This window comes from Pleurodeles waltl, chromosome 8 (assembly GCF_031143425.1).
Source record: "Pleurodeles waltl isolate 20211129_DDA chromosome 8, aPleWal1.hap1.20221129, whole genome shotgun sequence".
Classification (NCBI taxonomy): domain Eukaryota; kingdom Metazoa; phylum Chordata; class Amphibia; order Caudata; family Salamandridae; genus Pleurodeles; species Pleurodeles waltl.
In genome coordinates this window covers 1,325,203,515-1,326,356,947 of record NC_090447.1, presented here as the reverse complement: position 1 = coordinate 1,326,356,947, position 1,153,433 = coordinate 1,325,203,515, and the positions used below count along the sequence as shown (strand labels likewise).

Below are 1,153,433 nucleotides of genomic sequence, written 5' to 3'. Positions count from 1 at the left end.
CAAAGAACTGAAAGCTAGAATAAACATCAATGGAAAATTGTCTGATCCCTTTTACATCCAACAAGGAACTAGACAAGGATGCCCGCTCTTCCCCCTACTATTTCTACTAATGCTAGAACACCTACTTACATTGATCTGAGAACATCCATTCATCCCCGGTATCCCTTTCTCATAAGACCCACAAAAACTAGCTGGCTGCATGGATGACATTCTCCTTTTTACCACACAGGCGGACTCTGCCTTGCTGCACATCATTTGCACCATCAACGTCTACTCTAAGATGTCAGGCTATTGCCTCAACAAGAACAAGACAGGTTCTTCTTCTCAATATGACCTGCAACAGCTCACACATCAGCTGCTATAGACCCAAATGGGCCCCAGATAAGATAAAGTACTTGGGTATATGGTTCACCCATACCCTTAAAGACTCCAGCGATCTCAACGAGAAAAAGACGCTAGATAACATCAAAGATACCTTAGGCAAATGGTAAACCAAGTTCATTACCTGGTGGGGTAGAATAGAATCTATCAAGATGATGATTACCCCCCTCATTTACTTTTTAATTAGCATGTCCCCAATATACCTCTCAGACACTTTTTAAAAAAAACTAAATTAGATATGTTACTTACCGAATTCCTTTGGAAGTCTAAAAAAAAAAAAATGAGATCCTAAAAAACCTGGCAACCTAAACTTACTCGATACCAATATGCCTTCATTGCGAAACAGGGGAGCCACTGGCTCCTAACCAGCACCACCAGCCCCTTGCCGCCATGGCTTGCTATTGAAACTGCCCCGCTAAACCCTTATCCCTCACTTCATTTCATTTCTAACCCTCAAAAAAATTTAAACACACCACTCTATAAACAATCTATCCAGCACAGCACAGGTGGTCCGAAAAATTGACAACAGACTACCCAACAACACTCATGTCTAGCCTCGCTGTGGCACAATTAAAACTTAAAACTAGAAGGGAGAACAATGTATATAGAGAAATGGGCAGAAAAAGATATTCTCCTGGTGAGAGATATCGACCCCCCCCAAACCTATATCTCTCAAACTAAAGACGAATTTGACCTAAACGACCTAGACTTTTACCATTTCCTTTAAACAAAATCACTTATAGACAAACAAACTTCCAACCCCACCTGACCTACATAACACATTGTAAAAATTTACCAAAGCTGGTCACCTAGCTTTCAAACTGCACTTCCTCCTATCCCCCACAAAAACCTCCCTAAATAAACTAACACAAGACAAGTGGGAAACTCTACTATCAGACTCCAACAACACTCCAAAGGTCTCACCGGACTGGCCATCTACCTGGAGTAACCTCACTTCCAACATAATAACCCCATCACTAGCACAAAGCAGATACTGGATTGCCAATATGGCCCACTGAGCTCCAGCCAAACTTTATAAACTAGGCCTCTGATCTGCCGACACATGCTGGGGCTGTGAGAAGGAAACAGGAGACTTAAAACACATGGAGTGTACCTCCACCAAATTTAAATCTAGGAATCACAAAGAAATACAATTCTCTCAATGTATGCCATGTTATGTATCTCTGAAGTTGATGACTGAAAGGGAAGGGGGAGGTGTCTGGGACTGCAATACTGCCACAGATTCCTCCTGACTTCCCTCCTCCAATCTTTGCTGCTGCTAGAGAAAAAAAAACACCATCATTATCCAATGATCCATGAGACATATAGCATTGCAGTAGCATGTGCATGACCTAACGGCCAAGCTCTGTTGTAATATAATAGCTAGACTTGATAAAGAGCTCTGGCGCAAGCAACTTGGTAAACAAAAGCATACAGCTCTTGGTGGGTAAGCACTTTGTGTGGAAGCACACAACCTCTACCTAATTAAAACATGCACTCCTGTCCATCAACATGTGGGTGGAGCCGAAGTCCCTCTCTGCAGTACTCCTGAAAGCTTTTTTTAGGTTGATCACATAAGGTCTTGCGACAATTTAATCTCCCTCCTCTTTCCTTGGACGTCACTGTCAAATGTCATATTCATCAATGTTGCCTGAGAACCCCTGGAAATAATTCAGACATATCAGTAAATTACTACTGCAATGTTCATTGATATTGCCACGGTTTTATTAGTGTCAAGACCAGCCCTCAGAATTTGGTTTGCAACATCCTGCCTATTTCACACACACAAAATAATAGGAAAAGACTCCTTCATATGCTCCTAAGGACTAGCAGCGACAATTATGGCCTTTTTTCACAAGGTATGGGTATTACAGAAGAGAAGGCAGATTGCATTTGCTCTGTCAACGAAGAGAACGCAAGAAACAAAAACCTTATAGTCCATGGAATCTAACCTCTTGCACTCTGTTTGGCAAAGACATAAGGAATACGTCAGATTCAGTTTGGCCAAAAAGGTCGGAACTACCAGGTTTCCAGGTTTGGATGGAAAAAAAAAAAGTAGAGTCCACTGAATCAGGCCTGCGCCTTCTGACTACCTGCCTGTTTATCCTTGTGCTGAATGCACTTTTAACCAAGTCATGTGTAGCCAGCAACTCTGTCCACAGCTCCATTTGCAATGCTGCTAACAGCACTTGCAGAGTTGACCAAATCTTACCTCGGATGGAAAAGATCTTGCTGATGGCAAGGTAGAGATCAGCAGACTAGTCATTTGCATGTCAGTTCCCACATGTTCATGAAACAATGCTTGTATTCCTAGGCTAAATAACATGCACATTTTGCCAGGGTCACGTTTCATGATTTTTTTTGGGGGGGTTAGCCCTACTGCCGTCAGTCTCTCCTCCTGTAAGATTAATGCTCGGGGATTCATTCAAACATTTGCAATTAACCTAAAGAAGCATCCAGCAGACGGTTACCTCACTTACCTTAAGTTAACTCCTCTTCTGATAGCCTTGATCTGTCTTCCTGCATATTCCTCACTATCTATCCATCTTCCTCTCCTGAAGGGTAGAGTTAACCTGTTGTAGATAACAGGCTTCCTGGTTCACTATTCATTAGGATTTAGCTTGTTCCTTAGTACACTGCTCTGTAGGTATTTGTTGGTTTTCTGTTTTCTGAGTCTACAGACCTGCCAACTTGTGCAACATTTTCATCATGTGCGGTGGGGATTAGGAGTGGGCGGGGCTGAGGAGTGAGTGTGGCCATGGGCAGAGCTTAGCCCAGGGCACTTTAAATTCACCATCTTCCATGTCCAACGCCAACGCAGGTTCTGAGGGTGCCACTGAAGTCTTAAGGAAGTTTCATACCCTATAATGGACATTGGCTGTGCAGAGCTCCACTGCCAAGGATCCTAGGTCCATGCGTGATGCGCTGCTCTAGTCCAGGCTTTTTCTTTTGCATTCTGGGACTTGTGGTCCTGTTTTATAATGAGATAAACAAGACTGCAAGTCCCAGAATAAAAAAAAAAAAAAAAAAAACAGAATGGAGAAGTACATCATGCATGGACCTGGAAACTTGGCAGGGCTCTGAAACAATTAACTTGAAACCTGCTCTCTGCAGGGTTTTTCAACTAATTGTGTGCACATCGTGTGATGTCAGCTCCTCACCAGGTGTCTGTGTGAAGAGAGACGATATCGTGTGACACACTTGGTACTGTTGATGTGGAAGGTCTGAGTCTACCTCAGAAGGCCATGGAAACAGACTAAGGAACTGATAGCGCGGAGGATGGTACCGACTTGCTGCGTTGTTACGACCAGCAGATGTGTGCTGCAGTAGCGCCACCTAGAGGAGCTGGGGATCTATTGCCTGCAAAGGAGACTTTGTTTCAGATCGGTCTGGTGGCTAGAGAATATTTATAAATGAGGTATCCACCTGAAAGAAAATTGCAGATTGTAGATAACTTGTACATCTGGTCACTGCATGAATACATTGAATAATGCAAAGGATGAGTATTGTTCACCACAGAGTATCTCCCTTAAAACTCAACAGCATGAATTTTTTTGAAGACTTGGGGCCAGATGTATGAAAAATCCAGTTTGTAATTTCCTAATTGCAAATCTGTGCAATTCGCAAATAGGATCCGCAAACTGCAATGTACTACAGTGTGTTTATCACTTTTTGTGATTTCCAGATGGGTTGCAAGGGACCTGCCTCATCAATATTTATGAGGCAGGTCCAAATGTGAGATCCATTGGGAATGGCTAGCACTCACAGGGATGGTGGTTTGCTGGGAGTCAGTAGACCACCACATCTGTGACAGCTTTTTAAATAAAGCAGGTTGTGTGTGTTTTTTTTTTTGTGTTTTTTTGTTCTTCGTTTAAATGCAGCCCATTTTCCTTAAAGGAAATTGGAATGCATTACAAAAAGAAAACTTAAAGGACCACTGCCTGCTCTTAAAAAATGTTTTCACCCACATTCACAAAGGGGAAAGCGTCCTTGAGCACTCCTTCCTATTTGTGAATGGGTTACTGACTCTTCTACGGAGTCGGTAAAATATGAATGTTTTGCGGCCACATTCTGATCGCAAAACATTCATACTTGTCAGTGCTGTTCGGTATTAGGAAAGGATGCCCTGAACACACGTTTTTCTAATACCGAATCACAAAAGCAAAATGCGATTCGGTAACAATTTAACAAGTCACATTTTGCCTTTTGTACATGGTAAAATGCATTTTACTGGTTGCAAACAGCCCATGTGGCCCCTCGTGACATGAAAGTTAAGAAGTGTGCATACTGAATGATGTGAAAAAAATCAACAAATAAGAGAATTCTTTTCTCATAGAACATCTTAGCCACAAGAATGTACATACGCAAAACTAAGATTTACTTATTCAGACGTGTGCTCTCTGTGGCACATGATAGTGCTCAGACATTCATTATACATTCTTACATTTTTACATTTTTTAAATGGCATTTTACATATAGTCAATCCAAAAAACATGATTAAAAAACACCTGAAAAGGTTTGTGACAAAAAGAACCTTTGTGAACCTGAAGTGTAACAGTCTCCGCCTAAACGAAAGCCTTTATACCAGCAATCATGTTACTCGATGATCAGTGGATTAAACAAATACAGAGAAATTGTGTGCGTTTACAAGGCGCTGTTTCATAAGACGTCAGTTTCAAGACACACAGTACTCATCACCCATAAAAGGGCACTTGTGTCTACATGTGTCACCTTGAACAGATAATTATAATAAAACTGCTGTTGTTAAGGGAGATGCGAGAAGAGGGTACAGGACTGCTAGTTCAACAGGTTCCGGGAACACTTAAGTTATCCTCTGTAACATCGGATCTGTCTCGGCTGTCTTTGCAGGCTGTCGTTGAGAATTCATAGGAATCATATTGTGAAACAACAAATGTGGAACCTAAGGAAAGATTTGGAAAAAGAAACATCGTGAATATTGGTCTTTGAGAAAGAAAAATGAAATAAAACCAAAATGCCTATGTAGGGCATTTGACAATTTTGCAACCCGTAATCACCACGGGCCAGATATACAACCTTTTTTTGCAGTCGCAAACGGAGATTCGGCTCATTTGCAACCTCTAAAATTGCCTATGGCATGTACAAACCCTATTTTGTGAGTCTGTAACCTATTACCGACTTGCAAAATAGGGTTTGTGAGTCGCTATTAGAAAGGGGTGTGCCAAGGGCGTGGCTTCGTAAGACAGAGTCGCAGGAGGATGTATGATTGTTATGCAACCAGAATGCAGTCACAGTTTACCATCAACTTCAAGTAGGTGGTAGTCCAGTCACAAACAGGAAGGGGTCCCTAGGGTACCCCTTCCCCTTTTGTGAGTAGTAGAAAAAATGTTTATCTGATAGAGCAACTAGCCGCATATTCCTTATCTTAGAGTTCTCCCCAGAAGTCAAACTGGATCTGGAAATTTTTCCTCAGCAGTACCTCTGCGCGTTGGTAGAGGGTGTTGAGCGATTCCGAAGCAGCATCGTCCCCGGCCATTATGTTATCAGAGTACATATTTGACCTCCTCTGACACGAGTTTCTTCTTTTCCGCGCAGCAATGCGGATTCGATGTATCGAATACCTCGGGCCTTTTTGACCTTATCTACCCGACGTCGGGTATTTTGTATAATTTCTAACCGTAATAGTGTATATGCCTTCTGGGTTGAAGCCCTGTGGATCCTCTTCCCAGCAGATGTCGGGCACAGATCCTCATTCTGTCTGTATGTGGTGTCTGGGGTCTCATGACGCCTACGACTGCGACACCTGCCATTGTTTGAAACCGAAGTCTTTGAGGGAGCGTTGCATGAAGCTCCTTGCGGTGCAGGCGGACAAATCCTCTTTGCTTCTGCGTCGCAGTCTGTCTTCGTCTTCACGGTCCTGGGAGCGCTCGAGGAGGCGTTCTCTGATGGTTCCATCGACCATGGTTGCACCCTCGGCGTCTCCAGGTAGGTCTTCCTTGGCACCTGCACACTCTTCGGTGTCTCGGCCTCTGTGTTCTCCTCCAGTGGAGTCCACGCCTGTGTCGACCCCATCCCTTCTGGCATTTCTCGGCACCGGGGCGGCTATGGACCAAATGTTACATTATTATTATGTCCCTCCATTCTTTCTTTGGTCCTTCCCCTCCATCTGGCGCACGTTCGGGCCCTATGGAGGTTGTGAGTGTTTTGGCAGGGTCTTTGCTGGCGGTTTCCATCTTGGTGCCTTCTCACACTCTCGAATCCGACTCCGGAGTCGGGTCGGCGTATGGCCTCCGTCTCCTTTGCCTGATCTTCTTGTCCTGGCGCACCTCACGGCGCCGTTAGACCTGTCGACTCTGCTCGACGTGCCTATATTGATATCTCCGGAGTCGGACAATGCCGCTTCCGAGGAAGCTTCCCCCCCCTCGATGTTGGTCGACATCAACACTGACGCCGGGTGCGGCCCCAGGGAATTTACCTGAGGATCCTGTGCTGGGTCCACTTTCTGAACCTTTTGTGCTTCCTCAAGCTCCCTTTATGGGGCCCATACCAGGTTCATCCTCGGATTGGGTACTTGATTTGGGAACTGCTAGTGGTCTAGACTCCACCCAGCGTCTTGCCTGCTCTCGTCCCCTGGCTTGGCAACGGAAGCCAGCACTGCATTCGCAAATGTGTTGAGGCAGGTGTCTGATGTTTTGGACTTGCATCTTCCTATGGTGCAATTGTCTGTTGATCAGTTGTCTTTTAACCCGGATCACTTAGAGAACCTCACAAAAAGGCAGAACTAGTTTGGTGTCAAAGACATACTTCTAGGTATCTTGACTCAGCCTGTCTCTGGTCCTTCAGTGGATCGTACTGTTTCACACAGGCAGCGGCCGGCACAAGCAGACCCCTTGTGTCTTCGCCACCACTCTACTGCTCGGGGTTTGTTATTCAAACTGTTTTGGGCATTCCTGCTCTGGAGCAGGTTCCACCTACTCTGCTGCACAGAGATTCTAGACAGCTGGATGCTGCTGGCAGTCGTATTTTCGCCTCTTCTAGTGCCGATCTTTGTTCCACCAACACTTTCTGTGTGTTGGCCTGCTTTTCCCATGCATTTTGGGAATCTGTGGAATGTTTACTACCATCGCCTTGTGACGATATTCACCCTGCTCTGACGTCTTTGATCAGAGATGGTCAACAGGCTGCTTGACTTGCAGTTCGAGCCGGTATGGATTCTACCGATTCCATTGGATGGATCATGGGTGCGAGATCCTCTCTTTGATATGCCATTTGATAGCAAGTCCCTTTTTGGGGTGCACAAAGATTCGGCCATGCGTCGTTTCCTTGATTCCTATGGTGGGGACTAGTGTCCTTCCTCTTCTAGCACGTCATCGTCTGTTGCTCAGGTGTGGGCATTCTCACCCCTTCTCTGTTGTGATGGCGTTTGTTACGTTGTGCTTTTGTCATCCACGTTGCATTTTTTTGCTCTTCCTTTGGTGCGCACAGTGCTATTTCTATACTGCTGCTCCTATTAGCGTAGCAGTGGTTCCGGAGCATATCTTGTGCCTCGGTTGTAGCAGCCTCCTCTGTACAGGGGGTTATTTCCACAGTTATAACAGTATGGTCCACCATATATTGACTATGTTTTCTTGGTGAGTTTCAACTCTGTCTTTCATTTACATTAGACGAGATTTCACCACGCTTGGTTGTGTTTTGAGACGGGCAGAGTGTCCTCTTCTCATTTGGCCTGCTTCCTGGTGTAACGTCCACCTTCGCTTGGTCTTTTTCTACCACAGTTCGTGGGTTTCTTTCTGTTGTACATAACTGCCAACATTGCCTCTCCTTTGATTTTCCCTTGGCATTTTGCACCTCGTCTCTGTTGCTAAGAGACTGGGTTGGACATTCGCTCTTTGAGCTGTTGGTAGTGGATGCTGTTTTACGCATTTCTCTTGTTTTATTCCCCATGTGGACATATACTGTTGTACTCCTTCAGGAGCCAATTCTTGCCTACCTTTGGTAGGGTCTTTCACCTCTGGTGTACCTTCCTATGAAGCTTTCTCCAATCCAATGGGTCTCCACTTCCTGCTTTTCCTCTGCTCTGGGCTCAGATTGTGCTTGTTGCAGCTTCCACTTCCTGTCTTTTAGGATCAAGGAGCTATAGCCCAGTGGCAAGGTCTTCTGCCTTTGGTGGTACAGGCTCCCAAAGACAGGGGTTCACATCCCACCAAGGCTGTCAGGGGCTGCAGAAATTTGGTGTTCTCTAGTGCCCACTGTTGATCACGTTACTTCCAGGGCCATTCCACCCTAGCTCAATGATTTTGCTTTCTGCCTTTCGAGGCACTGGCTCCCCGTCTCAGGGATTCTGTGTTAAAAAAAAAAAAAAATCTGAATTATTATACTGTAGTACTGTACAGTACTCTTCACTATGGGATTCTTTCCTCTCTCACCATCCTGAGCTGGACCCTCCACGTGCTGTTCTTCACAGGTTCGTGCTTTCTTTTCCATAGGATGTTGTGGGTCTTTTATCGTACTCCCTCTTCTTGAGGCAGTGCGGTTCCTCTTTTTGGCCTTCACAGAGGTAGCCTGTATTCTTGGATTTAATTCCTGGAGCCACTTTCTACTGTTTCTCTTCCCCCCTCCCCTACTTCAATAGGAGGGGTGTGGTACTCCTTCCAATACTGGCATCTGCAAGATTTTACGACTTGCTTGGTGCTCTTTTTGTCCCTCGCCTTCCTTGTTCATGGTGATGGCGTGGGAGGTGTAATATATTTTATTTCCTGTTGCTGGTATTCCGTCCATTGTTTTGGTATTTTGCTGATGACATGAGTTTGGTCCCCTTCTGGGCATGCCTCTAGGGTTTCTTCCCTAGTGTTTCCTGTCTACTTGGTCATTGTTAATTGCTGTTGATCCTGTTGGATCCCTCCCGGACCCTCTATCCTTCTGCCTTCTGGTTCTATATTTTTTCTTACTGCTGGTGTTCTTGACACCTTGCATGTTTACTACCTTTCTTCCTTGGCATGGGCCATGGCTGTCTTTCAACATCTTTTTTCGTCCTTCGAGACCTGCTCACAGACCCTCACTCTTTTTAGACTTTTGTCTCTTCACGGGTCTTAGATTCCATTTCTTCATCCCCTCATATTCCTTAAGGGGTGCCGTGAATTGGTGTCTTTGTGATTTCAAGGAGCTCTAGCTTGGTGGCTAGGTCAACTGTTTTTGGTGCAGCAGGCTGCCCCTCTCCAGGGGTTTGCATCTTGCCAACGCTCTAACATATTAGCAGGCTCCTTCCGTTATTATTTGTGGTTCCTGTTGCACAGTTGTTTGGCTTGATAATTCTGCCTCCAGTTCCCCTGTCAGCTTGTTTTCTGGCATTCATTTTTGCTCTGAGTTCACACAGGAACGTCTGCTCCTTTTACCTTGTCGTTCCAGTTCTCCTTCAGTGCTCTCACCACCCTTCTATCATTACCCTGTCTGGTGTATATCTATGCACGTTGCACTGGCGTAAGGTCTTACTGGTCTTTCACATTTTGTTGTTCCTTTTGGGCTTGGGGCTGTTTCTCTGCTTATTCTGAGCCTACCATCCAGTCTATCTATACTTTTTCAGTTTCTTCATTTGCTTCTCTGACTGGAGTACTATCTCTTTCTGCCTGTGAGATTGTTGTATGTCATGGTTCTGTTATTCCTTCTCCATTGACTCTTTTACACGTTTTATATCACGTTTGTGTGTCTTTTCTGGTGCCCCTTACAGGGTTCCATTTTATCATCCTGCTGGTTTGTTCACAGTTTACCTCCCCTAGGGGGGTGGTTGCTGCCTAGTCTCCGGTGGAGGCTTTTCCTTACCAGCCATGACTTAGCTTTTCCCAAGGTGGATTTGCAGTTGATTTTCTCACATGAGTCACTTATGTTTTTCTCTCGCCCACTCTGTCTTGAGCTTGGTGCTTCCTCTATGTTACCTGGTTGTTCTTTGCGAGACTCGTGTGGTCCGTTCGCGTCCCTCCGCAATGGGTTGGGATTGCTTGGGTATCTAATTCTAAGATAAGGAATGTACGATTAGTTGTCTCTTTCAGATGAACAAGTTACTTATCTTCGGTAATGCCTTATCTGGTAGAGACACTGACTAGCCGCAGATTCCTTCTCGACCCACCCATCCTCCCCACTTGCGAACTGTGTACTCTTCATTCTTGCTTAGGGTGGTTTGGGGTGTTTTGTATTTCTACTATGTCTCAGGACATCTCTTTTTATTCTGGTTGGCATATACACTATTGCGCTGTTTTTCTATTCCATTGTCAGTTTCTCTGTGGCTCCGCGTTGTTCTGGGGCTTCAAGTCACCGAAGAAACTGACGTCAGCATGTCGGAGGAAGGAATACTGTATATGGACTCTGCTGATGTCATGTCTGGGGAAGACGTCGCTCCGGAGACGCTCAACGCCCTCTACAGACGCGATGAAGTACTGCTGAGGAAATATTTCCGGATCCAGTCTGACGCCTGGGGAGAATTCTAAGATAAGGAGTCTGCGGCTAGTCTGTCTCTACCAGATAAGGCATTACCGAAGGTAAGTAACTTGTCCTTTAAGAACAGGCACCTACCCTTGAAAAATGTAACAGAAATGCTCATTTTTCTTTTTGAAAGGAATCCCATTTTCCTTTAAGGAAAACGGACATTTAAAAAAAAAAAAGTTGTTTCATTTAAAAACAAACACAGACATGATGGTCTGCTGTCCTCCAGCAAGCCACCATCAATGTATTATTGCCCATTCCCAATGGGTCGCAAATTGTGACCTGCCTCATAAATATTGATGAGGCAGGTCAATAGCGACCCTATTGGGAATCGCTAAATGTGTCTGTGACACATTAGTACATTTCCTTTTGCAACTCGCAAATTGCGAGTCGCAAAAATTCACAATTTGCAAGTCACAAAAAGAAATGGTCATACATCTGGCCAACTCACCAAATTCAAGAGATAAGCAATGGCCCATTAAGTGCACTGGGGATTTACTCACCTGAGAATTATGTTAATATGATGTGATTTTTGTGTGAGCAAATCTGCTCTTTGTGGTAGGTTTGTGGGCAAGTTAAAGTGGGTCTGCCTGTAGAAGCTGGTCAGCTTATACAAACTTGCAATTTTGTGGTTACTTACAATCGTTTTATAAGCACTATCTCACTCAGATCACAGTGATAGAGTTACTGTCATCTTGGTTTGGAGTCAATCGTTTTAGAGCTTCGAATGAGAAGAACACCCCTAAAATATCCAAGGATGCATGAGAAAGGGATGCATTGGGGGCCAGAAAGGTCTGAGGATGATATTTTCCCTTAGGTGCAACAAAGAAAAATTGCCAAACCCAAAGGAAATAGCTTTTTGTATGGGGTAAGTGCATAAATATAGAAACACAACATTCAGGTACACATTTGCATAGATCGCACATACATTTACATGTGTTGACAGAGTTACATACCTACTGACTTGCAGCCTTTATTTCTGAAGTCTACAGTCTCAGCAATTGCAACCTGTTCTTTTGTTCTTTCGGAGTCCAGTAGTGCTTTTAGGCTGCTACCCAAAGATGCCACTTTTATGCCAATTTCGAGTTTGTGGGTGAGGAGGATTCCCTGACTAAGGAGGGCAAAATTCCCACAGGCATCCCTACCCACTCTTACATAATTTCCTGGGGGATTGGCGAGAAACAATTCCACAGTGCATCTCTGCCCAAATCCAAGATGTCAGAACTTTTCCTCCTTTGGTCAGCTCGGGGTACACCCCTGAGTGGTGTCCAGTGTAATCAGCAACTCCCCTTGGAACGCTGGTTCCTCGACAGGTTTTCCCCTTCTGGAAGCGATAACAGGCTATCTACCTAGACAAAGGAAAGAGCTCACATTTGCCTTTTACAAGCGACTTATCCTTTGAAGCTTAGCCTCCTACCAACAGGCCTTTTGGTCCCCTTTTCTGGGAGTCATTCACACCTCCTGGCATCAAAACAGCAGGCTGTCTCAAGTGACAACTGCTGTAGTTAATGAAAAACAGCTACTAAATATTTTGGGCAAGAAAGTGGTGACTTTCTAAAGTCACCTTTAAATTAAAAGTTAACTTAAATCAAACTTTAGCACTATGGGTTTCCGACAATTCATTTGATATCTCAATGTTCTATATTTCGTGGTCCCAGATAGATGTTAACACTTAGCAGCTGAGTGAATGTAGCCCCATGGTAGCTAATAGGACTACCAGCCTTTCTACAGTGAAAACAACAATGCAGGTTTTCAATGTTTGGACAAGAAACATAGCATAACATTTTAATAATCTAATATTCTGCATCCTGCCTTATGATCACTTAAGGCCTACCTTAAGGGTAACTTGTAAAGTGCATAATTACTGGAAGGCAATGTATGACACTGCGAGAAGTCACAGAACTACCCAACATCCACACCTGGGAAGCATGCTTACCTCTCTGGTGCTCCTCTGTGCCAAACTCACACTCACCCTACAAAGGACCCTCTACAGCCCTACCTTTGGAGGCCTGGCATGGTCCAGTACACAAGAGGGCAGCAACCAAGGAACACGCCCTCTGCTATGGGGAAGTGCAACACCTGTGTAAATGACCCACATCCTCCTACTAACTACACTTTTATCACAGTTTCTACAGCATACTAGAGGTGATGACCTTCCCTCCATGACACACACACACGCCATTCCCCCGAATAATCACTACTATACGAGAAGCCTCCATACTCCATCTTGCTTGAAATACATACCATCACATCTCCCTTCCCGCCAGACCTCCCTCACCGCGCTACTCCTGCCCCCGTATTTCATCCCCTCACAGACCTGACTTGCCGCAGTCTCCCTTTGTTCACCTGCACTTAGTTACATCCTGGTTTACGAACCCCTCTCCCAACTTTCTTTCACCATTGCTGCAGTGTGCTGCTACTTCCTTCCCAGCTTCATTGAACACGTTAGTGTCCGTAACGAGATCCTACAATGTATATTTAAAGAAGACTGTCCGTGAGTGTATGGTTGCCCCAATGTATGCTACTGTATTTGACAGCCTTGATGCACACTGTTAAGTGAAAGTGTTGTCATTTTTGTAAAACTCTATAAAAAATATTTTTCTAAGAAAAGAAAAACCGGTAACTTAGAAATACCAATAACAAAGGTTTGGACTTGGCAAAAGGGTTAGTTTGCCATGTCTAATCAGCAGCTTATAGGCAGACTAGGCTGTCGTGGTAGACCTAGAGCCATGTTTTCACTTTGTCATTGCAGTAGTGGCACCATATATGCTGCAGTCCACTGGTTACTTGCAACTTTCTAACCCTGGGTACACCTTGTAACATAGACCAGGGATTTATAGGTAAATTAAATATTCCGATCAGAGATTTGCCATTTGCACATACATTTGAGGGGTCACAGCACATGCACTGGGGCCTAGTCAGCAGGGCCCAGTTCTCTTCAGAGTGAAAACAAACAGAAGCGTCAGTCCAAATATTGGGTGTGTGGTGTGTGGGTGGGGTGTGATCATTCAAATGCACCACTGCCATTCAGCCGTCCTCCCCTCCTCTCTAGGTCTATCCTTTGTCAAATGTAGGGTTGTCATATTGTTCAATATACACTGCACAATGTCAGCAATCCCTAGGCTTTGGTTCTGCAAAATTTGTTATAAAGTGTGTTATTTCATTTAAATCAAATGGAACAGATTGTGAACATGTCATTTGAGAGTGCAAGTTTATTTAGGAAAGTGTGGATGAAGCCCAGCCAGGAATTAAAACAGACACAGTGTGCTCCAAAGGAATTCTTGGATTTTGGATGCTCTTCCAATTTTGTATCTGAGGGAAAGGTTTGAGCTGTCTTCTTGAGGACATGCCTACTAAAGCCACCAACAGCAATGTTATGCTTAATGCTATTCCTTCTCCCATATGAACTCTCTTTAACAAGAGGTAATACAAGACAAAGCTACAACTGTAAAGCAATAAAAGAGAGAAGAGGAACTTAACCCACAGACAAAAAAACACATGTTACTCTTCAGCACTGAAGGATCCCTTTGTCTCGTCGCAGCACTTAGATTTTGTCTTAGAATGGGAAGCAATTAACATGACTCAATGCATACTGCAACAGCTTATCCAGTTGGGCCCTCCTACAAATTAATGAGGGGACAAACAGTTCCTCCAACTCTGGAGAGGCATCAACACCTTTCAGACCTCCAATAAGAACTTCTGACCATGCCACCCAAAGGAGTCATAGAAATGGTACCCAAGAGCCAGCAGAATTAGGAATTCTATTCCATGCATATGCTGCTCAGGAGATGGCCAGAGGATGGAAAGCCATCCTGGATGTCCACAAGCCAAACAATTTCTATCCACAGAGTCCTATCACTGGGATGCATCCATAAAATGTACAATAGTTCTTCTATGCTGACAGATGGCACCATGGATCTCGGTCTAGATCCAGCTGAGGAGGTAATTTTGAGAACTTGTTCTCTTTGTCAGGGCCATCGTCGTCCCTCCCCTTTACATTGATCAATTGAGGGGTCTTCAGCTTCTGATGATGTCCTCAATGTCGGGTTATGATGTCTGTTAAGGGTTGCCATTCAACATTGTGCCTGGCACTGTTCTGGTGCATTTCCTGGTATTTATAGCTTTTCACACCTGGTGCTCACCCAGCTGGCAGTATTCACCCAGTCTTTAATGGCTAAGCTCCATCCCCCTCTGATTCTTTCTGGTGCATCTTTGGATGCTAAGGAGATTCTGATCCCATTGTATGCACCTAGGCTGGTAGTCTGTACCCCGGCACAAGTCGGTTTCAGCAGGAAGTATGCACCCTAAAGGTCTCAATGTGTTCCTCTCAGCCGCCAAAGGTGTCAGTATTTTTACTATCATCACCAGTTTCTTCAGGTGTTGGTCTGTCAAAGTCGACCAAACCTTTAGGTGCTGATCCTGGCAGGGTGACTCCATGCACCTTGCAGTCTTGATACCAGAGTCCCAGGAACTCTGCTTACCCTTCAGGGTTCATTATGTCTTCAAGAAAGGTGTGTGAAGAGGTAGTTGAGGCCAAGGAGGTGTTTTGGGCCTAATCTTCCTCTGAGGCACTCCTTAGTATGACTGCTTCAGGTAGTAAACCTCATTTGATCAAGGAATTGACTACACTCCTTCATCTAGTCTGGTGGATGTGGAAAGAAAGTAGATTGCTTGGTCATACCGTCTGAGGAGAAAACTTTCACCCCCATCTCATCACTCTTGTAATGCTATATGCCTGCTGGCCCACTACATGTATGCTCCTTGGGAGATGGTTATCACACTCTTTCCAGATTATGTGAGCACCTACTTTACTGATGTGGTTCATGATGGATTTCGAGCAGCTAAATAGCCCTTTAGGTATGGCCCTGACATAGTGGAGTCGGTGGCCAAATCCATGGGCTCTGTGTGTCTATGTTGTACTGCTAGGTTTGGTTGCTCTGGTGTCCTGAGGGCTGCCCAGGCTGACTTGTTGGACTTACCTTTTGAGGATCTCATCTTTTCAGAGCATGGGCTGAGCGAGTCCTGGAGAGGCACACACTGTGGCACATTCTTAGACTAGACCCCGACTTCTCCTTGGAGTACGTTATGGGGGATGCATTGGCAGGCTTCCAGTAGCTCAAGGGTTGAGCAATATAGGAGACTCCATTCTGATGAACATGCATCAAGTTATCACACATTTTCTAGAACTGATGGTAAGAGTGACATCCTTGAAATCGCTTCAGAGGCCATTCTGCTGGGTTTTGCTCGCTAATTCATACAGGCCAATGACATGTGGACTTACAAATGCTTTGGGTGTGAACGGTATTGCATCTAGTAATCAATGTAATGAATGCATCAGCTCTGTTCCTCACGTTCTTAGGGGCCATGTCCTAGTTCTGGTGGGAGTTTCCATTGTAGGTCAAAGCTGCTTGGACTGGCAGGAAGTACCATGGTTTGACTTGCTCTTTTTGCTTACTTCTCTTCCAGGGTGTGAAGTACCAGTTACTTGAGGGTACCTTTGTAATAGTGGTCCGATGTTCTTAAGAGAGGATTGAGGTTCTGTTTTAGAGGGTATAGCGAACTTCTGTTCTCCCCCCATGGTATGCTTTGGGTGTGAACGGTATTACATTGAGTAATCAATGTACTGTATGCCTCAATGTAGTTCCTCACCTTCTTGGGGGCAGTGTCCTAATTGTGGTGTGAGTTTCCATTGTAGGTCATGCCTGCTTGGGCTGGCAGGATGTACCATGGTTTGACTAGTTCTTTTTGCCTGTTTTTATTCCAGGGTGTGAAGTACCAGCCTCTTGATGGTACCCTCTCGGGAGGACCTTCTTGAGGTCCTGCTTTAGGCGGTGTAGGGATCTTCTGTTCTCCTGCCATATGTTATCTGTTTTTGAAGCTTAAGACCAGATAGACAATTCCTGTTCTGAGTTTAGTGCTGTTCTTTGATCACTGATTGTTTCATTCTTCCGCTTGCTGTGTCTGACTGCAGCAAGGGGAGCACCACCCCTGCCCCACTGCTATCCATGGCATGCTGTCTGCCCTGTCTAGGCACCCTCCTCGCTTTCCTTCCTCTTTCTGCGGTTAGAAGTCTCTATCAGAAGGACAAGTTACTCAACTTCAGTAATACCTTTTTGAGAGTCTAACAACAGATTCCTCATTGACGTCCCCATTCTCCCAGTTCTGTGAACTGAAATCTTTTTCACCTAAAAATATCCCTATTTAGGAATCTGCACACTGGTCACAACCATTCTTATTTTAGCTCTGCGTCTGCAGAAGAGGGAGGAAATCAGCATATGTCAGCAGCGCACATGGGTGGTGCCTGTATAGACCTGCACACAATTTCCAGTGGGAAGCAACATCGATGCAAAGTCATCAGTGCCACCTGGCAGCACACAGGCTTTGAATTTTTCCAATCCAGTCTGACGCCTGGGGAATATTCTAAGGTGAGGAATCTGCAGTAATAGTCTCTACCAGAAAACGTGTTCCCAAAGGTAAGTAACATGTTCTTAGAACACTCGTGGACCTGTGGAGATCAAATGAGGAACAAACCTGCTGTTTGCAATCTGAAAACCACCCTGGAGGACTGAACCTGCTGTCTCTTTTTTGTACTCCGGTCAAAGAAGTGGACTCCAAAGGTCATATGGCTGACCTCCTGTTAAAGCTACAGGGACACAAAAGAGGCCTTTTCCTGCAAATACCCAGCCCTGGACCTGGATTAGACTCTGCCTGCCACTCTGTCAGTTTCTAAGTGCCTCTCCTGAGCTCCTGGGGGGCATTAGTGTATTTAATCTGCACTCCAACTTGGTCAGCATCAAACTGCACCTAGGTCCTGTTCTAAGGCGTTATTGACTTTCATTGGCACTTAGTGCTTCTTAGCACCATTTCTACTTAAAACTTTAAAAATTCATACCTCTGGTTCCCCTTATTAGATTTGTGTTATTTTGTTTATTAGATTTTAGTAGATTTTATTTAATTCGTTTTGGAATGTTTATTGTTTACCAATTCAACGTTATTACTGTACTGCATAAATACTTTACACATTGCCTCTAAGTTAATCTTGTCTGATGTTGTCATAGCTACTGAGAGAATGGGGGTTTGACAAGGATTGTGATTATTACTTTAGGTGGGTACTCAGCCAGTTAACTAGTAACCCAATTTTTTGCACCCTTACTGATATGATGACCACCAGATTGAAGCCGTGTTCTTGTCAGAGTGTGAATAGGCAGGTGTCCAGGCATCACAGACCTGTGCCAGGTGACCCAGATTTTCTCACCAAGCAGCTCAACCCGGAGAGACTTAGGCCCATATTTATACTTTTTTAGCGCCGCATTTGTGTCGCTTTTTGACGCAAAATCAGCGCAAACTTACAAAATACAATTGTATTTAGTAATTGTGTGCCGATTTTGCGTCAAAATACGACGCAAATGCGGCGCTAAAAAAGTATAAATATGGGCCTTGCATTGCAGGCTTCAACTAGTGAAATGAATCCTAAATCATTTTCAAGCTCTCCTCCTGAGAGAGATACTTTTTGGCAGGCACATATTTTCTTCTGCCTGTTTAGCATTACGATCCATTAATGTGGTTTTTCTGCTGGGTTGTTACACAAATGGACATGGCCAGCGAGAACTTGCTGGCAGTTCCAGAAGACCTTAGACTGCCAAGCCAAGTGCCACACATCAAACTTGGGTCAAACTTAATTCCTTTACTGTACTGGGACATTTTGTCACACGATTTAAAGAGCTCCTTTGAGCTCAGCTTCATTTTTTCTTTTTGTGCCACCCAAGGTAGAATGTTGGCAGTCTGCTGAGAAAGGGTCTGACACTCAGGATGTTGCTGCTACCAATGTCTGTAGCCCATCCAGGAGAAAAAGGGTCAAGGAAAGGTTGATAGTTGTCATTGTTAAACCTCTGGTGTGCAGGTTGTTCTGCTCTATGCAGAAACAGGTAACTTCAAATTAAATGACAGTCTGCTGCCAGTGACCAGGTCTGTCTCAGTGCAAGTAAGTAAATTCGAAAAAAAGGAGGTGGCACTTACTTAACAGCTTAATCTTGTACCAAAAAGGGTACTTTCTGATATTTAAGTTTCACTCACAGTGTCACACATAAACACACTGAAGCCATGAAAATGTCACACATTAGTTATCTTAAAACCTGGCAGCTATGCCTTAGTGCCTCTTTGGTCCAACCAATTCATGATGGACAAGATGCAACTAAAGTCTGAGCAGGTCAGGATACTATGGATTGCCTTGGAAGGACAGATGGTATTAGTGTTCACAGTGTACTCTGTCAACACCATGTGTTCCACAGGATTCTCCATTGAGGTACAGGCCTCGCTCATTGATATGCCCTTTGACAAGTACTTCCTTTTAGAGGAGAAGGCAAGACTCTGCTTTGGGGCACTCTAAGGACAGTAGAGCTATGATACACTCTTTGGGACTGGTGACCCTTGCCAAACAGTTTCCAAATCAATTCAGGAGGTTTAAAGGCTATTCCAGAGTGCTGGCATATAGACAGAAGAAAATAAGTTACTTACCTGTAACTGTAGTTCTCCAGTATTGGTATCTTTCATAGATTGACATGCTTGAATCATTCCCTGTCGTCGAAGTGGGAGTCCCACAGTACAATATTAAAGCACTATGTATCATTATCATAGGCTATAATGGCAGTGAATAATCACTTTAATAGCATAACTATGTATATTGTTTTTAAAAAAGGGCCAAACTTGAACTATAACAGATCAGGCAATTGCACCTTGTGGAACACTCCCAAGAAAGGCTGAGTCCCTCAGATATTCAAAGCAGAAGTGGGGAATAAATCCGAAGCTATAAGCAGAGCCTCTCAGGGGAGGACGGTGGGTCACATGTGAATTTATGAAAAATACAAATACTGGAGGGCTACAGTTGCAGGTAAGTAACGTATTAGCTTATCTAGTTTTGGATATTTCATAGATTTGCATGCTTAAATCAGAATACCAAGCAGTTCATGTATTTGTATACTTTATTGTATTAGCACAAATGGCAGATGGTAGGTAGAAATATATACATAACATATTCCTATGCAATTTAAAATAAACATATATGCATTTCCACGTGTGTGTATATATATGTGTATATATAAATACATATATATCCAAGAAAGAAGTGACTCAAACAGATGATCTCACTAAAGAACAAAAATATATTTCTACTACAACGTTTCAGCTTCCGCCTTCCTCAGGTAGTACAAGATGGTTTGCTCAGCCACTGAGCAAACCATCTTGTACTACCTGAGGAAGGCGGAAGCTGAAACGTTGTAGTAGAAATATATTTTTGTTCTTTAGTGAGATCATCTATTTGAGTCACTTCTTTCTTGGATATTACATTTTCTTGTGGCTCTTTGTATCCTTTGGGATCCAGATTTTTGCCCTGGCTGGCTGTTGTTTTCTTGTGATCCTGAATCTTCCAGTATAAATACATATATATATATATATATCTATAAAGAGGCTCACGTTATAGAAGTGGCACAATACAACCTGTTTAACAGCTGCATTACTCCCTGTGCAAATTCGAGACCATAATGCTGTACAAATGTATGCACACTCTTTGAGGTCGCAGCACAACATATTTTCTCCAGAGGCACTCCCGCAAACGAAGCAGTTGAGGCGGATACTGCCCTAGTTGAATCTGCCCTGGTTTTTCTAGTGAGCAGTTTTCCCGCCTTTGAATGGCAAAAGCTGGATCACGGCTGAGATCCATAGAGTGACGGTTGCTTCTTTGATTGCAGTACTCGTTTGAGTGTGTGCATATGAGACCAACAATTGGTCCGTTTTTTTCAGCTGTTTAGTGCGATGTAGGCAGAACTTTAGACATCTTTTAATATCTAGCATATGGAGAAATCTTTCTGCCGATGAGGCTGGATCCCGGAAGAAAATCGGTAATAATAAAGGCTTATTGAGGTGAAATTCAGAAGGGTCTTTAGAAATTAATTTTGAATTGGTTCTGAGAATGACAGAATCGACCACGAAGCTCAAGGACGGTTCTTGAGCTGTGAGTCTGTATCTCGCTTACCCTTCTGGCCAAAGTGAGCACTAGCTAACTGGGTTTGAATAGACTCTCCATGTGTTGAAAAAAACTACATTCAAGCGCCGGTCCGGGGGAGGAACCAACACCACAGGAAAAACTCTGAACTATACTTTCATGAACTGTTTGATGATTCTTGTATGAGGCTGGCTCAGTTAATGGTATACTCCTATTGTGTAACAGCCTGTACTGAGTCCAGACAACCCATAGTGATAGTGTTTTGGTGCCTGGATAACCAAAGTTCTCTAGGGGTAGCTGTGGAAAGCAGCTCAGGCTTATCTGGGAGGAGTATAAAGCACTTACAATACCTCACTAGTCAGTGATGTTCACACAAGAAAGGACCACACCAAGTGTTACAATAATATAGGGGCATATTTATACTTTTTGATGCAAAACTGCACTAACGCAGTTTTGCATCAAAACGTTTAGCAATGGTTTGTGCCATTCCTGAGCGCCAGCCGTGCGCCATATTTATAGAAGGGTGCAAGCTGGTGCAAAGAGTGGGCTAGTGTAAAAAAAAAACATGTTAGCCGGGTGGGGGTGGTGGTATGGGAGAAGGTTTTGCACCAAAAAATGAAGTTAGGCTGATTAGAGGCAAAAAAAGATGCCTCTAACCAGCCTAGCGTCATTTTCTGACACAAAACCAAACATACCACATGATTCTTGTCTACGGAAAGACAGGAGTCATGCCCACCACCCCAATGGCCAGCACAGGGGACCAGGGTCCCCTGGGCATGGCCATTGCACCCAGTGCTCTGCAGGGGGCCCCAGGTTGTTAAAAAAAAAAATACCCTACTTATCCGGGATGGGGTCCCCCATACTCCAGTGTCCCTCTGGTGTGGGTGGGGGTGTTCCTGGGGCTTGAGGAGGGCACCTGTGGACCCATTCCATCGTGCTCATCCATGGAAATGGGTCCACAGGTCCCCTAACTCCTGGTCTGACCCAGGCATTAAAACATGTGGCCTCTCCTCCCACCCATGCGTCATTTTAGCACAGGGAGATAAATATGGGGCTATGGGGTTAGCACTATTTTTTAGATGGGAACGCCTACTTAGCATCTAATTGACGCAAGGTAGGTTTATACATCTAAAAAAATGGTGCAAACTCCAATATTTTGACATTAGAGGGGTCTAATGTCAAAATATAAATATGGAGTGTGTTTTGCGCCGAATTTGTATAAAAAATGAAGCAAATTCAGCACATATAAATGTGAAATTATAGTAGAAATATGCCCCTTAGTATTCTTTACTACAACACTAGTATTATCCTTACGTTGATATATCTCCACTCTGAGATATCCACACACAACAGATATACTTAGTAACAAGCAGGAATAGCAGAGAAATACATAGGACTCTACTGGGTTTGGAGGGGGTGAACCATGTACTAAGAAAATGGTCAAAGAATGAAGGTGTCCAACCAAGGTAAGTGTTTTAGGATCCCAGGACTGGGAGAGTACGAAATTACCCATGGAAAGTAATAGAAATCCCCCAGGCGCCTGTGTGCATAGTTGTTATCTAGCCGGGTGTCCCATAGGCTAACACAGGACCGTCACGGTTGGGATTGTACCAGAGTTCCCAGAGGAAACCAGCTGGCACAAGAAAGGTTCAATAATGCCCCCACCTGTAGATACACAGGAAAGTGGAGTAGTCAGGTGAATAGGGGTGGGGGTGGTTGGAAACCTTAGTTGGAGTCAATTGGAGCCTTGTTTGCCCAGTTGCTGTCGCAACCCGTGGACCAGGTCGGTGGAACCCAAGGGAGGGTTCCAGACAAGAAGAACCTGAAAAAGAAGGGGAGAGAGTCCACACCACCCAGAGATGTCAATGCGTTGCAGGTAGGTAATGACCATCCTTCTTGGGAAGAAGTTCCTGTAGGTCAGTGATGGAAGGGAGTACAGCTGCGGAGCCTAGGTGATGCAGGACGATCCTTGCAGTCACCCACCAGCTGTCCCATGTCAGTTGCCGGATTGCAGAGGGGTTGGTGGTCAGCAGAACTGCCAACAACAATTGGCAAAAGCAGGAAGAAGCTGCAGGGAAGTTTGCAGGACCTTGGAGACCAGCAAGGTCCAAACGACTCAACCCTTGAAGGGAAGTCAGGGCTGGCCCTCAGCAAGCAGGAGAGCTGGGAGGAATCGTTGGAGCCCCCATGAGGGCCCAGTGGCAGAGGGCACAGGGAGACCTCAGCAGCACAACAAAGAAGGAGTCCCCCGCTGCAGGAGTTGCAGGGTGGATGCTGTTCTTCGAGTTGCAGGGTGGATGCTGTTCTTCGAGTTGCAGAGTGCTGGAGGCTGGGACTTCTTGGAGCTCGAAGAACCTTGGGAGGACAAGTGAACAAGGCTTGGTAACAGCAACAGGTGCACAGGGTTCGATCCCAGTGGCTATAGCAAGGGCCCCACCATCTCCCAAGTTGGAAAGAAGACAAGTTGGACCTAGAGAGGGACACAAAATCACCACTTGTATTGTAGAGCCTTTTGATGTCTGTGGGACAGCAGGAGCCACTAGCTGGTGGTTGTCGTCAAGGTGCCTGCAAATGCAGGGGAGTGACTCCTTTACTCCAAGGGAGATTTCTTCTTGCTTCCTGATGCAAACAGAGTCCTTGTGACCCTGGAGGATGCACAGCCATGGATGTTGCAGAATTCTTGCAGGAGCTGGAGAAATAATGTTGCAGTGGAAGCCCTCCCAACTGCATAGAGTCTTGTTTCAGTTCCAAAAGCAGACCAGCGATGGTTCTGGTGGCCAGGTTGCAGAAGTGTCTTGCAGAGGTTTCCTTGTAGAGTCTTGCTCAACAAATCTAGGGCCCAACCCTAAGGGGAGCCCTTGAGTAACACAGATAGGGGGTTGGACACTGTCTGCTGTGACCCACTTATCAGGGGGGGTCAGGGACGTCTAACCAGGCAGATGCTCCCTGGGTCCTTAGCCAATCTTGTTTCCAAGATGGCAGAATCAAGCAGCCACCTAGCAGAGCTCTATGCACCTCCCTAGGGGAGGAGCTGGACAGGAGGGTTGTCACTCCCCTGTCCTTTCTGTAGTTTTGCAGCAGAGCAGGGACCGAGGGTCTTTATACTAGTACAGACCTTTTTATGCAAGAAGGGCACCATATGTGCCCTTCAAAGCAGTCTGCTGGCACTCAGAGGCCACCTCAGCCCAAAGACACCCATTTCAAAGGGAGAAGCCACAAGAAATTCTTTGTTCTGCCTTCCCCTGCTCACGTTAGGCTCATAAGCATGAGGGCAGAACAATGTCTAGGGTTGTCAGCAGTGCGGGCTGGCATGCAGACCCTGCGAGGCTGTACAGGAAAATCTGGGGGATCCTCTAAGGACCCCAAGAGTACATGCTATCATGTAACTTACACTGGAATGTGTTTAGTTGCATGATTCCAACACACTTGATACCAAACATGCCTAGGTTCGGGGAAGCTATTATGTAGTTGGGCATCACATGTTGACCAGTGTCCACTATATACCTTAAGATGGCTTCCCGTACTCACAAAGCCCAGAAAATGGAGACTGGGGTTTGTATGGGGACTCCTGCTTGGGGAGGGGTACCCTCACACTCAGGACCCCTGTTTTGGAAGCTGGCCTGGTGTGCTGTGAGCACCTACGGTGTTATCACCTTATACCAGGTACACCTTAGTGAGGTGTAGGCAGTATCTAGGAAGCCAGGGCTGTCTAGAGGTAGCAGTAGATGAGTAGCCAAGACTTATCTAGGAGACATGCAAAGCATATGCAATACCACTATAGTGACACAGCACTTACACACATTAAAGAAAACATACAGTGTTATAAAAATAAAGGTACTTTATTATGGTAACACAAATAATAAAATACTGTACAGGCAATACCCCAATTGGAGGTAAGTAAACACACTATTTTATACACATTAGCAAGCAGGAAATAGCAAATAAAGCAATAGGCATTGGTAAAGGCCCTAGGGGAGTGCCAAACCATATACCAAAAAAGTGGAATGTGAAAGGCAGTCCCCCACTCAAGGAAGTGGAATCCGTAGAGGGGAACTGGAGGAATTAGGAACCCCAAGAGGAAAGCACCAGGGTGCCTCCCACTGACCAGGAGAGAAGAGGTACCTGGTTTTCCCCAAAACCAAAGGAAGGACTTTGGAAAAGGACTCTGCAAGACCCTGACAAGTCTATAAGTCTATAAGAAACCAAGGGTTGGTCCTGACAGAAGAGGACCTGCAAAGGATGGGTACCAAGTCCAGTTGGAGTTGGAGTGTCCGGTTGTTGCAGGAACCAGCACTAACCCTTATGTGTATGCAGGACCAGGTCGACGTTGGATGAAGAAAGTCAGCAATGCTGCACAGGAGCAGAAGAGGAGTTCCAGAAGTGATTCAAGTGATGTCCCATGTCGGCGGTCGTGATGCAGTCCATCAGAGGTGCTGGAAAACCGCCAACAAGCCTTGGGGAGTGCAGGAGTTGCAGAAGAAGGGTTTGCGAGGCTAAAGAGGGACAGCAAGGTCAAGGGGATTCGACCCAATGAGGTGAGTCCGGGGTGACCCTCAGCAGCTGGGAGAGTCACAAAAAGCGGAGCCAACCCCCCACAGGTGACCCACGGGCAGCTGGCACAGGAGTCGCAGTGAGGCCCACTCAGTACACCTGAAGAGAAGTCCTATGTCACTGGAGCAGCAGGCAGGAGACTGTGCTTTGCAGGAAGGAGTGTTGGGGGCCAGGGCTACACGGGGTCTGAAGATCCCTTGGAGGGACAAACAAGCCTTGGTAGCTGCAAGAGTCGCGGTTCACAGGGGTACTGTCCTGCAAGAAGAGGCAAGAGCTTACCATCTCCCAAGTTGAATAGTTGGTAGAGAGGACCAAAGGGACCACTCCAGACCACCACCTATGATGCAAGATCCACACAGTTACAGAGGAGAGAGGATCCACGCATCCAATCGTCATTGCAGTTGGTGCCTGCTGAGGTTGTGGAGTGACTCTTTAACTCCAAGGGAGATTCCTTCTTACTTCTTGTGCAGGGTGAAGGCTCGTCACCCTCAGAGGATTCACGGCCAGGGAAATGTCGCAGTTGCAGGAAGGAGCCGGACAAACAGTGTTGCAAAGTGGAGTCTTCGCTGGAGTTGCAGATTGTCAGTTCCTGGAGGGTCCAGTTGCAGTCCCGGTGGCCAGAAGATGAAGTAAACAATGCAGAGGAGTCCTGCTAGAATCTTGCACATCGAATGTGAGGACCCACCCAAGAGGGAGAACCTAAATAGCACACGAAGTGGGATTGGTCACCTAGCAGGGTGACCACCTATCAGGAGGCGGCTGTGACATCACCTGCCTGACCTGGCCACTCAGATGCTCCCAGGGGCCTCTGCCCACCTTGGATCCAAGATGCAGAATCAAGAGGCCAACTGGAAGAGCTGTGGACACTACCCCTGGGGTAGTGATGGATAGGGGAGTGGTCACTCCTTTCCATTGTCCAGTTTTGTGCCAGAGCAGGGACCGGTGGTCCCTGGACTGGTGCAAACAGGTTTATGCCAGGAGGGCACCAGGGGCCAGATGTATCAAAGGATTTTACCCATTCTGTGTCTATGGGAAAAAGCTTTAGTACATTTGGCCCCAAATGTGCTTTTCGAAGCATACCAGTGTCTTGGGGAGGCTTTCCCGCACTTAAGAAGTCCAGTGTAATGGAGCAGGAGTTTGTAGGGGCACCTCTGCTCATGCAGGAGTGCCCCCACACACAAGTACCTGCACCCTAACGTCTGGGCTAGGACCTTTAGTGAAAGGGTACATGCACCTTTTAACGCAGGCTGCAATAGCAGGCCTGCAGACACATTTTGAATGGGCTCCCATGGGTGGCACAATACATGCTGCAGCCCATGGGGAACCCCCGGTGCCCTAATGCCTTGGGTACCTAAGTACCATATACTGGGGACTTATATGTGGCACCAGTATGCCAATTGTTGGGTGTTCTATGTCATAAGCAACCAAATTTAGAGGGAAAGAGCACAGTCCCTGGGGTCCTGGTTAGCAGTGTTCCAATGAACACAGTCAAAACACACTGACAGCAGGCACAAAGTGGGGGTAACCATGCCAAAAAGAGGATACTTTCCTACACCCTGCCCTTGGGTTGAAGGGCCTACCCTATGGGTGACTTAGGCCCTCATTACAACCCTGGCGGTCGGTGATAAAGCGGCGGTAATACCGCAAACAGGCCGGCGGTAAAAACATTTTTTATTATGACCACGGCTGAAACCAACACAGCCAGCCACTTTAACAGTCTGACTGCCACAGCGGTAGCAACAAACACTGCGGTGGTAACCGCCAACAGCCAGGCGGAAGACAGTGTACCTCCCACAGCATTACAACAGTCCTATCCGCCAGCTTTTCCGGGCGGTACCATTGCCATCAAAAGCACGGCGGAAACAGTACTCTGAAGGGAAACGACTCACCTCTTGACACTCAAGGAAGAACCACGACGCCATGGAGCCCGAGCTGCACATTTTTTCAATGCTGGTGTACCTCCTCATACACCAGGAACATGAACGCAGGCGAAGACGACCAAGGTGAGTACTGCACCTAGCACACAAGGGGGGGGGAGGAAACACGCAACACCCCAACCCCCACCCTCACCCCCAACACCATACACACAAACATATGCAACAACATTACATATACACCTGTAACCCTCAGGAATAACGCAAGGACAAAAGGAATTGATTAAAATGAGTGTAATAGTACAATTTTAGATAAATACATACTTAAATCAATAAACAGTATGTACAATATATACAAAAGGAGGGACAATGCCCACTCCAAAATGTCCGTGGCCCCTGGGGCCATAACACATAGGCCATGGCAACACTTCACTCCTGCCTCAATACGGAGAGAACACTGCAGGGGCATCAGGTCGAAAAAACACCTCAGGGGGACGGGGAATGGGCGGGGGACACCTCAGCTGTAAGATGGTACAACGCCACTGGCCTGGAGGGGGCTCCATGCCCACTGCTTGGTCCTGGGGAGTGCAAGGCCACAGTCTCTCAAGTGGGTGGTTTGCCCACTGCTTGGTCTGGGGGAGTGCAAGGCCACAATCTCACACGAGGGCGGTTTTCCCACTGCATGGTCCTGGGGAGTGCAAGGCCACAGTCTCTCACGTAGGTGGTTTGCCCACTGCTTGGTCCTGGGGAATGCAAGGCCACAGTCTCAGGAGTGGATGGCTTCTCCACTGGTTCTGGACGAGGCTTTGTGCCCAGTGTGCTTCATCCCACCAAGGAGTGGGTGACTGGATGCCTTCCTCCACTGGTTCTGGAGGGGACTTTGTGCCCAGTGTGCTTCATCCTACCAAGGAGGGGGTGAGTGGATGCGTTCTTCCACTGGTTCTGGAGGGGGGCTTTGTGCCCAGTGTGCTTCATCCTGCCAAGGAGGGGGTGAGTGGATGCCTTCTTCCACTGGTTCTGGAGGGGGCTTTGTGCCCAGTGTGCTTCATCCTGCCAAGGAGGGGGTGAGTGGATGCCTTCTTCCACTGGTTCTGGAGGGGGCTTTGTGCCCAGTGTGCTTCATCCTCGATGGTGTAAAGTAACAGTCTCTCACCTGGATGTCACACCTACAGGTGTTGCAGGGGCCAGGACGCACTGCAGCCCATGTAGTCACGACTACACACTGCTCGCCTGCGGTGACGGCTGCTCAGTGGATGGCACTTGCACTGCAGGTGGCGGTGCTGTCAGTGGTGGGGGGAGGCTCCAGCCCTTCCCCTGCAGCCTCGGACGGCTGCCCACTGGGGCTGCTGCTGCTGGCAGTGGTGCTGCTGGCGGCGGGGCAGGTGGCGGTGGGGCTAGGGTATGCACCTAAACCAGACAAAACAAACCCACTCTAGTCAGGGCGGGGGAGTTACACACCCAAGATAACCCCTGTTCACCCCCTTGTTAGCTTGGCACGAGCAGTCAGGCCTATCACAGAGGCAATGTGTAAAAGCGCTTGCACAACACACACAACACATGTGATGCACTATCCCCACCACAAAGGAAACACAACACCAAGTTATATAAAAAATAAACGGCATTGTACACAACATCATTACACCAAACACAACATGTCAGTAATACCTTGCTACCCAAGCATTTGTCAGAACATTACACAGTTGCTATTACCCTGTGAAAAACCCACCATAGTCATAATAAAACACATAGGTTACTGGTAGTACTGCAATATAAGTAGTAGTCAGGAAGACATCACTAAAAAAAGAAGCCCATGTCATAGTAAACACAAATGCCCATAAAAGGAACATAAAAGAACACCTGGCACGCCATGAAGAACATATCACCCTAGCTGCACAGATCATGAGAGGACACATGACCATTGTTGCAAAAACAATCCCATGAACACACTTAGCACACAGCACGACTGCACATGTTATTTGGCAATATTCTTAGGGCAGCCACAAACCTGAAGCAATGCAGGCAAAACAGGGACGTCCATACCCAAATATCAGAGCTCCTGCGCTCCGGTTGTAGCAGCTGCTGTGCTGCAGAGTTAATGCAGGAAGGACCGGGGACTGCCGTCCACGGTACCACCCCGGCCTGCTTACGTGTCCTGAGGCAAAGGGGAGAGGAAGGGGACCCAGCAATAACGAGGGACCTCTGAAGCTATCGCCCCGTCTGCAATCCTCCACGAACCAACAGGAGGGCCCCCACTAGGTAATAGTGGCCCTCGTTAACAAATAGAGGGGCCCGCCAGTGCGGGGGGCCTCTGATGAGGCTCCCACCCCACCCGACCCTTACAGCATGGATGGGGCCTGATGGAGATTGGGGGGCCTCCAATGAGGCTTCCACTGTGTCCATGAGGCGGCCGCACCTGATACGGTGCGCGTGCCTTCGGTCAGCCCTTCCCGGGCCACCGCAGTGAAGGCACCCAAAAGGGAGTGCCTGCTCGTGCCCTGGGGGAACTCCTCAGTGTGCTTCGCCCTAGGGGCACCACTAGGATCGCGTTCACACTTGTTCTCAAACCTCCGTGCCTTGGGGGGACTACACAGAGTGCGTTTCAGATGCGTTACGAGATTCCACGTTTCCCGTGTCACAGGAGTGATTTTCTCCTTCAGCCACACGTGAAAAGCGCTCACAAAACACTCAAACCCACAGTGGTACCAGCGATAGGTCAGAAAAGGAGGAGTACTCACAAGGCGCCAGGGGATCAAGGGCAAAGCACTCCTTTGTGCTTGAGAAGCAAGCGGATGCAGGGGGTAGGGGCTACATCACCCAGCTCCTGGAGACAGAAAGGGGGAGCACAGGTCTGCAAGGTTCAACAACCAGGCCAGCACAAGAGTTGCAGACAGTGGCAGTTCCTCCTAGTGACCCAGCAGGTCAGCGCAACAGTAGCAGTCCAAGGTGGTGCCTGATGAGTCCCTCCAGCAGAGTTCTGTGCCCAATTCAGTAGTCCATTAATATCTAAAATTGTGGGGAAAGTCCCCTGTACTTATACTCATTTTGCGGAGTCTCCACAAAAGGGGGGAGAAGGGGATCCAACCAGTCCTAACTGGTTCTAGGAGTGCCCGCTCTCTCTTCCAGCACAGGCTCCAGACATCAGTGGGTGTAAACAAGCCCTTTGTGTGAGGCCAGGGCACAGCTTTTACAAATGCAGGTGTGCCTCGCCTCTCCCTCTCTCAGCCCAGGAAGACCATTCAGCATGCAGATGCACCTTTGTGACACCGCCACCTTCCCTGTGAACAGCCTGTCTGAAAAGTGTGCACAAAGCCTAGCTATCACTTTGCCCCAGACGTGGACTGGAGTCAAGCTGCAAAACACCAGAGTCATAAGCACAGAGAAATGCCCACTTTCTATAATGTAATAAAAATCCACCTACACCAGTGAGCAGCATTTCTCATTACCATTACAACCATACCAAACATGCCTATGCTACCCTTCATAGATCAGACAATACCACCCAGATATAAGGTAGAGCATTTCCAATGCAATCCTATGACAAGGCAGCACTCACAGCAGTGAGAAACCAAATATGCTGTTTGCCACTACCAGGACAGGGCCACACAACTAGGTCCATGTCCTGCCTTTTACATACATAGCACCGTGCCCATAGGGCTAGCTAGGGCCTGCCTTAGGGGTGACGTATATGTAGTAAAAGGGGAGTTCCAGGCCTGGCAAGTAAACTTAGATGCCAGGTCACTGTGGCAGTAAATCGCACATGCAGTCCCTGTGCTAGCAGGCCTGATTCAGGTCAGTGGGTGGCGCAAGCAGCACTGCAGGTGCACTAGTAGCATTTAATTTACAGGCCCTGGGTATAGGGATACCACTGTACAAGGAACTTACAGGTACATTAAATGTGCCAATCAGGTGTAAGCCAATCATACCAAGTTTACAAGGGAGAGCACATGCACTTTAGCACTGATAAGCAATGATAAAGAGACCAGAGTCATGACCTCAGCAAAAAGGGTCTGAAAAAATAGGAGGAAGGAAGTTTGGGGAATGATCCTGTAAAAAGGGCCAGGTCCAACAGTAAGCACTTGCCTGCGACTCATGGGTAGTTTTGTTTACATTGTTTGGTGAGCAGTTTTATTCATTTGGTGATATTTTGGATTCTTCTTACTTTCTTCATTTTCAAGAGCAATTTAAGGAATCTTTTGTCCCCGTTCTTTTACAGTGGGTGTAGGAATAAATTATTACTTATGCTGTGTGAAAGTTCACTTTCCACGCCACCAGTTAGTGAACTCTAATATTTTATTTTTTTCAGTGAAATGGCATTTTGCTGTCTTTTCCATTCTTCTGTTGAGCAAGTATATGGCAGCATCTCTGATTAATACTGTTCGCAACTGTCAAGTGTCACCACAGCCCTCAACCAGTTGAATGTTTTTGACATTTTTAGCGCAGCAGCATATATTTCTGCTAGGACATAGGTGAGAAGACTATTATTATGATGTGCAATTAGTTGCACTCACTTAATTTGCCCATTAAGGTTACATTTACCTTTGTTTACCCCAGGTGAAGCTATTTTTGTCCTGAGGAAGACCACGGTTTAAATAACTGGTTTGGAGTCAAAACATCAGCTTTATTTTTGACACTGGACTGATTTTCCAAAAATATTTGCAAAATAAAGATTATGAATTATGACGTCCTGTCTAATATTTGACCCTGCAGCAAATAGAACTGTTCCTAAAGACTTGTACATTGTCAGTAGTCACTTCTTTACAACTCATGCACTGTACTGTCAACTTTTATTTGGAGCAACATCTTCTTCAGTTGCTTATATATATTTACTGAAGTCTTACAAAGACTACTGCTTTTTGGATCCATATCGGACTGAGAGTTTCATTTGCACCTGTTGCTATTTGGGAATACATTTAATGCTACTCAAAGATACATTCCAAGCTCATAACAAGTGATTCCGAAGGAACCTGTGTTGTATAGATTAAATATTAATTGAGATTTTTAGGAATACAGGGTTGCTTCATGATTTTTCTTTTACCCTTCAAAGCGAGGCAGGGCATCATGCTGTGTGTATTTATTTTTCACCACAACCCTCTAAAGAAGAGGAGTGGCTATCCTGGCGGGATCCTAAGTGGGCCCTTAGTTTCTACACAGATAAGATTAACGAGCACCAAGTGGAGAGGCAAATTTTAGCTGGATTTGCAGCTGTGCAGAAAGGGAAGGCCATCAAAAAATGAACTTATCAGGGAGAATTGTCGTTTATACCAAGTTGTGCTTTCCCAGGACAAAAAGGGACCTTTTGCGGGTCTTTGGGTTCATTTCACCAGAGTGAAGGACACCACTACAGTCTTTGCTAGGGACATTTATGTGTTGGAAATCTGTAAGGCAGCTACATGAGTGTCTGTTTATCTTGCTCTAAGCACTATTGCCTCAGTTCTTAGGTCCACAAGGAAGGCCATTTTGCCCACTAGATCCTGTTGGACTTCCTGGTGTGAAGTCCCCTCCTCAGACCAACCACCATTTTGTGGATACTGCTTTGGTAAGGATTCAAGAGATGAAATGTGTGGTAAAAATTAGCTATCAAAAAACGTTACTTACCTTTAGTACTCTCCTTCTGGGGATTACTGTGTCTGTATATTCCTCACTGCCCACCTGACTCCCCATTGTGTGGTGTGGTGTGGGCTTCCACTACTTAGTATGATCCCAAGTTAGGTGTTACATACTGTTTCCTCCTCAATCAGTCGCTCCTTGTCTCAGGAAGGTATGAAAGGCAAAACTCACATCCACATGCATGGGTGGCACACATTTGCAGCTCCATGTCGTCACATCCGTCAGCACATAGACTAATGACCCTACCAGTCAGCACACAGGAGGTATGGCAGAATTTTCCAGATCCAGTGTGGCGCCTGGGATGATTCAAGAGGTAAGGATTCACCAGAAAGAATGTTTCCAAACATAAGTAGCTTGTTTGTCTATGCTTAGTGGATGTTGCTGCTGCCACCCAATAGAATGGCCATGTTGGCTTGTTCATTATCTTCTTTCTTTGCTTCTATGCACTGTTGCCCTTCGCACTGAGATGTGTGGCTGATTTCAGGATACTCTTGGCTATTTGGTCAATACACTGAGCAAGTACACTGTTTCAGATTGCATGGCCATCTGTCACTCCTGTGGATTGTGGTCCCTCATTCAGTTTGGTGGTCCTATTCGTCCCAAAATCTATTGTCTAGTGTTCGCTTGGTGTCGGCTGACGTTTTCTGTGATTGTCTGTTTATGTGAAGTTTGCTGTTGTTTTGGCTGTAGTATGTCTTCCTTTAATCATGTAAGCAGGACAACAGAGGTCTCCTATCAGATAGAGACATCTAGCAGCAGATTCCTTACCTTAAAACTCTCTCCCAGGCACCAGACTGGATACGGCAATTTTTTCCCCAGCAGTACCTTTGCACTTTAGAAGAGGGTGTCATGCTACTCCCTATCAAAGTAGTCCACCTGATGTGATGTAGATGGAGTGCATATAATCGCCTCTCCGATGCGCTGACGTCAGTTTCTAACTCTCTGTGCTACAACGTGGATCCAGAGTTACCTCATACCTCTAGCCTATCTCTACAAATATGTCTTTTGTCGAAGGAACAGTGTACTATTCTATGTGTCCTCTGGGTTCAAACCTTGTGAGTCCTGTGGCAGGCAGATGTTCGCCACGGACGTGGTGATTCAGAGAGCACCACGACTAAGAGGATTGTGGCTTCTGTCTATGCCTTTATTCTAAGGAGATCTTGGTGAAGTATCTGGGGAGGCCCCGATCTGTCGTCGGTCTCGGTGTAAGTCCGGGGAGCAGTCAGGAGTTTGTTCCAGCACCGGTCGCAAGTTCGTTCTGGGTTCCGTTCCTGCAGGTGTCCCTCGACATTGAAGGAGCAGACTGCGAATCGTCGGCGGTCAAAGTCCTAGCATCTGCCTGTGGCAGGTAACTCTGGTGTTTACAACCCCCCCTCCTAATCCCCCGTTGAGGAGTCGGCACATAAGTCCACCCTGCATCTCCTTGATTTCCCTGGAGCCGGGGCTAGATGCAAGATTATTGCATCTCCCTTCACGCCATCTTCGGACCTCTTCCTCCTTCTGGTGCGCTTCCTAGCCCGAAGGAGGTGAGAGGTGTCCCACCTGACTCCACACCAGCGGGTTCGCTCTTAGCATCAAATGGGCCTTCTGGATCCATTCTCTGATGCGTTCCAGCTCCGGTGCACAGTCATTTGGGGTTCCAATCTGCATTGCTGGAGTTCAGCTGATTACCCTATGCGAAACAATGACGCCACAACGCCTGACAAGGTCGGGTTTGACATTGGTGGTGCCTGTAGACTCAGATACTTTCCCTCCACCTTCTCATCCATCCCTCGCTGTTTTCCTTCAGGGGGACAGGCTTTTGGAGGTGAAGGAGAGAAGATGGGGTTTAACAACCCTATAAACTAGACTGTTCAGCCTCCTCTGGAGGGGAGTTGGGTGAGGCTAGTGGCCTTAAGTATTCTCCAACTTCAAACCTCCTTTCCTTCCCCATTCTTGTGATGGAAGCAAACTGAAAAGGGCTGCCACAGTCCTAGAATTGCAGCTCCCCTCTGTGGAGGTCACCACTGACACCTTGTTGACAGTACTCCACCAGGGTCAGACAGGATTAGAGGCTGTGCTCCCATATTTTGAGACACACTATGACATTTTAATGGGGACAGGATCTAAACTTGCTACGGGGGTCCTGTGGACAGATCCATAGCCCATAGACACTGGCCTGCACCTGGAGACCCAGCTTGTCTTGTCCAGAACCAGACTCTGAGAAGTTTTGTGGTGCGGGCTGCTACCACCTCTTCTGACCTCTGCGTCCTCCCTAATGTTCCTCTGGACAGGGAATCCAGGTGGCTGGAATCTGGTGGAAGGAGTATTTTCTCCTCAAACAGCTCGGCCCTGCGGTCGAGCAACACATCTTGTATTTTGGGCCACCTTTCCCATACATCGTGGGATTCAGTGACACTCCTGCTTCCTCCGCTTCTGGAGGAGAACTAGAGCGAACTCGCCCAGACACTTCATGGTAGACAAGAGGCAGTTAGATTTGTGATAAGGTGTGGTATGGATACCACAGACTCCGTTTGCTGTGCAATGGCTCACTCTGTAGCACTGCGCCAGCACGCCTGGCTACTCGGATGCTGTACGCTCTATACTGGAAGATTATGATGGTACTCGTCTGTTTAGCACTCATGCCGATTCTGTGTTACAACACTTTTGGGACAGTCGGAGTGGCAAATATTCATAAACGTGTCTATTCTTATGTTAATCGTTGGACCCATCCCAGAGCAGAGTCCTATATTTCTTTTACGAGCCCAGCTTCTGCTCCCTTTTTCCACTACTGCCCGAGACCTTCCACCTTCTGGTGGCACCTTGTATGGTGTTCCTGTCTTTGCAGGTGTTCCTAGATTTTCTTATGGCTATTGCTGATACCATTTTGTTGTTGCAGTCTGGGCAGAATATGTTCTTGTGACCCTGGGTGGATTTAGCACCTGTTAAACCAAGTATTTTCTTTTTCTCTGAATACGGGCTTCATGCTCAAGAGATAGTTACCCTCATGATACGTAACCTGCTCTGTGTGGAGCATCCTCTGCTTGCCTCATAGGTGTTACTAATTAACTTGTGGTACTCTTCGTATCCCTTATAGGGAGCTGGTCATTATGTTTCCTTGGGATCTTTTGTGCATGGCATATCGCTTGCACGAGTATCTCTTATGGTGTATTAGTCTTTCTGTTTTAATATTGAAGTATTTCTTATACTTCTTTTTCTGGTGTTGCTCTGGTCTTGAGCAGTTCTTCCTTTCCTGTTGGAGCAACATAGCAGGTGGTTCTACTGTTCTCAACAACACCCTGGGCATCTCAGACACCAGTGATGCAAGTAGGCCCGTTCTTACTGTGCCAGTGTGAGTCATGCTACATGGCATTCTTCCCTTGTGCTGCCAGTCTTGCTGCCCTTGCACTGCTCCTTCATCCTAAATAGATTTCTATTACTTTCAGCTTGCTTAGAGGTCAAGTCCTGGACCCTGGCTGCCTTACAGCCCTTTTGGACCAATGCCACATACCTTTTGTGTCCATTTTTCAGACACGACCATGCAGACTTCCTCTGTGTCAATGGCCCTCTTACAGTGGATGTATGGTTGTTACGCAAGTTCCTTGACCATCGTGGTTGTGTCACCCTGGTTGGTTTCTTTCATTCTGTCTTCCAGGGTGTCATCATATTACTACTTCTCTGGAGGTGGCTGTAACCTTCTTTGTTTATATTTAGGTTTCTTAACTCATACAGGGATATCCTCTTTTGCTGTGTACCTCTCTTCCTTCGAAAGATGATGACCATATACACTGATATTATGAAGAAGGTTGACACGCTTTGTCTCTACTTCTGGTATCTCCTTTTTCATGGTGGGACATTATTTTCTGTGTGTAAGCAACTGTTGTTCCTTCTAAGCTGCAACTCCTTCGATGTTTCAGCTATTGCTTGTTTTATGTAGGGATGCCTCCTTTTTGGAGTTTCGCCTATGTACCACTCTCTTTTCATACCGCTCTTCATCCAGGTTTCATACCTGTTGTCTTCTTTTCAGCTTCAATGGTCTTTATTTTCCTGGAATGTGTGCTGTCCTCCACACGTTCTAGGCAATCCCAGTGTTTTTTTCTTAGGATAACGGTTGTTCTATGCCAATAGTTGCTGTTTTGCCCTACACTATATTTGTCTTACAGCATTGTATCTTCTAAAAAATTTTGTCCCACTACCGTGAGAACACTATTCACCTGTTCTTACTTGCCTTTAGGGATTTACTTGTCTGTGGGCCTTTCCAGGGTTCTTATGGTGAAGGGTATGTTCTTCTTTGCCTAATTCCTAAGTGTTCGGTCTTTTTTCTAGACTGGCATGTTCTCTAGTCAGTGACTTTCGGAGGATGTGTTGCATTTGCATTACAATTTGCTACGCAATGGCCAAGTTGCAACTCCCTGAGGCTTGCATGTTCATTCTACAAGAGTCAGGCCTGAGACAACTGCTTTAGAATGCAGAGTTCTGATCCTGAATATCTTCCAGGCGACAATGGTTGTTACCTTGCACACGTTTTCGAAACAATAGTGTCTGGATACTCAGGTCTGTTGTGATGGGCATTTTGCTCATTTGGCTCTGCAAGATTTCATTGTTTTTTAAATTGGTCCGCAGACCATCCTCTGGGGATGGTATTGCTGTAGTATCTATTCTAAGCTAAGGCATCTGTGACTATATATCTCTGTCAGATGAACAAGTTACTTGCCTTCAGTAACGCCTTATCTGGTAGAGACAGGGTCTAACAGTAGATTCCGTACTGACCCTCCCATCCTCCTCACTCTGCAGACAGATTTCTAGGAAGGGGATTCTTCCTCCAGGGCCCTAGTTTGGACACTTGACGTAGGAGGTTCATATACAGTATCTGCACATCAGTGTAATGAGGTGGCACTTTCAGTAGGGGACTGCAGCGTCACTTCAGGCGCAGTTGATGCCGATTGAGTGATGCAGCTCCCTTTCTTGCAATTTCAGTTCCTTCTTGGAATTTGTTTTTAACTAATTGACACAGAGATGTCTTTTTTGACACATTTTTCCCTTGTGCAGTTTCTATAGTGGCTCTGCATTTTGGCACAGAAAACAGTCACAGAAGAAACGGTGGGATTATATGGACTCCGTCAATATCACATACGGTGGATGACATTGCTCTGGAGTTGCACAACACCCTCTTCTGACTCTCAGAGGTATGCTGGGGAACTTTGTTTGGATCACGTCAGGAGCCTGAGAGGGAATTCCAAGGTAAGGAATCGGCGGCTACATCCTGTCTCTACCAGATAAGGTGTTACCCGAAGGTATGTAACTTGTAGTTTAGGTGCGCCGTGGAGGAAGCAGTTAACCTGGTTTTGTTCCCAGTGCTTGGCTGCATTGGGAAGGTTCTGCCTAAATGTTGTGATCACCATTGTACATCTGACTTCTGCTGAATGTATGTGTTTCAAGCACCATTTTCCTTGAAGCTGCTGGGTTTCTATTTGTGACCCGTGCTCTCCTTTATACTAGTATACTTGATGGTTGGTCCTTTGTTTAGCTCGTGTTTCTGTTTCCCTTGGATGGTTAGGATGTTGTTGTTTGACACATGGTTGGTTTATTTTGCTCTTTCCTCCTAATTCAGGAGGCTTTGGTTATCTGGAACATTCTGCTTTCATTCACTTTGGGTGGCCTTCACTTTGGTAGTGTCAACCACTTATCTTCCAAACAATCGGTGCTGTGGTATTGGGTGTTACTGTCTAAGCATCTTGTTTCCTACCGATTTCTCTATCACAGTTCTTAGCTAGTTCCCCAAGGTGTGCAGGAGTACAACCCTCGAATTGGCCTTCTGCTTTTTATAGTGCTGCTGTTGTTTGAGTCCACACCAATCTATCATGTGTTTAATTGTGCCTACAATTGTATGATTAGTCTACTTGCTTTTCGGTCCTTAGACCAGCCTCCATGGGCTGCTGCTTGGGCATCGACCCATGAGGTGAGGAACCTGCAGGTAGTGGGGCCCGTATTTATACTTTTTTTAGCGCCGCATTTTGACGCAAAACGGCGCAAACCTACCAAATACAATGGTATTTTGCAAGTTTGCGCAGTTTTTGCGTGAAAAAACGACACAAATGCGGCGCAAAAAAAGTATAAATACGGGCCTGAGTGTCCATCAGAATAAGGTGCCTGAGGCATGCACCACCTAATGGCGCTGGAGAGTTTTTGCAAATTTTCTAGATCAAATTGGGCACATAGGGGATTTACAAGGTGAGAATATGGTGGCAGGTAAACAATCTACAAGAAAGATGGTTACCAGAGGTAAGTAACTTCTTTTATAGGATGGTTGTACTACAGGATGTCATCCCTTCAGGATGCATATACCTTTATATACTCATTCATCCCAGTCACCAACAATATCTTAATTTTTCAGTGGACGGTGAGCATTATCATGTCGAAGTCCTTCCATGTGGCCTCAAGTCTGCCTCTAGAATTTTCACCAAATGCTTATTACTAGTGACAGCTCACCTGAAAAAGCAGGGTCACCTGGTGCCTTCAAGATTGTATGATAAAGGCAAAATCAGCTTATTACCCATAAATGCCCAAATATGCTGTCTGTCTGGTTGTGGTAACTCTTTTCCCTGGAAATAACAAGTCAACCCTGAAATCCTCCAAACAACTGCTATTTCAGGGATCCCTCCTGGACAACAATCAACAAAGAGCAAGTTATGTACCAACACTCTTTCTGGTAGAGACTATATAACTGCATATTGCTCCCCTTTTGAATATGTCCCTGGAAGTCAGACTGGACTGGTTCCAGAAAATCTTCAGTATTACTCATGAGCGCCGACGGCTCTGCATCAATGTCATTCTTCAACGGATGTGAGTGACATACACAGGTCTATATAGGTGCCACCCATGCATGCTGACTTCTGCTGCGTCTTTTGACATTTCTGTGCCTCAGACTCAAAGCCATTCAGATTGGTCATCACCAGCAACCCTTCAAGTAAAAGCCAAATAGGAGATTTAAATAATGAGGGCTGTTTCAACATCCATAAGAAGGCGGAAATAGTCATCAGGTCCCATTTAACTGTGCCCAAAGAAAGGCCTTACTGGGCTAGGGACCGCAAAAACAAAAAAGCTTTGTACAGCTTGGCATTAAGTGGGTCAGTCTGTTTAGAAGTGTACTAGGCCACAAGAGGGGTACTAAGCTGCCAAAATTACATCAAACACTTCGAGAGGAGGGTCAAAGGCACTCAACTGTGGATGCTCAGTCTCCACAAATGGAGGTGTAGACTGCACAGATTTGGTTGCAGGGCCCTGTCCTGCTGTTGAAACAGGAGCTCCTCCTGAAGGGGCTGTCTGACTGATAGACAGGTGCTCATGCCCAAGAGTTTGGGATGCCATGCTCTCCGTACACCAGTCCAGGTCACTAGGATGACTTGGCTCTGGTCAGTCATCATCTTCTTCAGAACTCTGGGCAGAAGAGGTACCAGCAGAAAGGCGTACAGGATTCCCAAGTTTCAATCTATGCAGAACAAGAGAAACATATGAAACTCCAACACATGAAAGGTCTCATATTGCGTGGTGTTGACAGTGGTGACAAGATCGAGCCTGGGTTCTTCCCATTTGCAGATAATACCTTGCACCACCTTTGGATGGAACTCCCATTCGTGGTCCACAAGGCGACAACAGCTTAGTCTGTTTGCTCTTGAGTTCAGGGAACCCACCACATGGTGTGTCATCAGAAAAATTCCTTTGTGGTCTAGCTGCATTCAGAGATGCAAAGCCTCCTGGCACAAAGTCCATGACTCCACGCCGCCCTACTTGTTGCGGTACAACATGGTGGTGGTGGTGTCTGTAAGCACCTCTACTGGCTTCACTTTGATGGAGGGCAAGAAGGCTTTCAACGTAAAGTGGTTGGCTCTCGGCTCCAGGAAGGTTGGAATGGAGCTGGACCTCTGCCGAAGTCAGGCACCTCTGATTTCCATTTCTCCCAGATGGCCTCCTACATACAAAATCGAGGCATCAATCACCACTGTGAGCTCTGGATAGGGTACGGAGGGGGTCTGTCACTGACCCAATCATGGTACAGCAGCCACTACTGCAGACCTTTTGTATTCTCCTCCAAAATCTGGACCAGACTGGTAAGATCTGCATGGTCCTGTGCTCACTAGGACTTAGGATCTTACTGGAGAACCAGCATATTCCATCTGGTGCACTTGACTAGCAGGATGTAGGAGGCTATCAGTCCCAGCACAGTCATTGTCACTGTTATCCAGGGCAGAGGTAGAAACATCAGATCATAGCCCAAATATCCCAGACTCTCTTCTCCGTTGGATACGTGTGAAACCATACCATATCCAGAATGGGTCCAATCAAAGGGAGCGTCTTCGAAGGAGTGAGGAGGGACTTTGGCCCATTGATAGTGAACCCCAATGATGTTAAGAGGTTTGCCGTAGTCAGGAGATGGGTGGCCACTGCCTGGGGCGAGTCCGTCTTCAACAGCCAGTCCTCAACGGAGGGGAATACTGCGACCCCTAACCTCCGAAGATGTGCTGCAACCACGCCATCACTTTTGTGAACACCCCACTTACCAATGGTAAGGCCGAAGGGGAGCACAGCAAATTGAAAATCTTCATAGCCTACCCTGAACTGAAGGTAATTCCTGTAGGCCTGCAGGACGGGGATGCTCAAATAAGCATCCTGCAAGTCTAGCGCAACAATCTAGTCTCCATGGTCAAGGGCAGACAAGTACTGGGCCAGATTGACCTTCTTGAACTTGTCTTTATTCAGAAAGGCATTGAGAGGGCAATAGTCTAATATGGGATTGAGGCCCTCATCCTTTCGGCATCAGGAAGTAATGTGAATAACAACCACAACTGACTTCTGACACTTGGGCCCTCTTAATGGCTCCTTTGGCCAAACGGGCCTGCACTTCCTGCTGCAAGAGAGAGAGATGGTTCCTCATCACCTGTTCTAGAGGATGGTGGAAGGTGCAGTGGAGGTTCCAGAGAGGATTAAGTGTAATCCTGCTGAGCAATTTGCAGGACCCACCAGTCCAAAATTATTGCCTGGCAGAAAGTACTGGATTCTGCCTCCGGCAGAGTTGCTGAGTGCCTCCGAGAACACAGTAAAAAAGGCTTGGTGGGGGCAAATATGTGTGTTGAATACTGAGCTGCCTGCTGTCCCTGTTGACCTCTCCTATTGGTATTGCAGCCACAAAAGGGCTATGGTGATTGTTAAACTGGCTGGGGCTGTTGGTGGTATTTGAAGCACCTACCAGAGCCACAGAGAGGGCCTCCCCTGCCCCTTACCGAACTACAATCAAGAAGGCACTGTCTTCCATGGCAGGGCCTGAGAGCAAAAACTAGACCAATGTCTGGTGAAGTAACCAGACCACTGGCATTCTGGAAAACCTAATACTAGGTTTCCTCTTGGTAAGGGTGGGCAATCAAATGTGTATATTTTTTATTTTGGGTAACAAGACCCATAAAACACAATGTAATTATACAACTCATCAATTCTTGAGAAATTATAAAACCAGATATAAAAATCATTGTGTAAAAACATTAATACTTTAATTCCAGGTATCAATTAATCACCCAAGAGCTTAAGAGCACCAGCACAATACTTTCTTCTTAACAGTCACATAGTTGATAAAAACCTTTTGCAACACTACAGACAATTACGTTCCTAGTGTCTGTTCTTACAATTGTCAGAGACACTGCATACTGCCTGATCCCTAACATTCTGATGGGCAAAGTCCATTTTCTACATGGACAGTCATAATCATTACAATAGAAAAGCAAATGTGGGAATAGTTTGTCTCAACCTTCCATGGTAAAGATTTTTCAGTTGTAGGCTCTTACCACATTTGCTACAATGGCTATCACCTGGAAGAATCTCAAATCCAAATTTGATAAATAGTTTCTAAGAAACAGGACATGCCAAGTTATCTAAAAAAAAAAATAATGGTCAAACAGTGGTGTACTTTTATGATCCAAAATTCTATCCAATATGGTTCCATGCTTCCACCTACAAAGGTCTCCTTCCTTCTTCAGGAAAACCTTAGTTACCCAGCGGGCCTCATTTGGGGATAACTATAAAGCATCTAGACCTAGTTTATACAATATGTATTTCATTTATGCCATCCATGAAACATCTAAAGGATTGTTCAGTTTGAGACTTACTGCAAATGTTTTCTGGTAAGGGCTGAGCTCATCGGTATGACACAGAAGGCGCTAATAAAGCAATGGTCTCAATTTCACAGCCTGAGCAATGTGTTTCTGTCCAAAATCAAACAGTGGAAGAAGTGGAGCGTTCAGTGGTAGGCTAGCGAGAAATTTTAAAAATGTATTCTCTACACTCGTGAGACTTGGGTCCTTATCATATGTCCACAATTCAGCCCTATATTGCGCTGTCCCCACTGCCTTACATTATATATTTCTAAGGCAGAAAAACAGTTCTAGATTGTGTGCTCTTGTACAATTTTGTTATTGTCACAGAACAGTATTGTAAATTTAATGCACTTTTATTAATTTGGAGTAGCCTGGACAGATTGTTTGTCAACCTTAAAACAAAGTACTCAAAATTCATGACATGCTCAATACTGTCCCCACTAAATTTCAGGAAATCATTAGGTGATTTATACAGGTTGACTGAAATGTATTTTGTTTTTGTTGTATTAAGCTCCAACCCCAATTCTTCACACAATGTCATACACTGGTCAATTAGAAGTTGTAAGAGTTTTTGATTTTAAGAGTGTGTCATCTGCAAAGCAAAGGGCTGGTACCCTTGTGGAGCCTATTTTTGGTGTATCACTACAGAGATTGACTAGATGTCCCACTACATCACTGTCATGTCCCCTTCTCCACTGATATATGCCAGGTCAATTCTCCTTTACTTCCTAACTGACGTGTGTGTAGTTACTATTGTGCAACTTAATTAAAATCAATATGATATTTTCTGTTACACTCATTTTGTCAGGAACAGACCACAGCTTATGAAATGGGATAAGACCAAACATTGATCACAAATCTACACATGCCAGATAATAGTGGCCCTGAGTAATGTTTTTCCAGTACAATGAGCAGAAACAAAATATATGATAGAGACTTCTAGTCGCAGATTCCTTACCATAGAATAATCCATAGGCATCAGACTGTCCGGAAACCTTTCGAGCAGTACCTCTGGTGGAAGTAGATGGCGTTGTTCAGCTCTGCATCATCCACGCTGAAAGTGATTTGCACAGTGCCTACGTAGGCACCACTCCATTGCCATGACATCAGTTCGATTCTTTCTGCTCAGATCTGGAGAAGACTACCTCAAATCAATGTCTGACTAACTTTTTTTCATTGTTTTGTCAAAACTCTTTTTTTCAAGGCTTGTCTCCCAGTGTGATAGGGAATTCCCCCAAGAAACCGGTTGTGCTTTAAGCCCTGTGGTTCATACATCGGTCTGTGACACGGTCCCATCTGGTTTGCCTTTGGTGCTTGGAGCCAAACCATGATTCCAAAACTTGTGAGGACTGCTGTAACATGAACCCGAAGGGAATGAGGGAATCCTCCTTAAAGGCCCTAGTTGCCCAATGCTGGTTGACTCCTTGATGCTCCAGGTCACAAGGAAGGTCCTGGGCCTTCTAGGTGGAGCCTGCCTTTGGGTCTGCTCCGTGCATCCCTGAGTCTTCCAGAACGTCCCTTGCCCAACTCTGTGAGTTCTACGAGGCCATGCACCTCATTTTTGTGCAGGCTGACCCCTCTGGAGTGCCTTTGGGCCCCAGGGGTTTGGTGTTTACCCCTACTGGATTTCTGCCACCGGGTCTGACTTTGGTGCCGGGTGGGCCCACTGGATCTGGTGCTAGATCCAAAACAGCTCCGATCACATGACTGCAACCTCCCCCGGAGCTTGTTCCTGTGCCACCAATGCCCATCATCAGACTCCAATATACAGCCGGACCTGCATCGCCTGATGGCAAATCCAGCACCAGCAAGAACTAGACTTTTTGAGTCAGAGCCAGGGCTTCCCTTTTTCAACAATTCTGGAAAGGAGTGTGATTGGGGAGGATCTGAGAATCCTTATGGCTACAACCCCCTTGAAGAGGCTGATGATAACTGGTAAAAGGAACTGGCAGACGCCAGTGGTCTGGACACCTCACTAGGACCTTCAGCTACTAATGGTGCCAGTCAAGACAAATGTCTTAGAGGTATTTCAGTTGGGAGTCACACCCTCAGAACCACTTCTCTCTTTTAATAAAGCCCTCAGTGATGTCCTGCTCGGGGCCTGGACCAAGCCCTGCACAGGACAGCTGCCCACGACCATTGCCCCATTCTTAGGGGGCCAGCTTTCCATACCCAACACTCCAGCCTGAAGAGTCTGGTTATCTATGCATCCACCTCCAAAGGCAACCCTGGGGCACTCCCTGCCATACCATTGGATAAGGAATCCAAGCAGCTGAACACCTTCCGTAAGAGGATGTTCTCTTCTTGCCAGCCTTTCACTGCAGTTGGTGAACACTGTATGCGTTTTGGCCTGATACACCCACACTATTTAGGATTCGGTTGTGCAAGTGCTGCCTATGGTCTCGGAGGAGTCGCACACTACACTGTCACAGGCTACTGCAGATGGCAGGGACGCAGCAAAGTTCACCATTCCCTGTGGACTGGATACCACCACCTCTTAAAGCAGAGCGATTGCTTCATCACTGGCACACAGTTGCAACACCAAGCTGAGACTGACTTATTTTTTCATGGGATGCCCAGGCATCTCTTATGGACATGCCCGTCAATACACTGGAGACAAGGCAGATTCAGCGTTGGAACACTTTAAGGACTGATGAGCCACTGCCAGGTCCTTGGGCCTCTCCATGGCCCCACGCCAATCTCATTCTGCCTTTTGCCCCTTCCGTAGCTACTGTAGGGGTTACCAGCACATCCATTTTCACCCCACCACCACCGCCAACAGACTCCCTAGTCCTTTTGTGGCTGCAGACACGGTTCCCACAAGCCTCATGGGACAACCAGCCAGAGGTTGACCCAATTTGCCACCCACCAACCCCACTCCATGACAGCAACAGCCTCCCAACCACTTTAGTTTGTCCTCGTACCATTACTGGCATCCAGTTGGTGGAAGGAGCGACATGACCTGCCTCACTTGCAGTCCATAACATCGGACAATTGGGTTACTCAGATTGTTCAGCGAGGTTACTCCAACCCATTTCTAGACACCTTGCTGTCCAAGCCACCATCCTCAGACCGCAGAGAGTCAGGTTTTAGACTGGTGAGGCACAGCCATGATGATTTTCTCATGGCAAAAATGTGGCAGTATTCAAGAACCAAAACATCTGCTTCTTTGGCCAGCATACAAATAAATTGGTTTAGCACTGACATGCCCTTTTTTCACAACCGCTAACACAAAAGGAGGGACTGGGAGTGTTGCTGGTCCAGTGTACAATCTCCCTCTAATAGTAACTATATACAGGTACACTGTTCCAAAAATAAAAAAAAGAAGAAATTGAAAACAGGGAAGACCTATAATCTCAGGAGCAAGAGCCCTCAAGCATCACTCTGGATGACTAGCATCATCATCGGGAATTGCTCCTCACTAGGCCGGCGCTGCAATGCCTAGTGGGCACCCCGGAATGGGGGCTCTCAGCCGAATTCTGAGATGGTGACTAAAAAATTCAATAGTGCAAAACAAGGGTGCTATAAGTCACCGTCAAAGACAAAAAAGAGGAAAAAAGGAGATTTAAAATTGGTTATTCATCCATAAACTTCATCATTTAATCGGTCAAATGTAACAAGGATGAAGACCAAGGTTAAAAACAATTGAAAGTAAGGTTGAGGATTATGCTCATACAGCTTTCAAAAAATGAATAAATATATTAGAGAGACCTAAAATTATAAGGCACCTCTATGTTATGGTCGACATGTTTCGCGTCTATTGGTCTATACAGATCCACTGATGCTTCCATCAGGACCTACGTAACTAAGTAAACAGACCTCTTTAAAAATACATGGAAACCGGTCACTTACTTAAGTTGACTGGTAGTACAGGTACCCTGAAAAACAAAGAAAAACGTCAAAGAAAATACACCAAATTTCACTGTTATAATGTATCACAATGGTTCTGATAAAAAATGGCGCAGCCACACTTTGGTCAATAACAAAGAATGGGACATCACACAAGGAAGATGCTTACCACCCCCTACTCGAGAACAGGTTCCATGGGTATGGCGTCTCTAGGACTCATGGTGACACTAATTGTAAATAAAGGTGAAAAACATAAAGAGAAGGAGTAATTCCATAGTACGAACTGAAGGAAAAATGGATAACAAATAACTATCCAGAAATTTGGAAGTAACTTTGTAAAATTATCGAGTGTCTGGGGTTATTAAAATGGCTACTTAGTGCCGCAAATAACATTGTTGGTAATAAAAGTGAAGTTTGCACCCAAACATGTAGTCAAAACATAGTAAATGCAATCACATGTCAAGGTAAAACACAGTGTGTACTATTCAGTGTGCCCCCAGAAAGAATTGTGAGCAAAAATGCATATTATAAGACAAAAATGCCCAAATATGAAATGATCGGCAAGAGATAATGACTAATGAACTCATGGCTGTAATACTAATAGATATTGACGCACTCGCCATGCCGCCGAAATGGTGTAGAAGAGGAAAAAAAGGAAAGAAAAATACCAAGAAGCAAAAGGTCCTGACGTTCGTACTTCAACGTCAAGGTTCGGTACTTACATTTTCAGTCACTGGTCCTGTATTCGGACCTACCCTCGGAGACCGCCTCCCGACAACAACCAGGTCGGGTGCTCTCCGAGCTCTTAAATAGACGCCGCTGAACTCAGCGCGTCTGTTGGCAGCGCGTCTGTTAGGGCGAAATAGAAGAAGGACTAAATGCGTCCGGAAGGCAGAAGTCGAGGGAGGACTACAAGTGCTAAAGCACTTGTAGTTCAAGACCTCGTAGGAGCGATGACATAAGGTGGGCTAAGTCCCCACTAAATATTAATTATAATGTCGGGCCAAGGAAGTCAAAAAATTAGTCAAAAAATTTAAAAATTAACAGTGTGCCTCAAGTTCGTGGGCCCAGAGTTGTGTGTCATTCTAAGTCATAACGAATGTTTTTTAATGCAATCGCCCTGAGTGTAACACATCAAAGAATACTAATTGTCGGGCCACGGGAGGGATAAAACAATTAGTTGTGTTCCTCAAACTCATGGGGGACCAGAGTTATGGATATTTGTTAAGCAAAAAATTATTATTTTTTGTTTAGTTAAGCCAAAAGAAAGTAAAGGGAGGGAAAGAACCCTAAATATGACACGTCAAATATTAGATCTGTCACATAGGGGTATGAAATAGCAGAGACAACAGTTAGGGACAGGAAATCAGGGTGAGAGAGAGGTCCAAGGGATATCGTCATTAAGACCTCTTATATGAGTCCCCAATTTGAACACCCACTTTTGTTCAATCCTGAAGAGAGTTCTGGAATCATTGGGGCGGATAAATGGTGCTTCAATTACCACCCACCATAAATCATCCGGGGAATGATGAACCTCCAAGAAATGTACACTCAGTTTGGTAGTGAGCTTTTTGCACCTGATGTTGCTTCTGTGTTCATTGATACGGGTCTTGACAGATCTTGATGTCATGCCAATGTATCGTAGATCACAATGGCACGTGATCATGTAAATGCAGTTTTTTGTATTACAGTTGGTATGTTTTTTGAGATACCAAGGCCCAATAGAGTCAAAATCAAGTTGTTTAAGGTGTCGAGTAAGGCCACAAACATTACAATTGCCACAAGGGTGGTGTCCCACAACAGGTGGGAGATCCCATAGAGTCTTTTGATTAGGAGGGTTATGTAAAATACGTGGACGTGTGTATACTACTAAGTCTCTTATATTGGCAGTTCGTTTGAAAGCGAAGAGAGGTTTTTGTAAATTGTAGCCTCCGCTAGTAAGGATGGACCATCGCTTATTAATCAGCTTCTTGATAGAGTTTGACAATGGAGTATAAGTTGAGACACACGTCAACCTAGTCTGAGGGCGATGTTCTCTAGGCGCTAATAGTGCCTCTCTATTATTATTCCTGGCTCTTTTTCGTGCTTGGTTGACGATCTTAGATGGATAATTTCGATCGCATAGTTTGTGCTGAAGAGTTTCAGATTGTTGGTCAAATTCAGTGAGTGAACTACAATTCCGTCTTAGTCGTAGAAATTGACCAAAGGGTAGATTGTTCCTCAAGGCCTTTGAGTGATGGCTCTGGTAGAGTAACAGTGAATTACGATCCGTGGGTTTATGATACACACTGGTCTGCAGTTTCCCATTATTGATTGAAATCATCAGGTCCAAGAACGGTAGTTGGTGATCAGACACAGTGGCTGTGAATTTCAAAAAAGGATCGAGGGTATTGATCCAGATCACAAAATCTTCTGCCTTCGTCATGGGTCCTTGCCAAAGGATCAGAATATCATCTATATAGCGGCGCCATAGCCTAATAGATTTAAAGAACGGATTAGTTGGCAAAGAAATATATTTCTTCTCAAAATCGTACATGTAAAGGCATGCTAGACTTGGAGCAAATGTGCTCCCCATTGAGGTACCTTGAATTTGGTGGTAAAATTGGTCCTCGAAAAGAAAAAAGTTCTCAGTCAAGGCTAACCTGGCACACTGTAGAATGAAAGCTGCAGGGGAGGACAAAGTTGGTGATACTTCATATAAGGCAGTTTCTATAACTTGTAAGGTGGCTTCTTGAGGAATATTGGTATAGAGAGCCTCTACATCAAGTGTGATAATCGCTTGTGTACTGTCGCCTTCATTGATGGTTTCAATCAAGTTAAGAACCTCCTTAGTGTCTTTCAAGTAAGTAGAAGAATTTCTTACTAGAGGTTGTAAAAAATGATCGCAGAAAATGGAAAGTGGTTCCAAAATTGAACCCAATCCTGATACTATAGGACGCCCAGGGGGAGGGTTCTTTTGTTTATGAATTTTTGGTAAACAATAGAAATAAGGTGTCTGTGGGTTCGGTGTATCCAAAAATTCTGCTTCCCTGGGAGAAATCCACAAATTGTTCTTGGCTTCTTCAATCATAGTTCTAATTTGTGACTGTAGTCTCACTGTGGGGTCGCGATTGATTTTCGCATAGTAGGTGGAATCACTCAGAAGACGCAAACATTCGCTTCTGTAGTCAGCAGTATTCATTACAACGATAGCTCCTCCCTTGTCAGCTGGTTTTATTGTAATCTCAGGATCGGATGCTAACGAGGTCAGGGCTATCCTTTCTTTGGTCGGGATATTGATAAAGGTTTGTTTTGGATGAAGGTTATTAATGTCAGATAACACTGCTTTCTCAAAGGTTAGGACTTCATTGGGCATCACTGCGGGAGAGGGGACAAAGGTAGAAGGTTTTTTGAGACCAGAATCGAGGGCTGGAGGTTCCTCTGTTTTGTCTCTGAAGTAGAATTTCAGACGGATCTTCCGAAAAAATTGCGCCAATTCAATATGTAGACGAAAGGAATCGTCTTGAGGGGTTGGAACAAAACCTAACCCTTTATTAAGTACAGAGATTTCATCATCTGAGAGTTGTTTAGATGAAAGGTTAACAACTAAGTCTTCAGTGGAGGGTTTTTTGACTGGCTTCTGGTGATCATATGAGGTTCGTCTCTGGACCATTGGACGCGCCTGCCTCTTCCTCTCCTTCTGCCTCTGCCGCGGCCTAAAAAAGGGGCAAAAGGCATCATTGGTCGTGGTTGGAAGAAGGGAAAGGGGGCTTGCCATGGCATTGCTTGGTGTACCGGGTACGGAGGATAGTTGTAAAAAGGTTGTTGTGATAAATTCTCGTCTGTACTCCATCCGTCGGATGAGGAACCACTGCTGTAATTGCGAGATTTTCTAATTGGGACAGGAGCCTCATCGGATGACTGGGATCGGTTATCCCCTTCAAAATCATCTTTGATATAGGGGTAGATTTTTTCACGGCTGAATCTCGTGATGTCTTTTTGAAGCTTGGAGACCTTTTGTTGAGTTAAAAATTCTTTAGTTTCATTCAACTCAGCAGTAATTTCAGCGAGACGACATTTAAATACAGTTATGGAGATAGTGGTTTTCAAAGTATTCTCAATGGTATTAATCTGGATAGTGATTGTGTCTGCCAACCTTTTGGAAGTGTTAATAATCAATACTAACCAATCTCTCGTACACTTCCAGGCTATTTGAGCCCAGTCTTTTCTAAAGGCTAGATCTTGCAGGAAAATGCTTGGTATGTTAGACACTAAAAGACCATTTGGGGCGATGTTGGCACGGAGATATTCGGTCATAATAGTTCCGTGCATTACGGTTTTTATAAGTTCTCGTTTCAAGGTGGATAGTTTGTCCCATTCAGTTTTAAGACTGCCCGACGGGGCAGAGCCATCATTATCTAATATAGAAGGTGTTTGTAAAATGGCTGTTACCATTTCATCATCATAACTCAGACCCTGAAAATTATCCATAATGCGAATCTTTTAACCACAGTTGTGGGAGGATGTGAAAACTAAGAGGTAACAGTCAAATGAGTCCCACAGCTAAGCTGCTGTACATAAATTGCTAACACAAAAGGAGGGACTAGGAGTGTTGCTGGTCCAGTGTACAATCTCCCTCTAATAGTAACTATATACAGGTACACTGTTCCGAAAATAAAAAAAAGAAGAAATTGAAAACAGGGAAGACCTATAATCTCAGGAGCAAGAGCCCTCAAGCATCACTCTGGATGACTAGCATCATCATCGGGAATCGCTCCTCACTAGGCCGGCGCTGCAATGCCTAGTGGGCACCCCGGAATGGGGGCTCTCAGCTGAATTCTGAGATGGTGACTAAAAAATTCAATAGTGCAAAACAAGGGTGCTATAAATCACCGTCAAAGCACTAAGTAGCCATTTTAATAACCCCAGACACTTGATAATTTTACAAAGGTACTTCCAAATTTCTGGATAGTTATTTGTTATCCATTTTTCCTTCAGTTTGTACTATGGAATTACTCCTTCTCTTTATGTTTTTCACCTTTATGTACAATTAGTGTCACCATGAGTCCTAGAGACGCCATACCCATGGAACCTGTTCTCGAGTAGGGGGTGGTAAGCATCTTCCTTGTGTGATGTCCCATTCTTTGTTATTGACCAAAGTGTGGTTGCGCCATTTTTTATCAGAACCATTGTGATACATTATAACAGTGAAATTTGGTTTATTTTCTTTGGCGTTTTTCTTTGTTTTTCAGGGTACCTGTACTACCAGTCAACTTAAGTAAGTGACCGGTTTCCATGTATTTTTAAAGAGGTCTGTTTACTTAGTTACGTAGGTCCTGATGAAGCGTCAGTGGATCTGTATAGACCAATAGACGCGAAACATGTCGACCATAACATAGAGGTGCCTTATAATTTTAGGTCTCTCTAATATATTTATTCATTTTTTGAAAGCTGTATGAGCATAATCCTCAACCTTACTTTCAATTGTTTTTAACCTTGGTCTTCATCCTTGTTACATTTGACCGATTAAATGATGAAGTTTATGGATGAATAACCAATTTTAAATCTCCTTTTTTCCTCTTTTTTGTCTTTGACGGTGACTTATAGCACCCTTGTTTTGCACTATTGAATTTTTTAGTCACCATCTCAGAATTCGGCTGAGAGCCCCCATTCCGGGGTGCCCACTAGGCATTGCAGCGCCGGCCTAGTGAGGAGCGATTCCCGATGATGATGCTAGTCATCCAGAGTGATGCTTGAGGGCTCTTGCTCCTGAGATTATAGGTCTTCCCCGTTTTCAATTTCTTCTTTTTTTTTATTTTTGGAACAGTGTACCTGTATATAGTTACTATTAGAGGGAGATTGTACACTGGACCAGCAACACTCCCAGTCCCTCCTTTTGTGTTAGCAATTTATGTACAGCAGCTTAGCTGTGGGACTCATTTGACTGTTACCTCTTAGTTTTCACATCCTCCCACAACTGTGGTTAAAAGATTCGCATTATGGATAATTTTCAGGGTCTGAGTTATGATGATGAAATGTTAACAGCCATTTTACAAACACCTTCTATATTAGATAATGATGGCTCTGCCCCGTCGGGCAGTCTTAAAACTGAATGGGACAAACTATCCACCTTGAAACGAGAACTTATAAAAAACGTAATGCACGGAACTATTATGACCGAATATCTCCGTGCCAACATCGCCCCAAATGGTCTTTTAGTGTCTAACATACCACGCATTTTCCTGCAAGATCTAGCCTTTAGAAAAGACTGGGCTCAAATAGCCTGGAAGTGTACGAGAGATTGGTTAGTATTGATTATTAACACTTCCAAAAGGTTGGCAGACACAATCACTATCCAGATTAATACCATTGAGAATACTTTGAAAACCACTATCTCCACAACTGCATTTAAATGTCGTCTCGCTGAAATTACTGCTGAGTTGAATGAAACTAAAGAATTTTTAACTCAACAAAAGGTCTCCAAGCTTAAAAAGACATCACGAGATTCAGCCGTGAAAAAATCTACCCCTATATCAAAGATGATTTTGAAGGGGATAACCGATCCCAGTCATCCGATGAGGCTCCTGTCCCAATTAGAAAATCTCGCAATTACAGCAGTGGTTCCTCATCCGACGGATGGAGTACAGACGAGAATTTATCACAACAACCTTTTTACAACTATCCTCCGTACCCGGTACACCAAGCAATGCCGTGGCAAGCCCCCTTTCCCTTCTTCCAACCACGACCAATGATGCCTTTTGCCCCTTTTTTAGGCCGCGGCCGGGGCAGAGGCAGAAGGAGGGGAAGAGGCAGGCACGTCCAATGGTCCAGAGACGAACCTCAGATGATCACCAGAAGCCAGTCAAAAAACCCTCCACTGAAGACTTAGGCCCTCATTCTGACCTTGGCGGTCGGCGGAGAGGCGGCGGTCGGACCGCAAACAGACCGGCGGTCAGAAAAATGGCATTCTGACCGCGGCGGTCACCGCCGCGATCGCCCGCCACTTCCCCACTCCGACCGCCACGGCGGTCATGACCGCCGGGCTGGAGTTTGCGCACTCCGGCCCGGAGGTCGTCCCAAGACCGCCAACGGTATCATGACCCTGCCTACCGCCACGGTTTCTTGCGGTCGGGAACCGCCATGCGAACCATGGCGGTAAGCACTATCGGGGCCAGGGAATTCCTTCCCTGGCACTGATAGGGGTCTCCCCCACCCCCCACTACCCACCCGAGTCCTCCCCCCACACCCTCCACCCCCCTGCCATCCCCCAGAGGTGGTACGAACCCCCTCCCCACCCCCACCCCGACATGCACATACATGCACCCCGACATGCACACACCCCCAACATGCACATATACACACCCCCTACACACACATACACAACGGGGACACATACCCGCACACATACATGCAGACATGCGCACCTGCCGAACAGCACACATTACCCATAGACACAGCAGCACCCCCCGCCCGCATACACGCACTCACACACCCCCTCTACACACTCACACGCACACCCCCACACACGCCCACATCACACAACACCCCCCCTCCCCCTCCCCTCACGGACGGTCAACTTACCTTGTGCGTTGGTCCTCCGGGAGGCGACGGGAGCCATGGGGAGGTGACCGCCAACAGAACACCGCCAACAGAAGACCGCCACACAGATATGTGGGTCGTAATTCTGTGGGCGGTGTTCTGCTGGCGTGGCGGTGGAGGTTGACCAGTCTCCACTTTTCCGCCGACCGCCAGTGTGGCTGCTTGCGGTTTCCCGGCGGAACGCTCCCAGCGGTCGGAATGCGCACAGCGGCATACCGCCGCGGTCGGCGGTCTTCACCGCGGCGGTAACTCGGCGGTCTCGCGAAAAGACCGCCAAGGTCAGAATGAGGGCCTTAGTTGTTAACCTTTCATCTAAACAACTCTCAGATGATGAAATCTCTGTACTTAATAAAGGATTAGGTTTTGTTCCAACCCCTCAAGACGATTCCTTTCGTCTACATATTGAATTGGCGCAATTTTTTCGGAAGATCCGTCTGAAATTCTTCTTCAGAGACAAAACAGAGGAACCTCCAGCCCTCAATTCTGGTCTCAAAAAACCTTCTACCTTTGTCCCCTCTCCCGCAGTGATGCCCAATGAAGTCCTAACCTTTGAGAAAGCAGTGTTATCTGACGTTAATAACCTTCATCCAAAACAAACCTTTATCAATATCCCGACCAAAGAAAGGATAGCCCTGACCTCGTTAGCATCAGATCCTGAGATTACAATAAAACCAGCTGACAAGGGAGGAGCTATCGTTGTAATGAATACTGCTGACTACAGAAGCGAATGTTTGCGTCTTCTGAGTGATTCCACCTACTATGCGAAAATCAATCGCGACCCCACAGTGAGACTACAGTCACAAATTAGAACTATGATTGAAGAAGCCAAGAACAATTTGTGGATTTCTCCCAGGGAAGCAGAATTTTTGGATACACCGAACCCACAGACACCTTATTTCTATTGTTTACCAAAAATTCATAAACAAAAGAACCCTCCCCCTGGACGTCCTATAGTATCAGGATTGGGTTCAATTTTGGAACCACTTTCCATTTTCTGCGATCATTTTTTACAACCTCTAGTAAGAAATTCTTCTACTTACTTGAAATACACTAAGGAGGTTCTTAACTTGATCGAAACCATCAATGAAGGCGACAGTACACAAGCGATTATCACACTTGATGTAGAGGCTCTCTATACCAATATTCCTCAAGAAGCCACCTTACAAGTTATAGAGACTGCCTTATATGAAGTATCACCAAATTTGTCCTCCCCTGCAGCTTTCATTCTACAGTGTGCCAGGTTAGCCTTTTTTTTTTATTGAGCATTTTACAATATTAAAAATACAACAAACAAACTTGCCAGTTATCATCATTAGTGTGTTACATATAATATGCTATTAGGTGTCGAATAAAAAAAGAACGTGTTACAATAGTCATCATGTCCATATTAATAGAGATTACAAGCCTCTAGCCTGGGCTCAAGGGATCGGAGGGCCGCAACCTTTTGTTCTAGCATGTGGAGAGGTCAGCAGCGGAAGAAAACAGGGTTAGCAACCAGGCACACTCTAGCGATACGGACACCACCCACATGATGTGAAAGGAGAGAAGTGCGATGTAACACCCACCGCCCCCCCCCTCCCAAGAGTCATTCACTCAGAGCATCACTCTCCAACCTCCTGCTCCGATGTTCCCTAGCCCAACTCACAAACGGATCCCAGATGTCACGGGGCCTAGAAGCAGCCGGCATTAACTCCCAGAATGTAGTTAACTGCATGTGTCCGTAAGTTACATCAGCCAGCCAATCTTTCACCATAGGTACCCTCTGCCTACCCCAATGGATTGCCACCCGTCGCTTAGCAAACAGTAGTAGTAGTGCATGCAGCCTGCGCACTGTTGGCGGAGTGTCCCTGACATATCCCAGAAGCCCAAGCAGAGGGGAGGGGACATCCGAGCGGCCCACTATCTGATTTACCGATACAAAGATCTGGGACCAATAACCCTTTAACCTTGGGCAGGACCACGCTATATGTAGAAAAGAGGCCGAGGTCGACCCACATCGCCAACATTCATCTGTCTCTCTAAGCCCCATTTTTCTCAGGCTGATGGGGGTTCTATAGAACCTATGCAAGTACTTAAAATGTATTAAACGCAGCTTGTAATTTGGCGAAAGCTCAGCGAGCTGCCCACAACAGAACTCCCACTGTTCCTCATTAATCTCAGGCTGGAGCTCCTTATTCCAATACAGCATAGATTTAGGCGTCACTTCCGGTGCCGTGTTTTGCATATGGCGATAAATACGGGTTACTAGTTTCCGGGGGGAAGGGGAGCTCACCACCGCCTCCAAAGCTGTAAATACTGGTGGCGCGTCAGGGAAACTTTCGAATAGCGTCCGGCACGCCGCACGTAGTCTGTGGTATAGAAATAGTTCAGAAAAAGGCGCTGTACCTCCTTCCTCTGACGCCGGGGGAGGTATAAACTTACCATTGGGGAAAAAGGTCTGCAAATGTGTGGAGGTGCATTTTGTCAATCAGATGACTAGCTATCCCATCAGCCACACAAGGCAGCATCGGGTTATACAATAGCGGAAGCGATGGAGCATACAACAGTGGGAACCCGGCCCTCTTGCGCAACTCCTCCCATACCCACTGCAGCATCCTAGCCGTATCTACGTCTGCTCTGGGACGCCCTGCCTTAGCACATATCGCCACTCCAATTGGAAGGGGCGCCACCACCTCGCGCTCCACTGCCACATGAGGCTGAAAAGGGACCGGGTGGGTCCAAAAATGCAAGAACTGAGCCTGCGCACAGAGGGCGTACAATTTTATATCTGGGGCACCTAAACCTCCCCGTCGCAGCGGCAGTGCCAGCGTGTCCCACGCCACTCTGGCCTGTCCACCTGCCCACACCAACTCCACCAGGCGTGACCGCAAAGTGGCAAAGAAGTGTGCTGTAAGCGGTATAAGTATATTAACGAATAGGTAAAGGAATTTGGGTAACACTATCATTTTTGTTAGCGCAATCCGCCCAGTTAGTGACAGAGGCAGGGAAGCCAATAATTTCACTTTCTCACTCAGCCACATCATTGCTCTGCCAAAGTTGAGGCCCCAAATCTCCTGAAGGTCCCGGCTAATCCAAATCCCCAGATACTTGACCTTTCCCGCCTCCCAACGCAAGGGATATTCAGAGTGCACTTCCGTGGTGGCGTTCGTGAGGGGAAAGATAACTGATTTGGACCAGTTGATGGAGATACCTGCGAAGCCCTCAAAGCGGACAAATTCCCGCAAGATGGGGTCCAAGTTGTCCGAAGGATTGGTAAGATAAAGGGTCACATCGTCCGCGTATAGTGATACTAGAAGGTTTCTAGAGCTGAATCCTATACCTCTTGCAGTATGATGTTGCCTAATCCTCGCTGCCAGCGGCTCCATAGCTATGACAAATAGCAGCGGGGTTAAAGGGCAACCCTGCCTAGTACCACGCAAGATGGGGAAAGGCTCAGACTCCAGACCATTCACCCGCACTCTACCTGTAGGCAATGTGTAGAGCAGGCGGATTTTCCTGATCAGCAACGTACTGAATCCAATCCTCTCTAAAACACAGAATAAATATGGCCATTCAATTGTATCAAAGGCCTTAGTGGCATCCAAAAACACCACAGCCGCTCTAATCTCGGGGTGTAGGTAATGTAATACAGCGAAGATCGTTCGCAGGTTATGGGAGGTCGCCCTTCCTGGTATAAAACCGGATTGGTCAGGGAGTGCGATCATCGACAACATTGGTTGCACCCGGTTCGCAATTAATTTGGCCAAAATGGTCACATCTACATTAATCAGAGATAAGGGTCGGTATGAGTTTAGATCGTCAGCCGGTTTATCTGGCTTCAGCAGCGTGATGATCAGCGCTTCACGCATAGTGGCTGGCAACACCCCTCTTTCCAGGGCCTCCTCATACAACGCAAGCAACCTGGGCGACAGCTCATCTGCGTATGCCTTATAGAAGGCTGTTGTCAGACCATCAGGTCCCGGTGCCTTGTCAGGTGGTAGGCTCCTGATGACTTGTGCCACATCTCCGGCGTCTATCGGGAGGTCCATATATTCTCTGTGGTTATTATGTAGCCATGCCAATGCAATGGAGTCTAGGAAAGGCTCCAACCTCACTGGACATGTATCATGAGTGTTGGTATATAACCGAGAATAAAACTTGGAGAATGCTCCAACAATGTTCTCTCTGTCATGAAGCAGTTCGCCATCAGCTGTACGCAGTTCATGGATATAAGTCGCGGGACGAGGCGGTCTAATCATATTTGCTAGGACCTTACCCAGTCTCCCTCCTTCGCCGTAACGCCTCGCCTCCGCATATTTCCCTAGAAACTTGACCTCCCGCCACGCCTCCTCCTCATATTCCAATAATTTGGTTTTCAACAGCCCCGCCACCTCTGATTCTCCAGCCTCCAAGAAAGTGCGCTCAAGTCGTTTTATTTCAGTTTCCAGCGCCACCAGCGTGCCCCGTATCGCCCTTAATACACCCACCTGTCGGGCTATACACTGGCCTCAAATGACGACCTTGAAGGCCTCCCACAGAGTTGCCTCTGTGTCAACCGATCCCTCATTGTGCTCAAAATAGTCAGTGATATCAGTCCGTATTTCCTCTCTGAATTCAGCATCAAGTAATGCCTGGGGTGGGAGCCGCCACGAGAATGCCGGGAAAGGACCCCCGGGAAGTAGCAACTTCAGCATGCAGGGTGCATGGTCTGACAGCATGCGGGGCATGTGCTCCGCCTGCGCCGTCCACAACGCTACATCTCGCGACACTAGCCAGAAGTCGAGACGGGACCACGCGCAGCTATAAGTTGACACACAAGTGCCCTCCCTCAGGTCCCCATGCCTACCTCGCCACACATCAACCAGCGCGCCATCCAGCATTATATCCCGCAGCGCGGAGCCCGCCAACGGATTTAATGAGCGAGCCACTCCCTTCCTATCCACTCTGTCATCAAGTACTGCATTAAAATCGCCCCCCCATATAATTGTATCGCACCCAGTGGCTTTCACTTGTCCCCACAGCTTATGAAAGAAACCTGGAGAGTCAGCATTAGGCCCATAAACTGCCATGAATACTACCGAAACACCACATATAACACCCTATACCCAAACATATCGCCCCTCTGGGTCACACTGAACATCGCCCTCACGCCAGTCCAACCCGCGTCGTATCAGTATCGCCACCCCCCGAGCATAGTTGGAGTAGATAGCCGAGTAAACATGCCCCCATCTAGTGTGGCGCAGCCTTTGGGCTGGGGCGGTGTTCAGATGAGTTTCCTGCAGTAGGCAGACATCCACACCATGTCGTACCAAATATGCATGTACCAACCTAGCCTTCCTGTGGTCGTTGAGCCCCCTAACATTCCAGGTGAGACAGTTCAAGGTTTTATCTACTCTTGACATTTCTCATACACAACATGTAAAGTGCAGGAGGGCATGTAGACAGTGACCCTACTGTACGCACAAGACACCACACAAATAGCATACAATAGATATTGGCAATAAACAACGAGATAACAACCCCAATCAGCTGCCCCCCACCCACTCCAACCCCCCAACCGGGTCGTAGATTAACCATCCCCATACTATCCCCAAAAAGACATTTTACTAAACAAGGGAACATTCCCGAGAGGGTGTGGCGATGCCAGCTACTTCCCCGTATGTAACGGGGTGGCCGGAAGATCTGCAGGGGAACCACGCCGCTCAAAACCTTATAATTTAGATCTATCTAGAATAGCAGATGACGGAGAACGAGCCACAGGCTTCCCATATGAATCCCCCCCTCAAGCCAATAGAGGTCACATTTAAGTAAGAGACATTCCCAAAGGATATAGTAAATTGGGCCTGCGTTTACTCATTGTCACTGAGCCTGCTATTCATTGTCTCCGCAGCCTCTCTTGAGCGTTGTGCGGATTTGCGTCCCACATGTTTGGCAAACTTCATCGCTTCCTTGGCATCCGTAAACATGTGGGCAGACCCCTCAAAGGACACCTTTAATTTAGCCGGGTAGAGAAGGGAGTACGGGACCTGCGCCTGTAGTAGAAGTCGCTTAGCAGGCAGAAACCCCCGGCGGGCAGCCTGCACAGCCGGGGTGAAGTCAGGGTAAAAGGAGATGCTGTTGCCCCTGTGCGTGATGGAACCTCTCTGCCTTGCAAGTTTAAGAATCAAATCACGGTCTTGGTAGTTCAGGATTCTCGCAATTATTGCCGGGGCGGCGCTCCAACAGGGGGCCTCTGGCCCAATGACCTTTGTGCCCTCTCCACCGCAAACATCGCCGAGAGGTCAGGGTCGAACAATTCGTGTAGAAGTTCAGAAATGTATGTTTCCATCTTATTTATGGCAGTGGTCTCCGGCATCCCCGTGATACGTAGATTGTTACGCCGGGACCGCGCTTCCAAGTCTTCATTTTTGGCCTGGATTATTCCCAGCAATTTGTCCATCTGTAGGAGCTGGTCCCTCGTTTCCACTTGAAACTCGTGACACTCAGACTGGCGAGCCTCAAGCGTGTCCAACCTCGTCTCGTGTGTGGTCACCTGTGTTTTCACAGAGTCTAACTGATTGGTAAGATTGTCCAGTTTAGTGTTGATATTCCTGAGGCTGGAGCGCATCTCCAGCATCAATGTGCGCAAATCTTCACCTTGATCATCAGCGACTAGGTCGCGCCCCTCCGCCCCCTGCTCCGACTCTCCCTGACGTGTAGAGCGCTTATTATCAAAGTTCAGCTTAGGCTGCTTCGCATCATGTTTCCCCATGGCAGCTAGAGATCCACCGGGTCACGCCGCAAGCCACTAGCCGGGCCCACAGCCACCTCCGCTTCCAAGCAGCCGCAGCCGGGGACCACTGCCCCCCACACGGCGCTTTCGCTGACCAATTCCTCACTAATGAGCCACTTTGTCTCCGCCAGCACCTCCACTGGGTTCCCTTAGACTGTTCCTCCACGGTAGACCAAAAACCTTTGCCAGGATGTAATCAAATGTCCACTATGTCATCCATGACCCCAGACCGATGGGGGGGGAGGCCTTCATACACCCTCCGCACTCACGAGGCAACCGGACCTGCCATAGCAGCGCCCGTCCCAACCGACCACCTTCAGCCTCCAGCCCAGCAGTGCTTGCTCGTAGGATCCCTGTCTCCTCACCTCTGCATCCCTGGAGCACGCCACCCGCTTCGCCCAGGTAGAACAGGCACTACCACCACCACCGGTGCCACAGTTGTCTTCACCCGTGCGCCCACGGCATCAGAGGTCCCGCATCGATGCCCAACCGCACACGAGCACACGCACCGTCACACTCTGCGGCCTGTGTTTTGGCTCCTAAATGTCGGCCGCCACCTCCAGACTCCACCGCCTCTGCTCCCGCCGCAGGCACAACGCCGGTGTCCAGCGGGCCGCCCCCATAAGACGAAGCGCAGCCCTGGTGTCGCTCATGCAACTTTTTGTTTTAGGGGTTCCTTGTTCCTGCCAGTGTCGTCCGCGCCGGCGGGCAGCGCCCCGTCCCCTGGGCCGCCGCCCAGCCGCTCGGCTCCAAGATCCCCACTCCTAGGCTGCCCGGGGGTCGCCCCAGCACCCCGGCACCCGCAGGGTCACCCGGCCAGCTGTTATTTATGCCGGGATCCACAACGTCCCGGCGCTGCCCTCACTCTGGTCCCGCCGCCAGTGCGCGCCCCGGGCCCGAGTCTCAGCGCTCCCAACAGCGCGCTCCGGCAGGTGCCTCCGACGGGTCCGCCCGCAGGCCGCGCGGTCCCCAGTTCCTCGTAGGCATTAGGGCATAAGCCTCTCGTATCTCCGCCTGTGCCCCACCGCCACCTGCAAACTTTTTACTGGTCCTGGCGGCGACGGCTCGCCCCCGAGTGCAGGATAATTAAAGGATTGCTTTCTGGCCGGCGGAGCTCACTCAAAGAGCGGCCATCTCGCTGCTCAGCAGGCCACGCCACCCGTGCCAGGTTAGCCTTGACTGAGAACTTTTTTCTTTTCGAGGACCAATTTTACCACCAAATTCAAGGTACTTCAATGGGGAGCACATTTTCTCCAAGTCTAGCATGCCTTTACATGTACGATTTTGAGAAGAAATATATTTCTTTGCCAACTAATCCGTTCTTTAAATCTATTAGGCTATGGCGCCGCTATATAGACGATATTCTGATCCTTTGGCAAGACCCATGACGAAGGCAGAAGATTTTGTGATCTGGATCAATACCCTCGATCCTTTTTTGAAATTCACAGCCACTGTGTCTGATCACCAACTACCGTTCTTGGACCTGATGATTTCAATCAATAATGGGAAACTGCAGACCAGTGTGTATCATAAATCCACGGATCGTAATTCACTGTTACTCTACCAGAGCCATCACTCAAAGGCCTTGAGGGACAATCTACCCTTTGGTCAATTTCTACGACTAAGACGGAATTGTAGTTCACTCACTGAATTTGACCAACAATCTGAAACTCTTCAGCACAAACTATGCGATCGAAATTATCCATCTAAGATCGTCAACCAAGCACGAAAAAGAGCCAGGAATAATAATAGAGAGGCACTATTAGCGCCTAGAGAACATCGCCCTCAGACTAGGTTGACGTGTGTCTCAACTTATACTCCATTGTCAAACTCTATCAAGAAGCTGATTAATAAGCGATGGTCCATCCTTACTAGCGGAGGCTACAATTTACAAAAACCTCTCTTCGCTTTCAAACGAACTGCCAATATAAGAGACTTAGTGGTACACACACGTCCACGTATTTTACATAACCCTCCTAATCAAAAGACTCTATGGGATCTCCCACCTGTTGTGGGACACCACCCTTGTGGCAATTGTAATGTTTGTGGCCTTACTCGACACCTTAAACAACTTGATTTTGACTCTATTGGGCCTTGGTATCTCAAAAAACATACCAACTGTAATACAAAAAACTGCATTTACATGATCACGTGCCCTTGTGATCTACGATACATTGGCATGACATCAAGATCTGTCAAGACCCGTATCAATGAACACAGAAGCAACATCAGGTGCAAAAAGCTCACTACCAAACTGAGTGTACATTTCTTGGAGGTTCATCATTCCCCGGATGATTTATGGTGGGTGGTAATTGAAACACCATTTATCCGCCCCAATGATTCCAGAACTCTCTTCAGGATTAAACAAAAGTGGGTGTTCAAATTGGGGACTCATATAAGAGGTCTTAATGATGATATCCCTTGGACCTCTCTCTCACCCTGATTTCCTGTCCCTAACTGTTGTCTCTGCTATTTCATACCCCTATGTGACAGATCTACTATTTGACGTGTCATATTTGGGGTTCTTTCCCTCCCTTTACTTTCTTTTGGCTTAACTAAACAAAAAATTATAATTTTTTTGCTTAACAAATATCCATAACTCTGGTCCCCCATGAGTTTGAGGAACACAACTAATTGTTTTATCCCTCCCGTGGCCCGACAATTAGTATTCTTTGATGTGTTACACTCAGGGCGATTGCATAAAAAAACATTCGTTCTGACTTAGAATGACACACAACTCTGGGCCCACGAACTTGAGGCACACTGTTAATTTTTTAATTTTTTGACTAATTTTTGGACTTCCTTGGCCCGACATTATAATTAATATTTAGTGGGGACTTAGCCCACCTTATGTCATCGCTCCTACGAGGTCTTGAACTACAAGTGCTTTAGCACTTGTAGTCCTCCCTCGACTTCTGCCTTCCGGACGCATTTAGTCCTTCTTCTATTTCGCCCTAACAGACGCGCTGCCAACAGACGCGCTGAGTTCAGCGGTGTCTATTTAAGAGCTCGGAGAGCATCCGACCCGGTTGTTGTCGGGAGGCGGTCTCCGAGGGTAGGTCCGAATACAGGACCAGTGACTGAAAATGTAAGTACCGAGCCTTGACGTTGAAGTACGAACGTCAGGACCTTTTGCTTCTTGGTATTTTTCTTTCCTTTTTTTCCTCTTCTACACCATTTCGGCGGCATGGCGAGTGCGTCAATATCTATTAGTATTACAGCCATGAGTTCATTAGTCATTATCTCTTGCCGATCATTTCATATTTGGGCATTTTTGTCTTATAATATGCATTTTTGCTCACAATTCTTTCTGGGGGCACACTGAATAGTACACACTGTGTTTTACCTTGACATGTGATTGCATTTACTATGTTTTGACTACATGTTTGGGTGCAAACTTCACTTTTATTACCAACAATGTTATTTGCGGCACTAAGTAGCCATTTTAATAACCCCAGACACTCGATAATTTTACAAAGGTACTTCCAAATTTCTGGATAGTTATTTGTTATCCATTTTTCCTTCAGTTCGTACTATGGAATTACTCCTTCTCTTTATGTTTTTCACCTTTATTTACAATTAGTGTCACCATGAGTCCTAGAGACGCCATACCCATGGAACCTGTTCTCGAGTAGGGGGTGGTAAGCATCTTCCTTGTGTGATGTCCCATTCTTTGTTATTGAACAAAGTGTGGTTGCGCCATTTTTTATCAGAACCATTGTGATACATTATAACAGTGAAATTTGGTTTATTTTCTTTGGCGTTTTTCTTTGTTTTTCAGGGTACCTGTACTACCAGTCAACTTAAGTAAGTGACCGGTTTCCATGTATTTTTAAAGAGGTCTGTTTACTTAGTTACGTAGGTCCTGATGAAGCGTCAGTGGATCTGTATAGACCAATAGACGCGAAACATGTCGACCATAACATAGAGGTGCCTTATAATTTTAGGTCTCTCTAATATATTTATTCATTTTTTGAAAGCTGTATGAGCATAATCCTCAACCTTACTTTCAATTGTTTTTAACCTTGGTCTTCATCCTTGTTACATTTGACCGATTAAATGATGAAGTTTATGGATGAATAACCAATTTTAAATCTCCTTTTTTCCTCTTTTTTGTCTTTGACGGTGACTTATAGCACCCTTGTTTTGCACTATTGAATTTTTTAGTCACCATCTCAGAATTCGGCTGAGAGCCCCCATTCCGGGGTGCCCACTAGGCATTGCAGCGCCGGCCTAGTGAGGAGCGATTCCCGATGATGATGCTAGTCATCCAGAGTGATGCTTGAGGGCTCTTGCTCCTAATATTATAGGTCTTCCCTGTTTTCAATTTCTTCTTTTTTTTATTTTTGGAACAGAGTACCTGTATATAGTTACTTTTTTCACAACCTCCAGAAAATCTTAGTATCTGTTTTTGGTAGGCCACTTGAAAACATTTTTGCTTCGTCTCAAAAGAAGTTGAGCAATGCAATACATTAGCACTTGCTTCCTTTACAACTGTTGTCAAAGTGTTGCCAATCTTATGACTCACATAATCAAACTTCTCAATCTCCTAGTCTTTGGGAGTAGATGAGCTACAGTAGGGACAACTCCTCTGTGGTGACTACGATTGATCCAGCGTGTGAACAGAATTTAGGAAATGCTGGATTCTATTTAGCTGCATTATACTTTTCTGCAGCATCACTAGTGCTAACAGTTTGGCAACCAGAGTTGAGAAAATCTGCGAAATGGGGTTTGAAAACCCCAGAGCCATAGACACTGTGTCGCAGGCTTAGATTTATTTATATGTTTGATTAATTTTTTTTTACAGAAGACCTAGTTGTGTTGATCTTACCACCTCTTGCTAGGATCTCCCGAATTGTGATATCATCAATTAGATTCACTTCAGTTGCAGTTTTTTGAGAGATGAGGAATTTACACCGCAAGGTGATTCCAAGGTGGTATCATCTATTGGTGCCCATGGTCTTGTCCTAATTGTCGGAGTTGGTCTCACTGAACAGTGCTGCACTATAACCACCCTTATCCCATCTGTGCACACAGCTGTGTTGTCCTCATGTACTTTCTTTTGGATGTGTCAAAGGGAAGGAAGCAGTGTATTCCTCTTTGTTGGGGTTAAATCCGGTGTCGGCCTTCTTGGTTCTCCTAATCACAATTCTCTTTGGTGGTTCCATGAGAAACTGTAAAATTCCTCTCCTCTGTTTGGTGCATCAGAGAATGATCTGACCTGCTCGAAGCTGATGACTTTAGCATTGTGTCTCTCCATCTGGATTGCCTCAACACCATTTAGATGACCTGACCAAGTTACTTACCTTCGGTAACGCCTTTTCTGGTGGATACACTAGCTACCTGTGGATTCCTCACCTAATGAATTCTCCCAATGCGCCAGCATTCAACGGAAATTTTCTTCCTAGCTCTGCACGTCGACGAGGACGTCAAAATTGGCCGACTCCCACGCGACGCCGTCTGACGTCATTGAGGCAATAAGAGGTCCTCGCCGGCGTGCTGACGTCCGTTTTCACCATTTATTTTACGTGCCTTTGAGGTGACTACCGACAATACATACTTGACATGAATACATCAATCAATTATAGAACACAATATTTAATCAAACATAAATTGCAAAATATCAAAAATATACATATACATATTTATATATATATATATATATATATTGATATATATATATGTATATATAAAAATACATACATATATATATATATACATTTATATATATATATATACATATCAAATATATATATATATATATATATATATATATATATATATATATATATATATATATATATATATATATATATATATATATATATGCAAAAAAGAGAATAGAGAACTCTGGGTAGTTCCCAAGTTTAGGTGGAGAGCAGCTCTAGTAAGGAGCACCCTGCAACACCAGCGACACTCTAGATTTGCTCACCTCAAATGTCTGTTTATCTAGCAAAGTATTTAAGCATTGGATCAGCACAGTGCTATCCACGCCGAGCTAGATAGTGACAAAGTCTTTTGCCATTTATACAGCAAAGTCTTTAAGCGTAGGTTTGACACAGTATCAACCTTGCCGAGCTGTAAAATATATATATATATAAACTCATATATGTTCAAATATATACACATACCATCAAGCAAATATACACATCATTATATACAAATGCACCCTAGGATTTCCTGGGACCGTGAGGAATCCACAGGTAGCTATTGTATCCACCAGAAAAGGCGTTACCGAAGGTAAGTAACTTGTTCTTCTGATGGATACAACTACCTGTGGATTCCTCACCTAATTAATAGAGTCCCAAAGCAGTACCGCATTCGGTGGTGGGTGCCTGAATGGTCAAACAAAGAAATCCTGCAGCATGGACCGTGCAAAATGACCACCCCTCCTAACCTCTGAAACCAAACAATGCTTTGCAAAAGTATGGAGGGATGCCCAAGTTGCGGCCTTACAAATGTCAGCCACAGGAACACCTCTAGCCAAAGCCGAAGAGGCCAATTTAGCCCTGGTGGAATGGGCTCTAATTCCCACAGAAGGAACCTTCTTTGCCAGGGAATAACACAGTTTGATGCAAAGAATAACCCACCTGGAGAGTGTTCTCTTGTGGACAGCCTTGCCTTTCCACTTCACCACGTAACCGACGAAGAGCTGATCCTCCAGTCGGAATTCTCTTGTCCTATCGACGTAGAAACTCAACGCCCTTTTTGGATCCCGACGATGCAGTCCCTCCTCCTTCTTTGATGGATGGGGAGGAGGATAGAAGGACGAGAGTGTTATTGACTGCCATAAACGAAAGGGTGTAACAACCTTCAGTAGGAAAGCCGCCTTGGGCCTCAACACCACCTTGTCCACATGAAAGGAAATAAAAGGGGGTTTAAAGCTAAGCGCCTGAAGCTCACTCACACGCCTACCCAATGTGATGGCTATAAGAAAAACTGTTTTAATACTAAAAACCTTAAAGGACATGAATGCAAGGGTTCAAACGGTGAACCCATCAGGAAGGTTAATACTACATTCGAATCCCACTGAGGCATAACAAAAGGAGTGGGAGGAAACCTATTAGTAAGTCCCTTTAAGAACCTTAAAACTATAGGGGACTTAAATAAAGAGGGTTGATCTGGAAGACACAGAAAGGCCGATTGTGCTGACAAATAGCCTTTAACTGTTGCACCTGCACAACCCCCCTGCGCCAAGGATAATGCAAATGATAAAATGTCTGACAAATGGGCACGTAAGGGATCAATTTGTCTCTCTCCACACCAAAACACAAATTTTGCCCATCTTCCAGCATAGATAGATTTGGTGGAGTGTCGCCTGGCCGATAAAATAACATCCACCATCTCTGGTGGGAGAGAAAAGGAACTCAGATTGCCCCGCTCAATCTCCAGGCATGAAGGTGCAGGCTCTGGAGGTGGGGGTGTAGAACCTGCCCCTGCGAGAGGAGGTCTGCCCTGTGAGGGAGATGGAGTGGAGGGCACAGACAGAGTTGGAGAAGATCTGTGTACCACACCCTTCTTGGCCAATCCAGAGCTATCAAGATGACTTGGGCCCGGTCTTGGCGAATCTTCCTCAGAACCCGAGGGATCAAGGGTATGGGAGGAAATGCGTAAAGCAACTGCCTGTACCAGGACATCTGATACGCGTCCCCCAATGCTCCTTGCACCGGATACTGGAGGCTGCAGAACGACGGACAGTGCGCGTTCTCCAGAGTGGCAAAGAGGTCTATCTGAGGAAACCCCCACATCCGGAAGATGTAAAGGATCAGGTCTGGATGGAGACGCCACACGTGATCGGCCAAGAAGTGCCGACTGAGACTGTCCGCACGTATGTTTAGAACCCCCGCCAGATGGTTTGCCACTAAGCAAATCCGATGGCCCCGTGCCCAGGACCAGAGTCGCAGAGCCTCTCTGCAGAAAAGGTATGACCCTACCCCTCCTTGCTTGTTGATGTACCACATCGCAGTAGTGTTGTCTGTTAGGACCTGAACCGACTGACCGCGAAGGGAAGGGAGGAAGTCCTTGAGTGCTAAACGTATCGCCCACAATTCCAACAGATTGATATGAAACATCTGCTCCACTGGAGACTAATGACCTTTGGTCTCCAGGTCCCCCAGATGAGCTCTCCACCCTAGAGTGGAAGCATCCGTTATCACCGTGGTCACTGGAGATGGTATCGAAAATGGCCTTCCTTGGCAAAGGTTGCCATCCACAGCCCACCATCGTAGATCCGCTGCAGCATCGCTGGAGATCTTTATCGATTCCTCAAGATCCCCTCTGTGCTGAAACCACTGCCTGCAGAGGCACCACTGAAGAGCCCTCATATGCCAGCGTGCATGAGTGACCAACAGAATGCAAGAAGCAAACAGACCGAGCAGACGAAGGACCTTGAGGACTGGAACGACCGCTCCACTTTGAAACATTGGAATCACCGCCTGAATGTCCTGAATCCGCTGAGGTGGAGGAAAGGCCCGACTCAATGTTGTGCCCAGTACTGCCCCTATGAACAGAAGGCATTGAGAGGGCTTCAGGTGGGATTTGGGCACATTTACCGAAAAGCCCAGGTCGAACAACAACTGGGTTGTCATCCGCAGGTGATGCAGCACGAGCTCTGGAGACTTGGCTTTGATCAACCAATCGTCCAGGTAAGGGAATACCGCTATTCCCTTACTTCTTAGACTTGCTGCAACCATGCCATCACCTTCGTGAAGACTCGAGGTGCAGAAGTAAGACCAAAAGGAAAGACCGCAAACTGGTAGTGTTGCGACCCCACCACAAACCGGAGATACTTCCTGGGCGACTTGAGAATGGGAACATGAAAGTAAGCATCCTGCAAGTAGAGAGACACCATCAAATCCCCTTTGTTCAACGCCAAAAGCACCTGCGCTAGGGTCAGCATTTTGAATTTCTCCTGTTTTAGGAACCAATTCAAAACCCTCAGGTCCAGGATAGGCCGCAACCAACCATCCTTCTTGGGGATCAGGAAATATCTTGAATAACAACCCTGATCCCTTTCCTGCTCTGGAACCAACTCCAATGCACCTTTTGACATAGGACTAGAACCTCCTGCTGCAACAACAGGAGATGATCTTCCTTGCAGAAGGATGGACGGGGAGGGTTGGGAGGGGAAAAATCCCAAAAAGGAAGGGCATAGCTTTTCCCCACAATATTGGTGACCCAGGAATCTGATGTGATTGACTCCCACATTCGGAGAACATGCAGTAGCCTTCCCCCTACAGAAGAAGTATGGGATGGAATAGATGAAGGACTAAGGCTGCTTTCCCTGCTGTACCCCTCCGGAGGAAGATGAAGAGGCAGGGTGCTGCTGGGTGGCTCCTCTCGTCCTAACCCTACCCCACCCCCTATATAACCTATAGGGGAGGGTAGTAGTAGGCTGTTGGCCTGCTTGCTGGAATCTTCCCCTAAAGGAAGAGCCACACCCAAATCCCCTGAACCTCCTGAATGAACGAAAAGGGGTGGTGGTAGTGGCCTGCAAGCACAGAGATTTAGCTGTAGCCCTGGTCTCCTTGAACCGCTCCAAGGCAGAGTCAGCCTTAGTACCAAATAGTTTGTCCCCATCAAAAGGTAAGTCTAGAAGGGTCTATTGCACATGAGAATCCAGATGACCTCCACCACGCATGCCTCCTGGTTGCTATGGACGTGCCCATCGCCTTGGCCACCGAATCAGAAGTATCTAGCCCTGACTGAATGACCTGGGTTGGCGCTGCATGTGCATCAGACAAAAGGCCCAGAACAACCTGAAACAAATCAGGCTGCGCAGCCTCGGCCGCATCCATCAAGGCATAGATGTACCTGCCCAAGACACAGGTTGCGATGGTCGACTTCAGGGCCATACTGCAAGATGAAAAAGTTTTCTTTGCAGATTTCTCAATTTTCTTGGATTCTCTGTCTGACAGGACCCCAGGAAAGGACCCAGGAGCTGCACGAGAGGAACACGAGGTCTGTACTACCAGAGTTTCCGGAGTCAGGTGTCTTGAAAGGAATCCTGGATCCCCAGGAGCCACTCGGTATCTCCTCGCCACAGATCTATTGACGGCGGAAGAAGAGACTGGTTTCCTCCACACTTCCAGGATCGGATCCATGAGCGCCTCATTAAAGGGGAGGAGAGGCTCCGCCACAGCCAAAGTAGGGTGCAATACCTCAGTGAGGATGTTGGTCTTGACTTCAGCAGCGGGAAGCGGAAGGTCTAGAAAGTCCGCTGCCTTACTCACCACCGAGTGGAACGAAGCAGCCTCCTCAGTGTACTTCCCAGGAGATGCCAAATCCCACTCTGGGGAAGTGTCCAGACCGCTGGCGGAGTCCAAGCCCTGAAGATCTCCAAGGGGCTCCTCGATCTCACCCTCCTCCAGGAGCTGCCCCCTATATTCTTGCTCCTCAAGCAACCTCAGAGCCTTTCTCCTGGAGCGCAGTCTGACCTCTATCCTTGGAGTCGACAAGGAGTTAGCTGACGCGGAAGACTTCGGTTGACACAGATCTTTGGATTCGCCCGACACCAGATCCATCGGCGCCATGGACGGGCGGACCCTCTTCTCTGGCTTCGACTGGAGTCGTGGCAAAGTCAACGGCGCCAGGACAGCAGAAGCTAGCGGCGTCACAGGCCTTCTTGGCGACGCCATCGGCATCAGCTACGAACCAGCACCTTCCACAGGACAGAAGGGCATAAAGGGCGTCGGTCTGCGTGGAGCCGGAACACCCAAATCAAAGGCCAAGGAACCTGAGGGACCAGCCGGTGCACTGCCAGGAGCCATGGAGGCGAAGATGTTAAACATCGCATTCAAAAATGCGGTCGGATCCGCACCTGGCGCCGGGAACGCCGGATACCCCTGCGGCATCGGCACTCGAGGTGCTGTGAACTCCTGCGGAGCCGGCGTCGGATCGGGCACCTCCGATTGCGCTGGCGAGAAGTCAGGACTCTGGTGAGGTTCGACCTCATAGACCGATTGTGCCGGAGAAGTTTGTGGTTGACGCGTCACTGTTGGGCTGACCTCCCACGACTTACGGCGCCGAGCCGATGGAGACCTCGAGCGGGACCGGTCTTTCCCTGACTGACGCCAGGAATTATGCCGACGCCGGGAGTCATGACAACGCCTCTTATGTGACCTCGAAGACTTAGAAGACGACCTCCGATGATGACGCTTCTCCTTCTTCCTCAATTTCGCCAAGAACAACTTGGCCTCACGCTCTTTCACCGCCTTCGGGTTCATCTGTTGGCATGAACCACACACTCCTCCACGTCATGCTCCGAGCTTAGACACCACAAGCAGTCATTATGCGGGTCTGTAACCGACATACGGCCCCCGCACTCCCTACAGGGATTAAACCCAGATTTACGTGGCAGAGACATTACAACAAAGTATCAGTATCAGCGATACAGTTGCTCCCTAGAGCCTCGAAGAAAAAAACCATTACTCGAAGGCACGGAAAAAAGGGAACTGACATCAGCAAGCTGGCGAGGACCTCTTATTGCCTCAGACGGCGTCGCGTGGGAGTCGGGCAATTGTGACGTCATCGTCGACGTGCAGAGCTAGGAAGAAAATTTCCGTTGAATGCTGGCGCATTGGGAGAATTCATTCGGTGAGGAATCCACAGGTAGTTGTATCCATCAGAACACACCTTACTAATGTGTGTCTTCAGCTTCAACGCATCGATATCATGTGTGACCTCATTTTGACATTTATATTTTTAAAATCAATTTATTTGTTTTCTAGGACCTTAACAGTCACCAGGAGTAGCAGATTGAAGTGGCCGTGTTCCTTATTCCTCATTGGCTGAGGTGAAAACAAGCAGTGCTTTGGCTAGACCTGAGGTGTAGGTGTAAACCCCCTTAGAGAGTCCATACTGAAACGCCCGCTTGCAGAGGACTCTGGTCGGGCTCGGGAATGTGCTCTTTTTAGGGAGAATTCCCTGCCTATTCATTAATGCTGTATGGGACATTTTATGGTGCATGGGGATTCTTTTAAGATTTGTGGATTTGCAGACGGTAAACAGGTCCTTTTCTGACTCATGTGAAAACACTCCCAAAATGTTTGCGAAGCTAGCCTTACCATAAAGGTGTCACATTATGTAATAAGCAGTAAAACTAAAATGTGTTGTTGAATGAGAATGGACAAAGTCAGTTTTCAGTGATCTTGTGGCTGAGCAGTTTAAGAAATGTGAACTGCCTCAAAACTATTTGGAGTGCTCTCTGGGGTCTTAAAGGTACAGTGCTGCTGTGCATAGAATCTAATGCCTGTTTTGTCTATTCCCTTTCTAGTTCGATTTTTAAGAAAGATGCAGCAGTAAAAGTCTGTGTGTGAAACCATTATTGGTTGAATTTCAGTAAAACTTGTTATCTTTCCTTGCTCAAAAGATAAAAGATAACGTGATTTTAGATTGTATGGAATAAAGAGGGTTTTTTTCTTACAAAAATGTTATTTGGACCTGCTCATAGACAGGAATATTCAGTGTTCTTTAATATAAGAAAGGATCCCATGATGAAGAAATAACTTGAGAGGGTGGGTAGCTGTGCCCAGTGTCTTATAAAATGTTCTCTAACAGTCCAAGAATAAGGGGACATGGCCTAGCGCAAGATGAAGAGACAAAGGCCATCATTACAACATTGGCGGTAAATGCCGCTTACCACCATGCTGATGGCCGCCAACATACCGTGACCGTGGCGGTATACCACAACGGTTATTATGACCCACACAGAGAAAACCGCCACTATACAGACACCCACACAAGTCCGCCAGACCAAAGGTCAGTGATAAACTAGCGGTACCAAAACCCACACTGTTACGCCAACAGAAATACGCCCACAGCATCATGACCCACGAATCACCGCGGCGGTCATTCAACTGCGGTAAACCATTGGCGGTACACACCGCCGCACTCAAAATACACACACACACCAACAAAACTACACCACATTGGACAATTCAAAATACACACACCTGACACACATACACACACCATACCCACACACCCAATCCAATATAAAAGACACACCCACAATATCCACAACCCCTTACGACGAAATAAAATATTGCCAACTGAGAGGGAGACAAGCCAGGAGCACCCACTGAATCTGAGCCAAATAACACCATCACCCATACACAATCCACGCACCTCACAGCACACACATCACCCACACACCCTCACACATACCACTCACACTACACCCATGACACCACAAAGAAACCCCAGGTTCTCAGAGGAGGAGCTAAGGGTCATGGTGGAGGAAATCATCCGGGTAGAGCCACAGCTATTCGGATCACAGGAGCAGCAGACGTCCATTGCTAGGAAGATGGAGCTATGGCGGAGAGTTGTGGACAGGGTCAACGCCGTGGGACAGCACCCAAGAACAAGGGATGACATCAGGAAGAGGTAGAACGACCTACAGGGGAAGGTGTGTTCCGTGATTGCAAGACACCAGATAGCTGTACAGAGGACTGGCGGTGGACCCCCACCTTCTCCCCCACAACTAACAACATGGGAGGAGCAAGTCTTGGCAATCATGCATCCTGAGGGCCTCGCAGGAGTAGCAGAAGGACTGGACTTTGGTAAGTTAAATCTTTACTACTCCCCCCCCCCCACCTGCATGCCCCTACCCTCACCCCCATCACTCCACCACCTCACATATACTCCACCATCACAACCCACCCATCTCAATACCAAGCTCTGCATGCAACACCAATGCATGGACCCACATCACAGACATGCATGGACACCCATCACCACAGCATGCACACTAGTGACAATCACAGCCAAACCAAGAACAACTCACACAAGCCAAAGCTGCCTTGCTAATAACAACCATAGAAAGAAACATAACCATGCACAAGATGGCACATGCAGATACAATAACACTGCATTTACATCCCCACTGGACCCCCACTTAACGCCACCGGTGAGGAGGTGCCAGCAACATCCAGTCCCCCCCCGAGAAGAGGCCCACAGTGATGACAGCCGCTCTGCATGCCTGGATCACGATGACCAACCTTGCCCTTCAGGAAACACTGGACAGCCGGTTACCCAGCCACAGTCCCAAACCACCAAAGAGCCTCCCCCTCAGGAAACACCACTACAGCACCCACCCAGCGGGCCCATACCTCTGTCCCCAGGACACGTCAAGCAGCAGTGTGTCCACCACTGCAGGGACCCCAGGCAACCCCACAAACACAGCACGATCAGGGACCTGGGGTCAGTGGCAGTGGGCATATGGTTCAGGAGGCAGAGGCACAGGACAACAGGGAAGCTGGGAGGACAGCTGTGCGACAGGGGGATGACAAGCCCAGGGAACCCACTCTCCACGAGGCACTTGCAGGGATTCTGGGAGCATACCACCATTCCCAGGAGACCATGGGCCTGATACTGTACAAGTTGCAGGAGACCCAGCTGCGGTAGGAGGGACAGTACCTGGGGATCAGGGAGGACCTGAAAGACATCCACACCACCCTGGTCACCATTGCAGGGGTGCTGGCAGACATGGCCAACACCATGAGGGAGGCAGTGGCACCCCAACGGGCCCCTGACATTAGCCACACTGATGAACAGCCATCCACCTCCGCCGGTGCTAGTGGACAGGAGGCCAGAGAACATTGCCAAGACTCCCGCCAGGAAATAAGACTCTCCTGAATGTCACCTTGTGTCCCACTCTGTCACCCTGTCCACCTTGAACTGCCACTGCTCCCCTTCCTATGCCCCCTTGGACAAAGCACCTGAGATCCAAATAGACTGGATTCTAACCTGGACTTTCCTCCATCAGCAACCCAGCCCATTGCAATACCCCCTACACTTATTACCACCTAATAGTTGCACAACTTCAAGCATGGAGTCTGTGGATTATATGACAAATGTATTAGTTTCACAAAATGTAAACACTGCAATTCTAATCTACTGTAATATTAACATAGGTATGACCTGTATTGGGCAACAGTAAACACACCAGGAGCCAGAGTGGGGCACAGAGATCTGAAAATAGAGATGCCAAGGGGTACAGTAAGTGGCCATAGAAATAGGGAAATCAGGCTGCCATGTACAATGTCAAAAACAATACTGCAATGGAAGGTGAAGTTACAGTGTCTTACCTGTGTGTCACTGGAAGTACTGTTGAATGAGTGTACTTCTGGTGTCCACAGCTTCTTCCTCTGCCTCCTCTTCGTCGCTGTCCACAGGCTCCAGCGCTGCCACATGACCATCTCCAGGCTCATCCTCCTGCAGAAAAGGCACGTGGCGTCTCAAGGCCAGGTTGTGCAACATGCAACGATGATCTGGCACACCTTCTTGAGTGAGTAGTACAGGGATCCACCTGCCAGATGGAGGCACCGGAATCTGGCCTTCAGGAGGCCAACGGTTTGCTCAATGATCCTCCTTGTTCGCTCATGTGCCTCATTGTAACGTTCCTCTGCCCTTGTCCTGGCATTCCTCACTGGGATCCGTAGCCATGAGAGGTTGAGGTAACCAGAGTCACCTGTAAATATCGAGGGACATCTGTTAGCCACACCCATATACCTACATCAACTGGGTGGGGACCATGGGCTCACCTATTAGCCACACCCCGTGCCTCTGGAGTGGAGACATCACATATGGAATGCAGCTATTCCTGAAGATAAAGGCATCATGCACAGAACCAGGATACTTGGCATTGACATGGGAGATGTCCTGGTCTGCCAAACACACCATCTGCACATTCAGAGAGTGAAAGCTTTTTAGCTTTTTCTATTCCTGAACACTTTTTCATTTCTTTTGGGGGGCGGGGGGACAAATGCAATATGTGTACAATCAATGGCACCAATGATGTTGGGGATATGTCCCAGGACATAAAAGTTAAAAGTCAGTCTTCACTGTGGCCAAATCCTCCACCTGGGGGAATACAATGTAGCTGCGCATGTGTTTCAGCAGGGCAGACATCACTCTGGTCAGCACGTTTGAGAACATTGGCTGAGACATCCCTGATGCCATGGCCACAGTCGCTTGGAAGAAACCACTTGCCAGGAAATGGAGCACTGACAGGACCTGCACTAGAGGGGGGATACCTGTGGGCTGGCGGATAGCTGAAATCAGGTCTGGCTCCAATTGGGCACACAGTTCTTGGATTGTGGCCCTATCAAGTCTGTAGGTCAGGATAATGTGACTGTACTCCATTGTCGCTAGGTCCACCAGGGGTATGTACACGGGGATGTCTCCATTTTCTATTAATCCTCAGCAGTTGAACTCTAGGGTGAAAAATGCTGAGCAGAGGGTCATATTCACACATATTTTAAAATATATATGCATTTCTTCCTTTACAAAAACAGTATGTGAACTCGAGAGTCAGTTGATGTGCGAATGTCTGCTGTGACGCAGTTAGGTGCCATGGCATGTGCCCCCGTGAAATGGCAGCTGTCTGACATGTGAGGAGAGACAAGTTGAAATGAGGTAATTCCGCTGGTGTTGTACGCTGTTGCGGTCGATGACCGCCGCGCCACTTCGCATTGGTTATCATTGGGCCGTATGGGTTCCAGGAGCCAATGGCGATGTAAACCGGCAGTAACGGTATGCACCGCTGCGGACGTGACCGCCATTTTTTATCTGTTCACTCACTTGCTACATGACCTTCAACAGGAGAGGACCTACACTGCAAGTGCTGCTGTGACCTGTGTCTGGAAGCGACAATGGCTCAAATGTCTGGGGAATGGGCCCCCGCCTCCACTTCGGAGGAGTTGGAGAGACTGGTACACTTTACTCTACGGTCCTCCAGACAAACAGGTGAGTACACTGTGAGCATGATGCGTGGGCAATGAATGTAGGGATTGCTGTGTGTGTAAGCCTCATGCAGGGGGGGGTTGGCTGAGGGGTTCTGGGCAGAGTGCTGCATGTATGGTGGTCTATTTCTGTGCATAAGGGGATGGGAGGTATATGGTGGGCCATTAGTGTAACAGGCCGGACAGTATGACTCATACCTTTTTCTATGCATATTTTCCTGTAGGTCAGCGCCCATCAGAAAAAGGGTATTTGGTGTGCCATCGCCAAGGAGGTGCGGCCCCTGGGGTTCTTTGACAGGCGGAGCACCCACTGCTGCAAACGGTGGGAGGACCTGCGCCGCTGGGCAAGGAAGACAGCGGAGGCCCAGCTGGGGCTGGCCTCCCAACGAGGAAGGGTTGCCCGTCGTACCCTGACCCCCCTGATGTTACGCATCCTGGCGGTGGCCTATCCGGAGTTGGATGGGCGCTTGAAGGCATCACAGCAGCCACAAGGGGATGAGTACAGATTCTGAATCATGACTTTGCGCGTGTTAAGGTTTTACCTGGATGGGGGATGTGCGCTTGAAGGCATCACAGCAGCCACAAGGGGGTGAGTACAGATTCTGAATCATGACTTTGCATGCGTTAAGGTTGTACCTGGGTGGGGGATGTGGGTGCCCCTAGGCCAGGGCGAACATGGCAGGGTAGGTCCCATGTTGGGCAGGCTTTGAAGCACTCCAACCCCAATAGTGTTAGTGGGCATCTACTACTGGGCAGGGTCCTGTGGGTTTCAGGTGTGCAGCTAATGGTGTTAGGCATTGTACCCCATGGGCTGGTGACTAGCATTGTAACTGGTAGTGCATGGCCTAGTGCATAGGGCTGTTCCCTGTGTGCTGTGTACACCAACGGTAGTGTTGTTGCTGGCATTGACCAAGTGTATCCTTTGTCTCTCCCCCCTTTTTGTTTTGTCACCCTGTCCTTGTGTGCATTAGCATCATCTGGCTTAGGAGCAGAGGCACCGGCGACGGAGGGAGCTGCATCCCACATAGGCCTGGAGGCCGAATCCACCGACGGTAAGGGCACCAGTGGGGCGGAGGGTGAGGGGAGCACCACGACAGAGACAGGAGGGGACACTACCGACAGCGACTCCTCCTCTGATGGAAGCTCCCTGGTAGTGGCGGACACCTCTGTGCCCACCACAACAACAGGTACAGCTGCCACCCCCGTACCAGCACCGTCCTCCCAGCAGCCCCTCAGAGTGTTTCCCGTGCCTGCTCACCCAGGAGGTTGGGCATCTCCTTCGCCCCAGGCACCTCAGGCCCTGCCCCAGTCAGCCCTGCTGCCCTCAATGAGGAGGCTGTTGACCTCCTGATATCCCTCACTGTTGGGCAGTCAACCATACTGAATGCTATCCAGGGAGTAGCAGGGCATTTGCAACAAACAATGCATACCTGGAGGGCATTCACTCTGGCGTGGCTGCCCAACAGAGAGCATTCCAGGCTCTGGCCTCCGCACTGATGGCAGCCATTGTCCCTGTCTTCAGCCTCCCCCTCCACCTTCCTCTACCCAGTACCAATCACCTCAACCCCAGCCTATGCCAAGCACACCTTCAAACCAGCAATCACCCAAATCAACACACAGAAGTGGCTCAGGCAAACACAAGCATCACACTACATCTCACAGGCACTCACACAAGCACCATCCCCATGCAGACACAACAACATCCACTGCCTCCACTGTATCCCCCCTCCTCCTCCGCGTACACCCCCTCCCAGTAGCGTCTCTACTCACACCTGCATGCACTACATCCTTATCCACTACCTCCATCAGCAGCACCCCTATCACTACACGACCCTCACTGGCAGTCACCACCCCCACATCCATGCACACGTCCCCTGTGTCCTCACCCACTGTGTCTGTGAGCCCTCCTCCCAAAGTACACAAATGCAAGCACCCACCCAACCAACAGGCATCCGCCTCACAACATCCAGCCCATGCACCTGCACCCAAACATAGCAGACTGACACCTAATACAACCACTCCCAAACCTTCACCCTCTTCCCGCCCCAGTGTCCCGAAGAAGCTTTTCCTTGCCACCACTGACCTATCCTTACCCCTCTCCTCACTCCCCCATCCTTCACCTCGTGCCAGGGTGGCCAGAACCCAGCCCAGCACCTCAGCCACCCAGTCCACGGCCACTGTGGTTTCTGCAGCTGTGAGAGGCTCCAAGGCGGCACCTGTCAGCCCAGCCAGTGTGCCACCAACACCTGCCAAGGCCAAGAAGGGTCCGCCACCTGGCAAGGGCAAGAAGGGGACAGCATCCAGCAAGGGGAAGGAGGCACAACCAGCCAGCAGGGCCAAGTCAAAGACTCCAGCTGGCAGAAGCAAGGAGGCACCACCATCTGCCAAGGGCAGGAAGGGGCACAGAACACCAGCCATGGCACTTCAGCCATTCGAAGCTGCAGGTGAAGGCCTGAAGGATACCACCACAACTGCCAGCACCGCCACATGCACCGCAGCCAGCACCGCCACCTGCACCGCGGCCAGCACTGCCGCAGGGCCCGCGGCAAGCAGCACCACTGCCAGCAACAGCCCCAGTGGACAGCCGTCCAAGGCTGCAGGTGAAGGCCTGGAGGCTACCACCACTACTGCCAGCACCGCCACCTGCACAGCGGCCAGCACCGCCACCTGCCCCGCCGCAAGCAGCACCACTGCCAGCAGCAGCAGGCCCAGTTGGCAGCCATCCGAGGCTGCAGGTGAAGGCCTGGAGGCTACCACCACAACTGCCAACACCGCCACCTGCAGCGCAACTGGCATTCACTGAGCAGCCGTCACCGCCAGAGAGCAGTGTGTAGTGGTGACTACATGGGCTGAGGGCATCCTGGCCCCTGCAGAAGCTGTCGTTGTGACACCCAGGTGAGAGGCTGTGAACTTGCACTCCAAAACAGCTGCATCACAGGGTGCAATGCCCCCTCCAGACCCAGTGGAAGAAGGCATCCACTCAGCCCTTCGTTGCCTGGATGAAGCACACTGGGCACATGGCCCCCTCCAGAACTAGTGGAAGAAGGCATCAACTCAGCCACTCCTTGCCAGGATGAAGCACACTGGGCACATGGCCCCCTCCAGAACCAGTGGAGAAGCCACCCACTTGAGAGACTGTGGCTTTGCACTCCCCAGGACCAAGCAGTGGGCAAACCACCCACTTGAGAGACTGTGGCTTTGCACTCCCCAAGACCAAGCAGTGGCATGGAGCCCCCTCCAGGAGCAGTGGCGTTGTACCATCTTCCGGCTGAGGTGCCCCCCCCTTCCCCGTCTCACTGAGGTGCCTGTGTGTTTTCGACCTGATGCCCCTGCAGTATTCTCTCCGTATTGAGGCAGGAGTTAAGTGTGGCCTTGGCCTATGTGTTTTGGCCCAGTTGGCCACGGACAATTTTGGAGTGGGCATTGTCCCGCCTCTTGTATATATTGTACATACTGTTTTATCTTTATGACCGTATTTCTAAGTATTACTAATATTACACTCATTTGACTCCATTCCTTTTGTCCTTGCGTTATTCCAGAGGGTTACGGGGTGGGTGTATATGTAATGTTGTTGCATGTGTTTGTGTATATGGTGTTGGGAGTGGGGGTGTTGTGTGTGTCACTCTCTTTTTCCTCCGCCCCTCCTTTGTGTGCTAGGTGCAATACTCACTGTGGTCAGCGTTGCCTGCGTTCATGTTCCTGGTATATGAGAAGATACACCAGCATGAGGAACACTTGCAGCTCGGGCTCCATGGTGTCCTGGTTCTTCCTTGAGTGTCGAGAGGTGAGTGGTCTCCCTTCTGTGTTCTGTTTCCGCCATGCTTTTGATGGCGTTGGTACCGCCCCGGAAAAGCTGGCGGATGGGCAAGTTGTAATTTAGATGGCGGTACATTGTCTTCCGTCTGGCTGTTGGCGGTTACCGCTGCGGTGTTTGTTGCTACCACTGTGGCGGTCGGAGTGTTAAAGTGGCTGTCTGTTGGCGGTTTCCGCCGTGGTCATGATTCCATTTTTTTTTTTTTACTGTTGGCTGTGTAACTGCCGCTTTATCACCGACTGCCAGGGTTGTAATGAGGGAAAAACTCCTGTGCTGCTCCCGGAGGCCATTGTGGAATCATCATTAATACAATCTGACTGTGAGAGAGAGGCGAATCCCAGTCTAGTTGGGACACTGCATCCCCCTGTGACGGCGTGAAATTTAAGGCCTCCTCAGTCAGCACGCGGCCCAAGAGGGCGGGATTCCCTGATGCATGATAACCGGAGACCCTGGAACCATGACAAAGTGGTGACCGGAGTTGGAACTGTTACATTACCCTGGTGTGTGGCTTGAGGACCTTGTTGGGAATGTTCAAAAGACACCAGTGGACCCGGGATTAAGAAAGAGAGCCAGACCTAGAAGCCTTCATAAGAGGCACAGATTGGGAACTGTTCCTTGGCCCAGCTGTTCTGTTCCAGCTCAGCCCGCAGAGGTCTGAGCGGCAACAGTGGTGAAGATGCCCACACCTGCAGGCAACGATGCACAGGCTTACGTGGGCTCCCACTGCAGGAAGCGGTTCATTGCTACCCTTAGTGGCCAGGGCTCCAGTGAGCAGGAAGACAGCCCCGGATGCAGGGACATTTTATTCAACCACATGCAAAGGGGCATATTTATTATACCTGAAGCAACTAGGGTCATGCACACAGAGGTCTTGCACGAGTGGCTTTCCCTACAAAAAGGCACCTGTTAGCTCACAGAGAACTTGGGGCCTACTGATAGTGTGAGGAGGTGAGGGCCCTCCGTGTTCACACAGACACAAAGATGAAACAAGAGCCCCAATCTGAGCAAGCACTGATGTCACAAACATTGAGAGACAGCACAATGTCTGTGAAATATCCCTCCCTTTATTGCTTCTCAGTAAGAGAGGAAGAGCGCTGCCACAGCAGACAATCAGGGAGCCACACTGTCCTAATATCGCTGTTGGGTGTGGGCACTGCACCTTGAGCTGTCTCACACCTTACTGATGAGACAGTCCGCCCCAGAGGAGAAAAGGGTCTCCCTGATGAGAAGCATACAGAGATGGAAAATGAAGATAGCTCCATAAACCAAAAAGCCATCCATGATGGTAAATCAAATTAATGCTGTTGCCACAAATGTGAACTTGGTCCTCACTGACCACAGACAATTGGCAGAGGAGGTTTTGCACAATAGAGCAGAAGATGCTGATGGCTGCTCGACCAGAAACAATATTTGCTTGATAAGAATCCCAGAAAAAATAGAACTTCCCTCTGCAGAATAAGCCTTAGAGCAGCGGTTTAGTATGAATGTCTTGGATCACACAATTCTCCAGATTTTTCGGGTGGAACGAGCACACAGGGTGTCATAGCACCCAGCGTCCTGGGTGGCTAGATTGCTGAATTTCCACCACCAAGACAAGATCCTACAGATGGCTTGTCCACAATGGACAATATACCTGTTTATTCTCAACAAAGGTGCGTCTTTGGCACTGAACCTGTGTGGTTTAATCTGAGAACCAGCATGATGTATGAAAAGCTTTCTTATAGCACAACCTTTCTTATATCGGGACAAATTGAGAATTATTGTGGATGCAACACATTTTTTACACTTCCAACAGAGTCCTAGGACTCAATGGAGTCGATGGGGCTATCTAAGACAGGCCCCACAGAAAGGGCACGAGGAAATAAAGGTCCAAGGAAGAGAGGCAGGAAAAATAGGGAACAAATTGATGTTTTCTCGACGATAGAGCACACAGCGCAGGAAAGATCAAGACTAGTAGAGTATGTCACTAAGAACAGAGACAAATCTATGACTATAACCGAGGGTCACAAGATGAGACAGGAGACTCTGGTGATCACTCCACTACAGAGATCCTGAGGCCCTGCATGGAGATTACACCAATGACCTTGGATATAATTTCTGGACTGAGTAGAGATCTAAAATGCTAAGCAAAGTCTGTGGCCTGGATTGCTGGGGAGACAGGGCTCCCCTTGTCGCCTCTTGGCCCTGGTGATCTGGGAACAAAGTGATGCCCAGACAGGTAAACATGAATTATTTCCTGGGGACTCCAGGGATGCTCAAAGTAGATTTAATGTTACATACTCTTGAGTTACACACATCATACTTTACCTGAAGACTTGCAGCACCGTGACGCCTGACCTCAGGAACTACTCCTCTGACTTCTGGGACTGGAATCAACACTTTGACTTGGACAAGTCTCGTCAAGGAGTCTTTTGGTGCTTGGCGATCTCGTATGTCTTTCGGGTTCATAGATGCACAGGCACGGCAGGCCTTAGAGATTAGGCTTGATCTCAAACACCACTGGCAAACCTGCTGAGGATCTGTCACAGACATTTGTTTACAACAGTCCTTACAGAGTTTGAATCCTGTCATCTTGGGTGGTGACATTTCCCTTGCACACTGAATATTTTTGGTTGGAAAAACTGTCTCAAAAAGACGAAAGGTAGCTCTAGATCCGAATCTGATGGCGGGGAAGTTAAATGATGTCACAGCACAGGAGTGCCACCTATATAGGTCCCCCACATCATTTCAGGGGCGGAATAGCATCAGTTTGGAGCAGTACTGCACCAGCTTACGGCGTGCAGAGGTACTGCTCAAAAGTTTCCAGATCCAGTCCGACTCCTGGAGAATATTCAAAAGGTGAGGAATCTGTGGCTAGAAGTCTATCAGAAATTAAGTGACTGGTCACCTAACATTATTGCTCTGAGTGGCGGGAGGAGGGGATTGTGTGTATGAGGACATGTTTGGTGTGGTTATGCTCGTGTGACTTATGACCATAATGTTTAGATGTACCAATAATGACATGCTGAAATGTTAGTTTCTGTATGATTGATGAATCGAAAATTAATAAAGAGCAATTGTTTAAAAAAAGTCAAGGGTAATTATTAAAGAACATGTGTAACAAGCTGATGTTAGTAGAATTACATTTTAGGACTGAACTTTAAAAAAAAGTGTGTCTAAATTGTTTTTGGGTTTCTCAAATAAACAATAGATTACATGAATAACTTTACTGTACCTATGTAAGCTGTCGAAGACATGCTTGTTCCAGTTTTTTTCCAACTGCCAATATACCTAAAAAAAAAAAAAATCATAAAAAGTTAATTGTAGTATCTGCAGAATTAAATAATTATAATAATATTTTTCAATAATTTTATCATCGCAGCATGAAAGCGTTCCATGCCATAGTTCTAGATTTGACGATGTTATCGTGTTCTAAGTTCTATCTGAGTCCGTTGAGACGGAGCTATTGAAATTACTGACTGGAGATCTTGTACTTCATTTAATAAAGAAACTCAATTTGATGTGAGGCAACAATACTGCAGACTTTGGTGTTCCGTACCCCTGCATGGAGTGCATGTAAAGGATCTTCACCTCTAAACAAAAAGAATAGCGACTCCACTGACATTTATTGAAATATTTCTGCTCAGCTCATAAGCAACCTAGTTCAGCATTCAGTAAATTAACTTTATTCCTGTCTTAAAATTAAAATGATTTAGAAAATTACCTATTTTAATTTTAGAGTTGTACAATTAGATGTGTGAGACTAGTGTGAGGAGAAAAACTATCCTAGGTTGTGCAAATCCACAAGCCCAGAGTTTAAAAGACGCTTCTCTCAGGTTTACTCAGCCATCGAACACTCTTTCCTACCTAAGTGACATCACAAAGAGAGACATAGTAACGAATATGTCTTTGCACTGCAAGCCATAGTCACTGAGGAATACTCAGGTTAGTAAAGAGCTTCAGCTAAGAAAAAGTACCTGGCTTTCCCTGTTAAGCATCAGGTACTAATACAATAAAGGAGAGACACTGAGGGCTATATTTATACTTTTTGACGCACAACTGCGCAGACGCAGTTGTGCGTCAAAAATGTTACCGTCGGCTAACGCCATTCCTACGCGCCATGCGGGCGCCTTATTTAAGGAATGACGTTAGCCGGCGCTGCGGACTGGTCTGAGTAGAAAAAAATGACTCAAACCTGGCAGCGCCGGTGTAGGGGAAAATGGGTGTTGTGTGCCCAAAAAATGGTGCAAGTGAGGTCTGAGGAAGAAATCATGCCTCAAACCGGACTTGCGCCATTTTTTGACGCACAACCCCCATTGTAATGACTCATGTCTTAGCAAAGACAGGAGTCATGCCCCCTTGCCCAATGGCCATGTCCAGGGGACTTCTGTCCCCTGGGCATGGTCATTGGGCACAGTTGCATGTAGGGGGGCCCAAATTAGGCCCCCCCATGCCACTTTAAAATAAAAGAAAAATTACTTACCTGAACTTACCTGTACTTACCTGGGATGGGTCCCCCCATCCATGGATGTCCTCCAGGGGTGGGCAAGGGTGGCAGGGGGTGTCCCTGGGGGCAGGGAAGGGCACCTCTGGACTCCTTCCGAGCCCACAGGTCCCTTAACGCCTGCCCTGACCCAGGCGTTAACAAACGGCGCACATCAGGCTGTGCGCCGTTTTTTAAGGCCGACCCCCTCCTGTGTGTCAAAATAACGCTGGGGTATAAATAAGGCGCACAGGCCTTAAAGTCATTTTTTGTGTGGGAGTGCCCACCTTGCATATCATTAACGCAAGGCAGTTTCCCGCATCCAAAAAATGACGCACACGGTGGAATTTTGATGTCCACGGGGTCGGGCGTCAGAATTTAAATATGAGGCAAGGTTTGCGCCGAATGTGCGTCAAAACTTTTGACGCACATTCGGCGCAAACAGAGTATAAATATGCCCCTTAGAGAGGTAATAGCAATACATACACCACAAATCCTGCAGCATGCGTGCATTGTTTGGAATAATGTATTAGAGACCTGGTAACTGGAGAAAACATAAGCTGGAAAAAAGGAATTGAGCTAAAGGAAACTTACAGAAGATTGTGTGATGGTTAATTTAGTCAAATATTTTAATTTGGTATATTCAAATTTTATTTTAGTTTGTGTTGGCAATATTCTATTCTTCAGATTCGTATAGCACAAAAGAATATTGCCACATCCATTGATCTTAGCCACAGCAGGTAACCCACTTGTACGATGGAAACTGTGGAGATAAAATGTTTTCTCCATACATCATAGCCAAAGGAGGCAATATATTTGCTCCCTAAAGCTAACAAGAAGGATAAGTTACTTACCTGTAAATCCTAGTTCTTTTCCAGGGGTATCCTCATCAAAGTCATAAACATTGAATATTCCCGCCCTCGAGCGGGGACCCCGGAGCATACATAAAATACACACATATAAAAGTATGAAATATGCACGAAAAATATATATATAGCATTTTTAGTAGACAAATTTTCATACTAAACTCATATATACGTGTGTATAACAGCAATGCAGACTATATTCATAAACAGGCTAAAATGCTTTATTTCTATGGATTTCTTTTTTTTTTTTTTTAAACAGTCCTTTTCAAAATTACAATAAGAGAAAAACTTTCCAAAGCCCCATAGCTGGGCCCAGGGAAAGAAGCAGTAGCAACACCAGTGAAAAAAGAGAAAAAACTACATTGAAAACAATGGAGCATTATCAGCCAATAGGCTGCATGCAGGTTAACACAGGAGAACCATAAAATTCTGGCACTGTGCCTTTAAGACCCTGAGCACCTCCAGTATCCCACCATGCCTCAGGGGTGAAGGAGAGGTGACAGTTGGTTCACAGTTAGGTCAGTACTTTTTTACAGTGACTACTTGTCCAGCAGATTCGAAAGATAGTGTGTCCTGTACTTCTAGGAGACTTGCGTCCGGGGAGGAGGGTGGGTTGTTTATGACTTTGATGAGGATACGCCTGGAAGAGAACTAAGAGTTACAGGTAAGTAACTTATCCTTCTCTTCCAGGGGATCCTCATCAATAGTCATAAATATTTAATAGATTAGCAAGCCCATCCCTTAACTTTGCGGACTGTCTAATAGAAGTGCAGGAAGGGATATATATTATGCAAACAAATTTCTCAGAGATGCTTGCCCAACTTGGGCATCTGCTCTGGCATCTGAGTCCAAACAGTAATGCCTAGTAAATGTATGTACAGACTTCCATGTAGCAGCCTTACAAATTTCAGAGATTGGAACATTACAAAGGAGGGCAGCCGTAGCCGCCTTTCCTCTTGTCGAATGAGCCTTAGGCCTAGCAAGTAGCTGTTTGTTAGCCAATTGATATGCAGTAACAATACATGAAACTATCCATCTAGATATGGTTGGTTTCGAGGCTGCCTCGCCTGTTCTCAAATGACCGTAATTTACAAATAAGTGGTGAGATTGTCTAATTAGTTTGGTCTTATCCAAGTAAAATTTTAGCACTCTTTTCAAATCCAGGGAGTGCAAAGCTTTCTCCGCCGGAGTATCCGGATTGGGGGAAAAAAGTTGGTAGTGAAATAGTCTGATTGATGTGAAAATCTGACACCACCATCGGTAAGAATGATGGATGAGTTCGTAGAACCACTCTATTCTCGTGGAAGACTGTATGGTTCTTTGGAGGACAAAGCCTGAATTTCACTGACCCTCCTCGCGGAAGTAATGGCTACCAGAAAATCCGTCTTCCACGTAAGGTGTTTCAAAGAGGCTTTGTGGATAGGTTCGAAAGGAGGGCCTATGAGTTTCGATAGTACTATGTTTAGCTCCCATTGAGGGGAGGGTTTTCGAATGGGTGGAAAAACTTTTTTCAAACCTTCTAAAAAAATCCTTGACTACTTGCATTGTAAAAAAGGATTCCTGAGAAGGTGATTTACGATAGGCTGTAATGGCAGATAAATGTACCTTAATAGATGACACTTGCAGACCCGATTTTGCCAAATGGAGTAGGTAAGACAGTATGACCTCCTCCTGAGCCAGTATAGGATTCTGACCTTGCTGACGACACCATATGTAGAACCTCTTCCACTTGAACGCGTAAGAACGCTGCGTGGAAGGTCGTCTGGACTTCTTTAAGATGTTCATGCACTCCTGCGAGAGCCCTAGGTGCCCATACTGCAGGAATTCAGGAGCCATGCCGTCAAGCTCAGAGAGGGAAGGTTGGGGTGAAGTATCCTGCCTCCCAGCCTGCAAAGGAGATCCGGTCTGCACGGCAGCCTCCTGTGAGGCTGTTCTGATAGGTTGAGGAGATCTGTGTACCAGAACTGACGAGGTCATTGCGGAGCTATGAGAATCATTCTGGTGCTGGATCTGTAGAGTTTGTTTATCACCGCTGGTATGAGGGGAATCGGTGGAAAAGTGTAGAGAAATATCCCTGACCAGTCGATCAACAGGGCATTCCCTCGAGACCCCAGACAGTAAAACTTGGACGCGAAGTCTGGGCATTTCTTGTTTTCCTCGTCTGCGAAGAGATCTAATTGAGGCCGACCCCAGTGACCGAAGATGTCTCTGACGACCTCGTCGAGAAGAACCCAATCGTGGGCGTCCTCGAGAGTTCTGCTCAGGAAGTCCGCCTCCACGTTTTGTTTCCCTGGTAGGTGAACTGCTGTAAGAGACATTCCCCTCGCTAGGAGCCAATGCCAAATGGCCTGGGACTCCCGAGATAGGGGTAGGGATCTCGTTCCTCCTTGTCTGTTCAGATAATACATTGTCGTGGTATTGTCCGTTTGCACTAGAAGAGATTTCCCCTGAATCGATGGAGCAAAAGACTTGAGAGCCAGATGAACTGCTCTGAGCTCCAGCAGGTTGATGTGGTACTCTCTTTCGTTGTCGGACCACCGGCCCTGAGCTTGAAGGGAACCCAGATGAGCTCCCCATCCCTGAAGCGACGCATCCGTTACCAGAGTGTCAGACGGGATTAGCTGGTGAAACGGAACTCCTACTGACAGGTGAGGTTTGTGCATCCACCATCGTAACGATTGTCGTGCTCCTATCGGAAGATGCATTCTGTCCTCCCAGCGGCCTGTGCTCTGGTTCCAGTTGTTTTCCAGCGCCTCTTGAAGAGGCCTCATATGTAGCCTGGCATTCGGGACAATGAAAATGCACGAGGCCATGGAGCCCAGTAGAGACGTCACCTGACGGGCGGTAGGTGCGTCGGACCTCAGAAGGTCTTGACACTTTCTCTCTATTGATAATAGTCGTTCCTCCGAAGGATACACTCTTTCGAGCTCTGTATTCAGTATTGCTCCCAGGTAGTGGAGGTTTTGCGTTGGGATGAGGGTGGACTTTTGGTAGTTGACTTGTAGACCTAGAGATCTGAAAACACTGAGCACAATGTCCTGATTACTTTTCGCCTGCTCCGGAGAGGAGGCTTTCAGTAGCCAGTCGTCTAGGTATGGGTAAATGAAGATTTTCTGCTTCCTTAGATGCGCCGCTACCATTGCTATGCATTTTGAGAAAACGCAAGGGGCAGATTTGAGGCCGAACTGAAGCACCCTGAACTGATAGTGCTGGGAGGCTATCCGGAAGCGTAGGAATTTCCGATGCTTGGGAATGATCGGGATATGAAAGTACTCGTCTTGCAGGTCTATGGAGCACATCCAGTCTCCTCGATGCAGCTGAGGGAAAATCTGGTGGACAGCCAGCATCCTGAACTTTTGCTTTTTTATGTACTTGTTCAGTAGTCGTAAGTCCAGAATCGGTCTGAAAACTCCTTCTCGACCTTTTTTTGCTACCAGAAAGTAGCTGGAGTATACTCCTTTCCCTCTGTGCGCGACTGGGACTTTTTCTATTGCTTTTTTCCGTAAAAGGGCGTGAGCCTCTTTGCGTAATAGGCTCATGTGAGCCGGATTGCATTTGTTTGGTGGCAAGTGAGGAGGAGGTTGTCGGAAAAGAAGAGAGTACCCATTCTCTACAATGTTCAGCACCCATTTGTCTTTTGTTATGCCACGCCACTCGTGAATGAACGCTGTGATACTTCCCCCCACCGGAGTGGTTCACGGTGTTAAGGGAAGCGAGTCCTCATTGCTTTGCAGGAGCTTTGGGTGTGGACTGCTGAGGTCTGCTTGACCCTCGGTCTCTCGTGGCCTTACGAGATTGGAAGAGTGGACGCCCTTGCCTCTGTGACCAATGAGGGGCTTGAACCCTCTGCTGAAAAGGGCGCCTGTTGTAAGGTCTATACCTTTGCCTGAAGTCCTTCCTTTTCTCCAGGCCCACTGCCCTCATGGTGTCCACTTCCGCCTTCATACGCGCCATCTCCTCATCTGTGTGGGTTCCAAAAAGCGAGTTTCCGTTGAACGGAAGGTTTAGGATACGCTGCTGCGCTTCCTGCTTCAATCCTGTAAGTCTCAGCCAGGAAGACCTTCTCGCACAAACCCCATGCGCGTAACCATGTGCTGCTAAGTCTGCCCCATCTGCTGCTGCACTGATGACCTGATTGGAGACCAGACTCCCCTTCTGAAGGATCTCCTGAAAATCCTGCCTGTCCTCCCTAGGCAGCTTCTCTGTGAACCTGCTCAGCGAGTCCCAGAGTGATCGGTCGTATCTGCCTAGGAGTGCGGAAGCGCTGGAGACTTTCATCATGGAAGCTGCCGTGCCACACATCTTCCTCCCCAGAGAGTCCAGGTGCCTACTCTCCTTGTCCGGTGGAACCGTGGAGGATGATGCCACTGAGTGTGTCTTCCGGGCTGCGGCCAATATGACTGAGTCCGGCGGTGGATCAGTCCTGAGAAACAAAGGATCTTGCTCAGGTGCCTTATATTTCTTTAAGATCCTAGCAGGAGCTGCTCTGAGGGTGGCTGGTGCTAAAAAGGTGTCCATGGTTGGTTGTAAAAGACCAGGCACCAGCGGTAGCAATTTCTTTGAAACTGCTCAATGTCTCAGGGTTCAAAGATCACGGATGAGGAGGTTGAAGGTTCCGGGACCTCTATATTCAGCTTTTGTGCTCCCCTGAGAAGCACCTCGTTAAAGGTTGTGATATCGTCCACCGGGGAAACTCTAGCTGGTGGAGAATCCGTTAAGGTCGGGGAGTACTCTCTTACCGAGGACCCCGACGATGACCAAGAAGGAGACCTTCTGCAACGGCGTGACCGTGATCTAGATCTTCTCTGGGAGCGTGACCTGCTCCGAGATGTTGTAGCGGCGCGTCGAGGCCTAGTGGCCGACTGGCGAGACGCAGAACGAGCCCGTCCTGCCTGCGCTCTTGGCGATGGTGTTCTCGGGAGAGAAGCCGAAGGTGAGTACATCCTCGAGTATTGCGAGTCTGGGGAGACAGTCGTTGTATTAAGGCTCTCCAACCACCTTGGCGACAAGTTGATGGGTCGAGACATGCCCAGACGATGCGGCTCTCGACCGCCCAGATGAACCACTCCTTATGAAGACCACCGGAGATGTTGGAGTGGTCTTATCCGCCGGCGGTAGCCGACGCTCTTCTCCTTGTAAGACAGGCAAAACCTGTGTCGACGTCGACAGTTGCAACGACATCGAAGGGAGTGACGCGGGTTGCTCTGGTCTCAACGTTGAGCGCCTTGATGGTGACCGTCGTGTGCCTCGCCGTCGAGAGATGGGCCGTCGACGGCAGATGTCTTTGCTCTCGCCGTTGAGGCGATTTCGACGTCGTCTTTTGTGCCGTCGAGGGGTGCGAGGCCTTCGACGGCGAATGGGCACGCCGGTGCTGGCTCGACGTCGATTGGTGGGTTGCCGTCAACGGAGATCTGCCCCTGTGGTGGCCATGTTCCTTCGACGCCGTATCCTTCGCCGTCGACGGCAATCTATTGTGATGTGACGGTGGCAGAGATGACGTCGACGGGGAACAAACAGGTACCTTCCTACCTGCTGACGTCGATCTAGCCTGTCTCTCCTGAGAATGGCTTGTTGGCTGCCTGGGAAGCGAAGAGGACGATGTCTTCTGCCTCTCATGAAGACCATGAAGTCTTCTCCCTGTCCTTCAGAGTCCTTTTTGACATGTTCTTGCAGTGTCTGCAAGTGTCAGGGCAGTGACTCTGAGGCAAACACACAATGCAGAGAGTGTGTGGATCTGACTGGGCCGCCTTCTTCCCACAGGAAGGGCACTTCACAAAAAGAGAATGCATTTTTCAGTCAGGAAAAAGTCTCTTGACTCAGACAAAGGTGTAAAATGTCGAGTGAAAGCAGAAAAAACGCTGTTTTGAAGTATTTTCCTGAGAAAAACTCAGAAAAACTGAGAGCTCAATGCTCCAGGATCCTCTCAGAAGAAGCCGGAAAAAAGAACTGACCTAACTGTGAACCAACTGTCACCTCTCCTTCACCCCTGAGGCATGGTGGGATACTGGAGGTGCTCAGGGTCTTAAAGGCACAGTGCCAGAATGTTATGGTTCTCCTGTGTTAACCTGCTTGCAGCCTATTGGCTAATAATGCTCCATTGTTTTCAATGTAGTTTTTTCTCTTTTTTCACTGGTGTTGCTACTGCTTCTTTCCGTGGGCCCAGCTATGGGGCTTTGGAAAGTTTTTCTCTTATTGTAATTTTGAAAAGGACTGTTTTAAAAAAAAAAAAAAAACAATCCATAGAAATAAAGCATTTTAGCCTGTTTATGAATATAGTCTGCATTGCTGTTATACACACGTATATATGATTTTAGTATGAAAATTTGTCTACTAAAAATGCTATATATATATTTTTCGTGCATATTTCATACTTTTATATGTGTGTATTTTAAGTATGCTCCGGGGTCCCCGCACGAGGGCAGGAATATTCAATGTTTATGACTATTGATGAGGATCCCTTGGAAGAGAAATAGTGTTAGACTCTCTTGGAGTTATAGGACACAGGCAACATGACAACTTGTCTGAAATTTAACAGCAGAAGACAGGGGAGGACAACCAGTTAATGGTTTTGAAATGTTCTTTGTGAAACATTTAAATCCAAAAGCATATATGATGTTCTAAGATCACAAAATTTTCCCATGCAATCAAAAGGGGGGAGGAGATATGTCATACGTTATGTGGCATTTTAGGGGACTATCTGTGGCATGTGCATTTGGATCAGTTAGTGGCACACTGATCAGGGATCAAATAGAAAGAAGCACAATTCACAATAATGTTAAAGGAACATTTTGGTCAAAAGATCCTTCATCTACATTCAGATTACTACTGCAATAGAACATAGCAATGTGGCCTCAAGACTCTGATGCCTCGTAAGACCCACCAAAAGAAGTAGAACCTGAAGAAATAAAAAGTGAAGGAAGGATAAAAGAAGATTGAAGAAAACAAAAGAGAACATTAAAAAAACTTTATAATGCCAAAATTGTGATGCGTCATCATTGTAGCTACACAAGGCACATACATTTTAATAGTGCATGTCGAGCAGAAAATGTGATTTGTCTGTATTATGGCAAAAGTTTATTTTGCCAATGTATGCAAAACAGGAATGTTCAAGTGGTAAAAAAAATGACATATTTCAGTGAATATCTGAGAGATGTACAGAAAATGAAATTGTCAATAGAAATTGTGGCATATAATTTGAAAACAAAATACACTGCCAAGTAGAGATTGATGGGGAAAGTATGAGAATACTAGCTGACTCAGGACATCTGTTTGACCTAACTTCAGAAGGCTCATATTTCAAGTATATTGGAGGAAATGTGGAAATCGTGGTTACATCCGATGTGAACGCAGATGGCTATGGGTGGCTGGAGATCAAACGTAGGGATTATGTGGTCCGAATTAATGTATACAAAGAAGTGCACAAACAAGTGTTTACTTTAGAAAATGGTTTGAACTCATACATTTTGCAGCATGAAAAAATCTTGGTATTGAATGCTAGAGAGTTCAAACAGTATTAGAGACAACATTGGAAGAAGTAGAATATTATTTAAATTATACCCCAAACTTTTTCTGATAAACTAGGATTGTTAAGACTTTTGTCATAAAAATTATCATGAAGGTGACACCTGTTGTACCTAGGAATGAGATCAATTCTGTACCTTATGGGAGGACTGCTACAAAAGGAACAAGATAAGTTATTAACAAAAGGACTTGTAGAACTATTTGAATCTTTGGAATGTCTTATCCCAGTGGTCCTAGCATCAAATTCTGGAGGAAAGATGTACCTGTGTGTGGACTTTCATGGTCTGAACATATGCATTGGGTTGATAGCAGTCACGGCTCGGGCTAAGCAGAAGGGGCGGGGTGGCATGCGTGCAGAACTGGGGGTGGTCGGGGAGTAGAATTAAATTAAATTATAAATATATTTTTTTAAAACCAAACACTTACCTCCCCCTCCGCCGCCGTGCGCCGCGCCTCTGTCCCTCGTCGACTGCAGGCACAGGCTCCCATCCTGCCCTGCAACCAATCCTGGCGCTGCTCAAAACAGCATCAGGATTGGCTGGGAGTGCCCAGCTAGGTTGCTCCCAGGCAGTCTAGGAGTATGTGCAGACTCTGTCCCGGCTGAGAGAGCCCTTTGCGCATGTGTGTTTGGCCGGCCCGAGACGGCCGGCCAAACACACATGCGTTCTGAGGGGGAGTGCTGTGCACTGCCCCTTATTGCTCATTACTCTAGTGGTCCAGGCCCCTTTTCCCAAAAAACGATCATAAACACAGTGATTGTTTTTTGCGAAAAGGTTTGCAGCTGCCGCTGCTGGCGGGGGGGGGGGGGGGACGACGACACAACGCTCCTCCGCCCTTATGGAGGATCCGTCCCTGGTTGATAGGCAACCTTTGTCATATAGCCTCGGTATTCCACAGAAGGGTGGAAGGGGGCACAAAATAGGCCATGTCATCAAAACACACAAATCATATGGCTAAAATAAAAAGTGACCCACATTTGCAAAGTGGGCAGCTTTGAACTGAGCATGTGTTTTGCAAGGTATGGGAGACTACATGCATTTGTGTATAAAACAGGATTGCAAAATGCCAAGAAAAAACGGCCCACACAATGTTCTTCTGCCAGTGCCAGATAGCCCTAACGCCAGTCTAACCCTGTTCTAGAGGGTAGCACAAAGGATGTTTGAGAGGATGGCAAATATTTCCAACTGATGCTCTGAAAAAGGTATGACAGAGACAGAACATGACGATATTTAAACAGCTCATGCTAAGAGTGGAATTCTCATTGAGGACAATCAAAAGAGACACATAAAATTAAGTAAGTTCAAAGATATTCTTTACTTAGAACAAGTGATTTTGGAAAAGGATATCACACCAGACGTCAGCATAGTGAAAGCAATAAAGGAAACACTTCAACCTTTTAGCCTATCAGCTCAAATCAATTAAGATCTTTTTTTAGGCTTAGTTGAGTATCGTTCTGAATATATGCAGTATTTCGCTGAGATAGTTGAAACAATAAGAAGTCTAATGATGCAGAAAACTGCTATTTTTGAGTGACTAGTGAATGTGAGGAATCCCTAACGCTAACACCACGTAAGCAAGACACGACATTAGCATATCTTGAAATATGCGGTAAAACATATATAATCATTAACACGGACAAGGTTGGGCAGTTTTAACTCAGAAAATTAATGGAAAAGGAAAAATAGTGGGATTTGTGTCAAGAGAAGCACGACAGGATAATTGGTGATTGAATGAGAAGCCCTAGCTTGTAGTTGAAGGATGAAACATTTTAGAAATTGAATGTAGGATTTGCAGTTCATCGTTAAAACGGATCCATCACTGATCCCAAATCTTTAGTTCACATTTTTAATTGTGGAAAACAATTAAAAAGACAGAGCACACCACATATACAAAGGTGGGATTTGAGTGTAAAGGACTGTAACTCTGAAGCTCAAAACAAAAATTATACCACAGAACTCAAAGTACAAGTCCACTTTTGTAGTAATCAAACACACGTACAAATCCGTCGATACTACGTATCCAGAATGCAAAAGACTTTTATTCAGTAGTGATGTAGTTCTTTGTATGTTTCTAAAGACAGAACAAGGCAGCCAACATGTATTTCGTCACTGAAGAGTGACTTTTTCAAAGCTAGAGAACCAGAAAATCAATTTATGTACTGAAGACGTGCATTCGTTCGTATTTGTGCCGAAAAACTAAAGAGGTTCCAGATTTCACTCAAAATCATGAGAAAGTTGCCGCATGAGTTTATGGCTTAAAGGCCATGGTAAGCCAGAACTGATGTGACGAGAAGCTGCGTCTCAATGTATATGAAGCACTTTTTCCTGTTTATTTAAGGGAGTCCTTTCTTGTTCCCTTCTATCCCCTTTCTCACCAAATATCTCTTGTAGTAGTTTGTCCCTATCATCATCAAAGAAAGCCATTGTGTTATCAACGTATCTATGCCCCGTATCAAAAGAAGGAGTGCAGAACACTACAATCTAGTCACAACAAAATAGGGTGTAGTAGTATAAAGAACACAGAGCCTACATCGAGCTCCACTACAGGGCAAAGTATAAAATTCACAAAGTCAGTAAACAGGTGCTAAAGTGTCATTGGGTTCCTCATTACCCAAGAAACCTAATCAATACTCAATGATTCAGATCTGCCTGTTCCTGAAAGCTGGGATGATGGTGATTTTAGCACCTCAAACCCTTTGTTGATGCCTATTGCAGAGGAAAAAAAACAGATGATTTATTCTGCAGCACTTTTTTCCCATTTTTCCCAAAATACCCAGATTTTAGCTCCTCCAAGGCAACCCATGAACTCTGGGTACCTTTAGAATCCCCAGAATGTTGGATAAAAGGCGTGGATAGCTTCTCTGGACAAAACGTTAGGAGCACCTAAGTGCAAGCTACCCCAAATAGAAATAAAAGGCTTGGCAGCGAAAGGGTTAATGAAAAGCTCGACTCCTCAAATCGTAAAGAAGTTGTGGCACCCCACCAGGAAATAATGCAGTGAATTTATTGACCAAGGAATGCCAAACGCATTTTGGCATGCCCTGCGCCTTTGTCATGACATTGTTATTAGCCCGAAATGTGAAATGTAAACGAAACCCATTGGTGCACTACACAATGAAAGTCAACAACAGACAAACACAATATATACTATGGGCAGCGCCATCTCAAATGTCAAAGTAACAAAAAATAAATAATTGCACATCTTTGGAGCTCACTTGTGGAGGATATGAGAATCCTGGACCAAAATCAAGGCCCTGTTTGGCTGGCCGCAACCTGATACGAAAGTTGCAGCCACCATTCTCTTTCTCACTTGGGCCGAGGGTCGGAAGAAAAAGGAGGAAAAACACATAAGAGGTCAGGACCAGTGGTGGCTCCTCTATGGCGGTGGAGCGTCACCCTCAATCCAGCAGCAGCAAACCTGTAAAAATAAAATGATAATAAACTGTGTTTATTACTGTTTTATTTTTAAAGGAGCGGGCCATTGAGTGGATAACAGCCTCTGTATGTTTGGCCAGCCGACTCGGGCTGGCCAAACACACGTGCGCACAGGGCTCTCTTCAACTCGGTACTGTGTTGCCAGGTTGGAGAGAGCAGGCAGAGGCTCCCACTCTGCCTCGGAGTGCCCAGCCAGGGTGCTCCAGCCAATCATAAGGCTGCTCTGAGGAGCATCATGATTGGCCGCAGGGCAGGCTGGGAGCCTGTGTAAAATTGCAGAGGATCTGCAGATCCCATGGAAAAAAAACACCCACTCACACAAGATTACTGGTGCGCTGCGAATCTGGCAGCAATTAGAGAAGGTGAGGCAACAGCTGAAGAGGCTGGACTGGGATAGGGCGGAGTATGCGATAGCGAGACTCAAGCACAAATTCTATGTTGGGAGCAATAGGTGCGGGAAGTTATTGGCACACCGGTTTACTAGCACAGCGTGCAGCGTCTGCGATAAAACTGATCCACTCCCCTTCTGGAATAGCGGTGGGTATGAGCGATCAGATTGCAGAGGCTTTTGCAGTGTTTTACCGGGGCTTATACGCGGCTGATGAGGGAGATCCCGAGGCATTGGATTCATTCTATGAGGGCATAGCAATCACGCCTCTTGGTGAGAAGGAGGCGTTTCTGTTGGACCAGCCGATAAGGTTGGAAGAGGTTATTTCGGCAATTTCCCGACTAAAAGTTGGGAAGTCCCCTGGCCCTGATGGGTTTACGGCCCTATTCTATAAGACTTTTTGCGTGGAACTCGCTCCGGTGTTGGTGCGTCTTTTTAACTCCTTTTGGACAACAGGAGCCCTGACACCTAACATGTTGGATGCTACTATTGTAGTCACACATAAACGGGGTAAGGATCTAGAGGAGTGTGCTTCATATAGACCGATCTCGCTCCTGAATATAGATGCCAAGTTGTTTACTGGCATTCTTGCTTCCCGCCTTCATTTCTATATGCCAGGTCTCAGCGACCCGGATCAATCAGGTTTTATACCAAACAGACAATGCAGTGACAATACGAAATGGCTCCTGCACCTGTTGGATAAAACGGATCGCTCCCGTAGGGAGGCGCTCTTCCTCTCTATCGACGCTGAAAAAGCGTTTGATAGGTTTCATTGGCCCTATCTCTTTAAAGTGTTGGAGCGATTCAGGCTGGGCCCTGTTTTCAGGTCTTGGATCAGTTGCGTTTATCGGTCGACCAGGGCGGCGGTTCGAGTTAATGGGGTGCTCTCACTGCCTTTCCCGGTCGGACGCGGGACCAGACAGGGATGCCCGCTTTCTCCCCTCTTATTTGCGCTATATATGGAGCCCCTTGCGCAGAGATTGCGGGATAGTCCCTTAGTTTCGGGGGTGAAGTTTGGCGGAGACCACCATCTCATCACCCTCTATGCAGATTATGTGATCCTTACTCTGGCGGAGCCTGTGACCTCACTGCCAGCGCTCATGGAGATAATAGTTGAGTTTGTTCAGTCTCGGGATTTCGAGATAACATGCAGAAGTCTCAGGTTCTCGGTTTGTCAGTGAGACCGGATCATGAGGCAGACCTGAGAGATAGCTACCCCTTTCTCTGGTCGTCCTTGAGTCTTCCCTATTTAAGAGTTGAGCTAACGGCCTCAGTCGCTAAGACAGCGAGCTTGAACTATGCAACGCTGGTTTGTGAAGTTCAGCGAGACCTTGAATCATGGGGGAGGCATAAACTGTCTTGGCTGGGTAGGGTGGCGGCGGTGAAGATGACAATCTTGCCGCGCATTCTCTATGTGTTTCTGGTGCTTCTGCTAAGTCCTCCCCCGAGAATGATAGCTACTCTTCAATCGGCGATTCTGAAGTTTATATGGGAGGGGCGACCGGCGTGGTTATCACAACGGATGCTGTACCGTACTAAGAGTGGGGGAGGTTTAGCGATCCCTTTCCTCCAGCGATACTTTCAGGCAACACAGCTGCGTTTTCTTTTGGAGTGGAACCGCCCCCTCACTGAGAAACATTGGTGCTTCATGGACCAGGCTGTAGCGGGCTCGCATATATGGAAGGAGCCATGGCTTTGACGCCGACATAGGGCAACCGGACTTTATTCCTCCCCAAATACGGGGGTCATGCTGCGCACATGGGATGCAGTGGGCAGTCGATCCGGCCTGACGTCCTTCCCATCCCCGATGACTCCCATAGGGGCAAATCCAAACTTTGAGCCTGGGCTTCGGCTGGAGGCTCTGAGACGCTGGCACGAGGGGGGCTGTAAAAGGGTGGGGGGTCTCTTTGACGAACAGGGAGTCTTGTCTTTTGAACAGATGAGGGAAGCGTATGGCTTGACGGAGGCAGATAGATTGATGTATTATCAGATACAGCACTGGGCATTGCAGCCGGCAAAAAGGGCGTTGATAGATAGACCCCTTACGCCATTCGAGAAATGGCTCCTGTTAAAGAAAGACGATAAGGGAGCTCTTACAGAGGGAACAGCGCCCGCCTAGGACTAGAGGACAGTTGCGATGGGAGAGGGAGTTGGAGCGGGAGCTCTCAGATGAGGAGTGGGACAGTATTTTCTACAGAATACATCACACAGCCTATAATGCAGCAGGGACGGAGACGTCATACAAGGTGGCCTCCTACTGGTACTACACCCCGGCGCGTATACACACATGGGACCCTGCTAAATCTGACCTCTGTTGGAGGAGATGCGGAGGTACGGGTACACTTGTGCATCTGCTTTGGCACTGTCCCAAACTTCATCGCTATTGGGAGGGCATTATTGACAAGATTGACATAGCGTTCCACACTAAGATCCCCAGATTTCCTTCAAACATCTTGCTGGGGCTGCCTAATCCCCTTACCTTTCCCTTGAAGTCATTGAGGGAGAGACACATGGCTCTGGCACTTAACGCAGCCCTACAACTGATCCTAACCATGTGGGGAATGGATAGGGTCCCAACACGTAATGCGTGGCTCCAGAAACTCTGGTTTATTCTTGCCATGGAGAAACTCACATTGGCCTCGCAGCAGCGGACGGGGAAATTGAGTGAATTATGGAAGCCATTTCTGCAAATTCTATCTGCAGAATTTACGGAGTTGACATGCCCAGCTTGCCTGAGAGTCCTGAGGCTGACTTGAACCATGACTAGAATGCTTGATTTAGAGCCGTCAGAGGGCCGGGATTCGGTGGGAGGAAGGTTGGAATGATGGAGAGACAGGAAGATGATATAGTCGGGGTGGGGAAGCATTTTTTATGTGTTTCGTTCTATGTGTATGTTTTTTTGGTCTTTATTTATGGGACTGCGAGTCTGGAAGATTTTTAGATGCGCTCCGCATGCTAATTCTATTACCAAGAAGAGATTAGTACCGAGGCTCCTTTGAGCCAAATTTAGAGTTAGCCTAGAAGATTTATGGTCAGTGGATTTAGAGATTCTGCTGCGGAGATATATACCATCTATTGCACTGTGATGTACTGTATTTGCATTTCATATTTTGTATTTATACGTTTCAGTGCTTCTAAAATAATAAACAGATTTGATCCAAAACCTGCTGCGCACGACTGAAGGCTGTGCGAAGCATGGGGTTGGGTGCATGCGGTGATTGTATTAATGTGCAGTGATTAGATATTACTTTACACTGAAAAAACATAGGCGTTCAAAACCAAAGAGAACAGGGACATGATAGTTAGGTTGATGTTTCATCCACACAAAAGCATTGAAATTTAGCAGTTATAGTTATACTTATACTTAGTTGAATAAACTAGAACTCGTGCCGGTAAGTAACTTTAGGGCACAAGTTATAATTTCTTAACATAAATATAACTATAAGTGTAACTATAACTGCTGAATTTCTATAGTTTTTTATGGGTAAAATGTCAACCTAACTAAAACATCCATGTAACCTTTGTTTTTTCAGTGAATATTATATATATATATATATATATATATATATATATACATATATATATATACACACACATATATATATAAATATATATACACACACAAATATAACATTTCTATAGATATACATAGTCACTAAAAATCAAAGGTTACAAAGATGTTATAGTTAGGTTCAGATTTCACACACATAAAACCATTGAACATCAACAGTTATAGTTGTACTTATCTCTCAAGAAACTAAAGATCGCACCCTCACCAAGCTCAGTTTCCTCATCAATAATTTTATTGCAAATGTGTAAGAAAGTGCCCCTTTTTGACACGGTCACCTCTACTTTTTGCCTGGTACATGATGCAATTTTGACTGAAAGTTCAGTGGGTTCCTGCTAACCAGGTCCTCAGTGCCAGATCTCTTTCCCTAAAAATTTTACAATTGTTCCCTAATTGGCAATGCCTTTGCCCCCTATAAGTCCCTAGTAAATAGTACCTAGGGCATGGGTACTAAAGTTGGTCCCCAAAGGCTGCAGCATGTATTCTGCCACCCACAGGGATGCCTCACCTACCACATGCAGACTGCCATTGCAGGCTGAGTGTCTTGGTGCAGCTAAAAGTGAAAACATGTCATGGCACACAGCCTGTGTGCTATTTGCCCTAACACTGCATGCATTATACACAAGAAAATCAGTCCTTGCAGCCCTAATGCAGGGCGCATTATATTACATGTGAGGGCACATCTGTTCGAGCAGATATACCCCTGCTATGTCTTTGTCGATTCTTAGACACAGTGTGTGAACAGGGAAGCCATTTTAAGTACATGTGCTGGTCAATATGAGTTCCCCAGCAACATGATGGCTTCCCTGAAAATAGGGATGTTTGGCATCAAACATCTCATATTAATAAACCCTCACTGATGCCAGTGATGAATTGATACATGCACCCTGAGGGCACCTTAGAGGTGCCCCCTGAAAAACCCACCATATACCTGTGTGCTGACTGGCCAGTTCTAACTGGCCTGCCACCACCAGACACATTTCTGAACCCAAAGGGTGAGGACCTTTGCTCTTGGATGGCCAGAAACAAATCGTGCTCGGGAGAGGTGTTTACACACCCCACCCAAAAGGATGACCTGTGAATCCTCATTCCAAGGCATGCTCTTGGTAGACAGATCTGGCTTCACTCAAAGAAGAGATGCCAACCCCCTTGCCCAAGGGCCCATTTGACACCTGGACAGGCAGAAATTTAGTATTCAGAGAGGTGTGTCCACCCCTAAGGTGAGCTGCCTGATGTGGACACCAAAGTTAGAAATCTGCCATCTTGCTTTTGACAGAAGTAAGAACTCTAAGACAGGGTCATGCCCACTTCCCACAGGAAGTGGTCATATAGGGGGTGAAGTGACCCCAGGGGTAAGTAGCCCATTGGACTGTGGAAGAAGGACATGACTTGGCCCCAGTCCTGCCAACCTGTCTGCTGATCCTGCCAATTTGCGCCAAAGTTGACTCGTCCTGCAAGTTGCTGTGCCCCCAAAGGCCTGGGAGGACTGCCTACCTTCAATAATGATCCAGGAACGCCTGTGGAGCAGTGGAGCTGTTTCCCTGCATCTTGCAGGTACTTCAGGAGACCTGAGAGGACTCAGGACCGCCAAAACCAAAAGCACCACTGCACCCGTGCTGCATAGCCCAAGTTGAAGTGGTCCAAGGTTGCTAACGTGGTCCCCCAGCCTTCCAGAAACAGAGCCCACCTTGGACTTGCCCGCTGTGGATTCCCAGACACCGCCTGCAGCCTCTACCTGCAGGTCCCCTCCATCACGAGTGCTCCCAGAGGAGAAGACCAGATGCCTCAAGACACCTCTGCACGGGTCACCCCTTGCCCCTGGAGAAGAGGTGTCCCCATGTCCCTGAGCATCTCAAGACTTGAACCCACATGTTGGTTCTCCTCGACTGGACTTCCTATTCAAACCTGCAGCCTCTTTTCAACTGGACCAATCCCCATTGACTAACATTGGGCACCTGACGCCATACTACACCTCTGCATCCGGCCTATGCAGTGCTGCCCAGTGTGACCTGTTGGTGTGGTTTTGACCTTTTCCTAATACTTACTGTAAGTCCAGGAGATTGGTCCTATAAATCGCTGTACTACATCTGTTTGCCATATTTGTTTTTCCTCTATAGGATAACATTGCAGCTTCCAAAAATCACACTGTCGACTTTTCAAAACTAAAACGTTTTTTCTTGCAAAACACAGTTACCTGATTGTATTGATTCTGGTGCCTATACCTATATAAAGATACTTTTTATTTTTGTAAATTGGTGTGGATTTCTTTATTGAGTTGTGTGTTTCATTTATTGACTGTGTGTGTATTTGCAGATATCTAACACTCCTCTCTGATAAGCCTACGGCTGCTCAACCACACTACTCCCAAAAAGAGCATCTTGGGTTTGCTAGAGCTAGCTCCTGTCCACTGGTAAGGGAAACCATGGACTCTTTGTATGATATATCTAATTTTGACATGACATATATAAATAGCCAGCTTCCTACAAAATGCTGTAGTTATATTATCAATGATGTCATAGCAGATGTGAGGACTGATGTAATATGTGGGGTATTTATCAGTGCATGGTGAGGGTGCAACTTATACTTAACTTAGGGCACCTTTTTTTTCTAGGTGAGTTTCTAAGGTTTTTTTTAATTCTATTTCCTAACTATCATGTCCATGTAACCTTTTCTAGCGTTTGTTTTTTAAAATGTTAAGTAGTATTTAATTACCTTACATTAATCTAACCACTGCAGCGCACAAATCTTCGGCCGTGCGCAACAGGTGAGTGGCAGCAAGGCCTGGCCTTAGGCCAGGCCCTGTAGCCAACCCCCAATAGGCACCCAACCCTGCATTGTGCACAGCCGCATGGGGTCGGCCGCAGAGCCTGGCCTTCGAACAACCCCCTACAGGCACCCACCTAGTGCTGAGTATGGCCTTTGGCTGTGTGCGGCTGGGGGGGGGGAAGCAGCAGGCACCCAACCCTGCATGGCCACAGGGCCTGGCCTATGGCCAGACCCTGTGGCCAACCCCCAGCAAGCATCCAACCCTGCACTACACAGGCCTTTAGCCGTGCACGGCGGGAGGGGGGAGGGGTCGGCCATAGGACCTGGTCTGTGGCTGGGGCCTATAGCCAACACCCCCATATGCATGAAATCCAGGAGGGGGCACACAGCACACCTCCCCGGGCAAAATACAGACCCAGGGACCCCACCCCCTGAGGCCCATACATATAGTGAAAGGGGAGGCAGCACGGATAAAAGCTAACTATAACTTGCCTCCCTGGCATGCACTGCTTATGACCTCACATATTAAATAACTCATGACAAGTTCTATGACATCATTTATGAATGCTTGAATAATCTCAGCCACTGACAATCGCTCTGGGCAGCATCCCAATCCCTCCTTACAGGAGAACAGCGACCCAATGGGAAGCAGAATCAACCAATTATTCCTAGGTTGGCAAGCCATAACGTTCTACAGATCATTTGCAGGGGATACATCTTACCCTTTCTTTCTTCCCTCCCACATCTTCCACCATCCTCCCACCAACTGATGGAGAATCATCTCTCCTTTTTGTGGCAGGAAGTGCAAGTCCTTTTGGCCAAAGGGGCTGTTGAGAGAGTGCCAGTGCCAAAATTAGGACATGGTTTTAACTCCTGATACTTTCTGATGTCCAATGAGAATGGAAGCCTTTGGCCTATTCTAGATCTGCACCCTTTCAACGCCTGGAAGTAAAAAAAATCAAAATGCTCACGTTGGCCCAGGTCTTGTCTGTCATAGACCCTTTAGACTAGATGGTAGCGTTGAACTGCGCAGGACGGCTGTTTCCATACACGCTTCCTGCGAGCCTACAGGCATAACCTGCAGTTTGTGGTTGGACATGAGCATTTTCAGTTTGCTGTGCTCCAATTTGGTCTCACTAGTGCTCCTCACATGTTCATGAAATGTTTTCACATTTAGTTGGATGCCAGGGGAATATTCAAAAGATGAGGAATCTGCGACTACCAGAGAGAGCGTTACAGAAGGTAAGCAACTTGTTTGTCTGATTCAAGTTTCACAGACATAGTACTGCGGAGAAACTTATAGCTATTGCTAAAGGTTTGGAATCTGCGGTTAGAAATATCCATCAGAAGAACAAGTTACATACATTTGTCAAAGATCTTTCTTGTCGATACTCTATCTTCTAACAGCAGATACCTCACCTTAGAATAGATACTAAATCAGTACCTTCCCAGGTGGCTGCTCTATGGAATGGACACAGACCAAAAAGTATTTCAGAAAATGTGATTGAAATGTCCTTCTCACCTGGACTGGTTATCAAGGCAGTAGCTCATCATGAACGCATGCACTCAGCCACATCGCAGCACTCCACACCCTAACATTGTGATAGCAGCCTTTATCCTGGTAAAATGGGCTCTTAGGTCTTTCAGTGGATTCTTCTGGCAAGTGCGTAATTGATCTTAATGCAGAGGACTAGCCACCTCAACAGGGTCCTCCCTCAGCTCAGTCTTCCCTTTCTGAGTCCTGAGAATCCCACAAAAAGATGGTTGTCCAAACAGTGTTCTTTGGCACTATCAGTATAAAAGCTTAAAGCCCTTTTGAGCTTCAGCCAATAAATCTTCTCCTCCTATTTCAATGCTTGTGGTGGGAGGAGAATGCAGGAAAGGTGACAGATTGCCTAGCATAAAAAGAAGTTCCCACTTTACACAAGAAGGCCGCCAGAGTTCTCAAAACCTAATGGTATGGAAAAATGGTGGTGTAGTGCAGTTGCACTGACTGTGCTGAAAGATCACTCAGGGCTAGTTTATAATGAGGAAGATAGACTTCAAAGTCAAGAAATGCAGCAAACAGTGATGCAGTGGCTCGAAAGGCATGAACGTGAGAAATATTAAGGCCAAAATAAGGTCCCACATTGGCATCAAAAATAATTTGAGAGGAAACATGTCACAACCTTAAATTACAACAGGTGATTTAAACAAGAACAGTTGATCTGCCAAATGTGAAAAAAAAAACAGAGGGCTGACAACCTTTCATATTGCACATTGCAAGTCCTTGCTGGACCAAATTAAAAATGAACAAAAGAACATCCAACAGCCTGACTCAAAGAGTTAATCTTGTGGTTTCCACCCCAGGCCATAAACCGGTCTCAGCGCCAAACATAAAAGAATATCGTAGAATGGTGTCTAAGAGTGAGAATGGGCAGCAGATCAAATGCAATCAACTGCTGCCGCCTTTCCAGGCAAAGGTCTGCCAGTGGGAACCGGACTGGAGGCCTCAAATACATGCCAAAAGGAACTGGAAGTGTGCCAGACATCTGCAGCATGGCCCCTTAGAAGACATGATCTGCTCTGGCATCGCAGGTGGCCCTTGAAGTTTGGTGCACACAGAAATCATTTGAGGATTCGGCTTTGCAACTGGGGACCATAAAGAGGACCGACTGACATTGACACTTGCTCCTTGGATACAGAGTTGCGGATAGGGTTGAGTTCTGCTTTGCTTTTTTAGGTTCTTGCTTGATTCTCACTTTAGACTTACTGGAGAACTCTGACTGTCAGGTTGATCCCTTGAAGGGAGTTAGAATGAGTCCACACCTGCGACGTGGAGCAGGTGCAGGACTTACGTGGGGGTTTTGTCTTCTTCATGTGTTCAGTGACGTACAGCTTTGCTTCTCAGTTGCAGTTTCCTTCGGGTGGGTGAGGCACCCTTACTGCACAACTTCAAGTCATGTCCCGAGCCCAAGCATCAGAGACACATTGAGCAGGTCCATGACTGACACCTGTTTCCTACATTAATAGCATGGTTTGAAACCTGTAGTTTTAAAGGGGACATTGTTTCCTTGTACTCTCAATTTCATTTATAGGCAGAGCTTTAAATACGGGTTGGGAGGCACAGACTGAAAGGAACTGACGTCAGTATGCAGTGGTGGTACTTATACACAGCTCCAATCTATCACTTCTGGGGCAGTGCAAGGCTGCATGCCAGCACCAAGCGGCAAACTAGAGCATTGCTGGAAAAAGTTTCAGGATACAGTCTTGCACTTGGTGAGTGTTCTAAGGTGAGGAATCTTTGGTTAGGAGTATCCATTAGAAATAAGATCATGAACAATTCATTCATACTTAGAGCTTAATTTGTAAAAGAATGAATGCTGGTTCACAAAGCTGTGCTCTAATGCCTGCGACTGGTGCAACTAAATGTTGGTGCACCCAATGCCAAGGCTGGTAGATCTAAATCCACTTAATGCCTCTTTGATACACCATCAGGCACACTGTGACCCTCTATCTAACTCATCCAGGTCCCTACTTTCTCTTCTTTCACTTCCTCTGTCTTTCTGATCTGTGTGTTCTCTCTATTGTGCTCTGTAAGTATCTAAAGTGAGAAATAAGTGCCATTCCCCAAAAATAAGTACCAGTGCCACCCACTGGCTTAAATTAAGAACAGAACTTAGTGCAGCATCTGCCAAATTTGTTGCTACAAGTTACACTGTTCTTCACTCCATTGGTGGTTGTTGGACAACCAATAGGCTAGGGCTTCAGGGGATCTGAGTGAGGTTCACTGACGTCCATCACAGCCCATAAAACCCCTCTTTCCAGATTATCTCTGCCCGGCCATCGAAGCAGAAGGTGGAGAGAACAAGGGTGTCTTCCTAGTCAGGACATGGAAGGGTGCTGGCCCAGAAATGCTGCCAAATTTAATCTCTAGATACCTCATACAGGAAATGTCTATGACAACTAATATGCAGTCACTCCCTCATAATATTAATTGACCTCTCTAAGCACTCCAGGTCACTCCTTGCCTCCCTCACATACCATCCGCATCCCGCCTATCTGACAGAGACCTCTAGCCACAGATTCCCTATGTTAAATTATCCTCAGGTGTCAGAATGTATCTGAAATTTGGTTGTGAGCAGTACCCCTGCGCTTTGGGAGGTGGTAATGTTCAGTTCCACTTGCCATTATCAGCACCAAAAGTGACATGTGCATTGCTTATACAGATGCCACCCCAGTATTTTGATATCATTTTTTATCTTTTTGCGCCAGCCAGCGCAGATCAGGAGAGCTACCCCTAATCATTTTGTGACTGACCTTTTTTCGACTTTTTGTCAAATGTTTTTGGCATCTTCTCCTGTGTGACAGGGATATCCACTAAAAAAGATGGCTCAAGCCATGTGGCGCCTGTCACTGACAGATGTCAGAAATGGACCTGCATCTTGTTTGCCTCTGGTGCCTTGAGCACAACCACAAAACAAAGACCTGCATTGACTGATGTTGCCATGCACCCCAAAGCCTTCAAGGAGTGGTCTCTCAAGCTCCTTGCAGCAGGACATCTTGACAGTCTTGATCCCGGTCGAGGAATGTCCCAGGATTGGTCACAGAGCCATCAATCTTCATTGCAGTCAAAGTCTTCTGGGCGTTCGGGTGGGTCCCACAAAAAGAAAAAAAGTAGTGAGTCAAGAAGGTCTTTGACTTCAACCCTGTCTGTCAAGGTCATACAACATGACGAGGGTACAACGTCATTTAAGGCTTGGCTACACTGTTGAGCCTGCACTTGGGCCAGCTTCATTCCTCCCAGAGTTTCCAGGAGATGGAGTGACCCCTGCCCAACTCAATGAATTGTATGAAGCCATGCACCTCATATTTTGGTGGCACGTCCCCACGGGTACGCCTTCAGAAACTGTGGGTTCAGCAGGGGCCCCTACTTGTTTCTGTCAGGCCCTTCGATCCACAGATAGATCCAGACCGGCCCCAGTCCTTGACCTTCCTCAACATTGGTCCCGTTGTCGACACTCCTGGCACCGTCCCTATTCTCATCCCCCACTCGGACATGGAGCCAAAGGGGTGTCATCCAACGCCGACTCTGGCGCCGACTAGAGCCTTGCCCTCCAGACAGGAGCCTGAACCCTATTCCTATGGACTGGGACTTTGGGAAATTGGAAGCCTTAGGCATACCCTTAGGAATACCAGCCCTTAGACCCCAACATAGACTGGAGTGAGGACTTCTTGGACGCCAGTGGACTTTCCAACTCCCCATATACTAGCATGGTCTCTCCTCCTACCAGGGCTACAGAGAAGGGAGCTTCTTTTGCTAGAGGAGTGAGAAGGGTGGCAGAGGTCCTGGACCCTAGTCTGCCCTCAGAGGCAGTCAACACTAACATCATGACAGAAGTGCTTCTGCTGGGGGTGATCCCCTCAGAACCGATTCTCCTATTTAATGAAGCCATTATGGATGTCATGCTCTTGACCTGGTCAAAGCCCAGCAAAGGGGCTTCCGTGAACAGGACAATTGCCCGCCATCATCACCCCACACCACCGGACCATAATTTCTGCACACAACACCATACCCTGGAGAGGTTAGTGGTGTAAGCCTCCACTTCTGTGTATACCCTGGTGCATTCTGTACCATTCCACCGGGTAGGTCATCTAAGTTGCTGAACACCTTAGGCAAGAAAATATTTTCTTTCACCATCCTAGCACTGCGCTCCAAGAACACCATGTACCTTTTGGGACATTAGCCCCATGCACTGTGGGATTCGGTTGAGTAGGTGCAGCTCATGGTCCATGAGGCAGCCCGGGCCATACTCTCCCGAGCTAAGGCAAGTTCACGATTAGATGTGGGCTGGATACAATCAACTCTTGTTAGGCAGCGCAGTTTCTTCAATCAGCGGACTTACAGTGTCACGCCTGGCTGAGAACGGTTGGCTTTTCAGGGAAAGTAAAAACATCGTCTGCGGATATACCCTTAGATGGCTCCTGTCTCTTCAGAGCCAAAGGGGTCTTGGAGCTGGATCGCTTCAAGGATAGCAGAGCTATGGACAGGTCCTTAGGCCTTTCCATGGCCCACACCAACCCCATTCTCCCTTTCGCTCCTTTCATGGTAAGGGAAGGAGCTTCCAGTTGCGTCTTACAATCCCAGCCATCACGGAACACAACCTCCCCAGCCTCTGCGTGGTCAAGGATTTAGTACCCCTAGACCCAGTGGGTTGGGCAGCCAAAGGTCAGGCCAGTCGGCCACCCCTTCAGTAGCCGTAGCCTCCAAACCTCTTTAGTTTGCACTCCCAACATTCATGGGCAACCAGTAGGAGGCAGGGTACGCCAGCACCACTGGACATTGAAAACATCAGACCATCCGGTTCCCCAGATTGGCTGAAAGGGCTACTCCCCTCCTCTTTGAGATTACCCCTCCACCAACTTGCAACAGGCTGACAGAGGATCACCTCTCCTTACTCTGCCAGGAAGTGGCAGCTGTCTCAGCCAAGGAAGCCATAGAAAGGGTGTTGAATCCAGAAGAAGGTTGTGGTTGTTATTCCCACTACTTTCTGGTTCCCAAAAAGGATGGAGACCTTCTTCTTATCTTAGACATGTGCCCTCTCAATATTTCTTCCTCCAAGAGGAGAAATTCAGAAAGCTCACACTCACTCAAGTCCTGTCTGCCCTGGACCCGGGAGACTGGATGGTAACCTTGAACTTGCAGGATGCATATTTCCACATTCTTGTACAGTTTGCCTACAGAAGTTACCTGTGGTTCACTGTAGGCCATTGTGCTCCCTTTTGGCCTTACCAGCACCCCTCATGTGTTCACCAGGGTGATGGAGATGATTACAGCTTATCTACGGAGGTCAGGCGTACCAGTTTCCTATCTCGACGACTGTTGGAGGTGGGATCATCCCAGACAGTCACCTCTCACCTCCAGAGTACAGCAGACCTCCTGCACTCACTGGAGTTCACTATCAATGTGCAAAAATCACACCTGACTCCCTCTCAAATGCTCTCTTTCATTGGAGCTGTTCTAGACACAGTACAGTTTTGGGCTTAACCTCAGTCAGTGAGTCCAGGATGATCAGGCTAGATACCGATGTTTTAGCCTTTATACTAGGTTTTGGTGAGACTGACCCTGAAGCTGCTGGCCCCCCTGGCCTCCTACATCCTGCTTGTGAAACATGCCTGCTGTCATATGCAGGCTCTGCAGTGCAACCTTAAGTCCCCAGTGGGCGCAGCATCATGGAAATCTCTCCAACATGATCCGGATCTTGAAGGAAACTGCAAAAGATCTGCAGTGGTGGTTAGCCAACCAGGATTAGGTCAGCAGCAGACCCTTCTCCCTTCTCCAACCAGATCTGACAGTGGTGACAGATGCGTCACTCCTGGGATGGGGCTGCCATCTGGGACAGGTGGAGATTAGAGGCCTCTGGTCTCCGGCAGAATCAGGACTACATACTGGAGCTCAGGACAATCCGTCTGGCAATGAAAGCCTTTCTACCCGCCATCAAGGGAAGGCTAGTGCAAGTGTTCAGGGACAACACCAACATCATATGGTACTGCAACAAACAGGGCAGGGTGGAGTCGTGGACCCTTTGTCAAGAGGCCCTGCACCACTGGACATGGCTGGAATGTCAGGGCATATCCCTGGTGGTTCAGCACCTGGCGGGCTCTCTGAATGCCATGGTGGACAATTTCAGCTGATGATGCCTAGCGGATCACAAATGGTGTCTCCATCCAGAGGTGGTGCAAGATCTCTTTCAGCAGTGGAGAAGCCTTGGTTAGATCTGTTCACCACTGCAGAGAATGCACAATGTCAGCAGTTCTACACACTAGAGTTTCCAAGGTCTTCGTCTCAAGTAGGGCTCCTGTATGCCTTTCCAAACATTGCCCAGAGTTCTCAAGAAGATCAGGAATGACAGGGCCCAAGTCATTCTTGTGATTCTCAACTGGGCTTCAAGAGTTTAGTATCCAAAGCTGCTGAGCATGGCCATCGGTCCTCCAACCAGCTGCCCCTTCAGAAGGATCTTCTGTCGCAGCAGCAGGTGAGGATTCTCCACCTGAATCTGTCAATGCTCCACCTTCATGTGTGGAAATTGAGAGGTGACAGTTGACACCTTTTGACCTTCCTCCCGCAGTTTACAATATTGTCTTGACAGCCAGCAATGTTATGTTATGTGAATTTCTAAAGCGCATGGCTACCCGAAGGCCTCCCAGCGCTAAAAGCGGGACACTTAGATCTCTCTGGAGCCCAACTCGTTTCCTATTCATTTTTCAATTAACCCATTGCAAATTCTCTCCCCTCCTACCTTTACCAGGGCCTCACCACTATCTGCCAACCTTACCCCTCCTCTCCTCAAGCATTCACCCATCCCTTTCCACCTCATTAGCTTCAAAAACTACCCCATGTACTTAGACAATCTTGATCCACAAACTTTACAAATACTAGGTGACTCTCTTCACTGATTCCACAATACCAACATGTATTGACTGAGCAATTACTGGCAAAGCTAATAACTCAATTTCTTACACTCAAACAAATCACACTTTTCAAGCAAATAACACTCCAAATACACCGTTCATAGATGTAATAATACCTCTCAACCATCACTGTCTTATACACTGCAGCATTCTGAGCCTTAAAACTCTATCTTCACCTTTCACTTATAGATCTTTGTTATAGTTATCACGTATTGTCTCTTCTAGATATCCTAGAGGTTTCAAATAAAAATGAATATTTATTCATATTGTTATTCATTACAACGTGAAGATTAAGGTGGTCATTATGAACACGGCGGAAACAACCGACCGCCAGTGACCCCGGAACCCAGCCGGACAGATAATGAACATTTCTGTGAGCCGGCGGGTGGAAACCTTGTTTCCGCCCACCGGCTCACAGAAAGGCTTGGCCGGGACATTGACGGCGGCTCCACATGGAGCTGCCGTCAATGCCTCTGTGCAGCAGGTGCAGTTGCACCCGTCACGCAGATCACTGCCCGAAAATCGGGCAGTGACCTGTGCGACGGGGCTTGGCACCGGGGCCCCAAAGAGCATGGGCAGTGCAGGGCCCCCCAGGGGTGCCCCGAGGCAACCCCTCCGCCAGGAAAAGGCTGGCGGGAAAAGAAACATTATCCGCAGGCTAGCGCAGCTACCCTGGCGGATGGTGTTGCAACTCGCCGCCAGGCTGCCTGACGGCGGGAGCCTGGCGGTGGGTGCCGCTGGCGGGCGTCACCATGTGCATTATATGGCAGTTTGGCCCGCCATGCCGGCTTCAGCCGCCACTGCCGGCATGGCGGGCCAAACCGCCATGATCATAATGAGGGCCTAAGTCTGCTTGAATATGTTTATGTTTTTCTGAATGGATTGAATTTTTCCTTTCCTGTTATTGTTTTTAAATAATGAACAAGGTTAAATATAGGCTAACTTCACTTCTCATATTTTTTCAAGCAACTGGCAAGGTTTCACAGAATATAAGTGAAAGGCTACCAGGGTCTGTCGCCTAAGATTTTATTGTGAAAATGTTCAACAATGTCCAGAAACAACATATAAGAACAGAGTGGAATAAGATAGAAAGGAACTTTGTACCATAAACCCCAGACAGAATGGCCCTGTCAAGCTTTAATCACTTTCCTTCAGTAAAAAGGCTACAGGGAGACACATCCAGACTTCACTTGGTTGCTTACCTGCCTGACAGTAGATGCCAATGAGCGTAGTAGACCCTGCTACTTTGTTGAACATTGGTTCCATTGTTCAGCAGAGGGAATGCAGGTGTGAACTATCTTTGAAACCCAAGGAAGCTGCTTAAGGTGGGAAGTTTAGCTTAGTTAACTGAGAAAAAGTTTGGGTTCGAGATATTGATATAAATAAGCTTTATGATACAATAACAATGTAATTTTCTTTTATTCACCCAACTGATAAGTATCATTACTAGTACTTAGCTTGTTTTTATAAAAGTTCTTTCTCACATTATATGCACTAGGATAGGGTTTTGATTTGTAATACATCTAGAAAATATATTCCCAGTTTCCTATTGTTCTTGAGTGTGCCTTTCCTCGATGGAAAAGAATTTAGGTTTCACTATCCATGTGATCTCTCACTGGATTAATCATTGCCTTAAGCGCATTTCACTCAAGTAATGTTCAGTGGGTTGTGAGGTGGTTGTAGTCCATCTATCTTTCTGTCTCAGGTTGGCACACTGACAAGTACTTGGTGCTAGAGGGTCCATAATGCCTTTTTTCAGGACGTGTTTTGCAAAGAAAACGTATCAACTTCCCCCTTTAAGAGATACAAAACAAAAACACTCTACAACTCTCCTCCTAATCTTGCATTTCCTTCACTCATACTGAAAAATACACAAATCTTGGTCTGTGCATCCCCTTTTCAAAGACGTTTAAAAATCACATTGCTACATTCACAATCAGTCTTCTACCATCCATGTATTTAGACTCCACCATATGCCTCTTAAGATGTTTTTTTTAACAGAAAAGTGACAACCAAAATCAACTGAACTTTAGCCCAACCAAATCTATGAACCTTCTTCAAATTCCACTGCACAATGCCCACAAAAAAACACAACCAATCAGCAATACACTAACCAAATTCTCTAAGGCTAATACTTACCCTCCTCTAGCCTTAAAACGCTCCACCTCCAAATACAAGCTCTCTAAACTGTCTAGTATTAAATGTTCACTCAATGAAAATATATAAATCATCTTCGACCTACTGACAGACAGAACCTGACTTGCTCTTCACAAATGAATTATGGATGGGGAAGACATAGCAGCAATGCTACATGAAGCTATCCCTCGAATCAATGAAATCAATACGCACACCTGCACAGGTAAAAGAGGAGACGGCTTAACCATGATATGTAAGGAAATGAAACAGCCCTCACCAAAGTGGAGAATGTTTCCATACAAGGTTTTGAATCCTTTTTCCTCAGATGCGACCCTAGCCCAACTTTTTCCTACTAGCTTCCCCTCTTTCACAGGCCATCATCCAGCAACAGAACATTTCCAGCCACTTTTCTAGGCAGTGTATCACACCAGTTTACTAAATATTCACACCCATGCATCCCTGGTGACCTGAACCTAGGAAATGGAGCAACATCCCTGTATCCATTTATAATGCCCCAACCATGCTTCAATTTAGGAAAGTGCTGAAGGCTCTCCACTTTCAAGAACAATACGTCTCCATGGAGTAACAGTCCACTTCTGATCCCACAACACACCAATCTCTCAAATCGTTTGTTGACTTTATTTGCCTTTCACCCAGTACACCCTTTCGACTAGGTTAACCAGTACAAATACCACTGACATCCATATAATTTGTACTTACTCTTCGAAGTTTAGTGCGTTTGTCCAGTTGAGCAGCTCATCCACTTCCCAGTCCATCACAGTGTCTGGTCCGTGCAGTTCTGCTGAATTTATTAGACCTTGTGTAGCTCGCTGGATAAGGACAGCGGTGTTTGGTTCTGATGTCTCTGCATGCAGACTACCTTCATAATACCTGTGTGAGTGAGAGATGTACAGTTACTTTAGTTTGTGGGAAACTATCTTTTACAGGCAGTTTTTAAATATAGTTTTTATTACTGTTGTACAAACTAATGTTGTGTTACCATATTAAGCCAAAGTACAAATGTCCTATACCTACGAAGTATTAACATACATTTCTATTGCCCCACAATACAAAATGAAATACAACGCAATAAAAAAAACAATAGTTAAAGTAATGCTATAGTTAGATGAATATATCAGTGATGACACTGTTTTGAACTAATGTTTTTTAAAAGAATGATAGTCACCAATTATAGTTAGCAGAGTTAACTATAACTTGCACACACCTGCCATGCACTGCTTATGACCTCACATATTACATCACTCACGACATGTCCTATGACATCATTTGTAACATAACTGATAACATCCCAAAATGACATAATTGATAACATCACTGATGACATCATCCAAAGAGTGTGTTAGTTTGTTATAGTTTACATAGTGGTGGGAAACTACTATATTACCTCTCTACCTAATTTTGTACAGTCTGTGTCCAGCTAATGGGTATAAGTATTTACAAAATGCATTGCTCCTAATGCATCATAGGCATGTAGAGGTATTGAACATGTTATAAATCTTTGTAGTGAAGAGTAACTCTGTGTGCAGGTGACAGTTGATGACTTGTGTTCAGCATGTTCAACACAAGTTTTTTTGGCCCTGCAGAAAAAGTTTCCAACAGGGCAAAGATTGTACGTAAAATATATTAGTATTATAAGTAATGTTGAGTTATTAAAAAGAATCATCTCAGTATCACAATATCTACATAACATAGGAGACTGTGTGCACCAGGTACTAACCTACGTACATGGGTTTGTTTTGCTTCAAAAGATGGATTATCTGTAAAGTTTTCACCACAGTATGAAGGCTGCAGGTACTATGATCTTTAGCACCTTAAGACCTTGGTTATTTTAAGTGAATAGTCACTCTTTGGACTATTTGGTCAACCGCACAGACGCTCTGGCCTGTTGTAATCTCTCTGTGGGCTTTTAACCACGCCCACTCTTGCTATTTGTTGTTTGATGTGCTTGTTTTAAATGCTTCATTTTTATTGGTGCACTTTGTGAAATGTCCCTCCTTTGTATGTTGAGTTCCCTCCCACAGGTGATTTCACTAGTTGAACATTTTTGTTGCCCATCACACTACGTCACGCTTCCTCCTGTTACAGCGTTTGCCCTTCCTCCGGTTTCTGTTTGCCTTTCATCCCAGCCACAATCCTTTCTAAACATTCACGCAAGGAGCCAATAACTCTCACGCTCATGGCAGCGGAGGCACTTTGATTCGGCTTGCTTCTGTCAACTGTTTCACTTTTCATTTTCAATTTATGTGGCCAAGGAAGTCCAGTTAGGAATTTACAATGCTAATAGCTCTAACTCGAGCAAATGTGAGACCCATTGCATTGCAAATGCTTGTTAATACTCTGTGGTGTATTTCTCACAAGAGTTTCAGTGTCTGCAAACACAGTAAACTCTCTCCATTGAGTAAAGAGTGCCCACCTTTCTACTCATATTCACTTCATTTCTCAAAGTAGTTTCAGTGACTGTTAGGGGTTTGATACAGGTAAAGGCTGTCCATAGTAGGGCATTAGTTATGTAACAGGGCTTGAGTATCAGGAGGAACTTGGTTTTCCCTGAACTGCTGTATTAAGATTGAACACCGTGTGCAGTACAGGTTACCCTTTTATCTGTGGTTTATATATACTAACTCGGCTGCCCATGAAGTGAATGACATAGGGCGGTGGTTCCCAGCCTGTGGTCTGCGGCCCCCCAGGGATCCGTGACACATTCACAGGGGGTCTGAAGGCCTGGGCCGGCAGGAAGGCACTTCTCCAGCTGGGGACTCTACAGAAACACGTGTGTTTTTATATTTGTTACCTCATTTGTGCAGCACCTTCAAAAGCACTGCAAAGTTCCTTGTACATCCAGCAGATTTCCGGCAAAAATAAAGGTGTCAAGATAACTCTGGTGCTTAATGTACCTGCTAGAGAGAGTTGGGAGTTTTGTCTACTGGTAGTTTTGACTCATCTAAGGTAGCACAGATGGTTAAATAAGCTTGCTGCAAAGAACCTGTATTGTGCAAAGAAAAGTATTTCATATGCATAGCACAGTGAGTGACTGCTTTAGTCAAAGATTTTTTTGTTATTGTGCAGTTCATAAGTTACAATCATAATCTAGCACAGTGAGCTATGAACTGCCATCAAAGAACTGCTTGCAAACTGCATGGAACAAATTAGAAAGTTATGTTTTTTCCCCAGTCTTTCCTTATCCTTATGCTTCTAAATAAAGGTTTGTTTGCATAGAAATACATTATTATTAAATTCAAAGCTGGCCACTGTGTTAAAAGTTATGAATCCTGGGCTTGTGCTTCTCCAGACCAAGCACTCTTAGAAAATGCCTATTTGTATGGATGACATGAGAATCCTACACCTTGTAGTTCCCTGTAAAGTGCTCTTACACCCTATACTGGTATGTGAGGTGCTATAAAACAAAAATAAATACATGACAGAGAGGCTATGGAGAGATGAGAGGCCCTTATGGTTTTACTTCCTTCCCCTACTACATATTATATGAAAAAGCTTCTCAGATCTTGTCTACCTAACAAATAAAAACAAATTGCTTGGGATATGTAGAATCTGAACTGAGGATTCAGCTTTCCTAAATAAAACCAGACATTGAAAAGTTAGTTCCCGAGATGCAGCACCAACCTTTCCATTAAAACTTTTCAATTTTAGATATTCTTTCAATATTAAATAATTAAACAATTATATCGTTAGTAATTCGAGAATTTGTTTGTTGTGTACTTGTTTGTGTATTTTTTACAAATTACTGTTTTAATGTTTGAAATTTTAACCGTACAAATTGCTTAGGTGTCCCCGGCTTCTAGTAATGACTCAGTGGGAGTCCTCAGGAGTCAAAAGGTTGGAAACCTTAGGGTGAATGTTGCACATAACACAAGCTTGCTTCCCCTAAGGGGTTATATGTATGATAGCAATATTGATGCTTCATATTATTCTGAGCTGTTTTGTACTTACTTTCATAGATCTAGTGCCATACGCGTTATACAGCAATGTGTACAAAGGAAGCGTAGATTATGTCATCAGTAATGTCATCAATGATGTCATTTGAGATGTCATCAGTAATGTCATAAATTGAGTCATAGAACGTCATGAGTGATGTAATATGTTATAAGTTATAGCTAGCTCTCCTAAATATAACTGTGTATTTCTGTGTTTTTTTTAGTTCAAAAAGTTAATGTTGTCACTGACATATTCACCTAACTACAATGTTACTTTAACTTTTGTTTTTCTTTTTCAGTGAATTTCTAACTTTTTTCAAACAAAGCAATATTTTATAACCATATGTAACACCAACTCGGCCGTGCACGGCCCATAGGCAGCCAACCTCACATTGCACACAGCCTTTGACAATGCACAGCAGGGGCTTGGCAAGAGGGCCTGGCCAGGCCCTGCGGCCAACCCACCTGGAGGCAGATAATACCCCTCCCCACCTTAGACAGCCAACCTCGCAATGCACACAGCCTTTCTTTGCATGAGGTGTGGATTAAAACTTCCCACAGGCAGCCAGTCAGAGGGATTAAAACCCATGCCGCACATGGCCTTTGTTTGTGAGTGGGGTGGGGTTAGCCTCAAGGCCTGTGTTGAACCCAGGCCCTGCTTCCAACTCCGCGCATGCAGCTATTCCCACACTATGTACAGCCTTTGGTGTGCCAAGTGTAGAGTTGCCCTTCGACCCCTGGGACCCCATCCTCTGGGGCCAAAACATATATATTAAGGGTCTGGGGCATGCAGCCCTCTCCCGACCCTTAACTGGACCACGCACTCCATCCCCCAGGGCCAAATATAATTTAACAGGGGAGGAGGGTGTGCAGCCCTGCTCACCAAGCCTTATTAGGCCTGGGGTAACACATTCCTTGGGGCCAAATACAATAACAAAAAGGGGGGAGAATGCACAGCCACCCTATGTAAGCCTTACTAGGCCCTAGGGATCCCATCCCCTGGGACAAAACCAATAAAAAAAGCGAAGGACCCAAGTGCCCTCCTACCCCTCCCCAAGCTTTCATAGGGATCCTATTCCCTGAGGCCATTTTATGTTTAAAAGTGGAAGGGAGCCAGATAGCGGGATTCACATTTGGTAATAACATCTACAAAACCTCAGCATATGCTGATGACAAACTTATTTACACAAAAGCTATAGAGAATGCAATTCCGGCATTAATCAATATAATATCAGACTTCTCTAAAGTCTTTGGTTATACACTGAACAGAGATAAGACTGAGGTTTTTCCATTCAATTCGCTATGTTTTTCTACACACTTGGGTGACTGAGGCCTAAAGTGGCAACCTAAAGAACTTAAATATCTAGGTATCTGGTAGGACAGCCTAGGCACACTCCAAATAAATGAAGAGAAAATTATCCACAAGGGAAAAACCTTTTTGATGCCTCGTCGCTCAAAAATATACCCTGGTGGGGTAGACTTTAGACGCTGAAAATGATGATCACCCCAGTCATTAACCTCACTGCCTCTATGTTACCAATGCAACTCTCCCACTCCTTTTTTCATAAGATAGATAATACAACATCCAGCTTTTTGTGGAAGGGGAAGAGGGATAGAATCTCCTTTAAAGCCTTAAGATTGGACACTCACGAAGAGGGATGTAGATTGCCAAACTGGAACTTATATCAAACAGCTTTCCTGGCATCACAGGGTGCTTTTTGGATACTTGATGATCTACCCAACTTCCCGAGTTGGCTTGTAATTGAAAAGTCTATATGCTCACCCTTTTCACCCGCTGCATTTCTTTCCATGAAAAAGTTCAGACCTCCTATATCGCAAGAGATATTTGTTGACACTGCTTCCGCTATTAAATTTACAAGTTACTTACCTTCGGTGACAATATATCTGGTAGAGACATAGTCTAGTTGCAGGTTCCTTACCTTTGAATTTCCCCAAGCATCAGACTGGATCCAGAGATTTTTCTTCGAGCAGTACCTCTGCAGGCCGACAGGTGGCGTCGGTCGACTCCACGGGTGTCGTTGGCATCGTGTTTGCTGTGATGATGTTGTGGTCGTATATAGGCACCACCCCTGCTCACTGACAGCAGTTTTTTTTCACGACTTTCTAAGCCAGTAGCGCGCAGCCATGAAGAACACTGGAGAGTGGTGCGCCAAAACTAGGGCCCTTAAGGGGAAGTTCTGTTCCTAGAAATCAGTTCGCAGTGTTGGGAGGATGGGCAGGTCGGTAAGGAATCTGCAACTAGAATATGTCTCTACCAGATATATTGTTACCGAAGGTAAGTAACTTGTACATCTGATAGAGACTTCTAGTTGCAGATTCCTTACCTTTGAATAGATACCCGAGCAATACCATCCATGGTGGTGGGCTGTGAACCAAGATCACACCAAGAAGTCCTGCAGGACCGAACGGTCAAAGTAGCCATCCCTTCGGACCAGATTGTCTAGGCAGTAGTGTTTGTTAAAAGTATGCAGAGATGCCCACGTCGCTGCCTGACAGATATCCAGGACTGGAACGCCCCGTGCTAGCGCTGTGCTAGCAGCAGTAGCTCTGGTGGAGTGAGCTTGCAAACCTTCAGAAGGTTGCTTTTTAGCCAGAGCATAGCACATTTTGATGCATTAGAGTACCCATCGTGAAATGGTCCTTTCTGCACCACCTTCCCCTTCTTTTCACCCACATATCCCACAAAGAGCTGATCGTTCACCCGGAAGTCTTTGGTAGATCAAGATAGAACGCCAACGCTCTTTTTGGGTCCAGACGGTGGAGTCGGTCCTCTTAATGAGAGGGATGTGGGGGTGCATAAGAGGTAGGCAAGGTGATGGACTGTCCGACGTGGGAGGGTGTCACTACCTTAGGTAGAAAAGACGTCCTCGTGCGAGGTACCACTTAGGCAGGATGTATGGCCAGAAAAGGTGGCTTAGATGACAGAGCCTGGAGTTCACTATCTCTGTGGGCAGAAGTAATGGCAACTAAAAAGACAGTCTTTATAGTTAAGAGCCGTAAAGGACAGTTGTGAAGCGGTTCAAACGGGGTACACATAAAGTAAGTTAAGACCAGGTTGAGATCCCATTGGGGCATGATGAATGGGATAGGAGAAAAGAGATGTGTGAGGCCTTTAAGAAACCTCCCAACTATGGGAGATTTAAATAAGGAAGGCTGATCTGGTAACCTCAAGAAAGCAGAGATAGCAGAGAGATATCCCTTAAGAGTGCCCAAGGTGGAACACTGCTGGGCAAGGGAAAGAATAAAGAGAAGGACTTGAGAAAGAGGTGCAGATAGAGGATTGACAGATTTGTCAATGCACCATGCCACAAATTTCCTCCAACGAGAGGCGTAGAAACAGTTTTTGGTTGAGGGACGCCTGGCTGCGAAGATAACATCACAGACTTCGGGGGGCAAGTCAAAAGACGTCAACTGTTGCTGCTCAATCTCCACGCATGAAGCCGCAGAGTTGACAGGTTTGGGTGGAGGACCCTCCCCTAATATTGCGACAGAAGATCCTCCCAAAGCGGCAGTCTGATTGGAGGAACTATGGCCATGTTCAAGAGCTCGGGATACCAGACTCTTCGTGCCCAGTCCGGAGCCACCAGTATTATTTGGATCCGGTCTTGCCTGATCTTCTTCAGAACTCTGGGCAGAAGTGGTATAGGCGGAAAGGTGCACAGGAGGCCTGAATTCCACTCGCAATGAAAAGCATCGCTGAGCGAGTGCCGCCTTGGAAACTCCAACGCGCAAAACAGCGGACATTGTGCATTCTCTACGGAGGCGAACAAGTCTAACCAAGGTTCTCCCCACTGCAGGAAAAGACCTTGCGCCACCTCTAGGTGGAGACGCCATTTGTGATCGACCACGCATCGTCGGCTGAGTTAGTCTGCTCTGGCATTCAAGGAGCCTGCCAGGTGTTAAACCACCAGGGAAATGCCCTGATGTTCAAGCAAAGTCCAGAGGTTAAGGGCCTCTTGACAAAGAGTCCACGACCCCACTCTGCCTTGTTTGTTGCAATACCACATGGCGGTGGTGTTGCCTGTGAACACCTGCACTGCTTTCCCCTTGAGGGAGGGAAGGAATGCTTTTAATGCTAGTCGAATCGCTCGGCGCTTCAGATGATTGATATGGAGCCTGGCTTCCGCCAGAGACCAGATGTCTCTGATCCCCACCTCTCCCATGTGTCCACCCCATCCCAGGAGTGACGCATCTGTCACGACCGTAAGATCTGGTTGGGGAAAGGAGAGGGATCTGCCCTTGACCCAATCTTGATTTGTTAACCACCACTGCAGGTCTCTCACAGTCCCTTCTGAGATCTGGACATTGTCGGAGAGATTCCCCTGATGCTGCGCCCACTGGAACTTCAGGTCCCACTGCAGAGCCCGCATATGCCATCTGGCATTTTGAAACAGCAGGATGCAGAAGGCCATGAGGCCCATCAGCCTCAGAGTCATTCTCACTGAAATCCAGGACAGAGGCTGAAACATCGGTATCATAACCTGAATATCCTGGACTCGCTTTTCGGGAGGATAAGCCTGAAACTGCACTGTATCCAGAACAGCTCTGATGAAAAGGAGCATCTGAGAAAGAGTCAGGTGTGACTTTGGCACGTTGATAGTGAACCCCAGCGAATGCAAAAGTTTCGCCGTAGTCTGGAGGTGGGAGAAGACTGTCTGAGGTGAATTTGCCTGTAACAGCCAATCGCCGAGGTAGGGGAAGACTGGGACCCCTAACCTGCCCAGATGAGCTGCCACCACTACCATCACTTTCATGAACACCCGAGGGGCACTGGTAGGCCAAAAGGGAGCACAATAAACTGAAAGTGCTCGTGACCTACCACGAATCGTAGGTAGCGTCTGTGGGCCAGCAAGATGGGAATGTGGAAGTATGCGTCTTGCAAGTCCAACGCAACCACCCAGTCTCCGGGATCCAGGGCAGATAGGACCTGAGCCAATGTCAACATTTTGAACTTCTCCTTTTTGAGGAAGAGATTGAGGGACCGAAGATCTAATATAGGCTGCAGACTTTTGTCCTTTTTCGGAACCAGAAAGTAGCGGGAATACCGACCACGACCTACTTCCGGCAACGGAACCCTCTCTACAGCTCCTTTGGCCAAAAAGGCTTGGACTTCCTCGCGAAGAAGCGTTATATGATCCTCCGATATCCGATTGTAAGAAGGTGGCATGGCTGGATGAGATGTCTCAAAGGCGAAGGAGTAGCTTCTTCTGACAATTTGGAGGACCCACCCGTCCGAGGTAATGGATTGCCATTGGGGCAGGGGATGGCGAATCCTGCTACCCTCTGGTTCCTGATGTACTCGCGGACTAGGAAGGCTTGGATGCGAAAGAGGGGATGGGGTGGTATCGGAGACCTGCTGGCTCCCTGGTCCCCGGGGGCATGGGATCCCGTGGCCACGCAGGGACTGTACAGCATGCACAAGTCAATGGCCAGTGGGGAAAGGACGCAGTTGGGTGTCCTTTCCGTAGCCATGAAAGGGGCAAAAGGCAGACTGCTGGGGTCTAGGAGCGGGCGCAAGGCCAAAGGACCGGGCCATGGCTCCGGAATCCTTAAAGCGATTGAGCGTCAAGTCCGCCTTGTCTCCGAAGAGACGTGTGCAATCAAAGGGCATGTCCATCAAGGATTGCTGTACATCCCCTGAAAAGCGAGATGTTCTCAGCCAGGCGTGGAGTCTCAATGCCAGCGTCGATGCAACCGATCTGCCAAGAGAGTCGGTCGTATCCAGTCCACAACGAATCATGAACTTCGCTGCATCCTTCCCATCTGCTATGGCTTGAGAAAGGACAGTCTGAGCCTCCTCCGGAACTGCAAGCAGCACTTGCGCAACCATGTCCCAGAGAGTATGTGAATAGCAGCCCAAAAGGTATGCAGTGTTCACAGACTGCAGCGCTAGACTGTTGGAAGAAAACAACTTCTTCTCCAAATTATCCAGTCTTTTTGATTCCCTATCCGGGGGGTGCGGCAGGGAATGCCTCAGATGAAGAAGAAGCCTGGTTGACAAGGCTCTCAGGCGTGGGATGTTGGGTGAGGAATTTTGGGTCTGACGGCGCAGGCCGATGGCGGCGAGCAATCGTCCTATTCACAGGAGCCCCTGTGCTGGGTCTGGACCAAGTACCCAAAAGGTCATTTGTCAGTGCTTCATTAAAGGGAAGAAGGGGCTCGGAAGAGGAAGACCCCGACTGAAGCACGTTGGTTAGGATATTAGGCCTAACCTTTACAGAAGGTAGCTCGAGATCCAGGACCTTAGCCCCCCTTCTCACCACCACGGAATAAGAAGCACCCTCCTCCATAGCCACGCTAGAAGGAGAGAGCATACCAGTGTCAGAGGAGGTGTCTTGACCACTGGGATCACCCAAATCCTGCACCCAGTGCATTTGGGGGTATTCTAAAGGGTACAGCGTCCCCCACATACTCTCCCTGTATCCATACCCACAAGAATAAGGGTCTGGATCAACCCTAGGCCCAGGAGAGCCAATAGAGAACGGAATCGGTGTCTAGCGATGTCGTTCCGGTTTCGGGTCGTCAGGTATGAGGATGGGATCGACATCGATTGTGGGCCCAACCGACGTTGGGAGCCTTGACGTCGGAGCCGACGCCGGAGAAGGTCGCCATGGAACGACCGGTGTCGGGACGGATCCGTGACTGGATCCAGAGGAGCCCTCCGGAGCCGTGGCTGAGTCTGACGACTTTGAACCCGAGGGAGCCCCCACCGACTCACCTGTGCTCGAAACCCCCGAAGTTGGGTCGGGCTGCCCAAAAATCAGGCGCATGGCCTCGTAAAATTCTTTACGTTGGGCAGGGATGGCTCTGGAAAGTCGGGGAAGCGCGGAGCCAGCCCAGATGAAGGCTCCGTTGACGGAGGCCTAGAGCGTCGACGCTCTTCCCGCATCACATCATCCGATCGACGGGGTGAAGTCGAACGATTGCCCTTCTTCGACCGGAATGAACTGATGACTTGGAGGACGAGGAGTGGTGGTGACTCCGCTGCCGGTCTCGAGACCTTTCTCTCGAACGAGACTGTGAGCGCTGCAAAGTCGAGTGTCGGGCTGCCATGAGCTTTAGGGACCACTCCCTCAAAGCCTTCGGGTTCATGGCCCGACACTCGGAGCACGCCTTTGGGTCGTGATCATGCTCCAGGCACCAAAGACACACGAGGTGCGGATCCGTCACCAGCATAGTTCAGTGACAGGAGTCGCAGTGTTTGAATCTGGTCTTGCAGGACATCCTTCGTCGCATCCACAAACTCGTCAAAAACTTCGACAAAAGTGTCAACTTAGTCAAAAAATGACTTAGGTAGCTCTCTCTGGATCTGCGCGTAGGCTGGTGCGGAAAGAAAAGAACTGACGTCAGCACACCGGAGTGGCACCTATATATGACCACAACATCATCACGGCGAACTGCTCGAAGAAAAAATTCCCAGATCCAGGGGAAATTCAAAAGTAAGGAATCTGCAACTAGAAATCTCTATCAGATATATCAGACAAAAAAAAATCACAAACTCCAGGGCACAGATCTTTAATGGCTTCTCTTTGGAACAACCCCAGAATAAAACTGGACACTCCAGTTGAACTACACCGCTCATGTGCCTAAACAAAAATCCATGTTATTCGTGACCTATATGATGATAATGGAGAACCTACGTCCTTTGCTTTTGTGGCTGCGAAACACAAGCTCTCCCCAATCGATTTTTACAGCTTTCTAAGAACTAAAGCTAACTCTTAAAACTAGAACATACAACCATATGCCAACAACTTAGACTATGGCACTACTCAGGTCATATCTGCTCCAAGATTTATAAAGCTCTCGTGGCATTTATCTCATTGGGCAGGTCACCTCTTATTTCTAAATGGTCTAAACTTCTAGGAGGGTCAGATGTAATAGATGCCTGAGGAGAGTTGGAATAATATAGGCAAATATGCCCTTCTAAATAAAGTTGCCCCTTCGCTGATCCAATCTAAATTCTTTACTCTGCATTTCCTACACTTGACTGCATAAGCTGTGTCTCAGAGAAAACAACAAATGTTGGAACTGTGAAACTGCTCCGGGATCCCAGGAACACATGTTTTTCCAATGTCCTATCTCTCACCAAATCAATAGCATGTTTGAGACATCAATTTCCCTAAATTGCCCACTAATCATTTTGGGTCCTTGGAGTATCTCAAATAGACTGAATCTTGATGAGAATGACATGGCCCATTAGATCTCCTTTTAACCATTGCAATTAAGGTTATATTAGCATACTGGAAATCTCTCAAACATGATTCCCCACACACATGGTGGGCATGGGTAACATACCTCAGAGGAGCTAATAAGTTATTCGAAGCACCCTCATGCTTTCTAATGACACCGAATAATATATGGTGAACATTAGACCACTTTATGGAAAAAGAAGAAAATCTCACTTAGTGCATTTCTTACTGCTTCTATACAACCACACTATACTTTCCTTTCCCTTCCCAAGTTGATATCATCTTCTGTTTGACTAGAGGATACACTTTCTTTCATTTAATAAACACTCTAAACTTATACGACTACAAACGTTATCACTGGTTGCTCTACTTCATATTATAGTCAAAGTTAGGTCAACCTTGTTAGCTATATGGATAATTTATACAATACATGTAAATGGATAACGTGTATTTCCCATGATACTATCCATCTAAGTGTATCCCCCTGGTCTCTATGTTACTTAATTGTTGTATTTTTTTTGCCTAAATATACCAATAAAAACGATCTGAACACAAAACATATAGTGGAAGGGAGCTGCACTGCCCACTCCTGAGCCATATCAGACTCTGGGGATCCCATCCCCCAGGGCCAAATTTAATTTAAAAAAAAAGGAGTGTGAGGACATTTGTAGCTTCTCCTTTTTTCCAGATTATTTGTTTGTCGTTTGACCAGAACACTCCTTCTGGTTCTCATCAACTTTTGCCATAATAAGTTTGTCAGAAATAATGTTCAAATTACTGATTCTCTCATGGCAAACTTTGACTTGATGCTAGCAGGTTTGAAAGAGGATTATGTAATATTGTGGGGTGGAGATTTTAACCTCAGAGTGTGTACTATTGCCTAAATATACCAATAAAAACGATCTGAACACAAAAAAAAGTGGAACGGAGCTGCACTGCCCCCTCCTGAGCCATATCAGACTCTGGGGATCCCACCCCCCAGGGCCAAATTTAATAAAAAAATGGAGAATGTGAGGACATTTGTAGATTCTCCTTTTTTTCCAGATTATCTGCTTGTCGTTGACCAGAACACTCCTGGTTCTCATCAACTTTTGCCATAATAATTTTGTCAGAAATAATGTTCAAATTATTGATTCTCTTATAGCAACGTTTGACTTGATGCTAGCAGGTTTGAAAGAGGATTATGTAATATTGTGGGGTGGAGATTTTAACCTCAGATTGTGTACTATTGATGTAACCAATGTTTGTGGGGTATCGAATGACAACCTATATCATTCTTCGCACTTTAAGCAAAACCCATGGAATGACGAACTGACTAGGCCAGTGGTTCCCAACCTGTGGTCCGGGGACCCCTGGGGATCCGCAAAGCCTCCTGAGGGGGTCCGCGACTGATTAGAAAATGAAATAATATTAACAGATTTGATCCCCAGCTTTCAATAATGACTCAGTGAGGGGTCCCCAGATTCCAGTAATGATTCAGTGGGGGGGGGGGGGGGGGAGAGGGTCAACAGGTTCCAGTAATGATAAAGTGGGGGTCCACAGAAGTCAAAAGGTTGGAAGCACTGGACTAGGCTCTTGATAATCTATGATCTTACACTTATCAGCAAAGGAAGTGTTCACTCAGGTGTCGTACACAGGTAGAAGAGGTCTGTAAGTGACTTTATTGCACTGCCGAACTCATGGTCCAGAAAGGTTTGTAACTTTCAGATATGAGACAGTGCCATGAGCGATCATAACCCGTTGGTGCTAAGCCTTACTTTAGATCTGTTGACTGTGATTTTCAACAAGATGGTTACCCCATTTGAATATACGAGAAATGGGGAGAAATACATCGTAAATGATGGGATGTTGAATCAGGGTTTTTCTAATCCGGCTTGTGAGAAGCGGAGGGAATCCTTTGAGGTTAGTCTTAGCGAGGATCTTGATCCAGGGAAGGTATTAGGGGCCTTCTCTAAGATTTGCAGAAGGGCAGCTGAGCAATTAATGGTAAACACTTCACATCATGCCACAAGGTATAATAAATGGTTTGATAGGACATGAACCACAGAAGCCTATTACGAGTTCTTAAACGGTCACAGAGGAGTTTGCTAGAAATCAGAAATTGGATGAAGCTATACAAAGCAGCAGTTTCCAGTAGTTTACTGGTGCTCTCGAGGAGGGCTAAACACTGGAAAAGGCATGATGTATGCATGCCTTCCACTAATGAAAGCAAACAGATTTTAAAAGGCAAGGCTACAAACCAATGAAAGACACTGACATGACATGGGTGGGGCCCTTTTCTAAGTACTACAGCGTCTCACAAGTGATACGCATGCACAAGTGCATGCTATCCCAGGCTCAACCCTAAAAAGGGAATAGGAGTGCCCCCCTTCTCCAATTTGCTATAGGCACATATAACGTTTTCACACCACGGCAATGGTCTTGGGCAGAATCTTATTGGGGCATCTTGAAGATTGGGCTAATGAGATGTCTATCCTTATGTTGGCCCAGTATGATTTCAGAAGGGGTCTAGGGGCTGTATATCAGTGCTTAAATTTACACCTGGTAATGGGCAAATATATGTGACTGCGAAAGAGGGATGCCTTTTTCTGGTATTTATGGACCTTTGTGCAGGTTTTGATAATGTATCAAGGGGGAAGCTGTGGCATATGTTGCTAAATAAAGGTACCAATCCCAAGATCGTTCAACTGCTATCTCAGCTGCATGAGGATGTAGGAAGTAGCACCAGGTTCGGGCCAAAGGGGTAATGTACACCTTACATTAAGATCAGAAAGGGGTTCAGGCAAGGATGTGTGTTGGCCCCTTTTGAGTCTTTACATCAATGACCTAGGTAACGTCTTGAGATAAACACTGCAGCCAATCCACCTAGAGTTTGAACAAGACAGTTACTTGTTCTCATGTATGCAGATGAATGTCTGCTTATGGCTAGGACTGGGCGGGGTCTTCAGAAACATTTAAATAACTTTTTGGCATTTATGTCTGAATTGGGCCTCTTCAAGAATAAATCTAAATCCTTTGCCATGGTATGTGGTCGCCCCTGGAGTAGGCTTGCCCCTTTTCATTTTTGGGGTACTGCCTTAAAGTGTGTACCAACATTTACATACCTGGGGACTCTGTTTGATATCAGCAGTTGGAAGCACTTGCGAAACATAAGGGTAATGTAGTACAAACAAGCTATAGCTTTTCTGTTTTTATTTGCTGGTAAACCAGCGCCTATGCTCTTGGACACTGTCACTATATACAAAGCAAGGCACATTCCAATTGTCACTTATGGTGCTGGATATAGGGATATACTGACTGTTTATAGATTCGCAATAGCTTCCGACAAAGACTTTTGTCACTGATGTGCACTGTTCCCTCCTTAAAAGTGCATGGGGAGATTGGCCTTATTTATTTGTGAGATGGAATTCGGCTGGAACCTCTTTTATTGTGGCTATCAGTGTAGTCTAGACCAGAAGAAGACAAATGATGATAACAGATTGTCTAAAACTGTCAGGGGCTCATAAAATCAATTGGATCTTGCATGTAACAGAAGGCCTGAATGCAATCAACAGGCAGGAATTGTTTGACAAATCATCAAGTATTGATCAATTGACCAAATCACTAGTCAAAAGTGAATTATTTAGGTCTCTCGCAGAAAAGAGATTGTATGGTGAACTCCGGAAAAGGTTGTTGGACCTGTATCTCCTGTTGTGTACAACACCCAGTATCAAGCCTTACCTGCTTAAGGGCCCCTGCCAGCAGAGATTTTACCTGAGAAGATTTAGGTTCAGCCTAGCCCATTTTCCGGTGTCCTATCCCACAAATGTGTACACAGCAAAATACCTGATATTGTGCCTTTGTAATTCACTACAGCCTCAGTCTCAACTGCACATGTTCTTTTTTGTGAGTTGTATAAAGAACTGGGCATACGGATACTGAGGCCTCTTCTGAGGCAGTTACATCAGGGAATGTAAAGCTGCTTTGGAGCACCTGCAGTTTCTCCAAACTGATGTGAAATGTCAAACTGTTTACAGGTTATTGCCTCTGTGGTCCAACGTAGGCGAACAGTTGGGAAATAGAGGAGCCCTAATGAGTGGAGAAATTGAAATATCCATAGTTTTTAATGTTGCGAATTAAATCATTTTATACTATAACAAACCATTTGATGATATTGTTCGACACAAATTTTAAGATGAATTGTACTGTCTGCTTTTAATTTCTACCCACTAGATCACTTTATTTATTTATTTGAAACATTGTATCTTATTGGATTGCATTGAATGCTGATACTGTTTTAAGAGATATTCTGCTTTTTTAAATGTTTTGCATTTATATGTGTGCTTTTATGGTTTGCCTTAAACCAAATAAAGCTTTTCTTGACCTTGACATCTGCATATGTGTGCGATATGTGCCTGGTACCAGTGTGTCCCCATCCATGTCGGACAGAATTGTGCTCCTGACATTTGCATGTCACAATAATTTGAAAAAATTACTGTAACATGTGGATGACTGCAGTGGTCCCAAGCTCATGTGCAGTGATCATACAAAGTAGACTGACAATGCAGAAGTGGAATCAAAAAACAAAGTAGGTTTTTACCTCATTTCCCCTCAATTGGCTAACTCAGGTGTGGAGACAGAATGTCCACAGTAGGCTTGGCGGGAAGGCACATCTAAATCTGTTCGGTGGGAAGGGTGGTTGGAGTCCCACTGTCAACCACTTTTTCCTATGGTGCTGTCAACGCGGTTGGGAAGATCTGGCAGAGTCGACTGGACTCCGGCGCATTATCGGCTATGGTCCCGCCAACATCTAAATCGGGCAGGACGAATGCTTACTGGTGTACGGGTTTTCCATTGCAAAATCAACAGTGTGTCAGTTACCCCCAAGATCTAGATCAGGCCCTAGGTGCTGGGTGGCTGACCCTGATAGGAAATTATAAAATATATTGTACCTGAGCTCAAACTCTTCTTTCTTAGGATTGCATGAAGAGTAGAGACAGAGCACACCCTCTATGAAGCCTGTAAGGCAGTCATGAAAGAGGAAAATTATATATACAAAATTGTAGAACACAACCACCATGTCATGTCAAAAGCACCCACGCTTCAGTGACGATGAGTTGAGGGTCATGGTTGATGAAATCATCAGGGTAGAGCCACAACTCCTAGGAGCACAGGTAGAGCAAACCTCCATAGCCAGGAAAATGGAGTTATGGCAGAGAAGAGTTGACAGGGTCAACTCAGTGGGCAACCATTCATGCACAATGGAGGACATCAGGAAGTGGTGGAACGACCTAAGGGGGAATGTGCATTCCATGGCTTCACAACACCAGATAGCCGTGCACAAGACTGGCAGTGGGCCCCCACCTTCTCCCTCAGAGCTCACATCGTGGGAGGAGAAGGTCATGGACATCCTGCATCCAGAGGGCCTGACCGGAATACCTGGAGGACTGGACTCTGGTGAGTAACTACCACTCACCGGGCACTACTTCGACCTGTCCAGCATGCATCCTCACCACCCAAACTCTCCATTACATCCCATCCCTCAGTACACCTCCCACCTAATCACTTAATGCCCCTCTCCTGCATGCCACTACCACCCTGCCCTAATCCCGTACACACCCTGGCAAGTGCACGTATAGCACAGCCAATTACTATCTCTCCCACTCCAACAGTGCACTAGCCCATTAACATCAAAACCTGCAGTGTGCACTTCACATCACATCTTTTGCATGTATGACTACTGCACTAGCTACACCAATTTGATGCTTCGACTGAGGACCACTACATTGCAATGACAGTGAAGCTAAGGCACAACACAATGCCAAACAAGTTAGATGGAGCATGGTACACATGTCACAATCCACAAACTGTGTCAGCACAGCTGCACCTGTCATTGCCATTGCTGGGAATCAAGTCAAGGCACTGTAGGCATCAGACAAACAGACAACTAATCACACCTCCACCAATAAAGGCCCTCTCACTCCATCCACAGGTACCTCTGCCACCACAGAGAGGATTCCACAGACATACATCCCTCCTCATGATGAAGGCCCCAGTGAGGACAACAGCGCTGGAAGTCTGGACAGTGACGACCTACCTGGCCCATCTGGGACCCCTGGTCAATCTTCCACTCCCTACCTCACTCTGCCCACATCAGGTTCCCCCCCCCCACCATGTGGCACCACCATCTCAGCCAACCCTTCGTCCCCAAACCTGTGCCTCATGAACTGTTCAATCAGTTGTGTGCCCCACAGTACAGGGACCTCAGTCACCCCCTCACACCCAAGACAATGAAGGTCCTGCTGTCACTGGGAGTGGCAAGGGGCACAGGCACATGGGGACAGGGGAGGGGACCTGTGGGCCAGATGATGGGGCAGCCAAGGCCGTCACCTGACCAGGAAGCCATCTCCCAAGTCCTGTGAGCATATCATCAATCCCAGGACAGGATGGGCCAATTCATACCCATTTTGTGGGAAAACAAGAGGTTGCAAAGGAAATACCACCAGGAGGTCATACAGGTCCACAATGCCACCATGGTCTTCATTGCAGGGGTGCTCAAGGACATTAGCAACACCCTATGTGCTTCCTCCACACACCAGCAGGCCCTTTCCAATAGTCACAACACATCAGAGCCTTCTATATCTGCATCTGCTAGTGGAATGGAGGCTCTGCCAGGGGAACCACAGGCCCCAGGCACCCTTCCCTCTGTAGGTGAGGAACCCCTCCTCCCCCGCAAATGTGAATCCCCATCCAGACATTTGGCTGGAGCAGATGCCAAGACCATACCCACTGCCAAGAAGTGGCCCTCTCCTGATTACTCTCCAGTGTGTGCCACTGAGACACCCTGTTGATTGTTCAATGACATTACTCCATTTCCCAAGGGCCCATGGACACTGGACCTGGGCTACCTACAGCTGTGCCACCTACTCTGAGGATACCATTTACCATGACCCCACCCATCACCTGTTTGCCACTGTATGCACAATAAACACTAAAGATCACAGCTACTGCTTTTGTGTTTTTATTTGTACATATACAAATGTTTGGTCTTCAAAATGTAATGTGAGTATGGCCCCCCTAATCTAACAGGCAGTGTAAGGGACTGCAGAGGGAGGCATCCTCAGCAGGAGACACAGTACAACAGATATGTCCCAGGGTAGATGTAAGGGAGTCACTAGTACAGCTACACACCAGAGTATATCCAATTATCCAACCTCAAAAAAATAACATGACAGAGATTACCATCAGGACTGTAGGCATGGTACCACACAAAGCACATATGCAGTTCATAGTTGTTGTGTCCAGTGTAGATATCCATCTAAAAAGGGCACGACAGATATTGCATGAGAACAGGAGAATGCAGGACACATGGCACAATACAGGCCTGTCCATAGGAGATGTGAATCTTGCAATGTACAGACAGTACAAATGGTAGAGATGATACATTTTCAGACACCACCTTACATGCATTCAGTCACAACACACACATAGGAATGGGTACACTTCACAACACCGCTGATAATCCTAATCAGGAGGACCATTGATAGCAAACAATGTTGAAATAGTACACATCTAAATGCACACACAGTGTACCTGAATGTTACTGGAAGTACTGATTGGTGAACTCTACCCTGGAGTCAGTTGCACCTCCCTTATCACTTTCCACTTCTGCATCACCAGCCACTGGTCCAGCTGCCTCCTCATCTTCAGCTAGTAAGGGTATCTGACGTCTCAGGGCCAGACTGTGGACCATGCAGCTGTCAACTATGATCTGGCATACCTTTCGGGGTCTGTAGCGGAGAGCACCTCCAGAGACGTGCAGGCACCTGAATCTGGCCTCCAGGAGGCCAAATGTCCTTTTAATTACATGCCTTGTCCTGCAGTGGGCCTCAATGAAACGGAGTTTCCCTTCAGTGGCAGGGTACCTCACAGGATTTAACAGTCAAGGAATGTTAGGATAGCCAGAGTCACCTCAGTGCACAGAGGTAGGACCTGTTACAATACAGGTACAGCCACAGTGAAAAATGTGATGACAGGTGCCATAATAGAGACACACATCCAAATGCATACATACTACCAATGAGCCAAGCCCTCTCTCTCTGTAGTCGTGCCATCATGTGGGAGACATTGATGTTTCTCAGAATATAGGAGTCATGCACAGATCCTGAAAACTTGGCTGTCACTTGGGTGATGTATTGGTCTGCCACACACACCACCTGAACATTGATGGAGTGGTTGTTCTTCCTGTTCCTATACACCTGTTCATTGGCACTGGGAGGGGTCATAGCTATATGGGTGCCATCTATGGCCCCTATCACATGAGGGATGTGTCCGACATCATAGAAGTCTGCCTTCACATAGGACAAATCCCCTCGTTGGGGGAACCTATGGCCCCTATCACGAGGGATGTGTCCCACATCATAGAAGTCTGCCTTCACATAGGACAAATCCCCTCGTTGGAGGAACCTGATGTAGATGTCCATGTGTTTCAATAAAACACACAGTACATCCTTCAACACAAGTCTGAACATGGGATGTGACATCCCTGCTGCCAAGCCCACTGTAATCTGAAAGGAGTCTGTGGCAAGAAAGTGTAGCACTGACAGAACTTGAACTGTGGGAGCGATGGCACAGGGATTACATATGGCAGGCAATAGATCTGGCTCCAACTGGGTACATAGATCCATGATGGACTGACGATTCAGATGATAGGTCTGAATGATATGACTCTTCCCCAAGGTTGCAAGGTCCACGAGCAGACCTGTTCAGTTCTGATGGAGGTTGAAGACAATCCGACCCCACCCTGAAACTGCTTGTTCCAGCACACTAGTTTTTAACACAGTGCACTAAGAAGAGAAGCTCAAGGGTAGGGGGGAAGTGGATAAAATAAAAAAGAGAGACAACACCGTTCTTGCGTTTCCACTGTTGAAGTGCTGCACAAATCTGCGGCCCTTTCTGACTTCTGTAGAAACTGGTGCCTAATGAAACATAAACAAAGAACAGATAAGTGCAACCTATTCCTAAATGGGTTCCTGACTATCCCTTTATTTATTAGAAATTCTCTTCTAAAAGTACCTCTTGGATCCTGGTCTCGAGTTTCCAGGTTTGGAATGTGTTACTGCTCTGGGATGTGCTTTCTATTACTGTAAAGCTTCTAAAACATTAAACAAATACCGTTATCAGAATTACCAATATCAAACATTCATCTTAATATAACTAAAGCCTAAATTCCCAATAGCAGACTCACTTTTCCCATATCTCCAGAATCTTTTGGAAAACAAATACTGTACTTTTACATCAAAATACAGCATGTAATTTGTGCAAGTCCTTGATTTACTGTTTGCCTTGCTGTTAATGGTTTCCACTGTTCGATTCTTAAAAGTTCCATAAAAAAAAAACAATGTTTGTTTCACAAAGCTCCGCAAGGTATTCTTGCAACAAAGAGCCTGAATCACAATGTTCGTGGAAGGTATCTTGCTTCAAACCGTCCACACACGAATCCAGAAATTGTTGTCAAAGTTCCTTCAGGTAATAAAAAGTTTTGCACTTACTTGTTGCTGGCAAGAGATACTGATCAGTCTAACCTTGTCTTCTTTCTCTTTTGCAGGTTGTTTGTAGGAGAGAGGCTGAGGCAAGGAGGAACCGGAAACCAGAAGAAGGAAGAGCCAGCAGCTGCGCCCATTGAAGCCAATGAAAGTCTGTAGAGAGCAGGAGTGCCAGCGCCGAGGGATCTGTTCTCAGGTAAGCGGGAGGTAGACGAGCACAAGCACTGGGTGAGGCTCGGGGGCTGCCTTTTATAGACAGGGCTGGGTGTGGTTCGAAGAGCTGGGTGTGGTTTGAAGGGCTGGGTGTGGTCCTCACATGCTGCACATGTTCTTGAAAGGTGAGCAGAGCTGGGTGTGGTTTGAAGGGCTGGGTGTGGTCCTCACATGCTGCACATGTTCTTGAAAGGTGTGCAGAGTTTCAGTTATTATGCAAATGAGTTGAATTAACACATGGCCTAGGGAGGAGTGTTTTAAAGAAGCCTTGGTAAAAGCAAGGCCCAATGTGTAAACAAAACAGCACATTAAACAACATACACAGAAGCCTAAGGGGGGGGGGGGAAGGTGAGATAACAAGAAAGGGTTTGAATAGTAAGTTTAAAAGGGAGCTATTACAGAACCCACTAGTGCAGTGAGAGGGGACATGCTCTTTGCTGTGCACAAACCCTAACAAGACCACACACTGGTGCATGTCTCAAGATCCTCATAACAGGGTATCTAGGATAGAGAGGAGAGAATATACAATGTGACATGCACCTCACACATGTTAGCAGAACATATCATTATCACACACACACCTAACACTGTAGACATGCCACACACTGCTGGCACATACAATATTGGCCATGCTGAAGTGGCATCGACTCTATCCTTGCTGCACATTGCTGCACCTGATCAATAGTATCTGACATACATCACGTGTTGGGTTCCATATATGGTACACTGAGCAGTCCTGCACTGAGCACATATGTAGTCATGCAAAATACCTATATGGTTACACCGCCTCAGAGCCGACGTGTGACTGGATATGTACGTCATATGGCAACCAGCAATATAAGGCCACTATATCATGAAATCACTGCAACTATATTGATCATGTACTGGTAATGGTGTTGACACATTGAGGGGCTGCCATTACAGCTCCACCACAGGACTGGCCCTCAAGGCACATGAGTATTGGCCTGACAACAGACTAGGCAAATACATAGGTGATCTGCTGACTGTAGGATATGTGTAGGTAGCCAACCTGGGATACTGTAACATGTTGAATTCATGAGGTCTGATAGCACAGGTGATGCATTCCTAGGAGCTATACTTGTGTGGATGTGGGCTCCCAACCAATAGGTTGGTACTGGAGGGGTTAAGAGCCCTGGAAGAACCATTATTTGTCAACATGGTGTATACATGGCACGTAGAACATAGTCCTAGCAAGTCCTATGCTGCATTGCTGACTGACTGCCTATATCATTTGGTCATGGATAGTTGGGGGCACATCTGATGGCCTGTGACTATTACAGCTTGCCTAGGCTATTAGGTAGTGGCTGATTAGGAGTGGTTTGGGTACTGCCACATGGCGTGTTGATGTGAAGGAAGATTTGTATTCAGTCACCTCAGGCTGCTTGTGTGGTAGTGGGATGTGTATCTGGTGTACTGGCAATGGTGTTTGTCCATGTGTGCCTAATGCATGCAAATACATATACCACCTGGGATGTGTGTTGTCTGGCCTCAGTGACAGGTTTTGCCATTTGTGTAATGTTGTGTGTGAGGCTGGAGTTGTCATGGCGCGTAGTCCAACTGGTGTACCTGCATGTGTGGTGGCATTGAGAGTGGTCCATGTAGTGATATGATTGTTCCTGATTTGCATCTGTTGGGACAGTGCGCCCAGTGGATGTGTTTGGATGCTTTACATGTGGTACATGGGCCATTGTAGATTCACTTAGCTAGGTAGTGATGTATGTGTTGTGTGTCACCTGGTCTGGCTCTGTGATAGAGTCAGACTATTAACATGCCTATACCATAGATTCATATCAGATGTGAACTGTTTGGGTGTCTGACTAGTATAGGCTAACCACGAGATCTCCTCCATAGTGGCAACAGTATACTGAGTGGGCAGCTATGTGAAATGATAGGTAGGTCCTCTGTGGTCTGTGAGTGGAGTTGTAGTCACTGAAATTGACATGTTACAGAGGACACTGACATATCAGGTGTTGTGCCTGTAGAGGCCTGATGTGTTGTGTCTTGTCACCTGCACATCCAATGGGTGAAAGGGGTATTGGGTGTTAGATGTGTATTCTGGCATACTATTGATTCTGCATCCAGGACATGCAATGCCAGCTAAAGGGCTTCCATTGGCATCATGGGGCTGAGTCTAGTATTGCACTCCTACTTAGGTATAGCTGTATATAGGTGTGAGGGTTGGCAGACAGGTGTGGGTAGTAGTGACTTGTAATGACATGATGTAAATGATGTGTATTGGCAAATGCGCTGTCCTAGCAATGATATGTATTGTGACAGATGTACATGTGTGCTCGTTTTCTTTCTCTCCCTCTCTATCTCTCCCTCTCTCTCCCCATCAGCATCATCTGGCGAAGGAGAAGGGGCACAGGCGAGTAGGGAAGCAGCAGCCCACGGGACCCAGGAAGCTGACACCAGCGTCACCAAGGGCCCTAGTGGGACAGAGGGCCACAGGAAGACAGGATCGAACACCTCCTCCTCGGAATCCTCCTCCAGTGGACACTGACGTCGGTGGCAGACCCATCGGGGACCACCCCAGCACCATCTATGTCCACCAACACTCTTACTACCACAGCCCTCCCTGTTGCTCCCCACTCAGTTGCCCGTGCCCGTGTCTCCTTTGCCACAGGCACCTCTGGCCCTGCCGCAGTCAGCCCTGCTGCCCTCAGTGAGGAGGCTATTGACCTCCTGAGGTCCAACTCTGTGGGTCAGTCGACCTTCGTGAATGCCATGGGACTGGCAGCTCAGGTCCAACAGAACAATGTGTTCCTGAAGGGCATTCATAGTGCCATGAGTGGCCTACAGAGATCCTTTCAGGCTCTGGCCTCCTCTCTGACGGCAGCCAGTGTCCCTTTGTCTCCCGTCCCCCCTCCAACTACCTCTTCCCAATACCAGTCCCCTCTCCCTGTACCCATCCAATGCACATGTACACACAGGCATACATCCACCTCAGCAGACCAGGGTAGCTCAGACAAACACAAGCACCACAAGACCTACCACCGGCATGCACACAAGCAACACCCACCTGCAGACACACCAACATCCACTTCCTGCACTGACTCCCCCGCCGCCCCCTCCCACACAGACACTACACCAGACACACCTGCAGCCACCACGCCATCATGCACGGATCCAGCCACCAGTCCCATCTTACCCACTCTCAGCACAATAGCAGACCCGCAGACATCCACCCCAGTCACCACATCTGCACCCCCACAACAACCGACTGCCCCCACATGCAGCAAATGTACAATACCTGCAGACACCACCCCAACAGAGTCACCCATCCACCACAGCATCTCCCAGCACCTCCTCCCCACCTCCTCCCAAAACACCTAAATGCCCGCACTCACCCACCCAACAGACACCCCATCTGTCAGCCACTCTCACTCCACTCCCAAACCCTTTTGCCATGACCGCCCAGTGTGTCTAAAAAGCGTTTCCTCTCAGAGTTTTCCATGTTCCCTACCCCTCTCCCACCCCGTGGGACCACCAAGCTTTCTGTGTCCCTTCCCAAGTCCAGCCCTTCCACCTCCAAGACCTCCCCTGCCCCCTGCTAGTGCCCATGCCCCTCCCTCTGCCAAGAGATCTGTCCCTCCCAAGCCCAAACCCAAGGACCCTCCTCCCAAACCCAAGCCCAAGGACCCCCCTCCCAAGCCCAAGCCAAACAAAACCTCCACCACCACCCCCTAATCCCTGAGGAGTCTGCCTGCCCCTTGATGCCCCTACCCTGTGGAGGTCATTTTGCAGTCAGGAGTCAAGTTGGGGCACAGTGAGGTGCCATTTGTGCTTGGGCACTAATGAGTATGGACTGGCTAATGGCCTTCAATTTGTATATAGTTAATTTTAACTGTTTAAATATTTTAACACATCTGGTCCAACCTGCAGTTGTTATCAACGATAACATAGTTGTCCTGACTTTCTTGCTACATGGCTGTTTTATGCTTGTGCGTGTTGGTTGTGCTACCTGTTGTGACTGAGCTGCATGTGTGTGTGTGTGGCCCTGCCATTGGTCCCGCGCTCATTGCTGTGTTCTGTCTGTAGGTTATGTTTGTGTTTGGTACATGCATGTGTGTAGCCAAACTGTGCATAGTTTTTGTTGGCATGTGTGATGGTGGTGTTGTGTGACCTTGTGTGATTGTTCTGTGTGCGTCCATGTGTGTGGTGTTGTCTATGTCCTATGCGTTGTGCGTGGTGTGTGTGTGTGTGTGGTGTGTCATATGGTTAGATGAATGGCAGTGTGATTGTGTTGCATGGTATTGTGGTGTTGGAACGTATTGTTGTATGTATGTGTTGTCATGTTGAGGTGTGCAGTGAGAGTTCCTGGTGAAGCGTTTGTGTAGTTGAGGTGTTGCTGTGTGAGTCAGTGGTGTTGTGAATGATTGTGTTAGACAGTGGCGGTGCTGTGTGTGTGCGGGTAGGTGTGTGTATGGCATGTGTGTTGGCCATGGTGTGTGTAGTTTGGGTGTGTGTGTAGTATGTATGTGCGGTATGTGTATGTAGCTGTGTGTGTTTGTATGTGTGTTTTGTCACATTTGTGTGTGTCCGTCGCCAGCCGTTCCGGCTGCGTGCGTTGTGTGTACATGTGTACTAATGCCTTTCCCTCCAGTGTGCGCTAGGTGTGTGTACTTACGGTTGTTGTCTTCATCTCTGGTTCCAAAGTCGTTGTGCGAGCAGGAGCAGTAGGAGGACTTGAAGTTCAGGCTCCATGGCGGCTCCGGGCACGTCTGTGTTCCTGCCGGTGAGTGTTTCATTTTATAGAGTTGGTTTCCGCCAGGATTTCGGTGGCAGTGGGACCGCAGCAGAAACCCTGGTGGTGTGCAGCCTCGTAATATGTCCGGCGGAAACTTGCTCCCCGCAGGTCTGAAGGTGCCTACCGCATCCTCGGCACCCTGACCGCACTGCAGGTACTGGCGGTAGATTGTCTGTGCTTTGTTGGAAACACTGCAATGGTCATAATTTGGTAGTCTTCACTGCCGGACCATCGGAGGTATGACCATCGACACCAACCTGGCGGTTCTGTGACCGCCAAACTCGTAATGAGGGCCTTGGTGTCTGGAATGATCTACCACTAACCATTCTGTTTAAGATAGCATTGTACAAAATGGCGGCCTTGCTGAGGCTCCTGTTCACTCTACAGACCTTTTCATACTAGTTTGTCATATCCACTTTGGGAGATATGTGGAAGGGTAATCACATCATGAGATTTTGCTGTACTGCAGGAGGACTTCCAATTGCAAAACAATGACAATTCTGTGTGTATATATATATATATATATATATATATATATATATATGTGTGTAGGTATAGCTTAGGCATGCTTTAGACGCCAGCCAAATAGAGACCGGCAGCCTCACAAAATTCAGCCAATCACAATGAGCAGACCTGGGAGGGGGCAATATCTACTCAATAGGTGATATTGATACATAATACTGCTCGCCCCCCCACCCTCTCCCACCCCAACACACACATCCTGAGAGAAAGATTGGAAGAATTGGGCCAGCTAGACTAGGGAGACTGGAGAGAATCATTAAAGGTTCCACGTATATTGGCAAACTCTTCCAGACTGAGAGTTATTCACCTTAACTATCTGCACAGGACTTATTATACTCCAGACAGTCCAAAGCAAATGAATAAAAGTCAATTGGATATATGCTATTGAAGTACCCTAGAGGGGGCTCATTTCTTAAATACTTACAGAGCTGTCTGGACATAGTGTTGTGCTGGGAGCACATTATCCAAAGTCCAGGCCAGACCGTTGGAACGTCAACCTAAGCAGCTTTTATTGAGTATCCTAGACAAAATTGGGGTTCCCGGAGGAGAATGAGGTTTGATTGGCTTTTTTTGGGAGGGGAGGCAGGAGGGTAAGCTCTTCCAGCAAAAAAGTATTGAAGATCAGCAGAAAGTCAACCTAAGGAAGAGTGGCTGGGAGGAACAGGCAGATGTTCACGCACAATTTATAGAGCTGGGGGATGACTGACCACGGAAGCATGTGAATATTTAGGGCGGCCGGTGGAGCAGTTTACAAATTTTTAATAACATTAATGCACGCCCAGAACAAAGAACCATAAAATACAGGAGACTTATCTAACACGGACCATTGGGAGATGTAACTCTGGCACATTTATACCAATGGAAATTCACCTGGTATACATAAGGTTTCTGATATATGCTATAAAACAATAGCAAAATTATTATTATAAAACAACTATGACTTGGAGCGAAGAGCCCAAGAAACAGATGTTGTAGCACATGGTGGGAACTTCTATGGATCGGTGTCATCATAGCCTGAAAGGCGGAGCAGGTTAGCATCAGGACTTTCAGTGCTGCCATATACTGAAATAAGAGGGCTATTGTTAATGACAAGAAATACTGGATCTAGTCTGGTCCTTACAAGGGTAAGAATCAGCAGGAAGAAGTATCCTACAGAATAACAACGTTTTTTTTTTTTTAATGATGTGTGCCAAATTTCCCTAGTGAGGAAATTTAATTTACTTATAGTTATAAAACCATGAACAGTAATATAAAATAGGTATAGGCCTGAAATGTATGTGAATAGTATACATTTATGCATGAAAATCCTGAAAATCATAGTCAAGACAGGTGCATGCTTGAAACTGTTGTGAATCATGTAGGCTGTTGCAAATGTCTACAATGCTGAAAAATACACGGCCACATAGACTTATAATCTAACCAGTTGTGTTTTGTGTCTCTATTTTGTCACTTCTATTGTTTATTTGGGTTGCCACTTTTCTATGTTACCAAGTTAATGAACTTATTTGTTGCAAAGAAAAATATTTTTCTTTCTAAAGTGTTATCTTCATTGACACAACCAAGGAGTGTTGATGATAGCAGAGATGGCCTTAGGAAATGTTTTGCTGATGTGGGTGACTACTTACCAGGCTTCTGCTCAGTAAGTGTTCCCCTTGTCTGCGTTGAATTTCCCTGACCACTCCCATGAGAACAAAAGCTAGTCTCTCTTGGAATGCTCATGGGCACCATATTGTGTTTAACTAGGAGTTTGTGGGTGGTGATTGGACATCCACATATACTTGAGGTGGCTGAAGTGGACCAATCAAATGACGACAATCTATTGTAGGCCTGTGGCCCCACTTACCTTTGTTATTTGGAAGCACAGACCATGAATTTTAGGCATGCATGGCTTCTACCAGTTGGTTTTAGGGGTGGCTTGTTGCTATCACATCTGAGATTTTAAAATACTGAAGAAAGATAGCCCCTTCTTGGAGCAAAACAGCAAATAAAAGTGATTCAGTTATTGTTATCCAGGGTGCAACAGAGAGAAATAATATTGTGACACATAAAAATGGAAGTACAAAATATAGCCTGGACAAAGGATCAGAAATAGAAGAATGAAAAAGGAAAAAACAAAAACTAAGGCCCATATTTATGCTTTTTTTGCGCCGCATTAGCATCATTTTTTGACACAAAAGTGGCGCAAACTTACAAAATATAATTGTATTTTGTAAGGTTGCGCCGCTTTTGCGTCAAAGAATGACAGAAATGCGGCACAAAGAAAGTATAAGTATGGGCCGAAGTTTTTGAACAGACATTAGATTGTCTCATAGGGATTCCCCTTGGACTATAAGTGAAGAACAAAATAATGTAAGACAGAAGCACAAATTGCAAAAACAAAGAGCAAGAGAAGACCATGATCCATCACCCTCACAATAGACAAAGGCCATTACAAAAATCACTACTGTCATGCTTTCCATCAAGATTTAAGTGAAGGAATGAGTCGACATGAATGTGATAGTAGCAAGTGCTGGTATTGTCAAAACAGAATTTGGAAACTAGCAACGACTATGGTAGAGCTCAAGAAGGCATCCCTAAAATGTTGAAGGTTCTAGCAGAGAGACTGTGAACTTATGAATTAATATAACGGAAGATCAATATAAAAGGCTCTAGTAGAAATAAAATCCACTGTACAAAAAAGTGAACACTTCTCAGATTCTGACAAGATAGATTTATCTGATTCCTACATAGGATTCTTCGCCCTAAAGCACAATAAAGTAGGACGCTTGCTTCTTTCAGACTTATGAGATACAGTACAAAATACAAGATGATTTATTTACCTAGGGGCAGAAACGAAAACAAAAGGAAGGAGCCAGTTGTGTAGGTCTATCATTAGGAGCTCCAGGAAACGAAGGGAAACGAAACCCAGCAAAACTTTAACGGAAACAAACTAAGATATTCCTGTTTTTTCCGTCTCGTCATTAAACTCAGTTGGAAACTATACAACACTGCTTCTCTGATTTAGATCGTTTGTTCATTTCAATAGTTTACTGAGTGCATCAGATAACATGAGCAATAGATCAAATGACTTAGAAATTAATGCGCAAACATTAAAACATTAGCAATGACAATATCCAGATACAGCTATCATTATGAAGAAATTTGGTAAATACAGTTAAGCACAGGACTTAACTGATGTAAGGAATCGTTGCTGGCTGTCACTGTTATAAATATTATCATTATATATGGCTGCCTGCAATCCCTGTGTAAGAACTGGACTCTAATGTCCTTATTAATGGATACTTGTGACATCTCTAATCACTCCTAATAAAGAAATGACAAAGATATTCAACTCTAATAACTTGTTATGGTTGAGTTCTGACATCATAATGCCTGTTGCTTGCAGCCAAGAGGAAAAGCAGGATAGGGAGCATAATTAAAGTAGAAGTTTTAAACAGCAAAACAAAAACAAAACCAGTTTTTTCCTTCTTCTGATGTTTTTCTAGATGAACAGTGAACAGCAGAATGGAGATTTTTATGGCAACGTGTTCATTCTGTGCATACTTTAAATAATTATAGAAAATATGAAATCTCTGCATATTTTCACACATTCTGAGCTACAGTTATTTTCACATATGACGTGTTAAGTTGGTTCTAATAACTTGCACAAGTATCTCACTATCAATTCATATGAAAGAGCAACACACCAAGAATTTAAGCAGTTTTTGGGAAGGGATATACTGTGACCAAGGAATAAAGTACCACCTGACGGACATTATGAGGCACAGTAAGTAACCGAAGAGATCCATGACCCTACAAAGGAACTTTGGCCCTCATTCTGACCTTGGCGGTCTTTTCGCAAGACCGCCGAGTTACCGCCGCGGTGAAGACCGCCGACCGCGGCGGTATGCCGCTGTGCGCATTCTGACCGCTGGGAGCGTTCCGCCGGAAAACCGCCAGCAGCCACACTGGCGGTCGGCGGGAAAGTGGAGACTGGTCAACCTCCACCGCCACGCCAGCAGAACACCGCCCACAGAATTACGACCCACATTTCTGTGTGGCGGTCTTCTGTTGGCGGTCTTCTGTTGGCGGTCACCTCCCCATGGCTCCCGTCGCCTCCCGGAGGACCAACGCACAAGGTAAGTTGATCGTCCGTGAGGGGAGGGGGTGGGGGGGTGTTGTGTGATGTGGGCGTGCATGGGGGTGTGCGTGTGAGTGTGTAGAGGGGGTGTGTGAGTGCGTGTATGCGGGCGGGGGGTGCTGCTGTGTCTATGGGTAATCGGCAGGTGCGCGTGTCTGCATGTATGTGTGCGGGTATGTGTCCCCGTTGTGTATGTGTGTGTAGGGGGTGTGTATATGTGCATGTTGGGGGTGTGTGCATGTCAGGGTGCATGTATGTGCATGTCGGGGTGGGGGTGGGGAGGGGGTTCGTACCACCTCTGGGGGGTGGCAGGGGGGTGGAGGGTGTGGGGGGAGGACTCGGGTGGGTAGTGGGGGGTGGGGGAGACCCCTATCAGTGCCAGGGAAGGAATTCCCTGGCCCCGATAGTGCTTACCGCCATGGTTCGCACGGCGGTTCCCGCCCGCAAGAAACCGCGGCGGTAGGCAGGGTCATAATACCCTTGGCGGTCTTGGGACGACCGCCGGGCCGGAGTGCGCAAACTCCAGCCCGGCGGTCATGACCGCCGTGGCGGTCGGAGTGGAGAAGTGGCGGTCGGTCGCGGCGGGGACCGCCGCGGTCAGAATGCCATTTTTAATACCGCCGGTCTGTTCGCGGTCCGACCGCCGTCTCTCCGCCGACCGCCAGGGTCAGAATGAGGGCCTCTGTCTCCAGCCTTGTTCCTCTATAAGTTTACAGAAACTCCTTGGTATCTTGCAATATCTTTGTAATGTACAGCAGGAGTACATTATCCCATATCTATTTGAGTCATGTTTTGGGGGAAACCAATAAAGAAATTAATCAAAGAAAGAGAAGAAGGATGAGATAAAAGAAGGGAGATAGAGATATGGTACTAGGGGAGAAAAAGTTGACACACCAAGAGTGTGTTGACAGACATCTAAACTTCCTATGCACCATGTGGGAGGGAAAGAGGACTCCCTGGAATTGGAAAGATGGTGATGGTACCTGAATACAAGTGGGTCATGGCAGTTTGACTATGTGCAGGCAGGCATCTAAATTATTCTTTATTTTTCATTGTGTGTCTTCTGTTAACATGTGTTTAGTGTGTTACCTGCCTCTCTGCTACCCTGGACCTAAGAATAAGTATATATAATGTAAGGTATTGTGAGTATGGCTATCCCGGCGTATTCTGTAAATAAGAAAACATCACATAAATATATGTCAGGTTAGTATACACCTGATTTGAAGAGGATGAAATGAGTATTCGCTGATGTGTTAACTAATATTAAAAGGGGTTCAATAGCAAGGAAGAACATAAGTGGGGGGAAAAAAGGGGAGCACAGGCTTGTTGCTTGTTGTAGTAGGAAGGCACTGGAGGAAATGCCATTGATATAGATGCTGGCTGGTGAGGATGAAAATTGGTTACTTACCCGTAACTACTCCAGTATTGGTATCTTTCATAGATTCACATGTATGAATCATCCCTGTCATCGAGGTGGGAGTCGCATGGTAACCTTAAATATACACAGCAGTAAGGGCCAGATGTAGGAAAGAAGCAAATTGCAAGTCGCAATTTGCTATGCAGAAATGTGTCTCAGACACCTTCTGCGAGTCGCTATGTGGTCGCAAAGACCCACCTCATTAATATTAATGAGGTGGGTCGCAATTTGCGACCCCATAGCGACTCAGGGCACTCACGGGGATGGAGGCCTGCTGTAGTCAGCAGACCTCCAAGTCCGTGACTGCTTTTAAATAAAGCAGTTTTTTTTTTCCAAGTGTAGCCCGTTTTCCTTAAAGGAAAACGAGCTGCACTTAGAAAAAAAAAACCGAAACCTTTTGTTTCGGATTTTTTCAGGGCAGGTAGTGGTCACTGCCTGCTCTGAAAAAATAATTTTGGGTCCAGTCACAAAGGGGAAGGGGTCCCATGGGGACCCCTTCCCGTTTGCGAGTGGGTTACCATCCACTTCAAGTGGATGGTAATGGAATTGCATACCACTGCGACTCGCAAATAGGAAGGGAACACCCCTTCCTATTTGCGACTCGGAAATGCATTTTGCGAGTCGGTTCCGACTCGCAAAATGCATTTCTACATAGCAAACACGTATTTGCGACTCGCAAACGGCGATTTTCGCCGTTTGCGAGTCGCAAAGTGTTTGCTACATCTGGCCCTAAGTGTATTACACTAGGCCTCAATGGCCTATACAGGCATTGTTATAGCCTATCCATGTTCTTTTATAAAAAAAGAACCAAATCTGAACTACAATCTATCAGGCAACAGCACCCTCTAGAACACTCCCAACAGAGGCTGTTTCCCTCACATTTTCTAGTACAAGTGTGAAGTACATAGTCTTAGAATTAAGAGGAGTCTCTGAGGGGAGGAGGGTGGGTCGCATGTGAATCTATGAAAGATACCAATACTGGAGAACTATAGTTACAGGTAAGTAACCAATTTTCTTCTCCAGTATTGGATCTTTCGTAGATTCACATGCTTGAATTAGAGTAGCGAGCAGTAGTATCATTTATTCTAGCTATAACATCCATAATAATAGGAATGATGCTACATTCAGATAATATTAGAAAGCAATATACATATTTATTGAGAATGATGATAATAATTACTATAATAATAATGATAGCAATAATAACAGTAACATTAGACAAGTTTAGATCACATACCTTTCAAGTGGAAGGTGGGATAACCGGAGAGGCTCACCTTAATGGAATAGATGTCTCAGTACTGCTTGCCCAACGGCTGTATCCATTTTGTTAGCCTCATCCAGGCAGTAGTGCTTTGTAAAGTTATGCTGGCTGGACCATGTTGCCGTCCTGCAAATGTGTTGCAGGGGTAGTCCCGCGAACAGAGCTGCTGATGTGGCTACCGCTCTGGTAGAGTGGTCTTTAACCGTACTGTGCAGCGGCTTCTCTGCCTGGGCATGACAAAAGTGTATAGCTAATCCGATCCATCTGGCAATGGTCTGCATAGATCTCGCAGAGCCTCTGAATAGCTAGTCTGATTTTCAAATGCTATGTGTTTTTTAAAGCTAAAACTTTAAACAATTCCTTACATCTAGCGAATGCAGGGCTTTCTGCACAACCATTTGTGGGTTAGGAAAAAACATTCCTAAAACCACTGGCTCATTTAGATGGAAGTTTGATGGTACTTTTGGTATATACTTCGGATTTGTTCGAAGTATAACACCATTTGGAGTGAACTGAAGAAAAGGTTCCTTGACAGTGAAAGCTTGTATGTCACTCACTCTTTTTGCTGATGTGAGAGCTATTAAAAGTGATGTCTTCCAAGAGATGATTTTTAACTCTGACCTGTGTATTGGCTCGAAAGGAGGTTTTATGAGTTGTCCTAACACTATGTTTAATAACCATAATGGTGGAGGTTTACACACCGTTGAAAATACTCTAAACCTGAGGAATTGTTTTACAATCCTGGCAGAATATAGCGAGGAGGACTGCTGAGACCTTTTACAAGCCTGACAGAATATAGCGAGTAAGTCTGCTGAGAGCAGCGGAGCTTTGAAATTGCCGCCACATGTACCCTTATTGAGGAATAAGAAAGTCCAGTTTTTGCTAAATGTAATAAATAAGGAAGTATTTGTTCTGGAGGTGACGTCATAGGATGGAATCCTTCCGTAACACACTACAAACAGAAACGCTTCCATTTAAGTTTATAGGTCTTACTGGTGGTGTCCGCTCTGACATGGCTAATATTTCTCTACATTTGGATGAAATGTTCAAGGTGGAGTATTCATTGAATTCAGGAGTCAGGCCGATAAGTGTAGAGATGAAGGATTCAGATGCCTGACTGGGCCCTGGTGCTTGGTCAGTAGGGCTGATGTCTGTCTGAGTAGAACACGTGGTTGTTCCGAATACAGAAGGAGTTCTGTGAACCAGATCTGTCTGGGCCACCTGGGTGCCACTAGGAGGAGACAGCATCCCTCTGCTTTCATGTTGCTTATCACTCTGGGGATGAATGGAATCGGGGGAAAAGCGTAGGCATAGATTCCTGACCATCTCATCAAAAAGCATTTACCCACGACCCTTTTTGGGGATACCAGCTTGCGTAATAGGGGCATTTCTTGTTCGCGTATGTAGCAAAAAGATCCAGATTCGGCTTGCCCCACTTCCGGAAAAGCTGGTTGAGAACCTGTTGGTCGAGTTCCCACTCGTGATACAGGATGATTGTCCTGCTCAAAGAGTCCGCTAGGAGGTTGGCTTGTCCTGTCAGATGTTCTGCTTTCAGAGAAATTTGGTTCTCTATGGCCCATTCTCATATGCTCTGAGCTTGACATGAAAGCTCTAAGAACTTTGTGCTGCCCTGTTTGTTCAGGTAGAACATACTTGTGGTATTGTCTGTTCTGCTGTGAATTTTTGAGTTTCATATTTTTGGTAAGGAAGCCTTCAGTGCCAGATCTATTGCTTTCAGCTCCAGTTTTATGTGAAGCTATTTGTCCTTTTGTGTGCAGTTGCCCCTTATGTGTAGATCCTGAATGTGGGCACCCCAACCTTCAAGCGACGCATTTGTCGTTATTATATATTTCGGCACTTGTTGTACAAATGAAAGGCCCCTGGATAAGTTTGACTGCTTTTTCCACCAAGACATGGCAGTTTTTCATTTCCGATGTTATCTGAATTCGATTGTCAAAGGAGCCACTCACTTGGAGCCACTGAGTGTCAAGTTGCTCCTGTAGAGGTCGCATGTGCAGTCGGCAATCTGAGATCAGTGGAATACATGAGGAAATCATTCCCATGAATAATTTGAAATTCCGAACTGAAACAAACCTTTTTGTTGATAGCTTTTGAGCCATTTTGGAAATCTTTCACTGTGTCTCTTGAGAAGGATATTCCTTGCTTTGGATAGTATCTAGTATCACTCCTAGGAAATTCAGCTGCTTTGTGGGATGGAAGTGTGATTTGCGATAGCTGATGGTAAGGCTGAGAGTTTTGAACAACTGGAGGTAAGTGGATGTGTGCTTTACCACTTGATTTCTTGTGGATGCCTTTATGAGCCAGTCGTCCAAATATGGAAAGATTTGTATCCCTAGTTGACGTAGGGCCAGCACTTTGGTAAAAATTCTAGGGGGCGATTTTAATCCTAATGGGAGGAATCAAAACTGTAGATGCATATCAGCTACCTTGAACCTGAGAAATTTCCGATGGTTTCAATGTATTGGGATAGGTAAATACGCATCTCTGAGGTCTATAGATGTCATGTGATCTCCTATGTTTAAGAGGCCTAGAATGTCCTGAAGCGTTATCATATGAAACATTAGTTTTTTCAGGAACTTGTTTAAGGCTCTCAATCCAGTATGGGATGCCAATCCCCCAAAGGCTTTTTCACTAGAAAAAAGCAGGAATAGAACCCCCGGTCGCACGGCAGAATTGGAACAACGTCTATTGCTTCTTCTTGCTCGCTGCGCCACTGGATTCAAGCTAGCCTGGCTGATGAAGGGTGATACCCTGAAACTGGTCCCAAGATGCTTGTTTCCTGTCCACGGAGGACCTGGCCTAGCAGTTCGGGCTGGACTGTTCCCATGGGGAACAGGGTCAAGACTGATTCGCATATGGCTGGGTCCAAACTGGGGTGACGTGGCGAGCAAAATAACAATGGATTAAACCCAGATCTGTGACTGGGGATGAGTGTTTGAAAAGTTTCAACACTCCGTCCATCATTTTATTTTGTTTTGTGATGTTGCTTTGTGCGCCCTAAGTGGCGGGGTATGCCAAGACGTGGGTCCCTTGCTCGCTGCGCCACTGGATTCAAGCTAGCCTGGCTGATGAAGGGTGATACCCTGGAACCTGCCCCAGGATGCTTGTTTCCTGTCCAGGGAGGACCTGGCCTAGCAGTTTGGGTTGGACTGTTCCCATGGGGAACAGGGTCAAAACTGATTTGCATATGGCTGGGTCCAAACTGGGGTGACGTGGTGAGCAAAATAACGATGGATTAAACCCAGATCTGTGACTGGGAGTGAGTGTTTGAAAAGTTTCAACACTCCGTCCATCATTTTATTTTGTTCTCTGATGTTACAACTTCTATTGCACCTTTGCGTATCGTTGAATATACTTCTTTGAGGAGCTGTTTTAATCATGGAGGCAGTGGTCCTGATAGAGGGGTATTTGGAGGCTTCTGGATGAATTCTAGTGCATGTCCCCTGGATACTATATCCAATACCCACTTGTCTGATGTTATCCTTGACCACTGAAGGATGTGGTAAGTGATGCGTCCTCCAATCTTTGAAACACAGGTGGGGCTGGTAGCTGGTATGAATGCGTGGTCATTGTTTCCTGCCTGTGTCTCTGCCATGGGCTGCGGTCTTTCCCCTCGTGGGGTGCCTATAGGCAGCTGTAGGTGGTAATCTGTATTGCAGCTGCTGTTGTCCGTACTGCTGTCCAAAACCTGTTTGAGCAATTTGGTATTGTTGTCTATATGATTGGAAACCACCACAAAAAGAGTAACTTCCCCTACTTCTAGCCCCTCAAAATGACTGTCTTCTGTACTGCAGTGTACCGCTGGATTTGGCCGTGCCTGGATAGATAGTAACATCTCATCCACATGCTTGCTGAAGAGGCATTCCCCATCATGTGCCATGTAAAGTATTTTGCTTTGTACCTCTGGCCTAAAAGAGGTAGATTTCAGCCAGCCCTCTCTGCGCAATATCACTGCCCCCACCCCCGCCAGGATTGCCTAAATCCTGTCAGTGAGATATCGATTGCGCAATCAATCACTTTGGCTGCAATCCGTTCACCCTCCTGCAATACTTTCTTTGCCTCTAGTTTAGCGTCCACAGGCAAGAGGTCAATGTATGAGGATATGTCTGCCCACATTTGTCAATCATATCTGCCTAGAATGGCTAACAAGTTGGCAGCTTTGACTGTTACTGCTGCTACTGAGGAGAACGTTTTTCCTATGATGTCTAGATGGCATCCTTCTCTATCTGGCAGGGATGATATTGGTGTTGAAGGGTTCTTTGAGCGGTGTTGCGCCGCCTGAGATACCACGGAATCTGGCTTCAGTTGCCCAATTAAAAAAGCGGGGGAATCTTCCAGGGCTTTATATTTTTTCTCCAAACGGGGGATTTGGGAAGGTATTGTAGCTGGGTTTTTCAATCCTTCTTGCCATATAAAGTCAACTATAGGTATGGCTCTAACTGACTTTTTTGATGGTTCATTAAAGCCATATAGGAACCAATCTGTTTCTGGAGAGAGAATGGGCAGTTCAAAATGTTTAGCCGCTCTTTCCATTAAATTATGGAACTCCCCCCATGTCTTCCAGGGGGGATCCACTGGTCCTGCAAACGGCGGGGATGGTGTAAGAATCAGGTATTCGTCCCATTCACTAGGAGTGGTTTCAGGTATTTCTTCCTCTTCCCTTTCTTCATCTGTGGACTGAGGGTCATTCTGAGGTGGCTGTACGAAAGGAATGTTTGTATCCGGTCTGAGCGGTGTCCCTGGATGGCTAGGGATATGGGTCCGCAGTCCTGCTTGTAGGTCATACTGTTGTGCGGTCTCAGTTGCTGGTACTGAGGGTGGAAATCTTCTGTAGTAGTCATGCAACATGTTTCACAGATCTGTCACTAATGACCTTTGCATAGGGACAGAGGTGTCTCTGTCACCATATGTGGAATACGAAGGATCTGGTTGGGCATTTGCTGAATAACAATTTTCCTGATATTGATCATCGTCATTGTCATCCAGGTCCTGACATTTGACGTTGAGTTGTGATGGACTGTTGGCCACTCCAAACATTCCTTCGTATTCAGAATATCCGCTCTCATCGTCATATAATAGGTGTTGAGGAGGATACGGTAATACCTTACTTGGGGAGGTATGCATTGGTAGGATTGTAGATGGTTTCTTGCCCACAGTTATCAATCATAGAGGGAGAAATGTTGACGTTCCTGTAGTGGTCGTCGCCGGATTGGTCCTCGATGCTTCTCTCGTCGTCGATGGTTGTGTCGTCGACGAGTCTGTCGACGACAGAGACATCATCGACGGTTGAGTCGTAGACGGTTGTGTCGTCAACGGGTCCCTCATCGACAGATCCCTCGTGGACGTGTCTCTCGTGCAAGGGTCCCTCTGAACGGTCTTCGATTTTTGTCGCGTCAATGGGTCTGATGTCGATGCACTCTAAGGTGGTTTGTCTCTCGTTGACGATTTTCTCGTCGACGCGTGCGTAGGTGATGGTTGAATAGCCGTCAATGGTGCCCTCTTATAGATTTTAGCTGTTATGATCGTTGTCAACGATAGTGGTGATGACGTGACTATCACAGGGGACACTGCCGTGGTGAACGTTGATGTGATCGTTGTCTTCGTAAATGTAGACGTGGTCGTCAACAGTTTTGTCATCGACAAGCCTTTTTTGTCAGAGTCTGAAGAGTATTTTCTTCGATTTCTTCATCGGTGACAAAGACAGAGAAGCACTTTTTGGAGGTGCTTTTTTCAACAAAGGTGTTGTAGGTTCTGAGTGAACCTTTTTTAAGGGTTTTGACTGGGTTTCTGACGATGCTGAGGCATTGCTTTCTTGGCCTTTTTGTTGTTCTAAAGAAAGGTGTTTAGATTTCTTAAAAACTTTCTTTGGAGGTTCTGCAGAAAGTCTTTCTTTACTTTAGGCCTTTTTAGGGATTGAGAAGTCTATGAGGAGGCCTCACTCTCCTCAGAGGAAGGGTATTCCATAGCCTTCAGTTTTTGTAGCCACAACAAAAGTCTACCCTCTCTGTCTTTCAGGGTTTTATGACTAAAGGTGTGACAAATTTTGCAATCTCTCACCTTATGGTCTGGATGTAGGCAGTATATGCACTTCTTGTGGGGGTCATCAATATGAAGTCTTTTTCTCCCACAATTGTCACAATTTCTTAAAAGTCCTTTTTTAGTTTGTTGGGACATCCTGTCCACTGGAACTCCAAGATATCTGAAATACATTTTCCTGTCCGAATAGCTGTAGAGAAAGAAGCTGAGCAGAGCTCAGGGACACTCCCTTCACATGACGTGCAATAGAAAATCTGAGGGAAACAGCCTCTGTTGGGAGCGTTTCAGATTTGTTTCTTTTTTTTATTTGTATAAAAGAACATGGATAGGCTTTAACAGTGCCTGTCTAGGCCATTGAGGCCTAGTGTAATACACTTACTCCTATGTATATTTAAGGTTACCGTGGGACTCCCACCTCGACAACGGGGATGTATTAAGCATGTGAATCTAAGAAAGATACAACACTGGAGAATTGTATAGTGCGAGGATCATGCAAGAGAAGTCCTCATCCAAGAAGATGTTAGTCAATATTGCATATAGAAAACTAAAGAGATCTTTATTCTTTTGGGCATCAGAAGAAAGTACATTATTTGTATTTAAACACAAAGAATAAACACCCATCACGATGAAATACGAGTAAAAAGTTGCACTTTATGCATGGGTTCATTGGTAGATTTAATGCTGATCCACAGATGGTGTCTATTAGCGGATGGCATTGTGCACAATGTTTGCCATTCACTGCAGAGTCTTGCATATTGTATGTCACTGATAAGCTCATTGTTAGAGGGTATTCTCGATGTTAATGAGTGCCATAACAATAAAAGGTTGTATTCTATCTTATGTCAATATTTCATTATGCTTCAATGATCACAGTATCAGTAAGAAAGGCATCAAAGCTAAAACAATGAAATCAGTCAACGTTAGGGAGTAACAAGTAAGTACTTTGTATGCCCTACATGGGTTAGACGGGACTTGATCACCCACAAAATGTCAGGCGTTAGCAAGATTATATGGTATAACATATTCCTTTCAGCACGATGAGGGTGAGGCCACAAGTTTGAGCAGTGCTGCATTTTCACAGCTTTGGTCAGGAATGCATGTGTTCTTTACATGTAGACCCATCATGCTAACCTAAAAAGTGTCTAAAGAACCTCCATCTTCTTGCAAGATTCAGGCTAACCACCTGGAGACCTGAAAGTCATGTCATCTCTTATTGCTCTTGGTCATACTAAAACTGCACCATGCACTGATTTCCTGCTCTGAAAAAAGAACTTCCAGTGTTTTTGCATCTCAATCAGTAACTGCTTGGTGACTGGTGCCCAGCACACAACCAGCAACTGAAAATGAGTCAGATAAGTTAATTCTAGGTCAGGATTGTAGGCAACGACTATTCTTTTACTTTCCTCTTTTTATTTCCAGCAGCCAACTAGAACCATAACAGAACTCTCTTTTCCACGAACAGTAGGGAATTACACAAAGTCCTAGTCAACTGCCTACTAGTGATAGCCCCAGACCGTGAGGAGTCTGAACACCACCCCCGCGTCTGTAAATCATTTGTATAAATTCTTAGCGTATTCAGACTCTAAATTATATATATATATATATATATATATATATATATATATATATATATATATATATATATATATATGAGAAAAGGCCTCCTATGACATGGTTAGCCCTCCACTTTTTGCTTGGTAAATGATATAGCCTAAACGTTGTTAGTGCCCAGAGCCCCTGCGGCCCAGGTTCCCTGTGCCAGATCTCTTTCCCCATAACTGTTATGATGCATTGGCACAACTGTATACACCTTTAGTTGCCCCTATAAGACCCGAGTAAATGGTACCTAAGTACCCAGGGCATGGGCTACTGAGGGAAGGGCTACTGAGGGTAAGGCTTCTGGGGCCATCAGCACTGACTGTGCCACCCTCTAAGGCCATGCATTCAGATGCACCCAGCACTGTCACTGCAGACTGAGTGTCCTGATGCAATAACCAAATGACAAACTCGACCGGGCACACTGCTTGAGTGCCCTGTCCACTACCCACTGCATGCATTACAGGTAAGACACCCCTCTGGCAGGCCTTACAGCCCTAAGGAAGGGTGCACTACACTGTATGTGAGGGCATAGCTGCATGAGCCATATGCCCCCACTGTGTCCTTGCCAAACCTGGGACATAGTGAGTGAACAGAGCAGCCATTTTAAGTACATGTGCTGGACACTGGTCAACACGAGTTTCACAGCTAAAAGATGGCCACTCTAAACCTGGGGTTGTTTGGTTTCAAACAACTCAGAATAATAAATCCAAGTTGATACCAGCATTGGATTTATTGCAAAATGTACTCAGGGGTCACGTTAGAGGTGCCCCCGGCAAATGCTGACTACCCTTGCATGGTTGCTGGCCAGTCACAACCAGCCTGCTACCACCAGACAAATGTCTGAATCCCTGGGGTGAGAGATCCTGCGCTCTGGGATTCAGAACAATGCCCTTCCTGGGTGGAGGTGCTAACACCCCCTCCCTCAGGAATGTGCACTACCCTGCTAGCGAGCTTCAAAGGGCTTACTGCCCTTGAAACTCGATCCCTAGGCTTGCTGCTAGCAGCAGAGGGCTGCCCCCATTGGAAACCCCCACTTTTGGCAGGAGCAACGGCGGGAAACCAGACAAAGAACATGTGGAGTGGTCAGTCCTGGCTTGCACAAGCCCCAAGGTATTGCATGCAAGGTGACACCTCCATTTCATTTTCCTCAATCTTGCATGGAAGGAAAATAGCCAATCAGGTGTAGGGAAGTGACCTCTGCCCACAGGAAGTGGTCACTTAGTGGGTGTAGCCACCCTAATGTAGATGACCCACTAATCACTACTAGGTACCCCTCTAAATCACCCACTAAATACAGTAAATAGTGGGCATCCCTAGACCAAGAAATTTGATTCCAGGGACAAAAGAAGATCAGCAGCAGAGAAGACCCAAGGCTCGAGAACTGAAGTCCTGTTGCATCAAGAAAAGGTGCCAAATCCTGCCTGCTGCACCCATCGACAATTGCCGCTGAGGGGCTGCTTGGACATCGGACAGACTCTACACATCCCCAGAGGACCTCCGCTCTTCGAAAATCACCAGAGATCTCCCTCCAGATTGAAGGCATCACTCTGCAACCCCAAGGAACCAAAGACCCAGTGAAGGCCACTTCAATGAACGACTGCTGACCAAGGAACCGGATGCTGCAGCCAGACCAAACTTCACCAGTTGGACCGCAAGGGCAAAACCTACCAGGGTGCCACGTTTGGTGCCACTGTGTCCTCCAATGGCGAGACCGTGCAATAGCCCAAGGTACTAGTCACCTCACGTCAGACACCCATAAGGACAGTCTGTTCCGGACTGAAAAAGGACCAGGAGGAAGTCCCAGTCGAGATACTTCAGGAACCACCCGGACCTCCCTCTAGAGTGCCCTTGCTGGCCTGCAAGCGACCCTCAAAGTGACCTACCTCCTGCTTCCAAGGGCACCTTTGCGCACAGCTCCTGGTTCACCGATTCGCTCTGCACCCAGTAGCCCTGTGCCCTGCACCGAAGATCCAGCTGTGCCCTTAGGGTCCCCCATCCCTTGCGACCTCGAGACTCCAAGGGGACCCACCGGACTTACCTTTCAATCGACCTTTGCAGTGCTTTTCCAGATGGTCCCCGCAGTGGCCTGGCACCAGCTCCATTGACTTTCTGCTGCTGCTCCTGCCAGAACCGGGAGTCGCCCAAAATTCTCCAGCTGGTCCAGGGTACCCAATGACAACCTTGACCTACCTGCAAAAGGAGACATTGGTAAACGCATTGCTGGATTTACTGTGAATTTTCAAACCATTGATTCCTATTATGTGTAATTACACACAGAAAGATGAACTTTATTAAATATTAAAAAATTCATAACATAGAAAGTACTTACCCAATTTTGATGATCTTGGTCGTAAAAATGTTTATAAAAATCGGAAGTATTTTTTGTAAATTGGTCTCGAGTTATGTTTTTGAATGTGTGCCTGGATTTATTGATACTGTACAACAAATGCTTTGCATTTCTTCAAGATTAGCCTAACTGCTCAACCAAGCTACCACAAGAATTAGAAGAGCATTACTACTTTTTACCTCTGTAAACCAATGTGTGGTTGCCTGGACCCCCTGCACTGGGTCCCTAGCTTTGCACACTACATAGATGGCTACCCTGGCCTTTCAGAACCTATAGGACGTGAGGTGTCCCTGGGCATATGGACCTCTAATTGAGTCCCTGTGGCTTGATAAAATCTCCTGCACACCCCCTACACTAAAATACCATATACCATGCAGAGGTCTGAAGACACCTACATGGAGGAATATGTCTCCTACCTTCCACTGGATGATGCTTTCAGCGAGGCGGTAGATGTCATGACACAAAGGTGTTTCAGAAGCCATGTTCCCCCTTGAGAAGAGACTTATGCAACTGCCCCAGAAGTGCTTAGAATCTCTCCCCAGAAAAGAAGACTAAACTGGACCATCCATGGTCCTACAAACTCTGGGGCAGACAGGCCTAGGCCCCTCTAAGGTGAAGGAGAAACATACACACGTGGAGGTTGACCTCGACTCTTCTAAACGGCTCAAGACTGCATTTTTTTATCACACCTCTTCTTTTGAAGAGGAGTCATCTAACACCCCTGATCCATGAGTCCTCATGGTGGATGAGTTATCCTCAGACGTCGACAAATCCTGTAGACGGCAATGATTCCAAAGAGGATTCAGATGGTGACTTAGGGCAGGACAGGCTATGGTGCCCTTCATCAGGTACCCCAGCACCGACAGTAGATACCCCCCGAAGATTCATGTATGTGTTGAAGAGGGTGGGGCTGAGCGATAAACCTTGAGGCAGGTGAGTTTGCGGGCTTCCAAGGAGTAAGGTAACAGACCAACAGCTTGTGTTCTATCCATTAAGACAAAGCGGATCCAGGCAGCAGTGGGTCCTTGGTTGCGGATCTCCTGCAGGCACCTGATGGGGAGGATGTGTGAGACGAAGTCCAATGCTGCAGAGAGGTCTATGAGAATAAGGGCTGCTATGTCTCGTCTGTCAAGTATCATGTGGCATTGAAAAGATGGCGGTTGCTGAGGTGGTCGTGAGGTGCCAATTGTTTAATTTCTTTAAGACCTTTGCTGTGTATGGTAGGAGGGAAAGTAGTCTGTAATTGGAAAGCATGGCTCGATCAACTGATGGTTTTTGTGAGCCGGGGCATGGCGGTGGCATGTTTCTAGGTGTCCAGGTACGTGGCTGAGTCAGTGGAGGCAGTGAGGATGGGTGTTAGTTCTTCACTAATAGGTAGGAGTCCTTTGGTGAAGGCATGGTGGGGGCAAGGATCAGATGGGGCCCCCAAGAGTGTATGGTCATCATGGTAGCAGCAATTTTGATGGTTGTGATGGCTGGCCACAAGGTCTGAATTTGTTCTTTGGCTGTGATGGGAAGCTGGGTTGTGACAGTGACTGGGTCCAGTTGAGGGTCGAAAATACTGTATATAGAAGTGATTTTGTTACAGAGCAATTCCGAGATCTTGTTGCAAAGGTCTTGTGAGAGGATGATGATGCTTGAGGGGCAGGAGGCACAGTTAAATCTTTGATGATGGCAAAGATTTCCTTGCTGCTAATGCTAAGTGCAGGCATAGATGCGATCTGCAAGAGTTGTGCACTTGGTGTTCCTTATCTGCTGGCAGAACTGTCTTAGTGCTGATTTGACGATGTTGTTCTCTATGATGTCTTGACTTGTTCTCCATTTGCACTCCAGTTACTTACAGTGGTGTTTCATCAGTTGGAGTTCCTCTATGTACCAACTGACCTGTGGTTGGGCTCTTGCCTCTGGGTTGCTTTTGAGGTACGCCAGGATGTTGGCTCATGCGGTGATCCAGCTGCTGAGGTTCTTGATGGTTTTTAGCAAGTTGCTGGTGTGCTTTGGCCATGTGCAGAAATGCAGAAGCCCACTCTTCTTCTTTGATGCTTCTCTAGCTATGGTGTGTGGTTCCGGTGGTGGTAGGTCTGTGGTGGTGCAGGAGGGGGATGCTAAACTTGATAAGAGTATAGTTTGTTGAGGCCATAGTTGCTGGCTTGTCCACTGTGATACTGAGGAGAAAATCAGGTCCAAAAGGTGTACAGTATTGTGGGTGGGTTCCGTAATATGTTGGGCGAGACCAAGATTTGCAAGGTATTCTAAAAGAGCTGTAGAGTGTGGGCAGATGCATTCTTGTAGGTGAAAGTTAAGGTCTCCAAGAAGAATGAAGGTGCTGGTGTTGATGATTAAGGATGCAACAAAGTCCATGATGCCACTGGTGAAATTGATGCGGGCCCTGGTGGTCTGTATATAATGGTTTGGCCCAGGGAGAAGTTGGCTGTAATGCGCATCTTGAACATGAGATGGTCCATGTAGCTGGTGCGGGTGTCTGTATAGGTGGTGCAGCTGATGGTATCTTTGAATAGGATGGTGACTCCACCTCCGGGCTTGTGGTGACAGTCTTGCCTGGCAATCTTGAAGCCGACGAGGATGGCTAAAGCAATGTTGGGTGCAGAGGATGGGTTAAGCCATGCTTCTGTGAGGAAGATCAGGTCTGGAGTGTGGCTGTGCAGTTGGTTGCACATCACCATGCTGGGTTTGGAGAGCGAGCGGGTGTTGAGGAAGATGGATGAGAGTATGGCATGTTGTGTAGGTGGTGATTAGTCTGCATGAGCTTGAGCGGGTGTCTGGTTTGTGTCAGTGAGTAGGGTGCTGTTGGAGCAGGAGTAGTGGGGCTAAGGAGTGGAATAGTGCATGAGAACTTGCAGGAGGTGCATGTTAATGCTCCTTCTATGTTGTGTGTTGCGGTTTGGCAGCAGTGCGTCGAGCTGGTGCTGGGGTTCAGAATGCAAAGGAGAGGAGTAGACTAGCAGTGGGTGAGAAGAGAACTAGGGTTCCTGGTGCTGAGAGTGGTCCAGGTGTGAACTGGCCTGGACAGGCTTGCTTTTGGCACACCTTTGGCGCACCAGTAGCGTTTTTGATGTGCATCTGTGTTGCAGCTGCCATTAGGTAGGTCCTGGGAGGCCGGTGGAGCACAGGGTGTCGTGGACCAGAAACCAGTGAGGGCACTTCCTGTGCTGATCGGTGATGACAAATAAAGCCCTCTTGTTGGGCTTCTTCTTTTAAAAGATGATTTTAGTGGGAAACAAATGTCACTTCCTGTGCAGATGGATGACAAGAAATCCAGTGATGTCACTTTTTGTGCAGATGAATGATAGGAGATCCAATGATGTCACTTCCTGTTTTGGTGGGAAATTAAGTCCTCTTGCTTGGCTTCTTTGTTTAAAGATTGTTATGGAGGGAAGCCATTGATGCCACTTCATTTGCAGATGGATAATGGGAAATCCAGTAAAATCACTTCTTATGCTGATGGATAATGGAAAATCCAGTGATGTCACTTCCTGTGCAGATGGCTGATAGGAGATTCAGTGATGTCTATTCTTGTCTGATGGGTGATGGGATGTCTGATGCACCTTCTGTCAAACCTACTACTGTGGACTGCCAGCCTTGCACATTTCCCTGTGTTTCCATGAGTACTCCTGGGAATTTTTGTGACTTCCTAAAAAGTTGTTATTTCTGTGAGAAACCTTACAATTAGTAGGTTTCTGACTACTGGAATGATGTTAGAGACTCAGTGAGTTCAGCCAAACTGACTAAACAACTATTGATTTTGTAATTGTGTGTTAATTACTCTTCACTCCCTTGCACTGTACATTCCTCTGATTCATGCCCATTTTATTTTATTCCAAATGTGGGAGTCTGCCTTGTTCATTAGGCTTTCCATTTAAGGACCTCCTTCTACCTATTTGAAGAGATAACTGTGTGTGCTTCCACAATTCACAATTCTGATACCAACCCATTTGTACCTATTTAGAATTCCAAAAGTTCATATTCGGAACCAAGGGAGGACACAGTGATTATTTAATACATAGGTAACTGGGTTATTAGTTGTGTGGCCAGCACAAGTAATAGTTCCTCAGTTGTCCTCAGTGGGAACCCAACACCCCATTGTAGCGTTTGACTTTTACAGGCTAGCGTGGCGGAGCAGTTTAAGACCTACTCATAAAAGGTGGTGTGGGTAGTAATCACCAGTAACTGACATGCAATAATAACAGTCAATAAATGATTGTCCAGTCAAACAGAAGTACATTTATTACGCTAGCACTACTAAATTCTACACAATAATTAGCAAATATACATTGGTAGATGGAACATGCCCTAGACGACACTGTGTAGTCAATGGTGAACCCATAGAGGGGTCACCCAGACATATTAAATGAGTTTCAACAGCCATTGTGTAATATTACTCTGGCATGAATCATCATCTTTAGTGTGAGAAGGATGCATCAGTAAACACAGGCAATGATCATGAAAACCCAATAAAAACATTTATCAGAAATAAACATTGTGTTTGTGCATTCTTTCATATACTTGCCATTAGACTATGGGCCTGATTCTAACTTTGGAGGATGGTGTTAAACCGTCCCAAAAGTGGCGGATATACCACCTACCGTATTACGAGTCCATTATATCCTATGGAACTCGTAATACGGTAGGTGGTATATCCGCCACTTTTGGGACGGTTTAACACCGTCCTCCAGAGTTAGAATCAGGCCCTATATTAGTCGGAACAGCCTCTATAAGGCATCACAGTAATAACAGCATGGTGAAAAGCACTGCAATGTAACTATACTTTCAGCCCCTAGACAGCGTAACCACATGAAAACAGCATGATGAAAAACATTGCAGTGCAACCATACCTTCAGCCCCTACAGGACATACCACTTGAAAAGAATGGTGATTCCCAGAGGTTTACTGTATAGAGAATCAGGATTTTGTTAAAGACAAGGAGGCTAGCATTATGCATTATCCTTTCATTCACCACTTCTGTGCAGCTCCTTTAAAGACTTATAGAATACAAATGAAGTCACAATAACAAAGAAGCATAACAGCCCATATAACTCCATAACAAAAGTCCTCTTCCTCTTGTTTTCTCAAAATCGTCAACCTCCTTCTTCACCTTCTTCAAATTTCCCTCGCTTCAAGGATAAGCCTTCTATCTTCTCATATGTCTAGAAAAATATAAAAACAACTTAAATACTAACTCAACATGAAAGTGCTAACCTGAAACCAAAAAAGTTAACACTTCTCATATTATTGTATTATTCTCTAATATTTTTAATATACGCGAATCCTTAAAATCTTGCATGGGTGGGAGCAGAGGGATAATGCTAGCCTCCTTGTCTTTAATAAAATCCTGATTCTCTATACAGTAAACCTCTGAGAATAGCCATTTTATTTTAAGACAAGAGGCTAGCATTATGCATGTTTAAAGCTTAAACTGCAAAAACTGCTATTGTTCAATTGGTTTGAAATAGAATTTCCTACACATCTTGTCACTAGACCAATCAGCTGCTTTGATAATTTCTTCTAACCTTCCACCCCTTCAGAAAGTCTTCGAAGCCATAGCTCCCCTTACAAAATGAACTGTAAACATTTTCAAATTTATACCAGCCTCATCCATCACATTCTTCACCCATCTAGCAATCGTAGCTGTAGATACCGCTCTGTATGGTCTTACATACGAAATCAAAAGCTGATTTGTTCCTTCCAATCTAAACTCACACATCCTATTCTCATACTTTTTTATACACCTTACTATGCACAAATCTAGATGTTCATCAACCTTGGATAAAATATATTTTCTGTCATTGGTTTTGTTCTATTTCTTACCTCAAATAAAACTCACTTGATAACTCTAGAGCTTTTACATCAGAAACTCTTTTAAAAGAAATCATACACAATAAAGTTGCAACTTTCCATGACAACTGTTTGTTCGTCAAATATTTATTCAATGGCCATTTTCTAAACAAATCAAATATCAACCTAACATCCCATAAAGTAGTATATTTATTTTTTGGTGGTCTTTTCAATCTCATCCCTTTCATAATTCTACATATCAATGTATTCCCCCCTATTGAAGAACCATCAACCAAACAATGTCCTGCTGCAACTGCAGATCTAACAAAATATGTTGTTCTATAACCTAAACCCTTCTTGAACATTTATGCTAAGAAATTAGCTATCATAACTTCACCTGCTTCCACGACAAATTCCTCTTGGTGCACCAACATACCCATGCCTTCCATGAACTCTTATACCTTCTCCTTGTTCCTCGACCCCATGACTTATATAATAACTCTGAAGCCTCTCCAGATAGTTTTCTGAAACGCTCATCTTACCTGAAATCCTCCAAACTAGAAGGGTGAGCATCCCTGATTCTACCAAAGGATGTTCTTGATCGTTTACGTCCGTCAAAAGACCCTTGCTTGCTTTTATTAAAATTTGAGCCTCTACTGCCAGCTCCATAACAGAAGGAAACCACACCTGAGTAGTCCAAAATGGAGTCACTAACACCAACTGACATTTTTGTGTTCTCACCTGCGTAACTACTCTCTGAATCATACAGAAAGGAGGAAAAGCATAACCTAGAAACTTGCTCCATTCTAGACTGAATGCATCCACTGCTTTTGCCCACGGATCTGGACGCCGACTCTCATAATTCTCCAACTGATTCATTAACCAAGAAGCAAAGAGATCTATTTCTAGTGGTCCCCAGATTCTCTCTAGTTCTTGAAAAACTTGAGGCATGATCTTACATTCGCTATAATCCCATTTATAGCGGGAACCCCAGTCTACTCCTGTATTCACTTCCCCTGGTAAGTATTGTGTTGTTCCCTGTATTTCTTGTTCCATGCAAAACTCCCCTACTGCCACCTAACTTGTTTATGTAGGTTACTGCTGAAATGTGGTCCTTTTTCAGAAGGGTTGAACATCCTCTCAATTGATCCCTGAAATAATGTTTTTCTTCCTCAAAACGCTCTTTATCTCCCTTTTTATTAGAGAAATCTTTCGCTCTGGCAATTGTAATTGAACTTTCTCTGTATCTATCACAATCTCCAAAAATCCCATCCTTCAAGACAGTGTAAGAACTGACATCTCCTGGTTTATTATAAAACCCAGATCGTTTAGAATACTCATGCTCAACCTCAAATGTTCCAATAGTAAAGAACTCTCCTGACTCATATTTAAAATGTCGTCCAAATAGATAATCAATCTCACTCCCCTTTCTCTCAAAAAACCTACTACTGATGTCATTATATTTATAAAACACCAAGGTGCCGAAGACAGATCAAAAGGAAGACAAGTGAATTGGAACCGTTGTCCTTCCCACATGAACTGTAAAAACTTCTGACTCTGTCTTCCCATGGGAATCATAAAATACGTGTCCTTCAGATCTATTTTTGCTAACCAGTCCTGTTCCTGAAGAATATCCCTCAGAAGATGTATGCCTTCCATTTTGAAATGTCTGTACACCACATACCTGTCTAAACTTCTCAAGTTTATCACCGGTCTCCAACCTCTGTTCTTTTTTTCCACAACAAAGTACTCACAAACACTCTTTCTTTTTCTCCAATTTTTACAATTGCACCTTTTTCCAACATACCATAAATTTCCTTTCTCACAACTTCTCTTACTTCCTTTTGAAAACATATTTCTCTGGGTTCTAAGTCCTGATGTGGAGTCTCCTGAAAATCTATAATATAACCTTTCACTGTTCTAGAACCCAGCCATCTTTTGTTATTTTCTTTTAATTGTCTACAAACATTTTTTATCTTCCTGCAACTCCTCCCAGGGAAAAAACAATTCCAATCCTCATACTCACTCTGTCCCGACTGAGATCCTGAGTTGGTAATTTGGCTCCGTCCACGACCTGTTCTGCCTCTAACGCCTCTTAATTTTTGCAGGTAGAATGAATTTGATGAAAAACTACTCCGATAGGATCCTCGCCCAAAACCGCTCGGGCCCTTGTGGAATGTACAGGCAAAAGATTGGCCCCTTCTTACGGCCCTACCATATAAATTCCCATCTCTAAACACTTTACTCATTGATGAATGAGCCTTATCTAAGGCCGTAAAAGTATGTACATACTTGCTCAAAGCCTTTATCATTCCTTCCCCAAAAAGTAGACCTTTAGTCTCCTCAGATGTTTCTTTCCTTGCCAATTCTCCCAATTTTGGGCTTATTCTTAACAATATCTCCCTTCTTCTCTTAACAATGAGCCCTGCGTTAGCATTTCCCCAAAAAACAAATTGCTCTTTGGCTCCATCCCCTCAACAAATTAATATCTAGATCTGTTCCTTTCACATAAGAGTCCTCTACCATAACAAAAATCCTGGCTAATGGCCCCAACACATCTAGGAGTCTATCTTCACACTGCTTTAATGATCTTTCCAAACCCTTCCTTGGATCTCGGCCGAGTTTAAACAAGTATGTAATCAAATCCAGATCAGGTTTGGAGTCATGTATTCTTTCTCCCCAATAACTGGGTGTGAATATTCAGCCCTCATAACATTTCTCCTTATTTTTTGCTTCATGTACTCTGCAACACGACGCATAGGCCACCATTCTGCACTACGTGGATGCTTCACATCAGATGGCTCAAATAGAGCATGTCCCAAAGGATCCTTCACCTCTTTTCTCTGTTCTTTCACTGTTTTATCTAGTATATTAATCTCAACCATTTCATTATCATTACTCATATACAGAATGTATTCATCCAACTTATCTGAATATTTCTTATCATCCCAGACAGATTTACCATCCATATCCTTTGCAGGGTTGTCCTGTCTTTCCATTGTGCCACTTAGGACACCTGAAACCAACTTCTTTTTAAATTCTGGACATTCCCTTTCATATTCCTCTTCTCTTAAATGCTTTCTCTTATTTAAACATTTTCCGCCTGCCCCTCTTTCCTCTGTTTCTATCATCTGAAAAAGACCAATATAAATCCTACTCTACTAACCTACCTTTATTACATTCCTTCCAAAAATTATTTAATGTTGTTTTCACTGTTTCCCTAACTTCCTTTGAAATTAATCTTCTTATCTCCTCTTCCTGAGTATCCTTGTCTGATACATCTATTTCTTCTGCCATTTTCTTGGTTTTCCTTTTTTTATATTAAATTTATTTTCATATAACTTTAAAAATTATTCTATGTCCTTTTATTTTTATTCCCTTTCTAAATTTCCTATACCGTCCACTTTTCCTTCTTTCGTCGAAAAAAATGCATTTGTTCCTCACAACTGCCTTTCCGTTATGTTTTCAGGGCGTTGCTGAGCAACGATCGCAATGTGACGTGCTAGTGTCACCCGTCGACAAAATGTGCTCAATTTCCTTTAAAAAAATAGACTCAAAGATTCTATTAGTTGTACGGGCCTGTACACACTGTATTCAGCGTACTGCACGCTCCGGCCTGCCGCTGCATCAAGAGCACCGCACGCTCCAGCCTGTCCTCGCAGATCGCGTGCTGCACCTGTTACCAATGATTGAGAGGCGTATGCAGCATTGTTCAATTTCTGAACGTGTGCCCGCTCGCGAGCAGGCCACGCTAATGAAAATACAACCGTTACAGTTAACCCCTTCACATTAAGAAAGGTAAAACACTTAAACTACTGTATTTTTATTCTTTGTAATTTTAATCCTAAACATTTCCCACGTTTACACACATACAAAACCAGCTACATTTCTTGATACCCCACTATAACTAAACGACATAAATGAACAATAAAACACTACATTTACCCAAAAATTGGGAATACACTTTTAAACCTTCTGAAACTACCAATTTTCATTCAATTACAACACAAGTCAAATACTAAAAAATATTCATAGATAAAATTAGAGTATACTTATCTGCACAGAAGCAGCAAACAAAAGAGGAAGAGGACTGTTGTTATGGAGTTATATGAGCTGTTATGGTTCTTTGTTATTGTGACTTCATTTGGATTCTATAAGTCTTTAAAGGAGCTGCACAGAAGTGGTGAATAAAAGGATAATGCATAATGCTAGCCTTCTGTCTTGACATAAAATTACAGTAAAACCATACAATCAGCCCTTACAGGGCATAGTGCATTACACATTTTAGGCCCTTCAGGCCTTCTGAAATATTATCATACATAAGGCCCCTAGAGATCAAACTAATCCCAGCTATAGAGCAAAAGCTCTAGCCACGAGAGAGCTTGAAAATGCATTGAACAGTAAGAAAGGTGATGATTTTACCCCAGCCCCCAATCCCCCTCCCCCAACTTAGGTTGGGGCCTCAGAAGATGACCTGAGGAGAAAGAGCATGTCATGCCTAACAATTTGGTGGTAGTCTCATCACATAGGACCGCCACCGGCTGAGATATGGGTGAAAAGGTAAACAAAACAAAGTGCCCCGCAAAGCCTTATGGGGTGAGTCTCTGGAAAAAGTGAATGTTATAGTACCTGCTCTCCTGCGGAGCCTACTGCTTTTTCTTTTGTTTTGTTCTTTTGTTGCAGTGTTTCAGGGGGTGCCCAGTCCCACAAGAACACCCCCTCATGATTCCTCAGAGAGCCCACCCCTGGCTGTCCTTGCCAGCTCCCCGCACAGGCAGCATCTCTTTCGGTGCCCATAGATGCCGGCAGCTCTTCTCCCAGCAGGGATCCCGGTTTGTGCAGTGGCCACCGCTCTCCCCAGACACAGGTACAGGCACAGGCACAGGCACAGGGAGTGGGGCACGCCCACTGCAATGGGAGCTGGGGCAACTGAGCTCCCCCATAAAGTCCTGTGCTTCGGGGGCCCCTGGGGATGGGGTCCCTGTTCACTTTTTTAAATAAGACCACCTGGGGAATGGGGTGCCTGGCTCATAAGAGAGTCGGAGGGTGGGGACCCAATCTAATCAAATCAATGCTGCGCCATACCTACGGTAAGAGGTGAAACGGTGGCGGAGCCCCGTGCGCTTTGTCGCCGAGAGATAAAGGTCAAAGGTTGCCAAACTTTAAAATGCAATAACTCTGGCCCTGTTGGGAAGATTATGACGAGCTTGGGCTCATTTTACTTCTAGAGGTGAGGTCTATCCAACAGGGGTAGATGAAACAACACTCCTCACCTCTGAAATTGTACAATCCTCCAAAAGTTGGTCCTCCTGGATCCCTGCACAAGTTCTCCTTTGCAGCTTTGTTGGTGGTAGCAGAAAAGGCTGGGGCTTCCCTCAACTGGTCCTCAGAGGGAGTAAGGGGGCCAGCCTCACTGACTCTTGGGGAGACCCACTGGTTCTGGGGTCAACTGGACAGAGACCTGAGTCCTGAGTTCTCTATGGCAGTCCCAAGATCCAGCAGTGAAGCAGGCAGATAATCCACAGGCAAGAGAAAGGCTTCCCCTTGTGAAAGAGTTTATATACGGGAGAGGAAGGTTCCAGAAGACAGGCACCCATAACCAATTGTGGGGTGCCACATCACCTCTCCACCCCTGTCCCAACCTTCCTGCATAGCATGTTGGGACAATCCAAAATGGAGTCATCCAGGAGCCACTGATCACACTGGCTCCTGGAGTCTCTGTTCCACCTCTCCCTGACATCACTGCCAGGGACACTAGAATTTCAAATCTGGCCACCTGGTGGTTTGGCTCCAGTTATCTAGGCACTCCCCATTGTTCAGTGGGTTTGGGTAGGCCCATCCCTGGTGCAGTGTGACAGCTGGGTGATTGATACAGAGTATTTGGTCCCACCCCTTTCTTCCACAGGACCTAGGATAATGTGTGCTAACTGCTCCTTTTGTGTGGGGTGGCCTTTCTTCCTGCTGCTGGAGAAAATGTAATTACTGGACACAGAAGGGGGACAACGGGCCTGAGCTCTGATGCTGAGCTAGGAAAATATGTTATCTCTGAATGACCCACAAGATGTACAGACAACATTTTGGAAGTTACACATTTGGTTTACTCACACAGGTTGCCTTCTAATACAAGACGCCAATGGTCTCTGTAGGCCAAGGGGAAGGGAAACTACACTCTAAGGCAGTTAACTTCCTATGTGTATAATGAAGTGTCACTACAGTTAATACAGTAAAGCACACTGACTTTCCCAGTGTACACTATCCCAGATGAATATCTATGTCTGCAGAGTCCCCATTGTGCAAAGCTAACTGCGCACTGTTACCCGGCTGCGCACAACAGTAGTCTCCCATGTGAAGACACGTGTGTGCACATGTGTTCACATGTAACCAGCCAGGTACCCTTTAACCTTGCAGTGTCACAGAGTGTAGGAAAGTGTCCCTTTTGGCATGGTTACCTCCGCCCCCCACATTTTTTGCCCGATAATGATGCTAACTTGAGTGTGTTCTGGGATCCTGCTAACCAGTGTTTTTTCTCTAAACAGTACCATTGTTCCACAACAGGCCCACCCCTGGCACACAGCTACGTCCCTTGTAAAAGATACTAGCGGTACCAAGGGCTCTGTGACTAGGGAGGGTCCCTAAGGGCTGCAGCATGTATTGTGCCACCCTAAGGTACCCCTCATCAAGCACATGCACACGGTCATTTCAGATTGTGTGTGCTGGTGGAGACAGAAAGACAAATTTGACATGGCATGCCCACAAACCACTGCCTGTGGCATAGGTAAGTCGCCCCTCTTGCAGGCCTTACAGCCCTAAGGCAGGGTGCACTATACCACAGGTGAGGGCATAGCTGTATGAGCAGTATGTCCCTACAGTGTCTAGGTCCAATCTTGGACATTGTAAGTGCATTGTGCCATATTAAGTACACTGGCTGGGAGTTTGTCATTACGAACTCCACAGCTCCCCGATGCCTTCAACTGAAGGCTGAGAAGTTTGGTATCAAACGCCTCAGCACAATAAACCCCCACTGATGCCACTGTTAGATTTATTGTACAATGCACACAGTGGGCATCTTTGAGATGCCCCTGTATTCTACCCAACCCTTTACTGCAGGACTGACCAGTCTGTGCCAGCCTGTCACTAACAGACAAGTTTATGACCCCATGGGGTGAGAGCCTTTGTGCTCTCTGGTGCCAGAAACAAAGCCTGCCCTGGGAGGAGGTGCTTCACACCTCCCCCCTGCAGGAACTGTAACACTAGGCAGTGAACTTCAAAGGCTCAGGCCTTCTATTACAGTGCCCCAAGGAACTCCAGCTAGTGGAGATGCCCGCCCCCTGGACCTAGCCCCACTTTTTCCAGCAGGTCTGGCGTGAAAATTAGAGAAAAAAAAGGAGTGCTCACTTTAGCTGGAATCATCCCTAAGGTGTCCAGAGCTGAAGTGCCCCCACTCCTTGCAGAATCCTCCATCTTGGTTTGGAGGAGTGGGACCAATAGGGATAGGAATATGTCCCCTTCCTCAAAGGGAGTGGACACAGGAAGGGTGTAGCCGCCCTCAGGGACAGTAGCCATTGGCTACTGGCCTCTGACCCCTAGTATTTAGGGGCACCCCTGAACCTTTCTCACCAGATTCACGGCGACCTCAAGAATAAAGAAGAAGGACTGCCAAGCCGACCCAGCAGAGACGACTCCTGACGACAAATGACTTGGCCCCAGCCCTACCGGCCTGTCTGCAGCTTCAAACTCTGCAGCTTCAAACACCCCTGCTCCAAGAAGGCAACGCATCCTGCAGGACTAGCAACCTAACTAAACCCTCAGGGCTCCAGAACTGCCCCAGATGCACAAGCCCTGCCCACTCTGCACCCGACGCCCACGGCCAGAGTCCAGGTGTCCCACCAGTCCAGAGAAGGTCCCCAGGCGATTCCAAACTTGAGTCCACCCTAAATTAGCCCCTCCTGGCCAACACAACGACGTCTGCAGCCTGAATCCAGAGGACCCCCCCTGACCATGACAAGATCCAACAAAGATACCCGTCATCCAAGGAGACCCTGCACCTGCAGCCCTCTGGCCTTGGGGATTCTGACTGATGGTCCAACAATGTCCAGCTGGCGCCTCTCCTACCTGTCCAGCCTTTGGTTTTCTGGAACTGATCCCATGGACCCAACCTGCAGCATCTTTTGTGACCCCTTGTGCCCCCCTACTGAAAAGCATTGGGTGCCTAGCTCTGTTTGTACCCTGCACCCAGCTGCCCTTGTGCCGTTGAGAGTGTATGTTTGGTGTGATCCTGTGGCCCCCGCAGTGCTGACCTAAACCCCCCAGACCTGGAACCGCAGTACTTACCTGCAATCTGCTTTCTACCGAGCAGCCCCAGTCCTCATAGGATTCCATTGTAAACCCTACACCAACTTTGACTTCTGCACCCAACAAATATATGTTTACTATATAAAACAATTGGCCTGAAGTTAGTCATTGAGTGTGTGCCTCATTTCTTGACTGTGTGTACAACAAATGCTTTGCACTACCATCTGCTAAGCCTAACTGCTTGACGACACTGCCACAAAAGAAAGCATTAGTATTATCTACTTTAGCCTCTGTTGAGCTTCTGGGGAACCCCTGGACTCTGTGCACACTATACCTCATTTTGGCCTAGTATATACAGAGCCAGCTTCCTACACAGAAGCCTTATGTTAAAAGGCGGACACTGGCGGTAAACACATGCAGTCCTTTTACGATGTGATTACCGTGGGTGAGACATCGGTAGTGAAGCATATTCACAGTAAAATGTCCAAAAAACAGGTTATCAGAGAAGCAAAAAAAATCCAGGCGTACTGCTGGAGTAGAACCCAGTGCAACAATCTGAGTCTGCAATTTCTGTATAAATGCCCATCCCCAATTTCATTATTACAGTTGAGTATGACCTTTCTGGTCACCTGTAATAATGAAATGATGAAGGTGCTCAACTTTAATAAGTTATTACAGTTGAGTTGTGATATCATAGTGCCTTCTGCCAGAACCAGCAGCCGAGGAGAAATGCCAATAATGAAGCATCATTGCAAATACAGCTTAAACATTGAAAACTGGCTTTTCATTCTTCTGATCTGTTTATCATCTGCAGGAGATATTTAATGAAAGTAGTGACATTTGACAAGAACACCTCAACATGGGACTTCACCTGGAGGTTGGCCAAACTTGGACCCACGCCCAGCACCCATGCCGGCAATCTCAGAATAATCATCAACGGCAAACTGGACATGACTGCACAAGTCAATGCTATCAGTTGATCTCCGGAGAGATAAGGGACCCTGACTCTTTTGCTTCATCAGCCATCCCAAGCATTTTTGTAAGGGGTACTGTTATGTCTAGAAGCTTACCTTGACATAAGCGCCAGAAGAGGCCAATTCATTTTATTAGGGAGTGAACATATTTGGTCCAGAAGGGAGCTGTTCTAGCATCTACTTCAGACATCATGCTTATAGGTCTTTAGAGGAAAGATAACATTTCTCTGCAAGTTTCAATAAATCTGAGCAACAGCAGCTTTAAATCTGATTTACGTTAAACTGATTCTAATATATTTTTGCAACATATTACTAACTGCATTTTGGCATGTTTAATTTTCCACTACAGATTCTGCTTCTATTCTTCATGTCTGCATCCACACTATCTCTTCTGTAAAGAAGAGAAAAAAGCAAAGGTTTAAGTAATTTGTAGGTAGACTGATGGTGTGACCATGTGTTAAAAGAAATAAGATACTCTCTGCCAAACGTAAAAAGCATATTGCAGGTCACTGTGATGTTCCATGAATTTTTAGAGGATTCTAACCTTCAGTTTTGTTCCTCTATTGGGTCACAGAACTCCTCTGTGACTTGCAATATCCTTGCAATGTACTGTAGAGGGGTGCTTTATCCCATATATGAAGCATGCCAGTTCACAGAATGACTTTTGAGCCTTTTGGGCTGCTCTTTGGGCTGTTCATAATCTCAGATTTATTGTTACTAGAAAACCTATTTGTGGCAAAACTCATACTTTCGGTCATTTTTCTCTGCCCTCTTTCTATCCACTAACACCATCACCAACTGTAGGGTCTACTAACAATCTTACTATCAATATTGTACACATTTTTTAAGCCCCTCTACTCACTTACCTATGAAGGCCAACAAGTGCTCCATAACAAGAACCACTGTTTCACAATGGCTTTTCTATCATTTAGTGTTCAAACAAGAAGCAATAGAGTGTGTTATGTTTGTTGACTTTTGCTGTTTTATGAAATATGATTCAACTGTACATTTCGCAAGCATGTTCACAATGCCAGAAACATGCATGCATTTTAAAGATGAAATTCAGTGAATTAACTTATAACAGGTCTCAAAACCCAATCAGACACCTTCAAAGAGATTGCTTAATTCAGCAATCCTTATTGTAGGAGATGAAGGCTTGGGTAAAGAGAAATTAGTTTTTTCAGTGGATGGCAGTATGTAAAATAGAATATAGGGTACAGCGTATTTGTTCCTATTACTTAAACATTTCACAAAATCATACTCACAACTACACTTTGGAAATTGAATAAACCCACATTTTCTTCATCCATTGAATTTTCATTCGTTTGTTTCTTTTTTCAACTTCTTGTCGTCTCATCAGCTTGGAGTAGTGAAATTCCATTTTCTTATTTGTGTCATCAAAAGTATTTTTTTCCAGTTTGTTCAATGGCTAACGAGAAATATGATGGGTTTAAACGGATTTTTAGAAACCTCCAAATATTACATTCACACCGCATCAAGTTTTCACACAAATCCAAGGCAATTATAAACGTGTAAAATCAGCCAAGGCTTCTGCAGGAAATAGGCAATAATGATCTATCCAACTATAGGCATTTTTGTAAACTCAAGCATTAAATGTAATTACTGCTCAAAATGTAACATAGAAACCTGATGATTTCTATACTGGCCAACTAGTTGGATGTAATGGTATGAGAGACATAATACCTAAATAGATTATCAATAAAAATAAAATACCTAAAAGTATAGCTAGTACTAGAAATAACAATCCCAAAACTAAAATGCTGAAACACATACAAAAAGATTATAAAAGATAAATTGCATGAATAAAACACACATTGTTAGCAACACCACCTACTTCAAAAGAAATGAAGCATCTCCAGTAAATGGAAATTACAAACAGATGTGCTTACTATATTTCCTAAGAAAAGGAATTGGTCGATATTTTTTTAATGTTTATTTTCAGTTTTTCTGAATTGAACATAAAAAACACATACCATAGCATCAATGACTATGTACATTTCAAAGATTTCTTACATATGATGTATACACTTAGCAAAGCTCAGGTTTGTGGTCACCTGTTGGACCAGTCCCTCTGTGCAGGGTCACTCCGGATTTTTGCCTTCCTTCCCTTAACCCGTTTTTGTTAGCTTTTAAGACTCTGTGCACTTACCCCCAGCTAATTAGTGGTAAAGTGCTTGCGCTCTCCCTTTTAAACACAGCAAAACTAGCCTACACCTTATTGGTGCACTTTGTTTACTTATACATCCCTATTATATGGTACCATATGTACTAAGTGCCTGTAAATTAAATGCTACTAGTGAAATGCAACACTCATTGCGCCACCCACTAAAGCAGTTTGCAAAACATGTCTCAGGCCTGCCACTGCAGCCTCAAATGCAGTTTTAAACAATCCTTTCGACCTGGCAAGATAGACCTTTTGCCAGACCTAAACCTTCCTTTTTAATACTTTGAAGTCACCCCTAAGGTTTGCCCAAAAAGCTCATTGTGTAGGGTAAAAAGAAGGACATGTGGGTTTATGTTTTACATGTTCTGGCAGTGAGATACTCCTAAAGTTGTTTTTCACAGTGGTAAGGCTAACTCTCCCATAGACTAACAATGGGTTACCTTATTACAGATAGTAAATGATAACTTAATATTGGGACCAGACAGAGAACTGCTGTTTCCACTCAGATTAATTGTAATGCAAAATCCTCTTTAATGGTAAATTCAGATATTAAGTTACAATTTGGGAAAATAGCACGTCTATAAAGTTCCTTCATAAAACAGGATTTGTGTGCAGTTAAGGATTCTGGGGAGCAGAATAATGTAAAGGCTCAGAACATTATGTAACCCCATCAACAATAAATGGACCCAATGTTTCATATACTTCGTATCAAATCCGAAAGAAATTAACAAATTACTTATTTTAACTTTGACTATTTCCGTTCCTAAACACACTTCATTTGTCCGTCTTTCAATTATTCCAGAGTGGATGCCTAAATGAATCACAAATTATGAGCCAATAACAGTAAAACATACATATATCCATTTGACACAGCACTTACTTAAGAAAAGAAACAAAATTACTTAACCCAAAAGAAAACATTATCACAATGGAATACATGCAAAAGTGTCTATTATACACACATACAATTGACCACAACATATATAAATGTATATCCAGCCACTATTTTCTGGATGAAAGATCAATGGACCCTAAGGGATGGGGAGTGGAGTTTCAAGCAGATACCCTTCTTTGTACCTGTCAATCAGTAGTACTTACTAAACGGGCCTTCTGCCAAAACAGAGCAAATCTTCCCCAAACCAACTTATAAACGCCAACACGTTTCGACCTTCTGCAGGGCCTTTACTTTTGTGCATAGAATGATGGTGTGGCCATGTAATAGCAGAAATAAATACCCTCTGCCAAATGTAAAAAGCATATTGCAGGTCACTGTGGTATTCCATGACCTTTTAGAGGAATTTGGCCTTCAACCTTGTTCCTCTACCTGGTCAAAGACATCCTCTGTGAGTTGCAATATCCCTGTAATGTACAGTGGGCGGTACTTTATCCCACATATGAAGGATGCCAGTTTATAGATTGCCTTTTGAGCTGGTCTTTGGGCTGTTATTATAACTAGAAAATCTATCTGTGGAAAAACACTTTTTGGTAATTTTTCTACGCAATCTCCCTCAGGGCAGGAAATTTTGAAGTAGGATACTGAATTAGAAATGGAATGACAAGGCAGTCTTGGACACTGATTCTTTAAAATAAGCCAGTTTTAAAAAGAGATGCATCACACATCCCACTCTACCCTTCAGGGCAGCATAGCTGATTAAGAGATGGGAAGTCACTTAAACCTTTCACTTGTGGGACTGAAAAGTGGACAATCATTACTATAGGGATCTTAGTTTGTGACATGGATACTATATTTTGTTTTAATTTTTGTAATAACCTAGGTGGTTACCTCATGTAACTCTGGTAATTGTGCCTATTCATGTATGCAATCCTTATTTTCAATGTAGAATCTTGGAGCCTTCAAAGAGTGTTATCAATGCACTTCACAAAATTTTATCCTTTTGGTTGGATGCAGTTCAGATCATTAGCCTCCTAGTCTGGAACCTGCAGGATTGCTGACATAGCAAGTACTCATTATGTAACTACAGGTCACTCCTGTGAAGGAAGAATTTAGAGCGATGTTAGCTGAGATATTCCTTCCTGATTTAACCTCTGTTCTGTTGCCAGTGTCATGTTCTGCAGTGCGCGTCAGCTAAATTCACGCACTCAAAAGAGCCTTTGGGAGATTTAATTTCCTTCTATCCAACCATGAGTGTGCTTTCGGACTTCACTTGCTTCCAAAAACTGACATGTCTGGTACCCACCACACACTCCTTTCATATTCAGGATCAAAGGTCACTACTGCTGATGTAACCACAAGGGAGATGGGAATTTTAGTTCTTTTCCCCAGCTCATCTTTCAGGGATTTTCTTGCCCAGCTTCTCAGGCTTCTCAAAACAGCGAGTATTATACACACTCAAAGAATCTTAAACACATCATATGTCCAGGTCCTAGTCAGGGTGAGGAGTCCCAAAAAAGGAACATGAAAACATCGAACTGCTGTTCCACTCAAATGAACTGTAATTTCAAAACCTCATTAATTGTAAATTCTGATTTTACGTTACTGTTTGGAAAATGTTACTTTTAGAAAGATGGACTTTTTCTGCCTAAACCAAATGTGACTTCCTGTAGTGTCTACAGTCACACACCTGTGAATGGTTTACCTGCCCTGGGTTGTGTATTATTAAACATGGGGACAAAAGAGCCTTAGGTGTGAGAGGAGTGGGTCTTCCTGACAAGATGGCTGGGGAGGAGCTGTAGCCTGCCCTACTTGCACTTCAAAGGGCCCTGCCTACTGCGCACACCAAGGAATCGGACACCAGGCCTGCCCTTTCCTGTGACATCCTAGACAGTTTTGAGCCATGTTAGAAAAAGGGCCTCCAGTTAGCAGTGGTGTGCACCCTGTCAAAGTAGGTACCCTCACTCTTGTCAGGGTAAGTGAGCAATACAGCTAAGATAACCCCTGCTCACCCCCTTGGTAGCTTGGTAGGAGCAGTCGGGCTTATCTCCGAGGCAATGTGTAAGTAATTGTGCACACAAACACAAACACACACACACGCACAGTAACAGTGAAAACACTACGAAAGGACTCCACACCAGTTTAGAAAAATAGCCAATATTTATCTAAATAAATGAAACAAGACCAAAACGACTAAAAATCACTTTTTAAAGATTTAAAAGAGTCTTGATCCATAGGAATAAATAGTTGTATCCTTTTAACATACAGTACCTGGGATGTGTCAAAAACAAAGACAATGCGGGCCGCAGGAGAGGTGAGGCACCAAATAGCAAAGTGGTGCATCGGTTCCTTACTGTGCAGGGGAGGTGATGCGTCGATTCTTTCCTCGCAGGAGGGGCGATGCGTCGGTTCCTTACTGGCAGGGGAGGTGATGCATCTATTCTTTTATTCTTTCCTCACAGAAAAGGTGATGTGTTGAATTCCGTACATGCAGCCTTGATTCCTTACTGTGGTGCGGGGTCGAGGAGAAATTGTCCCCAAGAGGACAATGCGTGGAAAATCCTGACATACTGTATTGATGGAGCTGCAGGGAAACAGGCGCTGCGTCGAATCTTCAGCAATGAGACAGGCTCTACGTCGATTCTTCAGCCGTGGGACAGGCACTGCGTTGGTTTTTTCTGCTGCATCAGTGCATGGATTTTCTCCTTCAGGTGCCCAGCTTCCACTTCCAAGGGCCCAGTGACCGGCGTTGGCACCGAGCAACAAGCCAGGACTCTCAGCAGAACCCCAGGCACCGGTAGCTGAAGACTTTGATGTCCCTGAGACTTTTTAACAGGGGGCAAGCTCAGTTCAAGCCCTTGGAGAACCTTGAAAAGCAGGATGTAGAAAGCAAAGTCTAGTCCTTTCTCTCCCAGGACAGAAGCAGCAAGCAGCAGGCCAGCACAACAAAGCAACAGGCAGAGTGGCATTCCCCCCTGTGGCATCCAACTCTTCTTCCTGGCAGAGTGTCTTCAGTCCAGAAGTGTTCGAACTTTGTGGGGTCAGAGGTCCAGTACTCATACCCCTTTCTGCCTTCGAAGTAGGCAAACGCAAAGAAAACTCTTTGTAGTGCACAAGACTCTGCCTTTCCTGTCCTGGCCCCAGACACACCACTGGGTGCTGGATACTGCTTTGTGTAAGGACAGACATAGCCCTATGGAGGTCAAAGTGTCAGCTCCTCCCAAAACTTTAGCTGAGGAAGACCAATCAGGATATGCAGGGCACACCTCAGCTCCCTGTGTGTGACTGTCTAGAGTGAATGCACAAACAGTCTGTCATCCTGACCTAGACGTGTATTCCACAGACCGGCAGAGGCACAGAATGGTTAAGCAAGAAACTGCCCACTTTCTAAAAGCGGTATTTTCAAACTTACAATTTAAAAACCAATTTCACTAAAATATGTAATTTTAAATTGTGAGTTCAGAGACACCAAACTCGTCTCTCTCCTCCCATTGGGAAATTACGCAAGATATTTCAAGGCAATCCCCATGTCACCCTATGGGAGTGATAGTCCTTGCAATAATGAAAAACAAATTTAGCAGTATTTCACTTTCACGAAATGTAAAACACACCAGTACATGTCCTACCTTTTAAATAAGTTGCACACTGTGCAAGGGGCTGCCATGGACCTATCTTAGTGGTGGGGTGACTTACATATAGTAAAAGGGAAGGTTTGGACCTTGCAAAAGAGTGCACTTGCCAGATCGTACTGGCAGTTTAAAACTGCACACACAGACACTGCATTGGCAGGTCTGTAATGCTATTTGTATTTAACTACTGCTCCATCTTGTCCACTGACTCCATTTTGTGCTTAGCTTCAAGCACCATCACATTGGTGGTGCAGGTATTTTTCAGCAAACAACTTAGGCAACATGCTTCTCGCTCCTCTCGTTCTTTCTCACCAAGGCAGGGACTTAACATGGAGGAGTGAAGAAGAGATAAGGATGTACCAGAGAATGTTTATGGCACAGCAGGGAACAGTTCGGTCTTTGGCGCGCACCTTGGGATGTGGCCAATCTCTAAACCTGCTCTTTCAGCACGGACCTGATACGGCCAGCGTTTGAACAACAACTTATTGTATGGGAGAGGGAGTTTCTAGAATTGTCCTCTCCAGCTTGTTTAAAGTATATAAGAAGGAAGCTTGACGACCGGGTTAGACAAAACTCATTTCCGTGAGGGGACGCCTTGCTCGGATACCATTGTGAGTAGTTCTCTCTCTTCACGGTTGTTTGGGTTCACAACTTGAAGCTGGCAAAGAGATGATGTCACTGTCAAGCCCCATGGTGATCCATTTTTAATTCTTATTTTTAGCTTTGCGTTGTGCATAAATATATAATCACTATATGAGCAAGTTACTTACCTTCGGTAACGCTTTTTCTCGTGGATACACTAGCTACCTGTGGATTCCTCACCTAATGAATTCTCCCCATGCGTAGCATTTGACGGAAACTTCTCTCTAGCTCTGCACGTCGGCGAGGACGTCACAATTGCCCGACACCATGCAGCTCCGCCTGACGTCATTGTGGAAATAAGAGGCCCTCGCCGGCTTGCTGACATCAGTTTACACCATTTTTGAAGTGCCTTTGAGACGAATAGATAAACACTGATAATCCAAACACTTCATGATCATACTCAATAAACCTTTATAGAAAAAGCAAACGCCAATAACAGAAACAATACCAATGCTCCTTCCTAAAAGTTCTACACCATTATGAACAAATTTAAGAACTTACAAATAAACAGAAAAGCAACTATATATGTATGTATATATATGTATACAAATATACAAAAATAAAACATACAAATGCACACCCAAGGAGATCTCGGTATGACCAGACAGACAGCAGGCAGGAGGGACGGCGAGGAATCCATAGGTAGCTAGTGTATCCACCAGAAAAAGCGTTACCGAAGGTAAGTAACTTGCTCTTCTGATGAATACAACTACCTGTGGATTCCTCACCTAATGAATAGTCCCAAAGCAGTACCACCTCAGAGGAGGGTGTCCGTCTGGTCACACCAGGAACTCCTGCAGCACAGACCACGCAAAATGGCCATCCCTCTGCACCTCCAAATCCAGGCAATAGTGCTTCACACAGGTGCGGAGGGAACACCAAGTTGCGGCCTTACAAATGTCCGCCACCGGAACACCTCTGGCCAGGGCCGATGAGGTCGACTTGGCCCTGGTGGAATGGGCCCTGATCCCCTCAGGAGGATCCTTCTTCGCCAATGAATAACATATCTTAATACAAAGAACGACCCACCTGGATAGCATTCGTTGGTGGACGGCCTTCCCCTTCCTCTTCCCCACGTATCCAATAAAAAGTTGGTCATCCAAGCGGAACTCTCTCGTCCTGTCAATGTAAAAACTGAGAGCCCTCCTGGGGTCCAGACGATGGGGTCTTTCCTCCTCCTCCTTAGAAGGATGCGGAGGAGGGTAGAACGTCGAGAGAGTGATGGATTGTCCCAAGTGGAACGGAGACACTACCCTGGGGAGGAAAGCCGCCCTGGTCCTCAAAATCACTTTGTCTTTATGAAAGGTTGTAAAAGGTGGATGAACAGAAAGCACCTGAAGCTCACTCACACGTCTAGCCGACGTGATGGTTGTTAGAAACACAGTTTTTAAAAACAAATACCTTAAAGGACAAGAATGAAGTAGCTCAAAGGGAGAGCCCATCAAAAAAGTTAACACCAGATTTAAGTCCCACTTGGGCATAATAAACGGAGTGGGAGGAAACCTATTGGTAAGCCCCTTCAAAAACCTTAATACTAAAGGAGATTTGAACAGAGAGGGTTGATCAGGAAGACATAAGAAGGCCGACAGGGCCGAAAGATAGCCTTTGACAGTGGCCACAGCGGAACCTCGCCGCGCCAACCACAAAGCAAACAGCAATATATCTGATAGATGGGCACTTAAAGGATTAATTTGTTGCTCTCCACACCAATGAATGAATTTAGCCCACCTACTCGCATAGACCGATTTGGTGGAGTGTTGCCTGGCCGATAAAAGAACGTCCACCACCTCTGGCGGGAGAGAAAAGGCACTCAGGTTGCCCCATTCAATCTCCAGGCATGAAGGTGCAGGCTCTGGAGGTGGGGGTGTAGAACCCGCCCCTGCGACTGCGAGAGGAGGTCTGCCCTGAGAGGGAGACGGAGCGGAGGGCACAGCGAGAGTTGGAGTAGGTCTGCGTGCCACACCCTCCATGGCCAATCCGGAGCTATTAGAATGACTTTGGCCCGGTCTTGGCGAATCTTCCTCAGAACCCGAGGAATCAAGGGTATGGGGGGGAAACGCGTAAAGGACATCTGAAACGCGTCCCCCAACGCTCCTTGCATCGGATACTGAAGGCTGCAGAACGACGGGCAGTGCACGTTCTCCCGAGTGGCAAAAAGGTCTATCCGGGGAAAACCCCACATCCGAAAGATGTAAAGAACCAGATCCGGATGAAGACGCCACTCGTGATCGTCTGAGAAGAGCCGACTGAGACTTTCCGCACGCACGTTTTGAACCCCGGCCAGATGGTTTGCTATTACGCAAGGCCGATGGTCCGGAGCCCAGGACCAGAGTCGTAGAGCCTCTCTGCAGAGAAGGTACGACCCTAGACCTCCCTGCTTGTTGATATACCACATCGCGGTCGTGCTGTCCGTTAGAACTTGAACGACTGACCGTGAAGAGAAGGGAGGAAGACCTTGAGGGCCAAACGAATCGCCCGCAGTTCCAGCAGATTGATATGAAACATCTGCTCCACTGGAGACCAACGACCCTTGATCTCCAGGTCCCCCAGATGCTCTCCCTACCCCAAAGTGGAGGCATCCGTTATCACTGTGGTCACCGGAGGAGGCAGTGAAAACGGCTTTCCTTGAGACAGATTGCCGTCTGCAGCCCACCATCGGAGATCCGCCGCAGTGTCTCTGGAGATCTTTATCGACTCCTCGAGATCCCCTTTGTGTTGAAACCACTGCCTGCGGAGGCACCACTGAAGAGCCCTGATGTGCCAGCGTGCATGCGTGACCAACAGAATGCAAGAAGCGAACAAACCGAGCAAACGAAGGACCTTGAGGACTGGAACAACTGCTCCTTCTTGAAACATTGGAATCAACGCCTGACTGTCCTGGATCCGCTGTGGCGGAGGAAAGGCTGGATTCAATATAGTGTCCAGTACTGCCCCTATGAACAGGAGGCGTTGAGAGGGCTCTAGGTGAGACTTGGGCACATTTATTGAAAAGCCCAGACTGAACAACAACTGGGTTGCCAGCTGCAGATGATGCAACACAAGCCCCGGAGACTCGGCTTTGATCAACCAATCGTCCAGGTAAGGGAATACCGCTATTCCTTTCCTTCTGAGGTCTGCTGCAACAATCGCCATCACGTTCGTGAAGACCCAAGGTGAGGAAGTAAGACCAAAAGGAAGGACCACAAACTGGTAGTGTTGCGACCCCACCACAAACCGGAGATACTTCCTGTGTGACTTGAGAATGGGAATATGGAAATAAGCATCATGCAAGTCGACGGACACTATCCAATCCTCCTTGTTCAACGCCATAAGTACCTGTGCTAGAGTCAGCATTTTGAATTTCTCCTGCTTGAGGAACCAATTCAAAATCTTCAGGTCCAAGATAGGCCATAGACGACCATCCTTTTTGGGGATCAGAAAGTACCTTAAATAACATCCGTGACCCCTCTCCTGCTCGGGAACCAACTCCACTGCACCTTTCAACAATAGGGACAGAACCTCCTGTTCTAGCAACAGGAGATGATCTTTTGAACAAAAGGAAGGAGGGGGAGGGAATGGAGGGGGAATCTCCCGAAAGGGAAGGGCAAAGCCTTTTCTCCCCACGCTGATGCCCCAGGAATCGGATGTTATGGACTGCCACATGGGAAGAAAAAGAGATAGCCTCCCCCCTACCAGAGTGGCATGGGACGCGATGGCGAGAGGACTAGGGCTGCTTTCCTTGTTGCATCCCTCCTGAGGAAGAGGAAGGGTGCTGCTGCTCGGTGGCCCCTCTAGTGCGGACCCTACCCCGCCCCCTAAATGATCGATAAGGGAGGCTCGAAGACTGCTGCCCCGGCTGCTGCGATCTCCCACGAAAGGAAGCCCCTCGTCCAAAAACTTGCAGCCGCCTAAAAGATCTAAATGGGGTCGAAGCAGCCTGCAGGCCCAAGGACTTAGCAGTGGCCCTACACTCCTTAAAGCGCTCTAGCGCAGAGTACGCTTTAGATCCAACCAATATCGCCCCATCAAAAGGCAAGTCCAACAGCGTGGCCTGAACGTCTGAAGAAAATCCAGATGTGCGCAACCAAGCATGGCGCCTGGTGGCAACAGAGGTCCCCATGGCTCTTGCAACAGAGTCTGTGGTATCCAGCCCTGACTGAATGACTTGCGTAGCCGCTGCCTGGGCATCCGAAAGTAGGCCATGCAAGTCCTGGGGCATGTCTGGTAATACTGTCTTCGCTGAGTCCATTATTGTGTGTATGTACCTGCCAAGGATGCAGGTAGCATTAGCAGATTTCAACGCCATGCTACACGATGAAAAAACTTTCTTGGCTGACTGTTCCATACGCTTGGACTCCCGGTCAGATGGAACTCCCGGAAAAGAGCCAGGAGCAGACCGCGAAGAACAGGATGCCTGCACGACCAGACTCTCAGGAGACGGATGCTTAGACAAAAATTCGGGGTCTCCAGGTGCAGACCTATATCATCTGGCCACCTGCTCACAGCCGACGAGGTGACAGGCCTCTTCCACACCTCTTCTATTGGCCTCATACGAGCCTCATTGAATGGCAAAAAAGGATCCACAATGGCTGTGGCAGGGTGCAGTACTTCTGTCAGAAGGTTGGTTTTAACCTAAGCCGTAGGCAGGGGAAGTTCCAGGAAATTCGCAGCCTTCCTGATGACGGAGTGAAAGGTGGCTGCCTCCTCTGTATACTCCCCAGGGGAGGCCAGATCCCATTCTGCAATGGTGCAATGCTCTGCCTCCCGTGGCTCCACCTAGTATTTAGAGCCCCTCACCCCTCGCTCCTCTGAACTCCTGACTCCTGTCAGGAGTTCAAGGCACTCCTCCACCAGCAGGCTTCTGCCTGCGCATCATCCCTGGTGTCTAGTGGGAGAGCTCTGCTTTCCCACTAGGCTGCCCTCTGCCTCTCTCCTCCTTTTGTCTGCTTGCCCTCCGTTCTGTAGCACGTCAGTGTCTGTCACTGCTGTGCTCCTTCTGCTCTCTGCCACTCTCCTCCAGTCTTTGACTTTGCCCTCCGTTCCGCTCTCACCTCCGTCTGTCCCTTTTTGTGCTCCTTTTCTTCGTGCTCACTCTTCCCTGTTTTTCTCTCACTCTGCTCTCTCCCTCTCTCACTTTGCTCTCCCCCTCCCTCTGTCTCCCCTGCCGCTCCTGCCTCCGCGGCCCGCCCCCTTTTTTTGTGCCCTTTTTAGCCCCCGCTCCCACCTCCCAGCTGTCCTCTCCTCCCCCACCTCCGTACTTAATGGCAGCCGCTATGCAGCCACGCGCAGCGAGTGTGCCGCTGGCGTGCCAAAGGCATGCCCGTAGGCGCCCGTCCGCGCCTGGACTGTGCCCAGAGCCAGAACCCCTGGCTCTCGACCCAACCACCGCCGCAAACACACGTCTTCACTACAACGCCACCACCCTCTGCGCCCTCAATACCGGCCGCTCTCCCGCCTGCCTTCAAGCCTCCCTGCTGACCACCCATGGACCCTTCTCCTGCTGGATCTGCACCTTCACCAGCCTCCACGCCAAAGACCCACCCACCAAGGCAGGATGCAACCATCTTAGATGTCTCCTCCTCAACACCCGCTCCGTCCCCAAGCATGCAGTAAAACTATGGAATCTACTCGACTCAGCCTCCCCAGACGTCGCCTTCCTGACCGAGACATGGATGAACCCCTCCTCAGCACCTGACATCGCCGTAGCCATCCAGGACGGCTACAAGATCACCCGCAGGGACCACCCCAACAAAACAGGAGGAGGCATTGCCATCATCCACAAGAACAACCTTCAGGATCACGACCAGCACCGAAGACACCTTCAGCACTGCCGAATACCTGCACTTCCAGATCGACACCGACCCAAACAACACCCTCCGAGGGACCCCTGTCTACAGGCTGCCCGGCCCCCGAGAGCAGTTCAGCGACTCCATCACCGACATCATTGGCACGCACGCTCTCACATCCCCTGACTACATACTCCTCGGGGACTTAAAGTTCCACCTCGAGAACACCAACGTCAATAACACCACCACCCTGCTCGACAACCTCTCCAACCTTGGCCTCAAACAACTCGTCACAACACCAACCCACTCCGCAGGACACACACTTGAGCCTATTTTTTCCGCCAGCAATCACTTCTCTTTCAGACACACCACGGAACTCGACTGGACAGATCACCGCTGCATCCACTTCTCCTTCCAGAAACCCACAACACACCACCACCCACAACGGATCCCCCACCGCAATTGGAACAAGGTCACCGAAGACCAACTCGTCGCAACCCTCTCCTGGAATCCACCCATCGAAACCACCGACACTGACACAGCTGCCCGCAACTTCAGGCAATGGATCTGCACCTGTGCCAATTCTCTTGCCCCGATCAAGAATCCCTCCAACAGACGCACTGACAGAAGGGCCTTCTGGTTTCCCGCCGACCTCCTCGAATCTAAGCAAACTTGCCGCAGACTTGAAAGAAAGAAAGTGGTGCCAAGAGCAATCTCGGGACAACCACACAGCCTTCAAAAACGCCATCTGCACACACCACCAACTCATCCGAACCGCCAACAGAACCACCTTCAAAGACCGAATCAACAACAATGCACACAGCCACAAGGAGCTCTTCAACATCATGAAGGAACTCTCCAACTCCAGCGCCAATGACACCCCACCATCTCAAGGCCTCTGCGACTCCCAAGCCTCCTACTTCCACCGCAAGATTGCAGACATCCACGACAGATTTAGCACCCAGAACCCCCCCTCCCCAGCGACCACCAACACCACAGATTCACCTCCGACCAACCTCCTGCTCTCCTGGACCCCAATCAACGACACCATCGAAATCATGAATACCATCCACTCCGGCTCACCATCTGACCCCTGCCCTCACCACATCCTCAACAAAGCAAGCTCGGTCCTCGTTCCCCAACTACGGAAGATCATTAACAGCTCCTTTGAGTCCACCACCTTCCCGGAGAGCTGGAAACACACTGAGATCAACGCCCTCCTCAAAAAGCCCAGGATGGACCCAAAGGACCTCAAGAATGTCTGGCCCATCTCCCTTCTCCCCTTCCCAGCTAAAGTCATTGAGAATGCCGTCAACAGAAAACTAACCTGCTTTTTCAAGGAGAACTGCGCCCTGGACCCTTCCCAACCCGGATTCCGCAGCAACCACTGTATCGAAACTGCCCTTATCTCCACCACAGACGACATCAGAACCATACTGGATAACAGCAAAACCGCGGCCCTCATCCTCCTAGACCTCTCAGCTGCGTTCGACACAGTCTGCCACTACACCCTTCGCTCACGCCTCAGCAATGCAGGAATCCACCACAGAGCCTTTGACTAGGTCACCTCCTTTCTCACCGGCAGAACCCAGAGAGTCCGCCTCCCCCAATTCCGCTTGGAGGCCACCGAAATCATCTGCGGGGAATCCCTGGGTTCGTCCCTCAGCCCGACCCTCTTCAAAGTCTACATTGCCCCGCTCGCTAACACCACCCGATCCCACAACCTCAACATCATCTCATACGTCGACGACACCCAGCTGATCCTCTCCCGCACCAAGGACTCCACCAGGACCAACCTCCATGAAGGAATGAAGGCCATCGCCGAATGGATAAAAAACAGCTGCCTCAAACTCAATTCCGACAAGACGTAAGTCCTCATCTTTGTCTCCACCCCCTTCGCATGGGATGAATGCTGGTGGCCTGCCTCTCTCGGGGTCACTCTGACTCCCACCGACCATGCAGCAACCTAGGATTCATCTTGGATTCCTCATTATCCATGACCCAGCAAGTCAACACGATCTCCTCCTCCTGCTTCAACACCCACTGCATGCTCTGAAAGATCTACAAATGGATCCCCACCGAAACCAGAAGAACAGTCACCCAAGCCCTCGTAAGCAGCAAACTGGACTACGGCAATGCCCTCTACGCAGGAACCACGGCCAAACTCCAGAAGAGGCTGCAATGCATCCAGAATGCCTCCACTCGCCTCATTCTGGACATCCCTCACCACTGCCACATCACAGGCCATCTGAGAGACCTGCACTGGCTTCCAGTCAATAAGAGAATCACCTTCAAACTCCTCACCCATGCTCACAAAGCACTGCACAACACCAGACCAGAATACCTCAACAGACGGCTCTCATTCTACACCCCGACCTGGCATCTCTGCACTGCCGACCTCACCCTCGCAAACGTCCCACGCGTCCGTAGAACTACAACCAGCGGCAGATCATTGTCGCACCTCACCGCCAAGATGTGGAACACTCTTCCCACCCACCTACGTCAGATCAAAGACCTCCTTACCTTCAGGAAACTCCTCAAGACCTGGCTGTTCGAGCAGTAGCAGCACCCCCACCACCCCTCGCCCCTCCTCAGCGTCTTGAGACCCTCACAGGTGAGTAGTGCACTTTACAAATTTCTGATTGATTGATTGACTTTTCAGAAGGACTGCCCGGATGTCTGATGTAGGAAGACTAGACCTGCTTGCCTTGAACCCAAGGGTCAGTTGGCTGGCCTCCTGTTTGAGTTACACAGCCTTTGAAACAAGCTTCCAGAGGCTTCCTGCAACTGCCCAGTTGACCTGCACCAACTGGACCTGCCTGAGCCCTGCTGCTGGCCTCTGTAGGAGTGAGTCTTGATCCCTAATAGGTGATACCCTGGTCCTAGACCACTGCTAATCAAAGTACGTCCCGTGGGCAGCATTCACCCCGTCTGACCTTTACATGAGGCCCCCCTGTCAACAGTAGCAATGTGATACTGTTTACTTGACTCAGCACCAACATCAAAAAGATGTTAAATAGACAGGCAAGCTTCTATTTAAAGGCTAATTGAAGTTAAAGAAAGAAGTAACTAGATAGTTCTGCACTGCTTAACTTCAGGAACACTTTCATTTTTAAAGACATCTTGCAGCAAAAGTGTAAAAATAAGATATATGTCTTCAAAATTCAAAAAGTGTATTTCATTAACATGCAGAACAGTTTCACCTTAGTGCATCAGATTATAGCAGTACATTGAGAAGTGTTTTTTTTAAGTGATCATTTTAAGACATGAATTTAGAAACATTCATTTCCCCCCCAACCCTTCCTGCTGGACAACATTGTTAATAGTGAACTAAGAGGCATGTCAGTTGTCATGTCCACCATTTGGGTGGCCTGGATTCATATTATACATGAACAACATTATAGTTTATTAAATTAAACATAGGAGACGTTTCATTTTTGTACATGGTGCATCCTGATATCATGTACTTCAATGTCCTTTTATTTTATGATACTGAAGAAAAAGGACGGAAAATGAAATAAAAAAATTGGCTAGGATCATGCACTTTGGTTAAGTGGGGAAGCCGGGATTAATCCCAGGTTTTTTGGTTTTACATTGTGCAATTAAGCCACTAGATGTATATGCCTTGTTTTATCTACACCCACCTTACTGCCAACCCTTCCCTTCCTCACCCAAAACCCCAACCACCACCCTGCTGGCATCAAATCCGTCACATCACAGAACAAAGTTTTTGGCCCTTGGGGGAAAATATTTTCAAGTATCCATGTCCCAGACCTTTGGGTGGTAGCAGATTGTACTCCTTCGTTACTCAAGGTATGGATACAGAATTTTTTGGCTCCTTGGGCCTAAGAATCGGCCTCTATGAGCAAAAAAACAACTGCCCTTGATGACGCCAATCCGAAGTTCTAGTGGGACCTGCAGTTTATGCTGACAGCAACTGTCAACAATGACCACCAATGCAAAGCTCCAGCGAGACCTGAACTTCGCGCACACAGCCACAGCCCATGCTGCCTATCACAATAGCTCCAGCAACGATTGCTCTTAACACTAAAACACCGACCGCCTGTCATGCCTGTCCTGCTCTTTGTGTTGACAAACACCTCTTCATGGCCCCTGCCAACACCAGCTCCTCATGTGACTTGAGAAGGTAACTCTCCAGCGAGACAAACCTGGTCCCTGTATTCAATCCACGCTTCTTCGCGACTGGCCTGATTTTGTGACTTTATCCCAGTCCCGAGTGACCAGATAGCCACAAGCAGAGCTTTCTGATTTTTGGTGCTATTTTTACCTACAACTCAAATAAAATCATCTCTGTGGTTCTACTGATTGGGTTTTTCTCATTTTGGTGTCATTTTATTCATTACATTTTAATAAATTGGTTTGGGATTTTTCTTGTGCTGCGTTTTCACTTTATTACTGTTTGTGTGCTGCATAAATACTTTACACAATACCTCTAAGATAAGCCTGATTGTTTTTTTGCCAAGCTACCAGGGGTTAAGCACAGTTGTATTTAGTGATTTTTGGAGTTTACCCTGACAAGGATTGTGTTTATTATTTGAGAGGGGCTTCCAACCCTCTCAACTATTAACAATTTTTTGCATTGGTGTATAGTGATGGGATCCACTACCTGTGTTTGTGCCACTCCTTGAATAAAATCCATTATAATAATCTGACATCAAATCTATTTCTTTTTAAATTTTCCTAGATTGACCATACTTTTTCCTTTTTTACATATTCAATTCCTGTCTCATAATTTTGCACCTGTGATACTTGTTTGTAAACAGAGTAATAATCAACACTGAATATTACCACTGTTGGAGCTGAAAGAGTTTTGGAGGGAGAGGAGGAGGCTGCAGGTGGCAAAGAGCTCCAAGAAGGAGCACCAGATAATCCTCAGGGCCTGGGAAAGGGCTCACCTGCTACAATCTACAACACAGGAGCAGTGAGAGTATGAGGAAGAAGTGGGAGAGCAGGAAGAGAACCTCTTAGCCACAGCCCCTAAGAAGTGCCCACTGGAGAGAGGTACACTGCTGGATGCAGAGTAGGAAGCAGTGTGTCCTCCCACAAACTGTCCCCTGTGGAGTTGCAGGACACAAGAGCTGAAAGGGAATTCAGACTTTCACTTTCCAAACTGAAATTGGCTGCAAAAGAAAAAGAAACAGCTTCAGAAAGAGAAGGGGTAAGGCAGAAATAGCGGTAGCCAAGGGGAAGGCTGAACCAGAGAGAGCCCTAGCTAAGGAGAAGGTGGAGGCTGAAAGGGCCATGGAAAAGCAAAAGCTAGCTCTGGAAGAAAAGGAATGTTGCTGGCTCACGAGATGAGTCAAAAGGAGTTGGACCTTAAAGTCCAACAACTCTGAGTCCAGCAGCAATGGGGAAAGCAACAATGCGGTGTCCAATGGACACAGAAGGATCCACATCGCCAAAACCCTGGTGTCTATTTATGGGGCGGGATGATATTGATAATTGGCTTGCAGCCTACGAGGTATCCCTGTGAATGCACAGGGTCCTAGAGGAGGATTGTAGGGTTAGTCTGTGGAAACACACACCAGTGGATGGGAGAGATACTCCACTGACCCTAGCGGTAGATGACTGGAAGTCCTATGTCCCTTTGAAGGCAGCCCTTTTCACCAACTTTGGTCACACCTCAGAGAAGTACTGCTTGAGGGACAGTCACAAACTGCCTACCAATCTGGGGTGCCCAGAAAGGCACTAGAAGGTTAGGTGAAGGTCAGTAAAGTGAGTTATGTGGATGGGGGGTAGAACCTGGTTCTAAGAGAGCACATCCTCACTAATTGCATTACAGAGATGTACCAACACCTGATTGATACCAAGCTCACTGTATCCAGGGAACTTGTAAATGAAGCAGCCCTCTGGCTCAGCACCACTATTTAAAAGAAGGAACCCAACAGTGACCCCAAAAAGGTTGGTTCAAGTCCCACCCAGCAGAGTGAAGGGGTGGTCCAAGGTGACAGACAGTTCCCAAAATAATTGGGAGGAAAGGGGTCCCATACTCTTTCTGAGAATAAGGGTGGTGGCCGAGTGCAGCCCATTTCCAACCCAGATGCTATAAATCTCATAATCAACACAGCTAAATGCCTCCCATTCTGGTAGCCTTCAGTAGGAAACGAAGATATGATTCTGTACGGCCTGTCCCTGTGTCGCCTGGCATGAAACCTCCTCACTGCTCTTTACTTTCTGTGCTCAAGTTTTACAACATAGCCTTATTGTTGTTAAGAAATCTTAGATGAAATAATTAACAGAAAGTGGCCTGATTCCCTTTCAATTATTTTAATTGTATGAGACTGAGTTATTTTGGATATTTACAAACGTGAGACACGTAGTTGTCAACCTTCTAGAAACTCATAGAAATTAATAACAAGCTAAAGTAACAAGCATTTGGAATGCAATAGTCTTGTATTTGCTCGAGTTAGAGCTCATAGCGTTGTAAATTACTGACTGGACTTTTATTGCCACACAGACTGAAAATAACAAAAGGAAGAGAGCGAGGGTGAGCTGGCCCTGGAAAAGCCCCGCTCTGCTGTTAGTTTATGTTTACAGAGGGAGCTGGTAGAGAGGAGTAACTGAACAAGCACTCACACTGTTGAGGTGAAACAGGCAAATGCCAAAAGAAAGTCCCTTACAGAAGAGATAAACAGGACATAGCGTAATTACACAGTACTTTGTGCTGCTCCCAAAGTGAAAAGAGGCAGGACAAAGACGCAGAACTGACCACTAGCAAGCAAGGATTTTTGAAGGATACTGCAACTAACAAATGAGAACACTGGAACTCACTCTATAGTATACTTAAACGTATACAGCAGGCCGAACGCTAACGCTCGACCTAAAAATGAAGCAGTCAGCATTTAGATAAGCATTGCAAATATATTCACATAGGATTGATTATAATGCTGCAGAACATAATAATTGAAACCAAATGTGAATAATATGAACGAGGAGGGTTCAGCATTTGGATTAATTGGTTAGCACGTGTAACTCAATCGGGGGAATGCCATAAAAATAAAAAAAAACACATAACATTCATGACAATAAGAGTAGGTAATCAAATTCAAGCAGCCACATTCCAATTGCAGCTTATTCTAAAAATAATACTGATGTTCTGCATAAGATTTGAAGGGTGACCAATGTACTTTAGCCATGGTAAAATTGAAGAAAAGGATGACTATTCAAGGCATACTGCACATACAGGCCCTCATTAGAAAAGGCCCAGGAAATGGGCTTGCAGTTCCCTACTGTCATAGATACTGTGGGTACTGGTAACTTCGGGGAATGGGGAAGTGCAGCCCATTATGAGTTGGACCACAAGGTCCACTAAGAAAAGAGTAATTTCCAAGGAAATTAGTAATCCTGAGTTTAGGTCCACTGGTAATTACACATTTTGCTGCAGACTTTCACCTGGAGATGTGTCTGCTTTTAACAGTGAAGTCTGTAGGTGAGCGTAAACAAATCCCTGGTGTTCCAGCAGATCACATTATTCTGATGATGTCAGAAACTAATATTAAAAATTCCACCTAGATAAAGTGGCCATTTGTAATCATGGACAACATCTTCCTTTCTGAATTAAGAAAACAATAAATGGCAACACTACCCTATTATGAAACTTAACACTGCTCTCCTGATTTCAGTTCTGGGTAGATTCTTTCTAAACTGCTATTTTGACTCAGTGGGTTAACGTGCATGCTTACAAAATATCTTGATACGATTCCCACCACGTTGGGTGATACTAGCACTAATTATACAGAGTGTGCAAATAGTATAGTGCCCTTTGAGCACCTCCATGTAGAATATAAGATGCCAACAATACAAATATTTAAATACTTACAATTATGCCACGCTTTACAAGCGAGCTTTCCACAGGGGGAGGAGGACAAAGAAGACTCTCCTCTAGTGAGATTATTAGATGGACACATGACAATAAAGGCTATGTGTCTCACATACAACACAACTAATGATGAATACACAGGGTGAACTGCACCAGCTTAGGGGACATTGGCAGAGCCACAGGGGATTTAGATGATGAGCACTGGAGATATGTGCTACAATTCCCAAGAGAGGTGGCAATAAAGGCAACCTTTCGCCTCATCCAATTAAAAATCCTTAACAGAATATGCTATAGCCTGTATCCTTTTGCACAAGCTAGGTAGGGAAGGAGATTATAAATACCTGCAAAACTGCGATCAGACGGGTCCCTTCCTACCTCCATAGTGAGAATTCTTAACCTTAGCATATACTGGGTGAAGGTGATACAAAAACTAGAGGACGCTACCAGAGTGGGAATGGATGAGCAAGCACAATTAGTAGTACTGGTAATTTGGAGAAACTCTGAGGCAACATCCTACAAGCGAATACTGAATAACCTGGGCCTCATACCTGCAAAGGGAGGAATTGCCCACAAGCGGCTAGTAAAATACACCCGAAAGAGTGGATGTGGGGAACGGATCTATGTATGGTTTAGGAAAAAATGACGTACGAGGGAAAGGAATGCTCCAAAAACATTTGAACAGGGATGTGGAGGGTCGTGTATGGTAAGTTGGAACTAGAGTTGAAGAGGTAAGGAAACTGAAAGCATGACAGGAAAGGGAAAGGCGGCTTAGGACTGTGATGAAGAAACAGAAGAACGGCCGATTGAACTATACCGAGATATATAGTTTAGTAACATGCCTTAGTGAACTGTGTTGCATACAGGGCAGGCTTTAGGGTGCCGCGAGCAATGCAGCCGCACCGGGTGCTGACCCAAATTAGGGGGCGCAGACCTCAGGGGGGCGCTGTGTTTAGCAATAACTTAGAAAATTGTGATTTAAAAGCACCTCCCGAAAAGTTCCTTTTGCATCCAGCCTTCAGGAAGCAATTAAAATGCCAAGGTAACGCTTGTCATTAAAGTTGGTAGAGAGATGGGAGTTTTGTCCAGCAGCAGCTTTGACTGTCCATAAAGTAGCTTAGAGGGTTAATATGCCTCCTGCAAAAAACAGAACTATATTTTATGTGGATAGCTGAGTGGATTAGTAAAGCCAGCCTTCATAAGCGCTTTAAAACAAATGAATGCATGTGAAAGGGGGACTGTGGAGAGATGAGGGGCACATTTGCTGGGTGGTAGTGAGGGAATCCGTCGGAGGTGGTCATAGGGTGGGGTGCCAAAACAGTATGTGGCACAGGGCCCCACCAGCGCTAAAGCTGGCGCTGGTTGCACACTATGAACCTACACGGCTATTGGCTGGGGAGCAACGTTGGCATGTACCATTGCCTTTGTTTTTTTTGTTTGATAACTTCATGTCAACTAGCACTCAAATAAAATGTTTATCAAAAAGCATATAGAGAGCGCTATGAAGCCACAAAAACGTCACAATATGTACATGCCAAGAAGCTAGATTTTCTGCCAAACGCAGTGTTGTGGAACGAAAATCAAGACAGCAGTCCCAGGGAAAAAAGCAGGTACTCTTAAAATCCACATGTATCATGATCAAAGTACTCTTTCTGGGATGAATCTCTCGAGTGTGGGTGAATTACAGTCTTGCTAACAGTATTTTGCCATAGCTTTCCAATTGACATTTGGCACCTTCCTTTTCCTGGCGGAATCAGTATGATTTAAGAACAAGACCTTATAAAGCATACTTGATCTTAGTCCACAGTCCTAGTACCATAAGGTAAACTGACTCGACATAAACACAAAATACGAAAACTGACCAAAAAAAGGCTGCAGAAATGAATTTCGCCCTCACTAATTAGTGGCTTATTTTGTGTTAGTTTTATTTATTGATTTATCGAATGTGGACTGGTGATCTTGGTGACTAATTAGTGGCTTATGTTGTGTTCATTTGATTTATTGAGGAACCTATGTAAGGCTATTTGACGCCATCGAGAAAGCGCTTTCTGATATTTAATAAACCTTGCTCACTATGCAGGAACAAATGGCTGCTTGGTCCCCTGTTAGCTGCTGCTTTTACGTTTTCGCACCATACCTGACAGACCTGTTTTACCACACAAAGAGAAAGACAGCTGTGCTACTTGGAATACTTGGCCAGTTTGGTAGCAGCAAAATATGTCCACCCACGCCACTGGTGTTTGAGGGTGCACTGTGAAATGACATATTCGCATGCACCTGAATGCTATCCTCTGCTTAGTGGGTGGCCAGTGCAGGGATCTAGGGCAGTCTTCATATTTTCACTCCTGCGTTGGCAAAGGATGAGCTGGGAACATGATTCTGAAATAACTGAAGCCTATGTAGGAGATTGCCTACAAGTTAATGGCATTCCCTTAGTCTAATCTTGACTGAATTAGTCAATTTGGTGATGTAACGCATTAGGTTGAGATGTTGGTTTATGATAAAACCCAAAGATGTGTTATCAGGCACCGGGGTGGGGGGCAAAAGGAGGAAGTCTCACTTCATCACTGGGTCGGGAAAAGCAGCAAAATTTATCGAGAAACATCTTGAAAGGAGGAAGCAGAATGGAGACCCGTGGTCCTCACCAGACAGCCCAGATGCATCGGGTGTAAGAGAGACGAATAGTAACACTGAGTAATACGCCATTTTCTCAAAGATTATGAAGGGAGTTTTCTTTTGTTAAATAATATCGGTAGGTTAGATTAAGTTTTCCCCTTCTCCTACTTAAAATGATAAGCATCTAACCACGGTCCTGGGTTTTCTAGGTCCCTAATAGCAATACGACATGGACTTAATGTTGTATTCAAGTTTCGAGTTGTGTAAAGTTTGTCAGGCACCACATGCCCATGCATGCGTCTTTCATCTGGGTTATTTTATGTTTTGTTGCAGATTTTGGTAACTTGGGGCTATCCACCCAGTTCAGAGTTTATTGGAGGAAGAGTGTGGAATGGTAATTTTGGGATATTTTTTGATAACATTTTCTAGAAACAATGAAGTGCAGGGCCGACACCTCTTGTTCATGTAATGATCATCAGATTACGGGCCTGATGTACAAAGGTTTTTACTGATTGCATATCCGCTGATTCGCTAAATCAGAAGGTTTGCAAGCTTTTTCTAATGTACTAAACCCCTTTAACAAATCGGAAAAGATTTCCAGTAAGCTAAAGGGTTTATAAATTGTTTCTGAATTGCTATTTGGAAAGGGTATGTTTTGTGCGTCACTTTCAAAGAGCAAATAAAACACTGATATATCACTGGTTTGCAACTGCAATTTTTTTTGCAAACCAGTGACCAGTAAAGACCTCTAATTTAGGGTGGTCGCTGATTTGCAGAGAGGGATGATTTCCTTTAGACTCCTTCCCCTTTGGGAATCGTAGTGGCAGCTTCAGGGGGTGTAGGCAGAGGTCCAGTGAACCACTGCCTGCTCTGAATGTAGTTTTCCAAACCTGTGTTCTTGTTTTTTTAAAGCAGCACCGGCTCCTTTAAGGACCTTGTATTGCTTTAAAAAACATTTTTTCTGTTTTAAAAAGCAATCACAGTCGTGGTGGTCCGTTGTGCCTTGCCGAACACCATCCCTGTGATTGTAGCCAATCACACGGGGTCACAAATTGTGACCTGCCTTCTGAATACTAATTAGACAAGTTGTTCTGTGACCTCCTGCACTTCGGTATTTTGTGAACCAACCTATTAGTACATAGGTCAGTTTGCAATATCAGATTGCACAGCAGCAATAAGTATAAGAGATGGCGTCAATGCCTTCAGTAGACAAACAACCTTAAAGGAGCTTATTATTTTAAACCAACTTTTACACATCAAGCGAACACCAGATCACAGATGTGTAAAATAATTATTTGAACAGGTGACTTTGGCAAGAGTAGATGGCCACTCACTACGGTAGCCACTTAATATTGAAAAGATCACGATAGCCATAGATAGCTTTGCAGGTAGCAACACCCTGATTTCTGATGTCCTAATGGCTGAACTTTATAAAGAATTCAAAGAAAAGGATAGCTTCATTCCTGCTGGAGGTGTACTGTGAAGAGCAGGAGGTTGGGCACCTTCCTCCTATCACTAGAGTCTTTAATAATGTCTTTGTCGAATTCTGGAAAGGATGACTGAGTTACCTATCATATCGCCTGCTATCATTGGTAAACCTTAGTAATAACATTTGAGCAGGGGTAAAAACAGCTAATAGGCTCACACCACTTCTGGACAAATTGGTACCTCCAGAAATTATATTCCAGGCACTGCATAACTGGAGGACTATATTTGTCCTCATACATCAGATTAGGCAGAAGCTGGAAGCAGTCCAGGAAGGGCATGCTGGGAGAAAAATATTTGGCCTTACACTTAAGATTAGGCAGGAGATGAAAGCAGTCCAGAGAGATAGCATGCTTGGAGGACTATATTTGCCCCATTCATCAGATTAGGCAGCAGCTGGAGGTAGTCTCACTGGTAATCAATGGCAAGAAAGCCTGAGGTCAGCATATAACAGCTTCATATGGTTTATTTTATATATTCCAAGTTCCATTCTGTTTAGCAATTATTTTGAAGATGGAGCTGGATAGAATGGGACTTAGAATATATCTGTAAAAAACCTTGTACAACAGTTATATGCTGACCTGGGGGCAGAATTTGTATTAGTGAATGTTTATCAGAGTCATTTCTAAGTAGTTGGAATATGTGCTGGGCCTTCTCTCTTTCACCCCTGCTCTTTGCATTAGCAATGGAGCGGATGCTATGCAGGCTTTGTGAGCACCACTCACAGATGGGATTTTATTTTCCAACAAGAAGGCTACTGTTGTCAGAATGCAGATGATATTATCCTATTCGTCAAAACCCTTACATCCATCTTGCTGCCTATCTTGAGGAAAATTATACAATTTGGCAATTTCTCTATTAGAGTGATGAACAGGGGTAAGTCTCTAATACTCCCTCTAACGCTAGTCACAATTCACTCAGACAGCTGAGATGATGAGTAATAACTTGGTGAAGTATTTCATGAATTACACACGCAAGTAATATACACAAAGAAATTGTATTAAAAGACAATAATGGTCCTAAAGAGGGAACCTAATGAACCAGGTCAACAGACGGATGACTACCTCTCTTGATGGGGGTATATTAGACCATATTAAAATGGTACGGCAGAAGTTTTTATATCTATTCACTAGTGTCATTAAACTTCTGGACAGGGCCTTCTTACGAGGCTAAAGTCCCTGCTCCCCAGACTGATTTGGGCTTAGAAGCAACATAGACTATGGTGGGTCGTATTAATGTTGCCACATTATAAGGGAGGGTTTATGATCCTGGACTATGAAAGCTGCTACTGTGCAGGCCAGTCAAACTTTATTGTGTACTGACACTCTCCAGCATGTCACGTCCAAAAGGAATCAGGTTGGGTCAGGTATGCGCAAATGATTTTAGTGTAGTTATATTTGACAACTTTGTCGCTTCTGAACAATCCCATACTTCCCCTAATACAAGATGCCACCGTGGTCGAGGTCCTGAGCCATAGAGGTGACTATGCTTGGACATTTGTTTTGAAAGTTTTTAAGGAGAGTGTGTTTATGACTCTAGATCGCCTAGAAGAGGCCCAGAGCGCCACTGCATTAGACATGCTAACATACTTATAGGCATATTTACAAGAGCGTTGCATCACGTTTGCAGCACACAAAGTGGTACATGCGTGATGCAAGGCTCCAAGTCAGATTTAAGAAGCCATGCAAAGCCACTTTGCGTGGCTTTAAGTGGCTTCTTAAATCTGGAGCAGCGCAACCACGCTCAAGTCGCTGCACTGCACTACTTTGCCCTGGGTAGGCGTTCTATGGGCATTACGGTGGGTGTTCCCATGTAACACACATGGATTTTGACACATCCCCAGGTTTACAAGACCATGTAATTCTGGTGATGCGCCAAATCCTTATGCCTCCTAGGGGAGGTGCAATGAGAAGTAATATCTTTCTTGCTCCACTTTCTGCAGCAAACATAGAAAGAGGAAAAAGCCTCTCAGGATTCATTTTGTGGAGGAAGGTACCCCTATCCTTTTGACACAGGGCAGCGCAGCAAGGTTGCTTGCTGCGCTGCTCTTTGCCAAAAATTTGTAAATATGCCCCTTAGAATGCAAAAGGAACCAGTTAGAACCGGCTACCCAATTTTATAGGTGAACCGCCTCGATTTGAGCCACTGTCCCAGATGATACATTCTCTGAGCATCAAGAGCTGGGATTCTATGATATATGCCTCCTTCACAGAAGCCTGTGTGAATATAGCAAATTCTATATATGGGTGATAATAGACTGATTTATGCCTTACATTTAAGGAAAATACTTTGTGTCACTGTTACATGCAGACAAAATCTGTGTCAATGAATTAAAGACACAATTTTGTTAATTTCTGATTCGTAAACCATGTTTACTACAACCCAGTGCTGCAGCCCGGAATCGATTGTTAATGTCACCGCTGCTCACACACACATTCAGAATGGCAGTGGGCACTATGTTTTTTGCTTCGGGAAGGCGGTATCCTGCTTTTGACCTATCGCCTCTGTGGTATTGATAGATTAGGTAGCTGAAATGTCAGTCTTAACATCAACTTATGGCTGCGCTATTGCTTTTGGCTTAACACAGAATAGCCTTGGCCTTGCTAAGAGGCTGATTGCCTTGATTCAAAAACATGGTTACAGGCTACTACGTTTGGCAAGGACTTCATGGAAACACACTCATCTCTGCAGCTCATTGCAGAAAAGCCATATGATACACAACGGCCTGAAAGAACGTACCTAGAGCTTGGTACCGCGACAAACAATACTTCGGGATAACAGTCTGTGGGAAACATTAGGTGTGCATACTCCACAATGCGAGCAGGGAGTTTTTGTCCCTTGCAGAGACATCTGAATGCATTTAGACTCTGGGGTGTATGGTATGGCAAACTGTGACTCAACCTTGAAATATGTGTACCCCATTCCATTAGTATATGATATTGGGAAGTGTAATACATGAGCAATGTGAAACAAGTAATGTTAATGTGTCGACATGGACACCCGATGTGGTTTTTCGTTTTTATGTTTATGACGGAAATTTATTAATAACGTTTAAAAAATTAACTGACCTATGTAAGCACTACCCAAGCCCATTTTATGATGAAGACAGTGTGGTTCAAAAATAAATGCCTGTTTCTTACAGCTCTTCGATAGATGGCTAGCTACATCATAGTATGCACCAGGTAGACCTCTTCACCCAACCTTTGTGAATCTGATGACAACTCCCATTGTAAAGTGTGTTGGGAAGGTTGAGTAGACATTTCTGTTCCATGCTCTTAGTATTTAAAACTCATTCCTTTGACAGTAATAGTTGCATGTAAGTTTCATATTTTCAAACAAGTCTGAGAAGGAGCTGCCGAACCTACAGAGTTTTGGCGAATGTGGCACTGCACACTGTTTCACTTTTTCTTCCACTGAATCCCAAATAATAACTGCACATACTGTCAAATGTTGTAGAAAGTAAAAACGTGTGTTTAAAAATGCTACATTCATGGAACTATATGATGGAGAGGTTGTATTTGCTTACCCTGACTTCAAGAGCTCTCCAGCCATTATTCTCTATACGCTTGTACCAGCCACTGAAGTCCTTCTCGAGAATCTGTGCTCGGTTGTGGATCTGTTTAGGTAGGATCTGCTTGGAAGCTTGACTTGTGTAATCCTTGGGACTATTAGCACACATATCAACAATAGGTCCATGAGTGAATATTTTATAATATATGTTCGGAGGGAATGTTACCTGCAGACAGAAAATGCGAGTTGTTCAACTGAAACATCAATGGGCTTTAAACCAAAATGTATGCTCATCCATTATTTATTAATTTACAAAAATAAAAAATAAAAATGGACAGAATGTTCGAATTGATGTGAGCCGCTAATAGGTAGACTGGACAGCATTCCATGTTTTATTTTGCTTACTGCACCAGATCTGTCAGAAACCTATTGTACACAAATCAGACTTAGGCGGTCATTATGAACACTGGCGGTCCGGACTGTCATGCCGGCGGTGGCTGTAATTACCGCCAATGGCATGGTGGTCCGGACCGCCGTATAATGTTCATGCCAGGACCGCCACAGGCGGAACTCCACCACCACCAGGCAGCCTGGCGATGGTGGAGTTCCTTATCTGTCAGGGCAGCGCTGCAAGCAGCGCTGCCCACCGGATGATGTACCTTTTCCCCCCAGCCTTTCCCTGGCGGTCTATCCCACCAGAGAAAGGCTGGCAGAATGGGTGCCTCCGGGCCCCCTTGCACAGCCCCGTCGCGCATGTTACTGCCCGATTTACGGGCAGTGATATGCGCAACGGGTGCTGCTGCACCCACAGCAATGCTACATTGCCGCCGGCTCCATGTGGAGCTGGCGTCAGTGTACAGGCCCTGCATTTTGCTGGGCAGGGTGGCGGAAACACTGTTTATGCCTGCCGGTCCAGTGGAATGTTGTTTATGTGGCCGGCGGGTCTTCAACGCGCTGGCAGTCTTTTTTTAGACCGCCAGCACCAAACTCGGTGGGATTTCCCGCCGAGTTCGTAATGACCCCTTAGTCTTGCTCCAATGGGAACAGTCCAGATAATCAAAATCTATTATCTCAATTATGAGTTTCCTGCCAATACCAAAATACCTCTGTAAGACAGTCAGTCTCTGTACCCACCCTCCAACTGCATACAGAAGTGTGTTAATGACCCATTCTGCCATCAAGACCCAACCTCTTTTATTGAGTATTCTCACTCAGATGTCAATGAGAGTATCAGCTTGGAAGAAATGAGTAACTACCGCATCATCAAGAGTATCTTCACAAATAACCAGACATCTCCCTAAAACAAACTCTCAGGGATAAACCCTCTGTTTTTATGGGTTTAGTACTAAAACAGACACCCCACAAATCATGGATGGTTTCTTCTGCTCAGTGAAGGACAAATTGTACCACAACTCCCATTGCACCCAAACTCAACAAACTAAAATCAGCAGTTAACATGGTCCTGCATTTTACAATAAGGTTATTGCAAGGCATGAGCAGTATTAATGCTTTGCTTTAGAATATGGACATAGTAGGGTCATATTTGGCACAGTATTTAGTTACAGTGAGGAAAGATCTCAGATGGAGTAATTGTCACCTCTTCGTAAGACAATGCTCCTCGGGAAGCATCTGCACCTGGCTGTTTAGTTTTATTACCATTTGTACCACTGCAGTGAAGTTACCTGGCCTCAGTACTTCAGCTCCTTGGTGGGCCTATTCTACATACACTCTCTTCTCTTACCGCCACACTTTATAGTCTTCCCTTTGTCTTCAGTAATATTTTGTTTATCTGTTATTTCATTACAATTCCTTCCTTTATGTACTTCACTTTCAAACCTACTCATCTCTCCCTACTCATACTTAGCTTGACAATGTCTCTATAATGCAAACACAACATGTGCTTATGTCTGGTTTTATTGGTTGGTTTGAGTAACATGTTGAATATGACTTTAATCTGTGATACCAATCTAAGTACCAAATCATTCACCACACTGTAACATATTGCATAATTTTAACAGATACTTACTCCACCTAACCTGAAGCGAACATAAACCCCTGCAGCAGCATCTATAAGCTCAGCCTGTGTGAACAAAGCAAATATTAAAAAAACAAAAAATTAAACGTTTTGTCATATAATTACATATTTAAACCTTAGCTTCTTTAAGACAACATGGTATACATTTTATCACTTACAAAGATTGACTTGAGTGCGAGAGATTCAAGGAGAAGTAAGAAACATAATGGTAGAATAAAGCATAATAAAAGAAAAGACAGAGAATGTATAGGAGAATAGGATAGTACAGATGTTACTGCCCTGGCTAGAGTGTTGAACTAGGCACCACTAGGATTCTAAGATTAAGGCAAATTTTGACTGCCCTACAGTACCAAGCCTGTCCCTACTTATGGAATCCATAAGCAGTTCAATCTGAAAACCAAACTATTCAGGATTATTTTCAGTGGAATTTCAAGCATAAGAGGGGCTGTGTCTGAACATCAAACAACAGCCCATCTTACCTCATACCTCCTGGATGCAAACATAGTTTCAGAAATGTATTCAGACCTACTAAGTAACCAGAAGGTGATGCATAACGTGTTACAATTAAATACATTTAGGTACTGGTAATGTAATTAGTACTGGAGTCCATTGCAATTTCACTGCTAAGACTTTCTCGGGGCTCCCACAATGTTTATGTTTCTCTATTCTCATTTTCACTGGGCACAACTATCCCATTCACAGGACTGACAGATCTACAGAAAAATAAGGACAATAATAATAAGTATATACACATTTCCTACAAGAATTCAAAAAAGTAAGCAATGCTTCCAGAAGCATGCCATAAAGTGCACATTTTTTGCGCATAGTGACAGACAAAACAACGAGTTTCAGTGTTTCACGGTCTAGTTCATATTAAATAGTAATTGTTTCACCTCCAATTTAAATCGCAACTCCCAGGACCACGTGTTGACAACAGATATAGAAGACGCATGATCCAATACAATCTGACCAAAAATAACTTTGGAGAAAATATGAAAATATATATCCGAATACACAATATGATCATATAAAATTAAAACACAGTATTTTATATTGAAATGCGACTCCCATCCACCCATGGAAAGTTTAAAAATATCTCTATCTATCTATATATCTATATATCTATATATATATATGTATATATATTATTTGTTTTGTCTACAAATTTGCGGTCTGCGGATGAGCTGCCTGAACGCTGGTGGTGCAGGAAAGGCGCTAGCGCTTAAACACCAACCATCCTTCCTCCCCTTCAGAGAAAAGCCTGCACCCCGGATGGAAAGTAATCACTGTTTATTCCATGCAGCGCCTGCCAAAGAGAGAACCCGATTTGGCTGCTTGTTCAGCCATTATTAACTCAAAAGCGCCATGTTTGAAAATAAGTTATGATGACCATTTGATTCCAATTAGACCAACCTAGACGAAATATTTTGAGATATCCCATCCTATAATTCAAAAAGTCACATATCACAGGGATATATATGTATATATATGTCAACTTTACAAAAGGAAGAGTCAGTGCATGTTTTGTTAATTTTGTTAACCAATATATTGCACTATATGTAGTCAACCAGCCTACTGGGGCGTGATGTATGATGCCTTTTATGCATTAGCACAATCCCTTAACCCACAGGAGCAAGATTTATGGTTTAGTTGACCAGTGATGCATGTTTAGTATACATTATATGTTTATGGATCTCAGAAGAATGGTTTTGCATTTTTACATGCAAAGTTCAAGAAGGCTGCCATTGTTTCCTTTGGCATGACAATCAGCAAAAATATGATTTGATTCTTTTGGCAATTTGGAACGTTATAATACATAAAAGCAGATATACACTGTACTTTTTGTGAACATTTATTCTTGTTTACACAGTTGTGTATATATATTTTGTATATTTGATTGATGAGGCTAAAATGGCAGCTAGTTTGGCTTGATCAATACCAGGATATCCTTTAGCTGTTTTTAGTACATGTAAGTCACTTATAAAGCATGTTTGATATGAAATACTTGTAACCCACGATGAAGGCAGATGCCGAAGTTGACTAATGTGGGTTCTCACATCCGGAACTGTACCATGGCCAGGAGGGCTTGGAGGATTACTTGGTGATATATATTACCTACTTGCGATTGCCAGTAGGAAGTTATAGTTAGGACCATGTTTCCATAGAAAAAGTGTCTTTTATTTTTATTTTATTGATTGCAATAACCAACAGAGTATATAAACAAAGGCAGCAATAATACCATCACAAGCATTGCATAATATGCAAGCCATTATCACTTTGCGAACCTTGTTTGAACTGAGCCGGCACATATAGTTATGAGACCTGCTTTGCCAAACCCCAGTTATGTTGCCTGTACGATTCCGCTGGGCACAGTAGTAAATATGACACTAGTGGACACCATATATTTTGTGGTCTTGAGGCTTGTGGGAGTTCTTGCACATACAGCTCAAGTTGCTTCTTACAGTAGGCCAAGACCTTTAGCCAGTGTCCAAAAGCAGGCACTAGCTTAACTCCCCAATGTATGGCCATCCTTCTTTTCATCAGTAGTAAAGCGATTGATGTAAATCTGTAGTTAGAAGGCTGCAATGGATTTACCAGCTCCAGCAGACACATTTGGGAAGTGCATGCCACCTCCTCCATCACCATCACCGTAAAGGCTAGGCTAAGTGTAGGAAATCGGCATCAGCGCGCTGACATCTGGCAGATCTTGAGTCTGCCCTAAGTCTATAGTTATATAACTGAAGTTGGGTGTAGTATACTTGGTGCAGATACTTAAAATGTATTATTCTTAAATTGCAGTTAGGGGTGAGTCGTTTATTCTATGCACAGCAATATTCCCAGTCTTCCGTTGTGAGTGTGCTGCCACTCCCCCCCCACCCCAGAGCAGTGGTTCCCAACCTTTTGACTTCTGTGGACCCCGACTTTATCATTACTGGAACCCAGGAACCCCCTCTGAGTCATTATTGCAATCCAGGCCCCCCCACCTCCACTGAGTAATTACTGAAAGCTGGGGACCTAATCTGTTAATATTATTTAATTTTCCAAGCAGTCGCGGACCCCCTGAGGAGGCTTCGCGGACCCCAGGGGTCCCCGGACCACAGGTTGGGAACCACTATTATAGAGTGCTGTGGACTCTCTTGGTTACGTCAAGAAGGGGCTGCAACCGCGTCTTTAGGATCTTTGCCAATATCTTCGAATCGATGTAATCAGTGACAATGGGCGGTAAGATTCACAACAGTCTGCCGGTATATCAGCCTTCAACAGTGCAATTATTAGAGCCCTGCGTAGGGAGGCAGGCAGGGTCTGGTTCTCGTAGGCCTCGGTGTGCATAGTGAGCAGGGGTGGGGCCAGTATATCTTTGTATTTTTTATAAAATTCACCTGGGAGGCCATCCATGCTTGTCGTATTCCCATTAGGCAGCTTCTGTATCGCCTCTTAGAGCTCCTCCATAGTGATAGATTGCGTTAGAAATTACCTCTGCCCTGGTGAAAGCCATGCTAGTGCTATATCCCCAAGGTGTGCTGTGATCTCCGCTTCAGTCGCGGACCCTCGGGCTTTATATAAGCTTGTATAAAAGTCCACAAAGCATCTAATAATAGAAGGGGTCTCATGGACTTCTTCCCTTTCCTGTGGCGTTATACTCACCACATGGTGTTGTGCCCATAGCTTTCATTTTTTGCCCTAGACTGCAGCTTGGTCGGCCTCCCTCCTCATATGCCCTAATTATCCACTGCCCTGAAAGGTGTTTTATCTCTTGTGCAGCTGTGTCACTGTACTCAGTGATCTGTTCTCTAATGGCTGCAAGTGTGGCTGTGTTAGGTTGTAATTCATATTGTCACTCCAGGTGTTGTAATGTACCCTCTATGGCACTTAATCAGAATTGACTGGATTTTAGGATCCCAGCATGGAGACCAATAGGCACCCCGTATGGTCACTTTGAATGCTTCCCACAGGGTTCCTGCACTTTCTGTAGATCCTGTGTTTTCTTCAAAGTATTGTGTTATTGCTTGGTGCAGTCAGTCTCTAAACACAGGGTCGAGCAGCTCTGTGGGGTGAAGTCGCCACTGAAACTGCAGCAGTGTGTGTGTGTGTGGATTGTTAGTTCCAGTAGCACTGGGGAGTGGTCAGACAGGGTCCATGGAAAGTGTTTTTATATCAGTCACCCATGTGCAGACCTCATTCATTCCCAACAAATAATCTAATCTGGACCACAACTTGTGGGGATGACTGGTCTTCGGACGCAATGTTAGAATCCGGTTTGGACTTCAAACAAGCTTTGGTTGCTGCAAGGGGAACGGTACCCCAGGTATTAGTGCAGGATGGCTCCAGTTGGTCCTGATATCTTCTCACTTAGTAGGGAGATGGGTCTGGCCTCTTGGAGAAAGGTGAGCTCCTCCTGGTTGGCTGCTGTGTCGGTGGACCCGGTGGTTAGCGAAACAGTGAACTGGACGTTGCGGTTGGTGCCTGCAGGAAGCAGGGAAGTGGCTCTTCCACTTTAAGGAAGATCCTGCTGCCTTGGCAAAATCCTGGAGGCTCTGAGGCTTTTGGAGGATGCACAGCTGCAGGACAAGTTGAGTTGTTGCAATTGTTGGGACAGGAGCAGGTAATCAGACAGGGTTTAGCGCCAAAGTCCACCAGCAGTCCACAGTTCTCGCATCTGCTTGGTCCTTCTTCTTTTGTCAGGACGAATCTGTTTCTTCTGGTGTCAGGGGTCCACCTAAATTTCTCAGTTTAGGGGAGCTACTTACCCTTGGAGAGTCTACACTTCCTATATGACCACTTCCTGGCAGGAGGTGGCAACTCCCAGGTCTTGGGAAGCCAGGGTTTCATACCAAAGGTGGCAGGGTCTTTCATGTCCCTGGCCTTGGTGTGCAGACTCACTAACCATCCTGCTGGAGTAGATGAGAATATCTTCCTCCAAAGCAGGTAATGTTTCTGGCCTCTGCAAGCGTGGGCTTTCACCTCCAGGGGGTCCGAAACATGTCTGTGGTGGCAGGCTGGTCGATACCAGTCAACCAGCACACTAAGGGACTAGTAGGTTTCAGGGGGATGCTCTAAGGTGCCCTTTGGGTGCACGTTATAATAAATTCAAGGCTGGCATCAGCCTGGATTTATTAAGAGGAGATGTTTGATACCGAACATCATAGGTTTCAGTGAAGCCATTATGTTGCTGGGGATTTTATAATGAAGAGAGTCCAGTACATACCTTAAGATGGATTACCTGTTCACTTTCAATATCCAGAAATCAAACTAGACATAACAGGGGAATATCTGCTCATGCTGTTATGTCCTCATATCAAATATAATGCACCCTGCTTTATGGTTCTAAGGCCTGCTGTACGGGTGACTTACATATATTTAGATGCAGTGAGTAGGGCATGGCACACAAGAGGTGTGCCATGTCATGTTTTCACCTGGCTTGCACCAGGACACACAGTCTGCAACAGCAGCTGTGTGCAACTTGTTTAGGGGGGGGTCTCAGAGGGTGGCAGAATGCATGCTGGACCCTCTCCAGTACCACAGCCCTAGGTACCAGGAGTACCATTTATTAGGTACGTAGAGGTACAGGAGTGTGCCAATTGAACACATTTTACCTTGTTTTAGGGAAAGTGCACTGGTACTGGGGCCCTATTTGGCACAGCCCAGTGCATCTCAGTTGAAAAACCTCAGTACCAGTGAGCAAAAAGTGGGGGTGACCACGCCCAAAAGAGGCACTTTCCCACAACACACAAGCATAAAATTTGTGTGTGGCTTATGTATGGTTTGCATGGCTGTTGTGAGAATTACATGTTGCGGAGAAAACCATAACTGGTGGATTTTGGTGTTTTTTACAGTGTTAACTCATAACCATAAAAATTGTTTATCTGTATTTTTAAGACAATTAAGAGTGTTTTTTAAACATACTTTAAGGTGTTGTAACAAAGCTAACCATAAACTCACTAGAGTTTTTTCTGAGTTTTTTTTATATCGTACTTTCAACATAAACCTGCCAGGCAGCCGATCCTTGCTGCACATGCCTTTTGGAAGGGCCTGGGTCACGACCATTGGCCATGTGCAGCTGTACTGCGCCATATGCTTTATTCATTTATTTCCAGATTTACAAATTCTGACACTGGATTTATGAATCCTGAGGGCCCAGGAAGGAAACAAAACACCCAGGTGGGGTCTAGGGTTCACAAATCTGGTGCAGGATTGAAAAATAAACAAAATTCAACAATGAAATAGCGTAATTTAAAATTTACATTAATGTCGGGGTTGCCCACTGACCTCCACCCACACGGGTTTGGGATCTAGGTAGGCTGTCCTACCTCTTATGCTCCATTTGGTTTTATTTTTCTCAGGACTGTGCTTGGTGCACTGAGTTGTATAAATGGAACCACAACAGAAAATGTCCAGAGGACACCAACCAACCAGGGTATGGCAAATTTGTGCATGTGAAGAAAGCCCAGTTCAACATTGTGCCTTTTTTTAATGGATCTGCGTATCCTACTTGTATTTGCAACTCTGCAGAAGATCTACAACTTAAAGGCCCAGAAAGCTTTAATTAAGCCCACCAAACAACTTTTTGTAAAGTAAATTGCTCAAAAACTACTGCATGCAAAGGCACTTTTCTGAGTGAGGTTATAGTTTCGTACCAAGTTCAGCTGTAATTCCGTTTTCGTTCTGTAGCGGAAAGCAAGGTTTCATAAGGGAGTTAAAAGGGGAAACGCTCGTGACAGCCCCCAACTTATTTCTACTCCCTAGAAGTATCTACAAGAAACTTGCAATGCCGAACCTCAGCAAGATTTGTTTATTTTAAGGATCATGCAGATTCATCAATTGGCACCAAAGCTCTGCCATATATATCTATTTATTGTATTTGTAAAAGCGTGTGATAAAAGTATCCTAGCACAGGGAAAACACAGTGAAACCATTTTGATTTATCAATCAGTGCTTGAAGCCAGGTAGTTATAGAGGCACCGTGTCTCCAGAGGGAGAGACTTCTAAGTCATCAGTCCCTGAAGGCAAAGCTTTGCCATTTTGGAGAGACAGCCTTATCGTCCACGCCTTTAAGAGGTCAGTAGAGAAGGAACATATGGACAACGTGGGTAGACACCATGAGAACAACTACTGGATGAATAGACCTCATTTACCATAACTAACTTTAGTGATCTCTGTTCAGGGACCAAGTGTCCATCTTTATAAACTTCACACGTGTAATGAATTAGTAGATGATTTAAATCTTGGAGTTAAGTATACTCTGTCGCACCACCGTCAGAGTGTTTTTACAGCCAAGTTATGGTCTGCCAGATTTAGATGCAGGCGGGCCATAGATGTAACCATGGGGGTGACTACTCCGTCTCTGACATGGTTACACCACTCCAACGGCCTAACGGAGTAAGGGCCGTCAGAGGCTGATCTCTATATCTGCCCACCTAATTAAGGGTCTCATTACGAGTTTGGCGGCCCACAGAACACCAAACTCACGGTGGTGGTCGGACCACTGCACTCCTAGTGGTCCGAGCACCAGATTATGATCCTGGTGGTCGGACTGCCAGGAGACTGCCGTCACCGCCAGGATCATGGATCCTGACGGGTTGGCGGCAGTCTAAGTCGTGGTCAGACACAGAGGTGTTGAGTTTGCCGTGCTGATCACAACTTCACTTTCCACCAGCCTTTTCACAGCAGAGTCTTTGCCATGAAAAGGCTGGCAGTAAGCCAGTGCTGAGGGCCATGTCATGGGAAGTGCAAGGGACCCCTGCCAGCACCCTTGGAATGCGCACAGTCTCCTATTGCAGACAGTGAGCATTCTGAGGATGCTTATGTGCGAGGGATTTAGCCTCGGCTCCCTAAGTGAGCCAGGGCCAATGCTGCTGCCCTGTTTCCACTAGGCTGACTGGCGGACAACGTTTCCGCTGGTCAGCCCTGTGGAAACATCGTAATACGACGGGGTGAGGCCACCAGTTTGATGGCAGCCTCATCCCTGCCGTGTTGGTGTTCTTGGCGGCATTTGTAATCAAGCCCTTAGATGGGTGGACTTAGATGTCAGTTTTCACTACCTGTGCTCTCCACCAGAATAGTCCTGACGGTAATGGCCAGGAAACGGTCTAATGCGCCCCTCGCCTGCGAGTTAACTCCCCTGACTCTGGGGCATTTTTTTTATTTTCAAAAATTAAATCCTACTTCGAATCATGCACCAAATTTTAAAAAGCATTGACAAGAACCACCATAATGACGGTGCCTGTAAATGCTTCAGGAAAAACCACCAGTTTCACAGTCATTTCTAAATTTCGCTGGCAGGGTAGTTTCAGCCTGATGGATGTTAATTTCTCTGTCAGGCCAAGAGATATTACTCTGTCGGCAAAATATTAAATTGTGACCCTAGATGACAAACAAGCCAATATAATACTTATATGGGGCAGACAAATTAGAAGGCTTTCTTAAAAACGCCCACATACCTTACATGTCAAAGACGACTTAGTTAAACAATGACATGTAGGAGAGAAACTGTTGCACTTAACGAAATCATCCTCAGTTACCCTGCAAGCCGAAATTGATGGACCACATCAGCTTAGAGGCAATGGCATGTTATATATGTGTACCAACATAGCCTTGAAATGTAAATTAACTGTTTCAAAAACAAGTCTGTGGATGTGAACAGTACTCCAGAATTAAACAATGTGCCTGCAGGGCAGCCCATTATTCTCAGAGATTTCGTGGCACTTTTGAAGTAGTGTGCATAGACAAGGATTTAAGACCTTCTTTAAAGTTTGGTAGTCACAAATGTGGCAGACATCCCGTCCACCATATTACAAGTGCAATATGGTACTGCTACTACGGCAGATGGGATATCAGTCACGCTTTGACAGAGTATCCCATCTGCTAAACTGTAAATAAGGTCCTTGTTCCATCTAGTAATCTTCACTGGATTCTAGCAGTAGGATTTAGGAGAAGCTGCAATGTAGGATCTGCCGAACATGGCCAAAAGAGTTTTCTCTGAACTAGAAACTGCTCAAAATAATAGAACGCTCAAACAAAATGGAGACTGAGCGACAGGGTATGGTCAAAAGCCAAGTTTTGAGCATTTTCCTGAACTTCAGAAGCTATGGTTAATCTTTGATTGACTGAAACCTTAATTCCAAAGAGCTGTTTCTAGGACTCTAAAGGTCTTCCAACCTAAGTAGGTACGCCTAAAAGTATGGTTCAACAGCAATCTTTGGGAAGCTGAGTGAAGCTCATGAGAGGGCTCATATTGATAAATTGTTAGTTTTGTATTCAGTCAATGTAAAGAACTGATCTTGCTGTGACATGATCAAATGTGTGCAGGTGGAAAATCATTCTAGCTGCTTCTTTTCAGAATGTATTGAGTTTGACAATATGGAAACAGAACAACCAATCTTTTAAATAGCAGATGAGACCTGTTCATCTAAGGAGAGGTTCTAGTCTATGAGCAGCCTCACAATGGAAACTGTTTCAGGGCAGGTCCCCATGGAGGCTGGCTTTATATCCCACTCAATAGATGGGGTAAAGGTGATCATAATTTAGGATTTGGAAGGATTTAAGATAATTTTACAACATACAATTGAACAAGTTATTTACCTTCTCTAATGTTCTTTTAGCTGGATATGCTATCTAACAGTAGATTCCTTTCCTTGTGAATATCCTCAAGTGCCAGGCTGGATCCAGGTTGGGACTTCATACCAGCTTAGTTACACTTCAGAAGTGACGAGCAGAGTTGCATAGAAGTGCCACAGGTGCGTGCTGACATTAGTTTCTTTCATAAGTTTGTCAATGTCCTCAAATGTAGAGCCCATCAGGAAACTGGAAGGACTAGTATGCAGATTCCTAAAATAGGACCCTTTTAGATGGGAAAGGAGGACCTTCTACAGCACGGGGAGTTGGGAGGGCAGGAAGGAATCTGTGACTAGATACAGTATTGACCAGAAAGAATGTTACCAAAGGTAACTTGTTCTTATGAGGGATATGTTTTACTTCAGATTCCACACCTTGTGCATAGATACCATAGCAGTACCTTCCAAGACGGTGGGTTTGTGGAATGGCTCAGATCAAAATATCCTGCCAGAAGATCAGGCAAAATGGCTATCCGAACAAACCAGGCAATAATGCTTCATGAATCTGTGCACTGAAGCCTACGTAGCAGCCTGACAGATATCCAGGACAGGCATTGAGTGTGCCAAAGAAATGATAGCAGCCTTGGCTTTGGTGGAATGAGCCCTCAAACCTTCTGGTGGCTACTTCTTAGCCAGAGCATATTAGATCTTTACAGAGAGGACAATCCATCAATATAGTGTCTGCTTCTGCACCATCTTGCCTTTCTTTGCTCCAGAGAACCACACAAAGAGTTGATCATCCACCTAGTGGTCCTTGTTACAATCTAAGTAAAAGCTCAGCACTCTTTTGGGCTGTGGAGCCTCTTCCTCTTTCAAGGGATGAGGCAGAGCAAAGAATGTTGGAAGGCTAATAGCTTGTCTGACATGAAATTCTGTCACTACCTTTGCAAGAATGCAGCTCGAGCTCCTAACAGCAGTCTGTCCGGAAAAAGGGTGGTATAAGGTGGCTGGACCAAGAGGGCCTGACGCTCACAAATGCGATGTGCTTAAGTTATTGCAACCAGGAAGACCGTTTTCATGGAGAAGAAGCGTAATGACTGTACATTGGTTTACAAGGTTTACACATTAGGACAGTGAGAACCAAAATAAAGTCTCACAGTTGCATCACAATGGGGTTTGGCAGAAACACACGCTGTAAACCTTTTAGAAATCTCATCACAATCACAACATGAGACTTGAACAAGGATGACTGGTCAGCAAACATAAAACTACCAAAAAGAGCTGACTACCTTTAACACTGCCCACTGAAAGTCTTTGCTGTGTCAAAGATAACACAAACAAAACATCCAACAGTTTGTCATGAAGTGGGTCCATCTGGCAGGTGCTGCACCAAGCCACAATCTTACCCCAGCACCTAGAATGCACTGATTTCACGGAAAGACTGCTGGCCTCCAAGATCACATCAATAACTTCAGAGATCAAAGGAGATCAACTGTTGCCACTCAATCTCCAAGCTTGGAGGTGTAAGTTCCACAGGCTCAGCTGCAAAACTTTGCCCAGCTGCTGCAACGGAAGGTCCTCCAGAAGCAGCAGTCTGATAAGGGCAAAGGTGCTCAAGTGCAGATGCTCCAGGTAACACATTCTCCTAGCTCAATCCATAGCCAATAAGATTACTTTGGCACAGTCGTTCCTGAGCTTCCTCAGAACCCAGGGCAGGAGAGGCAGTAGTGTAAAGCAAACAGGAGTCACATGCTCCAGTCTAGTCTGACTTTGTCTGGGAGAGAGAGCCTTCTTTGGAATTCCAGAGAGCAAAAAAGCTGACAGTGTGTGTTCACTGGAGTGGGCGAAGAGATAAAGCTCATTTCTCCTTGTTGCTGAAAGATACCCTGCATCACTTTGACATGTAACTACCTTTCATTATGCACTGGGTGTTGCTGGTGCTGGCTAAGTTTGTCCACCCTGGCGTTCAAAGATCCTGCCAGGTGGTTCACAAACAGGGAGATGCCCTGTAGGAATGTGCCACTGTTGGTATGGTTATCCCATCACTTTTTGCCTAGTGTTCATGCCAACTTTGACTGAAAGTGGGCTGGGACCCTGCTAACCAGGACCCAGCCTCAGTGTTCTTTCCCTAAAACTGCACCTTTGTTTCCCAAATTGGCACAACCCTGGCACACAGCTAAGTCCCTTGTAAAAGGTACACATGGTACCAAGGGCCCTCTGGCCAGGGAAGGTCCCTAAGGGCTGCAACATGTACTACAGTGTTGTCCAACCTTTTTATCGCCGCGGACCGGTAAATGTTTGATAATTTTTCCGTGGCCCGCTTGTCCCATTGTGTGACAAGCGGGCCACGGAAAAATTATCAAACATTTACCGCCGCCGCCACAGTGGGGCGGCCCAGTGCCGATTGATCCACGGCCCGGGGAACACTGATTGTACTATGCCACCTTAGGGGACCGCTCACCAAGCACATTTACACTGCCTTGCAGCTTGTGTGTGCTGATGAGGAGAAAAAGACAAAGTCGACATGGCACCCATCTCAGGGTATAAAGGAAGAAAGGGGGGGAGGGACCGGGAGATTAATTGGTCCAGTGTACACTCTCCCAACAATAGTACGAAAACCAAAAGTACACTGTTCCATAAAAAGAAACTAGGGAGACCTGAAACATCAGGAGCGAGTGCCCTCAAGCATCACAATGGATGACTGGCATCATCATCGGGTAATGCTCCTCGCCAGGCCGGCAGTGCAACGCCTGACGGGCTCCCCACACGGGGGGGGCACTAAGCCGTATTGTTCTGATAGTGACTGGTGAGTTCTAACTATCTAAACAGGCATGCCTACATTCAGGCACCAGCACACAAAGGAGAGAACACAGGAAATTGAGGATAAAATTGGTTAATCATCACTACATATATCATCATTTTAATCAATAGTTCTGGATGAAACCAAGATTAAAAACAAGAGAAAGTAATAGATTGAGTGTCAATGCTCAATTACTTTCAGAGAGCAATAAACTCGGAGGAATAACCCTCTAGAAATCCTCCTAAACCAGGGTCAACATGTTTCGCGTCGTGTGGTCCTCACGGATCCAATGACGCTTCATCAGGACCAAAATGTTTAAGACGTAAGTAAGCTCTTCTCCAAATAAACAAAAATGAATAATGTAAAGATCAAAAATTATATGAGCCGGTCACTTACATTGAAGTATACTGGCTAAGTCACAGTCAGGTCGCCCACCCCCAAGTCGGGAACAGGCTCCTTGGTAAGCACGTCCCAAGGACTCGGCTAATAGAGAGGAGTCGCCGGTCCGTATTTTGGACCTACCCTCCGGAACGTGAAACCGCAAACTCAGGGTGCCATGCCCACAAATCACTGCTTGTTGCATAGGTAAGTCACACATCTAGCATGCCTTACAGCCCAAAGGCAGGGTGCACTATACCACAGGTGAGTGCGTACCTGCATGAGCAATGTGACCCTACACTGTCTAAGTCCATTCATATGCATTGTAAGTGCAGTGTAGCCATATTGAGTATATGGTCTGGGAGTTTGTCACTATGAACTCCACAGCTCCATAATGGCTTCACTGAATACCTGGAAGTTTGGTATCAAACTTCTCAGCACAATAAACCCACACTGATGCCAGTGTGGGATTTATTGCAAATTGGACACAGAAGGCATCTGAGAGATGCCCCCTGTATGTTGGCCAAACTGCTAGTGTAGGACTGACCGGTCTGTGCCAGCCTGCCACTCCCTGACAAGTTTCTGACCACATGGGGTGAGTGCCTTTGTGCACTCTGTGGTCAGAAACAAAGCCTGTCCCGGGTGGAGGAGCTTCACACCCCCCCCTACAGGGACTGTAACACTTGGTGATGAGCCTCAAAGGTTCAAGCCTCGGATTACAGTGCCCAAGGGAACTCCAGCTAGTGGAGATGCCTGCCCTCCGGACAAAGCCCCACTTTTGGCAGAAAGTCCAGCAGGAAAATTAGGGAAAACTGCGAGGAGTGACCACACCAGCCAGGACTACCCCTCAGGAGCTGAGGGGACCCTCTCCCTGCAAAATTCTCCATCTTTGTTTAGAGAACAGGGACCAATAGGATTAGGGTTGTGCCCCCCTCCCCAAAGGAAGTGGGCACAAGGAGGGTGTAGCCACCCTCAGGGACAGTAGTAGACAGTAGTCTAGGATTTAAGGGCCTCCCTGAACCCAGCTCACCAGATTCCTGGCGACCTACAAGAAGAAGGACTGCTTAGCTGAACCCCCCAGCAGAGAAGAAGGAAGACAACAACTGCTTTGGCCCCAGCCCTACCAGCCTGTCTCCAGCTTCAAAGAACCTGCAAAAGACAAGCGACATGTCCAGTAGGACCCGCGACCTCTGCCCAACTCCAGAGGACTGCCCTGCAACCAAAAGTTCCAAGAAATCCCAAGGGCAGCGGCTCTGTCTAAGACAAATCTACAACCAAGGACTCCCACCTCACTCCGGATGCTTTAGTCCTGACCCCTGAGCACCCGATGCCCACGGCCTGTGTCCATGTGGTCCAACCAGCAAGAGTCCCCAGACGATTATGAGGAAGTGCCCACCCTGGGTTGACCTCTCCACGACGACCCCTGCAGAGGGAATCCCGAGGATCCCCCTGACCGCGAAGCTCCGGACGAAGATATCCGACGACTAAAGACACACTGCACCCGCAGCCCCCAGGCCTTGGAAAAACCAACACCTGGTGCAGCTACATTCAGCAGGCAGCCCTCCTACCTGTCTGACTGGTGGCGTGCCCGAGACACCACCCTGGACCTCGCCTGCAGCCTCTGAGTGACCCCCGGGATCTCCTCATAGCCCAGCATTGGAATCCCGACATCCTGTTTGCACCCTGCACCCGGTCGCCCCTGTGCCGCTGAGGGTGTGCCAACTTGCGGCCCCTTCAGTGCTCTTTCAAACCTCCCTGGTCTGCCTGGGTACTTACCTGCAGACAGGCCTGTCTCCATAGAAGCCCATGTTAAAATTGCTCATCTTTGACCTCTGCACCCGGCTGGCCCCGTGTTGCTGGTGGTGGGTGTTTGGGGTTAGCTTGATCCCCAACGGGTGGACTTCCTAAAACCTGGAGACCGAAACTGCAAGTGTTGTACTTACCTGCAAAGAGATCTAACATTTCTTCCCCCCAGGAACTGTTTCTGAAAATTGCACTGTGGCCATTTTTAAATCAGATATTTGCCAATAATTCAAGAACTGTATAACTTATCGATTTCAAACAAAGTACTGTCGATACATGTGTGAAATGCAATCTATTGATGAACTTACCTGCAACTTGAATCTTGTGGTTCTAAAAATAAACTAAGAAAATCTATTTTTGATATATAAAAACCATTGGTCTGGAGTTAAGTCATTGAGTGTGTGCTTCTTCTATTGTCTGTGTGTGTACAACAAATGCTTGGAACTACCCTCTGATAAGTCTAACTGCTCAACCACACTATCACAAAAGGGAGCATTAGCATTATCTACTTTAGCCTCTGTTAAGCATCTGGGGAACCCCTGGATTCTGTACACACTATGGGCCTTATTACGACTTTGGCGGAGGGGATTACTCCGTCCCAAATGTAACAGATATCCCGCATGCCGAATTACGAGTCCATTATATCCTATGGAGCTCGTAATACATTTGGGATGGAGTAATCCCCTCCGGCAAAGTCGTTATCAGGCCATATATCTCATTTTGATATAGTATATACAGAGCCAGCTTCCTACATACAACTCCGGCGGCAGATCCTTTTCCCACCTTGCCGCCAAAACCTGGAACTCCCTCTCCGTCCACCTACGACAGACCCAGGACCTCCTGACCTTCAGGAAACGCCTCAAGACCTGGTTATTCAAGCAGTAGCAACTTTGCAACAAAGAAGCAACTTTTAAAGACCACACGTTTCCCGCCGGAAGCGTGAGACTTTCCACTCTGCACCCGACGCCCCCGGCTCAACCTGCGGAAAACCAGCACTACAGGGAGGGTTCCCCGGCGACTGCAAGCCCGTGAGTAGCCAGAGTTGAACCCCCTGAGCCCCCTGCAGAGGAAATCCAGAGGCTCCCCCTGACCGTGACTGCCTGCTTCAAGGAACCAGATGCCTGGAAATCACACTGCACCCTCAGCCCTCAGGACCTGAAGGAACCGAACTCCAGTGCCGGAGCGACCCCCAGGTGACCCTCTGCCTAGCCCAGTTGGTGGCTACCCCGAGGAGCCCACCCTGTGCCTGCCTGCATCGTTGAAGAGACCCCTGGGTCTCCCCATTGATCTCTATTGAAAACCTGACGCCAGTCTGCACTCTGCACCCGGCCGCCCCTGTGCCGCTGAGGGTGTACTTTCTGTGCCTGCTTGTGTCCCCCCCGGTGCCCTACAAAACCCCCCTGGTCTGCCCTCCGAAGTCGCGGGTACTTACCTGCTGGCAGACTGGAACCGGGGCACCCCTATTTCCATTGAAGCCTATGTGTTTTGGGCACCACTTTGACCTCTGCACCTGACCGGCCCTGAGCTGCTGGTGTGGTAACTTTGGGGTTGCCCTGAACCCCCAACGGTGGGCTACCTTGGCCCAACTTTGAACCCTGTAAGTGTTTTACTTACCTGTGAACTTAACATTTACTTACCTCCCCCAGGAACTGTTGATTTTTGCACTGTGTCCACTTTTAAAATAGCTTATTGCCATTTTTGCCAAAACTGTACATGCTATTGTGATAATTCAAATTTCCTAAGATACCTGAGTGAAATACCTTTCATTTAAAGTATTGTTTGTAAATCTTGAACCTGTGGTTCTCAAAATAAACTAAGAAAATATATTTTTCTATATAAAAACCTAATGGCCTGGAATTATCTTTGAGTGTGTGTTCCTCATTTATTGCCTGTGTGTGTACAACAAATGCTTAACACTACCCTCTGATAAGCCTACTGCCCGACCACACTACCACAAAATAGAGCATTAGAATTATCTCTTTTTGCCACTATCTTACCTCTAAGGGGAACCCTTGGACTCTGTGCACACCATTTCTTACTATGAAATAGTAAATACAGAGCCAACTTCCTACACAGGGCAAAGCCCCGTTAGATGATTTGAAGGACCCACCTTTCAGACTTGGTGTTCTTACACCCCTGAAGGGAGTGGCAGACCCTGCCTCCTACAGAGTGGTTTTGTGCCACTAAGGTTGCACAAATGAGTTGTAGAAGCTTTCTCTAGAGGGGGAGGAGACTGAGTCTTAGGGTCTGTTAATGGCATCATCCACCTCTGTTGGGCCCATGGCCTAACCTCAAAGGAGTTGTGTGGCCTGTTGTAGGAAGCTGGCCTGGTGTGTGGTGGGTACCTGTGGTACTTACACCGTATACCAGGTCCAGTTATTCCCCTCTTAGTGAAATGTAGGCAGTGTCTAGAAGCCAGGCTCTCTAGAGATAGGTGTGGATGAGCAGCCAAGGCTTATCTAGGAGACATGCAAAGCTCAAGCAACCCCAGTAGTCACACAGAACTTACACACATGAAAGAAAACATTCAGTTGTACAAAAATAAAGGTACTTTATTTTTTTAACCAATCACCACATTAAAAGGTGACCCACCCTAAGGAGATAAGTAATATACTAAACATATACAATAGTAAGCAGAAACAGGCATAGAAAAGGTTAGAAAACAGTGCATAGAGCAATAACCAGTGGGAGCACAAACCATATACTATAAAAATGGAATGCGATAAGGTACCCCCACCTACGTAAGTAAAATGTGTAGAGGGGAGCTGGGAGTACTAGAAAACCACTGAGGTAAGCAACACTGCACCCCCCAGCAGCCAGGAATGCAGGAGTAAAACACTGGATTTTCTCCAAACCACCTAAAGGGAGGAAAAGAAGAAAAAGAAGACACCCAGAGAAGACTGCAAGAAAACCAGCGGTGGATTACTAAAAAAGAAAGAAGACCTATAGAAAGAGGGGACCAAGTCCAAGAGTCACAGTGGAGTCCAGGAGGAGTAAGAGGTACTACCCACCCAGCTGTGGATGCAGAAGTTGGTCGACATGGATGAAGAACAGGTCAGCACTGCAGCCCTGGAGCCGGAGAAGAGTTCCTGATGGATGCAGATGAAGTCCCACGCTAGAAGGAAAATTGCAGACGGGTGTTGGTGCAGGAATTCCACCAACAAGCCTTGGCAAAGGCAAACGTGCGGTTAGAGAAAAAGAGGTGCTGCTGTGGACCAGCAAGGCCCAGGAGGACTCAACCCAGGAGGGGGAGTCACAGGGGCCCTCAGCGTCGCAGAGTCCACAGGCAGCACCCACAGGAGTTCCACAGGACGGGAATACAGGAGTCGCAGAAGAAGCCCACGCAGCATTACAAGAGGATCCCACGCCGCAGGAGAACCATGAAGGAGGCTGTGCTTTGCAGCATGGAGTGCTGAGGGCTGGAGCTACACGTCGCCTGAAGATCCCTTGGAGGAGATGCAAAAAGCCTTGGCAGCTGCAAGAGATGCAGTGCACGGGGTACTGTCCTGCCTAGGAAGGCAAAGGCTTACCTCCACCAAAGTTGGACAGCTGGCAGAGAGGACCAAGAGGAATACTCTGGACCATCACCCGTGATGCAGGATCCACGCAGCTTAAGATGAGAGGAGATCCATGCAGCCGGTCATCACTTGTTGTAGGTGCCTGGGGTTGCAGGGAAGTGACTCCTTCACTCCAAGGGAGATTCCTTCTTCTTCTTGTGCAGGCTGAAGCGTTGCAGTCTTCTGAGGAGGCACAGAGGGGGAAATGTTGCAAAGCTGGCAGGAGACATGGAAACAAAGTTGAGAAGAGTCTTCTTCAGTGTAGCAGCGTTTGTCGGTTCCTGGAGGGTCCAGTTGCGGTTCCAGTGGCCAGAAGTCGAAGTGGTGGTTGCAGAGGAGTCCTGCTGGAATCTTGCAAGCCGAATCTGAGGACCAACCCAAGAGAGAGACCCTAAATAGCCGTGAAAGGGGGATTGGTCACCTAACCAGGTAAGCACCTATCAGTAGGTGGCTCTGTCCTCACCTGCCTGGCCTGGCCACTCAGATGCTCTCATAGTTCCCTGCCAACCTTGAAAACTAGATAGCAGAACCCAGGGACCCTTTGGAGGAGCTCTGGCCACCACCCCTGGGGTGGTGATGGACAGGGGAGTGGTCACTCCCCTTTCCATTGTCCAGTTTCGCGCCAGAGCAGGGACTGGGGGTCCCTGAACCGGTGTGGACTGGTTTATGCACGAAGGGCACCAAATTTGTCCTTCAAAGCACACCAGTGGCTTGGGGAGGATACCCCTCCCAAGTCAGTCACACCTATTTCCAAAAGGAGAGGGTGTTACCTCCCTCTCCCAGAGGAAATCCCTTCTTCTGCCTTCCTGGGCTTGACCAGATCAAGCAGCAGGAGGGCAGAAACCTGTCTGAGGGGTGGCAGCAGTTGGGCTGCCTGGAAAACCCTGTAAGACTGGTAGTAGCAATGCTGGGGTTCTCTAAGGGGCCCCCAGAGTGCATGGAATCATACTTCTAATACTTGCAACAGTATTGGGGTATGAATCTGAACTGTTTTATACCAAACATTCCCAGGTTCAGAGTTACCATTATATAGGCAGTGACCTATGTTCAGTACACGCGTAAAATGGCGTCCCTGCACTAAAAAAGTCTAGGAGAATGGATCTGGAGTTTGTGGGGGCACCTCTGCTATTGCAGGGGTGCCCTCACACTCAGGTACCTGCACCCTACCCTCTAGGCTGAGAGGGCCTACCACAGGGGTGACTTACAGTGACCTGGTGCAGTGACCTGTAGTTTCACGCAGGCTGCAATGGCAGGCCTGCAGAACCCCTTGCATGGACTCCCTAGGGGTGGATAACTGATGCAGCCCATAGGGATCGCCTGGAACCCCAATGTCCTGGGTATCTAGGTACCATATACTAGGGACTTACATGAGGGGACCAGTATGCCAATTGTGGGGATAAAAGGTTACAAGCAACCACATTTAGAGGCGAGAGCACAGTCACTGAGGTCCTGGTTAGCAGGGTCCCAGTGAACACAGTCAAACACACTGACAAACAGGCAAAATGTGGGGGTAACCAAGCTAGAAAGAGGCTACTTTCCTACACCTGTTGTGCCAGCTTTCGTTACCATAGGGTGGGTTAAAACCCATCCCCATCACCCCCATCCATATAGCTGGCTCTAGTCGTAGTCCAAGCCAAATAGTGAGTGCAATGTCTGTGCATGACTCCACAGTAACTGTATTATGTCCAAGTCAGAGGGGTAGAGTATTGGCTGCGCTGCATTGGGACTGGGCCATGGAATTAGTCTAAGTCGAAACAAACTTGTCTCAGCGTCAGACAACACAATAGGTTTGAAACTCTTCAAATGTCCAAGAGTCCAGCACAGATTTTGGTGCTGGAACCAAAGTCAGCAACAATGTCAGTGCAAAACCTGAAAGAACACAGACGGCGCAGCGGACAGATCCACCAGCAGTAACGAGACTAAAGGCCCTTGCAGATCCTTGGGGTCTGAAGGTGCGACAGAATTGTGCTGAAGATTTGCAGTATAGCCCTTCTAAAGACTTTGATCTACTTGATGTCACTGATGGACCCTGAAATTCATCATGCATTGTGACCAGAGTTGGAATCTGCTCCTTGGTGGAACAAGAGCAAGACCCAGAGGCACAGTGATACCCTCACACTTTCTGGTGATCAAGAGTGGTTGGAAGAGGCCAAGTCCCACTTGGACTTCATATGATTCTTTTTGGACTTACATGAAGACTTCAACCATGAAAATCATCTATTCTGAGCATAGCTTCAGGAATGAGAGTGAGTCTACACTCTCAACTTCGACTGGGAGCAGGACCTGATGTTTCACCTCACATTCTTAGATTGCTTTTGGGTTTATCTGGACATGATAGTAACAGGCCCTGGAGTAGTGTGCTGAACCCAAACACCAGAGGCACACTTCATGGGGATCTGTCACTGATATTGGTTTGCAACACTTCCTACAAAGTTTAAATCTTGTCACCTTGGAAAGTGACATATTCCCTTGTACACCAGTAGAATTGAGAAAAAAACATCTCTTCAAGTTATGAAGAAAATGAGTGGAGCTCTGAATCTGCAGGCACAGAAAGAAAGAAAATGATGTCAGCGTGTACGGATGGCACTTCAGTGCATTTCCCTTGTTATTTCTGAAGTAGAATGCAAGAGTGGAGTTGCACACCACCCCTTATTGGCATGCAATGGCATTGCTTTTTTAGTTTCAGGATTCAGTCAGGTACCCGAGGTTATTCATAAGGTGAGGAATCTACGGTCAGAAGCATCAATAAGAACCAGGCATTATCTAAGGTAAAGGAGATAAAATCATTATTTTGATCATAGATAATGTTTAAAAGGACGTGTATTGTATACATTCACATAAAACATAACCATCTCATGAAGCAAACTTGTGAGAGGTTGCAGATAGAGGATAGACAGAAGGGGTAACAGGGCACAGCCAGATGGACACCCCATAGACAGGCCTAGCCCTGGAACTCTAAATGCTGAACCGGACCACCTGACCCTTATCAGTTAAGAAAGACTGAATCCATCTCACCAAGAACATTGTTTTGCTAAATGGTGGAGGAAACTCTGAAGAGCAATGTGCCAAGAGCCACCAACAGACTCAAGAGAATCAGGGCTCCAAGCCACTGTTATTTACCACTATTTTGGGATGGCCCGAAACAGATATCATTACTTCTTTGCTACTAAGTTCTGTTATGTAACAATGAATTTGGGCACGTTTATAAACCTCAGGTGGAGGGCTTTTAGAACGAAGGGCCTGATTTAGAGTTTGGCGGATGTGTTACTTCCTCACAAATGTGACAGATATCTCATTAGCTGTATTACGATTTCTATAGGATAAAATGGAATCGTAATACGGTGGACGGAATATCCGTTGTGTCTGTGATGGAGTAACCCCATCCACCAAATTCTAAATCAGGCCCTACATTTTTTTCTTAACAGTCTGACTTTAATGAAAAAGACAAGGGATCAAAATAATCAACCAGATGCTCAGAGGGAATAACTTCCTTCTCCTCTATATTAGGATGCATGAGCTTAGAAATTGTCTTGTAGTGTTCCATAGGAAAGGTAATGATCAAGCCAATCCCAGAGATGTACAATATTTATATTTCTGCTCTCATTAGATGGTTGTAATTGTGTAGTTGATGGCGAAAACATAGTCTATTTAGTGGCTTTAGAATCTGGGAAATAGTATTACAGTCAAGATTAGATGAAGAAGGAATTGTTCAGTTATATTAGAGGGTAAATCTTGAAATTAGGAGTTTTTCCAGGGCCTAGGGACTATCTTTTTAGCAGAAGTAATGGGCTGGTTGTAACCTTTGATCAAAAAAGAAGTTAAACCATGTTGAGAGAAGGTCCCAGGTATTCAGCATCCAATAAAAAGTAAGTCCTTGGCACTAAATAGGAAGTCGAATGTATGTCTAGCAGAGTGAGAGGGATTGTTATCCCCTTGCGTGTTTTTAAAAAAAAAAATTATGAAAGCCTTCGAGACTTGGCTGGATGTATCTTCTGATCCAACGATAAAAATCACCTAACAAAACCAGCTCATTAAATAAACTTGGTTAATGTTTCAGCAACTTGCTCAGCAACTTGCCCAGCAAAGAAAACCCTTGCTGAGGAACTGAGGAATGGAGGGGAGTAAATTAAGATGAAACCTAACAAGGCATTACTCTTAGAGCATTACAGAATATAAAACAAGCCTTGGCAAAGCCAGTAGATAGCACCTGAGCGAGATCTATTGGCTTTGTCAATGTTTTTTGACATGTTGTGTAGCAAACAAAAAGAAAAACTATTAATAAAAGAATGCAACAGTTGTGTAATGTGAAGTGCCCCGAAGGCAGTTTCAAATAGCACAAACTGGACCTGAAGGTATTGGAGCTCTTTACATGAGCACCAGTTACAATACCTAAGTACAGATTCGTTTTAGGTTTATTTTTAAGGGAAGGGAAGATTAAGATTTTCCCAAATCACAGGATGTTGGGCCAACGCCCACTTCTCCAGTTCCAAAGTCGGCAGCTGTAGGCGAACGCTAAAACGTTTTACTGTTGCAAGCACTAAGAGCACTCTGCTGTTTATTCTGTGTACCAGCGAGGAGAAACAGAATAAAAATGATTAATATCTTTATTTTTATAGTCCTGCGATCCCACAGTGTCTCCTCAGTGTTTTGTAAGGTTTTTGTAAATATTTCTGCAATGCAGTGTGCTCGCAGTGACCATAAGACGCCAGCCAGCATGAGGGCGGGGTGCTCATGGCTCGGTGACCCCGGCTCTGGCTGAGCCATCCTAATCATAGCAGGGTTCTGGGGGTTGCGAGGAAGTGGCACAGAGGGACGGCATCTGCCTGCGTTTTCAGAAAGGCTGTGGGGCAAGAAGATGCTGCGGCAAAGAAAATCAAACCCTGTGTTCACTGATTGCATCAAAAGGTCTCCCTGCTGTTCCTCGCATTCCATGTGCCACCCTGGGTATCTTGTGTACATGTTGCAGAACCTGTGGTGGATGTACTGTTAACGGGCGAGCGCATAGCACTCCATTCCGTGTTGTTATCTTTCTTTGGGCTTCAAACCATGGCCCATGTCACGTCAGTGTCGTTCATTGGTTCGCGGGCTTGCTTTTTAAAATCTGCTTGCTTTCAATAGTGGAAGGCATGCATATGTCATGCCTTTTCCGGTGGTTAGCTCTCCTCGAGCGCAGCGACCAAGTACTGAAAACATCCGAGGCTCGCTGTTTTCTGTCCGGTTTGTGGACTACTTTTTCTCTTTTTTTGCAGCTTGAACTCGCTTGGCAGAAGTCGAGTGCTTTGCATGACATCGACCCTGTTACATAGTTAATTGCACTTTTGCCGGTTACCTAGATAATTGCACTTTTGCTGATAGGTTTCACTATGAGTGAACTGTTATTTCTGTTTGTGTGTCTGCTTTGCTGTGATTTCGGCCGTCAGCTCGCTTATGTGAAATTTTTACTTTTCAGTTTATATGGCAAGAAAAGTCCAGTTAGGTACGTGAAACTGTTTTATTTTCATTTTCAATTTACTGGCAAGAAAAGTCTGGTTAGGAGTTTATAATGCTAATTGCTCGAGCTCAGGCAAACGCGAGACTGTATGCATTGCAAATGCTTGTGTTTTATAGGAATCCTTTAAATAAATGGTAAAAGGGCTTTGTTTCAGTGCGAAGGCTGATGACGCCTGCTGCTTACACAGCAGGCACCCGGCTGTTCTATCAGCAGTGGCATAGGAAAAGCCCATTGAGGCTGGAAAGGCGCAAATAGTGCACTATGCCATGCCCTCTCAAGAGCACTGTTTGCTCAGCTGCCCTGAAGCAGGTCTGTCCGATCTATGGTCTATCCAGGAGTGGTGAGAGCATTTCAGCCAGCCATGCTGCCTTCTGTCGAAAGTATGCTTCTGTAAATGCACTCATATGGAGTGCTAGTCGGAATTGAAAAAAAATACCTGCAAAACAACTAGTAGCTTCGGAAGGACACTGGTTAGTAGCCACTGGCTTCATCCAGACTCCACATGACGGCATGGACGGCAAAGCAGAGCACGAAGTCAAGGCTGATTATGTGCTGTCCAATCAGAAGCCGGTAAAGTAGAGCAACGTTGGAATAAGCCAATTGTAAGTTCAGGTGAGATATTTTGTTTATTAACAAAAGACTTCACAAGCATACCACACAACCGCATGCTGTGCAGGCAAAACCTAAGAAGGAGGATGGTGTCCTGAAAGCATTAACCCCCTCCACCTCTTTGGTCAGTTCCATCTTATTTAAGGAGACTAAAATTAGTGGGCACAAGATCTTTTATTGGAGGCAAACATTTGTTGGACTATGAGGACTCAGTGATGGCTAACAAATACAGCTCTTTTGAGTTTAAAAAACAGTCTTTACAGTGGCTCTGTTCTTAACTGCAGAGCGAACAGTTCCTAAAGCTAATTAGATGGTTTTCAAAGAGGGTTCTAGGGGTTTGTAAAAATAAAAAAAAATAAAAAACTTAGAAAAATCTTAACAAATGAGCCAGTGGGGAGATTTTTCTTCCTGCATGCGCTACTATTGGAGGATTTGGGTATATAAGGATGTGACAGTAGACCATGGAAGTACTCACCAGTGTAATGGCTCGCACAGTTGGCACTTGGTCGGCTGCCCAGCTGAAAAAAGTGAGCCCACCTGGCACAAGCTACGAAGAAGAAAAAGTTGAGTGCTCCCTGCATGCCGTAAGAGAAAACAGTACCAGCAAGATTGCCACTGCGCTAAGTGTAGCTACAAGCCTACGGCATGCCAAGCAAATAAAGATAAAAACAGGTAAAGTAAAAGTGGGCAGGCTAAACTAATATATACAAAATATCCAACATCTAAGCTTACACTTGATTTGTGATAAAAAAATGTCACTTAAATATCAAATTGTAAAGGTTCAGTTCATAGGAGGGACAGGCTAATAGACATAAGGAGCAAATCACTGAAGGCTTGCAGCTTCTTATTTTAGATAATGGGTATCTTGCCTGGTATATGTTACGAGGAAGAAAAGGTGTGGGGCAGTTCCTTCACACCATAGTCCACTATTGTATAATTTTAAATCAGGAGTGGTGGTGGACTAATCACATGAGCTAGAGTTACTGATCCGACAATGTAATGAGTTGAGTTAAGCATTTGAAAGACTGGCATGGAAAGTATGGTGGATTTTACCAAAATGTAGAGAATGTGCTTAACAAGCTGAGAAATAGCTGTCAGCATACTAAAGAGCCCATGCACGCGATAATAACAATGTACTTCCACTTTGAGGGTACATTTTCAGTACCTATGTTGAGGGTGACAATATTATCATGCACCATGGGCATTAGTTGTAAGGGTTCTACCTTTAACTCATCTGTTCCGGAGTAGGGCATGAGCTCTGCCACTGCTTTCTCTGCCTGCAGGCTCTGGCTGTCTTGTGAGCCTAAATTTCAGGACGCAACATCAATTCTCACAAGGCCATTTTCCTCCTTTGGCACGTCTCTGTTCAATCAAGCCTACACAACAGATTGTGGGGTGATTTCCTACCACATGCTGGCGTCTAGGCAAACACTGAACGCAGAAGGGTTTTACATGAACCACAGCATCTTTTAATGCTGTAATCTTTACACTGAAAATGTTCATTCATTAAATATTTTCCTGACAACTTCTGAAAATTAACACTCTATTATTTATTTTGAGTATCCATTTATTATTCCCAGTTCAAGATGGCTTATCCACTTTCTAGATTTCATCACTTCCGGTTTAGCACTATAAAAGGGGAGTTCAGTTGTGTCACAAGTGTGCTAACTATTTTTGAGTCCAGTTGCATCACAATTGTGCATGCTTTATTGCTTATTCCTGGATTTGTGGAATCTCCACAGTCTCATGTGTTCACTTTGACTCCTCCTTGCCCTTTGCCTTGCTGCTTGGCCTGAACAGTTGGAAGTTTTTTTTTTTTAAATCTCTTGTTTCTCCTTCCTGGTGGGATTATATTCTGGAGCAGTTCTAGATGTCCAGTACAATTTAGAATTTTTTTTTCCTGGAGATAGTAAGCAGTTCCTAGGCACCAAGAAGACTCTTATCCATCACCAAGAAGACCTGCTCTTGACTGGCTGCAACACCAAAGAAATCTGAAGATATGTCAGGTTAAAGAACGTCTAACAGCTGTAAACAACTTAACTCTTCAAGTCCAAAACCTATTCATGAAAAAACATCATCTCTTTGCCTTTGTCCTTGCCAATAACAACAAGGTTCTCTGGACCCTTCTCTGGCTGGTTTGGCAGAATTAAAATTTGATGGAAAGCTAAAGGCATTTCTGCACAACTGTCAGATTCACTTTACCTTTACGCTCCAAATTTATGTCAGCAATAGATCTAAGGTGGGGTTTATTGGAAGCACTATGACTAGAAATGTCCTGGCATGGGCCATGCCATTACTTCCTGAGGCTAGTTCTCTTCTGGATAACTTTCCAACCTTTCCTATGGAATTCAACCAAAGTTTGACTGTCAAGTTTTTAGTAATTAATAAACAAAAGTTTGACTGTCAAGTTTTTAGAAATTAACCAAGGTTCCTAAGACTCGCATGCATGTATCTTCAAATTTAAAGACTTGGCTAGAGAAATTGATTAATCTGACTCAGCCCTATTTATGTTATTTCACAAAGGCCTGCAGGATGAGATAAAGTATGGACTTGATAGAATCGTTAGACTGGCACTCCCTTCAAGATCTCATCCAGCTAACTATTCAGACTGATAGTCATGTTCAAAAAAGATGAACAGGATGTCGAAAACTATCTCAGTAAAGACCCCCTCAAAGATCTGTAATTAAGATACCTGCTAAGATCTCTGATCTTGATAATGAGCCCAGGCCATTGGGTTTTACTAATGGTCCTTTAACTGAGGAAGAAAGGACATGATGAAGGAAACAAGGGCTATATTTGTACTGTAGTTAGAAAGGTCATCTTTAGAACTCTTGTCCTTCTTGTCAATCTAAGGCATTGGAAAACTAGAAAGCTCACACATAGAGGTGAGTATTAATGAGATCAGACTCCCCTGCTTTCTTTTCTAAAATCCCCTGGGTTTATTTAACCACAAGAGGAACTTCAGATCCAGTCTCATCATCTCTTAGTACCTGTTCTTGTGGAGTGAGAGCCTCTAATGTCTACATAGATATTCAATGGGCTTCCAGCCATCAGATTTCAGTCCAAAAGAAAGATTTTCCAGTTGCAGTAGAAACCTTTAATGGAACATTAGTGGCTTATGTCCTAGTCACTGAGGAAACGTAGGTTTGTCTCTCTGGATTGCTGTACACTATGAGAACCTTAATTGCAATTTAATTTCCTCCAGTCATAATTTTTTTTATAAGGGTACAAATTGGCTAGCTCAGCACAATCCACATTTAAACTGGTCTGCAAAGATCTTATCCTTGGGTTCAGTTTTGCGTTTCTCATTGTTTCTTCTACTGAACATTGAGAACCTCTACCTACGAGTTCCACTCATTCAGATATCTGAAAATTCTAGACACATACCTTGAGTTGGTACTATCATATTCTGTTAAGTTCCACTAGTGGTAGCTGGGCCAATTCTCTTTTTACGAAGACCAAGGATCATTGAAAAACTGTAGTTAATTTCTTTGTCACTTCTACAGCAATGAGAGATGGCTGCTTGTGACTATAATGAAGATTCCCCTGAAAACTAACTTAAATTACAGGTAAATAACTACTCTCCTCCAAAGGATATTCATTTATAGTTGTTAGCACTGTACATTATTTCAAACCCATCCCCACTGAAGGCAGAGAAAAAGCCAAGAAACCAAAAAAAACAGAACTGCATTTACTCAAAATTATTCTGTACAGAAAGATTCCACATTTGGAAATATGCCCTGGAATCTAAATCATGAAGAGGCCTTGTAAAGGTATATCGGGATCTCCAAGTCGGCACTTTACATAAGTCAATTTATCCATTTGGAATGAGCTCTGAGCCTACGAGACGATGTTCTATTCAGATTTCTATAATAGATAAAATATAGGAGACAATCCACCTAAAAATTAACAGTTTTGACGGTTGACGGTTAACGCTCAAATCGTACATGCAGGGCCAAAATGAACATAGAGATGATCTGACAGTCTAATGTTTTTAGATTTGTTGAGGTAATTTTTAAAAATGCTCTGAACATCCATATAGAGTACAGTCCTCGCTGCATTAGAGGATGTATTCGGGAAAAATTAGAAAATACTTTTTTAATGCCACTGAGACATTTGTATGCGAGGGGTAGTTCCCACACCTCATGGATGTAACTATCTCCCAGTTTTTCGTATCTGCCTACCGGAATGTGTTTTAAACAGGAAGTGAATTGTAGTGTGGAAATAGGCAGATTAATGACCCCGTGTATTAACCACTCAGCAGATGGTATTTCAACCACAGTAAATGGCAACTTTTCTAATTTTTTGATGTTTAGCATGACATAAGTCGCTTCTTTCTTAGCCATTAGTAGTTGTTGTCGCGTTAAATTAAAAGAAGAAAATATTTCCCTCGTGCTGACATATTGCCAGGGAACGCGACCCGCCTTCAATGTTTGAAGCGTCCAATCCAACTGCATGATGGACCTTAGCTGACTCTGTCCATGATGTAAGGAAGACGTATCTGTTTGTATAATGTCTATAGCAGAAGAAACAATGTTATTCAGGGTATATACTCGATCGAACAGGGCATCAATCCCATTATCTACAACAGCTAATGCCTTCTTTAAATTTTCATGATCTATTTGCCTTCACCGGGTAGTAGCTTCTTGTTGTGAAAGCTTCCAAATTTCATTATATACTTCGTATAAGAAATGTTTTCTGCATTGTTTTCTTGGGCCTAATAGGAAGTCCCATAAGCCGGTGTTTTTAGACAGGAGACTGAGGTGTTCTCTAACCGCATCTAGTGAGGAAGTCTTTAACCATTGCTGGCAGAGTTTCCCTACACTGTATGTTGTTACTATACCCGCCTGTTCGGACAATATATAGCGAGGGTCTGGCCTACTAGTTCTAAAACCCCCAAGGAGTTAATAAAACGTTTGTGATACCCATTGGTATCTACTGGCCACAATAACCACCCGCCAGGACATGTTAGTGAAACATTAAATGTGCCATTCTGGACCCATTCATCGAGCTGATCTTCAGTTGCATTTATATATTTTTGCCATTTATAAACAAATTCAGGGGCAGGTATAGTGGGCGTGTTCAATCTTTGCTAAGCCTAAACAACTTGTTTGTTGTACAGTTTCACTTAAAAATATAATTTGAACAGGTATCAGGCATGTTCTAAATAAAGTTTCCTTCCCCCGTATTTGCCAATATCTAGTTCCCCACACACTCTTCAAGAAAATGGACTTTAGCCAATATTCATAGCCTTCTATAGTCAACTGGGAAACAAAGGAATCCAAATATATAAATTTTGTATTTGTCAATAGTATGCGTATGTTTTCTGTAGGTGACAATTTAAAATAATACGACTCAGCATTTTTAACATCGTGCCCAGAAAAATATGTAAACTTTTCAGAATACGTTTTAGAACTCCCTTGTGGTGGAGTCGGACAATGTTCCCATTGTGTTTAATTAAAAACAGTCTTTGGGCTGCTTGCTCTGTGGATGAAATGGTGCCCATAATAATTATAGCAAAACATATTACCATAATTCTCTCTAGATTGATAAACATCTTCGTTTTCAAATACAGTATAATGCGGCAATTCAGTCATCATAGAATCAACTGCCTTCACATCCCAATCATCAGAAACAACCCCGGGTATTGTTATATCGTTCATTGATAGTTTAAACACATATGGTATTTGAATGACTTCCGTAGGACCGTATATGTCAAATATTACTTTATCCCAAACAATTCCATCAGGAATTGGTATAGCAGAAATGTTCACAAAGGACAAGTCTCTGCGGACCTTGTGAGAAGACAAATGTGGTTTTAGGACTTCATCCACCTGTTCAACTGCCGATTTTTCAGGAAGAAAATGACCATGTATTAACAAAAAGAAAGTGATGGCAAACCCAACCCAAAGCAGGAAAGTTAGTACAGTCAAAGAAAGCCGCAGATAGTTCCATGGAACAATGAAGTAAGTTACTTTAAGCCAATTTATCAGCTTACGTGGTGTTGACAGTTCAGGTGTCGAAGAGGCGAATGAGTCTGAAATGTCATTGCTGATGTCGGCAAAGTATCCAGACGCAGTTCGTGCAAAAACTGGAGCAGTGTTAGTAGGTGCTGTTGGTGTTTCCTGTGGTGGCACCGAATAAATGGCACCATCCGTCTGTGTCGAAGTTGTTTCAAATCGATCAGTAATTTCTGTGTTATTCGATGTCAGTGGAACTAATGCAAAATCATTTTCCACCCTCCCCAAGCCCGGACAGGTGTCTGTGTTGCTGCTTACAACTTGTAGAGGAACTTCTTGACCAGTAGTTAGAGGGATTCAGGAACTAATGGCTGTTCCTTTTGGTCGGCTGTGCAGGATCGGCCAATATGGTTTAGTTTGACATTGTCGATAGAGACAAAACGATTTTCTTTGGCACCTGCCAACGGTGGTAGAATGACAGTTCTGGTACCGTGTATTGACAAGACAGGGACTGGTGCACTATAAGAAGGACCAAATTTCTTTTTCACAGCAACCTTTTCACGTACTAGATCCCCAACTTTAGGAATCCAGCCTGTAGGCATTACAGGTACATCCTTAATTCCAAAGGAGGCAGCACTGGCAGAAGAGTTGTCGTCACAGAACTGTTGTAATTCCTGTAAGACAGTGACACGTTCATTTATGTCAAAAGGTTTTCTGCCGCCTCCATGCCAGGACCATCAAGATCTGGAACATACATTAGAGTTCCAAACAGGCACTCATATGAAGTACGACCCACCAGTACTTGTGCCCAAGGCCAAGCCTATTAATCGTCCTCTGTGGGGCTTCAGAGGTTAGGGAGGCCTAATAATATATATACCGGGAAGCGGGGAAGCTGGGTATCAAGATGTGAGTTGATGTCCTTCAGCACTTCCCCGCAGTGATGTGTAAGCTTCTGGCACTCCCATAGAATATGTGTCGGGGACCCAAGGCACCACAACCCCTCCAACACTTGGGGTTGCGTGAGGATCCCCTTTGTGAATATGTGCAGGTGTAAGATACCAGTATGTAACAATTTTAGTCGCGGATTCTACGCTTGCCATATTTCTAGCTGTGTGGCGTGCTCTGTAGTATATATCCTCCCATTCCCTATGTGTGAGAGAGCTACCAATTTCCGCTTTCCAGCGTCATTGCCCTGGGGATTTTGGGGGCCTTTTGCAGGACATTATGCAATTCAGAGATTAATCGTTTATCTGAAGTCTTCTTCAGCAGCCATTTTTCAAAATCAGTAAGGGGTCTCTGTGCCTGGTCTCGAATCCCTAGATGCATGATCCAGTGACGAATTTGTAAGTAGTGCATCCGCTCTGTCTCGAGCAGTGCATGTTTAGATTTCAGAGTGTCCAAAGATATCATACCCTTGATATCAAATAGATGTCCGACAGAGCAACACTCTGGTTGCAACCACCGACTGTAGGCCAAGGCGTTAATGTCAGGTGTAAAGGACGGGTTGCCATCAATCGGTGTCAAGGGCAAGGGAACCACGTTCTCATAGTTGGGTGCGCGATTGGAGAGGAGTATAAACAGCCAAGGACGCTGTGGGAGGGATAGAAATGGGATCTTCCACAAGGATGTGCCTGCGAGTGCCTGATCCATAAACAACCATCTCTTCTCTCGACCACTCTACTATATAGCAGAGTTGGGTGGCTTGAAAATAGTGAAGTATATTGGGGACCCCAAACCCCCATGTGCTGGTGATTGATAGCATAGTGTGCGATTCCGGCGAGGCCGCCTCCCCTCCCAAATTAAGTGGTATAGATCTTTCTGTAAAGATTGAAGTATTTACCGGGGAGGCTCGACCGGTAGGTTTAGAAAAAGATAAGATCCGCGGAAGGACCGTCTGCTTAAGGGCGGAAAGGCTGCCAAACCACAAGATTGAGTATGATTGCCATTTTGTCAGGTCGCACCATCCTTGCTGCACCAGTAAACGGTAGTTAATAAAGGTCGCATGCAAGATGGCCAGGGTAAGCTGGAGCCCCAGGTAAGGGATACTGTAACTTTGCCAACATATTGGAAAGTGCCTTACTAGATATTGTTGGTCCACAAGAGGGACCGAAATATTAAGGGCTTGGGATTTCTGACAATTTATGGTGAAGCCGGAGGTCTTGCCGAAATCCTCGCTCTCCTGCAGAAGAGCCAGAAGGGTCCCCTTGGGGTTGTCTAAGGACACCAGAACATCACCAGCGTATAAAGCCAGCGTGTGCATTTTGCCTACAAAGGTCACAACCGTTATATCTGGGTTCAATCGCAATCTTTGTGCAAACGGCTCCGTGTAAAGAGCGAATAGTAAGGGTGACAGTGGGCATCCCTGTTTGGTGCCCCTGCGTATGGGAAATGGTTGCGAGGAAGGGCCATTCAACCGCACCGTCGCCCATGGTTTGCTATAGGTGCTATGAATCAACGTTAGAAACTGGGGGGCAAGAAATAGTTACTTTTTATGCCTTTTTTAAAATTGGATTATTTCTAAAGAAATAAAGTTAAAATTGCCCAATATAGCCAACCATAGGTTGTCAAAAATATATATGTATATATATTTTTTTTAATAGCTTTTAAAAAAGAAAAGTGTATTGTGTATATTTTTGTAAAACAAAAAGCTCTGAGATCCAGCACGAGGGCAAGACAATTCTGTGCTTAGGACTATATACATAGATCTCCTGGAGAAGAACTTTTATTTCACTATGTGTAGGAGTGCTGAAGAACTACACTGAGGAGGTAGTGTTTAAACTCTGGCAAAGCAATCACATGATACCATTTAGATGTATCTGAACAAAATATTATTTACACGGAAAATGGAATGGCAACTTTTTTTATTGTGTTAAATGCATGGTAAATATAAATCTTACCTCTCTGGGATTAACACATTTCAATAAGGATCGTGGATCTCCTTTCCCTTTGAAATTGATGAGATTTTTGTAGTATTTAAATACATGCATATCCTGCAAGTACAATGAAAGGTTAAAAATAGTACGCATAGGCAGAGAAATAAAAAATAGTGCTCAGGTTCGCCGAGGTTCATCTATTTGGCCATTCAAAAACTCGCTACATAATGTCCAACGCGTTTCTGTAAATCATTACCTGAACACAATTTGTTCCCACTGATTCTCTGATTTTTCATTTGAGGTCAACTTCGAATTTATTCCAAACTGACTACTCAATACTGCAATGCAAATTTTTAAATATAATTTTCTGATGAGGCAATGCCTGCCCTCTGAAAAAGAATCAGATTTCTGTTTTACTCCGTAAGATTTAGCAACTTCAGGTTACTATTCTGGAGATACACTTTTGATATTGTTTCAACTCTATTGTGTGACATACCAGGTGAAGTGTTATTGGTAAAATTTGAAACAAAGAGCAACAATGTTTTACTTCTGTATTCCCCAAACGTCCGGAAACATTTACTGGCACCCGAGTTATGTAAAAATAAAGAAACACTGCAGAGAAAATAGTTAAAAATGCACTGAAACCCGAGCCATGAAAAGGAGATGTGTGCTCTCTGAATTCTATCTTAACATAGTTAGGTTTTTTTTTAACCAAACCTATTAAAACAAAGTAATGATGCCTTGTGATGCACACCCTTTATAAACTGGACTATAGCAGACTATGAAGCAAAGTTATGTTGACAATATTTGTCTGTGAGAAATTGAAAGGACAGACAGCTAATACTAGATGAGCAAATGATTTTTCTGTTATTGATGGTTCTGGCATTAAAAATACCTTACTATTAACTGTACCCAAATCAAAACTAGAAATATTCCAGATTTTGAAAAATGAAATTGAATTAAGGCATTCGGGCCTCCATGGTGGATTGATTTCCTAAGCGGATGTAAACACACAACTTCCCACCTACAAATGTTATCAGGAGATGAGGCTTTGTGGGCTCCAAGATGGCCATTAGCTTCTAACCGTCTTGGTGTGGTATGCTGGCAGTACTGAATCACCTAAACGGGTACCATGTTTGGGTGCTGCAGTTTACAGTGTGTGAAACTCCCTGTGGATGCTCTGTTTTATGAGATGGTCTTGCACCCTCCTTGGTGCTCCGAAGGTATGGCTACCATATAATCAATTGACATAGAGGTCTTTATGGATGTGAAGAGGAGCAACTGGTGGTATTGCCCCCAGAAATGGGAACACAAGCACTGTTATTTGTGGAGGAATGGCATCAGAGGAAAGTTTTGCTGCCATTCCAGCGGCAACTGCTGACCATTATTGGCCGTACTTATTGTGCATTGAGGATTTCAGGCAAGGACCAATTGCATGTGAACTGCAATGGCGAATTTCCCAGACCAAAGTTCGAAATGGCAGTGTTGTTTCCTGGGACTTCTATACCTCGCTGCACCTTTCAAAGAGTGATCAAAAGGATGACTTCCTCCAAAGCCTACTTTTCGAGCAGCATCAGCCTAATGTCTAAACCAAAAATGAAGCTGAAGGAGAACTTTGTCAACCTCCACTTGCAGAGCTCTGGCCTCACAGGGAGAGCTTGCTTACACAAAGACTCTGATATGGCAGGTCTCAAAGGAGAAACTGGATGTCACTGTCAAGAAAATGGTGGTGTTAAAATCATAGCTGAAGGGTATGAATGTGGGAAAACTGCAAGCTGAAAAGCATGTTGGTAGGTAGCATGCCATCAAATCTGTCTGTGGAGGAGTGTGAAACCCAATGAAGAGCAACATTCATTCTTATTCTAGGGTTAGCTGATAGGAATGTAAATGTGAATGTGGATGAAGGGCACACAGAACACAGAGCAGACAGGCTTAAGTTCGAGGCAATGTGTATGTTAATGTAGTAACAGTAATAACAGTAATAAAGTAAAATACAAAACAATAACAATTCCATGGTTACAAAATTATAGTAAAATTTGGTAAACAAAATGACAGAATCCAATAAGGAGAACTGGTGATTTGAATTTTTAAAGTTTTAAGCAGGAATAGTGTCAAGAATCAGCGTGCCAATGATCGCCAACTGATGCAGGAGACCGGCCCTGGATGCAATTTAATCCTGGCAGCGTTGGAGCTTGGGTCGGATATACCAACCAGGTTTGTCCTCTCAAAGATTTTACCTTCTGACTTAGTGCTTTAGGTACCCTTGCACCACAGCAGTACACTTCGAATGCCCCCCAGGACCCCAGGGAGACATTTAGAGTGTCCCATAGTGTCAAGCAGAGGCCAACAGCAGGCTCCAATACAGGTACAGTTGCTATTGGGCTGCTCTGAAGTTGCAGGAAAGATCTCTTCGGCTACACTAAACTTGAGCTGTGAGGGCTGGTGGTGTGTGCTGGGAGTGTACTATGGTAATCCTAGTGCACTCCAACTTCTATCACCTAAATACAGTTTGAAGCAGCCCCAATACTCCTCATAAACCCGGATACAGACATATGGTAGAAGTATAGTAGGATTTTCCAGCAATTAGACAGTGGATACTCAAGGAATGTTTTGCAGTCTTATTTCCTTTCCTTTCACGTGCATCCCCAGTGCTATATGTAAAACAGAAGATTGGTGGGACAAAGCAGGTCCTTCAGCAACCAGCTAGTCAGACAGAGGGTGCACACAAATTACCTTGGCATCTTGTTCTCGGCCTTTCAAGTGAACCCCAAGGAGCTGTATGGAAACCCAGCAGACCTGTGAAGCAGGCATTGACAGTAATGAACAAGTCACTTACCTTTAATAACAAACTATCTGGTAGAGACAATACATTGCAGCAGATTCCTTATCTTTGAATTTCCCAGGCATCAGACTGGATCCGGAAGATTTTTCGTGAGCAGTACCCCTGCGTGCCAGTAGGTGGCTTAGTTCAGCTCCGCGTGGCGTTGTCAGCATCGTACTTGTTGGAGGCGACGCCACAGTCACCCATATATGCAGACATCAGTTACTTTTCACAACTTTCCACGCTAGGACCGCAGAGCCATGACGTGCACTGACATTGGAATGTTCAAATTAGGGCCTAGAAAGGGATTGTCCCTAATCCTAAAAACCTCTCCACAGAGCAGGGAGGAGTGGGTGGATCGGTAAGGAATCTGTAGCTAGATATTGTCTTTATCAGATAATTTCTTACCGAAGGTAAGTAACTTGTTCATCTGATAGGGACATCTAGCCGCAGATTCCTTACCTTTGAATAGATACCCAGGCAATCCCATCTTCGGCGGTGAGTTGTCCCAGATGGAATGGAGTCACCACTTTTGGTAGGAAAGAGGCCCTAGGGCAAAGCACCAGTTGGCCTGGAAACAGTCACGTAGGGAGGCTTGGAAGACAAAGCCTGCAGCTCACTCACCCTCCGGGCAAATGTTATTGCCACTAGAAAAGCGGTCTTGATGGTAAGCAGCCAGAGGGAACAATTGTGCAGAGACTTGAAGGGAGCACAAAAGGTGGGTGAGAACCAAATTAAGGCCCTACTGAGGTATGATAAAGGGCACAGCGGGAAACATATGTATAAGCCCTTTGAGAAACCTGTTTACAATAGAATACTTAAATAAAGAGAGTTGGTCAGGCAGCTGCAGAAAGGTAGACAGAGCAGAGAGATAGCCCTTACGAGTACCCATAGCAGAACTCTGCTGGGCAAGGGTAAGAATGAAAAAAGGATATCCGAGAGAGAGGCAGAAAGAGGGTTGATAGACTTTTCTGTACAATATAATACAAACTTTTGCCACTGACAGGCATATAACATCTTGGTGGAGGGACGCCTGGCTGGCAAGATGAAGTTACAGACTTTAGGAGGAAGCTCAAAGGCTGTCAACTGTCGCCGCTCAATCTCCACGCAAGAAAGTGGAGAGTTGACAGGTTCAGGTGGAGAACCCTCCCATGCTGTTGTGACAGAAGATCCTCTCAAGGGGGCAGGCTGATTGGAGGATCAATGCTCATTCTTAGAAGCTTGGGATACCAGACTCTCTGTGCCCAGTTCAGAGCCACAAGGATGACTTGGGCCCGGTCGTTCTTGATCTTCTTGGAAACTCTGGGCAGAAGTGGTATGAGCAGTAAGGCGTACAGGAGGCCTAAGCTCCACTTGAGATGAAAGCATCTCCAAGTGATAGCCGCCTTGGAAACTCCAACACGCAAAACTGCTGACATTGCGCGTTATCTTTGGAAGCAAACAGATCTAACCAAGGCTCTCCCCACTGCAGCAAGAGACCTTGCCCCACCTCCGAATGGAGACGCCACTTGTGATCTGCTAGGCATCAACAGCTGAGTTCATCTGCCCTGGCGTTCAGAGAACCTACCAGGTGTTGTACTAACAGGGTTATGTCCTGCTGCTCCAGCCATGTCCAGAGAGGCAGAGATTCTTTACAAAGGGTCCATGACCCCACCCCACTCTGCTTGTTGTAGTGCCACATGGCAGTTCTGTTGTCTGTGAACACCTCCACTATCTTTCCCTTGACAGAGGAAAGAAATGCTTTGAATGCTGGCCGGATCGGCTGGAGATCCAGAAAGTTAAAATGGAGTCCGGATTCTGCCAGGCAGCAGAGTCCTCTGACCTCCACCTATCCCAGGTGGCCGTCCCATCCCAGGAGTGACACATCTGTCACCACTGTGACATCTGGTCAGGAAGTGGAAAGGGGCCTGCCTCTGACCCAATCGCAGTTTGTTAGCCACCACTGCAGGTCTTTTGCAGTTCCCTCAGAGATCTGGACCATGTCGGAGAGTTTACCCTGATAATGCACCCACTGGAGCTTCAGGTCGCACTGCAGAGCTCACATATGCCATCTGGCATGATTCAATTACAGGATGCAGGAGGCCATGAGCACCAGCAGCCTCAGAGTCATGCTCACCAAAATCGAGGATAGAGACTGAAACATCGGTATCATAGCGTGAATGTCCTCGACACTTTGTTTGGGAGACTTTGGGACATTTATAGTGAACCCCAGCGAAAGCAGGAGATCTGCTTTAGTCTGGAGATGGGAGACAACAGCCTGGAGCCAGCCCACCTTCAACAGCCAGGCGTCGAGGTAGGGGAAGACCGACACCTCTAATCTCCTGAGGTGAGCTGCGACCACCACCATCACCTTCGGGAACAACTGAGGGGTGCTGTTAAGACCAGAGAGGGGCACAGTGAACTGAGTGCTCATGGCCTACCTTGAAGTGCAGGTAACATCTGTTGGCAGGCAAGAAAATGGAAATAGGCATCCTGCAAGTCCAACACTACCATCCAGTCCCCTTGGTCTAGGGCAGGCAAGACTGGAGCCAAAGTGAACATCCTGAATTTCTCCTTTTTGAGGAAGAGTTTGAGAGTCCAGATGTGTAGCATAGGGCGAAGACCCTTGTTCTTTTTGGGTATCGGAAAGCAGCTGGGATAGCAACCACTGCCTACTTCGGATATGAGTACCCTGAATTATTAGCATACAAACATCCAGTGCTTTAACCATTTAATTCTTAGGTGTGGCACGTAAGTCAGTGGAAATACAATATGGGACATGCAGTTAATAGATTAATATACAGAAGATTCATTCATACACACGAGCAGTGTGGGCAAAGTATAAGTATGTCCCTAGTGTGACAGTTGCAAGGCAATGCAAATGTAGATGTAATATGCATGACAAAGTAACCTGCATTAATGTTAAGCCAACATACAGAAACCTCAAGCATTACCTTTTCCCACAGAGGTCACTTCACATTGCGAAGAAGTGAAAGGTGCCATTGTCTGAGAGTAAAAGGAGGTAGGTAGACATCAGCAAAAAACCATCAGCTGTGCAGACAACTTGGAAAGTCAACTTCACTCCAGCAACTGTTGTGGAGCGCAGTCCCGAAACTAGTCTGCAATAGCAGCGGGCAATATGTACGCATACACAGATAACTGTGCATGCACGTTTCCTTCGTCAGACACAATGTACACAGAGCTACCATAAGGGCAAGGGCCCCAAGTGGTGAGAGGGGTGAGAGATGTGTCATAACTAAGAGTCCATTTTGATCACTGGAATCATCCATGCTGATGGCCAGAGACTACAAATACAGACCAGACACCGGCTGGAGGCGAGGGAGTAGGACTAGGAGTAATACCATTAACGGTAAGTAATGGACGCATTATCTCCCATCCCTCCCTTGCCTTCCTTACTTAACCAATGAGACATAGCAAGTAATCAGGAGACCGACAACTGAGTTGCAAAACAGAAAGAAACTTGAATCACACCCAGGAAGGACACAAAAAAACACCCCTATTCCCTCATAGAGGATAATATCCTGTGCCCTAAAACCGACTCCAGATGCCCCGAGTCAGCAATCTTATAATTCCGAACAAACGTGGAGGGAGTGGCCCAAATAGCAGCCCTAAAAAACACCACCACCGATGCGCTCAGTAAGCCAGCCACCGAGTGGAGTGACCCTGAAACCCAGAAGGAGGCACCACCCCTTTCAAAGCATAGGCCAGCAACACCACAGACCGGAAACATCGACCCAAAGAAGCAGTAGGAAGCGGTCCCCCTTACCAAGCAGGACCAAAATCTCCAACAAGGAATCTCCTTGCCGAAAGTCAGACACCACCTTGAAGGTACCACAACAAAGTCTGACGGACATCCATATAAAGCAACCTGACTTCCTTCACAGAGGAAGGGGCAAGACAAAGAACAGGTATAATCACCTCCAAGTGGGCATGAAAAGCGGAAGGCCTCTAAGGGATAAAGGAGGGAAAATCATGCAAAAAGGGAATCAGCAGGATAAAGCACCCAACTCCCCTAAGCGCCCGCCAAAAAGTGATAGCTACCAAAAAAAAAAAAAAAACAAGGCATGAAAGACAAATGCTTCAAATAAATGTCTACCAGAGGCTCAAAAGGGCGAGCCCGATAAGATCTCCAACACCAACTGGAGATTCCAATCAGGAAACAAACTCACAGGCCGAGGAAAGAAATTCAACAGCCCTCGAAAAAATACAGGAATCAAATTTCCCTCATCCCTTAAAATCAGCACAGGACCCCGAAAGGCCCGGATCGCAGCCCATTCCACCTGCAACGTAGCTACAGACAAATCCTGCCGGCCCCACCTTGTAAAAACTGCATCACCAAAAACAGAGGCCAAAGTAGGATCAACCTGCCGTCGCAAACACCCAGCAGAAAAAAACGACCACCAGCGATCATAGGAACGCAAAGTGGACTTACGCCTAGCGGCCTGCAAGGTCACAACCAAAGGACCAGGCAACCGCAGCACCGTCAAACCTCGCCGTCCAACCTCCAAGCCGTCAAACGCAGTCTCAGCAAGGACCCCTGGAAGAGGCATGGAACAACAGAGGAAAGGGGTGGAGAGGAAGAACCCAAACTAGCTCACTGGACAACAGCTGGAGCACAGGGAACCAATTCACCTGAGGCCAACGGGGGTAAGGGGCGATCAAATGCACCCGAGCCCCCACCCTCCCGACACTTACCAAAAAAGACCAGTGGAACAGAAAGGGGGGAAATGCACTGTGGCCACCAATAAGTCAGCCTGTCCACCACCAATTCAAGGACCGTTCTGACACCCAGAGAGACCAAAACCCCCATATCTGCTCCGAACCCAGCCAAGCTCCCCACCCGGAGAGACCGGCATTAGTTGTCAACACTATAGGAACTGAAGAAGACAGAGGGACTCCCAGCCGGAGATGAGCCGACACCAGACACCAACCAAACTCCCTGCGAAAGGACCCCGACACAGGAATCCACACCTGAAGATTGTAAGGACCTGAAGACCAATGGAAGAGAATCCAGTGGACCAGAAAAAGTAGAGGAACCGCGCCCAAGGAACCAGAAACCCCACCGAAGCCAAGTGACCCCCTCAGACGTAACCAAACGAGAAACTTGGGAGCTACCTGTGCCAACACAGTACCCACCTGCTCCTGGAGGCACTGCAACCTTCTCCCAGGTACAGTCACCAACCCCTGCAGAGGTAGAAACCGAGCCCTAATGAATACCAAGTACTGGGAGGGCACCAAATCTGATTCCCCCAGTATAATAAAAAGACGTGACACTGGAGGTTCTGAAAGACTCTAGCTACATGCATCGGCAACTAGAACACACAGGGAGCCAGCACCAAAAGATCGTCCAAAGAAGGATGCACAAACACCCCCCCCTGCATGAAGAACAGCCAACAGAGGAGCCAGCATGTTTGCGAAGATCCGGGTAGAGGATAGGAGGCCCAAAGAAAACACAGAACCAGAAATTGTCCATCCCAACAGAACACTGCAGTAACTTCTGAGAGGATTCTGCAACAGGGACGTGAATGTATGCATCCTGCAGATCCAGAAAATTCCCTTTCCAAGCAGAGGAACAATCGCCTGTAGAGCAAACAACCAGAAATGTACAGCCTAGAGCCAAGAATACACCCATGTGAGAACCAAGATGGGACAAAAAAAAACTGATATCTTACAGCGAGGAACAGGAGGGAAGAAGCCCCACTACTGTGTTCCCCCAGAGGCACCCTGGAGATAGCACCCTTCAAAAGCAAGTCCTGGAACCCGTCGAGCAGGGCTGATCTCCTTCCACCTATCACCGGCGAGGCCGTCCGAAGAACCTCAGTATCTGGAGGAACAATCTCAAACTCAATGGAGCAGCCATACTCTACAATGTCCAGCACCCAGAGATCAGTGACCCAATGACTGTGATAGACAGAAGCCCCTCCAGGATGCCCCATACGTGGATGGAACAGACCGCATAGGAGAAAAGAGAGGCAGAAAACTACTTTTCTGGACAAAGAAGACCGTGGGGCAAACACAGGAGAAAGCCGCGGATGGGACTTCCACCCCATGCTAGATGAGGCACCCCCTTTAGACAAGGTAAAGCATGTTACCATCCTCTAAAAGCTGTAGAATCATGGCTGGCAATCGAGCCCCAACAGCGCCTGACCCACCCCCCCCCAATATGAAGTCTCAGAAGTGCAGCCCTCGCCCCTGGGCCTGCCTTCCACTGCCTTAACCAGAGAAACCACTGGGCCTCTGAAAAAGCCCATTGCAGCCCAGAGTCAACCAAACGATCAGTGGCAAATGTAGGAACACCATCCCCGAGTTGACCGCAGGTCTAACAAATAACACAGCTAGCCAGGAAACCAGCTTAATGGAAGGAGGCAGTGCATCCACCCGTTCCAGCAGATACAAACACCGAAGAAAATGAGGAACCTGGGCTCTGTCCCCCACCATCCATTCACGAAAAACCATATCTTTAACAGGTCCCCGAAAAAAAAAAAAAAGAAAAGGGGTAACCTACAGAGGAAACAAAGAGAACTCTGCCTCAGCCGGAGGAAAGGAGGGGAAGTCCAGAACATCCCTCACATGAGCCAAAATGGCCCACAACTCGGCACGGGATACATACAACCCACCAGAGGAAGAAGAAGGAACTCCACCCACTGAGGAAGAAGAGCAAACAGCAGCCAAAGAAGCCTGAGACATAGATGGGCGACCAGGTCAGGCAGCCCCAGCTCGGAGGGCCCTGGACAGAGGCACTTCTAACATGGCACGAACCTCCTCCCAAGACATGAGACGCAGGTCAGTCCACCGCACCCCTGGCCATACGGGGAGTTGGCAAGGGAACAGACGTCCACCCAGTCTGAGGACAAAGAGGAGGACAAAATGCGCACCCGCTTAGTACCCTGATGCTCCGCCATGAACCACACCACAAAATGCCCTCTATTCGCTCTTTTCTATGAGAAACAAATGCGGAAGCCAAATATAGGGGAGAGAACCACCTTAAAACTCCAAGAAAAAGGAGGCCAACAAAGGTCTTCCAAACAGGGCAAACCATGAAAGATAGAAATAGCGGGTCAAAAACCCGTTCTTACCCTCTACAAGTCGCCAGGTACGCAAGCCGTTTTGCAAGGTGTCGCCCCGGAAGTGCAGCCGCAAGAGAGCCGTCCGACTCCTTTTGACCAACCTGATAACCACGTCAGTCGAGGGAGCCGCGCACCCCACACTGAGATGCTGTCAGGCCAGGGATCACCGCCAAAAGCACCACAGCCCGACGCAATGGAAAATACGAAGCTTCCTCAGGTAGAGGTAAGTCTAATGGGAGACAAAAGAAAACAGGAGGGGCTTGGGGCACGGTGACTTTTTAAAAGGGGAAGGGAGGGATCTAGGTGAGGCAAGGGGCCTCGTTGGGTAAGTAAGGAAGGTGAGGGAGGGATGGGAGGTAGTGGTTGTGTTACCTCACCTTTTATACTACATTGCAAACCTTCCTGTCATTCTGCCGAAACAGTTCTTTAATGAGCTGGACTCCCTTTTAGGTACTCTTATTTTGTGGCGGTAAATGATGTTGAGTTGCAAAGGTTTTACCCTTGTTCCCTTTGCCATTGCAAGTAGTGGTGGCTCGCATACATCGTCTAACACATGAAATTACACTGTATTTCCCAGCATTTCCCCTGATCGGCCTTCCTCGTTTCCCGGCTTCTATTATTCCAGGGACCTGAGAGGCTAGACAGAACAATTGTTGATTATGGCCAGAGACTTATTCTCTGATGGCCAGCCTCTCACATTTGATCAACTGGCCTCAGACCACGATCTCCCAACAGGACAGTTTCTCATTTACCCACAACTTCACATTACCTATCGGACCCTTTGGGACACATCAAAAATGGAACCTACCACACATCCAGTATTGCAGGCCATACTTACCATGGGCGATGTTTGTCACCTGATCACATGGCTGTATAAGGCCATTCAGGAACTTGCAGTTACTCCCCTTACAGCTCTGCGGAATAAGTGGGAAGCTGATTTTGGACCAGGGGACTGGTGCAAACCGGTTTATGCAAAGAGGACACCAAATGTGCCCTTCAAAGCATACCTGTGGCTTGAGGAAGCTGCCCCTCCCAAGCCATGTAACATCCATTTCCAAGGGAGAGGGTGCTACCTCCCTCTCTCATGGGAAATCCTTTGTTCCACCTTCCTCTGCCTGAGCTGGTCAAGCAGCAGGAGGGCAGAAATCTGTCTGAGAAGTGGCTGCAGCGCTGGCTGCTCGGAAAATCCCAGAATGCTGGTAGGATCAAGGCTGGAAGTCCTCTAAGGAGCCCCCAGAGTGCACAGAATCATACAACCAATACTGGCAACAGTATTGGAGTATGATTCTGACATGTTTGGTACCAAACATGCCCAGGTTCGGAGTTACCATTTTGTAGCTGGACATAGTGACCTGTGTCCTTTACACAGGCAAAATGGCTTTCCCGCACTTACGAAGTCCAGTGCAATGGAGCTGGAGTTCATAGGGGCATCTCTGCTCATGCAGGGGAGCCCTCACACACAGGTACCTGCACCCTGCCCTCTGGGCTACGAGGGCCTACTATAGGGGTGACTTACAATGACCTGGTGTAGTTACCTGTAGTGAAAGGGTGCATTCACCTTTTCACACAGGCTGCAATAATGGAAGGCCTGCAGATACATTTTGCATGGGCTCCCATGGGTGGCATATGCCAAATGCATGCTCACGCTCCAGTGGCATTCACCAACAGTCCCACCGGTGGCGGCATGGCATGGGACAATGCGCAAGTGGGGGGGGGGGCTGGCAGAAGAGGAAGCACTCCATTATGAAGAGGTCTGGTGCCTCACAGGAGACCTATTTCTCCCAAATGGACTACCCTTCTCCAGCACTTCCTACAGGGAGTGGAGAATGATGATCTACCCCCTTGAATTGAGGAAGCTGGCGAGGGGATAATCATCTGGCACACGCATAGGATAGGGGCCCTCCCATCTGGGGATCTGGATTGCTCACTGCTTACTACTCTCCCCTAGCTTGTGTAATGGGGAGGGCTCCTTCCAGTCCCACCCCTCCGTAACCTGTGAACCCATCCACCCACGCTGTACACCCAGAAACATGCTTCCACCACTTTAACAAGCACACCCAGTAAAGTCTATGAATTTCCTTTTTCTTACCTGTCTCGGCCTGCCGCTGCTACCTCCCTTACATGCCATATTCTTCCCCCAGTTTCTCACCTCGTCCCTAGATCACAACATTGTGACTATACACTGGTAGTATTCACTAGCACAAAATATTATGACCTTCACAATTTTTACTGCAATGTATATAGCCTGGGTGTACCACGTTTTGATTTAGCAGCTACGATATGAGCCTACATGGGGTATCAATTATCAATGTAACATCAGAAGGCGTAATATGTCACAAATGTTGTCTATAATGTAAAACTCAATAAATACATTAAAAAACAAAGGAAGATCAGGTGACCTTATTTTTAATAAATGTTCCATTCGTAAATAAGTAATCTATCGCATTAACCTTCCTATATTACTGCATCCATGTCCAGTTCACCAAAGTCTGCAATCAGAAGCTGAAGTTTGACAGGCAGAATTTGCATGGGCAAATCAGTGAACAAGCTCATAGAAAAGAACAAACACTAGAGAAGAACACAAAGGAGGTTGGGCAAGGGTTTGAAAGGCAGAGTAGACAGAAGAATAGCAATAGATAGTTGATGAAATATAGAAGATTAGAACAAAAAGAGACAGTGATGGAATATAGAGATGGGAAAAGAATGAAAGGAGACTGTTAATGGTTATGTTAATGTACCATGATTTCTAAAGCGCATGGCTACTCAGGAGAGTGTCCAGGCGCTCTGTGCTATAGTCATTGAAAGAAAGAAAGAAAGAAAGGAAGAAAGAAAGAAAGAAAGAAAGAAAGAAAGAAAGAAAGAAAGAAAGAAAGAAAGAAAGAAAGAAAGAAAGATGAAAGCTACTGCTTGAAAAGCTATGTCTTAAGCTTTTTCCTAAATATTGCTTAATCATTTATCTGGCCCAACTCTGAAGGAAGATTGTTCCAACACACCAAGCCCAAAAGAGACAAGGAACGCCCACTTGCTTTTGCCAGATGAACTCCTGGAATTCTGACCAGATGGTTATTGGCAGAACACAAGGCTCTCACAGGGTTATATTAGGAAATCCTGGAAAATATGTAATCAGGTCCTTAATAATGGAGCGCTCTGTGCATTAACAGAGAGGACTTGAATAGAATCCGTTTTTCCACAGGAAGCCAGTGCATAGTAATTTGCTCTTGCCTGGGAAGACCAAGAGCCAGCCTAGCCGCCATATTCTAAACAGTCTGAAGTCTTCTCAGCAGAATTTTCAGCAGGCCTGCATAAAGTGCATAGGCATAGTCCAGTCTGGACATGACCAGTGCAAATACCACTGTAATCCTAGTCGGGACCAAAAGGAAATGCAAAAATATTTTTGCCATACGTAAAATGCCACAGCATAGGCCTACCAATTTGACAATTTGATTATGGAAAGACATTTTATTATCAAATTTGATCCCCACGTTTTTTACAGTTCCAAATGGGTATCCCGTGGAGAGACTCCTACAGACCAGTGGACTTCTAAATTGAGAACAAAACTGTGTCCAAAACAGCACCTCCATCTTTTTGGTGTTACACTTCAGTTGGATATAGTTTATCCATCGAAAAACCGCTGACAGACAGGGTGAATAGCTTACTGTTCAAAAGGCACACTCTTACCAACAGCAAGAAAGATCTGAGTATTATCCCAGTATGAAATTATCTTAGCCCTAAATGATTCCACCACCTCGTCCCAGGGGGACATGTAGATATTAACCATTGTGGAGCTAAGCACTGAGCCCTGAGGAACTCCTAGTGAGACCCTTCAGCTTTCAAAGGAACAATGGGGTGGCCATACTTCTTGACTCCTGTCCTCAAGAAAGGGCTTCATCTACTTCATGGTATTGTCCCTAATGCCAATTTTCTGAAAGCAGGCAAGGAGCCTGGCATGCGGGACCATGTCAAATGCTGCAGACAGGTCCAGCAATGCCAGGATTGCCCTACTGCCCACATTGATGGTGCTTTTAATCAGTTTGGAGACCTTCAAAAAGGTAGTGTCTGTACTGTAACTTGGCTGAAGCGTGATTGACTGGGATGAAGTAACCTGTTGGTCTTAAAGTAGTTAGAGAGCTGACAGTTCACAAATGTTTCCACTAACTTAGAAGGCACAGGGAGAAGGGAAATGGGCCTATAATTGCCCAGGACTTCAGGATCTGAGCTTGGCTTTTTTGTAAGAGGGACAATTCTATCCCTCTTCCTGCATATAGGCACAGCTGCAGTGCCTAGGGACTTATCTAGCAAGGCATACAGGATGGGGTTGATGACATCTACTCTCAAAGCTGACATAAAAGGGGGGCAAGGATCATCAGGGGAATCAGACTTGAGATTTAGAATAGCACATCTAGACTCTCCCAAAGAGATTGTGTTAAACTCAGACAACCACCAGGATGTAGTTTTGGAATACTGATTAAAACTACAATCATCCTCTTCTGAGATCAAGACAACAGATAAACTATTTTGGATTTCCTGATTATTGTTGTGAAAAAATGCGGCAAGTTGCTCACACCGCTCAGCTGATTGAGTCTTACATCTGTGGAAAACAACTGGATCAGCAAAGTCCTTTACAATCTTAAAGATTGATCTAGGTTTATTCCCTGGTGTGGAGGAAGGCCAAAAACATCATTATAATGTGACTGTGTCCAGACAAAAGTGGAAATATACAGTAACACAGAAACCTACAGGCCCAGAAGCTGCTAGCTAAAGTATAGCAGCTAAAGTGGCTTCACATGGTGCAGTGTGACAGGGAGACTAGGTGAAGCAACTTGGATTCAGCTCTCACATCAATAACCCAATAACTGCAACGTTACATGGGAACTGTGTGCATGAAGGTGCAGAGACAGTTCAGGCAGTGAATGCAAGATGGGGGAGGACAACTGAGGAGGAACAGGATACCATTGGGGCAACTCCCTCTACCCCTCCCAAAAAAAATATAATTCCATGTGACCGCTGGTACAACATGTTTGCATAGTGTGGAAGAAAGGGCTGGCAACACATCGGCAGAGGGCAAAGAAGGAGAGGCATTAGAACAGGAGGAATACAAAAATGCTCTCACTATACGGTGGAAAAGCTATGAATGAATGCAATACAGGATCAGGATGACAGGAGACAGGTGACTGAGATGAGAGGACAAGGACACAAAACAAAAACATCTAAGACGGCTCCCACAGCATGGAGGCTATGATAATACCAAACGTGTAAATGGCAGACATGGGGCAGGGGAGAGACACGGATTTAAGTAGGGAAATAGGAGGCAGCCTATAAATTACAACAAGAAGGCAGAAGCCAGGAGTGAGACTGTGGCTGTAGTCCCTCCAGCATGCTGATCTCAAAGTTGCTAGGAGTCAACCAAGATGAAGCAACGGAAGCAGGATACATGGATGGGCACTAAAGCCAACATTCACTAGAGTCATGAAAGCAAAGCTACTCTGTGCTTCTAGTTATGTAAACCGAAGCAGTTAATTGATGTCAAATTATAAGTTCAAATAAGTTACAGTTATCATAATAAATGTTAAAATAATTGACAGACCAGAACATGTAATACTCATTTTCTTAACGGTTTGTTATAATATTACTATTATGTACCCTCTAAAACATTTTTGTGTTGAATATCACCTTGGCTCCACAACACACATAAAATTGAGTGTAGGTGTGGGATGCTCCTCCAAACAGCATAATGCAAAATGACAGACCCACTACAAATTCCAGTGGAAGGTCTCCAATATATCCCAACAGTCGCTAAAGGGTTCTACATGACACCTCTGCCTGATTTCATCATCGCACATCTCCACACAACACAAGACTTGTCTTGGCTATTTCTATATAATGACACACAACAATCACAAATCCCACAAATATTAAGGATGTGAGATACTGAAGGCTTATGTTCGCACTACAATCATTTAAAACACATGTTCAATCCTAATTTTCCCAATGCAATGAAAACAATGAAACTGTTTGGAGAAGAATATTCTGGTGGTAAGAATTCCTGGGCCAGAGCTAAAAATTCAATCTAGCAATTCAAATACTCACATATAAAGCTGTGGCTTGTTAGTTTTAATTTGAAAGGAACACTTACAATATGCTTCCTCCATGCCCTTTGGATCATTGTTGCTGCCTTGACACGACTTGCCATTATTTCGTCATTGATTTTCACAGCATCCATCACCAATAAGATTTCCAAAGATCTGCGAGATGTATAATACAATTATGTATACAAAATGACTATTCTTCAGAGTCTTCGTTTAAGCTCAGAGCCAGTATTCTAAATGAAAACTCAACATACAATTATATTTCAGGCAATGCTACATAAAACACACATACACATTAAAATGCATAATACAAAGTACAGCTCCCTGGCAGTACAGTCTCCAATTATCACTAAGTAAAATACATAGCATGAGAAGAGAGAAATCTTTTGTGTTAACACTTAGATACACTGTACTTGTTTTCCTACACAGGAGGCTTATCTCCCTACCACCCTCCACCCCTAGCGTGTGCTCTCATTGTTCTTGAGCAAACTACTTACAAGTAAATTCCTTGATTCCCAGATCTGACCTCCTTTCAACATAGAGGACAACTATTCCAATTTACAGGTCATGGCACAAGAAATGGTTGGTGGCAGCTCATTATTAGCCATAGGGTAAATGCCTTTTTACAGGTGCACTAAATTGAGAATGCTGTTGGCTGGTCCCCCCAGGTAACTCTGTGTAGTCTGTCATGATTTGCCCCCCTTATAGCACTTCCCAATGTGAAATGTGTGTGTGCCTGATATGGAGCGAAAGAGAGACTGATATACCACAGACTGGGTCACCCACTACTTTATGTGTAGCCTCAAGAGGGTATGTTGTCATGTTAATCAATATAGACAAAGAGACTAATGTCTCCCTTTTTCCCTCTCCATGTCCATGCACTGCCCGTTTCCTTTCCATGCACATGCCATGATTGTAACCAAATTAGAGGGTGTGTATATTGGTTGAACAAAGCATCAACAGACCTGAGAAGCAATCCTAGTGCTTACATCAATGGATCAGTTAGTGCTTGACAGGTTAGCATGCGACCTCCAAAGACGAAACTCTTTGATGGAGACTAAGACTATGGCCACTGTTATCATTCGAAAATAAGAAATGTGCTGATTGTCCATCTCAACCACTGTGGTCAACTCTAACAGAAGACAACTGAAGCCCAGCAATAACCACCAATTGTCTAAATGGCTCTTGGAGAGAAATGTACATTCCCTGGAAATTTTGCAGGATGTGTGCCATCACCACTGAATCAAAGACATAGCTAACATTACGAGATTTTTGCTATATAGAATCTAAACTGTACCTGAAGAGGGATTCGCTTGAATCCAACTAATTTAATTCAAAATGTAAAGCGCTGGGTACAAAATTGGGTTATTAGTTGTGCAGCATGTGAGCCCTGCGCATGTAATAAGCTCACAATTTCCCCTTAGTATGAACCAAGCATTCCTCTGCAACACTCAACTCTAGCAGGGTAGTGAAAAAGAGCAGTCTAAGGCCTACTTAGGGAAAGTGGCATGAGCTACTAATCTTGAACACAAAGACAATGGGGGGGTGGAAGACAAGACCAGCTTGTGGTTGTACCACTATTGCCGTGATCCAGTCTAATCAGGATTGGTTGTGAAAACCGTATATTTGTGACCTATCGTAGGGGTTCCTCCTTGCGGAATAGGTGGTTTCACACACATAATAGTGTAATGCTTCATGATTTGGCCACTTACCCCACCCATTTACTCAAATTTGGAGGTACCCTAACTTTTAAGGGCAGCTAGCCCCAGGTCTGGGGTAGGGGTGATGCCCATTATAGTCACACATTCGTCAAAGGGAGCATCACTGAGGAACACCTACTTGGGTACCTCCAAATTTGAGTAATACTCAGGTAGGCCTTGAGTGTGTTGCATATGAGCCTTTCACTATTAAGATAGGATAGGTTCCTCTTCACGCTACACTCACTAGGGATCTCAGGCCCTGAAGAATGCCCCAGACCAGTTATGGCTTAGCGCGTAGGCAGAAACATGTTGGCCGTTAGGATTATAGCAACAGAATGAGTCATTACACTCAAAAACCATCCTTTTTTTCTTTTTAATTTACCAGCAGAAACCACTATTAAAGGTGTGATTTACACTGGTGATCTGTTGGGTAATTTTACTTAAATGACTGGATCCCAATATTATTCAGAATTTTTTTTTTAAGAACTCCTTCTGGGTTCATTTAACCACAAGGTTGAGTACCCCCAGGTGGCACTGTCCTACCCGGGTGGGGGTAGGTGGCCAAACATGAAGCAGGATACTCTTATCTGTGTGAGACCACAAATTCCATGAGGAGGAACCCCTAAGACAGGCCCCAAATACACGGTTTTCACAACCACTCCTGATTAGACGGAACACGGCAATAGTGGTATAACCACAAGCTGGTCTTGTCTTCCATACCCACCATACTCTTTGTGCTCACGGTTTTGAGTTTGGGAGGTAGTATGGGGGTTAAAACCCTCCTCGCCTCTCCTTATGTGTAAAAGTGAGCTACTAATCACCATTCGCTGGCACGCAATAATAGCACTCAATAAACGATTGCCCAGTCAGTGCTTTTTCTTTAGTAAAGGAAAAGTGCATTTATTAGACATGCTACTAAATACAATTTACAAATATATACATAAGACAGATTAAAAATAGCTTAGATGACATTCTGTAATCACGTGACCTCTAAAGACTCATGACTCCCAAAATTGCAGTAGGCCCAATCTATACCAGATAACACATCACAATAAAAGGGGTTATCATTATGGATAACAAAAGGCTTTTGGCTTTATCAAGTATCTTCACATTATGTAAGGTTAGCCTACTGACTTTATCAAAGGCGCACCACATTAAAAGACCAAAAAACACATGTTAAACATCATCAACCTTTCAATATAATCATTAAAGTTGTGAATCATGTGTAAATGCATTCCTTAGTGTCAATAAAGCATTGTCAATAACACGTTGCAACACTGATCAAAATCACTGTGAGCATTAAGGGTTAGGAAAGCATTGAAAATAAAGTGAACATTACATGTGTGGGTGTCTTTTTTTTTTAAATATGAAACCTTCAGACCACATAAAATGTAGCCATAGTATCAGACCCTAGAGGGTGCTCCACTCTCAGCTGAAGAGCAAAAACTCCGGTCTTGAGAGCGCTTGAATTACTGCCAGAAAGATGGGGATGGGGATGGGGAAGGGGTCATAATTTTGTGGACCGTGCAAACTCAGATCACTTTTTAAAAGCTGAAGCAAGTGGGGCCTTCACCTATCACCAGTTTAAATACATTGGTGGTGCCCCTGTCTGTTTTGGGTCCTCTACAAAGCACCATTTTGAGTTGAAAACAAGACCCACAGGACATTGTCCGACGTTTCCTCCCAGGGGATTGAATATGCTATTAGCGCCTACAGTCCCATTATTTACCAGCGTGTGGCTTCGTCCCGGGGCAAGGGGGGGGTCATCATTTTGAGGACCATGGAAACTTTGGGTAATTTTTCAAACATTGAAGCAAGTGGCGACCTCCTGCAGTCACTCTATCACCAGTTTAAAATTTGATGGTGGTGACCCTGTGACCCTGTCTGTTTTGGGACCACCATAAAACAAGCCCCGTAGGGCAATATGGGGCGCTCCCTTCCAGGAGTGTGAATATTCTAACAATGGCTCCGGCCACATTGTTTACCAGTGCATGCCTTGTGCCGCATTCCTTTTTAATTTATTTCAGTTTTTTTCACTGGTGTTCGGTCCCACCTGAGCACTCCGCCTTGCCTCTTCATTGGGGGCAGCTCGGAGAGCCCACCCTCGGCTGCCAAAGCCAGCTCCTCGCCTAGCCAGCAGTCCTTGATGCAGCACCGGAGCTGGCAGCGGGCTTCTCCCCTGCCCACTCCAAGCAGACAGGGTGTTTAGTAAGCTGTGGCTGCCCTGCATCCTCTATGCATGAGCGCAGGAAGGGGTAGCCAGGCCACTGCACCTGCGGGCCTGGAGATGGGGGTCCCGAGCCCTTGCTCTATTTTCTTGGAGATGGCGCATTTCCTACTGTTTTGTTAGGGCCCAGAGTTCTTCTTTGTCAAGGGTTGCAACGGCATTCTTTTGCAACTTGCGCAGAGATGGGGTCCCACGGTGGTGGATGAGCCTGAGGGGGGGGCATCCATCCCCGAGTAAACATTGCAAAATACTCCTTGCGCCGACCTCTAGTCCCTGGCCCATCCCGGGGTAATTTTTCAAAGGTGCAGTGGAGTACCATGTTCTATGATCGCGTCAGGCGGAGGGTGGGAAATCAATTGTCACCACCCTTTACACGCATTGGCATAGCCAGGAATTGAAAAGTTACACAATTACTACACACTGGGTCATACAGTCAGATTCAAGAATACATCCTTGCCTCAGAGAACATTTATGGACATATTCCAAGGCTTTTAACATGCACATTCCTGAGTGCATTCCTGTCACTGTTGTACTGAAGAGAAACTGAGGTGATTCACCATAAATGTAAAGGCTGTTCCACATGGTTGGATATGAACCTACATACAGATCAAGCATTTGATTAACTCATCTGGTAGCAGTGAATATACACACTAGACCCATGTTATGCATATTGTGTAAGCCATTTGTCAAAACCTCACTGATATGGTAGGTGGCATGTAGTTAAATGTGAAAGGACACTTGATCACGGTGAAAACCTGCTTATGACCATGAATCTCCTACAAAACTACAACTTCAGGTAAAGAGCGACGAGTCAGATTGTGTGTGAAAACAATGTGCCAAAAAAATGTGTTGCAATATAAAACAATAACATGCATTAAAAACATAAGTATTGGTGCACGTGTGAGTTAATTAAACAGCCTTTATTCGTGGTTCATGAAACTGTAGGCTATAATTGAAGTCGTAAGACTTCCGAGTCAGTTAAAACGTTATCTATGGGTTATCAATGTTGCAAATGTGCTCTTGATAGGTAACATATGGCAAAAAAGCAGAATAATTGCACTTGTGCTGGATGAGTTTCTGTTAAAACAATCACTGCATGTCGGTGAAACACATAAATAGAATGATTCAGTAAGTGCAATTTGACGTACTGGGTAGCAAAATAAATTGAGCTCATCTTAAATGTGGATTCCCACTGAGGAAATGAAGTCAACAATCTCTGCAAATGTGCAATAAGTGTGTCTTTTGGTAAAACAGGTCTATGCAGAAATCCTTTGTATGTGTTTTGTGGATTAAAAAAAATGGACTCTTGTGAGCAATGGAAATGCACTGGACTAACAACTTAAATGAGTAGGGGTTGTGAGTGTAGTTTAGGATGGTTAGTTCAAACGCTAACAGAATAATTCTGTCTGAATACAAAAATTGTGCTGGCGAAATCTGCCAGATTGAAAACTCAACAAGAGCACTCAGTAATGTCACATGGTGTGGCTCCGATGTTGTTCATAATGCTCGCCACGTTGGTATGTTATGATTGCAGGCCCCATGGTAAGGGGACTAGCTTAAATGAGGTGCAGAGTTGTGAGTCGCCATGTTAGTATGCTAGGAGAAGTATGTCGCCTGTGCAAAGGAACAATCCTGTTAATTTTTGGTGTGTCTTGATACGTGATACGGGACAAGGTTTCAGATAATTGCATGAAAAAGAACAAGGAAATGAAAAAACATTTTTTTTAAATCCATGATGTCTCTCAATAGGAATGGAAGGGCTTTCAGTTTTGAGGTTAGGTAACATAGTACAGCAGCTGGAGACTTTGGAGCCTAAATACAATAATAGAAATTTCAAATTGAAAACTGGGCTCTCTAACGGAAAAACACATTGTTTTCACATACTGGGACAGGCAATAGACATAATTGTAGGATTACAAATTAATAGACAAGGAAAGGTAGGAGGTGGGGGGCGATTGAAGAAGTGAAGCAGGATGGGGTTGTGGGACGGAGGAAAACTTTGCAGTTTGAAGTTAAAAAAAAAAAAAAAACGTAGAAGGCCACTCGAAAACAGCATCTGACATTTGATCTCCGTCTTTGAATGCACAGCAAATGTGAGGAGATAAGAACAAGAATTACAGCCCTCTTCACAGAACCCAGAGCGACTGAAAACATCCAGTGCTTGTGTGAAGTGCTGTTAGACAAAGTAAAAAAAAGTAGTCTCTAAACAGATGCTAAAATGGGACAAGTGTATGGCTACAAGTAATTGAGAGGTGCTCCATGGGAGGAAACAAAACACAAAAGGAGGGACAAATAGGAAAGATTAACCACTAGCAAGCAAGCCTGTTTTAAATGACATTTGAAGTAACAAATTAAAAGCAACGTGCAGTCTGCAGGCCCACAAAGTATACACAAGTCTTGAAGAGACAGTGCAAGCGCTGCCTTAGCTCGACCTAAAAAGGCCCTAACTCAGGCCCAGTTCGGAGCTTTAGACCATTCTGTCCTCATTTCACTCCTGGGGGCGAGCTCAAGCCATCAAGAGCAGATCTTTCCCCAAATGGGCCTCAGGTAGTGTAAGGGGGGCCAGCCTCACTGGCCCTTGGTGAGAACCAATGGTCTTGTGGTCAACTGGGGACAGAGTCCTTAGTCCTTTAGGTCATCAGCGTGTTTGTCGGCCCAGTTCCAGTAAAAAGTACAGAAAAAAAGAACTCCCTCCCTCCCTTGTGGAAGAGTTTTTACGTGGGGGCAGAACGTTCTAGAAGCCAGGCTCCCCTGTCCAGTACTAAGGTACCACATCACCTCTCCAACCCTGTCCCAAAACTCCTGCACTGCGAGCTGGGACAGCTAAACATGGTGCTGTCCAGAAGTCACTGATCACATCTCCACTGGGGCCTCAGGTCCCCCCTCCCTGACATCACTGCCAGGACCTTTCCTACCGAAACTTCAACGAAGAGCCCCCTCCTGTGTTGGCTTCAGTTGTCTGGGCTTCCTCCTTTGCTTAGTGGACCTAGGCCATCTCCAGCCTCGATACAGTGTGACAGTTAATTAACAGATTCAGACTTTTTTCCCTACCACTTAGGAGCTGAGGGAAGCACTGTTAAATACTCCTTTTGTGTGGAGAGGTCCCTGTCCCCACTGCTGGGGAGCAGAGTAAATAACTTTGCCCAGCAGGGTGACAAAAGGCCTGTGCTCTGATTCTAAACTGAGCCAGAGAAATATGAAAATTCTGTCCGACCCATAAAGTGTACATGCATGATCTTGGGACCTGCATATTTTAAATGGGCACACATGTTCCAACCCAGTTTCATACCTCATGGGACTTTGTATGCCTAAGGGAAGTGAAACCACACTCTAAGGAAGATTTACCTCTATTTATCAAATAAAGCCTAACTGAAAACTAAACACTGACCTCACCTTTCAATGCCACCTACTATTATAAGGCTTAACCCACATCAAAACCTAATCCTTCAGAGTACCCCTGCACCAGACTACCAGTGCACAGTTACCTGGCAGCACATGACAATAGTCACAAACATGCACACCGCCGCAGCAATCTGAAAGATGAGGTAAAATATAAATTATCTGGTTAACCTGAATTAAAAGAGGTCATGAATTACAAATCAAAGCTACTTCAAATGTTAATATAGAGACCACTGCTTAAGGTAGCAATTGTCAAGACTGGAGGCCTGTTGCCATTATCCAGCTGGAACCTAAGATCAACATCACCAAGAGCAGAGAAATTGTTGCTCTTTTGCAGACTCTCCAAGTTAGAAAAGAATATCCAGTGTATCCTATCACCAGGAGTCATAGTGAAGTGCTCAGGTACAGGAGTGGGTGAATGTTTTGCTCAGAAAGTAAGACAGCAAAACTAATTTTTTCTTTCAGAGCAAACAATCTAATTACTGCAAATGTGTAAGTTTTCCAAAGAGCAAAATAAAGTGAATACTCATAAATCAAAAATGTAAGCAAAAGTGAATGTCCGAGATAGTGGATGACTAAAGATGCAAGTCAATCACTGAGGTACAACAAAATGCATATAGCATAAACTCACAAATAAACAAAAAGGTCTATGAACTTTAAAATTGAGAGTTAGAAAAAAAAATCACAAATTAAACAAAATGAAGGATCAAGTCATCAGGCAATAGATGGCAGGAGGGCGTCTTGGAATGTACAGGAACATGCATGGACTTAGATTAAAAAAAATTAGGGGTAGCGGACGTAGCATCACACACCCTTGAACCTTAATAGCATCATAGGAAGTAACCCTGAATACTCCCAAGAAGTGATGCCACATGACCTTAACTATGAACACATCACAGTAACTGACATCGCTGAAATTCCAAAATAATGGTAAGACTAGGTAAGACTAATATAATAATACAACACACAAATATGTATTTTACGTGCCACCTTTATTAGGGTGCTGAGATATCATGCATTCTAAAGGAGTCCAAAGGGAAGCTAAATGGGCCACCACCCTCAATACATACATCCTTAACAAGACATTATCTACACTCTAGTGTCATTTTTTGTATTACATGCAACTTTAGCGCCTGATTCCAAGGCCGGGACCACAGTGGCTAACAGTTTTTACCAGTGTGTAAACAAAACAGAACATCTCACAGGGTGTGCTCTGGAAAGCACTGATGAAGCCTTAATCAGTGCCCTGCGCCTCTCATCATTGGTGTGCTTCTGTGACTATATGCAAGAGTGGAGAAGAAAATTAACAGTACAAATTAGATTTTTTGTCAATTGTTGAAATGTATTACATCATGTGGAGCCGATAGTCAGTCTGATATGTGAAAAAGCTGGGTGTTGTGGATCAGTTAGTATCTGCAGCTGTGTTATCATCCCATTCATTAAAGTTCTACCCCCTCTTAATGTAGCTTTCCTCTCTTCAATGCATCTCATAAATGACTGTCGCCCTCGCTTATATTACTACGCCTCCTGCTGTAGTTAGGCCCTCTGAGGCTAAGTGAATGCTAGATACCACATGAGCCACAAGACCCACCCTTGTCACTTGCCAGACACTGAGCACAGGAGCTAGAGGCAGGTAGACACAGCATTATTGCAACTCAGACCGCATCTGAAACATGGGCTGTGCATGAAAGCAGTTAGGTGCAGAGCCACCGGTATTTGTAAGCAGGGCCAAGTCCTGCATCAGACCCCCTGCCACGTAAGACCAAAGACCATGCTTAGTGAGGGTCGGACACACTGATGGTGGACCAACATCCAACTGTTAATGTTCTTTCTACAAATTTCAGAATATCGCTAAAAAACATTTGAAAGTATGTTATAGCTCAGTTATTGCAAATACTATAATTCACATGAAACAAATACATTCAATGAAAAACACAGTTGAGGTGGCATCATGGTCCAAGAACAATACCTAAAAACCTCATAAATTTACCAGTCGTGGACCGCTACACATACAATGTGTGCCACCACAATGACAATGTAACCCAAATGGGTTGTTCTTGAGCACACAAAACATATGCCTATAAATAACTGGACTTCATAACAAAACTTAGAAATAATACTGAATCCAGTGTGATGCCTATTGTAAGGTGATATATTATGTACCAAGTGATATCATTAATGCCACCTGTGATTGCATATGTCATGTGTGAGGTAGTGACCAGTCCCTTTGCTGCAAGTTATAGTATGTATAGCAGATCATAAATAGCATATTACAAGTTTTTTTTAGGTTTTGATCTTGAGCCACAATGTTGTAGGTCATGGGTCAATCCTGGTCACACTCAGTAGATTTCCCAGAACAACAGTTATAAACGTGTGAGCCTTCTAGGCCATATATGAATGATGGGCAGATGTACAATATAACGGGCACCAGTACAAACAATACATAACAATGACACTTTAACTATGTTTTCTTCAATGAATACATTACATGTTTGGACATGGCACCAAATGAAGTGGATAAAAACCCATACTTTACATGGATTATTGTTAGTTTTGCATATCTCTTCTTGTGTCACTGTGCTGCCGGGTGTCGTTTTCTGGTGGAATTCAAAGCTTTAGTTTCCAATGGAGTGCAAGGCTGGAGTGGTGTCAGGACGGTGCCGCGGGCCGATGGGACGCGGAGGGCCCACTGGCCCAGAGGAAGAGCAGCAGCCTTCCTTCATGGTGGTGCCCTCCAGGGCTCTGCGCTACTACCTCCCGAGGTGTGCGACTGGTGCCCGGGGGAGGCTAAGTAAGAGTGGCTCAGGCAAGGGCTGGCGTCTGGAGGCGGAAGACGTCTCCCCGGCTGCGCCGTGCTGTGAGGCGCGGCCCTGAGAGGAGTGTCAGAAAGGCAGCCTGAGGCCCCTGCCTCGGGTAAGGGGCTTCTGGCCTGTGGTGAGGCATTGATTGTGGATGCATTTAGTGGGTAAACTGACCCCTGGACACTCTCTGCGTGATAACGACGTGATGGAGAAAGACAAGAGCAGAAGCTGCTGCAGACTAACAAAGTTATTTACTACACACAAGCATTGCTACCCTCTGTGACGGACATGGGGCTCTCGCGCGCTGACCCCTCAGAGGTGACGGGGGTGGTGCGATGCCTGCTCCCTCCATGGCTGACCTTATGGCGGTGATTCATGACTCCTAATTTAAGGTTATACATAAAATCGATGTGGTCGCCATTGATGTCACAGGGTATTGGAGGGAGATGGAAAAAAATGTGGCATCTCTGCAACAGGAGGTACACGTCCTCTGTTCTACAGTGATTGATCTCCAAAAATTGACAACACATATGGACGACAGGGTGGAGGCAGCTGAGGGTCGGTTCCATGAGAACAACCTTCGCTTTGTGGTCTAACTTCTTCAAAACTGAGAGGGCCCACAGGATGCTGGCCCTGCCGCCCAGACTGGCTGCTCCGCCTACGGCGATCATTGCACACCTTTTTAATTTTCGTGATTGGGACGCAATCCTCCAATGGGTAAGGGTCCTCCGTCCTCCAGTGTTTTCAGAGGAGGCCGATATCCACCTTCCCGGACTACACTCGGAGGGTTCAGGACCAAAGTAAATAATTTCTAACAACAGATGCGTGCCATGAACCTGAAATATAGTCAGTTTTTTCCCTGCCAAGTTGTGTGCTCACCATGAGGGTGTGGTACATTTCTTTTTCAGCTCATCGGAGGCGTGCAAGTGGTTGGGATTCCGTCTCGGCCTCAGGGCGACGGCCCTGTCTGAATTACCAAAAGTCCCGGGGAGGGGTAGGGTGGGCGGTTGCTCTTCCAGTACGATTAGAGTGTGTCCAGATGGTACCATGCGGGAATCCATGGAGCGGCGTAGCCAAGGCGACTCTTCCCAGCAATGCTGCAATGCTCCTAGGTCATCCAATGATAGTTTTGTTGGGGATAAATTATGGATTCTGATTTCATCCAGAATATACTTTTGCTGTGGGTTTAGGTTTGACTGGCTGTCTGGAGCTCCAACAGGGGTGCAGGTCTCAAGCGCTTGATAACTCCTTTGAGAGTGATACATGAGGGTCCCTGTTTGCCTCCAAATGCTGATTCTTGCTATCTCTTTCTCTCAAAATTGTTCTGAGGGGGGATCAGGGAACACATGATGGGCTTGTTGTAAATGATGTTACTGATTGTTTTGGCCTCGCTTTATTATGTGTCCCCTTAGAGACGGGATTCTCCATCTATGAGTGGGGGGATACTGAGCGGGAGCTTAAGAGCAGCTGCATCGCACCCCTTTCCAGGATCCTCCCCTCTAGCATAGCAACCTAAGTTTACATTACTGTTTATGTATTGATGTATTACAGGTTTTAGTTGATTCTGTGTGATCAGGGTAAGGGGTGGTTCCTCCGGGTTCGCTACTGGCCTCAGGGTAGGTGGGTGTACTTAGTAGGGATGCCCAGTGGATGGGGGAGTTGGTATCAAAGTTTTGAATTGGAGAATTGGTTTTGGGTCATAAGTTTGTGTTTTGTGCATTTGTGTGTGTGTGTGATGATCATCGGCATCTGGTTAACCTTTTTATTGTTCACAGGGGTGTGAGGGGTGTGGGAGCAGAGGATGGGAGACGTACACATAATATTTCAACACAACATGTACCCCTATACTAAAATTATAACATGGAATGTCTAAGGCATCGCTCAGCTGGAGAAAGGTAGACAAGTACATGCCTATTTAAGGTGCTATAGGTCTTCCGTAGCCTTTTTACAGGAGACACACATTTGGGGAGAATGCATTTGATCCCTTGATAAAAGATGGAGGGGCCAATATATGCCACGTTTTATTAGAGCTTTGCCATGGGGCATTGTTATGGGTGGCCCCTTCTTATCCTAGACCCTAAAGGACGCTTTGTGATTGTGTGTGGTCTGCTTGACAGACACAGAATTTGTTAAATCAGTGTTTGTTTAATCACCTTATCTAGACCATCCCACATTTTTGTACCCCTCATCGGTGGTCCAGGCAGCTGCTCCCTTTCTTAATGCTGAGGTGATATTGGAGTAGGTTGTAACTGTGTCCTGAACTGCGTTCTGGATCTCTCACCACCTAGACCTCATACTAAACCCCATATGACCGTTAACCTTTGTTCCTTGATAAGGGAAATGGGACTCTGGGATGTGCGGAGAGTTTGCAATCCTTATACACACAGTTCTCCTGTTATACCCCCGCAGCAGGCACCCACAGTCATCTGGATTTTTTTTTTTTTTTTTTTACTTCGGAGAGTTTAGCCCATTAGGAAGCTAATATAGTGTATCTAATGAGGTTCCTGTCTCACCATTCCCTGGTCCTCCTGACTCTAGGGTAACACCATAGACGACCACCTATACCGCTCTGGCGCATGCATTTGGAAGCCCTTTCTAATCCTCCTTTTGAACCGACGGTCGTGCAATCCCTGGCCCTCTACTTTCAGGAAACCTGGGGTACTTCAGTTAATAAGACTGGGATGCCATGAAGTCCATCCTTCAGGGGTCTGTCTTAAGACGTCCTATGGGGTTCGCAAACAATTGGAGAAGGATATTCAGACCCTAGAGAAGACTTAGGAATAATAGAAGAGGTTCTCCCGACCAAGCCCAATTGCATGGGGGAACTGAATGGGACCTGTAGGCTGCTATTAGATGCATGGGGCTGTCTAGAATAAAATCTTAACACTGCTCGACGCTAGCATCTTCATGCAAAAGGCGATAAAACTGGGGCAATGTTGGCTAGGTTGGTCAGGCAGGAAAATTCTCACAGTCCCATCCTTTCAATGACTATTACCATTGGTCAAATGGTCCATTCTCAGAATGCCATCAATTACATATTTTGCTCTCACGTTAGTGCCTGCTATGCCCCTCCACCATCTATACACATAGGTAACATTTATGAGTACCTGGCCCGGGTGACTTTCCCAGCACTGACGCCGGAAGCACGTGAGGACCTTGACCATCCTATTACTAAGGAGGAGTTGGTCACAGCAATCCGCTTGCTTAAAGCCTCAAAAACTCCTGGTAATGACGACTTTCCAGAAGAGTTTTATCATAAATATGCCAACATTTTGGTGGAAAGACTCCTAGTAGCCTACGAGGAATCCTTGAACCATGGCCAGCTTCCACCCATAATGTATGAGGCGCTCATAATTATGGTTCCTAAGCAAGGCAGGGACCTCACTGTACCATCTGCATTTTGACCGATATCGCTACTGAACATTGATGTTAAAGTGTTGAGTGGTGTCCTAGCCACCCGCCTTCTATCATATGTTTCCTCCCTGGTGCATTCGGACCACTCCGGGTTTATTCCTAAACGCAGCACTTTCCATAATCTGTGATAACTGACCCATGTCTATAACTCCACATAATCTGACCTGGAAGAAATGGCCTTAGCCCTGCTGGATATAGCACAGTCCTTCGATTCTTTGCATTGGAAATACCTATGGCAGGTGTTGTATAAACTCGGTTTTGGATCAGCCTACATAGGTTGGGTCCAACTCCTTTACGTGGACCCATGTGCAGGGGTGAAAGCTGGGATGACAGTGTCGTCGATTTTTAATCTAGGTAGGGTGACGAGGTAGGGTGCCCTCTCTCAGCATTACCTTTTGGGTTGGCTATGGAGCCACTAGCAGCAAATCTTTGCCAAGTATTATACCCATGGGGCATTCCAATTGGGACGACCACGCATGTGGTATCCCTCTATGCCGGTGACACCTTGGTGTATTTGCGCAATTCGTTGGTATCGGTGCCCCATCTTATGTTGGCACTGCAGGATTTCAAGAGAGCCTCAGCTTTGAGAGTTCACCCCTTCAAATCTAAACTGTTCACTCTGGGCACACTGCCGGGCCAGGCCCTCGAGACCCTCCCACAGCTGGTGATACCATAGAAACCACAGACGTGTGTTATCTGGGAAACCAGCTGGCACCCATGGCACAATCTTTTCATGACCTTAATATAGGGAGAGTGATAGTGGGTCTCCAACCATCTGTAAAATTCTGGTGGGGACTGCCTATGTCTCTCATGGGAAGAATCGCAATAACAAAAATGATCATACTCCCTTGTTGCCTTTTTACACTGCAAAGGTTGTTTTATGTGATCCCGAGAGAGTACTTCTGGAAAATCAACAGTATTATTGTCGACTTGCTGTGGGCGGACGGGCGTTAAAGGGTCCGGCTCTCCATCCACAGCGCACGTGGGAGAAAAGAGGGTTGAAGGTACCGCATATTGAACTGTATTACATGGCAGCGCATTTGCAACACGCAATACATTGGCTCTCGTCAGATGCTTCCTGCGAGAGGGACCTGCTGGACGGCTCCTGTGAGGTAGGGGAACTGCTGTCCCTCCTGATGAGGGGAACTAGACTGTCCCCGGACACCTCTTATTTGTTTGACAAGTAGCTAGTATATGGGAGAGCGCGGTCACGTCGTGCTCCGTTTTCCCCTATGGTCCCTACAACCATTTCACAAAATCGCAGAAGCTAATCTGTTCAACGCTGGAAAGAGGGGGGGTTGCACCATCCTAGACCGTCTCTGGGAGACGCTTTATCTAAATGGCAGAGGCGTTTGACACTTTCATTTAGGGCAAGGCCAATTCTTACAATACAGTAACATTTTGACGATGGCAAGGGAGATATGGCCCACATTTCCCGTCGCCCCCCTATTGTCCGCTAGGCTCTCTGCACTCTTACTCATGGCAGGGGGACGATGCCTGGGTGTATCGGGCACTGCATGATGATCTGCCTAGCGCTCCTCTGCAGGTTTAGGCCCACTGGGGAGCGGTGGTCCCAGAGCCTCTATCTGAGAAAGACTGGGAAAAGATTCACACTGGAGTGAGACAGGCCAATTCCAATGCCCTGTTCAAGTTAACGCAATATAATTTTTTTTACATCAAATATACCTTACTCCACTGAAGTTGCACGCAATATATAACACATGCCCTGATGTCTGCCCTTGTTGTAATGTCCCTTAGGCCACCTTCCTGCATATGGTATGGGATTGTGCAAAGTTGCTTCCTTATTGGCAACGCATTTTGGATGACGTTAATAGGGCCTCGGGATGGCACATTCCGTTAAATATAGGACAGGTTATATTAGGCCTTATACCTTTCCCGGCAAAAAAAGCACTTAGCAGAAAATGTATCCTCCTGTGCCTCTCATTAGTGATGTGCCGTTTAGCTAGCCATTGGTTCTATTCAGAGCCCCCTAGTCATGCGGCATGGCTCAGAGATGCGAATGAATGGGCTGTAGCGGAGGAACTCCATATGAAGCGCGTAACCAGAGATAATAAAATTGACGATGACCTTCAGTCATGGGAAGCCAAGTTACATCCTATGAATTAACAGTTGGAAGATTTCCCTCCTAGCTCATAATCAGTTGATTAACGGTCGTAATGGGTAACTCTATGCGTGTCTTACTGACCATCTTCCTCAACGCATGCCCCCTAAACCACACGTTTGGCATAAGATTACTCACATACGCTATAGATAACACTGATGAACAGATAGTTGAGAAAGTGTGAGGGTTAGGGTGTTCTTAGTTATGGTTATTTATCTATACCATGGTACGAGTTCTATATGACAAATTATGGGTACTTGAATGTACAGTATGTGGGATTTTCTGTTGATAAATGAAACTGTATGCTATATGACGTTGTCCTTCTGAAAAATAAAAATGTTTACAGAGATATATATATATATATATATATATATATATAGGTTTCAGGTGCTGTCTCTAAACTGAAAACGCAGGTACTAGGATATCTTGTTCTATGTTCCTAGCCTTCAACAGAGTGCACATATTACATGTCGAGAAAGGCTACTGAAAACAAACAGCATGTAAAGCGTATTCTCAGTACAATATTGTGCAAGCACAAAAACATGCAACAATCATAGGGGCATATTTATACTCTGCACCAGATTTGCAGCATTTTTTTTTCTTTTTACGCAAATCCAGTGCAAACTTAACTCCAAAATGATATTTTGGCACTAGGCATGTCTAGAGCCAAAATATTGGAGTTAACGTCATTTTTTGCCTGCAGAAAACAACCTTGCGTCAATGAGATGCAAGGTAGGCGTTCCCAGGCAAAAAATGACTCAAAGGCCCTAGCGCCTTATCTATCCTCTCGTGCAAAAATCATGCACGGGAGGAGGAGGGCCTTAAATAATGGTGCTAAGCCTCCTTACCACCATTATTTAACGCCTGGGTCATGGCAGGCATTAGGGGACCTGTGGACCTTTTTCCATGGTCACAGACCATGGAAACAGCCCACAGGTGCCCTTCCCTGCCCCCAGGAACAACCCCAGCCACCCACACCTGGAGGACACCTAAGGATGGCAGGCCCCATCCCAGGTAAGTATATATATATATATTTATTTTTTAAGTGCCATGGGGGGCCTAACTTGGGCCCCCCTACAAGGTACTGTGCCCAATGGCCACGCCCAGGGGACATAAGTCCCCTGGGCCTGGCCATTGGTCTGGGGGGCATGACTCCTGTCTTTAGTAAGACAGGAGTCATGTCCATGGGGGTTGTGCATCAAAAAACAAATGATGCTAGTCAGGTTAGAATCTTTTTTTTTTTTTTTAACTCTAACCTGACTAGCGCCATTCTTTCCCGCACAACCTCCAGTTTTCCCTACGCACCCCCCCTACCCGGTTAGCATTATGTATTTTGAGGCTAACCAGGCCTTAGCGCCGGCTTGGGCCATTCCTTAAAATTGGCACCCGGTTGGCGTCCTGGAATGGTGATAGCCGGCGCTTTACTTGTTGATCCAAACCTGTGCTAACGCAGGTTTGCATCAAAAAGTATAAATATGAGCTATAATGAGCTACTGATGAGTAATATGCATGACAATATTTATACTCTACTCTATAAAATGTTATTAAAGATAAAACCAATGAAGAAAAGATTTAAAAATCAAGACACTTGATTCCAAAGTGGTGAAAGAAAAAGTAAAGTTCAGTGTCCGTGTTAGGTGGAAGAAATGTGTGAGAATGGGGCTTCTTTGAAAGTGTCCAATGGTCAGTGGTGGAATTGTGCACGTGTTGTTATGATTTGGACCTAAGGTTGCAACTGCGTTTGACAAGTTTCAAAATTTGGTGATTACTAAACCAAAGTTGCTGACATGTCAGGGCTTGAAAAATCTACCTGACCACCAAGTTTCATTTTATGAGGTCGAGCTATTTTTAGATTCCACTGACCCTTCTGGGGAATGGACAAAGAACAGGTGTTTCTTTCAGTGAGAAACTGAATTAGCAATTAAGATGCCTTTAAATCTCATTCTTGTCACATTTGCTCTGTGTTCAGAGGCAGAGGTCAAAAGTCAGTTTGTCTTCTTGCAGTGCAAATACTTTTCATTGTGACTGCAGAGTTCCAGGATTTTGTAAGGTGAACTGTCTGACCTATGTGAAATTAAAGGCTTTTGGTATGAGGCTTTTCCTAACACACACCATTTATATAACTAAGTCAACTTTACAAACATTTCAAAATATATTTCAGTAGCTGTGAAAGACCATTTTTTCTACTTCTCTGTGCTTAAAAAATATTTTAATAGAATGAAAAAAAGTCAGAACACTTTACTTGGTGATGTGCAAATGATAAATGTTTTCTGAAACCCAATTTTCACAGATTATTGGTAATACACTTAAAGTTTTATCAGTTAAGTTGCAAGTTAGTGGGAAGGTTTTTGGACATTTCTTGAAAATGTACTGTCTATAAATGCCAGTGCGCTACCACGTCATGCTTTAGTAATATATTTATTAAAAGTGAGTGTTTAAACAAACTGAGAAACACTGCTATCCTGATGGCAAAGGTAATAGTAAACTAAGAGGCAAGTCATGCATGGATCATGTGTATCTTATATGTGGGCTAGATTTATTATACATGGAGCAAACGTTTAGCGTATTTAATCAAACAAAAAAGGAGTTTATTTTTTTACAGCAGACATACCGAACTCACATATTTGAAGGTGCACACATATGTGAGAATGAAGAAAAAGGCAATTGTGAAATACAATATTTCCCTAGGATCACACAATTTGAGACCCGTTCCGGGTCAAGTACATTACATTTAGATCGAGTGGATTATTCAAACTACTGGACCTGCTCGTCTAGTAACAATTTTATGATTTTTCGAGGCCTGCATATATTCTGTCCGCAGAAACAAATTGCAGAATGCCTGCCAGATTTCGGGGTTACACTGTTGGTTGATTTTTCTTTACTTTGTTGTTCTGTTATGTAATTGTAGGGTTTCTGTGTATTTTATTGTTCTATTTTTGTAATTAAAGGACCGAGGAATGGTGTGTTTTGCATATCTATTCTCATTTCCCTGCGCTGCCTGATGTAGTTCTCTGAAGGAATGCAGAGTTCTTCGAACTCTGGGTTCCAACGAAGTGTGAGACTGGCATGGCGTCAGGACTGGTGGCCCATATGTCCTCCACGTCAGCAGCTGCATGTGTTTTTTGTACTTAAAAGACAAGCCTCACTTTGAACTCGTCCCCTGCTGGATATCTTTTCAACAATTATATCATACCTGCGAAATAACTTCCACGTTACGCATTCAAATACATTATTCGTGTGAAACAGATTATATCCAATGGGAGGTCCATTCTCAGCATAATTTCCATCCCAAAAGCTAATCAGACTAGATACATGATATTTATTTGGGTAATGCCATCACCAGAGTCTTACCGTTCTTCATGGTTTCATTAGAATTCTATTCATGAAAGCCAAAGAACACCTTAACATAAAACGTCAAACCAATGTCACCTTATAGTTTACGAAAACACCTTGAAGAAAACAGCTTCAACTCTCTGCCTATTCTACAGACAGAACGTTCTTTAACGAAGCAAAGTTTATTTTTTCTAACATTCTATATTAACTACATATTTTTCTCTTCTGTTTTATTACAGATAACCTAATGCTACAGTCCAGTACTTCACTTACTTTCCCAGTAAACACACATATATATAATTCACCGATAGCCCCTGTGTAGTTTAAGATTAGGTCAGAATTGTGTGCGTGTATATAACACACACACAAACATACTAAATACGTACACACATATAGACATATGTTTTTACTTTATAACTGAACCTTTACAATGAATGAAGGTGTAAAACTGCTTGGACATTGCATGTATTATGCGTCATTCGAGGGTTTCTTTGTCGGAGTTTGTAATATACACCACCTTTCAACAAGAGTAAACGGTACTACTTTTTCTAACGTGCAACAAAGCAAAAAAAGGAGGGTCTCTGATTTAGAGAATTCACATTAATTTCTATTCCTGAGATTCCAAGAATGGGCAATACTTTACAAAGCCTCCCAAATTGCCTCTAGGTCCCATATACCCAGTGCTTGAAATGATAAAATAGAAGTGCAGGTACTTTGTACCAGAGCATCTGCTTATTTCTGAGAAGTACCGGTACTCTCCAATTAAAAGTATTACATTTTTCTTGAGAAGGCAATTTGCTCCAGAATACCCAACTTTGGGAAGGCAGCATGTCTGTGGCAAGCCTAAAGTAACAATTCTATAAAGCAAGCCAGGTAAGGAGAGGGAAAGCTGGTAAGAAAAAGGCTTCCTAGGGAGGACGCGTGGTGAGTGACACCCTAGAAGAAGTAAGGATGGCAGCACAGATCAAATAAGGGGGTGAACAGAGGTGGGGAAAAGACAGCTCACCCACCAGCGGCGCTTCAGTGAGGCTGCACCTGTACTATTTGTAATTTCCACAACTAGAGGTAGTTTCGCAACAGCAACTGGAAATTTAGCACAGACCGACCGATAGCCAAGATTCCCATTAAAGTCGTGCGGATGGTGTCCTTACCGCGCGCCACACGCGGGTTGCACCGATTCCTTTACTTAAAAGAGAAAAGCTCAACAGCCCAGTCACTAGAGCGTCTTGTTGCCTGGGTGACAAGAAGAAAAGGAACTGACGTAACCCTCTGCTTCCGTTTTGTTGCTACGGCACTAGAACAGCTTCCCTCTATTGGGTAGAACTGTAGGAAGAAGGTTAACTTCACCCACTCACCAGACCTCGAGCTGCATCTGGGCAGCTATTTTGAAACGGTGCTAGAGTTAATGAAGTACACTTACAGATTCGTTCGGACCCTAGAAGGAATGGATGATTTTTTATTGTACGCAGGGAAGTCTCAGTATTCAGGATTACCATCGTGATTTATGTGCCTTGGGAGAGGGCGTCTCCGTGTACCGACCTTGGTGTGAATCAGATGTTCAAATCAACTTTTATGCCGTTTTTGTCAATTGCATGGCCCTAGCTCTGACAACGCGTTAATTTGACACGAGGGATTATCTGTAATAGGCCAGATTAGCAGTTAACAATCACTGGAGAGCGCATCTTGGGCGGCGCTGCCCCACTACGCAGATGTGGGAGTCACATACAAGCCAGTTGACCCGGTTCAAGCGGGAGACTCCAGAGCCAAAAAATACTTAATTTTGGCTCTGTTCCGCCTGAAATTGCCTATGTTTCAATGCAAGCCAACTCGGGAAATACATTCTCCTTTTAAAAACCCCACTTTCCTCATCTAAAACATTTGCATGTATGCAGGGCCGGCTTTAACTTTGGTGGTGCCCAGTGCGACAGTCTTTTTGGCTCTGATCTCTCTCTCTCTCCAGCAGGAACATTAACCCCTTCGCTGCCAGGCATTTCCCCCCTCCTGTGCCGAGCCTTTTTTTGGCTATTTGGGGCAGTTCGCGCTTAAGCCCTCATAACTTTTTGTTCACATAAGCTACCCATGCCAAATTTGCGTCCTTTTTTTCCAACATCCTAGGAATTCTAGAGGTACCCAGACTTTGTGGGTTCACCTGAAGGAGGCCAAGAAATTAGCCAAAATACAGTGAAAATTTCATTTTTTCAAAGAAATGGGAAAAAGGGGCTGCAGAAGAAGGCTTGTGGTTTTTTCCCTGAAAATGGCATCAACAAAGGGTTTGCGGTGCTAAAATCGCCAGCTCCCAGCTTTCAGGAACAGGCAGACTTGAGTCAGAAGACCCAATTTTTCAACACAATTTTGGCATTTTACTGGGACATGCCCCATTTTTACGATTTTTTGTGCTTTCAGCCTCCTTCCAGTCAGTGACAGAAATGGGCGTGAAACCAATGCTGGATCCCAGAAACCGAAACATTTCTGAAAAGTAGACAAAATTCTGAATTCAGCAAGGGGTAATTTGTGTGGATCCTACAAGGGTTTCCTACAGAAAATAACAAATGAAAAAAAAAATATTGAAATTGAGGTGAAAAAAACTGCAATTTTTCTCTAAGTTTTACTCTGTAATTTTTTCCTGCAATGTTAGATTTTTGAAAACAATATACCGTTACGTCTGCTGGACTCTTCTGGTTGCAGGGATATATAGGACTTGTAGGTTCATCAAGAACTCTAGGTACCCAGAGCCAATAAATGAGCTGCACTCTGCAGTGGGTTTTCATTCTATACCGGGTATACAGCAATTCATTTGCTGAAATATAAAGAGCAAAAAATAGCTATCAAAAAAACCTTTGCATTTCCAAAATAGGCACAAGATAAGGTGTTGAGGAGCAGTGGTTATTTGCACATCTCTGAATTCCGGGGTGCCCATACTAGCATGTGAATTACAGGGCATTTCTCAAATAGACGTCTTTTTTACACACTCTCTTATATTTGGAAGGAAAAAATGTAGAGAAGGACAAGGGGCAATAACACGCGTTTTGCTATTCTATGTTCCCCCAAGTCTCCCGATAAAAATGGTATCTCACTTGTGTTGCTAGGCCTAGCGCCCGCAACAGGAAATGCCCCAAAACACAACGTGGACACATCCCATTTTTTGACAGAAAACAGAGGTGTTTTTTGCAAAGTGCCTACCTGTAGATTTTGGCCTCTAGCTCAGCCGGCACCTAGGGAAACCTACCAAACCTGTGCATTTTCGAAAACTAGAGACCTAGGGGAATCCAAGATGGGGTGACTTGTGGGGCTCTGACCAGGTTCTGTTACCCAGAATCCTTTACAAACCTCAAAATTTGGCTAAAAAAACACATTTTCCTCACATTTCGGTGACAGAAAGTTCTGGAATCTGAGAGGAGCCACAAATTTCCTTCCATCCAGCGTTCCCCCAAGTCTCCCGATAAAAATGATACCTCACTTGTGTGGGTAGGCCTAGCGCCCACAACAGGAAATGCCCCAAAACATAACGTGGACACATCCTATTTTTTGACAGAAAACAGAGGTGTTTTTTGAAAAGTGCTTACCTGTAGATTTTGGCCTCTAGCTCAGCCGGCACCTAGGGAAACCTACCAAACCTGTGCATTTTTGAAAACTAGAGACCTAGGGGAATCCAAGATGGGGTGACTTGTGGGGCTCTGACCAGGTTCTGTTACCCAGAATCCTTTACAAACCTCAAAATTTGGCTAAAAAAACACATTTTCCTCACATTTCGGTGACAGAAAGTTCTGGAATCTGAGAGGAGCCACAAATTGCCTTCCACCCAGCGTTTCCCCAAGTCTCCCGATAAAAATGACACCTCACTTGTGTGGGTAGGCCTAGCGCCCGCAACAGGAAATGCCCCAAAACACAACGTGGACACATCCCATTTTTTGACAGAAAACAGAGGTGTTTTTTGCAAAGTGCCTACCTGTAGATTTTGGTCTCTAGCTCAGCCGGCACCTAGGGAATCCTACCAAACCTGTGCATTTTTTAAAACTAGAGTCCTAGGGGAATCCAAGATTGGGTGACTTGTGGGGCTCTGACCAGGTTCTGTTACCCAGAATCCTTTGCAAACCTCAAAATTAGGCTAAACAAAACACATTTTCCTCACATTTCGGTGACAGAAAGTTCTGGAATCTGAGAGGAGCCACAAATTTCCTTCCACCCAGCGTTTCCCCCAAGTCTCCGATAAAAATGATACCTCTTGTGTGGGTAGGCCTAGCGCCCGCGACAGGAAATGACCCAAAACACAACGTGGACACATCCCATTATTTGACAGAAAACAGAGGTGTTTTTTGCAAAGTGCCTACCTGTAGATTTTGGCCTCTAGCTCAGCCAGCACCTAGGGAAACCTACCAAACCTGTGCATTTTTGAAAACTGGAGACCTAGGGGAATCCAAGATGGGGTGACTTGTGGGGCTTTGACCAGTTTCTGTTACCCAGAATCCTTTGCAAACCTCAAAATTTAGCTAAAAAAAACACATTTTCCTCACAATTTGGTGACAGAAAGTTCTGGAATCTGAGAGGAGCCACACATTTCCTTCCACCCAGCGTTCCCCCAAGTCTCCCGATAAAAATGATACCTCAGTTGTGTGGGTGGGCCAGGTGCCTGCAACAGAATAAGGCCAAAAACTTGTAGAGATAGAGGGGATAGCACAGCGAGTTGATAAGGACATATTCTTCTTTTATACATCTTTAGGCTGACTCTGCTTTGGGGACCCACACAAGTGAGGTGTCATTTTACTTGGGAGACTGAGGGGAACGCTGGGGAGTAGGAATTTTTTGCTGGAGCGGTGATCGTACAAACGAAAGTCAGGAAAATATGCTTTTTTAAGCAAATTTTGAGGTTTGCAGAGGAGTCTGGGTAAGAAAATGTTGGGGGATCCACGCAAGCCACACCTCCCTTGACTCCTTGGGGTGTCTAGTTTTAAACAATGTCTGGGTTTGGTAGGTTTCCCTAGATTAAGGCCGCACCCAGGACCAAAAACATAGGTGCCCCCTCCCCCCCAAACACAGGTAGGTTTGTAATATATCATTTTGATGTGTCCACATACGTCTGTGATGTGCCAAACACTAAAATTGTGAAAAGAAACGCACTTAGGTTATGTGAAAAAGACCCCTCACCCACCAACCAAGTTGGTGGCATGCTTCATCATCGGGGTCGCACCCGAGGCACCTAGCGTGTCACAGGTGTGCTGCGACGCATGATTACAGCGGAGCAGGTTTTGTCATTTTTACCACACATACTGGTTGGATTTGGCACGAGGGTGAGTGATGGTTCAGTGGATAAAATTTTATTAACAAGAGATTTCACAAAAATGAAATGCACTGTTAATAACTGAAAGGCCAAAAAACTGAACCAATGACTCACAGCTCTTGAGCTGTAAAGCCACGGCAAGGCACCAACCGCTTTACAGTCCACTCACACACCTTTCATACATGACACGCACAAGACCATTCACGCCGCCAGCCACGGGCCCAGCACATTACAACACTCGCATCAACAGACAGCGCCACTCAAGGGCCCATCACTTACATACGCCCACATGCCTGATACAACAATCACACCAGCTGATGGGAGTGTGTGGACTGGTGTTTGGCTGGCAGTGTGTTGCAGTAGCCAACAGCAAGTCAATATGTACACTATGAACACCCTCAGCCAAGCCCCACTCCACACACAATGGCATCACTTTTTCTTTTTTTTTTAAACAAAAAACCCCCTAACTCATTAGAAATAATTACAAAACTACAAACACAAAAGCTCTAACTAAGTACATGACAGAAATGCTAACCATGAAACTGAACACATGAAAATACAAAACAGACATGAGTTTACACTCATGGTTGTTCCCAGTAATTCTTCTGGGTGTGGTAATTCTTAAAACAACCACCCACACACAGCCCAGGCTTTGAAGGACATTCTGGGCAGTACATTCGAGTCTCCCTCCGGATACCTCTTCGAAAACACACTCTATATTTCTTAGCTGGAAAGTCTTTTTTGGGTGTGGGAGGAATGTGCTCAGCAAAGTGGCGAACTTTCAAATTAGCCACATCCTCCACCACTGCTTCTCTAGGAACTCTGGCCTGTTCCACCACAATAAGGCTCTCTATCACTGACTCCTGAAATTTCACAAATGTCATCTTTGACTCTGGAGACCTATCCTTAAACACAATAAAAGCATTAAAAGTTGCTAAATGGAAGAGGTGAATTGCTAACTTCTTATACCAAACGTAAGACTTACGAATAGCAGTATAAGGTTCCAACCTCTGACCAACTCTATCTACACCTCCCATGTGCTTAATATAATCTAAAATGCACACAGGTTTGCGCACTTCAGCAACCTGGCCCCAAACAGTCACGGGGGAAGTACTCTCATCATGGATGGTACTTAGCATGTAGACATCTCTCCTGTCTGAAAACTTCAAAGTTAGCAGCTCATCATTCCGCAAGGCACTGCACTGTCCCCTCTCAAGTTTTTTATAGACAAGCTCCCTTGGATAGTCTTTCCGGTTACAACGAATTGTGCGACAAGCAACAGTGTCCACTCTAAACAATTCCTTGAACAACTGCACTCCAGTGTAAAAGTTATCTACATACAAATGGTGACCTTTGTTGAACAGTCGTCTACCAAGTTCCCACACAATTTTCTCAGTAACTCCAAAAGTGGGAGGACAACCAGGGGGGTCAATACTGGAATCCCTACCAGTGTAGACACGGAAATTATTCACATATCCTGTACCACTTTCAGACAGCAGATACAATTTAATTCCACATCGTGCCCTCTTGCTAGGAATGTACTGCCTAAAAACCAAACGACCCTTGAAGAGGACCATAGACACGTCCACAGCTATTTCTTTGCCTGGAACATAGACCTCTGAAAACCGATCTACAACATGATCAAGGACAGACCTAATCTTAAAAAGACGGTCAGAATCAGGGTGATCTCGTGGCAAGGCTAATGCATTGTCAATAAAATGCAGCATCCTAAGAAGAAGCAAATACCGATTACGACTCATTGTTGCAGGAAATATAGCTGTTGCTATCAAGGGACTAGTAGACCAATAAGAAGCCAGTGACGGCTTCCTTATCAACCCCATCAAAAGAGTCAAACCTAAAAACCTTTTCATCTCCTCCAAATTTGTGGGAATCCACTGGGCAGCTCTAGAGTGCGGCCTAAGTCTAGCAGCGTTGTCCCTCAAATACTGCTCCACATACAAATTAGTCTGCTCAACAATCTCTTCCAAAAACACATCATCCACAAATAACTCAAAGAAATTGACAGGCAAAAAGTTCTCAGTATTGACTCTTCACCCCGGGAGACCAGTAAAGGCAGGCAACTCTGGCTGCTCCATGTTTGGGGCATCCCAGAGTTCAGGTCTTCTAACGGCAAACCTTTCAGCCCCAGGTTGCTGCACTAATGGCACATCAGTGTCCTCCTCTGAAACAGGCCCTTCATCTGCACTGAGTGTGGCTTCCTCATCAGAAGATTCCTCTCAGGCAGAAACTTCACTGCCAGAATCCCTCACTTCCTCCTCTGCCTCAGATGCAGAGTCCGTCTCATAATCATGATCAGACAATGACTCAAAAAGCATACCAACCACCTGCTGAGCGGTCATCCTGCGGCTAGCCATGACCTTTCCTACGAAAATTAACTGGACAAATGCACCACCAACAACCAGCACTGTGTAAGATAAGTAATAAAGTCTAGCTTTATTAGTAAGAGTTATAAACTCAAAAACTATACTGCTCACTTGCCTGAAAAAGCTTGAATCACCAGCAACTACTCTGCACAGACACAGCAATCACCAATGATATCCCACTAAAAAGAAAGAAAGAAAAGCAAATTAGAAATAAGACAACACAAATATCATTGTGCACTAATCTAAGGACAATTTAACACAAACCTGCATTTAGTACACCACCTACAAACATGTCAATCATGCATGGCAACAATACTCCTTTGGAGTAAATTGTTTTTACTTACCTAAAACATGCAACTATGCAAACCGCAGGTCAACCACCGCCAAAACTGCAAGGAGCCACAGCAAAGAAAGCAAAAGCTGTGAACTAGAACAAAAAGGAGGAAAGAAAGTATCACAAATGCAAATACTTCGTCAGTTGACAAACATCCCACCATCAAGCATTTAGAAATTGGTGCCTAAGTGGATTCTGGCATAGGAGCAGATGGGCCTACTAAAAAATAGGCCTATCTGCCCCAAGGAGGGCAGAAAATACCTTTAGTAGTATGTCCCCAGGGGGAGCGACCCTTGCCCAAGGGCCCACCCCCAAACAAAAAACAAACCACACACACACTATCCCTGGTGCCTACGTGGCTTCTGCCCCCTTGGGGGCAGATGGGTCTAAAAATAATAGGCCCATCCGCCCCCAAGGCGGGCAGAAATGGCCAACAGTTCAATGCCCCCCTTGGGGGGGCACCCTTGCCCAAGGGGACGCCCTCCACATAAATAAACATATAAAAAAAAATCCCTGGCGTTCTAGTAATTTCTGCCCCCTTGGGGGCAGATCAGCCTAAAAATAATAGGCCTTGGTACACGTGCCCCCAAAGGGGTGTGACCCTTGCCCAAGGGGTTGCCCCCCCTCCACTAACACACACACACACACACACACACACTATCCCTGGTGCCTAAGTGGCTTCTGCCCCGGTGGGGGCAGATCAGCCTAAAAATAATAGGCCGATCTGCCCCCCTTGGGGGCAGAAATGGCCACAATAAACATGCCCCCAAGAGGGAGCGACCCTTGCCCAAGGCGCCGCTCCCCAATGCTAAAAATGTAAAACATAAACAAATAAAATAAATCCCTGGCGTCTAGTGGCTTCTGCCCCCCTTGGGGGTAGATCGGCCTAAAAAAAATTGGATAGAGTCAATAATTAGCAGATATGCCCATGTAATGATTCTGCAATAAGGCCCATCAGATAAAGCGGCTTATCTCATTAGTTTGTAATTAAAACATTCATTTGTCACCCTATTTAGTCGAGACTACCCGTTTTAGGGTCGAGCCTGCGTCGCATGCGCTTGTGCATGCGTTGCGCTTGCTGGACCGCTTTAGTAGTTAGAAAAGGGCTCGGAGCCCCGTCCATGTTATGTCAGTGTATTTCATTGGTTTCGTGGGCTTGCCTGTTAAAATATGCTTGCTTTCATTAGTGGAAGGCATGCATACGTCATGCCTTTTCCAGTGGTTAGCCCTCCTCGAGCGCAGCGACCAAGTACTGAAAACATGCGAGGCTCGCTGTTTTCCGTCCGGTTTGTGGACTACTTTTTATCTTTTTTCGCAGCACGATCTCGCATGGCAGAAGTAGAGCGCTTTCCAGGACATTAACCCTGTTACATAGTTAATTGCACTTTTGCCGGTTACGTAGATAATTGCACTTTTGATGATAGGTTTCACTACAAGTGAACTGTAGCAGCGCGATCGTGCTCTTTTTTCCATTTAATGTGGCAATAAAAGTTCAGTTGGGAGTTTACAACTGCTAATAGCTCTAATTTGGAGAAATGCAAGACCGGTTGCATTGCAAATGCTTGTTTGTCATCCAGTGGCTTTATATTTGATTTCTCCTGCTCAAAACTTGCTCCTGTGTTCAATGCAAGCTAATATGGAAATTAAATTAGCCCGATTTTTTTCTAAATATCCTACCATTGGCATGTACATTTTAGGACATGATGCAGCTATGCAGAGAGTGACTCCATATATGAAGACATTTTTCTTGCTTGGAGAGTGAATGACCCTGCAGAGGCTCATTATTGCATAGACCCTTAATCTTGTGCGATACTGTAAGCCAGTCCTGTCTGTTTTTTTTAAACAGAGCAGACTGCATTATGAACATATAAGCTCACAGATGCCACAATACAAAGTGATGTGAGTTAAGAGTCCTGAAGGCACAAGGTAGGGTGGCCAACTTTCCATTATCCCATCATAGCAGTTTGCACGCCTGGAGACACACTGCATGTTTGAAGTCTTCAACAAAAGACGTTTGTTAGACAAAAGGAGGGACCATGTTGTGCATTTTTGGGACTTCATTCTAAATTCCATTCTTATAAATCAGGGCCATCTTAAAATATTTAACTAGACTGGAGATCGAGCCTCTGGAGCACGATTACAAGTCATACTGTGAGACATTGGGTTGTTGGTTGAGGAGGGTGCGCACACGTCTCAAGCAACAGCCACAATCCATGTCTGGGTAAACCATGGAAGTCAAACATCTCCAGCAGGATGAAGCTGTAGCTGACTAGGGCTCCACATAGCCAGATTCCCCCTCTGCAAAGAGCTGCCTGAACAGGATTTGTTGCTGGTGAGAAGAACGTAGCAGGAGATGAGAAGAATGCAGCAGAAGCTGCCAATCAGTGATGCACCTTGGGCGGATCGGCGAGCAGGTCGGTCTAGGTCTCCTCTCAGTTCTCAGAGAACTTTTTAACAGAACAGTGTCAGAGTCCCAAATTTTGAATTCAGGCTATCTGGGCACCTTTAGCACCACTTCCAAGGGTTCAGGACTGGAGGGACACCACTTGGAAAGTTAGGACACTCTCAGGCTTGGTGGGTTCAGGTGCGGATTCTAGATGGTTGGAGCTTTTTTTGTCCACTAGGATGGTCACGATGCAAGCCAAATAGCCCTTGGAGTTACTTTAGAAACCTCGGCTTCAAGCAGAAAGACAGGTGTCAGCAGGGCAGATGTTTGAGGACACAAGGCAGGCTTCAGACAGCTGGGCAGTCATCTGAAGGGCACAGGGGGCCACAGGAAGTAGGGTAGTGCTCTGAGAGTCCTTCCATAGTTCCAGATGTTAACTAAAGAGTGGGTCTGAGGGTCCTGTTTTTATGCCTAGTACTACCCCTTTGAAATGTATTAGAAATGTGGTCTATAGTTGGCAATGGTTTGCACCCTGTCCAAGTAGGGACCCTCACTTTAGTCAGGGTAAAAGAGTCACACACCTAAGACAACTCTTGCTCACCGCCTTGGCAGCTTGGCTCAAGCAGTCAGTCTTATCTCAGAGGCAATGTGTAAAATATTTGTACATACACACACAGTAACACAGTGAAAACACCATGAAAGTAATGAACGTCCGCTTAGAAAAATACCCAATATTTATCTGAGTTAAACAAAACCAAAATGAAAAAAATCCAACATACACAAGCAAAAATACACATTTTTAAAGATTAAACTTCAATATAGTGCTTAGAAACACAATAGCTCCAACTGAGGCTATCACAAAGTGTTGACAGAGACAGTCCCAACAGTCTGACACAACTTGCGAGGGAGGTCCGGTGGAGCATGGAATCGCAAGGACCCCAGGTACAGTGTCTTTGATAAACAATGAAAAAAGACATTGCTGGAGCCAGTGTGGCACTGGTTCCTTTCTGCTACCGAGGAGGTGAGGCATTGATTTCTTACTGCTAGGCAGGGGAAGTGATGTGTCTGTTCATTACGGTTGCAGGGGAGGTGATTCGGTGCCAAGGCGTCGGTTCCTTACGATCTGGGGGGCGATGAATCCAGCAGGTGAAGAGTGAGGCGTCGACTTCGCGGTGTCGCAGTCATACTACAGAGCCACAGGTGCTGCAGTGGAGTCGGGTGTACCAGACATCAGGGACACGGCACTCGGGACTCACACTGTGGCGGGACAACTGAGGCACTGCGGCTGCATTGGAGCCTGCAGTGTCAGTCACAGTTGTTGCACTCAGCAGGCACCACGGCTCCAGTGCAGGCTTTAGCATAGAGATGGTCAGCGGCAACAGTTCTGAAGTCTCTCTGGAGTCAATGTGCTTGTTTCGTCTTGGTTACACCAGAACTTGCTTCCAAGGGCCCAGGGATTGGATTTGGCACCACTTGGCAAATCAGGTCTCTCAGCAAGAGAGCCCTGGCACTGGCAGGTGAAGTCTATGCTGTCCCCAAGACATCTTAACAGGAAGCAAGCTCAGTCCAAGCTCTTGTAGGCAAACTTCAAAGGAAAGTCTTTGTAGTGCATAAGCCTGCCTTTCCTGCCCTGGCCCCAGACACAATCCAGAGTGTGGAAGACTACTTTGTGTAACAACTGGCACAACCCTTTTCAGGTGCAAGTGTCAGCTCCTCCCACCACTGTATCCCAGGAAGACCCATCAGAATATACAGGGCACACCTCAACTCCCTTTGTGTGACTGTCTAGAGTGAATTCACGAACAGCCCAAATGTCACCCTGACGCAGACATGTATTCCAGCAGACAGGAAGAGGCACAGAAAGGTTAAGGAAGAATATGCCTACTTTCTAAATGTGGCATTTTCAAACTTACAATCTAAATAATACCTTCACCAGAAATGTATTTTTAAATTATGAGTTCAGAGACACCAAACTCCATTTCTCTATCTGCTCCCAATGGGAAACTACACTTGAAAGATATTTCAAGGCAATCCCCATGTTACCCTAAGGGAGAGATAGGCTGTGTAATATCGAAACCTGAATTTAGTAGTATTTCACTATTAGGACAAGTGAACCACACCAGTACATGTCCTATCTTTTAAATACACTGCACCCTGCCCATGGGGCTGCCTGAGGCCTACCTTAGTGGTGACTTACATGTAGTAAAAGGGAGGGTTTTGACCTGGCAAGTGGGTTTACGTGCCAGGTTGAACTGGCAGTTAAAAACTGCACACACAGACTCTACAGTGGCAGGTCTAAGACATGTTTACCGGGCTACTTGTGGGCGGCACCTGCAGGCCCACTAGTAGCATTTGATTTACAGACCCTGGGCACACATAGTGCACTTTACTAGGGACTTACTAGTAAATCAAATATACCAGTCATGGAGAAACCAATCACCAATACCATTTTACACCGGGAGTGTTAGAGTGGTAAAGTGCCCAGAGTCCTAAAGCCAACAAAAACAGGTCATAAAAAATAAGAGAAGGCCAAAAGTTTGGGGATAATACTGCAAAATGGGCAATTTCCAACAAAGTAGATTAAATATCTGGAGTTTTCCCCTCACAGAAGTGTCTTGAATTCCCTGCCTGCCTACTGATCCCAGTGACTCAGGAAACAGGCTGCAGTCACCAGATGGTTAGGAGAAGAAAATGCCAACTTCCTAAAAGTAGCATTTTCAGTATTATGATTAAAATCCACCTTTACCATTAAAGAAAATTTAAATTACAATGCCTTAGACACCAAACATGTCATTTCTACGTGCTTACAAACAAAAGTGACCACTTATTAAGTGTAAAAGGGTAACATAATGTTGCTTATGGGAGAGGTAGGCCTCATGGTAGTTAAAAAGCAGCATTATGAGTTTTCACTATCAGGACATGTGAAATTTAAAAGGACATGCCCAACGTTTTAAATACAATCTGCCTTGCTCTATGGGCTGGGTAGGGCTTACCTTAGGGGTGACCTATATGCAATATAAAGAGATTTTTAGGCCTGAGAAGGGGTTTATGTTGCCAAGTCGAATTTTGCAGTTTTACACTGCATACAGGCTACAATTGCTGGCCTGGGACATATTTTAAGAGGCTACTTAAGTGGGTAGCACTATAAGTGCTGCAGGCCTACTAGTAGCATGTAATATACCAGCCCTGGGTACATGGTATACCACATTACAAGGGACTTAAAAGGAAAATAAATATACCAATCTAAGTGTAAGCCAATTTTACCATGTTTAGGGAGTGAGCACAAACACTTCAGCTCTGGTTGGCGGTGGTAAAGTGCACAGAGTCCTAAGGCCAACAAAGCATATTCAGTAACACAGGAGGGGAGAAGGCAAAACATTTGTTGGTAGACCACTCTAAGGCTGAAAGGTCTAACAAGTACTTGTGTGAGTTCTAATCCCTCTACTATTTCCTGGAGTAATCCTAGACCACCTTCTACTGCAAACTTTGAGAGACAAGTTTGGAAAATGAACAACTCAGGTATCCTAATGGAATGAAACAGTCTTAAACTATGAAACAGAAATGGTGCATATACATATATACCAAGCATACTGCCAGCTAACCACCTTCTGCCACATAAGCATTAAGGGCATACTCCCATGTCCCCAGGAAGACATTAATTATCTTATTTGGGGCTATTTATCAGCAAGTGGCTGGATTTGCATCTCAATAGATCAACATGCTCCTCAAGCTGCATTGTGCGCAAACCTCCTGAATTGCAGTTCCTCTCTCCAAGCCATCACAAGGTCCCTCTTTCAAAGCTCATGAAGGGCTGAAAGTGTGAGACTTGCTTGTCCTCTGAGGGAGTTAGAAGCAGTGGGGAACCAAAATGCAGGATAGTGGGCATCCCATAGTGACTCGTTGTGGGCAGTGGGACAAGGGTCGAAATTCTAGGGCAAATGTACAAAATGTGGAACAATTGGCCACCCTAGCAGAAGGTATTGTTGCACCCTTGCCCTCACCCATTAGGCAGACACAGCAACTATTGTTAACTTTGTAGCTTTCCCTTTTGAGTTGTGTTGCATGCACCCAGGATGCCAGGTGAGCCATCAAGGGAACAAATTATGAGCGGAAATCCAGATCTAAGTAATATCTGAGTTTTAGCCTCCCAGACAGTTTTGGTTCATCCAGCCAAAATTTTAAAGGCTGTGACTGAAGTTTTAGGGGAAAGAGATTTGGAACAAAAACATATGAACAGTGACCAAGAAGGGACTTGGCAGAAGTGGGTGAAGATCTGGGAACGGATTCTACGTTAGTAGGAAGGGGAAATTGGCACCTCTGCTGTTGGATATGCAGATTTTGTTAGCTAATTATATGTTTAAGGAAGTGACTATGGGGAGAGAAGAAATGAAAGGTATCTGGTAAAGGGGTATGCTGGAGGGTATCAATCAAATATACTTTATTAGACCATTACTATACATATAAATATGATTTCAAGAAAGAATATCTAATACAAATATACAAACATGTTTGTTAAAATAACTACACATAATTAAAATAGTTCAGGTTTACTTCTCCAAATTACAATATAGTTTCAAGAAACATAGCTGAAGCTATAACTGTTTGGAAATTCTTTAGTAAAACAGATATTGCATAGCAGCGTTAGAAGTGACATGAAATAGTAGGCACCTAAATAGTTGACAAAGATTTTTAAAAAATAATAAAGAAATAAAACATCCACCAGTGTATTCAGTGGTTGCAACAGGCAATCAAAATGCATAGATTTCTTCCTCTATATTTATAATAGTTTTCCAGGATGTATTAAAGAAATAAGTCTCCTGAGCAAGTTCAGTCATTAGATGAACATGGGTTAATAGCTGGTCCAATTACAATAAATACTATGAAGGTAACTTTAAAAATCATTGGAAAAGATCTTATAAATAATAGAATTGATATAAGTTATATGCCTGATGTTCAACTTGTTCTTCTGCTAAACTGACTATGTCTACATGAAACTGTTATATGCCAGAAAAAAATGGTCAGTCACTTTCAATTCCACGGAATGACGTGGATCCTGTGCACACTGTGCCACTGGAACCAAGCTATACCCGGCTGATGAGCCCATAACACAGGTGAAACCAGCCCCTGGTTACTTGTATTCTGTTTTGGGGAGAACCTGGCTTGGCAGTTCAGGCTGGACCGCTCTCATTGGAGCAGCAGGGTCAAGACTGATTTGCATATAGCCGGGTCCAAACTGAGGTGGCTTGATGTGCAAAATATGAACGGACTGGGATTCAGCCCTGAGTAATTACCAGTGGCTGAGAATAATTCATGTATTTTATACATCAACTTTTGTATACTGTAGTATGTTGCCTTAAGTGGGACAGGTATGGCCAGACATGGGGGTCCCATGTCAACTGTGTTACTGGAACCAAGCTATACTTGTCATAAGAGCCCATAACACAGGTGAAACTGGTTCTGGGTTGTTTGTATTCTGGTTTGGGGAATACCTGGTTTGGTTGTTCGGGCTGGACTGTTACCATTGGAGCAAAGTCAAGAATGATTTACATATAGCTTGGTCCAAACTAAGGTGGCATAGTGTGCAAAATAACAATGGACTGGGATATGACCCGAGTAATTACTAGTGCCTGAAATTGATTCAAGCACTTCATCCATTAGTCTTTGTATAGTGTAGAATAATTTCTCTCTAGTTGGATGAGTTTTTGGTTGGTTTAAGTGTAAGTTTTGTGCCTAGTGTACCCAAAGCGATCTGATTGCTCTCAATAGAGAGGCGTCCCATGCAGCTACTGCTGTCAAACAAGTTGCATGCTACTATGCAGCATGAGAATAGCTTAGGAGAGGCACTGCAAAGCTGTCCATGCATATGGCACTGTGAGGGTGTCTCATTTCATTAGGGTTTCTCCTACCCCATAGTTTAATAATCAGTAGCAAGTGCAGTATAGCAAAACATTTCTTACTGAGAGGAGCAGTAATAATATTAAGCAAGTATAAAAATAAGGGTGGCACAATCATTTTTAAAAAGGCTACTCATCCCACCATCGACAATGGGAGCATTATGCCTCTATCTGTTTTGTGAGCTTAGTAACTGAAGGGCCATAGTTGTCTTGAATCAAAATATGTTTATCTCTAGAAAGGAGGACACCCAGGTATCTGATCAATTCCTCACACCACCTGAGTGCACACTCCACCACAAGCTTTTTAGCGGAAGCATCTCTGATTGATATGGATTCTGGACAGGTCCAGATCTTATTACTTCCATGAGAAGGTCTGCAAGATTAATCGCTGGGCCACTGGCGAAGATCATGATGTAATCTGCTTGTAGAGACAGCAGGACACGTCTTTGGGGGGGAAAGCAGTTGGTATCAGTGGTTTGCCCGCAAATAGGCTGCAAGGGGCTCAACACAGGGCATAAGGAGTGGCAAAAGTGGGCACCTCTACCTAGTGCCTCTCAGAATGGATAAAGGTTCCAAGGTGCATCAGATTGTATGGCTGCAGAAATTAATTTACTATATAAACGTTTAATGAGATTTATAATGTTAAGGCGTATGCACAGGACTTCAAATAGAAAGGGTCACTCCTAGGGAGTCCAATGCACGTTCTTTGCAAGGAGTATCGGTATTGCATTGACCTCAGGCCGTATCTGTTGAACCAAAGCAAAGAAAGTTCTTTAATTGTTAGGTATTGCTCCTTCTGATGTGAGCTGAGATTGTTCAGGCAGCACAAAGGTCCTCATCATAGATTTCTTCTATTGTCTATTATCTGGACGTGGAATGTGTTATGTAAATTCATTAGTGATAGTGATCCATAGGATTTACAATCCTATTCACGTTTTCCAGGTTTTAGAATAGCTGTGATTGCTTCTCTAGTGCTTTGAGGGGGAGCGTTTCCAGTTCCACAGCCTCCTGTTATAAATCTGCCAAACCTGGGGCCAGTATTGTTTTGTACTCCTCAGAGAACTCAGTAGGTGAGTCCATCGGAACCTAGCGATTTCTCATCTGTCAAATACAGCTTTAATTTAGTGCACACTAATGGGTTCTTGCAGGTGCATGCACATGTCACCCTCAATCTAAGCTAGGTCATCTAAATAGCTTTAAATATCATCAGGCGTGACAGTTGTTTTACACTAATTTAAGTATGCAAAGTGTGATTTAGATGGATTCTGGATGTTGGTGTTCCATGCCCTAATTTCTCTATTGCTAGTAATCAAAGTATGGACCAGTGTGTGCCTATGGTCATGTTTTAATAGCCAGGACAGTTTTCTATTGGGAAATTCCTTTTTGCCATTCTTTCGGGCAGTTGCATCCTTACCAAGGAATTGACATTCCCTGTCTGCTTATTCCCTATAAAAAGTGAGGTTCTTCTTCACTGCTGTAAGGAGCTTAGGATCACGGTCCCTGGTAAAAATGACCTCCAATTCCAGTAGGGTATGTTCTAGTTTTTCTAGTTGCATTCTAAACGCTTTCACCACCCTAGAGTGTTTACAAGTGGTGAATCCTCTAATATAAACGTTAAATGTCTTCCACACCATGGACAGACTGGGAACTGAACCTACAATGATTTCCAATAATTCTGCAATTGCTGACCTAATCTCTGAGCGAAACACTGGATCTCTAAGGGCTACTTACAGGATGCACCACAAATTGGCACGTTGACGAAGTTCTGTGATGTCAAGAGCTAACAAAATGTGATTTAAAAAAGTATATGCAGGAGATATGTTTTACCTATGATCCGGGATGTGTCATCAATGTGTGTGGTCAGCTCTGTACGGGTTGTCACCGTTAGATTCTGAGTGCAATGTCAGATGAAAGTCCGCACCAAAGAATGTTCTGTGTATTCCATGGTCTACTAAGCACCTGCTACTCTTTAAAAAAAAATCCCAGCAGTCTATATTTAGGCTTAGGTATTAATTAAAGTGGCGACAGTGACTTATACTGGGCCCTCTATCTGCAGTCCACCTCGTGTGTTGACATGCAAGTGTGTAAATTTAAAACAGACAGACTTCCTTATTAATATGGCTACTCCAAACAGTGTAAATTGAAGGAGGTAACATATCTGTTCTGGCCCTAGGAGGAGGTGAAGGAGTTATTTGGAGTTGTAGTTAGAGGTTGAAATTAGCAATTTCAACCATGTGGTGCAATAAGCACGACAGAATCAGATATTTAGGGTTTCTCACACCTCTAAAATTTGAGGTGATGACCTTATGTTCTCCCATGAATAATTGTGCATATTATTAAAGTCAGCAGCGTGTTACAAATGAGCTCACAAATACAGATAGAACAAGATTGTAGAATCATACAACTGCATTAAACTACCTGTATCTTTTCTGAACGCCCCCAATTCCCCTTCAACACTGACTACCGCAACCATCATTGAATATTCCCCATAACTTAACCATATCATCAGGCAAAGAACTTAACAAAGCAATCATGCTGTGGGACCAGCTAAGTCATCTAACTAAAAGCTCCATGGTACAGAAGAACAAGTAAAGTCAGCTCCATTTGCCCTTGGACTTAGTAATGTATGAGCATCCAGTTGAGGCTAATAGGGCAACAGTGCTGACAGGGAGCTCTGAAGTCCATAGGGGTCTTGGTGTAGAATCCATATTACAACAACCTATCAACCGGGGCAGAGCTACTTGGCAGGTGTTGAGCTGGGCCCACTTCGGACCAGAGTCACATCGGATCAAAAGGGAGCAGGTGCAGCGGTTAGTGTTCTATTCCGGATCCTGATTGGGCATTGGGCGAGCAGTGCCCCTCTTCTTTTTCACAATGTTCATGGCATCTTTGGGCGTCTGGCATAGTCACCATGTTGGATTCGGAGGTCCACTGGATACATCATAGCATAGTTAGGGACACATTTACTAATCTTTCATGCAACGCAGGGTAGGTAGCAAGCAAAGTTGCTGTGCTGCACTGTGTGAAAGGGAGAAATGAGAAATGCTCCATATTTACAAAGATATGGAGCATTTCTGTTGCCTCCTGATGGTGGCGCACTGTAGCCACAATGCAGGCACCCTTGCCTAATAGAGCAATATTGTTTTTGTGCAGGATTGACATCTTCCTGGATAAAAATCCTTACAGGCATATTTATCTTTCTGTGTGCCGCAGAATGGAGCACACATGGAAAGAGGAAATAAAGATATTTCTCCTGGTTCCACCTCACTGGGTAAGGCATCGCATTTTGATGCATTCCATAGTTTACTAGCAGTAGTAAATATGGAAATGCGCCAAAATCCATAAGTGGGAGCATGGGAACGCCCATGCTTCACCCATAGAACACCTCCCAAGTTGAAATGTAACGTAACACAGTACAAGCAGCTGCGTTACATTTTATTTCTTTACAAAGTAGAAGAAACTATAACTTTGTGACCTTTACTTGTTCTCTAACAAATGTTTCTTGCCATAAGATATTGTGATATGTTATTAATAGCTAACCATTTGATGGGTATAGAAATCTTTCTGAGATAGAATGTTCTTTTACCTGCAAGTTTTAGACATCTAACCTAACAAAATCAGTTATGAGTCACCTTTATCGTGTGGTGCAATCTAATATGGTATTTTAAGTGAATGTTTAATGCAATAAATTTACCTCTTTTCCAAAAGGTAAACTTGATATGTTCACAAACTAAGTCTAAACTGAAATTCTTAGAGTTACTATCAAAGATTGATCATGTGTAGTGCTAGACTTACTACTGTGTGATTTTTTGTTTTTTTTAAGTAGTAACACACTTGTAGGTTAGGCTCCACCCCCTTTTTCAGGGAGTGGTGACATGTAAGTTGCACTTTTTGAGTGACTTTACACTCGGATTGGGGGGGGGGGGTTGGGTGGGAGGAGGGTTTGCCCAACAATAAGGGCCGACCGGTCGCACTAAGCGAGTGTTCCTGGCCTGCCGGCGGAATCCTCAAACATCTTCCCTCCTAGGTGTGTGCCTCCACCTGAGACTGCCTTACATCCCCCAGAGCACATAAAGTGGAGTATTTTACCCTGTTTTGCGCCTGAACTGCCCTGTCAGATGCTGCATATAGGGGGGAGCAGTAACCTGGAGGCACCGGGCCGGGGATGTACTGGTCTGCACCCAGACCTGCTTGTGAATGAGGTGCCCAGTCCCAGCAGGAATGAAATGCTGCCTGGTGCAGTGAGGAGGCCAACGTAGCGCTCCTGGTCCAAGATCGTGATTGGACCCCGGAGAGCCCGCCTTTTACCTTTAGGAGTCGGAGGCCTGTCCCTCATGCAGTTGCGATGGCCCCGTCGACCATGAGGAGTTCGATGCTGTAAGCAAGGGGACTTCGCCTACCTGCCCCGCTTGCCTGTCTGTTGCGGTGGTGCCGTCACAAAGCCGCTGCAAGGCCTGGAGAGCGCCTGAAGTATTGACTCCTGGTAGACGGAGGTGGGGGCTGGCCTGCACTGTCCTTGAGCTGCGGTGCTCTGGCCCAAGGGGAGGTGTTTGACATCTCAGCGGAATTAAGACATGGTGTGGTAGCACCTGCTGTGGAGTACTTTGCTGTCCAACCCCACCCGCTCCCCCCTCCGGCATTGAGGTGCAGGGCTGAGCCCATTGCAGCCCCCAGAGCCAGTGGGAAGCTGCAACTTGGGTGTTATGTGGGTGGCAGCCCCCCACACTCCAAGAAGAGGATATGACTCAAGCACCGGAGGCAGCCTGTGGCAGTGCCATTACAGACGGTTGGCGCTGTTGGTGCACGGCTGGTGCGGAGGTGAGGAGTCGGGGGAAGGTGGCCATCCGGTGCTGGCAGGCGAGATGTGGGAGGCACTGGGAGGATGTAATAACCACCCCTTGTAATTACTGCCTACTGTGAAGAGCTCCTCTGGCGCTGGTGAAGGCTGGGACCCTGCCCGGACCTTTGACGAACTGTGCCTCCCCCACCAGCCTTAGGGGTCCTCGGCAACGGCTTCTTAGCAGTCGTGGACAGCCACACTCATTGAGGATGAAATTGTGTAGGGGAGCATTGCCCCGCAATCCTAAAGCCACCTTTTTCCTTTGCTACCCTACCTGGGGACTGGTGGGGTGCCCACTGATCGCCTGCGGTGGAGCCGAGGTCTGCTGCACGACCAGACGCTATAGCTGAATCTGACCAGCAACATTACATCCAGGGGGAAAAATGGTTGAGGACAAAAAAACCTGGAACACTTAGTAAACCACCATAGATCAGTTTGCAGTCCCTAGTACACTTGAGAGCCAGTGGACGCCTCACCTGAATGGATTGCAAGAGCCGTAAGGCCCCACGGATACGCAAATTCTGGCAGCCATTAAGACCTGAAGCTCAGTAGTGCAAAAAATAAAAAATAAAAGCTATAGCCCTAGACGTAAACCTATTGTGCACCGATGTCCACAAGGTTACGGAGAGGTCCGTTACAACAGAGCAAAAGGTTAGTCAGCTACAAACAGAGATGAGGACCTTGAAGGCCATGGTGACTGTGATAGAAGCGTAGACCTGAAAACTGGAACTGGGGGCTGAAGATGCGGAAGGAAGGGCTCGCAGATGTAATTTGCAATTTGTGGGATTTCCAGAAAAAGGGCTCCACACTGGAAATGTTTCTGGAAATGTCCAGATGCTGGGCTGTCCCAATTCTTTGTGGTAAAACACGGCCATCTATTGCTGGCCCCCCGCCATCCCCAGGGGGAGCTCCATGAACCATCATCACAAATCTGCTTAACTTTAGAGACCGTGATGCAATCCAACAAGGAGTATGCAAGAACAGTGATACCACATTAGACAACCATGTGAACAGGAGATTCCCAGACTACACCCAATCAGTTGAACAACAACGTCAGACCTTTCCCGGTGTCAAACAGAAGTTAAAGGTGAAGGGTCTCCAATATATGCTCCTTTATTCAGCCAAGCTCAATGTGATACATTGAGGTCGCTCTAATTTTCCACGACACAGGAAGACGTCCGGGACTGGCTGGAGATCTGGGGTGATGGCCGAATCAGACTGTGGGAATGGGGAGATGCCTGGGGAAGGCCCAGAGAAGGACGCCAGAAAGAACTAAGCCACAGAAAGAGAAGCCAGAGGCGACAGTACTCCAAATCTGGTATGAGAGTTGTGGTGTGAAGAGATGGCACATTTGACCTGGAGCTGCAACAACAGGAACAAGAATAGGCAAGGGCCCTGGTGGGGTTGGTCATATTGGCTGATTCGGCCGAGAGCGGATCGGACCGGGCAGCAAAGTTGCTTGGAGAGACACTGCTCGAACTGCTGCCATGTCCAGGAAGACTCTTTTGTCCCCCCCCCAAGGCCGCTGGAGTGACATTGCAGAATCTATCTTTTTCCTGAGGGTATACGCACAACAGTGTTGGAGCAGTGTGTGACTCTTATGCACTATTATAAAGAGGAGAGTCAAATTTAGTCCACAACACCAATCCTATTCTTTGAGTTAATATTGTCCTGTGTTACCATTTGCCTTGAATGGGGTTGGTCCCCTGGGAGGGACTATTTATTGGGTGGGCTGAGACTCACTTGTACCTGATTGCTAACACCCCTCATGAGTCTTTCATAATACAAGTATTAACCCCTTCCCCTTTCATAGGAGGATATTGGAGTGAGTGTGATGTAGTGTATGGATGATTGGTATATGTGCATGAATGAGTGTGATAGGGATTCCATAGAGTTCAGAGGGGGACTGGACTTAACAGGTGTGGGTCCAGGCTTCCCTTCCGTCTTTGGGAGATAAGGCTGTTTCTAGTGTGCATTTGTTCAGACATTACACACGTAATTTCTTGTTGACACCCAGTTGCGTGATTGGGGTACAAACAATGGGAAGACAAGTTTGGTTCCAGTGTGTTTACCAGTTTAGGGGTGGTGGGGAAGAAGAGTTGTAGTTGCACGTGTTTGGCCAGCTTTAAGTTATTGCAGCCCATTTTGGGGGAGTCGTGTGGGATGGGGGGGGGCTCCTATTCCTGACATCTTCTGATGGGTAACCATACTTGGATTCTTACATGGAATGTGTAGGGTCTAGGCTCCTTTGTCAAACGCTATAGGACACACCTACTTGAGAGGCATGGGGATCCACACTGCCATGCTACAGGAAATACACCTAATGGAGGGGGAAACTCAGAAATTGCACAAGAAGTGGAGGGGTCATTTATACTCATCGATTTACTCCTCCTATGCCAGGGGGATCTCTGTGTTGGTGGGTCCAGAGTGCAGTTTCAGCACCTCAGTCATAAGGCAGACATAGAAGGGAAATATGTTTTGTTGAATGAATGGCTGGATGGTGTAGAGCTGTGTCTCCTTAACATACAAACTCCCAACATAGATGGCTGTAATTTCTTTTCATGCCTGGAGGAGGAACTCCTACAGTATGTGGGTATGTCCATCATTTGGGGAGAAAATTTTAATTGCATTATCGATGGCTTATTAGATAGGGACCCGCCCGGGTTGGGAACCAAGCCCACTATGACCTCCAGGCTGGATGAGGCTATGCATAGGTTGCAATGCATTGACATGGCAAAAGCTTCACCCGTTGGCTTGTTACTCCCCTGTACACCATGTATGTAGTAGACTGGGTTGATTCCTTGTGACCACTGATGGTGCGTTGACCATCCAGGGGGTGCGCTACTAGGTGCGATTCCTCCTGGAACACGCCCCTTTCTTGCTGGACTGTGTCTTGGACCACGCCCTTGTCTTGGATAGACCTCTGTGGATGTACAACTGGTGCTACAATGGTACTGTGAGAATAACTGGAACTCCACAGAGTCAAGGGGTGTGGAATGAGACGACTTAAAGGCAGTTATATGAGGGGAATGCCTTGGAAAGATATAGGGCACTCTGAGGAAACTTGAGTGAGACTTTCTGGAGGGTGACTCCCGATGGGCGGGGAGGATGGATTTGCATAGGTGGGATGCCGATGTCTGGGACTGGCTGGACCGTCAGGTACACTGAGCCGATCGCCAGAGACTACATAGAGAAGGGGATCGATCAGGCCGCATGTTGGCCTGGCTTTTGAAGCGGGAAAGACCCCCACCTGTGATCTTTTCCTTGGTCAGGGAGAATGGGCAGGTGATGGTGGGCCAGTCGGCCGTCAACCTGACTGTGAGAGAACACTTGGCAAAAGTATACAGTGGCCCAAGATGACAAGCTGGGTGAAATGTCGGAGTTCCTTCTCAGGATAACAATTCCCTACCTGACAGCTGAGTGTCAGGAAGACCTTGAGGGTGGGATGAACTACCGGGGGCCCTCAGTGAAATTGGTAAGATTAAATGCCTGAGTCCAGACTAATTCTTTTCAGGTATACTTTGCAGATCTCAGGCTACTGGATACCCTCTAGGAGGGTATCTCGATTGGAGTCATGCGGGAAGCATTCATGATAATGTTGCCAAAACCTGGTAAAGATCTTTGTGATCTGGAATCGTACCGCTGATTTTCTATGTTTAATGTAGGTTCTGGCAACACAACTGCACTGGGTGGGCACCCACTAGGTGCGTAATGGCCAATGTGGCTTTATGCCAGGAAAGGGTACACATATGAATTTGCGTAGTTCTTCACAAGTCCTACACTCCACAAGATCTGCACTGGTAGCCCTAGGTATAGAAAGAGTATTTCAATCTCTCTTGGATGTACTTGTTGGAGGTGCTTCGAGAATGGAGCATAGTCCTAGATTTTGCCTGGGTACGCCTACTATACACAGAACCCAGGGCCAGGGTCTGCACCGGACTGGTGTTGTCAGAGGCCTTCAACATCAGCAGGGGTACACAGCAGGGATGCCATCTGTCCCGCTACTATTTACTCTCACCTTGGAGCCACTGGTGATTTAACTGCGAGCTAAATTCAGTAACTGGGGGATTTTAGTGGGAGACATGAACCATACAGTGTCTATGTATGCAGACGACAAGCTGGCCTACGTGTCTGACCCGGAATGATCTGTTCCGCATCTACTGCAACTAAAGTCAGACTTTGGGAAAGTGTCCGGCCTCTGAGTCAATGTAAAAAACTGTGTTGTTTCCTAAGGTATCCCTGGTTCTACGCATGCAGGCATACCTTCCAGCGGTGTGTCTTCACTTTCGGTATCTAGGGTTTCAGGTGTTACACGGTGGATGCAAGCAATAAGACCTGAATATGGGGCGAGTTGTAGACCGCCTCACCGGGTCAGTGGGGTTTTCCAAAACATTGTCACTGTCCGCAATGAGTGGCCCTTAGCAAAATGGGATTTCTACTTAGGTGCCTGTATGTAATGCAGAACCTCCATTCTATTTTACTGACTCTGCTGTTTTGGCGGCTCAATGGGCTTTTAGTCTTGCTGATATGGGCTGGTAAACGTAGCAGAGATAAACTAGGAATCCTGAAATTGGATCTGGAGGGTGGCCTTAGCCTCTCGAACCTCTAATTATATTTATATAGCAGGATTACTGCAATATGCACCATTGTGGTGCGAGGATTAACCCAACTGGGAGTAGAGGCTGCTGGCAGGAGTAGTACTGATGATTGATCTCCCAAAGCTCCTCCTGGGAGGGTGTAGAACTCCAGCTGACACCCCATGTATAGTGTCCCAAATTACCTTGACCTGGGAAGGGGTGGTAATGCATGTATTGAGACATTCTCTATATGGGCACCTGCTTCTATTGTGGTGGCTCACACCCATTCAGCGTTTGAGGTCCTCTATGGATGTCACACAGTGGATGGAAGGTGGCTGTCAGAGAGTGGGAGACCTTTATTTGAACAATTCATTTGTAACGTTTCAAGAGACGGCGGAGTAGTTCGGAATTGGCCCCGACAGTTTTTTGCAGTACGTCTGTATATCACCCATGACTCGTGATGTGTCAACTAGCTTTCCTGATGTGCCAGACGAATCCCAGGTATTGAAGGTGCTGCTGGATCCTGACTCACGTGAAAGCCTTATTTCTCGGATATATGCTGTCCTGAAGTGTGACAGATGGATCAACATAACTAAAACCTGTGTTTGGTGGGACTGAGACCTTGATGCTCCCCTCACAGATGGCAAGTGGAGGCGGGCTAGGGCACAGGTGCGGGAGAGAGCCAGCAATGGCAGATTTAAACTAACACAATTTTATTATCTTCATAGAGCTTATCTGACCCCAAAGAGACTTAGTAGGATCGATCCCACATGGGCAGATGCTTGTGTTCGATGTGGTGAATCCCCTGCTGATTTTATCCATGTTACATGGAGTTGTAGGGTGTTGTACTCATACTGGATGCAGGACACGCCTTCGATGACCCGGATAACAGAGACACGATTTACCCAGACAATCTGACACTCCCTCCTAGGCCTTCTTCTGCTGCTCAAGGAGGGCAAAAAAAACATAAGTTACAAGTTTGCTCTTCTCATCTTGGTACTGGCTAGGTACTGTATCACCATTCACTGGGCACAGGCGGCGCCCCCGCCATAAGCCAACCGAAGGACAGATACATTGGAATGGGCAGCGGTGGAGGGAGTGCGCCTCTGGAGCATCTGCACATACAAACATGCAGAGAGGGACCTTGAGCGATGGAGTGAGATGGTGGATCAGGTGAGAGATAGCCATGAGGAGGAATTGAAGGAACCCCCATGAGGAACTGCCTGATCATGCTTAATTACTCCTCACAGATGTCATGCAGTTAAGCAGTATGACCTAGTGGAGTGCAGCCCCCAGCGGTTAAAGGGGGTATAGGCTGTGTGAATTCGGAATGTATACCTGTCTGAAAGTGTGCTCGGTTATGATCACTGGTTCCCCTACGCTTTCCCCTGCTTTCTGGCCCCCGGCATTTCCCCGCAAAGGCTTAGAGGAGCCTTTAAAACACGACCCCAGGGGGTGGATGTGGTCATCTTCCTTTAGCGTCACCGGGGTCCTCCCAGACTTCTTGCTGGCTCACAACATGTTGCTTGTAAATAATTATTGCTGGCAGGGCGACCAAGAGGCTGTAACACTTCTGCAAATGTTATATGACTAAAATGATAATAAACAAATATTTAAAAAAACAAAAAACTTTTTACACTCTGATTTTGTGAATAGTCAACAAAAGGAAAGATCCTCAAAAGTGTAAATACACATGTATATTCACCCAGAAGTGTAAAGTAACTTTGTGGATAGCCCCCAAAAATCAGCTTCTTGTTTGTTAACCTTTGACTGAGTTCTGACTCCTTATTTTCTTTAGTATTCATATCTGGTGATAGTAATGAAGTGCGCAATAATTCTTAACACAGGTTTCCTACCACTCATGTTACTGGACTAACTTGCTAAATACAGTAAAGCAAATAGACGATGCTGAGTGCTGCACCTGTTTCAAAACCCCCCTTTGCTCCCATGGCATCAAGTCCTTTCTCAGTAACTAGTGTCCTAAATCGACCAAAACCAATCTGGTCAAAATAGTTTCTCCCACATCTAAAAGATAAATCATAATATGCTGCGGGATCTGATCTATCACCCCTTGTAAAAATGGTTTAATTCATGATCCCTTGCAGCACATGAGAATCATACTAGCTCCAGCAGCATATTTTAACAAGGTAAGAAAAACATTTGACCCACCTTGATGAGTCTTTAATAATTGCACTAAGGATTCGAGCAGGTGAGCAGGCCCGCCTACTGTTAAAGGGATCAATTATTCTCAGAGGGAGGGAGGGAGGGAGAGAGAGAGAGAGAGAGAGAGAGAGAGAGAGAGAGTGTGTGTGTGTGTGTGTGTGTTTTTCCTGCTAGAGGGGCACTCGGCAGGGCTGTCCACTTTCCACCTTGCTGTTCGCACTGGCAATTGAGCCTTTGGCAGCGTGTGGGTGGGTGGACATGCTATTCCAAGGCTTCCAGCGGTCCCCTGTACTGAGCGATAGAATCTCGTTGTATGCCGATGATGTCTTGATGTTCCTGGATGACCCGGATTCGACAGAACCCGGGCCCTTCAGATCCTTCAAATCTGTGGCACGTACTCTGGCATACACATGAATGCCAACAAATCCTTGATCTTTCTCACTGCCCTCTGACCATTGTCTTGGGTCCCAGAAATACGTGAGCTCCCCTCTGGATTTAAATACCTACGGCCTACAGCACAAACAATCATACACAGTCACATGAGCTTTATCTTCTTCCGCAGCTGCACACTGTTGCGAGGGATGTGAAATTCTGGTCCACTCTTCCCCTATCACTTCTGAGTAGCTTGACCATTTTTAAAATGGTTTCTCTTCTGCACCTCCTTTATCAGCTGTAGGATCATCCTTTTGTGGTGGAATGGGCTTGAATGCACTGATCAGCACATTGCCGTGGGAAGGAGGTCTCCCCTGAATATTTGGGGAAATGCTGTGGCCCTGTTTTTAAGGGAGGGATAGCTACTGCAGACATTCTTTTGTATTACCGGGTGGCACACCTACTTGTAATAAAACGAATGATGGTTCAAGGGCTGCAATGACCCGGCGTATGTGATGAAGGGATGGGTGATGGGTCGCTGTAACCTCCCACACCTGCTGCATGGTGGTGACCCACCAGAGTCTACCTTCTGCCACAAGAGTAGCAGTGGCGTCTGGGCTGCTGCTGTGAGAGCCATGGGATGAGTGGGTAGGCTGATGCTGGAGACTCCGCTTTGGCAGGGCAGCTGGCTTCCACAGGTCGCTGTGCTCCATTGTTTCTCCGTGTGGGATGCCATAGGCATATCCACTTTGGGAGATATGAAGCATAATGGGTCACTGAAGTCCTTTCAGGATTTACAATCAGAATACATCATGCACCGCAAACAGTTTTTCGATACCTCTAGCTCCACCATGCACTCTTATCATCGATAAAGTACATGGAAGACATCCCAAAGTATTCCCCACTTGAAGCCACAATTCTACTTACAAATATTAATGACTATACATTATCCGACCTATATAAAGTGCTTCTTCAAAACTTACCTGATCCAATGACAGGTGTAAGTGTGGCATTAAAGGGGGACGTAGGACCGATGGATGATGAGGACTGGTGGGAGGCGATGGAGGACCCTAGAGAGGCAATAGCAGCCTCCCAGTTTCGACTGATACAGCTCATGTTGGTACATCACACGTATCTCAGTAGAGCACAACTACACCACATGGGATTAAAAGCTAAAGGGAACTATTTGCGATGTGATGACCCGCATGTGGGCATACCCCACACATTCTGACAATGCTGCACACTCTCACACTTTTGGTATGGGGACTTGAGAAGCTCGTAGGGAGTGTTGGGTTGGAGGGTACTCAGGGATCCCAAACCTATCCTTTTACATGTTACAGATGACCTAGGAGGGAGCAGATATCACAGGACATTGCTGTGGTTGGGCCTGATCATCGTTAAACGAGACATTGCACGTACCAGGAAGGATGCTGAGGCTCACTCAAATGTGCAGTGGGCCAAGGGCATGGATTACTGTATGGGGTTGGAAGCCCGATATACCTGGCGAGAGGCTGTCCCCAGAAACACCACAAAGTCTGGAAGGGTTAAGCTGATCACAGAGATATACAATTAGAACCCTGCCCACCTAGACCATGGTCTACTTTCGGAGATTCGCAATCATGTGGCTTTGAAGTACATAACTTGCATACTGGGTGAGGGGCTCAGGGCATGCAACGCGATTATATGCTGCTGAACAATGTTATGTGCACTGTTGTTTTCAAGGTTGGCCGCTGTGTTGAAGTTGTGGCACATTGTCTTGTGGCCTCATACCGTTTTTCTGCTATATACGATTTTTTGGATGTTGTTTATTAAAACCAATACATTTTGTTTTTGTTTTTTTAAGAATCAATTATTCAGTAATCAGCTGCTCAGATTCTTCATCCCTCTTGAATTTGCTTCTAACATCACTATATCATTTTAGGACAAATGGGGCAAATACGTAATCCATGTGTCTTCTTTTATATTCGTATCTGAGTTCATTTGCAATTGTGAAGTGTCTGGCAACTAAGGTCAAGATATCTTTTGAATTGTATGACCTTATCACCTCTTCGATATCATGCCAAACGTGTCAGCACCACTTTTCTTAAATCTGGCCCTAAGTTGTAGGAAGGCTGTGCAAAATGTCAGTATTATGACTTCACTTCCCCGTACTCTCATGCTCTATGGAGACAGAAGAAAAGAACAAACAAATATTCCAAAGGCTCTTCCGTAGGGATTCTGGCTTTGACTAATTATCACTGAGACTAACTTGAATTAGGAACCTTGTGGGGGAGTATTAAGAAAGGGCATGTAGTTCTTAAATGTTTAGTTCTTAGGCACAAACCTGTCCTTCAAGAAAACTAAACAGAGGCGAGAAAAAAACACCTATGCAGAAAGAATTAGAAACTACTGACACACATGTTCCAGCCATCAGTGCTTAGAGGTTGATCTACCCTGAGAACACAAGGGACCCCTTTCTCAGGTCAACCTTTTTTCCTACTAATATACTATACTTTACAGTCAGAGGGCGGCACAATGCAAACATTAAGCGGGCTATACACAAGCACAAACAGGATGCTTAAGCTTCACTTACTTCATAGAAGGAAACTGCAACCAAGATTTTTTAAATTGTACGTCTGCAGTTTGTTGGTTGCTGGTGGCGGAGTCTGCCAACAAACACGCTGAAGATCCCAAATACATTAAATTGAACTTTATTCTCTTCAAGTAAATTATTATCTTTTTTGTTGAGTAAAAAAGTCACCTAGGAAAATAGTTGTAAAAAATCTCTGCAAAAAAATAGTCACTTTTTTTATCTATATGATACAAGATAGTTATTTTTTTTAAGTATAGAGAACCTTATTTTTACATTACACAACATCCCTTTATTCTCAGGCAGATACAAGTCTCTCAGCTCGGTGGCTAAAGTTCTTCTCTCAACTTTTCCTTCTTCTTGCATTTGCAAACTGAAGTGCTGTCATCTGGCTGAGGCACAAGTTCCATACCGTCCCGTACCTCAGGGCGACTCGATTGACGCTCTGCATATTTCTGCAAGATTGAAATCAACATTTAAACATTACAATATGCCGGACTTACTGAAAAGAGGACCAATTTGTGCACATTTTACATGTATAAGCTCATGAATTAATCTTGGTTTTGGATCACAATTTACAAGTTTTATTTTGCTTTAATTTATTTGGTGGACAAGTCAAGATAAGTAGGCAAGATTTTAGAATCAGTTTCTGATTCTTTATCAGGACTAGAGGCTTCGGATTATGCTTCTCTTTCTTTACTGAATATTAAACAGCAGCTAATCAAACATGATAAACACTAAAAAATATTTCTCCAAATATCCCCAGTAGTCCACATTGCTGTCCAATCACATGCCTTCTCTACATATCTGTCCTCAAAAAGTCCTTCCTCTTTCGTTGCTGCTGGCAGCCAGAGATAAGTGATTACCTTCATTTTCTGTTATTGTTTATTCATTTTCTTGTGTGATATCCATCTAAATGCAGCGTGGAGTGGGAGCGAGGTTTTGAACCAGGCGAGATGCTGTGCGCTTATCCGATAGGCAGAGGCGCGCAATCCTGATGGGGCACTAGGCACTGTTGGGTCATGCGCTGACTGCAGGACGATTTGGAGTCTTTGCCTGCAGGCATTTCTAACGTGGAGCGCGTCTCCTTTCAGGGCTTTGCCTTTTACAGTTATTGAAATTTGCATGGCAGCCCTCTGGATGCTTCCAGCGACCGCCGGTGATTGGGGACTTTAGTCCTCTGTTTATTTTTAATCGCTGCGCATGCGCAGAGGCCGTTTGCTAACAGCTTTGACCCAGGTGCAGTGAGGACCTTCCTCAACCCCTGATAATCCCTTGAAGCGCCAGATGGGGTGCATAAGCTTTGTAGGGCTCTGCCCTACGGCTGATTCGAGCAGGTACTCCCTCCACAACTAAAACAAGCTGCAAATAGACTGTGTCTAGCATCTGGTGCCTATAAATATTATAAAGACCTGCTGGGGGCTAACCCCTGAAATCCTTAATTCCTCCTGCTGTATAGCTATGGCGTACTACGCCGAAGAAGACTAATATTAGCAGGTACTCCCCGATATCACAGAAGAAAATCATATTGAGAAGACATTAGTGGAGGCCCTCGGTAACCATGTTCAGGACTCAGTCAATCAGGCTCTCATTAAGGCCTTGAAGCCTTTTACACAGCCTCTGATGAGATCTGGCCATCGTGAGTTCAGCGGACGGGCTCCCCTTTTCAATACATCCAGGGATGACCTGACATCTGATTAGGGCCTTGCCCCAAGAGCCTCACTAGGGCCTATCTCTTCGGCAGAGATTCTTGTACACATGGCAGCGTCTGTACTAAAAGACCATGAATATGGCTCCTTCGCATCATTGGGTGCCTCGGAATCAGCTCTGGGACCCTCTGCAAAAATGACTGATGCATATCCCTCTTCCCACTCCTCTGATTTGTATCAAGCTCAAGATGACCCTATGTCATTGGGTAAACGTAAGTCCTGCAATCTGGAGGAAGATGCTCAGGTGCAACGTACCTTGTCTTTTGATCCCAAACTTATTATCCACCCTTGGTCCACAGAGTGGGTTCCCTACGTAGAGGTGGCACATTACGTGCAGGACAGAATGAGGAAGGGCTCTGACTGTGATGCTTGCAGCACCCTGTGTTCAGAATGCCCCCGCCCCTTCCTCTTCGGCGAGGGGGAGGAAACACCTGAATACGATCCAAACTTGGTGACATTCATCAAGAAATTTACTGAGGACCTCAAGAAGGGCCTTGACTGCGCATGGAAGGGATGTCAAGACAAGCTTCTTGACATTTCCTGTCCCATTACTAAAATCTTGGAGCTCGCATGTGGAGGCAAAGGACAGTAACTCTCTGCTGGACCCTGACACGTTCTTGGAATGGACTCAATGAGCCGTTTGCCTCTTGGGCAATGCCGACTGCGCTATGTCTACCAAACGTATACAATCTTTTCTGATGCATATCGATCTGAATTTGGCGGAGATGGCCCCTAATGAGGCCGGGACCCTGGCAAATGGAATGTTATTCGGAGACAAATTTGTCAAGGATTTGGGGAACTTTGTGGCAACCTTTTCCGTGTTAGACAAGGCCCAAGTATAGATGAAAAAGATGTTCAGTGGGGTCCTTTTTGTCAGGACCAGACGCTTCAGGGTCTGAGCGCCAGGCTGCGGATTTTACTAGGCCTCAGGAGGCTATTCCCAACTGGGTTGAGGTAGCACCTATCGTTCATCTGGATTCTACCCCTCCCGAACCCAAAGGGGTCGAGACAGGGGCTTCAGAGGCAATAACCGAGGTGCTTTCAACACACCGGATGACACAAAAACACGTGAGATTCATCCCATATTCAGAAGTAATCTGGGGAGGAAGGCTAAGGGGGCATATTCCTGCCTGGGAACACATTTCTCAGGATCCATGGATTCTACAGACGGTTCGGGGTACAGGCTACAGGTTTTAGGACCCTACTCAGCAAAACAACCTTCCACAGTCCATTCTTTTTCTTCAAGTAGAGAGCAATTTCATGGATATTAGTTAGTTAGATAGTTATTTATGGAGCGCATGGCTACCCGGAGGCCTCCCAGCGCTAATGCAGGACCAAATTAAACAGACAAAACCGACAGACTATAGAGGGAAAAGAAAAGTCTTCAACAATTTACAAAAAACAAATTCAGAGTTTTCTAAGCGAAGTTCAACTGGAAGAGCATTCCATAAAGGAGCTGCCCTAAAGACAAAACAGCTGCCTCCCCATCTCCCTTTCTTAACACAAGGAGTGTTACTCAGGGATGAAGAAGAGGGTCTGAGTGATTGTTGGGGAGTATAGGGGGTTATAAGCGGTCTAAGAAAGGCCAGCCCTTTGTTATGAAGTGCTCAATGAACAAAGCAAGCAGCTTTAAAGTTAACACGTTGTCCAAAGGGCAGCCAATGAAGGGAGGCATAGAGGTCAGCGCGCTGCTTCGCAAGCAAGCGATAATCAAAACAAGCCCGCATCCATTTGGGTTTGTCAGCTCAATCTTTTTGGTACATAAGAAGGGCGGGGATCCCGCCTAACGCTCATCCTAAGAGAGTTCAAATGTTGGATTGTCTCCCGTCACTTCAAGATGGAAGGTATGCATCTTCTAAGAGACCTTTTGCCAGAAAAAGACTATCACATAAAGATAGACCTCCAAATTTATGGTCCGTACCAGTGGTATCTTCAATTCTGCTGGAGAGACCATTGGTACAAGTTTACCTCCTTCCCTTTGGTCTACTGTCAGCTCCTTGATGCTTCACCAAGCTCTTGCAGACAGTGGCGCAGTTCCTCCAGGAAAGAGGAGTCCGCCTTATTCACCTAGACGATATTTTGATCATGGCTCAAACGGAGGAGACGGTTCGGAAGCATCTGTCATTGACAATGCAGCTTCTTCAGGATCTGGGCTTCCTCATCAACTCCGACAAGTCGATCTTGATTCCGTCTCAGACCACAGAAGTTTTAGGCTTCCAGGTCGATTCTGTCAGAGCCCAACTGTTGTTCCCCCTGATGAAACAGAACTCTATCAAGAAAGAGTTGAGGATAGCCCTTGTCTCTCCGACTATATCATTGAAGACTCTGGCTTGTCTGGTGGGTCTACTGGCCTCCTCCGTTCAGGCAATTTTTCCGGGCCCTCTTCATTATCGGGTCCTTCAGCGACTGAAGAGCTTACATCTTCGCAAAGGTCTATCCTATTCGGAACAGATTCAGTTGTCTGACGAGGCTAGAGCAGAGATAATCGGGTGGTTGGATCACATGGATGCGTGGAACGGAAGAGCAATAGTTGCATCAGTTACAGAAGTAGTGATAGAGTCGGATGCCAGTCTTTGGGGCTGGGGGGCTTGCTGCAGTTCTGTGGAGACAGGGAGACGGTGGTCCTCTGAGGAAAAAATGCTCCATGTAAATTGTCTGGAGCTTCTAGCTGGAGCATTTGCAATTCGGTCCCTTTCCTCATGCAAGATGATTTGTTGTATGCTGCTTCGCATGGAAAAGAATTCAGCGGTGTGTGGGGTCCGTGTTCAGTGGACCTGCTTGCGTTGCAACTGAATGCTCAGTTGCTTCGGTTCTCCACTTGGAAACTAGCTCCCCTGCAGTGGGATCAGATGCCTTTCTCCAGTCACGGGAGATGGGGCTTCTGAATGCCTTTCACCGTTTCTCCATGATTCAGAGAATACTCTCTCACGTGAGGAGACAGGCAGTGGAGATCATTTTGGTAACGCCTCTTTGAAAGGCTCAACTATGGTTTCCTGTGGCGATGTCACTGTCGTGTGCATGACCGATTTGCAACTCATCTCATCCATCTCTATTGCTGGATCCAGCAGGGCTCTTTCATCCCTTGACACTAGCAGGGTAGTTGTCGCTCATGGCATGGAGACTTTCAGGAGATGTTGGCAAATGTAAGGAGTTGCAGACAAAAAAATGTTTTTGTCACAATTCTGGGGCCCTTCCACTCATAAACGATATGAATCTTCTTGGAAAAGATGGGTTTGTTGGTGTAGTGAGCAATTTCTTGATGCCATAGTAGCAGACATTAATATGATAGTTAATTTCCTGTGTGATGTGGCATCCCAGGGCATAGCTTACAGGACCGTCAATAACTTTAGGTCTGAGAGCTCTGCAGGTTATCCCCATTTAGAAGGTAAACCTGTAGGTGAACATCATTTGGTATGCAAACTGCTGCAAGCCTAGGAGTAGGCTTTGAAACATGTATACCAGGAAGGCAGGTACATTACATATTCTACTTCCAAGTACCACCCCCCAGTTTTAATCATACCGCCACTAGGTCATCCGTTAAAGTTATCTAAACTGCTAGGAGGCAGGTATTTTTAACCTCTTTAAGACCCCACCCCCCACTCCTATCTTTCCCTTCACCCGAGTCACATTGATGAAATATTCTAAAAAAGTGCTCCCACGTATTATGTAGGTCGTAGCACACCCCGTTCCACAGTGGAACGGGAGGAACCCATTGATGAAGCATGCCACCGAGAGGTAACATTGCTGGGTGGGGGGTTTTCAAAGGAAGATCTTCTTTTTCCTTGTTTTTCCGGTGGAGACTCAACTCCTGCTGGGTTTTGATGTAACGTTTATCAGAATGGTTAGGCCTCTTCAGCCTCACTATTCTTCTTTATGGGATGTAGATGTGGTTGTACTTTATTTTTGACAGCCTGGTCTTGTAATGAGGACCTTTCACACAAACAATTGTCAGCGAAGCTTACTCTGCTTCTCTGTCTGATCTCTTGTTGTCAAGTTTTGGATGTTCATGCGCTATACTTAGCAGATAGAGTACTTACTCCCTCAGGAGTTTCTTTCACTGTTTCTAGAAGAACAAAGACTGTGTCTAAATGTATTTCCTATCCAACGTTTCCTTATGATCATAAGTTATTTGTGGTTAAGTGTTTGAAGGGATTGTGCTCGTGAAATTTGTCGAAATGTCCAGGGGCAATTGCTCATTTCCTTGGAGAGTCCTTTAGGTCCAGTTTCGGTGGCTACATTGGCTAGATGGGTCAGATGGTTGTTGGGTGAAGCTGGCATAGATATTTCTAAGCTAGGACCACACTGTTCATGGTGTCATGGCCTCTAAGGCATTTTTTCCAGATTCTCATTTGGAGAACATTAAGGTGGCAACTGACTGGTCTTCAGGTTCTACATTCAAGGTATTTTATCATAAACCTATTGTTGATGTGGCGTCTGGAGTAGTGGATCAGCTTTGAACTAGCATAATCCGAAGCCTCCAGTCCTGACATAGTATAAAAAATGTTCTACCTATTGCGTCAAGAATTTTCAATTTTATTAAGGACACGGAAGCAAGGATTATCCCAGTAAATTGGGCAAGATTGCATATTATTGTTATAAATAATTGTAATTCCTATGCATATAATGAAATAAAATTTGATGTACCCACCTATTGATCCATTGGGTTGGCATGTGTATTATTTGTATGTTTTTCATTTATCCTAGGTTCGGATAATAAAGGCGCATGAATGATCTTGAGATCAGAGGAAGAAGTCTTCACCTTGTGAGTTGGAGCCCAGGTGCCAGATGGCACTTGGAGAGGTTTTCAGTGTACACCTTTGTTTGGTTTCCAGTTCTGAAGAGTCAGGTTATGTTCTCAGTTGATCGCAAAGTAAGAGGAAAGACTATGTTGCAAAGGATATATATATATGTGGAGAGAGAGAGAGAGAGAGAGAGAGAGAGAAGGCATGTGATTGGACAGCAATATGGACTACTGGGGATATTGGGAGAAGTAGTTTTTTGTGTTTAACTTGTTTGAGTGGCTGCTGTTTAATATTCAGTAAAGAAAGAGAAGCATAATCAGAAAAAGACCGTTTTCGGTAAAAGCACACAAATAAATATCAAACCCAAAAATCCAAGCACAAAGTAAGTCCTTAACACATGTAAAATCAAGTAAAATAAAGTAACTCCACCCTAGGTTCATAAATAATCCTTTTAAAATCTGGTCAAAACCCTCAAGTCTTCACTTTAAAACATATTTTTATCAAACACTAAGATAACTTCTTAATTTTATTGCAAATATAATAAAACTGAGAACCGCAAAAAAAATCTCAGGTGTGGCTAAAGTTTGCAAATACCTCAAGCCTTCCATATGGGAGATAAAGTGCTTATGCAGTAAAACTGGTTGTAAAAACTGGATTCTAGGCAGCCGGTACAAATCACAGAATATCATAAAGATAATAAATTGTGTAGTACTTTGTGCAGATAAACTGTCACACTGGGAGCATGAAAAAGACGCCACCCTTGATTCTGTTACAGGGAAAGCTACCAAGTGATGGATCCTGTTCAACTTTAACAGTGTCAGATTAAATCTATACTAAGGATTTGTTATCCACGTTAAAAAAGCATTCAGAGCAGAGTCCTCGTACATTTCCATATAGCTAATAATGGTACTCATGCTCGGGGACCTAACAATCCTCTCTTCCTCCCTGAATGATGCAAAGGCCCTTTTAACCTAATTCTTTGCTTGTGGGCCAATTGCAGTGGGACAATCAAAAAGAGAGCTCAGACCTAATTTATAAAAACTATCCTTAACATAGGTCAACCACGGGATTACACACCTATTGTCTACCTTAAGACAGTCTTCTAAAACTTCCTGCAAGAAACTGGCCTTTGGAGTACTCCAAATGTATAACCATAGTAACAAGGGGGCAATGCCCACCAAATCCTCTACGAAGCCCAAACTCAATTCAAGATGTAAAATATAACTTGATATGCCGGGGGTAACGCTAAAACCCTACATAAATACTTATTTTCTATTAATTGTAACTTACTCAGAGCACAATATCCCCATACACCGGCACCATAAACACTGAGTGAAAGGCACTTATTCTTATATAGCTCAATCATTTCTATTAAAGGTTTCTGCCTAATCCTTTCTGCAAATCTAAATACCATCTCACAGGCTGCCCCCACTTTTTGAGCTCTCTGATTAATTAACTTTTCCCAAGATCCACCAGCATCAAATATGATTCCTAAATAATTAAAACAGGGTGTGTTCTCTAAGTAGGTCTCCCCTATATCAAAACTTTTGGATTTAGTTTTTGTTGGGTTGCAGGTCATCACATTCGATTTTTGCAAATTAACCTTAAGATTCAGTTCAGTTTTTCCATAAAATAATTAAAACCACTTAAAAGGCTCTGCAAACCATTTGCAGTCAAAGCAAAAATAACCATGTCATATGCATGAAGGAGGACAGGACTTCATGTGGACCAATTCTGGGGATATCAGTATTATATGATATTAAAGAGGTTTCTAATGAGTTAATATACAATAAAAACAACAAGCATTTGCAATGCAACGGGTCTCGCATTTGCTTGAGTTAGAGCTATTAGCTTTGTAAACTCCTAACCAGACTTTTCTTGCCGCACAAATTGAAAGAAAAAAAAAAAAAAAAAAAAAAAAAAAAAAGAATGCGCTCGTGCTATGTAGAACGCAGCGTGATATCGCTGAAACTGAATACCAAAAACCCCAACGCGATCACTCTATGTAAAACCAAATGCGATCGCGCTGCATGGAAAATAAAAAGCTAAAATAGTCCGGAAACCATGCTGAAAACAGCCTCATATGTTTTCTTTAGTTGGCCGGTATGCTCGAGGAGGGCTAAACACCGGAAAAGGCATGACATGACGTATACATGCCTTTCGCTAATGAAATCAAGCGGATTTTAAAAGACAAGCTTCTGAAGGCAATGAAAGTGACAGGCGTGAGATGAGCGTGGTTAAAAACCCAGAGAGAGATTGCAACAGGGACGGAGCACTTGTGCGCTTGATCCTGAAAAGGGAACTAAAATGCAAACTTACCTCACTCCTCTGGTAACCTTTATCGGCCAAGTAGAATCGTCTGACTGGGTAACGAACTCCTGTGAATGTATCCCAGGGGATACTCTTTAACAAATCCACCAATTGTTGCTCGATGACCAGCTGAGCATTATATCCCAGAGTATTTACCTATTTACCATATCAAAATCACAGGAGAGGTCCATAAATGCCAAATGTAGCACACCTCTCCTGGTTGTAACATATTTCCCCCACACCACAGATAAACTAAGTGCCTGTTCAGCACTCCCTTGCATTCGTGTCCGCATAATCTTCGCCTCCGTATCCTAAATAGAATCGAAAATTCTTGACGCGACAGCTAGAATTTTTTTATTGGTTTGGTAAAGAGTGAGGTCTTCAAACCTAGGACAATAGTACACATGTTTCACCGATGTTTGTAGCAGTGGTGATCTACTGTGAAGGAAGAGAACCTCAGGCAGCAAGAGATCTTTTTCAAAAAAAGTGCTAATGTTGTAACATGATTCTTGTAGGGATTCGGAAGGTGAATTTTATTGTGTTAGGGTAATTTGTATGGAGTCGTTTTTTTACCACAACTGAATGATATGCAGCCGAGCGCTTCACACTGAGCACTATAAAACATAGGCTACAGGAGTCTAAAGGGACTGTTTACAAAGTTGATGCAGTTAGCAATCAAGTGATACAATTTTAAGAGGTTCCTTGTACAAGGTCTTTTTCACAAGGTTTTAAATTTGCTATTTCATCAACTAAAACTCATGGTACTGCTTTGAGTCACTTAAAGTGTAGGACTAGTTACTTAAGTCAGGCCAATAAACTGCAGCCTTTTGGGTAGAGTGCAGTTTTCACATCATACTTTTCAGAAGGAAATAAAAAGGTTATAAAAACTCTTGCTTATTCAATTTAAATCATTTGCATTAAAATATCACTACTAGTACTAACGCTGACCGACATTCTGCAGTAGAAAAAAGGGCACAACTCCAGAACTTTCCAGCTAGCAAACGTCAAGAAGCATCCACCAATTTAGACAGTTGAACATCACCAACAATTTAAAAAAAAATACATCACCAATAAATGTATCTGTATTTTAACAACAACACTGTTTGTTGGAAAGAGAAGAGTGGGGAGAAAAGAAGAAAAAGATGAGGCAAAAGAAAGAGGACAGAGAAGAAAAGGGGGAAGAGACAAGCAGGTAAGTGAGGAAAGCAGAGGGAGAAAACACAACATGTTTCCACTGATTCCCCTGAGAGTTCATAGTGCAAACTACGCTCTCATCTCACAATATGGATATAAGTTTTGTTAGAGTCTCATGCAGATATCTCCTCATTATCCACCAGTCAACACAATATAGACATCATCTCGAGTTGTCACCACCAGACCCACCACTTTCCCAAACAGAGCACACTGCGTCAGTCTGGGTGAAGACATGAGTTTCCCCATCTATTACCTCTATCCGATGGCTAAGGTACAAAGAGTGAGAAAACAATTGTCAGTTCTATCAGCTCTTCATCCACCTCCTGTAAGTCTCTCCTCTTTGTCTGCATACGCACCCTGAGATCAGGTATAGAAGCCACTGTCCGCACATCTGTAGAGCCAATTTCAACACTCCCTCTTTCTTTAAGACATGCTCCCTCATATCCGCATCAGAGAGGAACATTATGATAGTGCCAGCACAGAACCTAGCAAGGGCCTTAGGTGATCTATTTGGGAGCCTGTGCAACCTTTTAACCAGAACTGTTGGAATACAGCATTAAGGCAGCAAATCTTGCCCAAAATAGGTCTACATTGCCCCCTTTGCTGGAGTATTTTAGAAGCTGGCACGAAATCCTGAAACTTTGATGCTAGCCATGCATTGGGAGTTCTTTGAAGGATATGCAACATGTCACCATGGGGCAAACACTGACACACTCTCAACACTGGTGTTTGCACCACATTGATCATCATTTTTCTTTTTAAATGGGGGTACCACCATTCCCTCCTCAACCTTCCAATGGGCAATTTGCCACCTCCAACCGCAGTGCTTGTAATTCTGAGTGGGACGCACCCAAGACTAACATGGCCGGCACAACTGCTGCAGTGAGACAAGCACTGCAGCAGCTGCGTGGGAGGAAATACCTGCATCAGCCACCAAAATAAAAGAAGGACTTTACAACTGGAAGGAGAGAACGAAGGAGGAGAAAGCGATCCATGTGTGGTGACCACAGACGGTGCCTGGCAAGCAAGGGAGGAAAGATGCTCCAGGATCACTGCATGCGAGTCCAGCGAGCCCCAGGGAAGTGTGGATGCTGTAAACCCTGACACCACAGTCCTGAGGGTCCCAGGCAAGTTCAGACGCCCTGTGTGGGCTTCTTGCATAGATGGTGGTGGAGGGGGAGGGGGGTAATAGGGGCACAAATAAGGCATGTGGCATGGTGCATAAACCACTTGAAGTCACTGTATGTATGGTACGCGGTGGAGGGCACTTTCACCAGAGCACCTAAAGTGCCTGTAATTCCCTAACTGACCTGATATTATTTACTTCTGTCCGAGGGCTGTCACACCATCCTCTCCGGGCTGTGAAAGGTGCCAGCTGGTTGAGGAGCAACTATTGGAAACAGACCTAGGAAACCCTGGAGACAAGAGAAATGAGCAAAACACAGACTTTTGTTTTTCTATTGTTTGGTGAATGCCTCTTATGTAGGCCCTGGTCTACATAATAAAGCAACTAAACAATCAGTACACTGCCAGCGCGTATCCTGACTGGTGGGCTACCATCTCACAGCGCTGTTTAGTTTGGCACTGCAGTGCAGGCGGCAAAAGTTCTGCTAGCCAAAAAAAAAAAAACAACAGCAAAAAGTGCACATACATCTCCAAAGATTCCACCTCCACATCAGATTCCTGTCCTACCTTGGTACAAGCTCGTATCTATTAGTCTTCCGGTGGGATATGACAGGTGTAATGCCCAGCTCTACCACTTTGGATACAAGGCAGTGGTCCTGCAGGTTTCCGCCCAGAGAGCCGTTTGCACCTGCGATCGTTCCCCTTAATTCAGAGGAGCCAGGAAGAAGGGGAAGACTGCTAACATGAGCAGGTGAGGAAGGTGCACATGTTGTAAGCACTGTGGTTCAGTTTTAGCATACTGGAGTGGCGTTACTGTGATTAATTTGTGGTGTAGGGTACGGTTTGAGGTTGGTCTGACATGGACACTGGGGTTGGCAGCTACAGACTGCAAGTGGGAGACAAAGGATTGCCAGTCTAGCTTGATATAGTCCCATCCTAAATACAGAAGCAAAAGTATTAACATGGCAATAAAGTGGAAACTCCATGCAGTTCTAAAGGAAATAAAAAAACAGGCTTGGTGTGGCTCCTGCTGACTGGCAAACTATTGCGTGTGTTGTGATTACCAACATGCTACATGCATCAGCTTTTGTTTGGCTATGAGATTATGAGGCTGCACACACAGCTTTACTCTAGTTCAGGGGGTGAACCCTCTTAGTACTGTAAGGTGCAGCTTTATGGACTTTAACTTTCTTTGTTTTTCTTCTTAGTCTCCAAATTCCTGAATCAAGCAAGGCGTCTGAGGATCTGAGCTTTACTATTTAATAATATATCAACTGCATATAAGCAGTGAGACAAGCACCGCAGCAGCTGCGTGGGAGGAAATACCTGCATCAGCCACCAAAATAAAAGAAGGACTTTACAACTGGAAGGAGAGAAGAAAGGAGGAGAAAGCGATCCATGTGTGGTGACCACAGACGGTGCCTGGCAAGCAAAGAAGGAAAGACGCTCCAGGATCACTGCATGCGAGTCCAGCGAGCCCCAGGGATGTGTGGATGCTGTAAACCCAGACACCACAGTCCTGAGGGTCCCAGGCAAGTCCTGTGGGCTTCTTGCGTAGATGGTGGTGGAGGGGTGTTATAGGGGCACAAATAAGGCATGTTGCATAAACCACTTGAAGTCACTGGAACCTAACCACAGTGACAACTTCTCTGGAACCAGGTTACTTAACAAAATGAAAACCTATTGTAGAAACAATCAAGCAACTTATAAAATGAAAGCTCACTCACAGATATCGGTTTAAGACATGTAAGTTTAGCAAAGGACTCCTCACTATAGAAGTTAATAAGCAAATTAATTATATAAAATAGTATGGCTGGTGCCCCAGACATCTCAAATGTAATAAACCAAAAGGGGCTTGTTGTTACAAACAAGGTGTTATGTACAAAACATCCAAAATAACAGTAGATATGAGAGTACTTTGAATCAGCAGCTTATCAGTTGTCTCCACAAACAAATGTCCTTGGGGTAGATATTCTAAATGATGCTGGGATTAGGAATGGCAATACCTTCAATTTTATAACGACTGAGCGAGTCAATCCTGATCCCAAAGTTTTCCTTCTCTGCATCCTTTTTCAGAAAATATTCCATTTATGGTTATGAACTAACTGAGACTGAAGTAATACATGGTGTACTTGCCAGTTCCTTTGATGACTCTGATTTGCTGACCGAACTTAACATGCACTTTGCATCAGGTTTCTTAGAGCATCACCCATTACTGTTAGCTAATAATACTTCTACATCTTGTATTGAGGAACACACTATGGATCAAATAAACTGGATTTGAAGGAGGTGTGCAATCCTGATCTAAGACTCACTGGGAGCCATTATCTCAAACCTAACAGAAATTCACACACGCTATTAAATCAATGTGTTCTGTTATTGGAGCAGGTATCACTTTTAAAAATGTTTTAATACAGTACTGAAAAATACTTCATGAATATTCAAAATGAACTATTGAGCAGATCTAAAAAACATTTGAATCTGGTGTTATCAGATTTGTACATATACTTCCAAGTAAGATTGACACATTGATAACTAAATCAAAGGCATTGATTCCAAACCAAAACGTTGTGGAAATTAATGTTTGTTTGGATACCATTAATCAATTTACAAATGAGAAAATTATCATATAACAAGCAAAACCTACTAACAAGGACAAACCAATACACATCCATGATACTTCACAAGAGGACTTTATGCCCTAACCAGAATCTGTAATAACTGATCAACCCAAAGGTTAGCTACACTTGATATTGAAGATGAAGAAGTTACTAACGGATTCCAGCCTTATAAAAGTAAACAACGGTAAAGAAACAAAGGAAATTAAATTAAAATTTTGCTCCCAACACAGCAACAGAAACATCAAGTGCTACAGAAACAAATACTCAAAAGCTCTTTCCTAAATTTCATCACACCAAACCATAAGATGAACACATTTTCATTAAAACGTTTTTCAAATCATAACGTTGAATAAGACATTTAATGGTGGGATAGAAGGAGGTAATTCTTCCACCAGAAATCCCACATTACCTTGTAAACAGACTAAGCTAGCACAAACATGTCGCTACAGAACCATGTTTTCCAATTACTGCTGATGAAAAATAAATCATTGAGCCATTCAAACACTCCCTGCTTCTCTGCTTCAAAATGTAAAGAACATAGCTTATGGTGTTTTTTCATTATTTGACAAAACTCAACTTTGAAACAAACTTGTCCATTGGACTGGAGCAGGCACAGATGATAATGGTAGTCATACAGAAATTACAGATTAAGTAAATCTCACCGGAATCCATGATGCAACTGGTTTGCTAAGAGGAATATTGTACAGTGAGTATATCACATCCCCTAACATCTGGGGACAGTGCTAGCAACAAATCAAATAACTAATAATGATATTAAAACCATTAAGATCGATTTACTTACAATTTATCTGTCTGAAGGAAGCCATGAAGTTTTAAATTGTCATAATATTTAAAACTATAGAGAAACTTCCCTGAGTTAAGTGGCAACTAATGGAGTGAGTTACTTAGTGTGAAGTTTCTACAGGATAACATAAGCACAGAAGTAATTCGTACTTAATGGGCAACGGAACTTTGTTGATCAAAAATTTGGGCTCTGAGGAAAGAACTGGTGGATAGGGAACTGCAGTCTTACAGGACGATAAATCAAAATATCCAAATGCCACAAGACACACAGATCTGACTACTCAATTATTCCCCCTCTACAGAATAAAAGAAGTTATTTTAAGTTAAAATTAAACGCAGTGTAGAAAACTGAAACTCATCATTAATAAAGACCTATCTTTCCAAAGATATGTCTTTAACCAATGTAACTCCACATAAGATTGTGAAAGAGATTCAATATCTTTACAGCTTCCTTAACATCAGCCAATGCTCAGACAAATTGTAAAACTGAACTTTTGATCTGTTTGATCTGGTTATGGAATATTGGAGGCATTTAGCGGTACATAAGAATAAGATGATCAAATCTCCTTACTTTTCTATATAGTTACCATGTGGTTTGTTTGTAAACATTCTGGAAGTATTCCTCTTTCAGTTTACCTACTTTCACAACTTTCGACAAGCTAGCAGCAAAAGAACAAAACACAAGGAAAGCCTACTAATCAAGTCAATCTCAAAACAGCTATTAGCAGTTCATTTGAAAAGTAGCTTCACCTCCTCCTATTACAAAGTTTAAAAAGCAATAATATAGCCTACCACTCTATCCTTGATAAATTAGATCAACGTTTGGAAATTTACACAAATAAAACCATTATAATAGCAGGTGATTTCAATTAAAATCTATTACAATCCAATACAGGATTACGGTCTGATGATTCTTCCAATACGGCATCCAAGATCCAACTGAGACTGTGAATATGACTATTCGACGAACTGATAATCTTATTTTCAATCTCTTATTCGAACTGGGATTTAGATCACCTAATGGCAGACTTAAGAATGACTGTCCAGCCAAACCGACCATTTGCCCGGATACATTTAATTTTTTTAGAGATTATACTTTTTTGCATTTAGTCAATTTTAATTTGTGCAACAATTCTGAAATAATCTCTAGACAAGAAAGTGATTATAATCCACAGGAAATGTATTTACAATATACTCATACCCACCATATGAACTTTCCTACAATCGGGGATGAGCAAATAATCTCCATTAAAAATTGAAAACTAATATAAAACTGTCATTCAAGTAACACATTGAGTCAACTGGAAAATTATGATTTTATAATCCCCAGAGTTTGGAGTTCAATTTGTGAAGACCAAGCTCTCTATGCATGGATATTCAATAACTGATTGATATTAAGCTTGACTCTTGAGTGTCTTTCTTCCAAGGTAAACAGCAATCACTGTCACAATTTATATACTAGATGTTATGAGAAGATTGATTGATATTGTTCGCTAAAAGAAATTATTAGAAATCTCTTAGTTTAACCCAGGATCAAGTGAACAAGGCAGACTGCTGAAAAACAATCCCAAAAAAACTGTTAATGGAATTAAAAACAAATATCAAGCAAATGCTTGGCTGAAGCTACAAGAATCAATTCAGGAAACATCAAACTATTTTGGTCCTTGATCGGATTTGGAACTTTTATACATAAAACGTCTAATGACTACTACATCCCAAATGGTACCTGAGAAAAGGCACAGGCTATTTTCAGGTAATATCATTACTCCAACCATTAAAAGAACCGATCAATATAGTATTCTCTGTATTTCCTAATCAGAAATCACTAATGGAATTAAAAAGAGCCATCGCCCTAGAGCTGCAGGTCCGAACAGGATTCCAATTGCAATGATGAAACAATCCAATCCTGTGGTGTACCTTGCTAAGTAGCTGATTTACAAAAAGTGATAATGGGGTAGATTCTACCATCTTGGAATGTCTCCGTAATTGAACCGATTCATAAAAGGGGGGCTAAAATCGACCCTAAAAACTATAGCACTTCTTGTGGCAGTTGGAAAGCTATTTGCTAAATTCCAATTAAGTAAATTATTGGTCTAATGAAAATCAACTGATTAAGCAAAATCAAACTGTGCTTCAAACCGGAAGCTCTACTATTGACACTTCATCATGCTCACACTCTTTTGTTAAAGAAATTGAGTAGGCAAAAGAGTAATAACCTGTACGTGTGTTATACAGACGGCTCTATGGCCTTTGATAAGGTTAATCAAGGTCAGTTGCGGCAAAATATTAATCTGGGGCAATGATCATTAAAACATACATTTTTTTTATAGCCTTATATCAAGACACCTTGATAAAACCTCTAATTAAAACAGCATATTGCTCAAGAGACAAACATTTAATGTGGTGAAACAGTGATGCATTCTTGCACCGTTTCTATTTTCATTATTAATTTTGCTTTTGCTGATAATCCGGATGTTCTAGATGGCTTACCTCCTAAATTAGCACAGCAACCAATTACTCATTTGGCTTATGCTGAAGATTTTATTATTTTTTCCTTCACACCATGCAATTTACTGCGGCAATTGTATTGGTTGAATACATTTAAGATTGTGACTGGATTAATAGTAAACTCATGAAAAAACAAAATCATGTTTTTCAGCAAAAGCTGCAGGAACGAATCTTGGATTTTTAGGGAAGCAACCATGGACTGAGTAAACCTACTTGACTACCTTGCAATGACTACTGACAAATTCTCCTGATCTGATCATATTCTTGTAAGACGTCAGTGGGTAGGATAACACTCAGTAAAATGCTTTGCTAACATTTGTGGAGGAATTGCCATCGGTCCGTCAATTACAGCCCCCAATTTTAAGCGGATTCCATCTCTTTTGTATGCATCTTCAGCTCTTGAATATCATTTTTTTTTACCACTTGAACTGAATAAAACATACATTCAATATATAAGATCCGCATTAAATAGAAGCATCTCAATGGCATATTGTAAAATCAGGCCTGAATCTAATTTAAAATTGCTTATAACCCATCATACCACTGAAACAATTAATTAATTGGTTTATTTTGCTTTCTTACAGTCACAAAAACAGATATGTTAAAACACAATCTCAGAGTTAATGGTAAAACAATCGAATTTATATCATCGCCTAGAACCAATTTTATTCAAGAATAAAATCTCCTGCAATTGGATATGCTCATCACAATGACAAGAGTGGAGCATAAATGTATATTAAGAAACACCTGGGTGGTTAATTGCCATGGGGATAACTTGTCAACTCCCTCAGTAAATGAAAAATCATAACGGAGGTAGATGCCTACTCAGTGGCAAGATAAGAATACCTAACCTTGAAGTTGCTGTCGAAGACCACTTATAGGAGACTTAAGCTTCTATACATTCCACTGTTACAATTCCAAGGTTTGTTTAAGAACCATTTCACAGACTGAATGGGGTGCAAGTTTTGCGGTTAGAAACTTGAGTCTTTGGATGGATCATACAATTTTTCTCTTCAAAATTGTTAGACCTATGAAGTTGTATCTGAGACTTTTATTTATTGTAGCAAACACAAGAACAGCCAAGGAAGCAATTAAGACATGTTTTACCTTGCAAACTAACCCTTATTAAAAAGATTTGTGAAATTTATTGAGCTAGGTTATAATATGGTGTATTTATCTGCCAAGAATTGATGCACAGCAATCAATTAAGGGATGGTTACATTGTATATGTTTTAATGATTGCTGTTTATGATGATCATTTTTATTTTAATCTAATATACTGTAATGGATTTATTTAAATAAAAGTAATAATTTACCATTACTACTACCACCCTGCCATCCAAGACCAACAATGCTCTGGACAACTTATTCTAGAAGTCTGCATGGACGCATGCCTACATCGCCACCTAATCCATCCAGCCTCCTAAACCATTTAGCCTTTAAGTCCACCGCTGTTGCCACTGCTTCTGCCCTTGTGACCCTCTTGGTCAGCATTTTCCAAACGCGCTCCCATGCCAATGATTTATTTCTCCACCTTCTCAAACTTTCATAGATACTGCCCAGAGTCATTTTTTACTTCTCTTTGACTTCATGGTAGGTTTCCAAGTTGCTTTGTTTTGGAGACCCTTTCTTTTGCATTGGTAAGAAAAAGCCCTGCTTGTCTCTCTTGTTATGCTTCTCAGGCATAGTCATCATCCATATGGGAGTCCCATCTTAAGCCGGTGACAGAGCCCATGTCAATCTCAGGCAGCCCTTCCAGGCCTACGCCCCACTCACTGCCAAAAAACAGATAATCCGTCTCATAAGATCTTAGCTTTCCTGGCAATGCAGAGGCACTCTAGCCTCATCAGAGGGTCTCCTGAATATGTACATCTGGCTATTTAGATGCCTAGCACACACAGCCAAACCTACCTGTGTCACTGGCAGGACAGCACCACAGGAGCACCAGGGGGAGCCATGTGTCATCTTGTCTATTGCCATTTGCTTGGAGAAACCCTGTTCCTCCAAACTTCATCATTGCAGCATCCCTGGCTACCTAGAGCGCCACTGGATGCCACACATTTACAGCTCAAGCATTTGCGGTCTATGATAGCCTGGGCTTCTGGAAACTGTCTCTAGTAGTGGCAGTAAGAACAAGAGTACAGAGATCAGAAATGTATAGCTGTGTTTATCCTATTAGAATACGACATGCACTGCAGAGCTAGAAAGATCTTACCCTTCAGCAAGACCTGAAATCTCATAACCCCTGTTAATAAAGTAATGTTACCCCGGCATACTCCCGTCAGGTATAAGACCCATGCTCTTTTCCTGGATGAACCAGTCATTAACTGTGAAACTAGGCACTGATTCTGAAAGTGTTGCATTTTAACTATTTTATTGGGCACTATGGGGATACATCTTCAATATCAAATATAAACAGGTTTCAAAAACATCTATAAATTGACTAAGTATAGTTTCCCCAGCAAAAACACTTACCTAATCAGAGTAGAGCAAAAAGTAGCTAAGCTGAGGGCCTAACCTTACAACAGGTGTTGGAGTACAAGAAATGACTACCATGACGTAAAAAAGTAAACTGTGGTCTGAAGTACAGCGTGCTTTGGAGAGTACAAAGCCAGTATAAGGCAAAGGTTCTGATCTGCAGGGAATATTTACCTTTACACAAAATGTCTTGTGGAACAATGATCTTCTAAGCAGTCATTTTCAGCTCAATTGTATCTGTGTGAGATACACTCTTTGGGTCAGCTGCTTTGACTAAATGCAGGCCTGATTATTGAGCTGCAGGTGCAGTCATTCATAAACGGCTCAAAGTTACTCTCAAAATCCCTTTTCCGTTTTCTCCTCGTTAGACACTACATCCTAAAAACTACAAACCACCCTCATGACACAAGCCTACTTTTCCCTAATGAACGACTAAGCTAGCAGTTTGCTAGACTTCCCCCATCTCTCCCTTTCACCGTAGGAAAACGAGTCTTGAAATGACTCTGGTCCAACTTACCAAATCATGTCGATTTATCATCAAGCCAGGTCATGTTGTTCATCTTTTCAACATGCGCTAGAAGACTGAACTTGGGCACCACTATGTAGGTCATGTAGCTTTTCCTGCAGAACATCTATTGCTTGCACCAGGGTGCTCCTAAATCCTTCTAGCCCGAATAGAGACACTCTAAAAGGTCAAATGCTATGAAATTTGGACTGCTGTTGTACAAAATATCCAGCTCATCTTAATTACTTTGACTCCATCTGCCTTTAATTACCTTTTGGCTATTGAGGTCTAGAGTAATATATCACAAAATTCATATACTACATTTTGTGCTTTTCACAAGTAGATTAAACATGACCAAAGTGGTGGTGGTGGCATGAAAAGCCATAGAACTGGAGATGAAGAATGTGTGACTATGAGAAATTTTGATGATCATAAGCAAGCAGTGTTCTGTCTATGGTCTTATATTCAGCAGGTACATATTTTCAATGTTTAACCAGCTCTCCAACAAAACAGTCACATGGTAAACATTTCATAGCTGCAGTACAGAAGAAACCACATCATCAATGTTTAAAGTTCTCACTTAGTGGACAGCAAATTTTGCAACATTTAGCAGCTCACTCATAGAGGGATGCCACATTCACAATTTTTAAATTATCTTGCAACAGCAGAGTCACAGTGACACTTTGTCAGCTCATTCAGAGAGGGAAATAATATCTACAATGTTAGAAGCTGACTAAAGGGACGGCCACATCACCAATATTCAATGTTTCCACAGAGGAGAGTTACAGTATGCATGTTTTAATGGTGTACATTTTTTATTATTTCTCACACAGGAGAATTTTACATAAAATGTGCAGTGTCTTTCTCAGTGGTGATATAGAGAAAGAATGCAAAAAGTAGTTGCCTAATGCGCCCACTTTGAAGCTTAAATTGCACACTGGCAGGGCTAACAGCGCCTTAATAGGTAAACAACATGGGAGCTTTAGTAACACCCAACAATATCCAGGGTCTCAAACAGATTTTTGACAGGAACAGGCTCATAAGAACACAGACGTATGGGAAAGGTAGTCTGAAAACTGTTTGTAAATTCCTTTTGTTGTTTTGACTGTTGTAAGACATCTTGCTCGAGTTGGCAGGCACAATAGACTCTCTTGGTAACGCCTATACAATTTCAGACTCTTGCAAGACTTTCACAGGCATGCCTGCACAATTTTGCGATTTTTACGAATTCGGATCAACAGTATTGGTATTAACTTGGCATAATGTCAGGCCTAAGAGTACAAAAAGTGCTTTGCAACAAACTTGTTCAAAAGGAACCTTCATTCGTACGCTTAGTGTTACATTTCAGCTACACTACATAGGCAGAATTATTTTAGTGGGAAGCTCTTAAATAATTATTTGTGATGGTACCCAAAGGAAGAACATCAGTTTTTGTCCACTAGCAGGCAACAAATGCCATTCCTTTGCCACAAGAACACCCAATGAGCAGCCTCTAGCCCTAAAACCTTTTGGAGTGAGGGGCTAAAGAAAGTATGCTGCTAACAAGTGAACAATGTATACATTTATGCAACGTGTTTAGAGATTTCCCATCTTAGGCTTGTGACAGTGTATGCTGTCATTTTTAAAGATTTATTTGACACAGAACTAATGTCGATTGGTACCCAACTGTCAGTGCGTCACAACATATGTGCATGTGCACTCACTGAGGCCATCTTGGAATGGTTACCCTTTCAAACATGGCTGTTGTGCTCACAAGAATATGTTACTGAAAATATGGAAAAAGGAGAAGGCCCATTTTTGCTAATGCATAAATTAGGAGGAAAATATGTAGAATCGTACATGGTCAGAAAAAAAATACAGGCCCAGAATGTTCATGATGTCCAAATAGAGAGCCCAGGAAAGTGAGGATGCAGGGGTGCAAGGACAGGGACAAGCAGAAATATTTATTCATAATGCAGCTGGGAGTAGAAGGACACAGAAAGCTTGAGCCATAACTTCATAACACACATACAGGGAGGGCGCACATTCTGATCCACGTTCATGAGGGAAAGTGTACACCATGGTGGTTTCGGAAAGGGAACATAAGTTTTGATGCTTGAAGGCCAGCAGCTGTGCAAGGGAGAATAGACAGAAATGTTTCCAAGCGTAAAGTTAGCTGAGAAAGGACATACTGATAGGCTTCAGAATGTGAGATCAAAATGCAATGTGGTTATTAGCAAATGTATCCATGACAGATGTGTAACCTTCGCTTTTCTGTAAATGCGTAATTAGATTCTTTCCCAAGGAGAAATGTGGCTTTGTGTAACATAAGTAGACATGACAATGTACCAAGTAAGTGCTTAAATCAAAATGCATGACAAGTGATATTCAAGGTATCGTGAGGATATAAAAGAAGCTGTTTGTGATGACAGAGTTGAGTGCGGTATCAGTCACAGACCTGTGCTGCCCTCCCGGCCGTAATTCATAAATGCTCATATTATTTGCCAAACAAAGTTGTGTCATTCTGCCAGCTAGGAGCTGTCTTCTCTTCCCCGGACTGTGGCTGAAGGAGGCACCGCCTGCACTGCTTGAATAGAACACTGCGCGCAAATCAGGTGAGCATACACCTGCCTATTCAAACAGGCAGTCAGGGGTTCCAGATGTTGCTGTCCTAAAGGGGGAGGAGAGGTTGTGCTTCGTACCTTATTATTTTTTAATTGCATGATTCTTTTTGGCAACTATAATATGAGGAAATGCATGCATGATTTTTGTGGGGTTTAAATGCAATGTTATATTGTTATGCGAAAAATGAACTGTGATTTCCCGGTCAGACCGGAATACTAGCTAGGGGGTTTAAATGCAATGCTGTGTTGGTATGCTACAAATTAATTGAGATTTCCTGGTCAGACCGGAAGACTAGCTAGTACGACAGGCAGCAGTGAATTACCCAGGGGGCAGCCCCTGGAAGAGACATTCATTTGGGAATGCCTAGCAGGTATCCCGGTTATATCCGGAGGGTCAGAGTAGAAGTAGTGAGGTGGACCGGGCAACAAGTGTGAAGTCTGACATGGTAAGAGACGGTCACTTTACCGGCGCTGGCAGACCTTGCTCTGAATGAGTCAGACACCCGGTTCACCAAATTCCCATATTTAACACGTCTTTGAGGGACAGCGACCAAGGCTGAGGTATCAGTAGGGGAGTCTGACATTTAGGTAAGGGGACATCCCGATGGTTGGCGTCAGCTGACTTTGCCCTGAGCACGGTCAGACCCTTGGTTGCAAACCTGAAATGTGCAACAGTAACAAGTGGATGAATTTTAAGAGTAATGAGTAAGGAAGAGGACAACAAGAGTACAGTGTTTTACAATCATAAGGGTCAAGTTATAGAGAAATGGCAGGAGTCTCCACCAGTTGTCACGCAGTCAGATATAAGTGAGGAGGAGAGGGTGCAAGATCGTTGCCATATTTGTGACATCCCAATAGACACCCCTCAAATATCCCGTGAGGAATAATTAGTGTAGATAAAAACACAGGGGGGCAAACTAAACAATCCCAAACTAAGTGAAGATTGATAACAAATCCCTATGAGTGAGGTTGATGATTCTCTGTGGCAGGAAACATATACCATTAAATTAAAAGTAGTATTTAAATGGGCTCACGGGCAACCCCCATGCCCATGTAACACCCCGCGGTTTGAATAATAACACAATCAGCCCTTTTATTAGAGGCTCTTGATGCATTTCTCACAGATATTCGTAATTTCACAACCTTAAACAATGAATGGCTCAACACATCCCAGAGCACCACAAGTAGTTATCTACATACATGACAACTTTATAACATGCATTGTGTCAGGTTCTAATCCACTCAGGTAGTGGCACAAACACAAACACAACACCCAGGAGAGTCTCTAGGGGAGCCCCCACCTTAGGGTCTTTACCCTATCCTGCCAGCTGCAGGGTACCAGGATCCAGTTCAGGTTGAGCCTAAGGAGGAGAGGTTAGAGGCACAGGGAGCTGAGGCGACCCCCACTCCCATCCCATCAGCTCCTCGAGCCAACCCAGAACAGAATGGGAGAGACAGGCTAATAAGTGAGTTGCAGCACACGGTGAGACAGGCAGAGCGATCTAGGAACCTTGCCCCCCCCTTCGGGGACAATGGACTACAGGGCATGTCATTCTTAGGCCTAGAGACACGTCTGCAGACACTCAGAGAGGCAGCAGAGGATTGGATAGAAGAGGAAGAGGAATGGGAGAGAGATGTAGAGCCACGACAATATGAGGAGCCCCCCGGATGGCTCACAGGTTGTAACAGGGGCAGAAGATGATGAGTATTGGGACAATGGGTTTAATAGGAATGCGCACAAGCAAGGGGTAAACAGAAGGTTATATAATTTTCGCCCGTGACCTACGCAAGAGTTATTAATGACAGCAAGATGTGCCACAGATACAAAAAGAGGGTCAATCCTAAAAAGAAGGTCAGAATTGACACCTATAGAGATAATAGAGCAAAAGGAGGGTAGCTATTATTGTCAACCCTTCTCACATGAATTGGCGAGGTGGACCAAAAGGGAAGGAAGGAAGCCATGGCCAGACAAGGGTCTTTTCAACCATGTGATTTAGCGACTGCAGAAGATTGCATACGGCAGGGACGGGATGACCCAGGTTGGAACTACCCCTACATGCAAGAATGCCTTGCATTCTGGGAGCTGTATGCTATAGACAAACCAACTAAAGTGATGCGCTGTACTAGACCTGATCCAAGGTGAAACCTCAGGTCAGGAAGCCCTCGACCAATAACTCAGTTGCCCCTTATTTTTAAGGGCGCGAAGGTGCCAACATACGTGCCATAGCCTCAAATGGACAAAGAGAATTCAAAGAGAGCACTGCCACCGCTGTCTGAAGGTGTGGGAAAATGGATAGCATGCTTTGAAAAACACACTTCCGGGGTCAACCTTGCCTTAGGCGATTTCAAAAGCTTGCTCAGCTCATTAGTGGGAGACGAAGTAAACACAATTTTTGTTAGGGCAGGGTTCCCTCCAGTGACATTGATAAAAGATGATCCGTCAAACTGTGTATTTAACCATTTAACAATGTCCGCCAACATGTTTGGGACGCACTTCGGTGGACATATCCAGATAGACCAGACATTGGGGCCCTTATGGTAGAAAGTATAAAGCCAACTGAGGATATTGCAGAATTCATTACTAGAATGAAAGTACGATGGGTGTAGGAGGTAGGATGTAACTGGGAAAACACAGGAGGAAATGCAATTTTGTTTTACAGCAAGGCCTTCCCACCGATATACAAGCAAGCTTACATGGAGTGGTGGGAATATAGGCTAAACCATGGCCCGAAATACAGGCCCACATAATACATTATTTTAAACAAAAACAAGAAAAGGACAAGGAAAGGACAGAACAGGCAGAAAGGGCCGCAGCTAAGCTGGTGCAACAAAAGCTTAAGAAGCCGAGTACAGAGGGGATACTCGTGACTGCGCCACCAACAACTGTCGCAATGCCCTTGCAGGTACAGGTACCAGGAGGACAACCAGTAAGTGATATGAGGAAGGGACAGGGAAGTTTTATAGGAGAGCAAGGGTCGACACAAGAGAAAAGACAAGGAAGCTATAGGGCAGGACAACAATATTATTACTGCGGTAAGATGGGCCATTTTGCAAGAGAATGCAGAACCAGGAAAAATTATGATAGAGTACAAGGTTGGAACACCCCACCGGGGCAGGTGAAGCCTCAACAGGTGCAATGGGCACCCCAGCAGCAAGCAATGCAGGGGGCCCCACAGGGCCCCCAAGCCCAGAGGGTTGCACCACAAGGGCCAATGTCGTAGGGCAGGCCCCAAGGTGTCAGCAACACTATAAGGGGGACAAGCACAGGTTCAGGTGGGAGGAGTAACAGTGCAAGGAGGCAACCCCTTTTATGCATCACCCCAAATATTCGGGGGAATGCCAACTCAAAATTATACCCAATGACAGAGCCTGCAGATGGCCACTGTGTGTCCGATACTATTGGTAACCCGCAGGCCAGATGAGGAACCCACTGTGACGGTGGCCATAGAAGGTCACCCCAACAGGTTTTTAATCGACACTGGGGCCACCAAATCATGTATAAAGGAAGGAACACTACCACTTTCTTGTAATTCAATGGACACACAAGGGTTTTCTGGGGCTGTGAGGAAGGTTCCATTCACCAGATCAGTAAGCATGATTGTGGGAGATACACAAATTGAAGGGCCACTATTATACTACCCAGAGTCACCAGTCAATCTTCTTGGGAGAGACCTAATGAGCAAATTGAACATGACCCTCTCCTTCCTGGAGGATGGGTCAACGGTATGTTACACACCAGGTGTCACATCAAGTAGAATACTGTCTCTCATGGCTCATGAGGAGCTAGGAAAGCAGGTCAGAGCAGTTCCTGTTGATACAGAGGCTTTTTTGTGCAAAATATGCCTTGATAGCACACACACCAGTGCTTTGAGGGAAAACAGTGCAATTACCAAAGGAACTGCTGTTCAGACCTTACGAGCCTCTGGATCCCATAATAGAACCTGAAATTATATTGGAAATATCTGCTCTTGAAATAACATCAACATATGCCATGCTAATGGCAGCTGACAGAAGACAGATGTGGGCATCAATAGTATTGACAGATCTCGGGGTTAAATTAAGAGATATATCAGATGAAGAAGTATTTGATGATTGCCCACGAATTGAGACAGTAGTGTTTGAGATGGACATTGCCATTAGAGTACAGTTACAATACAGGACACTGTCCAGACACACACAAGACCGAACAATAATAGAGAAAGATTTGGCAAAAGTCCCAGAAGTGTTGTGGACGAAGGGACCATATGATGTGGGACTGATCAAATGGGCGGAGCCTGTGAAAATTACATGGAGCAATACTGCCCAGGATACGCCAGTACCCCTTGTCCAAAGAGGCAGAAGAGAGCATCCTCCTTAAAATCCAAGCGTTACTTGAGCAGGGAGTAATATATGAGAGGTCGACACCCTGCAATACACTGATTTTTCAGATTCGCAAGGAAAAAGGGGGGAGGGGGGAGCTGGAGAAGGATTCAGGATTTGCGCTCCCTAAACGATGTAGTGATACCAGAATTTCCAGTGGTACCCAACCCATCAGTCATACTGACAAACATTCCTAAAGATGCCACTTATTTTTCCGTGGTCGATTTGAAAAATGCGTTTCAGCATTCCATTGCATTCTGACAGCCAATATTTGACTGGATTCACATTTAGAGAGACGCGATATTGCTATAGATGTCTTACCCAAGGCTTCTGTGAGTCCCCGAGCATTTTCAAAAGAACAGTCTAAAAGGATTTAGCAAACATAAAATGCAAGGGTACTCTGTTACAATAAGTGGATGATATCATGATTTGTAGCGCTACTGAAGACCTATGTAGAGACGACACCACTGGTCTCCTCTGCATGCTTGCAGAAAAGGTTACAAAGTGGACAAAAATAAATTGCAATACGTTCAGACAGAGGTCCACTATTTGGGACAGATAATATCTATAGATGGGAGGAGGGTGACACCGGATAGAGTAGAGAGCATCAGGAATATGTCTGAGCCCACAACCACAAAACAAATGCAGAAGTTTTTAAGACTCTGCCATTATGTGAGGCATGTGCCATTATGTGGGTATTTGATTATGCCACTCTGACCGCACCGCTTCTAACTGCCTTATAGGAGTCCCACACAAATGCAAACAAAATCGACTGGACTGATGAAAGGGAGACAGCCTTCTTGGAGCTAAAGAGATCAATCACAGATGCTCCAGTGTTAGGTACACCTGATTATAATAAAACACTCTACCTCTTCTGTCACTGTAATGGAATGACGATGACAGCGGTACTAACTCAAAAGACATCTAAGGGACACAAACCAATTGCCTACTACAGTGGGCTGCTAGATCCCTTCATGAAAGGGCAATACCCATGTGAGCAAGCACTGGCTACAGCAGCTTTTGCAGTCCAGAAGAACACCACCATAGTGATGGGATCACCTTTAACACTGTGTGTAGAGCATGCAGTATTCGCCATCTTGCAAAGGAGCAAGAGCACCCTTACAACTCAAAAGGTATCTGGATATGAAGTAATACTTTCAATACCATCCTTGCAAGTGGTTCGATGTCACAGTTAATCCAGCATCGTTCTTTGCACACCCAGTTTCTGACGATGAACAAGTACATGACTGTGCCACTCGCACCCCAGAAGAAGAGAGTAAGGTAGGAGAAGACCCCATCCCTGGGAGCACGTTGCTCTTTGTTGATGGGTCCTCTTTCATAGATCAGGAGACTGGAATTGGGCATTCTGGAGCAGCCGTCATAAAAGCCGAACAGAAGGGATCATCTGACACCTTACAGCTGGTGAGTCAAATACCACTTCCATCCCATTTCTTAGCACAAGCTGCAGAATTAGTGGCCATCATTGAAGCGCTGAAGAAAGCCGAAGGACTAGCGGTTACCATTTATTCAGATTCAGCATATGTCACCACCACTGTGCATTCTAGCATTCGCAGGTGGGAAAGGAGGGTATTTCTCAAATCTGATGGATCCCCTGTAATGCATAAAGATTTATTGGCACAATTGATAAAGGCTTTAACTCTACCATGCAAGGTAGCAGTTATAAAATGTGCAGCACTCACCAATCAGCAAGACCTTGTCTCCAGGGGTAATGCCTTGACGGACTGGGCAGCAAAAGAATCAGCTAAAACATCTCCAAATTATAGTGAACAGGATGAACACACATTAGGGACAATGACGAGCAGACAACAGAATGCTACTGAATTACCACCCCATATACAGAGGCAGCACAATTACATTTATGCGAATTGCAAGAACAAGTACTACCTCATGAAAGGGAGCCGTGGGAACAGTGAGGGTGTTTATAGTCACCAACAGATTTTATCTTTAGGCAACAAAGCACAGGTAAACCAGTAATGTCACAAGCCCTGTTATAAACATCCCTAGAGCAACTACACCTCCTCGCGCACACTTCCAAGGAATATCTTCTTGCTACCCTACAGACAGATTGGTTCATTTCACAATTAACTGAAATGATTACTATATACATTGTAGAATGTGCAGTATGCCAATACAGCCCTAGACCCACACTAAAAGTAATTACATCAACAATACCACGTCCAACAGGCCCATTTAAAAATTTACATTTAGATTTTGTCGACGTGATTGAGAGATGTAACAACTGAAGATACCTTATTCTGGTGGTCAGCCCTTTTTCAAGGTGGATCGAGGCAGGACCATGTGTACATAATGATGCTAAAGCAGCAGCCAATTTAATAAAAGAGGTGATACCTAGGTGGGGAATCGCAGAAGCGATCCGCTCAGATAACTGCACACACTTTGTTAATGCAATGTTTCAGCACACCTGCACCTCTCTAGGAATAAAACATTAATTGTCATCTGTTTATCAACCCCAAAGTAATGGTACAGTGGAATGCCTTAACAGCCTTTTAAAAAACAAAATTAGTAAACTATGTGCAACACTGCAGAAAAACTGGCTATATTACCTTCCACTAGCTTTATATGGCCTCAGAAAACAACCAGAAAGTGATCATCACTTGACCCCTCACCAGATAGTGACAGGACGTCCTATGCCGACTCCCTTAATGATAGCTCGACAGAAGACAGATGCTCAAAAGACAGCTGAGGATTTAGGACAGAAGAGTGTAGTTATTTATCTTAGTTATTGAAGCCTGCCAAGTTCTTCTCTAAACAGGTGTTACGACAGGAGAAGTGCACCACCGCAGCCCTGTCCAATTTTCGTGGGCCAGCAAGTGTACATCCGCAATTTCGTACAATGATAGAGAGACAGCAAGTTCGAGGGCCCCTACTTAGTTATCCAGAGCACCCCCACAGCAGTGAAAGTGGAGGGCAGGAAGCCATGGATACATCTGTCGGACGTTCGATTGACCCCTGCTTCATGTCACGCAACGCTATCTTCACAGGAACTTTTAGAGGAGGGCAAAGAAAAAGACGAAGGAGAGGCCAGTGGATTTCCTATTCAACACTGCTAGTGGACAGTTATTTATTTCAATTTTGTTTTTCTGTTCATGTCTTGTTATGCTAGCAATTGCATTTAAATGGTATTTTTAGAACATGCATGGTAATATGTCAGTATACTAAGCGCTTGCAGAGAGAAGTATATAAGTATGAAAATGTATCCCATAATATCCATGTTAGTTTGCTAGACAACATGTGGTACCAGCATATGACAGAGATAGGCATGCAGACTACTAATAAGGCATGTTTTGTTTGTTCCCTGATTCCACATGCTAGTGACACAGACAGGCTGCAATCGTCAAAAGAGGTACCCCCGAATGTTACTCAATGTTTATTACACCTATACCTTTGCAGAATGCAAGCACGCATGCAACCCTTACAGATAAGGCAGGGAGCGTTCCTAGTAAACACCACACAATATGAGGCGGAATTAGCCGATATAATGAATGTCCTGACAGACCGCAAGGAGTTAATAGTGAAGTTAGAAACAATGGCTGGGACAGGGGTCATGAGGTATAAGAGTAAGAAATGGAAAACTAGAATATTAGAGCAGGGATTCCTGGGAATATCACGACCTACGCTTTTCTGTAATAACTACTCAGCCACACCTATGCACCATGATTGTCAGGAGAGGCCATATTTTCGAGTAAATGGATCAGTATACGTCCATGGTCAGTGGCAACATGGCGCAACATTTGGATGTAGAGCTCTCTCTTTAAGGGTGGGAAATCAGAGTGACAATAGCACGCAACAAAAATGTCATGCTATATGGGAGGAAAATATATCTAGATTAACCTAGGCAGAAATGCCATCCACTCTTCGAGCCGGTAGAACACCAATTGTTTTCTTTTTATGTTTCAGGGGGAATAGAACGGTCCCGGTGGGGAGGAACATCAATTGCATCACCACAAGGTACAATGCTGACATGCAATGGGGCACCTCCAGTCTGATGGACTACTATTGGCAGTGCAGAGAATGGCTGTATATGTGACTTCCTTCCTGGTGGAGAGGTCTTTGTTCTTTGGTTATTGTGCACACCCCCTCCTTGGTGATTCCCAGGGTGGACATTTCAAAGTTACATGACCATCCCATGAGCCGTCCGACCACCTTACAACACCATCGGAAGAAGAGATCTGCAGATTATTTAGGCACTACAACCTGGAAAGACGTTCCACAAGAGCACAGGTTGTTCCATGATGCCCAGTTGTTCTTCGGAAGCATCTTCCCATTTGTCCAAGCAAAGGCAACTGCCCGCTTGCTGCAAATAACCCGATGGGAACTGATGAATGCCATTAACACGACTGAAGATGGTTTCAATGCAGTCAAGGAAGAAATGCGGGCTGTGAGGGTGATGCTTATGCAACATAGGTATGTGTTAGACTTGATGATGGTCATGGTGGGTGGGGTTTGTGCCAAAATCGGAACTGCCTGCTGTACGTACGTGCCAGCTAACGATGCAGACAACGTAACAATAACGGAGGCCATACAGACTCTTTATAACCTACAGAAGAAGATGGCAGACGAGGGGAGTTCCCCCGATGAATGGTTTTCAGGGTGGTTTGTATGGATGCCATCCTAGTTGTCAGGACTGTTTAAGGGGTTATTCCTGACCCTTGTGGTGATCCTCTTACTGTATTGTATCTTCCAGGTAGTGGTAGGATTCTGCAAGAGGGTTAGCCAGAAGTTTAGTGGGATGTTCACTATCAGGGCAGTCCAGAAAATACAGGAGGACGAGGACAACATATCCACACTAATGAATGTATGTAGCAGGGAAGGTGAGGAAGTAATTGAACGTTCAACTAAAGGTAGGGAATGTTACTGAAAATATGGAAAAAGGAGAAAGCCCACTTTTGCTAATGCATGGATTAGGAGGAAAATGTGCAGAATCGTACATTGTCAGAAAAGAATACAGGCCTAGAATGTTCATGATGTCCAAATAGAGAGCCCAGAATAGAGAGCATGGAGGGGTGCAAGGACAGGGACAAGCAGAAACATTTATTCATAATGCAGCTGGAAGTAGAAGGCCACAGAAAGCTTGAGCCATAACTTGATAACGCACACATAGGGAGGGTGCACATTTTGATCCACGTTCATAAGGGAAAGCGTACACCATGGTGGTTTTGGAAAGGGAACACAATAAGCTTTGATGCTTGAAGGCCAGCAGCTGTGCAAGGGAAGATACTTAGAAATGTTTCCAAGAGAGGAGTTAGCTGAGGAAGGACATACTGATAGGCTTCAGAACGTGAGATCAAAAGGCACTGTGGTTATTAGAAAATGTATCCAGGAAAGATGTATAACCTTTGCTTTTCTGTAAATGCGTAATTAGATGCTTTCCCACAGAGAAATGTGGCTTTGTGTAACGTAAGTAGACATGACAATGTACCAAGCAAGCACTTAAATCAAAATGCATGACAAGTGATAAGACGCATTGAAGGTATCGTGAGGATATAAAAGAAGCGGTTTGTGATGACAGAGTTGAGTGGGGTATCAGTCACAGAGCTGTGCTGCCCTCCCGTCCATTATTCATAAATGTTCATATTATTTGCCAAACAGAGTTGTGACGTTCTTTCATTTCCTGACCCCACAACAAATACACGAGTCAAAAACCGTAATAACCATCTTGGCTTTTGTTATTACTTTGATGTTCAAACATGTGAACGGTAAACTGAAAATTACAAATAATTTTATTTAAAAAATCAAGTGAAGGAGCACTGAAAGGAAGCGGATGAGTCGGCGAGATGGGACTGGAAGACAGAAGGACAGGTGAAAAAGGCATAACAAAATGAAAACAAATATTAAAAAGCAATGTCTTAACTCTAATATGCATGTGGACTAATCTAATCTGCAAAATGCTGTGGGCTGTTAGACAACCCTGTCAGCCAATGCTTGAAGCCAGCTAAACCACAGTAGCCATGGCTGAAAAGGCTGCCCTAAAGCCCCTTTTTCATCTGTGTGCAAAGATGTAAATATGTAAGTTCTATGTAGCGTAATGTGGGACGATATGACCTCTCACATTCATCTATAGCTCTCTGTGTGTGAGAACTTAAAAAAAATAAAAGCAAGATAATGCTCAAAGGAATCTTTATAGGGGGTATTGGACTAGACAAATTCAGGAATTTTCAGGTAAGCAGTGTCAAAAGATGTATTTGAAGGTACATCAATGATCTGTCTTTATGTGTTCACGGTAGAAGCCTCATGTTGGCCCAAAAAACAGTTCATAGTGGCCTTTTGGACCAGCTCCCTCACAATGCCCTAGAGTTTGACATCCAGGTCAATGGACCCTGAATCTGTGGGCTTCTGGGGCTGGATGTCTTTGTACCACGGGCTGGTCCATTATAAGTTGGTTTTAAAAGTTCATGTCAAATTCATTTAGATCAGCCCTTCATGATAAGCTCAGCTCAGTAGAACGGAAACACTGGGTCAGGAAATGACTCAAATGAAGATTACGTTTTGAAATGAAGAGTTGGAAATTGAAGGACTCCATTAACAGCTTAACAAAATCGTAATATGACAAAGAAGAGCCACTGTTGCTAGCCTCAGAGAAGGCATAAATCTATTGAATGCTACACCCTGATTTTTGTCCGCAACTATGATGGACGATTAATCATTCGTTTTACACTCACCTGAAATACTGTAAAATAATAACAGTACAGTCTGTGAGGCTGAAGCAGCTCCCGTGCGAGTAACTGTCCTGCCTTGGCAATATTCCGAGCTTCTTCATCATGTTCCTGCAAATGTTAGAATAAATACCTTTAAGGGCATTTGTTTAGCTGGCAGATCGCTTATTTGACTAAAGAGAGGCGTGCAGTCCTAAGAAACGTAATCCCACACACCACAGCCTGAAAGTGCCCAAGTAGGGTGTCCTATTGAAAAGCAAGGGAAACACATGCAGAGATTTAACTCAGTATGGAGACTTGCAACACACCGTTAAGACCCATGCTACATCTAAACATAAGGATAAATTGAAAATCCTACTGTAAGGAAATGCCTCCTTGGCATGGTTGCCCCCTGACTTTTTGCCTTTGCTGATGCTATGTTTACAATTGAAAGTGTGCTGAGGCCTGCTAACCAGGCCCCAGCACCAGTGTTCTTTCCCTAACCTGAACTTTTGTATCCACAATTGGCAGACCCTGGCATCCAGATAAGTCCCTTGTAACTGGTACTTCTAGTACCAAGGGCCCTGATGCCAAGGAAGGTCTCTAAGGGCTGCAGCATGTCTTATGCCACCCTGGAGACCTCTCACTCAGCACAGACACACTGCTTGCCAGCTTGTGTGTGCTAGTGAGGACAAAACGAGTAAGTCGACATGGCACTCCCCTCAGGGTGCCATGCCAGCCTCTCACTGCCTATGCAGTATAGGTAAGACACCCCTCTAGCAGGCCTTACAGCCCTAAGGCAGGGTGCACTATACCATAGGTGAGGGTACCAGTGCATGAGCATGGTACCCCTACAGTGTCTAAATAAAACCTTAGACATTGTAAGTGCAGGGTAGCCATAAGAGTATATGGTCTGGGAGTCTGTCAAACACGAACTCCACAGCACCATAATGGCTACACTGAAAACTGGGAAGTTTGGTATCAAACTTCTCAGCACAATAAATGCACACTGATGCCAGTGTGCATTTTATTGTAAAATACACCACAGAGGGCACCTTAGAGGTGCCCCCTGGAACTTAACCGACTATCTGTGTAGGCTGACTAGTTTTAGCAGCCTGCCACAAACCGAGACATGTTGCTGGCCCCATGGGGAGAGTGCCTTTGTCACTCTGAGGCCAGTAACAAAGCCTGCACTGGGTGGAGATGCTAACACCTCTCCCAGGCAGGAATTGTCACACCTGGCGGTGAGCCTCAAAGGCTCACCTTCTTTGTGCCAACCCAGCGGGACACTCCAGCTAGTGGAGTTGCCCGCCCCCTCCGGCCAGGCCCCACTTTTGGCGGCAAGGCCGGAGAAAATAATGAGAATAACAAGGAGGAGTCACTGGCCAGTCAGGACAGCCCCTAAGGTGTCCTGAGCTGAGGTGACTAACTTTTAGAAATCCTCCATCTTGCAGATGGAGGATTCCCCCAATAGGGTTAGGATTGTGACCCCCTCCCCTTGGGAGGAGGCACAAAGAGGGTGTACCCACCCTCAGGGCTAGTAGCCATTGGCTACTAACCCCCCAGACCTAAACACGCCCTTAAAATTAGTATTTAAGGGCTACCCTGAACCCTAGAAAATTAGATTCCTGCAACTACAAGAAGAAGGACTGCCTAGCTGAAAACCCCTGCAGAGGAAGACCAGAAGACGACAACTGCCTTGGCTCCAGAAACTCACCGGCCTGTCTCCTGCCTTCCAAAGATCCTGCTCCAGCGACGCCTTCCAAAGGGACCAGCGACCTCGACATCCTCTGAGGACTGCCCCTGCTTCGAAAAGACAAGAAACTCCCGAGGACAGCGGACCTGCTCCAAGAAAAGCTGCAACTTTGTTTCCAGCGGCTTTAAAGAACCCTGCAAGCTCCCCGCAAAAGGCGTGAGACTTGCAACACTGCACCCGGCGACCCCGACTCGGCTGGTGGCGATCCAACACCTCAGGAGGGACCCCAGGACTACTCTAAGACTGTGAGTACAAAAACCTGTCCCCCCTGAGCCCCCACAGCGCCGCCTGCAGAGGGAATCCCGAGGCTTCCCCTGACCGCGACTCTTTGAACCTAAAGTCCCGACACCTGGGAGAGACCCTGCACCCGCAGCCCCCAGGACCTGAAGGACCGGACTTTCACTGGAGGAGTGACCCCCAGGAGTCCCTCTCCCTTGCCCAAGTGGAGGTTTCCCCGAGGAACCCCCCCCTTGCCTGCCTGCAGCGCTGAAGAGATCCCTAGATCTCCCATTGACTTCCATTACAAACCCGACGCTTGTTTCGACACTGCACCCGGCCGCCCCCGCGCTGCTGAGGGTGAAATTTCTGTGTGGACTTGTGTCCCCCCCGGTGCCCTACAAAACCCCCCTGGTCTGCCCTCCGAAGACGCGGGTACTTACCTGCAAGCAGACCGGAACCGGGGCACCCCCTTCTCTCCATTCTAGCCTATGTGTTTTGGGCACCACTTGGAACTCTGCACCTGACCGGCCCTGAGCTGCTGGTGTGGTGACTTTGGGGTTGCTCTGAACCCCCAACGGTGGGCTACCTTGGACCAAGAACTGAACCCTGTAAGTGCCCTACTTACCTGGTAAAACTAACAAAAACTTACCTCCCCCAGGAACTGTGAAAATTGCACTAAGTGTCCACTTTTAAAACAGCTATTTGTCAATAACTTGAAAAGTATACATGCAATTTTGATGATTTGAAGTTCCTAAAGTACTTACCTGCAATACCTTTCGAATGAGATATTACATGTAGAATTTGAACCTGTGGTTCTTAAAATAAACTAAGAAAAGATATTTTTCTATATAAAAACTTATTGGCTGGATTTGTCTCTGAGTGTGTGTACCTCATTTATTGTCTTGTGTATGTGCAACAAATGCTTAACACTACTCCTTGGATAAGCCTACTGCTCGACCACACTACCACAAAATAGAGCATTAGTATTATCTATTTTTACCACTATTTTACCTCTAAGGGGAACCCTTGGACTCTGTGCATGCTATTCCTTACTTTGAAATAGCACATACAGAGCCAACTTCCTACATTGGTGGCAGCGGTGGGATACAAGACTTTGCATTTGCTGGACTACTCAGCCAATACCTGATCACACGACAAATTCCAAAATTGTCATTAGAAATTGATTTTTGCAATTTGAAAAGTTTTCTAAATTCTTAAAAGACCTGCTAGGGCCTTGTGTTAGATCCTGTTTAGCATTTCTTTTAGAGTTTAAAAGTTTGTTAAAAGTTTGAATTAGATTCTAGAATCAGTTTTAGTCTCTTAAAAAGTATTCCAACTTTTAGAAGCATAATGTCTAGCACAGATGTGAATGTGGTGGAACTCGACACCACACCTTACCTCCATCTACAGATGAGAGAGCTAAGGTCACTCTGTAAACTAAAGAAAATAACAATGGGCCCCAAACCTACCAAAATACAGCTCCAGGAGCTTTTGGCAGAGTTTGAAAAGGCCAACCCCTCTGAGGGTGGCAACTCAGAGGAAGAGGATAGTGACTTGGAGGACAATTCCCCCCTACCAGTCCTATCTAGGGAGAACAGGGTCCCTCAAACCCTGACTCCTAAAATAATAGTCAGAGATGCTGGTTCCCTCACAGGAGAGACCAACACCTCTGAAATCACTGAGGATAGCCCCAGTGAAGAGGACATCCAGTTAGCCAGGATGGCCAAAAGATTGGCTTTGGAAAGACAGATCCTAGCCATAGAGAGGGAAAGACAAGAGATGGGCCTAGGACCCATCAATGGTGGCAGCAACATAAATAGGGTCAGAGATTCTCCCGACATGTTGAAAATCCCCAAAGGGATTGTAACTAAATATGAAGATGGTGATGACATCACCAAATGGTTCACAGCTTTTGAGAGGGCTTGTGTAACCAGAAAAGTGAACAGATCTCACTGGGGTGCTCTCCTTTGGGAAATGTTCACAGGAAAGTGTAGGGATAGACTCCTCACACTCTCTGGACAAGATGCAGAATCTTATGACCTCATGAAGGGTACCCTGATTGAGGGCTTTGGATTCTCCACTGAGGAGTATAGGATTAGATTCAGGGGGGCTCAGAAATCCTCGAGCCAGACCTGGGTTGACTTTGTAGACTACTCAGTGAAAACACTAGATGGTTGGATTCAAGGCAGTGGTGTAAGTAATTATGATGGGCTGTACAATTTATTTGTGAAAGAACACCTGTTAAGTAATTGTTTCAATGATAAACTGCATCAGCATCTGGTAGACCTAGGACCAATTTCTCCCCAAGAATTGGGAAAGAAGGCGGACCATTGGGTCAAGACAAGGGTGTCCAAGACTTCAACAGGGGGTGACCAAAAGAAAGGGGTCACAAAGACTCCCCAGCAGAAGGGTGATGAGACAACCAAAACTAAAAATAGTAAAGAGTCTTCTACAGGCCCCCAAAAACCTGCACAGGAGGGTGGGCCCAGAGCCTCTTCACAAAACAATGGGTACAAGGGTAAAAACTTTGATCCCAAAAAGGCCTGGTGTCATAGCTGTAAACAGCATGGACACCAAACTGGAGACAAGGCCTGTCCCAAAAAAGGTTCCACTCCAAACTCCCATCCAGGTAACACTGGTATGGCTAGTCTCCAAGTGGGATCAACAGTGTGCCCAGAGCAAATCAGGGTCCACACTGAAGCTACTCTAGTTTCTGAGGGTGGGGTGGATTTAGCCACACTAGCTGTCTGGCCGCCTAACATGCAAAAATACAGACAGCAACTCTTAATTAATGGGACTAGAATAGAGGGCCTGAGGGATACAGGTGCCAGTGTCACCATGGTGACAGAGAAACTGGTTTCCCCTGGCCAATACCTGACTGGAAAAACTTACACAGTCACCAACGCTGACAATCAGAGAAAAGTACATCCCATGGCAATGGTTACTTTAGAATGGGGAGGGGTCAATGGCCTGAAACAGGTGGTGGTCTCCTCAAATATCCCAGTGGACTGTCTGCTTGGAAATGACCTGGAGTCCTCAGCATGGGCTGAGGTAGAACTAAAAACCCATGCAGCAATGCTGGGTATCCCTGAACTGGTGTGTGTGAAAACAAGAGCACAATGCAAGGCACAGGGTGAACAAGTAGAGCTGGAGTCTGGAAGAATGGCCCAGCCTACCAAGAGGAAAGGAAAGTCAGTTGGGAAACCAACTGCAACACAGCAAAAGAAAGGGAACCTCTCTTCTCAGGAAGATGTTCTGCCCTCTGAGGGAACTGAGCCTTTGGAGCTTGAACCTTACCAGGTTGAGCTCTTAGGCCCAGGGGGACCCTCAAGGGAAGAGCTGTGTAAGGGACAAGAAACCTGTCCCTCTCTTGAAGGCCTTAGGCAGCAAGCTGCTGAAGAGTCCAAAGGCAAGAAAAATGGAACACATAGGGTCTATTGGGAAGATGGGCTCCTGTACACTGAGGCCAGAGACCCCAAACCTGGTGCCACTAGGAGAGTGGTAGTGCCTCAGCTGTTCAGAGAGTTCATCCTAACATTGGCCCATGACATTCCCCTTGCTGGACATTTGGGACAAACCAAGACGTGGGAGAGGTTAGTCAACCACTTCTACTGGCCCAATATGTCCAACATGGTTAAGGAGTTTTGCCTCTCCTGCCCCACCTGTCAAGCCAGTGGTAAGACAGGTGGGCATCCAAAGGCCCCCCTCATTCCACTTCCAGTGGTGGGGGTGCCCTTTGAAAGAGTGGGTGTGGACATAGTTGGTCCACTGGAACCTCCCACAGCCTCAGGAAATATGTATATCCTGGTAGTAGTGGATCATGCTACCAGGTATCCTGAAGCTATTCCCCTTAGGTCAACTACTGCCCCTGCAGTAGCCAAGGCCCTCATTGGTATCTTTACCAGAGTGGGTTTCCCTAAGGAGGTGGTGTCTGACAGAGGTACCAACTTCATGTCAGCATACCTAAAGCACATGTGGAATGAGTGTGGAGTGACTTATAAATTCACTACACCATACCATCCACAAACTAATGGCTTGGTTGAGAGATTCAACAAGACATTAAAAGGCATGATCATGGGGCTCCCAGAAAAACTCAAAAGGAGATGGGATGTCCTCCTGCCATGTCTGCTTTTCGCTTACAGGGAGGTACCACAGAAGGGAGTAGGGTTCTCACCCTTTGAACTTCTGTTTGGTCATCCTGTAAGGGGACCACTTGCCCTTGTTAAAGAAGGCTGGGAGAGACCTCTCCATGAGCCTAAACAGGACATAGTGGACTATGTACTTGGCCTTCGCTCTAGAATGGCAGAGTACATGGAAAAGGCAACCAAAAACCTTGAGGCCAGCCAACAGCTCCAGAAGTTTTGGTATGACCAAAAGGCTGCACTGGTTGAGTTCCAACCAGGGCAGAAAGTCTGGGTTCTGGAGCCTGTGGCTCCCAGGGCACTCCAGGACAAATGGAGTGGCCCTTACCCAGTACTAGAGAGGAAGAGTCAGGTCACCTACTTGGTGGACCTGGGCACAAGCAGGAGCCCCAAGAGGGTGATCCATGTAAACCGCCTTAAGCTCTTCCACGACAGGGCTGATGTCAATCTGTTGATGGTAACAGATGAGGATCAGGAGGCAGAGAGTGAACCTCTCCCTGATCTTCTGTCATCAGACCCAAAAGATGGTACAGTAGATGGAGTGATCTACTCAGACACCCTCTCTGGCCAACAGCAAGCTGATTGTAGGAGAGTCCTACAACAGTTTCCTGAACTCTTCTCCTTAACCCCTGGTCAGACACACCTGTGTACCCATGAGGTGGACACAGGAGACAGCATGCCTGTCAAGAACAAAATCTTTAGACAGTCTGACCATGTTAAGGAAAGCATCAAGGTGGAAGTCCACAAGATGCTGGAATTGGGAGTAATTGAGCGCTCTGACAGCCCCTGGGCTAGCCCAGTGGTCTTAGTCCCCAAACCTCACACCAAAGATGGAAAGAAAGAGATGAGGTTTTGTGTGGACTACAGAGGGCTCAATTCTGTCACCAAGACAGATGCCCATCCAATTCCAAGAGCTGATGAGCTCATTGACAAATTAGGTGCTGCCAAATTTCTAAGTACCTTTGACTTGACAGCAGGGTACTGGCAAATAAAAATGGCACCTGGAGCAAAAGAAAAGACAGCATTCTCCACACCTGATGGGCATTATCAGTTTACTGTTATGCCCTTTGGTTTAAAGAATGCCCCTGCCACCTTCCAAAGGTTGGTGAATCAAGTCCTTGCTGGCTTGGAGTCCTTTAGCACAGCTTATCTTGATGATATTGCTGTCTTTAGCTCCACCTGGCAGGATCACCTGGTCCACCTGAGGAAGGTTTTGAAGGCTCTGCAATCTGCAGGCCTCTCTATCAAGGCATCCAAATGCCAGATAGGGCAGGGAACTGTGGTTTACTTGGGACACCTTGTAGGTGGAGGCCAAGTTCAGCCACTCCAACCCAAGATCCAGACTATTCTGGACTGGGTAGCTCCAAAAACCCAGACTCAAGTCAGGGCATTCCTTGGCTTGACTGGGTACTACAGGAGGTTTGTGAAGGGATATGGATCCATTGTGACAGCCCTCACTGAACTCACCTCCAAGAAAATGCCCAAGAAAGTAAACTGGACTGTGGACTGCCAACAGGCCTTTGACACCCTGAAACAGGCAATGTGCTCAGCACCAGTTCTCAAAGCTCCAGATTATTCTAAGCAGTTCATTGTGCAGACTGATGCCTCTGAACATGGGATAGGGGCAGTTTTGTCCCAAACAAATGATGATGGCCTTGACCAGCCTGTTGCTTTCATTAGCAGGAGGTTACTCCCCAGGGAGCAGCGTTGGAGTGCCATTGAGAGGGAGGCCTTTGCTGTGGTTTGGTCCCTGAAGAAGCTGAGACCATACCTCTTTGGGACTCACTTCCTAGTTCAAACTGACCACAGACCTCTCAAATGGCTGATGCAAATGAAAGGTGAAAATCCTAAACTGTTGAGGTGGTCCATCTCCCTACAGGGAATGGACTTTATAGTGGAACACAGACCTGGGACTGCCCATGCCAATGCAGATGGCCTTTCCAGGTTCTTCCACTTAGAAAATGAAGACTCTCTTGGGAAAGGTTAGTCTCATCCTCTTTCGTTTGGGGGGGGGTTGTGTAAGGAAATGCCTCCTTGGCATGGTTGCCCCCTGACTTTTTGCCTTTGCTGATGCTATGTTTACAATTGAAAGTGTGCTGAGGCCTGCTAACCAGGCCCCAGCACCAGTGTTCTTTCCCTAACCTGAACTTTTGTATCCACAATTGGCAGACCCTGGCATCCAGATAAGTCCCTTGTAACTGGTACTTCTAGTACCAAGGGCCCTGATGCCAAGGAAGGTCTCTAAGGGCTGCAGCATGTCTTATGCCACCCTGGAGACCTCTCACTCAGCACAGACACACTGCTTGCCAGCTTGTGTGTGCTAGTGAGGACAAAACGAGTAAGTCGACATGGCACTCCCCTCAGGGTGCCATGCCAGCCTCTCACTGCCTATGCAGTATAGGTAAGACACCCCTCTAGCAGGCCTTACAGCCCTAAGGCAGGGTGCACTATACCATAGGTGAGGGTACCAGTGCATGAGCATGGTACCCCTACAGTGTCTAAATAAAACCTTAGACATTGTAAGTGCAGGGTAGCCATAAGAGTATATGGTCTGGGAGTCTGTCAAACACGAACTCCACAGCACCATAATGGCTACACTGAAAACTGGGAAGTTTGGTATCAAACTTCTCAGCACAATAAATGCACACTGATGCCAGTGTGCATTTTATTGTAAAATACACCACAGAGGGCACCTTAGAGGTGCCCCCTGGAACTTAACCGACTATCTGTGTAGGCTGACTAGTTTTAGCAGCCTGCCACAAACCGAGACATGTTGCTGGCCCCATGGGGAGAGTGCCTTTGTCACTCTGAGGCCAGTAACAAAGCCTGCACTGGGTGGAGATGCTAACACCTCTCCCAGGCAGGAATTGTCACACCTGGCGGTGAGCCTCAAAGGCTCACCTCCTTTGTGCCAACCCAGCGGGACACTCCAGCTAGTGGAGTTGCCCGCCCCCTCCGGCCAGGCCCCACTTTTGGCGGCAAGGCCGGAGAAAATAATGAGAATAACAAGGAGGAGTCACTGGCCAGTCAGGACAGCCCCTAAGGTGTCCTGAGCTGAGGTGACTCTAACTTTTAGAAATCCTCCATCTTGCAGATGGAGGATTCCCCCAATAGGGTTAGGATTGTGACCCCCTCCCCTTGGGAGGAGGCACAAAGAGGGTGTACCCACCCTCAGGGCTAGTAGCCATTGGCTACTAACCCCCCAGACCTAAACACGCCCTTAAAATTAGTATTTAAGGGCTACCCTGAACCCTAGAAAATTAGATTCCTGCAACTACAAGAAGAAGGACTGCCTAGCTGAAAACCCCTGCAGAGGAAGACCAGAAGACGACAACTGCCTTGGCTCCAGAAACTCACCGGCCTGTCTCCTGCCTTCCAAAGATCCTGCTCCAGCGACGCCTTCCAAAGGGACCAGCGACCTCGACATCCTCTGAGGACTGCCCCTGCTTCGAAAAGACAAGAAACTCCCGAGGACAGCGGACCTGCTCCAAGAAAAGCTGCAACTTTGTTTCCAGCGGCTTTAAAGAACCCTGCAAGCTCCCCGCAAAAGGCGTGAGACTTGCAACGCTGCACCCGGCGACCCCGACTCGGCTGGTGGCGATCCAACACCTCAGGAGGGACCCCAGGACTACTCTAAGACTGTGAGTACAAAAACCTGTCCCCCCTGAGCCCCCACAGCGCCGCCTGCAGAGGGAATCCCGAGGCTTCCCCTGACCGCGACTCTTTGAACCTAAAGTCCCGACACCTGGGAGAGACCCTGCACCCGCAGCCCCCAGGACCTGAAGGACCGGACTTTCACTGGAGGAGTGACCCCCAGGAGTCCCTCTCCCTTGCCCAAGTGGAGGTTTCCCCGAGGAACCCCCCCCTTGCCTGCCTGCAGCGCTGAAGAGATCCCTAGATCTCCCATTGACTTCCATTACAAACCCGACGCTTGTTTCGACACTGCACCCGGCCGCCCCCGCGCTGCTGAGGGTGAAATTTCTGTGTGGACTTGTGTCCCCCCCGGTGCCCTACAAAACCCCCCTGGTCTGCCCTCCGAAGACGCGGGTACTTACCTGCAAGCAGACCGGAACCGGGGCACCCCCTTCTCTCCATTCTAGCCTATGTGTTTTGGGCACCACTTGGAACTCTGCACCTGACCGGCCCTGAGCTGCTGGTGTGGTGACTTTGGGGTTGCTCTGAACCCCCAACGGTGGGCTACCTTGGACCAAGAACTGAACCCTGTAAGTGCCCTACTTACCTGGTAAAACTAACAAAAACTTACCTCCCCCAGGAACTGTGAAAATTGCACTAAGTGTCCACTTTTAAAACAGCTATTTGTCAATAACTTGAAAAGTATACATGCAATTTTGATGATTTGAAGTTCCTAAAGTACTTACCTGCAATACCTTTCGAATGAGATATTACATGTAGAATTTGAACCTGTGGTTCTTAAAATAAACTAAGAAAAGATATTTTTCTATATAAAAACTTATTGGCTGGATTTGTCTCTGAGTGTGTGTACCTCATTTATTGTCTTGTGTATGTGCAACAAATGCTTAACACTACTCCTTGGATAAGCCTACTGCTCGACCACACTACCACAAAATAGAGCATTAGTATTATCTATTTTTACCACTATTTTACCTCTAAGGGGAACCCTTGGACTCTGTGCATGCTATTCCTTACTTTGAAATAGCACATACAGAGCCAACTTCCTACACCTACGTTTTGAAATAGAACGGTGTCTTGAAAGATTGGCATTTCCACGCAATACTATTCAGCTCAATGGTACAATTTCTGCACCTTCCAGACACCTCCACTCACCCTGACTCCTGCTTGCACACATCCCACACAAACAGAAAACCAGATCCGGCAAGACTTCTCGTACATTGCTGCCAAAGCATGGATGACCTTACGCTACAAGTTAGAGCCTTCTCCTCACTTCCTGAATTCTGCAGGAAGCTTAAGACCTGACTTTTCAAGTAGTCCCACTAAGCCCTATGTTTATCTCGACGCACCTGCTCAGCACCAAAATACCTTTCTGGGGGATACAAATCTGCATAATAACTTTTGTTTTCAACAATACCTCAGCTCTTATCTTAAAAGGAAAGTGTGTTTCTGAGTTCTTCTATAGTTTTTATTCCATTTTCACAAACAGTAAAATAATAAATCACAGTTCACGTCACTGCAATTTGGTATGAATTACAGGTCACGTTTTATGCTCTAAAACCGACCCACTTCATTTCAAAAGTACAATCAGCGCATTTTGTTTTACAAAATTAATGTGTGTATCTCAGTGTGCGCCAGAGGGATGTAGTCATCTAATAAGTCTCAAAATAAAAGGTGAAACGTGGAGCAGGAAGGGTCACTTCCAAGCACCACAAAAAATAAAGCACTAGCACAGCCAGACCGCAAACGTGATGAAAGTAAATGCTGGAAATTAAAGTGAACCACTGGTAATTACCCTGCACACCTGCCATATATTTGTTCTTTAGGTCGAGCGTAAGTGTACGACCTCAAGTACACTTTAGTATACATCTCTGTGGGCTTAAATCCATGCCCCTGCTTCTCATTTGCTTGTTTCAGTGCCTTTTAAAAATCCTTGCTTGCTAGTGGTCAGTCCTGTCTCTTTGCCCCTCCTTTTCTCTTTCACTCCCCCCATGGAGCAGGGACCAAGTACAATATAATTCTGCTTTGTTATGCTTATCTGTATGTGGAGGGACAATTTTATCATTTGTTCACACTGATGTTCATGGTTCGACTAGCTCTCACTCGTGTCTGTTTCTTAACCATCCCCCCCACCAACCAGCCTGTGTTGGTTTCTACTCCTCTTCGCCCACTCTGCTCATTCATGCCGATCTGCAACCGATTGTTGCCGGCTACCTTGTTAGCAGCATTCATATTGGGGCTCTTAAAAGTCCTGGCTTTAGCTTGCCCGGTTTCACCTCACTCTCTAATTGGGCTTTCATGATATAAAAGTGTGCATTTCCAATAAATGACCTTACCTTGTAATTATTTTTCCTTGAAGTGTGCCTACATAGGTGCTTGTTAATCAAGCCAGCGCCAACGCCCATAAGCAGTACCGCGAGGACCCGGACTTGTCTGCTGTGAGGGTGACCCTTCCCTGACCTCTGATCTCCACAATGTGGTCCTACAGCTGCCCGGGTCTGCGTGCGTCCCGCAGGGGTCCCCTCCTGAGCTGCTTCCTGGGTGAATGCGACTCAGCGCCAATGTTATACCCTTTAACACACCAAGCGCCATGTGCCTTTTTATTCCTCGCCGAGCCCCGGACTCTCTCAAGTCCATGCCCCCTATGGGAGAAGCCTGGCAACAAAACCTTTCTCCATCCCACCTGTGGAGATGGATTCCCCCCCCCCCACCCCATTGTCTTCCCCCACTGCAACCTCTCCCCACCGAAAAGAAAATCTGTCTATTTAAAGGTGACACTTAAGACTGCTATGTCGGCAGATCTCCCTGCTTCCTGCGGCGCCTGGTTAATAAATGTATTTTCTTCCTGCAGAATGCCTTGCCTCTCCCGGGATTCCTTCTCCCCAGTCCCCTGATGGGGTTTATTCACTCCTGTCATTTGTTCAGATAACCTGCCCGCAAGACTTGGCCAGTCCTCCCCTGGGTGGCCAGATGAGGATCGGTCTGGCAGGTGGCTGATGACCGGCAGGGCAGGAGTGCAGCTTGACAACTGACTGACCCTTTCCCAACCCAACAAAATTTCTGAGGTGATGGTGACAGACTAGCAGGAGACCACTCCTTTCTAGCCCCACAGCACACGGTTTTCAGCATCATCTTGGAGTCCCATCATTCCCCAATAGCACAATCTGTTTTCTGGGGGTAGCTCTGTGGCACCCAAAAGCAGCACTATTCAGCGTTCGGCGCTAAAGATATCACAGATCAATAGGTATATCCATCAATAGGTAAACAAAGTTATCTAGGCACATGGTTTTCACTCGAAAGAATAAAACACTGAATTAATTAACACGCGAATGAACGAGTGAGTGAATGAAACCTGTGTAGCGAAGCCAGTGAAGCAATTCCCCAAAAAGTCGTTCCTGCTAAAGGAGATGATCCTTGGTGGTTAGAGATAGCACAGGAGAGGTGCCGAGTGACCCCCCCCCCCCCCCCCCCCCCCCCGGTACAATAAAGACTGGGACACACTGGCACCCAAGTGTGCCGTTTCAGCAAAGAGGCCAACAACCGATACCACATACTATCTGCTCTACTCTCCATCCTTCCTGGCTTAGTAGCATGGAGGCCGAGCGCCTAGAGGTGATTCGGTTAACAGTATGACCCACGGGTGATTCATTTAACACCGCGACTTAAAAGTGAAAGACTAGACATTTAAACAAGGAAGTGAATCGGGTGGCACTAGTGCTTAGATGTAATTTAGTTGACATTAGTGCTCAGAGAAGATTAACTTGACAGGGGTGCATCCACGCCCGGTTTGGTTCCCGCTGCTGTATGGAAGGGGTGGGGGTTGCCAGCTGCACTAGAGGGGACTCAATAACACAAAGGCATAGCGCTTTTGATCGTGCCGTGTGTGCTGCCCAAACGCTAGGGTGTGTAGATAACGTGCATCTCCCATCTCGGTCGCCTTTTCACTTTTCTGAGATCCCCTTCCTTACTTTCGGTGTACAACCCATAGCACACGCGTTTCACCACTCTCTGCTCTTATTCTACCCTCACGTCTGTTTTCCTCCCTTTTCTCGTCCTTTCGCTGTCTCTAGTCTTGTGTCGTTCTTTCTCTATTTTCACTTCAAATCACCCAAGTTATTTTTTGCTTCTCATTTTCGCTTACATCTCTCACATCTCACGCTCTTTCCTCTCTTCTCGCCCTTTCTCTCTCCTCTCCCTATATATTTCCTCACTTTTCTTTACACCCTCTCACCTTCCTTCATTTCCCCCCTTGACATTTTCTTTTACTCCAACCTTACATTTTCTTCTCTCCTTGTTTCCTTCCTCACTCGTTTCCCTCTCACCGCTGCCTTAGTTCCTCTTTCGTTTCTCTTCAGTTTTCTCTTTTTCTCACCTCATCCCTTTCTTTTCTTTGTTACATTTCCTTTTCATATATTACCCCTTCTCCTAAATTACTGGATCTTCCCTGTGTCCTCTGTCCCCTCTCTCTCTTTTATTTCCAAGTCTTTTTCCTCTAGTCACCCCTCTTTTCCGACCAGTTCACGCATTTTTTATCTCTTCTTCCCAGCCACACTTTCCTGCAACCACCAGTAACAAGTCAAGCCCCGATGATTTAAGAATGCCAGTAGAGCCGGGGAATTCCCAATCTGACTAAACTGCGCCCATCCCAGTGACTACATGCTCACTTACGTGCTATATGTTCAATCTGTCACAAGGGCCTCTGGAATTACGTGGCAAAGGAGGACCAAATTAAGCCTTGCGGTTAACTATTTAATTAGCATATTGCAGCATATCCCGTAACATCACAATTTTGCGACTTTGTCATTTTAGCGAAAACGCAGGTAATACAGCAGGATATGGATTATGTAGGAAATGCACTAAATTCATTATTATGCGGAAAAACACCGCAGATGCAAAATCGGACAGTTCCAGAGGCCCTGCCTGTAGCACAACTTGTTTTACCTTTCGAAGGCTGCGCGTGCGAAACTGAATTTATGTCCTACAGGCTGTAACACGTCATGAGTTGAGCATTTATTCATATTTGTGGATATTTTATAGAACGGAATTTATCTGACAGCTTCACAGACAACTGCAAAGAACAAATAGTGACAAAAAATTGGTAACAAATAGCCAAGCAAATTCCCAAAGAAGTGCCAGCGGAGGTGCGGGGTGTGGAGGAGAGATGTATAGCAACAGAAATGTGACTTGAAGATATTGGTTGTCAAGGCAAACGTCAGCCTATCACGGACTTTCCCTGTACTTTTCAATGGAGAGTTCCAATCTCTGGAGCAAAGCAGGAGGCCTGGTTACAAGTTCTCTGCAAACAATGAAACTTCCAGGCCAGCCTTTTTATGTGTGTCTGGGAGGCAACACACGACTGTTTGTAAAGTGGGCTGATTTCCTCTAACTAGACAAACAGCACCGTGATAAAGGAAAACATTATTCCTTAGCAGTAAAGGCATGAGTCTAGATTCGCAGTTTATAGCTTTCAAAGTGTAAAATTCTCCTAACTGCTCTGACCTTCCAAGCTGGGGTGTCCATCGTAGCACTAGTGGGACCAGATGGATACCATCGTTTTAGGATTTGTAGGTAAAATACATTTGCGTACAGTTAATAACTGCTTTTGCATAATTACAACAAAATGACATGAAACTATGCTTAATTACGCGAAATTCAAATCTGACATTTTGTGTAATATTTTAACGCAAAATGCATTGTCCCGTCAGGTTTGGTATGAGGATGCATTTCACCAAAAGCACAGTGAACAGCGTTCTGTTGTATTGTGCATTCCCAATTTGCAGTAACTGTTTGCCTCGAATGACACATAATTATACAAGTAGGGTAGTGGAGGAATTTTGCACGTAAAATTCCCACATTTACACAAACTATATTGCTGTAACTTACATTTCACCCAGGCCTATTTACACAGTCAGTGCTCAACCTGTAAATCTGTCGTGAATTCGGCTCTCTTAGACATGTGCTGAACTTGGCTGACTTTTGGGTTTCTAGCTGAGATGATTGTAGCAGAAATAGTGAGTGACCAGTACCTTCCCTTAAATGACAGAAATAGGCTTACTGAGATATTCTTTAAAGAAAAACACTGAGGAAGTGGTAAAGGGAGAATCCAAGTGGGCGGATTCCCAAAGAGATGCATCCCAGATGTGTGGCTACGCCATCTCAACAAGTAAATCAAGTATTCTCCAACCAGACTTGGGTGTTGTGGGAAGGCCTGACAGTCAATGCAGGCCATATAGAGAGTGTGGTGTGGGTTTACGAATGTCTAGTCCTTTCCACTGTACTGTAGTCACCACGAATTCCAAAAAGACTTCCGGGAAATTTACTATAGATAATTCCATAAACGAATTCATAGTCTACAGGCATAGGTCATGGGGCAATATGCATATATTTAAACTTCTTTCTCCATAGGTCATTAGGAATTTTCTTTAGAAACCACTTCCCCTTCATCTCCAATAAACACGTGCAAGTTTCCATTCCCAGTCTCACACTGGAAAACTCCTCTGTTCAACAACAGTAGTTTTAGATACATTTCCAGGAGCCCGAAAATCTCGACAAGTTTGTGAATAACTTGAAAATTCTGGGCTTGTGGGTGTTTGCTGTATTTTGCAGAGCCACCCTTGCCCCTTATATCCTTAATCTCAACCTATGCAATGAGAAACCCTCCATAATATCTATTTATGCGATTACAAAATAAATGGCTTTTTTGCACACCTGTGTTATAGTCAGTCATATTATTAGCACACAAACCAACAAACCTCTTTAAACCGAGATTCATTTTTATGAGCCTTGAGCTCTGTAGTCTTATTTGAAATGTTAGGTCGCACCTAGGCAGCGCTTAAGTGCCGTCTCTCGATCATGTTGTAATCTACATCTTTGGTTTTGCAGCAAGCCCCTCTCACGCCCATCACTTTAATTCGTTCCTTGGTCTGCCTTTCACAATTCCCTTGATTTTGTAGGTAAATGCTTTACATTTGTCCCACCTTGAGGCTGCTTTTTTACTGCCTTGCAGACTGACCCTATTATATGGATGATTGCACGACCGGCCATATACCTTAGTGTGGAGCACTACTTTCTAGGGTCGGGCCTGCGCTAGCGAGACGCTGTAGTAGTTAGAAAAGGGCTCAGAGCCCCGTCCATGTCACGTCAGTGTCTTTCATTGGTTCGAGGACTTGCCTTTTAAAATCTGCTTGCTTTCATTAGTGGAAGGCATGCATACGTCATGCCTTTTCCGATGGTTAGCCCTCCTCGAGCACAGCGACCAAGTACTGAAAACATACGAGGCTCGCTGTTTTCCGTCCGGTTTGTGGACTACTTTTTCTCTTTTTGCACTGCGCGATCTCGCTTGGCAGAAGTTGAGCGCTTTGCATGACATCGACCCTGTTACATAGTTAATTGCACTTTTGCCGGTTACGTAGATAATTGCACTTTTGCGGATAGGTTTCACTACGAGTGAACTGTAGCAGCGCGATCACGCTCTTTTTCCCCATTTATTGAGGCAAGACAAGTCCGGTTGGGAGTTTACAATTGCTAATAGCTCTAACTCAGAAAAATGCGAGACCCATTGCATTGCAAATGCTTGTTTCTTTTGCCGCGCCGTTTTGCTCTGCGTGGCCGTATGTGTTTTTTTCCTTGTTTTGGGCATGCCACTGTTTCTTTGTGGTGTCTGCGCACAAAGGTTGCAAGCTGGAGGGAGGGTTCTTTTTTATTTATTTAATAATTAAAAAAAAAAAGGTTCATTTAGTACAAACTCGCTCGGAGAGGCGCTTTACATGAGGATGTGAAGTTTCATATAGCGCAAACTCAATCGGAGGAGCGCTTTTCATGAGTACCACTCAAGTTTAGCAGTTGAAAAACATACAAACTCGAGCATTTGAAAAGGAAAAAAACACACAGAAATCCTCAAAGCTGAAGCGGCTCTCCCGGCACAGCGGGAGGGCAGATGCTACAATATTCACTTCACCCAGGCAACTCGCCCCATAATGCTTTGTGGGGCATTTCTTTTTTTTAAACATTTTTGCCCATAACTCAGCATGTGGTGGTTCTACGACTATGAGACCACCACAAAGCCATTCTGCATGAGGGGCTCTTTCTGTCTTGGTTATCTCTGGGCCCCCACACTAGGTTGGGGGGACCCTAAAATAGTAACCTCTCCCACCATTCAATGTCTTTTTAAGCTCTCTCATGGCTGGCACATTTGTTTTACAGCTGGGAGCGGTTTTTGTTTTAAGGGCCCCGTTTGTAATAGTATTGCAGTAGGCCTGAAAATGTCTAAGGCACTATGCTCTCTAAGGGCTACATACAGGGTTACACTGCATTACTTTCTGGCATTCTGTTTTCATGTTGTTATGCCCTCTAGAGGCTGACTTTATGGTTACATGACCATGTTTCTTACAAATGCTATTGTTATCATGATGTCCTCTGTAGGCTTTTCTGAGCATTACAATCAAGATACCACAATATTCGCTGCACTCGGAAACTTTCCCCATAATGCTTTGCGGGGCATTTCTTTTACAAAACATTTTTGCCCATAACAAATTGCGTGGTAGTCCTAGGACAATGGGACCACCATCAAAATGTTCAGCACAACACACTCTGTCTAGGTTCATTTCTGGGTCCCCACAGTAGGTTGTGGGGGACCGCAAAATGATAATCCCTCCCACCAGTCAGTGTCTTTTTAAGTTATCGAATGGCAGGAACATTTGTTTTACAGCTGGAAGTAGTTTGTGTTTTAAGGGTCGTTTGTAATATTATTCTAGTAGGCTGGCTAGGCCTCAAAATGTGTAATTCATTAAATCCTCTAGGGGGTAAATATATGGTTACACTGCTTTACTTTTTGCAATTCTGTTTTCACGTGGTTATGCTCCCTAAGGGCTGACTGTATGGTTACATGACCATGTTTCTTACAAATGTTATTTTTATAGTGGTACCTTCTAGGGGCTGTTCTGAGCATTACAGTCGAGATACTACACTATTCACTGCACTCGAAAACTCCCCCCATAATGCTTTGCAGGGCACTCCTTTTACAAAGCGTTTTTGCCCACAACTCACCGCACAATGTGCTCTTTCTGTCTAGGTCATCTCTGGGTCCCCACACTAGGTTGGGGGACCTCAAAATAATAATATAAAAAAATATATAAGCAATGTCAATATTTTAATTTTTTTGCTGCAGATAGAGGAAGAAGGTACATGGAAGTGCTTTAGTTATATGCAGGGCCACTGGAATTATGTGGCAGAGGACCAAATTATGCAGCAGTGTTTGACCAATTTATGAGGCAAGAAAAGTCCAGTTATACATTTACAATGCCAATAGCTCTAACTCAAGCAAATGCGAGACCTATTGCATTGCAAATGCTTGTTTGTGTCATTACTAAGGGAGACCAACAACATGGGGCTGCTACAATTAAATGTGCGAGCAGGGAATACTGATGTAGCGTAACCCTGAAGCCATCTCAGGCCTTTTCAATCCATTTACAGCTATTCCCTCTGCCCCTTCAGCTCACCCTTGAAGCTCTCTGCTTTCTCCCTTTGTGGTGCTTTTTTGTTTTTTCTATCCCTCTGTTTTACCATATGTGTCTTTTGCTAGCAATAAATGCTTGAGGCAGAAAAAAAAAGTGCCAGTCCTCAAATATAAGTGCCGGTACCCCGCACCGGAAACCACTGGCTCAAATTAAGCACTGCATGAAAATCATCCTTCGTCCTGCTCCATTACTGGACAGTTCCACATGGACTGGCAGGCCACATCCTGCCTGTGCAGGATTAAGAGCAATTCCAGGGCAGATTTGGTTAATTCAAATGTTTCAAGATTGCGTTTTATTTTTTACCTTACAAACAACTTTGAGAAGGAGACATTCATTAAGTGCCTCGTCACATGAGATGACAGGCAATATTTTAAGATTTTTTTTTGGCATTGCAATTGTAAGGCAGGTGTGGTTTCCTTTAGATGTGGGAATTCAGTTGTGAACAATTTAACATTTGTTCCCGAGCCTCCCACCTCACGCGTTTAGAGGAGTTTAACCCACGTTCACCATGAAAGTCTGTTTCAGCAAACACAACTCTCCGCCTCGATATTATTTAGATGCACGTATTCTTGCCTAAGGAGTTTAAAACATACTGAAATTCAGCCAAACCTCAAAAGCTAGTATTACATTTCAAGGTCACACTGCTTGACTCTTGGCCAATATTGCCCAACATTGTTTTGTTTCTAAAATAACAAAGGTGTTGTCATCCTGGGGCGTCTAGCTACACTGCAAACTATTTTAATTAGTAACAGCAGGTTTGAAATTAAGCTGCCATCAAGGCAGAACAATGAGTGCTACAGCATCCGCTAAGGCCTCCCACACCTATTGTGTTACAGGTGCTCGATGACTTCAGGTTTTGTCTACTGCCGCCCCACACAATTCCTTTCATGGCCTGCTTTTTAACATTCCTTCCTGCAACAAACCCATGAACTATTATTTAAAAGCACTGCATTGATGCTCCAACACTAAAAAGTTTAGCATCAGCGGTGCAACCCCTCCCCCAAAATACTTTCCTCCGGCCAATAGCTGAATAAGAATGTCTACTCTTTCACATGTGATTGAATAGGATTTTGTGTAAAATATTAAAACTCAGTATTTACTACACCTCCTTATTCGTGCAATAAGAGCTCCATCTGATGCATTTCCAGCAGATTGCAAAATTGCATCTTTGACTAGCTAATCCTATGTACCCATCTTGTGTAAGGCATTAATTTCTTTGCCCAAGTCTGCAGGGCGCAAATACCCTTACCTTATAAGTACCTCAACCTCTATCTAGATTCAAAGTTTATGCCGAACAACTGCTGGAGAAGTAAGTGGGATATTTCTTACCTTACTCTCCACTTTTATGCTAGGTGAGGGTATAATACTAGTCCAACTTTACTTCTAGCCTTGAAAAACAACTACTACAGCGAGCATCAAAACTCGGTCCTATGTACTGATACCCTCTGCAAGGGCTGTCACCACGGTCCAGGACGCTCTACCAGCCAATGATCAGGCACCACTATTACCATCTCTGGCCACTTATGGTTCCCACTTGCTGAACCTTCTGAAACGTTAAATGTAGTTGAAATAATTTTCTAAAGCGGTTTCTCTTACTACAAAGCAAACAATGTGACCCAAATTGGCTACCAGTTGATCCTTTGTATGTAGTCCATAGCTGCTGATATCTGGCACCCGGTATCACTGTCCAAGACACCGTTGTCTGGCCCCCCCAAGGCCAACTTCACAACCCAATTCAAAACTGAAATTACAAACCATCACCTGTACAAGCAAGAGAATACTTCTAAAGATGCCTCTAACTGGTCCATGTCCTACAAACCAGATGGTCAGCAAAATAGCCACATCTAGTCATGTGGTTATTTTGCTTCTGTGTTAGTACAGCACTCGCAGGCTGTAAGGTTGTCTACTGGCACAATTAACACAGGAGGTCTCGGTGGTCATGTCGTGAATCTATCACAAAGGATAGAATAGATGGCTCTACATCCTCCTTCTGAAGGTCTACACCTGTCGGGCCCCATATGCAGCTTTGTATGCTCAATCTGTTCATTAGTACTGCAAAATACAACAATTGGCGACCCGTATTCGAAACTGTTGGCCATTAAACCTCCTACATACCCTAAAAAAGCAGAATAGGTATTGATGGAACGGTAGAAATATGGTTCAAATCAAATCTTATGGATCACTCTTTGCAGAAAAAATATGCTAATTCGCTCTTTGAACTTATTCCTATGTCATATGGTGTTCAGGGCTTTCTTCTGAGACCCTTTGTCTTCAATTGTTTATTGAACCACTTGGAGACCTTCCTTCTGGGGTTTGCCTTTCAGAAGTATGCTGATGGCACTCACGTTCACCTATGTCAGACTCTCCTAAATCCATCTCCATGTTTGGAATGGTGTTGCAAACCATACATATATGGAAGGAACATAAATTCCTTACATTCAATTCTTCATAACTCTTAAAATTCTATTTTTCAAAGACAAAATGTATTTTATTCTTCCCTAACTCTAATTAAAACAGTAGACCAACTTGGCATCAAAGTAATAAGAACATTTCCATCAATGTCAAATCGTCCGGTTTCTTCCTAGATTAAAACTTTCACTTCAAGCAGCATATGTAAGCCAGCAAGAAATCTAAAAAACATGTCAGCTCCAGAATCTAAAACACTTTAATCATGCACTATCTGCAAAAGACTTACAATTAACAGCAGAGCCTTCCTTGATTACGTCTTGGCCATCCCCACCGGACTTCCAAAAAAGTAGATTAGCTCCACTAAGAGATATCCTACTCGCTGCTGCAAGAAATGGATACTTACTGGTGCAAAATTCACTCTGAGAACTGCTCGCCTCACCAATAACGCCATACTCCTCAAGGCCCTCGGCTGCCTCTGTCAAAAGTTACCAATGGCTGGAGGCTCACCAAAATTACAGTTGGTAAAGGAGATGTCTGTACATCCAATATTCCAAGAAGAAATGCATCATGCACAGATCCCTGACAGGTATTACCCCTTCAATTTGGAAAGAGAGGTGTGCGACATATGTACATACACCCCTTCTTTCTCAGCCTTTAAATACATCCTACTTTATGTTACAAATACATGTAACTGAATAATCCTTATCTTTGTTAACCTCTTAATTTGTTCTTTAGGTCAAGGCTTCACTTGTCCTCACTATTCACAAATATGTTCAGCCCCATCATACAACTGCGCTACTCTCATAACGCGAGCTTCATTATTGCCTATTAGATACTTACCTTGTTTACCACTCAGGTGAACTTGGCTATGTCCACCTGACATTATCCCGGGCTGGACTGTTCTCACACTGGACAGCAACTTCTATCAGCATGTCCACACTAATCTAGGTATCTCCTGACTGAATACTAACCTGTCACTAACTGAAAACCATCACAGCAATATACATTTTGTATGCCTACAAGTAAGCTGCTGATTCAGGTCAAGTTTCTTCTACTCCTTTCATTACTCACACTCTGTATGGCATTTCTGAATCTGCTACTCTAAATGCTTTACTCATAATTGCAAACACATGTATAGCACCCTCTAATTGTTACACTCCATGTTTTTGTAACCGTACTATGGCAAACTGTTTTACAGTTTGCTTTCTGGACTCATGATCTTACAAGCGCTTTGGACAGCTCCTTGAAATCTGGGTGGGTGGATCCGCACTATGTAAAATAATAAATGAAAATGTGCATCTTTATTCACGTACTCAGATCTCCTACCCCCATAGCACCGCTGATACTCATGCTGTGCACTAGGTACTCACCGGCACTCATACTCACCTTGGCCCATTTAATCTTTTCAAGTAGGTCACTGAGGTTTCTTTTAAAAGGGACATAGTGTTTCCATGGTTGCAAAGCAGCATAAAAGTGTTCGTAGTACGGAGAGTTCTGCTTCAACACAAGACTGTCACCCAGCATGAGGTATGGAAACCTGTAAGCCGCAACAGTGCCATCCACATTTATTTGGTATTTGTACTACAGAGAAGCATAAAAAAAATATATATGTTATGTAATTTTTCTTTCTATACAAGAGAAACACAAAGGTACACAGCATAAGAACTATTAATGTGCACCAAACCAGCCTGGCCCTCAAGCGTATGGGTGTGTATGTAGGCCATGGATTGCAGATATTCATTGAATCAGTGGCCTTTTTAGCATATATTATGAGAAATGTTTTCATATTTGAATATCCAGACACCTCTGCTCAACAGAACTGACTGGCGCGTGCCTCCAGAAAACACAAAAGCAGATCAGTAGGTCGTGCCTTAGCATATATTGTTTGTAAAGCGCTGAACGACTTTCCACTACACATCAGAACCCCCTCATCTCTTCTTGAATTCGGCAAGAAGCTGAAGACCAGTCTCTTGGAGTAAGGCACAAGGGGCTCCTCTACTCACACAGGCGATAACCCACTATAAAGCACTCAGAACATTTCACGACCAAGCATTTTCTTCAAACGTATACGTAAATCTAGATCACCAACAGTGTGACATATATATTAGTTAGTATTCATTATTTTCGCGCAGTCGGCTCTTTCCTTCTCGGGCCTGGCCGCAGACACATTTATATTGCAGACCGGTGTTTCTCTTGAGAAATAGTGGTCTAGTGGGAAGCTGCTGAGTCTAAGAACTTAGAAGTTAATAATATAGTGTTTGAAAAACAGGACCAACTTAAATAATAAACCGTAGAATTAAGAGATTTCGTCACTGTTTACAATTTGTTAAGGCACCATGGAGTTTTTGCAAAATGTTTCACCTCACATGTATGCACATTAATCTCTTCTAATATTTTTTGTACCTCTTTTATTTATGTTAGTGGCATCTGCACATCAGCAGATTTACACTTCCGAGAATGAAAAGGTCATCCATAAACAATGAGCCATATACTCTGAGCCTCCATCTAACACTAGCAAATGTACAGAACCTTTCCCATTATGTAAACACTCTATCCCTCTCTGGGGCCCAATTGTCACTGCACCTTCCATAGCATCCTCAATAGACAAACAGCTTTCAAATTTTCAATATGCATGAGTGTGTGACATTTCTCAGCTTGCAGCCTGCCTATGTGTTATATTTACATGCTTCATGGGTGACAACGGGACGCTGAAAAAGAAAATTGATGCAATACAGACATCATCAATCTTTTTTGAATTGAGGTACCTGAAATTCTGCATATAAATTATTGGTAACTAGTGTTAGCCCTGACAGCCTTAGGGTGGTCATCGCCCAACTTTTTTCCTGCCTCCCTCCACTTTTCTGACACTGTTTTTGCTGGTTTTAGGACTCTGCACACTTTACCACTGCTAACCAGTGTTAAAGTGCATATGCTCTCTCCCTTAAACAAGGTAAGATCGGTTCATCCCCAATTTGCAATTTTGACTTACTTATAAGTCCCTAGTAAAGTGACTACATGTGCCCAGGGCCTGTAAATTAAATGCTACTAGTGGGCCTACAGCACTGATTGTGCCACCTATATAAGTAGCCCCTTTACAGGCCTGCCATTGCAATGTCTGGGTGTGCAGCTTCCCTTCCACTTCAACTTGGCATTAAAAGTACTTCCCAAACCTTAAACGCCTCTTTTTCTACATATAAATCACCCCTAAGGTAGGCGTTAGGTAACCTACATGGCAGGGTGCAATGTGGGTAAAAGGCAGGACATGTACATATGTCTTTTATGTGTCTTGGTAGTGAAAAAATCCGAAATTCAGTTTCCACTACTGTGAGGCCTGCTCCTTTCATAAATTATCATTAGACTGCCCTCATATACTTTTTGAGTGGTAGATTCTGATCAGAAAGGTGTAACCAGGTCACATTTAGAATGGCCAGAATGGTAATAGAAAATCCAGTTTACTGGTGAGGTTGGATTTTATATTACTATTTTAGAAATGCCACTTTTAGAAAGTGAGCATTCCTCTGCACTTAAAAAACATCTGTGCCTTACAGCCTGTCTCCAAACAACGTCTGGGTTGAGCTCGGCTGGGCTGGTTGACTGCTCCCTTGTGCATTTCACCCAGACAATCACAAACACAGGACACTCAGTCACACCTGCACTCATCTGCATACTGAATGGGTCTTCCTGCGCTGGAAGGGTGGAGGGCCTGACACTTAAATTTCAAAGGCTAGTGGCCTGCCCTCACACAATGGACTGCCAGCCCCCCTACTGGGACCATGGCAGACAGGACTGTGCTGAAAGGAGAACTTGTGCACTTCAAAACCACTCTTTGAAGTTTCCTCTACTTCAAAGGCATTTTTGCGTATATAAACTGGGTCTCTTACCCTACCAACTCAGACACTTCTGGACCTGCACCTGCAACCTGTCAAGAGGAACTGCCTGACTGCCCAAAGGACTTATCTGGGCTGCTTTGCTGAGAAGGACTGATGCCGTACTGTTGCCCTGCTGGCCTCTGACTTTGCTGAGAAGGACTCTGCCTTCCCCAAAAGTGCTCTCCAAGGGATTGGATTGAGCTTGCTTCCTGTTTTCTGAAGACTCAGGGCCAAAAAGACTTAATCTCTTCAGGAAACTTGTTGTGTGTCAAAAATCGCCGCACCGCCTGCAAGAATCGCCGCAAAGCCTGCATTGCAACTGAGTAATCGCTGCAAAGCCGACCGGAACGATGCAGCCTGACTTAGAGTGGAAATTAGACGTAGCGTCGGCCTTGCGATGGAGAATTTGACGCATCACCTACCGGATCAATGCAGCTCCCGTGCCTTCTTCCAGCATGTCAAGGATTTTTCCCTGCATCGTCCCTGGGCATCCAAATACCCCACATCGCAGTGAGGAACCAAGACTGCGCACCGAAAAATGACGCAAACCCCTTGCAGCATGGAAAGAAATGACGCATCATCTGTGCCGCGTCAGAAAATCCGACGCATACCTTATTTTATCACGCATCTCCTCCTCTGCGCGTTATTTTTTTACATATACCAGGTACTTTGTGGAACAGAGACAACTGTGATTTCTAAGGAATAAGACTTTTAACGCTTGCAAAAGTGATACTGCAACTTGTGCTTATTGAATCTTTGTTGTTTTAACCTTAGTTTTATTCAGATACATATCTATTTTTCTAAACCTGTGTAGTGTATTTTTGTGGAGTTTTCACTGTGTCACTGTATGATTTATTGCATAAATACTTTACACATTGCCTTCTAAGGTAAGCCTGACTGCTCAGTGCCAAGCTACCAGAGGGTGGGCACAGAATAATTTAGATTGTGTGTGACTTACCCTGACAAGGATTGTGGTCATTACTTGGACAAGGGTGTATACCTCTGCCAACTAGAGACCTCATTTCTAACAACTAGCAAAATTAGAAGTGTTAGAATTCATTGTTAAATTACGGGTCTGCAACACCTCCTCTGGGGTCCGCAACTGTTTGGAAGATTAAAAAAGGAAGTATAAGCATCAATGTACAATAACAGTCATGAATACCATTTAACCAAGCAGTAATGGCCATCAATGCCTCAGACACTACTAACATCATGAGCCTCAGACAGTAGTGTCACTAGCATAAAGCTTTAATTAAGATTGGTGGTCACAGACAGTGATGAACATAAACACTGTCCCCAGGCATGGATTTATAGGCAGTACTGAGCACCATGTCAAAAAGGTACAGAATGCACCCTAAAGATCGCACTGAAAGCAACCTCTTTTAGTACTGCTGCTTCCTGGACTTGCAACGTACATGACTCCCGGAGTTTTTCAGCAGTACTGTATTGCAGTTTTAGCAGAATTAGCACCAGAAGTGTTTAACCACACTGTGTCAATATGTAATCTTTACTGAGCCATTCATTCCCCCACCCCCCCACATTTCTTTAGCTCACATTTGCATTTCTGTGAAGATGTGAACTTATAGCAGCCCATCTTCCAGTGACTAATTGCATCTCCTTCGAACAATTTTGGCTTCGATCATAAAAAGGGCAGAGAAACCTAAATTACATCAATGGCTCTTAATGTTAAAGTTGATGATGCTGGAGTTCTTGTTCTCATCGACAACCATGCTGCATGAAGAATTTGTCCTCTTGCTACTCCTGGCTTACTCTGGTTCCATACACACATGGTCTCATCCCTCATACCCAGCCCAATGTAAAGGTATTGTTCCCCAACTCCTCCTGTACTACACTCTCTATCTATGATAGAAACATTACAATGATGGAAGCTCCACTGAAAACAACGAAGTGGCTCAAAGCTAAAAATAGCTGGTTAAGTCTTCTGCTCCACCCTTCCCAATGTTTGTTTTTTGTTTCTCCTTTTCTAAAAAAAATTAGCACATTCTACCCTCAGTATGTGGAACGTTCTAAAATCGTTATGTGTCTTCAGCCTAGGGTGATACCGGTTGTTAAAGGAGCTCTCCCTCCTGACGGGCCTGAGCCTGCTTTTCTGACCTATAACTTGGCTTCAGGAACTTTAACAACTGTTATAGCCCTCAGCAGAGGGCTAAAAACCTATATCCTAGACTTGCGTTCAATCTTAGCTGCTGCTTCATTGACATCTCGTAAAAGCCTTGTTTTTAGGTGTAAACTCTGTTGCCGGTCTTAGTGCCACGTGTAAAAGGTCTACTTTCTTTTTCAGTCCCTCTTTAAATTCCTATTAAATGCCTTGTAAAAGAACCTAGCTCCCAAATGATACTTGAGGCAAAACAGTTTTCATTCTCCATAATGTACACCATTCACTAGCACACTTTATGTAGTCTACACAGCAGTGAAGAATATGTTGCAATCCTAGTAGGTCACACCCATTTCCAATACATTCTAACAGTCACAAAATACATTTAATTTGTTCCTTTATGGCCTCTTTGTAATTGGGAGGTTGCATGAAAAGCAACCTGGAGACACTTTCCAGCTCATATCGCACCACACTGAAACAAATTAAAAAGTGCAGTGGTTTACCTTGAAGAAGTCAAAGAATCCCATTAGTGGTGCCTTTCCCAGCTGGGCCTCTTTCTCCCGAAAAAAGAAATACCCAGTTATCCCGGCATCCAGTAGTTCTGGGTAGGTTTTGGAAAGTTGGACTAGCTGCAGACGTTCCTCTCGACTGTCTCTACCTCTGAAAAATGCCTGTTCAGTTTTGTTATTCCAGGAAGGACCTGGCAAAAGTAGAGAACAATTAATAAAAAGGAAACATTTGTACCTGCTAATAGGTACACTTTTAAGACTACAGCTACATTTGTTACTTCAGCAGTCAATGTGAAATACAATTAATTTACTTAGCAGGACGCTGATGGCCTGGCAAGAAGTTATCCTGTGGGCTGCACAGTGATCAGTAAGATCCATTGACCAAACGGCTAAATAAGCTCCTGCAAGATTACTACTACAATTGGACCAGAGTTCCAACTTTACTGGTATTGCTGGATTACCAGAGAACCACAATAACACTCAAAGGTATCTAGGGTAGCCGTAATTTCTTGGAGTACTTAAATGTGCAAAATCTATGCGTGCACATTGTCACTCAGGCTGAAAAACGTGTATGTGGAAATCTGGCCTAAATGTACACTTTTGTTCATGGATAAACTCAATTTTAAATACTGTAGTTGCTTTTGGGAGTGCCCTACCCCCTGCAACCGGACAAATACACTGCCTTTGCCAAGAGAATATTTGCACGCTTTTTCACACTGTAAAAGAATATGCATTCTAGAATGTTGCGTTGTTTGAGGATTTTGAGATTTACTTTGATAACATTTTCTGGATGGTCCCTTTAACCTGTAGCATGTTATCCACACAAAACTGCCAGTTTCAAAGACCAATAACGTTTAGGGAAGAACAGGAATTTGGAGCCGTTAGGAGGGCTGCAGGTGTGGGTGCTAAGCCCTTACTGTGGGAGTAGTGCTACTTTAGCTTGCTAGTGAAATAAGGTGTCATATGACCTGGATAGTCAATCAAATTCTTCACACTGTTTACGGCCACTAATTAATTTAATGCAAGATGGAGTATAGCACAAGCAGGTGGTGATCAGTTGCTGGCTTGAATAATGTCCATCGCTCACTAAAGATCTACAATGAAAGAGAATGCCAAGGGGCATGCAGAAAATGTTATTGCCAGCATATCAATACATAGATGAGGGCCTCGTGAATGAATGGTGTGAGAACACGGAGGAGTGTTCGGTGAGGTTAATGAGGACATTAGCCAAACATGCTAAGAGGAAAATGGAACTACAATCAGCAAAGATAGAGTTGATCCACAAGGAATTGGATAAACAAAGACAATACAACAAAGGATCAAATAGGAAAAATTGAGAAGTCTTTGCAGGAATACAAAGAGGAAATAATTGAACGGAAGGCAATGAAATTCACCAGGGACAGGCTGGTTTCTCAATATGGCTGTATCATACTTTTGCAAAAACGTTTGACAACTTGAGGGCTAAGGAGAAGATGAATGCACCACCGAGCAATGCACAGAGTGGAAGTGAAGTTAGCAGTGATCCAGGTGGGAGTGCGGATGAAGCACCTTTGGAAAAGGCAGATTATCAGAGGGAGCTTTGCCTCCTGCGTATGACTACACGTCAAGGTGGAACAGGCAGAACAAAACGTCAGAAGAGAAACTGCAGGACCCTGAGGGGCAAAAAGAAGGGAGCGAGGAAAGAACAGAGGGTGCAAATAGAAACAACATGTATGGATGACACACCCGGGACTGGACCCCTTAAAATAAATGTCTCATCTATCAAATTAAGTTGAAACCAGGAGAGATTACTTAGCCTGGGTTTTACATTTTTCCCAACATCACGTTCTGATTTCACAGATATTAGAATTGCATTAAACAAATACATTAGGAAGCTGAAACTCCATAACTACCAGCAGATGAAACATCAGATGAAAGTAAAGTTGCTGTTAATAGCTTCACTAGATCTCAGACTTCCACATTCAAGATATCTAATGTTTCTGACCTTGTTGCCATTCATTATCTGGCAATGGAGGACATGGTGAACACCATGGAACCAGCTAGCTTCAACATGGATCTGCTACATGTACAGGCAGTGATTATAGGATGGAGGATCAAGAATTATGAGGACCAGTTACCCAAACTCCTTACTCCTTAGAGAAATGGAATTTACAAAAGATGATCACGTAGAGAATGGGTTTAAACCTAAAAGTAAATTTTTCCCCCAGTTACCTCCAGGGAATTAGATTGATCTGTTCCAGGAACTGGTTGTGGAAGTCTTGAAAGTATTAAGGAAAAAAATGGCATAATGACTTATTAAAAATTAAGATTTCACTGAAATATATGGGGATATATCTCTGACCTAAAGAACAACATTGTCTTGATGGGCCGAAGTAGATACCTGATGGAAGCAAGGAGACAAATGAGTAACACAACATTCGCCTCCTGGGAAATCCCATGAAAAAGATGGAAAAAAATACCATCTGAAATTGAAATCATGGAATGATCATAATCTTCTAGAATGGGATGAATATCAATATCTAAGAGCAGGGCATACAAGGGTTGCTACAATATATTTTTCTCCCCAAGAGACATAAGAATGCTAAGATTCCCCCAGGGAGACCCGTTGAAAGCTCAATTGGGTCCAGACTGGAGAATAGTTCAGGGTATATGGACTTATTCCTGCAGAAGTATGTCATCATTCTGCCCTCATATCTAAGGAACTCCACAGATTTTTTTTTGAAGAAATTGGATGGGATTCCATTTAAGCAGGAATATATAATGGCCACGCTTGATGTAGCATTGCTATATACATCTAGTGATCATGATGCAGGGATCCATGGATGGGAGTACTTCTCAAGAGATAGGCCTATAGAGCCACTGGAACATGCACAAATGTTGCTAGAGATGCTAATGTACTGCCTTACCAACAATGTCTTAATTTTCAACAAATAGTATTTGCAGCAATAAGGTATGATGATGGGCACCTCTTTTGCCCACACCTAGGCAAACTTGTTCGTAGGGTTGTGGGAGAAGGAGGTGGCCTGGCCGATGAAAATGGGGAATTTGTCCAAAAAATAAATAAATAAATCACCTTATGGATTCGATTTATAGATGACTTGTTTATTTTGTGGGAAGGGCATGTGATTGAACTGTGTACTTTCATAGAAAAACTTAATTCCAATGTGCTTAATTTACATTTCACGAGCACATATAGCAGGACACACTGTGACTTCCAGGGCGCTGAATTGGTTGTGATTAATAACAAACTAAAACCAAAAATACATAGGAAGCCGACAGCCACTAATTCACTTTTGCACGCCACCCAGGGGTCCCTAAGTGGAGTAATCCTTACAGCCAGAAGTTGAGGGCTTGAATAATATGTTCGACTGATGAACAGTTTGACTAAGAGGTATGTAATATGCTTATGAGGTTCACTTAAAGGGGTTATCGCAGAAATATTTGGAGAATGCAAAGAGGAGGGCTACTGAGAAACAAAGAGTATCTATTATACTTGCAGGGCAACAGCTTGAATAAAAAGGATAGCAAAGTGAAGAGGCTGATCCTGGAAAACACCATGGCTCAATCTAACATTAAACAGATACTGCAAAAGAACTGACATGTAGTCAATAAGGATAAGTATTTGAGGGATATTGTGTGTAACGGCCCACAGACAACCTGCAAGAAAACTAAATCATTAGGGGATATATTTATATGCAGTTATTTTGACCCTGGCAAAGGAGAGAAGTATTGGCTTTTGAATAATAACAGGGATTTTATCAAATGCAGCTCCTGTAGTGCATGCCTATGTGAAGTAAATTGTAAAAGCTATCACACCTTTGAGGGCCAAAAGATTGTAATCAATGATAGGATTATCTGCAATACGGATCACAGTGTATGTACTGAAATGTGGATGTGACAAGCTATATGTGTGGGGGCACCATCAATAAGTTAAAAAACAGGATCCTCCAGCATATGCGGGCGATCACAAATGGTGATAAAAGATACCCCATGGCCTGTCACTTCGAGCAATATCATGATCCAACACTTGCAAGTTTCAGATACTACATGATTAACCAGGTCAAAGTCCACTTGAGAGGAGGGGATAGAGAAAAGAAGCTACAGAGAAGAGTTGAGATTTAATAGTGACATTGGGCACAGAGACTCCATGGTGTCATAACACACATGCCTAGTTACATGTTCATTTGTAATGGAGCATGCCTTGCTTGACCTTTTTAGGAATATCAAATGTAATTGTGTTTTAATTTAAGAGATATAGTTGTACCATATGCCCTTAATATATGAGATGATTGCACATAGTACCTTTTTCCTACGAAACATATGACTGAGGTTCTTTGGTGTGGATGGTAGGCCCTCGGAGGAATATAAGATAACTATGCAGACTGTAAGAACAGGGGGTAGTAGAATCTGCCACCTTAATACTCATTCTTATCAAGATAGATTTACGCATTTGCACTTTAGATGGTCCTTTATAGTATGTGTGTAATGTACTTTCTCGCACGCACATATTCTGTATTTTAGATCCAGGAATACAGTGAATGTGCACTGAAACAGGTTGCTTATATAACATACTATGCACTTTATCTAGAGTATTGTAGTGGATATATGACTAAATTTTAGAATGATTATCTCTAAATGATCCCTGATACAGGTCTGTTTACATATATCCATTGTGCACTTTAGATCTACGAGTATAGTGAATCTGCACCACTATAGGCTGCCTACATGGGTACATTATGCATTTTATATTAGAGAATTGTAGGGGGTGTATAGCCGTATTTTTGTATGATAATCCCGTAATGGTTTTTGATGCAGGTCTGTTTACACATATGCTTTATGCATTTTAGGTCTGACGAATTATTGATAGACATTGGGGCGAGGTTGTCACGCATATGCATTATGCACTTTAGATCGGAAGTACTGTGAACGGGGATATGCATTTGCACCTTGAACTAAGAAAATAAGTTGCATAACCATACTTTAGGATGATCATCCCTAAATAGCCCTTGATAAATGCTTTGCATTATGTGCTCTAGGTCTGAAGAATTGTTAAGAGACAAGATCATTAAACATATGCATTATGCAATTTAGATCAGAAATAATGTAATTGGAGATATGCATGCAATTGCACCTTGAATTAGGGAAATAGAGCACATTAGCTAAATTATTGGAAGCAACTTGCCCATATACATGTTATTATACATTTTAGATTGGAATTATTGTAAATATATATATATATATATATATATATATATATATATATATATATACACACACACACATACATACATACACACACACACACACACACATACAAAATTGCATTTTGAATTAAGGCAATGAGTTGCATCAGCTGAATTATTGGAATATATCCGTTTATGCATGCATAGTATACACGGTGAAGAGAAGGCCAAATGAATTAAATATGTATAATTAATATGTGTTTTGAATAATTATGTGCTCTTTCTTGTGATGACACATTCCATTAAGTGATTTTGTTACAAGTGGTAACAACTATGCACTTTGAATTACGAACACTGAGAATGAGCATATGTAAGTGTTGGTTGATTATATTGCGGAGGGATTGTCTTACTGTTTTCTGGGGAAAAGTACAAATGTAAGGGGTGCTGCTGAAAACAGATAATAACGATTAACATACTTGCACATAATTCCCCCAAAAGGACATGGGCAAAGTGGTATGAAATGAGGGAGAGAAATATATGTGAAACCATCAGTATTTTAGATGGAAAGATGCATGGGTTTAAAAAGTTGTAAAACGCAGAATACTTGTTGAGGAATAGGGTTATTAAGTAAACAAAATGGTTGATGAATTGAGTTAAAGCTATGATGTCTTGAAATGAGGTTGTTGTTCTAGTGCTCGAGGGCTGCTGAGAATTAGAAAGGACTACGCAATAAAATGGTGTCCATTGTAATTGTATGTGAGGCCCAGTTGAAGGTGTGTAGCCGGAACACGTCGGCCATACTATTTTTAACTTGTTTATATTTATGGTGAATACTGGCGTTCACTGAGTAAACTATTATCACCATACAGATGGTTCTGGGCTCTGCCGCCAGATCAGTAGTTGATGAAGAGGACTATGTGGGTAGACATATTAGCTGAATGATGCCTCTATTCCCTTGTGACTGTTTCTGAGATGTTTGAAATCTGGGATGTACACAAGGAACAACTAGCCTCTGTGTTGCAAGATGACCCATTTTGAAAATGCTTTGCTATACAAACGCTACATCAACCAATGTAATGGCTTGAATCACTGATCTATAGACTGGATTTAAAGAGATGTGGAATTTGAACTCTTTTATATTTGCCTGCAAGGCGCACAATCCAAAGTAGGATTAAGAAGAGAGAAAGGGCTACGTAGCAATTAACTGCACTTCTTAGGGTTTGTTTCCTGCAACACCAGTGATGAATGGAAGTATCTATTCAGAACATTGATTAACCACTGATCCAGATTACCCCAGGACACCAATATAAGGCCTCGGATGCTTGCGAAGATAAAGAGAGAAGACACACTAAAGTAAAGGTACCTTCATCATAAAGTCCACAAGTCAACACCTAATTAGAGAATTCATACAGTAATAACAATTAAGTAAACAATCCCACTACCACATAAGCAGATGATGTGGAGATGATCCAAACAGGAAATCAAAGGTCTAAAAAGATGACCTCGCCAAGAGTGCAACTGAGCTGATGGCAAAGTCTCCAGCAATGGAGCAAGTATGAGCGCTTACACTAATGAACAGTGCATTATGTGGTCCAAAACAAGAAGTTACTCAAATTAGAGACAGGAGAACTAGTGTGCAAAGAAGAGGTATTGCATATGCAGGACAACTGAGACCTTGATGAATATATACACAACTTGTTAAGAGAGATACTGCAAGCAGAAGAAGTTGAAATAGTACTGGTTCACACACACAGAGGAAATCATTACAAAGGATTTGTGTCCCTTAGCTTTGCCGCCCAGAGTAATAGATACTGAAGATGTTGCTAACCAGGGTAAGGAGGTCAGGTATGTGCAGAACTATCAGGAGATTACAAGTGGACTCCAAAGATCACTATAGAAATAAGGAATTACTGGGGAACTCTGTAGCGCTAGGTCTGATTCCTGCCGATAATATCCAAAACCTCAGAGTGAAACAAGGCATATCCACAGGGTCGGTTCGATCTCATAATTCCATCTTGCTGGTTACTACTGCTACCAGCCCCATCAAAAATAAAAGAGACCTCACAATGAGGCCCATGTTTGTTTCCCCCTAGCAAGACAAAAAAGGGTACAGTTTTCTTCACCAAAGTGCATTTCCTCAAACTAGAAAAAAAACAAAGTGAGCCTGGCATCACTAATGTAAAAAACGCAAAATATGACAAAGGTCGGTGAAGCTGACAAAACAAAAAGTGTCACAGACTTTATCAAGTTCAACTGGCAAACAGCTGAAGAAGGCTTTGGTGATTGGGGTCGGATGAGATGTCAGGAGAAGTAGTTTTTGCTGTTACTTCATGCTTAACTACTAGATGAACTTGCTCCTTTCATAACTATGGTGTTGTTGCAGATCCAGAAGCAGAGAAGTCATACCGGTTAAAAGTTCCAGTCACTGTGTGATTGTTTTACAACTCATATATAGTATTAGATGTTGATTCAGATTGCCTACAGCGGACACAGTGAGAAATGAAGAGCAAAGCAGTGCAAAGCGAGCATGGGCTCAACCCTTTCAAATACAGATACTCAATGAAAGCAGATGAAAACTAATCAGAAGTAAAATTTCCTTTGAAGAGCATGGTAAAAGTGAAAAGCCCCCAGAGCAAAGGTGGAGTTTAAGGCTGTGGTGGTGAACAGTGTGTAGACTTAAGTTTGTAGAGTTTAAGGCAGAAATGGTTGCTAAGCATATCACTACAGTGTTAACAAGACCCATCACAAGTTGCAATCTATTTCCAAGTAGCAGTTTTCAAACCTGGATTCCCAACCTTTCTATTCACAAGCTCATTATTATTCCCAGGACAGTAACAGCAATCGTTAGGTTAAATCATTTAAATGTGAAGGACCTTTAGTCCCAGGAGATGTGACGCGCCATTTTAAAGAAAATGTCAGAGTTGCTAGCGGCTGTGGTCCCGAGTCAAGAAACCCACTTAGAGTACATAAGAGGAGATTAAAATCTAAATGGTCCTCACTTCCATGCTTCAGACTCTGATAAAGGCAGGGTTGGCACGCTTGATGAGGGCAATTCTACAATTTAGGAAAGAAGTTGTAGAAAGGATCATGAGAACAGGTGGTTTGGCATACAAAGGTCTGTGGCAGAGCAGGAGATATTTTTATTAATTTACAATTCTAGTGAGGCACAAGAACACTTTAATTCCATTCATAATCTTGCCAAAAGTGAACTTAACATTAGGGAGGCGCTCAAATACCCGGATCCTACACCAAACTCTTGTTAATCAATAGCGTTAAAGCAATATATAATGGATAACAATTTGCATTACTTGTGCCACGTCTTTTATCTATGGAGCAAGATAACACTTTCAATTCTAGAGTCAACAAAAGAGGGTGTGTGATTAGCTGCAGCACACGATAACCTCCTAAAGACCGAGCCGCAACACACAGGAAACAATCCACTATAATTTAATCCTTCAGACCCACAATGATGCTACAAGGTCGTGTTCAATATGTGGGACAAGGATAAATACCCAGGGTACCTTTGGTGAGTCCAGACATAACAACTGGTACCACCTGAAGAACAAGACTCCGGTGGGTGTGCACTAGCAGAGTGCTGTCCCAGAGACCCGGGAGTAACAGGGCCCGTTGGTAAACCAGGAACAGCACCCATGCTCGACCTGCTGAGTCGGGCAACAAGAGCAAGACCCAACACTTGCCTGGAAAGCGGCCGGTGGGTCCTGTCAGCAAAGACATGTGAGAAACTATCTAGGAGTGTGGGCCTCTAATGGGGGGGTGTCCATACAGAGACATTCTGGCAGAGTGGCAGCCTCATGGGGAGGAGTATGCCTAATGTCAGCGCCGAGGGTGAATGCAGCAGCATGTACAGAGTGGCAAGTCATTAGAATAAAACAAGTTACGAGTAAATTGGATTATGAACCCATGCTAGCCAACTTCTTAAAAGATGAGCTCTAACGCTGCAAAGGAGAAGAGATCAGTCACTTTCTAGATGCAAAATATCGGCAGCTTTACGACGACAGCCCTATTGGAGTTGTTTCACTCTAATATCCAATGGTGATGCACTGACCTACACCCACAGATTTGCCACTAGCTAATAAACAGACAATAGGGACAAACAGGCTTGTGAGACGTTGGAGTCCTGGATCAGAGATAAGTTGTGGTTCTGGGGAGTCGCAACATGCCCTCAACACCGTGAGCATAAACTTGCACCACAACTCTACCAACACTGTGGAGGCGTGTACCAGACTCAGAAAGTAGACTCAGTAACGGGATAATATATGCAGAGATTGGCAACGGGAAGACAAAGCCGAATCCATTTTCAATCAAAAGCAACCTGTCAGGGAGACCCCAATAAATTACCCACCCCATGCTCAACATGACAGGAGATAGACACTTAAAGCTATCCTCCTTGAAACAATCCGTGCACACCTAATGGACAATGTGTCACCTAGAATAGGTCTTAAAGGAAGAAAAGATAAAAGGATACATATTGCAGGAGAAAGTCTCTCAGACATAGAAGATAGCGTCACCACTCATGCTTACAGAATACAGATAAGGGACAAGATTTTGAATCAGTTTGTGCCAAAAATTATGGCTTATAGACACGCTTAAAAAGCAAAAGATGAGGACCGACCCATATACCAAGACTGGAACCTGGGTCAACTTGTAAAACAAAAGAACATTGGTCCAGTGGGTCACAGTTAAAACACAGATCTATCACACCAATGGTACCAGAGCCATAATGAGTATGATAGTGAATCAATAAATGGAACACAGGACCCAGTCAATGTCTCTCTCACACACACACACACACACACACACACACACACTCTTACTTACTGGTGGTCGCCAGTAGGTAGTAATAATTAGGACCTAGTTGCCATAGGAATTTGTTTTTTGTTTTGCTAATAACTTTGGTATCGTTTGACAAACCTTCACGAAATTTTCAAAACTAGTTTGCCTCTCATATCAGCTGCTGTCAGGAACGTTTGGGGGTTATTCATCAAGCAGGCGCCAAGAATAAGTGGGATCCCAATATGCATTTTCCCCAACCAATTTTCCATAGAGATTTTAGACATGACTACAGCCCACACCGCTGAATGGAAAACCAAATGTCAGAAAGCTGGATCTTGGTCCAGCAAGTGTGCTTTTTGTAATTTGGTGTAAATCTGTTCAGTAGTTCTGTGGTTATTAAAGAAAAAAGGTGTATGTATATCTAGCAGATCCATGCGTCAACAGCAATGCATTGGCTGGCTGTAGGAAAGTTGCGATCACAATTTTGTGAACGGAGGCTTGGTCCCCGGGGAAAAAATAAAACTGAAAAGTGACAGAAGAGGTCAAAGGAGAGGTAACCTGACCCCATGGCACTGATGACTGGATCTGTGAGGGACCCCTCATGGGCAAGATAGTGCCATAAAACGTTTTTTGAGGAAGGGTGAGGATCCACAGATATTCCGCAGTGCTCAGAGCGTCCCTTCTTGCGGATCCAGAGCTCAGTTAAAAAAATAAAAAATACACCAATTCACAGACCCACTCACTCACTGACCCACTCACATACCCAAAATAAACACTACCACACCCACTAACAGACCCACACCGCAACTCACATACCCATAAAACCACTTGGATACCCACTCACAGACCCACACAGCCACTCATACACCAACTCACACATCCACTTATACACCCATAAAACCCTTCACACACCCACTCAGACCCACACAGCCACTCATACACCCACACAAACCCAGTCACACACTCATACAGCCACTCACACACCCACCCACAGAGTGGGGTTGGCTTCATGCGCGCACTTGGTCGCTCTGAGGCCAACCCTCCTGCCATGCAAGGCCTAAAGGCGGGTATGGCGGCTTTTGGATTAACGTATGGTAATTAAATATTATTTTAGATTTAAAAAAAAAAAAACAACAACAACAAAAAACTTAGAAATTCACTGAAAAAAACCAAAGGCTACAAGGAGGTTATAGCTAGGAAATATAATTTAAAAAACGTAGAAATTCTTCTAAAAAACAAAGATTATAGGGACTTTATAGTTCGGTTCAGATTTTACATACAAAAAAACCATAGAAATTCAGCAGAAAAGTTATACGTATGTCAAGAAACTATAAGTCGTGTCCTAAGGCAACTATAACTTGCGCCCTCGTCATGCACTACTAATTACACGGCATATTACATACGTCATGGCATCTCCTATGACATAATTGAAAATATCACTGCAACATTTGCAATAAAATTACTGATCAGAAAACTGTGCATGGTGGGGGTATGATTTATAGTTACCTTAGGCCAGAGTTATAATTTCTTGAGATAAGAATATCTGTAACTGCTGAATTTCTATGATTTTGTATGTGTAAAATCTGAATCTAACTATCCCGTCCCTGTAACCTTTGGTTTTTACTGGAACAAAAAAACACAAATACACACACACACCACGACATGTAGATTGTGTCAGAGTGTAGGAAGGAAATAGAGAAATATACATGGCAACCCAGAATATCAGAGGTTTAAATGAAACTAGAAAAGCTAAATGAGTTATGGAGTAACTGAACAGACACAAAATACAACTTGCATTGCAAATACTTGGACCTAGGGTTGGAAGATAGATTTACTCGAGGGTGGAGTTCACACAAACATTACTCTTTGTATAGTACCTACTAAAGATGTGACATGATCATGATAAATAAATATGCCCAATTTGTACACAGTGAGGGTACAAATCTCATACAGCAGTCATATGACGACTCTGCCTTTTTCGAGAATATTTCCATGGTGCACGATAATCTAATTTGGTCTGGCTATTTCAACCTTATCCTAGACCCAATTACAGCTAGATCAAAACGGGGCACTAGGCCATATACAACAGCTTCCAAAATGCTAATCAGGACCTTTGGCCATCATGGACTAGGGGGTACTTGGCATCTTAAAATCTAGACCACTCCACGGTGCATGATACATACTCCAGGGTTGACTTCTGGCTCTTGTGGAAAGAGGTAAGCACTTGCGTAACTCATGTTGATGTATTTTGTTGTACACTCTCTGATGACTCCCCGGTTTCGTTCATGGTCACAGAATAGAGTGTGGCACTTCTCTTCTGGGGCTTTGTAAAATATAATCTTCAAGACCAAACTGTCCCAGGTTATTAAAAAAATCTTTGCAACAAATGCTGAGTCTGTGCTCACCACAGGCACAATCTGGTCGAAATTTCAAGATATATTAAAGGCATACGTATTGCTAAAAAAACACAGATGGACATGCACTAAACTAAATAATATACACAAAAAAATGAATACACACTACACTGCAGGGACAACGTCACATGCTGCAGAAGGCCCAAATGAAAACTAGGAGAGGGAAAGATCTGAGTTTGATACAAGCCCTGTATCTGGAGTTCTGCAAAGCGCTAAACACCCAAACTATAAGTGATGTTGTAATTGATATTAACAAAAATATCTACACAAATGTAAATATACTAAAGGCCTTTGTGGAATACTATACACAAATTTACCGGATAAAGCTTGTGAGGTCGCATTGAGGACCTTATATATTTTTTGCAGTGATGTGGATAGAACCTCCAATTCCTCTCACTTTCATCAGGACATATTCTTAAAAAGGAACCTCCCTGCATAATACAAACTGACAAACCTTCCTATTGTGCACTCCTCATTTCTTCCTGTGTGCCATCAGTCCTAACAATTATCTTACACCTTCAGGTACCTAGTTCCTTTGTTTACTCACTATAACTTTTCATATCCAACCATATCTCTTCCCCGTATGAGGCACACACCAATCCTCTACTTTTCCATCCAGTTACCGTCCCAAAAACCTAGATACCTAAAAATGATTCCTCTAAGCCCCTGCTCACCATACTCTCCCCTTCACTCTTAGAATCCTGTCTACTACCAACCACTTGGGTTTTTCTATTCATTCAGCAGTGACTGCTGTGCTGCTTTTACACTTGCTACTCCGGCACGCCTGCTTTACCGCAGAACCGCAGATGAGTTTATGCCCCTCACTGCTAACAAACATTTGGTCATAATGACAATTCTCTCTCTTTGCTCTGGAGAAATATACAAAGGATAAAATTATCTTCCAGAGTTTCCTTACAGTGCTTAATATTGTTACCTTCACAATATACCAATCTTCTTGGTGCCATGCATCTTATCCTTAACATTCACCCCACCTTCTTACATACCAGAACTATTTGTATGCTATGCCTGTCCTACCTACCAAACTATCTGGTTTGTCTCATAAAAATCATTAAAATGATCTTTTATCAAAAGTACACGTCTCACCCTTGCACTTCGTAAGCTTTGGTTTACTCTTCAGGAGCGCAGTCACACGCCTGTGTGAGGACCACCTTCACCTTGTGTGTGGTTCTATGGATGACGTATAACATTTCCTAACAACATATTACAGCCCTGACCAAGCCTAACCTGTGTGACATCAAAGGTGTTGGCTGTCAACCCCTCAGGTTTGATGCTGTACAAGATGTGAAAGATATTTTAAACCAAACGACATAAGAATAAATGCTTTTCGCAAAAAAAACATCTTCATGGAGTCTTCACATTTCATATTCCTTGACTATCATAGTCTAGGTTGCTATAATTATGCAAGACATACTGCATACTGTTGTAGAAAAGGAAATGGCGACACATGACCCTTGAATACAGTAGTGGAGAATCAGATGACAAAGTGACAAACCAATTAAATACAAGGGTGGAGGCACGATGTGGGCATTGTGGAAACGAATACACTGGAAATCCTCTAGGATATTCACCTGAGATGAACAATACTAGACAACTCTACTCCCCAGTATTATTTGAACCTAAAGCCCACTCCAAACTTGAGAAGTTGGACCTTACAAAAATGAAAACTCTTCCCCAAGGCAAAGTTCAATTTGTGGAGCCAGATGCAGTAGTCTCTCTCGTTTGGATACTTTACTATATTTTAGCTTGAGACATACTTTACAAACCTGCTACTCTGGTTACCTTATGACCCTTCAGTGCTAAATGCCCTTGCTCTTTTATGAACCACAATATTAGTTTCATATTTACCCCATTCATGGTCAGGCCTCTAGGTTCGGGGACAGCAAGGTGTAAATAGGAGAAATATCTCACTCTGAACTTGCACATGGCCAGTGGCAAGTCTATTGTTCACAAACTGAAAAATCTTCCTGAAAAGCGGACATCGCCTGTTACATTATTAATGCTGGCACCCATTTTTTATACACCAGCAAAACGCACTGGGTCCAGATTGGAGGTGGAACCAGATTGTGCAGGCTTCCATCATCACACAGCGGATCTTTTAAACTACTTTTTGAACTGTTCTCATATTCCATCATACTGGCAAGACATATTTATTATACTATCCAATAGGGCTGTAAATCCCATAACCCGAAACCCATTAATAGTCTTACTGAGATATGTTAAAGACCTCCCAGCCAAAATTAGATGATTTACAGATACATAACTGCTATTCTGCATTGTGCAAGCAGTAATGGGCTGTGTAAAAGACCTTAAAACCACAACAAAACAAAGGATAGCAAACACGGCCTTCTAAAACAACACAAGTGATACATATGCACAAGCTCATGCCATACAGTTCCTGGCCTAAAGACAATAGGAAAACGCTTTGTATATTAAGCATCAGCGATGTGTTTCCTGTGCCCTCTTTAAATGATTTTTCTCTGTTGCATGAGCAAACCTCAGAAATCAAAAGACAATACTGGGCAAAAGAAAACTGTGCAAGAGACTCAGAGCATGTGTGGAAGGACAGCTCCAGGTATGTGGTAGCAACAACATTTCTGCTCCCCAACCTTGCATGGTTGTAGCTAGGGGCAGGTGAAAAAATTAGCTCCACTGGCAGGGTTCACAGTTTTGCCCACTGCGTACTTCACTTGGAACGCTTAGTTCTCTGAGTGGTGGAGTTTTTTCTCATTCATGGTTCGCCAACTTAACGTTGGCGAGCACGAGCCATAATTTGCATCCCATAGCATGATTTTGTGGCGCTAGAACGCCGCTCTGCACGATTTCTCAATGTGAGTGGTCATGGCAAGATGCAACCGTTCACGTTGAGAAAGCTGCCACCTGAATAGAAAATCTACTTAAGCGGAAGAAAGATGCAGCACCCTCTGGCACGATGCGTGGTGCCTTTCACACTGATTTTAAAGAGCAGAGCAAGCTCCAGGCGCTAAACATCAGTGCAAGCAGCGAGACATGCTCGATTCTGCCCGCTTGCAGAACTGTGCGGAATCTTGCGGAGTTTTTATGTAACTGCAGAATTCCGCGGAGTAAAACACAGTGGGTTCCGCTCAGGCCCAGTTGTATCTTGGAGCCGTCTATGATGGAAGAGATGGTTTGATTTGTTTTACAGCAATCTACTAGTATGTGCCCTTCTTTCCTTCTATTGCATTTCTTTGCCATTTGCCAGTCTCACATAACTGGAAAGGAAACAGACCACTCATCCACCTTCTTGGGGCCCTTTTGTCCAAATAAAGATGTCTTTTATACAAATGCCAAAATGTGCTTTGTACTACTATGTGCTTGATTTTATTTTTTCTGGATGGGTGGAGGCACATTCATATGCAAAAGCAGATGCTATAACAGTGCATGAAAGGCTGCCTCAGGAATTTATTCCTCTATTTGATATTCCACATGACCTTTCTAGTGATCAGGGAACACACTTCATTTCAGCAGTTCAGGAAATCTGCAAAGCTTTAGGGATCAAGTAACATTTCCACTGTGCCTAGCACCCTGAGTTAGCAGGGAAAGTTTAGCACAATAAAAGCATGCTTAAAATTAAAATAGCTAAAATCTCTCCAGATACTTTTGCCTTAGCTTAGTGATCACTTGGGCCATTCCAACTCAAATTATTAACCTGAGCTCCTACATGGTAGTCATGGGATCCCTATAGTGTTGCCTTCGAATTCACCTTTTCATCCTACTAAGATGGATGTAATTATGTAGTACTGCCAAAAACATGTTTGCTGTTTCTGCAGTTTCTGTTCTCTGGTTCAAGGAGCTTTGCCTGATTGCACACTTGAAGTCTGCCATAAAGTGCACCAAAGGAAGTATGCCATGCAGCCTAGGTGGAAAGGGCTATATCAAGTCCTGTTCTTCATCAACACAGCTGTACAGTGTTGTGAATTGTCAACATGGATCCATTGCACCCAATGCAAGTGTGCTACACCCCACCAGACATGAGCCCACTAGTGCTCATCTCTGGACCTGTGCCTACCTCCAGATCTGTAGCCCCTGGTGGAGCAGCTCCTGCATCTGCACCTCCTCCTGTATCTGGACCAGACATCGGAGGCCACCTTGCCTCTCTTGCTCTTGTAAGGAGTCAGCCCTTCGTCTTGCTCAGCTGCACCAGTGGAACAATCTGCCCACCAATTCTCATCGTTACCAACTTCGTTAAAGGTGATGGAATGCTCACCCTGTACTGGATCCCTCTGTGGGTCTGGCCTTTCCTTGTCGTCTTTAAATTGATCATCTGGCACTCTATGTGGCATCTGGTCCCGCTCAACATCATTCATGATGCAAGTCACAACGAGAAAGTCACCTCCATCCTGGCTTGGGACTGCTATTGTCTACTGAGGCAACACTTACTTGCAACTTCCTGGAAAAATACTGCTAGACTGTGTATATTTCAACGTGCTGGTTCTTCACTCAGAGCCCCTCATTAGAGAAGGTATGTGTGCTGAATTGTATTCTCACAAGCATCGCCTGCAGGACGGTTTCTGAGACTGCTTCTTTTCCGTTCTTTGTCTTATGTATGGGATTGGACAGGCCGTCTGTAAAGCACAATCAAAACTCTGGTCTTCGAAGAGGTCGTGAATGCCTCCACCCTCACATTGGCTAACCAGATGCACTCTCAATGAACTGTCATATTGCATAAGAGAATGACCCTGGATAGTGTCCTTGCTCCCAAAGGGGGGAGTTTCATAGTTAGTTGGGTCAGAATGTTTTCACAAACAGATCTTTCACAAACAGATCATATCAAGAGTAAGGGAACTACAGGAGTTAAAAGTGCCTTTGAAATAAACAGTACTACAATCTGGTAGTGGATACCTACAATATTCGGAAATTGAGGGATGAAGATTTTTAATAGTATAATATTGGCAATATAAAGAAAAACCTTTTTGCTGAATATTACCAATAGATAATTCTTGCTGTGATAACTATATGTTTTGGTTCAATTATGTATATACACCAATAGAGCAGAGGAGGGACGGAAGGGTACAGGGGAACTGCAGATTACATCTGTATGAAAGGCTTCTAATTGTTGAAATATGGCATTTTTTGTTAAGATTGCATGGTTAAATGACTGAAATTGTACTGGCTGTATTGTATAAACGTGACATAATAATTTAGATATGATTATGCCGCTGTTTATAAGTACAAAATACATAAAAATAATTATTACAAAAAATCAACTAAGCATACACACTATTCAACTCATCAGCAAAAGTAATGGCTTTGTCCATATTTATGAACTTGCTGCAGCCGACGAAGCTAACGGTTATGTAAAGAACAAGAGAGAGAATTATGCTGATTTTCTTGCAGAAATTATTAGACTTAACGCTATTGATTTGTTGTGAGTTTTCACCTCCTGGGGAAAAGGGAAGGAATCATGAAATTGTTTTTATATCTGCAATAAATACTACCACAGCCTTTGCACAGTAACCTGCATTTTAAAGGCACCTCCATCTTGTATTTCGACGTTGTAGACTGCAACTTTAGCCAGGCTTTTGGAGTAAGCATATCTTCATTTTGAAGTCTGCATGGACAAGTGAGAACTACAACTTTAGTGAAGTCCGGTTTCTACTGTACCGCACTACATCACGTCTTGGAGGTCCTCTCATATTCTTACCACAACAAGAACTACGCCCCTGCTCGGTAACTGCTACCTAGAGTTTAGAATACTATCACATATCCATGTCGCGCCGCTGCACGAGCCGAACATTCGGCTCGGGCAGCAACACACGTTTCCCAGACGCGGCGCCCCCCCCGTCTGCTGTGTGCTTTCCGAGGCCCCAAATTGGGCCTGGGGCCTCGCTCTTTTTCTGTGCACCGCATTTTCAGGCATTTCTGACCCCCACTCACCTGTTCTTTTCTTCTCTTTTTTCTTTTCTTCTTTTCTGGGACATCTGGTTGTACCTTCCTTTATGTTTTTCCCCCTTCCCATGTTACCTTTCTCTTCCCAGCATTCCTTGTTCCCTATTCTCTATGCTTCCTAGTCCATTCTATTCTATGTACTTTTCCCTATCTAAGATGGTGCCCTTTTACTTCCTGTTGGTCATTTCCTGTTTGTTGGTATTTAAGGGCTGTGATTCTTTCTCTCCTTGCGCTGCAACACTTTCTGTTTGGATGGTGTCTTCGCTCCTGCTTCCTCGTATTCTTGTGCTGGTTCTCGACAGTTCACAATACTTTTTCCTGTATTTGCTCTTGTTGATATCTCTTCCTTTTTGTTCCTGTTTTAGGAACATATCTTTGTGGAGGTTTTTTCCCCTTTCTGGTTTTTTTTTCCCTCTGGCGCTACTTCTGAGGGACACCTGCCTGCTCTTGGCGTACCCATTGCCTGCAGCACCGTGGCTACCAGAAAGATTCACCCCTACTTGGGCCAAGGCCGAACATTCAAGAACAGGATCCATGCCACACGCTCTGCGGCCTCCAGGGTAAAGCAGCACGTAAGTTGTGACAATCCATCAGAAATTGAAGTGAATTTAGTATTAGAAACTCCAATGGCTCAGACAGCGAGGTGTTGGTTTGTTACTTTGCGTATGCACACTTGGAATCTTTGTATTGTTTGCTGAATTATTGCCATTAAACTTGTATTGGACTTAAATGAGATAGTGTTGATTTTACCCAGCTTAAGAGAATTAAACTGATACCTGTTCCAGAAGGATGGGAGGATCTATATGAAAGAAAAAGTGAAATATCTTCAAACATTGATAAGTCTATAACTTTGTAGACTATTGTTCGCTATCCCCAAGTTCAAATACCCTACTCTCATTTACTGTACATGGAGCAAAGCTGTTCAACTCTTTCACTTTACGCTTGAGAACTTATGATATAGAAAAATGTTTAAAACATGGTTACTTGCTAACTAACGTATGTTCCCAGGGGAGGATCATGCATTGATATTTAGCTTTATTCTGCAATAAGGTGAATGCTCTGCCCTATAAATATCCCCGCTTCTGAAGTTGGAGTTACCGCCACAGATCTCTTACTTATACTTCGCTAAAACCCCAATAAGTGTGCTCACTATCTGGGGAACTCTTAGAGAAGGTGTGAGTGGAGTTTGGTTTTGAGCAGCCTCCTAAAATTAAATAGCAGTTCAGCACATTCATTGTATTAGGCAATATATTGCTCATTGTGTCCACCATACAGTTGCTTAGATTCAAAGATCTGAAGTATGTTCCAGCCCACTAACTTACTCCAGCTTGCCTGTCATGCAAGTTAGCATGTCACTCTAAAGATCCGTGAAGCAATAATATAATGACAAAACACATGCACACCTTTATTGCAAGTCAGTGAAACTTTTTAAGCAGTAACTAGATACATGCCACATGCAAAATTTGATAGTCATGACTTGGCAGCTGAGTTTGTCCGAACTGTTGACATTGGATGAGATTCATGGCTGAATCGCAACACACGGTATTAACATAATCCACTCTGGCACCTAAAAAGGTACATTCTAAAAACGGCCATCTGGCCATCTGAACACAGGAAAAGTTGCCTCAAGAGTATACTTTCATAGTTTTAGGCTTTGGTCACTAGATTTGATTTTAGGCTCCACAATTGTGGGAAAAAAAGTGTGTTTTGGTGCAGGGCGACCTATATTGGCTATTGAAATAGTCTGGTGCCTAACCAATATTCCACTCAATTGAGGGTATTTGCTCGTATTTAACAAGAGAGAGAGGTCTCTTCCAGGCGTTGCCTTCCAGTTTTCAGAACTTTTGAAACACTATTGTCAATTTGAATGAAGATAAAGGCAGCGCTGCTTCTCTTGGCCTCAAACTAGTGTATAGTTCGCTTTTCAGTTTAAAACATTAACAATTTTACACCTTCAGTGGAAATTTTAGTTTAAAATAAACTTAGCGAGGCACCAAATTTTAGTATGTTTAATGACATGGTAATGACAGGCTCCAACATGCTTTCAGGGGTTCCTTGCAACTGAATTAATAAGTAAGAGACCAAAAGAATCTGGTTTTCATTTGTTTTCTGTTAGAAACAGAAATATTATACCAGAAAATGAAGTCAAAAGCACCTGGAAATTTGGAATGATCAGTGGAAAAGATCTTGGTTGGGCAGGTCCGTGAAAGGCAATCCACTTTAATAGCACCAGACATCAAGCGTACCTGGATTCTTCAATTGAAAAATCCCTTTATCGAGTGAATCCAGAAGTTACCAAACATCTTCCGAGTAATTTCAACACATCAGAACCGGCAGCGTAACTTGAGGCCAATACTCCATTCTATCTTTAGAACCAGACATTTGGATTGTGCTTAACATTCATGTACACAAAAACATCTTAGGAAAAAAATTAAAACCAAGAGATAAAAATACATTAAAATGTGCACACTATTTTTTTCACATGTGGGAGGGCTGAGGTGACGCACGCCTTCAGTGACGTAAGGAGATGTGTTTAGTGTGGCTGGGCCCCATAAGCAACTCCTCAGCCACATGGCTAAATCAATGCTTGTTTGAAAGTGTTGCTCTGCTTGCCACATATGGCATTATTACCTGAAAATATTAGCCAGATAATCAGAAAGCTGCCAGACCTCTATCCACGTTTATTACCAACTCTCAATTGCTCGATATCTGAGAAGAGCAGTTAAATAAATACCTTACCTGTATTTCCTTGAATGGAGAGCAGGTCGTTAGTGACACCCCGAAGCGTTTCATATGTTGAATGGGTTATGTCATACGTTGGAAGAATGATATCTCTCGAGTCTGTGGAGCCGCACCAGGAAATGACTGGCAAGGGACTTGGGGTATCATTCACCTTCCTATTTTCAACTGGCCAGTCTCCAACATTAATGTAAAACTCCAAATCTGGCAAGCGTACCTAGTTTATGCAAATGACAAAAAAGACCAGTTACTATAAGGAATATCATGATTCGTAAAATAGATGTAAACACAGCATCAGATCAACTGGGCGATGCAATATAAATGTTTTTAAGTGCAAAGTACTACTAAACAAAAGAGTTTGCATGCCAATAAAAAGTAAAACTAATTTGTCGCATCATCACAAATGATAAAATGCTACACACTGCAATAATAGCTTTTTGTTGCATGGCAAAGCAAAACATTGAACATTTCAGTGACTATACACAAAGAAGGAAGAGATTACGCAATTTCCTGGCAATTAAAAATAAACACAGCAAGCATGCACTATTATTAACTGTCACAGGTTTTCCTAGCATTGAAAACATGACCATAACATTCAGGATCCTCATCTAAAATTAACAAACTTATAGGTCCAAAAAGTCCTAATTGCAAAAAAATTGAGAACAGATGAAAAAAGGACGAAAATGTATTCCTTTAATTTGACATAGTGCTGCCACGAGTCATGAGCTTGGCGCAGTGAAGAGGTTTTGTTACTGTACAGGCACAGGCAAAATCAGAAGGGGCGGCTGGTGTTCAAGGGCTAAGGGGCTGCGCCCACAGCCTTTTCTGGCCTCTCTCCTGAAGCATATATTTAATTACATGATGAAAGTAAAACATTTTCTGCACAACATTCGTCAGTATGTGGCTGAAAGCTGCCCGGTAGGGCTGACCCTGGCTTACCTCCTCCTCCTCCAGAAGCCCTGATAGTAAACAGCCTGGAGCGTTTCTTGTTCAGCCCGGGATTCTGAAAACTTCATGCCACTCGATATTATTATCCACCCTTTCCTATTTACTCAAATGGTGGGGTGCGATCAGAAGGGTCTATGTACAAGAGGTCACATTTTATTAAAAGAATGTGGCATTGCGCAAAGAAAATCCACTTTTCCTGCATTACAAGCAGTCTGTGGCATAGAAATGGAATAAATACAATAAATAACTCCATCCAGGACTCTCTGGGAAACAGGAGTGTGACCTGAAGACCTCAAGTCATAAATATGCCAAAGACAACCCTGCACACAAGTAAGTTGGAGCTCTATCTTTTTTACAGACAATAAGAAAAAAATCTGTCCTCTCAGCTCTCCTCTCACTTCACTGCCTCTGTAGGTGATTTGGTCTCTCAAAGGCAGTAATGGTTCCAGTAATTTATCATGGCTAGTTATTGTTTTATTTCTTCTGCAGACTAATGACGTGATAGGTCATATTAAACATGTAATCTGCAGCTCAAATAAACGTGTAGCTTTTATCACTGAAACTGCTGGATACTGGATGGGTGAGGCAATGTGTGTTTGTTTGAATAAGTGTTTGCAGGGCTTGACCGAGTGGCTGAGAAAATGTGGGTGTCTGTGTATAAGAGTTGTGTGAATGGCAGTGGATGACATTGTGGATGAGTAAACGGGTAGGTGACCAAAGGCAGTGGGTGAGTAGGTGAATGGAAATACGTGGGTAGGGAGGCTCACTCACAAGGTGCAATTCAGTCTTGTATTTGTGACCCGCCACTGCTTTCAGTCACCAGCCACCACTGGAAATCAGAACTCGGGGAGTAAATAAGAAACACTGAATGACAGGTTAACATAATGAAACACGCCAGAGGTCTCGTCTAAGCAGACGTGCTCTGCCATGTGGAGAGTGACCTGCACTTTATCACAGGGGCTTCAAGAGTAGATCAACAGTCCTGTGGTGGCTGCCCTAGCCCCAGTACTACAAAAATCAATGTTCGGCAACCACCCCGCTTTCCGAAAATATCTGCCTGGGAGCCCACACGGACCTGCACGTTTCACTAATCAGTTGAATTACCGGGGGGAAACCATTAAATAGCCATTGGCCAGACTTGGGGAGGCTACTTCAGGACTAATTCAACAGTTTAAATGCGCCCTGTACCACTAGGTTCTTCCTAGAAATGCAATAGGTTTCTAATAAATAGATTATAACATTTTCTGAACGAAAAAATGCAATACTACAAGGATGGGCAAAGTTAGTTCGGCTGACATACGAACTTTGAACTGGAAATACCATTGTTTTATCAAAAATATCAGATTAGTTTCTGGTGACAAACCTATAAAATGGGAGAAGTGAATATTAACCTTCAGTTAACAACGGAATACTGGTACCTTTCTGGCCAATGACAACAAAATCTCATCGGAAAACATTTTGAAATCTGTGTACTTCCCCAAGGATCGCCGATATATTTTGTTGTTCAGGACAGTGTAATGTACAATAGCGCCCCGATTTTCAGCAAACCTCTTTTTGACTTCGGTCAGCATCCGCAGCAGGTCTATGCTGGGAAAAGGCACAAAGTCCTTTGAAATTTGGGGTTCCTCGGTTGGACAAGAAAGAGTTGTCCGCCAGGTCTCAGGGTCATCTTCTGGGCAGTCACAGTACTCGTGATAAACGGCCCCTGAAAAAAAACAAAAAAAAACTAGTTATTTTTTATGACATCACAGGTAGTAATAGAAGCCTACCAATTCCAAATTCCATGTCATGTTAACTGTTAAAACTATCATCCCTAACAGTGGGTAATATCTCCTGAAAGAACCATTGTAATCCACAACCCTAGCATCACAGGTGCAAGTTTACTTTTTTCATAGTAAAAGGCCCTGCAAGCATCCTCCTACCGATGTTTCTTCTCCCAGTAATGTTACTATAATTCATTAGTTTCATACTGCAAGTGTTCCCTATACCACATATAAAATGGGCTGCTGGGGCCTCTGTAGTTGAATATTATTACATGCATTGCTGTCAAAAAGATGTTAATCCATAAAACAAATCCATCAACATAAAATAATTGTATACAGTACATTTAAACATCTGCGAATGAGACATCTTATAACAATAGCAATGCCAATAAAGTGTATTCGAACATTGGAATGCTGGAAGCTCCATTGAAAACAATGGAGTGCTGCGGGCTTTTACTGGCCGGTAAAAGCCCGCAGCGCCAACATTCCAATGTTCGCTTTGTTCACAGCAACAGCTGTGAACAAAGCCTCACGGAGCCCGAGGGGATTTTAATCCCCTCGGGCTCCGTGAACATTTTTTTTTTTAAATAGAACATTCTGCCCTGAGTGGCAGAATGTTCTAATAGCCTTAGAACCCGCCGTAGCGGGCTCTACCGGCTATTAAAGTCCCTCTCCCTTGTTAAATGCCCTCGCCTTCGGCTCGGGCATTTAACGCGGGGAGCGGGCCTTTAATAGCCGGTAGAGCCCGCTACGGCGGGTTCTATGGCTATATTAGAACACTGGAATGTTGGGAGCTCCTTTGAAGACAATGGAGTACTCCGGGCTTCTAATGTCTGGTAGAAGTCCGAAGCACCAACATGCCAATGTGGGTTTTTCACAGCAACAGCTGTGTACAAATGCCTCCCAGAGCCCGAGGGGATTTAAATCCCCTCAGGCTCCATGACCTTTGTTTTATTTATTTGAATATTCTGCCCTCTAGTGGCAGAATGTTCTAATAGCCTTATAGCCCTTGGTAGCTGGGCTATACAATCTATTAAAGTCCTTTGGCTCAGGCCAGTATAGCCTGCTACGGTGGGCTATAATAATCATTCTACAACGTGTATTTGCATCAAGTACTCGCATGTACAAAGGCTTCACACTGACAGAATCTACTTCAAATTTCCAGGCTTAACCATCAAGTGCTCTGGATGCTCACCATAATGTCCGTGATGCCTAGAATATGTCAATAATGCTCATCATTATACCAGAGGCACCACTGTGCCAAGGCTGGACTCCATTAAATCCAAGGTGCCAAATGCCCAAAATATATCAAAAGATGACCATTACTATGCCAGGGCCACTACTATACCAGGAACAAACACAATTGTGCCACAGAAGAACATTGTACAATAGGAAGCAACATTTTTTTGGTGGCCTTCCCACCAGGCATAGCTTCCGGTGAGCAACCCTGTTTACAAGAGAGAAACACACTGCTAAACATACACACAGACACATACATAAATGTGCACACTGGCACACACATGAAGATGCATGCTCAGTGAGGATCCGAAGAGGATCTCAGCTCTGGATCCAGCCCTTGCTCTCCTCAACACCTAGGCTATTCATGAACCAAACTTATACATTTTCTCCCTGGCTTTTGTGAGCCAGAGTGGAGGTACATTTAGATGCCTCCACTCTGGCTCATGCTGGTACCATTCTTTCCTGGCCCACTCTTCACACACAGCGTGACTAGAAGAGATTGGCCTACAACACGTCTAATCTCTTTGTGACTTGAGTACATTCAGAATGGACACAAGTGGTCAAGTTCTAGGACATGTATGCTAACTCAGTGTGTGTTTGTCTCTTAGCATGATGCCCTTCCATTGGTTTGGCCTCTCTAAAGGTCTTAAGAGGAGCAGTGCAGTCTTCTTTGACCAGCATGATTCCTGTGAATGATGTACATTGCTGAGTTTCAATTTGGTGAACTACTGCAAAGGTGTTGACAAGCTATCAGTAGATTCCGGAGACACTCGTTGGAGACCCATGGTTTAGATATTTCTTCAGAGTCATCACCATGTTGAACAAGATAATCTGTAGACCGGGCTGGAATCATTAATGAGGGCAAGAAAGCTTCCTCTCCACTAGCTATGTTGTCAACCCTGCATGCACCCTAGGACATTTGCAGCTCTTTTCCCTTGTCAGATTAGAAATAAAGGGTCTATCCCAACAACAGAACAATAAGAAATAAAACAACCACAGCGGTATCGTCGGTGTAGGAGATGGCACTGATGCCATGGGATCTGACGAGGCTTGCAAGGGGGGTCATGTAGGTGTTGAACAGCGTTGAACAGTGTGATTATTCAGCATTATTTTCAGATGTAACTTACATCCTCATACATTAAATGTAAGCATTTCATGAAAGGGGGATATTATAGTCAGCAGCATGAGGTGAGAGAGTAATACTTCTCTGGGTGATGTCAGAGCCCACTCTGTATATTTTAAAGAATTGTTTGCATGGTCAAGTAAAACCAAAAAAGGACACAGAACGGAAAGAAACAGCATTAGCAAGTAAACTACTGGCCTGCCATCCTGGCACTTGAATGCACTTCTGGTTTTAGGTGGGTGTGGACACGATCAGGGTAAATGAAGTCACTCCTAGTGCAAGAAAGCCAATGGCGGAACTGGGCAGCTCCACTGTCCCATACTGTGATGGACAGAAGCAAAATGTGAATGACAAATGGTAGATAAGGAAGGCGGAGCCCAAGCCAAGCAGATTAAAGAGAGATATACACACAGTTTTATTATTTATTATATTTTTATTACATGATTCTAACAAAAACTAAAGCTGTCTCTAGGCCAGTTCCCTCACTGCTCGTCACAGTCTGTGGTCCCGCCCCTTTTAATACAAAAACGATAGTAAATATGGTTTATTATTGTTTTGTATTAAAGGGTTTGCACCTGCTAGTGGGGGGGTTAACACTCCCCCGCCCTAGCGGAGGAGCTGCCACTGGTTAGCCGACTCACTGCACTCTGGCCCAACTGGCAGATAATCCTACAAGGAATACACCCTGGGATTTGACCATCAAGCAGATTTGAACTGAAACAGCATGAAGGAGCTGCAGAACACAGGGCAAGGGAAATAGATAAAGACAGAACACGTGGTGACTGGAGTACGCAAAGTGTCAAATCAATTACTGAGATGAGGAGCCACAGCTTGAGTGCTACAGCAGCTTGTCCTATACCCTTGACGAGGGAGTAGATCTCGTCAGACCTGGAGAACTAGCTTTTCTTTGAGCACCTAAATTTGCTTTTCCATTTATCTTAATAATCATTTTTGAAGTCAGCAATTAATATGCGTTTGAAAAAGACTAAATCCAGCAGGGATGAAGATGAAAGCCAGAGACTGACTGGTGTTCTCTTTTCACATTCTCAGTTCGCTCATTCAAAGCAAATGTGACAAGTTAAGGCTGAAATACCCACCAAAAAATGTCAATGTACCGAAATAAATTATTTTTTATAACCTCCCAACAGAGTGTTCACATTGCAAGATTTCATATTATTTGCCATGAAACCTCAGTTTAATCCAGAGAGCGGAATAAGAAAAGGGATGCAATTATACAATAGGGTTAATAATGAACTCTAAGAGCCTCCCGGATTGCTTCATTTTCATTCAGAATATCACTTCACAACCCCACAATATAGCACAGACACCATACAGCACCGACCCACAGACACACACACACACCATAGCACTATCAGCCTGATTTATATATTGGACTAATGTATATATTGGCTGTAAACATACTGTGTCACAATGGAGACGGAGTATGCTTACCAGCAATAAAATGGTCTGCTCTCTAAATTTACGTGCAGGCGAACCATAGCTCGGCTACGGCATGGCTACTCCGTATCAGTTGTGGCCAAACTTCTCCAACAGAGTAAGGTGCGTCGGAGATGTGGCAATAGGCCTGCCCACCCGATTTAGATGTGCAGATATATAGCCCTTTTTTTACAGCCCGTCACCACCAGGCGAACCCTTGTGCTAAAGAACAGTGAAAAAATTAAAAATGTCCCCCTCGCCATTGGAGATGTCGCCCATGGTGAGGGGGGCATTGCTTTTATTATTTAAAAAAAAAAAAAAATCACTTAGAAATTTTACCATACAGGTCCGTCATGTATGTCGGAGCCACACGACAAAGTTCCAACACATTCAACAGGTACTGCCTTGATGGCGATTCATATGAAGGCTAGAAATTTTCATCGAGCTGAAGGACATTTCTAAATTTACTCCGTCACCCTGATAGAGTATCATCCGTCCAGCAAAATATAAATCAACCCACTCAGCAACCCCTCAGTTTCACCAACAGCATAATAGGAGGTTTATGAGCGCTCTTGGTTGTTGTGCAATCAACAGAATTTTTTACGTCCGGCTTGACAGCAAAGCCCTTTGTAGATCTTTTCGTACCAGCTCTTTAAAACACACAGAGTACGAAGTAGCTCTACCCAGATAAGCATTTCCCTTTTATCTCATGTTACTGCCAGTCTATCATTCTGTCTGCTAAAAAGCGAATACAGCAAGTGCACTGGAATGCTTACGGGTCCATTTTAAATCTGAAATGTGTACTCAGTCATAAAATTACAAGCCACATTCACTTAGTTATTTCCTATATGGATTCTATACAGAAAACAATCATTTTTGCTACAGTTTTCCCCAGCACTTGCAAAGCTGACAGACCTTTTGACTAACATGTTAAACATAATTTGTGAATGCAACACATGCACAACGCATTTAGGCATACCTGTAATTGTATACGTTAGCATATTAGAGCTAGACAAATTTACTTTTGCACAGCTGGTTTACTGTGTTTTCCCTATTCCTGTCTGAAATGAAGCTGTCTCAGACCCACATTAGAATATTTCGGAAAGCATCAACTGAAGCATTTTATCTCCTACAAGGCAAGAATATTCACTTCTGCTCTCTAACAGATGCTTTCAACTCTGTGGCAGTCCTCGGTTGTAAGCTGTCTAAAGGCCTGGTTAAGAGCCACCAGCCACGTGGAACTGTCGATTGTGCCATGTCTTTATAATAATGCAATACTAGCTTTCAAACTACAGAGGTACGGTAATAAGAACACAAGCAGGCGCTACTCTATTAGATCCGCAACATTCTAGCACAAAATCCTACAAAGAATTTTAAGGACATTTAAATGTTTCTTTTCATCCATTTACTGAACTTCTTGCAAACCACTGGCAAGGTGCTGTGCCACAATAATGCTCTTGAAAAAGACTGATGTAGCGCCTAGGGCCTTATCACTATTTTCCGGGGTCTGATGAATCTTTTATTCTCAGTTGCGAGGGGTAGGGGGAGCCAGTTATTAAATCATTTCATCATTTTCTGTGCAACCCAAATGTCACACAATAACATTCAGGGTCAAATCAGAGATTCATAGGGGCTTTATTACAGACTCAAAGTCAACTTTACGAAGATGAGTCTCAAAACCATATTATAGATATATAGAATCACCAGTGGAGAGTTAAAGCATCGTACAATATTGAACAGTCAGCACATACAAGACCAAGACTTCGACTGCCACAATACAGACAAAGCAGAAAAGGCGTGTGGTTCTTCAGCACCAGCACCAAGTACCCCCTGGCTATTTAAACTAAACCCTAAACTATTTTAATTCTAAAAGAGCGTTTCAGAAAGGGTCTGCAAACAGAAGTTCTGTAAAATATTCTGTTGAATGGTGCGGTGGCATAAAGCCACATAGAAAATATGAGGTCTATACCTCAGAAGGGTCCGTTCAGCTCAACGGGTTAAAAGAATCTGCCTCTCTCACTAACTAAACCTTCTTTAAAATCACAGTTTCCCAAGACAGAAGCTTCTCGACTGAACCCCCAATTAATTTTAATTTGAAGTTACAACTTTCAGAGAACTATCTCCTATATTGATACACTTTGGTCTCAGCAATTTCAAAAGAGTTACGACTGCCAATTTCCAGAATACTCCTCTTCGTTCTTGCATAGCTCTTCTCAGGCTTCCTTATCTCTCATGCACAATAAGCTTCTTGTTAGCTCCGTCTCAGCTCCTAACACCTACATCTCAGTGATAAAACATTTAGGAAAAACAAACTCTGCATTGAAAGTTAACTGTGAAAAGAAATGTATATGGGTAGGCCTTCAATCCAGCCACATTAATAAAACACAAATATACTTTCATATTAAATGAATTCTAAGCATTACATGTGAGAATATACTAAATGATTATGCAGAATAATACTTTCAAAGTGTTCGTTTCAAATAGATAAACATGAAATGTTATATCCATTGGTACACTCCACTCATATGCTTTGTAGTGCAGTAATTATATAAAAGCATTTCATCATTTTATACAAAATGCGACCACCAAATTGTGACCACCAGAAAGTGACCACCCTTTCATGTTTTTGCTTCAGAGATGTAGAAGTACAGCCAAGCTATGCTCTTTCAAGACCACAATAATGACTCCTGAAATATCAGTCACAGCGGAGTTATAATAATAACTATACTTACCTAGATGCAGTGCTTAATTTGTATTAGAAAAAAATGCTGATGCCCAAAATTTCTTAGGTGGTTGAAGCCCACTTCCTCTTACTGGCACTGCCCACTTCCATCACTCATCGCCCACATACAGAATGCCAAACAGAGTGCAACAAGCAGGCACATCAAGTGAGCCAGTTCCCACACGGGGTTTTTGGAGGGGCTTCTCCCACGTAGACAATGTTTGCCTTGGCACTTTCCAGGTTTCAAAAGCATTGTAATTCATTCTTGCACTTTCCCACAGATTCGTAATTAGCAAATATATCGCTCCTACAGGGAAGCCAACGTTTGGATGAGCGCGTAGTAGGAACCCCTTTATGACACAGTGACTGCCTTCAGCCTCAACTCTACAGTTCTCATTTTTGCCATCGAGAACTCTCATAGGTAACAGAGTTCGCAGTATACGCTGTACAAAACTCGTGTTACATGAAAAACAAAACTGCAGAAACACAACTATTTGAACCTAAAACACTCCTAGCAAATAGGGACACGAGTAAAACGTGAAAAGTGTACGAGTTAATGCATCCCTGACTTGGATTACTTTAAGAGTTTTTGCACACATTGTTGAGAAAGAAGTCATTGAGTTTCTTGTAAGATTAAGAACAGGACCCTGTAAGGTCTATTTAAAAGTCTGTTTTTAATTGCTATTGGGGCAGAGCTCCACCCTATAAAAAGTACTCTCTCATAAAGTCACACTTTTAGGCTGGAATGCTAGGCAGCATATTAGTGTTGTGTAGACCGGGCAGAACCAGACTCACACTGTTTACACAATGCTAATGAACTGTCAAAAAGAAAAAAAATGTGCAGTGGGCCTAGGATTGCAATCTGTGGGAGGGATCAAGAGAATCCTGCCCCCTTAAATGAGTGCCAGTGGGGCCCACCGACACAAATTAACCACTGTCTTGAGGATACTCTAGGAGTCAACATTATTGTGACAATATACGTAGATACATTTTCAAACAGTCGATATTGTGACATACAATCCATTGATATGGAATATTCCTTGCACAGCTAGGAAACAAGCATGTAAACCACAATCACATATTAATCAAACGACTGATATCTAAAATAAAATACAGTAATAGAGCATTTATTAAACAAGTACACGTACATCCGGTAGTAGCACTATCAGAACACAGTATGTTTTCTCGCTGTGTCAAACATGCTGTGTCATTAAAATACTTGAATTACCTCTCAAAATGTAAGGAGACTGGGCCACGTGTTGATCACCATAAAGTACTTCAATCACCATTCCTTCGTTTACACTTCCATACATCCGATACCGCATTAGGAATGAGCCATCATTCCTGTCTAAAGGGTCAGGCACGTGGATTCTGATGTATTCTTTTGGTGAAAGTGATTTGATGGACACTTTAAAGGTTTTTTGTCCTGTCCCTGGAAAGAAAAAAAACTTTTCAGTTTAGGGTATATCCATGAAGCTATTTTTTCCAGCAAAAATGAATCCCGAAGTGTTCATAGGGTTTTTCCCAAAATATTTCTCACAAGTGGAAAACATGATATATGTGTTCTGTGCCTGATAGAGGACGGCTGGGCAACAAATATAGGTGTTCAAAGAAATGCCTCTGATACTTCAGGGGATCAAAGCGGCCCCCATTTAACCTTGCTCACTCTTATTAGAAGGAGCTCAGAGTTAAATAATCTAAAACTTCTACTGTTAGTGAGCATGGGCCTTTTCAATTTGATGCAATTAAAAGCAAACTGCAATGTGCAACACTTTGCAAAAACAGATCCTAGCATGAAATGCCACGCACAGCATGCTTTCCAACTTCAGCCATGTACAGGTCATATCCTACTCATAGTTTACAGAGAAAGGAATAAAAAAAACAAATAAAAAAACAAGTAAAATGGTTACAAAGCAAGAAAGGGGACAAAAATCGGCACCAAAGCAAACATATACTTCTAAATTTAATTAAGTAGAACACTATAAATGGAAAAGGTTATGTCACACTTTTTAAATGTATAATATTACTTTCATGCGCTATTCCGGGATGCACATCTCTGGTGTCTTTCTACCCTCTGTCCAGGGCCAACCTTTGCAGGTTTTGCACATCATCACCCTGCCTGATGTGCAAGAGGAAGCGTTGCACAGAGACACTGGAAAACACAGGCTGCCTTTTGGTTCCAGCTGTCTGTTCTTGGTCCTGTCAGAGTGGCTTGCTTGAAATTTGAAACTGCAAACCCTAGTGCTTAAAAATTCAGGTGTTTTCTAACTTAGGACAACTTAGGCCTAGTCATTCACCTTCTTGACATTGTGGCCTAAACACATTTCTTGAATTATTGTTTAATCTGTGTCATAATAAAGACTCGTACACTTTACTGGCTGGGAAAATAATCCTGGTAGCTGCTGCTTGGGCAGAGAGCTCCAAATGTTATGATTAGTGAGAAGATCTTCTAGGGTATTCCATTGCAAATGTTGCTCTTTGCCTGCTTTCTATTGGTTAGGAGTATGTGAAGCACATACTAATGTAAATGTATGAACCTTTTGTTTAAAACACGATATAGGAGCTTGGCTTCTCCATCTGAGGAGGAGACCATTTCCCATTTCGAGGGAGCGATTCTATGCTGGATGTCTGAACTTTAGAGCTCCTTGCTGTATTTTACATTGATTTGTAGGCTTACTGATTTCCCAATTGTGGGCTCTACGGTATTTCATTGCAACTGTTGCTCTTTGCCTGCTTTCTATTGGTTATGAGTAAGTATGTCATCCTTTGCCAGAAATTCTTATTTCGTGCATTCTCTACATTCTTTACTTCGCATACTCGCAGAAACCCGTCCAGCGGTGAGCACGAGAGTCCAGAAGGGGCTATACCACTCCTGATCTGATACCACAGCACTTGAAAAGCAATTTAATGTATGGGTTAAGTCTTGACAGTCCCAAACTCGTCAACTGAAAGCCATACAACAAATGTAACTCTCTGCTACATGTTATTTATTTATGTACTTTGCTGACAAAGTTAACAAAATGGCTAAAGGTAACCCTGCATCCTCCTCACTTCATTGCCTTGGTCTCCATCTACCAGCACAGGAATGCATGCAATGCAGTTCTACACTCTGGGAAGCTTTGCTCACCCCAGTCTTACCACACAACCAAAATGGAAACCACTCTGCTGTTATTCTGAGCCAAACTTTAAGGATCAGTAGACATCCACTCGAGTATTTGCAGGTTCTCCTTTTCGATATCTACATTATCACCCCAAGTACTTTGTCACCTACCTATGATCACAAGGTTATTTCCTTGGAGTGCGGCCTAATCTTCTAAAAAATGTCCCTACGTATGCAGCTAGCCACTGCTTTAGGCTTCCAACCTTTCAGCTGATCAGCTCTTCTTGCTGAAGCGGTGGCTTAGAGTTGGGTTTGCTTGATTTTACCACTTACCAAAAGTACCTAACATAGCACTGTCTCACACACAATTATATTATTTACTTTTAAAAATGTTACATTCTTTGATTTCATGCAATCTCAAAAAAAGCCTCATCTGCATTAACATGAAAGTTGATCTGGCCTTAAAACTTCAAATTACTGCCTGTCATTTTCTTTCTTTCCTACTTCCATTCCATCCTCTGCGCACCTCATTTGTCTGAGCACAGCTTATTCACATGCTTTCTTACCTTAATCTCTATTTTTGTTTTTCATTAAATTGTCAATACCTCATTTAATAGATCACAACCTAACCATTAAAAACCTTTTATTTTAACCTAAGAATAATGAATCCTCTGATGCACATCTGTTAATACCATGAGCATACCTTCCCTCCCACTAAAGATCATGCCCAACTCCTATTATTTAATCTACTATGTAGAACAGTAGTTCCCAACCTGTGGTCCAGGGACTCGTGAGGGTCTGCAAAGCCTCCTCAGGGGGCCCGTGATTGCTTAGAAAATTAATATTAACATATGAATAAAAAGTATATAAATAAAGAGGCTAAATGTACAACTTTTTTTTTTTTTTTTTAAACGTACGGTAAATGTCAAGGAATTTGAAATTGGAAGCAAAAAATTTAATTAGCGGTAACCTTGCAATTAAAATTATTATTATTATTTTTTTTTATTTGTTTGCAAATTAAATGATATGTGTTATAATTTGTTGTTGTGTTTGATGGAATGCTTGTTCCAGTATTTTTTGGTGTATTGTTTTGTATTTCAAATCATCAGCAATGTGTAGGCCTGGGTCGCCGGCTTCCAGTAATGACTCAGTGGCGGGGTCCCCAGATTCCAATAATGATTCAGAGGTGGGGGGGGGGGAGGGAGGTCCGTAATGGCACCAGACCGGTCCCAATAAATAACAATAACCACTGGATAAAAAGGTAGCCTGGGGCAGAGGAGCAGCTTGCCTTGTTGCATAAAGCAGTTTAATGCCTCGCCATGGACAAGGTTAGTAAGTGCTATATAATCAACAATACAATATAAAATCCTCTTTGTCCACACTAACGCTAATACCACAACACTCAGCGACCAGGCAGTTAACTGTTGTTCAGACAGGCTGCGTAATAATTCTATTACACTACCGAACAGTCTTAAACTTACATAAGACAAAATTGATATCACTCCTGGCCTTTGCCCTGTAGTGAACCAGTTCACAGCACTAAACCACCCATCACTAACCGCACAGGCATTGAATAAATGAAGCGATTATCCACATGCCGCTGGCCAATGGAGGACTTTAAATTAGTCCACCACTGCAGGGCCCAGAAAGTTACGTAATATGACTGTTTTTTGACAGCTCACAATGACAATCAGATATGGGATTACTTAACCAAATACTTTCCCAGCAGATCCCTCTACCATTTCTCCCTCCAACCCATGCATGTTCAGGACCATAAAGTTTAAAACAAAATATCTCAGAATGGGCAACGTAGGGAAAGAACCAGTTAAATGGACTATGAGTTAAAAGAAATACCAAAAAGGGGCCTGCGGAGCTGCTAAAAGCTGCCAGCTTACTGAAAATCATAGGCTGTGCGGCTCTCTTTCTCACACCTCTTTATTCATCACACTGCTAAGGATGTATGATGGAACAACGCATGCACTTACAACGCATGCCTTTACAACACGGTAAGTATAACGCATGGGCATGGTCATTACCACGCATGCACTTACCACTAAATGTTTTTACAATGCATATGCTTTTACCACAAATGTCTTTACCACAAACATTTCGTAGTAAAGGCATAGTTAGTAAAGGTGCATGGTAAAAACTAGAGTTTAGTATAACATACAATATATATATATATATACATATATATATATATACACACACACACATATACATACACACACACACACATATACATACACACACACACCTTTCCACCCAAAAACTCTACCTACCCTAAACCCTAAAAATTACCTTACCATCCCAAAACCCACACCCACCCTAAAACCTAAACACCCCATACCACACTAAAACCTAAACAACCCTTACCACCCCAAATCCGATACCCATCCTAAAACTGCCCTTACCACCCCAAATCCACACCCACCCTAAAACCTAAACACCCCATACCACCCCAAACCCACCCTAAAACCTAAACACCCCTTACCACCCCCAAGCCCCATACCCACCATAAAACCTAAAAATGACCTTAACACCCCAAAACCCATGCCCACGCTAAAATCTGAAAATACCCTTACCACCCCAAAACCCATGCCCACCCTAAAATCTAAAAATGCCCTTACCACCCCAAAACCCAAAACCACCCTAAAGTCTAAACACTCCTTACCACCCCCAAGCCCCATACCCACCCTAAAACCTAAAAATGCCCTTACCACCAAAAACCCATACCCACTCTAAAACCGAAAAATGCAATTACCATCAATAACTATTACCACCGAAAACACTTATAAATAAATAAATAAATAAATAAATAAATAATCTCACTCAACCAACTTAATACTTACCTGTACTTACTTTTAAAACCTTTACCACGCATACACCTTTACAACGAAATTCGGTGTAAAGGCCTGCCTGGTAAAGGGATATTTGTGGTAAAGCCATGCGTGGTAAATGCATATGCGTTGTAAATGCATCGTGGTAAATGCATTTCATTGCATTCGCCGTGATGTAAGTGATGTTTCTCCACTGCTAAGCTCTACGTCCTATGAGACAATAACTGCATCTCGGTGGTCATCACACACGACATGAAAACACTTCCCACATAGGATCCAAACAAAGACAGGACACTTCTAACCACACACCCTACATGGTGTCACGTGCTACCCATGTAGGTAAGTGCTTCAGCGTCCCACAAAGGCATAATAAGCTATAGAAATGTTACAATACAGTACAGTGTCCCGAGTCTTATATGGCATTAGCTTGAGCAATGGAAAATGCATTTTTTTTGCTGCATGCAGCATAGGATGTATGGCTTTTAAACTGTCAGATGTCTCTTCTGCTTTACCTGTGACTGGGGTGCTGTATGACAATAAATTGTTAGAAAACTGTCAACATTTACCTGGGTTGTGGATGCTTCACTTCAGTTTTATAGGAAGCATTTCAGGTTTGCGAGTTCCTTTAGCCATGTTCCAACAGGTGGTCTCTTCACCAACAATTCAGAAAGATGAGCAACTTAACGATTCGCAGGCCTACCCTTAAAACTTTTGGAATGTTATTCTTTTCGTGGGATCCACAAAATTCTCCCAGCATGTTATAGAAAGCTATGAAAACTGGAGATTTCCACGCGTTTACTTAACCCCGATTTTCACGTACGTACCTTACAATGGTGGAAAATTCACTTGGTCACATTTACTTTCAAATTATACATGCAAATTGAAGTTCAACTTAAGAAAGTCTTTTCACATCCATTTTGTACTCCTGTGCTGGCTTTTTTTGGCACTATATATTCAAATTTGGTGTGGGAAGCACTGGGAAGGTGGAGAAAGTCCATGATGCTCGGTTGTGTGGGTGTTCATAACCTTCCCGCTGGCCCGCCACTACCCCACCCCTGTAAGCACCCATTTTTGTATCCATAGCTTTAATAACATTACTCCAGGAAATCCACCAGGCTAGTAGATTTTCCTAAATTAGTGGTAGACGATAATGTTTCTGACATTGATAAGCAGGCAAAATAAACGTTGGTGTTCCCTATTATGGTTATAGGCACTCACTTATTAAGGGGATTTATCACAAAAAGAACTCAGAGTTCATAAATAACCAGTTTTAAATACAGGGAATGAAGGGCGCATTGCCAAGCTCTTTGAATAAAATATCTACATAATCTGTGTGCTTATATTAAAATACCATGGGCCAGATGTAGGAAGGAAGCAATTTGCGAGTTGCAAATTGCGAGTCCTTCCGACTCGCAATTTGCAACTCGCAAATTGCTATGCAGTACGGTGTCTCAGACACCGACTGCAACTCGCTATGGGGTCGCAATGACCCACCTCATGAATATTCATGAGGTGGGTCGCAAATTGCGGCCCCATAGCGAGTATAGGCACTCGCTAACATGGAGGCCTGCTGTAGTCAGCAGGCCTCCATGTTAGCGACCTGCTTTTCAATAAAGCAGTTTTTTTTTTTTTTTTTTAAATGTAGCCCGTTTTCCCTAAGGGAAAACGAGCTGCATTTCAAAAAATCCGAAACCTTTTGTTTCGGTTTTTTCAGGGCAGGAAGTGGTCCCTTGGACCACTCCCTGCCCTGAAAAAATATTTTGGGGTCCATTCACAAAGGGGAAGGGGTCCCATGGGGACCCCTTCCCGTTTGCGAATGGGTTACCATCCACTTCAAGTGGATGGTAACTGCGACTCCATTTGCGACCGCATAAGCGGTCACAAATGGAATTGCATACCATTGCGAATCGCAAATAGGAAGGGAACACCCCTTCCTATTTGCGATTCGGAAATGCATTTTGCGAGTCGGTAACGACTCGCAAAATGCATTTCTGCATAGGAAACACACATTTGCGAGTCGCAAACGGCAAATTTTGCCGTTTGCGACTCGCAAAGTGCTTCCTACATCTGGCCCTATGTTTTTCATGAAGCAGGTATTTGACTGGATTCTCAACTTATTGCAATCACAGTTTGAGCCCCTTGAGTACTTCCAATCCTCCTCTTGTGTAAGACTCACAAGTGCCTCCCTCTTGAAGAGCTCTGGTCTTCTGAACCTGCACTGCCACTGAGAGTCAAGTGTTGAAAGGGGTAGTTCTTGGTCCAGTTATTCAGGATTCGTAGTAGGTCGGGCCCTGGGACAGCAGGGCAAGAAAGCCAAAACACCTATAGTTGGGACCAGCCAACCTCTGCTTCCTCTGTGGCCCTCTGAAAGAGGTTTTGACTGTGTACTTTATAACAGCCTCGTCTCCTGTGTCTGACTGCATGGATCGCCCTCGATACATCACGTCAAAATATCCTAATTCTTTACAGGGAAAGCTCATGATAGATCTCTTTACAATTTCCACTGAATTCATACCTCTCCCCATTTTTTCGGACACCCTCTCCCTTCGGAATCGTATCAATGTTCCATGCCTTTAATTCGGGGACGACCACTGCACTGTGCTGACAAGGTGTACTTAGTATTGCCATTGTAAAGCCTACGCTATCAAAGATCTTCGGATATTTCTGTGGGGCCACTTCCCCCATATATCCAGTAGAATTAGTTTTACATTGGGCTCTTGAGGAAACCAGCTATTTGTGCCAAGCAGTTCCAAACGCCCTTTCAAGAGGCTCTAGTTAAGGGTACAACCATATTATACCTAAGAATTTACCCAGTTGTCCACACTCTGTGTAGCGTTTATCATTTCTGGCTTCCCTCATCTTAGCAATATTTTCTCTCGTGAGGTATGATCTATGCAGGATCTTCAAATGCACAAGTCTGAACCCGGCTTGAACTGCAATCTCTCGCGGAGAACGGAGAGCCCTCTCCTATTCATTTTGTAGGACTCCCAAGTCACATGTCTGTTCTTCCCTCACCTTCCCTAGTGGGTATGGTGGAGGAGTCTTCAATGTTTTTTCCCTTTGGGACAGGACTAGGGATTAATAGGTTTCAGGGTTTGCCACTCATTTTCCTCCTTAGGTGGGTGGTCCCTCCTCTTCCAAAACATCTTCTAATTTTCTTATCCAAATTGCGTCCCATTGCTGGAATCCTGTGAAGCTACTAACCTCTAATCGTAGGCCACTATCCCCATACCAGGCACCTAGTAGTTTTAGCCCATGCTCTCAAAACTGATTATAAATGTGCGGTCAAAGCCTTTCTGTGTCCTGTGTAATACTAACGATATCCCTAGACTTCATTGCATGTCTGTGAATTCTGAAGGAGGGGACAACCAGCAGGGAAAGGCCCATTCATTTACTACCACCAATTACAAGACCCAATGGTATTTTATAATATCCGGGAGGGAAATTCCACCCGAATACACCCCCATTTACTACTTTTATGAGTATATTTGTGGTGTTATTCCAAGCCACAGTAGCAGCTGAACCTTAGCCTCCTGAAGAATTTCTCCAACCAAATGAGGATGTATTTAAACCTTGACAAAACTATCATGATGGACATGGGAAAGCTCATCCTTTGTGCTTCATAAAGCATAATTAAGCTGTTTTCGTGTCCATGTGAGGACAGTGTGACTCCTACTGCACGCTTTTGCTGAAGTAGTGTGCCTGCACCATGCATTGCCATGCACCTTTCTTCAAGCAGCATTGCGGTCAATGTGAGAGCCATAAGCTTGCAGCCTGCATTCTTGTACCCTCTTTCCAAGCAATGCTGAAGTCCGAATGAAGCCTTTATGTGCTTGCACCGTGCATCACTGTACTCTCATCACACAAGAGCACTGCCTACATTCTATATTGAGCAGACACCCATACATCAAAGTCCACAGACTGCCACCCGTCACTGCTGTCCAAAGACTTCCAGCTGCACCCAGAGACTGCCACTTTCTCCCACACAGCCAGAAACGTCAGACCCAGTGATGGCTACCAGGAAGGACATGTCAGGTAGTAATGTCCCCAAAAGCAGGTCCAGGGCAAAAAAAATGATCAATAAGAACAATACCAGCCACTGAACTGTACTTCTGAAACAGCTGTTTTCCTAATAGCTAACCAAGAACTCTCTTTATAACTTGACTCTCAGTGGGGGATCAGATAAAAGTTGGTAAAAGACCGTTATTCAAGTTAATTTGATATTGTGCACGAATCACTGGGGTATCTTAGCGCAAAGTCCGCCTAACAGTAAGAAACACAAGAGAATAAAATAGAGCCATTTTTAGTAAAAAAAAAAAAATTCCTGTAATTAGAGCAAGTTCGGACAGCAATGGGCAGTCTACTTCAGAGGGTGGGAGCCACATAGGAAAAGGCTTTACCACCACTTCTGGTCTGCTGAAAGTGTGGCACTGACAGTAATTCTTGATTGCAGGTCCCTTATGGGCAAATAGCGCTTGATCCTTCAGCACAAATATTTGGGACCTTTCCCCTGCAACGTTTTAAAAGTTAGGCAGCAAATTTTGAAAATAATTATTTTCCTAACTGGTAACCAGTGGAGGGAATGTAAGAGGCATAGAGGCTGTTCTGAAGGGCCGATTGCAGATAAAAGGGGCAGCCATGTTTTGAACCACCAGCAATTTCGACAGTAATGCTTCTTTGGCAAATGCCAATAAGGTATTCCCATAGTCCAACTGGCTCACTGCTAAAGCCTGAACCAGAGTCTTTCTAACTGTAGGAGGAAGAAATGGCAGAGATTTCTTAAGTAAACATAATGTGTGGAAATCTTTGCAGATAGTGGATTGAACTTGATCTTTCATGGTAAGTTCCCGGTCTACCCTTACTCCAATTTTTTTTTTTTTTTTTTTTTAAATCAACCTTACTAAGCGTAGGGGCGGACATCAATCTGAATTCCACGGATGTTGCGCCTTACTAAACAATATTATCTCCGATTTCCCTGGATTCTGTTAAAGAAAGTTGTCCATCATCCATCCAGCAATGTCTTTCATGCCTGCAGAGAAAAAGTCCTTCATCTTTTCTATATCCTCATCAGAAGAGAAGCCTACCCGACTGTCATCAGAATAAGATAAGTTGTTGAATCCATTTGGATTGAGAACTTTGGCCAGTGGAGCTATATAGATGTTGAATAACTTGGGGCTTTAGGATGAGCCCTGTGGCACCCCTTTGTACACCTTTCTGGTTCTAGATTTAAAATCTCCTAGCGAGACACACTGAGCTCTATCTTTAAGAAAATCCTGTAGCCAAGCTAGGGCAGATCCAGTGATTCCAAACTCTTGTAGTCTTACCAGTAACTTAGGATGACAGACAGTGTTGAATGTTGTGGATAGGTCTAATGACAGACCATGTTGAATGCTATGGATCGGTCTAAGAGCACTAGCATGGCTGGAATATCCACATCCAATGAGCACCTAATTATGTCAGTCACAGCTACCATGGCCGATTCAGTGCTGTGCTCGGCTCTAAATCCTACTTGTGAAGGATTCAGGATCTTGTTTGTTTCAAGATATTCCGTCATTTTTTTTTATTAATTAGGCCTTCCAGCAGCTTTCCAAAGAGCAGAAGTAATGAAATTGGACGATAGTTTGAAAGGATGGAAGGGTCAACATTGCTCTTTTTTTGTATTGGGATGATTATCGCCGATTTCCAGACTAAAATAATTTTCCCTAATTCAATCACTCGATTGAATAGTAATCTTATAGCAGGGGAGATTGTTAGCCAGGAAGGCTGTGATCCTAGGTGGACAGGGATTCTTAGGGGAGGAAGAGTTTCCTCTTGCTCGTGCCTGTTGAATTAGCTGACTGAAAATCTGCTAACATATGACGTACATCTAAATCCTGTCTAATTAAGGGAACGTTAAAATCTACAGCAAATGTGTCTGGAGTCACAAGTTACAATTTATGCTTCGCACCTTTATTGGCGAGTAACCCTGGTTTTGGGTTACCTTTCTTCTCAATCTGGAAGTGAATCAGAGCATGGTCAGTCCATATCAGGTGCAAAGGTTGTCGCAAGGTAGGCTATTGGAATTCGTAAAAATCATATCTCATGTGTGGCCGACCAAATGTGTTGGATCCAAAAATGTATTTTTTGGTGTAGTCCCAAAGTTGCTAGGTCAACTAAAAGCGGAGATGTATCTGTATCAAATGGATCATCAAAGTGGTAATTAAAATTTCCCAATAACAAGAAGCATTGGGCTGACAACACGTGAAAGGCAATGCCCTCTATAAGAAGCTGACTAAAATCCTTTTTTGGCCACCCAGGGCGCAGAGCACAGCCCTTTTCCAATGTTCTGACGGGGGGAATTCTATTTTAAAAATACACATTTCAACCCAGTCTTTATTAAAAGACTCAATAAGGGAGACTTTACTTGAGTCTCTAAAGAGAATTGTGGTACCACCCTCTAGTCTCTCTTCTTGATCCGCTCTAATCATCTGATAGTTATGCGGCAGGGCCAGTATAATGGCAAGAACGGAGGTCGGACTTAAACAAGTTTTGTTAAAGAGCCCACCTCAGGCATGCATGAGGAAAGGAGATCCCAACATTCCGTTGCATGTTTAGGTAGGGATCTAATGTTACATAGAATGAACTTGAAGCCTTAAGTCATTTGCGAGAATTGTAGTACCATACATGCCCGAGTGACTGGAGTAGGAGCCAATCCATATGGTTTGTCTCCAGATGGTCCCTTCTTCAATCCATCCAGGGTTCAGTGCTTAATTTGTAAATTAAGAGGTGCTGGTGCTCAAAGCCCTTCTCTTAAACACGAGGCTGCTGTAATTAAATCTGCCAGCACTGAATACTGAGGCAGCGTAATCCTGAAACCATCTGGGGCCTCTTCAGTCCATTTACGGCCACCCCTGCCCCTTCAGCTCATCCTGCAACTTTCTACTTTCTCCCTTTATGACGCTTTTTAGTTTTTCCTTCTTCCGTCTTTCACATATGTGTCTTTTGCTTGCAGCAAATGCTTGAGGCATTAGAATAAGCCCCGGCCCTGCCAGGGTTCCAGCTATATTTCCATTTACGGCAGCTTATAGGGCCTTCTAACTCCAGCAGAAAACAGTTAAAGCAATCTTGACTAGGCAGCAGAAGCTAGCTTCTCTTGTCTATTTCTGTAAGAGCCCGAGAAGTGTAGGTGTTTCTATGAGGGGCACTCTTTAACCCCTTTGTCGCCATGGACGTAATGGTTACGTCCATGGCAGCGCCCGTGAGGCGCCATGGACGCAACCATTACGTCCTGGGACTGGCCCTCGGGGGAAGCGCTGTCCCCCGAGGGCCGCCCCCACTCCACCCCCCAGGCCAGGGCTGAAAGGGGAATCCCTTCCCCTTTCACCCCCACCCCCCCCCCCATGACGTCAGCGCGCTGATATCATGAAAGGGTGAAAGACGTGCTAGAAGCCATTTGCTTCCAGCGCGTCTAAGGAGAAGGTGAGTTTTTCACCTTCGTGCGGGGGGGGATGCCTCTTTGAACATTCCTGCTGGCCGATCGCGATGCGATCGGCCAGCAGGAATGCCCACTAGACACCAGGGATTTCTGTATATGTGTGTGTGTTTTTAGTGTGGGGGAGCGACCCCTTGGGCAAGGGTCGCCCCCAGGGGCCCATATGTATTATTGGGCAGTTCTGCCTCCCTTGGGGGCAGATAGGCCTATTTGTTTTAGGCCTTTCTGCCCCCAAGGGGGGCAGAATCCCAATAGCGCCAGGCATATTATATGTGTGTATGTGTGCTTTGTGTGGGGGTGTGGCCCCTTGGGCAAGGGTCGCTCCCCTTGGGGGGGCCAATGTATTTATCGCCGTTTCTGCCCCCCTTGGGAGCAGACTGGCCTTATTTTTAGGCCGATCTGCCCCCAAGGGGAGCAAAAAGCCACTAGACACCAGGGATTTTATTGTTGTTTTTTTTTTTGTGTTGGGGGCGGCCCCTTGGGCAAGGGTCGGCCCCAGTGGCACAAATGCATTATTGGGAAGTTCTGCACCCCTTGGGGGCGGATAGGGCAATTCTTTTTTTAGGCCTTTCTGTCCCCAATGGGGGCAGAATCCCCATAGCACCAGGGATAATGTATGTGTGCTTTCTGTGGGGGGTGGCCCCTTGGGCAAGGGTCGCCCCCCCAAAGGGGGCAATGTAATCTGGGCGATTTCTGCACCCCCCTTGGGGGCAGAATGGCCTATTTTTTGTAGGCCCTTCTGTCCCCCAGTGGGGAGGGGGCAGAAACCATGAATATGCCAGGGATTGTTTTTTCTTTCTTTTGTTTTTTTGTGTTGGAGGGTGCCCCCTTGGGCAAGGGTCGCCCCCAAGGGCCAAAAAGCACTATTGGGAAGTTCTGAACACCCCCCCCCCCCCTTGGGGTCAGATTGGCCTATTTTTTTTTTTTAGGCCCATCTGCCCCCAAGGGGGCAGAATCCACTTAGCGCCAGGGATCATGTGTGTGCTTTGTGTGGGGGGGTTGGCCCCTTGGGCAAGGGTCACCCCCAAAGGGGGCAATATATTCTATGGCATTTCTGCCCCCCTTGGGGTAGATTGGCTTTTTTTTTTTTAGGCCCATCTTCCCCAAGCAGAGAACACTAGACACGAGGGAAAATTTAAAAATGGTTGGTGGCGGGGTGTTTGTCAACTGGCGAAGTATTTGCTTTTATGATAATAATAGTTTTTCTCCTTTTTGTTCCAGTTCAAAGCTTTTGCTGACTTTGCTGTGGCTTGTTGCAGTTTTGGCAGTAGTTGTCATGCGGTTTGCGTAGTTGCATGTTTTAGGTAAGTAAATATATTTACTACAAAGTGAGTATTGTTGCCATGCATGAATGACATGTGTGTGTAGGTGGTGTACTGAATGTAGGATTGTGTGTGAAATTGTCCTTAGATTTATGCACAATGATTATTGTGTTGCCTTATGTCTAATTTGCTTTTTTTTTTTCTCTTTTTAGTGGGATATCATTGGTGATTGCTGTGGCTGTGCAGAGTAGTTGCTGGTGAGTCAAGCTTTTTCTGGCAAGTGAGCAGTAAAGTTTTTGAGTTTATAACTCTTAGTGATAAAGCTACACTTTGTTACTTATCTTACACAGTGCTGGTTGTTGGTGGTGTATTTGTCCAGTTAATTTTTGTAGGAAGGATCATGGCTAGCGGTAGGATGACTGCTCAGCAGGTTGTTAGTGTGCTTTTTTAGTCATCTTCTGACCATGAATATGAGACTGACTCTGCATCTGAGGCAGAGGAGGAAGTGCAGGATTCTCGAAGTAAATTTTCTGTCAGAGATGAATCATTTGATGATGAAGCCACTCTCAGTGCTGATGAAGGGCCTGTTTTAGAGGAGGACACTGATGTGCCGATGGTGCAGGAGCCAGCGGCTGAAAGGCTTCCCATTGGAAGACCTGACACGTGGGTTGCACCAACCATGGAGCAGCCACAGTTGCCTGTGTTTACTGGTTTTCCAGGGTGTCGAGTTAATACGGAAAACTTTTTGCCCGTCAACTTTTCTGAGTTGTTTATGGACAATATATTTTTGGAAGATATTGTTGAGCAGACTAATTTGTATGCAGAGCAGTTTTTGAGGGACAACGCTGCCAGACTGAGGCCTCACTCTAGAGCTAGCCGGTGGATTCCCACAAATCTGGAAGAGTTGAAAAAGTTATTGAGTTTAACTTTTTTGATGGGGCTGATAAGGAAGCCATCACGGTCTTCATATTGGTCTACTAGTCCCTTGATGGCAACTGCTATATTTCCTGCCATCATGAGTCTTAACCGGTATGAGCTTCTTCTTCGGATGTTGCATTTTGTAGATAATGCTTTAGCCTTGCCACGATATCATCCTGATTCTGACCGTCTTTTTAAGATTAGACCTGTCCTTGATCATTTGGTAGATCAGTTTTCAGAGATCTATGTTCCAGGCAAAGAAATATCTGTAGATGAGTCTTTGGTCCTGTTCAAGGGTCGTTTGGTTTTTAGGCAGTACATTCCTAGCTAGAGGGCACGGTATGGAATTAAATTGTATATGCTGTCTGAAAGTAGTACAGGATATGTTTATAATTTCCGGGTCTACACTGGTATTCCAATATTGACCCACTTTTGGAGTTAGTGAGAAAATTGTGTGGGAACTTGGTAGACGACTGTTTAACAAAGGTCACCATTTATATGTAGATAACTTCTACACTGGAGTTCAGTTGTTCAAGGAGTTGTTCAGAGTGGACACTGTTGCTTGTGGCACAATCCGCTCTAATCGGAAAGGCTATCCTAGAGAGCTTGTCTGAAAAAAACTTGAGAAGGGACAGTGCAGTGCCTTGCGGAATGATGAGCTGCTAGCTCTGAAATTTGTAGACAAGAGGGATGTATACATGCTAAGTACCATCCATGATGAGAGTACTTCACCTGTGGCTGTTTGGGGTCAGGTTGCCGAAGTGCGCAAACCTGTGTGCATCTTAGACTATAATGAGCACATGGGTGGTGTTGATAGAGTAGATCAGAGGTTGGAACCTTACACTGCTGCTCGTAAGTCTTATGTTTGGTATAAGAAATTAGATGTTCACTTGTTTCACTTGGCAACTTTTAATGCTTTTGTTGTGTTCAAGGATAGTTCTCCAGAGTTAAGGATGACATTTGTGAAATTTCAGGAGTCTATCATAGCTAGCCTTGTTGTGCTGGAACAGGCAAGAGTTCCTAGAGAAGCAGTGGTGGAGGATGTGGCTAGATTGAAAGATCGTCACTTTGCTGAGCACATTCCTCCCACGGCCCAAAAAAAAAAAAAATTACTTTCCTGCTAAGAGATGTAGAATCTGTGCTCGAAGAGGTATCAGATAGGAGACTAGGATGTACTGCCCTGATTGTCCTTCAAAGCCTGGGCTGTGTGTGGGTGGCTGTTTCAGGAGCTACCACACACAGAAGAAATTCTGTGAGCGTAAACTGCTGTTTTATATTTTTTTATATGTTCAGTTTCACGGTTGGCATTAGTCATGTATTAAGTTAGAGCTTTTGTGTTTGTAGTTTTGTACTTATTTATGATTAGTGGTTTCTTTGTTGTTTAAAAACAAAAAGGATGGTATGTGTGGGGTGGCGCTTGGCTGGCGGTGTGCGTGGGGTGGCGCTTGGCTGGCGGTGTGCGTGGGGTGGTGCTTGGCTGGCGGTGTGTGTGGGATGACGTTTGGCTGGCGGTGCCAGCCCAACACCTGTCCACACACATCAGTTGGTGTGATTGCTGTATCAGGCATGTGGGTGTATGAAAGTTATGGGCCCTTGAGTGGCGCTGTCTGTCGATGCAAGTGTTGTAATGTGCTGGGCCCGTGGCTGGCGGCGTGAATGATCTTGTGCATGTCGTGCATGAAAGGCGTGTGAATGGACTGTAAAGCGGTTGGTGCCTTGCCGTGGCTTTACAGCTCACGAGCTGTGAGTCATTGGCTCAGTTTTTTGGCCTTTCAGTTATTAACAGTGCATTTCACTTTTGTGAAATCTCTTGTTAATAAAATCTGATCTGCTGAACCATCACTCACCCTCGTGCCAAATCCAACCAGTATGTGTGGTTAAAAATGACAAAACCTGCTCCACTGTAATCAGGCGTCGCTAGGTGTCTCAGGTGGGACCCCAATGATGAAGCATGCCACCAACTTGATTGGTGGGTGAGGGGTCTTTTTCACATAACCTAACTGCTTTTCTTTTCACAATTTTAATGTTTGGCACATCACAGACTTATGTGGACACATCAAAATGATATATTACAAAACTACCTGTGTTTGGGGGGGGGGGGGAGGGCGCACCTATGTTTTTGGTCCTGGGTGCGGCCCTCATCTAGGGAAACCTACCAAACCCAGACATTTTTTAAAACTAGACACCCCAAGGAGTCCAGGGAGGTGTGGCTTGTGTGGATCCCCCAACATTTCTTACCCAGACTCCTCTGCAAACCTCAAAATGTGCTTAAAAAAGCATATTTTCCTGACTTTTCTTTGTAAGATCACCGCTCCAGCACAAAATTCCTCCTCCCCAGCGTTCCCCTCAGTCTCCTAAGTAAAATGACACCTCACTTGTGTGGGTCCCTGTTAGAAATGGGTTTTTGGTTGGCAGTCAGGTTACCCCCTGTCCAAGCAAAAGCCCTCACTCTAGTCAGGGTAAGTCACACACAATCCAAGATTATCCTGTGCCCACCCTCTGGTAGCTTGGCACGATCAGTCAGGATTAATTTAGAAGGCAATGTGTAAAGTATTTGTTCAATAAATCATACAATCCCACCATACAGCACCACAAAAATACACCACACAGTGTTTAGAAAAATATATAATATTTATCAGGATAATTGTAGGTCAAAACAAATAAAGTTGCAATGTGAATTTGTAGAGATACCACTGAAAAGTGATATAAAGGCGGTCATTCTGACCGCGGCGGTCAGCGGTTGCCGCCCGCCAAGCGGTTCCCGCCAAAAGACCGCGGCGGCCATTCCGGCTTTCCCACTGGGCCGGCGGGCGACCGCCAGAAGACCGCCGGCCGGCCCAGCGGGACAGCCCCTTCAACAGTGAAGCCGGCTCGGAATGGAGCCGGCGGAGTTGAAGGGGTGCGACGGGTGCAGTGGCACCCGTCGCGATTTTCACTGTCTGAACAGCAGACAGTGAAAATCTTTGTGGGGCCCTGTTAGGGGGCCCCTGCACTGCCCATGCCAGTGGCATGGGCAGTGCAGGGGCCCCCACGGCAGCCGTTCCCGCCATCCTGGTTCCGGCGGTGGACACCGCCAGAAACAGGCTGGCGGGAAGGCGCTCGGAATCCCCATGGCGGTGCTGCAAACAGCGCCGCCATGGCGGATTCCCTGGGCCAGCGGGAAACCGCCGGCTCCCCTTTTCTGACCGCGGCTTTACCGCCGCGGTCAGAATCGCCCAGGAAGCACCGCCAGCCTGTTGGCGGTGCTTCCGCCGCCCTCCGCCTGTACCGCCAAGGTCAGAATGACCCCCAAAGTGTCTTAAGTCTTTAAAAAGCAAACAAAGTCTCTTTCAAGCACAAAGTACCTGGTTTGGAGTGGAAAATCTCCTCAGAGGGCCACAGAAGAAGAGATACGTGGAAAAAGGGTGTGCGCGTTGATTTCTCCCCAGCACACACGGACTTGCGTCGTTATTTTTCACGCTGGGAAGTCGTGCGTCGTTTTCCGGCGCGCGGACAGTCTCTTTCTGTGGATCGCGGGGATTACCAGATGTCCCGGGTCTGTGCGTGGATTTTCCTGCTTGTTTTCCGGCTGCGCGTCGTTCTGCGGGGCTGCGCGTCGAAATTTCTATCTCACGGCAGGCGTCCCATCGATTTCTCCTCTGGAGGTCGGGCGGCGTTGTCCTTGCGAAGCCGTGCGTCGAAGTTCCGGTCGTCCCGAAGGCGTCGATCAGCGTCGGTGTGTGTCGAAAATTTCGTCGCACGGAGCGTCCAAGTGAAAAAGAGAAGTCTTTTTGGTCCTGAGACTTCAGGGAACAGGAGGCAAGCTCTATCCAAGCCCTTGGAGAGCACTTTCACAGCCAGACAAGAGTTCAGCAAGGCAGCAGGCCAACAGCAAGGCAGCAGTCCTTTGTAGAAAGCAGACAGGTGAGTCCTTTGAGCAGCCAGGCAGTTCTTCTTGGCAGGATGTAGTTTCTGGTTCAGGTTTCTTCTCCAGCAAGTGTCTGATGAGGTAGGGCAGAGGCCCTGTTTTATACCCAAATGTGCCTTTGAAGTGGGGGAGACTTCAAAGAGTGGCTAAGAAGTGCACAAGGTCGCCTTTCAGTTCAATCCTGTCTGCCAGGGTCCCAGTAGGGGGTGTGGCAGTCCTTTGTGTGAGAGCAGGCCCTCCACCCTCCCAGCCCAGGAAGACCCATTCAAAATGCAGATGTATGCAAGTGAGGCTGAGTACCCTGTGTTTGGGGTGTGTCTGAGTGAATGCACAAGGAGCTGTCAACTAAGCCCAGCCAGACGTGGATTGTAAGGCACAGAAAGATTTAAGTGCAAAGAAATGCTCACTTTCTAAAAGTGGCATTTCTAGAATAGTAATATTAAATCCAACTTCACCAGTCAGCAGGATTTTATATTACCATTCTGGCCATACTAAATATGACCTTCCTACTCCTTTCAGATCAGCAGCTACCACTTCAATACTGTATGAGGGCAGCCCCAATGTTAGCCTATTAAGGGAGCAGGCCTCACAGTAGTGCAAAAACGAATTTAGGGGTTTTACACTACCAGGACATGTAAACTACACAGGTACATGTCCTGCCTTTCACCCACACCGCACCCTACTATAGGGGTTACCTAGGGCACACATTAGAGGTGACTTATATGTAGAGAAAGGGGAGGTTTAGGCTTGACAAGTACTTTTAAATGCCAAGTCGAGGCGACAGTGAAACTGCACACACAGGCCTTGCAGTGGCAGGCCTGAGACAAGGAAAAGGGGCTACTTAAGTGGTTGGCACAACCAGTGCTGCAGGCCCACTAGTAGCATTTAATCTACAGGCCCTAGGCACATAGAGTGCACATTACTAGGGACTTATAAGTAAATTAAATAGTCCAATCAGGTATGATTCAAGGTTACCATGTTTTAAGGGAGAGAGCATATGCACTTTAGCACTGGTTAGCAGTGGTAAAGTGCGCAGAGTCTAAAAGCCAGCAAAAACAGTGTCCAAAAAGTGGAGGGAGGCAGGCAAAAAATTAGGGGTGACCACCCTAAGGCTGTCAGGTCTAACAGTCCCCAAAGCAGAGTCAGCCTAAAGATGTATAAAAGAAGAATATGTGCTTATCAACTCGCTGTGCTATCACCTCAATCTCCACAAGTTTTTGGCCTTTTTCTGTTACAGGCACCTGGCCCACCCACACAAGTGAGGTATCATTTTTATCGGGAGACTTGGGGGAACGCTGAGGGAAGGAAATTTGTGGCTCCTCTCAGATCCCAGAACTTTCTGTCACCGAAATGTGAGGAAAAAGTGTTTTTTGGGCCAAATTTTTAGGTTTGCAAAGGATTCTGGGTAAAAGAACCTGGTCAGAGCCCCACAAGTCACCCCATCTTGGATTCCCCTAGGTGTCTAGTTTTCACAAATGTGCAGGTTTGCTAGGTTTCCCCAGGTGCCGGCTGAGCTAGAGGCCAAAATCCACAGCTAGGCACTTTGTAAAAAACAGCTCTGTTTTCTTTCTGAAAATGTGATGTGTCCACGTCGTGTTTTGGGGCATATCCTGTTGCGGGCGCTAGGCCTACCCACGCAAGTGAGGTACCATTTTTATTGGGAGACTTGGGGGAACACAGAACAGCAAAACAAGTGTTATTGTCCCTTGTCTTTCTCTACATTTTTTCCTTCCAAATGTAAGACAGTGTGTAAAAAAGACGTCTATTTGAGAAATGCCCTGTAATTCACATGCTAGTATGGGGACCCCAGAATTCAGAGATGTGCAAATAACCACTGCTTCTCAACACCTTATCCTGTGGCCTTTTTGGAAATACAAAGGTTTTCTTGATACCGATTTTTAACTTTTTATATTTCAGCAAATTAATTGCTGTATACCCGGTAAATGAAAACCCATTGCAAGGTGCAGCTCATTTATTGGCTCTGGGTACCTAGGATTCTTGATTAACCTACAAGCCCTATATATCCCCGCAACCAGAAGAGTCCAGCTGACGTAAAGGTATATTGCTTTCAAAAATCTGACATCGCAGGAAAAAGTTACAGAGTAAAACGTGGAGAAAAATGGCTGTTTTTTTTACCTCAATTTCAATATTTTTTTATTTCAGCTGTTGTTTTCTGTAGGAAACCCTTGTAGGATCTACACAAATGACTCCTTGCTGAATTCAGAATTTTGTGTACTTTTCAGAAATGTTTAGCTGTCTGGGATCCAGCATTGGTTTCACAACCATTTCTGTCACTAACTGGAAGGAGGCTGAAAGCGCAAAAAATAGTAAAAATGGGGTATGTCCCAGTAAAATGCCCAAATTGTGTTGATAAATGTGGTTTTCTGATTCAAGTCTGCTTGTTCCTGAAAGCTGGGAAGATGGTGATTTTAGCACTGCAAATCCTTTGTTGATGCCATTTTCAGGGGAAAAACCACAAGCCTTCTTCTGCAGCCCTTTTTTCCCATTTTTTTTCAAAAAAAGAAGTTTTCACTGTATTTTGTCTAATTTCTTGGTCTCCTTCAGGGGAACCCACAAAGTCCGGGTACTTCTAGAATCCCTAGGATGTGGACAAAAAGTTATGAGGGCCTAGTGCAAACTGCACCAAATAGCCAAAAAAAGGCTTGGCACTTGAGGGGGAAAAGGCCTGGCAGCGAAGGGGTTAAAGAAGAAGAAGCAGGGATCCTGGTGACAGTCTGGCATGAACGGAAGCAGATGGGATTGCCTTCGGCCCGCACGCTGCGCATGTCCGCTGTGTGCCTGACCAGCCATCGGGTTTTATGTCAGAGGGACGGTAGGCTAGACCGCTACCTTCCTGGGTGGTGGCGGGTGAAAATGAAACTAAAGAGTTTGACTTCTCTCCGCTCAATCAGGAAGAACCTGTGGCAGACCGGAGAGCCAAAATGACTCAAACAGAAATGCAAATTAGTGGAAACTGCATACTGAACTGCACAGGATACACGCCCACCAGCTAACTGTCAGGAGCAGAAGGACAATGGCTGCCCCTGGTCTTCACAGCATGAGGTGTCCCTGCCCCCTGGCAACTTCCAGGTGTGACAGAGGTCTCAAGGAGCTGCTTATGGGAAGTCATTAGCACTTGCTTTGAAAAGAACTGGGGCAAGAGAGCAAACAGGAGAGTTGGTGTAGTGGGGGTTGGTGATGGCCAGCAAGGGAGCTCCTCAGTTTAATTCCCTTCACCCCCCATCCCCCACCTCCATGGAACTGGCAGACATAAATTACTCTCTGCTCTTTTCCTTTGCCTGACAGATATCAATTATTGCAGTCAACAGGGAGAGGTTGTGGCCTTAGCGATTTTGAAACTGAGAAACCAGGATAAAGTCACAGCTTCAGCTCAACGTCCTGTGATTCTGGGCAAATCGCTCTAGCATTGTGTGTGTATGAGCCCTGGGGACATAAGAATTAGCAGGAAACAAATTAAACTGAGGGTCAGCAGGATCCTCAAGGTATTGGATTTGAGCAGCAGCCATGATGACTTAAATTGAGAATGGCCTTTACTGGGGACCTTGTGAGTGAGAAGGAGCCCACTGGACATGGGGTTGAGCAAGAACTTTTACGTTCTGGTGGTGAGTGGGAGCCTTGTGTCACTGGAGTGACCACAGCAAAAGTAAAGGATAGGGTAAACAGAACACTTATTGTGAGCAAGAGCTACATGGACCAAGGATGAAGAGGGCCATCAGGGGACCTTTGAGCGAGAAGTATTCCATGAGCACCTGAGAGAGCAGTACCCTTAGCAGACCTCGCTGGAGACAGGAACCTCACAGATCTGAGTGTGAGTAACAGCCTAAATGGACAACCAGTAAAAAAGAGCTTAAGAGTTCTGAGGGTGACTGGGTTCTTAGGGAACTAACTGATGATGTGATACAGCCTGGAGGTGTTAGTGAGCAACAGCACTTGTATTTCACCCACTACTCCAAAGGGTCTCTTGGTGCTGATTTATTATAAGCAGGGGCTTATACTACATCATATACCCTAAGGGTGCAGAGATGTCTCAAGACCTAAAAGTAAGTTTAATCCCCTAGAGCAGTGGTTACCAACCTGTGGTCTGTGGACCCATGGGGATCTGCGAAGCCTCCTCAGGGGGTCTGCGACTTCTTAGAAAATTAAATAATATTAATACATTAGGTGTCACCCAGCTTCCAGTAACAACTTAGTGGTGGATCCCCAGATTGCAATAAAGATTCAGTGGGGGAATCTGGGTTCCAGTAATGATAAAGTGGGGGTTCACAGAAGTCAAAGGTTTGGGAACCATTCCCTAGATACCTGCTGGTCACTGGAAGTAAGGATCCTTAAGGAGGAACATAAACATTAGATACTGGTGGCAGACAGGACATTCAGGGATCAGAGATTAAGTACAGGCAATGGGATCAAAGGCGAAGGTAAAAATTCATTGACCTCTGTGAGAATGAGATTTATAGCCCCGACGATACGCACCAGGAAATCTGTGGGTGTGATGTAGCGGAATAAATTTATCGTCAGCCTTGACAAAGGTTACTGGTCCTAAAAACTAAAAAAACGTATTACTGCAAAGGTTTACCAATATTATCTCTATAATCCTAACTAAGCAGTGTTTTGCAAAAGGTTGCAACCTGCGAATGTGGGCCACGTCTTTGGGCTGCCTGGGCCCAATTGTGGCCCCAATCCAACCATGACTAGTAAGAATGGAATTCTGAGTTTCAAACGCCAGTGATGTGCTGAAAAGAATCATTGTGACACCACTGGCTTGATTTGTCACCAGACTTGTCTCATTCTGTGTGAACGCCATGCCACACTATGTTATACTAGCAGGTGACTTCAGCTACGTGAGGGTCAATTAACCCAGTGAAGTCCACTAAACTGCATATTTGTAACATCCCTGCTTTTTCCAAGAGTGTCACTTTGTTGGATGTAGTAAAAATTAGGACTACAGGGACTAGGGGCCAGATGTAGCAAAGGGTTTCACCCATTCTATGTCTATGGGAAAATGTGTTCCAACATATGGCCCTAAATGTGGAAATTGGATGGCGTTGTGGGAGATTTTACTGAAAGGCAGATTAAGATACCATGGACCTATATGCAACAGTTTTCATTATGATCTGAAGAAACCCAGGAAGGCCATGAGAAACCCCCCAAATCTCTGGAATGGGTTCCAAAGCGGAGATAATCCCTTCTTTACCTCTGCCAGCCAAATCATCATTGTTGGTGACACTGCCACAACAAAAGATAGGCTCAAAAGTTTGATTAAAACTTTTAAAATGAGGCTTACTGAACGGAGAGTAGCTCTTGCTATGTTAGAAGAGGAGAGTCTTTTGGTAGAAAGGGGAGGGTGAAAAAAGGTAAAGCCAGACAGTTTGACCAGAACAGGGGATGGCTTGCTCCTGCATACTTACACTGCCTGTTATGTCGGGTGGCATGTAGTGCAGCAATTAACATTTTAACTTTGGGGTATCTTGGGCAAGGTTCTGTATGGAGCCCCAGCAGTGGTTTGGGGTTTACATTTCTGTTTCCACAGTTCACCTCCAGGTGTTCTTAAACCTGCCTTTCTTCAGTTTGCCTTCTGGGCTCCAGTGGAGAGCGGTCTTGTGATTGAGTGTTGCTCTCTTCTGATGAGGTGTCCTATCCATCTCCATCTTCTTATCATAATGAAGGAGCCCATGCTCTCTTGCTTACAGGTGGAGAAGCTGTGGCTCCTCCATGGGTTGCATTAATAGGAATACTTGGTATGGCATCGGACATACATTTTGAGCAGGTTCCAACAAGCAACTGCTGGAGACCTATCTGCTACAAGACATTAAACTGGAAGGTTTATCATCCCAAGTATTGAAGCATCCTACAGTGATCGGATGGCTAGAGCCAAACATGGCTTCTGCTGTGCACAGAAAATCAGAGCCGAGGGACCAACATACCATGACCAAGTAAAAGGGAAATGATGCAAGATGCATTCAACTGCAGTAACTCTGGCAGAAACTACTTGAAAAATATTTGGCTGGGAAGCAGAGGCTTTGAAAGCAAGTGAACTGTTCTGCTTTTGCAAACAGGCAGCAAACTGTGCCCTGTGGCGGTCTTAGACATAGCTGCTGGTCTACAACGGCCCTGTACATCTGCAGTACGAATGGACTGCACAGATGAGAAGTACATATTGTCTGTAGCTCATGGTTCAAAATGCCTTTCGCCCAAGAGATACCATTTACCAGTGAAGGGATCCATTGGGCTTAATGCCTTCAGTTGTATGAGGACATGCGTAAATAATGCCTTGCACAGTTTGCAGTGGACAAGTTCTCTGCTACAATGATAACCAGCACTACCCTATAAAGAAAGTCCCAAATCCTTAAGATATTGCACAAGCCTGATGGATTAACGCATCTAAGAAAATCAGTTGCCAAAAAGATACATGACCTCAGAAGCTCTATATTCAGAGATTGGGGCCCCATTGAGGCCACCTTATAAAAACAACTAATAAGGACTGGAATCACATATGAATTAGCATTGACATACCCGAAATGTCACTGACTTGGTGTATTGAAAGACCGTGAGAAGTGCACAGAGCCGCCGGAAAGATCACTGTTTGTCAGCATATGTTGTGGTTCTTGTTCGAAAACCAAAGAAACGTTGCTTTAATAGTTTTTCTAATCATTTCTTGCAAATACCATAGCGCCCCAGACCCTTATGTCAGGTAAAGAAAGACAATACAGAAAATGAATGCTCCAATTACGTTCCTGAGATTACATTACAGTTGCAGACTACCATTATCATTATCATCATTATCATTAACATTTATAAAGCGCGCTACTCACCCGTGCGGGTCTCAAGGCGCTAGGGGAAAAAGGGGGGGGTTATCGCTGTTCGAACAGGCAGGTCTTTAGGAGTCTCCGGAAAGCGGAGTGGTCCTCGGTGGTCCTGAGGCTGGTGGGGAGGGAGTTCCAGGTCTTGCCCGCCAGGAAGGAGAAAGATCTCCCACCCGCCGTGGAGCGGCGGATGCGAGGGACTACCGATGAAAATCCACTCTCAAAACATCCCAAATGACAAACCCACCCCCCTCCAATAAAAACGAATGTCATATTAGCAAAGGTTTATATAGCGCTGTATTGTCAATGTGGCCTCACAGCGTATGAATTCCAATAGAAATTAAGATTGATTCAACGGGGGGGGGGGGGGGGGAGAGAGGATTTCTTGCAACGAAACGAGATAGAAAACACAGACAAAATACGGTGTCCGCAGTGGTTTGTCAATGTACTAGAGAGATGTTGTTTTCAGTCTGTGCGCAGGACTGCTCTCCTGGGAGACCCTAGGCGGGGTTTCCCGGGCGGAGTTTCACCCCTAAAATTAGAAAGAGGCAGGTCGGCACAGATTGCTGCCCAGGCAGGGTTGTGTGAGGGAACACAACAAACAGGCTAGCGCTACAGATAAGCAGCATCACAGGTGGGTGTGCGCGGCGAGCGGTACCTGAGGGTGAGCGGGTCAGGTTCCGCCCCTCGGGGCTCACGGCCTGGATGAAGAAGTACCTGACGGGCATGACGATGTCCGCCCGTAGCCCTGGTCCCCACACTAGGCTCCTCTGCGGGCTGACGCTCTCCGCAGCGGAGGGGGCGACCAGGAGGCAGAGGGCGGCCAGGGGCGAGAGCAGCAAGGAGAGGCGATGCCCTGGGCTGGCCATTCTGCCCTCAGATGCAGAGCCACGTGTCACTGCCCCAGACCGGCGATGAAAACCCAAAATCTGGAGTTTTTAGTGAAAAGGAAGTTGCCTTCAAACTGTAGGTCTGTGATTGGTGCAGCTGAGGCCTATCAAGAGCGGGGAAGTGGCCGCGGATCCCCCCGGACTCCTCCTTCCTGGGTGGGTGGGAGGAGAGGAACGAAAGTCCCTTGCAGTACAAACGAAGAGGCGGACGGACCACTCACCTGGTGCCAATCAAACCATGACAGGTTTGCACAACAGCCCCCACTTTGCTTAGATCGCGATGCACAACCTCAGAAAGATGTGCTGCATTCCTTTAGATACATGCTTTGGCAAAGGTGACAGGTTCGGCTTTACTAACGCATGTAATCTTCGGCACCCACAAACGCAGTATGTATGCATTGCATACACAAACGCTGTTTATCGCTTTAAAGTAAGCCCTGTGCCAGTGCTGGCAAAATGTAGCAAAAATGCATTCTGTATATGATGCATATTAGAGCTAAACAACTGGGATGTATTTTTTTTTTCTTGTGCGAACCTACCCTTGGCAGTCTACTAGCTGCTCTCCAGGTCTCAGCCCCCTCGCTCACCAATACCCATCCCTCCTACCACAACAATATCGGGTCACAGAATTCAAGAGGTGGTAAAAGGCTGCAGTTGTTTAGCATCACAATACCAGTTGGTCAATCATCTGGTACATCTCATACATCAGACGAGGGGGCTAAATGACCAGGCCATGCTTAAGAGAGTAAAAGGCCGCTCTATTGGACAGGTAAGCAGTTCTGAAACCTTTAAAACATTTTACAATGTATAACCCCAGCCTCACTAATACAAAACTAACACCTCACCCTTAACCCCCTCCATCCCCCAAACCACACAAATCCAGAGAGCATTCTTCCAGGCTTCAATCTTCCCCATTCCCTTTCTTTCATCCACTGACCTTCCCCGTGACTCCCACACTGCTCCCCGGTGTCCCCTCTGCCAACCCCAAGTCTGTAATGTCCTCAATCCTCCCTGCTTACTGCGCCACCAGGAAAAACCCTGATAAGGAGTTATTTCCTGTCCCCCATAGGCTTCTCATCTCCCAAGCTATGTAGTTCCATTTACACCGATAACTGTGGTTTGTAACAAAAAAAACTGCTGCTCAAGCAGGTAGACATCGCAAAAGGGCCTCATAGGTGAACCAAGAGGAACAAATGTAATTGACGCCAACAGCTGTTTTACCAGCACCACCTTTGAATGGCTAAGGTTAACGCCAGTTTTTCTCTTATTTCAAGCAGATATAATTCTGTCCCCATGAATGACAGAAGTACCCCCATCTTGCCTAAAAAATTGGAACTCCTCCTTCTTAATATCACTATGCTCCAACCAAGCTAGTCCTCTGTTTTTACAAAAGCGTGACATCTCCCTGTTAGGCTTCAATCTTCCCCATTCCCTTTCTTTCATCCACTGACTTTCCGCGTGACTCCCCCACCGCTCCCCGGAGTCCCCTCTGCCAACACCTAGTCTGTAATGCCCCCAATCCTTCCTGCTTACTGCGCACCACACCGACTGCCACCTGTCCAAGCGACAACAAAGCCTAAGAACTGCAAACCTGTGCGCAACAAAGCATGCAAATGTACCTAAAGAAAACCGTGAAGGAGGTGACAAATTTTCTTACGACTACACTATAGAGCCACAGCGTCGGAATAACGCTGATACTACTAACGGTGTTTTTTAACCGTTACTCCGCCCACCCATAAGAACCACCCAATCAAAAAAAAACACGGTCCTGGGTTTTACCACCCGCCCGAAGATCTCCAGGGATGGACATCCTATTGATGGAGCCCCCATAAGGCGAGAGGGCAAAATAACCAGACCATGAATAAGAGAGTAAAAGGCCACTTTACTGGACAGGTAAGCAGTTCTGAAACCTTTAAAACATTTTACAATGTATAACCCCAGCCTCACTAATACAAAACTAACACCTCACCCTTAACCCCCTCCATCCCCCAAACCACACAAATCCAGAGAGCATTCTTCCAGGCTTCAATCTTCCCCATTCCCTTTCTTTCATCCACTGACCTTCCCCGTGACTCCCACACTGCTCCCCGGTGTCCCCTCTGCCAACCCCAAGTCTGTAATGTCCTCAATCCTCCCTGCTTACTGCGCCACCAGGAAAAACCCTGATAAGGAGTTATTTCCTGTCCCCCATAGGCTTCTCATCTCCCAAGCTATGTAGTTCCATTTACACCGATAACTGTGGTTTGTAACAAAAAAAACTGCTGCTCAAGCAGGTAGACATCGCAAAAGGGCCTCATAGGTGAACCAAGAGGAACAAATGTAATTGACGCCAACAGCTGTTTTACCAGCACCACCTTTGAATGGCTAAGGTTAACGCCAGTTTTTCTCTTATTTCAAGCAGATATAATTCTGTCCCCATGAATGACAGAAGTACCCCCATCTTGCCTAAAAAATTGGAACTCCTCCTTCTTAATATCACTATGCTCCAACCAAGCTAGTCCTCTGTTTTTACAAAAGCGTGACATCTCCCTGTTAGCCTTACGCCTGGCCCCTCTCCACTGCTGTGTACTTCACTGCACCCCTCCAAACTCTTCTAGGCACTAAATCTGTTAGCACTATTTTCATCCCTGACCAGGACCCCCCAATGATGTCCAGATCCTTCTTCATTTCCTTGATCAAGCCCAGACCTGACAATTGTACTAAATCATTTTCACCTAAATGCAAAATAAGCACATAAGGGCGAGCTCTAACAGAAATCAAATTCGATAAACAAGGTAGCAACTGTCCCCATCTCATGCTCCACCATTCAATTTTTAAACCATAGCTTCTGAAACCAAAATTCCTTCCAAAAGGTCTGCGTTCAGCTTGCTTTGCAGCCCACTTAACAAAAGAGTGTCAAACTATCCAAACTGACAGAAAAGCTATAGCTGGGCCAGCTACACAACCTGAAATAAGAGAAAAATGTTAGCTATGCTTCACAATTTAAGCATCCTCAATATCTCTAATGTACCGCAAACAGCAATCGGATGGCCAACAACCCAGTTTTTTCTCCTCTTTGATTGAAATGCCTAGCCTTGCTGCTTCGGATGCTGCACCTATACGGAAATAATGAGTGCCAAAACTAAATGGGTCCAAACCAATGTGACATAGCGCCTTCCTCAGAACACCCAACACTTGCAAGGCTGTTAGCCTTGTGCCATCCTAATGAAGAAATATGAATCCTGACTCACATCCTTTAACTGCTTTGAAACTCATCTCGTTCTCCACTGGGCATACCGACACTCCAATTCTGTTAAAGGACACTGTTACCCCCTTCTTCTTTTGGTCTGTCTTGGACTGCTCTAGGAAAATTTGAACACACTCACCTGTGCCCTTCACGTGTTCATTTTTTAACCCCCCTGTGCTTTACCCACTAACTCATCAAAAAACAGCCATGATATGCATAACTTAAACAAACATTTTTTCATATTGTGAAAAGCATACATTCCCTAAACCTTTTAACAAACTTACCAACAATTTCATGGAAATAGGATCACTTGTTAACCTGGCTCTCAGCTTTGCTTTAGCCCTTCCTTGCAACAATCTCCTACCCATTTCACCAGCTGAAGGCTCAAACCCCTAGAAAAACTTACCATAGAAACTCAGGCCAGCTAATTTACCAGCAGTAGTTGTGGCCAAAATGTTTTTATTAATATTGTTCATTATGAATGTCAGCACATCATCCCACCTTAGCAAACAGTCCTGAACATCTCGATCCCTGCAAGTAGCACCTATACTTATGAACTCCTCCGAACCTCTTCTATAAGCCCTTCTGGTGCTCTCTGCTAGTGATTTCTCAATCAAATCCAGCATTCTCAATCTCCAAGCTCCCATACCTCCTGCAGGACCTGTGTTTTCTGCAATTCTGCTCTGGTCACCAAACCACGGAATCTCTACCACTGTTAACAAGGTAATGCGTCTGCTATGTTATTGTTCACTCCTGGCATATGCTTGGCTCTGTAGACAATAATAAACATCAGGTAACCCAGCATAAATCTTTGCAGCAATCTTAAATGGTGCTTATCCTTGGCTCTCTGACCACTGACCAAGTCCACTGCTGTTTTGTTGTTGACATTGAATGTAACTGTTTTGTTCCCAAGGTCCTTCCCCCAGACTGCTAATGCAACCAACAAAGGAATAAACTAAAAAAATGCAGTGCTCCTTTTTGTCTCGTATCCACTTCTCTGGCCATTCTTCTGTGCACCATTTCCCCTCCCAGAACACTCCAAAACCATTAGCAGCAGCTGCATCTGAAAAAATCTGAACCATCCAGTTGAAATCCACATCAGGGGACCACATGGTTACGCCATTAAAATCCATCAGAATTGTTTTCCAAACCCCAAAGTCTGCTCTCATAACTGCTGTAATCCTGACCCTATGGTGTGGCAAGCTAACCCCTGACATAGAGAAACCAAGCCTCCTACTGAATGACCTTCCAGCTCTTACTACTTTACAAGCAAAATTGAGAAGACCTAACAGGCGTTGAATTTGATTTAACTGTAACTTGGGTGCTTTTATTGCTTCTTCTAAGGTCTCAATGATCTCCCTAACTTTGTCCTGGGGTAGTCTCACCTCCATCGTCACTGTATCCAACTTGATTCCAAGGTACACAAGACAAGCCCTCGGGCCCTCTGTTTTTTCTGGAGCCAAAGGCACACCAAACATCTTTTGCCATGGCCTGAAATTGTGCCCCCACTGGAAACTATGAACAAAAAATCATTCAAATAGTGTGTAATCTTTTCTTTTCTTGTTGTATAAGTGAAACACCACTGCAAAAAGGTACTGAAAGATTCAAACAAACTGCAAGAAATGGCACAGCCCATTGGTTAAACCTTATTGACATATAACTGATTATCAAACTGGATTCCCAACAATGAGGAATCTAAAGGATGCACTGGTAACATCCGAAACACTGACTTAATATCACATTTCGCTAGTTCTGCTGCTGGACCTACCATTCGTATTAGCTTGATAGATAAAACCACTGAAGCAAATTGCACTTCAACATCTTCTTTCGCTATGTAATCATTAACTGATGGCCCATCTGGCCAAGAAAGGTGATGCATCATCCGAAACTCACCCCTGTTCTTTTTTGGGACTAGCCCTACTGGAGATATCATCAAACCAGGCAAAGGCCAGTGATCAAAAGGGCCTGCCATTCTTCCTTCTGCCACCTCTTTGCCCAGTTTCTTTTCTATTATATGGTGATGTTCTTTTTCTGATTTCAAATTGTCTGCGAACCTCCGTACCCTTGGACCTTGGTAACCCAACCTGAAACCTTCTTTAAACTTTCACTGCATCTTCTTTGTTGGAGTAAAATTTCAACCAGTAATTAAAATCTTCCAATTTAATTGAAGTAAAAGCCCTTTTGTCCAGATTGAAAGGATCCTCTCTCCCTCTACCATGCCCGCTTGTAGCAAAACCTCCTTGCTCCCCGAAACATTGCATGACTGCATGCCTATCTGCACATTTTGAACATTCATGTTTATATCTGCATGGGTTTCTCGGGCAATTACCCCTATTAAATCCCCAACAGGCACCTCAGTTGACATTTTGTCCATGTCCCCATGAAACCACCCTGAGGTGGATTTTCCCTGAAAAGGCCGAGGTTGAACTGCTAAACCACTCGCTGTATGCATCGTAGGTGGGGGCCTTTGTGGAAACATCCATTGGACCCATAGTTCATTATCCACTTCCCCCCACGGTTTCTCAGGTATCAGCACCGTCCTTGCCCTAAATTCTTTGTCGTAGTGAAACCATGCGAAGTCTTCAAATTCCATATTAACCTTTGTAATTGTGTTAATGTACTTAAAAATAGAGACCGACCTATAAGGATATTTCTCTCAATAAATGCTTGCAAATGTTAAGAACACCGATATCCATCTGTCTATTGTAGTTGGCACTCTAAGTCTCTTAGCCAATTCCCACACTTCCTCTCTAGACCCTTCATTTGGATTGTATCTCCCTGTGCAGCAGCTTATATACATCCACAAATTCCCCTTTCCATAATTTCTCTTTAGTCCCTATGTTCAAATGTGCTCCCACTGGCATTGACATCCCCATGTATGGCAGCCTTTTCAGCCCTTCTGTTCTGCTCTTCATCTTTTCTTCCTTCTCTTTTTCTACCTTATCCCCTTCTTTTTTGTCTGTGATGCTCTCTGTACCTTTGGATTTGGATTCCTCTACCTGTTGCTTCTTCAGCTCCAGCTTCAGTCCCCACACTCTTATCCACTGAACTTCCTAATGCCCCTTTTAGCCCTTTACTAAGATCATCCCGTTCTTTACCACCCCTCCAACTACACCACCACTGTGTCTCACCTGTGCTCAATCTTAACCATGCTTCAGGTCATGTTCTGCTCCGACCATTCTTCCCTTGCAGCCTCTTAACAACACGTTTTTTCTCTGGATTGTCCGGATCGCTTGTCCCAATCTGCAAAATGTGATCATTGGACAAGCTTTTAGCGTCACCCCCCGACTTCTTTCTCTTCAACGCTTCTTTGATTTTACTTCTCCCTTGCCAATGAGGTATCTCCCCTGCTTCCAAATCTTCATTCTTCTCATCATAGTCCAATTCACACTCCATGACCTCATCCACCTCACCACAACTCACACCAGGACGTCTCCCACTCCACCATCAAAATGTCTCCAATCTATCTTTTTCTTTTTTTTTTATTGCAGATGCCGCCAGAGTTTGTTTGCTCCCTCGTTGTCGGGGCGGTTGCACTGAACCTCTCCCTCACTTCATGCCGGTCCCTCCAGGTCGCTCCCAACCTGGCAAGCTGTTCCTCACTGTATCTGCGCTGTTCATGCAGCATGCTCTCTATGTTGCCCTGCAAGCCGCCAAAACCTGCAGAGACTGTGGCCTTAAATGTGTCCATACTTGGGCCCTCCTTAACTGTTGCAGTTTTCTCAGGCATCCACACCCATCTACCCACACCTGTCTGCGCATAGCAACTACTATCACCTACTAAATGCCCTTTGCCTGGTCCCTTGTTTGATAAGTCCCCCTGAGCTTTTATATTAATTTGTTCACTCCTTACAACCTTTTCAGGCATTCCCCCCAACCCCTTATCCGTCTCTTTAAACGTTTTATGTGTAGCTTTTAGGGGCTTATTACATTCTACCCCTTCCTCTCCCCATTTAGGTTTCATAGACAGAAGTGCTCTCTCACTACTTGGAGCAGGTTCTGCAAAAATCTCTTTCTTCTGTAGCAGGTTCTTGAAAATATGCACCTTTGCCAAAGCAGCTTTCTTAGACGCGCTGCCATACACGTGCTCTAATTCTGCTGTTCCTTCCTGGTTTATAAAAGCCAGTTCACAATCGGCAGACGGGACCGAAGCCGCACACCTCTAACCACTTTCTGTTCCATCAAGGAAATCCCCCAGGGCCCGCCCTTCACTGCTTGCTCTATTCATAGCGGACGCTGAGGAGCATGCGCGGCCCTGCCCTCACCTCTCTACAGATGCTGAGGCATTCTTAAGCGGTAAGCCATACATTGGCAGCGCTACCTTCACAACTTTTCCTTTCATTTCTTTTACTTCCCATAGACAACCAGCATTTTCACTTTTTATGCGTTGTTGTGGCAGCGAACAGGCCAATATCACTGCCGCAAAACCTCCTGATGCAGCACACTGTGGGTGCTCAAACCCAACCCAGGCTTGTGACAAAAAGCCTGGTTGAATCAGGCCCTCTCTATCTGCCTTGCAAAGCATGCAGAGCGCTTCGCTTAACGCTGCCGCTTTATCCGCCATAGCTTCCCATATATCTGACTAAAACTAGACACATTTTCTTACACCTTCACTATATGGCCACAGTGTCGTAATGACGCTGATACCACTAACAATTATTGTTCAGCGTTACTTCGCCTACCCGTGAGAACCAGCCAATCAAAAAAAAACGCGGTCTTGGGTTTTACCACCCGCCCGAAGATCCCAGGGAGTGGAAATCCTATGGATGCCACCCCCAGGAACCCCCATTGCCAACAATCCCAAAAACATCTGTAAACATCACTCAGCGCTCTTTACGAGCAGAACCATAAGTCATCAAGCCATAAATAATAATTTCATCATCCAGCCATAAATCATCCTCTGACGGCGCCACACTGACCATTATGACAGTTCGTTGTGTCATGTACTGCAGTTCTAGGCTTCCCTTGCTACCGGTGGGTGGCATTTTTGGCCTCCTTTAGCCATGCCTGGGCTGTAAGTGCTGTGTCTGCTCTGCCCCTCTCCTTTTTGTCCCTTTGTTGCCCTCAGTGTCCGTGCGTGAGGCATCCCAAGGACTACCACAACTCCTTATCCCCTGCCAGCCAACCTTCAAAGTTTCTTGGTGCAGGCTAAATGGTGCTCACCCTCGCTGCAATGGCCACCTGCCTTGGTGGTGTGGGTGGGTGGGGCAACAATAGCACATGGCAAATACAGACGCTGATCTTCCGCACTTCACTTTCTTTGAACATGGGAGGCCTCAACTCTCCTGGCTCTGATTGATCCATTCAGTTTGAGCTTCTACCAATCGCCCCTGTGGGGTTTCCCAAGTGCACCAAGCCACAAACTAAGCTGCTGATGCAAAGGGGAGGAAGTGGTTTTTCAAAGCCCACTCCTCCCCCTTAATTGGCAGGAGACCCCTCTGGTCCTGCTGCACCTCCCTGGCTGCTTCTCAACCTACCTCAGATGGGCTACCTGCTGCTCCCCAGGCTTCAGGCACCCCACACCTTCCTGTGCCACAACAAATTAGGGTAGCAGAATTCAGGTGGTGGTAAATGGCACAGTTTTTTAGCATTATGCAACGTGGACAAACTATGGACAAAATGCTTCACGATACTAGTTGGTCATTAATCTGCCACAGCTTGTACATTGCCAATAATCCCCAAAACATCAGTAAACAGCACTCGTTGCTCTTTACGAGTAGAAACATAAGTCATCAAGCCATAGATCATCCTGTAACAGCCTCATAGTGACCATTGTGACAGTTTGTTTTGTCATGTACTACATATTTAGGCTACCCTTGCTACCGATGTGCAGTATTCACAGCTGCTTCCATTCATGCCTGAACTGCAAGTGCAATGTCTCCTCTGCGACCCTCCCTTTAGTCCCTTTGTTGCCCCTCGGTGTCCATTCCATGAGGCATCCCAAGAACTACCTTTCTGGCAACTCTTTATCCTCCACTGGCCTACTGGCCGCCCTTCAGAGTTTCTTGGAGCAAGCTAAATACTGCTGGCCCCGTTACACTGCTGATGCATACACAACCTTCTAAAGCTCCAACCTACTTCTTGGGACCATCAACCTATTTTGTGCATCCCACTAGCTCGAGGGCCCTGCGATGTTGAGGAGGAACACATACATACCCAATCCCAAAAGGTGGACCTGGTTGTCCACATAATAACCTGACATCCTCAGGTTAATGAGCCCCTGTCTGACAAACTCCCAACCCACGCCCCTACAGAATTTGCTTATGGATATATTTTGGCTGTAGGAAACTGGCCTGGTGTATGATGAGCATCTGCGGTTTTCTTACCTTATACCAGGTCCTAGGATCCCATATTAGTGAAGTGTAGGCACTGTATAGGAAGCCAGGGCTCTCTGGGGGGATAGCTGTTTATGAGCAGCCAGGACATACCTAGGAGACATGCAAAGCTTATACAATACCACTACAGTCACACAGCACTATTACGCATGAAAGAACCACACAGTGTTATAAAAATAAAGGTACTTTATTATGGTAACACAAATACTAGACTACTACTAGGCAATCCCCTCAACTGGAGGTAAGCATACACACTAATTATATACACATTACCAATCAGTAAGGATCATAAAAGTAAGAAGCACTGGTAAAAGTATTAGGAAATAGCGGAGGCCGTAGGGGAGGACCAACCCATATACTAATTAAGTGGAATGCGAGATACAGTGCCACACCCAAAGATGTGGAATTGTTAGAGGGGAGCTGGAGGAACTAGGAACCCTAAGAGGCGAGTACCTGAGTAACATCCTGCAACCAGGAGAACAGAGCTAAGTACCTGGTTTTCCTCAGAACTCACAGGAGGACTTAGGAAAAGGATTGTGCAAGACCCAGACCAGACTGCAAGAACCCAAAGGTGCATTCTGGCAGAAGAGGACCTGAAAAGGAAGGGGACCAAGTCCAGTTTGTGATCAGAGTCTGCAGTCATGCCAGGTGCCACTCACTACCCACCCTTTTCTGTGGTTGCAGGACCAGGTCTCCGGGGGATGAAGAAGACCAGCTGTGCAACACAGGAGGTGAATAGAAGTCCCTGAACTGAAGCAGATGGTGTCCCACATCAGCTGTTGGGTTGCAGTTGGTCAGTGGTGCTGGACAACCACCAACAAGCCTTGGCAAATGCAGGAGAAGAAAAAGAAGAGTTGCAAGGCTGAAGAGGACCAGCAAGGTCCAGGAGACTTGACCCTTGGAGGGGAGTCCAAGATGACCCTCAGAAGTCGGGAGAGCCAACAGAAGTGGATGCAGCCCACACAGGCAGCCCACTGGCAGCAGGCACAGCAAGTCGCAGTGAGGCCCACTCAGCACACCTATAGAGAAGTCCCATGTTGCTGGAGCAGCAGAGCGGAGACTGTGCTTGGCAGGATGAAGTGCTGGAGGCCGGGGCTACACGGAGCCTGAAGATCCCTTGGAGCAGGAGCAAACAGGCCTTGGTAGCTGCAAGGGTCGCGGCGCAGAGGGGGACTGTCCTGCAAGGAAAGGCAAGGGCTTGCCATCTACCAAGTTGGACAGCAGGCAGAGAGAACCAAGGGGAACGCTCCAGACCACCACCCGTGATGCAGAATCCACGCAGTTCCAGAGGAGAGTAGATCCACGCAGCCAAACGTCAATGCAGTTGGTGCCTGCAGATGCAGGGGAGTGACTCCTTCACTCCAAGGGAGATTCCTTCTTACTTCTTGGTGCAAGTTGAAGTTTCACTGATCTCAGAGGATGCACAGCCGGGGAAAGGTTGCAGTTGCTGGAAGGAGCCAGAGAAACAATGGTGCTAAGCGGAGTCTTCACCAGAGTTGCAGATTGTCGGTTCCAGGAGGGTCTAGTCGCAGTTCCAGTGGACAGAAGATGAAGTAAACGATGCAAAGGAGTCGTGGTGGAATCTTGCATGTCGAATCTGGGGACCCACCTAAGTCCCTAAATAGCTGAGGAATGGGGGGGGGTCGGTTGCCTAGCAGGTGAACACTTATCAGGAGGGATCTGTGACGTCACCTGCGTGACCTGGCCACTCAGATGTTCCAAGTGGCCTCTGCATATCTTGGTTTCAAGACCGCAGAACCAAGTGGCCCCCTGGAGGAGCTCTGGGCACCACCCCTGGGGTGGTGAAGGACAGGGGGGTAGCTACACCCCTTTTCTGTGTCCAGTTTTGCACAAGAGCTGGGACCGGGGGTCCCTGGGCTGGTGCAAACTGATTTATGCATGGAGGGCACCAAATGTGCCCTTCAAAGCATACCGGTGACTTGGAGAGGCTGCCCCTCCCAAGCCTTGTCACACCTATTCCCAGGGGGAGAGGGTGTTGCCTCCCTCTCCACCAGGAAATTCTTTGTTGTGCCTTCCCCTGCTTGAGCTGGTCAAGCAGCAGGAGGGCAGAAACCTGTCTGGAGGGTGGCAGTTGCGTGGGCTGCCTGCAAAACCCTGGAAGACTGGTAGGAGCTATAGGAAGCTGGCCTGGTTTGTGATGGGTACCTATGGTATTTACACCTTATACCAGATCCAGGATTCCCCTATCAGTGAAATGTAGGCAGTGTCTAGAAGCCTCTCTAGAGGTATCTGTGGATGAGTAGCCAAGGTTTATCTAGTAGACATGCAAAGCTCATGCAATACCACTGTAGTCACACAGCACTTACACACATGGAAGAAAACACACAGTGTCACAAAAGGTACTTTATTTTAGTGACACTATTACCAAAAAGTACTGGATAGGCAACTCTCCAATAGGAGGTAAGTAACACACTAGATATGTACATTAGTAATCAGAAATAGGCATAAAAAGAAGTAGAAACAGTGCCAATAGCAATAGAGAATAGTGACCCTAGGGGGAGCCTAAACCATATACTAAAAAAATGGAATGTGAATGCAGGACCCCACCTAGGTATGTGGAATCTGTAGAGGGGAGCTGGGGGAACTAGGAAAGCCCAAAGTTAAGTACCACAGTGCCCCCCCAGCGACCAGGAAGGAAGGAGTAAGTTACTGGATTTTCCCCAAACAGCCAAAAGGACTAAAAAGAAGACAATGCAACACCCAGGCAAGACTGCAAGAAACTAGCACTGGATTCGTGAAGAAAAAGACCTGAAAAAGAAGGGGACCAAGTCCTGAAGTCGCAGGAGTGTCCAGTGGTGGCAGGAGCCACTACCCACCCATCTGTAGTTGCAGGAGTTGGTCGACGGTAGGACAAAGACGGTCCGCAATGCAGCCATGGAGTCGGTGAAGAGTTCCTGGAGGATGTAATTGATGTCTCACGCCGAATAGAAGATTGCAGTCTATCTGTGGCCTGCAAAAGACACCAACAAGCCTTGGCAAAGGCAAGAGTTGCAGTAGAGGAAACGTGGAGCTGCCGGAAACCAGAAAGGTCCAGGATAACTTAACCCACGGGGGTGGGGGTCTCAGGGGACTCTCAGCAAGGCAGAGAGTCCACAGAACAAAAGGCAGCCCCCACAGGAGACCCACTGGAAGAGGACCCAGGAAACACAGGGGAGCCCACGCAGCACAACTGAAAAAGTGTCCCACGCCGCCAGAAAAGCAGGCAGAGGGCTGTGCATCGCAGGGAAGAGTGCTTGGCACTGGGGCCACACAGAGCCTGAAGGCCCCTTGGAGGAGATGCCCACAAGTCTTGGTAGCTGCAAGAGATGTGGTGTACGTGGGTACTGTCCTGCATGGGAAGGCAAAGGCTTACCTTCACCAAAGTTGGACAGCTGGCAGAGAGGACCAAGGGGACCACTCCAGACTACCACCCATGATGCAGGATCCAGGCAGCTCAGGATCAGAGGAGATCCATGCAGCCAGTCGTTGTTGCAGTTGGTGCGTGCTAATGCAGGGGTGTGACTCTTTCACTCAATGGGAGATTCCTTCTTCTTTCTCATGCAGACTGAAGACTTGCCACCCTCAGAGGATGCACAGCTGGTAAAATGTTGCAGAAGCTGGAAGGAGCCGTGGAAACAATGTTGCAAGCAGAGTCTTTGTCGTGGATGCAGATTGTCGGTTCCTGGAGGGTCCAGTTGCAGTTTCAGTGGCCAGAAGTCGAAGTAGAGGTTGCCGAGGAGTCCTGCTGGAATCTTGCAAGCAGAATCTGAGGATCCACCCAAGAGGGAGACCGTAAATAGCCCTGCAAGGGGGATTGGTCACCTAGCCAGGTGACCACCTATCGGGAGTGGGCTCTGATGTCACCTGTCTGACCTGGTCACTCAGATGCTCCCAGAGGCCTCTGCCCACTTTGGATTCAAGATGGCAGAATCAAGGGACCCTCTGGAGGAGCTCTGGGCACCACCCCTGGGGTGGTGATGTACAGGGGAGTGGTCACTCCCCTTTCCATGTTCCAGTTTCGCGCCAGAGCAGGAACCTGAGGTCCCTGAACCAATGCAGAATGGTTTGTGCAAGGAGGGCACCAATATGTCCTTCAAAGCATACCAGTGACCTGGGGAGGCTACCCCTCCCAACCCATGTAACACCTATTCCCAAAGGGAGAGGGTGTTACCCCCTATCCCAAAGGAAATCCTTTGTTCTGCCTTCCTGAGCTTGAGCTGATCATGCAGCAGGAGGGCAGAAACCTGTCTGAGGGGTGGCAGCATCGTGGGCTGCCAGGAAAACCCCAGAAGGCTGGTAGGAGCAATGCTGGGGGTCCTCTAAGGAGCCCCCAGAGTGAATGAAATCATACAACCAGTACTGCCATTGATAGTATTGGGGTATGATTCTGACATGGTTGATATCAAACATGTGTAGGTTCGGAGTTACCATTATGTAGCTGGATATAGGTAGTGACCACTGCCCATTACACATGAAAAATGGCGTCCCCGCACCCACGAAGCCCATGAAACTGGAGCTGGAGTTCGTGGAGGGCACCTCTGCTCATGCAGGTGTGCCCACACACTCGGGTAACTGCACCCTGCCCTCATGGCTAGGAGGGCCCACCATAGGGGTAACTTATAGTGCCCTGATGTAGTGACCTGTAGTGAGAAGCGTGCATGCATCCTTTCACGCAGGCTGTAATGGCAGGCCTGCAGAGACGTTTTGCATGGGCTCCTATGGATGGCATAATACATACTGCAGCCTATGAGGGGCCCCTGGTGCCCAGTTGCCCTGGGTACCACATTCTAGAGACTTACATGGGGGCACCAGTATTACAATTGTGGATAATAAAATCCATGAACAACTGAATTTAGAGAAAGAGAGCACAGTCACTGGGGTCCTGGTTAGCAGGATCCCAGTGAACACAGTCAAAAACACATTGACTTCAGGCAAAAAAAGGGGTGGGAATAACCATGCAAAAAAGGGTAGTTCCCTACAAGACCAATACTGGGAGGTCCTCTAAGGAACCCCCCCCAGAGTGCATGGAATCATGTAACCAATACTGGCAACAGTATTGGGGTATGATTCTGACATGTTTGATACCAAACATGCCCAGATTCAGAGTTACCATTATGTACCTGTGTCCAGTACACAGGTAAAATGGCTTCCCTGCACTTACGAAGTCCACTGTAATGGAGCTGGAGTTCATAGGGACACGTCTGCTCATGCAGGGGTGCCCTCATACACAGGGACGTGCCCTTTGGGCTAGGAGGGCCTACCATAGGGGTAACTTACAATGACTTGGTGCAGTGACCTGTAGTGAAAGGGTGCATGCACCTTTTGACGCAGTCTGGAATGGCAGGCCTGCAGACACATTTTGGATGGACTCCCATGAGTGGCACAATACATGCTGCAACCCATGGGGAATCCCTAGGGACCCAGTGCTCTGGGAACTTAAGTACCATATACTAGGGACTTATAAGGGGGCACCAGTATGCCAGTTGTGAGGTGTGCAAAGTCCTAAACAACCAACTTTAGAGGGAGAGAGCAAAATCACTGGGGTCCTGGTTACTAGGATCCCAGTGAAAACAGTCTAAGGATACTGATAGCAAGCAAAAAAGTGGGAGTAACCATGCCAAAAAGAGGGAAGATGCTACATGGGCATCTTCCTAGAGTGCATAACTGCGCCATGGTTCTCAGCCTCTCTTCATTCAAAATGGGTCATGATTTCTCACCATAACACATCTGCAGGTTGCACCATCATGGCAACGTCCGTCAAGCCCTTTTTCAATTTTTGCCAGCAGTGTACATCTGCCCAGAGTCGTGCGGTCATTGCCCTCCAGGTGAACCACTACAGCGTCAGGTAATCCTCTTGCTTCTAATGCTGCATTCACCACTGGCAACAGCTGTACTCGTCATATCCTTGGTTTGCCCAGCCAGACAAAGTTCATATTCTTCAGCCATATCCCTTTGTATTGCTTTGGTGCATTCGCCCAACAATGGGCCCTGGATATATACAAGTGCCAGACTAGCAAAACTGTCCAATTTCCGGTCACTGCCCCTGGAAGCAGAGAATAATATATGTGTCTTAGCAACCGTTCGGACTGATGTAGGTCCCGATTGCCTTGGACTTCCTCCAACCTAGTTTTTTAATTGCCTGCTTCTCATGCCATTGTTTACTGCTGAGGTAGCTGCACCTATGCAGAAGGAGTGGGTCACAAAACGCCCGGTTCCCAGAACTTTCCCAATTTAATAGACACAGATTACGTTCCTGCAGTTCAAGACTCCTTATCAAAAAAAAATATTGAAGAAAAGCTACTTCAAAACCAACAAATTGCTAAGAAGAGAAATCCAATAGGTCAGGCCAACAGACAGAGACGAACTGCCCTAATCTATAAAAGTAAGTGACAAGGTCTGATTGTCTTCTTTAAAATTACCACAATCTATTTGTTGGTTAAAATTTTCCTAGACACATTATGGTCCTTTTGAAACCTCTAAGATAATAAATCCTGTCATTGTACGTTTAAAACTTCCTCCCTCTTGGAAGATTCATCCTTTCATGTGTCTCACATAAATCCTTATTTTTGTCGTAGATGTCAATCTGTTAAAAGGAGACTTCCTGCTTTACTTGTTGATGATCAGTGTTAGAAATGGGGTCTCCAGTTGGCAGTTAGTTCACACCCCGTCCAAGAAGGGACCCTCACTCTAGTCAGGGTAAGGGAGATACCCAGCTCAGATAACCCATGCTCACCCCCTTGGTAGCTTGGCATGAGCAGTCAGGCCTTCCTCATAAGCAATGTGTAAAGCATTTGCATTTAACACACAGTAATATAGTGAAAACACTACAAAAGGACATCAGGAAAATGTCACTTACCCAGTGTACATCTGTTCGTGGCATTAGTCGCTGCAGATTCACATGCTGTGCATAGTCCGCCGTCTGGTGTTGGGTCGGAGTGTTACAAGTTGTTTTTCTTCGAAGAAGTCTTTTCGAGTCACGAGACCGAGGGACTCCTCCCAGTTAGGTTCCATTGCGCATGGGCGTCGACTCCATCTTAGATTGTTTTCCCCGCAGAGGGTGAGGTAGGAGTTGTGTATGCTAATAATAGTGCCCATGCAATGGAATAAATACGTATGTACAAATGAAGGTTTAATGTAATATATTTACAAATGTACAAATGTCCAAGATTTACTTCTAAACAGCTACAGGCTCCCGGGGAGGAGGGTGGGCGCATATGAATCTGCAGCGACTAATGCCACGAACAGATGTACACTGGGTAAGTGACATTTTCCGTTCGGTGGCATGTGTAGCTGCAGATACACATGCTGTGCATAGACTAGTAAGCAGTTATCTCCCCAAAAGCGGTGGTTCAGCCTGTAGGAGTTGAAGTAGTTTGAAATAAAGTTCTTAATACGGCTTGACCTACTGTGGCTTGTTGTGCAGATAACACATCTACACAGTAGTGTTTAGTAAATGTATGAGGCGTAGACCATGTTGCTGCCTTACATATGTCGGTCATTGGAATATTTCCTAGAAAGGCCATGGTAGCACCTTTCTTTCTGGTTGAGTGTGCCTTTGGTGTAATAGGCAGTTCCCTCTTTGCTTCTAGATAGCAGGTTTGGATGCACTTTACTATCCATCTGGCGATACCTTGTTTGGAAATTGGATTTCCTGTATGAGGTTTTTGGAAGGCAATAAATAGTTGTTTTGTCTTCCTAATTTCTTTTGTCCTGTCAATGTAGTACATTAGTGCTCTCTAGATGTCTAATGTATGTAGTGCTCTTTCAGCTATTGAATCTGGCTGTGGGAAGAACACTGGTAATTCCACTGTTTGGTTTAAGTGGAACGGTGAGATAACTTTTGGTAAGAATTTTGGATTTGTTCTTAGAACGACCTTATTTTTGTGTATTTGAATAAATGGTTCTTGTATGGTAAACGCCTGTATTCCACTTACTCTTCTTAGAGATGTGATGGCAATGAGAAATGCAACTTTCCACGTTAAGTATTGCATTTCACAAGAGTGCATGGGTTCGAAAGGTGGACCCATGAGTCTTGTCAAGACAATGTTGAGGTTCCATGAAGGAGCAGGTGGTGTCCTTGGTGGTATAATTCTCTTTAGGCCCTCCATAAACGCTTTAATGACAGGTATTCTAAATAGGGAAGTTGAATGAGTAATCTGCAGGTAAGCAGATATTGCTGCGAGATGTATTTTTATGGAAGAGAAAGCTAGATTTGATTTATGTAAATGTAGTAAATATCCTACTACATCTTTTGGAGATGCATGCAATGGGTGGACTTGATTATTATGGCAGTGACAAACAAATCTTTTCCATTTACTCGCATAGCAGTGTCTAGTGGATGGTCTTCTAGCTTGTTTGATGACCTCCATACACTCTTGTGTAAGGTTTAAGTGTCCAAATTCTAGGATTTCAGGAGCCAAATTGCTAGATTCAGTGATGATGGGTTTGGATGCCTGATCTGTTGTTTGTGTTGTGTTAACAGATCTGGCCTGTTGGTTAGTTTGACATGAGGTACTACTGACAGGTCTAGTAGTGTGGAATACCAAGGTTGTCTTGCCCATGTTGGTGCTATTAGTATGTGTTTGAGTTTGTTTTGACTCAATCTGTTTACTAGATATGGAAGGACAGGGAGAGGGGGAAAAGCGTATGCAAATATCCCTGACCAATTCATCCATAGAGCATTGCCTTGAGATTGCCGGTGTGGGTACCTGGATGCGAAGTTTTGGCATTTTGCGTTTTCTTTTGTTGCGAACAGATCTATTTGAGGTGTTCCCCAAATTTGGAAGTAAGTGTTTAGGATTTGGGGGTGAATTTCCCATTCGTGGACCTGTTGGTGATCCCGAGAGAGATTGTCTGCTAGCTGGTTCTGGATCCCTGGAATAAACTGTGCTATTAGGCGAATGTGGTTGTGAATTGCCCAATGCCATATTTTTTGTGTTAGGAGACACAACTGTGTCGAGTGTGTGCCCCCCTGTTTGTTTAAATAATACATTGTCGTCATGTTGTCTGTTTTGACAAGAATGTATCTGTGGGTTACTATTGGTTGGAATGCTTTCAACGCTAGAAATACTGCTAACAGTTCTAGGTGATTTATATGAAACTTTCTTTGATTTACGTCCCATTGTCCTTGGATGCTGTGTTGATTGAGGTGTGCTCCCCACCCTGTCATGGAAGCATCTGTTGTTATCACGTATTGTGGCACTGGGTCTTGGAAAGGCCGCCCTTTGTTTAAATTTGTATTGTTCCACCATAGAAGCGAGAGGTATGTTTGGCGGTCTATCAACACCAGATCTAGAAGTTGACCCTGTGCATGTGACCATTGTGATGCTAGGCACTGTTGTAAGGGCCGCATGTGCAGTCTTGCGTTTGGGACAATGGCTATGCATGAGGGCATCATGCCTAGGAGTTTTAATACCATCTTTGCGTGTATCTTTTGTGTTGGATACATAGCTTGTATCACTTTGTGAAAATTTTGAACCCTTTGTGGACTTGGAGTGGCTATCGCTTTTGTTGTGTTGATTGTCGCTCCTAAGTATTGCTGCGTTTGACGCGGCAAAAGGTGTGATTTTGCATAGTTGATGGAGAAACCTAGTTTGTATAGGGTTTGTATAACATAATCTGTGTGGTGTGAACACTTTGTTAGCGAGTTGGTTTTGATTAACCAATCGTCTAGGTACGGAAACACGTGTATTTGCTGCCTCCTGATATGTGCAGCTACTACAGCTAGGCATTTTGTAAAGACTCTTGGTGCTGTTGTTATTCCGAATGGCAACACCTTGAATTGGTAATGTATTCCTTTGAATACGAACCTTAGGTATTTCCTGTGCGAGGGATGTATCGGTATATGGAAATAGGCGTCTTTTAGATCTAACGTTGTCATGTAGTCTTGCTGTTTCAGTAGTGGTATTACGTCTTGTAACGTGACAATGTGGAAGTGGTCTGATTTGATGTAGGTGTTTAGTGTTCTGAGATCTAATATTGGTCTCAGAGTTTTGTCCTTTTTTGGTATTAGAAAGTACAGTGAGTAAACTCCTGTGTTCTTTTGTGTTTTTGGTACTAATTCTATTGCTTCTTTTTGCAGTAATGCTTGAACTTCTAGTCCTAGAAGGTCTATATGCTGTTTTGACATATTGTGTGTTTTCGGTGGGACATTTGGAGGGAGTTGGAGAAATTCTATGCAATAACCATGTTGGATAATTGCTAAGACCCAAGTGTCTGTTGCTATTTCTTCCCATGATTTGTGGAACTGGCTTAGTCTTCCCCCCACTGGTGTTGTGTGACCTGTGAGTCACTGTTTAGTTTGAGGGGTTTTGGGACCCTGAAACTTTCCCTGGTTTCTTGGGAATTGGCCCCCTCTGTATTGGCCTCGAAAGCCACCCCTTTGATATTGTCCCTGGTAGGTAGGTGGTCTGGTTTGTGAGGTGCTGGCTTCTGTGGTTTGACCTCGAAACCCTCCTCTGTAAGTTGTTTTGCGAAATGTGCCAAATGTGCCTCTGCCCTGCGGGGAATAGAGTGCGCCCATGGCTTTGGCTGTGTCAGTGTCCTTTTTTAATTTCTCAATTGCAGTGTCCACTTCTGGTCCAAACAATTGCTGTTCATTGAACGGCATATTTAGCACAGCCTGTTGTATCTCAGGCTTGAAGCCAGATGTGCGCAGCCATGCGTGCCTCCTTATTGTCACGGCAGTATTTATTGTTCTTGCAGCTGTATCTGCTGCATCCATAGAAGAGCGTATTTGGTTGTTGGAGATGTTTTGCCCCTCTTCAACCAATTGTTTTGCTCGTTTCTGGAATTCTTTGGGGAGGTGCTCGATGAGATGCTGCATCTCGTCCCAATGGGCCCTGTCGTATCGCGCTAGGAGTGCTTGCGAATTGGCGATGCGCCACTGATTTGCAGCTTGTGCTGCCACCCTTTTCCCAGCTGCATCAAACTTGCAGCCCTCCTTGTCCGGAGGTGGTGCGTCGCCTGATGTCTGCGAGTTGGCTCTTGTACGAGCTGCTCCCACGACTACCGAATCTGGTGTCAGTTGCGATGTAATAAAAGCAGGGTCTGTGGGCGGTGCCTTGTATTTTTTCTCCACCCTTGGAGTTATTTCTCTGCTTTTAACAGGCTCCTTGAAAATTTGTTTAGCGTGCCTTAGCATTCCCTGGAGCATGGGAAGGCTTTGATAATGGCTGTGGGTGGAGGACAGGGTGTTAAAGAGGAAGTCATCCTCAATAGGCTCCGAATGTAGGGATACATTATGAAATTCGGCTGCCCTAGCTACCACCTGTGCATATGCTGTGCTGTCCTCAGGTGGTGAGGGTCTAGTTGGGTACGAATCTGGACTATTGTCCGATACTGGTGCATCATAGAGGTCCCATGCTGCCTGATCATCTTGGCTCATGGTGGTATGAGCTGGTGATTGTGGTGGAGTCTGTGCCGGTGACACATGAGTTGACTGTGGTGGAGAGGGTGGTGGAGTTACCCTTTTTACCACCTTTGCTTGTGGTGGCTTGTCTTGCTGTTGAAAGTCAAGTTTCCTTTTCCTTCTGATTGGGGGGAAGAGTGCTGATTTTCCCTGTACCCCTTTGGATAAAGATCCGCTTTTGAGTGTGATCTACGTCTGTAGTTTGTAATTCCTCCTCAAACCTGTGTCTTTTCAGTTGGGAGGACATTGATTGTTCCTCTGAGTAGGAACTGGCTTTCGGTGCGGTTGCTGGGCGTTTTGGCACCGAAACCGTGTCTTTTGTTGTTTTCGGCTCCGAAGAGATTTTCCTCTTTTTCGGTGTCGTACTGTCTTGGCGTCGACCATCGTCGGTGCCGCTATCTCTGTGCCGAGCAGCTTCGGTGCCGCTGTCTCAGTGTCGACCCTTGTCTGCGGCACTTTCTCAGTCCCGAGAGTGCTGCGTGCCCGTGTCTCGACCTGAGTCGGACGATCTCGGCACCAGTTCACCCTTTTTCGGTGCCGATGGACGGTCACCTACTTTATGGGTTGAGCCATGGCCTGTCGGCAGTGGCGTCCTCTGGTCTTTGTCTGTTTTCTTGTGTGATGCTTGTTTCGACGTCTTACTCACGGTTTCTTCGACGTCGAATTCTTCTGAATCCGATTCGTGGATGGAGAATGTTTCTTCTTCTTCTCCCTCTTCCTCGAACCGTTGTTGTCCTGTCGGCGTGGCCGCCATCTGCAACCGTCTGACTCTTCGGTCTCGGAGCGTTTTTCTCGATCGAAACGCTCAGCAGGCCTCACACGTCTCTTCTTTGTGCTCGGGTGACAGGCACAAGTTACAGACCAAATGTTGGTCTGTATAGGGATATTTACTGTGGCATTTAGGACAGAATCGGAACGGGGTCCGTTCCATCAGTCTCGATGTTGCACGCGGTCGGGCCGACCAGGCCCCGACGGGGGATCGAAATTACCCTGAAGGGCTACCGGAGCTCTTCAAGATTCGGTGTCTATTCTAATCTAACCCGATACCAAACGAAACAATACCGACGAATTTTCCGTTGATTCTGACTAGCTTTTTGACCCGAAACATGGAGCGAAAAGGAACACGTCCGAACCCGATGGCGGAAAAAAAACAATCTAAGATGGAGTCGACGCCCATGCGCAATGGAACCTAACTGGGAGGAGTCCCTCGGTCTCGTGACTCGAAAAGACTTCTTCGAAGAAAAACAACTTGTAACACTCCGACCCAACACCAGACGGCGGACTATGCACAGCATGTGTATCTGCAGCTACACATGCCACCGAACCAGTAGTTTTATAAAAATAGCCAATATTTATCTGTGTAAAACAAGACCAAAACAAGAAAAATCCAACATACAATAACAAAGATATACATTTTGCCAGAATTAACTTAAAAATACAGTTCCTTGAAGTCAGTAGCTCTGTCTGGGGCTATCACAACGTTGTGAACAACAAATCCAACAGTTCAGTCTGACTGTGGGATCGGGGGCCAGCTACGGTGTCGGGAAGACCCGCAAACAGTACCTTGGAAATGTAGGGCATTGTGGTCCTTGCGATGAGATCCAGAGTGCGGCGTCACTAGCTTCGGCAGGCATCAGCGGGTGTCGGTTCTGAAGATCGGTCATCGGGCCCTTTAAGTCACATGCGTTGCAGATTGAACTCTGGGCTGATGAAGTCAGGAGCACTGATGTTGATGATGTTGGGGCTGCGATGCGAAGCAGTACGATGCGACATTTTGTGTCCACAGTTCACAGTGCAAGCAGCAGCTCGATGGTGGTGTCGCTGAGACCAGGGTTGTGGTGTGAAGCAGGGCGGTGCAATGTGCGGTGTCTCCAGGTCGCAGTGCAGGCAGCCTCATCATCGTTGCTGAAGCGCTGTCTTCTGTAGGCCCTAGGTGGTGGAATGACATGGGGCAGGCCCCATGCGGCACCCACGGGTTGCAGTGCTGACAGGGGCATCTGTTGACGATGCTGGAGTCGATGGCACTGGTGTTGGTGGTCCAGGGGTGCGGTGCGGGCTGGGATGGGGATTTGTGTACCTCACTAGCAGTGTCCTCAGGCCACGGTGCAGGCAGTGGCCTCGGTGTCAGCGCAGAGCGGCCGCTCCGGGGATACCAAGGCTGTGGCGTGAGCAAGGCGATGTGGGTGCGGGGCCCACAGGTCAACGTGCAAGCAGCAGCTTAATGACGGCACCATGTGGCGACATCAGTGAGACCAGGGTTGCGGTGCGAAGTGGGGCACGGCTCCATGCGGTGGCATCTGGTCACAATGCAGGCAGCAGCGTTGATACGCCGGTGTGATGGTTTTTCTTCTATTGCAGCACAAAGCACACAGTTCCCAGTGTGCTAGGCAGATGAACATAGAATGTTTGATATCCCTGAGACTTTGAACGGGAGCAAGTGCTACTTCACTCCTTTGGAGAAACTTCACAAGCAGGATACACAGCGAAGTCCAGTCTTTGTCCTCTTTAAGGCAGAAGCAGTAACTGCAGGACCACACAGCAAAGGGGCAGTACTGCTCCAGCTCTTCAGCTCTTCTCTGTGGCAGATGTTCCTCTTAATCCAGAAGGGTTCTCAAAGTCTGGGGTTTTGGGTCCACTAAGTACACTCAGTTCTGCCTTTGAAGTAGGCAACCTTGAAAGGAAAGTCTCTGTTGTTCACAAGATCCGGCCTTGCCCAGGCCTGACCCCAGACACATTTCAGGGAATTTGAGACTGCATTGTGTGAGGACAGGCACAGCCCTTTCAGAAGCAGTTGTCAGCTCCTCCCTCCCCACTCTAGCCCCGGAGACTCATCAGGATATGCAGGACACACCTCAGCTCCCATTGTGTCACTGTCTAGAGGGAATTCACAAACAGCCCAACTGTCAGTCTGACCAAGACGTGAATTCCACAGGCAGGCAGAGGCATAGAATGGTTACGTAAGGAAATGTCCACTTTGTAAAGGTGGCATTTTCAAAAAGACACTCTAAAAAACAACTCTACTAGCAGATGTATCTTTAAATTGTGAGTTCAGAGACCCAAAACTCCATATCTCTATCTGCCCCCAATGGGAAACTGCACTTAAAAGATATTTAAGGGCAGTCCCCATTTTAACCTACGGGAGAGATAGGCCTTGCATTAGTGAAAACCTAATATGGCAGTATTTCACTATCTTTACATGTAAAACACAGTGCTACATGTCCTTCCTTTTAAATACACTGCACCCTGCCCATGGGGCTACCTGGGGCCTATCTTAGGGGTGACTTACATGTAGTAAAAGAGAAGGATTGGCACGTCGAATTGGCAGTGCAGTGGCAGGTCTGAGACATGTTTACAGGGCTACTTGCATGTGGCACAATCGGTGCTGCAGTAGCATTGGATTTACAAGCCCTGGGAACACATAGTGCAGTTTACTAGGGACTTACCAGTAAATAAAATATACCAATCAAGGATAAACCAATCACCAGTACAATCTAAACAGGGAGCACTTGCACTTTAGCACTGATATGCAGTGGTAAAGTGCACAGAGACAACAAACCAGCAACAACAAAGTCCAGCATACCACAAAAACAGGAGGTCAGAAGGCAAAAAGACAGGGGAGACATGCCAAAAGATGTCCGGTATAATAATCAACATGAATACGAAGTTCAAGAGATTTGTAACTCTAAATATTTCTAAGGAAAATTGCAATGCTTGGTTAATTGGAAAGGTTATAATCCATGTACTTGATCCTGGGAGCCTGCAGATCAGATCCCTGCTCCTGATCGGTCAGACAATTCTTCTCAAAGAACACTTTAAACATGGAACTCCTGAGAGGTGGCAGTGTGTAAGGAGCTTCTCTATACCTTTTTCCCACATGCTGGCTATGTTGTGGCAGGTTAAGGGACCTGCTAGACTCTGCAGGACTTTGTTTTCTTCAACGAGAATGCCACAGCTTCCTTGCCTAGCACCATCTTTTGTTTCTGTTGTGCTCATCAGGTTTCCCGATCATGCATAGAATTCTGAGGCAGCTTTCCTGCATGCTGGCTCCTGGTATACACCACATGCAGAAAATTAATCTTTAAAGATGTATTTTGGCATTTTTTAAACATAACTCAAGCTTTACTTCATTTACGCTGAAAGTTAATACCTTAATTCATGTTTTAGACCTTATCTGTTATGTTATTTTTTTCCCAGTCTGCAATGGCTAAACCACTTTTTCTATTATAAAACGAACTCTAATTGGCTGTCCAGTTTTGTTGCAATTGTTTTATGTATCATTGCTTGCGCACTGGACTCCTTGGACTTCTCGTCTCTCCGAATCCAACTTATTCTTTGCTTGTCTCGGTTGCCTGACCTGGCCAGTAGGAAGGTTTTGTCTGGTCTCTAGTTTTCTATCCTTCCTGTTGGGTTAGTTTCTGGAGCAGTCCCAGCTTTCTGGTCCAATGTGGCATTTGTTACTGCCTCTGAAAGTAAGTGGCCTTATCTTTGCACAAAGAGGACTCTTCATGTGTCACACAGAAGACCATCTCTTGACAGCGACCTTGCTGTCCTGGGCGTCATCAAATCTCTTGCTGCCCTCTTGCTGCTGTTTGGAAAGTTTAGTGTGAGCACCCGGGGGTTACAAAACCTCTTCACTGGGAATCTGCTATAGTGAAGCCGGTTCCTGGTCTCCTTGTCTGAGCCGGGTGGGCTGTGCTGAGCCATTGCTCGGGCCCTTCGAGCTCCTTCAGTCCTTGTCACACGAGGCGGGCTCCTGTGCTCGTAGGTGCTCTGAAGTGCTAGTTTCCTCACAGTGGTAGCAAACTGCAGGGTCACCCAATGGGGGCGTGGGTGTTAGCTGCCTTAGTTTCAGGTCACAGCCAAGTTACCTGGTGCTACGTGGCAAACCCCACAACAACGGCACATGGCAAACACACAGACGCCAGTTGCCAGCACACTGCTCCCTTTGAACAAGGGAGGCTTCACCCCTCCCAACTCTGATTGGCCCAGTCAATTTGAGCCTCAACCTATTGCGCGAGTAGGATTTCAGGCCTGCCTAGCTGCTATCCAGGCTGCTGATGCAGAGAGGCAAAAGTGTTTTTTCAATGCCTGCCCTTCTCCCCTTCATTTGCACTGGAGGCCGCCTGCTCCGCTGCTTTACCCACCAGCACATTAACTATGGCACCTTGATGGTCCGGCTGAGCCTCCCCGCCATTACTCTTCCACTAAAGACACTTCCTGGTAGGTTGAATAATTCACTAAATCACCAATAGCAGGGGTTGCAAGAGTAATTCTTCTCTAGATGGGAGCAAAGTCCACCAAATGTATATTTTGAAAGCATTGGTAACACTACATTGTGTAGACAACTATGCCATCAATCCAGACCTAAGAAATAGAAACCTCTAAATAGACTATCTACCATGCCTTAAGATAAATGAAAAATATACACTCCTGCTAAAGGGTACAGCAACAGCCCAAGCAGAGCAAGAAAAATACTAACACCCTTTAAGCTGAATGATGTAGGAGTTTGCATTTTAAGTTACTGTTTTTGTTCTGAATTGTTTGAGGGAACATTGTGAGCTGATGGCATGCCTGAACAAGATGTCTATCTTTAGCACCATATTAGCTGAAGATGAAGCCACCATCCCTACACCAGAACGGAAAGTTGTGTATCCCTTTGATTGAAAAATACAACACCAAATCTCATTCACTGACTAAAAAATGCAAACACCTCTATGGTAATAGAATAATTGTGTAAAGAGACCAAATTATGTAAGTATGCTGCCAGAAGCACCAGTGACTACAATTTGGCCAGACCGTTAGGTAGGTATGCATCAAATTCCAGGTTGCTTGTTATCCATCACTCTGCATTACACTTTGCTGTGCTCTAGCATGGCATGCCATAGGTTTTTGATTCTTGCATATGGTCTGGATACCACTTCTGGGATTTGCATCCCTCCTGAAATTCACTCTGTGAGCACCCCCCACCTCACCATTTCTACTTCAGCATTTGGTACCCTGAATTCCTACGCTTTTGACATCATCCATCACTTTACTTTGCTACAGAGACTGAATAACATAGGAATTACTGTTTTAGACAGGATTTCCTTTTATCTTGCTGACCAATCCCTCATCTTCATCATCTTTCTCCTAAGCACTTTTCTCCTCAAAAGCAGAAGTCTAACAAGCTTCTATTATCGCCCCAATTGCGTCACTGTCCTAATGCTAACCCAACACAAAGCTTTTAGGTGGGGTTTGATTGTAACTCAAAGTATCGCAAAGTGCTCAATGAGATGCCTTGCTCTAATGTGTGGGGTGGTACTGTGAACTGTGAATGCTTGGGCAGCATACCAGCAACAATACTATATTTCTTTATCTGCACAATCATCGGTAACCTGACATACATAGTGATCTAACAAAGTTTAGCTTTTCCTTTTTGGGTTATGATGTTTACAATTTACGGCTTGATTAACATCAGTATGTTTTAGGTTTGTATGGCAGCTCAACTAAATGACACTGTGTGCTTGTTGTCCTCTAAATTTATTTTTAAATTTTTTTTTGGTTTTTAAAGGAATTTTTGTAATCACCTACCAATGTGTACACTGTCCATGCCTTAAAACACTATTTTCTTACACCTAGTAATTCCCCTTTGGTTTGAGGCTTGCACGTTCCTATGATGCCTATTCTCTACTATGGGATGGTAAGCCTTCCTTGTCATGTCCGTTGTGCCACACCTTGTTTCGGGGTTTACTGTCTGCATCACTTTTTGCACTTTTTAGACACTAATCAATGTCTTCATTTTCACTTTCATGCAGGGCGACCTATTGACCAATTGACGGTGACAAGTAGTCCTCGTTCAGTAAGTGACTTCCCAGCAATTATCATTTATATAAATAGGAGAAGTAGTTGTTAAGGTCCTGATGAAGCGCCAAGGGATCATTTTTTGACCGTAGAGGGGCGAAACATGTTGACCACATTGTGTTAGGACTAGGTACACTACATTTTTCCTTCCCATGGAGTACAGTGGGACATTATACCCCTCATTTACTCCTCCTGTTTCCTTTTTTTAATCTTGGCCTGATCCTTTCCCTGAGTTATTAAATGATGATGCTTAAGGCTTAGAGCCAATTTTAATTCACTTGTCTCTCCTACTTTTTTCTAAATGTCTGTACTTTCTGCAGACCTAACTACATCTGCTATATTACCTTCGGTTGAGTACCACCACCTTGTTTGGGGTGGTCCGCCAGACATTGCAGTACTGGTCTGACGAGGAGATTGCCCAATGATGAAGCTCAGCATCCTAATGGATGTTTGAGGGCTCTCCTGAAAATACTGGCACCTCCTCACCCTGCATGTGTATGTATTGGAACAGTGTACTATTTCTATTCACAGTTTTAGGTCTTGGGAGACTGTACACTGGACAACAATTCTCCCAGTTCCTCTCTTTTTTTGATAGGTTTGAACAGCAGCTGTGCTGTGGGACTTACATTGGTTCCAAATCGGGACAACTTTGATCCTTTATTTTTTCCTCTTTTCCGTCTAGTCTGACCAGGGATAATTTCCAAGGTCTCAGCTATGACGACGAGGTAGTCTCGGCCACACTGCAGGCCCCTTCTATTCTCGCTAGTGATGGCTCAGGTTCAACGGGTAGTCTTAAGGAGGATTGGGACAAACTATCCTCTTTAAAGTGTGAATTGATCAAGACCATAATGCATGGTACGATCATGATGGAATACCTTAGAGCCAACATTGGCCTGAACGGCCTTCTGGTTTCCAATGTGCCCAGGATTTTCTTACAGGACTTGGCCTTTAGGAAAGACTGGGCTCAGATTGCATGGAAGTGCACCCGGGATTGGCTGGTTCTCATCATTAACACCTCAAAATGTTTAGCCAAATCCATCACCATACAGATTAATTGTGTTGAAAGCACGATCAAAACTAGAGTCACTTTAGCGGCGTTCAAGAGCCGCCTTGTTGAGATTAACTCGGAACTCAACGAGACCAAAGAGTTCCTTACCCAGCAAAAAATCTCTAAATTACAAAAGGACATTAGTAGATTTGAACGGGAGGAGGTCTATCCCTATATCAAGGAAGACTTTGAGGCTGATGCACAGTCCCGTTCATCAGATGAATACACAGTGCAGTTCCTCATCCGATGGATGGAGCACTGATGATAGCATGCCCCAACCCTTTTACAACCTTCCTCAATACCCCACTAATCAACCCTTTTTCCAGCAGCCTCCTTATCCATTTTTTCAACCTCGCCCTATGTTACCTATTGGGCCTTTTTTTAGGCCGCGGCCAAGGCAGAGGAAGAGGCAGGAGAGTTCATTGGGGCAGAGAGGAACCACAAATGGTCACCCAGAGCCAGGGCAAGATTCCCCCACCGAGGACCTAGTGGTTAACCTATCCAGTAGACAACTATCGGTACATGAATCAAGAGTCCTCAATAGAGGCTTAGGTTTCGTACCCACACCACCTGAGAACTTTTTTCGCTTAAATTACGAGCTTTCTCAATTTTTTAGAAACGTTTGTCTTCATTTCTTTTTTAAGGACCGACCAGAGCCTCCTATTGTTGATGACACAGGTTTTTAAAAAACCCTCTACCTTTGTTCCTCCATCGCATGCTCTTCCATGTGAGGTCCTGGCCTTTGAAAAAGCTGTCCTATCAGACCTTGAGCAGGTCCATTCTAAGCAACCATTCATTAACTTACCTACTCTTGAAAGGGAGGCCCTTAAAACTCTGTCCACGGATCAATCTATAGTGGTTAAACTAGCTGACAAAGGAGGGGCTATAGTCATCATGGACACCTCTGACTGCAGGCAGGAATGCCTCCACCTCCTCAGTTACACTACATACTATGCACCACTAACTCGTGATCCCACCAGTATTTTACAGACTCAAATCAAGAGTATGATTGAAGAGGCCCATAACAATGCCTGGATCTCTTCTAAGGAAGCTGAGTTCTTGGAGACTGTTCATCCCCGCACTCCGTACTTCTATTGTCTTCCCAAGATCCATAAGGGTATCTTCCCTCCACCTGGATGCCCCATTGTATCCGGCATTGGCTCAGTTTTAGAACCTTTGTCTACTTTTTGTGACTTTTTTCTTCAACCCCTGGTGAGAGATTCCAGCACTTATCTCAAAGACACCAAGGATGTCCTCAACTTGATTGAGATTGTCAATTCCACTATCCGAGTCCAGGCACTGATCAGCTTGGATTTAGAGGCCCTTTATACGAACATTCCCCAGGAAGCCACCCTACGAGTCGTGGAGTCTGCCCTCCTCCAGAGTTCCTGGTCTTCCTCCACTCCTGTGCATTTTGTGATGCAATGTGCTACACTAGCCATTACGCAGAACTTTTTTCAATTTGAGGATTCCTTGTTTCATCAGATTCGGGGACTTCTATGGGCAGTACATTCGCTCCGAGCTTGGCATGTCTGTACATGTACCATTTTGAAAAATTGTTCATTTTACCTACATCCAATTTTTTCCATGATAATATCAAATTGTGGCGGAGATACATAGATGATATTCTCATCATTTGGCATGGTCCTCTTCAGGATGTCGATCTTTTCACCAACTGGGTCAATACTTTAGACCCCTTTTTGAGATTCACCACTCATACTTCCACTACCCAAGTTCTGTTTTTGGACTTAATGATCAGGATTGTTGACGGTAAACTTGTTACCGATACTTATCACAAGAGCACTGACCGTAATAGTCAAGAGAACTGACCGTAATAGTTTGCTATTGTACAACAGCCACCATCCAAAGGCCTTGCGAGATATTCTTCCTGTTGGCCAATTTTTGAGGCTGCGTCGTAATTGCAGCTCAGTTCAATCTTTTGACGTTCAGGCTCTTGAGTTGAAACGTAAATTACATAATCGTCACTACACTAAGCACATCATCAATCCGGCCCATAAGAGGGCTCGGAACAATCACCAGTTATGAGGGGAGCAGAAGCTTGTTTGACTTGTGTATCTACATACACCCCCCTGTCCAACACTGTGAAAAAGCTCATTAATAAGCGTTGGAACATTCTACAGTGTGGTGGTACTCAGATCCCTAGGACTCTTTTTGCTTTCAAAAGGTCACCCAACATTAAAGATCTAGTTGTTCATACACGTCCACGCCTACAAGAAGACACGACCAAACAGACCACTCTAGGGAATCTCCCCCCGGTCACTGGGCACTACCTTTGTGGTTCTTGTAATGTCTGCCCTTTGACCAAACGGGTTGACCAATTGCACTTGAAATATGTTGGTATTTGGCATCTGAATAGGCATACTAATTGCAACACTCGACAATGTATTTATATGATTACCTGCCCCTGCAATTTGCAGTATGTTGGCATGAAGACCAGACCTGTGAAGCAGAGAATTAATGAACATCGAAGTAACATCAGGTATTCTCGTAGTACCACGAAATTGAGCTCACATTGTTTGGAGGTGAATCATGCCCTGACGATTTATGGTGGATAGTTTAACAGGTGCCCAGACACAATAACAGTGATACCAAGTATCTATTTCGAACAGAACAACGTTGGGTTTTCAGACTTAAGACATCTAGTGAGGGTCTGAATGATCAGATCCAGTGGTGCTCCTTATCACCTTAAATGAGTTATAACGATATGTCCTTTCACTGATTTGACATTTACTGACTTTTGATTTTTCTATGCTGACTAATGTTTTGATGTTTTCTTATTGCCTACATTGGTTCGCAGTAATATGCTCGTTTCATCTTTTCCCCGTCCTCTAGATTTTTTCAGGGACGTTCTATTTACTCAGTAGCCAGGAATTACATTTGCGTTTTTCTCTGCAATATTAACCACATTAGTCTTCTGTGGTTTTCTTTAATCCCTCTATCTCCATTTTTTGGCTGCTATCAGCGGTGTTATTGAACACCCATTTTTGGTGTTCCCCTCGACTACCTAGGTGGCCTCCAAATATTCACCTATGGGCATATGGACATCGTCTACTAGTAAGATGGCTGCCATCTTTTCCATTTCTAGTCCTTCCTCGATCTCCATGATCGAAACCAGACTATGCCAATGACTGAGTAGTTCCTGTATCGACGTGATTGTTCGCGCTTCGATTGCCGGCTATTTATAACCTCTCGAGACGCTGTGCTTCTGTCTTCAGGCACGCGTCTCAGGGCAGGTTTACAGAGGGACCGAAGGGAGATCAAAGTAAGTTTTTTCTGTGTATCTGTCCCACTGACAATCTTTCTACCGCTAATGTACTGACGGCCTCTTATTTTCCACATGAGTCTTTGCTTTCTCGGATACGATCGTTTCACCTGCACTATGTTTGTTAAGACTGGCACACATAGTGGTCTGATAGCGACCGGCTTTCTCTTGTATGAGTGATGTTTTCAATGATTTACCAACTGTTCGAGTAGCAGATTGCACTAGATTAGAGTGACAATACTATATTTTTTTATCTGCACAATCATCGGTAACCTGACATACATAGTGATCTAACAAAGTTTAGCTATTCCTTTTTGGGTTATGATGTTTACAGTTTACAGCTTGATTAACATCAGTATGTTTTAGGTTTGTATGGTAGCTCAACTAAGTGACTGTGTGTGCTTTTTAATCACCTTCCAATGTGTACTCTATCCATGCATTATAACACTATTTTCTTACACCTAGTAATTCCCCTTTGTTTCAGGGTTTACTGTCTGCATCACCTTTTGCACCTTTTAGACACTAATTAATGTCTTTATTTTTACTTTCATGCAGGGCGACCTATTGACCAATTGACGGTGACAAGTAGTCCTCGTTCAGTAAGTGACTTCCCAGCACTTATCATTTATATAAATAGGAGAAGTAGTTGTTAAGGTCCTGATGAAGAGCCAAGGGATCATTTTTTGACCGTAGAGGCGCGAAACATGTTGACCACATTGTGTTAGGATTAGGTACACAACCTTTTTCCTTCCCATGGAGTACAGTGGGACATTATACCCTGCATTTACTCCTCCTGTTTCCTTTTTGTAATCTTGGCCTGATCCTTTCCCTGAGTTATTAAATGATGATGCTTAAGGCTCAGAGCCAATTTTAATTCACTTGTCTCTCCTACTTTTTTCTAATTGTCAGTACTTTCTGCAGACCTAACTACATCTGCTATATTACCTTCGGTTGAGTACCACCACCTTGTTTGGGGTGGTCCGCCAGACATTGCAGTACCGGTCTGACGAAGAGATTGCCCAATGATGAAGCTCAGCATCCTAATGGATGTTTGAGGGCTCTCCTGAAAATACTGGCACCTCCTCACCCTGCATGTGTATGTATTGGAACAGTGTACTATTTCTATTCACAAGCATACCAGCAACCCCAGATGACTTTTCTCTGCTACTTCTGCTCTCAACTGATGAAGGGCTAAACCCAGAAGCACTTCTAGAGATAACAACACTACTTCCACCAACTTTGTTGAAAAACTATAGCAACTTTGATGTAAGAATACTGCATTTACCAGGATGCAATGGGGTGGACTATGCTGGGATGAGAGGCGGTGTGCTCCCTCCTCCTGTGTTGCTCTAATTTGTATTAAGGGAGCTTTGTGTGGGTGGTGCATGGATATTCCTATGCAAACACCAATAGGTTTTTACACAAATCTCCATCTACAAAGAATTTCCTATAGGGAATTGCACAAAAATCCTGTGCCTTTTCGAGGCATGCGTAACAAGGAGAAATGTTTCCATTTCACCTAATTTTTCTAATTTTGAATGTGTATTTTATTGTACAGAACCCATACAAAGTGGGAAAGCCTTAAACCATATTTTTGGTATTAGAAAGACCCACTTCCAATACAAATCTATGTTTCAGACAACACAGACATGCTTCCTCTATGGTACAAGGCAGTCTTTATTGACACGTGGCTGCCTAAGTGCACCAGGGTAGGGATAGAGCAGAACAGTACCACTTCTTAGTAGATATGGCACTGCTCTGCTCTCTCCCAATTACATAATGCAGCACAGCAGCTTTCTTACTGCCCTGCATGACTGCTATGTAAATCTCTGCCCAGATTATTTGATCTCACTTACTAAAGCTACCCTGATGACACCCAAATCATTATAAAGCTTAAACACTCAGCAGGTCTTTGCTCATATGACATAGGCCAATGCCTTCAAGCCATCGATAAAGGGATATGTGACCGGGTCAGCCCGATCGTAAGCGAGGCACCAGCAGGACAAGAGTTGTTTTCGCGTTCCCATGTTGCCATGGGAACGCTTTCACGGCGAGGCCGGCATTCGGAGGTTGCCTCGACAACCTCCGATGACGAGGGCACAGCGGATTGGCCAGCGGGAGGACAAAGGCCAGGGATTCCCCAGGAGAAGGGAGGAGCGGCGGGAGAGGACGGAGGAGCGACTAGCAAGGACGAAGGAACGGCGAGCGAGGAGAAAGGCGGCGGCGGTCGGAGAGGACAGCCTCACAATCCGGAAGGCAACCCCGAGGACGGAGGGCAGTCCCACTGGCCGGGAACTTGTGGAGACGACGCCAGGAAGAACAGAGTGGTACCGGAGCCCAAGGGGACCAGACCAGACGACAGCGGGACCGGAGACCAACGAGAGGACCTCCACAGAGCCAGCCACGGCCCTGGAGGGCCGTGGCTCTGGAAGGTACGGTCCTTGTGGACAAACAGAGGGGCACCTTAAAGGGAGACAAGCTGGGGAAGGGAGGGAGGCAGGGTGAGGGGAGGACAGGGAGGGAGTCAGAGGGCACCAAAAAAGGGGCACGTAAAAAGCACCAATAATAAGCACATTTGGGAGATAAGGCAATAGAGACACAGCCCACAGTCCTCACTGGCACCCCCCTTCCTAAACCCATTCCCCAGTATTACAGCTAAGTAAAGGACGTATGTAACGGCCTTCATTCCTCTCACCATCGGTATTTATCCTTTTCTCCCCTGTATGCTACCCGGGATCCCATGAGGAAGATCCAAATCGCTACCTAAAAGGAAAGAGGAAGAGAAGCACATTAGGAAGACGAAGATCACCACCCAAAGAAGGAATAGTCTCTAAACCACTTTACAGAACCCTATACATCATTTATTTGAAATAACAAATAAATACTTACCTTAATAACCCGAGCTGCCTCTACTGAGTGTCTGTACTGTTGGGACTGCTACAGGATATTAATCAGCCGTCTGAAACTTAATTGGTACACAAGTAAAACTGGAATACTTGAGTACTTTTTTATCAAGTAACCCTAATCCATTTGTCCAGAATACATCAGTCCACCCAAATCCCAATCACTTTAGGAGTAATTATTGACTCCTGCCTCTCACTTGCAGCATGTAATTAAAAATAACCTTAAATCATGGTTCAACAGCAGCGTGATACACTGTGAGATATTGATGCCTGATACCTAGGTTTCCCTCAAAGAGTGCATGCCTAGTGCTTTCATGTCTAGCCTATGCCAATGGTATTTATTAGAAAGTTGTTCATTAATTGGGGTGGATGTTAGTCCAACAAAAGTAATAAAGTCACAAATCTGTTAGTTCTAGACAAAGTGTTCACTAATTTAAACCTGAGCTCAACCTCTGGTAGGTATAGCACAGAGCAGATAGGCTTAATTTGACAAAAATATGTAAAGCAAGATAGTTAAACAGCAACAACAGAATACAGTAAGAACCCACTCCAATTAAAAAAAAAAAAAAAGTACAATTTAATAAATAAAATGACACCAAATGATAAAAATCCAACTGATGGAACTTGAGATATGAATTTATAAAGCTTTAGGAGAAAAAGTTTCAAGAAAAAGTAAAGAGGCAATAGAAAGTATTGTTCACATGTGACAAAGTAAAGAGGCAATAGAAAGTATTGTTCACATGTGACTGGTCCCTAGGTGTGATTTCAGCCCAACCACGATGGACTGCAGGTTGGATATGCAAGCAGGTTTGTCCTGGTCAACGTTTTTACCTTCTGACTTTGTCTCTGAAATGGAAGTCAGAAGTCAGAATGGAAAGCAGAAGGCTGTGTCTGAGGAAGTTCCTTCAAAATGTGATAGGTGTTGAGCAAGACCCTACTGAAACAGCTGGTTTTGGCTGGAAAAACTCAGAGAAGGAAAGTCAAAAGTAGCACCCATGAAGTCCTCTCTTTTATTGCCTTTGCCTGGTCAAGATTTCTACCCTCTGACTTATTCTCTTTTTTGGAGCTTGCATTCCTTAACAAAGCAAGGCAGCAGGCTGTATCCGAGAAGGTCTCACAGAAGATGAATACACTTGCCGGGAGAGCCTGCCGAAATGGATTTTCAGATGGCAAAAAGCTAAAAGTGGGATCAACCTGATCTTCTTGCCTAGCGAGGCTGCACCTAAGGCAGTAGTTTACTGGTTGGGCTGGAGGTCTGGAATCCCAAAATGTTTCTAATTCCAAATTATTTATAGATTTCAGAATACATCCTTAATGACATCATTAGGGTTCCCAGGTCCTCACGAACAGCACTTAGGAGTCAAGACTCCAGCAAGGTACGGTCCTCTACCAGTTGTAACTGGTCACTCCAGAAATAGTCTCTTGCAGCTTTTTATGTCCCTGTAGACACTCAGGAGCTCAGCTGATTGACCCCTGGAGTCTATTTCTTTGCCCTGAGTATACATGGAAGCAGCTCCAGCCCTTCAGGTTTCTTGGCATGTTTCAGACAGCATGTTCAGTCCTCTTCTGTTCTTCTGCAGGTCCAGTAAAAGTGCTGCTGAGCTATGGGTTTGGTGCCCGCTTTATACATTTCACTAGCTGGTGGATGGGGGTGACTCCTGGACACTTCATAGCCAGTGAAGAAAAAGTTACCGGGGGCAATCTTTATCACTTTTTCAGCACACCCTCTTTACCTTCCTGCAGACTATCCCACAGTGCACTATTCTAAAGGAAATCCAATATGATACAAGTCTCCCGCTTCTGAAGAGATCTTGTGGGCCAGCCAGAGGTGTTTAGGGAAACGAGCAGTCCTTTCATCACTACATAAAACTGTTTCTGGGACCAGCTACTCCTCCCACTGTAATAGTATCCAATCTGCTAAGGAGGTAAGAAAAGATCTAAGGCTTCTATTTCTCAGGCTTCCCCTTGCACTTGACTAGGAAGGGACAGTTCTCAACCTTGTCCCTTTGAAGTAAATTAAAACTTGTACCATCTCAGTTGCTCATCCTGGTCTGAAAGGTGTCACATACTTCACCATCAGCCCATCCTGCACCAAGCCGAAGCCACTGTCTCTGCTCCAGTAGCAGTTTTCACACCTCATTGAAGCTAACCACAAGCAGAAGCAGCAGCTGGCAGGCTAATGCAAACAAGCATCCAGAAGCTTCAGGCAGGGAAAAGGTAACTTTCTAAAAGTTACTTTTTCCAAATATTTATCAAAAATATAACCACCATTAAATCAAATATTTTAATAAATACTTACAATAGCAGTCAAACCATTTCATAAATTGTTCCAAACTGGAGATAAAAAAAAAAACTATCAATCCACTCTCTAGTTGTCCATATAGAACACCCAGAGCCTTCACAATGATAATAACATTTGGGATCTTGTCACTGTAGGAACAGGCCAACATTACATTTCTTCGTGCCCCAAAGTAGGCACCCTGCCTGACGGGCCACAACCTCCACTTAGGGGGACTTATTCATATTTAATGTAAATGTTTTCCTACTGTCAAGAGGATTATTTTGATAGGTCAGAATACAGGTTTAAACTGCAGCAGTCAGGCTATATTGATAGACCTGAAGCCATGTTTTACTTGTCACACTAGTGGAAGCACAATAAGTGTTGCAGACCACAGGCAACAGTTAGCTATCCAGGCCATAGGTGTAGTTTATACACTGCATACTATGGCCTTACTGGAAAGTGAATTAAACCATAGGGGATTTGCCAATTTCTACATGTTTAGGGTAAGAATACATATACTGGGTACTGGAAGGTAGCATCAGAACATGCATACCCTAAACATATGTATCAGGGCCCACACCTCACTGGCCCTTCAAACCTTACACTGAATGTCCATATCAAGTAGTATCACTTTTAAAGTGGTATGTATTGTACATTGGGCTGTATATGATAATTGATACATGATACTAAAACTCTTTTCCTTTGATGTAAACTCTGTACCTACTACCAAAAAAAGTTACTCTGTTTCAGAGTGTGCCCACACCTGACCATCATTTCCACCAGAAACGTTTTCAGTGGCTGGAGATCCTTCGTCATCCAGACAACAAAGCTAAAGAACTCAACTTCTATGAGGTTAAGAATAATAGACAACCAGAAAGCTTTAAAATGCAAATGTATGTACCTGTTTGTGCGACAGTGACTGTTATCAAACTTTTACACATGACCTCTTACCTTGAGCACAGCTGCATGTTTGCCGCAACAAGATTGGATGATATTTCCAATAGTTACTCACTAGAATCCATACTTCCTGCACTGATCATACTAAAGAACCACAACATTTCAATCAAGCACACTAACAGGCTTCACAATAATCTGACCACCATTAATGTGCTTTATGGCTACTTGGTATATAAGGCGCTAAATAAATGTTTCAATACAATACAATGTCAGTCAAGGTATATAGTCTCTGACCGATAACAATTCAGATAACCTATGCACTCTCTGGCATGCAACCAGCCAGTCAAATAAAGAGTGCTGAGAGCATACAGTTCTGGCGAGTCATGCTGTAAAAATGAGAAATACCAAAACATTCCGGCGACAGGAGGAAAGATTTAATTTAACCTCCTCACATACTCCACTCCCACCCCAATCCCAGTTCTAAACTCTTTTTGTGACATTTTGCGCAGTTCGCTGGTTAAGCCTTCATAGCTTTTTTCTACAGAAGATATCCAGGCCAAGTTCTCAGCCTTTTCCCCCATATGCAATGGATTGTAAAGGTGTACAAGTTTTGTTATTTACCCTACAGGAGGGGCATGAAAAATAATAGAAATGGGGCTTTTTTTTTTAATTAAAACTGGTAAAAAGTGCTGTGCATGAAAAATTATTTCAGCAAAAGCTAAGATCGCTTTCTTCCTGCCTTCAAAAATCACTATTTTTGTGATTTTCTAAGTTATGAGTAATAATTCTTATTTTTACACTTTCCACCTGCTTGCAAATAGTGGGTGAAAGAGAAATTAAACCTATTGGTGAACCCAGAAAGCTATACATTTGTGAAAACTAGAAAAACTTCTAAGAAATCTGTGTATTCCAAGAGATCAATTGTAGCTCACTCAAAGTTTTCCCAGAGACAATCACAGTTGTAGCAGTAACAGTAAGTGGAAAACAAGCCTTGACAAAGCCAATAGGTTTCGGCAATCCGAGAGCTATAGGTGTTGTCAATGTTAATGTCTTTAGACATTGGCAATACATTGCCAATGCTAATGGCACATCAGTGCAGCCATGCGCACTTGGTGCCAGGTAAGCCCTGCCCTCCTCGCAACATCACCAGCGGAGCCCGTAATGTGACCTTCTGCCCAACATCACTGTCCTTACTTTTATAAAGAACACTTGAGTTCATTACCAAAACTTCCTTTACTTAGGGATTATACTTCATGTACGAGAAAGACTGAGAGAAAGATAGACGGGTGTGGAAAGCAATGCAAAGGTACTTGTAAGATAAGCAGAAAGAGACTATGAGATACAAAAGAATGAAGCCACAGTGAGCAAGGTGGGGGGGAAGCCGGACATGAGACAGAGACGACGACAGAGAAATGCAGATTAAGAATCATAAAGCAAGCCATATGGCAAGAGGTGAGGAGACAGGTAGATGCACAAGCAGATTGAGAGACAGAGATATGGGGATAACAAGAAAGATGGTAGATAGTGCGTGTGCGCAGGGGTAGTGATGAAGCAAGAGGGACTCGGAGAGAGAAGAACAGGCAGAGATAGAGAAAGAGTCGGATAACAAGAGAGAAGAGATGGAAAAGAGAGCCTGGAGATAGAAGAATCAATGACTGAGAAAAGAATGACCTAAAGCATGATATGATTTGCACATGTTTACAACAAAACACACCACTGATCCTACATACATGAAGGTATTCTGCACATTCAATGTGTCACGCTTGATAGGATGAATGACAATTTTAAATATAAAAGTGTATTTTGTGGGATGCAAAGAAAAGCTTGTCGACCTGTTTGTCCAGTACAATAGCCAAAATGGTCCAAATCGTGAATCTTTTGCTAACGCAGGAAAAAAGGAAAAAGAAGGCTAAATCATGTCTAAATACTCTTGCTGGTCACGTTCGTACTTCCACCATAGTGCGTCCGGATTTCCTGAGTAAGACATTTGACAAGCAAGTGCATTGCCTCAATAGTGCATAGCAAATCCTCCAGCAGCGGAAAGTTACCCGGCAGCAGCATGCTAGCGCTGGCAAGCAAGCATGTCAGGAGTCTGGCCTGACATACCTGCACAGCTTCAGGAGTCCACGCAGGAGGCAGCAGGCTGCCCTGGGAGCACATGCTGCCCTGGCAGGCTGCTGAGTTATAGCCCACAGAAAATCAAACCTATTTCCAGCCGTGCCTTTGAGAATACTTCATTGGATGCATTCTTTGGGGGAAGGAGATGGCACAGGCATGTTTTCAGGGCACCGTATGTAAGAAAGAGGCTACTATTCAATATTATGATCTGGGTGTTGAATTTTAATGTTATTGTAACTGACATTTGAACAATGAGGTGACTGAAATTGTAGGTGGGAGCAGTGAAGCTTAATTATTATTTTTTAATATATATTGATCATGTTTTGAATGTGCTACATGTTGTTATTGTATACGTAAGTAGTACTCAGTTAATGCAGACCTTGTTGCATTTTGCTGTGCACATGTTGTAGCGCAGCTCTGACTTCACTTAGGGCCTGATTTAGAACTCAGCAACGAGGTTACTTAGTCACAATAGTGATGGATATCCCGTCCACTGAAATCCAAATCCCATTATGTTCTGTGTGATTTAGATTTCGGTGAATGGGATATCTGTCACCGTTGTGATGAAGTAACCTGTCCGCCGACTTCTAAATCAGGCTCTTAGGACCGAATTTAGATCTCAGCAGAGGGGTTACTCCGCCTGCTAAAATCTAAATAACATGGTTTTCTATGGTATTTAGATTAAAGTGACAGGATATGTGTCACCATTGCAATGGAGTAACTTCTCCACAGAGATCTAAATCAGGCCCTTAAAGTTTTAGACGCCCTGCAGAAACGTCTGCCCTTTTTGTTAGCATTGGGTAATTCTATACAGTCCCTGTGCCACCCTGGCTGCTTTAGTTGTTAGCAGACGCTTCTGATGCATCGTATTACAAGTGGCAATCTAGCAGCCTGCAGGCTCAGTTTACAGAGCAGTGTGTATTGCTTTACACTCAAGACAAGTTCAGTTTTCGACAACCGTCTGCGTCGCCAAAAGTTAAAGATATTTTTTAAGATCACAGGTCAGAACATTGCAGGGGTTGTTAAACACGGTATTGACTTTTTAATGCATATACATTTAATTTAGAAGCAACACCTCAAAGCCAGCCACCCTTAACATTCCCAATAATTGCTAGCAACTTCATAATGTCCTCTTGTGAGATTTCTTTTCTTTGTCCACGCAGGAGGCGCCAGGCAGCCTGGAAGCACAGGCTGCAATGGCAGGCTGCAGAATTTTAGCTGGGGAGGCTCAAGCAGTGAGCGGAAGGGGGTTGGATGGGCAGAGTGTCAAACTCTAAACCGGGTACAACCCATTTGCGCCAGCCTGAATCTCTGCAAAGTGGCCACGCTCCCAACCACATGGTACATCTCGTATGCTAGTTGGGATGCCAATTGAGCACCGGTCGTAAATGTTATGCCTTGCAATTTGCATTTTAACTTTTTTTTCTTTAACAATATATTTTGGTATAGTTTAAATTGTTGAACTTAATTCTTTTCTAAACAACGCGGAGCAGGTTAGTGCAGCAACTGTGATTTATTCAGCAAAGATGACCCACAGATGTCCGTAAGAATGCACATCATCTGCCTTCATATAGACACACAGCATCTGGGTTCACCGGTGCTCAGATGGTGTTGAATAGAAAAGGATTAAAGAAGAAATGAAAGCTTACAGAAGTTTTACACATTTTTCGCTGAAAAAACAAGTGCTTAAACAGGTTCCCTCTAGAAAATGGTGTCTGACATGAAATGTGATGAGATAAGAACAAGATTTAAAAGCCTGTTTACAGAAACGGAGCAGAGCTTGAAGGGAGTGAAAACACGACCGATCGTGTGAATTGCTTTTCAACAAAGAGAAAATTAGTTCCTAAAGCAGATGCTCAAAATGGTGACCAATGGATCGATATGGTACATGGTGCCTGCTCTAGGGAACAGCTAAACACATGAAGAGGCATGACAAATGCATGCCATGGACAAATGAGAAGAAAGAATAGGAGAGCGATGATGCAGCCAAATAAAAAGCAGTGGGTGGGCTGTAAGCCCACAAAGTGTATACAACATGTGTAGAAGAGAAACCCCAACACTGTTTAGCTAAGACTTAAAAATGTGACAACATTTTCAGGTATAGGTTTTTACACAGAAGGCTTCTATGAAAGTCCTGTACCATTACATATATCAAAGTCCTCCAGTGATAGATATTAATATTTGCATCACACACCCATATACTCAATACCTAGAACCAGCAATAGAGCCTCAGCTCACAGTGATTTTTCATGTGTACCGAACATACATCACTTCATCAGGAAATATGTAATCAGTGAAAATGGGTGTGAAAGAAAGCTATGCATTTTTTTAAAATGTATCCCGTAAACTGAGTTTAGGGGTCTGGCCCATTTGCACCACCCCAAATATTAGATTACCCATAATACCAGGTTGTGGGAGCGTTATTTCAAATATGCTTTTCATACACATTCCCAAATGTTGACTTAAAATTGAAAGCCAAACATATAGATGATAATAAATGTCCTACTATTCTGTGTTACCAAACTTCTGCTGATAATACCAGTACCACATATCTGGATGAGCTTATTACATAGGACAGGAAACACATGACCATGTGAGGTGAAGAAATTAGGTTTGGATCGGATAGATTTTTATAGTTGTGAATGCCTAATGTAGTTGGGCCAGTGTTCTGCCCACATTAAAAAAAAATCAACTAGTGACCCTAGACATTTTTGAACATGAGACTCCGGTAAGTCCTCTGTGCGTGCATGGACCCCACCACTTTTTCTTAACTAGCATGACCTGCAGTCAAATTCAGAGAAATAACTGAATTTTCTCATATTTCTATGGAGGAAAGGTCTGAAATCTGTCCAGAATGATGAAAGGCTTACCACCCAGCATTCCCACACTACTCCTGAAAACAAACAGTCCTGCTTCTGTGGGTGGGCCTATAGCACAGGTCAGGAAAGGTCCAGAAATGGACGTTGGAAATGTTAAGAATTGTGCCTTAAATTTAAATAAATTCTGGGATGTGCATGACAGTGGTATTTATGCCTGGAGCCTGATGAAACCCACTGAAACTTGCCAATCCCGGTCTCAAATACAGCACCGCACCCCCATAGAAAGCGGGATATGCCCATATGTCATAACTATGCCAAAGGAAGTCCCAATTTCCTTGGTGAGTGGCTGCACTCTTGAGGCTGTGGGTCAGATGGCAGTCAGGATATCACACCAATCCCCAGCATGGTAACGCTGCATCCCCGTGTATGAGTGGACCTAACACAAGTCTTTGGAATGCATAAAAACTATACCCAGGTGAAAGAAAATCATTAACTTCACATGGTCCATGTTTTGACCAGTTCTGTGACATGCAATGGGCCCTTGAACTCTCCTGGGTTTCTGGTTTTTAGAACAGTTTGGGTTTAGTGGAAAGTAGTAATTTTGTTTTTCCCTGCAAAATCCTGAACTTTCTCTCACAGAAATGTGAGGAAAGCCATGGTTTTAGCCAACGTTTGATGTTTGCCATGTATTCCGGATGATAAAGTGTAGTGAGGTACACAAGTCACAGCACTTTTACCTACCCTGAGTGTCTAGTTTTCAGAAATGCTTGAGCTTGGTAGGTGTCAAGTGGTGGTGATCGAACCAGGGTTCAAAAAGCACAGCTACCGAGGTGGCCAGAATGGATCAATTTGCAAGGTGAAATCTTGCTGTCTATATCTTGTGTTTTAATACCTTTGCTGTCGATAGGGCCAGCTACACAATTAGGGTACCATTTTTTATCAGGAGAAATGTGGGAATGCTGGATGGTGTTGTGGGTTATCCTTAGTTCCTGGGTTAGAAACCTTTTTAGACATATTATCATGTCAGGCCTGTTCTGAGAACACTGCAGGATTCATTATATAAACACCACATAGGCTTAAGGGGGACAAAGGACATTATAGTCATGGCCATCCTGCGACGTACACCATTCCGTTGACAGCCTCGCTGATCCTAGCGCTGACTCTTCAGCTAACTGAGAGAATTGCCATCCAGACAACAGGCAAACCCTTGCCAGCCTTTCCAGGTATGGGATCAAGGTCCTTCTCTTTGACCGGGATAGGTAGAACAGTTACCACTGCTGTGCTCTCAGATCTTTAGACACAGAGTTTTAGGTAGGAATCATTTAGGTATCTAGAATCCTACAAAGATAGTGTGGTTGTTTATAATCTTTTCCATAACCATGATTGTCACTGTGTTATGTTTCATCTACCTAATTATCGCAGCCCATGCTCTCTATAATAGGATGCAATTACTTCAATAAATGCATCCTCTTATTCTGCCTTGGCACATGTGAGTCTTTTGTAACTGAGCGAAAGGGATATGATCTGTTTGTCGTGACTTCTATGAGGAATCAGAGTGTCATGTTTAGGTTGCCACAAATCACTTTACTTTCTAGGTTTGAGTGAGTCACTGCAGGCTGGCCAGGAATCAGGCTGCCAGCTTTCAGATGGTGTGGGACTGACTCAGTCACCCACATGCTGTGGTTCTACTACCCTAAAACACTCAGGGGGTCATTACAACCCTGGCGGATGTTGTTAAAGTGGCGGTAAGACCGCCAACAGGCCGAACGGTAAAAATGTTGCAATTACGACCGTGGTGGAAACCGCCAACAAAGACAGCCACTTTAACACTCAGACCGCCACGGCGGTACAGACCAACAGCTTGGCGGTCACAGCCAACAGACAGGAGGGAGACAATGTACCACCCACACTATTATGACAGGCCAATCCGCCACCTTTTTCCGGGGCGGATACAACGCGGATAAAAACACAGTGGAAACAGGCATTTCGAAGGAAAAACGCTCACCTCTACAAACTCTACGAGGAAGGAGGACAGCATGGAGCCGGAACTTCAAATTCTTTCAGCGCTAGTCTTCCTGCTCTTCTACGAGGATCACCAACGCCGGCGGCGAAGAGCACGGTGAGTACTGCACGTATGACATAGGGGAGGGGGAGGCAAAAAACAGGGACACACACACTCAACACCCCAACTCCCACCCCAACCCTCACCCACTATAACACACACACCAATGCTTATCTATACATTACAGTAACACCCCCCAACCCCCCCGGAAGAATGCAAAGACAAAAGGAAATTAGTGTAACTATTCTAATATATAAAAAATCAGTAAGCAAAAACCTACATACATATATATATATATATATATATATATATATATATATATATATATATATACACACTATAAACAAAATATACACCACGATTTTTAGTGCAGGTTTTGCGTCATTCGTAGTCCGTGGACCACTGGGCCCAAAATGCATGGGCGAGGCCCACACAAGATACCCAAACATGACGGAGAGAACACTGCTGGGGCATCAGATAGAAATACAACAGGCACCTCAAGGGGAAGGGAGGGGGGGGCACCTCAGCCGGATGAGTGCACGACGCCAGATCCACAAGGGGGATCCATGCCCATTGATCAATCCTGGTGAGTGCAAAGCCACAGTCTCTCAAGTCTCTACAGTGGGTGGTTTGCCCACTGTTACATCCTGGGGAGTGCAAAGCCACAGTCTCTCAAGTCTCTCCAGTGGGTGGGTTGCCCACTGTACCATCCTGGGGAGTGCAAAGCCACAGTCTCACAAGTCTCTGACCTGTTCAGCGGTGCTTGAGTTGGCAGTTTCTGACCTGTTCAGCGGTGCTTGCCCTGTTCAGCGGTGCTTGCCTTGGCGGTCTTTGCCTTGTTCAGCGGTGCTTGCCCTGTTCAGCGGTCTTTGCCCTGTTCAGCAGTCTTTGCCCTGTTCAGCGGTGCTTGCCCTGTTCAGCGGTGCTTGAGTTGGCAGTATCTGACCTGTTCAGCGATGCTTGAGTTGGCAGTTTCTGACCTGTTCAGCGGTGCTTGCCATGGCGGTCTTTGCCCTGTTCAGCGGTCCTTGCCCTGTTCAGCGGTGCTTGCCATGGCGGTCTTTGCCCTGTTCAGCAGTGCTTGCCATGGCGGTCCGTCATTGCCCAGCTGGCCTCTGGCTGGCGGTCCTTCATGGGTCAGCTGGGCTGTGGCTTGCGGGGCCCTCCTGGGCAGTGACGATGGGGCTGGCGGTGGCCTCTTCCTGGGCAGTGACGATGGGGCTGCCGGTGGCCTCCTCCTAGGCAGTGACGATGGGGCTGGCGGTGGCCTCCTGGCCAGCGGGGATGATGGCGGTCTTCTCCGCCATGCTGCTCCTCCCAGACTTTGCAGGTTTCCTCTGCCCCTTCCCCACCTTGGGAGGAGTCACAGCTGAGTCCACACTCCCCCCGGGACCCCTATGAGCGGCTTGGCTAGCTGGAGTCTTCCCCCTCTCCCGCCGGGCACTGTCCAACTTCTGGTGCTTCACAGGGGGGGACTGGCTGTGCTGTGTCTCTGTGCCACACTGGCTGCCCTGGTGGCCGGTGCACTCCACATTCCTGTAACAACAGGCACCACTGGTCCCGGAGATTTTTTGGCTGAGGTGCTAGTACGGGACCTATGAGTTGGAGGGTGGGTGGTGGGAAATAGGTTAAGGGTGGACAGGAAATGTTTTTTGGACACACTGGGACGGGTAGCTGGAGGGGGTTTGGGAGTGGAGGAAGAGGTTGTGGTTGTAGGAGGTGTAAGCTTTGTGGATTTGGGTGCAGGTGCATGCGCTGGAGGCTGTCGTGAGGTGGATGGCTGTTGGGTGGGTGTGTGCCTGCGTTTGTGTATCTCCGGAGGGGGCGTCACAGACACACTGGGAGAGGACACAGGGACGTGTAAATGGTAGTGGGGGTGGTGAGTGCACGTGAGCGGGGTGTGGTGGTGGGTGTGCTGGTGCGAGACGTAGTGGCTGTAGTTGTAGTGCATGCAGGTGTGTGTGTAGACGAGACTGGGAGGGAGGAGGAGGGGGACACAGTGGAGGCAGTGGATGTTGGTGTGTCTGTATGTGTGTGATGCTTGTGTGAGTGCCTGTGGGATGTGTGGTGCTTATGTTTGCCTGAGATTCCCTTGTGTGGTGAGGTGTGTGCAGGCTCGTCTGATGGTGTGCTTGGGATAGGCAGAGGTACAGGGGATTGGGTCTGGGTGGAGGAAGTTGGAAGGGTAGGCTAGACACAGGGACAATGGCTGCCATCAGTGCTGAGGCCAGAGTTTGCAGGGTTCGATGAAGGGTAGCCTGACGAGAATGAATGCCCTCCAGGAATGCCTTTGTGTGTTGCAACTCCCTTTCTATACCCTGGATGGCATTCAAAATGGTAGACTGACCAACAGTGAGGGACCTGAGGAGGTCAATGGCCTCCTCACTGAGGGCAGCAGAGGTGACAGGGGCAGGGGCTGAGGTGCCTGGGGCGAAGGTGATGCCCACCCTCCTGGGTGAGCGGGCACGGGGCGAAGGCTGATGGGCTGCTGGGAGGGCGGTGCTGGTAGGGGCGGTAGCGGCTGTACCTGTAGTAGTGGGGGGCACAGATGTTGCCGCCACCACAAGGGAGCTCCCATCGGAGGACGAGTCTGTGTCGCTGGTTGCAGATCTTGTGACCGCCGTGGTGCTCCCCTCGCCCTCCGCCCCACTAGTGTATTCTGAGTCCGTAGTGTGGGCCTCCGTGCCCATGTGGGATGCAGCTCCCTCATGCTCCAGTGCCACTCTACCTCTGCCTGATGATGCTAATGCACACAAGAACAGTGAGACCGCAAAAAAAGGGGGGGGGGAAACAGTAGAAAGACAGGTTGAGTGCATGGCTTACCGCTACCGTTGGTGGACAATACAGACACAGCAGCCCCCTGCACTACGTTGTGCTGTTGGCCTCTACAGTGCAATTCCTGGGAAATGGCCTACAAGGCTATGGACGACATCTGCACACATAGATGACCCTGGGGCATGAATAGCAGTACTTGGCACTCTGCAGAGGTGGGGCGGGGGGCCACAGGGCCATGCCTTATGAATGGGCCTAGCCTACGGAACACGCCGTGGCCTAGGGGAACCCACAGCCCTCCTCCCCCACCCAGACACCTTCACTGCACGCAAAGTCAGCTGAATGATAGTGTACTCACCCCTCTGTGCCTGCTGTGTTGCCCTCAAGCGCCCATCCAACTCAGGGTAGGTCACCGCCAGGATCCAGAACATCAGGGGGGTCATGGTTCGACGGGCACCCCTCCCACGTTGGGAGGCCATCCCCAGCTGAGCCTCCGCCGTCTTCTTGCTCCAGCGGCGAATGTCCTCCCATCTCTTCCGGCAGTGGGTGCTCAGTCTGTGGTGGACCCCCAGGGTCCGGACGTCCTTGGCGATGGCACGCCAAATATCCTTCTTCTGGTGGGCGCTGACCTACATGAAATATACAGGGGAAGAAGAGAAGTCATTAACAACTGCACCGTCAAAGTGAGTGGCCCCCATCCCTACCCTTGCCATGTGGCACATGCATTCACCATCTTTCATGCACTCAGAACTCTGCCCCCTTCCTTCTAACAACCAGCCCTCTCCACACAGGCATAGCCCATACAACATGCTCCCTGTGTACTTACCTGTTGGTCTGGAGGACCGTAGAGTAGCGTGTGCTGGGGGACAACCCCCTCGACGAGCTTCTCCAACTCCTCTGCAGTGAAGGCAGGGGCCCTTTCCCCAGACGCACGAGCCATTGTCTCTTCCAGACCGAGGTCACAGCAGCACTTGCAGTGTAGGTCCTCTCCTGTCGAAGATCAGATATCAAGTGATTAAACAGTTAGAAAATGGCGGTCACGTCCGCAGCGGTGCGTACCATCACCGCCGGCGTACATCGTCATTGGCTCCAGGGACCCATAGGGTCCAATGTTAACCAATGCAGCATTGCGCCGCGGTCTTTGCCCGCCTACCCCGACGGTGTACAACGCCAGCGCAGTTACCTCACATCCCATTGTCCCGCTTTAGAGGTCAGGCAGCTGCCATTTCAGGGGCCCACAAGGCCTAATTACCAACTGCGTCACACATACCTAGGCCTACTCTCAACACACATACAGGCCACATTTTGTGTATGATTGGTGTTCTGTGTAGACTGTGGGTACATACCTCTGAGGTGTTTGACTCTGTGCTCGCTGTTGTCCTTCATAGGCACCGTCCACTGGGACATGTGAGGAGATGGCGGAGTCCTCCGGTGTACCGACCGCTGGTGGACCTGTCGACAATGGAGGAAAGACATTTCATCATCACTTACAGGTTTGACCGTGCCACACTCCAGGAACTGTGTAGCCAGTTGGAGCCAGACCTGATGTCAGCAATCCGCCATCCCACAGGAATCCCCCCTCAAGTGCAGGTGCTATCAGTGCTCCATTTCCTTGCAAGTGGGTCTTTTCAAACAACAGTGGCCATTGCATCAAGGATGTCCCAGCCTATGTTTTCCAACGTGTTGTCCAGAGTGTTGTCTGCCCTTCTGAAACACATGCGGAGCTACATCGTTTTCCCTCAGGTGGAGGATTTGCCTACAGTGAAAGGTGACTTTTATGCCCTTGGACACATCCCCAACATCATAGGTGCCATTGATGGAACCCATGTGGCTTTGCCCCCCCCCCACAGGAGTGAACAGGTGTACAGAAACCGGAAGAGTTATCATTCCATGAATGTACAGATGGTATGTTTGGCAGACCAGTACATCTCCCATGTGAATGCCATGTTCCCTGGCTCAGTGCATGACGCCTACATCCTGCGGAATAGCAGCATCCCTTATGTGATGGGTCTACTACAGAGGCACCGGGTGTGGCTATTAGGGGACTCTGGTTACCCCAACCTGTCATGGCTACTGACCCCAGTGAGGAATCCGAGGACCAGGGCAGAGGAACGCTACAATGAGGCCCATGGGTGGACTAGGAGGGTGATCGAGCGCACCTTCGGCCTCCTGAAGGCGAGGTTCAGGTGCCTCCATATGACAGGTGGATCCCTATTCTACTCACCAAAGAAGGTGTGTCAGATCATCGTGGCCTGCTGTATGCTTCATAATTTGGCTTTGCGACAACAGGTGCCTTTTCTGCAGGAGGATGGTCCAGATGGCGGTGTTGTGGCAGCTGTGGAGCCTGTGGACAGTGATGAGGAGGAAGCAGAGGAAGAAGACATTGACAACAGGGACTCAGTCATCCCGCAATATTTCCAGTGAAACACAGGTGAGAATACATTCCTGCCTACTACATGTACTTTTACACTTCTACCTCTATCCTGTCTGTCGATTTCACCCAGTGTATGGTCACTGAGTTGTCACTTTCCCTTACGGTTTCACAGGTGTGGGTCCCAACGTGTGTCATCTGCTTAGATTCCTCATGGACTAGAGCTGTGTGACATAGGTATGTTGACATTACTAATTCCTGGAAATTTTGTCACTGTAATTGCAAATACACTATTTAAAAATCACAGACAGACTCCAGATCTTGGTGCTTTAGGTGTGTTTATTTAAATGCAAAATATTGGAGGGGGAAGTTAAATGGTGAGGGGGTGATGGTGGAGGAGTGTCCATGGCAGAGTCCAGTCTATTTGTCTCATAGGTGCATTGCCAGGAAGTGGAGCTGGGGCAGTTCCAATATGGACAGGGTGACAAAGTGGACAGTGGGTTGACAATCAGGGTGGTCTCATTTCTTGGCGGGGGTCTTGGCATCATGCTCTGTCTTGTTCCTGGATCTCAGGGACCGCTTGCGGGGTGGTTCTCCATCTGCAGGGGGTGGGGTGCTGGTGTTGTGGTCCTGTGGCGGTGCGTCCTGTCCACTAGCGCCGGCGGAGGTGGTGGGCAGTTCATTGTCCATGCTAGTGTCAGGGGCCCCTTGGAGTGCCACAGTGTCCCTCCTGGTGTTTAGTATTTCCTACAGCACCCCTACCATGGTGCCCAGGGTGGAGCTGATGGTTCTGAGTTCCCCCCTGAACCCCAGATACTGTTCCTCCTGCATGTGCTGGGTCTCCTGAAACTTGGCCAGGACCGTTGCCATCGTTTCCTGGGAGTGGTGGTATGCTCCCATGATGGAGGAGAGGGCCTCGTGGAGAGTGAGATCCCTTGGCCTGTCCGCCCCCTGTCACACAGCAGCCCTCCCAGTTCCCCTGTGTTCTTGGGCCTCCGTCCCCTGGACCGTGTGCCCACTGCCACTGCCCCCAGGTCCCTGTTGTTGTTGGGGTGGTGGGTTATCCTGGGTTCCCTGTAGTGGTGGAGACACTGCTGTTTGACGTGTCCTGGGTACGGAGGTATGGGCCCGCTGGGTGGATGCTGTGCTGGTGTTACCAGAGGGTGGAAGGTCTGTGGTGGCCTGTGCCTGTGCGAGGGGAACTGACTGTCCCGAGGCCCACGATGGTCCGGGCTGGTCATCTGGATCCAGTTGGACAGAGCTGCTGTCATCACTGTGGGCCTCTTCTGTGAATGGGGTGGAGATGTCTGGACCCTCCTGTCTGGTGACGTTGGGTAGTGGTCCTGCAGGGGTGTTAAAGCTTAATTATTGCACCTGTGTGTGTCATGGTGGGCAATGGGTGGGTGACCGGTGTACCCCAGTGCTTGCATTCCTATGTGGGGACTTGTGTGATGATGGTTTAGGGGGTTGTATGGGTATGTGCAGTGGGAATGCTTAAGTGATGGGTGTCCATGCGTTGGGGTTGCATGCAGGGCTTGGTGTTGGGATGGGTGGTTTGTCATAGTGGGGTATATGTGAGTTGGTGGAGTGCCGTGGGTGAGGGTACGGGTAGGAGTGTGTGATGGCATGCAGGAAGGGTGGGGGGATATATTAGTAAAGGTTTGACTTACCAGAGTCCATTCCTCTACCGACTCCTGCGAGGCCCTCAGGATGCAGAATCGCCAAGACCTGCTCCTCCCATGTTGTTAGTTGTGGGGGAGGAGGTGGGGGTCCGCCACCAGTCCGCTGAACCGCCACGTGGTGTCTTGAGACCACGGAACGCACATTCCCCCGTAGGTCATTCTACCTCTTCCTGATGTCGTCCAGATTTCTTGGGTGTTGTCCCACTGCGTTTACCCTGTCGACTATTCTTCACCATAGCTCCATCTTCCTTGCAATTGAGGTCTGCTGCACCTGTGGTCCAAATAGCTGTGGCTCTACCCGGACGATTTCCTCCACCATAACCCTGAGCGCCTCCTCCGAGAACCTGGGGTGTCTTTGCTGTGCCGTGGGGTGGTGAGGGTGATGTGTGGGGTGGTGTGTGTGGTGATATGTAGTGGTGTGTGGTGTTTTGTGCGTGGAAGTTGTGTGGGTGATGGTGTCAAGTGCCTGTGGCTGCTAGTTTGTGGATGGTGGTGTCTCTCTCTGGCCTTCTCTCTGTAATAGTGGTCATAGGGGTTTGTGGGTGATGTGGGTGTGTGTTTTATATTGTATTGGGTGTGTGGGAGTGGTGTGTGTATGTGTCTCAGGTGTGTGTATTTCGAATTGTCCAATGTGGGAGTGTTTTGTATGTGTGTGTATATTGAGTGCGGCGTGGATTTGTGGGTCGTGATAGTGTGGGCGTATTTCTGTTGGTGTGACGGTGGAGGTTTTGTTTTCGCCAGTTCATCACTGACCTTTGGTGTGGCGGACTTGTGTGGGTGTGTGAATTTTGTCGGATTTCGAGATGTGGGTCATAATAGCTGTGGCGGAATTCCGCAGCCGCATGTTGGCGGTCTTCTGCACGGCAGTAAGCGGCTTTTACCGCCGATGTTGCAATGACCACCACAGTCTTCTTACCATAATGGGAACAGCGTGACAGTGGTAGGAATATTGGGGATCTATGCAGATTGAGAACTTTCCCTCAGAGAAATTTGAATCTGTGACTTTTGCCAAAGTTTGATGTTTGTTTGGAATTCTGAGTAAGAAAACGTAGTGGGATCCATGCATGTAACACCAACATGGACTATCCCAAATGTCTGCTTTTCAGAAATGTTTGGTATTGGTAGAGCACTTTGGGTGCTGGCTGAACCTAAATATTGCTGCTGCTCACATCATCGGAATGGTTCAATTTGCAACACAAAATCTTGAAAGTTCCTGGTAATATTTTGAGGCTTTTCCTGTTGCAGGAATATAGGCCCAGCTACACAAGTGGACTACTACTTTTATCAGGGGAAGTGTGGGAACACAGAATAGTAGAACATATGTAATTGTCAATTGAATTTCTCTCATTTGTTGGCTCCAGATGTAAGCCACAGTACAAGAAATAGCACATTTGTAAAATGCCCTCTGAATCACATGATAGTATGAGTAACCCTAAATTCAGAGTTGGACAAATAGCCACGATTCCTAAACTCAGGATACTGGATATATATTTTTTAAATGCATAGGTTTCCTTCATACCTGTTTTTCATTCATTACATTTTATCATAGGAATAGAAGCCTGGTCTGCACACAGTAAACAATCACTATAAAATGCAGCTCAGTTGCTGGCTTTGGGTACCACGTGTTTTTGGACAACCAACAAACACTATGGGGGTTATTACAACTTTGGAGGAGGTGTTAATCCGTCCCAAAAGTGGCGGTAAAGTGACAGATATACCACCAGCCATATTACGAGTTCCATTGGATGTAATGGACTCGTAATACGGCTGGTGGTATATCCGTCACTTTACCGTCACTTTTGGGACAGATTAACACCTCCTCCAAAGTTGTAATAACCCCCTATGTATCCCTGTGACTAGAATCATCGAACAGATGTAACTGTATACTACTTTTGTATATTAGCCCAATGGGAGAAACATTACAGTTGAAAATGTCACCTATTTCTAGTTTTTTCCTACTTACTTTTATTATTTTGTTATTTCAACAATTAGTTTATTTGTGAAAGCCATGAGCAGTCTACACAAACAAGTCCTTGTTCAATTCTGAATTTTGTCTACTTTTCAAAAAGGTATAGCTTTCTAGGCTCACTTGTGGGTTTCACACCTGTTTCCACAACAAACTGCAAGTAGGTAAAAGTCGCAAAATAGGAAAAAATCATACATACTTAGAAAAATGCAAAAACTGCCTTCCAAAAATCCAACTCTGCCTTCTCCTAAAAGCTGTAAAGAATGTGATCTTATCACAACAATGTTTTGTTGATGTAATTTTTAGAAGAAAAAAAACATTTCTTACACAGCACTTTTTCCCATTTATTTTTTTTTAAACTCAAATGTTTGCAACATTTTAGCTATTTTATAGATTCCCCCAAGAGGAATCCTCAAACCCCGTGAACTTTTAGAATCCCAAATATGTGGGGGAAAAACTGCACATTTAGAGTGAATACATTTTGTCAAAATAAGTTATGAAGGCTTAAGCGCAAAGTGCCCCAAACATAAAAAACAAGGCTCAGAACTGGGGCATGCTTTAGCAGTAAACAGAAGCTAGGGTGCCAGCATGGAGGCCTCAGAGCAGGTTATTGACTGCTTCTAAGTGCAAGAGAATTGGACAGTATGAGGACTTGAACAGAATTTTTTAAGTCGCTTATGTAGATGAAGAAAACCGATGCAGGTAATGGGGGACTTCTGAGGGTGCCCTGGGATTTCTAATCAAATTTTGATTTGACCATCAGACAAAATAACTCATGTTTTTAGAAGATATTTTTGGAAGAGGGATTGTTACTGTCCACCAAAGACCTTTTCCAAAACAATTAGAAAATTACATCATTGTAAACCATTTCTACATTTTCATGGTTCGAAACGTGAGGATTTTTGGAGCCTACTGCAGCACCTATCAGCAAAGGAATCACTGAATGAATGCCTTTCTCAGCATATAATGATTGAATATGTCACTACATGTAGCCCCTTCCATGTTCTGCATATTAGAATTAGTGCTCTGTTTTAGTTACTTTATGGCCTGTCAGTAAGAGCTTGTGTGTAAGCGTTATACATCACTACATCCTGCCCGTCTCCCTTATCTCATAGATGTTTAGAGAGGACAATATTTGACATTCTCTTCTGAAAGAAGTAATGCAATCACAAACATTGGATGACAATGGGCAGATATTTTAAAAACTATGGATATATGGCAACATGGACCAGACTTCGATGGCGCTTGTGCAGATGTGCGACATTTCTAGAATTCTAAGCCTTCCTGCGCCATGTCTCCAGCATAGATAGCCTGCTTTTTTTAGGCTGAAGTCTACCACCCATTACTTACTATTGGCTCTGTGGTTTGTAAGCTGCAGTTACATGCGCTCTATTTGCTGCCTTTATCTGCTTTAGGCTGTCCAGCTTGTGTATGTCCCTCCTGTTGTACATCCCTTGTTTACTGTATCCTTCTTAGTACTCGCTTTCTGTGAACAGGCCTTTAAATCTTTTTCTTATCACATTTGCTGTGCATTCAAAGACAGAGATCAAATGTCAGGCTCTATCTTCCAAGGGAGCTTGGTATTTACTTTTTTCTGTGACTTGAAAGTGAGAGCATTTATGTGGCAAGCCTGCTGGATACCCATGTGAGAGGAGAGGCTGTAGGATGTTATTTTTTCTAGCACACAATAAAAATGAACTGTGCTTATATTTTAGAATATATCAGAATTAGAAAAGTACAAATAAAGCACATTTTCTGTCAATCTGAAGTGTGGTGGAAGCAAATATTTCAGTACAATTAAAACACATCAATACACTATGTGATGACATTTCCACACTTTATAGTTTGTGTGCAGTAATACAGTATGTCTGTGCTAATGTTATAGGCATTTCAATTGAAAATGTGTTGTCCATAATGGCAGTGCTCTTCCACACCACACATACTCTACACCATGCCACTCCACTTCACACCACATCATTCTACAACACTCCCCTGTATGCCCTTCCACTCTATGCCAAGCTACTCCATTCTATGACACTCAACTCCACTCCCCTCCATTCTAAAACACTTTGCGCCATGCCACTCCACTCCATGCCATTCCATTCCATGCCACTCTATCCTCCACCCCACCACGCCACTCCGCTCTATGCCACTCTACTCTTCACCCAACCAATCCACACCACTTACCCCAGTCTACCCCAATCTACTCCACACCACTCCAATCTACCCCAATGTACTCCACTCCATTCTACCCAATACACTCCACTCCAATCTAGCCCACTAGACTTCACTCCAATCTACCCAACTTCACTGCAATCTACCCCATTCACTACAATCAAATCTACCCAACTCCACTCTACCATAATCTACCCCATTCAAATGTACCCCATGCCAATCTACCCCCACCATACTCCAGTCAATCCCAATTTAGCCCGCTCCAATCCAATCTACCCCACTCCAATCGCCACTCCAGTCTACCCCAATCAACACAACTTCAATCTAGCAGGCTACACCACTTTAATCTACCAAAGTCTACTCCACTGTACCCAAATCTATTCAACTTCAATCCACCCAGCCTACCTCACTTCACCCTACTTTACCCCAGTCTACCCCACGCCATTTTAATCTACCCCAGTCTACCTCAGTGTGCCCAATCCACAATACTCTGCCACACCTCTATATATCCCAATCACCTCCATCTCAATCCACCCCACTCTACCACACTCCAGTCTACCTCACCTCAGTCTACCCAATGTACTCCACTCCAGTGTACTCCACTCTAGTCTACCCAACTGTACCTCAATTTACCCCAATCTACCTCACCCAAATATACCTTTGTACACCAATCCACCACACCCCTATCTATCCCAGTCCAATCCACTCCATTTTACCCCACTCCACCCCAATCTGTCCCACGCCACTCCAATCAACCCCACTCTACCATAATCTACCCCACTCCGTTCTATCCCACCCCACTCCAGTCTAGCTCACTTCACTTCACTCTACTCCAATCTTCCCCATTCCACACCATCTATCCCACTCAACCACTAGTCTACTCCACTCCAGTCCACCCAATCTATATCACTTCAATCTACCCCATTCCAATCTATCACACTCCACTTAAATCTACCCTGTGCCACCTCAATCCGCCCCATTCTACCCTACTCCAGCCTACCCCACCCTACCTTACTCCAATCTACCACGCCCAGATCTACCCCACTCCAATCTGCTCCACTCCAGTCTACCCCACTCTACAGCAATTTATCCCACTCCACCCAACTCCAATATACCCCACTCCACTGTCCCCCGCCTCCAATCAAGTCTACCCCACTCAATTCCAATCTACCCTACTCCACTTGTCTGCCCACCTCCACTCCAGTTTACCCCAATCCATCCCACTCTGCTCTTTCCCAAGCTAACCCATTCCAATCTACCCCAATCTAAACCACTCCAGTGCAGTGTACCATGATCTACCCCTCTTCAGAATACCCCAATCTACCCCACACCAATCTACCACACTTCACCCCAGCCTATTCCAATCCACCCCAGTCGACCCTATTCCAATCTACAAAAATCCAATCTGCCACACCAATCTACTCCACTCAACTCCAGTCTACCCCACACTACCCCATTTCAATCTGTCCCACTCCAATCTCCTCCACTCCAGTGTACTCCAGTCCCATCTACCCCACTCTACCCCACTCCAATCTCTCTCCTCCAGTCTACCACACTTCATGCAAATCTACCCTCCTCCAATCCACCTAGTCTACTTTACTCCAACATACCCCTCTCCACTCCAGTCTACTCAACTCCACTCCAGTCTACCTCAATCCACCCCGTTCTGCTCTTTCCCCAATCTAAACCACTCAACTCTACTGCAATGTACCTTGCTCTATCCCACGCCTATCTACCCCAATCTACTCCACCAACCTACCTCACTCAACTCCAGTCTACCACACTCTACTCTATTCCAGTCTACCCCACTCTGATCTACTCCTATCTACCCACTCTAGCCCAAATTACCCCACTACGATCTAACCCAATCTGCCCCATTCGATCCCACTCCACCCCAATCTACTCCACTCGACTCGACCCCAACCTACCCCATTCCATTCTACCCCAGTCTACCCCTCCAGCTTTTAGCATGCTGAACAGCAAGCGAACTGGTATACAACATATCTAAAACACATTACTAAAGCCAATAGCGCTCGCCTAGGCGAGATTTAGTGGCGCTGCCAATGCTTGTTATGATTAGGATGATATACTGTGTGCATCTCGAGGCAATAACCGCGCATTTCCTCGGCGTGTGAAACGAATGAATAGCTGTTGCTGGCCCGTTTTCAGTTGAGGAGGAACAGCTGTGGGCGCTGACAGCGCTTACAGGATTCCACTAAACAGTGCGACAGGAAACTAGATAAGAACACACAACTGCCAACGCACTGGTCTCCGGTGGTACACACTTCCACACAGTTGAAATGGCGATTTCTAGAAACAAAAACACGTTTTTTAATATTGTATTGAGGAAGATCATTTAATGGATTTTCGTTGCTGAAATACAGTGAGATAAAGAGAGCAATTATTTTTGAATAGTTGTCTTGTGTGACTTTCAAGTTCCTTTCTTAATTCAATAAATATTATTTTTCTATGTTGAAAATTCTGCTCTTAAAACTAATTCTTCTTCGTGGCTGTGAAAACAGTGCCATGCGTTTGCGGGCACGAATTTAAGAATGTGCCAAGTATTAAAGGCAAAACAATCAGCAAAGGCCCAAATGAATATAAATGATAAAACCAGCACCAAAAAGGCTTTGAGCCAGGCGTGAGTATTTTATATACACAGTTCTTAGCTCTAATAGGCAGGTAGCTCATACTAAGCAGGGAAAGGGGGGTGAAGACCACGAAAGTACGTATGGGGGGACAGGGACACCTTAAGAATTATGGGGGCCCTGGGCCACACGAATTTTGGGGGTCCCTGTTCAGAACAGTTTTGAACTTATGCTTCAATTTCATCTCTTTCGTGCTCTCCTTGGCCAGGTCACTGACAGTGCACAGGGACACTCCTCCACGTTCTAAATGTTCACATCTAATAATCGGGGACAGCGATGTATGTTTTCAATATTGTAACACAGCAGCAGCTCAGTAATATTACTGCAAAGATCCATCCATTTCTCATTTGTGAGGTCCTGTTTAGATCTGAAAGAAACCTTTTTTATGACTGTTGCATGAAACAACATTTCTCTGCAAAATGTCAGTAATAGACTCTCCCCCATCGCCCACATTAAAACTAAAATTAAAAGAAAACGGTATTTACAACAATCTAAGAACCATCCAAGGTCATCAGGGCAAGATTCTGTAGAACAGAACTGGCTCTATAAGGCCCCCACCCCTCCCAAAAAGGCTGGGCCCTGTGCCAGAGCCCACTTTGCCCATGCCTTAAAACGTCTCTCATGGGGAGAGGGATTAAGGGTGAAAGGGAAAACTAAAAATGGGGTATTCGTATACTTGAATTGCAAAAATAAAAATCAATTGCTTCATGTTTTGTTTTGAAAATGTCTTGGAGGTGAGTACATGAGTTTATAATTTAAGGTTGCAGGTAATTGCCAGAAACCCAAGTAGAAAGTTCCATATAGGGAAATATTTGTCCATAAAAAGACCTGGATAGATGCACCTTTTAAACTCCTCACAAAAAGTAACTTGCCACCATCTACCGCAGGAGTTTACCAACGTCAAAAAATTAGTTTTGTACATTCCTCCAAGTCATCTCGAACTTACTAAAGCCAATGAAAAAATACAGTTCTTCATCATGCTGTCACTCTTCATAGATGTAAAGTTTGCTGAATGTGTGTACTGGGAACCAGAAGGAAGCCATCTTTGTAGCACCGAGCCTACCTTGTCTCAGTCAGTTTGTGGTCTGTGGGTTTCCCACTGTCCTTTTAATGCAGCTTCTTTCCTTCTTCCACTTCAGCATCTCCATTTGACTTTAAATCCTGTCTCTGCTTCACTGTCTGTGTTCCCTGAGCATAGCTGATGACAGCAGTGAAAGATGAACACAGGGGCCTTACATAAACTAAAAGTAAAGACGAGTAATTGTGAAAGAAGAGTATGCTTTTCATCTCCCGGTTCTGCGTGACCTCAGGCAACTCAAAGTTTGCTCTAATTGTCTATTTGATGTCACTCAGAATCGATCAGTGAAACACATGCCACTTATTCACATGTACCCATCTGTAATTCTAGGTGTCCATCTTTTTTGTCTGTTTCTCCAGACAATTGCCCTTTAACACCTTCTTTCCTGTACAGTAATGCACTAAAGTAGCTTCTCATGTGCCTTACTTCCTGATCAAGAGTGTTTTCTTCCCTTCTTCGATCTTGTGTTAGATTGTGCTCCAAACTTGATGATGCCAACATTGCATATTCCCCCTTCTTTTGCCCGTTTTAGGTTCTTTTTGGTTCTTGGCTTCCCTATCCTTTGCTACGCGTATTTCCTCCATTATAAATATCTCCTTTTCTGGACAAACGTTTACAACAGAATAACACCACACCAATTTGCTCCCCTTTCACAATCTTTGGATTCTTCATAATCCCCTGCTCAATTTTGTCTCTTTTGTTCCAAATAATTTCTCATTCCCAGCTCCAGTGTTCTCCATGTTGTTAACATCAGTGTTTGTAGAGGGCACACAGACCTCCTCATTCCCCTTATGGGAGGACTGGCAGAAGCTGGCAGCAGTATAGTGAGGCATGTGATAAAGAGCTGCCATGATGGACTAGGTTTAAGTCATCCTTGATATGGTTGCCATAATAGGTTCGTTTGTCTGAATTTGTAAAGGTCTTGGACACTTCATATTTTGCTTTGCAAGGAGTTCCAGAGTTTTGATGCTTAGAGTAAACATGCAGTGCTTCCTACAGCTTTCTTTTCGCAAGGGGCTACTGAGGTGCTTTATTCTGGAGTGTAGTGGCATGCTTTGTGAGTATTGTTTAAACTTCATCTGTAGGTAGTTCCCTGGGTAGTTCCTTGAATGATACAGAATGCCTTGAGCTTTGATTGCCAAGCTGTAGGTTGACAGTTAACTGCTTCTAAGACTGATGTCATGTGCTTCCTAGGATGTAGGCACAGAAGTCCTAAAAAGCCCGACAGACAGATGTAAAAACACAACCTGCCTATCCAACAATATTGATGGGTGGAGTTCCATTGCCAGGGAGAGTAAAGAGGTGTGACACCAAACAACATTCCTGCAAAATGTTAGCCAATACTTTTTCTTCTTCTTAAGGCAAAACATGTCCCATTTAGTCTACAGCTTGGTTGAGCAAATTCAAAATTCGTTGTGGGTGGAAGATTATTCACACTTTTGTCAGCTATAATGTGAGTTCCACATGTCCTGCTTTAACAGCAAATATGTCCACCAAAGGGGTGCATATGACATTCTAAAAATGAAGGAATTCGTAAGCCTCAATATATTTGTATTCTTTGGAGGATGCATATACATTTAGGGCGATACAACTAGTTGGTCTATGTGAGGAGTCTATTCATTGAATTGCAATTGGTGGGGGGGGGGGCAAATGGCTCAACGAAAGTAAGGTGGGGTGCCATACCTCAGAACTTTTGAAGGATTATTATTTAATGTTCAAGTGGGAAACAAAATTCCCCATAATAAGACCAGGCAGTATATTAGCCAACTACGTTTATAGCAGATCAGGCCCAGGCCCAAAGATTTACATGGTCCAGATCCACACTGAGCTGAAACACGTGCTATTTATTCAAGTCCCATTTAAGTGGTGTCCATCATCATCAATCTGGTAACTGTGGATCTACCTAACTGCGAAAACCTTCAACCTAGAATAATAAATATTAAGACTGACCTCCAGAGGCTGTATATCACTCTGTCAGAATCTATTTGGAGGTCCCAGGCCACATAGAAGTTACTGGGCCTCAACTGGGAATAGAGTCCTGCTTCCACTAATATCCCAAGGCCCGAACTTCTATGGCCACTGATAGCTGAACACCAAATATTCCCCTTTAGTTCTTGTGCCTCATGGTAGCGAGTCCACCACTCCAAGTCTTACTCAAGGAGGCGGCGTGGGGTTAAAGACTGAATTCAATATTCAGCACAACTTCTCTCAGTACCAAATGTCTAGCCAGTGCTTTTAATAGTGAAAACAATATGCAAAATGGCACAAAACGAACAGGTGCAAGAAACACAAAATATCAACGGTGCCACAGGAAAAGCATTTAAAATGCTATCCAGAGAGAAACTCAGGTGTTGGCTCACAGTAGCAGATGGAAGCAGATTACTGTGTCTATGACCCGTAGTCAGTCTCTTGTGCTTGAACCCAATTAGCTAACAGTTTTAGAATCGAAACAAGATCTATGAGAAATGCCAGCGCCTCCAGGTTTACCTGTGCATTGAAACGGGACTCCAGTTGCAAGGTCCACTTCCTAGGCATCGGCCGTCAGGGTTGCAAAGGGGGTGATTGCGATCTCCGGTGTAGGGACTGCAACTTGAATGGCACTCAGGACCAGACTACCTTGGCCAACTGCTTGTTCGTCACCCAATGGTAGACGTTCTCCTACTTTTTAAATTAAGGTCAATTCCATCAGAACAGCTTATATTTCCAAAGTCTTGAGTTCTGTGGGAAGAAAGTAGTCTGGCCACAGATTATGGGCTCACCTGTTCACCTTGCCAAGACCGTTTGCGACTCCGATGGGTGTGTAGACTCCAGTTTCACCCTCGATGCTCAGGTAGCCAAGGCAGCTAACATTTATGTTGTAAAATGGAAAACTATGACGAGAATACTTCCCTTCATCGTTGAACAGGTTTATACACTGGCAATAAATGCCCTTGGAATATGCCAACCCTATCTACTGTCTGCCGTAAGGATTCTGCACTGTCTTCAGCATTCAATTTCTTTATTTGTTTAGAGATTTTATACAGCGCCGCATGCATCTTTTTGGTAACTTCAGAGCACTAGAGAAATACATAATATGAAAGTAAGAAAAGGAACATGGCAATCCCAATAGGCCACCGGATGCGTCCTGGACCAGTGTTCTTAAAATGTTGCTTCTCGGGTACGAGTTTTAGTTGAAAATACACTGGAACGGTTTTCAGGCCTTTCCTGAAACGGGGGTAGTTTGGTTCTACCTCGAGGCATGGGGTCAGTGAGTTCTATAGTCTTAGGTTGCTGAACACCCAAGGATCTGGCTCTATGTTTTTTCCATTTGAACACTTGTTGCGAGATCAGGTTTGCTCCATCGAAGTTCAAGTTTCTATTGGGCACATAGTGGGCGGCCACTTTCCACAGTACCCTAGGCCTTTGCCTTAGTAAGCCTTGTGCATAGTGCAAACTACTTTGGAAGTGTATTTTCAGGGAGTCGCTGGAGAACTTTTAAGGCTGGTTAGATGTTGTTGTGTCAACCTAGGTTCGAACATATTCTGGGCACTTAGTTCTGGAGTGTACACCATGCAACAGTATTTTAAAGCAAGGCAGTGCAATGGATGTTGTCATCTGCTCCTATTGTGCAGTTCTGAGGCGCGGGGGATTCTTTAGCAGAGGGAGAGCAGCAATTTATTCCCTGCATCACTTTGTTGAGCGGGGGCTGAAAGAGAGATACCTCGAATAAAACTCCAAGACTCCTGAACTTCAACGTAGTAGAAGGTGGTCCTTCTAGATTTTGGGGCTTCTCAAATGTCTGGCCCTTTAAACAAAGGAAACATTTTCATCCAGATGAATACACTGTCTAAGCAGATGGAGATATTGGCGTGCTTCTCTGGGCTGTTTTCTAGCTGAAAATGAATCTGAGCGTCATCAACAAACATTTGAGGGTTAACATAGTACAAACTTTAAATGTTGTGCCAAAAGCTGCATGTAGATGTTGAGCAGCAATAAAAATGCACCATGGGATAATCCACATCATACCATCCAAGTTGACACTATTATTGTGCCTGCTAACACATGCTGACCGCCAGCGGGTAGGAAAGCCAGAATCCATTCTAAGGTGGAGTCACGTGACTCATGCCCATTCCTTGTGTCTGCTGAGAAGCATGTTGTGGTCCACAGTGTGAAACTCTGCTGAGAGACTGAGGATTATGAGAGCTGTGTTCCTTGTTTTGTTCAGTGACAACAGCAGTTCTTCTCTAATTTAGTTATGGCTGACTGGAACCCCGTGCTGCATGAACACAGATGAGCGGTCATGGAGAATAAGGTTTACTTAGATATATGTATGGACCTCTTACGACCTCTCTTTCATGATCTTGCTGAGGTAAAGGTAAGCTGGTCGGAAATTTGGGTTAGCATACAGTTTCTTATAGGGGACGTGATGGTGGCATTTTACCAAGGTCTAAGTACGTCTCTGTACTGAAAGAATGAGTTTATCAGACCAGTCAGACATTTCAGAGTGAAGGAAGGAATTGCTTCATACATGCCACCCATGTAAGGTATGAAGGTATGCAGGTATGATGGAAGGGCCATCTTGACATTTTCTACATCATCATACTTTCCTCTTTATTACTTTCACTACCGTGGGTGTTAGGGAAAGTTTGAATCATTGGCAGGGCATGAACGAACAAGGTGACAGTTCAGGGCTGTTGGAGACAAAGTGATGGATTTTTGCTATTTTGGATCAAAAAACAACAGGGGTTCTATGCATGTCGCGAGGAGGTTGTTTTTCAAGGTGTTGGCACTTGTCAAATCCTTATAGATCCTAAAATTCTGCTTAGTTTGATTTGAGGTCTCTTTAATTCACTTGGCAAGGTAGGTATTTTTGGTTTTCTCAAAAGCCTTAAGGTAGTTCCTCAATGCATTTTGCAAAGGATCTTGTCCCGTCTGCCCTGGATTTCCACAGTTGCCATTTAAGGTTATGGATGGTACATTTAAGCTCACCTTTTTCTTTTGTTAAACCATTTGCTGGTGGATCATTTGCCTGTCTCAAGCTTTCTGGTTCAGATGAGAAGAATTCTAACCAGTGTAGATATGATGTTGTGATAAAGATTTTCCAGCACAGCTTCAGGATTAGAAACATGTTCCATGGAGCAGCATCAGTTGAAAAATACTTTATTTTAAAGTCCACAGTATTGACGCTTAGAAGTGCCTGAATGTGATTTGTCGAGAAGGCTGGTTTTTGCTGAGGATGGCTCAGTATAGCAGTACATGGATTTATTTATTGTTATTTTTTTTTTTAACATATCAGTACAACAAGATAAAACAATTTATCTAGCTTATCTACCATCACTGTTGTAATGTTCGCAAAACGAGCTATCAACTGGTCTTCATTACAGTTACAAGTCATTATTGCATTCTGGCAGGTAGGACCCTCAAGCCTTCTCCAATGTGGAAATACATTTGTTTTACAGATGTTATTAAAAACTGGACAGCAGCGTAAAACATGTTCCGGAGATTCAAGTTTATGGTTGGGTTTTCTCTTAAGTTTCCATGTTTGACAGGTTTCACTGATGTGAAACAACCCAATCTTGAGGCCAGAAGAGATTAAAAGTTTTAAATATGAGACCACTTGATTGCTGGTGTAACTGGGAATAGCAAAGAAACTGATGTCTGTTGAAGTGAAGAGAAAATGTATTTAGCCTATGATACCAGCTTATAGTCATTTGAAGTTATTATTTTAAAACAGGGATAGGCTAGACCTTGTCCCAAGTCTCACTAACATGTAGCTGTTGTAAAGCTGATCTGAAGCTGTGTTCCATGGAGATGGTGAGTGCCATGAGTCCAGATAATTTTTCAAATGATGTTTTAAATATCTAGGTAAGGCTGCACTTAACTTGGACCAGTAATAAACCATACATGCCTTCTGAGTGAGAATTTGGTCCTGAAAGGTTAACTCCAGGCAAATTTGATATTGAGCAGCACACATGGGAAGGTGAAACATAGTTCTAAAGAGGTTACATTGTGCTATGTTTAACCAGTTACTGAGTTTTGATAGAAAAGTTTCTGAGTCGTACAAGAGCTGGTAAATATATTTCTCTTATTACCTCTAAACATGAGACAGTGATGAACCAGAGAGAGTTGTAGCTAGTTTTTAAAATGTGTGCCCAATGGAAGGTATTTTAGAGTTCATATTTTGCAGATATGCTTTTAAGGCACCTCTTACTTGAAGGTTGACCCCTAAGTATGAATAATAGTTTTCCTCTTCACGTTTATCTCCATGTAGTGTCTATGTAAATTTATGTTTCAAAAAAATAACACGCAATATGATCTTTGTCTACAGAAAATTCATTGGAGGCTTATCTGCTGTTGCTCCAGGAGCATGGTATCATCAGGGCATTGCATAACATCCAGAGGGATGTTGTTTAGTTTAGGAGACATGCACCAGTTTTTTTAAGGGCTGTCCACTTAGCCAGATACGGATTGAAAAGCAAAGCTGCCAGGACACATCCTTTTTTACTGGGACCTTCTCTGTGAGTGCGGAGTGTTTTCCTAGTTAGATTTTTATCGAGTTATGGGAGTACAAGAACTGCACAGTCTTTAATAGTTGATTCAGTATAAATATTTAAAAGTTTAAGCCATAGTAAAATTCTTCTGAAAGGGTTGAAGGCCTTTTTAAAAATCAACAAAACATGCAAACAGGTTTAGATTTAGTTTGCTATTCCATTAGTGCTGAAAGGACAATGATGTTATCTTTTGTGGATCAGACTAGAGAGAAGCCTGGTTATAACAAAGGGATTAGATTTTGTTTTGAGGCTGAAGCTGACCATTCCTTAAGAAGTAAAACTGCACAGTATTTTACATCTAGGTCGTGGAGATCAATTAATCTGTAGTTGTTATGATTTATTGAAATTCTATAGAATTAGGAATGCTTACCATTATAGCAGCTTCCAAAGTGGCTATCTTGATACAACAATGAACTTCTTTCCCTGCACTCTGGGCCTCTTTTTAATAACATATACTGCTACCACTGTCATTATCTTTTTTTCTACAGGTTTAAATGTATCTTCTTTTTAAAGAACATTAGCGTACATTACAGGATAGTGACAACCCTTAGCACTAAATCAAACGTGTTCCTAGTCTGCACATATGTAGCCCCTATCATATCAGCCTGTAATTCCATATTTACGTTAGTGTGCTCTTCCTTTCATTCTGCTTCTGAAAAGGAAGATGAAATAATGGCATAACTGTTTAATACTTTGTGCATAGTGTGGTAAATATATGAATACAAAATATAAGAATTAATTAAGTAACTGTAACTCGCGTCCTTGCCATGCACAGGTTCCTCATCAATATTTGTACTGCAAATGTTACAGTGATATAATCAATGATGTCATAGAAGATGTCATGAATGTTGTAATATCTGGGGTAATTAGCAGTACGTGGTCAGGGTGCGAGTTATAGCTACATTAGGGCACGAGTTATAGTTACTTTAAATAATTAACTGTAACAGCTGAATCTCTACGGTTTTGTGTGTGTAGAATCTGAACGTAACTATAACGTCCCTGTAACCTTTGGTTTTTTTAGCGATTTTTTGTGTGTAAATATATATATATATATCTATATATGTATAGATATATATAGATATATATATATATTTATTGTGGTGGTATCCAATCTGTAGTAATAGTTAGGATTCCCAGAGATAGGAATTCCTTAGACTTTAGGTTGGTAGTAACTTAGTGCCCGTTTGACTACTCTCCATGAAACTTTGTAGACCTATTCCTTTTTTCCAGATTGGCAAATGATGCACAGTTTCACAGAGATTCGCCAACAGGGTGCAAATAATAAAGGGGGGTGTGTCCCAAAATGCATTTTGGCACCAATGCATTGTTCATAGACTGTACTCACTCGTAGCGTGAAAACGGCTGAACAGATTTGAATAAAATTAGGAAAGAATATACATTGTAATGTGTAGAAGATTATTTTGGGTAATACAGGTGAGGAGGTTATTTTTTTTACTTATAAGGTATTTTGGGCCAGATGTAGCAAAGACTTTGCGGCTCGCAAACGGCGAAAATCGCCGTTTGCGAGTCGCAAATGCGTCTTTGCTATGTAGAAATGCATTTTGCGAGTTGGCACCGACTCGCAAAATGCATTTCCGAGTCGCAAATAGGAAGGGGTGTTCCCTTCCCATTTGCGAGTCGCAATGGTATGCAATTCCATTTCGCGGTCGCAAATGGACTCGCAGTTACCATCCACTTGAAGTGGATGGTAACCCAGTCGCAAACGGGAAGGGGTCCCCATGGGACCCCTTCCCCTTTGTGACTGGACCTAAAAATAATTTTTCAGAGCAGGCAGTGGTCCAATGGACCACTACCTGCCCTGAAAAATACCAAAACAAAAGGTTTCGGTTTATTTTTCAAAGTGCAGCTCGTTTTCCTTTAAGGAAAACGGGTTGCACTTTGAAAAAAAAAAACTGCTTTATTTAAAAGCAGTCACGGACATGGAGGTCTGCTGTTCCCAGCAGGCCTCCATCCCCGTGAGTGCCCTGAGTCGCTATGGGGTCGCAAATTGCGACCCACCTCATTAATATTAATGAGGTGGGTCTTTGCAACCCCATAGCGACTTGCAGAAGGTGTCTGAGACACCTTTCTGCATCCCAAATTGCGACTTGCAATTTGCGAGTCGCAGGGACTCGCAAATTGCAAGTCGCAATTTGGGACTTTCCTACATCTGGCCCTTAATCTTATCTGTTGTTGCAGTAATTTCATGCTATTTCTCGATGACAAGGCATTTTGCGATTATCTTTTGACTGCCTTTACAAAAGTTAAAGGCAGCCATGATGTTTTAAGGTCTATTTCCATGTGTTCTGGGTTATGAGCTTCAATATATGTAAATAAAACTATACCTTTCCCCCACCAATTACCACTTATTTAAAGTGGTAATAGGTAGGGGAAAATTATATATAGTTTCTATAGATTTATAAAAAATCTGCAGATTACTGCAGTACTTCTAAGGAGCTTTCTGCTGGACTTAAAAATAATAAAAAATGATAAATGTAAAAAATGAAAAACACTGTAATTTACTTTGTTTCACAAATATAGTGTACTACAGTTCTTTATTTTTTACATTTTTTATTCTTCATAAAAGTGTATGGGGTACCACAGAAATACCGAGAAATTACTGCACAGCTTTAAAAACAACTTTTAAAAAATGGGGCATTTCTTAACAAAAATGACTTCGTAGGTACTAGGGACATTTTTTAAAACTATATAGGAAAAATATAAATTCATTTCCCTACCTATTAACAGTTTAAAGTGGTAATAGGTAGAGAATAAAACCTACTACTTACTCACAATTAAGGCCCTAACCCAAAAAATATACATGCCTTTTAATTTTGTTGAGGAAACCATTAGCCAATGAAATCCTGCCTTGTCACGTATCGCAGTATATCGCAGGATACCTTGGCACAATATGTAACCAAGGGCCAGATGTATTATTGTATTGTGTTACTGTTGCATCATGCATAGTTTCGCATAGGCCATGCTTGGCCCTGTGCTGCTTGGTAAATCTGAAGAAACGGAAGGCAGCACAAATTAATGTCTTGCATTAATCTGAAAATCTTATTGACCAGCCTAACACATTTAATGTACATTCATATGCCACTCCATTGTATGCCACTCCAGTCTGCCACTCCACTACACACTGCTCCACTGTCCTCTACTCTACTGTACACTATTTCACTCTCCGCCACTCCACTGTATTGTACTCTACAGTATTCTATTGTATGCCACTCCACTCTACGCCATTTTACATTACACTACTCCATTGTATGCCATTCCACTGTACACTATTCCACTGTAAGTCACTCCACTCTTTACCACTCCACACTATTTCACTGGACGCAACTACACTGCAGGCCATTCCACTGTACCCTACTCCACTCTATCCCACTCCACTGTATGCTACTACACTCTACGCCACTCCACTCTGAGTCATTCCACTTTACACCGCTACACCATATGCTATTCAACCGTACGCCACTGCACTGTACATCACTCCAGTGTATGCCCCATCCATTTTACGCCATTCCACTCTATATCACTCCACCATATGCTATTCCCCTGTATGCCAGTCCACTCTATGCCACTCCACTGTATGCTATTCCACCCTACCCCACTCCACTGTACGCTATTCCACTGTACGTCACTCCACTGTACGCAAATACACTCCACGTCACTCCACAATATGCTACTCCACTCTATGCCGCTCCATTCTCTGCTATTTCATTCTATGGCTCTGCACTGTACACTACTTCACTCTAGGCCAGTCCACTGTATGGCACTTCACTTTACACCTCTCTACTCTACGCCACTCCATGCCATCTTTATGCTAATCCACTGTTTGACACTCCACTGTAAGCTACCCAACTCTACACCACTCCACTCTATGGTATTCCAGTATACACCACTCTACCGTATGCCATTCTCCTGCACACTACTCCACTCTATGCCAATCTAACCTACGCTATTTTACTTTAAGCAACTGCATTCTACGCTACTCTACTCTATACTTTCACACTACCCCACTCTACTGTACACCACTCCAGTGTATGCCACTAAACTCTGTGCCACTCCACTGCATGCTACTTCACTCGCCATTCCACTCACTGCCACTGCACTTTATACCATTCCATTCCATGCTGTTCCACGTATGCCACTCCACTATACGCTTGTTCATTGTATGCCAGTCCACTGTATGCTATTCCACTCTACCCCACTCCACTATATGTCACTCTGCAGTATGCTACACCCCTCTATGTTACTGGATGACACTCCACAACATTGAACTGTACAACACTGTGCTGAACTGTATGACACTCTGTCACTAAGATGTACAAAACTCTTCACGATTATATGCCACTGTACAACAGTATACATGACTACATTCCACAATGCTGCAGTCAATAACACTCCACTTTACGACACTCAACTGTACGAAACTCCATTGTAAAACACGCAACCCCATGCTACGACACTCCACACCACTCCACTCTCTAACAATTTAATCCACTATACGCAACACCACTTCACCGTACTCCACTCACTCTAGAACACTAGACTCTATGACACTAGACTGTACAACACTGGCCTTCACTATACTCTACAACACTGCACTTAACACTCAAATCAATGACACTCGAGACTACATTTTGAAACATGTTTATTAAAAAATGAAATGTAATGGAAAAAAAACAAAGGTTAAAGATGAGTTATAGTTAGCATATAGTTATTTATTCTTTCTATCCAAACCAATCTTAAACTATACAAACAGAACTATAAATCTCCCTTTCTAGATGCACTGGTTATACCCTTGCATATTATATGACTTACAGTATGTGAAATCATAGCATTCATAACAACACTTATGACATCTCAAATGACATAATTTCTAAGAACAGTGCATGGTAGAGTGGCAAGTTATAGTTAATGTACTGTGGAGAGTCCGGTGATAAGACTGTGTACGGAGGTGTGCGACATATAGTAAATTTAAGGCTGGTGACTAAATTATAAATTTAAGGTAAAACTGATGGTGCTTAGATTATACATTTAAGATGTATTCTTGACATTTCCCATGATTTGGATTACACACAGATTGGCCTCATTGATGTATGTTGGTATGTCTCACTAACCTTCATAATATCAGATATACCACAAGGCTTAATATCCTCCTGATCAAGTCTAAATTCAATTAAATCAACGACATGGAGGCAAGGAAAGAGAAGAGTACTATGGGAGTGCAAACTCTCTTTCAAGTAAAAGATTATAGCAGGATTATTGATAAAGAAGCCAGTAATACTGAAATATCTTTAATGCAACTGTTTATCCAATTGGAACAACTGTATAAGAAATAAATAAGAGATTATAACATGAAAATATATCAAAGTTAGCAGAGTTCCCAGGGGCTTAAAGATTTTCACAATGCCCACTCATCCTGATACTAAATCAGAGCTACTTCAGGAATGGGGTGAAAACAACATGCAATACTCCCTCACTATGAGGAGAATTATGATAAAACATAAATAAAATTAGAAGAACTACACAAAACTATTAATGAGATAGTGGGGAAATTGTCATCTGACTCTGAGAAAGATGAAGTATGAGAATGAGAAAAGAAATGGAAAAATGCCTCGATAAATATGAGGAAGAAAAACAAGAACGCAAAAATTAAAAGTTCATATGAGATTGACTGCAGACAAGTCAGGATATTGACATTTGCTAAAAGGTTTGATTCACTTAAACATGATTATAGTAAAAGTGATAACAACAACCACATGACAATGGGAGATATTACTAGCGGATCTGATATTGAACTAAGTGAAGGGGAAGGTACCAGCACAGCGAACCTTCAGAGAAAATTACCCTACTCTATCAGACTAGATTGTCAAAAGAGAGGGGGTGAGGTCACAGCAAAGTTGTGGCGAGGTCGCAGGCGTGGCAGGGGATAATTAAAAGGAATCGAAAAATCAGAAGAGTGAAAGAAAACAATATCCACTCCACAATTTGACAAATAAATCCTAAGTAGGGAATCCAATCTAATTGTAAACCTGTCAAACCATGTTCTCATGGAAGATGAGCAAAGAGTTCTCATCAAGGGCTTATCATTTTGGCCTGAGCAACACTTTGATTACACACAAACCAAAATAGACACATATAAATACATACGTAAACTAGCAAAGGTACACGCCTCAAAATCAACAAAGCTGCATGATTCAAGACAATCTTCGAAAAGCGCACTGGGGATAACTATTGAACAGATTCCAGATATTAAAAATCTTTTTGCTCTAATGCAGCGTTTGGATGATAATGCAGCAACAGATATGGAAATCCTAGAGGAATTGGCATTAGACACCAACAGCCATAAATAAAGCAGTTTAAAAGACAAATCAAAATCCTGTCCCTTATTATCAATGGGGAATACGTTTGATATATTATTGGAGGTGGTCGTTGCTGATCTTGATAAATTGGAAAAATTAGGACATGCTATAAGAAGAGAAAATATGACAATAATGATAACCCTAAAAAATGTGATAGATAATGAATCAATTGTAATCAAGCCCATGGACAAAAAGGACAATATTGTCCTCTTAAACAAAGAAAGTTGGCTAAGAATCCTATCAATGAAATGACAATCACACTCAATGAAAAATTAAAACAGTGGCACAGTGATTTATTAATCGATGATGAATCTAAATTTATGATGAACAAATATCCTATGATGCCCACTGCCTATTTTCTACCCAACATTCACAAGTCACTTCAAAACCCCCAGGCAGGCTTACAGTGTCGGCCTGCGACTCCCTAGTTGAGAATGTTTAAACTTCCATTGACTACTTTTTGACACCCGTTGTTCAAACACTGAGCTCATTCATCAGAGACACAGGTAATTATTTGTGTGTCTTGGCGGACACAAGATGGAATAAGGATTTGCTGTCAGTAACTATTGATGTGGTATTATATATGTCTATCAGCAAAGAAGTAGGATTGAAAGCATGTGAATACTTTCTTAAACAACATAATGCTGAGGAATGGCAGCATACAAAAAATAATGACTGAAATGTGCCTGACCAACAAAATGTTTCTGTTCAATCATGAAGCATATCACCAACTATGTTGAAATGCAAAGGGCATTTATTTTCCCCCTAACTATGCCAATTTAACAATGGGGTGGTGGGAAAAGGAATATGCAAGGAGACAGAACAATCAGGAGGCCCTAGAGAAAGTTGTCCTATGGGTGAGATACAATGATGACATATTCAAAGTACTAGAGAAAGCAATCAACGCACAACTACGGAAATTCATCGAGGCCAACAACTCCCTGGACAGCTCCCAGTCCAGCTTCTGCACAAATCACACCACAGAGACAGCACTCCTGGCAGCCACCAAAGACATCCGATTACTCCTATACCACAGCCACACTGCAGCACCCACAGTCCTCAACCTCTCAGCAGCTTTTGACACGGTCTCCCACAGCCCTCTGCGCACCACACTCCACGACATAGGAATCCGCAGAAGAGCCCTTGAATGGATCCACTCCTTCCTCTCCTGGAGGACGCAGAGGGTCTGACTCCTGCCCTACACCTCCAGACCCACAGGAGACAACTATGGAGTCCCCCAAGGATCCTCACTGAGTCCAACACTGTTAAACGTATACATGGCCCCTATTGTTGCCATCATCAGAAGCCACGGTATGAACATCGTGTCACATGCTGATGACACACAACTCATCATTTCCCTCACCGAAGACCCAGACACAGCCAAAAGGAACATTCACGCAGGAATGGAAGCCGTCGCCACCTGGATGAGAGAAAACTGCCTCAAGCTCAACTCCGACAAGATGGAGCTCATCATCTTCGGAAATGCCACCTCAGCTTGGGAAGACTCATGGTGGCCCACATCCCTCAGCTCCCCCCCGTGCCGACCGAGCACACCCACAACTTAGGAATCATCCTCTACTCCTCCTTATTCATGACCAGCCAGGTAAACTCTCTCACCTCCTCCTGCTGGCACACACTCCGCAAACTCCTGAAGATCGTCAGATGGATCCCAGCAGACTGTCGCAGGACAGTCACCCATGCCTTAGTCACGAGCAATCTCGACTACGGCACGCCCTCTACGCCGGCACCTCAACGAGGAACATCAAAAACTTCAACTCATCGAGAACGCCACTGCCAGACTCATTCTGGACCTCCCTCACCAAGAACACATCTCCCAACACCTGAGGATCCTCCACTGGCTACCGGTCGAGAAGCGAATCACCTTCAAGCTCCTCACCCACAAGGCCATACATAATGCAGGGCCAGGCTACCTCAACCCCCATGTGTCCTTCCACACTCCCACCCGATCCCTCTGCTTCACCAAGATGGCCTTGGCCACCAACCCTTGCATCCGCAAAACCACTGCCGGAGGATGACCTGTTACCTATACTGTGGTGAAGAGGTGGAACAACCTCCCCCTGCACCTCAGGCAAAGCCCGTCGCTCACCATCTTCATGAAGAACCTCAAGACGTGGCTCTTCGGATGAGACCCTCACCCCCCCCCCAGTGCCTTGAGACCCTCACGGGTGAGTAGCCACGCTTTATAAATACTGATTGATTGAGTCTTGATTTAGAATGGTTCATCTGGAGAATAATGCAATTCTGTCATAGTCTCAACAAAAATGATATGGGCTTACAGTTTACATGCTAAATACGTAACACCGGGGTAATATTTCTGAATGTATTCATGTACATGATGGGCAAATACACACCACGCTATATAGGAAAGACACTTCCACAAATGGTATTTTACACAGAACCGGATTTCATCCAAAACCATTGATTAAAAGTATACCCTATGGAGAACTACTAAGAATGAGGAGAAATTGCTCCAATGACCATGATGCACATGTCAAATACAATGAAACAATAACAAGACTCACAGAAAGGAGATACAAACACTTACAAAAGAGCTTGGAGAAAGTGCAATTGAAGTCACAAATGGAGGCCTTGATTACTGAGAAAAAAGATACATCCATTGATCAAGCACCCCCAAAACTGATCATGACCTACAACAAGGAGAGCACAAGAATTCTTTACATATTCTGTAACCATTGGCATTTAATCTCTAAAGACCCCATCATAGGCAGCCGATTAGGTGGCAGACCACAAGTGACAAATAGGAAAGCACAAACACTAAAGGATAAACTAGTGAGAAGTCACTTTCAAGATCAACAACCTGGCTAAATGAATTGCAGAATGGATTCACCAAGTACAATAGCTTTAAGGCATTTAAGATTGGCATCAAATTAAAAAGTGTCCCGGATAGACCCAATCAGTCAATCAAGATTAAATGTGGTTTATGTGATCCAATGTGCCTGTTGACTTAAATACATAGGAAGCACAACAGGCACGATGAAAAAAAAAAAAAAAAAACACTTGAGCATGTGCGTGCAATGAAACATCAAGACTCAATGTATGCAGTTGCAAAGCACTTGATTTTATGCCAGGACAACAATTGGAAGACATTACGGTATTACAGCATAGACATGATATTGCCCCATGGAGCAGGGGGCAATCACACTCAAAAGTTGAGAAGACTTGAATCTAAGTACATTAATCGATTACAATCTAAGGTCCCACATGGGTTGAATAATGAGGAGTAACCTTTTGTTCATCTGTAAAAATGCTGCCAATGTAATCACTAATTTCTCATGTTAACTTAAATGTGAAGTGTCACAGAATTTATGCAGCTGTGGAGAAATTGGGGTACTATATAATGAATTGGGAAAGCTTCTGTTGATAACTACAATGCATACATATCCATGATTGAAAAGAAGAACTTGTATGTTCATTTGATAACTAAAATGTGTAGATATGTGTGATTGTAAAGGTTTGTACAATATACAGCAGATCACAGAGGATATTAAGCCTTGTGGTATATCTGGTATTATTAAGATTAGTGGTACATACCAACATATATGAATGAGGCCAATCTGTGCCTAATCCAAATGGTTATCTTAGGTACTATACCCCAAGAGATAGCTTCTAATGGTCAGTCACACATTCAACACAAGACAATATTTATGTCAAAACATCTGCATAGTAGCCTGTAAGTGATGAAAAATATTAATGTGTTGTTTTTAAACTGTATTTATCTCGAACTACAAATCCAATTATACCCCATTACAGGCACGATTGGCTGGTACTATATAAGGATAATAGAAAAGGGACTCACTAACCGTGACAAAGACCTAGTGTGGTCAAAACGAGTTGGTGCGATTGTTTTGCTTTGAAATAATCAACTGCTGGATTAAAGTTTACAGAGTGTGGTGAAATTTGGGCTGTGTATATATATATATAAAATATATATATATATATATATATATATATATATATATATATATATTTATATATATATATTCATTCGAAGAAATGAAGAGATTCACAACTAAGCTCCCTGGCCTCTCTCTTGTTGCAGTGGCTCATGTTGACAGGTGTGATGAAAGCCTGAGTTCATAATGCAAACAAAACTATTCCTCCATTGTTAAGGCTGCAAACCACGAGCTCTATGCAGTGTAACTCAGTGATTTATTTAATGGCAGCCAAACCACCTGGCGCCATCCAGAGAGAAATCTCCTCGTTTACAGGTCAGGAGGTGGCGAGTGGTGAACACTTCATTACTTTTAAAGTGAGAGCACAATAACAATAAAAGATGGACATTACTAAAAAAAACATTAGTGAAAGCCAGACTTTCAGGACACCATCTTAAACTGTAATATAAAGTGCTCTTTTACAGATACTTTAAAATATTTTCTGCAAAGATACCATTATATAAACATCGGCCACTATCATGATTGAACAATATTTAAAGTGCAGTGATATGGTATATTGCTGCTACTGTATAACGACAGACAAATAACGCTTTTGTTTAGTCAATTTTTCAACAATTCTCATATTAGAATACCTAACTGATTGCATTTAGATGAGGAATTAGCGGTACATTTAGGCTATTACTTATTTGTTACACCCCTGATTGTATAAAGTTTCCTCATTATCTGTAATCCCAACAACTCTTTTTTATAGAAGTGGTCTACTTTCCCTAAAAACAAGCCAAACTTCCTGAGTGATTTCCTTGAACTTGCTCTCTACCTACATATCAATGCCAACAACATTCTGATCAATGGAGACTTTGATCTGTGGGCAGATAGTCCAGACATCAAACCTGCTACTGATCATCCTCAACAAGATGCATGCCCTCAGCCTCAAGTAAGTAGTTTATGGCTCAACACACACTACTGGGCATACAGTAGACCTCATGTTCACATGCTAAGTGCAAACCTTGACTCTAGTTTAGCAACACAAGCTCAGCTACGGTTAGACATCTTCTTTTACTCTAACCTCACAAACATAGCCTGCAACCCCACCACCACTCTGGAAATCACACTCTTCCTCCTTCTCACAGAGGATCTCAGAAACATAAGCTCCGAGATGCTTGACCAAACATTCTACATCCACAACTTAATTTTGTCCTTAAAGTTCTTGCTTCTGCCAAAACCAGAAAACCTAAGTCGGGTCTCACATCCTTCAAAAAGTGATTCAGTAGGGAAAGTGCTGAGTTGAAACGTACCAGCCTGGAATGGAAATGGCACAAGTCACATTCAGAAGTAGACAAAATCCTCTATAAAAGAGGAAGTTGAGTTCATCACTAAACCATCTTGAGGGTCAAGGGGGCTTATTTATCTAAACTCTTACTTAAGGCACACAGTCACACAAAGAAAATCTTCAATATTTTTGAGGAACTGTTCAATAGAGATGCCCTAAAAAGTAAACTTTTCATATTTCCACAACACTGCCAATATGGAATTGAGTTATTCTAGGCAAAAATTGTCAAAATATGCAAATGTATCATTAACATCCTGGAAGTGGGTCTTTAGCTGCCTACCTCAGTTGTAAGGGTAGCAATAAAGGGTGGTTCAGGGTTTTTGGGTTCAAGGATGGGTAGCATAAAAGAAAGGAAAGGGGTATTTAGGGTTCAGGGAAAGATAGTAATAGGAGGAAGTAAGGGGCTTTTAGCTGTAGGAAAGTGTTAAGTGACAATAAGGGGTTTCTCGGATCCTGGAAAGTGTAGTTTAAAAGCGAAGTAGAGATTTTAGGGTTCAGGGAAGGGTAGTATAAAAAGGTAGTAAGGGTTTTTAAGGTGCAAGAAAGGGTAGCAATAAGGAGAAGTAAGAGAATTATAGGTTATGGGAAGGGCACCAATACAGGATAGTAGGGGGTTTTTAGGGCTCAGGCACAGTAGGGGCTTTGAAGGTTCAGAGTTTAGTGTTAAAGGGTAGTTAGGGTTTTTAGGGTTTAGGGAAGGCTAGCATTAAGGAGTATTTTGAGGTTTTAAGGGTACGAGGATGGGAAACATTAAGGAACACCAAGGGGTTATTAGGGAACAGTTGCATAAATTAAAGAATGCAAGTAATAAAACTACTCTTAATATTCTACATTATTCGAATTACAATAGATAATAATGAAGGATGCTATGTTATTACCTTGGCAATTTTAACTGGTCTTTGATTCAGTCTACATTTTAAAAGCCCACTGTATTGCACTCCCTCTACCCCCCAAAAAACTAACCAGACGAATCCTGAATTGTCCAGTCACTCTTTACCACCCAAATAGAAAGTAAGGATTGGTGCATTTGAATTGTTGAAACACCTGGTATCCTACGGCCTACTTAGAGACGATCACCCCTTTCAACAGTACCTTCGCACAACATCTTGAGCAGTAGCAAATGACGTTCCAATTTAAACTGAGGGCGTGCAAATTCACAACCACTTCTAAAAAGGCTTGATGAATCAAGTCAATATTACATCTTGGCTGGACCATGTTTATCTCTGGTAGAAGGGGAGTTTCCTGTGCCCGAATAATGTTATGACAGAGAATCTAGGATTTGGACACAATGAGCTCAGCCCACTACCCTTCATTTGATCCTCAAGTCTCGGTACCTCTCTAAGGGCCAGATGTAGGAAACACTTTGCGAGTCGCAAACGGCAAATTTTTGGTTTACTAACATTGATTTCTTTTCCAGATAAAAGTTCACATCACCGGTAGACCACTTGTGTCGTTTAGTAGAATGCTTGTTCCCCATTTAGTGTACCAAGAGTATTTTAGAGTGTTAAAAAAAGATGGGCACCAAATTCAGTGGGTAAATGTTGGCTTGTGAGTTAAGGGTTGTGTAAAGGTTAGAAAGGCAGATTTTACTCACATGTAAGATGATACTGGCTTCCATACTAATGTTGCAAGACTGATGAGAAAGGAACAGTGACTGTTAAGTGGTACTTTGATTGCCGGATGAGTCGGATAGATTTAGCTATTAGGATACCTCTGTCTGGCTCCGTTCAAAAGGACAAGGCACTTAATGAGCATTAAACTAAAACAGAGTGCAAGCGTTCAAGTATCCATAGATGGAATGTTGTCTGCTGCAATGAGTAGATGTGACTCAATGATGACTGGGCATCTTGCTATAAAAAAAACCTACCCAAAGGTAATTTGATGCATGAAGAGTATGAAATCAAGAAGGTGGCTAATAGTGCAGCATACATGGTTTCAATATCTGTATGTAAGATACTATCAGCTACAAAGAATCGTTGCTGAACATATGCTCAGCAGTCTAGAAGAGAAAAAATACTTTGCTGGACAACCAGTCTTGCTTGGTGGGCAGGAAATAAAATGGAGGCCTCCAGTGCTTAATAACATGGCAGAAGTTGTTTGCATGTCCTTGGATATAACTTGTGGTACAGGGACAAGTGGTAGTGCCTTTGCTATGTGGCATTCTTGACAAGAAGAAAGTGACTGGATGGCAAATTACTGCTTAGCTATCAAGGAAACAGGTGAACAAGGGGTAAAGGGAAATGTGGTAAATCCTGTTATTTTGTCCATGGACTAGATACTGCTGTCTACTATGAATAACTGCTGATTGGGCATCAAGAAGAGCAAGTGGCTGCTTGGCTAGCACAATATCTAGAGCAAGTGGATAGCATTTTTAGGGGCAGTATCGAGTGCTTACATGCAGGCTGCTGTGACGAGTAGGCATTTAATAGATGCTATTTCGGTATTTTGATGGAGATATGATACAGCACTGGACAGCACGTTGTTGCTGGGCTGGCCAGAAATCAAGCAGAGGCAACCGGTGCTTAGAATTGATGTTTTCATATACACTAAGCTAGCTGGAAAGGTAAGGCTGTACATCCACTGTGACAGGAAGAAACTCACTGGATAACAAGCTAGTGCTTTGCTGATTGTGTGCGACAGAATGGTAGCTGCAGTCTCCATGCCCCTGCACAGGATACTGGCTGCCATGATCACTGGTTGGTGTGGAAATGCACCATATGCTTAAAGGTCAAAAGAAAATGAATGGAGAGCAATTTTCGCTTATGTTGTATGCACGTTTGGCAAACCTGCTCATTGAGTTTAGCACTTGCTGCAGAAATTGATCTTCTATCTGCAGTTTACAAGTTCGAATTCCAGTGAATTTCCTGAGCCTCACATCCTTCAGAGGTCAATGAAATTAGAACCATTGAGTTGGGTAACAAAAAACACAAGTGGTACCTCAGCTGTAAGGAGTTACAGTGAGGTGCAGGAGTGCTATGTAAAACAGGATGCTACGCAAAAAAGTGAGGTTAATAGTGAAGACTGCAAGTCACCTAAGAGGTACAGACCGGTAGGTAATCATGAAGTTCCTCACAGTTGGCAATATACTGAATGTAGACAATCACAGTGCAGATCTGCAATAACACACTATATCCAGCAAGGGTTGCTGCTTTACATACTTTAATTACAGCTACTACCTTATACCAAATTCATATCACTTTGACAATAACAATATGATATTATCATCTGTATATAACAACAAATTAGAATTTTACAAAATTCCACTATGCACACACACAGAGACACATGCATACATGCAAACACATACACACGAATTCAGGACCAGTGAAGATAGCTCGTGGATTAATACATGCATTGTTAGGACTTATTTCTAACCTTAAATTGACAGGTTTCAACACTGGTAGCTCCAATCAGCCTTTCATTCTTCTGTGGTCGAGATGATGAGAAAGATTACATTGGGTAATAATAATAAACATCTGTTATAAATGGCAAAAGGCTAGGCAACTGGTAGACCACGTTATACAATTGTACTATTTAACTGTAGTTATCAGTATACAGCAGGTTACCTCAGGTATGTGCCTACATAAAGGCACACATGGAGAAAACAGGAATCACAAACGGACAAGAAAGAAAATGGAGCCCAAAGCTATGAGAAAGCGAGAAAGAGATATAAGTGACAGATAGAAAACCAAGAGAGGAATGAGAAAGAAGGATTGGATAGAATGGAGATAGGGTGTTTGAACACAGAAGCTGACAGTGAAAGGGAAGAGGGAAAGAGAGGGTGAGACACAACACCATCACAAAGATCAGGGCCTGCACAGCTAATGTTAGTGCACCCCTGGGCTCATGTTTGAAAGGGAACCAGAAGGACTGTTTTTCTTAGACATAAATTGTGCTGTTTGAGAGGTGGTTCTGGACATGAGAGGGGCCGCTTGCTCATTTGCAACACCAGTATTGCAGAAGGTGGGCAGCAGTACCATTACCACATTCTGGGACCCCTTTAACATTGAACAGGGAAATCAGAACTCTGCCTTTCATGCCAATACCGATGAAAAGGCCGGTATGGGTAGTTGGATTAGAGTGTGGTACTTCCAGGGAGACAACTCTGCAAATGCCTTTCCAGCACTCAGCAGGAGGTCAGTGCAATGTGCAGGAATATCATCTTACTGAAAACTGATTCCTGGACAAAATCAATACATAGTTATGAAGGGTATTAAGCAGTCATTGGTGGTCTGGGTCACAGAGAAATAACTGTGCATAGCCTTACCTTGTGGGAGTCAGACGTTTCACAACTTTAGTGAGCAGGACATATAGGCCCTCATTATAACATTGGCGGTATATACCACCTATCGCCGTGGAAGACGGTTGCCGAGGCTACCAGCCGTCAGCCGGATAATGACCATAGCCGGATGCCCACGGATGGCGGTAAGGTGGCGCTGCTGCAAGCAGCAGTGCCACGCCAGTAGACCGCCTCAGACCGTATCATGACCCATGATACAGCCTGACTGTGTTTTGCTGGCGGATGCTGCTGCTGGTAGCAGCACCTCGTCCCGTCTCCTTCCGGAGGACCCCCTCACAAAAGGTAAGTTGGGTGTTCTGACAGGGGAGGGGATTGAGGGGTGTTGTGTGTTGGGGTGTGTGTATGTGCGTGAGTGTATGCTGGTGTGTGATGAGTGTTGTCTGTGTGTGCGTGTATGGATGTGTGAGTGCATGTATGTTGTGTTGTGTGCATGTATGTATGTCAGTGTGTGTGGATGTGTGTGTGAATGATGTATGCATGCATGGATAAATGTGAGTATGAATGTGTGTACATTGGTGAGTGAAGGTGCGTGTATGTCGTGGGGGGGTCTGGAGGGGGGTTGGGGCATGGGGGAACCTGTGGAGTTGGGCGGTGAAGACCCTTATGAGTGACAGGGAAGGAATTCTTTGTCACTGATGGTGCCTACCGCCATGGTTTTCGTGGTGGTAAGGTTGCCACGAAAACCATGGCGGTAGGCGTGGTCATAATCCCGCAGGCGGGCTAGTGACGGCCGCCTGGCTGGAGACTGAAGTCTCCACTCTGGCAAGCAACACAAACATGTACTTCCAAGCCAATGAGTCAAAGGCCTTTGTATCATCCAAAAACACCACCGCAGCATCCTCCTCAGCACCGACAGAACTAGCGATAGCAAAGAACATGCGCAAATTGTGAGATGTGGACTGGCCAGGCACAAACCCAGACTGATCCGGCAACACCAGCTTCGGGAGCAGTGGCTGTAACCGCACTGCAATCATCTTGGGAAAGATTTTATTATCAATATTAATCATAGAGAGCGGGCAATACGAGTCACAGCAATATGGGTCCTTGCCAGGTTTGAGTATCGTAACAATCAAAGCCTCACAGAGGGAGGAAGGAAGCATCCCGGTCTCCATAGACTCCTCATATACCTCCAAGAGATGAGAAGCAAGAATTTCAGCATACTCCTTGTAGAACGCAGGAGTCAAGCCATCCAGCCCAGGGGACCCGTTTCCAGGCAGACTACGAATCGCAGCAGTAACCTCCTCTACCGAAAAGGGGGCATCAAAATAAGAACAGTGCGCTTCGTCAAACCAGAGCAGAGCAATCTCTGAAAAGCAAGCCTGAGCCACAGCCGCGTCTAACCCGGAAGGCTCCGCATACAGATTTGCAAAGAATTCGGAGAAACCCTGCATGACACTCTTCGTCCCAGCCACACGCTCGCCCTCCGCATTGTCTATTTCAGTAACATAGTTGCTGGCCCATGGCCTGCGCAGCATATTCGCCAACGTACGCCCTTCCCCAGAAAGCAAATCTCCCGAAGAGAGGCCTCCTCATACAGAGATACAGTGCTCCGCAGAGCAGCAAGCATTGCACCCGACCAGTCTGCCACCAAGCGCAACTCCAAATCTGCAATCCCTTCCTCTAGGTCGGCCAGCTCCCGGCATTACGTCCTCAATACACCATGTTGTTTCAAGAGGCACACTCCACGCATAACCACCTTGAAAGCCTCCCATAGAGTACCAGCGGAGCTTACAGACCCACTATTCTCAGCAAAGAAATTAACTATGGCCTTGCGGACCACCTCACGGAATGCCCCGTCCCGAAGCGCCCCATGCGGGAGCCGCCACATGAACGTGCCCTCCAACCCACAGGGCACCGCCAGCACTAACTTCACCGGTGAGTGATCGGATAAGGTGCGAGCCATATGGTCCACCGACTGCGTCCAGAGCTCCACGTCCCTTGTACCCAGCCAACGGTCAATGCGGGACCAGCTGCTATGAGCATAATTTGACACACGTGCCCTCCCTTGCGACTCCATGTTTCACCCTCCACAAATCCACCAAGGCACCCTCAGCCATCACCGACGTCTGAGCCTTTGCTGCAGTAACATGCTGTACCCTGGCCAAGCTTTCACAGTCCGCTGCCAGGTCCAAAATCACATTAAAATCCCCACCCCAAATCACAGCACCGTTGCCCAGCGACTCTACCAAGCGCCACACCTCGCAAAAGAAATCAGGGTCATCCGTGTTGGGACCATAGACAGACACTAGCCGACAGGCTCTATCCATCAGCATGCCCCTTAAAAAGACATATCTACCATTAGGATCAACTAGAACGTTTTGCGTGCGCCACTGCAACCCCTTAAGCGGCAGTATCGCCACACCATGAGCGTAGCGCAAGAACACCAAACAGTGATATTCACTGATCCAGCCAGCCTTCAGCCTGCCCTGAGCAGAAGCCACTAAATGAGTCTCTTGTAGCATGCATATATCGATTTCATGCCGTTTGACATAAGCAGACATGAGGTGCACTTTTCGCCCATCATTCCAGCCACGCACGTTCCAGGTAAGACAACGAACTGTTGTCAAATTTCTCGACTCCATCACAGCTTCCCAACAAGAATATAGCGCGTCCACAATGACCCAACATGCCCGCCAGCAGTTAACAAGCAAAGAAAGAGAGAGAGGGAAAGTAAAGAGGAAAGAGCAAAACAGAACATTAACAATCCCAGCCCCCACCCACGCAGACTCCCAAAACGGGTCAAATCGGAAGTCCCACCCCACAGAGCAACAAGAGGCCCAAACATAACAGGTAGAATAGTATAAAGACTCATCCCAAGGGTGAGAGCCATGCCGTCCATCCCACCATCCCAAGCAGGACTTGGGAGGAAGGGCAAAGGGCCCCATGGCCTACCTGCATTCGTATTAGCAGCGTGCACCGATCTCCAGGGTCACCCTTGCAGAATCAGGATGGGACACACCAATCTATCTCACCACCGTCCTCCAGCTCATCATCAGGGCCTACAATGACTGCAGCAGGTTTGTGCTGACTGGCACCAATATTTAAAGTCTGCACCGAACTGACGATCCCCTGACACCCATGCGGGTGCATGTATACAAGTAAGTACAGGCTGCACCGGCCCTCCTCGGTGCCGTCGTATTGATGCTTGTGCAGTCCCATACACCAACTTAATTTTTGCAAAGATGGTAACGTATAGCATATCATTTTAATCAGGGAAGTAAATCTACCAGTGACCTGACAAAGGTGATTTGAAGGTAGGAGTTGCAAGCAAGGCATCAGGGGTCGCAAGGGGTTGCCTAGAGGTAGCAGTTGCGACGTCCATGCCCTGCCTTATGGCTGTAAGGCCTGCTGTGCTTCAAATATCACAGGCAGCATTAGGAGACATGGCACAAAAGTGTGTGTCATGTAGTGATTTCACTTTTTAGAGCACCTTGTCAAGCAGCCTGGAGTGGCAATCTGTATGAGTTTGGTGCAGGGTCCCTTAGAGTGGCACAAGATATGCTGCAGCTCTTAGGAGCTATCTTTAGTACCTATTCCCTAGATACCAGAGGTACCACTTACTAGGGGCTTACAAAGGTGCTAAAGCCCTGGTCACTTGGGGATCAAGTGACCCATGGTCTTGTTTTGGGGAAGAGCAGTGGCACTGAGGATCTGGTTAGCAGAAACCCAGTGCACTTCAGTCAAAGTTGCATCATAAACCAGGCAAAAGGTGTGTATGGGGGGGAGGGTTCTGAAACCAGGACCTGGTTTCCTACACCTGCCGTTTAAATAGATGGCTGTATTTTTCTGTTATTAATATGACACCATGTCTACAGACCACTGGGTGCAAGATGTCTGCTGTTTGTAAACATAACAATTTGAAATAGAGGAAAATGTAAATATTGGGTTTTATGGAATCCATAGAAACAAAGTTAACCCCTCATTTTGAATTTCTCTGATCTTAAAGAGTTGTATTTACACACAGCAAGTATCTTGCACCCTGTGGCTGGTAGACATAATGTCATATTTTTTACTGAATAACTCAGCCAATTTTTAAAGTGCAAGGAATTTAAAGTGCAGAAAAATGTTCCATATCAGGCTTACATTCCTCCCAATTTAAAAAAAAAAGGTTGTATGTTTGTGTTATACATATAATGGTTCCACATATGGGGAAAGGTATGTCCTCTGCCGCAAGCACATATGACACAGGCTCTCTTTCATCCATACCCAAATATCTCATTCATATGCACACAAGACCACGCTCTGACTGGCACACATGGCAGCCCCGTCACAGAGCCCTTAGCCAAAAAGTATTTTGTTCAAACCATAGTTTTTCGCTGTATGGACATTAAGCTTAGGGTCAGTGAAGGTGGGCATGGGGGTGTCTGGTAATACTGCGCGACTCCATTGGCCTTCAGTTGCCCACAATGATTTTCACTGATCAGAAGTAGCTCTCACAACAGAAAAGGTTGGAGACCCCTGGTTTACATGCTACTTTCATCTGGTAAGCAACTCTCCTATGCACCCCATTTGTTTCAAGCTTAATTCATTTTTTTCCAATTTCTAGAGGTCTGCTGAACTGCAGTGATCAGTGAACCATCTGTGACATGTGACGGACTGGTTCTGTTGTTCCTCTAGCAATGAATCATGTGGAAATCATGGCAATTAAGTACTATTATCAATATTTGTCCCTACATCTCAATCTATGTAATGATACATTTGTCACATACTAGTGGTCTGTGATGCTATTGTTTATGCATAAGTGCTATTTAACATATACAGTTTAAATAGTTCCTTCATATAGGTGATTACGAACCACATTAGTGTAAGGATGGTCGCTCCTGGTTAATCTAAATGATATTAATAACAAGATGTGATCCAGCACATCAATACTTGTTTCCACTTTAAGTATGAGTTTCAGCTCTTCCTTTTTTCAGTGATGCATGCTCAACAAATGCAGTTGCCATCTTCATCTCATGAAACTCGTCTGCTGTTCTTTGCATTTTACAAAGATGGAGCCCATGATCAGGCAAACTATCTTACAGGCATAGAATAAAATGTAATATTTACTAAAACTGATAAATACGCATGAGTGTAAATGCACTTTTTTCCCATTTAATCTAACTATTGTAATTTTGTGCATGGAGATTAAAAATGCAGACAACTCGGAAAATGGGAAACAATATGTCTTTTTATAGTTCACAGGCATATATAAGTTATAAACATGTTCATGAGAAACAAGTACATATTTTACATTTTAAGCAAACGGAAAATCAATACAACTTTGCCTGGATTTGTATTCAAAATATACATTATATAAAAGTATCCAAGTTACCTACACATTATTTACAATATAATTATATATATTACATTAAAGAGTGAAAAATTATGTACAGAAAATAATATTTGTATTAAACTTTCATAATGAAACTTTAGCTTTTAAAACTGTACAGTCGTGTTTATTAAATTAAAAGAAGTAGAAATAAGAGATGCCACTTTCAGTATCCTCAACTACTCTCTTGCCAATGACACTCGTAGTGTATTCAGTCATATCATTTTAAACTTTTGTTAAATCTTTAGTTTTTTGGTGCAAATGTAATGGTCATGTGTCGACTGAAAAAAAGTGCATCCGTTTAGGTGCCTCCCAGCAGATATTTGTACGCCATATGTACTGCGTATATGTACCAACTATTGAGAGTAGGGCAGATTGTAATCAACTACCTTAAAATGTGACTGAAGTGCACATAGAAGAGTTTCAGGATACATAGAGTGGGTCCAACTGAGTAGAGTGCAAAAACACATTATTCCTACAGCTAGCAAGCACACCCTATCTCATTTCATGTTAGTTTTTAAAGTGCTCAAAAAAAAACTGGGATATATGTTCATTTAATACACAGCACTCCGGTGCCATTAAGGCAAGTGAAATCCGTCATATATAGCAAGAGAACCATGGTTTTCCACTTATCTAACTTTGCACAAGGTAAAGTGATGAGTCACAGAACAGTCAAGGGGAATGTGTTGTGGTTAGCTTATACTAATAACCTTATCTTCACAATATACTTACCACAGCGTACCGAAGACAAAGACATTCATTAATATAATTATGTTTATTTGACTTTGTTACAACACCGGCATCAAATCTCTTTTTTTGAAGAGTTCGTATGAATCTTTGAAGGTTTTTAACTTAGCTTCTTTTCCATCCAGCGAGTCTTATTTTCCATTAAGAATATGAGGACACAAGAAAGTTCAAAAGTATAGTTTCTACTTTTCTGACAGCTACATTCAGTGCCCGCCCACATATTGCTTAATATTGTTTTTAAAAAAACCTCCAACTTGTTATACACGTTTTCTTATTATATTGTGCATCTCTATAGCTGTAATACAATTTGCTATCAACACCTCCAAATATTTTATTCTTAAGCTACTGCACACTGGCATTGTCCCTGTTTATTGTTTCCTTTACAGTGGATCCATATTCGTACATTGTAATGACACACCTATGTCCCAGATACATTTGCATACTGAAGTGCCACAATCCTAAATGCATGGTAACCCTTCAACCCCATTTTACATCCCAGTTTGGAGACCTAATCCATGGTCGCAGTTTTAGACCAACTCTGGTTCTCCATCCTATAATGCAATCTTCTCACTATTCTTCAGTCTCTACACTCTTCTCTCCTATGCTCATTATCACTTGCGCCTTGATTCTCCTTTGGTTCGGAAGACATTCTATACACCTCAAAACGTGTTTCTTTAACACGGGTGCAAATCCATGTTCTTGCATTAACTATCCATGTATGAACAGCCATGAATGTGCTTTTTTCCTCTTTGCCCATCTCTGTATTTAGGTCACTAGCCTTCTGGCATCGGCTCTCAAGTCTATCTAAAATTCAACTGCTCCAAGCCTTTCCCAAAATGTCTTGCTTCAACTATCCACAAAACTTCAAATCACATACTTGCACCACCAAAACATCTCACACTTACCTATGAAACAATCTACTATACAGCCACCTCCTGTGTTGACACTCCATTTTCTTTCTTAACTGCTCAATTTCTTCCACCTTTTTCCAGACTTTGTAGCGTGTACCCCTACACTCTTTTCTCCAGAAACTATGCCAATTGTTTACTCACTTCTCAAATCTCTTCATTCAGAAAAGCTTTCATGTTTAGTGTGTCCCTTCTCAAAACTCACTTCTTTCATTTTATTCTTAGCCACCACTGTCCACCCATTGTTACATGCCTCTCTTGATCCCTTCACACACGCTACCTGTACACATCTGTCACATCTTACTACAAAGCTAATCCTTTAAGTTTAAATTCATTTTTCACTTAAAATGGCGATACAATATTCAAGTTGAGATAGTACTAGCTAAACAACATTGCCAAACAATTCCTAATTTTTTTTTTTACTTTGTAGACATACAAAGTACTGTGATTAGAAAAACACCTGATAACTTCATAAGGAGTCTGAGTTTTTTGTAAGGCTTGAGCAGTATTATTTCTGAAGGAGAGCAACATATGATAATGTAATAAGTACAGGTGAAAGGCCAATGCCCATCTTTGGAAGATATCTTGCATGCTGAGCAATGAATGGAAAGAGGCTATCCATGGATACTAAAATGAATAATAGACCACCATGGATACTATACCACTGCTGAACCTCCCACTGACAAGAGGTTTTGATCAAGCACATCATATTTTTGAGGCTGAAAAGTTCCATGGTGAACTTTCAGAGATCTGTGTATCCAACCATATCAAAATGCTGCGGTCATAGTTCTGACTCTTTATCAATCTCATCAAGGTAATATTCATCATCTGTTGTGGTATCAGTGTCAGACTCAGAATAAATTACAGGGTCATCTCGATAGATATTGAGAGTCTCTCTTGGTGGCAGCCCTGGCACTTTAATTGTACTTCCAAAGCTTGAGTTTGGGAAGAGGGTAGTCTCTAAAGCACTGTCTGCCTCCCTCCTCAGGAAACCTGGGTTTTTGAGATAACACGGTCTCCATAATCGCCCCTCAGTGAGTGACCGCTTAATGTTCTCCAAGAAAGCCAACTGCTGTTCTTTCCCAAATATCCCAAATCCAACAGTCGGTGAGGTAGAGTCACTTCTTGTGGAGCGGTATCCTGGAGTATTGTGTGAATAGGAGTGCCAATTGTCATTCTCATCAGTAGACATAAGTTCTGAATGAGACCTAAACTTCCTGTTATACTTAAAAGCCCGGGACAGAGAAGGTGAGGAGGGATGCCTTCCATAGGCCTGTTCAACATTTGTAGTGGCAGAAAATCGGCCATTGGACCTGCTCTTGATGTCTGTGAATGCAGAATGTCTACCCTGCAAATTTAAATTTTTTAAACTTTTTGATCTATGAACGTACTGGTCTTCCTCCCATGGTTTCATCTCCCACTCAAACAGGTTTTGCTCAGTCAAACCACTTTTCTCAAAATTGGTACTCTTGAGTGAGCTGTAGTTATCAGTTTCAAAAGGCAGCAATGGACTTACAGGATCCTGAACACTCCTGCTGTGATTTCTTGGCCAATCAGAAACAGGGAGGCTAGGGTCATCAAATTCTCCAGGACTTTCAAGAGTGGAACTGAGTCTGTATGTATTCGCAGTTCTAGCTGTTTCATCTGGGAAGCCTTTTGACATAAAAGATGATTTTGTGTAATTTACTGAACATGCAGGGTCGCTTTCGCTACGTTTAGTCCTGGAGAAACCGCCGTTCTGGCCATGAGTATTTTTAAGCATTGTCTCTGTGAGGTCTGCAACAGGTGACAGAGGCACACAACTTTTGTCTAGTTCCATATTTTTTTTGTTTGCGGTCTTCAAGGATGTCCAATCATTATCATATGTCCCAGACTCATCGAGGGATTGGAGAGGACTCCTGGAAGATGATACACTCTTCTGTTTGTTAAGTTGGACCCAGCTGTCACTTTTTCCTCTTCGTAAGGGAACACTGGTTGGAGGGAGCACCTGGAAGGAGTGTGGATAAGAATGTTTTCGAGTTCTAACTTTATACATCTTTTCCCAGTTAATTGTACTGCAACTTTCATTTGTGGATTTTGCAGTGTCAAGAGTGCTGTCTTTTGTGTAATCAAAGGTAAATCTGTTTGCATTTGTTGCAGGTGGCGTTACTGGTTGCTCATGAGTGATATCAAGCAATTTATCTTCACAGAAAAGGCTGTGGTTATTTTCAAGATTCTTGACATATTCATGAAAACCACTATCCTTTATGCCATGCTGGTTTCCTTGTGAGATTTGCACTTGTTTTGTTTTTTGCAGTTCATGAGAATCTAACGGAGTGGCACGGTCTATTGTAGTATGCCGAAGATTAAATTGTGGCTTTATTGACTTGATGTGTAAATCTTCAAGTGACAGGTCTCCAGAAAGTATGTTTTGAGATGCAGGATGCATTACATCCTTAGTTTTTTTCAAGTCAGCACAAACATCTACCCTGTTTTCAAGAGCCCCTATTTTAGCTACAGGGCATGTGTCTTGGATTTGTGACCTACATGTAAACACCTGTGCATCAGTATCAATCTGTGAATATTCCAAACCATGTGTAGTATTGATAGAATTATTTCCATTGTGTATTTTGCTTTCAATACCACAGGTTGCATTCCCTTGTAAAATATTCTGATTGTAATCTTCCTTCATTCGTGGAATTGCCTGCCTGTTCTCCAGGTTTGCATTTCGTAGCTGACGTAAAGGACTGACTGTGTCTGGGAAATTCTCCTGAAAAGCATTACCTTTATCAAGTTGTTGTGGTGAGAAAGAGTTCAAAAGCCGGCTCTGATGAGATATCCCTCTCGTTTCATGACTTCTGGGCATAGAAGATAGGCATTTTTTTTCATCTACGATATCTGCAGTCCCAGAGGCAACCTGTGAATTTAAATATTGGGCATGGGTGGAAACATCAGACGCCACTAGATCAGGAGAGTCTCTTAAGTTTAATGAAATATGTGGTGAAACATTCTTGATGGAATAGATACCTTTTTGTGACAGCATTCTGTGTTGTTCACTCTCATCCCATGAAGGTGATCTAGCTGGGGAATGTCTTGCAGTAGAATGAATGCTGCTCGTGTTGTGTTCACAACTTATATTGGACAATAAGCTGTCCGTGGACTGCCGTCTACCTAAAAACCTGGGAAGTGGAAGAGCAGGATTTGCTAAATCAATATGGAAATCCTGCTTTCTGTTAAGAATGCTTTTTGGAGATAGAAGGTTTTTATCTGTAGACACTGGTACATCTGGCAATGCACTGGACAATGGTTTTGAGTGTTTACGTGGCCAGGTATAATAGACTGAAACTAATTCATGATACTCAATTTTATCTTGAGCAGAAACGAATGAAATTGTGCTCTTCGTTTTATATTCCTGCAAAGAATTTTGCTCTTCTGCTCCATCTGAAGATGGAAAGAAACTCACTTTTCCAAGGTGAAATGGCAATTCTGGAGGGGGTTGTCGTACAGAGGAGCCATTTGTAATACAGTAAGGATCATAAAACTGATCTTTTTTAGGTGTTCTACCAGGGACCACACATGTATTTACATCACAAGGCACAACTAAGTCAATTGTGTCTGGAATATTTTCTTTATCATCATCAAAAACAAATGGCTTTGGTGTTTGGGCTAGTTGCTCTTGCATCAACACAACAGGCCTGCTTTTGTGATCTGAAAAGAGCGAAGTTCTATCACTTGATGAATATGTCTGCAAATGGTCTCCTAAACATCTTCTGCCTGGAAGAAGAGGTTTGTTACTAGTGCGAGAGAAAGACATATTTGTATTTTCTGACTCAACACTATTGTCACATGCACTCTTGCTTAGTAAATTGTCGATCTGTGATGTAAAACTACCAAGAGAGGATTTTTCCATATCAGAGATACCATCGTTTATCAGCGGTACTTCAACTGAATTATTGGAAGTGTAAGTTGAAGGTTCAGACATTATCCCAGAAGAATCGCTAGGCAAGGTTGACTGAAAATGTTTGCCCTCAGCAGGTTTTAACTCATTATTAGGCAGCACATCTAGAGAAACCTCTTCCATTTGTCTTTTTGTCTGTTTCCAATTGGAACAAGGGGTATTTTCAGTTTTCTGTTCATTTTCATGAGTTTCTGCAAATCTAACAGCATCTACTGACATACATGAAGCCGCAGGTTGGTGTGTGATGAAATTTGGTTCATGTACAACATTAAAAACTTCAGATTCCAAATTGGATATAACAAATGTGCTTGCCTTCAAAGCCCTAGTGTCTTGATATTCTGGAGTGGGTGTGAGGTCAGAGAGATCTGTGGTAGCACCAGGCTTAGCCACAGAGAAAAGTGCTGTCTTTGGCAGTGATTCACCTATTCCGGCTTCAGAAAATGAGGTGTAATGCACAGTTGTAAAAATGGCTGTAGTGTAACTATTCAGGGAATTTGTAATTGATGTCCCACTTATGTCATAATTAGGGGCTTTTAGTTGTTGATTTGATTTAAAAGGGGGATCCTTCGCTGAACCACTTGTAGATGGATTTGCTGCTTGATTCACAACTAGCGAATCTGGACTTTTGCAATTTAATAAAGAAGTGGTTGGTGTTTTTAGTGGAAATGTTGTTTTGGGGTTAGTCACAGAATCGGAAGAAAGTTCAAAATTAGTGGTTGGCAGAGCTTGAGGGCTTTCAAACATTTCCTTGTTCATGATGCTTGTGTCTTCCGGCACTGTCTGTGTCTGTGAATGTTCTTTATTTTGTGTTTGATCTCCAATTAATCTGTATTGCCTTACTGTACTTTGCTCCTGAACTGGATGCTTGTGAATATCGCGAGCATCTGCAATTGATGTTTTTAAATTGTCACCTTTGACAGTCAGTCTTTCTGAAGATGTCTGCAGAACACTTTCCATTAGATCTAAATTTGGAAGAGAAGATGCCTGCAAAAGAATGGAGCTATATCGCCTGAATTGTCTAGCTGATGATTTGGATTCAGTTCTTCTGCTTCTTAATGTTAGCCAGTCTTCATTTGTAGGTAGTATTTCAGAGTGAGCAAGATCCAACCCTGCATATGTACTAGAAATATCTGGCAAGCTGCTGTGCAAGGTTGCATCAGATTTGTCAAGAGATCTCTGAGAATGAGCCATTTGTCTAGGAAGAAGGTCATGCTTGCCTGTCTGCGACTTCCTCTGATTGTTGCCACTGTCATCCACTGCACAATGTGTCCTACCTGATGGTTTTGTGCCTTGGAGTAAGTCAGTGATCTCATGTGGCCTAGATAGCTGTGACTCCTCTTTGAAGGCATTAGTAGGAGTGAGCACAGGAGAATGCCTATGCAGTGCAATGTACTTGGGTTGGTCTCTTGAGGCACGGAAATCAAATACCTTGAAAGCCCTAGGCAGAATCACATTATTTGTTGAATTACAGAAGGATGGACTCTGGCTGTCACAGATTTGATCAGATATTCCAACAGGAAGTATATTGGGTGTCAAGTGACTGGTGTCGTCATAATGTGTTGTAGATTTTAAATTATTGCTGTCTTCAACATGTATTTTGTCTTCATGATTGAAAAGTGAATATATATTGTCTTCTTGGTGTGAACTGGTAACAGGTGGTATGATGTGTTCTTTGTCTGAATTGTAAGCTTTCATCTGTTTTTTATGGACCATCTTAGTAGTGTGAAGGTCTGTCTGACAGTCCAAATCATCTACTGCACTATAATGTGCAACAGATCCTGCTGGAGATCTGCAGTTAGCAGTGTGAGTGGCACCAGATTCGGTATTTTTAAATCCAATTAAACCTGCAGGATCAGAGAGAGCATGAGGAATTTTAATGGCAGCAAAATTACTACCTGAAAGATCCTCCGGCAAGATAGAAAGTACAGTATTTTGTGAAGTGGGTTCTTTTATATTACCCTTGACATCTATTGCTTCTGTGGGAGACACAGGAGGGGAGAAGCCATGCTGTGAAGGCAGCTCAGTAGTGGAAGGTGACCTTCCACGCTGTGAAAGCAACATATGAGTTATATGAGGTGGACACCCATCTTGTGAAGAGAGTTCAGTGGGGCATGAATGTTCAAACTGTGAAGGGACTTCAGCAGGAAGTGAACGTTCATAATCTGAAGGGAGTTTGGCAGGAAGAGAGGAATACTCATAGTCCCAACAGTATGAAGAAGTTGAACCAGAATATGAGTGCCCATTTTGTGAAGGTGGGCCAGTGACAACAGAAACAAGGAATGAGTGGTCATGCTGTGTTTGAGACACATACATTTCTGATGATGAATAGCCATGCAGGTGGGGGAGTTCAGGTGTCACCAGTGATGTATATCCTTGCTGAGGATTGAGTTTTAATTCTGCTGAGGGTGGATATTCATGATGGGTAAGTGCAGATAGTGTGGAGAGTGACTTTTCTTGCTGAGTAGGGAGTTTGGATGCTTCTGACGATAAATATGACTGCTGTGGAGGGAGTTCAGGACTAGCAGCTGTCAAACGCATCTTTTGCAAAGGAACTTTAGCAGCAGTGGGAGAGGAATACCTGTGATGCAAAGAGGACTCAATAGGCCATGCCTGTCTGTGCTGCAGATGATGTTCAGCAGTAGCAGAGGATGAATAGTGATGCTGATGAGAGAGGTTGCCATCTGCAGTAGGTACACATTCATGTTGTGCTGTGAGTTGAGCTGCAGGAGATAAAGTGTTGGGTGTAGACTGCTGCTCATCTATACCAGACTCACTGAAATCCATGCCGGACTCACTCATTGTATCAGAGGAATGAATTGTGGCATCACTGTCATATTCATCTGCTTCTTGGCAGTTTTCTTTGTTCCCTTCATCACAAGTGTCCTCCGTTTGCATTGGCACAATGTTTTGGCAAAGCATGTCGTTGTCAGAGGGTTGGGTAGTGTCAACTACCACATGACGGCAATGTTCGCTCTCTGATTCAATGCTAACTACCCGACTTGTTTTTTCTTCCACTTGGAATACATAGTCAAATGAATTTTCTTTTCCAAAAGTCTTTTCAGGAATGTTGTGTTGTGAGCGGTAGAATTCATACACACTGTTCTGCTGCAGTGGTTTTGGGGTTTGGTCATGGTCAATATTGGTGAGGTCCATTAAAGAATGGGACCTGGAAACAATGTTGCAGTTCTCTACAGGACTGCACGGTGATAATGGTGGACTCCACACAATGTCAGATAAAGGTGCCCTTTTTGACTCCTTTGGAGTTCCTCTATGGAAAAACCCAGAGCTGCTGTGTCTAAAGAAAGGGAGGTTTAAACTACTTGATGAAAATTTCCCAACACCAGTTGCAGAACTTTGTGATCTGCACATGGACCCAGGTGACTCAGGAGGGATTTCATTTGATGATTGTCCTTGGAAATAGCCATGCTTTGTGGCTGTGCGGTGCCTGTTTGAGTACATCTCATAAAATCTTTGAGGCCTGAAAGTGGCATGTGTTTTATAGGAATCATTGGGGTTGATCTTCACAGAGCTATCAGGAAATAGGTTTTCAGAGCTTTTGTTGCAATGCTTCTGGTCTCCCAAAAAGCTGCTGTATGCCCTTTCACTTGCATATCCACTCTTGTATTGTCCTCTGGATGTGTAGGATGGTGTTCCCATGGCAGTAACACTCTCAGTTTGTTCTTGCACAAGAGTCCTCTCCAAGTCACCTAAAACTGGAAAGAGAGGTAATGTGAGATGTTTTCAGGAGTTGTAAATCCTTGTTTACTACAGTATTAAAGCTATGTTGAACTTGAGCAGTTAGCCAATATACCCTTTTTTACTGAAAACAGCAAATTACTCAGCCATTCACAAAGATACTAAAGGCACCTAATTAATACATCAGAGCATTCCAGAGGTACAAACAGAAACCTTTTGAATAGGAAAACAAACATTTTACCACCCCCAGTCTGTTACATGTCTAGTCATGTGCGTGGAACAAAAACATGGTTAAATCAGGGATAGCCATGTTTAACCATATAAAGCAAGCATTGCCTGGTGTGGGTTTTGGAGGAAATCTCACAGATCTTTTCTGTACCTTCCACAAATATTTTCAACGTATCAGGAACCATTTTGCTTTCTCTATTATACTTTAGCTCTGCCGATCAGCAGCTGGAGGTTGCACTGTCAGAGGTATCTTAGAAAAACAAGATTAGGTGAGACCCAGGGAAATTACGGTTATACTGGCGCACTTTGTGTGATTATGGGAATTTCGGGTTGTGCTTATGTTGCTAAAGGAGGAATCTTACCATCATGCAAGATGCAATATAAATGTCCTGGGGTTCCATCATGGAAAGGGTGGTTAACAGTGAGTGCTACTCTGACGACTTGTGTTTTCTCATATTAATTTCAAGTAATAGAGATGTATCAAATAAAATAGTACTGTGCAACACATTTCACACAGTGTGCTTCTCCTGCCCACCTTATCCTGAGTGAGTGTTCACACTTCAACCTTTTAATCATGCAATTTTAAAGATCATAGTTTATTTTCTTAGCTACGAAAAATCAATAAAAAAATCTTATTTCATATGGTAAGGACAATCAATTTCAAGAGTTATCTTCTTAGATATTCAATAAAAAATCCTATTTTATATTGCAAGCACGAGGACAATCTAAGAATTTCAAGGTCAGTTTAAAACAAAACATTGGTTAACTCAAAAGAGCATATATGATGCATTTGAACAAATAGAAGTTAAATAAAAACTGAGATATATATTGTTTGTATTATTCATATTCATTTATAGTTAAGGTAATTCTAAAGCTTTGACCTACTCCAGAAAGGCCATCATCACGTCTGCATTCGAGAGTAATTAGGCATACAGTAATCCAATCAAGTGGTGGTGAGGGCAGACTCTGGGAGGCCATTGAGTAGGGTTTTGCCCCTGTTGATACATTACGGAATGAAATATAGTCTTGTGGGCATTACTGAGTGTGTACGAGGAAGAGCTTGATCTGGTGTATGTCGCAGTTACTTCCAAGTAATCTGGAATTTCTTCTCAACATGCTCTGTGAATCAAAGGCAGATATGAATGAAGAAATACTGGAGTGGGAAGTTGGTAGAATAGGTAGAGCATAATTCCTATAGGTACATTCTGTTGGAGTGGGTCATTCTGGGATTGGTACTTCCTGTCACAAATGAGTATGTGATAAATAGAAGACACCCAGATGTCGATATTGAGTAGTGTTGTAGGTGGCTTATGTCAAGGACATTGGCTGAAACCTATGTGCTTAGGATAATAGTGAAAGCTGAGGTCTTTATTTGTAGAGTATGAGCCCCTAGGCATTATGTAAAGATTGAAGAACAAACACTAAGACAATAATGGGACCTTGGGAAACCTTGATAAGACCAGTAGAGGTCTATCTGGATGTACTGGTGAAGGCTAATGAGAGATCAAGGAAGACCAGGAGGTAATGTTTCCTCCTATCAGTGATCCCAAGAGCATCATCAGTGACTGTTAGCTGCAGTATCTGTGGTACAGTAGAAATGAAAGAACCATTGATGGCATGGAGTAGATCGGTTTTGGAGCTGCAATGTCACTGTTTTTTTCCCAGGAGTGCGCGGACGAAAGAAGAGTTGTGTGATGGCAATGGGCAATAGTAGAGAGGTAAAGCTTGGGTATTTAGAATAATGGGAGGCTCTGATCACTTTTAAAGTAGGATGAGAAGGTTAGGAGTGAGTTGTTAATGCTCAGGAATTACTTAGTTTCAGCTAATCGTAGGAGGCATTAATACAAATTTTTAAGTGGAGATCGAGCCATTGATGATTCTGAATTTTCAGACATCGGGCCATTCCTTTATGGGGAGGTACATACTATGCCACTGAGTCTAATTAAAGACAGTGGGTATGTGAAAATAGCTGTAGTTTTTAGTTGGTGCAAGTCACACAGCTTTGGTGCACACTTTATAATATTTGATAGCTTGCCCCCATTTGATACGTACTATTTTGAAAAAGAAAGCAGCCCCAGACCTTAAAAAAATAATAAAATAAAAAGACGCATCCATCTATAGCGCTTAAAACTCAGACCCGTACAAAACAATTAGGGCCATATGTACGAACACTTTTTCCCATAGAGACAGAATGGGGAAAAACCTTTGCTACATCTGGCCCTTATTCCTTAGAGCACAGAAAGCAAATGTATTTAAAATGTTTTTTTCATTTCCAGAATGAAGTGACTGAGGCAGTGGGAAGATGAATTAACTGTCTGCACAGCTGTTTATGTTCGTGTGGCATGAGGACGCAACAGTGCATGTGACATGGGATCCTGCACAAATGGGTGACATTTTTACTGTTTGTGAGCGGAAAAACCCAAATAGTAGGTCTCTACTTTTTGGCTTGATTGGATCCTGTGTGCGTCCTGTGTGAGAACAAGAAAAACAATCAGCACAACCTGGCGGTTCCTCTAAATCCTTGCCAAGGTGATACTACTACACCACAAATCACAAGACCCGAACTCACTAATCTTAACACAACGTACAACAAATCTTTCTTGTGGTCTACATGCCAAGAAGAGAGCAACAACCCCTGTGGCCTACCATACATGCCACCAGGTGAATCCCAAAGCTAACCGCTAAAAACAGAGATAAATACACATCACTAGGGACTAAAACTATAAACAATCGATTAAACACCTGAAAGGAAAACACTATGGACCTTATGTACAAAGGTTTTTTTTGGTCACAAAGCCGATGCTTCACAAAAACACAGGGTTTACCACAGGTAAACAACTTTTTTTAATGTACTAATGCCTTTTTACATGGGCTGGAAGGGTGGTGGGTGAATCACTGGCCTCAATCTAGTCAAACCCACTCTCTTGATTAACCCCTTCGCTGCCAGGCCTTTTCCCCCTCAGGTGCCAAGCCTTTTTTTTGGCTATTTGGGGCAGTTCGCGCTTAGGCCCTCATAACTTTTTTTTCACATAAGCTACCCACGCCAAATTTGCGTCCTTTTTTTCCAGCATCCTAGGGATTCTAGAGGTACCCAGACTTCCTTTTTTTTTAAAACATAGGAAAAAGGGGCTGCAGAAGAAGGCTTGTAGTTTTTTCCCTGAAAATGGCATCAACAAAGGGTTTGGGGTGCTAAAATCACCATCTTTCCAGCTTTCAGGAACAGGCAGACTTGAATCAGAAAACCCAATTTTTCAACACAATTTTGCCATTTTACTGGGACATAACCCATTTTTACGATTTTTAGTGCTTTCAGCCTCCTTCCAGTCAGTGACAGAAATGGGCATGAAACCAATGCTGGATCCCAGAAACCGAAACATTTCTGAAAAATAGACAAAATTCTGAATTCAGCAAGGGGTAATTTGTGTAGATCCTAAGAGGGTTTCCTACAGAAAATAACAACTGAAAAAAAACAATTTGAAATTGAGGTGAAACAATCTGCAATTGTTCTCTACGTTTTACTCTGTAACTTTTTCCTGCAATGTCAGATTTTTTAAAGCAATATACCGTTACGTCTGCTGGACTCTTCTGGTTGCGGGGATATATAGGGCTTGTAGGTTCATCAAGAACTCTAGATACCCAGAGCCAATAAATGACCTGCACCCTGCCTTGGTTTTTCATTCTATACCGGGTATACAGCAATTCATTTGCTGAAATATAAAGAGTAAAAAATAGCTATCAAGAAACCCTTCGTATTTCCAAAATGGGCACAAGATAAGGTGTTGAGGAGCAGTGGTTATTTGCACATCTCTGAATTCCGGGGTGCCCATACTAGCATGGGAATTACAGGGCATTTCTCAAATAGACGTCTTTTTTACACACTCTCTTATATTTGGAAGGAAAAAATGTAGAGAAAGACAAGGGGCAATAACACTTGTTTTGCTATTCTATGTTCCCCCAAGTCTCCCGATAAAAATGATACCCACTTGTGTGGGTAGGCCTAGCGCCCGCGACAGGAAATGCCCCAAAACACAACGTGGACACATCCCATTTTTTGACAGAAAACAGAGGTGTTTTTTGCAAAGTGCCTACCTGTAGATTTTGGCCTCTAGCTCAGCCGGCACCTAGGGAAACGTACCAAACCTGTGCATTTTTTAAAACTAGAGACCTAGGGGAATCCAAGATGGGGTGACTTGTGGGGCTCTGACCAGGTTCTGTTACCCAGACTCCTTTGCAAACCTCAAAATTTGGCTAAAAAAAAAACACATTTTCCTCACATTTCAGTGACAGAAAGTTCTGGAATCTGAGAGGAGCCACAAATTTCCTTCCACCCAGCGTTCCCCCAAGTCTCCCGATAAAAATGATACCTCACTTGTGTGGGTAGGCCTAGCGCCCACAAAAGGAAATGGCCCAAAACACATCGTGGACACATCACATATTTTTTTTTACAGAAAACAGAGGTGTTTTTTGCAAAGTGCCTACCTGTAGATTTTGGCCCCTAGCTCTGCCGGCACCTAGGGAAACCTACCACACCTGTGCATTTTTGAAAACTAGAGACCTAGGGGAATCCAAGATGGGGTGACTTGTGGGGCTCTGACCAGGTTCTGCTACCCAGAATCCTTTGCAAACCTCAAAATTTGGCTAAAGAAAAAACAAATTTTCCTCACATTTCGGTGACAGAAAGTTCTGGAATCTGAGAGGAGCCACAAATGTCCTTCCACCCAGCGTTCCCCCAAGTCTCCTGATAAAAATGGTACCTCACTTGTGTGGGTGGGCCTAGCGCCCACTAAAGGAAATGGCCCAAAACACAACGTGAACACATCAAATTTTTTCACAGAAAACAGAGGGGTTTTTTGCAAAGCGGCTACCTGTGGATTTTGGCCTCTAGCTCAGCCGGCCCCAGGGGAGGGGCAGAAATGGCCTAAAATAAATTTGCCCTCCCACCCCCTACCTGGGAGCGACCCTTGCCTAAGGGGTCGCTATCCTTGCGTGACGGCGCAAAAAAAAAGATCCTCAGTGCCTAGTGGTTTCTGCCCCTCTTGGGGGCAGATTCACCTAAAATTGCCCGATTTGCCCCAAAGGGGGGCAGAAATGGTCTAAATACAATTTGCCCCTCCAGCGGAGCGACCCTTGCCTAAGGGGTCACTCTCCATCTCTAAAAAAAAATAAAAAAAATTAAAATAAAAAAACCACACAATTTTTTTTAGCCCTGGCGCCTAGAGGTTTCTGCCCCCCCAGGGGGGGGCAGAATAGGAATAGGAAGAAAGGGCAGAAATGGGCTTAAATAAATTTGCTCCCCCCCCCTCCGGGAAGCGACCCTTGCCTACGGGGTCGCTCCCCTTGCGTGACGGCGCAAAAAAAAAAGATCCCTGGTGCCTAGTGGTTTCTGCCCCCCTTGGGGGCAGATTGACCTAAAATCGGCCGATCTGCCCCCAAAGCGGGCAGAAATGGCCTAAATACAATTTACCCCTCCAGAGGAGCGACCCTTGCCTAAGGAGTCGCTCCCCATCTGTAAAACAACAACAACAAAAATCCCCGGTGCCTAGCAGTTTCTGCCCCCCTTGGGGGCAGATCGGCCTAATTAAAATAGGCTGATCTGCCCCCCTGGGGGGCAGAAATGGCCTAAAATAAATTTGCCCCCCAGGGGAACGACCCTTGCCTAAGGGGTCGCTCCCCTTACGTGAAATTCACAAACAAAAAAAAAACTCCCTGGTGTCTAGTGGTTTCTGCCCCCCTTGGGGGCAGATTGGCCTCATTAAAATAGGCCATGGGGCAGAAATGGCCTAAATATAATTTGCCCCCTATGGGAGCGACCCTTGCCTAAGGAGTCGCTCCCCACACCTAAAACAAAAAACTAAAAAAAAAAAAAAATAATTAGCCCTGGTGCCTAGAGGTTTCTGCCGTATTTAAATATATACATATATATATATATATATACACACACATACACACACACACACACACACACGTATCTATCATAGCTTTGTCAGTGTATACTTTGTCTATTTGCCTAACCGTTTTTTTAGGTACAGCCATGGGAATGCTTGTCACTCCTCTGCGGCCGTCCAACTAACCGCAGCACATTGCGGTGCCTGGGGTGAGCGCAGTGTTGTCCGCCGGACACCACAGGGCACCGCAGCACTAGTGCGATGCACACGCAAGGCCTCTCTGCCCTCGACAGGCGTGCAGCATGTAACTGACACCGGAGCAGTGAGATGGGCCAAGCGCCAGATTCTGTGCAGACTCCCTCACCCACCTGGAGCTTGACACCCCCACAATAGGGGTCCATATTAGCAGAGGAACGTGAGTGCACCCGCCCTGAAGTGAGCACTAACCCAGGTGGCGCAAACCTGACCAAATCAAGGGTGACTGGCGCCTTCAGACCTTTGGTGCCCCTCCAGGGCCCCCGTCCTTAAGGCCTTATTATTACTGGGCTAGCAGGCCATATATATGAGTTGGGGTCCCCCCCCTTCTTTACGTGCCTCTATATCTGGCCCTGGTCACCCTAGGCCCTCTTACACCCTCTGCATCCTCATTATATTTTCATTGAGTTCCCCACCACCATGAGTGGTAGCAAGGAGTCCTACGCAGAGGGACAGGTTACCTACCTGCCAACAGACGAGCATTTCTGCAAAATTATGGATGCCTCCATCTGGAATGCAGTTCAATAAGCCAGCCACCCCCCCCTTCCTGGACCAGAAATTAATGTGTTATGCAGAATTATGCGATAAACCACTCTCAGGGAGGGAAGAGTCTCAGGGGCTCATGCCCCCCATACCTCCAGATCAACCTACCTAGCTTTCGCCGCTCCCTAAACGTAAGAGGGACCACAACCCAGGTGTCGATTTGGATGCTTTTGACAAACTGAAGTGACCTTTCCTGGCTCAGGAGCATCTCCAGGAGCATAACACGCCTACCCCAGGCCCTTCAGTACCCCCACCTTCCAGCCTTCCCCCTCCCAACACTGATTCCTAGTCAAGCTCGGATGGGGACCAGGATGAGGGATCTCATTCATGGTGCCCCTCTTCCCATACGCAGGAGACACCCCAAGCTGTCGCCCACTCAAGGGGCATCAGATCTGTTCAAACCCGAGCTGCTCATCCACCCCAGATCAGCTGAGTGGTCGCCTGCCGATGAAGTGGCAGCATACGTAGCGGTCCGTCTCTGTAAGCCACTCAACAAGGAAGTCCGGAACCACCTGCGTGCTGAAAGCCCCCGCCCATCCTTAACTCATAAGTTAGCCCCCAAAATAGCTGAGCGCACAGCAACATTTTTAGGGAAGTTTATTCAGGATCCCAAGAAAGGGATAGACAGGTTTTTGGCCCCCTTACTCGCATCCTATATATGGCCGAAGAGATGAAAAAATCAGGCAACCTGGTTTCTTCGGAGATGCTCTCTGCATGGGCCCAAAAGAGCCACTATATTTCTGGGGAATGCAAATTGCACCATCTTGACAGAGAGACGTTGTTCGCTCCTCATCGAAATAGACCCCAAACTTGGGGACCTCGCTACCTCAGAGGCGGGCCCAGTGGCACAAGGGGGTCTGTTTGGAGACCCTTTTGGTTGGGAGTTGGGCAAGTTTGTCCAGACCTTCTACTCCCATCGATCGATCAAATGAATCTTCACCCCCCCCCAGGGTTTTTTCAGGGGCCGGTCGTGGCAGGAAGCGCTCAACCGGCCGCTCACAAAATCTAGCCTCCGGCAGAGGCCAAGGCCATAAACGAGGGAAATACCCCACCAGACCCCATCCCAAGTTCAGGGGTGCAAGAGGGGCCCCTAGAGGTGGAGACTCCTACCGCTCCTCCCAAGGTAAGTGGCCACTCTTTTCCTTTACACTCTCTGGCGGGGGAGGCTCCGACATTTCCTCTTCAATTGGGCGGCCGTCAACTCCAACGCTTGGGTGCTTCAAACTGTCCAAGGGTTCCATATAGCGTTTTTAGGCTCACCAGTTCAACTGCATCATCCCAGGCCCATGGTATTTTCCGCCTCGGACATGCAACTGGTAGCTTCAGAGATATCCAAGCTAGTTCGGAAAGGGGCAATTACAATATCTCGCCACCCAGTGGGCTTCATCAGCAACCTTTTCCTGGTGGAAAAAAGGGAAGAAGGACAATGCCCTGTTATCAACCTAAAAGAGTTCAACGAGTGGCTGGTCTACCACCACTTCAAGATGGAGGGCATCCATCTGCTACAGGACATTCACCATTCCAACAACTGGATGGTGCGCCTCGATTTAAAGGACGCATATTCACTCCCCATCGCCGATTCCTCAAGTTCCAATGGCAGGGGCAAATGTTCGAGTTCACAATGTTCCCGTTTGGCCTCTCGTCCACCCCATTGTGCTTTACCAAGGTTATGCACCTGGTAGTAGAATTCATCAGGGCACAGGGAGTCCCCCTGATCGTTTACTTAGACAATCTCCTTCTGATGGACCTATCTCCCCATCCCTGCTATCGCACCTTTAGATGGCTATCTCCCTGTTAGAATCTCTTGGCTTCATTATCAACAGACCAAAGCCTGTCCTTGAACCCACTGAGTCTGACATTTCTAGGCTTTGTGTTGGATTTGGTACATGCAATCCTCAGCCTTTCTTCCAGGAAGATGAACAGATCAGACAAGACAAGATCAGACATGACAAGATCAGACATGAGCTATGTTGCCTGTTGGCCAAGAAGTCTGTCTCTGTCCGACAGATCCCAAGAGTCGTACGCCTTTTGTCTTCCTTCACCCAAATCATACTACCAGGTCCACTCCATTACCGGGCCCTGCAGCCGCTCAAAGCCGCTCACCTTTGAAGAGGCCTCACGTACTTTCAAGTAGTCCTTCTGTCAGACGAAATGAGGAAGGCGATCCAGTGGTGACTAGACCACATGGCGGCTTGGAACAGTGGGGAGATCTTCTGTTCCCTTCCCGACCTAGTCACAGAATCTGACGCCAGTGGCTCAGGATGGGGCGCACGGTGTGTGGTGCGTTTTTCCACAGGAGGTCTGTGGTCCGCTCAAGAAAAGTCGTTACACATCAACTACCTAGAGCTGCTGGCAGGATCTTTCGCGGGCAAATGCTGGACCAAGGATCAAGCGAAATGCTCAGTCCTTCTCAAGATGTACAATGTGGCAGCTGTGAGACATATAAATCACTGTCTGACCCATAACATCTCAGTTTCAGCGGAGCATCTTCTGGGAGTAGCCAACCAAATAGTGGACTGCCCCTCCTGGCATTTGAGGATACCAGCCTCTGGCAATTGAGGCCTCTCATCTTCAAGGCCCGTTCTTGATCGACCTGTTCACCTCGCGTCCGGACAATCACCTTCCCAGGTACTTCAGTTGGAAACCAGACCCGGGGGAAACAGCCACGGACACTTTCCTGCAGAGCTGGACCTCGGATCGGGGGTATGCATTTCCCCCATTCGCCATGATCACTCGCCTGTCGGCACAGGTGCACCAACAACAAGCAGAGTTGGTATTGATAACTTTGGTTCAGAGATCTCAAGCATGGTTTCCAGTTCTTCTGGAACTTTCTTGGGGTTTTCCAATCCTTCTACCCCACCTTTAGGATCTTCTCATGAGTCCAGACGGAACTCCTCACCCCCCTAGTGATGGAGGGTTCTCGGTTGATTATGTCTTGGGAGTACTACAGGCAACGATGGAAAGTCCTGGAAATTTTGGGACAAGCTGTGACTTTCCTCTCCAAGCCATGGACAGACAGCACCATTAAGCGATACAGGGTGGCTTGGCCGCGATGGCTGGGCTGGGCTGGTGTCATCGACGGCACCTACATCTGGTGGGGGCCCATGTTGTGCATATCCTGAACTTCTTAGCCTCCCTTGCCTCAGGGGGTTTATTATATCAGTCATCAACACTTCCAGGTCTGCAATTTCACATCACATTACAAGAAGAACGAAGTGCAATTCAAAGGTGGTACCCTACCCGTCATTTCCAGATTCACTTAAGTTATGTGTGGTCAGATGTATTCAATGTTATGAGGCCGTGACGGCGGAGCTCCATCCTCATGGAGAGAGACAGTTGTTAATTGCCCTCAAGAGACCCTTTAGGGCAGTTATCTTCCCCTACCATTGCCAGATGGGTTCACTGGGAGTTGCAGGAGGCTGGTATTGATATTAAATTATTCAGCGCTCATTCAGCCAGGGGAGCCATGGCTTCCAAAGCATTCTCCCATTGAGCTCGATCAGAGGACATCCTCCTTGCAGCGGACTAGTCCTCGGACTCCAAGTTTAAGAGATTCTATTTTAAGCCGATCTTGTAGTGGGCAAGCCTTAAACTGACATATTCCTTGCCTCCGGTCCTGACACAGAAAGAAACATTTCCTAGCTATCATAACAGAAAGTTTCAGTTCCATTAAGGACACGGAGGCGAGGATTAACCCTCCACTCTCATGAAGGTCTTCCTGTCGTGGAATTTCTGCGTAAGGGTATGAATGACTGTTGTTTATTGCTAGAATAATCACTTGTTGGTGGCTCATTGCGGAGTGTTACCTGTTGAACATGTGTATATAAAGTTCGGTGCTTGCATACTGTGGTAGGAATACATTATTATTCTGTATCATCATCGGGGATGGAACCTGATGTGTTTGTCTCTCTTTTTCCTCAGGATCAGACATTTCTAAACAAGACTGAGGCTTAGAACTTGTGGCTTTCAGTCACAGGAATAAAGAGGACATTTTAACTAAATGTGCCTCACAGATTGTTGATTGACTGTTAAACTTGTTATTCCTTTGTTTATTTCTGATTTCCTCCACTGTTCATGGGAAATGTAGTTTTACTTGGCTGCTGTTAAAAATAGAGCGAAGAAATAAGGCATAATCCTCCCCTCAGTTTCCTTAATAGAATTCAAACTTTCAGTTACGATAGCTAGTAAATGTTTCATTCTCACACTAAGACTCTGTGGCCTTCTTCTTCTGAACTACCTATTCAATTAAGTGTAAGACTCAACCAGTGAGAAGGAGGTGTAGTCAAGAGCAGGACAGTCGTTATATGACTCAGCCTCAAGAGAAGACTGCCTGTACAAGGAGGCTAGAGGGATTCCCAAATGATCTCAACTCCCTGAGTAACCAGGTAGGGTTGAGTCCTGGCCCCTCAAAGTGTGTCCTTGTTCTGTGTGGATGATTGACCTCTTTGTGCACCATTTTCCTACTGAGCCCAGAAAATGGAAAAGGCTTGATTCCATAGTGTAGATTTTGGCTTAAACCCCCACAGGCAGACAATAATTAAGACTCAACCAGCTATGACAAAGAAGTATTAAGAGTAAGTGAAGATTTGGTCCCCGAGGGGCCTTTGGATCCTGAGCAGCAAGTGCAACTTGCCTGGATCTTGACAATTGGATGCAGCAGGAACCAGCTGCCTGGTACTAGGTGTGGGCAGATAATATGGGTAAAGACTGTTGAGTGACCCAGTGTTTTATACACCAGTGATGGTGAAATCCACGTGGGAGGGGAAGGACCCTTGGATAGGTGTCTTTGCTTCCGCCGTGACTGAAGTGAATTTGCTACCACGGTTGTTTTTTTTCCTTCTATCAGTACCTATCTGCTTCTCATAAAAATGTATTTTGTTATGTCTCTTTGTTTGCACCAAGTGGTGTTTTCGAAACCTTGACCTGATGGCTACAACCATAGCATGGGTGTAGTCCCTAAACAAGACTTGCAGAAGGAATGTGGTCAGCTGATGCAAACGGATTGTGTTCTTTTATACTTGGCCAGAGTCCTAAATATTGTGGCCCAAGGTACCAGTGGCAATAAAGGAGAAAGGAGGAAACAACTAAAAGTAAATAGCAATGTAAACACTATGTTTGAGTGACCTCACTGATCAGAGGAAAATGTTAATTGGTGAAGGTGTGTACACTGCCAGGTAAAGGGGATATGGTTTCATCTATGTTTTCAGATAAGTGCAGTAATGGTTATGCAAAGCTGGGTACAAACAGCTTTGAGAAGCAGCTCACAGCACTCCACTCAATGACGGGGTACCCTGGGGGGGTAGAATAAGAGAGTCCCAGGCCAAAGGTGTACAATGTATATTTTAAATGTTTTCACACAGGAATGATTCAAAGTTTTAATTTTAAGCAATCTTGCCCCTAAATGTTTACCAGAGTGCCTCCTGAAACCCGGATGCTCAATTTATTACACAGTAGTGAACTTTATTGGGTAAAAACAAGGAATTTAAGTTAGATGAGTTATCGTTAGGAGTCCAGTGGCTCATGGAGTTTGGTATTTGTATCTTAACTCGCCAGTAACTGAAAGTGAAGATGCTTTCCTGGACCCTTCCGAACTTGCTAGCAATGCTTTTTTTGTAACATAATGTAACATTCTGTGTAAAAGTATATGGGAAACACAATATATATATATATATATATATATATATAAATTGCTTGTTGCTAATTTAATGTTTTTGCCACAACTATCATCTTGCAGTATTTCCGAAGAAGAACGTTAATAGCATATGTGGCTAGATGTATAAAGCGATTTAGCCTGCAATTTCCCTAAGGGATAGTAGACCAGTAAATGGCTTTTTTAAATGACTAAACCCATGCTGCGATTCAGTCACAGGCTACAGAATCACCAAATTTGTTTAAAAAGGCTTAGAAGGAACGTGTTTATGGCATCCCTTCCAAACTGTAATTCAGAATACAATGTATCAATGGTTTGTGACAACAATTTTGGTTGCAAACCAGTGATATGAAAACCGGCTTCCTAAAGGAGATAGTAACCTATTCAGAACGGGGAAGAGGGACTCCTCCCCTTTGTGAATATAAAAACAATGTTTGGGAGTGGGCAGTGGCCCAGGGGACCACGCACAACACAAACTTAAAATAAAACATGTTTTTTTATGCAGACCTATTTCTTTTAAGGAAAACAGACTGCATTTAAAAAAAAAGTGATATCAGCTATGGTGGCCTGCTGCCTCCAACAGGTTGTCACCATCATAGTCATGGCATCCAATCATAGTCACAATTTGCAACCTACTTTGTGAATTTTGATAAGGAAGGTCGGATTGCATCCCTCTATTATTCGGAATGTTGTGGACCGACTTAGTAGTATTTAGGGCCGTTTCCAACATTATTTTCCTTTTCTTTTCGCAAAAAGATGGTGCACAAATCGCAATCACAAATGGAATTTTCATACATCTGTTACTCATTTATGCTGATTTCATATATTTTCACCAATTATGATAACAAGCTGGCTTACCTTGAAAAAGTTCTCTTTCAAGTTGACAAGCTGCAGGAGGGGCATTTCCCACCCCAGTTCTGGTTTCTTTAGTTGATAAAGGACTATGGAAGTGCTGGTTCTGCGAAGGCATATTGTACATGTCAGACTGCTGAAAACAGGATGAAATAACATGTTGTTTGTTTAAATACTAATGGTAATTATAAAATTGTTGCAACAACAGATAGTCAGGAAACTAGATCGTTTAAGAGGTAAAGAAGAGACAACTGCATTTAAGCAGAAATAATTCCTCAAATACTGAAGAGAGAAAATATTTTTTTTAAATGAAATACGCAACTATATTAGCATTCCTGATAGCTGCACATAGCTGCCAAGTTTTAGATTGCTTATGCGTGTCATTACCATAGTTAAAGTCTGTATATGTGTGACACCGTGTGAAACCTAACTGCAATTAAAACCATGCAAAAAAATCCAGGTAAAAATAAATATCAGAAATGAACTCACCTGGTGCTATATGAAGCTTCAGAAGTTCTATTTTTTATTCAAATGTACTTGCACTGAGGTAGTGCTGCTCCCTGACTGCATAATGCCTTTACATTTAAGGTTACTTGCGCCTGCATAGTGCAGGGCCCCCTACCATCACCCTCGTAGCAGCGCACACCGTCCCGAGGGTGAACCGTGACAGCTGCTGATCTCACCTCTTATCTGTCCTGTCTGTAGACGCTGGTAGCAGCTAAATTCAGTTTTCAGAGTATTTCTCTGCGCTTACAATTGCTTTTCACAATTTGGCACCAAAGAATGACTACTGCTGAGAGAAGAGTAATTTTCCAAATTGTGAAATTCCACTTACGTAGTTCAGTCCTATGTGCATTGATAATTCAGGGCCTGATTTAGAGCTTGGCGGGGGGGTTACTCCATCACGAACATGAAGGGTATCCCGTCCGCTGCATGACAATTCCATTATATCCTACGGAACTTGTAATATGGCGGATGGGATATCCATCACGTTTGTGACGGGGTAACCCCTCCCCCAAATTCTAAATCAGGCCCTAAGTCTGTAAGGGTAACAGCAAATAAAAGGTTTTCAAACATACTTTGCTGGGCTTCAGTATTCCTTCATCTGTTATACAGACTACAGTAGGGCACGGTTCCATAAACATGGTCTCATAGCGCTGCTATTCCACACTGCAGTTGATGAGCTCACACTGCATGAATCACCTCTGCCCTGTGACTGCATATTCTGTCAAGGTACCATGTAAACTACACCTTTCTCTCTAACTGTTTCATACATATCAAACACTACACCGCAATAACCACCGTGTATCACAGTGCACCATATACGCTGCCTGCCTGAATCCAGCTGCACCATCAATGCCGCACTGGACCCGCAACAACACAGGGACTGCAGTGAAACAAACCAACCCGTTCTCTGGTGCACTCAGCGGCTTAATGTACTACACGCAGGATTCAGTTAGTATGTGCACACTGCCAAAGGACGCCTCATAATTTGAGCTTTAATCTTGGCTTTCAAAGTAGACATACTGTGGCATCACAGAGAAACCATATGTGCACATCTGCACAACATCCTCTCCTTCACACCCATGCTCCTCTTCGAGAAAACCTTCACTCCAACGCAGAACAAGAAGTCTGGGGCGTGCATGGAGGTAAACAAGCCCCCCAATGCATTCTGTCTGCTCCAAGTCCCTGCTGATCAAACGGAAACCCTTCCTCCTCCTCAAGGCAACAGAGGGTCACCGAAGAAGAGGCTCGACCACAGGGAGGTGAGCGGACCCTAGTGTTAGTGGCAGGAAGCCTGGTCACCAATTTCTCAAGCTGGAGAACAACAGCCACCCCGCTCCCACCCACCCTATCCACAGATCACCTTCTGTCTCCAGCCTCCTCCTCTTGGGCGCTGTTAGTCCCGTGGGTATACATTCCCTGGGACTGGCTGTTCCACTGGGCCCTCTCGCCCTGAAGTGCCCCGGGAGGGCGGGGTGTCAGAGGTGCCTCACAGACTGAGGTGCCAGTCCCACTCACTCCAGCAGGAATGCCGCAAAACTGTTTTGCCCACATTGACATCACTCAGCCGGGCAGGACCGCTACTGGGTGGTCAGCGGGTGATGATGAATTCTGGAGGATGTTGTTAGAGTCAGTGTAACGGCCATCACGTGGCATATCACGTGATATGGGCCGCCGGAAAGAGAGTCTCAGCTTCTTGTTGTCACCTGTAAAGCCATCCTTACTACGGCGGTATGGTGGCAATTGTCTTAACTGTGAGCCCGATGCGCAGTCAGTGGTGGCAGCTGTGTGTGCACTCTTCCAGGGGTGCACAACTCACTCTGCTAACGCAGCTGCTTTTATACCAAACTTCAGACTGACTGACTGCAGGTAGCCCCTTTATTTGACTGCAGCATTGTGTATGGCATTGAAGGTGCATGCGTCACATGCCCGGCGACGGTTGCTCCTTTGGTCTGCACTTGCATAGGACAACTGTTATTACATAAATAAAGGTGAAATATCGAATTCACTTTGGGAAAAATGCCCAGGCATAGAGGCTTGGGGGTTGACTTATCTTTATGCTTTGGGATGAAACTATATTTTAAGTTTAGACTAGTTCTTGGATTAACCCTAAACTGAGTTGGATAAAACTAAGACTCACCTTTCAAATGTCTAGAAGCTGCCGAGTTTCTGGTTTGGACTATCTAAACATCAGTTTAATGATACTGTCATATACATTGTTGTAAACCAATCAAAGTTGAAATGACATACGCCTAAATGATTAATGGCTCAAATGAAAATAGTTCAAATGCCGAAATCCTGTTGGATTGTTTATGTTTGAATCTCTTTTATTGACTTTCTGCATGCCTCAAGTTTTAATTCGAAGATTCCTTGAAAACAGTTGTGTGAATTTGGTATGGCAAAATAGGGACCCACTTCTTTGCAGAACTCAGATACAATTCTTTCAGGGGATGAGAAGTACAATGTCACTTCAGATTCCATTGAATGAAAACATTTAGAGATTGGTAGGGGAAGAATGTGGTAGAGATGCGCCCACAACTAATGGCCACCACTGACCTACTACAACTTGCATAACGCAATCTAGTGTTTACCATTCGGTAAATATGTATTGAGTGCCGTGCCCTCTCCTTGTGATTGGTCACTCCGATTCTTTAGACCAGAGATTCCCAACCTGTGGTCCGCAGCTCCCCAGGGGTCTATGACACATTCTCCACTTCTCCAGCTGTGGCCTCTGACAGAAAAGTTTGTGCTTTTATATTTATTACTTCCTTAGTGCAGCAGGTTTAAAAACACTGCAAAGATCCTTGTACATCAAGCATCCTGTGCGCAAAAATAGCGGCAAGGTAATTCTGGTGATTAATGTTCCTGCTGGAGAGAGAAGGGAGTTTTGTCCAGTGGCAGTTTTGACTAATCTAAGGGAGCGCAGAGGGTTAATATGACTGCTGCAAAGAACGTGTATCATGCAAAGAACACTATTTTATGTGCATAGCACAGTAGGTTACTGCTTTTGTCACAGAAATTCCTTTGTTACTGAGCAGCTCATAAGCAACAATCGTAACAGCACAGTGAGCTATGAACTGCCATCAAAGAGCTCCATGCAAACTGCATTGCACAATTAGAAAGTTATGTTTCTTCACAGTCTTTCATTTTCCTTATGCTGCTAAAGAAGGTTTTCTTTCATAGAAATACATTCCTATTATTAAAGGCAACACTAACCACTGTGTTACGTCCTGAATCCTGAGTGTGCTTCTTCAGACAAAGCACTCTTAGAAAATGCCTTCCAGTGTGGATAACATGTGAATAGTCCCCTGTAAAGTGCCCGACACCCTACACTGGTATGAGAGGTGCTATAAAACAAATGAATTATATGTGAAAGAGAGACTATGGAGAGATGAGGGGCCCTTATGGTTTTACTACCTTTCCCCATCACGTATTTATGTGAAAAAGCTTTCTCAGATGTACCTAAAAAATAAAAACAGAAATCGCTTGGGAAATATAGACTCCGACCTTTGGATTCAGCCTTCCTAAATAAAAACAAACTGAAAAGTTAGTCGCCGAGATGCAGAGCCAACCTTCCCGATTAAAATTTTTCAATTTTTGCATATTTTTTCAATTTAGAGTAATTATATCTTCAGTAATTCAAGTAGTTGTTTGGTGTGTACTTGTTTGTGTATTTTTTGCAAATTACTGTTTTAAAGTTTGAAATTTAAACTGTACAAATTGAATGGGGGTTCCCGGCTTCAAATAATGATTCAGTGGGGGTCCTCAGGAATCAAAAGGTTGGGAACCACTTCTTTAGACTGTATCTGATTGGATGTTTATCTGCCTCAGTGGCTTCTCTAGTTTGACAGGACAGCAGTCTGCTTTAACATTATGGCTGGCTTGTTAGCCATCACGGCCGGGCTACTGGACTAATTATTGTCTGGCTTCCACGTGTATTGTGTTCCTGAACAAATGGCTGTACATGCGTCATTGCTTTCCCAACTTGACTCTTTGACACTGCTGCACTTCGGCTCACATCTCTCTACATTGCGGCTTGTGACACACAGCGCTGGTGTCAAGAGGCACTATTTAAAATGTGTTAGTCTTACCCCTGATGCTTGGTACTTGGCAGGGCTGGTTGCAGTAGGAAAACGTACACAAATACATACAAACTGAGGCAAGAAAACTGCATCAGTTATAAATAAGAATATTGTGGAAAGATGAACAAGTTACTCACCTTTAGTTATGCTTATTCTGTTGGATACTTTAACCACAGACTCCTCACTTTAGAATATTCCTTAGGTGCCAGATTGGAACCGGAGAATTCTGTAGCACTGCGCCTGTGGACTCCTGGGTGGCACCATGTGGTTCCACGCCAACTCCATAATGTTAAACATATGGCCCATAGCTTCAGTTAGTTGGTGTAGAGCTTGCCCACAACTGGAGACCAGAAACCTCTGACCTCCATCTCCCCCAAATGATTCTCTCCAATCCATTATCAATGTGTCTGTCACTGGGGGGGAAGGATGGGGGTAGGGGAAGCTGGCAGGGCCTGGCCAGCCCATACTGTTGTTTGGTCCCCCAAGTACCCCTTACACAATTCAGAAGGACAGCTTGTTGATTTAATGGAACTGTGCAACGGGAATGAAAAGGTGTCGCGCTTGGAATATGCACTGCAGGGCGGCTGACGTAGTAAACAAGCTTTACAATACACTTTTCACACTTCTCTCTGTAAAATAAAGGGATGAATTAGTAATGGTGAGCTAGTACAGTCAAAATGATGGTGAGGTCTGTTTCTAAATATTAGAAAATAGTACTATGGCTGCATTTGCGAAACTGTACTGGTCTGTCTCATAGTGGGAAATGGCATTTAAAAGCCAACTTTGAAATTATTTTAATACTATAGCCATATAGACGCAAACCTAAAATAAAATTGTGGGCTAGTCTGACCTTCTCAAAAGGGTTTAGGGATTTCAGCCCCACTCTCTAAAAAAATTACTTTAAATTGTTTTATGAGGACTGATGCCACCTCTCCAGTTCACCTGTACTCGGGTTCCAACTGACCTCTTGGCATGAAGCTCGATATCTATGAGTTCAGCTTTTTATAACTGTATGGTCTGACATGTAGGTCCATACTGTTAAAACAAACAACAACTTCCGAAATAATTTGGGTTGAAAGCTTTTGTTATGCCTTTTACAGAGCTTTGGCCAGGAAGCCGCTTCCTGGGGCAGGAGTATCTTTCTATTTCAGGAATTATACTGTGTCTGCAGTCTGCACTAAAGACACAGCTAGTCGCAGAATGACCACTGCATTCTAGGCTTCTTATGGCTCTATTTTCACAATGAATGAAAGCACCACCAGTATTTTCTTGTCTGTTTGAAAAAATACCAATCCGTTTTATATAGTGCTTTTGCATACATGCCTTACTCAGAACATATGAATATACTACTAGTATTACCCAAACAAAATTTGTGATGAGTTTATCAGTGTTAAAAAAAAAAAAAAAAACATGAACATCTGAGTAAGTTTTGCTGGTAATCAAAACTGCTGATCACAAGCAAACCTGAACACCTGACAAGTCATGAAAAATGATTAATACAATTATGGCCGCCTTGCAGAGTAGTGTTGCACCATCCAACTAAAGCCGCCAGCCAAGAAGTTCTGGCACTGTTCTGTTAAATGTGTATAACATAATTAATTAAAGGCAATTTCAGATAGGCTTCTACGATTGTTTGAAATGCTTTTATTGCTTCATTTTTGCTTGTTATCACTGTCCCCCGTCCCCAATCTCCTTCCGCTTCGTTTAGCACTTTATTGCACTTTATCTTTGGGTTCTCCGGCCCACCTTATGGCGAGAGAGTGTACCTGTTTAGGTCATTTTTTCTCCTCTCTCTCTGGCACCACTAGAGGTGTCATTTTGGTTAGCGTGTGTTCTAGTGATCATTTGTCTGAAAAGGGTAGACCGCCTCTGCCCTATATAGGGATAGCAGCAACGCGGACATGCATCAGATGCGCACAGGATGTGTGCCACTGGTTCCAAAGAATATTTAAATTCTTAAATTACCCACTCTCTCACAACCTTGTCTTACTCCTCCAACAGAGCACCTAAGAGACAATTGAGCTTTCATGTGTCTTACTCAATGTTAGCTTAATGGTGAAGTTTGTCATGGAGGTCAGGAGCATCCTTGGGACTTCAACATAGATGTAGCCTTTATTACGGAAACCCGGCTTAAAGAGAATTCTGTCTTTATTTTTGCACTGGCCACCCCTTCTAGATATCAATTCAAATTAGCGAATTGCACAACGTGCCCTGGAGTCTGCACTCCAGTTATTTATTAAAAAGAAATGCCAGCCTTCACCACATGGTCAATCAATCCGCTCTCAGGTCCTAATTTCTGTTGCTCACTATCACAGAGAATCCAGTTCCCTCTTTTATACATTATTACTCTGTAGACCTCTTGGTCATGTGAAGAACTGTAATATGTTTACTGGAGTCTATTTCTCAGGCCCACCTCGAGACTAATACAATTTTTCTGCTTGGAGAATTTAATGTCCATGTTGATGACGAACAGGACAAGGCATCTGCTGAACTGCTCAACGTCCTTTCAATTTTCGATCTAGTACGTGGGCTCACTCACTCTGCAGGTCACACGCCTGAACATTTCTATACTCAATTTTATATAATAAACCCTCTTTCACTACTAGACCTCACATGGACTGACCTCAAAGTTATTTTCTTTTTCATCAATCATGAGACACAAAAAAACAACTGGTTGCCTGGGTGTTTAGGTGTATGTCCTGCTCCCACCTCCCAGATTACAGAGATGCGTTTATAAATGGCAGGACCAGCACACTGATTATAAACTCATACAGGACTACTATGATGTATGGTGGCGTATCCTTGAAAGGGACAATACGTCTAGAAAATACTCGCAAATAGTTCTGAGTCAGATTACTTAGTTCTGAACACGTTTGAATGGAAGGTTCAAGATGGGCCCGAAAGTGCCGGCTGCTGCTCTCACCACATGTGTACATGGATTATCTGGTATGTCAACTTTCTGCACTGTCGGATTCTTTGATTTATGCTCTTATCACTTTAAGCAGACACCTGCCCTAACTTTACTTTATACTATGCAATGCAGTTACAGTAACGATTTTGATCTCGCCGAGACCTACAAAAGCCACTGTTTGAGGTCCCCCAAGGTCATCTTCTATTTCGTTTGACTGACATGGATTTATGTTAACTTTTCCCTTTATCATGCAAAACATGCAGTTACACAAAAGATGAATTTATAACAGTGAAAGAGCAAACGGAACACATAATGCCATAATTCCTTAATTTATAGAAGTTTGTGCTGATTGTACTGTTTATTGTGCAAACGTGTTATGTGTTTATGGTACAATGTCTGTTTTGTATGTATACTATATTGTCTGTGCACGCTGTTTGTACAGTGTATTCTGTGTTCACACTGTCTTGATGTGCTGCCCGTACATTTACTTTTTGGGGCGAGCCTGTGAGTGCATGCGATTGCAAGACTCTTGTTTATAAAAAAGGGATTTGAGCCCGCCCGTTTACCATTTGTGCAGCATCAGTGCCCTTCTTCTTTGCAGCCTTCTAATTGACCAGCACACTGCAAATGTCACATCCGTTCCTTACAATGGAGCAGGGACTAAGCACAGATTGATTCAACTTAATCAGCTACTCCCTACGTGATTGAGGTACTATTTTGTTCATTTCTTTTTTTTTTTTAACTATTAGTTTCATACAAAAGGAAGGTGTGTGACTGACAAAAACGTGCCCTGTAGCACAAACAAAATTGCAAAGATATATTTTCTGTAGTTAACTTTCTTTTATTTTGCCAAGTCTCCTTTTCTCCCTTTGCATTCATATTTTCTTTTGTTTTTACTCATTGGCACTGTTCTCAAAAGATGAGGATCATCTTTTGCTAAATATTGCAAAGCGACATTGTTCTATTTTATGTGTAATTTCTGAAATTATGCTTTAAAACATAATCTTCAAAACCACCCCATTCCAATCCACCCCACCTCACCCCCACACCAATCCACCACACTCAATCCAGTCCTCTCAGGACTAATCCAATCCTCCCTACTCCAATCAACCCCACCCCTATCACTTCATCCACTCCACATATCCCAAACCAATCTAATCCATACCACTCTAATCTGCCCTACTCCAATCCACACCAATCCACTCCACCTCACCAAATACCAGTCCACCCAATCCAATCCACCCCTCAATTCAGCCCACCCCGGACCAATCCAGTCCATCCCAGACCAATCCACCCCAATCCACTCCAGTCCTAACCACTTACCCCAGTCCACCCCACTCCAATCAAATCTGCTCCACTCCAATCCACCCATCCCACTCAATCCAATCCACCCACTCAAATCCAAACCACTTGCCCGAATCCAGTCCACTCCAATCCTCCCAATCTGTCCCACTCCAATCCAAAACAATTTGCTCCACTCCAAAACAATCTGCCCTACTCCAATACAAAACAATCTGACCCACTCCAATGCACCCACTCTAATCCAAAGCAATTGTCCCCACTTCACTCCATCCCACTCCACTGCCCCATTCCAATCCAATCCATCTCCCCAATTCATCCACTCCATCTGAATTCACCACACTCCAATCCACCCCACACCTGTACAATCCACCCCAATCCTATCTAGTCTACTCCAATTCAATCCACCTCACCCCTGTCCAACTCACCTAAATCCAATCCACCCCACTCCACCACAATCCATCCCATTCCAATCCAATTCACCACAATCTGTCCCACACCAATCCAAAACTGTCCACCTACTCCAAACCAAAACAATGTTCTCCAGTCTGCTTCACTCCACTCAAAGACAATCTACTCTGCTCCAATCTGCTTCACTCCAATCCAAAATAATGTGACCCACTCCAATCCAAAACAATCTGCACTACTCCAATCTGCCCCACTTCAATCTGACTGGTCCAATCCACCTCACCCCAAGCCACTAATTCCATCCCAATCCATTCATCACACTCCAGTTCACCACAATCTACCCCACTACAGTCCAATCCACTCCACACCAATCCATTCCAGTCCAATCCAACTCACCCAATCCAATCCACTGCAATCCACCCACTCCAATCAAAAACAATCTGCCTCACTCCAACCTGCCCCACTCTAATCCAAAACAATCTACCCCAATCCAAAACAATATGCCCCACTCCAATCAACTTCACTCCAATCCAAAACAATCTACCCCACTCCACTCTGAATCACTCCAATCCAAAATAACGTGCCCAACTCCAATCCAAAACAATCTGTCCCACTTTGAGTCACCCCCCCCAATCCAATCCACCCCACTCTCCAATCCAATGCATCCCACACCAATCCAATGCACCCCAATCTAGCCAAATCATATATACCCCACTCCAATCCACCCCATCCTAATCCAATCCACCTGATACCAATCCACCTCACTCCAATCTACCCCACACAAATCCACCGCACAACAGTCCACCCCAATTAATCCATTTCACTCCACTCAATCCATCCCACCTCAATGCAACCCACCAAATTCCAACCCACGTCAATCCAAACCTCCTCACCTACTCCACCCCACCTCACTTCAGTCCACCTCACCCAAATCCACCCCACCCACCCCAATCCACCCCACTTAATTACACTCCACCCCAATTCAATTCACCCCACTCCAGTCTAATCTACCCCATCCACTCCATCCCATCCCCCTCTACTCCAATCCACTTCACTCTACCCAAACCATCCCAGTTCAGTCCACCCCACTTAATTCAATCCATCCAGCCCACTCATTCCAACTCATCCCACTCCAATGTAACTCATGCCAATCCAATCCAGTACATCCCACTCCAGTCCACTCCACCCCAGTCCATGCCACTCCAATCTGATCCACCCCACTCCAATCCAATCAATCCACCCCCTCCAGTGCTGTCCAATTCACCCCCTCAGTCCAGTCCAAACCACCCCACTCGAGTTTAATCTACCCCAATCAACTCCAAACCACCCACTCTATTCCAATTCACCACACCCCAAGCCAATCCACCCCAAACCAGTTCTATCACTCCAATCCAATCCACACACCCCAAACAAATCCGATCCACCCCTCTCTAATCTGCCCCACTTTAATCCAAAGCAACCTGCACCACTCAAATCCAAAACATTCTGCCCGGCTGCAATCTGCCCCACTCCAATTCAAAACAATCTGCCCCACTTCTATCTAAAACAATCTGCCCACCCCAGTCTTCCTCACTCCAATCCCCCAATCCAATTCAAAACAATCTTCCCACTCCAACTTGCTCCACACCAATCCAAAACAATCAACCCTACTTCAATCCATCCCACTCCAATCTGCCTCACCCCAATCCACCCACTCCATCCCAATTCACCCTAATTCACCCCTCTGCAATGCACCACAATCCACCACACACCACCCCAATCCAACATATCGCACTTCACATCTCCCCAGTCCGACTCACCCCAATCCACTCCACCCCACTCCATACCGAGCACAATGTTCCCCACACCAATCTGCCCCACACCAATCTCCTTCTCAACCATCTAAAAGAATTTGCTGCACTCCAATCCAAAATAGTCCAACCATTCCAGTGAAAAACATTCTGCCCTACTCCAATCCAAAACAATCCTCCCCACTCCAATGCAGAAAATGTTGCTCCACTCCAATCCGAAACAATCTACCCCACCAATCTGCACCATTTCAATCCAAAACAATGTGCTCCACTCTAATCTGCCCCACTCCAACCCAAAACAATGTGCTCCACTCTAATCTGCCCCACTCCAACCCACCTTGTCCCAAATCAATCCACCCCACTCCAATCCAATCCACCCCACACCAATCCAATCCAATATAACACACTCCAATCCAGTCCAACCCTCCCTAATTCAATCTACCTCAATCCAATCCATCCCACTCTAATCCACCCCATGCCAATCCAATCCACCCCACTTCATTCCTCCAACACAAATCCACCCCACTCAATCCATTTTACCCCACTTCAATCCACTCTGCCTCAACGCAGTTCACCCCACTCCAATACACCCCACCCCAATACACCCCACCCACTACAATCCACACCATCACAATCCAACCCACATCAATCCACTTCACTTTAGTCCATCCCTCCCCTCCCCAATCTAATCCACCCACTCCATTTCAATCCACCCCACTCTGCTCCAATCCACCCCATTCCTATCCACCCCACCCAAGTTCAGTTCACCTCACTCTATTCAATCCACCCAGCCCACTCCACTCCAATCCACCCCACCCCACTCCAATCCAACTCACCAGTCCAGTCCATCTCACTCCAGTCTATTACACCCCATTCCAATCCACTCCAATACAATAAAACTGCCTCCTCCAGTCCTGTCCAATTCACCCCCTCGGTCCAGTTCAATCCACCCAACTCTAGTCTAATCTCCTCCACTCCAATCAACCCCACCCCAATCTAATACAACCCACCCCAGGCCTATCACTTCAATCCCATCCACCCACCCCAAACCAAATGTATCCACCCCACTCCAATCTACCCTAGCCCAACCTAATCCACCCCATCAAGTCCACCTACTCCAACCCACCCCATTCAATCCAACTCACTCTACCCCAATTCAATCCACCCCAATCTAGTACTATACACCCCATTTGACCCCACTCCACACTATGCTACTCCACTCTACGACACTCCCTGCCACTGAACCACTCCCTTCTACTCAACTCTATGACACTTGACTCTCCCTACTTCACTCTACGGCACTCTACTCCAACAAATTAATTCTTTGGCAGTCTACTTACTCCCTCACTCCACTCTAGGACTCTCCACGCCACTAACTTTTAGCCAAGCTGAACAGCAACCACACTGGTATACAAACGGCAAAAACACATTGCCAAAGCCAATAGTTCTTGTCTAGGCAAGACCTGTTGGATTTGCCAATGCTTGTTCTTTACTGCGTTGCTCACCATTCACACCTCTTCAATTTCTGGGACATTTACCCGTCGGCCATGCGGACACCCTACTTTGCTCCTGATGCATAATGACCAGTTCAATAGTACACAAAAGCCCTTTGAACTCACTACCAACTTCTTAAACCCTCTCTGAAACAATGGAAGTGCTGTTTTTAAGAATTTTGCAGGCAGGATAACTGGTTTGGAAAGGTTTCTGCTTTTAAATGCCTCTCTACCCTGTTTTGCGGACTTAGACTTTGTGTGGAGCACTCACAGCAGGGTACTCTCCAGGAGGGTACTCTCCAGCAAGGAGCATCCCCCACCGAGGGGCAAAGAGGTGTGAACTATCTGCCCACAGCTATGATCAGCCACAAAGACAGTGACAAGAAATGCTACAAAAGGGTGGTTGACCTTAAGGACCCTTGTCACTCTGAACAACAGACTGCAGCCCCCTTCACCCTCACCATCCATCAAGTGGCAGTGCTACAGGAAGACTAGTCAGGAGCCCCTCTGAGCAAAAGGACCAAATCAAATTTCTATGGGAGCCTTGCATCCTTTGTCCCCATTTCAATGCCTAGATTTACTTCCTCCTGAATTTCTCCTGATACACTTCTCGGTCTGAGGAAAAACATCTCTCCCGTCATGTGCACAGGAACTGGCCAGGGGCTTTCAAAATGGAACCCACAGGCCTTTATCACTCTGTTTCACTTAAGTGTACAATACATATTTTATACTGGCAACATACAGAAACTGGCCAATGGGTGAAGGAAGGTGGCTGAGAATCCCTTTAAAAAGTAAGTATATTATACATATTATTTTAGTAAAATCAAAAGGTCTTGGCTAGCGCCGGGCCTAATAACCAGCACTGAAGCAGCACATCACGCTGGAAGCGCGGAAATTTGGCAGACCTGTTATTAACCATCTTCTGGTGGTAATTATTAATACGGAATAAATAATTGCAGGTCAGAAAAGATTTGGTTGGCAAATCCTAAAAAAAATAAAAATCACTCCAAACGTATTGTGATTGTGAAAGAAACAGAATAAAACACAATACAGCTCTGGCATTCGAGACTGTCAAAGCTCAGTCTCGTAGGGCGGTTCCGCTAACTGCCTTCACGCCCTTGCGTGCGATACGCCCAACTCACGTTACCACGCAGGTAAGTAACCACACAGGTTGCTAGGCCCAAATACATCAATCGCTCGAGAGATAGTTTACTGTTGTGGCAAAAAGCAGTCCCAGACTTTGTACCTCCGGGCAATGTAGAGGATCATAAAATAAATTGTTTACTCTGGTTCAGTGGGATGCCTTTTAAGTAAGTTTGTCTCTGACGTCCTGCCATTGCAGGTACACAAAGCTGTATCGAGGCACTACACTGTCTTCGGGTCACCTGGTATCCAAGATTCGGTGTTATCTTTATATGGCGAGTGCCCATGGCATATAAATAAATACCACACGTACCTGAGCGTGCCGTTCCATTCTTGGTGAGGCCTGGCTACCCAGGGTCGGAAAGGTGTGTCTGTGGAGAAAAGAAGCGTCACTGGTTAAACCCGCAGGAAAGACGAATTCTAAAACCTAGCTAAGTAACCGTGGCCTGACATTTGCTTTAAATATACATTACGCATATTTCCATTTAGCATAAAAATCTTCCAAATCTTAATATATGACAGGCGTCACAAGGTGTGAGTCTATCTGTTCATAGACCTGACTGGGAATACACCGTACTCACACTCTAAGGGTTGTTAACCAAATACATTAGATGAGATGCGGGGATTTGGGAGAAAACGAACATGGAAGATGAGGGAGCCTGGCACGTTCTGTTTGTGTTAGATGCACCAGTCCTCACGCCCACAGGCGCTTTACACTCACTGCAGTGGCGCAGCTCCAGGTGAGGTTTGTGGGGTGTTACACCCCCTCTAAAAATGTATTCTGTAGTAAAAAGTTGGGTACAAGTGCTTTCAGTCAGGTGATGTGAAGTATCTGTTGGACTTCGCCTGGAATTTTTTCAAGCCCACATTTACAAAAACACACACACTTTTTTTGTCTATGTATTGAAGGCCTGAAAAAAATGTTGATTCGTTAAAAATATTGCTTTTTAAGTACTCCTAACAGCTGCATTCTTCTCTTTCCACTGCCCCTTAAGCCTTCTCCGCTTCTTATGTAATGTGTTTTAACACAATGTACCAGCGTGATTGTTGGGAAATCTGAATCTCACCCCTCCCCACCATACTGACCAACCTACAACCCTGGAAGAGTTAAGTGGATCAGCTCCAATACTGTCCTGGCAGAGAAGAGACTCTTAAGAGAGGTTCTAGTTTTCCAGGATTTAGAAAAAAATCAGTATTTATTAACACTCTCCAGGTTCGGCCTGCGTGTCCACAGATTCGACAGGGACCTATCACATGCTACTCAGCCAATGGCAGGAAATCTTGCCTTTTGATGGGGTGCACTGGATTTAATAGATTCTTGAACTAAATGGCTGACTTTCCCATCTACGTGCAATGTCTCGCCCAGCTACCATCACAGCTTAGTTGTAAATGAGGCGGTGTACCTCGGTATGGTTGAGTTACTTTATATCCCCAGCATGGCCAACTGTGCAGACATTTCAACTTCCAACCCGACTGTCCTATTCATCTCATCCCTTATTCCATTCCAGAATGTCTGAATTAGTGGACATTTCCTTTATGCGGAAAGGTGCCGATCTGATGTCAGATGCCTTTAAGAATTGTTTGAGAAAATAAAAGTTGAATGGTACGTTTTGTCAAATAGAAAAGGGTACGTGTAGGGATGGCTCGAACAGTGGTCTCAAAGTAAGTGCCACGGGAAGGATTCCGAAGTTCGGAGAGTGAAATGGCATGGAGACAGAAATGTAGACTGATTTTACAGTGCAGATACACTAGGTTCGCTACTACCCACAATCAGCCCCGTACATAATTGGACCTTGAGTCCCACCACAGAGTGGTCTTTTGCGCCACCCTGAAGACTATTTCTCTTCCACCTCGTGCTATTGGCTGGCTGGTGGATTCTGCCTCCTCCCAGTGGTTGCGTTGTGGTGCATGAGAGACTATTTTACATCTCAAAAAGTAGAATGGATGTCGCAGATTATATTTTTTATCTCAATGATGCATTGTCTAAACTTGGAAACCAATTGATTTCGCGTTCTTTTTTTTCCACGAAGAAGTCTTTTTAATGTCTCAGTGAGGTTTTGCCGTGCTTGTTTAGGAACATGTTTCTGGAGTGGTCCTCAGTGTAATGCAACTTGTTCCCCTGCACTGCATGGCCGAACAGGGCCACCTTTGTAGACATATTCTATAGAGCCAATAACACATTGTCAAGTATCCGACGTTACTTGATCAAACAAAAAGAAAACATGCTTTTCCCCAGTAGACATCTCCATCGCTGTATTTCATGTCTGTTCTAGTGGTAGCCCCACCCCATCGATAAAGGCATTGCCACAAAGGAAAAGTTTCAAAAATAGAACCAGCACAATGAGGTGATGTGATATTGTCTTAAAATATCTGCTAAAAAGACAACATTGAATATTTACACATAATGTTGTCCATTAAAAATATACGCCTTTCTAGCTAGCAATAAATGATACACAGATGCATAACTGGCGCCCAATATGCATGTGTCTGGGTCATACATGAAGTAATTCTACAAAGACAATTTTTTTAAAAAGGTTGTTTCATTTTTATGTAAACTAGCAAAGAGAGGACAATGTCTTATTTTTATTGTAACAGTTTTATTTACAGCATCGAGAATATACTTTTTGTATTTATTCACGTCAGTTGGCTATGAAAGCAGAGAAACCCAATATTTTGAAGAATACACTTGGACAAATCTGGCTGCAGGCAAGACTGCCTTTACAAATGATGAAACATATTGCTGCTGCAATGGAAGTGGTCCTTCAGTACTGTGTCTGCATGTGTGGTTGGTAGAATGTGGATATGGGTTGTATGCTATACGGACAGAGTTGTTTAGAGGTGTGTGAGGTTCTGTACTATTATTACAGATAACAATACAGGGTGAAGCTCTCCATTCCACCAGAAAACACCAGGAGTACTGCAACAATCACCAGTGATTACATCCTCACATTGCTGTGCTTAATGACTCATCTTTGTAAAGAATAAACCTGTATTACACAGGATATACACTTTGTTTTAAAGAAGTGTGGTATGTGTGTCATGTCTGGGGACTTAATAGTGCACACCTCGCAACAAGTCTATGGATCACTGTGCTGTGAAGGGAGCCCATAAGTTGCCACAGCAGTGAGTGTGGGTGTTGGTGAAGATGGTAGTGACAGGGTTGGTACAGGCAATGAGGCAGGTGGTCAAGGTGGGACTGTAAGTGATGGCCAGGGCAAATGGAGCAGTTGGCATGTGGTTGACCCTCTTCATATAGGTATATTAGCCAATAGGGTATCTAGTTTTAAGTAGAGAAGGTAGCATATGTGAGATGGCTTTCGACTGTAATGAAGTTCAACAACCTTGGCACAGGTCAGGAGAAGGTCTGCCTTCTGGTCGTTTCCTTTCTGCACCTCTTGGTTGGTAGTCTGGAAATGCTGTTGCTGCAGACTCTGCATAAACATCCAGAATGCTAGACATAGCAGGGAGCCATTTTTCACTGCCTTCCAGAAGACAATCAGATCTTGAAGGAGTTGCTGGCGGACAGTGGAGCTCCAGCAATGTTGGACATCTGCCAAAATACTAAATGCATTTCAGGATGTCAGATGGGTTTCTGGCCAGCTAGTAGAAGGTTACCTCCATCGAGGTAGTAAATGACCCACACCCTTAATATTTGTTCTGGAGTTTTCTTCAGGGAGAAAATCTTTACTCTTTGTAGAAAAGGTGGCCAATATCAAGCTGCCTGTCTTGTACTTAATGGTTGTCTTGGAGTGGAGTGTGGAACAGATGTAGAGACCAAAGTATTTAGCAACGTTTAAAAGTGTGAAGCCATCCAAGTCCATATTGTTGAGGCATTCCTGGACTTTCTGTTGATTGCTATAATTGGCTATGAGGAGGAACTCTTAAGAGGACAGGCTTAGGGGCACGTCCCTGTAGCCACACTTACTCCAAGGGTGCAGCGCATCCTTTACACCTATTTCTGTTCTGCTCTGTCCCACTTGTAGGAATATCCAAGGCGACTGTAATAACTTTCTAGAAGCATGCTACCCGGCCTACATCACCCATCCGGTACTGGACCATCACTATGACCGTCGTTACAGTACATGGCTTTGCTGGTTGGTTCCAATCACATTTGTATCCATGTGCCACTGGAGTAACGTGAAGCAGGCTGAAACACGTAATTGCCAGTCTCTCACACCCTCGCTAACCTTTTTGTGGTGGCAAGTTGGCTTGTTTCTTTTTCCAAGTGATACCCTGTACGGTATGCAGACATCAACACTTGGAAAACTGGGTTAATCACTACTGAAGAAAGTGCATAAACCAAACAACAAGCCACAGCTTGCTTATGTAAGTCATGAAGTATACCAAGTTATTGTGTAAAGCAAGGGAGATGAAATGGTTGAGTGGGCTGAACCCAACCGTCTATGTGTGTCTGTGTGTGTGTGTGTGTAGGCATCACATTTCTTTCTAGTGTAGACGTGTCCCACTGTTATGTAACAATTTGTTTTCGTTACTTCGTGCAACAACAGGGCTTTGTTCAGGGATGTCTGCCACACAGCTTTTACTACACAATACAAGTGACAGTACCAACAAGAGGGATTTGGATAAATATAGTGGTTGATTATCAGCTTAATATTTATATGTGTTGCATTCAGTGAATTGTGCCATTTGCAGTTTTATGAGGCGTTAGATGGTTAATCTCGGCATCTCTGATAAAAGACTAATGGAGACAGATACGTTTCCTGTCATCCTAATCCTGGCTCCACTTCTTGCCCTGTGACCATTTGTGGCCCACCTTCCTTGCCCCAGTTCCACCGTGCATCACCATTGATGCCCATCACTGGGTTCCACTGTATCATGCCTTTCAGACACATTCCATATACTCTCTAGTTGTTGATTCTTGGGAAACCTCACCTGACACTCATTTAACAAAAAATTGCCACTGACGTTTTGGAATTCTCATTGTAACTTTTAAGACTGTGTATCCATGGGGAGGGGAAAGCTGGATCGCAAAGCTTTCCAGAGACTTCTGCTGGATGCTTTCTCTCTCATACTCTCAGCATTGCCTCTGATTATGAGAACAGATCCAGTTTTTCCATTGTGCCTCTACCTCCATCCCGACTGTGAGCCAATGGAAGAATTTATGAGATTCTGGGAGTTTGGCCCAGTGGGTGAAAAAATCTCCCCAGGAGGAGGTCAAAACCTGGCAGGACCATAATTAGGACATCGGTCCCTTCATTTTGATGTCTCTTAATACTCGGACACGGGTTGCTTCCTACAGTAGCAGGATGGACTTGTTATGACCGGTTTTATAATGGTTACTCCTCTGTCGCTCTCTGGTGGTCCTAGCAGAGTATACACTATGGCTACTCAATGTTCACTCCTAATGATTGCTAAGGTGCAACTGCTGAACATATGGTTGATGCAAGGTTTCAAATCCAAGGGTAGTAACTTCCTCTGCCCACAATCAATGCGGTTAAAATAAATGATACAGAACAATTTTAAATGTCAGCACAAACTATATCTTTTTGCACACTTTTCTCCTACACCCTTGCTGACACACAGTTGGAGCAGTCTCAGCCATACATGCATGTCAAGTCAAGAAAAAATATCTTTATTTTGACAAAGCCATAAAAGTAAGTGCAAATATAAATACAACACAGAGAAAGAAAGAAAAAGAGAAAAAGATAAATACATAATATATTACATAATTTATTGCTAAAAAATAAATATCACAGCTACATAAAATCACTGTAAAATTTAATTTTAAAGTACCATAAAATCAGAGTTTAATAAAACCAATAAACCATCGATGAGTACAAAATCATGTGAGCCAGAGATAAGACTCCCAATTATTCCAAAGCAGATCTTCCATTTGCCCACATCAGCCCCAAAAATAGAGCATAGCGTGTGGAAGGCTCTGATCTCAATAGCCTCAAAGCAGAGGAATGACTAAATGTATCCGACTGTCTACACACAGGTTGGAAACAGCAAGGCAACAATGACTATTAGAATCGCCGCACATCCAATGACAGAGTGTCATCATTAAAGGTGCTCAATATCACTATGAGCACATCCGTTGCCACCATGTGCATGCTGGAAAGACCAATTCAAATAAACATGAAATAATAGTGGGGCATTCAACATATATATATTCAAAACTCCAAGGCAATACCTAATATGACCATTTGGGGAAACATATTTCCAAGAATAGTGGTAAATATGCAAAAAAAATAGGCAAATAGATAAGAATCATATGGGCGTATAGGTTGTGTTCAATCAAACAGTGATAATTTTAATAATAATTACTTATTATGTACAAAGAGAAGACAAACACATTACATATAAAAACTAGAATTCATACATTGATATTGGAAGCGAAAGTGCTTTATCACTCAATCCAAGAACACAATGAAAAGATTAATGTCCATTCACGTATCCAAAGCACTTGAGGCTCAATCCAAGAACAAAAGAAGAAGTTGGTGTCCATCCATGTAAAGTTCTATTCAATGGTAAAAACAACAACAGTCTGTTCTCTGTAAAGTATCAACCAATTGATAGGACTCCAGATATTAGGATGAATCTCCAAATTATCAAATCTCTGTACATCCGTCCATGGGTGATGATATATTTCAGCATATATAAGAACTTATAGCTGCCGACACGTGCTCCGTCCCAAAACGGGACTTCATCAAGGCTGCCAATATAACAACAGTGACAAGAACAAAAATTAAAATTATCACATGTCATTTTTCATATTAGTCTCATATATATATGTCTGATACTTCAAAAAGATATGTATCAAATAATAGACATCAAGAGTACCACTACAGTCCAAGATACCAAGTAAACAGTACACAGACCATAAATACCAAATTATGAAACCATGTCACCTTGAGAAAAAGCTATTAAAATATTAAAACAACACCCATATGTTCACCGAAAGTATAAGTGACTACAGAGAAACTCCATTGTGTGGAACACATGCTTTTTTAGTGAATAAAGGGACGAATATATAGATAATTCTCACAAAGATAACATACCAAAGGAGGATGTTACTTGTGTCTTCAATTTTTGTGCTTACTCTACTCCAAGGTCCAATTTCTTAAAATAGCATTCTGCAAAGTGACACTTAAGAGTTAAGGTAATTCTCACAAGTAAATGTGCAGTTGTTTAAGAATACTTAATATATGTCCTAATGTTACATCTCCTCATAATTACTTAATCTCCCTTTTGTATGTTAATTAAATAATAAAAATGTTTGTATTAATCGGACCGAATGTCTTCAAACGTTTATATTTGTTACATCAAAGTATAAGAAACCCTTTGTATCCTTTTGTATCTACAGAGAAAAAGAATATGAATCAAAATGTAAGGTACAAATCCAGAAATGTAAGGATGGCAAGTCCACAGTCCAAGAAAAATAAAAAGCGCTCTAGTTGTATATATAAATGTCAATAAGTGCTCACAAGCATAAGCACAGCATTTGTTTGAAGATATAGGTACAGATATAAAACACAAAATATAACGTAACCAGAATCTCACTAAGCTATTTTACCTTTAAGCTTCAAATTGTTGAGAGCTAGCATAAGCAGATCTCCCATATAATACACCCTGATCCCATTCTACAAGCGAAGTCCGTCATGTAAACGGAAAAACCCGATCGTAAAACACGAGCGGTTTTAAGGGGATGTTGGCCAATGGGAGATTTGATTATTTTCAAGGGCATGTGCCAAGACCTACAGTACCTGTTGAAAACCACCATACCTGCACCAACGAAGATACAGTAATTATAGCGCGGCAACCAAAAGTGGTTTGTAATTGTTCCCCACACAATTATACGTCAATGCAAATAAAAGCATGAAGCTATATCAGATACAAACTCTGTTGATTGACATATGTGGTAATCAATACAAATACTACCCTGCAACTCGTGTCAGCCATTTTGTAATGGCAATATTGAGAATATCTGATACAAACAAACCTGTCTCTATTGCTCATCCGCCCAAACAAAATAAGACCACGTCTCATGAAATTCCATAACTCAGGACTGTATTTGTGCTGTATAAATGAATGACCAAAAAACATATAAGAGCTTGAAAACAGTAACTTTGCCTCCTCACATGAGTGTTGCTGACAGTGATGCAAATTTCTTTGAGGCTAAAGTTAGTGACAATTCTGAATACTTAGAATGTCACCAAATGACCCTAAGAGTGAGAAAAAGTATTGCAAATTCCAGTCAAAGGAAAGTTTGTAAAAAAGGAAATAGCAAGCCAATGCCTTATACAATTAAACCATCCTCTGTTGGTATTAAGATCCCAAAACACATAGATATATTCATAGAAACATGTCAAATGAAAGTTAGAAAAGTATGTTGCAGAGCTCATTACACAGATATCAATCAATACCAATAGATTATTAGTTATGTGAACTTAATTTACATATTAGATGTATTTTGCCTTACACAATCACAATTTCAGATATAAATAACAAAGGAAGTTTTCATTATTAAGTCAATGAGCCATTATTTAATAGATGAGATGTTGATTATCCTATTGTCATAAATGTTACCTAGAAACAACATGATTTGTTCGACCTAGTGTCGAGACAGACAGTAACATTCACAGAAAATGGTACATTTCATCATCTATGTTAATACCTCTTTGAATAGACTGCAATCTAATGATCCATCTAGCCTCATTTTTCCTAAGCTCTAGCACTCTATCACCACCTCTGGGATGTATTGGAGTATGACTAATGCCCATGTATTTGAATGCCGGAATTTCCAATGCGCCATGCTTTTGACTCATATGACATAATAGGGGTGAGGTGGAATCATTATTCCGTAACGATCGCATATGTTCCTGTACCCTTTCTTTGAGTGGCCTGATAGTACTACCCAAATATATCTCGCCACATTTGCATACTAGTAGGTAAACAACATATTTGGTATTACAATTTATGAAAGACTTCATTTTGTAATTGATACTTCCATTGAAACTGAAATGTGTCGTTTTATTTAATGCTATGTTACACACTTAACGTGTCCACATTTATAAAATCCACAGATCTTATTTGGAAACCAAGTTTCAGTCTTGTCCTTGATCGGAGGTAGACAACTCTTACATACCAACTGTCTAATTGTTTTTACCCTCTTGTGAATCATTTTAGGTTTAGAGGGCAAGATCTTAGCTAAAGTCTGATCTGTATGTAAAACCTTCCAATGTTTGCAAATAATTTTGTATATGTCATAGCTGTTTTGGCTATATGCTGTACAGAAGAATATAGATTTGTGTAATGATTGAGATCTAGAACTACTTTTTGTTCTCATTAGTGAGGTCCTTGATATTTTATTGATCTTTTTTCTGGACCTCAGTAGTAAATTACTCGGATAACTCCTTTGAAGAAATCTATCTTCCAAGATATTGAGCTCAGTCTCCACTGATTCTGGTTGACAACAGTTTCTTTTTATTCTAATCATTTTCCAAAATGCCATAGCTGATATTTGGGACACACAGGTGCCAGCCAAGCGGAGTGCAGCTGAGAGTATGCCAGGCAAGCAAACAGCACATGCGGCACAGATTCAATTTGGTCTGTGCTGGGGCATTTCTCAGAGGCAGAACCCATCCATTTCACAGCAAATAAATTGAGAAGTAGCGTTCCTACCCTAAATTGGTGGTAAAGCTTCTGATCTAGCAGGACCTTGATCGAGTCCCAATATTTCTCAAAACCTTACACTGACTTAAACGGCACAAAAGCCCCCGTTACTGAGCTGCCTGCCATATTGTGCTCTTCCCTCTGGAGCATGAGTGCCCAGTTCTGTTTCTTCAGCATCTCCTTAGAGGGAATTTGGGATTCTGCCAGATGATGCCAGAAGTCCCTATAGCCCAAAGAAGGCAGCATTTTCGTGACTGAGGACAACCAGGGGATTTTATGGACTCTACCTATCTTAATGACGTCTACTAAGGCAACAGCATAATAAGCCAACTCTGGGAAGGCGATTATTCTGCGCCAGAATAACAAAGGCCGCAATGATGCTTTAAAGGCTACCTTTTTGACTCCCATATCAAGAGCCAGAGGATTTAGTGGCGTACTGACTGGAAGAGAGGCCAATGATCTTTTTCGGAGTGCTCTAACACAAAGACATCACTACATCCCAATAACTCAGCACCATACAATGCTGTTCCAAGTGCTTTAGCCTGGTACACCTGTAAAGCTGGCGCTATAGGCTTTATAAAAGAAGCCCAGTATTCTTTTAAAATGGAACCAGTAACTTGTATGTGCTTGTAATCTGCCCTGTTTATATGTGGGCTCCAGGACATATTGGTCGACAGTTTGATGCCTAAATAATCAAAATACTCGGCCATCTCCAAAGATTTCCCCACAATCATCAAATTCCCCTTTACTTTTTTAGAGTTTGAGTTATTAAAACACATAATGAAAATGTCACTTACCCAGTGTACATCTGTTCGTGGCATTAGTCGCTGCAGATTCACATGTTTGGCACAGTCCGCTGCCTGGTGTTGGGCTCGGAGTATTACAAGTTGTTTTTCTTCGAAGAAGTCTTTTTGGTCACGGGACCGAAGGACTCCTCCCTCTTCGGCTCCATTGCGCATGGGCGTCGACTCCATCTTAGATTGTTTTCCCCGCAGAGGGTGAGGATGGAGTTGTTTGGTATAAATAGTGCCCATGCAATGGAGTGAATATGTATGTACGTTAAGAGTTTATAATAATTATTTACAAATGTTCAGATGTTTAAGATTTATGATCTACTTCTAAACGGCTACAGGCTTCCCGGGGAGGTGGGAGGGTACATGTGAATCTGCAGCGACTAATGCCACGAACAGATGTACACTGGGTAAGTGACATTTTCAGTTCGATGGCATATGTTGCTGCAGATACACATGTTTGGCATAGACTATAAAGCAGTTACCTCCCCTAAAAGCGGTGGTTTAGCCTGTAGGAGTTGAAGTAGTTTGGAATAATGTTCTTAGTACAGCTTGGCCCACTGTAGCTTGTTGTGCATTTAGTACGTCTACACAGTAGTGTTTAGTAAACGTATGAGGCGTAGACCAGGTTGCAGCCTTACATATTTCGCTCATAGGAATGTTTCCTAGAAAGGCCATTGTAGCACCTTTCTTTCTGGTTGAGTGTGCCTTTGGTGTAATAGGCAATTCTCTTTTGGCTTTAAGATAGCATGTTTGAATACATCTGACTATCCATCTAGCAATGCCTTGTTTAGAGATTGGATTTCCTATGTGTGGTTTTTGAAAAGCTATGAACAGTTGTTTTGTTTTCCTGATTAGCTTTGTTCTGTCAATGTAATACATTAGTGCTCTTTTGATGTCTAATGTATGTAGTGCCCTTTCAGCCACAGAATTTGGTTGTGGGAAGAACACTGGCAATTCTACTGTTTGATTTAAATGGAATGGTGAGATTACCTTTGGCAGAAATTTTGGATTTGTTCTTAGAACTATTTTATTGTTGTGTATTTGAATAAATGGTTCTTGTATGGTAAATGCCTGTATTTCACTTACTCTTCTGAGGGATGTGATTGCAATGAGAAATGCGACCTTCCAGGTTAGATATTGCATTTCACAGGAATGCATGGGTTCGAAAGGTGGACCCATGAGTCTTGTTAAGACGATGTTAAGATTCCATGAAGGAACTGGTGGTGTTCTTGGTGGTATAATTCTTTTTAGCCCTTCCATGAATGCTTTAATAACTGGTATTCTAAATAGAGACGATGAATGAGTAGTTTGTAGGTAAGCAGATATTGCTGCGAGGTGTATTTTTATAGATGAAAAAGCGAGATTTGCTTTTTGCAAATGTAGTAAGTATCCTACTATGTCTTTAGTAGAGGCATGTAATGGTTGTATTTGATTGGCATGGCAGTAGTAAACAAATCTTTTCCACTTAGATGCATAGCAGTGTCTAGTGGAAGGTTTTCTAGCTTGTTTTATGACCTCCATGCATTCTTGTGTGAGGTCTAAGTGTCCGAATTCTAGGATTTCAGGAGCCAAATTGCCAGATTCAATGATGCTGGGTTTGGATGCCTGATCTGTTGTTTGTGTTGTGTTAACAGATCTGGCCTGTTGGGTAGTTTGACATGCGGTACTAGTGAAAGGTCTAGTAGAGTTGTATACCAAGGTTGTCTTGCCCATGTGGGTGCTATCAGTATGAGTTTGAGTTGGTTTTGACTCAACTTGTTTACTAGATATGGAAGGAGAGGGAGAGGGGGAAAAGCGTACGCAAATATCCCTGACCAACTCATCCATAGAGCATTGCCTTGTGATTCGTGGTGTGGGTACCTGGATGCGAAGTTTTGGCATTTTGAGTTTTGTTTTGTTGCGAACAGATCTATTTGGGGTGTTCCCCAAATTTGAAAGTACTTGTTCAGAACTTGGGGGTGAATTTCCCATTCGTGGACTTGTTGGTGGTCTCGCGAAAGGTTGTCTGCTAGTTGGTTTTGTATTCCTGGAATAAATTGTGCTATTAGGCGAATGTTGTTGTGAATCGCCCACTGCCAAATTTTCTGTGTTAGGAGGCACAATTGTGTTGAGTGTGTTCCTCCTTGTTTGTTTAAATAATACATTGTTGTCATGTTGTCTGTTTTGACAAGAATGTATTTGTGTGTTATTATGGGTTGGAAGGCTTTTAATGCTAGAAATACTGCTAACAGTTCTAGGTAATTGATATGAAATTTTGTTTCGTGTATATCCCATTGTCCTTGAATGCTGTGGTGATTGAGGTGTGCTCCCCACCCTGTCATGGAAGCATCTGTTGTTATAACGTATTGAGGCACTGGGTCCTGAAATGTCCGCCCTTTGTTTAAATTTTTGCTGTTCCACCATAGAAGCGAGAGGTATGTTTGGCGGTCTACCAACACCAGATCTTGAAGTTGACCCTGTGCCTGTGACCATTGTGATGCTAGACACTGTTGTAAGGGTCGCATGTGTAGTCTTGCGTTTGGGACAATGGCTATGCATGATGACATCATGCCTAGAAGTTTTAGCACAAATTTTGCTTGTATCTTTTGGTTTGGAAACATAGCACTTATTACCTTGTGGAATGCCTGCACTCTTTGTGGACTTGGAGTGGCAATTCCTTTTGATGTGTTGATGGTTGCTCCTAGATATTGTTGTGTTTGACACGGTTCTAGGTGTGATTTTGTATAGTTGATGGAAAACCCCAGTTTGTGAAGGGTTTGTATGACAAATGTGGTGTCGTTTGCGCATTTTTTTACTGTGTTGGTCTTGATTAGCCAATCGTCTAGGTAAGGGAACACATGTATCTGTTGTCTCCTGATGTGTGCTGCTACTACTGCTAGACATTTTGTGAACACTCTTGGTGCAGTTGTTATTCCGAATGGCAACACCTTGAATTGGTAATGTATTCCTTTGAATACGAACCGTAGGTACTTTCTGTGAGAAGGGTGTATTGGTATATGAAAGTACGCATCCTTTAGGTCTAATGTGGTCATGTAATCTTGCTGTTTGAGCAGTGGAATGATGTCTTGTAGTGTGACCATGTGAAAATGGTCCGATATGATGTAGGTATTTAGTGTCCTGAGATCTAATATTGGTCTTAATGTTTTGTCTTTTTTTGGAATTAGAAAGTACAGGGAGTAAACTCCTGTGTTTTTTTGTTGTACTGGTACTAACTCTATTGCATCCTTTTGCAGTAGTGCTTGAACTTCTAGTCCTAAAAGTTCTAAATGTTGTGGTGACATTTTGCGTGTTTTGGGGGGGGATGTTTGGTGGGAAGTTGTGGAATTCTATGCAATAGCCATGTTGGATTATTGCTAATACCCAATTGTCTGTTGTAATCTGTTGCCAAGATTGGTAGAATTGGCTTAGTCTTCCCCCCACTGGTGTTGAGTGAAGGGGTTGCGTGACTTGAAAGTCACTGTTTAGGTGGAGGTGTTTTTGGAGTCTGGAATCTTCCCCTACTCCTTGGGAATTGACCCCCCCTATATCCCCTGAAACCTCCCCTTTGGAAGGAACCCTGATATGGTGTGGTTCTTGTTTGTTGGCTGGTGGTGTCTGTGGGTTGGCCACGAAACCCCCCTCTAAATGGAGTTTTTCTGAAAGAGCCTCTGCTCTGCGGGGAGTAGAGTGCGCCCATGGCCTTGGCCGTGTCTGTGTCCTTTTTAAGTTTTTCAATGGCTGTATCCACTTCAGGGCCAAAAAGTTGTTTTTCGTTGAAGGACATATTAAGGACAGCCTGCTGGATTTCAGGTTTGAAGCCTGAAGTGCGGAGCCAAGCGTGTCTCCTTATGGTGACAGCAGTGTTGACTGTTCTCGCTGCAGTATCGGCTGCGTCCAGTGAAGAGCGGATTTGATTGTTTGAGATCGTTTGTCCCTCTTCAACTATTTGCTGCGCCCTTTTTTGGTATTCTTGGGGAAGATGGTCTACGAGAAGTTGTTTCTCATCCCAGTGAGCGCGGTCATATCTGGCCAGCAGCGCTTGAGAATTTGCGATGCGCCACTGGTTGGCTGCCTGTGATGCTACTCTTTTCCCTGCCGCATCAAATTTTCTGCTTTCTTTGTCCGGAGGTGGGGCGTCACCAGATGTATGGGAATTTGCTCTTTTGCGAGCTGCCCCTACTACTACGGAGTCAGGTGGTAACTGCGAAGTAATAAACACTGGATCTGTGGGTGGTGGTTTGTATTTTTTATCCACCCTTGGGGTGATGGCTCTTGATTTTACGGGCTCTTCAAAAATTTGTTTTGCGTGCCGTAACATCCCCGGTAGCATTGGGAGACATTGATATTGGCTATGTGTAGCCGAGAGGGTGTTAAATAAAAAATCATCCTCTATAGGATCTGAATGCAGTTGGACATTGTGGAATTCTGCAGCCCTAGCCACCAGTTGTGAGTATGAGGTACTGTCCTCTGGCGGTGACGGCTTTGTGGGGTATGAATCTGGATCATTGTCCGGCACTGGGGTGTCGTATAGGTCCCAAGCGTCTTGATCCTGATCATCTTGACTTATGGTAGTTTGCGCTGGTGAGTGCATTTGTGGCGGTGTTTGTGCCGGCGATGCCTGTTGTAGTGGAGAGGGCGGAGGCGTGACTTTTTTGACCACTTTGGCTTGTGGTTGTGCGTCATCCTTGAGGAGACTGATCCTTCTTTTCCTCATTATTGGGGGAAGGGTTGATATCTTCCCTGTGTCTTGCTGGATGTACAGTCTCTTTTGTGTGTAGTCTGATTCTACACTTTGGAGCTCTTGTCCAAATCTGTGCATCTGGCCACTTATTCCTTGTTCCTCTGAGTAGGATGAAGGTGTGGTATTTTTCGGCGCCGAGAGAGAATCTTTTTTCGGTTTCGGCACCGACAGAATTTTTGTTCCTTTCGGCATGGATTCTCGGTGCCGATGTTTTTCGGTGCCGGTATCTTGTCTTTGTCTCTCGGAGCCGCTTTCTCGGCTCCGAGGTTGCTCCATGGCGGTCCCTCGACCGGAGTCGGGTGTCTTCGCTATGGGCGTGCCCTTTTTCGGCGCCTTCGACGGGTCGCCTGTTTTATGGGTCGAGCCATGGCCTGTTGGCAGTGGCGTCCCCTGGGCTTTCGTTTTGTCGATGGTTTTACTTTTCGACGTCTTACTCACAGTTTGTTGCTGTTGTTCGACGTCGGAGTCTCCGGATTCTGATTCCGGAACCGAGAATGTTTCCTCTTCGTCGTCGAAACGTTGTTTTGTCGGCGTGGACGCCATTTGTAGACGCCTGGCTCTTCGGTCCCGGAGTGTTTTTCTGGACCGGAAGGCTCGACAGGCCTCACAGGTATCCTCCTTGTGCTCGGGGGACAAGCACAAGTTACAGACCAAGTGCTGATCTGTATAAGGATACTTACTGTGACATTTTGGGCAGAAACGGAACGGGGTCCGTTCCATCGGCTTCGATGTAGCACGCGGTCGGGCCGACCAGGCCCCGATGGGGGAATCGAAGCTACCCCAAAGTCTTCCGATGATCGGTGTCGATGTACCTAACTATCCCGATACCGAACGGAACAATACCGACGCTCTCTTCCGAGATTCTGACTAACTTTCCGAACCGAAACACGGAGCGAAAAGGAATACGTCCGAACCCGACAGCGGAAAAAAACAATCTAAGATGGAGTCGACGCCCATGCGCAATGGAGCCGAAGAGGGAGGAGTCCTTCGGTCCCGTGACCAAAAAGACTTCTTCGAAGAAAAACAACTTGTAATACTCCGAGCCCAACACCAGGCAGCGGACTGTGCCAAACATGTGTATCTGCAGCAACATATGCCATCGAACATTTGGTTTTAGCAGCGTTGATTACTTGCCCACATTCCTGGCAAAAAGCAGAAAACTAATTAACAAGTGATTGCAGCCCACTCAGTGTTTTTGATATTAAAAGTGTTGTCAGCAACAACACTATCGGGGTCTTAGTGTTGCCTGTTGCGGGGACATTCGCTGAACACTCAGAAAGATAGTCAACTAGCCCATTTAAATAAAGAGTAAAAAGAGTAGGGGTCTGGATACACCCTTGCCTCACACTTTTGGACACTGGGATCTTATCCATGAGTTGGCCCTGTGGCACCATCTACCCTGGCAAAATTATTCTAATGCAATCTGATCACAAAAGACAAAATATCCTGAGGCATGCCTATCACCCTCAAAACCTGCCACTACTTCAAGTGTGCGACCAGGTCAAAAGCAGATTTTAGATCCACAAAAGCAATAAACAAGTTGATCCTGCTGATCAATACAATCTTCCAAAAAATTAAAACAACTCGAAAGGCTTGGTCTTTTCTGGAAGTCTTAGCGATAAAACCAACTTGGAGCAGGCTTATATTACCAGGATCTGAAATCCACATATGCCTTTTTCCCAAAACCATGTGCGCAAATACCTTTTGAGCACAATCGATAATGCTAATGGGCCAGTAGTTAGCCAGTAAGGACTTATCACCCTTTTTACATACTAGGACTACTTCGGCAGCCTGCCAGGATTGAGGAATGGATGTTCCCAGTGCAATTTCGTTCGAAGCTGTATATTCAGCCCAAATATCAATATCATGTACAAACAAATCCAAGGGTAGGCCATCTGGCCCTGGAGCTCTACCCCTCACGAATGTGGTCAGTGAATCAAGTGCATCCTCTTTGCACGCCACCACTTTCACAAAGGAAACACTGCATTCATTGACTTTCTAGCCATCTGGGTACTAGCATCTGATTAAGCATTCTCTCATTGCTTTTCTCTTCAAATTCATGCATAGACACAGCGACAATACACCATTAGAGCATCATCACTCACGCCCACACACACTTCCATTCAGATTATTCACAGAGAGTAGCAGGCTAACTTGCAGCAAATGCTCTTCTGTAACTTGTCAGGGGTATAAACCCGATGCATAAATTCATCTAAAATGTAATATAGGTTCTTATAGAGGTATACTTCATTTCTGAAGAATCGATCAAATAAAGTGTAGTGCATGTTGACTGTGTAATGTGAATGCACGTCAACACATACAGACTAAACATAAGAAAATGTATCTCATATTTTTTGAAGAACCTGGAGTCCATTGTTACTGATCTTATCTATAACATGAACATACAAGACTATAAAGTAGCAGGGCTATAAATGTAATAGGTTTTGCCAAAATAACCTGCCAGTTGTTTAGAAAATAAGCGGATATATTGATCTTGGAAATAACAAGAGTGCTGTTTTTCCTTAATTAGATTTTTCATTCATTAAATTGATAAAGTATTACTTTTTGGCTAAAGTCAATGTTAGAGGTTAATTCATGTTCGGTAGAGTAGATAGCCAGAGTTACATAAAGGCAGACATTAATGCTGCCTGGTCGTTGCTTTTAACCTGATGTTTATAAACAAGATCTGACAGTAAATGCTCACTTGTCTCCCAACAGGTTCTGGGTCCTCTTGCGGAATCGAAAAGCCAACGGTAGGTGAAGTTAAATGCAACTAAATAATATAAATCCTGAGTATAATACTAATATTACCTTATTTCTCATAAAATTCTTCGTACTGCAACTATGCAGCTTACAAGCTCTGCAAATAACCTGTTGCAATTGAATAGCACTTATCTTGCTGATCTGGGAGGAAGGAAGACTGAGTCATACTTATCAGGATGCGAACGTGTGACCTGCAGATCCCTCCGTTGTCCAGGGGCGAGCATTCATCTCACTGAACCATTAGGAACATGCGAAGGCATCCAGGACATTTTTAATGCACAGACAAAAACAGAGGTGACTGGGTGGCATTAGCAGCACAAACCAAGAAAGAAGCCTGGATTATGAAAATAAAACACCAAACATAAATGAACACTGTCATGCTACCTCCTGTAAAACAGGGCGTGTACTATGCTGCATTAAATAAGGTATGAAATGTAGGACACTGACTGTGTACCTTACCTAGAACAGGTTCTTGGAGACTTTGCAACTGGGCCAGGGATGAGGAAACAAGATTCATAAAAGAAGATTGCGTTGTACAGAAAGGGGCACAGGTTTAATGTCGTCTTGTGCAGATAACTACATGGATTGCCACATTAAAGATTACAAGCGCTACAAGCAGTGGCAATGCTAACAGCTCTCGGTTTAATGTGCTAAAGCAAATGCACATTAAACCCAGATTTGTGTAAGAATTACAAGTCTAAATTTAAAGCTGCCTTACCTTCCTAATACCTCTGTTCTTATTTCTATGTGAAATGACGGTCGGGTGGCAAAGCAGCCTTCAGTATAGTCCTACTATTATTTCTATGACATAAAAACAAATGAAGCAATATAATACAAAGTTGCGGAGAGGGAAAGGAGGATAGGAGGAAGAATGAGTAACACACGGAAAGAATGAGGGAAAGGAGTAAGTCACAAGAGAGGGTGCAATGCAGAAGAAATTCAGAGTGGGACCCAGGAAAGTGGAAAAGTGGAGGAGGAATGAGAAACTACACATGCAGAAAGAGGGAGGAAGGTGATGGAGGATGGGGAAAACTAAGAACGAGATAACTGGGGAATAATTTAATATAATGGTACATCAGTGCTTATATGACGATGGTGCACATAGGAACAGAAAGGTATGGAAATAAGCAATTTCTATCATGAATAGGATCTGACACAAAATTCTAGGAGCCTATGCTTCAAATCCACTGCTCTCAGAGACAGATCTTGTATAACAGGATGTGTGGTACTTTGGATCTTTTTGGCATAGATGTTCCAGGTTTCTATTTAATGAAAAAGTGGGTAGGATTGATTTTGATTCGGAGAGAGAAGAGGTGAAGGAATGCCAAGGACCTACAACTCTACAACTCTAGTGGGCAGGAGCATGTTAGTGAGGACGCAGCTTACTTTATGGAATAAAATACAAACCACCTAGACTTCAACAGCGGAGATGCTCCTATATGCACCCATTATTTAAGTAAGCAGCTCATCCAGCGCAGGTTATTTATTTGCATTTTGGTGGTTACAGTTAGCAGAATGCAACGAAAAACCTGGGTTGGATGCGCTATCACTGCATAATAACGGGAAACTTGAGCACTGACCATTGGAGTTGACTGGATGAGGGAAGCAGAGTCAAGCCATGCATGGATTATTGGTGTATAAAGATCCAGTTTTTCCGATATTAGCAGTATAGGGCAAGAAGTGACCATCTGGATGTTGACAAAAGCGGGTAGTGAGTTCACAGACTGCTGAGCAGATGACAGAACTTAATGAGGTCCACCGAGGCTGTGGTAACAACTGAGTTTGCTCTAGGCTGACACATTGATGTGGGTCTTTGAAGAGTAGAGTGAGTGGCAGAGTCTGACCTCTGGGTCTTCAGTAAGTGGAGGTGTCAGTTTTGGAGAATAAGTACAACCCTCAGATGAGACCGCCTCGCCTAGATCATTAAGAGGGGAAGAGCTGGAATGAAGAGCGCAGTGGATTACAGAAAATAGATTACATTGGGCTAATTTGTGTATCGAAGAACTATAAAGGAAAAAAACAGATTTGAAGAAAAAATAAAAATAAAGTGTGACTGGAGTTGCAATGTCAACTTTTCAAAGGTGTGCAATCCAGCAGCTATGGAGAAATCTAATTCTAACACCCTCAATGCACTGCTTAAAATATCAGTGATGGCATCACTTAAGGCACTGGAAATAATGCTATTGATATTATGGCTTATGACACATGTTATCAGTGGCGTCGCCAACTGCTGCTGTTGAGCAGTTATGTGTTTAAAGTTCCCAGTGTTCTGCCTTACTTTCAACTGCTTTGTAGGCTATTTGTGGACGTCTTCTATAAATATAAATATTCCAAAGAGGCTTGTGTCAAAGCAACAGGATTTGATTCAGGACTATGTTTACGACAGATGGTAACTGGCAGGTACATCCAGTTCAGCAGTCCTGTCCCCCAAGGATCCTACCCCATAGCTGCGAAGTTTCCAAGGCCATGCGTGATGTGCTTCTCCAGCCAGGTTTTTTCCTTTGAATTCTGGGACTTATAGTCCTGTCTTATAAGGGAATAAATAAACTACAAGTCCCAGAACTCAAAGGAAAAACCTTGACTGGAGCAACACATCACCATGGACCTGGGAAACTTGGCAGCTATGCTACCCTCCTGCCACACACTCGGCCTTGTGTCACAGCCTCTACTTTTAACTATTCAGCTGCAAAATGTTTACTAGTTGTATTGTGTTTGCTCAGTTTTAAAATGCCTGTCTCACTCGCATGCTTATCCAATGTCTACGATTCTTACTCTTCTCTCATAGGACTTCCGCTTTAAACACCATGCATCATTTTACAAGCCCATCTCTGTACTCTCTAGTCTGGCTCACCTACGCCACATAAAGCATAACACATCGTGTGCAGTGTACAGTGGTTACACACTTATTTAACCACTGTTTACACCTCACTTGTGCACCCAAACATGTGTCTTTCTCTCACAACCATGCCTGCTAGGCTGCTGTCCCTTGCCCAGATATAATAACCCCAAAGTTCCTTTCTCTAAACTGATTTTCAAGATTTCACCCATCATACAGTTCTGTTTCTTTAGGTTCCTGGCTCCTAAATTTACGACTTTGAACCTATCTATCTTGAATGTTCATCACTGACTTCAAAACATACAGTGCCACCAACCCCTACGGGTGTTTGTGCCATCTTAAAATACCTCACATGTCCGCCAGTAAAACCTCATGAATGCAGTGAAGAGGACCAGACTGATGTCTTTCCAACATAGGGTCTGATTATGAGTGCGCGGTCCTAAAACCACTGTACCCACGGTGGCGGTCCAACCTCTACATCCTTGGTAGTCTGACTGCCAGATTACGATACTGGCAGTCAAACCGCCACAAGACTGCTGCCACTGCCAGGATCGTGGATCCCGACAAGTTGGTGGCAGTGAAAGCCGTGGTCAAGCATGGTGGACCCAATGTCATCACCACCGTGCTGATCACGATTTGCCTTTCCGACGGCCTTTTCATGGCGAGGATACTTTATTAATTCAGATGCGAGTCTGATAGATCAAAAGTGTCAAACACTTTCACGCGCACATTTTGAGGGGTAGGACTGCATCTACCATCTAATGTTCTTCAACGTTTGTTCTGTTTGTGTTGGTTGTTAACAAGGGAGATATCTCGTGGAACACATCAACTTAATGTGATTGGCAATCACTAGGAAACACCATTAAGCAACAATGGGGTTTTAATATGAAACCACAAGTACATCATTTAATGAACTGCTCAGCTTCAATGGCCTGGTAGAATATTCTATTTAGTCTAATGTCTTAACACTCAAGACACCTGCCATCAGGGATGTCAACTTGAAGTTACTAAATGTCTGGACACCCTGCCTTTAACAACGATGTCTGGTGCTAGTCATTTCTGGTCGCTCCCATTTCTTACACACACACACACACTGCTAAACGCAGAATTTTCAAAACACTTCCGCCACATTCTCAGTGTTTTTTTTCCTTAAGTAAATTATCCTCTCATTCAGGAGTTGATATTTACTTTGAACAAAATAATTTGTTCTTCCCTACAAAATATATTTTGCTAATAGTTTGCAAGGAAAGGATTGGAGAGATGATGCTACCTATTTTAGAGTCATTGCTCTTTCTGCCACTTCTTTCGGTAGAACCTGGTTTTGTGGACTGAGTTGCAGGGTCAGTCCTACTGCAAAGCAATACTAGGCAGCCACCTCAATGTCCAGGAGAGGAGGAGCTACCCTCTGAAAGAATCAAATATAATTTCATTCCAGTGTACAATGGTGTCAGAACATCACTTCGACTGGGTTGGCTACATTTCTAGCACAGTCAGCTAGTGTGGTTCACTGCACATGGACGTAATTTAGTGTTAGCTATAATTGTAACAGCTGCTATCCTGGCTTGCCGCTTGGTATGCCTTGCACCACCTTACCAGCCCTAGTTTAAGGTGCTATAAATGTACAGTGGGAAGTGAAGCGAAATAGGGTTCTTAAAGCCATGTACGACTGGTAATTTCTACTCCTAACCCTACCCTTAGGCTCTAAATAGCAAACAGGAGGGGGTGAGGGGCTCTTGCTCAGACTAACAGTCAACTAGGCGATGTCAGTGGCAGTCAAAGGGTATGTGGTATCAATTTTGCTACATTTGGATTTTTTTTTAGTTTCCTCAAGGTTTTATATTGCACGTACCTGACTAGCGTAACAGTATGCTTTACAGAGATAAATACTAGAATCCTGCGATTAATGTGAGCAGCCAAGCATACATATGACTAGTGAACATATCTGAAAACTTTCTGCCAGCGGTGGGGTTACAGGCATAGCTTACAGTCAAGAGAGTAATGGAGTAACATATGTACTAAGTTTGTGAAACTAACAAGTGTATCTACAGAGACAATTGTGAATTTAAGTCCATATCACAGTAAAGCTGTTTTGGGAACTTCAGCTAATTCATGACTTCTACGGAACCACGCACAGCAGTCTAAGTCTTTGCTGGGCACGGCAACTGTGGATGAGTTATTAGACCTTGCAACTGGGATGGCGCTTTATTTCACTGTATCTGTGGGGGCACAGATTCACTTAATACCCTCCTTCTTCGCTAGCTCCTTGGGTAATTGTAACTATAGCATTTCACCAGTATTGTGAAAAGCATTAAAGAGGGGCATCTCAGTTTACAAGCAAAGACGGAGTTTAGGGGTGAATGTGAGTTCAGTGTAAGCATTTTGACGAGCCTACACATCCATATGACAGTATTTGCCATCCTATATCTTTATGGTCTATGCATGAGGACTATATCATCTGTTAAAGGCCCTTTCCACAAGTTTCAGGTCCGAGCCACAGACAGGGCATTTAACAACCAGCATAAACAGAGGCAGAAGGGCTATAATGCAATTAGAACATTCTATACCCCCCTCCCCAGAAGGCGAACTTTCTAAATTAAATAGGGAGAAACAATGAAACACAGGGATGTGGGATCAGAAGCTATAATCCTTTTGTCTTTAAAGCCTTTTTGGGTTCTAATTGTTTCACATATAGCTTCATCATGTAATACACATTCCCCTATAGCACGCAGCCAGAAAACAACCTCTCTGTTCCTCTCCCGCCCTACTGAATGCTCGCTGTAATAAACCCGAAAACGCCAGGATTTGTCCCTGAGTCCCTACAGTGAGTGGATATCACCACCCAAGGGCTGACATATTAACAATTACAGAATTTATAACTATTTTGTAACAAAAGCAACGCCCTGCTACCGATGGCTGACAGGACTGAGCAACCAACACAGTAAATCATGGCTTAAAATCATTTTTCTTAGCCACAGCCCGAGCTGCGTCACCACGTAATAAACAAACATATTCTCTGTCAGAACAAAATGCAAACAGAAAAGCTGCTTTGTGTGAGACGTTTTCAGGACGAAAGCTAGGAAACCGCTCAACCGATATTTTCTACATACTGCCCTTTGAGGTGAGGTGTGCAAGTAAAACACAGATTAAGGTTAACTGCCAGCCCTGCTGCGTGATCCGAGACGGCTGTGATTTTATTTCCGCTTGAGTGAGAACGTCTCGCGCTCCATGGCTGCCACGCGCTCCTGTGCATTGTATTGTTTTGTAATTAGGGCTCCCAGTTTTCCATTTTTTACTGATTCTTACAGATAAATAAAGACAGAAACTATTTATTTTCCTGTCTGTATTTATTTTAAAATACAGAAAAATACAGAAAATAGGCCTTCTTTGGAAGATTTTTTCTACCGTCAATCATGAGTGCCAGGTCTGTAGGTGTACAGATTGAGGGTAGTGAAGATGAAAAAAAGACTATAGATTTCTTAATTAAGCTTAAGTAAGTGCAGATCTTCAGTTATTTATGCTATCCTACAAAGCAAGTGTTTTCAGATAGCGCTATTGCACTGTATACTGCTGAAACCTTTTGGACATTCAAATACAACAGTACAATTCATCAGTTAAATAAATGTGGAAAATACCTATTACAGTTTCATTTATACAGTGGATACAAAATAAAAATGGATAAACACAGAAAAATGAGCAAAAGTAAATATGGATAAATACAGACGGAAATGTTGAAAAAATAAATGCCATAAAACCAGGAGCCCCAATTGTAACTGGAATTATAAATCGAGTACTACTCCTGAAAAGGTGTGGAAGTGCTTTGCAGCGAGTAGCTTGCTACTCTGGAACCCAGGTTAGTGGTTAAACTAGTGGTTATTGATTATTGTTGACTGGTGGGGTTAGTCTTGTGCTCCTAAGGAAATCATAACATGCATTTGGTCCATTTTATTTGTGGTACATTAGATTAATAGGAGCCAGGTGTAGTCATTTATGGAGGCTATATATGTACTTGCAAATGTTTTTTGGAATGAGCAGGTAGTCCAATGAAATTAGGTATTGTTAGGCCACATGGATATGGTTTCAAACAAGGGGGCATTGTGGTCCATGAAATAAGGTGGTGAAGGTAGTTTGCAGAAATCCAATAAAAGAGATTAAAGGAGATACACTACTTAAAATAAGCCATACTTAGTGAGAGAAGGGATAGAAAATGGAGGCATTGAGGGGTGGCACTCAAAAAAAGGATGGAGTAGGAACAATTTAAAGTTTTATGTTGAAGTCATTTTCATGCAGGGTTTTAGAATATAGTGGAGGGGAGGCTTTTTGGGATAGCATACTCTCTGAGTATGTAAAACTGTGGAAACTGTTGAAAGAAATCATAATTTCACAGGACAGTGCTACATCAAGTATTTAGATAGACACTAGATCCAGGAAAACAGTCTTTCTGCAACTAGGATTTAGTTATGTATTTTTGCAGTTTTATACAGTGCAAACTTGGCTCAGGGGCACCAGAATGCTTTATATGAGAACCATAGTAAGGTAAACTGCTGGCAAGGGAATCATTCAAACAAAAATGATATAAAGTTTCTAAAATTATAGGGATGCCCAATGAGTGGCATCAAAAATAAAATTATGTAATTCACATAGCGATTTTTTCAGATGGAGTTAAACCAAAACATATTAAAAGTAGTAATACACGACAAGCACATATAGTGATTAAATCATAAAGAACATGTATTCACAAACTGAAAGGCAGAGGTTCAAAACAAATAGTATCCAAACATACATTGACAAAACATTCTCCAAATTAGACTGAAAGTTCCATGATTCCATCTGTATATGTATATAAGACCTACATTCAAAAAGACCAATGTAAATGTCTATCTTTCAACAAGAGTCTTTCATCAAGCTCTCTATGAAAGACGGACATTTACATTGATCTTTTTATGATTCATGAAAGTGTGATTAATGCGGATACTAAACAATGATTGTATTGTTTTACTGAGATGATGGGAAACAAGGCCTAAAAAGTGCTGCCACTATTTTGCAAGTGGAAGACACATCTTGATAACTTGTATTGTCACAGCTCAATTATTGACCAATGTAAACTCATTATCTAATGTGGCTCACTTCCAATTACTTTTGTAACTAAGAAGCCATCTTAGGTTGGATAACTAACTGTGAGAAATTGGGTTAATGGTTGAGGCGGTGAAACTCTACTCCAGCAGCAACCACAGTCTTTGTCATGGTAAGGCACAAGCAAACCCCAAACTAACCCACGCTCAACCCTTTGCCCTTTGGTACCTTGGAGCAGACCAGTCAGGCTTAATTTAGAGGCAATGTATAACATATTTATACAGCCCTTCAAACAGTAATAAAGTTAAAAAAAACAGCAAAAGAAAACTCCCATACCATATTAGACAAATAGAGCAAAATCTAATGAATAAACTAAGACCAGAATGACAAAAAATCCAATCAGTAGAACCAGAGATATCCAATTTTAACAAATAGCGCCAAAGTTCAGGCTGACTGCGAAGGAGCATGGGTCAGATACAGGGACTAGGCTAGTCTCACTGAAAAGTCCAGCCGCAAAGAGTCCTGTTCATGGTGAAGGGGGCCGTGAGGTGCAGAGAAGCTTTGTGGATGGTCGTAGTTGTAGAGCAAAGAGCAGGCCAGGCGTTGTGGATGGGTGCCGCTGTAGCACAAAGATCCCATTTTCATTGCGGACTGTTGGGCTGGAGCTTCACACTGCCTGCGACTGGTTGATGCTGTAGCGTGAAGGGTCTGGTTGACAAAACTTGGCATTACAAGGCTGTGCAAGCAACACGGTTTTGGCACAAACCGGCCCGTTCACAGTCATGAATAGCCGAAATACTTCAGTTCAGCTTTAGTGGGTGCACACCAAGGTTCAAGGCACTTAGGGACACCACTTGGGGGTCAGGGACTTACTCCAGCTAGATCTGGGTGCAGGTACAGGTGGTTGGGAGCCGATATCCCTGTGGCTCTGAGCAGGAGGCCAGCAGACTAGCCCTTTGAGTCAGTCTGGGATTCCTGGGTTCAGGTGCAGGTCCAAATCCCTCTGACTCAGGAAGGAGGGTGGCGGGGCAGCAATCCAGCAAGGAAGTAGTTCAGCAGGGTTACTGCTTATGAGGGGGACCCCCTGGATCAGCACCAGGGCCCACAAAAAGGTATCTGGGGGATCACACTAAGGGTAGGCAGGGTTCCCACAGAAGGAGGGGGAGACAAACATAAAAACAAAACATTCTCAAATTAGCCCTAAATGTAAAGACTCCCACTCTTACCCTGAGCAGAAGTGGAAATGATTCCCTGACACTAAGTCAACAAAGAAGGCATCCCATTAGTATTATGATTGTCAACAGGTTGAGCACTACAAGGGGGTGGCAAGTGTCTCAAGTGGGCACAGCCCCCCACTTGTGGGCAAATACCAGGGATGGTTAGTGTAGCGCTTGGGGAGGAGATTGCCCCAGATAGTTTGGGGGTTAGCAGAGGTAACCCTAGTTTCCCTCAGTGATGGATAGGTGGTGCAGAAAACTCACATGCCTAGTAACACTAGGAAATACGGGGAGTGGGTCACCATCAATGGCCAGAGGGTGGAGGCTCTGAGAGGCACTGGAGCCAGCATGACAACTACCAGAAGTCATCTGGTGACCTCACACCAGGTAGTCATTAATGCATTCCATCAAGTAGTTGCTGCACACAACCGTGAGTCATTAGCCAGTGGCTCTGGCTGCATGACTGAAGTGAGGTGGAGGAGTCTCAGGTACCTTGAGGGTATATGTGAGTCCATCCATGCCTGCGGATTGTCTGCTTGGCAATGTCCTAGAGCACATTATCTGGAAAGAGGTGGAGCTCAGGTTGCACTTGGAGACTCTGGGGTTGCCTGAGTTGGTGTGCCTGACCACACGGTCCATGGCAGCCCGAGTGGGTAGTCGGGAGGACCTGGAGCCTGGGAGAATGCCCCAAGTGCCTGCCAAAAAGGGGAAGGGCAAGAGGTGTGGGTAACTCACTTCTGAAACTCCACCAGCCCGAGGGGAGGCTAAGCCCAATGGTGATGCCCTGAAACCTACAGGGGAGGACACTGCTGTGCTGGAGAACCTACCTGAACTGACCAACTGGCAGAAGGAAGTGTGTCCCACAAGGGAGAAGTTCTGCAAGACGCAGATGCAGTGCCCTACTCTAGAGGGCCTGCAGCGGCAGACCAAGGCCTGGGCAGCTGGCAACACTTTGATGATAACCTGCCTACTGGGAGAACGGTCTCCTATATAGTGAGCCTAAGGTATCTGAGCCTGGTGCAGACCATGTGCTGGCAGTCCCACAGAGATATGGGGCCTTCCTAGTGGAGCTGGCTCATGATGTACCCCTGGAAGGACATCTAGGGCAGGACAAGGCCTTTGAAAGACTTGTCACCCACTTTTACTGGCCCCGGATGAGGATGGCCTCAGATGTGTTCTGCCTGCCATGCCCTACTTGCCAGGCCAGCAGCAAGTCAGGAGCGCAAGGCTCCCCTGCAGCAATTCCCGGTCACTGGCACTCCCTTTGTATGGGTGGGCATCAACATTGTTAGATTTCAGGACCCAAAGAGAGCCCTTGGCAACAGGTTCATCCTGGTCTTGGTGGACCATGCCACTTGGTACCTAGAGGTTACACCTCTGAGGATGGTGACTGTGCCTGCAGTTGCAAGGGCACTAATAGATATATTTCCTCATGTGGGATTCTCCAAGAAGGTGGCATCTAATTGTGGTACCAAATTCATGTCACTGTACATCAAGTACAAGTGGAAGGAGTGTGGGTAAACTACAATTTCTCCACTCCTAACCACCTCCGAACTAACAGGCTTGTTGAACGGTTCAACACGACCCTCAAAGGCATGATCAAGGGCTTGTCAAAACCCTTAAGGCAGAAATGAGACATCCTCTGGCCATGCCTCTTGTTTGCATACAGGGAGGAACTGCTAAAGGAAGTGTTTCAGCCCCTTTGAATTTCGTTATGGACACTGTGTGAGAGGTATTCTCAGTCTGGTGAAGGAGGTCTGGGAGCAAACTCCCAGGAAAGCCCCCAGGGTGTGTTCAGCTACATGGTGGCACTTTATACCCAGATGAATCACTTCTGGAAGAAATCTCAAGAGATTCTAGAAGCCAGTCAGGAGGTCATGGAATGGTGGCATCACCAAAAAGCCACTCTATTTGAGTTTCAGCCTGGTCAAAAAGAAAGAGTGAGGGAACCTGTGAAGCCCCGGACCCTGCAAGATTCGCTGGTCTGGGAACTATGAGGTGAAAAAGTGAAAGAGTGAAGTCATCTACCTGGTGGACATCAAGACTCGCAGGAATCCTTGAAGGGTTTTGCATGTCAATCGCCTCAAACGACACTTCGGGCGGTCCGAAGTAACCATGCTCCTAGTCACGGAGGATGGGGTGGAGGAGGAGAGTGAACCTCTCCCTGACTTCCTTTCATCCAAGGAGCAGGATTGGCCAGTGAAGGGTGTCAGCCTCTCCCCTATCCTGACCCAGGATCAACAGAGACTGCTGCCACTTGCTGGGAGGGTTTTCCTACTGCTCTCTTCTTCCTTACTCCAGGACTCAGTACACGGTCTACCCATGATATAGTATGGGGACAGCATCCCTGTGAAGAGTATAATCTACAGGCTGTCTGATAAGGTGAGAGCCAGCATTAAGTAGGAGATTTACAAGATGCTGGTGTGAGGGGTTACTGAGCCCTCAAACAACCCTTGGTCCAACCCAGTGGTGTTGGTCCCCAAGGCTGCCCCTCCGGGTGCCACCCCAAAACGTAGGTTTGTAAGTCAGTGAGCTTACTGTCAATAAGGTGCTGGAGCAGATCTGCAAAACAAAGACTGAACATATGCTCTCTCGAAATCAAATTGTACAGCCCCTGATAATCCTTTTCTTCAATGCACATCTCCCTACAATCCAGTGCCTTGCAAAAGGAGTCCACACAATCCACCAGGACTCATGGGGATGTTTTTGGCTGTCCCTAAACGTCTGCCTGCACTCCTCAGGGGGTTAGGCCATACTTTATAGCTAGGGTTTCCTTCATAGAGAGATAACTCATCATGTATCCCTTATGCAGAGCCAGTAGGGCATCCCTTCCCTTGCTAGGAATGTGCTTCCAGAGAATAGCCCCTCAAACCTCCACATAGGTCCTATGCATCTGCAGAGCCACCTCATACACTTCAAACCACTTGTTGATGTCATCCCCACAACAGAGTCAGGCACCAGATCTTTAAGAATATGGACCCTCTTGTCTCAAGACTGCCCTGTGGAAATGCTGCCACCATCATTGCTGGACCCTGTCTCATATCCCTAGTCAACAGCAGCCTCGACAACAATGTCAGACTCCGCATCGCAGTTCCTCAGATCCGAGGAATCACCCCAAGTGTGCAACGCATCCATGACGCAGAACTTTGGATCGCAAACACTTATCGATGGGATCCTTGACACAGGGCCTTGCATCGCAGCTTCGCCACACCTCGGAAAAGGTGCATCACTTCAGCTGTGCAGTGCATCTTCAACGTGGATCCTCGCAACACTCCGCAAACCAGGATTTAAGGTACTTTGTTTAGCGGGCCTAACTGGGTCACAGTAGTCAGCCTGTGCTCCATTGTGGTCGGCCTGAACTTGTGATTTTGTCCTGGTCCGATGTGACCAGATAGCCACAGTTGGCACTTTGTGCTTTCTGGTGCAATTTTCACTAAAATCTTCAAAATTGCATGTCTCCGGTTCCACAGATTGGATCTGTGTTGTTTTGGTCTTGTTTTATTTACTGAAAATAACTCTAATTCCCTAACTTAGTGTAGGATCCTTTGATGTGATGTTTTTCAATTTACTACTGGTTAAAATGTTGCACAAATACTTACATTTTACTGTTATAAGTGCAGGTGTTGACAATTAAGCCCTGGTGCTGACCACAGAAAACCACCTGTGCAAATCAAGCACTGGTCATCGTAAACACCATGAAAATTATAGAGCAATCTTGTTGTTATATACGGCTGAAAAACTATGCCAAATGCATAGTGGCGCTTTTGAAACTCTTGGCAGGTGAAGACTTCACCTTCTTAAAACAAAGTGGCTTTCAGTTTAATTGCTCGACATTGGACAATGAAAAGGTTCTATGCATATTATAGGAAAACTATGTGATTTTTAAACAGCCATTATGTATGTCTTTCACTGATTTCGGCTGTGCGTCTGACACTGTGGACCACGATATTATCTGGTCCAAGCAGTCAAAGTGGTGCATTCTGTCAGAGCTGCTGAGCAGCCTACACCAATTACATCAAGATACCGGGATGAGAGTGCAATCTGGATTTAGGAACAAAAATGCAGCTATAATTCTAGTAGAAAAGGGCTCTTGTTGTTTCAATACGTTTAGCAGGCCTACCTGCAGCCCTAAGAGATATGTGATCCTACCCACCAAATATGTGGTGAGAGGATATCAATTTATTAGTGTATGCAGAAGATGTAGTTTGATAAGACCTGGCCTCTGGAGTGGCAGTAATTTAGTGTTCCTTAAGGATTACTGATCATATATTAATCTGGGTGTTAAAAACAGATTTGAGCGTTCACTTGTAGCAATACAGCCACATAAATAAGCCATATTTGATATATTCATATTGTAATCATTAGCTTATGCTGCATGTACAGTAACCAAATGCCTAACAGGGGCCTAACTACGGGCAAGCCTCAGCTATCCAAATGTTTTCCACTGTAATCCTAATGTTAATTCTAAAAGCTTGTACATTTCTTTCCTTTCATTGCAAGTGTTTGATCATCTATGTGGTAAGTAGACTAACTGATTGTTTGCTTTAGAAATGTATGGTGTGTTAGAATGGGAAAGAGCTTTTTGTACCATGTGGACCAGGCTGCTGCTGCCCTCGAGGCCATGCAGCTGTGTGAGCCTTGGTTTGAGATGGGAACATAGGCAGTCCATCAGCTCCACCAAGATGGTGAAACCTGATTGCCTCCAAGGAAGGGGAGTCAGGGCGAAGATGATCTGAAGAGAATGCAATGTGTCTTTTAATTGTGCATTTTGAGAACAACTTAACAGATCTTGACTGGACTTCGCTGAGGGAAGACTTTTCCCAAACTCTGCTGATACTCCTTTCTTAGCTCTTAAGCTTGCCGGTGAGCATTTCTGCCTTTTTCCCCATGAACTTTAAAATGGCTCATTTAAGAATCACACCTTCCAGTTATAATTTCCGCTTGCCATTCTCCTTGCTTCATTTAAAATAGGAACTTTATGGAACTTATGCTGACTTTGTTCTGCATCCTTTACATTGTGATGATTGGCATTTCTATCTACATTATATATGGCACTGGATTAGATAATCAGTTTAATACACTTGCTTACTTGCTAAATTGATTTGATAAATGACTAAAGTTTGTAACTTTGATTAACCTTGTGATAAACCATCATGGTTTAGATACCCTCCTCTTTGTCATTCTTGTGGAGTCCAATTGATTTCACAGTAAATTAACTGGCTATGCTGATGTTAGGCCCAACAATACCCTTGTCGATAATCAAAGGTCCATACTATCAGTGGCGCAACTTGTTTGACGACTACACCAGAGCAAACAGGTATAGAAAAGTGTGCCAGATCACCTCTAGAGGCCTTCAAAAGAAACTGGCCGCTTTATAAACATTTGCAGTGCATCATCATCTTCGTATCAACTTGAACAAAATTAAAACTAGTATCTTACAACAGTCACAGGCACCACAGACAAGAAACATTCAAATTGAAAAGCAGTATGTATTCTTAGGCATGCTGTTTGATGCAAACGTAACCACAGCCACAAATATGATGGCAGCCAAATGAGAAATGCTGTATCAACAGGCTATGAGCTACAAAATATTTTTTGCAGTGATTGGCCATCAAACGACCGGTAACCTTTTGGGAGGTTGTTCTGACAAAGTACCAGCCTCAGATAGATAGATAGATAGATAGACAGAGAGACAGACAAATACAGAATTGAGAGTATATGCTACAGAGATAATATGGAAACCCTTCCTGATGTTAAGCTCGCTCTCTACAAAGGCAAGTCGTTTGGCATTAGGGATGGATAGCATAACTGAACGAGGTTTGGTGCAGATTATATGTACACGGAGTACACTCATTTTAGCAAAACAAGGACCCTAAAATATTTTCTGCAGTTAGAATTATGCACTTTAAGTAATTTGTATAGATCTTCTCACCCTGTGGATCATGCCATGCTTAGGCTGGGAATTATGTAGGAGGAACGTGCTACTGAATAATTAAAGGTTTCCAACCACATTGGTTCCATCCCACTAAACTGGCACGGCTCAAACAGGTCTGCAGGCTGGCTAAACTGAAACATGCACCAACTTTAAAAGTCTGCCAAGTTAGAGGTTTCTTTACATATTTTAAAAGCGGTGGGCTTCAGGTTGCTGTAAATAGTCTAATAGTGGTTCAAATACGGATTGTGGTGGTTCTCATTAGCTACTCCGCCATATTATATTATCATGTTCTGTACCGCATTACTAGATCATAATCCTCTCCTGCAGCCTTTGCTTCTTTCAAGAAATATTGTCACTTTAACTGATGCAATTGCAGGTTCTTGTGTTACGCCAGACAGGGTTAAGTTATGGAAGAAATATATATATAAACAGCTCGACATCACAAACCTACAGGCTAGATTTATAATTTTAAAAAAAGCAGAATTAGAAGATGCACATGGCCATCTCAGATGTGCACCCTCATTTCGTGTTCGAACCCCCAAGGAGCTGCAATGGACAAAATCTGTTTTTTGTGCATCTACCATAGTCATCTGATAGCCGTATGCAAATCGGAACAGATTCACTAAAATTACTCAATAGTCTCTCAAGTGCTTCTAGACAATGGGCAGGGCATCTCACACTTGTTTAATACAAATCTTTGTAGATGTGGTGTAACACCACGGATGTAAAACCGAAGTGGCCGAGGCATCTCCTTAGCTTCACTGCCTTTGTGGCAGGGACAGTGGAATTATGTGGCAGGAAAGCACCAAATCATATGGCAGTGTTGAATAAATTAAGCGGCATCAATGAGAAACAGGAAGGTGACCAGTCAACCTTTGTGAAGCGCCTTCCACATCGCAGCAAGATGAGTTGCCGTGTTTTTATTTTTGATCCATTTGAGCTAGAAACATTTTTTTGTTAAAATCTGAGGATTATGCAGTGGAAGCTTCATTATGTGGAAAATGCGGCATAGCCATAATTATGTGAGAAAAGCCAGGCAGTAAAGTTTGGGGTACCTATCAGTATCAAAATGAGATTTGACAACAATAAATATTAAGATTGTGGTCCGCTGGGATATTTGCCCACCCAGTAAATGAAATGCCTCAACGAACGAGCTGTGATGAAATATGAGTGGCCTAAAGGGAGGAGGATAACGTGCGCTGACAAGCAGGCAATGTTCTTAAACTTTATGAAAACAACAGTCGAAAAGAAAACAGACGGCGCAAACATGTGCACCGCCACCCCCTGCGACAGAAAAGCAGAAACCCTGTATGCCATTCCACGAGGAACAATTTCTAGTCACACCCCTCTGGGTGTTTGCAGCTTGCATTCTTCACAACATGGCTTCATCATTAATCACCAGCGTCCAAAGCACGGGATCAACTGCTTCATACCGAGAAATAAGCGGGGCCAACACTGGCAAAAACACATCACAGCCTCACAGGGTGAGAGAAGAACCTAAACCGTGCCAGTCAGAGCCCAGATTATTAGATGGCTCAAAAGGGGAGTGTCGTGAACAGTGTTAAAATGTGCTAAAATCAGCCACTGAATTAAGCAGTTTTGTAGCCGAGGCATTTTCCATATGATTTAATAGTTGCTGGTTTTGCCACATAATCTTTGCTGAGACAATATTACCATTTGTAAAAATGACAAAATACTATATAAAATGTGCTGCATTATACTGCATAGTTTGCCTTTTTTTGACGCATAATTTAGCCAACCATTATAATCTGGAGCTCCCCTGCCGCATAATTCCAAAGGCCCTGCCAATATGGCACTCAAGCAATTCAAGATGGGCTGTTCTGACAGATCAGCGTGAGGGTGTTTTTTTGGCTGTGTTATGGTTTGGTGGGCCAGTTTTTACTGTTGATCTCCCCGATAATACCACAAACATTGCCTGAACACAGAACAAATGCATACCGTCTTCTCTACCTTGCAAACACCTAGACAGTGTGTACTTCACAAGTTCAAAACTGCCCTAATTTGCAAAAACGTGTGATTTATTAGCTATTTAATCACTAATAGAGGCCACTTTCATTTTGGTGTGCAGGTCTATTTTTTGTTCCAGTCTGACATTGGCTAGAATTGATCAATGAAATTAAAAAAAAATGACTAGAAGCAAAAATACTTTTGGTCTCAAAAAGCACACATTGCCATAGTAGTCCGTGCTACTAATTGGTAGTACTTTGTGAGTGTAGGCGCTCCTTGTGAAAAGGGAGAATGCCGTTACTCACAGTGAACTTAGCCAATGTCTGAAGTGGGCTGGCCCGTGATGAAGTGGGGAGCAAATGGATGAAAAGGGCAGCTGAAAGCCCTTGTAAGCATATTATATAACGATACTAAAATCAAAAGGTTGTGACCAACACTACTAGACCTAAACAAGCAATGGGAAAGCCAATAGATTTTGCCTTTGGGACCTATTTGCTTTGCTAGCGTTTTTTTGCTTTGGCTAATGAATTTGAAAAAAAAAGCCTTTGACGAGGCCACCCGCATCATTTTGCAGGTGCACCACACATGCATGCGCCTACAGAATGATGCAGGCACTTGTTTTTCTGTTAAGCTACCAATCAGAGTCGTCTTTTGTCAGGGCTTCTTTTGCGGACCTCTTGTATCTACTGAGATGCATACGAAGGGATCAGTTGAGACTTCTGGATTTAAGAGGACCTGAGCTAGTTTATCATACAAGTTGTGTTTGGAATTTCTCTCTTTCTGCAGTGTATCCTTCAGTTGAAGGTTGATCTTGCCTTATTCGGAACTTCTATGACGGGCCTGGGTGGACTAAGGATGCCCCATAGAACATTTTTGAGTGCGCTTTTTACTGGTACCTTGGTTATCAGATCTTGCTGGGCCACAGCTTCCACAGATATCTCATCGTGTTGTACTACTGCGTCCTGCAGAAGGTGGCTCCTGCTGGGCGGTACCACAGAAACGCGCTTCGGTGCAATGTGGGACAGAAGGATCCCTCTTTGCATAATTACTAAGTATGATTTGGATGGATAAAAGATTAACAATTTCATACTATATTAAGAGCTAATCGGTTATACATTTTGATGTATATTATCTATATTCATCCAATATCACAAAATATGTGTTAAATTAGATTAACTTCATGAGAGTAGATACTATATACTATCCAAGGGAGCTCAATTTTTTTGTCCCCCCGCTCCCTCCCCCGCCCCAGGTGGTTGTGGTTTTAATAGTATAAGATTTGGGAATCTGGTTAGGTATTATGGTGATTGCATGTGTTTGTATGGTGAATTTTTTTTTTTTTGCAATCGTGTCTGTGGCCTGATTTGCATATATGTTATAGTTCCTTTTTTTGAATGAAATATAAGCATCTGTCTGTAGCAGATAAATATATGAATATACAAGAAAAAAGTGATTTTGTACAAAGTTGATCATTTTTGGTGATTTTGATTGAAATAAAAATATTCTTGTTGGTTTCATTTTGCCTTAGTATATCCTGAGTGGTCCAATGAGTGTATATATGTTTACTAATTGTTGTGAATGTTTTCTCTTAGTAAATCTGATAGGCAGTTTGTTACAGTTTTTTTTGTAATCAGAGTTGTATCAGTATTAAAAAGAAAAAAAATGCACAAAGGTATTTTTTTTTTCTTTGAAAAAAGTGGATGGAGTAAGCAACACAGCGCATGTGGGGGGGAACAGGTGAGAGAGCAACGTGGATCGGGTTGGGGAGAAGCACATAGATGAGCAGACAACAGGTGATCATGGAATAGGGAGGAGAAGCAACGGGTGAGGGAGGAGGGTGCGGTGGGCAAAGCAAGAACGGAGGGTTGGGTGAGGAGGAGAAGCAACCGTAGAGAGAGCAGGCGGGAAGCACACTGGCTTAAAATCAACAGGGGGGAGCACAAGAGGGCGAGCACATCATGGAGAGAAGCAGGGGGAAGAATACAGAGAGCACCACAGAGTGCAGGAGAAGAGAACTAAGAGGAGACAGTTAGAAAAACATGCAGACTTATCTAGTACTTAACTGAAAAGAAAAAAGTATTACTTGAAAACCAACCAATGGAAGCATTGAAGCCAGCCCATCAAAAGTGATGGCAAAAAAGCAATGCTTCATGAAAGGGCACAAATACAAGCTGACAAATGAAAAAGAAGCAGGCATGAAAGCCAACCAATAGTAACCAACGAGGGGGCTCCAAGCCTCTGTATGTTCTTCGTAAGCCCACAGCATGTCTTGCAACAGACTATGGGCCTGATTCTAACTTTGGAGGACGGTGTTAAACCGTCCCAAAAGTGGCGGATATACCACCTACCGTATTACGAGTTCCATAGGATATAATGGACTCGTAATACGGTAGGTGGTATATCCGCCACTTTTGGGACGGTTTAACACCGTCCTCCAAAGTTAGAATCAGGCCCTGTGTCTGCCAACCAGGGCAGTTCAGGGTGTAGTATACAAGCCAGCCCAGAAACACTGAGGGACGATTTGTCTGAATACCATCCAAGCAAATTGTTGGGCTTGTCCTAAGAGAATATTTTTATTTATGATACATAATTGGACCATGATGCATCACTCAATGAGTTTAATTGATGATCAGTGCCTGTGGAATTCCACGTCAATAAATTATACATAACAGCTTTCAAGGCAATTATGATGCAAGAAACAGTCGACTAACAAAGGGCCTCATGTACATAACCTTTCAATGGGCCCAAAACCTCTGATTCATCACATCAGAAGGCTTGTTCTTATTAAAAAGGATATTACTATTTACAAAACACAATTATTGATTCAGAAAAGTATTTCTGTATCAGTAAGTGGATTTAGAATTGATTATGAATCACTGTTTATAGCAGAGTGTGGTGGGAACCCCTTCCAAATTGTGCTTCGCACCTTTATGTATCAATAGTTGTAGTCGTAACTCATTGACCAGTTAGTGACTTGCAGTTTGTGGAGGTAATTGATTTGCAAAGGGGGAGAGGTTTATTGTGAACCCCATCCTTTTTGAAGATGTCAATCTCGGACCCCATCACCTTTGTGAATATTGAAAAAATGATCAGGTAGAGTAGTTAATGGTCAATGAGAATCTTTTTTATATATAAAAAGAAACACTTTCTATACACAGTCTTGTTTCCGCTAATGAAAATGGACTACACCAAAAAAAATAAACATCATCAATTAAATACAATCAGTATCATGGTGGTCTGTTTACTTGCTTACTGGCCACCATCCCTATGATTGTGGCTAATCACAAGGATGTGCAACCTGCGACCAGCCAAATGAATATTAATTGGGCAGGTCGCTATGGTACTCGCTGTGGTTCTGTATTTTGTGAACCTGTACCGAGGTTTGTTCGCAAAATAAGACTGCATTCACAAACAAATTGGTGCGCAATTTGTGACCACTTCTGCAAATGTAATCTTTGTACATCAGGTCCAAAATTCACACAACGGGGCTTGAATACTTTGCATCTCCAAACCAAGCTGCCACATACCTTAAGCAGCCACTCGTGTTGTAAAGAGGCACGTGGGGCGTACAGCCATATATAGGCAACGAAAAAGATGCAATGTAAATTCCTGCACACACTTTGTCACATCATGATTTTCTTGCAAACATTGAGCTTTGCAAACTTTTGGATTTAAGCTGTTAGCCGTAGATCATCCTTGGAACATTTAAATCTCGTGGTCCGTGTGGGTACTGCCATTTACACCTGCAATCTGGACAGAAACCGTTTTGTGGGACCCAGATCTGCGATCGCCAGAGATGAGCTGGGCTGCTCTGGCTGCACTAAACTACAGCATGAAATGTTTATAGAACGAAGGCATTTATAAAATGCAGAGATTGGCTGTCCATATATGCGGGAACAGCTCGCGACAACTGTGCTGTAAAACCGTATTGGTGACACGATGTCGTGGTTAAGGTGTTTGCTTTTGTGTGTTGAGAACTAATCTCTAATCCAGTATGTTCCTTTTTACCAAATTGTGGGAATAAGGACAAATCCTTTAAAAAAACTTGTGCCAAAGTCGCCTTTTATGTTCCACAAACTTTGGGAAATTGACTTGAGGTTACATAACAACCAGTCACACTTCAGGATCATCTGATATTAATAACCAAGCGCCCCGTTGCGTCACTGACCTTTGCAGGGATGGCGGCTTCCAGCTTTGCTTCCGCAACTTCCGGAAGGAGAAGAGCGACGCTATCGGAGAGCGCAGTCCAAGAATGGAGGACGAGGATGAGGAGCTGCCCGTGGTCTGCTGGGACTTTGATCTCGACATGTTTAAATCGGTGGTCTCTGAAAGAGAGAATGATGCAAGTTTTTTTCAATGCTTGATTTGGTTCACAAGACTGCGTATGCTTTCCTTTCCACGAGGCGCATTTTCTTCCCTTCAGCTTTGCACAAGTGCGCCTGTAGGCACAAAGGAGAGCCGCTGATGACAGTTTAAAGTCGAAGTCCACCAATTTATTGTGATCGCTTTAATCTGCCGCCACCGGCGTGAGCACGCGCGTAACACCTTGGCTCCATCCCACTGCCTGGCATTTCTTTACTTCTCGCCTGATTTACAGCATCACGCATCATAAAGTCGACGCATGTATAAACACAGTGGGAGGCTGTTTTCTGGTACTGTGACGCGCACTCACGGTCGCTAGAATGTTCTTTGGACTCACCCACTACACATCACTCACTCCCATCCCCTCGGCACCCTCGCTGTCCTCCTCTCCGTCCTTTGCTACAGTACTCTCCACTACTATCCTCCAAACCTCTGTCCCTTCGCGACCCGCTACGCCTGTCTCACCAACCAGGGCTCCCAGTTTTATGGTATTTATTTTTTTGTAACTTTTCCGTCTTTATTTATCTGTATTTATTTTTTGGCCATCTCACTAGTATCTATTCGTATTTATTTTCAGTTCTGACAATAAATGGAGTTGTGAAATGGTACATTTCCGCATTTATTTAACTCTTTACACGTGCACTCCTGCATGGATGCCTGTTGCATTTTAGCACATTAAGCAGAGCACCCAGGGGTACGTTAGCGTTATAGTACAAATGTATGTTAATTTACGCCTGTATTTCAGGAAATCTCCTCGTTTTTTTTCACTCCCCATACTATCTGCCCAGCTTTTGCTTGAATTTATGAAATACAACACGGAGATTCTCACACAAGGAGCACGATTTTCAGTATTTTTCAGCTTTAAAAATAAATACAGACAGGAAACACATTTTTTTCGTCTGTATTTATCTGTAAAAATCAGTAAAAGCAGCAAACTGGGAGCCTTACTTACAACCAACTGCCTTTCGGTTGCTTTCAAATTACCACTTGCCCTTAATGCCCTTTACTCACCAACTACACACCAACCACACAATCCCACTAGCCTCCTCTACCCTCACACCAGTGCCCTGCCATATCCTCTACCAACTTCTTCTCCCACTGCCCTGTGGTAGCCTCACTCGAGTCACATCTGTATCCCTGCAGTTCACTTCCCTCCCTCCACACAAGCACCCTATGCCTGAGCCCCTTTCACCCTACCAGCTGAGTCCCCATCAAGCACACTGCTGGAGCTCACATGGTCCTCGCTGGTCTGCCTTGCCCCACTGGACCTCTTCTTCGGTTCCCATTTAGATGGAGATCCCTTGGTGGCATGGCATGCTCCCGCGTTGGACTTCTCTGCTCAGCTAACCTACTTGACTGGTATCACCGCTGCGCGTCCTGATGTGCCTGGCTGTACTGCGTGCGTTGGTGTGATCTAGCGTTGCTCCTTCATTGTTTATGCTTGACTCATGTTTTCTGTCCCATTTCTTGCACATCCCTACAGCTCTATAAATAACATTGTCAATAATAGCATCCCTCAGTGACTGCTCAACGACAATGTAAAATGTACCAGTGTGTGGCACATTTATTAAACATGGCACTATAGATACATATTTGGCACCATTTGGTTTGTAAGCATTAGACGGAGCACATGCATTTAGGTGATGTTATCACTGCCACTTTTTACTTTTTTGTTTATATCCAACAACTGAACTTGGTGAGGTTTCTACTCCTGGTTCCAGGTCGTGGTTAAGATAGGGGTCTACGGACCATGGAAATACATGATATCCCAGTTACCTTGATGCCACAGGAGTTAAGGATCCTTTATCCCCGAATGGGTGTTGTGGGGCTAGATTTGTTGGGCTGGAGGGGAACTAATGAGCTTTCTGCTCAGGGATTACACACGGAGAGATCAGGTTGACAACAGAGCATTCCCTTCCTGATGGGCCCCAGGTTTGATGAAAGTAATGACATCATTGTGTCACTGCGAGTGGAACCCTTGACTGGGGACAGTTCAGTCCTAGTGTTGACGATGCTTGAAGAGCTCCCCGTGATTTTAGTAGTTTCCCCTTATCCCAGTAGAACAATACCAATCTTCATTTCTTTTTTACCAAAACCAATCTTAGATTAAAAAAATATTTGATAGTTATCCTGCGTAGGAAATGAAGGAGTGGGGCACGTAGGTAAAAATGTATAGCCGTGCCCACACACCCCCAGGATATTTTCTGCTTCCAAGGCCCCTTCCTTTAACATAGGCAGCTATTTCTCATGTTGCCAGACAGTGAATATTTTTTATACACCTTAAATGAATTCTTTAACACAAATCATTCTCTTTTAATGGTCCCTTTTTAACCTTCAGATGTAAGAAGTGCTACCATTGCCTTTATATGAATGTCTGTCATAGAACCATAACCTCATTGCCCTGGTACCTAAAGATGAAATATCACAGAACCGTTATGGATATATCCCAGAGTAAAATTGTGGCGGTATAGATGAATAAACTAACACAATGCAACAATACAATCCAACCAACTAAAATACATTAAAACCGAAAAATGTAAAAAAAAAACCATATCTTGAAATTATTTACTATAATGCACATGAACAATCTAATAACGGGATCCCTGTTGTCCCCAGTTTTTATGCTCTGGCTTGACAGTGCACCTGTGGTCAGACAGCACACCTGTCTCATCACTAGAGAGGGCTTTGGCACAGCCCACATGTTGGGAGCCAGGAGTACATGTTTTAATTGGGCAGAAGTTGTGTGCTTCCACAAAAAAGTGCTTGCCCTCCACTGATCAATTTATTTTATTTATAGCTGCCAAAGCTTGAATTTCCATTGGCACACACATGGCATTGTAAAGCTATTGAACTGTCTTAGATAACCAGATATTTTATTGTGTTTTTCTCTGGCAGCAGCACAGGCGGGGGGAAGGGCAGTCATTGACTTATAAGGATTGTTAGGCCTTGCTTGACAGTGAAACTGTCACTTGACCTTTTGAGCTACACCAATATCATTATACAATTCTTTGCTTCCACACAAATACATATCCATTCCCATCCTATCTTCTGATGCTTCTCCACACCATATAACCTTCCTTTAAGGCCAGACTTTTTGGCGTTGCCAATGCTTGTTTATTTTATGGTAATAGTATCCAGACTTTCTTAGGGCATTACTACCTGTTGCATACCTTCGCTGCTTCCACCATGACACTGGTTCGTCCCGGGTCACGTTACAGCGATTTCCATGTGTACACAGTGTTTCACCACTTCAACAAAGTCTTGTTCCATATCCATGTAACTTAAATAAAATTCTCCCGCACTACCTAATTTTTTTTTACCTTTCCTCCCAATGGAATTTGTTCTTATTTTTCTCGATTAGTAAATGAAGAGCGCTGTTTTCTGAGGGACGAGGAACACATTGCAGGAATGTTAGTGCCCACTTCAGGGCAAAATTCATACTATTCATTCATTCATTCTGTTCCGTTTTCCTTTTAGTTCATTGAGTTAATAATTTGTTATTTTTGTTTCGTTTTTGAGACTACTCTTTTCACAACATATTTTTTTCTTGTATACCACCCGTTTTATGGAGGGTGTTTTTATTCCAAGATAGATGACCGTGTTTGCAGAGCTGCAATTGTTATGGTACAGGAGGTAAAGTGGCACTGTGGCCCTGGGTTGGGAGGGGTCCACCGCACCCCACTAACGGCAATTTTAATATCCAGCCTGGACTGGAGAAGCATTTACCATACTTGCATTAGGTCCCATGTTAGGCTTCTGCCTGTGCTGTTACCCGGGGACCAGATACCAGTTTGATTGTAACTTGTGAAGAGGAGAGGGGGGGATACAAATCAATCTGCCTGCGAGATTCCTTGTCAACCTAGACTGGATGCTCGTCATCAATTCCCTTGCTCGAGTTTGGAGGACTTTGTTAGGCCACTGACTGTACAGCAATGAACGACCATTGACAGTATAAGAGCCCTGGATAAACTAGACCAGAAGCTGAAAAAAAAGTATAAAGTTAAAAATTGCAGGCTTGCGAAAACCTCCAGGAAAGGCAAGTTTTACTGTGACTTGGAAGAGGAAAGGGATGGATATTTATCAATGTTTAGCAGAGAATATTAGCCCTGCCACGGATAAGGGCTTTGCTCTAGATTTTGAATGTGTAGCTCACAGATGCTGTTTTGACTCCATAATGTTCTGAAGCTCAGTTAACATCCACCTGATGCGACTGTGTAGTGACATCCCACACTGTTTACGGTTGAAGAGTACCTTTAATAGTGACCAAGTAGCCTTTCACCTGGCTTCCAGGTCACAATACATAGCTTGATATTTCCAGAACCTGGAATACTTCCAGATCACACACACTGAGACTACATATTGAGAATACATACAGTTCATGCACACTAAGATCATATTGAGGCAGAACAGAATACTTAAACTAAAACATTCTGCACATACTTAAACAACAAATGAAAAACAGTAAATAACTAATGCAACACATATCCCCTTTTACACATACAAATACAAACACAGAATTAAAGGCAAATACCACCAGACAACTAACACCAAAACGAACATGGATAATGGAATATTCAACAATTACCTAACGCAGTTATTACAAATATATTCAGCTTCACCAGCGACTCCCAGAAGCTTTATTTCACAGATATAATGATCCTTATCTCTTATGAATATCCTGCTGCTCTAGAAGAATTATTCTGGGAAGGACAATTGTCTTCATCACCTCTTACCAAGGAACTGGACACATCTACCCTCATTTCACTCTTACTAGTCTTGTCACTAGACTCCAAATCATTCCCCCTTACACCACCCCTACCACAACTCTCACGGTAAATAGCCATATCACTCTCACCTCCATACATTTCTACTTGGAGCAGTATACAATTCTGTGCTCTAGGCTGAGTATAGCAGCATGCAACTGCTGCTTTCCCTATGTGTTGGTATGTATCTGGGCTTTTAACCACACCCACTACACGCCCATCACAATCACTCGTTCATGGGCTTAGCCTTCAAAAATCCTTTATTTCCGTTGGTAAATGCTTTACGTTTGTCCCTCCTTAGGGTGGGTTAGTTACCGCCTTGGTCATCGCCCCGTTACATGGCTAATTGCACTTTTGCCAATATGTTTGACTGCAAGCGAACTTCTTTTTCCTTCTGTGTGCTCCTTCAACGCTGATGCCGTGGCGCTTTGAATCGGCTCGCTTATGTGAAACTGTCTTACTTTTCATTTTCAATTTATGTGGCAAGAAAAGTACGGTTAGGAGTTTACGACGCTAATAGCTCTAACTTGAGCAAATGCGAGACCCATTACATTACAAATGCTTGTTTGTTTCTGCAGCCTAAAGAAACAGGGAATGTCTCAGATGAGGATGCCCTTCAAATATCTTTAGGATCAGAGGAATCTAGTAATGGGACATGTTCTAGCTTTGTCCTTCCAACTAGATCTAGATCCAGTGTAGGTGCAAGGATTTTTGAGCCCCTGGTGATGTGACATGTGTCCACCCCCTGACTTGACAATGGGCCACCCTTAGGTCGCAGCCTACTAGACAGCACAGCTGTCTGGTTTACTAAAGACATCTTGGGGACTTTCAGAAAGTTAACCTAGGAATGCATTCTGCCCATTGATTATTACTGGCTTTGTGGTTTGTATCTCACATTTTCTGGCTTTCTATTTTCTGGCTTTATTTGCTTTAGGCTCTCCAAGTTCAGTTTGTCCCTCCTGTTGCCTATGCCATGTTTACAGTAGAGTTCCACAAACTCCCTATCTGTAAACATGCCTTTAAATCTTGTTCTTATCTTGCCAAATTTGCTGTGCATTCAAAGACCGAGATCAAATGTTAGGTGTTGTCTTCCGAGAGTGCTTGCTTAGTTTTCTTTCTCTCACTTTTAGGAACACAAATAAAGCACATTCTGTGTTATTTCTGAAGTGTGTTGGAAACAAAAACTTTAATATGATCAAAACAAATCATAATACTAGGAGATGTAATTTCCACACTTTTTCATTTGTGCACTGTACAGTTTTAGTAGTAAAACTGAATGTCTGCTTAAACATAATGGTCATTTCAATCAAAAATATGTTTCTGTAATGGCAGGGCGCACCCATACCATGCATACTCCGCTCTACGACGCTCCACTCTACTATGCACCACTCCACACCACTGCACTCTACTCTTCACCACTCCACTTTACACCGCTCCATGCCACTGCACTCTGCACCACTCCATTCTACGTCACTTCACGCAACGCTTCTCTACTCTACTTTGTACCACTCTACTCTGTGCCAATGCATCCTTTGCCACTTTACTCTACACCATTGCACTCTTTGCCAATGCACTCTACACCACTCCGGTCTAGCCCACACCAATCTACTCTGCACAACCCTACTATATGCTACTCTGCAACACTGCAATTTACACCACTGCACTCTATGCCAATACATTCTATGGCAATGCACTTTACTCTGTAACACTGAACTCTATGCCCTTGCACTCTATGCCAGTCCACCGTACGTTACTCTAGTCTACTCTGTACCTCTTTACGCCATTACACTCTATGCCACTTTGAGCAATGGCACTCTAACCTGCACCACTCTACTCTATGGCACTTCACTCTACTCTGAAACAATCTACTCCTCGCCACTGCACTCCATACCATTCTACTCTACTCTGCGCCACTCCACTTTATGCCACTGCAGTCTACGCCACTCTACACTTAACCACTGCACTCTACACAACTGTAATATATGTCACTTTAATCTACATCACTGTATTCTCCACCAATGAACTCTCCACCACTCTATACTGCACTACTCCACTCTACGCTACTCTATGCCACTGCACTCAATGGAACTATACTCTACTCTGCACCACTGCCCTCTGCATCATTCAGCTCTGTGCCACTCCACTCTTCACCTCTATGCCACTGCACTATACTATGCACCACTCAAATCTACGCCGCTGCATTCTACAATGCTGCACTGTATGCCGCTGAATTAAATTCCACTGCACTCTATGCCACTATACTCTGCAACACTCTACACCAATGCACTCTACACCACTGCAGTCTAGGCCACATCAATCTACTCTGCTCAACTCCACTCTATGCCATTGTACGCTATGCAATTCCACACTATTGTACTACACTCTACTCTGCACCACTCTATGCCACTCGACTCTACTCTGCACCACTGCCCTCTGCATCACTCAGCTCTACGTCACTCCACTGTGCACCACTATACCACTGCACTCTATTTTGCACCACTCAGCTCTACGCCACTGCATTCTACAATGGTGCATCGTATGCAGCTGCATTGATTTCCACTGCACTCTACGCCACTATACTCTGCAACACTCTACACCAATGCACTCTACCCCACTCCAGTCTAGGCCACATCAATTTACTTTGCACAACTTCACTCTACGCCACTGTACTCTACAACACTGCAGTCTATGCCAACGCTCTCTATGCCAATGCAGTTTACTCAATAACACTGAACTCTATGCCCCTGCACTCTACGCCAATCCACTGTATGCCACTCTAATCTGTGCAACACTGCACGCTACACCACTTTACTGTATGCCATTCTACTCTTAACCACTGAACTCTATGTCAGTGCACTCTACAAAACTGTACTCTATGCCACTGCACTCTACTCTGCATCACTGTACTTTATGCCACTCTACTCCACTGCACTCTGACACACTACTCTGCAATACTGCACTCTGACACACTACTCTGCAATACTGCACTCTCTGCTACTCTACTCTGCACTGCTCCACTCTACGCTACTCCACTCTGTGCCATTGCACTCTATGGCACCATACTCTACCCTGCCCCACTCTATGCTACACTGCTCTGGATCACTCTGTGCCACTTGACTCTACTCTGGCAATGCCCTCTGCATCACTCAACTCTATGCTACTCTACTCTGCACCACTCCACTCTGCACCACTCTACTCTGTGCCACTCCACTCTGCGCCACTTGAATCTATGCCACTGCATCCTATGACACTGCATTGTATGCAGTTGAATTCAATGCCACTGTGCTCTACACCACTGTACTGTGCAACACGCTACGCCAATGCACTCTACACCAGACTACTCTACACCACTCCAGTGGATGCCACTCTCACAACTCCACTCTGTGCAACTCCAATACACAACACTCTCTGCCACTCCACTGTACAACACTCTACTCCTCTTTTCGCCATTCCACTCTACGACACTCCACGTGACTCTACACCACTAACACTTAGCCATGCTGATCAGCAGCCACGTTGGTGTACAACGTGCATAAAACACATTGGCAAAGCCAAAAGCTTTTGTAGAGGTGAGACCTATAGGCTTTGCCAATGCTTGTTTATACTTCCACTGGTTTCTGGCGCCCCCTGCGGGAGGCACTCTATAGGCAGCCACCTAAAGTCATGCTGCATTGTAGCCAGTCCCACTTCGTTTAGCTCTAATGGTGGCGCCTGCTGGGAAATAGTCAAGGAACTAAGGCCTGGTGCCAGGACTGTGACGCCATCCTAAGTATGTGCGAGGCACTGGCTGCCAACACATTTCTGGAGTGCAGCTCGTCATCAGGAGGAGCTTCAAAGAGTTGTGCCCCGGAAAGGAAGAATTGTTTTCCCATGAGAAATCCTCTGTAGTCTCCTAATCCTGCCAGATCCAGTGCGACGTGTGCACAGTAAGAACACACAGAAGAGGCAGACACGATGCGCTCGTGCGCCCGTCCTGGCTCACGGGAAAGGTGCGGCGCTGTTGACAGGGGAGAGGATCATGAAAAGTGAAAGGCAACAGGAAGGTGCCCAGTCCGGGAGCTGCCCCCTCACTGCACCGAGCATTCAAACACAGCGCGTGTGAGACTGGGGCTATAGATCTGCACAGGGCACTAACTGGCGGAGTGCTGCACTTCTCTAATCTACTCCTGGGACACGACCAGAGGTAAACAAAAAAAGTGGTCCACGATTTACGCCTAACAACTGAGCTTTTCAAGACATGCTCCCTGGGTGTCCCAGAGGGGTGTGCAACCACAGACACCCTGCTTGCTGCAGGGAAGGGGTGTGCTAATATTAGAGAAATTCAGCAGTGAAATCCAATGTTCTCACGCCATCAAAACCATAAAAGCAGACAACCCCCTGCTCGTCTACCCACGGAGTGCTGCTGGCCAGGCAGGGCGGCCTTCGGTGAGATGATGGCGTCCACAGGGCATCTTCCTCATCCTCACTCGCTCCCTTCCCTCCTTCTCACCTGGTCACACTTTCCCATCCCTACTGCCCCCCTCGGCGCTTTACGGAACCGCGCCTCCTATTCTGAGCAGGAAAACGTGCTCAATAGGTGACATGCAGTCATTCCTTGAAACGGAAATGCAGAGGTGCAGTTACACACTCGTTTGAGTACCTGTCTGCTTCTGTGAAGTGCCGGTACTCTTAGCACCGAGTGTACTGCAGCAGTGCCGAGAAGCGCAGCTGCTCTCCCTTTCAAACTAAAGAAGTGCAGATACTCAGTACCGGACAGTACCTGGACATTTAAAGCACCGCATGCAGTGCTTTGCAGCAAGCAGGTTAACCCTCCAGGACAATCTTATGATTACTCACAATTGTGAGCAATAAGTTGCATACACATTCCTTTAGCAAGGGCATCATCACCCTCTGAGTAATGTATTGGAAGTGTTATCCCAAGAGGTGCTGGATGCGCCCACCTCATTAGTGCTGCAACTTCTGCGGATGCCTTAACCACCTAAACCAGTTTAAAAGTAGATACACTTGACCAGTAGATACAACTGGTAAGAAACCTTAGTGGCCAATGTTCTTTTTGTAGTTAACTAAGGGTAACAAGGAGGTAGGTGATTGAAAAAAGCAAGATTTGTACCAAAGTTAGCTTTTAATTCTTCTAGAGTGAATAAAATACACATCACTGAGTTGGGTGCTCAGAACTCTGATTAACATTATACTAAACTGCACCACTGTGGTAACAAGCAGTAAAGTAAAAACACAAATGTAGGTATGTGCCTGTTTGTGTATGTCTGTCTTTCCATATATGAACAAGCTTTCATTACAAAAAGGGAGATGCACAAGGGCAGATCGTTTTCATTTGGGCAGAGTTTGCATGAAAATTCTCATCCATGTCCCTGGCAAATATGTCAACACCCAAGATGTGATCCCAAGGGTGAGAGATATTCCGCATTACCTCCCGTCCCTCCCTCGCCTTCCTTTAAACCAATGAGGCTTCCTGCCTCCCACTAGACCCTCCCCTCCCCTTTTAAAGCCCCCCCCCCACCCCTACCCCCTCCTGTTCTTTTTGTCTAGCCCACGCTAGACTTTCCCTTTTCACTTAACTTCACGGCGGGGCCTGGAGGTCATCGTTGGATGCACTCCTCGGGAAGCGGAGCTCCGCGAGGTGTGCTTCGGCCGGGCGTGTCTTTTTTGAGCAGGCGGGGCTGCTCGTAAGACGCGTCCTGGGAGGCGGCTGACGGCGTCAGCCGGCTCTTGGTGGCTGGGGCGTTAAGTTCCGGTTTTTCTTCGCCGCGGAGCCGCGGAGGGATGCCGAAGAGTGTTTTTTGGTTTCTGTGCGGGTAAGACGGGCGTTCTGCCCGCATTTTGACTGAAGTTCTTGTTTTTACCTTTGTATGGATTGGTTCTGGGATATTGTTCCTGGGCCCTGTATATTTGAAGGTGTTTTTTAGGTTTGTGGCCTTGTGTTCTGTGGTTAAGGTCGTGCCTACAGATGCAGTTGATGGACGGAATCCAGGAGCTATAGCTCTATGGCGAGGTCAAGTACCTTTGGTGCAGCAGGATACCTGCGTGCAGTGGTACGAATCCCGCCTACGCCCTTAAAATATCTTATAAGGATTATTTCTTCTTCCTCCTCAAGGGAGGGAGGTGCTGATGGCATTTCCACTCCTGGGAGCCCCCAGATTCAGGGTGGTGGTGCTGCGCCCATCATGTCCAGGGAGGAGGTGCAGGAGATGTTCGAGGGGGCTGTTTCCAGAGCTCTTCATGCGGGGATGGCCTGGCCTAGTGGGGCTAGGGCTACCCATTCTCCTGCAATTGCAGGGAAGTCCTCCTCTGGAGTGAGGAAGGGGATGCTCCATCTACGTCCTCTGGGGGTGATTATGGCTCCAGGAAGGTGTTGTGGGTTGTGATGGCACATGTACGGGACTATTTGGGGTTTCCTGTGTTCAGTCCTGCCAACTCTGGCTCTCACTTATTTCCACATTATCAGACGCTGTCTGAATTTTCCATGCCTTTTCGGGGACCTGTGAAGGATATGGTGTTTTGGGAGTGGAGGTTGTGGATATGGCTCAGGTTCCACGGTTCATTCAGATACGTTCTTTACTTGAGGGTGAGGAGGTATGGCCTCCCTCGGTCCTCCTGGATTCACGTTTGGCTACCCTGATTGGCGAAACAGCTGTCAATCCGGAGGATTGTGTGCCTGTTGATGCCACGGCCCGTCGTGTGGACTCAGGGATTAAGAGGGCTTTTGCGGCTGTGAATCTGGCTCTGAGGGCAGGTATTTCTTCTGCTTATGCGGCCCAGTCGTTGGTGCAGGACTTGGATGAACTGGCTGTGGCTGTTCAGGATAGGGCAGAGTGTTCGGAGCTCCTGGCTGGTATGGAGCAGCAGGCCAGGTTGTTGGCTGATGTGTCTTCAGATGTGGTCCGTGCTTTGGCTCTGGCGTCGGGTGCTTTGATTGGGGCCCGGAGGTCCCTCTGGTTCCGAGCCTGGAATGCCGTCCCGGGGGGATTGTCTGCCTGGCTGAGTCTACCTTTTGAGGGTCATAGCTTGTTTGGGGTTCATTTGCCTTCCATGCTTTACAATGCTTTTAAGGAACGGAAGCTTGCTTTGCCTTATAGGCAGGGAGCAATAGCTCAGCGGCTGTGTCATCTGCCTCTGGTTCCGGATGCTCCCCAGGACAAGGGTTCGTATCCCGCCACGGCTGGTCAAGACACATGTTTGGAAGATGCATTCCCGTTCTTCTCCTAGGATGGAGGCCATATCTTTTTCTTTTAGGAAACGGCGTTTTCTGCCGTATTTTTCCCCTGAGCTGTCGGCGCCTTCGAACCGGGGTGGGTTCGAGGTGGGATCCTGACGATCACTGTGGGCCTGGCGTAGGGCTAGTTGGGGGAAGGCTGAGCCCCTTTCTTTCGTCTTGGAAGGAGTGTGTCAGCGAGCGTTGGGTGCTGGACATTGTGACCAATGGTTACGTCTTCGATTTTGTGGTGATACCTCCAGATTCGGGGTACGTCCCACTCCTCTGCCGGCTGGAGGGTAGTGGTGAAAGGCGTGGTTGGACGGTGCCCGGGACTTGCTGGTCATGGGGCTGTTGCCCGCGCCCCGCTGGAAGTATGGGGTCTAGGCACTTATTCGGTATTATCTCTAGTTCAGGAAGTATCTGGGGGGTATCGACCTGTGCTAGATAGGAGGGTGGTGAATGCTTGGATCAGGATGGTGCATTTCCGCATGCTGTCTAATTTGACTGTTTTTCCCTTGGTCAGTCACGGGGACTTTCTGGTGTCGCTGGTTCTGCAGGATGCCTACTTGCACGTGCCTGTGGCAGGGTCTTCGCGGTGGTTCCTGAGGTTTGCTGTGGATCGGGTGCACTGTCAGTTTTGTGTACTGCCGTTCGGCCTCAAGTCTTCTCCTCAGATTTTTACGACGGTACTGGCCCCCCTGGTGGCTTTGCTACATTCAGAAGGGGTGTTTACTCATCCGTATCTGGACGACGTTTGATCCATTCTACCTCGCAGGCCCTATTTCAGAGGCAGGTAGCCCAAGTTCTGGTGTCCGGCAGAACCAGGGTTTTTTTAATCTACGGGGGGCTATCGGTTCAGTCCCATCCCAGGATCTGTTTTTTCGAGGGTCTCAGTTTCGGACTCTTCTTGGCTTGGTGGCAGTGTCTGTGAAGAAGGTTGTGGTGCTCCGGTCCGTGGTGTGGATGGTTGTGGTACAGACTGCCCTCCGTGCTTTTCTATGGTTGCGGCTGCAGGGTCATTTGGTGGTTCTGCTGTGCTTGTTCGGACTACTTAGTGGCCGGGGCTTATGTCATCCTTCAAGGGGGGACCTGGTCATGGGCTTTGTTCAGTCTGGCCAGGAGGATTTTTGTGTGGGCTCAGGAGTGGGTTTCTGCTCTCAGGGCTGCATACATTCGGGCATTGGGCGGGCGGTTCTGCGGAGCGGGGTGTTACTTCCTCTCAACTTTTCTCCCTCCTGAGTTCACTGTTTCTTCATCTGGTTAGGCTCTGGGGTCTTCCAGTGCTGGATGTGTTCGCGTACGTGTACAACGTGTAGCTCGGTCACTTCGGCTCCCGGTTTTCGGTGCCCCCGAGCCTGGGAGGTGGACGGGATGTCGTGTCCTTGGCCGAGGGACCTTTTGTATGCATTCCCGCCGTTTTCAGCTACTCAGGCCTTTGCTGTTAAGGGTGCGGCTTCTGGGGGACAGGGTATCCTGATTGCTCCCCATTGGCCTAGGGCGTATTGGTTCCCATTGCTGCGGCTGAGGGCGTCCGGTCGGATGTGGCCTCTTCCTCTGTGTCCGTCACCCCTGGAGTTTCCCTGCCTCTCGTTGAGGTCTTGGGGGAGGTTACACTTGACGGCCTGGGAATGGCCCGCCGAGGTTTGACGGGTCTGGGGGTGCCAGTGGCTTTGAGTTCTACTTTACTGGGTTCCAGGCGGCGTTCCACTTTACTTTCTTTGGGTAGGCTGTGGAAGGTTTTTTTCTTCTTGATGCTTGAGGCATGTATTGGATCCTACCGGCACGTCTCTCTTTGATGTGATGCAGGTCTTGCAGGACGGTGCACAGTTGAGGTTGTCAGGGGCGTCTCTGCTGGTACAGTGGGCGGCTATTCAGGCATTTAGAGGTCCGTGGCGCAGCCTTCCGGATAAGGGTCATTTGTTGCCGGGATTTTTTCAGGGGCTTCTTCATTTGTTTCCTCACCCTGTACGTTCTTTTCCTTCAGGGGATCTTTCTATGGTATTGGAGGTTTTCACGGTTTCACCTTTTGAACCTCTGGGGGACTGTGTTTACGTCTTCTTTCCTTAGAGACGTTCTTTTTGGTGGCCATTGCTTCGGCTCGCCGTTTGAGAGAATTGGGGGCCTTGGCCCGTTCCTTGCCTTTTTGGGAAGTTTTTCCGGATCAGGTGGTTCTGGTTCTGGTACCTTCTTTTATCCCGAAAGTCGATTCTTCTTTTCATGCTCGCCAGGAGGTCATCCTTCCTTCCTTCCTTTTGTCCGAATCCCGCTTTGGTGGAGGTGGTTCGTTTGCATTCGTTGGATGTACGCACCGGCCCGTAGCGGCGATGCTTCCACGACTTCCTTGAGTCGGTGGGTGAGATCATTGATTCGGTTTGTTTTTTTCCTTGATAGGGGTTGTTCCTCATCAAGGGGTTCAGGGTCGTTCTACCAGGGGTATGGCGGCTTAGGTGGCAGGGTCTCAGGGGACTTCAGTGGTGGAAATTTGCAGGGCCGCCACTTGGGCCTCGCCTTTGGCGTTTGTTCGGCATTCTGGCCGGTCGGACTTGGGTAGTTTGGAGTCGGTATTGGTTCACCGGGTCTTATCCTCTATGAAGTCTTAGGGGTGGGGTTTTGGTGGCCTTTGGGCATGATGTTGACCTTCTTGCAACTCAGTGTCCGTCTCCTGTGTGTTTCTTGCTATGTCTCATTGGTTTAAAGGAAGGCGAGGGAGGGACGGGAGGTAATGCGTCCATTTTCTTGCGATAATGGCATTACTCCTAGTCCTACTCCCTCGCCTTCCTTTCCGTTCCCTCCCGCCCTCCCGGTACGGACTGTCTGAGTTGCTGCTTGGGCTTGGTTTTTGTACAGGAGGGGGTAGGGGTGGGGGGGGTTTTAAAAGGGGAGGGGAGGGTCTAGTGGGAGGCAGGAAGCCTCATTGGTTTAAAGGAAGGCGAGGGAGTAGGACTAGGAGTAATGCCATTATCGCAAGAAAATGGACGCATAACCCCATAGTCCAGAGAACTGTTTTGTTTCTGTCTCCTGTAACGGCTAGTCTTGTTGATGACTGCCTTTTAAGAAGATGGAAAGTAGAGGCAGAGCACATGGGGGACGGCACAGGGTATTTCTTCTTCCTTGTGCGAATCCTTAAATTATACTGACAAGTGACAACCCTCTTTCACCTGAAGTAAGCTGCAGATATACCTAAATTAATTTAAAAAAATATCTCAGCTAGTGGGATGGAGGATTAAGAGCAGCATTCCGGCCTCGTGTAATTTTGCAAAATATTTATTTGCACGAACTACACATGGACCAGGTCACAGCCTTTCAACGTACGGGAGAGCGGAAGAAGTAATTAAAGTCTTTATGTGATGGCCATTGAAAAATGGCAGGCAGATAATTCAGTTTGTGGTACCAGAGCCCAAGAAACATCGGACTCCTAGTATTGATGTCTTTATCTTGGAGTGATTTCATATTCAGAAAATGTTTTGCTGGCTGCAAAGAATAGATGCAAAAAGTGAAGTGACCTGCAGACACCTCACTTTCAAGACCTGTATCCATCTACAGAGTGGGCAGCAAGTTCTGTAACCACAGCAACCCAAAGAATGGTAAATAGCAGAAGTGGTACATGTGTCCTAGGACTATCTGGCAGACCAACAGCACTGCATGAGTAGCGATGCAGGAAGTTATACTATTGCCATATGTCAACCATTCGACTGTGGCAAACCAATAGGTACATTTAGGAGAGCACCCACTGAGGTCACTCCAGGATATGTCCCATGTGTGTGGGGCTCCCACATCAAGCAGATGAACGCTCTAGCCATGCTCCCTGGAAAGATTGGGTAGAGGAGCATTTTACTTGATTTCTCCTTCCCATTCCCTCACTGGCCTTTAGACAAAGCAACTTTGATATCCAAAGTGCAAGTCTGGCAGACGGAAATGGAGATGAAGTAAAAAAAGAGGCAGAAGAAACTACAGGTTAATGAGGAGAGAACACTGTAATATGGGGCAATGCAAAGAAGTGAGGTGAGGCAAAGCTTTAGAGAGGTAGATGGTCAGCTGTCAACTTGTGGTGATGAATTCTGCACTCTTACTAGGACCCATGGCGACCTTGCTATGCCTCTATGCATTTAACTGCCCGTAAAGTGTGCTACTGCCGCCGAAGGGTGGCTTAGTCTTCTAATTGGGTAGATGATCCCTCAGACTTGTAAAGTTAAAGTATCATGTAAAAACAGAATTGAAGAAATGAACGATCTTGGCTTCTACCAACTCAACAAAGTTCCAATTCACCCAAGAGGCCAATGCCTTGACCTACATTTAACAATCACTGAAGTCCTCCTTATCAGTTTCCACCAGTTATCCTAGTCAGACAATTAACTCCTTAATTAAAGAAAGTTCTGTAAAACCCCAGTCTTTCTTCTGCTTTAGAACAGTGTGTTCCACAGAAATGTAAGCTCTAGCCTTCTGATTCTGTTTATGGACTCACCAGTAGGCATGAGCGAAACTCACGAAGTTTCCTTCTGCAGAGTTCAGTAAAGTTACATGAAAACTGCGAAATTCCATGGAGTTCCGCAAATGGGTGGAAATCGGCACAGCGCACTGCTCGCACTTTTTAGTGCTGGGAGCTTGTTCTGTGTTGAAAAATCAGCGTGCGAAGCGGTGCACCAGGGGGTGCTGCTGCTCGAGTTCATATTGCTGGTGCTTGAGTAGATTTTCTACTCGAGTGGCAGCTTTCCCACCGTTATCAGTTGTGACCCCCGTGACCTCCTGTGACCGTTCGCAGTGAGAAAATCCTATCAGGTGCCCTCCAAGGTTCAGAAAAAAGGTGCTAGGGGTTGGCGGAATTCAGCCGGAACTCTGTGTTACAAGCGTAATGCAGAGTGGCCAAAATTTGGAGACACCTCAGGAAATTCTAGTACATCTAAACAAAAAAGGTTCTTGTACATTAGATATTCTTGTCTCCTTGTCCACCTGCAAGCCTAATCCAATAAAGACCATTCAGTAGTTCACAGGCAACTTTCACCAGTTGAAATGTCAAGGCAGGGCACCAGTAAGATATTTGAATAAATTAAAGCTGCAGTCTCATCCACTTGCAGATTGCACTTTTGAGGCACTGCTGAAAAATAATATTTACGCGCCCAGATTACTGAGGCAAACAATTAAAAAAAAAAATTATTTTCTCATGCTTATAATGAGATCCAATTTCCTGTCTTAAGGCAAGCCTATTGGTACATTCAAACGAGCTGTGTGACAACTAGCTTGCTTTCCCCACCAAACATTCCTGCTCCAAGACAGAGCAGCTTTTTCAGCAGCCCTTTACACAATGACCTACTAGCACCGGTCTGCTCTACCCCTCTTTATGAGTTCCCACCAACTGCTGATGAAATATTCATGTCCTTCAAAACATTCTCCCCTTTGTGAGTGTTTGTAATGTATATGTGGTTAGCCCAGATCTCACTGCACTGTTACCTTTCACCGCTAGAATAATCAATACCCTACAAGATCTCCAATACTCCATAATCACCCCTATTGAAAAAAACGAGTATTTGTGGGGCCAAGTCAATCTTTCAAACTGTCAACCTATCTCAGACTTAGCCGGTGTTGCCAAGGCACCTGGATCAGTCATCCGACATCCTTCATCACATCTGAAATTATGGCCTTCTCAGTGAGCGTCACTGGGTTTCAGACCGCTCAGAGGTACAGATTCATTGCTGGTCAAGATCAGGAAAAATGGCTCAATAACGAGGAACAGGGCATACTCTGCAGTTTGACTTTATCAGACATCTTAGCTGCATTATGACAACATCTGTCACAAGGTGCTCCCTGAATGCTCGTCTCATTTGGGTGGCATCAGCGTTTGGTGCTATTTTAGTTTAGATCTTTCCTAATTATTTTGTTATTTATAAAGCACTGCAAAAATATGAGGTGGCCACATAGTGCCATGAATCAGATACACAGAAGATTGAAACTAGGTAACGTTTTGGATAATGACTGAGCATCTCTTGGAGTGGCAATATCAACAAAAGGAATCCACAACCACTCATGATTATAGAAAGACAATAAAACCTTGGTTAAGAGTCTGCAGGATGAATGGGTGAAAACTGGTCTTAGGCATCTCACCGTAGGAGGAAAGAACGAGAATGCAGGTAAGCAGGGGTATGGCTTGCCAGAAGTCTGCTTGAAGCAATGGGTTTTGAAAGCCTCTTGAATTTGAGAAAGTCAGGTTCCATGTCAAGACATTGGTACAGAGCTCCATGAGGATGAGCCTAAGAAGTCTTCGGAAGGTACAGTGAGTTAAGTTTGGAAGACATTATAGACATGGAGGTACGATAAGGGGCAAACAATTTTGACAAGCAGCTTGGCCATGTAAGGCCTTGTGGATGATGCAGATGCATTTGAAATGTTCTCTTTCCTTTACAAGTAGCCGCTGGCTGGTCTTCAGCACAAGCATGATTTGGTCATGCTGTTTCACACTGAACAGGAGACAAGCAGGATGGTTGTGGGATAACTAGAGTTTGGCTAATTATTTGTTGGGGAGTACGGTGTAGAGGCTATTGCAGTGATGAAGGTAAGCAAAAGGATGTTAAAGAGCTGGGGAATGTTTCTACTAGGGAGTATTTAAAAAAAAATATTTAAACACTTGCAATATAAAGAGAAGTAAGTGCATATCTAACTTTTTGGCCTGTCTGGCTCCGCAACACCTCCACAACTGAATAAGGCGTTCCAGTAAGGTACTGCACAAGAGAACCTGCCAGGCAAGTTCTCCCACATAACGTTGTAGAGCTTGTGCTGCATGGGCAAGCAACCACTGCCTGCTTGTGCACCAGCCCCACCCATTCACATTACGCTCATTAGCTGCTGCTGGTTCCTAAGGTGGGTTTTGGCAATGGGCACTCACTGGAACTCAGCGAGGAGAGAGCTGGAGAGTGGGGACCTTGGGGAAGGTATTTTGCAGGAGCCATGGCTGGTCCAGTTCCTTCCATCCCATGTGGGACACCAACCCAGTGCTGCTCTGTGAACTCAGTGCAACCTACAGTCACCTGCTGAATGCTGCCCTCTAGGAAGTGGTATCAGAATATCCCTTCCCGAATATCATCATATCATTTGACATAAATATTGTGTTCTGAATATGTTCTACAAAACTACTGCCCCATGGAGTTAATTAAAGAAAGACATTTACATCCATTGGGATAATATGTGTCAGAAAATATTTCTGCGCATGGTATTGTAACATACAGACACCTGCTCCCAAATTCTAATGGTTATGTATAGATGTTCACAACCACACACAACCACAAAACCAACCCTCTACACCACAAAACCGTCCCCGTCACAGCCGCAAAACCAGCCCAAACATTGACCTTTCAGTGTGGTCCACCTGGCACTGCCGGATTACCCTGTAGACCAATCCGCTCGTGCTCTAGTCCTGGACCCAGTCAGCTGACCTGTCAAACTCACAAGCAATGATGCCTCGTGTGATGGCTCTCACTCACTGCAGCCACGTGACACATCCAGTGATTCACATTGTCTTTAAAAAAAAAGGGGTGTTGCTTTGCTTCAGGCTTTCTTTCAGATGCGTACCCCATAGACTGGGCACCGTATTCACCGTTACAGAGATGTGTTTGTTCTCGTGTTCAAAGTACACTTAGCACTTAGTTGCAGAGATTTCTTTCACTACGGTTTCTGACCAGGCAAAACTCTAATTTCTTACTTTTCATTCATGTCACATACTATTCTAAAAGACTGGCCTAAGCAAGAAATGTTCAATGCACGCAGCGAGAAGTTAACACTAACACCATGCCTAACATATTTATCTACTGACTCCTCTACTCCCCCCACCTCTCCATCATCTACCCTCCCCACCTTCACCCCGCCCTTCCTGGGGAGCGAAACCAGGCAGAATGATGCAAGCATAATGCCAGTGCCATATCTTGGAACAAAGTTATATTACTACAGTGCACAGTGTGAAATATTGTCAAGTACAAACCAACAGCCCTCCCAGTAGCCACAACCCTCTGTTCAAATTCAATCCCACCAAAACAACAGCACACAAATAGACTCTCTACAGAAGGACTCCACCTGTAGGCATGGTTTACATGAAAGATGCAATAATTCACCTCATACTTCATTACAGCCAAGTACCACTGTCTGGAGCAGAATCACCTGCATGCATTGATGCAAAGTCTGCAAAGCCACCTCCCATTTGTCTCCCACAAGCACTCTCCTGCCAGGGACTGCTCACCTCACTCCCCATTACTCCTCACTCGATACACCTGCTCAGAAGAGCTCAATACATACACCAGCCTCAATACTTTGGAACATTCCTTTAATGTACCCTACACATCTGATCATAGATCCCTCAACACATCGTGATAACAAAACCCCCCTAGCTAGGCTAACTACCACACTCAAAGATTAATCTAGCCAAGCAATCTCACAAAAATCAGGAAACCATTTACACATCACATGAAAACTACTTTCTTAGACTGTAAATCTGTGCTCCACAATGCAACGTTCACATCTGTCTTCATCCAAAACCGTGACCTTAATTGTCTAGCACTCACAAAAACATGGCTGTTCTCATGTTCCAAAACCACTGTCTTATTACTGTACAACATCCTCCACCTAGACAGAACAGAATATAACTAGGGCAGAGGGACACTGGCTTTATCAACATTTGGCCTCATGCTCCAGTTACAAGTAAGATACCTACCACTGTTTACCTGGCAGCAAAACGTTTTATTGATTGTTACCTTGATCAATTTACCTCAGATGTTCCTGGCAAATTCCAACCTCCAGTGAGTAAAAGATGAATATACCCACAATCTTTACTCCCATCCTTTTATCAGACAATATCTTACCACAATACTGCACCTATCCACAATAAGTGTTTTACCTTGGACCTTGTGATCATAAGGAAACCGTCATTCAAATCTGTAAACCTCTCTAATTGGATTGTTAAGTCAATTTCTTTATTCTTCTGAAAATACTGACCCTTACCATGCTAAATCAGAGAGGAAAATGATCAAATCTAGACACTTTAAACACATTTCCTATGACAAATGAGAAGCCAGACGGATGGACTTATTTGCTACCAAATGCAAACAGAGGCATGCACAAACTGTATGTTTTCCACCATCCCGTCTCTGTTCCTGTTTGTTTTTGTTCCAGAGCCTACAGTGCTGCAGTCTTTCTGCCCCAAGCTTGGGTGCTGGAGCTTTGCAGCACCCCAAGCTTGGGGACTAAAACATAAAGCATCACTAAAGGGGCTACAGAAAAAGGCAGTTTGCACTGACGATGCACAACAAGTTTATGTGCATTTGTACATGCATTTTAATAAAGTCTTATTTTTGGCAGTATAGTCTTTAGAGAGAGATCTTAATTCAAGAATGGAGAATCTCGAGGCCTAGCGGAAATGGTGACAGATGCACACGGCTGAGCTCTTCTCACCAACCAACCCCGATGCCAAATATCCTGACTCCTAACACCAGGACACAGGGACGGTTGATCCGGCCATGGGCTGAGACCTCCGCAGGGATACCAGGGGACTCCAAGGGCCTACATTCCTGCTGGGAAGTAAGCAGGTTGCCAAGGCCTAGACAGGCGGCGTGAGGAGACACTGCAGAAAGCGCGCAGCAGTGCACACAGTAAGCAGCGCTCACTGGGTCCCTCGGGTCGAGGTAGACCCAACAGAGAACTGACGGAGCCCGACCAGCTGAGGCACAATCAAGCTGGGGCTGGGGCTGGCTCGGGTCTCTGCAACGGTAGCAGACACCGCGGTGATCGGAGTGTGCGGGAAGGCCCGCAGAGGAAGTAGCTCCCAGCGTGATTACACACCCATAAGAGAGATGGCAGAAGACAGGCACAGCGCGCTTCCCTACTTCCTCTACCCATACTGAAAATATACTGGATGCACGTGAGCCACCTGGGGAGGGGGAGCTCAATGAATGGAAGAGAAAGAGAGCCTGGCCTTGCAGGACATAGCCAGTGAAATCAACTTCAGGTGCCCCGGGGGAGATAATGCTGCTCAGCTGATGCCTGGTTAGCGCAGCTTCAGGAGACAGCAAGGTGAGGCAATGGGGACAGAAAGCAGCCCCCAAAAATGTGCTGATCGCGAGACAGTGATGTCTAGATGCTGCAACACATCACTGACCTTTATTGGGTGGGAACTGAGGTGCGACAAGGCTCTACCCCTGCTGGGGACCACAGCAGGTGAAGGGAGAGAGGACTGTTGAGTCAGGTGGGTGACATACTGTAGGAACAGCAACATGCTGTCCTGGACTGAGCGGCGAGCCTCCTGGGACAAAGGGGTTGCCCCCCAAAATAGCAGTAGACGGAGTGCTAGGTACTTCTAGGCTCACAGGGGCCTCACCATCCCCTCCAGCTGTGTTTGACTATCAGAGATGGTGCTGGTGATAATGGTCCAGCACACCATGGGGAAGACAAAAGTGTGGAAAGGTAAAGAGCCGGAGAGGCCCTTGAGGGAGGATGGAGTGGGCCTCCAGGCCTCAGGGGAGGAGGACCCCCTAAAAGCCCACATTGCGGTGATTCTAGCAGCCATCAAAGACACCAAACAGGAGGGGGCGTGGCCAAGCAGGCAAGCATGGCAGACGCATTGCTGTAACTTTCCACACCTTACAACCTACCATCCTTCAGTTCTCCTGATCAGGGCCCAGTACCCAAAGGAGAGAAGTCGCTGGTGCCCCTTAATGACTCCACAGCAGCAGCCTTGCTGTACTCTCCGCTGAAACGCTCTGAGCGAAGTGGCTGCTCCGACACTGCAGTGGCCACGCCATTACAAACATAGTGGCTGCACGGCCCTCGTCACCAGACATCGCAGTCGTTTGAGGAACGACTGCCTCCAAGCCGGCTGCCTGCTGTTGCTGCCTACTCTGGGGGCAGAACCTTGTCGACCCCCCACAGGGTGACAGGGCGTGACAGAGCTGCAACACCGCTGAGGTGACCCAGGCCACCCCGTTAGCCTAGACCCCCTCCCCACCCTCTATCTGAGGCCTAACTCTGCTGCCCTGGATTTACTCCCATGGAGATACTGAGACAGAGCCTGCACCCGTGCCCAGCTCCTCCTGGTAAGTCTGTCTCCAGGCAACAGGGTATAGCCCAGCAGCAGCCCCTCATGGGACTAATCCCCCTGCTCAGACTCTACATTGAGGGGCCTTCATCCATCCGCTGCCTCTATAGATCAGCTCAGGGGAGTGGCGCTGGGGGGGGGGTGGGAGGAAGAATGGGAGGGAGGGGCTTGATGGCGGCACCTCCCCCTATTGACTCCCTGCGCTCAGTGTTGGCACCCTCGCGGGCCTCAATCTGGACCACTGGGGCTCCACTCCACGCAGCAGTCACCTGCCTCCCATTCATTTGAACCCCACAGCAGGACTTCATTAACCACCCCGGAGACACGTAGTGGGCACCATCTGACACTACCTGGATTGGAAGGCGCAGACCACTGGTCAACACCCCAAGCACTCCTTTCACTCATAGAACAGTTCTACACTATGATGACACCTTTCCCATAAGGCGGAGATGACTGGGAATACCTGGCCAGCCTGGAGGTGTTAGTGGTGGCCCGATCAGTCACATAATTATAACCCCCTCCTCCTCCAGCCGAGGAATTTATCTCCACTCTCTTGACTGTGTTGAGCTACATTGGGTAGCCCCCCTAAAACTCATACCAGCCAACAGAGTCCATTACTCCCGCCCCAGGATGAGGCCTGAAAACTCCGTAGGTGGTGGGCACTGCTTGAGAAGACCCTCACCCTGTTTCCCGCTGGACCCCAAGGGATGCCCAAAGGCCTCCACGTCCTCACATAAAAACCCTGAAGCCAGATCCCCCTTCACAATCCTGGACACCCTCCTCCAGGGCTCATCTACCGCCCTCTCGCAGCGTCCACGCAGCCCCCACAAGACCGCCTAGATCAAATATTGGCAGGCATTGAAAACTCACACAAATCTATGGAGACTGCCTTAGGGTTATTGGTGACAGAACTTATCTTTCTTAGAAAATCCATCGGAAACTCAAGGACCACAAGGCTGAAGGGGAGCGGGCCTTGGCCTCTTTACAACCGCAAACCTTGGAAATGCGCAGGCTATCCATAATCTCCAGGACGGAGTTCGTTCCCTCAAACTGGGCGGACGATGCCGAGGGTCGCTTCCAAAAGAGCAACATACGTATTATTTGCTTGCCGGAGGGTGTGGAGGGGACAGATCCTCTCCAATTTCTGGACACTTGGCTCAGCTTATTTGTTCTGTACTCAAACCTCACTTCCTTCTACTCACTGGAAAGGGCTCACCAGGTCCCTGCCCGTCGAGGCACCCGGGGGCTCATCCTCGACCCATACTGGAAAAACTCCTCCACTACAGAGACCGTGCAGGGAGCCCGCCTGAAGGGACCCCCTCAGGCTAGAGAACACCCACGTGATGGTATTCCGTGACTACACCATCTCAGTACAATGTCAACACAACACGTTCCTTGAAGCCAAGCGGCGCCTCGCCAATTAGGAGTCCAGTACTCCCTGTTGTTCCCAGCTAGACTGAAAATTATGCACAAAGGGCGAGACTTACTCCTTACTTTGTGGAATTGGACCGACAAACATTTTGGCACCTCGCTACCAGACCTTCCCTCCAAGTCAAGACATCCACCAGGCCCAAAAAGAAACGCACTGCTCGCTCATGGAAAAGCCTTCCTTCTGCTGTCATCTGGGCCCCCAGCCCGCAGCTCCAGAACTGGAACAAATAACAAAGAACCGCCGCCGGGCCCTGCGGGCAGCGGCACAGAGACTGCCATCTCCAATGTCGACAGCAGCCTGCAAATTTTCTCCTCAGAGGGAGATTCTGATTCCTCCAAGAGGTCCACCCGCCCATCTCTCTCCCTTCCATTGGTGACCCCTCAGACAGCAGAAACAATAATTTAAAGCCTCCACACCTAGTCGCGGACTGAGATGGACTTTGAGCTTGTGTTTTTGTTAGACATGATGCACCTTGTATGCCATTACACTATTGCCAATGAGTCTACTGCTTGCAACCTTTGCTGCCACACCAGCGGTCAATCCTTCCAGAGCCTACCCAGGCCCCCAGTTACCAACATGACATGCCACACTGTAACATACAGGGCGCATAACCCTGCTTCCACCTCTCTAAAGCACAGTGGCCACCCCCTACACACTACGATTTGGTCATACTGTTACTCAGTTTGGGCGTTCTGCCTGTTGTGGAAGGCTCGACTTGTTCACACCTATACCCTCTCACATCAACCCACACTGTCCATACCCCAATACCATGGCTATGCCTGGCGCTCATGTTATTTCAATACCCCAGGGCCTATATTGGGAGACCACAGAGGCGCCCAGTACACACATGTGCCTTCCCAGCACTAACATGACTTACCACCCTACCAATGACATGTGACACCTCTACCTGCTTCCTCACACTCTATGAAAAGGGTGTGCTCACCGCCCAAAAGCGCTACTCCATATATTCCTATCTCAAGCACCAACACCCTCACAATCTTCCTACAGGTGACGCATACAACATCTGTAGAACTACCCCAACTACAAAAACACTGGCAAGGCTCCATATACGCAACCTAATACTCAGCGTATGCCAGGGGAGCAAAGATATGGATTCGCCCGGGAACTCCTTTCCAACCGCTCGAGGTCATTACAGACAAGGGAGATAGATACGTCTTCCTGGATGGGCGCCTGAAGGGCAGCCTGGTATTAATTGGCAGCATATATGATCCAAATGTAGACCAAGATGCCTTCTGGAATACACTATCCACAGTTCTGCCCCAGAAGACTCACCTTCCCTGGATCCTGGGGGAAGACTATAGCTGCACCCTCAACTTCAACCTTGTCCGACCTCACCCGCTGCTCTCCCGCTCTCCCCTATCCTTATTTGCAAAATAGACACAAAACTGGTTGCTCGTGGACACCTGGAGATCCCTCAATCCCATGGCTGGGGTTTACGCCTTCTATTCCCCGCCACAGAACCTATATGTAAGACTAGACCGCATACTCTGCTCCCGCTCACTTACTCCTGCACTCTGACACGTAGACTAACTGGGACGAGTAGTTTTAGATCACGACACCCATGTTCTTGACATTCACTGGGGCACCCCTCCCCTCCTAACCACTTGGCGTGTTCCCCATGAATGCTTAGGTGACCCGGCATTCGTGGATGCCGAAGCTAATCACATCCTAGATTACTTCAAAATAAATGATGGCACGCCTCCATTAAACTACTCAAATGAGAAGCATTGAAAGTTGTCAGCAGTGGCAATTGCCTACAGGAGATTGTTGGAGTTCGACATGCACTAGACAAAGAGATTGAAGAAGCGGAGTGCGGTATTCCCACATTGGATCGCCAAATAGCAAAACCCCTCCTGCCTTCCAGCTTTAGCAGAAACCAGATGACAACTTGCCTCCCTACTGGAACGCCTTTGTTGCTACAACTTAACTGTTTACACAACCAAGACTCATATGGAGGGCAATAAATGTGGTCGCCTCCTTACCTGGCTCATTGGCTTGGAACAGAGAGAAATCCTTATCCTTGAACTGCAGTCCTCCTCTTTCACGCCCCTTTCTATCGGTCTTCCACAGCTATTATTCCTCCATGTACTGCACACAGAAGAGGAAGTAATGGCGGCATTCCTAAACCCTTTCTCTCTGCCACTGCTTGACTTATCCACACAGTCAACACTGGACACACCCATTACCCCTGCTGACGTCAAAAAAGGATATCCAAAACCTCACCAGAAATAAAACACCCAGTGTGGATGGCGTCCCAATAGAATGTTATAGAACATTTGCTGACATCCTTGCTCCCCTCCTAGCAAAAATGGATGACGAGGCCATGAGGCTCAGCCGCCTACCATCCTGGCTCCAAGAATCATTCCTAGTCTCAATTCCCAAACCTGTCCAGGACCCCATGAGCATGTCATCATAATGCCCCATTGCTATCCTAGTCACAGATTATAAAATCCCGGGGAAGGTCTTAGATGCTAGATATGCACAGGTCCTCCCAGACCTTATGCACTTGGACCGGAATGGATCTGTGCCAGGTTGTAGTACGTCCCATAATCTTTGATCGGTTCCCCTACTCAGACTGCCTGGTTCTGGACTTGAAAAAGGACTTTGACAGCCTAGACTGGTCCCACCTTTTCCAAGCGCCCAGATGAGTGAACCCCCAACTCCTTGCCTACACAAGACTTTTATATCCACCACCGTTATAAAGGGTGCAGGTGGGGTGTCTTAAATGGGACGCATTTGAGATTGAACGTGGTACGCAACAGGAGTGCCCTCTCCCACCGCTGATTTTTGCAGTGGCCATGGATCCCCTAGCCACCGTCCTTTGCCTTAGCAGGGACCAATGGTGTACACCTTTATCGGACGCAATACACGCAGTGTCGCTCTAGGCGGATGACCTACTTCTATCCCTGCGCGATGCCCAGATAACCCCTACTTTGAACCTAGCTGCCATGTGGTCGTTTGCCGAGGTGTCAGGCCTCCAGGTGAACTGGAATTAGTCATCAACTATCCACTCCATGTCGCCCTCCCACCACTGACCATGGATGGCATCTCCCTCCCTTGGAGCCCTTCCGCAGTACGCTACTCTGGTGTCCACCTATGCCATTCCCCAAAAGACCTCGATGATGGGAACTTACGCCCAGTACTGGCTTTGTTTACGTCCCTATGATCGTTCTGGGTCAAACTGCGCCTAGCCACCACGGAATGAATCACTCTAAAAAATGGTGATGCTGCCTTGTCTTCTCTATTTCTTTACTAACTTCCCAGCAATCCCCCCAGAGCATTCTTTAAGGAACTAGATTCCTTACTTATAGAACTTATCTGGGGCAGGGGTCGCCGCAGAGTCCCTCTGTAGAAACTGCAGCTGCCAACTGACGAGGGTGGACTAAGTGCTGCCTCTTTTGAGTTCTACTTTCTGGCTGCCCAGCTGCAATGAACAGCCAGGTGGCTCGCCGGCCACAACCCTGGGGAAGCATGCCAACATTCCCCTCCCCTTCCCCGTATCAGACGTCTTCTAGCAGGGTCCACGCTTGACTCACCCAGCTCCTTGCAGGTGACCGTAGCACTCAGATACTTTTACTGACTCGCTTCTCATATGAAACATATCTCCCCATACACCTCGAGTTTCCCCCTGATCGGCCTCCCGAATTTTCCCAGGTCACTACTCCACCAGCACCCTCCGGTGCTGGCACGACTGCTCGATTATCACAGCCTGCGATCTGTTCTCAGATGGCCACCTTCTTTCATTTCCCCAACTCCAAACTGATTTGAGCTTAACTTCAGGCCAGTTCCTCAAATGCCACCTACTTCACTACACCTGTACTCGCTTATGGGGCACTTGAGATGAAGAACCACCCACTCACACTGTGCTCCACACCCTATGCCATCTTATCACATGGCTCTATAAAAGTCTCAGCAGTCACACTAGTATATCACTCTCATCTCTCCGCACCATGTGGGAAGATGAGATAGGGAGATTGCTTCACAACAAGAAATGGGAGCACTGGAATTCCCACACACTGTTTCCAGATACGCACGCTTCAAGAACATACAATTCCACATCCTCCACCATGCATACCTAACCCCATCACGACTCACAAGTTCTTTCCCACAGCAAACCTGAACTTCCCTCAGTGCCACTCTGGCGGCACCAATCTCTGCCACAAGCTATGGGCATGCCCCGCACTGAGGGTCTTTTGGAGTGGAATCAACACTGCCATATGAGAAGTCAGAGAACTCACTGATCTCAACTCTTGGGGAGCCTGCATTCTCAGCGGGTTCAAGCAGGTTGTCTGTTCTCACTTTGCAAGTCTGGCCATAATTTTGGCTAAAAGGACGCTCACCCTTCATTGGAAGGCCCCTGAGGCACCGCCAATAGAGGCTTGGTGCGGACTGATGTGAAAGTGGGGAGCGGCGGAGGGAGCAGCCCTCCTCCAGGAGGAGGCCCGACGGATTTGCAGGCGCCCCATATCCCCAGCATGGGACACAATGCTAATGGAATTTAACCAACTTACTGTTCCCCCCAAGCATAGTAGACAGCCCATACGCGAGGCCCCCGCCGTAACTCAACTGGCCAACTGACCCCCTCCCACCCTCTCTTGACAAGTGATCCTAGGAGGACTTACACCCTTAACTAGAAACCTAGGCTGGACAGCCCCGCTTTCTCACAGCACCCTTCAGTCATACCCTGCCCAGTCAATGCCTGGGTACAATCCACATGTCCCTCTCACTTCCTCAATACACCCTGCTACTTCATAACTACTTGACCTCGCCGTTGTATCCCCAACCCCCTGCCCACCTTCCCCTGTTTACTCAAATGTTTATGTTCCTATTTAAGAACTTTATTTATTTTACTACTGGCACCTTGTCTGAAATAAGCATGGTTTAACAGACTTTGTTACAAGAAAAGTGCTAAATATAATCTCCAGACAAGGGCACCATCCGGGTGCTAGCCATATGTAACAATACCTGACTTCTCATTTACCCCATTTTCATTTCCCCTTTCAAAAAACCTTCAATAAAAAGAGTGTTTTAAAAACAAAATCAAAGACACCACACATTCACTGGAAGTGTACATAGCGGCAATGGTGAATAAAGTGGGCATACTCCATGCAGAGAAGATGAGAGAGGTGGAGAACAAACTGGATATGACATATCCAACGGTACAAAACCTCACAAAACAATGCATGCAGCTGGAGAAAGGGATGACTGTCCTTATTGATTACTTGGAGGTCACGGAGGAGAGGTCTAGGAGACACAATGTGAGATTGATTGGAGTCCCAGAGAGGATGGAGGGAGACAGAACACAGATTTTTATGTGGAGGTCTGACTAGAAAAGACAGTGCAGCAGCCTCTCTCCCACATCCCATCACAGTATGACTAATGAACTATTGAGACCAGGACAACATTCTAAAAATCTTGCGCAAACATAGCCTGTGGCTTATTGGAGGACAGGAAGTAAACATCTATCCAGATTACACAACTCTCGTTCAGAAACAGTAGGGGTGACTTTGTACCAGTTAAAAAGGTACTACGCCACCTAGACCTTAAATACGCCCTCATCTTTCTAGCAAAATTAAAAGTGATACACAAGGACAAGGCCCATTTTCTGTTCACTGCCGAGGAGACCTTGAATTGGCTGGAAAAACAAGGACTATGGTCTGGTCCAGAGAGCTCACTGGAGAAGAACGCAGACTTGAAACAGTGCAAATCCAGGAAACGGGAGGGAGACGGCTTTAGGTCTTCCCTGAAGAAAGCACAGATGAAGGCTGAGCAGGAACGGGCGGTGGCGGAGTTCAAGGACTGCAGAGATTTAATGGACAAAAATAAATGGAGGGCCATAGCACCAGAGGGCGGGGAAAGTGTCACGGGATCTGGGGGTTCTGACTCAGAAACAGAGAGTGAACAGCTGCCAGCAATCACCCCGATAACATCGGACCACATCATCTGAAACTGATAGCTTCTCGCATGCACACAGACATGCCTGGGGGAGAAGCGGATTGGCCTTGGGCTCCTACGTGGTGCTTCATATAAACTGAGCTCTGTGCACCGGGGATGGAGCGGGTAGGTACCACGCCGCCTTACTAAGATAGCCACAGCACCCGCGAGGCCCACTCCTGAATGATTTGTGCATAAAGTTTCTTTATTATGTTGTTTCGGTAAGGGCACACACATATTGTGAATTGGGCAGGGGTGGTCATGTTCTGGATCACAACATGGTAAGGTAGAGTGTGGGGTGAGTTGAGGACAGTTACTTCACACAAACACATGGACGAATTATGGGATGGGCAGTGACAGACCGAGCCTCCCCAGCCAGGGTCTGGATGAACCAGATTAGACAAACTGAACCACAATGACTCGGATGCAACCTTTAACCCTAGTGTCCTGGAACATCAATGGCCTTGGTAATAGGGTGAATAGAGGCCTAGTGACTAGGGCTTTTAATAGATTTAAAGCAGATGTGCTATTTCTACAAGAAACCCACTTGATAGCCTGGGAAGGGGCAGATATAAGGTGGCTTCCTATGCACAATACAAATCCGGCTTCAGATTTGTGGCACTCCTCATGGGGAAGTCAGTGGCATTTCACTTCCTTCACACATGGTCAGACATGGTGGGGTGCTATACGGCTCTGGTGGGGGAATGGAAGGGCAAGACAGTGGCCCTTCTTAATGTGTATGCACCACCTGGCTTCCAGTCAGCAACCCTACAACAACTGGGCCAGTTCCTTGCAGTTTCCGCAGGCTCTTACCATACTTGGGGGACATTTTAATTTAGTACTGGGCAGAATAGGTGCCAAGACAGAAAGGGAGGCTACAATGGGGATGCTAGAGGAATTTGTGCAGGTTCTAGAACTAGAGGATGTCTGGAGGTCCCTTCATGGGCAGGAGAGAGAATTCTCTTTTTACAAACACTCACACAACATGTATTTCAGACTGGACTACTTTCTAACGCCTAGAGACACGAAGGGTAGGTTCTCAGAGGCAAAATACTTGGCAAGGGGGATATCTGATCAATCCCCTTTGAAGATTACCCTCACTACAACTAGGGAGATGGAACCCCAGAGCTGGTGTGTGGTCACATGGCGGGTGGCAAATAAGATGGTCAAAGCACTTGATCGAGCTAGTGAGCTCTACTTTCGGGAAAACATGGGCACTGTCAAAAGTGCTAACCTGGTCTGGAAAGCGTACAAGGCAACAATGATGGGTGTACTGATAGCAGGTGAAGTGGGAGATAGAAGGGACTGATACCAGCGGCTAGAGACACTGGATTATACCCTAAAGACACTGGAGAGGGAATACAATACTCACCCCACTGGCCCTCAAGCACGATTTAGAACACACATGCATGGAATACCGAGAGGTAGTGTGTCATGAGGTGAAGACCTCCTTCATGGCTAAACAGAAGCATATATATGAAGCCTGCGATAATGGACTTAATACATGCAGATCAGACAGGCTTCATGCCTTATCTATTGACGAAGCTGAACTTGCGATGCTTACACAATAATATCACACAATCAGATGCGGTGGGTGAGCCCTGGGCCATAGTATTATTGGACGCCAATAAGGCATTTGACTCGGTGGAGTGGACCTACCTGTTCCTTCTTCTTGAACAAATGGGATTTGGGCCCAAATATATTAGCTGGGTCAAATTGCTATATGAGGAACCACTGGCCAGGATCACAGTAAACAGCTACCTTTCAGTAGAGTTCTGCATTGGCAGAGGCACGAGACAGGGCTGCCCCCTCTCACCAATGCTCTTTGCGCTAGCAGTGGAAACCCTGGTGGAACTAATGAGGATAGATGCCCAGATCTAGGGATGGATCGGAGACTCAGGGTGGGAAGAGAGGATATCGCTGTGTGCAGATTACATTCTCCTTTATCTGACAAATACTGACTGCTCTCTGGCCATGTCCGGAACTGTTTCAAGCGTTTGATGAATACTCGGGCTTTGCGAATAATTGGGAAAAGTCCCTCCTTTTTCTGATGGAAGGTTGGAGGCAACAAACTAAGCTGCCACTTCCTCGAAGAGTGAAACCGTACTTGGGCATCCGGATCACCAGAGAAACAACTTCATTTGTAAAGGCAAACCTTGATCCATTAATACAAAGGCTAGAAAAGGACGTCAAACATTGGTGTACATTACTTCTATCCCTGTTAGGCAAGGCAGCCATGTTCAAAATGATTGCCCTCACCCGGCTGATGCCCTCACTATATCTTGCAACATAGCACCTACATGATTCCGAAGTTATTTTTCGATTGTGTAAGATGCCCTGGTAAGGACGCTGGTCTGGGCAGGAGGACAACCCTGCATACATGGATGTCAATTCACCGAAATGCCAGGGGTAGCGGAAGTGACATGACACGTCCTTTCAACTCCACTTTCACTCACACACACATACTTATACATACACACAAATTCACACTTACATACACTTTCTCTCTCACATAAATACACTTTCACCAACAAGCACACACATAACATACTTAAAACATTTTTTTTTTACTTACCTCAGCTGCCATGAAAGGGCATATTCCAGCTAATTGTACTCCATTTTTATTACACCAATAGTGAATCATAAATTATTATTCACTATTAGTATAATAAATTGACAGATAACAAAGAGAGTGGAGCCCCAACTGACGTCCATAAGAACGAGCTGGCAGTGCTCCTGGCACTGAATTTGCCACCTCTGAAGTCAAGGGTCGCAAAGGTAGTGCCAGGGGTAGCAAAGGGCAAGCCAGGGGTCACACCTGTGACGCCTGGCGACAAATGATGTCCATGCCCGCATAGCAATGCAGACCCTACAACACTCTAAATTTGAGGGATTCGCGCTCATCAATGTTAGAAATTATTATGAGGCAGCAAAGACCAGTTGGGTGAATGGTTGATTATATGCAGATAGAGAGGACCCGCCGGTTCGGATGGACAAGGAAATGGGTGACAAGAGCTATACACATGTACTATACGGGGGCAAACTGACTATGCGGGCGTGCCCGGCAACAGTACTGGCATTGTGGAGAAGCCTGCTGCAAGAGATGAAATGGGGACAGAGATTCACACCCTGCACACCACTGTGGGAAGGCACACGGTTGTGACAAGTGGCTGCACTGAAGGGTTTTCAGGGATGGGATGCAACAGGTATTTCCTCACAGGCTGGGACACCAATGTAGTGGTCTACTTTGAGCACTTCCAGAGAAAGTACCAGATGCCGGTCACCCAGTGGTTAAATTACAGCCAACTGAGGCATGCACTCATGAGCAGCACAGCCAAAGAGGAGGAAACACAAGAAGAATCCCCACTAGAAAGACGATTACTCAACTGGCATGTTCGCCATAAACTAATATCCCTGGCATATGGTACATTAATGAGAAACACACGAGACACTGACACACCTCAAAGACCGGTGGGACCATGACATATGGGAGATTGACAAAGAGGACAGGCAGGATGCATTAGGCACCCTGGCCATAAAAGCCAGCTTCCAGTTAATTTAATTGAAAGTGTTCCACCGGACATACTGTACCAGACCATTACTCCTCAAAATTGGGAGCGCGGTGGATGCAGACTGTTTTGGAAAATGTGTACATGAAGGCACATTTATCCACACATGGTGGCACTGCCCTGGGATACACCCTTTTTGGGAACAAGTAAAGAAATCCTTGAAGGGGCGGTGGGAACGCCCAATGAACTGACTTAGATGGCCCTGCTGGTATATGGGGCCTTTGGACCTCACAAGTTATCAGAGGCTTCTGGTAAATGTGCGATTCATGGTTGCAAAATGAGATGTTGCCCAGAATTGGGGATGTGAAGCAACCCAATCACTTAGATATTTGGAAGTGGGGATGGCACAATGCAAAATATTACTGTGGTATTGTGTACAGGGGCAGAGGCTGCAAAAAAAAGTTTGACAAGATCTGGGATCCCTGGGACACCTGGGGTAACGACTAGTCACTGCGCAGATAGCTGGGCAGAACATGGGGGAATGAGAAGGCCATGGGGTGAAAGGACCAAGAAAGGTGCGACCACACATGCAAAGAGGGACACAACATGAGTGGTTTTGTATATAGATTGCTATGTAAATGCCAGAGATTGTAATTGGCTGGGGAACTTTGAGGGGGGACAGTGGGGAACAAGAATGGTAACTGTGTCGGTATGATGTTCATGTAGGGTGACCAGAATTTTAAAGCCAAAAACCAGGAAATTTCACAAAAATAGAAGGAGGACAACAAGTTTTCTTCAACCGAGCGCCGACAATGACAGCGCTCATCACCACAGAATTACAGAAGAGGCAATAACAACACAAATCAAATGCCATTTTTAAAGCCAGTATAATGCCTGTTAATTGAATAGCTTTCCAATAACACCTGCTTTGTATTTCTGCTTTAGAAAACAAAAAAATCACTTCTTACAGTTTTCAGGCGACTCTCTTTAAAAATCGGGACATGAGCTAAATTTCCCGAAATCTGCCGGGACAGCTGGTGAAAAACCGGGACTGTCCTGACAAATCCGGGACGCCTGGTCACCCTATGTTCATGTATTATGAATGCTAATGCTTAAAAAATTATAAAATTCATAACTAAAAAAAAAAGAAGAAAAAAAGAATGGAGAGTTTAAAATCAGTGTCTAAAAATGTGTGTGTTTTTCATGGATAAGGAATGTGCTACAGTTTATAGCCTAAAACGGTGTAAGCAAGTTGCATTCTGAAGTAGATGTGTAGTTAAGCATATCTTAGAATACAGAAAGGAAAAGGGACATTAGGACACCAATTCTTGCAACAGAAAAGCGATAAATCACATTTCTGATTTATATTACATTATCGCTTCACTCTAGTTGAATATACCCAATTTCAGTTTAAGTGCAGTACATAAAATAACGGAGGCAGTGGACTAGTTTATTAGGGAAATTGGGGGAGGAGGGGTTGCAGATATATGCGGGTCCCGTGATACAAATCAAGGGCCTGATTACAGCTTTGGAGGAGGGTGTTAATCCGTCCCAAATGTGACGGATATACCACCCACCGTTTTACGAGTCCATTATATCCTATGGAACTCGTAATACGGTGGGCAGCATATCCGTCACATTTGGGACGGATTAACACCCTCCTCCAAAGTTGTAATCAGACCCCAAGTGTCCTAGTGTGGTGATTCCAGACTTCAATCAGTCTTTGGAGGTGGTGGTGCCGGGTGTGCATCAGTTGCTACAACTGGTGCAGTTTCAGCAGCAGCGGGTGTTTTTTCGCACCTCTGTAGTTACACTGGCACTTGATCTTAAAAGGTTGGGGGCCAGATGTATTGAGCAATTTTGCATTCGCAAATGGTGCAAATCACAAAATTCAGCCGTTTGCAAATGCAAAAATGCCTTTTAAGACGTATGAAAGGCATTTGCTGTGCAATTTTAACTTATCACTAAAATAGCGATTCCTTAAAATTGCGACTACATTTAGAAAATAGCAAATTGTGATTCTCTAAATCGGAAATGGCAACTAGGGAATTCCTATTTGTGGTTTCCAAAGCACATGTATCAGGCATTTCCTAAATACGAATTGGGCATTTAGGAAATGCAATTACCACCAAATCCAATTTGGTGGTAAGCATGTGCAATTTCTACAAATGCATTATAAGTGCCTTTTTTTAAAATGACATGTAGCGTGTGCTTCACATGTCTGCAAATATTTTTTTGGGGTGCATCAGAGGGGGCCTTAGCCCCCAGCACCCTGGGGTTTGCCTTACCTAATTTGCAAATTCCTAACTGGAATTCGCAAATTGGGAAATACAAAACCATTCGCACCTATGGGCCTACAGGCAGGCCCATAGGGATGAATAGAGTTGCATTCTCTAAGTGCGATTCGGTAATAGTGATTGCGAATTTTAAGAAATCGCTACTACCGAATCGCAAATTTCATACATCCCATTTTGCATTTCTTAAATAGCGATTTCTTAAAATTCGCAATTTGAGAAATGCAAAACTGATCTTTGATACATCTGGCCCATAGAGTGTTTCTATGCTTTAGTGGGGTGAATGGCCGCCTGGCACTGGTGGATATCTGGTGACTCGTTTGTATGGTAGCCCATAGCCTAGCTGATCAAGGCAGATATTCAGAAATGCCCGTGCTCTGGTGGCATCTTGTTTTGAGTAGTTGGGTTTTGGTGGGCTTGGTTGGCTCAAATGTGTATCATTTTCTTAGGGTTACCTACTACGTACAGTAGATATGCAGATTGCTGTGTTACTAATTTCCAGAATTAGCATTCTTATATAGGGAGGAGCCATGAGTCATGAGAGGATACAAGAAGTTAAAGGGATGCAATGAGAAAAACTCAAACTGTATACACTTCATTATACACAGAGCTGTCTTCCTGTGTAAAGTCATTGCAACATGCATTCTTTTAGGTAGCCACACAAGCATATCATGTCAGTTAAGACTGTACTGTGGAAGCAACATGGAACTTGACCTTTAAACTCTAGCAATAAATGTATGAATGCGTGATTATTAATACACTTTGTCTAAATAACCTGCTACTGGGACATGTGTATTTTCACTGGCAGGATACATAATGAGTAAGTGTGTAATATGGTCCTATATTGCCAATGATTTCTGGCGATATACACCACAGGGCAAAAGGGAGAGTGGTTTGTATATGTCAGTGGTGTTTAACCATTTGACTTCTTTGGACCCCCACTTAAGCATTACTGGAACCCGAGGACCTCCACTGAATCATTATTGTAATCACCCCCCCCCCAGTTCACCAGGTTTTTACTGATAGCAGAGGACCCCGCTCTAAGCATTTCTGATGATTTGAACCACCCAACAATACACAAAAAACTACAGAAACAAGAATTCATGAAAAACATGATTGATGAAATATTTTATTTAATTCGCAAACAAATATATAAAAAAATGAACATTTTAATTGTAATGGGAAGGTTAGAGCTTATCTAAGTTTCATTGAGGCTACTCATCGTCCATGCTGTATTCTGTTTAATGAACTTGCACTGCTCCCAAAATCCTTTTTAGCCTCTAATTCCAAGTTCCTTCACATTTACAGAGCTTTTTGAAAAAAATCAATTGTACATTTTGCTCCTTTATTTATATACAGTTTATTAATCTGTTAATATTATTTAATTTGTAAAGCAGCTGCGGACCCCGACTAGGCTTTCTGGACCCTTAGGGGTTCCCTGACAGGCTAAAAACAACAGTTAAAGATCACCAGATCACTGTGCGTATGGTGGTCAAGTTATGTTTTTCCTGGCAGGTGTGTGCGATATGATTTCTGTAGATAAGCATAACTGGCCAATTTCTGCTTTTCCTTAGTTTTATTTTGTAACCTTAACTTCACTTTAACTGTAATTTTCAAAATTAATATATCTTTTTTTTAACCTGTTGATGTGTGATGAGCAGAAAAACACATAACTTCTCCTAAAAACTGTTTTTGTGATTTTTTTTTTTTTTAATGCTGTATTATATCCACATTCTATAAGAAAAAAGTCCACTCCTGCGCATGGCCTTTGACCTTGTGCAGTAGCGGTTGGCTGCGAGGTCAGGCCCTACCCCCAATCCTCACAGGCACCAACTGCTGGTGTGCCTGGCCTTTGGCTCTGGGCATCCGAACAAGTTTTGGGTCCACAGTGCTCAGTATGTATGTTTTTTGCAATGTATAGTTGAACTGTATTTCTTCAAACACTTTTATTATTACACCGTACAGTAAACAAATACATTATTCCAAGTAGAAAACGGCAGTGGAAAGATGTTGACACCTCTCTTAATTACATTATTCTTAATCATATCATGGATACAACGCAGCCTACCAAGGAGATAGCCCACTTTATTTCTGAAATCTGTATTCCACAATCCCTTTTCCATTGTGTTTTGATTGGTAGATCTCAGTGTAGATTCACTTTTAAGAGTGCTTCATAAAAAGAGGTCAATGGACGTTCCCCTTCGGTCAGCAATGTCAGTTCTAATTGCAAAGGTGACGCTGGTGGCCTACCAGGAAACCCCTCCTGGTGTTACGCGTCACCCTAGATATCCTAGCATAGAGAGAGAAGTGCCCAGGCTTCATACCCACTTGTGTTCTTGCTTTCTCCAAAGTATGAGCAGCTCTTGCATCCGTTATAACTTTCAAAATTCTTTCAGTCCCCATATGAGTGTCAGTATTGAAAACGGCGTTTTGTTCTTGGCATACTTAGTTGGCAATACCAAATCTGAGATATTTGAGATACTGAGTGTCATGGGTCTTCCCCCACATTCAAAGGGGTACGGTACTGGTATTTAAGTTTCATACCGCAATGGCTGCTTCACAATAAATGACATTCCCTATTATGTTTGTGTATCAGCCACTGTAGGATATGTTTACGTGGGGAAGTCAGGCAATAACAATTTAAGTCCAGACTTTCAATCCACTATCCTCGTGGGGAAGCTTTAGTGTGTTTAGTTTGATTCTGGGGTGGGTTTCTTCCCAGATTAAAGACATAAGCGACTATCCAGTTCACAAACTATCCATACAGGTAGTAAACAAACCCAGAAACACAAAAAGGCAGTGTGATGGCACCATCAATTTTATCACTGTAATTTTCCCAATCATCGAGAGAGGCAGCTTTTGGTGCGATTCCACTCTATGGTTTTTACTAAGTGGAGAGCAAAGTAAGTGTTGTAATGTGTTGTTCAATTAACCCAATATATGTAACATAGTTCTTTTCCTAAGTTAGGTACACTATTATTATTATTCTAATAATCTTATTTCCTATTTACTAAATCTGTGTAATCTACAGTGTAATTATACTAGTGAATTGGTGCATTCCAACCATTCCTATAGAATGTTGACGAATGGTACAATCTGGAGTGCACCTTAGAATGTTGGATGAAGAGAGTTGGTGGAAGCTTGAGAGAGGGTGATAAGCAGTGAACTGTGAAGGTGTAATGCAAGGAGTTTACCAATAAACCTACGTTAATCATCTGGGCTACTGACTCTGATTACAACAGATGAACTTTTGGCGACGAGGATGGGATACTGCGCAGGGGCAGTGAAGACTCCTTGCCCCTGATTGATTCAGCACCACAGTGGATTACCTGCTTCCTGCTTGAGTTTTATGACATTGAGGTAATTGGCGCCTGTGTGTGTAAGCAGGCAAAGTAGCGGTTGTTTACGCTACTATTTCATATTTACTCTGCTGCGTATGACTGTATAGCGCTTCAGCACGTCATAAGGGAGTGTGCTGTGAGGAGGATACTGGCAATACGGTGAGTGTAGCCTCCTTATTCAACACGGTTGGATGTGCGACAAACACAGTGTCATAAGGTTAAAGTACCAAAAAGAACCGGTTGTAAGGATTAGCCAGTTCAATCGTGAAGATTTCGGTGACATAGCGCTAACAATGAAATTTCTAAGGCAACTCTAGTAATATAGCCCCGTTATTCTGGCGTTCGTGGATGGACGGAAAATGGTTTGGTTGCTGTAGCGTCCCAGCGCGCTCTGTGAGGCGCTAAGTACGGCGGCATAACACGGTCGGAAGGATCGCCTGGGAAGTCCGCATTGAGCGCGGCGCTGAGCACAGTGACTGTGTCTCAGCGGTGCGCTAGATTCCGGGACAACGACTGAGGAACCTGAGAGGAATTTCTGCGTCAGCGCAGTCCGTGAGGCGCTAAATAGAGCACGACGACACAACACGGACGTAAGGATCGCTTTGGGAAAGTTCGCATTGAGCGCGGCGCTGAGCGCAGTGAGTGCGTCTCAGCGGTGCGCTGGACTTCGGGACGCCGACTAAGAAACCTGAGTGGAACTTCTGTGTCAGGGGCGACACGGATAATGTAGTGAGCGGAGGCTTTTGCCAGCATTGTTGCAGCTAGTATTCTCACCTGTGGTTTCACACGGGGTGCGAACGGCTCACTGCTTCATGTGGAGACACTCTTGACTCGGAAGACTTCATCATATGCTCGAGGAAGGAGATTGAATCCTCGAACAGGAAGATAGCTTGGGCAGAAAAAGGACGATTTCAAAATAAAAGTTTGTTTGGTGCTAAGTTGTATCAGAATATGAGCGCAATGGTGTACTGTAAATATTATTTAGAAGTATAGCATTGGGTACAGATTGAATAGGCTGGTGATTATCCTGAAATTTACTGTTTTAATATGGGCATATTATTCTGTGATGCAGTATTAGGTTTGTGTTATTAATGCGAAGTCTGCACATCTTTATGCAATAATTTTCTTTTATATATAGAGTGTATTTTTTGTAAGGAACTGAAAGCAATAACATAATATACTCTACTGTAGTCAAATACATAATGGCTGCAGCAGGGATGTCCCAGCCTCCTCCATTCTTAAACGAAATTGGTGAACCATTGCTACCCTGGAGGGAATGGTCTAAATTATTTGAATCTTATTTAATTGCTATTGGGGGAGAAAAGTTCACATCATTAAGGAAGCAACATATTCTACTACATAACTTAGGAATACAAGGAAGAAAAGTGTATGAGAACATTTCAGCTAATGAAGGAGAGGGAGAGGAGGATGGTGAGAACTCAGATGTGTTTCAACAAACATTGTACAAGTTGGAGAGTCATTTTGGGCACAAAGTTAATATTGTCCTAGAGCGGCATAGATTCTTCAGTAGAGTGCAAGCCAAAGATGAAAAGGTTGGCACCTACATAGCTTCCCTGCGAGGGCTGGCTCAAACATGTGATTTTGGTGAGTTAGAAGACTCATTGATCCGTGATCAGTTAGTTAGATGCACAAACAACCTAAGGGTACAAGAGAAGCTCCTTACTTACAATCCTACTCTTAAAGAGGCTGTGGATATGGCAAGGGGCATTGAACATACAGTAGAATGCATGAGAGAGATTAAGAATACACCTGAAGTGGAAGGAGTGAAGGAAATAAAAGGCGGCAAGGCAAGGGATGAAGGGGTAATGGTTAAAGATGAAGTTTCAGAAGTATTAGCTACCACAGCAAGGAGAAATAGTGATGAAGACATAACAAAAGGCAGATGCTTCAGATGTGGGAATCCCAAACATCTAGCAAATAGTCCTGAGTGCCCTGCGCGTGGGTGCTTGTGTAGGAAGTGCGGGACTAAAGGACACTATGCGCGGGTCTGCAAAAACAATAGAAACTTCAAGAAAAAAAACAAATAGAGTAGAAGAGGTCACTGATTCAGGCACGAAGTTCATTCTGCAGGTTAAGAGTAATCAGGTAAAAGAACCTTTCAATAACACCTATCCTGTGTGTGACGTTAGTCTGGATGACATTGAGGTACAGGTCTACGCCGATTCTTGTTCACCGTATACATTCTTGAATTATCAAACGTTTGTTGACAAGTTCCAGGAGAAAGGTTATGAACTGCATGCAGCCAATATTAGACCAGGAGGGTACAACAACGATCCCATACCTCTTAAGGGAATGCTAGAACTAGATATCATGTTTAAGGGCAGACATACCACAGGTATGGTGTACATCACGGAGAGGGGATCCAACTTGCTGGGTTGGAGGCACCAGAGGGAACTGGGAATCAAACTGGATCCCAATGGCGAGGAACAGGTGTTACTAGTGGATTTGCATAATCTCTGTGAAAACATATGTGAGGAATATCCCAAGTTGTTCGAGAATGGGTTGGGATTGTTGAAAAACTTCCAACACAAAATTAAACTTAAGGAGGGGGCTACACCAGTAGTACATAAAGTTAGAACGGTACCATATCTAATGAGGGAACCCCTGAAAGAAGAATTGGACAAATTAGTTGAATTGGGTGTTATAGAACCGATTGAAAGTTCATTATGGTTGGCACCCATAGTTGTCACCAAAAAATCCAACGGCAGAGGCATTCGTCTGTGTGTGGACTTGAGGGACTTAAACACAAATATATGGGTAGATAGATTCCCCCTACCTAAAATAAATGAAATGATAAGTATGTTGGGTTCCGCCAAACACTTTAGTGTAATTGACTTATCTTCTGCATATCACCAAGTGGAGTTGCACCCATCTTCATATTCTCTCACTTCTTTTATCACTCCATTTGGGGCGTTTAGATATCGCAGGATGCCATTTGGTCTCGCATCAGCGGCAGCGGTATTCCAAAGAATCATGCAGAAGGTTTTGCAGGGAATCAAACAAGTAATGTGCTTCCAGGACGACATACTAGTGTATGGAAGTACAGAAAGTGAACATAATTTAACACTAAAAGAAGTATTCCAAGCCCTAGATGAAGCTGGCATGACCATCCGGAAAGAGAAGTGCCAATTGGGTGTCGATTCAGTAGAATACCTGGGGCACAAAATAAGCAAGGAGGGCGTGGAACCCAAATGTGATCTAGTAGTGGCGGTGAAAGAAGCTCCAGCCCCAACCACTAAAGAAGAGTTGAGATCGTTTCTGGGTTTAGCTGAATTTATGTCAAAATTTGTGTATAATTTTGCTACAGTTACAGCTCCCATGAGGGCATTATTAAAAAAAAATATACCATTCGATTGGAACAAAGACTGTCAAATTGCATTTGATGAAGTTAAAGAAGCCATTATCCATTGCCCTATGTTAGGAAATTTTGATACCACCAGGAAAACTTGGCTTACTACAGACGCGAGTGGAAAAGGTTTAGGGTCCACTCTATCTCAGTGGGTAAATGGACAGGAGAGAATAGTGGCATTCGCATCCAGGTCACTAAAGGAGGCAGAACTAAACTATTCCACAATAGAGAGGGAGGCTTTAGCCTGTTTTTGGGCAATCAATCATTTTAAATTTTTCCTGTGGGGGTTACCATTTGTAGTTAGAACGGACCACAAACTCCTTATTTCATTATTTACTGTTAAGGGTAAGGACCAAGCTACCCCCCGGATCGCAAAATGGATTATGGGGTTGGAAGGCTTTAACTTTGACATGCAATATGTTCCAGGAAAAAGAAATATTGTAGCCGACTGTCTCTCAAGATTACCTAGGAAGGGAGGAGAGGAGGAGACCATTGAGAGTTTTGATCCTGTGCTCCATGTAGAATTGTCGGGTATCACTAAAGAAGAATGGGTCATAGCTACTTCAGGGGACCCGACCTTGCAAACCTTGAAAACCATGATTGTGAAGGGTTGGCCTGATAAATGCCAACAGGTCAAAGAAGACGTAAGGGGATATTGGGAGGTACGCTCAGAACTTCATCTAACTAAGGAACTTGTAATGAGAGGAGAGAGAATAGTTCCCCCTGAGGCACTCTGGAGGAAACTTATAGATTTAGCACAGGAGGGACACTTGGGAAGAACTTTGACCAAGAGCAGACTACGAGCCTCCTACTGGTTCCCCACTATGGATAGGTTAGTAGAGGATATCGTACGTGATTGCACCCATTGTTCACTAAGTGACAAGACCAGAAGTACACGTAAGGCGCCCCTATCCCCAGTTGAGGTCCCCACTAAACCTTGGGACAAGCTAGGGTTGGACATAGTAGGACCCCTAACGTGCCCTGGATCAAGAGCTAGGTTTATCTTAGTATTAGTTGATTATCACACACACTGGGTCATGACCAAAGCTGTGCATAATGTAACCACACTGGATGTAATACAATTCCTTAGGGAGTCCTTTTCCCGTGAAGGGATTCCTAGCACATTAGTAACGGATAATGGGGTGCAGTTTACTTCAAGCACCATGTTGGAATTTTTGACAGTCAGTGGAATAAAACATCACCGAACAGCATTATATAACCCAAGGGCAAATGGTCTCGTTGAAAGGGTAAACAGAATGGTCAAAGAATGTTTGCAGTTAGCCAGCATATCTCGTGAGTCAGGAGAGGGTGCAATTGAACGTATGCTATGGTCTTACCATACCACACCCAATTTGGTCACAGGAGTATCCCCTTTCACGTCTCTCAAGGGTAGGCAACCAGGAACTAAGTTAAACCCGAATTGGTTGAAAGGAGGGGAGCCTGTCATAGTCCATCGCAAGGAAGTAATGACAAAAGTGGAAGAGAATCAGAGGAAGTACCAGGAATGGTACAATAACAAATTTGGTACTAAGAGCAAACAATGGGTAGTAGGACAATGGATCAGGATAAAGCTTCCGGGTTCCACTCGAAGAGAAGGTAGTCGGTTCTCCAGACCTTTGAGAATATCTAAGGTACATAAGAATGTTGTAACTATGGAGGATGGCCGTGTGTGGAGTATGGACCGCTTGTCTGCCATCCAGATCGATCCAAGGAAGTCTGGAGAAGGGTTTGGTGAGGAGCAGCAGTGATCTTGGAAGTGTTCAAGTTCACTTTTCCCCTGTAGAAGTTTTATTGATATTTCATAAGGAATGATATTCTACTTTTAACAATTGTATCTTAGCCACAACTCTAATCCTTCTTGGTGGGGAAGGGGAAGTGTTGTAATGTGTTGTTCAATTAACCCAATATATGTAACATAGTTCTTTTCCTAAGTTAGGTACACTATTATTATTATTCTAATAATCTTATTTCCTATTTACTAAATCTGTGTAATCTACAGTGTAATTATACTAGTGAATTGGTGCATTCCAACCATTCCTATAGAATGTTGACGAATGGTACAATCTGGAGTGCACCTTAGAATGTTGGATGAAGAGAGTTGGTGGAAGCTTGAGAGAGGGTGATAAGCAGTGAACTGTGAAGGTGTAATGCAAGGAGTTTACCAATAAACCTACGTTAATCATCTGGGCTACTGACTCTGATTACAACAGTATTCTTTGGTAATTGCCATGGGAAAATGCAACTTTCTTAACAGTCCTTTTCAGGGAAGGTTGAGCCAGCCCTGTTCGATTAAAACCTGTAACCTGCAGGTTCACAGATACTTTTCATCAACAGTGGCATTAACACCACCGATAAAAGGAAGCCTGAACCTAGCCAATCTCACTTGTGACTGCCCATTCGTACATCTGCTCTTCTTCAGCACGGTAGTGCAATAAATGTAGCCACCATCCAATTTATCTAATTGCATTGCTTTTTCTCATCTTTTCTCTGTCAAGGACTCACTTCAGTCTCTTTGCCATTTTCTGACTGCCAATAGTTTTTTATAAGGATGTAATTTCTGATTGATTTATATAACAGTTTTATGGCTCGCTTTAACCTGGATTTGCCCAACAATTCCATTTGCATGCCTGATGATGACGGGGTACACCTGTAGTGTGCCATGTTTTTTATGATGCTTTGTGCATTCTAATGGATCATAAAATTTGAGTGTAGGGTAAATCAAATAAATGTTGTGCCTCTATAAATGTAATAAACTATGCTCACATGTATAGGTTACCCATATTTATACAACTCATATGCTTCCATTTTGAAATATCCATGACTTTTGGAATTTGGCTAAGTTCGGGTAGAAGCCACAAGGCCATCTGTGATGCGCAGTGCACCCCCATATATTGCTTTATGCAAAAATCTTTCTTCTTTGGGTTGTTGCTATTGAAATCAAGTGTTGTTCACTTTGTAATCTTTGAAAGTGTGTTGAATAACACAGAATAACATTTCAGTATGCAAACCTGACCTTTCTTGACATTACTGTTTAACTCATTCACTTCTGAAAACCACCCTCTTACAAATTTTAACTGTGATGCTAAATGATAATTCTAGTATCAGGAACTTGTTGACCACAGTCTGTCTTCACACCATAAATTAAGAGTACCCAATTGAACTCTGCTTCTCTTCCCCACCTACAATATTAATTAAAGTATGACGTTACTTTTTAAAAAGCTTTGGGGTGGTATTGCATTCATGAAACACTGAAATAGATCTAGACATATAGGTAACACTATCATTTTCGTCAACGCTTTTTAGGCCAGGAGTTATAGGAGCAGTCTTTTCCAGGAATTACTGGACTTTTTTAGAGTGTGGAGAGCTTTGTGCAATTAGTCTGTGTGGGAATTATTTTGATGCCTAGATACCAAAAACACATATTTTCCAACGGGTCAGCAAACTCAGGTATCAGAAATACTTCTACAGATGTCAGTATGCACAGTCAATAATAATGATTTGTCCTTATTCATCTTCAAGCCTGACACGCCACCAAACTCATCAAGTATATTCACAAGTTTTCCTATTCTGATGATATTTCTTAAATACAACACATTATGTGCCTATGTCGCCATTCGAAGTCTATTTTCACCCACTACCACACCAGTCTGTCCTGAGGATAGATGCCAGCTGTTCAGTCGCCTGGTCAAACAACAGTGGTGACAGGTGTCATTCCTGCCTAGCACCAGGAAGCGCCTAAAGACCTGGCTCTTCGAGCAGTAGCACCCTCCCCCCCCAGCGCCTTGAGACCCTTCCGGGTGAGTAGCGTGCTCAACAAATAATTTGATTGATTGATTGATATTAGTTTTCACCCTGCCCAGCGGTTCTGTGTATAAGAGATGGATCCACCCCATGAACACAGCACCAAATCGCGTATCTTCTAGGACTGATAGTAAGTACTCCCTTGACAGGGAGTCAAAAGCTTTTTTCCCTCTTCAGTGAGAAAAGTGCTTCCTCGCTGCTTCCCACCTCTCAATATGTGGGTCAGTCTTCTCATGTTTTGGGCAGTTCTGCAGTGGGTACAAATATGCACTGACCCTCATTCACCTTTGCCATCTTAACTTTTCCCAGTCTAGTGGATAGAACCTTACACCGTAGTTTGGTGTCCACCTCTCGCATGGAGAATGGGCTGTGGGATTTATACTCATATGAATATTTATTTGATTTCAAAAGCATTGATTCTGGAAGCAGTCTCCTTACTTGCAATTCATTAAATACCTCCAAAATTACTGTCAGAAGGGTGTCTTGATATGTTTTATATTATCCACAAGGAGGCCATAACTGCCTGAAGTCTTGCATGTCAAGACGCCCATGCACTGGTAAGATGCCCCTAAGTCTCTGCACGACCAGCCTAGTTCCTCGATTTCTATTGGGGCCTCAGGTAGATGTCTTTGTGTGTCTGCGAGAGTCGGTAGAATTATCTTCATAGTATACTCATTAATGCCCTGAGCATCTTCTGTACAAGGATGCTTTTATAACTCTCTTAAATATCCGAAATAAACATCATTTATATCTATGTGTATATATCCTGGCTATCTTGGATTTCATTTTAATCATTGCCATTGGTATAACTGAGCTTTCTCTTTTTAACAGCCATGACAGCAATTTTCCTCTCTTGTTACCTTGATGGTGCAGTCTTTGTCTATGTATTGTGTTTATATATTTGTCTAACAAAAGCATAGTGTTCTATAACATTGACTTTTCTGCCAATAATTCAGTCGAGAGGAGTGTTTGTAGTCACCTCACTTGTCAATTTGGTTATTTCAGCATTGTATAAAAGTGGGTTATTAGTTGGCGAAGTTGTGGGTCCTTCCAAAGCAAGGAGTCCAAAATCTTGTCAGGTCAAAAACAGCATTTCAGTAATAAAATCTAGGGTTAACCCCTGATAGCTTTAGCAAAATCAATAAGAAAAATAACACAAACTTCATTAAAGTCCGACCAGGCCGAGTGGAGATAAGATTTATAAAGTTTTTAAGTCAGAAGGTATCAAAAACAGCATAGCATTTATTGGTGAGTAGACCAGGACTGAGATGCAAGTAGAGGCTGACCACAATGCACCTGAGTCCAACCAAGACGAGATGGTTGACATGGTCAAAGATTTTAACTTCACACTTACATGGCATGCCTTCGCCCTGTCCCGATTTCTACATTGGCACATAGGATCTGATTTGGAGTTCAGCGGAAGGTTTACTCCATCACAAATGTGACTGATATCGCGTCCACCCTTTTACAAGTGCATTATATCCAATAGCACTTGCAATAAAGCAGGCAGGATATCAGTCATGTTTGCGACAGAGTAACCCGTCCACCAAACTCTAAATCAGGCCCTTAGTCCTTTTTATGAAGCTTGATTTTCATAAGCTGAGGAGCTGTAGCCAGGCTGAATGCGCTGAAGTCATATAACTTTACCGTCAGTGTCCACTGAAGCCTTCTAAATGACAAAAAGACCAAACTAGCCCAAAACTGTTTTTCTTATCTGTTGAGGCTGTGTCATTTTCAAATGGCTTCAGCAGTTGGTCAGGGTTCTCCGAAGGTCAAATATTCTTCAATATCTAACTGTTTCTTCTTTTTGGAGTACCTCCCGAGGTCACTCCTAGGGCTTCATGTACTCCAGGGATAATACCTTGAGACCAGAACTCATTCCAGCAGAGGACATCAGCAAGAACCAGACATGTCCACTTGTAACTGGTCAACTAGCCACTTGCAAGAAAGGTCTCTTGCAGCATATGTTTTACCTGTAATCACACATAAGGTCAGCCAATTAACCCTTGGAGTCCACTCCTTTGACTGGAACAGGTGAAAGCAGGTCTAGCTCTCCCGGTCTCCTCCCCTGTCACAGACAACAGGCTTCTTCCTCTGCTGTTGACCCACAGGTTCAGAGATTTTCTGAGAAACTGCGGAAGAGGTGCCAACTTTATGCAGTCCACTAGCCAGTGGGTGGGGATAACTCCGCAACCGAGTGAAAAGTTCCCAAAGGTAAACCTTTCCCTGTTTAAAAACATCATGTTTGCCTTAATGTTAAATATTCCACAGTGCACCATTCGCAGGGACAATCAAGATGGCAGAACCTTTCTTTACTCTGGAGGAAGCTCCTTTGCCCACCCAGGGATGTATCCATGGTAATGTGCAGCCCATTCCTATCCTACCTATTCACATCAAACTGGTTCTGAGACCAGCTGCTCTCCTACTGAGAACGAAGCTTGGATGATTAGGGCATACACAGAGATCAAACGTTTCTTCTTCCCCAGGTCTCACCTTACACTAAACTATGAGCATGTGGCCTCACCACTAATGAAGTTCCTGAACACTCAAAAATAGCCGTTCCTGAGATAAGCTGAGCTACATACCTCACATCCAGGCCATCTTGCCAAAATGTTGTTCCTGCTCTGAGAGCAGTTTGACACCTAACCTACTAAGAATAGTGAAGCACTATCAGGAAAGCCAGCCCTGGCAGTCTAATACCAATTAGCCCACTGGAGCTTCAGGTAGGAAAACTACAAGTCTCTAAAAGTCACCTATACTTCACATCCATCAGAAATCCGACTTCACAGTTGGATTGTGTTTGAAATAAATATTGAAGACACTGGTAGAATGGCAGCCTTTAATTTGATGATCCACTTGTGAGCTGCAAAGGTTACTTGGGGGCGACTCAGTAAAATAGCATTTACAAACATCTCAAGTAATAATAAAAATAATCACATCATTCAAACAAGCGAGATGCATGTTTCTGTTGGGCTCATTATAAAACAAGGATTTTTCAAAACAACAAACAGATAGGCATGCTTGGGATATTCATAATAAGCCTCCAAATTAGGCAATGCCTCAAATACAACAGGTTTGGTATGACTAAGCAACAATTCTTCTGCCAGCCAACACAGGATAATATGTTCATACTGCTGTTCCTGCAGAGAAAGGCAGTGCACAATGGTGTAGTGCAATGTATCTTGCAGCAAAGCCTCGTCACCTTACAGATTCCAACCCAGGTGCCAGTGATGTCAACCTTAACATCAAGTTAAGTATGTCTGATATGGGGTGCCAGGACCCCTTTTACAGAGCCACAGGGCTCGCATGGGCTACTGGGCCCAACCATAATGGTTAAGGCCTTTTACTCCTGATGTCCCGGGGCCCGGCCTCCTATGGATCCTGAGCAACTGGACCAAGTACACCTTCTGCACTTGACTCTATCGCAGCAGTGAACAAGCAGTCCAAGGCTCCCTCAAGGGGGGCATGTAGATGCAGGTAAGTGAACACGACTCCTACCTCAAGGTACACGCAGTACGAACAATAAATCCACGTCCAATCCAATACTTACTTTTATAAGAAAAAATAAGTACTTTATTTCTAACTCAACACATGCAAAGGAATAATAATACTCATATACAATAACAAAGTCACTTTAGGTCGGGGCTCTAGTAGTTGTCAGGCAAATCCTCTTCCCATCCTCTACCTTATAACGTGTTCAGGGTTATTCCCCATTCACTCGTGCTGTATCCAGGGAATGCTGCACTCAAGAGTTCCCCTTAGGTACTAGTCAAAAGTGGCTGTGGTGCCACGCAGTGTTAATAGTGAGTCCCCAGGGGCCTGGTTCCGGTCTCACCCACTCTGGTGGTATGACAGTGTTCAGCAGTACAGCGAGTGCCTTTTCTGTGGGTGCTCCTGAGTCCAGATCCTGTTCAGCAAAGACAGGCTGCGCACAGTTCTCACAGCAGCACCTGGCATGTGCAGTGCTGCCAGCTTGTCCAGTGATCAGAGCTGCTCTCACTAGGACAACACAAGGTAATCAATCCTCTGCTAACCGGGGTTCTCTGGCTCCCGACTGGAGCTCCGGCGAGAGTGCTACATCTTTGGTGATGTCCTACGATCCTCAGAGAAAAAGTCACAGCAGTAATCCATGACCGGAACACTAGGCCACAGTGGTACCGGCAACACCTCCTGGTATACGGGGTTGCCATGTTACCCAGAATCAGGGCAGAACCTTCTGGTGTGATCATCATCAGTACGGGGTTGCCAATCTTCAGCAGATGCAAATCTCACGCTCCTGGCCCAAATAACTTCAACAGTGACCCCTTTTGGCATACGGGGTCACCGTGGCACGGTGGTGAGGGTCTGCTGATTCCCGCATGGTGATCTTCGCACAACTAATATCACATCGACCCTCTCCTGGCATACAGGGGTCGCAGGGCCGTTTCTATATATAGGCAATGACCGGATTGGTGCACAGCCATTGTCCTCACACCTCAATCAGGGAGTCCTCTCTGCAGGGCTCCCCTCTGGACCTCGATCCCTCCTCACAGGGCACACTGGTCTTGGAAATCAGGCAGGTGCTGGAGCCAAGGTTACTTTGGTTTTTCCATGGCTATTGTCCCCTCTCCCAATACAGAGACTAAAATGCCTTGGCCCCTAGTCCTGGTCACAGACAAAAGTCTTGCAGAGCTTCCTCCTAATCATGCAGTTCAAGTGGCTGCTAGGCAGATGACCAATTTTGGGGTCTCAACCTGCCCCTATAGTCCTTTTTAGACACCAAATGGGTCTGAGTCTTTGACGTTTTATGTTGGGGTTCTACTTCTTTTGAAGTGCCGACTTCTCCTTTTCTTCTTCCCCCTTGAAAGGATGTTTGTGACAGCAGGCATGACTCAAACTGATTGACCCACAACACCATTCATGGGTGTGACCAGGTTTCACACCTTGATGTCAGCCATAGTGATAAGTGCATCAAAGGTTTAATCCCAGGCTCCCAGCTCTACTCTTTATGATTCCCTTATCAGACCCATCTCCCTTCCTGAGATGTGCTGAAGCCCATTCCTTGTGATCCATGTTATCACTGAAACAAGGAGAAACCCTCAGGAGTGTAAAGGGAGGGACCTTTCCTCCAGTGTGTCCCACTCAGCTCACAAGAATGCAGCAATACCCATATCTGTGAGGAAGGATTCCTCCACTCCGCATGCCTTCAAAAGGCAGGCCGGGGCTTCCCAAAATGGAACTCAGGGTCCGCCATATAATGTACCAATGCAGACACACTTATTCAGTGTACATTCACAATACACTTACTACCCAGCACTGTTACCTCCATGCATTGCTCCATTACAAGTACACATACATTAAGTACACACATTCAGTCTGCGCGCACTGGAGCATGGAAGCTTTTCTATGCTATAACAGGATGTGCTATTTGCAAACACACACACTGTCAGCACACACACACACACACACTCACCATGTGCATGCTGCAGAACACTTCATCCTTCATGTATTGTGCTGCATGCAAGCACACATGCTCCCAGTACATGCTTTCATTGCACTACACTTTTCATATCATGTAATCCTTGCAGACATACATACACTCAGCACAAGCACTAATCCCACATGTACTACACAGTACTGCTATGTCCCTGTACTGTACCCTTCTGAGGCACACATACATCCAGCACAGTCACTACTCCTACGCTGCACACCACCACCTCCACCTGATGTAAAACAAGGACAAGTTAAGCACACTGCAGAGGAACATTTAAAAAGGGGAGTGAGCCTACAGTCCTCACTCCAGTGACATAGGGTAAATAGGTCCTGTTCACTACTACTGATCATTACACGGCATACTGCCACCACCACATTTGTGCTGCTTGACTCCCGGTGAAGGCAGTAGCCTTCAACCAATATGAGGATAGTGCTTTGGGCATCCCTCCTGGTCCAACAAGACCACAATCATGACACAGGCCTATATCATGGCGCAAATGCACAATCTGTGTTTGCCTATGACGAAAGAAAAAATAAGCATTAGGGGATCCAGACAAGAGTACAGTTGGGTACTCAGGGCAGGGGTACACGTCTGAAATCATGCCAAGGTCTTTTCCATCTCAGCATGGGGCGTCAAGTCCAAATGAAGATATGGTTAAGTTCCTAGCGAGGCATAAATCTAGAAGGTGTACTTCCTCTGCTAAGAGGCTAAATCAGCACATCTAGTAGTCTTGCCAAAACCTTTACGTGCTACAATTTTGAACTGTCTCTCAGTCAAAGAACTGAGTAAAAAGTATGTCCTTTAAAACCAAAGTTCCTAAAGTAAAGACTAATTAATTTGATTTAGGAATATCAACATTATTTGATTTGCTCCACTTTGATCAAATTTAGCAACACACCTACAGCAGCCTTAAGTGTTGGATACTGTCAGTTTAGATAGGCAGGGGCCACTTCTGCAGACCTGATGGACGTTTCCAGGCTGATCATATCAAATTATTTAGCATTACACAGAACCTGTACACATCTACATGCAGGAGCCCCTTTGACAACCAGAGCTAAATACGACACAGAAGTCATACTACAGCATTGTATGTAAAGGTCACTACAATCTTGACCATATAAACCTGCTGAAAGGCTTAAACTGAGCAGACACCATAGTGTGGATGGAATTTAACTGGGTCCCCAGCTAGTGCAACATCTGGAAATCCCCTTGCACTGAACATCAGTGTCCAGCTCATAAACCAAACTAGTTGTAATCCAAGATATTTGTCAATTGTGATATGCTCCAGCTCTGTTCTGCCCAGAGATAAACTATAATTAGTGCCAACTCATACGACTTTAGCTTTTCCAAGTTGACTCTACAGTATTTTTTGATTAAATAAATTAAGCAATTTCAAGCCCAGTAAAGGCCAGACAGGGTTCTATCGACTAACACAAGTCATTTGTATAAAACATGGAAGCAATGAGCTGAGGGAAGGGGGTTGAACGCGAGGGAGTAATCTCATTATACGTAGTTGATAGACTGAGAAATGTGCGCACCTGTCATTGTGCTTTTAAAAGTTTAGGGCCGAATTGCAGTTAGTTACTAACTCAAGGTATTTGGTGAGAAAATATAAAACTACTGGCCTGATGCGAAATATGCAGGCCATGGATTACGACGAGGGCGTTTCCTCAAACTGTCAGCACGTGTCAGTCAAAAGCCTCCTCGTGAATAAACAGCAGTCACTTGTGTGGCTTGTCCATATTTATTAAACAGCCCACATTCATAAATCGTGAGGTCAGACTTCTTGACACATTATTTTGGTCATGTGACTGTGGTGAACTTTGGGGAATATACGTACTAAGTAGTGTATTTTAAAACATACAAGGCTGCTAACTTTCAAATAGCAGGAAAGGACTTTAGGGCATTTTTAGAGCTGCCATTGGAATTGTCCACTAGAGGAATGGATTTTTGGGGTGAAGTAGTAGCAAATTGTACACTGTGAGGCACATCAGCGACCTTAACCAGGCGGTGTGAGGGTTGATCCTTTTTCCAGAAAACCAACTAATACTGCCACAAAATGTACAGCACATATTGGCTCTTTGGACCAGGACATCTGGAATTGTCCTACTGCTTATGGGCCACTCCAAGCCTGTACTGTGAACAGTATGCGGGCACCTATACGCTGGTCAGTCTCAACAACAGGTCCGAATGTAACCAAAATGTGCCTGAGGCTGTCCGTTGCAGCGAAGAAGCCCAGGGTCTTAAGACCAGCACTTCCAAGAATTGCGCTAAAACAACAGCCTTACCCAGTGGTAATGCCAAATTAATGAAAAAGGCAGAAAACTGTCACTGCTCATTGTTACCCCAGGAGGTAAAACAGTATTTTACCTAGAGTGCTCTTGATCTTTGCACTGATCCTGTGCAGTCCACACTGCTCCTTTTGTGGTGAGCCCTGGCATGAATTGCAAATGTCGCGTCTTCGCTTGCGGCACAGACAAGCTAAAACTTGATAGCGATGCTGCGACAGGCGTGCCAGTAGCTTCAATTATTAGCTCAAGTATTTACATCACTTTTTTGGCATGCTAGTCCCATGAGCAGAATCAAAAAGGACAAGTTGTCAGGTTACTACACCTACAGACACTATAAAAAAGATTATTCAGGGAGATGGAAAAAAGCACGAGCATGGAGGCATTTCCAGTATACAGAGAGTGGAGGGGTTCTGATTGCTGCCGGTACCAGTTACATTTATACCAGCTCAGGAGGCAGAACTGAGATGAGCACTTCAAGAGCACCACTAATAATGCATCAGTTATTTAATCTGGATATTCGGCAATCATACCTACTGCCGTCACCCTACTTCCCTCAATGTTCACAAAAGGAGAAATATTGAGGTCAAATGTTCAGGACCTGTTCAGAACATTATTCTCAAGCTTTAGTTACAATTTAGATACACTGTTCCTATACTTTTTCTCGTAAAAAAGATAAAAACAGTTCTGGTCTTGACCTACCTGGGTGGTATGGATAAGAGGGGTTTTATCTGGCTTTCTTCTGAGTCAAGAATAGTTAAGAGACAATTGAAGGGAAAAAAACAAGTATTTTTGTATCACTTGCTTGCCAAGAGAACTGTTTTTAGAAAGAACTGTAAATGGGTTAAAAAGTCAATCAGAAGCTGATCTTCTGGTAAGTATGTCAAAAGTTAGAGCCCTGAAGATGTCCTCTTGAGTCTATCAAGGTGACGGAGGACATTGCATCCGCCATCCTTATGGACAGGGGACCACCATGTTTAGAGATGACTGCCAGCCCAGCAGGAATAACTGTACCTCCAATGGAACCGCTGTCATAGCAGATCCTATAAAGGTACCACAAGTTTGATACATGCCTGCCATCACTTTTGATGGTTGTTCAACAAAGTATTTTTATTAGCCCCCAAAGTGGGAGTTTGTTTAAATAAGAAATGACCTCCACACAGGGAAATGTTTCCCTCAGTGTTTGGGGGTCATTGCTTTTATTTTCGTCACCACCAGGTTCTTCCTGGCACTAACTAAGAGGGAAAAAAAGGATATCAAGTCATTCGCCCTCATTAGGGAGACAGGATGCCCTTACTCTAATGGCCATCGTAACAAGCTTCCAGTCAACTGAACCAATGGAAAGGTGGCATTCAGCTGGACTCTAAATTGTACGTGGGGACAGAGTTTGTCAGATAGGGTGCTTGCTCTGTCACTCTTCGTGACGAGTACCTTGTTTGCCAATCTGTAAAATGGTCCATAGATCAGCAGCTCCCGGGGCAGCACGTGATTGGGCAAAAAAGCTAAAGAAGATAGAATATCGGAGTCTATTTAATGGTATTTATGGCGACATCGTCTAAACTCAGTTGGGTGCAGGAGATACAAAAATAAATAATTTAAAAATCCATTTAGAAAAAAACGATACACTACAGCCTTCAGCTACACTGGTCAAACTACGCCCAGTGACAGATATTCTATCATTGCAACAGGTTAAACTGTGAATCTATTGGTGCCTCAAGGGTGGAATATTTAAAACAATATGGGGGCACTCCCTAGACAGTATTGCGTAGCAGGTCATTGAAGTTCTGTAACGAGATCCTAGGAGTGGCAAGCAGAACACTAAACTACTTGGATTGAACTTGTGAAATCCATGGATCTTGGCCTTAACACCAATAATGAATGGAGTCCACTCTCCACAGCCTTGACAAGTTGAATGGTATATTTGTATTCCTATTTCTGTTTTGCTTGATAAGCTTTTCAGATATGTTTAACAATACAGTATTAGCAGGAGTGTGCCCTAGGCGGCCGAGATGGTGGGTGGACTCCGTTAGGCTCTCGCACTGCCGCTCCACGCTGCCGCTTCTTTAGCAGCCAGCGTGCACTGGAGGGGAGGCGCCGCTGGCCCAGCGATCATTCGAACATGTGGGTGCAATAGGCACCCTCTTTGTGGCGGATGTGGTCGGCTCTGACAGCCCATGTGAGATGGCGTCAGGTTGGGCCCTTCTTGGCACCGCCGCGGCCATAGCCATCCCCATGAACCCCATCTGCTCCTGGCATAAGCCTGCTGCCTGGGGCCCCCTGCTCTTGGCTGTGGTGTTGGGTGAAATCCTGGCCGCTCTTGCCTGCATGCCAGAGCTGGCCCAACGTCCCCATGACTGGGAGGCCTACAAACACCACCAGGTAGGCCGCAGGGGCCTGGGAGGTGGCATGTGGCTGGATTTGGGCCAAGACCCTGGCACAGTGGGAATGCAACACATTGGCCCTTAGGACTTGGAATCTCGCTGCGGCGAAACGAGGGGGGTACTCTACTAGCCCCTACCAGCCAGGGCTGCTTGGCTTGTTGCCTAACTTGTGCCTCTGGACCGCTTGAGCAGAGACCCCCTCCGGTTTCATAATCGAAATGTGTCTGGTAGGAACCCAGATGATGTGAGCTTTGCTACAATGGTAATCCTGTTTCCATTCGAATTGTGATAAGCTCTCAACTGATCATTAGGACCTGAGTGCCTTTACATGTTATTTAAGCTTAACGAGAATCAAGGTTCAGGCCAGCCTCAAGTGGTCACGGTGGTTGTGTGGGAGGAGGTTTGTCTCATGGCAAAATTTATCTTGGACTTGGAGAAAATGATGGAGTTCAATTAACTCTAGTAGATGCTGATTCAAGTGCTGTCTAAACCAGATCCACAAGTTTAGATTGTCTCAATGGCATTTTCTGGTTAGAAAAAACTATAAAGGCCATTGCGGAAGCTCTGCTGGCTTGCCCTGCTGCTGCAGTGACCAGTTAAAGGAGTCTAGAAATACAGACAAAGCATCTCAAAGCCCTCTCTATGCTCACTTGAGATCAAAGGAGGGCTTCCAAAGAAATATACTGATACAAGTGCAGGGGAACTGAATGTGGAATCTGCCAAGCTACATCACAGAAACACCTTTCCTTATTTTGTTCTTTGTTCGACACTGCTGCTATCACTGTGGTCAAGCACCTCATTAGTGTTTCAGGGAGTTGGAGCATGAGAGGCCTCTGCGGCCTGAGACAGCCCTTTGTATCTTTGAACTTAGAAACATTCCTGTTGGTCAGAAGGTAGTCTGCCCCATAGTCACCTGCTTATGTCACCTGATTCAGCACACTTAAAGACATCACCACACACCGGTGACCAGGCAGTTATGCATGGAGAACCACCTTCTCCAATCCTGAGCTTTTCGCCTACAAAGCATTGATTCCAGGTGTGTTAGTCGAACTAGTTCAATGGAAGCAAACCAAGGTAAGACCTGGAATGCTTTAGGCTATCACACAAAAGTTCAAGACTGGAAAGAGTGTCTGTAATGACCTGAAGGGAGGTAAGTTAGCCTATACATGCACAAAGACTAACAGACAAGCAAGCACCCAAGCATACAAAGACACAGGCCCTCGCACTCGCACACAAGCATGCATGCATTTGCATACTACATACATGCAGTCAGACAGAACCCAAGCAGGCTTACATAAATGGCCAAGGTTACAGAAGCAGGCAGAAAAGGTTTAGTTAAAAAGTGTGGTTGAAAATGATAGTTAAACTCTTAGCTCAGGTAAAATAAATATGAATAAAATCAAAAAAGAGGACACAATGGACTTTGTGGCGAATCCTAGTTAGGAAATAATTTTAACATTCAACCATCAAAAAAGTGCTTAGAGGACAAAGGGAAATGTAGGCAGGGCAAGGAAGGAGTTCAGAGAAGAATGAGGGCCTGGAAGGGGACCCGCACCCCCCCCCCAAAAAAAAAGGAAAGCTGCAGGAGCACAAAAGAATAGGAGAGATGGGAAGGAACAAGAGGTGGAGGGTGAAAGAATGAAGGAGTAAAAATACAATTTAACAAGGGAATGGAGATTTGGCGCATAACCCCTAAAATGGCAATGTAAAAAAAGTGATATGTCACACAGTGACAGAATGTGGGAAGGGTTGGGGCGAAACCTGTAGAAAACCCAAAAGAGACAACCCATGTTCAAGATTGAGAGCATTTACACACCTAAAACACATAAGAAGGGGAATTTTGGTTAAAAAGGACAATCTATGAATTAGCTTCTACCATTTGCCATGTAACTGTAAGCAATTCATTCATTTTTCTATGAAATAATAAAAATACAATTTAACTCCAGTTAGACACAAAACACCACGCAAGCCCACAATACAAACAAAAACCTAAGAACGAGTCAAATAATTCTAAATGAGAACAATACATAAGAATAGAAGAGTTTCTGAAGACCTCGAAATCAGACATCAGATCTGCTCGGAACCCGAACACCTGAAGATATCCTCTGCAAACACGTTTCTTATACAGATGGCAATGGGTTAAAATGTATAGTTAAATAGCCAATGTAATAATCTGTGGTGGTAAAAAAGCACCCTACCGCACCACAGCGGCACTCCGTTAGACACTTCCTCCAGGACGAGCAGATAGCCCACTTTCAAGATTAATGGCATTCACGCACTTAAAAAACTATCAGATAGGTAATTTTGGTAAAAAAGAAGCATTTTATGAATTAGTATCTACCATTTGGAAAGTAACTGTAAGCAAGTTAATTAATTTTTGTATGAAATACCATACATACAATTTAACTTCAGTTAGACAAAACCACACTAACCTGCAACACAAACAAAAAAACCTAAGAACTAACCTAATAGCAATATTTTAACAAAACAGTATAGAATCAAATAAGTACTACGCATAGTAGAATGAGAACTATACATACAAAATAAAAAGGTTCTGAACACCCGAAATCCGACAGCAGAAGTACCCGGTACTTCATGCCTGACGAGCTTCTGCACCAACATGTTTATTTTTTAGAGATGGCAGGAGAACACAGCAACTAAAATTTCAATAAAGTATAATGTGTAATTAAATTGTGGTGCTGGAAAAATACCCAACCACATCAATGTGGCATACCCTTAGACACGTCTTCCCTGCCAAGTAGACATAGTTAGACACATTACAAATTGTTGTGAGGGACGTGGTTATATTTACATAGCCATGCTAGAGAGGTCACCCTCCTGAATTGAAAATTCTTAAATACAGGCAAAAGGCAAATCTTTCTAAAACAGAATAATCAGTTGTGGCCTTAGCCGGATCATAGCTACACAAACACACAGCACGGGGTTCTGAATACTGGAACATTCAGGAAACAAAACTGAGCATATGCTGAATGAAGAACAACAGGAGAAGTTGCATCGAAAGAAGATTCCATCAAAGGCCAAACACTTCACCCTATAAATAGCGAAATTAAGTCACTTTTTTTCCCTAAAACAGAATATAAAAAAATGCCACCATTACTATGCAGCAAAGGTTATGGGGAGGACTCACAGTGCTTAATTTGTGCTTGTTGTTTCCGGTGCTGAGCACCGGCACTTATTTTTGAGGGCCGGCTCTTATTCTTCTGTCATAAGCATTTAGTGCACATATGGGAAAGAGGGAGGAAAGAAAAACGAAAAAGAGTCACAATGGGAGAAATCAGAAACTTGTAAAAGTGACCTGAAGGGGCAGGGAGTGACTGTAAATGGATTCAAGAGGCCCGAGATGGCGTAAGGATTATGCTGCCTCGGTATTCCATTTTCCCACATTTAATTGCAGCAGCGCATGTTTAAGAGGAGGGCTTTAAGCACCGGCACGTTTTTATTTACAAATTAAGCACTGAGGACTCATAAGTAGATGTCTAAAAATGGAACTAATAACCCTTTACTGCAGTGATTTCTCGTGACTCTCAAACTCCCGTCTTGAGGCATCTGTGTGGGGGTAAAATGAGGGCAATTTCTGCACATTTCGCTTTTTTGCACGCCTAAGCAGGTGAAGTTAGAGACCCGTTTTCAAATCTCTTTCAGACTCACCGTTTTTGTTGGTATTCTTCAGCCGATAGGTGAGGGGTTGCTTTACAATGCTGCTCACATCTGTGTCATTCCGAAATTTCTTCTTCTGAATCTCCTCAAACCATTCCCCCGTCACTCCCTGGAGCCATTTTATGTCTCTTTTTGCGTTCTGAAGTTTACTGAAATGAAACAACATCACATTCGTTTAAATATACAGGGAGTGCAGAATTATTAGGCAAGTTGTATTTTTGAGGATTAATTTTATTATTGAACAACAACCATGTTCTCAATGAACCCAAAAAACTCATTAATATCAAAGCTGAATATTTTTGGAAGTAGTTTTTAGTTTGTTTTTAGTTTTAGCTATGTTAGGGGGATATCTGTGTGTGCAGGTGACTATTACTGTGCATAATTATTAGGCAACTTAACAAAAAAAATATATATACCCATTTCAATTATTTATTATTACCAGTGAAACCAATATAACATCTCAACATTCACAAATATACATTTCTGACATTCAAAAACAAAACAAAAACAAATCAGTGACCAATATAGCCACCTTTCTTTGCAAGGACACTCAAAAGCCTGCCATCCATGGATGCTGTCAGTGTTTTGATCTGTTCACCATCAACATTGCGTGCAGCAGCAACCACAGCCTCCCAGACACTGTTCAGAGAGGTGTACTGTTTTCCCTCCTTGTAAATCTCACATTTGATGATGGACCACAGGTTCTCAATGGGGTTCAGATCAGGTGAACAAGGAGGCCATGTCATTAGATTTCCTTCTTTTATACCCTTTCTTGCCAGCCACGCTGTGGAGTACTTGGACGCGTGTGATGGAGCATTGTCCTGCATGAAAATCATGTTTTTCTTGAAGGATGCAGACTTCTTCCTGTACCACTGCTTGAAGAAGGTGTCTTCCAGGAACTGGCAGTAGGACTGGGAGTTGAGCTTGACTCCATCCTCAACCCGAAAAGGCCCCACAAGCTCATCTTTGATGATACCAGCCCAAACCAGTACTCCACCTCCACCTTGCTGGCGTCTGAGTCGGACTGGAGCTCTCTGCCCTTTACCAATCCAGCCACGGGCCCATCCATCTGGCCCATCAAGACTCACTCTCATTTCATCAGTCCATAAAACCTTAGAAAAATCAGTCTTGAGATATTTCTTGGCCCAGTCTTGACGTTTCAGCTTGTGTGTCTTGTTCAGTGGTGGTCGTCTTTCAGCCTTTCTTACCTTGGCCATGTCTCTGAGTATTGCACACCTTGTGCTTTTGGGCACTCCAGTGATGTTGCAGCTCTGAAATATGGCCAAACTGGTGGCAAGTGGCATTGTGGCAGCTGCACGCTTGACTTTTCTCAGTTCATGGGCAGTTATTTTGCGCCTTGGTTTTTCCACATGCTTCTTGCGACCCTGTTGACTATTTTGAATGAAACGCTTGATTGTTCGATGATCACGCTTCAGAAGCTTTGCAATTTTAAGAGTGCTGCATCCCTCTGCAAGATATCTCACTATTTTTGACTTTTCTGAGCCTGTCAAGTCCTTCTTTTGACCCATTTTGCCAAAGGAAAGGAAGTTGCCTAATAATTATGCACACCTGATATAGGGTGTTGATGTCATTAGACCACACCCCTTCTCATTACAGAGATGCACATCACCTAATATGCTTAATTGGTAGTAGGCTTTCGAGCCTATACAGCTTGGAGTAAGACAACATGCATAAAGAGGATGATGTGGTCAAAATACTCATTTGCCTAATAATTCTGCACTCCCTGTATGATCATGTTGGTGAAGGAATCTTAACAACAGCATTAAGGAAGGGACAATTCTGTAATACAAGCCAGTGGAAGGAATAAAGAACCTCAAAGAAAGTGGGCAGAGATGGAGACATAAAGGAGGTACCCAGAGGGTGTCGGCTGAGCCTTCCAGGAGAATGGCTTTTAGAGAAAAAAGAATGGCAGAGAAAACACCAAAGAGGCCGACTGAAACCTCGCTAAAGAGGCAGGCAGAGAGAAGAGAGGGCAACTTGCGTAAGAATGGAAAAAGGTACAAAGACCTAGAATGGTACATTGTAAAGACACACAGGAAAAACAACAATCACACGGTAAAATAGACATCTAGACATAGACATCAATGGTTTGAAGAAGAGTCTAGCAGAGAAAAAGTGGGATTCCAGAAAATGGACAAGACAGACAGGGAGGACCAGGGACCTCCAGGGAAAAGAAAATCACCAAGCTGGCGCTGACGCACAGAAAGAGACAGTCAAGGCCACCAGCGGTGGATGAGAAGAAGGATTGGTTCTACAGCAAAACGACATTAGCTGGCAGTTTAAAGGACCAAGTGTGAGGGTATCAGATGGCTTCATCAGCACCAAATCTGGCCTCGCTGTTAGGTGAGGGGACAACAACTAGACACTTTATAAAAATAAACATCCATACACAATAACTGCTACAAGGAAGAAGACAGACAGAACGAAATGATAGGCATCTATAAAGAATCCTGGTGCGGGTAAAGCACACTGCCCAACTTTGGGTGAAATGCAGCCTTGGGAATAGAGACGTCAAAGAGACCAGCAGACATAATACCTCTACAACAATGACACGGGTATAAAGTGGGAAGCCATCATTTGAAAGGGACAGGTGAAAGATAGGGTTTGTGGAGGAAAGAATATAGTAGCTAGACTGTCAAGAGCAAGACTCATGCAGGTAAATGGGGATACTAGCTCAAAGACTTCCAGAACAAAAGTTGGAACTTATCATGGCATGACAGTAGCTACATTTTATTTGTATTTTTTGTTTATGAATAGATTTCTACTGCTATTGTATTGATTATTTGTGATAGAACTATTTCCATTTGGTGCCATGTTTGAAAATGCTGAATATTTTCTATTTTTATTCATAACATCTTATTGCTGCACCACAATTTCTCCCAATTAAAGTTGTATTTACATAGTGCAGTTCCTGTCATCCTAAGACTGGGTTCTTTTACAATTGCACAGCATCAATTTTCTCATGCGATCTTTGGGTTTGTTTCATGCATTTTGTTGAGCTGTGGATCGTAATGATCCGAGCCTTCTGAAACGTACCTGTGATGAATTTGTGAAGTTCAAATCTGAAATTACAGATTTTTTATTTTGCTTAGACTAGTTTTTGTCTGTTGCAAACAATTTGCCACATTGGTTACTCTACTTTTTGAAGCCCCATCAGGTTAACTGGGAAAAATGTAAGGCCTTTTAGCTAGTTGGCCAACACTTGCAAAATGTTGCACTTTTGTCTGGGCATTTGGCACTCCACTACAAGGAACTCGAAATTCTCAGTAAAATTAGCAGCTAAAATAGTGGCGGTCACATCAAAGGGGATAAAATGATTCGTGGACTCATACAGCAGACTTGGGTAGACATACTACAGGTATTGAGAAAGAACAAAATGATCAGATTGTACCTTATGGTGTATAACATTGGGCTGCTCAATGAGTTCCAATATGCCTACCAGTTTTGGAGGGAAATGTTTGAAGGAAATCTTCTCCGGCTATTTTACATATCTACCTCCTAAGCAAATAATGCACCCTGAAAAAGACTGTCCTCGAAACCAGCAAAGTGATGTTGAGGTATGCCTCTCATGACACTTTTCTGCATTTACGTCTGTACGAAGGAGAGTTTACATGCCGATTACCCCAAGAAATATCTAATATTTACTTACTCAGAGGGGATGAAACTGAACTTACAACTGATTTGTTCCTTTCACAAAGAAATGAGCAATAATTTCAGGTCACAAGGGATCTCTGTTGAATACCAGACTATAGAATTACAGAATAATGGCAAAACATATAGGTCAACTCAAAGTAATGCCTTGGTAGCAATTAAATGATGGGCTGTTAAACCCTTCCTGGCCTCTCTGGAACATCCAGAACTAATATGACACTGTCTAATCTCTCTGGTTTAAAGTTGGGGTCTGCAGGGCAACTACAGGTGCAAATGAGGCCAAGTAGAAGTTCTCTAGCACACCATCTTCCAGTGCTGTTAGTATGAAAGGACCTATCAATCCTTTAATCACATTTGCCCAGTTTGAAACTCTAAAGACTTGATGAGCTATCTTGCCAGTTATTTCCAGCATTAACTGGACAAGAAGCCTCTTTCTTGCTCCAGGCCGTCTGATCTAGAGGATATAGACTGTAAGCATTTTACATGCCTAGATGACTCTGTTTTTTCATGGTAATCTACACAAGACCAGTAAGAATTATGTCAGGGTTACTGGAACTGAAATTACCAGTAGGACCGTCTGAGTATGGACCAGTCGCACGGCTCAGTGGAAGAGAAATTACTAAATTATATACTTCTGACTTTTTCTCTCTTCCCTCCAACCAAATTCTAAAGACGGGCCATCCTCTTTTTTGCAGCTACCCAACCCCTTTTCCTTGCTCTGGGTTCAGAACGTTCCTGAATCAAATATTAATTCTTCTAAATTATTTTACTCACTTTAAACAATAATTAGTGAATTGAATATTTGTGTATTTGTACAAAGGTTACTTTTTGGAAAATGTCAAATGCTGGCTCCCTTGCCAAAGTATGGTGATGGCGGTAGGCAATACCCCATGGGGGGCATTTCTTGCAAGCAAACCACATTTTTTAAATGACTCCTTCTAGATTTTCCGTCGAGGAACTGTGCCAGCTAACAAATCGTTGTTACTCCCCAGAAATCAGTACCATTTACTGAACTCTTTCATAGGTGTACATACAGGAACTACCATGTTGAACACTCCCATGGGGAACATTAGGGGCCCGTATGAGGGGTGGGTCGGTCTAAAGCTGCACAGGGCAGACACGTTTATGGGTACTACCCATCTATACCAGGCCCTGATGGCTTCTATACATATAGGGCAAAGGTCACTGGACTGAATGATTTCCGCTAGCTCCTTAGTCTCGTATCACAGTGCATCACTTTAACTATCATAATAATGAGGAGCCCTGGAAATTCTCACAATGGTACTCATCTAGACGGGGGATACGAAGCACACTAATGTGGACTGAACCCTGCAGTCCCATTGGCGTACCTAAGGGGACTAGCTCTTTCAAGGGAAATAACTGCATGCTGGGTCGTTGAGCCTCCTATGCCACGATCTGTTTACGCTCTACGCCATGATTGGGGGTTCCCCCCACACAGGATCGAACAGGGAGCTGCCCAGAGCCACCCACAGGTTTGGTTGTCTTACACTGGTGAATCTGCATGCCTATCTACATAGTGCCCCTTGTCAGGAAGGGAGGGAGGACGATGGCAAGAAAAAGAGAGAGAGAATGAATGGGGAAAAGGGCACACACAGTTCAGAGCTCTGGACAGGTCCTCGTGTGGAGACTTTGCCTACATAGCGGCCTTCTGCTGTGATATTCCACGACATTCACACAGTCTATGCTTTTAAAGAAAAATATCACATTAGGCCAGAGGTGGGGGGGGAGAAGGGAGAAGAGAGAGAGAGAGAGATATATATATATATATTTATATATATATATACACGTTTTGGAGCTAGGGGCACAGTGTGTAAGGGTTCAGAGTAGATATGTAGTGGCATACAGCCCATAAAGGGGGCACTTAAGTGAAAAGACAAAAAGTAGATGCAAGTTACAGTTGGTAATTGGCACAAAGGGGGGCGGCCTGTACAGAGTCTGGTGGGATGCGGGCCAGAGGCACTGGGTCAGGAGGCCGAGCACCGGCTGCATAGTATCCTACAAAATCATAAAGTTGAAAGGAGAACAATTGTTTTAATGAAGGCCTCGTTTCACTTTGAAACCCCATGTTTTTAGTACAAACATTTTCTGCAGCCGTTGATCAGAAGTATGGTAGGAATTCTGATTTCTTTAACATGAGAAAGGTAACCTCTGTCCGTCTTCGTGTTAAAAAAAAAAATATATATATATATATATATATATACACACACACACACACACACACACACATATACACGTATATCCAATTAAGTAGGAAAAATGAAAAAGGAGTTTCACACAAGGGTTTTCATTATGCCAGAGTACTCAACTGAAAGGAAAAAACATCCTTAGTATGCACTGAAGGGTGTGAAAACATCGGAAATATTTCATACTTTATGTGACTTACAGGATTAGGAGGAGGAAAGTTAAAATGAATTAGAATTCTGCAGGAGGAAGTTGTATGTGCGCAGAGTGAGCGCTACGTTAGACGCTTACCATTCTGGAAAGCATGCACAACATGATGGAGAGAGTGACACTGCAGCACATCATTAATAAAACTGTCTTCCGCCTGCAAATGTGAGGTTAGCACACAGGACGGGGTTATGAATCAGCGTATGCTTAGATGTAATAAGTAGAAAGGTAGAGAAGAGCTCTGGCTTGTGTAGAAAAAGATAAAAGAGGGAAAGACTGCAAAGTCTGTGCAAGTGGCTGAAATGATAACGGAGAGGAAACGGAAAGAGGCGTCACATTTCAAAGGGGTCTGTTTTGGATGTGGCAATGTAGGACATTTGGCCAGCAGCAAAGACTGTCCGCATTGATGGTCCTGTGTAAGAATTGAATTAATGAGGGACATTATGTAGACTGCTGTAGGAATGGAACATACAATGCTAGGATGCAGGAAGTGAAATAATAATGCAAGGGTGTTGTACTACAAGTTTTGATTGGTCCTGGAATTTCCAAGGCTGTCATCTTTGTCCAAAATAAACTGGGTGTGAAACCTTGTGGCTATGGGGCAGTCAAAAGTGTTTAAGGAATAATTTGACTCTGAAATCGAATTTAGAATATGGTCTGCAGATAGTAAGGTATATGTTCGTGTGAACAGTTTTAGTGTCCATAGATGATTTCGTGAAAAGGACTTGATTATTGTTCTAAATCCTATTTCTCCTCTGTGGATAAACAGTGTTGAGGAGAAATCCAATGTTCTTGTGAAGTAGTTTTCAGAGGAGGTGGGTGCAAATGTGATGGAAAGTTTCAATGGGTCTATGAAAACTACTGCATTCGTGTAACATTCCCCAAAGGATGGGAAATAATATGCAGCTATCGCGTGATTAAGAACTGCTGTGTGTTAGGAAACCAAGAAAATCAATACTTTTATGTGCAGAGTTTTGTTTAAGATACTCACTGAACACTAACCCCTGGAAGATATGTTTCCAAAGAAAGACCACAATCAGGTGATCCCAAGAATTCGTAAGTTGGTTATGGGGTTGCAAGCTTTTGTGACTCTTGTTAGGTATACTCCCAGTGTGAAGAATAGAGTGGCTGACTGTTTGCCTATGCTGGTGGATGATGAGTGCCCCGGGTACAAAAGAAATAGTCGACTCAGTGGACGAGGCTGTTAAATGCCTTGTAAAGTTTAGGGTTAAGGGAGATGGGCGGTAGAAATGGACAAGGTGAACTACAGGAAGTGCACAAACGTGATGGGAAGCTGGAAAAAGGAAAACAAGAAAAGCAGGAATATTTTTTGGCTAGTGAGAAATAGATTGTTAGCAGATCACGGAACATTACATAGGAACAAGGTTGGTGCCTCATGAGGATACCAGAAAACAACTGATTGTTTTGTTAGTTTGTAGGTGATCCAAACAAGCCAAATCAAAGGATAGGTTGAGGAGTGAATTTTCGTTGCCAATAATGGATTTGTTGGTAGAAACAGAGATGAGAAAATGTATGGATTGTGCACACAGTGACAAAGTTATGAAAACAAGAACCACACCATGGGCGGTAAAAAGTAACTCTCAAAGCCCTGTGAGGAAATTTCCTTTGGTATGCTTCGACAACTTCAGGGAGAGAGAGTTCCTCTGTATCTTCTGGTGCTGATGGTTAAGTATTCTGAATGGCAGGAGGTCCTAGTGGTTAGTGATCATTTAGGGTTCGAACACATTCTATTAAGAGAATGCATTTTGACAGATAATGGAGTTTAGATCACCTCTAAATAATTCGTTTTTAACATGATGAGTTTTGTACCAAATAATTTGTTTTACTTCTTCTCAGATTGTTGTGAAGGCTTGTTTTTTTCACTAAATGTCACTAAGACGCAACGTTATCTCTTTAGTAGTTTGGTTATCATGGATATATTGGGTAGTAAATTGTTGTTGATTCCAAATACGGTTGTTTTTTTCCTCTTTATCTATGGGCCTTGGGACAATCTTTTATTAATTCATTAATTCATTAGCCCCACTCTCAATAGCCCTTATAAGGCATTCCCAGTCTAGTTCTTAATGTCTATTTAAGTTAAAGCGTCATGCAGCTGGGTCTCTGAATCGGATTTCAATGAGGACCCATTAAAACTCATAAGAGTTGTTTCCTAACTCCACATGGTTCTGAAGCAGGACTCACATAGTTGAGAGTCATCTAATCAAGGATTATTATTTGTATCTTCAGTCATGATGCACAGAGAGAGAGATACTCTGTCAAGAAAGAAGCACTTTGAATCACTGGCTGAGTCTATTGGTAGTGGTGATCACTGACCTCTTGAGCTGTGTAACTAGAAGTGGATCAGATGCAAAGGAAAACCTCACTTTTCCTCTGTGGTAACAGTTTTCCATCATTACGGAGTCTTTCACTTGACCAGAGCTGTATCTTGCACCCTTTTTGGTGCTCGCTCCTTGTTAGTTTCAATGTTGCATGCACATAGTTTAGCACTTGTCAGACATGGCCACTTGGCTCCCAGCTTGAGCTGTCGGAGTGCTGTCTTCTCTCCCAGACAGAGCTGGTATTTGGGAGTATGCCCATGGAGGTTGTTTTCATACCAAAACAAATCTGAAAAATCTCTCTCTCTCATTCTTGTGCCATGAAGACGTTTCTCCTTCATTTGCATACAGATAAGGGATTGTTCTCGTGTGCACTACCCGGCCGTGAGAGCTGCAGTTGTGATTGGTGTCCTTTGTCTGCTTGAACCACCAGATACTCTGCGAGTCAGAAACATGTTTTCCAACACCAATAGGACTATCTCTACAGCTCTGGATGGAAGAGGTACTACCTTAGGGAGTATTAGTCTACAGCCTCTAATAAATATTGACCACTAAGGAGGCAATAGACAGGTCATCGGGGTAAGAAGGACCTAGCATACAGCAACGGGGCAGTGGGCCATGGTACTTCAGATATTGGCAAACTTTACAGTGACTGATGGCATTCTGCTCTTTTACAAGGAGCACATCCACATACAGAGTACCAGCCAGGGACTGGTATCCCAATGTGTGGGTTTTTTTTAAACGAAAAAATGTTTTGCTTTTAGCCTTTTTTTAATTTATTCGGGATGGTAGCATCTGCAAAAATAAGGTTTTGCAAAAACCAGGACAAGACAAAACCAACACTCGCAAAGTCAGAAGGTTGGCAAACTACGCCTGGCCTATTGGCCTTGCCAAAACTTGTTTTTTTTTTTTTACACCAGGATTTCAAATACATGTTCAACTCTTTCCAAGGCCTCACCAGAATATCTCACCAAAGTCTGAATCACTTTATTTATTAATGAGATGCACAACCATGTTTCCTTATTTTCCGCAAAACTAGAAATGCAGGGAACTTTTTAAGCACTTTGAGTAAGGATGTAGTTCTAGATGGTGCCTGTCAAATGAGAAATGATGTCAAATAGAGTGAGTACTGGGAGGCTAGCGGGTCTATTGTGCCCGTGTATATACATATTCAGGCTCAATTTGAGGCTGTGTTTTTTGGCACACAGATCATGCAGACTGTGTAGGCTTGTAAACTAGATGACACAGAATACATAACACCTTAGACGTGGACATAAGAATGTGGCGGTGGCTCATGTCCATCCCTCCTGGGCTTTATAGCAGGGCTACGCAGGCAGGCTGTGCATGTGCTATGCAAAACGCCTGGTTATTTGCTCACTGCTCCGGTGCATTTCTGTCCCTTCCCTCATACGAAAAAGTTCAAGCCCGGGGTCCAAAGTTTTCTCCCATGCACAGCAGGTAAGGCTCATGTGTGCACGAGACCCGCCAAAGGACCTGAAGTTACCTGTAACAATGGCACCTGGCTGCAGAACTAAGTCGCAGCGTGGAGGGCGAAGGGTTGTTTTACTTAACATCTAGCCTGCCCAGCTCCACTGGTCTCCGCATCGTACGTGTAAGGTATATTCCTAAAGAAACCGCGCCCCCTCTACTGTGTACCTAATACCACAGAGCGAACACTACATGTAGCTGCTGTAAGTGGAAGGTGCGCACGTTTACTGTGCTGGCTTCCTCCCAGCTTGAAGACTTGGTGTTATCAGATATACACACGGTAAGTAATCGTAGGTGGGGGCGTTCACAGCTTAGAACGGCTCGCAAAGAATGCGAAACCAATCAAAAGAGGATTTATGTAAGTGGCAGCCAATAAAGGAACCGGAACCAGTTAAGCCTGTGTAGTGGCAAGTATGAAGGATGCGAAGGAGGCAGATTTCATGTTAATATCTTTTATTCTTGCCACAAGAAATAAGGCCCACGAGCAGCCGGCCGGCCGCAACACCGCGCTTTCTTCGCGCCTCTGCCTTTCCGCCGCGCCGCCCCCTGACGTCACGACCGTCCTCGTTACAGATTGGTCGTGGCGTCATGAGGCGTCTAAACATAGAAGACAGACTAGCTCTGTCCCTCTGGCCTCGTGCGTTAACTCACGTACGACATCTCCCTTTTCAACAGAACAAGAAACTTAAGGAACTTCACCTCATAACAAAATCTTCGAACCTCTTGGGTGCTCGGATACGCCTAATTGGCCTGCTCGGAGTAACATACTGAAGTGAATTCGCCTTGACGGCGCACGCATCCTCTAGGCTTGACCCCATTACATTGTGACTGTCGCTCTCCACAGATTCGGGCCTGCAGCCATTCTGTCCTGAGGCAGCCGTCAAGCCACGCCATGCCTTCTCGCATCGCTCCGCACTCGCCTGTCCACTTATTCCTGGCCTGGAAGGCGTATTCACACATTCCTCCTCATCAATGACTACATCCCTGGCTTCGTGAGTTTGCCACTCATCAACATCATCCGTGCCTTCGGCCCCATCCACACGGACATCTTTCATGATGATTTTCTCTTGCCCAGCCTTGAGCCTAACTATGTCGTCCTTGCTCCGCCACCCCGCTCCTTCCAGGCAGACTGCCCCTCTTGTCACTCCTTGCACACGCACCGGGGTTTGAAACACAGACTCCCCCTTCATCACCCTGTTGGGTTTCTTCACCAATACCCAATCCCCTTGCGCTATATTTTTAGTTTTGGCTCTATTCACCATGTCAGCGTACCTCTTATTGTTTTCCTGTTTGGCCACTATTCTTGCTTTGACTCTCAATCTCTCATCAGATTCTGCCTCAATTTCCCGGTTCATGTCATACCACTTATTTAATTTGGGGGTAAGCTCACTCATGCATCTTCTCCCTCTCATCAAATAAAACGGAGTGTGTCCAGTAACCTCACTGGGCGTGTTGTGGAAAGTGTTCACCTTGTCCGCCAGAAACGCTTTCACATTCATGTTGGAAGCGATCGCCTGTTGCACGCCCTCTTTGAGGAATCTATTCATACGCTCAACCTGCCCATTGCTCTTCGGGCTGTACAGCGGGGTTTTCTCTTGCTTAATCCCCAACCTGGACAGAAAATCCGTCATCCGCCTGGACACTAACTGGGTGCCGTTGTCCGACACCATGATCTTCGGCTGTCCCTCAATCGCGAAAATTTTCGTCAATGCCTTGATCACTCGTTCAGTGGTAACTTCCCTGACGAACTTGTAGTGAATCCATTTGGAGAAGTAATCCGTAAGGACGATGAGATGTCTACACTCGTCAGGTAGCCTTGTAAATGGGCCCGCAAAATCAATGGCAATCTTGTTCCACGGGCCGGCAGGTATGTCCACCAGCTGCAACTCTCCTTTTGTCGTCTTCCAGTGCTTATCGGCCCTTAAGCACGGTCCACACCGATCAATGAATCTGCTGACATCGCTGCACATCCCTGGCCACCAGTAGTACTGCTTGAGGAGATTCTTTGTAGCGGTATTGCCCGGGTGGCCTTTATGGGCAATCCTGATTAGCTTGTCTCTTAAGCTTTCCGGAGGTACAAACAGCTCGTGTCTCTTCACAAAGCCGCCTTCGATGGTGAGTTCGGGACTAATCTGTTGGAAACTTCTGAGTGCCCCGTGCAAGTTCCGGATAGGGGGCCAATGAGCCTTCATGTGGTCCATCACCCTCCGCATAGTCCCGTCCTTCTCCTGAGCCGTCAACCATTCTTCCTCTGATATGGATCCCTCGCACATGGCTGTTGCGTCAACCATTGCCACAACGCACTCCGTGTCGTCCAGGGAATCATTCTCCTCGTCCGGGATCGGTATGCGAGATAGGCAATCCGCCCTGCAGTTGAGGCCCCCTTTGATGTGTCTGACGGTGAAGTGATATTCTTGCAACTTAGACAGTAGAAGTAGGAGCCTAGAGCTGGCTTTGCCATTGCCACGTCCTTCACCGTCCATCATGTATATCAAGGGTTTGTGGTCGGTGACTAATTCGAACTCCCTGCCCCACAAATATTTTCTCAGTTTCTCCACGGCCCAGACGCACGCGAGCGTCTCCCGCTCGATGGTGCTGTAGTGCTTCTCTGCTTCGCTCAATGACCGCGATATGAATGCAACAGTGTTCTCCTTCTTCCCTTGGAATTGGCAAAATACTGCACCGATTCCCTTGGCACTGGCGTCAACCGTGATTACATTCCGGAGGTCCTTGTTGTACGGTCGTAATACTGGGGCTGCGGCGATTGCCTGCTTGACGGATTCGAAGGCAGCGCTTTGTTCTTGTGTCCACGTATACTTTTCGTTCTTCCGTAGCAGTTTCCTTAGAGGCTCCACAGTGGTTGCGTATCCTTGCATGAACTTGGAATAGTATTCGCTGAGTCCCAGGAACGATCGCAAGGTGTCTTTGTCTCCTGGGCAAGGGGCATCTCGTATGGCCCTCACTAAATCATCTTTCGGCGCGATGCCATTTGGGGTAAGCACGTGCCCTAAGTATTCTATCTTGTTTTTCATGAATTTGCACTTGTCTTTGGAAACTGTCATCCCCCTTTTTTGTAGCACCTCCAACACTCTGCGCAGCAGTTCTAAGTGCCCCTTCTCGTCTTCCGTGTGTATCAGAATGTCGTCCTGAAATGCTTCAACCCCCTTCATATCGCAGAAGAGGAGGTCCATTAGCTTTTGAAAGACGCCCGAGGCCGATGCAAGGCCGAATGGAAGACGGATGTACCTGTATGCTCCAAACGGGGTAATAAAGGTGGTAAGTTCCTTGGATTCCTCCGTGAGACATACTTGGTGGTATGCAGACTTCAGGTCTATCAGGGTGAAAAACTTCGATCCTGCTGTGGCCGACAATATCTCCTGAATGTTGGGCAGTGGATGGCAGTTCACCAGGATATTTCTGTTCAGTGATCGCAGGTCTACACACAACCGAATGTCCCCTGTCCTCTTCTTCTTGGACACCACGATTGCGGACACCCATTCTGATGCACCTGCTTCCTCTATTACTCCTTCCCTTTTCAGCTTATCAAGAACAGCCTTAAGCTCCCCCCTTACTGAAAGAGGAATTGTTCTGACTTTGTGTTTTATGGGTAGGGCACCCTTTTTTAGCCGTATAGCATGCACAAATCCTCTTACGCACCCTACCTTGTTTTCAAAAACGGAGTCAAACATTTCGAGGACCTCAGCTAATCCATCATGTAAATCATCAGGCTGCACATAATTGACCCAGTTATCTCTCAGAACTATGGGATCTTCCGCCCCAGGGACTAGCATCACACCTAGCTTCGCCAGGTCCTTCCATCCTACAAGGCTCCTCCCATTTTCAGCCACATATATCTTTGTTCTCACAGTGCGCCCTCGAAAGGTGAGGGAGTCCCAGAAGTAACCTTTCATCACTATGTCGTGTTCCCCGAAGGCCTTTGGACTCACATCCGTCTCGTGCAGTCGTACATCTTGCCACTTCGAATCAAATGTCCTATCAGAGATCAGGGTAAGGGGGGAACCAGAATCAGCCGTAAATGGCAATTTTATCACACCAATCATGACGGAGCCAATGGGACCCTTCACTCTACCGTCCTCACCATCAATGGACAACACCATGTCCGCATCCGCATCAGTATCATTCTCGCTTACCGAGCTCACTTTCATGCCCGTATTATATTTTTTTGCTTTGCATACTGCCGCAAAGTGGCCCAATTTCCTGCATGTAGAACAGCTTTTGTGCACGGCAGGGCAGGCCCTGCTATCCGCTAAGTGATCTTTTGACCCACATCTATAACAGACGAGCTGCCTCCTGCCTCCCCCTCTATCACTCGCTGCCCTTTCTGAATTTCCGGGCACATGTTTACGGCTGTCCTGTACATAGAACACATTTGAAGCCTGACTAGTGTTCGCCAGTTCCTTGGAAGATACCATGGAGCGTTCCACTGCCTTTGCAATGGCAATTACGTCCTTCAGCGAAGGATTCCTGCATGAAAGCAAACGTTCCTGCACTTTCTTTGAATGGCAGTAGAACACCACCTGGTCTCTAATGTACGTATCAGTCATCACTGCAAATTCACAATCTTGAGCTAGGACACGTAGACATGCAATATATTCCTCGATAGTCTCTCCTTCCTCTTGTTTCCGCAGTGCGAATTTATGGCGCCCCACCATGATGTTGCACTCCTCTGCATACTGCAGCTCAAGCTGCCGTACAGCCTCCTGGTACTCATTCAGCGGAGCTGTGGCTCCATGGGGATTCACATATACCGGCAGGCTATCGAAAACCTCTTGTCCAGCCTTCCCCAACAGTCCGAATAGCAAAGACTTTTTCCGTTCGGGGCTATACCCCTGACCATCAATTGAGATAATGTAGTTCTCAAAAGCGCGCAGCCATCCTTTCCACTTCATGCATGGCTTACCGGGAGAGTCCAGGAAGAGAGGAGGTACGCAGATATGACCTGTCTGCGACATGGCCGGAAAGCGGGAGGCTACTGGGCTGCGCAGAACGGTAGGAGTCGTCAAAGTCAATCGTGTGGAGACCGCAGCATCAGCGCCTTAGGGGTTGCACGTAGTCCCAGTGAAGAGATATCAGCGCTTTCCACTGGCCTCCCGAAACACCAGGTAAGGTGGGCTACACTCGTGGGCCTTGGTAGAAGCTGTGACCCTCGTCGCCATTTGTAGTGGCAAGTATGAAGGATGCGAAGGAGGCAGATTTCATGTTAATATCTTTTATTCTTGCCACAAGAAATAAGGCCCACGAGCAGCCGGCCGGCCGCAACACCGCGCTTTCTTCGCGCCTCTGCCTTTCCGCCGCGCCGCCCCCTGACGTCACGACCGTCCTCGTTACAGATTGGTCGTGGCGTCATGAGGCGTCTAAACATAGAAGACAGACTAGCTCTGTCCCTCCGGCCTCGTGCGTTAACTCGCGTACGACAGCCTGTAACGTCAGACCAAACCTAAATAAAACCCGTCAGGCGGCTCTTCTGTATCCCGGGCACTCTCAGTGGGTGGCCAATAGGCGGCGCCGCAGCAAATTAGACCCCCCTCTTTAGTTTACAATCCGCCTTCACTGCTCAAAATTTCACCAGAACCTTAGGATGGCAAGAGAGCTTGAAGGAAAAATAATATCGATGAAAAACTGGGAAAAGTAGACAGAGGGAGGATACAAATGTGTGGTGGTGAGAAAAAATAAAAAGCAGGTAAAGAAAACAAGCATTTGTAATGCAATAAGACTCACATATTTCAAACAAGTTCAGGGCACGAGTCAGGGTAGAAATCAGGGTACTAACCAATTTAGACAATATACAAGTGACATAATGGCGCGCGATATCACAGCATGTGACATCATGGTGCGTAGCATCACAAGTGACATCACAGGAAGTGCCATTACAACTCACAGCCTCACAGGAAGTGACCTCTCATGCAGTGGCATCTAATCTTAAAACCTCACAAATATGTTCTGCAGGCCTACAAGGAGAACATTTGAGCGAATTACATGATTTAACAAACAAGATTTTGTGTTTGCCTTGTGCTAAAAAACTGACAGAACCCCAACACAAAATCTGGGCCTCAAATTCAACATTAATTTTTTTAAATCCCTGCCACAAAGCCATTGACACAAGCAGAAACCTGGCAATAAATCTGTTCTGCTTAATTTGTGTAAAGACTGCATTTAAAAAACTCTTATGGGGTGAAAGCTGCAGAGAGCTTCGTATGCCCATAAATCTCAGGGAATAATAATAATGGTGCGATAACTCTGGTGGTTAACACATTTGCTGGACAGATGTGTGCCATGACAAGTCCCAGTTTTGAATCAAAGCAGCATAGAGGGTAAACATTTCTCCTGCAAAGCACATCATGTCAGATTTTTATTTTATGTAGACAGGTGGGCCACATGTTTTAACGCAGAGATCCTTTTGTTTCTTACAGTTCATAAACTGTAATCCTTCTAATACATTACAGTGAGCTAGGAAGGACATGTGACTCCTACACCTTATAACACTCACTGTCCTATGTAACACATCCTGTACACAGGTTTACAATTTTGATTTATTGTCAATGTATAATGTGTGCACGTGATGTAAGTGCTCTGGCACCTTGCTTTTTGATAAGTATAGCTATAAAATAATAAATAAAACAAAATAGCGATATTTAAATAGGTATTTGTTTAACTACAGGAACAGAATATTTGGCATTCTTGTGTGCATGCATATCTCTCATATCCAGATACTGACCAAAGTCCAAATCATGCCTCTCTTAAGTACCTGTGAAGTGACAACAAGCTGTGTGCCTTTGTTTCCCCTCCACTGCCTACTGCAAGTAGGTGTGGGGCTCAAAGTAGCTCCAGTGAGATCAAAAGGAGGCCTAAAGGCCACTTAACTTCAGCCTTGGTTTTGGCTCCAGCACGAATTTAAAGTAAAAAAAGCCACCTCACTGCCGCCTGCACATTGCTGCTCAGAAAGAAGGCAGACAAAGTGCAGGCGCTGCTGAGAGCATTGCAGTGTTTAAACATTACACCCGGACCCGTTCAGCATATTATTTTGTGGCACAACTACTTAGCAGGATGGACAGCGTCCACCTTTGTGAAAATAGTGGGTGGACGCTGTGTACCAGCGAGTATCCCCAACTTGTTCCCTGAACAAGTTAATTGTCATCTTTTGACAACAACGCCCACAAGCGAAAACAAAAGAAAACATGGGAAGAAACTGAGAACAGTCGACTTGGCAAAATAACAGAAAGTTAGATTTTAAAAATAAAACTTTGCAATTTTGTGCCTGCTGGGCACGTTTTTGTCACAAGCTTCTGTTTGCGGGGCACTAGAAGTTAAAAAGAACAAATAGTACCTTGATCACGTCAGGAGCAGCGGACGGGCACCACTTAAATTGTATCAATTAGTGCTTGATCCCTGCTTCACACAGAGAAACAGAAATGAAGCAAGGCATGCCTTGACGAATTATGAGACTGTAAAGAAGAGTGTCAGGCAAACCAACAAATGATGGGTGACAGGCGGGCTCCACAAGCGAGACGCATGCACTAGCGCATGCACTTGCAAGCTCGACCCTAAAAAATGAGAGACAGACAGAGGAAGGAAAGGAGTTCTTAGGAACAAAATATCCCCTCAGCGCCAACACCCCCTTTTGAAAACTTGCAGGAGCAGTTAGGAATATTTGAATTTCTTGGTAGTTCCTTGTTTGGCACCTTCTAGAAATAAGTTGCACCTAAAAGAGAAGGGGGTAAACATGCAGTGTCATTTCTACACATTGGCCTACGTCCAGACAACAGTGTGCAGGCCTACTGAGTAAACGGATGCTAGGTGGGAAAAAGAAGAACAAGTTTACCCAGTTGTGGTTGTATGCTTTGGTGAGCGACCTATTCATAGAACACCATTGGCATTTGTGTGTTTATTCTAAACCACAAACCATGACCAGCTTCCACTAGCACCACCATGACAATACAAAGAGGTGAGAAGGTAGACTGCATCGAAAGCAGAAGCACGCTGACAAGCTGCAGGTCTCCAGTTGAAATCCTTTAGTGTCCCAGAACATACTGAGAACCACAGCCTGCAGGGGAACTATGGATCCGAAGACAGAGTATTATAAGAGGGGAATGGTGGCAGGGTGACATAAGATATAAAATAAAGCTCCATTCCCTTGCAAGGAAAATAACACTTTACATAGCGAAGCATGGGATATACATATTATGCACTTCAATGGATGAGGCCTCGACCACTTTCTTGTAAGTAGGCCATGTGCTCCTACAACTCCAACCATCCACATTCTTTGAGAGGTCATTTCAGTTACGAACATATTGAAAGCGGGCTTCCAGACCAATTTCTCCACTTCTGGTCAATCAGAGAATGATTCAGCCAAACATTCAGCACCAATCTTCCCCATAACCACAGAAATGAATGTCAAGGCCTCACACTACATTAGAGGATGGACTGAATAATCTGATGCACAACAACTCATAGATCAGCAAGCTGGAGGCGTCCTTCTCGTAAGGCTGTTGCATCCCTGAAAGCGTCTTATGGTTGTCTCAGTAGTCCACAGCTGCATGGTAGAGCGAAAGGAGAACTTCCAACGGCGTACTCAGCAGTTTTAAAAAAGCCATCCAAAGGAGAGAAAAAAAACTTTTTTTTTGCCTAGTCCTGCATCTCTAACGAATCATCAACAATAGGCATTACAGAATGTTTGTATGTTCGGTGATGTCAGGTTGGATTTTGAAATCTACTGTGACATCAATTACCAGATGTCCCGCTTAAAGGAGTGCACCACCCAGTGGCATATATGGCCCTCTAGTGTCATCTAGTGAGTGTTGTGTTTGTTCAGTAAGTCTTCACGAGGGCAAGTGCCAGTGGCAGAAGCAGCTTGTGGTACCAAAGGCGGAGACAACTCTCATCCATTGATATCATATCACAATCTCCCCATACATTCCTTACAAAATTAGGAAAATCAAGCATTGGCAATACAAATGGGTCGGGCTTATGAAAGAAAATGCCTTTGTGTCATTGATTGCTTTAGGCTCTCATTAAGTCATCATGTACGCACACTGTCACTCGTCTTTCATCCATTCACAAACTCTTCTTGCATTCAGCCTGACACAACCACAATAGAATACATATACACACTCAAAATATGCAAGATAAACTAGGAGTATATATGGAAAAAGAAAACATGCTGCCATCAGCAGGTGTCCGTCCTAGCGTTGTACATAGAGTATCAATGTTTTAAAGTTCCAGCATGGCTGTCATGTTTAGAACCAATGTGTTGGTTATCTAGAAATTGTAAAACAATGATACACTGTTGACAACAGCATTCCCCTTAGTTTAGAGGAAGTAGCCATGTGGATTAAGTGCACTGCAGATGAAATGAGAGACAAGCATGTGACCAGACAGCATTACCTAGAGAGCTGTACTGAAGAAGACTTAAAAAGAGGAGAAACAAAGAAATGAAAGGGGAACTATAAAAAGGAGAACATTCAAAACTAAAGAACTGGCTAACCAGCCCTGACCCTGAAGCGCACTCATCTTCAGGTTGACGTGCACAAGTGATCAGAAACTGCCAATATCCAAGGAGCAAGAGAGCCAATTACAGATGTGGACTGAACCATTACTCCATGCAGTACACTGTCACAATTGTTTTAATTACATGATCCTTGTAGACAGCTAAGCCTGTCTGGCCATTCAAAGAGATTCTAGGAAAAATTATTACAGTGGAAATCTGCGACCCCTAGGGTTTGTCAGAGGAAGCAACTAACACCAAAATCCTTCCCTACAAAAGTAATCTGTGAGATTTCATGTAACAAAATACGCAGCTATTGACTTTAATACAAAGCAATAAGAATCCATTACTAAACGTGTACTGATTTAAACATATGCTTTGGACAAGTGGTTCTCATCCTTTTGACTCCTGTGGACCCACACATAATCATTACTGGTTCCCAATGACCCCCAGTGAATCACTTTTGGAATCTGGGGACCTCCACTGAGTCATTACCTGAAGCAGGAGACCCCAAACTAAGCATTTTTGATGATTTGAACTGCAAAATAATACAAAGACAATGCAGAAACAAGCATTTATCAAACAAATACACAAAATATTAAATCATTTATTTAATTCACAAATAGAAAAACGATAACATTTTAATGGGAAGATTGGACCTTTTCTAAATTCAACTGAGGATACTAGTTATCCATACTACATTCTGTTTAATGCACTTGCACTGCTTCCTTGAACCAAAATAAGGACGCCAACTTAATTTTTAGCCTCCAATTTTAAATTCCTTCACATTTATAGAACATTTAAAAATGTTCACATTTACATTTTGTTTTCTTGAATTTATATACTCTTTATAATCTGTGTCCCCGGAGCATAGGTGGGGAACCACTGTGTTAGGCCATAATATTTTATTATAACAATCAAGCCTATAACCTCTCTCATTGGCTTGTCACCAAAACCAACTCAGATTCATTGTGTTGGCTATAAACCACAAGCCAGCCATCATGTGTACTAGAATAAAATTACAGGTATGTAAAAAATGGCAGTTGTCAAAAATAATATCAAATTTCTATTAATAGAGCCTAATAAGAACTACCACAGTGCAAATCTTCTATCCCATGTTTTTTTCAGTGAGCTACCAAAAACCCTTGCCTACAACTGTCATCTGTAGAATTCTGTGTAAGAAAATACTGGGCCCGGGAGAAATTTAAATAACACCTACATAATTAATATAATTTTGGTTATTTTGGATTATGCTAGTTAGGGTCAATTTTTTAATTATGGGACGCTGCAGAATTATGTTACCGTTCACAGCAAAATTATAATGCAGGTTAAACAGGAAAAAGACGAGTAGTACTAAAATGTGAGCGGCTGTTTGCAGCACTTGTGTTTTTCACACTATTTTATTTTTTAGCAAAAAACACCCTCACATTAAAAACTGATGCAAGGATGTATTTTGCACTAAAATTATTGCTAAATGAAAGGCTTGCATTTTACATAATTATGTATAATTTCCCCAAAATTCTACATAATTACAAAAAAGCTAATTATGCATATTTCATGCATTCCCTACAAAATACCTGTCTATAGGATTTAGCACAGTTTTATAACAAACTACCCTTAAAGACAAGACTATGGCCTTTAACACATGCTTTTCACAATAGGTAAGTCAGGCCTACTTGCTTTTCATTATATACAGATCACTCATAAGGAATCTAAGATAACTTTTCTCAGTGAATTGATAAGGCCTAAAACCTTTACCATTAGTTTGACACTATAACCAACACAGGTCCACTGAAGTGCACATAAACGGACACCCATCATGCATGCAGTTATAAGATTACAAGTATGTACCAAATCACAGTTAGCAAATCAATCTAAACCCCTATCAATAGGAATGTATGATGTTAGAACTCATGCAGTTATCATTCATGCCTTTTCCACACAGCTTTCACCACACAGATGTTTTAACCATGAAAGGTAAGCATATTTAAGGTAAGTATATATAATTTTAATTTTTTTAAATAATTTATATTTTTTGGGGTTATCATAGATATTTAATATTTATTTTATTTCCTTTTTGGGTGGGAAATCCCTCTCAAACCCCCAAATTTAAAATGTACTCTAAATCTCGCTTTACCACTGCCCACTTCTAAACCCTGAAGCTGCCCTTACTGTCCTTTACCACTACCCACGCCTAAACCCTAAAATTGGTCTTACCCTCATTTACCACTGCCCACCCCTAATCACTAAATTACCATTACCTCTCTTTAGCATTAACCCTAACTAAACCTTTTTTTAAATAGCATTAAAATTATGTTATTTAAAAAAAATACTTAGCTACATGGTCAAGGCATGCATGGTAAAGGTACGAGTACTTATTTGCATAGTACTTACCTGCGTGGTAAAGGCTTCAAATGGTAAAGACAGCATTGTAAATGCCGTCTCCCCCTCATTAGGGCCTAACAAGAATCACAATAGGAATCTACTCTTAGGGTTTCTCAGAGTGGATGACCAACACCAAAATACTTGCCTTCTATGGGGATCTGTACAGTTTACGTGTAATCAAATACTTGCCCACACCCTGTAACATAGTGTGATAACAAGCCACTGGCAGAGGCTAATTGGTTTTAAGAAATGCTGTTCACAATGAATACACCAGGCCTTCTGCACTTGTCATAGTGTTTAATAATGAACAAACCAGACATATGGCAACTTACATATTTTTTTCCTTTGCACCAATCAGTCCTATAGGTTTTATCAATGACCTACAACCATAACTAGCTCAGACCTACTGTAATAAACTTTAACTTTCCCACAAGGCAACTATATGAAATACAGTCACGAAATTACAAATGCATACAAAATTACAATTGGCAAAGCAAAGTACTAACTCTCCTAACACAGACTAATAAGGATTATGCATAGCTTTCCCAGTGGTTTGTTCGGGTGGTCACCAAAATCGGACCTTTTGCTTACTGCAGTAATCTGTAAGATTTCATGTAACAAAATATGTATCTGTAGGTGTAGAGTAATAATAATCCACCCTTAAATGCTTACTGACTTTCACATAACATGTTCTCAATAAGTACAACTGACTTACTGAGTTTTTCATAGTATTTCATAATAAACAGATCAGGCCTATAGCCATGACCAGTGGGTTTCCATCATAACCAACTCAGCCCTGCTGTATTAAGCACAAGATTTGCTGCAAGTCAAAAAGTGTAATACAAGCACTCTTTTGTTAGTAGAAGTGCACACCTTCGGTCCAATTAAATCCTTTATTCAGGTATATCAACATGTGGATGGAACTCAAAACCCTCTCTCAGAGGTACTCTTTTTTGATACCATGAGGTCCGGTGCCAGCAGCACAGCCATAACAATGCATCTAGATTAGTGAATCCCTGAGCATCCCATAATTCTCTTAAGTACACAGCTGCACTCAGAAGGTTGAAGTTAATGATGGAAAGGGAGGGGCATCTGGGCTGCTGCCGGAGAAAAATAAAAACATTGTGAAATATCTACCTATCTAAGACTTTTCAACAACATCACAGTGCCATGTGCATGCCCCCAAAAGTTCAAGCTCCGTTCCATTGTCAGAATGATACATTATGCAAGTTAGTGAGCCCTTTGGAGGTTGCCATACTCCTGCCGGCTCACAAGCTGGATAAACAGAATATTCACAGCTGCGTGGAGGGTAAGCACGTTTAGTGTGGAAGCACACAACGTCTGTCCAAGCAAAACATGCACCCCAGTCCACCAACATGTGGGAAGAGACAAAGCCCTTCTCTGCAGTACTCTTGAATGCACCTTTTTGGGCTGATCACCTAAGGTACAGCAACAGCTGTGCTATCAAGCCAGGCCTAACAATTTTACAACACTTCAAAGCTTTGAAAACTCTATACATACACATACAGCCATGATAACGGTTTACCATGAAAATGATGATGTATCACCGAGATATAGTTAGTCTAAAGATGTGTCTATTTTACATGAAAGCAGCTTACTGTTACTTTTATTCCATTTCGAGTATATATATCTTTTTGGCCTGTGTATTTCGGTGTTACTCCTTGTTCTGTCACACTATAATGCCTTCTACACTCTCAAAGTCTTACTTTTTTAGAACTGTCGATTTCTTCTATACTTTTAAGGACTGACAAGCTGATAAAGCTGCCCTACTCCATTCATTGCAGACACTGATGCACACATCTCCCATTTTCAGACCTCCTAGTTTTGTTTGATCCTCCACCTGCCAATTCGGAGGTACTGCTGTCACTCGTACATCCGACCAACAACTTTGTTTCCCTTGTGCCAGATACAGTTATACTGTAGCGCCAACCACTCTCTGCCCCCTCATTAATTACTACCTTTCGCCTACCCTGCACTTTCACTCACAAAGAGCCCCCTTTGACGCTCACTCTGTGACCACTTACACACTCCATAACCTCACATACTGGCTCCTCACCTTTTATGTGATTTCTCACTAAGCAATCCCCTTACCTTCCCTCAACCCTCAAACACTCAGATGCCAACACCTACTCTTTGTTTCTACCGCTAACATTTGACAACCACCTACTGTTGTCCCCCGTGGCTCACTCTGCCCCTTCACCCACAGTGCTCCATTTCACCCACTCCACCTTTTGGTGATTCCTCTCTGTGGCTTCTCTTCCTTTCTGGTACCCTTTGCCCACTCAGAGTTTCTCACTCACTGTGTGTCACCCCACCACTTGAACATTCTGTGCCACCTCAGACTATGTGCCACATTACCCATTTCGTGGCACTTAATCCACTCTGCGGCCCCTGGTCCTCTTATGAGCCATTATACACTGTGCTCCAACCTTTTTCTGCCACCACATCCATTCTGCCTCCTCACTGAATCACAGCCTTTCAACCACTATGTTTTCCCCACCCACTTTGTCCTCTGTGATATACTGTGCCACTCCACCTCGTTGTGCCTCCCTTTAACCCACAGTGTGCCCCTTGAACCAGTTTAGGTCCTTTGACACATTATCTCTCCTAATCCACTCTGTCCTCCAGACTCATTCTGCACTACATCATCCCTCTGTTCCACCCTATGACTGCTGTCCTGCTGTCCTACGGGCCCTGGCCCACTCTGAGCATTACCCTGCTCTGTGCTGCCCTCATCTCATTTACTCAACCTGTAAAAGTTGTAGTGAGCCTTACCTCACACTGAAATGCTTGTCTAACTTGAGCTTTCTATTGAAGTCTATCCGACTGATCGAATATTGTCGAGCGTCACAATAGACTAGTATGGTAATTTTATGACTAACAATGAATGTAACATGAGTAGAGCTGTAAGACATTCCATATAAGGGGCGCATTAGAGCTGTGAACCCTGTGTCTCTTCTTACGTTGTCCTTATCACGCGCTCCCTCTCATGGACCTCCATTCAATACAATGGCAGTGGTAGCAGTAAGGTAGTACCATCATGATGATATCGACTCTTTGATCCCTAGTGACCTCATTGGGTTGAGCCATCCGTAGCTCTGTAACCGGCTCCTATTTGTTTCAGGTGGGCTAGGGGGATGTGCAGAGCCCAAATCTAGCTATTGTAACAGAGCAATGAATACTTGTGGTTTGCTTTTGAAAACAGGGATAATGGTAATATTAGGTCTATAGATATTTCCAGGATCTCATTAAACAATAATAAATAGAGTTCTGCAATAATTTGTCTCTTCACAAGGAAATTACAAGGCTAAGTGCCTTGGCCGGGTGGAGTGCTTCCACTCTCAGGCTGGCCAAACACACATATGTACTTCAGTTTCTCCAACTCAGCTGTATACACAGCCGGGCTGGAGAAACAGCACAGAGCCCAAGCTGTGACCAATCCGGACGCTGCTTTCAAAGCAGCGCCAGGATTGCTGGGAAGCCTGTGCTGGTGTCCCAACAAATGCTAAAACATCAGACGAAGAGGAGCGACGAGCGAGGCAGCGTGATGCGGTAGCGACAACGAAGAGAACCAGTAAGTGCATTTTATTTTATTTTGTTTTTTGTTTCCCTGTCCCCGCCCCCTTTCTTGATATATGCGGTGGCCGCTGCTGATTGAGCAGAACCCACAAAATAGTCGCTACTGTTGAGTCTACACTGCTGTAACACTAAGTCCACCAACTTTCCAAATATGTCATTAAGAACACAGACTATCAACAAAACCTTTAGGGAGATACTCCACTATTGAATTGCCACCATTGAGCAGAACCCATGATATCTTTGCTACTGTTGAGTCTAGACTGCTGGAACACCAAGTCCACCAACGTTCCAGATACCACATACAGAAACTGGAAGGACAACAAAGCAAGGCAGCAGGAGCCTACCTAAATGTTAAAAAAACCTGAACACTTAACACTCTTCTTGAAATTCTCAATCGCTCCAGTTGAATAAAAAATAAAATTGAAGACCAATGCACAAAACACAATGAGTTGTGTAAATGAGTCAAAAGTACTTGAAAGAAAATTTCAACACCCTACACCCAATTCAGGAACTTGCATTGTGGCCCTGTTAACTTGATCAGTTAGAGAAGGATTAGATCAAAGAAACATGGAAGAAGAATGTTACGCGTGATGATACTGTGCTTTTAATCAATTGGTGACGCTACAGTAAGAATTAGGAACTTACATGTCTAAAAACATAGAAAGACAATGGGAACAAGATATGATTTCAGCAATCTTCCATAGAAGTATGCATACTGTCAGCTTGATTTCACACTGCAATTTTCATTAAATTGACTGAATGAAAATGCTGGATCGTATCTGCAGATCCGACGGCATACTCAAGGTCACAGCAACACCAACCTGTTGTGTTTTCTGGTACAAGAGACGCATGTCACGTGTCTTTTTACTGGTATTCTACATGACTATGATAAGGTTCTGACTAACAGGGTGCTAGACTCCGCTGGGATGCTGGAGACTACCCAAGGTGGTGCTTCTTTGAGTGTTGGTCACCATAGACAGTCACTGGCACTAACAGTCTGTGTCAGCTGCTGATAGTACTGTATCCAGGTATTTTTACTGGAATACCAGTGGACAAACTGTCCAGTTACTCTCCCTGAAAATTCCATGTGGTATATTGTGGCTGGACTCCAGCATCCTTCCCTAGATTAGTTTCTGTGTGATCAACTGTGGTTGTGTGCGCTGAGTACACATCAGGAGGTGTACTTAATGTTGGGCTTGCCATTGCATGTATGGAGCCCTATCAATGTAGTGTAGCAAAAGTTAGCTGTCCACTTGCACTGATTTTATAGTCTGTCTTTCACTGGGATTGCAGTACAGTGCTATGCTTGTGTAGGAAGCTGGCTCTGTATATATACTATATCAAAGTGAGATATAGTGTGCACAGAGTCCAGGGGTTCCCCCAGAGGCTTCACAGAGGGAATAATAGATAATAGTAATGCTCTATTTGTGGGAGAGTGGTCGAGCAGTTAGGCTTATCAGAGGGTAGTGTTAAGCATTTGTTGTACACACACAAGCAAAAGAAGAAACACACACTCAATGACTTAACTCCAGACCAATAGGATTTTATATAGAAAAATATATTTTTGTTACTTTATTACTAGAACCAAAAGACTCAGTTCAGAAGTATATACTGTTGCGGGTAAGTACTTAGCATACACATCAATGTAACTTGCTTTCACTTTAGTCAAGTAAACAGTTTTTAAGAAAACAGAGAATATCTATTTTAAAAGTGACACAGTGCATTTTCAGAACAGTTCCTGGGTGAAGAAAATAAAGTACAGTTTTAGATGTAAGTACATAACTTACAGTTCCAGTCTCCGGGTTATAGGTAGTCCACCATTGGGGGTTCAAGTCAACCCCAAACAACCCCCACCAGTAACACGGGGCCGGCTGGGTGCAGAGGTCAAAGTTAAGCAATTTTAACATGGGCTCCTATGGAGACAGGGGGTACTCGGAATTCAATCTGCCAACAGGTAAGTACCCGTGGTTCTGAGGGCAGACCAGGGGGGATTAGAGGAGCACTGGAGGTGGCCCAGGTAGGCACCAATCCCACACCCTCAGCGGCACTGGGGCGGCCAGGTGCAGGGTGCAAACAGGGTATTGGGTTTCCAATGAAACTCTAGGAGGGGACCCTGGGGGTCACTCAGGTGCTGCAGGTGAGGTCCGGGGGGGGAGGGTGTGTCCACAGGTCACAGAGGGAACAGTGCCGCCTGTTGATCGTCGCTGCACCAGGTATCGATTTCTCCAAGGCCTAGGGGCTGCGGGTGCAGTGGGTCCTTTGGCGTCTGTTATCTTCGTCCAGGGCAGTCGCAATCAGGGGGGGGTCCTCAGGATTTGTTCTGCAGGCGTCATCCTGGAGGGGTGGAAAGGTCAACGGAGGGTAGGCACTTGGTTGCCGTCACCTGTGGCTCCTCTCTGGTCGGTTGGGCCACCTGGACTCGGGCCATGGGCATAGGGTGCAGTGTGGTTAGGACTCACGCTTCTGGAGTGAGGTGGGAGTCCTTCAGAAGAGGTTTCTTCTTCTGTTCTTCTTTGGACAGGGCCACTGTCCACGGGAGTTCTTGATCCTCTGTGATGCAGCCAGGCCTCTGGAGGTTTTTCAGAGGTCGCTGGACCTGCAGGACGTGTCGCTTTTCTTCTGAAGGTTCTTTGAAGCAGGAGACAGGCCGGTAGGGCTGTGACCAAGTCAGTTGTTGTCTCCTTTCCTTCTCTGCTGGGGTTTCTGCTAAGCAGTCCTTCTTCTTCTTGTGAAGTCATCAGGAATCTGACTAGCTTGGTTCAGGGAGCCATTAACTACAAGATTTGAGGGCATTTTATGGGGTCAGAGGGCAGTAGCCAATGGCTACTGTACCTGAGGGTGGCTACACCCTCCTTGTGCTCACTCCCTTTGGGGAGGGAAGCACATTCCTATCCCTATTGGCACTGATTCTCCAAACCAAGATGGAGGATTCTGCAAGGAAGGGGTCACTTAGCTCTGGATACCTTAGGGGTTGTCCTAGCTGAGGTGGTGACTCCTTGTTTTACCTAATTATCCCTCTGGACTTGCTGCCAAAAGTGGGGGCTTTGTCCTGGGACTGGGCATCTTCACTAGCTGGAGTGCCCTGGGGCATTGTAACACAAAGCCTGAGGTGTTACAGTTCCTGCAGGGGGGAGGTGTGAAGGCTTTGTTTCTTGCCCCAGAGAGTTCAAAGGCTTTCAACCCATGGGGTCAGAAACTCGTCTCTCAGTGGCACGTTGGCACAGACCAGTCAGTCCTGCACTAAAGGATTGGGTAAAATACAGGGGGCATCTCTAAGATGCCCTATGTGTGCATTTTTTAATAAATCCAACACTAGCGTCAATGTGGGTTTATTATTCTGAGAAGTTTGATACCAAACTTCCCAGTATTCAGTGTGGCCTTTATGGAACCGTGGAGTTCGTTTTGAGAAACTCCCAGACCATATATTTAATATGGCCACACTGTACTTACAATGTCTAAGAATGGACTTAGACACTGTAGGGGCATATTGCTCATGCAGCTATACCCTCACCTGTGGTAAAGTGCCCCCTGCCTTAGGGCTTGAAGGCATGCTAGAGGGGTGATTTACCTATGCCACAGGCAGTGTTTTGAGTGCCTGGCACCCTGAGGGGGATGCCATGTCGACTTTGCCCTTTTCTCCCCGCCAATACACAAAATCTGCAATGGCAGTGCGCATGTGTTAGGTGAGGGGTGCCTTAGGGTGACACAACACATGCTGCAGCCCTTAGGGACCTTCCCTGGTCACAGGGCCCTTGGTACCACTGGTACCTTTTGCAAGGGACTTATCTGTGTGCCAGGGGTGTGCCAATTGTGTAAACAATGGTACATTTTTAGTGAAAGAACACTGGTGCTGGGGCCTGGTTAGCAGGGTCCCAGCACACTATCAGTCAAATTAGCATCAATATCAGGCAGAAAGTGGAGGGGTAACTGCAACAAGGGCCATTTTCCTACAGCTTGGATTTACCATCCAGACAAAAATGACCTTTTGTATCAAATGACTTAAGCTAAACCAATTCTAGCAGGTGAAGATGTGACTGTGGATACCAGCGGCTGGGAGAGGGCCTGAATAGGTGTTTCAGATGACTGCTCCCTTTGATGAATGTGTGACTATAAAGGGCATTATCCCCACCCCAGACCAGGGGCCAGTTGCCCTTAAAGTTTAGGGCCCTCCTGATGTGAGTAAACACTCAGGTAGGCCTTGAGTGTGTTATATGTGAGCCTTTTACCTTTAAGTCAGGATAGGCCTTTTCTTCACACTATACTTAGGAGGGATCCCGAGCCCTGAAGAATGCCCTAGACCAGTAATGGCTACACGTGTGGGCCGAAACATGTTGGCTGTAAGGATTACAGCGATGCAATGAGTCATTATACTTAAAAATCATCCCTACTTTGCTTTTAATTTACTAGCAAACACCACTATTAAAAGGTGTGATCCACAATGGTCATCTGCTAGGTAAGTTTATTCAAACAACTGGATCCCCATTTTATCCAGAAAAATATCCTTTCAGCACTCCCTCGGAGTTAATTTGACCACGAGGTTGAGTCTGCCCAGGTGGTATTGTCCTACCTGGGTGTGCATAAGTTGTCAAATGATGAAGCATGACACTATAATGTGTGTGAGACCACCTATTCCGTAAGAAGGAATCCCTGAGTTAGGTCCCTAATATATGGTTATCACAACCTGGTGTCATTAGACTGGATCACATCAAAGGGTGGTTCTATCACAGGTTGATCAGGTTCTGTAGGTTTGTCCTTTTGTTCCCCCCATACTTTTTGTGTACACGAAGATGTGACTGTGACCTGACAAGAGAGCAACTCTAGGACAAAAACTAAGATATGGCTGTGTGGCCTGGTGAACATCCCCATAGAAAGACTGAGGCTTCCTGCCTGTCCCACATATCCTGTGTTTTGTTCTGGAACGAGGAACTGTCTACCTGCAATCCATAAAGAGAAGGCTGCACTGTCATCTCCATGCAATTGAGACAAACCAAAAAAATGTTCTTCATGGTTATTCAAGTTTTATTTGAAGGTAACAGGATATTTGGAAAAGTCAGCTTCTCCAGTGCTGAATGCAAGGTAAGGTTGCCCCATCAGCATATCTATTAAGAAATAGAGACAGAATCAATGACTAGCTCCCATTTTACCATTTTAATGCTGACTAAAAAGAACGAAGATGTTATTAAACAAACTAGGACATAGACTGTGAACCATAGAAAGAACAGGTCTGTTCAGCCAGAGACTAAGTTCAGCGTAAATGTCTACCGTAAGGACACAGGGGAAGCTAAATATGTAGAGACTGCAAAGGTGAGCTATGCACTCTTCTGCTTGTAATGGCTCCAGAGCCTGCATGCTTCGTTCTGTTGTTCAGCCCATGGTCAGGAGATGTCTGCATGCCTGAACTCTGCATTACCATGTCCGGTCCTGTGCTCATGATTGTGAGAGGCCCCTTTGGCTGAACCATGTAGTGCCACATGCCACAGACGTTTTAAAGCATGAGCAAAATGGGCAAATGACCAGGGCCCCACCTTGCAAGAGGTCCCCTAGGAAAATTGACTTCCTCTCAATTTGACCCATCTCTGTTCTATATATCTAAATGTTTCTCACTCACTACTTAGCTCTACCTATGACTCCGCCTCTCCACCCTGTGTCATCTTAAGGAATTTGGGATCCCCAGGCAAAACATATTTCAACTCTTTTTGTGTATCTGTTAAAATTAACATAACAATTGTTTAGTAGCATGTGGGTTTGAATGAACATAGAATGCGTAATAAGAACTTAGGGACTTATTATGAGTTTATGGTGACAAGCACTCGCAGTGGCGGTCGGACCAACGCAGCTGTGGCGGTCCTACTGCCACATTACGACCCTGGCGGTCGGACCACAAAAATACTTCTGTCTTGGCCAGGATCTTTGATCTGGACGGGATGATGGCGGTCGTGGCTGTCATCAGCCACAGCGGTGCTGAGGTCAGCACCGCCGTGTTGATTACAACCATGCTCTCTGCCAGCCTTTTCATAGTGGTTCAACCGCCATGAAAACACTAGTGGAGAACAAGTACAGGGGGCCACAGACGGGTCCCTGCATTGCCGACGACATATTGTGGGCAGTGCAGTGTCCCTCCCCCCCAGCACTGTTCGGATGCGCAGTGTCTGCTGTGCAGACAGTGCTTATTCTGAGGGTGCTACGAAGGCCACCTGTGCAATGGCATTGGTCTCGGCTCCACATGCTGGTGCATGCTTTGAACTGGGCTGACACACCGGTCAGCCCAGTGGAAAACTCGTTATGGGGCCAATGGGGAGACCACTAGCACCACGGCAGTCTCCTCATCGGGAGTTTGGCGGTCTGGTTTTTCCGACTGCTAAACTTTTAATCAGCCCCTAAATGCGTTCCATACCAGGGCCCCAACATCCATAAGATGGCACTGTCACATGCTATTTTATTGCCAGGTATCTAGAGAGGCCCCGGGGATTAAATGTTGCATCGCTTCATCACTTGTACAACCAGTTGGCACACTTTGTGGCCTACATGCCCCAACGTTTGAGCAATGCATCCTTGGTTCAAGTGGTGATTTATCATCTGTTACGAAAGCACCTCATCAGCTTGGAGTCACCATTCACCCTGTCAATGTCCAATACACAAAAATACAGCTCTACATGTGAGCTTATGTCCACATCACTGCCTGTCCCACTACATGACCCTTTCAAGCATTGTGTGACTGCTGCTCAAAGCACAATACACTTGTGCAGCCCTCACAACCATCCTACAGAAGGACAAGAATGACTGTCAAGTATCGAACTGTGCAAACTTTAAAACAAGTCTGCGCTGTTCTAGTTTCCCTTTTCTTGCTACATGATTTAGTCAACTCTGCCACATAATGTTGGTTAAACACCCCCTTTGCCCCACCCCCGTTGCATAATTCCAGTGGCCCTGATCTTCCAGTTAGCAGACAGGGCTGGCCTTTGGCCTGGGCGAGGTGGGCACAGGCCCAGGGCACCAGTCTTCAGATGGGAGTACAGAGGTATCTGCATTGTGGTCCTGCAGACAACAGCATCTCCCTCTCACTTGGCTCCAGTGATTCGATTAAACTGCTTGTATTTGCATTTTTATGGTCTGGCTTGACTGTACAGTTGTTGTCAGATGATTATGTGGGTACTGCGAGAGAGGGGGTTTGACTCCGCTCACATGCTGGGATCCAGGAGTGCATGTTTTGATCTGGAAGAAGTGGTGTGCTTCCACAAAAAGTGCTTGCCCTTCAAGCAGCTGTGATCATTCTGTTTTTTTAACAGGATGCCTGAGGTTGAACTTTCAGGTGCATACACATGACACTGGAATGCTATTCAAGTGTTTTTGATAACTAGATAATTTACGTTGCTTTTCTCCAGCAGCAGCAAAGGTGGAAGGAGGGCAGTCACTAACCTGTGTAGATTTTTATGTCTGGCTTGACTGTGCACCTGCCACCTGGCCTTTTAACCTACACCAATGTAATTCTACAGTTCTTTGCTTCCTCACAAGTACACATTAATTCCCATATTATTTACTTTTAATGCTTCACATGACCTACAACATTCATTTCAGGCCAGACCTACTGGCATTGCCCATGCTTGTTTTTTATTCTGTTTTACTCGCTGCAGGTATAATTTTATACCCCATTAGCCCACTTCTTCCCCTTCCATTTCTCACGCACCCCCTTCTGCTGTGCAAGGACAACCCTATCCACCACACCAACAACTTGGCAGCAGCATGGTGGACCTAAGTTGTGAATGAAACAGGCTAGTTTAGGGCAGGAGTTTGTGTTCAGAGGCCAGTCACTGCTTTAATCTAATCACCCTGTCACTGTCCTGTGAACACAAAATGGTCCCTCTGCTGCCTCATTTTATTCACCACCAGGAGCGAGGGCGACAAATTTCTATCCGCCAAGGGTGCTATCTGAGGAAGAGCCGGCTCTGTTAGCAGAACACAACGCCACCGGTGACAGCGACTGCGCACTTGCAATTCGTGAGAGGAACTGGTCCAAGAGGGCATACATGCCAACATCTCAGAAGCGGTAAGGGGGAGATTTAAAAAAATAATAACTGTGAGAATGTATTCTCTCATTGACTAGGGTGACTAGGCGTCGGGGATTTGCTGGGATGGTCATGGGTTTTCGCCAGCTGTCCCGGCAGATTTTGGGAAATTTTACTTATCTCCTGGTTTTTACACAGAGTCACCAGAAAACTGTGAGAGGTGACTTTTTGTTTTCCAAAGAAGAGATAATCAGCAGGTGTTACCAGAAAGCGATTTAATTAACGGACATTATACTTGCTTTAAAAATTGTATTTTATTTCTTTTCTTTGGAACTCTTCTGTAGATCCTATGCTGATGAGCGCTCCCTTGAAGTAAAATTGTAGTCCTTCTTTTATATTTTGGGAACTGTCCCAGTTTTTGGCTTTAAAATTCTGCTCACCCTTAGGGTAACCAACGGTCTGTAATATTCATGGACTGCTCGTAATTTCATTTTGCCGTCCGTTGTCTGTGATGAAAGGCTTAACGGACAGCATTTGTTCATACTTTTAGCCTGTCACATGAAGGACAAAACGTAATTAGGGCAGATCACTTTCCCCAGCTGGACTGAAATGCAGGGAGTTTCCTGTGCTCTGAGGGAGGGAGGGGCAGACAGATAAGAAACATGTCTTCTTGCCAGGGTGTCTCCTTCCCTAATGAAATGCAAATGTGCACAACTGGTAAATCTGCAAATGCAAAGGGGCTTGGAAACCTGCATCAACTTTAATCAAAGGAGTCACTTGAAGCTTTCTGATGACATCTGAAGATATATTTTTTTTTAGAGAGGTACTGTAATGGTATTCCAAGGTGGGCTGTGGAGTGTGTGGTTTTAATGGACTGTTATAAAAAAATGTTAGTACTAGGTATAAACAGTATGTTATTCAAATCTGTGTTTTAGAAGGACTTTTTTTATTTATCCGAAATGTATTTGCGCATTTTGTAGCAGCCCATGTTATGATGAGTGTAATCCATGTTTAAAATAAGGGCTTACACATTCACAGTTCTTTCAGGGACCTCTGTACCTCACAGTACTAACAAACATTGGCAAAGCCAATAGGTCTCGTCTTTACAAGAGTTATTGGCTTTGCCAAAGTGTTTTAACCATGTTATACACCAGAGTGGCTGCTGTTCAGCATGGCTACACGTTACTGGCATAGTGGTGTTGAGTGGAGTAGAGTGGCATAGGAGCAGTGGCGTAGAGTACAGTGGTGCAGAGTAAAGTGCAGAGTGTTCCAGTGCAGTCATTTTAAGTGCAGTGGTCTTGAATGCAGTGGTCTAGAGTGCAGTGGCATGGAGCAGAGTAGAGTGGTCTGGAGTCCAATGGAGTACAGTGGCATACAGTAGAATGCAGTAGTGTAGAGTGGTACAGTAGCAGTTTGTGCAGAGTAGACTTGTGTGGGATAGAGTGCAGTGGTGTAGAGTGGTGCAGTGCAAAGTACAGTATAGTGCTTTAAAGTGCAGTGGCGTAGGGTGGAGTAATGCAGAGTAAGGTGGATAGAGCAGAGTGGCATAGAGTGCAGTAGTACAGAATAGAGTGGTGTAGAGTACAGTGGCGGAGAGTGCAATGTTGCAGAGTAGGGTGTCAGTGCAGTGGTGTAGAGTGGAGAAGAGTGGCACAGAGAGCAGTGCTGTAGAGTACAGAGTAAGGGGCAGTGGCATAAAGTGCAGTTGTTTAGAGTGCATTGGCGTAGAGTGCAGTGGCATAGCGTGGTATGGGACAGAGTAGAGTGGCATAGAGTTCAGTGGAGTAGAGTGGCATATAATAGAGTCGCAAAGAGTGCAGAGTATTGCAGTTGCATAGAGTGCAGAGTAGATGTGTGGCATAGAGTGGTGAAGAGTGGAGTAGTGTAGAGTGGTGAAGAGTGGAGTAGTGTAGAGAGGTGCAGAGCAGAGTATAGTGTTGTAGAGTGCAGTGGCATAGAGTGTAGTGATGCAAAGTAGAGGGGCATAGAGTGAAGTGGCTTAGGATGCAGTAGTACATAGTAGAGTGGTGTAGAGTACAGTGGCAGAGAGTGCAATGTTGCAGAGTAGAGTGTCAGTGTAGTGGAGTAGAGTGGTACAGAGAGCAGTGGCACAGAGTACAGTTGTGCAGAGTAAAGGGCAGTGGCTACAGTGCAGTTGTTTGGAGTGCATTGGCGTAGAGTGCAGAGGCATAGAGTGGCATGGGGCATAGTAGAGTGTCAGAGTGCAGTGGAGTAGAGTGGCATGCAATAGAGTGGCAAAGAGTGTAGCAGTGAAGAGTGGTGCAGTGGCATAGAGGGCAGAGTAGACTTGAGTGGCACACAGTGCAGTGGCGTAGAGTGGCGCAGAGTGGAGTAGTGTAGAGTGGTGCAGTACAGAGCAGAGTATAGTGCAGTGGCATAGAGTGGAGTTATGCAGAGTAGAGTGGTATAGAGTGCAGTGGAATAGAGTGTATTGGTGCAGAATGCAGTAGTACTAAGTAGAGTGGTGTAGAGTAGAGAAGAGGCCAGTGCACTGTTGCAGAGTAGAGTGTCAGAGTGCAGTGGTGTATGGTGCAGTTGTTTAGAGTGCACAGGTGTAGAGTGCAGTGGGGCAGAGTGTCATAGAATACAGTGGGGCAGAGTGGCGTAGAGTGCAGTGGCGTAAAATAGATTGTTTCGGAGTAGAGTGCAGTGGCATAGGGTGGAGAGGTGCAGGTAGGGTGCAGTGGCATAAAATGCAGTGGCTCAGAGTGCAGTGGTGTAAAGTGGATTGTTTCACCGTACAGCGAAGTGGCGTAGAGTGGAGAGATGCAGAGTAGAGTGGACTTGCGTAGAGTGGCATAGGGTGTGATGGCATAGAGTAATGTGGTGTAGAGTGCTACAGAGTAGAGTATAGAGGCTTAATGTGAAGTAACAGAGAGCAGTGGTATAGAGTGGCGTGTAGAAGAGTGCAGTGTCCAACAGTGCAGTGCCGTGGAGTGATGCAAAGTGGAGTGATGTAGAGTAGGGTGCAGTGGTGTGGATTGATGCAGAGTGGAGTCGAATATGCATGGTGTGGTAACACAGTGCCATTACAGACAACACGTTTTTGATTTAAATGACCATTTCATTTGCTCAGACATACAGTTTTTAAAAATAGAACTAGACAGTGCACAGACAATGATGTGTGGAAATTGCATCACCTAATGCAATGATTTGTTTTAATTATATAAAGGTATTTGTTTCCAGCACAGTGCAGAATTAACAAAAATGTGCCTCACTTGTACTCCTAATTCTGATATATTCTGAAGTTTATTTAAATGTTGTCATGTGATAGAAATCACTCTTTCCTAACTCCAGTATCCAGCAAGATTGTTGCATTAATTCTCTCACTTTGAAGTCAGAGAAAGAAAACTAAAACTAAGTTACCACCAAAGACAGGGCCTGCCATTTGACCTTGTTCTTTGAATGCACAGCAAATGTGATGAGATAAGAACAAGATTTACAGGCCTGTTTACAGAAAGGGAGCACTTGGAAGGGTACTGTAAGTAAGTTTTGGGCAGGGGAAGGGACAAACTCAAGCTGCATAGCCTAAAACAAAGAAAGCCAGCAAATTGAAAGCAACGAAATGTGAGTTACAAAGCACAAAGCCAGTGGCAAGCAACGGGCGGAATGCATTCCCAAGGAATGTACTTAAAGTGACAGCCATGGGATACTTTGTGGGAAAAGTCCAGTATTTTAGTCCACTCCATATCTTGCAGAGGTTTGGCCACATCAATCACCCAGGTAGTATGACGAGAAGGCCTAGAGTGGTCCCCATGTTTCAGGAAAGGTCTTCACTCCCAGTCTATCAGTTTGCCACCAGTCCCTATGGTGTAGAGCTTCTGGCACACTTCATGTAGGGTTAGTGCTAGGTGGCAGACATGAAATAGGGAATTTAATGATTGTTTAAAGTGGTTGTACGTAAGGAGTTGACTGGAGTGAAGATGGTAGTCTGTCACAAGGGTTAGAAAATTTAGTAGCTCGCCATCCAGAAACAAATCCCCCAATTTTAAGACACCTGCAGCATGCCACTGATGGAGTTGCTCTGAGCACAGCCATCCTGTGCGAGTGGGAAGGCTTAGCAAAGGTAGTCCAGAAGCACAGTGTTTCTTTGTGTCAGTGAGTTTACAGGTTCTAGCAAGGCAAGAGAAAGCTGTGCATTATAATCCCAGATGGTGATCTGTAGAATGGTCAGTAGGAAACAAAGAGCAATGCAGTAAGCCCTCCTTAAAAGTCTTAATGGAAAAACCCCATCTCATGCAGAGGGGTGGGCAGAAAGCCAGCGAGCTTGGACCTGTACAGCTGAATAATATTGTCCTAAGTCCAGAAGGCCTAATCCACACGCAGTCACGGGTAGCTTTAGAGTGGAAAGAGTTACTTGACAGTGCCCCATCGTCCAAATCAGATGTGTGGCATGTCTGAAGAAGGAATGAAGGATGAGCACGGGAAGGTTTGCAAAATAATACTATCACTGGGGTAGCCCACCATCTTAACTATTGCCATGTGGCCCACTACATAAAGCAGAAGAGAAGACCAAAAAAGCAAACTTGGCTTGGATGGACCCTGACGCTCTGCTGAGATTTTCATCCTGCAAATCGGTGGGAGAATGGTAGATATTAATCACTAGGTATCGAATGGTAACTGGTTCCCAGTACAATCTGAGGTCTAATTGTATATAAAGGGAAAAAAAGTGCCATATGTTAAAGAAACACGAATTACATTTTTTTACATTTTGCTTGTGCAATTTACATTCCAAAATATTTTGAAGATTCTATGTGTGCTTGACACTTAGGGATAACCCAGATCACTAGTTTGGCTTTTGCTCAATTTCAAAACCATTTTAAGACATGGACAAAGTGGCCAATTGCCTTCCATACCTTGAAAGGGGTCTGGCCCCTGCTCACCCTTCACAAGCACGAACAGCGGACCATTGCACCAGAAGAGTTTGCCAAGATGGGTGGGTGCTGCTTGTTTAACCACTTGAAAGTCCCTCTTCTGTCTTTCTCCGGTCTGCGGAGACAACTCCCCAGGTACCCAATACCTTTCCGATAGTCTTGGTGGACCCATATTGTCTTATTTTAGGAACTCTCCCACCTTGTTCTTGTTTTCCTTATTTATCCAGTTCTTAGCAACAACCCCTTGAATCAGTTGCCGTGGATCTCCCATTTGATCTAGATTCTATCCTCCTCTTTTATTATTTTTGATTGGTAGTCCTGGCTCCCAGTTCTGAGATAAATGTGGAGCCCCAGACATACACTCTAGTGCTGTGAGACTACAGACAAGTTGTGGGTACCTCACATCGTGACATTAGGAGTAAGACTGTGCCCACACCATCTGCCCTTCCTCACTATATTTTTTTTTAGGTTGAAAGTCAATGGGCGACTGGGATGAGCCAGATGTTATTGTTCAATCTGATTAAACTAGCATAAGGTTAATTACCTTAATGTCCCCAAACTGTTTGCCAGAAGTTTTAAATTGTTCAGAAACATAATCAAAATGTTGCTGTTACTTTCTCTTCAAGAAAGATTGTGTAGATTTGGGTATGGGCAATGACACCTGAATGTAGCATACCAGGAGGCAATCACAAAAAGACCACAGTGAATAAATAGTGCTATGTTAAAAAAGTAAATAAATGCACTAACATAGTGAGGCTTGCCTCTCTTGGGTGTATGTTAAACTGACATTTGTTCTTGAATTTTTGTCCTGAATTTTGACCCTTCATCCTGAATTTTTGTCCTGAATTTTGACCCTTTGTCCTGAATCTTTTACAATCCTGGCCAGAATTTGCCTTAATGCCAGGTGGTCACCCTAGTCACCCTACCACTGACTTCTATTAAAGCAGAGGCATTTTCAGGCGGGAGACGTACAAAATAAAGCCTTAAATCCTTTGTTTTTGTTTGTTTTTGCTTCAAGAACCGGGAATCTGCCGCATGGACAGGGTGTACTTGCATGTGTGGTAAAGGTTGCGGCGTCTGTTGCCCTCCAGCGGTTTTCAACTCTCACAGCATCAAATTGGCAAAGCTCTTTCCACATCTTTCTACATCTTTCTACACAGAACATTTTTATGCAGAGTCAAAGTCTGGCTAAAACAGTCAAACTATTTCTACTAAAGTGGATCCGGGACCCTGAGGCTGACGTGAGTGAAGGCCTGACTCGGTGCAAAGTGACAGGGTCAGATGAAAAGAACTGATAAAAGTTAATCCGTCCTTCCCTAAAGACTCAGCAGGAATTTGTCGCCTTCCACCTGCACAAGGAAAAGTGCGTCAGAGCCAATAATGAACCTCCTTTCACGTGGACGCCAACAGAACAGAGCTCAAGAGCAAGTTTGCGATATAATCCACGCTTGATAATGTTTGGGTATCTTGAACTGCAAGTTTTCAGTTCTGCTTTTTAAGCACTGTGTCACTGCGGAGGAAAATAACACGAACCCTTTCAAGAAAGTATATACCTGAAGAAGTTTTCTTTAAGGGTTAAACAAGGATGCAAGCGAAATAAACAATTTACAAAGGTCACGGTTTTCACACACATGAATATTAGGCGATGCGGCAACAGTTTTCAAAAGACCTTTGTAAAGATTGCAAAAGACTTTGCAAGACCCAAAATACAATAAAAAGCATCGGAATGACCTGAGCAAAATGCCTGTAAATACATCTGCATATACCCTTTAACCAGAACACACATTTACTATAAATAAACTGCACAGACGCAATTTTTTAATTTTCTCCTATAATAGCGATCCGGGTGACACAATAGTTGAAAAAACAAACTCGTTGATGACATTTCGAAAGTGACACACTGTCTGGTAGTTTAACATTATCTCCTGGACTAGATACACACTTTACCTACGAGAAGCTGTATAACACCATAACGTCTTCAAACCACCCCGGGGAGTAATCATGCTTTCAGTGCAGGAGTACTTAAACGCGCAGATAGATTAATACGGGTTTTATTTTTTTCCTGCTCTTCAGGAAGTCGACTCGCTGCAGCACACATTGAAATGTTTAGTGATTACCACTGTGTGTAAAAAAAAAAAGAAAGGAGTACATGTCACTGTATATAACTTGCCCTTATAAACTTATTATTCATACAGCATGGAAAGACTGTATATTATTAAAAGTAGGAATACGATTTTCACGCATTTACATAGAAATACGAAACTTCTGTCATACTAGATACGTTTTGCTCTGAATGAAATGAGAACTTTAATTGAAGGAAATCACAAAAAAAAAACCACATTTGCAACAAGAGGCTTATAAGAAAAGTATGTTCCTTGAGCAACTGATTGAAAAAGTTAGGGTCTGGTCCAAAGAGTTGTAGGAAAGTTTGACTTTTGCAGCAGAAAAGCCAACAGAGAATTCTGAAATACACCAAGGTTAGGATCCTAGGTCCTGCAATGTTTTTTTAAGGTCTCAATTTTGAATTTTCAAGAAGTGATTTCTAGTGAGTGCCTGAAGCTGACGTTTGTCACAAGTTTTGCTACCGACAGGCGCCTTCTGGGGTTATAATGGAAGCATCATTGAGTTGGGTGTTGCAGCATCAGGTTAAGAGACGCTTCCATTTGTGGAATTCTCTTTATAATTGCTTATGTTATTATTTTGTTCTGTCACCAAAACAAGACATGACATGCCCAACAATGTTTTACATGCCATTAAGTTTCAGTTATATAAACTTAACCAGAGGGTTGTTATTTTCTTGCAGATTAAAGACTATTTTCTTGAGGACTTCATGCCATAGAAAGCTTAAGCTTATTTAATGAGTTCGGTCCTGCCATGGAATATACTAGATCAGCTGGGGATGCATATCGTAGCCACTTGGTGACCAACAATCCGTCAACAACCACAATGAACCTTGGCTCCTCCAGACAGAAATGCAGGGACCAAGACCAACCCCTCCTGACTCAAAAATCAGGCAATAATATAACATGAGGTTAGCAGGACTCCCCAAGCCCACTCCATCCTGAGCGATCAAGCATTGCTCTACTATATTATGGCACAGCAACAGAGTAAATAGACATTTCCAAGAGAAAGCATGTCCTTACAGGAAGTTGGACAAGCTGTAGCAATAAACATATATGGATACACAAATGGGTTGGGGAACCCAAGTTGTCCATTTGTGATACAACACAGGAGAAGGCCGACAACCTCTGCCACATGTTATAGTTGCTCATTCATCATCCAGTGTCTGTAACTCTCTTAGAGGGACTTTGACCTGCAGGTGGCAGATACAATACAATGCGGACATAGAGGAAATTAACAAAAACCCACAATTTTAGAGTGACTACGAAACTCACTGTCATAGCCACTTTCTCATCAGCAAGTCCTGGAAACTCAGCACCACTTTATGGTGAACGTGTAACGCTCTCAATAAATGGTTAAATCTATAACTGCCTGGAGGAGGTGTCCCATATGCACAACTGCACCTGTGTGCTGTCCCTCACGCTGGTTTCCAAACTGGGAAACAACTGCAGTTCCCATTTCAATCCAATAAATTGGACTATTTAAGCGAATCATTTCTAGCTACTAACATATTCTTAAAGTTGGAGTCTAAAGAAGACCACATGGAAAACAGCGAACTCCTCCATAACAGAGTCACAAGTTTGTAAATGGAAGAAAAATAGGGAGAGACGTAGATCTCTGCCCCTTCGAGAGATGAGAGAAGGCCTATCACAAAGGAAGAAAAGTTCCCGTTGGCAGAGAGAAAGGAAGTAACAAGACAGAGCTGAAGTCATGCAGGGGTTATGAGAATTAGAGATTAATTGTGGTGCCTTATGAATCTCAGAAGGTCACTGGAGATGGATGCAAGCAAAAGAAGGGCATACAAGAACCTCCATGGCTTGTTTACCATGAAGGTATTCCTTTTGATCGCTGACCGACTGCACGTGATCCTTTGTTACATCCAGCTACTTGCAAAGCATCCTTGTGCTTTGAGATCAGTGATTGTTTGAGCTCAGTATTGGGAGGGGCACATATTTTAGAAGATAGGACATTACTACTGATTTCAGTCTGCAGGGAACAAAGTCTTGCACCAAGGAGGAGTCAATACATCTCAGTTGAGTCAATGGATGTGAAGAAACAAGTAATCCTTAAGCATATTCACAGGCTGCTGCACACAGCTGGCTCCTGCTTCATAACTGGGTGCACCAGCCTCAGGGGGAAATGTGAATGTGGGTGTTAGAGACAAAGGGCTGTGCGTCACCAAAAGTGTATTTTCTGAATTGTATTATTTGCAGGACACCCTAAACGCAAACAACTGATTTGAGTAGTCTCTAAATTTATATAGACCTTTCCTAATTTGCGTTGCAAACATCACACCAATACAGGTTTTCCCACAGAGCCTCCTTGATCTGGTTTACATGTTACCCTACGGGACGTTAAACTAACAGCGATATCTGCTCTGAGTGCTGCAGGTCATTCTACCTCAGATGGTACCCTAATCATATTTTGATATTGCCTGGTAACATTTTTTACCTGTTTAAACAGTACGTGCAGTTACCCTATTCTTTTGTAAACTATATAATCCCAATTTACTTAGTCGAACTCGGATTTATTGTGATTTTTTTCTATTTAAGCAACTTCAGAAGATAACCTATTTTTCATCCTGAACTTAATTTAAGAAACAATCAGAACATTGTCGCCATGTTTTTGCCAACCTACGTGACCACTGTTTTGGTGAATCAATGTCCACTTTGTAATTCCACTATGGACATACAGTAATGAGTGAGCTGGAGGTGGAAGCTACAGAAACTGAACTCTTGCTTTTTATGAAATAGCCTGAAATGTTCCCTATAAATGGTGTCACAGCTTAAGTGGTTAAACCCAGCACCTATGACACTGCAGCAGAACCGGATCTAAGGGAGTGAAGGATCTGCCAGGCGTAAAGTGTGGGTACCTCACTGTAAAGCCTTGTGCAGTTCTGCTTTCTGTACTGTGCAACTAGCAAATTGGGTCCCATAGACTGCTGATGTTCTGAAAAGAGCTGTCCTTATCTTTCACAATGGTTGCTTGTCTAGCAGAAGTTAAACCTTGCTGGAAGATGGGGCATATGCATGGTGCACCCTAGAGCCTCCACGTCTACAAAATACAAGAGCCTGGGACATAATGTGCTCCTATCTAGACTTGCTTGACTCAGAATGAGCTTGGCATGGAGACCGAAAGTACCAGAAATTTGGATTAAATCGGCTGCAGACGGAATTATATCTCCTGCAAATTCAAGTTAATTGTTTTTTCATGGAGGACTAACATTTTCATCTGTTTAGCTCGAGGTTACTCGATTACCTCAAATTATTTTCCGAAAAGTATTTGCAGAACCTCAAGCAGGCACTCAATACAATTAGCAAACAAAAAGGGAAGAAGACAATCAGAAATTCATGGAATGTCCCTTCTATCATGTTGCAAACGAACTGGAAAGGCCTGGCCCCTCTATCCAGAATGTGTGATTCTTGCATGTTCTCCTTGTAGTAAGGCCAGAACTCCATGGGGCAGCACACCTTCACCCCAACAACATGTATAGATAAAAAACGAATTCCAGGATATATAGGTCTGATTTATGAATAGTGGGGTGATGGGTCATCCCCAGACATTTTGCCTTCCTCCTACTTGGTTTTCTGGCTCCCTTTTGCAGACTTTTAGGATTCTGGGCACACTGCTCACCAGTGCTAAAGAGCAGGTGCTCTGTACTCTAAAACATGGTGACATTGGCTTATCCACAACTGGCATATTTCATTGTAAGTTCTTAGTAATGTGTACTATATGTGCCCAGAGCCTATAAATTAAATGCTACTAGTGGGCTCACTGCACTGACTGTGCCACCCACTACAATAGCCAATCAAACAAGTCTCAGGCCTGCCACTGCAGAGCCTGGGTGTGCAGTTTTAAACTGCCATTTTGACCTGGCAAGTTCATCCACTTGCCGGGCACAAACTTTCTTTTTTATTACATGTAAGTCGCCCTTAATGTAGGCCCAAGTTAGCTCCAAGGGCAGGGTGCGATGTATTTAAAAAGTTGGACATGTACTTTTAGGTTTAACATATCCAGGTAGTGAAAAACTTGTAAATTCGTTTTTCACTATTGCAAGGGCTATCTCTCTCATACTGTAGCACTGAGACTACCTTAAAACATCTTTTTAAGTGTAATTTCTAATTGGGAAGATATAGGTATATGTAGTTTGTTGTGTCCCTGGACTCAATTTAAAATCACAAATTATGGTAAAGTTGGATTTTAAATTGTAAGTCTGAAAATGCCACTTTTAGAAAGTTGGCATTTTCTTACTTCAACCATTCTGTGCCTCTGCCTGTTTCTGAATACATGTCTGGGGTAGATGACAGCTGGGCTTTGTGCATTCCTTCTAGACAGCTACAAATAATGGGAGTTTAGGTGTGACTTGATGTGCCTTAATTGGCCTTAATGGGCCATTAGCTGGCTTGAAGGGGAGGCCGAGCTTAGCACTGCCTCACTCACACCTGAATAGACCTGTCCTGTCCTCCCACAATAGATCGTAACAACCCTGTAGTGTCACTCCAGCCAGCTTGGAGCCAGGATAGGGGAGGCAGGACATCTGCACATTTCAAAGGAAGACCTGGAGGTTTCTCCCAACTTCCAGAACCATGGCACCAAAGTATAAATACTGGACTCCAAGCCCCACCAACTCAGATTCTATTGGAACCAAGGACACACTGCTAGGAAGAAGGACTGCTCTGCTGCCAGGAGGGACTGCCAATCTGCAACTGCATTTCTGTGTTGGCCTACTTCTGCTGTTGTAGGAGGGACTGCCACTTTTGCTGCTTGCTCTGCTGTGTTGGCCTAATGCTGCTGCTGTAGGAGGGACTGCCACTTTGCCCTTTGCTCTACTGCTTTGGCCTGCTGCCTCTGTCCTGCCGTGAGAGGGACTGGACTTGCTTGCTGCATCCTTGAACCAAAGAATCAATAAGGCCTTGTTGGCCTGTGCCCTGTTGTTCTGCAGTCTCAGGGACATCAAAGACTGCTGCAACTCACCTGCTACAGCACCTGGACCCTGCCACATGTGAGTCTAAGGTAAGGCTCCAAGGTGGAGAGGGTCCAAATACTATTCTCCTGTGTAAATGCCTAATTCAGCAGATAGGGGACTCGACTAGAGGACAGGGACCCAAACGTCCTCAAAAATAGAGTATATACCATTAAAGAGAGGTAAGAGTCCCACTCAAGAGTTCTTTAGGCAATCAAAATCAAAGTTTATTGCATTGTATTAACAATAGTTATTTTGCTTCCAAGTGTTCAAAAGAAAAAATCACTTCTTATCCTTTAGTAAAAGCAACATCCAATTAATGGCACGAGAAGAAGGAAAGAAAGACAGCCAACACGTGTTTCGCCCCCTCTGGCATTATAAGCCGGGGCTTTTTCAAGGCTGAAACGCAAACAAAAAACTTGTTGATAATATTAGTGAAAAAGTATTAGTAAAAAGATATTCATTAGATTCACCGAATTTGTGAACAAAGAGGCAGAATATTCTGCGAAAATAGTCACCACTGTTTGTCTCATAGGTAAAACCGATACCAAAGCGCAGATCATATGTGAGTCTAGCCTGCCAATTGCTGCCACTCCTGTCCTGGACCCTTAGAAGTGGGCCTAAGGTGCTCTGTCTTCTGTTGTTTTCATCAGAAGCGCCACGAAGCAACACAACGCCCTGCAAAGCAACGCCGCACAGACCAAGCACCAGGATTTGAGGTACTGTGTTCAGCAGGCCCAACTGGATCTCTGTAGCCGGCTCGCGTGCCATTGCAGTCAGTCTGAACTTGTGACTTTGTCCCGGTCCAGCGTAACCAGATAACCACCGTTGACACTTTGCGCTTCTATGTGTTATGTTCAAATAAATCTTCAAAATTGCATATCTCATGATCTACTTATTGGATTTTTGCTGTTTTAGTCCTGTTTAAAACAGATAAATGTTCTCTATTTCTCTAATTTGGTGCTGAGTCTTTTTGTGGTGTCTTTCACTGTGTTACTGTAACATAAGTATTGCACAAAAACTTAATACATTGCCTCTTAGGTTAAGCCTGACTGCTCAGTGCCAAGATACCAGGGGGTGAGCACAGGTTAATGTAGGGCGTGTACCTGACTTACCCAAACTAGGACTGTGGTCCTTACTTGGACAGAGTGCATACCTCTTCCAACTAGAGACCCAGTTTCTAACACAGGGGAGTTATAAAAGTGTTTGTTTTAGCATTTATATGTGTAAATTATTCATTTCATTAAGTAGGTGTGTCTGTGTATAGAATTTCGGAGGCTGACAGACATGCAATTACGTCTAAAATCTCCCCAAACCCGTTTATATGCAATCTTGTTACTGTAACCACATTTTTTCTGCAACACTTAACCACAGACGATTTAGTGGGAAATACGTTTCAGAATTCTTTGTAAATAAGCTAAGCTGTATTGTGACTGTGTGCGTGTTCACTGCAAGTGCATTGCATTACAGCACCTGATTTTTACAACTCTCCTCTGGGAAAGCCCACTATTGTAATAAAGGTTTACTACATGTGCGTAGTATCTGCACAGTTACCTAAGATTCCGCTGCATGTAAAAAGTAGGTTTTCAATAATGTTTATAATACTGAAGCACATTGGGACTTCTTTATGTGTAGACCACAAACGTGTACACACTGCTGGGTGAATCCGCCCCTCTGTTTACAGAGCTCTCCATAAATGCTTCGTAATTTTCAAGTAAGCCACATGGATTCCACGTTCAGTATTGGCACGGGCATGTTCACCTTCTTCAACCTTGGAATCGAAATTAAAATGAAATACATTTTAACAAGAGCGCTGCAAAAACAATCTAGATTTAGGAAGTTTCTGCCTGCACAAAGCACTTAATTATATGTCTGCTGAACAGCCAGTCGGATTTCAAAACAGAGTATCCCACACAACAACGACTTATTTACTTTCTTCCCTAATCAGGGAATAGGAGATGTTTGAAAAGCAACCTACTGAGTTGAGTCAGACAGGGGGTGTTTCTTCAAACTAGTTTAGTTTGGTTAGTTCCTGTTTACCAACATGAGAGAAGGGACAAGTTAATTAAGATTACTAATTCTCTTTTTTAATTCTAATAATCTTGATACATAGGCTAAAATGAAATCTTGAGATGGGTTTCCCTCGGCAGCTACCACTTTCAAGGTCAGAAGGCTGATGTGTATTAGGGCAGCCCCGTTATTTAAAATGTATAAAGCAAAAGCGTGTTACATTTCAACTCCCAAAGTCCTAGTGTAAGTTTTTATTTTATTTTTGTCATATTTAAATTCGGTTGTAAAATTTGAAATGAGCCACCTTGAGTTTCGAAATTATGAAACACATCTTCCCCAACGTCTTCAGTGTAAAAAATACAAATATTTAACTCGCAGCAAAGTTAATAATCGCTTTTCCTATTACTTAATGCTCTAGAAAAAGGCTGCATGGATACAAATTGTTACTCAGATTCTGGCGGGAGAAGCAGTTCATTGATTCAGTGGGTAGTGAAAGTGTATGTGTCGTGTCGTTGAGCTCCTAGTTTGGAAACATTTATTTGTGGTGAGTGGCTTGGACTTAACTGCGAGAAGATTAGTCAACCATCTTCAAGGTTGCGAGATGAGATCTCTGGAGGCGACACTAACGTTTATAAGATGTTTTATACGCTGGTTGAGGGCCTGGGCTGTCCTTACTAAGTCGATGCTTCCAAGAAAATATCCATAATAGATTTTTCAATTTAAAGCTTCCATTATGCCATTTGCATGTCGATAAACTGAATTAAAAAAATATTAATATTGCTATGCCGCACCCCACCACTATGTCATCCTTGTTCCCAAACCAATCTGCATTCGGCCTCAACCAAAAACCACTTTGAACAAAGTCATGGGTAGATGCCATTTCCTTTCCCATAACTGGGATGCCACAGGTTGTGACTTCATTCTGTACAGACCTTTTCCATACCAATGAATATTGTATATATGTCAGGGAGTGTGTTGGTGCAGTATGCCCGTGAACATTCTGAAGGCATCGAAGTTGGTGCCCGGGGAGGAAAGGGCATCAGTGTGGTGACTGCCAAAGTTCTGAAGTGACCAAGTGCAGCCAGTGATGCCTGTTGGGAACTGACTGGGTGCATGCCCACAGGGGACAGTTACAAATGCAGTGCAGACTGAGAGGCGATGCCTAAAATGTCTTCTGAGGAGTGGGGCATGTCCTCGCTGCTCCGAGGGGGAAGGAGTGGAATGCTGTGAAATTCCTCCTGAAGGAATTCAGAGAGTAGAGCAGAATAGGATTAGGTTTCATGATTTATTAGCAACTGCCACATATTCATTGTAATCCCAGGCAAGAAGAGTGCCCAGAACCCCTTAATGGCTATACACCAACATTATACAGTAGACACAACCCCAGGCACCATCATTCAAACTAGATAACTCAGAGACTTACAGTTTGCTCATTACCAGCACATCCATATTATGATATAATCGTTGCTTGCCCTACATCAACATTAGACAGAGCAACTCAGCACAATCATGCACACAACATTGTCCCAAGCCATGTGGCTGTGTAACATTTTGCAGCCTCAAAAACGTATCACACATCCTCACACCAAGCCACATATCAGCTACCCAGAAGACATTTAAACTATACCACACTCAAATGCACACATTACATCAAAGTTACATATTGACCAAAGATTACATCAAACCTAACGGCCACCCCCAGCTGATTGATAGAAACTAGTGCCCCACAGCAAAATGAAAGGACCATCAAAGCACTTTGGCACACACATCCATATACAGAGAACTTTACATAGATCTGTAATAGGATCAAGTTGGCACTCTCCAACGTAAGTCATCTGTAAACAAAAAGTTAGTCTACACCAACCTCAACCTGTCACTACCCAAAATAACTTGAGACTAAACAACAGAAACCACAACCAAATGCTTTATCGACAGACCACTTGGACTCCAGTCAATGAGAATCCTAGAATTGGAAAGGACGCACAGATTTTGAATGTGCAGCTGGACCATACTATTGGCGTAACCGCACTCTAAAATGCACATAACAAGGTGTGGGAAATGAACTACAAGTTAAATTGAATTGTTATGATATTTGATTGGAACGTACCAACAGATCAGTTAATGATGGAAGTTGTTGCAATGAAAAGTAATATAAAATAATAGTTATTTTAAAAAAAGTTGTGGTTTTGTTTTCCAAATTACTGGGGGGAGATGCCTCCTTCAAGCTCTGTGCTCGGTGAAGTGTTACTAGCGGAGAACTAAGGGCCAGATGTATTAAATGGTTTTGCCCATTCTGTGTATATGGGAAAATGTGTTTGTACATATGGCCCACAGTGTCTTTAACAAAACCCTACCAGATGTGTTGAAAATTATATTGTATTTTTTAACAGTACGGGGGCAGGTTTATGTTTCATATACTACTGTTGGAATGTACACCTTAGAAGTGGATCCCAGTTTTTTATTCATTGTTTTATGATAGTTGGGTTTGTGATATTTGGCTTCAAGGCTATTTTTGTAAATTATGCATTCTCCCCCCAGCCTTGTACTTCAACGTTATGCAACTATCTTAAGATAAATGTTCTCTTTTTTTTTTAGATTATGGAGAGTGCCTCAGCACCTCTTCTGAATTTGTTTTCCTCGTGGTTAGGTATGTTTGAGGGGCACTTAGGACAGTGTTTGTAGAGATGCAGAAGCACTCCATCCTAAGTGGTACTCCCAGGTGTTTGTAGTACTCTCAGCAGTTTCGTTATCAATATACTTTCTTCTAACACTGAGTGGAACACTGGAAGATGGTCCGCCAATCCGAATGCTCCCAATGCAGGCTATGTTTAACATTATAGGCACACAAAGGGAGCATTCGTTGGCTGGCTGGCTCCTATCGCTCGCCCTGTGGGCAAAGAGGGGCGCTCTACAGGAGAATGAGTAGCCTCCCACCTGAATGTTTTTGTGAAAGAAATGGATCCATTCACTCGCGGCACTCGTTGTTCCTTGTGTCTAAAACAGGGGTCTCAAGTGATTTTGGGGAGGAAGAGGGGGGAGGCTCAGGCTCTGGCCAAATGAATCGTAATGCAGAGAACAGTGCTCTGTTTTACGCAGAAAATAATTTTATTGCATTTTTTTTTTAAAGGTAACAGAACTTAACAGCAATGTTTAAATAAGTCTAGACGTATTTAAACAGTGGCAATTTAATAGAATAATTGTAAAAATTCTGAGGGGCTGTAGGGATGATCCCCTTCCCCCCGCTAGTGGGGCGCAGCATTAAAAACTTTGAAAACCAGTGGTCTAAAAGCTGCTGTTAGACTGTGGTCAGGGCTCCCCTCTTGCAATTGGTACAGTGAAACCAAATCAGCCAAAGAACAGTAAAAAATTGTAAACTCATGCTTCTACTTTTAATTGGTTGATTGGGCCTTCCTTCACCAAAAGCAAGGAGAGGCGGACAAAGCCATCAGTGCACAAGCAGCTCCATTAAAAGAGGCCGAAGAGATGCTGTGGGAGCATGGGACCCTTTATACTACCCCAACATTCAGGTGAAAGGCTGATCATATTCTTGCAATTCTCCCTATTTTGGGTGTGAACGGGGGTGTCCCCAACTGTAGGGCAATAACAGCTGTTAATTACCATCCTTTGTAATGTGTCCTCACCTTCAGCAAGAGTCCATAAATACAGAGAGGGTAATTAATAGCAGTTATTGCCTCCAGAATGCTTAATGACTTTGATCCAGGACCACTAACGCATCCACTGGTGAATGTCCAAAGTCACTTTGCTGTGACTCCTGGGATGCTTCCTGTCAGTCTTCAGTGCTCCTTCTGTGCCGGCTGCGTGTGTTTTCAATATGTAATGCATAGGCTAATGCTGTGATTCCTGTTACTTTGAATTTTAGTGTTTTACATTTACATCTTAACTGTTGTGGTTTCTTGATTTTCATAAACATCTCCTTGGTCAATTCCCATGCAGTGAAGTTTAACCCTGAATTGATACTGACTTAGCCCCTGAAGTGCTTATTTGAGATTGATCAAGGGCAAGAAAAGGATCCCCCTTTTCACCTCAACATGTTTGGCACTTTTTATTTCAATAGACAGGGGTCTTTTTTTGATGGCTTCTCCAGATAAACCTACTTGTGAGCTTGGTGTTAGCTTGTGATTATATGCCCTGTAATCTATGTGACTCAGTGTTTATTCTGCAAATAATTCACCGTGCTTGTCCAACAGGCAGGTTGTCTGGTATGGGTCTGGGTTCCTGGATTACTTGTGCTGGTTCTCCATGAATATGCAATTTTCCAGTCATTACTGGTGAATGTCTTGGGTGTTATGGTCTATAAAGCAGCAAGGTGTTCTGCCCCATGACCTCCATGATTGAGGGAGTTGTAGTTTCACAAGGGTCACCAATCTGCGTGAGCTATGCCATATAAGGTCTTCCAAGAGGGCATGCATTCCCTGAAATAATGCAAGGGGAGGCTCATGAAACAGTAAAGAAAACAGGGAAGCAACACCATCTCAGAGACAGCTATTCTTCCCATCACTGACAAGGGGAGGGAGCACCAAAACAACACTTGGGAGTGGTCGCCATCAAATTGGCATCAAGCAAGTCAGAGACTGTTTGAAAACCTCGAATCTTCAGATACCTGAAGGAGGTGATCTCACAGCAAACTGGGCCATCTCCCAGATCAAGCTACACCGGCCTTGCCACTGGTGACGATGGGAAGATACAGGATTTGGGCCAGCTGACCCGCAAGCCCGAAAGGTCACTAATATCGACCAAAAGCCATGTGATTTGGGAAGGAGAAAAGGCATAAATCAAGATGGTGGGTGTGCCATCCGGTAGGGGTATACTCTAATCTCTGCCACTCGGCCTGGCCCGAGCCGCCAGGAGCTCTTTTGTCAGTGTGAAGTGAAGGGGTGAAAGGGGCATCCTTGTCCGGTGCCCTTGCCAACTAAGATGGAGCCCGAAAGTTGCCTTGCATTGCACACCCTGATTGCCGGGTTTGTATAGAGTAGGTAGATTAAAAAGATGAGGTAATGACCTAAACTGGCTTCTGTTAATATGCTAAATAGGTAGTCCAAGTTTAGCATACCAAAACCTTCTGTAAGTCTAGAATCACTGCAGCAGTCATGGCCATTTCCCTGGTGCGGCTTCCATGACTGTAGAATAGACTGAGATTGAGGGATGTATTCTTGCCAAGGACAAACCCATTTTGGTCTGGATGAATTAGACATGGGAGCAATTGTGGGACTCGATTGCCAGGATCTTGATAAGAATTTCATAATTCATATTTAATATGCCTATAGTGTGGTATCAAGCAAGGTCCGTGGGGTCCTTCCAGGGCTTCAGCAGGGAGACCAAACGTGCTTCTCGAAGCATCATCAAGTAGGTTCCCTCTTCTGATATAGAGCCTTGTCCTCCTGGGGACCAGTATACCTGCAAACGTCTTGTAAAATTCTGCTGATGGACTGTCTGTCCAGGATGTCTTCCCTGTAGCCTGTCCCAGTATAGCTGCTCGTACATCTTGGACTGTGCCTGGAGCATCTAACTTTTCTCAGCCTTCCAGGGAGAGCCTAGGGAGAGGCATATTCTGTAAGTAAACCCACATGACGGTACAAGAGGCCTCAGCTGGTGGGGTCACAGGATGCTGAGTAAACGCATCATGGATGTCAGTGTGTGGAGTAGGTTGCTGGTCGTGCTACTGACCGAAGCTATCCGAGGAAGCCTCGTCTAAATGTGGATCAACCATGCTAGGAGAAGGTCTGACTTGTTACAGTCCGAGTGCATGCTGGCTATGTAAGAGGTGTAATCCAGACATCACAAGTGCTCTATGAGTTGTGCTTCATGACTTTTACGTCAAGACAGGAGCCTAGCATTATATGCATTAACCTTTTATTTACTTCTTCAGAGCAGCAAACCTATTAAAAGTATCCAATAGAACATTAACAACATCATAATATCTAATAGAATATTAACATCATACTAGAAAACAGAATGTTCAACTCCATATAAACTGTGTGTCTTCCATTTTGTTCCTCTTTTGTTTGCTGCTTCTGAGCAGATAAGTATATGTTACTAATTTTTATGATTTTTACTTATTTTTATATGTACGTATTTATTGTACTCACATGAGTAGAATTAGTTTAGATAAGTTATATTTATAGGATTTAAGGGTAATATGAAAAAGGTTTAGTTCTACATTTAATTGTCGTTCTTTAGGCATTTTTTGTTATGAGTTCGGTTTCTTTCTCAATTACAGACTTTATTTATTTGTTTTTTTGGTAAAAAAAGAGAGTGAAAGAAAGGCAGCCTTACGTTCATCCGTTTATTTGTAGCGTGCTGAGAGTGCGAGGCGAGGACTTCGATCGTGCGAGGAGCATATTGTTTGGGAGCGTGAAGCCTTTTCTCTGGTGCGAGGATAACACTTGTGCTGAATGGCTCTGTGAGCAGACATGTACGTTTGATTTGGAGGATTAGAGGAATTAACATTTAGGCGTCCATTTTCTCTACACTGGGATGCGCTGACGTGTCAGGACATCTGGTACAATATTAAGGAAGTGGTAAGGAGTTTGTTTCTAAAGGCGTTAGAGCACATTGTGAGCAATACCGCTTATGTTTATAGCAGATTGCTGTAGCTGTGGGTTTCCACAGTAACAGGTCACCGTTGGTGGTTCGTTACGAGGAAGGATTTAACAGTACGCAGGGAGAAGTTTTTATGAGGTGCAGACATTATCTGAATATTTTTTTAGAAAGAAATAAGTATATTTAAAGTACTGTTGAGAGGATGTCTGAATTAAACAAGGAGAAAGAGGGAAATCAGGAGGATTTTGTTACTGAGGAATTAAAAGGAGTAGTTCATGAGTCAGTTAAGCAGGCTTTGGGAAAAAGGAAAGGTAATGATGTGGATGAGTTTTTCTCTTTGTCTGAGGATGAGGACCATTTTAGAGGTCCAGGGGGGAAGTGTTTAATTAAAAGTAAACATTTGCAGGAGATGCAGGACAGATTTAGAGTCCAAGTGGCTTGAAAAAGAGAGGTACCCTGAGCATTACAAAGGAGAGGCAGCTTGACACTGAAAGAGATTATATAAATGAGGAATTTGAAAATGACAATGATTTTGACAAATATGTTTTAGAACTGGAGTATAAAGATGGTCTTGAGGACGAGTTGGGTGGTAATATAAGACATAAGAGTAGAGACATCCACGAGGAATGGAATGGTGGCCTTTGGACCATGTTGCCAGTTATATTAAAGCAAGTTTACGTAAGCCTCTGGAGAAATATGAAAGTAATGTAATGAGGGCGGAGTGTTCGAGGCCTGTCATTGATAAGAAAGTGTGTTTAACACCAAATTTGGACCCAGAGATGATTACTTATTTATTGAAGTTGGGTGAAGATCCAAAGAAGGGATTAGAAAAGTATTTAAAACAGGTTCAAGATAAACTTCTTGATGTGCTAGGTCATTTGGGTAGGATATTTGACACAGTAGAGAATGCGTACTTGAAGGGGAAGGACTTGGATGTGCACCTTTTACGTGGTTGGTGTCAGAGAGCCATTTGCTTTGTTGGGAACACAAATGCAGGACTTTTGGCAGTGAAAAGGAAAACGGTCTTAATAAGTATAAATCCTAAATTATTGGCTATGGCAAATAAAGAGTCTTCTGAGGAGGCTTGTGGCCTTCTTTTTGGTGATGGAATGGTCAAGGCTTTGTCAAAATATGTGCGTACTTTTACAAGCCTAGATAAAGCACATTTCTCTATGAAAATATTTTTTTCTAACAGTAATGTATATGGGAGGGCTGGTAGGAGAGGGCAGCTTACCAGCCAAGCAAATTTTAGAGCCCATTATCACAATAAAGGATCAGGTTTTTTCAGAGGAAACCAAGAAGGTTCACAATTCTATCCCCAGAGAGGGAGAGGATGTGGTTGTGTTATGAGAGCAAGCAGTAGTAACCTTGGACATGTGCAGAGTCAAGGTGAGTATGAAGATTATTTCTACTTCTATCCCTCTAGGTGTAGGAGGAAGATTGAAGTAATTCAAAGAAAACTGGGAAATAATCACTCAGGATGTGTGGGTTTTGCAGACGATATAGGGCTATGTAATAGAGTTCGATTGAGAACCTGTGCAGGTAATAGAACCAAGAGAATTAGAGTTTTCACAGGGAGTTGGAACAGATTGTTCATGTGGAAATAACTCAGATGCTATCAAATAATGTGATTGTGAGAATGTAGGAACAGGAGAAAGGATTCGTAGGCACATTGGTTGTAGGGGAAAAGAAAGTTAAAGGTTGGAGACAGGTGATAAATCTGAGGAAGTTTAATCAGTTTGTGTCTTACAATCATTTCAAAATGGAGGGAATTCATCTTTTACAAGATGTTTTGCAGCAGCAGGATTAGATGGTGAGGTTAGATCTCAAGGATGCTTACTTTTTCTTTTCAGTAGCACAATTCAGTCAGAGATATTTGCAGTTCAGGTGGAAGAACCGGTTATTTCAGTTTAAAAGTTTGACTTTCAGTCTTGCTTCAGCACCTTGGTGTTTCACAAAGGTATTGCGATCGGTAGTTGGTTTTCTCAGAGAAAGAGGTGTGAGAATGATAATTTATTGTTGACGATATATTGATTTTAAATCAGGATTTAGGAGACTTTAAGGAACATTTGAGCCTTGTGAAGGATTTATTGGAAGATTTAGGTTTCATTATAAACCTGGAGAAATCTGTGTTGATTCCAATAAAGAGAATGGAAGTTTTGGGTTTCATAGTGGATACAGAGTTATGCCAGTTACAGCTACCAGTAAGGAAAGTGAAGAAGATAAAACAAGAAGTCCATTCTTTGATGAAGAAGCAACAGGCGACACAGAGGTTTGGCACCTGTGATTGGGCTACTGTCTTCGTCCATTCAGGCTATTTTTCCAGGCCCATTACATTACAGAGCATTCTAACTTCTAAAGATGTCTGGTTTAAGGAAAGGTTTATGGTACGGAGATTGGGTGTCTATATCTCAGGAGCCACAAGAGGAGTTGGTTTGGTGGAAAGAGAATCTGGATGAATGGAATGGTGGAGCGATATTTGGATCAAAACCAGATTTCACAGTAGAGACAGATGCAAGCAAACTTGGATGGGGAGCTCATTGCCTGGCTTTAGAAACTGGTGGAATGTGGACATTTTTAGAGAAAGAGAAGCATATAAATTGTTTAGAATTACAGGCGGGAATGTTTGCTTTGCAAAGTTTCAAGGATATTCTGGAGGGGAGACCTGTACTTTTGAGAATGGACAATGTAATTGCGGTGACATACATAAACAAATTGGGAGGAGCACGTTCCAGGAATTTTGCGGAATTGGCGAAAGAGTTGTGGGGTTTCTGTTTGGAACACAAAATAAGCTTAAGGAGGGAGTATTGCCCAGGTGTACAAAATGTTATAACAGATTGGGATTCTCATCAGATGAGGGACTTCAGCGATTGGAAACTAAGGGAGGATTTCTTCAAGGAAGTAAATCAGATTATGGGTTCTTTGGAGATAGATCTGTTTGCTTCCGGAATAACCTTTCAATTGCCAATCTATGCCAGTTGGAGACGGGATCCAGGTGCTTATGCAGTGGATGCATTTATGCAGGGTGGGTCAGAATGAGGGGTTATGCCTTTCCACCTTTCTCAATGATTCAGAGAGTGTTGTTACAGATGAAACGTCAGCAGTGTCAATTAGTCTTGGTGACTCCTTTTTGGACAACTCAGCTCTGGTTTCCAACGGTGATGGAGATGACAGTGGAACAACCAATTTTGATAAGGTGTTGCAAAGGTCTATTGTCAGGTGCAGGCGGCAAAGAACATCCCATAGTGGTGTTGGGTTCTCTGAACCTTCTAGTATGGAGGATATAAGGCATTCAAGAGAATTCAAGGAACTTTCGAAATCAGCTGCAGGTTTATTGGATAAATCCTGGGCACCAGGGATAAAGAAGGAATAGAAGTGCTTGGAAAGTTTGGTCTCGTTGGTGCTTACAAAGGTGTTTGGATCCTGTGGAGACTAATGATATTCAAGTAACAACTTTTTGGGCTGAATTGTTTAATAAGGGTATGTCTTATAGAACAGTTAATTGTTGCAGATCAGCTATAGCTGCAGGTCATGATCTTAAACAGGGAGCATCCATTGGTAAGAGTCCTTTAGTATGTAGGGTAATGAAAGGGATTCGTTTAAAACGGCCACCTACTTCGAAATATCATGTCCTGTGGAATGTAAATTTGGTTCTCGAGTTATTTCAGAAATGGCTGTAGGAGGCTGGCCTGGCTCGTAGTGGGTACCAAGGGGTACTTACACTCTGTACCAGGTCCAGTTATCCCTTATTAGTGTAGAAGAGGTGTTTCTAGCAGCTTAGGCTGATAAAAGGTAGCTATAGCAGAGCAGCTTAGGCTGAACTAGGAGACATGCAAAGCTCCTACTATACCACTGGTGTCATATGCACAATATCATAAGAACACACAATACACAGATATACTAAAAATAAAGGTACTTTATTTTTATGACAATATGCCAAAAGTATCTCAGTGAGTACCCTCAGTATGAGGATGCCAAATATACACAAGATATATGTACACAATACCAAAAATATGCAGTAATAGCAAAAGGATGTAATGCAAGTATAGGTATAGGGTCAACACAAACCATATACTCCAAAAGTGGAATGCAAACCACGAATGGACCCCAAACCTATGTGAGCTTGTAGAGGGTAGCTGGGGCTGTAAGAAAACAGAGAGGGTTAGAAAAATAGCCCACCCCATTACCCTGAAAAGTAGGTGTAAAGTGCACCTATATTCCCCAGAGAGCACAGAAGTCGTGATAGGGGAAGTCTGCAAGGAAGATCAACACCAGCAATGCAACCAAAGTGGATTTCCGGACGAGAGTACCTGTGGAACAAGGGGACCAGATCCAAGAGTCGCGAAAAAGTTGAGAGTGGGCAGATGCCCAGGAAATGCCAGCTGAGGGTGCAAAGAAGCTGCCACCGGATGGTAGAAGCTGTGGATTTTGCAAGAACGAAGAGGGCTAGAAACTTCCCCTTTGGAGGATGGATGTCCCGCGTCGTGAAGAAGCTTGCGGAGGTGTTCCCACTCAGAAAGACCGCAAACAAGCCTTGCTAGCTGCAAGGGTCGCGGTTACGGTTTTTGGATGCTGCTGTGGCCCAGGAGGGACCAGGATGTCGCCACTTGGATGAGGAGACAGAGGGGGCACCCAGCAAGTCAGGGAGCCCTCACAGAAGCAGGCAGCACCCGCAGAAGTACCGGAACAGGCACTTGGAAGAGGAGTGAACCAGAGCTCACCCGAAGACACAAAAGGGAGTCCCACGACGCCGGAGGACAACTCAGGAGGTTGTGCACTGCAGGTTAGAGTGTCGGGACCCAGGCTTGGCTGTGCACCAAGGAAATCCTGGAAGAGTGCACAGGAGCCAGAGCAGCTGCAAATCACGCGGTACCCAGCAATGCAGTCAAGCGTGGGGAGGCAAGGACTTATCTCCACCAAACTTGGACTGAAGAGTCACTGGGCTGTGGGAGTCACTTGGACAGAGTTGATGAGTTCCAGGGACCACGCTCGTCATGCTGAGAGGGGACCCAGAGGACCGGTGATGCAGTCTTTTGTTGCCTGCGGTTGCAGGGGGAAGACTCCGTCGTCCCACGGGAGATTTCTTCAGAGCTCCTGTTGCAGAAAGGAGGCAGGCTACCCCCAGAGCATGCACCACCAGGAAACAGGCGAGAAAGCAGCAGGATCAGTGATACAAGGTTGCAGTAGTCGTCTTTGCTACTTTGTTGCGGTTTTGCAGCCGTCCTGAGCATTCAGCAGTCGATCCTTTGGCAGAAGGTGAAGAGAGAGATGCAGAGGAACTCTGATGAGCTCTTGCATTTGTTATCTAAAGAATTCCCCAAAGCAGAGACCCTAAATAGCCAGAAAGGGAGGTTTGGCTACCTAGGAAGGAGGATAGGCTAGCAACACAGGTAAGAGCCTATCAGAAGGAGTCTCTGACGTCACCTGCTGGCACTGGCCACTCAGAGCAGTCCAGTGTGCCAGCAGCACCTCTGTTTCCAAGATGGCAGAGGTCTGGAGCACTCTGGGGGAGCTCTGGGCACCTCCCCTGGGAGGTGCAGGTCAGGGGAGTGGTCACTCCCCTTTCCTTTGTCCAGTTTCGCGCCAGAGCAGGGCAGGGGGATCCCTGAACCGGTGTAGACTGGCTTATGCAGAGATGGGCACCATCTGTGCCCATCAAAGCATTTCCAGAGGCAGGAATTCCCAGCCCTGGCACCTTTTTCCAAAGGGAGAGGGTGTAACACCCTCTCTCTCTGAGGAAGTCCTTTGTTCTGCCTTCCTGGGCCAAGCCTGGCTGGACCTCAGGAGGGCAGAAACCTGTCTGAGGGGTTGGCAGCAGCTGCAGTGAAACCCCAGGAAAGGTAGTTTGGCAGTACCCGGGTCTGTGCTAGAGACTCGGGGGATCATGGAATTGTCACCCCAATGCCAGAATGGTCACCCCAATGCCAGAATGATCTTAGACACGTTACATGGCCATGTTTGGAGTTACCATTGTGACGCTGTACATAGGTAGTGACCTATGTATAGTGCACGCGTGAAATGGTGTCCCCGCACTCGCAAAGTCCGGGGAATTTGCCCTGAACGATGTGGGTGCACCTTGGCCAGTGCCAGGGTGCCCACACACTAAGTAACTTAGCACCCAACCTTTACCAGGTAAAGGTTAGACATATAGGTGACGTATAAGTTACTTAAGTGCAGTGGTAAATGGCTGTGAAATAACGTGGACGTTATTTCACTGAGGCTGCAGTGGCAGGCCTGTGTAAGAATTGTCAGAGCTCCCTATGGGTGGCAAAAGAAATGCTGCAGCCCATAGGGATCTCCTGGAACCCCAATACCCTGGGTACCTCAGTACCATATACTAGGGAATTATAAGGGTGTTCCAGTATGCCAATGTGAATTGGTGAAATTGGTCACTAGCCTGTTAGTGACAATTTGGAAAGTAAAGAGAGAGCATAACCACTGAGGTTCTGGTTAGCAGAGCCTCAGTGAGACAGTTAGTCATCACACAGGGAACACATACAGGGCACACTTATGAGCACTGGGGCCCAGGCTGGCAGGTTCCAGTGACAGATACACTAAAACAACATATATACAGTGAAATATGGGGGTAACATGCCAGGCAAGATGGTACTTTCCTACAATGGCCAGCTAATAAGAATTTAAAAGAAAGGGACCTTTCTTGGAAGTTAACAACTTTACTCTGTCTGATATCTTGTAGAAGGGTTTCTGGTGTAAAGGCTTTAGAGGTCCTGCATAGATTTTTTCAGCCAAGTGGCGTGTTGTTTGAAGTGCGTAAGCATACAAAGACGATGTCAGGTACAATATTTGATCCGTTTTTTTATGAATATCCAAAGATTTGTGTGGTTAATTGTTTGAAAGACTATGAATCTAGGATGCTGGAAAGAAGAGGGGCAGGAGTTGAGCAACTTTGATTTCTTAAGGGTGTAACAAATGCTACTGTTGCAAGATGGGTGAAAGGTGCTATGACGGAGGCTGGTGTGGATAGTTCTACGTTCACAGCCCATTCGGTGAGAGGAGCAATGGCAAATAGGGTTTGTATGATGGGAGGAAGTTTGGTTCATATTCTAAAGGCTGCTGATTGGTTCTCAGCAGAAACGTTTATGAAATTTTATTTTAAATCTATAGATCATGTTTCAAAATGTGTTTTGAATGACTTTAAACATGCATAATGCTAGCCTCCTGTCTTGACATAAAATGGTGATTCTAAAAGGTTTACTGTATAAAGAATCTGGATTTTATTAAAGACAAGGAGGCTAGCATTATCCACACCCTCCCTTCCCTAGGAGTGGTGGGATAATGAATTTTGTGAACTTTAAGGTTATAGTAAAAAAAAGAAATGGAAAACAAAGTTTTTAAACAATTGAGTTATTTTTTTTTTTTTTTGCAGAATCTTAAAACGGATAATTTCAAATTAAGTGGATTCTGGAGGAGAAGAAGATTTCAAACAAAAGAGGAACACAATGGAGGACACACCGTTTATATGGAGTTGAACATTCTGTTTTCTACTATGATGTTGTTAATGTTCTATTGGAAACTTTTAACCCCTTCTGTGCCGCGGACGTAGTGGTTACGTCCTGCGGCACAGTGCTGCTGTGCCGAGGACGTAACCACTACGTCCTCGGCACACAGCCCAGAGGGAGCGCTCTCGCTCCCTCTGTGGGGTTCCCCCCCACCCCCCCAAGTCAGGGATGGAAGGGGAAGCCCTTCCCCTCCCACCCCCGACCCCCCCCAACCCCCCTTTGACGTCAGCGCGCGAGCGCGCGCTGATTAGTCACAGGGTCTCCCCCATCGCGCTGGAAGCAGAGCTTCCAGCGCGATTGAAAAAGAAATGCTTTTGCATTTCTTTTTCAATCCCATGGGGGAGGCCCCGAGAGGCTTCAAAGGGAAGGAAATGTATTTCCTTCCCTTTGAAGTCTCTCACAGGTTTCAAAAGCTGGATTGCTTGCAATCCGGCTTTTGAAACCCCACTAGACACCAGGGATTTTTTTTTTTTTCTTGAAATTGGCAAAAGGGAGCGACCCCTTGGGCAAGGGTCGCTCCCAGGGGGGCATTTTTTTAGGAAGGCCTTTTCTGCCCCCCCTGGGGGCAGATTGGCCTATTATTAGGCCGATCTGCCCCCAGGGGGGGCAGAAACCTCTAGGCACCAGGGACCATTTTTTTTTTTTTTTTTTTTTTTGGTGATGAATTCTTTTTTTTTAGGTGGGGAGCGATCCCTTAGGCAAGGGTCGCTCCCCTACGGGGCAATATATATTTAGGCCATTTCTGCCCCCCTTGGGGGCAGATTGGCCTATTTTGATAAGGCCAATCTGCCCCCAAGGGGGGCAGAAACCATTAGACACCAGGGAGTTTGTTTTGCGCGCGAATGTCACGCAACAAAGCGACCCCTTTGGCAAGGGTCGCTCCCAGGGGGGGCAATTTTTTGGGAAGGCCTTTTCTGCCCCCCCTGGGGGCAGATCGGCCTATTATTAGGCCGATCTGCCCCCAGGGGGGGAAGAAACCTCTAGGCGCCAGGGCAATTTTTTTTTTTTGTGTTTTTTTTTTTTGTTCTTTTTTTTTTTTTTTGAGATGGGGAGCGACCCATCAGGCAAGGGTCGCTCCCCTGGGGGGCAAATTGTATTTAGACCATTTCTGCCCCCCTGGGGGCAGATTGGCCGATTTTAGGTCAATCTGCCCCCAAGGGGGCAGAAACCACTAGGCACCGGGGATTTGTTTTTTGGCGCCAATGTCACGCAGGGGGAGCGACCCCGTAGGCAAGGGTCGCTCCCGGGGGGGGTGTGGGGGGGCAAATTTATTTTAGGCCATTTCTGCCCCCCCGGGGGACAGATCGGCCTATTATTAGGCCGAACTGCCCCCGGGGGGGGGCAGAACACTCTAGGCGCCATGGCAATTTTTTTTTTGTGTTTTTTTTTTTTGTTGTTTCTTTTTTTAGAGATGGGGAGCGACCCATCAGGCAAGGGTCGCTCCCCTGGGGGGGCAAATTGTATTTAGACCATTTCTGCACCCCTGGGGGCAGATTGGCCAATTTTAGGTCAATCTGCCCCCAAGGGGGCAGAAACCACAAGGCACCGGGGATTTGTTTTTTGGCGCCAATGTCATGCAGGGGGAGCGACCCCGTAGGCAAGGGTCGCTCCCGGGGGGGGGGTGTGCCGGTTGGGGGGGCAAATTTATTTTAGGCCATTTCTGCCCCCCCGGGGGACAGATCGGCCTATTTTTAGGCCGAACTGCCCCCGGGGGGGGGCAGAACACTCTAGGCGCCAGGGCAATTTTTTTTTTGTGTTTTTTTTTTTTTTTGTTGTTTCTTTTTTTAGAGATGGGGAGCGACCCATCAGGCAAGGGTCGCTCCCCTGGGGGGGCAAATTGTATTTAGACCATTTCTGCCCCCCTGGGGGCAGATTGGCCAATTTTGGGTCAATCTGCCCCCTAGGGGGCAGAAACCACTAGGCACCGGGGATTTGTTTTTTGGCGCCAATGTCACGCAGGGGGAGCGACCCCGTAGGCAAGGGTCGCTCCCGGGGGGGGGGTGTGGGGGGTTGGGGGGGCAAATTTATTTTAGGCCATTTCTGCCCCCCCGGGGGACAGATCGGCCTATTATTAGGCCGAACTGCCCCCGGGGGGGGGGGCAGAACACTCTAGGCGCCAGGGCAATTTTTTTTTTTGTGTTTTTTTTTTTTGTTGTTTTTTTTTTTTAGAGATGGGGAGCGACCCATTAGGCAAGGGTCGCTCCCCTGGGGGGGCAAATTGTATTTAGACCATTTCTGCCCCCCTGGGGGCAGATTGGCCAATTTTGGGTCAATCTGCCCCCAAGGGGGCAGAAACCACAAGGCACCGGGGATTTGTTTTTTGGCGCCAATGTCACGCAGGGGGAGCGACCCCGTAGGCAAGGGTCGCTCCCGGGGGGGGTGGAGGTTGGGGGGGCAAATTTATTTTAGGCCATTTCTGCCCCCCCGGGGGACAGATCGGCCTATTATTAGGCCGAACTGCCCCCGGGGGGGGGGGGGCAGAACACTCTAGGCGCCAGGGCAATTTTTTTTTTGTGTTTTTTTTTTTTGTTGTTTCTTTTTTTAGAGATGGGGAGCGACCCATCAGGCAAGGGTCGCTCCCCTGGGGGGGGCAAATTGTATTTAGACCATTTCTGCCCCCCTGGGGGCAGATTGGCCAATTTTAAGTCAATCTGCCCCCAAGGGGGCAGAAACCACTAGGCACAGGGGATTTGTTTTTTGGCGCCAATGTCACGCAGGGGGAGCGACCCCGTAGGCAAGGGTCGCTCCCGGGGAGGGGGGTGGGGGTTGGGGGGGCAAATTTATTTTAGGCCATTTCTGCCCCCCCGGGGGACAGATCGGCCTATTATTAGGCCGAACTTCCCCCGGGGGGGGGGCAGAACACTCTAGGCGCCAGGGCAATTTTTTTTTTGTGTTTTTTTTTTGTTGTTTCTTTTTTTAGAGATGGGGAGCGACCCATCAGGCAAGGGTCGCTCCCCTGGGGGGGGCAAATTGTATTTAGACCATTTCTGCCCCCCTGGGGGCAGATTGGCCAATTTTAGGTCAATCTTCCCCCTAGGGGGCAGAAACCACTAGGCACCGGGGATTTGTTTTTTGGCGCCAATGTCACGCAGGGGGAGCGACCCCGTAGGCAAGGGTCGCTCCGGGGGGGGGGGTGGAGGTTGGGGGGGCAAATTTATTTTAGGCCATTTCTGCCCCCCCGGGGGACAGATCGGCCTATTATTAGGCCGAACTGCCCCCGGGGGGGGGCAGAACACTCTAGGCGCCAGGGCAATTTTTTTTTTGTGTTTTTTTTTTTTGTTGTTTCTTTTTTTAGAGATGGGGAGCGACCCATCAGGCAAGGGTCGCTCCCCTGGGGGGGCAAATTGTATTTAGACCATTTCTGCCCCCCTGGGGGCAGATTGGCCAATTTTAGGTCAATCTGCCCCCAAGGGGGCAGAAACCACTAGGCACCGGGGATTTGTTTTTTGGCGCCAATGTCACGCAGGGGGAGCGACCCCGTAGGCAAGGGTCGCTCCCGGGGGGGAGGTGGGGGTTGGGGGGGCAAATTTATTTTAGGCCATTTCTGCCCCCCCGGGGGACAGATCGGCCTATTATTAGGCCGAACTGCCCCCGGGGGGGGGGGGGGGGGGGAGCAGAAACCTCTAGGCGCCAGGGGAATTTTTTTTTTGTGTTTTTTTTTGTTGTGGTTTCTTTTTTTAGAGATGGGGAGCGACCCATCAGGCAAGGGTCGCTCCCCTGGGGGGAGGGTGGGGGTTGGGGGGGCAAATTTATTTTAGGGCATTTCTGCCCCCCCCCCCCCTGGGGCCGGCTGAGCTACAGGCCAAACACCACAGGTAGGCACCTTGCAAAAAACACCTCTGTTTTCTGTGAAAAAATATGTTGTGTCCACGTTGTGTTTTGGGCCATTTCCTTTTGTGGGCGCTAGGCCTACCCACAGAAGTGATGTACCATTTTTATCGAGAGACTTAGGGGAACGCTGGGTGGAAGGAAATTTGTGGCTCCTCTCAGATTCCAGAACTTTCTGTCACCGAAATGAGAGGAAAAAGTGTTTTTTGGGCCAAATTTTGATGTTTGCAAAGGATTCTGGGTAACATAACCTGGTCAGAGCCCCGCAAGTCACCCCATCTTGGATTCCCCTGGGTTTCTAGTTTTCAAAAATGCACTGGTTTGCTAGGTTTCCTCAGGTGTCGGCTGAGCTACAGGCCAAAATCCACAGGTAGGCACTGCTTTTTATAAAAAAATGTGATGTGTCCACGTTGTGTTTTGGGCCCTTTCCTTTCGTGGGCGCTAGTCCTACCCACACAAGTGAGGTATCATTTTTATCGGGAGACTTGGGGGAACGCTGGGTAGAAGGAAATTTGTGGCTCCTCTCAGATTCCAGAACTTTCTGCCACAGAAATGTGAGTAACATGTGTATTTTTAGCCAAATTTTGAGGTTTGCAAAGGATTCTGGGTAACAGAACCTGGTCCGAGCCCCGCAAGTCACCCCTCCTTGGATTCCCCTAGGTCTCTAGTTTTCAGAAATGCACAGGTTTGGTAGGTTTCCCTAGGTGCCGGCTGAGCTAGAGGCCAAAATCTACAGGTAGGCACTTTGCAAAAAACACCTCTGTTTTTTTCCAAAATTTAGGATGTGTCCACGTTGCGCTTTGGGGTGTTTCCTGTCGCCGGCGCTAGGCCTACCCACGCAAGTGAGGTATCATTTTTATCGGGAGACTTGGGGGAACGCTGGGTGGAAGGAAATTTGTAGCTCCTCTCAGATTCCAGAACTTTCTGCCACAGAAATGTGAGGGACATGTGTTTTTTTAGCCAAATTTTGAGGTTTGCAAAGTATTCTGGGTAACAGAACCTGGTCCGAGCCACACAAGTCACCCCTCCTTGGATTCCCCTAGGTCTCTAGTTTTCAGAAATGTACAGGTTTGGTAGGTTTCCCTAGGTGGCGGCTGAGCTAGAGGCCAAAATCTCCAGGTAGTCACTTTGCTAAAAACAGCTCTGTTTTCTGTGATGTGTCCACGTTGTGTTTTGGGGCATATCCTGTCGCGGGCGCTAGGCCTACCCACACAAGTGAGGTATCATTTTTATCGGGAGACGTGGGGGAACGCTGGGTGGAAGGAAATTTGTGGCTCCTCTCAGATTCCAGAACTTTCTGCCACAGAAATGTGAGGAACATGTGTTTTTTTAGCCAAATTTTGAGGTTTGCAAAGGATTCTGGGTAACAGAACCTGGTCCGAGCCCCACAAGTCACACCTCCTTGGATTCCCCTAGGTCTCTAGTTTTCAGAAATGCACAGGTTTGGTAGGTTTCCCTAGGTGGCGGCTGAGCTAGAGGCCAAAATCTACAGGTAGTCACTTTGCTAAAAACAGCTCTGTTTTCTGTGATATGTCCACGTTGTGTTTTGGGGCATATCCTGTCGCGGGCGCTAGGCCTACCCACACAAGTGAGGTATCATTTTTATCGGGAGACGTGGGGGAACGCTGGGTGGAAGGAAATTTGTGGCTCCTCTCAGATTCCAGAACTTTCTGCCACAGAAATGTGAGGAACATGTGTTTTTTTAGCCAAATTTTGAGGTTTGCAAAGGATTCTGGGTAACATAACCTGGTCCGAGCCCCGCAAGTCACCCCTCCTTGGATTCCCCTAGGTCTCTAGTTTTCAGAAATGCACAGGTTTGGTAGGTTTCCCTAGGTGGCGGCTGAGCTAGAGGCCAAAATCTACAGGTAGTCACTTTGCTAAAAACAGCTCTGTTTTCTGTGATATATCCTCGTTGTGTTTTGGGGCATATCCTGTCGCGGGCGCTAGGCCTACCCACACAAGTGAGGTATCATTTTTATCGGGAGACGTGGGGGAACGCTGGGTGGAAGGAAATTTGTGGCTCCTCTCAGATTCCAGAACTTTCTGCCACAGAAATGTGAGGAACATGTGTTTTTTTAGCCAAATTTTGAGGTTTGCAAAGGATTCTGGGTAACAGAACCTGGTCCGAGCCCCGCAAGTCACCCCTCCTTGGATTCCCCTAGGTCTCTAGTTTTCAGAAATGCACAGGTTTGGTAGGTTTCCCTAGGTGGAGGCTGAGCTAGAGGCCAAAATCTACAGGTAGTCACTTTGCTAAAAACAGCTCTGTTTTCTGTGATATGTCCACGTTGTGTTTTGGGGCATATCCTGTCGCGGGCGCTAGGCCTACCCACACAAGTGAGGTATCATTTTTATCGGGAGACGTGGGGGAACGCTGGGTGGAAGGAAATTTGTGGCTCCTCTCAGATTCCAGAACTTTCTGCCACAGAAATGTGAGGAACATGTGTTTTTTTAGCCAAATTTTGAGGTTTGCAAGGGATTCTGGGTAACAGAACCTGGTCCGAGCCCCGCAAGTCACCCCTCCTTGGATTCCCCTAGGTCTCTAGTTTTCAGAAATGCACAGGTTTGGTAGGTTTCCCTAGGTGGCGGCTGAACTAGAGGCCAAAATCTACAGGTAGTCACTTTGCTAAAAACAGCTCTGTTTTCTGTGATATGTCCACGTTGTGTTTTGGGGCATATCCTGTCGCGGGCGCTAGGCCTACCCACACAAGTGAGGTATCATTTTTATCGGGAGACGTGGGGGAACGCTGGGTGGAAGGAAATTTGTGGCTCCTCTCAGATTCCAGAACTTTCTGCCACAGAAATGTGAGGAACATGTGTTTTTTTAGCCAAATTTTGAGATTTGCAAAGGATTCTGGGTAACAGAACCTGGTCCGAGCCCCGCAAGTCACCCCTCCTTGGATTCCCCTAGGTCTCTAGTTTTCAGAAATGCACAGGTTTGGTAGGTTTCCCTAGGTGGCGGCTGAGCTAGAGGCCAAAATCTACAGGTAGTCACTTTGCTAAAAACAGCTCTGTTTTCTGTGATATGTCCACGTTGTGTTTTGGGGCATATCCTGTCGCGGGCGCTAGGCCTACCCACACAAGTGAGGTATCATTTTTATCGGGAGACATGGGGGAACGCTGGGTGGAAGGAAATTCGTGGCTCCTCTCAGATTCCAGAACTTTCTGCCACAGAAATGTGAGGAACATGTGTTTTTTTAGCCAAATTTTGAGGTTTGCAAAGGATTCTGGGTAACAGAACCTGGTCCGAGCCCCGCAAGTCACCCCTCCTTGGATTCCCCTAGGTCTCTAGTTTTCAGAAATGCACAGGTTTGGTAGGTTTCCCTAGGTGGCGGCTGAGCTAGAGGCCAAAATCTACAGGTAGTCACTTTGCTAAAAACAGCTCTGTTTTCTGTGATATGTCCACGTTGTGTTTTGGGGCATATCCTGTCGCGGGCGCTAGGCCTACCCACACAATTGAGGTATCAGTTTTATCGAGAGACGTGGGGGAACGCTGGGTGGAAGGAAATTTGTGGCTCCTCTCAGATTCCAGAACTTTCTGCCACAGAAATGTGAGGAACATGTGTTTTTTTAGCGAAATTTTGAGGTTTGCAAAGGATTCTGGGTAACAGAACCTAGTCCGAGCCCCGCAAGTCACCCCTCCTTGGATTCCCCTAGGTCTCTAGTTTTCAGAAATGCACAGGTTTGGTAGGTTTCCCTAGGTGGCGGCTGAGCTAGAGGCCAAAATCTACAGGTAGTCACTTTGCTAAAAACAGCTCTGTTTTCTGTGATATGTCCACGTTGTGTTTTGGGGTATATCCTGTCGCGGGCGCTAGGCCTACCCACACAAGTGAGGTATCATTTTTATCGGGAGACGTGGGGGAACGCTGGGTGGAAGGAAATTTGTGGCTCCTCTCAGATTCCAGAACTTTCTGCCACAGAAATGTGAGGAACATGTGTTTTTTTAGCCAAATTTTGAGGTTTGCAAAGGATTCTGGGTAACAGAACCTGGTCCGAGCCACACAAGTCACCCCTCCTTGGATTCCCCTAGGTCTCTAGTTTTCAGAAATGCACAGGTTTGGTAGGTTTCCCTAGGTGGCGGCTGAGCTAGAGGCCAAAATCTACAGGTAGTCACTTTGCTAAAAACAGCTCTGTTTTCTGTGATGTGTCCACGTTGTGTTTTGGGGCATATCCTGTCGCGGGTGCTAGGCCTACCCACACAAGTGAGGTATCATTTTTATCGGGAGACGTGGGGGAACGCTGGGTGGAAGGAAATTTGTGGCTCCTCTCAGATTCCATAACTTTCTGCCACAGAAATGTGAGGAACATGTGTTTTTTTAGCCAAATTTTGAGGTTTGCAAAGGATTCTGGGTAACAGAACCTGGTCCGAGCCACACAAGTCACCCCTCCTTGGATTCCCCTAGGTCTCTAGTTTTCAGAAATGCACAGGTTTGGTAGGTTTCCCTAGGTGGCGGCTGAGCTAGAGGCCAAAATCTACAGGTAGTCACTTTGCTAAAAACAGCTCTGTTTTCTGTGATGTGTCCATGTTGTGTTTTGGGGCATATCCTGTCGCGGGTGCTAGGCCTACCCACACAAGTGAGGTACCATTTTTATCGGGAGACTTGGGGGAACATAGATTAGTAAAACAAGTACTATTGCCCCTTGTCTTTCTCTACATTTTTTCCTTCCAAATATAGGAGTGTGTGTAAAAAAGACATCTATTTGAGAAATTCCCTGTAATTCACGTGCTACTATGGTCACCCCGGAATTCAGAGATGTGCAAATAACCACTGCTCCTCAACACCTTATCTTGTGCCCTTTTTGGAAATGCAAAGGTTTTCTTGATAGCAATTTTTTACTCCTTATATTTCAGCAAATGAATTGCTGTATACCCGGTATAGAATGAAAACGCACTGCAGGGTGCAGCTCATTTATTGGCTCTGGGTTCCTCGGGTTCTTGATGAACCTACAAGCCCTATATATCCCCGCAACCAGAGGAGTCCAGCAGACGTAACGGTATATTGCTTTCGATAATCTGACATTGCAGGGAAAAGTTACAGAGTAAAACGTAGAGAAAAATTGATGGTTTTTTCACCTCAATTTCAATATTTTTCTTTTTCAGCTGTTATTTTCTGTAGGAAACCCTTGTAGGATCTACACAAATGACCCCTTGCTGAATTCAGAATTTTGTCTACTTTTCAGAAATGTTTAGGTTTCTGGGATCCAGCATTGGTTTCATGACCATTCCTGTCACTGACTGGAAGGAGGCTGAAAGCACAAAAAATTGCACAAATGGGGTATGCCCCAGTAAAATGCCAAAATTGTGTTGAAAAATTGGGTTTTCTGATTCAAGTCTGCCTGTTCCTGAAAGCTGGGAAGCTGCTGAGTTTAGCACCGCAAACCCTTTGTTGATGCCATTTTCAGGGGAAAAACCACAAGCCTTCTTCTGCAGCCACTTTTTCCAATTTTTTTGAAAAAAACGAAATTTTCACTGTATTTTGGCCAATTTCTTGGCCTCCTTCAAGGGAACCCACAAAGTCTGGGTACCTCTAGAATCCCTAGGATGTTGGAAAAAAAGGACGCAAATTTGGCTTGGTTAGCTTATGTGGACAAAAAGTTATGAGGGCCTAAGCGCGAACTGCCCCAAATAGGCAAAAAAAGGCCCGGCACAGGAGGGGGAAAAGGCCTGGCAGCGAAGGGGTTAATGGGATTGCTGCTCAGAAGAAGTAAATAGAAGATTAATGCATAATGCTAGCCTTCTTGTCTTTAATAAATCCTGATTCTTTATGCAGTAAACCTTTATGAATCGCCATTCCGAAGCCATGTCCCCATTACTAGGTATTTATTAATGCATAAATATACAACTTCTAAATTTACACACGCAAAAATGATCTAGCATTTGGTTAACAAAGGACTCACAAAATAATTTCGGAGCTATTCCTGGAAGCTATCCCCAGGAGTATTTTTTTGTGAATTCGAAAGAAGCAGACTTGCTCCAAAAATAGAAGTGAATATGCAGGAGAAATGTAAATATGTTTTTGTTCATAACCAAGCATACAGTACAGGTTATGAGGTTGTATTATGTAGATTTATAAGAAAGATAAAATTATACAATCAGAGTTTTGACAGCTGGTCCAACAATCGTTTAAGGCATGCTTCGGGCTCTTTTTGCTCTGGCTTCCAGAACATTCTTCAGACCCATGGACTCCCATCCAGGGCTTAATTTGTGCCAGTGGTGCGCATCGGCACTCGTTTCTGGGGACCAGGGCTTATTTTTCCTCACCTGCCTTTGACCCAGGGCAAGAGAAAGACAGAAAAGAGAAAGAAGGAGGAAGAAAGAAGCAGGGAAACAGTGAAATAGCAAAAGCACGAATAAAAAAGAATGTGAGATAAAACGGAGGGGGGCAGGGTGGTGCAGTTAAAGGGAATCAAGTGGAATCAAGACTAGGCAGCTATGGTGTTGGCAACCTGGCTGTCAGCAACCACTGCGACGAGCTGCCTGCACTTATGCATTTATTACAAATTAAGCACTGCTTCCATCTCCCAGGGGCCATGCACTGAGGGAGGGCTTCTAAACACAGTGACATTCCCAACTGTAATTCCATATGTACCTACAGTCATGTGCTGCACATGGCAAGTCTTCATAATTCTTAAACAATCCATCTTTCCCAATTCAGGTGCACCAGTTTTATGTACAGGTCGGGATAGAATTCTCTCTTGTTGCCAGGGTCCCCAGGCTGGGGCACATTTTGCAGACATGCAATAAGTCGATTCATGCTGGGATGATCACAAGACAGTGTTTAAATAGTACTTAATGCCACAGGTGTTATTACTGCATCTAATAGCAACTCATGTTACAGAAGTCAAAGAACAGCAGCAGCAGGTGCTTAACTGACTGATTTGCCTTGCCAGCTGAAATGTCACGGTTTCTGCTTCATTTAAAAGTTGACATAGTTGAGTAGCAGGTCGATCGAGTTCAACTTTTCTCTCGCCTGCATCTAGGCTGGCATGCAGCCATGTGCCAAAAAGGACACAACCCCTTGTCAGAACTTTGCTATGTGTCTTTGTTCAAATAAACAATAAGTGGTGTCAAGTGCAGGGTTATTCAGATCATCAGTTCATAAACACATTAAATACAAAACTACGTGTGACTAGACATTCCTTAGTAGCATCAAAAGTCTTGAACATAACACATATCACAATCGTAAGCTCCCACAACTAACCATAATGAAATATACTGCACCGCATCAGGAACTTTGTAATGTCATCTCGTTTGTTTACGTCCGCGAACATCGCTTATCAGTTGTATCAAGTGTAAAATTCAATTCTTGTTTAAGTTTAACAAGTAATCTATCATTACATGTGCAACACTTGCTCTAACATGCTGTAAATCTGTGATGGATGCCATCTTGCAGTACCTTCATTCTCTTAACATATCATCGTTCGTCGTACACATTTCAGGTGTTCGGCTATAGGCTTTGAAAGTACTTTCGCCTACCACGCCACCTTCCAAGATACGAGAATAACAGCAGGCACCGCACACTGCACTACCAGACGTTATGTCATTCGACATGGTACTAAGGCGCCTTTTACGGACTACTGCCCACATTTCTGAAACTAAGGATTTAATTGATTTATGCCATCACCATCTACACCCTCACCTATCTGGCTGGCATGCTCACTACCTCTGATTGCTTTCAGCATACCCACTGCCACACCACCGTCGAAATGGAGACGAAGAGGTGGACAAAAAAAAAAAAAAAGACAACACGCCTTCTGCGCCACTGCACCCAGGATCTGGAACAACATCTACATATCCTGAGGCATAATGCAAAATGATGGGGCCCACCTGCAGAATGTGATGAGGGACCCAAGAGTCTCCCACACTGCAAAGATATTCATTGGTCTTGGCCTGAATGGGGAACCCTCAAAGGTGTGGGCCTTCCTAAGTGTTGGGAGCCCCTGCGCTACAGGGACTGCAGAGGTCTGTTACACCCCTGCATGCATCCATCTGGGCTGCCCCTACCTTGCTAAAATTTCAAAAAAGAGCTGAAGTCAGACCTCTTGAAATTACGCTACATCACGGCGGTTACCTCCCATTCGTGCTATCAGAAACCAGCTACATCGCCAATCACTCCTTAACTTTCCCTTTGCCTCTATACAGTGCTCTACTGCCTTACAGCCAGGTTTGTGCTTTACAAATACCACACACATACATGGTACACAGAGTAAAACAAAAGAAGTGCGCAATATTCTACACACTACTGGTATCGCTAAAGCACTACATCTCCCCTTTACTGATACATTTATTCCTTCAATGTGCTGCTGTAAGGCACTTTAGGGGAAGGGCCTGACATCTACATGGTACATCCAAGATGCAGGACTACACTTACTGTATATACTGCACAAATACGTTTTTAAACAAGTTTTATCCTTAAATTCAAGGTGGCTGATCAGTCTATTGCTGCTACTTGCCCCCAACATATACACTGTACTCACACCAATTACCTTTGTTTGACAACTTTTGTAATGTCTTTTGACTACTGATCGGGTACCCAACAGCTTATTACTGTCAATTATTGTTAATATTTCCGGTTAATGTAAGAACCATGGTATTTTCAAAGCACCTTTAAGCTTCAAGATTTCTTTAGTCAGCTGCAGGTACCCCGAGGAAGGAGCCTGCACCCATAACTTTATTAAAAAAAAGAAAACCTAAACTGATAATAGAATATCAACATCAGAAAATTCACTGATGCCCAGTTTTACCCTTTAAATAGCAGACTTTGCATCCATACCCAGCTGCTGTTACAGCCTTGGATATTTGTACGTCTGTTAGTGCTGTTAGTGAGCAACAACCAGGAGTGATTTCAAATTGTTTAATGCCATTACCTGGTGGCGTCAGAGCATCTGAAGATTTGTGGGTTTGTTCAACCCAGTGCAACAGTACTGCAATCCATAAGCCCTGATAATAGAATGTAGATGCCAGGTCCAAGACTCGCTGGATAATCCTAAAGTTCAGCATTTCGGTCTTGTACCCAGCCGTGTTACCTTTTTCTTGTCTCCATTTATGAGCAGACCCTGAATTAACCCATTCGTCGCCAAGGACGTAATGGTTACGTCCATGGCTGCGCCCGTGTAACCATTACGTCCTGGGACCGGCCCTTTGGGGAAGCGCTAGCGCTCCCCCGAGGGCCACCCCCCCACCCCTCTGGCCAGGGATGAAAGGGGAATCCCTTCCCCTTCCACCCCCGCCCCACCTGCCCCCCACGAAGTCAGCGCGCAATAGCGCGCTGACACCATGAAAGGGTGAAAGATGCGCTGGAAGCCATTTGCTTCCAGCGCGTCTAAGAAGAAGGTGAGTTTTTCACCTCCGTGCAGGGGGGATGCCTCTGAAAGAGGCATCGAGGGAAAGGAAAGGGTTTTCCTTTCCCTCAATGCCTCTTTGAGCATTCCTGCTGCCCCATCGCGATGCGATGGGGCAGCAGGAATGCTCACTAGACACCAGGGATTTGTGTATGTGTGTGTTTGTTTTTAGTGTGGGCGGAGCGACCCCTTAGGCAAGGGTTGCTCCCCTTAGGGAGCCAATGCTTTTTTTCGTTGTTTCTGCCCCCCTTGGGGGCAGATTGGCCTTATTTTTAGGCCGATCTGCCCCCAAGGGGGGCAGAAAGCCACTAGACACCAGGGATTTTATTGTTGTTATTTTTTGTGTGTCGGGGCGGCCCCTTGGGCAAAGGTCACCCCCAGGGGCCCATATGTATAGGCCTATTTTTTTTTAGGCCTTTCTGCCCCAAGGCGGGCAGAATCCCAATAGCGTCAGGGATACTATATGTGTGTATGTGTGCTTTGTGTGGGTGGGGTGGCCCCTTTGGCAAGGGTCGTGCCCCCTGGGGGGCCAATGTATTTATTGCCGTTTCTGCCCCCCTTGGAGGCAGATTAGCCTTATTTCTAGGCCGATCTGCCCCCAAGGGGGGCAGAAAGCCACTAGACACCAGGGATTTTATTGTTATTTTTTTTTGGTTGTGTTGGGGGGCGGCCCCTTGGGCAAGGGTCGCCCCCAGGGGCACATATGTATTATTGGGTAGTTCTGCCCCCCTTGGGGGCAGATAGGCCTATTTATTTTAGGCCTTTATGCCCCCAAGGGGGTCAAAATCCCCATAGCACCAGGGATACTATATGTGTATGTGTGTGCTTTGTGTGGGGGTGTGGCCCCTTGGGCAAGGGTCGCTCCCCTTGGGGGGACAATTTATTTGTATTTATCGCCGTTTCTGCCCCCCTTGGGGGCACATTTACCTTATTTTTAGGCCGATCTAGCCACTAGACACCAAGGATTTTATTGTTGGGTTTTTTTTTGTGTTGGGGGGCAGCCCCTTGGGCAAGGGTCGGCCCCATGGGCACAAATGCATTATTGGGCAGTTCTGCACCCCTTGGGGCAGATAGGCCCATTTTTTTTTAGGCCTTTCTGCCCCCGATGGGGGCAGAATCCCTATATCACCAGGGATAATGTATGTGTGTGCTTTGTATGGGGGGTCGCCCCCCAAAGGGGGCAATGTAATCTGGGCAATTTCTGCCCCCCCCTTGGTGGCAGATTGGCCTATTTTTTGTAGGCCTTTCTGTCCCCCAAGGGGGGTGGGGGGCAGAAACCATGAAGATGCCAGGGATTATTATTATTATTTTTTTTTTTATGTTGGGGGGGTGCCCCCTTGGGCAAGGGTCGTCCCCAAGGTCCCAAAAGCACTATTGGGCAGTTCTGCCCCCTCCCCCCCCCCCAAGGGGGGCAGAATCCACTTAGCGCCAGGGATCATGTGTATGCTTTGTGTGGGGGGGGTTGGCCCCTTGGGCAAGAGTTGAATATATTCTATGGCATTTCTGGCCCCCTTGGGGGCAGATTGGCCTATTTTTTTTTTAGGCCCATCTTCCCCCCCAGCAGAGAACACTACACACAAGGGAAAATTAAAAAATGGTTGGTGGCAGGGTGTTTGTCAACTGGCGAAGTATTTGCTTTTATGATAATAACAGTTTTTCTCCTTTTTGTTCTAGTTCAAAGCTTTTGCTGACTTTGCTGTGGCTTGTTGCAGTTTTGGCAGTAGTTGTCCTGCGGTTTGCGTAGTTGCATGTTTTAGGTAAGTAAATAAATTTACTCCAAGTGAGTATTGTTGCCATGCATGAATGACATGTTTGTAGGTGGTGTACTGAATGCAGGATTTTGTGTGAAATTGTCCTTAGATTTATGCACAATGATTATTGTGTTGTCCTATGTCTAATTTGCTTTTTTTTCTCTTTTTAGTGGGATATCATTGGTGATTGCTGTGGCTGTGCAGAGTAGTTGCTGGTGAGTCAAGCTTTTTCAGGCAAGTGAGCAGTATAGTTTTTGAGTTTATAACTCTTAGTGATAAGGCTACACTTTGCTACTTATCTTACCCAGTGCTGGTTGTTGGTGGTGTATTTGTCCAGTTAATTTTTGTAGGAAGGATCATGACTAGCCGTAGGATGACCGCTCAGCAGGTTGTTAGTGTGCTTTTTGAGTCATCTTCTGGCCATGAATATGAGACTGACTCTGCATCTTGGATTCCCCTAGGTCTCTAGTTTTAAAAAATGCACAGGTTTGGTAGGTTTCCCTAGGTGCCGGCTGAGCTAGAGGCCAAAATCCACAGCTAGGCACTTTGCAAAAAACAGGTCTGTTTTCTTTGGGAAAATGTGATGTGTCCACGTTGTGTTTTGGGGCATATCCTGTCACGGGCGCTAGGCCTACCCACACAAGTGAGGTACCATTGTTATCGGGAGACTTGGGGGAACGCTGGGTGGAAGGAAATTTGTGGCTCCTCTCAGATTCCAGAACTTTCCGTCACCGAAATGACAGGAAAAAGTATTTTTTTGCCGAATTTTGAGGTTTGCAAAGGATTCTGGATAACAGAACCTGGTCCGAGCCCCACAAGTCACCCCATCCTGGATTTCCCTAGGTGTCTAGTTTTCAAAAATGCACAGGTTTGCTGGGTTTCCTCAGGTGCCGGCTGAGCTAGAGGCCAAAATCCACAGCTAAGCACTTTGTAAAAAACAGCTCTGTTTTCTTTCTGAAAATGTGACGTGTCCACGTTGTGTTTTGGGGCATATCCTGTCGCGGGCGCTAGGCCTACCCACGCAAGTGAGGTACCATTTTTATCGGGATACTTGGGGGAACACGGAATAGCAAAACAAGTGTTATTGTCCCTTGTCTTTCTGTACATTTTTTCCTTCCAAATGTATGACAGTGTGTAAAAAAGACGTCTATTTGAGAAGTGCCCTGTAGTTCACATGCTAGTATGGGGACCCCAGAATTCAGAGATGTGCAAATAACCACTGCTTCTCAACACCTTATCTTGTGGCCTTTTTGGAAATACAAAGGTTTTCTTGATACCTATTTTTCACTTTTTATATTTCAGCAAATATATTGCTGTATGCCCTGCATAGAATGAAAACCCATTGCAAGGTGCAGCTCATTTATTGGCTCTGGGTACCTAGGATTGTTGATTAACCTACAAGCCCTATATATCCCCGCAACCAGAAGAGTCCAGCTGACGTAATGGTATATTGCTTTCAAAAATCTGACATTGCAGGAAAAATTTACAGAGTAAAACGTAGAGAAAAATTGCTTTTTTTTTTCACCTCAATTTCAATATTTGTTTATTTGAGCTGTTGTTTTCTGTAGGAAACCCTTGTAGGATCTACACAAATGACCCCTTGCTGAATTCAGAATTTTGTCTACTTTTCAGAAATGTTTAGCTGTCTGGGATCCAGCATTGGTTTCACAAGCATTTCTGTCACTAACTGGAAGGAGGCTGAAAGCGCAAAAAATAGTAAAAATGGGATATGTCCCAGTAAAGTGCCAAAATTGTGTTGAAAAATTGGGTTTTCTGATTCAAGTCTGCTTGTTCCTGAAAGCTGGGAAGATGGTGATTTTAGCACCGCAATCCCTTTGTTGATGCCATTTTCAGGGGAAAAACCACAAGCCTTCTTCTCCAGCCCTTTTTTCCCATTTTTTTTTTAAAAAACGAAATGTTCACTGTATTTTGGCTAATTTCTTGGTCTCCTTCAGGGGAACCCACAAAGTATGGGTACCTCTAGAATCCCTAGGATGTTGGAAAAAAAGGACGCAAATTTGGTGTGGGTAGCTTATGTGGACAAAAAGTTATGAGGGCCTAAGCGCAAACTGCCCCAAATAGCCAAAAAAAGGCTTGCCACCTGAGGGGGGAAAAGGCCTGGCAGCGAAGGGGTTAAAGAATACTTGTACACTCCTCTCAGAAGCTTGTGCATTGATACCTCTGTATGCATTATCAGCCCCCACCATCAGCAAGTAGCACAATTCTGGTATAAGCACCAATAATTCAGTGAGACATCCATAATGTACTTTAAGAGCATTGTTTTCATAACATTTGCATATGGAACACGGAGCAATAAATCTGTTACCAACATCAGCGTGCAACACCAGCTTGCATTGGCATTTTGTAGCAAATATGCTTGATGCCTGTGACTCCGCCTCGGGCAAACCTGCCATACCAGCCTAACATCTTGGGCGGAGGAGAATCAGAAGTTATATAAGGAAGTTGCTATTCATGTTGATTGTGGTATAACATCATTAAAATACATTAAACAACTCTTTGGACATGCAGAAGGAAATATTTTCAGGGTAAAAGCTAGAATCTCCGTGAAGTTTAAGGTGTTGCAATAACTTGGTAAACAGGCAGACAAGTTGGGCATGACTGACCTGCCGTCATTAATATTTGACAATGCAACAGACCTGCCATGACCTGCTGTATTAACAGTCTCCTCCCATCTAATGCATTACACTCATGCACCAATCAGCTACCGCATGCTATGTCTCTTGCCACGTGCATCATCCCTCTTGTGCAAGAAGACAAAAAGTGTGGCGAATGTGTTTTGTCTTCTAACATCAACAGCAATTACAATGGCATCTCATTATTTACCAGCAAAGAGTGCCACCAACTACCAGAGGCTGGAAACCCATTCAGAATAGCTGTAGAATTGAAGGGCTGCAACCACATTACCACTGGTTATTTCTTTTCTAGTTAGCAAATTGTCTGAACAAATCTATAGTATTTCATTTCCTGCTGCCAAAAAGAGATCTAATTTACAAGATACTGAAAACCTGCAGTAGCTAAGAGTGTGCTTCAGGAGACCGAAGCAGGCCAGAAATAAATCTCATTCATGGGGGAATCACAGTTAATGGCACTATTATTAACACTGAGGGACCCAGGCACTTCCAGCAGGCAAAAATCACACTGTCATTAAAACAAGGGCCAACAACAGTAGGCGAAGAAGAGAACCCTACTGCCCCTTTTGGTCCAATTTGATTCCCACCTATGACAGCCATAGCACCTAGACGCCTCTGGGTATACAAGCTCTATATAAAAATCCAAATAAAATCAAATAAAATCCTTAACTTGGGGCCCCGGACACTGAGAGCAGGCCAGAATCTCCGGCCAAATATGCTCTCCATACCACTGTCAGGCTAAACCAGGTACTGGAAATGGCACACATCAATTAACCATCCTTGAATGGCACCCTCAGGTAGCAAGACGATTCCTCAAAGTAACCTGTGTTATCTATGAAGTGGCACGTGATGGATATCCCAAATCCCTCACTCACAAAATGCACGATTTGAACGATCTAGTCCGAAAACTCATTCTTTCAAAAAGAAAAAAACGATAAAGAAACTTTCCCTGCAATTATATAGACAGTCTAGAGCAGGGGCCTAGAACTTCATTCCACCAGCCAGCAGGACAATCGCTTCCTGTGAAAAACTAGAAAGATTTTAAAAGTGTGGTGTTCCAGCAACACTTAGTCATATAATGAAACCCGCTGCAGGCTGTAGTTTTTTTTAGAGTCACCGAGTAGCGTAGCATGGATGACAGGGATCCTGGTGAGAGTAAGAAAACATGGCTCCCTTGACTGCTGTTGGGGAAGTAAAATACAGACATTATCAAGGCTGAATGGGTCCTGGCGCCACTGCATCTGCTGCACAAATGGTAGCTACACACCCAAATACAGATACCATCTCGCTATTTTTTTATCTGTACATCATGTTGGAACACTTTTGCACATTTTCTTCAGGGCTGCCTCTCAATGTTAAAAGTACTCTTTCGTAATTTGTCCACTTTTTAATTATCTGATGTACTGTGAATATATCTGTCCAAGTTACCCTGTGTAAAGCGTTCTGTTGCCTCCTGATGTCTATTCCGCGCTATGTAAAACTGCTAATAAATAAATACATACATACATAAAGTGAGACCTCCAGACGGCGACAGTAATTCAGAACCTTTCTGTCATTAAAGTTGAAGTCCACAGACATTGGCAATAGTCCTGTCGAACAATGTAAAAGTTGTGGCCTTCTGCATTGTCAGGGAACAAACCCACAATCAGTAAATACAGGTTACCCATATGCTCTCTGCAGATTACAACCACATTTTCATTAAAATTAGGCACCCCAGTCACTGACTGTAGAGAACGACCCCATTATCGTTAAAGCTGAGGGCCCAGACGCCTACAGTAGCCAAGGACGCAATATTATTGAGGACCCAGACATCAGCACAGCACTGTCATTAAAAAATGAGAACCCAGAAAAGATCAGGAGACCAAACCCCAATTGTCATGAAACACTGGAAGCTAGAGTGGCAGACCTTCCAACTCACACGGTTTGACTGCCCAAGTCAAAAAGGAAGATCTTCCTGGAGTCATTTTGAAGTCATCTGATGACTTCACCTGGGCTATTCCTGTGGGTGTCACATGATACCAGCTCCCGTCACACAGTCAACCTCGGAGGAGCTGATATCACACGGAGTGCGCACAGTTAGCTGGAAACGCCTGCAGCGAACAAGATTCCAGCTAATTGTTTAGAACTTTTGTGTTGCCGCAGTCCTTTACGGGGAGTGAAACCACCCCAGGACATTGGTGGCAGCCTCGAAAACTTTGTTTTTTGGCATTGGAGCTGAGAGGTGCTGAATTTAGAAGTGCCTTGGGCTGTGCTCAGAACTAAGCCCTGCCCTCTTCAAGGCCCTGCCCCTCTCCTCACACAGTGATACATTTTTGTAAGTTGACAGGTCTGAGATTGTCATCAACACAGAGTGCTCAAGCTACATGATGTAATAGAAAGAGGCATGATAACGTAAAATGAAAGTATAATTTAGGGAATTTTTATAAGAAGCTGGTGCTATAGCAGACCTTTCTTTGGTTAAGTATTTGCTCACTGATTTGGGAGCTACTGGGTCACTTAAGGGAGCTAGACACTCACTACGAGTGGAGGCAGGAGTTTCACTTTGCCTCAAAACTAATGCATTTTCTGACAAGAGCACATTGCAAACTAAATGACAGCAATTGAGGCATAAATGTTATCCAAAGGAAATTGGAAACTGGGTTACTGACTGAGGGGGGTGAAACTCTACTCGAGCCACAATCACAATTCTTGTCAGAGTGAAGTCATACACAAACCCCAAATTAACCTGTGTTTAACTCTCTGGTAGCTTGGCACAAAGCATCCAGGCTTAACTTAGAGGTAATATGTGAAATAGTTATTTAGCACTTCAAACAGTCATAAAGTTAAAATAAAGCTCAAAAAATAAATCCCACACCAAATTTAGAAAAATAGAGCGAAATTTAATAAATGATTTGACACCAAAACAACAAAAATCCAATCAGTAGAACCAGTGATATGCAAATGTAAATATTTAAGTGAAAATAGTGCTTAAAAACATTATGTTCAAGTTCAGGCCACCGTCATGGAGCGCAGGCCAGACAGAGACCAAACTAGGTCCACTGAACAAGAGTACCTTAAATCTGGGTTGCAGAATGTTGTGAGATTCCAGGTTTAGGATACGTTGTGCAGCGGCAGTTCAGAGGAGCTGCGAGGCTGCAATCCGAAGTCTTTTTTTACTGCACCCAAACATATCGCACAATAATGATCATGCACCTAAAACAAACCAATGCTATTGGCTTTGTCAATGCTTGTTAGCAGTAGCAGAAAAGTTAACAAAAATGATATTGCTGTATATAGTTAAAATTAAAAACGTTTTGATTCTCAAAATCACTCACGTTTTTCCCTTCACACCACTTTCCTATGCATTCACTCTGTGAAACTCGTCCTTTTTCTTCCCACATCTTCCTGAAAAACTCGATCTATTTTCCATCTCATCTTTCTTCTTTCACACTTTTCATTTCCTCCTTCTGCACATATTTCCTTGTCTCTCCTTCACCTCAACATCCCCGTAGTCACACAACACACCCTCTCACCTGTAAGCACTGCATATTCTTTTACTTTTGCCCCTTTTTGATAAACAAAAAGGTGGGTACCCCCTTCTCAGACATTCACATGTGCTCAGAATGACAAGTGGCACATGTTACCACAGCTCTGTGCACTCTGCTGTGGGGCCCAGGACTGGATGACCATGTATTCTGAACACCTTTATGACCCACTGACATGCAGTGTCTCCAGCCTCCATTCCAGAGCTCTCAATCATGGCCATTATAAACACTAAGCCCACAACCTGAACTCACAGATACCCCTAAGAGTGCCTCACTTCACAGTATGCAAATACAAGATTTATAAACTGCATGACAATAAATTACAGGAAAAACAACATCCTGGAAAAAACAAATAGACTTGGTGAAGTAAACTAAGAAATCATGTGAAATGTAAACAAGAGCAACCGCACTGACATGGATTACCCTAATAGTTTTTACAATCGTTGTTTAGATAATCCATTTTTCATTAGTTCTGGGTATGAAATCCGGGGTGACTCGCCCCACTTCAAGCCCTGACTCTAGCCTGTAAGTTCAGCAGTCAGCCTTCTCTAGTTGGGAAGTGGGAAATGGGGAGGGGAAAGAGATGGAGGAGCTACAGTTCTGTTTCTCACCTTTCCCAGAGTGTATAACCCTAATACCTAGGTTTGCACGTTAACCCTTTCCATGCTACGTCCCCCCCCTCCCGGGTACTAAGCCTCTTTTTTGGGATATTTAGGGTAGTTCACACCTAAGACTCCAATACATTTTTGTCCACATAAGCTATCCACACCAAATCTATGTCATTTTTTTTCCAACACCCTGGGGGTCTAAAGGTGCCAAGAGCTTGTGGAGTTCCTTTGAGGGGTTTGAGAAAATCGGCAAAATATAGTAAAATGTTAAGTTTTTTTGTGAAATATAGGGAAAAGTGCTCCAGGTAAAAGGGTCTGTCCTTTTCCATAAAAATGGCATTTGCAAATGTTTTTCTGTACTAAAGTCATCATCTTCCCAGCTTTCAGGAACGTGCAGAACTGAATCAAAAAACCAAATTTTGTACCATAGTTCTAGCATTTTTCTAAGAGGTAGCCTATTTTCCCTATTTTTTGTGCTCTGAACCTAGTCCCAGTTGCGGGTGAAAATCAGTTTGAAACTCATGGGTGATCCACAAAAGCTATACAGTTCTGAAAAGTAGACCAAATTCTCACTTCAGCAAGGGGTCATATGTGTAGATCCATTAAGGTTTTGCTAAGAAAAATATTTGTTGAAATAAAGAAATATTGAAAATGAGTAGGAAAAAAAAGACATTTGTGACAACATTTTCATCTGTAACTTTTGTCACGATGACCGATTGACAAAAGCAATATACCATGATGTCTGCTAGACCCTTCTGGTTGTGGCGATATATAGGTTTTTGTAGGTTCACCGTGAACCCAAGGTACCTAGAGCAAACAATTGAGCTGCACCATACAATGGTTTTTCATTGAGTACCAAGTATAGACTACTTCTTATAGCAAAATAGGCAGAGTGAAACATGGGAATCAAGGAATCTTATGTATTTCTGAAATGAGCACAACATTTAGAGTTTGGGAGCAGTGGTTCTTTTTACATCTCTGAATTTATGGGTACCCATACTAGCGTATGATTTGGAGAGCATTTTTCAAAATCTTTCTTGTACATTTGCTTACATTTGAATGGCATAAATGCAACAAACTCCAATTGGTAATAACAAATGTTCTACTATTTTATGCTCCCACAAATCTCCTAATAAGAATGGTTGTCTCACTTGTGTGAGTAGACCAAGGCCTGCAACAGGAAACGGGCCAAAATGCAACATGGATGCAGCTCATTTTTCGACTGAAAACTGGCCCTCTTTTTCCGATGTGGGTAGCTCAGCTGGCTCCTAGGGAAACCTAGCCAACCTGTACATTTTTGTAAACTAGACACCTAGGGCTATCCAGGCTGGACATACCTGCTTGGCTTTTGCCAAGTTTTAATTTACCTAGAATCCCTTGCAAAGCTCTAACTTTCACTAAGAAACATATTTTCCTCATATTTCTGAAATGGAAAGTCCTGGAATCTGTGGGAAGCCACAAAGTTCCTTCCACCTGGAATTTCCCCAAGTCTCCTGATAAAAATGGTACCTCACTTGTGTGGGTAGACCTAGTGCCCGGGATATCAAAAGACAAGGATGCAGCTCATTTTTCCACCGAAAACTGACCCTCATTTTGCAATGTGGGTAACTCTACATTTTGTATCCCAGCTCAGCCGGCACCTAGGGAAACCTAGCCAACCGGTACATTTTTTAAAACTAGACACCTAGGGGAATCCAGGATGGTGTAACTTGTGGAGATACCATTGTTTTTTTTTACCCACAATGCCCTGAAAACCTATAACTTTTCCTGAAATCACACAATTTGCTTACAATTCTGTGATGAAAACTTCTGGAATCTGCAGGAATAAACAAATTGCTGCCACACAGCATTGCCCCACCTGTACAAATAACTTTGCTGCTCCACTTGTGTAGTTGGGCCTAGTGCCCCATCAGGAGTGGATCAAACCAAGGACAATGGGAGCCCTTGTGTGGAGACTCCTATTGACCTCCTGTCGCTGCCTGGGGAAGGATGGGATTGGGTGGGGTTGTGCGACTGAAACACCGTCACTTTTTTGGTTGGGTAGGGGCATTGCCATGCTCAATCTGGGCAGCCCTCACCCCTAGACATTTCTTTAAAAAAAAATCCCTGGTGCCTAGTGGGCTTTTTGCCTCCAGGGGGCAGATCTGTGCTAATAATCCTGATCTGCAACCCTGGAGGGAGGGGGCAGAAAGACTGTGCCAATTGTTTGGGAGGGTGGAAGCTTCACAGTGCCCATACTCGGCAGCCCTTACCCCTACACTAATTTAAAAAAATAGTCCTTGGTGCCTAGTGGGCCTTCTGCCTCCCCAGGGGCAGAAACACTGAATTACCAAAAATAGAAAGGGGGAGGGGCTGCTCCCCTCTCCCTGGTGTCTAGTGGAGCAGATCCTTGCTTGGGGATCATCCTCCTTGAGCGATCCCCAAGCAGAGATCCTCTTGGGCAAGGCACCAATGAAAAAGGGTGATTCTCCCCTTTCTAACAATACCTCTCCTGTCTTCATCTGTGCTCAAGGGGCTGCGAGAGCCCCGTGAGCACGGATGTAGAGAAAGTGAAATGAGCAGATTGGCTGATTTCACTTTTGTTTTCAGTGGAATGACATCAGCGCGCCATTGTGCTGATTGTCATTTCACTGAAAACCTAAAAACAGTCTAGGCAAGCTTTTCCCCCGCTCCCGAGGCTCTTTTTAGGTACAATAAATCCCTCTGGTGCCTGCACTGTGTGCAAGGACAGATTGGAGTGGTCCTGTGCGATCGACCACCATGGCTTTAGACGACTCCAAGCCGTCTGACGCATACAAGGTGTTAAGTATAAAGGTTCAATCTGTATCAAACTGCTCGCCATTTGCAGTCTCATCTTGCCCCCACTATTTCACAACTGGTCTCTTTAGGATGCACTCGGGCATTATTTTAGGTATAGAGGTGTTGGGTTTATTGAGTCATCCATTGAGGTATGTCTCCCATAGGTATATGGATTTATCTAACCGTCTTGTAATTTATACATTTTGTGTTCGTATACCCCAATCTGTAAGAGTTCTGCCCGTCTTTCTGATAAAGTAGGGGTTGGTTGTGATTTCCAGAGGTCTATTATGGATAGTATTGCTGCCTCCATGGCAGTGACTAGCCAGCTTGTTTATGCTTCGTCAGCCCTGTTAGGTCACTCGCATCGCGGAGTGACCACAGGTGCGCTGCTTTTTCTACATGGGGTGGTACATTGTCTTTTAAGGATTCCCAAATATTGGACTGCTATTGTGTTAAACTCGGCCAGTGCCAAATTATAGGTGCTTTGGTTCTTTAGCACATTCCAAGCTAACCCTCTGGCAGAACAATGAATATCAAACCGCAGAGTTCTACCGTTCAATACACCACATGGGAAACACTTAACATTTCTCAAGACTGTTTCTTAGAAATATTTTGGAATGATTAGTAGATGCCACATTCCCTCTTGTCTCCTGAAGGATTTGCAGACAGGACAGGGGTCTAAGGACAAGATAGCGCAATGTGTAAGTGAAGGAAATAATTATATAAAAAGTGTGCCCCATGTGGCCTGAGGAAGACTAACAAGTGGGCTTCAGAGCCCGATGATGCAAAGAGCCTCTGAGGTTCTTTTCCAATTCAATTCAAGTTGTGAGACTGTACAGTTCATGGGAACAATCAGAGCTAAGTGAATTAAATTGCATAAAATATAAAATAAAAAATAAAACATACTATATTTACAGCTTTTGCAATTTTATTAAAGGCCGTTCAGTCACCTAGGCAATTTCCGTTGCTCTCAAAGAGAAATCAAGATTAGTAGAGGTGATATGTTGAACAGAATCTGTCAAAATGAAAGGCCATTAAAAAAACTGTTTCGCATCACAATGTACTTAGGACAGGAGAGTAGAAAAGGTGCGAGAGAATGCTCATAGGAAAGCCACATCCATTGTTCCCATCAGTCTTATCCAGTTTCACTTGTCAGGCTAGCACGGGTAGACCCAAGCCAAGCACATTTTAAGCATCTAAATAAAAGGCATGAATGTTGGATCAGGGCTCACATGCAAGGCTGAGTTAAAGCTTCACCAAAACTTCAACAACATTTGAAAGGCAGCATAATTCACATCATCTAAAGTTTACAAACACAAAATCCTTGGGGAATTTCTTATAAATCACAAAGTTTAGTGGTGGGTGATGACAAATCTGAAGATATTTATTCATATTTTGAAAATATAGTAAGAACAATTTCCCAATATAACACAGTTCAAGCTAGGGTCTTGTTCAAAAATTTAGCAAAGAATGCTATACATCGTACTAAGCCTGAAGACCCAGCTCAACTCCAAGTGTGTGGAACACTGTACCACTACGGAGATACAGCTCCCTTTTCAGGAACTAGACTTCCTTAGGGTCTACGTTAAATCGCAAACCCCACACTGTTGAGGTATAGTCATGAATGGCTAATGGCACAATCTTACGTTTGAAAGCTCTAATAAGCGTAATAATAGGCCCAACGCCACAGCTCTTACAGAACTTCGCAAGACCTCACCCCAATATTATCCCTGTAAGTAGCCCCCTATGAAGTTGCCATGACCAGTAACAACTAATTACTGCTCCGTGGTACTTATATTTCAGTCAGTCAGTCATAGATTTTATTTCGATCAACCCAAGGATCGTGAAAGTACAAACAAAACATATTCAAAATATCCTGATTGACATCCATGGGTGTCTTAAAAACGAAAAGTCGCAGGGCAACTATTACATGCTTTGAGCCAAGGCATTTCATACAGAGCATCATATGCAACCCCTGCACCTCATAACACAATAAAACAATAACTAGTATATTTAACATTGGATAGACTTAAGATGCATAAATAGATTATCCATCTAAAAAGTCAGTGTAATGTGGGGCCAGGGTTCGCCATATACAAGATTTCCTACTGGGCCTTGGCTCGACTGTACACAGTGCAGTATAGCTGTTCAAGGACAGTACAAGATCTTCTAGTACATTAAGGTACAGTTTTCCATTTAGACTCTTCCTGGGATTTAAGACACAATACCACTATGTTTAAATCAAGCACAACTGAACAGAGTTATAAAATGTAAATACTCTTAACCGCTAAATAAAGACAGACACAATAAAATAGGTGGCCATAAAAAGCCCTAACTTGTTTAAACTTCTGAACTCAGAAGGATGTGCAAAATAAGGATTAAAGTGCAATTTCCGTTTAGGCTCTTCGTTGAGCATAGCAGCTGACCGGTAGGTAGTAAATTGCTGCTTTTGATTGGACTCATCATCGAACATGACAATTCCACTGGATTTCGGTCAAAACACAATTAGAAGCTTTTGATTCGAAATTAAGGTCTCTAGTAAACATATAGTCCCAATACCACAAATAAAAATTATGTTACATAATGGATTTTCTGCAAAATAGTGTGGCAGTAGTAGATATAAATAGTAGAAGACAACCAAAACCTTACGCATGATTAACCTAACAAATCCTGTTCACTTGTTAGGATACATTTTGAACGTTAAATCCAGGCAGCCAGAAGATATCCCGATACGGTAAATACCACCAACCTAGAGCAGTCAGTCTTTAGCACCTTAAGGGCCTCCAGGTGCCTCCTTCTGCCTAGATACCTGCACAGAAGGAGTAACCATTTTTTTATTTGTTGGGCATAAGGCAGCCAAAAAAATAAAATGTGGGATATGGTCCCCAAACATAGTCTACACACCAGGCAAGCATCACCCGTATTATATGCATCAACTCACTTAGAACAGAAGGCTCTAGTGGGAAGAGACTGATACCTGAATTGTAAGACAAGTTTCCTAGCCAAAGAGGGTGTAGTTTAATCATTAGCCTTTTCATATGCTGGGAGCATTTTAAGATTGGTAATTTCTGTGGTTGGTATACCTCTACTATTCTGAATAGTTTCTGCAGATACATACTCCTAGTAGGCCACGGTAAAGTCCCATTTAGAAATGAAATTAGATTCCCCTGGCCTTACCCAGAGCATCTCCAAAACTAGGTTCCTTAGGGTAGTTTGGTACCATTAAAGTCCTATTGATCAAGTACATTACGTGTGATCAAAAGGCCCCTTAAGGCTTTTCTATATGCTCCCAGTGCAGGCGAGGGCCATACTCTATGCCGGTAAAGCAAAGGCCTATAGTCAGTCTTAAAGATTTTCCTAAACACCATATCAAGATGCAACTGGGTCACAGGTGAGCTCTTAGGGACCTGAGGAAATTAATTTCTGCTATTGTTAAAATGTTACAATTAGCATTACCCCAAATCTAAAACCATACAAGAGGGCTCCCAGAGCCTTCACACTGTAAATCTTGATAGCAGGGGCAGCCCTCTTTGACAGGCATAGTTGTAAATCTTTAGCAATTTTATTGAATAATGAAGCAAAGAGCAGTGTGATTTTTGTACCTGCATTGACCAATCCAGGTTTGTTGTTAATCTTATCCCTAAATAGTCAAAATTGGTAACCTGTTAAATGGGGTCGTTTTCAGTAACCAACGTACATTTGATATTGTTACTGTTTGCAGTGTTAAATGTCATCAATTTTGTTTTGGAGCTTTTTAGCTCTAACCCACACTCTTTTGGTAACATCATACAAAAGCTGCTATAGGCTTTTAAGTGATTTGGATATCAGAGTGAAGTCTGCAAAACGTAAGGCGGGCACTCTCCTACCTGCTACTTTGGAAGCATCACACCCCTCTCTATCCAGCCATCCCACTATAACACAACCTTGCCTAACAGCCCGCAAGATTCTTATGGGGTCAGTGAGCTGTCCCTTCTCCCCCCACCTCACCCTTCCTCCAAAAATGTGAATATGCGTAGTTGTCCTCATAGAGCCAGACAAGGATTGCCACCAGGTTTGACGGGATACCCAGCTTAACTAGGGTTGACCAGAGAGTTACCCTAGGGACTGGATCAAAAGCTGCGGGCAAGTCAATCAATGAAGGCAACAAAAAGTCAGCCCTTATTGATTGCTTAAGTCTTGTAAAATAGACAGTTAAAATGGAAGACCTGATCTACTGTACTGACACCATTTCTAACCCCGCCTGGAGTTCGGATATCACATTGTTCTCCTCGATCCAATCCAGAAGATGTACTAGAACTTGCTTGCAGAAGATCTTCTGTGAGGTATCTATTAAATTAATCAGGCAATATTTGATGTTACACTATGCTAGCCCATCTTGTAGATTGGAAGAATCTCTGCGGAGAGCCAAGTGGAGGGGAGGTTCCTTTAGAATGGAGTTTGAGAGGTGGGTCATGTAAGAACCCCAAAATGGCAGATGGTATTTAAAAAACTAATTTGGGATCCGGTCGGGCCTGGTGCTTTTACTGGGGGAAAAGACACGATTACCTCTACCGTCTCCGCTTGTCCAAATTCAAAGGTATTGTGTTGTTTTAGCTTGGCTGCCATAAGGGATCAACGCCCACCCATAGTGGATTCCCACTGCAGGAGTACATCTTACTAAAATGGGATACCCTGTCCTTGGGTTATGCAAAGAATTCTACTGCCTTCCTACCACCCTTTTCTCTAATTGCCAAGGTGGACAAGAACATTGTGTTGTCCGTAATGCTCATGGCAGAGAACAGCACATCCCAGAAGGCGTTTTCCTACTTTCTAGTAGCATTTGCCAGTGTCTTTTTATATTTCGGCCTACACAGCACAAGTTGGAGCCTGTTTTTAGCTTTAGCAGCTAAAAGGTGGTCGCTTTTAGCTACCCTACAGGCTTTGGTGTTCCTGGGACCTCCCTTTTGGATCACTGGAGCGTGCTTGGTTGGTGTCCCACTGTAAAAGATCTCTAATGTTGGTAAAGAACACACTTCATGGGACTTTTCCATGGTCAGGCCTCTCTCCTCTGGGGACAGGCTATCTAAAAGCTCTTCCTGCTTCTTCATACTTATATTTAGACTGTTGCCTGCTTCCCCCAACTAAGAAAAGAAATGAAGACAGGGCTTTTTAGGTATTCATTGTAAGGAGATTAGTCCCACAGTACGGTTCTAGAAAATCCAGTTTATGTTGCAGCACCACTATTGAGCTACCAGAAACACTAAATCTTCAGAGCAAAATAAAACACAAATATTCCATGACTGAACCTTTGGAGGACAGCTTCAAGGACAGGCAAGTGCAGCAGAAAGGTCATTAAGATACTAGGAGAAAAGCAGGGGTGCTCGCACACTACTCTGCTTTAAACTGTTACTGATTAAAATTACTACAGACAATTGACCACTACCATGGAGTTGTACTTGTTCCCAGGCTGAACTATACAGTTGTTTCATCAAATAGATCAGCCTAGGTGAAGCCCCTATCGTGGACACCCTGCAATATGACTGTCCTTGCGATTCGGCAAGAAAAGCCACAAACTTACTTTTCTTTTGACGTCAGTGTGAGGTACCAGATGGAAAAACCTTGTGTAAAGATCCCATCTTGATTCTAAATCCCTTATATTCCCAGGGAAGCAGAATGATAAATGAAACATATCTCATTAATCGGGCTAAATATCAGTTGACAAAAGATCTTAGCCCATGTCTAGTAAATATATCAACTAGTTTGCAGCTGGGTCTGCTGGGTCTTCTTTTGAAAGATTGGCTTTATGACCATTACAGCCCAAAATGCCAGCATCCATCCATAACATGGAACGGACTGCCATCCGAGACACCTGGAGACAGTGCTTGGTCCATCACTCCGATGATATAATGGTACTTGGAATCCTGTTGGGCCAGGGAGTCTTGATGTTCTAAAGAGGCGTTATTGCTTTTACTATATATGCCTCAGTGATGCTGTGAGGTTCTAGGCACCTAGGAGTCTGGGCCGAGAGGAACCAAAACCAGTGAGCCTACAGAGGTTTATTCAGCCTTAAGGCAAACCCACCATATCTAGGCTGATCTGCAGTCTGCCTTGCAATACCCAGGGGTATTTCAGGGGAGCCATTTCTTACTGACAAATATTGCCACTGAGGGTTTCTTGTTATACTTTAATAAGACAAAAAAGTGAAAGCAAATGAGATTATAAATGTAATCAGAACCACTGGATAGCATTATAGGACTACAGCGTACGAGTTCTTGTGTATATATTTTCAGAGCCTAATTCATGCCAGTCGTTGTTGGTGCACACCACCGACACGTATTTCAGGGGACGCAGCTTCAGTGCCAGCTCGTGCACTACCCGGCAGTGACTTTAATGTACAGAGCTGTGGAGAACAGGATTTCTTCCACTGCCGGGCACTGGAAATAAGACAGCCAATACATTCATCCTTCACTTTTCAATGTAAGGGCAGCCCTTCTTCGATTCCCACAAACAAAAATGCAAATAAAAAGAGTTGCTTGCCTGCCATGCAGTGTGCATGTTGCTCACCTGGCAGACAGGCTGACTGCAGAGTCAGAGGCGGGCAGATGAGCGGGCTGAAGGATACTATGAGCGCTTGGCTCACACTGCCTCCTCTTGGGGACCAGCACTTATAATTGTGTATATTTTTATATTGCATGCTTTACCTTGGATAGTTTTAGCAGGACAATTACAGGTTTAACATAAACAGTATACTGAATACTGTATTAAAAAACTACCTAGTAGTCTGCTGTAATAATAGCAGTACAGAAAGAGTAAGCTATGCCAGCTAGAAAGTGGTAATTAGACATAAACAACTTCACTGGGGTTACTCTTATCCTAATTTGTGAGAAAAAAAACTAGTTTGGAGTACCAGTAGGTGGTATTTTAGTGTAAACATGTTTTGCTCTAAATTGCTGTTTTAAGAACATGATTGCTCTGCAGGAGTGGATCATTTTGCAGCTATTGTTAGCTACATTCTACTAACAATGTACTGATGATTACACATAAGGCATGCTTATTTTTTGTTTATTTTAGGGTGCGATTATTGACTGAACAAAGGGGGTTTCATATTTCACCTGGAGTATTTTGAGATAGAAGCCCAAAATCTGGTCACCAGGAAAAGATATCGGTTAAAATTCTTGTAACTTCCAGCAAAAAGACTTGTATGATGAGAAAACTGAAAACCTTAGTAATTTCTTTGCATGGGGATTGGCGGCATGACCTAGTGACTATGGCCATTCACAAAGGACTGATATATAGACCAAATGACAAAGTACAGCTGTTCTGAAGCATCTGGGATCTATTCCTTTTAACATGCTCAATAAGTCCCACGCGCTGTTTAAGTTCTAACCAGATCTGCCATAGGATGTTAAGTTGTGTTGAGATTGGTCGCCATCTGCAGTGTTGCCTCTTCCTGGTTAGACCACAACTGCTGGGCACTACAAGAGAAACTAGCTGTCTTTGAACAATACTGAACCAACTTCCAGGGTTTGCCTGGACAAGATGGGCTGCTGATCAGGAATAAATCCCTTTCCTGGTTGCTGCTGTATGCACTGAATCTCAGTTGTGGGGGCTACGTTTATCTATACTCCCCATTAGATAGACTTGCAGTCGAAAGATGGGACTCCTGTGTTAGCCATTTTGAATCACCACTGACTACAATACAGGTTTTTACTTTGTTTCTCAATTATTGCATCAATTACTAGAGCTACAGATGGTTACAGATTAGATCTCCATCCATAATCGGTGATTAGAGGCATTTGGCTTTTTTCCTTGGACTTCTTTCGGCTACCTGACTACCGTTGTGGCCCCCAACCCCACCCCTTTTTCCTTCCCCGCTTCTCTGTGCACGGAAACACTGTATATGAAATACTACATATGTATCTGTTTTCCTTCGGTTGAATCTGTAAGTCACAGGCTGTATTTCATTATTCTGCGTTAGCGAAATCCATTGACTTTCTTTGGGTGCTCTATTAAAAGTGACAGAGATGGCAGCCAGGTGGACTGTTCGCATGTCTGTTTTGGAGGCGCTCATTCAGAGATTATCCCTGTGGTGCATCTGGAGTAGTGAGGTATTTGAAGGCAGGCCAGGGTGTTGCAGTGAAGGCTTAGTTCACAGCCGCAGAGGTTGAACCTGCCACCATTGTATCGCAAAACCTCTACTTTGCAGATCTGAGCTCATCACCTTACCAAATAGAAAAGAACATTGGGGATTTGAAGCAGACAAACAAAAATGCCTTGAGTCTCCAGTGAAATTCATTACAGCTCATATAACGTTAGGACATCCTGGAACCTGACTGGGGTGTTACAGAAGGTAAGAGTGCAAGAAAGCGAGGTGTGTTCAGCGTGTGAGTCTAATCTGCCGGGTGTACATGTGGTGTGTACTATTGGTGTGGCTTTGTCATACCAGGGAGGATTGTTAGCAAGGGCGTGCCTGCCAAGGAACTCAGAACACAGAGACAAGCGCTAATTAACTCTTGCTTTCCAAACGAGACTGTTACTGGTCGGTCGTGTGTCTAGACTGACCGTGCAGAGCCCGGAATGTGGTGACAGCAACTTCAAAGCACTCATCCCAGACATGTTTTTATGTTTTTGCTAGACCAGTCTGAAGGATGTTCTGGAGCCATTTTTTTCTATTTTAATGATTGTGTGTGAAACGCTCCCTGCAGACTATGGCCCTCATTCCGACCCTGGCGGCGGGTGACGGAAGCACCGCCAACAGGCTGGCGGTGCTTCCCTGCCCATTCCGACCGCGGCGGTAAAGCCGCGGTTGGAAAACCGGGTCCGGCGGTTTTCCGCCGGATTTCCCCCGGCTGGGCTAATCCTCCATGGCGGCGCTGGGGATTCCGACCCCCTTCCCGCCAGCCTGTTTCTGGCGGTTTTTCCGCCAGGAACAGGATGGCGGGAACGGGTGTCCTGGGGCCCCTGGGGGCCCCTGCACCGCCCATGCCAATGGCATGGGCAGTGCAGGGGCCCCCTAACAGGGCCCCAGCATGCTTTTCACTGTCTGCCTAGCAGACAGTGAAAAGCGCGACGGGTGCAACAGCACCCGTCGCACACCTGCAACACCGCCGGCTCCATTCGGAGCCGGCTTCAGTGTTGCAGGCCCCTTTCCCGCTGGGCCGGCGGGCGCTACCTTAGGTAGCGCCCGCCGGCCCAGCGGGAAAGTTGGAATGGCCCCAGCGGTCTTTTGACCGCGGGGCGGCCAAATGGCGGTTCCCTCCAGGCGGGCGACAACCGCCGCCCGCCGGGGTCAGAATGACCCCCTATGTGTAGCCTTGATTTCTTGGCAGGAGGGGGCTCAGCTTTATCTGCCTTGCCTAGTGCTGTGGTAGCTTAGGAAGGTAAGGCTGGTTAGAGCTAGGTTGTGACTTTAGGTGGCAGTCACTCAAACCAGTTTGAAACAAACAGGTGCAGGCACAGGTAACTGAAGCCTCAAGGCCCCTCTTAAGATCTCTTGTTCTGCATGATAGAAGACATAAACCATTGACTAGGAGGACTATTCTGTCAAGATTACTGGCCACAACCAATGGATTAAGACAAGCCATTGGCTGGGAGGACAATACAGTCAGGACTACTGGTTGTAGCCAATGGGTCAAGACAAAACACCATTGGCTGGAAGCACCTTTCTGTCATGCCTACTGGCCACAGCCGATAGATTAAGACACAAGCCATTGGCTTGGAGGACTATGCTGTCACGAGTACTGGCTGTAGCCAATGACTAACTCGATTATTAAGATCTCTTATGTTTACTCGACAGTAGGTGAGCTAGAGGTTAAACGAAAACCCCCTCTGCGCCCAAAGCCTACATTTTTTCTCTTAAGCAAAGTTGTTTACTTGCAAAACGTCTTGTACGCCACAATCCTTTATCAGTTTTCCATAGCAATATATATTTTTTTTAAACTTCTAAAATGCGACACGTGGGCCGAAGGACCAGAACATGAATAAACGCAGATTATATTCTTAATACACAACAACCCCCGTTATTTTTGTTACAATGATACGAACGTAAAAACTATTGGAAACAACAGCGAAGGGCAAAAGGGGGCCCGAGGCCTTCTCCCATTTAATGTTACTTTGAAAAACAGGCAGTATTGTGAACTTTTAAGCACAACTGGCCTAAATGGTGTATCTTCCTGTGTGTAGACGGTGAGGGGATAAACATTGTGTGTCTTCCAGTAATTCGTGGGCAGAAGGCGTTTGTGAATGGTGTGTTTGAGTCGTCTGTGGGTTTGAACAGTGCGACCGGGTTTCATATTTGTAATTGAGTGGTGTTTGTGGCCGGTGTGTGCGTGAGTATGAGAGGCCACATTGGTGCTGAAGATGTCCCGTGTTTTTGTCTTTCTTCAGCAGAGCGGTGGTAGTGCCTCAAGCCCCCAGCATTGTACGCTTTCTTCGAGTGGCTTCTTGTTCGTGTTACAGTGCACTAGCAAAGTGAACTTTCTCCCAACACTGCCCCGTAAGTGTCAGGCGACTCCAGCAGCGTGGGTGACCCCTGCTGTGGCTTTCAAGCGCTAGAGAGCTCCCGCAGTGCGCGCTTTCTCCCAGCAGCACTGGACACAAACACGTTTACCCGAAGTCGGAGGGAGATTCCTTTGTGTTTTGGCAAACTTCTACTACGAGTTTTATTTAAAACCTTTCCGGACTCCGAGACTGCTCTCTTCAGCCCTCCCGTCCTCCTCTGGTGCAAGCACACAGATACACACGGGTAAGAAAGAGACGGTCCTTCCCGCCCCCTGGGTCTCGGATTAACGAATGTGCACTGTGGCTTGACAGAGGTCAGGGGTTGGAATTTAGACATTTAAACTGGATTTAGCCTTATTTATTGCCCTGACCCGTTCCTCCCGCATAACTCAACCATCACAGGTGAAGTGAAGGTCAGGCCCATGTCCACAAAGCTCAGCTACGTGTCCTTGGTACATATGCATCGTCAACGCTCTCCACTGTTGGGACAGGGAAGTCTACAGAGGATGCAGGCGATGTGGCCCAGTGACCAAACGCCTGGGTGTAGGTCCAAAGGACCCGGTTTCCACCTCAATGGTGATCTTATGCCAAGCACTTCATCTTCCACTGCTGCGTTTACACTTTCTAACAAAAATGAACTCATTTTGAAACTGAGTAAATACATTAAAAAACAAGCATTGACAAATGCAACAAGTCTGACTTTTTATATGTGAAAGTGCTCTTCAGTTTGGGTGTGTGTTGTGTTAATGGGTGAGTGAGTTAATATAAGAGTGCGACAATGGCTGCAAGAATGATGAAATAAATGTGCATGAATTAGTGACTTGGTGCCTGTGTGGATGAGTGACTGGATGGATGGATGAATAGGAGATGAATGAGTACATGGATTGACGAATGTGCTATCCATCCACCTGCACCGTTTAATTCAGCCACGGAACTTCCTAGCCATGCACTATTAATCCAACAACCCACACTCCTCATCCATTCATCAATGTGTACCAAATACCGTCCATCTAAGTATCCAATTACCCACCACACATATGCATTGGTCCATGTATCCCCTCACACACACACACACACACACACACACACACACACACACATGCATCCAGCGATCATCCATCCACAGAGTAATGTATTATCCATCCACTTCCCTTTATCCCGATAAAGCTCAATGAGACATTAAAAAGGCTTTCAGTTGTCCAGTGTTAGGACTAGCACCACCAGTCGGGGATGTGCATTCTGGCACTTGCAAACCTGCCTTTACAATGTGAAAATCAAAAGTGCAAGTACTAGAAATAAAAGTAAAAAAAAGAAAATTTCAAAGCACCAAGCTAGTGAAAGTGTACTGAGAATACATAATTACTGAAACACCTACCATTGTTATAGCTACTGTGTCCGCCACGTCATTCCACCCTAGCTGACCTAGGTATATTTCGCCCACCTGTTCTGGTTTTTGATTTGCAAAATCGGGTCACCCTGTGGCACAGTCTGGAGAAATCCTAGGAGAGCTTGCCCTGCACATTGCTGAAAAGGCATTGTTGCTTTCCACAGTCCACCTCTACAAAGGTGGCACTCTCTGGTCCCTCACTACTACCAAACATAATCTGTCCGATTAATGGATAGGGCTTAAATTCGTACTGGCGGGCCCCTGATGAGCACCAATTACCCACCCTGAGGTCTAGCATATTAGGACTTTCGCATCACGAGGCCTGGTGGCATTGGTTGGAAAACCAGCACCTAAAAGTATACCAGAACTTACCACGCTCCTACACCTGCAGAGGCTTCATGACTTGCTGTGCTGGGGCTTCAATGTCCCACTAGCAAAATGGAGGAAAAAAGAGCATCTCTCCATATGATGCATCACGTAACTGATATTCCAATGAAATGGTTGTTTGCTGGTGAAAATGCCATCAATATGCCAATGACAACAAGCACTGGCAGAGGAAGGTGACCCTTTATCCATTCTGTTTAGATACTATAAGTTCTTGTGAGACAGATTTAGCAGTCGGTAGAGACCAGATTTCTAGAACCAACAGATCGATCAAGAGCTACTTAGCTCGCAGACACCTTCAGAGTAGCTCACAGCCTTGAATTCATTACAAAAAAAGAACAGATTGCATCTCTGCTTCCAGCTAATGCCTGATTTATGCTCTATTTTACCAGTCGCCTTTCTGCCTAGTACAATCAGACCCTGTGTTCCCATACCTGGTTATGCTGGAGATGGGAATACCATAGCAGTGCTGATCAGTAATCGCAATTCCCAACATAGGGACATCACTCTGGCCGACCTGTAATTGGCTCCTTTTGTCTGGAAGCATTATTCCATTCAAAAATGCCTAGATCACAGGACTTTACCTTTCAGGTATATTTATCATGGATTTTTCCTTCTTATTCAGCGTTTATGCAATTCGAACCGATCTGTGTTTCATTGTATCCAGTAATATTTGTGAAGCTCTAAACGTACGCACAGAACAGAGGTTTCTTTGTGCTACGTAAGCTAAGAATGACAACTGATCTGGGACCTTTTGGTCAAAATGCTATGTTTTTATAAACATCCTGATTTTGGACATATAATATTAATTTTTAGGGTCGGCAGGAGATTATTCAAGAGTTATTTTCTGACACATCTTTCCTGTGTATACATGGGAATGGTCAAAGTTTGCAAGCAACTCAAAGTTTGAGATTATGCTTATTTTTGTGAAATTCTGTCCCAAACCAAGAGGTTCCCTGCATGATACACAGGACGTTAAAAAATAATCCTCTTTCAAATAGTCTGCCAATGCACAGAGGTAAATTTGCAAGTCAAATCTGCATAGCTTAAAAGCAACTCTAAAAGTTGCGTTTTGTATATACTGAAGACTGTTTAGATTTCTTTTCAACAGCCTTAAAATGCCAATACAGTAATCTCTACTAGAATGGATATACACATTAGACTATGATGTTGTGCATCAGCGACAGGAAAATAAAAATATTGTGCAGAACTTTAAGATGGAACAAGTATGTTTCTGAGACGGATGCAACATGAGTATTCAGCTATAGATCTGATTCAGACAGCATACTCAAGTTTCTTACTGCTGATGTGGACACCAGTTAGGATTGCAAGTTACGGCCAGCTTCCAGTAGTGTACTGGCCTAAGTGTGGAGTCTTGTGTTAGGAGAACATCTGCCTTGGACTGATTCAGGTTAAGACAGCCGGTGTTCATCTAACAATTGATCAGGTTCACACCCCAGGGAGAGCCTCCTGGGGACCTGCTGTCTCGCTCCCCCAGTGTTCTTGAGATGTTGAGAATCATCTGCACACATGAAGAAAACCATGACACCTTCATGCAGCCTTGTTCTGCTTCCTGTTGCCTCCAATGAAAGTAGAGAAGGGAGTGGGGGTTGATCCAATAAAGCTCCGGGGGAGGGATCAAAAATTAAACAAAGAGGGACAAGGCCCCCCCATAGGCTATTATTTATCCTACTTTTGAAATACACAAGACAATCAATCATTTCTGTGTATAAAAAATCCTTTTTGATTAACTCCTTACATTTCTTACTCCAAAAACATTTTACTATACACAACGAACAACTAAAAAGCTATTTCTACGTCAGCGGTAATAGTTACAGAACACTTCACAGACATCAACACATTAGACAAATATATACTCAAAACTCTGTTGACAAACATCAATCTATTTAGCAAAAACCTATATTCAAAATTGAGATTGTGGTTGTCCCGGGAGAAAAGTTCACAAAACTACCTGTGAGTGACTTCCGGATTAATAAGGGTTCTTTGAGTGCCACACAAAAATCTTAAACAAGGGGACTAGGGAAACTAATTGAAGGATTGATGTTTGTGAACAGAGGCAACTGGGTGAATGCAATGTTTTAGTCCATGGTGCTTTTTTCTGTACCTGTTACTGTATTACCGCTGATGCAGAAATAGCTTTTTGGTTGTTTTGTGTACAGAAAAGTTTTGGGAGTAAATAATATAATGGAGTTAATTAAAAAGGATTTTTGACACACAGGATTGATTGACTGTTTAGTGTATTTCAAAAGTAGGATAATTAATAGCCTAAGGGGGGGCCTTGTCTCTCTTTGTCCAGAGTAAGTTAGGCATCCCTTTGAACTGGTAGTGCCACCTGTTTTTAAAACACGTTCTCTTAACAGACATAGGAGCAGCTTCCAGATTGACATTTGATAGCTATAAGCCCGATTAATTAATGCACTTTTTTACAGGTTTTTGTCGACTGCGAACCAGGCCAATGCAGGCGTCAGTGCGCCGAATAAAAGAGGAGGATTAACACAGAATTGAAAAAATAATGGTAGTAAAACTGTATAATCCTGCGAAAACCTAAAGCAAAAAGTATGGCAAAGTACAGGTGATTCGAGTAAAGGGGAGGGCTATATATTTAAAGAGCAGTGTAAACTGACTGAACCTATGTGCAAAAGACGTAGGGACAGGTGCTTACCATTTAATTTTTGTTTTGCAGTCTAATATAGCGGTATTAGAGCGACTTTACAAGACAACCAGATTAAGCTAGCTTTTTTTTTATTTTTATTAACGCACAGCACGATTATGTGATTTGCCCAGAATCAGAGCCGAGGATGGGAATAGAACCTGGTTCCCCATTTCCAAAGTCCGCCGGCTCAGACTGCTAGGCCACATCTCATCCACAAAAAGCTAAGTTAGCATGGATAGGGCAGTTGGATGAAGACTCTCCAAACAAACACCTATGAAATGATGTTTGCTGTTCTTTGTGAAATTCTGTGTGGCCACCGATCTCTCACATTCTCCTGCCTGGTGCACCACCATTTAATTCATAAGGCACTGACCACAAGTGCAACACAAATCCCGTTTCGAGTGCAAACACTCGTTTGCACTTAAATGTGATTACAAGTCTGCTGCATATAACGCCCATAGGGGGTGTTAGCCGTCCTTATCTGCTGCAGGGGAAAGGGAAGGGAAACTTTGTAAAATGCCAAGCTGGGAACACCGAACTGGTGAATTCATGCAGTATTTGTGCAGAATTTCCCATTCCACGGTCTCAAAATACAAATCTTTTGTTTTATTGCCCGCTGCAACACCAATCCTATTTTTAGTCTCCAGATCTGGATTCACTTCCATAGTGGAATAGTAGTTGAATATAGGCAGGCAGATAACTATGCATGGAAGGGTAAGAATCGCCAATCCTACTACAGACCCATTGTCCCCACTTGGTCTCCAGGCCTGGCACTGCCATCACGCCATAATGACATCACACATAGAAACACGCGGACTCAGCAATGGCCAGTAAAGGCAGATAAGAACCCGGCTTTGGCAATGCCAAAAGTGTGACTTTCTATCAAGTAAAACTTCAGTGTGAGGATAACGAAGGTGTGTTTGGTGTCCAGTTGTAACATTTTCTGTGGCTGTCTTATCTGCTCATAACCTCTTATACTGCAACACCAAAGACCCTGCAGAGTCGCCAGCTCTGTTTCTGCTCTCACACTTTTATTACATCACATGCACACACTCACACATTAATGCATTCACGAGGCTGAGGGGATGTAAAGTTCCAGGTTTCATTTAATCCTCCACATCTTTTCCATATTTTTTATCATTTTACTAAAACTACATTTTGGTTAGGCTTAAAGTCGGTCTTTAACTCACTACCAGCCAACATCAGATGCACCCAAGAACATACACACCTCCAAAGACCGTTGAAAACATGGATATTTCCCAAATTACTGCACCACCCACATCCCGGCAACAGAGCTCAGAATACAGTCCCAACCTCAAACTCAATCCTCAGCTTACAAGCAACGAATTGCAAACAGCTCTGCCAGCAGGAAAGCAAAGGTATATATTGCTATGGTTCCCCATGGCATTATATACTTATGTACTTGCAGATATAACAGTTATGTCCCACAATAATTCTAAAACCATAATATGCAGCAGTCAGAAACAAACTATTACTTCTACCTCTTAAATTCACACAAAACATGACTGCTCTGAGGGTTGTCCATCACCAGCACTGCGCAGCCAAAAAAACTAGACCTCACCAAATGAACAGGCATGGGATACTTGCAGAGAACTGCCATACATTGCTAGACAATTCTGAGAACTTTAACATAGTCCAACAACGCAGGTCCCAAATAGCAATACAATGTGTCCACTTCTTCACATTCTCACAATGACACTCGGAAGTGGGAGGAAAATTAAAATGCCCATCCTAACAGATCCCTCCACTTCTCTCGCCCTCCAACCACAGCGGTTTAGAACCACAACTATACAAAAAATCTCAGACTGTACAGCCCAGTGCAGTAACCAGCTAAGCAGACTATGTCATACGAAATACTATAAAGGGACCTGCAGAGCTGTGCAAAGCTACCAGAATACTGAAAAACAAAAAATGTGAACATCTCTCTCACACTTTATCATCCAACAAACTGCTATGCGCTGCACCTCATAACCACACCTCCTCTGTGGTCGTCACGCATGACATGTAAACACTTCTCAACTAGGATAAAAATAAGACAACCTCCTTCTGATCACAATGTAGCATATTACAGATCCAGGCAAGTACTTCAGTGCTCCACATAGGAGTATTAAGAGCTATAGAAATGCAGCAATACAATACAATAAAATTTGCTCTCATGCCATTATATTGTGTTATATCGAAACCTATAAATACAGCAAGATGATCAACGAAGACAAATAAAGACCACCCGTTCCACTTTATATGCACATCCCCTTTCAACCAGAAAATGGTGAAACCTCCCCAGGCCTCATGACTGTTTTCCTCTTTTGCATGTTATGAAGGCTAGATTCACAGATAGTGAAGGCACAGAAGACCCCCATGTTGGGTTAACCGGCCAATATACTCCACAGACTCTTTGCTATGAGAGTAAAGGCAGACATGTTTACTGTCCATTGATAAGAGTTTTTTTGTGAAAGCTGTATGTTTCCGCTGCAGTTCATGTACAAAATGTTGCGCAAAAAGGTGTATATGGACATAAGTTATTTTTATTTGCAAAAAACTCCTAAAAAATAAATCTCTCCACAATCAATTTGGGTAAGTAAACCCATGGCCCTAACATCACTCTAGGACACTTTGGTGCATTCATAACAGTCTTACTCTATGGTTCTGGCCTATCCATTTTGGTAAGTCCAAGTTTCATTCACAGTGCTTGGGGTGAAGGGTGGGGAGGAGACATCCACTGGGGAACCATAAAGATTCACCCCAAAGTTCAAAATTCCAGTTGGACTTAATGACATCTTGAAGACTTACTCGAAATAAACTTGTGCTCTCTCCAACGCAGACCTCCTGATTTTTTACTGTCAATTGTTCAGGAATGTTTTGCAAGGTATCAGAGATCTTGCTAGTAATATACCTAGAGTGGACTTTGGAGTCCATTCCTTTCAACTGTTGGCTCTCTTCGAACATACTTTTTCAGCCACTGTCTTGAGGCTTGTCAATCATGTCTTGACTCAGCCTAGGGGAGTATTAATCCCTCACCTATTTCTGTTGGAGTATGTACTTCCACCTCCACTCGAGTACTTGCATTGAGCTGCACGAGGGACTACAATACAACTAAAGCCGTCTCAGTACGCTCATGCTGGCTCCCTCCCAGTTATCTTGCTGCAGTGTACTAACCCTGCATGTTTTGGCATGTTAAACCAACCTATTGGCTTTGCAAATGTTAGTTACTTAAAAGGCATGCCTGTACGTATTTTGCCTTATCCTGCAGTGATGGCATCAACAGGGCTACCTTGCATTAGACAACTCTTGTGTTGTTGTCAAAGATGTATTTTTTGCAGGAACTGATCCTCAGTTGATACCATTTGGGGTCACCTTTCACGTGCTTTTGGCATGTTTGCTCTAAACAAATAACAAGTATTGGCAATGCCAATAGGTCGAGTTTATGAATGCACTGTCAAGTCAGACCTAAAAATCTATGTAGGTTAATGGCTGTCCTCCTCCTACCTGTGCTGCCACCAGTGAAAAACAGGTAAATTATCTAGTTATCTAAGACACTTTAATAGCATTGCATTGTCATGTGTGCCCCTGAAAGTTCAACCTCGGGCAACTGGATAAAAAAAAAAAAATGATCGCAGCTGTAGGCAAGCACTTTTTTTGAGGAAGGACGCAACCTCTGCCCAATCAAACCTTGTACTCCTGGCTCCCAACATGTGGATGGAGCCAAAGTCACTGTCTAGTGATGTTCACGTAATTGTCTGACGACAGAAGCAATATCCCGTCTTTTGTATACATTTTGCTCACTCTGAATCATGCTTGCAAACACATTCCCGTGGGATAATTGAAAAGTAGGCGTCCCTCCGTCTGCTGCCATTACACCGTATCTAGATCAGCATTTAAACAATACAGCCATTCTTGGGCACGCTGAGCGCGTAAGAGCACGTGCTCCATTCTCAGAGACCTCTTTTCAATGTCAGGCAGAAATGTAAAACCGTAGGTGGTGGCCTCTCGGCTCAATAGGCATGTTTTGGAAAGGAATGGACCATAGATGGCTACAGGCAGCTCTGGAAACTAAAAGCGTCCGTGGCAGACGTTTTAATACCAGCCCCATATTTTATTAAGAGAGTGAGGCCAGATTTAAAACAAGCTTTGGCAAAGCTCAAAGGTCAAGGTTGAATTTCTGGCTAAAACATCTAAATAAAGCTTGTTGCAGTGAAAAGTGAAAACGGATGCTTTCTGTAAACCTAATGTGCAATGATGCAATGTACTTTTGTGATGTAAAATAGTCCCCAGCGTGTTGCACTGCAACCACTCCACAGCAGGTAGAATAATACACCAATAGCATTAGGTAAGAGAGAATACTCTTTTGGGAAAAGCCAAAGCAAAGTTTATGTATGTTTTAAAGAATTGGTAGAAATAGGCAACTGACAACTGATGTGTTTTCCCAGAGTTAAAAAGAACTACAAATCAACTCTTTGTCTAGTTTTCTCTTTATTGCTGTTTCAAAACGGTGTGTTTTTACTTTACTTTTCACGCTCAAATACAAATGACTACAGAGATTTTTATTGTATAATCCTGGGCATCGCAATACACGCTGTAACATTATTTGGACAGGCCTATCTACATGAAAGTTTGTGGAGGCCAACATGTGATAGATGAGACTCGGCACTAAATTATACTTAAGATTTGCACTTGGAATGTTTTGTAATTGCAGAACTGCAAATTGCAGAAACTGAGTTGACATTTTAAACCTTCGCATTTGATGATGATCATAATTAACTTTTCAAAAGTAGGATTGGTCCATTTGTGTAAAGGGGGAATTAGGGCCTGATTCTGATAATGGTGCAATGACGGCGGTGGTGTGAAAAGTGTCATGAAGCTTTGTTACCACTGATTGGAGTCATGCTATATTTGTGTGAAATATCAACTGTAAATCTGAAACTCGCCCATTCACAACTATAAGTCTGCACTGTCCACATAAAAAGCTGCAAATTTTCCTAGGTAATACAGTAGGTGCATATTTAATTTTTTACATTTTTGAATACCATTCTGATATCTGTTTGCTCCAAATGTGAAGGTCAAATTCAAGTGCGATGTTAGGGTAGGTACATTTTGCTGTATATTTTTGTGTAGACTAGTCGACAGTGGAATGCATGCAAATTATGGCAAACCTTGCTGAGGACCTTTGGGTCACTGCACCAAATAGATGAGGTTCACTAGCCAGACCTACTGTTATGTAGTGGTCAATGTTCAGTGCAAATTGTCTCGGTCTTGTCCAAACTTAGTGGGCCGCTTCCTAGCCTCAGTCTTCGAATCTTTGCATTCTCACCTTTTCCTCAAGGACATGGCAGAAAGGTGGGCAAAAATGTATTTATTCATTTATCTGGTGGAGGAGTATTTCAATCTGAAATGATGTAATAAGAATATTGGCTGCAGGTGGGACAAGTGTAGATGGTTGACATAAACCGGACCGGCGAGCAGAAGGAAAGAGGATCAAGTTTGTGGATAACGTCTAAAGCTACTTTGATAAACAAGCAGAAATATACAGATTTACAATAACTGAAGGCGACATTACACGGGGACTACTCTCTTCCTTTTGGAAGCAGCTGACGACTCTTCGAAGCTGCTTTAAAGTGCTGGAGGGATGAGCACGCCCGACTTACTGGAGGAAGGGAATTCAAGTGGAAAGGTCCTTCCAGAAGGCAGGAAGAGTAGAATTTATGGATGTGCCACAGGGAGGTTTCAGAGAGGTGAGAAGTTGAATGCTAGATTTTAGGGTTTTTGAGGGGGCATAGGTAAACGAGCCAGAAAGGTAATCTGGTGATAAAAGAAGTATAGGTTTGAGTACCGGTGGTAGTAGTTTGTAGGGGACAAAGTTTTTCGGTAGAGACAGCCATCTTGATGACAATAAGCAGAGGCTGGTGTGCACTTTCAGAGATAATAAAGGGTTGGAATGGAGAGGTTGGGAACCTAATCCAATGTAAGGAAAGAAAGCAAGTGGATGTTCACTTTAGCGTGTGTAGTTTATAGAGTTCATGTGATTTTACCAGTACATTGTCTACATTAAAAGGAACAACAGGGCATAGTTTATATTTCCAGAATGTGGTAGCAGTCTGCAGTGATGAAAGGTTATATGTAGGAGAGCTTGACAGACCTCATAACACTGACCTCAATTAGCACCACTCTTTCCGCCTCCTATGGTTGTTATTCGGTGATTTATATCTTTTTAACACAGTGACTGATGTATTTCAAAGCTCAGAATACTAGCCTTTTGAAAGAGGCTACGAAAAGTAAAGACTAGACATGATCTTCTTCACAACTTCTATGGTATCTGTCTTTTTTGTAGGGGTAGGTGAAAAATTCAACTCCGCGGGTGGAGTTCGCGGAGTTTTGCCCACTCCATGTTCAACCTGGCGCACGGAGTTCCAGCAAAATTCCACAACATGGAAGAGTCTTTTCTTGCGAGCGGCTTGCCAATGTTAAGTTGGCGAGGGAGAATTTGTGTCCTCTAGCGTGATTTCAGGGTGGTAAAATGCCTCTTGGCGATATTTCTCAATGCCGGCAGCTGCATCAGGTCATGACCGTTCAGGCTGCGAAAGCTGCCTCTCAAGTAGAAAATTTACTTGAGAGGCAGAAAGAAGCAGTGCTCTTTGGCACATCGTGTGGTACTGTTCGCGCTGATTTTACAGGGCAGAACAAGCTCCTGGCGCTAAAAAACAGAGCAACCAGCACAATGTGCCCAAATTCCGCCCACTCACGGAACTCTGTGGAATCTAATGGAGTTTTTATGTAACTCTGCGGAATTCTGCGGAGTGAAAGTCCATGAGTTCTACCCACCCCTACTTTTTTGTATATCTCAGGAAACCACTGGATCTGTTGCACTTCGACCAGAGGACTGGATTCACAATAAATTATATACATCAAAAGAGTATTTAAAGCCTTTTCTCACTTGAAGTGAAAAAAGTGGATTTTCCTCTAAGTTACTAATTATCATTCAACCTATAGCCATCTCTTAGTTAGACAATGAGAGAAAGTGTTAATATGCCAAATTTAACAATGTTGGAAATACTACAAGATGTGGATAAGTGCATGTATGGACCTCCTTAGAAAGCCCAGGAGTCAGAGAGAGAGGAATCGACTAGCTCAAGTGCTCCATGCATCCTGCCTTCCCCGCCATGGAAGCTAGTAGAAGTGTAAAGGGGCAAGAATCTGGATTAAGGTAGAAATTAAACTAATCACATAAAAAAGGTATATTGGGAGGAACTTAGGGAAGTTAGTTAATGTGCGTTTAGGAGACAAAGTAAGAGTCAATTTACCTGAAGAAGTTTCCCAAGGGTCACTGCTTCTTAGGAATGGTTTGAGTGACAGAGCATTTCAAGAATGGTATTAGAGTAGAACGGAGCATAGTGCAAAGCAACATAGTGGCTGTGAGTTAAGTTAATGTGTGAAGGGAGATGGAGAAGGAATGAAAGAGATGGGTGTTTAGAAAAGAGAGGTGGATGTCTAGAACACGTTGTGGAAAAGTGCATAGATTAAATCTGCAAACGTTTTAAAGACTACATATAAAACTATTTGGTTTCTGCTACCTTTCTTGTGTTGTGTTTTGTGTGCTCCTGTGTTCTATGTTACATCACAATAGGATCAATAGCGGACAGCAAAGACCAATAAGCTGAATTAAAAGGTGCAAATCTCATCCATCCCTCCTGGTGAGCTCCTATATCCACATATGAAGAAAGTCCATGCTGAAGTTTATTTGGCTTCTCGGCTTCACTCATTAGAATGTGCTTGAGAAGTTTAAAGTAACATCTGTTTAGAGGGCCGCTTGGTTTGATATGTCCATTTGCTTATAACCTATGAGGTTGGGGGAAATAAGCTCCTCTTTGGTCAAACACTAAACTTGTCCGAAATACTTTCAAAGATCAGTTAAACCCAGAAATAGAGCTGACAGAAGGGGGAAGGTTGATCACATTCTAAATCACCTTTAAAATTTCACGAACCGTCCAAGGTGCAGTCAGAGGTCAAATGCTGATGTTCCAGTGTATTAACCAATATTTGAACTATCATAGGTAAACAAATGAAGGAGGCAGAAAACAATACCACTTAAGTCGTTATATGCATTGTATTGGAAAGTGCATGTTTCAAACCTTGATATATTTCACAGTGTTGAGCTCAAAACACAGACAATATGGAATTACTGCATAGCAAGAGCTTGACTTTATTGGCAAAATCTTTGGTTATCAGGGTATTTTGGCAGCTAATATTTCTGTTCATGGGAAGGTACTCAAAAGGGATACTGAGCTGAAACAGGAACAAATGTTCCTGGGAATTACATTAGCGGATTTAGGGGTACTGGAAGACCACATGCTCTTTCGCAAAGGTTTTATGTGGGAGAGCGCCCTCCTTCAACATCCATGAAACATACCAGTGGCAAACGTAGGAGGTGTTGTTCTATCACTACTCACTTGTTGGCATTACTACAATAAATTCTGAAATATTCTTATTACAGGCCAGATCAGACTCTTAAATTCCTTTCTTACCAACATCTATTTTTTCCTTCCAGTATTATGTGCTCTGAAGTTAACAAGAGGAGACACGTAGCACTCTATAAATCTCCTAAAAAATGAATGAATTAATAAATAAATATAAAATTCGGAATCAGACTCACAAGGAGATACAAGGTTTCTCACCCACTGTGCCACAGTTAAACATTTTACTAAACTGCAAGAATTAGCTAATGTTAAGATGTAGACCGATTTTGAAACGTCTTCCTGTTTCATGGAAATAACCTGTAATATTTGATCTTAAAAAAGACAATGAAGTACGTGCTTATATTTTAAATGAAAAAAAATGTCAACAAAAAACCTAGAATGAAAAAAAGATGCAGCTCGTTTCTCTTTAGACACTTAGGGTTAGGCCAATTCACAAAGCATTTTTAGGGGGGGGGGGGACGCAACTTATGCCGGGAAAAAACAATAATTTACAGAAGTGTATTTTATGTGTAATTCAAAAAAGCAGTGCGAACTACACTTAAAAGTACTTATTTAACATTCATCAATACAACAGCTGCATCAAGTGGCGTTAGCACTATTACATTTTGACATGGCACTAGTGGTGTGCATACAAAGCACACACAAAGCAGATGCAACGAGGTGTGTATGTGTGTGTATGTATATCTGTGCACACTGTGCGTGAACTGCCATGCAGTGAGATCTTTCAGGCCCTGGGGCTGGATCTACTTTCTCATTAAATAGTGAATTGGGCACACTTGGGAGGGTGGGGAGAGAAAGCAAGAGTGAAGGACCAGTTTGTTGACTGACAACTGATACTCCTCTTCATAGCCTACTATGGGCTAATGTAACCTGTGGCTGACCCATTGTTAACTAGGTGAAAGATGTGTGCAAGTCCACTGGCCCACAACCTTCCAGGGAGACATATGGATAGTTCCGAACAGGCACACGGGACACTTGTAAACACTGAAAATATGGGACTATGTGCACAGAAGGACCGACTTACAACTTCCATGTACAAATGCCTTGTTTTACAAATACAAGGAATTCCCAGTGTTGTGTACTACGACACATGGGTAAATATCCTATGATGTGATGTTGAAATTTGAGTAAGACCCACAGTTGTAGGCATTCATAGACTTCTCCAACATCCGTTCCTGCTCTGGAAATTGTTAGAAATGTACTCCTATCGAGGACAAAAAGAAATTAGTTTCCAGGGTGGGAATGGAACCCCCCAAAGATTATTGGTGTGTTCCATTCCCAGGTTATTGCAGAATTTAAAGGGAAGGAGTTTTTCCAAAGAGAAAAAAAAAATCTCAGTTTAGAAGTAAAAAACTCCAATTACACAAAAGCAAGGCCGTTTTTGCATGGGAACTGCACCATGTAGGAAGCTGGCCTGGTGTGTGGTGAGCACCTATGGTGTGATCACCCTACACCAGGTCCAGTTATCCCCTATCAGTGATGTGTAGTCAGTGTCTAGGAAGCCAGGCTCTTTAGAGGTAGCTGTGGATGAGCAGCCAAGGCTTATCTAGGAGACATGCAAAGCTTATGCAATACCACTTATAGTCAGACAGCACTTACACACATGAAAGAACCACACAGTGTTAAAAAAAAATAAAGGTACTTTATTTCAGTGACACAAATACTAAACTACTATATAGGCAATACTCTACTACCAGGTGAGTAAACACACTATTATATACACCTTAGTAATCAGGAATGGGCATAGGAAGCAATAGAATTCAGTGAAATAACAGTAAACAATAAAGACCTTAGGGGGAGACCAAACCGTATACTAAAAAAATGAAATGCAAGTCAGACCCCCAGGTAAGTGGAATCTATAGAGGGGAGCCGAAGGAACTAGGAACCCCAAAAGGTAAGTACCAGAGTGCACCCCAGCGACCAGGAGAGAAGATGTAAGTACTTGTTTTAACCCAAACCCACAGAGAAACATTGTAAAAGGACTGTGCAAGACCCAAGCAAGGCCGGAAGAGGACCTGCAAATGAAGGGGACCAAGTCCAGTTCCAGCTGGAGTGTTTGATTGGCGAAGGAGCCACTACCCACCCTTCTGGAGATGCAGGACCAGATCAACGGTGAAGACCAGGAGTTGGCTATGCAGCACGGGAGCAGGGGAAGAGCTCCAGAAGTGATGTAGTCGATGTATGTCCCACGTTGGAAGAAGAGCTGCAGTCCATCTGTGGTGTGGAAAAACCACTAACAGGCCTTGGCAAAGGCAAGAGTTGCAGATGAAGAGTTGCAGAGCTGCTGGGGACCAGGAAGGTCCGAGGGAACTCCACCCAAGGTGGGGCGTCCCAGGAGACCCTCAGCAGTAACGAGAGCCAGAAGTCGAGGATGCAGCCCCCACAGGCAACTCAGAGGCAGCAGGCACAAGAGTAGCAGTGAGGCCCACTCAGTACACCTGGAAAGGAGTCCCATGTTGCTGGAGCAGCAGGCAGGAGATCATGCGTTACAGGGAAGAGTGCTGGAGGCCCAGGGCTACACATAGCTTGAAGATCCCTTAGAAGAAGAGCCAACAAGCCTTAATAGCTGCAAGAGTCGCTGTGCCCAGGGGTACCGTCCTGCAAGGAGAGGCAAAGACTCACCACCTCCAAAGTTGGAAAGCTGGTAGAGTGGACCAAGGGGACCATTCAAGACCACCACCTGTGTTGCAGGATCAACACAGAGTTGCAGGAGAGAGGACCCATGCAGCCGGTTGTTGTTGCAGTTGGTGCCTGCAAATTCACTCCAAGGGAGATTCCTTCTTGCTTCTTTGGGCAGACCGAAGACTTGCCACCCTCAAAGGATGCACAGCCGGGGAAACGTTGCAGTTGCTGGAAGGAGCCGGAGAAATAATGCTGCAGAGCGAAGTCGTCACTGGAGCTGCAGATTGTAGGTTCCTGTGAAGTCCAGTTGCGGTTCCAGTGTCCAGAAGTCGAAGGAAACGTTGCAGAGGAATCCTGCTGGAATCTTGCACATCGAATCTGAGGACCCACCCAAGAGGGAGACCCTAAATAGCCCTAAAACAGGGATTGGTCACCTATCAGGGTGACAACCTATCAGGAGAGGGCTGTGGTTTCACCTGCCTGACCTGGTCACTCAGATGCTCCCAGGAGCCTCTGCCCACCTTGGATTCAAGATGGCAGAATCAAGTGGCCACCTGGAGGAGCTCTGGGCACCACCCCTGGGGTGGTGATGGCAGGGGAATGGTAACTCCCTTTTTCATTGTCTACTTTTGCGCCAGAGCAGGGACCAGGGTCCGTGGACTGGTGCAAACCGGTTTATGCAAGGAGGGCACCAAATGTGGCATTAAAGCATACCAGTGGCTTTGGGAGGCTATCCCACCCAAGCCATATAACACCTATTTCCAAAGGGAGAGGGTGTTGCCTCCCTCTCCCAAAGGAAATCCTTTGTTCTGCTTCCTGGGCTTGAGCAGTTCAAGCAGCAGGAAGACAGAAACCTGTCTGTAGGATGGCAGCAGCGCGGGCTGCCAAGGAAAAACCTGCGAACTGGTAGGAGCAAAGCTGGGGGTCCTCTAAAGAGCCCCCAGAGTGCATGGAATCATACAACCAATCCTGGCAACAATACTGGGGTATGATTCCGACATGTTTGATACAAATCATGCCTAGGTTCAGAGGTACCATTATGTACCTGGACATAGGTAGTGACCCATGTCCAGTACACAGGTAAAATGGCATCACCACACTCACAAATGGAGTTTGTGGGGGCACGTCTGCTCATGCAGGGGTGCCCTCACATACATGTACTTTTACCCTGCCCTCTGGGCTAGGAGGGCCTGCCATAGGGGTGACTTACAGTGACCTGGTGCAGTGACCTGTAGTGAAAGGGTGCATGCAACTTTTCACGCAGGCTGCAATGGCAGGCCTGCATACACATTTTGCATGGGCTCCTATGGGTGGCATAATACATGCTGCAGTCCATGGGGAACCCCTGGTGCCCCAATGCCCTGGATACCTAGCTACCATATTCTAGGGATTTATATGAGGGCACCAGTATGCCAATTGTGGGGTGAGCAAAGTCACGGTCAACCAAATTTAGAGGGAGAGAGCACAGTCACTGGGGTCCTGGTTAGCAGGATCCCAGTGAACACAGTCAAAACACACTGACAGCAGGCAAAAAGTGGGGCTAACCATGCCAAAACGAGGATACTTTCCTACACAACCTACGTCCAACTGTGCGTATAAAACTGGTGCATCCCAGGTGAAAATAGAAATTCACAAAAACATTTCAGGAGTACTCTTAAAAACCTGTAGCTATCGTTGGCTTTTAGGAGTACATTCTGAAACCTTTTGGAATTTCTGAATTTTTTAAATATGTATGCATGCATGCGAGATAGTAAACCTGTGGGCGCAGATTTACAAATGTCTTACTGAATCGGATTTATTGACTTAGTAAATTTAGACCAGTAAACATATACAAAATGGTAGCTAAGGAAAAGCATTGCAAATAAGAGAAAAAGTAACTGAATCTTGCAATGGTTTTCTCCACTTCTCTGAAAAACTTTTTTTATTTTTTTAATGTATTTTTATAAAGAGACGTGGCCATCATATTATCACCATTTTCAGTTCCAAAATAAGTTCAATAAAGCCATACCATCACATTAGGTAAACAGTAACATTAGCAACCTCATTATTCACAGATTAGGAATAGCTAGCTAGGCGGTTCTGTCGTTGGTTATCAATTATCTCAAAAATCCTACCCCAGGTTTGGAAGAATCTCTTGAGCCCCCTGACTTCGTAGCATACTTCCATTCCTGAGTTCTTACTTGTACCATTTTATTTAACCATTCGCCAATAGTTGGAATCTGCGTGGTACGCCAATTTTTTAATAGGACGGATCTGGCCTGGATCTGGTGATAAAGACCAATTTCACCCATCTAGGTGTGAGCTTTGCCTCAGGGTCATAGCTCAGGATCAATAGCCACCCTGAGGGGTCAATTTCTGTCTGTATCGCTGTTTACAAAGAATTGAACACATCACCCCAAAATTCTTGAATAAACCGGCAAGAATGACTTCAATTTGCTATTCCATCCGCTTGACAGCGGAAACAAATAATTGGGACAGCTGGCCAAAAATTGTGGAGTGCGATAAAGCAGCCATTTACTAAAAAACAGCATTATATGCCAATTTGCACCTCTCAATGTACCAAAATGTAATTAATTGATTTTCCCCCAGATACCCTTAGTCAATTTTAACCCTTCATCCCACTGCCATTTCCTTGTGGCTTTATCAAAAAGGTTGGGACTTTTCCACTCCAACAGTAGCCTTCTCCATTCCCCCTCTCACCTGCCCCCAGATGGGTCAATCAGTTCTTTCACTATCTTCCGAGTGTCACGTATCTGACCACAATCCAAGTCAGCGAAGTTGCTATGCAAATTACTATAAGACCCCAGAAGCAGAAAAACATTTTGGACGGCAGCCCCAATATTCAAGAGCGTTTCCCATCCGTCTCCACTTAAGAAATCTCCAATTTTCCTAAATCCGGTGGCTTCCCATTTCCGAAATACTTCCAAATTAAGCCTAAAACCCGACCTCATCACAAATTCAGATAGATGCGCACAATAGTTAAAATATGGAATTGTATACCTATGAAAAAAATCTGACCTCTTTTTGAGAAACCACCTGAGGATCTTATACCGTAATTTCTTTGGGGATTTCACCAGCAATAATAAATCCTGCAAACCATATTCTCAACAAATTAAATCTTCTCTGCACATCTAACCTACTTTTGAATGGCCTGGGCACAAGGGTGCTAAAGTGCACAAAATACCCCACTGTCACAGTGCGTGTAGGAGAAGGCAGTTTTTACTGCAGGACAAAATACATAAGAAGAAAAATATGGACAGCCCATACTTACATGTGCTTACACCATGCACATTTAGGGTTTAGATACTCAGCAATTGGCATGAAAGCCATACACTGACGTGTAAAAACTACAACCTATTTCAGGACAGCCTTAATTTACTATTCTAAAGTAAGTTTTTGCATGTTAGTGAGTAATCAAAAGGTTGATTACTTTCAGTGGTGTGCAAAGTTAAAGTTACATTGGCAAAGTTTACTAATTTCTGCAGATTCTCACCTTCGCAAAATAAAAAGTTCTGAAAAAAATGTTTGTGCAGTAACAATTTAGCTATATAATTGTCTTGCTAAAAGTGTTTGTTTCTGGTTTGGGCAAAGATCTGGAAAACCTACATCTGTGGGAATTATTCTGGCTAATTGTTCTCCTTTGGTATGCGCAGTTGAAGATATTCCTTTGGAAACTCTGTCAAAGTGCATGTTAAACATTTTGCTGGGAGATATTGACTTTGGGAAACATTTTGGCATTCCATGTTTTTAAATCTATCTATTTGCAGTCTTGTTTTTCTAGTCTCTTTTGACATGCCACAAAAGCAGAGATCTCAACAGAACATTACAGGGAGTGCAGAATTATTAGGCAAGTTGTATTTTTGAGGATTAATTTTATTATTGAACAACAACCATGTTCTCAATGAACCCAAAAAACTCATTAATATCAAAGCTGAATATTTTTGGAAGTAGTTTTTAGTTTGTTTTTAGTTTTAGCTATGTTAGGGGGATATCTGTGTGTGCAGGTGACTATTACTGTGCATAATTATTAGGCAACTTAACAAAAAATATATATATACCCATTTCAATTATTTATTATTACCAGTGAAACCAATATAACATCTCAACATTCACAAATATACATTTCTGACATTCAAAAACAAAACAAAAACAAATCAGTGACCAATATAGCCACCTTTCTTTGCAAGGACACTCAAAAGCCTGCCATCCATGGATTATGTCAGTGTTTTGATCTGTTCACCATCAACATTGCGTGCAGCAGCAACCACAGCCTCCCAGACACTGTTCAGAGAGGTGTACTGTTTTCCCTCCTTGTAAATCTCACATTTGATGATGGACCACAGGTTCTCAATGGGGTTCAGATCAGGTGAACAAGGAGGCCATGTCATTAGATTTCCTTCTTTTATACCCTTTCTTGCCAGCCACGCTGTGGAGTACTTGGACGCGTGTGATGGAGCATTGTCCTGCATGAAAATCATGTTTTTCTTGAAGGATGCAGACTTCTTCCTGTACCACTGCTTGAAGAAGGTGTCTTCCAGGAACTGGCAGTAGGACTGGGAGTTGAGCTTGACTCCATCCTCAACCCGAAAAGGCCCCACAAGCTCATCTTTGATGATACCAGCCCAAACCAGTACTCCACCTCCACCTTGCTGGCGTCTGAGTCGGACTGGAGCTCTCTGCCCTTTACCAATCCAGCCACGGGCCCATCCATCTGGCCCATCAAGACTCACTCTCATTTCATCAGTCCATAAAACCTTAGAAAAATCAGTCTTGAGATATTTATTGGCCCAGTCTTGACGTTTCAGCTTGTGTGTCTTGTTCAGTGGTGGTCGTCTTTCAGCCTTTCTTACCTTGGCCATGTCTCTGAGTATTGCACACCTTGTGCTTTTGGGCACTCCAGTGATGTTGCAGCTCTGAAATATGGCCAAACTGGTGGCAAGTGGCATCGTGGCAGCTGCACGCTTGACTTTTCTCAGTTCATGGGCAGTTATTTTGCGCCTTGGTTTTTCCACATGCTTCTTGCGACCCTGTTGACTATTTTGAATGAAACGCTTGATTGTTCGATGATCACGCTTCAGAAGCTTTGCAATTTTAAGAGTGCTGCATCCCTCTGCAAGATATCTCACTATTTTTGACTTTTCGGAGCCTGTCAAGTCCTTCTTTTGACCCATTTTGCCAAAGGAAAGGAAGTTGCCTAATAATTATGCACACCTGATATAGGGTGTTGATGTCATTAGACCACACCCCTTCTCATTACAGAGATGCACATCACCTAATATGCTTAATTGGTAGTAGGCTTTCGAGCCTATACAGCTTGGAGTAAGACAACATGCATAAAGAGGATGATGTGGTCAAAATACTCATTTGCCTAATAATTCTGCACTCCCTGTATATGAAGGGACAAGATTTCAAATATCTGGTTGAGTGACCCAAACGTCCCCCACTGCCCCAGCAGGTTTTGTGCAGCACCACGTTAAATGCATGCACTGTGCATGCAGTGTTGTTCCTTCCTTGAGGGCAGGGTCTCACCCTGATACTGGCTTTTCAGATAGCCCAGGGCAAACCGCAGCTTCTATTGTTGGTGCCTGGTATGGTCACAGTTTGGGGTGATCCTTTATGCGCCAAAAGTGAAAAAAGGCTGTCTGTTGCACTGGGGCAGGCTTTCGATCCTGCCTTTTGTGCAGCACATAACATACCACCTACCTGTGCTTATGCTTTTGATATTCTGCTTGCCACCTAAACCCCTACGTCATATTGTATACTTCTGGGATCACAAATTGTTTAAGACTCATCCTAACTGACCTTCCCGCAGACAACCCAGGCTGGTGGCAGGGGGCACCTGACAGTGACTTTCCCAACCATATTAGACAAATGAGAGGACCTCAGTGTGACTGAGTGGGCGAGCACTGGTGTATTAAAAATTATGCCTCTGCATTTTTTTTAATTTAAAAGTCAAATCAAGTGGTGGGCGGTAAGGCAAGCTTCCTAAAACATTGGTAAAAAAAAAAATAGACACAATGCATAATGAAGGGAGAGGGTCACAGATTTAAATATCTCAGAATTTAACAACACCCCAGAAATATTATTAATGTGTGCGAGAAAGAACCTTTATGCACAATATGGATTTTCATGTGACCAAGACAGTGATATTAACCTGAAAAGATGCCTATTTTTGAACAAAATAAAAAAACGGGTTCCAAGCGTTGAGGTGGGACAGGTAGTCAGTTCTCCGCAGGGTACTTTGCCCTAGAGAAAAATGTCCATGCACCTGGCCACTTCCAGGCTACATAAATGCACAAGACAATATGTTCATTTGTTTGACTACCGCTGGTAAAGGAATGCAAGGACAACCGAAGTAGAGGGAATAAGGTCTTAGTTTTCAACTTCAGCAATGGCAGAGTTCACAAGTTGTCGTGCTCCGTGTGTGAATAACTCACAGATCTGCCAGCTTTAAAAAGAATCTCACAGTATGAGAAGGGGCGGGGCCTTGAAGGGGGCATGGCCTTGTGCTGAGAAACACTTAAGAGACAGTTTAGCCCCCACTGCGGACCCTAACCCTTCATCTGAGAAATATCCAAAAGCTTGCTGAGGCGGTTATCGATGTCCTGGGGTGTTTCACACCCATTAACAGACATTGGCAGTTAAAAGCCTCTGAAAACGTGCTGAAAACCACTGTTCACAGCAGTTTTCAGCTCATTTTCCCTGCCACCGTGGGATATTGGCTCCTCACCAGTTGACTGTGTGATAGGTGGCAAAATCGTGTGTCACACGGTGGCACCGTGTGAGTTGGCAGGCCTGAACTCACCCAGTCTAGGAATTTCCTTGGAATTCTGGGAAATGTAGTCCTAGTTTTACAATGGGTTTAGCAATACCCTATGAATTACACCATGCATCGGAAAACACTGAACTGGACGAGTTACTCGTGCATGGTACTCTGTAACCCGAGATATCGGACATGGAAACCTGCATTTAAATTCGGGGTTCACACCTTAATATGTCACCAGATCAGTTATATTTTGATTGAAGTATACTGGATTGTAGTGCTTGATATGGTAATACAGTAGCCCTGACAAGTCACTTTGAAATGGGTCTTCCATCTTGTTGAGCTAGCTCTGGGAGAGCCCTCCTCCTCGGTGCTTATAAAACCAACCAGTTTTCTTTGATTTTATTTCTGCATATTTATATAGCGCAGGCATTAACTAAAAGTAATAGAAAGCTTTATAATAGAAATGAGTTAATACATTGGCATACATGCCAACATTTCAGTAGAAGAAAGTGGGAGATTTAAAAAAAGATAATCGAGAGAATGTATTTCTGCTATTGACTTATATTGAAGCCTGAATCGGGTCTATTGGCTTGTATGAGACATGCAAGTGTGCCGCTGAAAGCCCGGATATCTTAAATGCAATTAAATTATTTTTCCTTACTGGCCAGGAGCATGGCGAAAAGCTTTGCCAGGCAGAAAGAGCGGTACAAGCATGTTGTGCACTGGCCTGCAGGAGCAGGTCACAGAGTGTATTCTCAGAGTCACACAAGCCCAGTCCCTGTCGGCTGAAGCCCGCCGATCAGTCGGGTTTCCGGATACCAGAATGGGGAGGTGGGAGACTAGCCTTAAAATCAGTAGGCTCCTGCCTGAATAGGGAGGGTCGGCATGTATGCATAAGGCACAAAGTTACATCATATGAACTGTAGGTTAATTTCAAAAGTCATGAACACTGGAGTACCGTTTATGTTGCAGCAGTCATAAAAGTTGCCTAACAGGATGTCGGCTGGTGGCCAGTTCAAGATGGAGTCTAATGAAATAGAGGTACAGAAGTAAATCTCAAGGCACCGCTCAGTGCAGAGACTAAACCAGAGACGTCAAAACAAGGAGGAGAAATTCTATGATGCTCAATGATATTAATGTCTCCAGTCTCTGATAATGATGACGTGTCCTCAGTGTCGTGCGAGCCGGAAGTGACGGCGGGAAAAGGGAAGTCAGAGCCGAGCATTCGAGGGGCAGGTATGTCAGAGGCCATCAGGGCTGCAACAGTAGAATTTCTGTAAACCTTGGAGCATAGATCATTTTTAGTTATCTTCATTTCTGTGTCAGTTTTTTTTTTTTTTTAGACAATAGACTACCTAAAGCATTTCAAGGAAAACTTCTGGTTGAAAGAAGTACTATAACAATGTTGTGGGAGCGTAAACACGTTCATTTGCATACTTGAAATGCAAACGTCATTCCACTTTCTGCAAATGTAAATAGGTAATGCAAATGATTAGCTTGCTAAAGGTGCCCAGTTGAATTCCTTTGCCTTCAGGTTTGAGAACAAAACAGGAGGTACAGCAGCCACAGGGATTTATAAAAATGACTAATCCGCACATTGGGTATTAGTAAGGGTGCCATGAATATCTTTGGAGATAAGTGACAGTTTACACACAATAAAATACAGAGGATGAAGTGGGCGGTTGAACAAGAGAATGAAGTTCCCAGGTGTTATTACTTTAATCAAACACTTCCCATACTGTTGGCTTGCCACAGGTAGAAAGGAGAGAAGAGACTCCTCTTCTGAGATGGGAGAGGAAGGAGAGATAGCTAAGTACAGAAAAAGCCTTCCCTCCAGAGTTCCTGCTCCTGAAGGAAATGCAAATGTGTGCAGTTGTTTAATCAGCAACATCCTAAGGCTGCTTGTAATCCAGCATAGGCTTTAATTGACAGAATCTGGAACATGTCATTTTAAAATAAATGTATACAAAGAGGTTTTCAGTGGGTACAGTCAGCGTATTACAAAAAGCACAACGCTTGAAAGCACTGTATACATTGAAAATAATCTTTTTGCCAAATTTGTTGCAGTCTATTTACCGGTGTGCAGCCGGTCTTATACTGTGCTTCGGTCATGTTTTATATGCAGTTACCTGCACGCGAAAGGCCCACAAAATAGTTTCAGAATATTTTGTTCTTTTTAGCCAAGTGCTGACCCCGCCCCCCATTCCCGCTGTCTGCGCCCCCATTGCGCGTAGGATCACGGTTCCCATACCTTTCGTTATGCACGTCCACTGCTGATAAAATCTATGTCAGTCTTTCAATTACTGGCTCATGTTCTAGATATTTTCGTAAGAAAGATCTACTCTCAAATATATGCACAAAGGGATGAGTTGAAGCACTGGAATAAAAGGCATGGTAGGGAACTGAAAATAACCCAGGAAAAACATACAGTATCTATGAGAAGGTGCAATGCCCCCATGCTCTTGTGGGGTACACCAGAGAAACAGAGCATGGTAAGGGATAAAATGAGTAGGAGGGTAGCAAGTTTTTATGTTTAGCAGTTGGGAGTTGGGCTGGTTGCTGCTCCCAGATCCCGCAGACCAATGAGATACTGGAATTACCCCTTTACTCTCACAATACAATGCACAATAAAACTATGGAGTGGAAGGTTAGCAAGGCAAACATCCATAGACAGCCCTAGAAAGCCGTGGAGGATCTAATTCAGAGTTGCAGGGTAATAAGGGACGCAATACCGCTCGTGGAAAGATGCTGCAAGTGTGTTCTTTCCCGTGCTTTGTTATCTCCTTGATATGAACGCCACAAGTCTGAATGGGGCTCGGGGGTGGGGTTTATGCAGTACTACTGTAAGATGTGCCTTGTTTTATCGGGCTTGAGAACGCCAGGCAAGTGAAAAATTTGCACACCATATTTGCAGTTGCAGCTCCTCTGCTATGGCGGAGGCGCGTCACCCCCTTCACCCCGCCAGCAGCAAACACTGCAAATCCCTTAACAAGGAAAGGATAATAAACTGAGTTTATTATCCTTTCCTTGCTAAAGGGGTGCGGTATGTGGAATAACGAGAACTGAGGGAAGTGCACTGTGTGCTCCCCTCAGAGCGCATGTGTGTTTAGTCATCTGTCTCGGGTCGGCGAAACACACATGCGCAGTGTGCTCTCTCCAGCCCGGCACTGTGCCGACGGGCTGGGGAGAGCATGCACAGGCTCCTAGTCTGCCTGGGAGTGCCCTGACTGGGCGCTCCCAGCCAATCCTAACACAGGATTGGCCGCAGGGCAGGCTGGAAACCTGTGCCTGCCTGGTGCAAAGACAATGGAGGATCAGCGATGCAGAGGTTTTTAAAATTTATTTATTTATGTTATCAATGTCTGCCCCTACCCCTCTCCCGGGCGCCGCCTCGCCCACTATAACCCCCACGAGCTGTGACTGCATATTTGTGTCAGTTTGGTATTACCCAGCAACTCGGAATGGGGCCCATAGTGGTGCTGCTACATTTCTGCATGAAAAGCCCCAAAAATGCAGATTTTTCCAGTGTGTGGGGTGCACTACGGAAGACAAAATTACTTTTAGCCTGGCATACCAAAAATCCTCTTGTATTTCCTGTAGGTTAGGTGTCAGCAGCTTCCCAAGACTAGGGATTTGTAACAAGATAAGCCATTCCAATGTTAGTGGAGGGGGAGATCTTGCACTTTGTAACATCTAAGCCAGAAAGGAAAAACAACAAAGAAACTGCTAAAATGTGGCATGACAGTTTATGAGCTACTTGGGACCAATATAACTTAGAGTAACTTTCTGATATTGGAAAGAGGCACCAAAAGTGACAAACCAACTGTGCAGAAGCTTCTTCCCGCCACCGAATGAGACGTGTAAAACAAAGGGGACCTTCACTGTGCTGACTTTTGTGGGTCCTGTAGGACAAGGACTGCTGACTCACTACTACTAACATACAGGGTCGGACTAAGACAGGAAGTAGGCTCAGGCAACAAAAAGTGGCCGGCATTAGAGCATTAGAAAGCTTTAAAAGTGTCTCACATTTGCAAATTGGGCAGTTTTGAATCTGTAAAGACACACTGTAAAAAAAGTTTTGAAAACTGCATGGATTTGAGCATGCTGTTTATTCCAGGAAACTCAACAGTAAAACCAGCCCACTAGACCATAAAACAGGCCCACAAACAGCAAAAAACCCGGGCCACACACTGACCTGTCAGACCAGCCCGTCGAGCACTGCCTTGTTGCCCTATAGGCCACTCCGACCCTTCCAACACACAGCATGAATGCACTTGATATTGCTCCACGACACATAAGGTCATAATTAGAGTTGCGAGCACTGCTGATCTAGGACAGGACTTTCCTAGCATCATCACCAGCTTTCCCACTCATGTGCAATCAAACCCTCATGATTCACCCTACACAGGCACGCCAGGGCGGTGCTACCTCCTTGCCATTCCAAACACAGCCTGTTGGCTGTAACGTAGTAAATGGAAAGAAAGGAGGATCAAGGAAAAACAGGGATTAAAACGTTTCAATACACTAGCATACCGAAACCCTTTGGGCAAGGTTTATGGAGTCCATGCAAATAAACATCTGGAAGGGAGTCTTCATCGTGAATGTTAAGTTATGGCAGGGAGGTAAGTCCAATAAGTGTGTGCAAAGATGAGCAATGGGATCTGACTAGTTGGCTCAGGGTGCTACAAATATAAAAAAAATGTATATATGCCAAAGTACAATGCACACCCTATTCATAAAGACGTACTGATTTAGTAGGGACCTCTTCCATACGGTATGAGAGAGTTGCATGAAATGTAATAGATGCTACATTTCATGCCTGAGTGTCTTTGCACAGTAATGGAGTGCACCCACAGGCTACTTTCAGGGCAGCACAGCTAGTGTACCCAGGAAGGCAGGAATTTATTCATTCTTGTACACATGTGGCTTGGGTTCTGTACCCCAATTGATTAGAGCGCCAATCCTTATAAGGACCAGAAATCTGCTGCTCCTGTGCCTGTTCTGTGTTTCGAAGGAGATTGCAGAGCTGCTGTCTGTGCTGTGTAAGAGTGAAGCTTGCACAGGTGTAACCTAAGGATTCAAAACCAAAATGAGACCTGGGAAAATTTTCAAACCAGCCCTACATTGCAGGAGGCATGACTAGAATAGGGCCTTTGAGGCATGGTCAGGTCATGGCAGCCCATCCACCTCTAAAACCAGCTTCACACTTTGCAGCACGCCAGAAAGATGCCAAATTGGGGAAATGACCAGTGCAGCACTGAACATGCAATGTGTCAAGTGAAGATACAACTAGATCAGTGGTTTCTAACCAACTGATCAGGAATTACCAGTTGCTCACAGACGCCTTCAGAGTAGCTCGCAGCCTTGAAGTCATTTAAAATAAACACAGGGTTACGTTTTCCGTTTAGAGGTAAGGGAAGGCTGTGTTCATTTTACATTATAATCATCAGGCTGCAGGTAGCAGGGCCTGATAATGCACACTGTTCAGTCAGATGTACGACTCAGGCTGGGGCACAGGGGTGAAGAACTGAAACATTGAGGTATTTAACTCTGAAATATAAGTCCTTGTCAACTCAGTATTGGAGCATGAGAACAAAAATTAGGTTTCTGAATGCTTTTAAATGTGGAAAAACTAAAATGAAGAGTTAACTCAATGATTAAGTAAACTCTTAATTTTAATTTTCCTCCCATTTCAAAGTGTCACATTTACAAATAGCAGGACTCTAGCTCCCAGGCCAGTAGACACTGCTCTATTTATAATTGAAAAATACAGTCTTTGTTTTAAATGGAGGAAATATATATGCTATAAATATGGCACTGGGTCAACAGGCCACTGGGAGCAAGATGCCTTATGTTTGTAATCGGGACATTTTGAAATGGGAGACAATTGAAATGTAAATGATGAGTTTTATGGAATCCATATAAGCATAAAGTTAACTCTTCAGTTTAATTTTCTCCCATTTCAATGTGTCCCCTTTACACACAGCAGGTATCTTGCTTCCAGTGGCTGGTAGACACTGTCCCATATTTATTACTGAAAAATACAGTGTTTTGAACATTTGTGCAGAAAATGTTTCTGCACTTTATATTCCTCCCATTTAAAAAATGGTTGTATATTTGTGTTATACATGTAACAATGCCATATATGGTGAAAGGTATGTCCTGCGCCACAAGTAAATGTGACACAGGCTCTCAGACACCCACACACATATATTCCTTTCATATACACACGTTTATACACTCCTAAAGACCACACTCTCACTGACACACATGGCAGCCCTGCCATAGTGCCCCTAGTCAAGGTATTTGGTTTAAACCATAGTGTATGGCTCCTTGGACATTAGGCTTACAGAAAATAAAGCTGGGTGCAGGAGTGTGTGGTAACAATGCACAAGCTGCTTGGCCTTCAGTAGCTCACAATGGTTTTCACTGATCAGAAGTAGCTCTCACTACTGAAAAGGTTGGAGACCACTGAACTAGACTTTAAGATGCATAATTTATGAAAACGATTTGCCCAACATGCCCCTAAAACTGTAAGTTTTAATGCCAGCTGAACATACACAATATAAAGAAAAAATTACACCAACTCAGTTTGTTTCAGATTCTTTTTCAGGGTTGTACTAGGAGCTGATGAGTGGCACTACAACAAAGATGGCTGATTTCTGCAGTGGTGAAATTTTCAGAAACGGCAATTAAGCCAGCCATCAAACACAAAACAGATGAAAATTCCCAGCGAGATGAGGCACTTCTGCAAGTGTCCCGTATAAAGGACATAAACAAGCATTTGTAATGCAATGGGTCTTGCATTTTCTCAAGTTAGAGCTATTAGCATTGTAAACTCCTAACCAGACGTTTCTAGCCACATAACTTGAAAATCAAAAGTAAAACAGTTTCACATAAGCAAGTGCTACGGCCACCATGAGCATCAGCGATAAGGCGAGACACAAAAGGAAAAAGAAGTTCGCTCACAGTCAAACTTATCGGCAAAAGTGTAATTAGCCATGTAACAGGGGCGATAGCCAAGGCGGTAACAAAACCTCCCCAAGGAGGAATAAACGTAAACCATTTTCCAATGTCATCAAAGGATTTTTGAAAGGGCAAGCCCACGAATGAGTGATAGTGATGGGCTTTAGGTGGGCCTTGTTAAAAGCCCAGATACATACCAACACATCGGAAAAGCAGCACATGCACGCTGCTGTGCTTGACCTAAAAATGAGGAAATCACATTGTTAAGGTAGGATGGCATGTTTCTGTCAAGAATGCCCATGTTATCCAGTGGTCACCAGCTCTGTTGAAATAAACACTTCTATTTATCACACAATTGTAACCTACCTATATATTTTTGTAAAAACCCTGCCATGGATTCTCTAACATGCATGAGTTGGAAGACTTTATGGGCGCTAAAGCACTCACTGAGGCCCAAAACTCAGTTTGTGTACCCAACATAAAATAAATGAAACTTAACCTTCTGAAACTGAAGGAGGCACTTTAGAGGTAAATTGAAGGCAGAAGAGGAGCACAGTGCTGAAACAGGAAAACTACCAGTGAGGTAGTAGGCTCTGGCGGGCCAGCTGAACTATTAAACCCTTATAAACAGGATGGCAAAGGAGGACTGGGATCTCTGGAAGGTAGAATAAAGACACTGTATGACTAGAAAGTCTAAGAAGGATCTATGGAATAGGGCAAATTGCTCAGTTGGTGGGAAGAGAATTGAAGGAGAAAATTAGGAAGAGTATGATTAGGAAAAGGAGTACATCATACGAGGGTGGGTGGGCAGTATAAGCATGGGTATTGCAGCCAAGATGGTGGTTATATAGCATGTTTGATGTTCTAGGTTGCTGGTTTGGACAGTTTTGTAAGATAACAGACCTGGGAGGTGGCAAAACGTTGAGCTCTAACTTTACAGCAACTTTTTACACACTATACCTACATATCTATATGCGAATTCGCCATCGTCCCCACCATGAGACACAATGAAGTAACAATTTCACCTCTCTGGTGAAAAGGACTGAGAAGAATGAGTGTTCAGAAGAGGCAGAGAACAAAATACTTAGACAATTGCAAATCAGTTCTAAAGTTGAACTCTGAGATTTGGGCATAACAACAGAAGAAAAGTCAATTCAAATTTCTGAATAGCCACACACATTGTCACTTTCAGTCAGAAACCCTTCAAGGCAGAACTAAACCACAACAAAAAACAGCAGCAAGGTACGTCAAGGGAAAAATATCTCAGGATTATTTCACTCTGTCATGTGACTGTGGTGTTTCACTTGGAAAGCTTCCACGGCTCCAAAGGTGTTGCTGGAATCTATACTCATCTCCAGATTGTTTATTAACAAAACAGGGCTTAGTAACATAAGTGTTTGTAAGTGTAAGTCTTTTGAGCGTGTGATGTAATGAATTTTTGTGGCGAACACAGTGCCACCCTGCCAAAATAAAAATAAATCATATGCAAATGCAGTTCGAGCACCTCTTCGCACAGAAATTTCTTAAATGCAATGCTAGAGAGCACGTATGGCAGCATCCTGTTTTTGTGCTTGTCTAGATTAACTGACGAGGTTTGCAGATATCTTAAATATTCTCAGAAAATGCAATTTCGAAGGAGAACCTTGATTGACTTGAGCACCTTAAGCCTTCCTTCGTGTGTCCTACTGTGGCCTTCACTCATACAGCCTCAGGACCCCAAACTGAAGCCCTGCACCCTCCATGTGTCAACAGGCTACACAACAGCAGAACAACCAGAGAAGTGAGGGTGCCACCCTCTTTTTTCCCCATTTTCTGCATTACCAAATCCACAACCATTTTCCAATCACTGTCTTATTTGCACCAACTTCTGAAAAACAGTCTACATTTTGTCACCGTCAAATACGCTTCTTATCCACTTTCATTGATTTCTTCCCCTTCTTCACCCCGCTACTAAGGATTTTGGTTTCTAGTTCTACTTTCATTAAAATCCAATCAGAAAGTAAAAGAACATTTAAATAGATGAAAAAATACAGTTTAGAAAAATCAACTGATTAGTCATCTTGCCGTCGTGCACAGATTTCATCTTCAAGTGTTAAAATTTCACTCACTAGTTTAAGAAAGCTTGGTCCCCTTCTTGGGTAAGTCCATCGAACCTGCAACTGATCCTTCACCATAGAAAAGAGCAAACCAAGCAAATGACACACTGCTTACTGCCTCTTCTGCCGCCATTACAATATCATTCCCACTCACCCAGGTTAACATACTGGACATCCGATCTTCTATAACTCAATCCGGCCAACCACCTGTCCTTTCCCACATAAACTGGGCATTCCACACATTTTTCACCATCAACATTACCCCCATCCTTCATTCTCCATTGTCTCAACCCAGCCTTCACACAACTTTAAAAAACAGACCATAGTTTTATGTAGGAATATATCCTAACAAATTGAGCTGCCACCCTGTTCTTCCGTGAGTGCGCTTCCACAACCAGGCAACTGCCAGTTGATGTCAATCTGACCTGAAAAAATATGAAAATTCTCCTAGAGGACTTCTAAAACTGTATATACAGCCACCAACAGAACAACCATACACACGACACTGATTGGTTCCCATGTCCTCCCAAAACACTACCAGGCACTTCACAGAATTATTTGTGATTGCCTCAAGAGGCCAACCCACAGATCGCTCTAATAGACAGTCAGATTCCCTTTCCTCATCACCAATCCTAATAATCAACATCCTATCCTACTGCAATCACGATGTTGTATTTTGTGGCTTTATGGTAGCAAGACATAGGAAATTGGAAATTAATTCAGTTTGGATGTAGTGTGCTCAATATTTTGCAAGATCTGTAATACACAAATGTAGAAGCCCATAAACAAGCCCTCTCATTGGCACAATTTTCAGATGCACACATCCTCATTCCTAAGAGAGAAGAACTTTGATAGTGTTATGAGATCTATCACCATAAAAAAGAACTTTTTGTGACCCTCATTAAAGGGAACACCCCCTAAAACAAAATAAATTGAAGAAATCATCTGTGCATAAGACATACATTTTGAAAACATCATTCATGTAACCTCACCACTCTGTACATGTTAACAAGACCCTAATTAAGTGTGTTCTAGAGACAGCTTTAGCCATCCTGCCAACCTCACCTATTCCAAAAAAGGATTAATAAAAATATAGGCATACATATATACATGTATAGATTCAGAGACTTTGGGTCAGCTCTTTTAATCCATTGGACTGTTCAAAGGTCATTCGCATTTTACTTCCGCCTGCTACAGCATGGAAGCATGAGGTGGTAGGAAAGCGTCCTTCAGTCATTGGCTCTCTCTGATGTTAATGATCGTGTTTGCTTGTGCACATCTGCCTAAAAAGTAGCCCACTTCAGTGCTAGGTTTGAGAGCCCAAAAGGATGATGGATACAGTGCTGATGGACACCACCAGTCACCTTTTGTGTTGCTAAAATTGCCCTTAGTGGGAAGGGTATGCCTAGACGTGGGTCCCGTGCTCACTGTGCCACTAGATTCAAATTAGCCTGGCTGATGAAGGGGGATACCCTAAAACCGGTCCCAGGATGTTTGTTTCCTCCACAGGGAGGACCTGGCCTGGCAGTTCGGGCTGGGCTGTTCCCATTGGGAACAGCGTCAAGACTTATTTGCATGTGGCTGGGTTCAAACTGGGGTGGCATGGTGAGCTTAAGAACGATGGATTAAACCTAAATCTGTGACTGGGGTGAGTGTTTTAAAAGTTTAAGTACTCCGTCCATCATCCTTTTGGGGTCTTGGTGGGGCAAAGCTGTACATATTTAAAGGTAACAGCAGTAAAGGTCCATCATCCTTTTGTGTTCCACCAAGACCCAACAGCACAAAACATACAGCCAAAGAACTTGACAACATCACACAATCACTACTCGAACATGCAGACCACAAAGTGCTAGAGTGCAGCGCGATGCAACTTTCATTCCTCTTTACATACGAACAACTACATGCCTGGACCTAGCTCACAGCATTGAACAAGCAAGTGTAAACCACATTATCTGGTGCACAGCATTTTAGAAAAATTTATCATGTATACTCTCCCCTCTAAAAGGCAAAGTCACACCAGTAATCCTCTGACATACACTCTGGAAAGGCACGCAAATCGGACTGCATCACTAAATACACTGTACACATCCTGGCATATTGGGGAAAAGCCCACAGACACTACAGCCCTGGAAAAATACACCAAAAAGGCTTACTGCACTTAATGATTTGCAAACCCACTGGAAAGATAAACACACAGTGGCAGACAACATGTAAACACTTTACATTCATTACCAACACACAATACCAGCTTGCACATAAATGCAATCTTTAGACCATTATGTACTAATGGTGAACATAAGCTAACTTCTAATCTATACTGTAACTGTAAGCAGTGTAAGCTCTCTAAATGTGTAAACAAAGAAAATTCATAACATTGAAAACAAGTATTTGCCAAACCAATAGGTCTGGCAGTGACTCCCATCCTTTTGGCTATGTCAATGCTTGTTGTTTTGCCTTTTCTAAACCTTTTTTGTTGAAGGAGGTGTCAGACCATCACCAATATAAAAAAGCATTGGTAGAGCCATTAGGTTTCACCTAGACAAGAGCTATTGGCTTCGAGAATGTCTTTTAGCCATGGTGTACAACAGCATGGCTAAAAGGTTAGAAATGAGTGGAGGGGAGCTACACAAATGAGAGGGAGGGTGGAAAGGAACAAGCAACACAGACAATGGAAGGGCGGATGAAACAAGTAACGGACAACAGGAGGGTGGAAGGTGGGACAGAAGAAGTAACTTGCACAATGGGAAGGTGAGAGGTGTGTGGGAAGAAGCAAAACAGCAGAGGGTAGGGTGGGAGGTGGAAGGGAAGAAGCAACCCAGACAACAACAGGGGCTGGGTGGGAGAAGCAACACGCACTACAGGAGGGTGGATAGGTAGAAGCAACACAGACAACGGGAGGGTGGGAGGTAGAAGGGAAGAAGCAACATGAACAACAGGAGGGTGATGGGGAAGAAGCAATATGAACAGTGACAACAGGGGAAGACGAAAAAGAAAATGGTACCTCAGTCAGTGCAAGCAGTGGAAGGGCAATAATCAAAATGAATTAATTAGTACTTGGCCCATGCTCCAAACTAAAGAAGAGGAAGTGAAACTGGCATGCGCTGGCCAATAAGGAGGCATCAAGTGAATGGTAAGGAATGGGCGGGCTTCAAGCTCATTTTAGTAGACAAAAAGGCTCACAAGCGACAGTGCATGCATGCTGTCTTAGGCGAGATCTAAAAATGGATAAAATGACAAATATTTTTTGGTCTCAAAAAGCATACATTGCCATAATAAGCCCTGGCACTGAAGGCATCTAATTTGTATGCAGATATACTCTTTGCGAAAGAGCAGAATGCTGTCACTCAGAGTGAAGTTATCCAATGGCTAAAGTGGGCTGAATCTCTGCCTTGTGCAGTATGCTGCAACTGGTCAAAGGAAAATGTGACTGGCACAACAATAGACCAATTGATGAAGAGGACTGGCTGAAAGTACCTCTGGGTATATTATATACGATTTTAGCAAAATCAAAAGGTGTTTGCTATTGCCAGACCTAAAAAGGATACAAACAGTACTTACCTGCACTTCATATTTTAAAGCATGTACGCATGCTTTGAATTTGTAGCTCAGAGGATAGTAATTTGCACAAACTGTACAAAAGAATTTGACATTTTAACATTGAAGGTTGTAACCTATGGTCTATAGAGTGGAAAATTACCCTTCAGACAGCAATAAACAAAATGTGAACTTATTTGATCTCAAGCTGACATAACAATGACACCGGCTTCCAGTTTGGAGCTGAGACACACAGAAAGGTGCCCAGCACGAGCACACCGGTATCCAGAATGGTGACCAAATAGTAGAAAAAAATTTACAACTCCACAGCATAGCATTGTTCTGTTAGAAGATTCTCGCCCGCCACCCTTTATGTGGAACAGGAATACTAACATGAGGAAAAAAAACTAATGGGCCTGTGTTTTCATGTAAAGCCAGATGATGAAAAAGTATGCTATCTTTTTATCCTGGAAAAAAGATGAAAAATCCCCATGGACATGGCACAATACGAGACAGAATTAAATCAAAAATTTTTACAAATCCCTCCATATAATTTTCAAAGTCAATTGTTTTATAAAGTCACATTAGGTAGAAATAAAACTTGTTCCGCTGAAGTCTCTATTTCTGTGGCAGAGCACAGAGAGACGCAACTTGAGAAAAGCACAGGGTGTAGCGGGTGGCACAAGGGGTAGAAGAGTGGCACCAAGAATAGGAACTCAATAAGAATAGATAAAAAGCATGTCGAAAAGTTACATTTTTTAAAATAAAAATAAAGAGAATGCACTGCAAGCGTGTGAGAAAGAAGACTGTTTAGAGAGAAAAGGCAAGTGTTAGGAGAGAGTGACAGGGAGGGGAGTGCATGTCGGGTTCCCTCAAATAAAGATGAAATAAAACGTTGTTTTATTTTCATATGGCGTTTTCACATTGATTTCATCTGCCTGCGCAATATAAAATAAAAGAGGAGCTAGGTGAGATTTGCCAGTCTACATTCATTTGTGTCATGATTTGCAAAAGCATTGGTGCTGATAAACCCACAGATCTCTCAGACCAGTGGCATAACAAAACTGGGAGGGGCCTCCCCTGCACAGAACTTGGAGGGGGCACACCTCAAGACTCACACAGGCCGGGTGCTGTGCGGAGGGGGCCCCCTGGAGCTCGGGAGCCCCTGCACTGTGGGGGCTGCAGGCACCTTTGTTATGCCCCTGCCTCAGACATTATATGTGATAATTTGCTTAGAAAGAACAGGATGAAAAAATAACAAGGAGTGGAGGGCAGATGCTTTATACTTGAACAGCTATTGACAATACCAATAAGCCGATTTCACAGTGTGGTTCGCTGCACTCTAAAGGTACATCGCTCACCGTGAACTCCCACGGGCAAAGGCTTTTTCCTCTCATGTTCTAGAAATAGGAACGAGAACCAAGAAAGCGTGTCTGCCAGTTCTGGTGCAATTGAACGCATGTACAACCAAGCGTGCATGAGAAGAGGAATGAAGCATGTGAGAATGCATATAAGGTTGATGCCAAGAGCTGAGAAGCTCTGGACAAGTGCCATCAAGTGCCTTGTGCACCATGCAAATTGTTTTAAACTAGTATAGAAAGTCAACTGGGACTTAACAGGTAAGAGTTGAAATAAATAACACATTTTGTACAAAATTAATTAAAAAGATACGATATTTAGCTAAACCAAGTAAAACTGCATCCTTAAAATCCAAACATGATGAGATAGCTGCCTGGATCACCAACATTATTCCTTTAACTCAATTTTCTTCAACCTCTTCAAAAGGGCGTAACATGCCAGTCATCTTGTTGACATCTATGGAGAAGGTAAGACCAGTGTTGGTAGTAAAACCAATACACTAAATCGAGGTCCAGGCATAAGGATGATTCCTTAGAACCAATACATTTGTTTTGTTTGAATTCAACTTCCAAAGCTTATGGGTCATCAAACATGTGACTGAAGCAAGACATTCCTAAAAGTTTATGGCTAAAGTCAGAGCTACTACCACTTTGTTGCATCAGAAATTGAATATCAATAGTGAAATTCAAAAAAGTCAAAAGATCAAATTAAAACATATAAAAGGAGGTCAATAAACATTAAAAACTGAACAAAGTCCACAATAATTCTTAATAAATTAATTGACATAGCAATGTCCAGTAGTTCTTATTTAAAAAGAAAAAATACTTAAATTCACATTTAACTAATTACTGAATAAAAAATGACAAGTGCACACAATTAAATCATGCTCTCACTACCACCACCTGAGGAGGAGATGTGCCAAAAGGTCTCTTAGTGTTAAACTACACACATGGTGTTCAAGAAGTTCACAATGGCAAGTTATTAACATTGTAGTTGTCACATGGTCACAATGCAAACCTCATTTGTGGTGCCGTTGTGAAAGAATTCACTGTGTAAAACCGGTCTCTGAGGGTATTGGGGAAGAATCAGTCCAGAACTGACCCAGGGAGGTGTTGTGGAATAGAAACCCAGACCTCAGCAACACACACAAATAATATCATAAATCAAAGTCCAACCAATTCTTTTTATTTAAAAAGGAACCATATTTTAAAGCCCAAAGAGCTAAATACTATGCTCAAATGAAAGATAATTACAATATTTCAGTTGGAGTTACAAGCTGAAAGCCCTCATTTAGGGCTTCGCATCAGGGTTAAACAGGGTTCACATCATGTACCCTAAAGAAATATCACAGGGGACAACTACCCATGGAAATGCAGTCTGCTTCTTTTATCTGGGAGGGACAATATGACAACTTGCGCAACTACAGGCTTTAGTCTTAAAAACAGCTACTGTCTTATGTGACCCTGTTGGAAAATAACAGATTTTTCACAATCAAAGACGTTCTACTTACAGACTATGTCAATGTCTTCACTATGTATAATGAAAGGCCAGTTCCGTTTATCACCACATTTAATAGTCAATAAAGCAAGCATGGTGGCTTTAACTTAACATAAACGTGACTATGACCATGTTGCATTTGCTTTGAAGACCAACTAAACAATTCGGGAGGCCCAAACACTACAGTGACTTAAACATTGTCACTCTTTCCGGAGACATCAAGCATTTATTGTGGCCGAACCGAAATATATATATATATATATATATATATATATATATATATATATATATATATATATATATATATATATATATCTTAAATCATTTCTATTGTATTTACATCATATCCCTCAAAATGGAAAGCGTCTTCTTGTGGTGTTAGTTGTGGAGTTCACAATGTAAAATCCCCTCCTATAGTACTGGTCGCAGGGTTATACCATGCCCTATTCTACTGTATTTGCCATGAGGTCTTGGTCCATATCAGTTACGAGCAAAGGAAAGGAACTAGTACTTAGATGGACTAGCATAACTATTTTTCAATCAAATGCTTGTACAGAAGATAATCAATATGTGGGTGAAGCAACAGTTTGCCACTTAACACTCCTTCTTTCTGCTCTGTTTCTAAATAATACATAAGCTCTGACTGACAGCCGCACTGTCAAGCTAGGCGTAAAAAACAATTAAGTTCCACACAAACTTTTTTTGGGGTGAGAGGGAGTAAACAAATCCCTTGTCTACTACGATAATCTGTGGGAATTCATATTAGAAAATACCTGTATGCAGGGTTGAATACAGTGTATCAACCCATAGAGCCTGCTGGCTTTAAAAAAAGCTTTTCACCATGAATAATTCAGGCCTATTGCCTTTATCATAATGTTTCAAAAACAGATCAGAACTATAGCACCTACAAGTTTTCCCACTGAACCGATCGGTGCCTCAGACTTCATCAATGGATTTCACCACACCAAACGTAGACCTTTCTTACGTTGCACTCTCTTTAGGGAAACAAAGTTTCAGGAGAAAAACACAATTTCTGCTCAACCACATCTAGTTGGGAGGAAGAGCAACGTGATCAGAGCCAAGGCCCCTTTCTCAATAATGCTTCTGAAAGCTCCTTTTCTATACATAAAGGCACACAAATGCTATGTTTTCAAGCCAGACCTAAAAATGATAAGCGGCTGTGTCAACTTGTATAATCAGAGCATTTTAACTAGAAGAAAACCTATGGCTTTCATTTAATTTGCTGTTGATAACAGTGCTGGAATATGAAACATTTGCTCCCACACTCCAAACCAGAAAGGGGAGAGTCTGGCATTCTCCTCAGACTATGAAGTATTTTACCAGCCTGCATCGTTTAGACCCTTCCGTGACAAAATAATGTTGCATTTAATTCAAATTCACCCGCCATGCCCCGTTCAATTTGTGGTTGGGGATTAGCTGGCTGGGAGAAATGAGCCTGCGGTCTTGCTGTTTCGGATCGGCCTTTGTGCCCTGCCTTTTTGTAAGAATCTGACAAAAGTAGGGGTACGCTTTCAAAGGTAGGGAAATATCGAATAAATAGTGTAATTCTCCTTCTAGGATTTCTCTTTTTGTTTTTTAGGGTAGCAGGTAATTAGTACAATAAAGACCCCAGTACTCCGCGTTTTATATTACCTCAGTGTGCCAGCACAACAAAAAAGTGCAGCTAGCCTAATTTAAGGCCGCCAAGTTCCTGCACTGAGCCGATTTTCCGGTTTTGACAAAAAGTATAGCAAACGTATTCTTACTGTCAAATAATCCTGTAGACTATGTCACACCTCAAAATGACAAGTAATTACCACACGTTCTGGCACATTTAATCCTTTATCTCTCTCTCGTGTATTGTAAATGCAAAGCAATCCATTGTTGAAATGCAGCAAAATACATTTTTAACGTATTTGCCAGGACCAGTGGAAGCCTGGCCCTAATATGGCGGCTTAGCAGGCTTTTCTTCTAGCAGAGCATGATGGCCTGATAGCAAGGCACCAGCCCTGACGTCATGAGAGCTCCACAAGCCCCGCGATGCTGTGAGCCTTCGGCGGCAATCTCGGGGTCAGGCCACCTTCATTACACAGAAATGCATTGAAATAAAGTTTGTTTGTGCTTCCCCTGAGTGTTCTACTGTATTTCTGGCAGCTAGCTTTTATAAGAAACCTTGGATGGCCAAAGTGTTGCCTTACTTTGAGACTGAAGCTTCATCTCACTTCTTGACCCTTGCCGCTATTTTAAATTCTTGCCCTGTTTCTCCTTGCCACGCATTTCCCTTCTCTTCCTTATACCTGCAGCTGCCTGCATTCAGGCCTCACAGTCATTTTATGAGATGCTGTAACCTACCTTATTGTAAAACACACCACATTGATCTGAACAGGATCTAAAGATTGGGCACGCAGGTCTGCAAGGAAAGTGCAAACACAAGCAAACACCATTTACGCATGGTTGTTTTTTTTCCATCATTTCCAGTTATTTCGTCTGTCCTCCTTCATCGTGTCCCTCCCACTTCCTCTCAGTTCCATGTGTCCTCGGCACCTCGCCTCTGCTTTGCCCTTCTCCCTCCCAACAATCCCACTATAACAAGGGAGTCAGCTGTGGGCCCAGAAGGCAGGGAACATCCTACACTTCCCTTCAATGTTTTGTATCCTCTGCCCACGGATGCATTTCACGCCCTCTTTTCACCTCCTCAATGCTTGCCCATTGGTCACTAGCCTCTCCTTCTATCCTGTATAAGTCTGGAACCCCTTGCCATATACTCTTACACGTGCATGTCTGCCCCTATTATGTTTTTACCCCCTTTGCTCCCATTCCCTTCATCAATCCTCACCCATTTCCCATAGCTTTCTCCGGTAAAAATATTGCGCCTTCGTATGGCTTCTGCCCGCTCCCCTTTCTATGTGTAATCCCACACATTCCCCAAATTCCACTTGTGACTAATCTGTCTCCTGCAGGCATAGAAGAGTCTTGTGCCCCAAGTCACAGCAAGCATTCTTCTTTAATGTATCTTCATCCAAGCATCTGAACGCAGGGACACATAAGTGAAGGCAAACAACTTTGGAGACCACTGCATGAACCTGTTAGGCTTAATATAACTCAGGACCCAAACACTGAACCCAGTTCCTACCACAGCATCAAAAATCCAACCTGTTACCCAAGCCCCTTGTTGATGAGACACCAAAGAAGGGAACCAAGGCAACTGAAGGTCAGGATGGCATGGGTCTTGGGCACCCCTGCAGCAAGGTTCATCCCACTGGAGGGGTTTCATTGCCATCTGTGGCACCTGGAGCACTATTACGATAAGTGGGCAATCTAACATATGTGAGAATAGGGAGATACCATCACACTAAACTACTCTTCATGTCACCATGCCTGCAGTCAGAGGAGATAGCATATCACATTTCATCACAATATACCAGAATATATAATGATATAAATCAAAAAATCATAATTCTGTACCATGTCACTTCAACACCACAACTGATCACAATACACCATACTGTATTATACAACACAAGGCGAACCACTCAATCAAACTTCACACTTAATGAGACCTCTTTTGACTAATTTAATCTCATAATCTTATCATAAACAGTTATGCAGATGATACCCAACTGATCCGGTCTCTAGAGGGTGATTAAAAGTCAGCAATTAATGGCATTTATGTCTGTGTACAGGACATTTCTAACTGGGTGAAATCTAGCTCCCTCAAATTCTATGGAGATAAAACCGAGATTTTGTGCTGATCTGCTAATAAAATTCTGCTTAATCTTCCCACTAACTTCTAGCCTTTGACAGCAAAGAACGCACGCACTCCATCTGAGTCAGTTTGTAATTTGGGGATCAGTTTTGATAAGCTAACCCTTGAAGCGCACATCACAAAAGTAGCCAGGACATGCTTTTCACTCCTACAAGGGATGCAAAAAATACTTCCTTTGATGTCACCTCACAAAAAACCCTTATCTGAGCACAGTGTGATCCTGAGTAGGCTCAATTATTGTAATTCCCTCCTTCTGGGTGCTGTTGACTATTTCATACACAAACTCCATAGAGTACCAGCTGCTGAGGCCAAAATGTCCCTGAACTGGCCTAGAGGATTGTCGGTTTCCGATGCTTTCAAGGAGCAGCACTGTCTCCCAGTCAAACAAAGAACTGTTTTAAAATCCCTTTGTATTGTCTTCAAGGCAGTGGACCAATCCCTCTGCTGAACTGTTCTCGAAAATGCTCCCCTGGGAGATGTCTGTGTTCTTCATCAGCCAATTTTATCTGCATTCCCAAATTTAAGAAAATGAGACAGGGAGGCCAGGTCTTTGTAGCAAAGAGCAGCCCAACTTTGGGATCAGCTTCCCCCCTCCCTCAGATGACCTTTTCCATTTTAGCAAAGCCCTAAAAACGTGGCTTTATTAATCTGTTGGTAGTGAAATTGCTGTTCTTTCCCGGTACTTTTGGCTACCAGGGCCATGATAGCTGCACTCTATAAATAATATAAATAAGTAAATAAATAAAATAAATCACTCCGAACGTTGCTCCAACCTCATCACACCAGATCATAACAGAAGCGACTCCATCTAAAAGCACTTCACACCATCCAACACTTCACAATCTGTTGATACTGTGTCGCACCATGCCACATCATATCACAACACGGACTCTTGCATCCTTATTCCACCAATGGATGATCTTCCACTAGCAACCATCCAATATAGGCTGATTACCTCGAAAATTATCAGGGGGCAACCAGAAGTAGTGGACAATGCGCTATATAAAACCTCATAATAAAACAACAAGCAGATCAGATATTCACACATTGTATAGCAGGAGCCTACTGCAACTGACCTCACTTCTAAAAAAAGCAGCTACACACTAGAAGACATTTTCCTACTCTTAGCATGAAAGCGAAGCGCCCTTAGAACAGTATGACAAGGGTTCCTACAGAAATAGTTGCAAACATTCTCCAGGGTCCACATGCGAGAAGAGGCGCGACCACAAAATCTCGCCTAGGAGGATTTGCTTTGAGGTGCAGAAGGGAGCATCACTGTCAACGTGCATTTAACACAGAAGCTGCATAGAGGAGAGTACATGCTGAGAGGTATAAAGCACTTCATTAACAGGTAAGACACATCCAATGTCCCACAAACAGCTGCAGAGGCCATCTGCTCTACTCTTCACATGAGATTCTCCAACTCTTACTGCGGTAACACTCTTGGATATTGAACACCCCAGAGACATTAAATGACACGCGGCCACAAAGAAACAGGTTGGTGGAATGGTGTTGGTTTCTATAGTAAAAACCAATGTGGACTTCAGTGTCTTAGCTACAGAACATCTTTAAGCACTGTGGCTTCTACCAATGCAGACAAAGCCACCAATGAAGTTATGTACCGCCACAGCACAGCCCTACCAAGAAACGAAGAAAACCATCAAACCATTATGTGCAGACCGGTGGCTTGTTCTATTGCTACTTCTCTAAGTGCTTCAGTGTGCCTCTTACTGACAAAGTATGACAGTGCTTGACATACAACCTTTTGGGGATGCTTAAGGAAGCTGGAACACTAAAGCCAGACTGGCTTTGGCAATGGAAAAGGGTTCATGGAAAGGAGGTGCTATTTTAAGCAGGGACTTGTAGTAACTTGCAATACCAGGCCACTTATATAGTCCAAATCACAAACTTAATAGCCATATACTGGTTGTCATCAACACCTAAGAAAACAGTAGTTACACTATCGACCTGACAACAACGAACGACTGAATTGACCCTTCTGGAGTTGAAACCTGTGGCCTTAAGGATACACAAAGATGCATCGATGTAAGTCATGCCCACATGTGTAAAATAGGTAGTAAAGTTCCAGAGTTAGTGATTTTATATCAAAGTGAACGGTGCACATGCCTAGATGCAGTGACCCATATGTGACCATGCCCTAAAGAGTCCAACTTGTGCTTTATTCGTAAAACTGAAATTTCCAAAGTAATAGTAGATTGGCTGTTTATGTATTTCCTGCAAATTTCTGTATCTGTTGTTTTTAAAGTACAATACCTTCAAAAGGGTCGATGCATTGAAATTCGTAGCACTGATGTGTTCGTTGGAAATAGCTGATGCACCTTAGACGTTTTTAATGACGTGGAGGAATGTATAATAGTAATGTTTGGAAATGTTATCGATATTGAGGAATTTGTGACTGTAGTCATAATTGTGTGTATGATTTTACGATACTGTCTTCACAAACTAATTTATTCATTAAACTAAGAATCCCTTTTTAAGACACACGAAACCACGTGACTGGCTCCGGGCCCCACACCGCGGCCTTCGCAGTGACCGTCGCGAAGGACATTTCCAGCGCGGTCCTCTGGCGTTTCCACTTCACTCCGGCTGATAACAGAAACTTTGTGCCTCGTTAAATGGGAAATACGCTACAAAGATATTCCAGGTTGACCTTAGCAAAACAACACTTAAAGAAAAATAAAAAAAACTTCAATGCATGGTCGCTAACACAACAAACTGACCTCCCGAGACGGAAAGGAAGTGCACGTGTTCAAAGGCCATCTAGGAGCAGTCTGGGCAGCCCTGCTGGAGGTGCCTGGCTTTCACGCAGGCCAGGCAAACACACATACCTGTCATTCCGTTCTTATGTTCAGTGTTATGCAAAGCTTTGCCCCGGAGCCTTCTGGGACGAGGCCCCCTGGAGAGCAGGCGACGCTGCGGCCTTTAATGGTCGTACCAGGGGGAAAGTGCACACAGTCGGCGAGGCAGCAATCAACTTTCAATCAGAGAGACACGCAAGTCTATCCACGTCTATAAACGTAGCTCCTCGTTCTTTGTGCCTTTATAGCACTACGGGCCTGAGTTATACTTTTTTTTAGCGCGGCATTTGCGTCATTTTTTTTACCAAAAGCGGCGCAAACACAAAATCCAATTCATATTTTGTACGTTTGCGCCGCTTTTGCGTAAATAATGACGCAAATGCGGCGCTAAAAAAAGTATAAATCAGGTCCTACTTGCTTTAGAAAAGAACAGTTTCACCGGGGCATAACATACGATGTATGTGAACATATAAAATACGATTTAAAACAGATATATGGAAGGGTGGAATTGCGGGTTGAATTCAAATATATTAAAAACACTGTCAACACACTGTAACTAATTTCGCAAATTGCAGCTGAGTGGCAAAATTCTTTCATAACTGAAAATGGCGATCAAAAACAGGGTTATCAACTCTTTTTTCACAACACTATAGGACTGCAGGTAGGCAGGCCAGCAAATTTATAGGCAAAGTAAACCAGAGCCAAGTCAGGGTCCGATTTGGCTCTACGATCTTAAAGCGCGACCGAGGACCTGCAAAGATCTGTAAATAACATAACCGTCATTCAAACGTTATTAAAACATTCATAAGTATACATAATTAACAGTCTCTTAAATGCTTGGGTTTCACTTTAGTAAATTACTTTACATCATTGCACAATAGTTATTACAATAATGTTTAACTATGAACTAAGAGATATTTAAAAATTCCCCACCCCGATGCCTGGGCGATGCTGCTATGACTGAACCAATTGTACTGGACATGTGAGATTTTACAGCGCAGGTGTGGACCTGAATTACTTCAAGGCACCACAGTGCAATAAAGTGAACTAAAGTTATTTGCAAGCCTCAAACAGTTTGCTAAGTTGTTGGAGTGTTGAGACCAGATTTTCAGGTTACACAGTGTCCAGCTCGGCCAGGGGGATGGATACGTTGTTACTTACTAACCAACATTAGTAAACTGTGTTAAATACCTGTATCCCACGTTAATTCAATCTGCAACCATAAAGATATAACATGCTTCTTTTTTGTCTCTAGAGTAAAGACGCTTGAATGTAAGGGAAGCCAAGAAACTTTATATTCAAATTCACTGACCTGATAATTAGTAGGATTTCAGGAGAGGATCAGCATGGCAGTAATTACGAGATTAGCGAAACTACGAAGACACCTCAGAGAGACTGCTATCAATCAGACACATCACACTACCTGCTATGAAGACATAACAGCAGAAAACCACCCTTTACCATTTCACACTCCAGCTGCCCTGTGTTTAGGAGGCGCATCTTCAGCAGCGGGTGGGAGTTTCAAGACCAGGGATGCTTGGCTTGCCCCTTGCCTCACCCGTCCCCATGGGACTAGGGCCGGGCCAGAGTAAGGCCCTGGACCCCGCTCGGTATTCTTCCTTGGTCAGCTTCCACACCTACGCTCATGATGCAATGGTCCTGATTTCAGTTGGGATTAGTTTCCATGTCCAAGGTGCGCTTTCCAGGAACGGATTTTCTTTTACAGTTTTAAAATCCCGGACAGTCAAGGAGAAGGCTGATCCTGCTCCAAAAGTGATGTTGTCCACCACAATCAGTTCATTTCTGTGCCAGTATTTTGGTGTTCTCAAAAAATAAGCTTTATGGGTGATACAAACCAATTTACAAATGCTCTATGCTTCAATGGGGAGCCATACCAGAGACAGCCTATGTGAAACGTGGGTAGAGTTTCCTGTGGCCCGGGTCACCCTGGCGGCAGCAAGGAAAGCAGAATTGATGGGGTTTAGGTTCATTTTAGAAGTATCAGCGAGTACAATGTTTCCATAATCTAGTCTTGGCAGCATATGGCACTGGATGGCTAACAAAGTGAATCCGGCATAAAATGTTTGGTCGCATGAAGGAGTCCAATTTGAAACTGTGCTCGCTTTGCCATTGTGATAATATGTACTTGAAGGTTAAGTGCTACAACTAGGCTAAACCTACACTGATCAGGGTGTTTCCATCCTAGTGTGTCTGACAATCGGACTAGAGGATGTGTCCAGTGGACCAAATAATAGGGCATGGGATGGAAACATATTTGAGGCCTTCTGGGCTTCCTAGTAAAACAGGTTTTACAATTCTATTGTTTCCCCTTTTGGAGACAGACCTACATAGCCACACATTTCCAAAACATTCTCGAAGAGGCAATCCTCGTAACCCCTGAACTGCAGTGGCAGGTTATTTTGGAGCATACAGAACAGTTCTGCGGCAGGCACTTAATCCACAAAACTACTTTACTGGGATCGAAACCTGCTAGCTATGCGGAGGTCTCGTCAGCTTGTGGCTTAATAAAATGAATTATCTTACTGCTATTAGATTATAAATGCACATATACCTCTGGACTGGAGGCCCAAAGAGATCAACTGTGGGTGGGCACAAGACTGCAGCTGAAAGCAGCAAATGGTGTCCTGCACCACTCAAATGTAGGTTCATGTGCACTAGAAAGCATATGCCCTAGATTCTTGCCTGGGATGCCAAGGGCATTTAATGACACCAATGCTCTGAGGGCAAGACCCATGCCCCCGCCACTGCACAGGACTGACACCAAACAGAAACAGTCAGCTTGTGTGGCCTTTGTAGATGGATGGTAGGAAAATAAGCCCAACTATATTATGAAGTGGGTAATGGTATATGAAAGTACTGCATGTTGGAAAAGCAATGTCCAGGTAACCCCTCCTTTAGTTACATTTAGGAGGTTTTAAATTAAAATGCCAAATTTGTATGTATCATGAAAGCTGGGTACACTGTTTTAAGGACGCTCTTCTGGTGGGGACGTCTGTGAGACACTTTTCTACCATCCATGTTTAGGAATTATTAACTGCTCCCGCGAAGATTCCTGCCCAGACAGCATTCTACCAGAAGCAATTCTCAAAATTCCAGCATGTTCTTTCTCATTCTGATCCCAGGGCTATGTTTCTCTGCACGCTGCACCATGGCACTGCACATCCTGCACTCTTCACGTTCTGCTGCAAATAAATCCTTTTCACCGGCAGGGATAGAGTTTAGAAGCTGAAGTGTGGAGTTTACTTTAAGAAATACCACCACTACATCTAAATGGAGGGAAAGACTCGGAGTATTTTCGGGTTATCTCAGTTTGTTTTAGAGGGTATATATTAAAAGGTGTCACAACACACCTTGAACCTAACCAGCCACCAGGAAACAAAGGAGGAGCTTTCATGAATCGTTATTGTTGGCATTGCAGGGTTGGATAAAAGAGATACCAAGCGTGTGGGCTAAATTGTGTATAAAGTAAGCTTATGATGAGTACCAACTGGACTGTCATTTTTGTCCAAGACAGCATAGCAGAACCTGCTTGAGTGTTAAATAAAAAAAATGCCAGATGGTCCCCCATTTTATGGCAGAACCCCAGTCATAAAAGTGACTCATGTAGGTAGATGACCAAAGCAGCTAGGGGGTGTCCACCTGCACAACATACATTTCAAATGTGCCTTCGTGCGCCGATAGTTCCCAGCCCATAGGAGGACATTTCAAATATTTTCCACTCAGGACTCCCATAGTTGCAATGGCAGCCCTGGACAGAAAGGCCACTGGTGGGAATGACTGGAAATGGACAGCCCTTTATTTGCAGCCCCTTCACAATTCCTGTCAGTAGCAGTACTGCTGAATATGTATTCACTATGATGTCACCACTGTTGACAACACCGTCTTCCTTCATACTATAAACTAGGTGGCAGATCATAGGGAGGGTGGACGTGACATCTTAATCAGCAGATGTCCGGTAACTGCCCATGTCTAAATTACCATCTATGTCTATTGTACTGATTTACTAATTACCACAGATTATTTGTGATGTCACAGACAGAGAATTACTAACTATAAGTACGCAACTCTCACCACCTATGCATCGCAAGTCCTCAGTGAATTGCAAATGTAAGAACTTATGACTACACTATGTTTGAACTGAACACCCAACCTACATTCTGTTGCCTTGTAGTCTGGAAGTACATAATATAACCTCTCTAGAGCTTTTTCTATTCGAAGACAAGCAGAGGTCAAAAACTGCTTTTGTAAATGCATTACACTCATCCCTTAGGGACCACAATGTTGTAAGGCCAAAGTTGATGTGTGGCATGAACAAAGCAATATATGGAGTATCAGCCCACTCCAATAAATTGACTAGGCCTGGCTAAACCATGGAGCTGTACGTATTAAAAAATACAACGTTGCAAATTGTCGATGAGATGGTCTTATACACATTCAAGATGACCAGGCTTCAATTCTGTTAATGGCGTCTAACTCCGTTTATCACATGGTACTCCAGGAAGTCTTATAACAAAAAGGGGAGAGAGAGCAAGTATTTGTTCGGTTTCACATTGCTTTGTCCCAATGGTTCTTAAAGTGCAACTCTGGGTAAGGCTATGTCTTAACTCCTAACTATGGAGGATGGCTCCCTGAAGCTTGGCGTAGTCACCAGAGCAATCAGGAGTGTACATGGAATAATCCAGCCAAGCTGACACTGCAATGTACTGACACGCCTTTGGTAACCAATTACCAAATGAAGTCTGACTGCTACCTCTGACTACTGGAATCCAGTTTCATCAACATGCAACAATGGACAACGCTTGCCTTCCTAAAAATAAACTCATCAAAAAACAAATACCTAATCATATGCAGCTTGCAGAGCAGCACTAGAACATGAAGTTCTCAAGAATCATTGTGAAAAAACAACAAAGAATTAAAAATCGGGGCAGACATGCATGTAATGCAGGCAGCAGTCAGTGGCCTTAGTTTGAAAGAAAGAAAAAAATATATATCTTTGTCATTAGGTTCAACTATTTCTGAATGATGCTCTGTTGATACCGCTGACTCTTTAGAACATAACACACAGCATTACATAAATGGCCAAAGCCTACTTCTGCAGCAAACCCAGGTTCTGAAATACAGTGTAAGCCAAAAAGGATAAGACATTTTAGCTGCTTCTTTACAGTGTATGTTGGGCTGGTATGTAGATTTGATGGGCCATATTTGTAAGACAGAAATTGCAAATCAAACTATACATGACACTACTTTGGGGGGTGACAAGTGAGTGTCAGGCGCTCCTACTCTAAAAAAAGTAATATTGGACACAAGTCTAAAACACGGTGCAAAGGACTGGGGTTACACCCTCTATATCCCCCAAAAACGATAACAGAACGTTATCTACACTAAGTACTTTACCTCTGCACACATGAACAATATGAAATACTCCAGAATCGTTTAGGTTAGAGTACTTAAAGTATATTACATATCATCACAATAATAACATTCAGATATTTGTAATAGTACACTCAATATCCTCCTAACGTGCATATTCCAATTTATATAGTCCTTGATTCAACATCAGTTAAAGTTCATTTCGGATTTTCCTCCAAAGTCCAAAAAATCGAATCCACAAATCCAATATGTATTTCCTACGTGATTGATCCCAAAGATTAGCAATTTAGTCCATCGTCATCGTCAACACGTGTTTCATCCGGGGAGTACCCTTCGGACTTCTTCAGGACCTCCTCAAATCTATCATTATTTGGCAAATAAACACATTAGCGTATCCTGGAATATCCTAGTTTCTGATATATCCGGCGGTGCTCGCTATAACAACTTTGCGTGGATGAGATGATAACTTATGTTTTGTTAACAAAGTCAGCTGTCAATCTTCAAACCTGTGGCCTTCAAGTTGCTGATCTCTGCAGTAAAAACCTTCTGCGTTATCTTACGCGTCCACGAACGCAGAAGCAACAGGCATGCGTGTAATTTTTATGTCAGGATCACCAAACCTTTTAACTCGATAGCTGCAGTAATTATTATTTTTTGTTTGTTTTTTTGCACACTGCAGTGCGTGTGCATCTCTCCTCTCTCTCTTGTGGCTCGACTTTGTACTGAAGTTGGGTTTTAAGCCACCTGGTGGTCATGGCACTGGCCAGTAGCGTTGCAAGGAAGCCATGGTCCCTCTTAATTCCGTTGCTTGGTAGGATCGGTGCTTTGGTTTAAAGTGGGGGCTATTTAAATGTTCCGGCTGCTCCCTTGCCTTGAAATGACACTCATGGACCAAAGAGACGCGTTTCGGCGTACAAGCCTTCCTCAAAGTATACATGATTTAGCACGGAATGCCTAAGAAAAACAGCTCCTTATTTAATTGGAATGCCAAATATGTTTATTTTTTTCTGTGAATAGATGCCGGTGAAAAATAAATTCACCTGAATAAATGAATGTCCACCTTGTCCCCCCTGGGACTTCTCAAGATTTTGTGGAATAAGACTTTGACCTTCATGGCTGGAGCTAAACCATGCCCTCCAACTACAAAGTCATTTTTACCCTTTGTCCTACCCTGTCAAGTGTTGCACATCTTGATTCGCTGGTAGCACAGTGAGGCAAATGACAAGCTTTCTCTAGTGGTATTCCACTGCCTGTTACAAATAACAAATATGTATACTGTTACCTTGGGATCAAGTAAACTTATTGACATCTGTTCAAGAGCTAGGTGTATGAATTCTGCTCAGAGTTCACAGATGCAAGCATCATGTGTCTTACTTTCTTTCCTGACAGAGATAATATATAATTCCTCACCTACTTTATAGTTGAAAAAAATACATTGCATCGTCCTTCCTACACGAGTAGCATGCTACACTGTGTCGGGAGTGAGGTTGGAAGGATGTTGTCTTTGTTTTGATCCTATGTAGGAAGCGGTAGTCGTATGATGACCACCAAGGTGCAGTTATCATTTTATGGGTCATAGCACATAGCATTGTGTTGGATGACGAAGTATGGGAGATAGATGCAGTTTTATAGCTTTCAGTATGCTGGTAGCTTTTACGACTGTGCAGGTCCCTTTATGGGATTTTATATGATATGGACTGTTTAGCTGGCTAGTGCACGGGGTTCTCTTTTCTGAGATTTTGTGTTTATTTGTGGTCCTCAGCTGGCATGCTTGGAGGGAGAGAGAAGTGGAGAGATCTGCTGGGATGGGCATTTTTATCATCATACCACACCTGGGGGTCTGTAAAAACGTGGTTTTATAGATATTTGGGTCCTGCATTGGTAGACTATATGAAAGTCCTCTGAATTATCCAGCAATGTGTGACAGATCTATTCAGTTATTCATGTCTGTTCATTTGGTGATCGGCCAAACATTCATAGCAGATATGTCTTATGTGACTTTACATCAATAATTTAGAATTTGTTGCTGACCGCTGCTTATTATGGTTTTGGTATTATTGTGGGCCATAAGTGTTATATATGCAAGTACGTACAAATATAACCTAATGGTAAACCATTGGTCAGCCTTACCTAGTTTACCTACATATTGAAGGCAGTCTGCTGTTTGAGTTGATTGCACTTTGTGGGTTGTGAGCTGAGGATTGCACTTGAGGATGCAACTGTTTTCTGGGATCTGTTGCCAGGATGTGGTAGTGCAGTTATCTAGGAAACAGCCATGTTTTAAACCATCTTCCAAAGTGTATATGCTCCTGGGTGCATCTAATATTGGTTGGTAGTAAGTTCCAAAGCTTGGTGGCTTGTATTGAGAAAGCAGCGCCTCCATGGATTTCTTATGCAGGTTGACTGGGAGCTTGTAACTACAGCATAGGTAGTATCCTACACAATGGTACTTTAGAAACGTGTCTACCTTTAGAGATGCTAATAGGAGGAGTGTGATTACCTTAATTGAAGCAGACCTCAACAAGCAACAGAGCACACTTTCTCCAGCATGGGATTCCCCATAAGTTTCTTTACTGCATCCCAGCCTATTCTGCATTGGCAGAATTTAATAAATTGTAAGCCCACTCTAGCTGTCCTGAGAGGTTGATTAGTACAAAAGTGCAAGGACTTTGTGCAGTGGCTGAAATGAGCAAGGGGGCATCCTAGAAATAAATTACAGCAATAGACACGCTTACTTATGCACAATAACTGATTGGGATTTTAAAAAGAATACAGGAAAGGTAGATCACCGTGCAGATGGTGAGTAATTTATAGCAGCTGTTGGCGAAAGTCTTGGTGATAGTAAGGAGAAACCTATCATGCGAGATGTGGGCTGCGAGGTGTAAAATGCTATCCAGGATCATAAGATGTTAGAGCAGAACAAATTTAGAGCAGGGGATGAGGGAAACCATATAATCTCAGTGTTTAACTTAAATTAAGCATAAAGCAGTGAAAGGCCACCCAGTGCAAAATGGTGGAAAGGCAATCAGGTATGCAGACTTGAAGGTAGTGGGAAGAGGGAAGGGAATGAGAAGAAAAGAGCATGTTATCAGCAAAGCTGTGCAGGAGAAGCCACTGAACTAGAGATGAATGATGAAGGCGAGGACAGCGTCTGGATCACCAGGACATGGAGGGATGGGTAAAGATCAAGTAGTTAACAACAGTCTGCCAAACAGCATCAGCTGGTAGAAAGATTTTTCCACCATAGATAGCTATGTTGTGCTGCTTTCCCTCTCAAAATGAAGTATAATTTCCTGATTTTGGGACAAACGACTCCTGTTTGAGCAGAGTGTAGTGTGAATGTAGTGTTGACTTAAACTACAACCAAATCTGCTCTTTACTACAGCCTGTGCTGACCAATGTGAAGCACGGAAAGGACAGCAACAATGAAGCCAACAAATGGTAAGCAATAGGCGGGCTCTAAGCTATCTGTAAGTAAACAAAATATCTTGCAAGCAACAGCACATGCGCTGTCTCAGGCAAGACCTAAAAAAGCATATGCATGTTACTTCGCTTCCCTAAAAGTATTGCTTGTCCCTTGTATTAACAGCCACTTTGCATTACTAAATCTTCATCTTAAAACAGATTTATTTTGGACATGAAAATCACTGTAAAAGTACATGAGATATGAAACATTTAAAAAATAAAAATGTACAAGAATTGGAGAAATACCAGTGCTCTCTGCGCTTGGTACTCCTACTTCTAGTCTTTTAATCCTTTGCATGGGTAAGCAACACTTACCCAAACTCTCATTAACAAAGGTGGGAGATCACACACACACATTACTCGGGAGGCAGCAAGAGATTCACATGCCTCTGCTGAATTAATGCTTCCAACCCACATATCAGAGGGTTATCACCCAGACAGAATGGGTGAGAAGAGATGTTTGTCATCCCCAAGAAATTAGCAAAAGAATCCACTGCGACTCTATGTGACACTTCCTGTTCCCTTTTGAGTAAAATCACAATGTATTTTATATCAACCAGTACATTTACGTATTACATATAACATCTATTAATTTATGTTGAATGCCACATTTCTGTTATAATTCCATTCCGATGGAAAATATCCGAACAGTTTTTAGAAACAATTCCTTATTCCTTATCCAGAAATTAGGAGCAATCTTGCCTGGTTCATCAGATCTCTTCTTGTTTATCTTTCTGACTTTTAATTGCCTTTCAGGAAGGCTACAAGGACACCTCCGAGTTGTAGCATTTGCATATGATAATAATTACAGATTGTGGACATTGGAAGGGAGCTTCCTGTGCGAAGATGGTTTGCGTGCAATAGCTACCAAGGCTTAGAATTGAGAAGCAGTAAAAACACACTATTGACACAGCAAGATTCTCCATTTTCTAGCACTCATCTTTAGTCACCGTAGGCTTCTTTGGTGGATGTAAGCTCCATACAGCACTATGAGCTGCACACGTCTCCTTTTATTCCACATCTCCATTTAGTGTATTACATTGGGATGCTTGTTGATTCACTGGTTTCAAATCATGCAAATGTAATATGTACCCCTTACACCACTCAAATCCTTTTAAAGACTGAACCTTCTTTGAAATAGTAACAAAATACATAAACTATCCTCTCCTCAAAGACTTTGATGACACCATCCACCATACCCACTCTAGGAGCAGCTTCCCTGGCAGTAGGTCCCATCTAACTCCAATGAACCCCCAGTTAGTTTGTGCCCACCATCCTTGAACACAGAAGGGACCTGTCTCGGGCACAAGGCTAAGGAGCAGACTGTCTCCATAAGCCCCTGGTGAACCTGAGCAGGAATCTGAATCAACAGAACCTCAGCATAGGTTGTTAGCATCTCCTCAGCCTGTAAACAGGTTCTATGATGGTGGCTGCAGTTGCTCATCAGCTGTGATGCATTTGGGGGCTAGAGTGACTTCTCAGGCCGAACATACTGTGCATCGATAAATCTATTGCTCGCTATCCTTAGGGTCCCGCTGTCTCCCTCTTTTCAGAAAGAGTGGTGTGGAGATAGGTGTGAAGCAATATTACACTCTCCCTCTATTTGGTAGTCATCGTTAAAATGAGCGCTCATTTGAAAAAAAAAAAAGCCTCCCTGGAGAGACCTCAAAGCTGCCAGACATACACATCCCTACTGTGAAGTCTGATCATGACGTAAAAGAAAGATGAGAGTTCACAAGCAACAGTGGCAGTCCTTCAACCTCCAGTATGTCACCCGTGGACTGGGTCTTGTCCTCCAAGGATCTGTCAGGAAGGAAGATACCATGTTCTGATCTCATACTGAGGCGAGTCTCCCAGATTGAAATAGTGCACAGCTTCCACTGCCTCTGACCAGTGCTTAGAGACAGGATGCTTTTCACACTTTAGATAATCCAACATCTCTAACAACCACCCAGACAGACTGCCATCCTCAGTCCCTACCAATAAGGTCATCCTTAAGGCAGAACATCAGATAACACAAGACGAGTCCGTGCATCTACAGTCAAGAATGCACAGAAAAACTCATCAACTCACAGAACAGACATGGCCACACCATGGTCAAGATAGTGGGATTCATCGCTTCCCAAGGAGTGGCAGTAGAAGAAAAGGGTGGGTAACTGATCTGCAGGAAGAAAAAGGGAAGAAGAGGAGGAGATGCTGACTGATACCACTGGCCACAGAGAAGGTGTAGGCCAAACTAAAAGCAAGGGTTATAAACATAAGGTTGACCTTGATTCTTGCTTGCATTTATTCCTTGTCACTTGTCCACCACAAAATTCGGACAGAGATTGTTTTACGTATTTTGTTCAAATGTGCAATCACTGTTGAGACATGCACATTATAACGCAGTGCTGGGCAGTACCCATGGTGCATGGTCTAATCCCTCATGAATAGAATATGCAGAAGCCAGGCAGTCGTTTGGCTACTCTTGCAATCACCATAAGGAACAGAGAGCTCTGATGTCCCCACCAGGCTCCTTCCAAGGTCATTTCTAAGACAAAGCAAAACGAAGTGCCCGAGCATGGGACTGCAGTACCTGCTTACAAGTATCAAAGATCACTAGGAGATGGAGTCAGTGGAGGCAGCAAAATGTGTCTTTGCCTGTAATGGCAAAATTGTCTGTGATCCTGCATCTGGCACTGAAAAGGTGCCACCCAGTACCAATCTGTCTTCGGGATCCCCTGTACATATGCAAATATATTTGTTCTTCATTCTGTACACACCATGGTCTAGGATCTGCACTACCATGAATGTGGCTGAAGTAGAAGATTTTGTCCCCTCTGTGCTTTGTACAAACCACTGAGGACAACTTGTGCTGCTGTGTATTGTGCAAGAGGGCAACATTAGAAGTGGCAAGCAGGAACATAGGTGAATGCAAATTGTAATTGACACAACAATATCACAGATCAGAAAACAATTTACATACTCAAAGAGGAATAAGACTTCTCAAATTTGTATTGTTATCAATTCATTTTAGTTTTATTTCAGCCAGCTCTGCTTTTACAGGAAATAAAAACATAAATAAATCAATCATGGCTGCAACCTCTGTGGCAAAATGTGCCTACAAACCTAAACAATTCTATGAGGAATTAACGCAATATATTCCAGATTTGCCACAACAAAGAGCACTACGTGTCAGGCACAATGCACATTAAAATAAAACTGACCAGTGTGTCAAAAATTCCCTAACAATCTGATGCCCCTGCTTGTGTGAGCGACCTCAAGAATCAGAAGTTGCTCTCAGCACACAATCAACACAACAAGTCTGGAGAACCAACTGGTTTATTAACAATAAGAGGTGATTGGGCAGGGAATTCACTACACCACTCGAGGAACTTCCAAGCTCTGCTGACCATTCCTGCTTTAAGCACCTAGGGTTCCTATTTTGGCCTCTTGTTTCAGCTCCATTCCCAGCAAACCCCCTGTGTTAGGACATAGAACTGTCATTTCAACAAACCCCATCGTTCTGGAACAAGGTGAACTCGCTGAACCCAGGAGCGAGGTTTGTCTGCTGCTTGAAAGCTCTAAATTCCATTTTCTTGCCATAATGTTTTTCCATTTCCCATTTTGAAGCAAAGTCCTGAAAAATGTTGAGTAGTTAAATTATGTTTTCAACAGCATCTCTTTAATTTTGGTTATCCCAAACCAAGATCCAACAGATGACAATATCGGTTTATACAATGAGTGAAAACGCAATAATCCTAGTTTCTAGTTTTGGGTGTAATGAAAAGACAAATAAGGCCGTTTGCTGCAGTGTAGGTGGTAAAACTATAAACCAAAATGGTTTCTTCTTTAGTATACTTGGCGTTTGTGGGATCTTGAGAGCAAGAGATATTGCTAACTGGTCCAACATTAGGCACTATTATGGAGTAAGTAATCCTTTAACACATTACAAGTTCCTATTTCAGATTTCTTCTGTTAAATGATCACACCTTGGAATTTGTCTATTTAAGGTCGCTTACGGTATGCATTTCATTTCTTGTTAGTTTCTTCAAAATGCTCTTTGGCTTGTTCGCAGTAGCAAAAAAAACTGGACTTGTCACTAAAGGCTGGAAAGCAGGTTATTCCCAACCAGACTATGCGGACGCGCACACAAACGTCGCACACTGGCCTGGCACCCTTGTTTGCAATTAAAGCACCAACCATGTGCAAACCATCGTTGTGCACGAGGCGTAGCCCACTGGCCTCCGTACTTGGATAATAAAAACGGGCGAACCACCTGAGCGGGTGTTTTAACAACCACAGGAATGTGGAGTTTCGCTGGCCACAGGCACACACCCACGGTTCCCTGCAGACGTGACAGGCTGCTTCCTCGGGTGGCGTCCGCTCGTGTGCTGGTTTTGGTGCTTTTAAAAGGTCACTGGGATGGTGCGCCTGCCTCGCTTCAGAACCAGGGCTCGGCCTCCCACACCCTGGGATGCAGGTGAGTCACTCGGGGCTTGCCTGGGTGTAGCCCCTGCAGTGCATTCAAGTTTTTACAACGTGAAGAACTAACGACACTTGGTGGCCACTTTGTTTCTCCCTCTTTGTAGTTCTTTGACATATCTCTGGTGCAAGGGGACACGTGTTATTTGGTTGCCTAGAGTGCAGCCAAGTAACACGTTCACTCTCTCCTCCACTTTATGTCTCGGGGTCAGGGGGCAGTACTGAGGCAGAAAGATGGCGGCCGCCAAGTGTTAACTCGTAGCATTTAAATTTGCAGAAAGTGACAGGACTTGCATTGAAAAACAATGAATAGAAGATTGCGGGTGTTGGTACTGTGGGGTGTTCTGGGACATACAATGACCCCTAAAAAGTCTTGGTGAAACGACTGAAATGACGAAAGGATGGGCACCGCGGGACACGTGTCAAGCAGCGCCTGGCATCTGAATGGCGCTCCTTCAGACATACCGGCGTTTGCAGGTCACAGGTGAGAAAGGTTACTCGGCCTTTCATCTTTCAAACGCCGATAAATTAAGTGTCACTGCTTCGGTAACAACTGTTATTTCAGCTCCTCTGAACGGCAGCTGTGGTATTAAGCTGCACATTGGAGGTGTTATTAGGCAAACTTGGACCCAGCTACTCAATTATTAGAAACCCATAATCTTAAGGCAGACATGCACTCTTTTTTTTAGGTTGGTTGGCACACAGTCTGGGCTTGAGCTATAAATACACATGCACTATGTAACATCAGTTAATGCCATTTGTTTTAAGAAAAAAGTCATGATATGAAAATGTTTATTCACACAGACCTATCGTTACTGTCTGCATAACTCGCTATAGTGCCAGCATGCCACTTCAGAGCGCTTTAGGCTAGCAGGTTGTGCGGGGTATTCTGCTTTCCAAATTTTCCAAGCCCCCAACCTCCTCTCTCCGATGTAATATTTTGCATTGTGGTTGACTAAGACATGCTTTGAAACGATGGGTAATGTGCCAGCAGAAAAAACTAACCCTTTCATGTTTACTTAATTCAAAAAACTTCAAGGGATACAATACAATGACCGAAGACTGCGGGCAGTGAATAGCTGAGGGTAACATACACTACACAATATATCCTTGTGACGCTATGCTGACAGCTCCTGTCCTCGCTACACAAAGTGCTGCTATCTGCTGTCACCATCTCACAATCTGGCAGCGGAATCGTGCATCACTAGGACAGTCTACAGGGCACAAATCGTAAACACAGAAGAGGAGAGTCCAAACAAATTTAGCAGTATGCAAGTGACCTCATGGTGCATGACATCACTGTGCGTTACACTGCATGTGTCATCACAGGAAGTGACATCACTGGAAGTGGCATCACAACCATGACTTCACAGGAAGATACATCACAATAAGTGATATTAGATCATAACACCTCAGACGTATGTTTAGCAGTTCTATCACAAGTATATCTGAGCGCATTACAAGATTTAACACGTGAGACTTTGTGTTGGGGTCGTGACAGATGAGTAATGCAACCCCAACACAAAATCTGGACCTGAGCTTAAAAAGGCATTTTAAAAAAAATCTGCCACACAGAAATTGGCAGCAAGGAGAAATGTAGCAGTAAACATGTTCTGATTAATTGGTTGCAAAGTATGCATTTTAAAATATTTTATGGGTCAGCGCACCTCCTGCAGAGATCTTTGTGTGCCCTGTAAATCTCATGGAATAATAATAATGGCAACATAACTCTGGAGATTAAACTATTTGCTGGAGAGATCTTTGTTTTGACTAGCCCTAGATTTGAATCAAAGTAGCATAGAGGGTTAATGTGTCCCTTGCAAAGCTCATCACGTAACAAGGAGGTAACATATTTTTATTTTATATAGCTAGGTAAGTGGTTACTGTTCATAACACAAAGATCCTTGTGTTTACTTGCAGGTCATAAATTGCAATCCTTCTGATATAGCACAGTGTTCTATGAAAGGCACGTGACTCCTACACCTTGTAACCCTCACTGTCTTATGTAACACACCCTGTACACTGATTACACACGTGATTTATTGTCAATCTATAATGTTTACGTATGATGTAATGCACTCTGACACCATGTATTAGAATGAGTAGCGCTATAAAATAAACAAAAACAAAATAATGGTACTTAAATTGTTATTTGTGCAAATACTGGGACAGACAAACACATTTGACATTCTCACAGGGCATGCATATTTCTAATATACAGGGACTGAGAAAATTCAAACTATGCCTTTCTGAAGTACCTGTGAAGTAATAAGCTGTGTACCTCTGTTTCCCCACCATTGCATTTACGTGTGAGACTCCAGATAGCTCTAAGCCAGGATACCCCAGCAAGAGGAGGCCCGATGGCCCCTTCCTTTTAACCTATGTCTTGGGCCAGCAGGAATTTAAAATCAGAAAGCCCGCTCCTTGCCTGCAGTTTGCTGCTCAGAAGGAAAGGATACAACGTGCAAGCGCTGCTGAAAGTGTCCTGGTATCTGAAACCTGTACCGGGACGAATTCAGCATACTGTAGTGGGACCTAACTTCTTTGTAGGTTGCACAGCGTCAACCCTTTGAGAACAGTGGGTGGGCGCCATCTACCCCTGACTTGCGCCCTGACTGTCTACATGGTTGCTCCTTCCCCTTATGACCTACCAGAATGGCTGCTGTTCCCACCACACAATCTGCCAGAATGGCTGCCATCCCCACAATGCACAACCTGGGACTGTTGCTACTGTCCCCACTAAAAACGTGTCAAGCATGGCTATGTTACCCACCTCACAACCTTGTAAACATGGTTGCTGTTCCCATCTCACAACATGTCATGCATGGCTGCTGACCCAACCACATCACCTTTCAGAAGAGCTGCTGTCCCCACCACACGGCTATGGCTGCTGTCTCCAGCACACAACACGTCAGCATGCCTTTTACGCCACCTTTACAAACTCATGCATTATGCAGCACAATAGACTTAGGCCTGTGTTTTCCAGGAGCTAAAGAATAGCGAGCATGCACAACATGTGGGGTGCTGCATGGACACACGCTGCCGAAACACACACAGTTACCCACCTTCCTACTGCAAACCCAAAGTAACAATTGTTTACAAGTCTTGGAGCACCCGCTGGAAACTTCCAGGGCGCACTTGGCATCAAAGACCCATGAAGGTATGATCGTGGCACGTTTAGATTCACCAGCATTACACGGCGTAATTTAATAACGCGTAACATTCTATATAACTGGCATGCTTGAACATAATATACCTTCATGAACTTTATCATACAACATCACAAAATACTGCAACGTAGCAAGGTATGTTACATAACAAGCTGTAACTGTTACACTATAGGCCAGTCCTTTACGGGCATAACAAACATACTGTACCATAACCGAATCATCCCAACCTAACTTGATCCCTGGTCTCAACTTTCCCAAATGTATGCATGAACAGATTTTACACTCCCGCTTTTATTCTTTGTATACGGTATGCAAGTCCTGCTTTTACCATTAAACATTCAAGCTTGACGTGCCAGGTATAAATACACATAGGTGTCTCTATACGGTGGCTTCTCCTGCGTATGAACGGAAACTTGACACCTGACGCTCGGGATCCGGCTGCAGGAGTTGCTTCTGCTCCCACCAGATCTCAGCGTGGCCGTAAAATCACAGCTCCCGGCGGAGTGCGGGCGAAGGTGGGGCGGGGGTATACGGAGCCCCGGCATCCATGCACTGCAGGGGAGCTGCGCTAGTGCGTGAAAACCTGTGCCCGATCCACAGGGGGCTGCAGCAGACGGAACGCAAGACCCGCAGCACGCACACACCTGTGGCTCCCCACACATACCGCGCCCCGGCTCTGCACACGAGGTCCCCCAGCCCTCTCCTGCCATGTACCTGACTCGGTCCCGCTCCTTCCTCCTCAGCTGCTCGTCCCTCTCCAGCACCTGCAGGATCTTGTTCGCTTCTTCTTCGTTGAGGAAGCTGAGGTCCAGCCCGCTCCTGTCTTTCGTCATGTTGCCCTTGCAGGATTTCAAAAGTCAGCAGCCTGGGATCCCTGTAATTACGCTGGCATGGCACGGGTATTACAGCGTGTCAGAGAGCAGCCGGTCGCGCGCACATCCTATGGCAACCGCACGTCTGGGCAAATTGTGAAATTACACAATAAGCAACGCTGCCCGCACCTAAGGGGCTTGTTTTGGCAACACCCACGTACTTGACGGCCGGCCGCGCCAATCACAGCCACCTGCAGGTGGGACGCCTCCAATGAGTCCCTGAGGTGGGCGGGCTCTGCCGGGTGCGCTCAGTAGAAAGTGGCATGCCTTCGGCGGCAGCAGGAATGAGTACTGTCAAATATTTACTCGGAGCATGGGATAATTACGCTCCTGCGAGGGTTGCCTTGAAGTACAGATGACTTGCAAGTTGTTTTATTTTATTTACCATGTTCTCACTTTGCGCTGCTCATTAAAATGTGTGCCCAACAAAACCAGGTATACATTGACGGGGAGTGACAGCACTCACGTCTTTTGACGTGCAGCAGTTATTACACGATCCCGTTCGTCTCACCAGAACACCTAGTATCTAGACAAGAGTCTGTCCTTCCAAAGCAGTGGTCTCTGGAGCTTGTCCTCTCGGTCAAATTAAATAATTTACATGAAAAACAAGCATCTGCAATGCAATGGGTCTCGCATTTGCTCTATTAGCGTTGTTGAGCCCTAACCAGACTATAATTGCCACCTAAAATTAAAAATAATACAGTTTTACATAAGGGAGCCTATTTAAAACGCCAAGCTATTAGTGTGAAGGAGCACACTAAGGGAAACCGAAGTTCGCTCGTAGTCACACATATAAGCAAATGTGCACCGAGATCGTGCTGCGTAGGAAATAAAAAGAAAAAGTAGTCCAGAAATCATGCTGAAAACATGGAGCCTCGTATGTTTTCAGTACTTTGCCGGTGGGCTCGAGGACGGCTAAACACCGGAAAATGCATGATGTATGCATGCCTATCACAAATAAAATCAATCGATTTTTAAAAGGCAAGCCCACGAACCAACGAAACTGATTGGTGTGCGGTGGGGTGTGGTTAAAGGCCCACAGAGAGATTACAGCAGGCTAGAGTGCTTGCACGCTCGACCCTAAAACACGAGCTGTAGAAAAAAACACATAACTGGGAAATATGTGTGTGCTGATGCCAATGAGACATTTAGTTACACTACCCCCACCAGGTATGACACATTCAGTCAGTTAATCTTTTCTTTCTATAACTTTGTATTCTGGTACTTGCAGTCCTGAAATTATAATAAGGGAACGTAAAATTACAAGTGACATATTGAAGCCGAGAGAGAAATACAAATCTAGCCACAGAGAAACCTGAGATTTCTGAAACAAGTTTTTTTGAGTATAGCGCTAATGTAATCTATACATTAGCACACAACCTTCACTGCAAAGGCGATATGTAACGTGGCTCATCAGAAGGGAGGGACGAGGCTACCCCGCAAAGAGCACGAGTGTGTCACGCACTGAAAAAAGAGCAAGTGGTCCCTTTGCATTGTTATATTTATTCACTTTTCCTGGTGTTAAGCCTCAAATCTTTGGTTTGAGTATGACAAAGACTCTGCGCAGAAGAAGTGGCGGAGAGGAGACCTGTGGATTTTACCCAGGTGCAGTGCTGCAATCAGAAGTCGAACTGCATGAAAAAAGTATGGGAACTGTGATGCTCCATGCAATGGAGGTGGGGTCAGTCAGCGTGGGGCTGGGTCGATATTGTGGCTTAAAAACAAACTATTCTGTACAGTTGTTTGGTCTTTCACCTTTACATAATTGCATATAAAATAAAGTACAGCTTACGTGAAAAATAAATACAAGTTAATCAGTGGAAAATGCACTTTACTTTGGCAACACATAAACTGGGGACAAGATGGGCAACAAGAAGGGGAGGAATCATGAAAAGCAATCTGACAATCAACTCATTTTTTTTTTTTTATTCGGTCACAAATAAATTGGCATCAAGGAGAAACGTGACAGTAGACCTGTTCTGGCTTATTTGGTTGCAATAGTCACATTTTAAAATATCTTATGATGTGAAGACATCTGCTTAGAGCGCTAGTGTGCCCAGTAAATCTCAGGGGATAGTAATAATGGTAAGATCATTCTGGTGGTTAAAGCACTCACTGGAGAGATCTGTGTTTTGTTTAGTCACAGTTTTGACTACTAAAGTAGCATAGAGGGTAATGTGGCTCCTGCAAACTACATTGTGAAACATGCAGATGACAGATTATTATGTTATGCAGAACGGTAAGTGGATCATTGTATTTGACATTGAGATCCTTTTTATTATTTGCAATTTGCAGTTCATACATTTCAATGGTTCTAATAGAACACAGTTAACTATGAACCAGCCTCAAGGACCTGCATGCAAACTGCAACACATGGTTTAAAAACCTTAATGTTTTTTTTCAATCTGTTGTTATAAGGGTGCTAAAAGGAGTTTTTTGGGGTCGTAATAAAGGAAAACTGTGAGAAAGTAGCCTCTTTCTAGCCTTGTTACCCCCACTTTTGGCCTGTTTGTGAGTGTATGTCAGGGTGTTTTCACTGTCTCACTGGGATCCTGCTAGCCAGGGCCCAGTGCTCATAGTGAAAACCCTATGTTTTCAGTATGTTTGTTATGTGTCACTGGGACCCTGCTAGCCAGGACCCCAGTGCTCATAAGTTTGTGACTATATGTATGTGTTCCCTGTGTGATGCCTAACTGTCTCACTGAGGCTCTGCTAACCAGAACCTCAGTGGTTATGCTCTCTCATTTCTTTCCAAATTGTCACTAACAGGCTAGTGACCAATTTCACCAATTTACATTGGCATACTGGAACACCCTTATAATTCCCTAGTATATGGTACTGAGGTACCCAGGGTATTGGGGTTCCAGGAGATCCCTATGGGCTGCAACATTTCTTTTGCCACCCATAGGGAGCTCTGACAATTCTTACACAGGCCTGCCACTGCAGCCTGAGTGAAATAACGTCCACGTTATTTCACAGCCATTTATCACTGCACTTAAGTAACTTATAAGTCACCTATATGTCTAACCTTTACCTGGTAAAGGTTAGGTGCAAAGTTACTTAGTGTGTGGGGTCCCTGGCACTAGCCAAGGTGCCCCCACATAGTTCAGGGCAAATTCCCCGGACTTTGTGAGTGCGGGGACACCATTACACGTGTGCACTACACATAGGTCACTACATATGTGTAGCTTCACAATGGTAACTCCGAATATGGCCATCTAACATGTCTATGATCATGGAATTGCCACCTCTATGCCATCCTGGCATTGTTGGCACAATCCCATGATCCCATGGTGCCCATTTCTGCATAAGCCAGTCTACACCGGTTCAGGGACCCCTCAGCCCTGCTCTGGCGCGAAACTGGACAAAGGAAAGGGGAGTGACCACTCCCCTGACCTGCACCTCCCCTGGGAGGTGCCCAGAGCTCCTCCAGACCTCTGCCATCTTGGAAACAGAGGTGCTGCTGGCACACTGGACTGCTCTGAGTGGCCAGGGCCAGCAGGTGACGTCAGAGACTCCTTCTGATAGGCTCCTTCAGGTGTTGCTAGCCTATCTTCTCTCCTAAGTAGCCAAACCCTCTTTTCTGGCTATTTAGGGTCTCTGCTTTGGGAATTTCCTTAGATAACAAATGCAAGAGCTCATCAGAGTTCCTCTGCATCTCTCTCTTCACCTTCTGCCAAGGAATCGACTGCTGACCGCGCTGGAAGCCTGCAAAACTGCAACAAAGTAGCGAAGACGACTACTGCAACTCTGTAACGCTGATCCTGCCACCTTATCGACTGTTTTCCTGGTGGTGCATGCTGTGGGGGTAGTCTGCCTCCTCTCTGCACTAGAAGCTCCGAAGAAATCTCCTGTGGGTCGACGGAATCGTCCCCTGCAACCGCAGGCACCAAAGAACTGCATCACCGGTCCCCTGGGTCTCCTCTCAGCACGACGAGCGAGGTCCCTTGAATCCAGCAACTCTGTCCAAGTGACTCCCACAGTCCAGTGACTCTTCAGTCCAAGTTTGGTGGAGGTAAGTCCTTGCCTCCCCACGCCAGACTGCATTGCTGGGAACCGCGTCTTTTGCAGCTACTCCGGCTCCTGTGCACTTTCCGAGGGAATCCTTTGTGCACAGCCAAGCCTGGGTCCACGGCACTCTAACCTGCATTGCACAACCTCCTGAGTTGTCCTCTGGTGGCGTGGGACTCCTTTGTGCAACTTCGGGTGAGCACCGTTTCACTTCTCTTCGTAGTGCCTGTTCCGGCACTTCTGCGGGTGCTGCCTGCTTCTGAGAAGGCTCCTTGTCTTGCTGGGCGCCCCCTCTGTCCCCTGACGCAATTGGCGACATCCTGGTCCCTCCTGGGCCACAGCAGCATCCAAAAACCCTAACCGCACGACTTGCAGCTAGCAAGGCTTGTTTGCGGTCTTTCTTCAGGAAAACACTTCTGCACGACTCTCCATGACGTGGGGCATCCATCCTCCAAAGGGGAAGTTTCTAGCCCTTGTTGTTCCTGCAGAATCCTCAGCTTCTGCTGTCCAGTAGCAGCTTCTTTGCACCCACAGCTGGCATTTCCTGGGCATCTGCCCACTCTCGACTTGATCGTGACTTTTGGACTTGGTCCCCTTGTTCCACAGGTACTCCAGTCTGGAAATCCATTGTTGTTGCATTGCTAGTGTTGGTCTTTCCTGCAGAATTCCCCTATCACGACTTCTGTGCTCTTTGGGGAACTTTAGTGCACTTTGCACTCACTTTTCAGGGTCTTGGGGTGGGCTATTTTTCTAACCCTCACTGTTTTCTTACAGTCCCAGCGACCCTCTACAAGGTCACATAGGTTTGGGGTCCATTCGTGGTTTGCATTCCACTTTTGGAGTATATGGTTTGTGTTGCCCATATCCCTATGTGACCCCATTGCATCCTATTGTAACTATACATTGTTTGCACTGTTTTCTAATACTATACTGCATATTTTTGGTATTGTGTACATATATATTGTGTATATTTGCTATCCTCATACTGAGGGTACTCACTGAGATACTTTTGGCATATTGTCATAAAAATAAAGTACCTTTATTTTTAGTATATCTGTGTATTGGGTTTTCTTACGATATTGTGCATATGACACTAGTGGTACTGTAGGAGCTTCACTCGTCTCCTAGTTCAGCCTAAGCTGCTCTGCTAAGCTACCTTTTCTATCAGCCTAAGCTGCTAGACACCCCTCTACACTAATAAGGGATACCTGGGCCTGGTGCAAGGTGTAAGTACCCCTTGGTACTCACTACAAGCCATTCCAGCCTCCTACATTGGTTGTGCAGCGGTGGGATAAGTACTTTGCAACTACTTACCACTTTTGTCATTGTACTTTTCATAAGAGAAAAATATACAAAACAAGTTCAGTGTATGTACACCTAACCAAAAAGTTTTGGTTTTCTCCTTTCACTTCTTTGCTAAGTGCTGAAAAGTACCTCTAAACTTTCTAAAAAGTTCTTTAAAAGTTTAAAAAGTTTTTTTTCCTGTTCTTTAAAAAGTTCTAAAAAGTTTTTCTCACTTTTTCTATCACTTAAACAATTTCTAAAATGTCTGGCACAGGCCAAACTGTTGATCTGTCCAAACTTGCTTATGATCACCTTAGCTGGAAAGGAGCAAGGAGTCTCTGCACAGAAAGAGGTTTAAGTGTAGGGAAGAATCCCTCTAGAGAACTGTTAGTTAATATGCTTGTTGAACAGGATAAGGCCAGAGGTGCCACTTCTGTTGAAAAAGTAGCTGATAGTTCCCAATCTGATCCTGGGGCGACCCTGGCAAAAGATTTAGAAAGGAAACTTCCAAGCCTGCCCATTATCAGACAACCTAGCATAGCTGGTACTGATGTAGAGTCACACCATACTGATAGTGTTGTCTCACATCATAGCAAGAGTATTCCTTCTCATCATAGTAGAAGTGAGGTTTCTGTTAGCCAAGCTGTTAGGGTGCCATCTGTTAGGGACAGGTCTCCTTCTGTTCATTCTCACCATACTTCTGTTTCAAGGCATGTCCCACCCACCCACCCTGATGACAGAGTGTTAGAAAGGGAGCTCAATAGATTGAGAGTGGAACAAACCAGACTGAAGCTCAAGAAGCAACAGCTGGATTTGGATAGACAGTCCTTAGAAGTGGAAAGAGAAAGACAGAAATTGGGTTTAGAAACCCATGGTGGCAGCAGCAGTATTCCCCATAGTCATCCTGCAAAAGAGCATGATTCTAGGAATCTGCACAAGATAGTTCCCCCTTATAAGGAGGGGGATGACATTAACAAGTGGTTTGCTGCACTTGAGAGGGCCTGTGTTTTACAGGATGTCCCTCAAAGGCAGTGGGCTGCTATCCTATGGCTATAATTTAGTGGAAAAGGTAGGGATAGGCTCCTTACTGTGAAAGAAAGTGAAGCCAATGATTTCAAAGTTCTTAGGAATGCACTCCTAGATGGTTGTGGCTTAACCACTGAACAGTACAGGATGAAGTTCAGAGAAACCAAAAAGGAGTCTTCACAAGACTGAGTAGACTTTGTTGACCATTCAGTGAAGGCCTTGGAGGGGTGGTTACATGGCAGTAAAGTTACTGATTATGAAAGCCTGTATAACTTAATCTTGAGAGAGCATATTCTTAATAATTGTGTGTCTGATTTGTTGCACCAGTATCTAGTGGACTCAGATCTGACCTCTCCCCAAGAATTGGGAAAGAAGGCAGACAAATGGGTCAGAACAAGAGTGAACAGAAAAGTTCATACAGGTGGTGACAAGGATGGCAAGAAGAAAGATGGTGAAAAATCTCAAGATAAGCATGGGGATAAAGGAAAAACCAAAGATCCCACTTCAAATCTTAAACACTCTTCAGGGGGTGGGGATAAAACAAATTCTTCCTCTTCTTAACCTACACAATTTAAAAAGCCTTGGTGCTTTGTGTGTAAAAACAGAGGCCATAGGCCAGGGGATAAGTCCTGTCCAGGTAAACCCCCTGAGCCTACCACCACTAATACATCAAGCTCTAGTGCCCCTAGCAGTAGTGGTACTAGTGGTGGGACTGCGGGCAACAGTCAAGCAAAGGGTGTAGTTGGGTTCACTTATGGGTCCATAATAGAAACTGGGGTAGTCAGTCCCAAGACAGTTTCTGTCACACCTAGTGGCATTGGCCTTGCCACACTGGCTGCTTGTCCCCTTACAATGGATAAGTACAGGCAGACAGTTTCAATAAATGGTGTTGAGGCCTTGGCCTACAGGGACACAGGTGCCAGTATCACTTTGGTGACTGAAAACCTACTGCATCCTGAACAACACATCATTGGACAACAGTATAAAATTATTGATGTCCATAACTCCACTAAGTTTCTTCCCTTAGCTATAATTCAGTTTAGTTGGGGTGGAGTTACTGGCCCTAAGCAGGTGGTAGTATTACCTAGCTTACATGTAGATTGTCTCTTAGGTAATGACCTAGAGGCCTCAGGTTGGGCTGATGTAGAGTTTTATGCCCATGCAGCCATGCTGGGCATCCCAGAGGAATTGTTCCCTCTCATTTCTAATGAAATGAAAAAGCAAAGGAGAGAAGGCCTGAAAACTCAGGATCCCTCTCCAACAACAGGTAAAAAGGGTATCACAGTATCTCCTAACCACCCTGCCAAACAGGATATCATTCCTGTGGTGGGAGAAACCTCTCCTGGGGTGGCACCTGTTCCAAGGGAATCATCAGCTGGCAAAGCTGTACTCCCGGAGGTAAAAGTACCTCTCTGTGGGATAACTAACATTGGTGAGAAAAAGAGCACCATTTTAGTTAACATGGAGCATCCCTCCAACCCTCCCAGAGAAACTTTAGTGCAGAAACCCTGCACTGCCTCACAACACTTAGGACAGCATCCCTGCCCTAGTGTAGAGCTCATAGGACAGCATCCCTGCCCTGCTCCAAATCAAGAGAAACAGCATCCCTGTCCCCTCTTCCAGCCATATGGACAAAGTTTTTGCCCAGCTATGGCTTTAATGAGACAGCATCCCTGTCTGGCATTTCCATCACTACAAATAGGTTCAGTGGACAATTCCCACTGCTCTAAACTAAAACTTACTGATAGAAACTCTGAAAATACATCTTCACATTGTTGCTTAGCTAAAAAACTTCAAACAGAGTGGTTTACATCCCCACAGGGAAGTAACCATATAGTGGATGATAAAGGGAGTAACCAGTCTATTGCAGAGCTACTCTCTACTTATCACCACTTAGACAATAAAGTCTCAACTGGCCGAGGTTAGCCTTATTGTCCTTCGTTTGGGGGGGGGGGGGTGAGAAAGTAGCCTCTTTCTAGCCTTGTTACCCCCACTTTTGGCCTGTTTGTGAGTGTATGTCAGGGTGTTTTCACTGTCTCACTGGGATCCTGCTAGCCAGGGCCCAGTGCTCATAGTGAAAACCCTATGTTTTCAGTATGTTTGTTATGTGTCACTGGGACCCTGTTAGCCAGGACCCCAGTGCTCATAAGTTTGTGACTATATGTATGTGTTCCCTGTGTGGTGCCTAACTGTCTCACTGAGGCTCTGCTAACCAGAACCTCAGTGGTTATGCTCTCTCATTTCTTTCCAAATTGTCACTAACAGGCTAGTGACCAACTTCACCAATTTACATTGGCATACTGGAACACCCTTATAAATTCCCTAGTATATGGTACTGAGGTACCCAGGGTATTGGGGTTCCAGGAGATCCCTATGGGCTGCAGCATTTCTTTTGCCACCTATAGGGAGCTCTGACAATTCTTACACAGGCCTGCCACTGCAGCCTGAGTGAAATAACGTCCACGTTATTTCACAGCCATTTACCACTGCACTTAAGTAACTTATAAGGCACCTATATGTCTAACCTTTACCTGGTAAAGGTTAGGTGCAAAGTTACTTAGTGTGTGGGCACCCTGGCACTAGCCAAGGTGCCCCCACATAGTTCAGGGCAAATTCCCCAGACTTTGTGAGTGCGGGGACACCATTACACGCGTGCACTACACATAGGTCACTACCTATGTGTAGCTTCACAATGGTAACTCCGAATATGGCCATGTAACATGTCTATGATCATGGAATTGCCCCCTCTATGCCATTCTGGCATTGTTGGCACAATCCCATGATCCCACGGGTCTGTAGCACAGACCCGGATACTGCCAAACTGCCTTTTCAGGGGTTTCACTGCAGCTGCAGCTGCTGCTGCTTCCAACCCCTCAGACAGGGTTCTGCCCTCCTGGGGTCCCGCCAGGCTTGGCCCAGGATTGCAGAACAAAGGACTTCCTCAGAGAGAGGGTGTTACACCCTCTCCCTTTGGAAAAAGGTGTTAAGGCAGGGGAGGAGTAGCATCCCCCAGCCTCTGGAAATGCTTTCATGGGCACAGATGGTGCCCATTTCTGCATAAGCCAGTCTACACCGGTTCAGGGACCCCTCAGCCCTGCTCTGGCGCGAAACTGGACAAAGGAAAGGGGAGTGACCACTCCCCTGACCTTCACCTCCCCTGGGAGGTGCCCAGAGCTCCTCCAGACCTCTGCCATCTTGGAAACAGAGGTGCTGCTGGCACACTGGACTGCTCTGAGTGGCCAGGGCCAGCAGGTGACGTCAGAGACTCCTTCTGATAGGCTCCTTCAGGTGTTGCTAGCCTATCTTCTCTCCTAAGTAGCCAAACCCTCTTTTCTGGCTATTTAGGGTCTCTGCTTTGGGAATTTCCTTAGATAACAAATGCAAGAGCTCATCAGAGTTCCTCTGCATCTCTCTCTTCACCTTCTGCCAAGGAATCGACTGCTGACCGCGCTGGAAGCCTGCAAAACTGCAACAAAGTAGCGAAGACGACTACTGCAACTCTGTAACGCTGATCCTGCCGCCTTCTCGACTGTTTTCCTGGTGGTGCATGCTGTGGGGGTAGTCTGCCTCCTCTCTGCACTAGAAGCTCCGAAGAAATCTCCCATGGGTCGACGGAATCGTCCCCTGCAACCGCAGGCACCAAAGAACTGCATCACCGGTCCCCTGGGTCTTCTCTCAGCACGACGAGCGAGGTCCCTTGAATCCAGCAACTCTGTCCAAGTGACTCCCACAGTCCAGTGACTCTTCAGTCCAAGTTTGGTGGAGGTAAGTCCTTGCCTCCCCACGCCAGACTGCATTGCTGGGAACCGCGTCTTTTGCAGCTACTCCGGCTCCTGTGCACTTTCCGAGGGAATCCTTTGTGCACAGCCAAGCCTGGGTCCACGGCACTCTAACCTGCATTGCACAACCTCCTGAGTTGTCCTCTGGTGGCGTGGGACTCCTTTGTGCAACTTCGGGTGAGCACCATTTCACTTCTCTTCGTAGTGCCTGTTCCGGCACTTCTGCGGGTGCTGCCTGCTTCTGAGAAGGCTCCTTGTCTTGCTGGGCGCCCCCTCTGTCCCCTGACGCAATTGGCGACATCCTGGTCCCTCCTGGGCCACAGCAGCATCCAAAAACCCTAACCGCACGACTTGCAGCTAGCAGGGCTTCTTTGCGGTCTTTCTTCAGGAAAACACTTCTGCACGACTCTCCATGACGTGGGGCATCCATCCTCCAAAGGGGAAGTTTCTAGCCCTTGTTGTTCCTGCAGAATCCTCAGCTTCTGCTGTCCAGTAGCAGCTTCTTTGCACCCACAGCTGGCATTTCCTGGGCATCTGCCCACTCTCGACTTGATCGTGACTTTTGGACTTGGTCCCCTTGTTCCACAGGTACTCCAGTCTGGAAATCCATTGTTGTTGCATTGCTAGTGTTGGTCTTTCCTGCAGAATTCCCCTATCACGACTTCTGTGCTCTTTGGGGAACTTTAGTGCACTTTGCACTCACTTTTCAGGGTCTTGGGGTGGGCTATTTTTCTAACCCTCACTGTTTTCTTACAGTCCCAGCGACCCTCTACAAGGTCACATAGGTTTGGGGTCCATTCGTGGTTTGCATTCCACTTTTGGAGTATATGGTTTGTGTTGCCCATATCCCTATGTGACCCCATTGCATCCTATTGTAACTATACATTGTTTGCACTGTTTTCTAATACTATACTGCATATTTTTGGTATTGTGTACATATATATTGTGTATATTTGCTATCCTCATACTGAGGGTACTCACTGAGATACTTTTGGCATATTGTCATAAAAATAAAGTACCTTTATTTTTAGTATATCTGTGTATTGGGTTTTCTTATGATATTGTGCATATGACACTAGTGGTACTGTAGGAGCTTCACTCGTCTCCTAGTTCAGCCTAAGCTGCTCTGCTAAGCTACCTTTTCTATCAGCCTAAGCTGCTAGACACCCCTCTACACTAATAAGGGATACCTGGGCCTGGTGCAAGGTGTAAGTACCCCTTGGTACTCACTACAAGCCATTCCAGCCTCCTACATTGGTTGTGCAGCGGTGGGATAAGTACTTTGCAACTACTTACCACTTTTGTCATTGTACTTTTCATAAGAGAAAAATATACAAAACAAGTTCAGTGTATGTACACCTAACCAAAAAGTTTTGGTTTTCTCCTTTCACTTCTTTGCTAAGTGCTGAAAAGTACCTCTAAACTTTCTAAAAAGTTCTTAAAAAGTTTAAAAAGTTTCTTTTCCTGTTCTTTAAAAAGTTCTAAAAAGTTTTTCTCACTTTTTCTATCACTTAAACAATTTCTAAAATGTCTGGCACAGGCCAAACTGTTGATCTGTCCAAACTTGCTTATGATCACCTTAGCTGGAAAGGAGCAAGGAGTCTCTGCACAGAAAGAGGTTTAAGTGTAGGGAAGAATCCCTCTAGAGAACTGTTAGTTAATATGCTTGTTGAACAGGATAAGGCCAGAGGTGCCACTTCTGTTGAAAAAGTAGCTGATAGTTCCCAATCTGATCCTGGGGCGACCCTGGCAAAAGATTTAGAAAGGAAACTTCCAAGCCTGCCCATTATCAGACAACCTAGCATAGCTGGTACTGATGTAGAGTCACACCATACTGATAGTGTTGTCTCACATCATAGCAAGAGTATTCCTTCTCATCATAGTAGAAGTGAGGTTTCTGTTAGCCAAGCTGTTAGGGTGCCATCTGTTAGGGACAGGTCTCCTTCTGTTCATTCTCACCATACTTCTGTTTCAAGGCATGTCCCACCCACCCACCCTGATGACAGAGTGTTAGAAAGGGAGCTCAATAGATTGAGAGTGGAACAAACCAGACTGAAGCTCAAGAAGCAACAGCTGGATTTGGATAGACAGTCCTTAGAAGTGGAAAGAAAAAGACAGAAATTGGGTTTAGAAACCCATGGTGGCAGCAGCAGTATTCCCCATAGTCATCCTGCAAAAGAGCATGATTCTAGGAATCTGCACAAGATTGTTCCCCCTTATAAGGAGGGGGATGACATTAACAAGTGGTTTGCTGCACTTGAGAGGGCCTGTGTTTTACAGGATGTCCCTCAAAGGCAGTGGGCTGCTATCCTATGGCTATAATTTAGTAGAAGAGGTAGGGATAGGCTCCTTACTGTGAAAGAAAGTGAAGCCAATGATTTCAAAGTTCTTAGGAATGCAATCCTAGATGGTTGTGGCTTAACCACTGAACAGTACAGGATGAAGTTCAGAGAAACCAAAAAGGAGTCTTCACAAGACTGAGTAGACTTTGTTGACCATTCAGTGAAGGCCTTGGAGGGGTGGTTACATGGCAGTAAAGTTACTGATTATGAAAGCCTGTATAACTTAATCTTGAGAGAGCATATTCTTAATAATTGTGTGTCTGATTTGTTGCACCAGTATCTAGTGGACTCAGATCTGACCTCTCCCCAAGAATTGGGAAAGAAGGCAGACAAATGGGTCAGAACAAGAGTGAACAGAAAAGTTCATACAGGTGGTGACAAGGATGGCAAGAAGAAAGATGGTGAAAAATCTCAAGATAAGCATGGGGATAAAGGAAAAACCAAAGATCCCACTTCAAATCTTAAACACTCTTCAGGGGGTGGGGATAAAACAAATTCTTCCTCTTCTTAACCTACACAATTTAAAAAGCCTTGGTGCTTTGTGTGTAAAAACAGAGGCCATAGGCCAGGGGATAAGTCCTGTCCAGGTAAACCCCCTGAGCCTACCACCACTAATACATCAAGCTCTAGTGCCCCTAGCAGTAGTGGTACTAGTGGTGGGACTGCGGGCAACAGTCAAGCAAAGGGTGTAGTTGGGTTCACTTATGGGTCCATAATAGAAACTGGGGTAGTCAGTCCCAAGACAGTTTCTGTCACACCTAGTGGCATTGGCCTTGCCACACTGGCTGCTTGTCCCCTTACAATGGATAAGTACAGGCAGACAGTTTCAATAAATGGTGTTGAGGCCTTGGCCTACAGGGACACAGGTGCCAGTATCACTTTGGTGACTGAAAACCTACTGCATCCTGAACAACACATCATTGGACAACAGTATAAAATTATTGATGTCCATAACTCCACTAAGTTTCTTCCCTTAGCTATAATTCAGTTTAGTTGGGGTGGAGTTACTGGCCCTAAGCAGGTGGTAGTATTACCTAGCTTACATGTAGATTGTCTCTTAGGTAATGACCTAGAGGCCTCAGGTTGGGCTGATGTAGAGTTTTATGCCCATGCAGCCATGCTGGGCATCCCAGAGGAATTGTTCCCTCTCATTTCTACTGAAATTAAAAAGCAAAGGAGAGAAGGCCTGAAAACTCAGGATCCCTCTCCAACAACAGGTAAAAAGGGTATCACAGTATCTCCTAACCACCCTGCCAAACAGGATATCATTCCTGTGGTGGGAGAAACCTCTCCTGGGGTGGCACCTGTTCCAAGGGAATCATCAGCTGGCAAAGCTGTACTCCCTGAGGTAAAAGTACCTCTCTGTGGGATAACTAACATTGGTGAGAAAAAGAGCACCATTTTAGTTAACATGGAGCATCCCTCCAACCCTCCCAGAGAAACTTTAGTGCAGAAACCCTGCACTGCCTCACAACACTTAGGACAGCATCCCTGCCCTAGTGTAGAGCTCATAGGACAGCATCCCTGCCCTGCTCCAAATCAAGAGAAACAGCATCCCTGTCCCCTCTTCCAGCCATATGGACAAAGTTTTTGCCCAGCTATGGCTTTAATGAGACAGCATCCCTGTCTGGCATTTCCATCACTACAAATAGGTTCAGTGGACAATTCCCACTGCTCTAAACTAAAACTTACTGATAGAAACTCTGAAAATACATCTTCACATTGTTGCTTAGCTAAAAAACTTCAAACAGAGTGGTTTACATCCCCACAGGGAAGTAACCATATAGTGGATGATAAAGGGAGTAACCAGTCTATTGCAGAGCTACTCTCTACTTATCACCACTTAGACAATAAAGTCTCAACTGGCCGAGGTTAGCCTTATTGTCCTTCGTTTGGGGGGGGTGGGGGGGGGGGGGTGAGAAAGTAGCCTCTTTCTAGCCTTGTTACCCCCACTTTTGGCCTGTTTGTGAGTGTATGTCAGGGTGTTTTCACTGTCTCACTGGGATCCTGCCAGCCAGGGCCCAGTGCTCATAGTGAAAACCCTATGTTTTCAGTATGTTTGTTATGTGTCACTGGGACCCTGTTAGCCAGGACCCCAGTGCTCATAAGTTTGTGACTATATGTATGTGTTCCCTGTGTGGTGCCTAACTGTCTCACTGAGGCTCTGCTAACCAGAACCTCAGTGGTTATGCTCTCTCATTTCTTTCCAAATTGTCACTAACAGGCTAGTGACCAACTTCACCAATTTACATTGGCATACTGGAACACCCTTATAAATTCCCTAGTATATGGTACTGAGGTACCCAGGGTATTGGGGTTCCAGGAGATCCCTATGGGCTGCAGCATTTCTTTTGCCACCTATAGGGAGCTCTGACAATTCTTACACAGGCCTGCCACTGCAGCCTGAGTGAAATAACGTCCACGTTATTTCACAGCCATTTACCACTGCACTTAAGTAACTTATAAGGCACCTATATGTCTAACCTTTACCTGGTAAAGGTTAGGTGCAAAGTTACTTAGTGTGTGGGCACCCTGGCACTAGCCAAGGTGCCCCCACATAGTTCAGGGCAAATTCCCCAGACTTTGTGAGTGCGGGGACACCATTACACGCGTGCACTACACATAGGTCACTACCTATGTGTAGCTTCACAATGGTAACTCCGAATATGGCCATGTAACATGTCTATGATCATGGAATTGCCCCCTCTATGCCATTCTGGCATTGTTGGCACAATCCCATGATCCCACGGGTCTGTAGCACAGACCCGGATACTGCCAAACTGCCTTTTCAGGGGTTTCACTGCAGCTGCAGCTGCTGCTGCTTCCAACCCCTCAGACAGGGTTCTGCCCTCCTGGGGTCCAGCCAGGCTTGGCCCAGGATTGCAGAACAAAGGACTTCCTCAGAGAGAGGGTGTTACACCCTCTCCCTTTGGAAAAAGGTGTTAAGGCAGGGGAGGAGTAGCATCCCCCAGCCTCTGGAAATGCTTTCATGGGCACAGATGGTGCCCATTTCTGCATAAGCCAGTCTACACCGGTTCAGGGACCCCTCAGCCCTGCTCTGGCGCGAAACTGGACAAAGGAAAGGGGAGTGACCACTCCCCTGACCTGCACCTCCCCTGGGAGGTGCCCAGAGCTCCTCCAGACCTCTGCCATCTTGGAAACAGAGGTGCTGCTGGCACACTGGACTGCTCTGAGTGGCCAGGGCCAGCAGGTGACGTCAGAGACTCCTTCTGATAGGCTCCTTCAGGTGTTGCTAGCCTATCTTCTCTCCTAAGTAGCCAAACCCTCTTTTCTGGCTATTTAGGGTCTCTGCTTTGGGAATTTCCTTAGATAACAAATGCAAGAGCTCATCAGAGTTCCTCTGCATCTCTCTCTTCACCTTCTGCCAAGGAATCGACTGCTGACCGCGCTGGAAGCCTGCAAAACTGCAACAAAGTAGCGAAGACGACTACTGCAACTCTGTAACGCTGATCCTGCCGCCTTCTCGACTGTTTTCCTGGTGGTGCATGCTGTGGGGGTAGTCTGCCTCCTCTCTGCACTAGAAGCTCCGAAGAAATCTCCCATGGGTCGACGGAATCGTCCCCTGCAACCGCAGGCACCAAAGAACTGCATCACTGGTCCCCTGGGTCTTCTCTCAGCACGACGAGCGAGGTCCCTTGAATCCAGCAACTCTGTCCAAGTGACTCCCACAGTCCAGTGACTCTTCAGTCCAAGTTTGGTGGAGGTAAGTCCTTGCCTCCCCACGCCAGACTGCATTGCTGGGAACCGCGTCTTTTGCAGCTACTCCGGCTCCTGTGCACTTTCCGAGGGAATCCTTTGTGCACAGCCAAGCCTGGGTCCACGGCACTCCAACCTGCATTGCACAACCTCCTGAGTTGTCCTCTGGTGGCGTGGGACTCCTTTGTGCAACTTCAGGTGAGCACCATTTCACTTCTCTTCGTAGTGCCTGTTCCGGCACTTCTGCGGGTGCTGCCTGCTTCTGAGAAGGCTCCTTGTCTTGCTGGGCGCCCCCTCTGTCCCCTGACGCAATTGGCGACATCCTGGTCCCTCCTGGGCCACAGCAGCATCCAAAAACCCTAACCGCACGACTTGCAGCTAGCAGGGCTTCTTTGCGGTCTTTCTTCAGGAAAACACTTCTGCACGACTCTCCATGACGTGGGGCATCCATCCTCCAAAGGGGAAGTTTCTAGCCCTTGTTGTTCCTGCAGTATCCTCAGCTTCTGTTGTCCAGTAGCAGCTTCTTTGCACCCACAGCTGGCATTTCCTGGGCATCTGCCCACTCTCGACTTGATCGTGACTTTTGGACTTGGTCCCCTTGTTCCACAGGTACTCCAGTCTGGAAATCCATTGTTGTTGCATTGCTAGTGTTGGTCTTTCCTGCAGAATTCCCCTATCACGACTTCTGTGCTCTTTGGGGAACTTTAGTGCAGTTTGCACTCACTTTTCAGGGTCTTGGGGTGGGCTATTTTTCTAACCCTCACTGTTTTCTTACAGTCCCAGCGACCCTCTACAAGGTCACATAGGTTTGGGGTCCATTCGTGGTTTGCATTCCACTTTTGGAGTATATGGTTTGTGTTGCCCATATCCCTATGTGACCCCATTGCATCCTATTGTAACTATACATTGTTTGCACTGTTTTCTAATACTATACTGCATATTTTTGGTATTGTGTACATATATATTGTGTATATTTGCTATCCTCATACTGAGGGTACTCACTGAGATACTTTTGGCATATTGTCATAAAAATAAAGTACCTTTATTTTTAGTATATCTGTGTATTGGGTTTTCTTATGATATTGTGCATATGACACTAGTGGTACTGTAGGAGCTTCACTCGTCTCCTAGTTCAGCCTAAGCTGCTCTGCTAAGCTACCTTTTCTATCAGCCTAAGCTGCTAGACACCCCTCTACACTAATAAGGGATACCTGGGCCTGGTGCAAGGTGTAAGTACCCCTTGGTACTCACTACAAGCCATTCCAGCCTCCTACATTGGTTGTGCAGCGGTGGGATAAGTACTTTGCAACTACTTACCACTTTTGTCATTGTACTTTTCATAAGAGAAAAATATACAAAACAAGTTCAGTGTATGTACACCTAACCAAAAAGTTTTGGTTTTCTCCTTTCACTTCTTTGCTAAGTGCTGAAAAGTACCTCTAAACTTTCTAAAAAGTTCTTAAAAAGTTTAAAAAGTTTCTTTTCCTGTTCTTTAAAAAGTTCTAAAAAGTTTTTCTCACTTTTTCTATCACTTAAACAATTTCTAAAATGTCTGGCACAGGCCAAACTGTTGATCTGTCCAAACTTGCTTATGATCACCTTAGCTGGAAAGGAGCAAGGAGTCTCTGCACAGAAAGAGGTTTAAGTGTAGGGAAGAATCCCTCTAGAGAACTGTTAGTTAATATGCTTGTTGAACAGGATAAGGCCAGAGGTGCCACTTCTGTTGAAAAAGTAGCTGATAGTTCCCAATCTGATCCTGGGGCGACCCTGGCAAAAGATTTAGAAATGAAACTTCCAAGCCTGCCCATTATCAGACAACCTAGCATAGCTGTTAGTGATGTAGAGTCACACCATACTGATAGTGTTGTCTCACATCATAGCAAGAGTATTCCTTCTCATCATAGTAGAAGTGAGGTTTCTGTTAGCCAAGCTGTTAGGGTGCCATCTGTTAGGGACAGGTCTCCTTCTGTTCATTCTCACCATACTTCTGTTTCAAGGCATGTCCCACCCACCCACCCTGATGACAGAGTGTTAGAAAGGGAGCTCAATAGATTGAGAGTGGAACAAACCAGACTGAAGCTCAAGAAGCAACAGCTGGATTTGGATAGACAGTCCTTAGAAGTGGAAAGAAAAAGACAGAAATTGGGTTTAGAAACCCATGGTGGCAGCAGCAGTATTCCCCATAGTCATCCTGCAAAAGAGCATGATTCTAGGAATCTGCACAAGATTGTTCCCCCTTATAAGGAGGGGGATGACATTAACAAGTGGTTTGCTGCACTTGAGAGGGCCTGTGTTTTACAGGATGTCCCTCAAAGGCAGTGGGCTGCTATCCTATGGCTATAATTTAGTAGAAAAGGTAGGGATAGGCTCCTTACTGTGAAAGAAAGTGAAGCCAATGATTTCAAAGTTCTTAGGAATGCAATCCTAGATGGTTGTGGCTTAACCACTGAACAGTACAGGATGAAGTTCAGAGAAACCAAAAAGGAGTCTTCACAAGACTGAGTAGACTTTGTTGACCATTCAGTGAAGGCCTTGGAGGGGTGGTTACATGGCAGTAAAGTTACTGATTATGAAAGCCTGTATAACTTAATCTTGAGAGAGCATATTCTTAATAATTGTGTGTCTGATTTGTTGCACCAGTATCTAGTGGACTCAGATCTGACCTCTCCCCAAGAATTGGGAAAGAAGGCAGACAAATGGGTCAGAACGAGAGTGAACAGAAAAGTTCATACAGGTGGTGACAAGGATGGCAAGAAGAAAGATGGTGAAAAATCTCAAGATAAGCATGGGGATAAAGGAAAAACCAAAGATCCCACTTCAAATCTTAAACACTCTTCAGGGGGTGGGGATAAAACAAATTCTTCCTCTTCTTAACCTACACAATTTAAAAAGCCTTGGTGCTTTGTGTGTAAAAACAGAGGCCATAGGCCAGGGGATAAGTCCTGTCCAGGTAAACCCCCTGAGCCTACCACCACTAATACATCAAGCTCTAGTGCCCCTAGCAGTAGTGGTACTAGTGGTGGGACTGCGGGCAACAGTCAAGCAAAGGGTGTAGTTGGGTTCACTTATGGGTCCATAATAGAAACTGGGGTAGTCAGTCCCAAGACAGTTTCTGTCACACCTAGTGGCATTGGCCTTGCCACACTGGCTGCTTGTCCCCTTACAATGGATAAGTACAGGCAGACAGTTTCAATAAATGGTGTTGAGGCCTTGGCCTACAGGGACACAGGTGCCAGTATCACTTTGGTGACTGAAAACCTACTGCATCCTGAACAACACATCATTGGACAACAGTATAAAATTATTGATGTCCATAACTCCACTAAGTTTCTTCCCTTAGCTATAATTCAGTTTAGTTGGGGTGGAGTTACTGGCCCTAAGCAGGTGGTAGTATTACCTAGCTTACATGTAGATTGTCTCTTAGGTAATGACCTAGAGGCCTCAGGTTGGGCTGATGTAGAGTTTTATGCCCATGCAGCCATGCTGGGCATCCCAGAGGAATTGTTCCCTCTCATTTCTACTGAAATTAAAAAGCAAAGGAGAGAAGGCCTGAAAACTCAGGATCCCTCTCCAACAACAGGTAAAAAGGGTATCACAGTATCTCCTAACCACCCTGCCAAACAGGATATCATTCCTGTGGTGGGAGAAACCTCTCCTGGGGTTTCACCTGTTCCAAGGGAATCATCAGCTGGCAAAGCTGTACTCCCTGAGGTAAAAGTACCTCTCTGTGGGATAACTAACATTGGTGAGAAAAAGAGCACCATTTTAGTTAACATGGAGCATCCCTCCAACCCTCCCAGAGAAACTTTAGTGCAGAAACCCTGCACTGCCTCACAACACTTAGGACAGCATCCCTGCCCTAGTGTAGAGCTCATAGGACAGCATCCCTGCCCTGCTCCAAATCAAGAGAAACAGCATCCCTGTCCCCTCTTCCAGCCATATGGACAAAGTTTTTGCCCAGCTATGGCTTTAATGAGACAGCATCCCTGTCTGGCATTTCCATCACTACAAATAGGTTCAGTGGACAATTCCCACTGCTCTAAACTAAAACTTACTGATAGAAACTCTGAAAATACATCTTCACATTGTTGCTTAGCTAAAAAACTTCAAACAGAGTGGTTTACATCCCCACAGGGAAGTAACCATATAGTGGATGATAAAGGGAGTAACCAGTCTATTGCAGAGCTACTCTCTACTTATCACCACTTAGACAATAAAGTCTCAACTGGCCGAGGTTAGCCTTATTGTCCTTCGTTTGGGGGGGGAGGGGGGTGAGAAAGTAGCCTCTTTCTAGCCTTGTTACCCCCACTTTTGGCCTGTTTGTGAGTGTATGTCAGGGTGTTTTCACTGTCTCACTGGGATCCTGCTAGCCAGGGCCCAGTGCTCATAGTGAAAACCCTATGTTTTCAGTATGTTTGTTATGTGTCACTGGGACCCTGTTAGCCAGGACCCCAGTGCTCATAAGTTTGTGACTATATGTATGTGTTCCCTGTGTGGTGCCTAACTGTCTCACTGAGGCTCTGCTAACCAGAACCTCAGTGGTTATGCTCTCTCATTTCTTTCCAAATTGTCACTAACAGGCTAGTGACCAACTTCACCAATTTACATTGGCATACTGGAACACCCTTATAAATTCCCTAGTATATGGTACTGAGGTACCCAGGGTATTGGGGTTCCAGGAGATCCCTATGGGCTGCAGCATTTCTTTTGCCACCTATAGGGAGCTCTGACAATTCTTACACAGGCCTGCCACTACAGCCTGAGTGAAATAACGTCCACGTTATTTCACAGCCATTTACCACTGCACTTAAGTAACTTATAAGGCACCTATATGTCTAACCTTTACCTGGTAAAGGTTAGGTGCAAAGTTACTTAGTGTGTGGGCACCCTGGCACTAGCCAAGGTGCCCCCACATAGTTCAGGGCAAATTCCCCAGACTTTGTGAGTGCGGGGACACCATTACACGCGTGCACTACACATAGGTCACTACCTATGTGTAGCTTCACAATGGTAACTCCGAATATGGCCATGTAACATGTCTATGATCATGGAATTGCCCCCTCTATGCCATTCTGGCATTGTTGGCACAATCCCATGATCCCACAGGTCTGTAGCACAGACCCGGATACTGCCAAACTGCCTTTTCAGGGGTTTCACTGCAGCTGCTGCTGCTTCCAACCCATCAGACAGGGTTCTGCCCTCCTGGGGTCCAGCCAGGCTTGGCCCAGGATTGCAGAACAAAGGACTTCCTCAGAGAGAGGGTGTTACACCCTCTCCCTTTGGAAAAAGGTGTTAAGGCAGGGGAGGAGTATCATCCCCCAGCCTCTGGAAATGCTTTCATGGGCACAGATGGTGCCCATTTCTGCATAAGCCAGTCTACACCGGTTCAGGGACCCCTCAGCCCTGCTCTGGCGCGAAACTGGACAAAGGAAAGGGGAGTGACCACTCCCCTGACCTGCACCTCCCCTGGGAGGTGCCCAGAGCTCCTCCAGACCTCTGCCATCTTGGAAACAGAGGTGCTGCTGGCACACTGGACTGCTCTGAGTGGCCAGGGCCAGCAGGTGACGTCAGAGACTCCTTCTGATAGGCTCCTTCAGGTGTTGCTAGCCTATCTTCTCTCCTAAGTAGCCAAACCCTCTTTTCTGGCTATTTAGGGTCTCTGCTTTGGGAATTTCCTTAGATAACAAATGCAAGAGCTCATCAGAGTTCCTCTGCATCTCTCTCTTCACCTTCTGCCAAGGAATCGACTGCTGACCGCGCTGGAAGCCTGCAAAACTGCAACAAAGTAGCGAAGACGACTACTGCAACTCTGTAACGCTGATCCTGCCGCCTTCTCGACTGTTTTCCTGGTGGTGCATGCTGTGGGGGTAGTCTGCCTCCTCTCTGCACTAGAAGCTCCGAAGAAATCTCCCATGGGTCGACGGAATCGTCCCCTGCAACCGCAGGCACCAAAGAACTGCATCACCGGTCCCCTGGGTCTTCTCTCAGCACGACGAGCGAGGTCCCTTGAATCCAGCAACTCTGTCCAAGTGACTCCCACAGTCCAGTGACTCTTCAGTCCAAGTTTGGTGGAGGTAAGTCCTTGCCTCCCCACGCCAGACTGCATTGCTGGGAACCGCGTCTTTTGCAGCTACTCCGGCTCCTGTGCACTTTCCGAGGGAATCCTTTGTGCACAGCCAAGCCTGGGTCCACGGCACTCTAACCTGCATTGCACAACCTCCTGAGTTGTCCTCTGGTGGCGTGGGACTCCTTTGTGCAACTTCGGGTGAGCACCGTTTCACTTCTCTTCGTAGTGCCTGTTCCGGCACTTCTGCGGGTGCTGCCTGCTTCTGAGAAGGCTCCTTGTCTTGCTGGGCGCCCCCTCTGTCCCCTGACGCAATTGGCGACATCCTGGTCCCTCCTGGGCCACAGCAGCATCCAAAAACCCTAACCGCACGACTTGCAGCTAGCAAGGCTTGTTTGCGGTCTTTCTTCAGGAAAACACTTCTGCACGACTCTCCATGACGTGGGGCATCCATCCTCCAAAGGGGAAGTTTCTAGCCCTTGTTGTTCCTGCAGAATCCTCAGCTTCTGCTGTCCAGTAGCAGCTTCTTTGCACCCACAGCTGGCATTTCCTGGGCATCTGCCCACTCTCGACTTGATCGTGACTTTTGGACTTGGTCCCCTTGTTCCACAGGTACTCCAGTCTGGAAATCCATTGTTGTTGCATTGCTAGTGTTGGTCTTTCCTGCAGAATTCCCCTATCACGACTTCTGTGCTCTTTGGGGAACTTTAGTGCACTTTGCACTCACTTTTCAGGGTCTTGGGGTGGGCTATTTTTCTAACCCTCACTGTTTTCTTACAGTCCCAGCGACCCTCTACAAGGTCACATAGGTTTGGGGTCCATTCGTGGTTTGCATTCCACTTTTGGAGTATATGGTTTGTGTTGCCCATATCCCTATGTGACCCCATTGCATCCTATTGTAACTATACATTGTTTGCACTGTTTTCTAATACTATACTGCATATTTTTGGTATTGTGTACATATATATTGTGTATATTTGCTATCCTCATACTGAGGGTACTCACTGAGATACTTTTGGCATATTGTCATAAAAATAAAGTACCTTTATTTTTAGTATATCTGTGTATTGGGTTTTCTTATGATATTGTGCATATGACACTAGTGGTACTGTAGGAGCTTCACTCGTCTCCTAGTTCAGCCTAAGCTGCTCTGCTAAGCTACCTTTTCTATCAGCCTAAGCTGCTAGACACCCCTCTACACTAATAAGGGATACCTGGGCCTGGTGCAAGGTGTAAGTACCCCTTGGTACTCACTACAAGCCATTCCAGCCTCCTACATTGGTTGTGCAGCGGTGGGATAAGTACTTTGCAACTACTTACCACTTTTGTCATTGTACTTTTCATAAGAGAAAAATATACAAAACAAGTTCAGTGTATGTACACCTAACCAAAAAGTTTTGGTTTTCTCCTTTCACTTCTTTGCTAAGTGCTGAAAAGTACCTCTAAACTTTCTAAAAAGTTCTTAAAAAGTTTAAAAAGTTTCTTTTCCTGTTCTTTAAAAAGTTCTAAAAAGTTTTTCTCACTTTTTCTATCACTTAAACAATTTCTAAAATGTCTGGCACAGGCCAAACTGTTGATCTGTCCAAACTTGCTTATGATCACCTTAGCTGGAAAGGAGCAAGGAGTCTCTGCACAGAAAGAGGTTTAAGTGTAGGGAAGAATCCCTCTAGAGAACTGTTAGTTAATATGCTTGTTGAACAGGATAAGGCCAGAGGTGCCACTTCTGTTGAAAAAGTAGCTGATAGTTCCCAATCTGATCCTGGGGCGACCCTGGCAAAAGATTTAGAAAGGAAACTTCCAAGCCTGCCCATTATCAGACAACCTAGCATAGCTGGTACTGATGTAGAGTCACACCATACTGATAGTGTTGTCTCACATCATAGCAAGAGTATTCCTTCTCATCATAGTAGAAGTGAGGTTTCTGTTAGCCAAGCTGTTAGGGTGCCATCTGTTAGGGACAGGTCTCCTTCTGTTCATTCTCACCATACTTCTGTTTCAAGGCATGTCCCACCCACCCACCCTGATGACAGAGTGTTAGAAAGGGAGCTCAATAGATTGAGAGTGGAACAAACCAGACTGAAGCTCAAGAAGCAACAGCTGGATTTGGATAGACAGTCCTTAGAAGTGGAAAGAAAAAGACAGAAATTGGGTTTAGAAACCCATGGTGGCAGCAGCAGTATTCCCCATAGTCATCCTGCAAAAGAGCATGATTCTAGGAATCTGCACAAGATTGTTCCCCCTTATAAGGAGGGGGATGACATTAACAAGTGGTTTGCTGCACTTGAGAGGGCCTGTGTTTTACAGGATGTCCCTCAAAGGCAGTGGGCTGCTATCCTATGGCTATAATTTAGTAGAAGAGGTAGGGATAGGCTCCTTACTGTGAAAGAAAGTGAAGCCAATGATTTCAAAGTTCTTAGGAATGCAATCCTAGATGGTTGTGGCTTAACCACTGAACAGTACAGGATGAAGTTCAGAGAAACCAAAAAGGAGTCTTCACAAGACTGAGTAGACTTTGTTGACCATTCAGTGAAGGCCTTGGAGGGGTGGTTACATGGCAGTAAAGTTACTGATTATGAAAGCCTGTATAACTTAATCTTGAGAGAGCATATTCTTAATAATTGTGTGTCTGATTTGTTGCACCAGTATCTAGTGGACTCAGATCTGACCTCTCCCCAAGAATTGGGAAAGAAGGCAGACAAATGGGTCAGAACAAGAGTGAACAGAAAAGTTCATACAGGTGGTGACAAGGATGGCAAGAAGAAAGATGGTGAAAAATCTCAAGATAAGCATGGGGATAAAGGAAAAACCAAAGATCCCACTTCAAATCTTAAACACTCTTCAGGGGGTGGGGATAAAACAAATTCTTCCTCTTCTTAACCTACACAATTTAAAAAGCCTTGGTGCTTTGTGTGTAAAAACAGAGGCCATAGGCCAGGGGATAAGTCCTGTCCAGGTAAACCCCCTGAGCCTACCACCACTAATACATCAAGCTCTAGTGCCCCTAGCAGTAGTGGTACTAGTGGTGGGACTGCGGGCAACAGTCAAGCAAAGGGTGTAGTTGGGTTCACTTATGGGTCCATAATAGAAACTGGGGTAGTCAGTCCCAAGACAGTTTCTGTCACACCTAGTGGCATTGGCCTTGCCACACTGGCTGCTTGTCCCCTTACAATGGATAAGTACAGGCAGACAGTTTCAATAAATGGTGTTGAGGCCTTGGCCTACAGGGACACAGGTGCCAGTATCACTTTGGTGACTGAAAACCTACTGCATCCTGAACAACACATCATTGGACAACAGTATAAAATTATTGATGTCCATAACTCCACTAAGTTTCTTCCCTTAGCTATAATTCAGTTTAGTTGGGGTGGAGTTACTGGCCCTAAGCAGGTGGTAGTATTACCTAGCTTACATGTAGATTGTCTCTTAGGTAATGACCTAGAGGCCTCAGGTTGGGCTGATGTAGAGTTTTATGCCCATGCAGCCATGCTGGGCATCCCAGAGGAATTGTTCCCTCTCATTTCTACTGAAATTAAAAAGCAAAGGAGAGAAGGCCTGAAAACTCAGGATCCCTCTCCAACAACAGGTAAAAAGGGTATCACAGTATCTCCTAACCACCCTGCCAAACAGGATATCATTCCTGTGGTGGGAGAAACCTCTCCTGGGGTGGCACCTGTTCCAAGGGAATCATCAGCTGGCAAAGCTGTACTCCCTGAGGTAAAAGTACCTCTCTGTGGGATAACTAACATTGGTGAGAAAAAGAGCACCATTTTAGTTAACATGGAGCATCCCTCCAACCCTCCCAGAGAAACTTTAGTGCAGAAACCCTGCACTGCCTCACAACACTTAGGACAGCATCCCTGCCCTAGTGTAGAGCTCATAGGACAGCATCCCTGCCCTGCTCCAAATCAAGAGAAACAGCATCCCTGTCCCCTCTTCCAGCCATATGGACAAAGTTTTTGCCCAGCTATGGCTTTAATGAGACAGCATCCCTGTCTGGCATTTCCATCACTACAAATAGGTTCAGTGGACAATTCCCACTGCTCTAAACTAAAACTTACTGATAGAAACTCTGAAAATACATCTTCACATTGTTGCTTAGCTAAAAAACTTCAAACAGAGTGGTTTACATCCCCACAGGGAAGTAACCATATAGTGGATGATAAAGGGAGTAACCAGTCTATTGCAGAGCTACTCTCTACTTATCACCACTTAGACAATAAAGTCTCAACTGGCCGAGGTTAGCCTTATTGTCCTTCGTTTGGGGGGGGTGGGGGGGGGGGTGAGAAAGTAGCCTCTTTCTAGCCTTGTTACCCCCACTTTTGGCCTGTTTGTGAGTGTATGTCAGGGTGTTTTCACTGTCTCACTGGGATCCTGCCAGCCAGGGCCCAGTGCTCATAGTGAAAACCCTATGTTTTCAGTATGTTTGTTATGTGTCACTGGGACCCTGTTAGCCAGGACCCCAGTGCTCATAAGTTTGTGACTATATGTATGTGTTCCCTGTGTGGTGCCTAACTGTCTCACTGAGGCTCTGCTAACCAGAACCTCAGTGGTTATGCTCTCTCATTTCTTTCCAAATTGTCACTAACAGGCTAGTGACCAACTTCACCAATTTACATTGGCATACTGGAACACCCTTATAAATTCCCTAGTATATGGTACTGAGGTACCCAGGGTATTGGGGTTCCAGGAGATCCCTATGGGCTGCAGCATTTCTTTTGCCACCTATAGGGAGCTCTGACAATTCTTACACAGGCCTGCCACTGCAGCCTGAGTGAAATAACGTCCACGTTATTTCACAGCCATTTACCACTGCACTTAAGTAACTTATAAGGCACCTATATGTCTAACCTTTACCTGGTAAAGGTTAGGTGCAAAGTTACTTAGTGTGTGGGCACCCTGGCACTAGCCAAGGTGCCCCCACATAGTTCAGGGCAAATTCCCCAGACTTTGTGAGTGCGGGGACACCATTACACGCGTGCACTACACATAGGTCACTACCTATGTGTAGCTTCACAATGGTAACTCCGAATATGGCCATGTAACATGTCTATGATCATGGAATTGCCCCCTCTATGCCATTCTGGCATTGTTGGCACAATCCCATGATCCCACGGGTCTGTAGCACAGACCCGGATACTGCCAAACTGCCTTTTCAGGGGTTTCACTGCAGCTGCAGCTGCTGCTGCTTCCAACCCCTCAGACAGGGTTCTGCCCTCCTGGGGTCCAGCCAGGCTTGGCCCAGGATTGCAGAACAAAGGACTTCCTCAGAGAGAGGGTGTTACACCCTCTCCCTTTGGAAAAAGGTGTTAAGGCAGGGGAGGAGTAGCATCCCCCAGCCTCTGGAAATGCTTTCATGGGCACAGATGGTGCCCATTTCTGCATAAGCCAGTCTACACCGGTTCAGGGACCCCTCAGCCCTGCTCTGGCGCGAAACTGGACAAAGGAAAGGGGAGTGACCACTCCCCTGACCTGCACCTCCCCTGGGAGGTGCCCAGAGCTCCTCCAGACCTCTGCCATCTTGGAAACAGAGGTGCTGCTGGCACACTGGACTGCTCTGAGTGGCCAGGGCCAGCAGGTGACGTCAGAGACTCCTTCTGATAGGCTCCTTCAGGTGTTGCTAGCCTATCTTCTCTCCTAAGTAGCCAAACCCTCTTTTCTGGCTATTTAGGGTCTCTGCTTTGGGAATTTCCTTAGATAACAAATGCAAGAGCTCATCAGAGTTCCTCTGCATCTCTCTCTTCACCTTCTGCCAAGGAATCGACTGCTGACCGCGCTGGAAGCCTGCAAAACTGCAACAAAGTAGCGAAGACGACTACTGCAACTCTGTAACGCTGATCCTGCCGCCTTCTCGACTGTTTTCCTGGTGGTGCATGCTGTGGGGGTAGTCTGCCTCCTCTCTGCACTAGAAGCTCCGAAGAAATCTCCCATGGGTCGACGGAATCGTCCCCTGCAACCGCAGGCACCAAAGAACTGCATCACTGGTCCCCTGGGTCTTCTCTCAGCACGACGAGCGAGGTCCCTTGAATCCAGCAACTCTGTCCAAGTGACTCCCACAGTCCAGTGACTCTTCAGTCCAAGTTTGGTGGAGGTAAGTCCTTGCCTCCCCACGCCAGACTGCATTGCTGGGAACCGCGTCTTTTGCAGCTACTCCGGCTCCTGTGCACTTTCCGAGGGAATCCTTTGTGCACAGCCAAGCCTGGGTCCACGGCACTCCAACCTGCATTGCACAACCTCCTGAGTTGTCCTCTGGTGGCGTGGGACTCCTTTGTGCAACTTCAGGTGAGCACCATTTCACTTCTCTTCGTAGTGCCTGTTCCGGCACTTCTGCGGGTGCTGCCTGCTTCTGAGAAGGCTCCTTGTCTTGCTGGGCGCCCCCTCTGTCCCCTGACGCAATTGGCGACATCCTGGTCCCTCCTGGGCCACAGCAGCATCCAAAAACCCTAACCGCACGACTTGCAGCTAGCAGGGCTTCTTTGCGGTCTTTCTTCAGGAAAACACTTCTGCACGACTCTCCATGACGTGGGGCATCCATCCTCCAAAGGGGAAGTTTCTAGCCCTTGTTGTTCCTGCAGTATCCTCAGCTTCTGTTGTCCAGTAGCAGCTTCTTTGCACCCACAGCTGGCATTTCCTGGGCATCTGCCCACTCTCGACTTGATCGTGACTTTTGGACTTGGTCCCCTTGTTCCACAGGTACTCCAGTCTGGAAATCCATTGTTGTTGCATTGCTAGTGTTGGTCTTTCCTGCAGAATTCCCCTATCACGACTTCTGTGCTCTTTGGGGAACTTTAGTGCAGTTTGCACTCACTTTTCAGGGTCTTGGGGTGGGCTATTTTTCTAACCCTCACTGTTTTCTTACAGTCCCAGCGACCCTCTACAAGGTCACATAGGTTTGGGGTCCATTCGTGGTTTGCATTCCACTTTTGGAGTATATGGTTTGTGTTGCCCATATCCCTATGTGACCCCATTGCATCCTATTGTAACTATACATTGTTTGCACTGTTTTCTAATACTATACTGCATATTTTTGGTATTGTGTACATATATATTGTGTATATTTGCTATCCTCATACTGAGGGTACTCACTGAGATACTTTTGGCATATTGTCATAAAAATAAAGTACCTTTATTTTTAGTATATCTGTGTATTGGGTTTTCTTATGATATTGTGCATATGACACTAGTGGTACTGTAGGAGCTTCACTCGTCTCCTAGTTCAGCCTAAGCTGCTCTGCTAAGCTACCTTTTCTATCAGCCTAAGCTGCTAGACACCCCTCTACACTAATAAGGGATACCTGGGCCTGGTGCAAGGTGTAAGTACCCCTTGGTACTCACTACAAGCCATTCCAGCCTCCTACATTGGTTGTGCAGCGGTGGGATAAGTACTTTGCAACTACTTACCACTTTTGTCATTGTACTTTTCATAAGAGAAAAATATACAAAACAAGTTCAGTGTATGTACACCTAACCAAAAAGTTTTGGTTTTCTCCTTTCACTTCTTTGCTAAGTGCTGAAAAGTACCTCTAAACTTTCTAAAAAGTTCTTAAAAAGTTTAAAAAGTTTTTTTTCCTGTTCTTTAAAAAGTTCTAAAAAGTTTTTCTCACTTTTTCTATCACTTAAACAATTTCTAAAATGTCTGGCACAGGCCAAACTGTTGATCTGTCCAAACTTGCTTATGATCACCTTAGCTGGAAAGGAGCAAGGAGTCTCTGCACAGAAAGAGGTTTAAGTGTAGGGAAGAATCCCTCTAGAGAACTGTTAGTTAATATGCTTGTTGAACAGGATAAGGCCAGAGGTGCCACTTCTGTTGAAAAAGTAGCTGATAGTTCCCAATCTGATCCTGGGGCGACCCTGGCAAAAGATTTAGAAATGAAACTTCCAAGCCTGCCCATTATCAGACAACCTAGCATAGCTGTTAGTGATGTAGAGTCACACCATACTGATAGTGTTGTCTCACATCATAGCAAGAGTATTCCTTCTCATCATAGTAGAAGTGAGGTTTCTGTTAGCCAAGCTGTTAGGGTGCCATCTGTTAGGGACAGGTCTCCTTCTGTTCATTCTCACCATACTTCTGTTTCAAGGCATGTCCCACCCACCCACCCTGATGACAGAGTGTTAGAAAGGGAGCTCAATAGATTGAGAGTGGAACAAACCAGACTGAAGCTCAAGAAGCAACAGCTGGATTTGGATAGACAGTCCTTAGAAGTGGAAAGAAAAAGACAGAAATTGGGTTTAGAAACCCATGGTGGCAGCAGCAGTATTCCCCATAGTCATCCTGCAAAAGAGCATGATTCTAGGAATCTGCACAAGATTGTTCCCCCTTATAAGGAGGGGGATGACATTAACAAGTGGTTTGCTGCACTTGAGAGGGCCTGTGTTTTACAGGATGTCCCTCAAAGGCAGTGGGCTGCTATCCTATGGCTATAATTTAGTAGAAAAGGTAGGGATAGGCTCCTTACTGTGAAAGAAAGTGAAGCCAATGATTTCAAAGTTCTTAGGAATGCAATCCTAGATGGTTGTGGCTTAACCACTGAACAGTACAGGATGAAGTTCAGAGAAACCAAAAAGGAGTCTTCACAAGACTGAGTAGACTTTGTTGACCATTCAGTGAAGGCCTTGGAGGGGTGGTTACATGGCAGTAAAGTTACTGATTATGAAAGCCTGTATAACTTAATCTTGAGAGAGCATATTCTTAATAATTGTGTGTCTGATTTGTTGCACCAGTATCTAGTGGACTCAGATCTGACCTCTCCCCAAGAATTGGGAAAGAAGGCAGACAAATGGGTCAGAACGAGAGTGAACAGAAAAGTTCATACAGGTGGTGACAAGGATGGCAAGAAGAAAGATGGTGAAAAATCTCAAGATAAGCATGGGGATAAAGGAAAAACCAAAGATCCCACTTCAAATCTTAAACACTCTTCAGGGGGTGGGGATAAAACAAATTCTTCCTCTTCTTAACCTACACAATTTAAAAAGCCTTGGTGCTTTGTGTGTAAAAACAGAGGCCATAGGCCAGGGGATAAGTCCTGTCCAGGTAAACCCCCTGAGCCTACCACCACTAATACATCAAGCTCTAGTGCCCCTAGCAGTAGTGGTACTAGTGGTGGGACTGCGGGCAACAGTCAAGCAAAGGGTGTAGTTGGGTTCACTTATGGGTCCATAATAGAAACTGGGGTAGTCAGTCCCAAGACAGTTTCTGTCACACCTAGTGGCATTGGCCTTGCCACACTGGCTGCTTGTCCCCTTACAATGGATAAGTACAGGCAGACAGTTTCAATAAATGGTGTTGAGGCCTTGGCCTACAGGGACACAGGTGCCAGTATCACTTTGGTGACTGAAAACCTACTGCATCCTGAACAACACATCATTGGACAACAGTATAAAATTATTGATGTCCATAACTCCACTAAGTTTCTTCCCTTAGCTATAATTCAGTTTAGTTGGGGTGGAGTTACTGGCCCTAAGCAGGTGGTAGTATTACCTAGCTTACATGTAGATTGTCTCTTAGGTAATGACCTAGAGGCCTCAGGTTGGGCTGATGTAGAGTTTTATGCCCATGCAGCCATGCTGGGCATCCCAGAGGAATTGTTCCCTCTCATTTCTACTGAAATTAAAAAGCAAAGGAGAGAAGGCCTGAAAACTCAGGATCCCTCTCCAACAACAGGTAAAAAGGGTATCACAGTATCTCCTAACCACCCTGCCAAACAGGATATCATTCCTGTGGTGGGAGAAACCTCTCCTGGGGTTTCACCTGTTCCAAGGGAATCATCAGCTGGCAAAGCTGTACTCCCTGAGGTAAAAGTACCTCTCTGTGGGATAACTAACATTGGTGAGAAAAAGAGCACCATTTTAGTTAACATGGAGCATCCCTCCAACCCTCCCAGAGAAACTTTAGTGCAGAAACCCTGCACTGCCTCACAACACTTAGGACAGCATCCCTGCCCTAGTGTAGAGCTCATAGGACAGCATCCCTGCCCTGCTCCAAATCAAGAGAAACAGCATCCCTGTCCCCTCTTCCAGCCATATGGACAAAGTTTTTGCCCAGCTATGGCTTTAATGAGACAGCATCCCTGTCTGGCATTTCCATCACTACAAATAGGTTCAGTGGACAATTCCCACTGCTCTAAACTAAAACTTACTGATAGAAACTCTGAAAATACATCTTCACATTGTTGCTTAGCTAAAAAACTTCAAACAGAGTGGTTTACATCCCCACAGGGAAGTAACCATATAGTGGATGATAAAGGGAGTAACCAGTCTATTGCAGAGCTACTCTCTACTTATCACCACTTAGACAATAAAGTCTCAACTGGCCGAGGTTAGCCTTATTGTCCTTCGTTTGGGGGGGGGGGTGAGAAAGTAGCCTCTTTCTAGCCTTGTTACCCCCACTTTTGGCCTGTTTGTGAGTGTATGTCAGGGTGTTTTCACTGTCTCACTGGGATCCTGCTAGCCAGGGCCCAGTGCTCATAGTGAAAACCCTATGTTTTCAGTATGTTTGTTATGTGTCACTGGGACCCTGTTAGCCAGGACCCCAGTGCTCATAAGTTTGTGACTATATGTATGTGTTCCCTGTGTGGTGCCTAACTGTCTCACTGAGGCTCTGCTAACCAGAACCTCAGTGGTTATGCTCTCTCATTTCTTTCCAAATTGTCACTAACAGGCTAGTGACCAACTTCACCAATTTACATTGGCATACTGGAACACCCTTATAAATTCCCTAGTATATGGTACTGAGGTACCCAGGGTATTGGGGTTCCAGGAGATCCCTATGGGCTGCAGCATTTCTTTTGCCACCTATATGGAGCTCTGACAATTCTTACACAGGCCTGCCACTGCAGCCTGAGTGAAATAACGTCCACGTTATTTCACAGCCATTTACCACTGCACTTAAGTAACTTATAAGGCACCTATTTGTCTAACCTTTACCTGGTAAAGGTTAGGTGCAAAGTTACTTAGTGTGTGGGCACCCTGGCACTAGCCAAGGTGCCCCCACATAGTTCAGGGCAAATTCCCCAGACTTTGTGAGTGCGGGGACACCATTACACGCGTGCACTACACACAGGTCACTACCTATGTGTAGCTTCACAATGGTAACTCCGAATATGGCCATGTAACATGTCTATGATCATGGAATTGCCCCCTCTATGCCATTCTGGCATTGTTGGCACAATCCCATGATCCCACGGGTCTGTAGCACAGACCCGGATACTGCCAAACTGCCTTTTCAGGGGTTTCACTGCAGCTGCAGCTGCTGCTGCTTCCAACCCCTCAGACAGGGTTCTGCCCTCCTGGGGTCCAGCCAGGCTTGGCCCAGGATTGCAGAACAAAGGACTTCCTCAGAGAGAGGGTGTTACACCCTCTCCCTTTGGAAAAAGGTGTTAAGGCAGGGGAGGAGTAGCATCCCCCAGCCTCTGGAAATGCTTTCATGGGCACAGATGGTGCCCATTTCTGCATAAGCCAGTCTACACCGGTTCAGGGACCCCTCAGCCCTGCTCTGGCGCGAAACTGGACAAAGGAAAGGGGAGTGACCACTCCCCTGACCTGCACCTCCCCTGGGAGGTGACCAGAGCTCCTGCAGACCTCTGCCATCTTGGAAACAGAGGTGCTGCTGGCACACTGGACTGCTCTGAGTGGCCAGGGCCAGCAGGTGACGTCAGAGACTCCTTCTGATAGGCTCCTTCAGGTGTTGCTAGCCTATCTTCTCTCCTAAGTAGCCAAACCCTCTTTTCTGGCTATTTAGGGTCTCTGCTTTGGGAATTTCCTTAGATAACAAATGCAAGAGCTCATCAGAGTTCCTCTGCATCTCTCTCTTCACCTTCTGCCAAGGAATCGACTGCTGACCGCGCTGGAAGCCTGCAAAACTGCAACAAAGTAGCGAAGATGACTACTGAAACTCTGTAACGCTGATCCTTCCGCCTTCTCGACTATTTTCCTGGTGGTGCATGCTGTGGGGGTAGTCTGCCTCCTCTCTGCACTAGAAGCTCCGAAGAAATCTCCCGTGGGTCGACGGAATCATCCCCCTGCAACCGCAGGCACCAAAGAACTGCATCACCGGTCCCCTGGGTCTCCTCTCAGCACGACTAGCGAGGTCCCTTGAATCCAGCAACTCTGTCCAAGTGACTCCCACAGTCCAGTGACTCTTCAGTCCAAGTTTGGTGGAGGTAATTCCTTGCCTCCCCACGCCAGACTGCATTGCTGGGAACCGCGTCTTTTGCAGCTACTCCGGCTCCTGTGCACTTTCCGAGGGAATCCTTTGTGCACAGCCAAGCCTGGGTCCACGGCACTCTCACCTGCATTGCACAACCTCCTGAATTGTCCTCCGGTGGCGTGGGACTCCTTTGTGCAACTTCGGGTGAGCACCGTTTCACTTCTCTTCGTAGTGCCTGTTCCGGCACTTCTGCGGGTGCTGCCTGCTTCTGAGAGGGCTCCTTGTCTTGCTGGGCGCCCCCTCTGTCCCCTGACACAATTGGCGATATCCTGGTCCCTCCTGGGCCACAGCAGCATCCAAAAACCCTAACCGCAAGACTTGCAGCTAGCAAGGCTTGTTTGCGGTCTTTCTTCAGGAAAACACTTCTGCACGACTCTCCACGACGTGGGGCATCCATCCTCCAAAGGGGAAGTTTCTAGGCCTTGTCGTTCCTGCAGAATCCTCAGCTTCTACTGTCCAGTAGCAGCTTCTTTGCACCCACAGCTGGCATTTCCTGGGCATCTGCCCACTCTCGACTTGATCGTGACTTTTGGACTTGGTCCCCTTGTTCCACAGGTACTCCAGTCTGGAAATCCATTGTTGTTGCATTGCTAGTGTTGGTCTTTCCTGCAGAATTCCCCTATCACGACTTCTGTGCTCTTTGGGGAACTTTAGTGCACTTTGCACTCACTTTTCAGGGTCTTGAGGTGGGCTATTTTTCTAACCCTCACTGTTTTCTTACAGTCCCAGCGACCCTCTACAAGGTTTGGTGTCCATTCGTGGTTCGCATTCCACTTTTGGAGTACATGGTTTGTGTTGCCCCTATCCCTATGTGTCCCCATTGCATCCTATTGTAACTATACATTGTTTGCACTGTTTTCTAATACTATACTGCATATTTTTGGTATTGTGTACATATATCTTGTGTATACTTGCTATCCTCATACTGAGGGTACTCACTGAGATACTTTTGGCATATTGTCATAAAAATAAAGTACCTTTATTTTTAGGATATCTATGTACTGTGTTTTCTTATGATATTGTGCATATGACACTAGTGGTACTGTAGGAGCTTCACTCGTCTCCTAGTTCAGCCTAAGCTGCTCTGCTAAGCTACCTTTTCTATCAGCCTAAGCTGCTAGACACCCCTCTACACTAATAAGGGATACCTGGGCCTGGTGCAAAGTGTAAGTACCCCTTGGTACTCACTACAAGCCAGTCCAGCCTCCTACAAAAACAACAAGCACTGTGTTACAGTTTAAATCTTGACTTTGAGTATCGCTCGGCCATAAAATCTTAGCATACAATCCCTAAAAGTAAAGATTATGGGCCTGATTCTAACTTTGGAGGACGGTGTTAAACCGTCCCAAAAGTGGCGGATATACCACCTACCGTATTACGAGTCCATTATATCCTATGGAACTCGTAATACGGTAGGTGGTATATCCGCCACTTTTGGGACGGTTTAACACCGTCCTCCAAAGTTAGAATCAGGCCCTATGTGTGCATTCCTCACTATGAAACCCTCTTTGTATTATGTAACATCCTGTACATTGTTTTACATGACACAGTTGTATGATTTATTGTCAATTTATAATGTGTGTGTGTGATGAAAAGTGCTCTGATACCCTTCAGTGGGAAGAGCAGTGCTATGAAAGTATTAAATAAAAAATAACAAGTGCTATTTAAATTGTTATTTGTGTAAACACTTATTCAAACTAATACACCTGATATTCTTAAAGTGCACGCATATCTCTTGCAACGAGGTTGCAGAAAATGAAAAACCTGCCTCCAAATCTCTTAAGTATTTGTGAAAATATAACAAGCCGTGTGCCTCTTTCTCCCCGTTGCATTGGCATCTAGGCGCTAGGCTGCAATTAGCGCATAGCCAGGGTTCTTACTCCACAAAAGGAGGGCTGATGGCACTTTACATTTTCCCTTTGTTTTTAATTTTCAATGCCAACATTATACATTCAGAGGGACACGTTTTAAAACTTAAAGAAAATCCTAGAACTGGATGTTTCCTTGTCTGAATGCTTTAAATGTCCCAATGCTGTGGGGGCACACACTTGTCCAAGTGCCCAAGCCAGCAAGACCCTGAGGGCCATCACCACGTATTCTGCGAGGCATCTGGCTTTTTCAAGGCAATAACAATAACAATAACATGACATCTTAAACCAATTTATATACACATGATGTCTACATAATATTGACTTATGTGGCCCCTTTTCAGATAACTGACGTTTATGTTACATGTGGAGTATCGTGCAACAAGTTTAGAGGATGTTTTATGAACGGAGGTCGGTCCTACACCCTCATTTCTTTCGTGGTATGCCTATCTGCTGTCGAAAATACCTATTTCCTGAACTTTGAGCCGGCTCTACCTCAGTGACTGCACAAGGAGTCGCCGAGGGTTAACTCACAGGCAGGCAGGAGATCCTGGCTAGCTGCATTGACGTGTTTGTTATCTTTAGAACCAGGTGTGGTCACTGCTTCTTATCACAGAAAGTGTGTTAACGTGCGCCTGCCATATTTCCTCCTTGAAACCACTCTCTATCTTATGAAATGACGCCAGACTCCTCATTTTCTACAACTTAAAGCATTGAACAGGAGCTTTCTAAATATAGTCCGTTCTACTACAGACTTGCAGCTCTGCAGTAGAGTTCTGTAAACAATATACATTAATACTTCCCACATGAATCTTGCTAAATTTATCAATCTTTGCAGAATGCAAGATTGAGTCCCTCTTGCCAGGATTCGAGCACATGACCTGCAAGTTGCACACAGTTCTCTGCGGTTAAACAGATGCTTCAATCCAGTGAGCTAGCTCACTCTGCCATACAATGTCATTTATTGATATGATTGCATACCATTGAGGTCGGTGTGGGACGTGGCCAAGCCGGCGAACATGGCGGACGCAAGCTAGGTGAGCTCTGCGTCTCGCCCGGCGTATCCGGCGGCATACGTGGGCTTGGAGGCGGCGGCACCCAGCCGGTGGGGGTGCCGAGCTGTTGTGGCTCCCCTGGTCGTAGCGATCCTGGGCGCCGGTTCTCAGAGGCAGCGTGGTGTGGTGACGGCCCAGGCTCACGGGGGTCCGTGACCTGCCGCACTCTGCCGTGCTGCGGGTGTAGCCCCGTAGTGGCGCGGGATCGAAGCGCTGAGTGGCCTGGTTGCTGGGGCCCACTGAAAGGGGGTGTCTGGGGGGCCGGTGCCCCTCCAGAGCAGGAGAGGAGCTGAAAGGAGTGTGGAGGGGAGGAGTGGCCTCCCGGGCAACGTGTTAAACTCCAGAGGGAAGAGACGGGCCTCCCAGCCACGTGGCCAGGCCAGAGTTGTCTGCCCCCGACGGAGAAGTTTGACTGATGTGCCTGGGGCCTGGAGGTGATGGTTGGAGATTCTGAGAAAGGTGGATGGAGGTAGGCTGCAAATAAATCGCTGGTTTGGCTGCTCGTGCTGCTGCGCGGCACCGTTCTGGCGGTGCAAGCAAGCGGGCCTGGCCTTTCAGTGGATTAGAGAGGCATATGCCTGGTGAATGCTAGTAGCGGTTCGATGGCGGAGTTGCTGCTGGTGGCGGAGCTGGTGGCGAGGAGTCAATCCCTGCGGGCTCATGGTGCTGGGTAGCTGTGCTGTTGAGGTGGCTGATTGAGAGGGCCCTGGAATGGACTTGAAGGCCCCACATTACTGCGCAACTGCTGTATTTGCTGCATTAATCTCCTGTCCTGGTCCTTCTGTGCTGGTTGGGCACATCGGGGGGCTTTTGGCTCACGCTGCTGGTGGCAAGTCGTTAGGTGGGTGGAGTGGCACCAATTAGGAGCCCGGATAAACTTCGGTCATTGCAGGGATGGGTCGCCTTCGCTCTGGCACTGGAGCTGGGAAGTCGCAAGACACTGCAGCGCAGGACAGCCAAAAACTGGATGCTGTGTTAGCTGTGGTGGAGCGCATCAGTGACTCGCTGGAGCGGGCTCGCACATCTCTTGAAGCCAAGATTGACAAGATGGCCAGTGACCTTGTCCTGCTGCACGCTGACCACCGCAGCCTTGCGGACAAGACAGGTATGATAGAGGCGAGAGTGGATGATCTGGCGCCGGTGGCGTCTCGCTTGGAGGCCAACATGGGGGATGCTCTGTCATGAGTGGCGGAGGTGGAGCGTCGTGTGGAGGACGTGGAGGGCCGCACCAGGCGAAATAATATACGAGTGGTTGGATTGCCGGGGGGCACAGAGGGCCAAAATGCAGTGGCCTACTATGAGAACTGGCTTAAGGGGCTAGTGCCGGAAGGTACACTGAATCCCTTTTTTTCGGTGGAACGGGCTCATCGAGTCCCCAAGCGGCCCCCGTCCCTTCATAATTCGCTTGCTCCATTATGCAGCTCGAGACATTATTCTCAAAACTGTGAGATCCTCCCCGCCGCCTCGAGTGGACGATGAACAAATAATGCTGTTCCCGGACTACACTCTGGCGGTAGTGCGGGACCGGGCTTCCTACCTGCCCTTGAAGCGTAGACTTAGGGAGCTGCACCTGGAGTACTCCTTACTATTTCCAGCCAAACTCCGCATGATAGCCGAGAACAAATCTCACTTCTTCACCACGCCAGAGGCAGCCTGGGACTGGCTGGAGTCAACGGGTCGAGCTCCGGGCTGTGCAGTGGAGAGGAACCCACCTGTGTCAAAGAGCAAGCGCGGCCGGGTGAGGCGTGGCTGCAGGTGGAATAGTGTGACCGCTGCGGCCGCGGCACATGCTCCTGATCTGGAACAGCACATACAAGAGCGGTGCGAGGCGCTGCAATCGGAGCAGTGATCAGCACCCCACCGGGGGTGTCGGAATCGGAAACTGAACTCTCACAGCCTCCCAGTGACAGCTCTGCCACGCTGGACCGGCTTTCGGAGTTGAGTTTTCCGGAAGGCCCAACTGTGACTCCTGCCACGGGGGACGACCACTTCTAGGCCCTGCTGTGGCATATTTGGATGGACGGGAAATGTTGTAACTGCTGAAAATGGAGGACCCGGCGTACAGAGTTGGCATGTTACTTAGTGCGCGCTGACTGATGGACCGGCTGCCAGGCATGAGGTGTTATATAGGCAGACTGTGCAGCACTTACTGGTGTCGTACTCGTCTCAGTTCACAGCTTAAGAGCCCGATCCACCGCTGGCCCCCCTCTTCTGTTATCCACTCTAGCCGGGCTGACTGGTTTAGTGCTCGCTTGTTTCCCTGTGTGTTCTGGCCTACCCCACTTTCCTACTGTTGGAGAATTATCATGTGTGATTATGTTGTTGAAGGTTCAAGTTGCAGGGTTTGGGCGGGGACCGGTTGTTCATCTGCTCCAATGGTATTGGTTTTGTTCTGGTTATGTTGGAGGCTCTACATGGGTTGTCGGTCTGGGCGCTGGGAGCCTGTCACTGTGCGCGCAGCATTATGCTCAAGGGCGGGACGTGTTTAATGCGAGCAAACTAAACTAAGGCCGCCATGACTTCATATATTGTGCTCACTTGGAATGTGCGCGGCATACATCTGCCTACGCGCAGGTATTCCATATATTCATATCTTAGGAGACACTCGGTCCACCTCGCCTTCTTGCAGGAGACCCACTTGGCACTATCAGAGCTTCCTCCCTTGCAGCAGCGCTGGAAAGGGCAATTATATGTGACAGGCCACTCCACTTATGCTAGGGGAGCGCTGATCTGGATTAGACTGGGTGTCCCCTTGGTAGCCGAGGATCAGATCATAGATCCGCAAGGGAGATTTGCCCTGGTTCGTGGGCGGCTTGCCGGTCGCGCCATAGTGCTAGGCTCTATATACGCCTCAAATGTAGATCAAACTTCCTTTCTGCACACTCTGTCCCATCAATTATCGGGTTGGAGCAGCTAAAATGATTTCTGGGGGGGGGACTTCAATAGTGTGCTAGATACCGACTTGTTTTTTTCCTTTCCCACACTGCCTACATCGCCTACTGTGGTGGCTGCACGTGGATTGGTTAACTGGACCCAACACTGGCATCTGATATATGTATGGCAACAGCGTAATGCCGCAGACAGAGTTTACTCATATTACTCAGCCCCGCACTCCATAATTGTGCGACTTGATAGAATACTCTGCACGCAGAACCTGACCTCCGCGGTTATAGATGTGGACTATCTGGGATGCACGCACTCGGATCATAACCCACAGATTGTATGCTTGGGCTGGGATGTCTCCCCCTCAGCTGTCCCTACCTGGAAGCTCAGACCTGAGCTACTGGAGGATGCTGCCTTTAAAGTATCGCTAGAAGTGGCGATCCCTGAATTTTTCGAGCATAATGAGGGTACTGCCTCTACGGGTCTGTTGGAGTGGGACGCTTTCAAAGTCTTTATCCGTGGTCACTGCTTGGGGATTCAGTGGAATTTGAGGCGCTCGATCGAGCAGGACATTGCTAATATAGAGCGGGAGTCACTGCGCCCAGAGTGGGAAGCTACTCGTGGTTCCGCAAAGGTGGCTTTGCTATCCAGGGCCCGTGCCGAAAGCTTATCTCTGCTTGAACGGCTGCATCGCTTAAATTACGCTGCTCACTCGGTGAGAACGCAGCCTCAGCGGACAGGTCGGGCAAACTTCTGGCCTGGTAAATTAGAGGTGATCGTGACCATAGCCCGAATATGGAGGTTCGCTCGGAGGCCGGTCGTCTGCTGCATACACCTGGGGAAATTACATTCTGCGTTTACGCCACACTATAAGACGCTGTATGCCTCAGTTGTGGCTTCTCTTGAATGCTCATATGAATGAGTTTCTCTCTGAGGTGGAACTTCCATGTCTGTCGGCCGACCAGAGAAGTGTGCTGGAGGAGCCTCTTGACTTTACCGAGATACAGGCCAGGATTTGTGAGTTGGCGTCTGGCCGGACGGTTTACCGGCCAACTTTTACAAGGTGTTTATCTTACTCCTTGCTCCCAAACTTCTTCAAGTTTATGTGGAGGAGGTGCAAAGGGGATACTTGATGGCATCTCAGAGGGAGGCGTTGCTGGTGTCCCTTCCTAAGCCTGACAAGGATCCGGTGAAGCTTGGCTCGTACCGCCCTCTGGCTATGCTCAACACAGACTATAAAATATTGGCCAAAATCCTAGCGATGCGTCTAGCGCCTATAACGCCGGACCTAGCGCAACCCAGACTAAGACGGGTTCGTACCGGCAAGAGATACATCGTACAATATCAGGAGGCTGTTCTGTGTCATGCACTATGCGAGACGAGATTGGCCACGGGCGGGATGTCTTGTCCTTGACCTGGAGAAGGCTTTTGATTCCTTAGAGTGGCTTGACCTCTTAGGTCCTGCAATGGTTTGGCATCGGGCCCCTTTTTATTCGTATGGTTAAACTGCTATACACTAAACCTCAGGTCCGGGTTAAGATGGCGTGCGTTATATCCGAGCCAGTCAATGTGTGCAGAGGTACAAGGCAAGGTTTCCCCCTTTCCCCACTGCTGTTCTCCCTTGCCATGGAGCCACTGGCAGCAGTCTCGCGACAAGGGTTCCGGTTGGGGTATTCCTCTGGGGGATGGCATGCACGTGGTATCGCTATACGCTGATGATCTTTTGTTGTATTTCAGGGATATTTTGCAAATCCCATCAGAGGTTGGGACTCTGTTGCAACAGTTTGCCTCGTTATCTGGCCTCAAGGTTAATTGGTCCAAATCATGCCTTTTCCCTTTTGACCCCGAGCTCCCAGACCCAGAGCTTCATTTCTCTCAAAGTGCGGTTCCTTGGCAGACCCATACAGTCCGTTATCTATGCATCCGCATTTATCATCATGAGGTAGACCTAATTGATGGGAACCTTAAGAGGGCGGTATCCTCAATCAAATCCCAGATGGCTTTCTGGCAGACCCTGCTGCTGTTGGTGGCGGGAAGGATAGCACTGCTAAAATTGATAGTCTTGCAACGCCTATTATATTACTTTGCTAACATCCCGCACTATATTCCTCCTAGATTCTTCAAGAGTCTGGAATCTACATTGAGGAACTTTATTTGGAATGGGGGATGCTGCAGAGTTGCGCTAAGAAAACTGTATTTGCCACTGGAGAGGGGCGGCGTGTCGGTCCCTAATCTGGAGCATTACTATTTGGTCTCTCAGCTCCAATGGGTGTCCAAATAGCTGGCGGGCCTGCACCTTGCCGACACGGCGACCACGGAAGGCCCCTGGTCCCTCATGCAAGTATAGCATTTATTTCACCCCCTAACACGTGTGGCATTGCCGAGGCAGTTATTTCTTAAGGTAGCTTCTAGCTGTTAACGTAGGTCCTTGCGCCTTGCCGGGGGGTCAGTTCCATTTGCACCGTACATGTACAAGTGATGAGGCAGGGACGGCACCTGATTAGATGGTTTAGTGAGGTGCTGCACTTGCACACAGCCCTAGAATGCGATAAACTGCGGGCGGCTTGGGATGGAGACGCAACCACCTCATTCACAGATGCGCAATGGAAATCATTTCTCTCTGGCCATGGTAATGTACCCCATAACTCCAGATTCCGGTTAATCCAATTCTATATCATACACAGGTCATACCTCATTCCCGCCCGAGTGAACAAATACTTTGCTCGCCGCGACGCAGCCTGTCCCCGCTGTTCTCACATTGATGCAGACATGATTTATATGCTATGGGCCTGTCCATCCTTGCGCTACTTTTGAGGGGCGGTAATGGGTTGCCTATCGGAGTGCAAGTCACGACCAGTTCTGTTCACCTGGGAGACTTGTGTGCTGGGCCTCTTTCCCAGGGACACACGGCATAAAGCTGCAGCTAGATTTTTGGATCTGGGTTTGTTAACGGCCAGGAAACTGATAACTCGTAGGTGGAAGTCACCTGACCAGCTGACCGGGCCTGGAGATATTCATTTGAGGTTTGGGCCAATGCGGAAGGAGTGGCGTTAGTAAGGGAAGATGCGTTGTGACTGCGCAAGTATCCGTTATCAGATAGCTGGGAGGCGATGGTGGCGTGCCTGCATGGTCTGGGGCAGGGCTCGGAGGTGGAAGAGTTGGTCTAACTGCCGGAATGCACAAGCATCTGTTCCTGACTCAGGAGCGGGAGAGGGTGGGTGCCTGAGTCTGAGCGGCCGGTCTGGCCTTCGGCACTGGGGCTGTGGCTTATACTGGTGACGGGTATATGTGGTCTGTGCAAGTTTCTGCCCTATGTTGTTACAAATGAACAGAATAGGGGGGTTCCTGTGCCCACGACGACACACTTCAATCTCAGGCTACTGCTCGTAGAAATAGTCCTCCAAAGTTTGTTTAGGCTCTTATTATCATTTGTGGTTTTCTTAAAGGTAAATACTTGCAAGCATAATGTTGTACGAACACACTAATCTTTAGGAGCACATTAAAATGACACTGTGGTATTTGATGCATATCAACTTACCTATGAGCTCCGTGTTTCCATTGTATGGACTTTCTCGTCAGCGTTCATATGTTACTCAATCCTGTTTTATGCAAGCTCTGGTAGGGAGTGGTTAAACATTCCGATTGAAGGATTAGCTATCAGCCGCTCTAATGTCTACCTTTGTCAGATGTGCTTATTTAGTCAACAAATAATTGCACAAATATGTTATCCTAACGTCGATGTAAGCTTGCATGTTACAACATATTGATAAAATTAATAAACAGATTTTTGAAAGAAAAAAAAAAAAGAAAAAATAATTGCATAACATTGAGGTCGGTCCTTCTTTCATTATTTCACTCATTTGGTCAGTACTTAATTTGTAAACAAGTAAGTACCAGGGCCCTTCTTGGGAGACCACTGAAGTATGTACCACATATTGCCCCTGCCAACAAAGCCAATAACAGTACCAATGCAACTAGTAACCATCACAGTCCTATAAGTGCGATAATTCAGACTATTCAAGGCCACCCAAAGCTGTAAGAATGGCATGGAACAGTGTGACTTGCCATTCTTAATGTGCAATGATTTAATAAACACTGTTGTTCGACTCATATCAAAATTAGACAGAAAGCACCACCATGTGGTTTAATATCATTACTGCCGGTATTGAGAATAAAGTACAGGTGCCAAGCACCAGAAACCAGTGGCTCAAATTAAGCACTGCTTTCAGTTTATTTATATTGCTCCATTTCCTTCCTGCGTTCCAGCCTTTCCTTATTTTACGCGTCTGACCTATTTATTACATTCCCTCCATTTCCTCTTATGTACCTGTGGAGTAGTTCATTTGGGGGTTATGTAATAGAAGGTTTTACTAAAATGAGCTGAGATATTATCAGTGACATAAGCCTTTTTTTGGTGTGCATTTAGTTAGTTTCTGCATGCATTATTTACGGATGTAATATACTCAATGAATGCAAATAATGTTATCTCTTAGATGCCTGCAAACCAGAATAAATATTTGCAAACACAATAGGTTTTGTCTTGTCAATCCCTTTCTCTAAAACCAATGCATTGGTAAAGTTAAATTTGTCCTGTTTTATAGAGAGAAATTTGACTAAGTATATTCACTAGAATAAATGTTACTTATGTCCCCTTGCACTGGTTCCTCTTTTCTTTAAGCATGCTTAAACTTTAACATATTTCAAGCATTTGACTGTATTTAGATTCGTACCTTGGTATCATCATACCATGGCTGCCCACAACATACCAGGAATTAGTACTGTTAAGTCAGGGCCAATATTATGACAAGGTAAACACATTCACATGATGCATGTCCACATTTTGTCAGAAATTACCACCATTTTGCAATTGATGACTGCAATATGATAATAACCATCATACGTCTAGAAACACTGTGCCATGGATTCTCACAATATGCCAGAAATTACTTTTGTAGTGTAAGGATGACTATTATGCAAAGATGACCCCTACTGTACAATGGATGGCAACAATAATAAAAAAAAAAATACCACTATTATACCATGACTGGGCATCACCATGCCACGGATGTACATGTTAGGAATGACCACCAATCCGTCAGGACTGGCATTATAGCATGGATAGGCAGCATCATACGATGGATACCCATAATATGCCAGAGTTACTAATATTATTTATGTTGCAGTTTTATGTAGCGCAGACAATACACAAATAGGTGTCAGAGTGCTTTAAAAGAGGACTGGTTACACTGTTTAGCAAGCAGTATACAAAAGAATAGCCAAGTATCTTAAAATTAAAAAGTACACATTTCTGGTCTGCCTCAACTTGGGACTGACAACAAAGTTGCTTTATGAATTCAATTGACTCTTTGATTTCGTATTCATTATGTGAGATATGTAGGTAGGCCCACACCCAATGTGACCTCCAGGTTGAGTATTGTTCCATGTGATTCATGTGGTGTCATATTCCGGCAGTGCAGAGTAGATACAGCGGTCTAGTTCTCACAGTAGCTCTATTGAAGAAGTTGGCCGCCTCTCGCATGCATTCCAGCAAGATTTATGGCTCCTCTTATGTTTCAGCTTAGTTTATACCGGAGCAGCTTCCTTGCACGTGTGACTGCGGCATGGGGCATCCAGGCACACATCTGTCCATTGAGAAGTGCAGCACTGGAACGCAATGAGCCTGTCTTAGGAAGAGGTAAGGAGTGGAGAAGGTGGAAAGAGTACTCCACCATGACAGGAAGGTAGTAGCTGCAGGACACCCCTCAGTATTTCAGAATGGGTAGCTATCCAAATACCTTCCTGGAGGTATCAAAGATACCCCAAATCCTTAAATATGTTTCACATTTCCTCTTGGTTGTGCCAGAGGATCAAATGGAAGTGGTAGTGTCCTGAACTACCAGTGGTGATGAGGAGGCAGGGAACTGATTACATATTACCATTATGCCAGTGCTAGCATTTTACCAGTGGTGGTCAAACAGCATCATGTCATGTAGGCACACAAGTTGCCAAGAATTACTGCCATTGAGCCAGAACGAGCTAATTATTTTGTCAGTAGTGGACATCATGCCAAAGATACCCACACATTGCCACAACATACAATTTCTGTAGAAGGGCTAGCATTGTACCAAATAAAAATAATGAGCACCATGCCATGAATGCCCACACATTTCCAAGAAATACCTTAATTATGCAAGGGTTTGCATTTACCCAAGGTGAGTAATGGATATTATGAGAAAGTGCCTCTATTTGAGGTTTCACTCTCATTTTTTGCTTAGTGATATTGCTGACTTTTGAACTCTGCCCACTGGAGCACTGCTGTTCAGGCTCCGATGTATGTGCCCTGACCCCTAAAATGTGGTATACTTGGCTAATCCCAGGGGACATATTTAGCTTTACAGTAAGGCCATAGTATATGGTGACATGGGAAATTAAATGTCACCTGTGGGCTGCAGCACTTATTGTGCCATCTATTAGAATGACCAAGTAAACATGGATTTTGTTCTATCTATGTAGTCTGACACCTGCAGCTTATGAACCTGCTGGAGAACCTGTCTGAATAACCCTTTTCAACAGGACAGAACCCTACTTTTAAATATGAAATAAGTAATCCCTAAGTAGACTTTGTAGCCCAAAAAGTATGGTGCTTAGTATTTAAAAGTGGTATATGCAAGAATTGAATGTTGGCATGCACTTACAGAATCAGCTCTAAAATCTTTGTGCTCTCTTGAGGCCATATGTACAAAACATATCTTGAGGTCGCAACAGCCCGATTCAGAGAATCTGGCCATTTGCGACAGCAAGATATGTTTATAGAATGTACAAAAAGCCAAATTGTGATGCAGTGGTCCAAAGAATCACTACCTACTCTTAAAAAATGAAACTTCAAAGATTCATTTTTTCTTTTTAAACACATCTTGTTTTCCTTTGAGGAAAATGGGCTGCAATTTAAATAAAAGTTTGCTTAATTAAAAAGCGATCACAGGCATGGTGGTCCACTGACCCCAGCAGGCCACTATCCATGTGATGGCCGTGATTCCTAATGGGTCGCAATGGCGACCTACCTCATTAATATTCATTAATATTAAGTCAACTGGGACTCCATTAGGAATTGCTAAATGAAACTCAATGGGTTCCATAATTAGGAATTGCAATTTGCAAAGATTCGCAATTAGGAAATCGCAATCCTTACATATGGCCCTTAAAACTGAAATTGTTCCACATTGAATGTTCCACGTTGAATAACAATTCTAGATTGGTATAAACTACTAAGGTGATTAAATCACTATTTAAATATTTATTAAAAATCCAAATCATTGGTGAAGTTTTTTTTTTTTTGTAAATATTTAAAAAGTTACCCTTTACCTGACTGAACCTTCAGCATGCTAATTAGCATTAGTTTTACATACATTAATACAAACAACAGTAGTGAGGAGGTAGGGAAACACAAAATGCAAGGGAACTGGAAGGAAGTGAAACAACCAACACAAGATAGGTAATAACGTGCAAAAACTAGAACAAAACAGAGGGCCACAACAATAAACCACGCATTGTCTCTATTTTTGCTAGACCATTAAATGCCGACTCCACTCTTTCTACCGGGTCAGGGTCTCAAAACGACAGGCGAGTATACTGTGTGTCAGCACTGTTAGCAGTCTAGTGTTTACAGATTCATGGCTTCCATTGCCTTGTTAGCCTAAGACTGCACCCCACCAAATTTTACGCCTGATCCCATATCTCTGTTGGAGCATAATTCCGATGGTATTCTTTCCCACTTGATAAGTCCCTCCTCCACCTGGAACAAGACGCTGGGCCTTATTTTGAAGGAAATAGACGATGGAATTTGTTTATCAATCGGGGAGCATTGACAAAATCTGCAGGTTTCCATGACATTTCAGATAAATCATACCCCTTTTAAGCTATCAGTTATTGTAGCTGACCTTGATGTATCTGTGAATCTATAAAAGATATAGAGGTGGGGCACTCCCCTGTCCAAGATTGAAGCTTTAACCAGAGAAACATGAAACACAAGATGAATGTGCCACTGAAAAATAAGAGACAAATGAACTGCCTAAATTCCCACCTTTCCTGTTATAGAAAAGGACCCAACTAATGATACATAAATTGTAGATGTAACCCTGGGGCTGTCAGATGTTTAATGGCCAACCACACTCTATCTCCTTCTTGGTAGACTGGTGTCTTTCTCTTATTTCGATCAAAAATGTTTATGTTGTTCTTCAGCTTGCAACACATGTTGGTATACTGCCCTTTGGATGGTACAAACCCGGTTGAGTAGGTCTATATGAGAGGGAGCTGTGGAAGATGTGATCTTGGCTGGCCATTTTTTATCAAATCCATATGAGCAATATAAAGAAGACCTACCCAGTGACGAACACAAGTAATTTTTGTATCAAAATTATGAAATGCAATCCATTGGTACCAAGCATTTTGATGACCCAGCAAGGCAACCTCAGATTTTTTTCGGTGGATTGATTTAGATTCTAAGTTTGTCCATCAGTTTAAGGATGGCAGCTGGTGGATTTACAAATATTACTTCCCTACTTCATTTATCCGTACTTTCCAAATAAAAGCAGTGAATTGTGTTAATCTTTCCAACACAACACTCTCTGGCAGAGCATGCAAATGAAAAACAGGGACCAAAACTATTCTATCAAGTTCCACAACGGTAGGTAGATTTTGTTGTGTGGAATGCAATCTTAAAGAAATAATTCCTCACTACCAATATTGTTGTATATCCATCTGAAGGCAGTGAAGTCCATTGAGACAATATCAACGAGTGATTTGGAGTTGAAATGGTCTTTCAAACCAGCCATAGGTACATGAGAAATGTGTGTGCATCTTGCACATTTTGCTGAATTTTTGTATTGACATTTTCAGTCAAGGCCACTAAATGTATCGATTGACCAGGTTGAGCATCTTCCTTTCTACTGGACGCCATTCTACAGGAGACTCATAACGCCACTCCATTGCTATTTGTTGTACCTCTTTTCCTGGTAGATCTAACACTTCTTGTTCTACTTCCTTCCCTCTTTAACTGCTTTGACTTTAGAATAATCTATACTGATGCACTGTCCAGTGCTACCCAAGCTCAAAAAGAATATCCTGGAATCCTCAAATGAACATTTCTCGATATTAGCATGTAATTAATATTTTCTAAGCCAGGTTAGAATTTGTCGAATATCAGCGCAGCATTTTTCCAGAGGATCAGAATGTATAAAGACATCATTCAAATAAACCACCATAATAAACATCTAGGAGATGTCAAAAAAGGTTGTTGACAAAATGTTGAAATGCTTCTGGGACGTTATAAAGGCAAAAGGGTATCGCATGGTATTCAGAGTGGCCATAATGTGTGTGAAGGCTGTCTTCCATTCATCCCCTTCTGATATTCTCACTAGATTGCCAGCTCCTTGGTGTAAGTGGGTGGTGGTTCCTGATTGGAATGGCATTTAGTTCTCTGTTCGATACATGGTCTGTATTTCGCATTCACATTAGATACAAGGACGATGGGGGTGAAATAGACTGCCTAATTCAGTCCTTCTCCAAGTTTTTCTTAATTTATTAGCACATTATTATATCGTCCTTGACAGCTGAAGGATCTATTTTTCCATGAAGAATGAGTTCCTCTACCATTAACTCAGTGACACAATTGTATTCCATTGCAGAGGAAGGGTATCTGCTCTTTTTTTGATGAAGACATCCTGAAACTCTCTACAAGGCACTGGATTAAAATTATCTTTTATTTTTTCCATCTTTGGTTCAGGAGTAGTATTTTGCGTAACAAAATAGAATAACCATTGAGCGTAGTCCTTGGTTAAAGCTTGAAAGCAAGATTCAGATGTTCATTGGGGTTAGTGTTATTGGGAAGGTTGTGTTGGGCCCTGCCTCTACAAAGCCTATTTAGCTCCTGACACAAACTGCTGGAAAGCAAGATGCTTTAGTTCTATTAAAGGAAACAGGCACATTCAATGAGAGTGAATCTCCTGGATGTTGTAGCAGTTTGTTTATGTATCTAGGGGTTTGTCAAGGGCCATCTGTTGCATGTTGCCAATGGCACAGTGCAGCGTTGCAGTGAGAAAACACAATATTGTCTAATGAGAGTACACCAACAACATGCTAAAAAAGATAGCATGGGATTAGCCTGAAGTCAGTGGAGAGGTTGATGTACAATTGAAACACTCTCCTCATGCCCGGACTGCAAAAGGATATTTCTATCTGATTGAAAAAAGGCCTGAAAATGAAGACTGAAAGAGTGATGTCTTGGTTGATGGGGTAATCTGGTGGTGTTAGGTACACAGTGATCCAAGCCACAATACAGAGCATAGCAGCAAAATGCATGTTGCGGCAAGGCCAGAGTGCATGAAGTGATGGGAAGTCTACAACCACCCTCGTACCTATCTATAGCAGATGGTACCCACAGCCTAAGGAGCCTGCAATAGTAATTCCCTTGAGTAATCATCTACAAATTAACTGGTAAAAGGTAAGAACAACAGCAAATCTCTCAAGGGACTGTATGCCAAATTTTGAGTAATATGCCCACTGCAAGCAATGTCTTCAGTAGCTTGTGCTAAAGGAAAATGTTGTTTAAATATGCAAAACTTCCACATTATGGGTATAAGAAGAATATAAAGAGCCCGTGTGGTTGAAGTATCTACAGTACAACTGACAAAACCACTGTGCAGACTTCGATGTGGGGAAGCCGCACAGTGAATGTAATTGATTTGGATGACAAGACTGTGCAGGTGTGTCCTATACTTGTAACAAGTCACCTGTGTTTCTTTACATTGAACCCCATCTTTATTGCATGTATCTATGTGTAGTGTTACACTATAAATGTCCTGTATTCAAAATTGGTATTTTAGAGCACCAAGTTTGTTTCATAACAGCCCAATGACTACAAGTAGTGACTCATGGCAAACACCTATTAAGAGTAACTTGCCGAAGTACCTTTACAGAAACATACAGATGGTCACAAACCAGTCCTGTAAGCCAGAAAATGGCATACTGTCTGCAATTCTTCTGCGGGTTGGGCCCCTTTAGTTTCCCTATTTATGTCTTGCAAGAAAATGATCAGGTTTTATATCTGGCTGACCCGGCTGATCTGAAGGTTCTGTCTTTACACATGCTGTTTTTGCGGGCTGGTGAAAGAAAGAATGAAAAGAACACTTGAATAAAAAGAGCTAGTAGAAGAAGAATGCTGTTATGGGGCTGCATGTTAGCAGCTAGCAAGCTAAACTGAGGTTATCCCAGTTTATGCCTTTTTATGGTCTGGCTTGACAGCGCAGCTGTCGCCAGACAGTTAGGTGAGCATTACTAGAGAGGGGCTTTGGCTCCGCCCACATGTTGGGAGCCAAAAGTACATGTTTTGATTGGGCAGAATTTGTATGCTTCCACTAAAAAGTGCTTGCCCTCCACACAGCTGTAATCATTTTATTTATCCAGCTGCATATACTAGAAATTTCAGGGGCACACATGACATTGGCATGCTATTAAGGTGTCTTATACAACTAGAAAATTTATGTTGTTTTTATCTGGCAGCCACACAGATGAAAGGAGGGCAGCCATTAACCTAATTAACCTACATGGATTTTGAGGTTTGGCTTGACAGTGCAATTTTCACTTGCCCTTTTAAACTACACCAATATTGTTCCACAGTTCTCTGCTTCCACCAAATACATATCTATTGTCATGCTATTTACCTGTAATGCTTCACATTGCCATACAACATTCCTTTATAGCCAGGCCTATTGGCATTGCCAATGCTTGCTAACATTTTGAGAACAGAAAAATAAACAAATCTTTCAGAAGTAAAATCCAGGAAGTCAAAGGCATATACTAAATGCAACATGCGTAAAACAGCCCTTCTAGATGTGATGCCTCCAGCAATGACAGTAATCCAAAGAGCAATGTGGCATCAGAATATCATTACATGAATTTAGTTTCATATAGTTAATAGCGTGGATATAGGTCCACACTCTGGTCAGCAACCGTGAACTAATTGAAAATTAATGGGAAAACCTTTTGCATGAAGATATTGAGCAGTCTTTTATCAAGTATCTGTGACCTGAATATTGTTGTCAGGGTATCGTGTAACATAGATATCTTGTCCTAAATATTATACTCTAATACATCACCCAGTTGAAGTTAATGATAGAAACTCTAAAATAATGGGACACAATATTTATGTCAGGCGATATTTCTGTACAGGATACTCTGACATACATGGATATTCTGACATACAACGTACTCTTGAACGATCAACAAAGGTAGGGGATATTTTCATCAGTTTTCCCATAGTTACATTTGGCTTCAATACCACTACCAAATGGTTTACTTTCAAAAGGCTGTCAGGTAGCCAGGACAACTGGAAGCAGCAGTCCCCACCCAGGACACATCTGAGAGTAAATCATTAGCACTCCAGGCCACGGCAGATGAGCAACTGACTGGTGCAGGTATGTACATACAAAGGATCCATATCTGATACATCACTGATTGTAAGAGCCCAGATAAGCGGGCACTAGTAATCCAGTGAAAAAGAGGCAAAGGTGGTGCTTCACTCTTTAACTGTCTGATTAATGTTGGGATAACTTGAGATAATCTCCATTACACTCGTTCTTCTCACTCTCAACCCATGCTTTTAATGACACCTATCATCAGACCCATTCAAGCCATCAGCGTCAGCCTTACTAAAACTTTTAAAATGCCAGTCGGTTTCTCTATCAGTCTGTTCCCACCCCTGAGGAACCTGGAGAACAATGGAGAACCAGCTAGACATTTCCAGGCCATACGATGGACCACAAACCTCCTTCAGTGCTTCCAACTGACGTGAGGCCGGAAACCACATGAATGGCATGAAAAAGAAGAGGGCCATTCACTAGAGTGAACGAACCTGATGCTCATCCCATTTTCCACCAACTGGAGACAGATTCAATCATTCAGTCAATCAATCAGGATGGGTTTCCAGGCCCTGGTTTGGTGCTGTGGGTTTCACCCGGCTGGCGGAGGTGGTGGCCAAAGAGCCAGGTCTTGAGCTGTTTTCTGAAGTCCTTGAAGGAGAGGGACGTGCGGAGGTGGAGGGGGAGGTCGTTCCAGCTTTGGTGGTGAGTTGGGAGAAGGAACACTCTCCGAGGCATTTGCAGTGGATGCGGGGTACGTGAGCCTGGGTGAGGGTGGCTGAACAGAGTTCTCTGGTTGGTCGTGGAATGTGAGGCAGTAGTTGATGTAGACTGGTCCAGCATCATGAAGTACCTTGTATGCATTCATGAGGAGTTTGAAGAAACATCTTTGCTGCACGCGGACCCAGTGAAGAGTCCTGAGGTGAGGAGTGATGCTGGTCCTTCTGAGTATGTCAAGGAAATGTCTCGCCGCAGTGTTCTGGATGACCTGCAGGCGGTTCAGGAGCTGTTTACTGATTCCGGCGTAGAGTGCATTGCCATAGTCGAGGCAGCTGGAGATGAGGGTCTGGGTGACTGCTTTCCTGGTGGAGATGGGTAACCATCAGAAGATCTTGAAGAGCATGTGGAGGATGTTCAAGCACGCCAAAGAGACAGTGTTGATTTGTTGCTTCATGGTCAGTTGGGTGTCAAGGATGATTCCAAGATTGCGTGTGTGGCTGGAGGGTGCGGGTGGGGGGGCTGAGGGCAGAGAGCCACCACGTGTCATTCCAGAGGAGTGGCTTGATTCTGAAGATGAGGATCTCAGTTTTGTCTGAGTTCAGCTTGAGGCAGTTGGACCTCATCCAGGCGGCGTTGTCTGCAATGGTGTTTTGGAAGTTGGTTCATGTGGAGGTGGTGTCGTCTGCGAGGTAGAGGACGAGCTGGGTGTCTCTGGCGTAAGAGATGGTGTTGAGACTGTGGGTGCAGGTGATGTTGGCTAGCACAATCATGTAGGTTTTGAATAGGGTGGGGTTGAGGGAGGAGCCGTGGGGGACGCCGCAAATGATGTCTTTACAGGGGCAGAGATGGAGGGTGGGAGGAGGATCCTCTGTGTTCGGATGGAGAGGAAGGAGGAAATCCAGTTGAGTGTTTTGTCTTGGATACCGATGGTATGGAGTCTGGAGATCAGGGTGCAGTGTGAGACGGTGCCGAAGTCTGCTTCTGGCAGGCAGGTCGCTCCTCTACACCGCTGCTCCACTCAGGTGCCATTCCAAATTTTGTAATTTGCCCCGTTTTTTGGCTATGCCGCCCCCCCCCCCCTCGGCTGCTGCGTCCCCGCGGCCCCGCCCCCCTCCACCTCGATTCTCCGTTCCCTTCCCACCTCAGAGCCCTGCTGCCCCGCCCCCCCTGCTCTCCCATTTGACAATCCCTCCCTCCTCCCAACTGCCATTCCCTCCCACCTCCCCTCTTATGGCTGCCGCATCGCGGTGAAAGAAGCAACCTTTGATCCTGCTTCTGGCAGGCAGGTCGCTCCTCTACACCGCTGCTCCACTCAGGTGCCATTCCAGATTTTGTCATTTGCCCCATTTTTCGGCTCTGCCGCACACCCTCGCCACTGCGTCCCCGCCCCCTCCCTCCACCTCCATTCTCCGTTCCCTTCCCGCCTTAGAGCCCTGCTGCCCCGCCCCCTGCTCTCCCATTTGACGATCCCTCCCTCCTCCCAGCTGCCACTCCCTCCCACCTCCCCTCTTATGGCTGCCGCAGCGCGGTGAAAGAAGCGACCTTTGACCCTGCTTCTGGCAGGCAGGTCGCTCCTCTACACCGCTGCTCCACTCAGGTGGCATTCCAAATTTTGTAATTTGCCCCATTTTTCGGCTCTGCCGCACACCCTCGTCGATGCGTCCCCGCGGCTCCACCCCCTCCCTCCACCTCGATTCTCTGTTCCCTTCCCGCCTCAGAGCCCTGCTGCCCCGCCCCCCCTGCTCTCCCGTTTGACGATCCCTCCCTCCTCCCAGCTGCCACTCCCTCCCGCCTCCCCTCTTATGGCTGCCGCAGCGCAGACACGCCGCTGGCGCGCCAGAGGCAAGCCCGTCTGCACCCGTCCGCGCCAAGACCGCGCCCAGTGCCAGACCCCCTGGCCGACGCCCCCCATACCACCAATCACCACTACACTGCCGATGACCTCCACGCCCTCAATCCAGGACGGTCCTCTCTCTGCTTCCAGTCCACTCCGATGCGCATCAAAGGACCCTTCTCCTGCAAAGCCTGCAATTTCACCTGCAACCTAACCTCCAAGCTCCAACTCAAAGCCTCAGACAGCCGCCTAAGATGCATCTTGCTTAACACCCGCTCCGTCCACAAGCACGCAATCGAACTCTGGGACCTACTGACCACATCCTCGCCCGACGTCACATTCCTCACCGAAACTTGGATGAATTCGGCCTCTGAACCAGACATAGCCATAGCCATACCAGAAAACTACAAGATCACCAGAAGAGACCGCAGCAACAAATAAGGATGAGGAATCGCCATAGTCCACAAAAACACAATAAGAGTCTCCACCAGCTCCCACAACACCATCAAATCCGCCGAGCACCTCCATTTCAAAATCCACATCAACGCCAACACCACCCTAAGAGGAATACTGGTCCATAGACCCCCAGACCGCAGTTTTGCAACAACATCGCCGACGCCATCAGTTCCCAAGCCCTCGCCTCAAAGGACTACATCCTCCTCGGCGGCCTGAACTTCCACCTAGAAAACAACAACGATATCAACACCACCAACCTAATCAACAACCTCGCCAACCTTGGCCTCAAGCAACTTGTCACGTCGCCCACCCACACCGCAGGACACACACTCGACCCCATCTTCTCAGCCAGCAACCACGTCTACTTCAGCCACACCACCGAACTCCTATGGACCGACCATCGCTGCATCCATTTATCCTTTCAGAAGCCGGTCACTCACCACCTCACCACTAAACCCCCCCGCCGCTACTCGAACAGAATCTCTACAGAACAGCTGATCTCCACCCTCACCCAGGCACCTCCTCCCAGGACCCGGGACCCCAGCACAGCTGCCACCTACCTGCATAAATGGTTAGAAGACTGCGCCAACACCCTCGCACCACTCAAACAACCCTCAGACTCCCACCACAGACCCAAGGCCAGCTGGTTCACCCCCAACCTGCAGGCCTACAAACGGGAATGTCGAAGAATAGAGTAGACCTGGCGCCTTGCACCCACCGAATCCAACCACACCGCCCTCAAGACTGCCATCCGCAAACATCACCAGCTGATCCGCACTACCAAAAGAACCAACTACAAAAGCCGATTAGACACCAACGCCCACAACAACAAAGAGCTCTTCGGCATCATCAAAGAACTCTCCAACCCCAGGACCTGCTCCCACGAACCCTCGCCATCACAGGAACTCTGCAACTCCATTGCCACTCACTTCTGTCGAAAGATCGAAGACATCCACAACAGCTTCGAACCCAAGACCCATCAGCCAACCACAGCCAACCACAAACCCAACGCATCAAACAACACCAACCCTCTATGCTCCTGGACCCACGTCAACAATGAAGACACCATCAACACCATGGCCTCCATCCACTCTGGCTCCCCCTCGGACCCTTGCCCGCAACAGATCTTCAACAAAGCCAGCAACATCATCGCACCCCACCTCTGTGCAATCATCAACAGCTCCTTCGAGACTGCCACCTTCCTCGAGAGATGGAAACACGCCGACGTCAACGCCCTGTTGAAGAAACCCAAAGCAGATCCAGATAACCCCATTAACTACCGACCTATCTCCCTCCTCCCCTTCCCAGCGAAGGTCATTGAAAAAAACGTGAACAGCCAACTTTCCCGCTACCTGGAAGACAACAAAGCGCTCGATACCTCCCAATCCGGATTTCACAAGAACCACAGCACGGAGACCGCACTCATTGCTGCCAAAGATTACATCAGGACCATGCTCGACAAAGGCGAAACCGTAGTGCTCATCCTCCTGGACCTTTCCGCAGTTTTCGACACCGTCTGTCACCACACCCCTCCAACACGCCTCCACAACACCGGGATCCACGGCAAGGCCCTTGACTGGATCTCCTCTTTCCTCTCCGGCAGAACCCAGAGAGTCCGCCTTCTGCCCTACCTGTCCGAATCCTCCAAAACCATCTGTGGCGTCTCTCAGGGATCCTCCCTCAGCCCAACACTTTTCAACGTTTACATGGCTCCCCTCGCCAACATCGCACGATCCCACCACATCAACATAGTATTCTACGCAGACGACACCCAGCTGATCATCTCCCTCACGAAAGACCCCACAACAGCAAGAAACAACATCCACACGGGATTTCACGCCATCGCCAACTGGATGGAATCAAGCCGCCTCAAGCTAAACACTGACAAAACAGAGGTCCTCATCCTCGGCAGCAACCTCTCTGCCTGGAACGACTCCTGGTGGCCTACCTCCCTCGGAGCCGCCCCCACCCATACCACCCAAGTACGGAACCTGGGCATCATCCTTGACTCAGCACTCAGCATGACTCAGCAGGTCAATGCAGTCTCCTCTTCCTGCTACAACACCCTCCGCATGCTCCGCAAGATCTTCAAGTGGATTCCCGTTGAAAACAGAAAAACAGTCACCCACGCCCTAGTCAGCAGCCTACTGGACTTCGGCAACGCACTCTATGGTGGAACCACGGCCAAACTACAAAAGAAAATGCAACATATCCAAAATGCCTGAACCTGACTCATCCTTGACGTCCCACGCCGCAACCACATCTCTGCCCACCTCAGAGAGCTACACTGGCTACCCGTATCGAAGAGGATTACCTTCAAACTACTCACCCACGCACACAAAGCCCTCCACAACACAGGTCCGGCCTACCTCAACGACAGACTCACCTTCCACACTCCCGCCCGCCAGCTCCGCTCCGCCAGCCTCGCCCTCGCCTCCGTCCCCCGCATTTACCGCACCACCACCGGAGGAAGATCCTTCTCTTACCTCACCAAGACCTGGAACTCCCTACCGCTCCAACTACGCCAAAAACAAGACCTCCTGGCCTTCATAAAACGCCTCAAGTCATGGCTATTCGACCAATAGCTCCCATCCCCACCCCTCCCTCCCCCCCAGCACCTTGAGACCCTGATGGGTGAGTAGCGCGCTTTATAAATTGTTTGATTGATTGATAGGTCAAGGAGGAGAAGGGCCGCTGTTCCCCTGTGGTCTTGGAGGCATCTGATGTCATCAGTGGCTGTGATCAGGGACTCTAGGTGCTGTGATTGGGCTGGAAGCTGTATTGGGATGGGTCGAGCAGGTTATTGTGTTCGAAGCAGTCTGTGATTACGTTTTGTAGCCCCTCTTTGTGTTTTGAGAATGCCCACACAGGATGCATCAGTGCGAACCCCAATTTACAGAGGTAGCAGCAGAAACTTTGAGATAAGGGATTTTGTTACCCAAAACTGTGAAATAAAGAATCCCTGAGGTCTACTGTAACATGTTGATGAGGGTTTAATCCTTCAACCAATCAAACTTCAAATTTTGTAGAAAAATGGAAGGTGAAATGAATTAAGAACCTGAATGAAGTGAAGATAAGCCAGAAGACAGTCTCAGTGTCACAGCCAGCCATTAATCAGAGGCTTTGGAGGGAACTACACCTTTCCTTGAGCAACAGCAGGGACAAAAAGTGAAGCTGATGCTAGCTTCTGAAACCTGTGTCCATCTCAAAAGACCTCTCTCTCTTCTGAGTTCTGTACAACTTCGATTTACCTATCAGGGCGCGCAGTGTATATGTGGGGTTAGTGTAATCTGTAAAGTGTGGACGGAGAGCCATGCGGGCTCTCTGTGTTTCAGTAACGTGCTCGACGTGTCCGGGAGGGGCACGGAGCAGCAGTCTATAAATAAAGAAAGGAACTGCGGTGACGCAGTTCCGAGTGTGGTAGCAACACCGAAGGTCCATGCGTGTTTTATTGAGCATTGCGCCACGTGTCTACAATGGCGACGAGCGGGATGCGAGACATCGCGCTGTAATTAAGTCATTATATACAGGGGTATGAGTGCGGAAAGAACGTACCTGAAAAGCGGTCCAGTCGACCGTTGAAAGTAGAAGAAAACCACGCGGTGCGGTGCCGGCCGCTGTGAGAAACTGAAAGTCACTGCTGGAGCCTGATCGCTGAGTGGTGTGCCTTGCGTCGGTGGAGGCTCGTGCCGTCTGGTTTCCCGGTCGGGGAAACCCAAGAAGGTGAGCCCGGCCCCGCCCCCAGAAGAGGACCATCACGTGGAGCGGATCGCTCCGTTCAACGCCTTGCCTTCGGGCGCTGAAATTGACGCGTGTTTTTCCCCAGGCCGGGGATCGTGTAAATAAAAGAAGGGGAAGGCGTGTCTCAGAGGAATTGACAACGCCAGAGTGAAGGAGGGGGTGAAACTGGCAGGTGGACACCCAGAAGAAAAAAAAAAGAATAGAAAGGGTGGAAAAAAAAAAAAGAGAAAAAAAATAAATAAAAAAAAAATAAAAGAAGAAGAAAACAAAAAGACATTATTAACCCTTGCAACACACTAGAGTGAGGGAGTGTGAAAATGAGTGCCCCACCACAAGACAATGCTAACAATGCTAATCCTCCTCAACCACCAGGGAATCCTCAACTCCCAGCACAACTAAATAATAGTATTCACTCCTCGATTACCTCCTTACCACCGTTTAGCCAACTGATTGACCCGGCCACAGCTGCGCCAAGGTGGCGTCTGTGGATAAATCGCCTAGAGAATAATTTTTGCGCTACCCGAGAGACGGATGGAGCAGTGCGTAGATCTGTGATGCTGCTGATGGGCGGAGATAAACTACAGGAGCTTTTTGATTCTCTCCCTGATACAGGGGACAAGTCTGATTTTGATGCAGCGGTGACTGCTTTGAACAGGCATTTTGATCCTCAACTTAACTCGGATTATGAACGTTTTAAACTGAGACAGGCGCAACAGACCGAAGTCGAGTCAATGGATATGTTTTACGCCAGATTGAGAAAACTGGTGAGTTCGTGCACGGGTCTCAACCAACAAGAAGAGATCCGAGCACTGATCATTCAAGGATGTCAGTCTAATGCGTTGAGGAAGCTTATCCTTCGGCAACAGGGCATGTCCCTTGAAGAGATTCTGATTCTGGCGAGGTCACATGAACTGTCGGCAGTACGAGCAGATGCTATGGCGGCAGTGAGAGGTCAGTCATTGGCTACTGCGTCATCGACTCGCGTAGTTCAAGTCAAAGAGGAACAAGTGGATGCCGTCCAGACACGTCAGGCAACACCTCGTAAGATGAACCCTACTAAACCCAGTGATAGAGCCTGCGGAAGCTGTGGCTATGAACATCGACCGAATGCGGGGTGTCCGGCAAAAGGGCAGTCGTGTAACCGCTGTGGGAAACCAAACCATTTTGCTAAAATGTGCAGGTCCAGGAGAAATAAGCCAGGAGAACAGAAAGGAAGAGACACGAATGTCAGAGCTGTATCCAAAAGTGCGGAGGAAGTAAGGGACCAGGCGATAGCAAGTGGTCCAGTCTTTGAGGAGGATGAAGAAGAGGACATTTTTGTAATATCCTTTACGGGAGGAAAACCAGGAAAAAAGAGACCCCCGCCCATGAGTGATGTTCACGTCAATGGCACGCTGGTTTTTGTACTCATTGACACAGGAGCGTCTGTCAATGTCATGAACGAAACCCTTTTCAAAAAATTTGTACCTGCCCCGCCACTTACCTTGACAGCTACCAAAATATATAATTATGGGGGAAGAGATCCCCTCCCCCTCAAAGGAACCGTAGAAGTGGCTGTAAGCAGTGGAGACAGATCGACAGAGGCAAAGTTCTATGTCGTGGCCGGGGATCGTGGCACCTTGCTAGGATGTCACACGGCTGAAGAGTTAGAGTTAGTATTCTTTGCGCGTCAAATATATGACACTCAAGTGGAACGCCTTCTCCATGAGTTCCCGCAGCTGTTCGAGGGACTAGGATGTTTGAAAGGAAAACGCATCAAGTTGCACATAGACCACAAGGTGGTTCCTGTGGCCTTACGACATCGTCGGGTGCCTTTTCATCTACGGCCGGTTGTTGAGAAAGAGTTGCAGTCGTTGGTAGAACGAGGAGTCATTGAAAAAGTGGATGGGCCTACGCCATGGGTGTCACCGTTGGTGATCGCACCGAAACCTAAACAGCCGGGAGCGATTCGTCTATGTGTGGACATGCGCCTGCCGAATAAGGCTATCAAGAGAGAGAGGCACATAACCCCTACGATGGATGACATCATTGCAGACCTGAATGGGGCCCAGTGGTTCTCAAAGTTGGATCTTAATGCGGGGTATCATCAGCTGGAGCTGGACCCGGAGAGCAGGAATATTACTACCTTCTCGACACATGTAGGGCTAAGAAGGTACAAGAGACTTAGTTTTGGAGTATCGTCAGCCGCCGAAGTATTTCAGAATGCGATTCGATAAACGCTGTCCGGATTACCGGGGGTAATTAACTTAAGTGATGACATTTTGATATACTCTAAGACTAGAGAAGAGCATCATTGTCATCTAAGGGCGACATTGAAAAGATTGACTGAAGCGGGGCTAACACTTCATAAGAAAAAGTGTGCCTTCTATCAAAACTCGGTAGAGTTTTTCGGATATGTGTTTTCAAAAGATGGTCTGCAAGTGGACCCAAGGAAGGCTGAAGCGATCCGTCAAGCCCCTGTTCCGCAAAATCCAACGGAAGTTCGTAGTTTTCTAGGAATGGCCACATATTGCGGAAGGTTTATACCACAGCTTGCCACCATGTCTGAACCTCTTCGACAACTCACGAAAGGGCAGCACCGTTGGGACTGGACTCCAGATGCGCAACAGGCATTTATGGATATTAAAAATGCATTGCTGGATAAAGCAACTATGGCTTATTTTAACCCAGGTAGGAAAACTGAAGTGGTGGTGGATGCGAGCCCCGTTGGGCTTGGAGCGGTGCTCTTACAGGAACAGAGGCATCAAGAGCTGATCCCTGTTGCATACGCCAGTCGGGCGTTGTCGGCGGTTGAAACCCGGTATGCCCAGATCGAGCGCGAGGCTCTAGCCATTCGATGGGCGTGCCGCCATTTCCACCTGTATTTGTATGGACACGAGTTTCAAGTAGTGACTGACCACAAGCCTTTGGTCCCCTTGTTTACGGGTAGTCCGCGTCTTGCACCTCCAAGAATTGAACGATGGACTGTCCTACTTCAACCTTATAGATTCACAGTTGTATATAGGCCTGGTGCGAATAATCCTGCAGATTATCTGTCTCGACACCCGTCTCCAAAGGTGCTTGATGTTCATCAAGAACAGGATGAAGAAAATACTGAAGTTTTTGTTAGCATGGTTGTGCAGTCGGCATGTCCTAATGCTCTCCTCGTAACTGACATTGTGAACGCTACCCAGGAAGATGCGATGTTGAGTAATGTCAAAGAGGCGTTAAGTCACAAAAGGTGGAAATATTTTCTAGAGAAGACCCACATGTCCTGCCCTGATCAAAAAGTGGCTATGCAGAGTATCTGGAAGGTCCGTGATGAACTATCTACTGATTGTGATGGGTTGGTTCTGAGAGGAAGGTGAATCGTGCTTCCACAATGTCTCTGGTCAAGGGTGATCGAGTTGGCTCATCAAGGGCACCAAGGGGTTGCTAAAACCAAAGCAAGATTACGGGCTAAAGTCTGGTTCCCTGGTATGGATACTCAGGTTGATGAAATGGTAGGGAGATGTCATTATTGCATCATCACGTCAATAGAGCCCCCGAACTGCCCAGTGGTAACTGAACCGGCCACTCTGAAACCATGGGCTAAAGTGAGCATGGACTTTGGGAGTTTCCCAGATGGGAGATTGACTGTGGTTTTAATTGATTCTTATACCAAATTCCCTATTGTGGAAGTTGTGGCGTCAACGTCGTTTGAAAATGTAAGGCCAATTCTACAAAAGACATTTGCTTTGTTTGGTTTGCCTGATGAAATCCGAACTGATAATGGTCCTCCTTTCCATGGACAAGAATTTAGGTCATACCTTGACGGTCTGGCAATTCGTCATCGTAAGATAATGCCTTACTGGCCTCAGGCAAATGGGGATGTGGAAAGGTTCATGCGAACTTTGAACAGGGCTCTCAGGATTGGAGTGGAGCAAAATGAAAATAGTGAACAATGTCTGTATCAATTTTTAAGTGCTTACCGTCAAACGCCTCATAGCACCACTGGGTGTGCTCCCTCCTCTTTGATGTTCAAAGTGTCCCCACGTGATTGTATTCCCTCCAGGCCTTAATGGAAACCTCCTGTATTGGATGTAAAGGCCACTCAAAGCAGGCGAGAAGCCACTAACCAGAGGGCGAGTGTCCAACGACGAGCGAAGTATCGAGGATTCCAAGAAGGAGATCGAGTGGTAGTGAGATGTCGGCGAGGAGGAGGGAAGTTCCGAACGCCGTTTGAGCCTGATGTATGGGAAGTGATTGGCATAAAAGGATCCATGATAACGGCAGCAAGAGGGAGACACAGAGTAACACGAAACGTATCACATTTTAAGAGGGCTGGTCTAAGAGAGTTGACCAGTGAAGATGGAGAGATAGAGGACATTTCCTGTGATTCACCAATACTGGCTGAAGAAAGGAAGGATGTTACAGAGCCAACGAGGATCGAACAAACCAAGCCTGGTTGTGTTTTTGAACATGGAAGTGGTAGCACTAGAAGTGCAAGATATGACTTACTAATCCTGTGCCGAGCAGTCAGCTAAAAGAATTTGTTTGTTGAATATTTTGTTGGACAGTAAGTGTCGGTGTCGTCTGGAGTGTAAGCACACTGTGAGAAGAACGATGGGAACAGTGTGCAACGACCCCCAGCCGTCTAAAAGGGACTCTGTGAGCGACACTAGGGTTCAGGGTGTTAAGAAACAAATTTGTGGTGTTTTCAGTTATTTGTTATCGAAGAGAGAGTTATTTCAATTTTATATTGGAGCTTTTCAGATGAAAATGTTTTATCATTTGTTTAAGTTTATTTGGTTAATCCCTGTCCATGTGGAGTAAAACATGGGGGAGATGTAAAGTGTGGACGGAGAGCCATGCGGGCTCTCCGTGTTTCAGTAACGTGCTCGACGTGTCCGGGAGGGGCACGGAGCAGCAGTCTATAAATAAAGAAAGGAACTGCGGTGACGCAGTTCCGAGTGTGGTAGCAACACCGAAGGTCCATGCGTGTTTTATTGAGCGTTGCGCCACGTGTCTACATAATCAAGCCTTCAATTCATGCTTAGTAGCACCAGCTACAATTATTCTCACAGCCTGAATAATCAGGTGTTTGTTTTATTGTTCTTAGCCGAGAAAGTGAGCAGAATGTGCTACTCCCCGTTTTATTTAGATGGCGCTTTAATGAGAGTTACTTACCCAATAAGGATATCTAAGAAACAGAAGAGATGCTCCGGCCTAGAAAAGAGCGTATTACCCCTCTCACTTAATATTTATTTATTAAGCATGTTATAAAGCGTTGCACGTCTTTTCAGAACAAGGCGTTCTTCAGTTGCCCAGGAATGTCAAAAGGCACAATTTCCGTCTGCACATTGTTCAGCTACAACCAGCTACGTCACTTCCGGTTCCCTATGTTTTGTGGTGTTCTTGGTCGAAGTCACCTGACCAGGAGATGCAATTACTTCGACCAGTTTTTGTTCAATATGCGTATTATTTTATTTAATGGATAAAATGGGACACATTAGTGTAAGCAATTAAACTATTAACCAGTTAATGCGAATACGAGCCGATAGCTAGTAAATAACTTTTCTGAACCTATTGCTGACTGAGAGGCCAAGTAAAGAATGTCCCAAAATGAATAGCGCTTTGGAGATCCTCTAAACCTTTTTTTGAAACACAAAAACAATCTGTGCCCTTTTCACCATTATCAGCGTTAGACAAGGGAAGGCCCTTACGTCACAATACCGCCAGCATCACCTAGAAGGAGAGCTACGAGTCTAGAAGCCGGGCGAAATCGAACATTGACTTATTAGCAGAGCCTGGTCCGTAAAACGGATAGATTTTGACACGAGCTTCTGCATTGTTTCAAAAACTGATAAAACCTGTGAAAGGATATAGTTTCACTGAAATTACAAAAGTACGATAAACATTTCCACGTGCAAGTTGATTCTTTCGCTTTAAAAATCGAATTTTTATATCAGAAGATGTTCCAATATGTGTAGTTTACTTGAGTTCTAGGAAACATATGGGTTGCACTTTCCACCATCGCACGCAGTCAATCCCTCGGTCAAGGCACCGTGAAACACGGAAGTTACCACAAAAATCCACAGAGAACTCAGGACGTTTGTGACAGCCTTATACTGCCATCTACTGGATACATGCATCCTAGAAGGACTTGCAGAAAGTACGTTTTTATTAGATTTTAACAAAGTGAACCGGAAACTCATTATGTATCTGTAAAGGAGAAAATAACAGCTTTATGATGAGGGCTTCTTCATTAAATACAAACATGACTTAGAGGATATATATCCTTCATAAGCTACAATATAAAATATGTGTGTGCAATAATATTTTTCACAACTTGGGGCCAACTGTATGTCCATTTAATTTTGCGAATCTCTAATTGCGACTTTTTGCGAGTGTAAATTAGAGACTGGCAAAATGAAATGTACAAATGTGTCTCAAACACATTTAGCGATTCCCAATAGTGTTGCAAAGACCTACCTAATCAATATTCATGATTCAATATTTTGCGATGAATGGGGTCGCAAATTGCGACCCCATTGGGAATGGCTGCACTCACTGGAATGGTGGCCTGCTGGGCACAGAAGACCACCATGTGTGTAACTGCTTTTAAATAAAGCAGTTTAAAAAAAAAATACAGCCAGTTTTCTTTAAAGTTTTCTTTTTATTTTTTCAGTGTAGGCAGTGGTCAGTGGGACCACTACCTGCTCTGGGAAAATATTTACGCGTCCATTCACAAAGGGACAGGGGTCCCGGGGCGACCCATTCCCATTTGCAAACGGGTTACCACCAACTTGAAGTTTGTGGTAACTGCAAACGTTTTGTGACCGCATTCATGGTTGCAAATCATTCCCTCATGCCAGTGCGTTTCCATAGTAGGAAGGGATGCCCTAAACATGCATCTTCCTCATACCGAATCACATAAGCAAAATGCGATTCGGTAATCAAGTTAGTGAGTCACATTTTGCTTTGGTACGTAGAAAAAAGCATTTTTCCCATGCAAACGGCCCGGTGGGCCATTTACAATCAGAAAAATGCTTCATACATCTGGCCCTTAATTCCTAATTTGTTTTTTGGATGAGATGTCTAGAAAAGAGAAACAGCCACTGAATTTTTTTCTGACTTATTTCCTCATTTATTTTTCATGTATGTAGGTGATTTTACGGCACCACAAGCAGTCCTTATGTCACTTTCCAATGCAGGGAATGTTTCGCATATAAAAACAACCAACTGCTTTTGATGGCTACTTTCTATTTTATAGTGCACAACACTCACCCAAAGGTTTTTAAAAAAATACGCGAGTATTTATTTCTTAATTTCATCTACTGGGTGTTTTTCAGCAAGAGAGAGATAGATTTGAAATGGCTGAACTACACCGTTCCAAACCGAATACAGAATCTATTCTAGACTGGACTCTACACATCAGGTGCAACAAGAGTCTTTAAATCAGCTGCCTTACATATGATGGACTGGTCAGGTTGTGATTGGGTCCTATGACTTTGGGGGCTACGGTGGTGGGTAGTGACGTTTACCCCTGGAGACCCTGGGCTCCAGACCCCAGTGCACTCCAGCAGAATAACTATGTATGCTCTTTGCACTAAGTATGCCCTCTGACCTGTCCATTGCTAGCATGGTCGTGTAGTCCAGGCTTACTCTTGAGGTGTCAGTAACTATAAAGCTTAGACATGAGTCATACTATCCAATCAATGCTCATTACGGACTATAGGCCAGGTGTATGTACAACTGGTCACAAACTACTAGTCGCAACTTGCCCACTATTTCAAATCAGTATTTGGCCACAACGCCAAACTACAACCAAATTACAATTCAGGGATGTGTTGCTAAATCACAATTTGGGTGTGCTACATCAGAAAACAAGCTTTATTTGTGCTTGTAAATGGCCCAGTTTTACAAATCGGGCTGTTTGCAACTCCAAAAAGGCTTTGCACATCTGTCCCTGTAATCATAAAAAATGTAGGTCTTTACTATGCGAAGGTAAGGTGGGACTCTTAGACCAAAATTATTGTGTCACCATATGACTCAAAATGATATTGAAACACCTACAATAGAAGAGTGCAAGGAACTGTATCTCTGCTGTGAAGAGGCCATACTGTTTAAAAATGTCTTTACTGATTTTTTCCCATTCATTTGTGGTTCCTTCACATTTGTACAAACGTACACATATTTCTTTTCATACTATTCATTGAAAACTTCAGCAACTATAATATTTGTAAATCTCGGCATCCAATAATCCATAAAGTTTGCTCATTTTCAAATGCCAATTGGGCAAGTCATTTATCAAAAAAATCATAGTCAAATTGAAGCATTATCTGGTGTAAGATGCCAACTATATGTCATTATTTCTATTGAGGGTCTTTGCGATTCGATTATAGTCGATGATGACAGCGGATAACGATTTAGGAATGTGAGGGAAGGGAGGGTGGATAGTGTAAACGTATTCCCTCTTCTTGACTACAAATTGACCTGCACATTTTTTAACACTCTCTGGAGGGCTCTGTTGGCCGTTTTTGCCCTTGAGCTTTAGTAGTATTTCTTCCTAGCCCATTGCTCCAACATGACCAAATGTTTGTTTTTATATCATGGTCAGAGCATCACTTTCAGTTCCTTTTGCTATGACTTTATTTGTGGATCTTGTGCTCACTTCTGGGCCTGAGATGTGTTGCTTAGCCAGGCTTTTTGCTAGGTCTGCAAACCTTCACCCTAACATTGTTTTTTTGATATGTTATATAATCGAAGCTGCAGCCTAGAGTATATGCATACAACTCTCGCCCATGATTTTGGATATAAGGGCCATGGCCGGTCTCTAATAATTATTTAACGCTGGTCAATTCCCAAACTAATGCATCTTGTCTGCATTTCTTTCTGAGCATCTCGGACATTTGTTTGAAGTATTTGCATTTATCTGGCGCAATTTGTTTGATGCAAGGTTGGCTCTGTGTAGTATATTAAATTGTATCAATTTAAATAATACATCCCTGCAGGCTTTTGAGGGAAATTCAATTACTGTAGGCCACTCTGTACTAGCTGGCTGCCAAGTCATACCGCGCTCCCATTTTTCTTGTTGAGATGGTAATTGCCTCTCTAGAGTTACCATGTGTTAGTAGGGCTTTGTGGACTGTTGATTGGGAGATGCAGCTGCTCCATATTAATTGTATTTGCTGGCACAAGTCGCCACAGATTACGGTTATGGCAGAACCAGATCACAAAGCTGCAATATCTCAGACCTGCCAATGGTAGGAAGATGGTTTCAGTCACTCAGGGCTCAGTGCGACCAGCCTTGGCCTTACCAAATAGAAGAATCTCCAGTGGTGTACAGTGACGGGAGACCCTTTGGGTGATTAGCCGCACTTTACACATCCTTGATTGATTGACTGATTGACTGGGAGTAAGCCTAAGGTTCCCTCTCAGGAAAGGGTAATTCAGACTTGCATGATGTCCTGGGACGGTTTAGCAGCCTCCTGTGGGCCATGCTCCTGTCCACCACTGGGTCTTCTGCACAGGTGCTGGCAAAGAGGGAGGGTGTCCAGAAGGCAGAGTGAAGGCCACTGTATGCTTAAAACTCCCGTGATGCATAATCAATATTTCTTCTCAAGTTCGGCCCCTGTTTCTGGGCTGCAGATCCTCGCAGCTCCTGGGCAGGACATCTCCTTGACATGTCCTCCAATTAGAACTGAGCCAGATGGACTTCACTATGTTCCTCAATTGTAGGGGCTGTTGCTCTCCTCTCTGGCTCTCTATTCTACTCCAGTCTAGAGTCGGGGGATCAGCTGAAAGTTCTGCCATGTCCTCCTCCTCTCAAGTGGTGCTACATAACGTCAAGTCAAAATATAAGCGAGTGCGAAGTATTGGTCCTTGCAGGACTCTGCCTTTGGTTAACTGGGGCAGACGGGAATGAAGGGGCCACTGAAGCCATGTGCATCCTCCTATAACCACAGCCACAGGAAACCAGCTCACGAAGCACGGCAGGAGAGTTATGAAAGAACAGACCATTGCACCCATTGCCAAGTGGCAAAGCAAAAGGAACAAGCATTTAAAATGCAACGGGTCTCGCGTTTGCTCATGTTAGGGCTGATCGCGTTGTAAACTCCTAACCCGACTTTTCACCTATCGGGCAAAAGGCATTTATGTACATAACCCGAAAAAGTGAAATTAACTATGTAAAGCGCTCGACTTCTGCCAAGCGAGATTGCGCTCGTAAATTAGAGAAAAAGAAGTCCACGAGCCCGATGGAAAACAGCGAGCCTCGCATGTTTTCTGTACTTGGTCGCTGCGCTCGAGGAGGGCTAGCCACCGGAAAAGGCATGACGTATGCGTGCCTTCGACTAATAAAAGCAAGCAGATTTTATTAGGCAAGCCCGCGAACCAATAAAAAACACTGACGTGAAGTTGACAGGGTTCTGAGCCCTTTTCTAAATTCTAAAGCGTCTCGCTGCGATACGCATGCGCGAGCGCATGCAAGGCAGGCTCGACCCTAAAAAGTAGATGAACACGTGCTGTATATGTCACTTGACACTAGCCATTTGTTTTTCTTTCCAGGCGATGCCCCAGGAGTGGGAGGAGAGCTGGCGCTGGAGACGGCAGGCAGAGGAAGCAGTCTCAGGATGCTGGAGGTCTATTTTGTAACACTGAGCACAACAGAAGAGGCCGTCAATTTTGTTTTAATGCTCATAGCAATTCCTTTATCAGCATCCTAATGACATTTCTTGATCAGACCTATTTTTATCTTAAACAAGGTAAACAGAGTCCACAGCGGATGTAAACAAACATCTGCTTTTTCATGATTGTACTGTATTTGTATTTTTTACAAGGGGGACGTGGATAATTGTAGCGGCTGTGCATTTCTGTTTTAAATGTTTACAGTAATTCGTCTATTCGTTAGTCTTATCAAATTTCTTGATCAATGTTATTTTTATTTAAAACAACTTACCCAGAGTCGGTATTATAACCCATTAGTTCATGTACAACAACTGTCTGCTTTAATACTTGTATTGCATTTACATTTTTACAACGGGGCGTGGAGGGGATTTTGCAGGGGATATTTGATTTTCTTTAGTTTTAGGAATTATTATAATCAATGATTTATACAATAAAGTTATCGCTACCACTTCAATGAGCAATGTATTACAGTCCATGTGAAAGCAATAACCTGAAAAAAAACAATTAATCCAGGCATACTGCGCAGCCCTTGGCCACAGCACTGATTCTCCTGGCACACAGTCGCGATTCCTGGCTTATATGAGCATCAGGGGGTCACATTTAGGGGTCATCTGTAGCCCCCAAAGCTGCAAGATGCCTGCAACTCTCACCTATGTGCCACTCAGAGCACCACTTTCTCCTTCACCACTGGTCTCCTGCTCCATACAAAAGGGATCCAGGAGTTATAGGACCGACTATCGCAATTCTGGCTTTGAATGATGTTGCTTAACTATGGCCATGAGATCCAGACAGGTCAATGTTTGGGTCACTCTCAGGGCCAAGAGGCCAGCAAGGTGAACTGGTGTCCTTGGCCCGAGCTTTGGAAGTTTCTTGCTCCCAGCATCAAAGTCATTGAAGATCGCTCATCTTCAACTAAAAGCACTTCCCAGATGACTGGACAAACTGGCATACCACCCTTCCCGCCCCCCCCCTTTACTCTAACCATTACCATGGCACAGTTACCTGTGCTCCAGAACTAAATATCAACCTCTTCACTTAGATGCACATTCTGTTTGCTGTGTCATGATCGGAGCACATCTCTTGCCATCGTTCATATCCTATACGCATAGCTCCAAACATGCACACATGTACTACCCGCCTCCACCCCCCATTTGCTACGCTAAACACCTCTCTATCCACCCATCTGCTATATTCTCTCTGCAGTACAACAAGGGCACCTCTACTGCATCAGTGAAACAACAGGCTCCCCTCTGGCTGCACCCACCAGCACCCTTCTCAAACACACATGTACGCAGCTACATGCACCCCAGATCAGGGCCACAGCTCTTCAGGCCTCACTCCTGGTACAGTGTGTTATATAACTGACAATGACAGCTCACCAAATCAAATCAAATCAAATCATTAACATTTATAAAGCGCGCTACTCACCCGTGCGGGTCTCAAGGCGCTAGGGGGGAAAGGGGGGGTTATCGCTGCTCGAACAGCCAAGTCTTTAGGAGTCTCCGGAAAGCGGAGTGGTCCTGGGTGGTCCTGAGGCTGGTGGGGAGGGAGTTCCAGGTCTTGGCCGCCAGGAAGGAGAAAGATCTCCCACCCGCCGTGGAGCGGCGGGTGCGAGGGACGGCAGCAAGTGCGAGGCCAGCGGAGCGGAGGGGGCGGGTGGGGACGTAGAAGCTGAGGCGTCTGTTGAGGTATTCCGGTCCCTTGTTGTGGAGGGCTTTGTGTGCGTGGGTGAGAAGACGGAAGGTGATCCTTTTGCTGACTGGGAGCCAATGCAGGTGTCTCAGGTGTGCGGAGATGTGGCTGTTGCGGGGTACGTCGAGGATGAGGCGGGCCGAGGCGTTTTGGATGCGTTGCAGGCGGTTTTGGAGTTTGGCGGTGGTCCCGGCGTAGAGGGTGTTGCCGTAGTCCAGGGGACTCGTGACAAGGGCGTGGGTCACGGTTTTTCTGGTGTCGGCGGGGATCCAGCGGAAGATCTTGCGGAGCATGCGGAGAGTGAGGAAGCAGGCGGAGGACACGGCGTTGACTTGCTTGGTCATGGTGAGAAGAGGGTCCAAGATGAAGCCGAGGTTGCGGGCGTGGTCTGCGGGGGTCGGTGCGGTGCCGAGGGCCGTGGGCCACCAGGAGTCGTCCCAGGCGGACGGGGTGTTGCCGAGGATGAGGACTTCCGTTTTTTCAGAGTTCAGCTTTAGGCGGCTGAGCCTCATCCAATCTGCGACGTCCTTCATACCCTCTTGTAGGTTGGTCTTGGCGCTGGCGGGGTCCTTGGTGAGGGAGAGTACAAGTTGGGTGTCGTCGGCGTAGGAGGTGATGATGATGTCGTGCTTGCGTACGATGTCGGCGAGGGGGCTCATGTAGACATTGAAGAGTGTCGGGCTGAGCGATGAGCCTTGAGGTACGCCGCAGATGATCTTGGTGGGTTCTGAGCGAAACGGAGGGAGGTAAATTCTTTGGGAGCGGTTAGCGAGGAAGGAGGCGATCCAGTCCAGGGCCTGGCCTTGGATCCCGGTGGAGCGTAGGCGGGTGATTAGGGTGCGGTGACAGACGGTGTCAAAGGCAGCCGAGAGGTCGAGGAGAATGAGGGCGACTGTTTCACCGTTGTCCATCAGGGTTCTGATGTCGTCTGTGACTGAGATGAGGGCGGTTTCCGTGCTGTGGTTGGTTCGGAATCCGGTTTGTGAAGGGTCGAGCAGGTTGTTGTCTTCCAGGAAGGTGGTCAGCTGTTTGTTGACGGTCTTTTCTATTACCTTGGCTGGGAAAGGTAGAAGAGAGATGGGGCGGAAGTTTTTCAGGTCGCTTGGGTCAGCGGTAGGTTTCTTTAGTAGGGCGTTGACTTCAGCGTGCTTCCAGCATTCGGGGAAGGTAGCAGAAGAAAAAGAAGAGTTGATGACGGTCTGGAGGTGCGGGGCGATGATGTCGTCGGCTTTGTTAAAGATGAAGTGCGGGCAGGGGTCCGAAGGGGCGCCGGAGTGGATAGAGTTCATGATGGATTTGGTTTCTTCCGTGTTGATGTGGGTCCAGTTGTTGAGGGTGATGTCCGGGGAAGCGGGTTCAGTGGTGTATGGTTGGGTCTGGTGTCCGAAGCTGTCGTGGAGGTCGCTGATCTTGCGATGGAAGAAAGTGGCGAGGGATTCGCACAAATCCTGTGAGGGCGTGACGGCGTTGGCGCTGGGGTTGGAGAACTCTTTGACGATGCTGAAGAGTTCTCTGCTGTTGTGGCTGTTTTTGTCTAGTCTGTCGGTGAAAAAGTTCCTTTTGGCAGTGCGGATCAGGTGGTGGTGTTCGCGTGTAGCGTTCTTGAGGGCGGTCATGTTGTCCGCGGTGTGGTCCTTGCGCCAGGCCTTCTCAAGGGCACGACAAGTTTTCTTTGATTCTTTGAGGGTGTCAGAGAACCAGAGAGGTTTTTTGGTGTTGGTCTGTCGATGCGTGCGTTTGAGGGGAGCAAGGTTGTCAGCGCAGTTGGAGATCCAGTTTGTGAGGTTGAGAGCTGCGTCGTTGGGGTCGGTGGTGAGGGTGGGTTGGTTGGCGGCGAGAGCGGAGAAGAGTTGCTCTTCAGGGATCTTGTTCCACTGTCGACGAGGGGTGGGTTGAGTGCGGAGGTGGGAGGTCTCGCGTCGGAATGTGAAGTGGACGCAGCTGTGGTCGGTCCAGTGTAGGGCAGAGGTGTGGCTGAAGAAGATGTGTTTGCTGGCGGAGAAGATAGGGTCGAGCGTGTGTCCGGCGATGTGGGTGGCGGTGTTCACCAGTTGTTTGAGGCCGAGGTTGGCGAGGTTGTCGAGCAGGGTGGTGGTGTTGGGGTCGTTGTTTTGTTCCAGATGGAAGTTGAGGTCGCCTAGGAGGATGTAGTCCGGTGAGGCGAGGGCGTGCGGGGAGATGAAGTCGGCGATGGCGTCGCTGAAAGAGGCGCGAGGTCCGGGAGGACGGTAGACGAGGGATCCTCTGAGGGTGGTCCTTGGGTCGGTGCGAATCTGAAAATGCAGGTGTTCAGCGGCGAGGGGGGGGTCTTCGGTGGAGGTGGTGACGCTGATGGAGTCTTTGAAGATGATGGCGACACCTCCTCCTACTTGGTTGGTGCTGTCTTTTCTGGAGATCTTGTAGCCTTCGGGGATGGCGGGTAGCGATGTCTGGAGCAGAGGAGGCGTTCATCCATGTCTCCGTGATGAAGGCGACGTCCGGGGCTGTGGAGTCCAGGAGGTCCCAAAGTTCAACGGCGTGCTTGTGGACGGAACGAGCGTTGATCAGGATGCACTTGAGGTGGTTGATGGCGCGTGGGCTTGTGGTCGTGGTAGTTGCGTGGTGGAAGATGCGTTTGCAGGAGTTGCAGGCGAAGGGTCCATGGGTGCGTTTGGGGTGAGCTAGGAAGCAGGTTTTGGAGCGCCCTGGGTTGAGGGCGTGGAGGGTGGTGGGGTCGTAGCGGATCAGCGGGGCTTGGGGGAGCTGGGGACCAGGGGTCGTGGCGCTGGGCGCGGACCAGCCGCGGACGGGCGCAGACGGGCTTGCCTCTGGCGCGCCAGCGGCGTGCCCGCTGCGCGCGCCCGCTGCGCAGTCGCGCAGCGGCCGCCATAAGAGGTAGGAGGGGGGGGGGAGGGGTCAGCTGGGGGCGAATGGGAGCTGGGGGGCGGGGGCGTGCAGGAGGTCGCGGCGGGAAAGCGCGAGGGAGGGGGGGGACAGGTAGAGTGAGAGGAGCTGGGGGAGGGGGTTTAGGGTGGAGGAGGGTGAGTGTTAGGAGGTTTGGAGATTAGGGAGAGAGATAGGAGTAGGGTTGTGAAGATAGGGGAGGGGGGGTTGTAGAGGTGGGTGAGGGAGAGAGGTCAAGTGAGAGGATAGGGAGATAGGTAGTAGAGGGGGTGGCGGGAGGGGGGGAGAGATAGAGAAATAGATAGAGAAAATAGATAGAGAAGTCGATAGATAGGGAAATAGATAGATAGACAGATAGGTAGGTAGGAGGAGGTGGAGAGTGGGGGAGTTAGATAGTGAGATAGGGAGCTAGAGAGATAGGAAGATAGGAGGAGTGAGGGAGGTAGATAGCGAACGGGTTAGCTAGGGGTGAGAGAGGGGGAGGCGAGTGAGGGAGGGGGATGAGGAAGGAGCAGGAGGGCAGGCTCGGGGGAAGAAGACGGAGGAGGTAGAAGAGCCGAAGACAGGAGAACAGAAGACAGAAGAACAGAAGACAGAAGAACAGAAGACCGGAAGAGCAGAAGACAGAAGACCAGAAGACCAGAAGACCAGAAGACCAGAAGAACAGAAGAACAGAAGATCGGAAGAGCAGAAGAACAGAGAAGAACAGAGAAGAACAGAGAAGAACAACACAGAAGCACCGAGAAGAACAGAGAAGAAGAACACAGAAGACCGGAAGAACACAGAAGAACAGAAGGGAAGAACAGAAGAACAGAAGAGAAGAACAGAAGAACACAGAAGAAGATTGCAGAGGGGGAGCGAGGAGGAAGAGACAGAGAGGAGGAAAAGAAGCAGGAGCAGGAGAGAAGGTGAGTGGCGCGGGGCAGGGCGAGGGGCTGGGAGGAGGGGGGTACTTACAGTTAGGTGGGTCTCAGGAACACAGGAACTCGGGAACTTGGAGGAGCTGCAGCGGCAGGGGGAGCGACCTACCCTTGGGTCAAGGGTCGCTACCACTGTCGCGCAGCGGCCGCCATAAGAGGTAGGAGGGGGGGGAGGGGTCAGCTGGGGGCGAATGGGAGCTGGGGGGCGGGGGCGTGCAGGAGGTCGCGGCGGGAAAGCGCGAGGGAGGGGGGGGACAGGTAGAGTGAGAGGAGCTGGGGGAGGGGGTTTAGGGTGGAGGAGGGTGAGTGTTAGGAGGTTTGGAGATTAGGGAGAGAGATAGGAGTAGGGTTGTGAAGATAGGGGAGGGGGGGTTGTAGAGGTGGGTGAGGGAGAGAGGTAGAGTGAGAGGATAGGGAGATAGGTAGTAGAGGGGGTGGCGGGAGGGGGGGAGAGATAGAGAAATAGATAGAGAAAATAGATAGAGAAGTCGATAGATAGGGAAATAGATAGATAGACAGATAGGTAGGTAGGAGGAGGTGGAGAGTGGGGGAGTTAGATAGTGAGATAGGGAGCTAGAGAGATAGGAAGATAGGAGGAGTGAGGGAGGTAGATAGCGAACGGGTTAGCTAGGGGTGAGAGAGGGGGAGGCGAGTGAGGGAGGGGGATGAGGAAGGAGCAGGAGGGCAGGCTCGGGGGAAGAAGACGGAGGAGGTAGAAGAGCCGAAGACAGGAGAACAGAAGACAGAAGAACAGAAGACCGGAAGAGCAGAAGACAGAAGACCAGAAGACCAGAAGAACAGAAGAACAGAAGAACAGAAGAACAGAAGAACAGAAGATCGGAAGAGCAGAAGAACAGAAGAACAGAGAAGAACAGAGAAGAACAGAGAAGAACAACACAGAAGCACCGAGAAGAACAGAGAAGAAGAACACAGAAGACCGGAAGAACACAGAACAGAAGGGAAGAACAGAAGAACACAGAAGAAGATTGCAGAGGGGGAGCGAGGAGGAAGAGACAGAGAGGAGGAAAAGAAGCAGGAGCAGGAGAGAAGGTGAGTGGCGCGGGGCAGGGCGAGGGGCTGGGAGGAGGGGGGTACTTACAGTTAGGTGGGTCTCAGGAACACAGGAACTCGGGAACTTGGAGGAGCTGCAGCGGCAGGGGGAGCGACCTACCCTTGGGTCAAGGGTCGCTACCACTGTCGCGCAGCGGCCGCCATAAGAGGTAGGAGGGGGGGGGGGGGAGGGGTCAGCTGGGGGCGAATGGGAGCTGGGGGGCGGGGGCGTGCAGGAGGTCGCGGCGGGAAAGCGCGAGGGAGGGGGGGGACAGGTAGAGTGAGAGGAGCTGGGGGAGGGGGTTTAGGGTGGAGGAGGGTGAGTGTTAGGAGGTTTGGAGATTAGGGAGAGAGATAGGAGTAGGGTTGTGAAGATAGGGGAGGGGGGGTTGTAGAGGTGGGTGAGGGAGAGAGGTAGAGTGAGAGGATAGGGAGATAGGTAGTAGAGGGGGTGGCGGGAGGGGGGGAGAGATAGAGAAATAGATAGAGAAAATAGATAGAGAAGTCGATAGATAGGGAAATAGATAGATAGACAGATAGGTAGGTAGGAGGAGGTGGAGAGTGGGGGAGTTAGATAGTGAGATAGGGAGCTAGAGAGATAGGAAGATAGGAGGAGTGAGGGAGGTAGATAGCGAACGGGTTAGCTAGGGGTGAGAGAGGGGGAGGCGAGTGAGGGAGGGGGATGAGGAAGGAGCAGGAGGGCAGGCTCGGGGGAAGAAGACGGAGGAGGTAGAAGAGCCGAAGACAGGAGAACAGAAGACAGAAGAACAGAAGACAGAAGAACAGAAGACCGGAAGAGCAGAAGACAGAAGAACAGAAGAACAGAAGAACAGAAGAACAGAAGAACAGAAGATCGGAAGAGCAGAAGAACAGAGAAGAACAGAGAAGAACAGAGAAGAACAACACAGAAGCACCGAGAAGAACAGAGAAGAAGAACACAGAAGACCGGAAGAACACAGAAGAACAGAAGGGAAGAACAGAAGAACAGAAGAGAAGAACAGAAGAACACAGAAGAAGATTGCAGAGGGGGAGCGAGGAGGAAGAGACAGAGAGGAGGAAAAGAAGCAGGAGCAGGAGAGAAGGTGAGTGGCGCGGGGCAGGGCGAGGGGCTGGGAGGAGGGGGGGTACTTACAGTTAGGTGGGTCTCAGGAACACAGGAACTCGGGAACTTGGAGGAGCTGCAGCGGCAGGGGGAGCGACCTACCCTTGGGTCAAGGGTCGCTACCACTGTCGCGCAGCGGCCGCCATAAGAGGTAGGAGGGGGGGGGGGAGGGGTCAGCTGGGGGCGAATGGGAGCTGGGGGGCGGGGGCGTGCAGGAGGTCGCGGCGGGAAAGCGCGAGGGAGAGGGGGGGACAGGTAGAGTGAGAGGAGCTGGGGTAGGGGGTTTAGGGTGGAGGAGGGTGAGTGTTAGGAGGTTTGGAGATTAGGGAGAGATAGGAGTAGGGTTGTGAAGATAGGGGAGGGGGGGTTGTAGAGGTGGGTGAGGGAGAGAGGTAGAGTGAGAGGATAGGGAGATAGGTAGTAGAGGGGGTGGCGGGGGGGGGAGAGATAGAGAAATAGATAGAGAAAATAGATAGAGAAGTCGATAGATAGGGAAATAGATAGATAGACAGATAGGTAGGTAGGAGGAGGTGGAGAGTGGGGGAGTTAGATAGTGAGATAGGGAGCTAGAGAGATAGGAAGATAGGAGGAGTGAGGGAGGTAGATAGCGAACGGGTTAGCTAGGGGTGAGAGAGGGGGAGGCGAGTGAGGGAGGGGGATGAGGAAGGAGCAGGAGGGCAGGCTCGGGGGAAGAAGACGGAGGAGGTAGAAGAGCCGAAGACAGGAGAACAGAAGACAGAAGAACAGAAGACCGGAAGAGCAGAAGACAGAAGACCAGAAGACCAGAAGAACAGAAGAACAGAAGATCGGAAGAGCAGAAGAACAGAGAAGAACAGAGAAGAACAACACAGAAGCACCGAGAAGAACAGAGAAGAAGAACACAGAAGACCGGAAGAACACAGAAGAACAGAAGGGAAGAACAGAAGAACAGAAGAGAAGAACAGAAGAACACAGAAGAAGATTGCAGAGGGGGAGCGAGGAGGAAGAGACAGAGAGGAGGAAAAGAAGCAGGAGCAGGAGAGAAGGTGAGTGGCGCGGGGCAGGGCGAGGGGCTGGGAGGAGGGGGGTACTTACAGTTAGGTGGGTCTCAGGAACACAGGAACTCGGGAACTTGGAGGAGCTGCAGCGGCAGGGGGAGCCAACCACCAACCACTAGCATGTTTGGAACCCTGCGCTGTAGGCACTTGCATGTCGCCTGGGACAGCCTTGGACCGCAGAGAAGATTTGGAAATGTAATGTGAGATTTCTTTGGTCAATCAAAATCAATAAAAAACATTTATTAAGCGCACTACTCACCCGTTAGGGTCTCACGGCGCTGTGCCGGGGGGGGCATGTAAGGGGGGGAAGCGCTGTCGTTTACTGCTCAAAAAGCCATGTCTTGAGGTGCTTTCTGAAAGTTAGGAGGTCCTGGGTCTTGCGTAGGTTGGTGGGGGGGAGTTCCAGGTCTTGCAGGCGAGGTGGGAGAAGGATCTGCTGCCAGAGGTGGTGCGTTGGATGCAGGGTACTGTGGTGAGGGCGAGGTCAGCGGAGCGGAGAAGTCGAGTAGGTGCGTGGAAGTTTACTCGTTCATTGAGGTAGGCTGGTCCAGTGTTGTGGAGGGATTTGTGAGCGTGGATAAGGACTTTGAAGATGATCCTTTTGCTGATGGGCAGCCAGTGAAGGGATATGAGGTGAGCGGAGATGTGTTTGTGGCGGGGGGGTTGAGGATGAGACGTGCGGCTGCGTTCTGGATTCACTGGAGTTTTTGCTGAAGCTTGGCTGTGGTACCAGTGTAGAGGGCGTTGCCGTAGTCCAGTCTGCTGCTGATGAGTGCATGGGTGACTGTTTTTCTGATTTCTAAGGGAATCCATTTGAAGGTATTCCGTAGCATGCAAAGGGTGTTGAAACATGAGGACGATATGGTGTTGATTTGCTGGGCCATGGAGAGAGATGAGTCTAAGATGATGCCGAGGTTGCGTACGTGGGTGGAAGGTGTTGGGGGTGGTCCTAGGGCAGTGGGCCACCAGGAGTCATCCCACACTGTCTTGTTGGGGCCGAAGATGATGATTTCTGTTTTGTTGGAGTTGAGTTTGAGGTGGCTTGCTGTCATCCATTTGGCGATGTCGAGGAGTCTGGCGTGGAGGTTTGTCTTGGCGGTGGAAGGGTTCCTGGTGAGGGAGATGATGAGCTGGGTGTCGTCTGCGTACGAGATGATGGTGATTCCGTGGGGGCGGAGGATGTTGGCGAGCAGGGCCATGTAAATGTTGAAGAGGGTAGGGCTGAGGGAGGATCCTTGGGGGACCTCGCAGATGATCTTGGTCGCTGGGGACTGGAAGGGAGGGAGGCGAACTCTTTGGGTTCTTTCGGCGAGGAAGGAGGTGAGCCGGTCTAGGGTCTTGTGTCGGATTCCTGCATCAAAAAGGCATGTGTGGAGGATTTGGTGGCATACAGTGTCGAAAGCTGCGGAGAGGTCCAGAAGGATGAGAGCGACGGTCTCGCCCTTGTCCACTCTGGTTCTGATGTTGTCTGTGCAGGCGGTGAGGGCGGTCTCAGTGCTGTGGTTCTTGCGGAATCCAGACTGGGAGGCGTCGAGTGTGTTGTTTTCCTCTAGGAAGTGAGACAGTCGGGCGTTCACTATCTTCTCAGTGACCTTGGTTGGGAAGGGGAGAAGAGAGATGGGGCGGTAGTTCGTTTTGTCTTCCGGGTCTGCTTTGGGTTTTTTGAGAAGCACGTTGACTTCGGCGTGCTTCCAGGTGTCTGGGAAGGTTGCGGCGTCAAAGGAGTTGTTGATTACGGCGCGGACCTGGGGAGCGATGATTTGGCTGGCCTTGTTGAATATGTGGTGGGGGCAAGGGTCTGTGGGGGAGCCTGAGTGGATGGAGTTCATGGTTTTTTCGGTTTCTTTGTCATTGGTTGGGGTCCAGGTGTGTAGTTGGTTGAGTTGGTTGGTGTGTGGGGGGGGTTGTTGTGCTGTTGGTCATGTTGGTGGTGGTGACGGTGGGTGCGGATGCTGGAAACTGTTGTGTATGTCTAAGATTTTGAGTTGAAAGTAGTTGGAGAGGGAGTTGCAAAGGTTTTGGGTGTGAAGGGGGGTCGATGGTGCTGGATTTGGGTTTGGTGAGCTCTTTGACAATGGTAAAGAGTTCCTTGCTGTTGTGTGAGTTATTATCTATGCATTCTTTGTAGAATGACCGTTTGGTGGTCCGGGTGAGTTGGTGGTGTTTGCGTATAGTTGTTTTGAGTGAGGAGAAATTGATCATTGAGGGCTCTTGGCGCCATGCTTTCTCAATTTTGCGGCATTCACATTTGGAGGCTTGGAGTTCTGTGGTGAACCAACGGGCGGTCTTGATGGTGCAGGTGTTGTTGTTACTTTTCAGTGGGGCGAGGGAGTCTGCGCAAATAGTTAACCATTGTGTGAGGTTGTGGGCAGCAATGTTGGGGTCGTTGGTGATGGGGGGTGGATCTTGTGTGAGTTTGGCGTTCAGGTGTTCTATGGGGACCTTGTCCCACATTCGGTAGGGTGTGGTGTGTTGTCGGTGGTGGGTGGGGGGTTTCATGAAGGAGAAGTGGATGCAGTGGTGGTCAGTCCAGTGGAGTTCGGTGGTGTGGGTAAAAGTGACGTGGTTGCTGGAGGTGAAAATTGCGTCAAGCGTGTGTCCTGCTGAGTGAGTGGGTGAGGTGACCAGTTGCTTGAGTCCTAGGTTCATGTGGCTGTCTAGCAGGGTTGTGGAGTTGCGGTCGTGGGTGCTTTCCAGGTGAAAGTTGAGGTCACCAAGGAATATGTAGTCTGTGGAGGTGAGGGCGTGGGAGCTGATAGTATCAGCGATGGTGTCGCAAAAAGGGGGGAAGGGTCCTGGTGGGCTGTAAATGAGGGTTCCTCTAAGGGTGGTGTTGGCGTTTATGTGAATTAAGAAGTGTAGGTGTTCTGCGCTGTCTAGGGTGTCGTGGGTGTTGGTGAAGATTTTGATGGTGTTTTTGTGTATGATGGCGATGCCTCCTCCTGGCTTGTTTATGCAGTCTCTACGGGAGATTTTATAGCCTTCTGGGATGGCTATTGCTATGTCGGGTTCTGATGAGGAGTTCATCCATGTTTCCGTGAGGAAGGTGATGTCAGGGGAGTGTGTTGTGATCAGGTCCCAGAGCTCGATGGCGTGCTTGTGGACGGAGCGGGTGTTTAGGAGTATGCAGTTAAGGTGGTTGTGGGGGCTGTTGTTGTTGTGGTGCGTGTTAGTGTTGTTGTGGTGCGTGTTAGTGTTGTTGTGGTGCGTGTTAGAGTTGTTGTTGTGGTGCGTGTTAGTGTTGTTGGTGTTTGTGTGAGTGCAGGAAAAGCGGCATGAGTGGCATGTGAATGGTCCATTACCTCCCGTCCCTCCCTCGCCTTCCTTTTAACCAATGAGGCCTCCCGCCTCCCCTCTAGACCCTCCCTTCCCCTTTCAAAACCCCCCCCCACCCTTATCCCCTCCTGTTCTTTTGTCTAGCCCACGCTAGACGGTTTTCTTTCCCTTTTCTTACCTGCACGGCGGGGCCTGGAGGTCGTCGATGGAGGCACTCCTCGGGACGCGGAGCTCCGCGAGGAGTGCTACGGCTGGGTCGCGTCTTGAACGAGCAGCATGGTTGCTCGAGAGGCGTGTCCTGAAGGCCGGCTGACGGGGTCAGCCGGCCCTCTGTGGCTGGGACGTTGATTTCCGGGTTTCAGCGCCGCGGAGCCGCGGGGAACCGAGGGACTTCAACTCTGAGATGCTCTCAGGTAGGACGGGCGTTCGGCCCGTGGTTTTTATGTATTTTGATGAAATAGGTGACCTCTTTAGGGATTGGTGGAGCCCTGATTGGGGGGAGGACCAGGTGCCTATATAGAGGGTAGTTTTTTGGGGTTCCAGTCAGTGATTATTTGTTTACCATGCCTAAAGTTCCAGCAAAGAGACGTAGGATTGTCTCTTCTTCCTCGGAGGAGGAGGGGGGTGAGGCTAGCATTACTACTCCGGAGAACTCACAGGTACCTGGCAGGGGTACTCCCCTCATGTCCAGAGAGGAGGTTCAGGATATGATTGAGGTGGCGGTGACCAGGGCACTACAAGCAGGCGTGGCCAGGACTGGTCAGTCTAAATGTGAGCATTCATCGGTAGCAACTAGGAAATCCTCATCGGAGAGTGAGGATGAGGCCCCATCGACGTCATCTGGGGGGAAATATGTTTCCAGAGAAGATATGTGGGAAGTGATGGCACATGTTCGGGACAATTTGGGTTTCCCAGTGTTTCAACCTGCAGACTCGGATTCTCATTTATTTCCTCAATATAAGACACCTTCAAAGTTTGCCATGCCTTTTCAGGGACCTGTGAGGGATATGGTGTTTCGTGAGTGGAAGGATGTGGATAAGGCTCAGGTTCCACGATTCCTTCAGAAACTTTACTTACTTGAGGGTGAGGAGGTTTTGCCTCCTTCAGTACGCCTGGACTCTATTTTGGCTACTCTGATTGGCAAAACGGCAGTCAATCCGGAGGATTGTGTGCCTACGGATGCCACTGACCGTAAAGTGGATTCGGGTCTTAAGAGGGCTTTTGCTGCGGAAAATCTGGCGCTGAGGGCAGGGATTTATTCTGCATATGCGTCACAGTCATTGGTTCAAGACTTTGATAAACTGGCGGTGGCTGTACAGGAAGGGGCGGAATGTTCGGAGCTCCTAGCTGGTATGGAGCAGCAGGCCAGATTGTTGGCTGATGTGTCTTCGGATGTGGTCCGTACTTCGGCTCTGGCATCTGGGTCTTTGATTGGGGCTCGTAGGTCCCTCTGGTTGCGTTCCTGGAAGGCTGATCCGGGGGAAAAGGCGGCCTTGTTGAGACTGCCGTTTGAAGGTCGTACCTTGTTTGGAGAACAATTGCCATCCATGCTTTCCAAGGCTTTTAAGGAACGGAAGCATGCCCTACCTTATAAAGGGGGTTCTTCTTCGAGTAAAGGGTGGAAGAAACTTTCCAGATCTTCTCCTACTAGGGATGCTAAATCCTTTTCATTTAGGAAAAGGCGTTTTCAGCCGCGTTTTTCAACTAAGAAGTCTGCTCCTGCGACCCGGGGTGGTTTCAAGAAGGGGTCCTGACAATCACTGTGGGCCTGGCAGAGGGCCGGTTGGGGGAAGACTGAGTCACTTTCTTTCGGCTTGGAAGGACAGTGTAAACGATCATTGGGTACTAGACATTGTGGCCAATGGTTATGTCATAGATTTTGTGGTGGTTCCTCCAGATTCAGGGGTACGTCCCACACCTCTGCCTTCAGAGGGGTCACGGAGAAGAGCATTATTGGACGGAGTGCGGGACTTACTGGTCAAGGGGGCCATTTCCCACGTTCCGCTAGACGAGCGGGGTCAGGGCACTTATTCGGTCTTGTTTCTTGTGCAGAAAGTTTCAGGGGGAGTTCGGCCGGTGCTCAATCTAAAGGAGGTGAATACCTGGATCAGGACAGTGCATTTCCGCATGCTGTCCATTCAGACTATTTTTCCATTGGTCAGACACGGGGACTTTCTGGTGTCACTGGATCTGCAGGATGCTTACCTACACGTACCGGTGGCAAGATCCTCTCAAAAGTTCCTGAGGTTTGCTGTGGGGCAGGATCATTATCAGTTTTGCGTTCTGCCTTTCGGTCTAAAATCTTCTCCTCGAATTTTCACAAAGGTGCTGGCTCCTCTAGTGGCTTTGCTTCATTCAGAAGGGGTATTTCTGCATCCTTATCTAGACGACATTTTGATTCATGCCCAATCACGAGACCTTTTGCAGAAGCAGGTGGTCCATGTTCTGGGGGTCCTGCAAAACCACGGGTTTTTAATCAATTGGGAGAAGTCAGACTTAGTGCCGTCCCAGGATCTGGTTTTTCTGGGAGCTCGGTTTCAGACTCTTCTTGGGTTGGTGACTGTGTCAGAAAAACGGTTGGGTGTCCTACAGACTTTGGTAAAGAAGGTATTGTTGCAGTCTGCTCCCCGAGCTCTTCTATGGTTGCGTCTGCAGGGTCATTTGGCGTCGGTGATATTTCTGGTTCCTTGGGCACGTTTCCATCTCCTGTGCTTGATGACATGGTTCTTGAGAAGGTGGACACCAGGGTCCGGTTCTCTGAAGGACAGAGTTCCAGGGTCCGGATTGATTCACAGAGAGTTGCAATGGTGGTTGGATGCAGACCACCTGAGGATAGGGGTTTCTTTATCGCCTCTGAGACCCGTGGTGGTGACGACGGATGCCAGCCTCTCCGGTTGGGGGGCATGGATGGGGTCGGCTCAGATTCAGGGGTTTTGGTCCCCTCGGGAGGCGAGTCGGTCGTCGAATTGGTGCGAATTGCGGGCAGTATTCCTGGCTCTGGTCCATTTTCAGGATTCCCTATGGGTTCGGCGGTTCTGGTTCGCACAGACAACTTAGTGGCCAAGGCTTATGTCAATCGGCAAGGAGGGACCAGGTCAAGGGCTCTGTTCAGTCTAGTCAGGGAGATTTTTGTGTGGGCTCAGGAGTGGGTTCCTTCTCTCAGGGCTACGTACATTCGGGGGGTGGTGAATGTTCGGGCGGATCGGCTGAGCAGAGTGATTCCTTCCTCTCAACTTTTCTCTCTCCGGAAGTCTCTGTTTCAGCATCTGGTTCGGCTTTGGGGTCTTCCAGTGCTGGATGTGTTTGCGTCAGTAGGGAATGCGAAAGTGGATCGCTTCTGCTCCCGGTTTCGATGTCCCCAAGCATGGGAGGTGGACGGGATGTCATGTCCTTGGCCGCAGGGCCTTTTGTATGCGTTCCCTCCTTTTCAACTACTCAGGGCGTTTCTGTTACGTGTGAGGGATCTGGGGTCCAGGGTTGTCCTAATTGCGCCACTTTGGCCGAGGGCGAATTGGTTCCCCTTGTTGAGGCTGATGGCGGACGGGAGGATGTGGCCTCTGCCTCTTTGTCCGTCTCCCCTGGAGTTTCCCTGCCTCCCATTGGGGTCATTGAGAAGGTTACACTTGACGGCCTGGAAGTTGAACGACGGGGATTGACAGGTCTGGGGGTGCCGGTAGCTTTGAGTTCTACATTGCTGGCTTCGAGGAGACGTTCCACTTTACTTTCTTATGGTAGACAGTGGAAGGTGTTTTCGTCATGGTGCTTAAGTCGTGAGTTAGATCCTACCTGCGCTTCTATCTTTGAGGTGATGCAGTTCCTGCAGGACGGTGCTCATTTAGGGTTGTCAGTGGCATCTCTTCGGGTGCAGTGGGCGGCTATTCAGGCATTCAGAGGACCATGGCGTAATCTTCAGGATGAAGGGCGCTTGATGCCGAGATTTTTTCAAGGGCTTGTTAATTTATTTCCTCGCCCGGTACGTTCTTTTCCTTCATGGGATCTGTCCTTGGTTTTGGATGTGTTGACGGAGCCCCCTTTTGAACCTTTGGGGGACTGTGATTTGCGCCATCTATCTTTGAAGACATTCTTTTTGGTAGCCATTACTTCGGCTCGTCGGTTGGGGGAATTGGGGGCATTGGCTTGTTCCTTTCCTTTTTGTAAGATTTTTCACGATCGGGTGGTTCTGGTTCCGGTACCTTCCTTTATTCCTAAAGTCAATTCTTCGTTCCATTCCCGGCAGAAGGTCGTCCTTCCTTCATTTTGTCCGAATCCCTCCTCAAGGGAGGAGGTCCGTTTGCATTCGTTGGATGTGCGCAGGGTTTTGTTGGAGTATCTGCGGGTGGTGGCTCCTTTTCGTAAAGGGGATTCACTGTTTGTTAATTTTGGTCCGGCTCGCAAAGGTGAGAAACCTTCCACGGCTTCCTTGAGTCGGTGGGTTCGATCTTTAATTCTGTTGGCCTATTCCTTGAAAGAGGTGGTTCCTCCTCAAGGGATTCAGGGGAGATCTACCAGAGGCATGGCGGCTACGGTGGCGGAGCTTCAGGGGACTTCCGTGGTGGAAATTTGCAGGGCCGCCACTTGGGCTTCTCCTTCGACGTTTGTGCGTCATTATAGGCTGTCGGACTTGGGTAGTTTGGAGTCGGTGTTAGGTCACCGGGTCTTATCCTCTATGAGATAATGTTTGGGATGTTTTTGGTGCAGGATATTAAATAAAGGTCTTGCAACTCGATGTCCGTCTCCTGTGTGTTTTCTTGCTATGTCTCATTGGTTAAAAGGAAGGCGAGGGAGGGACGGGAGGTAATGCTTCCATTTTCTTACGATAATGGCATTACTCCTAGTCCTACTCCCTCGCCTTCCTTTTCCGTTCCCTCCCACCCTCCCGGTACGGACTGTCCGAGTTGCAGCTTGGGCTTGGTTTTTGTACAGGAGGGGATAAGGGTGGGGGGGGTTTTTGAAAGGGGAAGGGAGGGTCTAGAGGGGAGGCGGGAGGCCTCATTGGTTAAAAGGAAGGCGAGGGAGTAGGACTAGGAGTAATGCCATTATCGTAAGAAAATGGAAGCATGTGTGTGCTTGGGGTTGGCCTGTGCGCAGGTGGGGTGCTGTCCTGGGTTGAAGGCGTGGAGTTTGGTGGAGGAGTAATGCTGCCTCAGGGGGTCGGAGCAGCGAGGGCCAGGGGGACCGGCGCTGGGCGCGGTCCAGGAGAGGACAGGCGCAGACAGGCTTGCCTCTGGTGCGCCAGCGGCGCAGCAGCCGCCATTACAAGGGAGAGGTGGGAGGGTGCAGCAGCTGGGAGGCGGGAGGGGAAGGGCCAATGGGAGCGTGAGGGGGGCGAGGCCGCAGGGGACGCAGAGGCAGGGAACAGGAGACCGTCGAGAGCCGGCTGGAAAACGGGCGAGCACAACAATAGGGCAAAAACGAAGCGGAATACAGAAAGGGCACAGAGGCAGATAAAAACAATGCAGAAAACGAGAAAACGAATTAAAAAAACGAAATACACGAAAAGTAACAAAGCAGAGCACAACAAGATATGCCTACCACTAGGCACCAGGGAGGAGGTGCAGGTGGGTGCCTGCGGGTGGTGGAGGGCCTCAAACTTCTATTCTTGGTGGCAGACGGCGGGGACAGGGGCACGGAGGCAGGCTGGTGGAGCCAAGTGGACTCCTGGCCAGAACCAGGTCAGGGGGTCACACAGGGCTCCGGGCAGCAGCCGCCATTAAGAGGGGGAGATGGGAGGGTGGAGCAGTTGGGAGGCGGGAGGGAAGGGCCAATGGGGGTGCGAGTGGAGCGGGGACGCAGGGGACGCAGCGGCAGGGAACAGGAGACCGGCGAGAGCCAGCTGGAAAACAGGCGTGCACAACAATAGGGCAAAAACGATGCGGAATACAGAAAGGGCAGAGGGGCAGATAAAAACCATGCAGAAAACGAAAAAACAAATTTAAAAAACTAAATGCACGAAATGTAGCAAAGCAGAGCACAACAAGATATACCTACCACTAGGCACCAGGGATGAGGCGCAGGCGGGTGCCTGCGAGTGGTGGAGGGCCTCGAACTGGTGGCAGACAGCAGGGTCAGGGGCACGGAGGCAGGCTGGTGGAGCCAAGTGGACTCCTGGCCAGAACCAGGTCTGGGGGTAGATAAGAAGCCTCTTGATATTATGCAAGATGGGAGAAATATGTTTTAAGAGCAATGTGAGGGCACAGAAACACTGTACACTGTACATGGAAACCGTAGCAGTACGTGGAATAATAAGGGTATGGTGTTACCACAGGACCAAAGTGATTGATATCTGGTAAGGACAGACACAAATCTAATCACGTCTATCTAATGAGCCATACAGCGACAAAAGAGACATAGTAGGAAGAGATGAAATTTTAATGCTTTTGGAACTCATGGAGGGAGGGGTATGAACTCATTAATACATGGTGGCAGCAAGTTCCAGTGTAGTGTTCCAAGAAGATGAAAGGACCTGGACCAGGAAGTGGCCGGGGCAGCAGGGTGAGGCTGTTGTCATTATAGCTAGCAGAGTTTAGGCTTCAGGTGTGTTTTTTCGGATTGGAGTGTGGCAGGAAAGGATGTCAAAGTATTTTGGAGCCACGACATGTATTGCTTTGTAAACAATCACCAATAGCTTGTGTAGGGCCCTCTTTTTTGGAAGCGGGCTAGCCAGCTTGTGGTAATGCAATGGGATTTTTCCATTCCTATATAGACTGTATTAGGTTCTAGCGGTAAAGTTTAGCACCACGTCTAGTGAGACAAAGAAATATTCCTTGATCTAATGCTTGGACTAGTGCCTTAGTGCAAGCGGTTAAGCACTGAGAAGTGCTTCAGCTGCATTTAACAAGATAAATGGGCAGATCTTATGTATGTTCAATACTTGATATTGTGGTGCGATGGCCGTAGAAGTTATGATGGATTTTATTTTCATGGTTGGGCTGTAGGGAAGTCCATGGCTTCTAGTGCAGAAGGCAAAATCAGGGAATTGACTGAATCAGTCAAAGAGAAAGGTACTGATAGGAAGGGGAAATGCAGGATCTCAGTTTTAGAAGAGTTAACCTTGAGGGACTGTACAGCCATCCAGTGATGGATTAGAGTGAGACAGTTAGATACTAGTGACTGGAGGTGGGTGCAAAAGTAGCAATTAAGAACACGATTTAGGAGTTGTAACATTGGAATAAAAGACGAAATAATATACCAGAGTGAGGTAGTGTACAGAGGTAAGGTTTAGTCTTGTAATAACGGACATGAATACTTAATCCACCAATAATCAGTTTTATTTATGCTCGTAGTGCTTTTAATCCGTACATCATTTCTATATTTCCCTGTAGATAACTAATAGTGGTTTTAAATCAGATGAGTTTATATAAATTGTAGACATTTTGCTTTTCTCTCACGTCTGTGTTAATTGTTATCACATTTAATGGTTTTAATTAATCATACACCAAGGAAACAAATATAAAAAATAGAGATGTAAAATCAGAGAGCCAAGTAGAGAGTCTCGAGCGCTGGCAACTGGAACAACATGGGTGCGGATAGTAGGAACCCCAGGTAAGAGGGACAAGAACAGACTAACAGGTGGGAGGGCATCCGATTGGGTGCTATGCATGTTATAAACGATAATGCAATAGGGTGAGAAACAACATTCCAATGCAACAAAATGTTGATGAATTGTTGCTGATTTTAAAAATGTAAATTTAAATTGAGGATATTATAACATGTGAAAGCTATAAAAAAAAAGAAGACTATGCAAAATGCAACCGCTGCACACTTTGGGACGTCAAAATCACTAATATTCTGGAATCATTTCCTGGAATGTGATCACTATTTCCCTGTAATAGAGAAAAAGCATCGTGCAAAAATGGACATAGGACTATGGAGCGCAACTCTAAAATTTCAATGTGTGCCAGGAGATGCATTTACTTAGATCAGTTTTTGTTCAATATTCGCATTATTTTATTTGATGGATAAAATGGGACACATTAATGTCAGCAATTAAACTATTAACTAATTAATGAGAATACGAGCCGATAGCTAGTAAATAACTTTTCGGAACTCATTGCTGGCTGAGAGGCCAAGTGAAGAATGTCCCAAAATGAATAGCGCTTTGGAGATCCTCTAAACTTTTTTGTTTTTAAATACAAAAATAATCTGTGCCCTTTTCACCATTATCAGCGTTAGACAGAGGAAGGCCCTTACGTCACAATACCGCCAGCATCACTTAGAAGGAGAGCTAAGAGTCTAGAAGCCGGGCGAAATCGAACAGTGATTTATTAGCAGAGCCTGGTCTGTAAAGTGCCTAGATTTTGACATGACCTTCGGCATTGTTTCAAAAACTGATAAAACCTGTGAAAGGAGATAGTTTCACTGATATTACAAAAGCATGATAAACATTTCCATGTGCAAGTTGATTCTTTCGCTTTAAAAATCGAATGTTTATATCAGAAGATGTTCCAATATGTGTAGTTTACTTGACTTCTAGGAAACATATGGTTGCACTTTCCAGCATTGCATGCAGTCAATCTCTCGGTCAAGGCACCGTGAAACACGGAAGTTACCACAAAAATCAACAGAGAACTCAGGACGTTTGTGACAGCCTTATACTGCCATCTACTGGATACATGCATCCTAGTAGGACTTGCAGAAAGTACGTTTTTATTAGATTTTAACAAAGTGAACCGGAAACTCATTATGTATCCGTAAAGGAGAAAATAACAGCTTTATGACGACTTCTTCATTAAATACGAACATGACTTAGAGGATATATATCCTACATAAAGTACAATATAAAATATGTGTGTGCAATAATATTTTTCACAACTTGGGCCAGATGTAGGGTGACCACCTGGCATTGAGGCAAATTCTGGACAGGACTGTCAAAAATTCTGGACAAAATGTAGGAGGCTGGCCTGGCTTATAGTGGGTACCTAGAAGTACTTTCACCTTGTGCCAGGTCCAGTTATCCCTTATTAGTAGAATAGAGGTGATCTAGCAGCTTAGGCTGTTAGAGGTAGCTATAGCAGAGCAGCTTAGGCTGAACTAGGAGACATGCAAAGCTCCTACTATACCGCTTATATCATATAGCACAATATCATAAGAAACACAATACTCAGAGTTACTAAAAATAAAAGTACTTTATTTTAGTGACAATATGCCAAAAGTATCTCAGAGGATACCCTCACTTAGGAGGTAAGTAATATACACAAATTATATGTACACAAACACTAAACAGGTAAGTAACAGTAAGAAAAGTAGTGCAAACAATGTAGAATCACAATAGAATGCAATAGGTAGAAATAGGCCTAGGGGCAACACAAACCATATACTCCAAAAGTGGAATGCGAATCACGAATGGACCCCAGGCCTATGGTAGGTTGTAGAGGGTCGCTGGGACTGTAAGAAAACAGTAAGGGTGTCCAAAACACCCCACCCCAAGACCCTGAAAAGTAGGAGTAAAGTTACCCTACTACCCCAAAAAGACAGAATAGTCGTGATAGGGGATTCTGCAAGAACCACAAACACCAGCAAAACACTGAAGACGGATTCCTGGACCTGAGGACCTGTAAAGGAAGGGGACCAAGTCCAAGAGTCACGAACGTGTCCAGGGGGGCAGGAGCCGACTAAACCCCGGATGAAGGTGCAAAAGGGCTGCCTCCGGGTGGAAGAAGCCGAAGATTCTGCAACAACGAAAGGAGCCAGGAACTTCTCCTTTGGATGGAAGATGTCCCACGGCGTGCTGAAGATTGCAGAAGTGTTTCCAGGCAGAAATACCACAAACAAGCCTTGCCAGCTGCAAGAGTCATGGTTGAGGATTTTGGGTGCTGCTGGGACCCAGGAAGGACCATGATGTTGCCACTTGGAGGACGAGACAGAGGGGGCGCTCAGCAACTCAGAGAGCCCCTGCAGAAGCAAGCAGCACCCGCAGAAGTACCGGAGCAGGCACTTAGAAGACCTGAGGACAGCAGTCGACTCAGAGTCACAAAGTAGGGTCCCACGACGTCGGAGTCCAACTCAGCGAGTTGGGCAATGCAGGACGGAGTGCTGGGGACCCAAGCTAGGCTGTGCACAAAGGGATCCTTGGAAAAGTGCACAGAAGCCGGAGCAGCTGCAGATCACACAGTAAACAGGTTTGGCGTCTGGCGTGGGGAGGCAAGGACTTACCTCCACCAAACGTGGACTGAAAGACCACTGGACTGTGGGGGTCACTTGGATCCAGCTCCAGTGTTCCAGGGACCACGCTCGTCAGGATGAGAGGGGACCCAGAGGACCGGTGATGCAGAAGTTTGGTGCCTGCGTTAGCAGGGGGAAGACTCCGTCAGCCCACGGGAGATTTCTTCGGGATTTCCAGTGCAGGGTGAAGGCAGACAGCCCTCAGAGCATGCACCACCAGGAAGCTGCTGAGAAAGCCGGCAGGATTAGGCGCTACAATCTTGCTGGTAGTCATCTTGCTACTTTGTTGCGGTTTTGCAGGCGTCCTGGAGCAGTCAGCGGTCGATCCTTGGCAGAAGCCAAAGAGGGAAGTGCAGAGGAACTCTGGTGAGCTCTTGCATTCGTTATCTGAAGAATACCCCAGATAAGAGACCCTAAATAGCCAGAAAAGGAGGGTTGGCTACCAAGAAAGGAGGTTTGGCTACCAAGAGAGGTAAGAACCTATCAGAGGGGGTCTCTGACGTCACCTGCTGGCACTGGCCACTCAGAGCAGTCCATTGTGCCTCCAAGATGGCAGAGGTCTGGGGCACACTGGAGGAACTCTGGGCACCTCCCCTGGGAGGTGCCGGTCAGGGGAGTGGTCACTCCCCTTTCCTTTGTCCAGTTTCACGCCAGAGCAGGGCTGGTGGATCCCTGAACCGGTGTAGACTGGCTTATGCAGAGATGGGCACCATCTGTGCCCATCAAAGCATTTCCAGAGGCTGGGGCGGCTACTCCTCCCCAGCCCTTCACACCTATTTCCAAAGGGAGAGGGTGTAACACCCTCTCTCAGAGGAAATCCTTTGTTCTGCCTTCCTGGGCTGGGGCTGCCCATACCCCAGGAGGGCAGAATCCTGTGTGAGGGGTTGGCAGCAGCAGCACCTGCAGTGGAAAACCCGGAAAGGCAGTTTGGCAGTACCCGGGTTCTGTGCTAGAGACCCGGGGGATCATGGAATTGTCCCCCCAATACCAGAATGGTATTGGGGTGACAGTTCCGTGATCTTAGACATGTTACATGGCCATGTTCGGAGTTACCCTTGTGACGCTGCACATAGGTAGTGACCTATGTGTAGTGCACACGTGTAATGGTGTCCCCGCACTCACAAAGTCCGGGGAATTTGCCCTGAACAATGTGGGGGCACCTTGGCTAGTGCCAGGGTGCCCACACACTAAGTAACTTGGCACCCAACCTTCACCAAGTGAGGGTTAGACATATAGGTGACTTATAAGTTACTTATGTGCAGTGAAAAATGGCTGTGAAATAACGTGGACGTTATTTCACTCAGACTGCAGTTGCAGTCCTGTGTAAGAATTGTCTGAGCTCCCTATGGGTGGAAAAAGAAATGCTGCAGCCCATAGGGATCTCCTGGAACCCCAATACCCTGGGTACCTAAGTACCATATACAAGGGAAGTATATGGGTGTACCGGTGTGCCAATGAGAATTGGTAAAAATTAGTCACTAGCCTGCAGTGACAATTTTAGAAAGCAGAGAGAGCATAAACACTGAGGTTCTGGTTAGCAGAGCCTCAGTGATACAGTTAGGCACCACACAGGGAACACATACAGGGCATACATTCTGAGCACTGGGGTCCTGCCTAGCAGGATCCCAGTAACACAAGGGCAAAAACAAACATACACACAGTGAAAATGGGGGTAACATGCCAGGCAAGATGGTACTTTCCTACAAAGGGTCAAAATTCAGGAAAAAAAATTCAGGACAAAGGGTCAAAATTCAGGACAAAAATTCAAGAACAAACGTCAGTTCTACAGACACATGCAAGAGAGGCCATGCCTCACTGTGTTGTCAGTGCATTTATTTACTCTTTTTTAACATAGCACTATTTATTCATTTTGGTCTTTTTGTGATTGCCTCCTGGTATGCTACATTCGGGTGTCACATTACGTCCTTGTTCAGTTGTAAATTAATGCCCTTCATTACTGCGACAAGGCCATCACCCCTACCCAAATCTGCCCAATCTTTCTTGAAGAGAAAGTAACAGCAACATTTTTATTATGTTTCTGAATATTTTAAAGCCTCTGGCAAACAGTTTGGGAAACCTTAAGGTAATTAACCTTATGCTAGTTTAAACAAATTGAACAAAACATCTGGCTTACCCCAATCACCCATGGACTTTCACCCTAATTTTTTTTTAAAGAGGCAGGGCAGATGGTGTGGGAGACAGTCTCACACCTAATGTCAGGATGTGAGGTACCCACAACTTGTCTGTAGTCTCACAGCACTAGAGTGCATGTCTGGGACTCTACATTTATCTCAGAAATGGGAGCCCGGACTACCAATCAAAGATAATAAAAGAGGAGTATGAAATCTAGATCAAATGGGAGATCCATGGCAAGTGATTCACAGTGTTATTGCTAAGAACTGGATAAATAAGGAAGAGAAGAACAAGGTGGGACAATTCCTGAAATCAGACAAGATGGGTCCAGCAAGACTAAGAGAAGGTATTGGGTGCCTGGGGAGTTGTCTCTGCACACAGGAGAGAAACAGAGGAGGCACTGTCAAGTGATTGAACAAGCAACACCCATCCACCTTGGCAAACTCTTCTGGTGCAATGGTCCGCTGTTTGTGCTTGTGAAGGATGAGCAGGGGCCAGACCCCATGCAAGGTTGTGCAAGGCAATTGCCCGCTCTGTCCATGTCTTTAAATGGTTCCGAAACTGAGCAAAATCCAAACTAGTGATCTGGGTTATCCCCAAGTGTAAAGTACACATAGAATCTTCAAAATATTTGGGATGTAAATTGCATGTACAAAATGTGAGAATTTTAAAATGTAATTAGTGTTTCTTTAACATATGGCACTGTTTTCCCCTTTATATACAATTAGATCTACGATTGAACTGGGAACCAGTTACTTTTTGATACCTAGTGATTAATATCTACCATTTTCCCACTGATTTGCAGGATGGAAATCTCGGCACAGAGTCACTGTCCCTCCAAGCCCAGTTTGCTTTTTGGTCTTCTCTTCTGCTTTCTGCAGTGGGCGACATGGCACTAGTGAAGATTGTGTTCTACCCCAATTATAGTATTATTTTGCAAACCATCCCCTGCTCATCCTTTATTCCTTCTTCAGACATGCCACAGATCTGATTTGGTCGCTCCAGCGCCGTCGAGTAGCTCTTTCCACTCTAAAGCTATCCGTGACTGCGGGTGGATTAGGTCTTCGGGACTTAGAATGCTATTATTCAGCTGCACAGGTCCAATGGGTGGCTCGCTGGCTTTCTGCCCACCTCCCTGCATGAGATGGGGTTTACTAGTAAAGACTTTTAAGGAAGGGTTGATGCACTGCTCATTGTTTCATACTGACCATTCTACGGATCACTATCCGGGGTTATCATGCATGGCTTTCTCTTGCCTTGCTAGAACCTGTAAACTCACTGACACTAAGAAAGCCTATGCTCCTGCACTACCTTTGCTAAGCCTTCCCACTCGCACAGGACGGTTGTGCTCAGAGCAACTCCATCAGTGGCATGCTGCAGGTATCTTAAAATTGGGGGATTTGTTTCTGGACAGCGAGCTACTACATTTCCAAACCCTTGTGGCAGACTACCATCTTCAACCCAATCAACTCCTTACTTACAACCACCTCAAATAATCATTACGTGCCCTATTTCATGTCTGCCACCTAGCACTAACCCTACAAGACGTGTGCCAGAAGCTCTACACCATAGGAACTGGTGGCAAACTGATAGAATGGGTGTACAGACCTTTCCTGCAACATGGAAACCACTCCAGGTCTTCTCGTCATACTACCTGGGTGATTGATGCGGCCAAACCTCTGCAAGATATGGACTGGACTAAAATACTGGACTTTCCCCACAAAGTATCCCACGGCTGTCACTTTAAGTACATTCATAGAGCTTCCTTGTGAATGCATTCCACCTGTTGCTTGCCATTGGCCTTGTGGTTTGTAATTCACATTTTGTTGCTTTCAATTTGCTGGCTTTATTTGTTTTAGGCTATGCAGCTTGAGTTCATCCCTTCCCTTGCCAAAACCTTATTTACAGTATCCTTCGAGTGCTCCCTTTCTGTAAACAAGCCTGTAAATCTTGTTCTTATCTCATCACATTTGCTGTGCATTAAAAGAACAAAGTCAAATGTCAGGCTTTGTCTTCGGTGGGAACTTAGTTTTTACTTTTCTTTCTGTGACTTCAAAGTGAGAGGATTTATGGGACAATCTTGCTGGATACTGGAATTAGGAAAGAGTTTTTTCTATCACATGATAACATTTAAATAAACTTCAGAATATATCAGAATTAGGAGTACAAATGAAGCAAATTTTTCTTAATTCTGAACTGTGCTAGAAACAAATACCTTTATATGATTAAAACAAATCATTGCATTAGGTGATGCAATTTCCACACATCAACGTCTGTGCACAGTATAGTTTGATTTGAAAAACTGTATATCTGTGCTAATCTAATGGTCATTTCAATCAAAAATATGTTGTCTGTAATGGCAGTGTGTTACCACACCATGCATACTCCACTCCACTCTGCTCTGCAGCACTCCACACCACTGCACCCTACTCTGTATAACTCCACTTTATGCCACTCTATGCCACTGCACTCTTCTCCATTCTGAACCACTCCACATTATGCCAATGCACTCTATGCTACTTCACGCTATGCCTCTCTACTGTATTCTGTACCACTCTACTCTATGCCAATGTACTTTACACCTCTCTACACCTCTTCGCTCTGCTCCTTTGCTTGCTATACCACTCAAGTCTAGGCAACACCAATCCAGTCTGCACAACTCCACTCTATGCCACTCTGCAACACTGCACTGTACGCCACTGCACTCTAAGCTAATACACTCTATGCTGGTGCACTTTACTCTAACACTCAACGCTATGCCCCTGCACTCTACATCAATACACCGTATGTCACTCTAATCTACTCTGCACCTCTGCATGCTATGCCACGGCACTCTACACCACTTTACTCTATGCCATCACACTCTATGCCACTCTATGCAACTCCACTCTATCCTGCACCTCTCCACTCTAAGCCACTTCACTCTGCTGTGAAACAATCTACTTTATGCCACTGCACTCTGTGCCACTGCATTCTATGCCACTGCACCCTACCCTGCACCTCTCCACTCTATGCAACTGCACTCTGCTCTGAAACAATCTATTCTACGCCACTGCACTCTATGCCACTCTGATCACTGCACTCTAGTTCAATGCACTCTACACCACTGCACGCTGACACTCTACTTTGCAACAAAGCACTAGCCACCACTATACTCTACACCACTCTACTCTGTACTACTACATTCTGCACCAGTACACTCTATTCCACTGCACTCCATGCCACTCTACTCTGCCCCATGCTACTCTATGCCACTGCACTCTACACCAGTGCACTCTAAACAACTGCACTGTATGCCACTGCCCTTTACTCTGCACCACTGTACTCTATGCCACTGTTCTCTGTACCACTCTACACCACTGCACTGACACTCTACTCTGCAACACTGCACTCTACTCTGTACTACTGCATTCTATGCCACTGCGCAACACTGCACTCTAGGCACTATACTCTACTCTGCACTGCACCACTCTACGCCACTGCACTCTATGCCACTGCACTCTATGCCACATGAGTCTACTCTGCACTTTATGACTCTGCACCAGTCTGCATTACTGCACTCTCTGCCACTCTGTTGTATGCCTCTACTCCACTGCACTCCATGCTACTCTACCCCATGCCACTCTATGCCACTGCACTCTGCGCCAATGCACTCTAAACAACTACACTCTTCACCACTGTACTCTACGCCACTGCTCTCTGTGCCACTCTACTCCACTCTACATCACTGCACTGTCACTCTACTCTGCAATATTGCACTCTCCACCACTGTACTGTACACCAATCTACTCTGTACTACTGCATTCTATGCCACTGCATTCTATGCCACTCTACTCTGCATCACTCCACTCTACGCGACTGCACTCTACAGCACTATACTCTATTCTGCACTGCACCACTCTACACTGTGCCACTGCACTTTCTGCCACACGAGTCTACTCTGCACTCTATGCCACTGCACCACTCTACACTACTGCACTCTCTTCCACTCTATTGTATGCCACTCTACTCCACTGCACTCTATGCCACTGTACTCTGTCCCACGCCACTCCATGCCACTGCACTCTAAACCACTGCACTCTACGCAAATGCACTCTAAACAACTGCATTGCATCCCACTGCACTGTACCTTGCACCACTGGGCTCTACGCCACTGCTCCTATGCCACTCTACTCCACTCCACTCCACACCACTATGCCACTAACTTTTAGCCATGCTGAACAGCAGCCACTCTGGTGTATAACATGGCTAAAACACGTTGGCAAAGCCAATAACTCTTGCGTAAACGAGACTTGTTGGCTTTGCCAATGTTTTGTTTGTTAGTACTATGAAATACTGAGATCCCTGAAAGAACTGTGAATATGTAAGTCCTTATTTTAAACATGCATTCAACGCCTCGTCAGGGGTAGTAAGCGCTATATAAATACAATTTCATCATAATATAGGCTGCTACAAAATGCGCAAATACATTTTGGTTAAATAAAAAAAAGTGCTTCTCAAATACAGATTTGAATAATATACAGTTTAAACCTAGTACTAACAGTTTTTATAACACTCCATTAAAACCACACACTCCACAGCTCACCTTGGACACCATTACAGTACCTCTCTAAAAGAAAATATCTTTTGCCATGAGAAAGCTTTAAGTGACTCCTTTGGTTAAAGTAAATGCAGGTTTTTCAAGCCCCTTCGCATTTGCAGATTTGCTAGTTGCCCACATTTGCATTTCTTTAGAGAAGGAGACATCCTGGCAAGAAGGTTTGTTTCTCATCTGTCTGACCCTCCCACCCTCAGAGCAACAGGAGACTCCCTACCTTTGTATCCAGCTGGGGAAACTAATCTGCCCGTACTTTCGCCCTGCCATCAGTTGTCCTTTAGGTGAAGGGCTAAAATTACGGACAAATGCCGTCCGTTAAACCTTTCATCATGGACAACGGACGTCAGGGCGAAATTATGGGCAGTCCGTGAAATTTACAGACGGGTGGTCACCCTAGCCAGATGTATGTCCATTTAATTTTGCGAGTCTCTAATTGCGACTTTTTTGTGAGTCGCTATTAGACACTCGCAAAATGAAATGCACAAATGTGTCTCAGACACAGTTAACGATTCCCAATGGTGTCGCAAAGACCTACCTCATCAATATTCAGGAGGTAGGTCGCAATTTGCGACCCCATTGGGAATGGCTGCACTCACAGGGACGGTGGCCTGCTGGGGACAGCAGACCACCATGTGTGTGACTGTTTTTAAATAAAGCAGCTTTTTTTAAATGCAGCCCGTTTTCCTTAAAGTTTTCTTTTCATTTTTTCACAGTAGGCAGTCGTCCGTGGGACCACTACCTGCTCTGACAAAATATTTACGCTTCCATTCAGAAAGGGGAAGGGGTCCTGTTTGCAAGTGGGTTACCACCAACTTGAATTTGTTGGTAACTGCAAATGTTTTGCGACCGCATTCACGGTCACAAAACATTCCTACATGCCAGTGCGTTTCGGTCCTAGGAAGGGATGCCCTAAACACGCATTTTCCTCATACTGAATCGCATAAGCATAATGCGATTCAGTAATCAAGTTACTGAGTCACATTTTGCTCTGGTACGTAGAAAAAATGCATTTTTCCCATGCAAACGGCCTGATGGGCCATTTGCAATCGGAAAAATGCTTCGTACATCTGGCCCTTAATTCCTAATTTGTTTTTTGCATGAGATCTTCTAGAAAAGAGAAGCAGCCACTGAATTTTCCTGACTTATTTCATGATTTATTTTTCATGTATGTAGATGATTTTACGGCACCACAAGCAGTCCTTATGTCACTTTACAGTGCAGGGAATGTGTCACATATAAAAACAACCAAATGCTTTTGATAGTTACTTTCTATTTTTATGGTGCGCAACACGCACCCAAAAGTTTAACAAAATAGGGGGGGTATTTATTTCTTAGTTTAATCTGATGGGTGTTTTTCAGCAACAGAGAGATAATAACCTTTTTGAAATGGCTCAACTACACCGTTCCAAACCAAATACAGAATCTATTCCAGATTGTACTCTACACATCAGGTGCAACAAAAGACTTTAAATCGTCTGCCTTACATATGATGGACTGGTCGGGTTGTGAGTGGGTCCTATGACTGTGCGGAGTATGGATGGTGGGTAGTGACGTTTACCATTGGAGTCCCTGGGATCCAGACACCAGTGCACTCCAGCAGGATAACTAAGATGTATCAAAATCCCATTTTGCATTCCCTAAATAGCAAATTTTAAGAAATCACTATTTAGGGAGTGCAAAATGGTATGTAACAAAATATAGAATCCCTAATAGCAATTCCTACAGAATCGCAATCGCTATTAGGGAATCACTATTAGGGATTGCGACTCCATTCGTTCCTACGGGCCTATAGGTGTAGGAAAGTACCATCTTGCCTGGCATGTTACCCCCATTTTTACTTGTGTGTTTGTTTGTTTTTGCCTGTGTCACTGGGATCCTGCTAGCCAGGACCCCAGTGCTCATAGTTTGTGGCCTATATGTGTTCCCTGTGTGGTGCCTAACTGTATCACTGAGGCTCTGCTAACCAGAACCTCAGTGTTTATGCTCTCTCTGCTTTTAAAATTGTCATTGCAGGCTAGTGACTAATTTTACCAATTCTGATTGGCACACTGGAACACCCTTATAATTCCCTAGTATATGGTACCTAGGTACACAGGGTAGTGGGGTTCCAGGAGATCCCGATGAGCTGCAGCATTTCTTTTGCCACCCATAGGGAGCTCAGACAATTCTTACACAGGACTGCCACTGCAGCCTGAGTGAAATAACGTCCATGTTATTTCACAGCCATTTTACACTACACTTAAGTAACTTATAAGTCACCTATATGTCTAACCCTCACTTGGTGAAGGTTAGGTGCAAAGTTACTAAGCGTGAGGGCACCCTGGCACTAGCCAAGGTGCCCCCACATTGTTCAGGGCAATTTCCTCGGACTTTGTGAGTGCGGGGACACCATTACACGCATGAACTACATATAGGTCAATACCTATGTGTAGCTTCACAATGGTAACTCCGAACATGGCCATGTAACATGTCTAAGATCATGGAATTGTCCCCCCAAGCCAAATCTGGTATTGGAGTGCCAATCCCATGCATCTCCGGGGCTCCAGCATGGACCCCGGATACTGTCAAACCAGCTCTCTGGGGTTTTCTCTGCAGCTACTGCTGCTGCCAACCCTCAGACAGGTTTCTGCCCTCCTGGGGTCTGGGCAGCCCAGTCCCAGGAAGGCAGAACAAAGGATTTCCTCTGAGAGAGGGTGTTACACTCTCTCCCTTTGGAAATAGGTGTTAAGGGCTGGGGACGAGTAGCCTCCTCCAGCCTCTGGAAATGCTTTGAAGGGCACAGATGGTGCCCTCCTTGCATAAGCCAGTCTACACCGGTTCAGGGAGCCCCCAGCCCCTGCTCTGGCGCGAAACTGGACAAAGGAAAGGGGAGTGACCACTTCCCTGTCCATCACTACCCCAGGGGTGGTGCTCAGATCTCCTCCAGTGTGTCCCAGACCTCTGCCATCTTGAATGCAGAGGTGTGAGGGCACAATGGAGACCTCTGAGTGGCCAGTGCCAGCAGGTGACGTCAGAGACCCTTCCTGATAGGCTCTTACCTGGTTAGGTAGCCAATCCTCCTCTGAGGGCTATTTATGGTCTCTCCTGTGGGTTTCTCGTCAGATAGCGAATGCAAGAGCTCACCAGAATTCCTCTGCACTTCTCTCTTCGACTTCTGCCAAGGATCGACCGCTGACTGCTCCAGGACGCCTGCAAAACCGCAACAAAGTAGCAAGAAGACTACCAGCAACATTGTAGCGCCTAATCCTGCCGGCTTTCTCGACTGTTTCCTGGTGGTGCATGCTCTGAGGGCTGTCTGCCTTCACCCTGCACTGGAAGCCAAGAAGAAATCTCCGTGGGTCGACGGAATCCTACCCCTGCTACCGCAGGCACCAAACTTATGCATCACCGGTCCTCTGGGTCCCCTCTCATCTTGACGAGCGCGGTCCCTGGAACACAGGAGCTGGATCCAAGTGACCCCGACAGTCCGGTGGTCCTTCTGTCCAAATTTGGTGGAAGTAAGTCCTTGCCTCCCTACGCCAGACAGTAATCCTGTGTACTGTGTGATCTGCAGCTGCTAGGGCTTCTGTGCACTCTTGCAAGGATTCCTTCGTGCACAGCCTAGCCCAGTTCCCCAGCACTCTGTCCTGCATTTCTCAACTTGCTTAGTTGACCACCGACTTCGTGGGACAAATGCCATGCTCAGATTTCTTGAACGCCTGTTCAAGTGCTTCTGCGGGTGCTGCCTGCTTCTGCGTGGGCTTTCTCTGTTGCTGAGCACCCCCTCTGTGTCCTCCTCCAAGGGGCGACCTCCTAGTCCTTCCTGGGCCCTGGCAGCACCCATTATCTTCAACCGTGATTCTTGCAGCTAGCAAGGCTTGTTTGTGATCTTTCTGCATGGAAACAACTCTACATCCTCCAGCACACCGTGTGACATCTTCTGACCAAAGGAAAAGTTCCTGGCACCTTCCGTTGTTGCAGAATCTTCGGCTTCTTCCACCCGGAGGCAGCCCTTTTGCACCTTTATCCAGGGTTTAGTGGGGCCCTGCCCCCCTGGACACTTGCACGAGTCTTGGACTTGGTCCCCTTCCTTTGCAGGTCCTCAGGTCCAGGAATCCGTCTTCAGTGCTTTGCAGTCAGTTGTTGCCTTTGCAGAATCCTCTATCTCGACTTTACTATCTTTCTGTGGTAGTAGGGTAACTTTACTCCTACTTTTCAGGGTCTTGGGGTGGGGTATCTTGGACACCCTTAGTGTTTTCTGACACTCCCAGCGATCCTCTACACACTACACTAGGCCTGGGGTCCATTCGTGTGGTTCGCATTCCACTTTTGGAGTATATGGTTTGTGTTGCCCCTAGGCCTATTGTCTCCTATTGCATTCTATTGTGTTCTACAGTGTTTGCACTACTTTTCTAAGTGTTGTACTTACCTGATTTTGGTTTGTGTGTATATTTTGTGTATTTTACTTACCTCCTAAGGGAGTATATCTTCTGAGATACTTTTGGGATATTGTCACTAAAATAAAGTACCTTTATTTTTTAGTAACTCTGAGTATTGTGTTTCTTATGATATAGTGCTATATGATTTAAGTGGTATAGTAGGAGCTTTGCATGTCTCCTAGTTCAGCCTAAGCTGCTCTGCTATAGCTACCTCTATCAGCCTAAGCTGCTAGAACACTACTAATCTGTTAATAAGGGATAACTGGACCTGGCAAAAGGTGTAAGAACCTCTAGGTACCCACTATAAGCCAGGCCAGCCTCCTACAATAGGTGCTAATGATTTTGCATTGCCTAAATTGGGATTTCCTATTAGGAAATCGCAAAATTGGGAAATGCAAAACCAGAAGTGCCAAGGGCCTAAGGCCCTCTTTGATGCACCCCGAAAATAATTTGTGCACATGTAAAGCACACACATGCCCTAAGGACATGTGTTCACTACATGGCACTTTAAAAAATGCATTCTTAATGCATTTTTTAAAATTGCACATAGTTACCACCAACTTGGAGTTGGTGGTAATAATATTTCCTAAATGCCCATTTTGAATTTAGGAAATGCTTGTTGCATGTGTTTAGGGAATCGCAAATAGGAAATCCCTATTTCCAATTTCCTATTTAGGGAATCGCTAATTGAGATTCCCTATTTGGAGTCGCAATTTTAGGGAATCGCAAAAAATAGTGATTCCCTAAAATGGGACTGCCAATGCCTTTCATACATTTGGAAAGGCACTTTTGCATTTGCAAATGGTGGAATGTAATGATTCATACCGCTTGCAAATGCAAAAACGTTTGATACATGTGGCCCTTTGTATGCTCTTTGCACTAAGTATGTCCTCTGACTCTCCATTGGTAGCATGGTCGAGTAGTCAAGGCTTACCCTTGTAGGTGACAGTAACTTCGAAGCTTAGCCACATGAATCATACAATCCAATCAATGCTCATTAAGGACATACGTACAATTGGTCACAAGGTACTGGTAGGAACTTGCCCACTATGATTCCATATTTGGAAGGGGTGCCCCTTCCAAATTCCAAATCGGTATTTGGTCACAAAACCAAACTAAAACCAAATTAGAATTCAGTAATGTGTTGCTGAATCATAATTTGGGGTTGATGCATCAGAAAAAGCATTCTTTGTGTTTGTTAATGGCCAGATTCTACAAATCAGGCTGTTTGGACTGCAAAGAGGCTTTGTACACCTGTCCCTACAAATCTTAAAAATGTAGGCCTTTACTATGTGAAGGTAGGGTGGGACTCTTAGACCAAAATGATTGTGTCAAGATTTGACTCAAAATGATATTCTACACTTAGAAAAGTAGAGTGCAAGGAACTGTAGCTCTGCTGTGCAGAGGCTATACTGTTTAAAATGTCTTTATTGATTTGTTCCACATTAATTTGTGATTCCTTTACATTTGAACAAATGTACACATATTTGTTTCACACTATACATTGCAAGGCTCGAAAAATCCACTCACTGCTCCAAGTCTTATTTGATTTGGTTGAGCTATTTTTAATACTTACTGGTCCCTTCTGGCGAGTTGACAGTGAACAGGTGTTCTGTTCAGTTGAAAAGTGGAGGGGCACTAAAATATGCCTTTAAATCTTGTTCTTATGTCACATTTGCTCTGTGTTCACAGACAGAGGTCAAAAGCTCTACCAATTACTTTTCCTTCCAACTGCAGAGTTCCAGGACTTTGTAAGGTGAACTGTGTGACCTGGTGCTTAGAATGTAAAATAAAAGGATATAGGGTGTCAGGTTTTTCCTAACACACAATTGAATGACTAAGTCAACTGTGCAAACATTTCAAAATATATTTCAGTAGTTATGAAAGCCCTTTTTTATATTTCTGTGTGATGAAAAAATAGTTTAATAGGATGAAAACAAATCAGAATACTTTACATGTTGATGTGCAAAGAATATGTTTTCTGAAACCCAATTTTCACAGATTGTTAATACACGTTATAGTTTTATCAGTAAAGCTGCAAGTTAGTGGAGAGGTTTTTGGACATTTCTTGGAAACTTACTGTGGGTAGATCACAATATGTTACCACATCATGGTTTAGTAATATATTTATTAAAATTGAGTGTTTAAACAAACGGAGAAACACTCCGGCCCTGATGGCAAAGTTGTTGATAAACTAAAAGAAGTCCTATGTTATGTGGGCTAGACCTCATGGGTATTTGGGCTTGATTCGAGTGATGCATGCAGCAAACTTTAGTCTACTTAATCAAACAAAATAGGTCTTTTTATACTGCAGAAATGCTGAGCTCACATATTTGAAGGTGCAATCATATGTGAGAATTAAGAGAAAGGTGACTCTGTAAACAATTTGCCTAGGATCACACAATTTGAGACCCGTTTATGGGTCAAGTACATTACAGTTAGGTCGAGTAGATTATTAGGTTACTCGACCTGCAGGTCTAGTAACATTTTTATGATTTTCCGAGCCCTGCATTGAGAACTTCAACAACTATAACATTTGTAAATTCCAGCATCCATTGATCGATAAGGTTCGCTCATTTTCAAATACCAATTGGGCAAGTCATTTATCAAAAAAATTCATAGTCAGTTGAAGCATTATCCGGCGTAAGATGCCAACTATATGTCAGTATTTCTATTGAGGGTCTTTGCTATTCTATTCTATTCTATTAGATGATGACAGGGGGTTAGGATATAGGGATGTGAGGGAAGGGAGAGTGGATATTGTAATCGTATTCACTTTTCTTGACTACAAAGTGACCTGCATAATTTTTTAACACTCTATGGGGGGCTCTGTTGTCGGTTTTTGCCCTTGAGCGCTAGTACTATTTTGTTCTAGCCCATCGCTCAGATTTGACGCAGTGCTTGTTTTTCTATCATGGTCAGAACATCACTTTCAGTTCTTTTTGCTATGACTTTATTTGTGGATCTTGTGCTCACTTCTGGGCCACAGAGATGTGTCGCTTAGCCAGGCAAAAATTGGTAGGTCTGCAAACCTTCACTCTAACATTGTTTTTTTTTTTTTTTTATCTGGCTGCCAAGTCATATTACGCTCCCATTTTTCTCTTTGAGATGGTAATTGCCTCTCTAGAGTTACCATGTGTTAGTAGGGCTTTGTGGATTGTTGATTGGGAGATACAGCTGCTCCATATTCATTTTATTTGCTGGCACAAGTCGCCATGGATTATGGTTAGGGCAGAACCAGATCACAAAGCTGCAATATCTCAGACCTGCCAATGGTAGGACGATGGTTTCAGTCACTCAGGGCTCAGTGCGACCAGCCTTGGCCTTACCAAATAGAAGACTCTCCAGTGGTGTACAGTGACTGGAGACCCTTTGGGTGATTAGCCGCACTTTACACATCCTTGATTGATTGACTGATTGACTGGGAGTAAGCCTAAGGTTCCCTCTCAGGAAAGGGTAATTCAGACTTGCACGATGTCCTGGGACGGTTTAGCAGCCTCCTGTGGGCCATGCTCCTGTCCACCACTGGGTCTTCTGCACAGGTGCTGGCAAAGAGGGAGGGTGTCCAGAAGGCAGAGTGAAGGCCACTGTATGCTTAAAACTCCTGTGATGCAGAATCAATATTTCTTCTCAAGTTCGGCCCCTGTTTCTGGGCTGCAGATCCTCGCAGCTCCTGGGCAGGACATCTCCTTGACATGTCCTCCAATTAGAACTGAGCCAGATGGACTTCACTATGTTCCTCAAGTGTAGAGGATGTTCCTCTCCTCTCTGGTTCTCTATTCTACTCCAGTCTAGAGTCGGGGGATCAGCTGAAAGTTCTGCCATGTCCTCCTCCTCTCAAGTGGTGCTACATAACGTCAAGTCAAAATATAAGCGAGTGCGAAGTATTGGTCCTTGCAGGACTCTGCCTTTGGTTAACTGGGGCAGACGGGAATGAAGGGGCCACTGAAGCCATGTGCATCCTCCTATAACCACAGCCACAGGAAACCAGCTCACGAAGCACGGCAGGAGAGTTATGAAAGGACAGACCATTGCACCCATTGCCAAGTGGCAAAGCAAAAGGAACAAGTAGGTGAACACGTGCTGTATGTGTCACTTGACACTAGCCATTTGTTTTTCTTTCCAGGCGATGCCCCAGGAGTGGGAGGAGAGCTGGCGCTGGAGACGCAGGCAGAGGAAGCAGTCTCAGGATGCTGGAGGTCTATTTTGTAACACTGAGCACAACAGAAGAGGCCGTCAATTTTTGTTTTAATGCTCATAGCAATTCCTTTATCAGCATCCTAATGACATTTCTTGATCCGACCTATTTTTGTCTTAAACAAGGTAGACAGAGTCCACAGCGTAATCTATCAGCGGATGTAAACAAACATCTGCTTTTTCATGATTGTACTGTATTTGTATTTTTTACAAGGGGGACGTGGATAAATGTAGCGGCTGTGCATTTCTGTTTTAAATGTTTACAGTAATTCGTCTATTCGGTAGTCTTATCAAATGTCTTGATCAATGTTATTTTTATTTAAAACAACTTACCCAGAGTCGGTATTATAACCCATTAGTTCATGTATAACAATCGTCTGCTTTAATACTTGTATTGCATTTACATTTTTACAACGGGGCGTGGAGGGGATTTTGAAGGGGATATTTGATTTTCTTTAGTTTTAGGAATTATTATAATCAATGATTTATACAATAAAGTTATCGCTACCACTTCAATGAGCAATGTATTACAGTCCATGTGAAAGCAATAACCTGAACAAACAATTAATCCAGGCATACTGCGCAGCCCTTGGCCACAGCACTGATTCTCCTGGCGCACAGTCGCGATTCCTGGCTTATATGAGCATCAGGGGGTCACATTTAGGGGTCATCTGTAGCCCCCAAAGCTGCAAGATGCCTGCAACCCTCACCTATGTGCCACTCAGAGCACCACTTTCTCCCTAACCACTGGTGTCCTGCTCCATTCAAAAGGGATCCAGGAGTTATAGGACCGACTATCGCAATTCTGGCTTTGAATGATGTTGCTTAACTATGGTCATGAGATCCAGACAGGTCAATGTTTGGGTCACTCTCAGGGCCAAGAGGCCAGCAAGGTGAACTGGTGTCCTTGCCCGAGCTTTGGAAGTTTCTTGCTCCCAGCATCAAAGTCATTGAAGATCGCTCATCTTCAACTAAAAGCACTTCCCAGATGACTGGACAAACTGGCATACCACCCTTCCCGCCCCCCCTTTACTCTAACCATTACCATGGCACAGTTACCTGTGCTCCAGAACTAAATATCAACCTCTTCACTCAGATGCACATTCTGTTTGCTGTGTCATGATCGGAGCACATCTCTTGCCATCGTTCATATCCTATACGCATAGCTCCAAACACACACACATGTACTACCCGCCTCCACCCCCCCATTCGCTATGCTAAACACCTCTCTATCCACCCATCTGCTATATTCTCTCTGCAGTACAACAAGGGCACCTCTACTGCATCAGTGAAACAGCAGGCTCCCCTCTGGCTGCACCCACCAGCACCCTTCTCAAACACACATGTACGCAGCTACATGCACCCCAGAGCAGGGCCACAGCTCTTCAGGCCTCACTCCTGGCACAGTGTGTTATATAACTGATAATGACAGCTCACAGTTGTCACCAACCACCAGCATGTTTGGAACCCTGCGCTGTAGGCACTTGCATGTCGCCTGGGACCGCAGAGAAGATTTGGAAATGGAAAGTGATATTTCTTTGGTAGATAAGAAGCCTCTTGATATTATGCAGGATGGGAGAAATATGTTGTAAGAGCAATGTGAGGGCACAGAAACACTGCACACTGTACATGGAAACCGTAGCAGTACGTGGAATAATAAGGGTATGGTGTTACCACAGGACCAAAGTGATTGATACCAGTGGTAAGGACCGACACAAATCTAAGTACACATCTAATCACGTCTATCTAATGAGCCATACAGGGACAAAACATACATTGTAGGAAGAGATGACATTTTAATGCTTTTGGAACTCATGGAGGGAGGGGTATGAACACATTAATACATGGTGGCAGCAAGTTCCAGTGGAAGTGGAAGATGAAAGGACCTGGACCAGGAAGTGGCCGGGCAGCAGGGTGAGGCTGTTGTCCTTATAGCTAGCAGAGCTTAGGCTTCAGGTGTGTTTTTCGGATTGGAGTGTGGCAGGAAAGGATGTCAGAAAGTATTTTGGGGCCATGATATTGCTTTGTAAACAATCACCAATAGTTTGTATGGGGCCCTCTTTTTTGGAAGGGAGATAGCCAGCTTGTGGTAATGCAATGGGATTTTTCCATTCCTATATAGACTGTATTAGGTTCTAGCGGTAAAGTTTAGCACCACGTCTAGTGAGACGAAGAAATATTCCTTGATCTAATGCTTGGACTAGTGCCTTAGTGCAAGCGGCTAAGCACTGAGGAGTGCTTCAGCTGCACTTAAGATAAATTGGCAGATCTTATGTATGTTCAATACTTGATATTGTGGTGCGATGGTCGTAGAAGTTATGATGGATTTTATTTTCATGGTTGGGCTGTAGGGAAGTCCATGGCTTCTAGTGCAGAAGGCAAATCAGGGAATTGATTGAATCAGTCAAAGAGAAAGGTACTGATAGGAAGGGGAAATGCAGGATCTCAGTTTTAGAAGAGTTAACTTTGAGGGACTGTACAGCCATCCGGTGATGGATTAGAGTGAGACAGTTAGATACAAGTGCCTGGAGGTGGGTGTAAAAGTAGAGTTGTAATACTGGAACAAGAGTACAAAAGACGAAATAACATACCAGAGTGAGGTAGTGTACAGAGGTAAGGTTTAGTCTTGTAATAACGGACATGAATACTTTGATTTACTCCGCCACTAATCCGTTTTATTTATGCTTGTACAGTTTTTAATCCGTACATCATTTCTATATTTCCTTGTAGATACCTAGTAGTGGTTTTAAATCAGAAGAGTTGATATAAATTGTAGACATTTTGCTTTTCTCTCACGTCTGTGTTAATTGTTATCACATGTAATGGTTTTAATTACTCATACTGAAATCATAAAAATCCCCCACGGGAAAACCAAACCAATCACTTCACACTCACACAATCAATGAATCTCTCTATTGATCAGCCTAAAGACAAAGGAATCAAGGGTGAATATTTAATATAGTTCCAAATAGAGACCCCGAATCACACAGTAACAAGACAAACACATCAATACTAAAACCATCAATAAAACCAAATAAAATTCAAATAAAATTCAATAAAAGGGAGACAGAAAAAAGACATATACAATAGTCTATAAATGAGACTGTCCCAATTCTCGTAGGTATAGGACTATCGATAATTGTGAGCAATCCATATTCGATGAGAACCTCCTCCTATGGGTCCAGTGAGAGTAAAGCGTTGACGCGTTTCGGTGGACTTCCAGACCGTTTTCACCACCTTCTTCAGGACTAAATATTATGCTCCCCAAGGTTGTTCAATCAAACCTACATACAACAACACAAAAGACTAAATATATATATACTTCCATATTTCTAAAGCCCCCATGTTCGACATGCATCCACCCCAATGGGACCAATTCATTATCCAAATTCCACCCAGATTCCTTTATTATTCATCATCACAAATAGAGATTTCATTGTCCACCTTCAAGATCAGACCACGAATAAAAATTAATTAACACACATATATATATACACATATATTTAGATGTACAATAATACAATATATGTATTAATCCAAAATTACTTTTCTACCAGAGTGTACCCAATGTTCATTAAAAGAGTTTTTTTTTTAAACCATCTCTCTTTATATTAAATAAAGAAAAATCAGCTATTAAATCAATCCACAATCACTCACCTCCATAAATGCCAATTCAAAACATCCACATAGATAAACATAGAATCTTTCCTCGACATCCGCAGTCTTTAGGAAGTATATTTCTATATAGATAAGATAGAGGACCATTAATCAATTATCCTTCATATCACAAGGGCCCAACCACCATGTAGTGACCCATATAGTGATGGGAATTCATCCATGCTTGCTTTCTCCCATAAGTGCATGAAACATGTGAAAAAGTGTTACAATAGGGATAGGAAAGCAACCAGGTTTATATGTATCCCTCATGCAATCCCAAAATGTCTTAAATTTCATGACATGCACTGGTCATATTCCTGGGGCTTACCATGGAATCCAAATGTATTCAAATAAAATAGGTCAGAACCAACTATTGTTCGTCTGGTTCAAGCCTTAGTTCTACAATGAGAATCAAACATTTTGAATTACAAGATTACACAATACTCTAAAGATTGTTCAACAGTAAATCAAAGACCACCCTACTGCCACACTAAAGCAGACTATGGTATCAAAGAGCCCCTTTTAGCCCTCTAGTTCCTCTTGACTCGTTTTTCATATATAAGACTCACACTTTTTATAATTCTATGGTGCAGGTCTATAACTCGACTGAGACGTACCAAAGGGCCCCCTGTGATCCAAACGGTTCCCTTAACTTACCGCTAAGTCGGCGTTATTCTCTTTAATCAACCGCTTTGCATTCTGTCTATAAAAAAACGGACTGACCTCCCATCGGTCTATTTATACCGAGTGCTCGCTCCATCCGGTATAAACCAGGAAGTAAAATCACTTCCTATTCTATCTGATTCACTTCCTGCCTACACTGAGCGAGACACTAGACTGTGGCTGTTGGCACCAAGCAGGCGCCATCTTGAAGTCCCGCATTTGTTCGACAATGAACCCGACCTGCAAGAAAATTGAGATAATTTAGAGAAATAAAATAGAGACCCCCGGTCTCCTACTAATTAAGATAAAAACTAGAGATTTACTCAAAATACAAAGAAGCTAGTATCATCTGATGGACACTATCCCTATCAAAATAAACCAGCTAAATATGGGGACTATACAGCATATCTATGGTCCAAAAAGGAATTACTATCAACTGGACTAATAATCATCTAATAAAATTATCTAAAATACTAAATACCAACCCATAAGCTATAAAAAATATATATACATATACATGTATACACACCCCTAGCATAATAATGGACAGCAATCTCCTTAGTAATAGAAATAAGGAATTGAGGAATAAATGACTATCCAGAGCAATCCAAAACAGCCCCTCCACGGTCAGAACCCTTCCTCCTTACAATTTAAACCAAATTCAATGGTGTCTAACCTAGTGATGTACCACCATTCACGTTTTCTCCTCAGTATCTCACAATTTCCGCCTCTCTTCCTCTGGAATATTTTCTCTAAAATGAACCACTTAAAGTCTGTTTCTGAATGTTCACTACTAATAAAATGTTCCACCAAGGGTGCATTGATCTTTCTAGTTCGAATGGCTGATCTGTGTTCACATAGGCGAACACGCAATTCTCGCCCCGTCTCCCCCACATATCCTAATCCACAAGGGCAAAGAATCAAGTACACCACATTCTTACTACGGCAATTGTTAAGGGTTTTAGAGGTAATACTTACCCCTTGTATTCAATAACTTTCTTCTCTAAGCATTGATCACAGCAGCTGCAATTTCCACATTTATAGTTACCTCTAATTATGTTGCCAGTTAGCCCCAGCTGTCCAACTTGGCGGTCCTCCCTATAGGTATGAACCAATCTATTTCTGAGATTTTGGTTACGTTTAAATGCAAAAAGGGGCTTTTCCAACCTAGTCTCATCTGCAGCATTCAATAAATGCCAATTCCTATTTATCACATTTTTTATCTTATTGCTGATCCTGCTAAACTGACTAACACAAACTATCCGTTCATTATCTTTCCTTCTTTGATCCTGATTGAACATACTATCCCTATCATAGACTCGAGCTCTCTTAAAGGAGTGGCTGATTAGCTTTTTCGGATACCGCCTGAGTCCTTCAATTTTTGTTTCAGAACAGTAGAATGTTTATAAAAATCTTCCAAGGATGTACAATTTCTCCTCAATCTTAAAAATTGTCCAAAAGGGATACAGTCCCTTTGGGCTTTAGGGTGAAAGCTCTTATAATGAAGCAGGATATTTTTGTCGGTAGGTTTTGTAAATAACTCTACCCCTAAACATCCATTTTCTTCCTTGATAGAAATATCAAGGAAATCAACCACTGTCTTACTGATATGAGCTGTGAAACGTAAGTTAATGTCTCCCAGATTCAACCACTGGAGAAACTCTTGAAGCGTCTCCTCTGGTCCTTCCCATATAAAAAATATATCGTCAATAAATCGGAACCAGGCGGTGACATTTTCATAAAAAGGCGCTGTAACATTATATATGTGCTTGTTCTCAAAATCACCAACATAAAGGCAAGCCAAACTGGGGGCACAGGTTGCTCCCAAGCTCGTCCCTTTAAGTTGGAGATACAAATGATTCTTAAACAAAAAAAGATTATTTTTAAGAACCAGAGAAACACAATTAATGATAAACTCACTACTTGCACCTCTAAGGTCCGTCTCCTCTAAACAGTTCCTAATTACTTCTATGGTATGATCCTGTGGGATATTAGTATACAGGGCTTCTATGTCTAACGTCACTAAAAGCTGTGTACCACTGTTAAAGAGTCTGCCCTCTACCTTTGATATCATATCGGTGGAGTCCCTAATGTATGATTTCTGTTGTAAAACTAAGGGTTTTAAAAAACTGTCTACATACTTACTAAGGGGTTCAAGAAGGGACCCAATACATAAGATGATCGGTCTCAAGGGGGGATCCGAGGTATTTTTATGGATCTTGGGCAATCCATAAAATGCCGGAGTAATGGGACACTCATTCAAAAGAAAACGTCCCTCTTCTTCACAAATACAACCCTCCATTAATCCCTTATCTACAACTTTTCTCACTTCCTTCTTCAAAATCTCTAGTCGATTCATGGATACTTTTTGATAGTGGTCTTGTACTGACAAGAGGTCAACAGACCTCCTCTCATAGTCCCACGTATCAAGGACTACTACACCACCACCTTTGTCTGCAGGTTTTATAGTAATACTAACATCCCCCTGTAAAGCACAAAGAGCGTTATAATGTTCCTTGGACAGATTGTTCTTTGATTTAAAGGGATTACGCACGATTCTCTGAATCTCTTTATCCACCAGTGTCTCAAACAATTCCACTTCTTTTCCTACTTGTGAGAGCGAGGGGGTGAAGGTAGCTTTGGGTTTCAAACCAGAGATATTATTAGTCTCCCTAGTCTCTTGACACCCCATAAAATATTTTTGAAGCCTAACTTTTCGAAAAAAGGCCCTCAAATCCTGCTGTAAATCCACCCTATTAATATTGGCTGTAGGGGCAAAGCTCAGGCCCTTCTCTAACACCTCAACCTTGATGTTAGTGAGGGTCCTTGCTGATAAATTAATTATAGGGGCCTTATCTACCTCCAATATCGTTGATTCCTTGTTCTGATGTATTCCTGTTGGTGTTGATTTCTTTGTGGCATAGACCTTTCTCCTATGCCCCTCCCTCTCCGATTCAGTCTCGGACGGGCTTCTAAAAAACCACTACTACTCTGTTCTCCCAAATCCGCACTATTATGTGTATATGCCTCATCTTCACTACCCGAACCTGATGACCCATTTTGGGTGCCACCCATCTCCGTCCTGGGTTCATATCCCCACCCTGATCTTTTTTATTTTGATAAAAATCTTTTTGTAAGTACGGATAAACTAATTCATAGCTAAACCTATTCACATCTTTTCTCAGTTTCCCCCAGTTTGGCTTGCCTTTATGTTGCCTTTATGTTGGTGATTTTGAGAACAAGCACATATATAATGTTACAGCGCCTTTTTATGAAAATGTCACCGCCTGGTTCCCATTTATTGACGATATATTTTTTATATGGGAAGGACCAGAGGAGACGCTTCAAGAGTTTCTCCAGTGGTTGAATCTGGGAGACATTAACTTACGTTTCACAGCTCATATCAGTAAGACGGTGGTTGATTTCCTTGATATTTCTATCAAGGAAGACAATGGATGTTTAGGGGTAGAGTTATTTACAAAACCTACAGACAAAAATATCCTACTTCATTATAAGAGCTTTCACCCTAAAGCCCAAAGGGACTGTATCCCTTTTGGACAATTTTTAAGATTGAGGAGAAATTGTACATCCTTGGTAGATTTTTATAAACATTCTACTGTTCTGAAACAAAAATTGAAGGACTCAGGCGGTATCCGAAAAAGCGAATCAGTCACTCCTTTAAGAGAGCTCGAGTCTATGATAGGGATAGTATGTTCAATCAGGATCAAAGAAGGGAAGATAATGAACGGATAGTTTGTGTTAGTCAGTTTAGCAGGATCAGCAATAATATAAAAAATGTGATAAATAGAAATTGGCATTTATTGAATGCTGCAGATGAGACTAGGTTGGAAAAGCCCCTTTTTGCATTTAAACGTAACCAAAATCTCAGAAATAGATTGGTTCATACCTATAGGGAGGACCACCAAGTTGGACAGCTGGGGCTAACTGGCAACATAATTAGAGGTAACTATAAATGTGGAAATTGCAGCTGCTGTGATCAATGCTTAGAGAAGAAAGTTATTGAATACAAGGGGTAAGTATTACCTCTAAAACCCTTAACAATTGCCGTAGTAAGAATGTGGTGTACTTGATTCTTTGCCCTTGTGGATTAGGATATGTGGGGGAGACGGGGCGAGAATTGCGTGTTCGCCTATGTGAACACAGATCAGCCATTCGAACTAGAAAGATCAATGCACCCTTGGTGGAACATTTTATTAGTAGTGAACATTCAGAAACAGACTTTAAGTGGTTCATTTTAGAGAAAATATTCCAGAGGAAGAGAGGCGGAAATTGTGAGCTACTGAGGAGAAAACGTGAATGGTGGTACATCACTAGGTTAGACACCATTGAATATGGTTTAAATTGTAAGGAGGAAGGGTTCTGACCGTGGAGGGGCTGTTTTGGATTGCTCTGGATAGTCATTTATTCCTCAATTCCTTATTTCTATTACTAAGGAGATTGCTGTCCATTATTATGCTAGGGGTGTGTATACATGTATATGTATATATATTTATTATAGCTTATGGGTTGGTATTTAGTATTTTAGATAATTTTAGTAGATGATTATTAGTCCAGTTGATAGTAATTCCTTTTTGGACCATAGGTATGCTGTATAGTCCCCATATTTAGCTGGTTTATTTTGATAGGGATAGTGTCCATCAGATGATACTAGCTTCTTTGTATTTTGAGTAAATCTCTAGTTTTTATCTTAATTAGTAGGAGACCGGGGGTCTCTATTTTATTTCTCTAAATTATCTAAATTTTCTTGCAGGTCGGGTTCATTGTCGAACAAACGCGGGACTTCAAGATGGCGCCTGCTTGGTGCCAACAGCCACAGTCTAGTGTCTCGCTCAGTGTAGGCAGGAAGTGAATCAGATAGAATAGGAAGTGATTTTACTTCCTGGTTTATACAGGATGGAGCGAGCACTCGGTATAAATAGACTGATGGGAGGTCAGTCCGGTTTTTTATAGACAGAATGCAAAGCGGTTGATTACAGAGAATAACGCCGACTTAGCGGTAAGTTAAGGGAACCGTCTGGATCACAGGGGGCCCTTTGGTACGTCTCAGTCGAGTTATAGAGCTGCACCATAGAATTATAAAAAGTGTGAGTCTTATATATGAAAAACGAGTCAAGAGGAACTAGAGGGCTAAAAGGGGCTCTTTGATACCAGAGTCTGCTTTAGTGTGGCAGTAGGGTGGTCTTTGATTTACTGTTGAACAATCTTTAGAGTATTGTGTAATCTTGTAATTCAAAATGTTTGATTCTCATTGTAGAACTAAGGCTTGAACCAGACGAACAATAGTTGGTTCTGACCTATTTTATTTGAATACATTTGGATTCCATGGTAAGCCCCAAAAATATGACCAGTGCATGTCATGAAATTTAAGACATTTTGGGATTGCATGAGGGATACATATAAACCTGGTTTCTTTCCTATCCCTATTGTAACACTTTTTCACATGTTTCATGCACTTATGGGAGAAAGCAAGCATGGATGAATTCCCATCACTATATGAGTCACTACATGGTGGTTGGGCCCTTGTGATATGAAGGATAATTGATTAATGGTCCTCTATCTCATCTATATAGAAATATACTTCCTAAAGACTGCGGATGTCGAGGAAAGTATCTATGTTTATCAGTGTGGATGTTTTGAATTGGCATTTATGGAGGTGAGTGATTGTGGATTGATTTAATAGCTGTTTTTTTTTTATTCAATATAAAGAGAGATGGTTTTTAAAAAAAAGACTTTTAATGAACATTGGGTACACTCTGGTAGGAAAGTAATTTTGGATATATACATATATTGTATTATTGTACATCTAAATATATGTGTATATATATATATATGTGTGTTAATTAATTTTTATTCTTGGTCTGATCTTGAAGGTGGACAATGAAATCTCTATTTGTGATGATGAATAATAAAGGAATCTGGGTGGAATTTGGATAAAGAATTGGTCCCATTGGGGTGGATGCATGTCGAACATGGGGGCTTTAGAAATGTGGAAGTATATATATATTTAGTCTTTTGTGTTGTTGTATGTAGGTTTGATTGAACAACCTTGTGGAGCATAATATTTAGTCCTGAAGAAGGTGGTGAAAAAGGTCTGGAAGTCCACCGAAACGTGTTGACGCTTTACTCTCACTGGGCCCATAGGAGGAGGTTCTCATCGAATAAGGATTGCTGACAATTATCGATAGGCCTATACCTACCAGAATTGGGACAGAAAAAAGACATATACAATAGTCTATAAAATGAGACTGTCTCCCTTTTATTGAATTTTATTTGGTTTTATTGATGGTTTTAGAATTGATGTGTTTGTCTTGTTACTGTGTGATTCGGGGTCTCTTTTTGGAACTATATTAAATATTCACCCTTGATTCCTTTTTTTTTTTTTAGCTGATCAATAGAGACATTCATTGATTGTGTGAGTGTGAAGTGATTGGTTTGGTTTTCCCGTGGGGGATTTTTATGATTTTACTGTGTTACGGTCCCCTGTCCCCCTCGGTATATCGGATATAGGAGGGTCCCCTCTCTATTTTTTCACTATTTAATTACTCATACACCAAGGACAAAAATATAAAAAATAGAGATGTAAAATCAGAGAGCCAAGTAGAGAGTCTCGAGCGCTGGCAACTGGAACAAAATGGTTGCGGATAGTAGGAACCCCAGGTAAGAGAGACAAGAACAGACTAACAGGTGGGAGGGCATCCGATTGGGTGCTATGCATGTTATAAACGATAAAGCAATAGGGTGAGAAACAACATTCCAATGCAACAAACTGTTGATGAATTGTTGCTGATTTAAAAAAATAAAAATAAATTGAGAATGTTATAACATGTGAAAGCCATAAAAAAAATAAGAGTATGCAAAATGCAACCGCTGCACACTTTGGGACGTCAAAATCACTAATATTCTGGAATCATTTCCTGGGATGTGATCACTATTTCCCTGTAATAGAGAAAAAGCATCGTGCAAAAATGGACATAGGACTATGGAGTGCAACTCTTAAATGTCAATGTGTGCATGTCTTCACAATTAAATATGTATTGAAGTAAAAGTTGATATCAAATTATGTGAAACAGAAAACCGGAAGAATTGTAGGATGATAAATGCAGGTTTTATAGAAAATAATACAATCCAATCATTCAAAAACTAAATGAATGGTGACATAAATTTAGTGGTGTCAAGATGGGAGAACAACATCAAACACGGTAGTGGTGGAAAAAGAATGCTTTGCTCTAAGTAAAAATTATAATAAAAGAAATGAAGAGCTGTCACTGAGTTCAGTGTCTTCTTTACGATGTTTCTTTAACTCTGTAGGTGGCGCCCTTTTCTGGGAATTTTAGCAGGATAAGAATGATAGAATTAGGTTAGTAGTTTCCCTATCTGGGTGATTCCACAGATGACTCTGTTTGTTTAACAAGGATGTGAACCAGACCTGTTTTGATTAGTCAGGAATAGATGAGAGTTCCAGTAATCTGAAAGAATGGTTTGTAAACTGCGTGATAATTAGTGCTAAACCCTCTACTCTAGCATTTCTCACTCTTTGTGATGCTCAGAAAACCGATAGTTCCTTGAACTGAAACATCACTAAATCTATGGACTTTGTTCAAGGTTCCTTCAGTCCCTTTAACAAGATCTTTCGTTCATTCATTATTTTAGCTTGTTTCTTCCAACCTCTTTTACCAAACCCTCTTCTTTTCATTCCTTATTTTAGTTCAGGTAATTAGATTTATAATATCCTTCCAAACCTTCGACACTTCTGCAGGTGAATTCTACGCCTCATCCCACCAAGTTTTTGGTGGTCTTGTTTTGTTTGCCAAGTAAGCAAAAGTAATTGTGGTAATGTACTGGAGGGTATACTTTTTATGTTTATATTGGAATGTTGGATTAAAATATTGGGTAGAATGTGGGTGTGAGGATTTGAGGAAGGGTGGAGAGAAACTCGTTAATGGAACAAGAAGTCCATCTGATGGACGGTGCCTGGGGCTGTTAATAAATAGATCTTGGAAATACTTTGGAGTCTCAGAATACGTTCTTACAGAAGTGGCAACAAGGAGAAAGGAGCTTATCAGCCCCTGCACCACGGTTGAGATGATCAAAGCTACTGCAAGGAAGTCATCAGCGGTGTGGCAATCATAAAGGAAAGGGCTACATGTGTGGCATCAAACCAGCTCTACTGAATAATGTGAGAACAGTGAGATTTCTGCACAGAAGGTGAGAGTGGTCACTTTATTTGTGGATGAAAAGGTTGATTATCAGAAGCGGCGACTGTTACTGTTACGGTCCAACAATCGCCATCCGAACGTCAGCTCCAGTGTGGGTCAGTGACATCAGCTACAAAGCTCCTGAGCGAGTCATTGGTGCCACACAGTACATGCTGCAACGTGACCTCTGGGGCCACGCAACGTACCACCATATTTAAAAAAAAAAAAGAAAGGAAAGGAAAAGCTTTATGTTGATGATACTGTACCACCAGTCCGAATTTCAACGTAATGTAGATAACGTAGATAAATTCTGACTTGACCATCTTTGGAGTGGTAATTTGCTTACCAGGAGTAAGGTACATTTTTTTTTTTTTTTTTAAAGAGGATTTCTTGACAAAAGTTTAGGTTTATGGTAGTAACAATATCATAACATGTACCTTACATTCTTTTAATCTATTGACTCCACAAGCATTCTTGTCTGCAAAGGGGGAGCATTCCATGAGATGGCAGGGTTGGAGTGAGTAATTTTGCAATTATACTGGTACATTTGATGAGGAAGAATTTATGCCAGAAAAGAAAATCTTAATGCACTGTTTAGGACAAGGGAGTTTAAAAACATATAATCACATTGGAAAGAAGGTTAGGCAAAAAGAAGTTGGTGCTTTTACACATGCATTTGAAGATCTGGATGCACGTTTTTCACCAGTAGTGTGTGTAGGTATTGATAGAGATAGATTCTTTCAGAAGAAGCACGGCAAAACTGAAACTCTGGATGAATATGTGTCAATATGTAAACATTTGGCTATTAATTGTCACTTTGCTGCATTACAAAAGGAACTCATTTGTGACCACATTATAATGCATACCAGCAATCCCAACATACAACAAACTGTGGGTAAATGGAGAAGCCCTGTTAAATGAAGTAATTGCTTTAGTAAAAAAGCAGAATTGACAGGGTGTTGTGCAACGGCTGTAATTGATGAGTTGCAAGACTCAAGGCATGTTAATGTAATCAAAATTGCAAAAACAGTTAAAAGTAACTATTCCACAAAGAATAAACAAGGTTCAGGTGATGGTAATTCAAAAGACAAAAAGGAAGAGAAGGCAGGACCCAATAAATGGTATAGATGTGGCAGTTTAGAACATTTGGCATTTTATGAGAAGTGTGCTGCCAAGAGTCAAAAAGTTTCCGAATGTGGAATCGTTGGACACTAGGAGAAAGATGAATAGCAAAGTAAAACAAATTTAAGAAGAAGATCAGTCAACTTCTGATCAGCAAGATGAAGATACTGATGCGAGTGGGGGTTTTGATATTGAGTACAATGTTTTAAATATTGAACATGCCATAAGGAAAACAATGGTGTGTGAGTTGAACATCAGAGGGATGATGGTAAAAGTGGTTGCAGACTCTAAATCACTGTTGACCCTTTATCAATAAGGATGTTTGGAAAGATCTGTTTGTGACTGTGTCGGGAGAACATTTGGAAGCTCTGGATGTGAAAGCCAGAAGTTGTAGTGTCAAAAGGATTGATTTGGTTGGATTCAGAACATTGGAATTTGTATTTAAAGTGAGGAAGACTATGTGGAAATTATATGTTGCAGAAAATAGTTTGTCAGTACTGGGATGGTTTGATCATGGGGATTTGGGAATACTACTGGTTCATAGCCTGTTTTGTCTTTGAAATACAAGTGACTATTTTGGAAAGTGTATGTTGGATGATTTTCCTAAAGTGTTTTCTGAGAAGGTGGGGTTTTTGAATGTTTTTAACCATAAAATTGAACTCAAATCTACAGCAAATCCATGGTTTCATAAGGCAAGGCATATTCTGTTTTCTTTTAGGGAAGATGTGTCAGAAGAATTAAAAACTTAGTTCAAATAGTATAAGGGTATAATGGTATAATTGAACAAGTGGAATCACCAAAATGGGTATCTACATTGGTGGTTGTGAGACATTCTAACACTAATGTTAGATTGTGTGTGGATCTGAGAAAATTGAATAAGAACATAATTGAGCATCAATATCCATTGCCCAGATTTGATGAAAAGTTTGGCAATACTAGGGATATGATCTGGTTTTCAACAATGGTATTAAAATCCACCTATCATCTGGTGACATTACATCCTGATAGTAAAAAAATTGACAACATTTATTACGCCCATGGGATGTTTTCAATTTTTAAGAGTACCCTTCGGTCTGGCATTGGCTGCTGCTATGTTTCAGAGATTCACGAGTAAGTTGTTTGAGAACAGTAGTGGTGTAATGTTCTTTCAGGATGATATACTGACTATGGGAAACACTAGGGAGGAGCATGATATGATATTGAGTCAAATATTGAGAATGCTGGAGGACAATGGTCTCACTGTGGAATATGGAAAATGCACATTTTCCAGGGAGTAAGTTACCTACATGGAGCACATCATTAGTGGTAAAGGTATCAAACCCAAACTGGTGTTGGTAGATACCATTCGAAAAGCTCCGGCTCCCAAAAACAATCATTTTGTCAGAACATTACTTGGCTTATTGTAATTTTATGGACAATTTGTTAAGAACTTTTCTGAAAAAACATACACTATTTGCAATTTACTCAAGAACAAAGTGAAATTTGTGTGGTCTGCCGATTGTCAGGATGGATTTACAAAATGTAAGTCAGAAATCAGTACTGTACCATTTTAAAAAGGCTTTGATCCAGCAAACAAGATTTGTATTATGACTGATGCATGTAAAAAAGGATTAGGTACAGTACTATCTCAACATGGCGAGAACAATACTGAATGGGTGATAAGGTTTGCTTTGTCCTTTGCAGAGGAGAAATATTCAGTTATTAAAAGGGAGACGCTTACACGTTTGTGGGGTCTCGCACATTTTTGCCAATATGTGTGTGGTTATCAGGTACTGCTAAGAACTGATCACTTACCATTGAAAAATTACTTACTACAACTGGTTTACACAAATCATCACCCAGGTTAGCAAAAATGTCCATCAAACATCTAGGCTTCAAATATGAGGTACATTATATTCCTGGAATTAAGAGAAGAGTTGAAAATGTTTTAAGTCCATGCCATTGCCCTCAGGTGATAAGGTTGAACAATATTTGGATGAAGGGTGTGTGGCTGGACTGTTTGATGAGGGTATGCATGGCATTAATGTTGATGAACGGAAAGAAGTGAACAAAGATAAGAGTTTTTAAAAGATTGTGATGTAAGTGAATGAGAGATGGCCTGAAAAGAGAAAATTGAGTAAGGATGAACGTATATTTTGGGAAGTTCGAAATGAACTAAGTGAAGAACAGGGCTTGTTAATAAGATGTGAAAAATGTGTATCTTCGGCAGTGTTCAGGCAGAGAATTTTAGTATTGTGTCATGAAGGACATTTGGGTATCTCAAAGACCAAAGAATCAAAAATGTGCATTGGTGGCCTGGTTTGGATGCTGATATTGAAAGACTGGTGACAGAATGTGTGGAATGTAATAGGTCAGACAAAAGCAGGAAAAACATACCATCCTCCTTTGTCGCCAATCTCTTGCCCCATTATCTCATGGGAAAAGACTGGAATTGATATAACTGAAAGGGAAGCATCAGAAAAAAAATATAATTGTAGTTATGGATCATTTTTTCTAAATGATTAAGATTGTTAACAAGTTTTCTGCAATTTTTGAACAAAGTGTTGATGAGAGAGGGTTTGCCATGATGTATAATATCTGACAATGGACTGCAATTTGTTCTGCAAAAGTTTAGTTATTTTTGGAAAGAAATGGGATTGTCCTCAAAACCACTTCGGTGTACCTTCCCGAAGGCAATGGTTAGGCTTCAACCGTGTGATAAAAGGGTCCATACAACTTGCTATTAGCAGTGGATTAAAATGGGAAACAGACTATGAAAATGGTTTGGACTTATAAGATAACACCCAGTAACAGTACGGATCAAAGTCCTTTTGTTATCATGCGAGGACATGAACCTGTTAGTAAGGATTTGGCTTGGTTACCAGTTGCTAAACTAGCAGAGTGGTTTTCTGAAAATATAACAAAGAAATTAGCATTGACTAAACAGGCTAACAAAGGTTGGTATTACACGACACAAGGAGGGAAAATGTTTCTATTTGAAATTGGTCACTGGGTTAAAGTGGAAAAAGAGAAGAACATCTGTAAAGGGGAGAGTAAGTTCTTTGACCTTTAAGATTATATAAATTGTTTTGTAATCCTGCTCTGTTGAGTGATTGAAAGGTGTGGCATTGAGTTGATTGGCTAAATATAAGTATGGACTGAAAGATGGCAATGTGGATCAACAAAATTATGATTGGATGGAAAAAGTGAATGGTTCGTCAAGCAGGAACGAATGTGAAAAGTCCTCAAATGTAGGAAGTACTGCCACACATGTAGGAAGGAATGATAAGAACACAGCAGAAAATTAATAAATTGGAAAATCCAGTGTTTCAACGAGTCACTGTGAAAATGTGTTTGGAAGGTATGGAGGAGTCATGAATGGGCCTCGGTAATTACTATATTTGTGCAAACCAAATTTAGGGCAAATTGTATGTAATTGAAATTGTTTATCCATGCATTAGAAAATACAATAGTTATTGTACTAGTTATAGATGCCGCCACCTCACAACTTAATTATAGGTGGTGATTTCAACACAACTTTTGAGCCCCTGGATAGGGCCGACGTTAGTCTTACAGCTGAAGAAAATTAACTGTGGTCCATTCCACACCTGAATATAACTCCAATTAAAAAGTGGTCAAGGGTGGCATTACAACTGAAGACTCTTTCAGTAGAATTTGGGTTAAGAGCTACCAATGGCAGAACTAAAAGTGACAGACTTTGAAGCTTCCACATTCCAGAGCCACAATGACACCAGCTGGATTGACTATGTGTTGGTTGACCTTTGGCTTTGGCACATTTTAATCGATATGTAAGTTAGGGAGATTCTAGAGAGTGATCACAATCCGCTATGCCTGTCGCTGAAACCAATGTATGGGGCTCGATTCATGCTTACCTTGCCGCACACAGAAGCTCTTCTCTTCTAATAACAGGAGCTTCTTAAAATGGCACCATGTAGTTCTAAAAACTGTCATACTTACAAGGAAGACTGTAGAGGTACAAACAGCTACCCGCGAGATGAATGTGCTGGCGCCTAGCACTGAGAGTTGACCAGAGGTTGCTAGTATTCACTCAGTCCTTTTTGAAGACACTTGGCAACGTTTCAAGGCCCCGTCAGTGAGTTTGAAAAATCAGTCAAATAACTAAACAAACTGGTATAATGAGAGTTGTAGGAAGGCCAGGTATGAGTTGGTAAAGGCCATTAAGAACAAAGAGCTGGCTGGTATAACTAATTTGAGGAAAAAAGATGGCAACACCTAAAAGCTACCTGTATAAAGAAAGATACATTTAAATTCTGGGCTCTGGTTAGCAGTGGTGGTCGTGAGGCATAATGCGATCCCTCTGTCTGTGTGGGTTAACCACTTCAAAACTCTCTATTCAGATGACTCAAAGACAGAGCCATTGTCTCTCCAACTAGCAATGGTCCCCTCAAGACTACAAAATATGTTTGCTCTGAGCGAGATTAGATCTTCCATCAACACTATTTTAGGCAGCAAAGCACCGGGCCCAGATAGTGTCCCAGGAGATTTATTCAAATACGAAAAAGAGAATTGGACAAAATACATTCTAGTGCTGGCAAATTACATTGCTGGGGGAGTGCCTATTCCTGCCTTCTGGAAGCTCGCAGAAGTAGTGCTGAGTCATAAAAAAGGGGCAAGGGGAAAGATATTCCTCTAGTAATTATAGGCTGATAACTTTTATTGATGTAGTACAAAAAGTATTTTGCCCCGCAGTTTTGGCCAAGGTCCAAGACTGGATTGAGGAACAGAATATCTTAATCAGGCAGGCTTTAGGGCTTAGATAAGCATTATAGACCAGGTCTTCTGTTTTATGTCTTATACTGGAAAACTGTTTTAATTGGACAGGGTATTCTATATGTGGCTGTAGGAAAATGGCCCTTGTTGCAGTTACCCCCCAACACACACTTTTTGCCTGATATTGATGCTGACTTGACAGAGTGTGCTGGGACCCTGCTAACCAGGCACCAGCACCAGTGTTCTTTCACTAAAAATGTACTATTGTTTCCACAATTGGCACACCCCTGGCACACAGATAAGCCCCTTGTAAAAGGTACCAGTAGTAGCAAGGGCCCTGTGACCAGGGAAGGTCCCTCCCGGCTGCAGCATGTGTTGTGCCACCCTAAGGGACCCCTCACCTAACACATGCACACTTCCATTGCAGATTGTGTGTGTTGGTGGGGAGAAAAAGGCAAAGTCGGCATGGCATCCCCCTCAGAGTGCCATGCGCACAAAACACTGCCTGTGGCACTGGTAAGTCACCCCTCTAGCAGGCTTTAAAGCCCTAGGGCAGGGTGCACTATACAACAGGTGAGGGCATAGCTGCCTGAGCACTATACCCCTATAGTGTCTAAGCCCATTCTTAGACATTGTAAGTACAGTGTGGCCATATTAAGTATATGGTCTGGGAGTTTGTCAAAACGAACTCCACAGTTCCATAATGGGTACACTGAATACGGGGAAGTTTGGTATCAAACTTTTCAGAATAATAAACCCACACTGATGCTAGTGTTGGATTTATTAAAAAATACACACAGAGGGCATCTTAGAGATACCCCTGTATTTTACCCAATCCTTCAGTGCAGGACTGACTGGTCTGTGCCAGCCTGCCACTGAGAGACGAGTTTCTGACCCCATCGGGTGAGAGCCTTTGTGCTCTCTGGGGCCAGAAACAAAGCCTACATGTCCGCGTGGAGACCTCAGCAAGGCCATTGAGTCTCTTAGGAGCGTGAGGAGCATAGTTCTGCACAGCTGCCACCTTCTAGAGTGTACTGGGGTGTGCCATCCAGTGCTTCATTTGTAATAATGTAGGTGCCAGAGCCGGAGATATTTTTCAGGAGGTCACCATGGTTAGTACCACCCACTATCCTTGGCAGCACTACCAAGTTCTGACCGCCACACAACACAAGCCTTACATTTTGACAATTCCAAGTCACTTAATCACTTAGGGTGTGATTACGAGTGTGGCGGTCCTCGTACCACCACACTCACGGTGGCTCTTGAACCACCACGGTTGTGGCAGTCCAACCGCCACATTATGAGGTTGGCAGGCAGCCTCGCCAACCTACAACAGTCTCCGCTGAGATCTTCGATTCTGACAGGCTGACGGTGGCGGAGGTCAGAATCAGCCAGGGCGGCCGCCATGAAAAGGTGCAGGGGGGCAGAGGTGGGCCCCTGCACTGCCCAAGCACCTGGCATGGGAACTTGGCATGGGCAGTGCAGGGGTCCCCCTGCCCAGCATCCTCGCAATGCTCACTGTCCACTGTGCAGACAGTGAGAATTGAGAGGGTGCTGGTGCACCTTGCAGGTGGCAGCATTGCCGCCGGCTCGATTACAAGCCAGGCACAATGCTGCCTCCACTTTCCCACTGGGCTGACGGCCGGAAACCCTGGTTTCTGCCCGTCAGCCCAGCAGGAAAGTCATAATGGGCCCAGCAGGGAGGTAGTCAGTATGGGGGCAGCCTCCTCATCAGAAGTTCAGCGGACAGGTCATCCCGTTCGCTGAACTCGAAATCAGGACGTTAATGCTGTAAATATGGCTTGGACCAGCAGCTTTTATGGTTTTTTAAAGTATATTGGACATGCTGTTCATACACTCTGCTCGAATATAGACAGTGCCACCATGCAGTAGATTGTCATAAATGTGTGCAGGTGTTCACAAACAAGTGCTTGTGCTAAACATTGACAAAAATCAAGCACTGGTGCAATCAGCTCTCTAGGCCCTGGCCTCAGTTCTACCGAAACCTTTCTGCCTTAAACATAGGCAACCAACAAACAGCTACTGGTGAGAGTGTTTTAGAGTGCAACATATTGAGAAATTAAGAATGTGCGTTTTGGTGCTGAGAAAAAGGAATTGTGTGTCTAAAAGGCATGCACTGTTACTTTCAGCGAGTGTGTTTGTAAGCCATGTAATGCTTATTCCTTTGCTCTTACATTTATGTGTGAGCAAAACATGCTCTGCCATTTCCAGCGCTATACATGATGTTTTAAAGTGCATCATTTTCTTCTGTTTCCTTCTGTTAATGGGATGGGAACAGTGGTGGGGCTCCATTTGTGAATTTTTGAATAGGAACCCACAAAAGCTTTTAAGAAACCTAGCAACGGAGGTGATAACAGACAAACATTGAAGACTTCAAGTTGTATCACTACCTCAAGCTGATAAGTGCAAGCATTGACCATACTCATATACCCCCTTGTTTGATAAACAGTTAATTGAACAAAAAAACTTGAACATAAGTGGAGGAAATCTAATGATAATAACACTAATAAGTCTTATCACTTTTTGATTTGTTGGCTTCTCGGAGAGATCTGAGGCTTTAGGCACAGCAAAATTCCTAGATGACTGGCTCCGATCATGGGTCCTGGAGACTGCGTTCTCATCATGGTTTGTGGTGGAGCAGGCCCACCTATCCTTTGCCCTGTGACTTCCTCCTGGGGCACTGGCACACCCGCTTATTTCCGGAATACTAAATTTCCAGGACAGAGACACCAACCTCAGGGAGGCCTAGAAGAAACCTTACTTTCGTTATCAAAATTCCCTCATACTGATCTTTCCCGACTATACTAAGGGGGTCCAGCAACGTCGTCTCTCCTATACAGAGGTCAAGCAAAACCTCTGAGCACTCAATCTCCTTATTCCTGCAAAATTGAAGGTAAATTAAAAATCCTACTTCTTTGAGACCCCCGAGCAGGCCTGTGAGTGGGTTGAGGACAGGAGTCCTGGGGAGGTGGGCCCTGGGGGTAAACCATGGTGGGGCGCTACCCATGGCCCGGGACCACAGAGGAGGAAGCACACATTCTTACAAACCCCACACCTGTGTCGAAAGCCAGCCTGGTTCCTTGGGCTCAGACTCAGACCACACCATCGCTGGAGAGACCCTTGGGGATGGCTGACTTTCTGAGCAACCGTGATCTAGACAGTGAGACTCCTGGGGATCACTTGGGTTGATCTCCTGGCTGCTGCTTTTTTGCTGGGTGTTGGAAGTGTTTGGGTTGGGAGCACAGTCCATGCACACTGTACTGAACTGACATTATTTGTTTCCGACATATTATCCTACATGGAGGAGGACCACTTAGATTGCCTGCACTTTCATTCGTTCTTCCTTTGTTTTTTCTTTTGATGAGGTTCAAGTTTGGGCAAACGATGCTTTAAGGGTGGAAGTATGGGATGGGGGAGTTGGAGGGGCAAAGAGAGTTGTTTGTTGCATTGTGTTTTTCTGTACTTTACCAGATCCACAAATGTCCATTTTAGCTCCTGCGCTGCACCACATATGTAGTCCATAACTGCCGCCCCCGCCAATGACGTCCCTGTTTTCCCAAATCAGACAGAGATCATTGACCTCCAATTGCCACACCCACAGGCACTATGCCTTCCTTTAAACTGAGGTCCTGGAAAGTGAACGGCTTGCTGGACCACATTAAATGCTCCACTGTCCTGGGTTTCCATCCTGCTGCTCTCATGCTACAGTAGACCCATCTATTGGGAGCCTATTGTCCGTTCCTCCAGTGCTTTGGATACAATAGGATATATCACCGAGTTTGGCTGGGGATCCCTGGTGTGGCCATCTTGCTACACAGAGGGTTCCCTCCAGCGGTCACAAATACTCATGTAAACCCTAATGGCAGATACATTGGGTTAGAGGGCTTACTCGAAGGCAGACAGGACAATTTTTGTCTCAGAATACGTACCCAGTCATGCACCCTCCATGCACTGACCTCACTGACTTACCTGCTTTTTAACCTGCATGTAGGTGCTACTATCCTTAGTAGGGACTTTACCGCTGAGCTCAACCCGGAGATGGATGTGACTACCCCCATGGGATGTGCCACCTGCGGATGCCAGCTAGCGGCATGGTTGGATTCCCTAGGGCTCTGTCACGTGTGGAGGGTTTGGCATCCCCACTATCACTCATACATCATCAGCCCATAAAATGGAGTCTCGAATAGATTGCTTACTCTTACCTGCCACCTATATCCACCATGTGACATGTGTAACCATCCTCCCACCGGGGATCTCTGACCATTCTCCAATTACCCTGACCGTAGGAACCACAGACCCAGCCCAGAGTCCCATGTAGAGTCTCAATGCCTGGTATCTCAATGACACCCAGAGCTTAATCAAGGGATGGTGTACTCAGCAGGTATGCCATTGGTGACTAGTAAGCCAGTGAGTTGGGGTCTGAGGTAGGACGAAAGAGAAACTAGCACAGGTTCTGACCCTAGAAACTAATATTCATACCCTGGAGTGTCAGACCTGGATCACCCCTCCCTTGAACACTCTTGACATGTGGCAGCGGCTAGAGGCCTACTGCAACAGATTTCCCTGCAAGAGACCAGACATTGCTGAAGGGCAAGGACGAAGAATATATATGAGCACAGTGATGAATCGGGAAAACTCCTATACTGGCTCGCAACCCCAAACATTGCTTCTAGAATAGTGCCCCAGATTGTAGATGCAGAGTTCCAGCGACTGACGTGTACTCCTGACATTTTACAGGCATTTGCTATATTTTACTAAGACTTGTATACCAGCAGACCACAGCACCCCCGGGTGGTTGAAACACCAGTTGATAGCAGACATTCCACAGCCATCAATTCCCCTCTCCCTTGCCCGGGACTTGGACCAACCCATTACGGCAGACGAGATTGAGAGCACCATGTCTGACTTCTTGACGGGCAAAATGCCCGACCCCCACAAATTCCCACTGGAATACTATCTGAAGTTCTGCACTGAACTAACTACCTTCCTGCTCAGGCTCTATACTGAAGTTGAGGTGAAGGGAGTCTTCCCTCCGGGGCTTGATCTGAACTTCATGGTAGTCATCCCTAAACCAGGGCACTCTTCAGATCGTTACTGCTCTTATAGGCCCATTTCCTTAATTAACTCGGAGTCCAAAATCCTAGATAAATGTTTGCAGTTTGCTGTTTCAAACCTAATCCACCATGCCCCATGCAAATTTGTGCCAGGGTGAATTATTCGGCATTCTATCAGAAGGGTCCAGGTAACACTCTCTCTCATAACCCGCTCCCACCTTCCTGCCACGCTGCTCCAAATAGATTTCGAGAAAGCCTTTGACACGGTGCACTGGTCCTTCCTGCATGATGTTCTGGAATCTGTTGGATTGGGAGCGTATACTTATTGGGGTCCTCCACTGCCAACCCTTCACGCAGTTTCAGGTTAATGGGTCACTCTCCTCCCTGTTCCCTATCTAAAGAGGCACCCGCCAGGGTTGTCCTCTCTCTCTTCTACTGTTCACCTTGGTGATCGAGCTCCTAGCGTGGCTTTTTCACTACAATGCCCAATTTCATGGGTGGTCTTGGGACGAAGGGCCAGAGGAGAGAATCAAGCTCTATGTAAATAACATCCTGCTTTTCCTGGCCAAACTACAGACCTCGGGCCTCGATGTCTTACCTTGTTCGACCTATATGAGTAAGTCTCTGGCTTATGAATAGGTCCAAATCCATATTGGTCCCAATCAAAGGGGATGCAAATGTCCATTCCTGGCAATCAGATTGTAGGAAGCTGGTCAAGGGATCCCCTCTTAGTGAAGTGTAGGTAGTGTCTAGAAGTCAGGCTCTCAAGTGGTTGCTGTGGATGAGCAGCCAGAGGCTTATCTAGGAGACAGGCAAAGCCCATACAATACCACTATAGTCACACAGCACTTACACAATAGAAAGAAAACACTGGAGGGTTAGAGTCTATCTCTTCTTCCCTCTCCTCCTGGCTACCAGCCTGATCCTGGTCATCCTGGAGAAGCCCCAAGAGTATACTATTGCTAGGGTTCCTCCCTGTCTTCAGTTTCCTACTCTTACACACTTCCCTCAGTTCCTAAAAGGTAAGGTCCTCATAGTGAGAACCCATGTTCTGAGAAGTGCTAGGTACTAAAGACATTCTTAGAGTGGTGTAAGGTGTGCCTAACCTCCCTAACGTCTAGTCTCTCTAACAGAGGTTTGGAGCAATGACTATGCCTAGACCCCTCTATTACCCAAACCCTAGAGACTATGGCCCTCATTATGACATTGGCGGTAAATCCCACTTACCGCCACTCTGACTGCCGCCAACATACCGCCGCCGCAGAAGATATCTGTTCACCATATTAGGACACACACACACCAATCCGTCACTATTCAGACACACACACACAACTCTGTCACACCAAAGGTCAGTGATAAACTGGCGGTATCAAAACCCACACCGTTACGCCAACAGAACTACGCCCACCACATTATGACCCACGAATCACCACAGCGGACATTCAATGGCGGTAAACCATTGGCAGTACATACCGCTCGCTCAAAATACACACACTCAAACAAAACAACACTACATTGGTCAATTTAAATAACACACACCTGACACCCATATACGCACCACACCCACACACCACTATAAAACACACATCCACATTACCTACAACCCTTTACGAATAAAAACAATTGCCACAAGATAGACACTACGACCACAGACAAGACCAAAGCCACACACCACCCTCACCTATACACCACCCACGCACCCCACATCACACACCCCAACACATCACCCTACACCCCCTCACCCACACTACTCACACAACACCCATGGCACCACAACGGTTTCTCTGAGGAGGAGCTAAGGGTCATGGTGGAGGAAATCATCTGGGTAGAGCCACAGCTATTTGGAGCACAGGTGCAGCAGATATCCATTGCTAGGAAGATGGAGCTATGGCGGAGGATCATGGACAGGTTCAACGACGTGGGACAGCACCCAAGAACCAGGGATGACATCAGGAAGAGGTGGAATGACCTACGGGGGAAGGTTCGTTCAACTGCAGCAAGACACCAGCTTGCTGTACAGAGGACTGGCGGTGGACCCCCACCTCCTCCCCCACAACTCACAGCATGGGAGGAGCAAGTCTTGGCAATCATGCATCCTGAGGGCCTGGCAGGAGCAGCAGGAGGACTTGACTCTGGTAAGTCAACTCTTAACTACTTTCACCCCCCTACCTGCATGCCATCACATACCCCCACCATCACCCTCACTCCCATCACTCCACCACTTCGCACACACCCCATCACATCTCACTCATCCCAATGCCAAACCGTGCATGCCATACCAATGCATGGACACCACTCACAGACCTGCATGGACACCTATCACTAAAGCATGCACACTAGAGGGAATCAGCTAGCCCACCACACACCAACCTACACAAGTTAAAGCTGCCAGGGCAAATACAAACAGGGCAACCCACTGATGCACAATATGTCACACACAGAAACAATAACACAGCATTTACATCCCTGCCAATGTCAGCGGAGAAGCGGTGCCAGCAATTTCCATTCCCCCCATAGAAGAGGCACACAGTGATGACAGCAGCTCTGGTCGCCTGGATCTGGATGACCAACCTGGCCCATCAGGAACCTCTAGACAGTCGGTTACCCAGGCACAGTCACACACCACCACAGAGCCTCCCCCCTCAGGAAACACCACCACAGCACCCACCCAGCGTACGCACACCTCTGTCCCCAGGACACGTCAATCAGCAGTGTGTCCACCACTACAGGGACCCCAGGGCACACCTCATACCCAAGCCAATCAGGGACCTGGGGTCAGTGGCAGTGGGCACATGATTCAGGGGACAGAGGCACAGGACAACAGGGAAACTGGGAGGACTGCTGTGCGCCAGGTGGAGGACAGGACCAAGGAACCGACTCTCCAGGAGGCACTCCTTGGAGCATACCAACATTCCCAGGACACGCTGGGCCAGATCCTGGACAACGTGCAGGAGAACAGGCAGCTGCAGAAGGGACAGTATCAGGGATCACGGAGGACTTGAAGGCCATTAACACCACCCTGGTCTCCATTGCAGGGGTGCTGGCAGACATGGCCAACATTATGAGGGAGGCAACAGCGGGCCGTTCCACTAGCCAGACTACTGAACTGCCTTCCACCTCCGCTGCCGCCAGCGGACAGGAGGCCCCGCCACAGGACCAACAGGCCACCAGCACCCCTCCCTCTGCAGAAGGAGAACCACCCTGCAAACGTTCCCTGCGATCCAGGCAGAAGCCAGAGACTATTGCCAAGACCCCCGCCAGGAATTGAGACTCTCCTGATTGTCACCCTTGTGTCCCACTCTGTCACCCTGCCCACCTTGAACTGCTATTGCTCCCCTTCCTATGCCCCCTTGGACAATGCACCTGTGCTACAAATAGACTGGAACAATACCCTGGACTTTCCTCCATCATCACCCCAGCCCATTGCACTTCCCCCTTTTCTTCTCAGCACTGCATTAAACACACTTTGAAAAAATACAAGTATGGAGTATGTGAAAGGATTTAAGTATGTATTTGTCTAACAAGGTTCAAACATTGCAAATCAACTGTACAGTAATTTTCACATAGGATAGACCTGTAGTTGGCTGCAGTGAACACACCAGGAGCAATATTGGGGCACCAACATCTGCAAAAAGAGTTGCCAAAGGGTACAGTGAGTGGGCATAGGAGTAGGAAATCACAGCCTGCCAGTGACAATGTGAAACAAGAAAATGACAATGAAATGTGAAGTTACACTGTCTGACCTGTGTGTCATTGGAAGTATTGTCTAATAACTGCAGTTCTGTTGTCCTCATCCTCATCCCCTGCCTACTCATCTTCACTGTCCACAGGGTCCACTGCTGCCACATGGCCATCTCCAGCCTCCTCCTCCTGCAGAAAAGGCACATGGTGTCTCAAGGCAAGGTTATGCAACATGCAGCATGCCACGATTATCTGGCAGACCTTCTTGGGTGAGTAGCACAGGGATCCACCTGTTAGATGGAGGCACCGAAACATGGCCTTCAGGAGGCCAAATGTTCTTTCTATGATCCTTCTTGTTCGCCCATGTGCCTCATTCTAATGTTCCTCTGCCCTTGTCCTGCGATTCCTCACAGGGGTCAGTAGCCATGATAGGCTGGGGTAACCAGAGTCACCTGCAAATATTGAGGCACAACTTTTAGCCACACACTATCCCTTATAGCCCACACCATACCCATACACCAACATCCACTGGGTGGGAACCAGGGCTCACCTATTAGCCACATCCGGTGCCTCTGTGGTTGGCCCATCACATTTGGGATGCTGCTATTCCTCAGGATAAAGGCATCATGCACTGACCCTGGATACTTAGCATTGACATGGGATATGTACTGGTCCGCCAGGCACACCATCTGGACATTCATTGAGTGAATTCTGAACACCTGTTCATTTTGCAGGGGGGGCGGCGCAAATGTAATATATGTTCCATCAATCAACTCAATGATGTTGGGGATATGTCCCATTGCATAGAAGTCAGACTTCACTGTGGCCAAATCCTCCACCTCGGGGGAAAACAATGTAGCTGCACATGTGTTTAATCAGGGCAGACAACACTCTTGTCAGCACTACTGAGAACATTGTCTGTGACATTCCTGCTGCCAAGCCCACTGTCACTTGGAAAGAACCAGTTGCCAAGAAATGGAGCACAGATAGCACTTGCACAAGAGGGGGATCCCAGTGGGGTGACGGATAGCAGATATCAGGTCAGACTACAGTTGGGCACACAGCTCCATGATTGTGGCCCTGTCAAGTCTGTAGGTGAGTTTAATGTGCCTGTCCTCCATTGTTTCCAAGTCTACCAGGGGTCTGTACACGGGGGTATGTCTCCATCTCCTATTCATCCGCCGCGGTCGCAATCTATGGGGCAAAAGAGTGAGGAGCCGGTCATAAACTGTACATTGTAGCCACAACAGTACAATCATGATGTTAATTTGAAATGTATAAGTGGCATTTGTCCTGTATGTACAATTGTGAACTGTGACGCAGTTATAATCCAGGGCCTGCCCCCCCACCCCAGAAATGGCGTCTGCCTTCCTGTGTGGATGGACAGGTGGAAGTGAGCAAAATTCCGCTGACGGTGTGCACCGTTGCAGGAGGCAGTCGGGAACCGCCGTGCAACGTCTCATTGGATAATATTGGGCCCTCTGGGGTACAGTGGCCATTGGTGATGTACGCCGGCGATGACGGTATGCACTGCCTCAGACGTCACCGCCATTTTCTATTTGTTCACTCTCTTGCTACCTGACCTTCAACAGGAGATGACCTACACTGCATGTGCTGCTGTGACCTGTGTCTGGAACCTACCATGGCCAGTGTGACTGGGCAAAGGACCCCTGCCTTCACCTCAGCAGAGTTGGAGAGACTGGTGGATGGGGCCCTACCCCAGTACGGATTGCCGTATGGGCCTCCAGACCAATAGGTGAGTGCACTGTGAGCACGATGCATGGGGCATGAATGCATGGAGTGGTGTGTGTGAAGGCCTTGTGTGTGGGGGGGTGTTGGTGGATGTCCTCTGGGCGGCGTGCAGCTTGTGTGCTGGGCCATGTCTGTGCAAATGGGGATGGGAAGGGGTATGGTGAGCCATGAGTGTAACAGGCAGGACGGTCTGACTAATACCTTTTCCTCTTTAGGTCAGCGCCCATCAAAAGAAGGGTATTTGGCGTGCCATTGCCAAGGAGGTGCAGAACCTGGGGGTCTACGGCAGGCGGAGCACTCACTGTCGCATACGGTGGGAGGACCTGAGACGCTGGGCATGGAAGACGGCGGAGGTCCAGCTGGGGATGGCCTTCCAACGAGGAAGGGGTGCCCGTCAAACCCTGACCCCCCTGATGGCCCGCATACTGGCGGTGGCCTATCCGGAACTGGATGGGCGCTTGAGGGCATCAGAGCAGCCACAAGGGGGTGAGTACAGTGCCCATCATTACTACTTACGCCTGGTGGGGTGGTATCCGGGTGGGGGATGTGTGTCTGTGGGTGCCCCTAGGCCAGGCCTGACATTGCAGAGTAGGTCCCATGTTGGGCAGGGTTCTGATGTGATATTCCTCCTACCTAGCTTGTAGGCATCCACTACTGGGCAGGGCTGTGTGGGTCCCAGGTATGCTGCAGTTGGCAGTATGTGTCCCTCCCCATGCCCTGATGACTAGCATTGTTACTGATAGTGCATTGCATAGTGCGTAGGCCTGTTCCCTGTGTGTGAGGGTGCTGTGTATGCCAACAGTGGTGTTGGTGCAGCCATTGACAAAGTGTATCCTTTGTCTCTCTCCCACCCTTTTTGTTTTGTCATCCTGCCCTTATGTGCATTAGCATCATCTGGTGGAGGAGCAGAGGCACCGGCGACGGAGGGAGCCGCATCCCACAGGACCCAGGAGGTAGAGTCCACCGACGGTGAGGGCACCAGTGGGACGGAGGGCAAGGGGAGCACCACGGCGGAGACTGGAGGGGACAGTTTGGACACAGATACCTCCTCCGATGGAAGCTCCCTGGTGGTGGCGGACACCTCTGTGCCCACCCCAGCTACAGGTACAGCCGCCACCCCTGTACCAGCACCGCACTCCCAGCAGCCCCTCAGCGTGTTGCCCGTGCCAGCTCACCCAGGAGGGTGGGCATCTCCTTCGCCCCAGGCACCTCAGGCCCTGCCCCAGGAAGCCCCACTGCCCTGAGTGAGGAGGCTATTGACCTCCTGAGATCCATCTCTGTAGGGAAGTCAACCATTGTGAATACAATCCAGGGGCTGGCAGCCCGAATGCAACAGAACAATGCATTTCTGGAGGGCATTCACACTGGCTTGGTGGCACAACAGAGAACAATCCAGACTCTGGCCTCCTCTCTGATGGCAGCCATTGTCCCTGTTTCCACCCTCCCCCCTCCAACTTCCTCTTCCCAGTTCCATTCCCCTCAACTCCAAACTATCCCAAGCACACAGGCAGACCAGCATGCACACAAGACAACACACAAGACAACACACAAGAGTGGTACAGGCAAGCACAAGCACCACAATTCATCCCACAGGCACTCACACAAACACCATCCAGATGCAGACATACCAACATCCACTGCCTCCACTGTGTCCCCGTCCTCCTCCACCTCCTTCCCAGTTCCGTCTACACTCACACCTGCATGCACTACACCATCATCCACTGCCGACATCACCAGCACACCTATCAGAACACACACCTCACTTGCAGGCACCACTACAAAAGCCATGCATACGTCCCCTGTGTCTTCTCCCACTGTGTCTGTCCCCCCCCAAGGTACACAAACGCAAGCACTCAGACACTCAACAGCCATCCACCTCACAACAGCATCCAGCCCACGCACCTGCACCCAAACACAGCAGACAGACACCTCCCACAACCACTCCCTCTTCCTCCACTCCCAAACATTCTTCCTCTTCCCACCCCAATGTACCTAACAAGTTTTTCCTCCCCACCATTGACCTCTTCCCTACCCCTCCCCGCCCCTGTCCTTCACGTCTGGCCAGGGTGGGTAAAACCCAAGCATGCACCTCAGCCACCCAATCCACGGGCCCAGTAATGTCAACAGCAACTCGTGGTGGCAAAAGAACCAGGGCACCAGGCAGCCTCATGGAAAGGGTGCCTGGCCCAAGTGGTGGCCGGAAGCCCAAGGAGCCAGCCCCAGCTGCTGCCAGGAAGGGTAAGGAGCCTGCACCAGCAGGCAGGAAGGACAAGGGGCCTGGTGCTGGGACTCAGTCGGAGCCCCCATTTCCAACCATGGTGGTGCAGCCGTCCGAGGCTGCAGGGGATGGGCAGGAGCTTCCCCCCACAACCACCACCAGCAGCAGCAGTACCACCACCACCACCTCCAGTGGGCAGCCATCCAAGGCTGCAGGGAATGGGCAGGAGCTTCCCCCCACAACCACCACCAGCAGCAGCACCACCACCACCACCTCCAGTGGGCCGCCGTCCAAGGCTGCAGGGGATTGGCAGGAGCTTCCCCCCCCATAACCACCACCAGCAGCATCAGCACCACCACAACTGCCACCACTGAACAGCCGTCCGAGGCTGCAGGGGATGGGCTGGAGCCTCCCCCCAACACCAGCAGCAGCAGCACCACCACCAGTGGGCAGCCGTCGGAGGCTGCAGGGGATGGGCAGGAGCTTCCCCCCACCACCACCAGCAGCATCAGCAGCACCACCACTGTGCAGCCATCACCGCCGGTGGACGGTCTGTAGTCCTGCCTCCATGGGCTGTTGTGCGGCCTGCCCCCTGCAAATCCTGTGGAAATGACACCCAGCTGGGAGACTGTGACCTTGCACTCCCCAGGATCAGAAGCACAGGGCACAATGCCCCCTCCAGAACCAGTGGGTATGACACCCACTCACCCCATCCTCCCCAGGATCAGAAGCACAGGGCATGATGCCCCTTCTAGAACCAGTGGCTATGACACTGACTCACCCCATCCTCCCCAGGATGAAGATCACAGGGCATGATGCCCCCTCCAGAACCAGTGGGGAACACACTCACTTGAGACTGTGGCCTTGCACTCCCCAAGACAGAGCACAGGGCACGTTGCCCCCTCCAGAGCATGTGGGCATGTCACCCACTTGAGAGACTGTGGCCTTGCACTCCCCAGGTCCATCTGCCAGCCGAGGTGCCCCCCGTTCCCCATACCCCTGAGGTGCCTGCCTATTTTCGAACTGATGCCCCTGCAGTGTTCTCTCCATGTTGTTGCAGGAGGCAAGTGGGGCTTTGGACTTTGTCATGTGGCCCTGTGGCCCACGCATATTGAGGACTGGGCAGTGTCCCTTGAATTGTACATATGTATATACTTTTAGATTGGATGTGCTTATTTTTACTGTATTTATATTATTACACTCACTTTCATCTATTCGTGTTGTCCTTGCATTATTCCTGAGGGGTACAGGGTATATATATGTTTTATTACTGCATCTGATTGTGTGTATGGTGCTGGGTGTGTGTGTGTATTGCGTGTGTGTGTCACTCTCTTTTTTCCTCCCTCCCTCCCCTGTGTGCTAGGCGGCTGAACTCACCCTGGTCGTCTTCGCTATCGTTGGTGTTCGTGGTGGAGCAGGACATAGAAAATCATCGGATTTAACTGCAGCTCGGGCTCCATGGAGGCATGGTTCTTCCCTGTATCTCCAATGGTGAGTCCTTTCCTTTCTGTGCAGTGTTTCCACCAGGATTTTGATGTCGTTGGTACCGCCCCGGAAAAGGTGGCGGATTGGATTGTCATAATACGGTGGGTGGAACAATGACTTCCGCCTGGCTGTCGGCGGCTACCGCCGTGGTGGCTGTTGTTTCAGCCCTGGCGGTCGGTGTGGTAAAGTGGCTGTGTATCTGGGCTCTTTCTGCCATGGTCATAATTTGGCGGTATTTACCTCCAGCCTGTTGGCGGTATTACCGCCACTTATCACCGACCGCCAGGGTTGTAATGAGGGCCTAAGTCCTGATACTAGGTGTATGTGCATGTCCCTAGCTAGTAAGTGATTTTTCCTGTGGAAAGTACCAAGTGACAGAGTGGTAAGACAATTGCAAGTGCTTATCCCACCGCTGCACCACCAATGAAGGAAGCTGGCCTGGTGTATGGTGGGTACCCAAGGTACTTACACCTTATACCAGGTCCAGAGATCCCCTCTTTGGGAAGTGTGGCCAGTGTCTAGAAGCCAGCCTCTCTAGAGGTAGCTGTGGATGAGCAGCCAAAGGCTTATTTAGGAGGCATGCAAAGCTCATACAATACCACTGTAGTCACACAGCACTTAGGGCCAGATGTAGAAAGCATTTTGCATGGCGCAAACTGCGAAAATCGCAGTTTGCGCCATGCAAAATGCCGTTTGTGATGCACATCCACAATTTGCGAGTCGGTACCGACTCGCAAAATGTGAATGCGACTCGCAAATAGGAAGGGGTGTTCCCTTCCTATTTGCGACTCGCATCGCTATCCTAAATTGCTTTGTGACCGCGAACGCGGTCGCAAAGCAATTCGCAGTTACCACCAGTGTCACACTGGTGGTAACCCATTCGCAAAAGGGAAGGGGTCCCCATGGGACCCCTTCCCCTTTGTGAATGTTGCCATAAATGTTTTTTCAGAGCAGGCAGTGGTCCAACGGACCACTGCCTGCTCTGAAAAAACGAAACCAAATGGTTTTGTTATTTTTTTTGTATTGCAACTCGTTTTCCTTTAAGGAAAACGGGCTGCAATACAAAAAAAATAAAATGCTTTATTTAAAAAGCAGTCACAGACATGGAGGTCTGCTGTGAGTGCAGGGAATCGCTATGGGGTCGCAAAATGCGACCCACCTCATTAATATTAATGAGGTGGGTCTTTGCGACCCCATAGCGATTCACAGACGGTGTCTGAGACACCGTTCTGCATCCGAATTTGCAATTCGGAAATTGCGAGTCGCACCGACTCGCAATTTCCGAATCGCAAATTTGGAGATTGCTACATCTGGCCCTTACACACATAAAAGAAAAAAAATAGTTGCACAAAAATAAAGGTATTTTATTTTTGGCACAGATTATCACAAATCACTAGACAGGTGACCCACCCTTAGGAGGTGAGTTATACACTAAATATATACACTAGCAATCAGAAATAGGCATACATTTTTTTAGTAAACAGGTTAAACAGTAATAACCACTAGTGACCCTAGGGGGAGCACAAACCATATACTATAAAACTGGAATGCGAACAAGGTACCCCCACCTAGGTAAGTAAAATGTGTAGAGGGGAGCTGGGGGTAGCAGAAAATCTCAAAGGTAAGTACCACAGTACCCCCCAGCGACCAGGAATGCAGGAGTAAAACACTGGATTTTCCCCAAACCACCCAAAAGGAGGAAGAAAAAGAAGACACCCAGAGAAGACTGCAAGAAAACCAGCGGTGGATTCCTGAAGAAAGAAGACCTGTGGAGAGAGTGGACCAAGTCCAAGAGTCACAGTGGAGTCCAGGAGGAGTAGGAGGTACTACCCACCCAGCTGTGGAGGCAGGAGTTGATCGACAGTTCTGAAGAACAGGTCAGTACTGCAGCCCAGGAGCCGGTGAAGAGTTCCAGATGGATGCAGAAGATATCCCAAGCCGGAAGTAAGATTTAGACGGGTGTCCGTGCAGAATTTCCACCAACAAGCCTTGGCAAAGGCAAACTCGCGGTTAGTGGAAAAGAGGTGCTGCCGGAAAACAGCAAAGCCCACGAGGCCTCAACCCAGGAGGGGGAGTCACAGGGGACCCTCAGCATCACAGAGAGCCCACAGGAGCAGAGGCATCACCCACAGGAGTCCCAAAGGACGGGAACACGAAGCCACAGAAGAAGCTCACGCAGCACTACAAGAGTGGATCCCACGACGCAGGAAATCCACGCAAGAGGCTGGGATTTGCAGGAAGGAGTGCTGGGGACAGGAGTTGCACGTCGCCTGAAGATCCCTTGGAGGAGACACAAACAAGCCTTGGCAGCGGCAAGAGACGCAGTGCACAGGGGTGCTGTCCTGCGTGGGAAGGCAACGGGCTTACCTCCACCAAAGTTGGACAGATGGCAGAGAGGACCAAGAGGACTACTACGGACCACCACTCGTGATGCAGGATCCACGCAGCTCAGCAGGAGAGGGGATCCACGCAGCTGGTCGTTGCTTGTTGTAGGTGCCTGCGGTTGCAGGGAAGTGACTCCTTCACTCCAAGGGAGATTCCTTCTTCTTCTCCTTGTGCAAGATGAAGAGTTGCAGTCTTCTGAGGATGCACAGCGAGGAAACTGTTGCAAAGCTGGCAGGAACTAAGGATACAATGTTGCAGTAGAGTCTTCCTCATGGATCTGCAGCTTGTAGGTTCCTAGAGGGTCCAGTTGGGGTTCCGGAGGCCAGAAGTCAAAGTAAAGGTTACAGAGGAGTCCTGCTGGAATCTTGCAAGCGGAATCTGAGGACCCACCCAAGACAGAGAGACCCTAAATAGCCCTGAAAGGGGGATTGGTCACCTAACCAGGTAAGCGCCTATCTGGAGGGGGCTCTGACATCACCTGCCTGGTCTGGCAACTCAGATGCTCCCAGAGTTCCATGCCAACCTTAGAATCACGATGGCAGAACCCAGGGACCCTCTGGAGGTGCTCTGGGCACCACCCCTGGGGTGGTGATGGACAGGGGAGTGGTCACTCCCCTTTCCATTGTCCAGTTTCGCGCCAGAGCAGGGACTGGGGGTCCCTAAACCAGTGTAGATTGATTTATGCAAGGAGGGCACCAAATGTGCCCTTCAAAGCAAAACCAGTGGCTTGGGGAGGCTACCCCTCCGAAGCCAGTCACACCTATTTCCAAAGGGAGAGGGTGTTTACCTCCCTCTCCCAAAGGAAATCCTTTGTTCTGCATTCCTGAGCTTGATCAGATTGAGCAGCAGGAGGGCAGGAACCTGTCTGAGGGGTGGCAGCAGCTGGGCTGCCTAGAAACCCTGTAAGACTGGTGGTAGTAATGCTGGGGGTCCTCTAAGGAGCCCCCAGAGTGCATGGAATCATACTTCCAATACTTGCAATAGTATCGGGGTATGATTTTGACATGTTTGATACCAAACATGCCCAGGTTTGGAGTTATCATTATGTAGCTGGACATAGGTAGTGACCTACGTCCAGTACATATATAAAATGGCATCCCGCACTCACGAACTCCAGTAAAATGGTGCTGCAGTTTGTGGGGGCACCTCTGCTAGTGCAGAGGGGCCCTCCCACCCAGGTACCTGCACCCTGCCTTCTAGGCTGAGAGGGCCTACCATAGGGGTGACTTACAGTGACCTGGTGCAGTGACCTGTAGTGAAACCAGGTGCGTGCACCCAGTTCACGCAGACTGCAATGGCAGGCCTGCTGAACCCTTTGCATGGGCTCCCTATGGGTGGCACAATAACTGCTGCAGCCCATAGGGATCCCCTGGAACCCCAATGCCCTGGGTACCTAGGTACCATATACTAGGGACTTACATGGGGGGGACCAGTATGCCAATTGTGGGAAGAAAAGGGTACAATTTAGGGGAGAGAGCCAAACTACTGGGGTACTGGTTAGCAGGAACCCAGTAGACACAGTCAAACACAGTCAAACATACTGACAAACAGGCCCGAAGTGGAGGTAACCAAGCTAGAAAGAGGCTACTTTCCTACACAGATATTCCAGGCCAACATCTTTCCTTTACGTACCTGGGGTCATAGCTCTCTGCTACTGGAACTTGCGATACATCTTTATCTGACACCCCTGGTGGTGAATATAAAATGTGACATCCAGAGAGGGACACATCTCCCATTCCACGTCTTTGGTCGCATAGCTCTTTTTAAGATGATGATCATACTTTGTTCACATACTCCTTCCAGCATTTCATGCTCCCGATCCTGAGCCGGTGGTTCCTGCACCATCAGCTCAATCCTTCAATCATTTATAAAATCTGGTGGCCACATGCGCATGGCTTTTGTCAACAGCTGACAGTCCCCATTTAACGGGAGGACTGTGGATGGTTGATCTCCAGTGTTACTACCGAGCCTCACAATTGATCATTATCGATGATTGGCTTAGTGGTGGCTGGGATGATCCCACTTACAGAGGAGAACTCTACCTACTTGACCTAGATAATATTATAGACAACTTGTATGGTGCACTGATGCCCAGACCCTCCTGGATATTACCAAGTGGTCTTCCTGAGTTGTAGTTCTTCCCTTTGACTCCAGGACTGGGACCGCCGACTGACAGGACTATCTTTGGAAAAGGAGGTGGCTACATCACACAAAAGGCCTGGAGGGGTGTCATAAATTGGACAAAATAGGTATCACAGAGATGTATGGACAGGGACCCACATACTGACTTTCCAGGAGTTACAAGATGCTACCCTGATGCAATTTCATAAGTATCTACAATTATGTCATGCACTCTCTGCCAATATCCCCCTGAACACCGAAATCTCTGAGTTCAACCCACTTGAAGCCAGACTACTGACAGGGTATGTTGGCAGGGGTGCCATCTCCCAAGTTTACTGCACCCTTATTGGTAATGCCTCGAGCTGTTTGATATGCTTAAACACCATTGGGCAGGAAGGATCGGTGAACTAGATTAGGTGGACTGGCGAGATGCTAGACTGGCCCGACGTGTGCTTGCAGTCTCCACGTGCCTCCAATTGATTCAACGTAACTATCTTCACATGACATACATGACCCCGATTCTACTCCATTGAGCTGGTAGAATCTTCTGGCACCCATGTTTCCGTTGCTCGGCATCTGATTTCCACCATGTGGTTTAGGCTTGCCCTTTGATGACATCCTACTGGCAGATGATACAGCAAGAAATCTCTGATTTGCTTGAGTGACCTTATTGGGCATTATGGACGACCTTGGTGGCCCACGGGTGGACCATGCATTCATTGGGGTTGCCTCTAGTTGCATAATATTGCCCATAAGCGGAACTCCCCACGAGTCCCCTCCCTAGTGGAATGAAGCGCGGGCATGAACTGATGCGCGCAGCTGGAGAAACCTATCTATACAGCATAATGCTGTCAGCAAAAGCATGAAAAGGTTTGGGGGAAGTGAGGGGTCTATCATGGTTTGGACATGTACCTCTTGAATACAGCAGCTGTATTGTGGTGTTATTGTGCAAATGCTGGTGTACTATTTCTTGTGGACCTTTAAACAATAATAAAAAATTTTATTAAAAAGACTTCTCTCTTTGCCCTTAAAATCTATCACAAAATGATCAAAAAGAGGCACTCTAATTTTTATGCAGCCAAAATTGGGGGGAGTCAGAATCCAGCAAAAGAGATTTATGCACTTGTGCACGGTCTAATACAGATGTGGATAGCTCTCTTCTGAATGATGCTTTCAATGAGAAACGTAACCTGCTTGCGAATTACTTTGTAAAAAGAAAATTAAAGGACATTTATTGACATTTTACAGAAGAAAACACAATTGTTGGGCCATTATGGTTAACCAATCAGAATAAGAGCCCTCCTCAAATACCTGCCTAGTAGAGTTTGAGCTACTAGACTTATAAATTTTGTGAAGCCATGTATAAACATGAAATCTGGATCATCAGATGACCTAGCAAAGATGGATATTTTAAAAAGAGCAGGTTCTGCCCTTTTTCCAACATTCCTTAATCTCTCAGTCTCGACTGTGGAGGTACCATGGGATTGGAAACATAATAAAGTAATTCCTCTCTTGGAAAAACCTACCCTCGATAACACCTTGCCCCTGAGGATTACCAGCCGATCTCTCTTTTGCTGTTTCTAGCAAACGTTTTGGAGATACATATGAACAGCTTACTAAAAGTATTTAGAGGAACATCAACTGCTCTACCCTTCTCAAAATGGCTGCAGGCAGTCTCATAGCACTGAGACAGGCCTCCTCTGGCTGACCAAGGAGTTTCGTCAGTTGGTGGATAGTTTGGGCGTGTGGGGGAGTGGGGTGGGGTGGAGGGGCTCTGTCGCTTTTATTTTAATTGATCTAAGCACAGCTTTTGACACTGTGTCCCATAGAGTGCTCTTGTGCAGATTAAATTATATCGGAATACAGGAAAATGTGCTGGCTTGGCTCACTCCATTTTTGAAGGATCGCTTTTTTCAGGTGATGTCCTCACCATTTGCCTCCACTAAGCATCAATTGGATTTTGGGGGCCCCTCAAGGTTCAGCTCTAACACACACACTTTTCAACATCTACATTAGGGTTATCTTTAGTATCATATGCTGATGACACCCAACTGATTCTGTCATTATCATCTCTGGAGGAGAGGAGAACAATCCTGTTCAAGCACTGCATGTCAGCTGTGGTGCAATTGTTGTAAATTAAATGCCAATAAAACAGAGATTCTAATGATGGGCAAACTCTCTCTGGAATGGGGTCCTCATTGTTGACCTAATATGCTAGGCCAGTTTCCCTGAGCCCAGACCAGTATTTGAGAACCTTGGACTCTGGCATAACAATGTGAACCAAAATTAAAGTGTTGACACCCTGCTGCTTTGAGCTATTAAAAAGACTGAAGAAAATTGTACCCTTTTTCTTCCATAATTTTAGAAAATTATCATAAATGCCTTAATTGTTTCGCGCCCAGACTTCTGTAACATTCTGTGTCTGGGCTTCACTGGGTGAGCTAAAAAGAGATTGCAGATTATTCAAGATGCAAAGGCAAGGCTGCTATGCCACTTGCCAAGAAATCACTCTGGGTTACATCAGCTCAGCAATCTGACAATGGTCCCTTCGAGAGATGTGTAGGTCTCAACTTCCTTGGCAAATGTGAAAGACCATCCTTAGATTGATATTTTTTTAGAAAAATAAAGCACATTCATTTATTTTCCAAAAGACATCAACAGAATCCTTAAGAATACACTGCATCAATGCAAGGTGCTCCAAAAAGGAGAATAGCACAGTGAAAGTGAATGAGTGAATTATGCTGCACAAGCGCTATAGACAGTGAATATGTACACAACTGGCGGCTGGGTAAGATGTATATTTTTAACACCACCCTACATGAGAGTATAATGTTCAACATCATAATTAAAAACAGTCTACTAGTCTCTGCTGGCAACATTTAAACCATGTCACACTACTTTCAAGAGGATCACCATCGACCAGAATGATAGGTAGCACCACAATGTAGATGTAACTTCTGAAGCATGCATGGAACACCCTCTGATTCCTGGTTTAGTTCATGCGATGGGGTATTCAAATTCCCATCCAGCTTAGTAGGTCCCAGTCTTGGGAAATAATTTGATCACTGATGCAAGCTCTAGAATATATATATGTGTATGGAACTGCATATCCAGATGGCGTTCGAGCTCCGCATTCTTTCATACATTGGTCCTTTGATGGTGCCAGATATATGAAGTTAATATTGCTCCTTAAACTTTTTACTGCGCTCTTGATGGTGCCAGAATCTGCCATTAACACGCAGTTTCATACACATATATATGCACCGCATTCTTTCATACATTGGTCCTTTGATGGTGCCAGATATATGAAGTTAATATTGCTCCTTAAACTTTTTACTGCGCTCTTGATGGTGCCAGAATCTGCCATTAACACGCAGTTTCATACACATATATATGCACATTTACCAATGTATTGCCTTATGGTATCTTCTCCTGTGAATGGGCTCCTTAATCATACATATCAATCAGGGCCAGCGGAGGAGTGTCAAAAATAAAATGGTAATACAATTGTTTTATTTCCATTTTTTTTTAATGGTTTCTGCCAGCAAAGCGAGTGCGAAAGCAGGGCGGGCAAGTGCGTCACTGCTGACAATGACTGGCAGCAGTGAGGAGTGGACACTTCCGTTTGAAGTGTGCATGCTGGTTTGCCCAACCTTGCTAAGGCCAAACCGACATGCGCAATTCAAACCTCTCCAACCCGGCTGTTCTAGACAGCCGGGTTGGAGAGCAGGTACTCCTGCGTGGAACTGGCACGCTCCAGCCAATCAAGACACTTTTTTAATGCTGCTTTGCAGCATGAAAACAACGTCTTGATTGCATGAGGGTGTTGGCTGGGGGCTTCACGCTCGGAGGTGCTGCAATGGGGGCTTACTGCAGAACATCAGTAAGGTGAGTTATTTTTTTACTTTTTTATATCAGTGTGTATGTGTAATTATATTAGTGTGTTATGTTTTGTGTAGAGTGCATGTAGTTTTTGCCCCTCCGTAGTAACTTGCCCCCCCACCGCCACTGATCAGTACCCCGATAAGTATCCATTGATGGAGTCCATAGACAGTCCACCTGCCTTCTGCGCAGGAAAACTCATCGCCAAAATCTGCAGGGTATGAAGCTCTTGCACAGATGATTAATTTCAAAATTATGTTTACTGCTGGAATGAAGTGACTTCCAGCCAAAACCTCACCCTTCCCAGCATCAACTGTCAAACACAGAATTCTAGCCAGATGACATAACTCGATGCTGAAATGTTGATATGGAGATTTTAATAACAAACGCATTACAACTCTGCAGTTATCCCTCTTAAAACTCACCAGAAAGCTACTTTTCACAAATATATTGCGGAGTTGTTTATCCGAGTGCCTCTTGTTACATAAATGAGAAAATTATAGGAAGAAAGTCCTTGGTTGCATCCCCTGTCAAAGACATGGTATTCATCCAAATACACAGAGCTCACGCAAATGTCCGAGAAATATCAGACCAACCAATCTACATGACTCACAGTAAACAACTCTCAGTCTGTTAAGAACGCTCAACTCTCTCCTGACAAAGTATATCCCTTCAGTCGGAGTGCCCGGTCTGCCAATAACATGAGAGGCTGTTATCAAGGTTAGATTCGGAAGGTATGTTATAATTATGGTGAGTGCTGGAAGGGGGTTGGCAAATAATTAATTACTTGGGTGTTTTGGGAAGTGAAGATTGGGGAACTACATCAAGAACAAACTGAGATGCCGGGTCTCTACTGTATTCAGTATTCGTCCATGGAAAGGAGTTTACACTCTGCATATCTAGATCAACCAGTGCTTAATTTGTAATTAAAGAGGTGCTGGTGCTCAAAGCCCTTCTCTTAAACACGAGACTGCTGTAATTAAATCTGCCAGCACTGAATACTGAGGCAGCGTAATCCTGAAGCCATCTCGGGCCTCTTCAATCCATTTACGGCCACTCCCTGCCCCTACAGCTCATCCTGCAATTTTCTACTTTCTCCCTTTATGACGCTTTTTAGTTTTTCCTTCTTCCGTCTTTCTCATGTGTGTCTTTCGCTCGCAGAAAATGCTTGAGGCATAAGAATAAGCCCCGGCCCTCACAAATAATTGCAGGTGCTCAACACCGGAAACAACAAGCACAAATTAAGCACTGAGATCAACTAATTGAATATAGTGGTTAGACTCAAAGTAGCTGAAGAAAATAGCCCACACCAAAATGTTGGAGCAAATCACTTCAAGGCAGAGGGTAAAAGAAGAAGTGGTGAAGTTTTTGCAAACCTAATCCTGAATATAAAGGAAATAGAAAAATGACTTATTATATTGGCTATTTCTCTTGTAGAGACTCAGTGGGTTGTGTCAAATTAGCAAGCACAAAAATATTCGGCTACCAAAATGTAATAGACAGAGTATAGATACTAATGCCAAAATATTGTGAAGGTAAGTATTTAAAGGTAAGTACGTATGTAAGGGTAAGTTTACCATCTACGTTGCTTGAAATATAGATCACCAAGCTAAATATATATGAGGTTAAGTATAGATAAATCTATACTTAACTATGCACACTTAACTTCACAATGTTTTTTTTGTGTCAATTTTCTGGCTATAATATTTATTTAAAACTCGATACACCGGTGGCATACAACTCCAATAAGATTTTAGCTGTGCCCATGCCTTCTGCTTCCATGGGTGCCAGTTTCAACTGATTAAAGGTTATCTTCTTGTCAAGCCTATTATATGTTTATATATGAAATGTCTTCCAGCAAGAATGTGGAATCCAGAAGTGCAAAATGTAGTAATTTCCCTTTTAATTTATTGGCAGGTCATTGCATGGTTCTTTTCTTGCTGGCACCATCACTTCTGGTGGGGACTTCTCTACTGATGATGTCGTAAATGCAAACTGACTGGTCTGAGCTAAACACAGTCCCAATAATAATGTGAGGTAATTATTGACAGCAGGAGTAGTGGGAAGGAGGGGCATGCTCTAGTATTCTACAATCCCAGCATTACTGACCATGGTCTTCTGTGCTGGACTTTACCTTTCTAAATACTTCTTGATCCGAATTTCTACCCAAGTCTTTCCAATTGGGATCCTCTCAATGCGGGATCAGCTGCTCACGGGGGCGCTACTGCCCTCTCAAGTTCATTCTCTCCATGCTACTTTGATTTCCAATGTTGTTTTTGCCTCAGCCGCCCAAATTTAGAAATGCGTGCAAGTTGTGGTGACTTATTTTTCATTAATATTGTCGTGTTTCTTAACTTTGATGATGCAGCCCCATTGCTGTCAGGCCGGTTGGCCCAGTCAGTGACCTAGATCTGCTCCAAACCCCTGGGGAGCTTTACTGACATACTTAAGAGCGTCTGAAAGGTTTGCAGAATACATCTCGTTAATGAGCATTTCTCGAAAAAAATGCCTTTTTTATTGGTTCTGCCAATATGTTCGAAATGTGCAATCCAGGCTTTGTTGTACACCATAATTGATAGCCTCTTACTGCCTTTCATCTTCCTGTAATTACATATGATGCAACTACACATTATGGCTGTAGAAAACTACTAATTAATAATATTTCACTTTCCATGACTTAGATAAACCTAAACCCTTTCTATACTTCTGCTTGTATTCAAAGATGGCTGTAAGCTTCCATACATATCCCTAGCTTTCACTCAGCTGCACATATCTTCATAGCCAAATATCTGCTGCTGGTACAATGTTCCTATAATGGCATGGATACATAAACACACACACCATCCCACCTTTTGTCTCTTGTAGGACCTTCCTTTTCATTGGATATAGAGGACATCCTTTCATTTCTGATCCTATAATCACACAGTCACACATTTCAACACGTTACTAGCAGTGATGGCTTCGTTGGATCTAGGCCAAGGTTCACATATCTGTTATACATAAACATATTAATACTACTGCATGCCCAGTTTGCCCGAAATGAGAAAACATATAGAGCCAGATGTACGAAATTCAAGAATTGCGAGTCGCAATTCAGGATGCAGAACGGTGTCTCGCTATGGGGTCGCAAAGACCCACCTCATCAATATTCATGAGGTGGGTCGCATTTTGCGACCCCCATAGCGGGTCCCTGCACTCACAGGGATGGTGGCCTGCTGTAGTCAGCAGACCTCCATGTCTGTGACTGCTTTTTAAATAAAGCAGTTTTTTTTTTTCATTTTGCAGCCCGTTTTCCTTAAAGGAGAACGAGTTGCAAAATGAAAAAAATACCGAAACCATTTGGTTTCGTTTTTTTCAGAGTAGGCAGTGGTCCATAGGACCACTGCCTGCTCTGAAAAAATATTTTTGTCGACATTCACAAAAGGGGAAGGGGTCCCATGGGGACCCCTTCCCTTTTGCGAATGAGTTACCACCAGTGTGACACTGGTGTTAACTGCGAGTTGGTTTGCGACCGCATTCGCGGTCACAAAGCAACTCTGAATTGCGATGCTTGTCGCAAATAGGAAGGGAACACCCCTTCCTATTTGCGACTCGCATTCCCAAATTGCGAGTCGGTACCGACTCGCAATTTGGGAATGAGCATCGCGTGAGGCCGTTTGCATGGCGCAAACTGCGATTTTTGCAGTTTGCGACATGCAAGCGGCTTGCTACATCTGGCCCATAATCCGCTATGTTTGTTTCCAGTGCTGAAGTTATTTCCATTAAACAAACAATAGGGGTGTGGCACATCGGTCATTCTGCTAGATAGGCAGAGGTATGCTGACACTGCTTCTGTGTGCATCACCACTCTATAGATGGCGTATGCGAACTAAGGGCCTGATTTATATATTGGTGGAAAGAGTGCACCGTTGCAACACCAACTGAGTTCCCTCCTTGGCTATATAGTGGTTAGCCCACCAAATCTTATTGCAGGCAGACCTTACATTCGGCCATGGCGGAGACTACTCTGTCTCCACTGTTGCCAAACTTCTCCGATGGTCCTGGGAGTAAGGGCTGCCGGAGAAATGGCTGCATGTCCTCCCACCCAGTTTAAATGGGCGACATGTAGTCATTTTCTACTGTTTCACACTGCCAGATAAAACCTGGCAGGAGGGAACAGTAAAATCATTCCAATTCTCCCACCCAACATCCCCCCAGCCCATTAACCATGGCAGAAACTTCTCATGGCAAGGAGAGCATTACTTTTTTTCTTTTCAAAAAGGAAATCCCACTTCAGGATTTTTATTTTGAAAAGAAAAAAAGAATACCTGAGGGCCTGCCACAAGGCTGACTTATAGTGACCTGGTGCAGTGACCCGTAGTGAAAGAGTGCAGCACCTTTTCACGCAGGCTGCAATAGCAGGCCTAGAAACATCTTTTGTATGAGTTCCCATGGATGGCATAATACATGCTGCAGCCCATGAGGAACCCCTGGTGCTCCAAAGCCCTGGGTACCTAGGTACCATATACTAGGGACTTACATGGGGGCACCAGTAGGCCATTTGTGTGGTGCAGAAAGTCAGGGACAACCAAACTTAGAGGGCGAGAGCACAGTCACCTGGGTTCAGGTTAGTAGCATCCCAGTGAACACAGTCAAAAACACACTGTCAACAGGCAGAAAGTGGGGGTAACCATGCCAAAAAGAGAGTACTTTCCTACACTGATCAATCAAATGTATCAGCCAAACTCTTATGATACTATGCTTCTGATGCCTGATGTTGGACATATTTAGAATGGGTTTACAGTTCTGCCTTGATGCTTTAAAGTTTATTTCACACAAAATCAACCAGAGATTAGTCAAAGAAAAAATAACATATAGCTACTTTTGGAAAATACTTTCAATGACCTTACTGGCACCTCAGGTTGGGGGAAGAACTGGACTGAGTTGAGGGTGTAAAAGTGTCCCTGAGGAAACCAAACTTAGGAATGCTAGATAACGATTGGAGCAGGTCAGCCTGAGAGGGGGGAATTTCTAGAAGGTAGGTTGAACAGTAGTTATTCTTTACTGTCTAACGTTATGAGGAAGGAATTAGTAGAGAGATTTATATGAGAGTGGTAAGTGTTGCAACCAGTAGGATATCACCTGCAGCAGATTCCTCTACACTTGAAGCAAGAAGGACTGATTGTATGTAAATATCAACAAATGTTAACTCTGTTGATGGGATTTGCATTTGAGTAATATCTCACTGTGAGCTACTCACCCCAAAACTCCTAACATAGATACTGTTGTACCCTTCAACACAAGGTCTTAAAAGTCGTGGTGCAAAAAGCAACAAAAACAAACTGTGACTGGTTTGGGTGCAGATGGGGTGATTCTCATAAATTTTCATATACTCCATGCCAAAACCGAGAAATGCCTTAAAATATGCACAGAAATATTTGTAAATTACATAAAAACACTTTACTAACAATTACATTTGCAAGTCACAAGCTGAGGATTTGTACATGGCCATAACCTAGTATTTCCTTTCCCATCTTCCTTACAACATTAGTAACAACATGAGGCTTCTGCCTCCACCACAGAACTAATTTAGCTGCGTGAAAAAACACGTTGTTGCTTAAACTAAAATTGGTAACAGTCTACTGCAGATAGGAAGTCCAGCCCATTAGAACCTTTACTACAAATGTCAGTGCTTACAAAAGTACTTGTTATTTTTCTTCTTTTTGCATCTTGTTACAGTGTTCACCAGTACTATGGTAAAACGATTTTTTGATAAGTTGTATTCATCTTTATAAACAGCATTTTAAGCGATCTGCGGCTGTGTCTGAGCTAATGCAGAGGGTCTTGCTGCTTCAAGGAACCTGCTTGAGCTGCCCTGCTTGTGAAACCAGCCACATTTACCTGATAAGTTTTTCAAGCTCTGAGGCAATGTGTGGCTGTTGGTGGATGGTCTCTTTGCAGACTGGGCAGAGAGAAAGAGTGCTCACCGAAGATCTGCGTGACCGCCTTTCTCAGACCCTTCAGAACGTTGACTCGCATAAGATCTTGTGATTTGGTTGCCTAAGAGCTGGATATAAGGCGAACATGCTTGCATTCGTCTCCGTGGCATTTCTAATTACGCTATGTATCTGCTAATTGCATTACCTAAACCTCCCTAACCTGCCGCAGTGGAACACAGGAAATGTTCCAGGAAAATAAATAATGTTAAAAAGACCCCAGAATCGTAGCATTTTGAGATTGGGTCGATAGCCCAAGCGTCTGCTCCTTCCTGCCATGCAAGACATTAATCCACCTCCCCCTAAGATCCCTGTATTAGAGGCCAAGAGCTGGATGAGTCAGAGGAACAAGAAGTGAGGCAATGTTTTTGCCAGGCTTCTGATCTGATAGAGGTCCTCCAGCACTTAAGGGAAAATGTATATTTTCTGTATACAGTTCAGGAGGAAATACATGACTTCTTCAAGCATTACCAGAGACACGAGTCCATATTTTTCCCTCTTCACAGGTCAATGAGAAGAGCATTATGTAAGAAATTAGACAGCTCTGCCTTTCCCAGATTCCGTATGGGAAGATATCACTTAAATGTTGCAGATGAAGTTCCTTCAGTGGTAAACGTGGATTCATTAATGGCCATTGTATCATCCCCAGGGACCATTGTTTTGGAGGAAGCCACATCATCAAAATGAGCAGACAAAAATGCATAGACTACTGTCAAAACGTGCATTCTGCAGCCAATTTTGTTTTCATGAGGCCTAGCAGTACCCAGGCAAGCTAAACTATTCAAGAATTACTTAAAGACTTTCAAACTCTAGGGGAACAGCTGCAGCAGGGGCAGGACTGTACATCCACTTTGTCATTAAGAAAACAGCAGGCCACACTTTTATCTGACTTTTCTTTGGACAGTCTTTGCACATCTGCGGCCGGTGCTGGAGCTGCCATTACTCCAAGGAGGAATATTTGGGTGAAATATCATGGAAAGCGGGGGTAGATGAAAGTCCATTCTAATGCACCACCCCTTTACAGGCAAAATGTTATTTGGTGTTCAGCTAAGAAGAAGCGGTTAAGAAGTCTACGGAGGACCGGAAATAAATGGCTTCATTCAATCCCAAAATATTGAGTTAAAAATACTGCAGAGCAAAATATCACAGATCAAAAATATTGCAAAACATATTGTGATTAAAAGAAATGTGGTATAGAGTATCGTTGTCAAGAATATTGTTTTTTGTGTGTAAATCATATTCTTTTCAAGAATTGTGTTATTTTTAATATTGTTTTCAGTAATATATTTGTAAAATAGTTTTTACATTATTTTAATGTGTTCAAGTTAATAAAATAATTTCAAATTTATAAAATATAGTTTATAATTTTAAGTGATTTAAAAAAAATGTTTTTAGTAATTTATAATGCTGTAATGGGTTGTTGGGTTTGTGGGGGGATAGGGTGGGATGGTATTAAAGTTAGATATATTTTTTAATTAATGGTATTTTGTTTTTTAATATTAAATTATTTTAATTGATTAATACTTTTGTACATTATTTAATTGTTAGATGATATTTTACATTTAAAATTGTAATTTTAATTTCAATTTTAGTTTTATTAGTAATAGTGAGTTATACTTAATTAGTTTTAATTATTAATTATTTATTTGATTGTTCATTATTTAAATCGCTTATAGTGATTTATTTAAGGTATATTTTAGTTACACGTTGCTGAGTTTGTACAGGAATAGGGTGGGTAATTAAATAAAAATAAATGTATTTTAATTTAATTTAAAAAATCTTTTTGTTAATTATCATTTGACTATTATGTACATTAATTAATTAATTATTTATTGTGTAATTGTTGTACTGTTCTATTTCTTTTCATATGTATTTTACTTTGTATATATTTATTACACATGTATTTTTTAATGCTGTGTTGTTTTCCTTCAGATGAGAAGGTAGGGAAGAAAATACATCAATAATATTTGTTATATTATATATGCAATTTTATATTTAATTTATTAACTGGTAAATATTTTGTACTTCTTTATATTTATTATTTTTCCGAAATTAATTTATTTAATGCTAAATATTTGTGAAACTTTGGTTGTGGAATTATATTTCTTATTTAAATTGTATTTTTTTCATTATTAATTGAAATTACGTAAACAAGTAATAATTTCATGATGTTATTACATATCATTTTATGTTTTCCTTTTTTAATTTATATATAGATTTTAAAAAAATATACACATCCGAATACTGCAATTAAATGATGTTGGTGTTGATTGTTTATTATTAAATTAGTAGGACTTATATTCATATATGTAATCCTTCTGAAACCCAACACTTTCCCTATTGTTGCACAGACTGGAGTGGGAATAGAAATGTAATCCAGTTGAAATCTAAAAAACTTCCCAAACCCTTCCCTATGTTGCTGGGACTAGAGTGTAAATAGTAAATTTAACCTCTCAAAGTCAGAGACTTTCCCGACTGTTGCTTAGACTAGAATAGGAATAGTACATCTAACCAGCAGTCCAACACTTTCCCAACTGTTGTTTGAGCTGAAGTGGGAACAGTAAGTATAACTCCTCTGAAATCCAGTGCTTTACCTGGTGTTGCCACTTAGGGCTCCAAACTGGCAGTGGCGGTCGGACCGCCACACTCCTGGTGGTCCGACGGCCAGATTACGATGCAGGTGGTTGGACCGCCAGCAGACCGCTGCCTCAGCCGGGATCTGGGGTCCTGATGGGTTGGCGGTGGTCAAAGTGGTGGTCAGCCACAGCTGTTCACGGCTCTGCTTTCCGCGAGCCTTTTCATGGTGGGGTTGCCATGAAAAGGCTGGTGGAAAGGCAGTGGTGGGGATCACAGGGGGGCAGTCATGGGCAGTGCATGGCCTCCCCATCTAGCACACTCACAATGCGCAGTGTCTGCTATGGCATTCCGAGGGTGCTGTTTGCGACGGCACACTGTTTCCGCCAGTCAGCCCAGTGGAAAAATCATAGTACAACAGGGTGAGGCTACCGCCTTCACGGCCACCTCACCAACATCGTATTGGGGTTGCACCCAACTCATAATTGGGTCCTTAGATTGGAGTGAGAATAGTAAATCTAAACCCTTCAAAATCCAACGCTTTCCCTACTGCTGTTTAGACTAGAGTGGGAATTGTAAATCCAAACCCTTTGAAGTCCAACACTTTCCTTACAGTTGTTTAGATTGGAGTGGGAATAGTAAATGTAACCCCGCCAAAGTCCAACACTTTCCCTGCTGTTGCTTAAACTGTTCCAGGTTTTGCTGCGATGTGAGAGAAGGAGCGTCCTCCACTTCTGCTTTGGTAGATGCGGGGAGTATGGGCAAGTGAAAGGGAGGCAGAGCATAGTCTTCTCAGCGGTTGGTGGAAGTTCAGGCAGTGGGTGTCAACACCAGGGCAGTACGCGCTCTATTGGCGACTAGAATGCAAAAACCCAGCACTCTCAAAACAACGTAATTTATGCATTGTGCTGATATGTTGTTGTTTAACCTTTTGCTTTGCAGAGTTTAATCCTGAAGACTTATTTTTAATGTATTTACAAATACTGTTAATTTGCAATGTATTGCTGCAGGCTTTCAGAGTGTGTTAGGGTGTGGTCCTTTTCCAGGGCCTTCCAGAGACTTTTCCTGCAGCATGCCTGGGTGTGGTTGTGGGCTGGGCCAAGACTCTATAAAAGGGAGCCAGCCCAGCTCCAAGTGCTCACTATTCAGAGGTCCCCGTGCAGAGCAACAGCTACTTCCTGAGCTCCTGTCCCGGTGGCCTATTTGATCTTCCAGGCCTCTGCCCTTCATTCTTCATTGGTGATCCTTGTTCTGGGCGGCAAGACGGTGGTTGGGCTGACCTCCCAACACCGTTATTGAGAACTTTCATATTCTTGGCCTAATTCTTTAATGATTAACAGATTACATTGCGCGCTACCATTTCTTGACATTTGTATGGTGGCTTGCGAATCGGCAAGACGCGCGATTCGTTTCATGATGATTTGACTTTGTTATTCATTGCGCGCTACCATTTCTTGACATTTACATGGTGGCTTAAGAATCGGCAAAAGACGCGCGATTCGTTTAATGGTGCTTTAATCTTGTTATTCATTGCGCGCTGTTATTTCTTGGCATTTACATCGTGGCTTATGAATCGGCAAGACGCGCGATTCGTTTAATGGTGATTTAACCTTGATATTCATTGCATGCTACCATTTCTTGACATTTTACATGGTGGCACTCGAATCGGCAAGATGCACGATTCTCTCTTCGAGCTTAATTCATGTTGTTCATTGTATGCCATGTATTCTAAGACATTTATTAGGTAATATTCGAGTTGACAAGTTGTGTGATTTGTTTCCAGAATCTATATTGTGTTATTCATGGTGCACAATCCTTTAATGGTGTTTACTATATATATATATGAATCTGCAATGTGCGCAATTCGTGTTGCCACATTTCAAGAGAACACAGAAGACCAGAGTTTCTAGGTGCAATATTGCATGGTCCTAGTATGCATTCTCAAAAAAGGATTCATATGACTGGTTTAGAACTTATTCAGAATGTTTTCCTGATTCTCATGTAAAGGAAAGTACTTGAATTTGAAAGTTTCATTTAATCCATCTTGATTGCCTTACAGGTATCCGGCCATCTTGAAACTTTATCATTTTAGCCTAATTCTTAGGTTGTTCATGTTTTCAGAATGACTAGGCTTAGAGTCATAGTCTAGTATTGATTTCATGAGATGTAATTTTCAAATTGTGTGTTTTAACCTTTTTCTTACTACAGGTCTCCTTCCCAGCTGTTCCCTTCCTAATCCACTCTTCCCCTCTTGAACTCTCTTAGCCTCTGTGATTTATCTATCAGAGTTTTGGAGCTGTTCAGTGGTGGACGTGTTGGGAACGTGAGCAGACCCAGAGGATCTGGTGACTGACAGAATAGTGAGCCCACTAATTATTATCCTCCTGGTTTGTGGATGTTCTCAGCATGGCCACGCTGGACGAGTTAGTCAATGCTATCACCCAGCTCCAGGCAGACTTGGTATCATCCAAAGAATTGACAACTAGCCTAGCTGAGAGAGTGAGTCAGTTACAAGATAAGGTAGAGAAGAAGGAACAAAGTCCCACAGGTGTGTCTTGGCCAGGTACTTCTTATCAGACTTCTGGAAGTAATCCGACAAGCATTTCCCTCAATGTCCCTTCCGCAATTCCTTTAGCTTCCCCAGAACATTTTTCAGGTGACCCTTTGAAAGCGCAATCTTTCCAGGTTCAAGTGGAACTACACTTCACCTGTAGACCACATACTTTCCCAGATGCCCAGTCCAAAGTAGCTTTCTTGTTATCATATCTGTCTTGGGATGCAGCTACCTGGGCAATTCCTCTTGTGCGTAAAGATAGTCCCTTGTTGTACAACTGGAGAAATTTTGTTCGCGAGTTTGAAAGAGTTTTTGATCGTAGAACTGTAACAAAGTCAGCAGATTGTGAATTATTAGATTTACGCCAAGGGAATCAGGACCTAGGGCCAGATGTAGCACGCCGTTTGCATGGCGCAAACTGCGAAAAACGCAGTTTGCGCCATGCAAACGGCCTCACGTGATGCACATTCCCAAATTGCGAGTCGGTACCGACTCGCAATTTGGGAATGCGACTCGCAAATAGGAAGGGGTGTTCCCTTCCTATTTGCGACTCGCATCGCAATTCAGAGTTGCTTTGTGACCGCGAATGCGGTCGCAAACCAACTCGCAGTTACCACCAGTGTCACACTGGTGGTAACACATTCGCAAAAGGGAAGGGGTCCCCATGGGACCCCTTCCCCTTTGTGAATGTCGACATAAATATTTTTTCAGAGCAGGCAGTGGTCCTATGAAAAAATACCTGCTTTATTGCAAAAGCAGTCACAGACATGGAGGTCTGCTGACTACAGCAGGCCACCATCCCTGTGAGTGCAGGGACTCGCTATGGGGTCGCAAAATGCGACCCACCTCATGACTATTGATGAGGTGGGTCTTTGCGACCCCATAGTGAGTCGCAAAAGGTGTCTGAGACACCGTTCTGCATCCTGAATTGCGACTTGCAAGTCTCTCTGACTCGCAATTTGCGAGTCGCAATTCATGGATTTCCTACATCTGGTCCCTAGTGTCGTATTTAGCCAACTTTAACCGGCTGGTTGCCGAGACATCCTGGCCTGAAGAAAAACAAGCGGTCTTGTTTTACAAGGGACTCAAAGAGGAACTAAAAGATATCTTAGCGCAAATCGACCCACAACCTACAGACTGTCAAGAATTAATAAACCTTGTCTTGAGGCTTGATCATCGTTTATCAGAACGTAAAAGAATGCACAAAAAGACTGAAAAATATTCATGGAGTTTTCATGATAACAGAAACTCAAGAACTCCGAAAGAAAGAACGCCGGAACCAATGGAAATTGGAACCATCAGAAGACCTTTGACCAAAGATGAAAAGGACCTACGCAGAAAAAAATGGACAATGTCTTTATTGTGGGCGAAAGGGTCATTTTGCCAAAGATTGCCCAATCAAACCAAGAGCAAGCAAGGTCCAGTTCAGAAGGTCGCAGCCAATGCACCAGTCGAGTTGGAAAACTAAAACACCTGAGATGCAGAGAAGGGTTGCTCTTGGGTGTCACCGTGGACCCTTCACAATCTAGACATCTTAAACTGGAAATAAGAGTTCAGGTGAAGAAAAATATCTATTTCAAAAAAGCTCTAGTCGATTCTGGGGCTACTGGGAACTTTGTTGACGCCCAATTGGTTCGTGCATGGGGGATCCCATGTATTGAAAAGAAGACCCCAGGGGAACGTGCGCAGACCCCGAGGATCTGGTGACTCTGACAGTGGGTCCTTGGTTGTGTAGAGCCTTGTGTGCATGGGTCAGCAGCTTGAATTGGCATCTCTTCTGTACGAGGAGCCAGTGTAGTTGCCTGAGGTGGGGTGTGATGTGGGTTTGTCGCAGAAGGATAAGGATGAGTCTGCCTGTGGCGTTCTGTATGGTCTGAAGTTTCTGTAGGAAGTGTGCTGCAATCCATAGGCAGAGGGCATTGCCATAGTCCTGTAGGCTGGTGATGAGGGCCTGTGTCATGGTGCGTCTTGTGTGTAGGGGTAGCCACTTGAGGATCTTACGTGGCATGCGCAGTGAGGAAGCAGGCAGAGGAGACAGCATTGATCTGTGATTTCATGGTGAGCTTGTTGTCAGTGATGATTCTGAGGTTTCTGACGTGGTTGGAGGGAGTGATGTGGGTTCTAGATCTGATGGCCACCAGACATCATTCCAAGTGTTGCTGCTGTTGCCAAAGCTCAGTATGTCCATCTTGTCTGTGTTCAGCTGCAGACAGTTCTTCATCCAGTCAGCGACGCTTGTCATGCATTTGTGGAAGTTGGCTCTTTTGGCGGAGGGGTCGTCAGGGAGTGAGAGGATGAGTCAGACAGAATTGGCATACTGAGGTTATTTCATACTGTCTGCTGGTAACAGAAAGCAGTATTTGGATGAGAGGGGTCTGTGAGAGACTACAAGGCGATTACTACTGTCATATCAAATATTATATATCACTGGCTCTCTGGAATAGGGATTGGGTCTCCACACACACAAGGGAAGGCTCATCATTAAATGCTGGCGCCAACTGCAGCTGAGCACCGCCACTACTTTGGGTGGCCTGTGTGCACAGTTGTGCTAAAGAGACAACCAGCGGCAAAGGATACTACTCCTTGTAGCAGAACAATGTGACAAATTGGACTATCCACTTTAGGAGGTGATGACTCTCTAAGCTGGTGTCTGGACAGATGGCTAATTCACCTTGCTTCTGTATGGACCACAACAACACTGGTACGTTCACAGGGATGAGTAGAGACAAGCTCTTGCGCTGTGATTTGACTAAAAGAGTGTATTGTACATGTGACTTCACCCGTGGTAGCTGGAAGTTGTGTGCTTGGTTTGTGTTTGATGAGAACACCAGCGTGTGCCGATGTTTGCTTTAACAGAACACCTGTGTGGCAGTGTATATAGGAGACCTAAGAAGGTTCTGGGAGATTAAGGGGAGTTTCTGTCAAGTAGGTTGGAGCCTGCTGCTGAACTTTAGCCAGGCAACCCGTTGAGGGAAGGTGGAGCGCAAGGTGATGCAGCTGCAGACTACTGGACTGGGATGGGTTCTTGCAGAATATGGTGACAAAAATCTTGGAAGACCAAAGGGATGGACAGGTCAGTACTAGTCTAGTTCTGGACATATTCTCCTTGGCCTACCTGGTTCCGAACCATCTCTGTACTCATGTCCAGCCCTGCAGATAGATGGTGAAACAAATGATTATCAGATTTGCCGGACTCCTAGTGAAGGAGAAAGTGGGGAATGCTGATCAGTCCCAGGACGACTATCCCAGGAACTCATGAATGAGAGGGCAGAAGTAGGTAGCTACTTTCAATCTGGGGGCAGGCCCTACTTAGATCTAGCACACAGCCAGGCATAGAAGAATGTTCCTCCGGCAAGGGGTTAGAGTTCCAATCATTGGCGTGCATTGAAGCATACTGCAACATTGTAACCTCATATAGACTCATGCATCCTGAACTTTTCTTCACTTATTGTTTTTTGCACCAATTACGAGAGTACAGTTGCAATGGTCCCACGAAGAAAGGGACAGACCTCAGGCTGATGTACTACTGCGAAAACACAAAGAGGAGGCTAAAAGTGCAGGATATTGTGTGTGTGTGTGAGAGACAAGTTTCCTCTGAATGGGTAAGACTAATCTAAGTTGTCTGGACATAATATCGTGTTTCTGCAAACTGCTTTAATTAGTTTCCCTTCAAGCCAGAGAGACTGCTTTCATGTTCCCTTTCGGTGTCAGACAGATATCATGTAAATAAGGATCCGATCATTGAATTCAAATATTCATCTTGGAAAGCATCTGTGGATATGTTATGGTTTGTGATCCGCTTGGCGCTGTCCCTTTCGTAAACATGTAAGTCATTCATATGGATGCGAAATTCCGGTGCTGGCGTGCCCTCTCCTGGATGCATTGGTAAAAGCAAGCCACACAGAAAAGCAACAGCAGTGTTGCAGCTGAGCAGCAAGTATACCGGGCTACATAGCTCCAACTCAATTAATAGATTTGACCTTCTGCTTTTTATGATGTGTTCCTTACGATTTATGGCATAAAGAGCATTTTTTGTATTTCAGCTTCTGTTGCTGTGGTTATCTTTTGCTTCCAACATTTATGAATTGGTGCTATGCCACTTTGCCTTCTATCATCAGGTGTTTGTCAACTTTTAGAAATGGTGGTGCCCTACAGCTCTCAAACCAGGTGTGCTCTTAGTGAGAATGTTCAGGGAAGAAGTTACAGCATCTTGAGAAGGGTTATTGCATTTTTATAGTAAAGATGTGGGCACATAATTGATTTTCCTTGGGTATTCCTGGCACTGCCAATGATACCCCTGGTCTCAGGAGTCCTGACGGGAAAGTGTAACAGAAAGTTCTAAGAGCCCTGTAAACTTTTGCTGGTTTCCATATCTTCTCTTCCCCTAGACCTTATGTGTAATTGGAGACTATTGAGCTAAAAAGGATGGGTCCTCTAAGTGATAACATCAGTGGTCAGTAGGTAGACAAGGTCACTTTCACTTTCCATGGCATTATGGTAAATTGAAACCCAAGCATTTCTAGACTCTTCTCTGCACTCCTGGTGTCATTAGGTCCATGACAGATTTCAAGAACCCCCTTTTGCAGCATATGATTTCTCATTAGGTCTATGCCTTTTCAGAATGCAAATGTGGAATTCTGTTGCAATTAGACCCTTCTGCTCTTACACAAGCACCCACTTTGGAGGTTGACCATGTAGAAATCAAGGACAGCTTTGGCTTGTTCAAGAAACAAAAGTAGGGTAAACAGAACAATGCATTCCTTGTAGGCGGAGCACAAGTATTGCGTACACTGTAATATATTAAATGTCTTCTACCATGTTGCTGTAATAACTTTGCTGATAATAGGCTTATTTTCATGATGAAACAGATACACAGGTCCCAAGTACACTGCAGGCGTTCATGGAACACAAGTTAAAATTCAGGTCTAGCAGGATGCCTTCACACACAATGTCTGCAAATACACTCTTGGGTATTTATGCAACTTGTCAATGCTTAGAGCAGATTATATGGTGTTTTTGTTGACATGTGAAATGTGGTAACCTGGAGCAAACAGATTGTAAGAAAGTTACATAGAGGGATTAAGGTGTGTCAAATAGCCTTGGGCTGTTCCATACAAGGACATATGACAATCAAGCCTTGCTTGATTCACTTTAATGTTAATCTCTCAAGGCCCAGTTCACAAATACATTTCTCACGTAAGTTTGAAATGTGCAAATATCTTCACTTACAAGTGTTAACTTGTGCTTGCTATTCATAAAACATTGTTCAGACTTGTAAATGGATTTACCTACGTAATATAACCCTAGCATTATGTAATTTTCAGTGTGAGGATATCTGTCTGTGGAACTGAGGTCGTGGATTTACAATTAAAGTACTTGACTAAGTAGGTAACCAACCACAGACTGAAGGCTTTGGGAGTAGTGACAAACATATGACAGGCATATTCCTCGCATGGACACAGCCAAGAAGAGGGGTAACTCTGTATCCATAGTTGGAACAGTGAGGCATCACTGCCAAAACTAATGTTGGTGTAAGGGAAGAAGCAACAAACTGTAAAAAGGTGCCAGGTGTAAATGTACTGTTGCATTTTAGTCATGCATGCATAACTGTGCACCTATTACATTTATGTACGTGAAAATATGTACAATGGTGGTACGCCTAGAATACTACAATATACAGAGCCTGCCAGGAGTACTCCTAGAGCTCAGAAAATGTAGACATTTACTTTACAAGTGATACAGAAAACATTTAGGATTTTTTTTAGGTGGGGGGAATCAGGTACTCATTGAGCACTCATCAGTTCTCATTAAAAAGGCAATCTTTTTGAGGCTACAAATAATAACCACTGTATCTTTGTTCATGGTCTCAGGACATACTTTTATGTGTGATGACTGGGTGCACACAGCGGCGGCTCCTCCGTAAATGCGCTGGAGCGTCACCCCACTGTTCAGCACCAACCAATGAAAAATAAAATAAGTATCATTTTATTTTTCATTCCTTGACTGTGCCATGCAAGTGTAGGGCGTGGCCACGGCAAGGAGGAGGAGTGGTAGGCACTGTAAGTGCGCATGCCGGTTTGGCCAGCTGTCTTAGGATGTCCAAACAGACATGCACATTTACATTTCTCCAACCCAGCTGTGTTGTACAGCCAGGTGGAGAAGGGGCACAGGCTCCCTGTTTCTGAACAAGCATTAAACCAGCCTATTTAGGCCAACCCTGGCAGTGCTCTCATGCTGGGTAATAGCATAAGAGCAGCGTCTGGATTCGATGGGGGAGACTGGGAGCAGAGGAGCACTGAGGTGGCCGGCAGTGAGCCTGTGAGCGGCAGGTAAGTAGTTAAAAAAAATGATTGTTCCCTCCCACCCCCTACACTGCCCCACCACTTTCTGTTGCCAGCAGCCGCCACTGGATGCGCAAGGCCAGAATGTAATACGATGAGTGAATAGGGACATTTGTTTTTTGGTCAAGGACCGAATCGAAACCTGATCTAAATTTCAAATCCACTTGTTACTTTGTCATCCAGAACAACGAACTTCAATAAAGGGACAGAACTGTTGTCCTGTCACAAGCTGAAAAGACCGCCACTATTTTATGGGCTCCACTGTGCTTCTTCAGGGTAAATAAAATGATAACAATAAATTAAAGCTATCACCCAAGTCTGAAATTTTCAAAGGCACATGAAGGTAGGCAATCTGAGCAAATGTTCCATCAGTCTCGTTTTAACATTCCACCAGTCTTCGTACACCACACGTCCTTGTATAGCATTTCATGAGCCCTCTTACACTAATCATAAATGTTAGCAGCAAAACAATTAAGAGCACAATATTAAACAAAAGGCATTTTTGGGACTATTCCAGCAGCAGGCAGTAAAGTAGGCAATAAATCCTTAATATGTGACATTTTGTTATCTTTTGAAAGCAAACTTTGGGAAATGAGAGGGCATGTATGGACTTTCCTCTTAATTCTGTGATACTGCAGACCTAGTCTAGCAAGGAAGCAGATCCATGGGAGCCTTTTGTACCTATGACCAAAAATGGGTTCTCTTGGATTGTAGAAGAGAGGTGCCGAGTCTTCTTTTGTTGTGTTCTGATTCTGGAATCTCGGGTAAATAATTTCTATACTGTTTGCTAATTTTGGCTTCGGTTTCTAAATGCTTTGAGTTAAGGGACCTTTCACGATTGCTTAAACGTGTAGAGGGTGTTGCTTTTCGTGAAAATTAATCATTGCACCTTGAGTTTGTTCAACTATGTCCCTTTAGTTCAACTTTCTGTTTTAGGAAAGAACATTGAGAAGTGTGTGTTAAACAGGCACTGCCCCATGTGTGTCCAATACTGATCTCCGGATGATATCAAAGCTAGTTTTGCCCTGGCAGTAGTATGGACATATCTGGTTGGCTGATTGCTGTTAAGGCCCCTGCGTGCTAAATGTTGGTGATGTCACCTATTTGTGATGCTGTACTTCTCAGGAACTTATATTGCAATTGACTAAGGGTCTCAACTCAGTACCATCTCCAAGGACCAAATGGTTTTTGGGGGCCAGGTCCCAACTTGGTCTGCTTTTTCTTTGTCCTGTCACTCACAACAAATAAAGACTGAGCAAGACTGTCAAGTCTGATTCACATTTTCTACGTTGCATCATAGGGATCTATTTTAGCCTCTGCAAAGCTCGGCTTGTATATACGAGGGGGGGCTCCTGGCTTGACTCGGCTTCTCCATGCTATAATGTATAGATAATATTCGGATTCTATCTGAGGGCGCCACTAGGGATGATAATAAGTTATTGAGTTAGCCTTTTAGATGTAATGACTCTTGGATGGCTCAAATGTTCCTGAAAGTAAATCCCTTATGGACTGATTTTATGCTGTTTAGGGGAAAACATACATACTCTCAGCACAGCAGGAATTCCAATGATGGTGGCAGTCTGAGCACCTCTCTTTTTATGCTCATACTATTATACCCATTCGTCTGGGGATAACAATTCATCATTCTTGGTATGGCATTGTGTCAGTTTTCTATAGTGTCAAATGATCTGGATATAACAGTCCATCACTCTTGGTGTAATAGCTAATCACTCTAGGTATACCATTCACTGTTTCTCCTTGTGACATTTCATTATTCTTGGTATAGCATTATATCAGTATTAGTATGATACTTCGACATTTAGGCTACCCAGTCTAGGTATAATTATCCCTCAGTCTGGGTATACCAGCCCATCTTTCTCATTATGACAATTCATCATTCTAGGTATAACACTGTACTAGTTTTAGTATACTATTCAAAGAGCCTGGGTATTACATTTCGTTAGTCTGGGTATAATCGTCCTCTGGTCTGGAAATAACAATCATTAAGTTGGGTGCCGAAAGTGTAAAAGGACTAAAACAAGAAGCAGCCCATGAGACGTTTACAGAAAGTTAAGAGCACAGATCAGGAGGAGGAACTGAACAAAACAGTTAAACTCAAAATTGATAAATTGAAATTGGAAAAAAAGAAAAGTAACCGGCTCGATTGTGTAAATACACTGATGGACATGCAGAGTAAGGCGAATTAAATAATAGGTGCACATATGTTCTTAATAGATTGTAATGGAGCAGGTACATATAAGAATAAGCCAAATAGAGAAATGAGGAGAAAAATAAACAAGAAAGCATGAACAAGAGTTTAAAGAAGTATTTTAAGTATCTGGCATGCTTGCAGTTTTCTCCAAGCGTGTAAGAGTTACTTCTGTGCGGGTAAGAGTTACTTCTGTGCGGGTTTGAAACAGACCGGCATGGTTTACAAGGCATCTTGTCAAGGAGGGACACTGCTGAAGATGATGGTGAACCAGCAATCTTATATCAGGCAATGGCTCCACCACTCTCTAAGACAGTGCCCACTCTGCACACATCAGGACAGGGAAAACACCCTTCTCCCACCAATTAAATGGATTGTGGCCAAATACAGGTGGGACTTGGATGTCTGGTGTAACTTTGCATACAGTTAATCTGGGGGTCATTGCATCTCTGTCAGCACTTCAGGAGTACCTTTACTCACAGTTCTTACAGAGCAACTTCACAGGTACAACGCTACAATGCCAGCTTCCTCCACGCCCTCAACGCCTGATGAAACACCGCCTACCACCACGCATCACTGAGTGACACCCAAGGATCCTTTGCCTGCTGCAACTGCACCTTCTCCTGCTGCTGCACACCGGCACCTCTACCACACAGCCCCCAAGAACCAGACAGGACTACCTCACCTGCATCCTGCTCAACACACTCTCCCTTTAGAAACACGTCTGGAGATTTGGGACCTGCTCAACTCCACCAACCCCGACGTCACATTCCCCACAGAGACCTGGCTAAACCCCACCTGTGCACCGTACCTTGCCACCCTCATCCCCAATGACTACAAGATCATCCAAAAGGACCGTGGCAGCCAACCAGGAGGCGGCATCGACATCGTACACAAGAACACCCTCCACCTCACAACCAGCACTGACGACCATGCACCCGACATACAGCACCTTCATTTCCAGATCCAGACCAACCCGAACACCACCCTATGTGGCACCCTTTTCTACAGACCACCCAGACTTCACACCCCCTTCAGGGAATCCATAGCCGACTTCATCACACATCACATCCTTGCCTCTACAGTCTACATCCTCCTCAGTGACCTCAATTTTCACCTGGACAACCTTGGCGACCCTAACACCTCATCCCTACTGAAGCCCCTCGCCAGCATCGGACTCAAACAACTGGTCACCTCCCCAACGCACTCCGCAGGATATACACTCGCCCCCATCTTCTCAGCCAGCAGAAACATCTCCAAACTCCTCTGGACAGACCACCAGTGCATCCACTTCTCCTTTGCCAAACCCACCCATCACAACTACGCCCTCTGCCACCCGCGCTGAAGCTGGAAAAAGGTCACTGAAGACCAGCTCACCAACACCCTTTGCAACACACCAACACCAACCTCCACGGACGCCACCACATCTCCACGCCTCCTCCACCTCTGGCTCTCCGACTGCGCCAACTCTCTGGCCCCCCTCAGGAAACCCTCCAGCAAACAGACTGGAGAGAAAGCCAGCTGGTTCTCCCCCAACCCTCGAAGAGTCCAGGCGCACCTGTAGATGACTCAGGAGAATATGGGGGTGCAGCAAGACCCCGGCAGACCACGCAGCCCTCAAATCTGCCGTCACATCACACCACTGCCTCATCTGAGCCACTAAGAAATCCACCATACAGGAACAAATCAACGCCACTGCACACAACAGCAAAAAAACTCTTCACCGTTATCAAAGAATTCACTAAACCAAACACTGACATCATAGACATCCCGTTGTCCCAAGCCCTCAGTGACAACCCCGCCACCTTATTCCACCATAAGATCTCTGACATCTACGACAGCTTCATAACACAGGACCCACCAGCCCCACCCGCAACCACAGTGCCCAAAGCTTCCAGATCCCAGTCAACCCTGACCAACTGCATAACCCTCACCACTGACGACACCCTACGGATCATGAAGACTGTCCACTCTAGAGCCTCCTTGGATCCCTGCCCCCACCACATCTTCAACCGAGCCAGCGACACCATCGCACCCGAGCTCTGCCGCACCAACAACTGCTCCATTGAGACTGCTACTTTCCCTTAAGACTGGAAACATGCAGTGATCAGCCCCCCTACAGAAGAGACGCTATGTAGACTCGACAGACCTCAAGAACTACGGACCCATCTCTCTGCTCCTCTTCTCGGCCAAAGTCATCAAGAAAGTCATCATTGCCCAACTCACCAAATTCATCGAGACCAACCACATCCTGGACCTCTCCCAATCTGTCTTCAGAAGCAACCACAGCACTGAAACTGTTCTCCTCGCCGCAACAGACGACATCCGCAATCTCCTGGACCAAGGTGAAACTGCAGCCCTCATCCTCCTGGACCTCTTGGCCGCCTTCGACACAGTCTACCACCCCACTCTCTGCACAAGCCTCCACAATGCGGGCATCCACGGCAAAGCCCTGAAATGGATCCTCACCCTCTTCAACAGCTACATGGCCCCACTAGTAGACATCGTCAGAAACCACGGACTCAACATTGTCTCCTACGACGATGACACTCAGCTGATCCTCTTCCTCACTGACAAACCTACAGTTGCGTAGACCAACTTCCACAACGGGATGAAGGCAGTTGCTGCCTGGATGAAAGCAGCTGCTGCAACCTGAACTCCGACGAGACAGAAGACCTTATTTTGGGCACCACCCTCATTGCATGGGACAACTCCTGGTGGCCCGCAGCGCTCTGAGGCCCCCCCCACACGATTAACTACGCATGTAACCTCGGCATCATCTTGGACTCCTCACTCTCTATGAACCACCAAGTCATCACCGTCTCATCCTCCTGCTTCCACGCGCTCCACCTGCTCTGAAAGATGTTCAAGTGGATCCCCATTGAATTCAGAAGAACAGTCACACAGGCGCTCGTCAGCAGCAAGCTCAACTATGGCAATGCACTATACACAAGCACCACCCAGAAGCTCCAAAAGAAGATGTAAAGAATCGGGAACGCCGCCACTAGACTTAACATGGACATCCCTCACCACAGGCACATCTCTGGGCACATGAGACCTACAATAGCTCCCAATCAACAAAAAAAAATCACCTTCAAGCTCCTCACGCATGCCTACAAGGCCCTCCACAACATCAGACCTGCATACCTCAGCCAACGCCTCGCCTTCCACACGCCCACCAGACAACTGCCTTCCATTCACCTGGCCCTGACCACCATCCCACAGATTAGCAAGACCACACCAGAGGAAGATCCTTCTCCTAACTCGCCGCTAAGAACTGGAACTCTCTTCCTCTTCATCTCAGGCAATCTCCCTCTATGCCTCAGTTCAGGAAGGACCTCAAGACCTGGCTCTTTGACTGAACTGGCCACCCAGCACTTCGACTGAGCTGCAGACTCCCCCCTCCCCAAGCACCTGGGAGACTGCGCTCTATAAGAACCCCGATTGAATGACAGGTAAGATGGTAAAGTTTAACACACACATATGCAAATTAATAAATATGCACATAAATTTATTATGTAATTATATTTAATAATTTACAATGTATAAATTAATTGCAATTACATAGGTACATTAATATGAAATTAGAATTATTTAATTTTAATAATTTATAATTTGTCATTTACTTCATTTGTAATAATTAAAATACTTTGCATTGAATTATTTGTTTGACCCATGGAAGCTCCATACTACCCTTATAAACTACCCATCTCTGAACCCCAAAAACTCCATTCTACTCCAATCCAATACCATCCCTGAATCCTAAAAACCCTCACTATCCCATGCAGTACCCAATCTTGTAAACCTAAAACCTGCTTACAAATCTTTACAATACAGTTATAAAACTTAAACAACTTATTTTAAATGATTCTGCATTTAAAAATATTAAATAATCCCAATTTAATATTTACATAAAATGTATTTGTTTAATATTTAATTTGAAACAAATTAAATTAAAAATGTATTTTTACTTGTATTCTTTAAGTGACTCTATATAAATAAACACATAGGGCCTCATTCCGACCCTGGCGGTCTGTGACCGGCAGGGCGGAGGGCAGCGGAAGCACCGCCAACAGGCTGGCAGTGCTTCCTGGGCTATTCTGACCCGCAGTCAGAAAAGGGGAACCGGCGGTTTCCCGCCGGTTTTCCCCTGGCCCAGGGAATCCTCCATGGCGGCGCTGCTTGCAGCGCCGCCATGGGGATTCCGACCCCCTTCCCGCCAGCCTGTTTCTGGCGGTTTTCACCGCCAGAACCAGGATGGCGGGAACGGGTGTCGTGGGGCCCCTGGGGGCCCCTGCACTGCCCATGCCACATGGGCAGTGCAGGGGCCCCCTAACAGGGCCCCATACAGATTTTCACTGTCTGCTTTGCAGACAGTGAAAATCGCGACGGGTGCCACTGCACCCGTCGCACCCCTGCAACTCCGCCGGCTCCATTCGGAGCCGGCTTCCTCGTTGCAGGGGCTTTCCCGCTGGGCCGGCGGGCGCCCTTTTGGCGGTCGCCCGCTGGCCCAGCGGGAAAGTTGGAATGGCCGCCGCGGTCTTTTGTCCGCGGGGCGGTCATTCGGCGGTAACCGCATGGCGGGCGGCGACCGCCGCCCGCCGCGGTCAGAATGACCGCCATAATGCGCGAGCATGTGCACATATATGTATATATATATATACATACACACACATATATTACAGAGTGGCAGTAGCCACTCTGTTGATATTTTTTGGAGGGTGACCAGAGATAAGAATGTTATGGATTTTTGTCACATGATAACTTTGCAGTCCTTTGACGCATGTCCATGAAACTTTACAAACCTGCTGCCCGAGTCTCATTGTCAGAGTACCGACAGTTTTGCGGCATTTGGTCAAGGGGGTTGTTGGACCTGGCCCTTTTACAGGGTCATTCCCCAGACTTTTTGCCTTTTGCCTCCTTATTTATCTGACCTTTGTTGGCTGACATTATGACTCCGAACACTTTTTCACTGCTAATCAGTGCTAAAGTGCATGTGCTCTCCCTTGTAAAATTGGTATGTTTGGATTATACCTAATTGGCATATTTAATTTACCTATAAGTCCCTTGTAAAGTGGTATCCCTATACCCAGGGCCTGTAAATTGAATGCTACTAGTGGGACTGTAGCGCTGCTTGCGCCACCCACTGAAGTAGCCTTTCAAACCTATCTCAGGCCTGCTGGTGCAGGGCCTGTGTGCGCAGTTTTCTGCCACAGGGACCTGGCATCTAAATTTACTTGCCACTCACCGGGACTCCCCTTTTACTACATGTAAGTCACCCCTAATGTACGCCCTAGCTAGCCCTATGGGCAGGGTGTCATGTATGTAGAAGGCAGGACATGTGCCAGGTTGCGTGGCCTGTCCTGGTAGTGACAAACAGCCTAACTTGGTGTCTCACTGCTGTGAGTGCGGTCTTCTCATAGGATTGCATTAGAAATGCCCTGCCTTATGTGTAAGGGGTATTGTCTGATTTATGAGGGGTAGCGTAGGCATGTTTGGTATGGTTGTAATGGTGGTGAGAAATGCTGCTTACTGATGTAGGTGTATTTTTTATTACTATTACAGAAATGCCACTTCTAGAAAGAGAGCATTTCTCTGTGCTCATGACTCTGGTGTTTTGCAGCTTGACTCCAATCCACGTCTGGGCAGAGTGACAGGTGGGGCTTTGTGTATGTGTCACAAAGGTGCATCTACATCTTGTATTGTCTTCCTGGGCTGAGAGAAGGGAGAGGCGGGGCACACCTGCATTTGTAAAGGCTGTGCCCTGGCCTCGCACAATAGGGTCTTTTACCCCCCCCACTGATGTTTGGAGCCTGTGCTGGAGGAGAGAAGGGGCACTCCCAGAACCAGGTGTAACTGGTTGAAACCCCCTCTCCTCCTAATTGTAAGAGACACTGCAAACTGAGTATAAGTACACAGGAATTTTCCCCACTATTTGGACATTCTCTAGACTCCAGAAAACTTACTTGGAACTGGACACATTACGCTGTTGAAAGGACTCACCAGGACCACCTTGGTCTGCTGCTGCTGTGCTGACCTGTGCCCTGCATGGTCACTAGGAGGAACTGCCATCACCTGCACCCCTTGTGATGATCTGCTGTTGGGCCTGCCAGCCCTGTGCTCCCCCCCACTTTTTGCTTGTCCCCAGGAGCAGGGTGCTGTGGTCCCTGACCCCTGTTCTTTCTGCAAGCCAGAGGAGTGCTGCAATTTTCCACAAAAGTGCCTTTTACCGCTTGTAAGAGGACGGAGGTGCTTCATATGAGCACAGTGTGGTGAGGAGGTCACCGCTGCAGCCCGGGATCCAAGATGTGCCTCGAGTGCTTTTAAAAGCACTCCACGGGCTGCCCGAGTTCACAGCCGCAGCCCAAGCGTATTTTCATTGTGGGAGCGCGTTGCGCTCCATCCAGTACCCCAAGCCACCAAAAGAAGGAAGAGAGGAGCGAGTGTGCTCCAACCGTGCCCCCGGGGCAAAGCGAGCTTTTAGAAGCGCCCCCGGGGCACCAAATGGCACCGTCCTTGGTGCCTCCTCTCCAGCAGTGGCCCACGCACCGTGTGGGTGTGGCCGCCCCTCAGAGCAGGAGGAAAGCCTCATCGGAGGCCCCTGCTCCATCATAGCTTTTGTTCAAGCAGCCGCACTGAGGACGCGGCTACTTGCAAGACGCAGGGCACGGGGAGCGGAAAGGGAGTTCCTTCCCCCCCCGGCCACTGCCTTAGGGGCGTGATTGCCCCAGTAACTTAACTTTGGCCAATTTTGGTGTCCCCCCCCTTGGTGGTAGGGCCAGTGGAGGCCCGGGCCCCCCCCCAGAGATCATGGGCCCCAGGAGGGGTCCATTAGGTAAATCAGAGAGGGTGCCGACCGCCCCTCTTCCACAGGAGCCAAACGGGGTCCCCATTGAGCGCACAGGAGCGCCGGGGTCCCCACCTTATCCTTCCAGGCACAAGGAGTGCCTTTTTCTACAGAACCAGGTACTTTTGGGGACACTGGGAGGGTGGAACGCTCCAGGCTCCTTTTTCTAAGGATATATATTTGCTACAGGTTCCGGTTATGGGCAGGACAGGCTGATGTATGTTTTTTGTTTTCTTGACTTGCCATATAATTTTATAATGTTCCTGATATAGCCCTTTGTGATATTTTCTATGACAAGTGCATTTATTTACTGTGATTCCTGACTACTGCTTATGTTGCAGAATCCTGGGTACTTACGTGTTCTAATGTGACAACTGTTTATTCTTGCAGAGTATTAGTAACTTGTGTAACATTTGGACAACTGCTAAGGTAGCAGGGTATTACTGACGTGTAATGTTTGGTCTAATTATGTTTTGTGCAATACAGTTTATTTTTACATAGCTCAGTGTAGTGTTTACTTTGTGGTGTGCATCTTGCGTCATGTGTGTTGTGCGTGTTGTGCAAATGCTTTACACATTGCCTCTGGGTTAGGCCTGACTGCTCGTGCCAAGCTACCAAGGGGATGAGCAGGGGTTATCTTGGACGTGTAACTCCCTTGCCCTGACAAGAGTGGGTGGGTTATGCCTGGCTTAAGTGCATACCCTAGCCAACCAGAAACACCATTTCTAACAGGGGTGCAAAGAAAAAAGTGGGGACCCAAAAATGGGCTTGAAATCCAATGCATTTTACATAGACTTCTGTATTTTGTGTAGTGCGAAAATAGCCAGTGGGATTTTGCCAAAGTTTAGCAGCATTAGATATTGCACAGTTGCTTCTTTGGTGGACTGCATAAGTTGACTATGTATTTCTTAAGTTATGAGACTTTTCACCTTAGTGATATCTTGTAGCACAATACTACTAAAAGTAGCAAGGAAGCTCAAAAAATAAACTGGGCAGCATATGTAAAATTATAGATTTACTGCATGAACAACTAAAAGACCCATTTATGGTCACATGCTAATGGAAACCTATAAACAAATACATAATTAATAGAATACATCTTACTTAAATAAGTTTTATTTGCAGCGCCTTGAGACCCTCACAGGTGAGTAGTGCGCTTAACAAATTCCTGATTGATTGATGCTCATTGGCTCCCAAATTAAAACTGTGTCCAAAAAGCCAAACAAAAACATTTTCCTAATGTACTCCTATGCAACAAAATTGAAAAGTGACCTAGCAGTACTATAGCAAGGACACGATAATTGGCTATTAGGAAAAAACACAATAATCTTAATATTTATAAACAACAATGATTGGCTTGGATTCACTTTGGGCTTCATATGTAGCACAGTCCTACTAAAAGTAGCAAGGAAGCCTAAAAAACAAACTAGAATACATATGTAAATTTTCATAATTGCTACATAAACAACTAAAAGACTCATTTATGGTCACACGATTATGTAAACCAATACGCAAATTCATAAATACAATAAATAGAAAAAAGGAAATCCCATTAAATCTGATTGCCACTCTGTAGTTATAGTTAGTATTCCCAAAGTTAGGGAGCTAATATCCCAGGAATCCCTGGGATATTAGCTCCCTAATACCTTTCCACCCATTTGACGAATCACCACAAACCTTTCCAGACCTAAAGCATTTTCTACATTTAGAGAAGATGCAAATTCTTGTTGTGAATCTTTAAGATAGTGCAAAGATAAAAGGGGGTCCCAAAACGCATTTTTCGACCAATATATTTTCCATAGTCTATTATATTTGATGTAGTGTGAAAACAGCTCAATGGATTTACATGCAATGTGGCACAATTACATTACAGTGCAGACATGATGCCTTTTGGGTACTGCAGTTAAGTAGTGTAAGTATTTTTAAGTTATAGGGCATTTAAACTTAGTGATATCTGTCACTGTGGAACTTTCGCAGAATTTCACAAAATCTTGTGAAACCACAGTGATACATGGCAATAAACTTTTTTTTTTTTTTTAAACAGAAAAAATATAATAGATAAAGTCAAAATAGGTTGGGACCAAGTACTTACCTATATCAAAGACCCTGACACTGGACACAGCCAAAGTGTAGTAAAAACAATACAGCTGCTTTTCCTTCTTTAAAAACAGCCATTACCTAAATATATACTGGCTTGTACCAGGGTATACTGCACAGTTATCATGGTATGCCACGGCACAAAATATAACTAGAGTCTAGCAGTATTATTGGATTGCGGTACCCTTGCGTAACTCATGGTGTCGCATAAGCAGTGCAATACCTAAGTCAGATTTACAAAGGAACACAAGGCCTCCATGTGTGGCCCTGCGTTAAACGGTAAATGTGGAGGAATGCAAGGCAGCACAATTCACTGTTTTGCATTACTCTGCACACCATAATCTACATTGCTTCTAAATTTCACATACATCTGTATGCCATGCCACTGTATCCTCTCCACTATATGCTATTCTACTGTACATTACTCCACTCTAAGCCTCTTCACTGTACAAGACCCCACTCTATGCTATTACACTGTATGCAACACCCCTGTGTGCAACTCCAATCAACATCACTCCACTGTACGCCATTCCACTGGACACTACTATACTATTCCACTCTATGCCATTCTACTGTTCACCATTCCACTCTACTCCACTCTACCCTACAATACTTCACTGTATGCCACTCCACAATATGCTACTCCAGTGTACGCAATTCCACTCTACCCAGTTCCACTGTATGCTATTCCATTGTATACCACTCAACTGTATGCTACTCCACTTTACGCCACTCCAGTGTATGCCACTCCACTCTACCTCACTCCATTCTACGCTATTCCAATGGACACCACTCCACTGTACGTCATTCTACTGTATTCTTTTAACTCTACCCCAATCCAGTGTACGCCACTTCACTGTACTCAACTCCACAATACACTATTTCAGTCTGCATCACTCTACTGCACACCACTCCACTCTATGCTATTCCACTGTATGCCACTCCACTATACACTACTTCACACTATGCCACTCCATTCTATGCTAGTTCATCGGACACCACTGTGTGCCACTCCACTATATGCTATGTCACTCTACTTCGCTCCCCTGAACATTACTCCAGACTATACCAGTCCACTGTACGGCACTCCACTCTTTTATTCTACTCTACGATATTCCACTCTACACTATTTTGCGCCACTCCTCTGTACTACACTCTATGCTATTCCACTGTACGCCACTCAATTCCATGCTATTATCCTGTACAAAACTTCAATCATTGCCCCTCAAGTGTATGGTATTCCACTATACCCCTCTCCACTGTATGCTATTACACTCTACTCCACCCCACAATACCTACTCCAGTCTAAACTACTTCGCTGCACTCCAATGTACACTACTACCTATATGTTATTACACTCTAAGCCACTCCACACTACTACACTATACACCATAACACTCTACAGCACTCCACTGTACACCACTCCAGTCTCTGCTACTCCACTCTAAGTTATTCTGCTTTATGTCACTTCATTGTACAGTACTCCACTCTACGCCACTTCAGTGTATTCTTGTCCACTCTACAAAAATCTACTACATTCTGTGCCACTCCACTAGACTCTACTCCACTCTATCTCCATACAATTCACTGCCCAAATTTGTACTCAACTCAATGCCCATACACTCTACTCCACTCCACTCCATGACAGTTTTCAACACTCTACGACACAGCACTCCACTGTACTGTATTAGACGTCACTCCAATTTATAACAGTTTCCTTTACTCTATGGTATGCCACTTTAATGTATGCAACCCTACTCTGGGCTAATCCATTGTACCCTACTCCACTCTATGCCTCTCCACTGTACACTACTCCATACTACGCTAATCCACTATCTGCGACTCCACTCTTCTACACTCCAGTATACAGTATTCCAGTGTACACTATTCCACTAAACTGCTCCTCCACTCTATATAACTCAACTCTATAAAAGTCTACTACACTTCATGGCACTATATGACATTCTACTCCACTCTATCCCCGTAGACTCCACTGTCCAACTGTATACTCCACTCTGCCCATACACTCTAATGTACAACACTTTATTCCACTATACAACACTCCAAATTATAACACTTTATCACCTGCGCTACTCTAGTATACTCCACTCCATGCCACTCTACTCTAGTACACTCTATTGTACTTTCCCCCACACTATTTACACCATTCCACTTGACTCTACTCCACTGTACAAGACTTCAGCTCACTCTATACTACTATACAACAATCCACTGTATGCAGCACCACTGTTTCACACACTACTGTACGCTATACAACTCCACTCTACAACATTCTACTACACTATATGCCATTCTCCAACACTTTACTACGGTCTATACCCCTTCGCTCCACTGTACAACACTATACACCACTGTACAACACTCTACTCCACTCTAGAATACAATACTTTTGTCCACTTTACAATACTGCACACAACTCTTTGTATGCCACTGCACCCCACTCTAATCCACTCTACTGTGATCTAGTTTCCACTCAACTATACGCCAGTCCACTCTGTGCCATGGTACTCTAAAACACTCTATGCCAATCCACTGTAACCCACTCTATAACACTGTACTGTACATCACTTCACTCTATAAAAATAAAATAAACTGTATCTCACTCTGCTCTACTGTAGTCTACATCACTTTCTAATACTGTATGAGACCCGAATGCACTCTACTGTATAACATGTTCTCCAATTTATGACGTTTTCCTTGACTGTAAGCTAAGCCACTCTACTCTACTGTACACCATGTCACTATAGTCTACAACACACCACTCCGCTCTATACAACCCCACTCCAGTGTACTTGTAGGAAGTTGGCTCTGTATATACTATTTCAAAGTAAGAACTAGTGTGCACAGAGTCCAAGAAATCCCCTTAGAGGTAAGATAGTGGCAAAATTAGATAATTCTAATGCTCTATTTTGTGGTTATGTGGTCGAGCAGTAGGCTTATCAGAGGGTAGTGTTAAGCATTTGTTGTACACACTCAGGCAATAAATTAGGAGCACACACTCAAAGACTTACTCCAGGCAAATAGGTTTTTATATAGAAAAATATATTTTCTTAGTTTTTTTAAGAACTACAGGTTCAAGATTTGAAGTAAACACATAACATGCAAGGTACTTCACATAGGTATCTTAGGAACTTTGAATGAAAGCAATATCATATACAGGTTTTGTTAAAATGGCAATAAGCTATTTTAAAAGTGGACACAGTGCAAAGATCAACAGTTCCTGGGGGAGGTAAGTAAAGGTTAGATTGGGAGGTAAGTAAAACACTTAGAAGTCTCAGTCCTGGGGCATAGGCAGCCCACCGTTGGGGGTTCAAGGCTACCCCAAACTTACCACACCAGCAGCTCAGGGCCGGTCAGGTGCAGAGGGCAAAGAGGTGCCCAAAACACATAGGCGCCTATAGAGAACAGGGGTGCTCCGGTTCCAGTCTGCCAGCAGGTAAGTACCTGCGTCCACAGACGGCAGACCAGGGGGGGTTTTGTAGAGCACTGGGGGGGACACAAGTAGGCACACCAAACACACGGCCGGGTGCAGTGTGCAAAGAAGGCGTCGGGTTTCAGATAGGAAACAATGGAAGGACCCAGGGGTCACTCTAGCGGTGCAGGCAGGCACATGGAGGCTTCTCGGGACAGCCACCACCTGGGCTAGGCAAAGGGTCACTCCTGCACTGAGGTTCGGTTCCTTCAGGTCCTGGGTGCAGTGCTGGTTCCAGGCGTTGGGTCCGTTGTTACAGGCAGTCGTGGTCAGGGGGAGCCTCTGGATTCTCTCTGCAGGCGTCGCTGTGGAGGCTCAGGGGGGTCATCTCTGGCTACTCACGGGCTCGCAGTCACCGGGGAGTCCTCCCTGTGGTGTTTTTCTCTGGATCTCGAACCGGGGGCGTTGGGTGCAGAGTGTGAAGGCTCACGCTTCCGGCGGGGAACGTGGAGTCTTTGAAAGTTGCTTCTTTGTTGCAAAGAAGTAGCTGGTTTTGAGCAGGGCCGCTGCTCACAGGAGTTTCTTGGTCCTTTAGTCCAGGGCAGTCCTCTGAGGCTTCAGAGGTCGCTGGTCCCCGTCGGATGCGTCGCTGGTTGCAGGTTTTCGAAGTTGGAGACAGGCTGGTAGGGCTGGGGCCAAAGCAGTTGTCGTCTTCAGTCTTCTCTGCAGGCCTGTAGGTCAGCAGTCCTTCTTGTTTCTTTAGGTTGCAGGAATCTGATTTCCTGGGATCTGGGGTGCCCCTAAATACTGAATTTAGGGGTGTTTGGAGTATTTCTAAAGGCAGGGGTCACCTCAGCTCAGGACACCTTAGGGGCTGTCCTGACTGGTGAGTGACTCCTCCTTGTTTATCTCATTATCTCCTCCAGCCTTGCCGCCGAAAGTGGGGGCAGTAGCTGGAGGGGCGGGCATCTCCACTAGCTGGGATGCCCTGGGGGCGCTGTAACAAAAGGGGTGAGCCTTTGAGGCTTACCGCCAGGTGTTACAGTTTCTGCAGGGGGAGGTGTGAAGCACCTCCACCCAGTATAGGCTTTGTTCCTGGCCACAGAGTGACAAAGGCACTCTCCCCATGTGGCCAGCAACATGTCTGGTGTGTGGCAGGCTGGCAGAAACTGGTCAGCCTACACTAGAAGTCTGTTTGGTATTCAGGGGGCATCTCTAAGATACCCTCTGGGTGTATGTTACAATAAATTGCACCCTGGCATCAGTGTGCATTTATTATGCTGAGAAGTTTGATACCAAACTTCCCAGGTTTCAGTGTAGCCATTATGGAACTGTGGAGTTCGTGTTTGACAAACTCCCAGACCATACACTCTTATGGCTACCCTGCACTTACAATGTCTAAGGTTTTGCTTAGACACTGTAGGCCAGTGCCAATTGTGGAAGCAAAGGTACAGTTTAGGGAAAGAACACTGGTGCTGGGGCCTGGTTAGCAGGGTCCCAGCACACTTTCAATCAAAACTTAGCATCAGCAAAGGCAAAAAGTTAGGGGGTAACCATGCCAAGGAGGCATTTCCTTGCAGTATTCAACTACACTATACTCCACTATGCTGCACTTTATCTCACTCTGCAGACCCTGTACTATAATCTGCTATACACGGCTCCATTCTGACACTTTACTCCACTCTGTGCTCATCCACTCTACGCCTCTGTACTACACTGTACGACACTCGACGACATGCCACCCAACCTCTCTCTATGATACACCACTCCACTATATGACACAGCACTTCACTCTATGACACTCTCCTCCACTGTATTTTACGACACTTCACTTGATGATACACCATTCTATGACACTCTACTTTGCCATACTCCACTTTAAAACACGCTACTCCACTCTATGTCAGTCTAGGACACCCTACTCTACCGTTCAACAAGCCATTCCACTGTACAACTCGCTGCTCCAGTCTACGATACTTGACTCCACTATATGAGACGCCAGGCCACTGCACCATATAACACTTTACTACACTGTGCAATACACTACTAGACTCTATTCTACTCGACTCATTTCCAATCCACAATACCCCAGTCTATGACAATAGACTTTACAGCACTCTTCTCCTCCACTGTACAACACTCAACAAATCAAATCTCCACTTGCAACACTAGACTCTATGATTTGAAACACATTTTTATTAAAACATTTTAAAAAAATTGAAATTCAGCAACAAAAACAAAGGTTAAAGCTTAGTAATATTTAGGAAAACTTAGTTTTCCTATACACATCAAGTTTAAACTACACAAACTGTAAATATTCAAAAGTTATAGTTATAACTTTCATTTACAATTTATCCACCACCTTCAAATTATAATAATTAGCGTACCTCATTACACACTCTTTTCAACTCGCTAACACTAACTATAACTTGCCACTCTACAATGCACTGTGTTCTCACAGAATATCACTTGGCCCTCTCTGCACGGTGATGCCCAAACATTTTGGCTCACTCCTCCATTTTTTTGTTGATCTTGTTTTTGTTGGCCTTAGGACTCTGTGCACGTTACCACTGCTGACCAGAGTTAAGGTGAGTGTGCTCTCTCCCTAAAACATGGCAAATTTAGCTTGCACCCAATTGGCACACTTAATTTACCTGTAAGTTCCTGGTAAAGTGGTACTACATGTACCCAGGGCACGTAAATTAAGTGCTACTAGAGAGCCTGCCGCACAGATTGTGCCACCCACTTAAGTATCCCTTTCAACATCACAGGCCTAGCATTGCAGCCTGTGTGTAGTTTTAAACTGGCATTTCGATCTTGCAAAAAAAACCTCTTGACAGGCCTAAACCTTCCTTTTTAATACGTATAAGCACAGCTGGTTCCTCTTCAGCGGTGGGAGGGGCGTTGCTCCCCCATGTGAGGTGCCCAGTGCCTAATTGTAATTGTAAAAATAAGTCCTAACCTAGGACTGGTCGCCTGGCTGCTCACACTATGCTGGCAGCTGAAATCCTGTGCACATCTCAAGTTGGTCTCGAACTGCAGCCAAGCTGACGTGCACTTCTGTCCTTTAACCAGCACTCTCATGGAGCTGGTTGCAACACAGCACAACCCTTCAGGTCTCCGTTGGAGCACTTGGTGCACCTGTGCCAACCAATCCTCGCTTTTCTCTCATGCAGCTTGAAGTATAAAAAGCATTAGAGCAAAGCCTTGATCGGTATTGGAAAGGCTAGCCTATCTCAGTGGCTGGGCTTTGAAGGTACGCTAGGTTGGGATCACTAAAGACATGACTAATCACTGTGTGTGTATTTTAAATGCCACATAGTGACTGGTCATGTTTCATACATTGTGATGCCACAGTGATGCTGCTTTTCCCTCATGCACAGTGCCAGTGATGCCATTGGGCATGAGAGCAGTTGGGGATATCCGTCTCTTTTTGTTTTCACTTTCAACTTGTCGTACAGGTAGAGGCCTACTCTCAGGCGTGGTGGTTGAGTGAGTCCAGTCCTTAAGTGAATCCGGTAGACATACGTACTTTGGGACTTGGCGGTGGTGCAGTTCCGACATCCATCCACTTTGAGGCCTGAGTGAGGTAATTTTAATTTATGTCTTAGCTTTGTGGTGGCATGGTCTTTATATGTCTTTGTCAATTAAACGAGTGAGATTTTTGTACCGTGTTATGTTCATGTAGCTCTGGGACTAAGATGTCACCAGCCGCCATTGATTAGCCAGCTGCTTCCTACACTATGTTCCTGAATTTATCATGAGAAGCCTGCATGCTAAAAATGCTTTTCTGCAGAGGTGAGGATCACATCTCATGGAATAAAATATCTGCCAAGCCAAAAAAAGCATAGCTGCAAGTTGTTGGCTTAGTCAAAGCCATAATAGTAAAATGTCATTCGCTGCAGTGGGCTGTAGCTGTGAGCCAAACCTAAAGGAAACTCAAATCAATTGGGGGGGAAGGAGGGAGAAGAGGTTGTAGCAATTCATTCATTCATTCTGTGAGTGTCTTAATATTGCTGTAAACTAGTTTTAAGCTTTACACTCCTAACATGGGGTTAGAAGCAATCACTGGCTTTCCTGGCATGTGACTGACTCTGCCCCTGCACTACCAGTTGTCACAGTACCATTGTTACGGCATCCCGGCTGCTCAGTCTGCCTTTATCTACAGCACATGCATACTAGCGCTTCCTCATCTCATGGCGACGAGGGCTATCACAAGGAGGCCCAGATACACGATAAGCAGAGATACCCACCGTATGATGGCGACAGGCAAATTAATAAATAAAATGAATGGAGATTATGCCGGAAATGTATTGGGGTCTAAGGTTGCAAAGCAATATTGTGTTTCCGCTTGTCTGGCAAACAGAGTAATTGAGAACGTGATTCAAATGCAGGCAAACAAATGTACCTTCAGGTGGATGGATGGATGATGGATGCTCTGGTGATTCACTAATGGTGAAAGGATGCATAGATGGATGGGTAGGTGGAAGAGTTACAGGATACTATGTCCAGAAAGATGAGTGGATGTAAACATTAATGAATGGATGAATGCTTCATATGATGGATGCATGAATGATTTTTTAGTGAATGGTTACATGGATGGATCGGTGGACGAGTGAATGGGATAGTCTCTAGAAGGATGTATGTATGTATGCATGAACAGATGAATGCAGTGGATGATGGAAACATGGATGAATTAATGGGGAGATTATTGAGTGAATGATGCATGGGCTGAACGCCCTTATGTCAGCCAGACTCGCTTGCTATGTAAAATTCATCCTCAACTTTTATGCCCCACCACTTTGAAATGTCACCAGCTGCCACTGCTTATAAGTCCCCCTTAGGGTGGGCCTTAAACAGCCTTTAGGGCAGGATGTAATGTACTTAAAAAGTTGGACATTTACTTTTAACTTTTACATATCCTGGTAGTGAAAAACTCCTAAATTTGTTTTTCACTACTGCAAGGCCTACCTCTTCCATAGCATAACAATTGGTCACCTTATTCAATTTAATAAGTGATTTATTTCAATTGGGAGCAGGTAGGAATGTCGAGTTTGGTGCCTAAGAAATTGAACCTTAAAGCCCTCTTTAAAGGTTAAGGCCAATTTTAAGTCACAATTCTGAAAATGTCACTTTTAGAAAGTTGGCATTTTCTTGGTGTACTTGCAGACAGTGAACAAAGGGAAATACGATTTGGCAGGATGGTCCATCTCTGACTTGATAGGGGGGAGGAGCTGTCACTTACCACACCTACACATCACAATAGTGCTGCCTCAGCACACTCACAAAGTGTTTCACACTAGTCTTTTTCACCCCCAGACAAGCTGGGGCAGGGTAGGAACGGACAAAGCTCCAGACACCTAGGGGGAGGGAGGACACTCTAGAAATGTCTCCAACTTCAATACTGGCACCAAGTATAAATACTGAACTCTCAGATCCAGCTCTTCAGTACACATCTGGACCTGTGAAAGATTCAGAAGGACCGCGCTGCTGCTCTGCTGCAAGAAGGACTCCTACTCTGCTGCCCTGCTACTGCCTGAGTGAGAAGGACAGGTCTTGTATCTCGAAACCAGGACCACCAGAGTGACTCTAAAGGCTAGTTGGCTGACCGCCTCATCAGAGCCTCAGGGACAGAAAAGGCTCCAACCACCTCGTAGCCTGCTCCTATACTCTGCCTTTGTGAGCCTTGCCCCCTAAATTGTGCCAACCTAGTCCTGGAACCTCGGAAGAGGGCCTCAAGGTTCTCGGCTAGCCCCCTGTAGCACTTTTGGCAGAGTGGAAGCAGCGCAACACATCTCCATGCTGCTCTGCATCGGAATCACCGCTGTACAAAGCATCCCCGATGTAGTACCCTGCAGTTCTCAAAAACTGCTGGTACGTGGTGCATCCTCAATGCAGGATCTTGCATTGCAATCTCGAAGCTCCTTGGAATGGCTGCTGCATTATGTATCCTCTGCGCAGGACTTCATATTGCAGCCGACAGCTCATCAGAACCACTGCTGTGTGATGCATCCTCAATATGGGATCTTGCAGCACTCAAAACCAGGATTTAAGGTACTTTGTACAGTGGGCCTAACATGGTCACTGTATCTGGCCCACGCTTCATCATGGTCGACCTGAACTTGTGACTTTGTCCTAGTCCGGCACCACCAGATAACCACATTTGGCACCTTCTGCTTTTGAGCACTATTTTTACCTAAACATTTAAAATTGCATATCTCCAGTTCTACTGATAGGATTTTTATCATTTTGGTGTCAAATAATGTATTAAACTTTTCTCTATCTTTCTCAATTAGTAATAAAGTGCAAAGTGAAATCATGTACTATTTGAAGTGTTGAATAATACTTTACACATTGCCTATTTATTAAGCCTGACTGCTTTGTGCCAAGCTACCAGAGGGTTAAGCACAGGTTAATTTGGGGTTTGCTTCGGTCTTCCCCCTGACAGGAATTGTGGTTTCTGTTGGAGTGGGGCTTCAACCTCTTCAGCCACTAACCCAAATTACCACACCGATTATGACACTTCCTAATCTATTCTTATCTACGTTGCAGTGTTTTTTGATGTTTGTGGATTGGGAGCCAGTTCTAATAATAGTACAGATGGCCAACAGTTGTTCTATGCAGTTTTTCACCTTTTTGTACTCCACCTTTACAACACTACCCCTGTTTTAATGCAAAACAGTTTCAAAAAGCACAAGTCTGGGAATTTCAAACATGTCAAAACCCAGAGCAACTGTGGGTACGTCTGCTAATCCTCCTAGAGGGTGGTGTTTAAAATAAATACTTCTCCTTCTGCGGCAGCAAGGTACCCTCGCTGACTGGTTGTGGGCCTAGAGCACTTCCTGTGGTGCCCGGCGCTAACCTGTCTATGGGGAAGGCCAGCTTCAAAGCCAAGCTCACACCTTAGCTGTGGTACTACAAAGAAGTTACTATGAGTGACCCTACCTACATATTGTATATCATCTGTGTTATCTTCCCATCAGTTATGCTCCTAGATACCTATAGGAGGATGTGCTGTAATTAACCCCCTGCATTCCTGCTAGAGATTTGCCAGCAGGTTACCTGCTTCCAAAGGTCAATTGTTCTTTAATGTGAGCCACTCCACACATTTCTGCTGAGCTAAGGAAATTTGATTACTTTCTCAGTGGGCTGCATAGCAGAAAATGTTCGGAACAGTTCAGGCATCAAGCAGAGATGAACAACTTTTAGAAAAATCCTTCCAGGGGATTATAAAAGAATTACTTTTAAATCTAAAACTGCTGTCTACCGCTGGGATAGGGTGCTTCAGCCTATTTAGGCATGCTAACTCCACCTTAACGTGACTTACTTTTACACACTATGCACCCACGGTTTGGGTGATCCAAGGCATTTAGGGCCACATGTACAAGAGACTCGCAATTTGCAAGTCACAAAACAGGATGTATAACAGTGTACTTTACACTGTTTGCGATTCCCAATGGGGGTTGCAAATAACCTACCTCATGAATATTCATGAGGTAGGTCGCAATTTGCGACCCCATTGGGAATGGCCACCCTCACTGGGATGGTGGCCTGCTGGAGAGAGCAGACCACCATGTCTGTGACTGCTTTTAAATAAATAAATATATATATTTTTTAAATGCAATCCGTTTTCCTTAACCCCTTCTGTGCCTTGGACGAGATCATCTCGTCCAAGGCTACAGTTCCCCTGTGCCTTGGACGAGATCATCTCGTCCTAGGCACAGGGGAACTTGGGGGCGCGCTAGCGCGCCCCCCCGTGCACCCCCCTTTACCCCCCAGGTGGGGATGGAAGGGGAAGACCTTCCCCTTCCACCCCCGCCCGCCCCCACGGCAATCCGATGACGTCAGCGCGCGCGCAGCGCGCTGACGTCATCTAGTGTTGCCGGCGCGCTGGAAGCCATTTGCTTCCAGCGCGTCTTCGGAGCAGGAGCTCACAGGTGAGTCCTCTCCGTTTTTGGGGGGCGGGGGGGTTGAGAAAACAGACATGGGGGATAAGGAAAGGGTTTTTCCTTTCCCCCTGTGTCTGTTTTCTCAAGATTCCTGCTCCACGATCGCGGGCAGGGCCGCGATCGTGGAGCAGGAATCTCCACTAGCCACCAGGGATTTTCTTTGTGCCTAAATTTGGGGGCGACCCCTTGGGCAAGGGTCGCCCCCCCGGGGGCAATTTTTATTTGGATTTCGCCCCCCCCGGGGGCAGATCCGCAGATTTTTCGGCAGATCTGCCCCCAGGGTGGGGGCGAAAACCACTAGACACCAGGGATATCTTTTTTTATGTTTGTTTTTGGGGGCGACCCCTTGGGCAAGGGTCGCCCCCCCGGGGCAATTTTTATTTGTATTTCGCCCCCCCCTGGGGGCAGATCGGCCGTTTTTTCGGCGGATCTGCCCCCAGGGGGGGGGGGGGCGAAAACCACTAGACACCAGGGATATCTTTTTTTATGTGTGTTTTTGGGGGCGACCCCTTGGGCAAGGGTCGCCCCCCCCCCCAGGGGCGATTTTTATTTGTATTTCGCCCCCCCCCTGGGGGCAGATCCGCCGATTTTTCGGCGGATCTGCCCCCAGGGGGGGGCGAAAACCACTAGACACCAGGGATATCTTTTTTTATGTTTGTTTTTGGGGGCGACCCCTTGGGCAGGGGTCGCCCCCCCCGGGGGCAATTTTTATTTGTATTTCGCCCCCCCCTGGGGGCAGATCCGCCGTTTTTTCTGCGGATCTGCCCCTGGGGGGGCGAAAACCACTAGACACCAGGGATCTCTTTGTTTATGTGTGTTTTTGGGGGCGACCCCTTGGGCAAGGGTCGCCCCCCCCCGGGGGCAATTTTTATTTGTATTTCGCCCCCCCCCCTGGGGGCAGATCTGCTGATTTTTTGGCGGATCTGCCTCCGGGGGGGGGGGGCGAAAACCACTAGACACCAGGGATATCTTTGTTTATTTTTGGGCTGATCTGCCCCCGGGGGGGGGGGGGGGCGAAAACCACTAGACACCAGGGATTTTGTTTTTATTGTTTATTTTGGGGGCAACTCCTGTGGCAAGGGTAGCTCCCCTTGGGAGCTTTTTTTTTCTGTTTCGCCCCCCCCCGATGGCAGACCAGCCATTTTTTGGACGATCTGGCCCCGGGGGGGGGTGGAAGCACACTAGGTGCCAGGGATTGTGTTTGGTGTGTGTTTGGGGGCACCCCTTGGGCAACGGTCGCACCCTAAGGTGGGGAAAATTTGTATTGCCCATCTCTGCCCGTAATTTTGTAGGGCCATCTGCCCCCAAGGAGGGCAGAGACCACCAATACGGCAGGGATTTTTTTGTTTTGTGTTGTGCTGGGGGTGCCCCCTTGGGGAAGGGTCGCCCCCTGAAAGGGGGCACAGAGGTGTTGCCCATTTCTGCCCCCCTTGGGGTCAGATTGGCCAATTCTTTTACGCTCATCTACCCCGAGGGGGGCAGGATCCACTTAGGTACCAGGGACAACTTCTAAGTTCTTGGTGGTGGGGTGTTTGTCAACTGGCAAAGTATTTGTATTTGTGATTATAACAATTTATTTCTTCTTTTTCTTCTAGTTCAACGCTTTTGCTTCCTTTGCTGTGGATCTTTGCGGTTTTGGCAGTAGTTGTCCTGCGGTTTGCATAGTTGCATGTTTTAGGTAAGTGAACGCAATTTACTCCAAAGGAGTATTGTTGACATGTTTGTAGGTGGTGTACTAAATGCAGTATTGTGTGTTTGACATTGTCCTTAGATTTGAGCACAGTGGTGTTTGTGTTGTCATATGTCTAAATTGCTTTTTTCTTTTTTCTTTTTAGTGGGATATCATTGGTGATTGCAGAGTAGTTGCTTGGTGAGTAGCTATTTCAGGCAACTGTGTGGTATAGTTTTTTGTAGTACATAACTCTTTGTGATAAAGCTACACTTTGTTTATTACTTATTTTAGTGCTAGTTGTTGTTGGCAATCCATTTGTTGTTAGGATCATGGCTAGCCGCAAAGTGACCGCTCAGCAGGTTGTTCGCATGCTCTTTGAGTCGTCTTCAGACCATGATTACGACACTGACTCTGCATCTGAGGCAGAGGAGGAAGCAGGAGATTCTGGAAGTGAGTTTTCTGTCCAAGAGTATTCTTCTGATGAGGAAGCTACTCTCAGTGCAGATGAAGGGCCTGTGTTAGAGGAGGACATTGATGTGCCAAGAGTGCAGCAGCCTGGGGCTGCAGGGTTTCCCATTGGAAGACCTGACACCTGGATTGCCCCAAACATGGAGCAGCCACAGTTACCTGCATTTACTGGTCTCCCAGGGTGTAGAGTTAATACGGAAAACTTTCTGCCTGTCCATTTCTTTCACTTGTTTATGGACGATGTATTTTTGGAAGAGATTGTGGAGCAGACAAATGTGTATGCAGAGCAATATTTGCGGGACAACGCTGCCAGACTTAAGCCTCAGTCTAGAGCTACTCATTGGGTTCCCACATATCTGGAAGAGATTAAAAGGTTTTTAGGTTTGTCTTTTTTGATGGGGTTGATCAGGAAGCCGTCACTGGCTTCTTATTGGTCTACTAGTCCCTTGATAGCAACTGCTATATTTTCTGCAACTATGACACGTAATCGGTATTTGCTTCTTCTTCGTATGCTGCATTTTGTAGACAATGCTTTAGCCTTGCCACGAGATCACCCTGATTGTGACCGCCTTTTTAAGATTAGGCCTGTCCTTGATCATTTTGTGGATCAGTTTTCAGAGGTCTATGTCCCAGGCAAAGAGATAAGTGTGGACGAGTCTTTGGTCCTTTTCAAGGGGCGTTTAGTTTTTAAGCAGTACATTCCTAGTAAGAGGACACGGTATGGGATTAAATTGTATCTGCTGTCAGAAAGCAGTACAGGATATGTGTATAATTTCCGGGTCTACACTGGTAGGGATTCCAGTATTGACCCTCCTGGTTGTCCGGCCACTTTTGGAGTTAGCGAAAAAATTGTGTGGGAACTTGCTAGACGGCTGTTTAACAAAGGTCACCATTTGTACGTAGATAATTTCTACACTGGAGTGCAGTTGTTCAAGGAGTTGTTTAGGGTGGACACTGTTGCTTGTGGCACAATCCGTTCTAACCGGAAAGGCTATCCAAGGGAGCTTGTCTGTAAAAAACTTGAGAGGGGACAGTGCAGTGCCTTGCGGAATAATGAGCTGCTAGCTCTGAAATTTTCAGACAGGAGGGATGTGTACATGCTATCGACCATCCATGATGAGAGTACTTCCCCTGTGGCTGTTTGGGGTCAGGTTGCGGAAGTGCGCAAACCTGCGTGCATTTTGGACTACAATAGGCACATGGGTGGTGTTGATAGAGTAGATCAGAGGTTAGAACCTTACACTGCTCTTCGTAAGTCATATGTGTGGTATAAAAAGTTGGCCCTACATTTATTTCATTTGGCAACTTTTAATGCCTTTATTGTATACAAGGATTGTTCACCCGAGTCAAGGATGACATTTGTTAAATTTCAGGAGTCGGTGATAGAAAGCCTTATTGTGGTGGAACCGGCAAGAGTTCCTAGAGTAGAAGTGGTGGAGGATGTGGCTAGATTGAAAGATCGGCACTTTCCAGATCACATTCCTCCCACTCCCAAAAAAAGACATGCCCACAAAGAAATGTAGAGTATGTGCCCGGAGATTAATCCGGAGGGAGAGCCGGATGTACTGCCCCGAATGCCCTTCAAAGCCTGGCCTGTGTGTTCCCGGCTGTTACAGAAGTTACCATACCCAAAAAAAAATCTGGGAAATACCTTGAGCGTAAGCTGTCTGTTTTATATTTTCATATGTTTCACGGTTGGCATCTGTTGTGTATTTAGTTAGAGCTTTTGTGTTTGTAGTTTTGTGCTTATTTTATAATTAGTAGTTTCTTTGTTGTTTATAAATAAAAAAAAGTGATTGCGGTGTTCGTGGGGTGGCGCTTGGCTGGCGGTGTGCGTGGGGTGGCGCTTGGCTGGCGGTGTGCGTGGGGTGGCGCTTGGCTGGCGGTGTGCGTGGGGTGGCGCTTGGCTGGCGGTGTGCTTGGGGTGGCGCTTGGCTGGTGGTGTGCGTGGGGTGGCGCTTGGCTGGCGGTGCCAGCCGAACGGCAGTCCACACTCCCATCAGCTGGTGTGATTCTTGTATCAGGCATGTGGGCGTATGTAAGTGATGGGCCCTTGAGTGGCGCGGTCTGTCGATGTGAGTGTTGTAATGTGCTGGGCCCGTGGCTGGCGGTGTGAATGGTCTTGTGCGTGTCATGTATGAAAGGTGTGTGAATGGCCTGTAAAGCGGTTGGTGCCTTGTCGCGGCTTTACAGCTCACGAGCTGTGAGTCATTGGTTCACTTTTTTGCCTTTCAGTTATTAGCAGTGCATTTCATTTTTGTGAAATCTCTTGTTAATAAAATTTGATCCACTGAACCATCACTCACCCTCGTGCCAAATCCAACCAGTATGTGTTGTAAAAAAAGACAAAACCTGCTCCGCTGTAATCAGGCGTCGCAGCACACCTGTGACACGCTAGGTGCCTCGGGTGGGACCCCGATGATGAAGCATGCCACCAACTTGGTTGGTGGGTGAGGGGTCTTCTTCACAAAACCTAAGTGTGTTTCTTTTCACAATTTTAGTGTTTGGCACATCACGGACGTATGTGCACATATCAAAGTGATATATTTCAAAAATGCCTGTGTTTGGGGGGGGGGAGGGCCCACCTATGTTTTTGGTCCAGGGTGCGGCTGTCATGTAGGGAAACCTACAAAACCCAGAATTTTTTTTAAAATAGGCACCCCAAGGAGTCCAGGGAGGTGTGGCTTGCGTGGCTCCCCCAACTATCCCTTCTATCCCTTCAGGTTTTGGGCCTTATTCTGTTGCAGGCACCTGGCCCACTGTAGGAGGCTGGACTGGCTTGTAGTGAGTACCAAGGGGTACTTGCACCTTGCACCAGGCCCAGTTATCCCTTATTAGTGTATAGGGTGTCTAGCAGCTTAGGCTGATAGATAATGGTAGCTTAGCAGAGCAGCTAATGCTGAACTAGGAGACGTGTGAAGCTACTACAGTACCACTTAGTGTCATATGCACAATATCATAAGAAAACACAATACACAGTTATACTAAAAATAAAGGTCCTTTATTTTTATGACAATATGCCAAAGTATCTTAGAGTGTACCCTCAGTGAGAGGATAGGAAATATACACAAGATATATATACACAATAGCAAAAATATGCAGTATAGTCTTAGAAAACAGTGCAAACAATGTATAGTTACAATAGGATGCAATGGGGAAACATAGGGATAGGGGCAACACAAACCATATACTCCAAAAGTGGAATGCGAACCACGAATGGACCCCAAACCTATGTGACCTTGTAGAGGGTCGCTGGGACTATTAGAAAATAGTGAGAGTTAGAAAAATAACCCTCCCCAAGACCCTGAAAAGTGAGTGCAAAGTGCACTAAAGTTCCCCTAAGGACAAAGAAGTCGTGTTAGAGGAATAATGCAGGAAAGACACAAATCAACAATGCAACAACTGTGCATTTCCAATCTAGGGTACCTGTGGAACAAGGGGACCAAGTCCAAAAGTCACAAGCAAGTCGGAGATGGGCAGATGCCCAGGAAATGCCAGCTGCGGGTGCAAAGAAGCTTCTACTGGACAGAAGAAGCTGAGGTTTCTGCAGGAACGAAAAGGGCTAGAGACTTCCCCTTTGGTGGACGGAACCCTCTCGCCGTGGAGAGTCGTGCAGAAGTGTTTTCCCGCCGAAAGAACGCCAACAAGCCTTGCTAGCTGCAAATCGTGCGGTTAGCGTTTTTGGACGCTGCTGAGGCCCAGGAGGGACCAGGAGGTCGCAAATTGGACCAGCAGAGAGAGGGGACGTCGAGCAAGACAAGGAGCCCTCTCTGAAGCAGGTAGCACCCGGAGAAGTGCCAGAAACAGGCCCTACGAGGATGCGTGAAACGGTGCTCGCCGAAGTTGCACAAAGGAGTCCCACGTCGCCGGAGACCAACTTAGAAAGTCGTGCAATGCAGGTTAGAGTGCCGTGGACCCAGGCTTGGCTGTGCACAAAGGATTTCCGCCGGAAGTGCACAGGGGCCGGAGTAGCTGCAAAGTCGCGGTTCCCAGCAATGCAGCCCAGCGAGGTGAGGCAAGGACTTACCTCCACCAAACTTGGACTGAAGAGTCACTGGACTGTGGGGGTCACTTGGACAGAGTCGCTGGATTCGAGGGACCTCGCTCGTCGTGCTGAGAGGAGACCCAAGGGACCAGTAATGCAGCTTTTTGGTGCCTGCGGTTGCAGGGGGAAGATTCCGTCGACCCACGGGAGATTTCTTCGGAGCTTCTGGTGCAGAGAGGAGGCAGACTACCCCCACAGCATGCACAAGCAGGAAAACAGTCGAGAAGGCGGCAGGATCAGCGTTACAGAGTTGCAGTAGTCGTCTTTGCTACTATGTTGCAGGTTTGCAGGCTTCCAGCGCGGTCAGCAGTCGATTCCTTATCAGAAGGTGAAGAGAGAGATGCAGAGGAACTCCGCTGAGCTCATGCATTCGTTATCTCAAGTTTCCCCAGAGACAGAGACCCTAAATAGCCAGAAAAGAGGGTTTGGCTACCTAGGAGAGAGGATAGGCTAGCAACACCTGAAGGAGCCTATCACAAGGAGTCTCTGACGTCACCTGGTGGCACTGGCCACTCAGAGCAGTCTAGTGTGCCAGAAGCACCTCTGTTTCCAAGATGGCAGAGGTCTGGAGCACACTGGAGGAGCTCTGGACACCTCCCAGGGGAGGTGCAGGTCAGGGGAGTGGTCACTCCCCTTTCCTTTGTCCAGTTTCGCGCCAGAGCAGGGCTAAGGGGTCCCCTGAACCGGTGTAGACTGGCTTATGCAGAATTGGGCACATCTGTGCCCAACAAAGCATTTCCAGAGGCTGGGGGAGGCTACTCCTCCCCTGCCTTCACACCATTTTCCAAAGGGAGAGGGTGTCACACCCTCTCTCAGAGGAAGTTCTTTGTTCTGCCATCCTGGGCCAGGCCTGGCTGGACCCCAGGAGGGCAGATGCCTGTCTGAGGGGTTGGCAGCAGCAGCAGCTGCAGTGAAACCCCAGGAAGGGCAGTTTGGCAGTACCAGGGTCTGTGCTACAGACCACTGAGATCATGGGATTGTGCCAACTATGCCAGGATGGCATAGAGGGGGCAATTCCATGATCATAGACATGTTACATGGCCATATTCGGAGTTACCATTGTGCAGCTACATATAGGTAGTGACCTATATGTAGTACACGCGTGTAATGGTGTCCCCGCACTCACAAAGTTCAGGGAATTGGCTCTGAACAATGTGGGGGCACCTTGGCTAGTGCCAGGGTGCCCTCACACTAAGTAACTTTGCACCTAACCTTTACCAGGTAAAGGTTAGACATATAGGTGACTTATAAGTTACTTAAGTGCAGTGTAAAATGGCTGTGAAATAACGTGGATGTTATTTCACTCAGGCTGCAGTGGCAGGCCTGTGTAAGAATTGTCAGAGCTCCCTATGGGTGGCAAAAGAAATGCTGCAGCCCATAGGGATCTCCTGGAACCCCAATACCCTGGGTACCTCAGTACCATATACTAGGGAATTATAAGGGTGTTCCAGTAAGCCAATGTAAATTGGTAAAAATGGTCACTAGCCTGTTAGTGACAATTTGGAAAGAAATGAGAGAGCATAACCACTGAGGTTCTGATTAGCAGAGCCTCAGTGAGACAGTTAGTCACTACACAGGTAACACATTCAGGCACACTTATGAGCACTGGGGCCCTGGGTTACCAGAGTCCCAGTGACACATACAACTAAAACAACATATATACAGTGAAAAATGGGGGTAACATGCCAGGCAAGATGGTACTTTCCTACACAACCCCCCCCCAAACGAAGGACAATAAGACTAGCCATGACCTGATGAGTCTTCATTGTCTAAGTGGAAATATCTGGAGAGTCCATCTGCATTGGAGTGGCTACTCCCAGGTCTATGTTCCACTGTATAGTCCATTCCCTGTAGGGATATGGACCACCTCAACAATTTAGGATTTTCACCTTTCATTTGTTTTAGCCAAAGTAGAGGTTTGTGGTCTGTCTGAACAATGAAGTGAGTGCCAAACAGGTATGGCCTCAACTTCTTCAGTGCCCAGACCACAGCAAAGGCCTCCCTCTCAATGGCAGACCAACGCTTTTCTCTAGGGGTCAACCTTCTACTAATAAAAGCAACAGGTTGATCCTGGCCCTCAGAATTAAGTTGTGATAGGACTGCCCCTACTCCTAATTCAGATGCATCAGTTTGGACATAGAATTTTTTAGAGTAACAAGGGCTTTTCAGGACAGGTGCAGAGCACATGGCCTGCTTCAGCTCCTCAAAAGCTTTCTGACAGTTTGCTGTCCATAATACCTTTTTAGGCATTTTCTTGGATGTGAGGTCATTAAGAGGGGCTGCAATGGAGCCATAGTTCTTAATGAACCTCCTGTAATACCCAGTGAGGCCTAGGAAGGCTCTCACCTGAGTCTGAGTGGTAGGGGGAATCCAATCAATAATTGTTTGGATTTTCCCCTGAAGTGGTGCAATCTGTTCCCCACCAACAAGGTGTCCCAGATAAACCACCTTACCCTGCCCTATCTGGCACTTTGAAGCCTTGATAGTGAGGCCTGCCTTTTGCAGGGCCTCCAAAACTTTCCATAGGTGGACCAGGTGATCATACCAGCTGGAGCTAAAGACAGCTATATCGTCCAAATATGCTGCACTGAAAGCTTCCAGCCCTTGCAGGACTGTGTTCACCAACCTCTGAAAAGTGGCAGGTGCATTTTTCAAACCAAAAGGCATTACAGTAAACTGGTAATGTCCTCCAATGGTAGAAAATGCAGTCTTAGGTTTAGCATCTTCTGACAATTTGATCTGCCAATACCCTGCAGTCAAATCAAAAGTGCTTAGATACTTGGCAGATGCCAGTGTATCTATGAGCTCATCTGCCCTAGGTATAGGGTGAGCATCAGTTTTGGTTACCAAGTTGAGACCTCTATAGTCTACACAAAACCGCATTTCCTTCTTTCCATCTTTGGAATGGGGTTTTGGTACCAGTACCACAGGAGAAGCCCATGGACTGTCAGAGTGCTCAACCACTCCTAGTTCTAACATTTTCTGGACCTCTTGCTTTATGCAGTCCCTGACATGGTCAGGCTGCCTATAGATCTTACTTTTGACATGTAAACTGTCTCCAGTATCTATAGTGTGCTCACACCAAGAAGTGGTACCTGGCACAGTAAAGAAGAGTTCAGAGAATTGATCTAGGAGATTTATGCAATTATCTTTCTGCTCAGCAGTAAGACAATCAGCCAAAACTACACCTTCCACAAGAGCATCTTGTTCTGTGGAAGAGAAGAGATCGGGTAGAGGATCACTGTCTTCTTCCTGTCCCTCATCAGTTGCCATGAGCAGGGTGAGATCAGCCCTGTCATAGTAGGGTTTCAGGCGGTTGACATGGAGCACCCTAAGGGGACTCCTGGCAGTGCCTAAGTCAACTAAATAGGTGACTTCTCCCTTCTTTTCAACAATTGTGTGGGGACCACTCCATTTGTCTTGGAGTGCTCTTGGGGCCACAGGCTCCAAGACCCACACTTTCTGCCCTGGTTGGTACTGAACCAAAACAGCCTTCTGATCATGCCATTGCTTCTGGAGCTCTTGGCTGGCCTGAAGGTTTTTACTGGCCTTTTTCATGTACTTAGCCATCCTTGATCTGAGGCCAAGTACATAATCCACAATATCCTGCTTAGGAGTTTTTAAAGGTTGTTCCCAACCCTCCTTTACAAGTGTGAGTGGACCCCTAACAGGGTGTCCAAAAAGAAGTTCAAAGGGGCTGAAGCCCACTCCTTTCTGGGGTACCTCCCTGTAGGCAAAAAGGAGGCATGGTAGAAGGATATCCCATCTCCTGCGGAGTTTTTCAGGGAGACCCATAATCATGCCTTTGAGAGAGTTTTATTAAATCTCTCCACCAGTCCATTTGTTTGTGGATGATAGGGTGTTGTGAACTTGTACGTTACACCACACTCCTTCCACATGGCCTTTAAGTATGCAGACATGAAATTGCTTCCCCTGTCGGATACTACTTCCTTTGGGAAGCCCACCCTGGAAAATATTCCCAGGAGGGCCTTTGCCACTGCAGGAGCTGTAGTGGTCCTTAAAGGAATAGCTTCAGGATATCTTGTGGCATGGTCCACTACCACCAAGATAAATCTATTGCCTGAAGCAGTAGGAGGGTCAAGGGGGCCAACTATGTCAACCCCTACCCTTTCAAAGGGAACCCCAACCACAGGCAGTGGGATAAGGGGTGCCTTTGGGGTGCCACCTGTCTCGCCACTGGCTTGACAGGTTTCACAGGACTTACAAAATTCCTTTGTGTCCTCAGACATCCTAGGCCAATGAAACAATGGAACCAGTCTGTCCCAAGTTTTCATTTGACCCAGGTGCCCAGCTAGGGGAATGTCATGTGCCAGGGTTAGGAGGAACTTTCTGTACTCCTGAGGAATCACTAATCTCCTGGCAGCTCCAGGTTTAGGATCCCTATGCTCAGTGTACAAGAGGTTGTCCTCCCAGTAAACTCTGTGAGAGTCACTGACATCCCCATTAGCCTGTTTGACAGCTTGCTGTCTGAGACCCTCTAATGTGGGACAGGTTTGCTGTGCCACACTCAGCTCCTCTCTGGCAGGCCCCCCTTCACCCAAAAGCTCAGCAGTGTCTGCTTCCAGCTCCTCTGGTGTAGGTTCTGCACAGGGAGGGAATTCTTCTTCCTCAGAAGTAGAATCCACTGTAGAGGGAGGGATAGTAGGAAGTGGTTTGCTTCTACTAGCCCTAGCTTTAGGGAGCACTTGGTCCATTGTTCCAGGATCCAAGCTTCCCTGTCCTTTTTGCTTTTTGGCCTGAGCCCTTGTCAAAGCAAAAATATGCCCTGGGATGCCCAGCATTGCTGCATGGGCCTCCAACTCCACATCTGACCAAGCTGATTTCTCCAAATCATTCCCTAATAGACAGTCTACAGGTAAATCTGAAGCTACCACAACTTTCTTTGGACCAGTAACCCCCCCCCAGTTGAGATTTACAACAGCCATGGGGTGGCTAAGTGTGTTGTTGTGAGCATCGGTTACTTGGTACTGGTGACCAAGTAGGTGTTGTTCAGGGTGGACCAGTTTCTCTATGACCATAGTCACACTGGCACCAGTGTCCCTGTAGGCCTGAACCTCAACACCATTTATTAGGGGTAGCTGCTTGTACTTATCCATATTAAGGGGACAAGCAACTAAGGTGGCTAAATCAATAGCCCCCTCAGAGACTAACACAGCCTCTGTGGCCTCCCTAACAAGGCCAACCCCAACTAAGTTACCAATAGTGAGCCCAGCTACTCCCTTGGATTGGCTATTAGTAGGTTTGCTCCCACCACCACTGCTATTAGTAGGGACACTAGGGGTAGCAGTAGGGGTTGTAGTGGTAGGAGCATTGGTGCCTTTCTTTGGACAACTGGGATCTGTTGTCCAATGGCCTTTTATTTTACATAAATAGCACCATGGTTTCTTTTCCTTGTTCTGATTAAAAGAGGATTTGGGCCCACCACCCCCACCAGAGTGTTTTTGTGGGCCTGATGAAGACTCATTTTTAGATTTGTCCCCACCCTTGTCAGAAGACTTACCATCCTTCTTTTTGTTGCCATCTTTGTCACCCCCTGTATGAACTTTTCTGTTCACCCTTGTTCTGACCCATTTGTCTGCCTTCTTTCCCAATTCTTGGGGAGAGGTCAGATCAGAGTCCACCAAGTACTGGTGCAACAAATCAGACACACAATTATTAAGAATATGCTCTCTCAGGATCAAGTTATACAGGCTGTCATAATCAGTAACTTTACTGCCATGTAACCACCCCTCCAAGGCCTTCACTGAATGGTCAATGAAATCAACCCAGTCTTGTGAAGACTCCTTTTTGGTCTCTCTGAACTTTATCCTGTACTGTTCAGTGGTTAAGCCATAACCATCCAGGAGTGCATTCTTAAGAACTTGGAAATTATTAGCATCATTTTCTTTCACAGTAAGGAGCCTATCCCTACCTTTTCCACTAAATGATAGCCATAGGATAGCAGCCCACTGCCTTTGAGGGACATCCTGTACAACACAGGCCCTCTCAAGTGCAGCAAACCACTTGTTAATGTCATCCCCCTCCTTGTAAGGGGGAACTATCTTATGCAGATTCCTGGAATCATGCTCTTTTGCAGGATGACTATGGGGAATACTGCTGCTGCCACCATGGGTTTCTAAACCCAGTTTCTGTCTCTCCTTCTCTACTTCTAAAGTCTGTCTATCCAAATCCAGCTGTTGCTTCTTGAGCTTCAGTCTGGTTTGTTCCACTCTCAATCTATTGAGCTCCCTTTCTAACAATCTGTCATCAGGGTGGGTGGGAGGGACATGCCTTGAAACAGAAGTATGGTGAGAATGGACAGAAGGAGACCTGTCCCTTACAGAAGCCACCCTAACAGCTTGGCTAACAGAAACATCACTACCAGTATGGTGAGAATAAATGCTTTTGCTATGATGTGAGTCAACACTATTTATATGGTGTGGCTCATCATCATTACCAACTATGCTAGACTGTCTAGTAATGGGCAGGCTAGGAAGTTTCTTTCCTGAATCTTTTCCTGGGGGAGTCCCTGGATCAGATTGAGAACCATTAGCTACTTTTTCAACAGATTGGGCACTTATGGCCTTATCCTGTACTCTAAGCATGTTAATTAACAGTTCTAAGGAAGGATTCTTCCCTACACTCAAACCTCTCTCTATGCAGAGACTCCTTGCTCCTTTCCAGCTAAGGTGATCATATGCAAGTTTGGACAGATCAACATTTTGGCCTGTGCCAGACATTTTGAGAGAGAGTTAAAGTGATAGTAAAAGATAAAAAGTTTGTCAGAGCTTTTAGAAAGACAGAGAAAAAAACTTTAAAAACTTTTTAGAACTTTTTAGAAAGTTAGAAGTACTTTTCAGCACTTAGAAAAGAGTGAAAAGAGGAAATGCTAAACTTTTTGGCTATGTGTATATACACTGACCTTGTTTTGTATATTTTTCTCTTATGAAAAGTACAATGACAAGAGTGGTAAGTAGTCTCAAAGCACTTATCCCACCACTGCACAACCAATGTAGGAGGCTGGACTGGCTTGTAGTGAGTACCAAGGGGTACTTGCACCTTGCACCAGGCCAAGTTATCCCTTATTAGTGTATAGGGTGTCTAGCAGCTTAGGCTGATAGATAATGGTAGCTTAGCAGAGCAGCTTAGGCTGAACTAGGAGATGTGTGAAGCTACTACAGTACCACTTAGTGTCATATGCACAATATCATAAGAAAACACAATACACAGTTATACTAAAAATAAAGGTACTTTATTTTTATGACAATATGCCAAAGTATCTTAGAGTGTACCCTCAGTGAGAGGATAGGAAATATACACAAGATATATATACACAATAGCAAAAAATATGCAGTATAGTCTTAGAAAACAGTGCAAACAATGTATAGTTACAATAGGATGCAATGGGGAAACATAGGGATAGGGGCAACACAAACCATATACTCCAAAAGTGGAATGCGAACCACGAATGGACCCCAAACCTATGTGACCTTGTAGAGGGTCGCTGGGACTATTAGAAAATAGTGAGAGTTAGAAAAATAACCCTCCCCAAGACCCTGAAAAGTGAGTGCAAAGTGCACTAAAGTTCCCCTAAGGACAAAGAAGTCGTGTTAGAGGAATAATGCAGGAAAGACACAAACCAACAATGCAACAACTGTGGATTTCCAATCTAGGGTACCTGTGGAACAAGGGGACCAAGTCCAAAAGTCACAAGCAAGTCGGAGATGGGCAGATGCCCAGGAAATGCCAGCTGCGGGTGCAAAGAAGCTTCTACTGGACAGAAGAAGCTGAGGTTTCTGCAGGAACGAAAAGGGCTAGAGACTTCCCCTTTGGTGGACGGATCCCTCTCGCCGTGGAGAGTCGTGCAGAAGTGTTTTCCCGCCGAAAGAACGCCAACAAGCCTTGCTAGCTGCAAATCGTGCGGTTAGCGTTTTTGGACGCTGCTGAGGCCCAGGAGGGACCAGGAGGTCGCAAATTGGACCAGCAGAGAGAGGGGACGTCGAGCAAGACAAAGAGCCCTCTCTGAAGCAGGTAGCACCCGGAGAAGTGCCAGAAACAGGCCCTACGAGGATGCGTGAAACGGTGCTCGCCGAAGTTGCACAAAGGAGTCCCACGTCGCCGGAGACCAACTTAGAAAGTCGTGCAATGCAGGTTAGAGTGCCGTGGACCCAGGCTTGGCTGTGCACAAAGGATTTCCACCGGAAGTGCACAGGGGCCGGAGTAGCTGCAAAGTCGCGGTTCCCAGCAATGCAGCCCAGCGAGGTGAGGCAAGGACTTACCTCCACCAAACTTGGACTGAAGAGTCACTGGACTGTGGGGGTCACTTGGACAGAGTCGCTGGATTCGAGGGACCTCGCTCGTCGTGCTGAGAGGAGACCCAAGGGACCGGTAATGCAGCTTTTTGGTGCCTGCGGTTGCAGGGGGAAGATTCCGTCGACCCACGGGAGATTTCTTCGGAGCTTCTGGTGCAGAGAGGAGGCAGACTACCCCCACAGCATGCACAAGCAGGAAAACAGTCGAGAAGGCGGCAGGATCAGCGTTACAGAGTTGCAGTAGTCGTCTTTGCTACTATGTTGCAGGTTTGCAGGCTTCCAGCGCGGTCAGCAGTCGATTCCTTATCAGAAGGTGAAGAGAGAGATGCAGAGGAACTCGGCTGAGCTCATGCATTCGTTATCTCAAGTTTCCCCAGAGACAGAGACCCTAAATAGCCAGAAAAGAGGGTTTGGCTACCTAGGAGAGAGGATAGGCTAGCAACACCTGAAGGAGCCTATCACAAGGAGTCTCTGACGTCACCTGGTAGCACTGGCCACTCAGAGCAGTCTAGTGTGCCAGCAGCACCTCTGTTTCCAAGATGGCAGAGGTCTGGAGCACACTGGAGGAGCTCTGGACACCTCCCAGGGGAGGTGCAGGTCAGGGGAGTGGTCACTCCCCTTTCCTTTGTCCAGTTTCGCACCAGAGCAGGGCTAAGGGGTCCCCTGAACCGGTGTAGACTGGCTTATGCAGAATTGGGCACATCTGTGCCCAACAAAGCATTTCCAGAGGCTGGGGGAGGCTACTCCTCCCCTGCCTTCACACCATTTTCCAAAGGGAGAGGGTGTCACACCCTCTCTCAGAGGAAGTTCTTTGTTCTGCCATCCTGGGCCAGGCCTGGCTGGACCCCAGGAGGGCAGATGCCTGTCTGAGGGGTTGGCAGCAGCAGCAGCTGCAGTGAAACCCCAGGAAGGGCAGTTTGGCAGTACCAGGGTCTGTGCTACAGACCACTGGGATCATGGGATTGTGCCAACTATGCCAGGATGGCATAGAGGGGGCAATTCCATGATCATAGACATGTTACATGGCCATATTCGGAGTTACCATTGTGAAGCTACATATAGGTAGTGACCTATATGTAGTGCACGCGTGTAATGGTGTCCCCGCACTCACACTAAGTAACTTTGCACCTAACCTTTACCAGGTAAAGGTTAGACATATAGGTAACTTATAAGTTACTTAAGTGCAGTGTAAAATGGCTGTGAAATAACGTGGACGTTATTTCACTCAGGCTGCAGTGGCAGGCCTGTGTAAGAATTGTCAGAGCTCCCTATGGGTGGCAAAAGAAATGCTGCAGCCCATAGGGATCTCCTGGAACCCCAATACCCTGGGTACCTCAGTACCATATACTAGGGAATTATAAGGGTGTTCCAGTAAGCCAATGTAAATTGGTAAAAATGGTCACTAGCCTGTTAGTGACAATTTGGAAAGAAATGAGAGAGCATAACCACTGAGGTTCTGATTAGCAGAGCCTCAGTGAGACAGTTAGTCACTACACAGGTAACACATTCAGGCACACTTATGAGCACTGGGGCCCTGGGTTACCAGAGTCCCAGTGACACATACAACTAAAACAACATATATACAGTGAAAAATGGGGGTAACATGCCAGGCAAGATGGTACTTTCCTACACCCACCCACACAAGTGAGGTATCATTTTTATCGGGAGACTTGGGGGAACGCTGGGTGGAAGGAAATGTGTGGCTCCTCTCAGATTCCAGAACTTTCTGTCACCGAAATGTGAGGAAAACGTGTTTTTTTAGCCAAATTTTGAGGTTTGCAAAGGATTCTGGGTAACAGAACCTGGTCCGTGCCCTGCAAGTCACCCCTCCTTGGATTCCCCTAGGTCTCTAGTTTTCAGAAATGCACAGGTTTGGTAGGTTTCCCTAGGTGCCGGCTGAGCTAGAGGCCAAAATCTACAGGTAGGCACTTCGCAAAAAACACCTCTGTTTTTTTCCAAAATTTCGGATGTGTCCACGTTGCGCTTTGGGGTGTTTCCTGTTGCCGGCGCTAGGCCTACCCACGCAAGTGAGGTATCATTTTTATCGGGAGACTTGGGGGAACGCTGGGTGGAAGGAAATTTGTAGCTCCTCTCAGATTCCAGAACTTTCTGCCACAGAAATGTGAGGAACATGTGTTTTTTTAGCCAAATTTTGAGGTTTGCAAAGGATTCTGGGTAACAGAACCTGGTCCGAGCCCCGCAAGTCACCCCTCCTTGGATTCCCCTAGGTCTCTAGTTTTCAGAAATGCACAGGTTTGGTAGGTTTCCCTAGGTGCCGGCTGAGCTAGAGGCCAAAATCTACAGGTAGGCACTTCGCAAAAAACACCTCTGTTTTTTCCCAAAATTTAGGATGTGTCCACGTTGCGCTTTGGGGTGTTTCCTGTCGCCGGCGCTAGGCCTACCCACGCAAGTGAGGTATCATTTTTATCGGGAGACCTGGGGGAACGCTGGGTGGAAGGAAATTTGTAGCTCCTCTCAGATTCCAGAACTTTTTGCCACAGAAATGTGAGGAAAACTTGTTTTTTTAGCCAAATTTTGAGGTTTGCAAAGGATTCTGGGTAACAGAACCTGGTCCGAGCCCTGCAAGTCACCCCTCCTTGGATTCCCCTAGGTCTCTAGTTTTCAGAAATGCACAGGTTTGGTAGGTTTCCCTAGGTGCCGGCTGAGCTAGAGGCCAAAATCTACAGGTAGGCACTTCGCAAAAAACACCTCTGTTTTTTCCCAAAATTTAGGATGTGTCCACGTTGCGCTTTGGGGTGTTTCCTGTCGCCGGCGCTAGGCCTACCCACGCAAGTGAGGTATCATTTTTATCGGGAGACTTGGGGGAACGCTGGGTGGAAGGAAATTTGTAGCTCCTCCCAGATTCCAGAACTTTCTGCCACAGAAATGTGAGGAACATGTGTTTTTTTAGCCAAATTTTGAGGTTTGCAAAGGATTCTGGGTAACAGAACCTGGTCCGAGCCCCGCAAGTCACCCCTCCTTGGATTCCCCTAGGTCTCTAGTTTTCAGAAATGCACAGGTTTGGTAGGTTTCCCTAGGTGCCGGCTGAGCTAGAGGCCAAAATCTACAGGTAGGCACTTCGCAAAAAACACCTCTGTTTTTTTCCAAAATTTAGGATGTGTCCATGTTGCGCTTTGGGCTGTTTCCTGTCGCCGGCGCTAGGCCTACCCACGCAAGTGAGGTATCATTTTTATCGGGAGACTTGGGGGAACGCTGGGTGGAAGGAAATTTGTAGCTCCTCTCAGATTCCAGAACTTTCTGCCACAGAAATGTGAGGAACATGTGTTTTTTTAGCCAAATTTTGAGGTTTGCAAAGGATTCTGGGTAACAGAACCTGGTCCGAGCCCCGCAAGTCACCCCTCCTTGGATTCCCCTAGGTCTCTAGTTTTCAGAAATGCACAGGTTTGGTAGGTTTCCCTAGGTGCCGGCTGAGCTAGAGGCCAAAATCTACAGGTAGGCACTTCGCAAAAAAACACCTCTGTTTTCTCCCAAAATTTTGAATGTGTCCACGTTGCGCTTTGGGGCGTTTCCTGTCGCGGGCGCTAGGCCTACCCACACAAGTGAGGTATCATTTTTATCGGGAGACTTGGGGGAACATAGATTAGCAAAACAAGTGCTATTGCCCCTTGTCTTTCTCTACATTTTTTCCTTCCAAATATAGGAGAGTGTGTAAAAAAGACATCTATTTGAGAAATTCCCTATAATTCACATGCTTGTATGGTCACCCCGGAATTCAGAGATGTGCAAATAACCACTGCTCCTCAGCACCTTATCTTGTGCCCTTTTTGGAAATGCAAAGGTTTTCTTGATAGCAATTTTTTACTCTTTATATTTCAGCAAATGAATTGCTGTATACCCGGTATAGAATGAAAACGCACTGCAGGGTGCAGCTCATTTATTGGCTCTGGGTTCCTCGGGTTCTTGATGAACCTACAAGCCCTATATATCCCCGCAACCGGAGGAGTGCAGCAGACATAACGGTATATTGCTTTCCATAATCTGACATTGCAGGGAAAAGTTACAGAGTAAAACGTAGAGAAAAATTGATGTTTTTTTCACCTCAATTTCAATATTTTTCTTTTTCAGCTGTTATTTTCTGTAGGAAACCCTTGTAGGATCTACACAAATGACCCCTTGTTGAATTCAGAATTTTGTCTACTTTTCAGAAATGGTTAGGTTTCTGGGATCCAGCATTGGTTTCATGCCCATTCCTGTCACTGACTGGAAGGAGGCTGAAAGCACAAAAAATTGCAAAAATGGGGTATGCCCCAGTAAAATGCCAAAATTGTGTTGAAAAATTGGGTTTTCTGATTCAAGTCTGCCTGTTCCTGAAAGCTAGGAAGCTGCTGAGTTTAGCACTACAAACCCTTTGTTGATGCCATTTTCAGGGGGAAATCCACAAGCCTTCTTCTGCAGCCACTTTTTCCATTTTTTTTAAAAAAAACGAAATTTTCACTGTATTTTGGCCAATTTCTTGGCCTCCTTCAAGGGAACCCACAAAGTCTGGGTACCTCTAGAATCCCTAGGATGTTGGAAAAAAAGGACGCAAATTTGGCTTGGTTAGCTTATGTGGACAAAAAGTTATGAGGGCCTAAGCGCGAACTGCCCCAAATAGGCAAAAAAAGGCCTGGCACAGGAGGGGGAAAAGGCCTGGCAGCGAAGGGGTTAAAGGAAAACGAGATGCATTTCAAAAACAAAAATGAAAAGTTTTCTTTTCATTTTTTCAGAGCAGGCAGTGGTCCATGGGACCACTGCCTGCTCTGAAAAAATATTTTCGCTGCCATTTACAAAGGGGAAGGGGTCCCATGGGGATCCCTTCCCGTTTGCAAATGGGTTAGCACCAGTTTGAAACTGGTGCTAACTGCGATTGTTTCGTGACCGCATTCGGGGGTCACAAAACAATCAGACATACCATTTGGATTCGGTATTAGGAAGGGACGCCCTTGACACGCCCCTTCCTAATACCGAATCGCAAAACCCAAACTGCGATTCGGTAACAAGTTACCGAATCGCAGTTTGGGCTTTGTACATCCCAAAAAGCATTTTTCAAGTCGCCAACGGGCCAATTCTATAAATCAGCCCCTTTGTGACTTGAAAAATGCTTCGTACATCTGTCCCTAAATGTAGATGACTTAGCTAATGTTAAAATTCATCCTCTCACTCACAGACGACTCCTCCACCACCAGAACCAGCTTCCACAGATACATGACAAGCGCCCTGATTGGATGAAGAACAACTGCCTGCAGCTGAACACAGACAAGACGGAAGCACTGATCTTTGGCAACAGCAGCAACACATGGAATGACTCCTGGTGGTCATCAGACCTAGGACCCATATCCACTCCCTCCGACCATGGCAGAAACCTCGGAATCATCATTAACAAGCTCACCATGAAATCACGGCTCAACGCCTTCTCCTATGCCTGCTTCCTCACTTTGTGCATGCTACGTGAGATATTCATGTGGCTACCTGTACACACAAGATGCACCATGACAAAGGCCCGCATCACCAGCTGACCAGACTACAGCAAAGCCCTCTATGTAGGAACCAGTGTGCACCTTCTACAGAGACTTCAGACCATACAGAACGCCTCAGCCGGACTCATCCTCGGCCTTCCCCGATGAACCCACATCACAACTCATCTCAGGCAACTCCACTGGCTCCCCATTCAGAAGAGATGCCAATTCAAGCTGCTCGCCCGCGCACACAAGGCTTTACACAACCATGGATCCGCGTACATTAACCACCACCTAAACTTCTACCGACCGTCAAGAAGACTACGCTCTGCCTCCCTTTCACTTGCCCATACTCCCCGCATCTACCAAAGCAGAAGTAGAGGATGCTCCTTCTCCCTCCTCGCAGCAAAAACCTGGAACAGCCTCCCCACACACCTCAGGACCATCACCTCACTTGCGGAATTCCGAATGGCGCTCTAGACCTGGCTGTTCGAATAGGCTCTTGGAACCTGTAAGCACCTGGATACCCTATTAGGAATTAGCTGCCCTTTCTGTTCCTGATTGATTGATTGATTAAATTTAACTTTCTTACAAGTGAAAAAGGGCATATTTGAACATGTGCTATCTGCAGCCTTTGGCTACATCAGTTCAGGTATGCAACTGAAGTCCAGAAGCCATTCTTTAAAAGTTGTTAATGTGGGTAGTGTAAATGCACAGCGCAACACTCATTTGACATCTGACTTTTATGACGTTGGTGCAGATTTGCATCACTGTACTAAACTAACAGTAAGATATGTTGATTGGAGTTACCATCTATTTACTAAGTTAAGGAGCTAGACTACGTGTACTGAGAAGAGTTAAAAAGCTACATCCAAAACTTCCCAAAACATCTAGTACTACAAAACTAAAATGACTTGGAAACCATGTGGCAAATTGATATATTTGCACACTGGGCATGCTAATTGGCCACCCTCCAGCTCCTGAATATTTCTGTTTTCCTGCTTGGTGTCCTCCTTTCAGGGTTAATGGAAAGATAGCTTGGATGCCTGTCACTGTGGAGTAAGTAATATCCAACAATCAGTGATAAAGCCAATAGGTCTTGCCTATGAGGCAGAGTTTTAGCCATGCTGCACACCAGTGTGGCTGCTGTTCAGCGTGGTTAAACGTTAGTGGTGTGGAATGGGTTGGGGTGTGGTAGACTGGGATAGAGTGGAATGGGGTAGAGTAGAGTTGAGTGGGGTAGAGTGAGGTAGACTGAATTGGGGTAAATTGGGGTGGATAGATTGGGGTAGATTGGAGTGGGGCAGACTGGAGTGTGATATATTGAGGTAGATTGGAGTGAAGTGGGGTAGATTGGGGAAGAGTGGTGGATTGGAGTAGACTGGAGTGGAATGGGGTAGACTGGAGTGGAATGGGGTAGACTGGAGTGGAGAGGAGTAGAGTGGAGTGGGTTATACTGGAGTGAGATAGATAGGAGTGGGATAGTTTGACATTGGGTACATTGTGGTGGATTGGTGTGGGGTAGATTGGAGTGGAGTAGGTTGGAATAGAGTTGGACAGAGTAGTGTGGAATAGATTGGTATAGGGTTGGGTAGAATGGAGTGGGGTAGGTTGGAGTGAGGTAGACTGGGTTAATGTGGGGTAGATTGGTGTGGAGTGAAGTAGATTGGAGTGGAGTAGATTGGGTAGATTGGAGTGGGGCAGATTGGATGGGGTAGATTGGAGCAGAGTCATCTGGGGTGGAGTGGGGGTTGAGGTGAAGTGGGTTAGATTGGACTGGAGTGGGTTAGATTTGAGTGGCATTTGGTAGTTTGGAGTGAAATGAATTGGGGTAGATTGGGTAGAGTAGAATGGAGTGGGGTGGGCTGGAGTGGGTGGATTGGAGTGAGTAGAATGGGGTGGGGTAAACTGGGGTAGGGTGGAATGAGGTAGACCAGAGTGGAGTCAGGTGGAGTGGAGTTGGATAGATTGAAGTGGAGTCAAGATTGGAGTGAAGTGGGATGGATTGGGGAAGAGCGGAGTGGGGTACAATGGAGCGTAGTGTAGTGGGGTAGATTGGGTAGATTAAAAAGTGAGGTTACATACCACAAAGCCTATGATAAGCCTCGGGCAGAATGCATTCTTAGGTCAGCTTTCTGAATGTCCCCAAAATGTCTGGTAGGCTTTGACCTAAAAATATATTTTTTACTTATTTGTTTGTTTGAAAGTGGGCCTTTCTTCATACAGTACCTGTGTCACTGGTTGAGAACGTTATGTTGCTGAATATTGCCGCATTGTGTGGAGCCACGAGGAAGAGAAAGTGAGCTGCGAGCAGCCCTGTGTGAGCAGCCCCGAACGGCACAGCATTGCAGGGTCACATATCACGGGCCGTGGCCCACGGTTAGAGAGGCTGAAGTGGCAGAGAGTGGCACAAGCGACTGCAAAGCAGTAACTGCAGCAACTGCGGCAACCAGCTCAGAGTTTCCGTGGTTGGAGATACATATTTTCTTTTATTTTTCTGTCTGAGCTGTTGAACTGGGCCGTTTGAACTGGGCTGTGGCAACTTTAATTTCAGCATTTGCAGTAACAGTGACGGCCTGCAGAAACGGCCTGCGGAAGCAGCCATGGTGCATGTGCCGCGGCCCATTCTGCCCCACTGCATTCTTCCTCTTCTTTGCTGCCTGACCCTCTTTATGACCTTTGTGTGTTGCTCATTGCTGTGTGGAGCTTGCATTTTACACTATACGATCTTGCCCCTACCTCAGTGTCCACCCGTCATATCTCAGAAGTGAGGTAAGTTCGGATAAGGTGGTTGCTCTGTGGTGGGGATTGGGTCGGCATGGCTGTAACTGGTCATTTGGGTTTTTTGGAGAGCATTGAGGGGATATAGTGGTGGGTGTTGGGAGGGTCGGCTGGTGGTCCAGGTGCAGCTTGTGGGTGCTAGTCTGAGGAGGCAAGCACGCATAGTGCTGACGGCTCCCTTTAGCTCTTTGCTTTCTACTCTCTTCATGATGACTGAGGCATGTTGTTCGTAGATGGAAGCTTGTGGCCTGATTTGATGAACTACGCCAAACCATGATGAACCCTACTGAGCCTTGCTGAAAAGCCAATTGGAAGCTTGCTGATCTCTGTAGCGGTGAAGGCCTTGAAGTTGTCAGCCTGGCCATATTTATTGCAAAATAACTGTATAATAGTGGATTATCTTTCGCTGAGCTGGTGTTGTACTGTGCTGTACTTAGCACCTTAGATTACTCTTCGGTTTGGTCAGCTTTATTATTTATTACAGGTGCCAACTTTCCTCAATAGGGTACCAACAGGCATTAGAAGATCTGGATCCGTGTCCGGAGATATAATGACATGGAGGAAGTTTTGATCTGGTTGTCTGACCAGCGCTACTGGTGCTACCAATTTACCTAATTCAATCAATAACTTATTAAGACTGATCTAATTGCCGAAAGAAGCCTCAGTAGTTTTATTTGAAGCCTCATTCTTCCATCTCGAGCTTCTTATCAGTGAGTCAAAGATAGCGGGGAAGAAAGAAAGATGATGGCCACTGTAATGTGTCAAGCTGTTGGTTCTTCTTTTGACCCACTTCCCTCTCAAAGTACCCATATATGTGTGGGGGGTCAATTTGGTCAAATCTCTCCTTGAACACTTAAGTGTGCCGCTTAGTGTGGTCCTTTTGGTGCCGTAGAAGGTGGGCTGGTCCAAAGGTGTCCATTCTAAGTGGTGTTCAAGAGTCGAAACCTGTGGATCTGGAAGTAATAATTCCAGATTCTCTTTCGAACAGTTATTCTGCTCTTGTTCATGTAAACGGTTTGCCTTAATCCCAGCAGCTGGCCTTGTGTCAGCCCAGGGCGGTCCCTCAAAAAAGCCCCTGTGACTTAGCGCCAAATAATTTGTCCGACAGGCCCCGGTGGTGAGGATCCTGGTGAGGTGTCTAGCATTCTGGAGGGTTATATCTTGCCTGACATTGTGGATATTAACAAGATTTGTCAGAGGGAGTCATATTTGAAATAGTTTGATACTCCGGAAGGGGTGCAGGTTGGGTCAGGTCCCCCAGTGTTTACCCAGCCACCCTTACCTGCCTGCACTGTATTATAGTACTCCCTCACTAAGGCACCCTTCGGTTTTGCTGGACTCAATAAATTTATTGAGTTCAATGAATGTAACAAATTTTGACTCTGTAGTGTCACCAGGTTTAGAGGAAGCTGGGCAACAGCTTAAAATGGAAGGGCATGGAGGGAGGAAGGTTCCTTCAGAAATAATGTTTTGCACTGAGAAAGTGTTATCTTACATTTTATCTTTGCTGGAAAGATCAGTTTCTAATTCTGATCATGTGCTGGATGTGCTGTCTTCTATCCTTTTGGTGGTACATCAACTTACCATTTTGGATTTGGGTCTCTTGCAGAGTCAAAATCTCAGGCCGCCCAAGACAATAACGTGGCTAGGGACAGGTTTAAGAAATTAGCACTCAGGCAGGCAAGCCATGTGGGGTTCTTTTTTCTAAAAGAACTAATGTAGAACCATGTGCTGAATTGGAGAAGGATAATGTGTACTTGTTAAAATACATATTTCAGGGGTCTGAGCAAAAGGGATTAAAGTCTCAGCCATCAGGGAAAATCCTACCTGTTTTTCTGATCTTTACTAAAGGAGTTCCTTCTGCTGACAGTGCCTGCTGCCCTTTGGCTTGTTCTGGTATAGCCACTGCTGCTGCACCTATTATTGGAGCCTCTTTGAGAGTAATTACTGACCTCGGGGGCTCTAGAGTAAAACCCCCAAAGAGAAAAAGAAACAGCACATTATGAAACGTAAGCCTAGAAAGTTAAAGTTTGCAAGTATTCCCGCCAAGTCTGTTCCAGTGGATGCCCCTATGGACTCTCTCATAAATGCTATAAGGTTGAATGCTGCTCCTCCTAACTCAAGCTCTGTGTCTGGTGGTTCAAAGACTTCTACCGCTTCTATACCACCCAACGGCCCAGAGGAGGTATGGTTAAATAAGGGGAGATAGTAAGTGCATCCCCCTGGGGAAGATGCCCATATGGCATAAATCAACAGCCTCTAGACCCCTTAATGGGGATACACAGCTTTGCTTTCCCTTGTTATGGAAACCCCTAGTTGGTCCTGTGATAATGTCCAGTAATCCTATAGAGGGTACGAAAGAAGATGGTCCAATCTCTAATACGCATCACTTTGTATCTCTGTTTGATTAGGAATTTGTTTTTTGAATAGGCAATTCATTTAGCATTTGCTATGGGGAACTGAGACCCTGAGATTGGTTATGAGCAAAGACATTGATACCATTTATTCACATCCACCTGCTATGTTCCTGAGTTCAAGGGTAAAATTTTGTTCTAAGACGGCGGTGATATCGATTTTAGAGAATGTTGATTATTTCAGGAAAAAAAGCAATTGATGTCTTCTGTGTAGACCCTCTCAAGGAGCCAAAATGTGACAGCTTAACTTTGAATTCTCAGAGCTATGTATTGGATTTGCATTTTAAGGGGTCCTCTAATTTGAAGGATATCACCATCTCCATGGGCAAAGACATGAGGAGACGAGTTATAAGCATTGCAGAAATAAAGGCTTCGAGCGGTTGCCCTCCTGAGAGGGGTGACAAGTCTTCTAATTGGAGTTGGGTAGCTGGCATCATGAACAGGACCAGAATTAACGCAAAGCTCCCGGTGTTTCAAAGGTAATCCTCAGGGTAAATTAGTTTCCTGGAATATAGCTGATTTGGGTCAATCAAATTTAAAACTTAATTGGGTACCTCAACATACCCCATTGTTAGAAATGGGGTCTCTAGTTGGCAGAGATATACACTCTTGTCCAAGTAGGGCCCACACTCCTAGTCAGGATAAGCCACAACACAATCCAAATTATCCTTTGCCCACCCTCTGGTAGCTTGGCACTGAGCAGTCAGGCTTAACTTAGAAGGCAATGTGTAAAGTATTTGTGCAATAAATCATACAGTAACACAGTAAAAACACCACAAAAATACACCAGACAGGTTTAGAAAAATAGATAATATTTACCTGAATAAAAAAGGTCAAAACAACAAAGATCCAATAAGCAAAAGTTGAAATATTACTTTTAAAAGGTTTAAAAGCATCTCAAACCTTAGAAATCATTAGTTGTTTCTTTATAAAACTCAGGACCTGGGATGTGTCAAAAATAACGAACCATGGGGATTACAGAGAAGAGTTGTGGAAAAATAAGGTGTTCCGTTGGATTTTCCGGCACGGCACAGGCAATGAGTCGTTTCTTTCCACGCTGAAAAGGTGTGCGTCGTTTTCAGGCATGCAGTCTTGGTTCCTCACTGCTATGCAGAGATATTTTGAGGCCCAGGGACGATGCTTTGAAAATCCTTGATGTGCTGGTAGAAGAAGCAGGCGCCACGTCAATCCAGTAGGCGATGCATCGAATTTTCCATCGGAACGCAGGGGCTGTGTAGAATTTTCCATCTGGAAGTCAGTGCTAAGTCGTTCCAGTCGGCAGTGCGGCAATTTTCCAGCCGCAGTGCAGGCTTTGCGTCCATTTCTGCAGGCATTGCGTTGATTTTCGATGCACAAGGATTTTTTTGAAGAGGTGAAGTCTTTGTTGGCCCTGAGACTTCAGAAACAGGAGGCAAGCTCAATCCAAACCCTTGGAGAGCACTTCGGGGGGAAGGAAAAGTCAGAGGCCAGAAAGGCAGCAGCTCAACAAGCAGGGCAGCAGTCCTTCTCAGCAAAGCAGTCCAGATGAGTACTTTGGGCAGCCAGGCAGTTCCTCTAACAGAGTGCAGGTGTAGGTCCAGAAGTGTCTTATTTGGTGGGGTCAGAGACCCAGTTTATATATCCAAAAATGCCTTTAAGTGGGGAAAACTTCAAAGAGTGGTTTTGAAGTGCATAAGTTCCCCTTTCAGCCGAGTCCTGTCTGCCACGATCCCTGTGGGGGTTTATGAGTCCTTTGTGTGAAGGCAGGCCACTGGCCCTCCACCCTTCCTGCCCAGGAATACCCATTCAGTATGCAAAGGTATGCAGATGTGATTGAGTGTCCTGTGTTTGTGGTTGTCTGGGTGGAATGCACAAGGGGAGCCGTCAACCAGCACAGATCAGATGTGGATTGGAAACAGGCTGTAAGGCACAGGTTGCAGTCAGTGCAGAGAAATGCCTACTTTCTAAAAGTGGTATTTCTCAAATAGTTATATTAAATTCAACTTCACCAGTAAGTAGGATTTTCTATTACCATTCTGGCAATACCAAACATGACATGGCTACTCCTTCCAAATCAGAATCTACCACTCAAAGGTATATGACAGAAGATCCAATGCTAGTCTAGGAGAGGAGAAGGCCTCACAGTAGTGGAAAACACATTTATGAGTTTTACACTACCAGGACATGTAAAAGACATAAGTACATGCCCAGCCTTTAACCAACATAGCACCCTGCCCTATGGGTTACCTAGGGCCTACTTTAGGGGTGTCCTATATGAAGAAAAAGGGGTGTTTAAGGTTTGGCAAGTAGTTTTTAATGCCAAGTCGAAGTGGCAGTGAAACTGCACACACAGGCCTTGCAATGGTAGGCCTGAGACATGGTTAAGGGGCTTATGTGGGAGGCGCAATCAGTGCTGCAGGCCCACTAGTAGCATTTACAGGCCCTGGGAACATGTAGTGCACTTTAATAGGGACCTACAGGTAAATTAAGTATACCAATTGGGTAGGAACCAATGTTACCATGTTTAGGGGAGAGAGCATATGCACTTTAGCACTGGACAGCAGTGGTAAAGTACACAGAGTCCTAAAACCAGCAGAAACAGAGTCAGAAAAATGGGGGGAGGCAGGCAAACCGTTGGGGGATGACCACCCTAAGGCTGTCAGGTCTAACACCCATTAATGTGTTTGCAGAAAACATGGGTCTGTTCTGAATTTGCAGTTGAAAATTATTTTGTTTTTTCGTGTGGGGCAGTGTCCTCAAAAAAGGTCACAGCAGTGGAGGGATTGCAATCTTACACCAAAATAATATTAATTGAAATCGAAAAGTATTCGTACACCCCTCTAACCTACGGCTCTATTTAAAACTTGTAAGATTTAATGGGTATGGAGTGATATCCTTACTGCTAGTAAATATTTACATCCCCCTGGTAAGGCAAAGGATTCCTTAGTCAATTCTATGCTTTCTTTTGTTCGCAATGTCAGTGAGCTGGAGGATTGTCCCTTGATAATCATGTTTGGGGACTTTAACACCAAGGTGTTTAATTCAGCTGACATGACCGTTTATAATTCTGAGCTGGATGAGGCCTGAAGTTTTCCTGATGTGGTCCTTCCAGAAAAAATGAGAGCTGATGGGAGGGGAATTGGCTTCTTAGAAAGCTTGAGATTGAACAACCTTGTGTTTTTGAATGGCAGATATCCTTAGGAGCCCCCTGCCTCTTACATGTTTTATTCACGCCGTGGGCAGTCTCTAATAGATTATATGGTAGTGTCCTACAAAATGTTTAATGCCTGTTCTCAGTTCCAGATATTAAGTACCGCTCTAAGTAACCACTGCATTCTTTCTGTGTTTGACGATTTAGAACTTGTGGCCCCTGAGGATTGGAATTCTAGGAAGGGTACAGTTGATTTTAATAAGAATAATCCTTCGATGATCCGATCTCCTGGTTTGACAAGCAGTTAGCCTTCTTCTGAACCTTGGCGAGTAGAGAACGTTATAATGGATTTAGACTTGTCCCTAAGGTTTCTTGGATTGTGAAAAGGGCAAATCATGAAATAAATTCCCTTATGCTGGAACAATTTAAGCTCTTTTTACCGTCAAGATAGCGATAAATTAACCACTGTAAGTGTAAGAGAACAAGATTAAAAGCAGTGGAGCGCAGGAAGGGGGAGTAAAAGAAATGGATCAATTTGAGGGAAGCACGGCCACATCTTCTAATTCTTGTAAATACTGGGCTCTAATAGGTAAGTACTGTGATTTGAGAGTTATAGCCCAGGCAATTCCAACTTCGGCTGATGCCTGGATGAATTATATTTCCCAACTATATGCCAGTAATTCTAGTGGTTGTGTTCCATATGCTCAAAGCTTCAAAGTGGATGGCATAGGATTATTTGGTGCGCTCTCTCGTAAAGACCAGATGAATTTCTGATTGTTCTTAACAAACATGAGGTGTCTTTATGAGCTTCCTTTCTATATCCCTTTTTCCAACCCTGTTACTTGTCTGATGATATTCCTTCCTCCTGGAAGGGGAGTATTATAGTACCTATTTATAAAAAAGGTCCCAAGATCCTTCCTGCAAGTTATAGACAAATCACCCTTCTCGATGCGACAGGCAAATTATTTGCCAAAAGTTTACTCATCCATCTTCAAGATTGGGCATTTGGTAATAATCTTATTTCAGCTGAGCAACCGGCCTTCCGCAAGATCTGTGGCACTCTTGACAATATCACGGCCCTACAAACATTATTCGAAAAGTATACCAAGAGAAGGAATATACCTTTGTACACTGCCTTTATTGATTTCTCCTCAGTGTTCAATAAGGTTGATCAGTCAACGCTGTGAAGAAAATTGTAGGAGTTAGGATTCTGGCTCAACTTTTAAGGTTACTCATTGCCTGGCACTCTTCCACTTGGACTCAGGTCTTGATTTGGGGGAAGGGGAGGGGAGCAGGGTCTGTTGAGGAGAGTAATGGCACAAAATGGATTAAAGCAGAGGTGCCTGCTTGCACCTCTCCTTTTTTCTCTTTACACTAATGATCTGCCTAGTAGAGTTGACTCAGTAAATTGTAATCCTCCTAAACGTGGTCTTTATGTGGATGACGTTATTTGGATGGATATAACCCCAGTAGCCTTCAAAGAGACCTTCATGCTTTGAAAATAAATGCAGAGGAGCACTTTTTAAAGATAAATACTGTGAGGAGCAAAGTTATGATTTTCGAAAAGAATGGGGCTAGATTGAGGAACATTTTTAATTGGGCTTTGGAGAATTCCGAAATGGAAATAGTACAGGCTTACCCTTATCTTGGCAGACTTTGTGCTAGCAATTGCTTAGATGTTGATGACAGAAATCACTGTACAAGTAAGGCACTGTTTCAGGCCTCAGCTATCTGTAGATCACATAAATGTTGTGGGCTAAGGCACTTCGCTCATGTCTTATCTGTCTATAAGACCAAAATTCCACCCACCTTGAGTTATGCTTGCGAAGTGACACATGTCTGGTGCTGGGATTCTTTTGTGAAAACTGAGAGGTGCATTTGGCGACAGATCTGTAATTACAATTTGATGGCTTCTCTCTCTGAACTTCGTTTGGAATTCGGCCAACCTTCCACTTTTGTGCTTGCAGTAGCTGCATCTCTGAGGTGGAGGAATAGTATATTGGGTGGTGAGTTTGGCACTATATGAGCTGCATTGAAAATTTACATTTTTCAAATTCTGAAAGTAGTACCTTTTACTCCACATATTCCAAAGCATTAGATATGTATAAAATTGTAGAGAATGCAGATCTTCCTTTCCCAAAATCTTTGCTAAAAAGCTTGATAAAAACAAATCACTGGTCGAGCAGTGAGTAGGAACAGGGACCTCTCACTCTGTAGTCAGTCTATGAGGAATGAAACTGTAATTGGAAGTAGTATGTGCAAAAAACCACAACCCTATCTTTTATGGAACCTTCTGTATGGCATCCGTAGAATCATTTTCCTAATCAAGCTAAATCTTTTACCATTACATATTATTACGGGCGCTTAGGAAAGTATTCTAAAGGATGAGAGGTATTGCAAGCTCTGCCTCACCCATGTCCAAAACTTGAATCATGTAATTTTAATCTGCCCATATTTACTCTCTTGTACATTGCCACTTTTTGAGACCAATTTACTTGAAACACAATTTAGCATTGGCTGCTGAAGCTAGACTCATTTGCACCTTCCTCAGAAATGGCTTGCGCAAAACTTTAAAAATATTTTTCCAAATGTGTTTTAATTGTTTTTCTTTTTCAGTTATTGTGCAATTATTTGTTGTACCTGATTAAATTGTTGGAAAATTGCAAACTGCGATCTGTGTATTTTTTATTCCAGTTAATTGGAGTGTAATGACCTGGTAATACGCCAGTGCTTTAGTTTGTGATTTGTTTTGATTACTCTCTCGCACACATTTGCACTATTTTGGCATTTGCAATATTTTGACAATTGCACTTTTTATTGGGGTACTGTATTTAATAATTGTACATTGATAAAACGGCATGTTAAGCACTTTTTAGAGTGTTTAAAATTTTGTATGCTTTTTAAAAACAATGTTTTGTTTGATCTTGTGTATAAATTGAAGTAGTAATATTATTATATGGATGGATTTTATGTGGATCTAACTTGAGGTCCAAAACATAAATAAAATAATTGATTGATTTATTTTTTGGAAGTGGGTGAGGAGGAACAGAGGCAGGGTCTTTCAAAATCAAACCAAATCAATCTTTATCAGCACACCAGATGTGCATATAGAAGCAGAAATAAAAGGACAGTTAAATAAATACATACAAAAAGTCATTAAAACTCATTAATACTTGACCCACTGGGATAAAAACATCATCACACACTCTTCCTTGAATAAACAGCTAATTTCAGAAAAAGTCCAACTCCTTGTTGCTTAGTAATTGCAGATATCTCAGGGCCATCCTACATTGACCAAGATGATTTTTCCTGAAAAACAGTAAAATACAATTACTGTAGTATAACTGTTGGAGGCTGGCCCTCTATGCAGTGTGCAAAACCAAGCACACTATGCAGAGGGTTCAGGCAACCACACGTTGGTTTCCAGAGGTAAAAATCAGACCACCTAATACTCCTAATTTTTAAGGTAGCTGGTCGAGCAGTTAGGCTAATCCAGGAGATGTGCTAAGTATTTGCTGTACCCACAAATCCAATCATGCACCACACACACTCAATCAATACATTGAGACCAGAATTTATAAAAATATTTCAGACTTTTATATAATTTTTAAGACCAAAATCTTTAGAACACGTTAAGTGCTTTTCAACTTATGACTTTTTAAATTTTTAGCAAAGTTAGTCTTTCTATGCGTAATTACGCACCATTGGAATCAATATGCAGTCACTTAGAAAAATGCATTAAAAAAAAAAAAAGCAAAAAAAAAAAAAAAATTGCACAGTTGAGTTACCAGTCTCTTCTTTTACAGGGAGGTCGCAGTAGTCGGTGGGCACCCTGTGCCAGCTGGAGAGTCTTTGGCAGCTCCCGGTTCCGGCAGGAGCAGCGTTGGAGAGGTTCTTGGCACAGTCACAGGGCCACCTGAAGGGGCCACTTGGAGAAGGAGCTGGTTTGCAGATTTAAAGGTGGTGCCTGGGGGTCCCCTTGGGCTGATGAGGTCGCAAGGGGTTGGGGACCCGGGGCACACAGCAGATCCCGCGATGCAAGGCTCAGGGCGGCCAGGTGCAGGGCGTTTTGGAGGTCTTGGATGCTGTGCGCAACGGAGTCCACTGGAGCTGGAGATGAGTCTCTTTGTGGGTGACTTACAGAACAACAGGGGCACACAAGCCCCCTGGGTTTCTTGGGGTCAGTCCAGTGTTCAGCTCCTCTGCAGACGCGATTGTCGGAATCTGGTGCAGCAAGTAGGAGTCGTGGTGCCTCTTCTGGTGCAGCAGGTCCTCTGTTCTCGTCCTGGCGGGTTCTTTGGTGCTTGTCTTCTTTTATTCTTGGGATCCTTTTCAAATCTAAATTCTTGGTCTAGGGGAGCCCACTAAATACGGAATTCAGTGGGTGTTTTAGGGGGAACCTGGTAGTGTCCAATAGGACACTCACCCTTGGGTGGGAAGGGTCACTTCCCTAAACCTCTTTGGCTGTTTTGCTCCATTCCAAGACGGAGAAAATTGAATCAGAGGGTCCACTTTGCATGCCAGACCTGAGGGGTGGTGCATGCTCAGTGAGGTCACTCCTTCCTACCCTTTGTCTGGTTTCCCGCCCTGGCTCCCACCCAGAGTGGGGACTTGCAAGGGGGGAAGCCCTCTGCTGCTAGCAGCAGGCCTGGGGCTCGAATTTAAGGGGATGTAGCCCTTTGAAGCTCACCACCAGGGTGTTGCACATTCTTGAGGGAGGGGGTGTTAGCTCCTCCACCCAGGAAGGGCATTGTCTTACAAACCAGAGAGCCATGGCTCTCCCCCAGATTTGTAGATTGGCTGTCTGGAATGGCAGGCTGGATGAAACCAGTCAGCAACTCTGCCAGTTAGGGTTAGCTTTTGCAGGGGGCACCTCTAGGTGACCCCTGGGTAAATTTAGGGATAAATTCAATACTGGCACCAGTTTGGATTTATCAATCTGAGTTGATACCAAACAACCCAGGGTGCAGAGTAGCCGGCATGTAACTAGCAAACTTGTGTTTGACCAGTGTCCAGTTCATGCATTTAAAATGGCTGCTCTGTTCACTCACTATGTCATAGGTTTGGCAAGGACACAGTGTGAGCATACTGCTCATGCAGCTATGCTCACCCATATAGCATGGTGCACCCTGCCTTAGGGTTGGAAGGACTGCCAGAAGGGTGTCTTATCCATAATATATGCAGTGTATGGTGGACAGGGTATGCCATGTCGAGTTTGTCCGTTTAGGGTTGCCCCAGTACACTCAGCCTGCAATGGCAATGCTGGGTGCATCTGGGTGCAGGGCCCTTGGGGGTGGCACAATCAGTGCTGCTGCCCCCAGGGGGCTACTCTTAATCTTGCCCTGGGTACTGGGGTACCCATTTACTAGGGACTTATAGGGGTATTTAAGAGTTGTGTCAAGCATCACAACAGATTTAGGGAAGGAGCTCTGGCTGAGGGAACCTGTTTAGCAGGGGCCCTGGGCACTACTAACTTCTAGAACACATCAACATCAGGCAAAAAGTGGGGGCTAACCATGCAAAAAGAGGCCTCCTCTCACAATAACCAACAAAATGTACATAAAAAGACAAAATGAAGCAAGCTTTGCTCCGAGGCGCCATTACAAGGACATATGCCCTACATTATGTCATCAGAATAACCCAAGATAAACTGGAGCAGATGGTGAACTGTAACTGCCATAAAGTGGAAACAAAGTGACCTTTCCCATATCCCTAATTTCCAAGTTAAATAGGATTCCATGCCCACAGTTTATTTCAGACCACAATAGCTGAAAACTGTAACCTGCAACATTAAGCCCCCTCTCTTGAGTAGTCTATTTTTTAAAAAGTAATTTAACCACCTTTTTATCTGAAGTACTTATCTTGGCAGGCGAATCAAATAACTCAGGGTGGCTTAGAACTCTTAATGCCTTGGCGAAATAGGCTATCCAGGGTATTAAATGGCCTCTAGCCTGCTGGCGGCAATCAGTAATGACCTCTCTATTCAGGTCAGCCGCAGAGTTGGCTCAAACCGATATCCATAATGAAATAGGGTCCATTTTAATGTGATACTCCAGATAGGGCCAGGCTAGCTTGCTATAACAAAGATCGTGCCTTAGGGATGTTGCCTCAAAAGTGCATATACGATTCTCCTCAACCTGTAAAGGGTGGTAACTGGAATAGCCCTAAATGCCTGCACTAAAACATGCAGTAGGGACACACCGGGAATTGTAAATAGTACTAAGGAGAATCAAAGCTGTACGGCATACTGGCCATGGGAGATTGAAAGGAGCCTCTACTGTCCTTGATAACTTCAGAGTACAAACAGAGGCATGGGCGCCCCATGCAACCAAGTGGTCAAACAAAATAAGGGAAGGCATGCACACTAGTTAGTCACATTCCACCACATATTACAGACGGTGTTTGGGCCACATGCCATATTATGTGACTTACTGAAGTCCAAGCTGGCCATAAATTCAACAAATTAATCCACCAGCCTCCTAAGTGCAATTGGGGTGCGAGCCATGAGAACCACATCATCTGTGTAGGGTAATGTGGGCATGGCCACACTACAAATTTTTGGCACATCTTTAGAGGCATCCACTAGAAAAGCACTCAGGTTGTCAATGTATCAAATAAAGACCAAGGGTGCCATCATGCAGCCTCGCCAGACACCACGTTCAAGACTAAATAGCTCCGTCAGCTCTCCATCTTGGCCAAACAGCACCCTCACCCCTATGTGCTCATATAAGGAATTCAGAAAATGAACCATGGTAACATCCAGCCCATATTCAGCAACGTCCTCCACAGCTTGCGGCGATTTACAGTATCAAACACTGTTGATAGGTCCATAAATGCTGGGTACAATAGGCAGCGCCTAGCAGCAGAACATTTCCCCACAATAAGGCAGCGATTGAGTCACTGCTCCACTATACCCAGCTGCTCTCCGAAACCATGTTGAATGGGGTGCAGTTTATTGCTCTCCCCTGCCTAGTCCCGGATCCTATTAAAGCTAACCATATCAATAACCTTTACTGAGGTATCAGTTAGGGAAATAGGACAATAGCAATTTAAGTCAGATCTATTGTCCCTCTATTAAATATAGGCACTATGGTTGACAGAGACCAGGACCTCGGAAGGTGTTTGGTAGACAGGTTGTTGAATACACTGGTCAAAAGTGGGGCCCAAGTTTCTGTATTGCATGTAACCAGATGTATAGGAACCCTTCCTATCTCTGGAGCTTTAAACCTGGAACTGAACGGCATCTCAAACTTCAATGGAGAACAATTTAGAATGAGGGCCAGACAAATTTCCAAAAATGTCATTAGGCGTAAAGCTGTGTTCTGGTGTGCCATATATGAACTTGAATGCTTCACCCAGTGAGAGGAATTAATACTACTACAGAACTTAATGTAGGGGGCTCCCCTAGCCTTACATTTACTAAGTGTATTCCAAAAAGCCTTATTATATTTTTGCATAGCAGCAATGGTAAGACAATCCCAGTCCGTATCGTTAAGCTTCTGTCTTCTTCTTTTAATTTGTTTTTATACTGGGTCCTAGCACGAGTCACCTCGCTTACCTTGGAGTACCAAAAGTCACCTCGCTTACCTTGGAGTACCAAAAGTCACCTCGCCTACCTTGGAGTACCTTTTTGAACTGTTTGTTGGCAGATGAACACAGGGAGTCAAACCACCTCTGGCCCCATTGTTTTTATTTGCTGCAGGTTTCACCAGAGATAATCTGATGGCGCCACGAAGCTCCTGAAAGCGGATCTTTAAGTGGGACCCTCAACGTCTCAGTCAAACAAAAAACGAAACACATTCTTATTCTGTCTGAGCAGTTTGCTTAGGCTCTCACTAGGATTATGCAGATTCTAAAACAATGACAATCCCAAACCTTTATCTTTGACATGTGGGTGTGCTAGATGTTTCTGTGGGGCTGAAGGTCTCATTATGGGAGAGGATAATGTCAGAGTAGAAGCATTATTGTCACTACCTGGTGCTTCCTTTGCCCCCCCGAAACTAAAGGCCAGATGCCCCTACGGACAAAGAGATAATCGATCGTTGTTGCATAACCCTTTCCACGAAAGGAGGAGCATGTCCTTTCGCCACCATCCTCCATCCAAAAAGTCCATTACATTTACAAGTTGCAAATTGCCTTCCCATGTCCTTACCAATCCTGTCTTGAGCATTAATCCAATGAAACGGAAGTGTATTACCTATTTCAACAGTATTAAAATCACATTTTGCATTAGAATCACCACACATCACTGAGTTCAACACTTGAATGTGCCACTGTTCACCCGAAAACAGCAAAACAATTAGGCAAGTCTGTAAAAAGGGAATTGTCGCGGTTGCGGAAATCATTTTTAGAAACATTTATCATATAGAAAATGAGGTATTTCCCCTTTGATATGAATACATTGAACCGCTCAGTGGGCAGTAGGAATCTCCTTCAGTTCTATTTTCAATGAAACTCTAACCGAGATGGAAAAGCCTCCTTTGGCTCATCCCACAATGGATCAAGTCGCTGAGACCCAATAACAGGAGAATTTATGGGACAGTTGTCCAGGTTCCCAAGTTTCCCAGAAAAGGTTAATAGCATACTTTTCAATAAAATGTATCCACTCAGGATGCTGTAACTTAGACCCAATCCCTACAATGGTCCAACTTAATATGCATTGGAGAACATAAACTAGACCTGCAGGCTCTGGAGAATTAGGGTGGGGTGAAAAAAAGGCAGCAGTGTTCTGACCCCACTCATACCAGAGTTTAGTGGGCATTAATAATCAGCATTTAAGTCTGATAGTACTCCAAATCGGTTTGAGCGGAAATCATGTTGCTCATGGTATTGATCTCAAGGAGGAGGTGGGATTTATCCAGCTGGGGGCGCGATTGTCACAGCTAAGCAGGTGCTGGAACTTTGCAAGGATCATAAAAATATTCCAGCGATAAGATCTTTCAGATCAGGGATAGCTGCAGGTGTATCCTCTGGACTAAAGCTGTGAAGAGGGTTGAAAATGATATGTCTATGTGGAACAGTACTACCAGGATTTTGCCTTTGTAGAGCTAGTTGTTACACTTCCCAGGTTTTGGGGCCATTTGTTAGAAAGGGGATTCTGGTCTGTCCAGCCAAATATCAGACTTTTTGTCTTTGCTCCATTCAGAAACAGGACATTTTATTTCATCTAGTTGTACATGTGATTATGACATTTTGTGATTTTATTTTGTCCTTCCTTTAATTCATCCACTCAAGTGTGCATTTGGATACCGGCATACATTGTAATGTGTACCCCATGTTGCCCAGGCCCCGGTGTGGTTCAATATTAGCAAGAGAGAGTTAGGCCTTGGGGTATTCAGTAGAACACTTTAACAGAAGATGATGCCAAATACCGAATTAATATTTGGAGCAGTCACTGAGGAAGGAGTGTATGTAATCTAGAGCTCTCCCAGTGACCTGTGCCCAGTCCCGAGGAGTCCCCAGTAGCATTGAGTGCTTAATTGAGTTGTATGCAGTAGGGATGTCAGGCAGAATAAGACAGGATTGATTTATGATCTTCACCCAGGGCAATAAGGTTTAATCCTTTAATGTTAGCTATAACTCTGTTTCTGTGTGCTTCTGGGATACATACAGTCATTCATTCCTATGTCTTTTCCATTGGGCATCGGGCACACAGGTGAGGGTATCCTCTGGGCCTTGCTTGGTATCTGGCATTGACAGAGCTGCTCACATTACGCTGTTCTCTCCAATATTTTGCTGATCTCCATTTACGTGCAATCTCTTGCACTTGTCACTTCACCAGCGAACATGCACAGAAGTGACAGAAAACAAAGGAGGAAAGGACAGATAAAGGTGCCAAAGGGGGACAGAACTTGATGGGGACAGAGAATGAGTGAAGTGAATTATTTCAAGAGAATGCTATACCATAAAAATAGAAAAAAAAGAGGTACAGGCATTGGAAAGACCAATAGTTCTGGGTGTTTAATGGAACATATTTGTTAATAATTGAGCAACTTTGTGTCTGGTGCACTCAAATAGCAAGAAAGGAAATTCCATAATGAAACAGCAACATATTGAGTATAAAACACATTTGGTGAAGTGCCAATATTTTCATAGCATTATTAAGAAAGCCTTCGTGCACTCAAGTCTTTACCTTCCCAACAAAAAAAGATGTATATCCAACAGCATGTTATGAAAGCAAAGTAAAGCAAAGTGAAACAAATAAACATGCAAAGGCGATTAGGGAAGAACAATAGGTCTTTACTACTAGCTAAGGCAACCAAACAGCAAGCATGTCCTACACAAATATGCAAAGCATCACATTAAATTGTTGCTGTATCAGCAAAGTATGTACTTCAAAGATCACGCACTGGCTCTGGTCTACCAAAAGAACTACTTGATGCTCTATCAATAATACCTAATTGGAACAAAACTGAGACAGCTGATCTCAAAATGCCATGACTTTGATGGACAGCCCATCCAAGCAATGGCAAACCATGATAAAAACAAGAATCTATTTTTTCTGCTTTTGATTGTGTTTTTAGAAATAATTCACGTGCAAGATAATCCAGACAAACTGTGTGCAGCCACGTCAAAGGTCAATTTCAGGCAACTGCAGGAAATAGACTGAGCTAGACAAGGATATAACAAGGGAAACTTGAGAAGCATTAAAAGCGGAAAAGGCACAAGGTTGAGAGAAGAAAAGACACGCAGGAGAACGGGGAGAACAGAAAATTATAAACTAAAAAGAAAATGTGAAAAAGTCATTAAAAATAAACAAAAGAAAGAGATAAAAGGAAAGAAAAGGGAGAAGAATGAGCATGGAAAGAAAACAGCCGAAAAATAAGCAGGCTCTCTTTGTTAAGTCCTATGTGTAATATGCAAGTCAGCTGGTCCAACCTTCTGAGGCAGTTCAGTTACTTCATAAATTGACCGCAGAGATTCTTCTGTGGCCGACAGCTCACGTTTTAATTCCCGTTTGAAAACTCTTTGGTTGAATGGATCTACACCAGAGCTCTGTTTTGCATTCTGCATGCCACACATTCTAATCCCAGTTAGAACAATCTGCATGTTATTGCACCTACCGCAGAGATCTCTGTCTAACTTGTTTTCCACTAGCTCTAATCTTAGTGGCACAGCTCTGCCCAGCAATGCACTGACAGTGTGGACCATTCTGTGACCAGACCATAGTAGTTTCCCACATTTTGTTTAAATATCAGCCATTTGTACTTTAAAACTTAAATGAAACATGCCTATCAATTAAATGTGCAATTCAACTCAGTTTGCGAAAGACCAGCACAACACCTGCAGGATATTTTATAGTAAATCCCGACATTACACGATCCCTCACTAATGCGCCTGTGTCCAATTATACTCACAATCCCACTCCCTGTACTTTCTTATGTCAATCAGTATAGGCATATCGAGATTAGTTATAGTGCAAATCTTTGGCAGGGCAAAATAAGACAGCTCACAAAGGCTTGCAGGCGCTTCCAAATTTGCTGGTTATATTTAATTTAACTATTATTGATAAAGGGAGACACATGTGAGTTTTAAGGCGCATACAAATAACAACATTACAAAAAATAAGCAAGTAGGTACAGGGCAAACCAACAGTTATAGCACATAGCCTAAAAAACACTTCATCCTTATTACTACTCACCCAGTTTGCCTTTTAAAATGTCTTTTAAAAACTGACTGGGCAATAAAATCGATCACGTGCAACCATTGATCAGCCCTGGCTTGTACCAATGCTTAATTCGTGCTTGCTATTTCCGGAGCTGAGCACCGGCACTTATTGTTGAGGGCCGGAGCTTATTCTTCTTCCTCAAGCGTTTGCTGCGAGCAAAAGACACGTTTGGGAAAGACGGAGGAAGAGAAAAACGAAAAAGCGTCACTATGAGAGAAAGCAGAAAAGTGCAGGTGTGAGCTGAAGGGGCAGGGAGTGGCCGTAAATGGATTGAAGAGGCCCGAGATGGCTTCGGGTTTACGCTGCCTCAGTATTCCGTGTTTGCAGATTTAACTGCAGCAGCCCCGGGTTTTTAGAGGAGGGCTTTGGGCACCGGCACCTTTTTATTTACAAATTAAGCACTGGCTTGTACCACGTATCAGGGGTTAGACTAACGCATTTTAGAACTAGTGTCCGCATTACGACATTAAAATGCATTTGTCACTCAATTATAGTGCACCTCGACCATCAACGACACGCGCTCTGCGAGTGCTGCATTTAAACAACGATCAGACTGACAAAGAGCGCCCTGTGCAGAGACTATCTCACTTATTTACGTAGCAGTCGCACTTCATGTAGGGGTCGCCTGGCATTTTGATGAATTGGGGTCCATGTGCGCACACTGAAGTCATGGAAATTTAACACATAAGCAAGCTGAACACTTGGCAGATGATCAATAACAATTGATAACTATCTACAAAACTGTAGAGATTCGCAGACCTCTGCTTTTGGCCAGAAATACATCTCAAAGACATCAAACAGAGGGCGGGTCTCTGAGCACTGTATTTAAAAGATATGGCTATATTTGATAATAGCAAACAATTGAAATTGGACAAAAGTGATTCTGATTTCACCTGGACTTATCTATTGTAGCAGGCAGAGTCCTCGTCTCACTCATTGTGAATGGGACTCAAACTTGGAGGTGGCGTAGGGCTATAACTAAGGCCACTGCAATTATGTGGCAGAGGAGGACTTAAGTATGCAGTAGGACTCACAAAAATATGTGGTAGGAGAAAGCAAATTATGTGGCATAACACAGCATATTTTGTGATGGTATTACCTCATAATATTGTTATATTTACACGTTAAAGCCGCTACCCCTAAATGGCCACTGGAATTATGCGATTTTGCGGCTGCAGCATTAACGTGTCCACTAAAGAAAGGAAAGAGTGGGTTTGGACTCATCGAAGTTGTGCTGTCCCAATTTTAAAAGCCATGAGACTACTTTAGTCAAGACTAGGTGTTATTATACATATTTGACATTTATTTTAATATTTTTTCATGCCACATGAGGTCACTTTCCATTTTGTTATTAATGTCAAATACTGTGTGATGCACTTCCTGTGATGTTTTCAAAGATTCTAATTTGTTCCCACTTCTACAAATTTTAAAATCTTGAGTGCTCTGAGAGAATTGTGGCCTCGCTCCACTTTATGATCCAAGGGATCCTATAAGAAGTGTGTTGTCAAATGTGAAAATGTGGAGGAAGTTACTACTAAAGGTCAAAGAGGAAAAGGGACCAGGATGCCCATTGTCAACTAAGTAGCCTACATCCCAGATGCTACTACAGGATTTTGTATAACACCCTACAGAGACAGAATACAGCACAAATGTTTTCAAATGCCAGTTGCTGTTCTTCGATGAGACTTTATTGGTATGTGTTACTCCGTTACTGTTTGTATATTCACCTGAATAGTTTGTATCTTCACCGCAATAAAAACACATAAACAACACATGTAAAGTTACCTGGCAAAGTATATTTTTCCAAACAACTTATAATATCTCTGGCTCAGTACTGAAAAACTTCCCAAATGATTTCCGGGTGGAAAAGTTGTCTGCCTGGAGAGAAAGGAAGGACTAGGGCCCTTATTATGAGTTGCATCTATTTTACAATCACCTTGGGGCCCCTGTAATTCTGGGTTGGAAGAAAAAGGGATTACACGTTTTGGGGCCCAACATCCGAGAACATTTGTCATGGTGATTCCTGCATATATTCTCCTCATCAGCGGCTTTCCTACTAAACGTATATTTCTGATGAGCCCCGTACTGTCACAGTGGGGGGCATAAGAGGGTAACTTAGAAAAGTCACCCTATTACAGGGCAGTCTGAAGGCTGCAGTTATCGAGAAACCTTTATTGACGAACATTTCAGACGGGTTAGAAAGGTGAACAGAAAAGGGGCTCAGGGTATTCTGTGAGGAAAATCTGAAAATTCCGAATTAACAAAAATAGTTGTAACTTTTTTGTGTTTTATTGTGGTATATCAACATTCTACTCAGTTTACTGTCTTGTATGGCCCTACCACAGGAACGAACTTAACCCTTTCAGGGACAACCAATATTTGCTTTAAAAAAACGTTAAGCCTGGAAAAACCCTTAAATTATCAACAAAAGAAAGGAATGTATTAATATAGTTCCATACCCAAATTTAGAAAACAAGCCCTGTAACATACTGAAAAACCTTAAAAACACATTGGTTTCAAGGTTACCGCTAAAACCTTCAAACTATTGATAGCATTCACAGTAGATGGAACTGGAAACTTTTACCTGAGGCTTTAATGTTCAATGGCAGGTAAAGTAGAGAACACCTTCTAAAGGAATGTCTTTACTGGAACAAAGTCTGTGTCCTAACACGTTCTGTTTGACTTTGCGCAGCTCTCTTTAGTGCATATTAATCCACTTTTGCCAGTTCTATCTTAAGGGAGGGAGGTTCTTTTTCATGTTGCTTGTCAATGTGTAACTAGTAAAGACATTTGGCTCAGAGGAGGAGTTTCTTTATAGTTCTGATATTTACCTTTTTTTCAGAGCACGAAACTTTGTGGCCCGTTGCCAAACTGCGATGCTAGATTTTGGATTGTAAACTGCAGTGCGGTGTTATATTTGTGGACGATAGTTAGGGAACAATATTTATGTCAGATATTATTCTGATAACGATACCAAGGTCTCACACTTAGCCTGTTTTCCAATTTGGAAGTTCTTGTTATGTTCTACACTTGATTAAGACATGTTGGGTCTCACTGACAACAGATGTATTCCACATGGTAGACGCTAAATCATACATTAAATAGGATTTAAAAAATAAGTAACACTGTTAAAGAATTGTATCTAGCAAAACACAATGTAGGCAAGCAAATGCAATGGAAATCCGAAGGGGGCTTTGATGTAAGTGGTCTAATAGCAATTTTTGTGGGTCAGGAATGCTCCTGGCATCCACTGGCACTGACAAAAAGCAAAACGTTTTCACATTTTATCCAAAAATACCCATGAAAGGAAAAACTGCATAAGCATCTCTCGGCACACTTTGTGACAAGAAAAATAACAAAAAGCTAAAAAAAAAAAAAAAAGCGCAAAAGGTAACCAGTTCATAAAAGATAACAAAGAACCTGCAAAATATATAAAACTGCAACTCAAAAAAGAGTTGTTACATCAAAATGTATATGAGGAATCAACAATGCGGTACAATTTTTAGGAAATAATGCACAAAGGTGTAGAACAATGAAATAATATACATGCATGTGCATTAGATACAGATAGGAAGAGTCTCTCACCCCTGAAAATATCAATACCATGGGTACCGGTAATGTTGGCATGCGGCAATGCATTGGTATTTTGTGTTTTCCAGAGACGGTCCTCTGAGCAAACCATTAGGAATCTAATATTCCCCATTTTTAACACATTCTCATGCAGACATTTCGCTAGCTTTTATTTGGTAAAATGTCTGGGCGAGAGTAAGGATGTAGTATTCTTGCACTGCTTGTAATTCTGGCTTCCAGTCAAACTGGTAATTACGCACAAGTTATAAAGGGGGCTGCCGAATACAAGCATAGGTAAAGTTATACAAATATAAAACAAAGTCATAAGGTCCTTCAGGCCATGAATCCCATCACAGCCATTCCACAAGGTCACAGTGACTCCTGAAGATCGGCAACAGCATTGCTTAGTGCACGGAGTACTCTGCCACGGAATGGCATTTGTCAGACAAACCAGAAAAAGCACCAGTGAAAGATAAACGCAACTCACTTGGCAGCCGGAGTAGCCCTTCACGTGATTAAAATGTTCAGTGAGCAACTCCGTATGTGGCAAGGAATGATGTTCATGGATATCGCAGCCTTCAGGACCCTTATGCGACACCCAACTTGCCATCCTTTGGTGACAACAATAATTTAAACCATTGTGACGCCTGCTTAGCATACAGAGTGGACATTATTTACTGTGGCATTGTGTCTGTTAATGTGTGTGTGTGTTTGTATGCCACAACATCACAGAATGGAAGGCACTCCCCCACATCTGTTGTCCGTCACTGGACCTTGTTCCACCAAGTATGTCTGATGCACAGCCATTTCCTAACCCCAATTAGTTGCAGGTCAGACAAAAAGTACTAGAGCGTGCCTTAATTTTCAGAGATTACTTCCTGTGATGAGGAAAGGGTACTCATATGAGTAATTCTTGATTGTACTTGCCTAAGTGCTGAAGAGTTTGACAATTCTATGTGCTAGGCCTCTGTAAAGCATCTGTGCAGAACAGTGTGCACACTACTGGTACACCATGGCCATCAGTGGAACAACGACAATACTGCTGTCGTGGTAACAAGAACAACTTTGTGCTTGCAGACTAGTAAATCTACTGTTTCATGCCTTCCTTCCTCATGATGTCATGCAAAGCCTGTCTAGTTGCCGCCTGACTACTCTCACTTGTGTTTCTCTACTGCCTTGTAGTTGTGCAAGTCCTGCTGTCCCCGGAGTGTACAGTGCTGCTGGCAACATCTTACTGCATCCCCAGTATCCACAATGATCTGCACACCTACTGGTTTCACTTAGGGCAAGGTGTGTGTGTTCGTCATTCCCCTTGCAAGGGGTTGCTTGTAAGAAGCAAGCAGCTACTAACAGTGCAGTGGATACAGTGGCACCAGGGCCCAGGTGCTTGAGGGCCTCAAAGCACAATATTTAAAGCGGTTTCTACTTTGATACAACCTCGCCTTGCTTGCATTAGGGCTCACGCCCCCCTGCTAGGCCACTGCTAATGATGTGCATGGGTGGGGACAGCAGGAGACTGGGCTCCGTTCTTATTCTGCCTTAACAAACGGTGTGTATTATTAGACATTGACTACTTTTCTGTCAATTTTGTCTCAGTCAGCACCATACATTAAGTCAATATTCTTGGGTTGAGAGGAGAGACATTGCCCACCATTTAAGCCCTGAGGACACTAAAGGTGTGACACCCTGTGCCACTCTTAACCCTTCAATAGCCCCTTATTTTGAGGCTCTGAGGCGGCCAGGGAATGGAAACCACAAAAGTAAAGTGGGACTCTGAGAACCTACCCAGAACAGTACTGTGTCCAGTACTGTGTCATAAGTGCGTATTCCAATACACAACACCGTGGAGCAACCCTGGGAAAAAAAAGAGATTAAGACACAACGAGTAAAAGATACATGCAACCCGCTGTTTATCTTCTATTCCAGCAGCTGGATTCATAACCTTTGAGACCAGGGGTTGGATACTAACAGGGTACCAAAAGAAAAGCCATGGGTAGCGCTTCTACCGCTCAGGACCCCCTGTTAGAGTCCATGAACCAATCACATGTTGGAGGAGGCGTGAGCAAACCAATGTCAATGCTAGTCCATGAACCAATTACATGTAGGAGGAGGTGTGAGCTAGGGCCATACAAGACATATACCACAATAAAACACATATGACTGTGTGATTTTTTATTTGTATATGTTTCAGATACTGCAGAGCTAACAGCTACGTTTCAGAACTTTTTAGAATATATATGATAGCAGACAATGAGAATCGAGCATATAGAATCCTGAGTGAACTACAACATAATCTTATATAAGGACTGGCAGGGACTGAGGGAAGAAAAGGCAAGGACTTTTGGGAAAAATAATTAATTGAGTTTCTGAGCTCTGTGAACCTTTACAATATTGACCCTGACGACGTCACATGGATGCGGGACATGTCTGTTCAATTATTTAGAGTGTTTAAAAACAAATAAGGGGGGACATAGAGAATAACAAAATAGATGTGGGGCTTTTGGCAAAACCATTAGAGTGCATGTAAACCCAGACACATACGTAAATGATGGCACAGAACAACAATAAAGCGTTCATCTAAGGGGAGGAGTACATGCCCAGAGAATTCATTGGCACAGGATTGCGCTTGTGCGGAGTGGGTCAGTGAATCACGGCTACAGGACACAGGAAGTACCAGACAGCCAGCGTGTTTACCAGAGGCTAGCAGTCCCGCCGTCTCTTTCATTTGTCAAGGAGTTTATTATCAGGCTTTTTAAGCAAGTTGAGTTAAAATTGGGTGATTTCCTGATTTGTTCACGTAGGATTACGCAGGACCTCGGTTTGTTTACCTCTGAAAGATCTGGTTAGTGTGTACTTGAAGCAGGAGTATCGAGCATGGGTTTGTTTTTGCTTCTGGGTAGGCTAGAGCCACCTGGGGTAAATGTGCAGGCGATGGGCCATGAATCTGCAGAAAAGGGTTTTTCAAAGTACTGTTTATTTTGTCTCTTGTGTCTCGAGTGCTCTTACTAAACTGCATCATAGAGTGTTCAAGTCAACAAGCTGCCTGAGTCACAGACTTTTCTGCGTTTATGTCCTCGAGGGATGCTAATCTGTAACGAAAACTTTCAGAAAGTTTTATTTTTTAAACACTTTGGCGGAATCGGTTAAATTGTCGCCTAACTGTTCTACTTTTCATGCTGCCACCCACCTTACATTTCGTTTTCAGCTTCCTTCTAACATGCGATGGGTGCTTTCTTTCCTAGGACTATGTTTTTTGTCAGTTGCTATTACAAAATCTACTTTACTGTGGCTTGTTTTGTTGTTAGCTGAATTTTTTGGAGAGTTTATCTGCAGTGGCATTTTTTTGGCCACTGTTGTTTTCTCAATGGCTCATTTTGTGGGTTGTTTTGTAGGAGTTTTAAGGTTGGGCCTAAACCACACCATTCTTCATTCATACCTTGGGTTGCAGAACCCGCCTCCTCTCCTGTTTTCACCCAATAAAAGCCGACTTCAATGTCTGTGGCAATTCTGGAGGGCTCAGCAGTAGAGATAAGGAAGCACACCTTGTTCCAAGTCAAGGTACATCTGTGTCTCAAGAAGCATAAAGGCAGCAGTCATCTGATTGGCCATGGTCGCAGCCTCCTCTATATGAAGCTTCTATGGTGAAGAGGATGAGTGCTGCATAGGTATTATGTAGTAATTTAGTGACAGGTAATGGAAGAAGTATAGATCCATGCTACTAAAAGAGAAAACATTTAAAACACTAAAATAAATGTTAATGTTTAAAAAAGTCGCAGTTACCTTGCCTTGTTTCTACCAAGTTGCATCCGCACTTTCTCTTCATTCAGTTATACATACTGATAGAGACCAGCAGCAACACAAGGTAATTAATGTTGCACAAAACCCTGCACTACAATTAAAGAACTATTACTCTGCCAGAAGAAGGCAATGTGTGCATAGTACAGTTAATGCTGAATTTTACTAATGAATATTCATGTATTCTGAGTGTTGAATTTGCATTTTAAACAAGTTAAATTAGAGAAATAATGCACGCATTTGAAATAGCACCTGAGTGGAGGCCAATGGTCACAAAGTGTACTTATTAATACGAAGTGTACTTATTAATGGCTTATTAATGTAAAATGTTGAACTTATGTTTTGATTAATGTAGTAGTATATCATATTAAGGGTTATGTATTTTGAATGGGCTTTATTAATCGTAGGCCTTAATTTAGCAAGGTCTTGGGCCTAGTTGCACAGCCTCATGTCTTGCTGCATTTCTTAGGCGACTTATAAAATGGCTGCTTAGAGAATTACATTGTGATTTCCACTGTACTGACCAAATACTTGTAGCTGAGATTCTTTCTCATGAGAACTGCTTGCTAGAATATGATGTACTAGCTAGGGATACAATGTATAACGTAGTATGTGTAAGAAAGACCTTCCCAGGAGAAGACAATGGATGCACTGACTGGAGTATAAACTGCTACAATATTGATACCGGACAAGCCAAGCTATAGTAACAGGGGAACAGGAGCCAATCACCGACATGTGTACTGTACATTAGTAAGTTCTTAGATTTTGGGTTCTATTTTCATTGCACTAAATGCAAACATGCGATTCTTTAACCAATAGCAATGTGGGAAGTAGTTTTAGGAAATCTAACTTAGCCAGACTACACTGAGAGGAGGACACCACTTTGCCATTGCCTTTATTCTTTTGAACTGGCCAGAAAGTCAATTTTTCTGATTATTCTTCTCCGAACTGCCTTACCTTTCTGAACTTTATTGCTGAATTCCGATGCCTTGCTGACCGAACTGATGTCCAATTGAGGAAGACTGTCACAGCTTGCTGAACCATATTGAGGACAGGCATAACAATCAGTAACATCGTCTTATACCTATTGGCTTTTGTCCCTAGGCACCAACCACTAATTTTGATAGAGCCATAGTTAGATGTTTTCCAAATTTGTGTTGACTAAATTGTTTTGCATGAAGTGCAAACATGCTATTCTAATCTGACATTTAGCTATGGTACTCACTGATGATGCTTGCTACATGTAATAACAGTTGATGTATTTTCTTTGCTGAATCTAAATGTATGTTATTTTGTTTTCACAGTTATTCTTGCTATTAATTTGTACTTAGAATGTATAGTAGCCCAAGCTTTGATTAGATTGCGATTCTTTAGGCGTTTTGGGCAGCCAGTATTGTTTCTGTATGTTTATCATTTGATTGTGAGACTAAGTTAATATAGGGAAATAAACTTTTTTACTTTTACATAAAGGTGTTTATTCATGGCCGCAGGTCATGGTGTGTGGAAGTTACTGACTCCTATTGATGTCATTGATTGTTACTGCTATTGATTTGTATAGGTGAGGGGTTATATGGTGGGAACTACTTAAAGCGTAGTCAAAAGGTCCATCGACCTACAACGCACCCCCTTATAAAAGTTAACTTAATAAGGTCTGATGCCCTAACAGAGATGGTAGCAGAGATTGATGGTTTGTCTCACTAAGACCCCATCGCATAGGCCCGGTACATGGTTTGTCTCCTTAGGAGCCCATCAGAAGAGTATTTGGTCCCGCAGATAGTAAGCGAGGAATAACAGGTGTCCCCAGAGAAGGTAGTGGGGTAAGGGTTAATATCATAGAAAGAGCAAAGTAATCCACAGATTTGGTGAAAGTTGGATTTTTCAGATTCATTGATACAAAGTGGAGAGAAAATGTGCCCCTAAGTACTTAGAATGATTTTCCCAGAACCTTGGAGCTTGCCAATGATTGTTTGAGGATGTTCCCGGCGTTCTAGTGACAGTGTGAATGAAGTAGGTGTTGTGCTTGCACAGCTTATGCAAATAGCAGGTCAATTGTGATGTTTGTGAGGGTTTAGGGAGTTTGCGTACTCCAAATGAAGTTGTAGAAGGAGTGTGCTTACTCCGAAGTTTGACAGTAGGGAAGTTGTTGATCCTCACATGTGTGTGGCACTTTGTGCTCAAAAATTGTCTGCATGGTTGTTGGTATATGGACCCTGTGTGGTCTAAGACTCGGAGTATATTGAAAAGTGTATGAGACACTTGGTTTTTGTTGTAATTTGTCTGGTTTAATAGGTCGATCGGGCGTGGTCGACCGGTCAGAGCATGAGTCAAAGTGAGTGAAAGAAGTTTTCGACTGAGATTTGGTGAGTCCTATGTGCACCAGGACAGACCCACTGATCAGCTGAGAGTGAAATTTCTGGGTCGAATTTTCCTTGCGAATCAGGGAAACCGAGAAAGAGGGAGTAGCTTCTAGAGCGAAACACAATCAGTAAAAAATCCATAAGGTTTCTGAAGCGATTGTGTTACCTTACCTGTAGTAAACTGACAAATTGTGTTTTGATTTTGTTTAGTGCTCGCAATAGTTTTGCATTCGTTTCATGTGAAGTTGAGTTTAGGAGGACAAGCCACAAGACTTTGTCAGCCGCTGTACGTGTAAATGTGATGTCATTCGAGCCACACTGGGATAGGTTGGTTAGTGAGAAGGGTCACGCACGGATTGGCAGACAACCGTGAAGCACAATTGTTTGCGAAGGTTGGTGAAGTGGATTTTGGGATAAAAATCACTTCTTGATTTGATTTAGAATAAAATAAAGGTTGCAGAAATGACATTTTTCAAAGCTTTGAAGAGTGCCTTCAGGGGAGATAAGTACATTACAACGAGTATAGGGGATACAGCACCACCAGAAGGTACACCAGCTTACATTGTAATCAAAGAAAAGGGTGCTGCACCATGTCTTTGGATGAAACAATGGTGCAAAGTGACAGCAAAAAATGGGAACTTAGCGTTTCCTGCCCACTGAACATTTAATTTGAGGAGCTTAGAGATTCTGAGGAGGGTGCTGTATGATCTGAAACCCCCTCCGAGACCAGCACAGTTCGAGGCATTAGCAATCTGGGAATTAGTAGCTAGACAACAACAGCAACAGAAATTTATGAAGAGGAAGAGGAAGGCAGAGAAAACACTAGCGGAGGCTAGATGGGACAGTGAGCAGAAATTCTGGAGAACCGAAACTTTACAGGCGATTAAGTTGTTTCCTGCGATTACACAGGACAGCAAGAGGGCAGGAAGAAAAGCAACCAGAAAGACAAACACAAGCCCATCCAAAAATAGGGAGCAGAGATCAAAGGATTCTAGAAGATCTTTTACACTTGAGAAAGAGTCAGACGATTACAAGTTTATTTTACAGGTATTGAGAAATCGTCCCCCACCATATGTAGCACAAGAGGGCGGTCCGAATTCTAGTGTAAACCCTTCAGCACCAACACGGGTTAACATGACAATGAGTCCAGTGCAGATTAATCCTAGCAGAGCACTCTTAATGCACGTATTACTCCAGTAGCACAAAATCAGGTGCCACAGTCCAACTTCCCAAGAATTTACCCTGATGTACCTATTGTGGAAACTGCCACAAACATAATAGTGCCAACATGACAGGTTTTCCCAAAACTAACATTGGTTCAGACAGAGTCAACTCCACTTTTACTGCCTCAAGTACAGTCACAAGCAATGCCAAAGTACACTCCTATAACAGGGACACAGACAGATATATGTCTGTACTGATGAGCCAGAGTACGGGAATTATGCACCCACAGAACTTGAATGGCAGACCAAGCCCAGATGCTGTATCTGTACCTGTCACCGTTGGCCCAGTTGTACCTTTGTTTGTACCAGAGAATAACAGTGCAAGAGGACAGGGAGTCCTGAGTCAGAATTCAATGAGGGGAGGACTCAATGACAATACTCGAATAGTCTCTCCTATTGGACAGACCTTTGACAGATCGAGATGATTGCTAGACCTTAGCCCATTCGGAGTTCCTCCGGATACTGTAATAGGGGCGAGCGTTAGTCACAGCCTGAAATTACTGACCCTGCAGTCTCCAAATGTAGTTGTGCAACCATTGCCACATGCCCATGCCAACAACATTTTGCTGCAAGGGTCGACTGCACAACAATTGACTGAATGGTTAAACAAGCTGAATATCCCGCAAAGTGCAAATAGTCTCTCCTATGGGACAGACCGAGATGATTGCTAGACCTTAGCCCATTCGGAGTTACACCGGATACTGTAATAGGGTTGACTGCTAGTCACAGCTTGAAATTACTGATCCTGCAGTCTCCAAATGTAGTTGTGCAACCATTGCCACATGCCCATGCCAACAACATTTTGTTGCAAGGGTCGACTGCCCAACAATTGACTGAATGGTTACACAAGCTGAATATCCCACAGAGTGCTCCTAGGGGAGAGGAGTACCTGAACTACACAAGACTAGGAATGGAAGCGGGTGAGCTTATTGAAGGAACTATGGGTGTGAACGGACTCAAATCTTACACCGAAGCAGAATTGGGGTATCTGTGCCCGAAAATTATGAGGGAAGTGAGCAATGTACATCAATGGCTAGCAGACTTGGCAGAGAAGTGTGGCATGGAAATAGAGAACACAAAACATTTGAAAAGGAGTTACAGATTGGATTTTGAGACAAGAGTTTGAACACATGAGATCTGTAGGAATGAAGGTACACCTTAGGGAGTTACAGACATAGGGAGCATTAGACAAATGGGAAGGCAGATGGGTAAAGAAAAGAGATTAAAGAAAAAGGGATTCTGTGGATCTGTCAGCAAATGTGCAGCAATGCACGGATCTGGTGAACATTTTACCAATGAGAGAGATTCCAGGAGGAATTTTGTCCATGTCCCTTGGAGCAGAAGTGACATTCTGTCCTTTACAAATGACTATCCTAGGTTGAGAGAGAAACCAGTAGAATGGTACCAGCAGACAGACAGGTTCATAAAAGTTGCAAAATGCCCGTGGGAGGAGTTGAACACTCAGCTGATTTGTGGATGGAGTGCGGGAGGAGGACAGATTGGCCGACAAAAGAACCAGAGAGAGATCCTACTACAGGTGCACCATCTCCTGAAGTAATGAAATGTTATTACAAGCTGATTGAGTTTTTGAAAATTAGAATTTTGCCCCAAAACATTGACTGGCAGAGAATAGACAGGACAGCCCAGGAAGCAAAAGAGTCAATATATGCATATTATGAGAGATTGTTGCAGGCGTTTAAGCATTACAGCAGTACAGAAACAATTGAGCAGAAAGACATGATTCATTCTGTGTTCAGATTTGTGGAAGGATTGAGACCTGAAATTAGCCAGATGATTAAGAGTCATTTGATTTGCTGGCAAGCAAAGCCGATTGATGAGGTTTTGGTCCTTGTAAGTAAAACTTCAAAAGAGTGAGGGACTATAATAGTCAAGGGATGTCCCATCACAATGCGTTCACACTGTGTTCTCATCACAATGCCTTCTCACTGTGTGAGGCTTGGTCCAACCACTGCAACTGCACGCAAACAGCCTGGTAAAGCTGCTGCAACTGGGTCCAAAGTAGCTGAAAAATATGCTACTGAGCGGTTTACACCTCCATGGACCTGCGTCAAGACAGACAAGGAATATGCATCACTCTTATGACAAAACAACGTGAAGGACTTGGTGTAGTCAGGCATTTCTAAAGTCGGACCTTCGCACAGACTCTCTCTCAATTTAGAAAATGCTTTCATACAAGCCTGGTCTGACATTAGGGGATCAGTGACTTCATTGTGAGTCAGATTCTGCAATGGCTTTAAAATGACTGAAAAATAGGGAATCCATTGGTGACAGTAGCCTACCATCCCTAAAACTATCCTGACATCTCTCTGTGTGGCTGGGGGATTCATCCTCGTTGTGGCTGTGACCCTTTCCCTGGATATTTTCCTTATTCCCTTCTCAATCTGGTGATCCATATATTTCACTTCCTTCTGACAGTACTGTAATTTAAGTGGAGACACTTTATGACCATTCTTTCCCAAATGGTTCAGTAAGGCAATCGTGTCATACTTGCACTCTTCCTTTGTTTTGGATGCAATTAACAAATCATTAATGTACCGTACCAATGTTGATTTGGATATGCGGATCAAGTCGCAAGGTTTTGTGCTTTGAACTGTATATCATTTAAGGATAAGTGGGAATTGTTACTTGAAGAAGATGAAACATGTCCAAGTTATGCACTGCATGTAATACATACCTTGGAAGAATTGAGAACGCTGCAAAATAATGTTGACAGGGAGGAAAAACGATCATGGAGCAAAATGAAATGTGAATTATGGGTTACGGAAGATGGGAAGTTGCTTTTGCTGAATAGATTCTTGACTCAAATGGCTAGATATAATCATGGTCAAGCACATGTTGGGAGGGATGCCATGATTCATCTTTTTAAACAAAATTGGTTGTATCCAAAATTTAGACAAGTTGCTGAAGCAGTTTGCCATTGTTGCTTCATTTGTCAATGAATGAACGTGGGAAAAGGGACTGTGGTCAATTTGAGCCACACTGGAAGAGCGGGAGGTCCATTCAGCAGGATGCAAATGGATTTTATTGAGATACGGTGTGTGGAGGATTGAGATATGTGTTGGTGATTGCATCTTTAGTCACTGGATTGAAGCTTACCCTACACAAAGAAATGACAGCCCCACAGTAGAAAAACTACTGCTTAGGAAACTGATGCCACGTTGAGCAGAAGTTGCATTGTAGTTACCACCCTGAAGCATCAGGACTAGTGGAACAGATGAATGGTACCTTGAAATCAAAGATGGCGAAAATGTGTGCATCCACGAATCTGAAATGGCCTGACACACTACCATTAGTTTTGATTACCATGAGAAACACACCCGACAGGAAGACAGGATTGTCACCGGATGAGATCCTCAAAGGCAGAGTAATGAGGTTGCCAGCGGTTCCTGCGAATGCTCAAGTGAACATAACAGATTATATAGTGTTGGATTACTGAAAAGGTCTGGCTGATGTGGTTCGCTCTTTCTCTCAGCAGGTGGAAGCCACCACACTGCAACCGTCTCAACATCAAGGACACAACCTGAAGGCTGGTGACTGGGTTGTGGTCCGAAAACACATGAGGAAGACGTGTTTAGAACCTTGGTGGAAAGGCCCTTTCCAGGTAGTTTTGAGCACTACCACAGCTGTGAAGAGTGCTGGAGTTCCGAACTGGATCCTCGTAAACCACACGAGAAAAGTGGCATGTTCCTAGGACAATGAAGAGGTGTTTTTGAAAGTACCAACAACGAGCAGACAAACCTCAGAGCCGGAAAGAGAAGAAAGAGGAACTGAAACTGGATCTGAGCACGTTGAGAATGGTTCAGTCATTCCTGTGAGAGAAGGAGAAGAACTCCAGGAGAGTGACAGTGAGCCAATCTCAATTAAGGCTGCAGGAGAGTCTAGTCAGAGGAGGGCTCTCCCAGAAGTAGATGATTTTGAGAGACAAACAGAGCAAACAACAGGCCCCGAGGGGGGAAGGAGTTGCGGCGGATCAAAGCCAATGTGATCTGACTCCTCCTGAATCAGTTGCAGGCCCATCAAGAGAAAATCCTGCAGAGCAAGAAGAAGTTTCAAGTTCAACACTGAAAAGAGCATTGGCCAAGGGTCCACTGAAAGGAGACAAGTGGCTGGAGACTGAAGCAAAGAGAAAGGAAGCAATTGTTGTAACAACAATCGTAGAAGTAGATACGACAAGGAAAGAAGATCTGAGTGAAGGAGAATTGAATGGAGATCGAAATTGAAAAGAAAGAGAATAGCAAGTCGAAGGTACGCTGGTCTTGAATGGGCGTATGCAATAACGAGGGAATGGCAAAGAGAATTTTTGCCTCTGTTTTGATCGAGACATTCCAGGTCAATATTTTGGCGCTTGAAGGAAATCAATGAACTGAACTATTGCAATTACAAGCTGAGAAAAAGGTACAAAGAAAAAGAGACTGTTGAAAGTAACTGGAAAAGACTTTGAAAACCTGATTTGACAAGATAACCTGATTTGACAAGCTGCTAAACTGATTTGGACAAAGGATCCTGGAAGTGAGACTGAAAGCTGTAAATAGCTGCTGAAAGAAGATTAAAGATTTTTGTTTTTGATTTTGCTGCATAGTTACTATTTATCTCATCTACTTTCTGATTTATTACAGATCATGATTAACGTTAGCTAGCAGGGTAGGAAGAACAGATGCTGTAAATACATGAGTACTGGTTTGGCAATTGTGTGTGTGACATTGTGCTTGATATTGATTGTGGGAATGACTGTTCTTGACAAGAGTAAAGCCAACCATACTTCAGCTATAGAAACAATTACTACACTAAAAGAGATAGAGAAGTTTAGTTTAGATGAGAAGTATCTACACGTAGACAATGCACAAGGGAAACTTTCTTCTAATATCTTCTATCATTGAGTGAATATGTTGAGAAGATGGATGCGAGGAATTGCTATGTATGCACGCAGATTCCTTCGTAAGTCGTAGAAGGAGTTACCTATCATAGTTTGCCCCTCACTTATGGGATAAGTTGTAGTCTGTTACTAACAAGATTCTATGACCAGGAGTACATCCAATATTTCTACTCCAATCATGATGTGGTGTTTTCTTTTGCCCCATAATTATGTACCCGAGTAGAGTAGCAAAGCAGAATAATATAGAATTAGTGAGAGGATTGTTTGAGCCTTTTGGCACAGCATATGCGCCCAAGAATAACCTGACATGCTTGCTTACACCATTAGAAAAGAGCTTCTTAGACTAGACAGATGACAGGAGAAAGGCATTAAAAGAGAAACTAGAAAAAGGGACTTTTAGAAATGATTATGCATTTAGTAAAATAAAAACACAAGGGAAATTAGCTTGAGATGTGCAACATGTAGGAAAGCTTTTTGTATATAGGCCTAAATCTAATATTGGCACTTTGTTTTGTGGGAACGAGTGAATGTAGACATGTGTTACTGTTTCAGAGTAAATGGACATTTATGTTGAATGGACAGGATCCATTGATACCTGGTATATATTACCTATGTGCGCAAATGCTTATTACTGTCTTCCAAGAGGATGGTATAGCACATGCTACTTGTGGATAGTTTTCCCAAAGATATTCCAACTTGATGGCTTGAAAAGATGACCAAAAGTGACTTAATTTCATCACATTAAACAAAAGAGAGAGTCTCCTACTGGTATAATGGGAGATATATTTGGAGCAATGATTCCTTAAGTAGGAGTTGTTCTGAATTCTATACAAATTTGAAAGTTGTCTACTATTGTGGATAACATGTTGACAAATTTTTCATCAGCCATGATCCTAATGGATACATGGCTGCGGTACGATCTATGACTTTCCAGAACCGCCTTGTGTTAGACATTCTTTTAGCAAAAGATGGTGGAGTTTGCAAAATGCTTAATTTGAAGCATTGCTGCTCGTATATACCTGATAATAGCGAAGAAATTAGAAGCTTACTTACTAATCTGACTAATAAAAATGCTGATTTTAAAGGGTTGAAAAAAAACAGGTGTTTGTGAGAAAGTAGGCAAAGGATTTGTTTCAGTGTGAAACTGGCTCAGCAACACTGGGAAATTGATAATATTGAAAGTGATACAAGGAATTATTGCAATTTGCATAATTGGAGCATGGGGATTATGTAAATTATGTAGGATGATTGAGTTACAGAAAAGGAAAAATGGTCAGAGGAGGGAAGAAGTGAAAAGTGAAAATTTGTTTATTGAAAATTCGAGGAGGGACCGAAGATTAAAGGGGATAGAGATGACAAATTTTAGCTGAAGCAGAAAATTTGTGTGGGAAGATTTAGGTGTGATGACAAATTTAGTCATCAGAGAAGATTTTTAACGCTGAATTTTACTAATGAATATTCATGTATCCTGAGTGTTGAATTTGTATAGAAAATGAGTTAACATAGAGAAATAATGCACGCATTTGAAATCGCGCCTACCTGAGTGGCCGTCAATGATCATGAAGTGTACTTAATAATGGCTTATTAATGTAAAATGTTGAGCTTATGTTTTGGTTAATGTAGTAGTATGTCATATTAAGGGTTATGTATTTTGTATGAGCTTTATTAATCGTAGGCCTTAATTTAGCAAGGTCTTGGGCCTAGTTACAGAGCCTCGTGTCAAGCTGCATTTCTTAGGCGACTTATAAAATGGCTGCTTAGAGAATTAAATTGTGATTTTCCACTGTACTGAACAAATGCTTGTAGCTGGAATTCTTTCTCATGAGCGATGGGAACAGGAGAAGAGGAGCCAATCATCAACATGTGAACAGTGTATTAGTAAATTCTTAGATTTGGGGTTCTATTTTCATAGGACTACATGCAAACATGTGATTCTTTAACCAATAGCAACTTGTGAAGTAGTTTTAGGAAATCTAACTTAGCCAGACTGCACTGACAAAGGGAACCACTTTGCCATTAGCTTTATTCTTTTGAACTGCCCAGAGAGTCAATTTTTCAGATTATTCTTTTCCGAACTGCCTGAAGAGACTTTACCTTTTTGAACTTTAATTTGAATTCTGATGCCTTGCTGAACGAACTGATGTCCAATTGAGGAAGACTGTCACAGCTTTCTGAACCATACTGCGGACAGGTATAAGAAGATAAGAAGATGTTACTGATTGTTATGTCTACTTGCTTTTGTCCATGGGTACCAACCACTAATTTTGAGAGAGCCATAGTTAGATGTTTTCCAAATTTGTGCTGACTAAATTGTTTTGAATGAAGTCCAAACATGCTATTCTAATCTAAAGTTTAGTTAGGGTACTCACTGATGATGCTTGCTACATGTAACAACAGTTGATGCCTTTTTTTTGCTGAATCTAAATGTAAGTTATTTCGTTTACGCAGTTATTCTTGCTATTAATTTGTACTGTAACCTTAGAATGCATAGTGGCCCAATCTTTGATTATATTGCCATTCTTTAGGCGTTTTGGGCAGCCAGTATTGTTTCTGTATGTTTATCATTTGATTTTGAGACTTAGGGCCAGATATAGCATTCATTTTGCATGGTGCAAACTGCGAAAATCGCAGTTTGCGCCATGCAAAATGCCATTTGCGATGCTCATTCACAATTTGAGAGTCGGTACCGCATCGCTATGCTAAATTGCTTTGTGACTGCGAATGCGGCCGCAAAGCAATTCGCAGTTACCACCAGTGTCACACTGGTGGCAATCCATTCGCATAAGGAAGGGGTCCCTATGGGACCCCTTCCCCTTTGTGAATGTTGCCAAAAAGGGTTTTAAAGAGCAGGCAGTGGTCCAATGGACCACTGCCTACTCTGAAAAACCGAAACCAAATGGTTTCGTTATTTTTTTTTATTTTGCAACTCGTTTTCCTTTATTTAAAAAGCAGTCACAGACATGGAGGTCTGCTGTCTTCCATGCTGTCTTCAGCAGGCCACCATCCCTGTGAGTGCAGGGACTCGCTATGGGGTTGCAAAATGCAACCCACCTCATTAATATTAATGAGGTGGGTCTTTGCGACCCCATAGCGACTCGCAGACGGTGTCTGAAACACCGTTCTGCATCCGATTTTGCAAATCGGAAATTGCGAGTCGCACTGACTCGCAATTTCCGATTTGCAAAATCGGAAAATGCTACATCTGGCCCTAAGTTACTTGACATTAGCATTGTTAACATAGGGAAATAAACTTTTTAACTTTTACATAAAGGTGTGGTTATGCATGGCTGCGAGGTCATGGTGTGTGGAAATTACTGACCCCTATTGATTATTGATGTAATTGATTGTTACTGCTATTGATTTGCATTGATACGGGGTTACATGGTGGGAACTACTCAAAGCGCAGTCAAAAGGTCCATCGACCTACAATGCGTCCCCTTATAAGTTAACTTAATAAGGTCTGACCCGCTAACAGTAGCAATGTGTTTGGACACCCCTACATTTCAACCAGTAACAAGGAATGATAGGACTGTGGTAGTCATAACCCATGCAAGAAGGGCAGGAGAATCATAAGCAACAAACACACTGGTTTTTAGTGCCATGTGCTCCTGTCCTTGTGTCACAGAGGATCACCACCTTCAGTCTGACTCATTAAACTGCCTTCCTTTATTAACAGAGCTCTCCTTGAGTGTCACAAATTTACAGGAAATACATTCATTTGAGGTCAGTGTCTCATAATTGTGAAAATTGAAACGAACATTAATAATAATAAACTGTTAAGCATGGGTTTGATACTATGGCAATGTGTACTGTACACTCTGCCTCTACTGTCAAAATATACTTTTGGTACAACTATTTGAACAATTTTACTTTTTAAATGAAGCCTTGTAATGTTATTTAGTGGTAGTGATTCAGAGACTGTTTCACGATTCTTTCCATTGTCTGCTAAACTTAAAATTAAAATTCCCACCATTCCAAGACTGGTCCCGGAATAAGGAATAATCCCTCCAGTCATGTCAACGATGGCGAGATATCTTAGATGTACATATGTATGCATACTGGCATGTGTATAGCGCAAGTCTAGCTGAAAAACTATACGGTACTGAAAAGGGTGGAGAGCCCAGTGAACAATGCAATTGTTTTACAAGTGACAAACATCGGATAGTTCTAGTAATTTAGGGGCAGGTGGTCTTTCTGAGATGCACAGGGGTTATAACAGTTCCAGAGTCATACTGATACTATTCCAGATCCTGGGTGAACAGATGAAGAAGGCCTGTCCTTTGGATTTTTTTTTGCACCTTTTCTTTGAGTGCCAGTGTCTGAAAGTTGAGTACCTGATACATTTATCTCTGTGTAATCCCTACAGCTTTTCATCTACCAAAGGTGGAAATAATTAACACCACTGAATTATGTATTAATAACTAATGCGTGTTTAGTATATATAAAATGGTCACTAACATTATCATTTGCAGGGAGAAGTTAGTGGCTTCTGTGTATCATGGTCCTACATGCTAAAAACCTAGATCGAAATTGTTGTGATTTGACTAAATATAGTAATCCGAACGAGGAAGTTCTCAAAAAGCAACTAGTGTACGTTTTTGGTCAGAATGCAATCTTGGCTGGAGTGCAGACAAACCACTGTGCTAATTCTATAGAACCTGGCAGCACCCAAGAAAGAGACAGCAAGTTACATCCAGTCTAGGCAGCGAGTAGTGCCCAAGGAAGCCCATGTACAGCTAAAAACACACTGAAATCTTTAACCAATTACTCGCTCTCTCGTATCACCATACTCTGATACCCCCGATGATTCCTGTGAGACCTTGGTCTTGTATCCCCTTACTTTACAGAATTTGCCTTTTCTCAATTGCCTTTTGCAGTTGGCCTTATACTGTGGCTGACTGGCAACTTTTAACAGTTTCACATTTATGATCCATCAATATTTTCCCTGCATGTCTTTGGTTGCCCACATGGATACATCAATGTCTGCAATCTAAATGAAGGAAAGCTCTTGTTCTAAGTTTTAAAATCTATCTGTCAAAATCAGCCCACCATGTGCAACTTCAATTCACATAACAAGTACTACTTTGCTAGCAATATTTTCCAACAACTTTAAAACCACTAAACTGAGAAAAATATTTATTGACTTATTTAGTTCCAAGACTGGCTTTTTTTAATCACTCAGATAAACAATGGGAATCTTGAATACTAGCCCACGGCGACTATTTCTTAGGGTTAGGACTCACACTTTTTGTTAAAAAACGGTATCATGTTTTTCCATACCACACTAGAATGCAATCAGGACTCTACAGCCCCTCGAGGGGGATGTGTACAGTGAAGTTAACATTGGTTGACACATATCAGATAAAACAAGCCAAGAACATTGTTACAGGCTGCAGTGAGAATTAGGAAGGCAAACAAAGATTCAATACTTCCGCTTGCTGTACATAAAAAGGCTGTGACTAACAGTGAGGGTGCATGGTTTGCCAAGGGAATACGTAGTATTACAATCCAGCTGTGTGTCATCCAGCGTGCGTAGGTAATTCCTCAGTGGTTGCCAAATGCCCTTAAGTCTAGGCTGTCGTAAAGATGCATAGAGTTTGCTAGTGTCGTCGCAGTAGATGAGACGTCGCAGCCACTGCTGCATCGTTGGCAAGTGTCTGGTACCCCAATGCAGTGCTATCTCCTTCTTTGTCAAAAGGAGCGCTATGGCCACAAAGCTCCTCAGACCCTTTGGAATATCCCCCACTTATCCCTAAAGGGCCAATAGTGGATCAGGTTGGAGCATTGTACCCAACATTTGTGAGAGTTGGGCAAACACATCAACCCAGTGTGCTACGTGCCCATGTCATATGCAGGATATCAGCAATTGGTGCGTGGGATTTTGAGGCAATTGGGGAACCGTGAAGGCTCAATACGTCCCATTGCCATAGGCGTTATGTAGGTCCTGTGGAGGAACTTACAATGTTTATGTTTGTGACAATGACTGAAGGACACTAAATGGGTTTGGCCACAACAGGCCAACCATATTTTCTCGGATAGTGGGCGCTCTAGGTCAGTTTCCCAGTCTGTCCTGAGTATCACATAGGATATGGGCATGCTGTCAATGCAAGCACGGTAGAGCTTGGAGGTAAGACTCGCCCCGGATTCTGTTGTTATAACTAGGGTTAAAGGTGCACATTCCAGAGGGCCTAGTGGATATGAGGCTGTAGTTTTATTGTGTCCGAACTGGAAATAGCTAAGTGGTTCCCAAACTGTGTGCGGGTCCCCTGGCTAGTTTTGATGGCGCACCTGGGAGCCGTGGCTCCCAGTTTGGGAACCACTGAGTTCAACTGTACCTTTATTCTTATCTAAGGCTCTAACTCAGACATTTTCCCTTGCCCCCACTTTGATCCAAGGATAAACCTGTCTGTCAGCAGAATTCCACTGGATGTCCTGGAGCAATCTCCAGTACAACATGAGCAAAACAGAAGTCCTAGTTTTTAGTTCCCCCACTCCTTTATTGGGTGGTGACATTTGGCCTAGTTCTGCTGTGTCTCTTCTGACTCCCGCCACGTTAGTTCATAATCTTGAGGGTAAGCTTGGCAATAAATTGTCCTTCAACGCCCAGGTGGACGGTGTGGTGGGCACCCGTTTCGGGCTTCTCAGATCTTTGAGAACGTTTCTGTCCCCACAATGCCAGAAGATGGTAGAGCACGCCCTTATAATCTTGCGGCTGGATTATGCCAGTGCAATATACTGGGGTCTCCCATTGTACAGAATGCAACAGCTCTCTTAAATAGTCTGAAGAAAAATTCCATCCATGGGCACCTTAAAGAATTGCATTGACTGCCAATTCGGGACAGAGTGAAATTTAAGGGACTGGTGTTGGCCTACTGAGCCTTTTATAGAATATGTTATGCTTATCTGGCCAAAAGACTTATTCATTACCATCTGGCTAGAACTCTGCGTCCTTCGGATGCACTTCTGGTGGTGATAACTAAAACTAAGGGGAAAAATCGGGGTGGTACCTCCTTCTCTACGCTGGCCGCTTCTGGGTGGAATGCCCTTCCTCTCTACCTGCATGCTACGAAGGATGAAGGTTCCTTAATGAGAGCCTAAAAACCTGGCTGTGTAATAGTGCCTTCTAATGCAGTTGTAGGGTCAATGGTTGACAAGCTTATTAACGCTGGGACAACGTAAAATAGCTGGGCTCTTTATGAATTTGATGTGGCTTGGTAAGCCTAATCTTGGACTTTTATGCCCCTAACTGTAAACCTGAATCTAACATTATTTCTCGCCCCAAAGTATTTTTCTGATTTTGTTCCATTAACTAGTTACTCACTAGAATCAAATGTTAGGATATCTAAAAATCCTGTCTCCTAAATTTCACAGGGGCCAGTACTTGTCCTCCCGACCACTGAACTGTGCACACGTGGCTCTGCAATAAAAGGACCTTGGTGAAGTCCACCAATTATGCCCTAACACTACTTACTTGGCAGGTTGGAGCTGCATAAATCCAATTTAATGTAACACGAACTGCAGGGCTGAGACTAGTATTAAACGGGGGTGAGAGGTCGGACACCCCGTAGAAGGGATGAGGGGTAGCGAAAATTAGCAGCATCTTCGGTGTTACTTGCACTATTTATTCCTCTGATTTCAGCTGCTTTGTGGTGTGTTCTGAGTTAGACCTGTAGAGGTGGGGCAGGTAATCACAACTGCATCTTAACAGGTCAATGTGATCTAATGAAGAAGCAGGAACAATACAGTACGCACCCTCCCCACGCAGCTGCCAAGGGTACTTATGAAAAGATAATTACAAGGTAAGCTCACCTGAGAAAAATGCTTAAATGTCTTCAAAGAAGACTTTGCCAGAAGCATGCAGGTGCGAATGAAACTGTATAAATATTTTTTTTTTAAAACAGAACAAATACCGTAACACTATATGGTACCAGTCGAGGAAAAGTATCAAGAGGTAGCCATTTTGTCACATCACTCCCACAATCTAGTAGCGTTTCTGTCATAATTACCTTACCCAGAGGGCAAACAATAAATTAATAGAGATTTTAAACAAAGTTGAAAATTGTGTAACTATGTTAGCTACTGAATGGTTGTCGTTAATTAGCACGTGTATAGGTCACAATCGGCCATTAGTACGACACTGTACGTACGAGTGAGGCGCTACTCAGCTCGAGAAAGTATAAACAACAGGTTATTTTCCCCTAAGCGGTTCTAATGATATAAACGACAAGTGCATGTGGTACACCTCTCCCATGCCTCCTACATACACCCTCCTCGAGAGGGAGGAAAGCGCGGACGGGTGTCACGCGCAAGCCATAATGCACAGAGGGAGCGTGATGGAATGCAGCTGTAGGCACTGTGACGTCATGCAGCGCACAGCCAAACTTACTGTCACCTGTAAGGTCACAGCAGTCAAAAGTAGAGGCCAGAAATGTGGAGTTTATGATTTTGCACCTGACAAAGCACTAAACCAGGGGCTCGGCGACAGGGTCAGGAGACACACCCAGCAATACTGCTTCAGCAAGAAAGGAAGAACATCTGCATTGAAATGGTACCAATGCCGCAAATGACCAAGAGGATACAATAATGCGTTTTCTAACAACATACACACACTTGTTTTTAATGTATTTAACCAATCACATTAAAAAAACAAGTGTGTGTGTTACACATGCATGTTTGGTAGAAGACAGGCGTCCCATATTTTCTAATGCCCGTTGTATGGTTTATAATTATAACACAAAATTAAAATACCTCAGGCCAGGGATCAGGGCCTGTCACTGGACGCTTACTGGTAGCGCTCACGGTCCCAGTCTTACAGTGACCCTGAGACATCCAGTATGAAGGTGTATTTTAATTGCGTTTCATAATTTGTTTTTCATAATGCACCACACACCTCACTGTTAATGTATTAGCGGTTGCACGGAGGCCTGATAGAGTGAATAGGCTGGGACACTCATATAACGCATGTTAAAATGCCTCTAGGCGCACTCCTTTAGCCAGTGCAAGGGACCAGCGGGAGTGATCCGTTTCCCGGCAGCTGTTCCAGAGCTGAAGACACGAGGGTGCGGATAACAAGTGAACCACTAGCTTCTTATTACGCAATGAAGTGTAAACACACACTGCAGTGCAAGACACACCTCCGCGGCACACTCAAAGTTAGTTAAATGAGCTCTTTACAATGTCACCGACGCCTCAACACGCTGAATTAAACACCTCGACGCCTCATACCGCCCCGCCCGTGGCGCGTACTTGTAAGGCAGAGCTCGTTCAGAGAAAGCCGTCGATCTGACTCCAGACTTCATTTAATATCGTTACCACAAACGACAATCTGAAACTAAAGCGACTTTATTAGATATAAAGCGAGGAAGAACTTGCATATGCTAGAAACCCTCACATTTTGGCGAATGTGTTTGTGCAAAATCTGCACCGTTTTGCTAATGGGCACAGATGTGCCGTGCAAAAAAAGTAGCGGCGTGGCGTTTTTGATACCACCACACTACTTTCCTTATAGCCGCAAAATCGCACGAAAAAACACTCTGCACACACTGGCACGTTTTACACCATTCATACTACTATTGAAAGCGACAGGAACCCCGGAAAAACTAGCTACTAGAATCTGCGCTTCAAAGTGGTGTGAGGCATTAATCTGCAGCCTGTAAGACCCGAGAGAAAACTAGAGAGTTATTTCGTTTCGCACTTCCTCCTGGGCAACACTAGAAGCTCAAACCACCCCCGCTGCCCCTTCCCTGAAGTTTGTGTACCTGGGTCTGCGGTCCTCTGCACCCCTCGACTCCCGTTCGCTCTCCAGCACCCGCTGCACCCTGCTCCTCCTCTCCGCCTTCACGGACCCGTTGTCAGACCCGCAGCTGTCCCTCGACGCTTCGTGCCCAGGCCCAGCGTGAACTCTTTGAAATCTCGCGTTCATGCTGGCATTACTAAGGCACGAGGAACGCGCGCTCCTGCTCACCTGGCAGCAGCCAGATGAAATCAATCGCTGCTACATTGGGAAACAATGCATGGGACGCTCCTACTTGCACCCAGGGGCTTGTTTTGACAGCTCAAATGATTGCCTGTCCTCTTAGCCAATCCACGCTGCAAACTGGGAGCCGGCGCTGAGGCCCAGCAAATCGCTTCCCCGAGTGGGCGGGCTCTCTTTTGATGAACACAGCATGAAGTGGTTGAGTAACATTTATAACATAACTTTGCCAGCAGAAAGACCGCGTTCCAAGGTACATATCACCTTTAACCAGTTGCTCAAGCTGTCTAAAATGTGCGGTTTATAGAACCAGGCTTTAATTACAACTTCTTAATTCTAATCAGCATGTTCTTAGTGTATTTACATTCTTGTCTTCACAATGTATTTACATACCATACCCGCGTCCACTTATGGAGGAAGTCGCCTTGTATATGTAGAGATGCATCTGAGGAAGAAACGAAGTGAAGGTGACCCGGTAGGACCCGTAAATACCCCGGTACTGCCTCATCTGCTGTCCTTTAAGTGTGGGAGGAAAAGAGTTTAAGGTTATTACTGTGATGTTTGGAGTTTTTGTGCATTCTATTTTTTGTGCATTAGTAACATCGTGCAGAACGTGGATTTACTTTTGAATTTATATGTGCACGTGATGCTATTGCACTTGAAGCAAATTTTCTATGACATATAGGTGTTTTTTTTTCCTGGATCTTGCTAACTAGGCCTCAATTTAGAGCCTAGACATAATCTTGTTAAAATGGATGTCTCCTCCTGCATGTATACTGTTCATTATTCCTGCAGCACACAGTCACGCAGAACTATGTTTGTTTATTTCAATTGGTGTTGTTCTTGCTGTTCTCAGTGAAAACTTTCTAGGGTGGTCACAATGAGGTTTCTTTTTCTGAGGACCACCTGCTAGCTCACTGCACCCTATTTATTCTGAATAGTTCACTGTTGTTCGTTGAACTAGTTTGCCCTGTTATCTCTGGATGACATCAGCAGAGATTGGGAAGAATCAATACTCATGTACTGGTATACTGCTTAAATTCTAAGGCGTCATGGCGTTTCACAAAAATGAGCTCTTATTTGCTAAGAATGCAATTCTTGTGCTCCCATTATAATGATTCTGCAGAACTAATGATTTTCTATATTAGAAAATGGTGTATAACCCACAGCGGTGGCTGCCACATATGTCAAGGGTGAGGATGAAGGGGGCTGCTGGGAGAAACAAGTTTTTAAGAGAAAAATAAAACACTTACCGTTTCTGCTGCAACGCCTGTCTCCCGCCGCCTCCAGCCGTCTCGCTCTTCTTGTGGTGTCACGGCATTTGCTGGGACACCAGCACAGGCTCCCCAGCCATCCCGGCGCTGCTTGCATGCTAAACATAGCATGAAAGCAGTGTCAGGATTGGTATGAGCAGCTTGGACTGCCGCTTATGCACAACCCTGGAATCTGTGCTGTTTCTCCATACTGGTTGTGTATACAGCCGGGCTGGAGAAACCTAAGTGCACATGTATGTTTGGCCTGCCTCAGACAGCCGACTAAACACACATGTGCACTTAGTGCACTCTCCCTTCCTACCCACTCCCACCTCCTGTGGCCCAGCCCCGCCCCTCTCTGTACACGCTGCTGGCTGAGTCAGCAGATTAAAAATGATGGAAAATAGCAAGCTATCGTTTTATTTTTCATCTGCTGGCTCAGCCAGGGGGCGATGCCCCTCCACCACTGCGGAGGAGCTGCCCTTGTAAACCACGCATTTTGGGTGTGAACCAGAAAATTCCCAAAGACTTTCCTCTGCCACTAGGGATGCTATCCGTTTCTCTATTCATTTTGCTGCTTTATCATTTTTCTGATTTCCTCTTCTGTAATACCCTATTCTGAGAGCCTTCATGGCACTGACTTCATGCATTTTGCATTTATGATCTCTGTATCTCACATTTTGAAGTTTTTGTAATAAATCTTTTACATTTTATTCCTGTTATAAAAAACAATTATTGAGTAAGCCCTTACTTAATTGAATGTATTTTCATACGCTGTGGCGTGCCTTGTCTAGGGGACATATTGCCTCATGACATTGAGCACACTGTCTCTGATTCATCAACCCATGGGCGAGTTATAGAGGTCAGATTTTGAGGTGTACAAATTTAGGGGTTCCCCCGAGCACACAATGTGAATTTGACAGCGCTACAGCTAACCAGGCACTAACAAAGCCACTAGATTTCTATTTTGTTGAGTGAACACTATTAGTTGTGGGTACATTCTTTGGTCCATAGATGCTCTAGGGTCAGCGTTTGGATTGTGTGGGGAACGGGCAGTGGGAGAAGGCGTTACTTTTCAACCTGTTATAATTGTGAGAGAGTTCTGATAATGGAGCGGTGGTCCAACTTAAACTTTCATTAGAAGTGCATTGATCTGAGGGATGAACATATAGAAAGGACATGGCACAAGTGGGTAAAATAAGGTTACACATTAAATGAGGAGGCACTTGAGAGCTATGGATGAATTATGTCTCAATATCACCTACTTGCCTCCTTGACCATGAGCATTGATTAGAGATCCACACACCTGCGCCATCACACTGTCATGTACACTCACTGTATCCTGAACCCAGGTCACTGCTCTAACTGGGAATCAGAAGCACAGAAAGCTCTGGGGCCGGTAGGGCACAAGAGATGGATTTCCACAAGTGTAGGGATTATGGAGCCCCAAAAACAATGACAATTGCGATTTAGGTGTTCTCTCTTGTCCAGCAAAATTAATTTTGGAGATCATTTGATAGCTGCTTTGTTATGGGAAGATGTCCCTAGTCATTTTACTGGCTCTGTTGACTGCATTCAACTTTATAGAGTATGAGTTGCTGCTCAGGTGCCTAAAACCAGAGGCCCTGGTCTTTGAATCAGTGCTTTGGTAGTCGCAGTCCTTTCTTAGGTATAGGGCACAATATCCCAGATTGACCACGATGTTGCGCAGCATACAAATTTGCTGCATTTCGTTGCAGAAAAGGGAAAACACAAGGCAAAGCTACATCTATTAAGATTGGCTTGTTGCTGGTGTACTTTCCTGTGCTGGTAGTCACAAAGGGTTGCCTTGCATGACACAGAGTCTTGTGCCTCGTGCCATGGTACAGAAGTAAACAAACACAAATGATGGACCGAATGCAGAAGCAATCAAACATTCACCCCCAGTCACAGATCCGGATTTACTCCATCAATTCTTTTGCTCACCATGCCAACCCAGTTTAGACCCAGCCATATGCAAATCAGTCTTGACCCTGTTCCCCATGGGAACAGTCCAGCCTGAACTGCCAGGCCAGGCCCTCCCTGGACCTGAAACAACCACCCTGGGACCGGTTTCAGGGTATCACCCTTCATCAGCCAGGCCAGCTTGAATCCAGCGGCATAGTGAACCCGGGACCCATGTCTGGACATAGCCGGCGCACTTATGGCGACAAAAGCAGACAAACACAAATGATGGACGGAATGCAGAACCATTCAAACATTCACCCCCAGTCACAGATCTGGGTTTACTTCATCAAGTCTTTTGCTCACGTTGTCACCCCAGTTTAGACCTAGCCATATGCAAATCAGTCTTGACCCTGTTCCCCACAGAAGTGAGCATGTTGTGTCAAGCATTGAATTTGTTCTGGAAGCGTGCCCTTTTAGTACAAATTCCCATGCACTGAGTAACTCAGAAGGATCACACACATTGGATGTGTGCTGGTACTGTAGGACACCTGCGATGCATTTTTTTGGGAGAAATTAACACATTTCCCATTGCTTGAGCCTGCTTCAAAAAGGCTTTAGCTTTTGGTACAAACACCATCTGGCTATCTTAGTACATTACCAGTCATGGCGCGCTTCGCTCACAAGGGTAGGGCGGGTGTGGCGCACAGGGGTGTCGGTGTTGAGAGAGCGTAAAATGTAATGAAAAAAATAAAATTAAAAAAACGTACCCGATCCACCGCTCTTCTTTCTCCCGTCGCTGCACGCACAGGCTCCCAGCCTGCCATGCGGCCAATCCTGACGCAGCTCAGAGCAACGTCAGGACTGGCTGGGAGTGCCCAGCTAGGGCTCTCCCAGGCAGACTGGGAGCCTGTATATGCTCTCTCCAGCACAGTAACTGTGTTGCTGGGTTGGAGAGAGCCTATTGTGCGTGTGTGTTTGGCCGGCCCGAGACGGCCGGATAAACATACATGCACACTGAGGGAAGTGCACAGTGCACTCCCCTTACAAGTCGTCACCCCGTGGTCCCACCCCTTTAACAAACAAAACAATAACAAACATGATTTATTATCGTTTCATTTGTTAAAGGTTTTGCAGCTTCTGCTGCTGGCGGGAGGGGGCGACGCCCCTCCACCCTAACGGAGGAGCCGCCGCTGTACATTACGCCTTGCAGCAAAACGTTTGGATGTTTATGCTAATTTGCCTCAGTAACACACTATTGAGGTAAAATGAGTTAAAATAGTTTCTGCACCCAGAAAAGGACACTGTTCCAGCTCCAAAAAACCCTCGCACTTCACATCACGTTCTGCCAGTGCAAAGGCTTAATAAACCTGGGCCTTTGTGTCAGACGAGGATAATTACAATCAGGAACAAAAAAGGTGTTGAATGGAGGCCCACAGGATTCACATCTATACAATCCTCTTCAACATTTCCATCAAACCGTTTTTTAGACTGATAGACTCTGAAGGAATTTAATTTCACCCACATATTGACACAACAAATTTATTTTCAGGTAGAAGGGCTACAAGAATCCTTTCAGATATTGAAATACTGAAGTGGGAAGTGGCCACATGAATGAACCCTGGTGAACTTAAAGTAAACAATGTCAAAGCATAGGTACTTGTCAAGTGATGCGGACACTGGCATCCTCATTACAAAGCAGGTGCTGGGAACTCATCACAATGTGGGGAATGGAGAATCTGCTTCCTCTACCTTTCTACCATCTTTGTGCTTAAATTATACAATTCAGAAGTAATCTGAGATAAGGAAGCTAGCTGGAACACACCAATCAGTTCAGTAATTGAATCTGACTACTTCTGTTTGCCTCAACTAAAACAGGCCCTCACATTGAATAATGAGATTCTTCATTGGGCATAGCTGACACTTAAAGCAATTCTAATAAAATATTAGAACATTGAGAGCTCCACTGATGACGATAAATTGACTCAGGGCCAACAACTGATGGTTCATACCTTATTCTCCAAGATTTCAATTATTTTTTAAAAACTTTATTTATCATTTTAAAACACATCAAACAACAAACATATGGCAATGCAGTTCAAACATATACACTATACAGCATATAAATGATCAAGCATCTGCACAAATTATATATAATATCATCTTGTGTGCTCAGAGGGCAATTGAGCACCAGCAGGCAGAAAACAGTCAGTGCTGAAATAGAGAGATAGACATGCATGGCTTGAATTCAACATGAGCTGGCATCATTAGTTAACTGCGATGTGGGAGGAGTGGCAGCCAATGTAAACAAGTAGTCCCTTAGCAGCTGCCAAATGTCCCTAGGCCAAGAACTCACAGGCTGTAGTGAAGCGTAAAGTTCATTATTAGAGTTGCAATACATGAGGCTGGCCAACCATGAGTGAACGCTAGGTGCACGTTTAGAACACCATCGGATTGCAACCTCCCGCTTATCCAGCAAAAGCAATATCACTGTGAGGCGCCTTATGGACATGGGTAAGTTGTCAGTATAGCCAAGAAGGGCAGAGAGAGTGTCCGGCCATACAGATCAACCCACAATGGCCGACACTCTGTCATACACCTCACACTAAAAAAGTTTAATGTTAGAGCAGGTCCAGGTCATATGTGAAAAATCAGTGATGAAAGCACAGCACTTGGGGCAGGCAGCAGGGCGGCTCAGGTCCATTCGAGCTGTATCTCTGGGGGTGATGTATACCCTTCTAAGGAATTTAAAGTGTATTAATTTGTGTCATTGGTTAGATGAGACAAACCTGGTCTGCACATAGCATACCTCCCAGACTTTTTGGGATAGTGGGCAACCCAGATCTCTCTCCCAGGATTCCCTTAGTCGTATATATGGAAGAGGTAAAGCCTTAATGCAAGCCAAGGAGAGTCTGGATACCAAGCACATCCCTAAGGCCGCCGTAGCAACCAAGGTAAGTGGTGTAAACTCTGCAGGAGCCAGTGGGTACGTAGTGTAGCGTGCTTGCATGGCACGTTGCAGACGGCATAGTACAAAGTGTTGCAAGAGTTTAGTGTCTGCGAAGCGAGTATCTGTTTTGCATGAAAATATGTGGTCATCTGGGAAAACGTCCCCGAAAGTGTTAAATTGAACAGCTTGTAATGTGCACTGTATGGGTGCCTCCTGTATGATGGGTATAAATGGATTGTTAATCAGGGTCAGTGCTGGGGAGTACAATGTGTTGCATTGAAGCAAATGTGCCAGTCTGCGCCATGCCCAGCTAATTGTGGAGATAGTCTGAATATCTCTACGATGTAGTGGAACACCACCAGGTAGAAGGGCACCCAGCGGGACAGGATCCGCCAGGTCCTGCTCCGGGATAGAGTAATAAAGACAGACATCAGGATGATACTAGTGATACGTGTACTGACACTGCACCACCAAATAGTAAAGGTGGAAGTGAGGGTCCTCGAACCCATTCCACTCATACAGGAGAGTAAGAATCTCCCATCGGATGCTCAGATGTTTATCCGCCTATACCAGTCGAATGACCAGGCTACGAAGTGTAGCAAAAAAAGAGTTAGTGAGCTGGATTGGAATATTTAGAAATAGATAAAGAAATTGGAGGAGAACCACCATTTTTATGAGTGATAGCCGGGCTGCCATAGAGATCGGCAGCTTCACCCACCTATCCACCTGTGCAGTGAATCTCTCCATCGCGGGTCCATAATTATGCTGTATCACCTGCTCCCTGTCTCTGTGCAAATGAATACCTAAATATGTCGCCGAATCAGGGCACCAGCGCAAGGGAAATTCTGTCTCAGGTGGGCGAGTAATATCAGTCAGCGGAAACAGCTCTGACTTGCTCCAATTTATATGCAACCTAGAGAACGCTCCAAAACGGGTCACCTCTGCCAGTACTAGTGCCAGGTTTGTGTCCAGATGGCAGACAAATAGCAGGATGTTATCTGCATATAGCGACACCAGGAGCGGTCCACTGGACCACTGCAGTCCTCTGTGGATATGTCCCTTATATAAGTGACGTACCAGGGGTCCATCGCCAGGATAAAGAGCAGAGGTGACAGAGGGCACCTCTTCCGCGTACTGTGTGTTATGGGGGAAAAGGAGGAGAGCTCACCACTAAGCTGTATGGCTGCTGTAAGCTGTGAATACAGCAGAGCAATCAGTTTGGTGTAGCCTCGGAGGAACTCGAGCTTATTAAGGACAGCATGCAAAAAGGACCACTCAAGTGAATCGAAAGTCTTTTTGGCGTCCAATAAGGCAATCGCCACATGAACCTCTGGGGACTCTCTGTTTATCACCAAAAAGACAGTGCAAAGATTGATAGAGGTAGAGAGATGCAGAACAAAGCCAGACTGAGGGGGGAGATAATCATGTCCAACAACAAGGAAAGGCAAGTAGCAATCATTTTGACCAGGATCTTATTGTCAAAATTTATCAGAAAGAGGGGTGTGATATGACCCACAGTATAGAGGGTCTTTGCCGGGTTTGGGCAAAAGAGCAATAACTCCCTCTCGCATAGATGCAGGCAGAGCACCAGCCTCCAGAGGCTCGGCATACATCGATACCAGATGAGGGCTTAGAATATCTTTGTATTTCTTGCAGAACACCCCAGCAAACCCATCCAACCTCGGGGCTTGCGCCCCATCTAATGAATCAATCGCCTGCAACACCTCCTCGGCAGAGAAGGGTTCACCAAGGAACTGTTGTTGGGTGGATGTGAGCCAAACCATGGCAATGTCATCTAAATAGTCCTGTAACTTAGGTCCAGATGGCCCCGCCTGTGCTGTATAAAGTATGGAATAATATTTGAGAAGCTCCTCCTGGACCTCAGCGGAACCGACAACAACGCTGCTGTCAGGTCTTTTAATTTCAAGGATATGGGACACAGGATGTGGGGGCTGGATCAATCTGGCTAACAGCCTCCCGGGTCTGTACCCCTCTCCACATCTACAGGCCGTTGCCCATGTAATGAACCTCTCTCTCTGCCAATACGTTGAACTCATCAAGCAAAGCCCTACACCGCCCCAGATGAGGGGCGACATCGGCCGCCTCAGTCACCCTGTCAATGTCTATAATCTGTGCCTCCACCCGCGCTAGATCACAACATACCTCATTTAGGGCCAGATGTAGGTAGGTTTCCTTTTGCGAGGTGCAAAGTGCGAGTCCCAACGACTCGCAATTTGCACCTCGCAAAAGGAAATGCAGAAAGGTGTCTCAGACACCTTCTGCGACTCGCTATGGGGTCGCAAAGACCCACCTCATAAATATTTATGAGGTGGGTCGCAGTTTGCGACCTCATAGCGAGTCTAGGCACTCACGGGGATGGTGGCCTGCTGGAGACAGCAGACCACCATGTCCGTGACTGCTTTTCAATAAAGCAGTTTTTTTTTTTCTCTTTGCAGCCCGTTTTCCTTAAAGGAAAACGAGCTGCAAATAGAAAAAATAACGAAACCTTTTAGTTTCGTTTTTTTTCAGAGTAGGCAGTGCTCTGAAAAAATATTATTGTGAGCATTCACAAAGGGGAAGGGGGTCCCATTGGGACCCCTTCCCGTTTGCAAATGAGTTACCATCCACTTCAAGTGGATGGTAACTGCGAGTTGATTTGCGACCGCTTTCGCGGTCACAAATCGACTCTACATCGTGGTGCAACTCGCAAATAGGAAGGGAACACCCCTTCCTATTTGCGAGTCTGAAACACATTTTGCGAGTCGGTACCGACTCGCAATATGTGTTTCTGCATCGCGTGAGGGCATTAGCGCCTCGCAAACGGCGTTTTTCGGCGTTTGCGAGGTGCTAATGCCTTCCTACATCTGGCCCTTAGTTTAAAAAAATTGACCACTGTCTCCCTCAGGCCGCACAGAATGGAGCGTCCAACAACACCATGTCTGGGAACCTCCAAAATTTCCTGGCCCCACAAGCCGCAGGTATAGAAAATGTCATCAGTACTGGGGAGTGGTCTGAAGTAAATGCGTGACATCTGCAACCCACTGTGCAGTAGCGCCCGTCAAAAGCCAATAGTCAATATGCGACCATGTAGCATGGGGTGCAGAACGAAAGGTGTAGGCCAACGTGCAGGCCAACGTGCCCCTGTCATACAGTCGCCAAGGGACATGTAAAGCGAAGGTAATACACAGGTCCCTCAGAGCCCTAATGTAGTGGGGTTTGGATGTCAGGGCACAGGAAGTGGTGTCCAATGCTTGGTCCACAGCCAAATTAAAGTTCCCACCCAACAGGATGTGCTCTATATTGAAACTATCAATGTGCGAATGGATGTCCCAGAAAAATTCGGGAGCGTCAATGTTAGGGGCATATACATTCGCAAGTAGGACCTTACGGTTATCTGAAAGCCCCACAACCATCACATATCTGCCATTCCCATATCGTTGGGTCAATAGTGGCCAAACGGCACTGTTTTATGACTCAGGATACACACACCCCTGAGAGTAGGAGCTGTAACTAGCAAAGTATTGATGTGGGCTCCATGTAGTTGCAAAGAAGGGCACTGTGCCAGTGGGGAGGTGCGTCTCCTTTAGGAAAGCAATCTGCATCCCGTACCTGCGGAGGTACTGCAGCACCATCTTATCTTTCCAGGGATGATTAAGGCCGCGTCTATCTCAGGATAGCAATGTGAGGCCTAACATGTTTTTTGTCTCGGGAGCGCCAGCCCTAGCATGCGGGACGTGTGGAGCCCTAGCATAGGTTAAGCGTGTGTAGAAACTGCATTGCATGACAAAACATTACATCACATAACCCATATGAGTGAAACAACCCACCCACCTCCCACACCCAGACCAGAAATGCCAAACAAATCCCACAAAACCCCTAAACAAAAACCATTACAATAGAAGAGCAAATAGCTTGGAATCAACCATGGGAGCATGACAGTGCAGCCGCGGAGCACTCCCAGCGGCGAATGGGATTGACAGAGTGACATAGGAGAGTACCACCTGACTTAAATAAAGAATATGAGTGATGAACAGTAGGGCAACAAAATAACTACTATCTTATATAATTACGGGGGAAATGCTGTTTATTCAAACATAGCAGTGTTTACAGTCCAGGCCGCCTCGTCTATTCTGGGGGATACAGTTCCATGCTCGAAGCAGGCCCAGCATCCAGATTGTCACGCCGCGCTAGACGATCCGCCCGACTGGGGATGTTGCTTGCAGAACTTCATGGCATCACTAGGGGTATCAAAGTATCATGCTTTACCGTTTACCTCCACCCTGAACCTGGCTGGATAGATCATGCCATAATGTATTCCAAGAGAATAGAGTGTTGCCTTGGCCCCAGAGAATTTCCGCCTGGCTTCCTGCATTGTAAGCATGAAATCGGGGTAGAGGGATATGACTGTCACCTGATACTGTAATGGGCCTTTCTCCCTAGTAGGTTGGAGGGCAGTGTTTCGGTCTCTAAAATTCAATAGACAGGCAATTATCAAACGGGCAGGCGTCCCAGGGGAGGCCTAGGGCCCAGTATACAATGTGCTCTCTCTACCACAAAGGTTGAGGTGAAGCCCTGGTGCCCCAGTAATTCCACCAGCAGGTTCTCCACAAACAGATCTAATCGACCACTACTGTATTGGTGGACTCCGCTATACCGGTTATGCGCAAGTTGTTACTTTGCCCTCTGGCCTCCAAATCCTCATTCTTTACAGCCACAGTCTTTAACCACCCATCGACCTTCTGAAGGCATTTTCTGAGCATCGCTGTGTCGACCTAAGTTGTAGAGATTCGACCCTCTGCTCCCTCCAGGCGCGATTGGTGCTTGCCCAACCCTACTGCTCATTTTATCAAGCCTGGTGGTCAGCAAGTCAAATCTATTATCAATGCGCGAAATCCGGCCCTCAGCTCCGTCAAGATTTCCTCCGCACCTGATATCTGATCTGGCATCTGTCCACTCCAGACGTCATCCGACTTACTCGCTGGTGCAGCAGCCATGTCTTCTTGTGGCCTCCTCTCAAAGGGAAGTTTTCGCTGCTTGGGGTCACCTCGGCACATGGCCCCTCAGGGCCACTCCCAGCTATCGTTGGTCCAGTAGTGCACAAAGAATCATTGGGGGAAACCCCGCACCACATAGGGGAGTGATCCAGGTAGCAGCCACGGGGCCAAAGATCCTACCAAAGTCACCGGGCAGGTAGCTCCAAGCTCCTATGCAAATGGGAGCTGGACCATCATGCGGCGCCACTCATGCAGCCAATGTGTACAGTGCAGGAGTGCGGGACCCCGGTCGAGGCCCCTGCCAATGGGCACCCTGCCAGGGAGAGATCCCGCAACGTGGGGCCCACTACAGTGCAGCGTGCAACCCCACTGGCTGTCCCATCAAGTGTCAAAGAGAGGGGGGGCACGGGGCCCACGGGGCCCACTCCTCACCTTGCCACAGGTCTTCACGGGACAAACCAGGCTCGCGCCTCCCCTGTCAGAGGGACATGCCCCGTCTGCCCCCGTAGGCATCTCCAAGGCCACAGAGAGGGCCGCTCTAGGCCTCACCAACACGCGGCATCTTAAGCAAGTGTTGAGGGGGTAGGGGGACACTCCCCCAGGGTCGTTCTGTGCTTGGGGGGAGGAGGGAGGGGCCACTTACCGGCTGTCCTCAGCAGATCTGCACTGTCAGGTGGCCCAGCCCCTCAGGTTTGCCGGAGGCCCTTGCCACCTCGGGCCTCCGAGGTGCACCCCCGTGATCACCCCCACTCCTCACTGTTCTGTCGCCAACATTGGGCTGCCTCCGGGTCCCGGGTTCACTCTCCAGCTCGATTATAGGGAGCCTCCACTAGAGCTTCAAAGCTGCACAGCAATTTTGATCGGTAGATTGGCCACGCCCCCCAAGATTTCGATTCTTGTCTTTCTGTTTCTCCCTTTTTCAATTAGAACATTTTACCCTCAGTGGGTAAAATGTTCTGATATTCTAGCACTTCTGCCTTAGGCTACAGTGATTGTTAAAGGCCCTCACCCTTGTTATAAGCTTCAACCTGGGGCTTGGGCCTATAACTCAGTGGGCTGTCGTGCTATATTATTCCAATGCCTTATTAGGGGGCCTCCTCCCTAAACATCAAGTTGCCTGGTTACAGCATTTACACAGCAGCTTAATTTTTGCTTAAAATTAGCAAGTTTGATAAAAATTCAGTGGACATTGGAGACTGTAATGAGTCCCTGTCGTGAATCAAACTGATGTAGAATCAGCCCCGCGTCTGTAGAACAGCTGGAACATTTTTGGGTGAGAAAAACTCTCCTTACAATCCAACAAAAAATGATAACTCACTTCAAAAGGAAAAGCAATTGATGGTCAGCCCTAGGTACCGAACTGTGGAATTCCTTCCCATCAGAGGTGTCAGATGTGGTAGATGTGAGGGGCAAATCTTGTATCTTACAAAGACACTGCATGTGAAATGGAAAATGCATAATAACTCATAATATGGAGGAGAAATCACCAAAATCAAAAAAGTTGCTGGAAATTCTGGTGAGAAAACTGAAAGGACATGAGGTAGTCTTCATAAGGAGGAAGGAGACTGGTAGATTGATATTGAAGATGGGTGAAAGCATGGCAGGCTGATAGAAATTGAAAGCCAGCAGAAGACTGAATCAAATGGAAGACTGGGCACTGAGGTAAGTCAAAAGCCTGAACAGGACCCAAACAAGTTAGGAGCTGAGGAAGAAGAGCACAAGAATGAGGAAAAGGATTAGGCAGTAGGTGGGAAGTAGATCTCTGGGTGCAAGACACAGCATGAATAATCAATTAGATACTGTTCTAGACAAGTGACATTTGCAATGTTTGGAAGTGTGGAGGAGTGACTTTTCGCAGGGACGACACACTAAAGTATATAGAAAAGCAGGACAGCTGCGGGCAGGAAGGCCTGGTGGGGCAGCGCCCGGAGAGGGGGCAAATAATAATTAAAAAAAAGAACACTTACGTGCTGCACCGCGCCACCTTGCCTCCACCACTCCCCCCACCTCGGTGCTTCTGTCTTCCTCGCCCCCAACCCAACCCAGACACTTCTTTCATGCTGACAGCATTAAAGTAGTGTTGGGATTGGCTTGAGCGGACTGAAATGCCGCTCAGGGAGGGAGTAGGAATTTGCACTTGGTTTCCATCCGGCTGTGAAACACAGCCAGGTGGAGAGTTCTAAATGCACATGTCAGTTTGGCCGGCCTCAGTCAACCGAACTGACACGCGCACATGGACTGCACCTAGCACTCCTTTCCCCACCCCGTGACCCAGAGAATCCTGGCCCGCACTACCTAATCAGTAAAATAAAATGTTAATAAAAATGCTTTTATCATCATTTTATTTTACTGCTTCCCTGCTTCCTTCTTTTCCGTGGGGAGCGACTCTCCTCCACCATAGCGGAGATGCTGCCCCTTCAGAAAGGTGATGGATGGAATGCTTGAATTAATCTCAGCCACTGAGAGTTACTCAGGCTGCATCCAAATCCATCGTTATTTTGCACACCATGTCACCTCAGTTTGGACCTAGCCATATTTAAATCAATCTTGTCCCCGCTCCAGTCACAACAGTCCAGACCGAACTGCCAAGCCAGGTCCTCCCTGAATCGGAACACAAGGAACCCAGGACCTGTTTCACCCTAATTATGGAATCATCCGCTGGGTACAGCTTGACTCCAGTGACACAGTGTGCACTGGACCTACATCTAGGCATACCTGTTCCACTTAGGGCGACCCACTAAAGTATACAAAAATGATGGATGGAATGCTAGAATTAAACACAGCCTTTAGTAATTACTCGGGCCACATCCCAATCCATTGCTATTTTACAGGGATGTCATAGTACAGGCATGTACAGTAACATGCAGTGGTTTTTACATACATGTTTCTCCATGAAGACTGCATCCACCTGTACTTGCTGCCATTATCTAAGCAGAAGGTAAACATGAATTCCAAGGATCACTGGCATATTCACAAAGATTCGACTCAGGACACAATGGCCCTCATTACAACCCTGGCGGTCGGTGTTAAAGCGGCGGTAATACCGCCAACAGGCCGGCGGAAAAACAAATGGAATCACGACCATGGCGGAAACCGCCAACATAGATAGCCACTTTAACACTCTGACCGCCACGGCGGTAGAAACAAACACAGCGGCGGTCACCGCCAACAGACAGGCGGAAGACAAAGTACCGCCCATTGTATTTCAAGACGCCTATCCGCCTCCGTTTCCGAGGGGGTACCAACGCGATCAAAAGCACGGCGGAAACAGTACACAGATGGGAAAACACTCACATCTCAACACCCAACGAGGAACCAGGACGCCATAGAGCCCGAGTTACACGTACTGCCCATGCTGGTGTATCTTCTCATCTCCCAGGAGTACGAACGGCGGCGGCGATGACCATGGTGAGTACTGCACCTACAACACAGGGGAGGGGGGGAAAGAGAGTGACACACACACGCAACACGCAATACCCCCACCCCCACCCTCACCCACAACAACATACACACAAATACATGCAGCAACATTACATATACGCCCCCCCCACCCCCTGGAAAAACACAAGGACAAAAAAAGGAAATGATTGTAACGATTGTAATCATGAAAAATCAGATAGTCAAAATTCAAAATTCAGTATATACAAATATGTACACCAACTACACAAGTTCGGATAGTGTACCAATCATTGTCCGTGGACCACTGGGCCCAAAATGCATGGGCGAAGCCCACACATGATACCTGACTCGAAAAGGAGAGAACACAGCTGGGGCATCACACCAAAAATATACAGGCACCTCAGGGGCAGGGGGAGGGATGACACCTCAGCCAGATGAAATCACTACGCCGCTGCTGCACAAGGGGGCTCCATGCCCACTGCTTTATCCTGGGGAGTGCAAAGCCACAGTCTCTCAAGTGGGTGGTTTGCCCACTGCTTTATCCTGGGGAGTGCAAAGCCACAGTCTCTCAAGTCTTTCCAGTGGGTGGTTTGCCCACTGCTTTATCCTGGGGAGTGCAAAGCCACAGTCTCTCAAGTCTCTCAAGTGGGTGGTTTGCCCACTGCTTTATCCTGGAGAGTGCAAAGCCACAGTCTCTCAAGTCTCTCAAGTGGGTGGTTTGCCCACTGCTTTATCTTGGGGAGTGCAAAGCCACAGTCTCTCAAGTCTCTCAAGTAGGTGGTTTGCCCACTGCTTTATCCTGGAGAGTGCAAAGCCACAGTCTTTCAAGTGGATAACAGTCTCCACTGGTTCTGGAGGGGGCTTTGTGCCCAGAGTGCTTCATCCTGCAAGGACTGAGGTAGTGGATGTATCTCTCCACTGGTTCTGGAGGGGGCTTTGTGCCCAGAGTGCTTCATCCTGCCAAGGACTGAGGTAGTGGATGTATCTCTCCACTGGTTCTGGAGGGGGCTTTGTGCCCAGAGTGCTCGACGTGCAGTGTGGCCGGTACAATTCCCTCACCTGGGTGTGTGTGCCATGAGAGTACCGAGGTACAGGTACCATGATACACCATGGAGGCAGAGACATACCCCACACTGCTGCGGCTTCGCATTCCACCTGCAGTTGCAAACAGTGATGGAACTCATGCCTCATGGAAGCTGCCCAGGGTCGAGTAACTCTCCTCCAGCCTCGGACGAGTGACCACTGGGGATGGTAGCCATGTCAGCGGTGGTGCCACTGTCCGAGCACGTCACGGGGCTGGTGGCGATGCTTGCAGCGGTGTCTGTGGCGGCGGTGTCTGTGGCGGCGGTGTCTGTGGCGGCGGTGCATGGTTCAGCACCTGCTGAGGGACACAGCAGGACGTCTCCTGCAGCCTCGGACGGCTGCCCACTGGGGAAGAGGCTGGGGACTGTCACTGAGGCTGTAGACGTGCCGGTGGCGGTGCAGGTGGCGTGCAGGTGGTGTGCAGGTGGCGGTTGTGGTGGCGGGGCAGCTAGCGGTATTCGCCGCCGTACAGGTTGGTGTGGTCGTGGACAGAAGGTGTGACACTGGTCCCTCAGTCCGTGTCACCATGCCCTCTCCTGCTCTTCTGCTCTTGGCCCTTCCCAACTTTGATTGTGCAGCAGTTGTCTTGCCACTATCCCCTTTTATTTCTGCTGAGGCCTTGGTGGCTGGTTGTTTCGGCTTCTCCCTCTGGGATGTGGGCACCTTTTTAACCGTGGCAGGTGGTGGAATGTCCTTGCCCTCACTACGTGGCACACTGGCAGCCCTGATGGGTGTTGCACTCGATGACTTCGCAGTTCCTGGCACCACTGTTCCTGGGGATTTGGTGGCTGAGGTGCTGGGCTGGGACCTGGAAAGCCTGACCCTAGGGGAAGGACGGGGCGGGGGAGGTGAAGGGAAGAGCTCAAAGTTTGCAAGGAAAAGTTTTTTAGACACACTGGGACGGGAAGATGGAGGGGTTTTGGGAGTAGAGGAAGAGATAGTGGTTGTAGGAGGTGTACGTCTGCTAAATTTGGGTGAAGGTGCATTGGCCGGAGGCTGTTGTGAGGTGGATGGCAGTTGGGTGGGTTTGTGTACCTTGGGAGGAGGGTTCACAGACACACTGGGAGAGGACACTGGGGATCTGTGAATGGTAGTGGGGGTGGTGATTGCACGTGAGCGGTGTGTGGTGATGGGCGTGCTGGTGATGGAGGTAGTGGCTGAGGATGTAGTGCATGCAGGTGTGAGTGGAGATGAGACAGGGAGGGAGGAGGAGGACGTGGAGGGGGGACACAGTGGAGACAGTGGATGTTGGTGTGTCTGCATGGGGATGGTGCTTGTGGGAGTGCCTGTGGGATGTGTGGTGCTTATGTTTGCCTGAGCCACTCTTGTGTGTTGATGTGTGTGCATGCTGGTCTGATGGTGTGGTTGGGATAGGCTGAGGTATAGGGGATTGGGTCTGGGTGGAGGAAGTTGGAGGGGGGAGGCTGGACACAGGGACAATGGCTGCCATCAGTGCTGAGGCCAGAGCCTGAAATGCTCTCTGTTGGGCCGCCTGCCCAAAATGAATGCCCTCCAGGTATGCATTTGCTTGTTGCAAATACCTCTCAACACCTTGGATGGCATTCAAAATGGTAGATTGCCCAACAGTGAGGGATCTCAGGAGGTCAATAGCCTCCTCACTGAGGGTAGCAGGGCTGACTGGGACAGGGCCTGAGGTGCCTGGGGCGAAGGAGATGCCCACCCTCCTGGGTGAGCGGGCACGGGACACACGCTGAGGGGCTGCTGGGAGGGAGGTGCTGGTAGGGGGGGTGGCGGCTGTACCTGTTGATGCAGTGGGCACAGAGGTGCCCGCCACCACAAGGAAGCTCCCATCAGAGGGGGAGTCGCTGTCACTGGTGTATGCTCCTGTCCCCGCCGTGTAGCTCCCCTGGCCCTCTGTCCCACTGGTGGCTTCAGACTCTGTTGCTTCACCCTCCAGGGCCAAGTGGGTTGCAGCTCCCTCCTGCTCCGGTGCCACCGCTCCTCCGCCTGATGATGCTATTGCACACATTACCGATGGCGGACACAACACACAGGGAGCAGCCCTCTGCACTACGCCATGCACTAACAGTTCCTAGAAATTTCACATGCCCATGGGGTACGAGGCCTAACCCCAATTGCTGCACACCTGGAAGTAACAGGAGCCTGACTAGGTGTAGATGGCTCTTACCACTAGTGGGGTTGGGGTGCCACATAGCCTGCCTCACAAGGGACCTTGCCTACCAAGTTCGCCCTGGCCTAGGGGAACCCACAGCCCACCTCCCCCACCCAGACACCTCGTAATGCGTGCAGAGTCAGTTGAATGAGATTCTACTCACCTCCTTGTGGCTGCTGTGATGCCCTCAAGCGCCCATCCAACTCCGGATACGCCACTGCCAGGATCCGGTACATCAGGGGGGTCATGGTGTGACGGGCAGCCCTTCCACGTTGGGAGGCCAAACCCTGCTGGGCCTCCGGCGTCTTCTTGCTTCAGCTGCGCAGGTCCTCCCATCTTTTACGGCAGTGGGTGCTCCGCCTGTGGTAGACCCTGAGGGTCCGGACGTCCTTGGCGATGGCACGCCAAATACCCTTCTTCTGGTGGGCGCTGACCTAGAGGAAAGGTACGGGGGAAAGGAAATTACTCAGCCGTCCGGACTGTCATAGTCATTGCCCACCAGTTCCCACCCATGCCCTGACGCACATACACTCACCATCCGCACATGCAGGCCTCAGCCCCCCCCATGTATCTTCCATCCACACCACTCAAAGCAGGCATTGCCCATGCAGCATGATCACAGTGTACTCACCTGTTTGTCTGGAGGACCGTACAGTTGCGTGTACTGTGGGAGGACCCCATCCACTAGTTTCTCCAACTCCTCCTAAGTGAAGGCAGGTGCCCTTTCCCCAGACACTGTAGCCATCGCCACTTCCAGACACAGGTCACAGCAGCACTTGCAGTGTAGGTTCTCTCCTGTTGAAGGTCAGGTATCAAGTGAGTGAACAGACAGAAAATGGCGGTCACGTCCACGGCGGTGTGTACCGTCACCGCCGGCATACATCGTCATTGGCTCCTGAAACCCATAGGGCCCAATGTTAACCAATGCAGAATTGCCCCGCGGTCTTCGACCGCCCACCGCGACAGTGTACAACGCCAGCGCAGTTACCTCATATCACCTTGTCCCACCTTACAGGTCAGGCAGCCACCATTTCAGGGGGCCACATGGCATGGAAATAAACGGTGTCACACCTATCTAGGCCGGGAATACAGACAGATACCGCCACATAGCGGATTACTAAAGTTTCAGCAAATAACACATTGTGATACCTCAGTGTTGGATAACTCTCTGCTTGCTGTTCTCCTCCATAGGGCACGTCTGCAGGGGCAGGTGAGGAGATGGCGGCATCCTCCAGTGTACAGACCCCTGGTGGACCTGTCGACAATGTAAGAGAGACCCATAATTATCACATACAGACTTGATCGTGCAACAATCCAGGAACTGTGTGCCCAGTTGGAGCCAGACCTGATGTCAGCTATCTGCCATCCCACAGGGATACCCCCTCTAGTGCAGGTCCTGTCTGTACTCCATTTCCTGGCCAGTGGTTCTTTTCAAACAACAGTGGCCATGGCATCAGGGATGTCCCAGACAATATTCTCTAACATGTTGTCCAGAGTGTTATCTGCCCTGCTGAAACACATGCGCAGCTATATCGTATTCCCTCAGGTGGAGGATTTGCCCACAGTGAAAGGTGACTTCTATGCCCTGGGACATATCCCCAACATCATTGGTGCCATTGATGGTACACATGTGGCATTTGTCCCCCCCTCAGGAATGAACAGGTGTACAGAAACCGGAAGAGCTACCATTCGATGAATGTGCAGATGGTGTGTTTGGCAGACCAGTACATCTCCCATGTCAATGCCAAGTATCCTGGCTCTGTGCATGACGCCTACATTTTGAGGAATAGCAGCATCCCTTATGTGATGGGGCAACTCCAGAGGCACAGTGTGTGGCTAATAGGTGAGGCCAAGGTCCCAATTCAGTTGACATAGGTGTCTGGGTCTGGGGTTGTCCCTAAGGGTTAGTGTGTGTCTAACAGTTGTCCCTCGACATTTGTAGGTGACTCTGGTTACCCCAACCTGTCACGGCTTCTGACCCCAGTGAGGAATCCCAGGACAAGGGCAGAGGAACGCTACAATGAGGCACATGGGTGAACTAGGAGGATAATCGAACGCACCTTCGGCTTCCTGAAGGCCAGATTCCAGTGCCTCCATCTGACAGGTGGTTCCCTATACTACTCACTGAAGAAGGTGTGCCAGATAATCGTGGCCCGCTGTATGCTGCACAACCTGGCTTTGCAACGCCAGGTACCTTTTCTGCAGTAGGATGGGCCAGATGGTGGTCTTGTGGCAGCTGTGGAGCCTGTGGACAGTGAAGAAGAGGAGGCAGAAGAAGAGAATATCGACAACCAAAACAACATCATCATGCAATACTTCCAGTGAGACACAGGATGTTACTGCTTCCCACATCTCATACTATTGTTGGAGCTAGCATAAGTCTGTCATTTTCACTCAGTGTATGGGCACTGACTTGTCACTTTGACTTTCCATTTCAAAGATCTGGGTCCCACTTTGTGCCCTCTTTATGTTTACTCCTGGCCTACAGCTGTGGTACATTGGTATGTGAACAATTAAATTGACATTGCTATGTTCCATTGATATTGTAATTACACATTTGTGAAAACATAGACTGACTCCAGATTGTTTTGTGATTGAAGTGTGTTTATTCCTGTGCAAATAAGTGGAGGGGGTTGTAAAATGGGCTGGGGTGAGGGTGGAGGTATGTCCATGGCAGAGTCCAGTCTATTTGTTTCACAGGTGCATTGTCCAAAGGGGCATAGGAAGTTGAGCAATGGCAGTTTAAGGATGGACAGTGTGACATAGTGGGACAGAAGGGTGACATTCAGGAGAGTCTTATTTCCTGGCGAGGGTCTTGGCAATGTTCTCTGTCTTGTTCCTGGATCTCAGGGACCGTTTGTGGGGTGGTTATCCATATGCAGGGGGTGGGGTGCTGGTGTCCTGTTGTTCCTGTGGCGGTGCCTCCTGTCCAGTAGCGCCGGCGGAGGTGGAGGGCTGTTCATCATCCAGGCTACTGTCAGGGGCCCGTTGGTGTGCCACTGTGTCCCTCCTGGTGTTGAGAAGGTCTCCCAGCACCCCTGCAATGGTGACCAGGGAGGTGTTGATGGACTTCAAGTCCTCCCTGATCCCCAGGTAGTGTTCCTCCTCCAGCCGCTGGGTCTCCTGAAACTTGTCCAGTACCGTGCCCATGGTATCCTGGGAATGGTGGTAAGCTCCCATGATGTTGGAGAGTGCCTCCTGGACAGTGGGTTCCCTGGGCCAGTCCTCCCCCTGTCGCACAGCAGTCCTCCCAGCTTCCCTGTTATCCTGTGCCTCTGTACCCTGAACCGTGTGCCCACTGCCACTGCCCCCAGGTCCCTGATCGTCCTGTGTTAGTGGGGTTGCCTGGGTTCCCTTTAGTGGTGGACACACTGCTGATTGACGTGTCCTGGGGACAGAGGGATGGGCCCGCTGGGTGGGTGCTGTGCTGGTGTTTCCTGAGGGGGGAGGCTCTGTGGTGGTTTGTGACTGTGTCAGAGGAACCAACTGTCCCGAGGTCCCTGATGGGCCGGGCTGGCCATCTTGATCCAGGCGTGCAGAGCTGCTGTCATCACTGTGGGTCTCTTCTGTGGGGGGACTGGATGTTGCTGGCACCTCCTGTCCGGTGACGTTGGGTATGGGTCCTGTTGGGGTGTAAATGCATAGTTATTGTATCTGTGTGTGCCATCTTGTGCAATGGGTGAGTGACCCTCTACACCTGTGCTTGCTTTATTGGCTTGGTCCTTGTGTGATTGGTGATTTTGGGGCATGAGTGAGTCTCTCTACTGGACATGTTTTGGTGATGGGTGTCCATGCATTGGTGTTACATGCAGGGCTTGGTTTTGGGATGTGTGGGTTGTGTTAGTGGGGTATCTGTGGGATGGGGTGATGGGTGTGAGGGTAAGGGTTGGGGTATGTGATGGCATGCAGGTGGGGTGTGGGGGATAAAGTAGTAAAGATATGTCTTACCAGAGTCCAGTCCTCCTGCTATGCCTGCGAGGCCCTCAGGATGCATTATTGCCAAGACTTGCTCCTCCCATGTTGTTAGTTGTGGGGGAGGAGGCGGGGGTCCACCACCAGTCCTCTCTACGGCAATCTGGTGTGTGGATACCACGGAACGTACCTTCCCCAGTAGGTCGTTCCACCTCTTCCTGATGTCATCCCGTGTTCTTGGATGCTGTCCCACTGCACTGACCCTGTCAACGATTCTCCGCCATAGCTCCATCTTCCTAGCAATGGATGTCTGCTGCACCTGTGATCCGAATAGCTGTGGCTCTACTCGGACGATTTCCTCCACCATGACCCTGAGCTCCTCCTCAGAAAACCTGGTGTGTCATTGAGGTGCCATGATGTGGTGTGGGTGATGTGTGAGGTGGTGTCGGTTGTGATGTGTGAGGGGATGTGTTGGTGTGTGTTGTTTGAGGTGCGTGGATGTTGTGTAAGTGATGGTGTTGTGTGTCTGTGGGTGCTGGTGTTGTTTTAGGTAGTGTCTCTCTCTGGCCTTCTTTCAAAAAATTGGTAGTAAGGGTTTGTGGGTGATGTGGGTGTGTGTTTTATATTGGATTGGGTGTGTGGGAGTGGTGTGTGTATGTGTATCAGGTGTGTGTATTTCGAATTGTCCAATGTGGCTGTGTTTTGTAAATGTGTGTGTATTTTGAGCGCAGCGGTGTGTACCGCCAATGAAATACCACGGTTGAAAGACCGCCGCATTGATTTGTGGGTCGTGATACTGTGGGCGTATTCCTGTTGCCGTGACAGTCGAGGTTTTGTTATCGCCAGTTTATCACTGACCTTTGGTGTGGCAGGCTTGTGTGGGTGTCTGTATTGTGGCGGATTCCGAGCAGTGGGTTGTAATACCTGTAGCGGAATTCCGCGGCTGCTGCAGTATGTTTAGTTGTTCTTCTGCGCGGCGGAAAGCAGGATTTACTGCCAGGGGTGTAATGAGGGCCAATGTCTTTAAGATAAAATCCAGCAAGACTCTACCACCCTCCAGAAAGCCCTCCCTGGAAAGCTAGAAGAACCCTACATGACGTCAGAATGAAGCCACCCTTAAACAAAATACATTTGTTTTCTTCATTGACCCTGATCTGTGGTATGCAATCCTGTAGTTATTGACTCATCAGACACACATGCTTTATTGACAAGACATTTGGCACTAAAGATAATTTATTTTTCTGTGTGTGCTATTTAAGCAAATCATTTGCCTGTAGTGGCCATAATGGATCGCTAAGTGGTAATTGTATTTATTTGTGTTTTTATGGTTTTTGTTAAGCATGGCTCAGGCCAGTTCAGGAGTCAGAGCATATTTCATGAGTTCTGTAGAGGGATATGTAAATGTCTCAATATACTTATATGAGTAGGCATGAACAATTACAGTACTTACACTGCAACATATGGGAGCAATATGAATATAATGAGCATCATACAAAATTTCTAAATTTCATACCTGGGAAAGGTGAATAGGCGAGCAAGATTTGAGCAATTCAGCACCTATTCTCTGGTAGACCTTTCACATTTGTTGGTGTGGGGGTGAGGTGAGGAAGAGATGTGAATGCTCTTAGTGGAGGGTGGCAGTAGCACATTTAGATGCAAAACATCATTACAGCACAGTAATGCCAAAACATAGGACAAAATGGTTCCAAACTTATGAAAAATATCTATCATACCACGTTCAGACAAGATGGTCTGTATAGCTCAGAATGAAATGATGAGGAATAACTCTTTCAGAAACACACCAGAGTGGTGAATGCTAGAGTAAGCATTACCTCCAGAATCCCAAGCCTATTTAAGACATCATCATCCATTGGAATTTCAGAGGGGCGTGGCCATGGTCCGGAACATGGCGCACACTTAAATATCTAGCTCCGGAGGGGCCGGCAAAAGACTCCTGGAAATCGCCCCAGCCCGGGCCGTCCTTCCTCAGAGTGCGGCGGACAGGCGGGCGGCGTGGCTGGGCCTCGGCCGCGGACCCGGCGCGGGCCGCAGATCGGATCGGCCGCCCGACGCGAGTGGAGGCCTGCGGCCCCTCCTCTTGCTTGGAAACGCGGCCTCAAGTGGAGACGCGGGCCGCGTCGGGAACAAAGTGAGCGGCCCGTGTTCGGCGGCGGCCGCGCCCGGGCCTCTCTGCTGGGTCAAAGGGCCCGGAGCACCTGGCAGGGGCTGAGGGCCCTGGGGGTTCCTTGCCCCAACAGACACTTTCCTTCTTGGGGCCTGTGGAGCGAGCACAGCTCTGATTCCTCCGGGGCCGACCCGAGCGGAGTCCCGGCAGAACACTGGTGAATTGAGACAGCGAAGCGGCTGGTGGGCCTGCCATGGGGGCCACCTGGGGAGTTGTTGAGGGGGGTGTTGACCCCAGGAGTTGCCCCTCGGGGGGCGCGCCCAGCGAGGAGATTGTGATCTACTGCCTGACATGGTAGGACTGTGGAGCTGCTGGAGGCCCGGGAGCACCATCGACTCCTGATTGTGGATACTGGGCGCGGCCAGGAGAATTGCCTCGGACACGGAAGAAACACTTGAGAGTGGGTGAGTGCCCCGCGTGGGGGGACAACCAAGCTGCGGTTGCGGCGGGTGCTTGACCCCGGTTGGCGTAGTGGGGCCTAGCGAAGGAGCGCGCGGATGAACCAGAACAGAAGCAGGTGGCAGTTGGTCACGGTTGGCTAACGTAGTCCCGCCCCCTTTGGGACTAGACGCTGGAGATGGCCGGCGGGGCGCCTGGGTCCCGGCCTGGACCACCCGGGTTCAGTGGTTAAAGCCAAAGTGCAAGACACCCTAGACAAGATACTGGGAGCTATTGAGGACACAAAGGGGGTCATTCTGACCCTGGCGGTCTAAGACCGCCAGGGCCACGAATGACGGAAGCACCGCCAACAGGCTGGCGGTGCTTCCTAGCCCATTCTGACCGCGGCGGTAAAGCCGCGGTCAGAAAAGGGGATCCGGTCTGTCTGCAAGCAGCGCCGCCATGGAGATTCCGACCCCCTTCCCGCCACCCTGTTTCTGACGGTTTTTACCGCCAGGAACAGGATGGCGGGAACGGGTGTCGTGGGGCCCCTGGGGGCCTCTGCACTGCCCATGCCACTGGCATGGGCAGTGCAAGGGCCCCCCAACAGGGCCCCAGCATGATTTTCACTGTCTGCTTAGCAGACAGTGAAAATCGCGACGGGTGCAACTGCACCCGTCGCACCCCTGCAACACCGCCGGCTCCATTTGGAGCCGGCTTTTATGTTGCAGGGCCTTTCCCGCTGGGCCGGTGGGCGCTCCTTTGGCGGGCGCCCGCCGGCCCAGCGGGAAAGCCAGAATGGCCGCCGCGGTCTTTTGACCGCGGAGCGGCCAAATGGCGGTGCCCGCATGGCGGGCGGCTACCGCCGCCCGCCGCAGTCAGAATGACCGCCAAAGTCAACACTGCAGCGCAACATCAATCAAGTGGCGATAGAGGTGGGCCTCCTGAGAGCTGATCATCATAAACTGGCTGACAGAGTTAAAGAAACAGAAACAATACTGGCTGATGTCGTGCCGAGGCAGAAAGACGTGGCGGCGGAGGTAACCTCTCTGGCCGGCAGAGTGGCAAGGCTTGAACAACGGGCAGAGGATGCGGAGGGAAGAAACAGGAGGAACAATGTGCGCGTGGTGGGCCTCCCCGAGGGGACCGAAGGGACGAACATGGTAGAATTCCTGGAGAAATGGCTGAGTGCAGTGGTCGCGCCGGGGTGCCTGACCCCCTTCTACACGCTGGAGCGAGTGCATCGTGTGCCGTCAAGACCTCTTGCTCCTGGCAGGCCTCCCCGTGCTGTAATCGCTAAACTCCTGCACTACAGAGACAGGGACATCCTCCTACAGAAAGCCAGGGAAATGGGCCCGTTTAAAGTAGCCAATGGGGAAGTGACACTATTCCTAGACTTCACTCTAGATGTCCAGAACAAACGCGCCTCATTCCTTGCGATTAAAAGAGCCGTGCGAGACGAGGGGATACAGTACTCGCTGCTTTACCCAGCACGACTAAGAGTGATTGTGGAGGGGAAGACTACGTTCTTCCAAACCCCGGAGGAGGCATGGGAATGGCTCGAGAGGCATGGATCCCAAACGGCGCGGCCTGCGCACGAGAGCCCTGGAGTGAACAGGACCCGCCAGGCCCCGAGGGGAAAGAGTTCAGAGATCGCCCACGACTGGCGCCAACGCAGACACAGAGAGAGACGGGCAAGAGGGCGGCCCTGAAGGCGGCGGCCAGAGTGGGTGGAGAGGCGTCCCCCAGGAGGGTTCTGAAGAAGAGTCCGATGACACAATGGTATCCTCCGCTGGAGACTCCGAGAGCTTGTCTTGCGCTCCGAGGGTGACCCCACAAACAGCTGACGAACTCGGATTGCTCTGGCCTGCGGTGGCGCTCAGCGACAAGATATGCTGAATGAACGTGTGGCCCCTCCAGACCTGGCCACCCTCCCTGACTTGACTCTCGCCTGTCCGACTTGGCTGGCGAGTATTGCAGTTATGTGTTTGAACAAGTTGCACTGTTGCACAATATTCTGGGAAACCTACAGTTCCGGAGGCGCCCTGGGGTTGGGGAGTTGGGGTTTGCAGTTACGAGTTAAATCGGCAACATGGGTGGAGTGGACCGACCACAGTAAAGGTACGAGCATGCGGGGGGGTTCAGCCAGAATCCCGGGCGCGCCAGGCCCACCCTTATCAGGCTCTAAGAATAAGATGGCAGACTACAATATCATAACCTGGAATGTCAGGGGGGTGGGCACTCTGGCCAAGAGACAAAGAATTCTTTCCTTCCTAAAAAGAAGGGGGGTGCAGGTAGCTATGTTACAGGAGACCCACCTGGCACCGGGAGAGGGTGAGAAACTAAGACGGAGGTGGAGGGGGCAGGTGTTTGCTACAGAATATTCAGCTTATGCAAGAGGTGTTCTGATTTGGATTAGGGCGGGAGTCCCCTTGACGATTGATTCCTCCAACATAGATAAAGAGGGAAGGTTTGTCATACTGGAGGGGATGTTACATGGGTCCCCGTTGGTTTTGAGTTGCATTTATGCCCCTAATCAGGACTAAGTTTTATTCATGACGAGCCTGTCTAGACACCTTACTCGCCAACACATAGGGGAAGTACTAATAGGAGGGGACTTCAACGCAGTATTAGATATAAACATGGACAGGTCCACCCCGCCACTGCAAGGGGCAACATCAACCAAGATAGCACAAAGACTAGCTGAGTGGCTGGGTACTTGGGGGCTGGTGGATGTCTGGCGGGTGCAGCACCCGACCGTCAGGGACTACTCGTTTTACTTGGGCCTTCACCAGGTGCACACCAGAATTGATAGGATGGTCTGCACTGCGGGACTGGCTCGAGGTGTGACCCACTCCGAATACCTTGCCCGTACAATATCGGATCATAATCCACTATTGTTAACGTTGAGGGTAGCGCAGGACAGACCCCCCCATACCATCATGGAGACTGGCCCCCGCGGCGCTTGAGGACCAGGCGTACAGAGAGGCGCTGCGCTGCCATCTGATAGAACACATTGAAACTAACAAGGGATCCACCACTTCCAGAGCCGTGGAATGGGAGACACTCAAGGTGGTGACGAGGGGTTTCTGTCTTGGGCAGTCGGCGGGGGTGAGGCACACGCTAGAGAGGGAACTAACTGCCCTGGAGAAGGTCATACACGAGGGGGAACTGAGACAGGGCCCTGTAGCACAAGTAGATGAAGAGTATGACCGGGCTCGCAGAGAACACTCCCAAGTTGAAGAACGGCTCAGATGTCATAGCACACAAAAATGACTGGCATCCCTACAGTCAGAAGAGGGGAGGTCGGGTAAACTTCTGGCATGGCTGGTGCGCCCGAATGGAGACAGCGAACCCATCACAAGCGTATTGGACAGAAGGGGAATTCGTAGACTCAGTCCAGGCCCCATTAATGACACATTTAGAGATTATTACATGCACCTGTATAGGAGGCCTAACAACCTGGAGACGGGAACACTTGACAATTTTTTGATGCAGATCCCCCTGCCGGTGCTGAACCTAGAGGACAGGGACAGCCTAGGGGGGCCGGTGACTACGGAAGAGATAAGCGATGCAGTGGCTCAGCTGTCCCCTGGGAAGACCCCTGGCACGGACGGTCTTCCTATGGATTTCTATAAAAAATATAAGTCCTTATTAGTACCCAGATTGGCGGAGATGTACGCGGAGGCGGCGCAGTGTGGAGAACTACCGTGCACGCTGCGTGAAGCGCTGGTAGTGCTACTCCCCAAGACAACCAATAGGGAAGCATCGTCGGCTGACTTCCGACCGTTATCGATGCTAAACAGCGAATTTAAGATCCTCAGCAGGATCATGGCTGGCCGACTGCTCTCCCACATGTCCACACTGATACATGATGACCAGAACTGCTTCATCCCTGGTCGCAGCACCTCCCTGAACCTCAGACGAATTTTCTCCATCTTACACATGCCAGACGAATTGAAACGACCAGCTGGAATCCTGTTGGCGGTGGATTTCGAGAAGGCTTTTGACTCAATTAGGTGGGACTATCTTTGGGCGGCAATGTTAAAAATGGGCCTGGGGGAGAGCTGGGCTAGCTGGGTGGACTTATTATACTCATCCCCACTAGCGAGAGTGAAGACGGGTAGAACAATCTCTAGTGCATACTCAGTGTTCCGTGGAACCAGACAGGGGTGCCGCCTATCCCCGTTGTTGTTTGCCCTGGCGATTGAGCCTCTCACGGCCCGGTTACGGGGAGAGGGTGTGGGTAGGGGGATTGAATGGGGGCCAACTGAGCACATTGTCTCTCTGTATGCAGATGACATACTGATCTATCTTAGGGACGGAGCGAGTGGTCTCCCCTGGGCCCCAGAGGTTCTAGAGGACTTCAGGGTAGTATCGGGACTGCGCCTTAACCGCGGCAAAACATATGTGTTTCCCTTGACGTCTGGTTGCATGCACCCAGCAGTATGTCCGATAGACTTGAACTGGGCCCCACGGACCTTTAAGTACCTGGGTATTCAAATATTCCACGAATTGGGAGACCTCAGGGATGGTAACCTTGGCAAAGCGCTCCGATCCTTGCGGTCCTCGGCGGGGTTTTGGCGCTCTCTGAAATTATCGGTGATGGCCAGAGTGGCACTGTCCAAGATGATCATGCTTCCCCGACTTCTCTACTATTTTGCCAATTTACCACTGCGGATTCCCCCCCGGCATGGTTCCGCGACTTGAACGTGTTGCTCAGGGAGCTAAAATGGGATGATGGACGTAGATGCACTGCACTCCCGACCATCTGTAGGCCGACCCGCATGGGTGGACTGGGAGCCCCTGACTTTGAGGCATACTACTTGGCATCCCAGCTACGGTGGGAGTCTGGCTGGCTGGCGGGCAGAGGACGCCTGGATTTGTGTTCTGCCCAAGGGGTAACGGATACGGCATGGATTGTGGCATGCATGACAGACAGGAAAATAGCCCTCCCTGGGAACAATATAATGATAAGTGTTGTGATGGCATGCTGGAAAAGGTGTGCGAAACGGGTGGGAGTGGGCCCGCCATACTCCCCAGCTTTACCACTGTCGGTACTGGCTCTGGAGTCCGGGGGGAAGGGATCGGGAAGTCTGGGGCTTGGTCTTTGGACTGCAGCTGGGATTGAGACAGTGGGTGGGCTCTTCGAGGGGGGTGTACTGAAGGGATTTGCTGACCTATCGGGAGGGAGTGTTCCCCGGGGTCAATTTCTGCTTTTCGGGAAGCTAGTGCACACTCTGAAAGTCCACTGGGACACAATAAATGCGGAGCCCGCTGCCCACAGGGTCCTGTACCTACTGCTGACATCAGGGGAGGAACCCCATTTGATCGCCAAAATATACCGGGCCCAGGTTGAGGCAGCACTAGATCCTTTACAGTCCTTGAGAGAACGATGGGGGAACACGATCGGGCGGGATTTGTCTGACTCAGAATGGAACTAAACACTGGCTTACCCCCGGGTGATTTTGCGTAACACGCGCTTAAGATACATTCAATACAATTATCTACATAGGATGTACCTCACACCCCACCGACTGTTCCGTATATACGGGGGGTCCCCAGGACATGCCCGAGATGCTGGGGGGGAAATGCAGATTTTGATCACATGGTGTGGGGATGCCCAGTACTTCAATCTGGTTGGAGGGAGATACTGCCTATTCTATCCGAACTATTTGGGATGGAATTGCGACTCACCCCTGAGCTGTGCTTACTGGGTCTCAGACCGGTTGCGCTATGCGGAAAAGTAGGGGGACGTTTCCTGGACCTGTCCCTGGCCCTGGCCCTTTACAAGAGACTAATCTCAAGGGGCTGGAAGGCATCAGGCCACCCCTCGCTGGCTGACTGGAAAGGGGATGTTACAAGATGGTCTAGGGCTGAACTACAGGTCCTGAAAGCAGAGGAAGCCAGGGGAATCTGCCAGGTTCCCATTGCCCCGGGGTGGGAAGACTTAGTGACGAGCTGGGATGGTCTACTCAAGAGATCAGCAAGCCCCGAAGTAGTAACAGGAAATGACTAGCACACCCTAGGAAGTTGACCAAGTGGGGAAAGTTCCCAAATAGGTGCCCGAAGGTGGCCGATATTATACATAGACCACACCGAGAGAAGTAATATGAAGACGATCGAGCCGCTAACTGCCACACCACTATTAGAAACGGCGAATGACGTGATTGGTCTGCCGTCCCCTCTGTACACTGGTGGGCCCTGGCCTGGCCCCCCTCTCCAATGCTGCTATGCTCTCGTGCCTTAAATACCAACAAGTACAAGAACATACAAGTCCAACCCACACAAAGCCGTAAAGTTGACCTCTTGTGGTTTGTTTTTCTTTTCCTATTATTACCTTCGTTTATCTATCTTTTTTCTCCCTCTTTTCCCCCTTTTTTTTGTTTTTCTTCCTCCTCGTCTTTCTCCCCCAAGCTATAGCTTAGAACTGATTTAAGTTTATTGTTTAGTTATTAGATCCAAAACAATAGTGTAATAAAGCGAGGAACACAACATAGGCGGTCATTCTGATCCTGGTGGTCATGGACCGCCAGGGCCGGGGACCGCGGGAGCACCGCCAACAGGCTGGCGGTGCTCCCAAGGGCATTCTGACCGCGGCGGTATGGCCGCGGTCAGAGACGGAAAACCGTCGGTCTCCCGCCGGTTTTCCGCTGCCCTGTGGAATCCTCCATGGGGATTCCGACCCCCTCACCGCCATCCTGTTCCTGGCGGTTTTGACCGCCAGGAACAGGATGGCGGTGAGGGGTGTCGTGGGGCCCCTGGGGGCCCCTGCAGTGCCCATGCCAATGGCATGGGCACTGCAGGGGCCCCCGTAAGAGGGCCCCACAAAGATTTTCAGTGTCTGCCATGCAGACACTGAAAATCGCGACGGGTGCTACTGCACCCGTTGCACCCTTCCCACTCCGCCGGCTCCATTCGGAGCCGGCTTCCTCGTGGGAAGGGGTTTCCCGCTGGGCTGGCGGGCGGCCTTCTGGCGGTCGCCCGCCAGCCCAGCGGGAAACACAGAATAACTGCGGCGGTCTTCTGACCGCGCAGCGGTATTCTGGCGGCTTCCGCCGGCACCGCGGTTACCGCGGCCGGCGGGAGTCAGAATGACCCCCATAGTATGTTAATGAGCACAGTATATTAAAATCAGTGACAAACGTAAGCATAAAGAATGCTAACAGCACCAAAGTAATAAGCAACGAACCAAAGGGAATGTATACCACAAATGTGAATTGTTAAATGATCATGTATAATATGTGCAAGATGTTACCTTGAACAGACATACAAATGTAAAACAACAAAATGTTAATAAAATATATAAAAATAAAAAAAATCCATTGGAATTTCATATTACAGTGACAACCAGCATCTGTTCGTGGTGTGCACAGTAAAAAGGAAGGAGCAGAAGAGGAGAAGCTTGTGTCTATTGGTGTTGCTAATGGCAGACAACCTGCTGGCATGGGTTATATTTGGCTGTGGAGCATATCTCAATCCTATGTACCTCAAACAACATGTAGAAATGAAGTGTCACCTGGCATTAGAGCAGTTAAGTGCACAAGAAGTTTGGTAAAAGGCAGCCAAACCAGTAAAATGTGTCACAAGCAACAAGTGAAGAGACTAAAGATCCACATCCATGTCAGGGAAGGAAGCTTATGATCCTAACAACTTACAAAAAGATGGTGGCAACTGTACTGTCCAATCACCTTCTGTGGGACAACCCTGACCCTAAATGGGGTCCATAGAATTTTTGTTTCTACTGCTTGGTGCTGACCTCAGGCAAATTATACTGGATGTGTAAAATTGAAGCAAAATGTTACTTACCCAGTAAGCATCTGTTCATGGCATGTAGGTCTGTAGATTCACATGCTTAGCATAATCCTGCCATCAGACAGATACTTACTGGTCAAATAACATTTTCGGTTTGAGGTTTGTGTGGCTGTAGATACACATGCTCAGCATAGACTGTAAAGCAGTCCTCCTCCATAAGTGGTTGCTATCCTGTGGGAGTAACAGATGTTTGAAATACTGTAAAAACTGCTTGGCCTACATTGGCTTGTTGACGGGCCAGTACATCTACCCAGTAAAGGTTTGTAAATGTATGTGGTATTGACCATATAGCTGCTTTTCATATGTCATTTATAGGTATACTTCCCAGGAAAGCCACTGAAACTCCTTTTTTATGAGTGAAGTGAGCTCTAGGGGGAATGGGTAAAGATCCTTTAGCTTTAGCATAGCATGTTTGAATGCATTAAGCAATCCATCGTACAATGCCTGATTTAGAAATGGCCCTTCCTTTGTGAGGTTTTGAGAAAGCAACATATAGTTGTTGTGTAATTCTAAATGATTTAGTCCTGTCAATGTAATACATAAGAGCTCATTTTACGTCTAAGGTATACAGAGCACTATCTGCAACTGAGTCAGGTTGGAGAAAAGAGACAGGCAGTTCAATAGATTGATTAAGGTGAATTGTGAGACCACCTTTGGAAGACATCTAGAGATGGCCTGAAATACAACCCTACCCCTATGTATTTGGAAGAAGGGTTCTTCTGAAATTAGTGTCTGAAGCACACTGGCACGTCTAAGTGAAGTGATAGCGACCAGGAATGTTACCTTTTAGGATAAAAACTGGAAGGGGCAGTAGTGAAAGGGCTCATATCAAAAGGCCTATGAACTTTGTTAATACAATATTGAGATTCCATGTGGGAGCTTGTGCACCCTCGGAGGACTAACTCTTTTAAGACCTTATGGACATGTTGGCACCTCCTGCTGAGTAGATCTGTAAAGTTGTTGTCCACTCCCGGTAGGTACTCCGCTAACAGGTGAATGTTGTATTGTAGAGCCCACTTATAAATGTTCTGGGCTAAATGGGAAAGCTGTGGGTGACTTGGTGCCCCTTGCTTTTGGCGATAATACATGGTTGTTATGTTGTCTGTGTTGATGAGGACTACCTTGCTAATCAGGTGAGGAAGGAAGGTGTGGCAGTGGGCGTGGCGATAATAAGGACTAAGATGCGCAGTTGGGGTGAGAAACGATGGTTTGTATTAGTTTTAGTTATCTGTAACAGTATTCAGGGGTAGGTGGATAGTTGTCTCGTAACCCTTTGTTGTTTTCTTCTTTTCCAGGACTCCTCTTGACAGGTGAAGATAGTCTCCGTGATTTTCCAGGTGGACCGAGAACAAGAGGAACGGAAAAATGGGTAAGTCTGGGGTTTTCGGATGTGATAGAAGTTCGTGCAGACAAGAGAGAGAGTGAGAGAGAGAGAGAGAGAGAGAGAGAGAGAGAGAGAGAGTGTGCTCCCTAGAACCAAGTGATGATGTAGGTCAGAACCAAAAAAGGGGGAAGACACCTTGGTGTGGCTTTATAAGCATCAGAATTACTCTTTTCTAGTGCCCGTATTCTTCTCTTCTAGTGCCCCTGTTCAAAATCCCTTCTCTCCCTCTTCTTGTGTACCTCCACTCTCCCTCCCCTCGCCCCCTGCTCTCCTCCTCCCCCTCCTCCACAACCCTCTCCCTCGCCGAATTTAATCTTAAACTGTCCTTTAAAAAGAACCGTACCTGATTTAGCCAAGTCCCTCCTGGGGCGTGGCGGAATTCACGTCCTTCTGTAGCCTCTTTTCCTGTTGTAGTGTTCTTGACACTCAACGTCTTTGTCTCCTCCATTGGTTTTCTTTCTGTCCTTTCTGGGTTTCTTCCTCCGTCTCTCCTCTCGTCTCCTCCAGCGTCTTCCTTCTTTGGACTGCGCGCCGCGCGTAGTCCTTCATTCCTTTTCATGTCCTGGGGAACCCGGATAGCCGGGTTCCCAGTGACGCCGATCGCGTCTGTGTCGTCCTGGCAACTGTGCAAGGGCTCGGGAATCCGCCCACTTGGATTCCTGACGCTGGCATCTTCATCGCACGGGAAAGGGAATCGGGACTCCGTTCCCGATTCCTCCTGTGATGTAGCCGGTAATTCCTGTTGCCGGCTACACACCCCATCCCAAGATCGGGACTGATATAGTTCCGAAGGCCTGGGAAACCGAGACAAATAGTCTGCAGGACCCTGAAGAGAGCCTGGCATATGACGAACCTGAAAAGAGAAGGGTTGTAGTTCCATAAACCATCTGAGGATGCAGGAGTTGGTGTCCTTATTAGAAGCCAACCAAGTGAGGGGAGCATGGTCCGTGAACAAAATGAAAGGATGCCCCAAAAGATAGTACCTCAGGTTCTCAACAGCCCATTTAATAGCCAGACATTCACGTTCGATAATCGGATAATGACATTCCCTGGGCAAAAGTTTTCTACTAATGTAGACGATGGGGTGGTCATGTCCATCGTCGTCAGGCTCGGAAAGCACAGCCCCCAATCCCACCTCCGAGGCATCAGCTAGAAGATGGAAAACCTTAGTAAAATCAGGACACAGTAGGACAGGTTCCGTAGTGAGGCAGGATTTTAAGTGTTGGAAACTAGCCTGTTGGGAGGCTGTCAGGCAAGATATTTTGGACGGCAGGGATCTTTTTAGGAGGTCTGTGAGGGGGGCTGCTAAGGTGGAATAACTTGGTATAAATCGACGATAATACCCTATCAGTCCTAAAAAGGAGCGAAGTTCTTTTTTCATAGTGGGGGTAGGAACTTGCTGGATAGCTTCTATCTTGCTTTTCTGGGGTCTGAGTTGGCCTTTACCTATAAAGTACCCAAGATAAGCAATGTGGTCATAACCCAGATGACACTTTTTTGGATTGGCTGTGAGTCCGGCTGAGTGTAATGCACGGAAGACCTCATTGAGATGGACAAGATGGTCTTCCCATGTTTCGCTGAAGATCACGATATCGTCTAAATAGGCGGCAGCGTATTTTTGGAAAGGTCTTAAGAGGTGGTCCATCAACCTCTGAAAAGTGGCCGGGGCCCCGTGAAGGCCAAAGGGGAGTACAGTAAAGTGGTAGAGTCCTGAAGGTGTGGAGAAGGCGTTTTTTTCCCGATCGGCTGGCGCTAGGGGTATCTGCCAGTATCCTTTTGTTAGGTCAAGTGTTGACATATATTGAGCTTTGCCTAATCGTTCAAGTAGGTCGTCCACTCTGGGAACAGGATAAGTATCAAATAGGGAAATTTCATTTAGACAGCGGAAATCAATACAGAATCTGACAGAACCATTTGGTTTTGGGACAAGTACTACGGGTGAACACCAAGGACTTGTAGATGGCTCTATTACTTTCATTTGTAACATGGACTGAACCTCTTGTTCAATTAAATGTCTACGGGCCTCTGGAATGCGATAGGGACGTAGTCGTATTACCTGTCCCTCAGGGGTTCTTATGTGATGTTGGATTAAGTGTGTTTTACCCGGTTTACCCGAGAAGAATGCTCTATGTATTTTCAAAAGGTCCTCTAATCGTTTGAGTTGGGTTTCTGTGAGGTCTGGGTTATTATGGGGTGTCTCTGTGTCTATATCTGTACTGGTGGGATACATTTCAATGTCTAAGGGTTTCTCAGGGGTAACTAAGAATCCTGTTGCCGAATGAGTTGGGATGATATCGGGTTCTTCACATTTTTTTAGTAGGTTGATGTGGTAGATTTGTGTCCTTTTTGGGTTTTTGGATATTTCCACCAGATAAGTAACAGGGGAAAACGCTTTTAGTATAGTATATGGACCCTGCCACTTGGCAAGGAGTTTATTGTCAGAACAGGGCCGTAATATTAGAACTTTGTCGTCGGGTTGTAAGTATCGTGGTTTTGACCTTCGGTCATAATATTTTTTGGGGATATCTTGGGCTTTTTCCATATGTCTGCGTACGTCCTCCCATACTGTCTGTAGGTGGTATTTCAGTTCGTGGACATAGTCTAATAAGGGTTTTTCTTCTTCCCCCTCTTCCTCTCATATCTCAGCTGCCATATCTAACAGGCTACGGGGTTGTCGCCCAAAGAGGAGCTCGAAGGGACTATGCCCGGTAGAGGCCTGTTCATGTGATCTTATGGCGTAAAGGACCAAGGGAAGTTTACGGTCCCAATCTCTCCCGGAGACTGTTTTCTTTAATAATGTTTTTATGCTACGGTTGTACCTTTCAACCAGACCGTCCGTCTGGGGATGATATACAGAGGTCTTAATTTGTTTGACTCCTAAAGCCTTACAAATATTGGCCATTAAGGCAGACATAAATGGCGTCCCTTGATCCGTTAGGATTTCGTTAGGAAACCCTACCCTGGCAAAGAAAGTGATCATATCTTGGGCTACATTTCTCATTGTCATGCTCGTAAGAGGTATAGTCTCAGGATACCGGGTGGCATAGTCTACGAGTACCAGAATATAAGTGTGTCCTTTTGTGGATGGGAGAAGGGAACCTACGAGATCCATGCCAATTCTGGAAAAAGGGACCACAATGATAGGTAAGGGTTGGAGGGGTGCTTTCCTTAGGGGACCTGGATCTATGAGCTGACATCGGGGACACTGGGCACAGTAGCGCCGTAAGTGCGCATATACCCCTGGCCAATAAAATCTTCTTAATAAATATTCTTCCGTCTTTTCCCTCCCGTAATGTCCCCCTCCCGGTTGGTTGTGGGCCAGGAAGAGTACCTGTGGGCGGTAGGGCTCCGGTACTACTAGTTCACGTTTCTCCCCTTCGTCTCGTTTGATGACTCGGTATAGGAGATTTTTTTGGACAAGAAAGTACGGAACCACCTCGTTAGTAATCTCTGTTTTAGCCATTTTCCAAGTGTTACGGAAGGTGGGGTCTTCCCGTTGACAGACCCGGAAGGAAGGTGAGGGAGCTGCAATAGTAGCCACTACCTTTTCTACATCTTTTCCTTTTCCAGTATTCCGATATTGTTGTTTTATGTGCCTTTTCTCACGTTTGGTGGATTTATGTCGGCAAGGTTTATTCTCTATATGGGTGCCAGCAAAAGGGGCTTCAGCCCACCAGGAGTCTGCTGCGATTCGGGATCTAACCCCTTTTAATAATTCTGGGAAATGTATATAATCAGTTCCTAATATACAGTCTTCCACCAAACGGTCCATGACCCCCACCGGCAGTGGATCTTGTTGTCCTTCCCATTCGATTTGTACTATGGATAGTGGGTAGTTACCTTTATCCCCATGTATGCAGCATATAGAGACCCATTGGTGGGTCGGTTGATCTGATAGATCCACTACATTGGCTCTTATGACGGATTGACTACATCCATAATCTATCAGGGCTAGGAGAGCTTTCCCATTTACTTTGATTTCCTGTCTGTATCTTGGGTCCCCTCCCCCTGTGCATAGGACTCTTCCCCTTGTGACTCCTATCTCCATAGGTTCCGATTTGTCTCCTTTCCGAGGGCACATGCGAGCTATATGTCCCCACTCACCACAGCTGTAACACTGTGGTTGTTGCATAGGTGGGTGGTCTCCCATTTTGGGAAGTCCCTCGTCTTCTGAGGTTTTCCTGGGAAGAGTTCGTAGAGGTATGGGTGAAGACCTGGTGGTCGGTTTGGAAATCCCGCTCTTAACTTCAGATGATCGATGGTAGGCACAGGCTAAGTCCACCGCCATAGCCGTATCAACATTCGGGTGTTGACGTATCCAACTTCGAGTGGAGGGAGGGAGGGATTCTAAATATTGTTCGAAAATTACCGCTTTTATAACGTCCTCCCTCTCTGTTCCCATAGGGCCCAGCCATTTCAGTCCCAAATCTTCTACCTTGTAATACAATGTTCGAGGGTCTTCTGTGGTGCCCCATTTAATTTTCCGGAACCGGAGGCGGTAGTACTCTGCGTCATGACCTACTCTCTCCAATATGCTCTTTTTGATGTCCTTATATGGTGTGGTACCATCTGGATTTGCAGCTTGATAGGCAGTTTGGAGAATACCTGTCAGCAACGGGGCTACATATTGACCCCAGCGTTCTTCAGGCCATTGGGCGGAGGAGGCTACCCTTTCAAAGTTGGTAAAGAAAGCGTCGGGATCCTCCCCCTCCTGATACTTTTGGAGAACCGAGCTAGGCACATTAGGATGAACCTTGCTAGCTACGATCGTGTCCGTAAGCTTTTGGAGGGCCGTTTCATGTACCAATTGATTGTTGGCCATGATAGTGGCCTGGCTCTTTAACGCGCTCTGTAGGGCCTCTCTATCTTCTTTAGCCTTCCTCTGGTGAGCCTCCCATACTAGCTGAAGATGGCGCTGTCCTTCGGCTAGCTGCTGGATCATGTCCTCCAAAGTGGGTTTTTCCCCATTATCACCTTTGGGTGTCCTCTATCGCCCACCGAAATCCCACTTCTGACACCACTGTGGCAGTGGGCGTGGCGATAATAAGGACTAAGATGCCCAGTTGGGATGAGAAACAATGGTTTTTATTAGTTTTAGTTATCTGTAACAGTATTCAGGGGTAGGTGGATAGTTGTCTCGTAACCTTATGTTGTTTTCTTCTTTTCCAGGACTCCTCTTGACAGGCGAAGATAGTCTCCGTGATCTTCCAGGTGGACCGAGAACAAGAGGAATGGAAAAATGGGTAAGTCCCGGGTTTTCGGATGTGATAGAAGTTCATGCAGACAAGAGAGAGAGTGTGAGAGAGAGAGAGAGAGAGAGAGAGAGAGAGAGTGTGCTCCCTAGAACCAAGTGATGATGTAGGTCAGAACCAAAAAAGGGGGAAGTCACCTTGGTGTGGCTTTATAAGCATCAGAATTACTCTTTTCTAGTGCCCGTATTCTTCTCTTCTAGTGTCCCTGTTCAAAATCCTGATCAATGATTATATCCTGGCAGTATTCGGGCAAGCTATTCCTAGTTCTGAGTTGAGCATTGCTCCTAGGTGATCTGCAGGGGTTGGAGGTGGGATTTCAAGGCATTGTGTGTGTGTTGGAAGCACTTTTGGTGAGTTGTGCTTTTGATGAGCCAGTCGTCTAAGTATGGAAAGACAGCCAGTTGTCTGAGTATGGAAAGACAAGTATGTCTGAAGAGGTAAGCAGGTACTACCAGGAGGCAGTCAGTAAAGTCCACGGGTGTGGTAGTTACTCCAAAGGGGAGCACTTTGAACTGGAAAATGCTGACCGCTTATAACAAACCTGATGTGCTGGATGACAGGAATTTGAAAGTAAGCATCCTTGAGGGCGAGTGCGGCCATGAAGTTGCCTTGTTGTAATTACAGGATTACGTCTTGAAGAGTGACCATGTGAAAGTTTTCTGAGACAATGTTCTTGTTTATGGGTCTGAGATCTAAGATCGGTCTGAGGGACCTGTCCTCTTTGGGAATAATGAAGCATAGTGAATAGACTCCTGTGCCCTGTTGATGGAGTGGAACAGGTTCTATAGCTCCTTTTTTTGAGGAGTGCTTATACGTCTTCCCTCAGCAACTGTTGATGTTGAAAGTTTGTCTTTGCAAGGTGGAACATTGGGAGGTGTCAAAGTGAGCTCCAGACAATAACCATGTTGGATAATATCCAATACCCACTGGTCGGAGGTGATATTGTGGCAGGCAGAAAAGAAGTCTTGTAGTCGATCCCAAACAGGTGTTGTGTGGTCAAGGGGAATGAATGGTAAATCAATGTTTTATGGTTGTGGTGGATGGTTTGGTAAATCCAACCTTGCCTCTGTCTTTTGTGTTGGCACCCCTAAATGAGCCTCAGGAGTATCCTCTAGATGAGGTGGTTTGGATCTGTGGCCGCTGGTATGAGGTGGAGGTCTGAGGGTAGGTGGTCTTGGAGACTCCACAATAAGATGGGTGAAAAGGAGCTATGGTGAGACGGTATCTGCAGCGCTCCCTTGGCCTTGGCTGTTTCATAATCTTTTTTGAATTTCTCTAGGATGGTATCTACGTAAGGACCAAAGATATGTTCCCCATCAAATGGAAGTGCCAGAAGATACTGTTGTTCTTTGGGATTAAGCCCTTTGACCTGGAGCTAGGCATGCCTGCATTAGAATTTATCTCGCTAGCTGCAGTATCAGCAGTGTCTAGGGCACAACGAATAGTGGTGTTAGATATTAACTTACCCTCAGAGGCAATTTGATATGCTTGTTTTTTATGTTTGTCTGGGAGGTACTGAACTATTACCTCCGTCTCACTCCAGTAAGCTCTAGCATATCTGGAGAGGAGGCCGATAGAGTCTGCGATATGCCAGTGATTAGAGAAGCTGCTCTCTATACAGCTGCATCAATCTTTTTGCTCTCCTTATCTGGTGGAGGTGCTTCACCAGTTATTTGTGAATTTGGTCTTTTATGTGCTGTTGCCACTACCAAAGAGTCTGGTGGAAGTTGACCTTTAATATGTATGGGGTCATTAGGAGACGTTTTATACTTTTTATCCACTCTAGGCTTTATGACCCTAGACTGATCCTGGTCATTAAAAATCTCATTGGTGTTGCAGTGCATGCCTTTGAGCATAGGCAAGCATTGTGGGAAACGCTATGTGGAAGAGAGTGTTTCAAATAAGAAATTGTCCTCTAGAGGCTCTGTATGGAAGGTGGCAGCACTACCAATTATGTCATGGCAAGTGTTAGTGTCATCTGGGGGAGAGGGTTTGGCAGGATACATATCAAGGTCTGTATCAGCTGGTGCATTAGTATCATATGTGTCCCATAGGTCATCTTGTGGTGGAACATCCAAAATGTTCCCTTCATCTCAACTCCCTATGTAATAATGTAATGATCCTTCCTGGGAATACAGTGCAAGGGCAGTCAGTGTAGGTGGTAGACTAAAGTGCACAGGACTTGTGGTCTTGTCCGTTTTCTTCCTGTGCTTGGGTGGAGTTGGAACATCCAAAGCTTCTTCAAAAAACCCTCTCTGAGGGTTGAGAGCCAATGTGGGGAGTGATGGGCTGTAATTACCTGGCCTGTTTCAGGATGGATAACTATATGCTTCTACCCATAGTCAATTTTCTCTTGTAGTCCCTTAAGCAGGGGTTCCATAGACCCCAATCCATGTGCAGCTTCGCTGGGTGTAAAAGCTTTCGGCTTTGAAACCGATGGTTTGGGGGCGAATGGTCTCAGCTCGAAAGCAGCTGGTTTCAGTGCCGACAGGTGGTGTTTCAATGTCAAAAACTATAGCACGATGGTGTTGAACCGGAGAAGAAGAGCACACATTTGAACCCAATGGCGGAAGGAAATAACCTAACAAAGGAGTTGATGACCATGCGCATTACCAGCAAGAGTAAGAGTCAAACTACCTTGTGACTTGAAAGACTTTCACTGAAGAAAAACAGCTTACCAACATCAGAGCCCAATACTAGATGTCAGGATTATGCTCAGCATGTCTATCTACAGCCACATATGCCTCGAATGTGCAGTTTTTTCTGTTTTTCCAAGTGAAATTGGTGCACGGCATCTTCTCATTGAATCCCAGAAACGTTTAGGGCATAAGTTATTTAATTTAACTTCATACCAATGACACTCTAATGTGCCAGGAGAACATGTCTTTTGCAACTATTATGGTGTTGTTTGTAACGTGCTTCCCCTTTTCAGCCAATCCTATGGCAAGACTAGGTGTAAGTTGGAAAAATACTTTAGGGGTTTTGACTGTGTTATTTCAGTATGTATATAGGTGTAATACTGATTTGGTAACAATAGAGGGGTAGGTAACATGCAGGTTCTCATCAATAATAGCTTCAACTATAAACAAAAATATCTCATTTATAAAGCTGTAGGATTTGTTTAATTGTTTGAGAGACTACAGAACTCCCAATGTAAACACAAATACTTATAGCTGCATGTATTAGACATTAAATATTTGATATACAACCAATAACAGTTATGCTTAAAAACGAATATTTAATTTACAACTGCTTATCTGGGTCAGCAAAGCATAGGGAAACAGATACTCTGAATAAAGTTGGAGGTGCAAGCAGAGGAAAGCACATACTCTGTGTTAAAGTGGTGAGAACAAACAGTGGAACTAGAATATGTGAAGAAAAATAGCACAAAAAGAGTAACACATTTGTTGTATTTACCAGACCTGGCAAATTCACTGTGGGCACCCTGGCTTATTCATGTTCAACTCAATAGGGAAGGGAAGCTTCCAGCAATCACCTCTCTAACATCAAGGAAAGAGCTCATAACAACAACATAAGGAAATTGGAGGTAAAACATGCCACTTTGTGAGTAGAACCTTTATTACTCTTATAAGGAAACAAGTTATAGCGTTATCTCACATTATAAAAACCATCTAGAAGGAAGAACATTTTACACATTCTACAGTGAGAAACGTCCTGTTTTCTGGCTGCGATTTAGGGGGCTTCACCTGCCAGAACAACCTAACTTGTAACTCCTCTTCCTCACCTCTTCTTCACTTACAAAGTAGTCCCTGTGGAGAAGAAACTATCCTGGTGATTCTGTCCTATATGTCAAGGTCTGCCTGGGTGCGAGCTACTCAATCCTCACATTTTTTCTGGTATAATAATGTCCACCTCAGCAGCTAATAAGACTTTCTAACCTGGCTTGTATTGATAGAAAGCAGTCTTCCTCTCATTGTCATGTGCTTTAGTTTCTAGATTTCTTAGACCAAATTTACATTGCATTCCTAAAAAACTCATGTGGAGGTTTTGAAAGCCTAGATCATACCATCAAGATACACATTTTCCCCAGTCCCTCACATAATAGAAATTTCCTTTTCATTTTGACTCTGTTGCTGGACATGGGGGATCTGTAGTATTTAACATGCCTACAAGTTAAAGCCAACCCTTTACTGGATCTGTTATGGAGTAGCCCATCATTGAGGATTCCTAAGATAGCCTTGTGTGGATTATTGAATATTCCTCATGCATGCAAAGTTCCCTGGTGTATTCATATTGAAACTATACTAGAATATTTGGTCCTGTCCCTCTTATGGACCCAACTGAAGCTTATAGGCCAATCGACCAAAAGTTTAGTAAAGCAACAGAAGTGGTCTTCTGCTTCAATAGAAATGCATAAGAATACCTGATCAGGTGGCATCATCAAAGCGTTTTGCCTGTCAAATTTAATCCTACATTTGAAATATATTTAGACTGAATCCTTGAGGGCAAATAAATTGTAAAGAAAATTCAAATGAGATACCTTAAAGCTAGCTGTATTTACAGATGGTCATTGGGTGTGTGTCAGACAAAATGCTCTCCATTTTACTCATTATTGAAAGAGTCTACGATTCAGTTTGACCAGTTTTGCCCTCTGTATCAGACTCTCCAAATGGCTTGTGTCTTTGATAAGATATATGGGTGCTCACAATTATAAAGTTCAATTGCGCGCCTTAAAATCTGATACCACAGAATGATAGTCTTTGTCTCTCGATATATGCTACTGGCTTGGAAAGTTAGGCAAAATTACTTATTGGTTGCAGGATGATTAGTAGAATTGTAAGTGGATCTTATTTTTATAATATATTGTACTTTTACACATTGTACATAGCTATGTATAACTATGTATTAACAATGTTTATCTTATCTGTATTATTTATTCAAATAGTCATGTAGGTTTTATGGATTTGTATCCAAAAACTTTATTGACTGATTGATAATGTCAAATAAAGGCCTTACTTTATTCCAGTGAGGTACAAAAAGTAACAAAAAAGAAACTAAATATAAAATGTTGTTGGTATGGCACTACAACAAAAACAAAATTGACTAAGAACCAAGCACATCAATTCCTTTTAAATGAGTGTGTGCACTTATTGAATCAGAAACAGAATATCTAATATAGTATGCAGATGGAAATATGGCTAATGGATTTATTAGGAATTCACAATCTCCACATTCTTCTCTATTATTTTTGTATTTAATAAATGAGGAGAGCAGAAAACTTGTGTAGACAACAGAGATCCTAACACAATTACAGTGAAAGATCATTATCCTCTGCCATCGATATCTGTTTTATTGAACCAGATCAGAAATGCTAAGATATTGTGAGGTTGGAGTTTACTATCTGGTTTGAGTCAGAGAGGGTGATGAGTGGAAAACTGCGTTCTGTACTAAGTTTGGATTGTGCGAGTACCTCGCTTTTGGACTCTGTATTGCTCCTGCAGCATTTCAGTATTTAATTGATATGGTATTCAGAGGATTTCTGGCTGTGTTTTGTGCTGTCCATTTAAATGACATTGCTCAATTCTGAAACCTGGGAGACTCACATTTCATATAATAGAGTGGTTCTGAAATGTTTGAGACAACATCATCTCTTTGCTAAGATGGATGAATGCCTTTTTAACACTACTACTACAGTGCAATTTTGAGGGTACATCATTATGCCTGAAAGCATTCAGATGAATTAACAGAAAGTAGCAGCAATAGTGCAGTGACCCACACCCAGGTCAGTTAAGATAATTCAGAGATTTGGGGGTTTTGCTAATTTTTATAGGAGATTCTTTCATCAGTTTTCTGAAATAGTTAGACACACTCCCCATGATTGGTCTCAAGCCCAGCTGTGAAAAGAGGAGGGTTGTGAGTGGGGCTAACTAGCAACAGGAACGTCAACCAAAAGACATCCTAGCCTTGGTGGGGAGAGGAATCTCCTTCACGGAGAGCTATGACACCTTGTGGTGAAAGACAGAGATCCCTGGAAGCCACAAAGCCCAACCGCCTGCTTTCGACCTAGACCATCACCATCGGGACATGGAATGTGAGGACCATGTACAAGACAGGCAAGACAGCCCAAGAGGAAGTGTAGATGAAAACATGCAACCTTGCCCTGCTTGGCTTTAGTGAGACCAGATGGGCATGGTTTGGACAGAAAAGACTGGCTCCAGGAGGAATTCTGCTGTATTCTGGACACAAGGAAGAGAACTCCCTTCATACTCAGGGAGTAGCAGTGATGCTAACCCCAGCAGCCAACAGAGCTCTGATTAGATGGGAAGTCCACAGTCCCACAATCATCACAGTGACCTTCCATACAAAGAAAAAGAGGATCAACATGAATGCTATCGAAAGGACAGTTTTACAACAGATTCTAGTCCATCCTGGTGAAATGCTTTGAGAGAGACATAACCATACTAATGAGGATATTAATGCCAAAGTTGGAAGCATCAACACTAGGTACGAAAAGTCATGGGCAACCATGGCATTGACAACATGAACGAGAATGGTGAAAGGCTTGCAGATCTCTGTGTCCTGAACAGTCTGGTGATAAGCAGTAATGTATTACCACACAAAAAAATACACAGGGTAACATGAGTGTCACCAGAGAGTCATCAGACCATTGAACAGAGAATCAGATCGACCATGTCTGCATTGTCAAGAAGTTTCGGAGGCCCCTGCAGAATGTGAGAGTGATGAGAGGAGCAGGTGTGGCATCAGACCATCACCTTGTCATGGCCAGACTAAAGCTAAAGAAAGCATGGATGGAACCAACAAACCAATACCAGCGATATAACACCACTCTCCTCAAAGATGCACAGAAACAGTGAATATTCAACTACCCTCAGTAACAAGTTTCAAGTCCTGCATGAACAAGAGGGTGACAGAAACCCAGTACAAAGTCAGTGGGAGAAGATCAAAGAAACAGTGACATCCACCTACCAAGAGGTACTAGGTCCCAAGAAACAACAGTGTAAAGAATAGATCTTCACTGAGACTCTCTTTTAAATCTACACAAGAAAGGAAAAGAAAGCTGCAGTCAACACCAGCAAATACACCAAAATCAACAACGAAGCAAAGATAATCTTAGCAGACAAGTGAAGATTCGTTGGTGGTCTTGCCACAGAAACCCAGGAAGCAGCAGGCCATGGAAACTTGAAACAACTCTACAACAAAACAAGGAAAGTCTCCAGCAAATACAGCAATCCAGAACAACCTGTTAAAGACAAAGCTGGGAAGACAATCATGGGTAACGAAGGCCAACAACAAAGATGGGTTTTGAAAAACTGCTGGACCAGCCCCTGTTGCAGTCTCCACCAGACATACAGCCAGCTGACAAAGACTTGCCAATCAACTGCAGCCGGCCAACCACGGAAGAAATATGGCAAGCCATCAAATATCTGAGAAATGAGAAGGCAGCAGAACCTGACAACATTACTGCAGAGGCACTGTAGGCAGACACTACAACATCAGTAGACATGCTGTACCCCATGTTTGGAAGAATCTGGGAAGAGAAACTGCAAGGACTGCAAGGAGGGATATCTCCTCAAGATCCCCAAGATAGGTGGCCTGAGTGACTGTGCAAACCACAGAGGGATCACTCTTCTATCAACCTTAGGAAAAATGTTCTATAGGGTCGTCCTGAATGGAAAGGAGGAACAAGTCGACTCTCAGTCGCAAGACCAGCAAGCTGATGTCTGCAAAGATAGATCATGCACAGACCAGATTGCAACACTGTGCATCATCATTGACCAGTCGATGGAATGGAACTCCTCCCTCCATGTCAACTTCCTCGACTATGAGAAGACATTCAACAGCATGGGCAGAGAGACCCTTTGGAAACTCCTCCGCCACTACAGTGTACCAGAAAAACTCATAAGAATCATCAGGAACTCTTACGAGGAAATGACCTGCAAGATATTCCAGGGAGAACAACTCATGAAAGCCTTCGAAGTGAGGAACAGAGTCTGCCAGGATTATTAGCTCTTACCTTTTCTCTTCCTGCTGGCTATATACTGGATCATGAAAACATCCACAACAAGTATAAGAAATGGGAACAGATGGAAACCTTGGATGAAGCTCAAGGACCTGAACTTTGCAGATGACCTGACCCTACTTTTCCATACCCATCTGCAGATGCAAGAGAAGACTGAAATGTGGCATCAACATCAGAAAACCTTTGCCGCAACATCCACAGGGTAAAAACAAGATCCTGAAGGCTAACACATCCATCACAACTACAGTTGCTCTTGCAGACAATGAACAAGAAAAGGTTGAGGCATTCAGCTGTTTGGGCAGTGTCATAGACAAGCAGGGCTGCACCTATGAAGATGTCAAGGTAAGAATTGGTAAAGCAAGGGCTGTCTTCCTTCACCTAAAGAAGATTTAGAGCTCCAAGGACCTGTGGCTACCACCAAAAAGGTCCAGACCTTCATCAACACCTATCTGAGTAAACTCAGCTGGCCAAACACCATCAGCAACAATGACCTATTGCAGCAGACGTTCCAACCCCCTGTTCATGAAGAAATCATTAAAAAACACTAGGCTGGGTAGATCACACTCTCCGCAAGCCCGCATCAAACACCAGGCAAGCCTTCACCTAGAAACCTCAAGGGAAAAGAAAAAAGGAAGGCCAAGAAACACCTGCGTCCAGGCTTTGAGTAAAAGCCCAGGACAGAGATGGCTGAAAAGTCCTGTTTGATGACCTTTACCCCAGGAGAGGTAGTAGGTGTAAGCAGTGGCAGGTGATGATTCCAAAGGGTGGTGGGGCGGACGTCCGTACACTGAATTACACCATGCAGTTGAGGAAACCTGATACCTGATTTTCTCAGGGAGCGTCTGGCAGGGAAGAGAGGGTGAACACGTTCATTTTTACACAACTCAATAGTTTTCTTTTTTCGACCTTCAGAGGATGAAAGGTTGAGTGGAGCACTGGAATTGAAATCATGGGGTCAAATACAGATCATCAGACTTGTCAGAAGGCTTAGTGGATGCATTAGTCCAATGAGCCTTGGAACCTAGCTATGAGGCAAGAGGCCTCTGACTGACCAGATTCCCTTCAAACATTCACCAGTCTTCCCTGTATATGTTCAGCACAGGGTGGGGTCTGGTCAGTGAAGGTTGCTGGCCCCACCTCACCCTGTGACGAGTTATGAAAGGGTGGGGCAACTGCTGCGAGTAGCATGCAGACTTGTAGAGCTCGGGCTTGAAAGCTAAACACCCGAGGCTGTTTTAAATGGGCACTCTGGATGAAGGAGGAGAAATAAAAGCAAAGTCACAGCGCTGCGAGGAAAAAACAGGGTTGTGCGTGGATAAGCCCTGCTAGTGCTGAATCAGGCACATTCTCACAAAGGGGCACGCCTTGCAAAAATGCCTAGTAATGTAACCTCGTCGTTTTATTTCTGTTTAGTGAAGCTTTTGATCTAGTAAGCTATGAAAGCATAGGGGGCGTAGCCCCTGCGCCCATTCACAGGAGCCGCTGCTGGGTGTAAGTAAGTAAGAACCACTACTAAGTTACTAAAAATATGAGTACCTTTTATTTGATAAAAAGAATCAGATCATTATTTTGTTTTTATAAGGAATCTTTTCACAGTGCTCTATTTTTTCAACATCTTAACATTTCACATGAGACTGATTCTTCTTGTTAAATTAGTGGAGGTGCTTTCTCTTTGGGAAATCAAAACACTGGCCAGGTTCACGCCGTGGCTCACTCTTCCAAGAAAATCTCACCTGTAGAGTTAAATTATACCATCATTAATAAGAAACTTTTGGCCATTAAGAGATTGTTTGAAGAATGGAGGCATTTTTTTGTTAGGAACATAACACATCAGAGTGGTAAACGAAGAGCACACAAACCTGAAGTTTTTTATATAAGCCAGAGCACTTACCTCTACACATCATAAAGGGGCTTGGTTTTCTCTGGCTATAATTTTGCGATAAATTGTAGACCAAGTTCAAAGATTGCGAAGGCCAATGCCTTCATACAAGGTCAGTTCGTGAATGAAAGTCAAGCGTCTGAAAATCTATCCTTAATCATTTTTACCAAAGGGGTTATGCAATCAACCCACTACTGTGATTAATGTAGTTTCATTTTTTACCAAAATGTGTGCAGAAAGTCCTCCTATAGACAAAAAGACTTGGCTAAAGAAACAAGGCACTACACACAGAAAAGACGACCTGTATCTTGAAAGAGCTGTGCATCTATCACTAAAATACTATGAGCTAGCTTCATAACTTTAAGGTGGCTGGGCATCCTGGATTAGCTAAGACTCTATCAGTAGTGACAATCTGTTGGTGATGTTTTGTTACTGTTGTTAAAAGGTATGTACAAACATGCCCAAACTATGACTAAATCAAGAGTCCACTTAGTAAGGACATGAATTTGTTAAGACCCTCGACTACCCCACCTAGGCGTTGGTATACATGTCAATGGATTTCATTGTCAAGTTACCCAACAGCCAGAGTTGCACAGTAATTTTGGTGGTTGTGGAACATTTTACTAAAATGCAGCATTTTATATCTCTGCCTGGTTTGGCCACACCCAAAGAGCTAGCACAGATGTTTTCATAACTTGTTATTTGCTTGAATGATGTTCCACAGGGTCAGATTCCTGGTAGAACTTCTCAATTTATTTAAAAATATTGGTTCGTTTTGTGCTAGGCATTAGATATTGAAGTTCACCTGTCTACTAGTTAAGATCCTCAAAGAGAAGGACAGAGTGAAAAAATGAATAAATGTGTTGAACAGAATTGGAAATGTGAAATTCTAGACCAAGGGTAGGATTGAAGCAAGACATTGTGGTTGGTAAGGTTAACTTATAATAACCCATAACATTCAGATATAGGCATTTTTCCATTCTTTTGTATTTGTGGCTGTAGGAAAGTAGCACCATTGTGGCATAGTTACCCCCATTTTTTGCCTGGTGTCAGTATGTTTTGCTAACGAGGATCCCAGTGTCAGTCTTCTCTCCCCAAAAGTTAGTCGGTAAGAAACCTTTACTTTCCACAATTGGCATACTGGTGCACCCATCTAAGTCCCTAGTATATGGTACTTAGTTACTCAGGGCATTGGTACACCAGGAGTCCCCCATGGGCTGCACCATGTATTGTGCCACCCATGGGGCCCATTCAAACTGTGACTACAGGCCTGCCATTGCAGCCTGTGTGAAATGGTGCATGCACCTTTCACCCCAGAGATAAGGTTTGCCCTATATCATGGTCACTATACTCTGACCCTATAAGTCGCCCCTAAGGTAGGCCCTTCAGCGCTAGGTCAGGATGCTTGGTTCTCAGGGGAGGGCACCCCTCCAAGAGCAGAGGTGCCCCTACAAACCCCAAACTCCATTTTCTGGGCTTTGTAAGTGCAGGGAAGCCATCTTACGGTATGTATTGGACACTGGTCAACACAAGGTGTCCAATTACATAATAGTGTCACCAAACCTAGGTATGTTTGGTATCAAACATGTTGGAATCCTGCAACTACACCAATTCCAGTGCTAGTTGCATGATGTCATGTACCCTGGGGGTTCCCTACGGGATCCCTCATGTCTGCCTGTACAGGCTTGCAGGGCCTGCATGCCAGCCTGTGCTGCTGCCTACCCAGACACTATTCTGCCCTCCTGCTGCTGAGCCTAACTTGGGCAGGGGAAGGCAGAACAAAGGATTTCCTGTAGAGGAGAGGTGTGACAACCTCTCTCTTAGAAATAGGTGTCTCTGGGCTGGGGTGGGGGTGCCTCTGAGTGCCACCTGACTGCTTTGAAGGGCAGATTCGGTGCCCTACTTGGATAAACTGGCTTTCTCCAGTGCAGGAGCCCTCAGCTCCCCCACTAGCGTAAAACCACACAAAGTACTGGGGAGTGACCACCCCCCTGTCCAGCTCCTCCCCTAGGGAGGTGCACAGAGCTCTACCAGGTGGCCACTTGATTCTGCCATTTTGGAAATAAGATGAGCAGACGCCCCTGGGAGCATGTTACTGGTTTCCAGTTGTTTCCCGTCCCTCACCCCTCTCTGATAGATGGGTCCCTGCAGAAAGTGTCCAACCCCCTTCCTGGGTTTCTTAAGGGCTCCCTTGAGGGTGGGACCCTAGATTCATCTGTAAGACTTCAGGATCCATCTGCAAGACACTTCTGCAACCTGGACACTGGAACCGCTGCAGTTGTTCGCTGTAACTGAGAGCAAGACCTCAACCAGTAGAAGAGCTCTTACTGCAGGTTTGTTTCCAAGTTCTGCAAAACATCTGCAACCCCTGTGGCGGTGCATCCTCCAGAGTCACGAGGACTCTGCCTGCACTTAGGAAAGTCAGAAGGAATCTTCCTTTGAGTGAAATAGTCACTCCCCTTCATCCGCAGGCACCTCAGCGTCGATGACCGGTTTGTGGATCCTGCTGTCCCACGGACTCTTCAAGACTCCACAACACAGGTGGTGGTTCCTTGGCTCTCTCGAGGTCTGACCTGTCTTCTTTGCAACTGAGACGTCTGTGGTCCCTCGCTGGAGCTGATTGGCTGGAACCCCTGTGCACTGTGTCTGTTTGCCATTGCCAAGGCTTGTTGGCGCTTCAATCTGAAGATTCCTAGGTCCAAGAAGCCCTAGCCTCGAGCACTCTCTAGCCTGAAGAAATATGTTCTCTCTGCAACTCCTGTGACGTGTGCTGTGCCGCTGAGCTCTCTCGGCGACTCCCTGTGCCTGCTGCCAGAGGATCCTGCTGGGGGCTCCAACGATTCTCTGGCTCTCTTGCTTGCTGAGTGCTGGCTCTGACCTACCTGCAAAGTTTGGTATTTTTGGGCTTTGCTGGTCCCCTCAAATCTTGCAATCTTCGTACAAGTCTTCACTGAGTTTGCCAAGGCTTGTTGGTGGTCCTGATGACCACTGCCCCTCTGCAATCTGATGACTGGCATGGGACAGCTTGTAGATGACTCCAGGGGTCTCCTTCATCGCCCGTACTCCACAGCTGCACTCTTCCATCCACCCTCTACCAGGTAAGCACCTCCAGGTGGTCAGGACTCTGTCTCCTCTTTCCCTAGGATGACTTCTTCAGGAATCCATGCCTGGATTCCACCGACCTAGTCACCACAGCAGCTAGACAACCAAGTTCCCCATTGACTTCAACAAGAGGTTCCGACACAACTTCACCCCTGTGCACCTGGGCTCCCTGGTGTAGGTACTCCACTGTTCTGGGTACTCAAGGGTGGGGGCACTATCCAACCTCCCTTGTCCCACTGGAAATCCTAGGGGTTCTCTGAGAAGGGTCCTAATTCCACAAAACTCCAACATCGACGTCCCCTTGTTATCCTAAGGACACCTAACCCAGGGTTACACCTCTGCACAAGGGCACCTGGGGAATCCTACTTACTTACCTTAGGTGTTCCTGTGCTTCCCCAGTCCTAAAGGTACTTGGGTGGTAGTATGGGTTTGGAGTAATTCTCACATTCCATTTACTTAGTATATGGTTTGCCCCCCCACCCCAATAGCGGCAAAATATTATTTTATTATATGCTTGTACATACCTTTTTCTAAGTATATTTTTGTAGGGTCATATCTCTGATTAGGGGATATACCAAAGTTAGTTCTAGTGTGTGTGTTACAATAAGTATAGAATATTTTTCTAACACTGGTGTGGTTCTTTCCTGGGTGTACATCACTGACTAACCTGTGTGGTAATTGCAACTGCTTTACACCCTCCTTGATAAGTCTTAGCTACTCTCCACAGCTACCCCTCTGAGAACTCTGGTTATCTACAACCTCCTACACTACCACTAAGGGTTGCTTGGACCCAATGCATGGTGCCTCATGTATAGGTGTACACCGTATGCTGAACCAGTTTCCTACAGTGGCCGTCATCCCTGTAATTTTCCTTTGGATCACTCTTTGTCTGTAACAGTTTCTTCTGTGCGAGATCATTTAACTGTGTTAACCTGCACTACAAGCCTTGGGAAAAGCTAAAGAAGTCTATATGTTTTATGCTGGACTTAGAATAAGCCCTTGATCCCAGTAAGTTGGTGGTGGAAAAGTGTAGTCAAAAAATCTGAATTTCAAAACATCTAAATTGCATTGTAAGTCTGTGGGTTCATTTAAGATAGAACACATTATAAATCCGGCTGGTGTTAGATTAAAGGTGCCATAGTCTGTCAGAACCTGCAGTTTCTTTCATGCATCTTTATTAAAAAATTGCCCTCCAGAGACACCTCTTGCTTGACATCCTTTGCCAGAGGAGTTGAATTCACAAAGTTGATATGAGGTGCATAGTATTTTGAATGCAAGAACTGTAGGAGGAAGGTTGCAGTACTTGGCTGAATGGAACAGGTTTGATCCTGAGCAATAATTGTTGGTGAAAACAAACGTTCAACTGTTCTCTTGACCTTTTATCAGGACTGTTGAAACTGAAGCTACTAAGGTACCCCGTCAAGGAACCGGGAGGACTCTTAAATGGGATCATTGCATAAGTATTTACAACTTATGTTAACAATTTCGGTTTTCTTTCCAGTTTTACAAAAGTCAAGTAGAAACGATAACTCTTCTGCTGTACGTTTGAAAGCCCAGTTGCCACAAATCTCAAAACATATTTTACAATGAGGGTTGCCATCAAGTCTAATATTTCCACTCTGCCCCACCAAGAAATGTACTTTGGAGACCGAATCTCCCTAAGAGAGGTGATTTTGTTAGACAATTTTTCATTATGTTTGGCTGAAGGTTGAACATTATTTACATTCAACTGAGTAAGAAGCTTGAGGGCCCAACTGGTCCATACCAAGCCTGAGCAACAAAACTCACAGACCACAAAGAGTACTCTGTGGCCAATTCCTAGAGTCACTGGACATCACCCTTGTGATAACTGTGGTGTGTTAGTTCACCAAAACCTCTAAAGACCTAGATCTTTGCCTCTCCAGACCATGGTGTATTTACTCACTTATCCATGCAATGCAATTTACGGGACATTAAAATAACAAAACAAAACATCTGCACTATAAGCAATAAACACTGCAGCAATAAATGCTTATGCAAACTAACTTATAAACTGGTGATGCATTTTAAAGCTGAGGACCACACTGACTGATTTGATGTGGACAGATTTATAGAACGTCTCAAGTAATCAAGCCAGGCACATCCTTCATAGCAAAGAACAGAGATGGGGTTTAAATTATCCACTCCTATTGCTGGTGTGAATGATGATATAAACTGGTGGAAGTAAATGTTCCTGTGTTCTGAGATTGACCACAAGTTGTGCCAGGTCAAGAAATATACTATCCATTAATGCTTGCTGGGTTCAGAATATCAATGATGGTCACCTTCTAGGACAGCAGCGAATATGAGTCCTCACTTGAGTCGGCTCCTCCCCTTGGTTACTAATAAGAACAGTATGACCTTTTATGAGAGCAGGGGCTTATAATCCTTATGTGTGAAGGTGCTTTGAATTTAATAAATAGTTTCTCAACAGCAGATGAGACACATTAACAGTTCAGAATTTATCCTAATATGGTGAAGTTTTAGAAATCTGTGAACCTAAAACGTCCTAGTGCTCACATGAGAGAACAACTAGGCTGCATATATCTCTATACTTAGGAGTACAGACAAACTACTGACTGACAGAATGCAATGACATGACGTCACAATGTTATTCTTGAACATAATACAATGGCCCTGAAATTTGAGAACAAAGTGTGGACCTAAAAGCCCAGCTCCCAACTGGGAGTGGGGATAGCTATACACTAGGGGACGGTAAGAAGGCACTTGTTACTTTTGAGAATACTGATCTCAGTAGATTTGACAATACAACCTAACTCTCCATTACAGTTCACTGGGAGTTACGGTTTGGCCCAGTGGCATAATACTGCCTTTATGGCTGGTAAGAGTAGGGCAGTGGTTGCAGCACAGTTTGCAGCGACACTAAGTGTGGGACATATTGTGGTGGGACTCCACTGTATGTCTGAGGCACAAAAGACTACATTAGTGACTGCCTATGGCCAAATAGCTAAATAAATAAACATAAACTAGCCTTAAATCCGTTTATGTGGATGGACCATAACAAAGATGAGCAGAACAAAATGAAGACATTTGTATTTTCTTTTTACACATTATAGGTTGAGTAATCAGCTTTCCACTGATAATTTCAGGTGCACATAACTTCTTCTCCTCCCAAGCCTCTTGGCTTGTCCCTGTATGACTGTTTAGGGTAGGACTGACGGCGGGAGTGACATGGAGCAGACCTGAAGAATGCTCCTGACTTTTTATTGTTTTGAGAAGGGCAGAAGCACGTTGGATTTGCTATAGGCTTGCATTGCTCAATTCCCTTATTAATGCAAGAAAAGGGCCAATAATAAAACAAATTAAATGTAGCCCCTCTTCTATGCATTTTTACTGTACGGATACATACATATATATAAAACGAAATTCTAATAAAGAATGTGTTTCCATTACACACCTAAAGAGTGAACTCTATGCTAGTGTATAAAATATATTCCTACTCAATCTTCTACCCCTAAAGAGATGCCAAAGGATGCCACTATATAACTAAGGACAGAAGTCGTGAAGCGGTAACAGATGATGAAGCATGCCACTGGAAGTGGGTAAGGGTAGCTGTCCTTTTTAGGAAGCCAGGAGTTTTCAGCAAGTGGGCATGACTCTACATTTATCATCTGCAAAACTGAGTACTTCTCTTGATTCATCCATCATTTGTACCCTTGATACTGTTTTTTAATTTGGAATCTAGAATATCGTCACTGAAATAGATACCAACATATTTCAGGAAAGTCAGTTGGCAGCAAAGCCTGGTGTTTTCCAAAAAACCCATAGTACAAGTAAACTTAAATATGCATACTTCGGACTTGTTTTTATTTAACATGTACCCACACACTAACGCATACTCCTCTGTAACGGAGATGTGAGGTTTTACAGTGGAGATTAAAATAGCATCTGCACATTCCTCAATTTTTTAATTATAATTGTCAGATTGGATGCCCACTACCCTGTCGTTTTTCATGGATGCTAACAGGGGCTCAAGAGTAATAACAAGGACAAGAGTGGCCAGTTCTTCATCACCTAATTAAAATGCCATCAAAAGGGTACCATTATCTCTTACTCTGGCTGTAGGGCTATCAGATAGGACCATGGCTATATGTATGAAATTCACCACTCACCAAAATTATCATTATCATACTTAATGACTGGACTATTTCTTTTTAATTTCAAAAAGCATGCTAGCACTTTCACAGCCTTATTCAATTAGCGTAACAGCCTAGTCCCTCTATTGTTCAGCCCAATCCCAGCTCTTCTAGTGAGGATACAGATGTATCCGTATTTCGATTCCTCAATTTGGCCATGCATGAACAACTTTTTAATGATGATATGCAGGAATTCTAAACGTTTTCTTTATTTTTTTCTAAATTTTTAAAGCAGCCATATTATTATTGTTTCTTTCGCCCATAAAACTTCACAGAATCACAATAACATACTACAAGCTAACACACTAGGAGCAATTGCATCTTCATCAGCTTTGGAGCGATATGAAGATATTATATTGTCATATGGTCATTAAAGCATCTAGAAGCAGTGAGAGAAGGTGTTCAGAGCGAGTCTAACAACCAATAATCCACAGCTTCAGTTCCATTATCGCTTCTTGTATTAAGGGTAGGTGTTGGCCATTAATTAAGAGATAGTCACTTCCACAATCGGTATGATGAGGATAAGACAAAAAGTACATTTTCCTCTATCCGGATGAGGTGCTCCCCGTACTTTATTTACGTTATGTTAAGGACAATGCTTCAGCCTTCATGAGGACACTGCATGCCAGAGAGTGATTGCCAACTAGACCAGTAGGATCTCTATATGATTTCCCATCCATTCTCAACCCATCACATGCCCAGGAAAAGCTAAACAATCAGAATAAAGCCTGGGCTTGGCTGTAGGCCGCCTGATAAGATTGCAATGGGACACTCAAGTCTCATTAACAGTAGGGGATCAATACAGAAAAAACTCCACCTTTACTTATAAAACACAATATTTACAGTAGCTTGGTAGCACCTCCTTATAGGACCTTTTTGACATCCTATTTCAACTAAGATCAGCCATATATGTAAGTTTTGAGAGTTTATTTGTAGTTAGGTTATGTTTGAATATTTGTGCTTAGATTAGCAGGATACAATTGTATGAGTGAAGTGTGCCGACTTGCAGAATCAGATTATTGTTGCAGTAATCTATGTTTTTTCCTCCTTATTTTCATGCCCACATGATGACTACGTCAATTTACGTGAAATGTTCCCATCCATCCCTGTACACTTTTGATGAGTTTTTATGTGGGTGAGAATTCACAAAGACAACTCATATGGGCCGCAAATGTAATAGTTTTGCATTTTTTTATTGTTTCAAAAATATAAAAATGTATGAAATAAAGAAATATTATTTATCATTTGCTCTATATTTTCTCCAGAAATGCTTAATATGGTTTTTAAATCAATAATTCGGACCTCAAGAAATCACGGCAGTCGATTAAGGAAAGCTACAAATGATTTGCCTTTTAGTTTCCCTGGCTGTTAGAAATGGGGTTTCTGATTGGCTAGGGTGTGCACCTCAGTTAGGCAGAACCCACCCTCTAGTCAGAGCGAGGGAGTTGCATACCAAAGATAACCCCTGCTCACTCCCTTGGTAGCTTGGCACGAGCAGTCAGGCTTATCCCAGAGGCAATATGTAAAGCATTTGCACAACACACACAACACTACTGACACAATAAATACACCACAAAGAAAACTCCACAAGTTATATAAAAATAACCTGTATTGCATATAACATCATTAACCCAAAACAACATAAATAAGTAATTACTTTGTCAAACAGCCATTGTCAGATCATCATTATCATGAATGCAAAATAAGAAAAAACATTTCCATATTGCACATATCATAAAACATTGCCCTCTCCATGCATGGAATGCAGATCCATAAATATGCCCATTATCCTACCAATGCAATAATGATATGATGAATTCCTTAAGGTCCTATAGCATAAATCATGAGGGCTGAGAATACCATGGAAAAATGTATCATTTGCAGAAATCCCCACAGATGCCTTCTACATGAAGGCCACAGCTCTTCTGCACTTGTTTTACTCAATATCTGGTGAGTAAAACCCACCATGGCCAGTACAGGAGCTCCTGTGCTCCACTTATTGTTAATGGTGTACCTTCTATCTACCAAGGGTTGCAACCCTGCTCCCCACACGGGTGGTCGTGACACAGAAAATACCACGCCTCGCCCCGGGCTGACAAACACCCAGGAACCGTGTCCTTCTTACACCGGGCCCTAACACTAAGGGAGGCTCCACTGAAAAAGAAGAGGGGGGGATGGAGGGCAGTCACACCTCCATTGGTGGGGGAGACCTCACCAGGTCCCCCGCATGAGAAGAACAGAGAAGGCTGCCTGGGCAGCTGCAGGTTCCTCGTGGGAGAGGCCACCGCTGGTCCTCCCTGCAGCGCAGCTCTTCAACCTGGAAGCTACTCTCTTCCCCAGGGACTGCACCGGCCATGCTCTACAGTATTTGTCAGGCGCTCAGGGAGGCAGGTTGGCTGGGGAGGAAAGCTTCCTGGAACGCGGTGGCTCAGCACGCTCCCGCAAAACCAAATCCTTCCTGCAGAGCAGCGCATCTGGGGCCTCTCGAGCCGCTGCTATGGGAAAACAGGGCTGCCCAGCAGGGGAAGCCTTGCCGAACTTTTGTCATCTTCCAGGCCACGGGTGGAACCTCCAGCATGGCAGTGCTCCCTCCATTGCCTAGGCCACAAGTATTTCCAGGAGGGGGGCCACAACGAGGGCATACAGGCCTACAACACCGGGACTCCCAGCCCTGTCGCACTTCCCTCTCTCCAGGTTCTTGAAGGGGTCAACTGTGATGGCTTCCCCTGCCCCTCACCAGTCTCCCTTGGTGCTGCGGCATCCCCCTGAGGGAGATTCCAGTGGGCGTCAAAAGGCACCGCACTCTACACCAAGAACCAGGGTGGCTGTGTTACAGGAGAGTGGGGCCACTCTGAGAGGGGATTTTTGAGAGGCAATGGCCACTGGAAACCCCAGGAGCCCAGCACACTATGCCCAAAAGGAAGTGCTCCTAGAAAAGGAAACATACAGGGCCTCTGACAGTGCTCACCTTGCACTTGCACCAGAATGATGAAAGCTGCTTTTCACATGCTGGACAGAGAAACACTTAGTGTACCGAGGGCAGTAGGCAGGTAAGCCAGCACATATGGGGAGATGCAGCAAGGCAGTTCCTCCTGTGCTCCAGCAGTCAACAAGTCCGTAGTCCCAATGGTGGTTCCTCCGGCTTGTATCTTAGTGCTTGGGGCAGCCAAAGTCACTATGGTAGCTGGGAGCAGGGAAACACGCAGAAAAGCAATCCTGATGAGCCCTTTGTGCCACCCAGCAGACACCAGGCAGCAGGGCAACAAACAGAAGAACAGTCCAGATGAGTCCTTTTGTGCAGTGCAATAGTACTTGGAGAAAGCAGAAAGCTGCAAGAGTGAGCTGAAGGGGCAGGAAGTAGCTGTAAGTTAATTAAAGAGGCTCGAGATTACTTCAGGATTATGCTGCCTCATTATTCGGTGCTCGCACATTTAATTGCAGCAGCCGCAGGTTTAGGTGGAGGAATTTCGCCACTGGCACGATTTTATTTACAAATTAAGCACTGGCAAAGGCTGAAGTTAAGGCACCATCAGGCCTCCTTTTGTTTGAGTATCCTGGCAGGAAGCTATCAATAGCCTCACACCTAAATGCAATGAGAGGAAACAAAGGTTTAAATACCAATATTTTGTTCTATTTCTTTTATAGAACTACTCATCACAATGTAGGGCATCTGAGTGCTTTATATCACAAGTAAATATTATACATTGACAAACTGGGATAAGTTGTACTATAAAGGAAATAAAATAAAACTGTGGCCTTTAAAGTGTTGTTTGTGTAAATATTGGGATATATCTACACATCTGACACACTTACAGTGCAATCATATGTTTGTAAATCAATGTACAGGATGTGTTACATAAAATAGTGAGGATTACAAGGTATACAAGTCGCATATTCTTCATAGCTCACTGTGCTGTATTAGAAGGATTATAAATTATGAATTGCGAGCAACAATCTGTCATCTGCATGCTATATGATGTACTTTGCAGGAGATATGTGAGCCCTCTATGCTACTTTGATTCAGACTGAGACTAGACAAAACACAGATCTCTCCAGCAAATGTGTTAACCTGAGAGTTATTTTACCATTAATATTATGCCCTGAGATTTACTAGGTGTTAGAAATTGGGTCTCTAGTTGGCAGAGGTATGCACCCTGTTCAAGTAGGGACCACAATCCTAGTCAGGGTAAGTCACAACACAACCTAAATTAGTCTGAGGGCACCCTCTGGATCTTGGCACAGAGCAGCAGGCTTAACTTAGAAGGCAATGCGTGAAGTATTTGTGCAATAATTCATAGAGTAACGCAGTGAAAAAACACCACAAACAGACTCCATACCAGGTTAGAAATATAGATTAGGATTTTTTAAATTAAACCAGAGATTTGCAATTTGAAAGATTTAGGTAAAAATAGCGTTTATTGTCTAAGCTCCAACTTTGGTTTTCTGCTCGTGCTGGACCGGGCCAAAGTCACAAGTTCAGACCGACCACGATGGAGCATGGGCCAGCTATCAGGACCCACTTGGGCCCGCTGAACACAGTAGCTTAAATCCTAGTGCGTGATCTGCACGGCATTGCTTTGCAAGGCTTCACGTTGTCTGGTGTTGGTTCCGAGAAGCTGTGCAACAAGGTTTTGCGGGGCTTGGTGTCGCTTCGCCTTGATCATGGGGAGCTGTGCGAAAGGCTTTGCGGGCTTGGTGTTGCTTTGTATTGATACTGGAGAGCTGTGCAGCAAGGCTTTGAAGGGCTTGGCCTCACAGTGTGTTGGTTTCCAATCGGCTGGCAGCTGTTTGGCGAGGCTTGGCGGGGCTTTGCACCATTTGTGGTTGAGTGGAGTGAGGCTGACAGCTGTGCGGCGAGGCTTTGCGAGGCTTCATGTTGCTTCCAATGAACACCACAGAAGACAGAGCACCTTAGACTCACTTCTAAGGCAGGGCAGACTCACAGCTTAGTTAAAGTCTTTGATGGCCCTGAGACTTGGGAACAGGAGGCCAGCTAAGAGGCCCTTGGAGATCATTTGAGGTGGGAAAGCAGAGTCCTTTCAGCAAAGTCAGAGAGCAGGCAGCAGGGGCAATAGGCAGAACAGCAGTCCTTTCAGAAAAGCAGTCCAGTGAATCCCTTGAGCACCACTACAGTCCTTCTGACAGAGTCTAGTTGTAGGTCTGGAACTGTCTGATTTTAGGGGTCATAGACTAAGTATTTATACCTAAATGTGCCTTTGAAGTGGGGGAGTCCTCAAAGAGGGGTTTTGAAGCGCTCCAGTTCCCCCTTCAGCCCATTCATGTTTGCCCGGAGATCTGTGGGGGGTTATCAGTCCTTTGTGTGGGGTCAAACCACTACCCTTTGAAGTGTGAGAGCTCCTCTACCCTTCCTGCCAAGGAATACCCGTCAGTATGCAGATGCAGCTGAGTGTCCTGTATTTATAGCTGTCTGAATGGACTGCACAAAGGGAGCTGTCACCCAGCACAGACCAGATGTGGATTGGAGCCAGGCTGTAAAGCACAGAGAACAGTAACTGCAGAGAAATGCCTACTTTCTAAAAGCAGCATTTCTAAAATAGTAATGTTGAATCCAACTTTACAATTAAGCAGGATTTCTCCATACCATCCCAAACATACCAAACATGACACTCCTTTCAGATCAGAAGTTACCACTTAAAAGTATATAATGGAATTCCCAGTGCTGGCCTATGAGAGGAGCAGGCTTCACAATAGTGAAAAACAACTTTGGGAGGCTTTGACTACCAGGACCTGTAAAACGTACAAGTACATATCCTGCCTTTCAGATACACTGCACCCTGCCATGAGGGTCACATAGGGCCTACCTTAAGGTGACTTATATGAAATAAAAGGGGAGTTTAAGGCTTGGCAAGAGGGTTTTAAATGCCAAGTCGAGGTGGCAGTAAAACTGTACACACAGCTCTTGCAGTGGCAGGCCTGAGACATGGTAAGGGGCTATTTACGTGGGTGGCACAATCAGTGCTGCAGGCCCACTAGTAGCATTTAATTTACAGGCCCTAGGAACATATAGTGCACTTTACTAGGGACTTAAAGGTAAATTAAACATACCAATTGGGTAAGGGCCAATGTTACCATGTTTAGGGGAGCGAGTACAAGCCCTTTAGCACTGGTCAGCTGTGATGAAGTGCGCAGAGTCCTAAATCCAGCAAAAACAAGATCAGAAGAAGCATTTGCAATGCAATCGGTCTCACATTTGCTCGAGTTACAGCTATTAGCATCATAAACTCCTAACTGTACTTTTCTTGCCACATAAATTGAAAATGAAAAGTAAAACAGTTTCACATAACTAACTGGACTTTTCTTGCCATATTAACTGAAAAGTAAAAGTTTCACATAAGCGAGCTGATGGCTGCCATCAGCGCAAAGCAGACACTCAAAGGGAAATAAAAGTTTGCTTGCAGTGAAACCTATCGGCAAAAGTGTAATTATCAATGTAACTGGCAAAAGTGCAATTATCTATGTTACCGGCAAAAGTGTAATTAACTATGTAACAGGATCAATGTCATGCAAAGTGCTTGACTACTGCCCAGCGAGATCGCGCTGCGAAATAAACAGGAAAAAGTAGTCCAGAAACCAGATGGAAAACTTGGAGCCTCATGTGTTTTCAGTAGGTGGTCGGTGCATTCGAGGAGGGCTAAACACCAGAAAAGGCATGAGGTATGCATGCCTTTCGCAAATGAAAGCAAGTGGATTTTAAAAGGCAAGCCCACAAACCAATGAAAGTGACTGACATGACATGGGGGTGGGTAGAGTCCCAAAGAGAGATTACAACAGGGGACGGAGCGATTTGCGCTCTCCCCTAAAAATGGAGGGAGGCAGGCAAGAAGTTGGGGGAAGACCACCCTAAGGCTGTTAGGTCTAACACTAGGCACAAAAAAGATCTCTGCAGCTGGTGCCTTAACCCCATAAGATATTTAAAAATGCAGACTTTGCAATAAATTAAGGAGAATAGATTTACTACCACATTTCTCCTTGCTGCCAATTTCTTTGTGGCAGAGTTTTTGAAAAATAAATGTTTAAGTTGCGGCCCAGATTTTTTGTTGGGGTTGCGTCACTTTTTTGGCACAACCCTGACGCAAAATCTCACTCGTTAAATCTTGTAATATACTCATGAAAGAACTGCTAAACATGTGTCTGAGGTGTTAAGATCTGGTGTCACTCCTTGTGATGTCACTTTCGGTGAGGTCATGCGTTGTGATCGAAATTCCTGTGATGTCACTTCCTGTGATGCCATGTGCGATGTCACACGCCTTGATGTCATGTGCTGTGATGTCACGTCCATACTGCCCAACTTGGTTAGTCCTCCATTTCTGTTATTTAATGCTTGTGCCCTGATGCTAATTAAGCATTGCTGTAACTGCCACAGGTACACACTTGAACAGATAGAACTGTGGATGGGTACGTATTGATAACGGATATTTTTCACATAGGGGTTCTGAGTGACATGATAATGATAATTATAATGATACATTTTGTTTCAGTTGGTTAAAACCATAACAATTTTGCCGTGAACGTGGTAAAAACTCTCTGAGAAAAACAAGGAGGATTAGAGATTACGGTACAAATCACATTAGATGATTGTTGAATATTTTAAGGTTAAAATTAATAAAAGATCGTTAAAAGATGGCTCGGATGAGGTGGGGGAAGGATGGTAGAGGCTACTTGAGTAGTTTACAGTTTAGCTGGTGGGGGACAGTTGTGTAACGTGTTTCAAGAACTTGACAAAGTTGCAGTTTAACTGGGGGATCATGTGGATTGAAGCAATCCTCAATGGCTCCCCTGCAGGACCTGATAGCTCTGTGAACGAACAGGTTCTTGAGAAATCTCTTTCGGAGTTCTAGCACCCCCGGGCATATCAGATTATAGGTATTAGGTCTTCCTTCTGGCAAGCACAGTGCCTGCACTGCTGCAAGACATGAAATTAAAAAGTGGAAAAATGTTGTTATCTATGATGCCACTCAGAACTCGGAGGTGAAAATGATCCCTTTATTCACGGTTACCCATCTAGATCCATTCAATCCAACAGGAGCAGATCAGTACAACAGCTGTGAATACACAGTGACCATTGTTATGTCACAGCAGCAAAAACAAGCTTTGTTTTTCACTTCTGTGACGTAATAGCAGTGAAGAACAATAGCTAGAAAAGTCTTTTCAATACGAGCCCATATACAACAACGCTGTTTTCAAAGCTTTTCTAAAAAGCAAATGCTGGTGATGTGCCTGAGACAGGTAAAGAGAGGAAGCCCTATGGCTTTGAAATCAAAGGTTTTTCACTGAATATCCACAGACACATTGCCCGAGGTGACAGGGCACTCTGTTGAGGTGAAACTGGAGCCATTGCCAAATGATACCAAGAGGTGGAAGCGTGGAGCACGACAGAGAGCTCCCGGGCCAGCTCAGGAGCCCTGCCCCTGCCCGAGGGATGGGATAGACGCCCATTGACTCTGCCGCGCCAGATATTCTCCAACACAGAAGACTTTAAATCTAGAGATTAATTAACCCGAGCTGCAGTGCACTGGGATGGATGAGAAACCCTCGCGGACACCGTAATTAACACACTTAATGCAATCTGATGCAAACAAGGCAGCTGCAGTCCTTGAGCACTTGAGGGTGAAGTTCTGAACAAGTCAGAACAGAGCCCCAGATCACGTCTATAAATCAGGTTTTAATATTAATGCGGCTGCTGTGAGCCTCCAGATCCTTTCTTGTACGATGGAATATGTTTGCAAATTCCATGTTTAACATATACTCTTGTGCCAAAATACAGAAAGCCTTATTGCCTTCTGGCACTAGCTACTTCTGTGACACTGTTGCAGTAATATTTTGATTAAAGTCAGGGGTTCTTAGCTTTCAACACATGACAGCTCAAGATGATTCCTCAGAAGAATGCTTTTTAGCCAGCGCGACAAAGAACCACACAGCAAGACATATAAGTATAAAGTGCCTAAGTTCAGTCCTCAGAAGAGATACTGACCTTCCCATAAAACAAGCATTGTCAAATCCAGTAGGACTTGATTTAATGGACTAATGCATGTACACAGGGCATGAGTCCCAAAAAAACAGAATTGGGAGCACTAACCAAGTTGGGAGGTATGCAAGTGACAACATGGCACATTATGTCACAGCACGTGACATCACAAGTGGAATCACACGAAGTTGCATCACAGCCCATAACCTCACAGGAACTGACATCACAAGAAGTGACATCAGACCTTAACACCTCAACAACATGTTTAGCAGGTTCATCAGGAGCACATTTTAGCGCATTACAATATTTAACAAAATCGATTTTGGGTCGGGGTTGTGCAACAACGTGCCGCAACCCCAGTACACAATCTCGACCTCAACTTTTGAATTTATATTTAAAACTCTGCCAAAAAGAAAATGGTAGCAAGAAGAAATGTGGCAGTAAATCTGTTCTGCTGAATTGGTTGTAAAGTCTGCATTTTACAAATATCTCAGGGGGTCTATGGGACCTGTTGCAGAGATCTTTGTGTGCCAACTAAATCCCAGTGAACAATAATAATGGTAAGATAATTCTGGAGGTTTATGTATTTGCTGGAGAGATCTGTGTTTTGTCTAGTACCAACTTTGAGACAAAGTCGCATAGAGGGTTACTATATCTCCTGCAAAGCACAATATGTAACACACAGATAACAGACCTTTATTTTACGTAAATGGGTAAGTGGGGTGCTGCTTCTAACACAAGAATCCTTTTGTTACTTGCAGTTCATAAATTGTAAACCTTCTATTATAGTACAGTGAGCTAGGAAGGACATGTGACTCCTACACCTTATAACCCTCACTGTCTTATGTCACACTTCAGAAGCTGTATGGAAATTTTGACTGTGGCCTTTCGCACAAACAGCTACTCTTCCGGCTGTGGCTTTCTCACAAACACAAGTAAGCTTTGACCCGAAAATCTCACTCTGATTAGTATGGACCCCTATGTGCACTCAGGGAAATACTACTGGTGTTCACGACACAGCTAAATTGACCAACACCTTTACCTGCAGACCATAAATTAACTGTCTCCATACACTTGTACAATACTACTCTGGAGTCTTAGGCCTCGCAGGACGCGTTACCAACACCAACCATGCGGGCAATTTTTTTAGCACAAAGCACTACATTCACTTGGAGAATGCCAACTTCCCTAATCTCACACTTGGAGTACGCAAATTCCCTACTCTATTACCTTGGAGTACACAAACTCCTACTTCACTCATACATCACACTTCACCGTGATTTGCCAAAGCATTGCAGGCACAAAACCGTACTTGAAACACATACCGTACACTTAGAGCACAACGCTGAGATTTCATCAACTCTTACACTACATCACGAACAACTCACAATGTGGAAAATTCTGACTCTACTGCTCATAAGACATAACGATCATCTGCTGCCAAAACTGCTAGAGCACCTGCAGAGATCTTCTTCCCACCTTGGGTTCAAAAACCACAAGCACTCGGGTGAGACACCATCACCGTCAGAGGTTGACCAAATCTTTGGACTTGGTGACGGAGTCAGTATTCAGAACCATACAATCCCACAAGACAATGACATTTTATCATACACAATATTGAATAACATGAACTATTCAGCAGTAAACCAAAACTCCAAACTGAACAAGGTTTCAAAGCTTTATTACAATCCCAAATTCAATGTCCCATAGATGGTGCATAAGACTAAGTTGTAAACATACATGAAAACCATAGGCTCATCGAAACGTCTGAAAAGATTTAATCTACTAACCATCAATAATGTTAAACACTTCAAAAGGATTATGTAGATTAGCAACAACACAATATCCACATTATTATAATAATTTAAAGCAGATGATGGTGACATCAATAAATCATCAATATACAGTTTTAAGAATCAAATTCAGAGCTGGGCCATTCCTAACACTAACCAGAATTGAGAGTTGCATGTGTGGGAACGGGCTAATACATGCAGGCAAAAGCAAAAATAAAAGAAGACAAAAATAATTTGGAAAACATCTAACTAGGACAACTAACTATAACAATATGCTGGTGTAAGTTACTAAGCTAAGAAGGAAACATGAAACCACATTTAGTCATACCTCTCCTCATGAGACAGCATACAGCATTGATTCGTAGAACAAAGTGTTCACCTCCTAGGGTCAGTTGACAGCAGCATCAGGATGGTACAGAACACGAGCTGCACATAAGACAGATCAGAAGTTCTGAATTAGTTGGCATTATTAGTACTTAACCACATAACAGAATGGGGCAGTAAAGACTTTGATAAGAAAACTCATCAGGACATTTAGAGAAGAGAACGTACGAGAACAGAATAAGCAAGCATAGAAATTATTCTCTGAAGAGTTGGCAATGGACTGACTCCAAGAAGATTCAGAGGGGAACTGATCACAATTCCAAAGTTCTTCATTAATTAAAATAACCAAAATCCATTTGATTGATCCTCCTGGTGGGCACACACTGGGCATTGATTTCAGCATCCTATCACCGTAGATGGCATGCTACATTCTGAAATGTTCACAGCAAATGCCCATTGTTTCTTACTATTACTTCAATGGTTCAGCTAAAATATTACATTTTCTAATAATTTGAAACTTGCAGTTCCTTTCCCATGGCACACAATAAACTAAGCTAATATTCTTTCACATAAGCTTCATGAATCTTCCTATGCAACTCAGCAACTAGGTCAAATATTGTTACATTAACTAAACTTGAAACATGCTCTTCTCCTGGAATACAATTGAACATGTAACATTACATTTGCTGCCTAAGAAAAAGAATTCAGATCAGAGGGAAGTATAAGCAAATAATGGTTCTATTGTTGCTTTCAAAATGAACTTTCAGGCCTAGTTATGTTAAGAAAGTCTAAGGGGGTCATTACGACCCCGGCGGTCGGTGCTATAGTGGAGGTATTACCGCCAACAGGCTGGCGGTACCTACCTCCACCATAATGACATTGGCGGTGTGGCCAAAGCCGAACCGCCAAGTCAACACACTGACCGCCACAGCGGTAACGACAGCTTGGCTGGAGACTTCAGTCTCCAGCCTGGTGGCCGTCGCTAGGCCGCCCATGGGATTTTGGCCCGCCCACCGCCATGGTTTCCGTGGGATCTGTACTGCCACGGAAACGATGGCAGTAGGCACTATCAGTGCCAGGGAATTCCTTTCCTGGCACTGATAGGGGTCTCCCCCGCCCCTCTCCCCCTCCCAAGAGTCCTCCGCCACCCTCCCCCTCCCGACCGCCACCCCGATCTACACACATACACGCACATACATACACACCCATACACAAACGTAAACACACATTCACCCCCGCATTCATAGATTCATACACACTCACAGCAACACTCACTAACATCCAGTCACACACGCACTCACACGACACAACATGCACGTACATACACACACACCCACTCTTGCACACATACATTACACACACATATACACATTCACACACATTCACACACAGTCACACACACCCCCACACACGCACACAACACCCCCTGCCCTCCTCTCCTGTTGGAGAACCGACTTACCTGCTTGCAGGGGGTCCTCCGGCAGGAGACGGGGCGCGGCGCTGCTGTAGCGTCCGCCAGCAAAACACCGCCAGGCGGTATCATGGAACGTGATACGGTAGGCGGTGTTTTGCTGGCATGGCGCTGCTGCTGGCAGCAGCGCCACCTTACCGCCATCCGCTGCCATGACCGTAGCCGGAACTCCGCCAACCTTCTGGCGGCATTCCCGCTATGGTGATAATGGCATGGGCAGTCGGTAGCCACAGCATCTTGGCGCCTGTCGCCATGGCGGTAGGCGGCATTTGCCACCAAGTCCTAATGAGGACTTAAATGTATAGTTTTACGATTCATATATTAATAAAACCTATTGCACACCTTTAATTCAAATCAAATATGAAAAACAAATTATCTTACTAAACATCATTCATGTTGTCAGAGCAATTTTAAACGTGTACTTATTTTTCACATGTAGTTCAATACGTGTGTTTAATTTCAATTCATATTCATTTAATACTCATAATACATTTCATTTCTACTGTTTCTGCATAAAAATAATACTTTCATGTTAATATTTATTAAATAATGATTCACACTTATGAAAGCAAAATGTTTTCCTATTAAACATGATGTCAAAATACAAAAGGTAGGCACAGATGTCCACCACATTTTAAACATGCACATTTTCATTTCTATGTTATTTACTTTCTGTTAGGACTTTAAAACCCCAAATGTATTAACTGCCATATGCTACTTCTATGCTTCTGATGAATAAATAAAGTATAATCCCCCTCAGGTACTACGCTCAACCACGATCGTGTGAGCGAGGTTTTCTTTTGTGGGTTCATGTTAACAGCAACCTTTTGGTTTATTTTTAAGGAAAGTTGGGCACATTTATAAAACGCAAAATGCATGATGTCTCTTTCTATGGAAATTAGAGATTTTATTGTAATGCATTATGAAGTGATGATCGTGTTTCCGACAGAAAACAGCTGGCACATGCAAACAAGATAGAAAGGAAACAGGAAACAGATTCCATAGATATATTTTCTGAAGAAGTTTATTTTAAAATTAGTTGTTTTTTCAGTATATACTATTAGTACAACACGTAGAATACATTTAGGGTTTAGGTAATTTAGGTTAAATCTGTTGATAGTGGGTTAATTTACTAAATAAACAAGATTAATTTACTATTAGTTCGTTTTTAGCATACAATGTCTGAAGAAAATATGATTTCATCAAAGGAAATACAGGAGAAAGTAATAAGAAAGTTGATTAGTCAAGAGATAGGTGATACAGTACAAGATACTATGCAAAAAATATTAAAGGACAATAAAAGGGAAGGCAGGATGATAGACGAGGAAGAATATTGGACAGTTTCAGATGAGGAGGAGATAGTGAATAGAGGCCCAGGAGGAAAATGTTTCAAAAGAATAAAACATAGAAAAGAGGATGAAATGTTTGAGAGACCAGGAGTTTTGAAAGACTCGCAATTGGGTGTCCTAAGTGGCATGGAGCATAGGCAGGATGTCCCTGTGAAAGAGATGGGCTATAAGTCTAACTGGGTCAAACAAGTTTTGAATGCTGATATAGATGAGTGTATCCTAGATTTGGGATATGAAGAGGGTCTGGATGAATTTGCCAGCCCAGAGGGCCCATCTAGAATAATGATTAAGGAGGTAAAAGATCCCTTGGGACAAACTTTATTTAATCCATCAGACGTAAGGTATCTGTGCAGTTTTGAGTGGTAACCTATGAGCCATGTTGCAGATTACATTAAACATAGAATAAGAAAACCCTTGGAGAGTGGAGAAAGAAATGTGATGAGGGCTGAATGTTTGTGCCCTGTAATCGATGATAAGGAGATGGTTACACCAAACCTGGATCCGGATCTCATTATGTATTTATTTAAATTAGGCTGTGATCCAAAGAAGGGGCTTGACAGATCATTAAAGCAATGCGAAGATAACTTGCTTGATATTCTTGGGCCTTCGACTATAATATTTGACATGGTGTAAGAGTCTTATATTAAAAGCACAGATTTAGACATAAACCTTGTAAGAGGTTGGAGCCAGGAGCTATCTGTTTCCTAGGAAATACATGCACAGGGCTCATGGCAGAGAGACGGTAGGCTGTACTTTTGAGATTAAACTCAAAGTTTGGCAATTTGGCCAAAAGTGAATCTAGTGAAGAAACAAGAGGACTTCTCCTTGGGGATCAAAACATTTGGCAAAATATGTGCATACTCTTACTGCACTAGATAAAGTGCATACGTCTATGCGCAATATATTTGGAGACAGCTGTTTATAAGGTAGTACCGGAAGAAGGGGCCATTCTGTCAGCCAATCATATTACAGGGACCCGAATGGACAAGGAAGAGGAATGTTCAGAGGCGGTTACAACTCCAGTAACTTCTACCCACAAAATGGAAGAGATGGTAGAGGCAGATCTGCACGATTTCATGATCTCTTAGATCTAATTCTGGATCACACTCAGGACAAGGTGAGTATGAGAATTGGTTTTAGTTTTACCCAGATAAAAATAGCAGGAAGATTGAGATTTTTTGTAAAGGAATGGGAGAAAATCACAAGAGATTCATGGGTGCTAAAGGCAGTCTGAGATTATACAATATAGTTTCAAATGCAGCCTCGACAAAGGAAAAAAAGGGAGAAATTTGCTTTAAAAAAGTGAGTAATTGTGAGGAAATAAATAAATGGAATGTTGGAAAAAGAGGCCATTATAAAGATAGGAGAAGAACGCAAAGGTTATATAATAGTACTCTCTTTATTGTAAAGAAAAAATACAAAGTATGGAGACCAGTGATACATTTGAGGGATTTGAATGCCTATGTGGTTTACAGGCATTTCAAAATGTAAGGAATACATCTGTTAAGAGATATTCTACAGGAGTAGGATTGGTTAGCAAAAATAGATTTGAAGGATATGTACATTACAATACCAGTGGTGCAGGTGAGTCAACAGTTTTTGCAGTTCAGATGGGAAGGGCAGCTATACCAATTCAGATGTCTACCTTTTGGCTTATCAGCAGCTCCATGGTGTTTTTCAAAAGTCATGAGATCATTGGCTGAATACCTCAGGGAGAGAGGATTAAAGCTGATTATTTATTTAGACAATATGGTAATAATGAATCACGTTGCATCGGAAGTAAAGAAACATACACACATGATGCTAGATACTTTGCAAGGATTAGGTTTTTGTAATAAATTAGCAAAAGACTATTCTTCTGCCTTCACAAAGGATAGAATTTGTAGGTTTTGTAGTGGACACAGTGAGGGCACAATTGCATTTACCAGAGAGGAAGGTTTCCTTAAACAAAAGAGATATGAAAGTTAAATAACGAAAGAGAAGGTAACCTTGAGGGAGTTAGCAAGAGTGACTGAACTTCTTTCATCTTCAAATTTAGGTGATTTTTCCAGGGTCATTAAATTACAGAGCACTGCAGCGTCTCAAAAGATTAGGTTTGGCAAGGGGTTTATGGTACAGAGACCAGCTCAAGGTTTCAAAGGCGGCTCTGGAGGAATTGAAATGGTGGCTAGAAAATCTTCAAGCATGGAATGGCCAAGCAATTTTTGGTTGAACACAAGATTATGGCCCTCATTACAACCCTGCCGTTCAGTGTTAAAGCGGCGGTAATACCGCCAACAGGCCGGCGGTAAAAAAATGGGATCACGACCACGGCGGAAACCGGCAACACACACAGCCACTTTAACACTCCGACCGCCACGGGCGTATCAACTAACACAGCGGCAGTAACTGCAAACAGACAGGTGGAAGTCAATGTACCGCCCACCCCATCACAACCCTCCCATCCACCAGCTTTTCCGGGGCGGTACCAATGCCATCAAAAGCACAGCAGAAACAGTACCCAGAAGGGGAACCACTCACCTTTCGACACTCAATGAAGAACCAGGACGCCATGGAGCCCGAGCTGCACATCCTCCACATGCTGGTCTACCTCCTCATCTACCAGGAGTACGAACGGCGCCGGCGACGACCACAGTGAGTACTGCACCTAGTACACAAGGGAGGGGGAGGAAAAAGAGAGTGACACACACACGCAACACCCCCACCCTCACCAACAACACCATACACACAAACACATGCAACAACATTACATTTACACCCCGTAACCCCCTGGAAGAACGAAAGGACAAAAGGAATAGAGTCAAATCAGTGATATTTTGGAAATAGTCATATATACGTAATAATTTTAAAAACAGTATTTGCAAAAATATACAATATGTACATAAGGCGGTACATTGTCCACTCAAAATGTCCGTGGACCACTGGGCCAAAACTCATAGGCCAAGCCCACACTTGACTCCTGCCTCAATATGGAGAGAACACTGCAGGGACATCAGGTCGAAAACACACAGGCACCTCAGGAGGATGGGGAGGGGGGACACCTCAGCCGGAAGATGGAATAACGCCACTGCTCCTGGAGGGGGCTCCATGCCCACAGCGATGTCCTGGGGAGTGCAAAGCCACAGTCTCTCAAGTGGGTGACTTCTTACATTAGTTGTGGAGGGGGCTTTGTGCCCAGTCTGATTCATCCTGCCAAGGATGCCATTCTCCACTGGTTCTGGAGGGGTCTTTGTGCCTAGTGATGCAACACTTGGGCCATGGCAGTTCACAGTACCTCACCTGGGTGTCTGAGGAACGAGATTTGCAGGGACCAGGTTGAATGATAGTCCATGGAGGCAGGGCTAAACTCCATCCGGCGGCGGCTACGGCTGCAAACTGGTGGTAGTGCTGGTGCTGGTGGGGGTGCTGCCAGTGGTGGAGGGAGGCTCCAGCTCTTCTCCTGCAGCCTCGGACGGCTGCCCACTGGGGCGGCTGCTCTTAGTGGTGCTACTGTCAGCGGTGCAGGTGGCGGTTCTTGCGGTGGTGCTTGCGGTGATGCTAGCGGTGGGGCTGCTGGCAGTGCTGGCCACGGTGCAGATGGCGGCGCTGGCGGTTGTGCTGGTAGCCACCAGGCCTTCACCTGCAGCCTCGGACGGCTGAAGTGCCTTGCCTGGTGTTTTCTGCCCCTTCCTCACCTTGGCAGATGGTGGTGTGACCTTGGGTCTGGCAGCTGGAGTCTTTGGGGTGGCCTTGCTGGGTGGTTGTGGCTCCTTCCCCTTGCTGGACGCTGTCCCCCTCTTCACCTTGCCTCCGATAGCTGCAGGAACCACAGCGGACGTCGACTTGGTGGCTGAGGTGCTGGGTTCTGGCCACCCTGGCCTGAGGGGAAGGACAGGGGGAAAGGGTAGGGAAGAGGTCAATGTTTCCCAGGAAAAGCTTCTTACGGACACTGGGGTGGGAAGAGGGAGAGTGTTTGGGAGTGGAAGAAGAGAGAGTGGTTGTAGGAGGTGTCTGTCTGCTGAGTTTGGATGCAGGTGCATGGGCTGGATGCTGTTGGGAGGTGGATGGCTGTTGGGTGGGTGGGTGCTTGCGTTTGTGTACTTTGGAAGGAGGGGTCACAGACACACATGGAGAGGACACAGGGGACGTGTGCATGGATGTGAGGGTGGTGACTGCCAGTGAGGGGTGTGTTGTGATGGGCGTGCTGGTGATGGAGGGAGTGGATGAGGATGTAGTGCATGCAGGTGTGAGTGGAGACGCTACTGGGAGGGAGGTAGATGACGAGGAGGAGGGGGACACAGTGGAGGCAGTGGATGTTGGTGTGTCTGCATGGGGATGGTGCTTGTGTGAATGCCTGTGAGATGAAGGGTGGTGCTTGTGTTTGCCTGAGCCACTTTTGTGTGTTGATTTGGGTGAATGCTGGTCTGAAGGTGTGCTTGGGATAGGCTGGGGCTGAGGGGATTGGGACTGGGTAGAGGAAGTTGGAGGGGGAAGGCTGGAGACAGCGACAATGGCTGCCATCAGTGCAGAGGCCAGAGCCTGAAATGCTCTTTGTTGGGCCGCCACGCCAGAGTGAATGCCCTCCAGGTATGCATTTGTTTGTTGCAAATGCCTCTTGACACCCTGGATGGCATTCAGAATGGTTGACTGCCCAACAGTGAGGGATCTCAGGAGGTCAATAGCCTCCTCACTGAAGGCAGCAGAGCTGACTTATCAGGGCCTGAGGTGCCTAGGGCGAAGGAGATGCCCACCCTCCTGGTTGAGTGGGCACGAGAAACACGCTGAGGGGCTGCTGGGAGGGCGGTGCTGGAAGGGGGGGTGGCGGCTGTACTTGCTGTAGGGGTGGGCACAGATGTGTCCGCCACCGCCAGGGAGCTTCCATCAGAGGTGGAGTCGCTGTCTGTGGTGTCCCTTCCTGTCCCCGTCGTGGTGCTCCCCTCGCCCTCCGTCCCACTGGTGCCCTCACCCTCTGTAGATTCGGCCTCCAGGCCCATGTGGGATGCAGCTCCCTCCATTGCCGGTGCCTCTGCTCCTTTGCCAGATGATGCTAATGCACACAAGGACAGGGTGACAAAGCAAAAAAGGGGGGGAGAGACAGAGGATACACTTGGTCAATGCCAGCAACACAACTACCGTTGGCGTACACAACACACAGGGAGCAGCCCTATGCACTAGGCCATGCACTATCAGTTACTGAGATAGTCACCAGCCCATGGGGTACAATGCCTAACGCCATTAGCTGCACACCTGAAACCCACACGACCCTGCCCAGTAGTAGATGCCCACTAACACTATTGGGGTTGGAGTGCTTCAGAGCCTGCCCAACAAAGGGCCTACCCTGCCATCTTCGCCCTGGCCTCGGGGCACCCACACCCCACATCCCCCACCCAGGTAAACCTTAACGCGCACACAGTCATGATTCTGAATCTGTACTCACCCCCTTGTGGTTGCTGTGATGCCTTCAAGCGCCCATCCAACTCCGGATAGGCCACCACCAGGATGCAGAACATCAGGGGGGCTAGGGTACAACTGGCACCCCTTCCTCATTGGGAGGCCAGCCCCAGCTGGGCCTCCGCCATCTTCCTTGCCCAGCGGTGCAGGTCCTCCCACCGTTTGCGGCAGTGGGTGCTCTGCTTGTCAAAGACCCCCAGGGTCCGCACCTCCTTGGCGATGGCACGCCACATACCCTTTTTCTGATGGGCGCTGACCTGTATGGAAAATACAGCAGAAAGGGGAATTAGTTAACCGTCCAGACGGTCACACTCATGGCCCACCAGATCCCTCCCATCCCCTGAGGCACATACATTGACCACCATACATGCATCACTCTGACCAGGACACCTCAGCCCCCCCGTACATGTGGCTTACACACACACAGCAATCCATACATTCATGGCCCACGCATCATATTCTCACCTGTTTATCTGGAGGACCGTAGAGTAACGTGTACTGGGGTAGGACCCCATCCACCAATTTCTCCAACTCCTTCGCAGTGAAGCCAGGGGCCCTTTCCCCAGACACATGAACCATTGTCGCTTCCAGACACAGGTCGCAGCAGCACTTGCAGTTCAGGTCCTCTCCTGTTGAAGGTCAGGTAGCAAGTGAGTGAATAGCTAGAAAATGGCGGTCACGTCTGCAGCGCTGCGTACCCTCACCGCCGGCGTACATCGTCTTTGGCTCCTGGAACCGATAGGGGCCCAATGATAACCAATGTGAAGTTGCGCGGTGGTCATCGACCGCCTACCGCAACGGTGCACAACGCCAGTGTCCCTCCTCACAGGTCAGGCAGCCGCCATTTCAGGGGGGGCACAGGCTATGGCACCTAACTGCGTCACAGCAGACATTGGCACAGCAACTGACTCTCGGATTCACATACAGGTTATGTAAAGGAAAAGATGCATCATTATTTCAATTGATGTGTGAATATGACCCTCTGCTCACCATTTTCCTCCATAGGCTTGAACCGCTGAGGATGAATATGAGAAGGCGACATCCTCCGGTGTAGAGACCCCTGGTGGCCCTTGCCACAATGGAGGACAGACACATTATACTAACATACAGACTTGATCAGGCCACAATCCAAGAACTGTGTGCCCAATTGGAGCCAGACCTGATTTCAGCTATCTGCCAGCCCACAGGTATCCCCCCTATAGTGCAGGTCTTGTCAGTGCTCCATTTCCTGGCAAGTGGTTCCTTCCAAACAACAGTGACCATGGCATCAGGGATGTCTCAGCCAATGTTCTCTAACGTGTTGACCAGAGTGTTGTCTGCCCTGCTGAAACACATGCGCAGCTACATCGTATTCCCCCCCGGTGGAGGATTTGGCACAGTGAAAGCTGACTTTTATGCCCTGGGACATATCCCCAACATCATTGGTGCCACTGATGGTACACATGTGGCATTTGTCCCCACTCCCCCGAGAAATGAACAAGTGTTCAAGAATAGAAAAAGCTATCACTCTATGAATGTGCAGATGGTGTGTTTGGCGGACCAGTTCATCTCTCATTTGAATGCCAAGTATCCTGGCTCTGTCCATGACGCTCTCATCTTGAGGAATAGCAGCATCCCATGTGTGATATGCCAACTCCAGAGGCACCGGGTGTGGCTAATAGGTGAACCCAAGGTCCCCACCCTGTATAAGTTGGTGTCTGGGTATGGGGTTGTCCCTTAGGGCTAGTGTGTGTCTAACAGGTATCCCTCAATATTTGCAGGTGACTCTGGTTACCCCTAACCTCTTATGGCTACTGACCCCAGTGAGTAATACCAGGACAAGAGCAGACGAACGTTACAATGAGGCACATGGGCGAACAAGGAGGATAATTGAAAGATCCTTCGGCCTCCTGAAGGCCAGGTTCCGGTGCCTCCATCTGACAGGTGGATCCCTGTTCTACTCACCCAAGAAGGTGTGCCAGATCATCGTTGCATGTTGCACAACCTGGCCTTGAGACGCCAGGTGCCTTTTCTGCAGGAGGATGAGCCTGTACATGGTCTTGTGGCATCGGTGGAGCCTGTGGACAGTGAGGAAGAGGAGTCAGAGGAAGAAGATGTGTACAACAAAATAATATAATACAGCAGTACTTCCAGTGAGACACAGGTAAGACACTGTAACTTCACTTTACATTTCAGTTTTCTGTTGGACATTGTACATGGCAGCCTGATTTCCCTATGTCTATGGCACTTACTGTACCCTTTGGCATCTCTATTTTCAGATCTCTGTGCCTCACTCTGGCTCCTGGTATGTTTACTGCTGCCCACTAAAGGTCTACTAATGTATATATTACTGTACATATGACTTGCAATGTTTTCAGACTTTTGTACTAATACATATTTCAATCATTTAACACACTCAATATTTGTATTTGTTCCAAGGGTGTTTATTTAAGTGCTCATACGTAGAGGGGGGTGAGCAATGGGCTGGGGTGATGGTGGAGGAATGTTCAGTCTCTTGGTATCACAGGTGCATTGTCCAATGGGGCATAGGAAGGGGAGTAATGGCAGTTCAATGTGGACAGGGTGACAGAGTGGGACAGAAGGGTGACAATCAGGAGAGTCCTATTTCCTGGCGGGGCTCTTGGCAATGTTCTCTGGCTTCTGCCTGGATCGCAGGGACCGTTTGCGGGGTGGTACTCCTTCTGCAGGGGGTGGGGTGCTGGTGGCCTGTTGGTCCTGTGGCAGGACCTCCTGTCCACTAGCACTGGCGGAGGTGGAGCGCTGTTCTTCGGTGTGGCTAGTGTCAGACTCCCTTTGCTGTGCCACTGCCTCCCTCATGGTCTTGCCCATGTCAGCCAGCACCCCTGCAATTGTGACCAGGATGGTGTAGATGTTTTTGAGGTCCTCCCTGATCCCCAGGTACTGTCCCTCCTGCAGCCGCTGGGTCTCCTGCAATTTGTACAGTATCTGGCCCATGGTCTCCTGGGAATGGTGGTATACTCCCAGGATGTTGGTGAGTGCCTCCTGGAGCGCTGGTTCCCTGGGCCTGTCCTCCCCCTGTCGCGCAGCAGTCCTCCCAGTTTACCTGTTGTCCTGTGCCTCTGTCCCCTGAACTGTGTGCCCACTGCCACTGACCCCAGGTCCCTGATCATCCTGTGTTTGTGGGGTTGCCTGGGGTCCATGTAGTGGTGGACACACTGCTGATTGACGTGTCCTAGGGACAGTGGCATGGGCCCGCTGGATGGGTGCTGTGCTGCTGTTTCCTGAGGGGGGAGGCTCTGTGGTGGGTTGGGACTGTGGCAGGGCAACCGACTGTCCAGAGGTCCCTGATGGGCCACGTTGGTCATCGTGATCCAGGCGTGCAGAGATGCTGTCATCACTGTGGGCCTCCTCTTGGGGGGGACTGGATGTTGATGGCAACTCCTCTCCAGTGATGTTGAGTAGGGGTCTTGTGGGGATGAAAATGCAGTGTTATTGTATCTGCGTGTGCCATCTTGTGCATGGGTGTGTTTCCCTGTATGGTTGTGATTGCCCTGTCAGCTTTACCTTGTGTGTGATGTGATTTTGTGGGCTAGGTGATTTTCTCTAATGGGCATACTGTAGTGATGGGTGTCCATGCAGGTCTGTGATGGGGGTTCGTGGATTGGTGTTACATGCAGGGCTTGGTTTTAGGATGGGTGGGTTGAGATGGTGGGGTATATGTGAGGTGGTGGAGTGAGGGTAGGAGTAGGAGTTTGTGATGGCATGCAGGTAGGGTGGGGGATATAGTAGTAAAGATTTGACTTACCAGAGTCCAGTCCTCCTGCTACTTCTGCGAGGACCTCAGGATGCATGATTGCCAAGACTTGCTCCTCCCCTGTTTTTAGTTGTGGGGGAGGAAGTGGGGGTCCACCGCCAGTCCTCTAAACAGCTACCTGGTGTCTTGCAACCACGGAACGCACTTTCCCCCGTAGGTCGTTCCACCTCTTCCTGATGTCATCCCTTGTTCTGGGGTGCTGTCCCACGACGTTGAGCCTGTCCATGATTCTCCACCATAGCTCCATCTTCCTAGCAATGGACGTCTGCTGCACCTGTGATCGAATAGCTGTGGCTCTTCCCGGATGATTTCCTCCACCATGACCCTTAGCTCCTCCTTTGAAAACCTGGGGAGTTTTTGGGGTGCCATGGATGTGGTGTGAGTGATATGTGTGAGGAAGTGTGAGGGTGTGTGGGGTGATGTATTGTGGTGTGTGCTATGAGATGCGTAGATGGTGTATGGGTGATAGTGTTCTGTGGCTCAGATTGAGTGGGTGCTCCTGGCTTGTGTCTCTCTGTGTTGGCAATCTTTTTTTTTCGGTCAAAGGGTTGTGGGTAATGTGGGTGTGTGTTTTATATTTGTGTGAGTGTGTGGGTGTGGTGTGTGTATGTGTGTCAGGTGTGTGTATTTTGAATTGTCCAATGTGGAGGTGTTTTTTAAGTGTGTGTGTATTTTGAGCGCGGCAGTGTGTCCTGCCAATGGTTTACCGTGGTTGAAAGACCGCTGCGGTGATTCGTGTGTCCTGATACTGTGGCCGTATTCCTGTTGGCGTAACGGTGTGGGTTTTGGTACGGCCAATTTATCACTGATTTTTGGTCTGGTGGACTTGTGTGGATGTCTGTATAGTGGCGGATTTCTCTGTGTGGGTCATAATACCCGTAGCGGAATAACGCTGCGGTCACGGTATGTTGGAGGCCGTCAGCACGGCGGTAGGTGGCATTTACCACCAGGGTTGTAATGAGGGCCTATGTGTTTGAGACAGATGCGAACCACTTAGTTTGGGGAGCAGCACCGGATTATCAGTTAACAGAAGGAAAATGGGGAATGAAAGAAAGGAATGATCATATCAATTGTCTGGAATTGAAAGTGGGAGAGTTAGCACTTCGCAGTTTCAGGAAGGAGTTGCAAGGATGTACAGTTTTGTTGAGGATGGACAACATTTCAGAGGTTACTTACATAAACAAACTAGGGGGCAGCAGATCAAAGAGGCTTTCAGAACTGGCAAAGGATTTTTGGGGGTTTTGCATGGTGCAAAACATAAAGATAACAGCACAATATATACCTGGGAAAGCAAACACATGATGGATTGTGTTGTATTATGCTCAGGAGACACCAAGGTATGAGTTTTCTGCTTCTTTTATTTCAATAAACAAATCGTATAATCAGCGCCGCAGTCGCGTCTGCCTGGCAGCTTCGCATCCGTCCGAACCCAACCGTCGTGTGTGTCCCGCGCGAGCCGCCCGCAGACGCGACCAAGGCAGCTCGGGTTCGGCACGCAGCAGCGCGCGGCGAACCTGGGCACAACATATTATCTCTCTTTTTTTTTATTTTTTTAACAAAAAATCACTTACAAAAAATAAGAACCAAAACATAACAGCATTGGAAAACCTATGCTTAACTTAACATTTAACAATTACATCAGTGTGTCCATGAGATTTTTTTAAAAAAACTTAACACATTCTTGCTAAATACAATGATATTCCCTGAGTTTGATTGGTACCCGTTTCTCACGGACAGACCTCCTCAAGGTGTCGGGTACTAACAAATGATTGTCTAACACCTTGCGTTCCCGATGAATACCCTCTAACCCAGAGGAGTCGCATCCTTCCTCACCACGGTGACGGACATCCTTAACCTTAACAACCTTCCCCATATTCCACCACTGACCCCCCTCAACCATGATGACATTACCACATACTTTCTTCACCCTCATAGGAGAACCAAAGCAGGCTTCACCTTTCCTCACAAATGTCTGTAACTTGACACGTACCAGATCACCAGGTTGGAAAGAGAGTTTTCTTGTAGAATTCTGCAGGTCATACCTAGCTTTTACCTTTTCTTGATTTTTTTTTACTTCACCCCACACCCCATCCTTGTTCACAGAATCAGGCATCTTACCAGAGACTGCTCTGGCTAACCACGCTGGAAACAGTCTTGAGGTGCTACGTCTTCCTTTAAGGAGTTCAAAAGGAGAAATTTTTGTCACAGAATGTGGAGTGGTGCGATAAAACCACAACATCGAATTGACTGCTTCTTCCACATCCAGCTTACTTGCTTTGGCCCATTTGATACACTCCACGACCACCCTATTCATTCTCTCTACTAAACCATTAGTTTGAGGATGGCATAGAGAACTTTTCAAATGTTTCACACCTGATTCTTTCAGAAACATTTCCATGTCATAACTCACAAACTGCACACCATTATCCGAAATCAAGGTTTCCGGAAAACCTTCCCTCCAAAAGATCTCTTTGAGAAACTGAATAGCGCTACCAGCCGTAGGCTTTGCAAAAAAACGCACTTCTGGCCACTTACTGAAATAATCCATTAAAACAAAAGCATAACGCATCTGGCTGGGGAGAAAATTGAAAGGTCCAACCATATCGACCCCAACTTTGACCCAAGCCTTGTCCGGTAAGGAAATGGGTTGTAATGGAGGTTTCGCAATCTTCAGCCCTTTTTCTGCACCATTACACACCACACACCTACCAACCACTCTTTCTACATCCTTGTCCATAGAAGGCCACCAAAAATGTGCTCTAATATGTCTCTTAGTCATAGTGGCACCAAGATGACCCTCATGAGCATGGTCCACCAACCTTGTACGAATCCCACACGGGGGAACACATTCATCATTCCTCAAAATAATACCATTTTCAATCGACAACTCATCTCCCACCATGACATATGGCTGAACTTCAGGATTCACATTTCTTTCTTTAGGCCAGCCATTGATTATATGCTGCTTAACAACGGACAACACCTCATCACTGCTTTCAGCCTCCCTCCACACAGTCTCTGTGCACACCTTGGATTCATCAGCATCAATTGCAGCTATGAAACAATCTTCCACATCATCCTCCCAATCAAGTTTACTTTCTTCACATATAGGTAGACGAGATAGAAAATCTGCTGTGAAATTATCTTTCCCCGGAATGTACTTGACCTGAAAGTCATACTGCAACAATTTTGTGGTGAGGCGTGCGATACGAGGGGTCGTATAGTTAATTTTATCCCCATTTAAGATGAAAACCAACGGTTTGTGATCTGTTTGAATTACATATTTTCTGCCCCAAACATAACTCCTACATTTTTCACTAGCCCAATAGCATGCTAGCAACTCTTTTTCAATCACTGAATAATTCAGTTCAAGATCACGTAAGACTCTAGAAGCATAACTAATAACCTTCTCCTCCTCTCCTAGACCTTGCGACAACACAGCACCCAACCCATACCTACTAGCATCCACCGTAATGGTACACAGTTGGCTAGGGTCGTAAGGACACAGTGGTCTGGCATCCACCAACTCTCGCTTCATCCTTTCAAAAATGGTTTGACATTCACTGTCCCATATAAACGGAACTTTGCTTTTGAGCATATTGGACAAAACTTTCATTTTGCTAGCATAGTTGGAAATGAACTTTGAGTAGTATTCACACATACCAACAAAAGATCGTAACTCATCTTTAACTTTAGGATTAGGGGAATCTACAATTGCCTTTACTAACCCCGGACGAGGTGTAATACCTTCCCCAGACACACAATGGCCCAAAAATTCTATTTTTTTTAAATAAAATTCACATTTTTCCTTCTTTACACAGACACCACAAGACTGAAAAATATTAAAAACTGATCTAATTTTTTCATTGTGATCTCTTAAACCCCTTGTGTGAATCAACACATCATCCTGAAAGATTAAAATACCTTGGATTTCCCCCAAAATTTTGTGCATGATACGTTGGAAAGCTGATGCAGCAGAAGCCAACCCAAAAGGCATCCTGCAAAACTGGAAAGTGCCAAAGGGTGAATTGAAAGCAGTGTAATGGCGCAAATCCTCTTTCAGTTCAACCTGGTGATACGCAGACACCAGATCGATCTTTGAAAACCACACTGAACCCCTGAGCCCATCAAGTAGATCACTGATCTTGGGTAAAGGAAACAAGTCTACCCATTTTCCTTATTGAGACTCCTGAGATCAACACATAAACGCAGGTCTCCATTGCGTTTACGGGCAACAACCAAAGGAGAAAGCCACAAACTGGACTCAATTGGCTCAATTACACCATTCTGTTGAAGCTTGTTCAATTCAGATTTAAGATCTTCTCTCAAACTAAACGGTACTGACCTCACCTTATGTCTTACAGGAATGGCCCTATCTTTAACCTTTATTCTATGTTTGAATCCTGTAATCTTCCCCAAGCCCTGGGCAAAAATACCAGGAAACTCATCCTCAAACGGTGTCTTGGAATCTGCACTCTCCACCACCAAAACTTGCTCTTTAGTTCCAGGTTTCAGCACCATGCCGAACAGACCCTGATGATACCACCCCAAAATATTCAAACCCTTATATGCCACATAGATTTTACCAAAAATCTTCCGAACCTTGAACTCCAAACTGTCTTCTATGTACCCTTCTAACTCAATTTTCCTGCCTTCATACGAGACCGGAGACCTATCGGGAGGGAATAACTTTCTGTCCCCCCAAGTATTATGGAACAGCTCTGATGAAATCATTGTAATGCGAGCACCAGAATCAACCAATAACCGAAGCATCTTATCCCCAACCCAAATATCCACCATGGGATCTATGTATTGGTTATGTTCCTTGACCCCTAATACTTTATCTGTGACCACAACAATCATGTCCTGGAAGGCTTTTACAAAAGATTCTTCTCTATTTTCTTCTCTATTTTCTTCCCCATCCTCCACTATGCAAGTGACATTAGCTTACTTATTACTAGAGGATTGACAGACTCTAGCAAAGTGACCAGTTTTACCACATTTCCTACACGTAAGATTCTTTGCAGGACAAGGTTTGCCGTCTTTAAAATGAGGCATGTTTCCACATCTAAAACAGATATTCGAAGATCTAAAAAAAGGATTGTCACTTTTCTTCATATCAGCATTCTTTGCTGCACCCCTTTTTGCAACAACACTGACATGAAAAGGATCCGAGTCCTTCACAGTAGAGCTGGAAGAAAGTTCCATCAACGAGATCTGGGCAAGCTCTACGCTTTTGGCTACTTTGATAGCTTCATCCAACGTTGGATTTCCCATGGTGAGTAATTTCTGCTGAATATGTTTATTTGAACAATGACCAATGAACTGGTCCCTTATAAGTTGATCTTGAAAATCCCGAAATTCACACTTGGAAGCCAGTTGTCTTAGAGCACTGACATATGCATCAACATCCTCGCTTTGACATTGCTGACGCTTGAAGAATTTGTGCCGCAAGACAACTAAACTAGGTAAAACATCAAATCTTGTGGACAACTTTTTGGTAGTCATCAAATATTCATCCAGTTCTTCTTCATCCAATTGCGGTAGCTCAGGTAACTGTTTGAAAATCTCTCTCCCTTCATATCCCAATGAATGTAAAAGCAAACATTTCTTTCTTTCTGGGCGAAAACAAGATGCTCCTTTGGCACCCAGATAGGTTTCAAAGCCATCAAACCACTGTCTCCATGGAATAGGAGGAGCACCCGGAGTTTCCATGAACGGTGGTGGGGGATTGACTGACTGCATCCCTTAAGACAAAGCGTGACGTAGAAGTCAATGTGCTGTACACAACGTAGCAACAAAATACAACTGGTGATGTATTTTAGTAAATATTCATGCAAGAAGTACTTCCAAGATGGCGTCTGAACAGGCCATTTCAAGCTCAATTTAGTATGCGTTCTATATCCCCAACATAACTTGCAGATTCACCAACCTCTTGAAGAACATGCTCAGTACACGCCTGTTTTTTTCTGAAGAATTGCTGTGGAGGACGCTCCCCACGAAGACAGTGAACAGGTATATGGTGTGAAACTCCTCACATCAACCTCGTAGTCCGAAACTAGCTCGTCGCCACAAAATTTATGTTGTATTATTCTCAGGAGACACCAAGGTATGAGTTTTCTGCTTCTTTTATTTCAATAAACAAATCGTATAATCAGCGCCGCAGTCGCGTCTGCCTGGCAGCTTCGTCTCCGTCCGAACCCAACCGTCGTGTGTGTCCCGCGCGAGCCGCCCGCAGACGCGACCAAGGCAGCTCGGGTTCGGCACGCAGCAGCGCGCGCCGAACCTGGGCACAACAATTCCCGCTATTTGTTGGATTACTGAAAATAGTTCCAGAGATACTTCAGGAAATTCAATTCAGACTGGGTCTTTTAGAGGTGGATTTGTTTGCTTCACGATTAATAAATCAGTTAGAGAAGTATGTGAGTTGGTGCCCAGATCCTGGAGTGATTGTAGTGGATTCAATCAGTCTAGATTAGAACATGAGAGGTTATGATTTTCCTCTTTTCTCTCTGATGCAGAGGGTTTTGATCTAGGTTGAGTAGACAGAGATGCCAGTTAGTATTAGTGACACCATTTTGGAAGACTCAGGTATGGTACCCATCAGTGATGGAACTGATTATGGAAGAACCTTTACTGATTCAGGCATGCAGAGGTCTTTAAAAAGATGTGGACGGAATGGAACACATGTTGGTAGAGACAGGGGTGCTCAACCTTCTAGTTTGGAAAATTTCAGGGGATCTCAAAGTTTCAAAGAATTATCAGGAGAGGCTTGAGAGTCAATATATGAGTCATGGGCACCTGGAACAAGGAAGCGTTACAGGAGTGTATGGAATGTGTGGGCACGTTGGGTCATGCGAAAGGATTTGGATCCCATGGAAGTGGATGAGATTATGGTAGCTATTTTTTTTAGCAGAGTGGTATAAGAAAGGTTTGAGTTACAGAATGGTAAATTGTTTCAGATTTGCGATTTCAGGTGGACATTGTCTGGTAGATTGTGTATCGGTGGGAAGAGTACATTAATATGTTTAGTGATGAAATAAGTAAAGAACCCTCCTGATGCAACATATAAACCAATCTGGGATGTTAGTTTAATGTTTTTAATGTTTGGAAGATGGCCAGGGAACAGTTTAACAGCAAAACAATTGGAGTGGAAGTTAGCCACTTTATTACGTATAATTCTTTCAAAAGTCTTTCCGTTGTGAAAGTGTTAGAGGTGGCAAGCAGATTTTTTCAACCACATGGAATGTTCTTTGAAATAAGAAAGAGAACAAAAACAATGACAGATTCTGTTTTTTATCCTGTGTTTGATGACCATTCTAATGTGTGTGTGATGAGATGTAGAAAATAGTATGGAGGGAGAATGAGTGAGCTCAGGATTTCAGGTAGGGTTCGGTTATTAATCTCATATGTGAGATCTTATGCAGCTGTGTCATCAGCTATGATTGCAAGATGGGTGAGAGGTACGATGAGCGAAGCCGGCATGAATATGGATTTGTTCAAAGCTCATACAATTAGAGAAGCAATGGCTTTCAGATGTTTTACTAAAGGAGGAAGATTGGAGGATACCATGAAAGCAGCTCATTGGTCTAGTGATGAAGTGTTTAGAACATTTCATTTTAAACCAAGAGAATATGTGGCTGTTTTAGCAGTTTAGGCTTTAAACATTCATAAGACTAACCTCCTGTTTTGACATAAACTGCAGATTCTCTGAGGTTTACTGAACAGAAAATCCAGATTTTATTCAAGGCTAGCATTATCCCACCTTCCCATCCTTTAGAGGGGAAGGAGAATAAAAAGATAAGATGAAGTTTGTAAATCCGATAATATGGATATTAAATATTGAGAGTGTAATGTTGATTTATTGAAAGAGAAAAGAGTGGTTGTACTAACTTATGTTTTGAATATTCTTTCAGAGGCGCACTGAGACGGAGTTGTTTTATGCAAGGAGACATTCAGGAGAAAACCATAAACGAGAAAGAAAGGGATGAAAGCAGAACAAAAGTGAATGAGAATACTGATCATGGGACTTATATGCACTGTTAAGCATCTATTCTTAATTACTTTATGTTTGATTCTATTTGGAACCATTAGGGTGCTGCACATAAGTGGCGAATAAAAGGAATATGTATAATGCTAGCCTCCTTGCCTTTAATAAAATCACGATTTTCTATATAGTAAACCTCTGAGAATTTACATTTCACATGACCTTTGACTACAATGTCAGGTAGCTGGCCATTTTATTTAAACCCTCTCCATTGAAAACTGAAGATTGCAGCATGTCAATAAAGTGTAACATTTAATGATATAAGCGAAGAATAAACAAATACTTTGTTTTAAAAGACCAATTGTCAGACCAGTTAATTCACTGACTACAAAAGAAGTCTGAGGGTTTGTGGAGCAGAAACACTATGGGGGTAATTAAGGGGGTCATTAAGAGTTTGGCGGGCGGCCAAACTCTTCCTGCCATCAGACTGCCTGTGTGGCCTGAACCCTGCCGGCCCTGCAGTGAACAGGACCTTAACATTGACGCCGGCTCCTAATGGATCCGGCGCCAATGTGGCGGTGCAGCAGCAACTGTCGTGCATTCCACTGCCCGTAATTCGGGCAGTGGAATGCGCGATGGGGCCGTGCTTGGGGGCTCCTGCACTGCCCATGTCAAGTATATGGACAGTGCAGGGGCCTTCCGAGTCCCCATTCCGCCAACCTTTTAAGGTGGTATGAACTGGTGGATGGGGACTCCTAATCCCCAGGGCGGCGCTGCAATCAGCGTTGCCCTGGAAGATGTGAATCCACTGGGACCACCAGGCTGCTGGCCTGGCGGTGTCTGTGGTCTGACCGTGGCGGCTCCGCCGTGGTCGTAATGTGGCAATCCCACCGCCAGCCTGTTGGCGGAGGAGCCACCACCGCGAGTCTGGCGGTCATGCAACCGTCAGACTCGTAATGACCCGCTATGTGAGCAAGGGCAACTACTAAAAGTTACACCTTTTTTACCTGTAATCAAAGTGAAGCCACATGATTACCCCATGGTGAAGGATGCCCTCCCCAAACCCAACATGCTTACACATTTGTTTCACACTAACCTCTTGACAACGCTGTGATTCCATCATTAATTAATAGAAGGTTAACTCAAGGGCTAAACAAGTAAACGCCCCCCGTCTCAAAAGAGACCCACTTGGCACATAATACTAGACTAGCACCCTGGTTAATACACCAAAGGAAACGTCATTCGAAAAATATCATCTTCCAACTTAGATGGAATCACATATACCCGTAGGTCATAAATCAGTGCTGTAACGGGTATCATTATTTGGTCCACGTTGCACGCAGGATATTTCAGTTCCTACCTTGGTGTCTTCACAACACTACAGAAAACATTTTCTCGGGTGGAGGATTATACATTTCATCCATGCCCCACCTTCAAATGAACGATTTCACTTTTGCATCTACTTCTAGGCACAGCATTTCATCGGAGAGGTCTCTCTGCGGCAACTGACCACATAATATGGATGGCTAGAGACCAAATTAAGGGTGTTAGTCTATGAGACAGTCTCTCTCTCTTGCTCAGTAGCCAACCTTAAATACAACTTTTAGCAGTGAAATATACCAGATATTTCTCGGTTCCCTCTGAAGCAAGGCTTTCATAATAATGATGACATCCTCAAACCATACTGCAGAGCTTTACTGTTGTCCATTGCTAAATAAATCTTCCATTCAAGAAAGTGAAGAAAGCCTAAACAATTTGATTCCATTCATTGCACATTTCTCCTTTTTTTTAACTAAAATTCTGCATTGCGCTACTTTTTTCCTAAAAACAACTAAGTATTTCACGCACGCAGACATATGTGACCGATAGCATTTAATGCCATTGAGGCTGGTCCACTACTCTACACCATTTTATCAGGCCCACACTAACAGGTCTCAGAAATTACAGTGTAGAAAAAACAACAATTTAGAAACAAGAATGTTAACTTTGTGTAGTAAAAACAATAATAAACCTCTTATTGTCTCTGTTGTATATAATTACCTAACCCTATAATATTATTATTATACATGGTGTGTTAGATGCAATTTAGTGCAGAATTCATATATAATTAGTTTATGTCAAATATGGCATCACAAACGGTTTCCTATGATAGTAAAACCTGATCTTCATTTTTAACTGAAGCAGAGAGTACTAAAATTCATTTTGGTCCTCTGACATATTTCAGAAAATATTGAAACTCCACATTGTTGACAGCAATTAGTGAATCTTACTGCATTGTCTCTACATATCACCAACACGTTCAAAGTGCAGGAATGTAACTTTAATAAAGCTTTTAGAAACAAGCCACAAAATGGTAGGTTTTAAACGTACTGAAATATACAGGAGCCGAGACATAAGCGAAGGCTGCCGGAGGCTTTGCAAGTCAGCCCAGGACCCTCCATATTTTCAATCATGCCTTTGATGAATATATGCCCCAGAACGAGTGGTAGCACTCGCACATCATATACATGCAAGGATGACAATACTACAAACCCATGATTTAGAAAAAAGTCCTGCTCTATACCTGCAATAAGCCTCTTGCGGGCCTGATGCTGCAGCAAAGGTGAGAGGATTGATGTCCAGATACAGAGGTTCAAGGTAAAGTGTGAGATGATCTGGGAGGGTGAGTGTAACCGGACGTCTCCCGACGCCGGTTTGCAAGAAGATGCGGAAACTGACGAGGAATACCCCGGGGGCACCCGAGGAGCTCTGGACGTCATGACGTCGAACGTCATGTACGCCAGAGAGGAAATTGAAAAGGAGGACGCCGCGAGAGACGCGAGGAGAGACGCGAACAGAGACGCGAGGGAGAGAAACACTTGGAAAGCCTCACAGGAGGAAGACGAACGGGAAAACGCTCACCAGACCGAAGCACGCCCCCACCAGACGGACGAGCGACGGGGACGAAGAGAGATACTTAGGGAGCCTCCCGCCCCTGACCCAGTAAAGTCGGGAGACTACCAGGAAGCCGGCCGCGTCCCTGGAGGGGCGTGGCCTTCAGAGGTACGATCACCCCACAAATGGGAATGGGGTGCCGGGTGGTTCTCAGGACTTTGGGGAAATAAGGAAAAGGGACTGAGATCCTATAAGGGAGGGGAAACAGTATAAGGGAGGGGAAACAGTGTAAGAGGGGAAACAGTGTAAGAGGGAGAAACAGTGTAAAAGGAGAAACAATATATCCTCTAACATCACCGAACCCCAAACCTAAATAGCTGTTATCAAATAAAAAGGGGAATTCCACAACGTGCTGCGATAGGGAGAAAGGCACGACAAAAGTAAACCCCTCACCCCTGCACTCCCACCTACCCTCACCAACCTACTAAACCTAAATAACCCTATATAGTTATTTAACTTCCACTTACCTGTGTTCTTTTCTTCTTTATTTTTGGGAGCCTGGCCCGCTGACATATGGGAAGACCGGAACTTTCTTAAGCCGGACCAGACATCACCAAGAACCTTATCAGAACCCTAAAAGAGAGAATAAAAACAAAAGGGGAACTTTATTACTTTCGTTGAAAGACTAAATCAACCCTGTCATTGTATGAAGATGATGAATTCATCCTAGACCCCAGACCGAATTAAATTCATTAACCCTTGAGCACGCGTCTGTCGCCTTAATCCAATATCCCTTCAACCCGGGATAATGAACCCTTCACAGTGGTGTCAGAAGTGGGATATTGGGCCGGGCGACAGGCAGTCCAAGACCATGGAGGAAAAACCCACGATATCAGATATGATGCAGCAGTTGGCCGAGGGGCAGAGGCATCTGCAAATAGTGTGGGAAGAGCAACAGAAGGAGGCTAAAGTGGAGAGGGAGGCCCTACAAAGCGCGCTCAAAAGTCAGGCCACTATCATGGCCAACAATCAATTGGTTCATGAGACTGCCATCAAAAATCTCACGGATACCATTGCTGCTACCCGGGTGCATCCGAATGTGCCCAGTTCGGTCCTACAACGGTACCAGGAAGGCGAAGACCCGGATGCCTTCTTCACCAATTTTGAGCGAGTTGCCACTTCCGCTACCTGGCCCCAGGAACGATGGGGTCAATATATCGCCCCACTATTAACAGGAACCCTCCAAGCGGCTTATCAAGCCGTGAACCCCGGCGGAATAACCCCCTATCAGGACATTAAAAAGAGCATCCTAGAACGGGTGGGTTTTGATTCAGAACATTACCGAGTCCGGTTTAGAAAAGCTAAGTGGGGGCCTTCCGAGAACCCCCGAGCCCTATACTTCCGGATCAAAGATCTGGGTCTCAAATGGTTAGGTCCCATTGGGACTAATAGGGAAGACATCATTGAGATCGTCCTTTTGGAACAATATCTAGACGCCCTACCTCCCAATACGCGTCACTGGATCAAACAACATCCAAACCCAGATACTAACACCACCATCGAGTTAGCCTGTGCCTTTCATCGCTCCCTCGAATTCAAAACCCCCCCCCTTAGGCCAACGCCTAGCCCCATTCGTCAGAGTCCCAGTTCATCCTTATCAGTGGGGCGAAGAACCAACGATGATGTGGGGAAAATGCGAGGATTGGAGAAGCCGTATGTTCAACAACCACAGTGTTTTAGTTGTGGTGAATGGGGACACATAGCCCGGGTTTGCCCCCTAAAAACGGAAAAGCCAGAACCAATGGAGATAGGAATTACTAGGGGAAGAGTCTTTTATACCGGGGGAAACGACACCCCCTATAAAAAGAAACTTGTTATTAATGGAAGACCCACCCTGGCCCTCATTGATTCAGGATGCAGTCAGTCCGTAATCCGGGCTGACTTACTTGACAACCCTACCTTTACTACAGGTCTTACTGTGTCCATCTGCTGTATTCATGGCGAAACCAAGGAATATCCTCTAACCTGGACGACCCTGTCATGGGAAGGAAAAGAAAACCCCATAAGGATGGGGGTAGTGGAACAGCTAGTGGAAGAAGCTATAATTGGAACGGATTTTACAAAATTTTCGGAGCTTCTGGATAGTACAAGACATTCTGAACAAATGAATACCTAGTGGAAAAATGCTCCCTTCTATAATATACCTATACCTTCCCCATTAGACCGGTACAAACCCTCCCGAAGTGAAAAAAGAGCAACCAGAAAGGCCTACGCAAAAGAAACCACGAGCCCCGAGAGGGTAATTACACCGGTTCTTACCCTTACTAACCTTCCCCCCTTTCGGAGTTGCCAAAGAGAAGATCCAAGTTTGGTTCATGCCTGGAAAAGTGCAAGGTCCCGGACCCTCCAAGATAAAGGACCATCATTCACAATAGTTAAAAATCTATTATACCGAGTCACTAGCAATGACCGAGAAGAAAAGAGGCAATTATTAGTCCCCGAACCCTATAGACAACAAGTTCTACACCTAGCCCACAGTCAGCCAGGGGGTGGCCACTATGGGAGGGAAAAAACGGAAGAGTACCTGTTGAGGAGGTTCTATTGGCCGGGTGTCTTTTCTCAGATTAGGAAATTCTGTCAACAGTGCCCTAAATGTCAAATGATTGATCCTGGTACAAGGAGAAGAGCCCCGTTGCAACCACTTCCTATCATAGATATTCCCTTCTCACGAATAGGAATGGACATTGTTGGTCCTCTCCTACCCTCTTCCCGAGGGTACCGTTACATATTAGTGTTGGTGGATTACGCGACAAGGTACCCCGAGGCCATCCCTCTTAGTAGTATTAACACCAAGAGTGTTGCCCACGCCATGATAGGGTTCTTCTCCCGAATCGGATTTCCTCGAGAAATCTTAACAGACCAAGGCACCCAATTCATGTCCTCCTTAATGACACAAATATGTCAACTTTTGGGGATCAAACAATTGCGGACGTCGGTTTATCATCCACAGACTGATGGCCTGGTGGAAAGGTATAACCGGACATTGAAAAATCTTCTAAAGAAATCTATCTCCGAGACAGGGAAAGACTGGGATAGGAAGCTCCCCTTAGTATTGTACGCTGTCAGAACCCATGAGCAAGCTTCTACGGGCCACAGTCCGTTTGAACTATTGTTCGGGCGACAACCCAGGACCTTATTAGACATGGCAGCGGAATTATGGGAGGAGGAGGATGGGGAAAAGACCCTCCTGAAATATACCCAGGAATTAAAAACCCACCTACACACGCTGTGGGAAAACGTAAGAGAAAACATGGAGAAGGCTCAAGAGAAACAGAAAAGGTATTATGATAGAAATACCCAGTTGAGGTCTTTTTCCATAGGGGATAAAGTGTTAGTGCTTCTTCCCAGTTCAGACAACAAGCTGTTAGCAAAGTGGCAGGGACCATATAATGTGACAGGAATAATAACACCCGTGACCTATAAAATTCAGCTCACCGGTAGTCCCACTAGGTCCCAGATCTTTCACATTAATCTATTAAAAAAATGGGAAGAACCGGTGGCCGACCCGGTCCCAGGATGTCTGGTTAACACCGTTAAGGAATTGGAAATAGGGTGGTGCCCAACTGACCGCCCTAGCGGGCACGAGGTACCGGTCATAAATACAGACATCTCGGTTCAACAGCGCAAGCAGTTAAACAAACTCCTCGATGAACATACCCAGATGTTCTCCCTGATACCCGGAAGAACCAAGTTGGTACACCATCAGATCATAACCCCTCCTGGTAAAATAGTGCGGTTACGCCCTTATCGTATCCCCGAAGCTAGGAAGGCCCTGGTAGAAAGTGAAATAGAGAAAATGCTAGACCTGGATATTATAGAACCTTCTCAAAGCCCCTGGTGTTCACCTGTGGTATTGGTACCCAAACCGGATGGGTCTATACGTTTTTGTATTGACTTTAGACAAGTCAATTCTATCTCCCAGTTTGATACATACCCGCTTCCAAGAGTAGACGAACTTTTAGAGAAATTGGGGAAAGCTAAATACATGTCTACTCTTGACTTAACAAAAGGCTACTGGCAGATCCCGCTCGCCCCAGAAGATAGAGAAAAAACGGCCTTCGTTACCCCCTCCGGACTGTATCATTTTAATGTTCTCCCTTTTGGGTTGCATGGCGCACCCGCCACCTTCCAACGCCTCATTGACACCATTCTACAACCTCATACCGGATATGCTGCCGCATATCTAGACGACATCGTCATATTTAGC

At 45.1% G+C, this 1,153,433-nt stretch overlaps 3 protein-coding genes and 1 long non-coding RNA gene across 10 annotated transcripts; 1 reads left to right on the top strand and 3 right to left on the bottom strand.

Annotated features, from left to right (window-relative positions):
- Window positions 1–4,738: 4,738 nt before the first annotated feature.
- On the bottom strand, window positions 4,739–274,189 carry C8H11orf65 (chromosome 8 C11orf65 homolog). Of its 2 annotated transcripts, none has more exons than XM_069202318.1 (9): window positions 273,964–274,187; window positions 254,005–254,113; window positions 238,008–238,100; window positions 204,953–205,006; window positions 202,943–203,152; window positions 175,661–175,794; window positions 116,033–116,203; window positions 84,935–84,990; window positions 4,739–5,302 (listed from the first exon to the last, which is right to left on the bottom strand). In XM_069202318.1, the coding sequence occupies exons 2-9, from the start codon at window positions 254,089–254,091 to the stop codon at window positions 5,184–5,186; spliced, it is 924 nt and encodes a 307-aa protein (XP_069058419.1). In that variant the 5' UTR covers window positions 254,092–254,113; window positions 273,964–274,187; the 3' UTR covers window positions 4,739–5,183. The 2 variants fall into 2 exon arrangements, with proteins under 2 accessions (XP_069058419.1, XP_069058421.1); XM_069202320.1 differs by having other exon boundaries at window positions 5,053–5,302; window positions 274,105–274,189.
- Window positions 274,190–303,852: 29,663 nt separating this feature from the next.
- POGLUT3 (protein O-glucosyltransferase 3) lies at window positions 303,853–423,140 on the bottom strand. Its single transcript, XM_069202317.1, has 8 exons — window positions 422,833–423,140; window positions 397,084–397,287; window positions 388,990–389,276; window positions 386,624–386,840; window positions 365,560–365,756; window positions 360,458–360,652; window positions 337,407–337,511; window positions 303,853–304,202 (listed from the first exon to the last, which is right to left on the bottom strand). Exons 1-8 carry the CDS (start codon window positions 423,041–423,043, stop codon window positions 304,077–304,079), a joined length of 1,542 nt encoding a protein of 513 aa, XP_069058418.1. The 5' UTR covers window positions 423,044–423,140; the 3' UTR covers window positions 303,853–304,076.
- An 87,478-nt stretch (window positions 423,141–510,618) lies between these two features.
- EXPH5 (exophilin 5) lies at window positions 510,619–1,059,398 on the bottom strand. Of its 4 annotated transcripts, none has more exons than XM_069202313.1 (6): window positions 1,059,143–1,059,398; window positions 646,945–647,102; window positions 586,197–586,353; window positions 547,403–547,460; window positions 533,466–533,595; window positions 510,619–520,063 (listed from the first exon to the last, which is right to left on the bottom strand). In XM_069202313.1, exons 1-6 carry the CDS (start codon window positions 1,059,304–1,059,306, stop codon window positions 513,195–513,197), a joined length of 7,536 nt encoding a protein of 2,511 aa, XP_069058414.1. In that variant the 5' UTR covers window positions 1,059,307–1,059,398; the 3' UTR covers window positions 510,619–513,194. The 4 variants fall into 4 exon arrangements, with proteins under 4 accessions (XP_069058414.1, XP_069058415.1, XP_069058416.1 ...); XM_069202314.1 differs by having other exon boundaries at window positions 533,466–533,592; XM_069202315.1 differs by having other exon boundaries at window positions 533,466–533,565.
- Window positions 1,059,399–1,059,544: 146 nt separating this feature from the next.
- Window positions 1,059,545–1,146,647, top strand: LOC138249222 (uncharacterized). Of its 3 annotated transcripts, none has more exons than XR_011194794.1 (5): window positions 1,059,561–1,059,610; window positions 1,059,778–1,059,841; window positions 1,092,679–1,092,752; window positions 1,097,937–1,098,010; window positions 1,146,222–1,146,647. It is a non-coding gene; the product is annotated as an uncharacterized lncRNA (long non-coding RNA). The 3 variants fall into 3 exon arrangements; XR_011194793.1 differs by having other exon boundaries at window positions 1,059,576–1,059,610; window positions 1,059,774–1,059,841; XR_011194792.1 differs by lacking the exon at window positions 1,059,778–1,059,841 and having other exon boundaries at window positions 1,059,545–1,059,610.
- The last annotated feature ends 6,786 nt before the right edge of the window (window positions 1,146,648–1,153,433 follow it).

Excerpts from the sequence above, each read along its gene's own strand:
- C8H11orf65 (XM_069202320.1), bottom strand. The coding sequence starts at position 254,091 with ATGGATGCTGTGAAAATCAATGACGAAATAATGGCAAGTCGTGTCAAG. Across the intron at positions 205,007-238,007 it reads AATGTGTTAATCCCAGAGAG|GCTGAGCTTATAGATGCTGC; the intron begins GTAAGATTTATA and ends TTGTTCACACAG. Across the intron at positions 116,204-175,660 it reads ATTCAATGGATGAAGAAAAT|GTATTATGAAGGTAGTCTGC; the intron begins GTGGGTTTATTC and ends TCACTCACACAG.
- POGLUT3 (XM_069202317.1), bottom strand. The coding sequence starts at position 423,043 with ATGGCCAGCCCAGGGCATCGCCTCTCCTTGCTGCTCTCGCCCCTGGCC. Across the intron at positions 397,288-422,832 it reads CCTGACCCGCTCACCCTCAG|GGACAGGACAAAAAACCTTT; the intron begins GTACCGCTCGCC and ends TTTTCTTTCCAG. Across the intron at positions 365,757-386,623 it reads CTCCATTCAAGGAAATACAG|GTCCTTCCTGGAATAACAAA; the intron begins GTAAGGTATTTA and ends TACTTTTGCCAG.
- EXPH5 (XM_069202313.1), bottom strand. The coding sequence starts at position 1,059,306 with ATGAACGCGAGATTTCAAAGAGTTCACGCTGGGCCTGGGCACGAAGCG. Across the intron at positions 647,103-1,059,142 it reads GCAGAGGACCGCAGACCCAG|TAAACTTCAGAACGCAAAAA; the intron begins GTACACAAACTT and ends GTTTCATTTCAG. Across the intron at positions 586,354-646,944 it reads GAAGAATACCAACAAAAACG|AGACCACCGATTTAAACATG; the intron begins GTGAGTCTGAAA and ends TCTCTCTTTCAG.